The 1,153,433-nt window shown below is 44.0% G+C and overlaps 23 protein-coding genes, 1 long non-coding RNA gene and 1 other non-coding gene across 54 annotated transcripts; 11 read left to right on the top strand and 14 right to left on the bottom strand.

The window, feature by feature from the left end:
• Positions 1-379,388: 379,388 nt before the first annotated feature.
• DTD1 (D-aminoacyl-tRNA deacylase 1) lies at positions 379,389-391,993 on the bottom strand. The gene is made up of 6 exons (XM_066316375.1): positions 391,871-391,993; positions 389,887-389,977; positions 387,708-387,943; positions 384,054-384,151; positions 381,352-381,528; positions 379,389-379,987 (listed from the first exon to the last, which is right to left on the bottom strand). Exons 1-5 carry the CDS (start codon positions 391,911-391,913, stop codon positions 381,373-381,375), a joined length of 624 nt encoding a protein of 207 aa, XP_066172472.1. The 5' UTR covers positions 391,914-391,993; the 3' UTR covers positions 379,389-379,987; positions 381,352-381,372.
• A 960-nt stretch (positions 391,994-392,953) lies between these two features.
• Positions 392,954-394,403, bottom strand: SMIM26 (small integral membrane protein 26). The gene is made up of 2 exons (XM_066316376.1): positions 394,233-394,403; positions 392,954-393,443 (listed from the first exon to the last, which is right to left on the bottom strand). The coding sequence occupies exons 1-2, from the start codon at positions 394,348-394,350 to the stop codon at positions 393,259-393,261; spliced, it is 303 nt and encodes a 100-aa protein (XP_066172473.1). The 5' UTR covers positions 394,351-394,403; the 3' UTR covers positions 392,954-393,258.
• A 262-nt stretch (positions 394,404-394,665) lies between these two features.
• SEC23B (SEC23 homolog B, COPII coat complex component) lies at positions 394,666-408,752 on the bottom strand. 2 transcript variants are annotated; one of them, XM_066316372.1, is made up of 20 exons: positions 408,637-408,752; positions 407,149-407,384; positions 406,101-406,158; positions 405,427-405,513; positions 405,004-405,240; positions 404,536-404,621; positions 403,939-404,083; positions 403,214-403,372; positions 402,401-402,516; positions 401,460-401,583; positions 400,882-400,962; positions 400,471-400,560; positions 400,078-400,184; positions 399,789-399,942; positions 398,303-398,380; positions 397,846-398,007; positions 397,513-397,599; positions 396,358-396,513; positions 395,473-395,538; positions 394,666-394,920 (listed from the first exon to the last, which is right to left on the bottom strand). In XM_066316372.1, exons 2-20 carry the CDS (start codon positions 407,367-407,369, stop codon positions 394,831-394,833), a joined length of 2,304 nt encoding a protein of 767 aa, XP_066172469.1. In that variant the 5' UTR covers positions 407,370-407,384; positions 408,637-408,752; the 3' UTR covers positions 394,666-394,830. The 2 variants fall into 2 exon arrangements, with proteins under 2 accessions (XP_066172469.1, XP_066172470.1); XM_066316373.1 differs by lacking the exons at positions 399,789-399,942; positions 400,078-400,184.
• A 4,623-nt stretch (positions 408,753-413,375) lies between these two features.
• On the bottom strand, positions 413,376-419,808 carry POLR3F (RNA polymerase III subunit F). 2 transcript variants are annotated; one of them, XM_066316377.1, is made up of 9 exons: positions 419,743-419,808; positions 419,171-419,288; positions 418,241-418,308; positions 418,050-418,117; positions 417,661-417,773; positions 416,988-417,131; positions 415,519-415,626; positions 414,638-414,829; positions 413,376-414,054 (listed from the first exon to the last, which is right to left on the bottom strand). In XM_066316377.1, the coding sequence occupies exons 1-9, from the start codon at positions 419,796-419,798 to the stop codon at positions 413,977-413,979; spliced, it is 945 nt and encodes a 314-aa protein (XP_066172474.1). In that variant the 5' UTR covers positions 419,799-419,808; the 3' UTR covers positions 413,376-413,976. The 2 variants fall into 2 exon arrangements, with proteins under 2 accessions (XP_066172474.1, XP_066172475.1); XM_066316378.1 differs by lacking the exon at positions 416,988-417,131.
• Positions 419,809-419,977: 169 nt separating this feature from the next.
• On the top strand, positions 419,978-441,251 carry DZANK1 (double zinc ribbon and ankyrin repeat domains 1). Its single transcript, XM_066314450.1, has 21 exons — positions 419,978-420,158; positions 421,007-421,132; positions 422,777-422,930; positions 424,420-424,537; positions 424,911-425,007; positions 425,766-425,878; positions 426,431-426,516; positions 427,680-427,797; positions 428,677-428,790; positions 429,726-429,818; positions 431,708-431,830; positions 432,557-432,718; positions 433,333-433,561; positions 435,344-435,447; positions 436,600-436,668; positions 437,576-437,672; positions 438,465-438,553; positions 439,628-439,708; positions 440,247-440,374; positions 440,731-440,805; positions 441,039-441,251. Exons 1-21 carry the CDS (start codon positions 419,978-419,980, stop codon positions 441,157-441,159), a joined length of 2,478 nt encoding a protein of 825 aa, XP_066170547.1. The 3' UTR covers positions 441,160-441,251.
• A 169-nt stretch (positions 441,252-441,420) lies between these two features.
• On the bottom strand, positions 441,421-442,871 carry LOC136358495 (baculoviral IAP repeat-containing protein 5-like). The gene is made up of 4 exons (XM_066314384.1): positions 442,747-442,871; positions 442,558-442,667; positions 442,289-442,406; positions 441,421-442,071 (listed from the first exon to the last, which is right to left on the bottom strand). Exons 1-4 carry the CDS (start codon positions 442,858-442,860, stop codon positions 441,991-441,993), a joined length of 423 nt encoding a protein of 140 aa, XP_066170481.1. The 5' UTR covers positions 442,861-442,871; the 3' UTR covers positions 441,421-441,990.
• Positions 442,872-445,342: 2,471 nt separating this feature from the next.
• Positions 445,343-463,608, bottom strand: KAT14 (lysine acetyltransferase 14). Of its 3 annotated transcripts, none has more exons than XM_066316381.1 (10): positions 463,105-463,602; positions 461,273-461,391; positions 457,849-457,970; positions 456,106-456,287; positions 455,170-455,586; positions 453,692-454,263; positions 453,037-453,173; positions 452,371-452,546; positions 448,415-448,605; positions 445,343-445,955 (listed from the first exon to the last, which is right to left on the bottom strand). In XM_066316381.1, the coding sequence occupies exons 1-10, from the start codon at positions 463,358-463,360 to the stop codon at positions 445,782-445,784; spliced, it is 2,346 nt and encodes a 781-aa protein (XP_066172478.1). In that variant the 5' UTR covers positions 463,361-463,602; the 3' UTR covers positions 445,343-445,781. The 3 variants fall into 3 exon arrangements, with proteins under 3 accessions (XP_066172478.1, XP_066172477.1, XP_066172479.1); XM_066316380.1 differs by having other exon boundaries at positions 455,170-455,589; XM_066316382.1 differs by lacking the exons at positions 445,343-445,955; positions 448,415-448,605 and having other exon boundaries at positions 452,409-452,546; positions 452,925-453,173; positions 455,170-455,589; positions 463,105-463,608.
• On the bottom strand, positions 448,774-448,937 carry LOC136359832 (U1 spliceosomal RNA). The gene has a single exon (XR_010743341.1). It is a non-coding gene; the product is annotated as a U1 spliceosomal RNA (small nuclear RNA).
• On the bottom strand, positions 463,588-467,369 carry PET117 (PET117 cytochrome c oxidase chaperone). Its single transcript, XM_066316383.1, has 2 exons — positions 467,155-467,369; positions 463,588-463,784 (listed from the first exon to the last, which is right to left on the bottom strand). Exons 1-2 carry the CDS (start codon positions 467,248-467,250, stop codon positions 463,635-463,637), a joined length of 246 nt encoding a protein of 81 aa, XP_066172480.1. The 5' UTR covers positions 467,251-467,369; the 3' UTR covers positions 463,588-463,634.
• Positions 467,370-478,687: 11,318 nt separating this feature from the next.
• On the top strand, positions 478,688-486,295 carry OVOL2 (ovo like zinc finger 2). The gene is made up of 4 exons (XM_066316422.1): positions 478,688-478,903; positions 479,601-479,791; positions 481,952-482,141; positions 484,634-486,295. The coding sequence occupies exons 1-4, from the start codon at positions 478,804-478,806 to the stop codon at positions 484,942-484,944; spliced, it is 792 nt and encodes a 263-aa protein (XP_066172519.1). The 5' UTR covers positions 478,688-478,803; the 3' UTR covers positions 484,945-486,295.
• A 1,066-nt stretch (positions 486,296-487,361) lies between these two features.
• Positions 487,362-491,755, bottom strand: MGME1 (mitochondrial genome maintenance exonuclease 1). Its single transcript, XM_066316420.1, has 4 exons — positions 491,131-491,755; positions 490,257-490,479; positions 489,718-489,850; positions 487,362-488,539 (listed from the first exon to the last, which is right to left on the bottom strand). Exons 1-4 carry the CDS (start codon positions 491,651-491,653, stop codon positions 488,405-488,407), a joined length of 1,014 nt encoding a protein of 337 aa, XP_066172517.1. The 5' UTR covers positions 491,654-491,755; the 3' UTR covers positions 487,362-488,404.
• Positions 491,756-495,170: 3,415 nt separating this feature from the next.
• SNX5 (sorting nexin 5) lies at positions 495,171-520,161 on the top strand. Of its 4 annotated transcripts, none has more exons than XM_066316414.1 (13): positions 495,171-495,274; positions 502,170-502,274; positions 502,755-502,865; positions 503,446-503,567; positions 503,886-504,009; positions 504,628-504,723; positions 505,591-505,696; positions 505,776-505,851; positions 506,809-506,848; positions 506,970-507,056; positions 508,111-508,270; positions 508,984-509,069; positions 520,051-520,161. In XM_066316414.1, exons 1-13 carry the CDS (start codon positions 495,242-495,244, stop codon positions 520,144-520,146), a joined length of 1,242 nt encoding a protein of 413 aa, XP_066172511.1. In that variant the 5' UTR covers positions 495,171-495,241; the 3' UTR covers positions 520,147-520,161. The 4 variants fall into 4 exon arrangements, with proteins under 4 accessions (XP_066172511.1, XP_066172513.1, XP_066172514.1 ...); XM_066316416.1 differs by lacking the exon at positions 520,051-520,161 and adding an exon at positions 509,789-510,350; XM_066316417.1 differs by having other exon boundaries at positions 495,200-495,310.
• RRBP1 (ribosome binding protein 1) lies at positions 508,994-572,946 on the top strand. 5 transcript variants are annotated; one of them, XM_066316408.1, is made up of 24 exons: positions 549,728-549,857; positions 555,261-555,962; positions 558,774-558,922; positions 559,132-559,254; positions 560,009-560,161; positions 560,653-560,771; positions 561,548-561,701; positions 563,364-563,502; positions 563,846-564,033; positions 564,198-564,235; positions 565,390-565,480; positions 566,081-566,173; positions 566,523-566,615; positions 566,719-566,799; positions 566,897-566,986; positions 567,414-567,506; positions 568,437-568,508; positions 568,688-568,783; positions 569,271-569,354; positions 569,936-570,028; positions 570,867-570,950; positions 571,429-571,527; positions 571,977-572,120; positions 572,394-572,946. In XM_066316408.1, exons 2-24 carry the CDS (start codon positions 555,281-555,283, stop codon positions 572,430-572,432), a joined length of 2,997 nt encoding a protein of 998 aa, XP_066172505.1. In that variant the 5' UTR covers positions 549,728-549,857; positions 555,261-555,280; the 3' UTR covers positions 572,433-572,946. The 5 variants fall into 5 exon arrangements, with proteins under 5 accessions (XP_066172502.1, XP_066172505.1, XP_066172503.1 ...); XM_066316405.1 differs by lacking the exons at positions 549,728-549,857; positions 569,936-570,028 and adding an exon at positions 508,994-509,069; XM_066316406.1 differs by lacking the exon at positions 569,936-570,028 and having other exon boundaries at positions 565,390-565,468.
• On the bottom strand, positions 548,488-908,171 carry EIF4A3 (eukaryotic translation initiation factor 4A3). 2 transcript variants are annotated; one of them, XM_066316419.1, is made up of 13 exons: positions 907,943-908,171; positions 907,692-907,764; positions 906,899-906,965; positions 905,917-905,979; positions 905,356-905,488; positions 904,568-904,648; positions 904,134-904,275; positions 903,259-903,397; positions 902,688-902,803; positions 902,105-902,212; positions 901,893-902,020; positions 901,773-901,791; positions 548,488-548,498 (listed from the first exon to the last, which is right to left on the bottom strand). In XM_066316419.1, the coding sequence occupies exons 1-12, from the start codon at positions 908,106-908,108 to the stop codon at positions 901,775-901,777; spliced, it is 1,233 nt and encodes a 410-aa protein (XP_066172516.1). In that variant the 5' UTR covers positions 908,109-908,171; the 3' UTR covers positions 548,488-548,498; positions 901,773-901,774. The 2 variants fall into 2 exon arrangements, with proteins under 2 accessions (XP_066172516.1, XP_066172515.1); XM_066316418.1 differs by lacking the exon at positions 548,488-548,498 and having other exon boundaries at positions 901,593-901,791.
• DSTN (destrin, actin depolymerizing factor) lies at positions 576,887-588,313 on the bottom strand. The gene is made up of 4 exons (XM_066316426.1): positions 588,153-588,313; positions 579,511-579,818; positions 579,193-579,269; positions 576,887-578,095 (listed from the first exon to the last, which is right to left on the bottom strand). The coding sequence occupies exons 1-4, from the start codon at positions 588,153-588,155 to the stop codon at positions 577,986-577,988; spliced, it is 498 nt and encodes a 165-aa protein (XP_066172523.1). The 5' UTR covers positions 588,156-588,313; the 3' UTR covers positions 576,887-577,985.
• LOC136359616 (cystatin-like) lies at positions 613,023-615,320 on the top strand. Its single transcript, XM_066316425.1, has 3 exons — positions 613,023-613,325; positions 613,793-613,906; positions 614,919-615,320. Exons 1-3 carry the CDS (start codon positions 613,047-613,049, stop codon positions 614,994-614,996), a joined length of 471 nt encoding a protein of 156 aa, XP_066172522.1. The 5' UTR covers positions 613,023-613,046; the 3' UTR covers positions 614,997-615,320.
• Positions 644,911-645,475, top strand: LOC136358496 (uncharacterized). Its single transcript, XR_010743124.1, has 2 exons — positions 644,911-645,122; positions 645,329-645,475. It is a non-coding gene; the product is annotated as an uncharacterized lncRNA (long non-coding RNA).
• SYNDIG1 (synapse differentiation inducing 1) lies at positions 712,179-761,840 on the top strand. Of its 2 annotated transcripts, none has more exons than XM_066316384.1 (4): positions 712,179-712,381; positions 721,828-722,393; positions 730,039-730,176; positions 761,402-761,840. In XM_066316384.1, exons 2-4 carry the CDS (start codon positions 721,914-721,916, stop codon positions 761,558-761,560), a joined length of 777 nt encoding a protein of 258 aa, XP_066172481.1. In that variant the 5' UTR covers positions 712,179-712,381; positions 721,828-721,913; the 3' UTR covers positions 761,561-761,840. The 2 variants fall into 2 exon arrangements, with proteins under 2 accessions (XP_066172481.1, XP_066172482.1); XM_066316385.1 differs by lacking the exon at positions 761,402-761,840 and adding an exon at positions 733,461-733,555 and having other exon boundaries at positions 730,039-730,181.
• CST7 (cystatin F) lies at positions 821,781-828,316 on the top strand. Of its 2 annotated transcripts, none has more exons than XM_066316386.1 (4): positions 821,781-821,928; positions 826,853-827,025; positions 827,266-827,382; positions 827,841-828,316. In XM_066316386.1, exons 1-4 carry the CDS (start codon positions 821,853-821,855, stop codon positions 827,931-827,933), a joined length of 459 nt encoding a protein of 152 aa, XP_066172483.1. In that variant the 5' UTR covers positions 821,781-821,852; the 3' UTR covers positions 827,934-828,316. The 2 variants fall into 2 exon arrangements, with proteins under 2 accessions (XP_066172483.1, XP_066172484.1); XM_066316387.1 differs by having other exon boundaries at positions 821,781-821,925.
• Positions 835,481-845,014, bottom strand: APMAP (adipocyte plasma membrane associated protein). The gene is made up of 9 exons (XM_066316389.1): positions 844,869-845,014; positions 844,013-844,129; positions 843,406-843,521; positions 842,126-842,218; positions 839,133-839,249; positions 838,451-838,625; positions 837,866-838,000; positions 837,311-837,503; positions 835,481-836,319 (listed from the first exon to the last, which is right to left on the bottom strand). Exons 1-9 carry the CDS (start codon positions 844,958-844,960, stop codon positions 836,110-836,112), a joined length of 1,248 nt encoding a protein of 415 aa, XP_066172486.1. The 5' UTR covers positions 844,961-845,014; the 3' UTR covers positions 835,481-836,109.
• Positions 859,965-899,712, top strand: ATL2 (atlastin GTPase 2). 5 transcript variants are annotated; one of them, XR_010743307.1, is made up of 14 exons: positions 859,965-860,109; positions 879,039-879,316; positions 883,749-883,883; positions 885,321-885,425; positions 886,148-886,198; positions 888,260-888,316; positions 888,900-888,992; positions 889,289-889,427; positions 890,233-890,360; positions 892,442-892,498; positions 893,242-893,313; positions 895,535-895,966; positions 897,346-897,579; positions 897,867-897,914. XR_010743307.1 is itself a non-coding variant. In XM_066316412.1 (14 exons), the coding sequence occupies exons 1-13, from the start codon at positions 859,986-859,988 to the stop codon at positions 897,451-897,453; spliced, it is 1,779 nt and encodes a 592-aa protein (XP_066172509.1). In that variant the 5' UTR covers positions 859,965-859,985; the 3' UTR covers positions 897,454-897,456; positions 897,867-897,914. The 5 variants fall into 5 exon arrangements, 4 of the variants coding, with proteins under 4 accessions (XP_066172509.1, XP_066172507.1, XP_066172506.1 ...); XM_066316412.1 differs by having other exon boundaries at positions 897,346-897,456; XM_066316410.1 differs by having other exon boundaries at positions 897,346-899,712.
• Positions 908,172-910,296: 2,125 nt separating the features above from the next.
• Positions 910,297-917,530, top strand: LOC136359615 (ninein-like protein). 2 transcript variants are annotated; one of them, XM_066316424.1, is made up of 9 exons: positions 910,297-910,440; positions 910,680-910,808; positions 911,468-911,605; positions 911,858-911,996; positions 913,041-913,151; positions 913,758-913,847; positions 915,774-915,870; positions 916,378-916,445; positions 917,238-917,530. In XM_066316424.1, exons 2-9 carry the CDS (start codon positions 910,741-910,743, stop codon positions 917,253-917,255), a joined length of 729 nt encoding a protein of 242 aa, XP_066172521.1. In that variant the 5' UTR covers positions 910,297-910,440; positions 910,680-910,740; the 3' UTR covers positions 917,256-917,530. The 2 variants fall into 2 exon arrangements, with proteins under 2 accessions (XP_066172521.1, XP_066172520.1); XM_066316423.1 differs by lacking the exon at positions 917,238-917,530 and having other exon boundaries at positions 916,378-916,536.
• Positions 917,531-918,762: 1,232 nt separating this feature from the next.
• Positions 918,763-921,770, top strand: LOC136359605 (ninein-like protein). The gene is made up of 4 exons (XM_066316390.1): positions 918,763-919,034; positions 920,010-920,222; positions 920,878-920,994; positions 921,074-921,770. The coding sequence occupies exons 1-4, from the start codon at positions 918,993-918,995 to the stop codon at positions 921,260-921,262; spliced, it is 561 nt and encodes a 186-aa protein (XP_066172487.1). The 5' UTR covers positions 918,763-918,992; the 3' UTR covers positions 921,263-921,770.
• Positions 921,771-922,463: 693 nt separating this feature from the next.
• Positions 922,464-924,694, bottom strand: GINS1 (GINS complex subunit 1). The gene is made up of 7 exons (XM_066316391.1): positions 924,579-924,694; positions 924,422-924,486; positions 924,231-924,326; positions 923,890-923,980; positions 923,594-923,710; positions 923,157-923,231; positions 922,464-922,893 (listed from the first exon to the last, which is right to left on the bottom strand). The coding sequence occupies exons 1-7, from the start codon at positions 924,651-924,653 to the stop codon at positions 922,825-922,827; spliced, it is 588 nt and encodes a 195-aa protein (XP_066172488.1). The 5' UTR covers positions 924,654-924,694; the 3' UTR covers positions 922,464-922,824.
• Positions 924,695-936,737: 12,043 nt separating this feature from the next.
• On the bottom strand, positions 936,738-1,030,717 carry LOC136359607 (sodium/calcium exchanger 1). 11 transcript variants are annotated; one of them, XM_066316392.1, is made up of 10 exons: positions 1,028,888-1,030,717; positions 948,910-949,016; positions 946,340-946,360; positions 945,563-945,580; positions 945,438-945,452; positions 944,762-944,830; positions 943,836-943,966; positions 943,123-943,222; positions 939,384-939,659; positions 936,738-937,239 (listed from the first exon to the last, which is right to left on the bottom strand). In XM_066316392.1, exons 1-10 carry the CDS (start codon positions 1,030,714-1,030,716, stop codon positions 936,863-936,865), a joined length of 2,943 nt encoding a protein of 980 aa, XP_066172489.1. In that variant the 5' UTR covers position 1,030,717; the 3' UTR covers positions 936,738-936,862. The 11 variants fall into 11 exon arrangements, with proteins under 11 accessions (XP_066172489.1, XP_066172491.1, XP_066172490.1 ...); XM_066316394.1 differs by lacking the exons at positions 945,438-945,452; positions 948,910-949,016 and adding an exon at positions 948,467-948,570; XM_066316393.1 differs by lacking the exon at positions 945,438-945,452.
• Between the last annotated feature and the right edge of the window lie 122,716 nt (positions 1,030,718-1,153,433).

Genomic DNA, 1,153,433 nt, shown 5'->3' on the forward strand with positions numbered 1-1,153,433 from the left:
CAGTACCACCATAAGTGTAAGTCAGTTACAAGAGTAATGACTCCCCCAAAAATACTCAATTATTGTGGCCTTGAAATCTTCATAACTATTAGCAGCTAGGTGCATAACTTTTCTATCTTTAAAACAGAGTTCTTGTACATTTTGGAGGAAAGAATGGCTAATTGTAATTTTCCTACACCAGGCAAAAAAGGATGCATTAATCTCTTAGATAGATACATGCTAATTAAGGTTTTCTGTAAGCCATCAGACAGACAAATAAAAAAATTTTACAACTTAGTTTCTCTTAGCCATCCCAATGAACAAATATTTTAAGAAGCTGTTCTTTAGAATTAGAGTTTAAATTTCCTCAGATCCTCTGTTCCTCTGTTGAATCATTTCTTAGGAAGTTTTCCATGGAATTGAAACAATTTACCACTATGTCTGATGTCATTAATCTGACCTCTGCTTTTGTCTCAGCTCACCACAGACTCTGAGCAATAAATAGCCTTTGCTATTTAGAGACTACCTCTAGTTTCAAACCTTCCAAAGGATCCATATTTCAGCAGGAGTCAGCATGCAATATAAAGTTCCTCTTTAGTTCAAAGTTGTCAATAAAACATTATTGTTTGTCTATTTGTTTATCAGACTTTGCTTCTACTTTCTCTTGCTGAGAAGGTTTCCAGAATGCAAGTGTTCAGCTTCTCAGTTAAGACAATTCTAATACCAATTCTAATAATAACAGAAACCCGATAAAAGCCAAATGATGCACAGCTCTTTCTGGCAATTTCACTAGGATAGCTCTCGAAACTATTAAGTATCACATTTTTGTGGCCAGATAAGAAGCACCTTTAATCACAGAATCATAGAATGGCCTGGATTGGAAGGGACCTTAAAGATCATCGGTTTCAAACCCCCATGAGGTCTAAAAAGGTGTTGGCAGAGACTCCTATGGGAGCAGCAGGACAGAGGTGTCATGCTTTCAGCAGGGGCACAACTGAGGACCCAGGAACAGTCACAGGAGTGAGCTGCTATTCCAGATTGGAAACAAATCCCCATTTTCAAAGCTTCAAGTCAACACAGCCCATGATGAAAAAGAAAAAAAAAAAAAAAAAAAAACTTAATAATTGCTCTGTAGTGATAGCAATGCAGAAGACAAGGGGACTGGTGTTGGTAAGAATACCACCCCTGGAGCACATGACATTTCAGAAGGTAAGACCTTCATGCCCTAAATCTCTGTGTCTGGTTTTAAGTGGTAGCATAAAAATACATATATTTAAATATAATATATATATTTAAATAACTTTCCCATGGCTGCGCAGTTGTGACTGAATCTTAATATAAAGTTCCCTTATGTAATCTACAACTATGTTTGTTTGTTAACTAAGGAAAAGTGCTCTGCAGCAATATGGAATAAAGGCCACACCTTGCAAATTCAAAATAATTTGCTTGAAATCAGTAATTTATAGGTTGGAATTAAAAAAAAAAAAAAACCAAACAACTGTATACCACAGACTACATCACAATTTTTCACATGCTGAAATGTAAATTTATCTTTTTTTTTTTAATATCACGAGATGGTATTTTCTAAGATGGAAGAGACTATCAAGCTTTATTCTTGTTAATACTGTCTTATTCTTAATCTTATCTTAAATTCACTGTGCTGTTAGGATCAATATTGTCAAGCACATCTCTAATAATGCAGCTGAACTGCTGCAGAATCTTTGAAGTGTGTCACCCCCTTCACCCTCTCCAAAAAAAGCAAAGGAGAGGGTGCACAGCAAGATATTTACATTTATTGCCACATTTTCTAAGTAGCATTTTATCCCTCTGAAGATTTATCTTAGTCTCTTTTAAATACAACTGATGTAATTTACTCAATGTATTATCACCCACTGCCACCCTTCTATCATTATTTCTACGAGCTCTTTGAAATCTATCTGACACACGACACATCTAAATTTTTCCACAGGTCCGTGTGTAGGTGTTTACAACAGACGTTTAACTCAACAAATGGTTGGACTTTGTAACTACATCACATCAAAAGGGTAAAAGTGCAGTAGTACATCTGATGAAAATACAGGCAAGACTGGAGTAAACCCTGCTCTCATGTAAGACAAGGAAAAACCTCTTTCCCACTGCACAGAGTGAGAAAAGGGTTTGGCATGCAGCAGATAACAATAACAGGCATGCCTGGAAATGCAATACTCTCTCTTGGTCCCAAAATCAAACTGAACACTCATCCTGCAAGATGATTTACAAATACATAATAAAATCATAGTCCCTGATCCAAAGACCTCTCATGGTAACTGTAGGAGCAGGGACTGCAGATGAATCTTCCAAACAGATGGCAGTGACCAGAGCATGAGATGACAGGTAAATCCACCCTGCTATGGAATATTGTGGGTAATCCTTCAGCAGAAGTGTGCAAACAAGCTCTTCACCTTACAGCACATGTTGGGAGGACAAATCACAGCAGCCTCTGGCTGTACCTAACAGGAGGACGCTACACATTTGCCAGGCTCCTCCCAGGCCACCACGCTGCCTGGAACAGAGATGGGTGAACACAAGAGAGCGCTCCGGGCAGAATTTCACCAGTGAAATGTTGCTGCCTATCCATCCCATCTGCAGGTGAGTTACACACCGGAGCACCTTGATCCTGGTGGTTTGTGTTATTTCACAATATGACCCCGGCTTCCCTCTTCTTTCCCTCACTTTTCCACATGTGTTTTCATCAAAAATTCAGTGTTCACCAGGAAACAAACAGAGGAAACACTGACCTTTTAGTCAAAGAAATATACAGCCTAAAGAAGAAATGAGCCCTAGTCACAAACCCATTGAAAACCAGGATTGTTACTGAAATCCCATGGCGTTCCTTTCCTGGATAAACAACTGTTTTCCGTTCAGTTTTGCATCCCTGTTCTTTGACTTTTTGGATGTTTATGCCATATATTTCCACAAGAAATTGCAATGTTCTTAATACCTGCTGTCTGGCATGTTCATGTGCCTACACAGTGGCATACATTAATACAAATGAGTTTACACTTTATTTCAGTTAATAGGATTTAAATGTGACCGTGCAAAAATCTGTACTGCGACTAATATGAAAGTTTTTAATTATGCAGTTTTCCTACTTTCATAGTGTTTATAACCCTATATCCTGAATATCTTTCTGGATTGGTATAGGAGGAGGGCATAATTAAACTTTAAAAGCTATTTGTTTATTAATTTCGTTAAACAGTCTCGAAGAAGAGTTTCATGTATTGGCTTCCTGCTCTAATGTTGCCTGGTGCAAAGAAAAAGCTATAAAACACTCGGGGTCAGTCTTCCAACTGGACCTCAGGGCAAATGAGGACATCATCTCCTCCACCTCCTCCTCTTCCAAGCCCCTGGCTTGTCTCACAAGCAAACAGCAGAGACTTCCTACACCTTGCACTCAACCACATTCCACTCTATGCAATTTGAAGAAAAGTTCTCCCTGACCAGTCCTGAGGTCACCCAAAAGAAGTTTTGCTAGCCAAGTGAACTAAGTGCTGATCTTACTGTTATCACCCCACACACAGCATTAGTTTATTCCTACGGAACTTCCACACCTGAAGGTAAGTTTGGATTGGAGCAGAAATGCCACTGAACTCTTAAGCAACAGGCTTCCACCCACAATAAAAATTGCTACGGTAATCACTGTCACTCCTGGTGACAATTAAAAAATCAGAACAATTAGAAATGGCAAGGCCAAGCCCATCACCTACTGTATCCCTCTGCAGGCCCAGGATTGTTCTCTGCATTTCTTCCATGCAGCCTGACAAGACTTGTTAAAATGTCCAAAGCAATTAAGTTTCAGCATCTTCCTTTGGGAGATAATTCCAGGTTGTAACAGATTTCACTGTCTCAATGAGTTCCCTGATACCCAATCTAAACTTTGCTTAATAATTTCCTCTCATTATTTCTTTCTTCGAAGCGTTCCCCTTCATCCAGCACTATAGCCTCCAGGTATAAAAAAGCATTATCTACTATTCTTTCCTAATTTAACTGCCACATTTCCCACATCAGTTTTGCTCTTCTTTGTGACAGAGGAGAACAAAGAATAAATTTGGCTTAATTTTAAATACCCATGCCACCCTTTCTGGAGGCACATTAGCATGTTCTACCAAGACAATTTGTGCTATTGTTGTGTGCTCATTTTGTTAGTTTAAGAGCCTGAACTCAGCAATTTACCTAGACACTTATAAAGAAACTACTTCAAATGACAGAAATATTTACTGCCAAATACTTTTATAAAACAGCATGGATCTGATCTTTGTGCAGTATATTGAAAATTTCGTCTTTTTGCAAAGAATATAGAAATTACAGTGGAGAGGAAGGCAAAGACATAGAGTTGCAGAGAAATAGCAGGATTGAAGGTAACCCTAACTTTCATGCTCATCTGATTTGCCTTGCACACATTATATACTTTCATTCAACATTTACATAATTTGTATAAATATATAACACAAGAGATAATAATCATTTTCAGTGCTGAATATAACAAACATATAGCTAGAAAGTCTTGCTAAAGTTTTTTTGTATTTGATGGAAGACTTCTATAATGTACAAAATGTTCATTTATTTCCTGGCTCCCCCCAAAACAGACAAACAGGAATAGCAGAGGAGGGCATTTGCATTCTGAAGTCAACAGGCAGCTGAAGTTCAGCTAGAAAATAGGCTCTTGAATGTGTCCTTGATGCCGGAAGAAAACCCATTAGTGTATCTTGAAAGTGCCTGGTAGATCAGATGGTTTCAGCTTAGTGAGCTATCATTCGTTAGCCATTTGATAGCAGATGTGAGTTCAAGCTCCCCAAATCAGATAAAAATCATGACTGCGAGTTTAAGACATAATCAATACATGTAGATAACAAACAGACACATGATCTCAAGGATCATGTTTGTGACTATAATGACACGAGATCTTGCAAAAAGCAACAAGGAATGGCTCTCAATTTCAGAAGAAGCAGGGAGCCTTCCTTACCATCAGTGAAATAGCAGCACTTGCCAGGACAAAGCAGAGATAAGAGCAAAGAACACTCCCATGTCACAGTACTGTCTGTCACCAGCAGTTTAAGAAATACTTTTACCCAATTAGGGCACCTTTGACCACAGTCACAGTCCTTGGGTGATCACCAAATTTTTTGTCCAAGAGACAGCAAGTGTCATAATACATTTGGCTATTCCGGACTATTACAAGAACCCAGTCCTGTATTCTTTCTTCCCATTCAGAACACACAAGCTGTGAGCAGTGGCAACAATAGGAAAGCAAACTATTTCAAGTTCAGAAAGCAGCTTAATTAAGATTTTAAAGTCTGTATAATAAAGATCCCACTCTTTTTTTACCCTTGCTCACTAGACCCACTAATGTTGGCAGAAGGCATTTTGTGGCACTGCTAATATCACGTATGACTTCTCAGGTGTTTGTGTGCTGAGGTAGTGCAGCTTGTGCTATCACATGTACACATCTGTAATGTTCTGCTCTGGGAGAAGTGTATTCATGTTCTCCTTTCTCCACAAGGTGTAATAAATGAGCCTTCACTGAACAAGAGCATATGGCCACCCATAAACCCACTGTCCTCTCCCTTATAGCAGAGAAAACACAATTTTTGCCATAAAAATAAAAAGTTGTAGTTTTAAATTAATTTGGTAGTGCATAGTCTCTGCTGTTGCCTGGGTTTGCCTTGGCCACAGCTGGCTTTAGCAGGTCTTAGCAGCTGTTGAGTGATAATTCCCTAGTCTGTTTTATCTTAAATTCTGCAAGTCTAATAGTATGTGGTACAGGTCCAACCAAGTCTGCTGGTCCCTGCAGAAAAAAAAAAAAAATAGCCCTATATGTTAGTTCACACCAAGAGCACAGCTTCAAAACTTGAGCAGGGAAACCAAGGAAAAGGGAGCAAATTATGATGAGAAACATATAAAAACAAATCCAGACTTGGGGCTGAAGAGGCAAAAGCATCAAACAGCTGCTGATTAAGACCTTGAGGGGGCACAAGACTTCTTACAGCCCCTCTTCTGTTCTGCTGGGGGCAAGCTGAGGCTGCTGACATAGGATCCACAGGTGTGGGACACAGAGAACATGGCACAAGACAAAAGGCACAGAGGGAAATGAGGTCCTTGTGTGACAGTTTTGACAGCATTATTAATGAAGTTCTTCATTGTTCATTTGATAATCCAGAGACTGTTAGAACCCATTGTGATGGTTCTGTGCAGGGCCAGGACTCCATGATCCTTGTTGGTCCCTTCCCACTCGACATACTTGATTCTGTGATTAATCATACTGTGAATAAATTGTTTGTTCCATATATGTGCTCCATATATATGCTTTTGTATTATCTATCCATCTATGTATATCTTTTTATCATACAATCACAGAATACCTCAAACTGAAAAGGATCCATATGGATCACCTAAGAACTACCTGAAATAAAGCCATGTCACTAAAAGCATTGCCCAGAAACTCCCTGAACTCTGACAGGTTGGTGTCATCACCACTTCTATGGGGAGCTTATTCTGGCAACAGACCAATCTCTCAGGGAAGAAAATTTTCCTAATTTTTCAATCTGAATTTACCCTGATGTGGCTTGATTCCATTTCCTCATGTCCTATCACTGGTCACCGGAGAGAGGATCATTTTTAACCCATTATTACTCTTTTTTTTTACCCCATGAAAAACCATGTCATAAATGCTTTGTTTCACATGCTTATCAAACAGTGTGTAAATTTTTTTTTTAACAATGAAAACAAGAACTTCACAGGAAACTGATCATCAAATCTGCCCTCCTGGGCTGTACTACTACAAGCCTTTTAGTGGGTTCTGTTCCTAGTAATTAAATAATTATATTGCATGCATCTAGACACACAACAACTACCATTTAATTAGCAAAGAAAGAGCTGGAATTAAACATGCAGGTTTTTCCAAATGAACATTTTAAGGAAGATTAAACTTGACTACAGTGAGGTGTGTCTCCTTGTTAGAGCTGCAGTATCTCAGAAAAGCTTCTTGGCAAGCAAAGTCACTCCCCATGAATGCAGTATGATTTTAATCACAGCTTAATGGGTAAATTAAAAGTGTCAGAATTACAGCAGCAAGCTAAGTGAGTGCACTGGAAAGAAGAGTAATAAGAAAGAACAGCAGGAACTAAAAAATGTGTTTCTTAATTATATTGAAGATTTTCCTGCTCTCTCAGTTTTTGTCCTTTAATCCTCCTGAATCAACCTGCATGAGGCTTGTTCAGCAGACAGGACTCTGAAAGACAAAAATGGAGCAGGCTTTTAGCTGCCCAAGGGGTGTGCAGGCAAGAAAGGGAACTGAGAAGTTGGAAGCGTCTCCTAACCACACCATCACTGAGCAATTTGCCTTTGTTAAATGCTATCAACTTAAAGAAAATCTGAGCCTAGCAGTTAGAACATAGAAACAGGTCGGGATATGCTATTCTTTCCCTGTGGAAAAGAGAGAGGCCTGGACATGCACCTTTGTTTTCTTAGGCTTTAATCAGAAATGGAGAGTAAAGTAACAGAAATAAGAATGATGTCCCAGATCCTCAGAACTGTTTGCAAACTAATCCTAAATTCATCTGTGCATCAGGACTAGGCTTGCCCCAGGCTAAGTTGCAGTGAAGATTTGCTGAAGAGTGATGGTTCCTGCAGGGAGCTTGAGTCACTCAGACTGGCCAGGACCAGATCACCCGGAGCAACCCCCTGTCCAAAACATTAACTTCCAATTAAGAGTAGATCACTAAGAATTTTCTCCAGCTGGATTTGGAAACTCTCCAAGGATAGAGCTCCCACAATCTCTCTGGGTAATCTTTTCATAGTGAAATATTTTCAAGTGTTTCATGGTGAAATCTAGTTATCTCCATCTAAAATAGGAATTTCCATTGTTTCAACCTGTGATGCCTTAGTTTTTGTACTGCACCCCTGAGAGAAGTCTGGCTGCCTTCCCTCAAATCTTCTTTAGCATTTCCTCATTGTTAATGCCTCCCTCGACCATCTTCTGCTTTCGCTTACATGTTAGTTTGGTTCAACAACTCTCTCACTGTGAAGGCACCAGTACCTCAAAATCATTCTTAACTCAAAGATGAAGACATGAGTTAAAGCAAATAGCCATTTATAAAATATAAACCAGACAAAGTTTTAAAGGGGTACAGGTATGTAATTAAACCCCGGAGACTACTTGAAGGCAGTGTGTAAATGGAGCCAGGTTTATGTTACCTCATAGGGTTGTAGATATCCCATAATGTCAGATCAGAGGAGCTGTCCTACATTTGTGCAGGGTTTTCACGGGAAAGCATCTGACATGATGGGAACACCTTCAGCTCTAGAGCCCATATCCAGCTGTGGGCATTATTTAGTTTCAGAAGTTTCCCCTCCTCTACCCCCCTGGTTTTCACCACGTTTCCAAGTGACAATCCTGGCACATGTCTCCTACACCTTCAGGTGCTCTTATGCAATCATTAAGCTGCCTTAATACAGATAAGGCTCGCTGCTCTCTCAAGTACCCTGCTAAACTATTTGCAAACTGCCAACCTACTCTGAGTGAAATGCACTTCTCTAAAGCAGATTTATTTACATGCTTCCACCCCTCTCATCCAATGTAACAAAAACTGCATGGTGAGGCAGGGAGGGAATTCATTTTCATGGATGGATGATAACGGAACACGGCAGCATAAGCTGGATAAGAATCTGTTCCAAGCACACAAGACTTGACTTAATACACAGAAGCTGTTGAAAGTAAATAACCAAACCCTTAAATACCATCCAGCCTTCTTCAACTCCGAGGAAAAAGGCTTATCAAATAAGAGAACAAGATTCATAAACACCTTTGTCTATATTTTTTTATAAGTGGGGTGGGGAAGTGGAGTAATTTTAAAACAGTCTCCTTAAACATTATGTAGAGCTACTCAAGTACTAAAAACAATTTATACAACAGTTACATGTCATGAATAAGTGTTTTAAGGTTGTTTTTCTAAAATCACTTCTATTGCAGAATTTGCAGTATCTGCACACTCAGATCCTTATGGTTTTTTTTCTCCAACCTCAGAGGAGCTGACCAGCCAGCCATGAGGCTCTGGTTTGGAGCCCAGCAGAGGGGAGGAAGCAGCTCTCAGGGACAAGGGCAATGCCAGCTGAGCTGATGGCAGACCTGACAATCTCAAAATGAGCGTCCCATAAGGGAGATGCTTTAAACAATGGCAGACAAACAGCCCTCAGTGGATTATTCACATGTTGAAGGTGTTCAGTGTCAGGGAAGGCCATGTGCTCTGTGCGGCTGAACTGCAAACAAGGTAAGGAATAATGCATTCAACTCCCCCTATCCTATTTTCTACTTGTCACAGTGTGGCTGTGTGTAAGAGTGGAACACAAACAGCTGCACACCACTCCATGCACACAGACACTATTAAATGCCAAGACAATTGGAATTAACTGGTATGGGACTTCTCTTTAAGCTCCTTGTGTGATTCTTTTCACAAAAGACTTGGAAGATTATGGCTTGTTCTACCTTTCTTGTTATTAAAAAGCTGATGTGGATGTTTTAAAGCAAAAGGGGGGAGAAGAGAGATAAGTAAAAAAAACCACCCTGTCTTTTAAGAAAAAACATCCCATCAATTTGCATGCAATCAGTAAATTACACCGCTGAATACATTATGAATATTCCCACATGAAAAAAAGGAAAAGGAAAAGCAGGAAAGCCTGAGAAGAAAGAAGCATTAAGGCAACAAAACTACTCCCAGCCCTGAGGTTGCATCATCCAAAATTAACCTACATCTTTTTATATAATGATAATTTGCAAAATGAAATAATAAAATAAAATCATAAATACCACCAGAACACACTATGCAGGCAGCAGTAAGAATCCACACAAAGAATGGGTGTGTCTGAAGTTCCATCTCAATTTCTAATAACTAACACATCCGCAAGTGTTTATTTTGAAGATATTCCTCGGATTGGATAGGCTTTATGATTTTCAGAAATTGGAAATCCTAGTTTCTGAAAAATCAAAAAAGACACTGAGAGAGAAGTGCAGAAATTATGTCACAAAATAAACCTGCCACTTACACTGAACTAAGCAGAATATGAGTACCATGACACATTTATAATGACAAACTGTAGTCAAAGAAATTATCTTCTTATGTCCTTTCCCAAATTCAAAACATAAAATATTTGAACCTTTCCGGCAAACCTAAGGTCAATTTTAATGAATATGGTTGTTTTTGTTAGTGCTCAGACTCGAGATGAAAGTGAATGAAACATAGGTATTAAATTAAGATTTCTTCGATCTTTAAAAATAAAAACTCCTGTTAATAATATTTACCAAATACAAAATGTGCATCCCATGGAATTTGAAATAAATATGCCATGCAATTCCTACAACTGAATGCCTTCCAATATTGAAAGGTAACTTCATACCCCTAAATGCTTAATATCAATTTTAAAATATCATATCATTATTTTATAATAATGGCTGCTAAAGTATCCCACAGAAACATGGGCCCAGACTGGGTTCCAAAGATGTCTGCAGACTAATTTATAATTTGAGGGGGTTTTAGCCTTGCCTTAGGCTAGATTTTCAGCACTCAGCAGCTCTGTTCTGGGTAACTGATTGAAACAACTGGATTATCAGACTTTTGCAGTGCTACTCTTGGAGAACCAAGAGCAATTCTGGAGAATTTTTGAAAAACTAGGAAAAGACAAGCATTTCTAACAAGAATGTCTCTAACTCTGAATGACAAATTGGGAGGGGGAGGGGTAATATTTGTGCTTAATACCAGAAAGCTTGTTTTAAGAAGAGATATATAAAAATCTTTAGCATTTTAGCATGATTTTAAAAAAACCAAAAAAGAATTTGCTAGCCTGTCTTTACCTAAACAGCCTCCCATTCCAAACTCCTACTTTCAAAAATATATTACACAACAAGTGCATTATATAATTGCATTTGTGCATCATGCATCAACTCTCAAGATAAGATAGGTGTGCGATGAATATTTAATCAGTTGAATCATCCACCCTCTGAGGTTCATCATTTGACATATTTCACCAACATATTTAGTTGGAAATTTTGTTCCTATTTTTGTTCTAATGATTGAATATTGAAAGGAAAACCCTGAGAAGTCCTTAAAAATACAGATTATCTGTACCAATGTAAGAAAAGTTCTGAACAATCTAATACTTTCCTGACAAGTATATCCTGGAGTCCTATGAATTCCTATGGATCATACTCTCTATTATTTAGTTTCCTGAAGGAAGATATTTAAAAAAATTTGAAAGATTGTCTTCCTACTAAACTATAATAAAAAAATCTTTCTTCTTCAGGAATATTCGGAGCCAATAAAAGTTTAAAAGTTTATTGTTGCCAGATGTATGTGCACGTCATGCAAACAACTTTAAAAAAATGAGAAAATCCATTAATATTTTCTGTGATGTAATATCTGTAAGAAACTCACTTTGTGTCAAGTGAATCAAGTTACTACATATATGATTTCTAGCATCACAAGGAAATTCATAGACTTTAGGAATATGTATTTTGGATAGGAGAGATATATCTGGCTTTTAAGAATTATGTTTGCAATGGTAAGAAACTCGTCATGGAATCATTGAATGGTCTGAGTTGGAAGGGACTTTAAAGAGCATGTAGTTCCAACTCCACTGCCATAGGCAGAGACACCTTTCACTACAGACCAAGTTGTTTCCCAAGGCCTTGAAGACTTCTGGGAATGGAACATCCATAGCTTCTCTGGGCAACTGGTGCCAGTGCTTTACCTCATAGTGTAAAAGTATTTTCCTGATATCTAAACTAAACCTAATTTTTGTCAGTTTGGATCCATTCTCCCTCGTCCTGTCCTTCCAGGTCCTTGTACAGAGTCCCTTCTCTAGCTTTCTTGTAGGTTCCCTTCAGGTACTGGAAGGCCACAATTCGGTGACCAACCCCAAAGCCTTCTTTCTCTTTTCCAGTCTGAACAAGAACAATTCTTTCTGTCTTTCCTCATGGAAGAAGTGCTCCATCCCTCTCATCAACTTGGTGGCCTCCTCTAGACCTGCTCCAACAGGTTCATGTCCTTCCTGAGCTGGGGGCCCAGAGCTGGAGGCAGCTCTGCAGACGGGGTCTCACCAGAGCAGGGCAGAGAGGCAGAATCCCCTCCCTCCCCTGCCAGCCATGATGCAAGCTCAGAACACGTTTGGCTTTCTGAGCTGCCAGCACACATGTCCAGCTTGTGTCCAGCTTCTGATCCACCAGCACCAAGTCCTTCTCTCACAGAGATGACAAAAGAATAGATGTTTGTTTGTTTCCAACAGCCATGTGTAACACAACACCTATTAAACTACGAAGGGAGCCTTTCTGGAGAATGACACATTCACAAACCTGCTGATGCTGAGGAGCCACATTGCAGGGTGTATGTGAACACAGGATCACATGACGTGCTTTCAGCAGGAGCTATTTCTGTGTGTCTCCGAAGGGATCAAAACCAGCACATAGAACAAACTGTTGATGGCAACCTTGGCCTGCACTGTGGTACCGCTTCAGCTGGAGGAGTGCACATAAGAGCAGGTTGTCATTCCGTGGCTGCTACAATGTGCGTGGCATTTCACATGAGAGGTCTGGCATTCCAAGGAGACCTTCGGTAATGCGTTTGCCAGGAGTCAAACTCAGAGGAGAAAACCTTGAACTACAGCTCATGAGACACATGCTGCTCACAAGCTTGAACAATGTTCTCCCAATCAAAACATCAAGGTCATTTACTTACTAAACATATGGTCTACCAAAAAAGGCACTCTCTTCCCAACTCCGAGAGTGGAAACAGAAGGAATTGCTATTGTCAGAGAGCAGCATCAAAACCATTCAGGAATGCCTTTATAGCAACCCTTTCTTCTGCACAGACTACACAGTTCACTGCTATGCTGTTAAGCAGGCAAAATGATCCCTCTCTTAGTAAAAGGGAAAAACAAATGGAGATAAAAAAGGACAGAGGAAGCCAACTGTGAACTTTTTGAAGTGCTGCTGAATATCAAGCTCTCGGTGAAAGATTAATTGGAGGAAGATTGGTTTTAAAAAATATATTCAGACATTAAAAGGATACAATATTCATGGCAAATTATTGTTTTTTGCCAGGCTATCACTATATTACAACCCAATTTCAGTACATCTTTCAGACCAAAATTACCTTCTTTTCTTTAACCCACACATTTTTGTTACATTAACCATGAGAAATGTTAAAGAAAGAAATTCACTCACATTTTTTGAATCAACATTCAGATCTGGACAACCCTGAAATCTACTTAGAAGTTAATTCAGTTGGAAGTGGAAGTCCATGTGTTGTGCTCTTTCTCTTGAACGTCTCACTCAAGAAGTGCAAGACAGAAAGACTTTACACACTAAATCAGTTAGAGGGATCCTGCACAAGATGTAAAAATTAATGACTATACAGCAAGAAGATCCACAGGTTCTAGCTTCCACTCAAGCACACACTGTTCCATTGCTGATGTTTCCAAGTTCCTCGCCACATTCCCAAGTTTCCTTTATGGACAGAAGGTGGCTTTTCAAGCTGACAACAGATCCTTCCAGAGCAGTTCTGCTTCACAGAACTCCTGCAGGCAGGATTCTCTAAATGCACATACTGTTATTTCTTCACATTAAGACTAATTTTATCAATGACATCAGGAGATATTTATGACTTCTGATTTTCATTTGTCACCTTGTTCATTAAAGAAATTTTAAAAAATAAATATAAATTACTGAAGCAGGAAAAGGAGCTGAGAGGTATGGAAGACTCAAAATAGTATTTGGCCAAAATGAAGCATATTCAGATATAACCAAAGAAAGGAAATTTTAGAAAAGAGAAATAAGCACCACAAAGCCCTAAAATCATTGCCCGTTCATGTAGACAGTTTTAAATTTTCCTGCCTTTGACTGGTTTAATAATTTAGTTTCTAAAACTTTATTCTCTTTATTTTCAAAGAGAAAGAACAGCTCAATAATTGTTACTAGGGTTAACTAACAGTAAATAACTATGTTTTATGCAGTAAATTTGAATTACCTAGGCTATAACCCCACTCCCTTTTTTTTTTTCCTTTTCTTTTTTTAAGTAAATGCAGCTTCCTAAGCCATCTCTGCTGATTCCTTTCATGCTGTTGTCAGAAACGAAAGCATTGACCTGCTGTGAATTCAGCTGTTCTCAGACTTTCCAGCCTTCCTCTGCTGGCTGATGCTGTGAATTCTCAGCAGAACAGGTCTGAATGCCAAGCGTGGGGACTCACTGGCATTCATTTACAAAGAGCTTTTCTCATCCAGAAAATGGTGCAGCTGCTCCTGACATTGGAAGAACTTCTAACACCAGCAGTGACAACCACAGGGTGGAACATCAGCTCAGGATGAGAAGCAGCAACACTGAAAAGAAATTCCCTGACTGCAAATCCCAGGGTGTTCCCACACCACACAGCCCGGACATGGCACAAACTGCACCTTGCCAAATGGCAGAGAAAGAGTTGGAAAAGTGGGAGTGGGATGTGCTGAACCTGCATCCAAAGGAAAAGTCCCTTCTTCTTCTGCAAAACATAATCGTCAGGAAGTGTGGTCACAGGTACCTGTGTCGTCAGGAGTAGGGAATGGAAAACAAAGGTGTGCTTCCCAAATGAGTGCCTTGTCACCAGACTTTGTGATCTCTTTCTTTACTGGTCTCAGCCTTTGAATTTGAGAAAACGTATCTTCCAAAATTTATGTATTTTTAAACAGAAAAAGGGAAGTTGGTAAAAAAATTAAACCTAATATATATGTATTCCACTGACCAGACCAGCATCTTACAGACCTGGATGGAGCCTTACCCTTTTGATCCCTGTCATACTTAGTCTTCAGAAAAGATGAACAGAGAGCTTTAAAGCTGACTGAGAGTTTTAAACTCTGCAAACAGTCCCATTTCCTCTTGTGGACTTTATCCCTTTGCAGAGTAGTTCTGTGAGATCAGGTTAGACAATTCACCAAGTTTTATATACCTGCTATTTTCTTTAACTTTACTGTGTGTCTAGCAAAGGCAGTGCAGCACCACGACCTCAAGGGGTTTCTAACATTTCTAATTTACAGAAACAACTCCAGAGATCCTTAGAGTGAAGAATGCTAGAATGAGAAAGAGTTTCTTCCAGGTAGGCTTAGCATCACCATGGATTATTGCACACATCTGAGACATCCAGGCAGGGTCATCACCTTCATCTGTTTTTTTATCACCAAGTCAGTACCAAGGTGACAAGCACAACTCACTTCAAAACAAGGTAGAGCCATGGAAGGAGAAAATAGAAAATAGAAGAAATTGAAAATCAGAATCCAGTAATTCTTTAGAAGCCACAGGAGCAAATATAATCCTCTCAAAATGCTGCTTAACACATTTCCTGCTTTACAGAGCAGGGTTTTATGTGTTGTCCTCAACTGTTTCCAAACTCATTTAGCAGTGTCGTAGAGCTACCTCTGCCAAGGTGATTTTACTGTGGTAAAACCCCAAAGTGGTGGGGAAAAGGAGGCAGAGAAATGTATCCTGCCTGGGTCAGTGTATCAGGTGTAGCCACTGACAGAGCTAACAGCATATCTGGTGCACCCTGCATGCCAGTTCAGCATCCTGGCTGCCAGATTTCAATTTATGTCACAGTGGTATGAAATAACTGAACAGGTGAGCCCTGTAACCCTTGCAGTAGTCTCCAGCCCATGGGAAGAGGAAGGCTTCTTGAACCTAAAAGCTAAGCCCTTCCAAGTTCATTGCCTTAGTGTCAGTAACAGTCTCAGCACTCCTGTGTCATGGTCGGGCTGCTGATGGGAGTCAACAGTGTGAGCAGAACTATTACAATGTGGTCAAATGAAAATTTAGCAATTGTACAAAATATCTCCAGAGAAAATTGCAACAAAAACTCTTTTTTTGTATTTGAATCCATAGAGACTTCATGGACAGTGTTATGACAATATAATAATTTAAAGTAACAATACAAAACTAGACTCAAAATTATCTAAATAGACCTTCAGCTGCAGACAGGAAATATTTCTTTAAATGTTTATATATCTGTGGATACCTCACAAATCTAGACATCCTTGGATTTAAGCCCCCACACACACACATCTGACTGGACTTCGGTCTCACTGTTATAGCATTACCACCAGCTGCAAAACCCAGTTCAGCACCACAATAAATATTTGGAAGGTCAGCACACTCAGCCCTGGGCTCTGAAGGGCAGGCTGGAACCAGGAGACTTGATGAAAGTCCATTTAGCAATATTCACACCAGAGTGCAATCACAAAGCAGGCACCTTGCTACAGCCCTATTTGTGCTGCAAACTGCACATTTCCTGGAACATGAGCAACACTTGCCTAGCTTATGTAAAGATCCAGAGGATCCAAATACTTGCATAATGAACAAATTTACACTAGGATTTCCACAGAATGCAAAGGATGCAATATATGTTACAATAAATAATCCCTTTTCCATTATATGTTGCTGCAGTTAACTTTCTTCTTTAGTGCTGAAGGGTGATAAATAAGCTCTCTGTTCTGACAGTGGCATGTGCTAACAAGGAAATAACAGAGGAATGGTGCCATGAAGCTGAGTGATTTCAGTAGTAATTCAGTCAGACGAGGAATATAATTAAATAATTTTCACTCCCAGTTGCCTTCTGTGACTATTTGAGACTGAAATTTTGAAAGGTTATGGGCCTGCACTTGGCATTGTATCCTCACATCAGACCAGGTCCCCAGGTTGTGTGCCCCCTTGGGGGGATGAGAGTGCAAAGGAATGGCCTCCATTGCAGACCAAACTGCAGAGGGGCTGGATAGCTGGTGGGTGGCTGTGGTCACACTGTACTGTCAGGGTGCCCTTCAGTGCAGGACCATGGCTAGGTCATCAGGGATCTCCCCAGCTCCCCCAGAGCCTGTCCTGTTCCATCATTACTCCATTTGAGTCAGAGCAATGCATTAAACTATCTGTCTGATCCTGTGAGGTTTTGCAGATGATACAACAGGGCAGGCTAGGTTCTGGTTGGTTTGTTTTGGTGTCTTTTTTCCTTGGAACTCCCTCTAAGACCTCTGAAAACTAATGCACCTGAAAATAAATTTTGTATTCCTTTTATAATGGCATTTTTTACAGAAGGTTTATTAGCTGGAAAATTATCCATTTGTGTTTGCTTATCATCAAATAAAGAGGAGGTTAATTTTGTTGTCCTCTCCAGAAAGCAATCTGATGAATACCTAACTAGTTCTAACTTGTCTTCATTCTTATATCTTTTGTATTAAAATTTTATGAATCAAAGAGCAGTAAGTTCCTATTTGCTTATCTCATTGATGCACATACTGAATCCTGAAGGCATTTTGCCCACTTACACTAAATTATCTAGAGTTTTGTGGATTTTTTTGTGATCATGCAGCTCTACTGTAGTTCTAGCTTATATTATAGTTCTTATTAGTGTGCATTTGTTTCCTGTCTGTTGGCACGCATTTTCTGTTTCAGAAATACACCATATTTAAGTCTTCTGTTTGTGCACTGGCAATTTAGAGAACATGACACTTGTTTTAAGGTAATTTACAGTTTTCAAAATACTGAGAAAATATCAAAAACACTATTTGTTGTGTGTATCTCAAGTTCAAGCCCCTCTAAAAGAAAGGAAGTGAAGCTTTTTCAGGGAATCTTATATACATATACATATATACCTCACTTCTGTGATGCAGATTCAGGCAGGCTGATATCACCATTGAGGGAACTACTTAGTTCAGGATGTCCGCATATTCTGCAGTTTCCAACAGGAATTCAACACATACAATCCCTGTCCCATATCCCAATTTTCATTTCAGTCTTTTTCCCCCACTTCTTTTAAGCTTAAAATGTTTAAATTTTTAACTTAAGGCTGGGAACCAAGCTGTTGGAGAGCAGCTCTGGGCAGGACTGGGAGTCCTGGCAGACAACAAGCTATCCCTGAGCCAGCAGTGCCTTGGGGAAAAGAAGGCAAATGATTAGAAGATGATTAAAAGATGATGAGGGGACAGAAGCACCTCACTTCTGAGGAGAGGCTGAGGCAGCTGGGCCTGTTCAGCCTGGAGAAGAGACACAGAGGGAACACCATCAATGTCTGTCAGTGTCTGCAAGGAGGGGTCACAGGATGGACCCTGCTCTGCTTGGTGGTGCTGGGCAATGGGACAAGAGGCAATGGTCAGGAACTGAGGCAAAGGAAGTTCCACATGAACATAAAGAAGAGGTTCCTTACTGTACAGGTTGTGGAATCCTCCCATATTGAAGAAGCTGAAATCTGATCTTACTCTCCTTTATGTTATCTCCTCCCTTGACCCAAACTCTATGACTGCTCCCCTGCAATACCTGATAAAACTCCACCACCCTGCCACTGCTCGCTCTCTTTGCCTTCTTCTCTCTCCCTGGCTAGGGGTGGGAGGGGAAATCAAATGGACTCTCATGCGTAACAAAACAGAGACCTGTTTCCCCTGTTTTCTTGCCGGTGGCTGTATCTCCCTGGACATAATGACCACTGTAGTCACGGGGTGCTATGCAGGTGACAAAGCACTGGAATAAATTGCCCAGAAGGTGTGAAGTCTCCCTCACTGGGGATGTTCAAGAACTGTTGAGAAACCCTCCTGTGCCATATGTGCTCTGCAATGGCCCTGCTTGAGCAGGGAGGTTTGACCGGGTGACCCACTGTGGTCCATTCCAACCTGACTTATCCTGTGATTTTGTAATTTTTCCTAAATATTATTCCTTTTTGTTAATGGAAATATTTATCTCTGCTGTCTATTCATACACTGTGGTGTGGAAGCTTTTGTCATCTCACCTTGTTCCCTGACAGGAGGAAGGGGATTTACCAATGAAAAGGTTATTATGTGACAAACTGATTTATAAAGCTCTTGTAAACAAACCTTTGACAGGTAACTACAAAACAAGTGTGATGTTTTACTGCACTGAGCAGCACCTATTAAAGCTTGCTTTCAAATGGTGAAAAAGTAACATATAAATGAATTCTTAGAGTTCAATAGGCAGCAGGCAACTTGAATGTGAGTGGCAAAGCATAATTAATCATCATCCATATGGTCTCCAAGCATATTTTGGCTCTGTGTTGGAACCCTGAGTGAGCTCAGCAGAAATGCTTAGTCCTTCTTCTGTAATGAACCTCAAAGGCCCTAACACGCATAGAGGTGTTTTAATCTTTCTTTGTTTCTTAGCATCCAAACCTATTGCATATTAAGAGGGTAAATTCAGACAAGATGTAAGGGAGAAGTTTTGTTACAATGAGGGTGCTGAACCACCAGAACAGTTTGGTCAAAGAGGTTGCTGGATACATAATCCCTGGGAACACTCAAGGTCAGGTTTGTGGGACTCTGAGCAACCTGGTCTGGTTGAAGATGCCCCTTCTCACTGAAGGGGGGTTGGACTAGGTGGGATTTAAAGGTGCCTACCAACTCAAATTACTGTGTAACTCCATAAAATGGAGTTTATGTCTCCATGAAGAATCTCACTGATAAGGAAATTTTGACACAGAGTACTTAAGTGGAAAGGATACACTATGAATTTTAAATGGGGGCTTTCTGTACCAAAATGACAATACAGCATAAAGAGGATGATGAAAAAATGGAGAAAATAATCCAGTATTTGAGAGGGAAAAAAATGTAGAATCCAAGCCCTTAATATTTTTTAAGCTGTGTGAAAAATCATGGCATTGAACAGGCTATTCATTTTGCCTTTGGAAAAATGAGGGAATAATTTATTCTAAACCTTGAGAATATCCCAGTCACCACAGAGCTAGGATACAATTTCAGTTGTCTGCCTTGTTTCATTAAAGTTTCTTGAAAAATAACAGCAAAATTTGCAGGTGGTTCCTGCAGAAGGGGAAAGAGTAGTCTTGCAAATTAGGTTAAGCTGCGAAGGTAAATTCTGCTTCACGGCTAGGGATGAGAGACTTTTCACAAGACTCTTTTCAAAGACCAGGTTTTCCAAACCCAAGGACAGCCCTTGCAGTGAGTCATGGAAAAGGAGGTTGCAAAAGGTATCCTTGGGTGCACAAGGAGGTCCTAACAAAAATATAAAAAAGAAGCACACAGTGTGTGGAAGCAGGGTCTGAGCTTCCCAGGACCAGAGAGCCATGGACATACTGGAGAGAGACCAGCACAGGGCCACAAAGATGATAAAGGAACTGGAGGATCAACTCTGGCACAGGATGCCCAGAGAGACTGTGGAGTCTCCAAGCTTGGAAATACGCAAAGCCCAGCTGAACAACATCCCAATCAACCTGTTCTAGTTGGCTGCTTTGAGACTAGATGATCTCCAGAGGTCCTGCCTAAGACACCCCCTAATTCTGTGATGCCACTAAAAGTCCACTGCATTCATTTACTTGAGGCATAGGCAATATTTAGACAGTTTTACTCATTATGGGCCATGTTATCACTTTCACAGAGGCAGGAGCAATTGAAAACAAAGGGTGGCAGCTGAGGAGAGCCCAAGGGCACTGCACTACCCTTCACCATTATAAAACGGAGACCTCAAGCCTGCTCAGATTTCAGTTTAAATTGTTTCAAAAGAGCACTATTAAAACAAAAATAGACTCCTCAGTGGACAATTCTCTTCACTTGTCCAGTCCTCATGATCTTTCCAGAAATTAATAGCCTTCATTTTAACCTTGACTGCACAAGAGAATTGCTCTCTTTAAAGCTGAACCACTGGAAGTACAAACAGTCCACAACATCCAGTGTAGCCTTGCCAAATTGCTTGCGGCTTTGTTCCACGTCCACACCAGCTCCACTCCAAGCCACAGTGAGCCATGTGGGCATGGCAGGCTGGGAATGCACCGGGGAAAAACACATTCTCTGAGCCTAGTAAAGATCAATAGTGCCCTGAAAGACCGCCAGTTGAGTAACAGCAATTTATCAGAAACAATAGAACTTCAATCCATACAGACTGCATTACACACCTACTGAAGCACTGTCCATCCTAACTATTACATGTTCCCAAACTCTTAAAGTATAAAAGTGAGACAATCCTTTAGACAGCTTTTGAATGGATTAATACATCAAATAATGGCCAAACATCTAACCTATCAACTGTCAGATTTCCAGACATGTATCCTAAAGCAATACCACACAAAGGAGGCTTGTTGCTTCAGTGATTTACTTCTGTCAGGTAGAAAAGGGCAAACAGATGTAAATGCATAGCTCCTGATGTTATAGGAACAAATTGATAGGTAAGATTTACAGCCACTCTTTCAGGCAGAGCAATGTAGCCAGTGCACCTGGCTCCCAGTGCCAGGCATCCTTCTTAATTTATTCAAAATAATCAAATTTTGTACAAAATGTGTAAAACATCTTCACACGCACACAAGCAATTACCAATCATCTCTTAAATCATCTAGAGTTCTCTAATCATGGCAGCTTCAGTCCTGTTTTTATTTATGAAGGTCCATAATGAGACCTTCAGAAAGGTCAGAGCCAAAAGGCTCTGAGAGCTCCAAAATAACAATTCTTCTGTTCATTTAAGTGCCAGGGTTTTTTTCCTTTCAGCAGTACATCAAACATGTGTTTCCACAGAATTGGTTCAGTGGGGAACAACATCTATTTTCACATTGTCTCATTAGTCTGACTACTTTCTTCTGTCTTGGAATGAGAATTCTGTAAGTCTAGTGCTGGAAATTATTATATACTTGGGAGAAAGGGATTATAGTGCTAACTGTTGGTAAAGACTTTCTGTAAGGACTTTGTAACCATACTGACTATCCAGCACAGCTGACATAATTGTACATGAGTAAATGTTTCAGTACTATTGTATTTATTAATATATTAGTTCACAGAAGTATGGAGGCATTAATAAATAAAATGCTAAGACATACAAGGGAAAATATCTTTGTGTTTCATAAAGTTTCACCAGTGCTGTAAAGCAGAGTCCTTTAAATTATTTACCTGACTCCATCTTATTCACATACTTGAACATACTTCAGCACCACCGGGAAATTGTTGCCTACCTTAGCAATGCTCACAATTCCAAGTGCTTTCTAAGCTGGCACCCTTTGGGAGTGGCACTGGAAGACATTTCACAGGTCTGAAATGCACCTCTAGCCTCCGCATCTCCCCAGTCACTTCCAGAAGCTCATCCAGAGCCCTGAATTCCTGTCCTCACATTGTAAGCTATCAAAACTTCCAAATAGATATTTAACTAAGACAAAAGGTTTACACAGACTAAATCAAGTGTTTAATCAAATGAGTACTTGCATATTTTGCCCAGTCTTTGTCCTTTTCTGCCTAGGACTTTAAAGAAAACAAAACCACAACTGTCCAAATGTCAAGGACCAAAGCAGATTTAGGAGGAAAAGCTGAAATTCCATGCAAGACTACTCATCACCATGGCGCTGTGCTCATTTCACTCAGAAACACAGATTTTGACAGAACCAGGTCTCCAGGCTTCTCTTTCTCAGGTCAAAGAGTGCAACTAGGGAGTAGAAATTCATGCTTTTGTGACAAGATGCTTAAATATTTAGTAAAGTTTAAAATGCCTCAGTTCCTTAAAGAAACTGCATCTCACACACTCGCAGATGCAGCAGGCCCTTTGAAAACTGGTGCAGAGAGTTTTCACCACCACATGTGTGAGCAGAGAGGCTTCCAGAGAAGGGAAGGAAGATGCTGTCTCGGGTCCCTGTGCTGATTAGGCATTTTTTCCTGTTCAACACACATTTCTGCTCTCTAGAGTGCATCTCCCATTACCATTTTAAACCAAAAAATACTCAGACCATTTCACTAAAATTGCTTCCTCCTAAAAGCAATTCCCTACCAATGCAGCAAGACTGCACTCACCATCTGTGGTGGTTTGCTGCCTGTCATGAGATGCATAGGGAGATTTTTAAGTTCATCCACCACAGACGCACAAAAAACCTTTTCAGAAGGCATAAGGCAGTGGCAAACAATGCTGCAAAAGCAACTTATAGGGGGGTCTGCTGGTAACGTTTAGTTTCGAATGGAGATTGTGTCTGGTACAAACTCAAATCAAAAGCCACAAGAGTACATGGTGGATACAGCATCCTGCACTAACTTTTTCATTTCTTCTCAATCTTGACTTAAAAACTAGGTCCTTGCCAATTTTTCAATGTAACCTAAGTGACTTCTGAACTTGAAGAAACCAAATCCCACAAGCATGTCTGGTCTCACACAGCTTCCACACCTTCCTTTACACACACTGCCTTATAGCTCTAGACATCCTTGCTTAAATTTGCATTTTGAGTCACTCCCTGAGCTCAGACTTCCACGGTATCCCTTTGCCAGAAATGAAATTTTACAAGCCAGACATCTGAAAATTACACCTGTGTCCTGCAAAACACTCAAGAAGCCTGAGCAGTCCTTTCTGCAGCACTCCAGTTTGGAAGATTTTCCAGCTGATTCCTGAGGTTTTTGGGACCCCCAACTACTTTCTGCAAGACAGAAACATTTTTGAATGACTAAGACAGTAATCTTTATTTTTCTAGAGCACAAGTGTTGCTGATGTGAGACAGACATGTAGATGCTACTCCCTTACTCAGTTTTAATGCATGACTGTTACAGATTCCTAAGAAACAGGATTTTCTTGGCTATGAAATAGTTATCTGTTAGTGAAAGCCTTGTCTGAATGGATGATTCTCAAGGCTTGACAGCCCGCTGATTCAGTGCAACATGAAGTCTCAGTGGAGTCTATAGTGTGGCACAAGACAGGTCTGCAATCAAAATTGCCTTCACAAAGCAAAATGAAAGTAACAAATTGATACAGCTGCATATAGATTTGTCTCCTAATCTGTTACAGGTTTAAAAGTAAAAAGGAGATTCTATTCTCTTTTACTGTCAACACTTTGGGTACATAATAACATTGCTGCTAGAAATATGTTGTATTTAATAGGCCTTATTCTCTCTCCTGTGCTGCAGTGAACTCCCTTGTTATTACCTATGCATGCAGACTCCTGAGCACTGATCCAGCCCTCCAGGCAATGCTTCCAGACCAAACAACCCAAGCAATAATACCTCCATAAAACTTCCTTCCTGAGAGAGCATCTTTTGAATCAACTCTTTAATTAATATTTACCTATTTTACACAGCAAAAGCCCCAATATCTAGGGGTGCCAAATCCTTGTAGACTTCTGCACACCTCCTGCTGCAGTGGGGGAATGCCTAATGTGTATTATATTTCATCTGAGGAACAGTTGCTCACATCAGAAAAGAAGCAGGTCTCCTAGGAATTCCTGATTCCACAAGGCAATCATGCCAGAACAAGTCCAGAGTGGTGTCACACCGCAGTGCCGGAGGAGCAGCTCCTGTGTCATTCCTGTGGGTTTGGAGCAGAGGGAGGCTGAGCAGAGCAAGTGAGCTCCGCTTCACTCAGCAACTCCCTTCTCAGTGCTCAGTGCCCAGAAGAAGCCCAGGGACCAACATGGTCCTCTGAACAAACCCTGATGAAGCAGATTGGCTGATGCCCTTTTAGAAGTTGCTAACAGTCTTGGAACCCCTCTCGCCTTTCAGGCAAATAACGACAAACTAAACCTTTCCTTCCACAGAACTCTCATCACTGTGGTGCAGTTTCCCAAAGCTCTGCTGCACAGCCACAGTGGTTTACATATTTAATAAGTTACCCTGTAGCATATCTCCCAGCCTTTTCAAGACAAAATTACTATTCCAGTGACACCTCCAAAAATCTTGGTGCAAAGAGATACCTTTGTAGGTCATTGCTCTTTAAGATTTCACAAGCAGTAGGCTAATCTTTTATATAGAAAAGTCTTTCTATAGAGAGCCCTAACTTGTCCCAGTGGCAGCTGGAAATACTCATCTCTTCTGGATTTCAGGTTGATGGAGAAGATAATGCCATTTCCCAGTATCCCTATTATATGGCAGCCTGAACACACAGTTCTGAAAAATACAGACTTCCAGTATTCAGCTGTGAATTCCTATTCCATATTTCCATATCTTGCTGCCTTTCTGCACGGAAGAAAATATGCAAGCCAAGTCAGAAATACCAACAGTGTCTTAGACAATCCACTGGCATTGGGTACAATTTTCAAACAGGCACAGGAAGTCCAGTGTATCAAACTGTATAAATTGCACACTGGCAGAGGAGTGAAACTCTAGACTGCCTGCTCAGTGACTACCTTTGCAGCAGGGACACAATTTAAGCCAGTCTGCTCTCTGAGTGGACATGGGCTAAACACACCAGTACATGTGTAGAACAAGCCAAGAGTCAGCCTGGAATAAGTCTTGAGAAGCTACAGCACAAAATGAATACTAGATTGCTCAAGCTTAGGAAAAAGCTATAATAAAGGTAATAATAAAGGAAGGAAGTGGAGGCAGATAAGGACAGACACAGACGGCTGAAATGTTTAACACCATCTATGCTTCTACCTTTGAAGAAAAAGCTTAGCACAATTAGCTTGAGGAAGAGGAGAGATACACAGGCAAGAGCAAGGATAGAGCAGGATATTTAAATAAACCAGATTAATTTAAATCAGTAGGGCCTGATGAAACTCACCCTGGAGTGCTTAAAGAACTTGCTAGGACAACCTGCAAGCCATTAGTGATTGCCTTTAAGAGCTCACTGACAACAGTGAGGTCCCAGAGGCCTGAGAAAAGACAAATAAAATTTAACAGCGTTGAAAAGTGGAAAACAGGAATCTGGGGATTCGTAGACAAGGTAGCATGACACTGACACCTGGAAAGATACTGGGATAAAATATTAATAATCAGTTTTTAATCCTCTTAGCATAATAAGCCAAAAAGAAACAGACAACTTAGATTTGTCAAGAGCAGATCATATCAGACCAGCCTCATTAACTTCTCTTATGGGATAGCTGGCTTTGTGGAGCATGGAAAAGCTATAGATATGATGGATTTTGATTTTGTGAGGCTTTTGAGACAGTGTGGCATGGCAGTTTCCTCTGTGGAGGAGGAAAACATCATTATTAGTTTAGCATATAAACAGCAAGTGTCTTTCTGAGAGGTACTAACAGGAGCATCATGAGTACAAGAAGATACTCATTGTTATTCCCTTTGTCTCCGTACAGAAACAGCCTTCTTAAAGCACTTTGTCCTCTTCTCCACCACAGCTTAGAAAAAGACATAAAAAAAACTTGTCAAGATGCCACAGAAGGGCAAAACCAATATGATGTTTAAATCAAGACTTATCGTAAATGAACTGATAGAGAATACTAAAGAAGGAAATTCATTTCCTTTGCTATAAAAAGTCATTAGAGCAACTTATGGGTGAGGCAATTGTGGGTATCTGCAACAGAAGAGTTTTAAATGTGCTTTAAAGAAACAACTGCCAGTGATGATTCAGGCAAAGACAGATGTGCCACTAAGTCCCTACATTTCCGTGTGGTTGAATGACAAATCCCCATGAAGTGTGCAGGCTTGACACACACCTGGCATACAGGACCCTCTCTTCTCCAAAATACAGGCATTTTGTTTTCTACATCTTGATTTCTGGGACTAGAAGCTCAGGAAATCCCCATCAAAACCAGTAGAGGAGAGTAACAGATTTTCTGGAACAAAAATCTTTTTCTGTTTTTATCCTTGTACACACTCATTTTTCTGTGTTTCACATGTGGAATTCAGTGCAACACAAACTTCAGGTCTCTTACCAGGCTGCATGTCCATCATCTTGTGTCTAAATGACTCTCAGTTCTTGAGAAAGCAACCAAAACTTTAAGAATTTTGAAGGAAAGCAACCAAATGTTATGTTGGCATTGCTTTGGATGAGAATAGGATTTTTGCTCAAAAAAACCCTTTTGCTATTCCTTACTGATTTTGGTAGTGATCTCCCAGTCTCAGAAAACAAGATGACTGGATTTTGGAGACAAAAGGGTACCTTGAGACTGTCATTTGTGGAGTCCTTGCCAAAAGGTTGCTTGCAAGTCAAAAGCTGGTTTTCATTTTCCACTTATTTAAATGGTTCAATAAATGACAAGGCTTCTTCCTACAGATTTTCTCTTAGTCACGTCCTTTGACAATTTTACCACTAGTAACAAACCTGAATTGTTAAAACATGGTAAATTACCGTGGCCTCCACAGTTTCTCATGTCCAAAGGATGTCAAATGAAAGCTATGCCACACACTTAATACACTGCTGGGCCTTGGGGCAAGAATCTGACCCTGCAGGCCTTTGTTTTATTAACATCCTTGTCATTAACCACTTTCACTACTGACATTATCATCTTAGATGTGCAATTTTAATCTTACCAAAGATCTTAGAAAAGCAGTCTGATGATCTTCATCCACTATAATTTATTCTATTTGGAAGACAAAGGTATGTTCTTGCCTTTCACAGGGTGAGATGAACTTAGACAAACATTTCTCCATTCATTTTCTTAGCCTACTCCAAAAATCCAGTCATTTTTAATGATTTGCCAATCAAGTTTCTTATGTGCAAGACCAATGTTATATTTTCTTCACAGGCATTTGAACATCTTTATCATGCTGGTGTGTCCTCTAAAACTGCTGCAACACAGCATTAGTGGTAATTTTTACCATTATGACGGGGCAATCAACTGCTTATGATTCTCTGGCTGGAAACCGATGCCGTTCTCATCAGGGCTACCAGTTAAAAATTATATTTTATTAGAGGATAGGTCCAAGGATTGGCAGCTCACTCTGCTGCTGTTATGCAAAATCAACCTTCTCAATTAAAGCTGAAGCTAAATCTAGCAGATTTGCCTCATGTCTGCCATTTGTGGCTACCATTAAAATATCCTTTCTCTTGTTTTGTGTTGTTATTCACGCATAGATTATAAAGCAAATTCTGCCTTGGAGACAAAACCACATATGAGCAGCTAAAGACAGAATTTAGTCCCTTATTTTCAATCTGTCCCAAACCAGATTGTTTACTTGATTGACACTTTGTGAATTTTATTAATTACACAGTAGTTCCTCAGTGCTATTTTCTGAGCTGTGAACTGCATTTTTTATTATTTTCTTCACTTTTGTATTTTTCCATGTTGCAGAGTATTATTGTTCTCTATGTTTTCTGCTACTGATCTGTTTCTTTTTCAACATCATTTTTGATATGTAGCCAACAGCAATGAACAAGCATTGTGGTTAATTTTTGAGTAGAAGTCTGCAGCTGGTGTAAATTAGTGTTACTCCATTATTAATCAGCAAAGCTTCACTGCAGAGATATTTGACATTACCTATCTGACTCTATATAAGTATTTGAATTTTCGGTATCTGGAAAGCTCATCACTTGTATTTAGCATGATGCAATCCTTTGTTCCTACCATGCTGTTCTTTATAATCAAAGCTAAATCCACAAGCAACAGATCTAACACTGAACCACATTTGCCCTTAATTCAGATCAATACAAGTAGACCAGAGCTACTTTTTGTCATTTTATCTCACTTTCTGAGCAACACAGAAAGAGCTGGAACGAGGGTAGTGTTCGAGCCTATACCTCCTTCATCCCAACCTCTCCTTCCCTAAGAGGAAACCAGCTGACCTCTGGAAAAGTCACTTGAAATCCATGACATAAAGCAACAAAAAAGGAAAAAAATGAGCCATAAGATTTTTCACTGCAGACCCATGTGGCACTAGCATGGTACTCAAAATTTTGTCTTTGTAAGCTTCCAGAAACAAACAAAAGAAAATTTGGGGGGTGGGGGGTGTTTCCTGGTCTAAGAGGGTAGTTCAGCAGTGATGCTGCAACATGATTTCAAGTGACCATTTGGTTGACCATGTGTTTAGATTAACTTAATTGCTGCTGCAGGCAAAGCCTAGGAATGCTGCTTTAACACACCACACTACCACCTTTATCAGAAAAACCTGCATTTATAATCTCAAGAAAAAGTAAACTTCCACAACATTGAGACATGTGAATCCTGCAGAAATCAGCAACACAGAGGAAGACATAAAATGGAGGTTCTGAAACGTTTTTCCCCCCTTTTGGAGCAGTACTGTACTTTGAGAAAAGCAGATTTGACTCTGATCCTGCAACAAGTCTTTTCACCTCTCACTGCCTCGACTTCACCTGTAAGATGGGGAAAACATGATGATGAGGCTTTGCTTCAAAAAATCTAGAAGCATAAATTACTATAATCATTTATCTTACATAAAAGTACTCCAGCTTGGCAGTTTGTTGGATGGAAATGATGCTCCTCAAGGCTCCTTATTAGTCAGAGCAAAAAAATCCTCTCACCCTGTGTAGTATACACAGAGCTGGGCTGTGTCCTCTCCCTCAAACACCTAGGAAGAGCCACTGCTTTAGGATTTTTATGAACTGATGATTTGGCCTGCACAGCTTGCTTAGCAGAGCTGGAGGGAATCAGTGATATCATGAGGACTCTCAGTATGCATTTTATCAGCCAGCTTTGTGAATGGAGATTACAGCCAGGTCAGGAGACGGCAGAGAGAGGGCTGCACTGGCACCTCTGCCACCACCTGGCTGGCTGCTGCTGCAGACAGCCAAAGGTCTCTTCACCTGGCATGCACTCAAGCTGGGCACTCAGAGGATGGTAGTATACAAAACTAATCCCAAAGTCTTTCTTTATAGAGAAGGTAAGCAACAGTTCTCTAGATCAAGCTGATCTTGTTTCAAAAATAAGTTAGATGCTACAGGAAATAAATCTGCATCAAAGCTTACTTCCTGCATGGCTGATGTGGCATTGCAGCATCTCCAGAATGGTGCACCAAGGACAGAAGTGCAGACTAACAGATACACACTCAGCTCTTGTAAATTTTTAAGCAGACCCAGCTTCAGTTCACACAGAACTTTGCCCACGGCCCCCTTCAGCTGTAGTTTTCAACATGCAAACCCCTGGCAACATTTCTAAATAGTATCCACCATCCAAGAGCCAAGGTCGAGCCAACAAACATCAATACTCTTACTCCCACCATTGGTGAGGGCACCTCTCAGTACACACACAGATGCTGTTGGACACAGGCAGCATTTTGTACGGCCATTAGAGTAGCAAAGATGTCAGCACCCACAGAAAAGTAGCAGAAGTATCTGCACAGCTGAAAATAGTTTCAGTAGCACTTGCCCACTGTGGAAATGCTGCCATTGAATTCACTGCCAAAGACAGGGAGAGTTTATGAGGACACAAATTCATGCCATAGGCCACTCCGCTTCTTAAAGAGCCTCACATCCCCAGACATAAATCTGCACTATCCCCACAATCAACTATAACACAGTCCAATTCAAAGCTTCTTGATTTTCCATGGCTTCCTGTTCCATGTTCTTTCTCTTGCCTCACTTCCCCTCCTGGAACCATTCAAGAATAAACGTCTTGGATCAACCCCGGGGCTGAGAGCCTCTTTTGGATCTTCTGTCTTGCCCCTAAAATATTTCCCCAAAGCCTCCCAAGGAACTGAGCTAGCCCCAGGGGCCTGCTAATAATTGTCCCTGATTTATTTTGCAGAGCTTTCTTTTTTTCCCTAAGTAAAACCAGGGAAGAAACTAAAAGCTAATATTTAAAAAGCAAGAAGAGTTTTCAAAAACAACCGAAATTTTTCTGTAAATAGGCAGGTCAGAGCAGGAATAAAGAGCTTAGTAGCATGGAATATTAAGTTATACAGAGCATTCAGGCCAGTTAGGCCTGCTTACAAGCCACCACCTATTAACTGCGTTGAACTATACAGCATTATGCAGGTAAAGCAAAGCAACTGACGAAGAGCACAAAACTATTTCATCATAATAAACAAGAGTCCTAAATATCATCGACATCAACACTTTGAGAATTCTGATAAACTTTTCCTTTTGCCTTGCAGAGTAGAGAGGTTTCAATTATGCTTTGCCACGGGAAAAATATCTCCTAAAGGAAGGGAAATTAAAAGTGATAGTCAAGCACAGATGCAATACAAAACCAGACTGAGACAATTTTTACCACAGGAGATGCTGGCAAAAGCTTATCCATTTTAAAGGACTTTTAAAGATTGGTTGTCAACAGAATTCCCACGGAACTGAAAAAACTTGCAAACATTTATTGAGAAACTGCTCCTATCCTTATTACTTTAATGGAAATGCTGAGTCAACTAAATAAGATATTCCGCATTGAAGCCACATATCTTAGTGAAAGAGATAAGAGGTTTCTTATAAAACATTTCAGTTTCCTCTCAGTTTGTTGAGGTCAGGCAACTGTAAAATAATTGTTTTACAAGAAAATAATTCTCATGAAGGAAGCTTCTGGAAGCCCACAAGTTCAAACACTGAGGTCGTGGCCAGAAGGAAGACAGGGTTGGTGGTGATGGTACCATAGCGGGTTATGGGCAGAGAGGGGATATCACTGACTTGGAGGAATATGAGAAATCATGCACTCATTTCCACACTCTTACAAAGCACAGACAGACCCCCACACAGACCTTTCTACCAAATGTCTTTCCCTGCTGAAACCAGATCAATGAATGGTCTTTTGCAAGTCCCATTTTCCGCTTTACAAAATCAGTTGTTCTGGTCCTTAATTTGTTCTTTTCTGACCCAACAGAGCTGGCAGCTCTGACACTCTGCTTGGCATCAACTATAGACAGAGCAGCTGTACCAAGCACAACGTAAATAGCTCCTAACAAGAAAAACAAGGTTGATGACTCATCTCTGATTGCATTTTAATAGAGAAACTCAAGGGTTTTATCTTCAGTTTCTGGTAAAGCCAACACCTGTCCACAACCAGCCCAGCCATAACCCACAGAGCCTGTGCACACAGCTGCTATGGCCTCTGCATTTGTGAGTTTTTACATTTCTCAACCAAAAAAACATATTCTGAGCTTCTGAAAGTAAATGTAATAAGTGAAAATTTAGCTTACTGTTTACAGCAATATCCAAATTGTATGTTCCCATACCAACCACGTGTGGGATACATGTCGACCCATGTGTATCATCCATGTGTAGGATCCCACAAGTATAGGATATCTGTGCACTAAGCTTGACAGGATATTGGAGGGATTCATCTGCTCTCAAAGTTCCCTTCTCTCTCACCAGGATGGGAATTCAACATTCATAGAGACTAAAATGATGCTTGAAAATTCTGTCACTGAGGGTTCCAAAAATATAGCAATGTCCCTCTCCCTTCCACAGATACCAGCCTGTGAACAGCAAGAGAAAAGATGCCATGAGTGTCAACTGTGGTGGGCCTGTTACTCAGGAAATAAACTACCAACTTACTTCTCTTCTATCTATTTCTCCTTGACCTGATTGGTCCCATCTGCTCTCCATGGATTTTGGATCATTACATTCCATAATACTCACAGTAAATTTGATATCTTAAGGGAAAAATAAACAAGTGAGGTTTATATTTCTTTTATTGTTTCCATTTTATTCTTTTTGGCATTATATCCATTATTTTTTACTAGATTATATGGGTATAATATAAATGTGCCTAAAATATGAAGAACTCCTTACCCCCGTGTACAAGTTAGGCTTAAACAAATCTAGTAATTTAAAATTTACTCTTTCTTGGAGTTGGATAATATAATCATATCAGCAAAACATTCTTGTGCAATGACTGTGTTCAGGAGTAATGATGTTTGCCATCAATAAAAGACATTATCAAGACAAAAATTAGCAGGGAGCCTGTCCTAGAGTGACTTTAAGATAATTGTATCCCAGTCATCTGTTCTGTTTATGTTGGAGATTGTGTTCTGTACCTTTAAGACTGGTTCCAAGAGCAAGGAGGGGAGACAGAGATGCCCTGAATTAGTTTTCAGAAACAGCTCTCACTCATCCACATTCCACTCCTAGACTGTGTTGTCTGCAGCACAGACAGACAGTGGGACAGAAATTTCCTGTTCTTTTTGTTAGTTTTAGCTAGCTGAGGTAGAGAAGCTCCCTGGACGGGTTTTTGTTTTTTTTTTTCTTTTTCTTAGGACTGTTTAAACCTGATTTGGACTGAAAACTCAGAAGAGCACCAGTAGCTCACACCTGTGGCCCACCTTGGTCCATGACAACATTTTCCAGAACTGGAAGGACTGATAAGAGATTAGAGATTGATTAGAGAGCCAAGCTACACCCAAGGCAAGGACTTTCTTGATTTTGCCATCTCTCTTTAGAGTGATGAGAGGTTTTGTTGTTTCATATTATTCAGTTTTTGTGCTGTGGGCACTTTGTTTGTTGAATAAATACGGGTTTTTTCCACTTTTTTCCAAGGAGATTTTTTCCCAGACTGGTTGGGGGAGGGGCTGCTTGGATTTGCTATTCTGGAGGGACCTCATTCGGAGGTCTTCTCCCAAATTTGCCCTAAACCAGGACAGAGCCTTAATCACCTTGAAACGGTTTTTGGAAAGAAAAATTTGGGTCTTGTTTTGATATATATAACCACTGAATGTTTAAATTAGGAAAAAGAACCACTTTTAAAGCATGCTTCTAATATATAGGAAACAGCAAAAGGGAAAAAAAGAGAAATAGCTTAATTGATCCATTACTTAATTCAGCTTCATGCCATAGTCATCTTTCTTTTGGAAGCAATTACAGTATATGTACCCAAGTTTATGGATTGCTCAGCATTTCCCAAAATGGTGAGCCATGTACCATATGTATCTTGTTTCAGAAACAGAATGGCTTTCTCTGTTCCCAATAAGGCAAAGAAATGAAATAAAATGTTGAAACACAAATGTTTTCCCTTGAAATCTATTTTACTTTAATTACTTTAGGTATAGCTATATATCCAATACCTATCAAAGGATTTCTAACAAATAACCTGTGATCTCTCACTGTATCATGAAGGAGATATCTTAATAAAAAGAAGCTTTTAATGTGCATATTTCAATGGCAGCAGACTAAATGAGACAAAAATATATTGCTATCAGTGCTCATTAAACTCCTAATACTGAGCTCCAGGTTCTGAGGACACATTTATTTTCTCATCAGTAGTTTAAAAAATAAAGATCACGCTAAGTAACCCGTTCCTAAACAATGAAGGAATATAAGGGCTCAGTGCCCTTATATTTAAGGCCCTCACAGAATTTAAAAGTTGTTAGTACTTAATGCTGTTCTCAAAAACAATGCAGACTCAACAGGTAGAGTAATCTGAGCAATTCTTTTAATCAGATGAAAAGCCATCGTATACAACCTGACTATACTGGGCTACAGGAATGCCACCCTATAATTTAACTACACTATACCCAAGCTGTGCTATCCTGTGCTATAAAGATGTTCATCATCCTGAGTGTAGATAAAAGGGTTTTAAAGAAATCTGGTATTACATTAACTAATTCCTTTTGAAATTCCATTGGAGAGCAACAACAAGTTCCTTAGGTCCACTTTGATGATAACAAGAAACCTTATTTTCACACTCAGCTATTTATTAAGAAGAAGTTGCCTGAGTAGAACTTGTCAAATAAAACCTACTGGACATTAAAGCATGGAGCTGGCAATTGAAATCACGATTCTATGTCAAGCACACAGAGCCTGAGTATCAAAGTATATATATATATATATATATATATATATATATATATATATATATATATATATATATATAAAATACATATATATGTATATATATTTGATATATATATATATATAAAATATATATAGACATATATAATTAGCTGACTATACTTATAGTCAGCTAATTATATATGTATATTACATACATGCTTTATTCACAATGGTGATGATGCAGTGTATTAACACATTATATTTAAACCTGTTATCCATCTTTGTGCAGCTCAGCTATCTGGACACATGTAATCTTCTCAATCGTATAATGTTGCACTAGAGTCCTCCTGTAGGTCCCAGGCAAAGATACAGTGGTGCAGATATGGCAGATTGAGGTAAATTCTTCTATATCTACTGCAAAGAGACCTAAGAGAGGAGAGCTGTAGCATCTGAGCTCCTTTTTCTAAGTATTTCTGGCAACCTTCTGCCACCATCCATGATGTCAGGTTGAGAGAAAAACTCAACAGAAAAAAAATCAAGATCCTGGGCACATATATTCTGGTTCACAGTTCTGGGCATCACTCAAGGCCATGTTGTTCCTGGAAAGACAGTTTTCTCTAGCAGGGAGAACAGCACATTCCTGTGTTCTGTCTACGTCCAACTCATCCAGGCTGAGTGCAGCCTGCAATACAGCACAAAATACACAGAACTATACCCCCAAGAACAGCTCTCAGCCTGCACCTCAGCAATATTTCTGAAAAAAAGCATCAGGAAAGGAAAAGTGGGCAAATCTACATTTAAAAGCAGGCTTGTACCCTTGTTTGACTGACAGAGCAGAAAAACCCCAAGGATATTCTCTGCATAAGCCAAATGAAACAGAAAGAAGGGATGGGAAAGGTCAGTGCAGTGGCACGTGTAATTCACACACATCCTAAATGAGTAATCTGTGCTCTAAAAGACTGCATTGCAGCTCCTCGCATGCACAGAGAAAGCCATGGGTAAAACTCAGCCCCACACTGAGCATTTTGGGAAAACAGTCAGTACCTCTCTGAGCTGCAGAACAACTGCTTGCAGCAAACACAGATCATGATCTATATACATCAGTGGTTAACTGCTGCTATAGGGCATAACAGGTTCACTAAATACGGAGACATAAATTGACTTTTCCAGTGGTAAGTCACAGTAGTATTTAAGAATTAATAATTAATTATTAATTGCTAATTTTATTAGCTAGAATGTAATTTGGCTCACAAATATTTAATTCCCCACAAATGTTTCGCCATCTCTTTCCTTTTTTAATCTCAGCACTCCTACAGTGATTATGCGGTTTTTTGTTATGCTAAAAATGTTCTTCTGGTTTGAAACATTCATCTCTCAAATCGCCATAGACAACTCCTGTTATTTTTCTTTTGTGCAAAGCAATACAGAAATGAGTACTCATTTTCACTTCAGTGGAAGCTTCTAACCCCTCTGTGAATTTTACCAACATATAACACGTCTCAGCACCTAAAAAGTAGGGCAGCCAAAATCAGTGGCCCCTTTGGAATGCATAGCTCATTATTTCATTTGAGCCATCTAGCTTTCCAGTGCTCAAACTCCTCCCAGGTCCATACCTGCTGTCTGCACCACTGGCAGCATTGCAGCTCTGAGCAAGGCCACAGCTGTGCTCATAAAGACTTCATTTCTTTCTCATAAAGCCAGGGCTCCTGACACTACAGGAGACTTTTATGCAATGGTTATCCAGCAGGAAGATTTCAAGAGGTGATGGAGGACCTTCCGTGCAAACATTCCCAACTGGAACTCCTGGAGCTCTGCTACCAGCCACCAAAGGTGACATTCCTGTTGCTGGCTAGCTGTGCTGATTAGTCCTGCCCTCCAGGCAACAAACAAGCACAACACAACCCAAACAAAATCAGACTCAGGAGAGGGACATGCAACAACAAAATTCTCACCCACCTCCCTTTCCATTTCTCTGCTACCCAGAACATGTAGCTGGAACTAGAGGTATATAAACTACCTCGAAATTTATGGAGACCTTCTCCCATCACTCCCATGTCACCCAGTTCCACTGTCGGCTTTCTGCTTCTGTGCAGCAAGTGTTTTTGCACCTTCTATTTGTGCATTCTATACATCAGAGAAGGTGTCTTCCATCCTGTCTTCACAGGCCAGGCTCTGGGATTGTGCTGCTGGGCCTCTTGTTAAGCTAACATAAACAACACCCAGCTACCAGAGTCAGACACTTTCTTTCATAAGTTTTGGAACTACTTTTGGCTTGTAAGTTTGTTTTTCATCCAGTCAGCTTTCTTAATTTTCCAGGACCAAGTTTAATATAGACTCACTAAGAAAGTAGTTGTCTAAAATAATGGCACAGCTTGTTCCTAACTGGAATATATCATCCAGCTATGCAGCTCTGGCCTAGTATCTTCTTGGAAAGTAGGCACTCTTACACAAATTAAAATAGCAAAAGAAAGCCTTTGCTACATTCAAATTGTGAAAATACTGCCCAAGGATAATGAAAACCAAGCAGAGTTTTAAAAGGACTTTGCAGACAGCAAGAAAAATTACATATGCATATAACAGTGAATACTTCTGACTGGCATCAATCTAAAAACCATGCAATAGAAGCTTGGCTTCTAACTCACAAAGGGTACACAGGCATTAACTGTGTCTAATTCATTATCCCATAAATAAATTTGCACCAAAGAAGATGCTGAGACTAGTGTCCTAACACAGCAGGTGACTGCCTGTGCCATACATTGCCCAAATTGGAGTAGGGAAAAGTGGCAGAGAGGAGGCTACAGGAATTTCTGATTAAATCTCCTGAGAGAGGTTCCTTCTTGTCTCTGGAATGCACACTGTAAAACAGCACATTAATGATGTGGTAGCGATCCTACTTCTACAGTTTTGCAAAGGTTTCTTCTGTAACGCACATGAAATAATGGGAATAGTGACCATAAGAACTGCCAAGGAAAAGCCAAATAAAACAAAAAAAAATAGTTAATAATCTCTGCTCAAATAATCTTAGGGCATTTACAATTTGACACTACCCATTTGATTAATCCAAAATAATTTACTTCCTATGTTTTCATGAGTATCACAGAATTTCCATGCTGGTGGTAAATATGTCCGAGAAAGATAATCAAGACTAGTCTCTGCAATTAAATCTGCCCTTTCTTAGGTTGAATTTGGCAACTTTGAAATTACAATGTTCTTAACTATCAGACTGTAGTGCACTAGTACATGAGGTCCACCATCACATCTGTTTAAGTTAGAAACAAGTCCAAAATAAAACAGATGCATATAAGTTAGTTTAGAGTTCAGAAACTACTCTCTTGGTATTAAGATTGTCTAGTTTGTATTACAGAGATCTGATATTGCTCATGGTAGGATGTTACTGTTTAAAGTTGTAAAACTGCCATGACTCTAAGTTCATATTTTTGAATTTTCATTTACATGAGTGCAACAGTGAGGTGGTTTTCCTGGGGTTTTTGCCCTCTTTCCCTGGCCAGCTTTGGCACCAGCGCCCCAAAAAGGTAGGGTCCTGTATTCTGGAATACAGTTCCGATCCTGTAGGTTCTTGCCTCAGCAGAAGGGTGAACAATGTGAGAAATAAAGAGATGGAACTCCAGTGGGGGACTTCAACAGGGTTTTATTAAATTCTCATGACTTCCTTTCACCCAGGAGTCAGCCCACTGAAGGTGACCAAACTCGCTGGTTTTTTGCCTTAAATATGGGGGTGGGGGAGTGGGGAGGATACAATTTGGAACCAATCCAGAATGGGAAGGGAATGACTCTGTAAATAAATGGCAACTTATATGAAAAATCAAGGGACAAAGGGGGAAAGGGGGACTTGACATCCACACCAGAACTTTCTAGAGATCAGGATGAGGCTTCGAAGTGACAGGCAGGACCCAGGTGTCACATAAATGATGATTGATTAATAACAATAACTGGGGTAAACCATAATGGGGTAAAACATGGGGTACCTGGAACAAACCATTATAAAACAAAGAACAAAAGCATGCAGAAACTTGGTAAAGTCCAAAATGCTCCACAACACATGAGAAGTTTCTACACATCATTTCTTGTTCTCTACCTTTCCTATCCACTGTATCTTGCTCTCATGTCTGTCTTTATTTACCTCCTACATTCAATGTATTTCTACCAAAAGATTTCATAATTCAGTATTTGTATTTCCCATAAAATGAAGAGGAAGGTAAAGAACATCAAAACAGTAAAGAAAAAATATCCAACAGATCTTGAATATTTTTCCGCATTCATTCTCACTTCTTCCTTAATAGGAACACTGCTCCTAGAACCTCTTTCCATTCCCATGCATTAACCACTACTAATTACACCAGCCTGTGAAAATGTTTTGCAAGTTTACCTGCTGACCTTTAGTCTCTCGATTCTTTTGTAATGAACAAGGAAACACAGTTTCCTGATCTAAAAGCGCTTATATGCTAATAATAAAAAGACAGGAAAGGTGCAGAAGATGCTTTCTAACCCTGTCTTGTCTGTGCCATCACTTCAGCTTTTCAATAGGCACCTTCCCTTTCTTCTCTCCATCACTTCTACCTGGGATTTATCATCTCTGCTACTGCCACAGGTTTGTTGATGCCACTTCTTCATGCACATTCTCACAAATGACTCTTAAGGATGACCTGTGAATTTGCAAAATAATGAAGGCAGAATGCCTTTGGTTGCAAACATCTACAAAGCTGTGGAAGCTGGGAGAGAGGTGAGAAATTTCCACTAATCTAAAACTCCCAAACGCCTGCCCCAGCAGCCCTGCTGTGCAGAGTGCTCTTGTTTCCAGAACAATTTAGGTACTGAGTTCTTCTTGAAACCCCTAAGGGCCAGGCTTGTAGGTCAGCCAGCAATATGGGTCTGCCACGCAGCCACAGACTCTGTTGGACTCTGAACACAGAGAGTCCTCCTGGAAGAATCAGTTTGTGGAATGAGGTGCTATATACACATGTACTACTAAATAAAAGGCATTCAAAGAAGCTTCCTGGTGGGAGAACACAACTACCACAACCATGACATTGTCATAAAGGTCCTTGGCATGTTTTTTGGCTGATTCCGATTAACATTACTTCCAAATTCTATCAGGCATGACTGGAGGTTTAGGGCGTGCCTGAGACTAGTCTCAGTATTGGTTTGGACATGGTTACACCACTACATAGGACAAGAGAGTATGTTTGGAGAACAGTTGGCTTTTAAACTGTTTTTTCTAGAGGTATCTGTTCCATTTTTGATGCAGATGATGGTGTCAAGAAATAATGACATTGGAGTAAAATACAGGACCAAAGAGAAATGTAGTTTTGGAGAATGCAGGCAGAATGTTTGCTATATGAATAAATATATTTAAATGCTTGTATATTATGTCTCATCATTTTGTTTCCTTTTTAGTGCAAGCAGATATTAATTACGTTACTAGCACATACAGATATATAAATAAAATGTTAACTTTATCTCTCTGGTTTACAGATAGGTCTAAGTACAGAGACTCACATCCAGGCATCCCTGTGTGTATAAAACTCACCTTCCACATACAACAAATGAAACTCCTTACTTTCTACCGTTAATGAAATAGACAGATTTGGGATGAGGGAGAATTATAAAATCAGCCTCACATGATTTGCATGGCATCTATTGTCCCTATTATGACTAAAGCCAGCAGAACCCTTGTAGCAAATCATCTGGAACTTGTGTCAAAATAATGATGTCCATGCCAACACAGATTATGCAATTACAGTAAAAGACAAGTGAAATGTCATGTCATATATCCATTATGTTTAAAAATAAGGGAATAGTGCAAAACTTGGTATGTCAGACTTCAGATTTCAAGGGGATCACCACTACTACTCTAGGAAAAATTCAAGAATTTCCCTTTTCTCAGTGTATCTGTATGACTTCAGTAGTGTTACAAACACACTTTGCGATACACATTGACCCAACATTTTAAAGACTATTTTGTACTGAACGCAAATGATGACACCAAGGCACACATACAGCCAAAATAATCCATGGTCTTCCTTTGCACCACATTCTTCAGACTTCAGCAGTGCACAGCCATAGATGACCATTCTCTGGGTTTATATCAATGACCTTACCATAAGGCTCGAGACTGAAACAGCCCCATCTTCACCTCCATTTTAAAAGTCAAGAGTGTTATTTCTGAGTGTTTGAAAAGTCAGTGCTATACAATGGTGAATGTGGGAAGGATATAACTGTACCTGGTAAATTTAAACAAAACAGGTTTCTGGTAAAATTCCCAGGAATAACAATTGCAGAAATTCCGGGGAAAATTTGCACTGCATTTGGTAGTGGTTGCTCACTCCACATTCTTATCCCAAGGAAATATGAGTGTGTGTCCTGCTGGTGCAAACTGCATGCAGAGGCAACCTACTGCATAATTGCAAAAAAATCTACTGAAATTTTTATTACACTATTTAAGTTACATAATTTCTATATATTACCTGACTTATTAATAGAAAAATCAGTGCTTTTTCATTTATCTTGTGTGGGTAAATGTATTCAGAGCACTTGAGCTCCTTTCTTTCTAGAAAATATTTATTGACTGTGGAGTGTGTCTGAAGAGTTTTTATAAAAGGAACTACTTTTTTTAGATACTTTTCACTGCTAGTATGTCCAAAGAAAAAACTTCTACTCAGTATGCTGTTAAACTCAATCCATTTTAAACTGCAAATGTGCAAAAATTTCTATATTACCATGAAAGTAATGAGCTTGAATGAGATTTGAGAACTCTCTGAGGGAAAAGGCTTCAGGAGCCAGAGGACAATTAAATCCTTTGCATTTAGGAACTCAGGCTTTTAGTTAACCCTTTCAATATAAATATCATAGGATATTTTTGATATTACTACTCATCAAATAAAATATTTTCAACAAAATGTAGTTTACCAACCCTTTCTGCCACCTACTAATATAAATAAGGCTCTAGCTACAGGTGCTCTTCATTGTAAAGAGCAGCACATCTCAGCTAAGACTTGAAGCACTTGTTATTTTGACTTATGCCTGGGATGAAGAGGATGAATTCCTGCGCCTACAGCCTCTGGTACCACTCACATGAGTTCCTGGACTCTACTCCAAAAGATGAGCCTTAAAAATAGTGTAAAAAAAAAAAAAAAAGATTCATGTGGATTTTCTCCTTGATTGCTTCCCAACAGCTTCGCCTCACTTCAAGTATATGTATAAAAAAACCCTCAGCATTTTAATGGTCTTGGCTCACAGTCAGATACAGATTCTGCTGACTTCAACTCATGCTCCTGTTTCAACTGGCTAAGTCAGTTTGCCAGAACACAGGCAGGAGTTTTTAAATAAAGTCTGATTTTCATGGGATGCTGGACTGCGAAACCAAAAGACCCACTTGGAAAATCACATGCTCAGGGGTACCTGACAAACACATACCACTGCACAAGCCCAGCTGCTTCGAAATCAACTCCCTCAAGAACTTGCTTAACCCATGTCCAAGCCAGAGCAGGTTCTACAAGCCATAAGCTAATGAAGTCTCCTGTCATTAGAAGAATAACCCAAATCTGCAGGATATTCAGCTCCTGCTGCAGCTGTTCCTCAGCCTCTTGGGAGAGAGATTCTTGTGAAACCAAATCATACATGGGTCCTCAAGCTTGAGCAACCATGATATAAACCCTTCTCCACTCCTCTTTTCTTTCAGTTTATTTAAAGGCATGAAGGTGGCACTACTTGACAAGATGCAACAGACAAACTGGAAGTCAGCTGAGCAGTGGTTCTCCCCTAAATTTATTTCCAGAGGTTGATGTGAATGCAGTATGAGCAGATAAACATGATAAATCTATCTAGAGCTAACTATGATAAATCGATCTACTCATAAAGATTAATTGGTTCTATTTGCTCCTTCTGCTACTGTTATTTAAAGAATCAACAACCTAATTTTCAGTCATATTTTGCAGAAAAGAATATGATTTAGACTACTAAGAGTGTTCACCCATGTTACGCAAGAAAAATGCCAAAGATAAAATTACAAATGCATAGGTAATTTATTTGTGCAGCTATGTGTATCAAAACAAAATATGTTTCTGTGCATATTCTGACCAACTAGCTGCACAGTAATATTTTAAGACTAATTTTAATATCAACAATAAATATGTTTTCATAACTGCAGTTGTCAGGATCATAGCTCAATGTATTTTCTGTGCACAAAACAGGTAAATTTGAGTGAAATAGGAAAGCTAAAGGGTACAATGTGCTTATGGAATTAATGAACAGCCTACATAGAATATGCACATTTCATTCCTTTTTGCTAAAAAATGGTGGATATGGAAATTTTCCACGTTTTAAAAATTAGTAGTCCTTTAAGGAACAGTTGCAGACATATGGTTTGAATTAAGAGAGTTGAAATAATCAATAACATATTCATAAAGCAAGTGGCCCTCTAGGCCCAAAACAGTGTGGCACACAGGCGACAGAACAACAAACCAGGATGTACCTAGACAGAGGAAGATGTTCCTTAGACCTGATAGACAGCATTGTGATAAATGTAACGTATAAATTCGTGTTTATAATATTGTATCAAAAGTTTGGTCTATTAAAAGCTACTCGAGATTCCAAAACCTGTTGTGCAAGCTGTGAAACCACAACATTTGCAACAGAAACAACAGGGCTGGACTGGAGATGGCCCATTCATCAAGGATGGGCCTCCACTTCACGGCTGCTCAACATCTGATATCAATCTTGGCAGAGGATCCAGAGGATGATCAAATCAACACCCCAAAGGAGAAATCTAGGAAGACTATCAAATCATCTTTTCATGATTCGGGAACCCCTTTCAAAACTCCACTTGGAATAAAGAGATACATGAATATTTGGACTCTCAATGGACTTAGCCTTGGGATAAATAAACTGTATAAAAACCGTACATTGAGACCCAGTGTGTGTGGTTGAAGTTGGATGGTACCGCTGTTACTGTCACTCTGTCCACCCAGCATCCGATCGATGTTGTCTGAATTTATTGTGGCCTTTCAATTTGATTTTGGAAAAATTGCTAAATAAATTATTTTATTTTGAATTGTCTTCTAATCATTTATAACAGCATGAATACAACATCCATAACATCAGCTCTCACTAAGTCGTATCAGGTAGGAAATGAGAAAGTCACTGAAGTATCCACTGCATTTGTTGTTTCATTAATCACCATTCACGGGAGTACATGTACACCCAGCCAGTTTGAATTGGGACAGATAACATCTCAGAAAGGTGAGTTAGGAAAATATACCCCTGTGCTTCTTAGCAAAACCTGGTGGACCAGGGTGGATTCACAATATACTTGGAGTATCTGCATTCCCCTTTGTTTTTGTTTTTTTTTTTTTTAATAAGTGAACAAGCAAACCAACAAAAACGATCAACCAACCAACAAACCCCATAAAAAACAAAACAAACCCACAAAATTATGTATAAAGTTCCCTTTTCTAGGTCTGGGTAGAGAGGATCATACAACTGCAGTTATGAAAGACTGCAAGGTGGTCCCACTGAAACAGGACAAGTAACGAGAATGAACTAAACTAAATGCAATCCCTGCACGTTAACTTGCTTGGAAATTATGTTTCTTTTGGCTTTCCATGGAATTGATGATCTCACAGCTCTCCCAGGCACAGTGAGGTGTCAATTTCTTCCAGTAGACAACTTTGCTCTGAGGTAGAATTGGAGCCAAGTGTGCCAATCCTGTCTAATCAGAAACAGTGAGGCAGGAAAGAAGAAGCAATCTAGACTAAAACTTTTGCCAGTTTATTGTGTGTGACAGATAATGCATTTCTAAAGACTCCCATGAGAACTCATGTGGAGGAGGTTTAGCAGGCTATCAGCACACTTCGCAGCTCATATTATATCACATTAATCATCAGCTTACATTAAAAAGGCCACCTGTCCTTGCCTGTTTGTTTCCTGTGATGAAAAACGTTCCTCTATAACACAGTTGTTCAATTAATCCATACATTTATTACAAGATTTTGCACATTAACATCCACTCATTCTGCTCCCAGTAAATCTACAGCTTTTCTTGTCAGGCTTTATGCCTCTGTTTTCAGGTGGGAGGGAAATGAATTGAATAAAACGATGAAAACAGATTAGTTCACTGCTCAGCCTCTTGTCATTTAAAGACCATAATAAAACTTTTTTTTTTTTTTTAATGTCTGAAAAGTTCAGATAAGGGTCTTCCAGTTCTACATCCCAGAGAGTGAGATGCCATGAATTTCACAGACAAACTTGAACTGATGGAATTCCTAGCTTTGTACACTGAGGTAACCTGGATAAGCTGCTGAGTTTTCAGATATTTTCCACAGGACAAATTGATTCTCAGCTACACAGCACAGGCCAACCAGGCACACAGTTTCAAACACTGATCTGAACTTTTTCAAACATTAAAAGGAGAAGAGCCTTTGATCTCAGATCTGTGCCCTTCTGCCCTATCTCCTGCCTGACCAACAAAGTTCTACTGACCTGAGCACCTCTGGGAAGGTACCTTTACAGTGAGAGCAATCTAAAATGATGAAAAATCAAAACCTAGAAGGAAGATACGGACATGCTGCTCCACATCACTCTCCAGCCATCACCTCGGCAAGGGAAGCTCATCCTGATAGCCCCCAATAGTCCCTGTTATTTAAGACTTGGTGACTTACTGCAACCATTTCTGGATTACTTGACTTACATTACAGAATAGAGAGATAAAGCAAGCAATGAAACCATGATGCAGATTAAAGGTTAAAATAACAAGAGATGGATTGAGAACACATGCACTGAAAGGGATCAAAGGATGCTTTGTGTGTGTGATGATCTGGAACAGATCCTACAGCTTGCATCAGCCAATTATGGGTTTTATTTTGGTTTGATTTAACAGTTATTTGAGAAGCTTGCATGAGCAGATTTAGATATTGTGCCTTTCAATAATTTTAGCAGATAGAGGACTAGAGATGGAGGCTAATTATTTTGTTTGTGTAACAGCTGGCTTTGTTATTGTATTTGGTTTTGGTTGTAAATGTGTATTATCTATGAACAATTTTACAAGATGTGAAGAGGTAATGGTAAATATTATTGCTCATGTAAATAACTGTTACATATACGAATGAGAGTTATTTTCTTCAGTGTGGCAGCACTTATTGTTCACAAGTTAAAAAGGAGCTCTGAAGTTTTCTCCCTTGATGTTATGTTAATAAATAGGTATGCACTATAATTTGCCAACAAAATTTGGTTCAAACTAAACAAGATGCCTCCTCTGCTTTTTCGTGGTTACAATAACAGGCACTGGAAGGGGGAGAATGAGTTTAAACACATAATATAGGAAAAATAACAAAAGACTCTTAGAGAAATATGATCCTATCTATGGAAGATAATTTTTTGTTTCTATATCGGCACTTCTCTTTCATTCTTCACATCGTAAAGATAAGATCTTCAACAAGTGGTTAAGCTAAAAATTAATAATAATCTTTACAATAAAATTCCAAATTCAGTCCTCAAAGACTTAGGATGGTTTATCTTCCCCAGTATAACCTAACCTACATAAGAAAGATTGATTCTTCTCATTAAATCAGGGGAGAAGGGCTGGGGATATTTTGTTGTGGTGGATTTTTAGTGGTTTTGTTTCATTTCAGGGTGAGCTATTTTAAAAGTAAGAAACCAAATAAAAATGCATCTTATCGCCTGACTTGGATTTTCTTGAAATCAGCAGCTGTACTTTTCCTTCTTCCATGGTAATGACTACAGTGGGAACTGAATCTATATGCAGAATCATTTTAAATTTAAGCTTAACTGATCAAACCCTCAATAACAATAATGTTAAAAAATCATCAACCCTAAAAATTCTTAGCACTTATTTGTATTTCTTTTTCAATAAAAAATCCAGAGTCTATCCTTGGACTTTTAATGTTTTGTCCCAAACCGTTAACAAGATGATATAACAAAAGCATCTGTATTTAATTCATCCTTTTCCAGTATGAATGGAACTGCTTTAGATCCTATTTCAGAGGTAAAACTTCAACCCTAGATGTAACTACCTCAAATAGCATACCACATAATGAGACATCTCGTTGCCTCTAGATTCCTTTGGGTGGACACAACTCTTTGGTCCTCATCTTGCTTTTCATTTTATACATAACCCCAGATCCTGTTGGTCTGTAGGACTAAGGACAGTGTTTAGCAGATGTGTTTTCTCTATTTGGAAAAGAGAAAAGTAGACAGTGGGACTGGCAAAACAGGGTGAAAAATAAATGAGAGAAAACCGACCAAGTTTGTGGTGGGCAAAGGACGCTCCAGGTGCCCTGACAATGCCAGTCAATGCAGTCAAAGCAGACAATGACAGTGCCCTGACATCTGGCCAGAGAGACCCTGACACGACTATAAGAGCCCTTCAAAAGCATTTCTAGCCATAGAAAAGGCATTTTCCTGAAATAACAGCTGGGTAATAAGCATAAATCTGGATGTTGACACAAGAGCATAAAAAGAGTATAAAATTTGCAAAGGAAATAACAGATGGAAATGTACTGTCCACCACCATTGAAAACTGGAGATGAGTGCATGTTCATAATTTCAGCAGACACCTGTAAAGGCCAGAGGTGTTGCAGAGGTTTATATCAACCCAGGGCTTGCTTTACTCTCCTGAAGATGAACAGGGGTCTGCTTTTATTCAGATTGAAATACTCATACTACAATAAACACGGCAGGGAAAGTACTCACCTAATGTAAATAAACACAGCTTCCAAAAAGCACTGTACAGCTGCTAAGGATTTGGTCTTGTGAGCAAATGCTTTCCTCTCATAGCACTATCCAGATTTATTGCTTGACAGTGACAAAGGATCAATCTTTAATTAAAAATGTAGGTCCTAAAAGAAGCTTAAATTAATATTATACTGTCATTTCTCATATACTGCTCCTGTGACAACTGAAAATACAGAGGGTCTGGAACACAAGCAGTAATGTTCAGCAGTATTCATTTGCACTCACATTCCTATTCACTTAAGCAGTTTTACCCTTATTTCTGCAAAAAAAATTACAAGATTTGAGGGAACCATAAAATGTATATTCCCAGTGTTCAGCATTAAACTAAATTCCCCAACAAGACCCTGCCTCGCTGCAATGCCACTGAAACTGGCCTCTGCAAAGCCTTGTTGGAAGAGCAGGTTAATCTCTCACAAAAACACTAAAACTGTGCATTCCCAGTCCTTTGTCAGAGGGTATGCACTGCACACCCATTTGGAGGTCAAAACAGATTTTCCCAATGAAACAGGGGTGACTGAAGGAGGGTGTACTCTGCTTTTTCCTCCTTTTTCCAGAAAAAGGTGAATGGATGGGGGAAGGAAGAAACAGGCAAGTGATGTCTGTGATGTTAAAAAGGAGCTGTACACATTACCAGCAGCATTTTTTCACGTATCTTAAGACTTACCAGCCACTCCAAAATCCAACAACTACAGCAGAAAATTAGTCCCTTTTTTTTTGTTTGTTTTTAGGTTTTTAGGTTTATTTTTTACAAGACTGATTTTAAAATAGTCAATTTTACTTTAGCATAGACGTTGGCATTGTGAGTACCAATATCAGGACTCACTTATGGCCAGTTTAGGATACAGCTCTGCACTGTCCTAGGAGGGGGTGGCAGGGTTCACTTCTGACATGGGCTGAAAGGAAACCAGGGGCTCATTCAGGGTCTGATTCAGTAAAGACCACATATTCACCAGTAAAACCTTGGTCTGCCACTAGCAGCAAGAGGAGCAGAACAACCCCCCCTTTCTTTGGATAACCATATCTCAAAGCCTGTGCTTAAAACCTTTGACTTGCTATCAATTCTTTCCCAAGTCTGAATCATTGCTTGAACAATAGCAACAGCAATTAATAATAAACAGTTTTAGTTGTAAAAATACTGTTTTTTCTTCATTTAAGCCACAATTCTTAAGCCCAGATGGATAAACTGTGAAACAAGCTCCCAAAATATTTTCCAAAATGACAAACACCAGCCTACAACTATCACCAAATATTTGAAATGCTCTGACACTCTCACATCAAGGCAGTTTACCAGGAAAAAAGAAAAGTCACCACAGAAGCAAAGCAAAACAGAGACTCCATTGCCTGCTTCCCAAGGGTAGGCAAGTGTTCAGCCATCGCCAGGACAGCAGGGCTTCATCACATGTAACAGGGATTGGGAAAGACAAAAGGCATCCCCCTAAACATCCCCCTCTTCTTCCTTCTTCCCCTAGCTTAGTATGCTGAGTGTGATGCCATAGGGTATGGAATGTCCTTTTGGCCATTTAGCTGTCCCAGCTGTGTCCCCTCCCAGCTCCTTGTGCACTCAACTGCTTGCTGGTGGGGTGGGATGAGAGGCAGGAAAGGCTTCAAATCCCTGTTAACCCTGCTCAGAAATAACCAAAACACCCCTGAATTACTGTTTCCAGCACAAATCCAAAACACAGCCCCATACCGGCTACTATGAAGAAAATTAACTTTATCCCAGCCAAAACCAGCACACAAGTGAATTTTACACATTAGGGCTCAGGTCTAAGCCCAGAAAGTAATATAAATTTGTTTCTCTCTAGGGGAGGAGAGCAGGAGAGCCATGTATCGAAGCAAATGGAAAAGATATGATATATAAAGTCAGTCACATATATCTCAATGCCAGTGTTACCAGTGTTAGAGATCCTACCTGGAGGACTGAAAATACAAAAAAATTGCCAAAACAAAAACAACAACAACAAAAATCTGATCCAAAGTAATAATTTTGCTTTCTTGCAATAAAAGTTTAAAATATTTTGCCTTTTTTTTTTCATTCACTGAAGAATATATATATATCACTTTAAAGAATCAGATGGACCTTTCTTTTTTAAGAGCATTCTTTATTTCCTGTTTTTTTGATTCACTAAAGAAAGATTTTGCATGTGATTCCTCCAGTATTTTTTTCATTGCCTTCAGTACACACTAGTGTCAACAATCTAGGCTGGCAGCAGGGAAGCTGAGGCAGCAATTTATATTTTGCTCTGTCATTCCTTCTGCAGAAACATTAATGTCCAGAAGAGGGACTGGGATAATAAGTAGGTGCTTTAATGGGCCAAACCATTAAAATTAAATTGATTAGTATACCTCTCAGCATGCTCATCATGTGTATGCACAGGCCCACACATACAGAGATAGGGTGTAGGGAAAACAAATCTTCTTTCATTAGAAGGAGAGGGAACTAAATGAAAAGAAAAAATTATCTCCTTTTCATCCCTGTATTACATATCCTGATTTTCAGAAACTTCATCTTCAGCAGTTCATAAGCTGTACTGCTCCTTTTGGCTAAAGGAATCTTTGCTTAAAGTATCACTTTAGAAATTATAACATTGACACTCTAATCCATTATTTAATAAAGTTGTAATCACGTTGCCCTTACTGTATTTGTCCCACACTGAATAATCTTTTGTCTTTTCCACTTGAATAGCCCCTGCATGCTGTTGCACAATCAAGAGTAATACCACTCTTCCTAACATGATTGCCTTCATTTTCATTTTCCTCTACTATTAAAATAACAGAAACAATAATTTTGCAAATTATAATTTTCTTTTCTTTACTACTACCCTCTTAAGACCTACTCCAACAAATGACTTTATTAAAATACAAGCTTCTCTATTTGTTTTCTTCCTTTGAAGCAGAGTGAAGAGTCTGGGGATAACACATTACTATGCTAATACTGGGATTTGTATTTTGGAATACCAATAATAAACCAGTGTGGACCAAAAGTGACTTTCTGGGTGTTTTTATGACATTTTAAAAGCCTCAAAATTATTTTAGGAAGGAAAAAACTGCAACTCCCACAAGATCTTTTTCTGTGCAGAAAACATAAATATTTTGCTCAACTAAAGTGTATGAAGTGTATGATACTGTAATTAAAAAACAAGATATATACTAAAATATTAAGAGTACACTAGGAGGAAAACTTTGCAGAGTGGAGGATACATTTGTTCCCCACACGTACACACATACACAGGCATTCAGAGCCATCAGATCTTGGCCAGATCTAGCCCAGAGTCAGCTTCATCTGAACTTAGAATCACTTTTGTCCTTCACTTTGACCCTTTCAAAAAATCACCACTCAGACAAGGCTGGTGTGAAATATTGATGACAAAAATGGAAAATGTTCTGAGTATTTTCTACTAAGACACCAACTCACAAACACTGATCATTTATGTGAAAGCCAGGGGCACATTATTTTACACTAAGACATTTCAGGATGATATTTGTGCTCTTGGGCAAGGTGCAGATTGCTAAATGCTGTATTATATTTTTCCCACTCCATGTAATGCCATCATATTTCTTCTTCTGCATCCATACAGCTAGCACGAAATGTTCAGCCAGGTAACAGATAAGGCAAAAGAAGGAGAAGAAAAAGAAGCAGTTTGAGCAATAGGACTCCCAGTCGGTAGCGACAAAGTAGTGAGTTGTGTTCTGAAAACAATGCTGAAGACAGAAATTATTTTAAGCCAAAGAATAATCATAGAATGGCCTGGGTTGGAAGAGATCTAAAATTTTCCTGACATGGACAGAGACACCTTTCACTAGACCAGGTTGCTCAGACCTCCATCCAACATGGCCTTCAACACATCTGGAGATGGGGCATCCACAGCTTCTCTGAGCAACTTGTTCCAGCACCTCAAAACTCTTACAACAAAGAATTTCTTCCTGATATCTAATCTAAACATAATGTCTTTCAGTTTGAAGCCGCTTTCCCTTTTCCTGTCACTACATGTGCTTGTAAAGAGTCTTTCTCCATTCTTACTGTAGGCAACCTTCAGTTACTGGAAGGCCATAATTAGGCGACCCCAAAGCCTTCTCTTCTCCAAGCTAGACGAGCCCAACCGTCTCTCAACCTTTCTTCATGAGAGAGGTGCTCCTTCCCTCTGGATCACCTTGGTGCTCCTTTTGGACTCACTCCAAAAGGTCCATGTCCTTCTTGTGCTGGGAGCCCAAAGCTGGAGGCAGCTCTGCATGTGGGGTCTCAGCAGAGCAGGGCAGAGAGGCAGAATCCTCTCCCCTGCTGCCTACACTCCTTCTTATGCAGCCCAGGATGCCTAAATTAACTAGAAATTTTAAGCATGCATATCAGGATATTATTGATATTCCCTTCTAGTGAACCCAAACATAAGCATACTAAAATAGCACAGCCAACAGCAATACATAAGAATTTTGCAAGTATTGGCCCAGACAAACCAGTACAGTACATGTGCAGCCTGACTCTTAAAGGGTCAGGCAGTTACATGCAGAACTACATATTGATGGTATAAATTCAGTAGACAGAAGTTTCTAAGTTGAAAATTTGCCAGTCTTTAAAATAATCTCCAATTCCCTAACAATATATAGAGATACATAAACATGCATATTCCCCTACAACACCTAGGAAAGCCAGGAATGTCAGAAACACACTTTTCTTTCTGGCTCCTGTTTATTTTTTTATTATTATTATTTATTTTCTTTCTGCCATCCTGTTTATTTTTTATGTCATGCTGTGTCTTTCACATGACAGATTTTGAAATTCAGTAAAATTTTCTAAAATCAGATTACCAGAACTGCAGGGGAAGAGCAGCCATTAAGGAGAACTCATGGTACAAACTGCTGCCTGAAGCCTTTCTCCTGAGAATGGTGCTAATCTCAAATGTGCAAATAAAAAGCAGTAGGATACAACCGAGCAACCTTCTCCCCATCAACTGGAAATAAATGGCACAATTCTTTATTCTTCACACTCCAGTTAATTGAGAGATGGCTATAAAATAGGCAGTTGCTAAATACTGTGGACATATTAAGCCCTTACACTATCTTTACACATGGATGTATGTTGTCCACTGATGGATCAAGTACTCTCTGTAACCTAAGACATGACAGGGCAAAACAGCAGCATTCAAAACCCTTTCTCAATAGCTTAAAGAACAAAAACAAAGGCTTGTTTTTTGGGGGGGTTGAAATTATGGAAAGACCCAAAAAAATCCTGAACATGTCACATCTGAGGCAGCAGACTTGAGCCCTCTCCTGGGCATGGCTGCCCAGGATGCCCTCACTCCTCCTGCTTGTTCCCCTTCCCTCTCTTGCAGTGGAAAAGGAGTGGGAGTCTCCAGCCTCTCCAGAGTGACTGGGCTGCCCAGAAGATCCCACTGTGACTCACTTCTGTCTGGAGTAGCTATGACTGCTTAGATTGCTTATTTTGACTGCAATGAGACTGGAAGTTCTCCCACACTCAGCTAAATGGGTACACCCAGAGCTCAGCAAACAAGAAACTACTCCCATCATTTCTATGTCCAGAGAAAATATTGGCAGTACAGACAACAGGCTTTTATTCCACTTGAGAACCATTCACAAGATGATCTGAAATGAACTACTGACCCCAAGTCTTCTTCTAGGGAGACACAAAATGCTGCCTTCTCGTGAATAGTTTTGCCTCAGCAGAGAAATGAGGATGGGGATGACAATAGTGTTCCCAGAAGTGATCACTGGAGAACAGAGTTGCAGGACAGAGCATTTGGTGCTGCCACTGCCTGTGCTCTCCTTTTGCAGATAAGTCAAAGACTCCCAGCTGCAAGCTCAAAAAACCAGAACTAAAATATTTGTTAAAAAGCAAACAGGTCAGCAGCAGAACAGCTCTGCCGGTACCTCTGAGAACAGCTACCTCACACAACCCCTACAGCATCAGCAAAGAGCCTTCTCTGAGGTGAACAAAAATAACCATCTAAATCCAGCAATGTGGGAATATACACGCACATCATGGTTTGCCAGCTAAATAGTTTTTTTCCTGAAAATTTTCTGTTGAAAATCCTGCCAGGAGAATTTACTAAACTCACATGTTGAAACATCACTTTCCTCTTGAAGGTCTAATACTCTACTATGTTTATGGTGGGGAATTCTTGAGCACAAATCTGACCTTCCTGTACTGAATGGGTTACCAGCTGTGTTCCATGGGATCTCTTCAAGTCTCTCATTATTTAATTTGCAGGTAATCAATAATACATGATCTTTGTGTACAGATGTGCACTAGATATCAGTGGGGATGATCAAAAGAGGAAATCTCCCTAAACAGATGCTCATTTCTATTTTCTAAATTAGAAAATTGCTTAATTCCAGAAAACAAAGATTTCAGTGCATCACAGAAGCTACCATTAGATTGAGTACTCATACTTTCTTCCAACACAAGTCAAATATTAACCAAATATTTCTTTCCAATGCAATTTCTTCAAGAAAAGTTTCCTTAATATCACACTGGTTTCCCTGGCTCTCTGTGAATTTCTCAGGTGATTGGTCAGGTATTCAGCATCCAGCTTATCCCCACGTGCTGTCTACAAGGGCAGCTTTGCTGTACTATAGGAGAATGTGACATTAAACTCATGGTCTACTGCTTTATTACAAATGTAAAACTTCTAAAGACAACCTTGAAAGAAGAACCTGAAGAGATTTTAAAAAATCTGTGATTTTTAATGAACACTTGCCTTGAAGATACAGTCATCTTTAGAGAAAACAGCGCCACAAGCTATCACCACACCCCCAGAGATCACAGGTTTTGCAGATGAGCTAAGAAAAATGTCTAAACTACTTTTTCCTCTCCTGTCTTCATAGGCTACACTGAAAAATGCACAAAGCAGGGAAATGCCCTGTACCATTGCCACAAGGAGCTCTTGGAGAGCTGTCCAAGTGTCTGTGCACTGGCATAGCTCTGTGCCAGGGCATGTGGTGGCAACTTGAGTTCTCCTGTGCCTATGCTGTGTCAGACGATGCATTCAGCACAGGTCACACCCTTCAGGGACCAGGTGTTTATCACCCCTTCCCTGGCTCCAGAAACCCAGACCAAAAAGACTGAGATTAATCTCTTTCAACACACTGCTCTTCCTAACAACCGGTTTAAGGGAAATATTTACCCTGATACATACACAGTGGGAAACTGCCTGAATTGAATTTAAGCCAAACCTTAGCTGCAAATTCCTTGCTGCCGTGTTACAAGAAGGTAACAGCACAAAAGTCCTCATTCATATTAGATTAAATGTCTTCGTCTCTCTGCTATACAAAGCTATAACCTGCTAGTTAGAAGAGAAAGGAGCCTGGAGCAAAACACCAGTGATCAGCTCCCACTCATTTCCAGAAAACTTGCAATGTTTTACTCAAACCAATCATAGAGTTTTCCTTCCATTTCACTTAGGGAGGCTATAGTCTAGATCAAGTTGAAGCACATCTGACAGAGCCAATTTATATTCCAAGATTTCTGTTTGCTATGTTTTGGTGGTATTGACCTTTAATTGTCATTTGCACAAAGGCCTAGACCTTCATGCTTGCCAAGATCGAATTTATCTCTAAACTTTAATATGCAGAATTGAGCTGACTGGAACTCAACTGAATAAGTACATAAGTCTGGCACTCAGTCATCTAAGCTATTTTAACATTATTTTGAAGTGGTTAAGTGGGCAAGTTTTTGACCACAATAATTATGTTTAAAAGAAGATTGGAAAACAGTCTCAGCATCTCAACTTCTAAAAACAGATGTTTTACTTTATTGGCAAACCACCGCATTTAAAAAAATCTATTCATCACACAAGAGCTGACAAAAAAAGTAAGGTACGCATTACTACTGACATATGAAATGCATATTCTTGCCTGCCCTCTAATACTTTCAAAGTTTGTTATTTTTCTCCTTCAAGCTGAAGGAGCAGATAGTGTTATTTAGACAAAGTCTGCTCAAGAACCTGATAAACCCTGAGAAGTAGTTTCATGACCGATACAAGTAATGAAGACTAAATTCTTACTAATTTGTGTCTCCTGTGGCTTTTCCTTGAGAGGAGATTTTCTGATGTTTAATGAGGACTGAATTCTCACAGGAACCTTCTTTCAGTAAAGGCAGTAGTAGACTCTCCTCTTTCTGGCTGCTCATTCCTATAAAACTACTAGAAATGCAGGGTCTCTCAGAGTCTCTGCCGTCTCCTTCTCTCCACCTCTCAGCTGAATGTCAAAGGTCATCAGAAAGAGACATTCTCATGCTAAATGACCTCCACCCTTATCAGTAGATTGATTTGAGTTGTAATAAAAGCAAGAGAGTTCCTGGATTTTAAACTCCACAACTTGGAAACCTTACTTTAACAAGTCTGACAAGATTACTGGTTGATCTTCATTTCTGAGCACCATTTCCTAATTTTTGAGCATCTGCCTGAAAGAATAAAAGAAAATAGAATACTATTTGCCAGCATTACCACCATCTTTCCACTCAAGAAGATTCAAAGCCTATCTGCAAAAAACGCTAGTATAAAACACCTAAATAATTTTGCATTTCAACCCAGTGTTAGGATTGAGGTGGAGAAAAGGAAATTAATGAATGAGAAAGAAGTGTTAGGGGAGAAATAAGAGGGTTGCTAAGTTTGTTTTGTTTTGCCCAAATGCCCAAACATTAAACAAGATAAATGAAGATTTAAATTACAGAAAAAAAATTTCCTTCGGCACATACCTACAGCAGCACACTTACTGACATGCTTGGTTCAAAGGATTATGAGTTTTACAGATAAAGTCCATCTTTTATGGGCAAAAAGAATTTTAAGACTGAAGTTAGGAACACAATACACTCACTGGTGGTTATCTGCACATTAAAATTGACTCCACACAAGGAAAATTTAAAATTCATTTTCTTCCCTGAAACTCTGTATTCTGAGCTCCACTTCCCCCTGACCAGGCTTAGTGAAGCTGTTGACCTCTAGGCAGAAAATGACAGCATTCTTTTTTCCTTTTTCATACTTCTCTGCCTTGCTCAAGGTAATTTATAATGCCATTAGCTATTACATAAGGAGATGTGAACCCCAAATTTTAGAAAGCAAATTAAGGAGGTGCAGGTTTTCAACTGCTTAAGCAGAATTTGACCAAGAAAAATGCTACAATACCTGAGGAGAAAATTGCTTCCAGAAGTGAAGTTATGTATTGGAGACATGTTAGTGGCATCACAGTCCAAGGGAACAAACATCTCCAAAGGAGGTGTTCTTCGAACTTAGTTGGTCTGGAAGATACTTTAGGCTATATTTACCTCTAATAGGCAAATATAAATGCAAGTGTGAATGTGCCATGGTTCAACCACACAGGGTAGCTAAATATCACACAGACACTCACTCCTAGGACAATATGCAAAAAAACCCACAGTTTTGCTACTCTCGCAGCAAAGATTTGACATGATTTACGTGACATACAGAATACACTTCTTTATTAAAAGATCCCTCTCTGTATGGATTCTGGTGTTTATTTAAAAACAGAAAGAAAGGAATTCACTACAATCAAAAGAAAATATAAAAAATTCTCAAGGAGAATGAAATGTTTGTAGAATTCAATCAAAGCAGGAAATATAAGAAACTCATTTCTAATATTACACTACTGCTACCACTAAATGGGCTCTCCTAAATCAGTAGTCATTCATTAGTGTTATACCATAATTTGTATCTTAAAATAAAAAGCAGTACTGCCTACATTATTAAAAATATCTTCATATATTAGAATATAGACTGGATGTTATTCTTTCCTTTTTTACTTACCTAATTGCTCAACAGTTGGTACAGTACTGAATACACAAAATTAACATACTGCTCCATTTTTGAGAGAATTTTCTCAAAACTCCACCAAGACACTCTCCCCATCCAGGACATTGATCTTTCCACAGAGCTTTAACTGTTTAAGCACTTGTGTCCTGCACAAAGATCCAAAGTTATACTGAAACATTTCAGATGCCAAACTGACAGGAAGTTGCACATATAAATCTCAAATCTCCATCACATACCTGAAGTTACATGAGAGCTGTAGGTTTTTTACACTACTTTGCAAAACCTTACATATTCAAAGATCTGTTCTTGAACACACTCAGAGACATCCTCATCTTTGTATAACAGACCTTTTCTCCAGGTGCTGATCTTCAGCCTATGCAGTCCAGAATTTGCAAAGCAGGTAATCTGAGCCAAGCCACACCCCAAATACATCAGGCAGAAAATATACTTCGAGAGCACACTCAATCACTGAATTCAACCAAACCCACAGAAACTACAGCATCTATCACTCCCAGATGTGACCAGAGAAAGCTTCTTTGCATTGCTCATCCAGTGACTATCACACAAACACCCTGTGAAGCAGACTCAAAGCCCAAGTCTCTCCTACTCAACCTGCATTTGCCTTAATCCTAGAGATGCTTCTGATTCCTTTATCCCCCTTGGGATTTCCTTGTTGGGTATTTGTCAATCTGATTCAATAGGAATGTTGGTGGGTGATCTCCAGGGAAATGTAAAGGGGTGGTGAAGACAATTTCCCAACAGCAGATAATATAAATGTGATTTTAACCCCCACCTCCCTGTTCTGTTCCCTGCTGCTCTCACTATCTCTCAACCATCACTGACTTCACATTCAACTAAAAGAACAAACCTGTTATCTTTCTCAGATGCCTGTGGTGGCTGCAACATCCCAGTTTTACATTACACATAAATGAAGGCAGCAAACACATCTCTTAGTCCCAGAAAAATAACAACTCGCTTTCAGAAATGAAGCTCTCTCTGGTATTTCCATCAGCTAATTTCAAAACTTCTGCCTCAGTGTGCCAGAAGTCATGAATTTCACCGTTTGAGCTAACATCTCAAAGCCTGTAAACTTTGTCTCAAATTCCCTCCACATCATTCAAAAGTAGGAATCTGCATCTTTTTCATTGACTGCAAATCAGGTGTGCTAGAGGTAACCTACCTACACATGTTGCTGAATAAATTTCTCTCCCGTATCTTACCTCTCTCATCCAGAATGCACACATCTACTCAGCTGAAGCCACTATTCTCATCCTTGCCAAAATGTCTGGTTGCCTTTGGGCATTCTTCTATTGGTTTTCCCTGGATAAAATACTCATCTATGTAAGCCTAAAGTCCTCTATACCATAGGAAATGTGTTACACCTCAGGTATTGAACATGAGCCAAACAGCAGCAGGAGGAAACAGTTTCTCCAAAGGAGGTGCTGAACACACACCAAAAGCTGCCAGAACCCTCCTGCAACTCTCATTCTAAAACATATATATCTATACATATATATACATATTAGAAATCTTCTATAGCTATATCTGGCATCACTCACAGTTCCAAAAATGTCTGCCTTTGTAGGTGGTAGAATGCAATTTTTTTAGTCCTCCTTTTTTCCGCAGACCAAAAAATTAATATACCCATCCTGTTGCTGTTTCTATTTGCTCAGCAGTTTCCAAAGCAATAGGGTCGGTGCAATTCCTTTCTATGATTTTAACCCATACTCTGAGGGTCCAGCCTGGCAGAACGTGGCTATATTAATGAGCAAGAGGCTGATCACAGGTGCTTTGAAAAATCAAAAGGGTTTTAATAAAGATGGAAAATAATAAAAAATGCGAAATAACAAAGTCGAGCACAGCACAGAGAAACTCCTTGCTGCTACAGCACCTCAAAACGCGAGAAACAAAAAGGGTGGAGTTCCTTTCTTCTCTCTCTTTAGTACCTAATTGCTTCGGTGAGCTTTTGGCCCTTGGCCCAATGACTGTACCAAGAGTCTTTGAGTAATATTCCCAGGGTCCAATCTACACTTCTGGGCTGGCTCCAAGCCAATTGCAAAGAGAAATCCACAGAACTTTCCAGCTAATTTCTTACCACGTCAAAAGGTAAAGTGAGACCCGTCCCCTATTTAGAAGCACCTGCTAGAAGCATAGGGATTGCATTACCACACCTTTCCTTTCCCTTTTTGAACAGGAAGATCTATCCCAGGGCATTAACTCTGTGATAAAGCTAAACTTATTCAGCTTAATTCAGGATTCTGCTGCAGGCTCTCCACTCACTGGATGATATCTTCACATTTCCTTAGTTCTCTGCCAAGGAACTTGTTCTCTTGTTAAACATCTGATGTAATTTTAACCCGATGATGGATATTATTGCCTTTTTTTTCTGATCTTAGTACAAGGTGAGTAATTTTGTCTTGCCCACACATTCAACATATGTGTTCAGTGTATAGAAGTTCAGCTCTATAAATCTGCTTTAGACTTTTAATCCTCCAGTGCCTCTGACTTTTCTTTTAGTGCTAGAACACAATTTGTGGCAATATATTAGACCATGCATGAGCATCTAACTTAAAATAAACAGCCACCCTGTTTGCTTTTAGATCAATAGCCTATTCATCTGTTCTCTCACTGCCCATAGCTGCTGAGGGGGGAAAAAATATCCCACAATGAATGTCACCTTTTCGTGTACATCATAAAGGTGATGACAAACTCTCTGCCCAGCTGTGTTTCTTTCACATTTTCCCATATGCGCAGGTCACTGGGAAATCCTTTCAGCTCCCATCAGGTACCACGGCAGAGCCTATTTGTTGGAACCTGGCTTCCCATTTCAGCTGTGCCATCACCACACGACTCTTCTCCCTCATTTATGTCTGTAATTGCTAATTGGCTTTGCTTTTAGCATTCACATCTTCCAGAGTTTTCTCTGAAAATTCAAGAACTAGAACTTCCAACACAGCAGTTAAGAGCTTCAGGTAACTGCCCGATTCAGGGGATGGATAATATACAAAATATTATTAAAACCCTGAGAAGATTATCAGCATTGAAGACGTTGAGCCCTCTGTACAAACTGGAGATTTTACAGTACAATACCCTGCAATTCTTCACTAGATAAATACAGAGAGTGCAGATACTACTTTTGCTGATCCACAAGAAAGATAATCTAGAACAATCCAACCATGGCTCATCTTCTCATCCATCATGAAGAGGATGTATTTCTCATTTTAAAATATTTCCACTAGACCTTCCATCAGAAAGAAGACACCACTTGCAAATGCCGCCTCATTTTTCTTTTTAGTCAACTCAACAATCAGCATTTAATATTCCCTGCAGCTGAAATATGTTGTCCTTTTCTTTTGGGAAACACTACGAAGTGGCACGAGAAGCCTGTTTAAGCTGTCTTACTCATTGTGTTCTACCAGACACCAACATCTGTATTATCTTTTTGAACCATCTGAAACAAGATAAAAGAATATTTTTCTCTTAGCATTTTCACGCCTTTGCACTTTATTTCATATATCTATGTATTTGCTGGGAAAGCAAAGGGCAGCCGATAAATATTTCTAAATTGTTCTGTTATCAGTAAAATAGGTGTTTGGTTATCTGTTGCTTCCATCTTTAAGAGCTGACTGCAGCAAGGATTTGGGTCTGAGCATTGTCTTAACTACTTATGGTAACAAATCCTTCTACTACCAGGTCTTTGTTTCCATAGCAACTGTCCAATAATTTCTCAGATAACATTTATGTGATAAACAAGCCTAGAAATCATTGTTGACTCACATTAGAAGAAATCTTATACATTTTGTGCTGCAGCAGTTTCACTGTGTGGCTCTGAGGTTTTGTATTTCACATTAGGAGGTACTCAATCTTCTCCAAGAAGTAATAGGATTAAGCAATTTCCCCAAGCATCACAGAATATTCAACACAACTCATTTTAATGTGATCAGGATAAAGGCAACATCCTCTGCATCTGTCACCACACTACGCACTCACAATTAATTAAGGAATGCATCTGCAAGCAGTACCTCATTTGAAAGGGCTCCTTGAAGGAATGAAAACTAAGGAAAAAGCGGCCAAACACACAGACAATTCCTAGAACTTAAAAATTTTGCTTAGAAAATAAATAAGGATATTAAAGGAAACAAAAATCCTGAGCCATACCACAGTTTTTTGCTCACATTTTGGGTTACAGTTTGCTACTTCTTTTTGAACCAAATGCACACAATCACATTGGGTGTCTGAAACATTGTCCATTCACCCCAGTGGAAAAGTGGCACTGGTGACACAGCACAGCCAAGTGACAGGGAGAACTAGACAGAAACACAAACTCCACTTGCTGTCCTCAAAAAATAACACTTCAGTGTGTTACCAAAATATCAGAAAATTGTATAGCAGTAGTTATGCTAAGGCTTCTTGGCTAGCATTAGGGCACTAGGCCTTGGGAAGGTAGCCTGGGAATATGCTGGGTCTGTGGAAACAATAATCAAAGGGATTAGCAAAGCATGAAGAACATGCTGAAAGGGAACACCGTTTTAAAGATAAAGTTTGAAATATTACTAGGAGGGGGTCTTGTGACGGGGAAAAGTAAATTTTGGTAATTAACCTATAGTTTTAAACAAGACAAGCATGTAGAATTTATTACTTTAGAAGCCTGTTACCTAGTAGCTGAACGTCATTGCTTTATCAAAGATTTTTCTGTTTGTAATCTTTGTAAAAAGGTATAAAAACCTGAGTCTTGATGAGGGTCTTTGGGAATCCTGATTTGGGACGTTGGTCCCCAGGTCCCCGGGCCCCGAATAAAGCACGACATAAACTGACTCCTTGTTAGTTTGTGTTTTTAACTTCGTTCCGGGCAACAGTTTTCTGGCGACCGCGGCAGGACTCCGAAGGCTGCTGGGGCGGTTCGCGAGCTGATCAACTCCACGCCGGCACCAGGTGATTTCTGGGGAGACATCAACCCGTGCCCGACCCCGCGCCTGACGGACGACTGTGAGGTAAGCCCGACAAGTGCTTTATTCCGCTAATAAGGGTGTCGCCCTATAAGACGGGAGAGTAATTCCCACAGGGCTGGGTAAAAAAGACGTCTGTGGTTGTGGTAAAAGCCTAGGCGCTGGCCGTAAGACACGGCAAGGAAGCTGTGCAGGACCAGCACTTGCCGCTCGCAGTGACGAGAAAAGGCAAGAATTGGTGGAATTTGTGGAATAATCAAGTTGTGTGAGTGAGATAATAAAATTGTGAGTGAGTGTTTGTTGATTAAGTGTGTCATGATGCCATTTAAAAACTTCAAAGCATTGGCGTCCGTAGGTATGGAGATCCCCGATGATTCTCCGCTTGGGTGTTTGCTGAAAAATTGGAAAGTGGGTAATTTTGGGCAAGAACTGTGCAAAAAGAAATTAATGGACTATTGTAATCATGTTTGGCCACAATATGAGACTGGGGGAATGCAATGGCCCCGGAATGGTACTTTGAATTCTGATATTATTACTCCTTTGATGCACTTTTTGCGGAATAATGAGAAATGGGATGAGATACCGTATTTGGATTTGTTTTATTATTTGCAAGGAAAGCCGGAGTGGCAGAAAGAGTGTGGTTTGTTGGTGTTGAATGTTACTGCAGATGACAAATGTTTAGGTTGTAAAAGCAGGGAAAATTGTAAGTGCTGTTCTGTCACATTCAAAGAACCTGAGGAGGATGTTTCAATGCTGGTAGCACCCAGTGCTCCTCCTCTGGAATCTTCAGACGAGGGGGATTCAGAGGAAGGGGATGGTAGAAAGAAAATGAGGGAAAAGGAAAAGCCTAGAACTCCTTTATCGGAAAGGACCAGGAGAGGTCGGGTAGGAGGGAAAGGGGGGAGGATGGTACAACCCTCTTTGATGGCTCCTTTGCGAGAAGCGGTGGGACCGCAGGGGGACAGGATAATGGTAAAAGTGCCCTTTTCCCCGAATGATTTAATGATTTGGAAACAATCAGCTGGTTCGTATCGCGAGGACCCGGATCGGGTTGCACGAGTGGTAAAAATGGTTATAAAGACTCAAAACCCTGACTGGAATGATTTGCAGGTATTGTTAGATACAGTTATGGACTCCACTGAGAAAGAAATGGTATTTAGAGTAATGTCTGAAAAGGCTCGGGAAATGCTACGATTGCGAGTAGCAGATGGCACTTTAAATGATTTAGTGCCCAGGGAGGATCCGGAGTGGGATCCCAATTCGATCGGAGGATACCAGAAGTTGAAGGCTTACCAGGAATTATTGATTGAAGGGGTACGGGCGGGGATCCCGAAAACATTAATTTGGCCAAAGTTGTATTCAGTGCGGCAGGAAAAAAAATGAGTCCCCATCGGCTTTCCTGGAACGGTTGAAAGAGGTTGCTAGGCGATTTACTAATTTAGAAGTAGAGGAGGAATCAGGGAAGTTACAGCTGGCATTGATATTCACAGGACAGTCACAGGAGGATATAAGGAAGAAATTACAAAAGTTGGAAGGGGAAAGAATTTGACCACCAGTTTTTGTATATGCCCAATAGCCCTGAATCTTTATTAGGAAGGGACTTGCTGTCTGTGTTGCAAGCAAAAATAACATTTGAAAAAGGAAGGGCGAAATTAGAAATACCAGAAGAAAACATATCTAAATTGTTTTTGGTTAGGGAAGTGGAGTCAGTAGAAGTCCCCAAAGAAATAGAGTTGGCTGTGGTCCCCTGGGTATGGGAGACAGGTATTCCGGGAAAATCTAAGGCTGCACAACCAGTAGTAGTGGAATTAAAAGAAGGAGCCAGCCCGGTAAGAATAAAGCAGTATCCTTTAAAATTGGAAGCAAAGAAAGGAGTGGCCCCGATGATATCCCAATTCCTGACCATAGGTATTTTGCAGGAATGTGAATCTGAGTTTAATACTCCCATTTTCCCAGTAAGAAAACCAAATGGTAAGTATAGGTTAGTCCAGGATCTAAGGGCCATTAATAATATCACTAAGGATATTCATCCAGTGGTGGCTAATCCTTATACCTTGTTAACATCTGTGTCAGAAAAATTTCAGTGGTTCTCAGTAATTGATTTAAAGGACACGTTCTTCTGCATCCCTTTGGCATTTCAAAGCAGGAAATATTTTGCTTTCGAGTGGGAAGACCCAGAGACAGGGAGGAAGAAACAACTCACTTGGTGTCGTCTACCTCAAGGATTCAAAAACTCACCTACAATATTTGGGAATCAATTGGCTCGGGAATTAGAAGAATGGAAGACAACACAGGTAAAGGAGTCACCTTTCTCATTTGTGATTTTGCAATATGTAGATGATATTTTTCTTGCTACTGCAGATAAGGAGATTTGTTTGAAGTTGACCATCGATCTGCTGAACATGCTAGGTCAGGCTGGATACCGGGTGTCCAAAGAAAAAGCGCAACTGGTAAGACCACAAGTTATCTACTTAGGATGTGAAATTTCTCAAGGAGTGCGTAAGTTGGGGGTCAATCGAATTCAGACTATCTGTGCTATCCCGACCCCACGAAATCATCAAGAATTGAGGTCATTCTTGGGAATGGTGGGGTGGTGCAGGTTGTGGATCCCTGATTTTGGATTAAAGGCCAAACCTCTCTACGAGGCTGTGAAAAATCCCGAACTGAAATGGGGCAAGATTGAGGAAAAAGCATTCCAGTCCCTCAAACAGGCACTGAGAGAAGCTCCGGCACTGGGATTGCCTGACCTCAATAAAGATTTTCAACTCTATGTGACCGAGAGGCAGAAATTGGCATTAGGAGTGCTCACCCAAAAATTGGGATCATGGAAACGCCCGGTAGGATACTTTTCCAAACAACTGGACTCAGTTAGTGCTGGATGGCCAGGATGCTTGAGAGCAGTGGCCGCAACAGTACTATTGATATAAGAAGCCAGGAAATTAACTCTTGGAAGAAAAATGGAGGTATACGTTCCCCATATGGTGTTGACTGTTTTAGAACAAAAAGGGGGGCATTGGTTATCCTCAAGCCAGATGTTACAATACCAGGCATTGCTGAGAGAGCAGGATGATATTGAATTAAAATCGACTAATCATCTTAACCCAGCAGAATTCTTAAGAGCAGAAGAGGAAACTGGAGAACTGGCACATGACTGTGTGGAAGTATTGAGCAAGTATATGCCAGCCGAAAGGACTTAAAAGATGAGCCCTTGGAGAATCCCGATTGGGAACTGTTCACGGACGGATCAAGCTTTGTGGAGAATGGAACCAGGTATGCTGGGTATGCGGTGGTCACCTTGCAACAAGTGATAGAGGCTAAAGTTTTGCCTCCTGGGACCTCGGCCCAGAAGGCTGAAGTCTGGGCCCTAACACGTGCTCTCATATTAAGTCAAGGGAAGAGGGTAAACATATGGACAGATTCTAAATACGCCTTTGGGGTGGTACATGTACATGGTGCCCTTTGGAAAGAGAGGGGCCTGCTGAATTCTCAAGGATCATTAATTAAACACCGGGAAGAAGTAAAAGCTCTTTTAGAAGCTATCCATAAGCCACAGGCTGTTGCGGTGATGCATGTGAGAGGACACCGAAACGAGGAAGGGAAAGCATTCCAAGGGAACCAGTTCGCAGACCGGACGGCCAAGCAGGCAGCCCGAGAGGTATGGACTCAGTTGGTATTACTGCCCACACGAATCAATCCAGCCACACCGTTTATGGATCAACGACCCCTCTACTCGCCAGATGATGAAAAATTGGCAGCATTTGTTCAAGCTCGGAAAAATTTAAGAGGATGGTATGTAACTTCTACTGGACAGGTGGTACTGCCTCAGAGGATCATGAAAACAGTTTTGGAAATAGAACATAATAAATGCCATTGGGGAGCAGAGGCGCTGACGAAATTCTTGAAAAATGAGATAATCTCTAACCAGATGCTAACAATGGCTAAAAGGATCAATGCTATGTGCCCTTTGTGTATTAAGAACAATCCGGTGGTAAGAAAACAGGTGCAAATGGGTAAAATACAAATTGGACCACAGCCTGGAGACTATTGGCAAGTAGACTTTTCTGAGTTACCTAAAGCACAGGGGTATAAATATTTGTTGGTTTATGTGTGTACCTTTTCAGGATGGCCAGAAGCTTTCCCTTGCAGAACAAATCAGGCCAAAGAAGTAGTTAAAACGTTATTGAGAGAAATAATCCCTAGATTTGGGGTGCCATTAGGGCTATCATCAGACAGGGGTCCTCATTTTGTGGCAGGAATTGTGCAGGAGATAGCTAGGATGTTGGGAATCATGTGGAACTTACATACTCCGTGGAGGCCTCAATTGAGTGGACAGGTAGAGAGGATGAATCAGACACTAAAAGGGCAGATCAAGAAAATATGCCAGGAAGCCAAAATCCAGTGGCCACAAGCTTTACCACTGGCCCTACTAAGAATAAGAATCAAACCGAAAGATTGGCTGCAGTTACAAAAAAAGATTCAAAGATGTTAATTTGCAGTTACAGGCAACCACAAAGATGACAGTACAGAATCGTATGGCATTGGATATAATATTACTCAAGGAACATGGGGTGTGTGGGTATTTAAAGGGTAAGGATGACCATTGCTGTATACACATCCCAAATGTGACTACCAAAGTAGAGAGGGATATTAGCCAATTAGACCAAATTGAATCAAAAGTCCAGGAGGTAGAGAAGGAGGCAGAACATAATTGGGTTGGAGCTTTATTTAGCTCATTTGGAATCCAGATCTCTGGTTGGATCTCTTCAGTGATACAATATATGATCATGATTGTAATAATCATTATTGTAGTAGTAATCTCATACAGGTGCCTTCTGGGAATGATTATCCGGAAAGGAACTCATACCCGGAAGATCATGAAAGCAGTAACCTGAAGTGAAGTAATGGCTCCAACTTCTAGAAGAACTGCTCCTCTGCCGTATGTTGAAACCACAACTTGAAGAATTGAGCATCCTTGCAAAGAAGATTTTTGAAGAATGCTCAAAAGGGGGGAAATGTTACCAAAATATCAGAAAATTGTATAGCAGTAGTTATGCTAAGGCTTCTTGGCTAGCATTAGGGCACTAGGCCTTGGGAAGGTAGCCTGGGAATATGCTGGGTCTGTGGAAACAATAATCAAAGGGATTAGCAAAGCATGAAGAACATGCTGAAAGGGAACACCGTTTTAAAGATAAAGTTTGAAATATTACTAGGAGGGGGTCTTGTGACGGGGAAAAGTAAATTTTGGTAATTAACCTATAGTTTTAAACAAGACAAGCATGTAGAATTTATTACTTTAGAAGCCTGTTACCTAGTAGCTGAACGTCATTGCTTTATCAAAGATTTTTCTGTTTGTAATCTTTGTAAAAAGGTATAAAAACCTGAGTCTTGATGAGGGTCTTTGGGAATCCTGATTTGGGACGTTGGTCCCCAGGTCCCCGGGCCCCGAATAAAGCACGACATAAACTGACTCCTTGTTAGTTTGTGTTTTTAACTTCGTTCCGGGCAACAAGTGGAGCTAGACAGTACCAAATAAGAGTTGTGCAGGACTGTATAACAGAGCTGCGTGGAAGATTGGGAAATATGTACCCCAACAAATCAATAAAATTAATGTCCAGAGCATTTTGAAGAAAATGAATCTGACTTTATTATCTGGCAAAGCAGCATGGAAATATCAAAGTCTTCAGATATCCATCACAGTCAAGTTCATCACACCATCACTAGACAACACAAAATAACAGCAGCCCCTCACAACCACTGTTGACTCCCGGGAAAAGCTGATTTTCCATTTTGTTTTGTTAACGCACTTTGCCAAAACCTGCTGTCTATATTTTCTTGTTTCACCTTCTCAATGTGGAACTCAACCCACTTGGGACACAATACTGTTAGCTTCTGCAAAAAATGAATAGTTCCTGAGGTCACTCAGAGGAGCTCCCCTCCAGTTCCCTTCAGCTTCTAGACTGTGAAACTCAAACCATAAAACACTTGTACAAAACGAGTCAAGTCTCTGCATTTGAATTAACAACCTCTGTATTCTAAAACCTCTAACAGATGAGTTCAGATTAAATTATCATTATGTTCCTTTGAACTTTCAAATTTGTGCATCTCTTTAAGAAAAAAATGTATTTCAACATGAAAATCTAGATTATAATCCTTAGTGCCTTCAATTAGAGTTGCATGAATTATTTTTTAGGAATCCATACAAACAAACATATTTCTCAAGAGTTTAACTGAGGTTTTCTCAGACCAATTTATTGCTTGTAGCAAAACTCAAACATAAACAACATAATTGTCCTTTGAATTGCTGAGTTAGAATCTCAATGCATAATTTAAGGTTGTGTGAGATCACAGAATCTAATACGGACCAAAGCCAGAAAACAAAAAATAGTAGGATTTGCCCAGTTTTGATCAGACTCCTCTTGGATCCAGTATTTAATAAAAGCAAAATAATTTTAAAAATCACAGCATTTGGAAGTACTTACAATGCACATTAATAATCTAATTTTTCTCTGAATTAAAAAAAAAAACACGGTAATATAGTGCATTTTCCAATTGCCTAGTTGCATACTTAGCACTAATAAAATTCAAAAGGAAAAATGTCTAAAGAAAACCAAACATTTCCAAAACAAACGTTTTGAAGCATGATTTTTATATTATGTAAATAATATCCTTGATTATTCAAATTAGTGATCTATGTAGATGACTTAGCAGTATATTTGCTTTATCTTATCTTAAAATCTGTGTTAAAATCAGCAGAAAGTTTGATTTCCAACAACTGAATGTCAATTATTAGATGGATTAAATATCTTTAGCAGTTTCCATTTTGTAGTGAAAATGATATATGATTACAACAGTAAACAGAAAAATGTAGGTATAGAAGTATTATGTACTAAAAGTTCCAATACCATTAACTCACACAATAATTGATTCATGAGTAAATGTTGAATTATTTCACTTCCTTAAGCTATCATTTCTCTTAGCCTGATAAGTCTGTTTTCTTCTCATATCCTTCTGAAAGCAATCCAGTAGATTCAACTTTGACCTTTTGAATTTGGAAAATATGTTAAGGAAATTCAGCTGGTGGAGCCTCTGCTGTTGACTAACCAGGGGGCCTTTGCTAAATGTAGATCCCAAAGTTTGAAGGTCCTGCCCCGGCAGTGCCCCCATTGCTTTCAATGTGGTTTTTTAACAGTCCATTGCACCACTCAGCTTTGCCAGAGGCTGGTGCATGGTAGGGAATAGGATGCATTCACTCAAAATCAAATCAATCACTCCTGAAGCAGCTTGAACCCCTCCACAAGCTCCCAGTGTCTCTTTCTCCGTTGGGATCCTTTGTATCCCAAACTCCAGAGGGCCAGGGGTTGCCCTCAAGTCTCTCCAGGTACCTTTGCCAGAGACTCCAGGAAGGACCATTGTCCCCAGCAGGAGAGCACAATTTTTACATCGTGTCCTGTCCTGACTGGCCCGAGGGCTACAGATCCTGTTTGGTACGTTCAAAGGCTTGTTCAGAGCCCCACTTGGAATCATTCTGCTTGTGTCACAAGACAGAGAGGGCATAGAGCCTGCCTGTCCTCTGAAATATACATCCTCCAAAACCCCAAAGCTCCTCGGAAAGCTGTGTTTGCGTCTTTCTGGCTGCTATTTTGTTGACCAAGTCCACTGGAACACTATGACATCCATCTTAACATTTTACTCAGAGAAAGAATCCCTTCCTCACTGCCTCTGGCAATGATTTAAAATGGTATGGAATAATCTCTAAAACACACTCACAGCCACACTCCCTCAGCCACTGCAAAAATTAACTCTTCCCTGGCTGAACCAAGGACAACAGGCAAATCCTTCTACAGTACAAGAACGGAAAGCACTCCATAACCAAGTGTTTTGCCTTGGATTGTCAAGCAGTGTCAGGTAACAGCTGTGTTTTGAAAGAAATCCCTCTGAGGCATTCCTTGTAGCCAATCTCCAGGCTGCCAAAGGTTCCGTGTAGGAGGCTGAAGTTTCACCTACTGCCATCCATCCTCTGCTCCTGTCACTCTTCAACAAGCCATCATCTCACTCCACTTCTGTTCACTTGTTTCTGACTGGGAGATATGTTCTTTATATTGTCGTGAATGTTACGTGATGTTACAATCCTGAAATATTTAAATCTTTGAGCTTCTCTTTTAAGCATTATTCATGCTTTTGAGTTCACAAGCTTAAAGCAACTAGACCATTTTACTTGCACAGTGTAACAGTAAGGCATGTGGGAGACAAAGATTTATTTCTAAGTTAACTTGCAGTAAGTGTCATAGAAGCTCAAAAAGGGGAAAAAAAACCTCAGGATTTAATATTTTTTACTTATTTTGGTTTATTTTAGAGATCTGATAATCAAAGACACTGAAATCTCTCCCAAGTACTCAGTTGGTTTGAACAGAATATTGGTTTTTCTAATCAATTTTGATCACAGGACATAGAAGAAGAGAAAAATGGTTCTAGACAGAGAATTCTGGCATTATATCTACATGCAATACAAAATGCTCAGACTTTAAATATTGCCTTCCATTGTAGATTAGAAAGCTCTAGGAACGGTAAAGTCTAACTGGGAGAGACTGCAAGTGAAAGGGGGGAAGCGAGAGAGCGAAGATCTAGTTACCTTACACAGTGAGCATCCACAGTGCCATTTTAGATGTGCTTACATGCCTTGGTAGATTCTCATTTCCAAACCAATTGAGTTACCAAGGATTTTACCCAACTGCTTGAGTCATCTTGGCCTGTCTGTGAGGAAAGATGTTTGCCTTTGTTCAGAGTCTAAAGCAATGTAATCTTAAGGCTACATAGTACCAACCACTGCTACTCATCGCCTCAGCCAGCTGACTTGTCTGAGCACATCAGAAACATCCTCTGCTCCATAACCTGGTTTTCTAAACACTGAGTCAAGTTCAGGGTGCAGAACCTTATTTATCAAGTGTGATCTTTATAAAAATAACTAGTTTTATTTCACCTGAGCTAGCATATCACATCTTTTCCAGACTCACACATTTCTTCAGGAACATGAGAGACTGGCTGTCAGCCTTCTCCAACACTCATGCTCAAATGACTAAGCAGAAAACATCTTTTACACAAAATAATCCTGAAAATATCAAGCTGGTTTTTTAGAGTTTTTGAGCTTTCTCAACACTCTCAGGTTCTCTCAACAGACATTAGCACTTGCAGCATTAAATAATTGCAACATGCATGAAAAGAATATGCAGAGGAGGTAGAGGCAATTTCCAAAACCCCCATAATTACCAAATTAAATGGAATATAAGTGAAGCGACTGCCATTATTTAGCCACACATAATAATTGGATCTTAAAAGATGTCTGTATACTCTGCTTAAATAAAATATAAGTACTGGAAGGTGTGTGCCCTCAGTTATGCTGATGCAGCCCCTTGAGGGATTTTTTTTTTTTTTTTTTTTTTTTTTTTTTTTTTTTTTTTAGAGGCAATGACTGGCATTTTTTCTTATTAGAAAATTGAAAATCTGGATTTGAAATAAAGAAATAACAGTAGGAGCTTTTTTGTGCTACTATAAAGGGCACAAATCAGATCTGCACATCACATTCTCACAAAGTTTCACCAGGAGCTGGAGACCTGTGTGCCCTTTGTGCATTTAAAAATGTCACCCTGTAGCACCAAGAGATATGTAGAAATTCTTCACTATTTCTGATTAAAATGCGTCCTCACAGCCTGTCTGCTCACTGAATCTGATTAGTTATTATGTGTGATGCCTTGATTGTGATAAAAGGCAACCAACTGGGAAACAGCAAAGGAAGGTTAACACAACAGTGTCTTTAGAATGTCTGGTAGTAGCACTCCATAGATTAAAAAACTATGACAAAAAATGATCCAATAAATATATTTTGTATTGGCTTCTTCAGTGCACTTCAACACTGAGGACCCAGTCTGTTGGCTGTGCTGCAGGGAGGTAAAAGAAGGCACTGTGGTACCACTGATGTTTTCTGTCCCCTCATAAAAAGTCACCTGTGATCATGGCAGATATCTTGTGTTTACCTTCTGCAATCCAGTTACAGAGGGGAAAAAAGGCCACTCTGTGGTGAGCTGTGGCCTGATGACAAGATTGAAAAGCTCAGTTGGTAACGGATGAATGTCAGAAAATGGGCATAATCCCTCCAGACAAGATGGATGATGACCTCAAGCAGGCTGTAAATACCAGGCAAGATTTTACTAAGCTGAGGAAAGTCCTTTGAGTTGCATTTCCATCCCAGAGTACATCTATTCAGAAAAGCCTTTTTAAGGGGTGCTCTATTCATAGCAGGCAAAAGGTAATTAATAATGACTTACTGGAAGTTTTTTTCTAGTTTTCTTTTCTAGTACACAAAAGTTCTGAGGTCCTATAACTGAAAGAAACATCATTTTGCATTTTCAAAGTGTACACCAAAAGTCTGGAGGCTTCTGCACTGCATGAGTTATAATTCCAGATTTTACTGGGGCTTCAGTGTTGGGGAAGACAATCTTCCCAGAACACAGGAATGATAAACCGTTCCAATAACCTTTTAAATTGTTATCAAAAGGCACAAAGAATAGGATGATAAGGATGAAGGATCAATTTCCACTCCTGGATGAAAAATAAAGCCAGCTGAATAATGAAAAAAATATTCACAAAGCAAGTTGAAGTTCAAGAGTCAGATAAGATTTCTCTCTTATTAATGTGATAAAAATATTCACTGGTGGTAGTTCACAAGCACTGTGGCAATTATTCAAAGCTTTAAGTTTTTTTTTCGTGTCATTTAATCTCAGATTTTTTTTGAACATATTTTTTAATTTTTTTTTTCTTTCACTTTTTTTTTTTGAACATTTTTTATCAAGGGATCAGCAAACAGAGTTGAGACTATTCAATAGCCCACAGCAATACAAAAGTGCATTAGAGAGGCTTGGGATGAGATTTTTCAGGTGACTCATTCCTGTCATGCTCCTGACACCAAAGTCAGAGGCCATTCCTACATTTGTCTCAAAAAATTGTATGTTAGGAACTCACAGTTTTTCCTTAAAAAAAAAAAAAAAAAAAAAAAAAAAAAAAAAAAAAAAAAGTCAGTATGGACTCAGGAGAAAATGTCTGAAAAAAAAAATCAACTCTTAAGAATCCAAAACCAAATTGTAACCCAAAGGGTTTCAGCCAAGTGGCTTCCCAGTGTGATACCCAGGGTCTGACAGATATTTGGTGGTGGCAGTTGTATCAAGTGACAAGCAGAAAGGATCCCAAGTCCAGAGGAATCACAAGTTTTTTGAGACAGCAAATGCACAGCACTGCACAATGCCTAACTCATAACATGGCAAACTTGGTGCTGCCCCACAAATACCAGAAAATGTCTTTTCCGTAGATTTTAGAGGAATTTAGGATTTTTCTTCCCTTTTTATTTCTCCCTGGAAAAATGGCTCTTCTCACTGGAAGCCAGCTTTCAGATTTAGTGCCCACTTACTTATTATCTCAAAAAGAGATGCAGCTCCAAATCACTGGGATCTGCCTGCCACTAGCATTGCTGGAAAATATAGAGAAAGAAAACAAAAGTCTAAAAATAGCTTGTAGCAGTGCAGAGGTTTATTAATGGAGCAAAAAAAAAAAATTTTAGAAAAATAAACCAAGATTTTACTTTATATGCCTTCTGTACTGTTCTTTCAAAATAGCCCATAGTATAAATTCTCCCTTTTTGAAGGAAAGCCAAGTAAACAACCATTATTTCTATGCCTAAAGAGCCACTGCTTAGCCAAGCAATGGATTTCTATGGAACACATACACAGACTTATGGGAACAGCCAGGTCTTTTGCTAGACAGCCGTCTCTATTAAGCAGCCTGCTTGCAGTACTGCTTGTTGCCTTTGCCTGGCAACATTTGCTAAAATGTTAGCTCATTTTCTAACAAGCTTATGAGATTTTGCAGAGATCTGTCATGACTGCTCAGGTTTAGCTCAAATATGCACTGCTTGCATGATTATTTCATTCTTTTCTTGCATACAAGCTCTCTGGAAATTGCCTTTTGTATTGCAGGGTTTGTCCAGTATCAAATCCTGGGGCATACCCCTGTTTAAAAGATGTCACACTTTATTAGCCTTCATTTAACATCTGCTTGTGCTGCAGACAGATTTTTAAAAAGCCCATATTATGTAATTAGCTCTGATTTTATCGATTCCCTGTTGATGTGTGTCACTAACAGCAAATTTGAGAAGCCTGGTGCAGTAAACTCTGCGAACATCGCACAGGAAATTTAGAAAGTGACTGCCACCCATAGACTAAAACCAACATAACAAAATAGATGCCTGTAACCAGCCACAGGACTAAGAATAAGAACCCACATCAGAAAGGCAAGAAGAGTTTCTTCTCCAGACTTTGATTCTTGCTGCCACTTAGAAATGGCACCACGTGGAAACTGAATGGAGACAGAAAACTAAAAATTAATCTCATGCAGCCCTTTCTCTCCTTAGCTGGCACTAATGTTTCACCACACTACAGTCTTTAGCTTTCTTGCTGTCAGAGCATGCAAACAGGGTAAATCAGCTGTGGGGAACGAAGAGGATATTTAATCCAAAATTTCCAGACACTTCTGCTGTAAGCATGGGAAAGTTTATGTTGCAAAGATAAAGCTGGAAGAAGAGATAAGGTATTCCCTAGCTTCTATTAGAGTAGGTTCTCTTTGATTATATAGGTTCTCTAAGCTTTAACATTTCATATAAAAGTGTTACTAGGCCAATGATACAAATTATTTTGGAGCGACACCCCATTTCAGTGTTTATTTCAGAGTGATTATGAATGTTGCATCACAGTATTTATTAAATTAAGGAAGGGGGAGTCTTAGTAGAAATATACTGTCTAGAAGCAAGTGGAAAATCTGTATAGAGCAAAGAAACACCGTTTTTTTTCTCTTCTTTAAGTCAAAATAATTAACAGCAATACAGAATTTTAAAAAGATGATTCGGAGTGGGTGGTGGGGAACAAATAATTGCAGTGGTCAAAGAGCACTTTTTGCACAGTTTCAGTTTTTATGCATCAGTAAAAATCACACCGAGCATCACATGGCAGATAAAGTAGATTTTCATTCATTGGGCCTCATTCCTAGGGAAGTTCTGCTCTTTTTTTCTCTTATTTAGGGACTAGATGATTTGTATCAGAATTATGATCAGAAAGGGCGACAAACAGAAGTTAGGATTCAACCATGCCACAGGCTCTACCCTTCCTGGAATCTGTAGTGTTGTTTTAGTGGTAGTATTAGTCATAATAATAATAATAATAATAATAGTAGTAGTAGTAGTAAGATATGTGAACTGATCTGAACTTTGTGCTTTTGTTGGAAATCCAGTCAAAGGTGACAGCTGGTAAGAGAGAGCTCCTATCACCCTGGACAGCAAGAACCTCATCCCTCACAGACAGCTAATAACTTGTCCAGGATGAGCTGATGATCCCTGCACACAGTCCATGACTCAGTGCACAAAGTCATCAGTAATCAGTACAAAGACTACAAGAAGTTTGGTCACATCACAGCAAACGTCACACTAACAGCTTTTATAGTGCTTTTTGTTCTGCCTCTGACCATCTGTAGTACTGCATCTCCTATGCAAGCACAATCACCATGAGAATTTGATTCCTACACAGTAGGCTCCTCTGAGTTGTGATCCACCTGAATAAGCACCTGTCCTATAAAAAGTCATCAAGAGTAAAACCAGAGCAAAACAAAACCACATTTAAGGCACATTTCAAAGATACATGCTGAAAATTGAAATAATATACTGAATTCAAACACCATGGGAAATTCCCCTGAGAAATTCATGGGTACTTGAGCTTTTCATTTTCTCCTAATCCTTACTGGTAAAGTTCCTATTAAGAGACAAGGCTCAGAAGCTTCCACCTGTAAGCAGCAAGTGAAAGACAGCTATGGAAACATTAGTTGATATTGCTATGATAGGACAAGCATTTTCTTTCAAATTCCCAACAGTCACTTCCTTTGTGGATGCTGTTCCCTGACAAGCTGACCTGGTGAAGACACAGACTCAGGGATAATTCCTCCCAGTCGAGAGTAACTCTACTGCACAGAGAGTACCCTTCTCTGTGCTTTTGTCTGGACAACTCTATCCTGTCATGTACAGTGCTTGTCTCAGTCCAGGAGATTACCAATTCCACATTTGGCAAGCACAGCTGTCATACAAATACTGCATGGGACCCTTGTAATATATATTTATACTACACTCTACCCAAATCCGGCAAGGACATTGCTCTGTTCCACTGCCCACTTGCTTCCTAGCTGGCCAGACTGCATTATAACAGATTTAATTGCACTCTAGCGAGGACGTGCACATGAAATTCCAGAGCTTTACCTTGTATTTCAAGAAGGAAAATTTACCCTAAATGACTACAGAGAGTTGTATAATTGTGTAAATGTGGCACTACTTCACCAATTCCTGCGATACATTTCCCCTGTGATATCAGATAGCCAACAGTGACATAAGTGCAAACAAATTAAGTGTTGTCAAGTGTGTTAGCCTTTTGCTATTGCAGTGCTGTCTCCTGAATGCAGATGAGGCCACATAATTCTTGAGGTACCAGTAACTACACTGTATTTTTGGAAATAACGCTCTATTTATCCTCTACAGTTTCAGTGTCCTTAATCTAACTTGCAGGCAACAAGTAAAAATCAACTGTACTAGCCAGAAAGTAAGCATTTTATATTATGTATGGAAATGGGATACATTTTAAAACTGGAAAGTGGGATTATACACATCTGTTACAGACACAACAGTTCACACAAGGATCATTTTTAAGCTACTGTGTGAGCAAGTCTATCTGCTGCCACAGAAAATGTGTTGAACTTGTAAGTGAACCAAAAGAGAGGTACAAGCCATTAAGATTTTTCTCAGAAACTAGACATTGCTCACATTTGGGTTATTCTAAGAACTCTGCCATTGCAAGTGTCTTCAAAACACATTAAACCATAGCTGGCATGGACCACTTATTCTGTATGCAATGTGTGCTGTGCAGTTCATTTTTGCCTGCATAAATCTTCATGTAATAAAGACAGGAACAAGACACTGCAGAGGATTTGGGGTAGGAAAGGCAGCTCTGACCTGGTAAAGGGGTAAGTTTGGGGAGTACCCTGGCCTCTGAGCTGCTGCTGGCTATACTGATGAGGAGTGAGGAGTAGAGACACACACCAACCTAGAAATGGAGGATACCTACAGTAAATTTATGTTCCTGAGGATCTGGCATCATTCTTGCGTCATACTCCCCAACACAACAACACAGAGCCAACTACTGCTCCAGGAAGTACTATATGGAATTCTTGAGGTCTTTTTTATTTAAAAAGAAGTTACATCTGTAAACAAAGATTTTTAAAGAGACCTAACCATGGTAATCCTGTCTAGGCAAGTCTCCAGTGTGGCTGCTCCTCAGTTTAATCACCCAGCACAGTGTGTGCAGGTCTGAAGAGTATCACAGGAGAAATTAGCTCAGTCTTTCAGCAGACAGTCTCATGGCCTCAGCAAGCAGAGCACCAACACATCAGCTAAACAGCAAAAAGCAGGTTTCTGAAGTTTTCCCCACCTGCAAAGTTGACAGAGCTGAAGAGCATTTAAACTAGAGGGCTGGAGACAGGACATAAGGAATGAATGACAGGACTGGGCTACAAAACAAAAAGCTCTGAGAAACAGCCCACAAATTTCCCAAGACAGCATTTGTGATACGTCAGGTATAAGACTGGCTATATATCAACCCCAGCCTACCTTTACAGGAAACATTTTGTTTGCATGGTACATTTAGCTAATACTGAATTATAATTGAGCTCATGTGATACTACCTATTATGCAAATACATTCATTATTATTCATTGTATTACAATAGGTAGCAAATGAATTGATAATTACATGACACTTAAAATAAATAGGATAGCGCTTTGTAAAATCACAGCTAAGCGTTACTTTTTACAATGCGTTATGTTGTATCCTCTTACAAGAGACTGCAAAAGGCCTGGCACAGGGAGACAATGCAGAATCTGCACCAAACTGACTGCTGCGTGCTCTCTTTTTATCAGTGAGGAAGTGCTACCATGTGTTGTAGATGCAATGAAGTTATTTAATTAGAAAGCTGCCTAGTGTACTTTTGATGTCTTGTCATCCAGCTGTTGACCACAGGGAACCACATAAGATACTTAAGTTGACATGAACTAAATTAATTTTCGCCCCTCTGAGATGGTAACTACGTTCATGCAGGAAGCTCCACACAGGACAGTCACTGTTAAAAACATTATCAGAAAGCAGAATACAATGAAGCTGTTCCTGGATTTCACACTAAGCTCCAGATATTAATTACTACCCTACCTATACCTAAATGGTACAAGTTTGGAGAACTAAAATGGAATTGGTGGTGTGGAAGACTTGCTTTTAATAAAGCAATGATGTACAGCTCCATCAAACAGGATGTACAGCTCCATCAAACCACTGGAAAATCATAAAATATGGCTTAGGAGAGAAAGATGTGGCATCTTTTCACAAATAGTAGGATCTGAGCCAGTAACAAATTCTATTAAATTTCTTTGGAGGAACAAAATAAAGAATTTTGTTTAAGGAACAGAAAAAATGCAGCAAACAAAACCACACTTGCAGCAGGAGGCCACAGAGACACTAAAGAAGATTTCAAGAGCACTGAGACAGAGGCAGCCTCTGCTGCACTGACTGGGCAGATAAATGAAGAACTTCACTTTCTAGCCCACTGAAGCTGCTGTTTTTGCAAGTGGAGCTTATACATTCAACTTAAGAACACACAACAATGAGCCAGACAAAAAAGCCCAAGGACCTTCATCTCCTCAATGAGTGAATTTTCTTGTTTCTCACACCCGCTGCAAAGCACTTTGGTACCATTTGAAGAATTTTAAATAATCATCACTCCCACTGTTAGAAAAGTAAATATTAAGCAGAAACATCTAATTCCTAACATAACAGGCAGCATCAGAAATACCAGATCAGATCCTGGCTTATCCTGTCACTCAGTGGGAGTAAATTCCAATGATTTTTTTATAACTGAACTTTCCAAGGCCTTTCTCACTAATTCATCTGTCATTTCACAGCAACATGCAGCTGCCCAGATTTTTACATTAAAAGAAAACAAACTGTAAGAAGTTTGTGGACCTCTTAGTTTCTGAGGTTAATTGACATACAGGACCTCAAAAAAGTGCGAATATTCTGTCAAGATTTCAGTTCACTTTGCAGCCCTCAGCAATTTTAAATGAGTAGCATGCTCTGGCAGCTTCATAAATTTTCTAATTGGGTTCAGATCCCTCCCCTGAAAATAAGTGTAAGTGAAGCACCTTGCTTCTGGTACTTTATTAAGGATCATCACTGTTGATTTCCCACATGGCCATCTGAAATGGCTGAAGACAGACAACTAAGCTGGCAATCAGAAAGCAATCAGCAGAGGTTAGTACAACATCTGTCTCCCCATCTTTTCTTAGGCAAAGTGTAGTGTCTAAAGAGACACCACCAAGTGAAACTTAGCCCCAGTTAAACATTTTATGGCAAGGTAAAAGAGCAATGTCAGAACCAATACGAGCTGCTTACAGTTTCAATAAGTAATTTTAAGGGAAAGCACATTTTAAACTAAGTAAAAGACCACCCTGGGTCTGCTGCTCTAGCACCTTGTTGGTATGTCAAAAATGGACATTGAAGCTTGCCCAAAACCTGTCTGAAAATGGAAACAAAATGGTCTGATTTCTAAAAGTAGATGGATGTCAAGCACAAGATTATAAGTAGAAAGGGTAAATCATATTTAAAACTTTCTCCTAGAAGTAATTTAAAAGAGAGAATATAAGTCAGGATATTCTAATAAGCATTTCAAGCCACACATAAAACTTCAAGATATGTTTCATTGCTGAAATCTTCTCACTTCTCCCAGGAAGTATGGCCTTCAGAGCACAGCAAAATCAAATGTCCAGATGCATGAGCCAGAGAGAGAGCAAGAGTAGAAAGTTTTCATTCTGTTTACATCACCATCCAGGCAAGACTGATATGCAAAGAAAAAAAAATGAACCAAAAACACCCCCCAAAATAAACTGCAGAAGACCAAAAAACAACTTCATGATCTCTGTATAAGCTTCTTATACAGAGAACAAACAGAATTTTACAGGGACATTCGACAAAAGTAATATAGAAGTCTCTCATGAAAGGTCAAGTGTATTGGTTTTTCATAAATGCAGATTCAGTAACAGCTGGGAAGTTCCTATCACTCATTTCTGAATTCCTATGAACATTGTTACTTTAGAAGCTTCAGTCAACAGGTTAATACTAATGGCTTTCTACTCTCTCTATGAGAGGTAAGAGGAGGGAAGCATCAGGCAAATGGAGAAGAGTAAGGCAAATACAGAGTACAATGTGGACAGGAAGCCAAGAGGAAAAAAAAAAAAAAAAAAAAAAAAAAAGGAAAACCACATAAAAGCATAAAAAGAATGACAGAGAAGAAGCTAATCTAGTTGTGAATAACAATCTATATAGTATCTGCTGAAGCCAGCTTCACCTATGATCAATTTTCCTTGATGTTTAATTCTATATATAATATACACTTTCTAAATAAAAATCTATCCGAAAAGTAGAGCTGCATCACCTTTGAAAGGAAAAACACTTAAATTAACATACACTAAGACATTAAAGATTCACGTTGAAAGTCTAAAATGAATGTGAGAGCTTCCCACACCCAGCTGGCTTAGGGGGAAGTGAGAAAGGCACCTGGCAAGCTATGAAAGCATGTTAGAATCTCCAAAAGGCCCAGGACTTCTCAGGAGCTGGGAAGGTGGGCAAAGAGGTGGAGCTTGGTGCAACCGCTTTCAACAAAAGCTAGCATAAGAACTCAAGTAAAAAGTGTTTCTGTTGTGCTTCCCTTCCAAAGCAGTCTATGTGGATTATTATTTAGAGAGTTGCCTGTGAATAAAAACCTTTGTGGTCCCGACAGCATTCAGGTAATACCACATATGTTAAGTAGATCAGAGTTGATTTCTGCTTTTCATGTAATTTGAGAAAACACCAAAGTAATGTGAAATATACATGCTCTAGTAGAAGCTGGTTGAAGAACTTGGAGTAAACATTTGCTTTTCCTTCCAGAAAGTTGTCTAAAACTTAAATTTTATGAGCACGAGGCCTTCTTCCCATTCCCGAACATTTTTGCAGCAGCAAAAATGGCCCAGTTGTATTGGCCCAATGTATTCCCAGACAGGGCCATGAAAATAGATGGCAGCAATGTTTTGTGGCATCCACAGCCTTATGTGTGCTGCATACAGCTTGCATCTGAGATTTATACACCAAGCCAAAGAGGTAATTAAGGAACAATTAAATTAAGCTTTATAGGAGGCGATGAAAATGGCAGTAAAGAAGCAAACTACAGCACTGCAAACAACATAACAGCATTTGGAGCACGCTGCAATGAACCTGCTGCCTCCTCTCGTAATGTTGCCACAGAGAGAGAATCAGGAAAGACCTGTGCTGGCAGTCATCTCAGGAAGCCCCACAGCCAGATTTGGCCCCCAGACAAGAGTCTTTGTCACTGGGATGTTTCAGAAAAGGGAAGCCTCAGCTATTTTCCCAGCTAGGAGCAATTACCAGAGTCAATGGCACATGAGCAGAAATGTCTCACCAAAGTCAGGGAGGTGGGAAGACCAGACAGGCAGTGCCCTTCCTAAGGCAAGCTGTGTGAAAAGCTCCAGAGCCAAGCAGGATTTGCCCATGCTGCTGAGACCAACATTTAAGACAAGAAAAAAACCCAGCTGACTGAATGCAAAGGACAATAGAGAGCATGAAGAACAGAAAGGGCAGTGGGATTTACTTCCATAAAAAAACCACAGGTTTTTTAACCAGGTTAGAGGAAGTTGCAGAAAAAATTAATTAACCTCACAAAATGTCTGGATAAGGTAAGAGATCCTCTCCTTTCAGACTGAGATAATTAATGGAAGATAGAGTCATACCGGTGCATTTATGAGGCTATTGCAGGAGATGATGGCTGCATCATGCCATTCCTGTGGTCTTTGTTCACTTTTCTTCAATGTTTTTATTCATTTACCCAAAATCACGAGATAGTTTTACTGCAATAAAGTAACTACAAATAGGTGAAAGAGTGTAAAATGAATGCATTCTGTAATGTTAGTAATTTATCATTTATATGAAGTGTGTAATTGCTGAAAACTGCTAACAGATTGCAGGTCAGTAGGATCAGAATGTGTGTTTCCCACATCATTGAGGAGAACAACTCACAGTGTTCATCTACGATATCCTAATTTGAAAACCCAGGTCAAGATGCAGTTGATGATGCAAAGAGGTATCTCTTTAATGTCTTTAGAGGGGTGATGCTGATTTACACCAGCTGCTGCTTCTGGCCCTGTGTTTCAAGAATAAAATGTTCCAAACTGAGATCTTGAGTATTTGTCACTGGAGAGAACATCCCCTGAGCCATTTCTTTTACAACCTTCTCTGCAAATGTTGCAAAGGTATCCAGGCTCTGGTTTAAAGCTCCCAGAATGGCATCATGAACTACAGAGGTCTACAGAATTTTCTTCCCTCTCCCAGCTGTGGCATGTGTACAAACATAAATTTCCTCTGTAAAAGTAAACCAAAGGGGAAAAAAAAAAAAAAAAAAAAAAAAAAAAAGAAGATGGTCCCTGTCTTCTTCTGTAAATAACTCTTAAGTCTGCTTTCACTTTAAACTGTTCTCAAATATCAATCAAGAAAGTGTAAAATTCCCTAAATAAATAAACAACAGATATTACTGGCAATTAGAGAAAATCTGCAGGAAAAAGGCACATTTTACACACAGTTGTATTTTCTATTAAAGATAACAGCCCTTAGGTACTGAAACCAGCTATACACATTCATGCCAACACAAACTGGAGATGTTTTTCTCTGCAGGACACTCAGCTGCCACCAGGAAGAAACAGATTTAAAAAAGGAGTGCAAGCAAGCAGCACTGACAGACCAAGCAGAACAATGACACCAGCCTAAAATTCAGAGATACAATCAGTCCTTGCAGATTTTTGTTGGCTTTCTGACACTCTCCTCTGAAAAGTTTATTGTGCAGGCCAACATTTATTTTTTCTCCTACATTGTTATTTTTGTTTATCTCAGCAGATATTAATATTGATACTAACATTACTCCCGCAAAAGCTACATTTTAAAAGGCAAATATTGCAAGGACCTAAGGAATTGTGCTGAGCAGGGTTTTTTTAAAATTATTCTATCCTGGTTTAATCTCTGTGATCACTCCTTCACAGCAATTATCTGCTTGACATTAACAGCCTTTTACTTTATTTAAAAATTGGAGAAAAAAACAAAAGCCCAAGAATTACACCTGCAATTAATGTTTGGATTAATTTAGAGTGTGAATGACTTCACATGACCTGCACGACTCAGTATTCCCACATTCAAAGCAGGCAGCAGATCAAGAGAGTACCAAAAAGGTCCCAAAATGTTTCTTCAAGACTCCCCAGAGCCATGACATGAACAAGGAAGAGGTCCCTTCTCAGAGGAACATCTGCATATTATGGCCAACCAGTCTCCATCCACCAGTGGCTACACTGAAAACTATTCCAGCTGCAAGGAGCTGCCACTTTATTTTTGTTTCCTGCTTCTCTGATAGTTCATGCTTTGCTATCTCCTTGACCAAAACACCAGACCATGATCTCCCGTGGTTTGTCTTTGTATCAGTCACTCAGTGGAGCCTAACACAGCAGGACTTTATCCCCAACACCAGGAATAATAATATTGATCATTTCTCCTACTGCCTAGCTGTGCTGGTAGTGGTTGTGTTACAAATACGTGGGTACAGTAGGCAGAGACAGACTGACCTTTAGTCAGTCTACAAGGTCTCCACAAACACCTGTAGACTGGGATACAAGGGTCCTGCAGAATATTGATTTCACCAGATGGGAATGGGACTTCTACAAAATCAATGCATGTTGGATAGACTTGTTGAAGCTTCACTGCCTTTACTGATTTATGCTGAGACATTTCACCTTTACAGTGATACTCTTCTATTTACTCCTGAATTTCATTTTTGTCTAATTTAATGACCATCTCAAGCAGCTCCTTTTTGTATTTCTCACCTAATTCATGCTTGACCTTTTCCAGACTTCCATCCTTACAGCAATAAGCACACTTCAAAGGGTTTAGCAATCAAAGCAAATAAGTTCCCAGGAGATTTTCTGTGTTCCTAAACTTAGTTTCATTTACCCAAACCTATTAAAAGAAGAATCCAATATCCTAGACAGAGCTTCCCATCTTATCCAATGGCCTCCTCCATCATAAAATTCAGGTCTGTTTGTCAAAGCTTATCAAGTTACTACCTGCATTTTGTATGCAGATTTTCTCCCACAGAGGCCCACAGGTACCCTCTCTCACTCCCTCCACTTTCACATCACAGTCAAAGCACAATTTAGTATTGACAGGGTGCTTCTGTGCTGTACAGCAAGACTTCTTTCCCAAATACATTTAATAGGTAAATGTCATGCATATACTGGATGAGTAAGCTATTACACAATAATCATTGAAGCAAAGAAAATTCAGATATCATAAAATGGTTTGGGCTGGAAGGGAATTTAAACATCACCTAATTCCAACCCAGGGATCATCAAATATAGTCCTTCATTTTGCAACCCAGCTAAGTCTTGAGACATCCAAAGTACTGGTATTCAACAGTATGGTGGGAAAACATAGCAAGATCCTACTATTACTTAAATAGACCCTACTTTCTTAGCCAAAATTATTATACCAATGTGACCTACAACATGAAACCTACAGCAAGGGGCAGGAATATACTGTGGCTTCAGAGCAGTATTGACTTGTTTGCAGTAAGTCTCTCACAATTATGAAAAAAATGCAAATAGCCACTGAAATAGCAATCAAAATTAAAAGGCATTTTCTTATCAAAAATCAGGTTCACAGCATTAATTTTACAGTGCTGTTGAAGACAGGCACTCAAACCTACTGACAGGCTGAACAAGAAAAATCTTTGGCCAAAAAGTGAAGAGCAAAGACTGAAAACTAGAAAAGGAACAAGGTGACTCGAGCATTGATGAGACAATCAGGCAGGGCTTCTAAAGAGTTAACAAATCTAAAGTAACATAAAAGTAATCAAACTAAGTCCAGACGAGTGCTGCACACCTCAGTGGAGCCCAACAGCTGGTGTTCTTGCCCACAGTCAGATATTGTATAAAACTGTCCTCACATGAATAAGTATGTGCAAGGGCTGTCTCTCACACAGAGAAAACACTGTCTGGGGACTGGGCAATTAACTGTGGTGAAAAACCAAAAAGTCTGAAAATACCGCACTTAGAAAATACAAACACAGAGGCTCACAGGCTTTGAATACTGAATTCCACTCAGCGTTTGTGGACATTTTTTGAGGGTTACTGTGGTCATCAGTTCACGCAGAGTTGTCCCTGCGAATGACACAAGACCCTGCATTGCTGCTCTGGGATGATGCCACATTACACTGCAGTCTCAGGAGGGGAAAATGAGTGACCTGGGTTTGAGGTCTGATTCTGGCTACATGGTTTAGCACTCCTGGCCACAAAGTCAATGGTTATCAAATAGTTTTGAGCAAGGTTCAGGGATGTGACTGGATAATTCAGTCACAAATTCTTTAGGGAGTTCATAAAGTGTTCCTCCAAACATACAGGCAGCATGTTAAAGCACAATCCATCTTCTAAAAAACGTGATTATCAGGAGATGAGCTTCCCTGAACTGGAATCATAACCTAGTACCTAGACACTTATCACATAAATAACTATGGTAGTTGAAAAGTCTCTAATCAAATCCATGTTCCAAAAATTATGAAAGCGTTTCCATTTCTAGACCTTCTCACCCCAACACTTTTCCTTTTTTTTTTTTTTTCACTACTCTTTGCTTATGGTTCTTGTTGTCATTGTTGCTATTTATAACAAAGCACTGTAAACAAAAATCTTTTCACACTTGGACAAGTTGCTACAGTATGTTTTGGGATTTGAAGCTGCAGGATTGTCTCTTGATCTTAATTTTTCAGGCTGTAAAGCCACTTCCACCTGCTACAGTAAAGAGACTCCCAGAGGTGTTATAGTAAGTCAGCATAAGGGAGACAGAGGAAATGTTCATTTTTTTAATTTTTTTTTTTATACCTTCTGCTTCATCCAAGAGATGGGATATATGGGAATATTCAGAATAGAGCTTACAAAATATGACTGTTCTGTATTTCTCAATACTGACCATCGAAGACTGTTTATCTTCCACCTTAAATACATTTGTCCACGTTATTATAGTGAAGTCAGCTTCAAAGTCTTTGAACCCAGCAAAAATAATGCCCAAGTACACCACATTCCACATTATATCTAAAGCAAGTTACTTGCTTCTAGTAGGTTCCCACACATCTCAGCAATCTTCCCCTTTCCTCTCACCCAGTACTTCACTCAATCAAAGGTAAAGAAGAAAGAAAGTCTTGGCATTTTATGAGTGGGTGGTGAAAGATAAAGGCATAAAGCTCTCTAGAGGGGTACATGGCTCCCACAGCCAAAGCATATTTAGCAGTATTACACAAGTCTTATGAAAAGGAAGGGGGCATCAAAGCAAGCAGTCTTTCACTCCAAACAAACTTTCTTCCAAAGAAATCCTCAAAAGCAGTAAACATTTCCACACCAATAGTACAATATCAGTATACTGTTACAAACACTAACAGCAACATCTTTGTGCTTAGAAGTACTTGGTTGATCTCAGCTGAACTAGATCCACAATTTACAGTAACTCCTGTATTTTTGGTAAAAAACTTTATCAACTCCTGTATGAGTTTACAAAAACACTTCTGAAGCAGATGACGTGAATTTACCACCTTCACACTGCAATCAGCCCAAATTTATGCCAGATACAGGTGAACAGATGTGCCAGGAAAACATTCCTTAAGAACAGTACTTCGAAGGCATAAGGTTTCTGTACTCTTTTTAAAGAAAGAAATTGAAATACTACCAAGTACAAATGAACATCAGGAAAAGAGGAAGGATATGAAAGAAGACACCATGGCCTTTACAGAAACACTTTCTCTAGCAGGAGCACCGTGATATCTGGTATGCTTGTACATGTGATGAGAGGGCTCTGTTCTACTCACTTCTGCAGCTGCACGAGGAGCTATTTGACACCACTTTGGCCTTTGCACAGATCGTCTTAAAAGACACCACAGGGGGAAAAGCATGAGGAGAAAGGATGGGCAGAGGAGCTGTTAAGAACTGACTATAAATCCTTCCCCTTCTCTCTGCACAACTCTGAGGCGGGGAAGGGAGAGACACTGGAAAAGGAGAACTGAAGCTGAGCCTAAGAAAAAGGGCAGCTGTGTGGGGGGGAGGTGTTTCTCCCTTATTTTCATCATCCTATTCTATTTTTAATTGGCAATGAATTAAATTAATCTTGCCCAAGTCAAGGTTTTTCCTGTGGCAGTAATGGGTAAGGGATCTCATGGTCCTTAGCTTGACCCACAAGATTTTGCATCCTATATTCTGTCCCTGTCCCTTTGAGGACACACAGGGAGAGAGCAGCTGGGTGTGTCTGGCAGCCAACCAAGCACATCCCACCATGAAAACAAAAAGATTGTCCATGATGCCTCAAAAACCTTACTAACTAAGAAGCAGATTTATTCCTAAAATTACAATTTACTTGCTTCTTCTTCCACAATATAATTTTTAATACTTTTACACATCTTCAAAGTAGAAATACAGTCATAGTCATCCTGTTTTTTGCATTGTGGACTGGTCCAATCAAAATAATTAAATATGAAGAGCTTGCAGAGATCATTTTTTCAAGCACTTAATACTTTCAGACCATGACTTCAGCTGAGACAGATTTTCAAATGCCTAACTACTTTCTTCTCAGGTGAATATAAACTTTCAAACTGAAGTGCTGGAGTGAAAACTGCAGCTTTTGCACATTTTATTCATGTCAGTTATGGTAAGTAATTTATCTTGAAGTCATAAAAAAGAAATACTACATAAAGTGAATGCTATGGCTGCAGATATATACTTGTGTATGAACCCTCTAAACATGCAGTCTCAGATCATATCTAAGGAGTGCAAAAATTCAACAGCCCTGGATACAAAGGAGCTGTTACTCAAGAGATTTGGAGTCTGGCTCACACAGAACATGACCTTTGGGAGAAAATGCTTCATGGTTTGAAGCATACCTATTTTAGAAGCAAGAATACAAAGGACTTGCATTCAAAACACACTTAATAACAACAGATTCCTACCAGCTCCTTCCCAGCTCTTCAAACAAAAATTCTACAAAGCTTATCCTCTCTCAAAAGCATGATTCAGCAACAAAACTATGAGAAGTGGTGGCTGGGTGACAGATTCAAAAAGTGCCACCAACAGAACTGCAAAAACATCCTCAAAAGGGATTATGGGAGCCAATAGTAACTGGACGACTTTAGAGAACCAGGTTTCATCCAGACATAACTAGGAGTCAGCAGCCCTAGTGACAACAGTTCTCAATCAAGTACTTATTTTCATGGAAAACAACATTTGAGGGGGATCTCCAAAACAAAATGGTCAAATTTCAGACAGCTGATGCAATTATGTAATATTTTGCCATTATTAAATAACAAACCAAGGAAAGAAAAACAATCTCAAGGTATAATATTTTTTTCACTTCTTGATATGGGGGATCAGGGCAGAATTCCAAGTGCAACTTGCCCAGAGTTATTGCAGATGAGCAGAATTAGCTCCCACTATCATCTTCTATTAAATATATATTATGCGTATACAAGTTCACATACTTCCATATTTTGCCTGTAAAGGATATCTGCCCCTACAAGATGCTTACTACACTTATTTTCTCTAAAACCTTTCATTTCTAGAGAAGAGGAGAATATATTTATGTAGGAGAAGGAATAGGATATTCATTACACGCAGAACTGGTGGCAGATTAGGGCTTCACACATTTACTTACTGAGTAAAGAGCCTTTGAGGAGGTGCCTTCATGGGCAACTAAACCAACAACTCTATGAACTACTATCCCTGTAAATACAGCCCTGCTGATGGTTGTCAAATGAGTAACACTGCAGTGAATTCAGGATCATCTGCTTAAAATGTGGAATTTTTAAAAACATGCCTAGAACAAGAAAGTAAGATATTTTCTAAAAAGAAAAAGCTCTACTTGCTTTATATCTGCTTTCTCAGCATACTGATAGCTGCCATCTGGTTGAATTTCCTGCATTAAATTAATTCCTACTTTGGTGCACTGGGCATACCTCAGAGACAGAAAGCGATGGGAAAAGCCTTCATTTCATAACCAGGCAAAGGAGAAAAAGCTACATTAGAAAGATGATTAAAATTATCACAGACACCATGTGTATATATATTAATATTTTTTAAAATCTGTTTTAATTTTCCTTATTAGAATCAAAGCAATTTCTTACAGTTTAATTCCATTTCAAATCCAAATACCTGTGAAAACTTTTTATAGTATCTTTTTAAATGGATCATGCAACCTACATTTTCTTTTCTTCTATATTCATTCAATCCTCCTTTTCACCATTTTGTATTGTCTGCTTCTCTAAGTTATTCTTAGTAAGTAGATTACTACAGTCTGAATTTTATATTTAATAATTTTAACATGCACTATTTTAATCCTACTAGGTACCTTTATTTTCATTGTCTCATACATTCTCCTCTCTAATTCTACCTTTTATATTTGCCTTTTCTTTTCAATATAGCAATTGATAGAGAGATGGGCAGACTGATTTGGTGATCAGAATTCGATTTTACTCAAGTTTTCCAAAATCTTATATATTATTTTAGGAAGGTTAATAATTTTCCACTACAATAATCAGGCTAAAGATCATACAGACTACTCATACACTTGACAACATTTTTGCTTGCAGAAGTTTGATTGAATCTCTTCTCTTCCCACAAATAGGTTTAATCCCAGCTTCTGTAATCTTCAAAGTTCTGTTTGTTCCTGTCATATTATCTTGGTTATCAAACCAGCTAAGTTAATTAAGTCTGTTTTACTCTCTGTCCTGTGTATTCCCACATACAGCCTCTTAATCCACAGAATGTACTGAGTTGGAGGGGACCCACAAAGATCACTGACTCCAACTCCTGGCCCTATACAGGACCAAGAGTTCTAACAGGCTCCAAATTATTTTCCACTGCATACACCTTCCTTTGCTGCCTTTTTTCCAAGAGAAGATTTCTGTTCAGCCAATATGACCTTCTGCCTCACCTGCTTGACTTCTGACATTTGGGAATTGCTGTTCCTGCACCCCTAGGAGGTGATGTTTAAAAAGTGACCAGCACTAATGGATCCCAGCATCTGCAAAAACATTTTCCCAACCTTACTCACTAATTCCCTAAGCAGCCTGAAGTCTGCTCTCCTCATTTCCAAAATTGAGGTTTTCCTACTGTGAAAAGAGATTTTAAACTTGACCACTTTGTAGTCACTGTGGCCAAGACAGCCCCAATCTCCACTTGGCTCACAAGATCCACTCCACTGAGAAGCAGAAAAATCAAGGAGAGCATTTTTCCCATTTCCCAGAGGTTCCCTTATGACCTATTCCATAAAATTGTTATCCAGGTGCTTTAAGGAAGCCTCTGGTCCAGATTTTACCATCTGTGTGATGCTGCTAGTTAATTGTTGGCAAGCTGAAGAACCCCACAAGGACAAAGCAGTTGACTTGGAAGCATCCCTTAGTTCTTGAAAGAATTTGTCAGCATCATTGCCCTAGTTGGGAGGTTTATAGTAGGCTCCCACAATGACATCTGCCTCACAAATATCTGACAATATTTGTTTGTCCCTTGATTCTTATCCAGAGGGTCTCACCTGTGCCCCTGGGAGACAGAAGATTTCCCTGTGAGTTGGTAAGTCTGTGTATCCAACCCTCCATTTCTCTTAGCAGGGAGTCTCCTACTACAACTGTCCTTCTTTTTCTTTTAACAGAGGAGGTCTCGATGTGGCTGCAGGTGGGGGTGTTGTAGAAGGCCCCACTATCCCAGAAGGACTTTTGCTCACCTCATCAGTATCTGGCCTTTGTTGGGGGCTAGGTTTGTTCCTTTTTACTCTAAAGAATTTTTTCCCCAGAAGTTACCAAGGAAACTAAGTGTTAAGTATCTAACACAACTTAACCAAAAACAAAGGGGTGGTCAAAGCTCGGAGGGAGAGATAACACAAGTTTTGGGGCAAGTAAAGGACGGAGCTTGAGGCAGCTTGCCACTCTGGGGGTTTTTTTGGCCTTCGGTGAGAGAGAACTGCTGGGTTGCTGCTTGCTGGGAGAGGAGTTCACTGTATCTGGAGAGGCCCAGTCCTGGGAAATCTGCCATCATCTGCTCGCCCTGGAATTCTGAGCCTCTCTGCTGCCCTTCGGGAGCTGGGCCAGCCCTGTCCCACCATCGCAGCTTCTTTGGCACTGCTCCTCTTGCTACTATTATAAGGAGCTGTAAATATCACATGGTTGAGTGAGGAGTGACTGAGTGAATGAGATGTAATTTTATCACGACTTTAGCGTGAACCTTGCAATCCCAGTTCCATACTCCCTCAAGGGACACAGTTGGTCAAAAGAGAAGCAGCTGTTTCACATCAAGTCCGAGTTCTATGGGGGGGTTTGGATATCAGTCATAGGAAGGCTGAGAGGGAAGGGGCATTCTCAGGGATGAGAACTGGTAAACCTCTCAGTCTAAGGACCAGGAGGGTCTGGGAAAAAGAGCAGAGAGTCTTTTTGCAAGGAAAACTTCCATAGGTTGGTTCCTTATGGGAATAGTAACCTTGCAAATCTGGAGAAGGAGAAAACAGAGACACCACGGCACCAGTAAAACTTAAGAGTGTAACTTGTAATTAGGAAAAGACAGGCCTGATAAAAAACTAAGGAAATGGGACAGAAAAAGGGTAAATGCAGGGTAAGACCTCTGCAAAGTCTGAAAAGAAACCAGAAAGTGAAATACTTGAAAATCCAGGGGAAAGCCCACTGCGATGGATGTTAGAATGGTGGGATGGCTATCCAATAAGAACTAAATCAAAGGAAAAGATGATTCATTATTTTGTGGAGGTTTGGGGAGGAAAAGAAATAAGGAGTAATGTAATTTGGCCCATCTTTGTTACATTTGACAAATGGATTTGTTATGCTCTAATAAGTTGTATAAGTCGTAAAGGACCATGGAATCAGGAAGAGTATGAATATGCTAAGATCTGGGATACGCTAAGGTGGACTTTTTACAGAAAGAACTAAGAATCCAGCGGGAGCCCTTGGGGACACTTGGGAACCTTTAGACAACCTCCGTCCTCCATAACTCATTCTCCTTCCCCAACCTGGATAATCCCAGACTTCACCCCAGGCTCCTCCAGATCCCTCACCCCAACCTCTGCACAGGCTTCAGTGTCTCCACTTATGGCCTCAGTGTCACCAGTAGGTCCTCCACTCCAGGAAGCAGGACCTCAGCCCTTGCCCACCCACACTCCACAATCTCAGGGACTCCCATCCTCGTAGCACCTGGCTTATATCCTTTAACCCTCCTTGATAGGTATTCCATCCCTGCCACCACTACCCACCCCACCTCTCAATCCTCTGCTGCCTGAATGGGGTACAGTGCCCCTGGCATCTCAAGAGCTGCCACGGGCAAATTCCACCCCACCCACTCAGAGAACACGGAGGCAAATAAAGGAAATAAATTAGGAGAATGAAAGACACATTTTTTTCCCTTTATGGGAGGTGCTGACGGCCCTGGGAGTCATTGGATTCATAAATGTTCCGACTAATACCAAAGATGTTAGAGCCTTTAGAAAAGAGATGGGAAGATTTTTGGATGACCCATTAGGGGTCTCAGATAGGCTGGATGAATTCTCTGGGAATAGTATATATTCTTATGGTGATTTAATAGCAATATTAAGATCACTATTTAATAATGAAGAAAGGGAAATGATACGGCAAGCAGGCATATGGGAATGGGAGCAATGGAATCCTCAGGATACCCCAGGAGATCAGAAATGGCCACGTCAGGAACCCGGATGGAATGCCCAGTCAGAAGAAGGTTGGCAGAATACGACAGATATGAGGAATATAATTATTCAGGGAATAAGAGAAGCTATGCCTAGGAGACAAAATATTAGCAAGGTGCTTGGGGAATGCCAAAGGAAAGAGGAGACTCCTTCTGAGTGGTTGGAATGATGGAAGATAAGCATGCAGATGTATTCTGGGACTGATCCTAATTCCCCTGTAGGAGAGGTATTGTTGAAAACACAATTTGTGGCGAAATCATAGGAGGATATCTGGAGAAAATTAAAAAATATAGACAATTGGCAAGAAAAAGAGTTGCAGGAATTATTGAGAGAGGCTCAAAAGAGTGCATGAGAAGGGATGAGGAGAAGCAGAAAGTACAAGCTAAGGTATTAACTGCTACAGTCAGGGAAGTGCAGAAACAAAATCATGCTCAGAGTCCCAAGAAAAGGGGGAAGGTCCTTTTCTTGTCCTTTTAACCACAGACACTGCAGTGTGGACCACTGAGAAGGGGTAGACCCACGCCTCACGGGCAAAGAAGATTGAGTATAGGGAAGAAAAACCCGGGTGGAAAGTGACCTCATCTCCAGGAGACCTGTAGATAAGGCTCCACCAAGGAAATAAATGAACAAGGAAAACACAATAAGTGGTACTATTGTGGGATGCACATGTTACCCATGTATACACTTTGAATGCTTTTATTGTCGGGAGATCTGGGTGATGCACTGTCGAAGGGGATTTAAACCGAGTGGTCTGTGTAATAAGTGCCTGGAAACTAAACAGATCCTGACAAGTCGTTTCCTAGTTCTCACCACTAACGCTGGTTTATTAGAATTGGACTCTCTGGTTTGGCTACGTATTCACCAAAAAGGGATCAGGGGAAAATTGAACTCAAGGGCACATGTCCTGGAGGTAGAGTGCCATAAGTCTAACAAGGTACCCTGTAATGCAGATACAGTAAAACTTTCCAGGTGGGGCGCCTTTAAGAGGAGGCTTGCCACTTGGGCCAATTATGGAACCCCAGAAGGATACCCCTGCTGCCAAGAAGATGGTTTACCTTGCCACCAGCAGCAACACAGTGGGCGCAGGCAAAGGCAGAGGAGTACGCCTATGGGGAATCCTGATAGTCCTGAGCCTAGCCAGGTGCCACACAACTGGCCTAGCCCCGCAGAATCAGCCCGAAGCTGAGGGGCAGACTCTAATGGCAAAGTGCAAGCTGTGTCTCGAGACCGCCCCTAGGGGACCGAATGTAACAACAGCAAAGGCATACCAACCTCACTATGACTACCTCGAGGATAAAAAGAACACTGTACAAAAGTACTGCACCTACTATGGCACTCAGTTTAAAATTTGTCAATTAAAAGAAATGACAATTTGTCATAACCCAGTGGCAATTACTAAAACCGACAAAACTGAATCCACATTGAGAAAGGTAAAATCAATGCATAAGCGGGATGTAGAAGAATTGCCTACTATTCCTATTTGCAACCAATGCAAATGCATGATGTGGATAGGAGGTAGAAAAGAATCCACATTTGTAGCATACTTTCAGGTAAATAAGCTATGTTATGACAGAAGTCAGCTTGGAATGTGTGTAATAAATGGGAAAACTTACTGGGTAGGAAGAAATCTGAAATATGACAATGTATCCCATAATAAACCCATAATTCTAGATCTACTAAAAGAGGATGATGAGAGAGTATATTTAAAGTATGAAAGAACTTTTTGTTTTTAAAAAGATGAAGAAGGATTAAACCCTGAGACCAAATTAATCAAAGTAGCACAAGAGGTAAAAAGACAGGAATTAGAGGCAAAAAAGAAAAGAATGGAACAAGAGAGATAAAGGACTCTAAGTGAACAATATGATCAATTAGAAAAACAATATAGTGAATTGGGATTACCGGCTACAAATAAAAATTATTCATTGAACTCATGCAGGAAATAGCCATGGAATCAGGGTTGTCAAATTTCTGGATTTGTGAAGATTTAAAATCAGCTTAAAAGTAGCCTTGGAAAGGGGAGGGCCTAACCCCAGAGCAACTCCTAAAATGGAACAATACCTAAATATCAAAAACTAAATTAAGGCCAGAAGGGTGGGTTTTGGATCAGAGAGTAATTGGGACATTCTGCATCAGCAGAGAAGGCGGGGAATATACTGAAGTAGCAGGATATAGCCCCTGCACATCCACCCTGGCTATCAATTCAGACAACAAAACCAAGGTATGGCAGCCCGAGCCCCCAACTGGTTATTGGAGTAAAAATAAAAGACAAAATTGTGACTGGATTGAACAAATTTGGCTCTGTTGTCACAAAGCCTCCGGGGTCAACCTTTACCAATCGTTAGACAACTTGAGAGAGTACTGGAAAGACCCAGGAGTCACAAACAGTAAATGGAAAGCTCCGGGGGGGACATATTGGATATATGGGGAAAAGGCATACAGTAAATTACCCCAAAAATGGAAAGGGTTATGCACTTTAGGTATGATCCTTCTTTACATTACCTCAATCAGAAAGTAATTTCCTAGGTGCACCATTGTTTGAAACTTTGCTATGAGAAGGAAGAGAGCTAAAGTGAGAATTACCTATGGCTGGTAGACATCATAAATGGAGAAATGAGGAATGGCCAGCAGAAAGGATAATAGAGTGTTATGGCCCTGCAACTTGGGCCCAGGATGGAATCTGGGGATACTCTACATCAAATTTATTTTCAAAACAGATTGATTCAACTTCAGGCTGTGGTAAAAAATTGTATCAAACCATACCTCTGATACTCTAGAACTCTTAGCTAAACAACACACTCAAATGCGGGCCTTTGTCTATCAAAATCCAGTAGCTTTAGACTCTCTATTAGCTGAAAAAGGGGGAGTCTGTGGAAAATTTAAAGAATCTGAATGTGTTACAGACTCCTGAGTGTCTTGAGACTGCAGTGCCTCTGAAAATAATCAGTTTCTTTCTTGCCTGTTTGAGGGAATACTTCTCATCACACTCCTTGCAGCAATTTAAATCTCCCATGGTTGCTGACAGCACTACCCCCTCCTCCCCTAATTGGCTGATGAGGGCTTCAGGGTCATGATGGAGCTGTTGGACCTGAACTCGGAAACCCTCATAAACAGCTGGACCTTACCCCAATGTTTCCTGCAGCCAGGGCCACTTGAGCTCCATATGTCCATCAGGATGTATACACATATTTATTTACAGATGTCACCCCACCATAAGGAGACAGGAGCAGGTGACTGAATTGGTTCCTGATCTTTCAGTCACTTTCCCCACTCTTCATCTTCTCTTTCTTTTTTCCTGCCACATTATTTGCAACCTCTGTCCTCTGCAGAAATATTTTTTAATTATTTTTTTTACCTCCTCTCATACATATTCTCCACTGATGAACTGCTACAACAGCCACCATCAGTCTAAACAGACAAGAGGCTCCTCGAGGAGATGGTTGTTAGGGCTGCTTTAGTCTGCACAACTGTTCAGAGCCCGGCACCAGGTTTATGTGGTATAAGACCAGCTGTCTCAACTCACAGTGCAAGCATCAGGGCTACAAGGGACAGCTGTTGCATTATGGAAGGATCAGCTACTTGTTAGGAATGTTAATCAAGGTCTAAATGAGCTCAGGAAAAAGTGGATGAAATCCCTTCAAACCACCTCCCATCTTAACAGAATGAGATCTGTCTTAAGAGAAGAAGCCAAACACACCCTCAGGTTCACATTCCTAGAGCACAGGACGTCAAGGACACATTAACCAATGAAGGGTGGTGTGATTCATTGCAGAGACGCCCATCTTTCCATAAACTGTTCTCCCAACAAAATAAAGAAGTCAAACAATACTTTGGAAACAGAGAAACAGTATTTTTCATTTCAAACAAACCAGCTGGCTGTCTGAAGTAGAGATGATAAAAACACATGATGTTATGGGAAGATGATAAAAACTATCTTCTTGGACCTCATTTTCTGAAGTAACAATTTTTCTTGACTTCTGCTTTCCCTAAACTCTTAATCAGAATCAAAACGGCTGCATAGTTTAGATGGCAATTGCTCTAATAACTTAAAAATAAAAAAGTGAACAAATCACTACTAAAATATTTACTTCTTGTGGTGAATGTAATTATAAATTCGTTTATATAATATTGTATCAAAAAGTTTACTAAAACTGTATTAAAAGCTACTCAAGGGCATCTCCAAGATTCCAAGACCTATTGTGCAAGCAGTAAAACCACAACATTTGCAACAGAAACAACACGGCTGGACTGGAGATGGCCCATTCATCAAGGATGGGCCTCCACTTCATGGCTGCTCAACATCTGATATCAATCTTGGCAGGGGATCCGGAGGATGATCAAATCCACATCCCAAAGGAGAAATCCAGGAAGACTATCGAATCATCTTTTCATACTTACAGGAACCCCTTTCAAAACCTTACTTGGAAATAAAGAGATACATGAATATTCGGACTCTCAATAGACCTAGCCTTGGGACAAATAAACTGTATAAAAACCATACCCTGAGACCCAGTATCTGTAGTCAGAGGTTGGATGGCACCTTTGCTGCTGTCGCTTTGCTCAGCATTCAATCGATGTTGTCTGATTTTATTGTGGCCTTTCAATTTGATTTTGGAAAAAAGGCTAAATAAATTCTTTTATTTTGAATTGGCTTCTAATCATTTATAACATGTCTCATTTATTATTTTGACAATGCTAAATTTCCAGGAAGTGGCATATTATATCACAGTGTACATTGGATATTTTTCCTATAAGAATCCCGAGCATACTAGTATCCCAATTGTGGCAGTTTTGGGGGCTTTTTTAAACATCATCAGACTGAAATTAAATGAAGTGTCAAAATAATGTTGAAAACCAGAAGCCTGTGAAATGCTTAGAAAAAGGAACTAGTATTTATCTAGCATTCATAAACTTCCCAAGCATTAACAAATTTTCAACAACTTGCCAGAAACAGTGCGGATCTTTATTACAAGGCTCTTTTTATAGCAAGGAAAAATATATATGTTAGAGGTCTGCACAATTGCTATTAATTGATTTCTGTCTTGAGAGCCTTGTAGGAAAAAGACTGGTTTCAACAGTTTGTGCCATCACACTGCATCACCAAGCACAGGCAATGTGATCAGAAACCTTGCAAAATGCATTACCACTTGCATTAATTTGTGTTCCTTAGACAGCCTTCCTGCTTTGTTTATACATGGTGGAAAACTGAAAGCAGAGATGGGCAGTGGGCCTGAAATCCAGATGTTCAAGGGATTGCTTTAGTAAATCATCATTACACAATGCAAAAAAGTCTTACTCAGCCTAGTGGGCAAGGGGCCAGGGAGCTTCAAGAGGAAAAGGAATAAGGAAACACCCAAACAAAGAACACAGGAACTCTGCACTTCTCAAGGCAGCCACCATTGACTGTGGCAAAGGACAATGGTTGTTAACCAGGGCCACATTCAAATTCCTACTGGCAGGCAACAAGTTGCTGAAAGAGACAGGTAAGAACCTACACACTATGACTAAGGGATAATGAAATGTGCAAGTGTTTACTACTTATATGCCCATTAACTGTGCATATACTTGTATTAAATATTCCTCATTTGTTCTTCCATTCTATTCTATGACTTCTTTATTGCCTTTCTCCTCTCCTACAAATCATGAATGTACACAGAAGGACAGAAACATTGTCAGTACAGATGTCATGTCAAACCTGGGGTCCAAAATGCACATTGGAGCTCTTCTATAATACTATAGCATTTTAGCTGAACATCTCAAAAACTTTTCATTCTGCTTTCAGAGAAATCTTTTAAGTGCCACTGGATTATTCCAGGAATGAAAGCCCAACTCTGTAACAGCTCACTTTTATCACATGCTTGATTTAAGCATTCATTGCTCCCAAAGCTTGCAGGTAATTTGCTTGATATACTAGCAATTACCTTCTTGGGTATAGCTGGGTATTTCCTCCTATGCAATTAAAACCGTTGAGTTGAGAAAACTAATCTAAGTCAATATAAAACAATATAAGATCAGAACCTCTTCACCTTTGCTTTAGCCTAGTTTTGTAGAGGCTGAGATTGTCAATCAGATCTTAATTTCTGACTTTAGTTGAACATTATCCTTAATCTAAAGTGCCAGTAGTTAAATACATTTCACTTTTAAAAGATTTATGAACAAAGCCTCTTATATTGCTTGGTACTTTAATAAAGATACAAGATGAAACTGCTCTAAAATGCAACTGTAGAACCTTAAAGGAGAAGATTTCAAAACATGACAAGTGGACTTCCAGGCAGAAAACTGTAGTGATGAAGACTTATATATGCAGAACCAGTTCCTTTACCAATTTTCTACCAAGCCTATCATGAAAACAAGACCTAGATTATTAAACACGGCCTTTGATAGAAACAAGAAACAAGAGACAGAGAAAGAAGTTTTTAAATCTATGCTTGTATGAATAAGTCAGGACTTGCAAACCTGTAAGCACTGCACCTATTTGTGTCACTAAGTTCATCCCTGGAATCATAAGCAATGCCTAAAAGTTGCAGCAATCAGGCAATTTCATACAACATAATTAGACACTTATTGCATCCTCTGTAACCACTGACCCCAGCAGAAGATGCTTTGAAGTTGTGTTTGAAATGGACAAACATGAGGGAATCCAAAGTGCAACTTGAAAGCTCATCCTGAAAGTCATTCTCCAGTCTATGGAAGCAGACCCTGCTCTTCTGTCTCTTCTCCTACACCCTGCTTTATTCCCCAGAAGCCCAGCTTCAAATCACCCACTCATCCACCCACAGGACAGAAACCATCGGATTTGCTGTGGCAGAGTTCTTGTGTTGGTGATCTACTAAACAATCTTCAATGCTATCAATAAATGCACAAGGTAGAAATGCAGGGCAACAAAAAGTTCTCACAAATTTGATATAACCAGTAAATTTATTAATCTGTTGCAAGGATTCCATCATTTAGTCTAGTCGCCTTAGGTAGGTCTTATTTCTGTGAGTAGTTAACAAAGGTGATTTCTATACCTTACTGACATATAATAGCTGATCTTTTAGCGGTTAAAAACAACAGCAACTATATTGCTCTACTTGTTGAAGCCAGATTTACATTCTCCTGTAACAAGACAAGAAAAATAATATTGAAGCCTCAATTATGACACAAGTGCTCACAGAGCTGAGACCAGGTTCAGCCCCAGCAGTGTCAGTAGATCCCTTCTAGTTTATATCAGCAAAGATTTGTCCAACTTGTGCACACACACACAAAAACTGTCTTAGGGGCCAAACATGGCCCCATTTATTATTCCCTATGTTTGCTGCTCGGCAATTTCACTTTCCATTTGCTTAAAGAATTAGGTCATCCCAAACATCCAAAGAAATGCATATTTCTTGATATTGATTGCTAGCAAGTCTTTTGGCATAGTCAAATATCACTGCTGTTGGTTTAAATAAAGCAAGGAAAAATCCACATGGAAGGAACAACCCCCTCCAACAACAAGCAGAAATCTAGTTGGCAAAACTAACAATTGTGGATCATGCATGGTATTCCCATCCTGGAAGTCACATCACAATGTAAAGGGTAGAGTTAGTGCTGTAGTAATTTTTTACATACTTTTTGCACAATAAATGTTTTATCATGGATAAGAAACAAAGCTAAATCTAAACAATTTCAAATGTCCAAAACTAGACCTTGTCTGACCAAAGTTTCTCAATAATCATGTTTATCCTACAGCTACTCAGCTGATAATGTTACACACTATCAGTTTTCTGAAAACCAAATCGTCTTTCACATACCTAAAAAAAAAAAAAGAGCAATTAAGGTTGAAGTCAGCCAGTCTAAATTGCTCAATCTCACAAACTCTTAAGGCAAAAAAAAAACCAGGTTAGTGCACATTTTGACAATGCAGCTCCCTGATTTGCTACATTAGCATTCCCGGAGTCAGTGAAAATTGAGTACTGCTCTGAATTGGCTAAGTGTTTTAAGAAAGTAAGGATTCACATTTTTTTAACTCTGAAAGTTGCTTTGGGACATGCAGCTTTCCTATAACCGACCACTTTCACTTATCCAATATCCCTGGGTATTCAGAACAGGTTCCTGCTGTGCTTGCTTCATAGAAAGGCAGACAACAAAGACTGTTTGAAGAAAAATATCTTTTCTAAAAGGTTTATTTTCAAATTCACATTATGGTCAATCATGCATTACTTCAACCTTCATCTCATACTAACCTAAAGCCCCACAACAACTGTTGTAGATTCTTCAGCAACACTGGATTGCAAAGTATTGTGTTAGCTAAAGCTGACAGCAACATCCAGCACAGACATCTTCATTGATCTATACACTGCCCACTTCCTTTGCATTTTAGTACACCAGCTTATTTACCAGACTGGGGGGAGTTTCATGTCTTATTTTGTCTGTTATTTGGAGTTTGTTTATGTGTTGGGATGGGAGGTTAAAAACACAGCAAGGGCTTCAAGTCATCAAAACCTTTTAGCTATATAGAGTCCATTTCAGATTTTTGCCGATTAGATAGTGCTCAGCTTCCCGTGTTGAAATAAGAGTCTATTAATGTCCTTTCAGACCTACCCATCACTCTATTTTTGAAACTAGCTTTATTTCCTTGTTTATTTCCAACACATTACTGAAATCCAATGAAAGTCCCTAGGGCATTTCCCTTTTACTTAGTCAGCTTTCTTGAAGTCAAAATGCACTCTTGTGCTGCTCCTCAAAAATGTGCTTGCATGACACTGCTGAATATAATGACATCTGTAGTTGAAAACTCCAGACAGCCACAGCTTCAGTGCTGTCTGTCACACTGGGCTCATTTACTGAGGGTAGGGCAAAAATGAATCATGTCCCTCCAGCATAATCCATATAAAAGACACCTCCATGCTTAAAAAAGCAGTCCTTCCAAAATTTTATACCATCCCCATTAAATAAAAATCTCCAAGCAGTGCAAAGCCTTTCTTTCAAGCCCTGTCCATAAACAAATTTCCTGATTTCTTTCTGTACCTGCTCCAGAGCATCATGGAAAGCACCACTGAGTACCTGCAGTTATTGTCTCCACCATGACTTTACTGCAGCAGCCAAAGTATTTTAAATGCTTCTTGTTCACCTAATATCTCCTTTCTCTAAATATATTCCCCTCTCCCTAGAGGAGACAGAATAGTCATTTAATAAATTCAGTACCTTGCCGCTTTTCAGATCTGTTTGCAGTTTGTTTCCTGTGGATTTTTTTTCTTCCCCCCAAAGGCCTTGGAATTAATTCAAAATGGGTTATCTTGGAGAAGTACTTTATCATAATTTCTATGTTATCTTATATGCCAGTGCATAAAACATTGATTTTTAATCTCTTTCTTCTGTACTGCTTGTTAGACTTTCGCCCCTGAAGAACAAAACTGATAGTGCTCAAAGTCCTAAATCATGGACTGGTTTTAAATGAAAAGAATCATGAAAATCAAAATATAATTACATGCCAGAAGAGAAGCCGTATACACCTGCTCAATGAAACCCACATATTTAGCTTTGATCACATTTCTCTCTTTTAATTCTGCTAAAAAAGGCTGCTACTGGTGCTTTTATCCAGATCACCAGAAGCAGAGACCAACCTGGGCTCCAATTTCACTCCCAAACTTACACAGTTACAACTTTTTTTCCTCCAAATATTTATTTCAAGGCTGCTCTAGTTTCTATTCATGATCATACATGGTTGTCAAAAACTAATTATCCTCATTAGGCTAAACTCAGACATCTCATTTCCAGCTGTATGGCTGCTCCCTTCATGTTTTTTTTTGAACTGCAGGGTTACAAGGTTGCTTGGGAAGGCACATATTCAAGTCAGAAAGTTTGACAGGCAACAATAAGATGTTCCCATAATTTTTACCATCCTCTGGTATTTTTCCCTGCCCTTATGGTTAAAGCTACCTTCATCTTACAAAGCACTCAAAATACTTGCTACATGTCTATACTGAAACTACCACCCAAGTAATTGTCTTCCACTCACTTGTCTTTCTTTGCACTTCTTCAGTAAATTACAACTTCATTCACTATTTTCACTTTCACCTCTCTCCAGATACTCACAAGCACTAAATCCACTTGCTCTGATTTTTTTCAAATAACAATTCTTTGAAAAACAGAATCATAGAATCATCCACATCGCTGCCATTGAGCAATTCCATTATGCAAATTCTGAAGTTTTCCTGCACCTAGAAATAATTCTGTGAACTGAACAGTGGTCTGGAAGCAACAGAGATAATATGTGATATGGGTAAAAAATCCCACTTTTTTTTCTCTTCAAACCAGATCTGCTGAATGTACCAGTACAATCCAACTGAAATCTGTAGAGGTATGCACATACTCACCACCTGAGGCTTCAGTTTCCTGGTCATAAACTGGTAAGGATATAGTTGCAAGATAGATTATGCAGTTCTAAGATCTGTAATAGCCATGTCCTATCATATTTGCTCTGAAAAAAACAGATTCCAATATAATGGTCTGGGCTAAAGGAATCAGAAGGCTGATGTCAATATAAACCCCTCTAGTCTTTACTCCAAGAACACAACTGCAAACAAGCGAAATGTATCCAAACAAATTAAAAGTCCCAGCACAGGGAACTCTGTATGGCATCTTTACTACTCCTTATACCAAGCTGCAGAAACTGGCTCAATGGCCACTGCACTGGGATTTTTAGTGGTTTTTGCATTTTTAATATTTGTGAATACCCAATAAATAGTTTTTGAAAGTTCTTTCCACCTCCAAGCCATTTGGAGATGTTTTTGTGCATTCAGCAAAAGAGACCAAACAAAAGAATACCCAGGTAATGTTTGACACGCAGCTAAGCACTGCTCAGGATCTGTCTTTCATCCACGGTTAGACTACGGATCAATGCTTGATGTGGGAATGCAAACTCATCCCCACTCTTCCCATCAACCCTGGAACTGGGCTTGGCAGCTATGCTATTCCTCCCTAGTTTGCTCACTTCCAGTGCCACCACTGAATCCTTTCTGGACTGATTTAAAAGGCAGCCTCCAGGGTGTTAAGCCCCAGCTTGCTCAGTGACTTTAAGGAGAAGGTAATTAGAGTCACTCTGGGCCACACACAGGAGAAAAAAACAAATTCTCTTTTTGAATAAGAAACTTTTACTTGCAAATTTTTGAATATTAAGGTAGAATGGGGTACTCAGAAAATTTTAAAACAACACCCAGGCAAAGTAAAGCACTTTTTAAAGCACTGACTCAGCAAACTTTAACCCATCCAGATAAAGCAAGGCACTTTACAAACTTAAACTTAACCAACTTACAAGTCATGCAGACAACAAGGCGCTCGTGAAGGCATTGACTGGAATTATTTACTCTGGCTCACTATATATTTTGAGAAGAAGTCAGAAGGAAGAGAGAGAGAAAGGAGAGAAAAGGATTGTCACTGCTTTTGAGTGCTTTTAAAATCCTTGAATCCCTTTCAGCATACGCTCTATTGAGAAAGCACTTGAACTAAACAGTACCACAGAAACAGGCCTTACACTGCGCCTGCAGAAGCAACATGGAAAATAAACACAGTAGTAGAGCTGGTACCTCTTCAGTGCCATTACTTATGTAATTTTAATGAAGTGAAATTCTTGGAATTTGCTTTGCCTTGTACATGGTATAAAGCAATCTCCTTCCTCAAAGCGAGGTATTCCAGAGATAAGTGTCAGGACATTGGACCAAGGATATTAGGAGTGTTCATTACAAAGTGCAGTGATAGCCCAGACTTCATCTCGAGATAAAATCCCCTTCTTTTGCAGTTCTCCCTTACTTGTAGATCATTTCTAGCACCATTTCAAAGGGACAGAGTCTGCCTCAACAAAACTCTCCAATGTGGAACATTACACCTCAAGAAAGAGTCAGGCCAGCAAAGGCATTACAGCTTTTCAGACAGTCAAACCAAACTCTTCAGATACTTGGTGCCACCACAGCCACAGACAAAGAAGTCAATACACAGCAAGTCAATCCACCTCTGAAAGGCAGCAAAAAAATTTAAAAGCCATCCAGACCTAAAAAATGCTTTCCTGACCTATCCACATGAGATTGCCTCCCCTCTAGTTATTAACAATGGCCCATCACACAAGCCTCAATTCAGAGACAGATGAAAAAGGCAACTCTTCTGGAAGCTGAAATTCTGCTGAAATTAAACTACCTACAAAATGAAGCTTAGAAGTTTCCCTCTTAACACAGAGAAGGTGCCTCATTCACTGACCATTACGGTGGAGCCAATTGAAACTTTTTTTTTTTCCACATTGCAGGCTGGATTTTACCTCAAAGTCTTTCCTAAGTCTTTTAAAACACATTTCAGAGCCCTCCAACAGCCTGCATAGGGGAAAAAAAAGACAAAAAATAGCACTTTCAGACAGGCTGGGACTTTTTAATGTGTTTGACTGCAGGGACTTCACCTTTGGAAACAAAATTATCTGGCTAATTTAAAAAATAATTGAAAGGAAAATACATATTATAAGTGGAAGAGAATTTAATTTATATTTTACTGTTGAGTACCCTACAGACCACATACAGAAGGAGTTACTGAGGTGAAAGTCAAGACTTCTCAAGAAGGAACCTTTTAGGTGATCAAAACTAAAAAGCACCATTTGCTCATTTTCATTTAATAGCTTGTCTGTGATCAGTCCAGAGGCAGAATGCAGCAGAATAAATATTCTGTAGTACTATTTACCAGAGTGGGTAACTCAGGGAAGTGGGTGAGATCACTCAATGATCTTAAAGGTCTTTTCCAACCTCAGTGATTCTATGAAAAGCACATGATCTATACTTCTCTATAGTCAGTATCACGTCTGATGTCAGGTTATTTATTGACTCATTAAATACGTGCTTTGCTTTGAGACACTAAGTCTGATTTCATATTCAGCCTTATGAGGACATCCAGAAAATATAGCACATTTTCTGCTGCTCAAAGCAGTCTCTCAGGAAGCCTTAATGGCAGTGTCCACATAGTGTTTGGCATAGACTGCATCAGGAAAGTTTTAATGGCACAGAATCACTGTTTTGCTTGCTGCTAGAGCTGCTGTAAATGAGGAAAAGAAATTTATTAGGATTAAATTACCTATTTTAGGTCCCAAAATTTGCTGACTTATTTGCTGCAAACTATGTTTCCTGACAAAATCATGTTGCAAAATGCCCTAATTATGACAACCTGCAGCCCAGGCTTGCCACACAATTATAGCCAGGTGTACAGAAAATCTTTTGTCACAGCCCTACACAGAATTTCTGCTTTCTCCCAGGGTTCTCTGACTGATCTCATCGGGAGGCTGAGGTTTGAAGCAATGTGGTCCCTCAGCCATGGAGAGAAAGCATTTTTCCCTATTCAGCCCTTAGAGATGAGAAGGATGACAGTGAATGGGACTTCAATCTGTCTCTCCCAATTTCTCAGCATTCCCACACTGGGAGTCACATTCTGGGTTATGGTTATAAACCTACTCCCATGAAACCTTGATCTCACTTAGCCAATAGTTCAGAAAAGATTGTATATTTGGAGAAGCTTTGCCCAAAACCCAGAGAGGTTTCAGGTGGAGGTCCTTGATGTTATCAGTCACAAGCACAAACATCAAGAAGCACAGAATTGCTAATTTAAACCATTTGGAAACTGCTCAACATGTGCAATAAGACCAGCTTGAAGCAATCCCCCTGGCTGTGTGGATCCTGTCTACCCAGCTGTTGCCTTCTTCCAAGCACACCTCCTTATTTCTAACATAGAAAAGCTCTAATTCTGAAGACACATGCAAAAAAAAAAAAAAAAAAAAAAAATCTTGCAATTTATGGATCAATAACTATTGTCTCCCTGGGAAATTCATGTCATTATAAAATATAGTTGGTGCCTATTGTCAAGAATGACAGAAACCCAGATGTTATTTTACACAGTGTAAGCAAATGTAGATTTTCCAGACTGTTGCCTAAAGAAATTTTGGAACAACCTCAATATCCATCATAAACATCAGCATATCCAGTCACTGCCACTGGAGATGATAATTAAGAGCTAACTATATGAGGAAGCATCCAGCTCTTTATTTACTCCATAATTTAAAACATTAGAGCTAAGATCATCATTATCTGATTTCCAAACAAGAAGACTCACTCAAGCTGACTGATTCTGTTCAGAAAATTAGCCTGAGGTTTATCTTTGTCACCACAGCCCTTACAAGACAGCTACAGCAGTTAGCGTCTGCCAGCTGATATTACATGAAAATGTGGGGCAACAGCTCTTGTAGCACACATTTGTGCTGTTTAACAGTGTAAGAAGGGTTCTTACCAGAACAGCTGCCCTAGAGAATAAAATAAATAGGAGAGAAGCCGCTCGCTTTAGGACAAATGGATATTATGTTCCAAGTGTTGATATTTCACCAAAGAGTCACAGCATTTCAGGGCAGAGGGAAAGCCAGCAGACCTGTGTTCACTGTTTGAAAGCTGGCAGAACAAGATACATGTACCTCTTTCCTGTATGCAATTCCTAAAAACATCTGAGTTTGTTGGTAAAAAAATGGTTATGAAAATATGAATGAAGATCAATAATTTGATATTTCAGTGTCTGCAAAGTGACGAGGCACAGAAAAAACAACCTGCACAAAGTGGCCATCCCCCTGACTTAGACCCTGGTGCTCTTCACTGTTTCTCCACAGCAAGATGCTACATTATTCCCATTTCACTTCTACCTACAACCAGAAATAACTTCAGAAAAAAGATCCAGCTAGCAAGGTCTTTCTAGTCTTGCTCTGAGAAAGAAAACCAGAGAACTTGTTTCCATCTCTGGGTCAATTACAGATGCCTTAAAGACTTTTGTTTTAATTCTACCTCTGTGTCAGAGGCCTGTGTGCTCCTGTGCCACAGCACAGCTTGAGTACACAGAGACATCTGCTTCAAGACTTGCACTTGCTCCCTTCAAAGAACTCCTCCCTAAGATTCTGTCCTACCTTAGCTGCTCTTCTAGTCTGCCCCAAAGAGCCAAAAGAGCCACAAGAAATTTAACATATGTAGCATCAGCTCCTCCAAACACTTTCCTCTGTAACCCAACAGTGATCTTAAATATTTACATCATCCAGCCATCAACTACTGTCATTGTTAGTCTGTGAACTGAAAAAAGGAAAATTAATCCGTGGTTATAATCCCTCTAGATCAGGTTCATCTCCATGTAATATGAAGAAATGGAGAAGGGTGAACAATTCCAGCTACTACTGCTGTGTTTGATAGAAGACATTAATCATTTTTAGTATATATTAAAAAACCCTGCACTGCCATATTATCAAAGAAATATGTCAACTCTCTGTGCAACCTACATCAACCCTAAGGATTTGCTCAGCTGGTTTGGAAAAGTTAAAAATGTGTATCTGAGGCAGTTGGACTTGAAAATCTGAATTGGAATAGAAATATCATTGACAACTTGAAACCTATATGAAAAAAATCTAGTTTGTTTATTTAAACTACTTTTTTTTTTTTTTTTAAATTCAAGGTTAGTGTCCACTCTTCATACTGACAGATGACTTTGATTTTAGAAATCTCTGCCATGACCTGACAAATGTCCTGCATCAGTCAGTACTGAGGAGATCCCCTTGATGCCCCTCTCTACATCCAGCATAGCTCCAGTGTAGGGATACTGATGATACCTACATTTTCTCAAATTTAAACAAGAGGAGACATTTATTATGAACATTTGTAATTTTTTTTAAAAAAAATAGGCTGCACAACGCTTCCTTGCAAAGGAAGTTTTGTTGGTTTGTGGCCTAAAACTGCTTCTTTTCATGGGACTGGTGCTTTGGAGGGACCTCCTGAGAGGGGCAGAGGAAACACCAGCCTGTGTCTCACTCATGCAGCGTGAGGGCAAGGGGATCTCAGCACCAGGTTTAAAATGCTGACTAACAGCCAAGTCTAGATGAATTCTGACAGCACATCAAGCTCATCGTGAGAGTGCAGCAATCCACCTCCACAACCTGTCCTCAAAACCGCGCTCCTAACAGGGCAGCACCACGCAGATAAATGGAACCTCAGTCAAGATCAGTTACACCAACTCATCTTGCAGCAGCAGCACTCAATTTGCTCAGTAAATACTCAGCAGTAAATTCAGTACAGTCAGCTTTAAGGTTGCCTTATACTTCACACTGCAAATACCATGGCATTTCATCAACAACCCCGCTGCTCGCACAGACAGAGCTTTCATGTTAGCAGGGTCCTATTGATACTTCTCAAAGTCCATTTTAGCATTTGGCAGGATGCATTAAAGAGAAGAAAGAGGGAGTTCTTGAAACAGATTCTAGTCAAAGGCAGCTTCCTTAGCTACCTGCCACTTTCAGGATAAATTAGTTCCTGCAGGGATTACCACCAGCATGAGCACCAGGCATCCACCCACACAGCACATTCAGCTCTTACACTTTCAATTCATTAGTCCCTTCAGCTGGGTTAGACATTCCTACAACCTCTCTGGGGGCAAACAAGAAAGCTTAGATGACTTCCTAACCTCTTCTAAAATCTTTAACGAAGTGTTTAAAAATGCAACAGTAATTTCTTAACAATAGGGATTAGAAATTTGTCTTGTACTGCAATAACGTTCAAACCAGAGCTGACAATGTCTCTGAAAAGCTCTTCAAGCAGCAGTGGTAATGTATGCTAAACCTCAGGACTGTAAACCATTTAGATCATTAGATTTTTTAAATTACCCTCAAAAAGTTACAATGATGCTTGGGAAATAATTTCCAGTGAATGAAAATCATTAACTGTGCCTGAAATGTCTTAATCTTAAATTATTTCTACTTCAATGTGGTGTTCCTACTGACATGTTATTAATTTTTTTTGCCACCATATATTCTCAGTTTCTACACTAAAAAGTTTCATTTCTTAATTAGTCTCTTGGCAGAGGAGCATTTTTTAACAAAAGTCAAGATTTTTGATTCCTATCACACTCAAGACAATAAATCAGCTTTTTCTCTACACCAAATATTTCAAGTGAGGCAAAAATATTTCCAGAAAATAGAACCAAAACACTTTGGTGAAAATAAGACAAGATTACAAACCGGAAGTTTTTAAATTATGCAGCTACCAAAATCATAAGAATGGAAAAGTTACATTAGACCCAAAATCCGATCATTCACCCCATTATCTACCTCTAACCATTGCTGGAGAAAGATGAACGTCAGGAAAACACAAAAGTCAGAAGCAGTACAACAAACCTTCCTTCTTAACAAGTTCTTAATCCATGAGAATGCTTCCCATGTGACAATTGTACTTACTTTAATTAAATAAATTTACTTCTGCTTCCAGTGTGCTCAATAATTTTATCTGGCTCATCCCCTGATTCACCAGCTATTTTTTTTTTTTTTTTTTTTTTTGCTCCAGAGAAAGCTGGGACGTTTCTGAAGCATTATGTCTCCATGGAAAAAAAAAAGCCACAATGGCACTTTTCCAACGCATCACTCGTCGCCTACTAATTTTATCCTTTGTGGAAGTTTGTCGACACGTTTAACACATCATCCGCCCACTGTGGCCACTCCCAAGCTCCCAGGTCCCTCGGGACCACTGCGGGCAGCGCAGTTTTGACGCCTCCTCACAGTCCCTGGAGCTCGCAGGCAATTAAAGCCACAAATCGCCCTGCACAGTCCTCTCCGTGGAGTGTAGGAGGTGTAGAGCGCTCTTGCTTTCCCTCTGAGAGCCACGTGTTTCACACGACACAGCACAGTCCCCGTGGGGTGACATGAACTGAGAAAGGGGAGACGCGCGCACGGAGCGAAAACTCCAGCATCACTCACCGATCTCTGAGGAAAACGCCCAACTGGGAACCGCACTGCCTCCTGACTCGGCTTCTTCTGGCTGTTACCAAAGCCTTTGTGTTTTTCCAGCCTGGAGCCTTTCCATCCCGCCACGGCCAGCTTCACCTTTCCCTTACAGCAGCAGTGGCCTCTTTGTGGGATCCTGGAGAGAGTGGGGTGGGACAAAGGAGGAGGAAGAGCAGATTTGCTTTAAGAGCGGGAACCACAGGCTTGATTCATCAGCTAAGAGTGTAAATAAGAGCTTTTCTCACTGCCTCTGAAGCTCATTTTAGCCAGAGGCTCTAGATCCAGAACCTGGAGCCGATTTAAAATATTTTACCTACATAGCACACTGACATAACAGCAAGACAATAATAGTTTTAACTGCTGCAAAAAGCAAACAAAAGCAGTGGGGCTGTGTGAAACCCAAGTCAGTCACAATCTAACCCTTCTCAATCCTACCACAAAGGCTTACAACAACACGGAGCAATCTTTGTCACTGCCTGGTTTCTACCATTGGACCACGCAGCCTCGCTCAAAACCTGTTCCTAAATCAATAAAAAAACAGCTGCAGAAAGTGAGAAATCTGACAGCACTTGTCTGATCCTCACAAAGGAATTGGACTGTGAGAAGGAAAGCTGGACAGAGAAATAAAATGCTACAACACCACAAGAAAGGAAAGCAAAATAAACAAGGAGCTCAATGCAGAAAATTCACCAAATGAGATCCTTCCAAAGCATAAACAATCCCATTGCTTTTAGCTTTAGGCTGTGTGTTGTCATTAATGCCTTTCCCGCTCAGGTCTGAGACATAAGCACTCTACTTTGCTTGGAGAACCTGTCCCATATGGTCGAACCAAACAAAGCACTGAGAGCTCATTGCTCTCCCCAAAAACAAAGCTTCGGTGGAGGTGAATAGAAATCTCAATGGGAAACAAATGTTCCAGTGATGAGGCAGCTGCTGCAGGATCCTATATAGCAGCCAGTGACAAAGAGAAGGAAGGTAAATGCTTTCCATCTCAATTCTCTTTTTTCTCCATGTCTTCAGCTAAGGGAGACTGTATGAAAAATATATTTTGAAGCACATCAAAGCAGGAAAAATTCTATTTGCCACCAACAGATAAATTAGCTCTGAAAAGTAGGCTTAACTACGCCAGACTGCACATCAGACCCTACATGCTGCTACTGAGAACATGACTACAGCAGTATGAGAAAGTAATAAGTTGTCTCAATAAGGCTCAATTTGCTGGCTTTGTGAATCAACAGAAAACACACAGCAACTCAAATTCATCCTGTGCTCGTGTTTACAAGTACATCCAAAAGACTGGAATCAGGCTGAATTCCTCTTCATCATACTCACCTACAAACAACAAATTGTGTCAGCTAAGGGTCCAGACAGTTTCAGCAGTTGGTCTGACTCTGTAATTCAGCCAAGGTCCAAATAATAATACCAATTTACGTACCTTGAAACCTGGGCTTCACCAATGCTTTCTGTAGCCTTCACAGGGCTGTAAAGGCAGAGAGGAGCTCTTGGAGCAACAGATCTCCCCCAGCTTTTTCAGCCTTAAAAAGTTAACGGGACTCAGCTGTAATCTGTAACTAACACAGCTGAAAACTTTCTGTAATAAACCTTTCTTTAGTCTCTGCTGCCTCTTTGTCGCCTCCTCCATGCCTCACAGATTAGGAACCAATGCTATTATGACAAAATGCAGTAAAATAATTGAATGGGATTTGAATTCAGTTATTTGTTATGTCATATACTCACTGATCTCAAGTTAGAGGTCTATATTAAGACAAAAAGCACTCTGGAAATCAATAACTCATGCCAAATTCCTAACCAGTCTTTTACTGTTCTCAAAAGCATCCACGTGCAAATTTTTAAAGCCTAATTTTGTGCTTACATTTTACAAGTCCTCATTTAGTCCATACAGGTTAGCAAAGCATGGATATGTGCACACATTTCTGGTAGGGAACCTCAAAGCGTCTTTACCTGCACATCAGGTGTTTCCTTCTTAATCATTCTAACAAAACACATCATAAAAATTTTTCTCCTGTCCACTATTTTAACTGACTAATCAGGCTGAGGTATGATGAGACAGGCATTTTCATTCTTCACAATTTTGTGTGATTTATTTCTTTTAGAGGACAGTCAGTGGAAGGACTGCAAAAAGAGGATCCTGCATATTTGCGGTGAGTTGAGATAATCTCTGCAGATTACTTTATCTGATGCTTCCCAGCTTTTTGTGTATGATAGTACACGGATGGAAGAAAAAGAAACACTAGAAGCATAATAAACATGATAAAAAGTGGTCACTTGTTGTCCTTGAAGAAGGACAAAGATGACAAAAGCAGCAGCAGCAATGCAAGACTATTTCTACCTACCCACACGTGGAGCACAGTAGCCAAAACCAAACTCAGTGTGAAAAATTTGGTCCTTCCCAGGTAACAAGGCATGGGCTCAGTTTTCAAGTTCCAGCTATAAAATTCTCTTGACTTTCTAGATATCAGTGTTAACTGTGGTCCTTACTACATCACATCCAAACCTGAAGCAATTCCTCTCGCATTTGGGTGCCCTGTGCGAGCTTTCTTACGGAGATCTAACATTTTAAGCAGGACTGTCTGTCTTCCCCTCTGACAGATCACAAGGGCTTCACTTTTAACTTAAACACCCAAAAACTGAAGGATGAAAGATTATCACCACATCTCATCCAGCAGGTCTCAGGCACCTCTATCCTAGGGTAGAATCAGCCATGAAGAAGTGGCAATCTCTTTTCAAGAATAAAACAAGAGATAGAAAATAATGAACATGGATGTAGGCATCCCACTTTCAGCTACCTTGGGTAGGGCAGACAAATCCCAAATCTAATGCATATGGGGCCTAGTATCTCTATGTCAAGATCCAAAAAATATTGCTGTATAATACTGCCTTTTTACCTCAACCTGATAAGCTTCAAATGCAGTGATTCTGTTCAGATTACTGCAAAGAGATTTCCCACAATCCTCATTCCTGTGGTATCTGCATGATCTCTTACATTTTCTGGGACATTTCTATGAGACTGAGTTTTACTCAAATCACAAACCAGTTGGGTCAGCCTTTTTGATCCAGGGCCTGATCAGTCACAAAGTATGCCAACTCCAGTCTGTATGCTATATAAACTGGTATTCTATTTCTAGTATCTATATACTAATGAGACCAGGACTGAAATCTGTGATTTCATCTGTGACTCTTTCTGCTCACACATTTTAAGTAATATGACAATAATTCACAATGGATAAATTATGTGGCTTAATTTGAAGTTCAAAAATCTTCATGTGATTTGGATAATTTAGCTTGCATTAAACAATTTGGAAAGCAGAAAATACTGACATGAAAAATCATTGAAACAAAGAGAAAGGCAAAATAAAAGAGCAGAAATGAGGACTAATGAAAGACAATTAAATATATGGAAATCTGGAATAAAGAATTCCAATACTAATTTTGAAAGATTGCTCTGGACGACACAGCTGGAATAAACAATTGCTTTTACTGAAAAGGCCACATAGCTTTGGCTGGTTTCTTTATGGTTTAATTAATTATTAGCACAAAACCATTTGCAGCTATCTGACATTTCAATCTAAGTGAGACACAAAAATATGAAAACTGGAGTCAAAAAGAACATACATTTTCTCAATTTTAATGACAAGCATCAGTAATTATCTGACTGAACACCCGGAGCTGAATGTAGTGGTGGTAATTTTCTCTGAAACTAGCTGTTTCGTCTTCCTGGGGGGATTTGTAGACAATTAATCAGAGGAGAAACTATGCTCATTGTGAAGGGCCACCTGACATGAGCAAGTAAAGGTGTTCAGTGTGTTCCACCTCTGCAGGGTTGCAGAAAATAGCCTGTCCTGGGAAAATGGCATTTTTTCAGCTACACACATGGGAATAATAAAATGACATTTCGACTAAACAGTAGCATTTGTCTATGAAATCCATTCAGCTTGTATTTATATTTGATTTTTTTATCCCATGGTTTGAACAGAAATTTTAATTCACTTTGAAGATCTGTACTTCTTCAAAACTTTCAACAAGAATGTATCTAAAGATAGTTTTGTTTCTCTACGCTAAAAGAAAATAGAGAGGAAATACTATTTATTACTTCTGATGAAGATATATAAAATATTGGAATTTTTATATAAGTAGATTTAGCAGGCTTTTCATATGCATTCAGGCAACAAGATACAAATTAAATTTATGTTTCTGAACTCTATTTGTTACGTGAATAAATATGGATTAGTGGATGGAGTCAGGATAAGTTTATTCTATTACAGTTGTATTTGTCTGAGATTATTTACAGTGTTCTACATTTCCCTCCCGATAGATTTGTTTGGGTGGGTTTTTTTTCCTCTTATTCATTCCAGGATGTCTGCATTTAGTCAGGGCCATCTACTTTTTTGCAGCTCATTTTTTTCCAAAGAGAACTTGTGTTTTTCACAGGCTGCTGAAAAATATTTTAAATGCGTAACTGAGACAGTCACAAAATAATTTGTTTGGAAGAAAACTGAGAGCAAAATAATACTGTATGTTTTTTCATAACCGTGGTAATCACTTCTTTTGCTGCAACAGTTGAAAATTCGTTTGCTCCACTAAGCAGATGGCCACATGATTTTCCCACTCACTTCCTTAAATCTCTGCATTTTGGGAACGAAGTCCATTTGTGCTCCCGTATCCCTCCTACTCAACACAGTGCAGAGGCACTTCCAGACTTGCCCGCCAGCAACAGTTTTGCCAGTGAACAACACATTGGAAGATTGGCAGCTACTTAGAGGCAGGTGTTAATAACCAGACCACCAACTCACGTACCACCACCTCCGCTCAACAAACACACCAACGTCTTGCCTTCCATCCTTTTGCAGAGCGCTTGGGGAGGGGGTGAGCATTTCCTTAGGGCACAGCTTTTCACTCTGTGTGGGAGAATCAAATCTGTCCATTCCCTCCTCTCAGGTCTACGTTTATGCAAATCTCCCCCTGCCTAGCAGTTTACAGATGGGGGGGTTGAATGAACCAACAGTATCCTTGGAAGCAGAAGATTTAAAAAAATCCCACAACGGCAACAGCAACAAAACAAAACAAAACAAACCACTAAACCACGCTCAACAAGCTTCTTTCTCTTTTCTTACAAGGCTCTATCACTGAGGCTTCTTTCCTGAGCCAGAACTCTACAACACTCTCCAGAAAACATTCAAATCCTTTGGCACTAGAATGAAAGTAGACGTCTAAGTTCATATGCTTCTGTGTTCTCTCAAGTGAGATTAGAAAAGAGGCAAAAAGATCGTTCTGCCAAACTGATTTCTTAATCCTTGCCTGTCGTAGTACTCTAAATCCTTGCCTGTTGTAATAATCTGGGATTATAAAATTTCCAGTGAGGGAGCAGTGAGTGTCCTCTGTGTGCCTGAAGGTGTATAGAACACCACAGATGCTAAAAGCAACTAAGATCCCAGCCTTCTGAAAAACTTCTGTGCGGTTCAGTCTGGCCAATGCTGAAAAGAGAAAGTTTCTTTCTTTTCTCCAGCACCCAGTTTTATATTCAGAAAGCATACACAATGTTTGTGATTTTAAAATAAATCATTAATATGTACACTTTATTTCCTCTGCCTTTATAGCTTTATTTGGATTAATTGATACTAACTAAAACTGAAGTCTCTTTGTAAAGAAAGAGATATTGATAATTCAGTTACCCTAAAAATTTTCTGCATCATTTCATGCTAATTATTGCAACAGTAAGTACTGCAGATGTCACATATACAGAATTTCACAACAGACATCTAGGAAAAAAATATATAGCAGCTAAATAAATTAAAGGAAGTAAACTGAACACTGGAAGGGAACAGAACACAGGAAAGTGAACTGAAGAAAATATCATATATTTTCAATTCACCCAAAATTTCAGTAAAGCCAAGATGATGATAAAAATACTCTTGCTTCATTCATGATGATCTGCTAAGTAGTGCTACTAAAAATGTAGAGAAATTCTTCCATATTCAAATAGGAAGCAGTGCAAATTTGCACAAGAGTCAGCCAGCTGCTGATTGCCAGCAGCTGATTGCCACTGATGCTACTGCCAAGCAGACTTTCCAGGCTTGAAAAGATGATCCTAGTCACAATTTTGCCCATTGCACTTGGTCCTTTCACCATGGTATGGATAAACTCCATCATTTGCATTCTTTGCCAGCAAGGTGGGGGTTCAGGGGACCTTGGTTGAGTAGTCTGGCTTTGCACTGGAAGGGATCAGTGTACTGCAAGAATCGGTAAACCTGGAATGCTGTCTTGCTGCTGTTATTCCATGCCCCAGAAGTCTTAGGACTTTATTCCCATTTTTTTATTTTGCATTCATGACCATGTAAATATCAGACATGCACAGTTTTTGGTCGTGTAATTATTACCCATCTCCTTTTTGTTCTGTGTCTTCAGTTTGATGTTTGGAGCCAACCTTGTCAGTGTGAAGCATTTCTCTTTCATGAAACAAATCCATATGCACCGCAGTATGACAGCACCCCATCTGACAGGTCTCCTGAGAGTTCCCTAAAATGTAGAAGGTTGGGCTTTTTCCCTCCTCATTAACTAAAAATTCCAGATGTAATCTAAATTGACATATTGCAGAAAAAGTTTCAGCAGTGCCTAAGAAATGCGTATAATAAACAAAGATTTCAACACAATATTTAAAAATCTTACTGCCAGATCTGAAAAGACCTTAAAAAATAGGAGAAAAATTGCAAGTAGTTACTAAGCTGAAGCTGGAAAGATACAAAGTAAGGCATATATATTTCAAAGGACCAAAAAGAAAACAACTTAAACCCCAGCAATACCAAACCATGTTCCTGTGCCAGACTCAGGAAGGGGATGCAGAGAAAGGAGAGGAGTGAAGCCTTTTTGTCTGGGACTAAAGAGTGACAGATGATCCAGTGAGACTTCTACATATGGCTTTTTAGGCAGAAAAGAAGCAGAAAGGGTGTAGTTCTCATTTCCTCAGGACACAACAGCCTTACAAGCTGAGAGGAATCCTTATGAAATATAATCTTGATGAATTCTATCATCTTTTTTCTTTTTTTACAGCTTTAGTGCTGTAAATCTGTGCTTTTTAATAAGCGTATTCTTTTAATCATGTTTCATGAAGCAGCTTCCTCAGAGTAAGAGCACAAAAACAGTGTCGTTTCCATGGAAGCAGCAGTCCCCAAAAGTATGACACTGCAGTCTGTCTATGAAGAACCCTAAAACTGCCTGGGGAACAGCACAATGAGAGCAAGCCTGCACCTCTCCTGCCTGCCTGGTATGGGAGAGCCAGAGGCAGCGGTATGTTCCAGCTGATGTGAGGGATAGTGATAGCAGCCCTGGATAGGACAATTATGCCGTGGAAGAGGTCTGGGAAAAGTTCAGTTCAGCTGCTGTACCACCAGGCTGTGCTCTCCTCAAGCTGTGCCTCTTGCAGCTACAGCTCGACAGCAGCTGTCATACCCTGCTCACCTAAGTGCAATGAACTAACTTCTAGTAAATGTTTTGCAGTTCTGTAGCATTTCCTTGAAACTCTCTAAAGCCATTAAGTTCTTTTATTAGATTATGTTTAAAAGATTTTAGCAGAATTTCTTCCGTGAGATGGATAAACATATGATGGATGAGCAACTGGTTCACGGATCACGTGCAAAGTGTCACAGTGAATGTGGGGACATCAGACATTTGACCTGTCACTGGTAATGTTCCAGAGGGCTCCATCCTTGTCCCTGTGCTCTTCAACATCTCCATAAATGATTTTGATGCAGGGCTGGAAGGGATACTGAGCAAGTTCACGCATGATATAAAACTAGGAGGAACTGTTGGCCCTGCAGAGAGACCTAGATGAACGAGAGGGCTGGGCAATCACCAACCATAGAAAGTTCAACAAGGACAAGTGCCAGATTCTGCACCTAGGATGATGCAGCCCTGGGTGCACAGACTGGGGAATGAGAGGCTGGAGAGCAGTGCCATGGAAAGGGACCCGGTTGATGGCAGGTTGGATATGAGCCAGCAGTGCCCTGGCAGCCAGGAGGGCCATCCGTGTCCTGGGGAGCATCAGGCACAGCAGCACCACCTGGGCAAGGGAGGGGATTGTCCTGCTCTGTACTGGGGCAGCCTCACCTCAAGTTCTGGGGGCAATTTGAGCACTGTAATAGAAAACAGATATAAACCTGTTAGGGAGTGTCCAAAGGGAATGGCCTGGAGTTGTGCCAGAGGAGGTTTAGGTTGGATATCAGGAAAAGGTTCTTCACCCAGAGGGTGGCTGGGCACTGGAACAGTGCAGTGGTACCCAAGGCAGCTGTCACAGCACCAAGCCTGATAGAGTTCAAGAGGTATTTGGACACTGCTCTCAGGCACTTGGTGCGACTCCTGGGGATGGTCCTGTTCAGAGCCAGGAGTTGGACTCAATTATTCTTGTGGGTCCCTTCCAACTCAGCTTATTCTGTGATTCTGTGATTTTGGGGGGAGCAGTCATTTCACAGATTTAATACGTTCTACACTTGTAGTATATTAACTGAGCTGAACTGCTACTGGGAAGTTAAATATATTACAGGAAATGCTTTGCAGAGTGAAACAGCAGTAAAAAATAAGCTATTTTGTTGAGATGATGAATTTTATTTCATAGTCAGAAACATATTAAAGTATGTAGAGCATATAAAAGTAAGTGTTGAAATTTCATCTAAGATAGTTTCAATTTGAGATAAAGCACCCAATTTCTTAGACCTCTTCTCAAACAGAAAAAAAGAAAACCTGAAGTGCATCAAAATGTAAAAGAAAAAGGACTGTTCTATAACCTGAAGGGCAGCATGAAGGGCAGAAAGATTCTTTAAGCCAACAACCTGCTCTACAGAAATGCTCCCAGATCATCTTGATGCAGTTCAGTGAAGAACCTCCTAGAAAAACAGAGCAAAATCGCTGAAAGTATTAAATAGATATATATATATATGCATATATTTATATTCAAGCCATGGAACGATATCAGAGAACATCAGCCAGGGGTCTGATCTATTGCTTTCTAAAGGGCCTGCATTACAAAGGACTCTGCTCCCAAAAACATCTTATTTAGTTATATATCATGGTGATATCTCAGAGATAGAACTCCCAGTGTTGTGCAAGTCATCTTGGAACACTATTAGGACTGTAAAACTCTCAAAAAACCCCAGACATCTTCTTTTTTCATCTTCCCAGTAACATCATGGATTATACTTCCATACAGAATAGAGACACTGAAATTTAACTTCAGTTTTACAGATTTCAGACCAGATGGTGTCCAGAGGAATGGGGTTTTATGAATTCATATCAGAATTCACCAGTAAGCTATTGAAATGCATAACTTCTCACAGAGATTTCCCATTTTAAGGAATGTTATGACACCTGGATTTTGCCAGTTTATGAGTTGTTAATTTTGAGGCTGGTGAAGTTCCTGCTCAGCTTTAAAAGGAGCTGCTGAACAAAGCAAGCAAATCTCATCTGTCTGTCAAGCCAAATGTTTTTAGCAATCACAGAATATTCTAAGTTGAAAGGGACCCACAACAATCATTGTGTCCAATTCAAGTGAGTGGCCCCACAACTTTGGCATAATTAACACCATGCTTTAATGATCTGAGCTAATCTCAGAGGCAGTGCAGCACAAGGTCATAAACCTGGCTTGGTACTCAGCTAAATTTAGTATAAACTTGGACAGTAAAAAATATCCCTGCTTTTGCTTTGGACTCCTGAAATTTGCAGCCTATCACACCTTTACATAATGCTTCACAAAGTGAAGGACAACACAGCAACAGAAGGAGGAAGTACCTGTGATATCCTTGCTGAAGTTCTCACACAGCAGGGGAATGAAGGAAAGACACTGTCATCTTCTCCCAAGGAACAAATAATCATTACAAATTGTAATAAAGGGGTTGTCACTCTTTACTACAAGAGTTATGGGTATTTAACATGACTTTTTTGACAGGGTTCTTTGCACATCAATAGAATTAGGTATTTATAAAGATAAAAGATAAAACATATACACAAAGGATTTTACATTCACTCTAAACTGGGAAATTCTGCTTCTGAGTGCAGGAATCCATAAAGTGCTTTTATCTTCTCTTCTGCCAGTCAGAAGCAATGTCAGATCCTAGTGGCTGGATGATAAATTTCCTTATCCTGCAACTGTTGTGCAGTTGCAGTTCATTTGGAGGACTTTACCTCAAGGCTGCTGTCTCTCAGCGTCACAGTTTAACAATCACTAAACTTTACATCCATTTCCATTAGGTCTGTGCAGCAAGTTTCCAAAGCAGAGTTGTCATAGAGCAGAATGCCTGCTATCTGGCAGTCTAAAACCCATTAAGACATCTTAGACTTAAGCTGCAGACTATCAGCTTTCCAGAGCCAGGGACTTAATTTATTTTTTTTTCCACAGTGGAAAGAGCCTGTCTCTCTCACAGACACCACGGTTAAAAAAGAGTGCCTTCAGCGATTCAGTGAAAGGGTGGTGGAAGCAGCCAAGGGAGTCACAGAGAAGAGCCATGGAAATTCCTGTATCTAACACACTAATCCAAGCTATTGGTTAGTAGCTGGAATCACAGGCACACGTGTATATTTTCTACAGAGTCTCCAACTTTCTGACATCTTCAGTGTCATTTGGGAAATAAACTAAAATGCAGTTGCACCAGTAGTGTGTGGCTTATCTTGGGTGACTTATCTTTCAGTAATTTCAGCATGTCTTATTCAGTTTGTTTCTCACATCCTCCCAACATCTCAGTCTCTCATAGGAATTTCCAGCACAGATCCAGCCATCAAAACACCTTCAGAAGTTCATATCTGCCTACAGATAAAGCTGGATCCTGATGGTGCAGAGTTTTATATTTGTATTGGCATCACTGGAAATTTGCATCTATAAATAAGGCTCCCGTGTGTCAATAACCTTTTATAACCTTTTTTCCTGGTAATTGCTGGTCTATATATAAAAAAAAAAAAAAAAAAAAAAAAAAAAAAAAAAAAAAAAAAAAAAAAAAAAAGAGCTCTAATTATACTTGTGCATTCAACGTGCCTTTCCTAATTAAAAACTAAGCAACTGCATATCTTGTTCATTATGAGTTCAAGTGTGCTTGCTTATAATTCTTGATTGACTAGAGCTAAGAAGGGAAAGTATGTGAAACAGGGTATTTTTTTCTTTTTCCAAAATAAAGCAAGAGTTACAAGTCAATAACTGAATACATACTAATTACTTTTGAATCACCTGTACTCCACACTGTTTCTCAGGTGTTCTGAAAATCTCCAAGTGACTGATAGCCAAACTCTGGCTTCAATAGGTTTCCTCCCTATTGCAAGGGAGCTACTCTCTGACACCTTTAGAAGCAACTTTGTCTGCAAGTTAGAGAAATCCAGGCACTCGCACATTTAGAAGCTTTTCAAGGAGTCACTTGCAGGTCAAACAGCAAATGTCAGTCATTGTGACACCTCAGCTACAGGGTTACAGTGAAACAATGGGCTACACAAAAACAAATCCCATGCAAGCTGCGTTCAGTGAAAATGCACATCTAAAGAGACCATACTGGAAATCTCGGAGCAATAATTGTCCTCCGATTAAGAGCTGGATACATCTTTGATTCATAAATGATGTTATTTCACATTGCTAAGATAAATTTTTATCAGCACCAGAATTTCTCTTCTACAAAGTACCAGATTTTTCTAATTAATATCTTGTATTAGGAAAGCAGTAGGTGAAGCAAGCTACTCAAGAGTCTTCTTTGTCCCAGGTAAAGAGTAATACGTGGGGTAGAAAAGGAAGGAATTTACTATAGTACTTTAGCTACACAGGAGATATCATCTTCTAAATGATGGCCCCCTTCATCTTTCTGGAATTCCTTTTCGCAGTTACCAGTAGTGCGGTTTGCATAAGCAGTGATTTACAAAGAGTCTCCCCAAGAGGACTTAGACTGCATTTCACTAATACCGGGCTACAGCTCAAGACAGAAACTGTCAAGTGAGTGCACTGGCACGGAGTTTATGACAGATCAAATGTAGAACTTGAGAGCTACAGAACATGTGTTCCATCCCAAATTCAAAAAGCTGGCCCTTTAGTATTGACACTGAAGTGCCAAACTTCCAAACATGAGACAAGCTTCCTTTTTCATGCCATAAATTGCCCAAAATGTGCTTTCACCATAATTTCCGTGGCATAAAAGCCAGCTGTGAATTCAGCAGTGCATACAAACCACACTTTGTACTGACACAACCCCCTCAGTCCCATATTTCACACATAACGTCAGCTGCTAAACCTGCACACCATAAACTCCCAGCTACTGGGCACAACAGGATTCCAGTGTGGATGCAAGATAAATTGCATCCTGGGAATGCACAAATTTGCTAACACACAACCCACACCCCGTGACAAGTCAGCAACTCTCCCAAAGTACAAAATAGTTACACTCAGCATACAGATATAGAGATATCAATCGAGATACCAGTTCCTTTCTTCACTTTCTAACTTAATCCAAGGCTTCTGAGCCATCTCATCCTCCGATTAAGGACAGTTCTATTTGCATTTCTGTGGCAGGCAATATGCACACTGAAATCTACTTCACCTTTAGAGAGGTACCTCTAATTCTACCTCTAAACATGTTATAAGTTTTAGATAATTAATTCGTGTTTTATAGAAAAATATGGTATCAAATAATTTTAAATCCGCCAAATAAAAAGAAATTGTAAAACTGCAGCCTCTGCCGAGAACAGGGGAAGCAGCCTCTTCCAGAAGGACTGCATCCCATGGAAAGAGACTCATGCTAGAGCAGCTCATGAGGAACTCTAGTCTGTACTAAGAACTCACTTTGGAGAAGTTCACGGAGGACTTTCTCCCATGAAAGGAACCCCACAGTCCTGTCCCTGTGAAGGAAGGAGCAGCATAAACATCAATGAACTGACCACAACTCTTTTTCCCCATTCCTCTGCAGCCCTGGAGAGGAAAAGAGAGAAAGTTCAGGAGTGAAATTAAGCCTGAGAATAAGGGAAGGGTGGAGGGCAGCTGTTTTTAAGATTTGGGTTTTTTTCTCATTGCCCTGCTCTTGATTGGTAGCAAATTTGTTCCCTCCAGTCACATCTACTTTGTCCATGTTGGTAACTGGTGACTGATCTCTCCCAGTGTCTTGGTTTGGAAAAGAAAGTGCTATAAATGATTAGAAGCCAATTCAAAATAACAGATTTAGCAATTTTCCAAAATCCAATTAAAAAGCCACAATAAAATCGGACAACATCGATTGAATGCTGGGTGGGCAGAGTGACAGCAGCAAAGGTGCCATCCAACCTCTACCACACACACTGGGCCTCAGCGTATGGTTTTTATACGGTTTATTTGTCTTGAGGCTAAGTCCATTGAGAGGCCAAATATTCATGTATCGCTTTATTTCCAAGCAAGGTTTTGAAAGGGGTTCCCATAAGTATGAAAAGAAGATTCAGGAGTCTTCCCGGATCTCCTTTGGGGTGTTGATCTGATCATCCTCCAGATCCCCTATTAAGACTGATATCAAATGTTGAGCAGCCATGAAGTGGAGGCCCATCCTTGATGAATGGGCCATCTCCTGTCCAGCCCTGTCATTTCTGTCGCAAATTTTGTGGTTTCACAGCTTGCACAATAGGCCTTGGACTCTTAGGGACACCCTTGAGTAGCTTTAATAGACCAAACTTTTGATATTATATACACGAATTTATACATTACATTTACCACAAAAGGTATGTGCTAGGGAAGGGCAGGGCCTCCCCAAGAATGGAGAATTCAAATCCCCTCCCTCCACATCATTATAATTATGAAAATTTAAGGGGGCTCTCAGGCAAAGATATGGGGGTAGGAATAACAATTATTTACTAGTACGTATAACAAGGCAAACAAACAAGAACAACTACAGCATTAATAATGAACAGAACCAGAAACCTCAAGGGGCAATCTGAGCTCTTGGGACTCGGACAGCACCAGGCTGGCACGGTGGAAAATCCCCGGGCTGGTGGATGGGATCTATCAGAAGCTCCGCGGTGGCAGCTGAACGGCAGGGATGTCCCGGCAGGGCAGGGCAGGGCAGGGCAGGGCAGGGCAGGGCAGGGCAGGGCAGGGCAGGCACAGAGTATAAAAAGCCCCAAGGCAGTGCCCGTGGTGGGACAGGGCTGGCCCAGCAGGGCAGGAGGAGGTGAGCTCACAACTCCTGGGCTCAAGAGCAGATGATGGTAGATTTTCTCAGGACCAGACTTGGTGGTGACAATGAACTCATCCCACAGCAAGCAGCAGCCTGGCCATATCCTTTCGCCGAATGCTGAGCCCAAGAGACAACAGCGCAGCTGCCCCCAGCCCTGTCCTTTACCTGCCTCCAGAACTCGAGTCATCTCCCCCTCCAGGGGAAAACTCCCAGAGACCCAAAGAAGCCTAGTCAGGTGCTACAACTCATCTTTGGCCCTTTTGTTATGCTTAAGTACCTATAAGTATCCAGTAGTTAGTTTCCTAGCAACTTATTGGAAAACATCTATAAGTATAAAAGAAACAAATCTAACCCCCAACACCCAGCAAAGTCAGAAGAAAGGTTAAGTTTTTCAAGGATCCACTGGAGATGGGGGAAGATTTTTTTCGGACCTTTTGATTTAAACCTGCCTGACCCAACAGAACTGTGCATTCTTTCTAAAAGTAGTTATTTTGTTCCGGCTTATTAGCTTGTGTTTGTTATAATAAAACAAGGAGAAGAGACTGGGAGCTACTTTGAGCACTCTGGTACATCAGCCATAGAGAGAAGTTGAGGCTGTTCTGCCTCAAGGCCCTGGCTGACTGCAGGCTCCACACAAATGCCTCTCTAAACAACCATTTTGTCTTTCAACACATAAAAATTGGAGGATCGAAATCAATAGCTGGAGCTTACAATGGATGCAGAGCAGCTGTGTTCTTTAACAACAAGTACAGCCATGCGGCCTCCAAAATGAGCAGCTGCAGGGGGAGAAGCAGCAGGGAAGGGGAAATCCTGCCAAGGCAAACCAGTAGGTCACAGGTCCTCAGCAGTGAGCACGGGAGGAGCAGGGAGCATTTTTAACAATGGGATTTTATTTTCTCTCCTAGATCTATTTTAAAAGTAGTAGAAGGAGTCATTGCATTTAATCTTAAAATTAACCTTTAAAAAAAAATCTTGCCTTTAACCCTAAAGGGTGAAGGGCTTATGTCTGTGTGAGCACAGCATTGTGGTGGTATTGTAAGGCACCAGAGGATGACCAGAGGCAATGTGAAAACAGCACCATTTTCAGGAGGGAGCTTATCAGACATGTCTCAATGTCTCCTTTCTGGCAGCTATCCATTACAGGGCTAAGTACTGTATTTTGTACAATTGGATAGAGTATAGAGAAAAGTGCACCTGATGTCTACTTACACTTGGCAACAGTTTAGTAAAATCGAAAATTGTGCTAAACTATGGGTTTAGCCCTGGAGGCTGCAAGGTGAAGCATGGTGCTCTCAGTAGAGCTGGGTCCCAGAGGACTTAAGGCAAAAAAGAGGGGGAGTGGAGGGGAGCTAACAAAAACTCTCAAAATTTTACTAGCCTTTTTCATGCCAGTGGGCAAAGAAGCACATCAACACTATGTGCTAAGCTGCACAGCTCTTCCAGGTGGTCATCTGCACAAAAACAGTCAAAAATCATACAGGGCCAAGGCTGTACGATGCAAATTCCAGCTCACCCTTGTCAAGGAAGGGCCAGAAGCCATCTGTTTAAATTAGGAATGAAAGAACTGAAGATAACTCTGGTCCAATGTATATATTCATTTAAATACTGTAGAAAGCAGATATCACAAGAGCTCTGCTATCATAGATGGCAGCAGGTGAGCTGCTTTGCTTCCTTTGATCTGAAATGAAATAGTCCAAATTCAGGGTGTGTTTCTTCTCCCCCACCAACATTCCTTAGATCCAGATCTTTAGGCCAGGGTAGCAATTCTGCTCAACAGTTCTACACTCTATCAACCCATCATTATCACTGCCAATAAAATACCAGTTTAGAAAGGGGACTATTATGTGGTTCTGTGTAGGAACAATATAATAATATATCTCAACAGCAATAATCATTGTTATTTGTACTTGACATGTACAAGGTCCAAACTTGGAAATGAACCAGTCTCTTAAAGAATAAAGCTTTTGGCAACAAAAAATATGCTTTCTCCAGGACTTAAATAGCAGCTAGAAGCAAGGAAGAGTACCTGTTTATGCACAATGGTTCATGTCCAAGCAGATGCTCTGCCTAGTGTCTTCTTCCTGGTCCAAGACCTAGTGAAATCAATGGGAGTTTTATAGTCTATTTCAGTAGGGTTTGAAATGTGCCCTTACACTGTGCTGACTGGGTTTTGTGCATACTGTGCCATAAATACTGCATTTTATTTTTTAAAAATACATTCAAAAAATAATATTCAAATACAAAGAGCTAGCTTTTTGTTTACAGAAAGCAAAATTTTAAATATAACTTGCATATATCAGACTAGACACAGAGAATTAAACTTCCTCCCTTTGAGGGGAAGGAGCTCAGCTTAGCTCTATGAACCATTGCCTTTAACAGCAAAAACTCCACCTAGAAACACAGTTATGGATGTCTGTAATTCTTACTAGCTTTATGGATGATGCAAGTCCTTAAACCTTGGCTTTTCAGGTTGCAGATGTGTGTGTTAACCAAGAGTGGGCTGGATGTGGGCACAAGCACATCTGCTTTTCTGCCATTCTGCACTGATGTCAACTCGTTATATCCAACCTGACACCACAAGTTCTTCTGAGTTTGGCTCAGGAGGCAGGAATACTGATGACAGGTTTGTTTATAGCCATGCTTATCAGACGTATATGTTCCTTGATCACACAGGCCATAAGTAGATTACGCAGACAGTGCTGCTGATTTAAATAGATGTGCTGCTTCAACCTTTCTTCCACACAACATACTCAACATCTATCTATGCAAACATCCAGAAGATAAGGGAGCAAGTAAAGGACTTAAAAGCTGAGAAGAACTCAAGACAATAAACTTTTAGACAAGGGGGTTTGGCAATAGGTTTCGTCTTTAGTTAAAGGGAGTTTTTGAGTTGTAGTCATTGTTTTTGTCATTTTGCTCATGTTTCTCTGTTTACTTAAGTGTCTGCAAAATCTATTAAGGAAGCCTTCATAGTAAGAAAAAACAGGGAAGTTGTAGGAACCCTAAAAACCCCCTCAGGAAAACTTCCAGGCTTTGCCCTAGGAAGATTTACCATAGAGGTTCCCTGCCTAGGTTGAAAGAGAGTACTTCCTTCATGGTGCCCTGCAGAACTACTGCCAATCTACCCTGGATTGCTTCCTTCATTGGTCACTTAACCCTGCCCTCCCCAATTCATCATCTCTTATACCCCTCTATAGGTTGCCTTGCCCTTAGTACCATCCCTGTGCCCTCAGATCATTGGTTCCTGGATCCCATACTTATGTCAGTGTAGAGGACATTGTTTGGTCTTCTGTCCATGACCCCTTTGGCACGCTGAAATAAACCTTGCTGGAAAATATCACACAGGAGGCCCTTCCTGTCTTTCCTCTGCTGAGGTATGTATGTGTGCATGGACTTGAAATGGCTGTTCCTGTGGCCTGCTCTGAGTGGCTTCTGAAGAAGACACTTCGAGAAGGTAGCAGCATTTCACGATGTACAATGCTACACCACCCTAGGGCTCAAATACTCTTTTAAATGTAAAATAATCCCAGAATGGGATAACATTACTGCTTTACACACATAAGGTCCTGCCAGAGAGCACAGTGAGTTTCAGTCAACCCCCGTGCTTCTTAAGTATCAACAGATGAGAATTTGGAAAATGAGAATGAGGACAGAGAGAAAATGAGAAAGTTTTATGAATCACATCTCTATGTTGAATGTTAGAATTTCTGCTATAAACTATTAAAATTAACTTTCTCTACCTTTCCAATGTGCCATGAATCCCCAATCATAACGAACCTCTGCACCTCCTGATCATTGTAAAAAGGTCCTGTCTTTAGCACCCCACTTTCAATTTAAATGCAATGATACACAAACATGAACTACTACCTTAAAATAAATGAAGAAGGTACAATAACAAAAAGATAGAAATATTTCCCATTGATGGAAATCAGAAACCTACAGTTTCTGTTTCTTAACATGTACATGTTGAGTAGTATGGTTTAAAATCAACTACACAAGCACTTTGAATACACAGTGGGCTGTTAAAAGATAGGGAAAATTCAAGAGACACCTACCCCTTCTGTCAGCACCCATGTAAAAGTCATATCTTCAAATTTAGGCTGCTCAGCACTATTTATTCAGCAGACACAGGCCTCTTGGCTATAGTCCCTGGGAAGCAGATGCACTATATCTCCATGAATGATGGGCAACTCTATCTTGGTGCATCTGAAAGCCAACTGATTGTTTTAATCAGCAGTCCTATCAAGCTCACCAAGGTGAGAGAGTCTACTGAGAGCCTAGGGTTTTCTACAGCCAAAAAGAAAATGAATCTCAGCCCATTAACCATATCTTCCAAGGACTCAGAAAATTCCTAACAATGATTCATAATTGAAACTGCCTACAGAGTGAATTAATTGTCCTTCTGGGCCCTCATGGTCTTCTGTTTGTTAGCTCCTGAAACACTTTTTCCTATTTATTCTTACTTATCACTGTCCCCTAGGGTCTTAAGGAGTTGCTCTGGAGGAGGAAAAAGCATATAAATGCTTGGTGAAATGCATTTCCTTTTCCATAAAACCACTTCCTTTCCAAGTTATCTGAAGTGAAAAATCCTTCTGTGAACAGGTTTCAGGGAAGGACCAAACTCAAAACTAACAGCTGTAGAAAGAACATAGCTGGAAATGACCAAAAGTAATATAATATAAATCACGCTGGTTAAACTGAATAAACATTTAGGAGGAAAACACTTCTAGTACTTGATTCTGCATTATTCACCTTCATGGATTAAAAATAGAAAAAAAAAAAAAAAGAAAAAAGTAGGATTTATCATTTCCCTACTCTTATTTCAACTACTAACCTTATCCTGAGTGAGCTATAAAAGGACACACATGGAGGGAAAAGCCCTCAACTTGCCATGCTGTTTTTCCAGTGTGCTATGATAAGATTCGTAGTGTGTGACCCAAAAGAGCTTACTGTAAACAGCTGATTGCATTTTAAAGCAGTGGGTAATCAGTTGGGTAAATTGCCACTCATTGTCTTTAGGACATTCTCTGCATTCTCCAAATGTGAGCCCATGTTCCCGCTCAGCTGCTTCCTTGAGGCTCTGCCTAGTGTTGTATGGGGTAGAGCTGTGGACCTTAAAGGAAATAAATAAATATCAGCTTGCAGTGATAGAGATGACACGTCTTGGGTGGATCCCTAATGTTAGCAGCAGACAAAAATTGAGAAGTAATGACACCAGAAGTGTGCTGTGAATAAAAAGCAGTTGCTAGCTGCCACAAGAGGACTGGAAGTGCTGCCGAGTGGGAGGTAAATGTATCCAACCTTTCATAATAGGGAAGAAAATTTCTTTCTCTACAAAACCTCTCCAGCTAGGCACAGTAAAAACATAGCCATTGAATCAGGGAATCTTCTAGGTTGGAATAGATCTTTAATATAACTAACAATTAACATGACACTGCCAACTATACCCTGCCCCTTACTACACATCTCTATCTTTTAAAGATCTTCTACTCCACAGGGTAAGATCTTTTTTCCAGTACAGGACCCAGCACTTGGCGTTGTTGAGCCTCGTACAACAGGCTTCAGCTCATGATCCAGTTTGGTGGCAGCTGAACGGCAGGGCAGGGCAGGGCAGGGCAGGGCAGGGCAGGGCAGGGCAGGGCAGGGCAGGCACAGAGTATAAAAAGCCCCAAGGCAGTGCCCGTGTTGGGACAGGGCTGGCCCAGGGCAGGAGGAGGTGAGCTCACAACTCCTGGGCTCAAGAGCAGATGATGGTAGATAACTCGAGTTATCTCCTCCTCCAGGGGAAAACTCCCTGAGACAAAAGAAGTTAGCCAGGTGCTACAACTCCTCTCCTTTGGCCCTTTAATTCTGCTTAAGTACCTATAAGTACCTAGTAGTTAGTTTCCTAGCAACTTATTGGAAAACATCTATAAGTAAAATGAAACAATTCTAACCCCCAACATTACATCACTGCACCTTATCCTCAGTCAACACAGCACACTGGCATCAGAAGCTGCAGGTAAAAATTACTAGTGGCAGTTAAATCACCACTTCAATGAAACGAAGCTTATTCTATGCTTGCTTCTCAGGTGCTTTTTGCTATGTCCATAGCAGGTTCAGAATTACATTCCTAATCCATCTGATGTTATTATAAAAAGGAATACAAAAGAAACAAAACAATTATTTTATGATCCTTGAAACAGGATGCATGTATATCTTCTGTCAGAAAACAATAAAAGGAAAGACTGACTCCTCACGAACATTTATTTTGAATTTTATGGTCTGTGTACAAAAGCATCAACTAGTGTTCACAAACAGCTTTTTCTCCGGGGTTTTATTATGATAAAAGAAATTACCTTATGCTTCTTAGGTCTATCCCTCAGCGCACAGAAGTGTCTGCTGGAACCAAGAGAAATGAGAGATGCAACTTGAATGACTGAGGCTTCTCCATCTCTTTTCACTCCTTCCCTCCTTTCCTCAACATTCCTCACCTCCCCCCACCCCTTGATTTTCTGTAGTGGTGTTTGATGGAGCAGCATATTAGAAACACTTTCCATCTGTGTCTATTTATACTTGTTCAGGTTGTCACCATTAAAAAGTGCAGCTTCAATGCTACTGTTAAACCTTGGATAAAGCTCTGATGTAAATAGTTCATGCTGAAAATTTGCCGTTGTCAGACAATGACAATACTGTACCTATAAGTCAACTCCCAGTATCACAGAAGAAGCAGAAACTGTCATCTCTTTCACAATTGTGTTAAAGTTTTCTTGAATGTTCCTGGAAGAGAGAAATACCATGGCTTCAAAACTGGTTTCTGCATTTCCCTGTAAAATAAAATCAAATGTACTTGTACAACCAAAGAATCACCCTTTAATTGAATTATGAATACCCATAAACTTATTTTCACTTGACCACCTGCCATATCCTTACTTATCTTTGCGTTTATCCTGATCAGAAGTTTACAGTACTTTAATCAAAATACCTTTAAAGGGGGGGGGGGGGTGTCCCTTTCTGGATTATATTTTATAAATATTACCTTTCTTAAAAATTATTATGAAGCAACACATATGGATGGTGTACACATCAGGACATCTATACATATTTGCTATTTCTTTAATGTTGCCAGTGTGATAATTGAACTTGAGCAAAGAGGCCATAATCAAGTGGTCAGCAAGACATTCCATGATCAGAATGTTTGACAGTCTATGCACCACATGCTATCCAAAATGGAATCTGTGTTAAGCTGAAAGCTACAAAAGTGCAACTGCTTTCTGCTGTGACTGCCAAAAGATAAAAGATTGCTGCATTCACAACCCAATGTTCCCAAATAGTCCACAGAAATCTTGCTAAACTGAAGGTAAATAAGATTGTGAAGATTGCAAACTGAGATGGTCTTGAAATAAAATCATTTAGGTTGGAAAAGACCCTTGAGACCATCAAATCCAACCATTGCCAAACAATGTCAAGTGATGGTAGGAAGAATGTATTTTCACAGCTTCCAACAAATTCTGAGCCAAGCTGAGCTGGGCTTGCTCTAGGCCATGCCCAAAGTATGGGAAAAAAAAATCGTTCATTAATCTTCTCTGCCATGGTGAAATGCTCCTCCACATCATTCAGTCATTAACAAAAAACTATCAAAATCCATCTGAAACCTCTGCAATTCATAGGAATTCTTATAACACTGAAAAGAATTTTTGTCATTAGTTGTGCATTGCCTATCAAAAATGTAGCTTTCCTTGCATTAAAAGCAGTGGTAAAACTATGGCATCAAAAATCAAAGAGTTTCAGTGTAGCATTACACACCTTCACCACCAAATTAATGGGAAATTGCATTCTAAATAAAACAAAACAACAGCTAAAATTTACCAAATAACTATAAACACAGATATGGTGCACACATTTTATATAGTTACCTTCATGCACTTATTTTTTCGGGCACTCAGAACAATAAAATTAGAAAACACTGCTAGTTGACAGATAAGGATGATATCTTCCTCCATGAAGTTAAGATATATTAATTTTCCTGAAATTGATTCCTGACCAAAATTTGCCCGTACTCTTGACACCACTACCTTCAAGTGACTACAGACAACTGTTATACTAAAGAACAAACCACACTGTGCAAAAATGTGTTGATTTAATATTTTCCTCATCTCAAATGCTTTGCACGGTCTTAGGACTTTCCAAGAAAGAAACAACATTTGAAATTATTTCGAATACTTTAGGATCTATCTCTTGGCTAATACAATTTTTGAGAAAATATAAAACATTTAGGCCTAATGCTCTAATAACTGAATTTATATTCTGTGGCAATAATAATCTATAACTAGGAAAAAAAGAGATGTTTCATCTTTTTAGCCACAGGTTGATCTGCTGAAATACAATTCCAAAATACACATACATACATTCATTTTATCTCAGCAGATACCTTCTCTTCTAAAATAAACTTGAAAGTATCGAAGATAAAATTAAACTTTAGGGTTATGTAAAGGAGATTTTTCCTTACAAGTCTTGTTCCAAACCTACAAGGAATGAAATCTTTAATGCTGTACAGTCACAGAATATGCTGAGTTAGAAGGGACCCACAAGAATCATTGAGAGCAACTCCTGGCCTTTTTGCACTCTGTCAGGCTCGCTGCTGTGATCACTGCCCTGGGGAGCCTGTTTCAGTGCCCAATCACTCTCTGGGTGAAGAATCTTTTCCAAATACCCGACCTAAATCTCCCCTGACACAGCTCCAGGCCATTTCCTCAGGTCCTGTCACTGGTCACCAGAGAGAAGAGGTCAGCACCTGTCCCTCTGCTTTCCCTCACGAGGAGGTTGTGATCGCAGTGAGGTCCTCCCTCAGTCTCCTCTTTTCCAGAGTGAACAGATCAAGTGACCTCAGCTGCTCCTCACATTTTGTGGGGTTTGTATTGTTTAGCAGGAACGTAGTTATCACATTGCACGAGAATGAATTGAGAATCCATTGCTCTTCTGGCAATCCGTTTTCAGTCAAGTTACTGATCAGGAAAACAAGCATTCGTATCACTTGGTGGCAATACACTTGCAAACAGAGTTGTTTTATTTAAAAATTTAAGATTAAAAACAGTATGATGTCAAAGAAAATTATTTGTGGAGGAAAAAAATCCCTTTTCTTTTTGTGTGGCTCCATTTAAACACGTTTAGTTTACAGAGAAATAATTTCTTTTTCTGTGGTGGTTCAATAGCCAGTTTAATTTCACTTTTTTTACTATGAACATTGCTGTCGTTTAATTTATTATGAAGATAATTTCTGGAGACACACACACTCTGGGAACAAAGAGAAAGAAAGATAATCTAGCCATTTACTCAAAGAAACACTTGCATATTTATCCTTCCTGCATTGAATAAATCAATCCTAACTCCCAGAGAAATCCATTTTGCAGTCTCCACTTCCATTTTATACTAACATTGTTTTCTTAAGGAGTATATTCAAAGATATTCCTGCTTGGGTAGTGTGCCCCACAGCAGTGGCAAACCAACCTTCTTCCTCATGGAGCTAAGGTCAGGATAAATGTCCTTTGATAGAAATTCCATAACTGGGCCCTCTATGACAAGAGTGAGTCTTCCCAATTAGTGGATATTCTGGGAACTCCAACAGAAGGAAATGGCTGCTTCTCTCTGTAATGAAGACCCGAGATTTCCTTGTTGACCATGTCCTTGCACAAGCCCCAAAAACCTTGTATTCAGAGCAAAACAAAGCTTAAAGACTCAGGCACCAGTGAAATGAAATAATAACTACCAAATAATGAATTTTCGCTGATTTTCTCACAATGGTTTTCTTCTCACACTTATTTTTCCCCTATTCCAACTGCACTTCAAAAAAGTGTACTGAATATTGTTTCTTGATTTCTCTGATCTGCAGCCTTGAGTAAATTACTGTAAAGCCCTGTTTAATGTTTTTGTAATGCTGCTGCTCACCTTTTTACTCCTGCGTTTTTTATGGTATCTACTTTAATTCCTCAGTCAGCCAACAGGTCAAGGAGTATAAGTTGCTTCCTCTCCTGCTCTTATTATCTGTATATTCCAGATTACAGAGCACAGCTCTTAATACTGGTGAAATCAAAGAAGCATAAGTGAAGCTGTATAACAAGCCTTCTGAGTTTATTTATCCATTTAAAAGTATAGGACTTTTTCATAGGAGTGTATTGCTTAAATATTAAATATTCAATTAGCTCGGCATGACTAATAATGACTGCATGAAGATAGTGCAGACACCTAGTACCTCACTCCAAAATAATCTTCTAGGTCTAGCTGCTACACTTTAATATCCCTAAAATGATGTCTTTTTTTCAGTATTTTCCCCTTGCACTGTCCAGTAGGATGCATGTTTGTTTGCTTTTTGGATTTTGGGTTTTATTCACCTCTTTATTGCTTTAAAATCCTGTGGCAAGGAGTTCTACAATCCAATTACACATTGTACGAAGAACCAACCATCCATTAAATGACTCCTACTGTTTCTTATACAAGGACAACTAAACAATTGTTTGTTATTTAGCCCCTTTGGTCTCCTCACAACTCCTTGAACCTTTTATTGCATCATACCTGTCTGTACAATCCCTTCCCTACTCCATTTTTCATCCCATGGAAGCCTTTTTTTCAGCCTTCTGACCACATTTGACACTCTTTTTTACTCTTGTGTGATTCTACAATGCCCAGCTTGAGAGGGAAGACTCAGAATTCCATGTAGTATTCAAGATGCAGATGAGTCACAGATTCACACAGTGGCGTAATAATGATCCCTGGTTTGCACTCCATTCCTTTTCTAGTAATTCCAAACCTCAATTCACTTTTTTGACTGAAACAAGATAGTAAGTCAATGCTGACATTTAGGACAACACCAGTATCTTGTTCTTGAGCAGTAGCAGCCTGTTCAAAGTCCATCATTTTATTCAAGGTATTTTTGCCTTTAAGGGGGCCTCATCTAGTTTGAATTACATCTGCCATTTCATCTCCCAGTTACCCAAGATCAATCTACCTCTACTAGAAAAGCTAAAGCAATCCTTATCTCATTCCACAGACTGTCCCCACTGGGAAGGAAATTCCCTGTCTGACACCAAACTTATCTCCCTGACTGAACCAACAAGTCCTAGGATGGGAGATAATACTGGTCTGGAGATCTCAGCCCATAGATATGGATGGTGATGCAGCATCTGATGCATTAAAACTCTGAAATGGTCGTGCTACTAAAGCTGATGGCAGTAGGGAATTATATCAAGCTAGCTTGAAGCACCAGGCTTTCCACCCTGTGGAAAGATTTTTATCCCATCTAGGTAAAAAGCAAGACTTGAAATACTGTCAAACCCATCCTGCAGAATGGAAACTGCAAGTCTCCAGTAGCTGCACTGATGTAGAATCAATAGTATGTACACATAGGTCTATACACAAAGGCACAACTGGGTTTTCTTCCTTTTAAAAGATGCTAAGAGTTTACTGTTTGCTCAGTCTTTGCCAACAGACTGTTGAACTTTTATTTTTTTTTCCTCTGGTTTTAATCCAATATTTAATAAGTAAGTAATGGTTACTTTATATTTGCATTTTTGTATAAAGATACGATAATAGAAGCAGCTCACTGATTATCTCACAATAGTTTTCTTCTCACACTTATTTTTCCCCTACTCCAGCAGTATGAGTCAAGCATGTTAGAGACAATTGCAGTCAGAACACTTAAAAAAAGTGGACTGAATATTGTTGCTTGATTCCTCTGATCTGCAGCCTTGAGCAAATTGCAACAGCCCTGTATAATGTTTTCAACAGGGAATTTTTTTATTATATTTTAGACATTGTAAGAATCATTCAATGCAGAGGCCCTTGATCAAAGAGCACTTTATAAATATAAGTACTTTAATTTTAAATTGATTTCTCTCTCACAAAGCCTGTTGTAATCAGTGGAACCATACCACTGTGAAGGTAGACCAGTTTCTCTAAGAGTATTTCTTCTTATTTATTCTAAGTTTATAATAATGTCTAGATATATTAGCAGCCAAAGATTTAAAAACTTCTTTCACTCCCTGCCCCCCAAAAAACCAACCTACAATCATGAGCAATACAAGATAGTGTTTACTATGAGTATAATTAACTAGGCCTAAATTAAACCCAAGACTTACCCTTCTATTTCTACGAGGTTGCATCCTAAAATTCCTATTCCTTTTGTTCAGTGAATAAGCTCATTCCCCAGAGAGATTCCTGTAGAGATTGAGACAGTTTCCATCCACCATTCAAACCCTTCAGAACAGTGTCCAACCCATACAGAATAAAATTCACTTTCAGCAAATCCTCTAAACAGCAAAGATACACAAATCCTCAAATCCCATTCCCAGTGCTTACACTCTGCACCTTTATAGATGTCATCTGACGCTGTGAATTAGGACAAAATGAGCATCTCCCATATTTCCTTGCCTCTTGAGCAGAATTTGTTTCCTGGGATAAATTATTAAGTGTGGCCTTCATAAATATGTCTAGCTTAGCTGATAATGAACACTGACAGAAATTAGTGATTAACAACACTGGACAGGTTTTTTTAATCTGCAGCTGAGGAGAGTTGTTGACAGTACAGGTCACCTTCTCGGTGTCCCACACAAGTGAAGAGTTAGACAGGAAAGCTATTTCCTGCAGTGCATTGCACCAAGCTAAATCTACCTCTCTAATGTCAACAGCAATCTCGATGCCTTTAAAAAAGCAGATTGAATCCAAGTCAGGCAGAGTGGTTCTTGCTTTAGGAGCTAGAAGAGGAATGCTTAATTTTCCTTTGATTGCTCAGTCCACTCCCTCATTTCTGCACTCACCTCCTCTTCTTCTGAAGTCAGAAATGTGCTTGTTTCCCAGAGGTTCCAGGAGAATTTCAAGTGCAAGGATTTTCAGTGCAACAGCCTGCAAAGCTAACATCTACTAACCTGAGGCTGATTTTGTACTTTGTTTGAAATAGAGACAAGAGAAAACCTTGAGCAAAGTGAACTTCAATCAGAGCATATGTTGAACTGCTCACTGTAAAAGATACAGCTAACAAGGCTGCTAATTTTATCAGGAAACTGAAGAAATGAGGTAGATTCCTCATAAAACTGGAGACATGCTCATCACACCCTGCTTCACCTCCCTCATCACACAAATCCATTTTCCAAGACTCACAAGCCTTCCCACTGTAAATACACATGCAAGAGCAATACATTCATTTGGTGCCTCAATTCAAGCCAAGATGCATTTTTTTTCAGGAATTATTCTATGCCTTCCTGCAAGTCCATTTTTAAACCCCATTGGGTAACCTTGCCTTGGCTTCTTTCAGAGGTACAAAAGCATTGAAGCACCTTCATCTTTCCTTATGTTAAGGTCCCACACTTCTTAGTTGGCACATGTTCTATGTTCAGATTTGGAAGGATGCTTCCTCTCCTTTACATGCTGTGAGGAACAAAACCAGAGGGGAAGTTGGAAATGTTAATAGTTAAATGTTAACAGATATCTAAATTCAGGTGCCAGTACGATTTTTATCAGCCATTTAAATGATCACCACTCATTACATTGAATCTTTCTCTACTTTCATATTTTACTGCTTTCTCTGAGGGACAAAAGTATCCAGAAAAATCAGAAAATGGAAAAACTCCATCAATGCTGCCCACAGCTTGCCTTTTCAAGCATTTCGGGAACCTGCCTGTTCCCACAGCTGGATAAAATGTCTTAGGAGTTTTTTACAACTCCTTATCTCAAGATTTACCATTCAGCAGGCTGGTGTGCAATTTTTCACCCAAATCACAAAGTACCTTTTCTGCTTCTCAAGTGAATGGTGACAACCACCGGGGGGGAAAAAAAAAGTGAGTAGCTAATAGTAAAGCAAGCATAACAATTGCCCCAGGACATGTATGACTACAGATATTCAGAGATTTTTGTTTTTTCCCGTTAGGTCTGTAGCCTATCTAATTTTATACAAGGATACAAGGCATTTAATCTAATGTGCCTCTACTTCAGCAACTGCATCAAATTTCAGAGTACAAGTATATACCTTTTTTTTTTTTTTTTTCATAACTGATGAGTGGACTTTATTCTTGGACCTTATTCTGATGTACTGAAGGGTATATCATTCCTACATGTATGACCTTGATCCCCAGTTCTATTTTTTGTTATTCACAGCTCACAGCTGCTGATCAAAGTTTAGATTAACAGCTTTCCTCAGAACTTGATTGGTTTGGGTTTTTATTTCAGTTTATCTGTCTAAAGTCTAGTTACCCTGATGAATTAATCTTCAGAAAATCAAGTTCAGTACCAGTAAGGCAAGTGAATTGTCTGTGAAGTTATGAGACTTGTCAACATGACTATTAGAGAGAAATGCAACTGTATACATTTATGCTTCTATGAATATTATTTCAGCTGGTGGATGAACAGAAATCATTTCTCACAGAGAACATTTAAAGGATAGTAAAGGAGAACTGCGAGCTAAACCCTGAACATCTTTCCTCATATTTAAGCTGTAAAGAGGCCCAACAATAGAGTAGAGCTATTTGAATGGGCAATAAATTGGTGCCAGCTTTTGCAGGGCAAACCTGTGCATTTGCATTCAGGGCCAGCACCCTCACCCAACAGTGATCTAAAAATGTGCTACATGACAGACCGTATGCTCTGCCTGGAACAGGAACTTTGGCTTGCACAGAGGACTTGAATTAATGTATCAAGTAGGTGACAAGCTTTTAAACTGATGTCTACACTAAGCCTCTCTTAACCAAGCTGTCTTCATTTATTATGTTTTCTGAAAAAGTCCCCCAGACGAACATAAATTTGCTTATTAAGCCCAGCAGAGAGGCTACAGCCTGCTGCAGACAATTGCCTCTGTTTTTTAAAATGCTATTTCCATCAAACATGCAGCAAAGTAATTTGGATCAGTGTTACTAGCAATACCTGGCAAAACTTGAGAAATCCCTAACAGTGTTTATGAAACCTTGCAGAAGCCAAGGAACTGTGTGCATCAGCTTACCTGGCAGAGTTGAAGTCAGCTGCTTACTAGAAATGCAAATAGTGATCAAGAGATCATTTTTATGAGGTAGGGAAGTATTTGCTTGCTTACACTCTTTGGGCTGCAGGGAGCTAAAAATAAAACCCAGGGAGATCTGAACACACTTGTAAAAGCTGCATGAAAGAGAACAAATGGTACAGATCAAAGCCTAAAGCACGACTGACAAATGTGGGGAAGGACCTCTTTTCCCAGAAAAAGAATATACCCTCAGAGAAGGCCCGTGGTAGCAATATCAATTTAAAATAAGGAGGAAAATTTTAGAAAGAAAAAGCAGAGGAGGGAGAGGAAGAAAGAAATCGTCATGGGGTGTGAAGTACCTAGAAATTCATGTGCTAGTCAAGGCATAAGTGCTTTACTGAATGACAGCCAGCAGCTCAAGGCATAGTACATAGCAAGCAGAGCCAAGATCCTGGTGCTATTCAGGAAAAGTGTTAAGTGATATTTGCAAGGAAACCAGAAGCAATTTCAGAGTGCTGTCTAGCTAACACAATAGAGGTGCTAAAAGCACTGGTTCTTCAGCTCAAAAGACTTACTGTCCCATGATGAAAAAGATTCCCTTCGTGGGCTGGACAAGGCATTGCTGGAGAGTTTTTCTGTCCTAATGCATGCATAGAAAGCAAATGATAAAAATGAAACTGTGCTAAGAAAGGGCCTTGATATGGCAGTGTTCCCATTATCCAGATGAATACTTGTAGGACCAGAGATGGGCTAATGTGAAATGTCACCCTTACATTGGAGCTTTTGACCTGAGAGGAAATGTTACTGTTGACTATCGTTCCATGAGACATATTTCTTGTGCAGAAACACATGTGCAGAAACTCATTTTCAACACATTTCAAGGACTGAGATCAGCACTGAAAGCAGATCATTAAAATTTATAATATTTGCATGGGTTTTCCCACTTTATATTTTAGTAGCCTTAAGCAGGGAAAAAAGGAGGGGAAAAAAAAGACAAAATTAATTTAATTCAATTCTTCCAAGGGCTTGATTACCTATTTTTAATAAAAGCACGTTCACCTATTACATTTTATGTGGCCTTTATTTACTAAAGGGGAGAAGTAATAAAGTTACTGTCTCTATTGTTTATCTGATCCTATAATACCAGGACTACTTCTCAAAAATGGGCAAGGAGATTAACTCCTATTGATGCCTTTACTAAGATCCGCTCTAGGTGGGGCTCCTAGGGTTGTGTACACTGCTGCCGCTCCTGATGGACGACACAGAGGAAGAGATGTTCAGCTTTGCCACAGCGGAGAGCTGGGCTTTCTGTCCACGCCAGAGCCCCTGGGAAAACCCTCGGAAATCACTGTCGGTGTTGTGGTCTAAGGATGTCTCTCTGGTTGAATGCTGTTTAAGTTATGGTGACGAGGTGGAACCCAGCTCTGATTGATGTGAGCTTCTCTGTGGTTTTGCCAACCCAGAGTGGTTATTCTTAGTCCTTGGTTTTGTGTTGACTCGGTTTTAGGGGTTTTATATCTACTCCAGATCTTCTGGGGGCTACTGCCCTTGGGATTCTTCTTTATTTGCATGGTGGGTGTTGTCATTGGTTGCTATGTGGGGAGCAGCAGGGCAGGAGCAGATGCTCAACCAGGAAGAATACAGTTCTAAAGAAATGGGTTCTGAGGTAAGCAGCATTTAACAAGGAAAGCATTCAGGACAGGCATTTGCAATTACAATAAGTATGGGGTAAACGGTATTTAACAAAGAAGACTTTTCAATAGGTATGAGATAATGAGATAACCAGTATTCAACGGAGAGAAGGCACTTTGCAATAACAATCTTAACTGAGTTTAGAAACTTATATTTTATTTCTTACAAAAAAAGAAATAATAAATTGCTGCCAGCTTTCAGATGGTATTAGCACTTTTGTCTTAAAGTTTTTAAGGAGCCTAGCAATTAGGTTACGTTATCATGCTGATTAGAGCTTTGAATCATTATAATGACTTTCGTCTGCACAAATCACATATTAATAGAAATGACAAATGATGGCCATCTTTTGGTAGCTGATAGCTTGTAGTGTTTCATGTAGATGGCAAAGACAACGATTACAAGGTCCAGCAATGAGATTCCTCTGTGTCAAAGGTGGAACTTCCTAATCCACTTAACATCTGGTGTCCCCAGTCCTCAAAGATGTGAATAAACATTGCCATACCCTGATCCTTCTCAAACACAAAAATCACTTGGACTTTTAGCAGCAACCAAGGTCTCACCACACAGCAAAACATTTTACCATCTAAGCAACAACTTAGATGCACCCTAAAGGAAGATCTCCTCATGAAGGGGATCAAAACACTTTTTGGAGTGTGACAAAATGCTATCCAACCAGAAGCTGTATAGCCCCTAAATCTATTTTTGGTGGTGGCAACTGGTCATGTCAAAGGAGGAATATTCTGTATCTGATAATGTTTCACCAATAAACAGGGAATGTTTTCAATTTCACCAGGCTAACACTAAAAAACTCAAGCAAACAAACAAATGAAAAACCCAAAACATACAAAAAACCCCAGTAGCTCCAACAAAAAAATAAAAGGTGCAGCTTCTTCCCATCTTTCCCATCAAGGAAAACAACAAACACACAAAACCAAAAAAACTTAAAAGCTTCTTTAGAAGTCAAAAGATTTTCAAACCCCAATCACAGTAACACACACAGAATCACGATCACCCTCAGAACAGTTATTCTGTTAATTATCAACAATTCAGAGAACCAAGAAAGCCTGTTGTCATTCTAAGCAGCAGTAGGGCTTTGTCTTTTTGCCAACCAAATGAAAAACAACAAATTAAGTGATTTTTTACTCAATTTTACCTTCTTTACTGTTAATGAAGTATCTTGAAAACCTGGAAACTAAATACTCACATTGTCCATGAAATGAAAGTGTGTATTGTCAGAAATAATAGGCGCTGTTCTTGCCAGCTGTGGATGAATCAGAAATTGCTTTGATTTGTAGTTTCTGGTAATAAATCTCCCCTCTTATACTTCCCAAGTCTTGCAAATGCCTCAATTTTCACATCCCATCTTGCAGAATGCATTTTCACTGAATTCAAGACAGCTGGTTGTATATTCTGAGGCCATAGTTGCCTGTTTCTTTCAGCCTTTTTCAAATTAAATTTACCATGTTTAAATCATGCTTACTGAGAAAACAGCCCCAGTCTAATCTTTATATTGACACAGATTCAGTACTTTCTTCCTTATCCAAAACCTCTTGTGCTAAATGTAATGTATAAATTCATGTATAAAATATTGTATCAAAAGTTTGGACTATTAAAAGGCTACTCGAGGGCGTCTCTGAGATTCCGAGGCCTATTGTGCAAGCTGTGAAACCAGAAAATTTGCAACAGAAATTACATGGCCAGACTGGAGATGGCCCATTCATCAAGGATGGGCCTCCACTTCATGGCTGCTCGACATCTGATATCAGTCTTGGTAGAGGATCTGGAGGATGATCAAATCCACACCCCAAAGGAGAAATCTAGGAAGACTATCAAATCATCTTTTCATAATTACGGGAACCCCTTTCAAAACCTTACTTGGAAATAAATACATGAATATTTGGACTCTCAATGGACTTAGCCTTGGGATAAATAAACTGTATAAAAACCGTACACCGAGACCCAGTGTGTGTGGTCCACGTTGGATGGTACCGTTGTTACTGTCACTCTGCCCACCCAGCATTCGATCGATGTTGTCCGATTTTATTGTGGCTTTTTAATTGGATTTTGGAAAATTGCTAAATAAATTCTTTTATTCTGAATTGGCTTCTAAACTTTATAACACTCTCCTCAAACATTTCCTTTTAAGCAGTCCCCATTTTCTTGATTTTTCATCCCCCTTTAGCCACAAGGACACATTGGACTTCTTAAGAATTAAATGAAACAGGGTTTCCAATCCCCAGATCATTATGAGATCACATGGAAGCAAAACATAATTGCACTTTCCTTCATGAAGTGATGATAAATTGGAATTCATACTTTTATCAAGAGAGGGAAGAACAGGAGGAAGGAAAGACACGAAGGCACATTATCATGAGTGGTAGTTAATGATCTTCTAATTAATGTTGCAAGTCTCAATTTTCAGTTTTAATTGTGCCTTGTTCTACTTGCAAGTTTAGCCTTATGTTTCTGCCTCCAATAACTGCAACATACCTGTTGAAAAGCACTTACAGAAAGCAGACCCTGATGCCTATTAATTAGGTAATTACTATTGCTAGGTTTTTATTCCCCTAAACACTCCAGTGAGATTAACACCCTTCCAAGAGTCAGAAACCTCTCATGCCATGGAGATTTCTGTTTTGCTCTTACCTATTTAGTTACTAATTACATTTTAATCACTAAAATTATCCTCACAAGCAAATATATAGGTTTATTCAGGGCAGCACTGATGTCCTGGATTGTTTATTCCTTTACAACTGCAAAACATAGAACCTCTCCAAGCAAGAGATTCTCCCCTTGTATTTATTCCAATTATGATGGCATTGCAAAAAAATGCAAGGGATGCAGAAGTTTTCCCCCAATCTTTTTATGTTTATGTTTTTATATGTAAAACTGATGCACCTATTATAAGACTGCATAATTAGTTACCAATATTAAGCATATACTTAACTTAAGCATCTTTGTTTCCCCTTAGTTTATGGTAACACAGTCCCTGGGTCGTGATCAGTACCATCTTGATTATTATCAGAATCTGTAACTGGAAAAATCCTCAACCCACCTTTATCTTCCAGTCTGAAAAACTTTTTAAGATTGGTAATGGGAGGGGGAATGTCATATGATGACAGGACACACAGCAGGCAGAGAAGAAAAGAAGAGAGAAAAAATGTCAGTAAAACAATTGGGAAAAAAGAAACCAAAATAAAATCCCTGCTTTTTTAGCAGCACTGAACTGTGACATACTTAAAATAGAAGCATGGATAATATATTTTCATGGTTTATGACAGATGAGTCCCAGCTGAATGAAATCAAACAGTCATTCTCAAAAAGAGCTGAAGACTTTATTTCATGTGTATTTTACATTTGAAAGAGAGAGAAAAGATCCTATTGTCATGCATCCTGATATCACAGTTTGGCCACTGACCTTTCTTTATTCCCCATTTGTGCTGTTTCTGCTGTCAAAGAGACTCCAGATAAGAACTACCATAGTGAGTCACCTTGGCTGTGTTGCCACAGCCCGAATTGGAGTGCTGGAATTGAGGCTCTCAGACCAGAAACTGTCTGGGCACAGCCTGGATCCTGGGAAGGAGACAGAAACTATCCTAGGCAGGCCCCCTTCAGATTCAATTCTTGGCACTCAGAATCTAGGCATTCTATCTCATGGCTTCTGTTTGAAGCCTAGAACATAAATATTCCTCTCCTGAGTCCAGGTCTGTATATGACCTGTGTTATTTATGATGCACTGAAAAGAATAACTACCGGGAGAGAATGTTTTTCTATGCAGACTGACTTTCCAAAATGCCTTTAAGATCCCACTGGAAAACATATTGTTGGAAAAACGTACTTACTTTGTACTACTAATAAAAGGTTTACAATTAAACTGGACAAAGCCATTGAAAACATAAAATAGGCAGAAATGCTGCCATTGCCAGAAGCAAAGAAGACTTGAACAGTCCTTTTTCCTGTCTAAATCCTATGGCTGGTAATTAAACTGAAATTGAACACCAGTTCAGTTTCTTTTTTAATGATTCCTGTTCACAAATCTTACTGAGAACAGCACGCAAACTTCACCTTTTTTCTGGGCAAATACGCCAGCAGGAAAATAAAACAAACACAAAACGCTTCCATAACCTGTTACGACAAAATCATTTTAGATGAACAAAATTGTGATGGGAAAATTATGCTTTACAGATACCCTAAAAATAAGGCTGTTCAAGAAGGAATGTGGAAGGTGACAGAATTGTTGCAATAAACTTTCAATACACAACTCATAGTCCAATACCTTGAGAAAATAGATTTCTTTTCTTGGGAAGCTGATAGGAGAAAGAAGCAGGCCAGGTACCATCAGAATTAACGAACCACAATTGGACACATAACTGTTAAGCAAATGGGACTATTATAACATTATAACATCCTGGGAGGGTTGGTCTGTCCCAGTTCTGCTGCCTGCCCTTTCTCCCCTTATTGCATGGCAAGTGGGCCTTTGGGAATCACCATCTGAAGAAAATAAATCATCAGTGCAGTGACAACATCTTAACTCTTGCATCAAATACAAATACTTTTAAAAGTAAATGTATTGGTTTGTATATAAAACACCAAAATGTTACTGCAGCAGAATACTGCCTTGGCAGATTTGGGCTCTGAAAAAATACACAATTCCAGAATTAGAATTACCTTTGTGATTTTATCATCCTCATGCATCTGCATCATGGATAATCCGTCCACCAGTTCAACATGCATCATGCATGTTTAAAGTAAGTAGCAGGGAGAAAAGTTTGATTCTGGAAAAACCTTCCTATTTTCAAAACTCACTTTCTACCATTAGCTGAAGGGCCACTGGAGGAGAAAAGCTGCTGCACAGACCAGCAGATTCATCTCAGAGATCACCTCTGTCCCACAGTTGGACATCTCTGAAATCTGATACCACCTTCTTAATTGTTTATTTTGGCCTCCTGCAGGTATAATAAGCCTTTTCCCACATGGGTCTCATCCTATTTTGTTTGTACTGGATGACAGAGTAAATGGAAAATATAAAAGGCATCCAGAGGCAGAACCCTCTAGAATAGGTGAAGAAAGTATTTTATCATTCACAACCTCACGGAGAGGCACGAGATACTAAGAATATTACAAGATATTGACAAATAAAAAAACTTTTGAAAAAAAATTGAATTTAGTCCAGCTATAAATTTACTGCTCATGGTTCCAAGGTATATTAAATAAAAAAGACAAGCCAATTGGGAATTTTAAAAGATACTTCAAAGTTATTCCTGGTACAGGTAAAATGAAAAATTAAAACAACAACAAGCTTTTTCACCTGCTTTATTGGAAAGCTGTAATGTCAAGCAAAAAGACCCCTGACCCAAACTCAAAATTTTAATTTTATTGGAATTCCAGTACTCACATACTCGTTTTCTTTGCAGGTTGGAAGTAAACATCAGCCAGAGAGCTTTTCATGGCCAAAAATCATCTGGGAATTACAACTGGAAAGGAGAGAACCATTTTCTTCAAACTGGGGGAAGGGAGGGGGGATGTATTTGAGCAGGAGGGGTGGAGGAATTAAAAAAACAGCCAATGTCTTATCTCAATGTCTTATCTCGGGGAAAACTCAGGAAAGACATACCCAACATTTCAGCCAAATTTCCTCACTTACTTTTGTTTCCTGAGTAGTTTGGGAATGCACAATAAGCCTCTAGTAAATGCCACTGAGCATGGCGAACATATTTGTCCCAATTTTCATTCAGTTAAATATTCCCATTCAAAACACTGTCTTAATTAAAGTATCCATTATAATTCCATAATGACAAGTTAACGGAAAAAATCTCCTCTAGAACTCAATTAAATTATTCCTGTTAATAATTGGTGAAAAGCTGTGGGAAAAATCCCTGTTAAATGCATAATTAAAACAATATACAAGGTCATTCCTTCATAATATACAACAGGTTCAGCCAATTTCTGTGAGGGGTGTAAAGGATCATTAAACACCTCCTAGATCATGCAATTTTCTGTGAACTTGGACATGTAAACATCAACTAAGTAGCATGAAGTACATTTCCACTTGGCTCCTGTATCACTTGATGGTTAAATATATTTTAACAATATCCTATTGCTGTAGAACAGTCCAGGAAGAATCAAGCTCAATCATGTGATTCATTTCACTTACTGGTGGGAGAGAGGAAAAATAATTCTGTAGAGCTGGCAAAATTAATACACACATAAAGAACACAAAATATCAAGCTCTGAAAATATGTATTACCTTCTGATTTTTCAGAGTATGTGATACCTTAGGTTATCTTATTCACACAGTTCAGTGAGGGCTTCCTGTAGGCCTACAAAGAGCAAAAATAATCACCTCATTTCATGCATTCAAGATGAAAATATAGCATGTTAGTGGGATAAGGATTTACTTATCCTTTACAAAAGGTCTTTCCTTGAGATCAGGTTTTGTTCACATTTAAAGGTCAGAACTTACACTGTTGCATTGGATGCCTTCTTCAGACGATACTGAGAGCCCAATCCTTGCTTTGTAAATCCACTACATATTTAAATTATTGAAAGAATACATACGTACACATATGAAATTTAATTTATGCTTTTAGTACAGATGACTGTTAACATGTTTTTTAGATGACCTTTAACATGTTTTTTATTCTAAGAATGCACTAGATTAAGTCTTAACCATCTCAGTCAAGAGTATTTATATTACTTTCATTTCTGTGTTCTTTGCCCCAGGACTGTAACCTACTTGCTTTTTGGGGGTAGATGGACTCTTTACAAGAACATGTAGTGACAGGACAACAGGAAATCACTTTAAACTGAAAGAGGGTATGTTTCAATTGGATATTAGGAAGAAGGTCTTTAATGTGAGATTATGATCATTCTATGATTCTATATTGGTGGAACACTGACCATGCAACTAAGACATGGATAGCAGGTGGCTTTTCCAAGACTCACTTATCAAGGAACAAAGGAATCTGTGGGTATGAGGAGTCTCATGCAGACCTGCCCCACTGGATGCAGCTTCACCCTGAACCAACCACTCTATTCCATGAATAGGACAGCCTGAGTGAGTGTCCTCTGAGCTGTCCCTGCTGGCATCCCCTCAGGCTGGGACATCTCTCAAGGTGCTCCTTAAGGCACAGAGACCACTCTGTGAATGACATGGACAGGTCCAAATTGAATTCTTTCTAAATTGCAACTTGAATGCATACCCCTTTGAGTTGGGGCACCTCTTGGGGTTTGAGACTCCTCACCTGAAACTGAGATCCATCCTTACCCAAGGCAGGGGATTGCTCTATTCCCAACAGGTCCCCCTAAGTTGCTGATTAGTTGTATGCTAAATTAATACTATATAAATCTAGATAGTTAATTCCTCTAGATGAAAACTGTTGTCCAAATCTGAAACCAAGATCGGACCTAGCTGTTAAGCTCTATCAGGAATTTAGAAAGCAAGGGCATCCAGTCAACCTCCTGACCCTTTTATATATTTGGATTCTGTGTAAATCGCTTTAGACTCATTCTAACTTGATCTCCCTTTGTGTTTCATCTCAGTAGTAAGCAATGCAATGAACCTTGCCATCAAACTTTCTTAACTGACACTTTTATAAACTCATATTAAAACTATCTTTGCTAATAATTTTCATGGTATTTTTTGCCATTCGATACCTGGTTTTGAGACTGGCAAAGTGAATATATATCTTCAAATTATTAAAAAAATATAAAACTATTAATTGTCCTTTTTAGAAATCATATTTGTATTTTGTGTTCTGTAACAATCTCATTTGGTCACACTTACAAAAATACTGTAAAATCATAAACACAGAAGAAAGGGAATATATTCAACTTAGGAAACAAACTGTTTTATCTTCTAGTCAAAAATGAAAACTCATAGTATAAAGATCAGCTATTGCTACTAAAGTAATCTCCATGGCTTACAGCAGAAAAAAATAAACCAGAGTATTTCACATTTCTCTGGGAGCCACGTCAGGCCTTGTGCAGTCAATTGTTGCTATAGCAACGTATGAATCAGGGAGAAGATAATACATCTGAATGCAGAAAATTAACTTACCTATGATCATCCAGTTGCCTTTTGATAGGATGTATATGCTCATTTGGAAGGGAAAAATCATTACATTTTAATTACTATGCACCATTTTCAATAACAGCCAAAAGATCCCTGTATGAAATATGTGAAGCCAAAGGGAATGTTATCTGTTGCACATCATCCTTGCACTCAGGGTGGTTTGATTTTTATTTCACCATCTTCCAATAACAGAGCAGTGAATAAGTGTAACATCTTTTTATATATCCTCTCTCTCTGCCATCAGATACAAAATTCGATCCCTGTGTTAGGAACTTAAATCAAAAAGGCATATTGCAAACCTAATTACTGCGCTATTGTTTAGAAACTTACCATGGTTGTGAAGGAAAAAAGTTCAGATGCAAATCCTCATTTCAATGCTTTTTTAGTCCAAAATAAAGATTTATTTTGCCTTGAAATCAAAGAACTGATAATAGTTGTTTAAACCATTTAACAATATAGAAAATGAGTGGCAAAGGAGAGTAAGAATTCTTGTATTTGAATTTTTCAGAATCTGTTCAGGATTAAATCATATTGCCCCAAACTGTAATCAATATGTTCATCATATGAAATATCCACTGCCACGAGAATATAATCCAGAATTGCCATCTCAACAATCCAACAGCTTTGAAACCACCGTTCTTCTGCTAGAGGAACTTTTAAAAGTTCCCAGCTCACACAGACACAATGCAAAAATACAGCCTCAGACATCAAATGCTGCACTCACAGGTGTTTTTATGGCTGGGCCCCACACAGCCTGTTTTGTCAGCCCAATCAAACTTTCTCTCCCAAACCTTCCCGGGAAGAAAGCACACAGAGAGAACAGAAACAATGCTTGTTGGTGAGAAAAGCTGCACTGGGAAGGGAGATGCAGCTCCAAACCAACATGTCTCACCTGCAAGCAGGTGAGCCAGAGGAGGAAGAGCAAATCAAGTGCAGGATAAAGTAAACCTGCTGCACAAAGGAGAGCAATGTCTTCAGCAAATAACATTTGGAAGCCCACAGAATGTAAAATGCCAATTATGGCAGTTGCCATTGACACGACTGAGCTGCTGGTGGAATTAATACCAACAGGAGAAGCATAAAATACCCTAATAGAAGGCAGTCAGAGGAAGTTAATAGAAATTATTAAGTGACATTTCTTTGCACCAGCCAGACTTCATAAACTTCATCTGACTCCTTAAAAAACAATCTAGCCTAAATCTCACAATCGTTAAAAAGTTAAGTACAAAGAGGCATAAGCTACTGGCAAATGAAAATCAGCTTCTATTTTACAAAAGCAGAGATGAGGTGACATGGGTGTTGCACATCAGCCACCTTAATTGTATTGTAGAAACGCAAATACATAACTGAAGACAGAAGCAACTATGGCAAAAGTTGCTTTTAAATGCTGGACAGAAAGCTGCCAGGAGAGGCACCAGGTATGAAACTCTCATGAAAACCTCGCACATTATGCACTTGTTTCTTCTTTTTGCTTTGGCAAACTCAGGAACCCCTTTTAATCTTCCCAAAGGAGAGTAGCACTTCAAAATATCACCACCACCCTGTAAAAAGAAAACTGACTGAACTCAAGCCAAATCCTTTCCCAAAAACACTCCCCCAGACTGGTGCTAGAGATTAGATGTTAGAATTCAGCATGATTTACGGCTGTGATTCCCAGATGTACCTCTTCCTGCAAAAAATTAGCTCAGTGCCCAACACAAAGACAGATTTTACAGCTTTGTCCCTATGGTCAAGCACAGAGAATCATTGACACAAAATTGCAATACAAACACATGTGAGAACTGGAGGTGCTTTAGGGTCCCTGAGGTAAAATAACTCCAAAGCAGCCTGATGGAAGCACAGAAGGCAGGAAGAAATACTTCCTCTTTAGCCACAGTTTAGAGGAGCTTGAGGGATGCTGTGAAAAATACATTTTGCACCGAATAGAATCCTATTGAAGCAGTGACAAAATATCACTGTGACCAATAAAAAGGCAAACTAAACCACAGGCCAGTAGGTTGGATTGATACTCACCCTTCCCTCACCAATGTGGTTTTTTCTCCCTTCTCTGTCAACACTTCAGAACTCGTATGATGTTTCCTGCCTGTGTTAACCAGTCTAAACACACAAAAGACAGAAACATTAGCAGTACCATGACCAAACTCTGTCTGCTTAGCAGTGAACAAAAAAGAACAAATTTTTGAAGTGAAAAAAAAAATGCAAATACTATTAAATGAGATATATATACATATATATATATACACCCACACTGTATAAGAAGTTAAAGAAGAGGGTAAATGGCTTTCCAAGCAAAGGAAGGTGAAGAGCTCTTTCAACTGGCAAAGTGGGAGGATATGGATCTCAGTGTTTGCATTTTATTATTTTGTTGCAGTGTAAATGTTCATTACATCCTTTTTTTCTTTTTTACCAGAAGCAGGAATGAATTCCATCCAAGCTACGACTAAAGCCACATCAGTTTCAGATGCCAAGACTACTGCTCGCAAAGTATAAAAGCAGCTTCCCTTTTACATTATGAGCTCCTTTTGCTGATATATAAACAGATGTGAAAGGAGCCTCCACACTACAAAGTTTCAGATCAAAAATCTTTTGCTGTTTGGCATTAGCTTTCCTTGAGGATGAACTCACTGGGAAATCAAGTTGGGAAGCCAACAACCTCTAGCTTAGATTAGAGAACACTTGAGAAGCTTAAGACCTTTTCAATGAACTGGTTTGGGCTCAAAAATTAGTAATTGCTGAGTGTATGGTTCAGTAAATGTTTAGACTATTCCCTTACAGGAAGGTAAGGGTACCTGCACCATGCAGAGGTGGGTGCAATCAGACTGATTTGGAGTCAGCAGCAACACAAACTGGATAAATAACCTTTAAGGGGCTGGGACAGCTCCTGGTGACCCACACACAGTGCCATGGGGACATCCCACCCAACCCCAAGCTGAGCTCTATGTATTATGCTGTCCTGTACAGTACAATGACCAACCTTCAGTTGCTTCAGCTGTACCCACCAGGGAGCTGCACAGTGATGTGGTGATCAGATACCAGAGGGATTTATCTGACTGACTCAGCTGAGTACCAGAATTGGGCATCCAAATCCAGCTCCAGCACTTCTCAGAATTTCAAACCCAATTTCAAATGGACTATAAGTGAACACATCCTATACGTTGGGCAAGTTCTTAAAAAATAACTTAAGACATATTTTGCAGCCACCATGCCTATAAAAAACAAATACACACAGGGAGTGTGGAGACCCTCATGCAATTGTAGCTGCACTCCAAAAAGACACACTATTACAAGGGAGCTACAAATCCTGCAAATTCAAAAGCTGGTTCCTCCCTTCCAGTCCTACTGACCTGTCAGTAGCCAAACCACAGCATCTGAAGTTCATTCATTATTTATACCCTAAGCACTTTGCTAAGAAGCTGGATTTAACTTTTAAGTTACATCATTTATGCAAATCTCACTCACAATGGCAAGAATAAATTGCCTGGGCTACAAAAAGCCTGGTCTTGAAAGGCAAGACACCAAGGTACTCTCTCCTCCACAATTTTATTGCAAACCGGTCAGAATTTTCTAGTCAGAAACTGAAGTTGTTTCCTTCCTTTTTTTCTTTTTTTTTTTCCTTTTTTTTTTCCTTTTTCTTTTAACTGTAGGAGCATAGAGTCATTTAGGTTGAAAAAGACTTCTAAGATCCAAGTCCAACCATTAACCCTTCACTGCCAAGTCCACCACTAAATCTGATAGCCTCATCTACACATTAACTTGAGAGATAATGACCCAAACTACTTCACCAGACAGCCTGTTCCAATTCTTGACAGACCTTCTCGTGAAGAAGTCTTTTCTGACATCCAATCTAAACCTCCCCTGGCGCAACTTGAAGCCATTTCTTCCCATTCTGTTGATTGCTACTGTGAGAAGGGACAATTTTGTAACAATCTAAAAGGCAGCAGTGCTATGGCATCATGTGGGAGAAGCAAACACTGACTCTTGTTCAATGAACTTATCCGTACATCATTTATTCCCTAAAGTTTACACAATGAAGTTTTCACACTTTTTTTGATTCTGCTGCTGCTGTAGTAAATTACTATTCTGCTCACTGAGAAAACTTTCCCTCATTTCCCTCTACCCTGGGAAAAATGTAATATATGAATGGGACAAACTAATGTTGGTGGAAAAAAAAATCCTCCACTGAGGAGCCAAAATATCAAAATATTCATTTCAGTGAAGATTTTGTCCGACAACAGTTTAACCTTCTTCAATCAGACCCAGAAAGAATTTGCCTTCTGCCTCCCTCAAGCCAGCCTAGCATCTCTGCTGCCCGTCTTGCATTGCCCATGGACTACAAAGTGTCACTGAGGGTGCATCTAACAATCTGATCCTTTAAAGGAAAACAGTGATTATCAGACCTATGCACAACATTGAAATGCTCGCTTGACTCCATCTGCAGGGAAAGCAATTCCGTTGGAAAACTGGACCATATACCAGTTAGCTCCAATTCTTTCTGGTTTTGAACTTTGTAATTAAAATTTCACTTTATCATGGCAGAAAACTGTCACAAAATCCAGGGTGTGAGAGGTGAGGGTTAAGCCAGATAAAGCATTGATTACAATAAAATATTTACAGTACTAGTGTACTACACTGGCAGCGTACAGGTAACACATGCAGAAAATCAAATTTTCTTTGCATACGCTGTGCCCTGACAACCCTTTATTGTAAAAGACCCTTGTAAATATTTTGTGTGATCTCCTAGAACAGCAGGAGCATCTGTGTGTACAAAAGCAAGAAATCGTGCATCTCCACCAGACAAAATAAGGAAGTGCCATGGGAAAATGCTTTGCTTCTTCATTATCCCGTATCAAATAAATGTGCAGTTCACATGAAGGCTTAATGCAATTCCAGCCACATTTATATCCTTCAGATAAAAGTTAGTAGTAAATCAAATCAGCCAGGAGATAGAAACTTAATGCGTCAATAGCATGAACTATGGTGCATAGATTTAGCAAAAAAGCAAAACTATTTCAATATTAAGACACATTATCCATGTGGATCTTTTATAAAACTCACTCATGACAAATATCTTTTATGAAACTCACTCATGACAAATAACTAAACAATTTTTGATAAAACATTACACATGATCTGAGGCATAGCATGCAAATATATCAGCAGCTTATTGACCCAACAGTTATTTTTACGATTTTTCTTTGAACTGTAAGGAATAATGAGACATTGACAAGAGTAGTTTGGTGTTTTTCCCACAATATGCCACTAATTTTTAACACTGACAGTTTCTAATGTTAAAAAATATTTGCTTGCTTCCTTAATAATATGACTATTTTCCCATTAAATACTCAGCTGCATCCACTTAAAATTCTGAATAGGAGTTTCACCAGTTCCAGCGTTAGACTCTCTTTGTTTACCTCCTCACAGTTTAGGAGACTGAATTCTTTACGTGAGCAATGGTGAGAAGTCAATGGGACAATTCAAAGCATCTTTGTTAGATGTATGAGTCAGATAATGTGAAGACCTCCCCACCATGCTGAAATTTGAAAGATTCATTTGAATAGCAAACAGATTACTTCTACTTAAGACATGAAATCTGAAAGAAACAACAATTTGATTGAATTAGATTTCAAAAGGACCAAAACCATATCATTACAAACATGGAGCAGCTTTCTGTATTTCAGGGATGTTGCTGTCTGGTTCTTGAGGAGACAGTCCTTGATGAAGAAAGCCACTAATTTGGGTCATCTAGTTAAAAACATTGAAACACAAATTTCATGTGGGTGGAATCAGTAATTCCACAGAAAAGAGTAAACTTCAGAACCAGCTGGTTAAATCTGTCCTAAAGGGATACACTGAAAGCTGGAATCTTTACAATCTTCCTACCAGTGTCAGATTTTGGATTTGCCAAATCTTTCCAGCTGTAAATGTACTCTTGATTCTTAACTTCCATGCCCTGTGCCTGGAAACCCTGGCATCTTTTCCCTCTAATAAAATGCAGAAGTCTGGTATTTCCTATTTCACCCACATCTTCCCCTTGACCCTCACCCATGGGGTTGTCAGCAGCATGACTTAGAGTAAAAGGCAGGACATGATCTTCATGGCTATTTTCCAGGCAGAATTTCTCTTTGGTTTACTGAATTTTATTTAGCACTGAGCTCTGGTGCTGTTGTGACTGTTCTAGGACGTGCTAGCCCCTGAGAGCCAGAGGAATTGCTGTCTCCAGCACACCTTTCCTTCTCATAAACGCCTCCTTCCCTCAGGGGAGACAACACTACACTTCCAGCTAAACAGCTGTGCTGGCGGCAACACTGGTGTTTCTCCTAAAAAACTGGCAGCAGCCATGCTGCTCACTATATTTAATAGCTGTAAAAAATTTAACATCCCAACAGCAGCCAGCAAACAGTTGGCATTAGTATGACTAGGCTGCTTGTTAAAATTCACGGCAGGTATTTTTATGGCACTTTAATTGCAGAGGGTAATTCTGAAGACATACCTGTAATTTAAGTCTCCAAATTAGGGCCCATGATTTATGACGAGGGCGTTAGCAGAGTTTTATTGCAACATAACTGTCAGCATGTGAGCTCAGGTAGCCCTGATCTCCAAATATGCTTTGCCAGAGTAAAAATACCAGTGACAGGACAAACTAATCTAATGGAGAGTGGGGAGAAAAAACCCCACAAGCAACAAAACAGAACAGAAGGAAGACAGCAACTAATTTTTTTCTTTATCTAACTGGAACAACAGGGTTTTCCTTCCTGTAGAACAAAGAAGCCCCAAATGCAGGATTTTCTGCATGGCACCTGGCTTGCACCTCTGGGCTACTTACAGGTCTCACACACCTTTACCCCTGCATGGCCATCTCCTTGCAGCTCTTTGCTCATGATCTTTCCACTGCAGCTACAAAGAAAATTCCTAAGGAAGGTTTTCCTGTGCATGGAGGAACCTGTGGAATAGCAGACCTGCACAGGTTCTGCTCAGTCCCTTCACACAGCAGTAACCACACAGAGGTTTTTAAATCAGCATCCAATGCCTAACAGACTGTCAGCAGAAGGAAAAACCAACAAGATTTTCAGTGTGCATGTTCAGGGAAATTGAAGAGTTTTTCCAGAACTATAGATTTCCCTGGAAAAGCAGCAGCCTCCACTGTCTGACTCCTACAAGGAAAGATCATTCCAGTTGTAATGAAGCTGTAGCAAGAAGCATGTAAACAAATTACTTATTAATTATTCGAGTTCTGGCTGCTTTTTACTTTTGGGCTAGAAGAAAGGAGAAGGAAACCTTCTTATTCTTCTGGTTATTTTTTTTTTCTTCCCTGCAGAAAGTTTACACAGCTCCCATGAGCCAAGTCCAAAGCAATGCCTGTGATCAGCCAGAGATTGTCACTCCCAAATATCTCCCAAAAATATGGCCACCAACCAGGAGAAATTCCCCTCGTCACTTTATAGTATCTCAGAAATATGGAAGTAGTGCTTGATGCCCCCAAATCCACAGGTATCCAGTGACAAAAGCATCCTTTATGAGAGAGGAGGAAGCTTTGGAGTCAGAGGTGGAAGCAGATAAAAAACTCAGGTGCCTCTGACCCAAGAGTGGTGTCAGCTTGTAAGCAGGAACCATGTGGGCCAGAACAACTGAATTACAACAGCAGTTCAGAATGATATAAAATCCACTACTTTGACAATGATTAAAATTCCACAATTTCTTCCAGCATCCCCTTTAGTTCTCTCATCAGCCTATTAGTTATGTTTTCACTTGTCCACATTTTTCCCCAGTGGAAGAAACACTTCTGGGAAACAAAACCATTTTTGTTCACTAAAGTGCTGAACTGAAACATTAAAACAGTCTTAGCACTGCTCAATAATCCCAACCCTTATTTAGCAAAGCTAAATCCTATTTATGGATTCAAATATGTATAGTACCAAGCAAACTAAAGAGCCAATTGCATCCCAAATGTCATTATCCTAGTGACAGGATAAGATAAAACCCAGTAACAACTTCTCATTGATCAGCTCACCAAACATGTTTCTAGGAATTTGGTTACCATAAACAAACTATAACATGGCCAAATCCTTAAATATTTTGTTCATAATTCTTTTTTAGTGTATGTCTGCAGTTGTACTTACTGCAATAAGATTAAAGTAATACTTCCATCTTGTCCTAAAGAAGGAGATTGCATGTTTATATCTGATTTTTTTTCTCATAAAATAATGAGCATTCATCTTAGGCTGGCTGTCAGGCAGTCATAGGCATTTCCATCTCCATCCCTATATATTCAGAGACCAAAAGAACATCCAGAGATGTTGTTATTGGGAACATTTTAATAGTTTTTCCACTGGAGCACAAGGAGAAAAATTTGGGCCCAAAAAGTCACAGCACTCAATCATCTTTCAGCCCTGGTTAGAATCAATAAGCAGCTGTGAATGGCTACTCTTCTGACAATACAGCCTAAAAGAAAAATAAGAAAGGAGGGAAAGAAGAAAGAGAAAGAAAACATTAATCACTGTAAATCAATAGAGTAATGAAATCTTCTTGCATTGGAAATAACAAGAAGAGCACTTCATTTAATCATAATTTCCCACAGTCTAGACCCACTTTCTACCCCAAGTTATGAACACACACAGAGAAAGAGCAGCTGTGCTCACCAGCATCACACACTCACTCATCTCATGGATTTTTCTATATATATATATATTTTAACTTTTTATTCTTCCATCAAGGGTATTTTCAAAGGCAAAACCAAGGCACATTAGGAGACACCCAACTCTCACCATTAAGTCACTTGCTTCCCGTACTAAAAAGTTTTAACATGTTTTTCACCTAACAAAAGCTGGATTCTAACAGTAACCAGTTCTGCAAAATGATCAGATGCTTTTAGAAAACCAGGTGAGAGTTTAGCATTTTGTCCCCAGGCATACAAAGGAGAACATAGAGAAAAAGGAAATCAGAGCAAGGACTAAATGTTTCACCATCCTTGTAGTCAGCATTAGTGGTATTGACCAAGAAAAAGATCACAGACACCTACTCCCTGCCTGCTCCAATTACAGGAGCACCAGAAAGAACTTAGCAAAAAGAAATTTCCACAGCCCAAAACACCAACATAATTTTCTTTTTTCTACACCATTTTCTTGGTGCTTTGAAAGGCTTTTAAGGTGCAGGAAATCCATGCCAATATGTGTTGTGACAGAAGGACATTGCTTTTAGCCACATGAAAGAGTCCCTGCTGAAGTGATCCTCTCACAGGGTAGAACTGGGATGAAGGAGTTTGTTTTGTCTGGTTCAGGCTTTTGTCACTTGGTGTCTTGGTTTAGAGAGACAGGTATCTGCCAGGGAAGATTGAAGTCTCCCTTGGAATGTAAGCCCCCCTCCTCCCCTTTTTCTAAATTATTACAAATTTGCAATTGAAAGGCTGTCAGGCAAAGATTTTGGGAATAGGTATAGCAGTTCTTTACTAGGGATATAAAAAAATACAATTGTTGTAGCGCAAAAGAATAAGCAAACAAGAAATCCTATAAAACTCTGAAATAGTCAGAAATACAAACTGACACCTTGTTGGTCATGGGTCTTGTCTTCCTTTGGGAGTCCCATGGGAACACTGGATGTCTGGTGACACTTGTGGCTCCTTTTTATCTGGATGCAAATGGTTTGGCTCCTCCTCCCTGGGCAGAGCATCTCACAATGGGATGATGTAATGTGTCATGTCATTGGTGAGCTTTAATGGTCCATTAACAGAAGATATTCTCATGGGGGTAGTGGAAGAATGAACAGAAATAAGAAACAATGCCCCACTGAGCAGAGAGAAGAAACACTGCTACACCCAGTTTTTAACAGCTGGCTTGTTATCAGAGAAGGCAGTTACCCCCTGCCTTCTGGAGCTACAACAGACAAAGATAAATCTCCCCAACAAGGTTTCAGTAGATGGAATAGAATAAACTGTTGTGGTTGTTGTTGTTGTTAGAAAACCCAAGACGCTGGGCAAAATCCACTTCACCAGTAAGTCAAAATCTCTTTTTAGCCAAAAGTCTTCTGAAAAAGGAGTTATCAATGTTCCCTGCTACTCTTTGAATACAAATGACAACCCTATTTTAACTGGTACCATTTAATTTCTACCCCAACCCAGTGAACAGAGGTGTCTCCAAGGAGCCCAAAAAGTAAAAGGTCTGAAGTTCTCAACCATGCTCTCCAATGCGGCAATGAAACTGCAAGCACCAGCACCTCCCATGACAAAACTGGAGTGGCCAAGCTGATCTGTTCATGTCAGTTGCCACTTGTTTGAAATAAAATCATATTAAATCAGAATAGAAGGCCCATTATGCTCTTGTTCTTGAAGGGTTTACCAAATTCTTACAAAGATGAGAAGCCTCCTGAACATCTGGCACCTTGAAGCTTTCAGCTCCCCAGCTATGCCGTAATTCGTACAATTTAAGCACTATCCTGCAGTCAAATGACATGCACAGCCTCAGTTTAGAAGTATTCAATAGCCAGAAAGACATTCAATGATACTTTCCCTTGGGATGCATCACACTTGTGCTGCGGAAAAAAGAAGTAACAGTCACAAATGGGATTACAAGAGGTAAATTTTCATATACTATCAAATATAGGGTTTTTTCTGCTGCATTGGGAGCCTTTTTTTCCCCAAATGACAGATATCTGTGCTTATTAAACCATATCTAGGTTTGAATATCTGAACTGGTTCTCACCATCAAAGCCTGGAAAAGCTGTGAGAAGTGAACTGACAAACTCTGATACCTCCAACAGGCAGCAGGTTTTAATGAACATCATCAGGAGGAGCCACTATTTCAACTTGATTTTGATACTTTCTAGCAGCTTCGGAATCTGAGAACCAGATAAACTCATTTTTTACTTGATTTGTTAAAAAAAAATACCACCAGCATTCACTCAGAAGTACAGTCATGAATCAATCCCATGCTTCCATCACGGTGCTCCAAGATGATTCCAATGCAAATATTGAAGCCTGCTATAACCCACAGTTCCAATTCACTAGGCCTCATAACCTTTACTGAAAAGGTTACTTCATTCTTCCTTAGGTCAATGATACCCCAACTTCTCCATAGAGTAATTTTAATACAAAAAATTCTGCTGTGTTCTGAGACTGCAACTCCATCTCTTGTTTTCTCTGTCATAATCAAGTAACCAAAGGCACAATCCTTACCTACTTCACATTCAATAAGTGAGTCAATCTACCCGAGGCCTGCTCATCATGGATCTGCCACAGAAACATCTTCCTTGAAATAGGTTTACAGAACAATAGTCAAAACAGAGCATGACAAAACCCAACCTTGCTTGATATGTGTCAGCAATCCATTTTTTCTATACACACACACACAACTTGAATTTAGTATTTCACTCCAGAATCAATTAAGTACATTGAGGATTTATGTTGACCTTGAACAATAACAGTATTTATTTTTAAAATGCTGGATACTACACATAACAAATCTTGACATTTTTTTCTGTCTCCCATCTTTTCTCCATCATGAGAAGCACCAATTATGGACCAATTATCCAGCAAGGTCCTGGATAAGCAACATCCCAAATGACCAAAAGTTGCCCTGGAGAATCGCCAGCTGAAATCTTCCATAATGTTTAGTATTTTTCATTATGTGCTGGCTGCTGAGATCACATGGCTTTATCTTAGCTTCCACGGGGCTTTATCTGTTCCCCAGGTCCCTACAGGAGAGCTTGACATGATAAATTATGTCATTTCATCCTGCAGAGGAAGAGGAGATAGTCAAGACTAAAAATATATTTTGAGTATCAGTGTAGCATTTCACTTTCCCTACTTGTTTGCACCACACACCTCCCAGTTCATCACATGCTTTGTCACAATACTGAATCACAAAAATGCCTTTAGCTTCAGTGTTCTACCTATTACAATGAAGTAGGATTTTTCACTCACAACTGTATTAGACAAATTATGCCAAAATCAAAGTTTGTACATTTGTATTCAGAATCACTTAAAGTCATCTGTAGCAGCTCCACCAATGAAGTTAAAGTCATGATCTGGAATGCTTGCTTCAAAATAAAATTAGGAATTGTTGCAGTGCATACTGCCAAATTATATTCTGGAGGAATTCCAAGCTAAAATTGCACTGCCACATTGCCCATTGAAGGAATCCCACGTGTGAAAATTCAGTTTCACTGCTTCTCCTGGACAAAACAAGGATGTGCAGTATGCCTGGTTTAGAGGAAGAGAAAAAAATGTCCATATTGCCCAGGAAGGGTAGGGGAAAACAAAAGAGAACAAAACAAAACAAAAGAGTTGCTACTGTGCTGAAAGCCAAGATTCAATCCATTGAGACAAAGAATTTAAAGCATTTTCAGGATGATGTGGTTATGATGCTTCCAGAGTACCTGATTTATTTCTTTAACAAAACAGCCATGTATTTGGCACCACACAGCTTCAAACAGAAAACCAAAACACACCCATAGAATTTATGCTTTCTAGAAACCAGCCATACCCCAAAGAGGCATTTCTAGTTGGCCAAAAGAAAGCCAGTTCAGAGGGGTATGCTATATATAAGGCACTCTACAAAATGCTAAATAAACTTAACTTCGCTGCAGAAAACGCTCATAAAATCCCCTTTCCTTGATTTTCCCATTAGAAAACAGGAAGTTTATGCATCTAATACAGATACATGTGGACCTCTAGCTTATTTGCTAATACATCCTGAAAAGTATTTATTAAATATACTTTATAGATAAAAACTGTGAATTACTTTCAAAATCATCTATAGCTTGTCAAAATGATTTGTTCAGAGAGAAGGTGTCTTTTCAAAAAAAATCAGGATAAAAATATGGAAAAGGAAATACTTGGAAGTAGTCTTCACAGGCAGGACCAAGGCAAATGGCAATAATTTCCAATCAATCTGTTTATCTACAAGTTAGAAAAATGAAAGAAAAAGGTCCAGTGGGCACATGGAAAATCTGTTATGATGTTCCCCTGCTGGCTTTAGGATTTCACTTACACTGACAGATAAGCACATCTAGAAAAGACAAGAAAGACTAAAAATATTTCAAGCCTAAAGTTTGCTTTGAAGGAACATGGTTATTATAAGATGTGTTCCTGCAATCTGGCACAACTAATGACAACCCCATCCTCAATTTCTTATATATTCCCTATATTTTCTCTTTCATCACATACACGAAACCAAACGTAAGTAAACTATTGTGGGTCTTCTTTCTTTTATTGCTGTTGTTTTCTCTTTATTATTTACTATATTATTTACCCATAATTTACCACAAAAACATGTTATTTCCCTTTACTTAAATGCAGAACACCAAAGTCATGCAGAATTGAGAGCAGTGAAATATCAAGCTTAGCACAGAAAATTCCTTTCTGAAAGAGAACTTCAGAGCAGCTTTCCCAAACTCCAACCAAATTCCCAGACTTCTGCAGAGAAGTCAAACTGTCTGTAACTCTACTTATCAAGCTTGGAGAAGTTTTATTGCATCTGCCTCAAGAATTTTAACAGGCAAAAAATTGACAGCAAGTGAAATAACTTGACTGGATATCTAATATTCTGAATCCATGGGGGAACTAATTCTGAAGACTATTTAATTTCTTGTTCTAGGAAAATTCCCACTGAAGTCAATGAGACTGTGTGGGATGAATTTGGAAAATATAACATAAAATGGTACAATAGCAGCAAGCCTCTGAGAAAAAAGAACTTGTGCAGAACTGCTCTTGCAACAAAAGCTGAACTTATCAAAACCTTCACATGGCTTCTCATTTCACTTTAATTAGAAATGAATCAAGTTTCAAAACAATTCTTGAGGACCATCAAATTTTAAAGCAATGCTGGATTTATTTCCACAAGCAACCTCCAAATGTATAGATCTTTCAAAACAAATAATTTCTATAGAACTGATGGCTTCTGCTTCCTTCAGTTGTTTTGAAGAAGCTGCTATTTGTGAAGACAGATCAAAGGAAACAGAATGAGGATATTAGCAGTTGCCATATTTTGTAAGCAGGGTTATACTCAGACAAGCATCCAGGGGCACTGCCAGGTGCTTCAGGGAAGATCAAGGAGAGCAGCTGCTCAGTGCCTTTTGCAGATTCTGGCTCTGGTAAGTTCTGCTTCCTTTGGTGATGCCGTAACTACTTAGTGCAGTGCGTTGTGAGCATGCACAAACCCTCCACATGACCCAACAGGCCATTTCCCCTTCAGAAACCTTGCAGTGGACAACTGGGAATAGCTTGTTCAAGGAATATCTCACCTAAGCCCCAGCATTTAGGGAGTTGGCTTACATGGGAAGCATGCAAATGTTTATTCTTATGGTAATTCCTCCCTTATTGGAGTATTTACTTAAAGCACGCCTGTTGGCATCACCACATTACAGCCTGTATAAAAAGTATTTCTTGGAGTTTGTTGCTTGGTTATTGATGGGAGTTATTGGGAGTCTTCTGGTAGATGTCTCTCTCATGAAAATAGGGAAATAAGGATCATTCTTTTGAGAAGATATTTCAGTAGGCAAGGCCAGATAATCAGGCTTCCTGAACTGGCTCTTGCTTTTGGGAGTCAGCAGAGCTGCACTGATTGGCCTCCTGGGAAACATCCTACCCTGATTCCTGCTGGTTTCCTCACAGACAGGATCTTGCCACCACCTTATTCCTCAGGCTCATTTTATCACATCCCCTGCATTGCTCTCCATGAAAAAGAAATAGTTCTGCTGCTCAGCCTCAAAGTTACAGTGACAGCCCAGGGCACAACATTGTGCTCCATTTGTCTATTCATCAGTATAAATAATTACTACTGAACCTGCAATGAAATAGCAGAGTAAAACATCAGCCTCACTTCTCAGCTTACTCAAACATCTTCTGGAATATCAGATCCTCGAGACCTATGTGTTTTAAATGCATTCATATCAGCTATACCACTGCAAAATCCAGTCATCTAATCAAAAGACAATAATTAAAACACTGAAAGACTGAGCAGAAGTTTATGCACAGACTGAGCATAGAAAAGTAAAAAAAAAAAAAAAAAAACCAAAACCAACACCCCTCCCCCCCAAAAAAACAACAAACAAAAAAACCCCACCACCATGAATCAAGAGCTTGTGGTATACATGAACTGTAGCAGCCCTTCAACCCTAAAAAGATAATTGGCATGAAACAAATTGGGGAACAAAGGGTTTTTTCAGTTTGGATGTATGATAACATAAATGAGTTAATGCTGGAACTCCTGAGAAGCTCTTGTAAAACTGAGAAAAGTCACAACTTCTTTAAAATCTGTGGAAAAAGAAAATCCTTATTTTGCTTCTGAAGCATTACTACACTTCAGCAGGCACCAAAAACTTGAAAGTACAGGAATTGGATCAACAACACATTTCCTTCAGAAAGCTTTGGTTTGTGTATCCAAGAAAGTAACCTTTTTTAAATGAAACACTGCTTGAAACAAACATCCCTCTCCCTGACACCCAGCACACCCGGTTTACTGCACGAGAAGTTTGTCTGTCACATTAAAACAACCTATTTTGAAAGAGAGGGAAGACAAAGACAATTCCCATCTCACCTCTTGTTTAATCCCCCAAACCTTGGAAGAGAGCTTTGACATCTACATTCACAAAGGTTATTTTTTCTAAGCCAAGCTATGAAAGACCCACTATGTGATTTTGCTCATGTTTTGCTGCAAACGTACTACATTTACTTTGCTTCGAGGGTTTTAACAAACAGAAGAGTCCAGATATATCCAGCCCTTATTAGAGAGAACATATTTTCATTGGACCTACCACATCTAAACAGACCTGAACCATGGGACATGCTCCAGTAACAGCAGAATCAAGGCTCTAGCAAGCTGTGATTTTTCAAAAAACATAGCTGGCAAAAGCTGTGAGATATTTCTAGCACAGAACAGCATACAAGATACAGAAGTAACAAATTCTAGTCTAAAGTCTGTACCATTATTAGGCTTTGCAATCATTCACTCCACCAGGTGGTTACACTGCAGCATCATAAATGAAGTCAGAAAATTTTCAATTCCCAGGATAGAAATACCCAGCACAGGCTCTTTGTGATTATTTGGCTTTGCTGTTACATATCTCAAGGAAGCATCAATCACGATAGCCACAAACTTCTGAAAACTTGCAGTCTAAGCACAGTTTTTATAAAGACTTAACTCCAAATATTAAGGAAAAAGAAAACCAAACCTCACCACTGACTACTAACATACTTCTTAAGTTCTCATGAGCTACAATTGACTGGGAATAAAGAAAAGCAAATTTACCCATTTTAGGAACAGTGTATTCTACAATAGAAAGGAGTAAGATGGAAGGAGGAACAGATCTCACATGCGTCAACAGGAAAGGAATTCACACTGGGCAGGTTCACAAACTCTCTCTCACCTTACAGCAGCTTTCTCTTCCATTTGCTTCCAGCTATTTCAGATTACCTGCAAGTTTTGTGTCATAAAACTTTTTTTAGAAGAAGTTTATGTAAAAGGTCTCTTCTTACAGATTTTCAGCACTTTCTTCTTCCAGATCAGCTGATTTGTGTGACTGCTTTTTTTCAAGGTGATCTTTAAAAGGTTGGACTGACACACCAGTCTACCAAACAAATGCCAGCTTTTGTTTCATGATTTTGCCACAATCAAAGTCCAGAACTCCCAGGCATTTTCAGTTTCGTCCTATGAAGAAAGGCTGAGAGGGTTGATGTTTCCCTAAAGGCCTCAAATTGTTCATAAGATTTAGCAATTTTGTATCTACTGATTATTCACTGATTTTTTTGCCTGTTGCTTTTCACTTCTTAATAAACTCTTATTTTTTCACTCATATCTACTCGTATTTTATTTCTCCTTATTGGTGGAAAGGGATTGGTTGAAACTAAGGGGAGGTCCCCTTAGTTTCTTCATTTTAGAGTGTCCACCTCTTAAATTGTCTTAAACCAAGCCACAGAGTTAAAGCTGCAGGATGAGAGGTTCAACTCTCCATGCTATTGTTACAAGGCTAAGAGAAGCTGACTCAGAAATCTCTCCTGGGACCCTGGGGTTAAAATCTCCCTCTCACCAGCTAAGAGCTGATCTTTCTTTCTGCAAGCTTTATCCATCCATCCATTGGACTTTCCACTAAAACAGCAGGAGAGCTCTGAAGGGTGAAATGGGTTCTTTATTCCACAGCTGCTTTGTGGGTGCTTCTCCACCTTTTCACTCAGTGAGCACAATCTAGAAGGAGAGCTGCAGATTCTGCAAATTATCTCATCTGCTAAGAATGCATTTTTCTGTAGGGAAGAACAAAAAACATGTCTGATGTCAGAAAATACTTTCATAATCGGTGCAAGAATTTCCAGCACTAGTTTATCTTGCCAGTGGTAGTAATTTCCAGGCCAGAAAAGATGCAAATATCAGGAACCCAGTTACTCAGACAGAAGACTTTGGATTACATGTCAAATCGTCTCATATATTCCATTTACTTTGAGATAGAAGGGTCGAGAATAACATTGACTTGCATGAGAGACAGTCATTCAGAGTATACAGACTCAAGCATGCAACTTCTCCCAGATGATTGAGATACTCCTAAATAGGAAGTGTATGTGTGAGGAATTCTTCTACATGCTTGTGGGCCTAGAGACTCTTCAGGACTACCATTCCTTCATACTCTTTTTTTTTTTTTTTTTTTCCTAAAGCTACTTATCACTGGATAATTCCAAAAAGCAGTGAATTTCTTAATGTAAAGCTAGATTTGTCATTTTAACAGTCGAGACTACCAGATAGCTTGGCATAACAGACCTGGTGAAACACTATGGGTTTGGAATGTTTTATTTCAGATTCTGTGCAGTTGGTGCTTCTTTGGATTTCCATACTATTCACAAAGAAAAAATTGTGTTACAATGTTTATCTGAAAACAGAGATATAATAAAGTTATTGCTTTACAAATAACTTTGTTTTACAAGACAGAGAACACTTGAAATGCTGGAGCCCACTACATCAGCTTTACACCAGAGATTAACCTTGGCCTATGTTTATAAAGCTGTTTTAAGGAAGTGGCTGAAGAAAGTAACACAGCCATCACAGATGTGGTTTTTCCAGAGCAATAACAAGACATGCATGTTCCTTTTATTTCTCCCAGTAAGATATTTTTAGGTTTAAATATCAGACACAGATCCACTGTGTATATGGGAGAATGAAATATGAAAGTGTTAAATAAAGCAGAAAGCTCACGTCAGTGATTAAACTCCTACTCCTTACAGTTGAAACACATGTAGATCTCCTAGACTTCCAGATTTGCTGAAGAGAGAACCTGGAAATTTCACACATTCCTGAACATTACATAAGAGGGCACAAATACCACTGAGAATACCCAAACTGAAAGAGAAGTCATCTCCAGAGTTAACTGTTAGGCACATCCCATGTTATATAGCCATGGTTGGAAGTGCTTGAAATCCTTTAGGAAATAATGCCAGCATTCAAATAGTTATTTCCATCATCCGAGTTTCCCTATAGGCCTCAATCAGATTATTCCATCAACAAAATACTGTACCTGAAGCATTGCTATGTCTCTTTACAACTAAACCTGAACAAATACTTATGCAGCAGGTTACATTTTTAGCTGGCAAAAGAATTCCAAAAATAAACCACATAAAAATCTACTCAGCTTTAAAAATTTATGCTTTATGCAAGAAACTCTCTTCACTCCTAAAAGACTACAGCTGTCATAAGCCTTGCTTCTATTGTGGGGGCAGTTTCTGTGTGAAGAGAGTATTGTCCACACATAAATCACCCTAAAAATACTTGGGTGTTTTTGCAACATCAAACCCAGTAGTTTTAAGGGGATTCTTTTAAAAGTATCTATATAGAAATTAATTTTAATTCAGAATTGTCTACATTCTTAATCATACATCAGCAATTATGTCACTGCTAACCTGTGATTAAAACTCCAAGCAAAAGGCTGTGAATATTTAAATGATGAGATCAAAGCACCTACTTTATCATTAGTACCTAAACCCATTAATTCACTTTCTCAAAGAGTGCTCAAATTTGATATAAGTGTCTTGGCATAAAAACAAGGAAGCATATGATATGTAGCAGCTACAGCAAAAATCCTGTAGTAAAATTCTTGAGTAACCAGTAGAGAAATGCCAAGTGTCCCTTGAGCAGGTTTATGTGATCACTGAAAGGGACACTGGCAATAAGTTAATTTAGTCATAAAATCAATGTAGATGGGGGTGAAATCTCATAGCCAGACAGGAGCAATGCTGGATTTTACTTCTAATAATAAAATGGGCAGGCACAAGAATTGCCGAGGAATATTATCAGTTGGCCAGTACCTGTGAGCTCAGTTCTTAGCTTCCAAGTATGTTTCATCAGCCTTGCCATCAGTGAAATAATAATAATAACAATAATCATCATCATCATCAACATCATCATCATCCTCCCTTGCAGGTCAGGATTCAGATTTCTTTTTCCTTCATGAGCCCAGAGGAGCTTCTGGAAGAAATTATTTTTACCAAATTTACAAGAGTGATAAGCTGGGGGCTTGAGAGACACTAAAATTTTACACTCACTTCTGTCAAAATCTAATGGCAAAATTCACACTGAGAGAATGGATAACCCACCTGGACAAGCTTGAATAAGGAGAAAGTTGAAACAAAACCTAGTTTATTGTGTCCAATTCCTTTTATCTTTTTGGTGTCTGTTAATTACAGAAAGTTTTACAAGCACCAACTCATCTCTCATAGACAAAGGTTTACCTTGTTCTTTATTCCAAAATGAAATTAGGATGCAGGGTAGGACTTTCAGTAGGACTTTACTCTTCTTCTCAAAGAGTAAGAGTAACCCCTTACAAGTTTTGATTACAATGACTTCCCAGCAGAGAATATAAAAAACAAATGGCCACAAGCTCAGACATCCAAGGCTAAACGGTTTGGAACAGCTCTTGAAATTGCTTTGGAATGAATAATTGCTGGAATTCTATCGGTCCTACCCAACCTGTGCGCATTGCCCTGATACAGCTCAGCACTATCACCACATTTGCAGGCTGGACAATATCTAATCCTGAGGAAAGAGACAAATCCATTCCTTTCTGGAGCTCAGACCAACCCCCAAATGTCCTGGGCTTGAACTAACAGCTGCAGTATGGCCAAACGTAAACTCTGGTACTGTAAAAGCAGCTAATAGCTCCAGAAGATTTAATAGCACAGTCAAGGATTATTGCAGAATAATATTTAAAATGTGATGGAAAATAATTTTTTATTTCGATATGACATTCAAGGTAATAAAAGCATTAAGCCACAATAGACACAGAAGAAATTCCTATGCTTATAGGCATTACAGAACTTATCATTGAGAAGAATTTTAAGATTGTTTTTTATTTCTTTTCTGACAAATACTCCACCTTTTTACTGATATTCAAAGGACTAAAATAATAATTTCCAATTATCAGTTCATCATGGTGAACATATAATATGATTTACTTTTTAATTAAGTAGTCATTTTAAGGCTAAAATAGTTCATTTTTAATCAAGAAGAAAGTTATAAACTTTTTCCTATAAACTCTGAACCCTTGAAGACTTTAATGAGCTACAAGTCTGACATTTCAAACACTAAATTTTAACTGAAAACATAAAATATTAAGGTTCATTTTATTTTGTGGTGCAGCTGACATGATACTCTTTGCCAGTGTTGGTTTTGGGTATAATATGGATCAGGGTTTATAACCAGCAAGAAAGGCAACACAGGCTGAACAAAGCATGGGAGAGATATCAGAGAAGCTGGAGGGAATACAAACTCATTTAATTCAAATCACAGTTCTTGGTCAAGACCAGCAGCACGAAATTCCCTCTCCCACTTGCTAAATATGGTTATTAAAGGTAAATAGAGGGTTTGCAGATACCTGGCCAACTACAAACAAGCAATTTTACAATTTGGAGAGCAGCTTTATGTGGAGCATTCCTTATTTTATCATCTAGAGATGACTTCACACAGAGGAAAAGACAGATTCCGCTTCAAATTATCACCAATCTAGAGGTAGTGTCTGCCTTTCCCTCTGTCACTTACAGACATTTGAAAAAAATAGATTAAACCAGAAGAAAACATTGACTAGGGGCACATAAAACCACTTACTAACAGCTGTAAGTCTAGAAAAGATCCTCAGCCATGAATGGCCTGAGGGACCAGAAGAGGAGAAGTGGGGGTTGAAACGATGCTGAACAGGGAGTGAGTACTGAGATAGAAGAGTTAAATGGAGTTTAAGGAGATAAAACCATCTGAGTGCTTTTACTTGAGCACAGTCACTTCCCACTGAGTCTGAGGAGAAGAGCAGAAGCCTTTCTCCAATAATTATGTGGACATTTAAGTGCAGGGAGGGCCAAGCTGGGTGCCAGACTTCTCAGCAAAGGGGGACATCCGGCCAGGCTCTCCACAGCACCAAGAATGGCAGTACTCACCAGCATCAGAATTCCCTTTGTCTCACTTCTAGATTTTCCACAATCAGATATGTTCTTTAAGGTAATTGAGAAGTGACTCAGCAAGACTAACAACCAGAACTGCACATCAAAATAGTGGGAGGAAAAAAGATATGGAAGTGAAAGTTTTCCATGTGTTGAGTTTCCCTGCTGACATTGGTACAAGCTGTTCCACAGGCAGAGGTTTTCAGCATGAATTGTGGCTAAAATAGCTGCCTTTTTAAAATAAATGTCAGTAAATAAAGTTTCCTGCTTCACTATAACAAGTGGATTCTGTTTCTTTATATATACAAGTACATAAGGACAATATCCTGGATTAAATCCTTCATACAGGTGGTTTTGTTTCAAGTTGCCATTTTGATTCAGCAAACAGAAATCAGAAACTGAGCTGAGGCACAGTGTTCAAAATACCTTCCTGACACTTCCTACCATTACACACATTATATAAATAATTGTATTTTTAGTTCAGGTGTGCTATTGAACATCTCTTTTTCTTTTATCCATTTCTATTTTGCAGAGAAAAATTCCACTAGTGTGCAAGCTGAGCCAGTCTAAAGGAGAAAGAGAAACTTGAACACAGGCTGGAATACCAACATCACATTTGCTGGAAATAAGCATGATAGCCCACAGGAAAAAGATCTAATAGCATTTTTCATTAATTATGCCCTGATTTCTTAAAGTTATTCAGAGCAGGTTGGACAAGCCTGGATAGAATTCAAAGGCCATCCTGTGTGTATGCACTAAATAGCCCACATTTATTAAAATCCAGCTTTCGGCTATGCAGAGTCCACATTGCCACTCCAATGATTTTCCATAAATTGAAGGCTTTGCAAGTGTAGATTAACTGAGGCTATGAAACAGCAGCTAGAGTAAAGAAATTAAATATTCCTTTTCATAGTTTCTTCTCTTGAATTTTCCAATTTCCCAGTGGTGGGCAATTCCCAAAAATTAGGCAGCAAGGGAATAAAAGCTAAAATATCATTCATTAAATCCAGTGGTAGAATCGGTAAATGGTTGCAAAAGGACTTTGCTTTCTATCATGGTGTCACTTTGAAACAACCACATAAACAAACACTTGAGTGTCATGATTGGGCACTCTGTGAAAATAGTAAAGAATAATTTGTTTTGTAAACCCTATCTGTTGCCAAAAAACAGATGATTTGGGAATAACTCTGTTTAAGACAAACTGTTTGTTGTGTAAAAAAAGAAAAAAATCCAAAATCAAACAAAACTGTTATACTATAAAAATCAAAAATCTCACAATAATACAACCAAACAAAAATAATAAATCCAGCAAGGCACAGGTGCTATTTAATTTCCTAAACAGATTTTGATGCTTTACATATACATGCAGTTTTTAATGGATGATTTTACACTCACCTGGCTCACTGTGGTTCCAAAATGTGAAAGCAGTTACTAGAGGGCTTTTGTGATTTGACAGAAGCCAAGCACCAGGGAGTGAAAGTGGAATTCTGCCTCCAAAAATTGGGAATGTCAGAGGATTGCTCCCACACCAAAGCTGCCAACACCAATGGCTCTGGATGGCCTTGGACTCCTGGGTGCTGCCTATGAACTGCTCCCAAGATATCGTGCTGCAAGGTGTTCCTTCTGCCTTGGTTTAAAAGACAAGTGTCTGCCAAGGGAGGTGGGAACCTTGCTGGAATAGAAAGAAGACCTCCCCCTCCAGATTTTTATTAACTTCAAAATTTTGGGGCTTTCAGCAAAAATGTTGAAAAAGGAATAACAGGTCTTCACTAGAAAAAATATATATAGACACACACATATATAAATACATACATGTATTGTATATATATACACACATGTATGCATAGATATATATATATATAACAGAAAAGTCAACACAATCTGGCCAATTTTCAGAAGCTTTCAGCCTGCCTGGCTCTGTTTTTCCCTCTCAGTGTAGCCTTGGCCACAGGCAGTGGGGTCCCTGGCAGGCTGCAGGGGCAGAGGGATATGCTCCGAAGCTGGCTCAGGACATCCACGGGTGAGTCAGGAAAAGGACCTTCTCTCCCTTTCAGGAGGCTTCTGCAAACTCATGGAGGTGGCAGCAGTTCAGGCTATTATCCAATCCTTAGTGTGGCTTAATCCCTGCTATCCATTTCTGGGAGTCCTGCTCCAACAAGCACCAATAAAAACACCCCACACACGAGTCAGTGCATCACACTGCCAGCATCTAAGAAATGATAAAGGGAAAAATTCACTGAGAGGCCTAAACCAGTCTAAACCTTTCCACCTTCCTATGGAAAAGAGCTGATATTCAGTCAGCCATCAAGGACCAAAAGTGAGATTCCTAAAATTCTGAATGTTGGAGGATTCCTCCCAGACCAAAGCTGCCAGGAGCCATGGCTCTGGCCTGCCTTGGGCTCCCAGGGCCTACCTCTTAATTACCCTCAAGATACTGGGATGCTGGGCTTTCCATGGAAGAGGGCCAATATCCACAGGTGCACATTGCCAGAAGTGGAATTCTGCCTCCTAAAACCACAAATATCAGAGGATTGCTCCAACACCAAAAGTTGCAGAATTTCTCCCAGACTAAAGCTGTCAGGACTGACAGCTCTGGCTGGCTTTGGACTCCTGGGGACCTCCTAGAAACTTCCCCCAAGGCACCGAGTTGCAGGGTTTAAAGCCTCTCTTCCTTCATGGCCAGCCAGAGCCGTCAGTTCTGGCTAGATCAGGTTGCTCAGGGCCCTATCCAACCTGGCCTTGAACACTTCCAGGGATGGGGCACCTCTGACTTCTCTGGGCAAAAACAAGAATAAGATACCTGAGTGACTGGCAAAGCAAGCTCAGGAAAGGTGCAAACACGAGCTCTAATAACATTCATTCATTCATTAGCTTCTTAATCATATATAGAAACCTTTATGTTTCATCACTGACCCAGAATTGTACCCTCCTGCCTGGCTTCTGTACACTGCCCTTCCTCCTCTCAGCCCAGGTTATATCTCATGTGGGGCACTTCCATGGATTTTGAGCTGTGCAGGGAATGGAGAATCTTTCCTAAACATCAAAGTCCTCAGGGTGTCTGTGCTCAATGAACTCACTGCTATATGCTGCCTCATTTCAGATAATGCATTTAATTATGAAAAAAAATATGTCTTTTTATGAATACATACTTTCATAACATATAAAATAACATTGAAACTTAAACCAAACCACATCAAAACAGTCAGACAGTGAATGTAGAAAAGGAAAAATGCCTGCACACATTTGGACAGAATATTCTTGTATTGCTGTCAAATTTTAGGAATATCATTTAAGTGAATTTTTCTTCCCCCTGCTGTTTTCATCTGCCACGATCTCCTACTGAGGGCAACCAGATAGCCGGTGGTTTTGGCAGAGGAAAGCTACTTCTTTCTCATCTGCTCAGCTGCTAAAAAATCTGATGGGTGAAAACACTCTTTCCATATCCAAACACTTCTTGACAATTTCAGACATTTCTTCTGACCTTGTTTTGCAGTGAAACACCACAGTCTCATTTCAGCTCTGCATTCCAGCTCAGGCAAGAAAGAAACAAATAAAACATCTTACTTTATGGTACTGCTGATACTACCTTTGGGGGTTTTTATCAGTTAAAAACACTTTCTTTGCTAGCTGCCTAGAATATTGTAAGATTTAATGAGAGTGATTTAATGAGTCTTGTATTTGTTTTCCAGAAACTGGCAGATTTTCCTTGCTATTCCTCAGCTCACTAAAAGGGGTAAAAGCAGGAATATATGACTTTCCTCCAGCTCCTGCACAATAGCTGATCTGCTTTTATTGGTTGTTTATCTTACTATGCAGTGGCAAAATCTGCCAGTTACCATCTTTTGAGCACGTTCACAGAAGGGCTGTTCTCAAGTTCTCATGGCTAAATGACCTGCAAGTTGCACCCACACTGCCTCTATGGTGGAGAGCTTGGGGTTTTCTCCCACCCAGGTCTTTACTTTTCTGACTCACTGCAGCCAGAACAATCATGTGGACAATGCAGGTCATTAAAAAATTAAAAATAAAGAAAGCAGGACTGAGTGAAGGCTCTGATTCCTATTTATCCCAGCTGTGCAGGCAGCATTGCACTGCCAGATGTTTCATGGCTGAGCCTGGCTAGAAGAGAGACACTGTGCAGTCCTCACCAAAGGTCATGCTATGAACTAAGTCATTACCAAGTACCACAGGATCTGCACATCAGGGAAATGACAGAAACAACCTAACAGGATGTTAAGAAAACCTTCCATCTTAATAAATCCTATCCTGTCAAAGCAGTGGAGACAAATTCATAAAACATCATGTCTTGTTTGCTCCAGTGCTCAGAGAATTATTCATTTAACACGGTTTCCCGAGGTGACTTTAATTTTCACATTACTCAATAATTTAGCCAATGTATTCTTGGACTGATTATTTTATGAGACAAATTAAAATGATAAGCAGCAAGCCTCACTTAAGACACCAGTATTAGATAGATGGTTGCTTAGAAGGACTGAGAGTTGCTATTAGTTGTTCATCCTTCTTTCTCCTCCACCCACAGGAACTTTTTTGTTAATATTAACTACCTCAATGCTTTGGAAGTCTAGACCTGACAGAAGCAACATGAGTTGAGCAGTGAAGGCTCCCAGACACCACAAGAGCTCTCTGCTCTGGCTGTCTTCTGCTCTCTTTGAACAGCGACAATTAATCAGGTCAAATTGTGCCAATGCCAAAGCACTTTTGTGATGGCAATAAATACTCTGAGGAGATTTGCTTCAGAGACACAGATTCATTTCAACTGGTGGCCTCAGCAGGGTCCAGGCTCAGAAGTAAAAGACTGTGAGACTAATTTACTGCACATCCTCCATTTCTGAAGGTCTGGGTATATGAGATCATGATTTAGGAATGAGAATTAATACATTTTGCTGATTTAAACAGATGCTGATCTCATCCTGTCATCTTTATAAGTAGGAATGATTCACTGGCTTCCATTAAAGTACACATGCACTGTGATTTTGTGACAGCATGTCTGCTACACAAAACCATAAAATAGGAGCAAACTTTCACTTTTTTTTTTTTTTTTTGTAATGCTAGAGCACATGCCAGTATCTAATTAAATAAAATTTCTTGCTTATACTGAACTGTAGGAGTTGGTCAACACTTCTGTTTAATTCCCTAGACAAGATATTTTGGATTTTTTTTGCTTCTTCTTTGTCTTCACAGCAGATCATTTTAATTCCTGCTGAGACTGAGTGAAGCAATGTTGATTTCCCCAGATGGCTCTGCTTTCTTAGGCAGAACCCCAACAGAATGATAATTACAGGTAAGGAGATAGGAAGAGCTGTGAAACAGATGACAGAGAAAGCAATAACTACATTTCACCAACATGCACCAGCTAGCTGGAATGATCATATGGTTCCTTATTGGCCTCATGCATGATGCTGTCATGCATTTCATTCTTCATTAAAAGTCTCTTCCATGCTTCTTTTCTATGATTCCACAATCATTGGCAAATTCCTATATAAGAAAAATATTCTCTCTTCATATTTCTCCCACATGAGAAATGAGGAGTAACAGTAGGAGAAGAGCCATTTATTGGATTATAAGAAATGTTACTTCTTGCTACAGGAACATGTGAAAGTCCGTCAGGAACATGTGAAATTCCTTTTAATTTGAAAGTAGCTCTGCTGTGCTGCCAGTGGGAGTCCTATGCATAATCCCAGGAGCCAAAACCAAGACAAAATTCATAGTGAGCTGACAGATGGGTGGGATCTGACTGTCTCACTACACTGACAGCATAGAATAAAGACATGTGATATTCGTCTGATCCAAGAAACAGTGCAAGGCCTCACAACACCTTATACAGACTCAGGAACAGAGGAGAATATTACACAGTCCCATCAGTAATGAAGTAATACAGACTGTTTTGGTGGCAGAGACTTGGGGGAATGGCTTCATCCTGATTTTCAAGTACTTTCATTTCCTGTGAAGATGCTGCCTCAACACAAAATTGTTAACAGCTCTTTGCACTTGCAGGTATCCTTAGATATTTATGAGCCCAGCCAGTAATCACCCTCACAGGTGTCCATGAGAGCTTCTCTGACTATGCCAATTTCTTTCCAATAAAAGATTTACCATGAGGAGTCCATTAGCATCAGAGAGACATGTGCTTGCTTTCTTCTCACACTCTGATTACAGAGCACAAATCCAGCTTATCAGGGAGTGCCCTTGGCAGGCGAGGCCCCTGTTAAACAGGCGAGTCAGCAGAGCCACAGCTTTGCAGGCATCTATGTGGGAAGCATCTGCATGGATGGTGCTGTCTCATATCCTCCACTGAATTTAAACTCCTAACTAGAATGTACTACAGTTTATCCTTCCCTCCAGCTGAGGTTATGGAGGGACACACTGCTCCTGGGATCATTATTATTCATTATTATTTTATAATGCCTCCTGGCATGATTTTAACAGCTCCTTGCATGAAGGAACACATGAAACTCAGGCCACCTTTGTGCCACCAGCACTGGGGACATGCCTCAGGAAAGGAGAGCAGTGACTGGGTGGTGCTTGTAGCAGCACCAGCATTATCTCCCTGCAGGCTGTGATTGGAAGTATCACCCTTTAAAAAGTGAACTGAGCTAACCTGTGGTCAAGCTTGGGTTTGGAGGCTGCAGACTATGGCCTAGTAAAAGCTTGCTGAAGGCAAAAGTACACAATAATGCATAAAGTAAGATAATAGATTAAAACCTTCTGGAACACATTAAAAGTAATTTCAGAAACAAATTTAAAACCAGCTGATTGGTGTAGTGAAAAATACTGTAGGGAATCAGTAGATAAGGATACAGGCAATAGGTTGAGAAAGATACTTCAGGTATGAATGCATGTGCAGTTGTACCAGGAATCCTTTCTACAATCTCCTTTATAACAAAACCAAGAAAGTCTTATCCTCTTCATCTCGTGTGTTCACATTCCTAGCTCTTCTCTGAATCCCAACAGACTCTTCCAAATAACAACCAGTCACATCTATTTTTATTTCATGGACAATTCATGAGTCTGCTCTTGTTCAATCTGCTTTAGAAACAGCCAGAGACCCATTGATCCTAAAATTCCAAAACATGAAAGGGTTGTGGAAAGTATTCTATAAAATCTCTCGGGGTGGAAAACACAACCAGTGAAACGCAGCATGACTGTATTCCTCTCTTAGAGAAAAGAGGCTGTCTTTCACTTATTCCTGTCAAACTGCACAGGGGTCAGGGCAAGAGAGGCCTTGTTGAGTGACAGAAGAGACAGGCAAGGCTTGCCAGCCCTTCTCTGCATGTCCCTGAAGGGAGGAGCTGCTCATTTGGAGAAGTGGATGTCTGGAGTAGAAGGAAAGAGCGTCCAAACCATATGAAGAGTAGCAGGGCACAAGAGAAACTGGACAAGCATCAAATTTTAGTTCTGCTGCACTGTCTGTCATTACTAGCATTACTTTAGAGGAAAAAGCTGATGTGCAACTCAGTTGATCTACCTGCAAGACAGTTAATAGTGGAGAATTCCTCAGGAAGCAGAGCATATGGATGATGAGAACCAGTACAGATTTGGCTGCCTTAATCCAGAGCCACTACAAAGTGCACTGGATTCCCACAAAGATCAGTCATTACTCCCTCTGCCCTCACCAAGGCACTCTTCTTTCCAACAGCCTTGCCTGTGGCTGTTTAAAAATTCCACCTCTTGTCAGCTGGCTTCTCTTCTGTATTTGCTTCCTCTCTCCAAGGAAGGACATCAGAAGAAGGGAAGGTGGCAACTAAATCTGATTGCAAGAGCAGAGAAAGGGCTTATAATGGGCAAAGAAAGGAAAAGAAACTGCAGAAAGTTGTCCTAAGGCCTCAAATAATTCCATACGAAGATAAAATGTGAGGGGCATCATGCATGCTAAGAGCAGGACAAGTAATACTTAAATTTCTGTCATGCCAAAGGTCACCAGAACTCTTTGGGTATCAGCAACACTACCTGAGTATGTGAAAAAATAGTTAAACCCCACTGGATTTACAGGGGTGGTTTTAACAACAGATCTACTAGATCCAACAGGACAGATGGGCTGACAGTGCAGGGTAGTAGGAATAGTCAAGAAACAAGGGAATTCTTGGCAGTATCTACTATTCTAAAGAAAATCAGTATATTCTAGCACTTCAGTGAGCAGAGCTGTCTGTAGAACAACAACTATGTTCTAGTAAACGGCATTAAAAATTAATATAAAATTGGCATAAGTGCTCTAAAGTATTAAAATTTTCACTGGCATCAATAGATATTCTGGAATCAGCTTTAGAGATGTTACAGTAAAAACAGCTGGATTTCATAACACTCTGAATAATTACTAATCCCTTGCTAAAAAATAGGAGATTATTTACAACAAATAGACCAACAGAAGAACATGACAAGCCAGAAACATCCACTTACAGACAACATAAGATAGGCAGAGTGTTAATCAGAAGAAAGGAGTTACTCAGGTAAGGGTGAACCTTTTCATGGAACAAGACATTGCTATAGGTGCCAGGCAAGTTTTCTAATCTGTATCCCAAAACCAATAGAGGATTGCTCTGGTTTTCACTGACATCACATTTCTAACTTGTAAATTATACACCACAAGGACAAAACTGATGTTAAATATTGCCACATGAATATTATGTTGTGACCTGAAATAGGTAATTCAGTGATGAGATGATTCAGTGGTAAGGATAAAGAGCAATCATACTCTGTAGCCAGGTAGCTATAAAATGCCAGCCTTTTCTCTTTCCTTTCATTCTATCTTTTCATCTACCTCAAAACATAGCTCCTTTTCATACTGTTTTGCAATATTTTCATCCAACTCTAGAATATACATCATCATAAAGTTTACATGATGCATTAAGCACAACTGGGGTTGTTAGAGCACTTGTTACTCTAATCACCAGAAGGTCATTTCATGTTCCTTTTTACACTGAATACAGTGAAAAGCTGGAATATCAAACAATTTATTTGATATATCAATGGGTTTAGCATAATTTCAACCATTGCAGTTACTACACAGTCTACAGAGCTCTCTCTTCCCTCACTGTGTAATGACAAATTACTGGGCATACAAAATTCTATTCTCTGCAAACAGACATAGTAGACAGGCACAGAGGTTATTAGCAACTCACAGATACTCCATATTTAGGGTTGTATCCAAATCATCTGAAAATGAGGCATACAATCCTATTTTTCTTCAAAAGAGTAGAGGTCTAGGAATTAAATTTCCTACCAGCTTAGCAAACTGGTCTCTCAAAATTTCTCACACATTTCTGTTTACTTTTGCTCCATAAATACTTAATGAGTGGCCTTTAAATTGAACTCTGACTGATTGGTTTTGGGGTGGTTTGGTTGGGGAAATTTCTATGCTTTGGCAGTTCTACTTTCCTTACTGTTGAGATTCAAGACTGAAAGTCTTCTGAGGATGGAGAATAAGAGTCTGAAACTTCTCATTCAAATAATGATATGAATGCAAAAAATTCGGTTTGATTTATCAGTGACCCATCTTACAAATTGCAATATTACTTTCCCTCTGTTCTCACTTTATCAATCATTACTTTCATTGCAGTGTGTACATTTTTTTTTCTTTATGTTGCCTCATTCCAAGGCTGGATCTTCAGGCAGTGTCACCATGCCTATCCACATTTCCCTTTAGCCTTCCAGAACAGAACTAAATGTATTTTTCTAGTTTCACCAGATCATGTGTCAAGTATTATTTTTTCATAGCAGCAATAAATATTTCTGTTAAAAAAAACTGGATTTTCTGTTAAAAAAACTGATTTTCTATTACTTGACTGACTTTTCTTCTACACAGAGTTCTGATCAGTAGAACTGGACCAAAGGCATCATCAGTGATTAGACTGGACGCTTTATTTTCTTTCAAGTTTTTGTCTTCAGTCTCATTACTACCATGTATCATGGTGCTAAAATTTCAAGACCTTAAACTTACATTTCAATCCAAACCAAAACCTTTCATTCAGAAAGTTTAATTTACTTTAAATGTGGAACCATAAACATGCAAAGTGCATCCTGCCGTCTTTCAAGCATCACCATATAACTTGGATCAACAAACAGGACAACATGATTCAAGAGAAAAATAAATTAAGTTTTTCAGTTACTAAAAAATTCTCAGCTTCAGCATATGCTTTCATAAATCTGAATCATTTAATAAAAATGGTTCTGTGCAATTTGGCAGTTTTGGTACTTTCAACCTTCTGCCAAGAATTCTAGGTATGGGAGGCTTGGATGATAGAGATATAATCTTAGGCTTGATACAGAAAACAGGAGGAAATTTCTCTTGTGACTATGAAAAGAGATGGTAAAATGGAATATAATCTTGTAATAGAAAAGTTCACTGAAATAGTTGCAAAATTTACTAAAGTAAAGACATAGTACAACCAGGAAATCAGAAAGATATGGAAAATGAGATGTAAGAGAAGCAGAACACTGATCAGGGATAAAAGGAGGAAGTCCAATTGCATTAAAATTGAGAGAGATAAAATAGCAGAATAATTGCTAGGGAAGTTCTGTATTTCTAGGTCTTGTTTAAACTGTTTTCATTCCATACTGTATTCAACAGGAATAGAGAGCAAGTAAAAATTTGGGGTAGTAGCAAAAAGCAAGCCAGCTACAAGAAACTGAACAGAAAGCAAAGACAGAAGGTCCAATGGTTATATTCAGTACACTGGAGAAATTCCTCAGGGCACACACAAAGAAATAGTAGCACAAAGACTGTGAAGAAAGCTCTCTTGATTAACCACACCTATTCCACAAATAGCTGGACAAGGAGCAAGTTTCACTCATTTAAGCAAATCTAAAAAGATTTAGGGGGATTTAATACAAGAGAGACAAGCAGATCCTCAGCTACCTGAACTGACCCAGCACCTTCCAATTTAAGTTCCCAGATTGCTGTTACTGCCTGCCCCATTACAATTTGTGGCATACACTCACTGAAAAGAGAAAACTGTGTAGAGGGATTTTTACATATGTTTGCAGAAGCACCTCATCCCTCGATCTCCCAAGGCTTTAGAAAACACATTTTAATTCAAGGAACAGTGCAATGATTTTCCTGAAAAGTGTCCTCTCCCCTGACACACCATACTGCTTGCATGGCCTGCAGATGAAGGTGGAGATTAATGTAAAGATACTGGAATCTGTGTTTCAGGGAAGACTTTTCATGTTGGTTTTTTCCTTTCCCTATTTCAGAGATAATCATTAATATTTCCCTACAATGTTCCTTCTAGACTACATATAAGGTTCGACTCTGATTTCTCCAAAATGGTTCATTTCACTCCTCCCTTTCCAGTCTCAGGTGTGAGTTGGGCTCCCAGCTTTCTGCAGGATTTGTGGCACAGCCCTGCATGTTATTCACTGACTCAAACACAAACAGGCCCCTCAAAAACAGCAATAAGCAAACTGCCTATGCTACACAGGAGATCCTCAGGGGCCAATGGATTACAATCACAAATTGCTTTAGTTCTAAATATTATATTGAGCAATTTCCTAATTATTCTAATTGTATCTTTGATATTCTTAATTAAGTGTGTTTCTAGAGTACTGTCTGAAGCTCCTTTTCTCTCACACATGCGCTAGCTCATCAACAGACTTCTGGGAAGTAGCTTTACTACCCATACGCAGACAAGAGTAATATTTCTATCATTGCCTCAGAGGAAAATGAAAGAACAGAAAATAAACACAGGCACACCGTTTGTATTTAATGACAACAGAGCATTAGCTGGAAACAGAATTGAACTCAAAGCACTCCAGACAAGGCTCCACCAAGCTCTGTAATGGGACTGTCAATTAATGTGCTGGCTGCTTTACCTTTTTCCAGACTGCTCTCTTCAAGGCTTTTTAATCCATAGTTTGAAAGCCAAAGGCCTCTGCACTTAAAAAACTTGTGCATGAATGTTCCCCATGTGCCTTTATTAATACATCCCCTGATGGTCAAGAAATACATGGAGCTTGATTCTAATGTGATCTCCTTTTAGATTTTTCCTTTTAACACTCTCTGAACTTCTGCTGACTCACTGTGTTTCTTTATGGGAGATAGCAAGCAGAGTTTTTTCATCATTAGTGTTCTTTGATCCTGCTTTCTGTCTTGCCTGCCTCCCCCTCATCCGTTCTGTACATCCTGTATGTGCCCTTTGATCTCTTGCCACTCATCTCCCTCTTTCATTCTTGCACCAGGATAGAAACTGTCTATTCCAAATTTACAGATGGACCACTTCTCATAGTTTGAGAAATTATTTGTTTTGTCTCTACAAGCTTCCTGTTGGAGTCCAGGGTGTCCCTCCAGATGCACTGGAAGGTCACAGATCTCAACAGAGAGGTTTGGGACCCAAGCAAGAGGGTTTGAGATCTGTACACAGGGGTTTGAGATCTGTACAGGAGGGTCTGGGATCTGTACAGAGGGGTGGCAGACCCTGGCACAGAGCCCAGGAGGACACTGCCTTTGACCTCAGCCCATGGGAATGGCTTCCAACATTGAGAGAAGAATTACAAACCACGAAGTTGTGATAGACAGTAGTGTATCACAGGGTGGAAAACTGTGTAGTTTGGGGGTTCTTAGAATGGAGGTGAATGGGGAAACAAGATGGAGGATTTAGGGCAGCACCCTGGGTTCTTCTTCTTCTCCCTTGGCCTCCATCTCCTGCTGGGACAGTGGCACAAAGTAGATTAAGGGGATTGGGTCAGAGTAGAGATGACCCTGTTAGTACAGGTGACAGGTATTGGCACACAATTGTAAATAACATACACATAATTATCTGTATAGGAGGACAGCGACCTCCCATTGGGAGGGGAATCATCCTGTGTCTGAGTAGCTGAACACCTGGGCCGGGCACAGAGAACATTGTAAAATGAGAAATAATAAACAATGGGAGAAACCTTGAAAAACAAGACCTTGAAGACTCCATTTCATTCTTGTGTCTGGCTCAGGGCCTTCAGAAGGCAAAAGAGTCTAAACCACCTGAATCTTGGGTGAAAAAACTAAACCCAAGAGTTTCCATTTATTTTCTTTCACTTGCAGCATTATTTCCTTTGTGAGGGCAGGTTTTTACAGTCTGTGACTTGCTTTGTTCTTACATATGCTCCCCTGAGATCTATGTGTATGTATATATGTATGGGGTATCTGGAAATGTTGCTAGCATTTCTTTTACCTCTATACATTAATTCTCATCTACTGGAGACTCAGCTGGGGAGTTTGGTTTGGAACCCAGCACCTCTCAGCTGGACCACGGGTGTTGCACATGCACTTCTCACCTAAGTACCAGGTGAAGGAAGGTGCCGAAGTGACAGACATTTGAGTTAACCAAATGTTCCTACTCTGAGTGGAGAACACGCACCATCCTCTTGAAATGCTACTACTGAAGTAGCATTTACTGTTATTTACCATATAACTCTATTTCAGTGCCTGGAGGCTCCCAGTGTCATCAAGGTTCCTGATTTTGTTTTATTCTGCTTACAGAGAGAGCAGAACAGATGCAGCAGGAGCACCTCTGTAGGAAGCCCTGAAGGGTAGGTGTGCCTCCTGCATGCCTACATGACACCTTTACTCTTACCCTACAGACCCTCACAGATCCAGGTTGGTGATCCCATAAAATCAATCACAGAAAGCCCTAACAGCAGGAGCAACATGAGGAAGGACTGAGGATTTCTGGTGATTTTCACACATGAAAACAGAGAGCTGCACTGTCTGGACCCTGCTGCAGCCTCCAAGACAGATTTCAGTGCAATCTCTTGCTTCCAGAGCTCTTGAAGTCCCTCCCAAACAGCTTCTTGGATAAAGTACCTTTTAAAACCTTCCCATGCTTCCTGCAGAATTTTATGTGCCATAACTCATCTCTGGAATACCACCCACCCAGGCTTCCTAAAACCTTGATAAATCAGTGCCAACAAACTGGCTGTAAACACCCTGGCACTTCAGAGCTCAGCTCTACCTGCCAGTGATAAACCACATCCCAGTAAGTTCCTCCAGTGTCGTGGGGATTGGAATGGACAGTCCTACAAAGGAGGCCACTGAGCTTCCACCAATAATGCTCAGACCATTTTAGAAACAGTAGCACTACAAACATAGAAACAAATGTCCCATGGACTAAAACCAGAAGAGACATTCAGATACAGAAAGTCCCGCAGCTGTCCTTGGCAAAACATGGACCCACACTCTTTCTTCGCACTGATTTTTAAGATGTTGCCCTTTACTTTTGGGCATTTGATACAGACTGTTCACATGCTACTTCCAAATCTCAAGTCTCTCTATACATTTGCCTATTTTTTTCTGACTTAATTTTCACTTGTTTTCCCTTCATGATGTGTAGGTGCTCAACACAGTTTGGTAGAAAATATCCAACTCCCTTGCTTTCAAAAATTCTAATTTTTCAGTGCCAGTAAGCACGACACCTCCAACCAATTCATTCAAATGTCTTTTTTAAACAGCAATCTGAGAAGATGTTTTCAAACTTTTTGTCTGCCACATACTTACTGTGATATGTAACAGAAAAATGCGTGTTGGCAACACTGCTTAGTCCACACTGAAAAAGAAAAATTGAAATGATACTTCTAAGAAGATTAGTTAGTGATCAATAGCGACAGGTAGCTATAAACAGAGTAATGGAGACCCTCTCATATTGTCCTTCATCTGGTGCAGCCCTCCCAGAATTGCGTTTCAGGAAAATTAATTTGTTCCAACTCCCACTCTGGGCAAGTTACCACAAAAACAACAAGAGAGAGAAAAACAAAGCCAAAGAAATGTCCCATTAAGAGAAATATGAACAGCTGCAATGCTAAACAAAACCACACTAACCTAGCTGTAAAGATAAAGAGAAGATTTTTAGAAATGGGATTTTGAAGTCCATGGAGTAAAATAAGAAGCTGCTCCAAATGGAATCTTCTCTGTTGAAAATGAGTAACTGTAGAGTAAGAGGTCTCAAGAGACAGGAAGATCAGAGGGAGGAAGCAGGAAAAAGTTCATGTATAGGCTGGAAAACAGTTCTTCTGGCAAATGCCTACAGCTTTGGCCATTAAGAGGCAAGATTCTGCCTTTTTTTTTTTTTTTACATATTTATCACTTGGTAATGCTGTGTTATCAAAAGTATTCTCAATAAAAGCAAATCATAATTTCCACATGAAAATTTCACGTTTCTTGACTACTTTAAAAAAATACTATTTGAAGGTACGGATTTTAAGTTCAGGAATATTAAGCACTTCATGCACAGATAATGGCATAATTAGGACCACTGCATAATTATCAAGTCTGTCTTTGAGAGGAAATTCAGAACTGCTACTCTGAGCACTATTAGGCATAACTTAAAACACAAAAGAGCATATTAGAAAGTAAATTGTTATAGTTAAAGTTGTTCCTCAGTAAAAGAGCACAACTGTAAATTTATTAGAAATCAAATAAACATAAGCAAACAAGAAAACTGAATATCTTAAATAAGCTACAAGAATTAAATAAAAATTTAGTAGTTAAAGTAAAACTTCATTAACCAATTATTTTATGGTCAAAATATAAGGCTTATAGTATAACAATGAAGAAAAAAATGCAGTTTATAGGAGTAAAAAATAATATTTTTTATGTCATGGCAGAACTGACAATGCAACACCGTCAACTCAAAATAAATAAGTTTCAGAACTCAGTTTGGACAGATAAGGCCCCAATCTGTATTTGATGGGACCTAAAATTTTTAATTTAAATCAAGATATGCATGGGCAGATAAAACCAACATCAGTCTCTTTAAAAAAAGTAATGCTCAATGCCTTCTTGAATTCTTAGACATAAAAGAACCACAATATTTCCTCTCTCTGTCACTGCACCCTGAATAGGCTTAGTCTGTTCCTTACATCCCACAACTAAAAAAAAGGAAAAAAAAAAAAGACAATTTGCCAGACCCTCTTTATCATTCAAAATTTTCATTTTGTGTAGGAAATACTGTACCTATGTGGGGACTCTATCAGTCAAGACTTCCTCTGCTTTTTCTGCAGAAAAATACAGAATAGATGGCATATGCAGTAGCAGTTCTACTTAATAGGGGAGGTAAGCAAATTTGGGTTTTTCTGGGAGTGATTTTTCTTCTGAATTTGTCCTACTTTTCACCTGTACAATATGATAATCCTAGAACAGAGGTGCCACACTGCTCCAACATTTCACTAACAGCCGAAGTTCTGGCTTTGGTCCTTGACAAAAGCATTTCCTTTACTCAAAGTTCCTAATCCACTTTTAAGGAAATATTACCACGGAGAAAATTCTTTGCCATGGTGGGACAGCCCAGGGCTGCACCGCCTTTGCTTTGCAGCCTCCGTTCCAACCTGTTCTGTGAGTTTCCATGGAAATTTCTGAAGGAATAACTACCCATGCTATGTCAAATCTGGAGGTCACAAACATTTCCCTTCCAGGAAAGGGAATGAAATCTTGGCATCAGAGAACAAAGTCAAGCAAACACTCTGGAAATGAGATATGCTCAAATAAAATGAAATTGAAAAAAACACAGAAAATTTGGAAATGCAGTGATTACAACCAAACGGACTGAGATTAAATGAGAGGCAGTGAAAAAGATTAAAACTTGCCAAGATTTCTCCAATTCAAATCCTGAAATCAAGGAACAAACGTAAATAAAGAGAGGAAAAGAAACTACAGAAATTAAATCTTAAAGATGAAAAAAGGAAATCTTTTCTTTCAGGAAAGGGAATGAAATCTTGAGATTTCAAAGAGGATTAATTGGGCAAGCTTCAGTCCCTTTCCCTGCACTTCTTGTCATCCCATTCACTTTTATTGTTTTCTCTTGGTTCTGGAACTTTTCCGTTCTTTCTTTTTACATTTATGTCTTCAAATTCTTCTCCTGCCTCTTTATTTATATTTCTCCCTGACTTCAGGATTTGAATTGGAGTAATTTTGGCAAGTTTTGGTCCTTTCCACTGCCCCTATTTCATCTCAGTACATTTCATTTTAAACACCCCATTTCCAAATTTTCTGTTTTTTCAATTGCATTTTATTTGCTCATACTTCCTTTCCAGAGCATTTGCTAGACTTTTTTCTCTGATTTCAAGATTTCATTCCTTTTCCTGAAACATTTTCCTTCCAATATTTAAGGAAACAAATCCAGAAGGAACATCTTGCCCTTAAGGTCCATTCCTTGATTCATAGTTCTGGCCTCCTGTCTGATCTTGGGAAAAGTTAACATTTTGAGCTCCAGTTTCTTTTAAATTACTTATAACTCTTATTCCCTTCTGCCCCACTTTGTCTGTCTTGTATATTTCAAATGTATGATCTTCAGAACAAAGAGGCTCTGGCTAAAATTTTGCACCTCACTCGGAGAAGAGGAGAAAAAGAATGGAAACATTGTTAGTTTGAGAATCCTCCAAAGGAACCACCGACTGAGTTTCACACCATTAAATGCCAGAGTGACAGTTTCCTACAAGCATGGTAAAAACTGCTGATATGAGTCAAGTTCAAAGCAGAATCAGCTTAATTATGGTGGTATGTTTGCATGTTTAATCAGGTAATGCTAAATAAATGATTAAAACAATTAACTGCATCTTGTAAGGCAATGAATACACACAGAGCAACGCTAAGTTGCTTGCAAACATTACACGTGGTTTGATTTCTTATACTTTAGGGAAAGCTGTATACACTGGCAATAAACTGATCTAAGATTCTTGTCTAATACCACATGGAAACTTTAAATAGCAGGGACTAAGGCAAAGGGAATAATTTAAAGTAACATTAAATGCCAAGCATTCTATTCCAAAGGAATGTAACTCCTCCTTCTGCGCTGAATTCTTTACAGATTTTTGTTAACATCTTACATTTTGCACCCATAAGAAAGCAGTTTTCTCTTTCCTTAAGCTTGAAACACAATTTCTCTAAGGTTGTCTATCAGCACATTTTTATCCTTTGGTTTCTTTTAACGTAACTTCATCAAAGTAGGGCTCAGTAAATTGAGCCTAAAGAGCAGTGCAAGATGAAATGCCGCAGAAAATGAATATTCTCCTTTCTCCCTAAAATTGCAATATATATCAAAGACGAATTGGGGAAAAAAAGTAATTTTATTTACCATGGCCTTGTTCCTACGCTTAGCTTAATGGAGATCAGGGGTGGAAAGGTAGTTAAAAGAGTAGGTTTCACAATTTTATAACATTCTAATTTGCCAACATTTCATGGTATATATGTAAAAGTTTGAAATTTACCAGTAAAAAAACTACAAATCCATCTATTCCCCTTCCTCTTTAAAGGATCTAACGGATCTTTAGAAATAAGGATCATTTCCTTCCTTTCCTGTTATCACCTCACCTGTATTTTTCCTCCCTTTCAAACACATTAGTGTACTTTCATACTGTTACCTTCTCCAGCATGTAGGGCTGGCAGTAAAGATCCTGCATAGGAAACATCAGAAGATTTTTGGAAGAGACAAAGTGATGGGAATCCCTCGAAAACTATTCTTCACAAAAGTTCACTAATGAACTATTCATTTCAGGACCGTGCAACTTCCAGAAGGAAAGGGAGATGAGAATGGTAAAGTGGTTCAGTGCGTATTTTAAACTCCAGCACGGTACATTTATTTTGGCACTTAAATTTCTCATTTCCCCAAGGACAAAGTGTGCACATCTCAAGTAATTATGCCCAGATGCTACAAGGATATGGCTTAGCAGTCAAGCTTCTTGCTGGTATAAACTGGCAGTTTCCCTGAGCTCCCAGAGGTGCTGTTGAAAACTCAGGAGCTATTTCATCCACACTAACAGGTCCAGCAGTCTGCCTAAGCTATTTTTGCAGCAATAATATTTACTATTTTGATTTTGAATTTTGCTTCCTAGAAGTTTGCAGTATTTATCCAAAATAAATTGCTTTGCAGACATTCATGCCATTAAAAGCCTGCTAGTGAAAGAAAATCTCCAAGGAGTGTGAACACTGCCAAAGCAAATGTGATGCCAAGTCAAGGAAATATTGAATGCAGAATTCTTTTCAGCACTCACCAAGCTGTAGTGTCAACGTGTTTGAAATCACTGCAATTAGCAGCAAGTGAGGCTTCAAGATTGTGGTGTAGGAAAACATCCTAAAAGAAGGGAGGGAGCTTTCTTGACTTGCTAAAATGATTAGAGAAGACATGAAGTGAACAAGCAGCACATGGCATTTTCAGAGTTACACAAGTTTAGGAGAACGACCTGCTCCATTAGTTCACTTAATAGGACATTCTGTCTCCCCCAGCTTCCTCTGAAGCTCTCCAGAAGAAAACAGGAATTATTTTCCTTTAAATAGAATCAAAGTCTAAAAAAAGAAGAATATATAAAGTAAAGTAATTATTATGAGACTGAGTTTGTTGCCAGAATTGCTAGGACTCTGCCTATATTTTAGGCACAGTAGCATTATCAATTTAAGTCCATAATCACTGTATATGTTCAAACCTAGGGCAACTTATATGGAAAATGTACACTTCTTGATTTCCAAAGGAAAGGGATTTAATATTTTTTAATCACCACTGAAAGTCTACAGCAGATGAAATTCATCTGTTTATTTTGGTCACTACAGAATTCAAATATGACTGTACCTTCTCTTTTCTAAGATTATCCAGCCCATATCAGACAAAATATATCCATACTAAAAAGGAGGGTGAGATCAGTGGGGAGAAAGGGGAAATGGAAGGGGAGAAAGAGGAAGAAAAGAATAAATGTGGAAAATATTATTTGCAATAAAGCTTAAAAAGGAAAACCTCTCCTTGAATAAAGAACCAACACTTAACCAAGTGACAATTCCATATACTCTTCGGAAAAATATAATTATTCACACAATGAAAAGTTCTGAAATCATGGAATTTGCTGTAACTCCATTTAAAGCTAAACAGTTCATGAGTTTTCATGAAATAAAGACCCTTTTTTTTGTTTTATTTGCAAACAGTATCTTGAACACCTACAAGACAGTGACTACGCAGAGCACCTCAGGGCAGGATTATCTTCCCTCTCATTTTCTTGTATCAATTTACTCAAAGGAAAATTACAGTACAAAGGTCATCTCAATGGGAAAAGCAGCTCAGGGTTTTCAAGACCAACAAAACACACCAGATTGCCATTTACTGTGAAAATTTAACAGTAGTCCTTCTGAAAGAACGAGTTTTAATCTTGCAGCCATTGCAGCTTCTGATTTTCTACCTTTTCCTTGTTCTTTGATTTCCATTCAAATTATTTAATGAAACAATGATAAATTCTTGACCTTCCTCTCGTGAGCATTCCCCTTTGACATTTGGTAATGCTCCCTGATAGGACACTGTGCCTAGAGGGGATTAATATTGTATATTAACCTTCTAAACTGAACCCATTAGAAAAATGTAAATTAGGCAAGCCCTCTTGCTGTACTTTTATCTTTTGATAATTCATCATTAATAAGATTTCTAAAGCTAATCAAGAGCTGGAAGCTTCCTTTTTCATGTGTAAAGCATTTTGAATGTTTTCTGATCTGTGATACAGCTTATTCTGCTTCCTGGGACAATCACAAAGGTGTGTTGTTGTATAAAGCAATACAACTGTAGGATGTTTTGATTGGGGTTTTTTTGTTTGTTTGTTTTTGGGGGTGGGTTTTTTCTTTGGTTGATTTTATTGGTTTGGGGAGTTTTTTGATGGGTCTTTTTGAGGTTGCTACTAAAGATCATGGTGCCAGGACAGGCTCCTGTGGTTTAGGACTGGCTTCATGCATAAGGGAAGCCATGGGACTCAGCTGAAATTTCCTGCTTGGACCATCTTGTGCACTTTCAGGAGCAAACCCATTTTTCCTTTTTTAAAACCCCAGAGGGTGTTCAGACAACCACCATGCTTGTCAAGCTAAAGTTAATTATTTTCCCTGTTCATGTGTTTTATTTTACCTCTGAGATTGCCACCTTCAGCTCCCAGCCTTCTGACTGAGGTATTTTCCACCCTGCCTGACTAAACATCCCTCGAGTGTCAACTCTTTGTTCATGAATCATTTTGTGTATTCTATACCTCTATACCTCCCAGAGGAGGACATGTGGTGGCACAGCCAAATCCAGTAAGTCCTTCCTGAAAGACAAATCCTGAAAGTCTAAGCTGCTTCCAGGGCTGGACTTGGCTGGGTCAGTATTAATTTGCCCTCCAGTTCATTAGTGAGCACAGGTACCAAATATAAGTAGGAGGTACCTTCTGTACCCCAGAGGTGTCATAATTCCTTAGGTATCAGCCAAAGTCTTACTGTCACAACATCATCCTCATTTCTCACCTGGGTGATAAACCACAAGAGTTTCAAGATTTCTCCAATGTCACTTGCTGGAAGACAATCCTCCATCCTTACTGTCATTGACTCCACAAAAGAATTCCCCACTAAAATACAGCTTTCTTATCTCTTTTCAGTATACCAAACCAAACCAGGTTATTCCACATCAGCCATCTTCTCTCCTGCAGCAATTGTCATACTCCTGATACTTGTACTGCTTTAAACTTCACCCATGTTACACACGCTTTGATAAACTAATTCTAGAAAGAAATGGAAGATTTCAAAGAGGAGTCATGTCTTCCTGTTTCCAGGTCAGGTTTGGGGCACACCACTTAGGCTGATTTTCATCCATAGATTATATAAAAATTTGATTTTGTGTTATTTTTATCCTAATGAGAAAACAGCACAGAATTACTGCAAGTCTCATCAAAGTTTAAATACGTTGCCATTAAATTATCAATGCTTTCAAATCAATAGTAACAGACTCTTTTGTCCAGGGCAGATGCCAGACTGATTGGTCAAGAACTACCAAGAACAATATCTTTAACATATATAAATGTTACAGATTTGTTTTCTTTTATTTTGGGGAAGTTTGTCATAAGTTTGAAAACTTATCAATGATCCTGGAAGGATTTTTTGCAAATTATTTAGATCTGTAGAATACAGAATATTAACAGCTGCTGCTGAGGAACCCTTTGACCTGCACCTCTCCTGTAAGAGACAGGGCTCCAGAACCCATTTGAAGACAGACTCAATAAAGCACAGGGCTTCATGCACGTAATGCTATGTGAGCCCATGAGAAATTGGACTGAAGGGCTGTAACACGAGTTTTTATTTACATTGTTTTAGGCCCCTGCTGTTCCCTAAAGAGTGCCAAGGGATGAGGAAGGTACTTATGGAGAGTTATGCTTCACTGAACTTCTTACATTATGTAAACAAGCAGAGAACCAAAGAGAAGTACAGACTAGTTTTTGTAGACATTTACTGAATATTTCTAACCAGTTCTGAGTTATCATTCTTATATTTTTGTCTAAATGCAGTTCATGTGGTCAATAATAGTTTCAACTTTGAGAAACTGGCAAATCTGAATGCAATTCATCTCTGAGGTATCAGTCTTTTGGCAACAGGTTATGCCATTTTTAGAGCAATTTGACACTTCTCAAACTTTCCTCGCTTACTGCTTCCTGATTACCCTCTTTACTACTGTAATAAAAACTTCCCCCTCAAGTGTCATTTATACTAACTAAATTGAATTAATGCCTGTGAGTAAGTAAACATTCTCTGTTTGTTAGCCATGAAGCAAATGAATTTTCATTACAACACATGAAAGAATTTGACAAGTTCTGTAAATCCATGGAGGGGCTCTGAATTTGCAGTATTGTTTGGCTCTACCATCCACTTTCCATCCACTCACTAGGAAACCTGAAGGAGAGCGGAACAAGGTTTTCAGAATGGAATAACATAACTTTCATTCAGAACATCCTGTTAGGTGATTTGGTTTCAATATAGCCACTGAGACCTGGGGATTCAACAAGTAGTCACCATTCCTCCATTGATGATGGACCTACAGTCAGTCAAGCAGTCAATAGCATGGATAATGATATTGATTTCTAATGATAGAACATGCAGTATCTTAGCAAAAAACCTTGATTTCATTGTGATGGATTATGACACAGTACTGATCAGTAACATAAGCAATCATGGACAGAGCATTTAAAAAAAAAACCAAACCTACTTTATTGAGAATTTCACATGTGGTAATGCCAACATGGATGATAAAACATCTTCAGTCTCCTGAATAGGAAGGGTCAGTTGCTCTCTGACTGACAATGAGAATTATTTATAAGAGTTCTTCCAATAGTGGCTTCAGATTAATTGCTTGAAAGCCAAACCAGTGGATTCTCACACCCAGGCAGACATGTCAGTGAGATCCTGGACCGCCCAGGAAATTAACAATTAACTTTCATCCTTGTATCTCCTTCACTGCTTAAATTTGATGGCTTATTTGGTTTGTAGACTGTATGGAAAGCTGTAATTTAATAAAACTCAATTTAGCACAGAAGTGTAAACCAACTATGTGGATTATTTAAATGCCCCTTTATTTTTAAGTTGATGATCTTCTGTAAAGTCATGCTGGATATGATGCTAATGCCTGGTTACAGACCTAGAATGTCAAGTTCGTGTGCTTGTGGGATACAGGGATATTTTTAACAGCATTCCATGGATGTTTGGCCTATTTTGAATTCTATAGACCTCAATCTTTCTCCCAGCTGTCTCACAGCAGAGAAGAAAGAGAGTTAATTAATTAGATTCATCGTGAAGTGAATCAGAGCATGTTTTGTTGAGGAGGCCTCAATGTTTCAAGTGTGCACACCTGAAACACTGCCTAAAGTAAGTTAGTAGATGCACAGAAAGGAAAATCACAACGTAGAAACAAAATATGTAATGGCATTTTTTTACTGCTCATTGGGTTTAGGAATCTAGTCTGTGTTTTCTGACATGATAGGATGATTATTGAAGAGACAAAAGTGTTACAGATGTGAACTACATAAACATCTGCTTCTTAAGGCTGTCCTTGAGAATAGACACGCAGTAGGCATAGAATATTTAACTTCTCATTAATTCTTGGGATTTTCCCCTCTTTCCTTCTCCCGTAAAATCTTCTCTATGTTGTCCAGTGGTTTTTCTGACTTTCAGTCTCCCTGTTCTCTCCCACCACTTGCAGGGGTGGGATGGGAAAGTGAGCAAAGTGAGCAAGCAACCCTGTGGGTGCCAGGGTCAACAGACTACAAAAGGTGATATTGTATCTTCATCCCTTTTCCACCTTAAATACAGGATATTTAAATCAAGTATTAAATTAAACTTCTTTAAATATTGCTGACATCAGCAATATCTCTAAAGTCAGAATGAATTTGGAAGCCAGCTGGCAATATTCAGGTTATCAGCATGTAAGTTGTAATGACAAACAACATTAGCTACTATTCTATTTTTTTTTTTAAGTCTGGTCAGAATTTAGCTCAATGCAAGACTTGGTTCATATGTGAATACACACATGGTATTTGGTTCATTCACTCACAAATTTTCACCCAGCTCTCAGTCTGATTTAGAAAACATCAAGCATCAAAACACAGTAAAGTCTAGACCTAATAAAAGGGCTATAAAAATGAAGGTGGAAAGCAAACAGTGACTCAATTTATATCAGTCTCAGAGATCTTCATATATCTGAATTTAATGGAATGTTGAGATTGACTTCTGAGATTAATACAATTAAACTTTAATAAGAAGACAATAAAAAAATCAATGAATGCAAGCTGAGTGATTACACATTTCCATAGGCTAGGTAAATTGGAATGTACTAACTTTAACAGGAAGTAAATTTTCTAAATATGCCCACCTACAGGAAAGAAAGGAGTAGCAAATTAATAAGATTGGAAGCCCACAGTCAGCTGTGCTAGGTATGGAAAAATAACTGTTTTCTAAAGCTCTCACATACATGAAGTGATATTCTGTCCTCTTCTAATTTTGGAAGATAAGGGAATATCCTATTTTTTTTTAAGTCTTTTACTTCATCAGCAAAACTCAGTCTCAAGAGATGCAAAGTAAGGCCTGTAAGAGCAGAGAGACTAAAAGACAGGAGAAACGTAACAAAGATGTACCATGAACAGAAATTATTAAAGGCTAAATTGGGGACATTCTTTTTTTGCTTTGCTCCAGGCATTTCATAACAAGAAACATTCTAAGCAAGACAGATGGGACTCAAAGTCTGAGTTCAGGGATGGCAGAAATGTGTTTCAGGAGGCTGTAAGGCACAATAAAAAATAAAGACATTTGCCACCAGTTCACTGAAATTCAAAAAATGGAAAAATTCCCTACCATGTGTAGATTGCAACTTTGCTGTTGCTAGGAGTCTGTTACTAGATTCTACATGATTGGGAAGCTTAAATTAACACCTAATTTCTGGATGACTGTAGCCTGCCTCTGAGAACGAGCTAATATTTACTTCATGTTCCTCTCTCCCTTGTGGCAATGTTTTTTAAGCAAGGGGCACACAGATCATTGCCTCAGTTCTGCTTCTGCTCCTTAGTGTCCAACATTTTCTGACAAACTTAATCTCCAGAGAGAGGAGGTAGATGTAAAAGCCAGGCCTACCTACCACCTTTGAGCATCACTTTGAATCCTTATGGAAGCCTCCCAGGAAATCTTGCTGTTTCATGAGGTAGACAGTAAATGAAGGTCATTGATGACATTTTCCCCTACCTACAAGCAACACCCCTTCTGTTTCTTGGTGGTCTGCTAATCAGAGGTGTCTTCAGGAGCAAAAGTTTTGGTGACTCTGAGAATCATGCACTTAAAACTCTCTGATTAAGCAATATCCTAAGCAGCTCAAAATGCAGAGGGATCACATTTACAGAGCAAAAAGTGTAAAGTGACATTTAAAGTAAAGACATTTTAAGCATATATTGCTGATTGCAGCAGTTTTCAAGGAGCGTTTAGTTCTTCCACTTTGCATATCTTTATCAGTGTGTGTGGTGACTGCTGCATGCAGGTCTAGCAATTTAAAGAAACAGAAAAGTCAGGTCTGATTTGATACGACATCCGCTGCACTCACCCACGCTCCAGTCAAAGCAGCAAAAGTCTGGGCTGAACTGGAGAGTGGAAGCAGGCTGAGTCAGCACTTCACCTGATACAACCCAGCTTTCTCTGGTGTTTCTCTGCACTGTGCAAGAATCATAAAAGTATCCCAAGTGTGAAAATATTCCACGTAATTCTAAGATACTACAGTTACATTGCATAAAATTCACATAAAAAATGTGAATCTCCTCGCTTTGTTTACTTGGCCAACTGATTGTTCATAACAATGTAGATTGAAGATTGCTCTAAAAGCATTTTAGAATGTTGACTGTTTTGGTTTTGTTTAGAAGCAAAATTATATCCCATTAAATTTCTCTTTGATGTTCTGGCTGGGTCAGTACATGCTGTCCCTTTTTTTCAAAACAAGGGCATTTATCTGTAGGCACATAAATCAATAATGAGCTATAAAGATAAAATACTGCAGAAACAATCATGTAAATTATTGTAATATCAAAGTAAGGCTCAGCATGACACCTAGCTTTTGGTGTCTGGTTTTAAATGACTGCTGAAGATTGTTTTATTCAGTGGGAAACTTAAGGGAAGTCTGGAGGGAAATGTTGAGCAAAGCCACTGTAAAGTCTGAGCCGCTAAGGAGTGATATTTAAGAATATTCTCCAAAGAGCGAAAGCTTGGAAGCCCTCTTTCAAATTTTTGAGCACTTTACTTTAAAAAAAAAAAAAAAAAAAAAAAAAACAAAACAACACACTTGTGCCTGCCTTTCCTTTAGCTCACTTATGGTAAAGTCATGCCACTCTTCATCCCCTTGCCCATTTTCTCATGTGTCTTAATTAGTCCTTCCTTCAGATGTTGCTCTAAGCCATGCATGCACCTCAGGTGAGATTAATGGCCTGTCCCTTCCCACATCACTTCTCCCTTCCTAAATAAAGGCACTGTATTTGCTATTCCACAGCCATATACATTCTCCCCAAAGAAATATTTAATATTTATTTAATATACTTAAGACTTAGCAAAGATACTCAGCCACTGTTCTGCAGTTTCATGGGCCAGCTCTTTCAGCATTGTGTGATGGAAATTAGCTGGTCTCCTGACTTGATAGGATTAGGTTCTTTATGTTCTCATCTAGAAAGTGGTAATTTCTATTTCCATAACCTCAAAGCTCCTTGCCTTTGCTCAGTGGTCACCATCCTAGGACTGCTCAATCCCAGCACAAACCATTCAGTTCAACTCTTATCTGATTATGCTTCCTTCTACCTCGTCATATAGCAAACTATTTAGTCATTGCTCTTTTTGGTTTCTAAGGCTGAAGAATATTTTGCCATTTCCTATTAATATTTCTTTCAAGGTCTCTCAGTCTGGCTTGTGGCAATTGTCCTTTTATTCCTGGATTCCTTGACTTCTTGTCAAATCTGGCTTATGGAGAGAATTTTCTCCCTTTTGCTGTGTCAGGATTGTCCTCAAATCTTTACTTTCATTCTTTGGAGTTTAAATCTTGACTGGTTTTGTTGGACATTACAATCAAGCACTATGAAAAAGGGAAGTAATAGAGGAACAAATAATGAAACCTATACATTTGTGCCATGACATTGGAACACACAAAGGGTTACCTGGGATGTCTCTTGCCAGACGAAAAGAAGAAACTATGAAGATTGGCAGATATGACAACACAAAAGAAACCCCAAGGATCCCAGGCATAACATGATTTATGTATGTAGACTTGCCTCTTTCATTCATTTCCAGAAAATCTCCACAGAAGCCAAAGGAATCCCTTTCCATTGGAGAATTACAGAGGGGATTTCAGCCCACTGACAACCCCCTTTAAATGGATCACCTGCAAGTAGGAACTAGAATTGTAGGAATAGATAATCCCCCTCTGTTCAGCTGCAATAGCTCAATACATTTAATGCAACTCAAGGAACATTGAGAGGTGTATGGTTTATTACTCTGTTAAAGTTATGCACCATAGGCTTTGGGAGAAAAAAAAACACTGGGTAAATCTCAAGAGTGTGCTACTCAAATTCACATAAGACTTTCCTGTTGCTCCTTGGCAATTTTCAGGATTTAATTCCTGAAATTAATTCCTTAATTCTACTCACAACTCAAAGTGAATCCATTGTAAATCGCAGTGCAGGTCCCATTCAAATGGGGTCCTGGACTCAGACCAGAAATCACCAAAACTGTGCATTTGAATTCATGGTAGAGGATAAGCAATAGGTACCATCTGGCTGAAGAGGAGCTGGTTTATATTGACTGAAATGACATGAGGTATTACAGAATACCTGAGTGTAAGAGAAGAGCTGAAAAAAGATTTCTCTCTGGGTGTGCTGCTCTGACAGCTCTCTGAAAGTGGCACTAAATGCCAAAGTCAACTGAAGTATATTCATCTTCACTAGGAATAACAGCAGAAAAATTGTGCACGATAGACCTTCCCATTATCAAAGAATTATTCCATCTCCAAGTGTTTGTGTCACTTTCAGGAAGCAATAAATCCAGCTGACCTCATCTTGGTAGTAGGAATAACTGTAGCTATGAAGGAGCATTAAAACACAGCCCTCTGACTGCGCTCTGGGCTGGATGGCAGTGGATAAATCTGGCTTGTTGAACCTGCTGCTGGAAACAGGCTGCCATAATCTGAATCCCACTTTCCAAAAGAACAATCCTTGCTCTCCTGATGATGTATGCTGTCCCACCATAGCATTTCAGATGGCTCTTCCTAAGGTTCTTCAGGTCTCCCAAACTGCATGGCCTGCTCTTTGTTACCTGGGGTTTTGCCACTGAGGGCCTCTGTAAGCACATGTTGACCTGAGTCACAGCATCCACCTTGATCCAGCTCTCTTTTTAAAACTTTGTTTCCAAAATAATTTTCATTATGATAGAAATGATAGAAAATAAGGATGCTGGGGAAGAGGATCACAAGAAGTAAACATGGCTGCAGATTTTTGAGGTCTGTAATACAATACTACCTTCACAGTATGGGTCTAAAAGCATTCCCACTTGTTCTATCACTGTCTGTAAAAGATTTGCTCTCCCACTTTCATGTGTTTTACCAATATATTAGCTCTTCTGGTTTCTGTGATTTTATTTTCTCATTCTCTTTACTCAGATCATCCCTGAGCAAATCCATCCAACTCCTTTTGTTTTTGCAAGAAGTTTCTATGTCCATGATCGCCCAGGGTAACACAAGATTAGAAATGCAGGTATCTTCACCTTGTTATCACCCCAAGGACCTGTGTATACCTCAGATTTGTCTCCTCTTTCTCTTTGGGAAAGTCATATCTTCACCAACACCTCAGGGATTCTTTGCCATGAAGGGAAGCTAAAAAGCATTCTAAAGAGAATTCTAAAAAGAATTCCAAATTCCTCCTTTTTACAGGCCCTTTCTCTTTTTCTGATTATAACTCACCATTTTACTGGTTGTTTAGGATGATAAAACCCTGTCTCATCTTCAATTCTGAGTATACATCCAGGTTCTGTAGAGCTATCTTGGGAATAATTTTTTAGTGAAAAATATTCCAAAAACAGTAGACATTCTGGCTACTGTCATGCTACTAAAATTCACTTTGAGACTCCCACTTCCATCTTGCTCACTGTAATAGCTTTTAATTTGGCTTAAAAAAAAATAACAGTTCATAGTAATTTCAAACATGGCAAGAGGTATTCTATTTCTACTCCCTTTCAACTATACTATTTTTTTTTGTATTCCTCTATGGGTTCCTTCATCTTTCACCAAAGTCATAAACTCATTTTCCCCCTTCACTATTAAGGTATTTCATTACCTCTTCCCCAAAATCTTCCATTACCTATTGAAAGACTATTTTCAATCCTAGTTGGGTTTATGACCTTTCCCATCATCATTTGTTTGCTGCAGTTTTTGGAACTAGCACCTTTCCATTTGTCTTCCCTCTGTTCCTTATGATACCTTAGCTTGAAACTGTATATTCTCTTCAGCAGCAATATAACCAAATAAAGTCAGACATTGATGTAACAAAGCACTGATTTTCTGTTTCCTTACAGTCTCCAAGGTAGCTGCTGCATGTGCTCACCTGTGGACTCAAGCAGCAGCAACATTGTTACAAGAGGTCCTTAAAGTCTATTCTTTGCTCGCTGCTTTCACCAATAACTGGGTGGAAAAAACACTCAAAAAAGCAGAGATGAAAATAAAGACCAGTAGGAAAGTGCAGGCACAATTGTGCTGAAAGGAACATTTGGACTACAAATGCATTGCATGCTTAGGAATATCTGACAATTCACTAAATTCAGCAGAATCAAGGTGAAATGATTCCACTTCCTTGCCTTGACGTCCTCTCTTTACAAGTCAGGAATTCCTTTATTAGTCTAACATGATCTAAATTATGCGTCATTCTTACTTGGATTATATCAACACACTCTGCACGTGGACCAGAGCCCCAAAGCTTCAGGGCTATTCTCACACAGAACCAGATGGAGAACACATTCACAGCTACATCTGGGTGTGTCCTGAGCAGCACCACAAGCCATGTTTTCAAAATCAACTCTCAAAAATAGTCTGTCAGGAAAAAAAAAGGGCAGAAAGAACTTCTGTCCTAAGTGAAGATCATTTTGCATGCCATATGCAAAATGCTAATTAAACACATTGCTGTGTTTTGGCAGGATAAGATATCTCAGAATGATATTTAAACCATCTCTTACCCACATTCTCTACATCACTAGCAAGAGATCTTACAGGGTTTTTTCCCTTAGGTAAGAATCTGCAATACACAAAATAGTTGAATTTTTTAAGACTGGCTTCTTAGAGTATAACTGAAGTCAAGTGAGCTCCAAATGAATTATTTTGATTTGTTTAAAAATGTCACATTTTAAGTCATGATTTGATACTGCCTGCAGGTATTAGGCAAGAATATCAACAGGTGCTTTCTGCTGTATTTTCTTTATCTTTTATGCGATTTCTGAGTAGAAATAACAAGGACGTCTCGTGATAAAAATTAAGTACCATTAACAATTGCATTATGAAAGCATCTTATTTTATGTTCTTCTAATCCAAATCTTTCTATTTTGTACTTGCTTAATATGGTAAATTATTGTTGGTTTGAGGGTTTTGTGGGTTTGAGGGTTTTATTCTCCCTATGAATCACTATTATTTTTTATAAATATGAAGAGTACTGCCACAGAATTTTACTGTTCTAACCAGAGATTAGCAGCCTGCAAGCTACTGTAGAGATGCAAACCAAAAAAATTAATTTCTCACACAAAGAGGGTAAAATTGTGTTTAAGAAATTTAAACACATCCAGACACAGAGAAGACTTTTTTGAGGGATAATAAAGATGACAGGCAAATGTCAACTAAAGGTTCTTGCTATGTAGTTCTCAAAAATCATCCATGTAAATTCTGGCCTCATGCATAACACCTGTCAGGATATCTGAAGAAACAGGAATAACAAGAAAACTTTCATAAAATCAGATTCAGCTTGGGAGGGCTGGGGGGAAGAAAAGGAAAGAAATATATACCCCAAGCCATCCAACCTTCAACACACACAATCCAATGGGATACTTTCTACTCCCTCCTTAGGAACACGAGCTTTTACCTTTACCACCCTCACTCCACCTAATGGAGTTCTTCTATTTTCAAAGATTATGCTTGCATTTACAAAAGAAAACATTGGCTATTTGCTAGCACAACAAACCTGATTTAGCTAGGACATGTAGTAAGAAAAACAGCTATACAGATACCATCTTAACATAGCTGGCTGAAGTCAATTACAATTGAGAAAAAAAAATTCATTAACTTCATATATGTCAAGATAAAGATCACCTGATTCCAGCTGGGATTTTTACACAAAATAGCCATTTGGAATGCTCATCCCTTTATGAAACTACATCATTGTGGAGGAATGTATACATGTAATCACTGGACACACAGAGAGTTCACAGAGGCCTTTGAAGAGAGAAACAATATCCAAGACAGGCAGAAATCATTCCTAGCAGATGGAGGAATTGTGGATATTCTGAATAGCTTGGGGTACATGCACACATCTCATCAAAAGGTCAAGAAACTACATAGGAGGAGAGAGAGAGGGGAGGACCACTCCTATTCCAGAGTGGAAATGTTGGAGAGCAACGTGTGGCTCTGTGGGGGAGAAGAGATAGGAAAAGAGGGGCTTAAGTAAAGAGAATTTCCTGTATTGGCCCAGCCAGCCACAAGTGGAGTTAAGCAGAAATTACCATGTATTTATGAAGTAACATGCATGTTACTTAATCAAGGTTTAATGAGATGAAAAATATCAGCAGAGCTCATCAGCTGGATACCACCTCTTTTCACTAATGCACACAGTGTTTTAGGACTGACATCTCATTAGAAACAACACTGCCCACTTCCCAGTCCATTATCACATAGAGTCTAAATCACACAAAGAACATAAACATTCAGAGCTGGAATATCACATTGTGTTGTTTCCCTTTCAGAATGTATTTTTTTAAGGCATCCCATAAGCATCCCAGTTCGAATTTCCACTAATTCATGTTCTATCCCCATCCCAGGTTGCCTCTCAATGCCAAGTCTATTGAGTCTAACACCAGCACAGCTGAGTCAGAGACAGCCTGTTGAATCCATGACATCCAAAAATAAAAATATTTAGAAGTGTGGACACCAAATCAAGGGACCAAGGCAAAAACATCATCCAGGTGCTCAAGGCCTTTCTCACACAGAATAAGCAAGGCCTTTCGCACATAGAACATGACCCTATGGTTATTGTGCAAATGTTATCATGCAGAATCACTACTCCCCAAGAATTTCTCTATTGCACCACCTACACAGTACCCTCAGCTGCTTTTTTCCCTTTTTACTGACTTTGTTTTAAAATAAATACTCCTGTGCTTTGTACAAAAGGTCTTACTTGCCAGTTACAACGTGGTTTTCACATGTGACACAAGCACTGCCTCAATGAGCTCCTTGGTACTGTTATCTTGTTATTGCAAGCATGTATTTCACCATGCAGTCTCTAGCTGTCATTAAATTTAAAGAGAGAAACAAGCCCCATTTTAACTATCTGTCCCTTGGAAGCAGAAACTTGAGAAGATAATGAATGAAGAAACCTTTAAAGCTTTGAAAAGGCATGTACCACCATAAATCTTTTACTGCCTCTCCTCTTGTGTATGTGCCTTATTTCTTCATTTGCAAAGGTCACCTCTCCTAGAAGCTGAGACATCAAAACAAAGGTAATGACTGGAACAGAAGAGGTTGTAAATCCCACTTTGATTTTTGTTCTTCTCTACACTACAGAGTTGAAAGCTTTAAAGCAACTGCTCGTCTGTGACCACTGAAGCCCACCTTCCTGAATATGCCTCTGGGCTCCTGGAATTTGGACTGTGAATTAAGCCACCTGATGGGAACTTTTTTATTTCGCTCTCTCTCTCCACCGCATGTTTACTATTAAATAAAATCTGTACTACTTTCTTTGGCCAAATAGTCTTGTTTGCACCTTAATTCAGGAAGAGGTATCTCCAATAATCAGATTTTAACATACATTACTGCTATGCCTTTTACATTTATAACCTGACAGTCCTCATACTCTCTCATGCTATTTATTTTATAAGTAATACAGAAAAGCGGTGTATCATATATAAGTAATATAGGAAATCAGTGTATAATTGTTCTAAATTAATTAAGGTTTATCCAGATGTTATTGTTCTTGCTGACAAAAAAGCATTCCTTTTCTCCTCCATGGTAATTCAGAGCTCTTCCCCAACTCAAGCAGGGAAAGCAGAAGGAAAAAAAAAAAAAAACATTTGTTTTTAAATCCACCATCTTCCATGCATGCAAATAACCAGGAGATGAGTATTTATATTTAGGATTAAAGCTTTGAATAGAAAAACAGCAAATAAATGTGTGCCCTCAGTATCTGGGTTACATCCTTTAGGAATTTAACCTAATATTCCCATTTCATAGGAAAAAAAAAGATTTGAAAAAACAATGAGAAGATGAAAAATGAGCTTACTTTGAAATATTACTATAATGATACACGAATGCTTGCCAGAAGCACATTAGTTAATTCTTAAAAAGGTTAAAAGTTCAAGAAATGCAATATAAGGTACAAGATATAATGAGATGTAACAAGTGAGAACCAGGAATAGCTGTGTTGTAAGTCAGAGGACTGTGTAAGCTTATTTACAAGTCAAAGGAAAAAAAATATTACCTTCACATTCCTGTAAAAGCCCTTTCCAAAGCTCCCAATAACTATGTTGATGCTTACTGCTACCAGGTTTAAAATAACTTGGCCCTGGGTTCACAAAACTGATTCACCTGTGACCCTTCTCCCAGGTGTGCTGCTGGAGACAGCCCAGAGGCTTCCCTCTCCCAGTAAACCAGAACCAGCCACCTTTTAAAGGGTTTACCAGTTCCACAGCCGATATTATGGGGAACACCAAAATCTTAGAGATTTGGGGGTTTGTTTGGTTTGTTGGTTGGGTTTTGTGGTTTTGGTTTGGAGATTTTCTCGGTGTTTTTAGTTTTGTCTGCATTTCTTTCTCTGCGGTAAGTCTGGCAATTTTTGCCACCACAGAGAGATTGTATAAGATCATTTTACAACAGCAACTTCAAAACTGGAAGGCAGCAAAAAAAAAAAAAAAAAAAAAAAAAAAAAAAAAAGGCAGCTGACAAGAAGGTGTAAAAGCAAAGCTCAAGGCCAAGAGCAGAATTTCACCCTGTGTCCTTAAGTGCTCTGTGTGCCTTGAAGTCTTCGATCACTACAGCTGTCTCTCTGAAGGGCCCTCACAGCACCCTGTATATTCTGTTACACAATAGGAAAGTTTTCAGTGCCACTATCAATGTGAGCAAGAAGAATATCAGATATACATACCTTATACTGGCAAACAAATAGAGGTGAGAAACAGCTGCAGCACCGATGTGCTGGAGAGCGAACCCAGCTGAACAAATGAAAGAGAAACCAAGGTAGCAATGATTCAAGTGGGCAAAAAGGAATCTGCCCACCTCCTTGCTATTCCACAGGGCAGCTCAGTTTGTCCAGCTCTATCAGCCTTCTTGTTCCTGCTCACTACAGGGAACTGGCAGCATAGTTTTCCCATTTTTCCTTCTTTTTTTAAGAGAGTTGACATAAATAGGTACTTTCAAAATAGTCCCAAAATTATCAGGCCTGCCAACAAAAATACTCACTACATAGAAAGCAACAAAAGGAGTGTCATATTGGTCAGCTGGGCTGCTCAGAAAATCAGAGAAGGACTTGTATAAAGATTTTAATTACAAAAATCCTTTTATTTGCAATTCATTTGTGATTTGCCTGCTTTAAATTTTTGAGTAGCCCAATCAGGGTGATTAACCAATACCTTGAGGGCCCTGGGCCTACCGATTTCTGGAGCAAAATTCTCATTTTAGTTTCACCAAATCTTTGTTTTCACTTCCCTGTGAAAAGGAACGCCTCAAAGAAGATAACTTATTTTGCAAGCCTCTGTGTATGACAGAGTGTAAGAGCAAACACTCTCACAGATTTCAAATTGTTTATGAATGCCTGCATTAAATGAAATAAATAGTTCAATTTCCATCAGACCATTTCATGAACTCTGGAGACAATACACAAACAGCAAGGTGCCTGGAAACAGTTAAATACATAAATACACCTTAGGCTAGGGTGAACTGGGTTTCCCTCTGACATTCGCTGCTGCACCACTGAATGTAAGGAGTATTTATTGGCATCCACTCTTCTCCTGCTATGTTCTGTGTGATCCTCAGCTAATGCATGTGGCTGAAGTCGTGTCTAGAACAGTGCCATGGAGTGAAGAGACGCTGTCTCGCACTCCCTGACTCCAGTGGCAGTGTTGGCTCCCACAGCCACAGCCTGACAGCTTGACATTTCCCAACAGCCTGATAGACGAAAAGCACAGTTCCTGCTCTTCTCCCTGACACCCTGCAGGAAAGACAGGGAGCTTCTGAAATAAAGCTGGCAAGTTCAAAGGATGCAGATCAGAGTTCAAATGGTGTTTTCTGTAGCTCTAATGTTTTTTATCTTTTACGAAGGTTTTTCACAGCCCAGGAATGGTGCAGCATTTCTTCCTCTAGTTAATAGTTTTCTTCTATTCCTTATTCCAAGCCTGTAGCACGGCAGGGATCTCAGTGGTTTTGCTGGAAAGGGAGACCATAGCCGCCTTTTTGCAGGTGTATCTCAGTTGCTGCCTAGAGCAGGCAGACACCAATTAGCTGCAGGTTCACTCACGGAGAACACACTGTCCATATCCCACTGGCACTGGGTGGGGGGATCAAACTCATTGGAATATTTGTGGGTCACAGGTAAAAGATGAGGCTCAACAGAACTGGTTCTCCCAGTCCAGGTGATGATCTTTAAGGCTACTGCTATTTACAGATGTCATCATTTGAATGTACATAATCTGTTACCTTATTCTCTAGTCTGAATACAACAAGGAAAATGCTGAAAAAAAGATATCCACCACTATCTCTGGCTATTTTTAAGTCTTTTTTCAGCCCCTCCTGAGTCCTTTTGTTTGGCTCTCCGAAAAAGTATGAGTGACCTTGTTTTCCTGACTGAGGGCTTTGGATAAACTTTAAAAATCCAAGAAAGTGTTCCTGGCAACCAAGCTTCAGGCTTCACCCACACAATTATTTGAGCCAGGGAGTTTACATGTTTGTCTAATCAAGGAACAGGAAAAGCATTACAAAATGCTTCTGATCAATAGTCTGTAAGCACAGAGCTCGTAGGCACAGAGCTCAAACACTGAATATTCACCAACAATCAAGAGAGCAAACATTTAAAAGCATTTGCTGAAAAAAATCAAAAACCAGAGTAAACCAAAGTCTGCTGGCAGATTTACTGCTAATGCTAAAAGGAAAATTCTTCTAAGTGCTATTCTTTGCAAAGTATTAATTCCAACTGTGAATTTAAGTTGCTTAAATATTGCCATAAATAACAGAAATGTTCTGGATTTAATATTTCTTTTCAGGTTATGAAAGAAAATCCTAATTAGAAAACAATAATGAATATATACATCTTAAAAGAGGGGATATTTAAGAGAACTTTGACATTTGATATCACTCTTTTAAACCAAGCACAAATGGCAGGAACCAACAAATCTGTGCTATTTATGTAAGCACAGCAGTGAGCATGAAAAGGAATGATATGCAATTGTATTTGTATATTTTCCTATTCAGCAAGATGCCTTCTCAGAATTTTAACCCAGGTGGTTTGCTTTGCAAACAATATGTTAAGCACCATTTAATTTTACTCTATTTCTCAAAAAAAAAAAAAACCAGTCAGGAGCCACATGTGGAAAATGTAGCATTACATTCACTTGCAATACCTAAATTGTGGGTATAAAGACTATCAAAGAGACAGCTTGCAAGTAAACAAATTATTCATTTTGTTCTGTGTGTTTCAAAGGAAAGAACCCACATTTACACTTCCAATCCAGGATTGAGCAATACCTGGATATTGTTCAGCTCTGTCCATACCTCAGTGCTTCTCTGGTTTACCAAGCCATCCTGTGGTGCACTGTTCACACTCTGCACTGCTATGACTCCATCCAGGTGACAGTCTCAAAGCATTTTTGAAACACGAATGAATTAATTCTCACCCACTGAAGCAAGGAGAGATTCAGTGACTTCTTTAGGGAAACATAACTCAGCCTTGATTCAAGCCTCAGGCTGCAGTCTGGCACTTCAGTAGTCTCGTAGTCATGGCAAAGTCCAAAAGTTCAATCTAGGTTATCAACAACATTCTGCTTTACAGCACATCTTACTCAGGTGATGCAAATAAATGAAAGAGTTGTAGCTGCAGAAAGGAACCTGTTCATAAATCATACAACTGCACCAGAAGTCAGATCTCTCTCTTCCTCCTAGACATCCCACTGTATTTTCTGATGTCTGCAATTAGTTGGGACAGCAAAAGGACCTGTCATCTCAAGCTAAGAACACAGCTAAAAATAAACAGAAAGCATCACCCTAGTGTCACTTTATTGCCCAGCTAATACCAGAAAGGCTGGAATTGAATTGCAGAGAAAGAACAGCTTTGCTGTAGGAACAGCAAATGCCCTGATGAGATATGGCATACAAATCTAAGCCATCATTTCTTCTTTTAAGCTAAATGGACATCCAGAAGACATAAGGGTTAAAACCACTACCACAGATCAAAACTCAAGAGGCACACTACCTTTCCAAGAAATCATAGGCTTTCATCCCCTTCTCTTCAAAAAACTTTTAAAAGCATTTAAAGAAAAGAAGTAGAAAGAAAATAACGCAAAACTTTTGTTTCTCCACATACTTTTAAAAGTCCCACTTTGAGATGCACCTGTAGCCAGAAGGAAAGAGCATCACTATGCAATTAAATAGAGTATTGGCTGTCTAGACAATAACTAATGGGGATACTGCAGGACTAGAGGAACTATTAATTCTCAGGGTGCTTTCATTTATCCGTTTGCTTTCAGCCACTTGTGGCAAAGGCATGCTATTCAAACAATAAAATATGGAAAATACAGTGAAGACATGCAGCTAAAGGGTAAGAGTAACTCAAGGAGGCAATATTAACTTAAACTGTCCTCACGTATTCACTGCTTCAGTACACAGCTTATTCTTCACAGTTGCACTGCAGAAAAAATACAGTCATTTGCTTTTTATCTCTGAGCTCTGTGTTCACCTTATTTTTATTTTTCTTTAAAGAAAATATTAACTTCTTATCAAGGAATGGCAATTTCTCTTAACTTGCAGGGTGTATAGGAAGTGTATCTTCTCTACCTGGATGACAGATCAGAATATCAAAATTTCTGGTTTACCTCTTAGCTGAAGTTGTTTTCAGCATTATATTTAAAATCTTCAAGCTTCAAAGATGGATAAAGCATTAACAAATTGTTAAAGCAGGAGCTCTGGTGCTTGAGAACAGACACTGGAGTGAATAATGTGTTGGAGATCATTCTGGAGATTTTAACAGAAACTGAGCACATCCACTTCATTACCTATGGAAACCATCTCTTCCCACTAAGTTGCTTTTATCTACTTCCATATGTACAACAAGTTTATGAGACAATGTGGGATGTGTTCCCAGGTCAGAAAACAAATACAACTATTAATTATAATATATACTAACTGAGGCTATGCCTTCTATTTTTAGTGAAGTGACTCAAGTCTCTCCAAATGAAAGAACACAGGGTCTGAGAGAGCACTTACCAGCACGAAGACAATTAGAACAGTAAAAAAATGTCAGATTATCCGACTGTTTCTGCTCTCATTAAACCACTTTCGCCCACTTTTTCTTTCTTAAAAGACAGAGCACGTCTTGTTAAGATGTACAGCTCATTTGTTACATCTCCAGTCACTTCCAGTTTCACCCAGGGGTTGCAAAAGGTGATACCCAACACTGCAGCATGTAGCACCATGTATTGAGCCCTGTAAGCATGGAAAGAGATGGCCTGAAAAGCTTCACCCAAAGCGGGAAGGGCTAAGGCAGCACAGACCTATCTCACTGCCCAGCCATGACAACAATATAGTTCTTTTAAGCTCCTGCACACTGCACAACTTTATAATGAGATTTCACTCTATTAGTGTTTGTTTGAAACATCTTCACTGTGACCAAACAAGTTAATTCATATTTACCAAGGTCAGTCTCCATCATTACTTGTGGCATGGTCATACCAATTCCCTGTCTTAACTGACCCCCCTGAGGCCAAAGAGCAGGAACACCAAAAATATTTGCTAAAACAGTTAAGAAATGTGCTTTGAGCTGTAAAGCAAGATTTGGCCTTTCACACTTTTTATTTCTTAATATATATGATCAGGTTTTTGCTGCTTTTTATGCCAGGGTTATTCTGAACCCCACATACAGCACCTTAGTGCTATGTTCCTCCAACTACATGGGAGATTCAGTACTAAAGACACAAATATTTATGTAAGACAAAAGGTGACAAAGGGACAAATAGAAGCACAACACTTGCTTTTGAAGTGCCAGCCTGTGCCAAACAGATTGTGCCAGATGCAGAGATCAATTATTCTACAATATTGCCAACTGTCTCAGGCATTTGTTCAGGATATTCAGCAGCAGAGGGTGGAGGCCAAGGGAAAAGAAAAGCAGCTCATGTACTAACTAGGCTATTTGGTGTTTTTCAGGATGGCAATCACCTCTCACTCTAACGAGCAGAACAAATGCTAATGGGCCCCGGTTCATTGCAGCCAGGGGAAGAGGTCAGGCAGAACAGAGAGCTACAGAACTCCCTGCAAACCAAGCATCTATTTAATCATCACAATGAGGCCAAGCACATCATCCACAGGCAATCATATTGTTTCTCAAATACACTCTGACATGTTAAAACAATAGTCCAACACAATGAGAGGCTCTTTGTGCTACTGTGGGATATTTGGAAGCTGTGACTGTCAATTCTGTGGATTTGTGTCAAACGTTCAGTGCAATAAAAGATGTGAGTGATACCTCCTTCAAGTCTTCCCAATAAATGAACCTCTGTGACAAAGTACTTCAACAAAGTCATGCTGAAATATTTCGGCAAAAATGTCACACAATTCTGCTGAAGATCTCAAGTAAATTACATGATTGAAAAAGGCACCAGGCAATGCAGAACAAAAGGGTTGCTCCAGCAGGTCTTCACTATTATTTCACAGGAAAAAAAAATAAAATGCATCAGCTCAAAGAACAACTAAGTGAAGAGAAATCTTAAACATGTTCTCCATAATTTTTATATCATTTTTCTTTTTTGAGCTTAGGGGCAGCAAATAACTACAAACACATTTATCTTATGCATAAGTAGGGGGTCATTTCATTGGTAGCAGGGACCAGCATTCACAAATATTTCTACAATGAGATGTGAAAAATATATCCAGTCTAATAATTTGACCTAATAAATAAATAAGAGCATGTCAATATAATTCTTAATAACTGCTGACTCATTTTTCTTAAAAAGCATTAATATGCCAATGTACTCTAATCCAAAAGGCAGACATTAATTCTTAACCTGGGCATTATTATAACCACAGTCACAGGAGCAGATCAAAAAGCAAATGTTGCTCAATGTGTGCTACTGCCATAGAAGTGTGAAAACAGGGCAGAATCTGCCACTGATTAAGCCAAGGAAATTATACTGGGAAAATCAGCATTGCATATTTCCAATTACAGCTTTCGGCCTTTTTTTCTTTACAGCCTGCTGCATTCATTATTTAAGACTTCAAAGTGTTCTTTCTCCTTGCCTCTGAACACTGCCCCAATTTGTGCTCAGTTTCCAGCTAGAATTTACTGGAAGTTAACAGATCAGCTGGAGACAGTCAGGAGAGGTGCAGGTCCTGCTGGAAATACTGGGCCCTGCAGATGACCTGTCAGAACTTCAGCATCAGGTTTCCATGCCAACTGAGAACACATGGAGAGGTACTAAAGGAACTGTCATTGGGAAGAAAAAGCATCAGGAATTTTACTTCATCTGCCTTCTGGAAGAATCATTGCAAGGACAATGAAAATTTACAAGCAAATATGGTGTGAGGCATTTAGACACATGGCTTAGTGGTCAGAGCTGGGTTACTGGTTGGATTCGATGATCTTAGAAGACTTTTCCAACCTAAAGGATTCTACAATTCAAAAAGCAAAAATGAACTTTTCATCTTCCAGACAGTCCCACTTTCTAGAGCTCTAGATTTAGGCATTCCAGGCACATCTGCTTCCACGTGAGTCTGTCTCCAGTGTTTGCCATTCCCAGATCAGAAACTAGCCTGTCCCACATTTGAGCCGTTCAGGTTGGCCTCTGGCCTTTGGGTCTCTCGACCTTGGATTTCAAACCCCTGCTGCCCAGAGGTGTAGGGGTACCCTGTACCTTAGAACATGCTAGCCTCAAGCCAATCCCTTTCTATTCTTCATTCTGTGGATACCACAAGCCACTGTGGTGAGTCTCCTCTGCTTCCTCTTCAGGTGTGTTTGGCTCTGACCACATTAAGAGATTACTCAAGCAACAGAAGCAGAGCTGAAACAGCAAGGCTGCAAGGGGATGATAGGTATACTACATGGGTAAGTGGGTATCTACCTCACATTTTCAAAACTGATCCTCTCCAGCATCCAGCACAGGATGGACCACACCCCCCTTGGCTCACCAGCTGAGATCTGAGATTTACTGAACAGTCTGGTCCCTGAAGCAGCTTTTTCTAAAGTCTCACAGCTGCTCTGCCCCCATGAGTCTCCCAGCTCCAGGGCAGCTCTTTGCACTCTCTAAAGATCTTTATTACCTTATTATCTACATCAGCAAATGAGGGGCCTTGACTATGTCAGATCTCTGGAGCCTGCCTAGTGAGTTTCATCCTGGTCTGAGTTTGAGGTGTATTTACACGACTGGGCAACAAGCCAAAATGCATTCTGAGACAGAAATTAAAGTCTTGCATTGTGTCTTTGTGGAAATTTGGAGTCACTTTTGTCTTAGTTTAAGACAATTTACGGGGCAGACACTCCAAAATTAGTTACCTCCCCTTGTGTTTTTAGCCCCTTCCCTTTCACCCATAAGGAGAGACAAATGTGAGAAGACATAAGTGAAAAAATAACAGTTTACTAAAACACAAAACAATAACAACCAAGATACCAGAAATAAGCACCTGACACAAAGGTGCTGAATGCCATGGACTCCCCGGGAACAAAGGAGAGAAAGCCCCTCTACATGGCAGAGAAAGCCCCTCTCAGCTCAACCTTCCTTCTGGAAGAGAAAAAACAGGAAGATGAGAGTGTACAGAGAACTTCTGGCAGCAAATGCAGGAAACTGATTCCATCCAGAGCAGTTCCAAACCTGCAGGGTCAATTTCTGTGAGAAAAGTGAAATTGGCTGGTGGCTCTGTCACTTGTGGTGCAGGCTCATAAGATATGAATGGTGGTAATTTGTCCCTAAAGTTTCTACCTCCTGTCTCCTGGCTTCACTAATGATCTCTGACTCTTTAAGCCTCTGTTTAATTACATCATTCCCTGTTCTTATCGTATTGGTCATTAATGCCTTTACAGTTTAATGTAGTACCACAAATGAACACAGAGCATTTCATAGAGCGGCAACTACAGAAATGCTTCATTTGGTATTCCTATCAAATGGGAGTAGAACCAGCAGGCAGAAGTGTACTAGAAATGCAGAAAGGTGTAGGGAGAATATTTGGTGTTTACAAGTTGCACATTACTTCAAGTGTTCCACTTTTCTGTACACATCTGAGTTTTGATAGCAGTTTAGGTCACAAGTGAAATAATTCCATAGAAAAAACCTTCAGATATTTCTTATTGCTTACTTTCAGGACAACCCCTTTTGCCCATCCAGACTGAGAAGATGAAGGGATGGAAAGCAGACCTACTGAGATGGACTTGAGGGGATTGGTGGATGAAAAGCTAGACACGATCCACCAGTGTGCATCCACAGCCCAGAAAACAACTGGGCTGCACAAAAGGAAGCATGGCTGGCAGGGTGAGGGAGGTGGTTCTGCCTCTTTACTTTGGTCTGGTGAAACCCTACTGTGTTCAGTTCTGGGGTTCTCAGCACAGGAAAGACAGGGGCCTGCTGGAGCAGGTCCAGAGGAGGGACACAGAAATGATCAGGGGGATGGAACACCCCTCCTAGAAGGAAAGGCTTAGAGAGCTGGGGCTGTTCAGCCTGGAGACAAGAAGGCTTAATGGACACCTTATTGAGATCTTTCAGTACTTAAACAGGTCTTACAAGATGGTGACAGACATTTTAATAGGGCCTACAGTAACAGGACAAGGGGTTTTAAGCTAAAAGAGGGTAAATTTGCAATAGATATAAAGAAGAAATATTTCATTAATAGTTTGGTCCAACACTGGAACAGGTTGCCCAGAGAGGCTGTAGAAGCCCCATGTTTCCATCTGAGGTGAGGTTGGGTGGGATTCTGAGCAACTGGATCTAGTTGAAGGTACCCCTGCTCATTGCAGGGGATTTGGAATAGATGGCCATTAATGGTCCCATTCAAATCAAACCATTCCATGATCTTTGGTTATACTTCCCCTTCTGCATTGAATCTACAAGTCCATTAATGGTCTCACTTTCATCTTTCCAGTGCTGATACAGGTTAACACGTGGTCAATCTTATAAACTACATGCTAATCTCTGAGGGTCCAGCCTTTACAGAGAACTGGCTAAAATTAAGTAGCAAGACTGCTCTTCAGAGGTGTTTGGTAAATCAAAAGGTTTAATAAAGAAAAATAACAAAATAAAAAATGTTACAGAAAACAAAATGATAAGCCAGGTGTCCAGGAAAACCTCTAATACTGCTAAAACACTCCAAAAAGCCCTTCTACTTCCTTAGTGCTCTTTCCTAAATACTGAATGTTCTAGGAGGGACAATTTAGCTTGCAGCCAATAAGATCACCAAGAGGCTTTGACTTACACTCTCCGAACCAAATCCATGCCCTTGTGCTGGAGCTGAGCCAATTACATAAGAGGAAAACGACAGAATTTTCTAGTTAAACTTCCTAAAATATCTAAAGGTAAACTGAAACTCTTTCCCTATTTGGAACCACCTGCTGGGCGTGTGGGGGATGCTTTACTACAGAGTGCTGCTAAAATCCCTCCTTTCCCTCTGCTAACAAGCTCAGGAACACACTGGAATATTCCTCACCTTCAATCCCACAGTATCCCATTATCCATAACTTTCTCTCATATATCCTTCTGCTATGTTTCCAAAATAATACTCCAGAATCGGCTTCCCAAAGCATCAACCCTCACGTACGTTCTTCCCTAAGAAAATGATTCTCTAAAGAAGATATAAATCCCATGGAGGTGGCTTTGTTCTTTCACTAAGAATAATCTTCATTATGTCATGAGCAACTTGTTAGACAACTGCGTGACAGAATCATTGAAAGATTTCAGTTAAAAATTAGCTGAAGGTGTTATGAAGTTGAATAAAACATAATTTGGACACAATTTCAGAATTATAGAAGATTTGTTTTGGCAGTGCTTAATATGACCACCATGCAACTTGGTACTGGAAGAATGCAAGTTCTAATACAAAAGTAATCTTTTTTTAAAGATATTAAAGAAATTAGAGTATTATGCATGATACTGCATTATGTGTATTCAGATGACATAATTATATAATTTTTGAAGCACTTTAGGACAGTCTAGCTCAGAAAGAGTCACAATAAGACCTTTCAAATAAATTAGCACTGAGCTTTAGAAATATTCATATTGCAAATAATGTATCAGCCAAGGACCCACCTCACTTCTTTGCCTTAAGGGCTCAATGAAAACACACAGAGAAAATAAAAGCAGGCACCACAATAAAATAACAGCTGAACAACCCTTTCCAGATATAAAACCCCCTGGAAATGTATGGGACTACTGGAAACATTTGACATTTGTCCTGTTATGCCTAAGTAACAAATACTAAGCATGAAGATAAATGCTACAAGCAGGTTAGTTTCTGACAAGGAAATATTTTTGAAGCTTTTTTATAGGATTCTTATTTAACTATGAATTATAGCCAGCTTGTATGGCTCATGGTCTTCTCTTAGCACCTTTTCAATACATCTAAGAACAAATATCCCATAGCCTCTCCAAACAGGTTATTCCACCCTCACATGTCAGGGGGTGTTTGATGCATTCATGGTTAAAGAAATAGGAAAAAAAAAAACCTCACGGAAAAATAATTTCCAAATTAGGTATTTGTAGATGGTAATAAGATCTGCCATTTGTCTTCTCCAGTCTGGGCAAAGCAGCACCTACAGTTGGCCTGCACTGCAACACCAACAAATAAAAGATGCAGAATAATGTGCTCCCAAACCTCATCTCCAAGAAATACCTGTTTGAAACCCTTCCACAAATACTGGCCATTAATAAGAGCAGCATCTAATATAAATACTTTAACATTTCATAAATATTATGTTTATGATGTCAATAGCTTCCTGTGTCTGAAAGTTCCACAGTAAATCAAAAGTTGTACTGAAAAATATTTTATCAGTTCCACACTTCCCTTTTCAATATAATAATGTTTACTTCAATCTGCTAATTTCAATTTGATTCTTCAACTGAAGTTAAACATATGTAAAAGAAAAGAATTAGGTATAAAACTATTTCAAGGGAGTCCCTCTAATATTCTGTATTGTCCTTTCCTTGGATATGGATCTCAATTTGCCTAGTCTCAGGCATTCCTTTTCCTAGTGAAATGCAAAAAGAAACCACCAGTTACTACCACATGGCCACTTTGCTGTATGTTTTGCATTATTCATAAAGTAATTCATTAGGGATACATCCTTGCACTCCTGCAGGTGCTATTTACTGTCTGATATTAATTTACAGGGAGGAATTATTTCCTTTCCTTCCTGCAGTTGAATAAGGATTAGCCAGTGCAGTTACTGCAGAAATAAGCCAAACAAAAATATTTCAAAAAGTGTACTTTTGTTTAGTAGCAAACTGTTTCAACAACATGCATGCTCAGCTCTGGAGCTGATGAGTCTTCTCCCAGCTGCAGAACCCATGAACTTCGATTTTCTCTCCCTAGAGGTTGTTATAGATTTCCATGCATTTGTGCACTGAGGAAATCAAGACTGTATTTTCCATCGATTCCAGCCCTGCATAAATCAATAATCCTAAAAAAGGGCATTTAAAAAGATCCTGTGTGGGCTTTGTTGTAGCTGTTCACCTATTTTTATCCATTAATTATAAAATACTGTGTAATTCACAGGGATAAAAAGTCAGTTTAAAGGCACTGGAAGGGAAACTAAGCCTCCTGCAGTCAAAGAGCTGGAAAACATTGAAGTCCCCCAGGACAGCTCATGATGTCCATCTGAGAGCCTCTGCACCACTTCACTGCAGGAAAATATACCTCAGTGCCCATAGTCCCCATAATCTCCCAGAGTTCTAGCAGGTCCTCCCTCTTGAAATAACATCCTGACTTCCTATATTTCTCTTTAATCCAGCAGAAATTTCTCTAAAAAGGAAAAAGTCAGCATTTCAGTCAGATTAGAGTACAGGATGTGAGACTTTCAGTACACTCAGTGGATGCTTCTTGAACAACATTCCTTTCTGTGCTGTGAAAGATCATACCAAAATAGACTGTCCAGAAAATCCATAAACAATTTTTTTGTTGTTGTTCTTTACTGTATCTCATTCTGCTTTCCCACTAAGACCTGCCTGTCAGTATCATGTATCCCCACCATCCAGGTGCACTTGGAATTATTTTGCTTTACTATTATTGAAGGAAAGGTTTCAAAAAAATATTTTCTTTACTTTTCTCCTGGCAGGAAAATCCCCATTCTGGTCAGCTCTAACTCCAAATATAGCATGTACATTTATGAAGTGGAAAATAACCTGTAAGGAGTATTTAACCTAATTTAAACTAATTTGATAGTTTACCAGGAGTTTGACTTCTACCACTGTACTTCTTAAGTAGTTCGGAATTGTTCAGAGAATCAGGACTCATATCAGATACAGGAATAAAAGTTAAACTGGTGTCTTGAGCTCTGGGGGTCATTTTAAATAATTTTTTAATTATCTCCCAATATTTGTCAAGCATGCAAAACCACAATGCACTTACTCAGCACTACTTCACAACTGTTCCCTGCCAATGCTCAACCTGCTTGCCCCAAATAAGATCTTTTTCTCTGTACCAAGAAAAATTAACAGGGAAAGTATAAGAACTCAAAATTCAATGGAAAGTTATTATTCAGGAGGCATTCACACAAGCACACTACAGACAACAAATAACAAGGAGGTTGTGGTTAAAGGAATAACAGGAATACTTTCCTTCAAAAGATATGGGAGAGGATTAGAGTAGAGGTTGCCACAAGAGCCGAGACTAAAGAAAGTCAATATGGCCTTTTGTTTGCAGATTACTGAAGAAAAGATCAATATAACTACAAAATCAGGCCAGGGTTCCTCAGACACTATTTTAACCTCTCATGTTACTTGTGGTGATTCAGCTATTAGAAATTACTGGAGTAATTTGGCCCACTTGCAATATTATCCTTATTTTAGTAGAGTTGAATGTATAAAGATTGATGATGTGCCTGCAATGCTTAGGAGATTCTTTTCTTCCAAATCACACAGAAATACCCAGTGATGCTTCCAGATTTTGTTTCTACTGGTATAAAAAATCAGCTTTTATATTTATGACACATGTATTACTAAATACACTTACCTATATATTACCTTCATTTCAAAATAGGAGTTGCTAATGATATTCTACAAAATCTTAATGTATCTGGAGATGCTTTCATGTTTTTCTCCAGTTTCTTCCAAGTTCCCCAAGAGCTTCATGCTGCAAATTCCTCACTGAAATCACATTTACCTAAATAATGTGTTTTTCACAGACTTGATTAAGTCTGGGGGGGAGTTTGTTAAAAAAAAATTAAAAATGAAAATTAAAATTAAGACTAAGATTAAAATAAAACAAAATACCTTATAATTCACTAATTATAAATACCACTTATAATTCAGTACTTTGTACCATGGAAGCTTCTTGCGTTCCACAGAGATGTTTAAATCCAGCTTTATTCTATCTGGAGACTCTACAATTTCAGGATAACCCTTTGAATGATTTTAATCCATTACGTTCAAAGTAATTGAGTAGACCATACTTGTACCAGCATCTCAAAGATGCATGGAAAATTTAGGTGTTCAAACAAGTTCCAAAACAGATCAGTGGAGCTGAGGTGCTTCATTTTGTCAAGAGTAAGAGAGAGTTAAAAAAAGAATTAAAATATTTTAAAATTATGATTTAAAATATTGAAAATAATTGAGATATTTAATATTAAAATTAAAATATTCAAATATTGAAACAAAATGGAGGACTGGACTGTGGGAACAACAACTGGGTCAACATGACAAAAATGTGGGTGGTGCAGGTGGGACAGAAAGCCACCACTGGTACGAGGGGGTGGGAAAAAACCAGCTTCAGTGTGGGGGGGAAAAACCAGCTTCATTCAGACTGCAAGAAAAAGCTCTATTGACAAGAGCTAAGCAGTCTTTCATCAAGCCCTCACTGACAGAAACACTGAAAATCTCAAGGCCATTAAGGGTTTTCTATCCATCAAATCGAGCTTATCTTTCTCCCCACTAATGTTTTTTAAATGCATTCTAAATAAATCTGTTGTCAACCCAACAGTTTTTAACTATAGATTCAATTTAACTTGCTCCCTATCACAGAATTAAAACAAAATAAGAGCAGCAGCATGGACAGGAGCCCAGAATAAAATACCTTTTTGCTCACTATCTGCAGGGAAGGAAAGCATGAAATGTTGATGTTCTGCTGCCAGGTCCTGTAAACCAAGTAACCAGATATATGAGATAATTGTCATGGTCAAGGGAGACACTGGAGGGAGGGAACTTCATAAATCACAAACTTCCATTTCTTTCTTTTGTTAGGCAATATCTCCTCTGTTCAGTACAGAAAATATAGTAAAGACTCTACTCCAGTCATTGCACTCAAAAATTAAGGTCAGTAGATTCATGTTGTAAATTTAAAAACAGTTGATCTGGTGGATTCCAGATAAAGTCTCCAGCCTCACTCCCCACGGAGACAACAGGTACTTGTGGAGAGATGCTGACTGTTCCTGGTGTGCTCAATTCCCACAGGTTCCAGCACCAGACCATTTAGCTCCGAGCTCAGCTCTTTATCATGATCTCTCCCCAGATAGCATTTAAAGTAGTAAAATTCCAAGAGACAAGGAGGGGAGAAATTGCTCATCTCTACCCTCCTTTATTCCTCATTCACACTGATGAGAACAGATTAAAAAGGGGGAATTCTTTCTGCAGAAATCTTTCACTGAAATGAGGCACAAAAGATGGAGCTATATTTTTCTATCGAAGGATTCACAAATGTTTTGAGGGATAATATGTAAAGCATTCATTGATTTCCCCTTCAAATTTCAAATATATCACATTTCTTTCAGCAGAAACTGAGATAAACTGCGGAATTATTCAGAGAACAAATTCTCCTGACCTTTCCATAGTTATTTTGCAGCAACTCCAGTTACATCTATCACACAACATAAAATGCTATTAAGAAGGTGTTAGAAAAATCTCAGCAGTAGTACAAAAATGTGTGTAAACTTGTAACTCATACACTAAAAATATTTCTATTTTTACAAGTAAGAAACTGGGGAAAAAAACCCAGAATGGTATCAAACTATCAGCACAGCCAATAAAATAACATTTTACAAGGCATGATAAGTGGTTTTCCAAAACTGGGCTATTTGTCATATATATGCAAACCAATAAAACTATTCTGTATGCTTCTCCCCTCGGATTCATGGGATATTTTTATCGAGATACAAACATGACAGGCATTCTCTTTTCACTGAGAATACTACTGAGAACTGACTCGTTCCATATTGTGCATTTATCCCTGAATACTGCATTTTCCTCTGCAGCATAAGGAATAGATTTAAACATTACAAAAAAACCTCTACATCCATCCTATCCAAGTCTTCCTCCCTAGCTTAATGAAAAGAAAGCAAACTCTAAAATCAAATAAGGGAGAAACTGCACCGAAGTATCCTTTAAGCAACTAAGGCAGAACCTTACAAACCTCCAAGGCTGAGTTTGTAACATGGATTCCATGGTAATTTATCCTAAGCAAGTACCTGAATGTGAATTTTTTAGTCTTTATAGACTGGGTCATTGATTCTTATCTATCAGTGAACCATCAGTATTATTCAATTAGTGCTACGTGTCTTGACACCTATAACAAGGAGTTAGTAACATTTAATTTGTCCAGAAATAGTTATTCATTGATGCTATTCAATGGGAATATTAGAAACTCTCAACAGACAAATTATAAACAAAAGGAAGAGGGAAAGTATATCTCTTTCTATATAACTATATCACTATATATATATCACTATAAATGCATCACTATTGCCACCATCATCAACAGAAGCTGGGCTTATCGTTTTGACCAATTCAATCATTCAACAGCATCAATATAAATGTACAACTAGTCTCCTTATTAAATTTAGCCAAATAGAAAGTGAACAGTGTGAAGTTTCTGTGTAAAAAATGCCCTTTTTCACCTATGAATTTACAAATATTCAGCTGCACTATTTATGTGTCATCACAAAGCTCTTAATGACAGTGAAAATGGACCAGAAAGGCAAGGACTAGCAAGAAGGAAGCTCTTTCTACCTTGTGTTTCTCAGGAACATAAGGCAAGTGGGATAAAGAACCCCTATCTAATTTTATATTCATTCAGGGTACAATGAAAAAAATAAAGACAATGGAAGTCAGTGAAATAACCCTCAAACATTGTTTTAATTAGGCCCTTTTTTAGTAAGAATAAAATAGTAATGAACACTCAGAATGTGCTCACAGGACTCACATTTACTTCTCATCTTCCAGACAAAGACATTCCAAATGTATGTACAACGCCCCTTGAAAGATGCAAAAATTAAAACATTTGTTTTCTAGAAATGTCTCATTTGAAACTCTGGCCTCTCAGACATGCTGGATTAACATGAACATACTGAACCTTACAAAGGAAAATGTTCAAGAGGTTTCTTCCAGTCACTTGTGTCTTTACTGTGGGATAGCTCTGTCCTAAACCTAAAGCATAAAGTACCAGTTGAAGCAAGACACAGCTGAATAAGAATTATCTCTAACACAAATACTCTGAGATTGTTGTACTGGGGTTGACACTGGTCTGGAAACAGGAAAAGGACAAATATTCTGATTTTTAAAGATGCCAGGGAAAGCCATGGCCTCTGAGCAGAGTTAAAAAGCCCACAGAACATCGCACAGCAGTGCACTGATAAATCACTTCAGCTGGCACCAGCATGGCAAATAGGAGCTCCCCCTCCTTCTCCTCTTGAAGAGAAACTTGGGCTTTAAATAAAATAATTCCATCACATAAAAAGCAGACATATGTGAACAAGTAATTTTGGCAATTAAGAAAACCCAGGTGGCTCATGTTTGTTGGTTTAAAAAAAACACCTTCTCATTTAGTAATATAAATCAAGAGTAATTGCATTAAAAATTAAGAAATCAAACCAGTATAGCAAGTGAAATAGATCCACTTAGAGTTATGTAGAAAACAGAATTTCAATCCCAGGGGAATCTCTGACACTTCAACACTAAATCCAATGTCAAAAATGGAGGCAAGTCAATATATGACATCTTGTGGAAAGCTTGCTTTATTATGCAATTCTGATCAAAAGAAACTGTTTCCATTTGAAATGTTCTGCATTTTTAAAACTGAAGAGTTTGAGGCAGAGTTTGGGGTTGGAATTAAATGATCCACTCTATGATTCCATGAGGTGCCTCTTTTGAACTTTCCTATTGAAAAATAGAGGTCCATTCACAAATCATCATTTACTGATAAAAACATGCAACTACCAAGAGCTCATATCTTCCTCAGGAGGATCCTTGTATAAGCTTTATATCTGTGCTTTATGGAGCACAGATATAAATCTGTCCTTTTGCTGCACCATGGGTAAAATGGTACTTGGTAGAATAAAAATCCTTATATTTCATGATGCATTTTTTAATGTTTTTTATCCCAAGTTCTTAATTTTGTGTTCTATAACTTCTCACAGAAAGCCTACACCAGACAACAATACAAAACCTGTCATCTTGAACCAGGCAGGAGTCCTGAGCATCGTTCCCCTTGTCTTGTGATTTGTGTATGCAAGGTTCTTGGCCACTTTCTGCTAAAGGAGAAAGTGCTTGTAAGGTCAGAAAAGCTTAAGAAAACTCAGATACTTGGAGACTGCCTTCAAGGCTGCTCTGCTATGACATTGTGCAACTTGGGATTAGACTGCCAGGAGCCATTCCCTGCATGCAGACTTGTCACCCTTGCTCCCATCTTGATTTCTTTTGCAGAACAGCTCCATCCTTTTCTCCCTGACTCTTGGTCTTTCACTTTTCAAGAATGTTAGTAGCTTCTTATGCCTTGTCTTATCCTCTCTAATTAACTTGGGACATGTGACAATGGCATAACATACTCTACATCCAAGACAGGTTATCTCTGACAGAGTAGATATTTTGGAAGGGAGATGTTTTTTGAGCTGCTTAACTACACACGAAGAAGAAAAATGTAGCTGTGAACAGAATTAAACCGAGGAAAAAGGACCCATGCTTGAGCAGTTCATGAAGTACTGCAGCTCATGAGAAGTACCCACACTGGAGAAATTTATGGAGGACTGTCTCCTGTGGTAGGGACACACACTGGAGCAAGGCAATGAGCCCTCTCCTTGAGAAGAAAGTAGCAGCAGAAAAAAAATGTTTTATAAACTGACTTTAACTCCAGTTCCCTATCTCTTTGTACCAGAGAGGGTAAAAATGTAAAGCCCAGATAGGAGAGAGGGAGTGGGGGAAAGGTGTTTTTAGGATTTGTTTCAATTCTTATCATCCTGCTCTGATTGAGATTGGTAATAAATTCAATTAATTTCCCCAAGTCAAATCTGTTTTGCTGATGAGACCAGCTGGCAAGGGATCTTTCCTTACCCTATCTCAACTCATGAGCCCTTCGTTATATTTTCTCTCCCCTACTCAGATGATGAGAGGAGGGACAGGACAGTTTTGGTAACAACTTACCCCAGATGCACAACATATGGGTGCGAGGAAGTTTGCCTGGCTGATTCCTACCCACCAGCATTATGCACATCTTCCAAGCTGCCGATTATTTTCTAGGTCTGGTGGAAATCCCAGTTAGGAAAATCCAGCAAAAGCAATCTCCTAATTACACAGGTTAATCTCTTCCTCCTATTTACATAAAGAAAAAAGATGGCAATCAAGATACAATCCTACCAAGGACTAAAGGAGGAATGAACTAATGTTGGGGGTTCCAGTCCTCTGAGTAAAATTTGAGGTTGACAGTTCTTGTGAAAAACAGATTTACTTTTGTTTTTTTTAACAAAGTGTGTATTATATACAGCATGTGGGCCTGAAGACAAGCTTTTTTCCTGAACAGTAATTTTCCTTGCAACATCTGCTGGGTTTTCATCTACTATTTGTGCATGCAGCCTTCTTACTCACATTACGGTCTGTAAATAATGCATATCTTTTTATTTACTTTCACTTAGCCTGCTGAAATGGGCTTTCTTGAATAAGCAGCATCCACTTATGAAACGCTGCAATAAAATTTAACACAACTTCCTGATAGCATTTTGCATCCAAAAAACGTTGTGTAGAATGGAGCTTCATTCCAGGTAAATCAAGAATCAGTTAGGTTTGAAATTACATCTAAGATCATTGAGTCCAACTGTTAACCTAGAACTAGTCCACCATTAAATCATGTCCCTGAATGTCACATCTACATGTGTTTTAAATACCATTAGGAATGGTGACTCAACTACTTCCCTGAGCAGCATGTTACACTGCTTGACAACACTTTCAGTGAAGAAATATTTCCTGATATCCAATCAAAACTTCCCCCAGCATAACCTGATGCATTTTGCTTGTTACTTGGGAGAAGAGACCTGCCTTTCTACAAACTAATTTCAGGTAGTTGCGAAGGGTGATAAGGTCCCCAGAGCCTTTCAGGTCACTGTAGAGAGTCATAAATTCCCCTCTGAGTCTCTTTTTTCTAGGTTAAAGAACCTTGGTACCCTCAGCTGCTTCTCATAAGACTTGTGCTCTGAGAAACTTAAAAATAAAATTGATAAAACAAGGTGCGGGAGGAAAAAGCCTTTAAATTGAAAAGATCTCAGGCCATAACTGGCTAAATGGTCAGGGAAGTTGTCGAAGATGTTACTCTTTTTTTCTTTTCATCCTTACTAATCAGGCCTTCTACCTGCATTTAAATATGTAAAAGCCTCAGCATTCCAACACTGGGTGCAAACAGCTGACAGTCTAGTAGACCAAACACAGCAAGACTGCTTTATCATATCTCTTAGAGGTCTTTTTCTGGGCTAGTGAAATTCACTGCAACAAAATACATCTCTCATAGACTAACTAAATGCATTTCTCATACATTTACAGAACAGAAAAACTTTTCCAGCTTTCAAGGAAAACGATCCTAATTCACTTTTATATAGATTTCTCAAGTCTGTGGAAAAATGGCGGGGGGTAAAATTAGAGGACACTGAGAAGTTATATTAACATCCTAGCAGAAGCTGTAACAGTACAGGAATTACAGGGTAAAATGCAGCTGCTGCTCCCTGGATGGAATGCTGCTGGCATGCTCAAAGCCTGTGCTCCAGGATGGCTGCCCACAGACACAACCTGCAGCCACAGCCCTGCTGACGAGGATGGAATGGAGGGTGGAGTGGAAACACCACGGCCAAGTTCCACTGAATCCTGGCAGGGAGGGGATCTTGATGGTATTTTGCAGCTGGTAAACCACACAGGGCCTGTCAGCCACAGGAGGTAGGAGTTGTCTTGTGGCTGAGCCAGGAACTGTGGTTGAAATCATCCTCCTCAGATGAACTTGGTTCATTATAACACAATTGTATTAACACACATCCCCTTCCCAAAGTCACCCACCCAAGACTGTGACCACCCCTCACGGGGCACAAGCTCTGTGCTTCATTTACTACAGGTCTGAGCAAAGTGAGAGAATTTTACACCAATCAGTAACAAAGGCATGTATGGCTAAGAGTCCCTCAAGCTCCACCTAAACATAAAGAAATAGTATAAAAGTAATCTGAGAATAGGAATAAGTTAGGGAAGACTCCATCCTAACTACTGGGATCAGTCAACAGGCTGAACCCATCTTCTTCCCCTGTGGGTAAGAAATGTACTGTGCACACTGGATACTTTACTGGGTTTCTCTGTATTAGAGTTTCTCTGAATTGCTTTGAATATGTTTTTGCAGTCTGACACTTTCACTGGCAGCCCTTGAACCTTAATCTGTCACACTGACTTTCTGTTACTAAGGAATGTTATTCCATGAGTTGTCAGTGTGAGTCCTCCCCAGCACCAACACTCACCAGCAGCAGAAAACACAACCAAATAAAGTGGGTGACCTGCTGATGGGTCAGAAAGTAGGAAGACACATTGAGGGTTCTCCCTTATGCTGCTGCTGTGTCCCTTGTGGTGGTGCATGTTTTGGATTTTACTTTGCTTGTTCTGTTTTATGAGTTATTTCCAGAAAGTTTAATGTAAAATGGTGTGTTCTTTGTAACCCCCTCTTGTTCCTTTCCCTTGGTTCATCCCCAAGTTGTTTGTCAGATATTCATTAAGTGTCAGTCATTAGTTACATAACCCTCTGGTCCTGTCAGTCACTCTGGGCCTCTCCCTGTGTCCAGAACATTCCAGGAGAGGCATTGAGTGATTGGGCAGAATCAAGGGGGTCCCCTCCCATTTGGTGATGATTTGATGTTGCACCTGTATGTCATGTTCAGAGTCACTCCTTACTTTTCTGTTATTGGTTTGTCACTGTACCCCATCCCTGAGATGCACCCCCCTTTATAAGTTGTTCCCCTCACATTCTCAGGGTTTCTTCTGACACAGAGCCCTGGGGTGAGGGTCCCCCTGATCCAATAAACTCTGTAGCCCTGTTCCCGAAGAGTCCCACCTTTTATCTCCTGCCTTCGCCACGTCCCTGCTTTTGGTCAGCCAAGAGCCACCAGTGTCATCGTGGTGCCAGGGCTGGCTGAGCCGGGGGACACAGACACTGTGAAAGTCCCTGAACAAGTTGGTTGAATCACCTCTGGTCCAGTATGGCAGTTCAGTGAAGGACCCCTGTAATGAGACAATGACAGAATGGTTGGGCATGAGGGTCCTGGTTTTCCTGGGGTGCTGACAGACAAATCAGACACTAATGGGTGAGGAAATCTCCCCCTTTCTCATGAACCAGAGATCTGAGCTCCTCCCCATAAGCATGTCAGTCTGTCTCAGAGGTAAGACAGAACTAGAATGAACTAAACTCTGCTTATAAGTGCATTTCTGAGCAGCTTTACTCTAGAATATATTTCACTACAAAACACTTCAGCAGGTGTTTGAAGTCAACGCTTAAAATAATCACGAGTGGCATTTATATGCAAAAGAGAACCCCACAGTCAAGTGCCTTGCTGAATAGGAATCTTGGTGAAATTGGTAATTTCAAATTGGTTTAGAGTACTTGAAATTTATTCTACACAGTGCCGACAATCTCACATACTTTTATTGTAATTACAGTGTATAAAAACAATAAAACAGTCCCTGACCAAAGCCCTGGCAGCCTAATTAAACCAATGCAGCAGAATGTGATGGTTTAGCATGAATGTGAAAAGTTTTTTTTCCTAAGGTGGTTCTAGCATGGATTGTGATTGACAGCTTTGCTGATGAATGGGAGTGTTTCTACATCTCTGGAAACAAAGTCTTAAATCACAAATTCCCAAGTGACTTGTCCCTTTCCTTTTCTGGCCACCAGAAAGATAACACCATCTCGTGAGTCGGGGTTTGGGCTGGTCCCCCCTGGAGCCAGGCCTTGGGGGTGTCCCTGCCTGTGGGACAGTGGCCAGGGCTGGCCGTGTCCCCTCTGTCCCCTGGCCGTGTCCCCTCTGTCCCCTCCCGGCTCCTCCGATGGGGAGAGGAGGAGGAGGACTGCAGACCACACTGACCCTGCACCAGGACCACGGTGGCCGTGCTCTGGACCTTGGCTGCCAGAGCCGCAAGAGGAGACTTTTAAGAACTTTTCTCCGGAGCTCCAGGGAGCTGATCCAAGTTTCAGTTGCTTTAGATCTGACCAGGGGTGGAGGAGGTTTTGTCCATCAGCATTCCTGAGCATGCACTCTCTCTCTCTCTCTCCCTTCCTCCCCCCACCATCACCTGTGGCCTTGAAGTTCTGGGAGTCTGCTGGAGAGAAAAAACTCTGAGCAAAGACTTCAACCCTTTTCCCTCCTCCATGGAAGACACAGGGATTTGAAATGTAGAGAGAGAAAGTCAGTGAAAGAACTGAGAAAGACTATTGGAAGATGGGATGGAGGAAGTAGACATTTCTGACCAGACTTCTCTAGATGTGGATTATGGGGAGATGGACTGTTTTTGTAATATCCTAATGCTGCTTGGGGAATGCAAGTTCTAGCCAAAGGGTTGTGTGTATTAATATACATGGGTTTTAATGGAGAATTTTTAATAGAATAGGTCCCTGGCTCCTGGGGAAGAACAAGGAGGTCTCTGTTTCTTTTGAGATAGAGGCAAATTTAGAGATGGAAGAGAATCCCTGTTTTGTACTAGAAAAGCATTCTTAAAACAATACCTCAAACATGTGGAAACCCATAAACAGCTTGGGAAACTGTTATATGGGTGGGACTGCACAGAATCTGCAAAATTCCAGGCGGTTGCAGATCTGTGGCCTTGGAAGTCACCAGACCTCTTCTTGTGGCCTGTTCTCCATAACCCTAGAGAGGCTCCTCTCCCAAGTTGATGTAGGATCGTGTTTAGATGGTGGTGACTGACTGAAAATCATAGTTTTCTCTCTGTGTTGAGTGGGAAAGTGAACAGTTTGGGGTAGGGGGGAAAGTGTATGACTGTCTCATCTTTTTGTCTCTCTTTTTTTTCTGTAGTGTATGTTAAAAAAATCTATCTCTTTTTACTTTTAAGTTGTGCCTGTTTTGCCTTTTTCTCCCAAAATCCTATCTCCCAGTTGGTAAACGAAATTTGGCGAATGTGAAACCACGACATTAATGGTGCATTGGCCAGGAAACTCAAATTGAAACCACAACATGTGCAGACATCTCAGTTTCTTTACAAGTCCCAGTGTTAAAGTTCTGTGCATACACCATCTCTGAGGGTGACAAACAAGTTTCTGGAGAGTTGCAGAGGGGAATCCCAAAGAACATATGGCCATGAGAAAATACCATTTCCTTTCAATAATGAACAGCATCTGTGACCATCCCTCAATGAGTAGGAATGGCAAGCAGCTTGATTTCCCACAGAACTGATGGAGAATCAAAGCCAAAGCATGTCCAGGTGGACAAGATAATCCAATCATCTCATCATCACATCAACTGTGTGACACACTCCAAAGGCAACTCCAGAAGCCATTACAACAATTACCTAATTTGCCCAGAGTTTCTGTGAAGAAATAAAATCCTGCCACAGGTAAATATCTTTCATTGTCTGGTATCTGGGTGCTTTGATTTCTGTTCAAATACAAAGGAGCAGGACAGGTGAAATTTCTGAACAAAATTGTTTAAACATGTCATATGTAGCTTGCAGAAAACCAGATATGGGCCCCCAGAAAAGTGAGGAATAAAAGCAAGCACATCTCTCTAGAATCTCAAATACATTTGTCAGGCCAAGAGCTCAGTTCTTCAGCACTTTATGCAAAACTGCTTGAAGAATTTGTTCATTTTATACTGTCATTCTGTTATGACAAAAATCACATTTATTTCCTTCAGTAACAAAGATTCCTTCAGTTCAAGACAAGATCTGAAGCTGCTCTGGAAGTTCCAGAGCTCCTCAAGTTCAGGACTCTCCTAAAAACAGGAAGATGGTCACCAGGTATTTCTCAAATAGCAGGAAGGAACTATAAAACTCTTTTCAAAATGTGCCCATCTGAAATCATAAATAATTTTGAAACAAAAATAAACAACAACAAAACCAACATCAACAAAACCTTTCCGTTAGAGAGGAAGATGGGCTTTGCATCCAAGGCAGGGACATTCAGCTGGAGGTATCTGGACACAGTTCCCAGCTCCAACGATTTCCCATCACCATTACAGTGACATTTGGGAAAATCACAGCCACCTTCTTTTATCACAAACAAGGATATCCAAAATCTTCTTTGCTGTCATGATACTTTAGAATATAAACTCTTAATGACTAGAAACACATGCACACCTATTTTTGTAATAGTGAGATGAAAAATCATTCTGCAAATGTATTGGGATAAATACTCTGCACGTATTTGAGAAGATTTCAAGGCTTTTCTGTACCACATGTAACAAGTCTTTTAATCATTAATACTTTTATCAATTAAAAGTACATATAAATAGTAAAAAATCTACCACAGGTATTGAATGATAAACCCAGACAGACTTCAAAAAGTATTGGTTTGCTCCAGTTGCACAGCTGTTACAGGTTTGTCTCTCATGGATTGCAGCAGGGATAAAATGCAAAAATTATCACTAAAGGAAAACAGTCTCCACTGTAAAAATAAGATTTGTTTTAAACAGACCTGCAGCTGAACACTTAGGATTTACAGCGGTAAAGAAACAGAATGTATATTTTAAAAGGTCTAATTCCAGAACAGAAAAACAGAATAAGATGGAAGAAGTATTTGAAAGTTCAGAAGCCACCCAGGCACCAGTGCCTACATCTTCCCCACCTATTTATTTCTTCTTTTTCTTTCCTCTTTTTCTGAGTTTCATTATAAAGAAATTAACTGTTCTGTTAAAGGGTCAATCAACCCTGTGCAATCTTCTTCAAAACATGTGTCCTGGCACAAAATCTGGTACTGCTGTCCATGTTGCTAAAAAAAGGATGCTTTTTTAAAAATAAACTTCAAAAATTAACCTAAATATAATTTTGTTAAACTATGTTCAATAATTATGCCCTTACCAATATAGTAAGCCTCAGCCTTTACATTATCATGTAAATTTAAAAGTCCATTCTATTATTAATTGTGTTCCAGAGTACAAAACCACATAATTTAAAAAAAAAGAAAAAATATAATTCACTTCTCAGGGAAAACAGTCCATGACCATTTTTATTGATGTCATTTGAAGTGACTGGTGCCCAAAATCTCTGGGAAAAAGAAAAGCCCTAGCAACTTCACACACCTGTCACTGAAATCAGCTACAAATTAATGATGTATGACCTAAAGCTTCAAGTTCCAGTGGAGTTTTTTTACTGACATCTTCTCAATTCCTAAAATATTAAAACATCCAACTCATACTTTAAAACTGGAGGTTGTATGCCAACCACAATTTAAAGACTTTTTGATTTCTGTCCTGCCTTACCAAGAAGGACACCTGATTTATCTTAGCTATTCCCTGGACACTTCGTTATTCTTTTCTCTGTAGTCCCTCTGCCTGACCTCCTTTCTCAACATGATCTCTTCACTTTCTGTTCATGCAGAGTTTCCATAATCCAGCCAGTGTATGTTCTCCTTTTAGTGAACCATTTTGATTCACAATTTACTACTGTGACATAAAGACGGATGAACACCACATTCAAAGTCTATTCTACATTAAACTGTGGTGTTATAATTCCCCACAGTGAAGAAAACAGGATAATCTCCAAGCAGGTTGCTCCTAGTGCTTGAAACTACACCAAGTATGATGGTTTTTATAGACTTCCCTTTCATTTCAAACGTCAGGCCAGGAACATAAAAAGTCTGGACACAGGAAGTTCTCTACACAGAAGACAAGAGCCAAGCCTGAGACTGGTCTTGGAGCAGAGCTGATTTTGCTCCTTAGAAAAAGGTGGGATACCTGGGGCAGAAACCAATACATGGGAACTGCTGAATGGGCAGTTTCACTCCCTCCAAGAACCTGAGGGTTTCGTTTGTAAAAATAGTTAAAACTTACAGTATTCACATAAAGAACTGAATCAGCAAGATGCAGGATACCCATAGCCACTTGAAGGAAATAAAAAACTACTTTGAGATAATATATCCTATAAGTACTATTCTTGTTGATTATGGCAGCACACAGTGAGAGCTTTATGAAATGGAATTGAATTTGCCTTACAATATATACAGATTATATTGTGTAAATGCTGCTGCACTGCTCCATTTCCTCTGGGCTGCAGACAAACTCTTTTACATTCCCAGGGGGTAATAAACATGATAAGCCTGGATGCTTTGTATCTCTCCCTCTTTGCACACTCACACTCTTGTCTGCCAGTCAACTAACTTGTCCTCAGGAGAGAAGTTCTCATTTCACTCTGCAAAAATGGACATATAAAGGCTCTAGTCTCTAATATACTGAAATGTGAAAAATACTTTAAGGCTACTGTTAGCTTTCTTTATTAACTGTTTTTATGAGTTTTATGCTGTTTCCCATCTTACCATATTGCTACAGCGACTGCACATTATGGAGTGCTCCAGTCAGCAAGGGTTGATGTGCACTCCAAGGGTAAGACTTTATTTAAATTCAGTGCACTAAGACTTCATATTAAAGGTACCTTCCTGAGGAGGTGCTCCTTGGAGTTATATAAGCTCATCAGTGAGCACATGGGAAAAAACAGAGTAGGTGTACCGTGGCCCAAATGCCTGACTTTCTACAACACTCAGCTCTGAATTAGGAAATGAAGTCAGATAAGGAACACAAAATTCAAACACACACCAAGTGCAGGATGAACAAGCCTTTATGATAACCAGCTGCATAGGCCAAGTATGCTTGTTTAATTACATTTGCTCCATTTGCAGACTAAGATCATTAAAAAAGAGAAACAACACTTCCTCAAGAATTGTCAGAAATCATATTATGCATAAGAGGTTAGATAACCTGGGAAGAGATTTATATGCAACTTATTGTTTATCTAAAACTACCTTATTCTAGAGGTCATAAAACACCACCAAAAACAAAGGAGAAATGGTAGTAAATGCAAAAATATCCTCATTCTATTCTAAAAACTTATGTTCTGACCAAAGAGGCTGCTGGAAAATTTGCCACAAAGGCCTGTTACAGTTTTTAGTGGAGTGGATTAGGCTGATTACAATTGATTGGTTGGATATTAGGGGAGCTTGCAGAGGCCATAGTGACTGCCTTCCTCTGAGACACCGCAGTGAGAAATGCAGAGGTTACAGCAAGAGGGAAGGACTGTGCTGCCCTTTGTGAGAGGGGTAGTTGGGCAAATGAAGGCAATTTATCACTCATACCCTGAACACACACCTAGGACCTGAGCCATTCTTTACCTCCCATTGGTTCCCACTGCCTCCCATTCCTCACATGGCTGCTGGGCACTTCCCAGGAAGCTCTACACCCACACCAAGATGAGTTCTTCATCTCATATCCCACCCTGTCTCTTCTGCTCCTAAATATCTTCTGTTTCCCCTCTCTGCTGTTTCTTAGGTCATTAACCCCACTGACTCCTGCCTACACTTCATCTCTCTCCATCATCAGCTCCTCACTCAACAGCCCTTCATTAGGGTATATTGCTTCAAAGGCAAAAAAACACCTAACAATAATTTTTGCTTCTACCTAAGGTTCATTTTTTCTTTTTGTATCTGATTTCCATAAGAAATTCACCTTTTTCTCCATGACTGTGCTGAATTGCTCTCATTTTCTTCTTTCTCCCACCTTGTAAAGTTCTTTGTCAGTACACTCAACCAGCTAATTTCTGTAGCCTCCTTCACACCAAACCAAATATTTTAAACAAAAGGGAGCTGCAAAGTACCTCCTGACCAGTAGCCACAGACACTAAAGTAACTATTATATTCTCTGCCTTTCAAAATGGCCTCTTATGATCCCATTTTATCCCAAATACTCCAATAGTTTTGGAGCCAAAATTCATCTAGAAATATATGCCACTGAAGTTAATGCATTTCCAGATAATAAGAAGCTCCAGTATATCTCAAATTTAAAGAAAGGGTACCCTAGAATAATAAAACTCCAGGAACCACCCACAGCTAATTTGTTCCAGATGTACATATAAGGTTCAAATGTTATTACATCTGAGCAGAACAAGGCAATCTTAACCTCCCCTGGATTATTAGAATTTCCAAATTATTTGCCCATCCTGCTTTATATGTTAGGGAAGTTTGTATCAAACATATTGTTAGAACAGCCAAACCTCTGGAGTAGGATTTGCTTTGGTGGAAATGATTGAAAACAAGGAGGGCACTGCAGCCCCAGTAACGTATGTTTAAATTATACAACTGACAGCTGCAATCTCAACTTAGAAACTGATTGAAACAGTAGAGCAGACACCTAAACTGCTCCTTTCATGGTTTCTCCTCCCTCTTTGTGAAGGTACACTGTTGGGGGTGGCTTCAGCAGTATGAGAATATATTATTCTATAAAGTATATGATGCTACTGACTTTACGGTATTTATATTTTATATTGTGTGTACTCAAATACTGTCTGAATCTAATTAAATGTCCTATGTTATTAAATGTCCTACCCATTAAAAGAAAGAAAAAAACCCCAAAACAACACTTTGTATGACAATTTTCTCCACATTTACAAAAGCACACTACTAATCTTGAGAGTCTGTTTCTGTCTTTGTATCCTCTGTATCTCCAGTATCCTCTGCTGACACCCAGGATGACTCCTACATGCATGAAGTTATCAGAAACAGTATTTTAGTGTGAATATCTGAATTTTTATTGCACTCATAACTACTGAAGAAAGTACCAACACTCATGTACCTACATTTCTTAGCACCTCTGTAAATATATACACACAAACTCTTTTTCATGTCTCCAAGGCTTGCAGGATTCAGGAAATTTGATACATTCATGCATCTGCTTTTCTGTTAAAGACTTCTGAAAGTGTGGCTGTTTTGGAAGACTGGGAATTGCTTTTAATTAAACAAACCAATTTCATGGTTTCTTATTCATATGAGCAGATGCAAAAAAAGTGTTATTACATAAGGATTCCCAACCCACTGGACAATATCCTGGTGCCTATCTGTTCTCATCAGGATGAGGCACAATGCTGAAACCTTTGAAATAATGGCTCTGAAATGGCATTTAAATGTCCCTGGGGACAAAGTCAAACCTCAGCTTCACAGGGAATTCTATGTTTGCTCTCAGAAAAAGCAGCCAAACATACCTGGGCAAGGAGGCAGAGCCTGCAGATCCTACTGTGAACATAAAAGGAACTTCAGCAGGCATGTATTCACCAGCTGACAGCCTACTCCTATGTTTGTAGTTCAAATCCATTAAAGGCCATCTACACTGTAATTTGCCTCTGTTAAATTTTAAACTCCATCAGCTAAATTGCTGCAAATAAGTATGTGGAACCTCTTATTTCCATTAAAGCCTGATTTTCAGTATAGCTCGATTCAATTAGGAGCAGCCTTTCTTAACTAAGCCTGTCCACATCAATTTAAATTTCTTTCCTTTAACCACTATAGTGAACAAGTCTGAATTTCCATGCAGACAATTCCCACCTTAATTTTCTCATTATCACTGTTCAGAAAACAGCAACATATTTCTAGATGGATACTTCATGTAGCTTTTTCTCAATTATACTTTTCCAATCACTGCCTTTCCCACATTAAGAACCTGGATTTTATTATATATCTTTACTAAAATTTGAAATATGCCTGTTCAGTAGTTCTTACACACTCCGAAGGCAGGCAGATAAGCTTTCCACATGACCTAAACTGAAATGATCAACTAAAAAAACTCTACCTTCACTCTTCCTGGTCACTTATGCCAGTCACCAACAGTTAGCAACATTTTATGTAAGTATAGTGTGAATTTACATATAAAATGTATGTATATATGTATAATGTACAATAATATACAGTTGTGATGAGATGGTTTGGTTAGCATAAGGTGCCAAGAGATACCGAGGAAGGCTGAAATATTCTGCTTTCACTAGCATTTTATCTACTGTCCAAAAACTGTGAAAAGAATCTAAATAAAAAGAAATCAATACACTCCTCTCATGAAAGATGTGAGCTCACATGCTCCTTTTTCCTTTCTTAAGAAGCTCAGAAAAGAACAAAGGTGTTTAACAAAACACAGTGCTGAAGCCATAAGCCTCATCAGATAGCAGTGCTATCTCCCTGCAGCTACAGATTGCTGCCTGCTTTACTTAACAAATTCCATTCTCCCAGGTGCATATTTATGTGCAGAAACTCCTGTGATTATATCCTTCCATGAGTATAAATCCCCACTTAGGAGTTATCAAACGTTATCAACCTTCATTCATATATATACACACACACTCATTCTGAACATAATTTTGACAGTGACTCAAGGAGATTCTCATCAATTTTGTACAAGAAAAAGCAGATTTTAAAGCCTTCTAAAATGCAGTTCAATGTTCATACATTATCTGACCAGAAGAGAGGGGTCAAAGGTAATAAACTTAAATTGCTAAAATGTTTGCAGCATTTTGTGTTAAAGCTTTAAATATTATCAATAGGAGGCACTGGTTTTCACAAAACACTTGGTCAAATAAGCTGGCAACCAAGGAACTGTAAACAAACCAAACTTGCAGCAAATATAAGTGATATTTTGGTTGAACATAATTTAGTGTAGACAACTACATGGGAGAAGTTTGAAGAACAGAAAGAGGAGTGAAAGCAGAGCATCAGCTTTCTGTACAAGGTGTGACACAGCTCCTAAACCAGATAAAAAATTTATATCTACATGGCATCAAACAGCTTATAAAAGAGCCTGGTGTGGTAAAAATACAGAAAGAAGTCAAGGCTGAAATCATGATCCATCTGAGAAACAACACAACCAGGATTTCTCTACAATAATGCTTAAAATCTCATTAAATCTCCATGCTGTAGACACAGAGGTAATTTGACATATCATGGAACTTTTGATAGCACAGTCACACCCTCAGGAGACAGAGTGGGACGCTGATTGCTTTGTAGTTCCCTGGTAAGCAAAAATAGCTCTGCAGCCACACTGCAAGGGTTGCCTTGCCCACTGCTTTCACAAACCAAGGGAGAGAGAAACATTTGCCTTCACACAGCAGGTCTGACTGATGAGAGATGTGGGGCATCAGCTGGTGTGCAAAAACACCTTTGTTCTAATTAATCTGAACTAGGTATTTTTAAAGAGAAACAGCCACTGTTGATGACAATTTCTGGCACTGGAGAACACACCAGAGGTGAGTTGCTCATGCATTTTGCTACAGCATGACAAGCACCATGACTTTCTCCACTTCAGTCTTGCATTTATCTGCTCTTAAATACAGCCTGTTATATCAGCCTTCAAAGTTCTTTTCAACTTTCATTATATTCTTCCACAAGACAGAGATGCTTTAAGTGTGTTCAGTGTTCCTTGCCACAAGCCTGGTTTGGCATGTGGCCATACTGAATGTTGTCTCCTTGTGCCTGCCTCACCAAGCAGTTCAGCATTATTTGGAGCTTTCAGTTTGCTCCCTCTGCAAGTGACACACTTCTCCCAAACTGGAGTTGTCTGCATAGCTATATTCGTGATGGGTTTGCATTTTTACTGTGGAGTAAAACAAAAATGTAAAATAACTTAGGGTTAAAAAGAAGACCCTTTAGGCACCACATGAGAAACACAGATGTGTAAAAATTGTCTGCTTTACAAATATATTCTGAGACATATTTACCTGTTTCATTTCATTTAGCAGGGCCCATGGAAATACTGTTTTTTAACAAAAATGCCACTATCTATTGAATTCAAACCTCAACACATATCTGTGACCGACTAAACCCGTAAAGGTGCAATGGGAGTTTCTTAATGAATCCATCAAAATGAACAACACTCAAAGATGGGCAGGAGTGAAGTGCCCAGGAAGCTCAGAGCACAGCACAAAGCAGCTGGCTTGGTGGAAACACACCAGTGATCAGACTTGAATGGCAAAAGCAATGATGTGGCTCACCCAAAACTAACAAAATGCTTTCAGAGCAACAGATTTGAGCTGGCTTCAACCCAAATATTCCTTCCTGGCAAATGAGGATGCCAAGCATCCTGAGTGTAAGAATGTCAAGACAGGTAAAGTGAACCATATTGGTATTGTGATTGATTCATTTATTTTATTTAAATGGGTAGATTTATTGCAACTGTTACAATTTTCTAAGTGTAATTTACATTTGCATTGTGTTTCCATTTTGTACCACTCTGCTAAAGTAAAAATTGCACGGAACATTAAATATCATTAAATAAGTAAGCTTGACAATAAACATTACACTCTTCATGCATGGAATATTTAAAACAATCTGGTCTGAGGATATTGGGCTCTGACAACAATTATGGCAGACTTTAAATCAATGCCTTTGTCAATGAAATATAGTTTCAAAACAGGGATGTCTAAATTGTTAAGGTCTAGTTCCCACAAATCCATGTGCATTAGCATTCATTTATCCCACTCATTAAACTCTGTACCATTCTAGTCTCACAATAACCCTTCCCTTGGATTAGAGATTTACTGACAGAAAGTCCATTTATCATGTGACAAAATTTTAAAATTACCATTGTCTCTGGAATTCCCAAAATGTTATAAGGTTATTTTTTAAAAAGGTAGGAATATCAGAGAGACAGTTTAATAAAAAAATTTCCAAAGTTGAACTGACTCTTTTTTAGAGTAAAGCAACTTTAATGAATGATTTCCTTAAGCCACAGAGACATTTGTGCTGGTAAAATGTATTCTACAAAACGCCTACAGAGCCAGAAGAGGACAGCTTCCCATATATCAGAGATACATCTAAGATAGATGCTTTCCATAACAATTATCTGGTGATTTGCTGTCAGCACTATATACTATTACACTATATTTCTCTTGTTGGGATTCAATTCTACTTCTTGGGATTCAATGATTTTCAAGATCATTTACTTACTGACTTATGCATGACGCAAAGCAACAGTTTGACTGGTTTCCATCCTGGTGTTTCCTATGCCATGGATTTCAACACTACAGTTCTACCTCTCTTCAGGCTCCCATTATAACATGACTATGGATATAAAATTCCTTTAGTCATCATTGTAAGCAAAATGCTTCACTCAATGTTGTAAGAACATTGCAAAGCAATTTTCTGGTTTCTTTTGAACTAGAGATTGTTCCACTTCTTTTAATAAAGCCTGCCTGACACATAAAGGTTTTTTTCACATAATAGAAAAAAATCAAAAACTACTTTCTCCTCTCATTGTGATGCACAAAGCAAAATACTTCAGTATTTTTGCACACCAGCTGAGGGCCCTCCAAAAAGAATCACCTACTATGGAAGAACAATGCAAAAATCCACCTTTCCAGGTGAATATCTGCTGTTTTCCGTAGAAAGAGTGAACACCCAGGGGAATGGGATAGAAAGAGCAACTATGTTCACCAGCCCATTTTGCCTATAACCAACTAGTGTGAGTCAATAGACCAAAGTCAAGAAATTAAATTTTCCTTAACATATTTATGAGCTACTCAAACAAAGCACATGAGTTGGATGTTCCTGTCACCTAAAACAGTTCATACCAGCACCTTGCAAGCATTCATATTTTTAAGATGCATAATTTTAATAGCAATAAGGGGGGGGGGGGGGGCAGAAGAGCTAGAATCCAAGAGTGGGCCTCCATTGTTATCCATGTTTATATTCAGTCTTCATTGGTTCCCATGGCACTTATGCATCTAGATGCAAATTTCAGGACTAGGGCCTGATTTATAAAGTTGCTTAATGCTAGGAATAGAACTCATAATAATTTTGAAAATTCCAGCAGGTCCTTAATCTTCATAGTTAGTCACTTAACTGCCTCATCACTGTTGGCCCAATTCTCAGCTGAAATGAGAGCTATGCTGAGGTGCACCATGTGTTGGAGTCCAGGGCATTCCTTTGGACACCCTGGAAGGCCACAGACCTCAGCAGAGAGATTTGGAACACAAGCAGGGGGGTTTGAGATCTGTACAGGAGGGTCTGGGATCTGTACAGAGGGGTGGCAGACCCTGGCACAGAGCCCAAGAGGACACTGCCTTTGACCTCAGCCCATGGGAATGGCTTCCAACATTGAGAGAAGAATTACAAGTCACAAAGTTGTGAAAACAGTAGTGTAGTGTATCACGGGTGGAAAAATTGTGTAGTTTGGGGGGTTCTTAGAATGGAGGTGAATGGGGAAACAAGATGGAGGATTTAGGGCAGCACCCTGGGTTCTTCTTCTTCTCCCTTGGCCTCCATCTCCTGCTGGGACAGTGGCACAAAGTAGTTTAAGGGGATTGGGTCAGAGTAGAGATGACCCTGTTAGTACAGGTGACAGGTATTGGCACATAACTGTAAATAATTCACACGTAATTATCTGTATAAGAAGGTAGTGATCTCCCATCGAGGGGGAAGTCATCCTGTGCCTGAGCAGCAGAACACCTCAGCAGGGCACAGAGAACATTGTAAAATGAGAAATAATAAACAATGCTACAAACCTTGAAAAACAAGACCTTGAAGACTCCATTTCATTCTCGCATCTGGCTCAGGGCCTTCAGAGGCAAAAGACTCTAAACCACCTAAATCTCAGGTGAGGAAACCAAACCCATGAACCACGTTCTTAAAAAGTTTTTCAGTTCAATCTCAGGTGGTTCAGCCACATTTCACTACTTTATTCCTGGTCTCAGTTATCACAGAGCTGGACAGAATAGAAAAAATGTACACAAAGCAGCAATAACTTCTCATGAAACAAGGGTAGACAGGGCATAGAAAAACAGCACTCTCCAAAAGCCTGCTCTGCAATTTACAAGTTGTAAGGTGACTGTTTTCTGTCAGAATTGTTCAATGGGCTTTGCTCTAGGTCTCCTCCTAAACTATTAGACCAATTGGCTGATCTGTCACAAGTCTGCCTAGATCTTGGCAATCTGGTGGGAAACAACCCAATGAGTCCCCCCAAAAGTGAATAAACTTCACTGCTATTTACCAAGTTTAGTGAAATGCAGGCAAATGAGAATGTATAGCAGTCTTTAATCCTCCAGACCCTGGACCCTCTGATGTGCTTCTAACTTCTTTATAAATCACCCTCAGTCACCTCATATCTGTGCTCAGGTAAGCACTGGGCCTGCAGTAGTGTAATCCTATTTTCTTCTCATTCCTTTAATGAGTCCATTTATTAGTCAATAACTGGGACAGTCTATTATTTGTCAAACCTCTCCTTTTGCAGTCTCAATACATGAGAGAAGCTGGAGCATCTTGCATGGATCTGCTCACTATCATCAAAAAATCCAAACAAAAAGCTATTCACCTCACCTCAAAAAAACCTCCATACACTGTAAATAAGCATATAGGACTACCCATCCATAAAACTTTGAGAACTCCACCGGCTGCTGATCATGGACCTTAGATGAAATCCCTCTGCTTTCAGAATAGTAGCATTCTAGATATTAAAATATGTTCATCCAACTCTCACATTCTTGCCACAAACTGAATTTCTTCTAATGTGATTCTGGACAACCTGAGCAAACATCAAGAAAAAGCAGGACTTCTGCAATTAAAAGACAGAAAAGTAATCAAGACCTGTCACCTTCCTACAACTTGCTTTCATAAATCTTCAAAATTTGAATTTGCTCTTTAGGAACTTCCAACATATTCTGATCAAATCAGGTAAATTGGCAATGAAAACAATTTGTCTGCACCAGCTCCACATCCACTCCTGGCTTATTGTGGATTCAGTGGTCAAAGCTACTCATATTTTGGTGGACAAAAATGCTATTGAGGAGGAGGATGTCCAACCCATCCCAGAAACAGGCCAGTTTCAACAGGAAGTGAGCAAAGAACCACTGCTTGCACCAAGAAGCTATCAGCAACTGTGGCACAAATTTCTGCAATAAATGCTCCTTGTACTCTATTCACAGTTTAATTAAATCCCCAGTTTAATTACTGCAGCACAAAAAAAAAAAAAAAAAAAAAAAGGCACTGATCAGGGCCATGAGTCCACATGAAATAGCTAAAATGCTGTTTCCCTTTTTACCTTTTTTAAATTAAGTGCCTGAAAAAATACTCACAAGAAAATTAAACCTTCTATAACAAGACCGTGAAACTTATCATAGATACATTTAAAACATGCAAAGCATCAAATGGGCAAGAAAGTGGGATAAAATTTTAAAGTTCCTTGGTAATGTCTGAAATATAGCTTGGTTATATTTACTGACAAGTAGGAAATTGTTTGAAATGCTAAAGTATTTAAAAGTAATTTCTGGGGTATAGGGTTTGATTTGGAGCTTTTCATAGAAGCTGATACTAAAGAAGCCTTCATTCATATAAAAATTGTGAGAGATGACATAAATAATCTGTTACTACAGTAGACTCAATCCTCACATCATTGCAATTAAGAGCAAGAGTAAAAAAAAAAAAACACCAGCATTTATGGAGAGCTGATAGCAATCAGAATTCGTTGATTTTACTGTTGCTGGCTGACAAATTGATGTGAAAATATTTATAGTAAACCATAAATAGAGCTTAGAGGCAGTCAAAATACACAAGGCAGAATGAGACTCCTTAATAAGGGAACATCTTTTGATATAAACATCACTGATGCCCTGACAGGCCTGGTAAAATCTTGGCCAGATTCATGGGGATTTGGTCCTCCAGAGTTTTGGGCAGCACATGGCCGCAGGAATTTCAATTAAAGTCAGCAATGTGTTTCTGTCCTGGAACTTTGTATTCCGTGAGGTCTCAGACCCCTACGATCAGTTATTTTTCAGACAAATTTACTCTTCCCTCATGTCATAAAATTCAGAGGGTTGAAATGAACATTCCTATGGAGGAGGACAGGAGCCCTGTTAAGGAGTCACTGTTACCCTGTGTCACCCTTTACTAAAATGAGACCCCTACAAGTCAATTACTTAATGACAATTTATATCCCAGTTACATGCCTGATATTCAGGTCTTGAAGATGCTTATTGCATTCCTAATAACTTGAACTTTGTCCTGGCTTGTCTGATATTCATGAAATTTATTTTGGTCAAGTCAACTTGCACCAGCAAAAGGTCTTTTCTCAGGCATTAGACCCTTTCTCAGGAAGTGAATGTTTTAGACTCTGTCATTATTTCTTTCATTTGAAAGAATATAATACACTTTAATTAGTGGTTTTAAAAAGTTATTTCATACTGTGTTACAAATAGTAGCTCCAGTTACTAAGAAAAAAAAACAAGCAAATCTCACAACCAGATGCTGACAGATAGAAAAATTTAAATGTGTCAAATTGTAGTCTTTAATAAGACTTTAACAAAAATAGCTGTTTTGCAAAAAGTTACCTGCATTTCACTTATTTTGACTTCTTTAATGTTTACAGCTACCTCTTCAGTGACTTTGGGTTTATTTATATCAAAGAAACAACTTGTCTTTTTAAAGGTCAAGCATAAAACATCACCTTTAATTTGGGACAAAGAGAGAAAGCTCCCAGCTGACTTAATATCCTACAAATGGACTTCAAGGGCAGTTCATAAATTTCAATAGACCTGTTGTTCCCAAAAGTAAGGATGCAAACCTAATAATACACCATTTCTCTTAAGCATTTACTGGACCATAGTAAGAATCAAAGTTCTCACTGTTATATAGAGCAGAATTCTTTTTGCCTGAATAATGAAACAAGGTGTGATTACTGCTCCTGGTATCACATTTCCCTCCCAAGTTTAACATGATGTTCATACACTTCCACAGAGGTCTAACTCCAAAGAACAAGATATATTGACATATAAAAAATATATATAAATAGTCACAGTGGCATGCCAAGCTTAACAGCACTGATGATTTAGTACTTAAATGGAAATAACATAATTTTATATAGTTATTAATTAAAGATATTTGCTTAATTTGCTTTTCTAATTTTCATATCTGCAGAAAATATTGCACATTTGTAACACCTGAAGATCCATTGTGGAGTTTAGGCAAGGTGCTGGAAATTATATAATTTTCCTAACTAATTAGTATGAAAAGTGAGAAATCAATAACTGATAGAAGATAAAATACTAATTAATGAAATTAAATACATATCTTAGAACCAATGAACATTAATTTCTTTGATTGCTAAAAATGAGCGAAAAAGTTTTGTCATTATCTGTGTGGAGGCCATTATTTTGTGGGCCATACATACTTCCTGGACAAGAATAAAACAATGCCTTACTCACCAACATTAAAACACAGTGTTAGGGGATCTTATTCATCCCAAAAACTTGACAGAATTTTGGTAACAAGGGAAGCATTTAACTGATTACTGCATAATAAACAACTCATAAGCACTCATCAGAATCCATTACTAAATATGCTGTACAAGCCCTGCAATCAGGTACCATTCAAATTATAAGGAAGTAAAGATAATCCAGTCATTTTCTGATAAGCAGCAGAAAATATGCCCAAAATTAAAAAGCTCTCCACAACAGCAGCCATTGGTTTCCACTCCCTGTGCAGTTATTCTTTCCCTGCAGACTGCCTGAGGAGAGCTGCTGGGCTGGCTCTGGACCCCACACTCCAATGCCTCAGCCACCTTGGCAACATTTTGCCCCAAAGTCAAGTTGGAAATCTGTTTACTAGACAAACACCAGATTCAAAACATGTTATGTGCTCTCAAAGTCAGCCAGAGATGTTCAGAAATGTAAGAGTTTCAGGTCCTTCTGCAACTTAACACCTCTGTGTGTGTGATATCAACTCCATTTTTCTTTCCTGCTCCTGTAAAATTTCTTGGTTTCTTTCTATCCCACCCCGAGTGTGTTCTCCCAGTCTGGAGCCATTACAGAAAGGTGAGGAGAGATCTGGTTTGGACATCGGTGCTGATCTCAGGTGTGTGGCCAGTATTGGGACCACCAGAAGTTGGAAGGATTGTATGAGGAAGTAGTTTCATCAGGCTGCCTCTGGGCTAAAAGGTGTTTAATTCAAGAGCAAACCAAAGAAAGTCTTTTTACATTCTCAGATCTGCTCTAAGTCCTTTACTCCAGATGGGGTCCATCTGTCACTGCCATCTCTTATTATTATGTTCTTATTTCTATGTGAATTGTTAGATGGAAAAGCAGTAATGTCAGTGGCACTGAACACTGGGACTGGCTAATGGTTTCCCACTTTTCCTGGATGCTTATTTTCTATAATTTCCCACCTATAAATTAGCATTTATCTTGCCGATAGGGATTATTATTGAGTTGAAATCCATATTCTACTGAAATGAATCACTTAATTAAGACCACAGTGCCATTCCTACTGTGTAGAAAAGTATTTTCTCAGTAATTTTCAGTATACTGAGTACTGCTGTAGCTACAGGAGCAGCACAGTGTAATAATATACTCTGGAATAGTAATTTGCACTTGTACAGGGTAAAGGTGATTAATATTTTTTGAAGAACACCACAGGACACACCATCACACTTGAACTTGTTTCATTCAAATTCTGCTCATATGATTTGACACATAAATGTGTTTTCAAATAATATTCCCCCTAATTGCATCAGCTCTTTTCTGATTAAAATTTCAAAGAATCTTTGGAGAAAATGTTCACACCAAGAACACTAAAACCATTGAAAGTAATTACTGGTTTTGCTACCCTTAAGGATGCACTTTTTAATGAGTGGGTTGCAGGCTTTCAAAATTAGCAGTTTTACCTGTTACTGAACTTCCAGTAGCAGCTGATTTTTCTCTCTGGGACACCAACATGGCAGATTCCCACTGATCTTGAACAAAACACGAACAGCCTCATGGAGACAATGGATTTTTTTTCCTTACAGACTGTCCTGAATCTATAGCTGCTAAGTGCAAATACTACTGTAACATTGCAATTTCATAAAAGCTACACAAATCACTGAGGTGATATGGGATTTCCAGTGGGGAAAATATTGATCTTTATGACAAAAGGAAGAGGAGTGATAGAGAATAATACACTTGCAGTAGTAAAATAAACTATTTACACTAGTAAATATCAGAGACATGATTTGACACTTGGGAAAGAAATGTAATTAAAACCTCTGTTGGATCACATTTGCACACAGCCTCACCCTCAGTCATAAACAAGTGCAATTCCTTCTTTCATAGGTATTCCCAAGAGTTCGTTTTTAGCATCTTTAGTCAATAGCAAGTAAAGAAATCCACACATAGTAATTCTGTAGGAGTACAGACACTACCAATACATAAAAATATGTTATGTATTTTTAATTTATTTTCTAAAACCTCAGGTTCATCCTTTTAGCTGTAAAAAGTGAGAGTTCAGATCTAAAATACAGCCAGTTTCTCCAGTGGAACTATTAATTAAAAACCTTTCAGGTGTTCAAAAGAAGCAGTCAGTAGCTTTTAACCACACCTACTACTATTATAGGTTGAGTCTCGGGAGATGGAAGAGGAGTACAATGCAGAACCTTAAAGTGCTGATGCTTCAACTTCTTTTAAATTAAAAGCAAATCTCTTAATGAAGAGTCTTTGTATGATTAAAATCTACCATTACTGAGGACTTCATTTTCATATTACATTTAAACAAGACTTATCAAGTACCAAGGTGATCACAAAATTCAGTGAGAGCTTTTATTGATTTAATGGTAACAAACAGAACTTTTATTTACCTAATCTATTAAAGTGAATTGATTTATGTATATTAACTATCAAAGAAAAAAGCAGTAGCAGAAAATAGCAGTAGCATTGTTCAACTACAAGGCTATTATAGCTACTACTACAATAAAACTGGTGAAAACCTTATCAACAAACTTGCAAAAAGAAAATTTAAGTAATTACTACTTAAACTTTTTTCAGAACATTTCATGTGTTTTCAGCAATAAGGTGTGTCTTGAGAGAACACCCAAGAAATTGAAGGCGCTTCTAGGCTGTATTAAAAAGCCAGCAAATCCTGCCTTTTTGGGTTACTATCTTAACAAAAAGTCTTGATTGCTGAGGGAATAAAGAACGGTCTTGCCTCATGTGTGGCTGAAGTGCTAAAATTGTGGTGCTGTTTAACAAGCACAACAAGGCACTGAACTCACTGAATTTCCAGCCTGTCTTGCACATTCTGCCATATGATATCTTCAATGCATCCCTTCTGCACCAGAATTCTGCCTCATGCTAATAATGTCACCCAGGCTAGTCCAAGGTCAGATTACTGAGGTCAGTGCACCACATTTGAAACCACCAGTTCACTCTGGGGAACGCCAAGGCTACGCTGAAGGAGGAGAGAATCACAGGACAAAGTGACATGGAGAATAGGTCCTTCCTTGAGGTCCCTACACATTGGCACATGGGTAATGCAGAATGTAAAAACTACAAGTGGCTGAGTAGTAAAAATTATTTTTCCAGTGTTTCACCAACCTGTTAACCTGCTTTTATGAAAGGATGCCCCATGCTCAGATCCACCAGAGGAGGTGCTGTGGTGACCTCTTGCTTATCCATGCATGTCAAAGTTAACTTTGTTCATAAAGTAAAATTTTTTGTTTCCTAATTTTCCCAGCAGTGCTATCCACTGGTTGGTAACAATAGCGACCCTAGAAGAGTAGAACTGAAAGAGAGGAACTGAAAGAAGATGTAAATCCACAGTTTCCCTTTCTTCCACCAGTTTCCTTCCATCTATTCCTGTCCCTTGGGTCCAGCAGAAGGTATCATGAAAGTATCTGCTCCCTGTGTTCTTATCTCCAGAATCTAAATTTGGTTAGGGTGTAACAGGGATTGTACTTGTTGCCACTTTCTGAGGAGTTGAGTAAGGACCAGTGGCTTGCCATGAGTTTACAGATACCAGATCTTAATAATATTTCCCAAACTCTGTGTTGAATAGCCATAAACACTTCCTGTGGAGTCTAAATAAGAATTGCTGTTTAGCTCCTTGTTCTGTATGAGCCCTGTGCAGCAATGGCTGAGTTGCAAACCTTGCTGAAAATCCTTTACATGCAAACAATCCTTTTCCAGTGAAAGGAAACAGCCTAAGTCAAGAATCTGGTATTTACCGTGCTAATGGCCAAACAAGAGAATTCAGACTTCTTAGTCTGAAGTTGGACACAACTGCAGAGCTCTGTAAGCTACATCTGAAGGGGTTTCCAGCTAATTCAGAAGGAGTTAACCAATGTCACCTACAATTAGTTAGGACAATCTCAGATGGTACTAAGCAGATTTAAAAAAAAAAAAAAAAAAAAAAAAAAAAAAGGAAGGTAGAAAAAAAAAATTAAAAGTAGTAATATTTCTTACCAGAGGCAAAATTCTGAGACATTGTGAAATCTTTATATTCTAATTCAATGGGTCAACCCACCAGACAGAAAAATTACTCATTTTTAATGACTCATGTGGCAATTTTTGCCACTTCTGCTATGGCAAACTGAACAAATTTCCATTTCTCTGTGAGTTTTTATTCTACAAGCAATTCAAGCAAACATCCACATGAAGGCATGGTATATATGCTTTGGTCTTTTCTCTAACCTCTGAAAAAATTAATACTAATGCTGGGATTAAAAAGTTTAAAAGCTTTACATTTAATTGCACCCAGTATCTGACTTCAATGGGATCTTAGGTGACTCCATGTACCAAGAGGTATTTTAAATCCAGCTTTTATAGTATATTTTTTCATAGAAAAAACCCCACAATTTTTAAACCTCCTAAATAAATATATTAATGTATTTTGTGACCTAGTAACCAGTAGATGTAATTTTTTTATATGCTTATGAGCTATCAAAAATAAATGTTTTTCAAAACTTTAGGCAAAATCTTGCTCACCTAATAGAAATTAGTATCACAAGGGTTTTTTTTATAATTTTGTAAGTCTCCCTAGTCTTGCACCAGAACTTACAGGCTTCCCAAACAACCTGGGCTGACAGGCTTAAAAACCACTCTTGTTTTTTTTACAATATAGAAGAATAGGTTTTGATGATTTTAGGCATACTTTTGCTAAATACGTTCATGGAGAAATGATCCCACTGAAGTTGACAATCTGATTACTTAGTTTCAAAACAACATAAATTGAAATGGTTGCACTAACACACAAAGTCTCTATTACAGAGATTTATAAAGGAAAAGCTGAGTGAACTTTAATTACAGCAGTATTTCCCATGTCACCATGTTACTGACAGGTCTATTGCCTCTTGCTCCAAGCTAGGATTACAGTTTTACTCAAGGGCTTTCTGTTTCAGAACCTCTGGCATAAGCCATCTATGACAAAGTGCCTAGAATTGCACTGTCTAAAAAATCAGCATAAGCCAGTGTTTTTAACAAGGAAAATCTGCCACCCTACAGGAGCCCTGATCTCTTCTAGAGCAAGCCAAGTCCAGCAATGGCAAAAGGATATCAGATACTGAGAATAGGAGCCATAAAACAGCTGGATGAGATTGGTAGCATTGAAAAAACATCAAAGCAACATTAGCTGAGAAATCAAGCCCTCAAATCTCAGGAAATTCAAATGTTATGGTTACTTCTTTACCATTAGCTGGGACACCTTGCACATAGCCTACTTCCAAAGGCATAAATTAGACAATTAAGATAAAGGTCTGACCTAAGTAATACCCTGAGTGCCACTTCTAGCTGCTGCCAAACACCTTTCTCCATTAGAGCCACGGCAACTTTGCTGATTCAGACCAGTTGAGGATCTGAGATAATAGTAAATATGTTACTGTAGTCATTAAGGGCTGAGGTAGAAGGTGCAGAACAGGCCATAGCGTTCAAAAGCCTGATTCTGTCTTTCTCTCACTCATCTCAGAGGTAGTTGCAGGAGGATGCAAATCAAATTTGTGGATGTTGCAAAAGGTAAAAGTTTAAGAGCACCTAGTGCCTCTTACTGCTAAGGTAAGAAGCAATTTTTCTGTTCTTGTGTTTTTAGTGATAATCACCATAAAGAGTCATTAAAGACTATGATTTTTCAAGGCAAAGCTGACACAAATTAGTCACACTTAAAATGAAGTTAAACCATTGTAGACGTCTGTGCACAAGGAACTCCCAACTCACACTGTGCTTTCATGGATTTCTTAAAACTCAGCTACAGCCCTTGTGAGACCACAGCTTGATGGGGCTGCAGGACAGAGGAACAGTTGTAAGCTGCCCAGTTTCCTGAACCCCTAAGGTCTGGCCCTGGCTAGTTGTGGACCTTGGGGAGGAATCTGGGCTAAGATAAAGATAAAAGACAAAAGGCGCTCTGATTCCTCATGGGAAATGATCCCACAGGTTTAATGCAGAACCTGCTCCTCAGAGCCCAGGAGGAAAAAGAGGGCAGGACCCCTCGTCTGAGGAGTTTTAAGCCCTAGGGAAGAGGGGAAGGGGTCTGATACCCAATGGGGTCAGACCCAGGTGGAGTGGAGATACAGGAGGTATCAAGTGAAGGAGAGGTGCAAAGATACATGGGAAGGTACAATCAAAGAACACCCAGTGCAAAATGAACTAACTATTTAGTGCAATACAACAGAAAGCAAATCAGGAAATCATTTCATCTTCCTGATTCATTTCCACCTGCAGTCTGTGCACACATAAATTCTGCTGTCAGACAGCTTTAACTCCAGGCATTCCCTGGAGATCATGAAGGATTTTTATACCATGAGGATAGCTGTCCATGCAAACACAACCCTTACCTGTCTCTGCACATCTCTCTACCAAGAAGGCTCTGCCAAAGTAAGAAATTTTCCCAGCAGGGATGATCCTTCTCCAGGCAGATCCTCCTACTTGCTGCAGAAATCCAGGATGGAGCTGCAAAATAAACTCCTTGTCTTCAGCTATGCATTATATAGATCTCTTCCCCAGTACACACCTAGCAAAAGCTACAAAAAGAAAGCTCTGTATGCAGAAACTGAGGTAATGCTGAAACTATTTGTGGATAATGTGCAAGCACATATTCTATGTCCAGCTGAACTGTTATAAATCCCAATGATATTTTATGTGATGTGTTAACAATTAGGTGAAAGTAGTGCATAGCCAGTTGTGAGTAACATTCAATATGTGATTTCCTCTCTCATTGACTTGTAAGAGTGTTTATTTAGCTGTTGCTTGTCCTTTCAGTGATCTAAACCTCCAGAAGGTAAAAATACACGCTGGCCTGAGAAACTGAAAATATTCTCAATAGCCACCCAGACATTTTTACCTCACACTCCAGGAGCACATCTGAAACAAAGGGTGTATTAAAGTAACACAATATTAAAGTAACACAACTTTACTTCACCCTGGGTCTTACTTTTTGAGTTGCAACAAGCTTGTCTGGGCTAACTAATTTTTTATAAAGTTATCACAGTTACACCAAAGTTCTTTACCTTAAACCTTCAAACTCATTCTTTTGAACAAGTTCCTTCTCCTTGGAATTCATATGATTAAAAAAGCTTCCTTCAAAAGCATCACTTTGAGGTCCAACAAATGAAAAAAATTCTTAGCTGAAAGCTCCATCAAAGGCCACAGCTTTTCCTTAGACCAGAGCTCTCTCACTTCTCTATTAATACCAGGACAGAGTGGGTAAAAATCAGTCTATTATAGAAATTTATAAAGGAAAATTGGAGGGCTCTGATTGAATATTGACTCAAGCCTAATAATCACATTCTGAGACTCCCGAGAAGTTATGTATAGGTTCAGAAGCACAGGGAGAACAGATAATTGAATAATTCTTCTGCTTTTTCTTACCTATCCAAGTCCAAGAAGAGGATTTCCCTTTCTACCAATGCTTGTTGCCTGATTTTGCAATCTGAAATCAATATAATTAAAAGAAAAAAATGCTGTGGAAGAGTAGCATACTCATGACCATATAAGCTGTACATCTGTAAATACAATAAATCACCAGAACTAAGCCATCAAAGTAAAAAAGAGAACTTTCCAGTTTTTCTCCTAATCTCTCTTTTCACCATAAACAGACATGTCTTGCATGGACCATGCCAATTTTCCTCATACCAAAAGGAAACCCCTCCTTGACAGCAGATCTGATCTGAACACAGCACTGATGTGTTCTGGATGGGTGGAGTTCAGGGCAAGAAGGGACAAGAGGTGATAAAGCTGCTGCCAGCCCACAGAATTCTCTCCCTGGTGCCTTTGCAAAAGAGCAAAAGCTATGAAAAATAGCAATGTAAAGAAATCAGCTGACAGGTTTAGAAAGGTCTGAATTTAAAAAACCTTCCTGTCTAGGCCTGAATTTCAAAAAGTACTGGTCAAAGGCACATTTAGCATTTCCATCAGTATCACGATATTTTGGCACCCCTCATCCTCTTACTTCATCAGAGCTTCTTGACATCTCTTTTCTGCTCCTCCTTCTTCCTTCTCCGTCTCCACAGCCTGTTACTTCTGTTACAGCCTGTCACTCCTCTGTTACTATCCTTGTCTGCTCTTTTGTTTTGCCTCACATGTTATGAATTCTTATGTTAGGAAAAACTCAGGGCCTACAAAACACTGCCAGGTTTACTCCGCTTCCAGCATTCGCATGCTATGTGCCAGAAAAATCCTCAGCATAAGCCAATCAGATAAAATATCCATTTCGGGACTGCCCAAACACAATATTTAGAAAACTCTTGAGGATTGTGGTGGGGGCTTTTTTAATTTGCTTCTTTAGTTTTTGTTTGGTTGGGGTTTTTAAGTTCTGTACCTGTAGAGCCCAGGTTTTGCTACTACATAAAGCTGTTGCTTCTCTGCTGTAGCATCCTTGTCACTCAGGGCCGCCTCATAACCCCACATCTCTCACATCACGCAGGGATGCCCATCATCCACTGCTGGTCCCAGCTGCACTGCCCCCAGGCCTGGTGGATCAGGCAGGGCTGGAAGCTGAGCTCCCAGGGCTGTGTCCCGTGGTGCTCAGGATCCAGCCGGGATGAACCGCGCCGAACGGCCGCGACTGGCTCCCGCCATCAGAGCAGCGCGTTCGGGAGCGCGGCACCGAGGCCATGGCTGTGACTCGAGGGCCCACAGTGCCATCTCCTGGAACAATCGGTCCGAAGGGACGAGGGCAGGCATCGTTCAAGCCCACACAAATTCCGTTTCAAAGGCAAGGAAGTAGATAACATGTAATCATCGATAATCTCGAAAGCGGAGCGCCTGAGTGGGAGGCAGGCCGCAGAGCACTGACCCTGGCTCACACAGCGCAAGGAATCCCAAACCTCTGTCATTCCCCTTCCCACCCCATTGTTTTCTTCATACAGAAGCCTGAAAACAGAGCCCACTCTTGCAGCGTAGTCAGAGATTATACACTAGCTGACATCTTCTTTTGATCATTTCATTGAGACTACAGCTCCTGATCAGAGAGGGAGAGTCACCACGTTTCTAACAGTGTTAAATCCTTCCCAGTTTTCCCAGCCATGGGTTTTTTTTCCTCTTCTTCTTCCAAGCAGTGTTAAAATCCTCGAAATCTTAATTGACCAACTTGACCAGCATTCTTCTAGGGAATCAAGCACATTTGACAACTTGGAACTGCCTTTTTTTTTTTTTTTTTTTTTTTAACAAGATTTTAATTCCACTTAGAAGTTCTACCTCCATGGCCTCTTCCCTATCTTTTTTTTTTTTTTTTTTTTTAATATATAATTTATTTGTTGCTGTTGCTGTTCACTGAAATATCTTTCTGTAAAGCTGCAGCTCATCACAGGATTGACAAGAAACTAGTCTGGAATTATAGGTCAAGCCTTTCCAGGTGACCTCTCTGTATGCTGAGGGTAAGAGCACACACAAGGGATATGCATTGATTGTCCTGAGGATGAGGGCACACAGTTCATTTTAGGATTTGTGTGAGTGTTCTGCCCCGGTGTGGAGACTCTAAGAGGAGGACTGCTAAGCCAGGATTTTTATTTAACAGCAGCATATAAGAGGAAAGAGAAACTGGCAGCGAAAAACAAAATTCAGATGGAGAACAGAGAAGTCCACAGGTCATTTGGAGGAACTCATAGATTGAGCATCCTGAAGCCTCCAGGAATGGCAGCAGGACAGAGAGAAGCAAAGAAGCTGCAGGACAAACAGGCATCCCAGAAACTGGAAAGAAAGAAAGTTTCTTTACAACTCCTTTTAAGAAAAGCTATAACAAGTGTTACATACCTTTCTGTATCCAAAACTTGCAGAACCACAAAAACGTCCCTCCCTTAAAATTGAATGGGAAATAGAAAAGTCAGGAGGAGTTGACTTATGAATTAATGAAATCCAAGTTACTTAATTTTTAAATTTTAGTTACTGAGTTAGAAAGCCTTGACCTTTCTATTGCCACAAGCACATTTATAATGTGCTTTATCCTATTGTGGAAGCCTAGAGACTTCAACTAAATCATGACCTAACCAGAAAAAGCCTGAAAAAAGTGTAGAATATTGTACATGGGCAGGGGGATGATTCAGAATGGGAGTTACCAAAGGTGACCTCAGATTCTTTTGCTCCCCAAAGAGCCAAAAAGTGAGTTAAATGGCTTAAATTGCAGACTCAAAGAAAGATTGAAAATGCAACAACTTGGTTATCACATTCTTGAGCAGCCTCAAAATGGAACAGACACACAGCTTAGCTATTCAGTTAAGTGACAAGCAGAAAAGAAAAGAAAACAAAACAAACCCAGATAGGGCAGCTGTCTAGATATTTACATAAACAGGCCAGGTTTTCTGCTTTCATTTCAACAAAGCTATGTCTCACTCGTGGAGGATCTGGCCAAAGTTTTCAGACTGCCTGAAATACCAACAAACTCCTATTCATGTGAATATGGAGAGTAAGAGGGGTTTATTAAATTGTAAATCTGTTGCTAATTCATCAGTCTAGTCTGCAAGTGCCAATTATAAAACCCCACATGTTTTGAGGATAAAAATTAAATGTTTTGACTTTGATGAGACTATTCATGCATCTGAACACGTGTTTATGGTCTTTTCTGGCTGGAGGCCTAACTGCATATCCTTTATTCTTTAGTGCTACTGCAATAGGAAACAAGCAATAAGAATAGTTTTCACTTCTCTCAAAGAAATATTAATACTTGGTTTTTAGCAGGTATTTCCCTGTGTTTCTCAGGAAGCATTAAAATTTAGTGAACCCACAAATTTGTTTGTTTTTTGGGTTTTTTTTTTAACTGTACTTAAAATCTGATCCATGGTAATACAGATAAAACCCATGGGATTTCCGTTTGGCAAAATTGGTCAGAGTGGATGTTTTTATTTTTACTGTAGGTCTGGGGAGAAGATTTGCATATCTGGGGAGGAAAAATCTGAAATATATCTGCCATAGTATATGTATAATGCCACTACACAGGAAGATTTGATGTTGGAGTGATCCAGCACAAATCCTTCTGAATTAATGAAGCAAACTGAGCTATTTCTATTCAGGTGATCTAACATGAAGTTAAATATGTGGTTTGCTGTTCATCATAGAAAATGTTTGTGGGTTTGTATGTTTGGGTTTGGTTTGGAGGGTTTTTTGTAAAATTAAGGAAAAATACCTAAAAATATAAAAATAAATTCATCACAGTTATTTGCTGAAAATTCAGTTTTGCAGGAAATTTACCAACCACCTCTGACCAACCATCATCAACATATTTACATGAGTTTCACTGCTATGGTGCACCTCAGCTGCTGGAATTCCTAACAGATGAAAACATTTTAAAGACTGTAGAACATTTCTTTTAATTTTATCCCTGTGTAAGTTGATGTTTATGTAGATGCTATTGAAGAGCACTTTCATTTTGTTCAAATCTTGGATCCTTGGTTCAAAGGTCCTTATTCTGTCAAAATTTTAAATTCCTAATAATTACTCTGACAGCTAAAATGTGTCCTATATTTTAAATCTTCTTATAATATTTTATTTCTTTTTTCTTATAATATTTTTCTTACAGGTATTAAGATTATTTTCCAGAACATACATGATCTGATTGCAAACATCTCCTTGAATTATTTAAAGAATATTCCACATGAATAGGAATGAATATTATTCACTAAAAATTGAGCTGTGCCTTATTGTCTTCTAATTTCTGAAAACTGGAGATTATGGACCCCTTTTTGAGTCATTGTTTGATCAATATTTTCAACATATTAAAAATAATGGCCTGACTTTCAATAATGTTTTTTAATTCTCTGTATAGGCAGAGTTAATTTTCAAAACTGTAAACAGCAGTTGAAATGTGAGGACTTTTGTTTTCAAGCCAGAACAACCAGGATACAAATACAAATGCAGTGATCTCATTGACAACTTCTACTAACACTCTAAAAAGAATCATTTTTAAATGACAAATCCCCAACATTTAACTCAGAATATATCACCAAAACAAAACAAAAAAGGAAACTCTGAAATAGCACAGAATATGAGCAAACTATTACAGAAACTCAAATTGCTTGTCATTAAGAAGAGGGAAGAAAGCCATCTCTATGATAAAGCACTACTCTTTAAAAGTATTAACCAGTCGTTTAGTTCAGCTGACAGCTCTAATGCTTCAAGAGCTTCAAAGACTTCTCAACTAGAAATGTAGTAGTGGCAAAAATACATCAAATGGGCCTTTAAGAAGTCATTCTATGCTTTTTATTATGCTAACACTGCAACTTCTGATCACTGGCTTTAGCTCCAAGAGTTTATGAAATGAGTGAATTCTTTTTCATCCTTTTCATAATCCCTACAGCATAAATTTGTCCTATTGACCACTTAGTAAGGTAGACAAGATATATGGGACATTCTCTAGTTAGACTGCAACATTACTAACTCATCTGGAAACCACTTGGCAGGAAATCACACAGAAGAAGGTAATTATTCCTCTTTTTTAGTAATCTCCAGCTGTTGGAGTGCTGTTGTCATTGCTTCAGACCAGGGCAAGCACTCTCCTAGGAACCCCCTGGCCCTGTCCTCTTGTGAGATATAACACAAGTAGCACAAAGAAGCATCTCCTCACAGCCTAATACATTCACAGGCTCCAATACCCTCTCTAATTTGGAACTATCTGGTAATCAGACCTCTCTATAGAATCAGCATCTCAAGATCTAGCAGCAATTAGTATGATGCCAGACTGGTGGTGATTCCCTTCCTGATGCCATGCAACAAAGCACCTTCTTCCAAATCAACATACGTATGCCATCAAACTTTGGAGGTTCAGTGCTGACTGGACAGTAATTATCTTTCTTCTCTGCTCATGCCCACCTCAAACCAAATGCTGGTTTTCTGGTCGGCACGTGGAGCAGGGGAGAGCACTCTTTCAGGTACACAGAAGTTATCCTTGGGAGTTGTCCTGTGCAGGGCCAGGAGCTGGACTTTGACGATCCTTGAGGGTCCCTTCCAACCCAGGATATTTTATGATTTTACTCAGCCAGCATGCAGAAAAGTGGAGCTTAGCCATGATAAATATTCATGATCTCACAAAATTTTACACTTTTCTCACATGAATATATAATTATGGTTTGCTGCCAGAAAGTCAAGGCAGGGCATGGACACCAATAAATGCCTTCTGCTTTTACTACTGGTGTAATGTCTGATATATCCCTCTACCTCCAAACACCTAAATAAGAGAATAAAAGGCATCTCCCAGGAATTCTTTGATGTAACAGTGTTGCTTTCAAAACTCATAACCAAACAGCCCCTACAAAACCTTAGGTAAAGCAGTTCTGCTTCAAAAGCTGGTGAAAGAAAAAGGTGTAAAAGCAGGTGATGATAATCTATTGCCAAACACACCTGACCTGCAAAAATGTAAACCAAAATCAAACCCAGAATTATCTAGGAACACCTCTTTTTTTTTTGGCTAAAATGCAGCATGGGAAGTTATTGCTTTGTAGGGCTAAGCCTCACTGTTTGTGACTCACCTGTGTGACCACAGCCAAATACAAGCCAGCCCATCAGCTTGTTTAATTAGCAGTAGAACAGGCATAACAAGTTAAATGCCTGAAAGTAACTACCCCAAACAACTCAAGGCCTAGTTGTTCACTTTATGTCACTTGGATACTCTTAACCCAGAAATTCCTTCTTTCATTTATAAGCTACTCTCTCCATTAATTACTTTGGCAAAGTGCAGAGGAATCAACAAATCATGGTGAGCAGAGGCAATCCTGCTCCTGAAGCTGGATATGTCATCATCCCAATTCTTTCCTGAATGCTACTGATTTTAATCTGTATTTTACAGATCTGTAACCGGCTGTTCCTCCTTCTCTGCCAGGGGAGTAGGGAGGCAGGTTTGAGGTAGATTTATGAAGAAATAATAATCCTCAAATCACTTGCAATTCTATCACCCTTCAGCCAGCAAATTCTTATGGTATTTAGCATGAGTTTGAAGGGCCCTTGTGGGATGGAAGTGGTTGAGGCACAGACAATTGCTGCCACATACACAGAGTGGTAACTTCAGCTTGTAAATTATGACACAGAAAGTACCTGTAACAGCACAAAGGAACTCTGAATCATGCAGGGAGCTGTTCTGAAGCGTCCCTCTGCTTAGTTACTTCCCTTCCTCTGAGAAGCCACTCATTCTCTGCAGACTCTATACAATTTTTTTCCTCACAGATTCATGACTTCCTGCTATACACAGACACTGTTGAACACTGCAGAAGGAACTAAACATACTCCAGCAATGCTATTCCAGAAGATGTTGAATTTCAACTACTTATAAAGCAGTTTATAAACAAGTCGAGCTAAGCTCAACAATAAATATTACCATCAATAGCCTTCCATTTTTTTTCCCTCAGACACATCAACTCTGTCTCCTGAAGTAGTCTCTGATTCAAACAGGATCTCCAGATCATGGTCCTGCTAACGTACAACATTCCAAACACATTTAAAGCTTCACAATGATCAAAGATGACAACATCAACACTCACAAAAGATGTTCTTTAAAGCAGTCTGTTTCTGCCACTAAAATTCTTTACACCAACAGTTTCTATTTCCAGCACAAACTGTAAAAAGAACATTTTAATGAGTGGCATATTTGTAGTATTTCCTTCTGTCTTGTATTTCACTTCCTCTAAGTTTTTCTCTAGTGCAGTTCCTTACTTTGCTTCCACAACTCAGCCTTACAGAGAAAACTTCAGTATGGAGAATATTCTCCAAAACTGCAGCCAGTAAATGCTTCATTTCTGTCTTTTGAAGGAAAAAAAACAATCCTCTCCAGCATTCTTAGGAAAACTAAATACACCAGAAAAATTTACAGGGTTTCCCAGAAAATCATTTGTGAAGATCAAAAATTTCAAACCTCTGGCATGCCATCAAGAACATTTCCCATCAAAACAGCACCTTTATATAATATTTACATGTATATCATGACCAATTAATATGACACAGTACTAGTTACGTTGAGACTGACAGGAACATCCATGGCTTAATGAAACAAGTTTTCCTGCTAGATTTTAGAGGTAGGAGGGCCCAATTAAAATGGTCTGGTTGAGCTGCTGAGTACCTACAACCACAGAAAGTCATCCAGTAGTTTCCATGTGGAGTCAAAATAATTCAAGATGTGTCAGCACATACGTCTGTCAAAAAGTATCCAGTCCCCCTTAAAGATTTTACCCAGGGAGCAATAAATAATGCTTTGCTTTTTGTTTCTCTTACCTAGCTGATAATTTTATCTTGTTTCATAAAGGATTTTTCAAATTCAGGTATCTTTCCTCACAATGGAGATTCCAGGCATCAGTATCTACTTTTGAACTTTCTCTCCAGGATATAAATATTTATATACCATAATTATAAATTAAAGAAGAAAATTCTCAAAAATATGCTTCTTAGTCATGGGGGATGAATAGCATGACTCACAAAGACTGAGACAGTAACAAGTTAATACAAATCATGCACTGTACAAAATGTTCCCTTAGACAGGATCTAACAATCCCCACAATTTTGCTTTCTATGAGGAATGAAATGGCCCATTATGTCTCTTTAGAAGGTTGTTTTAGTCACAGTGGTTTGTGGTAGTAGTAACTAACTTAGTTAGTTACTAGAATTGTATACACAGTGGAGATTGATGAACAAAGACACCTTTTCATCCATTTCCAAGTAATTTCTGATGTGACTCAGTGCAGGATCCTCACAGCTCAATGATGATGTACAGAGGTTCCCACACAGCTATCATCATGCCAAGAAAAGGCTTAGTTTCACTCATCATACATTTTGAATACATGGTTTTCTGCATTTTCAAACCTTCCAAAACACTGAACTCTAGTGCTACTGTTATAGAGCCATCTTTTTGGCAACCATTACTTATCCCTGCACAGCTCATTAACTCTTCTTCCTGGTGGTTTATTTTAGACAGAAAACAGTTCCAATTTGTCTTGCTACTCAGGTGACACTTCAATGGGACCTTGGAACCTCCTTTAGTGTCTGAGGAGAGAGAACTGTGAAAGGAAAACCCCTATGATGCTTCCAGGGTCCTCATACTCAAAGGGAAAAGTAAAGGGGGAAAGTGTTTGGATGGAGGTGAAGAAAAAGGGTCTGATGCAGGGAGGGTTTGACTGGCTGGATTTTGGGGGAGAGGGAGCAGGGGTCACATAGCACTTCAAATCTGACCTAGTTTCTCCCAGTTTAAAAGATAAAATAGAAAATTAATTACATATCCAGATATGAGCTGCTACAAGCTTTTCATCTAAGGCCTGACAAGACAAATATAAGGAATTTTGGCCATCACTTCAAAATAGCCACACATAGGGAATTACCACAAGGTAATTCTTGCAGTCTCCCTCCCCTGACACTTGATTTCTTGATTTCTTGTTCCCATCTTCAGCACTATGTTTTAAAAAAAAAAAAAAAAAAAAAAAAAAAAAAAAAAAAAAAAAAAAAAAAAAAAAGAAAAAGTAACAAACCAGAGCAAACAAATTACCCTAAATGTGTAATTTAGGCACCCAGCTGCCATAGATTTCTATTTTACACCACTAATTCAATGCCTTGCATTATTTCTAAGAAGACTCTAGATAGAAAGCTTTGTTTTCTTTCCTCTGCCACAGTTTTTAAACTCCGTCTGCTCTCCCTATTCCTGCAGGTTGCAGAACTTTTGCACATCTTCCATTTATGTTGAATTCTTCCTGATGTCCACAGCTACAACTCAAGTTCCATAGTTTACCATATCCCCTCATAATTCAAGTCAGCAATATCAATAGCACATAAAACTTTATCTCAGTGGTTATCTACAATGAATGTCAAGTGAAATGAAAAAGTCACTTCTGTAACTCATTCTCAGAAGCCTCCATCCAGTCTATCATGCCTGGTTTTAGCCATGTCATTTTGGTGAGGAGAGCTAACACTTCTTAGCTCCAAACAAATACTGAAGTAGCTCAGCTAGAGATGAAACATCATTCTAATCTTACATAGTTGGCAAAAAAGAGTGAAACAGACTGAAAGGGCTGATGTCAAAATTCCTTTCCACATAGATTAACACAGAAATATTAGAAGGCAATGCAGTTTCCTAAAATCAGCAATTTAAAAGAGAGGATTGTGATGAAAATCTTCATATCCAGCATTTGGATGCAAAGGCAAATCAATAGCAGACAATTAAATGGATGGCTCTGGTATGCTTGGAAAAAGGGGACACTTCAAAATTGCTGCCCAGCTGCAATCTTTGTACTATTCTTTTCTTCTTTTATGTAAAGCTCAAGGAGGAGGAGGCAAAAATCTGAAATTACAAAAATGCCAAACAAAAAACCTTATAGAGATGGAAGACTCTCAAAACAGTCACACAATAAAAGACATTAAGAATAGGAATAGGAGACTATTGATTGACATAAAACACTTCATTTATGCTCATAAACACCAATCATATACTGAATGGTAAACTGGTAGTCATATATATGATTTCAAATGGTTTTGTCCTTCAATTGTTTTATAAGGAGTTTAGAGGAGAAATCTCCCAGGAAATTTCAGTGCTGAAAATACTGCTGAATCCCAGGACATCTGTGTGGGAAGATACATTTGGAGATTCAAGACACAAGGCTTCAAGCTAACATGAACATCAACTGAATACCTGGAATTCAATTACCACCAAGTAGAGAAATCCACTGATGATCTGTGTCCTGAACTTTGCTACCAGCTATACATTTGTCAAGTGCAGAAAAGAAACAAAGGTTCTTTGTTGCCTCAAGTTTTCCTGCCTTTCACTATTTGCATTTTGTTCTCACACAGCTTCAAGTAAACTATGTATGTTTATAGAAACCATATCTTTTGTTGACATACTTCTCCTCTGGGAGAAGAAAGATGATTGATGGTGATGTTCATTAATGAGGTCAAAGAGGTGGCTACCTGTGTAGCTAATCTTGGCCTGTCTGTAAAATTGTGTATATATGGAGTCAGAAAAATAAAGTAGAAGCTTTCCTGCTTGACCTCTTGCTGCCTGCTTCATCCTTTCATGCTCCTAACAGCAGCCACAAGTGGTGACCCTCCGTCACAGTTCTTGACCAACAAAAGCTCCTCAGGAGTGCTCTCATGCTAGGCCCTTATTAGTGCTGTCCACAAAACTTGGATTTGTTAGCCAGCATGCACCAAGCCAACAATTATACAAGAGAGACACAGATTATTTATTTCAGAGTTGCACAAGCCTGCGTGCTCAGTGGTATGCCACAGATCAAGCATGCCAGCTATCAAAACTTTTTACTATTTATGCATCTTATCAAACAAAGGATTTAGAGTTCATTGGTTACAACAGACATAGTTCTGTTATTTTCCTAGGCAACCTAAAAAAATCCTCGTATTCAACACATATATATCCATTTTTTATATCTTAACATCTTATCAAAAATTTTAACATGTTAAGGTTTTAAAGAGGAAGGAGATAGAAGAGATAGGTGAAGAACGGAGATATGATATGAACTTGTACTTAAAGCCTGGCCCTGCTGAACGGGGCAATTTTGTTACTAAGCACTGCCAGGGCAGGACTACACATGAGTTTTATGTGGAATAGTCTTACCCAAATCTCACCTGCAACTATTTAGAGGTGTAACTGAAAAATTCTTTCTGTCATGTGTGGACATTGGATGAAAATCTGAAGAGCATCCTATTTTAAAAATGCTAAAGCATCTCTTTTTTTTAAACTGAAAGAAAGAGTTACACACCCTCCCAAAAAAAGCCTCACCAGGGACCAGTGGAAGTCATAGAGCAGAAAACCCACCAGGCTTCCCCATATTGTCTGCAGAGTATCCACCAGGAAACACATCATCCCATCATCAGAAGTGGAACATTATACACGTGCTTATGCCTGAATCCTTTGGTTTTAAAGATTAAATCTGCATTCTGCATGGTAATGAGCAATCCAAAATGGAAACAAGGAGAAAAAAATGTTGCTCCTTAGATCTGCAGCATTGTCCTTGAGAAACCAAGGTCACAGCACTTTCAAAGAGATATAAATCAGTATAATTCTTAAAACAAAAAATTACTTTGCTGTACTTCACAAGCACTAAATGAAAATATTAGCTTCACTGCAAAATATTTATAAACTAAATTATAATTAATTTCTTAAGCCACCTTTTTCTCCATTGACCATTATCCAATAATTTTTTAATGCAAGCTGGCAGAGGTAAATAGCTGTAACTAAACATCTGCTCACCTGATCCAGGAACAGACTGATTTGACCAGGCAGATTCAGGCATCACAGGAACATCAAAGAGCACATAGATTAACCCTGTGTTTATGAACTTCAGCTTTCCTGAATACTTGAATATGACCCATAATTTTCATTCTCTTCATGTCAAGCAATCTTCCCTAATGACTTTTTCTTTAAAATGAAGTAAAATTATCAGCCCAATATTTTTTAATTGTAAAGAAGTCTAAGAAAAAAAAAAAAACCCTATATGCAACTCCTGCATGGAGGGAAAAAAAACATGAGCAGCAAATGAAATTCATACAATAAATTATTTCTCAAAAGCCATGTAATCCTCTGAATTATGTTCATATATTTTCTAGTTTTTAGAAAATCTATTCTATGACCAGGAAATCTATTTCTAGAGAAACATTTTCAGCCTGCCTGCAATTTTTGTGCCACCAGTTTTGTTGCTGACTTTGAAATCAGAAGTACAGCAAGACTGACATCTGTGGACGGCAGACATGGTGTGTTAGGCAGGGCACAAAAGACTTGCTTATCAGAATCTCTGAAGCTATGAAAATATAGTATTTTTTTCCTGGAAATGTGGATACTGAAAATACCAACAGTGCTGCTCCTACCTCAGAGGGAAACAAAGATTTTGAAGTTAGAACATGAGATAAAATCCTCCTCTCCTAACAGCATAAGCAAACCCATGAATTTTTGAAATAATTTATAATATTGTGGGAGGCAGTATTGCTTTACTGTCACTCATAAAAGATAAAGAAACCTCAGTAAAATAGGAAAAGGAAAACAAAAGAGAAGAAAAAAATTGTGTCTCTATTCCAAACTTCTCAGAACTAAGCCTGCTATGTTTTATACCTGAGCAGTAGGAATGAGGCTGGCCATTTTTTAAAAATATTTTTTTAAATTAAGATAAGACTGCCTCATACTGGGACAGGACTTGTGCCAGCTTTGCTGCCAACTGATTGATTCATCTCTCGTTGACACAAATGGCCTGAGCAAGTAAAGGGTGCTTTTCATTTCCTGCTGACAAGGAGGTTTAAAACCCAAAATTTTAGTGAGTCCTGACCCTGCAGCCAGGACTCCCATCTTATCTTGTTTTGGAGCAATTCTCAAAGTGAACCCGACAGAATGTACTGTGCATCCTAAAACTAAGACAAAAAAGAATGAACTTACACTGCGAAAGAATTGGCCTACTTCTGAATGTTAAAACATGTGCAACAGGGAGTTGAGATGATAATTTGTGCCTTACATGTGAGGAGAGAATAGGCCAGAGAAGACACGACCAAAAGCAGCTGAAATGATACTGCCTAAATGTAATACACAGCAATTCCTTGCCTGGACAGAAAAATAATGAGGAAAAAGGAAAGAAAAGATAAATTGAAAAATTGGCAGTAAGGAACATTCTCAATCCCCCAATGCCAGAAAGGGACAGAACTGTAAATGGGATGCCCAAGCACTCTAATTTGCACACCAATCCCCAGCACTGCCAGCTTGGCAGACTTGCAGGAAGGTTCTAACTCATCAACATTTCTGGTTACTGAATACATTTTTAACCCAGAGCAAGGCATGTAGCTACATGTTACTCCTACATTTAGAAAGCCAATATACCAAGAGATAAACAGGACTCTTGGATAAACTGTCTCTAGTGAATTTTGCAGCACATTAAATATCCTGTGCTGGAAAAAGAGTCCACCAGTGAGCATAACACATAAATCACACAAGCAATGGCAGTTTCATGTGAAATAAAGGGAAGGGGATAACTCAAATAAAGCACACAGGACAGGCATAATGTTTGACATATACAGATCAATACAGGGCAGGCGTCCTTCCTCCAGAAACTGGGAAACAAGGGAGTAAAAAAGACTCCTGTCATGAAAGGTTACCAAACAGATAATAAATTAGTAGGTGGGCATTGTAGCTCTTGCACCACTGAGATCAAAGCAAGCTTGTTCTGGCCTTGCATCTCTCATGTGACTTCATTTAAATAAAAATACTTTAGTTTTAAGCTCTACTGAGCACTATATACATTTTGGGTACTGAAGGTTTATAATTAAGTGTATTTATATGCTACTGCATTTAAAGAGATGCGGCACAAATATCAGAGAACTGAAGTAATTTGATTCACGCAATTTAACCTGGATTTTGTACCTCAGGTCAAAAATACTCAAAACTGTACTAGTGTTTCACAGCCAACTCAGACAGAAAATGTGTTTGGGTAAAACATATTTTACTGGATTTACCCAAATTAACAGCTGCAGTAAAATTATATTATACCTCACAAAACATCCATAAATGTAATTACAAATGAGCTTTTTATATCAGAGCAGATACTAAAAGCCAGTTAATAAATAGCTAATTATTACATTTTGTCCAGCAAGTAATTCAGGTGATTTATCTTTCCGTCTTGATATTGTCCATCTCTCCACCACTATAAATTTTCAGATATTTTGACATCAAATTTGCTAATGAAACAGCTTTTACTGGGCACCTTGTCAAAGACAATCCCAGTGTTTAATGCAAGGAATCATGATTTTTATAATCTAATTACAGTGGCCTGAACTTGAATACAAATTTTAAAATTCACATTGTGATTAAGAGTCCATAGACACATTTTCAAATTTAATGACTAATATAGTGACTAATATATACATTATAATAAATAACTAATCACAGTTAGAAGGCTATAGATAATTCTGGTCTCTTTTTAAATTTTCTTGGAACAAAAGAAAGGAAAGCTAAAATATTTTCATCTTTCCTTCCTTTAAACAAGAACCAATTTCAGCATTGATAGTGGAGAAAAAGTTACTTCGGAAACTATTCAAAAGAAATTCTTTTAGTGGAATTTATAGTCACAATATATGATCCAACAGCATGAGTCTATTTTTATTTTTGCATCCTCGTTCCATTTCCAGTCGGAATTCACACTTTTTGTCCAATAGGCTGCATAAAAAATAATCTTCATCCTTTTCTCTTAAACCAGAATATAAAAACTGCAAGTCTTGAAAAGTTCTTCCTATAAAGTACCCATTATCTCACAGAAAAAACCCTCCAAAATAAAGCTTAAATTAATTTTATAGAATAATCTAAATAAAAATTTACCCAATGTGTAATAGACTCTCATAATGCATGATTTTTCCATAATTCTCATTTATATTCTCAATAGGTAAGTCATAAAAATCAACACGAGTTTTTACTCAAACACAAGCCTAATGCATGATTGTGCACTTCCAAGAAATGTAAGTAGTTTCATAGAAAGAACTCGGCCAAAATCTACCAATTTACCTCAGCCAAATATCACACACAAGAACTGGAATATCACACTCACTATGCATTTCTGCTGAGGCTGCACAGAAGACAGGACAGTGCTCTTCAAGTAGGTGTCATTTAAATATTTACAACATGACTACTTAGATAAAGTTTCCATCATTTCTGTAAGCAATTTCTGGAGGAATCAAATTTGGAAAAACATGGATATTATTACTAAAGCACTACATGGCCACGCTTGCAGAAATAGCAAATTTAATGTGCCGCATGAATAATTCCTAGCCCTACTCAGAGTTTGAAATAGAAGAAAGTTGTGCAGGAATTTTAATCAAAATAGATTTTTGAGGACACGGGCCATTCCATAAACCAATAAATAAATAGTCTGAATGAACAATACCTACCTCAGGGGATGCTGCAAGAAAGCGTGGAAAGAACTAGAACATGAATTCAACAATTCAACCAGTCAGCTTTTACAGGGGCTGATTCTGACTTGACTTATACCAGTTTAAATCAGAATCTCATTATATCTGCATAATAATCCATCTCCCTGATGACAGGCCAGGTGCTTTTTGCAGGCTCAGGCTGCTGAGCAGTCATTGCAATCCTACAAAGAAATGTTCACTGAGCTCTGCTGACTCACTGAAGCTTTTGATTTATTCCAGCTGGCAATGAGAGAAGACAGAGTGTGGCTGGGAGGGGTGGAATTGGGCTGGGTGGCTGTCAGGTGAGGACTGCCTCGAGTTTGTGGTTACCTCATTACTAATGGAAACTCTGACAATATTCTCCTCCTCCTCAGAGCCCTTGCATGGATGTACATGCCTCGGAACTGTATTCCAGCCTAAAAGTAGGAGTGCATGGAGATTTGGACAAGCAAATTAATTCTGCACACACCTTCCAGACCAAGGCACTGTTTACATTCACAGGTTAATGATCGCTTATATTTGCCTTTAATCTGTATATGTGTCTTAAACAATCCACCCAAAGCATGCTCTTACAATTAAGTGTAAACTGCAATTACTTCCAGCCAGAGTGTAGACTTCCCTGCCAATTAATTACAGAGTTTGTGGGAAGTGTTTACAAACTAGGCAACTGAAAGGCTAAATACAGCAGTTATCCTGGTGAGGCAGGAAATAAAAATGCTCTCAGGTATTTCATGACTCTGTTCTTTTGGAGAGCACACACCAAAACTCCATAGGCAATTTTCCAGGGTGCCGAAATGATGATTCCTACATTTAGCCTGCAGGATTTATAGTGCATTCCAAAATATGAGACTCTTAATGGCAACAGCAGATCAGTCCTTCTTTTATAAGTTACAAAGGGTTTTTAAGAGCCTTTTTCCTAACAGTCGCTTGACTTTATAACTGCTGTCAATAATGTTGACAGGAGCTGTGCTCCCTAGTTTCTCATGGTTTGTACAAAGAAAGATGTACCATCATTTGAAAGTTCGAGGGGGAAAAAAGAACTTATTGTACGAAAATACCCAGGTGAAGTTTGGTCATCTGAAAATTTACTTTATAATTGCTCTGACAAACTTCTCGTGTTCCTTTTTCAGGCTGCCCCTAAACATCAGATGGGTACTACCGGGACTCTTCTTTTAATTTCTAACCTTAAATATATTCATACTACTCTATAAGCACTTGCTTTGTGCCAGTGTTTTATCCTGATTTTTATTTCAGAAAAGACAGAATTATATTGTGAGATTCAGTGCCACAGGATGTTGGAAACCAAAAGGGATAAATGAGAAAATGTGGAAATGAAAATATATTAACCTAAAACCCAATCAGGAAGTCCATCAAGGGCTATTAAAATTCATATATAATTTTATGTCCTTCAGATTGAGAATGTAAAGTAGAAAAATATAACTCTGCACTTCCTAGTCCCTATATTATTGCCATAAGCATCCAATACTGGCTAGTAGCAGAAAAGGCACTGGAACAGAGATGGCTCCTGGGTTGTCCATATTTTTCTTCTGCACCATGCACTGTAAAGGCATTGCCATGGGAACATTTATCCTTTTACCCCTTCTGTGATGAGATTCATTGCTTTGAACATGCCCAGACCCATGAGGCTGTTGGCCCAAATATTTTAATCATTGATGAGGGAGGGGCCATAGGAGGAGAGACAAGCTGCTTGTGTAGCCTGAAGCAACACGTTTATGAAAATCCCCTCATGGGGAACTGTGTCTCCTCTTGACTGAATCAGATTTTCGGTGCTGCCCCTAAACTATAACCAACCATAGATTTTTAACACAAAATACATTTCCATACAAAGTTAGCAGGCAGGCAGGAAGTCCTGCCAGGACATTACATCTCTTGGCAGATACACTACAGCAACATCTTCTTTCTAATTCAATGGGAATTTATTCAGGCAACAGGTGCAACTGCAGCCTCTGAAAAGTGGATGCCAGCTCACATCTCCGAAAATCAGGACATGCTTCTCCAGAGACCAAGGCAAGCGAATTATTAGGCTATGGCAAAACTAAGGGCTGAAGGCTGTTTTGTCCTCTCGATGAATCTGTTTTACTACCTTTAAATAATAGGATTTGGATTGCAAGGTTTTCACAGAAAACCAAATACTAATCATAGAGCCATGGTGTGGGTTGGAAGAGAACCTATAGATCCTCAAACGCAACCTGCCCCACAGGGACCCTAATATTAGTCTTTGTATTAAAGATATCACACTTGCTTACTATAATAGAAATTACTTCTTTACTTATATAACCAATAATAAATAATTAATATATTTAATATAATAAATTAATTTTAAAATATTTAAATTATTTAATATAATAAATTATTGCTGTTCAGATTTAGAATTTTTTAAAGGGGGAAAATGCCTTTGTTTGCACTAAATTATCATTTCCAGATTTTTATCCCTATGTAGTATTTTTGCCTTGCAAAGGTTTTTGTAGTATTTATTATCCTGAAAACCTGAGCTCATTGACTCAATTCAGAGAGAGGCACAACAGCTCCTAAATCACTACGAAAATTCTTGTGTCAACAAAGTGCTGAGTGGAGTAACATGTCTAAGAAAACTCCAGAAGAAAGAAGATAGTGCAGAAACATCATTAAAATTCCTCACTCTTGTTGATTATTCTTAAAAACGGTTATATCTCAATATTATGAATGAAGTATTCTTAGAGAGAGAGGCTTTCAGAAGTTAAGGAGGCTATTGTTATAAAGTGTAAAAGAAAATTTAAAGATGCAAAACTCTGGAGAATTTTATCAAATTTCACTTCTAAGAAGAAGGAAAATTAAGTGAAATTTTTCCAAAAATGGAACAGATGTTACTTTATGAAGGAACAGTAGAGCAAGTGAAATTAAAACCTGAGAGGAGCTTTGCTCAGAGCCATAATTTTAAGCACTTAACACCTACAATTAGGGTCAGATTTAAAATGAGCTACCTGATGTGTAAAAGCCTAATGCATCCCGCTGGATGTTTTCCCAGCTAAAATCCAGCTTTCAAAATAGACAAAAGAAACATATGCTTCTGGTTTGGGACGCTGAGCTGCCATTCGTCAGAGACTTTTCAAAATAATTTAATTTTTAAATATCATGATATGGAGATAAATGAACATCAGTATCCTGCATAAATGAACATCAATGTCCTGCATAGGACATTGGCCTGCAAAATATCCTCCAATAATTTGTTTTAACATTTGTATGTTTCATTTCAATACAATTTTATATTTGAAACATTTCTTGTATTGCCTTATCATTGGTGCTGTAAAAGCAGTTCAAAACAAACTTAAACAAAAATTATTATAAAAGTTTCACTGTCATTAAAAACATACAGAAAAAGAAGACTTCATTTCCTATCTAGGTATTTTTCAAAAGTATGTTTTCAGTCAAATTCAGAAAGAAATAACATTGAGTTCATAGCTCCCATTCTTCACACAGCACAGGATGGAGCACTTTTGCTGGGATTTCTGCCTATAAAAAGAGAAAGTCACAAAAAACGTACATGTTCACCTGAAGCTGAGGGTTACTAAATATTTTACTGCTAAAAGGAATTGCCTTATGATCCTGAAAGTGCTACTGTAATTAAGTGAAAAACATGATTTTTTCAAGGGCCAATTCTTGCCTAGTATTGCAGAATCTATTCCAGCAATTATGGTGATACGTCATCAGTTGTAAGTTACTTGAATATCTTGTTTCTTAAATATGACTCCTACATACAAAAGTGCTTTAGTTCCTTAATTTGCAAAATACTTTCGCACATAAGCATCAAAGCTTTTTTAAGAGCTACAAAAGCGTCATCCACTATAGGAGGTAACAGCAAATTAAATCAGGAGTGGGAAAGAAGAGGGAAAAATTATAATGGGTGTACAGAATATCAGAGTATTGAGTCAGGAAGGTACATTTAGACTGATGAAATGTTCCTTTCAACTAAATGAACTAACCAGGATGAGCTCACTTTAGATTTTGCCTTGGAACCTGGTTTTGTTTATGGGAATTGCAGTTTGGGTTGCTCCCCGGTCAGGGAAAGCCAGTGCCTGTCACAGCAAGACCATAAGTTCCCCTCACTCAAACCCATCAGACATCAGTAAGTGAGCACATTTTTGAATCAGCAAGTCTAAAAATAGCATAGTGAAGGGAAATATGTCCCATCATAGAGACTCAGCACAGAAAAACTCCCCTCCCTGAGGTTCTGGGGAAGCACAATAACAGGGAGGTACAGCAGACTCCTGGTGAGTGAGATCAGACACAATACAGGACACGTTGCATTTCAGCAGTGGATATTGTCACCTCTGGAATGAATAAAAGAGCTGGATAATCCTCAATCTTTATATTTCTGAGAGCTTCAAATCAGTGACAGGCAGAACAAGGTGAACTGCTTGAATAAAAGATACTGTTCCCCCCGAAAAGCACAAAGACAAAACTCCAAACTGGCAACAGAGCACAGAAGAAAGAATTGATGCTCCCACACTATTCTCAACCCCGAGGCTTTTTATTTTTCTTGCATACTAATTTTTTATATAAAGAGATTTTTTTTCTCATTCTCTCTTATGTAAGTGATATTCTCCTTAGGGAATTATCAAAAGTGAGAATGTTCAGTGCTAGAATTTAATAAATTTGGGGTTAATTAGTTTTAGTAGCTCCTACATTTAATTTTTTTAATCCTTCTTTGTTGGGAGAGCTAGATTAAAATCAGATTGCAGAGCAATAACTTGGGAGGAAAGTGACCATGCCCAGTGAGAGAACATGGCATACAGTGGAAAGCAATCATAGCCAGTAGCTGTGATGGAGGAATTAGATTTCAAAAGGGAATTTCATATTTCCCAAGATGTAACAGGACATAATGCTGCACTGATTCACACAGATGTGCAAAATCATAAAACAGCCTTAGAGATAGAAAAAGAAAATCATCTAAGTTAGAGGAGGCAATGTCAATACAGTGTTTATTTTAAAATGTTTCTGTTTAGTTAACTATTTTCTGTATGTATCTGACTTTAAACATTAGTGCACACCTACTAATAACCTTATCACATAGAGTGCTTTGATGATTTCTCTGTCTTAAAATGGGCTAAATCAAAAATGGAAGAAGGCACTCTAGGGAAATCCTGGACAATTGTTTTTTTCAACCAACTTCAACCCTTCTTAAGCAATCATGTTGCCCAGGAATCTACTGAAGGTGAGAGACTGTTTCATTGTGGGAACTGAACATCATGCAAATATTAACAGGCACTGGAAGAGCTGGACTAGAATGGAAATCATTTTGCAGTATCAGCTGTAGGTTTCTGTTCAGAGATTAAAGAGAAGGGAGCTTAAACATTCATTGCACCTTCCACAGAACAGGTTTGCCAAAACAAAAAATATAGACCTCCATGCTTAGAAGAAAAACCTGCTTGTACCCTTCTGAATCTTAACCATCAACAGTAATATAAGTCTGCCTCTGCCCAGGGAGGCAGAGGGAAAAAACTTGTGATGCAGCAGAATAATGAGCTCCATGAGCTTCCCTTTGTCATTAGACCTTTCTTGAAGAGTGTCATTTCCAAAGAAAAAGAAACATTACAAGTACTGAATGACTTACTGTACTCAATTATGGCTTTGTGATGTGATCAGACAGCTTTTAACGTCAGCAGGGACAGTAATTTTCCTTGCAGTGCCCACAAATGTCTTTTAAGAAAAAAAAAAGAAAAAAAAAAAAAAAAGACAGAAAGACAGTCACATTTGATACTGAAGACAGAGAGCACGTGCCTAATGGGCTGCAGAAAAAACCTAAAAGCATTCATCACTCTGAGCTCTCTGACTGACCCCTGCAATGCAGCTGTGGATACCAAGACATTGCTGCAAAATGGGCAAGGCACAAGGGTGTGAAGGACAGTTAAAACCTGCATGCTTGGTCAGTTTTTCAAAATATTTTAAGGAGACATCAGATTGTCTTGTAATTCACATGAACAGCCTAATGCAGCCCCCCTCAGTACTGTTAAAGTAAAAACTACATTCTGCCATCCAGAATAAACATATTAAACATAGCACCAAACAGAGCTCTAAATAAGACATTATTTTCTGTCTGTGTTCAGATGCCTTGTGCAAAACCCAGACAAATGTAAACCTATAGTTACTGCCAAGGTATTCCCAAACTTTCTGAGAGGGCTGTGTTTCCTACAACACTGAACACCATTACACCCCCAATCTCTTATAGCACAGCAGCATTAACCCCTTACAGAGCCATATTCAGACAAGGGACAGTCACGGAAGTCACTGGCAACTTCATCACTATGACATCCTCAGGACAGAGGCAATGCCAAACATTTCCTCTGTTGCTGGACAACAGCTTTGAAAACCGTGCTGCCCCACCAAAACAGAAGAGATAACCAACTCTGTCAATTTGACTAATTATATTGTTTCACCCAAATTCTAGCAGTTGGCTTTCCGAGTTGGTGCCCCACAGTGTGGAGTACACAAAATCTAAGTACAAATTGAGCTCAGTAGAATAGCAACAAATGTTGAAACACTCACTCCAGAACCCTCCTACTGAAAAACCTGGCACAAAGCAGGAGAGACAATCCTCCCTTGAATGTTGTTGCGTTGCATTCAATCTGCATACACAGAGTACTCAAGTTTTGTGTAGGCATATTCTAGGGTAGGCATGACCCTGTTCAGTAAGAGACAGGGCCAAGAGCACAGGGAGGAGATTGGCCACTGTCTGCCCCTGGGTATGCTGAATACACCAAATTCCCTGGAAGTGAGAGACAGCACTGTCTGGAAAGTCTAAAACAAATTGCTATATTTTACTTTCTGTGGAGTGGAGAAAATTGCAATTAAGCTGGTGAAACAACCTAAGGAAACTGGGTGTGAAATCTAGAGAGGAAGAGAGAGTGAGGTGGAAGATTTTCTTTGTATTGTTTACAAAACCCAGCATTGGTAAACTCTGAGAAGAGGCAACCAGTGACATTTTCCCACCCTGCAGTTCAGGACTGAAGACTTATGAATAACCTAGCAAAATAGGAATAAAGATATTGCATCTACATCCATCTCCCCACAGCAAGCAGCAAGAAAGGTCATCAGTGATCTTAACATCGCAGTTCAGAATGCACATGAAAATGTTGAAATTGCTGTTGAACCCCCACACACACAGAGCCCTTTGAAAAGCAGCTCCATCTCTCTGTTAAGGTCAGCTCTGCCAGGAGTCTCCCAAGGCTGGAGGAAATCCCAGTAGTCCTCCAATAAATATGAAACCCACAATGAAACAGAAGAGAGGCTCAGCATTTTAGGTCTCTTGCTGAGATTTTCCTGTGTTCAGTGCACTGAGCAATATAGGGCCTTAAAACCTTAAAACTGCAAGTCAGAGCTATCTGCCAAACTCTGTTTGGCTTCATCATAGAAAGAAAATGCTGAACTACATCCCTCCATGGGCTCTCTGCCCGAGGACAGCATAACTGCTCTGCATAGGAACTTCGGCTGAAAAAAACCTTAAGAGATGTGATTTAGCAGCTGCAGACTACTGTAGTGATGTTGAATGAAAAGCAACTCACTATTTTTTCTTCACTGCCTTTCTAAGCAGTGGTTTAACTGCTGGTCTAACCTTTTTGGTGGGGAACGAGTGATGGATATCTCCCTGCCATTAATAAATGCAAACTCTGCACAGATTTCAATACCTGGGATTAGTTTTAGCATCAGGATTAAATATTTGCCCTCCATAGCCTAAGAGAGGAGAAATCCTTGAAAATTCCTATCAATCAGATCTCTGGGCTTTTTCTTCATTCTAAGCTTCAGTTTGTCCCAGAAGACTTGGAGAGTTATGAAGTATCATAACATCTGTTGAAATATATGTTTATACCTGGAAATTCAATTACCTGAGATCAATTCAAGCTCAATCTATTTTAATTCTGATTTTAAAATATTAACAACCCTTCTTATTAAACAGCCGATTCACTCCTGAAATGCATTTAATCTTTGGATTCAAAGTACAATTCTTTAGATTAAAGGTAAAAAAAGTTATCATTTTACCCAAAAGCAAACGCTTTTACTCAAAAGCAAACACTAAAAACAAAAAAAAGTAAATAGGCAACACTTGCTCTTTTTTTTCTCTCTAAAAGAGTAGAACAGCAGAACTTCAAAACATCTAAGGCAGAGAAAGCACCAAGGCCTTTACCATCACTTGTTTTGAAATAAAGATTAATTCCCCACCCTCCTGAGCCTTCAAATCCTCACCATTGAACTCAACCTCAAAACACTTTTCCTGCTGCAATGAGTGCAGGAGCTGAGAAATGAGAGAAATACACAGATAAATCCACATACTGTGACATATTCACTTTTCTTGAATCAATGGTCATGAAATAGCAGAACTGAGCTCTTGCCTGCATGAAACAAATAGCAGAGATGAGGTGGACACAACTAGCATCCACAGGGGTGCTCTATATCACCCACTTACAGCTGGGGGGTGGCAAGAGAAGAAATTAAAGGGCTTCATGTGATACTGTGATGATTCTAGATAATCTGCCTTTTACCCTTCCTATTCTGCAGTTAGCAATATCAGCACCACTAACCAATTAATGGGCACTTTAGGAATACTAATGCCTTCTTGATGTGCACAGTTGATTTTACTGCACCAGCTTTTCTGCAGGGCACATGGAAACCCAGGGAAGGCAGACACCTTCCCTGGAAGCAGGGCAGAGCAGTGGATGGAGCCCCCAGAGCTGCTGAGGGAATAGCACTGCCAGCCCTGGCTTTGTGACCAGCCTGCTGCCTGCCTTTTGCCCTCTGCAACTATAACATGAAGATAGAAGTGTTTGCTTCAATTTTAAACGATTTTGGGATTCAAAGTCTGCATAAAATCTGCCTTTTTGCATCCCTACCAACAAGTCCACTGTCTCCAGTTTTCTGGGAAAGAAGGAAAAACTTAAGAGCAATGGTTTTCTAGCCCAGTGCCACATCTCTGGGCCCTCAACAGCCTACTCATCTCTGCCCATCATCCACTGACTACCAAATTCTATTTAATATTTCCTTACTGTCTTGGATGATGGACTGGAGTGTATAATTGTAAAATCAGCATGAGGAGACAGGGGTTGCATCAGAACCCAATATGAACCTGATAAACTGTAAAGAAAACTTTAAATTAACAAGATGCATTTCAATAAAGACAGGCTCAAACCACTACACTGAGTAAAGAGAAATTGAAAACAGAAAATTCAAACCACGAAGCAGCTGGTGATGTAGCAGAAGAAATTATGAGACCTAGGTTTGTAACACAAAGAGATTATGCACACACTGACCATCGACAGTGCAAACCAAACAGCAGCCTTGAACTCCAAATACATCAATGTCATGTCACACACCTCCTAAGAATTAATTCTTTGTCATTCACAAATGCCCAAGCCTTAAAGTATAAAAAAAGACATGTTTTTATCACGTACTGAAAATGTACTACATATGATAGGAGTTGTGTCATAAAATGTTGTTTCTTTGATTTTATTTTCAAATCATTTTTACTTTTGAGAGATACCATTTATCTAGAGCAGGAAAAGCAACAAAAATGGGGACCAAGCATATTCCAGCAAACATAGGTCAAATCTCTACATCTTAGTGAGATAGAGATCAAAGGAATGTAAGAGCAAAATAAACAGACAAGGAGAAGCTACATAAACTTGCAATGTCTGAATCTGTGCCAGCACAGCCTGCTAAGCAGTACCTGGCAGACTACACTGGCAGGCACCAGAGGACTCTCAGCCATTTGGTGTTTGTTCATTCTTCCCCTCACTCTTGCCCTCGGTGTGGAAAACATTCAGCTCTTGAATTTCAAATGCCAGTGTTTGCCAGCCCTTTCTCTGATTGCTTCTTCTTTGTTTAAGTTACAAGCTCTCAGCAGCAAGCACCTTGTTTCATATTACGCTACAAAACACTCACCACTGTGCTGATGTTCTAACAAAGACAGACAAGACAATGGTCTTTCAAAAGGCCGATTAAGAAAAGTTATTATTCATCTCCAGGGCCTCATACAATTCCCTTCAGGAAAATAAATAGTGCTACAAATATAGGCCTTTGTGAATAAGGCACTGAGATGATAAGAACTCAATTTCCATAGGAGGAAAAATATATATTTGAGTTATAGCTGCTTTTATTCTAGTGTATGAGTTTCCAGCCACAATTTAGCTACATCATTACTAAAGGGAAAGAAAAGGAAAAAAAACAGAAAATTAAGAAATACTAAAACATATGGCATCTATACGTTACTGAAGAGACTTTTGGCAGCAACTACCATGTGATAAGAGAGTTTATAGTCAATTAAGAAGTCCAGTAAGTTTGTTGAGAGATGTGAAACTGTCTGGCCTAACAAACCTTGAATCTTACATGAGTCTTCCAAGCATCTTCAAAAAGTCAGCTAAAACAAAGGCTACCACTGGAAAGAAACTGAACAAAATATACTGTTCATGAGTTTTCTAAAGGTTCTTGGAGACTTGTTTCTCCTTAGAGATTTGCTGGTATTACTGTAAGGTAAATGCATGCATCCAGAGGAGAAAAGTACTTTGGGTTTATAATCTGCAAAAGTAATGAACGCTCAAAATGACAAATAGATGAACACTATTTGTGCCAAAGGAAGAAATGGAAAGTGCAAAATCATTGTGTTGAGGTATTCTGCCTTCTGGTTTTAGAAATAAGGCCCATCTGGATTTTTGAACTTTTCACAGCAGTGTCAGACAAATACATACTGTAAATAAATACTCCATTTTAAGTGGCTCCAGTATGCCACTCTTACCTTTGTAGCACTAAAATTCCACTGGGAAGGGAAGTTTGTATGGAAAGTACACTTTCTACAAAAAGGTTTTTTTGTCTTCCTACAGGTTAAAATGTGGCTGAATATAAGAATTCCTATAGGCACCACACACACCAGTGCAATTGAAGTGACAGCCTTCACATCCTGCATGGTGTTTCACCAGAGTTCTGCCCAAAACTACTGGATCATATCACTCATCACACATTGAAAAAAATTTAGTCCAAACAGTCCCAAGCCACCTTTTCCATTCCAACCTGGGAAGCTGGGCAATGGACTCAATTCCCAACTGCACCAAAGGGATTACTCTGAAAACCTCTCCTAAAGAACAAGAGCAAACATTTGATGTGAAGGAATTCATTGTGGAATTCCTGAATTCCTGCTTTCTAATGGAAGAAAAGCAGTGATTCTTATCTCTTCGCTGAGATTCAAAAGATTATCCTAGAAAATCTCATTTTTTATGACATAGCTCTCTAGTGGTGGATTTCTTTACTTAAAATGCCACCAGAGACTAATGTGCCTGATTTTGCCAACACCTTCAGAAACAGAAATCACAGGTAACAATCAAGGTTGTTTCCAAATTAAGATCTATTTAACAAAACTCACGAGGGGGGAGTCCTTTCCTAAATAATTAAAATTTAATTAGCAACTTCCTTCCCCTGAATTAAAAAAACAACAAAAAAAACTTATCCAAAGATTTACAAATGGCCATCACCTACTCAGATACTCAACAAGACTGTCAAAATAAACCTCTGCAGATTTCAATTCATCTTATTTAGAACTAGTTAAACAAGAGAGAACCTGCCCTGGACCTGGTAAACTTGGGGGTAGTTGATAATTTTCATTAAACTGTCATAAGCAACAGAGTTTCTCTGTTGTGGTGCATTTTGGACTTTACCAAGTTTCTGCATGCTTTTGTTCTTTGTTTTATAATGGTTTGTTCCATGTACCCCATGTTTTACCCCATTATAGTTTACCCCAGTTATTGTTATTAATCAGTCATCATTTATGTGACACTTGGGTCTTGCCTGTCACTTCAAAGCCTCACCCTGATCTCTAGAAAGTTCTAGTGAGGATGACAAGTGGTTGGTGTTTTATTATTAAATCAAATGGAACAGCATTAATCCTTATAATTCTGTCCAACTTTATTGGAAGTTGTATCTACAAAACAGGTGTCTAAAAGGACTTAAAAGGTAAATAGCAAAATGCTGAGAGATTTACTGCAAATGAAAATGAGATTTTAAAACAGAAGAATAGAAACTGCTTAGACTGGGGAAAATGAATAAACAAGGGGAGAAAAAACCCCAATCTAACTGTTATTGCAGGCTGAACTGATCAAGGCCAGAAGCCAGAAGAGCTTCACAAATGGATTTCCAGCACAGAGAGAAATCAACAAAAAGAGACCTATAAACTGAAGCTGACAACATGAATTATGGATTAAAATAATCCTACCTGCCCCTCCATGCCTCAGCCCACATATAGATATTATAGGACAAAATTTCATTGTTACTCATTCATTCAGGTGTTCGTTATCTCAAAGAGGGCAACCCCCAAAATAAAGCTCATCTGGCTTAAAATTTTCTTCCCCAGAAAGAATCCACATCTTGTAATGTCAAATGTAAAACCTCCTGTTGGCACAGGGAGGGCAGGATCCTCTTGTAAAGAAACTTGTACCACTGTGCAGCTGCCAGGGTTTCAGCTGCCCTCTTTCTACTCCAGAGGTCCAACAGATCCAGAGTTTTTTCCAACAGGAAGATTACCTCAAATCACCTTATATCAGTTCTTCCTTGTCTTTGTACCTTTGAAAATTAGTTCTTCAAATTCCTGCCTTGCTTATCTTATCTGCCAAAGCCCCTTCCATTTAATTAGAATTGTTTAAATTTCGAGCATGCTTCTAAAGAATATATTTTAGTTTCAATAAAATATTGCATGTTATCTCTTGAACACATTATTGGGGCTCCCACTTTCCTCCAATTCTTTTCCTTTTACATTCCAGGGTGTGCACACAATCCCATCTGTGATGCTAATAAGGTGCTCTTTATGTGCCTCCATGTTCAGTCCGGGGACTTAATTTCCTAATTTTTTTTCCTTTCAGGTGATTTCTAATTTCTTTTAAATATAAAGTGTTTCCTTTCTGCAGGCCAATATTGCCTTTTTACCCCCTGGTGAACCTCTGAACCACATTAGGATTGCTGACCTCACCCCATTCCCACTCATCTCCTCACAGGTGCTTAGGACTACAGAGGGACATTCCCGGCATTTTTATTTGTCACTGTGGTTCACTGATTTAGCAATTCTGCAAAGAATTTATTTCCACAAAGGTGGAAAATTGTTCATTTTATGGCCTAAGTAGAGATGCACACACAGGCAAGGCCAATACCCCTGGCAAAGTCCTGATGAGCTGTGGAGGTCTCCAGTGCAGAGACCACTCTGATCAGCTGAGGGAAATAGAGAGTGGGGCTTCTGAGGCTGCAGCTGCAATTAAAATCAGTATAAAAATGTTTATCGTTCATTTAAAAAACTCTGTGAAAATACTTGAGTCTATTTCTGTATTTATTTTTCCATGATTGCTGTAGCTGCAAAAGGAGAGGGCATTTCCATGGAAGAGGCCAAGAGAGCTGTTGAATTAGGGGGAATGTGATCTGTACTGGAACGTCTGTAAAAACATCATGAAACAGTGTGAAGGCATCTGGTTTATGACAGCTAAATAATACCCAAGCCTACTCATTTTGGTTAGTGTCAGAGCTACCTTGCCATCTGACAGCCATCTGCTTTCCTTTCCAATTCCATTCCATTAGGGAAGCGGCTGGAGAAAACTTTGAAAGCACACAATAAGCAGTAAAATAAATAAAAGAAAGCAAACTAGATTTATTAAATCAAGCATCCTTTGCAAGATATTTAAGGCAGTTACTTTAAGTGTTTGCATTTTAAAAAGGTCAAATTAAATTAGCCATTAATTTTCACCCAAGTTGCCTACAATTGTCTCGGAAATTTAATCTAAATGGGCTGATATAAAGTATGAATTTGCTCAAACTCCCTCAACCACTCTCTTGCTGGACACAAATCAAGTGGAATGAAGGAGGAGGCTCATTTTTGGATTATTTGTGTAACTGGTAGAAGGACTATTTACAGTTAGGACTATTACTATTGTTTTTAGGCATGATCAAAAATAAATGGGCTGGAAACAAACTGTGCTTTGTTATTGTTTCTTCAGGTGAAGTTACAGAAAGCAAAAGAAAACAGTTTTATTTCTGCTTGGCAGAATAGTGTTCATAAATTTTTTAAATGGCTCAATTGAAATGCCTTCAAACTCCACTGCTGCCCATATGAAATGAGAAATTTTTGATTCATTTATACATCCATGAGCCCAATATATTACTTGTATTGGAGAAAGATGAGGTAAGAGAGAAAAAACTGCTGTACTCAGGAGACCAGATTAAACAGTCTCTTGACAATAAAAAAAAAAAATCTCTGAAAGAGCCCTGAGTAGATTCAGTGGTTTTATTTACCTCTATTGCTATTTTAATTATAGCTAGCGGAGTAAAAATTTACTTGAATTTGTTACTCTAGAACAAATCTGGAATTCCTTCTCTGTCTGTTAGCCACAAATAAAATTTAATCAATGTTTTTTGTGGTATTTTGTCTGAGAAAATTGGACACCTTTGTAACTCCTCAGCTACTCCCAGAAGAAAGGAAATTACAGCAGCTACTGGGCAATTACAGAATATCCAACATTTCTAGAAATATTCCAACAGTGAAGTGCAGACCAACAAGAACAAATACCCTACCTACCCATTTTTTTCCTTGAGGATGCAGCAGTCAGAGTATCATTTCTAAAAATGCACTGATTTTAATGAAACTTGCAGAAATTTATCTTTCAGATCTTCAACTTTTTGCCTGGAGTGCTTAAAACTTGACATGACTTTCTAGAGATTTTGCTGTGTGGGAAGAACTGCCCTGGCAGGCAGCAAACTTAATTTTTCCTTCAGAAAATAAGCTAAAACAGTACCTGGAATGTGTTTGCCCTAATAAACTTACCCTACCACAAGAATGACGTCGTTTGAGTGCAGCATTCTTGTAGTTGTCTTCACCAGGCTTGTCTTACTCTTCAAATATCTCAGAATAATCTATAAAAGTGGAGAAGGAAAGAATATTTAAAGGTCAGTCACACCTGAAATCAGGGTTTGGAAGAAAAAGAAAATAGGAACATGAAAGAAATACCCAACTCTGCATTAATCAGCAGAAAATCTGGCTGTCAGGCTTTGACAATTGATATAATTTAGATACAAATTTAGCCTGATAAGGATATTTTTAGTTGCTGCAATTGGAGCATGTGATAAAACCCAGAGAATTAAAATTATAATTAATTGCATCCTGGAATCAATCAGAACAAACACAAAAGGGTCATTCCCATGGATGTTACAACGCTCTGTGGGCCTCAGCCTGTATTCCTGAGTGAATCACTGGAAGCCTGATGGCTGATAAACCCAGGCAATAATAAATCATTTTTTTCTGATACACTCTTCCCACCTACAATAAAATGTGGGAAGTCTTTTTCATACTGATCTAACACTAAAATAAGTAACTCTCAACATTAATTCAATAGTTCCACCTAATCTCCAGTGAGATAAATATTAAATGCAAGCTTTGTCTTTTGGGCAGAACAAAACTGAACGTGCTCAAATTTATGCCTTGATTTTGCAAGTGTGAATTTGTATGGAAGAGAAAATACAGATCTTCATGATGCAAACTTGTAAATTTGTGCAAAAGTTCTATCATATCTGTAAATGCTTTCATACAAAATGGATATATAGGAACACAGAAAGGCCTAATTTCCTTAAACAAAATAAAACAGGAATTTAAAACTGCAGTTTATAGCAACTTATCATTACTTGAAGTTCAGTGATTTAACACTAGGTTCTGAGTGCAACCTGGATCTAATTCTGTGTCAATAACCACCAAGCCTACAACTGGTCCAAATTTATTTGTTTATTTATTTATTTGAGTTTTCTTTTTCAAATAAAAATTTATCCTGACCAAATAGCAAACACTGTCAAGAGAGCTTGTTACTGAGGTAAAAAAACAAAGTGTAAAAACAAGCGTACATTCAACAATTTGGAGAGTTTCTAAGACAAGTACCTAAAAAATAATTGTACTTCATTTGTAATGTGTAAGGCAGTGAGCTAGATAATGTTGCATAACAGCTGAAAATAAAGAGGCCTTTCCAATGCAAAGATATCATTCAGCATTAATTCCAGATTTTTCCACTTGAAAAGTCTCTGGAGATTATGCACACATTTTATATATATGTGTACATACACCTCCTTATTCATAAATATATACACATCACACTTTGCCAAACCCCATGCACTCCCAAGACATCATATAGGGAATTAAAAAGATCATAGAATCATCCCCTAGCCCATCAGCTTGCAACCCATGTTGATACCAGGATGCCCCAACCCAGGTGCAGCCTGACGTTATTAAACTCCTGAGATTCCTACTGCTTGTGCCTGTCTAGGTCACCTGGATGGCACCCAGATAACACTGTCAGAATTAAATGTGTAATGTAATATCTCAAAAGCAATCTACTCGAGGCCAAAAATATCAAGGAGACTAAATTAATTTGAGCTCTAAACTTAGAATGATTTCATGCCTTTTGTTTGTGTATTCTTTGCTGTTTGGTATGGCAAAAACAACAGGATTAAAGTTTTTGAAAAAAAAAAAGTGCTAATTTGTTTATACTATATATTGCCAATAATCCGAGTCAGGGGGAAAAAAAGCTGTCTGGCAAGAAGGTCCAAACCAAGGAATTGAAAATTAGGTTCCATACTGCATAAATAAATAAAAGAACTCAATTGTTCTCTTAATAGCCAGAGATTCTCTCATATCAAGTCTATCCTTGATCTGTTCCCTTCTGACATGTTCCAGAAGAAATCCCATCCACACAAAGTTCCAAATCAATACGAATCATTTACCTCTTTTCGGGGAAATCTGAATTTTTCATTTGCAGCACATCTCACTGTAGATGACGACAAGGTAATTCCTGTCCCAGCGGTATTCCTTGTGCTGGAGCTGGGGTAACACACACTCTGATTGAGATGACGCATCTGTGCCAAAGTATCCTGTCCCAAAGCACACATCTGGACTGCTCTTCAGGTGCGTTCTGTGCTGATGGATCACAGACCAGATTGGATCACCTCTAAGGTTTTGCCACCTTGGACACCACAATGGCACTAAAATACTGAGTTGGACTAAGTCTCCAAAACTAAACAACATGCAAACAACAATTCTATATGGAACAGCAGTTACTGGAGAGAAAATACTGAATCTTTAAATATGAGCTTTGCTTCTTTAACCTATTAACTGCTCTTCAGAGTCTTAGTGTGCAACTTAAACACTCCTGGTAATGTCATTCAGTCTGTTCATAAGTATGACAGTAGTTCTCTCACTCTGAAATGTCTCAGTATTTAGGCACTTTGTCACTAAATGTTTGTGAACATTTCATGTGTTTTACCCTGTCTTCAGGGAGGAGCTCATGGTAATGGCAGGAATACAGGTAGTGGGAGGTGCATCCACTAATTTCCTGAGGCAGACATCCAGCCACAAGAAGTTGTTTCTTCTAACATAACACATTGTAGACACAGAATATTGTTCACTAAACATAAAAACCGAGTGATTTCAATGTTTTGAAAAAATATTTACTACCTCTCTGTCCTATTTGAAAGGTGTTACCTCATTTATAATGAAGAAAAGAATTAGCATACATTCTACCTTGAAAGAGACTTAAATGTTTGCAGTGCACACAGGTCAGAAACTTGCTGGGTTCCATCTACTCATGTCAAGAAAGAAAGGGTCATGGGGAATGTGTGACAGACAGTGAGCTACCATGAGAAAACCTGTGTATTCCTGTTACTGCTCAAATACATAATCACAGAATGGTTATAGGCAGGTGCTTTTATTGAAGAGCTCTGGGAATCATGATGCAAACCCAAATCTGACTCCAACATGGATTCGAAATGGACATTTTTTATACCCTTTCATTATATAACTACATATTAATTATCAAACCCATATTGTTCTATTGTATGAATTTTGTAGTTTTCATCAGGCCCCCCAAATATCGTTTCTCATAGTTCTTGTTTAAGAATCATATTCCATCACCAAACAATCATTCCATCACCAAACAATCATTACAATTAACAATCATATCACTGATCATATGATGATTATGGAGGTGCAGTTTCTTCTGTACATGATCTACTAAAAAGAAAACCTAACCTTTGTTTCCAGGGCCTTCATAGTTTTGGTTCTCTTCTCAGGCCTATCCAGGCCCAACCTTTTTCCACCTCCCCTGAATCTATTGCATACAGTTCACATGATTTTAGAAACACTTTAACCCTATGCTATCATTATGTCTTGAGGCAGAGTTTTTCTGAGAAAAACCAAACCCCCAACAAAAGCAGAGCACCATTCTACTAAGCACACACACAGCAGAATGCACGGCAGTCACTATTGATATGGAAATGACAAATGCCTGTGTGTTTTGTGAATGGGGCAAGAGAAGACAGGAGCAGCAGGCTGGGGGAGCCACATGGGGCTTGGCTGTGGCTTTGTCTGGAGGAGACACACCCTGACATGACCTGCCCGGGATCAGCACATTTCACCTTTTCAGAATCACGATCAAACACAGTCAGTCTAGAGCAATTCCCTCCAAGGAGTGCAGAACGGGCCTGACAACCAGACCTTCTGCACTACTGTGGAGTTTAAAGCAGCACAACAAAACTCCACGTTGCCCAGGCAGCTGAAGGTCTCCATCGCTGCCCAGGTGGCTTGAGCATGGCAGGGAGATGAGGCAGAGAAGACTGATCTGGAATACCTCAGATTTCAACTGCAGTCCCGGCACAAGAACTGACTTGCTGGGTGAACCTGCACTGATCCCTGTTATCTCCACACCTTTGCTTGCTTTTTCATCCTTTTTTAACTCTGAGGGAGAAGGTTTGATCTTGGAGGTTTGATCTGTAAGCTTCAAGGGTATCCTGCAGTACTCCAGGAATTTAAAACAAAAAGGGTTTTTTACATCAAAAGTACAGAGTTACAGATTTCTTTGTTGGTTGACCCCTTGGATGCCCCTAGAACCCAATAAACAGCCCAAAACTCCACAGGGTAAAGTGGTCTTTCTGGGTGGGCAAGATTGTGAAGCTCACTAACCCATCTCCACAGTGACACGTGTCAACTGTGATCAGCCATGGGCAGTTTTAGACTGAAAATGAAATGGAAAAAAACAGTGACAATTTAATAAGAGCAGTAACATCTAAGGTTAGAAGGCTCCAGGTAACAAAGAGTTGCTGAAGTGAAAGCAGCACCAAACCCTCCTTCTACCCTTATCCATTGGTTTCACCTCCAACTCTTGGCTATTTTTTTGCCTTGAAACACTAAAGCCATTGCCAACATGTGAAGGGCATGAGGCCTTCTTACCTAGTCAGCAAGGGTGTTGTGTAAAAGCACAAAGAAAAGCTGATTCGAACAGTTGCAACAATGAAGGATAGTAAGGAATCACTCAGGAATTCTCACGTACAGAGACGATGTTTAACAGCAATATAAACACAGATTTCAGGAATGTCTGTGAAGATTAATCCACTCCTACAAAAGAGCTTACAAACTAAGTCAACGGAACAATAAAGGAGAAGAAAGGGCAAGGAAGAAGAATGATGTGATTATGGTGTTGCTAGAGAATCTAATACATATCAAGGGAAGATAACACAGTAGAATTTTTTGAGGTTTTATTTGGGTTCTTTTAATCCAACTACATTAACTTTTAGTCTGTAAGTAGTCAAGGTCTAAAGTCCTTAAGCAGAGAAAGTCATTCTGCCACAAAGTTCCCTTTTGTGAGAAGACCACAAAACCACAAGCTGAAGACAGCTGAAATGCTGAGAAATCAGTGTGGGAAAGTCTGGTAAGTTCCAGACCATTGTGTGTTCCAGGCATTGTAGCATTTGACATTATAATTTGGAGAACAGCTGAGATTGTAGCCAGCTACTTCATTTCTGTCAGCCTGAGGCTTTGGTGAACACTGAACTGTGCTTGCTTCAATCTTGATAAAACTCAAAAAAAACCAAAAGGAGATACCACGAAAGTAAAGGTGTTTACTGAATTATGTAACTAAAAATCATGCAAAATTAAATGTATTCTAATGAGCATACTGTTTAATCAGCAGCTCAGTCAATGACAGCACAGTGCCAGTGACCCTCTAAGCCTAATGATAGACATGAACTCTCAGTGTTTCCTGTGGCTCTCAGCAGACTAAATGACATGCCAGCAACAGGCACTGCTGAAAGCCTCACACTCCAGGCCGAGTAATGGAAGCTGCTCTGTTTAAGGGACAGTCCAACGTGCAACTAAAACATTGTTTTTCCTTCTAACCTCGAGTTTTCCTTCTTTTCCATACTGCTATTATTCAAATTACAGCAACATCCAGAGTCTACACTACTGCCACTATGTGGACAAGTCACAGGCAACAGCTGAGCTTCCAGCTGGAATGAATGGGAAGAAGGGTAAACTTTAAGCCTATGCTGAGAACAGTGATGTGGATATTTTAAGTGTCTTGTCCAAGGTCAGAAGTGGAGTCTGATGGCAAAATTAACCTATGTACTTTCCTTAGGATTAATTCAGTTTGGGAAGACAATTCATATTTTGCCCCAAGGGCTGTGTGTAAGAGAACTGCTTTTCTGGAAGTTCAGGTTGGAGTAAAATACTAGGCTTTTCTTCTACAACGAATGGCACCAACACTCTCCTCCAGAACTCTCAATTTAAGGTCACGGACTTCAGCCAGCTTAAAACCAAATACATAATTAAGACTTGGCTGGAAAGAGGTTCAGTTAAGCCTGCAAACTGGTGCACAGCCATCCCTTGATTTCAGAGCACCTGTACTTTCTGCAACAATCCCTGTTCTCAGATATTAAAGGGAGTTGCATGCAGATGCATCAATAAGAATCACATTTGTGTGTCAGGAAGGTATAATTTCCTACTCTCAAGAATCAAGAGTTCTTCTAGATTTTCATCAGCATAATAAAATGAAAATTGCAGTTCAGTTTCACTCCTTGATGTCTTGCTGACTTTTCCCTCCAACTGAATAGCTAAATTATTTTCCATATATATATATAAAGTCCACTTCCTTGAACTTTAATTTTTTTAATATCTTTTTTGCCCCTTTCTTCAGCTTCTAAGTGCTTGTGTAAAATTAAATTTGTCCACTCTCACAAGCACTCACCACTTTCCTCAATTTAGGTGCCTCTGCAAACTTCTACTTTATTTCTCTTCCAAATCAAACCCAAAGATATTTAGTCATATCTGAAAGTTGATCAACCTGATATCTTTCTTTCATATCTGTTGCTGGAAATTCCCTCCATAAGTCAATCTGAAATAGGTTTTAACTAAGCATTCAGAGCAGTGCTTCTGAGCTCCCTCTCTGAAGCCAAAGGACTTTCCTCACCTGACTCTCACCTGTGCCAGCAAGGGTGACACAGCCTGAATTAAATCTCAAACTCAGCAAAGAGCTTCTAAACTGCAACAAAGCAACTGACTCCTAAGTGGTTTTCTGTACTCAATAGCCCTTCTCAACTTTCTAACCTTTTTCCTCTCTGGATTTGCCAGTGATTTCCTCAGTGCAAACTCTTAGCACTGTAAGGGAATTTTCATTGAATACATTGGTAGAGAGCTCACATTTTACCCCCAGTACACTCTGGAATCCCTACTATCTCACTTAATAACACTTCCTGCTTCTGTTCTTTAGAGCACTTCAAAATTTAAACATTTGTACTTCTTTAAAAATTGCAAGAATTTTCCTTAACAGTTCTGTCACTGCAGTTTCTGCTTTCACATCCAATATATTATTTCTGCTGATGTACAATCTCAAAATTACTAGTACAATACTTTTAAATTATAAACATCTTCTAAATAAGTTATGCGCTGCTGAAGCACTCAAATTTATCAACTCCCCCCTTGGATGAAGGATTCAATGGTAATTTTGGAGGAAAACTTTATGAAGGTACATACAGCTATTGCAGTATATATTAATTAAAATTATAAACTCATGTAGAGCCACAGCAATCTCTGAAGCTTGAAAAAAAAGGTAAAAAACCAAACCAAAGCATACAACCCTTGAAGGATTTTAACTGGAACACAGGTAGTAGACTGCATGATAATTTATATATATACAAATAATATTCCTGATTTGTTTCCACAAGGATCAGCAGTATTTACCTTCTCAAATACGATTGATATATGTACTGCCTACAGAATTTTATCTAAGGAATCCACAAAAGACAGACAAAGCCATAGAAGCAGCATCCCAAGGATTTGGCACAAAATAGTCTTCATAAATCAGGCTACAATCATTATATATAAGCACAGAGTTTAAGGCAGATTGATAAACTGCTACACCATCAAGCTCATGAATTACATCCCTGGGGAGGAAGTAATGATGAACCCCATGAGAGGCTTCAGATGATATGAAAACCAGTAATAATTTGCACAGCACAGGAAAGAACACAATCCCATCTCAGCCTCTTTGGGACCTACTTAAAAACCAGGTTGCAACTTTTACTGTAAAGGCCAACAGTTTCTCTGTCTTCCTTGGTTTTTTTCAGACAATTTAAAATGTTAAACATTATTAAATATCTTTCTGGTGTATTATACTAAAGTAAGAACTCAATGTCATTAAATTAAAGTCAACCTCAAGAGCTTTAAAGGAATTCCAGAGATACGGGAATAACAGGGTTAGAAATCACGTATAATTGTATAAGGGACAAGAAGTATTTCATCCTTTCTAAAAACTATATTTTTAGTGAAACTTCTCTGTTTTGTTATAAAATTATTCCTCCATTTTCCTCCAAAGAGAAACATCAAATCTGTCACCTTGTTTTAGCTCTTTGTCTGAGCATTCAAAGTACCTAGCAGGTTATGAATATGCAAGTTTTGAATTATGTACAGTTTTTAAAAGACCAATCCAAAACATTTCAACCATTTTCCTCACTGCCTTTAATCAAGTGCCTTATTCAGTATTTTAATACTGTTAACACAATTGTCAACAACATAAAACCAAGAAAACAAGAGAAAAGGATAAGAGCTACTGCACAGGAAATTAACAGATTTATGACAACTTGGTACCTATATGAATTTATAGGTTCCAAGTGAGTGATAAGCCCTTAAAGCAATCTGTCATATATATCCCAACAGGCAAACTGAGGTAGGAGAGAGAGATTTACTGAGTATTTACTCACACTTGACAGAAAATACTACTTATTGTAAGAACAATATATGATGTACTGTGTTTAACTATTTATTTCCTTGTTTAAACTTGGACAATATGAATGTTGTGCCTGCAATTTAACAAGCTGTGCTTATTATTTAAAACAGCATTTCTTACAGACTCCTCATTTCTGGAAGTATTGACAGAAAGGAAAAATCTGAAGCAGGAGAGCTAAAGAGACTGACTCGACAAGGAAAGACAGATATGCCAAAATAGAATAACTTTCTCTGAGAAACAGTATCAGCACAAAACACCTGGACAGATACAACTAGCTTTTCAAAGGGGTGTCTGACGAGACAGTACAATGGTCTGATTGTTTGGGCCCCAAACTAGGACTTGAGGCAGCTGGTTTCAGCTACATCTGCTGTGATGGGTAAATATGAATATTAGAGAAATAACCCATCAGAATAGAGTCACCTCAGAAGCAGACTTCTGAGAGAAGCTGCAGGAGTCCAACCAACTATCAACAATTTTCAGACTAGTGACAGTGCTATTACAGCTAATGCAGGGAAAGACTAACCAGGAAAACACTTGGGAAAGCCCACGCTCTCCCCACTGCATCCAGGATTTTTTTTTTTTTTTTTTTTTTTTTTTTTTTTTTTAACTTTTAAAAGCAGAAAAAAACCCACCAAACCCACGAGAAAATCTTAAAAAACACAGAATTCAAGTGAAACAGTGACCTCTATCTGATTTTGTGAAGGACCTACAAGTGCTCTCACCAAGACATTCCATGCATTTCCATGTGTGTGATCTCAGGAATCATGAGAATACTTTAGTGGCCACAATGATGTCTGTGTAAGTGCCCATCAACAAAGTTGAGATTGGAAAAGGAAGATTACACTCTGGAGTTCTTTCTATTTGTGCTCTCAATGTATACCATCCAGAAAGAAATAGAACATACAAAATACAGTGCACTCTCTTTAAACAAACTGCCTTCCAGATCTGGGAAAGAAAGAAGCAGAGTGTTGTCTGGCTTACAAAGGCAGAAGCAAAAGCAAAATGGAGACAGAGATCCAGCACTGAATGGCAGAGGTCTCCTGAAAAATAATTCTTTTCAGCATTATTTGCATGGTGATTTGACCTTATGCCATCAGAATACCTTACCTAATTACTGGGTTTCACACCCTGGATTTCTTGCCCTGCTGTCTCTGTTTGCTTTTATTTTTGCAGGTAACAGTCTGTGTTCAACATGATTTCAAACCATTTACAGTGCCATCTATCAATTCTGCAACATCATACAGGAGCAGAAACAGCCTGAAAGCAAACCTAGTAGCAGCCACCACAAGCACTGCTGTGGAATAAAAGCAGGAATGGCATCTCAGAGCAGTGCTGGTCTCTGCAAGATAGGCTGCCTCCTATCCCCTGCTAGACAACAGGTATTTATTTAATATTCTATTTAAAGTATCTTTTTAAAAAAGCAGGACCTGTGAAATCCTCAGGAGAACATAGCATAAGGCCTGATATTCAAGAAGAAAGAGATATGGGAATGAGAATTTATTAGAATTTTTAAAATTCTATGTGTCTTTTAGGAGCTCTTACTGTATGCATCAGACTGACCTAATACTGTTAAATAATGCGAGTGCTTAATGGTCTTCCTTGTTAATTAATCTCCTGAAGCAAATGAGACTTTTGCCTTGTAATCCTTCTGCCACTCATGACAATTTGTGGTGTTACAGAGGTACTTTCTGAAACGTAGTCCCAGGAGAAATTGAACGTTTTGAAGCTCTGACCTAGGTAAGGACCTTATCTGTCATGGGTCTGGGAAAGTGTGAACCAATTCAGGCAGACAAGAGTTAACAGAAGGATGCTGGATGATTTAAGGGTGATCTGAATCAACTTGCAATTTGTGAAGTAATAACAGTGCCTGCGAGGCCAGATGAGAAAGAAACTGTAATGCCTTGAGTTTGGATGGTTTGGGACCACAGGGACACAACAGCCCTGAGGAGAGGGAGGTCTTCAGTTTCTTGCTTTTTCATTATATATAAATCTTGTAATTCCTTTTTCTCCCCAAACAGTGTATCAATAATTCAGGTTTCTAAAGCCCAAACTTAAAACCTTTTCTTAAGTTTTAAGCTTTTGTTAATACTTGTCTATCCATCTCAGACAATTTAAATGAAAACCCTCAATAATATTTCAGACCTCTATGATTTTTTGACAGCTATGTTACCACACACTTATCAACGTGTATTTCTCAGCTAATTAAAGAACTGCATATAACACATCTATGCAATTTTTACACCTTAATGAAGATTGACAAGAAAAAAATATTTTGAACCTTCAACCTCAACAAATACCCTCCAAGCTGCCTTAAGGCCAGTGTTTCCATAGCAATTAAGACAGCTACTAAAATTTCTCCCCATCAGCCAGTGTTATACGTTTGATTAACCTACACCCAAAATGTTACCCTCTCTTCTTTGTGACTAAGAAAACACTAAGAACTTGATTACTTCTTTTTGATTAAAAACTTCAGTTGTCAAAGGTGGTTTAAAAAAATCTTATTTTTAATAATTTAAATTTAGAGATGTTAATAAGTAAGCTTTTTTTCACACTTAGTTCCTCTTTCTTAAAATACTCTGATTTTTTAGGATTCTTGCCCATAACAGCATGCCTAATTCTCTTACTCATCTGAGACATCTGCCATTTAAAAAAGAAAAAAAAAAAAAACAAACCCTTTCCCTAATCAAACCTAAAAAGAAACATATCTGCGTATGTAAGATGAAATTAATTTAGCCATATGAAGAAAGGTACAGTCTCCCTTCTTAAGCAGTAATGATTTGTACAAAAAAAAAAAAAAATCCCCAGAACTACTAGCATATAATTTGTTCCCAAAATAATTATGGAACTGATTCACTCTTGTATTACTTCAGTCCCAAAATACATTGAAATCAACTGACTTCAAAACTATCATTATGCAGCAATGAATCAGTTTTTATACATATATATTTAAACCAAACTATTTCCAGATATGTGACCTTTTAATATTAAACACCCTCCTTAATGTGTGTATTTCTATTCCTGGATATAAAAACTACCCATGTGTGCTCTGACTAAACCTTAGAGATTCTTTTTGTTTGTACAAGCAAGAAATTGTGAAATACTGAAAAATTATGTCAAACAATGAAGAGCTTCATTTTCTCACCTTCCCTCACTAGGGCCCGCAAGTTTTTCTCTGTTCTTGGCTTCACAAAGAGGAATATCCCTCTTTCCCTAAGGATCCCTTCCTGGGGCAAAGATTGGGAGGCTTTCAAATTCCATGTTCTCTTCAGTGTCTCTTCCATCTCATGAATAGAAATTGTTTGACTGAAGAGTGAGAGTGTCTATTTTGAAAAAGGATGCAATTAAAATATACGTGTGCTAACACAGAAAGGAAGCACACAGGAGATGACTGTAAGAATACTTGAAACCTTTTGAGTTTTTATGAAAGATATTAGCTGACTGGAATTTCTGCTGAACTGTTTTTTTTGAATAGGCTTGCCATGAGTAGCAGTTGTAGTTTGACTTAGAAATCAAGAATTATATGAGAAATTTTTAAAAATTCCCACAGTTGAAAATGTAGCTACTTATAGACCACTCACTCAAGACATGCTTCACTGCACAGATAAATTCACTGTTATACTACAAATTTAGTATCAAGTTTGAAATTGAAGTTGCACTTTATTCATCCATACGTACATAAGAACATACCAAGAAATATCCATTTTCTTACCTGTGTGTGTGCCAGTTTAAGGATGACTCCAGATCCAGCCAGAAAATCTTTCTATTTACTCGGTTTTTGTATGAAATGTCTCAATGTGGTCTTTAGAAAAAATAAGCAGAATAAAACGTTATGCGAATCACATAACCACTACTTGATGAAGAGTTTTGCCAATGGGCACCTAAATTGATGTGGATATAGGATTAAGTGTTAGAGAAGACAGGTCAAATCTCTTTTTACAAACACAAAGAGCATGATTGAGGCTGAGAGGCCTCCACTCCAGTCTCTGCCCCCTGCTGGAAGCTCTTAGTGCGGCCATCCTGTGTCTTCGAGTGTTGATTCAGAACAATGCACCACACTAAGATACTACATAGAGCATGGATCATCCAATTTATTCATAGGAACATCCTAGGACCTCTACTTTAAATTTCAGACAATCAGAATAAGGTTACAGTTCAAGAAGGATATGTGATGCATATTAAAAATATACAAGCAAACATCAAAAGGTATAAAAACACAGAAGTTTTTTAGCAGTAGATACAGCTTTTGTTTGATATGTAACCACGACAGTGTGAAATGTCAAATAAAACAGTACCCCAAGGAGAATGGCATTGATCAGATCTGAGACTTTAAAACAAAAGATTTCTCTTGCTGAGCAGACCTTTCTGATTTATAAGGAACCTGAATATAAAAAAAGTCATCTTAATAGTTCAGTGGAACTGGGGGGAAAAAACAGCATCTTCAGCTTCTAAGATGAAACAACAGGAGTTAATGGCATTCAGCAGATTTGCTTTCCACTTTCTGAAGGACTGTTATGCAGTCCCAGTGCCTGATAAAGGACTTGATAAAGAACCTGACAAAGTCAGCGTGTATAGTGTAAACAGCCCAGCCCAATTCAAACTCATAAAATTAGACAAAAGCCTGTACCTAACTTAACAAAACTGAAACTGCACTTAAGATTTTCCATTCTGAGAAAAAATCCAGAAGTGGCAGAGGTTGCCCAGAGCTGTTGTGCATTCTCTATTCTTGGACGCTTTGAAGACTCAACTGCATAAAACCCTAAGGAACTTATTCCAATCTTACAGCTGACCTTTCTTTCAGATGGTGGTTGGATTAGAAATTTCCTGAGGGTCCCTTTCCAACCTCTGACTCCCATGTGCATATACATATAATCAATAAATTGCCCTTACTTCAACAGTTGCAGTGTGACAGCAGCCATAAGGATTAGCAGGAGAAACCCTAAAAATATTTTCATGGAGTTTATTTAAAATACTTTATTGTTAAATAGCTATAGGATAGAGCCTGTACTAAATTTGCTGAAGAGTTTATGAGCCTTTGCAGGCCAGACAAGCAGTAGTTTCTGGGTTGTTAACTCAGAATACAGTTTTAGGCTTACTGAATCTCCACCACAATAAAACTTTGATCTTTAAAAGAAGTTAAAATCAATATATTCTGAAATAATTCCAAATTCAGACAACCTTGAATTATTTATAAGGTTTCTGTACCCAGTTTATATTAAAATAACTTGCCTAATTAAGGAAAATAAAAACATGCTGTTTTCTGAACTAAAATCTTCAATCTGATCATACATTTAACAACATGAAAATAATTTTTTAATCAGTGATCTGCAACAGGTCCATCTTTGACTGTGTTTATGGCTCACATGCAATCTGCCAGAAGGGACGTTGAACTGGCACCCAATTTTTACAGAGTAAAAAACAGTGGGAGCCTCTCCAAAAAAAAGTATAATTCAAAATATGTTCCATATATAGGATTAGAATACAATACCTGGATTTTTAGTGTTATTTCTATGCACTTATGGGCATAGGAGCATGGAGAACAAATGCTCTGGGTGTTCACCAACTCTGAAAACCAAGATGTTACTACCCTTGTGGGTGACTAGAGAAGGACGTGACAGAGAATTCCCATCAGTTAACATTCATTCAGCTGTTGCCTTTGCACTGTTGTCATTTGATCAGGAGAAAGGGCTTGAAAATGCTGAATGCTCCTTTTTACTGTGTTTTGTCAACAGCTTTCTGGGAGGTTTGGAGTTTGCTTGGGGTTTTGTTTTGCATTATATATCTCATATTTTACCAGTTCAGTGGCAATAAAAAAGTTATCAGTCCAGGACAGACTTTTTATAGCTCAGCAATTTCACAGACCCTCCAAACCAGGACACCAATGTAGTGACAGGACTGGTCTGTCTTTCCTCCAATTTCTCACCTCCATACTTTCATTTTTATCTTTATTTTTTAAATTTGTGTAGAGAAGCTGCATTTTCCAACTATTTTCAGGAAATCACTCCCTCTTTGCTGCCCTGGTCCGTGCTATCTTTTCACCCGTGGCAAATATTCAAGTATCAACTTTCTCATTATTTTGAGTACCAACTATTCAAAAGCTATGCTATTGCATATTTTTTTTTCCATTATTTAATTAAATTCCCAGCCCAAAAATCTTCCTTATGCCTTTTATCTGGAGAGAAAACTGGGAATCCTGGAAGCACTTTGCTCATATTCAGCAAGCCTAAATAGTCTCCTCAGAGCACCATACTCTCTCCAGAGCTGTGAGAAGCTCAACACTGCCATGGAATTACACTGTAGTACAAAATCCCAGAAAATAACAGTAAAAAAATAACAATTAGAGAGAGAAATCACCTCTGAACACATATGGGAAACTACAAAGCCAACTGAAGTTTTGTGCTGGATTCAGAAGTCTTATGGATCCAAACCCCTGCAGAGAAACCATTTTCAGCCTTGTACTACACCCATGCCGTAGAATGCAAAATAAAACCACAAGCATGTTTTTAGTGAAAAATAAAACAAGGGTTATAAACACCAGCAGCTAAAAACCACGAGTAAAAAACAGCAGCCACAACATGAACTTAGTCTCTCTAGTATAATAGCACTACCAGAAATCCCATGGAGCTATAATTATTCCAATCAATTAAAAAAAAATACTTCTAAAGTATGATATTACACTTTTTCAGATGACTGGAAAGTTGGATATAAAAAGCCACAGGCATTATTCAGCCAGGATTTCCAAGAGGGAGGGAATGAATGCTTCTTTATTCAAGAGTGACAGAGTTGGAGCACCAAGAGCCAAGGAAGTGCAAGAGAGCCCTCATCCCCACAAACAGAAGGCAAATAAAAAGACATAGTGCACTACTTATTACCGACAAGAAAAAAAAAAAAAAAAAAGGTATTTTCTAGTTTTCCAGTTTTCCTTTTAGCCCTGAAAATGACCTTAAGGGGAATGTCAGTTAAAGTGGGGTTTTGGTGATGGCACAGAATGGTGCTGCCTTTGTTCTGGAAGCCAGAAAAAGATTTTACTCTGAATTCCCCTGATATCCAGGAACCGTATTAAATGACACACTGAAACAGGAGTTACTCTGTTTTTATTACTGCTCTGTGTACAGACATGGATATACACCAGAGCAAATTAAATTAAACTTGCCTAAGGCACTTCGATTTGAAGATCTTGAAATTACCAACTTCTGAGTCTTTATCAGTCTTACTAAAACATTAAAACCACCCTCTTCCCATAATACTTGTGTCACTCACCAAACTTGCATTTACAGCTGCCTCCCTCCCCTTTATCTTTCTTTATGTCTGTGGTTGCCTTTCTGTTTCTCCACAGCCTGTGATGCCCCTCCAAGGAGCCAAACATAACAGTTGTGTATTGCTCAGGAAAATGAATCCAGCTCCTGACTCCCAGCTGTGATACAAGAGCAACCTCACACCAAGCAAGATATTTCACCTGCAAAAGCACACAAGCAAAGAGAGGAAAAATAAGAGCCAGCAATTCAACATAAAAATATCCACATTAAAGTGAAAATTGGAAGCATCTGATGTAGACAGCTCCAACACCACCAAAAATAGTATAGCTGAAGGAAAATTAGTGTGAGAACAAAAAGACTGTGGAATATTTGAATTTCCTGACTAGGTTATATTCTCAAATGTAACACCAATGTCGGTTTTATTTTCCTCAGGAGGGTGCCTTCACTATCTTGTTTTTACACCACCAGTGTTTTTTGTCCTACAGGTTTTGTACTATTTCTTTTCCAACTTATTCTTTTTCCTCATGGCACTGTAAGGTCCTTCCAATCCCACACACCTCACCTAAGCCTCATTCCAGGATCCAAACATCTTTCTGGGCACTGAGGCATTGTTGCTGAAGTGCTGTTTATTGCAAATACAAGGTCCTGTTTTACTATCCTACTTTCTCAGCAGCTACTGAAGGTTAGATATTTTCATAAATTAAGAAAATCAAAACTTGCTTCCAACAAGTAGAGGATGCTGAATAAAGGCTTAAACCTAAAACCCTTTTTAGTAGATATTACTATCATATTGCCTTTGGTTCTGTCAAGGAGAAAAAAACAGTCAAGACACGACATGGAGTAAAACAATTAGTCACATAATAGGAAAAAAATTACTTTTGCTACCTGCTTATGAGCAGATAGTTGAAAAACAAAGACAATCATGAAATCCACAGGACTTTTAACTTTTTTTGTGTATGAGATTTAATGAAATACAATGTTTAGGGATTTTATCATAGACTTTTCTGGTTCTAGTATTGGAAGAGAGCAGAGGTGGGGCAGGGAATGAAAGAAGCAGTTGTAAAGGTATAAGGCACTAGCTCCAATATTTGAACTAAAATTTTCTTGATATAAACCTGAAAGCCCTACAGTTAGATTCAGCCTAGAAGAGCTAAATAAAATGCATCTCACAAAAAAATTTTCTATGTGTAAAATTAAATTAGACAGGAAGCTTTTTTTCAGAAAATCCATGAACTGATGCACCTATATTGCCCAGAATTGCCTAACTGATCATGTTGATGAGATCTCACACTCATAAAAGTGCATCAGCTGCAACTCCTCATGAAAAACATGTCAACTGCCCCAGCTCTTGGAAAGGTGAGGCCTGTTTGTTCTGAAAGTCCATTCTAGCATTACACAAGCTCAGGAAATATTTGAAAAATCCCAAGTGTAATACATAAACTTCCAAACTGAGAAAGGCAAAAAGTTCTAGCAGGACAGATTTCCCAGCTTATTGGTATCATTTATTAGTCATTATTGAGATCCCTCCAAAACAAGAAGCATCTCTGCTATCCTTTTGCTCATATTTTCTTTTTTTTAAGATTAATTTCTAAAGCATTATTATCAGAAATTATCCTGAATTTGTGACACAATTACTGTTAGACTGACTTATTACCCACAGACTATTAGATATACCACATCCTTAAAGCTTTTAGAATCAACAGAGGCAAGACAGAAAATAGTTCTCAATATATGAATTTTCAGGTTTGTTTGTAGGATCTGTATCTATAAAAGACTAAATATGTTGACTGTTTAAGTTCATAAGGGCAATATTAGTAAGCAAAGAAACCCAAAAATATATTCATTAAATACTCAAAATTCCTTATTGGAAGTATAATCCAGTAAATGTCTAGATTAAGTGAATCGTGCACTAAATTCCTTTTTACTTTCTGAAATGAGCTAAATTTTGATTCTGTACCGAGTTATAGTTCTTACTTAGTAGATATTGCCATAGCATTGCATATGGATCAGAGCAATAAATCTGTAGGGTTTATTGATTTGGGAGATCATTTCATCAAAATATATATTCCCTTCAATACGACATCCAAGTCTCTGATTAAAAATTTCCAGGAGGGTTCTGGAAAGAGACAGGGCCTAGGATCTCCTGAGTGCTGAGTATTCATAGAAAGTTTCTGCAATGATGCAACTGGATAGATTACATCTAGGAATTATATCTATTAAAGATAAATTAAGTTTTAAACCCATGTCAATACAAAGACACTGCGTATATGCAAAGTATAAAGAGTTCTCCAGGAAGTTAGAGAGCATGTAAGTGATTAGATAAGAGAATTCCTGGGCATTGATAAGACTTTTAGCCAAGTAGAAGGAATAACTCTTAAAACAAAAAAAATCATGGCATTTCAGATGTTTCTATCCTATTCTAGAAAGTAAGGTGCAAGAAACCAAATTAGACTTTCTCAGGAGCTTCTCACTCCTTCTCTGAGAAGCAGCAACTGGTGATGTGTGCAATATTAATTATCTGCAAATATGAAGCTAAAAAGGTTAATTTCAGTTCGTTATGATTCTAATACTTCAAATACCACATTATTTCCCTATTTGTCAATGGATATTCTTCTATTTTAAATACTACTTCCCCATCTGCCAGTGGGTCTTGCAGATGCTCCAGCAAAGAGCAAAGCCTGCATGTCAGGCTATAAAGAACAAAAATCCTCAGTTGATTTCACTGGCACCATCAGGATTATCTTATCTCAATAATTAATGTCATTAAGTGCAAGAGTATATGCCTGCAATGCACCTCTGTGGAAGAGGCTGCTATTGTATTCACAGGGGGATTTTTTTGTTGTCACTTCAAGAATAACCATAACCTCAGAACGGAAAAGAGACACTGCAGCTACAATTTATTCATTGTAGCCTCTAATGAAATGGGAGGATTTACAACTCCAAGAATGTGAGGTGAAGGACTAAGGGGTTGCTGCTGTTTGCTATTGCTTAGTGTGAGGGAAGATGCAGTGCATGACATGAGTGATAACCAGGCCCAGGTGAAAGTTTGTGTGCTGGCGAGCAAAGAATTCTGTCTTGATTTCAAGAAACATGCAAAAATGAAACCTGAAAGGATTAGCTGTCAAATCTAACAATTCAATTCTTTCCCAGTGCTGACCTAAGTCACTAGAGCACGAACATCCAAAATCCCTTGTATTCTAATGAAAGAGAAGTTATCTTATATTGCTGTGAGGACACATTCTGCCTCCTCCCAGGGAGCTTGATGGTCTCTGTTTTGAGAGATCATCAAACTCAAACAGGACAAGTGTGTTTCTGTATTTACACCTCTTCTGCATGGTAATCAAAACTGGAAGACATAAATAATGCTCAGGTTGACTTCAGCTGCAGTGTGAAATCTAGGTTACCAAATTTCTGTAATATGGTTTGGTTAACCCTACCCCCTGTTCAAACCCCTTGGTCTTTCCCTGGTGGCGGTTTTGTCAATCACCCTGTAATCCTGCCCAGAAGCCTGGAAAGTTCTGGTGGGGCTGCACTGTGATTTGGTAAGGTCTCTGTTACCCCTCTCTGTATTATGTATAAGATGTCCTGCTAATTGTTTTCTTGTTGTGGTCACTCCCATCCTACCTGGCGCTGGTTCTAGATCACCCCCTGCCCCTTTCCACACCCCCTGTATTCAAACCCAAAGCCCAGGAGTCACTCTGCATGTGGCCCTCTGGGAGCAATAAACCTCAGCTCCCACCCATGTGAGAATCCTCCTTCTTCCACGGGTTTCCACCCTTTTGCTGGAGGTTCAGGCCCAGGGAACCGAAGGATACAAAGCTGTATCCCGGTGAGTGGACCCGGTGAGCGAGCCAGCCGCTAAACAGCTCCGGACACCCGCATAGGCTTCCTCTTGTTCCGGTCAGTTAATGAAACTGGGATATTTTGCAAGTACCTGTCACTTTCAGATCAGAGGAAGAAATTTTGCAAAGTATCCTTGTAACAAAGGGGGACCCTAATAATAATAGGAGGCTGGACGGAGCAGCAACACGTCGAGCCAATGTGGTTATCATGTCGCTCTCCCTTTATTATTTTCAGCAATGACTTTTATACACTCACAACTTAGTTGACATTACAGGTCACACAAAGTATGTAAACAGTCTTGGTCTTAAGGTGGTTAAAGTATCAGAGCCAGAATTCTGCATATCAAACCTCATTATTGCCCAGAACACCTTAATGTGAAAAGGGAAATTTTCCTGTGTCACAGGGGCCCACAGGCCTTAGGGTTCAGTCTGGAATTGCTCGCCCTGTCTTCACTCCTGCAACATATCCTCATTACTCAAGGCTTCAAGAAAGATTAAATTTGCAAGATTAAAAGTCTTGCATATTTAGGACCCTGAGTCCTGCTAACAAGGAATATTGTCTTTTAAGCTTCTAAGTCATCTGGCTAATTTTGAAAACGTTAGCCGGAGTCCAAAGTAACAATTTTTGGCCATTAAAGGAAAAGAAAGCTCATAGGATGTTCTAAGAGCAAGTGCAAGACTCCCCAATGGTAGGGACAGGCACTTCCCATGCCAACTGGCAGGATACAGGCTCAGCATCCAAACAAATCCTGCCTGGCCCCCATTCAGATCCTCCCTCTTCCATCAGACCTTGAGCAGCTCTCCATGACAACAGGCAGTGCCCCAGCAGGACTGAATAAAGAGCAGGTTAAAAGCTCATTTATAAACTGTGAGTGAATTTACAGCCCAAATACTGCAGAAAGGCATTTTTCCTCTCTTAACAGAACTGTGCTGTGTTTACTGAAAATATTCAGAGAAGGCCTCTTCCCCAGTAGACATCAAAGTGCAGCTCCATGGGAGTTAATGGAGCTGGACTGATTGACATCAGTGGAGAAGCCAGTTCAGGATTTCACTGGTTTAATACTAAATAGATTTCATTCAGACTCTAATTTCAGCATTCTGCACCCTCCCTCAGGCATTCATTTGATATCCTGCATGGCTAATTTGTACTCAACATAAAATATGCATGTTTGCAGTTGTCTCCAGAACTACAATATTCAGCTTACCCATGCATGCCAAAGACAGTTTCCCCTGTACACTTTAGAGTCATAACAATGTGCTGTAACAGGCATACCTGTGCATTTGGGAATGCACCTGAAAAATTAGAAAAACATTTTCAACTTCTTACTGGGTCTCTAATTGCAGGCCCTAATGTGCTTACTTCCTATGCAATTGCACAGCAATTAAAAGAACCATTTGCACACCAACAAATTCTGAATTTTAGCACACTCTAATTTCAAGAACTCAAATCTCACAGGAGCAGGGCAAAAAAACTTCTTGCCTAAAGTATTTTTTTTTCTGAAATGGGGAATAGGGACTCAAGAAGAGCAAATTCAATAACAGAAGGCTTCTGCCTGAAAAGAAACTGGAAGAAGTGGAAAGGTGGAAAAGCATGTGGAAAAAATCTCTGCCAGCTCCTCCTCAGGAACAGCAGTGGAGCCAGAGAAACACTACAGTTTCAAACTGCATCATGTTTAACCTGACAGAGTCAGAGGTCCAGGTACTAATAGGACACGTGGTTCACAATCAAATGAAGAGCAGCACCAGCAATCTCATCAGTGCAAAGGAACACCAGAAAATACCTTTTACCTTATAAATGGGGCTATCACCTGGCTGGGAGTTGATTCAACTCTTTTGCTCTTTGCAAAATACTTTGTGCAATCTCACCTCATGATGTGAGGTTTTTTTATTAACAAGAGAAGAAAAATATTAGCATATAATGAGACATACACTCTCAGATTTTAAGCTGTATAACATGGATACGTGTCCTGATATCTTTTATGATAACCAGGTTAGGGAAATTATATCAAACCACTGTTAAGGACTTAAAGAGACTTTGCACTGTAAGGTACCAGAATATCTCAGCAAGTCAACAATATTAATATTAATATATTCCACTCCATATTCAAGCCATAGCCTACATAATTTTCACTGTTAAACAGGCTGGCAGAAAGAGCCATCCAGTCTTCTCAGTGTGATCTATATTTTTTAAAAAAACCAAATATTCTATGACTAATTTCTCTCTCCTGAAATAGCATGATGAGGAAACCTGTGCTTTAATTCCTCTGCAGTTATAACTCTGGCTACAGCCTAGAGTTTAAATATTCTTTGCTAACTGTCATAGGCTCTACTGAGCATAGATCTTTCCACCAGCAAAGATTTCATGTGAAGTTGAAGTACTAGAAGTAGATTTGCTTGGCAAATGGAAGTCTTACTAGGCATTGAACAACTGTTCACACACAGCCTGGAACATAAAAATTCAGCTGATGAAAGCAGTATCTTGATAGAGAAAGAAAGAGCATGAGCACACTACCACAACCAAATTTTTTCCAGAGGGAATTCAGAGACAGCAAGTAAAGGAAAGGTACTGCCCACAAGCTAAAACCAAAAGAAATAGGTATGCTTTAGATTTGTTTCAATAGCAGTGCAAGCTAACAAGGCACCACCTTGTGTACGCAGAGGCTGCTCTGGGTCTGGTTCAGGGTATGGCAGAACAAGAAACATTTCAATCGTGCATTAAAAAAAAAAAAAAAAAAAACAAAAACAACCCTAGACTTTTCAGTTTTGTCTTTAGGTAGCATTTCCTACAATACTTACGGGATTTTTCCTAATGCAGTACAATTTTTGCTTCTCAAAGCAAAATTTTGCAACACATTTGGTAGACTTTGGTGAAATAAAGGGCTTCACTAACAAAAAAATATACCAAAATCTTACAGCTTTTGTGAGCTTTTGTAATTTCTGATGTAGGCCCTAAACTTTTTGGTTAAGTTGAAATAACTAACAGTGATAAAGTTTTATTTGCACATGAAAAATGTGGATGATGAGGCTGATCCTCTTGATTCAGCTTCACTGATAAAAACACTAGATCTGATTTCTACATAACAATGGAGCCATGAAGTCAAAGAAATTAAACCCTGCTTAAAAGAAAGAAAGTAGGCACAGGTTTACAAACCAGAATTTGAGGGTTGCCATAGTCAGTTTTAACAGCATCGACATGGAGTGAATTTAGAAGGGTAAAATATCTTCTTTTACAGAGGTATGTACTACAGCACAAAAAAAGAAAAATCATCCCAAATGTAATTATTTCCAGAAAAATCAGACATGCCAAAACAACACAGATCTTGTGCCTGAGCCAGGAGTATACAGCAAAACCCTTAATATGACAGTAACCCACGTATTTTTCAATCATGCTACAAAGTCTCAGGCATATTGCCATGGAATGAGATGCTCCAAGAACACAAAGAGGTTTACCTCTTCATTTCTAGAACTCCTCAATTGTCTGGTCTGTCTTACATTTTACTTTCTCTGTGAAAAATGCAAGTTCATATGTTTCTGAAACTAACTTCCATTTTGATGTCTAAGGAAACAACATAAACAAGTCAAAGTATCATCTCTGAAAACATCTAAAGTTCTGTGCAATAAAAACAAGGCAGGTATTTCGAGACATGGTCTCAATATAAAGCCCTTTAGGCAAGATTGATTTTCTCTGCAGCTTTCCTTTAAAATAAATAAATGTCCAGCACCATTACCAGAAGATGAAAAATTCAAGCTGTTTGAGCTGATGTAGGATAAGAATAATGCGCTGCACAGAAAAGAAACCTTTTGCAAGAACTTCCTAACAGCAGCAATGGCTGGTTTATAGTAACATAAGTGGACATTATGTGAGCCAGTGATTATTGCTGCTTTTTAAGTAAGTTCTGGAGAAGATCTCATTCTTGTTTCAAAGTATTAATCCTCTGCCCATTTTCATTAAAATTAAAAACAAAACAAAACAAAACAAAAAAACCACCCATAATGTACATGAAAGTGTTCAGATGAGGTGACAAAGAGCTTTCCCTGAAACACCACAGGAAAAACTGGAGCTCTTGTCATTCTACTCTATAAACAGACATCTGCTTTAAAAACACCTTTGCCTCAGCAAAACAATCAAACACCTTTTCCACTATCCCAGACATCAGCTGAGAGTAAATGGAGAATGATGCTAAATCAACGGGAATTCAAAAGTAGCCAAGAGTCCTTAGAGCTGAACCGAGGTGCATTGTGGAGTCTGACCTGAAGCAACAAAAACCTGCCAGTGTTTTGGATTTTTGCATAGGCAGACAGAGAAGCCCATCATGTGTAAGAGATATCTCTATCTGGCTTCTAAGACTGAGCTCATGCTTTTCGTGTATGAAAAATAACTATGTTTCAGCACGGGCTTGTGTTGGTGACCTCCATGAGACTTTTAATCAAATCTTGCATATAGCTGGGGCTTCAGAGATTATTTGATTTCCTCTCAAGAAAGAACAAGACAGCTCTCATTTCAATTAATATTTCAATCTCACAGAACACTGCATAATCAAAAAATGAAAGAGGTCCCCACAATTCCAAAAATTGAACTCAGTAATTAAAATAAAGATTAAAAGGCACCATGAAATCCTTATGTGGCCATAGCAGTATAAGTGCACCTCAAGATCCATAACAACCCTTGCTCCTTTATTATTAAATAAAGTATCTTGCAGGCTCATAAAATGCCAGTCAATGCAGACATACTTTCGGTTTCATTCCATCCCTCTGCTCTTCATCTTCTTTTGAGCTTGTCTTACTGAGACACTAGAGGTCAGCCTCCCAAAGAAAACTAACCACTGCTCAGCTTTAAATCCATGAGGAATTGTGGCACTTGGAATTTAATGTATTCAAAAGTGTCGCTGAAGATGCAGCGATCACAGAATCGTGGAATATTGCAAGTTCGAAGAAACCCACAAAGGTCATGGTCCTGCACAAGACCAGCCCCAAGAATCACATGAGCCTGAGAGAATTGTCCAAACATTCATTGGACTCTGGCAAGCTTGGTGCTGTGACTGCTTCCCTTTCCTCCACAAAGAACTGAAGAATTCTTTGGTTTCTTAGCTCGTTAAATTTAGCACTGTTGCATTTGCAAAGAAAACATAATTCATGAACAACCAGATGGCCTTTGTGGTGAAAATGGATGAATTTGGGCACAAGGCGAGAGCAATCCATGTCATGTACCTGAACTTTAACTCTTTACACTGTCCCCCAAAATAGACACATTTACAAGTCCATACTTTACATTAGATGCACAGGCAACTACACAGCCTGGAAACTACTGCAAGGCACCACTGGAACAAGTTCAGTGTGGGGTCACTGTGTGGTTGGTGTCTATAGCATCCACTCTGTGAGGACAGACTGAGGTTCCTGGGCTTGTTCAGCTTGAAGAGCTGAGTTTGGAGTAAGAACCAACTCTGAGAATGTTACAAAAGCACAGCCAAGCCCTTCACAGCACTGCGGGGGGATAAGGAACAAGGAACATAAATGGAAACAGGAAGGGATACACCTGGACAAAAGGAAAAGCTTTATTGCCTCGAGGCAGTCAAACAGGGACAGAGGCTGCCCAGGGAAATGCAGCCTCCATTAGTACACATTTTTAAGGTCTAAATTGATAATTCTCTGAGTAGCCTGACTTCTCTGACTAGCTGACCTGGCTTTTAGCTGGAGTTTGGAGTAAAGAACTCCTGAGGTCTCTTTTTACCTGAATGGCTTTAAAGTCTTTTAATTTCAGGATATGCTGTTTAAAAAGTCTGTGAAGGGTGTTCACTTTTTAGTCTTTAAGATTAGCCATGAAATTACACAGAGTTTCCCAAATAAGGGGCACAAAAACTAGATCTCGGTTTCAGTCCCTACTTGATTATTATTTTGTAATACAATCAATTCCATTTCAGGTTGAAAGGCTTTGCACAAAGGCAAAACCTTCTGAGATACCACTGACCTGTCCTTCTCATCCCAGAGTACAGCCACAAGCACTTTAAGGTGCCAGAAGTCACTTCAGCTCACTGTGCAACAGGAGTTCAAAAGTCCATAGCAGCACTGCACCAGATATCAGGACAGGAGGTGAGGCAAAGCAATAAAGCCATTAGAAAATCAATCAGCACAATATCATGGAACTACCAGAAGAGAACTGTCGAGGCTCAAGGTGGGAAATTTCTGTTGTGAGCTATTAAGGTGTCACACAGCTAAATGCAGGGGAAGGACAGCCATGCTAAACCCTGGGATCCTCACTGCCTCCTACCACCTACTAACCAGGCTCACTTTTATTTTGCTCAGTCTAGTGGAATCACAGCCTGGGCCATTTCCCTTGTTTGCTTATTTCCTTATTTTGCTGAACCGCCTTTTCATCTCCAACCATTCCTCTTTTCCATGGCTGTTTTCATGATCAATTAGCTCTCCTTTCTCTCTAGGCAAGCCCTACTGCTCCTTTAGCCATAACCACTCCCAAATCTGTCACCTCCAGCTCTTGCAGAGCTAATGGCTGGCAGGGACCCACGCGAAGCTGCAGGTGCCATCTCACATCTGCAGTGAACTGCAGAAACAAGCAGCAGGTCTGCTGGCAGCAGTGTGACAGAGCATGCACATCCTTCAGCTGCCAGAGAGCCATCACAGCAGCTCCGTGTTAGTGACTGCTTCCTAGCGTAAGGTCTGCAGTTTTAGTTTCATGACTCGATGAAAATGAAGGTGGAAGCAAGACAAAAATAGGGATAAGGCTAAATGGAACTATTTTCAGGAGCTACATGCATCTAAACTAGGACATGAGAAAAAGGATGGAGAATGGGTGAATGGTATTTTATCCTCAAATAGCTACAGAGAACATCACTGCAACTTCTAGCAAAAAGTAATGAAACACATAATGTGTTTCTATCCTCTGTACGTCAGTGGGGGGGGTGGGGGGGGAATAATCAACGCAAATCTGTTACAGACACAGGAACAGACATCACCTAAAGCATTGCCAGTTACTTTATAAGGAAACTGTATTTTTAGAAAGGCGGAAAATCTTTGGGCTTGTTGAGTTTTGGATTTTTTTCTCCTTTTTAGTGCCTTCTTCCCTCATTTTACAAAAGCTTATTATTTAAACTAGGCATTTGGTATCTATATTGGGGATCAGAGACATGAAAGCACAGCTTCAGTGAGGCTGAAGTTCCTGAAATCCTCTGCCAAGTGAATCTTACTGAACCTGTCTGTCACAAGGGACAAAACCAGAATAACTCTGTCTCAGTAAGAAATTGCCTCCTTAATCAGTTCCAGCACACACAGTAGGATCATCTAAGAAGGAAGGCTAAGAAGCAGCTGTGGAAGTAGAGGAAAAGGAAGACAGACAAGAAAGAGCTACAAAGGACACTTCCTTCCTCCCTGCATAATTTAAGCCATGTATTTATGAAACACAGTGAAGGTCTAATTATGTTAGCTTGCAATGAACACTTAAATGCAATTAGCCACAACTTCAAGCTGGAGGGAACAATTATTTTTATTGCTTCTAATTAACTTACAGGATGCAGTTTAAAATTTTTTTCCCTAATTCTAACAAGGCAGCCTCAGCCACTTCATTGGTTTCCTCTTTTAATACGGCAGGTTTCAGCCCTGCTGTCTCTGCTGCTCATCAGTCTCATTCCACTTATTTTTTTGCTTTCATTAATTCTTTAGAATTTTCCAGCTGTGGAAATTCTGTCCATATCACAAATACAGTGAAACAATAAAGTATTTAAGCATTTTCCTAAGGTGCGTAGCCCCATTAAATTCAATGGGCTCCTCAGAGCTGGATTACAAAGAATTTCATTTCAGCAGATATTTTCTTGAAATTTTTATTTTTAATGGGCTTTTTTTTTTCTTTTTTTTTTTTTTTTTTATTTTCACCCTCAGGCATGTAAAAGAATCATTTTTTTAAAAGTTGTTTGTTTAGGGTTTTTTTCTTATCCCAAAAGTATTTGTGATCTGCCATCCTCCAGCTCTTCTTTCTGCTGTCTTCTGACAATCACAAACAGGGACTAGGCCCAGCTTCACAGCTTTTACTTCTTGGTAACATTTCAAAACAATCTGCTATATGATCATCCTGCTGGATGCTATCATCTCCTTATTCCTCTTTGTCTTTGGGGTTGAGTAGGACTGTTTCTAATTCTTGGGAAAATTGATATGAATTTGGTTACCACATAATTCCCTACAGCTGTATTATTATAACAGAAAATTATAGCCTTTTACCAAATCCAGCACTTTCTGAGCACTCAGAATGCAGGCAGCTCTACTCAGCACATTTCAGCTTGGCAATCCTTTCAAAAAGACAAAATTTGCATTTAAAATTGGCCTTTCCTGATTTGTGGCATAATGATAGGCCACAATAGGGGAAAGCTTGCACTCCTCTTGTATTTCATCAAGACTGGATAAACAGAAAGATTACATTGTCCAGAGGGTATTTGTGAGAAATACTAAAATCCCCTGGAGCAGTCATAACTCAGACATAGATTTGGTATTCTTGCAAGGCAAAAGGAGCCCTGTGTTTTAAAGAATCTCATTTAAGAATCTCTTATAAGTCTCATATGTTACTCTGCTGTTCAATTCAATTAGTTAAAAAAAACCACAACACCAAAAAAAAGGAAATACATAAACCTCAGTGTCTCAACAATTAGACTCTAATAATTACAGGGTGGAGGGCATTATCTCTTCTTACTTTTTCATCTGAAGCACCTGATACAAGCCATAAATGTTGGATACGGACACCAGAGCAAATGGACCACACGGTCAATCCACTGCAATGATACCCAGTGTCTCCTCCTAGTCACTGCCATGTCCTCATCTGCTGCAGCTCCCAGGAGACATCAGCATCAGAGAAAATGTTCCTCAGAGATGGTTCAGTTCACTCAGTCTGAGAACAACCCACAGGCCTACCTAAGGAGTCCATTTATTTTCAGAGAGTAGGACCCACCACTTTACAGCCATCCATATTTCAGGGAATACAAAAGGCCCTCTAGTAAAAACCAGCTCTGTGATTCTCCCCAGAGATTAAATGTCACTTTATATGATAAACTCACAATAAGATACCATGATGTAGCTTAATGTAAAACACAGATTTTATATTTCGAGGTTTTTTCCTGCTGCATCTCCTACCTTGGCTTACACTTGTTTATAGTGTTTCTTTTCAAAGAAGTTTCCCCACACTACTGATAGTAATGAGTAAAAAAGCTGCAAAATCCTGAGAGAGCATGTTTGCCATCCTCCATGGTAATATGCAGGTACATTGAAATAGCTCACAGCACTCAGGCTATTACCAGGTGGGATGTTTTAACATGACAGACACACAGCAGCTCATCTTCTCCTAAAGCAGGGAAGGGAGAGAAAAAACACCATGTTCTGCAAGCACTTTCTGACACCCCTGATTTATGTAAGACACAAGTAAATGAGAAAAAGAATATGCAGATTCACCTCATGGAGTCCCAAGCAGCTGCTGTGATATGTCCCTCTTCTTATAGCAGTTTAAAGAAAAAACAAAACAAAAACACTAGAACTAAAGATGTCATTGGATTTCCCTGTAGCCTCTGAATAATTTTGTGATTTTTTTCCTTGACAGGAGGTAAAGAAATAATGTGTACTGTGAGGGCAAACCAAGGAAAGAGGCTTTTCCTGAGAATTCTTTTTTCTGTGGATAATTCAGAAACCATAATCTGTGCATTAGAGTCACCAAATAAATCAACCAAATGAAAGAAAATTAAATTATAAGCCATGCTGCTGTGAGTCTTGAAGTGCAACACAGCACTCCTTGTACTCAAAGCATTAACACCAACACGCATGCATAAAACAACACAAGCAGAAATACTTCTTTATACTCTGGCTGTCTGCCTGAGTGTTACTGTGCTGAAACGAAACTCAGAAAATCACGTATTTACCACTCTCATCCTGAAAGGAGGAAGAATCTTCCCCCATTTTGCCACTTCACACTGCTGGGAGAAGCCACCAGCAATTCTTGGGATAAAGTACTTCTGTACCAGTTATGTGGTATTTCTACATAAAGTACCTCATCCTGCAAGGTGCAAGGAATTTTCCCAGGATCTGGAACAAGTTGTTCCTGGCTGCAGCAGTCTCTTCAGTTTTCTCTGTTTATTGTTATGGCTTGACAGTGTACATCTTCAAAAAGCTTCTGAAACCTTTATTCTGAAATAGTCAGAACTTCCTCCTCATGCCCAGTGAGTGTGAGGCTGGGATTTAGGCACCGTGAAATTTGAGCACTGTATTTTCACAGAAGACATGGTCTGCTGTTGAATAAATGCCCCATTTTGGCATTTCCATGCTGTGTCTTTATACCCTCAACTCTTTTAATTAGGCTGTAAGACCCAGCTGAAAGCTGAGCCCTAAATGAATCACACTTTCCGGGACAAATTGTAATTGAAAGAGGCCCAGTTGCCAGTAGGAAGGCTGGAAGTTGAGCACCAGTGATGGGAATGACTGTGACCCAAGTTCTCCCAGATAATTTTGAGCCTCACTCAGATTTTAAGCTTTGCTATTCCTCACCAAATTTTGCAGGTAATTATAAGGCTTTGTTATAGCCACAACATTTTTTTACACTGCCAATCCACAAAACACTAAAAAGGAGGAATAAAATATTGAATTTTTCTTTTAGTATTTAACAAAAAGAACCTAGTATACAGTTAATTTAACAATGTCCTTGTAAATTCCCCTGATAATACATTACTGAATTTCAACAGAAAAAAATTTAGTCTTTATTAAGGAAATGTCACTTGCACTTCACCACAGGATGAGTAAAATTCATCCACCTCCTCAGGATCTTACAGCTCTCCTGGATACAGAGACCTTTTAACTTGCCAGGACAGCAAAAATCTAAACCTTTTTCCTAGAAAATGGCCTAAATAATTTTATTCTGTAAGTTATGAAAGCCTAACAGTCTCTTGATTTCATCTGGTCACAGCTTTAAAGTGTCTGAAACATTATTAAATAAGACTTTTCTGGTTCCCACACACAAGAGAAAAGACAGTAAGAGCAAGGTTTAAGTGCGTGTCAATGTACATCTAGTAATTTTTGAAACAACTGATGTTTTTCTTTATGAGAATTTCTGGCTCTGCCCTTTCTCTGAGGAGTTATACAGGACAGCAAAAGGAATCCAAATCTTTTTGCTCTGGGATAATCATGCCATAATAATGGTGAAAAAGCATTGGTTAAAACTAAAGGAAGGTAACTCATTTTAGAGTGTCCACATCTTCAAATTGCCTTAAACCAAGACCCAGAACCATTCCTCAGGCTTACCTCCTTCAGATGCACTTTCTGCTCCCCAGGAAGACAGAACACATCTCCCAAAACACCATTTTATTGGCCTTTCACATCCTCCAAGGTCAGAAAAGCCTTCTCCAAGACCTAAGACAAAATCATACAGCTCAGTTAAGAAAAAAATAATTAATCCAAGATACTGAAAATGTCCATTTCCATTTATCTGTTAATAAACACAGTAATATTAAAGAGGCATAGCATACAAACATTTTGAGCCAGCCATTGTTAGGGCTGAAATTTACAGCGGCAATTTTGTTTCCAAGGACTAGTGATTGGGCTACAGGCCAAGTTGTCAGACTACCAGCTTCATTTGCACCTTGCTGGAATGGTGCTTTTTTAGAGGCTAAAAAGCTAAATTTGCTACTAAATTGACAGAACCCTTGCTAAATTACAACAGCAAGGAATGCAGCACAAATCCTCAATGAATAGGATTTGGCTTGAAGCACAGAGCTGGTGGCCTCTGTCTCACAAGTCACCTTTCAGCAGATAAACAAGCAGGCAATGACAGAGCCCAGCAGCATCCCACCTCTCCTGTGCCAGGAGCTAAGAAGCATCAAGAGGGAGAGGAGGCTTTGAAAATATGCCAGGCCAACCTTAGGCACAAGAAATTCAGCTCAGCCTCATGTGCTTGGCATCAAGGATGTCTTGTTATTCAGTAAATCAGAAACAGCTGCTCACTCCTGATCATGTCCTGTCCCCTTGCATGACTAGCAGCTGGTTATCTCCTCCCTATCACTTCCTATGAGCAGGCAACTCATCCTGCATCTTACAAAGTGATCTTAAATCTTATTTATCCTTACTGTGTAACCATCAGAGGGTTTCACCTATGTGACGGTCAGCCGGGACCATCTTTCTTGATAAAGTCCTGAGAAAACTTTTCTCTTCAAACGATGATCCTTGCAGGTGTTGTCAGCTAAGTTAGTTAATTGTTGTGAATTGCAGCCCAAGTCAATCTGTACTGATACACTATTACTGCACTGACACTGATGCACTTGAATCCAGTTGACCAAGACAGGTCTCCAGACATGACTCCAACCTCTTTGGGATCAATCTGCCTACCTTGGTGTTGGGGGTTAGGTTTGTTCCCTTTTACTCTAAAGAATTTTTTCCCCCTAAGTTACCAAGGAGACTAAGTGTCACACTTAAGACTATTTAACAAAAAACAAAGGGGTGGTCAAAGCTCAGAGGGGGGGATAACATGAGTTTTGGGGCAGGTAAAGGACAGAGCTTTAGGCAGCTTGGCACGCTATCTTTAGGCATTCCGGGAGAGAGAATGGCTGGGTTGGTGCTCCTGCTAGAATAGTTCACTGTCTCTGGAGGAGTCCACCTCTGGGAAATCTACCATCATCTGCTCACCCCGGAATTCTGAGCTTCTCTGCTGCCCTGCAGGAGCTGGGCCAGCCCTGTCGTCATGGTTCCATCAGCGCTGCTCCTCTTGCTGCAGTGTGACCCTGCATCCCCCTGCCCTGCCGGGACACCCTGCCATCCCAGCCATCAGCCCGGGACTTTTCCACTGTTCCAGCTTGATGGTCTATAGTGGTTTAGCATAAATTTGAAAAGGTTTTTTCCTAAGAAGTTCTAGGATTGTGATTGACAGTTTGGCTAACAAATGGGAGTGTTTCTACATTTCTGGAAACACACTCTTGAATCACAAGTCCCTAGTGATTCATCTCTTTCGTTTTCCAGCTGGCAAGGAGGTAACATCACCTCATGAGTCAGGGTTTGGGCTGGGCCCCCTGGGGCCAGGCTTGGCCGGGCCTCGGGGGGGCCCTGTCTGTGGGACAGTGGTTGAGGCTGACAGTGTCCCCTTTGTCCCCTCCCCAGCTCCTCTGATGGGGAGAGGAGGAGGAGGACTGCAGATTTCAGATAGGTGGTGTTGGCCCTGTGCCAGGAGCCTCTGGTCTGAAGGAGGAGAGACTCTTTGAGAATTTGTCTCTGGAGCTTCAGGGACCTGATCCAAGTTTGAGTTGCTTTAGATCTGACCAGGGGTGGAGGAGGGTGGTCCATCAATGTTCATGAGCATGCTCCTTCTCCCCCTTCCTCCCCCCACCATCACCTGCAGCCTTGAAGTTCCAGGAGTGAGCTGGAGAGGAGGAAAAAAAAGACTCTGGGCAAAGACTTTAACCCTTTTCCCTCCTCCATGGAAGACAGAGTGATTTGAAATGTAGAGAGAGAAAGTCAGTGAAAGACTATTGGAAGATGGGATGGAGAAGTGGACATTTTTGACTGGACTTCTCTGGATGTGAATTATGGGGAAATGGACTGTTTTTGTAATATCCTAATGCTGCTTGGGGGAATGCAAGTTCTAGCCAAAGGGTTGTGCGTATTAATATACATGGGTTTTAATGGAGAATTTTGAATAGAATATGTCCCTGGCTCCTGGGAAAGAATAAGGAGGTCTCTGTTTCTTTTGAGATAGAGGTGAATTTAAAGATGGAAGAGAATCCCTGTTTTGTACTAGAAAAGCATTCTTAAAATGATACCCCAAACATGTGGAAACCCATAAACAACTTGGGAAATTGTTATATGGGTGGGACTGCACAGAATCTGCAAAAATTCCGTGCGGTTGCAGATCTGTGGCCTTGAAAGCCACCAGACCTTTTCTTGTGGCCTGTTCTCCATAACCCTAGAGAGGCTCCTCTCCCAAGGTCATGTAGGATCATGTTTAGATGGTGGTGACTGACTGAAAATCATAGTTTTCTCTCTGTGGGGAAGTGAACAGTTGGGGGGGAAGGGGGAATGTGTTTGAATGTCTCAGAATGTCTCTTTTTTTTTCTCTTTTTCTTTAGTGTATATTAATAAAATCCATCTTTTTTACTTTTAAGCTGTGCCTGTTTTGCCTTTTTCTCCCAAAGTCCTATCTCCCAGTTGATAAATGAATTTTGGCAAATGTGAAACCACGACATAAATGGTGCATTGGCCGGGAAACTCAAACTGAAACCACAACATGCTCTGAGGATCCTACAAAGGCACTGAGACCAAACTGCCCTGGGTTTCTGTGAAGCAAAGCCCTCATGGTTCTTGGTACTGTTTTTGTTATTAATGCTGTAGTTTGTTGTTTTTGTTTGCTTTGTTATTCATACTAGGAAAGAACTGCTATTTCTAGTTCAAAAATCTTTCGCCTAAAAGCTATTAACTGCAAATTTATACTTGGAAAAAAGAAAGGGAGAGGAGTGGTTTACATTCTCCATTCCAAGGGAAACTCCAGCTTTCCCTGGCAGATACCTGTCTTCCCAAACCAAGACATTTGGAGAGAAAAGCACTGGATCAGTACTGGTGTAGAGCAGCATTGCTCTCAAGACAGCAGAAGGAGTCACAATTGAACCTTCCAGCTAATGAGTAATTTTCACCCAAATATTGCAGAGTTTCCCAAGGCTGTAGAGTCTTCACCACCTGCACCAAGCCACATCAGTGTTCAGTGCAACAGACACATCTTTACCTGTCTGAGTTTTCAGATTGACCCCTGAATGGATGGGAAGAATGTCACAGCACTAAACCTGGCTTAGGCTGCCATTCCTACTCAGCTCTTCCACTGCCCATCACATGCAAATGACAAACACAGAGTGCACCTGCCCCTGATGACTGCATGGTCACCACGCAGCCCCAGTGAGGGCTTGGAGGCTGTTGCCACTCTTAACATTGCTGAGGTGAATCTTTCGAGTTTTCCCTCCTCTGATTTCAGAAAATGCCAAGGTATCAGCCCTTCAGACTGCTTAGAATAACTTAGAGGACCCTGCCTGTGGTGGGGTAGAGAACTCTGGCACAAAATGTTCTGCTGGCAGGACTCTGGAAACAACAACCTCTGATAGAAAGTAGATTATTAAGAGCATGAACATAAAAACTAAGCCTCCTTTAAGGCTTCAGAAGAGGCCTTTTGCCTCTTAGCTCTAAAAGGAGAGATTAATTTCACTTCTGATTGAAGACTGATGTTATGCTTTAGCAGCCAGTGATCTCCAAGCAAAACAAAAACTGATTAGAAATCAAGAGCTGGGGACTGGCTTGAAGTTAATGAAGTCAATCTATCAAAGATCCTGTTACAAGTGAAAATAACAGAGTGTGTCTCATGAAAGTCTGGGATAATGATTTCTCCAGCCCCAGTCAGTGCTCCTAGAGAGAACAGTAAAATTAGTGGTCAAGGAAATCAAACGTACTCAGTGATTTATATGCAGCCCTGGGTAATATCAGTGAAATTAGCTCCAGGTATTATTTTTTCTCCTTAGGTAAATTATTTGAAACAAATGTCAGGAAAAACCTAATTTTTATATTAACTGAAAGAGGCATGAGTGAGAATGCATTTCCAGGGATGTAAACTTGTAGGGGAATAAAATGCAAAGAGAGAATAATGTATCATGGTGGAAAAGTAAGGAAAAAGGTAGGTTAAAGTGCCTGAAGGAAACAATGTGTGTAATCCTGAAGGGGGAAAAAAAAAAAAAAAAAAACCACAACACATTTTATTTATAGAAATTATAAAAACCTAAGGGCCTCTAAGTCAGACAGGTGGCTTGCAAGTACCTTAAAGTTGTTCTGCTCTTTTCACTTCCAGGTGAAAGCAGTTGTGATCAGTCCATGCAGGGTAGTGGAGACAAACAGGAGTGGGAAGCATCAGCTGAGTTAACACCTTTCCATTTTCCCATCCCAACATTTTTTTCTTTATCCTCATCCAGCCAACTCTTCCAAATAATCATCCCACAAAAAGTTTTGTTTCTAAGGCATGTAAGAATCAACCCATATACTCAAATATCAGTAAGACATCTTCAGCTGTGTGTACAACTGAATGTCTTGCATTCAGTTGCTGCATTAAGACAGATTATACATGCTGAGAAATGTCCTGAACTTCACATCTCAAAAGTGCTGCTCTATTAAAGACAGTAGTGTCCTCCAACTCCTTGAATGCATCTTGAAAAATTACTCTCTAAGAACCAGAAAAGCATACTTGATATTCACAGAGATGCTGAACATGGACTTAGGCATTGTCTTAACCAGCTCTGAGAAATTCCTTGGTTTCAAGCACCAACCGCAGCAAACAACAAAGAATTAAAGTCAAATACTGTGCATGCAAAGGAGCTGACATCACAGGTGAGCAGAATGTGCTGCGGGAGAAGTGAGCAAAAACTGCTTTGACATGACACCTCCTGATTTCACTCTTTATTGTTTCCAACTGGTAACAGGTACTACCAGAAGTGGTGATGGGAGAGCAACACCTTTGGGAGATGCAAACAAAATTAAGGGACTGAAGGGGAAGTCAGACTTGCCCCGCTCTTGCTGTATCACACACTACTTTCTTCCTGACATGACATTACCAACCAGAAAACAGGTGGCTGAAAGATCCAGTGAGCATTTTAGGAAAAGGAGCCCTGTATAGATAATGACAGAGGTGCTCTCAAACCAGAAGATAACTTGGAGTGCTCCATTCTTTATAGAAGAGTCTCTTCACAGGAGAGGATTCTGACATGAAAAAGACTCAGAAAAAGGGGAGAAGATAGTACTTCCACAGTTTATAGTACAAGATAAAAGGCAGGAATCTGCTAATTGTTTAGAGTTTAAAGGTGGTTTGGAAAATAAAAGGGGGTTTTTTCTTTTTTTTTTTTTTAAACCATCCAGAAAGCAAACTTTACTGAACAATGACATTAGGACTGCTGTTCAAAATCATTGCATTTGCTCATCCTCTTGCATCCAGCACGGTGGTTAAAGGTTCCTGCTGACACTTACACAGCTCCAGCCCAATGCTAATTCTGCTGCAATAGTGTCTGGCCCCAGCAATCAATTTTCTACCCCTCATTTTCTCGCTACTTGTTCCTCCATCTTACCTTTCCTTCCTTTGGGTCCTGGGCTGTGCTTTCTGCACATCTTTTGAGGCATCTTTTCTGAGGCCTGTAACAGATCACCTTTTGCCACAGACAACCCACATTAATATTCTTCTCCCATGACCCCTTTAGAAAGAATTACTGATTTTGGTGGATCATCATTTTAAGAGTTTTGTGTTATCTAGCTTCTGTCTCCCACAACTGCATCGATGTCTTTGGAAGTCTCCCTTTCCATATCCCTCAGCCTTCCCTTTCTGTCCCATACCTGCATTTTTAAAAACACTTCTCGCCCATATCTCATACTAAAATAACTGCTATATATTTATGTATAGATAGATATAGATATATATAGACATGCAAAAGAAACCACATTGCCACAATTTTATTCTCATTTTGCTGTGGGACAAATAATCACTCTGGCACCACTTGCAGCACTGGGGATCTAATTTCCAAGTCAGAAAGACTCCAATTTAGAACTGCAAGAATATGGAATAGCAGTGATTCTGCAGAACTGCAGTTTTGAGCTGCATCCTGCAGATCAGGCAGAATGACTAATATCCAATGTCATTTGTTTGAAGTGTGTAGCAACTCAAGCATGGCTTGAGTAGTAACTCAGTAATTATAAAGTATACTGAGTAATAACTCAGTAATTATAAAGCTTGTCCTGTCAGGCAGAAGAAGAACATTTGATACACACATGACTATCTCCTCTTACAAAAATGACCCCTTTACTTACAAAAAGTACCTCTTACTCATCCATTCATGAAATGGGAGTTTTGCCTCAGCTGAGAATGCCCAGTTCAGACGCCAGATGCTTCTCTTCTCTCTGTCCAGAGCAAAGAGTTCAGCTCAGTCATATGATGGAAAACTATGGGCAGCAAAACACCATGGATCTATTACAAATAGATAAAATTATCTGGGTTACAGTTAGCGAATTTCCTTCTACAGGATGGAAGGTTATCTCATCAAAAATTTTTATAACCATTCGGATTATTAGCATATCCAAGAACACAAGTTTGTTGTGCTAAAGGACCAATTGCCACAACCATCCTGACAATGCTCAGTTATCAAGGCACTGTGGAAATATTCTCAATATCTGCATCCTTAGGACTCCCAGCTTTAAATCTTTACCAGTGTGAGATTTTTTGGACCCTTTACAAATGCCAAGTGCTTGTTTGGTGCATCTCTAGGTAACTGATTATTCAGGTTAAGAGTCCTTTACATGGAACTGGTTATCACCATAAGTCACCAAATTAACAGCACTCCACAGGAATAAGAGCTAAAAAATATGAGAGTTTAGACTTTTCAGAGCAGATAATTATCAGCTTTTAACTCTAGATATGGCTCACTACCAGAAAAGGTGAAATAAGGGAAATCATGTCCTGTCTGAACATACCCTGTGTCCAGGCTTTTGAGCCATCTGTAAAGATGCAGCACAGATAATGCCCAAGTGTTCATAAAATCCTTTCTCCACAGAAGTACATTGCCACCATCAGCATGAGAAGAAAAGTGTTTCTGAGAAAAGACAGAAGAATGGAGAGTTAAACCAAGAGACTATTGACAGACCGCCAACTCCAAAGAAATGGATGCTGAACGTCTTGCCTTTCACAAAAACAGGAAGGAAACAGTAAGCAGTGTAAAGGAACCAGGGAGAGATTTTAAGATACCCCCACAGTAATGAGCAGAGGTTCCTACTCTGACATTTCAGGTTTTCCTAGTATGAATGTTCTTTGCCTCTCCACATCAAAACACACATTTTTTTTAATTTCTGACCTTCTTCAGGACATGGTTGAATCAACAGCTCTAACCAAGATCTAGCCCCACACTCTTGCCCTTCAGAATTTTCCCAACTGGTCAGGAGATCCTCTGGCCACACTCAAACTGATTACATCCAGTGCTGCCAAAGGAACCTTCCACTAGTGCTCCCAACCCATCTCTGGCACAGATTCAAGCCTGAACAGTTGTTCAGCAGCTCTGAACATAGCAAGAGAATTAATTGGTTGAATACTTCATGTTATTCTACTCCTAAAGACAAGCATAGAGCAGGGCAGTGCATCATTCCTTGCACACAGAATGCCAGAGCATCCACAGCAGAGGCCAATTCCACAAGAAACTGCAATTCAGAGGAGATGAGAGCCAGGAAGAACAGCTTGTTATTAAAAAAACAAAATAATATAAAAGACCCCTTTAAAAAAACAACATTAATCTATTAAAAAATGAACAAATAATGAAAACTAATAAACAAAAAAATAGCTCAAACCAAATAATTATTAAAAAAAAAGAATTTGTTATAAATGCCTATTATAAAGTTGGCTTTTCGCAAGATGTGTGTTATATGATTAATAACTTGGTCTTAAGGATATAACTTTTATTTCTGCTGTCAGTAAAGAAAATTAGGCATAGTGGTAGTAGTGATATAGTGTGCTTAAACTGTCTGTTTGGCTGGGATAACATCCAGTGAACATGTAAAGAAGACTCTGCCATTGATACACCAACTATCAGCATCTTCCATCTGGAGAAAGCACGGACCAAGGCCCAATCTGGAGGTGATAATGAAGACACTGCCAAGAAACACAAATGCTCTAAAAACACAGCCCCAAGGAGGGGCCATGCAAAACAGTCCCTGGAATATGGAAACTAGTTTATGGAAAAATATGAATATTCAACAAACTGATACAATAGAAAGGGTATTTAAAGAAAGCCTATGAAATAGCAATTTGTGGACTTGGCCAAATGCCAAGTCACCGTACTTTGCTTCTTCCTTATCTTCTAATTGTCTTCTCTTTTTATTAAAACCTATTTCTTAAAAGATACCAAAAAGTGAATCTCGTTTTTCACAAGCTCAACCAAGCTTTATCCTCCCCTAAATGCATGAAAAAAACCTTTTATCACCTCTGCCTGTTAACGAAAACACAGTTAATAGCTATTTCTTTGTTTCTTTGACATTAACTAGAGAAACGAAAGGCCTGTTGTGCCAAGTGTTCTCACACTTCTGTGTCTCCCGTATTTCTTTTTGAGATGTGCTGGTTCATTTGCTAATGCTAAAGGCTGACAAGGGTTCCTAAGTGATGAATAAAGATGTTTTTCTCCTTGACAGAAAGACACTTCCATTAGAGCACCATTATTCTCTAAAGACACTTGTGGTCGTGGAGACTTTTTTATCAGTATAAAAATCCAAGCTGCAAAAATCGCATTTGGGATACTAAACCCTCCCTCTTATGTCTTCACTAATTTCAACTAAAAATAGTATAGTAAACCAGTATAATACAATAATAAAAACACAAGCACATGTACTGTGAAATGAAGCAGAGAAATAGCTCAGAAAGGACTCACTAGATTTTCATTTGACCTTCAAGATGGCTATAAAATATGGAATAAAAGGTGTGCACATTCTGTACATCACATTTTAACAGCTCTTTTAAAGGTCTCAAATAAAATAGTTTGCCCTGTGACACAGGCTCCAGTGCATAAGAGAGAATTAGAAATAGATCAGCCAGTCTAAGTATTATCTAGACATACAAAGCTGCCACTTCATACAAGCAGACAATCAAAGGCTGACAAAATCAGCTTAAAAATAATGCAGCTCCTGGCTATAGGCTAGAAGTTCCTGCCATCCCCACACCCCAGCTAGAAAGTGTGATTGTACTTCAACCTATTCATTCAAAGTTCTCCAGTTTATCTCAGTCCAATTTTGTATCTAGCGATTATTTATTGTTATTTTTTGCCTGTTGTTGTTTCATTTTATAGTAAACTGGGGGTTTTCTCACTTTATTCATATTTGTTTCTCCTTATTGGTGGAATGAGTTTGATTAAAACCAAGGGGAGGTGACTGATTTCAGAGTGTACCCCTTAAATTGTCTTAAACCAAGACACTTGCCTTCTAAATACACATAATATAACTGCTTTCAAAATATAATCACCAGCAATAAGCTGAGAGAAACTGTTCCAGGACCAAATCATTTGCCTTGACATCAAATGTGTGCATACACAAGCATGCTATTCCAAACTTCTCATTTTTCGGTTAGTTGAAAAATGACCTTTTTGTTTTGCCATTGGGTTCACTCTCCCTGCCCTTCTTCTTTCTTCCTTTTTGTTTTACTGCACACCTGAGCATCCTGGATCCCAATCCCCACCAGCAGCACTATTCTCCATATACATATTCATCTTCTTCCTGTTTGTTATTCTTTAGCAGCACACAGAGCTGTGCTTTTTGACTTCTAAGTTTTGGTGGGTTTATTTTTTAAAGCCCTGTTTTGTGAAACATGTGGTGTGGAGTGAAAAGGATTCATCATAGTCATCATTATTCCACATTTATCTACAGTGAACCATCTTTCTCATCTCTTATGATTTAAATGATCTAAAGCCTCCTATCTGCTGTGTTCCTCTTCATTACCTGCTGTTCCTGTCTCATCCATTTCTTACCAGCACTGTCTTTGTTCTCCTTCTTTCATTCTCTGAGTCACATGTCAGTACTGCTTGCCATGATCAAGAGGTTCACAATGAGGGGCCACACAAATTATTTTCTAAGTGTGATAAGGATCACAAAAACAGATTTTATGCTGTACATCTGGACACTGTTGTTATTCAAACTGAAGTAATCACCCCGGCTGCCCCCTTACCTTCCAAATTTTTCTCCAAAAACACTCAGAAAACAACACTGCTAGACTATAAATAATGATAGAGACTCGACTTACGTCCATCCCCACCATCATATTTCACCTCCATATTTACTGCTACACACACTTGACCTCATGACTCTTTTTTATTTCACATGTTGCACAGCAAACATGCATTAGACTGAAACAACCTTCTCCATAGCCCTGACATAATCTATTAGCAGTGGCTAAATTACCCTTGGCACACATTTTTTTAGCCTTTTAGAAGATGCTGCATAAACTGCATTCTTAAACAGTATTCAGCAAAGTTATTGCTGGGGGAAGTGACTGAGCAAGAGAAGTTCTGCTCCACCAATTTCTGCTATTTCATAGCGAGGACTGCATGCAGCTGATCAGTCATCAGGTAGCTACAGATGGCTTTTAGACAACAAACAGAGCCAACTTGCCTCGCAACAACTCTGGAAAAGGAATTTCTACCTCAGGGTGTTGATACTAGGATGGAAAGATTTCAGTGCTCCCTTTCTACTTTTGTGTACAGATGTGGATGAAATATATGTGTGAAATACAGCCCAACCCACAAGAGGAAAAGCACCAAGAATATTACATAGGAAATCCTGTCCTAGACAAAAACAAAAAAAAAAAAAACCAAAACAAAAACAAAACAAAACAAAACAAAAAAAATACAAGCCCACACCAGCATTTCACTGCCTGTAATACTGGCTTCAGAGTCCATTGTTCCATTCAGTCATATACAAGAGACATGAATATTTTTAATACGGCAAACAGAAACCAATGTTGGCTGCTCACATTGCCAGGGAAAGATGTAGCCTAGGTATTATTCCATCTGGATCTGGTAAACTAGAAAGTTTGCCTTGTTCTCTTATCTGCCTTGGTGTTTTTCACTTCAGAATGTTTCTGAAAAGCTAATGCCAGTGACATCAATAGATATCTTAACTTCTTATAAAAGCCAGAATGATGGTGCTTGATAAATTTTCCTATCCACTGGCAATTAATTCAGCTGACTGAAATGAAGAATTCTGGGCCCAGTCCTACCTTGTACCCAACCTTCCCAATGTTTGCCAGGCAGGTGGAACACTCCCACTGGTGTGGCCAAACAGCATTGGTCCAAAGGCCTGTTGCTTTGGCACTACATATGGTGACTTCAGTACCGTTTCCTTGGAAAATCCTTCAAAACGTGTATGGAAATCTGCTTGCTGTCTGCTTCGGTGCTGCTGAGAAGAGGGTCAGAACAAAAGGCAGAAATGACACAGCCTGGTATTTGATAAGAGCAGGGCAGGAGACTTTCCTCCTTTAATCACTCTTACCAATGATCAGCTTGGGGGCCTGATGGGTGGCACACACACTTCTGCTCCCAGGAGTGGCACAGAGGTGGAGGTGTACAGCTCTGTCTGCTGGAGCACAGGCAGAGCCGGCACCTCCATCCTTGTGGGAGCACAAGAAGCCCTCTCCTCCATCTGAAGTCTGGGGTCCTCTTTCCAGCCAGTGGCCCTATTGGTTAGGGCGAGAGGTTAAAAGATCTACAGAGGCAGATATATTAGCTGCTCACCCACAGGCGTCATTAAATCCTTTGATTCTGTCATGGCTCGCTGTTAGGGGATTCCCTTGCTGAACTGTGCCCAGTGTCTTCTCCTTTACATACAAGCTCTGATGCCAATTCCCTCCTCATGGTCTCGGGTGCCATCTCCCAGGGAGCAGCAGGGGATTTTAACAACAACAAAACCCAACCATTTTAACCCAACAAAAAGGGATTTTAACAATAGAATCATTAGTAACAGGTAACTAGAATGGTAACTTAATGTGACTTTGTCTAACATGTTAACTTTATAACCCTTGGAACAAATTATTTCTGGGGATTTACGCTCAACAGTATTCACTGCAGAGCTACTGCAGACAAGTACTGGGGATTGCTGGAATCAACCAGGTAATGGCTTTTACTTAAACCATTCTCACCCTAAAGTTCACGAGGGCAAAAACCGGAGATAAGTTTGAATAACAAGCTGAAATGATCCAAAAAAGCGGAAGAGGTGACATTTTTTCCTCTCTCCTTTGGAAATTCACAGGACTGATAGGTAATGAATGGAGGTGGGATGTCAAAAAAAAAAAAAATAAAAAACAGGCACTGTTCTATAAAATCCAAAACAATACAAAAGATAGATATCTGTTCCTTAGATGATTTGAGGATTTCTCAGTTGTAGCTGGTTCTTCTCAAAGGGAAAATGTTGGATGGTTTTAAGGTGCTGGGGTTTTTTCCAAGTATTATTATTAAGCAAGAGATTGGCGCATATTAGAGTTAATTAGGTTGGAAAAGCTTCTCTGAGCATCTCTTGTTGTCCCACTTTTAAGGTTACAACAAAAGGCTGCCATTAGTTTATCTTGAAGGACATTTTAACAGTTTTGTCTGTTTCTGTCCAACAGGGCTTGAATTCAGCCTGGCTCCTCTAAGTCTGGCTCTAAAAATCCAATCAGAGAAAAACATTATTTTTATATAGCAACTCTCATGCTGTTTCCCAAGCACTTTTCCTACCCTTCAAAATTTTCTACTACTCTTTAACTGCACTTCCATAACTGTCAGGGGATCTACTTTAACATTTCCTGCTTGAAGAATCTTCTTACCCTAATGTAAACACAAGGACCCTGCTATGGAAATGGAAAAGAAATAAGTTTCTTTTCCTCCTGGTAGAGAATGTAAGGGCAGGGGGGTTGTTTGGGTTTTTTGTTTGGTTGGTTTTGGTTTGTTTTTGCTGTTATTTTTTTGGTGGTGGTGGGTTTTGTTGTTTGTTTAGAGATGGTCAAACACAGGAACAGTTGTCCCAGAGATTTTCTGGATTCTCCATGTGTTGCTGCTTGAAGCTAAGATTCAAAAAAATTGTATGCACCTTAAGGAGTCAGATCTCTTGCATGTGTAACAGCACAGCCCTGTAGGGCTGGAGGCTCTGGATCTGTAGATTTAACAGCATGAGCTCTCCCTGTGCAGGCTCACACAAGCACACACCTGAGAGAATAGATAAAGACTTGCTGACTTTAGTACCTTTTGTTCATCTAAGAATCTATAAAGAATTTTTGGAGCAGTATTTTATGTCAGCATTCACCTCTGATTATACTTTCTTGGTTTACTGCAGAACACCTCTATAGGCATTTTTCCTGTTGGACAGCATGTTGTCAGGTGAGGGTTCTCTGAGGGCAAACCTCAGTGTTCAGAGTTTCTGACTAACAATGATATTAAAAATTATCTTCCCCCAAGTTTTCAGCTATTTTCATAGACATTAATTAATCAGGTCAGCTAAGCTTCCTTTGACTTAACAAGAAAGGAAAAAAAGTACAATATACAAGGATTAATTTCAACAAAGGGCTAGAAATATGAGAAAAGAACTGGAGCATCTCCCACACAAGAAGAGGCTGAGATTGGTCAGCCTGGAGAAGCAGGAAGCAGGCTCAGTGACAGAACAAGACAAAAGAGACACAGATTAAAAGACACAAAATTCCCCCTAAAATTATGAAGTAGCTATTTACTGTGAGTGGTCAAGCAGTGGAGCAGGTTGCTTAGAGATGCTGTGGGATCTCCTTCCTCAGAGATAGTGAAGGCAAAATAAAAATTTAAAAAAAAAATCTGTATGACAACATATAGTAATCAAGTAGCTCAAACCCACTTTTAGCTGCCTGTAATGAAAGTAATCCCACTTGCAAAGTGTGCAGGGAATAAAGACAAACAATTCTCACCTATCAGAAGCTGTACATGATAATTCATCCCCTTACTTTAGTTTTATATTTTACCTCTTCTACTATGGGATCAATTAAAGGATGAGGCAACTTGATAGAGCTAAAACAGTGATTTTACTGTGTATTTTTTCACTGTCTGCATCAATTAGTTGTCTGGAGAAGGCTGAGCTGAATGACTGCAGATTAGATTGAGGGGGACAGGAAAAGCAATGTAGCATTTTATAGCCTGTAATTAATGAATCACTCAGCTTGTAGACAAACATTTTGAATACTGATTACCGTCATTCCTCCACCCATAATTTACACCAGCAATAGTGTGACAGCAGCAAGAGCTCTGCAATCCCCCAAAGCCTGAACTCACAACTTTGCTGAGTCAACTAACATCTGCAAGAGAGAGAAAAAGAGTTAAAAGGGCTCGGCAGGAAAGGATAGTCAGGGCTCACCTTAGGCATATTAATTGTTTAAATAAGACACCAAGATTATTTCAAATTATTACAGTAACCTACATTAAAGCTGCTCTTTGTCCTTCATTGCCAGGCCAGATCTGAAGGGCCTGATTCAACATAAAACAAGTATTTTGTCTGCTGCCAAGCAGTGCTCAGATCCATACAGAGACATTTTCAGCTTTATCTTTTCCCTTATCAATGCTACTTCTGTTCTTAATTTACATGCAGAACCTGACACAGAAAGGGACTCATGTGGCTCAGAAGCAGCCTTGGTGTGAAGCGTGAGACAGGCACTTGTTTATAATGTTTTAATACCAAGGACCTGTTTTCCTCCAGGGTAACATTTCACTGCTCACCCTCCTTCCTCCTTGACACCTTTCAGGAAATCTTTGCTCGGTGTAATGTGACAAACATTTGGTTGCTACCACAGGGGTGTGCTGCACTAATCACCTAATGACAAATTATGCCAGTAATATGTAATGGTTAGCACTCCCATACAGAAGCTCCATTGTCTTCACAAAGCTCTCCAGGGCCCTTTCCCTGCAAGGTGAGAAATTTCATGTGCTTTACAGGAAGCTCAGCACAAATGGTTTTTTAGCACCTGTTTGAAAGACATCTTATTTGACTAGTTTTTTAAAAAATGCCAGGTACAGTAAAAAACCCATATGCTTGTTTTACAGAACACACCTTTACAAAGTCTCCTGTCATATCACAACCCTCTGATGTATGCAAGGGTGTAAACACTTCTCATGGCAATTAAAAGTGATGTCTTACTTGTCTGGCTGACCATTTACCTCTTACCTGAATTACCCACTTCATTAAGTGGAATTACTGCTGATCTGCTCAGGCATGACACCCGCTGATGGCTCAGCACAAAATGCTGATGTCTGGGCGAAGTGTGACCTAAACTTATTAGATCTTAAGGTGTAGCTGTCCTGTTGTTTCTCCACTCTTAATTAAAAATTGACTTTTCCACTGATTTTACATTAGTAATGGATTGTAGCTAGAAGACCTAACACTGCAACAGGATAGAGAAATGGGCTTGCATTAGTCCTGTGCATGTGCCTCTTAACAGCCCTCCATGTCATGATGGTGAACAAGGTGACAGCATCAGCCATGGGGAGGAAAGAAGCGAGGGTTAAATTAAATGATCAAAAGCCCAAGCAATTAGATTTCTAGACAGGTGCTGGTATATTTGAAACCCAAAGGAATATACATGCAAAACTAAAAACAGCATGTTACCCCACTTTTAATCACAAGTCTCATGATGCTTTGTGTCTTTCTTTGAGGTCTGTTATCAGCAAATCTCACCTTTTTTTTTTTTTTTTTACTTAGGTTTTTTAACCTCATTGTGGAGTAAAGGGTAAAAACCCAAATTAACCACTTGTTATGAGATAGCTTTTTGGGGAAAACCCAAAAAGCCACAGCATACGTATTGATTTTTAAGCTAGTCCTGCAATTTGGGAAAGCCTGGGATTGGCAGCACCATACTGATATTGAGGCAATCTGTTTGGTTTCCTTTACTACACTTTTGGGAAAGGCAAGCAGACCAGGGTTAGATCTTGCATTGACCTGCTGAATAGGCATTCTCATACTCTGTGCCCAGAAGCAACACTCCTCTTGGACAGAAAGAATTTTTGATGGCCCAAAATTCCTCCTAAACTGGGAAAAATTGTTCTAGTTCATATTACTGCTTTCCTCATCCGCATTTAGTGGAACAGAATACAATTTTAAAAATTTATTGCAGGAATATCACATACATATGCACATTACCTACATTGCACAGCTTGGCTTTGAAAATCTTATGCCAACACATTATCAGCTTTCAAAGGATTATGCAGCAGGGGGGAATAACAAAAGAAAGAGTCCAATACCCAAGCTTCTAAAGGATCAGCTGTCTCTACCCTAATAGAAATAGACTAAATGCTGCAGATTAAAAAAATAATAATAATAAATTAAAAAAAACAGGCAGGTGAGACATTGCTTGAGTGGGCAGCTTGTTTGGATATGCTCTTCAAAACCATCCAGCAACAGTAAAAAAGAACATACCAGAATAAATCTATCCATGGTGTTATGGGCAACAAATAATCAAAGAATCTGGTTCAAAAATACATGAGGTCAGTTTTAAATAACTGTGAGGAATTATCTCAGTGCTCCTACATCATACATATGCATGTTTTACATTTTTCTTCTGTGTTGATAAGCACTATGAAATTATCATTTTAAAAAATGCCTAGAATATTTTGCAGGGTTTTTTTTTAATTATTATTTCAGTTTTAAGAAAGGATACAGGCACAACTACTGAGACACATGATACAATTACACTATGGATAAGAGTAGTCAGATTTGCTTTGCTATCTGTGCATCTGCCACTATCTCTCTTATTAAAGAGATCAGAATTCCAAGAGACCTGTATTTCTGGAGTCCAGCCCCTGGCTGCTCTGCTTTGCTCCAGCTGTGCCTGCTCAGTACTAACATCACTCACAGAGCCCCAGCGTCACAGCTGGGAAAGCCCTGCAGAGAGGCAGCAGGGGCACAGAAATGCAAGCCCTTCTGGGACTATTAATAACACAAGGGAGGCAGAGCACAACCCTTGGCAGAGCCTCGTGCGTGCATTAGCTGAGGCACCCAGGACAAACCAGTTAAACACGACTGCAGGAGCCGACAGCCTGTGGATTCCTGGTACCCTTCCCTGTCACCCCTCAAGGGCTTCATGAATAAAGATCAGCTCCACAAACACTCTCCATCCATTTTTTCCCCTCCAGCATCATCATACATGCACTCTTAATAAACTTCCTTATCTCTTTTGGTAGCAGTGACCTGAAAGATTAAACAAACTGAAGCCTGAATAATTTAATCATATCCAAACAAATAGCTGAGAAAGATAAGGAGATGCTTAGCTGTGGATGAACTAAAACTTATATTCAGCTGACAATGTGGTCAGTGTGTTATGTCAGCACCACTTAAATGGCATCAGGTAAACAACAAACAAGTTACCTTGACATTTCTCACTGTCATTTGGTGATTTCAAGTTAAATGTCTGCAGCAATGACAGGAGAGACAAAAATAATTTAAAGGTGTTATGGTTTTGTACTATGAGTTCAGGTTTTGAAAAAACAACAGATTCTAGTATTGCATTACATGTAAAGTTGTAAGCTTTTTCCATTTTGGAGCTTGTGAATAATTTGACCCTCATGCTACAACAAGATAATCTGCCAAATAGAAATCTCAAAATAGAGATGAAAATGGAAAACCACACTGTATCTCATGCTAAACATATATAACACAAGTAGGCAAAAAGTGGATTTGTCTCCACACTGGTCATTAGGGTTAGTCTTGAGCACCATCTCCCAGTCCTGCCATCCCTCATCCCTCATTACAGCTCAGTAAGTGATGTCATCTCACCCAAATTCCCCCTTGCTCAAGCAAGCTGGCAGTGTGCAGAGAGCCCAGCTGCCAGGACCACCTTGCCTGGGGACTCTTTATCCAGGAACATTCCTGTACCCCATCCCATGCAGTTCTTTTGATCCTTACCCTGGTGGAGGGCTCTGTGCTATGGATCTGAAATAAAGCTGCTGTTAAAATATTCCCACAGTGCAGAGGGGAGGGAGTCCTTGCTAGAAGATTCTTCTACAATGACATTTCCAAGGGATAAGAACACAGCACCCACATAATCTTAATCTCATGTAAAATTGTCAGAATACACACAATCCCAAGGCACACAGGGACCAGCCCAACCCTAACTGAGAGGAAGCATAGGAGTTTACATAAATGACATGAGATGCTGCTTTCAATCCCTATTTCAAACTCCAGCTGGGCTCCTATTCCAACATACAACCTCTATTCTTGCTTCCATCCTTGCTTCCATCCTGTTGCAGCAGACCTCTGATTAGGGGTAGAAATGAGCCAAGACACAGACTCTTATTTAACAACATGAAAAAGAGTCCCAGCATATTCTTCTTTACAGCTCAGTTATCCTGACTCCACCTATTCACTGACTCTGGCTGCAGCAAACTCCTGCTGTAGGGTCCAACCACAAACTCTGACTGCTGGTTATTCCCTGCCAGAATATGACTACAAGTATTTCCTTGATGCCTCTGACTGCAGGTTTTACCTAGTTCAGCTATAACTGCAGGCTCCAACACTATCAGAGCCAGACTGACCTCACAGCAGATCTTTTACAGCAGCAACTCTTCCTTGTTTTGTTCTTCTTTGTGTTTCTCTGGGTCATTTCTTCTTCCTCAGTGCTCCTCTACATCCTCCATATTCTCTTTCTTCAAAACCCTCACCCTAAACAACCAACCCGCCCCTTTTATCACACTTGCCTTTATTAGTCACAGCTGCAACCCCTTTTGGGCCAGGCTTTTCCTCTTCTTTGGTAATTAAAATTGTGACTTATCAGGGGCAAGGTCACCTGTAATCCTTCCTTCTATACCTACACCATCCCCTTGCTGTCTCTTGTAAACACATTTTAGAGGTTTAATTCAGATATAAGGAAAAAAACATTTGTCCAAAAACAACTACGCAGAAAGAGAGAACCAAGCTCCACTTTCAGGTGTTAAGACATTTACATGAGCTATTGGAAAATATACTTTTTTGACTCAAATAATATTTAATTGAAAGACAAAATTCCAATTTTAGTATTTTGGAAGGGTGTTTTAATTGAGTTTTGGGGTGTTTGTTGGGGTTTTCTTGTTGCTGCTGCTGCTTCTTATGGTCAATTCCCACTGTTGCTTCTTCTCTCTGAGGCAACTCAAATGCCACGAGATAAAGGCTCCTAATTAAAATACACAACCAAACACCTAAATCAAGAAGCTGGATTGACTTCTTTATTTACCACCTGCAGAATCATAGAATGGTTTTAGTTGAGAGGGACACTAAAGCTCATCCAATTCCAACCTCCTCACTATGGGTGAACAAGTCACTGCACTTCCATGTAAATGTCCAAACTGTGATGGTTCATCAGTTTGCTACCAGGGGTACTTAGTAGGGATTTGGGTGAGGTGGTCAGGGCTGCATCTCAACAGGTCCTTTACCAGAGCAGAATCTGCAGCTCCAGCCTTGTCATAGACAGGAATGTCAAATCCCACGACCACCCACAGGCCTCTTAGGCAGCAGGTACTTGGGAAGGGACCTGTTGTCAGCACTAATAAAGCAGAGAAGAAGAGAGTCGCCATTTAATTGAATTTGCACACGCTGAGTAAAAAAGTCACATTACTCACCTTGAAGGAGAAGAAATTCACTTGCCTGCTCTCCTTAGGAGCCCAGTTTGATTAATCACTGCCTTACCACTTCACTACCTTTTCCCATTTTTCAGTGTTCATGCCTCTCCTAGAACTTCCAGGCAAATGAGCCCCGTTGGCAGCAACCTATGCTTGGGGAACCTCCTGACACTGACAGGATGGGTCAGCACCTTCTGGGGAGTTGCTGCAAGGTAGCCCTGCAGGAGAAAGGGTGATGTTTAGCACAGCTTCTCCATACCATTCTCATGCTGCCTTCAGGCTCAGCAGGACAGATTTGTCCAAGGCACAAAACAGCCCTAAACTCTGCTATTTAGTCTGGTGTGGGTCACACAGATATCAGCTAAATACCCTTTTTTTATTTCATCCATAAAACATATTTTTTTATTATTCTTCTTTTATGTAGCCATTATAAATAATATCAGGAAAAAAAAAAAAAAAACAGTAATTTCCAACAAATGTTTGACTCACTTTAGCTAATGGCAGTTCCATTGGCATGTTGGAACTGGACGATCTTCCAGGTCCCCTTCCAACCCAAACCATTCTATGTTTCTATGAGTAATGAAGCCATTCAATAAATCATAAAACAAATCTGTTTTTAAAAAATTAGAAAAGAAAATGCATAGAAGATTTTTTTTTAGTGTCAGGCAGCGTCCAGGGTGTAGGTATCCATACAAATCTGTGCACAAATCTCGCCATGTAAACTTCACACAGCAGCATCCTACCAAGGATGACAAGCAAATAAATCCTTCACCTTCCTGTCCCTTTCCTCTTCTTCTCTGTTCGTAGCAGCTCCTTGGTCTGCCACTGCCTATAAAAATTTCTACTCCTTACAACTGCTGTGTGAGAGGGAGGCTCTGATCTCTGGGCTCTCAGAGGAGAGAAGAGACACAAGAAGCAGCTGGTTTTGAGAGCAGAGCTGTCCAGCATGGAAGCTCCGAACAGCAGGCAGAGATTTGACTCATTAGGTCCCTGCCATGGTTCACCCTCTCTCAGAATCACATACACACTGAGCTCAATGTGGGGCTTCCCACTGAGCTCAGAAAGCCTGTGGTTCTCATCTCTCAGCCCAAAAGTCTTTTCCATAGAAAACAAGTCAAGGGAGTTATAAAAATCAGCACGGGGAAATTAATAAATATATAAATAAATAAATCTCACATCACTTTTCAAGACTGACCTAAATGACATGAAACATTAGGTCAGATCACAGATTTCAAGGATGTTTTTTTGCCACCACAGAAGGTCTAATATCCTAGCAAATTAAAGCAGACACAGCACCAGCAGGCCTTTGTTTTTCTTCCCCTGTGAGGGCTTTTTTGTTAACAGACTACAGCTAAGGTTCACAGATGACAGAAACCTGTCACTATTAGGGACACAAAAGAATGAAGCAGGCAGCAGAAAGATCATCAGGAAAGCTCTCTCCTTTATTTTTCTGACTTCAACTTATATACACTTGGACAAGCAGGCCAAAGATTGGCTACACAGGTAGCCACCTCTTCAACCTCGTTGGTGAACATCACCATCAATCGTCTTTCTCCTCCCAGAGGAGAACTATGTAAACAAAGTAGATAGATTCTAAAAATATACATAGGTTTCTTGAAGCTGCATGAGAACAAAATGCAAACAGTGAAAAGCAGGCAGACTTGAGGCAACAGAACTCCCCATCTTCACATCCTGTGTGATGCCCTGAAGGTGTCACACCTTCAATTTGAATAAGCATCTTGCAACCAGGGGCTCTTAGGCTGCCCTCCTTCAGGGGAGACATCACACTCCAGCAGAATTTGTATTTAGAAGCAAGCAACATCCCTGGCAGCTGGTATTGTGAATATTACTTAGAAATTCACACCATTTATCTACTTGTTCGCCTGTGACAGGCAGACCTAAAAACAACTCAATTATTGATCCAGCTGGGACAGAGATGTGTCATCTTATTTAACATCCTCACAATCCTCCACTCGAGGGGCTAGAGTTTAAGCACATTTTGCAAATTTGGACAATCTAATTTTGAAAATAACCTGAATTATATGTAGTGGCTTGAAAGCAAAAGAGGTGAGAGGCTCCAAGTCAGAAATACAATTTAATGAGAAGAAAAGGGGAAAAAAGTAAAATAAAATAAATGCAATAATAGAAAAAGACCACTGACAGAGTCAGAATACAACCTGATCAGGGTGATGGAAGCAGTTCAGACGAGGAGCTCTTCCTGAAGCAGTGATCTCACAGAAAGGTCTGCTAGCTCTAGTCCTCTAGGAATCCAGTGGGTGAGGGCTACTTGTACTGTCCCAAATCCCAGATCATATCCAGGTGAGAATGCTTGGCTCCTCCCCCTGGGCGGAGCATCTCACAGTGGGATGATGAGTCCTACAGGAGGTCCTTGATGGCCCATTAAAGGGAGATAGCTCTTAGAGGCAGTTATCTGTGAGTCATACACAAGGCATTGAGGGGCCATGAACAGAAGGCACTCCAGAGGGAAGGGGGCCTGGGAAGAGCACTGCTCCAACAATTGGATTCATCAGTTCATGAAGATCTTGATAGAATACTTTGTGCAAATCCTTTACTACAACCCAGGACATTATGCTTTAATTGTTATGCATTTAATCACACTAAAATATTGAAATGGCTTTATTTCTGAGTACATTTCTTCCACCACTTTCCTCAAATAAATTAGTTTTAAAAATCTGATTCAAAACAGTTTTACTTGGCTTTCAGGAGGGGCACTAAAGCAAAGGATGAGATGTACCAAGGGCAATATACATACATTCTTAAACACCTGTGCTAAAGAAACATTTCGTCTCTTTCTTTGTACACAAAGAAATTGATTTATTATCTCTTTCAAGAAGCAAAGATAATCAATAGTATTATACAAATGACAAGCTGAGTTATTAATCAGAGCTGGTGTAAAAACAGATAAAACTGCAGTTAGAAACTCAGGTTAAGGTCAAAGAAAATTTATCATTAAATAAATTATAAATTTCACACATGACAATATCTAGCCTCATTTGGAGTTTCATAGTTTCTGCTTTAAATGTAGATAAACTATCTAAGTTAATATAATTAAAATACAGAGCTGTCAGCATCTATGCTATTAACAAGAACAGATTTATAAATTATGTCTGAGGCTGAACAAGATGAAATCCAGGACATTTCCATCTTCATATTTGTTTCTACCTAATCTGATTTACAAGATGCTGTGAGGTCTAATACCCAATATGAGATGAAACAGTAAAATTAAGTAGCATGAAAAACAGGCTTTAGAGTCCCCTGTAATAGATACCAATAAAGAATTAAACAGAGATAATGGTGTTAAATTATAAAAAAGAGAAAAATAATAAAATTCTCTTTTTAAAAAAGTACCCATTTGTCTTGGGTTTTGGAACCAAAAGAAATGTTTATTCTATTCCATCTGAAACCTGGTTAAGGAGATTTTTTTTTTTTCCTTTATCTGTTGTAACTCCAGAGGGGAGGGGGTAACTGCCTTCTCTGATAACAAGCCAGCTGTTAAAATCAGGTGGGGCATTGTTTCTTATCTCTGTTCAGTTTTCCACTACCCCCATGAGAATATCTTTTCTTAATGGACTATTAAAGCTCACCAATGACATGAGACATTACATCATCCCATTGTGAGATGCTCTGCCCAGGGAGGAGGAGCAAAACCATTTCCACCCAGATAAAAAAGAGCCACAAGTGTCACCAGACATCCAGTGTTCCCATGGGACTCCCAAAGGAAGACTGAACCCATCTCTAGACCCTTTTCTCCACAGGACCATCTCTGCTTCCAACAGACCACATCTGCCACTCCAGGAGGGCTTCCTTTTGGACTGTTTCCAACACCCTAAACAGGGCGTCAGGTTGTATTTCTGACTCTGTCAGGATTTTCTAGGACTTCTTGTTTGTTTGTTTGCTTGCTGCTTCTTCTGTACTACAACATCTGTAATTTCTTTATATCCCTAGTAAAGAACTGCTATACCTCTTCCCAAAATCTTTGCCTGACAGCCTTTTAATTGCAAATTTATAATTTGGAAAGCAGGGGTGGGGGGTTGATTACATTCCAAAGAAGACTCCAATCTTCCCTGGCAGATACCTGCCTATCTAAAACCAAGACACCATTAAAACAATTTACTGGCACTGGGATTTAAGGACAGGAAAACCTCACTGCTTTAACATAAAGCATGTGGAAAATCCTAAAGTCAGCATCTTCATGCCTTCTTATCCATAGAGACCAACTCCTGAGCCTGGAGCTAAGGGTGACATGGCCCCAAGAGGCCCTGTGGAGCAGTACAAGGTTGAGACAGTGACAATAGGCCAAAAAAGAGTATACTCCCTTCCCTCAGGCCTCTTCTTGCCCAACACATTGAATTCCTGCATTCAGGGGAGAAAGGAGGTAAGCTTGGCTTAGCCAAGCACAGGGATACAGCCATTTCAGCCTGGGGAAACAGAAGGGAACTAATTTTCTCAGCTAAATAAACCAGGCTTATCAAGCTGCTGTTAAACCCTGAGTAACAGCCTCCCATTGCCTGGAAATCCTTCCAGCAGGACCCATGCACCTGGGAAATTGCTTTCCCATTGCTTTCATAGCTCTGTTCCCAGTTCCCACCCCAAGAGATCCTTAATGGCCCAATTAACACTTTTCTAAAGTGGGGGGAAAGTGGAGTTCTGCTGTTTGGAAAAATTGCTGTGAGAGACTGTGGGTTTGAGGGGTACCTTTGGTAGGTGTTATCAGGGAAAACTTAACTCACAGGAGCTGAAGAGCACCCCTGGGTGCAGTTTAGATTAACTTGAAATATAAAAAAGGAAAGATTTTATTAAAGAAAAAATTGATGGTAAGTAGCAGATTGATCCTGGTATCTGAGTGCATATCCAATAAAGAGGGTCCTTCAGCCTGCTGTTTTTGCTCCAAAGACCCTGGATCAAAAGGCTAGTACTGGTATCTCCAGCAGTATTATTTGAGTCACAGAGTTAAACTAAATAGGGCCTTTCAGCTTGCCTGAAATACCAGAAACAACACAGTGCCTTATTTCCCAGTCTGGAGTAGTGGTTTATAAAATGGCACCCAGCTCCAGAGGCACAGCATAAACATGCAGGCAGTCACACTACAGGCAGACTATAGGGACAAGCAATGATGTTTTAAAGCTGTTTAAAAGAAGCTGTTCCAGCACCCCAGTCTGCCACAGAGCTGGGGTTTGCAGGGAGCTGAAGCCATGTCAATACCATTGCATTGCATCTTTGGCTCCTGCCTCACAGCCCACACACACACACTGGCTCCAGATTCACTGCGTGTTCTGCCCCTCATTGACCAAGCTGAGGCTTCAGATGTATCCCCCAACCTCACAGCTCAGTGCAGCAAGTGCCTCATTGCCCCAGCACATGCCGTGGCATGCCATCCCCTCTGCTGAGGCTCAGAAGGCTATGGAACTATTTTAGTGGCCATTCAGTGCATTACTTGACAGGTAAGTCAAGGTAAGGAACAGGTTTTTTTTCTTAGGAGCCAAAGAGTTGTCACGGTGAGATCTGTCCCATTGCTTAGCTGACACTAGCTTAAATTGGGCTCTTTTCCTGTACTGGGTGTCTCTTATACTGAAAACACCACACAGAAATTCTCAGCAATGAGCACAAAGTCAGGCTGATCATGCCAATGGTGTTCCAAACACTTAGTGCAGTGTGGGGCAGCACAGGGTTCCTCCGTTGCTGGGAGCTGCCATCACCTCCAGTACAAGAACAACCCCTCACAGCTCTGTGCTCTGAGCAGCAGAGTGCCAGGCACGGTGCTGACAACAAGAAGGCTCATTCCCAGGCAGCTCTGACAGTTGCTTTTAAGACAGTTACATCATGAAAGAGAGCACACCTTTGCAGGTGGCTGGATATTGACACAGCCCTAGGCAGGAACAAGACGATCTACTGTGATTTGTCTGATCATATCAAGGGAGGGAATAAACAAAGATATGACTGCTTAACATGGTAGAAATTAGTACCTGCTAATTATGGTAGATAAACACGTGGTGATTCCCTACCTGCCATCACCTGCTAATGCTGGAGGCTTTTAGCTGTAGGCTGACTGTACCTTTTCCTTTTGAACTGAATTCTCCTCTTTGCAAATGGAGCAGTGGAACAGCGCACAGAGCATTTCCTTTTCATCCCTCACATGCACACAACAGTTGAAAAGCAATAAATCATAACAAAGCAGAGTCACTCAAAGGAAGTCTTCTGTGGCACTGTCTACGAGCCCTCGTTCCAGTCCCATCACAACACTCCAAAACCCAACAAAGACAAGAATAGATGCAGATAAAAAAAGAAACAAATGGGACTATATGAAAGGGACAAGGACAAGCAAACTCTGAAATTAGTAGTTGGGTGAAGAAGGACCTCAAGGAACTTGGACTAAATGAAAACAATTCAGTTCAATGAGAAATTGCTAAGCCTTTTCCAGACAACATCTCACAAAACCAGGACAAAACTGAAACTATACAAACTTCTTTGGAAGGAAAAATAATGCCCTTTTGGATGCATAAGAGGAATGAATAGCCAGGGGTGGGACAAGCTGAAGGACACCACAGACAAGGACTATTGTTGAGTCCCCTATTCTCCAATCCTCTGGCATAAACACTAGGAAAAAAAAAAAAAAAAAAAAAAAAAAAAAAAAAAAAAAAAAAAAAAAAAAAAAAAAAAAAGTGAGAGCTTCTCCACCATTCCCCACCTCTTCCTGACCTCTGGTTAATAATTACTAAGCTATCTTCATGGATGTCTTGTCAAGATTGTTTTGCAAGACAAATGGTTCTAGTGAGTTTTACGCTGCCAGGAATATTTACTGGATATGAAACAGACCACTCCTGACTCCCAGGAGGATCCAAGGGCTATCAGCAGGAAATGTACTTCCAGGAAAAATAGAGCAAAAGAGCAGCATCCCATAGAAATATTAGCACAGGCTTTTTAACAAGCACCCAGCAAATAACACACTTTAAAAAGGAAAACCATTACCCTAAGTATATTTACTTCTCTATCAGCAGAAAAGCCTTGACCCAATGGATTAAACATCTAAGGAGCCTCTCCCAACTCTAGGGAGGAATGGGTCAGGCAATCTCTCACTCAAAATTACTCATGTTAGATAATGTTAATCCATTAGCGCTGTCTTAAATCTGAGTTAAACTGAAAATATACTGCATCCAGTGGTGCAGATGTCTTGAAACTGTCAGAGGAAGAGTCTAAGTAAACAGTGTGCTGACTGATCAAATACATATGGAGTGCACAGCAAAATAAAACATATATTAACTTAGGTAAATAACACTTTTGTCAAAATATCTGCTACAAATTTACACAAGTCTAAATGGTGTTTACCCAAGAGTCCCAATAACCAAATAGCTACCCAATAACTCCCAAGCTACCAGAGTATTCTGCCCTTTCCCAGGTTGACTTAAGTAAAAGAGTTCACAACCGTTGATCCATGCTGCTGGTGTGCTACCTTTCCAAACAAAGGCCTCCATGGCTACAAAGGTAGTGCTAGATTCTTGGGGGGCACTTACCCTGCCTGTCACATGTGGAAGTGACACTGAAATGGAGCACTTCATGTGCATCCTATTATTCCCTGCATCCTGAAACCCTCAATATAACCCTGCTTCTGAGAGTTTCATAGTTATATCAGATAAAGTTTATTTTATGCAAAATGCTCATCTTTGCATCTTTGCTGCCTCTGCTGTACCTTTCCCCTGCTCCCTGCTTTTGCAGCAAACATCATCCTTTCAGCAGCAAAGCTTGGGGTTATTTCCTTCCTCACACATTGCCAGCGTCCCTGTAAAATTTCACAGTGTCACCAAGGTTCAGCAGATATTATTGGGGACCTGAAAAACAAGCAGTAACCTGTGCGGCAGTGACTGAAACAGGACAGCAAGAAACAACACTTTACCTGCTGTGAAAACAGCTGACAAAATAAAAAAAAAAAAAAAAAAAAATAAAAAAAAAAAATAAAAAAAAAAGGAAGCTGGCAATAATCTGAAAGACCCATTCCTTTGGGAATCAACCAAAATTGCTCATGTCATGTTCATGTCAAGTGTTTGTGGCAACATAATCCCAAAATTCCTTCCTTTTCACTGCCTTTGGGTTTTGTTGTTACTCCTTCCCTCCAGAACCAGTTGCATAAGCACTAATCCCTTGAATTCTGCCTGTAGCTTGCTAACACAGCATTTAGTTCAAGCCCTAAGAGAAGTATGTAGAAAGCAGATATTGTTTGCAGAAGGGATTACATTGTACCATTGATAACCAAAATGGCTTAGTTCCTTCCTTGCTTGTGCTTATTTGGTTGAAATGCCTTTGGATGACACAAATACTTATTTATTCTATCAGACTCCCCAAAGGCCAAAGGAGGGTCCATTGCTCTAGTTCAGACTGTGCAAAATAACCCAGAATTGTGAACCAGAGCTTGTAACTGAAAAGAAATCAAAGAACTAGTATAAAATACACCCACTGTATTACTAGCCTAATTATCACTTCTGCACTCAATACACCCTACTTTTTCCACCTGACTTCAAATACTGCTCCTTCACTCTGCTCGAGTGCTGTTTCTTTCAAACATCTTCATGCTATTTGAAATCTTTTTCTGCCTGGTCCCAGAATTTACCTTGCTGACACTCCTGGTGCCAGCCAGGGAGTTTGGTGGCTGCAGCTGACCCACAGGAGCTGGGCAAGGTGGTACCTGGGAGTTGGGCAGGATGAGATTCCTGCTCTCGTATACCACACAGGGAGAAAAAGCCTTTGTCTCTTTTGGCCTTTTTTAATTGATTGTCTTTCCCTAGATGCAATCAGAAAATCAATCACAATTAATTGACCTAATGAAAGCATTTCCCTACATACATGCACAGACACAGAAAGCATAATTAAACAGTGTCAGAACCCTGAGTGCACTCAAAGGCTCTCAATCCCCCTGACCATCCTCACTTGGGACACCCAGCCAAACCTTTGACCACAGTGCAGGAGCTCTGGATAAACTGGGGCTGCATTCCCACTCCTTACCTGAGCAATGTAATTGTTTTCATCCCTGTCTCCTAGCATAAACTCTGGATCTACCTTGTAGTCATCCACATCCCCACCCTGCTGCTCCTGTCCTCTCCTGGCATGGATGGCCCCCAGTGGTTCCTCTTTGTCTGTGAGCTGCTGGACCCTGTTACCAGCTCCCTGCTTTGGTAGCCCAAACCCTGTGGGGCTGCTCTCTGGCCAGTGATGGTTCTGGGGTCTCTCTTGGCTCCCAGCTCACCTCACGCCTTATGAAGGAGCTCCCTCACAGGCAATGCCAGAGAAGTGCCTCAAAGTCAGCAGTGAACTTTCCAGAAAATTCTATTCCCTTTGCAGAAGAAAATGTCCCCAGATTTTACAGCTCCTACAGAGATTATAACCCCCTCCTCCAGAGGGTCTTGGTTCAACCCTTGTGCAGCATTCAGGTATGCTGCACTGAAACGAAGCCTAATTTCAGGAAGTAAATTAATCTGTCCTTTGAAAAAGATAGAAACCTCCTTTTGTACCCAACAGGATGTGACTAGATGTTTCAACAGCACAAGCATGATACATAAGCTGCATTTCACAGCAGAGAAGCAATTTGTATATAGACCAGCAAGCAGCACTACCAGGACTGTGATAAAAATTATCCTTCCTCGAGTTTTTTTAAAAAAATAATTCAGTTCAGTTAACTTTCCCTGCCCTTAGCCATGTTTTTTTTGCATGTATCATTAGGAAAAGTAAGAAGAAGGCTAAGTATGCACTGGAAAAACTTGTCCCAAGGAAGGGCCCAAATTAGGGCCAGGACCAGAGAGTTGTAGCTTCTTGAAAGGCAAATTCAGTTAAATGAAGTTACCGTGCTTCAAGATGCAACAGGAAGAAATTGATAGAAGTAAGGAATAAATGAGGCGAATCAGAAGTTCTTTTTACATAAAAACTGTTCCACCATTGCAAAAATAAAATGTAGCAGCTGTAGCATTCAAAAAAGAAGCTATTTCCTAGAGTATAGGAGAGATAATTGTAACTGTGGAACTTCTGTAAAAAACCTAGATGATCTAATTAGTGTAGACAAAAGGTTTACTGCTACATTCATCACATTAATATAGCCCCTGGAAACATAAAATACAAGAGAATAAAAATTCAGAGACTACAATTTGGGAATCAGATATTAATCTCATTGCTAACTAAGAGCAACTTCTAAGCCCATCCTACTTTTGAGAGGGCTTTTGGAAAACATAAAGCAATGCCAGAGGGAAAGAAGGGCTGTGGCAAATCACTCAGGAGGTCAGATGGATTTAGAGGAGTAGTTTTTAATCACTGATTAAAAACTGCATTACCCACACAAATCAAAAATTTACTACAGCATCCCCTCACCCCAGACATTTATTCCAGCATAGTCAGGACTGACTGACCTGAAACCATCCCACCTCCATTGGCTGCCACCAGACTCCACAATTTCCCACAGGAGATACACACTCCTGCAGACTCTGCAGCTCTCCAGCAATTCTTTCTTGCTTCTTCCCCTATTTCCTTCTTTAAAACTTCGAAGAGTAGCTGGGCTAACCAAGAGTGGATTTATTGCCCTGGCTGGGAAAGCCTGTGATGGTCTCAGGGACAGGGTGGAGCTGTGCCTCTGGCACACCAGCACTGCTGCCATGCCTTGGGGAGGCTGCCAAGAGCCCTGGACAGAAGCTCCTTTCTCTCCCTCTTCTTCCACTGGTTTCTCCTGAAATTTTAGCTACTGGTTCACTTTCTCCTGAGTGCCTCTGCAGACAAAGCTCACACATACCCATATATATCAAAATATATCAAACACACTTCTTTACCCCATGTAAAAATTCTCTTCTGTCTCAAACAATTCAATCTTTTTTCCTTTTCTGTAGTTAATAATAGCAAATTTCCAGCAAGCAGAAGCCATGGGACCAGGCAAGCAAACACATGCTCTCTTTAAATCCCAAGATGTGCTTTGCTGTTAGCACCATACAGTGACCTGTGCACTGGCCAGAGACAAATCAGACTTCAAACTCTTCACACACCTCAAGTTATACCCACCCACTTCTTAAAGCAGTTCATATATGTAATTGCTCCCTGTGTGGACTCTCATTTCCTAGTGGCACTCAGTCCCTATTTTTGTCCTTGGTTACAAAGAAAAGGGTTTAAAACACTGAAAGACTTTCAAAGGTATTTGACAGAGCTAAAAAGAAATGACAGAAACACCCATCCTGCCCATGAGAGAGGGGTTGGAACTAGATGATCTTAAAGGTCCCTTCCAACTCTAACCATTCTATGAATCTATGGCTAGGATTGCACCAATTGAATGTTCATAAGCCCATTTAGGTTGGGGGGGGGGAACTATCCTAGTCAAAAACCAGAAGTAAACATTTACAGTAATAACTTTCAGAGAGATTCTCATTTACTGACAACATTTAATATTCATGCCATGAATTATCTTCAAATCTGAATGCAGAACAAAAAAAACCCTTGAAATGGGTAAGATTGCATAGCACAATCTGGCTCACTCATTTCCTCTTTTGTTACTGTGAAATTTATATCTTTGTCTCAGTTGGTACCTGATGTCATTAAGATATTGAGAAATATTGGACTGTACCAGAGCGCTGCTTCTTTAAGACCTGTGGGTTTTTCTTGACCTGTCATTGTTTTCTTGCAAAGTAATGTCCAAATGGCATCTCTGACATTTCAAAGTGACAGCAAGCAGGCTGTGTAAAGTACACTCTCTGGAGGAAAAAAAAAAAAAAAGAAACCAGCAACAAAAAAAAAAGAATTTGTTTACCACAGGGTAATGAATTCTCAGAGCTGGGCTAAGCAGACAAACTGTTACAATGAGAATCTGAGAGTTCTCACTTGAAGGTTTGGCTGCTGAACAGTACGTAATAGGAGGGGGGGTCCCATTAAGTCATTTTGTGTAAGGAAAGAAAAGGTGAAAAGAGAATTACAAAAATCCATCTGGGAAGGATATCTACTCCTTATTATGAATACTACTGTCAAGTTTTCCAGCTAAACCTGGAATGGATCAGCCATAAAAGTCAGTTCTCTGTTTACAAATGAAAATAATCACACAAAGTAAAGCAGTGCCTATACCAAGAAACCTCCCAGATGCTGGAAACATGCAGGAGCTATCACATCAGACACATAATAACTCCCAGCATTCTGAGATCTCATTTCAACAGGACATAAACTAATGACAATGGGAAAATATGCTAAGTGAAAAAATTATACTTTGCTGCTCAGTAAGAATTTTTAAAGATCTGAAGTGCAGCAGTCTCTGGGCTATTATTCAGATACAGTGGATAAGGCTGTGAAAGGCAGCTTTGCACTCTGTGATAGAAGTGATTTCTGAACTAAAAAAGGAGCTAATTCTGTGGAAGATTGAAAGCCACAGCAATCCCTGTACATTAAAATGAGATGGATATAGTGGATTCACAGTGGGAACAGAGTAGAGCACCACAGAATCACCAGATCAGGCTGCTGTATAAAGTCACTGGTAAATAGAGCACTTCAGTCTTTATTGCAGAGGGAATGGATATGCACAATTAAAAGCCACTTTAGGAAAAGCACCCTCCTCCTCCTCCCTGCCAGTTTGAGGCTGGTATTTGACTTGACATGAAAACAAGGAATGTAGGCACTGGCAGCTAGAGTTCACCTTGCACTTTCAAGCAAGGACCTGGTCTGCTCCTGCCCCAACACAAATAAGGAGCACATCTACTAAAAATAACCAGAACTGGGAAAACTGGAGGGAAAGCATTTCTGTTTCCTGTACATTTCAAGAGCACAGATTGCCAAGCCACCTGATAATAAATTACCCCACTCCAGCTTCAGGGGGTGAGCAGACAAATTGCATTTCTTCTGATTTACTCTTTCATAAGAAAATCATCATGCCTCCTGGAGATGCAGATATTGCTGTATCAGTCTGCAAGATTACAAAGAGAGCACTGAATAGCATTTTTAGCAATGGATTTTCACATGTGGAGAGATTTGCAGAAATGCTGACTACTCACTCAATTTTATCTTTTCCTCCCCAGTACACACAGCAGACACACATCAAAACATCCCTTGAGCTAAAATATTGTAGAGTGAACTTAGAATAAACTGAAATAAATAAAAATTAATTCATGTAATTCAAAAATGAAATATTATTCTAACTGAAGGGTTCAATTTCAATTCCCACTCCAAGAGAGTCCCCACAACCTCTCACCTGATATGCCCATCAACAGCCTCACAGAGGGGAGTCTCCATCAAATTACTGATGGCTCATGGAAAAACTGCTCTGAGAGTCAAGCCTGGGGTCTCCTGCTAATTCTCAGCTCAAATAGTGTCTGTTTATGAGGATCACCCTTCACAAAAGATACACACTAATGACAAAGCATCCAGAGACTCCAACTAAAGAGAGATCAAGGTTTTAGGAAACATGATCTCATAGGATTAATCAGAGGATTAATGGACTTGGGTTTTAATGTCAGGAAGGTAGAAAAGAGCTGTAAAGGAGCCTTCCAGTATTCAAAAGGATACTGCAAAGGAAAATGGGATAAATTTCTCCCTGTGTTCCATGATGAGCACAGGGAGTGGACAGGGATGATAGGAGCAAGCTTTACACCCAGAAGGAGAAGGCAGAGCTGCATAGTCTAAGGCTGGTAAGGATTAGTCAACCACAGTAATCACGGCCTGTCGCTCCAGGTTTGCCTGCTTTTCACTGTTTGCATTTTGTTCTCATGCAGCTTCAAGAAAACTATGTATATTTTTAGAATTTATCTATTTTGTCTACATAGTTCTCCTCTGGGAGGAGAAAGATGATTGATGGTGATGTTCACCAACGAGGTCGAAGAGATGGCTACCTGGGTAGCCAATCTTTGGCCTGCTTGTCCAAGTGTATGTAAGTTGAAGACAGAAAAAGAAAGGAGAGAGCTTTCCTGCTGACCTTTCTGCTGCCTGCTTCATTCTTTTGTGTCCCTAACAGTGACATCTGGTGACCTTGCGTGGAACTACAACCAGCTGTGTGTCTGAGGTAACAAGTGGTAAGAGATGATGACCTCTATCTACCTCTTCCTCAGATGATGCCGTCATGATAGACCTTTGGTTTGAGGTCCTGGAGAGGGAGGGAGCCTCCGTTTTCAAAGGGGACTTCCAAGAATTGTTTTATCTTGCTAGAGCCCATGTTTTTTTCTGCAGCATCCAGGCTGGTTTCTCCGCGTCAGAGTGGAGACGTTTGGGTGTGCATTTGTTTTGGTTTTTTCTGCTGACTGGAGTGTGGAGTTTTTGAGGTTGGTATCAACCTGGAAAAGGCTGGAAAAGGTGCTGCTCAGTACACAGCTTCCCAGTTCTGGGCTTTCGGAGGCTGGCTCCAGCCTGATGCTGTCTCCCGGGCTAGGTGCCAGGGGAGATGGTGGTGCCTTTTCTCCTGTCCCTGCACTGCGGACGCGCCGCTGGAGTGGAGGGGATTTGGGCCTGCACATACGCACTGTCGGCGGGAACACCGATTCCTGCCCCCGCAGGCGCAGGAGTGAGGAAAGCCTGTCCTCCCTTGGGGCAGCACCCCTCGGCCGTACCGCACCCCGCAGGCATTAGAGGCCGGGGGATCTTAGGGCTTGCGGGAGCCCAGCGGGACCGGCGCCACCAGGGCCCCTGAGCCCCGTGCCGCGGAGGCGGCAGCGCAAGGCCCTTTTCCCCCCGCGCATTCCCGGCGAGGGCAGCGCCAAGAGCGTGTTTGGACCAGGAAGGGGATAGTCACGGCAGACTGTCTCCATTGCGGCATTTCTACCAGATATTCCGTGGAGGAGGAAGGCGTGGGCTCCCGGGGTGCCGAGCGGAGCGGCCCCGGACCGGCGCGGCGGGGACCCGCAGTGCCCGCGCAGCTCCGGGCACGGCTCCGGGCGGCCGGCCAAGTCTGCCCGGGGGCCACGGGCCTGAAGAGCGTGAGGCCTGCCCCGCCTTGGGCAGGAGGGCTGCCCGCCATTGCGGCCCAGGCGGCCGGGGGAACCGTGCTGGGAGCGGTACCCGCAGCCCCTCCCGCAGCCGCGGCTCCGCCGTGAGATGCATGGGGGAATGCGGCTCAGGTGGCCTCCGGGCTGTATTGCCTGGTTCTCCAGCGAGTGCTTCACCCTCCGTGAGCTCCTCTCCTTCCCCCGTGGCTTCTCCCCCCAATCACCCGTGTCCTTGGAAGCGGTGCCGCACGGCAAGTCCCTCAGGGCGCTGCGTTCCCCCCCTCGCGAGCGTACCGCCGATGGAAAGGCAGCTGCGGCTCCACAGTGTTCACTTTTAAAGGAAAGAACGACACAGCCAGGGACAGGCCGGTGTTCCCCCGTGGCAAGGGGCCCCGGGATGCCGGGTCGCCTTTGGCTGGCCATTGGATGCTGCCACCGTGCCAGGTGACGGTCCGGCCGCGGGATCGTGCACGTTTTTGGGAGGATGTCCGATCCAAGGCTGATGCCGTGGGCGGCCGTGGTTCGGCACGGCGCCTCCTGAAGGGCAGGGATGGATTCCCCAGCTCTGCAGGTGCTGCATGACAGGCACCTGCCTCTGTCCCCGTGGAGTCTGCGGGATAGGATTCAGAGGATGATGCCTCGACGGGCGGTCTGCGAGTTTTCCCTGTGCTTCGGGAAGCTGGTCGCAAGAGACATGTCCATTTGTCTTGGCAGGCATTGGTTGATCTCCGAGACAGGGTTGGTAAATACGGTCTGGGGTCTCCGGAGATGATGCAGGTACTCCGGCTGATAGACACAGACGTGTTACCTCCTTATGACATTCGGTGCTTGGCCGAGGTTCTCTTTCAGCAGGTCGAATATGACCTATTTGAGTCCAAGTGGTCTCAGTTGGCTGAAAAGACTGCAGCACAGAATCAGCTGGCTCGTCAGGATGACCCTGGGTGGAGTGTCTTCCCAATCCCCAGAGCCAATGGAGGTCTGCTGGGCAAGCTCAGTTTCCACACCCACCCTCCCCTGTCACAATCCCTGAAGTGACCAGAATTGTTCAACTTGTGTTCCTTGAGTCTTCTGTTCACAGGACAAAGAGCCAGTGACAAGAAGAAGGCTGCTCTAAAGCTACTGGGCTGCCTCACGTTCACTAGACTGTTGTTCTGGCCAGAGACTGTCTTGAAGCGATTTTTACTGTCTGTCCTTGGAGTGGACATTGCAAGTCTCTCCTCTGCTGCTTGGCATCTGGAATGGACCCTTCTTCAAGACAAATTCGTCGCCCTTCGTGACTGGGTTCAGGAACTGTTGGACCAGGATCATCTGGAACTTTCTACCAGTCCCTGGAACACCCCTGTTTCCTGCATTGAGAAGAAGCCTGGGACATGGAGGTTCTTACAAGATTTCCAAAAAGTTAATGCCGTGGTGGGAAGCATGGAGATGGTGCGGGCTGATGTGCCATCGCCCACCATGCTTCCTGTGGGTTGGTTGATCCTCATTGTGAATCTGAAAGATTGTTTTCTTGTGATTCCTTTGTATCCTACAGGTATCAGTGGCCGATGGAATGATGAATAGTCCAATCTCTTGCACATCTTCCTGCCCAATCAGCCACAAAAGACAGCGATTTCTTTGTTTGAGCTCATTGCTTCATTGATAATTAAATGCAGGCAAATGCTTGCAAATTGATGGGTGTGGATTTTGCAGAATTCATACTCTCAGTACCACGGGAGAAATTTGACTGGAGCTTTGCAAGCAGTGTTTCTCTGCCAAATGCTCTGGAAAATTTTTCAGGGCAGGTCGCTTCTCATCTGCCCAGCCATGAGCTTTGCAAGTGGCAAAATTCTTTGAAATTCCTTTATGGCCCAAAAATGGTCAGAAGCCAGTGCAAGGACCCACCATCCTTACAGACAGTTTGGGAAGGACACGATGGGCCATTGTTGCTTGGAAGGATGGATCTGAGGGTCAAGTTTTGGAAGGTCATGAGGATGGGGCAGCCCAATTGGTTGTATCGAGGGCTGCTGTCATGGCATTTCCAAAGTTTCCCAGGAACCTTTCAATTTAGTCACGGATTCCATTTCTGTGGCCGATATGGCACAGCAGTTGGGTCATTCAATTTTTAAGGGACTCAGCAATGTTGCTTTGTTTCATTTGATGAAGACCCTGTGTTGTACCCCTGAGGCTGGGTTCTTCAAAACAAAAATGGGGAATGCAGGGTGAAACCCCACACGATCGATTGGCAAAGGTTTTGTATGCCATCAAGCACCATAAGGTGCTGCTGAATTCTAATAACCCTGTCATGTTGAAAGCAGGAGACTGTGACCAAAATGAAAGTCAACAAGTGGAGGAACCACTGAGTGACGACTTGGATGTCGATGATCACTCCAATGGCCCTTCCACGTGAAGAAACTGAACATTGTTAATTTTCTTTTTTTTTTTTTTTTTTAACGGTAAAAGGGTGAGATGTCCCCCCAGGTTTGCCTGCTTTTCACTGTTTGCATTTTGTTCTCATGCAGCTTCAAGAAAACTATGTATATTTTTAGAATTTATCTATTTTGTTTACACAGTTCTCCTCTGGGAGGAGAAAGATGATTGATGGTGATATTCACCAACGAGGTTGAAGAGGTGGCTACCTGTGTAGCCAATCTTTGGCCTTCTTGTCAAAGAGTATATAAGATGGAGTCAGAAAAATAAAGCAGAGAGCTTTCCTGATGATCTTTCTGCTACCTGCTTCATTCTTTTGTGTCCCTAACAGTGATAACAGACCAACTGGATGTCAAGAATTCATAAAAAGAAACATGCTGTCAAAGGAGCCCAAGTAATATTTGCTCTTGTTTATCCCCATTTCCTTAGCCTGCACAAAGCCTTCTGAACTGGCCATTTATGCACAATCCAATCTCTCAGGAATTAAGGGAATTTTATTCCATAGCTTTACACCAACTCTTTCTATCAGCTAAACCTCCGTCCAACCCTCCTGATCATTGTTGCATGCTCAGAGTCCTAAGGAGTTAATCCCAGCACTGGTAGTACTGAGGTACATAGGGCTAATAAAGATTGGAGAGAAGTCATTTGAAAGACTAAATTACTGGTGAGGTTTTAAAGACCATTTTCTACTAATTGTATCTGAATTTTACACAGTACCTACATAGGTATTGCAAAAGTACCCTTGGAAAGGACTGCGACTTGCTTTAACACTACGGCATCGTGGATTTTCCTCAACCTCTCTCACAGCATTGGAACTTTTCTGTAAATTTCCTGATTTATTTTGCAGATTAATTTGGGCCTGCAAATATGGCTCTAGAGGCTAATTCTCCCTATGCTAGCACTCTGATTATACTCAAGGAAAAGCAGCAGTTGAGGACAGAATACTGCTGCACTGTCAGGGCAGTGTCCACCATCATTGGGAACAGAAGTTAATGTGCTGTAGCTGCCAGGATGTATGGGATCTGACAGGTCTAACAGACCCCCAAAAACCCATGGGAGAAGGCCCTGCAAGTGAAATGGCAGGTCCAGATATTTTAATCTTTCGGTCTGTAGACATTTCAAGTCTTGGAATAACTCATGGAGAAGAGGCATATGCTGTTCAGTACCCCAAACAGTTTGCCTGACATAATTTAAGGGGGGGAAAAAAAAAGCCGAGACATTTCTGGCTGCTGTGGGGGCAAACCACTAGAAAATAAGTGTTAAATCAATATAAATGCTCACTTCAAGTATAATCCAACATTTACTAACAGCTAACAAACAGATTCTTACATTAGTCAACATTGTTCTGATTCAGCATAAACATCCAACAATCAATACCTCACTTTGTGAAAATCTAGCAATTCAAAAGTTGCATTTGAATGCTGCCCACTTCTAGGCATTGCCAAATTTGACTGGTTCATAGAAGTCACCACTTTTTAGGCCAGCTGCCCTTCTCTGTGAGCAATGGAGATCTACAGCTCATTTGTACCCACACCAGACCAAGGGTTATTCAGAGCTCCCTTTATTTCCTCCACCATCATAAAGCTTGTAACACAATTGCATAAGGTTGCATATTATTGTTGATACTACCACTTTGTAAATGCAAACTGGTCAGGCTCAATTATCCTCTAAGTCCTGAACTTGCAAACAATGAGGTTTGTTTGCAAAGTGCTCCTTTCTCAGAGGAGAAAAAAAATCTAAATGGACAGGCACAGTTTTGAAGGTCAGTGGAAGTTCTTTCCCCCATGCTCCAAATTGTGCAACACACCTAAGACTGCAAAATTCACTGCTGCTGGGGAGAGGAGGAAAAAGACCCCTGCACAATGGTGTAACTGGGGACAAAAGTGCTCCTCAGAATAAATGCCTTAACAGGCACCAGGGGAACCATGAATGTAAAACTCACACTTGTTTGGACACCATCTGCCAAGTTATCAAAGATGCAATTCCAGGCACAAAAGAAGCATAACAAATTCAAGAACCTGCCAAGCACAAGGGCTCTGAAATCCTAGCTCAGAGAGGCTAGGAAGAAAAGAACTGACAAGATGAGAAACATGTTTCTTGCCACAGATGGTCACCCCATAAATGTCTACAGTTCGAAGAAGATAAGCCAGTATAAACAAGGGAGCATATCTTAAGAATCAGCACAATAGCTGGGTTTGCAGTACTTGTACTTCACAATTATTTACTGCATGCTCTTTTTCTGTATAGAATGTCATTATATAGAATATATCTGTCATTATACAGTAAATATTTTAGTCCAGAAACACATCCAACCCATGGCTGCTCCTGGCCACTCTCACATGAAGTTGTGTTCCTCAGAGGCAACTCCACCTTGCATTTCAGACGAATGGTCAGTATAAGGCACCATCCAGCACCCCTGATTTCTACATATTTAAAATTCAGTCCAAGACATCAAGCCATGAACTTCAGAAAGCAAACACAGCCCTGTTACAGCTTTCCCTTCCTATTATTTGAGATTTAGAAATGATTTGGATTAAAATTTTCTCGTAAGTGATTAATTCAGAGGGTAAAAGGCCAACAGGCAGTTTACAGAAACTGATACCTCTGAAAGCCAGATATACAACAAGATGTCTGTCCTGTGCTAAGGCTGCTCTGGGCTGAGGGTTAACTGCACAAAAAAAACCCAAAACAACAACAACAACAACAACAACAAAAAAACATACCTTAGAAAAAAAGCTACAGGCCCCAAAATACATCTTCTCTGTACAAGGTGAAGGACACAGGTGCATTTACTAACATGCCAGAGTAGTTTTGTTCCATGACTCTCATATAAAGATGTCTTCAGAGATTATTCTTCATTCTCTTTCCATCCTAAAACTCTTGGGTGGTTTCTTCTCCCCGTCCTGCACCCCTCCTCCCCTAACCTTGTGTAGCAGAAACTGCTAAGAAAATAAACCTTATTCCTTAAATTCATATTTGAGCAATTGAGACAGGACTGTGGCTTTTGGTGAGCTCCTAGACTGTCCATAAGGCTTTTAATTAGTCAATCAATCACTAATCCATGTAACCTGAATGTAGTAATGCAATCCCCACACACCCAGCAGGTGTTTCCAAATAGGGAAAGAGGTTCAGATTTCCTTTACACATAATAGGAAGTTTACCTAGATTTTTCCATAGCCTCCTGAGAAGGATTGGCTCACTGCTAAGACAGGGGCATAGACTGGGCTCTGAGAAAAAAAAAAAACCTTGGTGATCTTATTGGCTGCAAGCCAAGTTATCCCTCCTAAAACATGAAGTATTTAAGAAAGAGCACAAAAAGAAGAAAAGGCTTTTCGAGATGTTGTAGTAAGGTGTCTGAGGTTTCTCAGGCACCTGTGTGCGGCTTTATTACTTGCTTTCTGTGATATTTTGTTATTTTTCCTTATTAAACTTTTTGATTTACAAAACATCTTCAGGAAACAGTCTCACTCAAATTAATTATAGCCACTTTTCTGCCAGGCTGGACCCTCAAAGTGTGGGGCAAATGCACACCTGAACAACAGATTCAGCACATGGCAGTAGCACCATCAGAGAAAAGAGAGAAAACAGCAAAAAAGGCTCATTTGCTCACACTCCCCCTGCCTGATAAAGCTGTTCTCCATCCCCTCCCCAGGTGTATCCTGAGTAATAATCCTGTGCTTCTTGAAAAATGAGTGGGTACCAGGCTTCATACTGAGATAAGGCTGCACATTGAATTAGAGCACAGGGATTTGGTGCTAAACTGTCTCATCACTCGGTGGCTTAGCTGACCTCAGAACCTCAGCTTTCTGGGCTCAGAGATAAATGGCTTTAAATGTTTCACCCAAATTCCTTTCCAAGGCATGCTAGAGCACATTTCACTGGCGTCACCTGCCTTTTCAGCTACCTCAGCAAGAAATTGGATAGTGCGGTCAGCCAAGTACAGCCTGCTGCAAATGACCAACATTATAATGTCGGAGCACCTTCTCTATTACTTTCATCTGCAGATGTGTGGCTTTTGCTCTAAAATTGCAGAGGAGTAGCCAAGGCCCAGCACAGTGCCATAAGTTGTGTCTCTTCAGAGTAGACACAGCTTTTTTTTTGTTATTATTTCCAAACATCCTGTCACTGCAGCAGCATCTTGCAGTGTTCAGAAGTGAAGTTCCAGACCATTGGTGCAGGACTCTTACATGTTGCCGAGGCTTTTCCGAGTATCAGAACTACCTCACTCCTGCTTGAAAAACGTCAGCTTTGCCCCAATCTGCAGAGGCAGCCAAGCTCAGCCAACATAACCCAGGAGCCGTGAGTTCACAGTGCCCTGGTGCTGATACAGGTGCAAACAAAGCCCCTTTCAATAAGTGGGAAATGGGAGAAATTGGAAGAAGCCCCTGGGCGACAGCAAGCCTCACTGGGAGCTCAGCTGACTTGGGCAAGTATGTTCAGTGCAAATGCATCTCTGAGCACTGTGAGCAGCCAGTGCTGAGTGCTGCAGCTTCAGTCAGCAACAGTCTGCAGGCAGAAATAATGGCTGCCCTAAAAATATGGGGGGGAAAAAAAATAAATGGTGGTGGACACACCCAACATATCAATAAAGTCAGCAAAAATAAAATGTTTCTATAAAACCACACTGGTGACTGGATGGTTAAAAACATTCTCAGCTGGGCTCCTGGGCTGTTGGATGACAGAGGAAGGAAGACGGGATCTTGTGTTGGCATTCCTAACTTCTGCATGCAGAAGAGGGAAACCTCTAAAGCTGGTCTGTGGGGAAATCTGAGCACCACCCTCTCCAGGGGTTAATGTCCTCATATTCCTGCAAAAATACAAACAAGGCCAGATAAATTCCGGGCTAAGACCTCCAAGTACAACTGGAGATCCCAGACAGGCTGCACTAGTGTTTCTTGTGCCACAGCTCCTGCAAATTTACACAGCACACTAAAGAAAAAAGTGGGATTTTTGTAACACACAGGGCAAGAGCTGTCAGAGCTGAGATTTACTATTTTAAAGCCCATTTCCCCCTCTGTTAAGACACTAAATGTGCTGCTATTTCAGGAAAGTACCTCAAAGATAATACTTTTTGTTCTAGTGTGTCTTACTTCTCTCATGTCTATTCTGTATTTCTAATGAAAGATCTATCTGTTGCTTAGCTGAGCAAACCCTGGTGTCTTTTTCACTGGCGACTTGCTTGGATATATCCAATCCGATCCATGGTGGAAAGATGTTTCCAAAGCGAGTGATTTTGAAGAGTAGCAAGGAGGAGAACAAAAGGAAAGGGAGATGCTGGGTGGAACAGCGCAGCAGAGGAGCCCGGCTATGATGCCCTGGGGGTAGAAGGAGCGGTCGGTGGTTTTGCTTGCGGACATCGCAGCAGGGGCACTGCAGTAATAGCTGCTAATGACCGGGAACACCCGATCCTTCTCTCGGGAGCGGTAACTGATTCCCCCATCCCGGGTTGTGCTTTTCCGACGTGGGAAGAGCTCCCCCAGGCTGCGGCGGCCCCCGGGATGCGGGCGGTGCCCCCGGCAGCCTTTGGGAACACCTGGCAGCACACAGGGACAAGGCAGAGCCCTGCCAGCCCCCAGAACCCTCGCTGTTTGCTGAAGGCGTGCGGCTGGCTGATCACTTCAATTTCTCTTCATCTGCATCAGGCTTCTTTAAAGCTGCCAGGCATCTGCTGCTCCTCCCAGCCTCACCATCCTCTCTCCTTCTGCCTTCTTGGATGCTTGCCATTTCTGCTTTTCGGCTCCAATTCCCCAGCACTCTCCCTTCCCTCTGCAGCTCCCCCAGCCCCCATCCCTTTCTCCCTGCCTTGTATGTTGTGCTTTTCGAGAGAAAATAATGGGTTATTCAGACACAAAAATCTATACATCGTCTGGATTAAATAAATACCAAGTCGTGTTTGACTCTGTGTAGAGAGGATGTATATATATCCTGAACTTTCTATCTCTTTCATACTGTATCCTAGGCAACCTGGATTTTCATGTTGGAGATGCAACTATCCCAGCTTTTCTTCTTTTAATATAAAGATAAACCTTTGCACATCATCTGGAATTTTAAGAAAGTTCATAACCTGATCATGCCTAAACGCCATGAATTATTCATTTGTCTGCTCGTAAGTGAGATCAGATTTAATTATATTTGAGGGACATCTTGTACGGAATTAAATGTTGAAATCTTCATTTGCCTTCGTTGCAGCTTTAAACACAACTGACATTGGCCTTTAAATGTACGTACATACACATGGCATTAGTTAAACAGTTAAGTTAAAAATATACAATACCTCATACAACTAAACAATAGGCATGTTTATTTAAGTTGTTTGTATATTAAACCCAAGACAACTTTATCTCCATTACTACAAAATTAAACCAAAAATAAAATAATACTACATCATCCAGAATGTGTCTGTGAGTGAATAAAATAGTTATGTTCTCTGGGAGATCAATTTCTTAAACAGCTATAGGCTGATACCAGCCATCAAAAAGCATGTATCAATAACAAAGTCACAGCCTCTTGTCATATTTGGCATGCCTTAAATTCAAATACAAAAAAGAGAGACTTTAATCATAACCAATATTAGTTGTCTGTGTAAGCTCTTTACAGAACACTTTTCCATTAGAACACTGATGAAAAGCATCTTACAAGAGCAATAATAATAATAATAATAATGTTTCCACCCTTTCAAAGAAATTCATTGCCAAAATCCAAGATGTAATCAAGGTTTTCACCCCCACCAATATTTATTTCAAGAACTGACACACTCCTGCATTGATCTGAATTCATACACATGTATAACTCAGAAGATTTGGGTGTAGTCATTCCCCAGTAAAACTAGAACCATATCCCAGTTAAGCCCCCCCCATCATTTCTCTGTATTGAGAGCTTTAATTTTTGGTTTTGTTTTATTTTATTTGGGACTGCTAATGCTAATCAAAATTTCCTGCCAGCAAGCACTCTTCTTTGTAGGGCCTGATGCACAGCCTGGTTCCCTTGACAGTCAAATGAGACACAGCCACAGTCACCTTATCCCTCACCCCACAGCCTGAGTTGAGACTTGGCAGGGGAAGAATTTGCACTGCCTCAGTTTTTCTGCCTAAAAGTTGATGACACAAATTTTTTTTTATACAGTATTTCAAGACCTACTGAGAACAGCCCTGTTTAAAAGGCTGCCATTTTTTTAACTGCTTTGTGCAATTCCAAAGCCAAAAAGAGAGGTTGTTTTTACGTGTATTTCCTGGTGGTTTGATTTTATTGGGGTTTCCCTGTTTTTGTGGGGTTTTTTGCTTTGGTTTGCTTTAGTTTTTGTAAATAGAAATAAGCATACCTTGTGTATATGTGAACTGAGTTTCTGTGGCTAGCTTTTGGTAGGGTGCATACAGGGGTGGCCTGTCTGGCATCCAGCCAGGGTCAACCCACTGCAATTTGAAAATCTCCTTGGTTATTTGCCTTTTCTAAGGCACACAGAAAGGATTTGGAGAGCAAGCTAAGCACCCAATTCCTTCAAGCACCACCCCCTCAAAGCCTGCAGCTGCCTTAGTTCAAATTTACAGCTGCACTTTCAAAAACTCATTTGATGGGGAAGTAAACATAAGACTTGTGACATATAAAGGACAAGGCTTCCCAAACCTCTGCATAATGCCAGCAGCAGGCCCCTGAACCTGACTGACATAACCAGTGTGAACACACAAAAATCACCTGTTGTGGGTTTATCCCAGGTTACAATGTATAGTTTAAATGTGTGTGGCTGCAAAACCAGAACAGACCCTGAAAATTGCTCCCCTTTTCCTACCCAGCATCTTTTTTTAACCCGCAGAGCTTCACATCTAAAGTGAAGCTTTTGAAGTCCACCCTGGTGTTTTTTTCCTATGAGACACCTTCATGTGGTTTGTTTCCCATTGCAAGGCAACTAAATGCATAACATTATATTTTGATACTTTAATATACAACATTTTATTGTTTGGTGAAATATTAATGAGTCCTCAGTGCATGCTTATATAACAAGTGTAGGTGTCTAGACTGCCTGCGTACTTCAAAACTGCTATACTGCATAAATTTAGGCTTTCTGTTACTTTTCTAAATGCATCATTTTCTAATGGGAACTCCTTGCCACTGATAAATAATAAGACTTTCTGGTTGATTTTCTTCACGTAGCAGCACTCTGAGCACAGGGGTCTTTGAGCCCAAAGTCTTGCAGGGATTCATAGGAGGATTTCAGGATGCACAAAGATGAACCTGACTCCTTCAGTGTCCCAGTAAATGGTATGTTCCCTCCTTTCACAAATCAGGATATTGCATTATATTGCATTACACACTCTTTCAGAGGCCACAACTCAAACATACATTTAGCCAGGCACTCCAGCAACCAATTCAGCACAAGCTAAAATACCACTTACAATTGTGCCAATATGAAGCCTTAAAGGGACTTTAAACATGTGCTTGAAGCTAAATCCATAGCAGGCCTGGCTGAACTGAGACAAGTTCAGACCATGGGCATGGATAGGCTCTCCCAAGCTGTGGGGAACTGCAGCTTTTCCCTGCTGACATCAGGAGCAGGCAAGAAAGGCACCTGCAAAGAAATTGTATGATTAGAGCCAGAACATGCAGCCGAGCCAGAGTTCCACTCTGGTTTGGGGTTCGCTTTTTTCCTTACTAAAAGCAGATAAGTTTTTGTCCACATGGGAAAGATTGAATTTTCAAATGTATCAGTTCAAAAAGACTCTCCATTTGCTTGGTGTCTCATTTCCACTCCTTCCTTATTCCAAATACCAAGGTGTATTATTTTTCAGTGAACATAACATACATGATACGTGAAAATTTCACACAAGTTTTAGCTGACACAAACCATCACCTCAGGGAGAGGGCTGAAGACTAAAAAAAAAACAAACCCTGAGAATGCTCATAAGGATTAACCACAGACTCAGGTGGAGAGGTGGAGGTGCTCAAAGGGGTTTCAGTAAAAATAGATTTTGCTTTTTGTTGGCTCCATAAGCCTGATATCATTTTTTGTGACATAGGGCTAGGAATTTTATTCACACCTCGTGCCAATTCCTGTTATGTATGTTAGTTTTGGTTGCCTGTAGTAGAGTGTCTTGTTGATGTCACTTAATTTCTGCAGTGCTACTGCCTGGAAGCATTTTGTTGGAAACTCAGCTTCTAAAAGCTAAACAATGTGAGAAGGTCAATCCAGGAGACACAGATCCAAAACACACAGTGGAACAATGCAGATTTTCCTATCTTAAGGTGTGTTGAAATACCTTGAGGGGATGTTGCTTAAAGTGAGCCAGTAAAACCACGTGGCCAGAATATGAACAAAACTGCAGCAATTCAACCCTGAAATAAAACTGCTCCTGTCATCAGTGGTGTAATAGCAATTAGGGACTGGGAAAGAGTATAAGGGGAAGCTTTAGAGTTGTTCACTGGAGACATTAGGACATGATTATCCTAATCTTCAATTATAATATTTTCCTTAATGACAGAGGCAGTGAGATCAAATGTTTTAGCACATTCTTACCAATAAAAACGGGATTTCTTATGGTAGTCTCTAAAAAGCACTAAAACCTATTGCACTTTTGTAGTTTTGATGTTGTTTTCAAACAAAAAAGGCAGCAGCTTCCCAAATGTAAATCTTGGCTCCAGCCCAGTCCCCTAATGACCTACATTCAGCTTCATTCATTGCTTCTACAAAACAACATCATTCAGTCATACTGGCAGCCAAAAAACATGAATAAAGTTTTTTTAAAGTGATGTTTGCTTCATTCAGTTCAGTCTTAATACTCAGATGTTTTACAGTATCTTTGGTGTTCTAAAATGAAAGTCTTACTTTGGACTGCAGCAGAATTCAGCTTCTTAGGAAACTCTTCCATTGTACTCTTTCCATTTTCTATCATAATATGAAATATGTCTTTAAAGACAACTGCATATACATCAGGTCCCTAAACAGTACTTTTAAGGCACAAAAGAAGCTGGTGATTGCACTGAAATGTTTAGATTTGTTATCAAACTTTAAGTCTTGTGCAGCTCCAAAGTTATACTAAATACAAAGTTAAGAGAAACACCCTTCTGTCTTTCCTCTAAAAACACAGCCTTCTCTTCCTGAGAAAGTTGCAAGCTGAGAAGAAAACTAACTCATTCTTACAAGGATGATGGTAAGCAAAGTAACAGCTGCCAGAAGACAGCACCCTCTTGAAGCAAAATTTCCTAGTTTTACAATATTGCAGGGGTCCAAAGAAAAAGCTTACCAAAAAAAAAAAAAAATTCATTATGTCATCCTTTACTCCCATATATGGGAAAAAATTGGTGGTTTCTGTTATAAAGGAGACACAATGGGCATTAGATTCAGTGTGCCAGGGGTAGATGTCAGCTGGAGGTGTGAACACCAGTTCTTCTGAAGATGCCAGCATGAGCACTCCACTTTTAATTTCCCATGCTCAGCCACATGATGAGCTTAGCTCAGCTTAAGCTCTGAGTCCTGTTGGAGTGGGAAAGGCTGCATTTCAGTAGAGCAGCTGCCCTCCCTACCTGCTGTTGGTTAAGAGAATGAAAAAGGGAAAACTTGCCACTTTTTCTTCCCCTCCCTCTCTGCTTCCTCTCTCTGTGTTTGGTCACTGGAAACTGAGGCTGCTGTGCAAGGACAGAGCTGCTCACCTGCTATAATCTCAGTAAGACTACCAAGGATGCTTCCCAAAAGGCTGGGCAATTCATCTGCCCACCACATCCTTGCTTCTCATCAAACACACTCCTTCAAAAATCTTAATGACAGGCTTGCTGTCACAGCTTTTGTCCAGCTTCCATACACATAAAAACAATGAAAGAAGATAATCATGCTTTTCATAGGTAAAGTTTCAAATGGAAGTGAAAACAAAGAAAGAACTGTAATGAAATTTCTCCAGGCAACTCCCTTTGTCATTCCAAAAAAACTTATACCAATTAATCCTAAATATAATATTTCAAAGAAATTCTAATACCATTAACATGGTTTTATCACCCTTCAAAGAAGAATTTTCTTAGATATGAGTCAGTACTGAGGGCATTTGATCATAAGTTTTCAAGAACAATATATATACTGTATCATACACTCTATATACTAAATCTGCTTTTCTGGTGGCGGCATTTGAAGACAAAGAACAATTGAATTTTTTTCTTTTGGCTGACCTCGTTTTGATTATTGAACTGACAATAAGCTGTAGACATTTATTATGGTAATTTCTGCTGTTTGCATTTTAGTTGCTATCAAGTGCTAAGATTGCAGGGTAGACACTTCGCTATTTATTTGCTGTAAATACAAATCAAAATGCATTAAAAAAAATTTTTTTTAAAGGTAGCTTTCTGCCCATCCCAGGGTTCTGGATAATTACTGTTGGTTATTTGATGTTCTGTTCCTATTGGGTAGGAGCACCAAAAGCTGTTTCCCACTTAAGTGCTGGAAATCAGGGCATACAGTGGGGTTTTTGCCAATTATCCCACTCACCAGAGAGACTCACTGCAGCCCAGGCAGTGCCTTCTTCCTAGCCTAAAAGGTTTTGCTCCGCAGCTGGAGGGAGTCCCTCCCAGCTCATTAACTCCAAAATAAATAAAGGGCATCCTTGTCCAAAGGGTATCCTTATCCACAGGGTAAATCCTACATAGCCAAACACTCCTCAACAATTTTGATACAAAATTTTGGACACAACAGCACTAAAATAATAAAAGAAGCAATACACAGACAGCTTTGCTATTTTTTAACAAATCCAAGCCTGATTTATATCCTAAGGACAGTAAACCATCAAAGACAATTCTAAAGTCAATTTGACAGTCTCATCCTTGCTAATGCCATCAGATGGCCCTCTGTTTTTTTTTTTTTGAAAGGAAGTTAGGCTGGAAGAAAGTGTATCAAAGGGGAATGCCTCAGCCTCAGGCAGCACCCTCCTCTGCAGCATTTTGCTATCCCACATCTGATTCCAAGATCTCCTTCTACCAGGGAGGCACTTTTGGAGGAGAAAAGAGAAAAAAACCCCTCAGATTAAGTATATTTAGCTTTTGGGTTTTTTTAAATACAGAATTAACAACCATTTCAAACTCTCCTTCCACCAGAGATTGCATTCATACATATTCAGGAACTGGTCTAGCTTACATTACAAATCTTTAGATTGTGCAAAGAACTTTCAATGATGGTTTAATTGGTTAAGTGCAGAACACTGTGGGCATGAGCAACTCTTACAGTGTTATGTAGGATAAAAAGCCATGTCATTCCTGCCTAGATGTACAAAGATCCCTGAATTATCCTTCTGAACAGGAAATAATATGTGTTAAGTTAAATAAAAAAAAATAATATTAATTTGCTATTTTCCATGAGATTTGTGTCAAAGGTTCTCTTGTACGTACTCTAGTGTAGTTTCTTAAAATGGTTTCCTATTTCCACATTAAGAGACTTCATGCTTGACTTCAACCAGAATAAAAGAATTTTTTAAGTGATGACCAAAAAATCTATTGGGGAGAGACCCAAAAGCTCAGCTCACTTTAAGAAAATGGTGATTTTGCTTTGTCACTGGTAACTGGTAAACTGCAAAGAACATAACATCAAACTCTCGTAAACACTTCTAAAATTTACATTCAGCTAAGAAAAGTTTTACTGAAATACATTTGGCGTGTCAATGATATCTGAAATATAAATCAATATTTAAAACTAAGTAAATCTTAAAATCCTTCACTTTTCATGTAACTGAGTAATAATTTTAATGACATTATAAAGCTTAAATTATTTTGGTAAAAGCATGTTGGAGTCCAGAGCATTCCTCTGGATGCCCTAGAAGGTCACAGACCTCGGTAGAGAGCACTGGGACCTGAAAAAGAGGGTTTGAATCCTGGCCAGGGGGGTGTGGAGACAGTGCAGGGGGGTTGCCTGGCAGAGAGCCCAGGAGGACATAGTCTTTGACTTCAGCCCATGGAGAAAAGCTTTTAACACTGAGAGAAGAATTACAAGTCACAAAAATGTGACAGACAGTAGTGTAGTGTATCACCAGGTGGAAAATTTCGTAGTTTTGGGTTTTTAGAATGTAGGTGCAGGGGAGACAAGATGGAGGATTTAGGGCAGTGCCCTGGCTTCTTCTTCTTCTCCTCTGGCCTCCATCTTCTGCTGTGATGGTGGCACAAAGTAGTTTAAGGGGATTGGGTCAGAGTAGAGATGAGCCTGTTAGTACAGGTGACAGGTATTGGCACATCACTGTAAAAAATATACATGTAACTATCTGTAAAAGAAGGTAGTTACCTCCCATCGAGGGGGGAGTCGTCCGAGTAGCTGAACACCTGGGCTGGGCACAGAGAACATTGTAAGATAAGAATTAATAAACAACGTGAGAAACCAAGAAAAAACCAAGACTTTGAAGATTCCATTTCATTCTTGTGTCTGGCTCAGGGCCTTCAGAAGGCAAAAGATTCTAAACCATCTAAATCTCAGGTGCAGAACCTAAACCCACGAAAGCTCATAAATATAGACATCTAAACATCTTTTAATGGATAATAAAAACCAGAAGAAAATCCAAAAACTCCATAATTTTAAATACAAGCTTAGTTTCTACAGGGACTAGTTAAGAGCTACACATTACCACACAATTACTTCAATATGTGATAAAATACCAAAATCAGACTGGCATTTTTGCTCTGTTGTTTTGTCTCACACAATCTCTAACTGGACCTATTTCCTAACCTTTACTTTCATCTCCTGTATCTTCAGACCTCTTTCCATGCATTTGAAGTTATTCTTGTTGCTCAACAAAATCTGGGGTCTAATACAAGATGTTTGATATGAGAGTAGAGAAAAGATGCTTTTCTCCAGGGCAGTAAAAAGTAATTTTTCTTTATGGCTTTCTTCCTGTAGAGAGGGAAGCAATTGGTTTTACTGAATTTAGCCTTCACACACTCACTTCTTTATTTCAGATTTTCTGTAACCCTCACTAAACCTGATCACAGTAATTAATTACTATGTACCATCCTTTGAAAGCACGTGTTGGACTAGCCAGGCAAGAGGTTTGGAGATCAGCAGACCTTATTTAAATAAGCAGCACAGCATTATCTGCTTACCAGGTGCCCTGCACAGTAAATTCACTGGATTAAAGCCACATGACAGCAGATAAGGCAACTGATGCTCCTGCTGCTCATCTGCTTCAACTGCATTACCTAAGAATCATCCAAATAAACCTCTCCTGTTACAAGGAGTATCCTAAATTAATCCAAAGTAGGGAGATTGCATGTTTCCAGAATATATTTATTAAATCAAAACCCTAAAAACCTAGGGACAGACAACACTATGCCCACCTGCTTAGATTTCACCTGCAGGCTGTGCCAGATGAAATGACAAAGCACTGCATCTCAAATACAGGGACTATCCTAATACTGGGAACTGCTTTAGGATTTACATCCAGCTGTGCAGTTTTGGCTTTGTGCACAGCATGGCACATAGAGAAAGTCAGTCAGTATTTTTCAATAACCTATCCTTCCTGAACAGAATCTAACTAATTAAGAGGCAATTTGATTCAATTACAGCATCAAGCCAAGTTCCCAGAAGACAGAGATAAGGCTGATAAGTCCTTTCGAATGCACAAAATCTAGACTGCAGTTATGTTCTACAAGGCTCCTCTTCGAAGAGCTGAGCTTCCCAGAGGAGGTCTCAGCAAGGAGGTTTGGCTCTTGCAGGTGGCCCCAACCACACACAACATCCAAGTATTAAAGGTGTAGCACTGTCACCAGTATTAGCAACTCCAGATTACTTCAGGTATCTGGAGTCACTAATTATCTGTGAGACATTATGGAACAACTACGTTTTAATTATTTTTTTTTCTCATGACTGAGATTACTTTGAAGAATAGCAATTCTTATTCAGTAATATTCTCATAACAATGAGTGCTTCAGCACTGATTTACATCTCTGACTGGCTGTGTAAATTATATTGCACACAGAGGCTCAGGTGCCTCTAACACTCTGTTTTCCATTATTCTGAGTAGCCAAGCAATAATGTGTTTTAATTGGAACCAGAAACACATACTTGATACCACCCAGCAGTCACTTTTACAGTGATACTTGTGCCCTTGCTATGCATTTAGATCCAGGCTTCCCTGGAGTTTAGAGACGAGCATGTGAGTTGCAGCTAAAATTACTGTTTCCTTCTTCTGAAAACTGAGATATTGAAGCAGAAAAATAATCTTACTCCATAAGTCGCCCTTCTGACCTGCATTCTCCCCAGCTAACAAGGGTTGGGGGAGAGACACTCTGGTACTCATTTATTGATGCTGCTCAGAGATTGCAAACTTCATATTGTTGGAAAAGGCTGTTTTTGATTTAAAGACATTTCTGGTACTGACAACGTTGCCAGCCCATCTTTCATTCATGAAGAGTTTAAGGAAAACCCTTATAAGCCTGGTAAGAGTCCTCAGTCTGACGCACAGCTTCAATGACAGCTCAGCCAAAGATACCATTTTTTCTAAGGGTTAAGATCAAGCATCTCCTCATTACTTTGCAGTTTTAAACATTTTTAATCTGTATTAAATATCTTTGCTCCTAAATGCTGCCAATCAGGTGCAAGTCACGGGATTCCTGGGTGACCTCTCCAGTAACATCCCAACTCACCTTCCTGAAATCTACACATATGACATGTGGCAACTCTTTTCCCTGTAGTGAAGAATAACCTGATGCAAAGCTGGAGAGACCCCAGCGAGCTCACACTCACCCCGGCTCTGCACCAAGAGTGGCCATTCCCACAGCATTTTGGGCTCAGGTAGCAGTAAAGCAGGGCTGCTGAATCGGGCAGCAGCATGGCTGCTCTCAGACAGCAGCCAGTTGTGATGCGCCCTGGATCAGAGCAAACAGGGAGGGGTTTCTCATACCAAAGGACTTATTTCTCCAAGGAGTGCAGTGGCAAAAAACCCGAAAAGCCCGCACTTACACAGTCCTTTAAACATGGCGGGGGGAAACTGGGGGAGGATACAATTCTTCAACCAATTGGGGATATAACAGGGAGAGGAGTGAGGAGGGGTTCACAACCTGACAACATATAGGGAAGGCAAGGGGAGTGGAAAGGGCCAATGGGACATCGAAGAATAGGAGAATTCCCAGGCAGAGTTTAGGCAGGGGGTAAGGACAGTAAGGATTGACAAGGAACTGTAGCAATATATCTGTATAACAGGCCATTCTGATTGTCTTGGTTTGGGAAGACAGGTATCTGCCAGGGAAAGCTGGAGCGTCCCTTGGAATGGAGAATGTAAACCACCACCACCACCCTTTTTCCAATTATAATTTTGTCAGTTAAAAACTTCTAGGTAAAAGATTTTGGAAATAGAAACAGCAGTTCTTTACTAGTATGTATAACAAAGCAAAGAATCAAACAAACAAACAAAAAAAAACCAACTACAGCATTGATAACAAAAACAGTACCAAGAACCTCGAGGACTTTGCTTCACAAAAACCCAGGGCAATTTGGTCTCGGTGCCTTTGTAGGATCCTCAGAGCACCAAGCTGGAAACAGTGGAAAAGTCCCGGGCTGGTAGCTGGAGTGGCAGGGTGTCCTGGCAGGGCAGGGGCAGGGTGTCCTGACAGGGCAAGGGGATGCAGGGTCATGCTGCAGCAAGAGGAGCAGCACTGATGGAACCACAATGACAGGGCAGGGCTGGCCCAGCTCCTGCTGGCGGCAGAAGAGCTCAGAATTCCAGGGCGAGCAAATGATGGCAGATTTCCCAGCACTGGACTGCAGTGAAATCCTCCAGCAGTAGTACAAACCCAGCTGTGCTTTCTCCCTGAACACCGAAAACCAGAGAGACAGGTTACCTGAAGCTCTGCCCTTTACCTGCCTCCAAACCCCCACTCCCCTCCGAGCTTTGACCACCCCTTTGTTTTGTTAAATAGTCTTAAGTACTACATTTAGTCTCCTTGGTAACTTATGGGGAAAAAAATTCTTTAGAGTAAAAACGAACAAAACCTAACCCCCAACACTGATGCGCCAGCCAAACTGGTTGCGAGTAATATTATCAAACCACCTGCATTTTGTTGTTAGAACTCTCAGGAATTCATCAAGGTTACTGAGAAAACAACAGGATGAAAAATAAAAAAGAGAGTCTGAGAAAATGTCTGCAAAAAATGTAAACCCTAGATAGGGGAAGCACAATGTGAGGATGGACGCTTGACCAATTGGATGTCCTGAAGGGTGTGTGCCTGCCTCATGAAGAAGCAGCTCAGCCAACCCAGAGATGTGTACTCACATGGACAGTAGACCTAGAATCTATATCTGGCATGTAATGTAAACAATAAATGGCTTCTGTTGGAATCATATTGATTCAGTTATTCAGTGGCCCATTTCCTCCCTGCAGGGAACCCTCTGGAACTAAGGGGAGGATTTAGGAAGGATTGACATCATGTAAATGAGTTAACAGGTGTGTCTAGGAGGTGAATGACAGCCACACAAGGGAGGGGAAAACTTGGGGTAAAACCAAAACATGTCAGGGGAAAACAGGAACAAACCCTTGGGAAAATAACTTCACAATACCTTAACAAAAACACACCACCACAATCACCCTATCTAATAAGTGGTCAGCCCAATTTCATCAATAAGCCATTTTATTAAGAAGTATTGCAAAAGAGAAATTCGAAAAAGCCACAAGCAACAGACACCATTGAGCCTGGGATCGATGCTGGGTGAACCTTAGATTCAGCCTATATCTGTATCCTCCCCCATTCACAAAGTCAGCTTTTGTGGGGCTGGTTTATATATGGTTTTTCCGGCCAGAAAGAAGGTTGCCTCATCCCATTGTCTACTCAGTCACTGTTCAATATTCATATTTCTTTTCTTCCCCTCTCCTGGTCTGGTGAATAGCTTTCTGGGCAGGACTGGACGTCAGATTGCATTTATGGGAACTCTGCATTGGGAGGCACACCCAGGCCGATGTACATAAAGATTTCCATCAGGTGTTGATCACCGGGTCATTGGTAATCCCATCTTCGGAGAGGACCCATCTCCTGGTGGAGACACTCTTCTGACTATTGCAAATGCATTGCTTCCCCTGTTCTGGCAGAGGCTGCAGTTTCACAATTTCTTTTTATTTGGTGGATTTTAAATTATTTGATACCATATATTTCTATAAAGCAAGATTTCATTCTCCAAAACTTATAACACCTATCTTCAAGAAATAGCATTTTAAAGATTTGGGACTGCATAGTTCTCCAGACCAGCACAATGGTCTGCTGAAGACCCACCACATTGCTCACCCTGTCATTAAGTTGAAAAACAAAATATTAAAAATGTAATCCTTTGTATTAGTTATTTCTGCTGCACGATTAAAACAGCACTAAAATTACATAATAGAGGAGAATCACTTCCTTCATGTAGAGGACATGGTGGTAAATTCACATGCCAGTAATCTTCCTCAACTGACAGACTATTGGGTTCATATAGACACATATTATTAGTGATATATTGCATGTTAAAAAATAAAAAAAAATATGTAAGAAGTGGGACTATAAATCATATTCATTGCTCATTACTATCTTCAGTCCTACTTAAGTGTTACATGTGGTTTTCTATTCCTACTCCAAACGGTTTTGAAGGGAATAACTGCTTGCAACCAAAATTAAATTGAAAACATTGAAATTTGACATTACAATGTGCAAAAGTACAACCAAACCTGTTAAAGTGGATCTGATGATAAATCAGAGAAAGTCTAAAAACTCAGACTAAAGGAATGATGATCATTACCAAGGGGTAGAAACTTACTTAAGTTCTCCAGCTTTGCAAACTGAGCAGGAAACTGAGCAGCAAAACACAAATGTGTAATTCAAAATTGCCCTCACATTTCTGAGCTGCTCCTTAATCCAAGGTTGTTTTTATTTTCTTAGTGTATCCCTAAAATAAGTATTTTTTCCTTAAAAATTGCTGGAGAACTGATATAGCCGATTTTTTCTCCTACACTATACAAACAGAAATCAGAAAAAATACAGTTTATTCAGTACTGTAAACGTAACCTGAAAAATTTGTGTTGGAACAAATTAGACAAATTTAGTTTAATTTTTCACATTTGCTCATTTATCCAGTAAACAGAAATGGAACTGAAATTAGCATATTAGTACCACTAAGCAAATATATTTCTGTTCTGGAAATAGGCCGTATGTCTCACTTATGGAGAGTCATTAAATAGAAAACATTCTCAAAAAAATCTCTTAACAGATTCCCTTCCCAAATATAACAAATGAAGTCATAAATAGACACAATATTCATAACACCTAAAGAATTATTGCTGTTGTAGTCTCAATGGATTCTTTTAGTGCATTCCAACTCCATTAGCATTCAGACTGCCTTACAGCTGGCAGGATTGGGCAGGAAAAATCACCTAACAATGGAAAAACTGTACAAAATGTCATTCAGAATGTGGCATTATGTGAAAATGAGTTGGTAGACAACAAGGTCACCTGACACAAAGCTTGGGGCGTGGAATTTCAACCAATGTCCATGTTAGAACAGGCCAAAATTCCTATGTGCATTGCCTGTGTGCCCATTTTCAGAGCCCTCAAGGCCAACAGGAAAAAAGTAATTCTCATAAAGAAAATATAATTAAAGGATTCAGTGCACATCTCAATTTAGTTTTCACTATATTTTTACTGTAATAATCATAATTCTTTTGCTTCTTCCCGCCCTCCAGCAAAACTAATCTGTTCTAAATGATCACACAGTGCTGGTCACGTTTGTGGTCTGGTCTAAAAATCAAACATGCAGCCCCTCCCTGACATCTACTGTGGTTCATGTAAAAAAAAATTCTTTGCAACACTGCTTAGGGACAGGACAAAATATTTCAGACTCTGAGATGAAAATAAAGGTGTAGCCAGTGATAAGACAAAAGACAAGCACATTCTCCTCCCTTCAGGAGGTATAGCAGTAGAAACCACAGAAACTCATTAGTACCTGATTTCTTACCCACAGAATTAAGGCATTTTATTTTATATATACTCACTATGCCCAAACACACTGAGATGTGGAAGTTGCTGCAAGTAAGAAGAGGCAATCACCTGTGAAAAGGAGTTGGGATTAGTGTTAAATTTACCGTCTGATGAAATTTAAGAAGTGCTTGGAACATCATTCTCTCTGTGCATTCATATGAAAATGCTGGTTTTCTTATTAATTAGAATTTCATCAGATAGGTATAACAGGTAACTTGAAGCTGTAGGAACTTACTAGGCCTAGGAGTGGGATGTAATGGTCTGAGTATGCAGGAAGTAATAATTTAGGTCACAGATCTTGCCAATGCCAACTCCAGGTTTACAAGGGGTTTTAGTTCTGATTTACACCACAGGTGGTGAGCACAGAATCATAGAAAGATTCCTGATTTACCCTCACCTTAAAGAGGATGTGCAAAACGTTCTTGCTGATACAAATCAAGATACAAATCAATATATAAAAAACACCTGCAAATTATCACATCCTCAAAAAGCAATCACTGAAAACAAGAAACCCTTACAATCACATAATTGTAAAGACTGGAGAAAATCTCCAAGATCACCAAATCCAACCTCTGACCAAACACCACCCTGCCAATTAAACCATACCACTGAATGTCACAGCCAGTCATTTATTGAACACTTCCAGGAATGATGACTCCACCATCTCCCTGGGCAGTCCATTCCAATGCTTGACAACCCCTTCCATGAAGAAATTCTTCCTGATGTTTAACCTCAGCCTCCCCTGGTGCATCTTGAGGCTGTGTCCTCTTGTCCTGGTTGTCTGGAAGAAGAGGTCAGCCAACATCTGGCTACACTCTCCTTCCAGGGATTTGTAGAGAGTGAGGTCTCCCCTGAGCCTCTTTTTCTCCAGGCTGAACACCCCCAGCTTCCTCAGCCTCTCCTCATAGGACTTGCTCTCTAGATCCTTCACTAGCTTTGTTGTCCTTCTCTGGACATGATCCAGTGTCTCAAAATTCTGTTAAAATAGTAGAATCTAACAACAGCTTTGGTTTGGTGGGCTGCATTTCTGGACTTTATATAAGCACACATCTGGAAGAAAAAAACCCAAAACCCTACCACTAAAAGTGTTCATATTAGAAAAAAAGTAAAATTCGAAGTACTGTCAGCCAAAGCAAGAAGCAAGAAATTCACTAGAATAGTCTGTGATGGCAGTTAAGAACCATCTTCTTGGAAGAAGTAACTCCAAGAAGTCTCTAAAGTACCAAAGAAGGATAAGGTTTCACTGCAAGATCAACAAAGAATTAAAACAAAATACAAGTGTGTGCATAACTGTCCAGAAATCACTTGAAGTATTCCTGATGCAGCATTTCTCCTCCTTCAGTTTTGTTTCCAAGAGCATCTCCTGCTGACAGCTGGAGTTGCTTGCAGGTGCTCTAGCAAAGCTGCTCACTCATAGCTCACCAGCACAGGCTCTTGTCAAACTCTTCTAAATTCAAGCACCAAATAGAAGAGGGGGAAAATGAAAATAATAAGAAACCATGTCATTTTACCCAGTGATTTGTCCAAACATGTGTCTTGTATTAATGCTCCTAACACAAGGAGCTGTGGATGTTTGACAGACTCCCCACTTCCCACATCCATTTAAGCTCTGATGGACCTAGTAGGAGAGATTTAAAAGGCAAAATCTTGCAGCTGAGGCAAGGGATCATTCTCATCTGATAAAAACTCTCCTAGACGCTGCAGGCTTTCCCAGAGAGACCAATAAAGAGGTATCATATGACAGAATCATGAAATAAAATACTGCAAATTTCAATGTGTCCTGCACCCCTCAAGGAGACAAATTTAGGCTGAGGGAAGAAGTAAAACTGCTCCTACAGGATCTCTCTCTTCACTTATTGTGAAGCTTGTATAGCAACACCTAAAGGGCCTAAATATATTCCATATATGCCACTTTGTTACTGAAAAGGCTGTTCAAGATTTTTGTAAACAGGGTTTTTATGGGTGAGAGCACCAGTCTAGACAAAATCTCATGAAGTATTATTACACTGTGTTTTATTATACAGTAAATGTTTTTATTCTATTTGAGAATTGGATAAGATGAGGTGAACTGAAGGCAATAGTCCCAAGAAATGAGCAGTGCTACATCAGGAAAATACCCATGCTAAGCAATACATCTCAGGAGACTCCAGCAAAGGTAGAACTAAATTGTCTCTGAGTGAGGACTTTGACAATCAAATCAGTCTGGAAAAGCAGAAGCACACAGAATTTGCCCTGGGAAGCAAAAACCTGTTGGGCCTACTCAAGTCTAAAGTTTAAATCAAGGTTGATTTTATATATGAAAATATCAAGTATTCCTGTTTCGACATCGCAGACTATTGAGGGGAGTCCAAAATGTTACTGTATCCCATATTTATTTGTGTGCAAAATTGCTACTGTCTCTTTAAGACCCTGCAGGACACAGATGCATATATATATTACATATGACATATATTTATATAGATGACATATGCATGCATATAAATTTTAAAGTGGCACTTTTATAGAGCCACTTTACAAATTTTATTTAGTATATATATGTGTGTATACATATACACATGTGTACATAAATGCATTTTCCAAAAAGATCTGGCTTGAAGGAGAAAAGCTGACAAATCTCAAACCAATCAGAAAGAGAAATGGTGTATGAAACCCTGTTGCTTTGAGGACACAAAATACCTACATTCAGTAATCCAAGCTGGTTTGACAGATTTCCTGAATACAAAGAGCTGTTGCAGTTTCTCTAGTGTCTCTGGATTTCCCCATCAGAAACATAATTTTCAGCTTATTTAAATTGATCCTATATCAACCCACACTCATGAACTAAATCTCCACTTTACACTCATGAACTAAATATCCACTTTACCCAATGTTGGTGATGTAAGAAAACTGAATGAAGTGAATCTAATGACCAGATTGGCAAGCTGACAGTGAAAACCATCATCATACCAATCATGCCATGACCCAAAAGGTCTTCCTCAGCATCTTCTGTACACTGTGAATGAGGGACCAGTAACAGAACCTGTCTAGGACTGCATGGCACAAAGGTCAGGATGTCTGTGTTCTTCCTCATTCCTCTTGTTTCAAGGAGTCATCAGTCCCCCTGATTTTTTGCCTCCATAGCAGGTCCAAAGTAAGGCTGTGGTTTGGTATAAAACAGACTTAACAGGGGAGCAGAGAGGGGACAGCAGATGAACCTCAGAGCTCAAACATCACACTTCAGAGATTATTGGAAAATACTGCATTACACCAATGTAGCAGGCCAGAAAGATGCAAACAAACAATGCCTCAAATTCCTGCCTCATGTACATTCAGGGATAAACAGATGATCAGTCTACAGGCTCTACTTCAGAGCTCTTCAGATTATAGGTCAATGTATTTTATACTTTATTCACAACAGCATGGCAACACCATTCTGGTGCATTTAATTAATCTATGGCATTTGCATTTGGTAATGATGGGCATGCTGCCACCAATGTAGAAACATCCTGTTCATACATGAGGCATATTTTTGTCTACTTGGTTTGCTCCAAGGAAAAAACCTCACAGATACAACTCAAGCTTCCTGCTGTTCCCCTTCTCCCTTACTCCCCATTTCCCCACTGGGACCTCAACGGGATTTATGCCTGCACAGGCAAACAGGTTTTTTTCCTTCTCATCATCTTTTATTTTTACATCCTTCTAAACATTTCCAAAAACAAAACAAAGCCCATTTTGCAAGCTGTGTTGGAAATTTGGCCTATGCAGGAGCCCCAAGGGGATGGGTCCAACATAGGGTTACAATGGAGAGAGGAGCAGGAACTGATCAGCTTGATGAGGAGGAAAGAAGGGATGCTGGAAGGCAAGATAAAATGTGCTCAAAAGCAGTGCATATGGTATCTTCTTTAGGAGGCACAAGGCAGAAACAGGAATTAAATGTATTCTGTGCTCATCTTTATAGACACGTGTATTTGGGATAGGAAATAATTGAAAAAATGGTTGAGACTGACCTGGCATTGATATGCAAAATCTTTATGCCTTGTCTGGTGCAAGGTGTCTTGTAGGACCACCAATACCAGTACCACAACAGGAGCAGCACAGCTTCTCCCAGCCTGAGATCCTGCTCACCCTGAGATATTCCTGGAGCTGGCACAGGTAAAAAACCAAGTGAAAAGACAGCAACACAGAGCACAGTTTGAACACCAAAACAGACAATAGCAAACAAGATTTGAAGTTAAGGAGTTGTCACCAAAACTTCTGGGCTAATTTGAGATCTTTGTTCCTAAACCATGTTGAACATAATCAGTTCCATTTTTAATGTCAGCATTTTATCATTACAAGAATGCATTATGCTGCTCTTCAAGATGGTTTTCTTACCAGCATGTGGCTGCATATGATTCCATGGACTTCTCAACGATATCTCCTATTAGAAAGAGACATTACTCTGAATCTAAATACTCTGATCAATTTTCTTTATGGCTTTTAATCCATAATATATTATATTTCACTGTAATTACTTGCAGGAACATTCTGGGTAGCTCAGTATACTTTCACCACTGGAGCATAATGGAAAAAATTAATTTGTCCTACCACCAGAAATATTTCTAATCAATTTTATAGAAGAACAACATGGATTTCCCCAAAACACAGGTGGAGAAATGGAAATTTATTCATAAAATATTTTGCTAGATGTGTTAAAAATATATGTATGTTAAACTAACTGGGAAAAAGAGTTTCTCACCTCCCTTTTCTCCTCTGAAACACAGAGGCAGTTTTGCAGCAGGCACACAACTTCATGGTTCCAGTGGATACTTCAATTTATGAAGCCCGCTGGCTATACTCCCATAAATTTCCTAAAACTTAAAGTTTTCATTGTTATTCCTTTTAATCCATGAGAAACCTCTCCATTGCTCCACCCTCCCATTTCATCAAGTCCTCACTATGTATTAGCATATCATAAAGCAGGTTCAGGGGGGTTTGTTTAAGTCTCTTTTCTAAGGACATTTATCAATCTCTTGGAAGTTTTCCATGCTGGCCAGGAGTTCCTCTGCTGGGCATCACGAGGCTGTTGCCCACGCTGTTCCACTTCCTAAAGCACACCAGGGAATGTTGCCTGGCTGATTGTTGTTTGTGCCTGCTTCAGGGACAGCAAACCTCAGCACTGCGAGACCATGACACAATAATCAACTCTCCACGGGGAGAAATATTCCATCTGACTGCCCTTTTGAAGCATTCCCCTGAAATGATAGCTTTTAGAACGTGAGCGTATTTTAGGATTGACACCCAACTGCATTTGCTCTTTACATTCCTGTCTTGTGTCCCCCTAACCCCAAATAAACAACAAAAAGCAATTAGAGAGAACTCACTTGGAGTTATCAAGCGATACAAATGAAAATCCATTGTAGAACAGTGTCTGGCTTCTGAGGAGCAAGAGCACCTCAGAGAAACAAACAAAGGACAGAATGAAAGACATATTCACATTCTGATTCAAACTGTAAAATCAAAGCCAATCTCCTCCCATAAAGGCAGACTTGTAAACACAAATGTGAGTAGAACCGTACTCTGATTTCATTCAAAAGGCACCCACCTATTTCCCCAGGCAGATATTTCTCAGTCCTAAGGAGTGATTGCAAGCATTGGGCTCATCTCAGGAAATCCACCTCCTGCCTTGACACTCAGAGCACATCTGTTGGTGCTGCCAAAATCGCAGCCGTGTAACTTGACAGAAATGCTCTGAACCAAAGACTGAGCCTGAGGCTTCCAGAAGGCAGCACAGACAATGCCACCACAGGGCTCTGTGAGGTGTGGTAACAAAGGGTTGCTGCTTCCCCTCGCAGCTTCTCTGCAGGGCTGAGGGGTTTGCACAAATGTAATGCATATCACTGGGCTGACACGCAGAAAAAATTATTGTATGGCACAGTTTTTGAACCCTGGAGAGTGCAAATATACCAAATACACTCTGAAGAAACAATGGTGTCAATTATCACTAAAATTATAATTTTTCTTTAGGGAAAGAGACTTTAATGAAAACCACCTTAAGCCACTGTAATGGTTTTCAGTTTCTTAGGTTCTGCTGACACCAGGTGGCACAAAGGAAAATAATCTCAAAGTAAAAAAACATCTCTGGTCCTGCTTCAGCAGCCAATCACACCTCACCCTCTCTGAGTCCAGATTTGCCATTTCTATTACTACAAAACCAATACACTCAAAGATTGAGAAGATATGCCATGGAAGGCTTTTACAGGTTAATAGCATCTACCATATGAATTGTCTACCCCAAAGTACTCCAACCTTTTGCATACAGTTGTGTTAGTGCAGAAGGATTAGTAAAAAGACATACATGTGCTCTGTACAGCCAGAGGCTTTTCAATCACCCTTATAAAACGATTCCCAGTTCTTAACAGGAAAAAAAATTACCATCATACCTCATCTGGCACTGGTCAACATCCCCCAGGTAACCTGAATACAAGAGGAAAAAACACTTTTGAATGGATAGCATAGTACTCTCTTACACAAAGTGTAAATCTCCTCTCCTTAAGTCATGACTGTGGCACATTGCCCATATACCAATATGTTGACAATATATTTACAAAATCAACAATAATTTTTTGGCATGGAAATACAAAGAGCAGCTCTAAAATACTGTGGGTATTAGGTTAAACTCACAAAGAAAAAAAAGGTACTCAGACACTGCAGGCTGTGAGTTTATTAAATGAGAGGAGCTCTCTGAGAGAAATCAGCAAGGAGAAATAAAATATTTGGTCCACTCCCTGATCCAGCCTGACCTTTTGAAGCACTTGGTGTTAATTGCCATTCCCAAGCAGCCCTTGATCAAAGATTAGCAGGTTATTGATAACACCTATGGTGCAAGCAGAGCTGTTGAGACCTCACCATGCTGTGAGCTGTCTCCAGCCCCTAGCACCACTTCTCCACCAAGGTTGTGCTGCTGTGACCTCAGCCCCATTTACAGCTGTGGCTTCCTAAAATATCCCACATATCACGTGGCCATCATGTGATGGGGTTACAAGGGAAATAGGAGGGGTTTAGATGGGTTTACACCTGCTCCATAAGCCCTTCCATGCTGAGTGTGGGGATCCAAGATCCACCACAGCTCAGGATTTCCATGGTTTATTTTCAAAGACCATTGTCAAAAACTCCTCAAGCTTCAACCTTGGCTTCTCATCCCCTTTGAAGGAGCTCAGCTTTGAGCCATTTATGCCAGAGTGAACAGGACAGTTTTCATAGAAGAACTGGGATTTGGCCTGGCAAACCATGAACTGGGGAGAAGACAGTGTGCTCTCCTTCTAAGGCATTTGGAATAGAATGACTTACAATAAAACTGAAGGTGGCATAAATGTGCAGTCCAGAATATGGAAAGGTGACCAGCCTCCACTGTGTTTTTACAGCGTCTGCTCTGATTCCTGTCAGGGCCCTGCCATTTCACTTTCACTGAGAACCAGATACATGCAAAGAGTTTAGGAATATCTTTTTAAATTTTCACCAAACCTTTGCTGTCTGCATAGTCCAGTTACATGCACCTGAGCTGAGAGAGGACCATTTCTAAACACTCAGGTGCAAAATTGACTAAAAACGGGCATTTCTGAGAACATTGTGGAAATGCTCAGGATGGACTGGCACCCAGAGAAGAGCAGACACTTCACAGCAGCTGAAAACCTGCTTGATGAGGCCTGTCTGCCCTTTGCTGGGCAGCTACTGAAAGGAAGAAACTCCACTAGTCAGAGTGGGGGTGCTCCATGAATGAGCATCTCTGTAAATGAGAACATTTTTAATTAATTGTCCACACTAGCTTCTAAACTATGAGCTTAGCCACTGGGTACTTACATCAATAGTCATGTTATTTTGACTTGATTACTATATTTACACCCCAAAATAAAATACTTCGATCATTTTCCCAAACAGCTTTGTAGAAACATCATCTATTCTGACTGTTCCATTCTTAACATCCTATTTTTCAAACTATCATAGCCACTAGAGCCAGTATCTGAATGGAGATATTGCTGGAAAAACACCTGCAAAGGTTTTTCGGTGTTATAATAATTTTATTTTCTGGTTTTTAGCAGTTCACAATTAGCAGCACATTTTCATTGGAGATGTCTTCTGTCTTCTTGAGAAAACCTTTCCTAAGAAATATCAAGCAGGGGAACAAGAGACAGGAATTCATGTCTCTTGGTTTTTGCTTGCAGCTCTGTACAAGCAGAAAAATCCATGGGATAAATACCCAATTTCAAAGCCATGTAACTGCACTTAGAAAGGCAGCCTTTGTAGTAAAGCATCCCCCAACCCCGAGTGGGCATCTCTGTATAAGGAAAAAGTTTCAGTTTGCCTTCAGACATCTTAGGAAGTTTAACCACAAAGTTCTGTGCCCTTCTTATTGTAACTGACTCCCTGCAAGCACAGAGGCACTAATTTGGCTTGGGAAGTGTAATTCAAAGCCTGTTGCTGATTCTATTGGGTCAGGGGCCAAACAGCCTGCCTGTACCATTGAATACTAAAGAAGGAGCACAAAGAAACTAAGGGGCTTTTTGGAGTGTTTTTAGCAGGGTATCAAAGGGTTCTCTGACAGATGTGCTCAGCTTTTTCTTTTGTTTCTGTAACATTTATTATTTTTCTTATATTAAACCTTTTACTTTACAAAACACCTCTGAAGAGCAGTCTCGCTATGATTATTTTAAGCCAGTCTGCAAGAGCTGGACCCTCAGAGGTACTGGGTACCCCAATACACCTTATTCAAGATTTGCTGCCAGAGTAAGGCAGTAACTTTTGCTAAAGTAAACAGTAGTTTTAAATTAAGTGGGCTTGGCTGGTTAGTGGCTTTTTTGAAGCTGATTATGATGCTTAAAGATACTCTGGGCATGGGACAACAGGAAGCATCTGGCCCAAACATACAGCTTTTCCATATATTGCATATAATAACGAGATGGAAAATTATGTCATTCTTAAAGGCAAGACTAAGTGTAACACTTCCACCTATCCTGCCCAATCACCATTCCTGTTCAAATGCCAACTGTGTGGCTTGCCAAATTTTTACTTAAGCTTCATGGTTTTTAAAAAAACATCTCAGGGTGCAGTTCTAACTCTCCTATCTTGGTTTGACTGGTTACAAGCAGCCTACAAGTTAAAAAAAAAAAAAAAAAAAAAAAAAAAAAAAAAAAAAAAAAAGAAACACAGTGGTTACACGATGTGCAGCATTGTAACTGTGATGTGCATTTGGATTAGCAACTCTGACCAGTGAGTTATCCTTACAATCAGGGAGAGGGCTGTGCATCCCAGCTCTGATGGCAGTCACAGCAGGTGCCCAGGGCAGACTGGAAGGGTAAGGCAGACTAGGAGAATAGCAAATATAAAAGGTGCCATCATCTCTGAAAGAAGTCAAAGCGTAACAACCTGCAGTCTTTCATTTCCCCCAAAACTCCTTGGCAGTTTTGCAGCCTCTTCTCAGCTCTTGTTTTTGGCTGGCAGTTTTCAAATGCTCTTCTGCCTCCCATGGATGTGACAGAACTGTCAGCAGCTCTGGATGCAGCAGGTGGAGCAGCTGTGCAGCATGTTTATGGCCACCAAAAGATAAATGACTTAGATGTGTTAGAAACAGCAAAGATTTCAGGTCAGCAGCCTGATTTCCAACCTTCCATAGGAAAGGTGGACGAGTTGAAGCAATAGGTGTTTCTTGGCCTCCAACTTTAGCTGTGTCCCCACCTTTTGTCACACCAAAGAGTGAGTCAAGGAATGTGATACACAAACACCAACAGGCACTCAGCTGGCGTCATTTGTTTAATAAAGTCTTTTCTGGTTTTAAAAAAGTTTACAAGACAGACATGATAAACAACTAGAGGCTGATCTTCCCTTGTAATAACTTAATCCATGCAGAAAGACTGGAGTGCCTAACCTGATGTTAGGCAGCAGCTAACATTTTACTAAAATATGAACAGATCTGCACACTGCAATGGAAACAGGTAGCACATGACACCACAGAATGAGAATCAATACACAAGCCTGCTCAGAGAATTTTCAGAATTCAAGTGTAAGTTTAAGGAAAAACCCTGATTTATTATTTAAATGGAGCTTACATACTGAGAGTGAAATGTTCTGCTACAATCTGCCTACAGTCACCCTTTACTCAGCAGTCATATGAGAACACATACACAAAAATGTCACAAGTCCTTTTCACTACTGACACTACACATTAACAACTGAATCTGACAGCATTGCTTTGGTTGGTTCAATACAGAATGATAGGTTTCTAATGTCTCAGCTCTCCTTTCCCATTTTCCATCCTTTTCCAAAGTCATTGAAGAGTGTTGCTGAGGTGAATGTTGGGTCTTTCTTCAAGAATTCAGTGTAGCTTTTGTGTAAGAAACTGTGGAAGGCAACAAATAGGAACATTACTATAGGTGGAGCAGAAAAACAGCAGAATTCCTTCAAATTTCATGCAGAAAAGAATCTTTACTTATTGTCACAGCATGAAAACTAATGCTAGGCTATCTGTATACCACATTTTAGAGAAATTCAGCTCCTCAGAAATCCAAATGTTATTGGAAAGACTGGACTGACCAAAGCACTCCAGAAGGCCTGCAAACCCTCTAAAACATTCTTATTTCAACACACAACCCAGAAACAGTCAGGGGGAAACCTTGTATGCAACAGAAATCATCACCCAATGTCTGACCACCTGGGAATTAATGGATTTAAAAAAGAAATTAAAAGTAAGTAACTTTGTGAGCAATGAACAATGCTGAATTGTATAAATCACCGACAGACTAAACTCTGGGAATAGGAAAATGAGAGAAAGGTTAAACTTTAACTTTGCAAAGCTGTTAACAGTTATACCACACAGCCAGCTCAGGACTTCAGTGTGCAGATGAGGATAATAACACTTTCCTGAGAGCTTGGAAACATTTGAGAAGTCAAAATCAGCAGTGGAGCTTTTCAGGGGCAGGAAGGGGGAAGGAAGGTAATGAAAGCTATGTCCTTGAAGGCTTAAAGCTGACTGGAAGAGTATGATAAACACATATCTACACATGCAGACAATCCATGACAAAGGATTCAGGTCTATATTCAGCCTAATTCCATTGACTGATGTCTAGGCATGTCCTGCAGGTCAAGTGCCTGAAGGGAGAGATCTGCTGTTGAGGCAAGTTAGGCTCTCAATGCATGCCCTAATGTCCTTATTAGATGGTGGAGGTCTATAAAACAGCCTGCTACTAATTCATCCTGGGAAAGAACAAGCTGAGGAGAGGCAGGTAAGAACCATGAAAGGAAGCTGCTGTTCTGCCCTGTCTCCAGCTTCTGAGCTGTTTTCCACCTCTAGTGCTTGGGACTGTGCTGTATTTGGGCTGTTCCAGAGTGAGTTCCTTGCTAGGTGAGGACAGACAGAAATACAACCCTGTGTCTCCATGTATCTGAAGAACACAAGACAGGATTCTGAGTAAAGTCACTGCTGTATTATCAGATCAAACTTTCAGATTTCTTGAGTCAACATGGAAACAAGTCACAACTGGGCTAGATCCACAGCTCCAGCCAAGCACACAGCTGGGAAGAGGTTTTCACCCACCCCAACATCCTGGTGTGCAACTGCAGATGGGAGCTGAGGTTGTAAAATTTATAAAACCAGCAAGATTATAAAATTTCATCTTCCAGCTCTTCTAATGCCACTCCCTGCATGTGCTGCTTCAGTGAAACAGGCAGGGAGTCAAGCATGACCGAGGAGAGGAGAAGCCAAACCTGTGGCCTGCCTTGGATGAACTAAGGCTCTCTTTCCGAGGACACATCTCCTTCTGCTCCACTGCTGGCACTGGGGTCATCCTTGTTTCGGGGGGCATTTCTTTCTCTACTTGACTCAGAGGGCACCTTGGTTCTGGTCTTCTCTTTTCTTTGTTGCTGTTTTTCAAGTTTTGTCAGCTATTCACAAAGTAAAGGAAAAAATGCATCATGTAATAAAACAATTTCAGAAGTCTATTTCTAAAAAATTGTAAATGTGAGCATTTGTATAAAACTTGCAGCTTAGATTCACACCACAGATACATATATCAATAAAACAAAAAAGAAAGAAAAAAAAAGCTAAAGGCTGAGATTTTCAAAAATTTAGAAAAGGCAGTGAATTATTACCTAAGATAACATGACCACCCCAAATAAGAGAAGGGATTTATTTATATCCCTCTAGAACAAGAAATATAAAAAATCTATTTGGATCGACTAATCCAAATGTATTTTTACTAATTACATGGCAGATGACTTATAAAGTTCTAATTACCAATTACAAACACAGACAATTGTTCAGACAGAATGAGATATTTCACTGTCACATCCAATGACATAAAAGAGCTATTCATCAGTAGTTATTTGTCTAATCTCTTCCTACTAACATCACATTAAACACTGCAGGACAGTTCAGCTGTCTCATCTTGCTAAAGCTGAAACCACAAATATAAAAGCCACACCATCTCTCAGCCTTAGTTTCCATGCTACAAACAAATCAATACATTTTTGACAGCAAAAGAAGAATGCAATGGGCAGGGAAGAGGAAAGAGAACAACAATTAAAACTGGCTCTTCCTCATCACACTTTGCATGATGGATGTCTTGACCCCATCTCCACTTGGAATTTCTATCAGCTGAACATTGCTGGGACCAGGAGTGGGAGCTATATTCGGTCTTTTCTGTATCTTTTCTGTATCTTTCTTCTTCTAATTCCGTCTCCTCTAAATTCTGAGCAACTTAAAATTGGACAAGTTTGGAGTCTGCAAAGTTGAATGGGTTAAGTCAATGCTTTGTGAAATGTTTTGTGTTAACTGGATGTTACTCTAAATTTTTGCCAAAACTGTCTGATCTTCTGAAGGTTGCCAGTGAAGGTTTTGTTCTTTTGACTTCTTGATAAATATCCTGTGGGAACTTCCCCCTTGTGTCTAACTCAGGGAACATGAAAAACCCAAAGACCTTTTAAGAGGCTTGTAAAGGGAGTTTCGAACTTACACTGCCAGAGAAAAGTTTAAAAACCAGCATCTTTCCCTGTCTCCAGCCACATTGTGGCCACAGGGAAGGAGTTGTCAGAAGGAACATCCTTCCCTGTCTCCAGCCACATTGTGGCCACAAGGAAGGTGCTGTCAGATGGGTAAAGCAGGCAGCCTTGAACTGTGAAGGCAAAACCCTTAAATAAGCCAATATTCCCCAAGAAAGAAATGAAATGCAGAATCCTGCACACCTTGGTAATTCCTTGGTTATTTTACACCTACACACAGGGCAGTAGTTCTCACTCTGAAAACAGAGCTGCTGCTACTCTACTACTACTTATGCATGGCTTGGCCTGAGAACTCTGGGCTAGAACTGTGAGGATACAGAAAGAAAGACTAGAAACAGAAGTAGATTCTTCAGGGGCTAAAACATGACACAAGAATTCAGAACAGTATTTGAAGGTAAAAAGGAAACCAACTTCAAACCAAGCTTTTTAAGGCAACACAGGGCACTTGTGTCTGCTCATTTCATAGCTGGAGGATTTGTTGAGAAGGATGATGTGAGGGATAGTATCAAAAGCTTTACTAAAATCTAGAAAAACTAAATCACCATCTTCCCTTTCTTCACTTGTCAAGTGACCTTACTGTAGAAGAGTATTAAATCAGTTGGACAGGACTTTTCCCTTTTGAATCCATGTTGATTGTGCATTGTCCTTTAAATGCCTTTCCGTAGCACCCAGAATGATATTTTCCACAATTTTTCCAGGCACTGAGGTTAGATTAACAGGCTTGTAGTTTCCTGGTTCTTCTTTTATGCCTTTTTTATAAACTGCAGTAACAATTTCATCAAGGTTAAGTGAAGTATTATACAAATAAGGTTGGTGTGGCCTTGATGAAGCACAACAATCTCTCCTCCTTTTCTTTCAGCCTGGATAAACTGGCCATTGCTGTGTTTAGAGCATGAGGAAGCCTCATCACTGCATTTGGTTTTCAGCACAGCTTGTGCTGCTCTTCAGCAGAGCTAACTTACTCTCCTGTCCACTCCAGACTTAAATTTGGGATTGAAATTTGCTATTCCCTTGTTTCTGACAGACAGGGACCTCTCCGCTTCCACCCAGTCACACACATGCAAAAGCTCCCACATGGCAAGAAACTTCACTAAAGGCAAGGGGGCTGGTCCAGACTTATTAAAAACATTGTTAATGAGTCACGATTAAACAACAGCTTTAGTGAGAAGGAGGAACAAACTGTGAAAAGCTGTTCTGTATTACACACACACAAGCTTTCCCAGGACAGCAGGCAGCCATTAACAGGCCAGGGAACTGAAGAAAACAATGCAATTATTTGACTGTTCAGAGGCTGCACAGGAAGGACAAGGTCCTTGAACCTAAGGGGTACTGCTTCACAACAGGAATGCTACGAATTCGCAGAGGATAGATACATCATCCTTTCCGGACAGACCTTAGGAGTCACTTACTTGTTTAAGATCAACAGTGGCTGCTGGGGACTCCAGTTCTATTGTTACAGGACCATCATTCTGGATGTGGACCTGCATGTAGGCACCAAACTTGCCATCTGAAAAGGAAGAGACAACAAGCCCTCAGGGCCCTTGGGAGGATGACACACACCGAAGCTTTAACCAACTGTGATACCAAAAAGAAATAAAAAGTACATAAAAGAGCAGCCAACTATTGAACTGCAGAAAGCGAAAAAAAAAAAAAAAAACAAACAGTGGATGTGCACCAGGTATGTAGCTTGACATTCAGAGAGCATAAATACACAGCTAAGTAGAGAAACATGCACAAAACAAACCAAGTCTACAGGTAATCAGGGATATAACAGAGGTAATAGAGGCCCACAGTTCATGACAGGCAGTTCTCATTGGCAGGAGATGACATTTTAAAGGATGTAGCAGTTCAGCCTAGAGATCCAGTCCAACTGACCACCTGATGTTTTGATGAAACTTTATATTTAGGCAAAAGGTAAGAAGAACTGGAGCCTACCCTGAAGCATTTGACAACTGAATACTGTAGAGAAGGGGTGCAGCTCAGTCCCATTCTGCTACAGCCATTTCTACATTCCTGCTTGCAACCTAGGCTGGTCTTTGAGAGATACATAGATGTAACCTACACCCTGTGACCACAAAACCCAGTTAACACTAGTGCATCTTTCTTTAACAAAATAATAAACAAAGAATATTATCTTAAACTTTATTAGTGGTAGCACAACTTTTCAAATTGCTCTCTACAATCATCCCATCCCTCTGCTGTATTTCACTTATAAAAAGGATTGGTCTTTTCCATTTCCCATTCATGTGTATGGACCTAAAAAAAAAGTAAACTCCATAAGCCCTTTTTTTCAGAGGCTGATAAAGTGGTCAAATAAATCCCCACCTTCACCAGAACATTCAAAGTACTCCCATGTCATAAGCACTTTCTATCTTGTTTTGACACCAGAACTACTGTCAAGGAACATCTTTCTGTAACATCTCCCTCCCATTCTCCTCACACATTTAAATTTCTAGTTGCTGCTCTTCATCTTTCCCCACTGTAAGACTTCTGGACTGATCAATTCATCTGGCAACATCTTCTGCAATAAAACAGGATCCTAGAAGTATTATTAAAGTGACAAGTTCATTCTGCTGGATACCCATCTCTCCAAATTCCTTGCCTCTCAAAGCCCAGCATGCATGCCTTCCTCAGATGCAAGATCTTCACCTGACATGAGTCAGAGAAGCCACATCTGAGCTATAAAGACTTGAAAAAGAGGTATCATTTACTTCCAGAATATTTTTGTACATGTTTCAAGCCTTATGACCTAGAAATTTCACACTGGATTTATACTTCTAAGCTTGTCTACTTGGAAAATTATTCTTAATTAACCTCACATGAATACTGTTGCTCCAAATAAGAGCACTTATTCTGAAGTGACAACAGTCACAAAGGGAATTAATCAGGGAGAATAACTGTGTTTTCAACTTGCACCAAACCTTAATCTGAGTTAAACTCTTCCTTGTGGAACAAACCTCTCATATTTACTTGGATATTACTACTAAGGGGGTAAAACTTTCCACACTCCTTGTCATGTTAATCGTTACTGCCTCAGAAGACTAAATCCACATTCAACACAAAGAGCAAAGGCCCTGAAACATAAGGAGGAGCCTTGGTAGGTCTGATATTTGGATATCAGCTTGCACAACAAGAGTGCTCAAGCCTGCAGTCACCAGCTCTGCTCCTCAGAGGGGAGTGAGATGTTTAAGAACACAAGAAAGCACTGAAGCACAACAGGCAAGGACTTCTGATGCAGCCTTTTATTCCCTAGATTTGAGTGCCCCTGTGTTAAACTATGCTTAACTAGGAACCATGCCTCTGAACCTTCTCCAAGATTTTTTTTTGTCAAGTGTCCCACTGCGCTGACAGAATGGTTTGTGCTTCCCTTTGGGGAATATTTCCCACTCTGAGCTCCTGGCTGGCAAGCTCCAGGTAGAGCAGGGCGCAGAGAGGAGGTGCCTGCCCAACACCTACAACTTCTAACAGCCAAATTCTCTACTGAACACAAACAGGAACCAGAAAACACAAGGCCCTTGGGAGCTAGGACAAAACCTTCATCAATCTGTCGTTGCCTCACCTACACAAATTCCACTTTCAGTGATTAAATTCCTCCTCTAAGATGCATTAAGCAATTTGTAGGATCAAAAGGGAAGGGTACCTACAGCAATCCAGAGAATCAAACTCTAATCTCCCAATAACTACAACTGTTGTGTGTGTGCCTGTGTATGTAGGGACAATGTGAGTACAGATTTTCCAGACAGCAAAGAAGCGAAAGAAACACAGGCAAAACAATCGGCACAGCAGAAACTTCAACCTAGGAGAATCTTAACAGACTTGGGTGCAACACACCACAACACAAACAGTTTAATGAGAAAGCAAAATCATAAACTGACAGATAGTTCCAGTGCTGCCAGCAGTTTTATATGCATGTGTTATCTGACACAATAGCACTCTTGGGTTTCCCAATCTGTGCTTTTATCACGGAAAAAAAAATGCAGAAGTGAAAGCTTGTTTTGTAGAAAGCACTGGCAAAAAAAGTGCCAAAATTAGAGCACTTAATGTTAATTTCAGGTACACAACTGCTATTCACTGAGAGAAGGAATTCAAAAAGCTGCTGTCAAAATACAAACTGACTGAATGGCAATCAGAAATGCATTCCTTATCAGGAAGAAATGTTGGAAGAACATATGAAACTAGAAAAGCTTGAAAAATGGACATTTTTTGACATGTGGATATGTGTGCATTTCACTGTGCCTCCTTGGAAAGCACTGAAATAATTACCCCAACGTAGAGTCAGTATGAAAACTAGCCTCTAAATCTTTCCCCAGCTATTAGTTTTCTGTCTTTTTCTACTTTTTTCCTCATAAGGAAAGTAAGGCAAACCATCATCTATTAACAGACACCATTTAAAAAATAGTCTTTTCTAGAAACTTGTCTTCGGCCAAGTGTAGTAAAAAGTCATATCTGAATATGAAAACAGACAGAAAGCACTCAGAAAACCAAACAGAAAAGACTGAGTGTGCACAGAGCACAAGTGCACAGGGAAGCCAGGCATTTTCTGGTAAAGAGAAAACTGTTCCACACATGACACAGAGCTGAGGAAGGAAAGAGTCTAAATCCAAAGCTGTTCTCAAGTAGCACATTACACCTCCCACTGTCACAATTCCATTTAACAGGATGTGTAAGTGACAGATGGAACTGTGCTGTCCATCATATACTGGTGACACCTTCAAGCCTCACTAAACACACTTCTCAGAAAAAATGCTTCTCTTGGCTTGATCTGTCTATACAGCACAAAACATCCAGCCTTTGAGGGAGCTTGACCTCAGAGTTTGTTCTCATGGCTGCAGCCTCTCCAGGCAGCCAAAAGGAATACAAAAACATCTACATGCCACCCAGAGGAAGACCAGGAAATGGCTTGGCTAGAGGAAGACCGGAGTGATCACCCTGACAGGTTCTAGTGAAAGTATTAAAGTCCCTTCAGCTATTAAAAATCACAGAATAAAGAAAGCAACAATCAGAAAAACACACCCAAGTGTCCACTGGTTACAGCAAGGACCTTACCAACCTTCTGTCCTTACCTTTAATAAGCTCTGGTTTGTAGGCTTTTCTTAGCTGCTCTAGGAAATTGTTATAAAAAGACTCTGCCTGTTCTGTGGGCATTGCCATGTGATAGTCAGGCTTGTTTCCCTTCAGGATGCACTGGAGAGTAAATTGGCTCACACACAACACTTCATACTGTTTATCCATCACACTTTTGGACCAGTGCTTCCCACTTTCATCTTCAAAGACTCGCAAGTTCAAGATCTTTCGAACCCTGGGAGGAGGAGAAGAAAATTCCTAAATTGTCCCATAGAGGATCAACAGGTACCATACAGAATGAGCTAACAGAGGTATATTCTGTCTACCTCCACATAACAAGATATCCCACTGTACCTTCATTCCCAGCCATGAGAATCTCACCACATTAGGCAATGCCTTCACCATGAGAGCCCTTAAACAGCTACACAACAGTGTTAGGTCATTAATCCACACCATCATTTTACAGAGTGTGGTACCAGTTACATGTTACACAGTGACATGGATGGCACAGGAAGTAAGAAAGCTCACTCTTTACTGTCTGTTTTTATGTGTCACAACATTATTTAACGTGTGAACAGCTTTGGGAATTTTAATCCTCCCACCACACCAGGAAATCACACCCCGTAGGAAATGAGATCATCCTAAACTGTGTTTAAAACTGTGGGTTTTTGTTTCCCATCATGATTCACATAGACTTCTCCTGCTTTCTCACTTCTTAGCACTATTCCCAAACCAGGCCCCACAACCCAGATGACGACAACACTTTTTCATCAGGATGAGAGGAGGAATCCAAGGAACAGGGCAGAACTGCAGCTGGCAGCAAAATGGCTTGAATTTTGGGCCGATTTTTTAGAGATAGGAGACAGAATTGACTGGCTCAAGACAACAAGGGGACCTTCACAAGTGGACCCTGAAAAGCAGCAGGCAGCTGCAACCCAGTCCATGTCAGGACTTTGACTGATAACAGGACTGCATCCAAGCCACTCTCCTGTCTTTTGTTTCTTCTGGCTTCTCCACACCTGCAGCATCAAAGGAACCTATCAAGTGCAAAGGGTTTCAACTGCAATCATCAGCCAGGCATTTTGCACTGCACCAGAGATGAGGCAGTCAGTCTAGGACAGAGCTGAGACTTTGTTATGGTCTAGCTTCAGGGCCTTGCCATAACTAAGGCACAGTCACAAGAACATCCTTGCCAATTTTTGTGTCAACAGCAAACAGAATTAACTGCTGAATGAAGTGAATTGTTGAAAGCATCCACTGGCAGGCCCCAGCAGAAGGCTTAAATCATCATCACTGCTCTGTTTTCTTCATAGAGATGTTCGTTGTTTCATTTACAGGATTACTAAAGTTTCCTTTAATAGGACCTGAAAAGCCTGGTTAAGCTGCTTTCTCTCACTCCTTTTGCCCAGATGCTGGCTTTCTGCCCTTCTTGTGTCAGCCATCCCAGCAACGTGGTGCTGAGAGCACAGGAGCTACAGGTCTCTTGCCTGCAAAATTCAGAAGCAGCTTCCACATCCACCAAGGCAGAGATGGGAAGTGATGGTGGAGGAGATATTACACACTAAGGGAGGCAAACAAGCATGGGAGAATAAAAACTCCTTCTTCTCGACATCAGTCAGCTCCATCACTTTTTTTTTTTTTTTCTTTTGCAAGGACTGAGGTCAGCCCTAGAGCAATAACCAGTCCAAAAGAGGCAGAAGAAGCCCCTGGAGAGCTCTCTCTTGCACGTGTTTGCTGGCTGAATCCCACTATTCTGAGGCCATGGAACAGATGGCCAGAGCCAGTCCTCCATGCTGCCAAAACTGACTCCTGTTTGCAGACAAGCAACTGACAAAACTATCCCACCTGAGGTAGAACAAAACTCATGGTGCAAACTAAAAGGAGAGTTTGAGGATTGTAATAAATCCCATCCTTGAAGGACAAATTTCTTTTGGACTCAAAAAGGACAGACACCTAAAAAAGTTCACTCTTGATAAAAAACGCATAGCAGAAAATGAGAACAGATTTTTCTCAGTGGAACATGAAGAGAAAACTCTAAGAAACCTGTATTCAAAGTAAAATCTGAAGGAGCTAACAGGCAAACCTGAATTTCTCAATGGGAACAGCTGATCTGTTTGGCTATTGCACAGGTATCAGCAATGCACAAATGCACAAGGCAAAAGGAAGGGAGTAACTTACATGTGCTCCAGCTCTCTTTGTGTATCTTCCAAAGAAATGCCCAGTAGCACACAGAGGCCTCGTCCTATTGAACTGATTTGTTCGCCACCCACTGGAGAAATGAGAGGGAAAAGAAAAATAAGGCTAAATGCAGTGTCTTGTTTTATGGCACACGTTAGGACTGGTTTCAGCTGTCCAACCACTAAAAAAACCAGCACGCTAAACCCTGTTTCCTCTGTCTCAAGTTTGAAAGATCATACGGGAGCATTCTTTCAAAAGCTTTCCAGAGCCACCATGTCTTTATGAGATTGAGTTACTTACTCCAGCATATAAAAACACCATATAAAGATTTTATACTACAATTGGATCAGTTGTCCTAAACAGAAAGGTGGTAAAACTCTCCCCAATCCTAGAAAAGTTATCCGCTAAGTGCACTCAATTTCTCTACTCCACCATTCCCTTCACACTTTGTTGTATTTTTTGGTTTGTGGTTTTGTTTTTGTTTTTTTTTTTTTGAACAGGTGATTTCTTCCTGATAAGAATCCTCGTGGATTTTTTGAAACATGACTTTCAACAAGCTGCAAATTCCACCTTCCTAATTGGGAAAACAACCCCTTTAATGACATTTACAATAAAACATAAACTATCATATATCTGTTGTGTTTTCCTAAGAAATGTTTTAAATTATCCTTATTAAATTATCTTAACATGGTTGACCCTGAGATGACTGCAGTAAAAATAAATACAGTCTTAAAACTGATATAAGCACCAGTTACCTAACTGTTCAAACTGCATCCAAGCTCATGACTGGGACAAAAAGCTCCAAACATCCCACAAAATGAAAGGAGATCAGGTCCCCACTGAAAGCTGAAACTGTCCGTGCACTAGTGGCTGGATCAGGGTATGAGTCCTCCAGTGGAGAAATTTATTCTGCTAAGTACAGCACTGTCTCCCAAATTCTTCAACAGCCAGAAACAACAGTTTAAATTCTCTCCAGAAAAGTGGTACTAAGCCAGCAGGAACCCCAGTGCTGACAGGGTGTGACCATGTGGCCACAGTCCCAGCTGTGCACAAAAGCTGTGCTCTCACAGACATGCTGTGCCGGTGCCGATACACAGGCAGAAGCTGTTCGGTAACCTGACGGCCACCCTGCTGCACACCAAAGACTCCCACAGCAGGTACTCACTGCCTCACGGGCAGACTTCTTGGAGATTTTAAGCACCTTGAGCACAGAAAGTCCAAAGCAGTGCAATAGCAGGGACATTCCATCAGGACACACCATTCCTAACGGAACCGGGGCTAGACCCGAGTGAGCAGCGCCTGGCGGCAGCTGGGACACCACTGACACACACAAGCAGCGCAGAAAGATGGTCCAGGCTGCACTGTCAAGGTGCCTGCGATGCACTGAGGCGACTGTGACTGTAGTGCCAGGGCATGCAAGCCACGGGAGAGGGGCACTGGGATGGATGGCACTGCCACCACACGCACAGCAATGCACGGCCGTGACCAAGGCAGCCCCACTAACACAGCACCAAGGCGGTGTCACAGCACCGAGCCCAAGAAAAGTTTGGACAATGCTCTCCGGCACACGGCGCCACTCTTGGGGATGTCCTGTGCAGGCCTAAGACTTGAACTCAAAGATCCCTGTGGCTCCCTTCCAACACGGAATACTCTGAGTCCGTGAACACAAGCGAAGCAAGATGACTGCGACTGTACTGCCAACACAAAGGCGCTCGAGGAGGCGATGGCAGCGTGACTGCCAGCCCACGGATGGATGCCAGGCAAGGCTGCACACAGAACTGCACACACAACCCGCACACATGCACCCCACAGGGGCTGGGCCCCCGGAGGAAACGCAAACGAGCGGACCCACGCCAAACCCAAGCGGGGGGACAAGGGGAGGGGAGGGGAACGCCCGCACGCACCCACACTCACCCACACATATAAACAGACACACACACAGCTGCCCCCGGCCCCCGCAGCTCCGCGGACGGGACACACTGACCTGTCACGCTGGCCTGGGCCACCCGCTGCACGATCGCCTTCATGGCGCAGCGCGGCCGGCGCCGAGCGGGGACAGCGGCGGCGCCCCGCAGCGGAGACCGCTCCCCGCGCCGCGCGCAGCGCCCCCTGGCGCACGGGAGGTGCCGCCGCAGCCCCCGCACCGCCGCTATAGGGAATTCCATAGGAGACGGACGGGAAGGCGTGCCCAGGTGTTTGGCCTTCCTCTTATTGCCCATAGCGGTTTGGAGGGGCGGGCTACGAAAGGCAGAATATGCACGCAAGCAGAACGGCATCCGCTTTAGTAAAAGCTATAGGGTTGCCCTATAGACAGCGAGTTGCCCATAAAAATTAGCGGCTGGGAGGAGCACTCAGGGAAAGGAGGGGGTGACTCTAAGGACCTGAGGAGCCCATGCGGATAGGCAGGTCTGTAGGTGCATGGGGTGGGTAGGGCTTGGGTTGTAAAAGCTCCTATAGAATCAAAGGCGTGGGCTGGAAAGGCAGAGAATTTTGCACTAGGCCAGGTTGCTCAAGGTCTTACCCAAAACCTTGAACACTTCCACAGCTGGGGCATCCAAATCCTCCCTAGGCAACGTGTTCCAGCACTTCACCACTCTCAGTGTCAAGAAATTCTTCCTAATATCCAACCTGAATTTCCCCTCTTTTTATTTGTACCAATTTCCCCCCGTTGTATCACCACAGCTCCTGAGGAACAGTTCCCTCACCCTGCAGCAGGGCCCCCTTCAGAAATCGGAAGGATCTGGAAGCTGAAGTGTCTGGGCAGAGGAGAATGGAGACAGCTTTCCACAGAGCAAGATGGGAAAACTTAAGAGATGTGTGGGTGGGGCAGGGCAAGATGTGTCCTAAAAGGGCTGTAGGGAGAACCCAAACAGAAACAGAGAAGGTAATGGCCATAAAGACTAGGGAAAACCCTACAGAATGAACATTAGTTCTGGCCACAGAGCTCAGGGACAGTACCCTACAAAGGGACATAGCATGTGGATCAGGAAAACCTTTAAGAAACAAGAGCGTGGAGCAGGTCATTCAGTAAGTTTTTAGCTTTCAGAAACATTTCCACACTTGTAACTCATCTCTTGTGAGCTTTTATTTGAAGGACCATTAAGAACTCTCATACCCAAAACATTAAACTACATTCCTTCCCATTTACTAATCATTCCTGAAGTATCCATTCCAGAGCTGCCCAACTGAGGAGCCATCCCAGGTACATCCTGGATCACCCGGGTAGGTCCTGCACAGCAGCTGGGAAAGCAACATCACACCAAGTGGACAGAGCTGCTGTTTCAGCAGTGTAAGGGATGGTTTTCCAGCAGTGGTCTGGTGCCAGGATCTGGGATGATGTTCTCCGAGGTCCAGCACAATGTTCTGAAACGCTCACTTTTCAGAAGGAGGGTCACCATTGGGAACAAAGAATGATACCACACGCCTGAGCAGCCGAGTAAGAGGGGGCTGAACCTCTTTGTATGTTATTTCTGTTGTCACTGTCAATCCAAAAGGATATTCCTTAGTGCGTACTTCCTTGCGGATCCCTTGGTTTGCCTCAGGATCACGTTCATTCTCTAAGGAATAGAAAGGATGGTAAGGACGGTGGAGGGGAGAGACAAAAAACAACACAATAATAAAAATGTCTTATCCCTTTATTATGGCAGCCACACGGACATTCTGTATTCTTTTTCCTTTTTCTTGCATTCTGAGGACAAGCAACCAGCCCACTGCAAACACCTATTAATTCTACTGTCTGACCACCCTCTCAGTAAAGAAATGCTTCCTTATGTCAAGCCGAATCCTCCTCCAGCACAGCTTTGAACCATTGCCACAGCGCAAAAAAAAAAAAAAAAAGCAACAGGTTGAGGAGAGTCTAGTCTCCGTTCCTGTGATTTGAGATAAAGCACGAGCTTCTTCCATCAACACGGGATATATCCTCCTTCAGGAATGACCGCCGGGGGCGGGCCGGGTGGACACCCAGGTCACTCAGCCGGCCCGAGCGGAGGCTGAGCTCCGGCGACCGCACAACCCGAAGTGCCCTAGGGGAGGGCAGGCAACATCTAGCGTCACCTTCCCCGGCCGGGGAAAGCGGTGGGACAGGACTGGGGGATCCCGACGCCTGCCCTCGGCAGCCAGCAGAGCCCAGGATCCGCCAGCGGCCGGGCTCTCCCTCACGTAAGCCCCGCCCCCGAGCAAGCCCCGCCCCCCTCTGAGCAAGCCCCGCCCCCGAGCAAGCCCCGCCCCCTCTGAGCAAGCCCCGCCCCGGACACGGCGCGCGCCGTCCGGGCTCTCCCTCAGCACAGCGCGGTCACGTCAGTCCTTCCCCAGCCCCCGGCGGTGATCGCAAACCCCGCTGCCGGTACCGGTGCTGTCTCTGTCCAAGCGCCTGTAGTAGATGAGGCCGCCCAGCGTGGTCCAGCCGCCCAGGGAGTAGAGCAGTGCGGCCCTGGCGTTCCACAGAACCGCGCGCGCCGGCTTCATCGCGGCCCGCGCGGAGGCCGAGGACGCCCCGCCCCCAACCGGGCACGCGCGGGGGAGCGGAGCAGCGCAGGAAGGGGAAAAAGGAGCCAAGACCCGCCCACGGCACCAGGAGCAGTATTTGGAGACGACACTAAGGAGCAGTGCCGGGTTTATTTTTCATTAATACAGCCCCCTGCTTGCTGAGACACCTTTTAAGAACATTATAAATTAAGCTAAAGGCAGTCAAAGTCTCTGTTGGCTAAGACACCTTTCAACTCTAATTATGATGTGTAGAAAATGCAGAGTAAACAGAATATAGACAAACAGGAATGCAAATAAATTACAAGGGAGAAGTAAAAAATTCTCCCTGAATGTTTATTTCGTGTAACAGTTAAAATCCCTAGTTTAAAAGAGAGAAAAGGAAATGTAAATAAATTGCTCCACTTCTGTCATCAACACGATCCATGTAAATCTTCTGCTCTTGCTGCTCAGTTTCATCAGTCACGAGGCACTTGAAACTGCCAGCTTTTTAAGGTGGTCCATGAATACCTGGAGACTCACATCATCTGTCAAGACTGGAGCTCCTGATTCCTGTCGAAAAAATAAAGAAATAATGAGCCTAAAATACTATTGCTAACACAAGGGATGAACTAAAAGCAAATCAAATGTCAGCACTCTGAACTAATTGCCTGCTAAAACAACCACCTTTTTCCCTGCAGAAGACAGAGCCTACTCTTTGAGGACAGCACTGACATTATCCTCTCCTTCAATCTGAACTGCTGCAGGGAAGTCTCTCCTTCCTAAAGCACTAGGAATTTTGCTGCCTAAAGCTCTACACAAACAAGGGAAGCCAAGAGGATATAAAAGTCTAGTATTCTGAGCTAAATTAGATCCATATGTATCCATATGCTAGTTACTTTTTCCAGAACACTGGAAATGCATTATATCTAGGCTTGAAAACTCCATTCTGATCATCCAGTGTTGCCCACCAATGCTGCTTATCTTAACAACAACCATGATAGGGAACCAAAGACAAATGTAACGTGGTTTGTGGCCACTTGGTGAGAGAGGATGGCTACACACAAACATGTCCATGCGTACTTTACAGCATTCCCAAACATGAGCAGGTCTTCCATTGCTTACCTGCCCCCAGGCATATAGGTTATTGTGGGTCTGAGAAGGATTCACTTTAGACAGGAGGAACCGGGCCTATAAAGATAAAAGAGGAGGAGTTTGGTAAAATGAGAGACCTGTCTGCTCCCTCAAGCTTCATCTCACCTTAGATGCATGACCAGCAGTGTTTCTCTGCTTTTTCAAGGTACTAATTTAACTTAAGCAGGTTTCAAGTCCAGAAATCCCTGCTCCACAGACATCTTGTCTCCCAGGGGCACTAAGTGCCCCTGCTACAGCAGGCTGTGCTCGCCTGGCAAGGCAGCTCTGATTCCATGGGACAAGAATCCATGGCACAGGAAATAACAGCACTGTTCTCCCCATGCCACATCTGCTCTTCAGAAAAGGACTCAGTGCAAGACCAGTATAACAGGGTCATACCAAAAATCAACACCAAATCTTTGGTTTGGAGCATCAGTTACCTGTCTCTTCACTGCTACAAACAAGCACAGCACACTGCAATTCCAGGAAGAGTGAAAATAAGAACAACTTTATGTCCTCATTCAGTGTTTGAGAATGAAGAAACAAATGGTCAATCATTCAGCATTACTGTCCTAGCAAGCTAACTATAGGCACATAACCAAATCTATTTCTCACCTTTTTACTGGGGAATAAAAACATATTTAAGTCAGCTTTTCCATTTTTTTTCCACCCTCAGATTTCATAAGCATATCCAGCAAGTGATCAGCTTATTAAAAGACAGAGCTGTAGTAAAAGGCAATAAGAAAATATGCAAGCTCTGTAGTTTGAAGAGCTAAACTATGTTTGACTACCAGAACCATCCTTTCAGAAAAGCAGAATGAGCCATTTGCACATTCTAGGCAACAACAGAAAGAGTTCCTCCCGAAACTTCCTTACCTGACTGCCCCCGTGCTCAGTGTGGATGTACCGTGGCATTGGGAATCTGGTCTGCAAGATTTCCTGGGCATCATCCAGTGGGGCTTGCAGGAGGTGCTTAAAGTTTTCATATTCAGGCATGTCTTGATATCCAGCTTTCTGCCACTGTGCAATAGTCTATTGATGAGACAGGGAGGAAATGAAAATAGAGCAGGGATGTCTACAAGCCTCTACTTTTTACCCTGCATGTCTTAAGGCAGCAAAATGCTATATGTGCTTCTGCTTAGGGGGGCAAACACACACCTCCACTACTCTGGCTACAACATTACTTTCTGTCCCTGAATTTAAGCACAGGCAACCAACACAAAAGTTGGCAGCAATCTGTGCAGTGCCAGAGCAATTTGTAGAAAATCTTCAATATGTTTCAACACAGAAATGAAGCATTTATAAATCACTGGCATTTTAAATCTGACTTGGCCTTACAGTATTTTCAAGGTATCCATTGCATGTACCATACTATGCAGCAATTCCTCTATACATACACAGATCAGTCACTCAGCTCTTCCCTTATCTGAATTTTAGCCAGTTGCTGAGTGTCTTGCTCTGCAACAGAAGATAGAAACTCTTTAAGGTAACTCCAGAAGAGTTTTAGAAAGGGACAACAGTAAGCACTTCCCTCAGTCATGAGGGAAGGAATATAGCAGCAGCTTCCAAAAACATCCACTATTTAAAAGCAAAAACTGAAAAACTGCCTAACTGATTTCTTTAAGAGCTGCAGTACTTAATGATGAAAACTCTGCAAGCAAAGTCTGGCACTTCTTTGAAAATACTTGCAACTCTGTTAAAATATATGTATCATCTTGTAATTCTGCCCTGCTTCATTTCCAGTTTCTCTGGCCTTTTCCAGGCATGGCAAGGGACAATCACCTTTGTGGCCAAGCTAACACAACAGCTGCTACTCGGTGCAGAAAATATCCTTAGTGATTCCAGTATTATTTTTACTCTTGACAGTGGCTGGAATTATTTTCCAACAGGCAGCACATATATGGTCATTATGCTGTGTGGGCTTTGCAAGAAGTTAGTTTGTTAATATTTGATACTACAAATTAATATTTCATACTACTATGCATGGCAGGAGGGAAGGAGCAGAGAGAAAGAGAACATGTTTTACCATACCTCACCAAGGTAGATAACTATCTGGAAGAAAGTATCCATGAGTAGGATTCTGTCAGGAAGAATACTGCTGCTGTCCAAAAGCACTGGCTGGGGAAAATAAAGAACAAGGGCAGACACCCCTAAGACCTCAGATCTCAGAGTGTCAGAGAGCAATTTCTATGCCCATCCAAGTGTAATTTGTAAGATCTTGAACAGAAGTATCTTGTCCTTTAATAGGTTTTTAAAAATCTATAGCGGCCTTTTGGCTGAAATAGTGTTACTTCGACTGAGTTAGTGTTACTTCAACCCATTATTTTGGGTTGATTCACCTCTTCCTGGAAAACACAGACTTACCTCAGGAGGGCCATGGAAAGAATAAGCATAAAGGATGGGCTGGATCATAATGAGGGACTGGGTCAGATCCTGCCTGGCAAAGTGGTGCCGGTAATAGGAAGATTCATCTGGACTGTTATTGAAGACCTGCAGGAATGGGGAGCGTCGCAGGTGGAATATGAACTGCACCAGAAAGAGGAGTGAGACAAGAAATGTCAGCCAAAGTTGCCAAAACTTCTGGACCCAAGTCCAGTATTTTTGAAGAGCAAATTCTTGGGGAAAAAGTCTACCCTTAATAACTTCTCAGACTTCTTCCCTTATCAGTCTCTTGCAGCACTGAACTACAGGACCAGTCCATTAAATTAAAAAGCATCTGTTCCTGCCCTCCTGAATGTGATAAATAGTACAAGATGTTTTATCATCATTCCCACTTATCCCTGCACACTTTTCCTGTGACTGTGGGAAGTGACATTCTTACCTGAGGATACAAAGAAAATGACTCTGACAGCCTAAAGGAGTTGGGATCATCTTTGTTGTATTGTCCAAATTTCTGACACTGTTGGAAGCAAAATGGATACATTAGTTATCTCTTTTTTCCTGGTTTTTTTTTTTTTTTTTCTGAATAGAATTTACATCTCTTTTTCTACAGGTTGTTCTTCTGTTAATTTTTAAACAATCAAGGCATGAACATGACAAGAACAAGTACTACAGCATTTGCAGGCTCCTTTTCTTTAAGTCAGTGGTTTGTCTGTCTTACTGGAATGAGAATGAAGATTCAATCTATTTTGATATATATCTTAATAAACTCTAGACTTGAAATTAAGCAAGAATAAAAGAAATGGTGCCTCTACAGCACTACCCATTTGTTTTCTATTAATTCAGGGTTCTTACACCTAAACTGTTCTGTACACTATGGAACACTTCTTGCAGAACAGCAGCAGACCGGTATTTCACCATTTCACTGAAAATAAGTATCAACAGTTTTAGAAATTAAACTCTAAATGATCCCTCAGTCATTTCAGCACACAGCTTGCCCCTTTTTATGCTTGTGCTCCAATCTCTATTTGACTGGCCCTGTTTTTGAGGGTCTGATGTGCCATACTGTGTTAGTAGCAACCCCACATGGGTGTTTGGACAAGATCAGCACTGATTTAGACAATCTGGGTTTGTGAAATTCAAAGCAAGAGACAGTAAGAGGTTGCAGAATCAATTCAGATTACTATCCTGAATTCAAAGCAAGAGACAGTAAGAGGTTGCAGAATCACTATCCTGAACTTGGGCCACATCTGAATGCTGTGCCCAGCTCTAGGCTCTCCAGTGCGAGACATGGCTATACTGGATTGGGAGTAGCAGATGCCACTAAGTTAGTTGGGGGTTGGAGCATCTTATGAAGAAAATTAATCTGAAGAAGATGGGTTTGTTCAGCCTGGTGAAGAGGAGGATCAGGGAGTCAACTTGTTGTCTACCTGACTGGTAACTGGGGAAATGGAAATTCTGATCAAGAAATAGAGGCAAGGGAAAACAAAACAAAACAAAACAAAAACAAAAACAAAAACAAAAAAAACACCAGTGACTGTGATCAGACACTGGAATAGGCTGTCAAGAGAAGCATAAGAAATCCCATCTTTGGAGATCTTCAAAACCCAACTGAAAAGACCTGGAGCAAGCTGCTCCAGCTTCAAAGCTGGTCCCTACTCTAAGCAGGAGGGTTGAACCAGCAACCATCCCACCTGCATTATTCTATGTTTTACTATCCCTTATTCAACCCTTTCAGCATGATGAGATGTTCAACTATCCCATCTTAAATTTGCTGATCACACTGGGTTCTGAGTTATTCCATGCTGTGTGACTATGTGACCTTGATCCAAGCACAAACAAAGCAAGTCAATCTGAGAAGACTGCTGTAGGGTCTTCCATTTTTACTGAAATCAAGAATGCCCCCAAGCTCAGTGTCTTGGTCTTACCAGCCTGATGAGCTGCCTGTCCAGCCAACGCAGAACATCAGGTCCCTCCTCAGACTCAGCCCTGTACACTCCCAGCCGTGCCATAAGCACAGCAGCTGCCTCCTGGTCAAACGCAGCCTCAATGTGCTGGAGCTGAGTCTGTGCATCTGCCCAGCTGCAGGGTTAGCAAAGGGTTAGTGCCACGTGCATCCATGAGTGCCAATGCATGCAACAAGAAGCCAGGAATCCCAGCACAGACTGGAACTGAAGTTGCTGCCACGCTGCCAGAGCACTGGCATGGGGTACTCACTTTCTGGCTATGGTGGTGACACGAATGCGCCTCTGGGTGCTGGAGTGTTGATACTGAGTGACAAACTGCACTGCCCCTCTGCCTCCCTGAGGGATGGGTGCATTGTGCTGCAAATGAAACAAGGTCAGCCTTCAAAACATGATGACTTTTTCAGAACTCTTTCATAACTCTTCAGAGGCTGTAACAAGCCGCTGAAGCACATAAAAGAAAGGGATACATGCAAAAAGTTTCTGAAATTATTTCCTCATCACAAAACACTTGGGTGCTTTGCAACCATCCATCTGCAACACAGAGGGTGCCACTGCATTTCTGCATTTTCTGGACCTGTAACAAGCAGTTTGATGACTAAAAAAGATTATTAAAAAGAAAAAAAAGAGAGAAGGCAGGACTGACCTGATTTACCACTTCAAAGTAAATGGCCAGAGTTGTACTTGGATCCAGACTACAAATTTTCCATTGAGATGTCCCTCCAATTCCAAGTTCCTGCACAGAATCAAAAAAAAAAAAAAGCAGCAATTTTCTTCCAGCAGCAGGGGAGGCAAGCTTATGTTAAATTCTGATCAGAGGTACAAGTAATGGCAGGTCTTCTAGATTACTTATATTTTGGGTGTGAATGGAGTTGCTGAAGGCCATACAGTTCAAAGAAAGCCTTACGAAGCAAGAATTTAGTCTAGGAAAGGCTGTAATTTCCTAAGGATGTTTCCTGGAAAACTCTGATGTTCTAGTTCAACTGTAGGTCTAGACAGAAACCTTGCATTGTATATTTACTTCTTTATGAAAGATTTTGCCACATCAGAAACTTACATTTTCAGAGACACATGGCCCTTTAGCATTCAGGGATGTACATGGTCCAATGGCTCCTGCAATTTTCAGCTCCCTGGAGGTCTTGAACAAGGTAGAAAGAAAAAAAGTTGGCTTTTTTTTTTTTTTTATTAAGTCAGTCAAATGAATACACACAGTCGAAATTAGTTGCTCAGCTTTAATGAGATGGTATTTTCCCAGACCATTCACTGCTACAATTACTGAAGATAAGAGAATCTACAGAGCCACATTTTAATAATGAAGACATATTTACAGGGATAAAACAGTATGAAATATTCCATGTTGAGTGAGGAGAGGCTGCTTTAAAATAAAATAAAAACAAACCAAGCAAACAAAACAACAACAACAAAAAAAAAAACCCAAAAAAATAAACCCCAAAATTACTAAGCTTCCAAATAAAATAGCCCTCTAGTGCAGTGCTTCTCCCAAAGAAGCACTACATCTGACCTCAAACATGTAGACATTCCTACACCCCAAACGCCCAGAGACCTAAACTGACTTTTTAATCAACAGCACTTGTATTTCCCCATTACTGTAATCCAATCAAACTCATCTCTCACCTTTACATCCAGATTTGCACCAAAAGCCATCCGAAATTCCCCATTGTAGCCTTTGCTAAATACCCGCTGGAAGGTCTGCTTGAAGAGAGAAGTGTTGAAAGAGTCTCCCATCACCATGTGTCCTCTGGGGGAAAAAAAAAAAAGGGAACTGAAGCAATTGGGAACTAGAAGTACAAAGAAAACATCCCTGAACCTCTGACACGTGCAAACACATGCAGTTACTGCTTTAGAGCATGCCTCTGTATAAGCAGGATTCACACCAGGGAGTGCAGCTTCATGGGTGCCTCGTACAAAGCCACACAGGTTAGTGCTCCACCTTTGTTAATTTGCTTTCTCAACTCTATTTCTTGTCATTCCTTCAGCTACCTTCAAAATGTTCATGTTTCAACCCTGGAAAACTCTTTGCTCAGCCTGCTTTCCCTGAGCAGGGCTGGAACCACCCACACCACGGGTGGATGCACCACTACAAACACCTTGCACTTGCAGTAAGGCATGCCAAGTCTCCAAAAGGCCTGGGTTAACATACAGCCTTCTTCACAGAGACAATTTCCAGCAGTATAGAACACAGACATTGACCCCTTAAAACATGTCTCTTAAAACTGGGCCCAGGGAAGTCAAGAATCTCTGGAGAAAGCATAAGTGAGCTGTTAAGCAGAGAAAATCTGGCCCACACAAGGAAAGCTTCTACCCACCACTGAGTTTTCTAACAGCAGTGCTAATTCACATGCTGCTTTGAGACTCCAGAAATACGCACTGGGATCAAGTGAGACTTGCCATATAATTCCTGCCAAATTCAAATGATAGTTTAGAACAGAACAATAAAAACCCTTCTGCCCTGACAGCACACTTAACTGTTTCCTGAACTATTCTACCCCTCAAAAAAAAAAAAAAAAAAAACAAAAAGCAGATGCCAGCTGTGTGCTGCACTGCTGTGAACATACCCAGTGAGGTTTGCACAGCACTTCATCTCCAGCAGCCCCGTCTGGTCCAGGGCACAGGCGTAGATGTCGATGCAGTGCCCATTGGCCGCAGAGCGGTTCGCCAGAGTCTCGTAGTGCTGGGAACACACACACAAGGGTTAGGAGGCTGCAGTGTGCAATTTCTGCTGCTCCCCACCTCAGGCCAGCACAAGATACAGATCGGACAATCACCAGTACTGTGGTAACTAAAGAGATGTCGGCTGCAGCACACTGCTCCCCTCTGGGATGAGGCATGCATTTGGATGAGCCTGAGCTTATTGTCTCAAATACAAACAGTGCGTAAATGACATGGGACCATCTAGTCTGTGATGACTTGGTGGGAACTCAAAGATATGGGAACCCAGGTGATAGTTAAGACAAGAGGTGTCATTGTGGTTTCTCTAAGCTGACAGGGACATTTCATAGCTGACGTTTTTACTATTTTAATGGTTGTTTTATATGTCAAGAAGACAAAGGAGGCTTTCTGGAAATCACCAGTTCTTAGGAGACATTTTTTTCCTCTCCAGAAGGAGATACAATGATGTGGATGAACAAACTCTCCATTCACCATCAGTTAAGAAACAACACTGAAATATTTTCTTCTCTGAGAAGGCACAAGACCATGATGGAGAACTAACTAGGAGGATGCTTTTTTACCCTTCTCTTAACCATCCTCATAATTTAGCATACACAAAGACTCAGATTATTCCAAGGACCACCACGTAGCCCATGTGGTGTTCTGACACAACATTCAGTTTCAGCTTTTAAACACACCCATCAAGCCCTAGTACCTACTTTGGTGGCCTTCTTCATGAACCTTGCATTATCCTTCTCTATGTCATGCCAGGAACGGATGGGTGTTTTCAGTTCATCTCCCACCACCATGCCTGGCCCTTGTGTTGGTGGCCCACCTGTGAACAGCATTATTCTGGCCCCTGTGTTTGGAAATGTACCCTAAAATAAAAACAAAGACTTAGAGATGGGGAGGAGGAAAGAAAGAAGGAAACTGATTAAATGGCAACAATGCTTTCTTTAGAGAAGGGTCTGCACGTGCTTCTGCAATGTCAGTGGGGACCTGTCCCTGCTAGAGGCCACCTCAATAAATAGTGATGCATTTCCTGGCAGTCACAGCACACAAAGTTTAAACCCAAACCATGTCAAGCTTCATGTCTTCAAAACAGGAAGCAGGCAGTTTCTGTTCTCTTTACTTGTATCTTTGATGATACTCAGATAAATCCACTACACAGCATCACCTCTTGTGTGGCAATACACACAACAATCAGAGACCTTTAAACACCTGCAAATTTTACCATTTAGGTGGAACCTTCCAGCCCACTCTACATCAGCTGGTGCTAGCACAGCTCAATGTCAGTCAAGACAAATTGTACCCCTGCATCCCACTGTAACCCAGCTGCACTGACACCTGCACTCATCTCAGTAAGCATGGCCTTACTTTGACTACCTCAGTAAGCATGTGCTTACTTTGACCTGCTCATCTCAAACAACAGAATTAAAAGTACCTCCAATAAGCCAACTGCAATTGAAAGAGCCACTCCAGTAGAACGTAAGGGTCTCTTTCCCTGGGTCACTGGCCAGGGGTCCCTTTGCAGCTCTCCAAGCAGATCTGTTAAATTCATGTCAATCTTATGCACGGGCTGTAGGAACCTGCAAAAACGCAAACAGAGTGTTTTCCTGCTTCTAAGTTCAGAGAACAAAAAATGTGCCTCTTTGGTCCCGGCACACATAAATATCACTGAGACAGTAATCAGAAGTGACATGAAGCAGGTTGTATTCTTACATCCAAACTTTCCAAGATAACAAGCCTGTGCAAAACAAAGAATTTGATCAAGGCAAGACATCAGGAACTGACAAGAAGGCAAAATCACATAAAGAATAGGAAAGAAGTTCAAAGGTGAGTTTGCTGAAAGGCATGAGAGCTAAAAAAGAGAAGGTGAGAAAGAGAAAACTGTGTTCAATGGAGGTAAATAACTGTGACAAGACAATACCATTTAAATCTTCCCCTCTCAGGAAACCCAGGGTTGTAAGTGTGACCTACAGGCATAAAGGGGCATAAAACATAAATCTGCCCTGCTGTGTGCTGTGCTGGTGAAGCTTACCTGCTAGAAATAATATGTTGCTCTGGAGTTTGAAGAGGTCTTCCCTGTTGCATGGGGACAGCCGGCCTCGACAGCCCAAGCATATCCTGAGAACAGTAAAGAGGAGGCAGAGAAGATGTACTGTTCAAAAACTAAAAATATTGTTTATATTATTATTTAATATGCCCTGAGGCCTGCAATACTACAGCATTAAATATACTTAAATCTCTAACATTATTCATCTTTGCACTGCCATTAGGAATGGATCATGGGTCCATTATGTGAGATACACAAACTCAGTCTTGAACAAGCTTCCAAGAAATTTACAAAGGCAAAAAGACAGGACAGATACTGGGAGGGCAACAGGCTCACAGTTGAGAGCACTAAGCCCTCTTTCTCCCAGAGAGCCCTGTGCTTGAGAGCCCAAGAGAGCTGAGACAAGCCCCTGGTCTGAGGGATGGCAGAGCAGCCAGGGATGGCATAACACACCTGTATTTGCTTGGCTGTCAGGTCCTTGGTGCCCCGGAACACATAGCTCTTGGAAATCCCCTCACAGCTCAGCTCGTGAACCTGGACCATCCGGCCAAAAGTGATGAGTCCTACTAGGGCATCAGGAGGCAGCAGGCTCAGGGACATCTGCAGGGACTCCTTCAGGGCCTGCAAATCCTCCTCTTCCAAGCATATGTCCACCACATACAGGAAGATCAACGGTGTCTGCGGACCTCGCTGATATGGGAAGAAATAAGATTTTATGAAGCCTCTGGCCAAGGAAGAAAATGAGCCCCTTCTTAAGCACCTTGAAGACATGGTATTTATTTGCATTATCCTAAGAAAATTTTACACATATATCACTTGTCACAAACAAGACAATTCTGGGAGCTTCTGGGAGCTTCTCACCTGTGGTTCATTTACCTGCACTATATATTCAATTGTTGAAAACTGAGGCATAAGTTCTGCTGGCTGATTGACTTCAGAAATGCCCGCATATGCTGGGGGGAACTGAAAAAGAGAACAAAAAATTAGGACAAGGAAGTTCCAGGACAAAAATGTAGGGCTCTCCCCTGCAGCACAGAGCCTGGCCTGCTGATGATGTGGTTATCCAACTTTTTATTTACTGCCACTGCACCAACATGATTAATTCATGAAAAGAAACCCACAGTGCTTTTCCTAAGCATAGACAACAACTGGCCAGCAGGATGGACAGCTGCTAAATCCAGTGTAAATAAAAGGCAAGGCTACAGCAGCAGCAATGTATTAGTTGAAATTCTTTTAGCCATAGTTTCTGATGGCAAAAGTCTACTCAAATCTAATGAATTCCATATTCTGCAGGAATATTAAATATCAAATGCAAAAAACACACTGGAACACATGGAACAAAATAGCATTTTTATCTCCTTACTGTGCTCTACATGCCAGTAAAATTACTGACAAGATGTCAGGTAAAGCAGATTGTACTCTGGCCTGGGCTCAGCAAGAGAAGGCAGCCAGGGGAGGGGATCTAGAGAAGCAGAATATATGTTTCATGTCCAGGGAAGGCCATCAATAAAGTGTTCACTGAAAAGGTAGAAGTGCATTTTCCAACTTACCTGGTTTCTCTGAAAACAGAAGTTACAAGCCCAAAGCTTGGCCCGATAGTCAACCTGGCTGCAAGAGAAAGATGAGGCATTGGTGTGACTTCAGTAACAATTTTACAGTACAGCTTCACAATTAATTCATTAATCCATGTTGGTTCACAGCACTGAGGAAAATACAAACATTCCAGCTCGAACAGCAAGTGTTTTAGGGACTCAGACTCTTGTTCTATTACCAAGAAGTTCATTAGCTCATCCAACCATGCTGTTTCCAGGCTTGTCAGCATGAGGGACCATTGGCAGCTCTCTGAAGCTCAGGCAAACACAGACTTGGATCTAATAATTCTTTCACTACACTTAGGCTCGTCTCATTGTCTTATTGTTTGTGCAGCTGTATCACACAAGTGCTCCAGTCTCAAAGCAGCAGGAGCCATCCACCCAGATCTTGTGCAAACATGGAACAAACAAGCTGTTCCCTGTCCCACACAGTTTACTCTCCTCAGCCCAGTACAACATCCTGCTAGTGCAGGATGCCTCGCCACGTTCTCATTCGATGGCTTTGATCGCATTTCACTTCCTCTTACTGGCATTCCCGGCTTTTTCTCAGCCCAACACCACACTCCAAGTATGCATGATCATCATATGATTTTGGGACCGAGATATTTATCTAAAATTACTTCATTATGCTTATACTGGAACTGACCTACAAGCATCAGGATGTGTAGGAAGCAGGAAAACTAGTGAACATCATAGTCCAGAGCACAGTATCAGTATAATGGGAATGTTTGTCTATTATGAGTTTCCTCATTTGCCACAAAATTCTCCGGCATGGAGAGAGGACTCTCTGCCTTAACAGGCTCCCTAAAGACCCTCCAGTCTCCTCTGCTCTTGCCAGCTCTAGTAACAGGCATGTTGATACATGGATTTTAAGCCCACCACATCTAACTGAAAGAGGGCACCAAGCATTGGGCAGAGAAAAAGGGCAGTAAGGAAGTAGTGAAGATCAGACAAAAATTAGGTACTATCCAGCCTCTTCCAACATCCCCAGCCAAGCAATTCCTACCAGAGTGGGTTGAGCACAGCTTTGCAGGTTGGCCTGCTGCAAAGCACTGGCTCATACTGCACAGGGGGTAGGTCCAGACGCTCCTTCAGTGGGGTCAGAAGACAGGCCAGGGGCACAACCATCCTTGTGGCCTCCAGCCTGCTGGAGGGCCACACGTTCCAGCTGAAGCGCACTCCATCACGCTCCTCATTCTGCTGGATGAACTCCAGATATGTCGCCATGGCCCTGCAGAAGCTCTGGAAGGACAGAAAGCATGTTCAGGTAGCAGCCACCTGTGTGGACAACAGGTTGGCAAAGGAGCTCAGCAGATCAACTACAGATGAGGGCACAAGACACCACAGGACAAAGCAATACAGTACAATTAATTAATCCCATTATCAAATGAATCATGTGAGTCCATTAATCTCTTCTGTCCAGTGCTTCTGTCAACATTACAGCCAATTAAAACACTACCAAATAAAAAAAATAAACCAAAAAAACCCAAGGAAACCTGACACTCAAAGTCAGAATGCAAGATTCTTTTTTTTTTTTTCTTATGAGTCACATATAATATCTCAAAATCCAATCAGCTGCATGCTGGCCTCAAGGCAATCCTGCCTGATTGGGTCAGTAAAGGAAAACAGGCCAGATTTGCAACACATCTCAGAGCCTTCAGCTGCAACGCTGCAGGGAGAAAAGGAGGCCAAGTCTGAGACCAAAACAATCACAAATGTTACCAAGGTGCCGGCCTGACCTGCTTACAAAGGGAAAGGAGTACATGACAAAAAGTCAAAAAACGTCTTTTGGACACCCACTCTGCATGGCATCATTGTCCCACTGCCAGTGAGGAAGGAAATGGGAGTCCAGAAGACTTAGAAAACATCAAGGAGGAATATCCCCAACACAACAGAGGAGTCATTCTTACTAAACTCTTCAAAATAAGATACAAACAAGAGCTTCCAGGCTCTTGGGAAGAGGGGCCAGGACAGCGGGAGGACAGGGGTTCCTGGGGCCAGGACAGCGGGAGGACAGGTCACCAGCTGCTGCGCTTAGCATGGCTGTAGCGGACACCACAGACCCCCCGTGCAGCCATAGGTGCCACCTCCGCCCTCCAGACCACTGATCCCCAGCACGGCCATAGGGCGAAGCACTGACCCGCTGCACTGCTATAGGCGACACGCCTGACCCCAGCCCTGCCCTGGGCGACACTGACGATCCCCAGCCCGGCCAAAGCAAACGCCGCCGAGCCCGTGCCGCTCTGTGGAGCACTGCTGACCCCCATGAAAGCACTGCGCCAGGGGACACCCCTGACCACGCTCAACAACCCTTCAGGGGACATCACGGACCGCCCCCTCCAGTCCGTCCTGCAGGGGACACCAGTGGCCTCCCCACAGCGGACGCACCTGACCCCTTCCCCGTCACAGGCGCCGTCACTGCCCGCCTCACCCCGTCTCCCCTCAGGGACACAGACCACCCTCGCTCCATCCCCTTGGAGCCCGCCGATCCCACCTGCCCGCGCCGCTCGCGCCGCTCCCTCCCGGCACGCCCCGCGCGCCCGGCAAGGCCACCTCAGCAGCAGGCGCTGCCCGCAGCCAAGATGGCGGCGGCGGCACGCTCGCCTCGCCCCAGCGGAGGCTCCGCCGCCATCTTGGCTAAGGGCAGCTACCCTGCCTGTCAGAATGAGGAGAGAGGCGTGCCCCTACTCAACATGGCGGGGCGGCCGCGGCAGGGAGTCCTTCGTGGAGAAGGGCGGCAGGTTCTGGGTTGGAATGGCGGAAGGGTCGTCCCTGTTAAATGTGGCATGCGACGCCGCGTTCCTACCCTGGCACGGCATGAGGGAAGCCGCTCTGCCCTTAAGGGGTTCGGCTGCTTGGGAGCGCGCTGTTGTGTTCAGCAAGGAGTATAGAACTTCAGGGGAAGAGGTTAGAATAACACTCCACTAATAACACCGAGACACTTTTTAAGGAGATAAACTACGAGCCCCACACAGTCTCACCTTTGTCTTAGTTCCTGGCTCCTCTCTGGGACAGGGAGTTTAGTCCCCGGGCACGTCGGCTCAGAGACGCGCTGGACAAAGCCATGAGGCCGTCCAGCCCAGCTGCAAGGCAGGGACAATCCATTGGATTTCCCTCCCGCTTTGTTCCCTGACCGAGCTTTATCCCCACATCTGCTTGAGGCCACAGTGGTTCATCACTCTACCGGGAAATCTGTACCCCAGCCTACCATGGAGACCCCTGCAGTGCCCAGACCCTCTGCAAAGGAGAGGTCCACGGATGGACACAATTTTCAGGGAGCCTGCAGATAGGAGGTAAAGGTTTGGCACACCTGACTTGCCCCAGGACCTTGCCAGTGCCTTGAAATTGGGCAAATACGTTCCCTCTTTCATTGCTTCCGTCTTGTGTTGATTCCCAGATCCAAGGAGGTAAGGGGTTCTCCTAGTGAGCCCAAGACAGGAATCCTCCCCTGCAGCCTTGTGTGATGCTGTGCATTAGATTAACCAAAACATTGAGCAACTATTGTCAGTTTGTGTCCCGCTTTCAACTTTCAGAGTTAATTTTCCTCCCTTGGAGCTGGTTTAGTGCTGCATTTTTGATTCAGGATTGGGAAAATGTTGACAACACCCTGATAATTTAGTTCTTGTTGAGCAGTTCTTATGCTAAGTCAAGGACTTCAGGTTCTCATGCTGCCCTGCCAGCCAGGAAGCTGAGGGTGCACAAGAATTTGAAAGGGGGCAAATGCAGGACAACTGATTCCAAGTGGCTCAAGGGATATTCCTTATTCCTTATCACATGTTTGTGATGGAAGGGTCACACTTGTGGCTGCTGTTAGGAGCATAAAAGGATGAGGTAGGCAGCACGAGGTCAAGCAGGAAAGCTCCACTTTATTTTTCTGACTCCATATATATACAATTTTACAAACAGGCCAAGATTGGCTACACAGGTAGCCACCTCTTCGACCTCATTGGTGAACATCACCATCAATCATCTTTCTCCTCCTAGAGAGGAGAAGTATGTCAACAAATCCAAAAATATACATAATTTACTTGAAGCTGCGTGAGAACAAAATGCAAACAGTGAAAGGCAGGCAAACTTGAGGCAACACATGTTGTCATGCTGAACAATAAAACTGGGGAGAGTTGGCTGCTGGTTTCCAGCCCACTGCTCTGGTATTCCTTGACCAATGGTCAGCAGAGGAAGAGCAACTGTTGTTGCTCATCACTTGATTTATATCATCTCTTAACATTATTTTCCCTTCGTTTTCTGCCCTGTTGAACTGTCTTTATCCGAATCTACAAGCTTTACTTTTTTAAATAATTGTCTCCCCCATCCCACTGGGGAGGAAATAAGGGAACATCTGTGTGGTGTTTACCTGTCTGCTGGGTTAAACCAAAGCAGTTTGGAAGAGGAGCACAATCTTAAAGCCCAAATAACCCAAGTAAAAGCTTTCCCAAAAGCACTTCCTGAAAGAATCACAAGCTTGCTCAAACAGTGGGAGAAAGGAAAACAGCATAGGCTGCCTACACAAGCCCCAGCTTGGTTTGTGTTTAACAGCTGAAAGAGAAGAGAGCTTTGAGCTCTGGTTCCCTGAGGAGGGCCTAGCCATGCATTTCTCACAGGTGAAATGAGAGAAAATCCCAGGCAAGCAGAGCAAGAGGAGGGAAAGGCAGTCTGTGTGGCAGAGGACAGCTGTTTGAGGCGTCTGTACCCTGTTTCAAAGTATCAAGTGTTTAGCAGCAATAGGAGACCCAGCGGTCTCCACTCACTACAGTTTCTTCCCAAAATCTGCTCTGCATGTGGAGGTAAAAAAGAAACCAGTGTGGCTTAAGAGGGAGTTTTTTCCCCTGTTGGAGCTTTGGGGGAGCCATCCCAGGAAGAGACAGGAGATGGTGCTCTAGAGCGCCAGAGGAACAACAATTACCCATCACACCTCCGACGGGTCAATTACCATCGAAGTAAAAATAAAAAATCCCCAACCAACCAACCAAACCCAGGAAAAAACCAAACAGCGACTCATGCACGGAGTAAATATTTTCACTACCAAAGCTTCAAGTTTGCCATTCATCCTAATGTTTTAAACTTTGGAGTGTGAAGGCTACACAGTCAGGCAATACCTGTCAGCTGTACTCTGTCAGCTCATAACACAGCCAGCTACCATAGTCAATGTTTCTCTAGGAATTAAAAAACAATTTTGCACTCAATTCCGTGTGAAAATGTCATCTGGGTGTGCCCACCCTCCAACTAGCCTTTAGATAGTTGGCTACTACTAGTGAGGCAACCACTCAGAAGAGGCTCATGTGTTGACAGCAGAATCAGGGCTCACAAAGCAAGGATGAGCTCTCTCCAGTTCAGGAGGGATCTCATGGTCCTGCAGCAGCTGAACTCTGACCTCTTGTATGAGGCCTGCAAAAATAAATGAGCAGATCATGCTTCCAATTTGTCATCCATGTTGTAAGGGATAATTATGCTTTCTACACGTAAGTGTTTTCATATTGAATACTGGAGCTACTACAGCAGCTTCCTCAAAACATTACATTTCATACCAGTTTGGAACAGAGACAGCTTTAGCAGGGAGATTGACAAAACTCGGGACACTATGCTACCTTTTAGCATTTACTCCCTTTTCAGATAAGAATGTCAGGCTGATAGGTCAGCCAGGTTCATGAAGAACCAGAGTGACAGAAAGATAATTTCTCTGATTCATACAGAAATAGATCAGACTGATCCCTATTTGTAAGAAACAAAATAGAAATTACTTTTCCCTTATAGGCACTTTTTTCCAGATCTGAGAAGTCTTGTTACAGCTTCAACACTAAGAAGTTTCAGATACCACAAAGGTCATCTAAACCAGATAAACCCAATGCCAAAATTTAAAGAGCTTAATAAACCATCTCTCTACTTCCTAAAGCTCTTCCCTGAGGAGAAGCTTTCTCTCCTTTTTCTTATTGCCAGTGAATGTGATTATAGAGCATTAAGTCACATACCTGCATGATAAAGTCCTATTGTTTTCCTGAAGTTATCTTCTAGCTGCAGGAGAGAACAAACCTGCAGCAGCAGGACTCAGGACCCCATTGTGTCAGGTCGCCTTTGAAGACAGGAAGACAAAGGCAACCCCAGCCCCACATCTTAATGAAATTACCTTGGGTGGAATAAAGGATGTCTGATCCAAGGCTACCTCTAGGGAAGAGAGCAGCATTTTCCCCTTGGCTTCTCTGTACTGAGTGGTTAAAAAGGGGCAGAGGAAGAAAAAAAGTTCCAGCCATTTCACCTCCACATCTCTTTTGTAAGAGTTCTTGTGCTTCTGTAGAGATATGCATCCCTTTCACCTGGAGACAGCACTGCAGCAAAAGGAGAGCCTGCTGGGGGTGCTCACATTGCTGGGACAGTCAAAGTCCTTCTGTGGACTTGCCAGCTTATCAGTGCTCATTTTTTGCTCCAGTACACATCTAACTGCTCACACACAAGGAGACTTTGCCTCTGCATCCATATCCCCCCTACATAGGAGAGGAGCCATGGGAGGTTTTTTTATTCCCTGTACATTAGCCTCTGTCCTCCATCCACACTGTAAGGAGAGAAATGGAAATCAAGCAAGATTTGAACACTTTCATATGTGATCCAGACTGCTTTTAGAAAGTGCAAACTCCTGGACAGTATTGAAAATGCTGATTGAAAGTCTCTTATGAGGTAAACTGTTCCAAATCTACATTAACCCTCTGCCAAGGTACTCAGGATGCTGCTAACTCAGCCAGAGGTGCTTTCCCACTACCCTCCCCCAACACAGTGTCCGGAGCCCTTGTTTTCATCCAAGCACATTTGAAAATAGCCAGATGCAACAAGCCCTGTGTTGTGCTTGACCCTCATTGCTCTCCCCAGTGCTGGGTGATGTTGTGAATATACTGAGTAATTGTAGAGAGATCCAGCCTGGCCAGAGCGAGCTGAAGCCACAGGCAGGAAATTGTACAGGGGCCAGACTGTCTGTGCACAGCCCCTGTGCACTCCACTCTGCCTCCTAGTGTGTCATTCCAGCCCTCTGCTACTCTGGATGCTGAAATCTAGAAAATTTCTCTCTGTATCATCTGGCCAAGAGGAACTCTTTGTCTTGTGGAAAACATATCTTCCTTTTTCTCTAGATTCCAGTGGAGATTTTGTATGTGACACAGCTGCAGAACACACCACTAGAAATTTGATGATGAAGGAATAAATACAGCAGATGCATCACTAGGCAGCAATCCAGGAAATGAAGCACAGATGTACATAAGAAAAATCAGGGGTTTAATGATAAATTAGAAGGTAAGAAAGATAATAAAGAACCAGTAAGTGTTTGATGTATTCACTGTCTGTTTGACATATCCAGAATCTTTCCCACATGAGATTCATAGTTTTCAGTTAGGTGGAAGCTATCATGGGAGAAAAGAGTCAGCTTTAGAACTTAAACATCCATCAGTAGCATTAATCTGAAAGCAAAATTTGGGATTTCGTTCTTGGTACCACTTGCTAGCAAGTTTTTCTGATCAGCTGTAAGGGACTGGTAAGTGTTAAGACTAAAATGTCTCAGCTTTGTTTGAACTTTATTTTGAACTGTTGCTTAGAAATCTGTTTTAACATTAACCACCTTAGTTACCATCTCCAATTTTGGTTCAAGAATGGAACTACATTTCCACTTCAACCTTGATCTTCAGCACTGACTCCACTTCCATTCCAATCCCAGGATAGTTCACACAGCTGCCACATGTCTGGTTTTCACTCCATGTCCTGAAGTTGCTTACAAATTTAGAAGTCTGCTTTTAAAAAAGCAAGGTGCTTTGTCACTTTGGCAGTGAAGAAAGAATCCAGTTTACAGTTTTCTTTCACTTTAGAACTCCAACCACTCTGTCATATAAATACAGTTTGATGGAGAAATTTCACCACCTTCATGACAATCATCAAAAACCTGCAAAAGAAAGCCTTGTGTCAGCAGAGTAACTCCCAGTTGGATGATGCTTGCTGTGTGTAACATGCTCTCATGTTTTCTGCTTCTTTCCAAGCAGATCAGCATTAGTCTAACAGAGACCAAAACCTAGGAAGTCTTACAGCAGCTCTGAGGTAGGAAAAAAAAAAAAAAACAGATCCCACCACAAAGGGACATGCTGGCAAGTTTTACCTACAAACCAGCTCACAGTCTAGGGAGGAGAGACCAAAAGCTAGACAGAAATAATTTATCTTGGTAAAAACACAGGCAAACCTGGGATCAGAAACACAATAACATATTTTGGAACAAGCTACACTTGACAGCATCCTCTCACATACAGTCCAGTAAAGAGACAGGCTAGAAGTGGAAAACACCCGGCAGAGTGGATGTTCAGACCAACTACAGAACCTGTTACACCACAGCTAAGGCATCATGGGTGGGTTTTAAACACAGCTGGCTTAGCCCTGAGGCTGACTCATAGGCAGAAGTGGCCATATGCCATGTGGCAAGACCTGTGTTCAAGAGCTACATGCACCACTAGTGATACACAGAATTAGCTACTCACAGGGCAGAGTCCACAGGGTGTCCTGACCAATCCAGTGGGCTGGATGAGAGGACTAACAGCTCTGTACAGCCTCATCTGCCCATCCACACTGCCCACTGTCCCCTCCTTGGCAGCAATAATGGTCATCTCCACTTTGCCATCATAGATCAGAGTGTTCAAAATGGTCTCAATGTCTTCCATTGACAACTCTACCTAAGAAACAATTTGTGAAATAGATGTTAGGAAAGATGCATGGCAGTGAGTCCTGCAAGGAGGAAATGAGCAAACACCATGAGTAACAAATCCATAGAGTTCTAACCTAATCTAGAAAAATACACCTGTCTCACTGGGAACTTTATGGAGTTGTGCAGATGCAAGAACTAATACCTCCTACCTCCTGAGCACTTTCGATTTGCAGTAGCCTTAGGCTTACCAAAAAGAACTTCCCAATGCACCTGAGATGTCTCCATTATCCTAGCACAATACAATTCCAGTTTTGCAGAAAAGCAATTGTGGAAGAAGAAAAAGACAAGACTGCTAAAGATATAATTGTTGATGATGACCAGTAATGGTGGGGTACTTTTCCCCTTCTTTTTTTCCCTTCCCTCAAATTCCTCAAAGCACATATGCAAATTTAAGAGAAATTAGGAAATCTAAATCAGCTGAGACAGTTAACAAGGATGTTACACATTTTTGAAAATCAGCATGCACAAGCTATCCTGGAATGCCAGGCAGTATCAGTAACCCTCCCAAAAAGAATGAACCCACAAAGCCCACCTCCACTACACAAGTAGTGGGGTTCTAAGACAGTTACGAGACCTTCAAGAAGTTTGCAGTACTCGGCTCCTACAGCTAATCATGCACTGACAATTTGAACAGTAGTGAGATTAATCTGTTCTCACCTTACTGATGCCCAGTTCACAGATGTATTTCCACACCTCGTGGGATGAAGCAAACGAGCTGTTCCTCTGTATCATGGGGTTCTGTTTGCTGTCTCGAGCTGCCTCTGCCTGAGAAAAAGCAAAGGTTAGTTATAGTCAGCACTCACTGCCAAGAGCCTCCTTCCTGGTTCAGTTTCAGGCAGACTCAAAAACGAAACTTGTTTTCCATTTCTGAGACATGTTTAGCATTTAAAGCCACGTTATTAAGACTGGTGTATGTGAGACAATGCAGTGAACAATCAAATATAATTTTATAATAAATGACATAAAATTTACACTGTAATTCAGATTAATATGAAGGAATACCAGCATTTGGCCTTTTGTTGACAAATAAGTCTCTGCTGTACCTAGAGCCAGTTAAAAATATATTGTAACAGAATAGACAAATGCTACAATCTGCAGACATATTTAATGAACCAGGGACAATTTAGATTAGGGGCAATTGTCTGCTAGGCAGAGCTACCTGACTGACTGCTGCTTTACACCCCCTCAGAGAAATGAGGTGCTCTGCAGAAACCAGTGACATTTCCTAGAATTTTTGGTCCTGTGCTCTTCACTGCCTGGTTTGTGTCTTAGTTTAAGACAGTTATACAGGGTGGAGATGCCAAAAGGAGTTACCTCCCCTTTAGTTTTAAACAATCTCCTTTCGCCAATAAAGAGACAAAATGGGAAAAGATAGAAGAGAAAAAATATCAAATTAAAGATGACAGCCTCCACAGTTCCAGAACTTCCACAGACAACAATCAGAGTGGGACAGGGACAAAACAAAACCCAGACAAACAATTTTCATCCAAAAGGCTCCAATGCTGCCAAAAAAGCTGGAAAAAACTTCCTGGCAAGTAGCAAGTCCGCCTCCTCCTTGACAAATGGCTGGAAAATCGTGGAGAGAGAGTCTGACTCCTCCTTGGCTGTCCCGAGCAGCATCGGGGAAAAGTATTGTGAAATTCCCTCTGGAGCAGGTCTGGACTGCAAAATGCAGCTTCTCAGGTTATGACTTGGAGACCTGACCCAGGCAACCCCCTCAGGCACCCAGGGAGAACAAAAGTGCTCCCCTCAAGTCTGTTTCCCATTTTTAAAGGGACCCTGCACCCCCTTCCAGGATAAAATACACAAGGTCCTCTTTTTCTAGGTTGATGGGTCTTAGGGACGGTAATTCTCTTGGGCTGGCATACAGAAGATTAGGAATACACAATTTTGAGTCACCTAGGAGAGTTTGTCATTGGACCTCGGAGATAAAAGGCTTCCCTCCTTGTCCAAGGTGTAAAAATATCCATCATTAAAATACAACACCATCAGACTTACTGTGACAAAAGTAATAGTCCAGTATTGATTTGCTAATCTAGCTGCAATAGTGGCCAACATCTATGGAAAACCTAAGCCTTGCCTAGCACCTGTTTACAAAACAAATGGCAGGTGACTTTGGCACTCACCTTACTCTGTAGAAACTTGAAACACTGTTGGTTTAACACCTCCACAAACTCAGACTCGAAGTCCTGGTCACTGTACCAGGCACCTCCAGTGACAGAGCGGTCAGGCTGCAGGTTGTACAGCATATAGACCTTCTTCTTGGATGCCTGTTGAAGGGAAATGGACAGCTCTCAACAGCTGAAAGCCTTCATAAGGAAGGAACAATTAAGCAACAATCTGCAAAAGAGGTTTATTACTCCTATACCTAAGGCACAGCAATCCACCTGACTTGAGCTATCCTCAACCTATTTGACCCTCAGGTAAGACAGAGATCAACCCATTTCGCTTCCTAATCATTTTACAACAGTGTTGGAAGACTAGATGGAGCCAGCATCTTTCCCAAGAACATGAAAATGCTACTGTTTTTCTATGTCAAACTTCTCTACCTCTCTCTGCCTTACCAGACCCAGTGTGAACCAGACAACTGAAGACAGAGCAGAGAAGCTGACCTGTGGGCCCAGTATCTCTTGCACTTCAAACCTGCACACTACAGACAGAGAGTCAAACACTGGTGCACACCCAAAGAGAAAGCTGGAGGAAAAAATAAGGTTTCTTTGCCCCCAGGCCCCTGTTAAAGGCATACAAAGCAGGCAGCAGATGTCTGAAATTGTTTAAAAAAAGTCACAAAATACTCACTGCCACAGATTTAACTGCTTTAATTAGTTTCTTGCTTTCCAAATTTTTCAGGATCTTGTTGATCTCTGTTAAAGGCAGATTACTTTTGTACCTAATGTCCCTGCTCCAAATACCTGTTAAGAAACAGAGAAGTGAAAAGAAATAAATAAAAGAAACCATTTGTTTCTGTACATACCAACCGAAAATCACATCAGAACACTGCTTGGGTTGCTTGCCTGCCACTCCCAGCAAAAGGGAAGGAATGGACAGAAGGATTGAGGAAACACAAGCAGGTGTGGGGGTATTAGATTTTATATTTTTATTGTCTGGGCAAGCATTTATGATTTTGGACAGGAATGGTCCCATAAGTAAACAGAGTTAGTACAATTCACAATCATAATTTAAAGTACCTTTGTTGCCTGCGTCCTCTATGATTTGGTAAACCAGCTTCTCTTGATTGTCAGAGCCTTTCATTTTACTGTAAAACAAGACAGACATCAGGATTTTTGAAAGGTCCAAATTTTGAAAGAAGTTGGATTTGGTTTAAACTACAAACAAGCATTGTGTTCCAAATATGTTTACCCAGCAAACACAGCCTTACCTCGCATTTTGGGAATCTTTGATTCTGTACAGGAGGCCTGCACTGCTCCTCAGAAGGTCCAGCTGCCCCTAGGAGACATGGGCATAATGCATTTACTTTTCTTCAAACAGCTTGTTTCAGAAGGTGTTTTGGAGGAATATTCTGAAATTCTAAAATAAAAACCTTATTTAATGTTAACTAAAGAAAGAAAAATGAAAACTAATGTTTTTAACCACTGAAAACAATAACAGCCTTGAGGTATCTTTTCCTTGACAAGTTTCCACTTATCATCAGAAATAACAAACAGTTCCTGACCCTTCCTACAACATCTATACAATTCCTATTATTTCTCCTGACTTTCACATGGTACAAGAGACATCAAGTTCTTGCATACTTTGCTCTCAGTTTCTACCAAAGCACTCATTTGCATGGCAACACAGAAATCACAGTGGAGCTCTGGAACAATTCCAAGTTCCAGTAGCAAACTTCTACTTTTTACTAAGTGGCCATCACTGGAAAGCTGACAACTTTGAGTGGCAGTGACTCTTACAAGCAAATTACTGGCATCTCTTACACATGCAGCAAGATTGCCCTGCATGCTTGTGGCCAGAAAAAGTCCTTATTTCCTGCTTTGAAGAGGAAAGCAATTAGACAAGCCTAAGAGTGTCAATGTATATAATAGCATTAACATTCATTCTTTCATTGCCAGCAGATCCTTTCCCTACAGTCAGAGCCTTGGTTCTTACAGATTTGGCAGGTTTCCCCTGTGTGCCTTCAGAACAATCCATATGCTTGAGATTTTGTGAGGGGTTCAGAGAACACTTTCACATATGAGAGTATGGGCTAACTTTATCCATCCTTTTTTCTCTACAGCTAATTAATTCCCCATCACTAATGAGCCTTGTGGTTATGTATGTACTGAGGAAGATGAGGAAGGTGGACTGTTCCTACCATGGAGAGCAGCCTGTTGATGGCCACAGCTCTCTGCTGGGCTTCCATGTGAGGCATGTCATTCTGGATCACCTGGTCTGTGATGCCATGGGGGAACTGGTGGCACAACTCAATGATCCTGCAGGAGGAGAGAAGCAGCTTTAAAAGTCATGTTCTGCTGCATCCAAAACCAAATCCAAACAGTGCTGGAGTCGGGATGGAAGAGAATGACAAGACAAACTCAGGAGAAAAGTATCCATCAATTGCTTCTTGAGGGAGCTCAGCACCAACTCCCTGTGCTCCATTTCCCTTTCCAAGACCAGAAAAACTCGGGACAGCCGAAAGTGACCTGATCCAACCTCCACTGCCCCCTAAGCACCTCCCAGCACGAAACTCCCAGTGGCCCCAACAACCCGCTCCTTCAGCACCTATTTCCTGATTAACACTCGGGAGTCGAACCACCCTCCTTAGGCCTTGAACCACAAGGCTCCATCACGCCTGCTGCCGCCCGCCTCAAAACACGTCCTCCGTGGCCTCCACACACCCACTCCCCGCCCGGCAGCCTCCCTGCCTCCTGCGGGCGCCCCCAGCACCTGCTCTCGATGTCCATGGGATCGGGCACCTCCGGCTTCACCTTCACTTCTGCCATAGTACGGCGGGATCCGGCGCGGCGAGATGACGTCATGAGCGAGACGAAGGGGTGGGCGGGGTCGGTTGCTACATAACAGCCAATGGGCGGCGGGAGCGGCCGCGCGCGGCGTCCCTGGAAACGGGCGCGGGAGGGGTGGGATCCAGCGGGATCCAGCGGGATCCAGCGGGATCCAGCGGATGCAGCGCGGTGAGCAGGGGCTGGACGGCGGGGATGCAGCGGGGCGAGGTGCGGGGGCCGCGCCGCGGAGGGGCGGCGGGCGGGGCCAGGCCGCGTCGCGGTGTCCATGGGGCCGCGTGCGTTCCGCCACGGATGCGATCCCAAAAGGCTGGAGCGGAGCCCCGCCTATCTTTGTTCCAGGTGTGCCAAAGAGCATTTGAGAGCGTGAGGGAAAGGCTGTCAGCGCCCTCAGGTCAGGTAAAGATCTGATCCCCATGTGGTTGGTGGATGTGTGTCGGAGGACCAGGGCCAGGCTCTGCTCGGTGGTGCCGAAAAATGGGACAAGAGGCGACAGAGAGAATCTGGGACACGGCAAGTTCCACCTGAACCTGAGGAAGAACTTCTTCCCTGTGAGCGTCACTGAGCACTGAGATTGTCCAGAGAGGCTGGGAAGTGTCCCTCACTGTCTGCATTGATGAGTAGCATAAGAGTTGTTTCTGGAGCACTGGAGGTTTGGTTACAAAACCAAATCCTTGTAGCACAGACGTGTTTCCTGGCCCTGAGCATCAATTCCCAAGATCTGGAGTATGTATCTTTGTAGAGTGTCATCCTATATCCAAATGCAATTTCTCATTCCTGAATTACATGACATGATAATGACTGTGTACATCAGGATAAATCAGGTTTGGCGCCTGTTTTATGGATATGTTCTTGAGTCACTGATAACTGGCATAAGTTTAAGAAATAGCTGTTTTTCTTTAGCCTTTTTCATAGCACCCTCTATTTATTCAGGTGGCTTTAGTGGAACGAGGCTGACATTTTTAGGGTGGAGATTCCTGTCCCTTACTCCCTTCATGTATCACTGACATATGGTGCTAAAGCTGTTCTAGCTCAAACATGGAATCACAGCCATAGGGTGGTTTAAAGAATCCAGTGTTCTCTCTTAAAAGAGAAACAAAGACAAGGAGTCATGTTAAAAGTCTGTATTTCTCAGTGCATTCTTCTTTTTAGGAAAATGATTGTCTGCCTTTTTACTTTTCTATTTTAAGGATCACTGCTGAGAAAAATGACAGCTGGCTCTGTCTCAGTTCCTCAGATCATCCCTCTTCGAATCCCATCTCCAGGGAAAGCTAAACGGGAAATAGACACAAATACTCTCGTAGAAATAAAATCAGGTATGAACAAGAGTTTTAACACAATCTCAAACCTTTACCTATGTGTCCATTTGAAATATTTGGGCTTTATACTTTTTTTGCATTTAATTATGATTTTTGGAGTGTGCATTTCATTAAGAAACTTACAAAATCAACCAAAAGGTTTGATGCACCAAGTATACTTGCAGATAATTTTATTCATCCAAACAATATTACTGACATAAAACTTAGATTCATTAGCAGTCTTCATTGCTACCAAGGCCAAACTTTTAAGCTGTTGCATTTTGCTTTGACTGCAGAAAGAGTGCTTGAAAGAATCCTGTGCCAGGCTCACTCCCAATGTTGTCATTACAATTTTTGAGTTGTCATCTGCTCTTGTGGCAGAAAATACCCTTTCTGTCATTGGAATGGACAAGCTGCTGCAATGTTTTCATGCAAAATCATTTCACAGATACTTTGCTGTCAGAAATATTGCTAACAATGAAATGGCATTTGTTGAGTAACTGGTATTTCATGGGAGAAAGAGTTTTCATCTCAAACATTTGGTCACTTATGGAACTGCTTTATTTTCTTTATGTGAGAAAAATCAAGCACGGTAGTGAGTATTTGTGCACTCGATATTTTGTGACCCCGAGAATTGCTGAGCTTTTCCCAAGGGAAACTTTTCAACAGTTTTCTTCTTCTCAAAACAACCTTGTGTAAAAAATATTCCTTTCCCATAACAACAGGTGTTGTTTGCTATTTCTGTTACTTAGCCAATGAGAAAAGTGTCAGTCCTATAGACCAATAACATACATTTTTAATGCAGCATGTTATAGAAGAGCTGAATAAATTGTAAATAGAGCCTTCTGATTTCTTCTGCCTTCTGACTAGAGTCAAACACTTTATTTCATGTCCCATTGTCTTGGTTTAGATAGACAGGACGACTGGAGTGTCCCTTGGAATGGACAATGTAAGCCCCCCCTGCCCCCTTTTTCCAAATTATTACAAATTTGCAATTAAAAGGCTGTCAGGCAAAGATTTTGGGACTAGGTATAGCAGTTCTTTACTAGGGATATTAAAAATACAAATGTTGTAGTACAAAAGAATTAGCAAACAAACAAGAAATCCTAGAAAACTCGGACATAGTAAGAAATACAATCTGACACTCTGCTCATCAGGGTGTTTGGAACAGTCCAAAAGTAAGCCCTCCTGGAGTGTTCCTGTTTGAAGTAGAGATGGTCCTTTAGAGAAAAAGGGCCCAGAGATGGGTCCTGTCTTCCTTTGGGGGTCCTTTTGGGAGTGAGAACACTGGATGTCCAGTGACACTTATGGCTCCTTTTTATCTGTGTGCAAATGGTTTGGCTCCTCCTCCCTGGGTAGAGCATCTCACAATGGGGTAATGTAATGTGTCATGTCATTGGTGAGCTTTAATGGCCCATTAACAAAAGATATCCCCATAGAGGTAATGGGAGGGTGAACAGAGATAAGAAACAATGTCTCACTTGGTTTTAACAGCTGGCTTGCTATCAGAAAGGCAGTGGTACCCTCCCTCCCGGAGTTACAACAGATAAAGAAAAAACACCTCCCCAACTGGGTTTCAATAGATGGAACAGATTGCAACAAGTATTTTGTTTTTCCAAGGTTGCCTACAGTCCGAGGAATTACTTTTTCTGTTTCTTTCAGATACACCTGGGGCCTCTATTTATTACACTTTGGATGGAAGTAAACCAGAACTCATTAGGAAACCTGGCTATGGGGCATGCAACACTTTGGAGTATAAGGGTCCTATCGTATTACCAGCAGGGAAAATAATGGTCAAGGCCATGGCAGTTACAAAGTGAGTATCCTGTTTTGTGTTATTTTAGTCCTGTTTTGGCAAGGGATAGACATCCCTGTCACAGCTTATGTTGTTTAAAGCACTCCATACCCTGCAGGTGAGACATGAGCCTTTCCCCAGGCAGTTTGCAATCTAAATGATCCTCATGAATAGCACTGACTTGTCTTTCTCAGGATAACCTTTATCCATCAAGTGTTTGTGTGGTTGGATTACGTCTTGGATGTTATCTCCTGGACTCCAGGTGTCCAATGATGGATGTACTGTCCTGAGAGCTCAGCCTTTGAAATGTGATCAGCAGAAATGCCAGAGAAACCAGGGTGGTATTTCTGGGGTATCCCACAGCTTAAGTAGAACGTTGGGTGAAATAAAACTACAATACATAGCAAGAAAACTGGATTTTGCTGTACAGCTACTGACTTTGTCCAAACTAACTTCATGCTTAGAGACAGAAAGAGGACACATAAATTCTCTGTCTGTACTGTATTGCATTATATTTTATTTCCAAGGAAGCAGAGACTTCCACTCCACTTGGAGATTTGTGTTTGCTGTTTCCTGTTAGCAGCACCTGCAGCCAGCCTGTGCTTGTGCCTGCACTGGAATGTAACATTATATAACACACAAAACCTAGGCCTGTGTTTATTTTTTTGCTATCACTACCTAGATTAACACTTGTTTCCAGTCTGGTTTTATTAATTTTCAGAGATTCACTATAACGACAATAAATCATTAAAGAGTGGTTTGGACATTTACAGCTATTTCAATCCACTGTTGTAATTTAATAGATATTAGAGAATGACAGTTGTTTTATCAAATAAATGTTGCTCAGGATTATACTGAAATAATGACTGGCAGGCTTGGAAGGGATGTTCCACCTAATAACCCACATCCATCAGTGATTTTCTTTTTGAAGCACATAGGTCTGGGGCTGTGGAGACCCTTATGCCATTAAAGGAATTTCCAACTGCCCTTCCCCAGAAAAGTGAAGATTAAAGATACCTTACATGTAAAAAGGCTTCTCTCCCATGGGTCCTTGCAGACATTGTGCAATCTTCTCTCTGGGTTTCGCAGGTCCATCACCCACCCCATTGCATTCCTTTTCCCTGTTTCCCCATTGGCTATGGGGCTTGGTGTCCTGTTCCTCTTATTCCTATGGTCACTTGCCCCCTGCCCTGCCCCTTGTACCACCCAAGAACCTAAAGACCCTATATAACTAAGAAGAACCACATGTTCTCTCTCTTTGCCTCCGGATTCACCTTCAGTACACTGGAATAAACACCTGCTGGAATTGATCTGGGGCTGGGAGCCTTCTGCCTCTCTGCTGAGCCAGCCTGGTAACGTGTGTGGTTGTGAGCTTGATTGTGCCTGAATACTTCTCAAGCAGTTTCTCTATGGAGAGGCTGACTGGGATTTAGAAAGGCTGTAGCTGCACTCCAAAAAGACACACTGTTACATGGGGCAGGTTCATAGCTATGTGAATATTGATTTTCAGGGACTGCAGGGAGAGTTCAATTGTTACAAAAATGTTTGTGGTAGAGTACCAGCAACCAGACATTCTTTTACCTCTTGAAGACGATGACAAGAATTTCTTAAAAGATATGGCCACACAGGTAAGTTTTAGAAGTTGTAACCCCTTGTGTGAATATAAAATGTTGTATATATTATATTATTTAGAGATTAGGCTTTGACTCCAATTTTATTCACATATCTTATTTTCTCTGTTTGCCCATTTTGCTGCTTTGGTCCTTTTTGTAATATTAAAATTTCAAGGGCACAGTTCCCCCCTCCCCCCGTAGTATTTTATGACTAATTGAGGTCAAATATTTAAAAAAATACAGTTATAAGTTAGGCTTTTCAAATGCTTGTATTGAAAATAAATACCTTAACCATGTACTTGTAAAATTTTAACAAATAACTCTAGCAAGAGATGATTAGAGCAAAAGCAAAAATATTATTTGGAATTCACATGGAATTATGTTTTAGAATAAGGAAGGTAGAACATTTACTATAAAACCTAAGAAGAATAGACTGAATGTGGAAATCAAGCCTGCCTGGGATGAAACCCCCCAAGACCTTCAAGGTACAGTATCACTTCATAAAATTGAGATAGTCTTCTGTTCTACCAGAAAATAGTGTAGAGTTTTCCTCTTGTATCACTTGTAAAACGGGGGTAATTTTAAAACTCTCTCAGAAGACAAAACATCCTCTGGAAATTCCAGTTTTGATTGCTCAACACTGCAAATAGAGAACAAAATTTACCTTCCATACATTTCATTTGACTTCTTAGAAACATGTTAAAACGTCATTCATTTCTCAGCAACACAGTAATGCCCTGTCTATATTTCCCTTTGTGCTAGAAAATGCTGTTAAATTGAGGGGATTGTAAATCCATTACAGAGTTTCTTTACTGATGCTTACTTGAGGTAAAATTCCAAAATAGATGCACTAAACTGAAATGAAAGCTTCACCCAGATTTCTCTGTAGATAAAGCCTCTTATTCCATGATAACAGCAATGGGACTGTTTTAGAGCAAGGAATTGTGTTAATGTTTACTCATTAATTTACTCTTAGGAGCTGGACTTTTTTGAGCATGCAGGAAGGAAGAAAATTGTAAATAAATTTAAACACAAAAGTAAGCTCTGGCAGAGAGGTGTGGGGTTTCTTGTAGCTTAATTTCCCGTAATTCCATGCAGCTTATTTGAACCCAAAATGCAAATGCCAAATGTGTTTTTAATCATGCTTAGTGAGACTATGTAACATTCATGTTCTGATATATATTACCTGCATGAAGTGAGTGACAGTGGAATAACAGGATTGTAATTTTAATCTTGGAAACAGACAGAAAGCCTTCTCACGTGTCCCCTCAAGTACCTCAGCTCCTTGCCAGTCCTTTGGGAGCCACAGAGTACAGAGAGGAATTCACCTCAGCACAACCAATGGAGTCACTGAAGGTGAGCAAAGGGGTAGGCTGAAGAAAACTGTACAAGGCTGTCATCAGGACAGAAGTCTAAAAATAGGAGGAGGTGAAGATTAGTGATCTCTCTCAGCTTTTTATGCCTTTGCCTGCATTCTACAGTCCTGATTTAAATGTAACAGTAATGATGCACTAGAATGGGAATTCCCAAAGCAGGACACAGTTGTCCATGTAGACAAAACCTGGCAAAGGAAATCAACATTGACTGCATTCCTATTAATTCTCTTATAATACTTTCCTGAAACTGCAGTTAGTAAATACTGCTGTTTGTTGGCAAGTTAATATCTAAAACTCAGTATTCAATAATGCTGTGGTAGGAGTATATAGTAAGGCATTGATTTATTTTTATTGGAAGAAGCTGTATGTCCTTAACTCATCTAATGGGGGAATCAAGGATAGTAAGTACTCCTCAAAGCAGTGCATTTCAGTGCAGTTTATTTCAAATTACATCTGTAGCTGATTTTTCTATCTTTATATGCATTTTGCAAGTATTTCCTTACTAAAACCTGAAGAATTACTTCTGTTTCAGTTTGGAAGTTCCTCTGCAGTGACTAGCCAAAAAAGCTTAGCAAGCACACAGGTGTCAAGGATCCAGAACAAAACAGATTTCCTTAAGTAAGTGACTTCTCCTTTTAACATATTTGTCCTTTGGAAAGTATCTGAGCCTTTTGCAACCAAGCTGCTAATACTGTGGGCCTCTATAAAAATTAGGAAGGCAAAGACAGATACTGACCCATAACTTGAGTGTATCATCTATGTAGGACTTCAAAAATTCTGTTTCTTAAATGTAGTTTTCAACTGCCAGTTATCAGCTATCCCTTAAAAAAAAAACTCCTTGTCCTTGGTTGCAGTGTAGGATCTGCCCAAAGTATGTATTCAATCACTATCTTCATGAGCTGTTGAAACCAGGTGAGGCAGTTTTCCCAGGCCTCCTGCCTCTGGGCTATTTTCTGTTAATGGCCCCATCAATGCCTTGCTGCATGACTCATAGGTATCTCCTTCTGGGAGCTATCTCTGTTGAATGGGCCATCAAGGACCCACTGCATGACTTGTAGAAAGAGATCATCCCGTTGTGAGATGCTCTGCCCAGGGGGAGGAGCCAAGTATTCCCACCTGGATATTGTCTGGGATTTGGGACAGTACAGGTAGCTCTAACCCACTGTATTCCCAGAGGACAAGGGCCATCAGATTTTTCTACAGGATCACTGCTTCAAGGAGACCACCTCATCTGGTCTGCTTCCACCACCCTGCTCAGGTTATATTCTGAGTCTGTCAGTGGTCTTTTGTATTATTGAATTTATTTTATTTTACTTCTTTTTTTCCTTCCTATTAAATTGTATTTCTGACTTGGAGTCTCTCACTGATTTTGCTTTCAAACCACTACACTCCTAAGGATCAGGGGATAAACTGTCTTTTCAAATTATAGTACACCCTCAGTGCTGTAGGAGTCTGTTTTCCCCCTGCTCACTGGGGTAGTCTCCCAGAACATTAATGCTTATCAGTATTGAAAAGGTTCTGTGATGGCTCACAGTGGCTCCCTGTGGTGCAGTACTGAGGCCTGACACAGACTGTGTCTCAGGTGACCTGTTCACCTCCCATGATGAGGAGGAAAATATTAAACTCCATAGTAGCCAGAGACCTTTCTAGCTTGTCCCACCACGCCTTGAAAACCACAGCTGAGAAATCAGTAGCCTACATCACAACAAATTCCAGATTATTCATTATTATGCAGCAGTGCAATACTAAACCAAGCTCAGCCAGTTTGCTCTTACTTTCAGATGTCCACATTGTTCTGCCCCTCGCCTGTCTGAGCCCTTGGCGCACTTCTGCCAGAAATGTGGATCTCCTATCCCCCCTGTGCCAGTCCAGCGCTTCCCACTCCTCAAAGGAGAGCAGGTCAGCAGAACATTGTAGCAATCCGCACGTCATCCCTGGAGAGAACAACAGCTTCTGCAAGTTACACAGTCAATGCTGGCAAACCTGCTACCTACTCACACTTTCATTTGAAAGTTCTGCTCTGATTGCTTTGTTCTGCTCAATACCTTTAGCACTGGACCAAATGAAATCTCTAACAATGGGCAAAACTGACCATACGTTTCTTTAACTGCCGTATATTCTAAGAAGGAAAACAATGAAAAAGTGAATTATGGCAACAGTACCAGCTCTGAAACTTTAAATGGTGGCATGTGTTGGCATAGGCATCAAGTTTTTGCAGTGGTGTAACTGTCTTCCCTAAGCTCTTCCCAAAGGATAATAACCTGATCTAACAAGTCAATGGTGTGTTTCCCTTTCTGTTCCATCAGAAAGTTGTCTGGTCTGGGCAATGCTGTAGTTTTACATAAAGACTGAGATTCACCACCTCTTTAGATTAGGTTCATAATTAGGAGAATTTCGATCACCTGCATGAAGTGGTTGACAATGGAATAACAGGATTGAAATTTTAGTCTTGGAAACAGAAAGAAAGCCTTCTCACAGGTCCCCTCAAGGACCACTGCACCTTCTCAGTCGTACTATATTTTATAGTAGCATTTTAATTTTGTTGAAAATTACCTTAATACCTTTCTGGCATTCTCTTTCCAGATGTCTTAGTATTTTCTCAGTATGATCCTTTGATCTTTAAGGATCAATATCAGCATCAGTTGCTGTCAATTGCTATGTTTCCAGTGACCTTGCTGCTGATGTAGACTCCAGCTAGAGAAATACTGAAATTTCATTACAATCTTAATGATCTCATTGTGGTCCTTAACATAACTGTAATGTTGGCTTTTCCTTCAGATGGCACCCTGCCTTGAATGCAGACACCTTGTGCCAATGAATACACCCAGGTGCATTATCTGTGAGTCACCAATAGCTCCACAGCTGCAGCCCCAAAACAACACCTGCATAAAGGTAATTGAGAATAAGTAAAACAAAATAGTGATTTAACTCCTGGTATGCATTTTTGTAACAGCTGACTTCATTGCAAATATTGGGATCCAACCTGGCTTTGTGTAATTACATTATGGGCAGCTTTAAGAGTTAGTGGGATTAAAAACAGCTTGGATGGAAAAAGGGATTAAAGGTTCCTCAGTATAAGAAAGACATGGACATACTTCCCTTGAGAAGGAAGGAGCAGCAGAGGTAATGTATGATGAGCTGACCTTAACCCCCATTTCCTTGTGCTGCTGAAGAGGGCAAGAGACAGAGAATCAGGAGGAAAGTTAAGTCCAGGAAGGAGGGAAGGTGGGTTTTTTTGAGATTTGGGTTAATTTCTCATTTTTCTACTCTGATTTGATTGGTAATAAATTCAGTGACTTTGCCCAAGAGGAGTCTGTTTTTCCCCTGACAGTAATCAGTGCCCTTAAACTCATGAGCCTTTCATTATAGTTTCTCTTCTCTATCTAGCTGAGGAGGGGAGTAATAGAAGGGCTTTTGTGGGCACCTGCTCTTCATCCAGGGTCAGCTCACCACCAAGAGGTCTTTTAAGGCACCTCATAGTATTATGGTATTGTATTATTATTAATAATTGTCTATGCAGATACTGGGCTGTCTGTTTTTTGTGTATATAGTGACTAAGCAAACTGGAACCAGAGTATACAAAGACCTGGAGATGTTGATAATTAATCTCCTGAGGAAACTATGCCATAATTTTTTAAAAAATAGTCCCTATGTGATGCGCAGACAACATGGCCTAACTAGAGTGTTAAACAGCCCAGACTTGAAGGCTATCCTCCATCTGCAGAGCTGAATAACCTCAGCACTTTGTAAGATCAAGTGTTCTTCTTTCTCTTTTTGTTGACAGTTTTCAAATACCATGTGAAATGTATTTTCTCTCTGTTTAAAAGGGCAAAGTAATTTGTCAGGTGTGTGGGACAGGAAATCCTCTTCATCATAAACACTGTGCGTCTTGTGAGAGCAAACTGCCTGAAGTACAAATGGTAAGACTTCAATCACACTGGGTGAATCAAACCACAGCAGAACATCCTTTAACTTTGGAAAACTTAAGTCATGTTCCCATGATACTAAAGCAGAGATTCTCTCCCCAGTTTCATATTTAAGCCCAGTCCTTCCACAGAAGCTTCACCACAAATGTGTCTCACATACCTTCAACTTTCTGACATGGAAGTCAGGATTGTGAATGCCACAGAGAAAGCTCAGAAGGCTTTTAGAAAATGAGTAGTCTTGACTCCAAGGGAGAGTTGTTTATGTCCATGTTAGTTGTTCATTTTCAGTTGCAATAGAGAAGCTGAGTATATACATCAGGAACATCATTCACACTGATTTCAGTTATTTTCTGAAAATGGAATACAGTTATACATTATTTTTTGTATCTCCACTTTTACATTTTTCTTATCACCACTTGCTGCTTCTTTTACATGCATACAGCTAGCATGCTTCTATTTGGCTGTCATTCTGCACAAAGGTGAGAAAAGCACTGAAATATTACCCCTAAAATTGCTCTGCTTCAACTATTTGTTTAGCTTGGTTCCTTAGAAGAATTTTATTTTCATTCTGAAAAATCCTATATAAAAAATGTCTGGTACATTTCACTTCTCCAGGTTTGGTAAATACAAACATGATAGAACAATAATGGTTTGCAGTTAAAATCTTTTTATTATAATGATTAACATCCTGAGTTCTAAAACTCTCTGTAGTTAAAGCCAAAAGTCTCTTGTATAGCCACGTAAGTGTCATTTTAAAGTGAATTTCAGAAGGATTCTGTACTTACCTAAGTTAAATGTATGTTTGGCTGCTTCACTGAATGCAGATGTGTGTAGATAGTATGTAGTATATGTAGTCAGTCATGTGACTTGAATGTGAGACCTGTATTAGCTGAGAGTTAAATGCTTACTAAGAATTAGGAATAAGAAAATTTACTAATAATAGTGATTAATTAATGATAACAATAGTATTTTTAATAAATAGCAATAATGCTGATATTGTTACTAATGGCTATTAAATATTTTATATTTTGAACATATTAGACTGCTTTTGTAAATTTTATTTTCCAACTGAACCCCCAAATTACATTGTTCAAATTGCAGTGCAGGCCACAGATTAAAACACGGTTATTTTATGTTTGCTTACTTGCTGTTATGGTGTAATCAAAATAATTTTCCTTGGGTTCTGTCCCTTATCCATATTCCTGACCTGTAGAGAAAATAAACTTCATAAGCCTTAAGGCAAAACCTAACAAAACATTTTTAAGTTCTATTTGTCCTAACTGGGATCTATACTTAAGCTCTAGAAGTTTCATATGAAAAACCTGTTTTTCTTTTGCATACTCACATAAATTAATTGTAGAAAAATTGGGTAATATATAATTTGCCCAAGGCAGAAGAGTGCAAAAAATATTTATGCAGCAAATTCCAAACTGTGAGGAAACTCCTTGCCTGAACACATTCTCCCTGCCACACTACTAAAAAGAAAGATACAAAGAAAATTGTGTGTTGGATTTGAAAATGCAAGTCTGTCAGCAGAGAAGCCTCAATCTTAATTTCATCTGTACTGATACATAGAGCCCTATTAATAAATACTCAGCTTAAAAGCACATCATCGATAAGGTTTTTATTCTTTGGTGCTAATTCTGCTAAAAATATTTTCAAAGCAATTAATGCTACATTTTACCATGGTTTTGTAGTGAAAAACAAAATTATAGGTTAGATGCAAGTCACTCTGTTGCTCGTTTTAAAATGCAATAATTCTTTTAGGCTGAATATTACTTTATGTTGTGAAAGCAGCTTGCTTTCCTGTTTCTCCTCATTAGGTGTGTGGACTTCCCTTCATGGAGAGCATTTTCTCCCTAATGCTTGTTTTGTTTTATCAGCCTGTGTTTGGAGGAGACTCCTGCCCACCTCTCCAGGGCCAGCAAAGGAAGACAGCTCAGTGCTCAAAATGCAACGGCGTGAACCAGAGCGATGCCCGCTTCTGTGCCTGGTGTGGGGCCAAGGCACGTGCTCCTGCTGTCTGTGAGGACAAACCTGCTGCTGCTTCTCTGCAGCACTGTCACACTTCTCTGTGCAAAACTCCTGTCAGTCAGTAAATGTTATTATCAAGATACTTGCTTACAGCATAGAAGATTGTGCATGGAAAAATGAATGGCTTAGAAGACATCCTGATCCCACATCAGTCAGTGATCCAAAGGTTTAGAGTTGCAAACAAATTATCATGGGTCAGCAAGCACCAGATCTTTGCATCAGCTGAGATGCAATAACCCTGTGCTCAGGCAAAGTAACTTAACCACCAAAGATCAAAGTATTGTCTGACCCAATGCAAGTTTTCCCATAACAACTCTGGGCTATAATCACCTATACAGGCAATTACCAGATATGAGATGATGCATGCAATTGTTTTGACTGAAGGCCTCCTTAACTTCAGTAAGGACAAGTACTTAACTGCTTCTCAGTAGAGTTACAATCAGTGTAAACAATTTCCCCTCGTACAGTGCTTCTACCTAAGATCACACTCAAGGAGAACTTACTCTCTGTGAGCTGAATGCACATAAAATTTGAAACAACACTCCCCTATATGCATAAATAACCATGAGTCTCCTGTATCATACTAAGACACTCAGGGTAGTACTTTACTTTCTGTTAATTAATTCCTCTGCTTTTATAGTTTCTGAGTCATTCATCTTGTGCTTCTCTAGTGACAAATGTTCTGTTGAACTTTCCAGCCTGGACCTCCTCCATCCTACTTCATTTGTTCCGTGTGTGGTACTATCAACCAGCCCTATGCTCGTTTCTGCGTGGCCTGTGGTGTCTACATAGAGCCCCCATCCAGACAGAGATCTCCTGGCAGTCCCATGGATCCTGAGGACTCACTGGGATCCTCTCAGGTAACACACATAGTGTTACAAAGCCAGGCTTGAACTCAGCTGAGAGAGAGGCTGCTTCACTGAGGGTATGGATCAGCACAGCTCCATTCATTTTCTTGGGACAGTGCTGTGAGCTGGGAGCACAAGGAAGGCAAAATATTAGTTTTGCTTTCTGCTGAAAAGCAGCCTCAGCCCATAGCCTTCATCCAGCCTCTTTCTAAATGGCAAAGTGTGAAACAATCAGCCTTTCAGAAGTCTTAGCTCGAAGTATTTTTTATCTTATTTGCTGTGAATTATTTGTGGTCTGCTGATACAAGGTATTCTTTCACACAAATGGAGTAGCTTTTAAAAACTGTTTCAAGATAGAGCCCAATACCTAGCAAGGCCAGCTCTTGCCCTACAAAAGTATTCACATACCCTGGCAATTGTGAAGAACTTGGATTTTACTTGAATATTTGTGATAAGTTGCATTGTTGTTACAGACTGGTAATTAAAATTTTAAATTGTTAATTATTCTTCATGCTAGCTTTTTCATTCCCTTACAATTTGGTGTACTGTTCTGGTTAGTTATGCTTGTAAGCTATTGAATTATATCTATATTGCTTACATTTGTCCTTCTCCTCCACTACCCACAGGCAAAACAATTACAGGCTCAAGTTGCCTGGCAAACTTGCCCTGTTTCCTTCCCCAAATCAAGGGCAGAACTAACAGAAAGAGAAGACAAAGGAACCCAAACCACTGGACTTTTTTACCCATCCAGCACACTGCTGGAGAAGAAGGAGCTTGAGCTGATTTCACAAAAAGAAAAGGTGGCAAAGATGAGTGATCGTAAGCCTTTCCTGACAGCCATTAGTCCTGGAAAAGGTTAGAAGTTCTGATTTTATGATTTTTAAACAATTTATCCCCTTGCTTTTTTCTTGAAAATATTATAATTTATGGAATCTGGCATCAGTAGGACACTGATTTACATCTTTACGAGTCTGTGTTTCCACCAGTCACTTGTAAATGCACTGCCTTACAATTCAATCACTGATGTCCACCAATAGCTAAAAGAAAGCTACCAGCAATATTAAAATTGGGGTTACTGAGCCCTGTACAGCCTTACTAATACAGTAGCAGTTTGATTTCTTCAGATCCCATAAGATTGGAGGCAGGTGTCCTGTCTTTGAATTGGAAACCACTGAACAGTTCCCAGGACCCTCCCCAGCCCTTACAATGTGAACTTCAGGTAGAGCTGTGATGGCACCTGCAGGGATATTGATAAACAAAACTGAGACACAGGAGGTCAGAGCCCTTGAAAATATGATGAAGCTGTGTCGCCATGAGAAACTTGTTTGGGGTGCTGTTGTGGAATAAATTATAGATGCTTCAGAATTAAAGAAAACTAAATTAGAGGAAAGGATTCTTAACAGGATTATGAAAACATCAGTCATTGAAGAGTCTTTCCTCTCAGACTACAGTAGGAGCGGTACTAGTACTGCAGACTACTTTCTTTCACAGCAAGTTCTGTGGTCACTTTGTTCTTTGTTTGCCACCATTAAATGCTTGCCATTTTTAGAAGTTTCAGTTTTACTATCTTGAGAAATCTTCAGCTTTCTGGATCCCAAACCCTTGAAAGACAGTCCATCAGTATTAATTAAGGGTCTAATAAATGGCTCAATGGATGTTGCAGCAGCCCTCTCGTTAGAGGGTAGAAATTAGTCAAGACTCAAACTTCTTGTTTATCACAGGATGAGAAGGGTCCTGGTTTATTCCTCTTTACAGCTCAGCCATCCTGACTGCAACTACTCACTGACTCTGCCTGCAGCAAGCTCTTGCCATAGGTTTCCCTTTCAGCCACTGACTGCTGGTTATTTCCTGCTAAACTATGACTGCATATATTTATTAGTTTGCAGACTCTGACTGCAGGCTTTTAGCTAGCCAGACTATGACTGCAGGTTCCAACAACAGGCTCTAACTGCAGACCCAGACTGACCTCACAGCAATGATTCTCTCTCCTCTTTTTGCCCAGTCCTTCAACCCTTCTGATCATTCCTTCAGTATCTCCTTCTTCGAAATCTTCCCTCTGCCCAACCCACTGCTTTTATCACACTCACCTTTATTAGTAACAGCTGCAACCCATTAAGGGCAAGCTTAAGCTTTTAATATGCTCTCACATATATAATTGGAAGGAATTTATCTGTAGGATAATTTACACAGATCAAAATGTTGTTTATCTTAAGTTTCTGTGTTTGCAGTTTTCAGATTCAGCTTATTGTTCACTGTCAGTTATCCCAAATCAATTAAAATCAGTTCAATAACACATAATTGCTTAATTGTAATATTTTACTTTTTTCTTTTGTTATGATCTGGAATAGCGTGAGATTTTGCCTTCACACAGGACCAGTCTGGACTCCTCGGGATCATTCCAAGACATGGCTTTGTTGTGAAAAGAGGGCCCTAAGAATGACATAACTATGGATAAAACAGTGTTTTACCTGGCTTTTTAGGATTTAACTTCCTTCTCATTGTCTTGATTAATTTTCTACAGATTTTTTTTTTAATCTCAGTGAAATTACACCATCTTTTAAATCTTCACTCACTTGACTAGATGGAATGTTAGTTCCATTTTAAGGATTTTTCCCCTGCCTAACTCCCTGTGAACAGGTTACTGGAGAAAACAGCTGGATCATGTTTGTGCTCATGTTAGAAGCTATGCCCAGAACAACCTTGAATTCAGAGCACTCCTTGGAGAACCTCAAATGGGAAAGGTAGGAAGAAGCTTATGAGTAATATCTTGCTATGGTAGGTCATGAAAACATTATTGTGGCTGCTACATAAACACTGGAAAAATAAATGTCTCCTTTTTCTTTAGATGTTGACCTGTTTGTGTGTGTCATTTGTCTTGTTTGGTTGTTCCATTTTTTGGTCAGTCTCTTCCTGAATATTTTTTCTGCTTTTTTTTCCAATGGCAATTCATATTCTCTCACCTAAGAGACATAATGGGAGAAAGCTTTTGGTCAGCTGCTTTTATATAGTAAGAAGGTGGAAACCTTCTAGGACTTCTTCCTAAGGAGTAGATACTCTATCAGATACTTTGCACCTGATATCTATATCCACTGAGACCTATTGTCCACCAGCATCTTCAGGAGCTGCAGTGCGACTGTGTAAGTTGACAGTCCATTGAAACTTGTTTCCTCTGATGGAGGATTCAAAAGGATAGGCCTGAAGAATAAAAAATTGTCTAGGGAAAGCTATTCCTGCTGCTTCTTGGTCTTTTCTCTGTTTATTGTCTTAGAAGCAGTGCCCACAAAAGTAACAGAAATGGTTCAAAGTAGATGCAAACTATCTGGGTTTAATGCTGCTTTTCCAGTTTTTCATGTGGATTAGAAGTATAATCAACCTTACCTCAAAATTCTGCAATATGCAATATAATCTTCATTCTACTTCATCATAATCCCCTGTGCACTCATTTTTGTATGACTTCCACAGACTTGTTGCCAGCAATACTGTCTCAAGGAATTGATGTACAAAGCTACCAAAGTTTTAATAAGACTGCTTCCCCAGACTGGCGTCACTAAATCCAGTTCTCCTGGATCTGAGAGTCCCAAGAACAACACAGCCTTTTATGCAGCTACAAAATCTCAGTGGAGAATGACTGAACGTTCATGAAATGCGGCCTCATTACAGTTTTGGATTCACTTGCCATTTCAGTTGTTGTGTAATTTCCAGTAACTCAAAAAACACTTGCCCCTTTCTCATTGACATGGGAAGTGTTGGTACAATAATCACAAGTAGGCAAAGGCCACACGTGATTTTGTACACTAGCTGCACAAGAAACACCATCAGCAAGATTTATTCCTAAAAGTACTTCAGGGTTTTTTTTCTGCTAAGATATACTAATGGCTGCTGTTTCCCTCTAGCTTAACTCTGCCACCATCTCTGAAGATGACTATGAAGTCACTATTACATTGAACTTTGCTATTAACAAGGTCAGTTCATGGGATGGGTCCTGTTGAGAGGCAGCTGGTCTAAAGCTGTCACTAGAGCAGTGTAATGTTGATCTATTTTAAATTCAGGTCTAAACAAGAAATGCTTTTGTTCAGAGAGTGTTAACTTATCACTTCAGAGAAAAGAATCTTTTTCTGTCTGTGTTGGAGCTGGATGAACAGGTATCCCTTATCTGATTAAGCCAGACTTGATGGTTATGGTGCTATCATCTCACATTTTGCTAGTTTGCTATTAGTATTAACTTTCTTCTTTCAGCTGATGCTGTTTGATGATTCTAACACCCCTTAGCTTTTGACCTCAGACCCAGCTTTTCTTCAGCCTGCAAAGCATGCTCTTAAAAACTAAGCTTAGTAATTTTCAGTGGTTTGGAGATTGCTTTTGTCAGAGTTCCTGTTAACTCTATTCAAAATTTGGAATCTCTATCTCAAGAATTACTATGTTCCAAAAACAACATACACATTTCCAGTTTCTCAAAGATGAAAATCTACCGTTTCAAAAATCAAAAATTCAGACTGTCTCTTGTGTAGAATCTTGGACAGCTTACCAAGCTACCATGTGAGGCCTGAAAAGCTGTATCACATCATTTAAGAAGTGAAATTTCTCAAGTCATAGAAACACATTAATTTGGATGAGAATCTTCATTTCATTAAGTGAGGTTGTATCACTTTTTTTTCTAAATCAAAAACCTAACACAAGATTTGGAAAAAAAATTCCTACATAATTTTGCCACAAAACAGAGTTTAATTACATATGATAATGTCTTGTGGTAATTTGACACTGATATTCAAAGCCTATGTATTTTCTTATATGGAACAGTGTCGTGCCACTAAGATTATAGCCGCATTACATGATACTCCTAATAACTGCCTGCATTTGATCGTTCTACAGGTTATTCATACTAACAAAGCAGCAAAGTTCAGCAATGATTACCTGAGTGCTGTAACAGAAGTCACAGATGGACAGGATGGCAGTCAGACTAATTTTGGTGAGATTTTTTTTCCCTCCTGTCTTTACAGTAGACCATAAATGCAGCAGTCAGGAATGCAGAAGTAGTGCTTGGAAGCTTAGACACCAAGGTAGGCAAACATTCTATGCCTATTTAGGTTGATCTTTTAAGTCTCAAAATGTGCCTGAGTTGAGATTTAAGCACATACTCTCTCAAAAACTCCTGAGAATACTTCATCCTTGAAGTGAACTGCAGACAACAGGTCACAGCAGTGTTTTTATTATAGCACTAAAACTTTAGATGTTTCACACACTCTTTTACAATAGGAACCATAAGCATCAATATTATCTCTACTTCTGAGCTCTGCCAGGGACTGCCAGCGCTGACATATTTGGCAAAGATGAGAAATTATGAAATAGATTCATACAGAGATGTTATTTAACTGCCATCTTCCACTGATGTCAGTAACAGCTCAGCATTTTGGGCATCTCATACTGGACTTAAGTTTTCATTAAATCAACCAGTTGTAAAGTCAGCATTACAATTCAGAAATTCCTATAGCATCATTTGACATACTTAATTTACATGTAAGTTTTATCCACTTTGTGCTTCCAGCCTGAGGCTTGGCAAGAGGCAATCACTGCACTGGGAGCTGTGCAAACCTTTTGTCAAAACCAGTATGAACTGCAACAAGTATTCCATCACTTTCTCATGTGGGAAACTGAAAAATACTGCTTTGATTGTGAATAAACTATTTCCAGATCTCTCCTCCAAGTTCTAGTTAGGATACTGACTTTGCTTTGAATTAACATTTGTTTTCTTCTCTGATAGGCAGAGATGATCATAATCTTTTCTATTCAAGAGGCAAAATAAGGAGAACCAAGTCAAGAACACTCATGAGACAGGAATATAAGCTCTCTGTAAGTATCTTCTGCAAATACAGGAAAAAAGGTTTATAGAGCAGTATGAAGGAGAGCACCCAGGCATTAAATTAGAAAGGTTCACACCCTGACTGGGGGCAGGGGATAAAAGTCCAACTTAATATAAAACCTGAACATTGGTAACTGACATTTAGTTCAGAACTGAAAATAACTAATTTGTTTTTCTACTAAGAGTTTAAATTTCCTCTCATTTTGAACCCATTCAATTTTGAATTTCCCACTGCATTCGGCCTAAGGACTGTTGCAGTGATTCTCTTACAGATTTTTTTCAGAAGCGACATCATATGGAGGTACTGTCATCTTCCCTTGACTTTATAACATTTGACTCCAGAGGCCTAGTTTAATTCAAGAAGCAAGGATTTACTTCCACTGGAGATCAAATTTCCTGAAAGAACTGTCTACTAAAGGGATTGTCAGTAATGACATGGAAAATTTCAAAAGGGAAAAATGTACATAATCTAATCTTGGATCACTGAGCCAGCTCAAATGTGGGAAAAGATACAGAGCTCTGTGATATGAGTTCAAAGATAAAAATGCTTGGTCAAGCGATTGAACTTTCAGAATGAGAAAAGGTTGAAAGCTGGGAAAAGGTTTTATGTTTTGTTTGTGAAGATTTAGGAAATTAATTTCACTGAGGCAAAACGCACACCTTTTAAAATCAAAGTAATTCCACAAGTTCTGGAAGCTTCAAACTTTACTCCTAAACATGTACCCATGTTTAATTTTACTGTGCTGGGCAGATCTTTCTACAGCCCTGGAGAGCTGCATTGACGTCAAATGAATCATCTGCAAACACATTTGCTGAATGAAGACCTCAGTAGTGAGATACTAGCCAGGGATAGTGAGATACTTATTAGTGAGATACTTACCCAACACTTGCTCAGGTTCAGAAAGACATTCCCAAAGAAGCCAGGGATTAGTTACAACGAGGCTCAGATACATCAGATTCATACTACTGTATGCGTTTTGCACTTTCATTCCAAGGCAGAATCTGGCCCACCTACCTGTATTTTCCCTGTGTGACATGTTCCTGGCTGTTGTGTGTCTCCACAGCCAGAGTCCAGACAGTTGCTGGATGAACTGGGTCGAACTGGGAAAGGAAGAATCTCCTTCATAGAACAGTTGCTCAGTGATGTAAGTTATACTTGCTGAAGTTTCCTTTTTCAACTCTTCAGCTGTTTACTGCATGAATATTAGCCTGCAATGCAACTTCAGCTTGATGATTAGGAGGCAACAGCCTTACAATACCAGTCATCAGATTGAAAGAGCATTTTAGAGAAGATAGGATCTGTTTTACATTTACAGATGTTCTTCCCAAATTTCTGTTTGGTCAGTGCATAAGGCAGTCTTCTCCAGGTTTGTCAAAGCCAAACAACAACAACAAAAAAAATCAGTTTTATAATTTAGGATCAAGTCCTCTGTATAGCAAAAGCAAGCATAATGTCTGTGTTTCTGTTCTGGGATCTCATTTGGCTACTGTTACACATTTACTCTGACTTTGAGCTAGATGACAAACATTTTCAGAAGAAAGCAAAACAACCCACTTCAAACCTCTCTCTGTCTTAAGCATGAAGCCAATTTGCCAACTTGAATTGGCATAATACAAAAGCAAGGTGGAAGCTGAAAAGTCTGTATGGTTTTACCAGCCCCCTTTGCCTCTGCTCTGTTCCAGGGAGCTGACCCAAATTCCCTGAGTGAGGAGGAGCGCCCTGCCCTCACAGTTGCTGTCCTGAACAAGCACACAGGAGCCATCTCCCCTCTCGTGCAGAAAGGGGCTGACATTGACCAGCAGTCAGGGCCGTAAGTGAGCTCTGATCCTCTGCTTCGGCTCTTTCCAAGTTCTAGCAAAAAAAAAAAAAAAATCACACATGCTCGAGTTTTAGAGAGAGCTAAACTCCACTGCTCCTCCACAAATGTGCTCCTTTCAATGACGGTATCCACACTCTCTTCCAGTTGCCAGCTTTGAAGATTTTTCATAACTTCTATTACAAAAGTGCTGTTCTATTCAGTTCCTTCCCCCATTCACTTCAATATGATACACCCCACCAAAGCCTACCACACTTCTGGTGTGTTCTGTATCCTCCTATTAATTTTCCTAAGTTTTATTTGCTAGGTTTCCTTAGGTAATAAGTGCATTGCTCATTCCTCCTGTGCAGGCACAACAACACAGCTCTCCACGAGGCAGTTCTGCTGGGACTGGAGGGAGAAGAGTGCATCCGAGCCCTGTTATGGTAGGTGCTGTGGCTGGGCCTCCAGCTCAGCTGCAGGCTGCCCCCAGCCTGCCAGCACAGACCTGCTTGGCACCACTGGAGGGCCAGAGCCTGCCCCGTGTCCCAGTGGGAAGAAGCATCCAGAAATTTCTAAGTTACTCTACATTAAGATTCATCTATAAGCCACTTCATCACTAAGTGCAGACACTTGCAAGGAATTAAGCAGTTTAAACCAATGTGTTCTGTATTTACAGCTGCAATGCCAACGTGCAAAAGAAGAATGCAGCAGGGCACTCAGCACTGGATTTGGCTGTTGCAGCTGGAGATAATAAAGTTATTTCACTGTTCCAAGTAAGTCTGGATAGAGAACATTGAACAAACTCATAAGACACAGGAACATTATTCTCATCAGTGTGTTATTACAACAAACTTTTTCCCCAAATAAAGCTGAAGGTTCTTTGACTTTGGGAGCATCTAATCACGTGTGTCCAGTTCTGTCTGCAGAATCCACAACCCTGTGTGATCAGCTAGGGCCCTGTAACAGTCAGATACCTTTTTTGATGTTAAAACTGCATTCAGCACAGCCCATTGCAGTAAAGGTTAGATTCTTGTCCTCCAGAAAATGGAGTAAAACTATTTTCTTGCTCTTCCTTCAACTTTTATTTATAAATGCATCAACACAAGGCAGCAGCCAAGTACAAGCGGAAGTTTACAAGAATACCAGGCACACTAAGATGTGGTATAACTCAAAGTTATTAGCCACAATCCTAAATCCCTGAAGTATTTTTAAAACTCCTTCCCCTTTCGATGTCCCAGAGTATCTAAAAGCATCAGTATATTCAGGACAAAAATGGAAATGCATGTCAACTCCTATCAGAAATACAATTTTTAGCACCAGAGTTACCAGTATCTCTATAGGACAGCAATATCTCTAAACAGCTGGATTTACAAAAAAAGAAAAAAAAAGAAGAAAACAAGTAAACCATAAATAATAAACCTTTAAAATCCAGCAGGAAAATTAAGAGAATCCCTGCAGAAAAAGATTATGTATGCAATGCATCAAACACCAGGTACTTCCCAGACAGACTCAGAAGAGTGAAGCAGAATTCCCTCTGCTTCCTCAGAAAACAGGCATTCAGTCACAGGGGCAGTGCCACAGCATGTGGACAAGACAGATGTCACTGGCAACTATGAAGCTGCAGCAGTCTAGGCCAGATTCTTTATACTACAACGCTGGATCTTGGCTTTTTCTTCAACCTTGGTCATCTTCTGAGAAACCTCTTTTTTCTGCAAAGAGTAAAAATAATATGTTACTGTCTACCACTGAATTCAGCTTCAAGGGAAAAGCAGGACACATCCCGCATAAAGCATGGCTGAGAACCAGGAAAGGGCACACCAGCCAATCCAGCCCGAGCCTGGATTCAACAAAGCCCTCTGCACAAAGCCTTGTGGTAAGAAATGAGGCCAGCTGAAGAATCCAAAGACTAGAAGCCAGTGTACGTACAAGTGCCTTCCTCATTCTCATTTTGTCCAGCTTCAGGAACTCCTGCACCGTCAGATTAGCAGGTTCCTTCTGAAGAGAAAGAAAACCACAGTCCGCAGAGTGCTTCTTGTGTTCCTCCCTGGAAAAAGGCGACAAGAAAGAGAAGATAAAAGAGAAGGCAGCAGCTCCCAACGAGCCGCACGCAGCCTCTCTCCCCCCCGCGCCCCTCGGCCGTTCCCAGCGGTTCCCCCGGGCCGGGGCGGCGCCGAGCGGGATCCTCCGGTACTCACAGGGGGTCGTCCTCGGGCTCCCAGCCCTCCAGCTCCTTGAGGCAGAAGAAGCACTGCGCCACGTCGGGGCTGTTCTCGCTGGGGCAGTGCACGAAGCCCGCCGCCGCCATCTGCGGGCACAGGGGAGCCGTCAGCGCCCGCCCGGCCCCGGCCCCGCTCCCGCTCCCACCGCCCCGGCCCCGCGCTCACCCGCTCGGGTGTGCAGGCGCAGCCCTCGGTGAAGGGCCAGTTGCGGAAGGTGGCAGCGCGGACGGAGGCGAAGTAGAGCCGCCACACCTCGGGCAGCGCCGCCAGCTCCTCCATGGCCCAGTTCAAACGGCGGCGCGCGCGGGGCACGGCGGGAGCGGGGCGGGGCACGGCGGGAGCGGGGCGGGGCACGGCGGGAGCGGGGCGGGGCACGGCGGGAGCGGGGCGGGGCACGGTGGGAGAGGGGCGGGGCACGGCGGGAGAGGGGCGGGGCACGGCGGGAGAGGGGCGGGGCACGGCGGGAGAGGGGCGGGGCACGGCGGGAGAGGGGCGGGGCACGGCGGGAGCGGGGCGGGGCACGGCGGGAGAGGGGCGGGGCACGGCGGGAGCGGGGCGGGGCACGGCGGGAGAGGGGCGGGGCACGGCGGGAGAGGGGGCGGGGCACGGCGGGAGAGGGGCGGGGCACGGCGGGAGAGGGGGCGGGGCACGGCGGGAGAGGGGGCGGGGCACGGCGGGAGAGGGGCGGGGCACGGCGGGAGAGGGGCGGGGCACGGCGGGAGAGGGGCGGGGCACGGCGGGAGAGGGGCGGGGCACGGCGGGAGAGGGGCGGGGCCGGGCCGCCCTCATGGAGCGCGTGGAGCCCGAGCCAGCGCCTGAAGGACGCCTTTTTCTCGCTCGCAACGAAACCAAGCTCAAGGAAACACTTGGGCTTTGCTGCCCTATTAGGAAAGGGTGAGGTTCCACCTTAATTTCCAGGAAAGCTTTGCTTTGTGAAGCTGTGTTTGGCTCCTCGTCTCTCAGCCGGTCGCTGCCCAGCTCAGGGAAGCGTGCAGGAGCCGTGCCTGGAGCAGGGCGGTGCTCGCTCCTCATCACAGCTCGGGGCACCCAGCACCAGAGCCGCCGAGGCACAAGAGGGAAGCAGAGCGCTGAGAGCACCGTTTGTCTGCCTTAGAAGAACCTCGGCCCTTGCAAAGCCACGGCTCCCGCCCCGAGGTTCCATCCCTGCATCGCCTTTGAGGATCTGGGGTTTTATGAAGGACCTGGATAAAACAAGCTGCCTGCAGCACAGCAGGTGTCACAGGGCTGTTAGAACACCATCGTCACTTGGCAGTCCCTGAGGGACAAAACCACAGAGCAAGACGGTCCTCAAAATCTTCATGGTTGCCTTGGAGAACACAATGCAGAACTGGTCATCTTTCTTCAGAATACTTTATATCTCCTAATTCTGTCTGGAAAGGAGGAGCCTCTAAGACCTGCATCGTGCCTTCTTAGGGGTGTCCGTAGGGAAATGAGGAGTTTCTTGCCTTGGTCAGCTGCCCACACACATCTTCTTAGGGCCATACTGGAGTTTGCTAGATTCCAATGAAATAAGATGATGGAGAGACACCGAAACCAACAGTATGACTACAGACAGGCTTTTCCAATGGGAGGGCTTTAATTCCATTCATAAAGACATATATTTCTTTTCTTTCAAAGTCCAACTAACTCATAACATTAAGAACACTGAAAATTTTCTCATAGTCATGAAACAGACAGAAATGCCCACGGGCGTTCGGGCACACAACCCTTGGCTGGGCTGCTTTCCCCTCCCACTACCACTGGTTTTGTGCTGGTGGTGATGGACACTGGCTACACAAAACCATATTTTGTCCCTTTCTCTTCTGTTACCAAAATTAAGACTCCACTATGGCAACTACTGCTATAGTCAGGTAGCCAAGAGATACACACATTAGATTGAGGACAAATAAGTCACATTTGGTGTGTAGCTCTCTGTGGGCTTGATGTGAAAGGACCATCCCAGTGGCTGTGATCCATAGTTAAAATGCATGGCCTGGGCTTTGGTCAGCGCATTTGCACTGAAAGTCAGGGAGGGAGAGAAGCTGCTACACTGTGGGAAAGGACAAGAGCCACTACCAAAGAAACTGCCTTGTATTTTTTAATTCTTGGGTATTTCTATTTATTCTTTGCTTTCCTCTTTACTGATACGTAGAGCCTAGGTACTTCCAAGAACTGGATCTAGGCCACCTCTGCCCTCTCCTCCCTCCAAGCTGCCAGCAGACTGCTTCTACAAATCAGTCTGCATTTCAAACATCCCCACTGACTTTTGCTGTGGGTTTATTCCAGTCAGAGGGCCTGTAGCAGGAGGAGGTGGGTGCTGGAGCCTGTGAGGCTGCTCTGTGGTTAGACGTGTGCCTGAAGGGCTGATCTGCAGACCAATAACCAGCAGAGAGGTGGAAAGATTCCAAAGAGCTGAATTTGGCAGCTGTGGTGCTCTACTTTGCCTAGACACAAACCCACCTGACACTGTTCCTGAACACAAAACACAGTGCACTACAAGAACTTCACACTGAGCACGGGACAAGGAGAGGAAGAGAAGGCAGCAAGGAAGGAGCAAAACAAAGTGCCTCCTCTGTACTTGGGCTAACAGGGATCCACATGCTCTTCAGTATTCCTGAAACGTGGTTCCAGGACTATGGTTCTGGCATGTGTAGAACTTTCCAAAAGTTAACATCCAGCTACAGGCACCAATACCTTATTTCCCTTCACAGACTCAAGACAGTTCCTAACAAAGCAATCGAATCACAGAAACACTGAATGATTTAAGTTTAGGTGTTCATTTTTGCTCATAAACAAAAACAGAGACAAAATCCTGCAACTTTTTTTTTACTGGTTTCAAAACGTGAAATCCATGGGGCCCCTCTGAAGTGAGAAACACCTTTTTCTCCGTTATTTTTGCCTGTTTGCTAATGAGGCTCTCCCAAGTAACAGTGGCAGGAAAATTCCCCATAAGGAATTGCAATTTTCCAGTGATTTCAGTGTATCCTAGTTGGCATTTCTAGGCCTCTCCCCTTGGAGCACAGGAATCAATCCTCTTGGTTGCATTTTTCAAATGCATCTCACGGTTGACATCTAAAGTCCTAGGGATAAACACACCAGCATGTTCCAGCTCTCCCATGGCAGCCAACATCCTTCACCAAAAGCTGGGAGATTTTTTGATGGATTGGGCTTTTCCCAGCTCCCCAGACTCGTCCAGCAGCTCAGCGCCGCAGCCTGAGGAAGAAGGCGTGCTTGCACTCCTTGCTGTCCAAGGGGTAATACTTGTCATAAAAATCCAAAATGTACTCCTCGGTCTTAAATCCAAACTTCTGGTAGAGCAGCATAGCAGGGTTGCTTGCAGAGACGTGAAGGGTGACGTCCTTGCCCATGCAGGTCTGCCAAGGGAGGGGGAGAGGGGAAAAAAAGGAGGTATCACTGGAAGAGAATGAGACAGCCTCTGGGGGAAGGCGGAGGTGAGGAGATTCATCAGCTCAGAGATCCAAGGTACTGAGGAAATGTGAGAAAAGTCACAGGCCCCAGCACAGGAGTTACCACACATAGCAACAGCAAAGGAAGCACTGCTGCTGCTCCTCCAAGCCTTTGTTTCTGGGAAACGTGGATTCTCTGACAATGAAAGCAGGTTTGGGATTATAATTTGCCATCTTTCCATTGTCAATTGCTAAAGTAATTGTTAATTAAAAATAATCTTGGTGTACAGCCCTGATCTCAAATACAATGGCCTGAAGAAAAGACAAAACACGCCAGAGGATCAGGCTCTGCACTCCTCCCTGTCAGCAAACAGAGCTGAGCTCTCTGGGACTGCCTGAGCACCTCTGTCCTGTCATGCTGGAATTCCTGCCTATCCCACCCATCTCCTCTCCCATCCTTCAGGGCACAGCACTCACCTCCTGAGAAGGCAGGAAATTCAGTTCAGACAGCAAATAGCATGGCTGAAGTTACCTTGAAGATCTTAAATTATTCTAACCAGCAACACTCTGATGAAGATGCTGAAATAATTTATTTTCTGCTATCATCAAGTGTTTTAATAGCATTCCATGTATATTGAGTGTATTGTAACTCTTAAGTGGGAACAGTAATACCCTCTAGGAAATCTCCAGGACAGAACATTCAGGGGAAAAACTCCCAGGAATTTAAGGAGGGAAGGGAAAAAAAATAATTGGCAACTGTTCTGGGGAGAAGAAAATTTGAATGAGATCGTTAAGAAAATGCAGTTTAGTCCTCTGCAAAAGATGCATGAGAGGATAAATTTTGACAGCAAAACCAGCCACCACCATTTGCATCAAAACATTTTCCTGTTAAGTTATGCTGTTCCCAAGAATTCAGCCCCAAACTCAGCAACCTACTCTTAATCCAAACAGAGAATCCAAGTGATTCAAGCGATAGAGAGGAGACCCCAAGCCCAAGCAGGCTGCAAAGCAGTACCTATAACCTGGAAACTGAGGAACAGAAGGTCACAACCACCGTTTATTCTACAGGACTAAACCTCTTCAACCACTGTCAAAGTCAGCCACAGCAAAATAAAACTAATGTGAGCCAAACATACAGTGCTGATCTCTCATTGCTAGTGTGCTTAATTCATACTCAAATCTCTCAAATCTGCTTAGCTTTCCTCAACATGGAATTTCATGCAAGCAGGATTAGGTTAATTGATGTGATACACTCCAGTCAAAAGGTGTGAGGATTTTCTGTGGCTGACTTGCCAACTCCAGCATCCCATCTCTGCTGGAGAGAGGTCTCTGAGAGTCCACCTGCTGGATCCCTGCAGACCTTGGCACCTGTTCCAACTGAGTGCTGACATCTCACATCATCAGGCTGAGCTGAGGAAAATTTCCTTCAACACTTCACTTGCCTGGGAAATGCAAGGGGTGAGTTTAAGAAATATTGATTAGAGGCCTGTGCCAGCACTGCAGAGAGCTGTGAAGGTAACAGAGCTACCCTCAGGCAGCCCAGGAGTGGTAAGTGCTTTTTCAAAGCACAAATCACTTTTCCCAAGGCTCTGCCAGCACTCCCTACCTTGCTTCAGCCAAATAAGAAAGAGGATAAAACAGTTTCAATAGTGAATTTGTTAGTGCAGCTCATCTTGACTACAACAAGTTATGAAATGTTTCCCATCAGCAGCTCTGCCAAGAGAGTTCAGGGAGTGGTAAAACTGTGGAGTTGGGTTTTGTCAAGGACATATACCTGCATCCTTACAATTAAGCTGCCTCTCCTGCAATTTAATTCAAGAAAGTCAGTGGAATTAAGGCCACTTGAATAACAGTATTTATTCTGAGATTTAATGAAGTTTAACTCTTTAATACCACCTGTTTAGTTAGCAGAGATTAATTTTTCCAAATATTCCTGCGGAACAAGGCCCAGTACAAGCCAGTTTAAACAAACAATGAGGCCGGAAACACTTTAACTCAGCTGTATTTGAACCAGAATATAAAAGTGAAAGTGAGTGATTGAGATCAGTAAGTGATTTAATGCATGAAATAAATCTCCAGGTGTAGTCAAGAAAGCTGCAATAATTCTAACTGACCCTGCCCACTCTTAGCTCATCTTCTCCTTTAAATCCTATATTTACAATATCCCTTTTACACAAACTACTCACTGCTGAAGAACACAGAGTTAATCCCAAGACAGTTGAAGTGTGAAGCATCCCTCTAATTCTGAGGACGTGACCAGGATGGTTGTTTTCCTGAACACATTTTAACTTCCAAAGCAGGAGCTACTTCCTCCCATAAACATTGACAAAAAGGGTTCTTACTCTCTAATATCTGCACATGTGCACAAGGAAGGAGGAGGCAGAGCTGGTTCTTGGGCAGATTCATGGGATGGTTCATTTCATTACCTGGATAAGATGGTAAATCATGAAGGTTGCAATCCCAGCTCTTCTCCACTCAGGGTGCACCAATAGAAAAGAGATGTAAGCTTCGTTGTACTTCACATCTGGCACCATAAAGCCAAAGGCAATGATAACTTTCTTGTAAAGGACAACAACACTGAAGTCTGGATACTGCAGGCACTCTGACAAATCGATTCCTAGGGAGAAAGAGAGAAACAGCAGTTGGCAGCATTGCAAAGCAAAAGAAAAATGGCTTTGAAATCCAGGGGTTTAAGGCTTTTTAGAAACACTCAATCCCTTCTTCCTTCTTTTTACCTTTATTTCAGATTTGTGATAGCAAGAGATCACAGCACTATAAGAATAGTCCAAGGCCCCAGCTAGAGGAGGCCTCTGTTACTACAAATTATGCAGTCAAATTTCCTGCATTTTGGGAAATCCCAGGGGTCAGGACACCCAGAGTGCAGAGGATGAACCCTGCCTTGGGAAAACCAGCTGCCTGATCTTGGTGTCTCTCCTGCCAGGTAAGTATGAAAGGGAAAAGATGATACAGCAAAACAGACAAAACAAGATCTGCTTAGCAGAGAAGCTTGCGTGGAGAAACAAAGCTGATTTCCTTTCAAATGACTCAAGGATGAAACGCTCTTCAGACGCAGCACACATAAAACTGGGCTTCAGCTTTGGTGGCATTGCCTGCTATGGTTCCTGTCTTTTTCCTCCACCTTGGCTGGAGCTCTTACTGCTGTCTGTTGTGCATACTCAGCTGGTTCTGGAGCTGCACTGTAGTCCTGACCACAGCTTCCAACACTATCAAAACACTTGTTTTTAGCATGCAAATTCTCTGATCTGCGGGATAAAGTAGCCCCTCAGGCAGTGGTGCTTCTGTGAGTCAGAGGCTGGTCAGAGAAAGAGGCTGGGAGTTTGTTACCTTGCCTAACCACCCTGCTCCTGCAGTCCTAGAGCATCTACACAGTCTGTCAGCACCAAGCAGTGCAGCTCGAGGCACTGAAGACTGACTGCTTAGTAATTTGTGTGGACAGACCCTAAATGAAATGCACGACACAGAGGAGATATGCCAGAAGTTTGCTTCAGCCTCAAGCTGGCAATTGCAATGCATTTGGAACATGGAGTAACAAAATATCACAGTATGTTTTCCCATAATCACTCTTGATGAGATGCAACACTTCTTAAGGCATCGTGCACGAACAAGTGGGTGAGTTATTTTCTTGCTGGAGAGTAAGCTGGGTGGAGCAAGACGTGGGAGGGATCAATTGGCAATAGGGAGCTGAGTTAATTAAGCCAAGGCTGCCTGTGGAGTGCCTTGCAGCATGTCTGGACAGGAACACGCACTGCCTCGGGCGCTGGCACCTCTGCAATGGTGCAGTTTTTCCTGTAGGAAGATGCTTTTTTAGCTCAGGATGGTTCACCCCTGGAGACACTCCCTGCTAGGGAGAGGTTTCCCATTAGGGCACCGAGGCAATGTGAGAAATAACACTGGGAAATCTCTCTTCCACCAGCTCATTTGCAGTCACTACATGGAAGTAGTTCTGCCTTGGGAAAGACAAGAACAGCACTGAAAGGAAGGCTTTGGAGCGATAGAAGAACTAAGTGCTGGTTTAATGATGCTCACTCAGTTGCATATCCCTGCCTCCTACCCAGAAGCTGTACCAGCTAAACCCCTCACATCCAGGTTTTACCTCCCAAGCATCACTTCCTCACTTCCCTCTCCTGCTAAAACAGAACCAAGGTGCAACCATCATATCCCAGCCCCCTCCTCCCATCCCAGGAGAGTGATGGGAGTGTCAGCTTTTCGATTTAATGATGAACAGTTCACAGCTGGGTGGAACACACCCATGCTCCTTAGGTTAAATAAAACAGGGTGAGTCCTGAAGGACTTAATGAAGCTGCAAACCAACTTGGCCAGAATTTGAAATGCATTTTCAGGAGAGGAGAGCCTATTGTTATAAATGTTTATAAAGTTAGACCTTTTTAGCTATAAGGGTATAGATATGCATCTTATAAGTTTGGTTCCCATTGTAACTTTATGCGGATTTGTCACAAATGTTTATGTATCTTGTGTTGTGAGTTTCATTTCCATTTGTAACTTTGTAGGGGTTGTTATTGCAAGTTTTGTATAGTTGTGATTGCTAGTTTTTACAATTGCCACCACAAGTTCTGAATACTCACACGTGTAAGAAGTTACAGTTGAAAGGTTGCTAGAATATTTACAATGTTGATACATTGTAAATAGGGGGAGAGCGGAAGAGAGTCAGAACATCACTCCGGGCGATGACTGGTGGACACAACTGACCAATCATTCAAAGGTGGGAAAGAATGATCGGTCCAGAGGAGCTCCTGCTAAGGACCAATAGAACTCTGGAGAACGAGCCTATCCCATCCAGGATCCTGAATCCACCAATGGAAGAAAGAAGGACATGAAAGAGACTGGCCACCAGAAAGAGTGCCTCTCTCCCGAGGGATACCGGTTCCTGAAGAGGGAAGAGCCTGTATAGTACTATACATATTTTGTTACTCTGGCTTCTTGTAAAGGGTTTGGGACTAGTCAAACCATTTTGCTGTTCCAGTAGTCATTTGTTACAATAAACGGCTGGCCATTTTTTTTAACTAACACCGGATCTACGGCCTCATTTATAACACTATGATAAAGCAGCTCAGCCTCTGCTGGGATTATGTCTCACAAGCTCTGAAACAGCTTGTGAAAGGAAAGATGTGCCAGGTCATTTCCCCCCCCACTGTAAAATTTGTATGTAATGAGTAGCAAAAAGAGCTCCCATCCTGACTGCAGCACACGGGTACTGCTGAACTACAAACCTGCTGAATCACTATCTGCAAATCAAAACACAAAGCAAAGCATTACCTGGAATAAAGGTGTGTACTGTTTGTACTGGGCTTTTCTAAATTAGTCTGCTGCATTGTTTGCTGATCAGAAGCTGAGGCATGCAGCAGATGAACATCTCTATTATTATTTCAAAAGAACTGAAGACTGCAGCCTAGTACCACCCCCAGAAAGGGCAGCCATTGTCCCCAAAGAACCTGCAGTTCCAGAAATTACACAGAAAAATACGAACGTAATCTTTCCCATACCTTGTATTTACTGAGGCTTGAAGAAATAAAGGCCACAGTGGAGCTGACAGTGGTAAAAAACAATTCAGTGAAGCACAGAATAAGCTGAGCTGGAAGGGACCCTCAATGATCATTGAGTCCTACTCCTGGCCTTGCACAGGACAACCACAAGAATCACACCATGTGCCTGCAAGCATTGTCCAAACTCCTCTTGGGCAGGCTTGGTGCTGTGACACTGCCCTAGGGAGCCTGTTCCAGTGGCCAACCACCCTCTGGGTGAAAATGATTTCTTATACCCAACCTAAACCTCTCCTGACACAGCTTCAGAGCCATTCTATTGGGTCCTGTTATCACAGAGAAGAGATGGGTGCCTGCCTCTCTGCTTCCTCTCCTGAGGAAGCTGCAGATCATGGTGAGGTCTCCCCTCAGTCTCCCCTCCAGGCTGAACAGACCAAGCAACTTCAGCCACTCCTCATATGACTTCCCGACTTTCACTCTGACATAGCCAGCTTATGGCTACTAGGAAGAAACCTTCTCACAAAGGTAATGAACAGTAATCTCTGGTATAAAACTGTTTATTTCAACCCCTGATGCTGCAAAACATTTCACTAGATACTTAAAGTTTAGTTAACTACTACCCTACTGGCACCTATTTTTGTAAGTGCTCTGCTAATTAGGGCCTAATTGCCAGTTCTACAGATCTCAAGAGACAAAGACACCAAACCCACTTCTCTACCTCAAATGCATTCCTGTGACATCAGATAATGAGTTTCTAAGAATCAGCCAGACTGAACCAACTGAAGAGAAATTTAGCCCAAGAACATTTTTTTCTGAACAATACCACTTCTTTCTTGGAAACACAAGTACTGGAGGAATCTTACCAGGCCAGAAGAACTCGTGGCACATGGAGTTTATAGTGGGGATGTGATTAGGGCGAACGTAGCAGTAATCAATGGGTGCTTCTGGCTCAGCCTTCCAGTTGAGATCATTCCTGTGTGGATTCGCCCGGATTTCTGCCAGCAGCCTGAGTTTTGGGGGCTTTGTCTCATAATCACGTCTGCCAGGAACATGGAAAAAAAGCAAGTGAGCAACAAGAACTCCCACTGCGGCTAAATGGGTACTGCCCATGAAATATCTTCTGACATGCTCAACTTTAGATAAAAAAAACAGTCCTCCATTCACACGGGGAAACAGCCCCTAGCTCAGCAAAAACACCCTTGTGCCAGAGGCCAGGACACTTTCCAGACCCACAGCATGTCCAGACAGTCTTTCCTTACAGTATGAGCAAGGAAATCATGGTTCTGACCCAAGAGCAGGTGCAACTTGCATGGAATGGCTACAACAACGCCCTCTCTGCCCTTGCCCCCTCTTGGAGATTCCCCTTCCCAATGCAATCCCTTTCACTACTCAGCTAAATCAAACACTTCAGGGTTACCATGGTGCACTGGGTTGTACTTTGAGGAGGAGTGAGGAGCACTGCCCAAGAAAGGTGTCCTCTCCGTGGGCTGGCGGTGCACAAGCCAAGAGCAAGCTCAGACCCTCTGTACCTGATGTAAGGTTTAAGGACACGGGAGGTGTAAGGGCTGACAATACTGTGGTCTGTCAGCAGGTCTTCTGAGCCTACCAGGCGGTACAGAAACTTGGTTGTCTGCTGGCGATATCCTTTTGTGGTGGGTAGCATTGTCTGGATGCACAAAAAAATGCACAACAATTGCAGGAAGGTCAGTCAGTGATTTAACTGATCATAACGGGATAACATGGAGTGAGAGTAAGGGTCTTTCAGTGTGACAGGGTGGACTGGACCAAAGTGCTCCCACCTCTGGAGTCTGCGGGGCAATCCCAAATTTGGTGCCCAAACCTAAAAGTGCTGCAAGTCATCTCCCTCCTACACATACGAAAGAGCACCCTCCTGTTTGGGTACCTCCAGGCCTCCACCAGCAGCATCTGGACAGGGCTGGAGTACAAATAAATCGGCATTTGTGGTGCTGACACTGACAGACAGAAGTGCTGAACCAGCATGTCCCAAAAAGAAAGGGACTTAGGAGAGCATTGCTGGGGACACAGCCCCAAGCCAAGATAAGTCGTGTTCACATAATCCTTTTCACTTCATGATTCAGATAACCTCAATGTAACACTGCTGGCTGCAGCAAAAGCTTTAAAATAACCATTGCCAAAATCTAACTTAAATTTGGGAACACCCACCTGGTATCTGTCCAAGATCCTGAAGTCCTGGCTAGTAGTTCTGTACGTTGCTTGCCCTACTGGGGACCTAGAGACACTACCTTCTTTGGCTCCATAAATCCCATCAACCAGGAGCAGTGCAGCATTCACAACCTGGTCCAAGTCAAAGAGTGGGAGTCCTCTTTCCCTCTTGGCCTGCCTGACCAGCAGCTTGCGCCTCAGCCTCCGGGCCTCCGGGGTCATGCTCAAAGCATTGTGACAGGCTTCCAGTCTCTTCAGCAGCAGCTTTTCCTCATAGATGCTAACTGAGGTATGCTTGGGAACTCTGGGTTTAGCATCCTTCTCCAGCTGTGACTTCCCCTTGTCTCGTCCTCTCACCTGCAAGGGTGTGTTTGACTCTTCAGGATCTTCACTGTCACCTTCCACCCGTTCTGTTTTTTCTTCTTCACTCTCCACCTCTTGTTTGATCTGCTCAGCTGTCTTCACTTTTTTTCTGCTTGCCATCATGGTGCCAGCACCAGCTGTCCCATTGGGAGGGGGAACATACTCTATTCCTGGGTCTATGACTCCATCTCCTTCCATCTCCTCATCATCTGTGGATTATGAAAATAACCCAGGGGGAAAGAGAAAATAATTTAAATATCAAAGTCCCATTTCAAAATTGCTTGTCACAGCATTTTTCTGCTAAGGAACAATAATATGGGTTTACCCAATCCATTTCATTTTCTATGTACTCCCAGATCTCCTAATTTTGGATGGGAGATGCTGAAAATAATCCAATTTCAGGACATGGAATCAATCCTGCTCTTAAAGTGTCCTGTAGTTTGGCATCTGGAAACTGTGCCCCTCCTGAGCTGCAAGCACATGTTCTTTTAGGAACATTAGGCTGCTGAAAATTCCCAAAGACTGGACTGGGATCAAAAAGTCAAGCTGGTGAGCTGTATCTTCAGCTAGCATACCCTGGAGAAGTTCTGTCCTCTATAGAACCTCACTATTCTTCCCGTCACCCAGAAGAATGGCTCCTTAAGGAACTAAGAGAATTCAGTCTGCATCACTGCTTTGCAATCTCACTGACTGAAATTTAGCATTCCTTAATCAGCACAATCAAACTTAAATACTGCGGCAGTACCATGGGAATAAAATTTCTCTCATGAAAAACATTTGAGACAAAACTAGACTTGCAACGTAGCAGTGTAATCTGTGTTGCAGTGAAATGCTTATGCTGAGTGGTCCAGCAGTTGCTGTGTGAAGTCTACTCACTGTTTATTCAGGATCTCTCAGAAAACAATAATGGGGGTTTCTTCTGGCCTTAGAAGCTGGTGATAAAACTATGGAAAATCACTCAATTCTCAAACTCAGCTAAAACAACGAAATATTGCCAGTTACTTTCCATCTTATTCTGAAAGGATCCTGCAGCTCATTGGGAGCTTCTTTTTTAAAAATATTCCTAGAAAACTGTACACGGTTCATCATTAAACAAAACCCATGGTGGCTCTTACCATGGAACAGCGCCTGTGGTGGCATGACATCCGGGATGAGATCTGCTTCCGAGAGCAGGCTGGGAGTGGCTGAGTGTGAGGCGGGAGTGCCAGGAGCAGAGAAGTCCAGGGACGGGGACGGAGAGGGGCTGGTCAGAGGCGTACGGTCAGAGGAGCTCAGGGAGGAGAAGTCGATGACCTCTCCTTTTTCCAGGACAATGTCGGGCCGGCGGCAGCGGCTGCTGAACTTCACGGGAGTGGAGGAAGTGCTGCGGTCCAGGAACCCAGCTGCCTCCTTCTGGGCTCTCCGAATGTCCTTGGCTTCCTGAGTGCGGGACCTCTTCTCCTTCAGCTCCATGGCTGACTCAACTGGATTGCGGCTCACCCGCTTCCGAAGGCCTTCCACAGTAATGATGGGATCCAGTGGGGGCTTGGAAGCTGCTGAAGAAGTAGTTTGCTTATTCTGAGCTCCTGCATTCACACTACGCAGTCAAAACCACACTCGCTACAAAGCTTAAAAGATGGGGTTTTCAATGTATACAGGAAATTCACTCTGGGACATGTAGCATTAAGCCAGAGTATGACTAAAGCCTCATTAAGGCCCAAATTTTGTTCTTCCACACAGAGGAGAATTTGCATCTAGTGACAAAAGATAAAAGACATTCCCCAGGGTAAAGAAAAATGGGGAAATCATGGATTTCAGCTAAAAAAAACCCAACCAAAACCACTCTGCACGAGCCTCAAAACCCTATAAATCAGCACAATGAAAAAAGGCAATAAAATATTACAGGCTTCTCACACTACAGTATATACACCATAGGTCTCTTCAGTCAAACATTACAGCAGAACAAAATTAAAGACCTGTCCATGCACATGAACCGGTTTTAAGTCAGCTTTTCTCACATCTTCCAGCTCTGTTCCAGTGAGGAATCTACATGCTTCTGGGGACAGAGTTACCTTTTGCCTTCAGAGCAGATGTTGACAGCTTCTCTCCTTCAGGTTTCAGTGTTGGGGGTTTGTTATGAACCAGCTTCCACCATCCTGGTTCTCCAAACTCCTGTGCCCCCGAGCGGAAAAACAAGGGGCTCCCCACAGAGAGACAGCCAGCAACTGTGCTCCACCATGTTGAGGTCTTTTTCCTGTGGTGGGAGACAGAAAAACAAGGGTTCCCATTCACCAGCTGTGCTTTCATCCTGGACAGTGTTTCTGCCAGTGTCACTGATACACATCCACTGAACTACTCCTGAAGCACTTTTTTGGCCCCTTGGAGGCAGGGAGATGCATTTAAACCTTTCCTTCTGCTGGGTAGTGCACTCTTACTGGGGATCTGAGCATTTTTTGTTCCTTTAGGAATTGGTCACAGGGCTAACTAAGATGTCAGTTAGGGAAGAGGTGAGAAGAAATACTGAAGAATTGCCCTGACTCTGGCAATTCAGGTTCATGGTGAAGAGTCTAACTTCAGTTGCCCAGAATCTCAGGATTTCTCCTTGCCTTTGCACGCCCCCACATGCAGAAACTTCTGTACTTGCCAGGGCTTGGCTGAGTTGATGTTCACTGCTCCCCAAATGCTGCCCTTACACACCTTGGGGTACTGAACCTCGAAGGTGGGAGATCTAATCCAGCTGCCACTGCTCAAAGTCTGGAGTGTTACAATAAATCTGGATAAGCTGTGCTTCAATATGCCAAGGAAGAAGACCATTGCATGGCTTGCACTGCTACACACACAGTTCAGCTATCTCTGTTTCATCAGTGGCTTGTCCAGGCAAGTGGGAATGCTGTGTCTGAGGCCAGGAATCACTCTCTGAGTTTTAATCAGAGCAAGGAGTGCCCAGTTCCCAAGGGAAGTCTCATAAGGCAGCAGCAAATCCTGGGAGGCATAGACTCCCTGATTGAGGGACAATGGGCCACCAGCTGCCCTCCTGTCAAGGTCCCTGTGGCTTCCAGAGAGGACAAATGCTAACATTTCTGAGCAAGCAGGCAAAGACAAGCACTGAAAGCAAAGCCAAAGACCAAATCTGGTTAGGAAGAAAGGCCAGATCTTACAACAGAGAAATCCCTGGGGAAGAAAAGAAGCTGTGACGTCAATCAAATCTGCAACTTCCAAGGATTACTCACTTCCTTTCCTGCCTCCAAAGCACATGCATTAACAGTGAGGCTTGGGTTTGACAACTTCAGCACACTCAGAAAAAATGTGCTGTTCACCTGGAAAATGAAGGCTGCCCTCTCTGTTTCTCCAAAACAATCTAAAAGATGAGAATCAGTTCTTCTTGAAGAACTTGGCCCTTGCAAGCTTTATAGCCAAGGAATGTAGCACTTTGCTGGACCACATTTTTGTCCTAAAGTTTGGCAATACCAGGATCAGCTCATCCATTGTGACTGTTTAGAAAAACCCAATTCTTTGCAGGTTCATATGCTGCCTAAAGGAAAATAAAAAATAATCAAAAATACATGCATTTCTACTGCTTTTGTGTGACTTTCCTGGGGTTGTTTTCCCCCAGTAAGAAATGCTGATTTTTTCTCAAATGTACCCCTCATGCCTGCATACAGATTCTCAATATTAAATCCTCTCTTTTTATCATTTGTAAGCCCCAACAGAGATGTCACCAAATTAACCAGGATTCTTACACAGTCCATCTGCGTAACAGGTTTTAATTCCTTTGGCTCACCAACCAGACCCTCAGGGAAATATCATGTCTTTACCTGTTCCCTAATAAGAAAGTCCAGTGTTTCTCAATAAAAGCACAAATGTCTTCTTTCCATCTGAAGTACCCCTGACGGCCCGTTCCTTCCAGAGACAAGTTGTACATTGCTAACATGACAACCTGGAACAGAAAGTGTTGGACACAAGTGAATCCCTTCTGCTTTTTCTGCTGAACAGACCACCACAGTTGCCACACACACAAATCTTTGCTCCCTCATAAATAGCTTATTTTTGCAACATCTCACAGGCAATTTCTGCAATCCATCTTCTTCCTGGTATCATGCTGCCCATTCTTGTCTTTCTATTGTTAGATGCACATTCTTCCAGAGATTTCTCCATCCCAGGGGAATAACAAGCTGCCTAGTTATGGAGGTTTGTGCTGAGACACAAGAATTGACCAGCTGTTGTATAAATTAATAACAGTACAGCTGGGGTCTGAATGTAATATAGAGGTAAAGAAATAGTCTTTCAAATAAAAAAAGGTCACAAGTAACCCCGCTAGCCAATACATCAGAAACATTGTGACAATGGTCTTTCACACACACTTCAGAACCAAATTCACTCTGACCTGTTACATACCCAAACTAAAGGGCAGGTTTGAAAAATATCTCACCTCCTTCAAGTAAATTCTAGCTGACCAATTGTTAATTACATTTACTTAATTAATTTTAATTAATTCATTAGAACAAAACTAAAGTTAGCTAGGCTGAGATCACCTTTTAACAATCACACAGCCTTAGTTTGGCACTACTTCCAATAACAACTTGCATTTCACCCTCAAAGAAGTCTGAAATCTGGTTTTCTTAGGGAGATGGGTCTCCTCACAGTGGACCTAGGCTTTCTGGGAAGCATTGTCAAAGATGTCAAAAAGATGAAATATGGACAGCTTTAATGTCCCTTTCACCCTATTTCTACCTCACAATCCCTCTCAGTTTGATAACTAGGACTTTGTGGGTTTTAAAGTCATGTGAGACAGTGTCTCACGATGTCAAAAATAATTCTCTTTTCAACTGGCTAGAGATACAGATCTGTTGAGGCCACATACTCTGAAAAATATAGAAATCACTGTCCCTGTTCTTCTTGCTTCAAGTAAGTTAGTTTGACCACTTCTCTCAATTCCACTTACCCAGAAGCAGCAGCAGATCTGGCTGCTGGAAGCCCAGGGAGGTGGTCACAGCTTTCTTCCTCACCCATTTCCCTTCTGTCTGCCCCTTCCCCATGGCATTCTGAAGAGATCTGGGCAATGCCTGCAGCCTTTGCTTTCCCAGTGTGGAACCTGGTGAAACTCTGCCAGTCTGCCAGCACAGACCCCTACCTACACCAACCTTTTTCCCTGCACTGGCCACCATGAGAAGCAGTGCAGGAGTTACAATTGGTGTTTCAAATTATCTTACATGATGTTAAGGCTGAGTGCCTGTGGGTAAAAATCAAGGAAAAGCCAACAAGGCTGATTTGATTTTTTTCAACAAGGTTGATATAATTTTCAACAATTTGACAGCTTCAGCCTCAGGACAAGTGGCTTCCTGAGCTGGTAAATGGGCACAGGGAGCAGAATAGCCCTCCTGTTATTTGGGAAGAAGCAGCTGATGACTGGCTGAGCCTCTTAGATGCTCACAAGTCTATGGGACCAGATGAGATCCACCCTAGAGTACAGAGGGAGCTGGTGGATGAGCTCACCAAGCTGCTCTCCATCATTTACCATCAGTCCTGGCTCACCAGGAGGTACCTGATGGCTGAAGGTTGGCCAGTGTGACACCCATCCATAAGAAGGGCTGCAAGAAGGATCCAGAGAGCTCCAGGCCTCTCAGCCTGACCTTTGTGCCTGGCAAGGTTATGGAACAGATCATCTTGAGTGCCATCAGTTGGCACCTACAGCATGGGTTTAGGAAGAGCAGGTCCTGCCTGACCAATCTGATCTCCTTTTATGACCAGGTGACCTGCCTCGTGGATCCAGGGAAGGCTGTGGATTTTGTCTACCTGGACTTCAGTAAAGCCTTTGACACCACCTAGAAGGACCTGGACAGGCTGAATCCATGGGCTAAATCCAACAATAGGAGTTTTAACAAGACCAGGTGCTGAGTCCTGCACTTTGGCCACAAAACCCCCTGCAGCACTACAGGCTGGGGACAGAGCAGCTGGAGAGAGGCCAGGCAGAAAGAGACCTGGGGCACTGACTGAGGGCAGACTGAACACAAGCCAGCAGTGTGCCCAGGTGGCCAAGAACGCTGATGGCATCCTGGCTTGGATCAGGAATAGTGGCCAGCAGGACCAGGGCAGTGATTCTTCTCCTGTACTTGGCACTGGTGAGGCCACACCTCAAGCCTTGTGTCCAGTTCCCAGGCCCTTCAATTTAGGAAACATGCTGAGGTACTAGGGCACATCCAGAGAAGGGCAACAAGGCTGGTGAAGGGTCTGGAGTGCAGATCCTACGAGGAACAGCTGAGGGAGCTGGGGATGTTCAGGTTGGAGAGGAGGAGGCTCAGAGGAGACCTTATCACTCTCTACAATTCCCTGACAGGAGGGTGCAGCCAGGTGGGGGTTCAGCCTCTTCCTCCTGGCAAGTGATAGAAGAGGACACATCTTATGCTGCACCAGAGTAGGTCTAGGCTGGACATTAGGAAAAATTTCTTCACAGAAAGAGTGACTGGGTATTGAAATGGGCTGCCCAAGAAGACGATGGAGTCATCATCTCTGAAGGCGTTTAAGGAAAGTCTGGATGGGGCACTCAGCACCATGGTCTGGTTGGCCATGTGGTGTTAGGTCATGGATTGGACTTGATGATCTCAAAGGTCTTTTCCATCTTTGCTGATTCTGTGCTATTCTATGAGACAACACAGCATTAGAGGCCCACAGGATGTTATTTTGATTGCTCAGGTATGCAAATCATTGAAAAAACAGTGAATTCCAGCAAGGACTGATGCCAGTGCATAACCAACCAGGTTGGAGCTTTGTACCCAGGGAGCTGGCAAGCTTTTTGTTTCTGTGTTGCCATCTCACCAGTTTTACATTTTAAGATACAAAAAACCTGTTCATGCCTAGAAGCCAAATTGCATTTATTTTGCTTCTCCAAATCTGCTTGAAGCCATGCATTCATGAGCAACATAAGAGGAAGGAGGAAAAAAAAACCCAAACCAACCAAAACAAAAAACCAAAATAACAACAAACATGACAAAAAACTCACCAAAACCAAAAGAAACCCCAACCAAACCAAAAAAAGTGGTTTGTATGATTATCTTTCAATTTCCCTGCCAAATGCCGAAGTTCTCATGTGCAAGCAATCCTCAGCTAATTAATTCCTGAAGTTCATGCAAATGTTCTTTTGTTACCAATACCTGATCCTCCTTTTCCAGGTAGCATATACACAATAAGCAACAATTTCAAAAAGTCCCATGGTTGTTCTGCTGGCACAAACATTTCACTTACTTGTTGCCATGTTAACCTCAGACGTTCAAATTGCTCCTTCCCATCTTCTGAGCAATCAGAGCAAGTAAATCTGAAAAAGTTATCTCCTTTGAGGTAGCTGAGCTGTTCTCTCAGTTGACCTAAAATGAAAAGGTAGAAATCAATCTTTTTGTCCTTTTATAGGCAAAAGTGCTGTAAAGGAAATTTGCATTTCTTCCAAGATCAGGTTTGTCTGAACAAAAATGACAGAACCACCTGTAAATCCCCATGCACCCAAAGTAACAGGCTCTAATTCCATGTTTCTACAGCAGAGGAAAAAAAGATCATATGAATCAGGGCTTCTAAACTCACCAGGATTTAATTTACAAAAACATGAACAATTGAAAAATGACATCGGAGAACAGAGAAACTTAAGACTAGAGTGTCTCTGGAAAGTCACACTCAAAAGATATTTCTCTACAAGAATGTAATCTCTTTCATTGTATCACAACACCAGATCAAGCCTTTTTAATATATGGATACCCTGCTTCCATACTGAATTGCAGAATTCAAGTTCCAACTGTGTCTCATGGGGGGGAAAACTCCCCCACACTTGGTAGATTAAGAGAATTTCTAAATGGCAATTCAATGTAAAAAGGTGATTATTTGCCTGAGCACTTTGCCATTTTCACAAGTGACAACTGAACTCCCTAGAACTGAATGATTAGGAAAAAGCACAGTATCTCCCTTCAACAGCTCGTTTACTCTGCACATTTGTATGTGGCTACTGTTGCCTTGCAACTGGCCTTTTCTGCTCCTTGGATTTGTTCCACAGCAACTGCAGAAATGAACAGATTTGTAAAATAAAACAAGTTGAGTGTTAAATCAAGAGTGTTAAATCATGCTCCAGCATGAGATAGCTCATGCTACCTTTAACTCTGCTTAATGTTTTTTAATTACTATATTTCAAGTTACATTTCCCTTTACTGCATAGTAATTTAATAGCCTGGTGCTGGTTTCATTACATTAACACCTAAACATCCACTAACACCTCGAGAGGAGATTTTTACACTATAAATTTTAGCAAATTCTAAGAAGGCAAAAAGGGCAGCTCTGACATATCTGCAAGGCAGGTGCCACCTAGAGTGTTCATTATTTCTAACCACAAACAAACAAACCCCCCCAATCAAACCAAACAAAAATCCCCTCACCAAAACCACAGCCAACCAGTGCTTAGCAATATCTGGCTTTTGGACGTAATAACAGATCAGATAATCCAGAATTTAGAAAGTAAAGTTGTCTATTACACTGCTAACAGCATGTATCTTATGTCGAGTGCCAGCATATATCTTATGTCTGCCAAATTCTGCAGATTATGCCTAACACCTCCCACAGCTGGCTGCTGAAGGCTGGGCATGTTTCTAAGCCAACTTAAATTCACATTATTGGGAAAATATTAAGGCTGAGATTTAGCCATATGCTCCACAGATGTGACAAACCAACAGGGAGGGCAAAAAAAGTAACACACAAAGTCCTTTTCCTCCCCAGAGCTTTACAGCAAGGGTCATTATCTGAGTGAGCAGAGAGGTCAGGTCACTTGGCCCAAGCCCCTAAACAGCTGCAAGTATTGTGAGGGTGAGCACGGTTCTGAACTTTGGCATTCTCTACATTCAAGAAGACAGTTTGACTTCCTTAGAGAGAGCACCAGCTCTGGATACACACAGCTCCTGGACTGAAGTGTCTAACACAGCCCCTGCCAGCTGGCATCACCTACATCACCACAGGACGGGATACAGCCAAACTGTGAAACAGGGATGCACAAACGCCTCACAAACACCCACTATGGCCAGGCACAACACAATAGGCAGCCTTACTTGCTGGGATCCACTTCTGGCACTTCTCACAGTAATAGGACATCTCCTCCATCCAGGACACTTCACCCTCGTCGCTGTTCAAGGAGTCTCCACTCTGGTCATGTGATAAATCCACAGAAGCCTGGTCCTCAGACTCCACGATGAGGAGAGTCTCCCCTTCCACCTCACCCTCCTCCAGGCCCTCAGAGGTGGAGGTCCTGGTGGCCTCATCATCGTGGCGGCTGAGCAGCCCACTCAGGTGAATGTTGTTTGCCATCCTAGAGGGAGCCTGCACAACAAGGAGCTGCTCCACTCCCACCTTCAGTCCATCCACACGGGATGTGCCACAGCCAAGTCTCCAGAGTCCAAGTACCAATCACAGACAAAATGGGGTTTTGTCTGCCCTAAAGCTTTAGAGGCTAGATTATAACTTATACAAAATAACCAGTCTTTCACAGATTACCTCTGTTTGTTAAAACACCTGCAAGAAGTGAGATGCAAATGACCTTCAAACGTCTTTAATCAAACCCATAAGGAGCCAGGCCCAGTGCCTAGGACTGCTGGGAACGTTTTTCCATTAGTGCCTTGTCTCTCTCTTCCATGAGCTGCTTTGTCAGAGCAATCTGCTCTTCTAACAGGCGAACGTTCTCCTTTTTCTGATTCTGACGCTCAAGATCTCTGATGACGCCACTTCGCAGCCTCTGAAAACACAAGGGACAGGGTTTATCACAGCCCGGGGGGACACTGGTCGGGACCAACCCCACCCAGGCTCCACCTCTCCTGCAAAGCTTTTACCTCTGCTGCCTTTACAGGGTGTTTGCCACAGCAACTTAACGTAGCTGGAATTTTCAGGAGCCAATATCCAGTATCACTACACCAAAAAGTGCTTTTTTTGCACTCACTTCAGATGGTTGAGTTTACTAAGAGACAAAGCTATTGAGCAGATAAATGCTAGGAGCCTGCAATTCCCATGCCATGCAGGATGGATGTGCACTAAAAAATCCTGTTATCTCTGACCTAAATCTATACCAAATCAGAATAAGCTCCTCAAAACTCCTCTGCTTGGAGACATTGGAAACTGTTTTAAGAAAAAAAGGCATGTGTCTTCATTTGCTGTCTTAATCTTAAAAAAATACCCACAGCCTCCTATGCCAAACTCTTGAAAAAGTAAGGCACTTGCTTCAAAAATATCCCCTTTAACCTAAAATGTTCGTTATAAATCATGTACATACATAACATATATATAAATAAATACATAATGTGCAACATAACACCTGCAGCTTTTAACCTGGGGTGCAACCCCTCAATGGGTGTCAAAGAAAATCCCAGCTGCTCTTTGCTTCCTCCATAAGCTTCTGTCTCTCTTACCTCAACATTTTTATTTACATTGATACTTTGATAATTAGGTGAAAGATCAATAATTGGTGACCCATTTGAATGATGCCAAAATGCACCTGCAAATTTATTTGAAAGCTGATGCTCAAGTGACTTGAGAGGATGTTTGTGACTATTATTTGACAGTTATCACTGGGTTTTACTCCTCACCTAGCATGCTAATGACTGCACACTTCAAATGCAATCATTTCTCCTGTCAAGATCAAAACAGAAAGGTTTTGTTTAAGAAATAATTTTATCTTGCACCTGTGTCAGCCAAAAATTAAAACTCTCTCCAGAAATTAATCTAATAAAACTAGTTCCTTCCTACCAGCTTCCATCAACTGAACTCAGGCTACAAGTCAGAAATTTGAAACGGACCATAAAGTTCATAAACTTATTATTACATTACTATTAGTTAATAACAATAAAAATTTGGGGACATACAAGGTAACTGATCAATTGCACCAAGAATGTAATCCTTTTTCCTTCACAAAACACTGCAATCTTCCAGATGGTGAATGTACTTACTTTGAAAATGCAGACTTTGCAAAAGACACCTTTATAATCTGAGTGTCCCAAGTGACAGAGATCTATGACAAAGTTAATCTCATCTTCTTCTATTCTTAGAAGTTAGCTCTGCTTGTCTTTTGCAGGCATGAAAAGCATGTGCAAACTCAAATCACTCTGGGCTTGGCACATCAATTTATAAAAGTCAGAAGTTTATTATTCTGCACAAAGATAAACCTGAAATAATCTCTATGCCAGGACTGTAAAATACCCACATTATTTACTTCCATTATGTTATCTAAATAACTGGATCTGTTGAACATCAAGCCACTACTGCTTGACTTGGCCATGAAGAATTATAAAAAGAAAACCTCACATTTAATTTATTGAACATAAGCTTTGAGCCTTGGCTCTTTTGAACAGGTATTAGCCAAGGATTTCGGTCAAAAAGATCCATGAAGTTTAGGTGTCCCATGGAAACACCCAAGGGTGATGTTTATTCTGCAGCACATGTTCAAAGTACAACTGCCATTAATTGCAGCTGCAGCTTAGTTCAGGAGCATTTAGCAGATATTCTTGCCAGATCCTCACTGGCTCAAGGCAGGCACCCTGAATTAGAGAGCAGCCAGCTATAAATATGTGATGTGATCTACCTAAAACATGCTAGGTGATACACCCAGCACATCCATCAGCTCTGGCAAGTGTAAAGCCACTGCTGGTTGCCACTTCAGGATCCAAACTTTCCTCTTCTTGCCTGCACCACTCAGAGTGTTCTCCAACTCCTGCTCACACAAACCTGCCTCTTTCCTTACCCAGACCAGTCTCATCCTCCAAATTCCATCCCTCTCAAGCACTGACAGAGACAATCTCTTGCGGGGGAGAAAATATAATCCTCTAATTAGAGATTACAGAATGTATAATAAAGCCCAAGCAACAGCCAGCTGAGCTAAGCTATGGATTGGGAATTTGAACTCTTGTGTTCTGTAACTTCTGATTGCTTCAGTGTCATTTAATACAGGCTTTTTCTCTGTGCATTTTCTAGATTTTTTCGTGTGTTAGTGGAGAAGGATCAGATGTGTGCCCTCATATAAACTTTGGCTCATCAGCAGGGTGCAAACCAGCACACTCACTGCCCACAAAGCACACCTTTACACAACCACACAGCTTTTAGTCCCAAGCAGGACTGCTCTGTGCTAGGACTCACCATGGTCAAACCTGATACCTTTTGGCTGTGGACACTCTGGCACACAGGCCGCCTGCCAGGAATTCCCTTATTTTTGTAAGTGTAGCAGAGAGAACCGCCCTGTTCAACTTGTTACACTGTACTTGCTCTGGCAGAACAAGAAGGGAGCAGTGACATGGCACAGCACAGCGCTGTCTGTCCTTCAGCAAGGTGCATTTGTGGAGCTGAGGAAAAACAGGGCACACCAGTGGGGCAGCACAGCCAGACAGGGAGAACCCTGGGAACACTGCCAGTGGGCTGGCCTTGGCCTAGAGGCTGCGTGATCACATCCTCCCTGCATGCTGGCTGCTGGGGAGGGAGAGAAGCATCTCCATCGGGCCTCACCTGGAGCTCCTCGCTGCTATTTGCCCCGAAGGGAAACACACAGGACAGAATTAGGGAGCTGGTGCAGCTAAAAGAGCATGGAAAGCACAGGCGCCAAGGCAGGAAAATGTGGGGAAGGGATTGCTTGTGTAGAGAGCACCATCAGGGGCAGTACAGGCAAGACAGCGCCAGTGGGGCAGCGCTGGGCAGGGGCAGCTCTGGCCTCTGGGAGCCAGGCTGGGCACACGCAGCACCCACAGCCCCCAGCGCTGGGGGGATGGATGGATGGATGGATGGATGGATGGATGGATGGATGGATGGATGGATGGATGGATGGATGGATGGATGGATGGATGGATGGATGGATGGATGGATGGATGGATGGATGGATGGATGGATGGATGGATGGATGGATGGAGCAGCGATGCGTGGGCTCAGATGCGGGTCCACAGAGAGCACGGGGCGGGGCTTTAGCGGTGGGCGTGGCTTAGATATGGGCGGGGCTCCGCGCTGAGCCCACAGGCGGGGCAGGGCAGGGCGCCAAGTGAAGGGCGCGGCCTGTCCGGCCGGTGGGCGGGCCCGCAGTGAGGGCAGGGCCCCGCTCGCCGCCTCCCCCCCCGCGGCCCGCGGCGCGTACTCACCTCCAGCTCCCGGCGCTGCTGGACGTGCACGGCTGCCACGATGGCGGCGGAAAGCAGCGCGGAGACGGCCAGCGCCAGGCGGGAACGCCGCGACATGGCCGGCAGGGCCGCGGCGGGGGAAGCGCCGGGCGGGCGGGGGCACGGGACAGCGTGAGGCGGCGCGCCACGCCCCCGGCCGAGCGCCGAGCGCAGCGAGCCAGGCCCGAGCAGCCGAGCGCCGAGCGCAGCGAGCCAGGCCCGAGCAGCCGAGCGCCGATGCGGGGCGGGGCAGCGCCGGAGGGCGGGAGCGGGACGCGGCGCCGTGGAGCCCTTCCGGGGCCGGGCACTCGGAGCCTCCCGGGCAGAAACTGTGACATGGGGTGCTAAAAACGGGCCTTTGTTCCATCAGCGCCACTGGGGATTGGGCCCCCAGCTGTGCCGCTGTCTCCAGGGGCTGTTCGCTGGAGGGCATGTTCGCTGGAGCTTCCTGCCAGCGAACGCAAACAAAAGGAGGTTTCCTCTGCGTGCAAGAAGCATTTCTGGTTTTGTCGAGTGAAGACCACTAGTTCTGCGCTCTCCTGGCCCAGAAATCCCGATTTGCATGGGAGAAGCAGCTGGAGAAAGCTGCTCTTCAATTGTTTGGTTTCTTCTCATTGTTCAGTGTGTGGCCCTAAGGCCTCGTGTTTGCCAGGTTTTCATGCTCTGAAGACAGAATTGTTCGATCCCCAGCCCTGTCTGCAGTGGAAGAGGGAAACCAAACACGTCAGGCTGATGTCTCTTCATTATAATCTTTTTCATCTCTCTGCTGAATGAACGTGATTAAAATGAAAGGTGAAATTAGTGGGACTGATAATGTTTCAATTGAGTCTAATGGCTGTGCTCATATCGGTGCGTTTACTGTTATTAGGGTTTGTGCCTAAGTGCTTGTAAAGGGTCCAAGGCCACTGGAATGCCAAGAACGGGATCAAGCCAGGAGCTTGGTGGACGGGAGCCAACGCAGCGCCCTTGGCATTGGGGGCGGGTGCAGCTCCCCCCGAGTGCCTCTACCCAACCCTGTCATTAATCACTGGAGGGGCTGAAATCCCCGGGCAGGGACCATTCAGGCTGCGCTTTCACAATCTCAGTTTCTGCCCTGGTGGTTCAGGTATTCCTGTGCTCCTCCCTTTCTCCCAAGGGCTGAGCCTCGCTGAAGGACTCAGCTCCTCTGCTGTGACCCTGCTCTTCTGCTTTGCCCCCTTCCCATGCTCAGGAGTGAGAGGGGACCTTGTCCAAGCCCAAATGGTCTGGTTTAAAACCTTGCAGTAGCCATGATGTAGAAACGCATATTTTTCTTTCTCGGAGCCCGCCTGCAGGGGCAGGGAGGTGGTGTAATGGACGTGGGAGGGCAGGAGTGCCCAGAGGGGATGCTGCTGGGAAAACCTTTCCAGCTGGTGCTGGACAGAAGGACACGAGAAGATTTCAGTGCCCCGAGCACAAGCCTGGTGGCTGTGTCCATGAGACTCCCAAACGAAGAGGCAGAGGATGGGCTTAAGCTGAGGGAGAGGTTGATCAGGAGGGTTTCTCTGCTAGTGAAACCTGTGCTTGCCCGTAGCTTTGGTGCCATCTTTCCCGTGCCTGGTTCCTCCTTTGCTGGCCAGGGAATAGCGGCGCGGCCGCTCATGGAGGCGGGCCAAGCGCCAGGCAGGAAAGGGTTGGGTCACGCCTCAAGAAGACTGGAAAGCTCAAGGCCATTTCTCCCTTGGGCAAACAGCGCAGATCTGGATAATGATCTTGGATAACGTCTGCAGTCCATCTTTAGGGGGCATCTTTATCCTGGATTTCAAAGAAAATTCAGCTTGTGCAACTCCTGTGCTTCATCCACCCTCCACACTCTTTCACAGGCATTTGGCACCGTCTTTGATAAGGCTGCATTGCAGGCCCTGTCTCAGTAACACTTCCATGTTTATTTCCCTATTCCAGCCGTTCTGATAGATGAGGAGGAGTTCTGGCTGGGCTTTGTGCCATGGGTGGTTACTCTGGGTAGCATCCTGTGAAGAGAAGGGGTGGCAGTGTCAGCTCAACCCTGTATCAGCCACCAGAGAATCCAGAAAACAGGCTGCTCAGTTGTGGCGTTCCTTAGTGGCAGAAGAGAAAGGACTGAAGCCTCAGGAAACCTCTGCAAGATAAGAAGGGGAGAGAGAAAAGTTCAAACATAGCCCATTTTCAGGTTCGTGTCCTGAGCCACAGCCCCCTCCTGCTCCATTTGTTCTGTGTAATGTGAGGAACCAACCTTGCTTATCAAACTGCAAACGAAGAAAAAGATAATAATAATTTTAAAAATCATCCTAGAGGTATGTTTTCTCAGTTTTCTCCCAGGGTTCTGGTGAGCTGCTGGCTGCCCTTCCCTCTGCAGATGCAGCTCTCTCTCCCTCCCAGTGCATATGTGTGCGTGTGTGTGCTCACATGGGGAAACCCAGAGCTCTCCACTGGGACACAGGCTGCCTCAGTAGCAAAGCAGACAAAAAACCCCAAATCCTGAGTTCAGCCTAACCTAAGCTTGCATATGCTTAGTACAAGTGTGGGTACCTGCAAGGCTTTGCCAAGGTCTTGGGGTAGAGACAGAGCTGAGGAGGGGAGCAGGCTGTGCCTGCTGGAGTTAGCATTGATTTCCTCCTTATGGCAGTGCTAATCATAGCAGCAAAAGTAACTAATTGCTGTGTTGTAGGCACTTTTATCTCACCATCATATTTTTTCCCCTTCAAGAAACGGAATTATTCCTGTCCCTTGGCAACAGGGACAGACCTGGCTGTGGTGGTGTAGGCATTGATGGTCCACATGCATCCACCCTGGCCCTGCAGGAAATGTTTCTGTAGGATTTGCTGACCAGGGTAATGTTGTTGGTATTCAAAAGCACATTATGCAGAGGTAAAAATTGTAATGTAACTTTTTGTCTTCCTCCACTGTAATTTTGAGGTGTGACTGAGGGCTTCTCTGTGCATAGAAATTCCAAAAATAGTTTTAACTCATGAAATGTATGTATTTAAAAATGCTTTATTTTAAACAGGCCAGCCTCCTTTCCAGGCAGGTGGAGGTGTGCCTAGCTTGGGTGAGTTTTATTTTTTTGATGAGTGTGAATGGAGTGAAAGCCCTTGGAACTCATTGCATCTGTACCTGTACAGAAAGAAGGTCCATGAACCTCACCAGCAATTTGGATTAATTTTGTTGCTCCTCCCATTCAGACAAGCCCCAGGGATCTTTGATAGCTCTTCCCAGGGAGCTGGAGGGAAATAGATCTGATTGTCCTGAGATTTGAATGATGAAGTAAAGATAAACTAGAGGGGAAGATGACACAATTCTTATGAGCAAGGAGCACTGAAACTTTCCTTCCATTTGCAGGGCAGCCTGTGAAACAGTTACTTTGGATTTTAAATTCCCCATGCACTTCCTCCTTCCAGCAGTGAGGGCAGGAGCTCTGGGCAGACATTAGTGATTGCTAGCAGCTATATAAAACCTTGCTGGTTTTATAGCCGGGCTTGTGTGATTACATGTTAGCCAGCCAGCCCCAAGGACGTCATCAGGTCACCTCCAGCTAAATCAACTAAGGTGTGGGGTTGCTACCAGGTGCCAACACCTCCTACTGCCCTGGCCAGAGGGTGAAAAGGATTTTAAAAAGGAAAAGGGGCCCCCTGTGGCTCCAGACACCCCATGCTACTTCCCTGGTATCACCAGCATGAGGGATTAAGGAGTGTCTGGATGCCACCTCCCCACCTTATCTCTCCCCCTCTCCCCATGGCATGGGGTCCCTGCCCCTCGTTTTGGGGTGCTGCAGAGGGTACCTGGCCCAGGGAGTGGAGCCTGGCTCCCTCCTGCAAGTGCTTCTCCTGAGAGGGGGATGAAATGCAGACAGAGGCCAAAGTCTACCTGCTCTGCAGCAGGGAGAGGATGTAATCCCAGCATGTAATAATTATATTGGTGGCAATTGTACAGACCCTTGCTTGCGGCTGGCAGGAGGTGGGAACGGTGGCAGCGCTGCTAAGAACTGAGGGCTGGGGTGCTTTGGGGCCTAGGGTTGGGTTTTTTCTTTCCTGGAAATCATTGTAAAAGGCACTGAGAGGTCAAAACCATTGTGCATGGAACCCCAAAATGCTGCCAGGGTAATTCTGCAATCACCTTGCAGCTTGCAGGGCTGCTGCAAGACAGGAAGCTGTAGGGGGTCCTGGCCCCCAAAACAGGGTGAGCTGCATGCCCCAGCTCACATCCTCCCAGGGCTCTTCCATGAGGAAGAGGGATTCTTGAGCTGCAGCCATGAGTGCAACAGGGAGAGGAGGGCTCACCTGGGTGTGTTTGTAGGGGCCAGAGGCACCCATGGGTGCTGCAGCCAGCACTGAAGCCCCTCAGCAGTCAAACCAAGAGCCGTAAGGAAAAGGGCCTAGCTGGAAGCAGCACTACTGAACTCCCTAGGCAATTCCATGGGCAGCAGCTGTGTATCCCAGTGTTTCACTCTTCCTGGGCATGTTGGAGCTCTTGCTCTGCTGTAGCACAGGCAGGATGGGCAGGGACTCTCCAGCAGCAGTCCTGGATCCCCACTGGGAAGGAGCCCTCCCCCTGCACACATGACACCAGGATGAGGAGCAGGAAAGGTGCATCTCTAACATGGCAGTGTCTGAACAGGGGTTGAGACGTCCTGTTCCATCCCCTGGCCCTGCCTGGAGCTGTTTTGTGCTCGGGCTGGCATCACCACTGCCAGTGTCCAAGGCTATCCTGGTAGTCTTCCTTGTCAGGGAGGAACTGAGAGGAGTGCAGCAGAACCATCTTCTCTTTCTCCTGCTGCCAAAACCCGAGGGAGCTGCACTGCCTGGGTGCTTGGCCAGGGGTGGTAGCAATGGGACTGTCCCAGACAACCCAGCTGGGGACTGTTATTCCTTCTTCCAGCTAACCCCCTCTGCCCTTATCACTTCTTTCTCGCTCTAATAATCCTGCAAAAGAAGAGGGGTGGCAGGGAGAGCACCTAGCCCCTCCTGGAGGTTTTTGAAATGGTAAAGAAATGCTTGAACTCCATATGCATACAATGGGATTTATGGCAGCTGTCATCCAGCAGGAATGAGGAAGCCTTGGGGAGCCCCAGAGGTGCCATTTGTCCTTGTGGAGGGGACAGGGGATTTTCTACTGCCGTGGTTTGAGCTTGGAGGAGGATGGCAGACATGGAGGGGCTTGTGGGAGGAGGGAAGCACAGCTTATTATGCCATGCCAGCCGCAGGAAGCATGGGTTTCAAAGTCACACTCATCATTTTTAGGAACCTGGAAAGAGACTGAGTCAGCCCCCAGTTTTGTCTCATCCAGCTTTTTTCCACCAGCTTTTCACGGAGAGCTTTCCCCATCTTCCCAATTCCTGACAAATGCTTGTCATCCTGGTCAGCTAATGGGCTTCATATTCCTTTCTTGAGCTCTCAGCCTTCATGAGCACATCCTGGTGGGCATCAAAATGGGAACAGCAAGATGTGGTGATGATGAGTGGAGCATAATGCAAGGAAGGAAAATGCCTTTCACAAGGATAAAACTAGGGAGTGGGGTGTCAGCAGATCACCTGTGGTAAAATTTCCACTGCATTCCAGCAGCCCCCAAAAAGACTGAATTGGGAAGCTGCTCGTGTGGACAAACCCACCTGGCTGAAGCTTCCTGTGATCTGCCAGAGAGAATCCAAAATCCAAACAACTGGGCAGGAAGAGTGAGAGGTTGCTGCCCCATCTTTTCACTGTTCACACGGCTGTGGGGTTTGGTGTGTAGCGGTGTCTCTTGTGAAGATACCAGGAGAAACACAGGGCATTGAAGGGCACCACAAGTAGTGACTGGTTACTGGAAGAGGCTGGAGGGGCTCTCACTTGCGTGGAAGTTTTTGGAAGTTAGAGCCCATGTGGATTTGGTGATGTTTAATAAAGGTGATGTATTTTGAGGCACAGCAGAAACATTCAGAGGAAGTAGCTTTCTGTCCAGTGTTTAGCTACTGACTTGCAGGATACTCCTGGGATTTCACTACCTTTGGAACCTTCACTACTGTATCAAACTTGGTAGGAACACACTGAAATTCCCAGGGAGGAAACACTGGGCAGTGGGATTGCAGGAAACCAAGCAACAGAAAAAAACAAGCCAGACAGTGCAGGCAAAGCTGGCAAGGGGTTTCAGAAATCTCCAGACACAGATGCTCATCACCTTTCCATGTCAGTCTGAGACCTCGGGGCTCTGCTGACCACCTTGTGAGAGTGGACATCTCTCCAAGAGGGTCACTGTCCTCCCAGAGTGGTGCTGGACCATGTGTAGGGAAAATGAGACACAAAAGATCCTCCAGCAGCCTCTTACCCCAAGCTCAGGGCCATGGATAGCACCGAGGAGGATGCTCGGGGGATGCTGCTGGGGTCTAACACCTGCCACAGACCTCACAGAGGGGCCATTTCCACAGGGAGTGGGACCTGTAGGCTCGGTGGAAACCCATGGTGATGCTGCATGCCCCGAGGAAGCAGAGCCACAGCGAATGGGTGGCCAGAGAGACAGTGCTGAGCCGGCTGGGGACACTGGGAAGGAAGTGGAACTCTAGGTGGAGAAAGACAGGGAGGCGCCGGGAGTGGCATGGGCCGTGGGAGGCAGGGAGACAGGAGGCCGGTGAGTCAGCCCGGTGGGGTGCTTTGAAACGCGGCAGGGAAGCGCAGGCAGGGCAGGTTCTGCCGCAGCCTGGGGAGCCATCTCCCCCCAGCTGGCACCTTCTCCATCCCTCCCTGCACAGTCAAGGAAAGCAGATTGCCCTCCAAACTGGGACAGCCTGCAGAGCCACTGTTCCCTCCTTCCAAGATAATGCTGGCATGGAGCCACTCTGGTTTCTGCTGCTGCAGTGAAGTGTTTCCTCATCTAAGTGGGAGTGCTGCCAAAACCTGGCTTGGAGGCAGGGCTTTCCAGTGGCCAGGCTTGGCCTCAGAGCTGGCAGCACAGAGGCCAGCAGGAAGCACAGAGGGTGACCAGGGTAGTAGCTTTGCTCTGCCAGCCCATGCCACCCCAGCAGTGTTCACATTCCCCTCACCTCCACAGCACCACGGGCCAGTGTTCACTCAAACTCCATGCTTTGGGTGAGAACCTGCCCTCGGAGACAAGAGCAGCCCCTCGGGCAGGGCATGGTGTGTGCTTGCAGGTGGCTGCTGAAACTCGGCTGAATCACCCCCGCTGCCGCAGGCATGTGATGGAGTGTGGGCAGGACTGGAGCATCTCCGGGTAGATGACTGGATCATCTACCTCGGCTCTTCACAGACAGATGCTGAGCTGCAGCACAGAGACAGCCAGGTGGAAGGAAAGCTGGGGCTGGAAGCAGCATGTGTCCAAGGAGGAAGTTTCTTCCAGAGCAGGGGAAAATGTTGCTTTTTTCTGTGGGCTTTCAAGACACAGTCCTCGGAGGTCCTCACAATCCTGAGGAAAGACCCTATGGCATGCTTGACCTCCAATGGATAATCCAAGGAGGCAGGAGGTTGGAAAAGGCTGCACAGGAGATACTCTCCCTTGCTTTAATCTTGCTTTGGTAGCAATGAGAGCATCTTCCTTCAGTGAACCTCTCTCTGTGACATGTCTGGGATGTGACCCCAGGGCTCCTGGTGGTGCCCACTCCTGGGTGTTGCACTGGGCTTTGTGCTCACCATCCCACCATGGATGGGGACACATGCAGCATTTCAAGCAAGGGATGTCACACCAGGATGTGTCTTGCAAAGGACTAAGCAATGTTTTGACACCCAGAGTCCTTCCCATCTCTCTGAAAATGCCTCTTGAGAGCAGCATGGAGGTTCACCAGCCGAGGGAGTGTCAGCTGAGTTTTTGTGTGACTTGCAGTGACCCAGGTGTTCCAGCCCTGGTGCGTCAAGAACACTACAGACCCTGAAGATGAAGGTTCAACTTCCCAAGGGTATGAAGCTGTGGACTTTCCTTAATGGTCAGTAAAGTTGTATAAATCTCTTCACCTGAGTTCTACTAGGAGCCAGAAACCAAAGGCTGCATGGCCAAGCTGCTGTACCAGCCACATTCTCATCTCCATCTGGCTTGGTTGGGCTCAAAATCATGAGAAATGGCCAGAAAAAGGGTCCTGTGTGACTGCTCACAGCCTTGTGGGCGGAGTACCCTTAGCTCCTACAGGTGGATGTGCTGGACTCCCTCCATTCCCAGTGCCAGAAGAGTGGTGGCTGGGGGCAAGATGCCACTGGGAGTTGAGCAGGAAGGTTCCTTTGCTGTATTCCATGCTAAAGGCATTGCCCTGGCACTGCTGAGAGACTGTGCCTTTCAGCAATGCTCCGCTCTGACAGCTGTGCAATCAAACCCTCATCCCTGCCCAGGCCATGCCCCTTTGCAGTCTCATCATGCTGATCGTGGTGAAAAGTAGCCCAGGCAAGAAGAACGGACAGGGCTCCCTGGGATCACAGCTGTAATGTTCCCTGTTCACAGATCAAACTGAATCGTCCCCTGAGCAGTGCCTGCCTTACACTTCCTTTCCTGAGCATCTCTCCCTTTGCTCTTCTCAAGCTCAGCTCCACCCTTGCTCCCTACATGCAGGTCCTTGCCCCCTATATCCAGGTCCTTGCCCCCAAGTATGTTGTCCCCACTCCTTCCTGGATGCCACATCAACAGGGTGATGCTGGCAGTGACATGGGGTCCTCCAGAATGTGGGGCATGAGTCCCCTTGTCCTTTGCATGTGACCACCAATCCAACCCCACACAGAGATAGTTTGGGAACAGTGGTATGTGATTGAGACAGTGACACGCAACTGGTTCTTTCTTTGATCCTATCTCTCTCTCCTCACTCCCAAATGATCTGGGTGAAATGAAGCACATTTTAGTAGTCAAATCCATAATGTGCTTTGACCCTATGGGGCATTTTGTACATTCTGTACATTTAATTTGGTTTACACCCAAAATATTAACTTAATGTGCTAGATTTTCTCCCACACCCAAGGAATGCCAGAAACAAAACATGATCCTACAGAAATGTTTGCACCATTACCTCATTAGCATCATTATTTATCAAGTTTAATTATGGTGAGAAGTTGTACATGCAACATTGCTCCAGTAGCAGTATGAGGACATGGCCATCCAGTAATGTCTATGGGCTGCCTAGCTGAAGACAAGGATCCCCAAAAATCCCACTTCATGGTGCTGCATGTGCCTCCCTGCAATAGTGTTGGTAGGATCATGCTGTGAGCACACTCCTCAGGCTCCTCTAGGTTATAAAACATCAAAGAATGGTATTTGTTGGAAAGGCAGTATCATTTTCATATAGGCCAAGCCACACCAACAGTCAACAGTCTGCATTTCCATCTGGTAGCTCAGCATGTAGGTAGCCCACTGCCATTGGAATGCTCTCCTTCATGGAGCTGGTACCTCTCCACCCAGCTTCTCTTGCCTTGCCAGAGGCTGCAGGACTCTCTCTCCACTCTGTGTCTCCAGTGGTGCTGGGCACATCTCAGCCCTGACCACTGGTGTCAAATCTCCAGAGCTGATTATACTATTATTATTGTTGTTGTTGTTGTTCCTGATTCAGCCATGCTTGTCTGCACGTCTGCACTTGGAGCACCCAGTGGAAGTGAAGTGTGTGCTCCAGGACCTCATTAAATGAGAACCTCAAAGCAGGATTTGAGACAGCCCAGATGACAATGAAGTTGTCTCAGCAAGCTCTTGGCTTGGGAGTGCTCTGATTAATGTAATTTGCTACCTCTTTCTGCTTAAAAGACAAGGAGTCGTTAAAATAAAAGAAACCTCAAGTTAAAAGCACTGAAAAAAAAAAAATCAATCAAGCCCCACATAGCTGTATTTTGTCCTGGAGCGAAATCTCAGACATAACAGAGAAATTACATAGCCTGAAAGAGGAACAGAAAGGAAAGGTTTTATGTGCGGTCTTGCTGAGGTATTGCCCGAAGCCATGCTGAGGTGGCTTCTCACCGGGTACCTCCAGAAACTGTAAACTCCCCACAGGAGTAGGGGGAGCAAGTACATGCTGGGATACCCTACTGGAAATGCAGATCGCTGGAGGAGCTCTCTGACAGTGCATCACCTGATGTGTGCCTGGAGCTTTACCCCTGGGGCTCCAGGCTGTCCCACAGCCTCAGTCTCAGACCCCCACAAGAACTAATGCCCAGAAGACTAATGGGGATGTGCATCCAGCAAAGCTCTTTCATTTGGCCGTGATATTTGAAGGCGTGTTCCTTTCAGAGGCTCCGTGTCCAGCCCCTGAATTAAATCTTGGTCTCAATGAAACCGACAGTGAAACTCCCATCAATTCCCCCCGGTCTGTGCTCTGTCCTGTGGGAGGAAAGCTGCGCCCTCGGAGAGGAGTGACTCAGTTTGAAAGGCCTCTTCTTCATGTGGGGAAACAGCTCCTGGTGCTCATTCCCGCAACTGCTCTAACCCGGTGCCGTCTTTGCCGCAGAGATGAACTTGCAGAGGGAGGCACCAAGTGCGTTTCCACTGCTTTTAATAAAAAAGCAGATTGAACAGGAGGAGGGAGAAGGAATCCCTGAATGTTGTTAAACACCCAAGGCCACGCCAGGCGCAGGCTCTGCTCTGCTCGCAGACTTCTTGTGGGTTTTCTTCTGTTTCTTTTGCTTCCTTCCCGATACCCTAACCTCTTGTCTTTGTTTCATTTCCACTTTGGGAAATGGGGGAAGACGATAAGAGGCAAATAAAAAAAAAATTAAAAAAAAAAAAAAAAAGGAGAGAAAAAGGCTGTGACACGTTTTTAATTTTAAATCAATGACTGAAAAAATAATAATTTTATAAAATTCTTTTTTTTTCGGAGCAGAAGAAAGGCTAGTCATTAAGAAAAAACAGTAACGAATTTCTCTTCCTGCTGCTGCCCCGAGGACAGCTCGGCCTCTTTCCCGGCGCCTCGGCAAGTCTTTCCCTCGACGGGCTGTTCCGGGGGCTCTCCGCTCAGCCCTCATGGGCAGCGGGACCCGCATTCGCGAACGAGGAGCAACCCCGGCCCCCATGGCCGGCAGGACATGCCACTGCGGCAGCGGACACAGGGGCAGCGGGTCCGGCCCGGAGGGGGCTCCGCCGGCGGGGCGCGGGCAGGCGGCAGCGGCGGGGCTCTGTCCTTGTTTGGGGTTTTGGTTTGGTTTTTGGTTGGGGTTTTTTGGTTTGTTGAGGTTTGTTTTGGGGGGTTTTGTTTGTTTGTTTGTTTTGGTGCTTTTTTTTGTTGTGTTTGGGGGTTTTTTTTTGGTTGGGGTTTGTTTTTTTTTGTTTGTTTTTGTTTTTGGGTTTTTTTGGGGGGGTTGGTTGGTTTTGGGGGTTTTTATTTTCTTTTTCAGACGTTAAATTCTTTCGCAAACATTCATGCCTTAGGAAGGGCTGGAACAAAGCTCAGCTGCTCGAACCGGTCGGACAGGTAAGCAGACTTGTTGACACCGTTATGTTTGCAGCACGCATGCTCCTTCCCAAGTTTCCTGGTGCATTTTTCTATTCCACCTTATAAAACTTTCCTCCCCCCCCCCCACCCTCTCCCCTCTCCTCCCCTCCCCTTCCCCTCCCCGCGCCTCAGCGGCTGTGCCCGGTGTGTGCGGTCCCGCTCCCCCGGACGGCAGCGCAGCTCTCGCGCCCCGTCGGGCTGCGGGCGGGCGGCGGGGCTGAAGGCGCCGCTCCGCTCCGTGCCCAGCCGTGCCCCCTGCCCTCGCCATGCCCAGAGCCTTCCTGGTGAAGCGCCGGAGCCCGCAGCCGGCGGTCCGCAGCTGGGATGGACTGCCCGACGAGGAGAGAGCCGACACCTACATCCCAGGTACGGCGCCGGCGGCCGCCGCCCCGCGCCGGGCGCCGCTGGAAGGAGCAAGAGGGAGCGGGGACCCCGCGGACCGCGGAGGGGGCGATTTGGGGAGGGAGCTTTGCTGGGCCGGGGCAGCCCCGAGGGGGCGGGCGGCGGCTTCGAGAGAGCTGGGCGCAACGCGGTGGAAGGGACACGGACTACGCTCGGGGGAAATGTCCCCGGGCAGCGGCAAGCGGCAGGGTTGCCAGCCCCGCCGAGCCACGCTGCCCCCATGCCTGGCAGCGTCTGCCACCCCGGGGAGCCTCCGGGGATGGCGGGGCGGGGAGCTGGGGGGAGCGTGTGTGTGTGTGCGTCCAGGAAGGTGGGAAACCTCGTTTGCATGAGAAAAGTGGCTGGGAGAGGAGAAGGAAGGACCCGGGCGGGGGGGGGGGGGGGGGGGGGGGGAGGAATGATGTACTTCTGGCCTCCCCCTCTCCTCCTCCTCCCGTTCCTCCTGCCCTTGCCCGAGGTATAACGGGAAGGCGGCGGACTGGCTTGTTTGAACTTTGGGACCGTTCGTGTTTGAGTTTCCGATTGCAGCGTGAGCCGGGGATCCTCCCCCGTCGCCAGCGGCCCGCCCGCAGGTTAAACGCCGGGGCCCGCCGCCTCCCTCCCCAACCCTGCCCGCGGCTCGGGGGTCTCCCTGCTTTATCTCATCTTCGCCCCGTTGCAGGTGAGATCGGCTGCGTGCTGCTGGGCTATGAAGATAGCTGCAGCCTGGAGAGCAGCGGCAGCTGCGGGACCCGGGACGCCGAGCCCAGTGACCCGCCGACACCCCAACCTGCCCCCGGCGAGCTGGGCACGGGCGGGGGGATGCTGCTGGACCTGGCCATCAAGCGCCCCATGGTCAGGTCAAAAATCAAGGTAATCGCCCGCACCCTAGCCATCTCTTCTCTGGGTGACCCCAGTTCAAGGTCAAGGCCCAGCTGCTGCCCAGTGACACCAGGTGACAACAGTCCTTTGGGGTCTCTCTGCTAGTGGTGACAGCACCTGTCCTGCACACCGAGGTGGAGGCCTGGGAGAGCAGCCGGCCACAGGATGGCAGCAGCAAAGCCTCATAAGCAATGTGCCATAATCTTCCAGTGCCCTTTGCCTTCTCTTATCCTTGCCTGGGACTTGCTGCCCCTGACCTGCTTGGCTCAGGTACCACAGGAGCTCTGAACCCAGCCAGGAGGGACCAGCCCTGGCAGCTAGGAGTCATGCCTCATGGTGTGTGGGTGGATCCTTAGCGTGGGGCCTCCTTAATAGCTGCCTTCTAGGTTGTACTCAACCCTTCACCGAGAAGGGCTGGGGTGACTCTTCATGCTGCCCTCCTCCCACCTTGACCTATCAAGAAAGCAGCTCAAGGTTCTCCTCCATAGCTGTGAAAGACCATTGTCATCTTGAGGTCGACTTGCAGGCTTGGGTGAAATGAAGCAATCCACTGACTTTGCTGAAGAGCTTCTCTGCTGCATGGGCAGGAGCTCTGGCTGTCTAGGTGTTCCCTGGGCAGAACCAGCAGAGCAGCACAGTGATTTCCCTCCCAGGGCGGAGAAGGCAAATTGCTCATGATGTCTCAGGTCCTCGTGGTACCTGAGAACTCAACACCGAGCTCCCAAATAGGCCACATCACTCTCTCTGAGCATCCAGGGTCCTCTCAGCAGAGGTGGAGCCCGGCCAAGCTAGAGCCAGAAGATGTGTTTATCACTGGTAGTTAACAGCTCGTTAAACCCTAGGTGCTGCTTTGGTGGATGGAGCTGTAAAAATTACCATTGTCTGTGTCAGACTGACAGCTTTTCAGTCACCGTGTTCTTAAGTCTCATCATAAGGTTTCACCCCGATTATATGCAGCTGCTTGAGGTGGAGTCATAGCCCTGTTGCCCAACAGATTCTTCCCAGATGGCTCCCCCTCCAGTTTCACACCTCGTGGTTTCACAGCTGCTGTTTTCTTTAATCTTTCTTTACAATTTCGAGTAGCGTTGCTTCAGTAGTAAGCAGAGAAGGACCAGGAAAAATAACTGGCTCTTCAGGAGAAAGAAACCCCAGATGTATTCCTATCTTTGTGAAAAGGCTGCCCTACTGCTGTTTGACCTTAACCTACTTTGCATAATTTGACCTGTGTTATTCGTGACTGTCACAGCAAAACCTTGTTTTCAGCAGAGCTGGGGTTTTTCAGCCGATGGATGTGTGCACATTGTCCTATCTGCTCTGCTGGCTTTCCCTCATCCCGGGTGTCGAACAAGAGGGCATGTCCATGTGTTCCACCAGGAATAATTAAACCAGCAGCACAGTATTTACATTTTCCAGACATTAAGCCTTCCCTCTGAGGAATGATCTTCCCAGGGGCTGAATCATCAGTGTCTTCTTTAGTCAAGTTATGTCACAGTGTTGGCAGAACGCTTTTGGCGCTAGGAGCAGGAATGAGATTACCCCCTAATGTCACTTTGCTGTTAATTAATGACGAGGACATCAACGGGGGAAGATTAGGACCATTGTTTCAGTCTCTGCTGAGTCAGCACAACGTGCCTTGGGTTTATCTCTCCAAAACTACCTTTTTTATCACTGCTGGCTGGTTTTTGATGGACCTGGAGCAGTTGGAGGCATGACTAGAAGGCAGCACATAAAACAGCTCTCACACACCAGAGAGGATTTCCCTTCTCCATCCAGGATATCAGCTGAGTGCAGGAGCAAACACATGCGTGGTCCCACAGAAAGGTGCTCATAGTCTAAGCCTTTGTGTTCACGGGTGTAGCTGGATAAGGGTTGCTACCTCTGTAAGGGAACCACAAGACAAAATTTATTTTAACCCCTGAATCCAAGCTGGCCAGAGATGCCTCAGTCCCAAACTGTGCACATGAAGTCCCCCACTTGATTTCAAGGTAAGCATGAAGGTTTCACCCAGCAGGAAAATCTCGAGTGCTTTCACTTTTCATTTTTAATATACCCCCTCCTTTTTTTAATGCCACAATAAGCCTTGCTTGTTTTGCTTCTGTTGGTCCTCTGTTGTTCATCTCAATGCTCATGCAGTCCTCTCCCACTCCTCAGTTCACCACTGGCAGCTGCAATGATGCTGCTCTGCATAGCTGTGAACTGTGTGGCAAAGGCTTTCGCCTGCAAAGGATGCTCAACCGTCACATCAAGTGCCACAGCCAGGTGAAGAGACACTTGTGCACCTTCTGTGGAAAAGGCTTCAACGACACCTTTGATCTGAAAAGGCATGTCCGGACCCATACTGGTGAGAATTCGTTCCCCGGGGACCTGTGGGAGGCTCTGTGGAGAAGGGGTGGGATGGAACAAGGACAAGGAGAGGGTGAGGGTAACCTGGCCAGATCATAAGGGGAAGACATGAATGTGGACAGAGAAAAGTCCTGGGAATTATGAAATCTGAGAACTATTGCAATCCATGTGAAGCAGCGAGGGTGCACGACCTGTCATCCACACTTGTGTAGACACAGCCCCGTGCTGCCATGCCTGAGGCAGTGAGGCTGGGATAACCCCCCCGGATAACCTGCCTGGGATAACCACTCCTGAATAGCGTATCACTGCACAGTTATCCGTGCAAAGCGATGAGTGGAGGAAGGAGCTCGATGAAAATGCTTTGCCCTCTAGAGGCAAGGAGCAGCAGTTTCCTGGGGATTTTGCAGTTGAGAGCCTTGCCAGCTGATTGCTGCACAGGAAGGGAATTCTGGGTTGATTTTGGAAATGTCTGGAAGAACCAGAATGTGATTCATGCTGTGCCTCCCCCAGGCTGGAGGATATGCTGTGGCCACTCTGCAGTGGGGTCAGTTCCTGAGTCCATGCCAAATCGCAGTGATTATGTTCCTGTAGCCTCAAATCCAGCTCACTTTTCCCAGAAGTTCTTACCCCAGCCTGCAGTAGGGAGAAGGCTGCCAGTTTGATTGGCTTTTTTTCTTACCTTTGTGGAAGCAATGTCTTAAATAAACATCAACCCCATCCTCATCAAGGGCAATGCTTCCTGGTGGCCCGAGCTAGCTGTGTTCAGCAGGCTTTGGTTTTGCACTGTTGGGCACCCAGAAGTTGCATCCACCACATCTTACAGGCACATCCCATCTTTTCAGATGTGTGGTCACCCAATGGGAGCTGGAGATTATTTGGGCTTGCTCTGCAGAGCCCCATTAACCAGGTGAACTGCTAGAAGTGCCACAAAGATATTGTTAGGCAGGAGCTCTTTCTAAGTAGTAGAGCCCCCCAAAAAATGACACCTGTTTGGGTGGGAAGGCATTGCCTGGAGCCAATGCTTTGGGCTGTTTGGGGTTGTTTGCAAAGCTTTCATGTAAGAAGGAGAGCTGCCACTGGGGTATGGCTGGAGTGTAGAGTCAGTACTTCCAAAATAAGTGTTTTTTCAAGCTGTCCCCTCATCAAAGAGTCAGAAAATAAATCCAGGAAGGTCTCTGGTCAGAATAATTTAAAATGATTCCTAAATGATTTAAAATGATTCCTAAGTGATGAAGTTCCCAAGCCCTGATGGGCTGTGCCATCCTGGCACTATCCTTTCTGTGCTTGTGCTCCTGCCTGCAGAGTGGCTGGAGCAGGCACCAAGGATGGTGGAGGTTTCAATTGCTTTCAAATGAGCATGAAAGTGCTTTCTGTGTGTGAATTCTAATGAAGGTTGGGCTTTCTCTCCAACTGCAGTTTAATGGAAATGAAGAAATTTCACAGCATCAGGCATTAGGAAACTTTTGTCTTGATAGTTTAATCTGGTGCACTGGGATAACCTCTTTTAACTAAACAAAAATGCAGTTGAGATGATGCTTATTGGAACTTTTAATAGCTTGGATTTCTGGTAGAAAGACCAGCTCCTGCCTGGTAACTTAATGCAATCACAAAATTACAACTGTTTGAACAGACCAGTCTGGTTTAACCTTTTCTGCCTGGCTCATAGGTCTGATCTTCCAGATCCTGGCATTCCACTTTCCCTGGGGAAAAGAGGGGATTAGGTCACTCCTTATATCAGTTTTAAGAGGAGTCTTTGCTTGGAAACTTACTGATCTAGTCAGTACATAGAATTCATGCTGGGTTAGGTTCTTTCAAGTGTTGCAAAATCCTCAGCTCTTTAAGCACTGGGGAGGCGTGATTGTTGTTAAATCAGTGTTGATTGGAGTAAAATTGATTTTTATGGTGTTGGTTGTCTGGGCTTTCAAACTACAAGTAACTTTCTTCTCCCTCCTCTGGAAACACACAGTTATTTCTTTCATCTTCCTGCACTTCTCTTCTAGAAATTTGTTATCTCATCAGATCTGTACTGTATCAAAGCACTTGGGATTGCTGGACATTCACTGCTGGACATTCATTAAACCAAAAAAGAAAAGTTAACATCTTACCAAGACAGAAGTTTTCATTCATTATAAAAGCTGAAACTGATAGTTTTATCTAAGCACAGGACTTCAAATAGTCAGGGGTCTAAATTAAGTTTTGCAGGAGTTGATAATGGCTGCCTTAGGACCAAACCACTGATGGGCATCAGTCATCCCCAGTGTTTGCCTGCACCTTCTCAAAACATTCTTAAGTTTTTCATGCTTAAATTTATCAACCCATTCCTGAAACCTTAGCCTGAAAGTAGGATGTTTTGTTTAGAGAGGCAGCTCCTTGGGGCTGCTGGATACATTCTCAGCAGCTGATGTCCAGAGCCTTGCTCTTGGCTGGCTGTAGGAAACGAGTCAGAATACAGGTGACATAAGAAGTAACCCCCATCTTTTCCCACTGTAGGCATTCGTCCTTACAAGTGTGAGGTTTGCAACAAGGCCTTCACACAGCGCTGCTCGCTGGAGTCGCACCTGAAGAAGATCCATGGCGTGCAGCAGCAGTACGCCTACAAGCAGAGGAGGGACAAGCTGTACGTGTGCGAGGACTGCGGCTACACGGGCCCTACGCAGGAGGACCTGTACCTGCACGTCAGCGGTGTCCACCCCGGCAGTGCCTTCCTGAAGAAAACCTCCAAAAAACTTGCAGCTGTTCTGCAAACCAAACTGAGCCCCATCCTGCAGAGGAACTCCAAAGAGGATGGCAAGGACGAGTGACACGGGGGCTCACAGCACTCGGCAGGAATGAAGTTTACATGTAGGACTATATATATTATTTTTTTAAGAACCATTTTGAAAGAAACAGCTGAAGTTAAAGGGATGCTTTTGTTAACAGGACTCTTTTGATGTTGGTAAAACCTCAGCCTGACAGAAATATTCCCATTTGTGATGGAAACATCAAGACTTTTTTTTATCTGGCTAATAAAAATGGAATGCTTGCAAAGGCTATCGCCTCTCGGATGGAGTATTTACTGAACTGACACTTGGGCACCCTGTTTTCTCTTTCAACTCTACCACAGGTCTGAACACCTCTGACAAATGAGTTCACCTTTCCCCAGTGTGTTTTGTAAAGTTAATAACTGTTACCTCCCATGCAAATTACTTATGAGAGGTTTGGGTGAAAAGTGTTGGGGAAGAGTGCTACTTCTAGATGGTTCTACGCAACATTAATTAAAGTGCCTTAAGAACAGGAGTGCATTGTATCAGCAAATGAGTCAAAATGTGCAAATACTCTTAGTTCTGCCCCCTCTGCAGTCTGCTAACAATTTATGGAAGTGTGATCCATGGTGAGCTGAAACTCTTCCCAAAGGATGCATAACATTTTCTTCCCAAAGTTTCTCTACTAGCAAATGACATTATTCTAGGGCAGACCTTTGGTTGCTCTCAAGTACTTGAAACCATGAACTTTTATAATTTTCACTTGTTTTCACTTGATAAATGTGTGAAATCCTAGCTCTGATTTTCCTGGACTTGCCATGCTCACTTTGAGGATTATTACCAGATCCTCTTAACATACACCAATAGCAACCCAGAAATCCAAAGAAAGCACTGTAATGACTTTAAAATAAGTATTTTCTGCCATGATGAAATGCAATTTTGTGCATATTTTATGATGTGTGTGTTTGTTTTTTTTTTTCCTCTTTTATAATCAAATGCCCGTTCATTAATACAACAATGCAGTGGAAAGGGGGACTGAGCCTGTGTCTGCTTCAGGAGATCAGTGTGAAATTGCAGATGCTGATCTGGCTGCTCCTCTGTGACCTCTATCAGTGTTAAAGGCTCCTCCCACCTAAAATACAAAGTCAGGCTTAGCAGGACTTCCAGTCATTGCTGCTAAAATGAGACATTTTGAGCAACTTTGCGAGAATTGTTAAAAAATCCTTTCAACTTCCTTCAGTTTTGTTCAGGCACCTGCTTGGGTTTTTGTGGGGAAAAGATTCTAGGGGTCTCAATGCATTCCTAAGGATATTAATACTTAATTCAGCTTGAAAACAAGGATAATAAAGTGATGCTACTGTGTTAAGAACAAATTTATCCTATGTAGCAGAAAAGTTTGTAGAATACTTTAATAAATCGGGAGTTGCTGGGGAAAAGAAAAAGGCATCTGAGATAGATTAGAAGACCCTGACTTTGCAGAAAGGGCTAAAGCTTGTGCATTGGTCCCCAGGTCTTATAACTGAGCAGTATAATGGGAAGGTTGCTCACTCTGCAATGGGATTAATGTCCACCTCACTGGATGGCATTTGTGTGCTCAGCTCTGCTGAAACCTCTGCCCTTCTCCTGGCACAGCAGAGCTGTGGCTGAAACTCTTCCTCTCCAGCCAGAGATATGTTTTGTGTGTGTACCTGTGTGCATGGGTCGGTTTTTATCCCTCCTGCACCACATGTTGCTTTTGCTCTCCCTTGTGTCACTGCCACATCACATCCCTGCTGACAGAATCACAGGCAGTGAGGTGAGCACAGAAAGGACTCACAACAAAAGAGAATGGGAGCAGGTAGCACAGCACAGGGAAAAACCCATCCTGGATGGAGAGCAAAGTTTAGGGGAGCTGGATGTTACAACTGAAGTAACTGCCCTGGGTGCTCAGCAGGTTTTTCTGCAGAGGACAGGCAGTACCTGTAGCAGTGCCCTGGGCACATCACTTTAACAGTCTGGCAACTTAATTGAAACTGGTCACAAAGTGTGTTTAGGTTTGTGTGACACTGGTGACAGCCACCTGCCAGTACTGTTACAGAAAAAAACGAGCTTGTGCTGCTCCAGAAATGCTCCACAGCTGAGCCAGGGATGCCCAAAGCAACAGCCAGGCTTTCGGAAGTGCCAGACGTGAGTGACTCACCGGTGCTGTCTGCCTCCTCCTAGTTCTCTGATGTACACACTCAGCTGGGACTTAGGTTTACAAACTGGCTTTGCTGGCAGCCTTCCTCATGTACAGGGCTCTGGCTGATTTTCTTGAAGCTTAGGGGTTGGTCATAATTTTATTTGTAAGCTGCAGTGTTATCATGAAAACTCATACCTACAATTCATAGAAGACAAAGAGGATAAAAGCTTTCCAGAACAATACTGTCTGTCATGACCAAGGCTTATTCTCTGCTTCACAGACTTGATTTTATAGGCTTCTTTATATGCTTCAAAAGTAAAAGTTTTGTTTCAAAACATTTATTCACAAACTTATTTGGAAAAAAAAACAACACAAAAACAAAACAAAACCAAAGAGAGATCCATAAGAAACAGCCCACATAACCCAAACAACAACTCTTCACCCATCAGAAGGCCCAGCTTCACAGCCATAGGCCTGATTCGATACAGAAACTCACTCATGTGACACTGGGGATTGTTCCACCGACAAGGTGGACTCCCTGCTGGCTCAGACCCACAGCCGATTTAGGAGAGCTCAAGGCAGTGGCAGCACACAGCTCCCAAGCCAAGGCACACAGCCCATTTCACTGTGCTTTTCTGTGGGCTGAGTGTTAAAAAACCTGCAGGAGGAGCCACTAGCAGCAGCCAACATTTCCAGCTCTCAGAACACTTGCTGGAAATTTCTGTGAGTGTTGGTTCCAATTCTGCTCCTCTCTTGCTGAGACATTTCTATTAACTGGTCACTTTGACATACTATTCTAAATAAGAACTAATGAGGACTTTCATTAAAACTGTCAGCACAGGTTTTCCACTTGTAGCTGTAAAGAAAAACCACAAATAATAACAAGCCTGATGATGATATGAGCAAGAACCGACTGAAACTCAGTCTACAATATCCATTTCTTTATCATTTGCATTTTCCTCAGCTCATATGTTGCAGATGTTGTTTTGCCTTATTTCAAAGACTCAGTTCTGCAACATCTTTTTCTCTCAAAAATCATGAAAGAAAGATGATTTGATCAATCAGTTTTACTTGACAGTAGAAACTTTTCTATCAACTTCAGGCTGTATAAACTGTGTGGGATAAAAATAGAGAGGCTAAATAAGTTGGCTTTGTTATGCCTGGACCACTGAGGTCACTTAGAATGTAAGCAAATAGATATTCTCCATTTGAAATTCACTTGCCTTTTTGGGAGGGGAGAGAGGAAAGCCCTTCTAGTAAGAAATTACCCAAAGTTACCCAAAAAAGAACATGGAAGTGGTACTTCTAAACAAAAGGTTCTTTGTCTCTGTGCTCAGACCATTTGCTTATGCTTAGTGGTCAGTTTTTGTCCACATATTCCTCTAGGCGCAAGAGCCACTTATTCCAGTACTGAGAGCACAGGTCAGGATCCATGAAATGCGGATGTGCCGGAGAGCCATTCTTGTAGGCAACCACAATGAGCCCACAACGAACCTGCAGCACAAACAACAGGTTGTCACAAATCCAGCATTTGTATGCAACTCTAAGAGCTAAACCTCACTGCAAAACATCCTCCTAACATACACGTATCACATAACAAATGGGAAATAGAAAGGGGCAATAGCTTACCATAAAACACTTAGAGACTTAACATTCAATTGCTCAAAAAACCCCGAACCCAAAGCTCTGAGTAACTTCAGTGAAAACCAGGGGACATGAACTCTGAGGATGAGTGATATTTAAACGCTGCAGATGCCAGGAAAATTGCCAGACTGAGGAGTTTTTGCCTGGGGCCATACAACCAGACTGATGCCACTCTCCAGCTTCAGTCTGGATAGAAATGGTTACCTAGGTATGTTCTGACATCTTTCATTCCTGAAAAATCCCAAATCCCAAACAGCCACTGGCAGCGGGGTGCAGGAAGCTATTAGCAGAATTCCAGCCCATATTTCACTCTGTAAGGATCATGTCTGTGTAGTACTTGCGTTCACTGATCTCTGCAGTATCCTAGGAAGTCCTTTGCACAGCATATGAATTAACCTGTTCTCTTCTGCTTCAACTTTTTCCGCTTCAATATCTATATTGAGGTAAAAATCCCTCAGGCCAAGCAGGCAGGCTAGAATTATTTTTGTAGTCTTTAAAAGCACTCCAGAGTCTTCTGACAAAGTGATTCACAACACTGCCTTTCCCTGAGGAAACACAGTGCAGCTCCAGACACCAAGTGCATCACTTAGTCCCTCATTTGCTAGTGGGACGCAGCAAAACAAGATGCAGGCAAAACTCTCCCATACCATTTTCTTGTTTTCAGGTCCTTTTGCTTTATTTCCTCTCCTGCCCGTTCCTACTCTTGACACAAGCAAAAACCACACAGGACTGAGCACAGGGGACTGCCCAGATGCCAAGTCCCTGGGAGTTCATCTGAGCATCTCTTGGTCTCACTGAACACTTCCTTAAAACCAGTGAAAAATCACTACTGGAAGCCAAGGGCAGCAGGATTAGCAGGAGTAGTGGAATTATTTCACAGTATGACATCTTAACCTGATCTCAGACTAGGGTCCTTTGTTACAAATCCTATCAACACTTCCACGATGGCCAGCAGGTTCTAAAGGCAGGAAGAAATGAAAATAACACAGGCATTGCTGCTTATCTTGGCATGCAGCAGGCCTACTGACCTGGAAGTCATAATTGGCATCATGATTTATGGCTCCAATATATGCTGCAACCTGTAACGGGTTGTCATAAGTATTCTGTAGAAATGGCTTTGGCTTCTCTGAAGTTTTCCAGTCAATCACACACAGTTGCCCCCTGCATAGGAGAGCAAGGCAGGACAATGCTTTTGAGTTTAGTCACAAATAAGAAACAAGGGCTGAGACAGCACATACAGATTTCTCATTCTCAGCCTGTTTCACCCCTATGTCATGTTGCTCATTACTATGTCTAAACAAATATTTTTGACACTGGCAGTTTAGATCCCCACAACCAAAGCTTACTAAGACCTGTCACAGTTCCTGGAAAATGCTGACGATTGCTTAAACCTGTCCCTTCTCCAATAAGGAACTCCCCACCAGGAAAAACAGAACTTCTGCCATGAGGATCATCCAGGGGCGTTCCTCCAGTCTGCCAGTCCTGGAGACCTGTCCAGCTTCCCCAACCAATCACACCTGGCCTCCATGGCATCACATTACAGGAGTTTAAGGGAAGGGCACCTCACCGATACTTGGCCACACAGTCGACCAGGCCCAGGTAATGCAGGGTCTCATGGTGAACTCCACTTTCCAGAGCCTTCACCTCACTGATGTCTTCCAAGACATGTTCCACACTGGATAAGTAGCCAGCCACAGCATCATCCTCACCTTGGTCCCTAGCTGCCATCTCTTCAGACAGGAATATCGATTCCAAAGCTGAATGGAAGAGTTCTCCTTGGAGAAAAAGATCTAAGAAAAATGGGAAAACCTCCTCACATTTTAGACACTACTTTAGATTTGTATCCTACATATTCCACAATGTAGCTCTTAAACCAGTCCTGGTTTTTGTACTGAAAGTTTGAGGGTGTGGGGAGAAGGAAAAGAAACAGAAAATAAACTGTAAATAGTGAAATTGGTATCCCTTATATTAATGCTTACTTCACTTTTCTAGTCTCACTGATTACTCATCCATACACTTGTTAAACCAGTTACTGAAAAATCTCACCATAAACATTGGTTTTAAACACCCAGGATTATACAAATTTAAAATGCCTATTTCCATCTCGTTGCAAAGAAGCTTTGTAGCTGCAAAGAGGAACAGCATTATATCTAGAAAATACATATTTCTAAATAGATACTGGCAAATAGAGAACTAAAGGAAAGTCAGACAGGATTGAGCAAAGCATGTCTACAGTCTGACTCTCATTTTCCACAAACTTCTAAATCCATTTTAGTGGTCCTAGAACAAAGACCAGAGCTTAAGCTCATTTGTAACAGGTACAGTCACAACACGTTCTCATAAAATGGAAACGGTTTCATGGATTTCCAAACCACTTGGCCTAACACAACTGCCAGCAATCCTGGCTGCTTCTACTCTGCAATCACACTGTGGCTACTTACTTTTGGTATACTCATCAAATCCCTCTTTTCCAAGCTCCTCTATCATTTTCTGCTTCCATCTTTCCAGGAAAAAGACTTGCTGTGGAGAAAGGGTCTGTTGAAGGATGCGGGTAACACTGGGCATCTTCGTTCTTTGTAACCCGATTTTCATGGGGACATTTGAATCACTGCTGACAGGAAGAATTCTCTTGCTGGGGTTTATTAAAGGAACCAAATTCCTGGGAGTTTTTGTCCCAGCTTTAACTGGAGGTCTGTGTTTAGCTGGTGGCCCATATAGCAAATTGTCTTCCTCGAGTATTGTCTCTGGTGTTTGGGCACTGGTTTTGTAAGATGTAACAGAGTGGACCAAGTTCTTGTATTTTTCTTGGTCAACTTGTTCATAACTGTTTCCTTTTTTCTTCTTGCTATAAACAGATGCAGAGGTAGAGAGACATGTGTATGGGAACTGCTTTTGGCAAAATGGTATTTGAAATAGCATTTCCAGGCTCCCGAGTTTCCTGGACAGGATCTGTAGGAATTGCATCCTGACAAGAAGTGTTTGTGAGCAGTTAAGAGTTTTCTTCCTTCTGTCAGCAACAGTCTGAATGGGTTACCACATTTTTTCCTCCTCTGGAAAAAGAAATTTGTGATTTACAGTCATAAAACTCTGCTACCATCCTATTCTTGCCCTCTGCCAAACAAAGAATTACTATGGCCAAAGTGTCTTCACACACCTTGTACCACCTTTATTCTACAGATAAATAAGGGAAAGAACCAATGAACAAGGAAAAGAGGAAATGTTCCTGAAAACAGCAGCTGCTGGCCTGCCAAATCTGCAGCCTGAAACACTCGAAGATTTGTTGTAAGTAGCAAAAGTTGATCACAGGACATCCCTCCAGCAACAGTACCAGAAATGCCATGGAAGTAGGCACAAAAACCAGATCGGTCACCAAACCCCCAAAAGGGGGAGGGGGAAATAAAAGCTACACAGAGGACATTGAAGCAATTCCATTGCTGTGAGGTATTAAAACTTTTAAATTTTAGTGAATGACCAACTTAAGGGGATTGTGGGGACAAGGTACCTTATGGGGTATCAACCCACATTTTTCTTTTGTATCCCTAGGAGATAGGGATATACAATATAGTATCAAGGGATATCCCTAGGAGACAGGGATATACAATGACAGTATATACAAACGTGAGACTTGAAGCTAGAAAAGGCACAGAGAAATCAGAGGCACTGCAAATATTTTCAGATTGAAAGAAATATTTTTAAAGTTCAGAATAAAATATAAACATATTTCTCCAAACCATGTTTCAAACACAGTTGTGCTCAAAGACACTTATAAAATTTAAAAGCAAGAACAGCATACAAGCAATGCCATTCTCAGCACACCTTCCAGAGCTGCATTGGAAGCCCTAGGAAGTTTTTTGCACGTGGATAAAATGTAATACTTCCAGAGTGGCATTTCCCATGCAGAATTGAGGCCCTAGTCTCCTACTGGAGTAACCTGTTTACCATCCCAAAGCTCCTCTCATCCACTGCAAAGACAGAACCCCTGCTCACTGCAGCCAACAGAAGCATTCTGTTCCTGACAATCCTCCCCTGCTGCTCTTTCTTCCCCACATTCTTTACGCAGCGCTTCCCACGCTGCCCGAGCCCTGGGTGCTACAGGAGATAAAACCATGGGGAGTTACTTTGTGTGGACAGATCTCACAGCTGTAGCAGCCACAGTGTAGGGGTGAGCATCTGTCACACACAACAGTTTCCAAAAATGGGGCAGCTGATTAGAACAAGGCACCTTGCAGCAGCAGGCTGAGACCTTGGACTAGGCATCCATAAACATTGTCCTTTATCAGTGCAGAAAAATTAATCTCTTCTCTCTTGGGGCTTAGCTCTAAAGAGAGGTGCCAGAGCTGGGATTTAAAATAAAAGAGGAGAAATATATTCTCATTCCTGTGTAACAGTATCCAAGCTTGTGGATCCTTGGGCTGCTGTTTGATGATTATTAACAGGCTCACTAACGGTCATTGTGAACATGCACTAATCAGAACAGAGCAAATGTTGGGCAAGTGGCTGTGGCTTTGTGTAACAAAGCTACACCACAAAAGAAAAAGTTTATTCTGGCTTTATGCCACTGCAGGAAGCAAGAGGATGCCTGATTCAGCAAAAAATCACTTGTAGTAAGCTGCTCCCTCAACATTTTCCAAGGAATAAATTTATACCAGATCAGTGCTTTGAATCATGAAGCTATTGAAATATGGAATATTACAAGCTCTAGATCTAAATTTAGTGCAACATAGTGCTTCAGTGACTAGTATGAATTTTGATTAAACAGCCTATGTTGTGCTGGGGAATATACCTGTGGAATTTGCAGTACCCATGGAAATATTTGTGCAGTGTATGAATCGAACCACCAGGAAAGGGAGAGCTTGCCAGCTGCTGTCCTGTTTTACAAAAGGAGAGTGGTTCTAGGACTGCTAAGAAATAAGGAACCCTTGTGCTCAGCTGAAAAAAAAAATCACAGTGGCATTTCTGCGCAGATAACTTACAAAAAAGGAATGGAGTGGTCAGGATCTACTCTTGTACACAGAGAACAGAATTTAAATGATATTTTCCTCTGGGGAAGTGTCTCCCTTCTCTCTGAAAGCATCTGTGGTTGAAGACTGGCAGAATTGTTTCAAGTGTTGCATGATCAGCGACACTGGAGAACTAAAAAAAATTAAAATAACTTGGAGGTAAAAAAAAAAACCCAAGAGGACTTACCTTTCCCTGTTGACTTTGCAGCTCCAATAATAACTGAGCTAACACAACTGAGGAAGTTTTTTTCCAGTATAGGAATGAGTGGCTTAACTGAAGGAAACAGAAAGGATTACTTCAGGAAAAGTTAACATCTATAAAAACCTACCTCCAGCCATGGTTTTGGAAAATAACCAGTATGGCTTTTTCTCTACAGCCACCTACCCAGCTAAAAAAAAAAAAAAAAGAAGCACAGGCTTATTTCAGAGATAGCAAAAAAGAGCACTCTTAAACACACCTACAGACCTGTTGCCCCTTGTCCAGAATTTGAGGAGAACAAATCCACTGATGAAGGTATAATTGTGAGCTTCCTGAAGTTTGCAAAATACATTATTGAACCTATCCAGGTTAAAAATACACCTCCCTCTTTGGGGATGTTTAAAGCAAAGAGAGACAAATTAGCAACCCCGTTTAAAGCGCAAGCCCACAGAGCAACCCTGAACCAAAGGGTAGCTTCCAACAGGCTCCAGTTGCCAGTTCAAGCGTCATTCCCAGATCAGCACTAGGAATGGAATTAATGGGGAATAGGGCTCTAACACGAAGTCAGCGGGGTTTTTTTTGCGATCTGTGAAAGAGCTGGGCCAACACCAGTGACCACCAAGCGCCCTCAGACAAGTAAACTTTCTGCATGGGCACCATGTTCCTGAAAATCCCAGTGCGGACAGCCCGCCTTCGGGGACAAACCACTCTCGACAAGAAACGCCGCCGGAAGTGGGCATGCCCAGCCACGGCAGCCCGGCCATGGGCGCGCTCGCTGACGGATCCGGGGGCACTGTGGGCCAGGGGACCACCAGCACCGGCACCTTTCCCTCTTTCCCCCTCCCTTGACCTTCCCTCGCCCTCAGGCCCGACAGGAGCCGCGGCCCTCACGACTCGCAGCTCCATGTTACCTCAGCCACGCTTCCCGCCACCACCGCGGGCGCCAGCGCGTAGGCACGCCCCGCCCGCTGCCTCCGCACCATCATTGCGCATACTCCACCCGCTGCCTCATGGGACTTGTAGTTTTCCCTCGCTGCCAACCCCCAGCCCTTTCCCCTTCCCTGGAGCGCCCCGAAGGGTGGCGGCAGAGCTGTGTCTGCTCCATTTCGCGTTCTTTTGGTACTTTTTTGAAAGGCTGTAAAAAAAACAACCCAAATCTCTACATGCAAGCCGAAAAATAAAGCGTGGTGGTGCCATCTTGGATGAAGGCAAGCAGCGCCCTGCCCTCACCAAAGATGGCGAGCGCCCCTCAGGGGGTGTGGCGGCGGCGGCTCCGCCCGGGTTATATGAGGAGGAGGTGGCGGGGAGGAGGAGAAAGAGAAAGGTGTGGGGTGGTTGTGTCCGTCCGGAGGTATGGCTCTGCTCCGTGAGGACGTGCAGGACAAGGTGAGGGCGGCGGCCCCGGGCAGGCTGGGGCGGGAGGTGAGGGCGCAGCCGAGCTGGCCCCGCGGCGTGAGAGGGAGCTCCCTGTTCCTTCTCCCTCGGCAGCGCTGGGACAGTGACAGGCTTTTATTTTTTGCTTCGTTTACTATTTTTTTTTTTTTTTTTTAATATGAATCGCCTCAGTGCTCGTTCCTTTGGCGCACCGAGGTCCCCTGAGGGCAGGGGCTCAGAGTGCCCGGGTGATGGTGGGGAGCAGCCCGTGAGGGGAAATGTGCCCAGGGAAAGGTAAGGGGGTGTGGAGGATTAAAGCCGGAGTGGGAAGGAGGAGGAGGAGGAGGAAGGAAGGGCTGTGGAGCTGCCGTGAACCAGTGCGGGCTGCACTCTGTCCGAGGCGGGAGCAGGGGGACAGCCGGGGCCCTGAAGCCGCGGGGAGTGGGCCTGGCAGGTGATGCAGGAGCAGGACCAGCTCGCCAGGACCTGTCCCCGGGCACTGCGGGCGAAGCGCTGGAGGCGATTGTGCTGCAGGGGGTTAAACTTGCTCTTCCCCAGCGGGTCAGCTGCCTGCTGTGACTGTGACCGGCCTTCCTGGCTGTGTGCTCTGCGTTCATTAGGCTGTCAGCTGTCACATCACCTGCGGTGCCCCTTTCCCTTGACTGTCACATCAGCAGCTGGCTTGGTTTTCCTTTCTCTGGAGAAGTGTTGAAGCTGTAAGTGCCAAGGAGCTTCATGTCTCCTCTTTAAAGCAGCACGGGGTGTTTCCTAATGTTAAGACTTTCAACTTCTCAGAGGAAATGCAAGTGAAATGCTAAAACAGGAACTTTGTGAATTAATGTTTATGTAGTGTAAACAGTGATTGGAATTATCTGTTCTACTGGATGAGCTGCTTGGGTTAACCTACCTAAACTCCCTGGTTTAATAACTACCCTCAACACACCTTGAAAAGAAGGTAAGGCAGCCTTTTAAGAGTCAGCAAGTTGACTATTTGCCTTTCATATTGTCACATCTGCATGTGGTTTTGCATTGTGACTAAGCTTCACTGGCAGGAAGATGACTTTGCTTTAAGCTGATAGGTGTGCTGAAAGTCTCTTCAGTCTGTGTTTTCTCCAGCTTTTTTGAGCACGTATATTAGCTAACTTGAGGGCTAGAAATACGCTAGCCTTTATTGATTTCAGGTTAATTTCCTTTTCTCTGCTTCTTTTCCATATGAATCTTGTTTTGAAACAATCCTGAGTCAGTAAGACAGTCAAGATTTTGTAGAAGAAGCATTTTCTAATAACTTGCTTTGAGCTCTGAGGTGGCTGGTGCTTTAACTCTTTTCTGCTGCATGTGAAGCTCTTTGTATTAAAGTGTCTGTCCTTGGAGAATACTGGAGGGGAAGGTCACGTATCAACTCTCTTGCAGCAATTGGTAACTTTTGAGTGTTTATGTGCCTTTCTAACTCAGACAGGAACATTGGGGGGAGGGGAAAATGTTCTTGTGGTAGAGACTGGAGTAGCTTTAAACTCTGATGCTGAATGGACAAAGATTAGCTTGTTTTAGGTTGTAAGGCTGTCTTGAGATTGCAGCAGCACAGGGGAGGATAGAAATGCTCCTATCTTGTCTGTTCCTGTTTAGGCAAAGAAATAGCAACTTGGAACTGGTGTGTGACCAGTAGATAAAACTCATGCCTGTAAGGGAAACTTCATTAGGTATTAACTTAAATAGGAGCCACTGTTAAGTATAAACTAAGAACTGACCCTGAAGTGGCAAAGCAGGAGAGGATCAGGATATGTAGGAAAAGGGAGGGTAAGATAAGGGTGGTTGGAAGTGCAGTGGAAAATAAGGTGTAATCTGTCATGGGGGGAAAAAAAGGCACTTCAGAATTTGGAAGTGGTGGGACTTCCAAGCTAAGCTTAAGTAAATACATTGGTATTTCTTTATGTCAGTGGCTTCATGGTATTTTAAGGCTTCAGTCTGCAGTTAGAATGCTCTGGATCAAAATACTGAGAGCATGTATTCTAGCCCCTCTTTCTCAAAGTAATCAGTGGAAGACAAGATGTTGTCTCATGGCCTGGGACTTGCTGTTATCACTCACAAATGGTGACTGCTGGACAAATTCTGCTGCATATTCTGGAAGGAATGAGACTGTTCTGGACCCTGCCTGTGCTTAGCAAAAAACCTGCTCCTGCATGCTGCTGAGCCTGAAATCAAGTGGGGAGGTGAGCTGCTAGCAAGGTGACAGCTCCTGGATAGGGATAATGCACTCTCAAGGACACACAGCCTCTACGAAGCTGGCCCAGCAGTTTGGGCTAAGGGAAAGTGAAGCCAGTACGGTGTGGCTGCCATATTCCTGAGACTCCTTGCCATGAGCTCTGGCCTTATTGTGGGAGGTCAGCAAAGCCTTCTTGGGGTTTGCTGCTGTTGCACAATTTCCATTTGAGCTGGGTCAGGAGTGCTCAGCCTCAGACTGTGCTCTGCAGACACATGGGGGGCTTGCCCTGCATGGCCAAAGTTGTGCTTGACCCTTCCAGCTGAGGAAGCTGTGGCTTGGGTGGAGGTGTCCTGCTTTCTGCTGGTGGAACAGGGTGAGCCAGCAAGGACTTTCTTGAAATGTGGCATCCTTGAATGTTTATAGAGTCCTTCCCTCTCTCAGGAAGCATGTGACTTGCACATTTCTGCAGAGAGTGATGCAGAGATGCTTCTGGCAGGAGAGGGCCAGTTTATTGCACAACCAGAGGCAACAGGTGCTCTGGGCCTTCTGCTTCCTTGGCAAGCACTGCACCTGCTGAGGAATGTCATTTCAGTGTGACTACATTGAGCTCTTACTCTTCATCAGTGGTTTAGGCAAAATAATTAAACCTTTGCATCACTGGAATTCTCCAGTTGGAAGTCACAAATTTGGGGAAGCATTTTCCATAGCATAAGTAGGCACTGCTTCAATTTTCATGGTTGTGTGTAACCAGACCACCTCAGGTCTGTTCAGCTCAGTGTCAGAGTGGTGACAGCAAGCCTGCCACAAAGGCTGCAAAATCCAGGCTTCACATGTGTTCTCTGTAGTGCTGCATGCCTGCAGTGCACTTTCAGATGTACTTTTAGTGTCCTGATTAAAAGGAAACTTAAGCTGCTTGTGCTGAATATGACTAAAATGTAGTTCCAGCAGCTAATGCTGCTGATATCTCCTGGCCAGATCCTCTGGTGGTTAACTCCTGGGTGCCAAAATAAGGCCCTCTGGAGCTGAGGGCTCTGTATAAACTGCCAGAAAACATCGTGGTATTTTACTGCTCTCTGGAGAGCACCTAAACAGCTTTAATTAGAAGGCCTGCTCTGTAAAAAGTAATGGATTTTAGGTAGTGGCAGATGTAATTACTGCTGAAGTCTTTTTTTTTGTGGGCTGTTGCTTGAATGGCAGCAGGGAGGTAATCAGTAAGGGGAGAAGGAAAGCAGAAAACTTTGGCATGTGAGCCCTTGTGGAAGGGCTCCTTGCTTCTTCCAAGAGCCTGTGGAAAACCCCTGGGTTAATCTGTCTTTGAGAACAAATACGTATTTCACTAGCAGTCAGAAGCTGTACACAGTTGCTTGCACTGGCAGATTCTGTTAGAATGCAGAAGTGACACCGAGTCATCCAGAGCTGATGCTAAAACTGCAAAGGGTGGAACTGTAAAAGCAGCAGCTCAGGCCTCTCACCAGAACTAAGAGACTTCAGTGGCTGAGGGCATTTCCTTCCACTGCGTGTCTGCAAACATGAAGATGTGTTTGCATTTGGGTGAGGCCTGATCAGAAAGGTAATGGCTGTCAGGCAGAAGTCTGGGTAGCTGATGGTCATCACTGCCTTGTATTTAAGTGGTCCAACTTTTTTTTTTTTCCTAGCATCTCTTAGCAAATAGAGAAAAAGCAAATGTTCTAAAATTCTACCTGTTTCTGGGGTTTTTACATCAGGTATTTATTATGGCGTCCTTATTAGTACCATAATATCTATTTTTAGTCTTCTGGTCCTGAAACCTAGAAATGTTAACCAGTAGGAAATCTATGTTATTGTGAAGGGCTCTGCTTTGTTCTGATTTACCAGTTGGAAAGTATCTGTACTGAACAGGGAGTAGTTTTGCTTGAATCCTCAAGAAACCCCAGGAATTCTGAAACAAGTCTCTGACGAGTCCTCAGTCTAGAAGCAGGAGATGTCAGAGAAGCTGTAGCAATTTCTGGAGTCATTGCAAACCAGAAGCTGCTTCTGGGAAAGAGAAATGAGAGTTGAAAGTGAGAGTAGTGTGCTGGCTTTGGGAGGGTATTTCAGTTTGCAGCTCAATGCAGCTGTTTCCATTTTGTGTGTCCTCTGTATCTATTTGGGCATCTGCTACAAGTGAGGAATAATCCCCTCCCAGCTGCTGAGCTTGGATTATATCCCTTGAGGGTATAGAGTGGCAGACTAGTTTCTGATAACTGGATGGGGAACCTTCAGTTCTCTTGCCCCACTGCTTGGAGTCCAGGGAGGACACAGTGATATCCTAGCAGAGAAATACCTCTGGATATGAAGGAGCTGCCAGAGAGTTAAGATGGAGTGGTGACCTAGGAAATGGGTTGAATGCCTGCTGTGGTGAAAGGACAAGTCTGGGGCCTGGAGATGGATATTTAATTCCTTTGCTCTGCACAGCCTTCATGTGACCATGGGGAGGTTGGTCCCCATTCCTGCTTGTAGGATGGGTGTAGGAGAGATGGTGGCATGCTGTGTGCAGAGCTGTTGGTGCTGCAGAGCAGGTGCTTGTGTGGGTCAGGGGTTAGTGTGAGACATCTGCCATGGGTGCTCACTGAGTCAGTGCATTACAGAGCTGTGTTGACAGGAGTGGAGCTTCCTGCTTCCCCCCCATTCAGGGGACAAATGCTACTCCAGCTCTTTTTATCAGGAAACTAAGCACTCCCTCCTCCTGAAGTCAGTCAGCATGAATGTTTCCTTTGTAGTCTGAGCCATGATTCTGTAATCTTAAAAGTCTCTGGCCTGGAGTTAGGAGCCCACAGTGACCTTCACAGGACTAGAGCAGACCAAGGAATCTTACAATCTTTGGTTCATATAGCTCCAGGTCCTATTTGCAGTTTGTGCAGGGTGCCAGGAAACACATGCTTGTGACATGTTAACTGCTTTAATCTGACCAAGCAGGACTACCTAATGTTCATGTTTGTCTGTCACCTGTGTAGGTAACTACTAGGCATGGAGGGGCCTAGACAGCATCTAATCATGGGTTACTTTCTCCACAAGACTTAATAAGAAAGCTCACAAATTCAGGACTATCTGATTTGTGTAATCATTTCCTTAGTTTAGCTGAGAGGAAATGGTTTCCTTTGGCTTATCATACATTCCAGACTCAGCAGTTCATATTGTTAGCACTGCTGATCCTGTTTGGACAGCAAATAGAAGTAAGTAGGAAACACTGGGGTCTGCATCTTGCTGCTTTGGCTGGCAGTGTTATCTGGCTGGGAAGTGGGAAACACCAACCAGCTTGCCTTTCATTTGGCAGCAGACAGTGACCTGAGCTTGCAGTGAAACTATTGCCTCACTGGTGGCCTTCTACCTGTCCTTCCTGCAGTGCCTGAGTGGAGCAGCTTCTGCCCAAACCTGTGTCAGTGACCTCTGGACTGTGCATCTCTGTTTGGCCTGTGCTTTCCTAGCAAGGATCAGAATTACCTGCCTGTATGGGAACATAATTGTCTGTCCTAAGTAGTGACTGGAGGGAAGTGATTACTCTTGGAGTTCCTGTAGAGTTTGGAGTCCCACCATGTCCTGTGGGATGTGGACAGTCCCTGGGACTGCTAGGAACTGTGCTCTGTAAGTGTGCTTGCTGCCAAGGCAATGCCCAGGGTGGGCTAAAGGCATTCTGTCCTTTTCATCTTCTGGGAAGCTTAATGTGCTGCATGCAATGTCATTCCATAGTTGTAAGGCTTAAAGTTTTATCTGCTACCTATCTCCTTTTAATTCTAGCTAACAGTCAGGATGCAGTAGGTAGAAGTGTTTTTGGAGGGTGCAGTGGCTGGGGTATCGCTTACTTATACACAGCTGTCTGATCATAGGGGAGAGCAGTGGCAGGGCAAATGCTCCCTGTCCTGGCAGCTGTGTCCTCTGCAGGCAGCCAGAGACACTTGTCACATACTAGATCTGGGCTGGAGATGGCCAGCCTAGGGGGAGGCAGCTTCCAGAGCACTTTGGAAGCAAAGCTTCATCTTATAACAGGTAGCCTATCAACAGTTTTTAGGCATCTTTACAGAGGCTTGAGGCAGCATTTGGCTATCTGTGATATGATAGGATTGCCCAGATCCTGGCACCATTTGCCTGTGGGCTTGAGTGCTGAAATTTGGTGTATGTAGCAGTGGTAGGAGCAGGCTTCTGGCTGGTATGGCTTGTGCTGCAGAGTGGTGAGTTAGCAGTCTTGCTGCAGTTCTCTAGCCTGCTTTTCTGAGAAGGCCTTTGGAATTCTCTCCAAAGGATAACCTCAGCATTCCTCCTGGCTCTTACAGTCACTCTTCAGGAAACTTCCTGTGTTGTGACCTTGATTTCTGGTGGGTTCTCCCTTATGCAGAAAATAGCAATGATTTGTTAGGCTGCAGTACGGGAGGGCCCTCTCAGAACACAGTTTTCATGTGTAAGCTGGAGGATCTACTAAGAAAGCTATTCCACTGCTCTTTAAAAGTTTGGGTATTCATGAAATGATGTCTTGGGTCTAGGCTGTTGGAATAAATGAAGAAATAAGCCCCCAGAGGAAGATGCTGGCTCAATTTAAGGCTCTTTGAAGCACTGGGAAAGGAATTCTGGTCATATGTGTGTCCCTGAAGGCAAGGGTGTAGTGCGGTGTGGTTCTTGTTTGTGACTGATGATCAGTCAACTTCACTAAACCCACCTGATGCTTGATCAAGGATTGTTCTGTGAATTCTCTTGCAGCTGAGGTCTGTATCTGTTGACCTGAATGTTGATCCTTCTCTCCAAATTGATATCCCTGATGCTCTAAGTGAAAAGGACAGAGTGAAGTTCACTGTGCACACTAAGGTAAGGTCATGGACAGAAAGAGGCTGTGCAAGTAACTGATGTATTTGCAGCACACACACACCTGCAAAGATGGGCTTGGCAATGAAGAAATTCAAATTCAATGGAGATTTTCCACTTAGAGGTGGCCCGAGAATGTGTATATATATGCAGAAAGTTCAGATTTCGTAGGATTCCCCTCTCTAAACAGAGACAACTAGCTGATGGTTAGGTTGGCTTTGCTAAGGAATCCTAGCTAGACACCAGAAGGTTGGGGAGTAGGAAGTGAGCTACTGAGAAATGTCACAAAATAAACTGCATTAATGTTTTTCTACAACAGTACTTTTTTTTTCCTTAGTGGTACTGTTGAATAAGTGCCAGCTCAGCTAAAAGGGAGTGGGCAAGGCTCTTAGTAAGCAGAATAGCTTCCTTTGGAAATGGACAGAACTGTTTCTAAAAGCACTGATTTACAAAACAGTAGGGCTTCTATATATTCTCTTCCAGACTACACTGCCAGCTTTTCAAAGCCCTGAGTTTTCAGTTACAAGGCAGCACGAAGACTTTGTGTGGTTACACGATACACTCACTGAAACTGAAGAGTATGCAGGACTCATTGTAAGTACTTGCTAAAGCATGTTATTCTAAGTGGAAAAACTGTAGCAATCTAAAGCGCCTACTAATAAGGGCATGAAGTATGTTTTACCAGTGTTACTGGTGTTTTGTGACTTGAGTGTTCCCTGTGTTTCCTGTTGACTTAATTCCTAATTAAGTCTTAATTCCTTAATTCTCACTTCACTTGAGTGGGATGGTGTTTGTGTTAACTTTCCATATAGCTTGGAGCAGCAAAAGATGCTATGAGAGTCCTTGACTCTGTGTTGGTATTAGTATCTGCCTGAAGACAGCACACTGAAATAATCTACTAAATGTGGGCTTTCCTTCCTATCATGATTCTTTAGGACATGGCTGGCAATGGGTGGATTATAGAAGCTGTTTCTCTGGGTTGGTTTCCTTCCTGCAGCAGGGATAACACAAACCAGGGACCTAGATGTCCATGTGCCTCTAGAATTCCTAGACTGTTCACTCTTTACTACACTTTCCCATGACCAGGCAAAAGAGTCTCCTTCTAGAGAAGGCCAGAAGTAGTCCTGGAAAACGTTATTTGCTAATATCCATGACTAACCAATTCCCTGCCTAGATACCTCCAGCACCTTCAAAGCCTGACTTTGATGGTCCTAGAGAGAAGATGCAGAAACTGGGGGAAGGAGAAGTGTCCATGACAAAAGAAGAATTTGCCAAAATGAAGCAAGAGCTGGAAGCGTAAGTAAAATGAGTCTACTGCCAAAAGCTGCATTTAGAGAAGCCTCCTAGGAGAGCAACTCATTTGGTGATAGCTGATTTTGAGTGTCACTGTTTTGAAGTGTGTCTTGAAAATCCTGGAGCTGGGGAGTTGCCCAGCTTTTCCAACTTTCAAGCTGGAAAACTTCCTAGCTAAAGAGATTGAAAGCAGCTTCACTCTCATGAGCTGGCTATTTCAGAAGTCTGCAGCTGAATATTTTCATGGGATAAACTTAAAGCAATTCTTTGTATGTTGAAGAAGGTAGTACAAGAGGATCTTAGTCTGTTGTTTCCTTGCAGTGAATACCTCGCTGTCTTCAAGAAGACTGTCTCATCACATGAGATCTTCCTGCAGCGGATTGCTTCTCATCCTGTGCTCAGCAAAGATCGCAATTTCCATGTTTTCCTGGAGTATGACCAAGACGTGAGACTTTTTTCCTTGTTTCCCTTTCCAAGCGAGGCAAACTGTTAGGAGTGTTGTTGTTTTTGCTGGGCACAATCAGAATGTTCTGTGGATCTATGTGCAGCATCAGCAAGTAGATATTGGAAGTATTTCTGTGAGATGACTGAAAAATGAAAGCCTGACCTCTAGCCCTTTCTCTGTTATAAATCTCACAGTGTTTCTAAATCCTTGCCAAGTTGGTTAGGAAGCCACCTTTGCATGTCTTTATCTTGGGAACATGTGTGACTCAGGTATACCTGCACTGTGTTGCATGGTCCTAAAATGGAGGAATGGAGGTATATTAAAGCCACTCCTGCGTCTGTTTCATCACACTTGATTGAGTGGTAGATGCTGATTCAAGATATGCAAGGAGAAACTGAGCTGTTTGTGGGAATTGGAAAAATCCGTGGCACAGAAGAGTTGAACTACTTGTAGCCAAGCCATGTGTTACATTTTTATATGTGCCTTAGGAGGGCTTGAAAATCAACCTGCTCTGACATATGCTAGGCGTAAAGGATGTTATTACACTGCAAGTGTCAAAACAGTCACCTTTTTCCCACCCTGGTACAACTTCAAAGCTGCTTGGCCTCTCTGTTACAGCTGAGTGTTCGGAGGAAAAACACTAAAGAGATGTTTGGCGGCTTTTTAAAAAGTGTAGTAAAGAGTGCTGACGAGGTCCTCTTCTCTGGAGTAAAGGTAAGGTTATTGCTTTGTCTCTTACCCTAATCTTGATTGTTTCTTGCTTGCTGCTCCAGGGAAGTTACTCCTGTCTGCTTCAGGCTTGCTGCAGACATGAGACTCAGCTACTGACATTGACCTGCCTTGTTACTGCTCTCCTAGTTGAGGGAGGAGTAGCCTGTATTTATTCTGATTTCTATAGAAATAAGACATTGTAGCTTTAGGCTGTTCAATTTCAGTGTATAATTAAAGTTTCTGGATGCGGAAGACCTGCCTTAGTACCTGATACTAGTGGAAAGGAAGGAATTATACCTTCAGGAAATGTGCTTGTGGCTTTTGTCTACTTTGGAGCTCTGAACAGACATGATTTATGGGTTTCTGCTTATACTAGACAATATAATACCAAAATACCAAAGACTTCTGTAACTGGTCTTGCTCCAGCTTTTGTGTTGTGTTGCCATGGCAGCACTTCCCAATAAGCTTGTCATCCTATGCACAGTGTCATGAAACATTACAATATGTATCATGTTTGGTGTGGATGAGAAACAAGCTTGAAAACTGCTCAGTCTTTAGCTACAGTGTTGCAGCTAGGAAATTAAATTCCAGTTGGGAGTCCTGGGGGCTGTCGGGTACCAGCTCACTGGCTACTTCAGACAACCTGCATCAGTATTTGAGCAACAACTTGATTTTCACTGCATAGTGAGGAAGAAGTTTGCCAAGTGGCTTGGGATGTCAAATCATTGGCTCACATCTTGAACAGTTTTTTCACAGATTGATGGGCCTCAAGCTCAGGCCCAGGCTCTGGTTCTTTCTTTGTCCCTTCCTAAAATAGGGAAGAGCTGGTGTTCTGCAGTTACTGACTTAACAGGTCATATTCTTTTTCAGGAAGTAGAAGATTTTTTTGAGCAAGAGAAGACTTTTCTTGTGAACTACTACAACAGAATCAAGGATGCATGCGCAAAAGCAGATAAGATGACAAGATCTCATAAAAGTGAATCTTTTCAAAGCCCTTTCAAGAGATCATGCAGTTTTGCTGATTTCAGCCTGAAAACCTTGTCTTGTTCTTGCAGATGTTGCAGATGACTATATTTATACCTCAGCTTGTTTGAACAGCCTGGCATTAGAAGAGCCTACAGTTATCAAAAAGTAAGCAGTTCTAATAGTTCATAAACATATCCTGAGTCTGGGAGTACCAGATTTCCTCTGTAAAATCCAGAGGGTTGCATCATAGGTGGTTTGAGTTTCTTGAGTTGCAAGCAAGTGGCATTAAAACTTCCCTTCTTCTAGCACTCCTGCTGTGGCAGACCTGATGTTATCTATTGCACCTAACTCTGAGCTAGTTGATCACTTGCCAGTTGTGGCCTAGAGGTTCTTTGGTCATCAAACTCCTTCTAAACAGAAATTTCCTTGATTCTCTTCAGGTCATAAATTGCTAGAGACCCCTGAAGAAAGGGTATATTGGCGTGTGTTCTAATGTGCTGTTAAATATAACTGCACTAGGTCAGTTTACACTAGGTCTGTTCTATCTTCTGGACCTTTGCACTTCCGGAATGGTAGGGGATATTTGAGCTGGAGGAACCTAGTTACCTTTTTTTGAAGTTACTTCCTCCACCTTTTGACTTTGCTGTCAATTTACCAAGACTTTGTCATAACAGTGTATAGCTCAATAAACAAATCAGCTCATCCCTCTTGGATAGCAGCAGGGAAATTCTCCCCAATACCTTTGGAGATCAGCATTATTATATTAAATGGTGTTGAGCTGCTCAGCTGTACTACACTGGTAGGCTGGAATCTAGCACATTGAACCTTTTGTCCAGGTCTTTGCCTAAATTAGGTGGTGTGGTTTTGGTTTTGTTGGTTTGGTTTTTTTTTGTTTTTTGGGGGGTTTTTTTGGTTTGTTTTGGAGGTTGGTGGTGGGGTTTTTTTCCATTTTTTTGTTTGTTTGGGGTTTTTTTGTTGTTTTGTTTTTGAGGCCTTGTTTGGATCTGTATACAGGAGTCAACTCCAGCCTTCAGCTTTCTGGTTTCCTGCCAATTGATCCTAACATTTATCAGACTATGAAGTATCTCAAACTTACTTATGCATTTTTTTTCCTCTCTCTAGGTACTTGTTGAAAGTTGCAGAACTCTTTGAGAAACTTAGGGTAAGAGAGGTTCTGCTAGGGGCAGGTGTCGGGGGAGAAGAATCTCTGACACTGGATGTTGCTGTTCTCTGTTGCACACCAACTAACTGGTTTTGTTTGGTTTTTTTTTCCCCTTCTGCAGAAGGTAGAGAGTAGAGTTTCATCTGATGAAGACTTAAAGCTCTCTGAACTGTTGAGATACTACATGCTCAATATAGAAGCTGCCAAGGTGAGAACAGTTTTCTTTATGAAGCTTAGTTTTGTCATGGACAGCATGACTCAGTAGTGGTATTCTTTGTGCTTTAAGAAGACAGGCAAGTGGACCCATGTTTTGCCTAAGAAACCTGAGACTCCTAAACCACAGCAGAATATAGAAGCTATATATTAGCTAGCTGGAGCCCAGCCACTTACAGAAGACCTTGGACCAATTTTTCTTTGTCATGTTAAGTGGCAGAACTCTAAATTTCTGTCAGAGCAAACTGAATTTAAGTCTGCAGCAGTTTCTTTCCTGTCCCCTGCCTGAGTACTCATGGACTTGCCAATATAATCAGTAATGACTAATTGGTAGTTGGAATTGACTTCAGAATTTTTAGAGTACCTTAGCACAAATATGTGGCAACTTGTGAATGCTATTCGAGTCTGGATTTGGTAGACTGATATGACTTGAAAAGCTATGCTGGTAACTCCTTTCTAATCAAAACTTGGTTTGACTAGGGATGACTATGCTGCAAAAAGGTCTCAAGGTACAACCTACTGGCCTCTTCGTCTAGTGTCTTAACTGTAATGTCAGGTACTCCAGAACATCCACTACACTCTCCCTCAGTGGGGTGTACTGTTATTTAGACATCACAACTATATTGCTGCACTAGGAAGGGCTTGGCTCAGAGACCTGTACTATTTCTCTTGTCTAGGTTAGTGCAGTCCTTCGGTCAAACTGTCAGATCTCCAACAAATTAAATGTCTGATGGAAGTAGACTCAAGGAATTCAGAAAGTGCTTTTTGTTCTTAGTGGAGAGATCCACCTTACAGCAGGATAAACTGCTTTAAGGGAAGAAACGCTTCCTATAGTAGCCATTAGACTTCCTTCCCTAAGGCATAACTGGCTGTCCTGAAAATGTAGTGCTGCACTGTAAAAGGCTATCAAGAGCAGACTGTAATAGCTTGTTGGAAAAAGCAGGATCTGGTGCTGAAAGAAGTGAAACCTCCTACTGCTAACGTGATTGTAACCTCAGTTTGGGAAGTAGTCCTGCTAACGCTCTGGTGTGCTATTTCTATCTATTCAGGATCTTCTGTACAGACGAACCAGGGCTCTTGTTGACTATGAGAACTCGAACAAAGCTCTAGACAAAGCCAGACTAAAGAGCAAGGACATCAGGCTGGCTGAGGCACATCAACAGGACTGCTGTCAGAAGTTTGAAAAGATTTCAGAATCTGCTAAACAAGGTAAAACAAGGCTTTGCTGTACTTATGCTTAAAGGCGAGCTTAATGCAGTCTAGGTCTTCATCTGACCTTCAGCTACTGAAGACTCCTGAACAAATAGTCTGGACATCCCAAGGACAGTAGAGATAGATGCTGTAAAACTAATGCAGCTAAACATTTTTAAAAACAATTCTCTGTAGCAGAGCAGTGTCAGTACTTACACCAACCTTATAAATAAGCCCCTAGTATTTCTGGACTGAACTTAGCCTCTGTGTGAATGTAACTACTGGAATGTAAGTAATTATGTCAGTCAGAACTGTGCAAACAGGATTTTGCTCTGTTCCAGTACAGCTGAGTGCATTATACAGAGTTTCAAACACTGGTTCTTAGAGTATAGGTCTATATTTATTTATCTATTTGGACAATATAAAGCAGAGGAAATATGCTTTCATGATACAGATGCTGCTTCTTTAGTGTATCTGGTTTTTAAATGTTCTGGGCTCTCACAGAGCTTATGTGGCTTACTTCTGGTTTATTCCAGCTGTCTTCCTACAAAGCTTTTCTGTCTTAAGCTGTCTGTGTGTCATGTGATGACTGCATCTGTGTCTAAAAACAGCACGACTAACTGTTGAACTTTTTTTGATCAAATACTGTAATCTGAGCTGCACAACAGAACTCCTGAAACTTGTCACACTTCATATAGCTCTCTTACCTTTGTTTTTTTCCTTTTCTACAGAACTGATGAGCTTCAAACAGAAGAGAATAGCAGCATTCCGCAAAAACTTAATTGAAATGGCAGAACTGGAAATAAAGCATGCTAAGGTGTGTTCTCCTTGGAATTTAACAGGCATGGGTTGAGAGAAGTGAGTATTGTGTAACTGGGAGGATTTGCTGGGTCATCTGACTTCCCATCAGGCAGCCTCATCTGTGAGGTTTGACCCCTACTGTGTCTAGAGGGAGCTGCTGCTTCCAGTGCTCCTGAGTGCTGGGAGAGGAGCATATCCTGCAGCTTGTCAGGCTGTCAATACTTGTCACTTGGGTTGTCAGTCGATGGTACATGGCTCTACAGCAGCCTCTGCCAAGCTTTGCTAGGCAGGCTTGAAGGGTCTGTTAACTTAGTGTAGAGAACAAAGCAGTAACTTGCATCCTCAGCTTCCTTTGAAGAAGGAAAGTCTAATGTCCTGCTCCCTGAGAGAACTGGACTTTACCACAGGCAGCTGCTTCTGTGCTGAACTGGAATGTGACACAAAGGCCTTGACAACACTGCTCAGTTTGGCCCAAAAAGCTTCTTGTTAGCTCTTGCCCCTTTCCTTGCCACAAATGGAGTCATGGTTGCAGGCCTGCAGGAAGAGGCAAATTGCAGAATGTGTGATCTGGTTTTGGTTCTTTACCACTTGAATGCTTTCATAGTAGATGTTTAGCATTGGCACAGGCTACAAAATCCTGTGATGGACCCATTATTTGGGAAGCTACTTCATTGTGAAAGGCAGGATTTGAATTATCAGTCATCCTCATCTGAAACTAATTCTCTTCCTTTGCAGAACAATGTGTCTCTCCTGCAGAGTTGTATTGACTTGTTCAAGAACTGAGAAGTCTTACTCTGAAAATGTGACAAAAGCATCAATTGCACTCAATAGCCAGGGCCAACTTATTGGCTTGACTTCATTAGCTTAAAATAAATATTGTCACTGAGATTGTTTCACTAATACTAAAGTATGTTGATAGTGATAAATTGACTTTATTGGTATAAACGGGAGCTGAATTGTGTATGACTTGTTTGGATGTAGCTAACATCCTGTTGGCTGATAATTCAAAATGAGTCAAATGTAAGAAATTAATTTGCTGTTCACTGACTTCATCTAGCAGAAAAAGTTTACTGAGAACTCCCTTTTTTGCAGGATCATAATCTATCTCCTCATGGCCCTGATATATTTAAAAGTTGGCAAGTGAGAGTGACTTAAGGATAATAATTTTTTGAAGTGAATATCTTAGCATTCCACTTCCCAGACAGATTTCTACTACAGTATATTTTGAATTTCTATGACTACATTCACTATTTGTACACTTGGGCAACACAGCAAATAAAGATGTTTGACACAACAAGCTGTTGTATGGCAAGAATTTGTGGAATGTAAAGTGACAAAGGCTTCAGACACAGAACTATCACAAATTACTCATCACCTGGAGCTCTTCAGAGCACTAGAGAGAAATATTTGACTCAAGAGGATTGTTCTTGGAATGGGTGTTGAAATGTGTGGACTTCAAGTCATATTGCTGTTTGGGTGGCTGTCTACAATGCTTTCTTCCACTATGCTGCATGTACAGCACTGTAAAGTAATTTTACACCTCCTACTAGCACCAAGCAGCTCTTTAAATCTTCAGGGCTTCTGGAAGCATAGGCCAGGCCAGTCTTCTGTAAGGTGCATATAAACCTCTTGAAACAGCTGGGCTCACACTGCCATAGCTGAGATGGCTCAGCCCATAAACCCTAGGGCCATTACTGGACAGTTTACAGGAAGTTGGCATATATGGATGTAGGTCAGTGAGTCAGACCGTCCTAAAGCCACCCCAGCTTTTGGGTGAGAGGAGTGTCTCAGCCTTGCTTAATTTTGTGTGGTTAAGCTTCTAATCATGCTCAAAGTGGGCTCTGTGGCTGTGCTCTGGGCAGGCTGCCTGAAGCAGCTTCAGCCAGAGAAGCTCTGAGCATGGGCTGCTCAGTGGCAGTTTCTAAGGGTTTACTTTCCTGTGACCTACTGCTTTTTCTTCTTGATACTCCATGAAAACTGAGCGGCTTGTGCCAGCTACACCATTCCACAGCAGAGTAGCTGAAGAATGTGTGAACTCCTTTTTCCTTTGTTTGGCAGAAATAGTTTCAACCTGGAGTTTTTTGCCATAAGCATGTTGTTCGTATATATGTGGCCTCTATATAGCTGGTAGGTGGCAGTGATGCTTCCTATGATAGATGTCAGATAAGCTTCCAGCACTTGTCCTGGGGCCGTTAGTGGTCCCAAACTGGATGGTTCATGCTGGCAAAGCTTTGTTTTTTTCTTAAAAAAGCATACTGTTTATCCTAAACTAGTTCAACCTGGCTCAAAGGCTCTTCTTATTTTCTCCAGAGAAAGAATACAGTTGTTTGCCATGGCAAGCGACACTTTATGTCCCAACTCCAGAAGTGGCCCAGACTATGGCAGGTTTCATGCACTACCAGTAGCAGTGTTTGAAGCAAAGTGAGAGACCCTTTTTCTGTTTCAAATACCTTTCCGGAGCTTTTCCATGAAATGTCTGTTCTTGCGTGGTTGGCACTCTAAATTCTTGACATACCTTAATCCAAGTCAAAATATTTATGTGATCAGATTGAAAGTATGTTAAACACTTCAGATGGCTCTAATTATGGCTTTATACTGATGTTGCAGTTATTGTAGGGACAGTTAATTTTCAATAATTACAAGAAAGCTGTAAAGCAGTCTCTGTCAATGCCAGTGTTGCTCTGGAGGAAGCTGCTGTGTGTCAGCTGGTGCCAGAAGAGTGCATTGCAGTCAGTTCAGCGTGCTGACTTGGAAAATAAGCCCCAGCACAGCTCACACTGCTGGAGGCCAGTGGGTGGCAGGCTGCAACAGCCACTGGTTACTTGCTCCCACGTTTTCCCTCAGGCTGAGTTGAGATGAAGTGTTGAAAAGGCTGCTGCATCCTCCAGTTTCTTACCTAGTGGCTGGACAGATGTTGATACATGAGAGATTAGCTGTGTGTGTAGGCAGCCTGCTCATAATGAAGGACAGAAATATTCCTTTAAGGCATGTAATATCACTGGACCTGACTTTTCTTATAGCAGGGCCTTGAATAAAGCCTTAGCAGAATGAAGATCAGCTTGGGTGAATCAGTGTGGTAAGGCAGGCTATCATCAATATGAAAATAAGTTTTTTAGAAATATTGCTGAGGCTTTATTTGAAAGGCTGGTTGAGGTAGATGAGATCAGTGTCTAATAGATGTTCCAAACAAGGATTGACTAATGTATATTTACTGATTCCATCTGTAAAGCAGTTTAACTTTAACTTTACAAGCTTGTTCCTCTAGTTTATGAGTTAAAAATTGGCTTTTGAGAACAGGCACAGGCCTTATCGCTGTGATGGTAACTGCTGTGAAAAGTAAGGAACATGTTGCAGATGTCAGTTCTTCTCCCCTTTTTTGAATGAGGGCAGAAGAAAATACACTGTTTGGTCAAGTTTACAAAAAGTGTTAAACATCCAGCTGTAGAAAAACTGTGGATGAGAACCAAGCTGGTCCCATAAGAGAGGCTCAAAAACATGTCCTCTTGTACAAGGCTGTGATTCCAGGTGCTGCAAAAAATGGGTTTGGAGCCATAGAAAGGGAATAAATAAGGATCAAATGTACTTCTGGAAGGAACTGGTTTGCCCTGATGTATGCAAGTAGTCATGATTCTAGGAAGACACATCACTGATGCTGGGGCTGGTAAATAAAACAGAGACCATTCTGTGTGCCTTTGGGATGCATAAAGCCTGGAAGAGCTGTGGGCATGTACTCTTTATGCTCTTTATCCAAATTTATTCTGCTTTTCTCCATTCCATCATCTTTCTTCTGGATTGCACACCCCGTTGGGGAGCTCTGATCTGAGGCCCTGCCTTGTGCTACACTTGTGATAGCAAATGTGAATTTCTCAAAACATGGACTTGGGGAGGTTTTCTCAGCAGGTATTAAGTTTCTGACTTGGCATTTCTTTCAACAGAGGGGGAGATGCTGCTTGTTTGTGCTGTGAAGCAGAGACCTCTGCAGAGTTCCTGTTTTTAGATGGAGTTTTCAGTTCTTGCCTGCTCTCACAGCACTTGCTATGGTTGAGAGCACAGTTAAGAGTGATGTTTAGTTTCTCCTCCTCAACACCAGCGTCATTGCTTGGTGACGTGGAATATCTGAAGTGGGTTTGAAGTTGGTCCATTGGCGGATCACTGCTCACCAGTGAATGAGTGCAGACACTGGTGATCCATGTCATCCCTCAGATTGCTGGCTGGCTGCAGCTTTGGATCTGCAGCTCACTGTTTACCAAGACTTGTGTTTCATCTGCTATCAAAACACTGCCTGGTGGCTGAGCTCTGGTGTGGGCTCAGCTTTGCTTTTTGTTTACTTTTAATATTACAAAGCCAATAAGAAGGCCCAGCTGAGATCAGAGTCCAGCTCAGCTGGGTTTTCATGCTTGCATGCTAAAAATAATCCCCACTAGGAGTGCTTCATAACTTAGACAGCAGGAATGGTGCCTGTTTTACAGGACAGGGAATTCAGGTGGTGTGCAGAAAAGGGGGCTTGCCTGTGCTTCCATGGGGAGGTTTTGTCAGATCCAGGAAATTAACTTGAATCTGAAATTCCACTCCAGGGTTCCTGCTGTCTTGATCAGCTGCTCTTGGAAGCAGTCAAATGAGTGCTGGTGGTTTTGAGTTTGACTGTTCCTTGGCTGTGGTTTGCTGCTCTTCTGTACAGATGTGGCAACTGCCAATGTGTCACTGTTCTACCTCCACACCAATGCAGTGAAACATTTCAGTCAATTTAAGTGACTTTTAGTGCTCTCTTCTGTGGGTCTATTTTACCTGGCAGTAGAATTGCACGGTCATTTTCTTCAAGAGAGGTTGCTGGAGTCCTGGGCAGGTAGAAATGCATTGTGGGAGCTCCTGTGCTGCTGCTTTGGCTTCTTGTCAGCACTCAAAGCTAGAGAGCAGTGGATTGTGTGCATTTTCTGCTTGCAGCACCTTAACCTCTTTTAGGTAAGACTGTAGAAGTCTTTGCTATAAGTTAAGGGATTCTCATTCCCTTTTTGTTCCTTGTGTTTAATGTTGCTTTGCTGTTACTCAAAAACTTTCCTGTCCGTGTGAGGAAAAAGTCCCTGAGAGTCTGACTAACTGAAATAAAACAGGAGTAAAAAAGAACTTTAAGCTTCCTGTTTAATGCTAGACTACTGCCTGCTTTGCAGACAATGTCCTGCTTTATTATGTCTGGATTAGTTAGGATCAAGTTTGTTCTGCTCCTTTGCCAAGGGATTTTAAAAGAAAAAAGTAGCAAGAAGAAAGCCTGACTCCGAAAAACAGCACAGGTTTAGATTTCACCTGTGGCTCAGCCTAAAAATATACCTCAGGCTTAGTATAATTTGATCAGGAGCTTCCAGTTCTTTTTTGAATTGCTCCTCCTTGAAGGCCTTGCTAAACAAAATCTCTTTAGGTGTAAGAGGTTAATGAGAGATGTTCTAAAACTTGAGACAGCAATGGATGTATTTTCATCATGAGCTCACTGTCACTGAAAGGGGATGGCCTCACTTCCCCTCCTATTTTGCTCTTATTGAATGCCTTGGGCTGGTCCTGATGTTCATGTGGCCTCAGGCCAAGGTGATGTAACTCGCTAAAATGGCATGAGATGGACCAAAACAAAACAAAGGGGTTTTGCCAAGTCACTGTACTGAATCTGTGTCCCTGGAGCTGAGAAGCACACAGAACTGTGCAAGGGCAGCTCAGAGGGGATGGGGAAGGACACCTTGCTGGGGAGGCTTAGTTTGGCTCAGCTGTGTTTTGGAACTGTGGGACCAGCACTTGTCCAGTGAGTGCTTCCCTTCCAGGAAAGAGTGGCAAGATTACTTCTAAACCTGTAATAGGAAGACCTGGCCATCAAATTTCAGGGCTGACATCAAATTTCAGTTTCATGACAGGGACTGTCTTCAGACTGGGAGCTGTGCCTTGTTGGAAAAAGCAAAAACCTTATCCTTTTGGAAAGTGCACAGGCAGCTCTTGCTGGAAGGTGCTGGTGACTTTAATGTCACTTGTGTCACACTTGACTTGTGTCACCAGTGCTTGAGAAACTCCCTGTGTGTGGGCAGTGCAGCACTGGAGATTTTCCCCCACTGGCAACACTTTTAAGGAGGGTAGAAGAATGGACTGGAACCATGGGTATGGAAAACATCAGCAAGTTAAAGCCAGGAGCTAAGAGGGAGCGCCACTTTAAAATTTTTCATTCTACTCTGGAGATTATTGGCACAGCCTCCTTCAGTAAATGCAAAGTGGTTGCCATGGAGGACAGGAAATCTCTCGTCTGCACAGAGAAAAAAAACATTGGAAACTGTCCTACTGTAAAGCACAGCTGCCTCTGTGCTGGGAGAGGGGTGCTTTCTTTTATGCAGTGTTTTCCAGAGGTCTCTGTTTTTGTCTGCAAATCTTTGCACATATTTGCTCTGTTTCTTAGTGGGCTGCTTGTACGTTTAAGAAGAGCTGGACAAAGGAAGTGGGAGCAGCTGGTTAGGACTAATTTTAAGTGCCCTGATTAATGTGAGAAGCAGGAGGGATGTTCACTTGGAAGTAAGATACTTAGCAAACTTTCAGTGTATGCCTCTCCCTTTAACTCTGCTGCTCCTCTCATTCCTGCTTCCCTCTCCCTTCCCTCTCTGCCTTTTCTTGTGTCAGACCACTTGGAGCTGCAGGCCTCTGTGCTGTTCTGACTCTGCATTCTCTACCTGGAATCTTCAACATATCTTGGCTGCTGCTGCTGGAGGTAGGAGCCAGTTTGGGCCACGTGTGCAGATCAAGCAGCTGGCCATCTGTTCCTGCAAATACCCAGATGTTTAGAGATGGCCCGTTGTTATGAGGTGGGTAAGAGGTGAGACTTGAGGCAGATCTTCCAGGACATGTTGGTGCCACTTTTCCACTGCAGGCTCTGCAGGAGGATCCAGTTCCCTCAGGAGCTGAAACCTGACAAGCCTGTGGTGGATTAACCAACTTTGTCAAGCCATCACTGTTAATTAACATCATCAATCTGTATAAAGGCCAAGCTGCCTGGATGCTGCCAACCCATGAATACCTCACCTATCACCAGGGTTGTCATTCTTGCCTATGGACTGCTTCAGAGGCCAGATAAGCAGGTTACCACTAATGCACACCAGTGATTATTGATCACCTGTAGATACTGATCATTGGATCAGGAATTTCCCTTCTTCCAGAGATGGGTTTGTCAGTTGTTTAGTTCAGGTCTGGTTCTGTCCCACTGCTGTCTATACCATTGCAACCCCAAGTTGTGTTTGGAACAGAAAAATAGAAGGCTGTGTCTGACTTAGTGAGCTTTAGCTTTTGCTTGGCAGTGTTTTCTGGGTCAAGTTTTTGAGCTGATGCTCATGAAACTGGGCTTGTTTCAAGGCTCCAGAGGAGCCTTGGCATTGTGCTTGTTAGCTCCTGCAAGTAGACTGTGGTGTTCTGTGAGGTGTTCTGGCTGGAAAGGAAAGGGAGCTGTGCTCGTCAGCTTCTCATTGTACACAGCAAGGTCTCTGTGGATCCCTCTTGGAATTTCTCACAGGGACATTGTGGGTGAATTTAAGGTACCTTTGGCACCCAGTGTGATGGCAACAGTGTCAAAATCCCAGAACTCCTGTATCCTTTCTGAAGCTGCTCCAGGATTTCCCTTGCAGCTGTTCCCAGCCTTGCCACAGCTCAGCTTTGATGCAGTGCAGAATGTTCAAACGACCCTCTTGCTCTGCTTTTTCTCACGTTGGGAGAGAGTCTTTCGACGTCACCTGACATGGCTGTGTTGACTGAAGTCAACGCAAGACTGATTTACACCTGCAGGGCTCCCTGGCTGTGTTTGCCCAGCCCTGAATAAGGCAGGTTGTGACGTCTGTCTGGAGTCAACATGAGGCCACCTGATCCATGTCTTCCTTTTATGACTGACCACGAAGTGCCACCACCTCCTTTCCACCACCAACCCTCCCTAGGTATATTTGCACAAATCAAGTCCCACCCTCTGTGCTACTTTTTTTTCCTATCACTGGCTGGGAATCCTGTGTGGTTTAGATGTCTTCAGCTTGCTGGGATGGGGCTCCTCTTTGCTGATGTGAGGGTGTCTTTTTAAGCTTCACATCATCTGTTGCAGAATGCCTGCTTACCCCTGGGCACAGCATTCTGAGGCTGGACTGGCACCATTTCACCCATTACTGTAGGGCCTGGCTGGGTTTCTTTAGGGCTACCAGATTCTCAGAGTGTTTCTAGTACTTTGACCTGTAAAATGTGCAAGGTGACACAGAAATAACTCAGTGATGTCAACAAGATCATGTGAAAAAGAACCCCCCTGCTTGTCCCTTAGGTATGTGCAAAAGGAAGAATAAAAGGCAATAAATGAAGACAGAGATGGTCTTGCTCATCTTCAATTTGGTTGTCAATGACAACCATTCTGGAAACTGTGTGTTGCATGGAGCCTGTTCTTTTAATTTTCTAGAGGACCAGGACATCCTTTTATTAAAAGAAGGGCTAAAGAACTTGTTGCAGGGTAAACAAATCTCTTGTGTTAGACCTCGTGACAGAATCTTCTTGCTTTGTGGCATGGATTGGTAAAAAGGACATGAAGAACTTGATGTTCTGCAGGAGAAAGGCAGGAGACAATGCTAATGTCACCAATGCTGGGTGGTTTTGTGTCTGTGCATCTTTTGCATTTTCGATAGGCACACCATCTCTTTATGTCAAACATTTCAAGGGGCTCTGGAGAAGATGATTTAGAAAATCCTTTGGGCTACAAAAAACCAAGTGCAAAATGTAATGTGCCACTTGGTTGCTGTGCATGGCTCAGCCTTTGCTTGAGTAGAAGAGGGGAAAATGAAAGATTTTCCCTCTCCTTGGGACTGTGCATGTAGTAATTGTGTGCCTGAGTGAAATGGCAAGCTGGAGGACGTGCTCTGGAGGGAGAAAGACAACACTTGGCTGAAAAGCTTTCCTCCAGCAGGATAATTTGGTCTACAGAAACTGGTTAACCATAAAAGCCACGTGGTGTGTGAGGACACAAGGCTTAAACTGCCAGAGCTTTTCCTTGATGCACACAACAAGCAGGGGGAGGTACAATGCAAACAGGAAGTTCTCTGTGGGAGACAGGCACCCCTGTGTCTTAGTGAGGAAATCTTTGCCAATAAACCACCTGGCTCTGTTTGGTTACTGAACAGCTAAAAAAGGAGCAAGGACACTCGGAGGACACCACTGGCTGATGGCTGGTGAGAGATAGATTGCTTTGGGGAAAGATGGAGGTGGTGACATCTTCCTGCCCTCTTTCCTCCCCCGACCTCAGCCACAGCAGGAAGGATGTACAAATCATGTTACCGCACATTGGCATTGTGTTGTTGAATATTCCTGCTTGGTGCTCACTAACCTGCTCCAGAGTGGGTGATGCAGATAAGAAGGGGCCTGCAAGTGAGGCTTGGGGAGCAGGCTTAGCAGATAGCCCCAGATCCATTCCTTGCTCCTGGAACAATGGCTCTGGGGTCTTCTGTGGGCTGGATAGGTAGAGCACTTCTGGGGACACCGCTAGAGGGACTATTAAAAGAGACCATTTCTCTTAAAAATTCAACAGAGAGAAGGAAATGGGAGCTCTGACTGCCGCTTTATGCCAATGTATAGCATATCCTGTGCCTACCAAAGTCACAAGATAAGGCAGTCCTGGAAGCAGGCTTGTTTTCTGGGTGAGTGACTAAGCTCTGGGCTGAAATTACACAGTCCTTGTTTTAGTGGCTGTCCTGCAGCTCTGCAAAGGCCTGACAAAGCAGGGAAAGGGGAGAGGTGGGGAGATGTGTGTCACCCAGGGGGTTGCAAAGGGAGGGCCAGCATGGTGGGGTGCTGATTCCTCACTAATTTGGCCAGAGGTGTGGTAGTACTCCCCATCTCCAACACTTTCCAGCAGCACAGTCCTGTGACTTTTCAGTGCTCAGAGATGTTTTCCCTTGCTCTCCCAAGAAGATGAGGAAGATGCAGTGTTGGATGGACACATGTTGGAGCTGCTTTGTCCAGGGCATGCCATGGGGAATCGGTCAGTGAGTCAGTCAATGCCCTGGGCTGCACAATGACTTTGGGAGCAGATCAAATCCTGCTGAGATCTATGGAAGAGGCCCTATGTCCCTATAATGTCAGCCTGGATGCACTGCAGAGCATGGATACATCATTAGTACACTGGCTTTACAGAAAGATGTTTCTCAGTGCTCTTAGCTGCAAAGCTGCTCAAGACAGGACCTTTGGTAGTGTTTGTGTAATACCTCATGTACAAGAGTCCCAATCCCAGCTCTGTGTGATCATCCCAGCAGCAGGTGCTTCCCGAGCCCTCTGAATCTTTGGGGCTCTTTGCTCTGCAGAGTTGGACCCAAGAAAATGGGTCTATCCCCTTGGCCTGGAATTGTAGGAATGCTGAAACGGAAGAGTTGTAATGCTGCAGTGAACAATTACAGATTGAAGAGGGAAAAACGGAGGGGAGAGACAGTGTCACTCACAATGCTGGAATGAATCAAGGATCCCCTGGCTGCAGGAATAATGAGTCTTCAGTGTTCTCATCCAAGCACAGAGAGGTGTATCCCTTCACATCCGTGACTGTTGTGTTTGCTGATGAGGAGTGTCCATTCCCAGATGGAGGACAAGCTGCTTGCCTGGCACAAAGAGAGCATAAGGAAGACCTTTGCTCTGCCCTGAACCTCCCTATGGGCTTTACCATTCCTTGTATCCCGGCCTGGCCACTTCATTAGGCCTGCTGGCTGGGCTATGCAGGATGCGTTCCTCCCATATGGGTGTTCTTGCCATGAATGATGGAGCCCAGAAATCTGATACATGAGAGCAATATCATGACTGATTATCTGGAGCCAGTAAGGACAGGGATTGGAAAAGTAACTTGGCATGTTTCAGTGAGATGCTTCTTGTAGCATAGCACTAGGCTGGGAATGAACAGCAGAAAGTGGAGGGTGATGAGCTGTGACAAGGACACCACAGCAGGTAGGAGGGGGGTTTCTTAATGTGTATGTTTCCATATACAGGGTCCTGTTGTAAATTTGGGAGGAATATGCTCTTCCACTGAGGCAAGGCTGAGTGAAATTCTCCCTGTTAAGCAAAGGCAGTCTGTGCTTCCCTGACAAATGCAACTTGCTTTCCAGCCTCAGGAAAAGGAGAAACTCCAGGAGAATGGCCTTGGATGGCTGCAAAGGTCAGATCAAAGAGGAATCCATAAATGTCCCTGCAAAAACTGTAATGAGAGAGATTCCACCCACCCCAGGGTGCCTTCTACTTAGGTCTCCAAATGGGGAAAGGAATGTGCAGAGGGCTACACTGCTTTAAAGAATTAAAGGTATGTAAAAGTGTTTTGTGGTGAGGTCTGGCCAAGTCTGTGTGTTATTAAATTACCTCCAGCCATGTCCCTGCTGCTGCTGGAAGTGCTGTCTGACCCATGTTGTTTCCCAAATCTCGGATACCTGCAGAATGAAGCTCCTTTGCATGGACTGAAGCCACACCAGGGACCATCCAAACAGTCATGGTTCCAACTCCCAGCCAATCCGCCTCCTCCTCATTTTAATTCAGTGGGAGGCTGGTTTGTCCCAGCTGATCTGTGTGAGGACAGGGAAATATTCAAATTCCAGGATTACCTGGACAACAAAAAGACTGAACAAAAGGAGGGTCTTTTGGGGCATTTGCTGGGAGGTGGTGATGGGATTCTTGTGGCTGCTCATTTTTCTTGCAATGCTGCCAGCCTTTGCTGTTGGGCAGCAGGCTCCTTGTAGCCCCCAATGCCTGATGTCGGATGTTGTGGTGGTTCCTGTGCTGGAGAACCTCCTCTATTGCTAGGGCCTGTCATTGTTTGACATGTTAATAGGATTGTTTTCTCAGATCAGCATCCCAGCTTTAAACCAAATGCTCTGAAATCAGTCCAAGAAAAGAATACTTGTTGCTGAATTTGGGGTTTGCAAGGTATGTCTGTGCAGCAGGCACAGGCCACAGGTATCCTGGCAGCTCTGTTTGCTGCCTAGCTGCAGCCACAAGCACAATGTGTGGCAGAGCTCCCACCCTCACCTTGTCTGTAAATATTTGTATCCTTCCCTGGTCTCGGGTTTGGTTTTTTGTGCTTGAGCTTAAGGTATTTAAGAGTTTTTGCTTCTGAAAGCTTTGAGCTAGGTCGCAAGAAAGAAGCGGAGTCTTCAAGGTCTTGTTTTCTCATTTTTTTGTGTTGTTTATTATTTTATATCTTAAAATGTTCTTCGTGTTCAGCTGAGATTTGCACAGCAGCTAGGACACGAGGCGACTCCCCCCACAGTGGGATGTCACAGCCCCTTTATACAGAAAACTACGAATAGCTTGTTTATATTTATGTTCCAATATTTATCATCTATACTGAAAGGGTCAATTTTATTCTGACCTAGTCTCTTTAAACTACTTTGTGCCACCGTCACTAGAAGATGGAGGCCAGGGGAGAAGAAGGAAACCAAAGGTACCACTCTAAATCCTTCATTTTGTCTCCCACGTACATACATTCTAAAAACTCAAAACTACATAATTTTTTATTCTCCACTAAATTGAATTACTGTTTTCACATCTGTGTGGTTTGTAATTCTTCTCTCAATGTTGGAAACCGTTCCCATGGACTGAAGTCAAAAGGCAGTGCCCTCCTGCGCTCTGTGCTAGGGTCTATTCCCCCCTGTACAGCTCCAAGACCGCCCTGTACAAATCCCAAACCTCCTTGCTGAGGACTGTGGCCTTCCAGGGCACCCAAAGGAATGCCCTGGACTCCAACACCCTGGTCAATCAACAGCCTGGTATTTGCACAGGGAGAAGGCAACAGATAATTGAAGAATTTATTTTCTGTGCAGCCCGTTCATAGGAGCTTTGCAGGAAGGATTCTTGATGGGACTATGGGATAACAAAGCAGAGGGAGCAGCAATGATTTCTTCTACTGTGTAATGATGCCAAGGGGCATGGTCTCAGCAATATTCCTTTGGGGATTTATGGAGCACTGAGCTTATCACCTGCCTGCAAAACAGGAGGTGCTTTTGGCTTGAAGTATGAGGGGTTGTTGGCAGCTGCAAACAACAGGGCTCTTGCTAATGATGTGTCTAATCTCTCACCTCCTGGTGCTTTCCTGAGTCAGCCAATCCCAGTGGTTACAGATTTACAGTTTATTTTTCTAAGCCTCCCGAGTCTGTGGTAGCCCAGCTGCCCAGGGGCAGGATAAGGTGAGTGAGCAGCCCTTGCCAGCATTCTTGCAGAGCCATGGTCCCTCTCGGATCAGCAACATTCCCAGTGCTACGGGCAGCACTCTGCTGCCATGTGGAGCAAAGGAAGATGGTGGGACTCCTACTTGAGGCTCAGAAGCCTTAACTTTGTGGGGGCCTTGCTCGGCAGTTCCTGCCTGGATACCACCCTCCCTTCCATGTGCATGGATAAACCAGCATTACTGTGGATCCGCAGCATCAGGGTTGTCACTCGTGATTTTCTGCCCAGTCTTGTCTCATCAGTCGGTGTATGGTGGATTGGATCAGAGATCTGCTCCAGTTTAAAACCCTCTTCCCTCCTGATGGGTTCTTCATTCATCCTCACAAAACCAAGATGTGCCTTGTTCCATCATACCAAAAAAGTGTCTGATAGTTTTCAAACTGTCATGGTGTTTTGATCCCACAAAGAGATGAAAAAAGGAGAAGGATGAGGAGACAAGCCAGGCACAATGAAAATCATTACCCTAATTTCTTCCTCTCTAAACTGCTGCAATCACTGTAGAGGGTGTAACATGCACCTTTAGGGCACATTTCCATTGCAGCTTTGGTCTGTGGATTGGTATGTGGACTGCTAATGCCACTCTTGCTGCAGCCTGGAGCATGTCAGGCATCCCAAGCAGGATGGCTGCTCCCATGATGAAACAAAGAGACGCATCCCTCGGTGTTAATGCACTGCTCACCTTTGCTGGGGTCAAGATTTTATTTCCAGCCTTTTTCCTGGTGCTGTTCAGGAGTACCCACCCTCTCCCTGCTCAAACAAAAGAAGCTTTTTGGGAAAGATTTGCAAAATGTTTCTCTTTGCAGCAACGTAATCTTAATTCCTTCTTCTTGCCTCACTTTTTATCCACAACACCAGTCTGTGAGGCCAGGAGTAAAACAGTACAAGGAAATGGTTCAGGCTAAAAATAACCTGGTGAAACTGATGGTTTACGTGTTGCTCCGCTTGAGAGAGTGGGACCCTGGTCCGAGACATTAGGTGGACTTCCTAAGAACTGCTCTAGGGTTTTAGGTACAGGCATATTTTGCCTGAAAAGCCACAAACCTGGTCTCAGAGAAGGGTTTTGAGAAATATGCAGCTGTCTCTATTTGCACGTCGGCTTTTGAAGGTAGTGACACCGTATCTCAGGGCAAAAAAGCCCCAAACCCTTAATACACCCAGAACTGGCCAAAATGAGTGTGCATGATGTGCTACATGGATGGAGTCTGATATTGTTCCATTTTTTGATTGTCTTGTTGGGCAGATATTTTCACTGGTTAGAGGGGTAGAACACTGTCACAGAGTCAAAAACCCTATTTTGACCTAATGAAGGAGAATGCAGCAGCAGAAGAGATCGGCCTATGAGGAGGCAAGGAGGCAGCTGGTGTTTTACTGATAAGTCTCTGCCTCCTCCACTCACATGTTTTCACACTGTATTCTCACTTCCTCAGGAAGTGCTCATTCTTTTGAGTGTAGTAGAAGTTTTATTAATGGCTTTTCTGGGTTTAAAGGAGGGATGCTGCTCTTTCAGAAATGGCTTGTCACCTTTTTTTGCTCAGTGCAGAAGAGCTGATGGCCCCATCTTAGCAAGTCCAGCCGTGCTCTGCCCATATTTTTTTGCCTCTCTCAGGGCACTGAGAGGAAGACTTCTTAGTTGGTTTCTTTTTTTTTTTTTTTTTTTTTTTTTTTTTTTTTTTTTTTTTTTTTTTTTTTCTTTTTTCTTTTAGTTCTTCCTTTTTGTCACCTTCCTTGTGGGTTCACCTTGGGATGACCCAGGTGAGGAACTGGCTTTCATTGCCTGAGTGTGAGCATGGACAGCCTGGCCTGTGGGTGAAATGTCAGGTCTGCATGTCCTGCTAAATGAGGTAAGGCCAGCCCTTCTGCAGCCTGGCCACTTATGTGGCTTGGTTTGTAGCCCAGTGGAGCCCAGCAGTGCTCTCCCACTCACAGCTGGGGTGTGGCTGCAGGTGGTGGCACACAGCAGGCTGCTCAGGGGAGTGTCCCATGTGTGACACCCACATTGCAGGAAGGGCTGCAGTCTTCAGATGATTTGAGGAGTGGGTAATTAAGGCCACAGCAGCACAGTGTGGCGGGGCTCAGGGCAATTCCTGCCTGCTAGAACATGGTGCAGCTACAGCCACATCTCTGCCTCTGGTAGCGATTGGTCTCCTGCCTCTCTTTATTTAAAACCTAAGGGAGTACAGAAACTCCTGAGAAGAGCTGGAAATGCTGCTGCTGTTCTCTAGGAAGTTTTCCTCTTCCAGAGGAGATTCCAGAGTATGCAGGAGGTCATATTTCCTCCTCTTGTTCTCCTTGGTTGTTGAGTGCCCATCCTTGAAAAATGGTGGCAGCTGGGGAGGTACAAATCGCTGGGTACTTGCATCTCACATCACTGGTTCAGGGTATATAGGGCACCTGTTTTATTCCTGTAATGGAAAGTGCTGGGAAAGCCCCTTCCCTCAGCACTTCAGTGTCCCTTCAGAGGAGCAGTCCTGGCCTTGGGATGACAAAGCTGTTAAAGGAAACAGATTATTCTTGTCCTTTTGGCCACCTGCAGAAACCATGAAAATTGCAGAAGTTTGGTGACCTTAGAAGCATTTTGCACACCTGCTATCCTTTCCATCTTGGCTATTTTTAACATTGTAAGTATTTTTTCCTGCTAGTTTTTTACTGTTTTAAGTTTCTAAGCCTCTTCTGGAAGCACGTTGGAGGAGCTGAAATTTGGTTGTTCATCTGTGTGGTCCTCCCATAACTGTATTCCAAGGCTCTGCCCTCCAGAATGAAGTGAGGGCAGCAGTGCTGTTCTGTCACGTGGTGAATCCTGTGCCACCTCCTGTCCTTTGCCATGCTCCTTCCTGGGGCTGCAGGCTGTGGTTTCAAGGCTCCTGGGAACCACATCAGAAAATACCCCAGCCTCGTGATGCAAAGCACTAATGACCCATGCAAACTCACTTTTCTGGTTCAGATTCATGAAATATTTTTGTCTGACTGGGAGGCCCTAGGCCACATCAGGAGTTGCCTGTCTCCATGTCCCACTGACTGCACGTTGGACCATGGACTGCCTGTTTTCCTGCACAGAGACAGCATAAACTCCATCAATCATGGCTAATTTGGTAGAAATTAGATGTTCTGCTTATGCAAAACTGAGATGAAATGTATGCTGTTGAGTGGACTGGTGCACAGATGCTGTGTTCCTGATTGTGGATATTCAGCCCTGGCACTTGGATGCTCTCCCTGAGTCCTGGCACAGTCTGTTGAGATGGAAGGCTGGTTGTGACTGTCTCACAGCAGGCAGTGCTGCTCCATCCCTGGGTCCTTCCACTGATGTGAGTGCAGTTTCAGATGGAGATGTGGCACAGCTGAGATGTGAGAATTCTTTAAGTCCCTACAGCTTGCAGCTGCAGCAAGCGTGCAGATTTCAGCTTGCAGCACCTGAAATCAATTGTTTCTTTCACTGGAAGCTGTTGCTATACAATTTAGCTTTGCAGCCTTTCAAACAGGCACATCTGTCAGATTTTCATGCTGTCAGTGCTTTGTCATGTGGGATTTTCTATTTATTTAGAGCAAGGCTTTTACCAAACAAGCATCTCAATCACCATCTCAGTTTAAACAGTACATCTCAGGGTCAGCTTTCCTGAAGTCATCTTGGGGAATACTTTAACTTAAGGATGGTGTATAACCCCCAGAATCTATGATTATAGAGTATGACCAGCTTTTGTCACCTCCAGGCCCTGGCAGAGAGATGTGATCTGCTTAATTTTCATCCTTAATTTTGCTTGTGTGGATAATTTAACATCTACTCAAACACTAGGAAAAAATTATGTAGGTCATCTTCTGTGTATACATAAAATTGGAGTCCCACAACCTGTGCTCTGCCCTTCCCTGTGCTCTCCAGCCCAGAGATTTGGCATGGCACACCATCCCATGGGAGCATGAGGAGGAGAAGACGGTGAGGGAGTCTCTTAGTAATGCTGTGGTCATTCAAAAGTTGGTCCCTGCAGCCAAACCTACACTCAGGAGCTCGTTGCCAGCCATGTGGGCAGGCTTAAAGCCTGGGTCATGTGGTGTGGATGCAAATTTAGTGCTCTTGAAAACCGAGCTAAGCCTGAGGGCTCTACACTAAGCCCGTGGAGAGCAGCTGTTGTGGCAGTGCATAAACGAGTGGGAAGGGAAAAACACTCTTTCCTTGTTTCTGAGATAGAAGGATCTCTCTTGCCTGGGGCCCTGCTGTGCAAGGAGCTGCGGGGCTGCATGTCAGGCTGCGGTTTGTGTGGCAGGATGAGGACAACTGTCTTGGCTACAGACCTGAAAGGATGGGAAACCCCACACCTTTGTTTCCCAGGGTACCTCAGCTATGTGCCAGGCTTTCAGACCAGGAGGCAAAGGGACAACCAGGGGCTCTAGTGCCATCAGAACAACAGCTGAGGACTGCTAGGACATGGGAAGAGTTATGCAGCCTGGAGACAAGGAATGAGCTGTGGTGTTCCTTCTGTGATTTAAAGAGGGAAAAATGCACCCTCCCTTTCAGATGCTTCCTTCTGTCCATAAAAGGCTAAATAGGCTCAGTGAAGAACCAGCAGAGGCATTCCTCATATTCTCTGGAGTAACTGGATATAAAAACCTGGATTTAAAGGGGTAGCTTGCAGCAGATTGAATGCAGCTCTGAAACGTATTCACCTTCTGCAGGAAGCTGTCAGTGGTTTCCATGGGGAAGGATGAGGTGGGTGCTAGCGAGAGAAAGATGAGTCTGTGTACAAGATGGGTCTTAACAAACACAGATGATTCATAAGTCACCACGGATTATTAAACACAGGTGGCCAGTTTGTCTTCTTTATTTTATTAGGGACAGCTTACATGCACAGTAATAACCCAGGATTCAGCTGGGCTCAGCAGCTACCAAGCAGCCTGGTTAATGGAATTAACCCTGATCCAAACCCTGTTCATGTCAATGGGAGACTCTCTTCTGACTCTCAACAGGTTTTGGAGCATGACCAAATGACCAAAGTGAGTTTAATGAGTTCTTTCAATATATTCTGTCATCCTACTGCAGCTGAACAGGCTGTGCTGTCCTATCTGGGCCAGGACTGTAGGCACTTACTGCACTCTTTGCTGGTGGCTGTCAGCCACTTGCAAAACACATATGAGGGCTGGTTTGCAAAATTACCTCCATGCAGAAAAAAAGCCACCTCTTGCATACATGAATGAGTCACAGAGGCAATTAGGGGCCTCAAGGAGGGGCAGTGGGGATGAGAAAAATCTTTAAAAGTGAAAGGAAAATAATGTAAGTAGGAAGCAGGGAGGCTGAAGATGATTGCTAATGTCAGCATGATGGGGGAGGGAAGGATCTCTGGCAGGCAGACCCTGTGGTCCTTCCTTCCCATCTCCAGCCAGCAAGAGATGAAAGCAGCGTGGGGCACATCCTCATGGTGGGTGGATCACTACCTCATCCCCCCAACTGGATCAGAGCTGGAGAGAGGTCCACCCTGCTCTGCTCATTGCCCAAAAGCAGGATTTCAAGGAGGATTTCCTTGTCCTGGGAGTGAGCAGGAAGTCTCTGTAGGCCAAGGAACCTCATCAGGCAGCACATACCAGCTACACTGAAAAACATTGAACTCTTGCCCCATCAGACTCCACACCCCTGTTGGGGGGCTTGTGGCTTCTTTTCAGATCCTGGTCCTGTTTGAGGTGGAGTTTTCCACTCCCATGGGAGCTGTTAGCCAGAGAATCCCTAGCGAGCATGGTTGAGACTATGTGAAAAATGAAGGTTAGGGGACAAAGTGTGGGAAGAAGGAAAACAATTGATATGGGGGCAGAGGAGGGATCTGGAAGAATGCTTCAGTCACTTTGGGTGGCAGTTTCTTATCTTCTTTGGGCAGACTTTGTGGGACTTCCTGCAACTTTCTGAGTGAGTGAGATGCAGAAGACCAAGTTTCTTCATCCGTGAAGTCAGGGCTACCTTTGCTTGGACCTTTATATCAGGGAAAGAGTTTCAGGAAACCCTCCTGAAGAGAAACTGGGGAGGCAGGGGATTGGAGCAGTTTCACTCCTTAGCTGATAGCTGCCTTTATAGGGTAAGGATTAAGCTTTTCACCTTAGTGCCTTCTGCAAATGCCAAGCTTGGGCAGCTCATTCTGTTTTAGTGCCTCGGCATAAATTCTGCGGTTTCTCCAAATCATACCTGTGCCTGTTGATGGCTCTTACCCTGCAAAACTCAGTCACATGTGGGGAGCCAAGCTGCACTGCCTGCTGGTAAAGTACAGCATTTAGGGAGGTGTGACAGGGCAGGGTCTTCTTGCTGAAGGATCCTACTGGAGCTGCTCCCAAGGGTCACAGTCCCTTGGTCCCTTTGCAAGTGCCTTAGGAGCAGACTGCATCCACCCCTCTGGGGAGTGCTCTCTGCCCTGGCTGCTGCATGCTCACTAATTGGTCCTGACACCCTGACGAGGACCTTGTACAGGGCTGTCAGGAGCAGTTACTGATGCTTGCCAGTGCTTCCATGCAGGTGCTGGATGAAGGCTATGGGTCAGGTCCTCACAAAGGGGCTCAGCCAGGCGAGGACTTTTTGCACATCAGTGCCTGGAGGTTCCCTGAGCAGATTCCCATCTGATTTGTGCATTTATTGTTCCTGGAATGGAATACATATTCAAGCTCTTTTCTAAGGAAACATGGTAGAAGTTACTGCCATGAGTAATAGGGTAGGCTTCGCTTTTTATGACGGGGAAAGGAAAGGATTGCCACTAAAATCAAGGAGCTTTTAATGTAAACTTGATGGCCGAGTGCTGACCTGCAGCAAGCCGGAACCAACTGAGAAACCACCCTCTGTCCCTATCTCTCTCTCCTTTATCCCTACGAAGTGTCTGGCTTTAAGTAGCACAGACCACACCACAAAAATCTGACACATGTTGGGTGAAGCATTGCCCGGGGTGGGAATACCCACATGGATTTTCTGTGGAGGACAGCCAGCTCCAACAAGGTTATGAAGTTGAACAGGAGTGTGTTTAAAGGAAGGGAGAAGATAGGGTTTGCCTGGGCTTTTCCTTGAAAGGAAATGCCCTTTGAGAGGAGGCCTGGCGGAGGTGGATGCCAGGGCTCAGGGAGAAGGATGCCATGACTTCCAGAAGTTGCAGAAGGGGAAGGACTGCAGTGAGGTTAATTTGGACCTCTGGCAAATTGAGGGTGGCAGGGAGTGACTCAGCTTGTTCTGCTCTTGACTGTCTGCAACATTTTGCAGTGCTGTTGAAAGAGCCCATTGAATGGCAAATCCAGCTTTGGTCCACCTGAAACGATCCAGTTTGGATTCACCAGATGTGTTTCAGGGGAGACTATTCCTGGCTGGCTGTGATGGAAGGGCTAAGGGATCTCCAGGCAGACTTGTTGGCATGGCTGCAGCTTGAGATTCCCAGCCAGTGCCAGCATCCCTAGGGCTCTGAGCAGAGAGTGGAGCTGGGCGCTGGGAAGGGGCAGCTGAGCTAAGAGCTGCTGGGAGTCCTGGATGGTCCCCCTGCTTCACAGCCCTCCCTCCCCACTGTGTCTCAGTGCTCCAAATACACTGTGGGCTGTGTGGGCAGACCATCCTCCTGGGAGGAGGGAATTGCTGACTATTGGGAATTGCTGACCTATTCCAGCCTGACCTATTCCAGCCTGTGTCCGTGCAAAACTGGTTAAAAATCAGTTAGTCCAGTTAAGAATACGAGAAGGTGTGTGGGGGCGTGTGTGTGCAAAGACTGATCTACCTCTTGAGAACTCAGAAGGCAACACTAAAATCTGCCATCCCTGTAAGAAGAACAAGACCTGTGCTTTAGTCCAGACAGGATCATGGCATCAGACAAACCCCCATTTCTTTGTCAGAGAACACCCATGATATCTCTGAACCCAGCAATCATGTGGATTTGGATGCAGCACAGGGCAGAGTGTGGGAAGCCTTCATCAGCTCATGCAGCACTGATGCCAATTTGTAAATTGGTCCTTGGTGCTTGCCTCGCCTTTAGATTTTCAGAAGGACATCGGGGTGATGCTGGCAGAGGCTCTCCTGTCTTATATAACTTGGAAGAGAAGGAGAGAGGAAAGAATCAGGAAGACAAAACATAAATGGAGAGGATGAATCTCCTGCCTGGCATCAGGTCTCTCTTTTTGCTGTGCTGAAGTTACTTCCTCTCAGCTTGCAGACTTCTAAGCTGCTTTGCTTGTCTCCCCCTTCACCTCCTGCTTTCAATTCTTTGATCTGCAAAGGCAATTACTCAGTCAAACCAGGCAGTTGGAACTTTCTTAGGAGTGTGACTCAGCCTTTGCAACAGTGAGTGCCCAAGGCTCCCAGCTGCTGAACTTGCACAGCTGAGGTGCTCAAGGAGTTTACTTTTTTCTCTCCAAGTCTCTTATTTCCCTCTATTTAAATTGTCTGCTGCATTTTCCTGCTGTTTCTAACTGGCCTTTAAGGAAGCGTGTACCTGGATTGCAGGCATGGGAGGGTTAAAGGAGTCAGGAGTGCATTTCTCCAACACACCTCAAATTGCTGACCCTGAGCAGGACCCCTTTCCCAGCTTTATCCTGCCTTTTATTTATTTTTCATATTCCTATGACTTCTAACAGCAGATTGAAATCACAGTGTATATCTCTAGCTCTACTTCCTGTCTGCTCATGATAGACATCACACCTCTACAGAGGTCTCCATCTACCCTTAAGGAACCAGATTTTACTTTGTGAGAGAGCTAAAGAACTAGCACCTCGATTCCTTGGGCACCAGTCAAATCCCTGATATATGAGATTTCCTACCAGCTCAGAATGTCATAAAAATGAGACAGTCAAGAAAATGCCTTAAACACTCAAAAGAATGCTGAGATCCACCTTTTAACATTTTTTTTTTCTCTGTGGGCAGAAGACTATTTGTCTCTTGTGCTGCTTTAGACAACATCTGAGGTTTTTTGCAATCCTGGCTCTGGTCTTTGAGGAAGAAGCCCACACTACAAGAGCCATGAGTCTTGCAAGCTGGAAAATATCTCCAACTTTCCCTCTCTTGCCTTGTAAAAGGACATAGGTAGAAACCTTTATGTCTTTCCTTGTGTCAAAAAGAGCATTAAGAGCGATTTGTGGTGGAAAACACAAACCCCAGAAAGATTTCACGTGACCTCTTCCCCATGGATGACTCTCCCTTCCACGTCACTGCCCCTTTCCCTGGGTCTTTTCCATAGTATTTCCTATTTGCACCTCTGGAAAGAAGCAGTATTTTGAGGCACAGGTTTTGGCTGTCACAGCAGTGAGGGGGGCAGGTTTGCTGCTCTCTGCCACCAGCCCTGGCCCTCTCTCCAGTCCTGGGCTGGCAGCACCATGGCAGGGCAATGACTCAGTGCCTGGCAGAGGCAGGGAGGGGAGGCAGCAGCCCCCAACCTGTGGCTAAACAGGCTCAGCTTTGTGCTGGACATCTTAAAAGGAGCTTTATGACTCCTCTCAGCACAGCATGAGCCCCAGCTCCTGCACAGGCCCTTCTTTGTGGGTGGTGACGTGGGCCCGCCACAGAGGCAAAGCCAGGCAGGAGGTGGGGAACAGTACTGCTGGCGGGATCTCTCGAAAGGATTGAGATCGGGAGAGGGTAAGAGCCAGGACAGGGAAGCAGGACCCCAGGGTGCCTAATTCTGATTAATCCAGAGGGGAGATAGGTGCCCTAAGGGTGTGTCAGGGATCTGACTCAGTCCTGAGTTGATGGCGGTCCCTGCATGTCACTTAGAGTCACCGCAAGCATAGTTGGCTGCTGAAGACTGTCACTCTTGCAAGCTGATGTCAGAGGTCCCAGGAAAGATGGGGGAATACTTAGAGAGGCACACCTCGTGTATTGCAATTCTGTGTAAGTATGCAAAATCTCAGCTCTGTGAGGTTTTGATTCCCACTTCCTCCACTTGGTTTCACGTTAAAAAACCCGACCAAAGCCTCTGCAGCTGCCTCCTCTCTCGCTTGTAGGGACAACTGTATGAGCCATTGCCTTTACAATTTGTCTCTCAAAATATCAATTTTCATTTCACTTAAGCTAAATGATTCCTCACCCTTTTCTCACAAGTTTACATCAGTGGGTAATGAGAGCAGGGGATGTTCTCGGCTCTCTGCTGCTGCCTCTGCCCGGGTGACAGGATGCACATGTTCATGCAAGGCATGTTGCTGGGAAACCCAGTGGCCAGAGTCCCCCTTGCTGCCTTCCTCTGGCCCTGAGCATGTTAATCTCTGCCTCAGCCTCAGCAGACAGACATCTGCTGCTGTTTTTCCAGATGGTGCCGTGCCGGGTGATAAAACACTGAGATAGCTTCTACAGCTAAGCTGCCTCTTAAGACCACCTAAGACCTAAGCCCACCACCAGAGTGGGGCTACAGAGGCAAAGGCTGAGACCCACCTTGCACAGTGCCAGAGGGTCTCCAGGAGAAGAAATACTCTACATTTCTGCTGCACCTTGTCAGGGTGATTCCCACCTGTTGGTGGGGTTTACTGCAGAGTAGGGCTGGGAAATGTCCCTTCTGCAGCTGTTGTCTAATTTTGCTTGAATTCCACTAAGCTACACAAGAACACCCAGGCAAGCAGCTAAAATACAAGAATGTTAAAACACTGTGTGCAGCCAGGCTAGTGCCCTTGATGCACGACTCCGATTTTAGTGCTTCATCACTTCTCTGGTGTCATCTCACTAACAGCAGGGCATTCCTGTGGCACAAATCCTGGAGTTATGCTGGATAAACTTGGCCTAAATGTGTAGAAACGGTTGAAACTCAGTAATTTGTCTTCTAGGTATGAGAGTGACCCTGAGGATGGGGTTGCCAAGTGCTGTGACAAGACTTGTGTGACAATAGCAATGCTTACAGCAGCCATGCAGAGGCTGCTGCTGGGGCTGAGCAGGTGCCCAGGTGGGTGTGGGAGGTGCTGATGACCTGCAGGCTGGGATATTCCTGCTTACAAATCCAGCCCTTCGGCCAGGTTTCACATCCTCCTGGTGCCCTGCACCAAGCTGTGTCTGGACCACACAGCAGAGGCAGGTTGTTACATAGAGAGAAACCTGGAAATTCCTTCTCTCTCAGGTTAGTAAGTCCTGGTATTTTTGGACTGGACAGGGTCCAAAAGTGAAAGGTTTGTCTCAAACCCAGATAGAAAGCACCAGCCCCAGAGTGCTTGAGGCTGGCAGGTTGGGATCACACCCATTTGTCAGCCTGGAAATCCTGGTGCTGGGCTGCCCATTGGCATTTTTGAGAAGCTTTCAAGAAAAATAATTATTATATGCAGGTCTCTGCCCAGAAACCCATGTAGCTGTATGGCTTGGAGAAGCTGGATCACCTGACACTGCTGCAGAAGAGCAGGATGCTTTTTAAAATCGCCCCTCAATCACAGATTACAAAATAAACAAGAGAACAATGCCTCTTCAGAATGGGAAATAGTTCCTTGCAGATATATGGGGATGCTAAAGCCAGGCAACAGGTGAATTAATACAATTACTAGCCACTTTTTTAATTTCTTGAAAGTGCCAAAGTGTATTTTTAGTACTAGGCTTTTCAGTGGTTTAGGTCTGAAACCACCTCAAAGGCTGAAAGTCAAGCCTGCTTACTGAGCCCCACAGCTGTACAGCTGTGTTTGGGCAGCCAAGCATTCAAAAAGAAAAAGCCACGTAGCTGGAGAATTCAAACACAGTCTATTGCAAACCTGGTTTTCTGGGAAGACGAGGAAGGGCCAGGGGAAAAAATGGTTGAAGGGGCATTTTGTTGCTCTTGCACTTCCATGCCGAGAAGGCTTTGGGGGGATTTAATAAAAATAAATGGCTAGGTCCTGCAGCAAGGAGTATTACAGCTCACCAGGTCACTGGGGCTTGTTGCAGTCTGAGGTGCAGATATCAGTTAAACTAATAATCTAAAAATGCTGTAACATCCTCTTAATTACTTTTAAACTAGACTTTCCTCAGGATAGCTGCAGCAGAACCCTGAGTTTGTGCTGTGGTTGGATGAGCTGTGCTGAGGTCTTGGATGGGGAGCTGGAGGAAGCTGGTGGGTCTCATTCTCTCCACACTGTGAGGGGGCAGTAAATTTGGCTGGAGGGCCTGTAGTATGGCCAGGCTTATTTCTCTATGAAAATTTACAAGGAACAGGGAATAAAGCCACCCTAAAACTTCCCTCTCCTAGCTTTCGACAAAACTCCCAGCAGAGCAAGCAGTTGCTTGAGGCACACCCACACTTGGGTTCACCCAAGTTTTCCGAGTCAGGAAACAAGATACAAACTCCATCCTACTAAGTCTCTTCTTTCAGGAAAACACTTTCTTCTTCTTCTTCATGTCATGAAGGAGGTTTCCCTTGTGTGAGAACACTGTAACATACAATTTGTAGGCCTCCCACAACAAAATTTAGAGGGGAGGAAACCTTTTCCTATTTTGCAGGTCCTGAGGGAGCAAAAGGCCTACACCCAAAGTGATGATATTCCTGCATCAGGATCCAAGGCTGCTGGATGTCCTTGGAGTTGGGCTGAAAGAAATCCCACTGAAATGGGAAGGAGACAGGGGAGGGAAGAGGCAAAGCAAAGATGGAGAGAGACATAGAGATGGGTGCAAGGAGAGATGGAGGTTACAGGTTACTGAGCATGTCAAAATCATGTTTCCTGGCATCTTGTACAAATCTCCACGACTTTACAGTGACAAAATCCATGTTTTTCAGCAACAGTAGTTCAAGTACAACCCTGAGACTGCTCTAGACCTTCATGCATCTGTGAGCAGTCTCATGCATCCTGAGGGCAAAGTCACATGTGCACCACATCACAGATTCATCAAAGCAGGGCTGATGCATTTTTCCTCTCAATCCTCTTCAGATACTTTCAGGAGCTGGGCTGTGGTGGGTCAGGCTTGGAAGAAGGGTTGGAAAGAAGGTGGTCAGGTGGGTTTCTGGTGGCCAGAGTGGGTGAAATGTGGGTCAGATGATCCAAGGAGAAGGTGAGCTGAGAAGAGAAAGGTCACCTAGACAAGGCCAGGAGGAATGTGGCTCCTCTACCTACAGAGAAGAGAGATGATAGCAGTATTTGGGGACACTTTGTCTCCTGGTAATTCATGTTGCCGATTCCTGTTCACTGAGCCCAGACAGACCTTCTGGGGGCAAGTCTAAACATTAACAAAACAAGCAGTGTGCACACAGCACAGGCAGCTCAAACACAGTGTGGGTGATTTGCTGGGGGGCAGTCACACTCAGCCATGGCATGGGGGGGGTCCTCCAAATGCTGGACATGCACTGGTCAAGGCTGCATTTTATCAGCTAATCAAATATTTGTTTGCATGTGTGACCTTCAGAATTTCCCATCATGGGTATGATTTTGGCTGCAGGTTTGCTGGCAGACACTTGGACTTCCAGTAAGGGCCAAGAGCAGGGCAGGATGGAGGAGCTCCTTGCCCACTGCTCTCCTGGGAGCAAGGCTTTTACCAGTACTCTTTCCTTTCAGAAGATTTGTTTTGAGGAAAGGCCAGGGAAACCTCTGTGAGATCCAGGCTTGGCCATCCCTGTTGCCAGCTGCAGACTGTCACTCTGAACACCATTGGTGACCAGTGGTTTATCCCTGCTGGGGACACCCTCTTTCTGCAAGGAAGGAAAAACTGGACTCTTCTCACTGAAGCCAAAGTCATCTTTGCCATTCCAGTGAAAGTAAAGCACAAATGCCTTGATGCTTTATGTGAACACCTCTGTTCCCTTCAGACATTTTGCTTGCCCCTCAGGGAGAATTTGGGGTGAGTGGGGTCGAGCTGTCACAGTAAAGGTCCCTTTTCCTGAAAGGTGGCTGCCCTTCAAATAGATTTCTGTACTTTTAGAAGGGGAGTTTGAGGCTTCCACATGTCAGGGATGTGGCCCACTCTGCACAGGTTGTGGTGAGGTACAGGACAGGCTTTTCTCAGCTGTGACTTCTCACGCGGGCTGATTCTCAGTGGGAGTGTGTCTGCTTCCTTTTGAGTTTATCAAGTGTAACCTGAAGTTCTTATTAATTGTGGCAATACTCCCAGCTACTTATGGCTATTTGAGCAGCACCATTTCTGTGCTTTTTACTGGGTAAATACTGGAGTGGTGACTAGACTATTTCCTGATAATATTTTTTTCTGTGTTTCTGAGGAAGCTTCCCCTTATCCCAGACCTCTCTTTTTCCTAGCTCAGGACTCCCTTCCCCAGTCTGACATGCTCTTGTTCCTGGGCAGGGTGCCACAGTTCTTCTGCAGGGTGACCTGGCTGATTTGGTAACTGCTTGCTCACAGGCTTATCTGAACTTGGTCCTGGCTTTCTTGGCCACTCTGGGTGTGCATGTTCCTTTGAGGCAGAGAGGGAATGAGCTCTGCAGCTGCTGATGGCTGCAGCTACCAGCAGTGATGCAGTTCTTTTGTCAGCTCCTGTTCCCTCTTTCCAGAAAGGCAAATTCCTATCACTGAGCTGTCAGTGATATGGACAGAGGCCAGGATTTGGGTTGGCTGTGTGATTTCGTGAAGGCTCTTGCTTTATGTGCCAGTTGGGAATTACCAGCAACAGTGCTATACATTTCTGGTGGTGAAGGATTTTGGCAGTGCTGACAAGAATTCAGCTGGTTTTTTGCTCTGCTGTTGAGGTGCTGCTTTCATACAAACACCCTTTCCAACCCCAGAGGGTGCATCTGTTCCCCAGGATTTATTTTTAGTATTGGAACTTGTTGGAGAAAGGGGCAGCAATGCTCTGCAGTGTTTTCTGATGTATCTGCATGAACAGCTGGGCTCAGTCTGGACATGAGTGAGGAGAACCTGCAACAGGACCTTTAGATGTGACTGGTTTCAGACAATGGTTTATATAAAGTGATTTAACACAGCATTGTAAAAGTCCACAGACAACTAACTCTCTGTATTGGAAAATACAGCTGCTGCTTCTTCTTCTATTCCCCATCTTAAGCTCTATGTTGCAGCTTGACCTCAATCAGTCCCTTCCTTTTGTATACTCTGACTGATTATTTTTTTAAACTCTACAATTTAAAAATCTGTAAAACAGTATCTGCTGGATGGACTGTAAGCTCAGCCTTTCAAAATACTTTTGTGCCCATCAAAAGTTTCTTTCCACGTGCTGGAAACACAAATGAAATGGAGCACCAGGGAGCTGCCATATCTGGTCTTTTTTGCCAACTCCTCTTGGCTAGTTGGCGAGGAGGAAAGGATGTTTCTCTCAAGCCTTTTTACATCCTTATCCTGATTTTTCCAGTTGGAAATTGTGAGCACATGAGTTCAGCAGAGCCCCAGGGAATGGGAATCTCCATAGGAACATATTAAGGACAATGATAATCCAATATTATTAAAGATAATCAGAATAGACCCCACATAATTTAACCCACAAGACTTCGGTAAAGGAATTAATCTTAGGTGTTGAGCTGCCTAAGGATGGGGGGAAAAGCATTATTTTGTGTAGAGAAAAAAACTCCTGTTGCTTCAAAATCCTATGGGAAAGAGGAAATAACTGTAAGAAAACAGAGCAGACCAGGCCTTCCTCAGTGATCTGATAGATGAGCAGAAGCACATCAGCTGATAGAGAGGCAGAGATGTAGCTGCAGATGGTCTGGCCCAAGGATTTTTAGTATCTACTGATGTGGCTCCCTGAGATGCTGCAAGGAGCTGGAAACCTTTGTGTTCAGGCAGGAGTGAGCTGAAAAAGCAAGAGTGAGCCCAGGACTCCACCAAGTTGCAGCATCAAAGCCAAACATCTGTAAACATGAGCTGCCTCTGGAGGTGGTTACAATAGGAAATGTGAACCTGGAAAGCTGGAAGAGATGCCACACTCAGCTCTTTTGACAAGGAATTGTAGTCATCTTCTTCAGGGATGAGGCCTTTTGGTCTTGGCCTTCAGAGAAGTTCTGGCAGGCACATGGTCTGAGCTGCTGCTGAAGTGGGAGACAAACAGCAGCCTTACTGATATCCTTGTGTGCTGATGGAGAGCTGTCTTTGACCAGGGAACACTGAAACAAGGCAGACCTGGCCAGAGCAAGTAAGATCTGATCTGCTGCCTCTGATTTGGTGAGGGGTGAACTGTGGTGGGGGAAAAACAATAGGAAGGAGGCAGGTGAGTTTGCAGCAGGGCTTGTCCCCTTGGAAGAGCTGTAGCTCACATCCTCTTCACATCAGCAGCCAGGAGTGGCTACCCCCAGCCAGGACAGAGAGTCTGCCTAGGCTTTCCCTGCTGCCCACCAAGGGATGCTCTCCATGATGGGCAAATATGAGCAAGCAGCATGAGACTGCTTCTGCTATGAGGTGAAAGCATGATGGGTGGGAAGGACATGGTTGCAAAGCACTGCGTGCCTCATTCACTGGGGACCTGAACTCCAGCGAGTCTATGGCAGTCATGGAAAACCTGAGGCACCTCTACCTTGAAGCAGGCTTAACTTTTTTCCTTGATCACACACTGGCCTTCCACTGGGTCTTGTAGCCAAGCTGTGCATGCTGGATGCCCCTGCAACTCAACTGCCTCTCTTGTTGGAAGGGAAGGCTTTGTAGGAACTATTCTTCAGAGTCCTTTCCCCAGAAAACTCTGTCACTCTTTAAAAAATCTGTTTGAAAGGGCTCAGTGGGATAAAATGTTAAAAGAGGGGGAATACTGAGCAGATGCAGCTTTTGCTTTGGTTTGAATGGCCTTAAGAAACCATACTAAAACAAAAAGGAGTTGTTTCCAGGAAAACTTTTCCAAAGTCTCAACTTGATTTCCTTTCCAGTGTCATGAAAGCTGTTCTTTGATAAAGATTATAAATAAAAAACCTAGCAGTCTTATATTTTCTCCAATTAATTTTAATGCTATAAATCCAGAAGAGAAAGGGGATGCTTAAAAAGCAAATGTCTGTATTTTCTCATATAAATATATTGTTCTCAGGAAGGCACTTTCTTCTATGACAAGGGTCTTTTTGTTGGAAATCCATTGCTTAGCTGCCCTGACAGCCCAGGGACAGTAAAATTTGTCAGCATGGAGAAACTGAGTGGCCAGGCTGGAGCTAGATAATGTTGGTATTAAGAGGGCAATTGTCTTTCTAACTTGGTCGTGCCAAGCAATCCCCTCCCATTCTCCTGATCCCCCTTCAGACCTCCAAGACAGCTGCTGGCTTGTGGCACATTTCTTTTCCTAGATGTCATCTGGTTTTTTTTTCCCCTGCCTCCCTGGATTACTAGAATGCCTGAACTCATTTCTGACTGTGGTATTGCAGATGTGGATGGGCTGGGCTGCATTTTTAGGATCTGATTCAAAGACCACTGAAGGCAGGAACAGTTTGCTGTTGATGTCAGTGGTCTCTGGAGCATGCACTGTGTAACTGCTAGTTTTTATTCCAGGCAATTGCAGTTAAAAGGAGTGAAGTAAAACCCCCCACATTTTATTTTAAAAGTAAAGTGCTTGGCCAGGTCCACTGGCTGTTGAGCAGCCAAAACAAGGATCCTACTTAAGCCAGGGTTTTGCACCCTGGTGCAAAATGTGCCTTCTTCAACCTGGCAACTCTCTGGCTGCTCCTGTCATGTGTCCTCTCCGTGCTATGGGATGGTGGTCCCCACTGTGTGACCCATGGATCCCACACCCTGGTTTTGAGCACTGTGGGCTTGTCACACGAGGAAATGTGTTACTTATGGGGTTGCTCAGCGGCTTTTTTCCTGCTTTTGGAAGTCTTTAAATACCCTTGTAACTACAGGAAGCTCAAGGAGAAACACCAAATCCTCAGTCTGCACAGTCACAGACACCAGAGAGCTGCCAGTGGAGCGGGACCCAGGAGCAGTTTGTGAATAAAAAATGTTTTTATAGGTACATACATTGAGTACAAATTCCCATTGTGAGGGCCAAGCTGCAAGGGAGGAGCTGCCAGGGAAGGTATGTGAGATTTGGGTGACTGTTTAATTGAGAAGAATTACAGACTCGTTGCAACTGGACCTCTTATTTAACTTTCCTTGGTCCTCATCTAAAAGCTAACAGGATTTTCTTTTCCACCAACTTCCATGGGCTTTAGATCAGGATCTTTGTGCCTGCAGGGTTATCTCAGTTTCCTGGAACTCTTTCACTGTTTGAATTTGCTAAGTATATTTACTGCCAGGCTGCTTTCTTTAACTCCTGCTGGCCAATTGCAAAAAACCTTTTGTTCCTGGCCGCTGCTGGTACAGGAACGGCGTTGCTCTCTCAGAATTGGCTGTGCACGTCCCTGGGTGTCCCCTTCTCCAGCTGGCGCCATGTAAATCTTAAAACTTCACAAGATCTACTTTGGACTTGCCCCTTACAAATTATTTGGTGCAGTTAGAGAAGGTTCAGGAGCATCAGGCAGCATTATTAATATTTTTCCTGTCTTTTAGAGCCTCAGACAGCCTTTCGTAAAGACATGGGCTCCCTGGAAGAGATGTTTGCTCTGAGTTTATTCCCTGTTTATTTTTTTGGTCACATGAGGAGGGCAGAACATCCAACTGTCTGAATTAACAAATGTTAGCCTCATCAATACACTCAGTGAATAAATAAGCAGAGGTAAATCAGATGTTCTGGTTGGCTATTATTAAATGAGGAAAATTTTCTAGCAAAAGCTCTGGCTGTGGGTGTTCAGCACCTTCTGAAGAACAGAAGAACATGGTCTGACATTTAAAAATAGAGAAACCTAAAGTGAGGGGGTAGTTTGGAGAGCAGAGGCTGATGCAGGGATAGGTCTAAGCCATTGTGGAGCCTGTGGATCCTCTTCCCTGGATCCCCATCAGATGATGGAGAGCACCACTGGAAACACCAATCTTCTACCCAGCAGCACATGTGCTGATGGTTGAGCAAGGCTTTGATGATCACAAGAGTGCCCTCAGGAATACCTACAGACTTAGGTATTGGAAAAAAGTCTGTGACTTGCTTTTCCACTTAAACAAGGGCAGGTTGGCAAGTACCTGTTCTTGCTTTTTTAGGTATTGATGGAAATGTGACACTTATAGGAGAATGCACCTCATGCAGGAATCAGGACAGGTCTTTAAAATACAGATAGGAATGGAGGCAGCAATGCAGACAAGCTTTACATTGTATTTCTCTTGAGTACACTGAGTCAAAGTACAGTTTGCAGTATAAATATACATGTGTGTGTGTAACCAAGACAGCTGAGAAAAAGGCTGAGAAGTATAACTCCCTGCCATCTGTTAAGTTTTAAGCATGTGCTGCTATGTCAGAGAGACACCAAAATGTGTTATTTGAAAGGATCCACTGCAGGGGCTTTTAAAGATAATCTTGGCACTTATGGCACATCTAAATGTTTGGATTTTACAATATGTTGTCCTTTATAAGCTATTCCCAGAGGTTAATTAGGCTGTGAAGAGATTTGAAGAGAAATGAAGAGATTTACAAGAGTCTCTGACCCTGGCAGTGGAAATGGGAAGCACTTCTGCTGACTGGGAGGGATCCATGCTCATCTCCTAGGAGGAATGAGCACGCCAGAGGCCATTGTCCATGGGGTAGCTCTGCTGTGTCAGAGCACTTCAAACTGACCAGAGTCATGGTGACCTGATTCCCAGCTTTCCCATTCAACCTCCTTTGCTCCAGTTTTACTTTTAAGGCCCTTGTCAAATACCAAATAACACTGCCCCTTGCTAAGGCTACTACTGGCCAAAAGTCCTCTTTTAATGTGAGCTGAAGGTTTTCCAGTGCTCAGGGCCATGCTGGGAAAGCAGAGCCCAGGTGTGAGTGGCTAGGGATGTGCCTTTCCCTCCAGGGCAGGTTTTGTTTCAGCACACCTGAAAAACAAGGAGAGAGTGGCAAGGTGTCAGACTGGAGTCACTTGTGTGTGAGGTGGTGCAGGGGTATCCAGGGAACCTAAAACCTGAGGAGCAAATGAGGCAAGCACAGAGGTGGCACAAGCAACCACCCTGGAGTGTCAATGTGACTGTTGTGCCATGGTGGGGGGACAGCAGAGATACCTCTGGCAAACACGAAACTGGACTTTGAATTCCTCCCACAACTTTCAGCTTCTCCCTGCACACTTGGAGGTGTTCCCAAAGTCCTAAACACCATGTTTTCACACTCCAACATGAGCCTTCACATTGTGCTTCTGCAGCAAGGTTTGGGGCTTGCTTTGGCTCACATTCAGCAACAGGTTCAAGCCCCTCACCTGGTCAAAATGTCAGCCTGTCACCTGTGTGTAATTGTATATGTACTTGGAGAGGAGTTGTTGGTTTGTTTTTTTTTAATTTACTAATATGAAAGTTCCTTTTCTGCACAGAGACAGGATTCTGGGTACAAAGTGTTGTGCGCAACCAGAGAGCACAGCATGTTCTTGGACAGGAATGTGCAGGTACATGACTCTGCTCTAAGGAGACTAATTCAGAGCTAGGATTTACCTTGGCATTATTCAGTGCCACCTCACACACAAATTTAACCTCAAGCCTGAGGTTTCCACCTACATTTTTTTAGAGATAAACTGCTTAAAAAATTACAATTTAAAAAAATCTCCTTTTGTTTCTTTTCTTCTTTTTTCATCTTTTTCTCCTGCTTCACGGGTAAATAACCATCCCAAAATGTGTTTGTTTTAGAGACCTGATACATTTCAATGCTGATGTGGCAGATCCCGGGACATTTAAAGAAAGTTTTTCTTCTGCAGAGACAGAGAGGGGCTGTTGGCCCTTTGCAAAGACCTCTTTGCAAGAGTGGGTGTGTGTTGGATGCCAGCAAGAGAAATTCACTCTAAGATTCATATGGAGCAGAGGGGAATTGAAGTGACATGGAATTAAAGAGGTTTAACAAAATGCAGGTGGAGCTTGGCTGCTTTTTGCTGGTGCACAGGAGCAGGGGAATGAACAGTGTGGTGAGAGCTATGTTAGCCTAGGTGGTGTTGAGCTCAGAGAGTGAAGGTTTCTGTCCCCCACATCAGACCAGAGGGATGCCTTCTCATCTTCTCTTCACTGCTGTCTCACAGATCAGTGCCACATTCCATGGGTGTCCCTTTGGTGTCTGTGAGCTGGACAGACATTCAAACAGGATAAAGGGAAAAAATTGCAGTTTAATTCTTTTTTTTACCCACATAAAATTCGGAGTGATAAAGGGAGAAGAAATGTTCATATTCTATGAAGGGGTTCTTCTCCTCCAGAAAAATATGCCACTTATAGAGTGCATTTTTTTCATGGAACAGAAGAAAAACCCCTTCAGCTCTTGGCTTTCCCTTCATGGCTCTTGTGCCTGTATTTTGCAGTCCCTCCAAGTGCATCTAAACCTCTGACTCTGGACGTGGCTCACTCTTTTTCCCTGCTGGCTCCTGGCTTCAGCAAGGGGAGAAAAGGCATTGCACAGGTTTCACTTGGAGGTGTATGGGCAATAGGCAGAGGAGCCTTGGGAACATGGGAGAGCCTCAACCAGAGAAGCCTGTCATCAGCTGAGATGTGTTTCTTCTAAGCCAGAGGCACTTTGTACCTTTTTACTGAATGCTGAAAGTGCACCGTTGTCCTCTACTCATGCTCTGTAGCACTACTATCCCCCCAAACACTTAAATTCTCTGTCTAGGGCCATGCCCTGTGATTTCTCAAAGTTGGGAGCTGTGCTTGTTCCTAGCTTGTTAGGAGAGCCTTCCAAGGCTGTTTTCACTGGGATTAGTTTCCAGATGTTGAGTCAGGCAATGAACATAAACCCTGCTGAGATCATCCACGGGAAGAGTTCCTTTGACAGAGCCAGTGATTGCCCCATCCCAGTCTGCTGGCAGTGGAGCAAGACAGGCTGCACATCCCTGAACTGCTTCAACCCTTCTCAGCTGATTTTCCAAATTCTGATGAAGTTTCTTGCTAACCTTCTGAGTCACATAATTTTGTGTCCAGCCAAACTTTCAACAAAAGCATGAATTTTTCTGAACCTAAAGCAAATTTGGGGATGGGAAGAGGAGGACTCTCCTCCATCCAATATGGATGGATAGGGTCTGGAGGGAAGACATCCCAGGCATTTTTTCCTTGCCCAGATGGAAATGCCCTTTCTTCTAAGCTGTGCGTAGCCCTGGTCCTTCAGCCTCAGCACAAGGACCATGGACACTACACTGCACAGTGAAGGATTAGGTAATTTCCTTCCCTTCTCCTCTGGAAGGTGTTTTGATTAGCATAACGATTGTGTTCCCAAATTAGCTTGCTTTGCCCTCAGGCTTTTCCTGTTACAAGCCTGCCCTGGCACAGGGATAGAGTTTTCCACTGCAGCACCATAGCACACATCTGGACAGACCCAGCCACACTCAGTCCACCAGCTATCCTTTCCGAGTAACCTTAGGCTGATACTGAGGCTACAGAGACCTGATCCTACAGCCCTGCATGACCCTACAGGTCACCAGTGCATGGAAAACCCCAAACAGCCCAAAATGGTTTTTTGAGGTTTGGGGAGACTGTGGTATGTTCTGGATGGAGACCAGCAGCAGAGAGGACACAGGTGCTGTCATCTGTCAGCGTGCTCCCTGTCATCATGGCAGAGGGAATGTTAACTTCTGGTAAAGGCTGAGGTGTACATCCCTGTAGGAATTCTGGAAACTTAGATTTTGGTATATAGTGATATGTGTGAAGCAATGTGGAGGATTTGGGGCATTGTCTAGGTTCTTCTTCACCTTCTTCTTCATGGTTTTTGGTGGTTTTCTAATTGGGTGAAAGGAGTCTGCATTGCAGGCCTTGGGTGGTCATTATTGGGTAAGAAATAGAGACGGTGTAGGTGTCACCTTGTTACTGGACGATTAGCACTTGGAAAGAATTAGAGGCACTTCATTTTGCACCGTGTTAACTAGAGGTACTGCAGAACTCGTGGCTTGTGAGACTGTAATATAGATAAGAATTAATAAACATCCAAGCATGAATGTGAACTTTGTCTCTCACGCCATTAATCCTGACCTTGGCAGAAAAAGAAGCCAAAACTGTTACACATCCCTGGTACCTCAAGCCATCCTAAATGGGTCTGAGCCTGTCCAGCATATCCTCTGCCAGTCACTCACCTGTTCCTGCTTTCCTCCTGCAAGGAACGATTTTCAGCTGGAACAATGCAAAGTTCTGGGAAAGAATTAACAGGAGAATGCGAAATATTTTCCAAGTGCCAACAAGACAGACATACAAACATAGAGAAAATAATCAGGTGCCCCTGATTTAATGGCTCTTGAGTGCCATGGAGGGCAGGAGCTGCTTGCATGAAGCTACTGGTTGGAAGATCTCTTTGGTGTCAAGCTTCATCCACAGAAGATACATCTGGGGGTCTGAAATCAGATGGGTTTAACACTCCTTCATTGCTGGCTGAGCCACAGGGGGTGGTGCAGCTTCACAACCCTCCCTCTGTGGAGGTGAAGCTGTTTAAGTAAAATCTCCCAGAGACCAGGTTTAAGATCTGCTTAAACCATGTCCAGGGAGGGATGGAGGGACAGATGAAGAACATGGATATTTGACCCTACTCCATTACAAATCATGTTTGTCATGCCTTGAGATGGCCCAGAGCCATATTCCACCAATTTCTGATGGGCTTCCACCTGAATGGAAGCTCAGTTATGGCCACAAGGGCAGAAGGAAGGATGCCACGATGAGGCCAGTGGGCAACATGGGAAGTAGGTGGGGAGGAAAGAAAGAGGCTCCCTTCTCAAACCCTTCATCAGCTGATTTAACTCCAAGCTCCTTACCAACCTACTTCTCTAACTTTGACTGTTGGTGGACCCAAAGATGAACTCATTGAACTTTTGGCTTCTTCTGACTGCCTGACTTGCACTCCTCCTGTTAGCACTTAAGGCACCTCACAGAGCAGAGCTGTCAGGACAGGGAAACAGCAGAACAGAGATCTAAGGTGTGAACACCATGAGTGCTCCTGGAAAAGTGTTATTTTACAAACACCCACGGCAAAGCCCAGCTGCTGAGACACAGGGATTTAGTGTCTGCTGGGAACTGGGCTGTCCCACTGGGCTCTGGCTGCTAGCCCACTGACATGGGGTCATCCTGCAAGTCCTGGTTCATATTTCATATTCCAGTGGTATTTTCCAATCCCATGTGTAGTTAGGTGGAAAAACAAGGAGGTCGTGCAGGAGGTACACGTGCTCCAGAAGCAAATGCAGCTGTGGCACAGTGCATTTTCTAAGCCAGGCTTTCGGGCTGTGCCATTGCAGAAATATGGGTGAGGAGGGATTCAGAAGCTCTTGCCACTGTGTCTCTGCACTTTGCTCTGCTGCAGCATCCACCTCTAATTTCCATTCCTGGAGCAGAGCTGCTGCTTATTAAACCCAGACCAGCAAGGGCTTGGCAAAGCATGCAGGCTGGGAGGAACCACCAGGGAGCCAAGGGGAGGCCAGACAGACTGATTCCTTTTTTTATGAAAAAGGAGAGGCTGCTTCCAGAATTTTCAAAAGGATCAAGTGTGAATGTGATGCTGCTTGGAGGATCAGCCTGGCCAGGAGACAACACAGCATCACGTCCACAGAGCAGGCAGCAGCCAAGTCTGGAGCAAGGGGCTGCTCTGCTCTTGTTCCTACCAGCTTTTTGGTACATTTCTGCAGCAGGAAGTATTCCATGGTGTGAGTGAGGGGAGGCAAACACCTCTACTCCTCCACGAGGGCGCCACCAAAACCAGGCAGGGCTCCCTGCCCTCCTGTAAGAAAGCAGGAGCTGTGCCTGTCCATGTGCTCAGCCACAGCCTGGATGTGGATCTCACGGGGATGGCACAAAGCACTTGGTCACAGTCCTGGGTGGCTCCCCAGGCGGGAGTTCATGGTCATCTGCACAAGTGAGCCTGGAGCTTCAGAAGGAGCTGGGCTGCAGGGAACCTCAAGGAGTCCTGCAGACCTTGTAGCAGTGTTTGTTTGATGACTGCTAAAAATACCCCAGCTATGGCTAGGAGTTCAGGATAACTAGTACACTCAGTGGAAAGATTTGGAGCTGTTCCAGGGCTAAACAACAGCTTCTTCACCAACAGCCAAACACTTGTGGATACAAAAATAACTAGAAACTGAAAAACTTGAGGTGGAGCAAGCGATTTTCAAGCTGAACCAAAAAAACCCTTTCTAGTAGTGAAGATGACCATGGAAAAGTGTCAGCACTTTGGTTGTTTTAACAACAGGGTACAGAGATCTCTGGATTTAGGCTGAATTGTGCCTCTGGGCAGGAGTTAGGACAATTTAAGGAGAAATTTGTATTTAAGGAGAATGCCTTCTTTATGAAGGTGAAATCAAATTACGCTAATAATATGTTACCCCAGTGGTCTTGATGAACAGCATATATGCAGAGAGAAACACCATGATGAGTGGTATCCACCTGATGTCTTATAAAGTGAGGGAAGAGATCTAAGAATAGACCACCAGTGACTGTGGGTGCTGGGATGAACACCGTGGAATGAGACAGAGGGCAAGTAAGAGTTTCAGACATCTGTCTACAGACTCCAAACACATCTGGGGAAGGAGCAGAGGGAGTGGTCCCCTGAGCACATCTGTGCCATGTGAGCACATCTGTGCCTGTCCCAGGCTAACATCTCAGCTCTATCTGCCTGAGGTTTCACCCCACACTGTGCATTTCCCCATTGCTCTGTCCTCATTGTTGTTCCATGCTGAAGCAGACACTCAGTTGTTCCTTTGACTGGAGGTGGTGGGAGTGAGCCCAGCTCCCCATGGACCAGGTGCTTGGCTGGAGCTGTGCATGCCAGTCCCTGGAGTACTCAGTGCCTTGCTAAGAGAGCTCGAGAGAGCCCAGCCTCGGGTCTCTCACACCCAGCAGGTATGAGACAGCACCCATAGTCTCCCAAGATGCTCATGTCAAAGCAGGGGGTTGGAAGGGGTGCCTGGCTGCATGCTCCACCACAGACATAGCCAGGAAAATGAGGACTCACAGGGGTTGGGACATCGGTGCTGTTCTGTCCCTGCATTCCTGCACCTAAGTCCTTTGGTTTGAAGAGGGTCTTTGGGGAGTCTAATGAGCCAAGGATCCCAGGTGGACTGAGGCAGGGATGAATCCCAAGCCTTTATTCCTTTGCCTGGAGGTGTCATGGCCATGATGGGTTTTCCCAGCCCAGGTCTTGCTTGAAGTGGGGAACTCTGCCCTGCCCCAAAAGAAAACCCAAAAGAGCCTCCAAGTCCTCATGAATGCTGAGAAGTGTTTGTGCTCATTTCAGGTCCCCTTGCAGAAGCTGTGTTATCGTAACCAGCTGAAATGTTTCCCTATTAGCATATTTTTCCTCTTCTGCCATCACATCAGCCCTCATGAAACAGTCACTTATTCTCCCCTTGCCCTTGTGTCGAGATGTACCAGGCTGCGGGCAGGACCTGCTGCCCTCCCCAGCCTGGCCTCAATAGCTCAGCTTGTTCTCCATGCACGGGATGACAATCCAGTAGCAGCTGATGTAAATCCCAGGAACACCACTGAGAGCAGCCCAAATGATCACCCCCTGAGAAGATCTGGCTGCTGAAATACAATAGTGTTGATGTGCCAAGCCAGGAGGTTGGAAGGTCCCAGCAGCCTGTGCTGTGATGGTGAATTATCACTCCTTCACAAACACTTTTTTAATAGATTCCTTTCTTAGTCCACAGCCAGGGCAGAAGCTTGGTTGTGCACCACAGTGTGGCCAAGGAGAATGCAGAGTAGGGAAAGAGCTGACCCTGAGCTTGGCTGAAGGTATGGAGGCATGGGAGACGTATTTCCACACAAGACCAGACCTTTTGTCTGTTTCGGGATAAAAAGTGTAGCCAATGCCACCTGTGTGTTACAGAGTAGGCACCAAACCTCTGCTCTATCAGACCAACCCTTTTTGCCAGCCCTCACTCTCCTGCTTGGTTGGGTATTGGGGTGTTGATTGGTTTTGGACACAGGTTCCTGGGGAGATGGGGCTGAGATGGTTCTTACATTTTTATTACAGGCTGGCAGGGTGCAGCATCTCCTGAAGATGCTCAGGTCTTCTCCAGTGGTTCAGCCTAGTGGTTGGTTCTGATGTGAAGGGAGTCCCTTCTGACCCACTTCCAGATAGAAAAACTCCCTCTGGCATGAACAGACAGATAAATCTTGCCATGGGAGGTCACAACCAGGCCAGGAGAAACACAGAAGGCATGTGCCAAGAGGACAGCCACCATCCTGCATGACACTGGCCATCGTGGACATGGCTTTCTCCCTGTTCTGGGACCTGCAAGCTGGTTATGGGTCAGTCCCAGCGCTGTTTAACCATGCAACCCTGAAAAAACCCTGCAAACCCTGAAAAAAGGCTTCCGCTGGGTCTAGGCATCTTTCGGGTCCAATTTGCTCCCTGGTGCTCACACCCAGCCCTTGAGGAGAGTCGCCAGCGTGGAGCAGCACCTCTACCGCTGGCTGGGAGCACCGTGGCTCCCTCACCCACCCTCTCCCCGCTGTGCCCCAGGAATGACGCCGGCACTCCGGGCAAGGCCAGCGGGCAGCCGCGGCCGGCGCACAGCGATCCCCAGCAGCTGAGCCCGGGGCCAAGCCCCGCAGCCCGGCCGGCGCGGCGGGACGTCGGACGGACAGCAGGACAGCTCGGTTCCCCCGCGGGGAGGGCCCGAGCGCTGCCCCGCCCGGCCCGGCGCGCTGAGTGGGCCCCGCGGCGCGGCACGGAGCGGCGGGCGGGACGCCACGGGGCGGGGCAGGACGCGGCGGCCGAGCCCGGCGAGACAGCGGCGGAAAGTGCCACGACTCCACACGGCCGCGGCGGCAAGGAGGGACCGCGACCCAGCACGGGTGGGTAGGGGCGGCGGCAGCCCTTCCTTCCCTCTGCCCCTTCCCCGGTCGGCGCTTCCGCGATCCCCCTGCGCCCGCCCCGCGCTGCGAGCGGGACCCCCGCCCGGCGCTGCCCCGGCCCCGGCGCTCGGCGCGCTCGGAGCGGGCTGGGACCCCCGAGGCGCGGCCCCGGCGCGGAGCCGTGTCCCGGTGGGAGGGGCGGGGAGCAAGAGGGGTCCCGGCCCGGGGTCCGGTCCGTGCGGCGGGGCCGGGCGGATGAATGGCCCTGAGTGAGCGCGGAATGGCGGCGTGTGCGGGCAGGGCGAGGTCCGGGCCCCGCGCTGCCCCCAGCCCCGAGCGCCGCCGTCTTGCCCCGCCGCCGGCCGGATGACAATTATTAATCTGATTAACCGCGCTTACAGAAGATCCCGTTGCTCGGGCCGCTGTCCCTCCTCTGTTTTTTTTCCCCCTGACTAAGCTCCCCCGTCAAAACTCTGCTGGCACCCGGAGAGCCCGGCAGCACAGAGGCATCGAGCCCATGAGCGGAGACTCCCGCCCACCGTGGGGTCTCTGCAGCCGGGTCACGAACAGTCTTCCCCGCGGGTCTGCCTCGCTCCTCGCCCTGCCGGGGAAGCGGTCCAGCGGAAGAGCGTGTGCTGCACACGTGGCTGAGCGGGATGGCGAAGTGTCTGCGCTTGGAATGCTAGCTCTCACCTTCCTTGAAGCCCCGAATCAGCGGGAAATGGCTGGAAGGAGTTGGGGCTACTTGGGATGTGAGCCGGCTGTGAAATGCCTCTTCAGGCCAAGGAGGGAAGAGAAAATTTTTAACAGCCGCTGCAGCTGTGTTGTGGTGCCGTTACATTCTTCTATATATACATGTATTTTCTGCCTGTTTTCTCACTCCTGGGCTCAAGAAGGGAGCTGGCAGTACTGCTGGCAAGCACAAGCCAGCTGGCTGCTGCTGCCAAAGCTAATGGAGCACTAAGACACATTCAATTAAGTCGAGCTCTAACTGATGATGATGGGCTGATCTGGACTTGCTCCGTGGAGTAGCACATGCTACTCGGAGGCTGGAAGTGCACAGTTACACAGAAAATGTATTTAAACAGAGGCTGCTGGCGATGTGGGCAGGATCTGCTCATGGCATGCAGGCTTTTCTTGTTTGTTTTTAATTTTTGTCTCTCTCTATTGCAACAGGGCGGAGAAAAAGACTCCAGGAGAAGTGATTGTTTTTTATCTGCTGGCAGTGCTGTTGCTTTCTCCTGCTGCTGAGCTGTCCTGCAGTTCATAGGATTAGGCCTCCCAGTTCCTTGTCCTTGCCCTTTCCTTCCTTTTTAAGCTGCTGGGATATGTAGAGCAAGGGGTGCTGCAGGTGCTTCACGGGCATTGCTGTGGGTTATTCAGAGCCTGTGTTTGTGAACCCAGTTCTCTCTCTGCCCTCTGATTTTTCATCACCTCTCCTGCATTGCTCTAAACTGAGATGCCACCTTGACACCATGGCAAAGTGGAAGCCTGGGATTGCAGGGGGGACAGACAGTGTCCTGTTTGCAAAGAGCATCTTTTCCTATCTGCTGTGCCTGCTGACACCAGGAGGAGATAACATGTATTTTCCTTTGGCTGTGGAAAGAAAGAAGGTTTCTGTAGTTACTGCACAACCTGACTCTTCCATTGCTCCTGCCCACCTGTGTGGCCTGAGTGATTTAAACTGGGGTTGGTGGAGGCCTGGGTCTTCATGCTGAATTCCCATGGATTTCATGTGTGCTCACAGAGGGGAGGACAGGCTGAACAGGTGACATGGTTCCAGCCTGGGTTCTGACACAGCTGTCAGTGACAAATGTGACCACAAGACACTGAGCATGGCTCCTGTGCTGTCATGTCACATGTTGGTTGGTTCATCCTGGAAATTGTTTAGTGCTGAAAAACCTGCAAGCCTGAGTGCTTTTCTGGTTCTGCTTCCTTAGGGCGACTTGGACTTTTGCTCAGGTCAAACAGAGGTGGCTGCATGTGCAGGGCAGTGAGGGAGGTCAGGTCTCTTGGGCTGTTACCTGGGATTTTGGGAAGCTTGATAAATAACAAGAAAAAGCCACAGGAGTGGAAGAGTTGGAGCACAGCATTTCAGCCAGCTCCTTTATGTGAGAAGGCCACGTGAAACACCAGTTGTCCATCTTATTCCTGTTCTGTAGGTGGGGAAAAGCTTTACCTGGACAAGCTGTTTTGGGGAAGGAGTTTGTGTATGGAGATATTACATGATTTCTGCTGTTATGGCTGGGAGAGGAGTGGAGGATGCTCCAGAAACTTCATGGAAGTAAATGTGCTCAGTGTTGAATGTGAACTTGATTTTTTTGAGCATGGACTCTGATAACTGCTGGTGTCCACCAACCTCCTGGGCACAAAACTCTCTCCCAAGCAGATGGAAAAATGCCATAATAGGAGTGACATCCTCCCAGAAGGGAGGATCCTGAAGTTTTTGAGACTATTCAATGTGTGGCTATCAAGCTGAACATGTGAGACTACCTTTGATGCCCTATTTTGCCACGTCCTGGTTAAGACTGTCCAGGTGGGAAGCATGGAGGGCTTTCCTGCCAAAGGGCACATGAGCTTGCGAAGGGGATGGTGTCTTGCTGTGCAAATCCAGGAGCAAACTTCCAGCCTTTGGAAGGGCAAAAGTGGCAAGGTCAGGAAATGTCAAAGCAGAGTTCTCTTCCGAGTGCTCACATGGGGGCATAAATGCTTCTGGCATCTCTGCACCAGGAAGTTCCTGTAGAAAGACTTTTCCTTATCCCTCAAGTGCCAAGGCCAGCCTGGATTGATTTAAGCGTGTGTGGCTATCTTTGCACTGTTGGAGAGATGGGCTCTTCCCTGAACAAGTTGGGCTGGTCATGCCGACCACAGGAGGAATCCTACAGGTAGAACTCGCTCCTCCGAGTCAGCACTCGGGCTGCAGGGCACGAGCATTGGGACAGGACCAAGGTTTGCCTTGAGAGTGCTGCTGGCAGTGATTGCTTCCTGGCTGCCACCTCTCACTCCTTCCTATGGATTTTCTGCCTCTCATCTGTCCTTGGGAACAGTGTGGGGTTCCCCTGGTCGAGCAGTGGGAACTTGGATGGCCTCTCTGAGCATCTCAGCTGCTTTCAGGAGCTCTGGCAGCTGCCATGGCTCTTTTGCAGGTCCACAGCTCCTCAGTGCTCCTGGCTGCTTTGTTCTGATATTGCTTTTGGTCTGGAGGGGGTTGTTGGGTTGCTTTTGTTTTGCTAGGGAGGACTTTAGTGCTCATTTACATCCTTATTCTTATCTAGCCCTGGCTTTAAAGCAGGAGGCAAGGTACAGGCAGCCTCGTGCATGGGGCTAGATGAGGCTTTCTGCAAGAAAGAGAGGGTATAGGGCTCTGGAAGGGCTTCTGGGGAGAGTCCTGTGGGGTGAGGTGTGGGGCAGACACATGGCACTGGTGCCATGATGTCACATCCAGCACTGCCATCTCACCCACCTCACCATCCCTGTCTCTGTCCTCTCATCTGTCCTCCATAGTGGAAAGTGGGATTTCTTCCCCCATTCCCATCCTCTGTGGTCTCCCATCAAGCTGCTTTTGAGGGTGGCAGTACCCACAGGTGGGGTTGGAGTGCATTTATCAGCACTTGGGGATGCCCTTTCCCCAAGCTGGAGCAATTGATTTTTATCTAGATTTGAAACTGTGGTACTGTGAGGTCAAGAAGGGTTTACTTTTACAAATATATTGGGATTACTGGGTGACGAATGTAGGTCACCTTGTTCTGCCCCTAAAACAGCCCCTGGGTGCCTAAACTCAACACAAGATTGTGGGTTTCTGTTCTCCAGCCCTACTTTTTGTTTACTGCCAGGGAGAGGGATTTCAGTCCTTTTCACTCTGTGGGTTAGGAATTACCTGTCTGTCCTGGCAGGGACCATCCCAAAGCAATGCTCCCTAGTCAGCAATGACTTGGTACCAGATGTGCTGGGATAGAGTGGGCTGAGGCCATTTAAGCACAAAATGGCCAGAGTAGATGTGAAATAGTGATAAGTGACACCTGTAGTATCAGCTGGGATCTCCAGCGATGCCCTGGGGTAGAAAATTGGCCCTGACAGGGTTGGCTGGTTCCAGCTGGCATGGTGAACCCTCCTGGTTGCCAGCTTCTCTCTCTACTGCTTTACCTGGGGTGCTTGGAGAGGTGGGCAGGGAAGGCTGGGCTGCTGGTTAGAACATCCTTTCTCAGGCAGTTTTGGTGTCTCCACTGGGAGGTTGTGGCTTCTCCCAGCTCTGTACCCCCTGCTTGGGTGCTGGAGATGAGTTTTTACTGCACTGTCCCCACCTCGAGCAGCTTTGATATGCAGGTTCAAGTCTGCTGCTCCAGCTCTTGGAAAGGAAAGGCTTCCGAGGTGTCTCATTGCAAGCACTGAGGTTTGAAAAGATGCTGATCTGCTTAGCTTTATTATTATTTTTGCCTCTTCCCTTCCCAGCCTCTCCCTCCCTCCTCAAATACAACCCCTTAAAGAGGAAATTCAGTAATGTCAGCAGTTAAGCGTGGGCATTAGAACTCCTGGTAGCTGAGGACTTTGTGCATTTTACTCATTCTGTTTTGATTAACAATTATGAGGAACCACAGCCATGGCAACTCCTGGAAAGTGTCCCTTCCCAGGTTCTAGGGGATTCTGTCTCCCAGCATCTGGGGGATTGTGAGCCACCTCAGAGCCATGTGGAAGTGATGCCCTGGTGGATGAAAGGTGGATGGGCCAGCAAAAGTTTGCTTTGAAACCAGTATAGGTTCAAATAGCCATTAAGAGGAGTGAAGATAGCAGCATCTTTCCCCAGGTGTCGCTGAACCCTACTCGCCAGACAGAGCAGCCAATGTGGCCTCTGCTGCTTTTCAGCTGCAGTGTACAGCTGGCAAAGGAAAGAGGGAAGGGCTGCAGCAAAGCTTTCTCCTCCCAGCGTGATATTTTATTCCAGAGATGACACCTGGATGTGCATCTGGATGCAGTGAAAAAGCCAGGTGCTCCAGAGAAAGCTCAGATTTTGGCGAACCTGCTCCCAGCGGTCTGAAAGTGGGTTCTCTTACTGCTGCAGGTATGTCTTAGGGTCCTAGAAAACCACCCCATTGGACATAGAATGAGACTCCTGGCTGTCTCTGATTGCATCCCTGGTTTTTAATTTCTTCTCTTCAGTTCTTCTGGAGATGAAATTTAGTCACTGAGGTACAACTGGACCCCTGTGCATGGGCAGTGTAGCAGAAGAGCACAAACTTGGAGGTGTGCAGGCAGGTCAACCTGAGCTATGTGAATCTGGAGTGTTCATCTTCCCAGAGCACCGTGCCATTGGAAAGCACACATGTCCATGTGAAGATACTGCTCATATAAGCCATTGCATTTATTTCCTTCCCTCCTGCCCCTAACTGTTGTCCTGGTGTCTTGCAGGCACAGAAAGGTGAGACAGGATGGACGTGTACGACCCTCAGACGCTGGGTGTTATGGTCTTCGGAGGCTTCATGGTGATCTCAGCCATTGGGATCTTCCTGGTGTCCACTTTCTCGATGAAGGAGACATCTTATGAGGAAGCCTTGGCGAAGCAACGCAAGGAGCTTGAGAAGATCCAGCAGCAGAAATTAGAAAAGAAGAAGAAAGAGAAAACAGTTGAGAAAAAAGGAAAAGCTAAGAAAAAGGAAGAGAAACCAAATGGAAAGATCCCAGAGCAGCAGCTTACTCAGGAAGTGATGGACCCTCCCAAGGAGGTGGTTTCTGAGCCTTTTGTGGTGCCTGAGCCTGTAACAGTTGAGACTCCAATTGCAGCGGTGGCAGTTGTCCCCCAGGAAAAGGAGAAGCCTGTTCCATCACCTAAGGAAAAGAGGAAGAAGGAGAAGAAGGTGGCAAAGGTAGAGCCTGCTCCTAGCCCGGTGTTGGCTCCATCCCCTGTCAGCATCCCCAAAAGTTCTCCTGTCCGGGAGGTGGCCCCTAAGGAGGTGCCTGTTGTGGCAGTGCCCCCAGTTGGCACTCAGCAAAGTGCTCCAGTCATCAGCTCTGTCACCATTAAGAAAACTGAGGCTCTTCCAGCCCAGGAGGATCAGAAGCATGACGGACCTGCCAAGAAAAAGGCTGCATCCAAGAAGAAGAGCGAGCCAGGTAAGGCCAAGTTCGTTTGTCTATCTCCCTTTGGTCCAGCACACAGGTGTTGGAGAGTTTCAGGTTCCTCTGGGATTTGCTGTTGTGTTGTGTGATCTGCACATGGCAATGAATGAGAGGTGCATGTCCCTGTCCTGGGAGAGGGACAGCTGCCACGGTGCTACACATCTGGGTGGAAAGCCAGGATGTGGTGTTTTCCCCATAGAACTCTGGCTGTTGAAAGTACAGAGGAGCTCTCCCACACTTCTTCATGGAGCTGGGTCACTCCTCCTTCACCTCCTCCTTTGCTGGAGGTGAAGAAGGATTCTTCAAGCAGGGAGGATTGATGGAGTTTTATACTGCAGGAGATTGATCATAGAGTAATTAGAGGGAAGTGACTTTGAGTCTCTCACAGTGAAGGGAAAACTTGCCCATCATCAGTCGTGCCTTACTTAATTTAATCAGAGATGGAAGAGGTCAGGTGGTCCTGAACTCTGCAGAGTATAAAAGGGTCTAGGGGCGGAAAAATCAGCTCTCTAGCTGGATTCTTGCCTCTCATTGTACCACTGGGGACAGTTTGGGATTTATTTTTGGTTAAGTGATAATTATAGGCACTAAAAATGTGAGTGCTTTCAGACCTGTGGAAGGGTTCCCATGTGGACACGTGAGAGAAATCTCTCAGGTGTTCTCAGAGATGTCATTCATGTGTATAGGTTTCATTTCTTTCTTTCTTTACCAGAAAAATCCCCAACCCACCAAACTAAAAGACATCCCTTCTTGTTGCCCTTCTGCAGCACATCCAAACCTGCTGTGCAGCCTGGCAGTTTCCACACCCATGTTTTGGAAGAGAGCCTGCTACTCAGCAGGACATTTGCAGCTGCTTGGTTTCAGAGATGGGTTAAACCCCTTGAATCTGCCCTTCTGAGGGAAGGATTTTACTAAAGGCCATCTCCACATGGTGATGTGGTTTGGAACGATTGGACAAGCTGCTCCTGGAGGGTATTGAGGGGTGGTGTTGGGGGAGCTGGAGGTGACTGGTTTGTTGTGTGCACCCATGTGAAAAACACAGCCATAAATCCAAGCTGTAGCAGCTGAGGGAATGTGGCTGGGAGATGAACTTTCAGCAGTTGTTAAGTTGGGAGATTTTTGGGTGCTCCCAACTTAGATTCTCTTGGGTATGAAGTGCCAGTCCTGAAAGTCAAGAGTGATGTCTTAGCTGCTCCTGTGGGATTTTGCAAAGATTTTGGCAGGATTTGTGCCATGAAGCCAACTGCAGCTTGACCAACATGTTTTGAGCAGCTGTGGTCTCTCCTCCTCAAATGCAAAGGAACAAATTATCCTGTGGCAGATAAAATTGGGTGTTCAAAGTGTTCAAGGACACATCCTCAGCGCTGAAACAGATGGCAAAACTGACAGGAATGGCTTGGGATATTTTTGTCCTGTGACTCCACCTGCAGAGGGGCGGAATTCCACTTGGTGTGTCCCCGCACGCAGCAGGACTGATCCAGGGGATGCCGTGTGCTGTCCTGCAGCCCTGCAGTTGCCAGCACGAGTAAAATGTGAGTCAGGCCTCGGGGCCTGGTTGCACAAGGGGGTGGAGCTGCCCCAGCTGCGCTGCTGGGAAGTGGCTGTGGCTGGGGACACAGACGTGGCTGGGGACACAGACGTGGCTGCTGCCAGGGCTTGGCCCTGCCGTGCCAAATGGATCTACCAGAGATCACTTAGCAGTTACTGTCACTGGCCAAACAGACTCGACTTCGGGAAAACGAATTTATTCCCCTTTAAAATAGATGAGAAACAGAGGGGGTTTTTTAGAAATTAAAATAATGCCTTTCCCCCCGCCCTTATTCCCAGGCTCAACTTCACTTCTTCCCTCGTGACTCCTCTATCTCCCATCCTTGAGTGGTACCAGAGGATGCAGACTGTGGTCAGTTTGTTACGGCCCCTCTCTGCAGTTCTTTCCTTCTCACAGCTATCCCCTGCTCCAGTGTGGGGCCTTCCATGGGCTGCAGTCCTTCAGGAGGAACCTGTTCCAGCATGGGGTCTGTTCTCTAGAGGACAATCTCTGCTGCAACACCTGCAGCACCTCCTCCTCCTTCTTTGAACCTTGATGCTTGGGGCATCCAAAGCTTTGTATTCATGAGACTCTGGTGTTAATGACTTGAGGGGCTCTGGAGCTACTGGACACCTATCTGCTTTTCCTTCTGTGGTCTTCTAGGAAAATGACCTCACTGGGCCATAGATAAATGCAGGAACCCCTAAACCACTGCCTGCCACCCTCTGTGTACTGTGACCATGTGCACAGAGGGCCTATAACAGCATCATGGTCCCTGATGCTCCGTGGCTTTCCCAGGTTAGCAGGGAAAGGGTTGGAGTCATGTTGTTCTCTTAGCAGAGGGCTGGAACAAACTTGGCTGGTGAAAGGTGGGAGATGACATTGCTGTCACTAGCACCACTGCATGGAGTGACATCTTTCAGCAAGGTTGAATTTTGATGTGGTCCAGCTTATAATGCCTGACATGTTTGAGCCCCCTGGCATTGGCAAAGCACTCCCAGCTCCTGCTGAGAATCTCAGTTTGGTAGAGGGTGATGGCAGGTGCTGAGACCACTTGTTGAGCCAGGCAGTGGTGACAGCTGACTCAAGGAGCATGTGTGTGGTGTCATCTCCAGCACTTTTCCTACTCTTCTACTCAGAGAGGTACCAAATGTGACTATGGAAATCTGCGTGGATGATAGTTTGAGATGGCAGCTATGGGGTTGAAGCCAGCTGAGATGATACAATAGTTCTGCCGTTGTCCCCAGAAGTCCCAATCCCTCCTCTCTCCTCCCTAGCACCTACGGATTCAGATGGGGCCCTGTACCTACCCTACAAGACACTCGTGTCCACCGTCAGCAGCATGGTGTTCAGTGAGGGGGAGGCCCAGCAGCTCATCGAGATCCTGACAGAAAAAGCAGGAATCATCCAGGACACCTGGCACATGGTAGGTAGGGCTCTGCCACAGCTCTGCTGCGCCTCAGGAAGTGCAAGGGGAGGGAAGTCACCCCATTTTCAGGCTGGCCCTGAGGGTGTCTTGGAGAACAGAGCTGAATTTTCCCCTGAAGTAGAGGGCAGGATGTCGCATGTGTGGGGTAGAGGGGATGGGTCTGAAGGTGGTAGTCCCCACTGATGTGCCACCCCCCATACTGGCAGGCCACGCAGAAGGGTGACCCGGTTGCTGTCCTGAAACGCCAGCTGGAGGAGAAGGAGAAGCAGCTCTCTGCTGAGCAGGAGGATTCAGCTGCTGCCAGGAGCAAACTGCGGGAGCTGAGCAAGGTAAGCCCTGTGTGGCCCTCCTGGCATCCCCAGTGTGGCCTCTGCTCATGGTGGCTCTCCATGAGCCTCCTGCTCGCCACATCTCAGCCCCTTGATGGGGCTCTTTGGATCCTTCATCTGTTGGCTGTTTTCCTCCCAAAAAGGGGAGGAGATCCTCTCTTGGGTCTGCTCCAGTTTGGGGAGGTGCCAGCCCAGAGAACCACAGGGCAGTGTCCATTGGCAGCCATGGAAATACAGGGGAAAACCCTTTCTGTAAGAGATTGCAGCTCTCTTCTTCAGGGAGAAAAGCAAATCCTTCCTCAAATCCTAGCCCCCCTGAGCCGAGATGGTGCCTTTGTAAAGAATATGATCCTATCCCTTCCCTGACTCAGCCCCCTGCTCCACCTCTTTTTGGGTGTTGAAGGCAGAAGAGATCCCTGCCATACTGAACTTGTGGAAGTCAAGTCCATCTGCTTAATTTTTCTGCTTTGCTTCAAACGTTGTGTGATGTTACTTATCCTGGGGGAGGAAAATAAAATTCCAGGCTGTCTTCCTCCTTTCTCTTACCTGGCCCAACATGGAACAACAGTGGCATCCAGTGGCCACAGAGCCCAAAACAAAATGCAGGAGGAAATATAAGTGCTAAAGGTACCTGGGCATGGGAGCAGCAATGAAAGGGCTAAACTTTGTAGTCTGCTGAGCAAGGAGGTCACATCCTCTTAAAATGGGGAAAGCTGTGCTCTGAGGACTAACTGGGGGTCTCCTATCCTGGAAGGAGCTGGCAGCTGAGCGGGCCAAGGCAGTGGCTGTGGAGGGCAAGCTGAAGGAGCAGCTGCTGACCCGTGAGCGGGAGATCCTGGCAGTGCAGGCGAGGATGCAGGCCAGCTACCAGGACCACGTCAGCGAGACCCAGCAGCTCCAGGGCAAGGTGAACCCCAGGCTGTGCTCTGCACCTGCCTCCTTCCTCTGCCAGATGGCTGCTGGTGGCAGAAGTGTGACCTTTTGGAGAAGGCTGAGCTGTGGGAGGGGCAAGAGCCTTGGGGAAGGGCAATACTCTGCAGTGCTCCTGGGCTGTGGTGCCCAAGTTCCCCCCAAACCCCTTTAAAGCCGCCCTAAACACCCCTTAAACTCCCCCAAACCCTTTCCTGCACCACTTCAGGTCCCCTCACACCCTCTAAGACCCATTAAATACCCCCTAAATGCTCCAAATACCCCCCTCCCAACTCCTTTTAAGTCCCCTCCAAAGCTCTTTGGAGAAGAGGCATGTTGGAGCATCTTCATGGAATGTCATACTCCTCAGGGCTGTCAGCATGAGCAGGCACTCCCCTGCACTGCAAGTCCGTCCTGCTTATCCTGTGGGCTTCACCAGGGGCAGCAAAAGAGCTGGTGGTGGCATTAACCCCTTTTGGGCTCCTCTAGATCCAGACCCTGCAGGAACAGCTGGAGAATGGCCCCAACACACAGCTGGCTCGCCTGCAGCAGGAGAACTCCATCCTGAGAGATGCCCTCAACCAGGCTACCAGTCAGATGGAAAGCAAGTAAGACTGGGGAGAGGGGCAGAGCCTGGGGCTGCCCTCTGCCAGACCTTGGCTTGGCTGCCCCCTTTCCCAAAGGTGCTTCTACAGACCTCAAGTAGCTGGAGGTAGAGGAGGGAATGAGGGAGGAAGAGCTTGCCAAATGGTTTTTGGGAGTGCACCAGGAGAAAAAAGGATGTTCTTTCCAAGTGAAAGGTCAAGGAATCCCTCTCTCCTTTAGGGTCACCTGTGTTGGTGTCAGAACCAGCAGGCAGTGGAGAAGGAGAGGTGGATCAGAAAGCACTGTGGTGTTTTTCCCCGATAGGGAAGCTCATACTCTCAAACTTGAGAGGAAATGCAGCTGGCTCTTTGATGGGAGTGATGCTGCAGAGAACAGAGCCCAGCCCAGGGTGTGCAGAACAAATAGGAGCTAGGTAGAAGAATTTCACACTCCTTTTCATGGACAGTCTGAAATGATTGGTGATTAACAGCAGACAAATAATTACAGAATGGACTCCAGCTGTAGTGCTTTCTCTTGTGTCTGAGAACACAGATCCATGTGTTCTCTACTTCATAGGAAAGGAATGTCTCCTGTGACTAAAATAGGACTTTTTAAAAGTAATTTGTTGGCTCTTTCTACCCCCGTCCCTGAAGGACGAGGAGTGTCCTAGAAACCGGCAAACAAAGTTCACCATTTCAAGTTCTGTATCAGGCCCACAGGAGGATGTGTTTCTCCCAGCCAACACCAGAGAGGCTTGGCTGGTCTGTGGGCTGAAGTAACCCTGCTTCTGTTGCTGCAGGCAAAATGCTGAGCTGGCCAAGTTGAGGCAGGAGTGCAGCAAGCTGATGAAAGAGCTGTGTGAGAAGTCGGAGATGCTGCAGCAAGAGGAGCAGCAGAGGAAGAGCTGGGAGATCAAAGCAGCAACCTCAGAGAAGCGAATTGAGCAGCTGCAGGTCAGTCAGGCGCCAGCAAACCCTTTCCCCTTGCAGAGATGGGTGGCTAAATGGCAGGGGATCCATGCACATGGCCGTGGGAAGGCCTAGGAGGGAAGTGAAATGTCCATGGTTGGGAAGGAAGCTGCCTGGCAGGCTTCCTAATTGCTCTCTCCCCCGTTAGCTTGTCACATTCCATGTGCCCCTTGTGTAGCATCACCATCAGAGCCCAGGGGGCAGGATGCCCTGGTTGAAGCCGTTCTTCTGCAGGTGCTCTCTCTCTCAAACTCAGATGGTTTGAAGCTTGTTGCTCTCTCTCCCTGGGGTAGGAGATGGAGCTTGTGGTGTTTTTGGTTGCCAGCAGGGAATGGCTGGGTTTGGAGTTTTTAGGGTTGTTGAAAGGACACTTCCCAAGCAGAGCCTCTGAGCACACAAAGGTGTGTTGCTGGCAGGCAGGCTGTACTCACAAAGGGAAGAGCATCTTCTTGGGATGTTGACATCACTCCTTTTGGGATCCTGCTGGGATGTTGCTAAAGCTGGGTGCTGGGAGCATTAATCCCAGTGAGGGGTGCTCCTCAAGAATATGCTGTGGCCTTTGAATTGCTCTGGCCTCTTCAAGAAGGGGCTGTGGTGGAGGAGACCTTTAATCTGCAAATGCAAAATAGTTTTGTAGTGGAGTTCCTAGAGCAAGGGGCCTTCCACATCCTTGTTCTTAATTTTTTGTGTGCCTGAGGATGTGGCTCTTTTTTTGGTGGGCTGCTTTCGGCTCCTGCTGCTTTTGCAGGTGAGGAGCAAGGAGGGTGATGTGAGCACACAGCTGGGTGTGAAGGCAGGAGCTGCCTCCCTGGCTCAAAGCAGGAGCTCCTAGACATACTTCTGGGAGAACTTCAGGGCTGTCAGCTTCCTGCACACCTTAATGCTGATTAAATAAATCACACTAGCTGGAAGACTCCAAAATCAGGGGTGTCCTTGAGGTGCTAGGGAGAATGTGTTCCACACTAACACTTGGAGCTCAGAGCTGAGGATATTGAGTCAAATCCTCAAAAACCAGAGCAGTTCTGCTTTCCTGGTGGTGCTGAAAGCATGCCTTGGACAGAGACAGGCCTGCTGGTTTACGTTTTCCTGTCCCCACCATGCAAAGCAATTTTTTTCCCTCTGCAAGGGTGCCACTTGTACCTGTAGAGCTGCAACTCATCCTCCTCCTCCTTTGACTTCCCCCTAAAAATGCCTGCCCTGGCCAGGCCATCTTCCTACCTGCTTTCTATGATGGAAAATAAAAAGTATTCCCTGACCCAAATTGCACAGAAAATTCCTCCACGTGGAAACGTGGTTGGATGTCTCTGTTCTGCAAAGCCCTGTGCCAGCACCTCTCCCTGCTGGGCTGAGGTGGTTTGAACCAGGGCTCTAAGAGGTTTTTCAGAGCTCTCCAGAAGAGAAGATGGCCATGAAATTGGCCCAGGACTGAGACATTAGGCCGTTGTCTACTTCCCAATGTGAGGGCTGGAATGGGATGAAATGTGAGCACAACGCTGGGTGCTTCGTGCTCAGGGGGAGCTTGGCCGGAGGATGAATTTAATCTCCCAAAACACAGCTTAAAAATAAGATTATGTGACACATGAAACTGCATCAAACTGCCTGGGGTGTCTGTCCTGCTCCAGGAAACGTTCTCTTTCTGCTCTGCAGGCTTACCAACGGGAGGCAGAGGTCATGCTGCAGAAGAGGCTGGATGAGGTCAGCGATGAGCTCCGCAAAACCCAGAGCAGCTACAAGAGCCTGTTGGCAGATGCAGAAAAGACCAAAGGGCAGCAGCAGAGCATTGCTGGTGAGGAACTGAGATCAGCATGAGGAGGACTGTAGGGCAGACTGGAGACTTTGAGAGCTTGGAGGATCCAGTTGGGGCAGGACAAGTAGATCCAGGGATGAGTTAGGCTGCCTGGTGTTGGTGTGAGCAAGACATGGGCTGGTCTGTGCTTCTGTCCCAGGATGTTACTCCAATGCCTTTCTCCTGTGCTGTCTTGCATCCCTGCCTGCCCTTTCTGTGCCTTCTCAAAGCATCCGCGGCTAAGGCTTCTTTGGCTAAGATCCTGTGTAGACAGAGCAGGGTGGGGAGTTCTCAGGTTTGTTTGCACCTGCCCTACTGTGTTTGTCACCCTTCCCTCCAACAGAACTGCAGGCCAAGCTGTTGAGCTCTGAGGCAGAGGTTAAAAGTAAGCTGCTGGAGTTGGACAGTATGAAAGGGAAACTGCAGGATGCCAGCTCGGAGAATACAAAGCTTCTGGAGAGGATCAAGTCCATTGAAGCTCTGCTGGAGGCAGGGCAGATGCAGGAGGCAGAAAAAGACAGACACCTGCAGGTTGTGTGCTCATTTAAGTGGGATGGGAGGAGGGGAGTAGGTCACACTGCTTACATAATCCCTGAGTTGTCTTTGCTCTGGGATCCTCTCTGGGATGCCACAGAAAGGGCTGACCTGTATCATATGCCTGGGGCAGGTAATTCAAAGTGCTTTCTCTCTTCCAGGCAGCCAATGAAGCAGAAATGAAGCAGCTGCAGTCAAGGTGGGTCCAGGTGCACATCTTGCAGTGGCACCTCCAGCTTGCTGTCCATATGTCTCAGGCTTCCTTGAGCACTGAGCCTGTGGCTGAGGGCTTTCTGCCTTCCAGGCAGGCTTGGGACTGCCCAGCTGAGAAGTCAAGGTCAATCCTGGCCAACAGTGCTGTTTAAAATACTAATTGGCCCTGGTGCTGGCAGCATGTAACAGCCAGTCTATCTTGAAGCAGGACTGAATTGCTGGCAAGCACGTGAAGTCTGACCACTCCTACAGAACGGGAGGTTCTGCTGTTGGTGCTGGGTGTGGGATGTCTCTGGTCCAAGTCCCTGCTCAAGGCTGGGCCAGCCAGAGGAAGTTTTTTAAGATGTTTCCAGGTATCTCCAGGGATGGAGATTCGCCCCCACTCTGGGTCCCTATTCCAGTGTTTGATAACCTCTTCCTCCACCCCCCAGCACAGAAAGGTTTCCTGGCACTTAACTGGGGTTTCCCATGTCATGAGCGCTGCCTCTTGTTCCTTGTTCGTGTGCTGGGTACCTCCAGGAAGGCCCAGGCTCTGCATGGGGGACGATTTCTCAGATGCCCCCATTGCCAGCAAGCATCCAGCATCCCTCTAAAGGAAGGCAGCTGTTGAGTTGTCCTGAGACCCCAAGAGACTTGTGTAGTTCTTCTCAAGGACCTGAACCTTGATTTGCTCAAACTGAGGGTTGCTTCAGGGCAGATGGGGGATCTGAGGGTCTCGAGGAAACCTGCAGCTTTCTGCTGTCTGGTTGGCAGCCCTGATTTAGGATTTCTCAAGATAGCAGGATGATACTTTGAAAATGCAGACCTGTGGGCTCTCTCAGCCTGATGAGCTGTGGATAGGAGCTTTTTTAGTCTCAACTGTGTGAGCCAGAATTCCTGGCCTTCGCATCAGGTTGTTTCTTCCTCTTTTGTGTGTGTAGAGCCAGCCAGTTACTTGATTGATTTTTATTGCTGGTAAGAAAACCACATCCCACTCCAGTATTGCCATGGTTGTGGTTTTTAGTCCTGCTCCCTCTTCCTCCTGCTGTGTGTAGATCCCAGAGCAGATCAGGATAGGAAGGGCTGTGGTCTCCATCTCGGGAGCTTGCTGCCCATGAGGGAGGTGACTCTCAGGCTCACTCCTGCATCCTGCCCTTCCAGACTCCAGGAGAAGACAAACCAGCTCTCAGCCTTGGAAAGGGAGGCCACACAGCTGCGGGAGGCAGTGGAGCAACAGAAGGTGAAAAACAATGTACGTGAGTGACAGACAACCCATTGTGGTCACCTAGTGATGGCTCCAGGGTGTGGCCAGAGGCTCTTCCAGCCGCACAGAGCCCTGGAGGCATTGCCTCATCTGCCAGAGAGCAGGCCTGGCAGGCTGTGCAGCTGGAGCTGATGGGCTGCCTGAGGTGACATGTCTGTCCCTTGTTCTCTTGGGAGGTTTAGGACCTGGTAAGAGAGAGACATCCTACCCTGGTAGGGCCAAGGCAATCTCTGAGAAGGCTCCTTCACACCTTCCTGCTCCTCTGCTCCTTATCCCTCTACTGCAAGGTGGTGTCACTTGTGTGGAGGCCCCCTTGCATCCCTGCACTTGGCCTGTGTCCCCTGCAGGCATCCTGAGTCTGCTTCTGGAGCTCCTGCCTCATCCAGGGCACTGCCAGAGCAATGGGATGTGTGGAGCTACTGGAAAGATTGGGGAGAAGGGAATGCTTGTGGACATGGGATGGAAGACTCCTTGACCAAACCTTATTCCCTAAGCAGAGGCTTTGAAATCCCCTGCAGTGCCAGCAAGCAGCTTTGTGGCCCTTGGCACGGCATGTGGCTTATTGCCCTCTCTGTGTGGTCTCCACAGGACCTTCGGGAAAAGAACTGGAAGGCAATGGAAGCACTGACCACGGTGGAGAAGGCATGTGAGGAGAAACTGCTTGCGGCTACAAAAGCAAAGGTGAGCCTGGCATTTCCCTGGTGTTGGAAGGGAAACATTTATCTTCCCCAGACCACCAGGGAAGTCTCCCGTGGGTTGCCTGCCTGCTTAGGAACAGTGCTGGCTCAACCCTTCTGCAAGCTTCTCCAAAATTTTTCTTGAGAGCTGTGTATCCCTGGTACTGGTCATGGTTGGGGAATCAGGGAGATGGTTGAACTGGAAGTGATGTTTTTGTAGTTCACAGCATCAGCAGTTTTCTGTGTTGGCTGGTTTCCCCAGCCCTGTAGGCACAGAAAAGCAGGACAAGTGTTGTCAGCCTGGCCAGCAGGTGCCCAAGACCTCCATCCATTGTAGTTTGTCCCTCTTTCAGGAAGAGCTGGCCCAACAGCTGGACACTCTCCAGACACGAACCAAGCAGGTGCTGCTCTCCGCCCTCCCAGGAGTCACTGTGTCCTCACAGCAGGTGGGACAGGCTTCCCCAGACCCCCCCAGAGCCTCCTCCACACGGGAAGGAGAGATGTCTAAGCATCCTCCTTCTTCTTTGTTCTCTTTTTTCCCAAACTCAGGATTACGACATGTGGCTACAGGATTTTAAGGAGAAGACCGTGGGTATGCTAAAGCAGCAGATGATCACAACAGAGCCACCAGTAAGTGAAGGCTGGAAAGTGGAGGGGCGAGGGTGTGCTGGAGGGTCATGTGTCTCTTCTTCTCATCTCTCTCTCCTTCCCGTCCTTCTCCTTTTAGGATTCAGCTCTTAAATTGAAAGAGGCAGAGGAAGCGCAAAGCACTTTACAAGCAGAATGTGAGCAGTACAGAATGATCCTCGCAGAGACGGTAAGTTCCTGCCCTTTGCACTGTGTTGGCTTCCCACTCTGGAGAGGTCTTCTGTCAGCCCAGGCTGCCCATGAGCTCAGGGTGGGCATCCCTTGGTGTGCTGGGGGACTCTCCTGTGGTAGAGTATTTGTCAGTGAGACAGAGGAAGAGGATAAAGCTGAGTTTCTAAAGCTCTTCTTCAGCCTAATTGTGTTGGAAATGTTGCTGGTGGGGATGGGATGAGACACAGCAAGAGCTCTGATGACGGGGTGGTAGAGTCAGAATAGGGATTAGAAGCCCCCAGCTCCACCTGATTCTAATTCTGTCACCTGTTGTTTTGCCCAAATCCTTGGAGAGGCTTTAAGTATGCCAAGGCTTCCAGCCCTTACCCGAGTTAGCCTGGTGGGGGCTGGAGGAGGTTTGGGCTCAGCTGAGGCTTTGCCCACAGGAAGGGATGCTGCGAAACCTGCAGAAGAGCGTGGAGGAGGAGGAGCAGGTGTGGAAGGCAAAGCTCACAGCCTCTGAAGAGGAGCTCCAAAAGGTGCATGTTTGTGACACAACTGGGTGCTCCTGGAGCTGAACTTCCAGGAGAAGGGGATCTGTTTGCTATGAATTGGTTGGTGGCCCTCAGTGTTCCTGCTGTCTGTGAACACCGAGATACAGGAACTTTGTTTTCTCCCCAGATCTACCCCTCCTGTCACCAAGCCAGCTGACAAAAAGCCCACCTCATGTAGAATCTTCCCTCTTGAATGCAGAACTGAGATTGAGCTATTTTCCATGGTCTGGCTGCTCCCCATCTGTCACATGCTGTTTTGGAGTTAACTGGGACTACAGAGAGGTGGGGGAAGCTGTTGTACAAGAGATGTTTGATTTCTCAGCCCACTGCTGACTCCTGCAGCGCCAGCACTGCTGAGGGCTAGTGTAGGATTGCACAGGGTGATGTGGCCTCTGATGGTGTTTGTGATGGGAAGAACATCTGGTGCCTAGGCCAGCTCCCAGAGCAATCCTGCCTCTGTGGAGAGGACGTCAATTCCTCCTTTCTAAAACTTCAGCGTCTGTAAAGGCCTCTTCAAAAACCCACTTGGGTTTAAGTGCTTTTTCTAGCAGCTTGGCCTATCTTAATAATGAAGTCCATGCCACCTCATTGGAAAATTGCTGCTTCCAAACCAAAAAGTGCTTTCAGCAGAAAGCTTTTGCTGAGTCTGGTGCCAGTTTCTCGCGTGTTGAAACCTCATGGCAGCCACCTAAAATGCTGCAGGCAGGGGCTGTTGCCTTGCTCCACCATTTATGGCTTGTATGTGTTAGACTTGTCCTCCCTGGGAAGGAGAGCTCCTCTGTGGAGCTCCCCTTGGATGTCAGACCTCTACCTGATGGGTACAGGATGAAGTGGGAAAGGTGGGAGTCAAACAGCAGCCAGTTTTTGATTGAGCCAAAGGTGCTCTGTGTCTTTCTCGGATCCTTTCTGCTTCAGTCACACCTGCAACTGAAATCCCTGGAAGCTGTGGTGGAGAAGCTGAAAGCAGATCTGCAGAGCACAGATCAGGTGAGGATTTCTGGGGAGGGGAGGTCTCTGCACGGGTGCCAGAGAGGTGCACACTGTGCTCGGGTCGAGTCAGGCCCCATCTCTTGCCTTGGGGAGGGCAGGCTTTAACCATAGGATGTTTGGGATGTGTTGGACCTCAATCAACCAACCCTCTCCTGCTTTTCTGTATTTTAATGCAGCTAAAGGAATACACCTCTCTTCTGGAAACGCAACTGGAAAATCACTTGGAGACAGCCAGCTCCGAGCGCCAGAACTACACAAAAGAAGTTGGAGCTGTAAGTGTGGAGGCTGCTGCCTTCTTCACCTTCTTCTAACCCTGACTGTCCACCCGTGCACATTTGGAGGATTTGAGGAGTGCCCCGGGCATTTGGGAAGTGCCCCAGAGATCTGCAGCTTTACAAAGATGGAGAAAACAGATGGAGATGGTTGCTCCAGTCTGGACTGTAGACTCCTAAAAGCCAAGAGTCATGGGAAAGGTGATGGGTCAGGGTGATCTCTATGGAGATGCTGTGTGCTGCTCCTGGGTGACCTGTGTGGTGTCTGTGACTCAGGTGAGACACACCTGTCCCATGGCTGTCTGCTTGAGCAGGCATCAGCAGGCAGGTCAGCATGTGATGACACCATGACCTCTTTGGGAAGATGCTGCATCATAGAAAAGCTGCCTTGGGCCAGAGAGTTCCAAAACCAAGTGCATAAAAGGAGGTGTTTTTTTTTTTTTTGTTTTTTTGTTTTTTTTTTTTTCTTTATTTTCCTCCTTGGCAGTTGAACCAGCTCTTGTCAGAGTCCCAGGAGCAGCTGGAGGCAGCAAAGACTGAAACACAGAAGCAAAGCAAGGAGCTTGCCCTGGTAAGGAGGGACCCTGCCCTGCTGGCTCCTTGGGGCTGGTTTGCAAAGCAGCTGTGGGGCCAGCACCCTTCCTGTGGGCTGAGGAAGGGCAGGAAGGCACAGCCATTGCATGGGCAAACCTGCTGCTGGGGACCACACGTTCAGAAGTGACTGCTGGGACACAGGAGGAGATTTTTATTTGCCTGTCTTTCCTCCTGTGATGGGGGTGGGAAGGAAGGGAGAGCAGCAAGGCTTGCTTAAGCTGGTGTGTAGCAGAAAAACCCAGCTACCCCACCACTGGATGCTTGTCTCCACAACACCACCCTGGGGTAGGGGTTTGGGTGTCCATCCGTCCATCCATCCATCTCTGAACAGATTAGGTAGAAGCATCTGCTCTGCACCCTTGAGAGCTGTTGAGCCTCCAGCTGCCCAGGTTAGATACCACTGTCCTGCTGTGGCAGAAACTGAAGTGATTTTCCAGGCATTCCAGCTGGTGTGCAAGCCAAAAAGCTGGCAGGCTTTATATGTAGGCCCCTGTGGGTCGTGTGAAGGCCGTGGCACAGGGATGTGTCACTAAGCCAGGCTTGCTGCTCATCCCTCAGGCCAGGCAGCAGCTGAGTGAGGCAAAGAGCCACGTACAGGAGGGAGAAGTGGTGGGTTTACCAGCTGAGCCAAGTGAGCCTGCACCCCTTGAGGTTAGGGTGGTGAGACCACTCCTGGCAAGGCCTGACCTTAACCATGTCCCGTGTCCTGTGTCGCCATCTCTCACTGCATGGAGAACTGCACATGACCCTGCTCAGGGCTGCCACAGCTGTGCTGTGGGGGAGCCAGCCCAGCACCCCCCCATTAACCATGTGTCCTGTTCCCATAAGGAGCACAGCAGTTGGCTTTCACCAGGCTGTTCCCCTTGGGAGCCCTTTGTCCTGGCATCAGGCTGGCAAGCTTTGGGGAATGCAGACAGGACATGCTGTGAGCCCTTGGGCCAGCACTGCCATGTGACAGTGCCCTATGGGGTTCAGAGTCTCCTGAGACAAATGGCCCAACACCCTGAGAGAGCTGTGCTGGGATCCTTTACCTGCCAGGGAGGATTAGGATTACAGAGGCTCCATAAATCTTGCTGGAGCTGGGCTGAGGGCATTAGCGGCAGCTGTTCCCTTCCAGGCTGACACCTCTCACCAGTTGGTAGTGTTCCATCTTTCTCCTTTAATCCTGTTAACTGTGGAGCCTTCTCCCAGTCACAGAGGCCTGCCAGGCACATCTTTTTCTATGGGATGCCTCTCATCCCACATCCCAGCTGGTGCTGCCTGAGGATCAAGCAAAATTTGGCAGTGCTAAGCCAGGCCCCAGGTTTGCTATCAGCAATCTTGCAGCAGAGGGAGTATGCTGCTACCTATTGCCCTTCGGTGCTATGGGGGAAAGCTTCTGGTTTTATTTCTTCTGTCCAGCCCAGCTCTCTTGGTGATGTCCCTGCTAGCTCATGTCTTGAGTCTTTTTAAACTTATTTCTGGGTGTTTTCCCCTCTTCTCAACACAGTTGAAAACCCAGCTGGAGCAGAACGAAATGCTGGCCGAGAAGGAGCAAATGCTGCGGCAGAAACTGGCACGGGAGCTGGAGGAGGTGGGTGTGGGCCAGGAGGATACCAGGGTTTGCAAAGCCTTCCTGGATTCTTGGCTGCTAATGGAAGCCCAAGAATTAATTTGAAGAATTAATCTGAAGGCTTTCCCAATTACTGTTCAGACCTCAGACATCACTGTGAGACATGCCCTCCCACACCTGAAGGACTTCCTACAGCTGCTGTGCTAAAGCCATTGTGGCATCACTGCCCCCTCAAATTCAGCTCTCCCAGTTCCCCCATGTCCTGTGCCAGCTTTTTCCTTTGAGGGTTATGCACTTTAGCTGGGTGTCCTGCTGCTCCAAGCAAGAAATGCCATCTCCGTGGTGGAAGCTGGATCAGCATATGCAATGCCTTGTGTCTGGACCATCCAACTCTTCAGCAGGAAACACCCAGTGGGCACTCAGGGATGGCCTGGAGCAGGATCTGTCGGAGATGCTGGCACCATTGGCTTCTGTGCTTACTGAGTGTGTCCCTTTCCAGGCCCAGAGCTTAGCACGCAGCTTGCAAGCAGAGCTGGAAAAGCTGAGACTGGCTGAACATGCGGCAGCTTCAGACAAGGAGGAGGCCCAGCATCTCAAGGTGAGTTGGCTGTGCCATGACAGCAAAAGTCATGTCTGAGCAGGACTATGGGCATGATCGGTAATTTCTGAGGATTGGGGAGCGAGGTCTATGGTTACCCTGCAGGAGAGGGCTGAGAGCTCCACTGTGGCTAAAGGACAGCAGGGCCACAGCCACTGCATCCTGGCAGGCTGAGATCAGTGTGATGCCCTGAGCAAACACTCACAGGCTGGGCCTTTCACCCACTGGGAAACCATCCAGTCCTAGCTCACAGCATCTCCAGGGAGCCAGAGAGAGCTCCGGGGGTGCCTGTTCTCCCTGTTGAGGTGGGAACTGGGCGTTGCCCTGGCCTGTGGTCACTGAGGCAGCTTGATGCAGACCCGAGGTGGCCTGAGGTGTTTTGAAGGGGGCAAAGTCATCAGGTGGCAAAGGGAGGCTCAGGCAGGTGTCTTCTTTTGACTGCCATGTAGGAAAGACTTGAAAAAGAAAAAAAATTAACAAAGGACCTGGGTCAGGCAGCAACCAAACTACAGGAGCTACTGAAGGTTACTCAGGACCAACTGGCCAAAGAGAGAGAAACGGTGAAGAAGTTGAAAGAGCAGCTTCAGGAAACGGTACTGGTGGTGGCTCTCCCCTTGATGCTGGTAGAAGCCCTGGGGCAGTGTGCAGCAGGCAGGAGTTTAATAGTGGAGGCAAGGTGGTCCTTGCTGCCAGAAACCATTTGGGCGGCTTTTGGGAAACCCTGAGATCACATGAGATGGTAGTGAAGGTCCTCCGTGCCCCACAGGCAGGACCTCGCCCATCTGTGAAATGCTTTGGGCCTTGAGCTGCCATGAAAATAAGGGTGAGGCCCGGCTGAGTAACCCACTTCTCTTTTCATTCTTCAGGGCAAAGAGGACAGTTCAAAGGAAGGGACTTCAGTTTGACGAGTCTTCACCCTGGACCTTACAGTTAACTTACCAAAATGCCTTACACATTCCTAAAAATAAAAAATTATGCTAAATTTACTGTAGATAAAAGATACAAGCCATTAGTGACCCAAAACCTAGTTTTGAAACTTACGAGAAAACATACAAAAAAAAAAAAAACCCAAACCAGAAAACCAATCAGTAAACACTGCAGTTTGTAAGAAAATCTTTATATTGTTTTGTACAACTCTTCATTTCCTGGGAAGCTGCTGTGGCCACATGCTGTGGCATGTGCTGGGGCTTCACCCTCCTGTTCCAGCAGAACCCACCAGTGTGTGCAAAAGGGAAGACTGTGTTTGTACATCAACCAGTGCAATTATAATTATATATTTTTCCTTTTTTTTTTTTTTTTTTTTTGAGTGAAAGGAGTGTGAAAGTAAGACCCACCATGGAAGGATGCCCTCTTGTATGGGTGGCTCTTGGCACGTGTATTTCTGGGTGTCGATGCAATTAAAATGACATCGTGAAGAGAGCTTGTCCTTTATTTATTTTTCTTGGAGGTTTGTTTGTGTTGGATTTTTTAAGTTTGCAAGCCAGGTAGGGCTTTGGGGTCACTGAAGAAGAACTCTACTTTGGCCAGGAGATTATTCTTTATTCCCCCCTTGCTGGCTGTGTCACCCAAGGTTTTGATTCACTGCAAGCAAAGGAAACTATTCCTTCCCACTGTGTTTTCCCACTGATGGCTGTGGGCTGGGCTCCCTGTGTGGGGTTTGGCAGAGAGATGGACACTTTTCAGAGAGATTGACACTTTTGCCATAGCAGTAGGGGCAGGGTGGGGATAGGGACCATTCCTCCTGTATGCTTTAAACTACAGTGCTCCCTTGTAATCTGTCCCTGTGGGTGCTATGTGGTGGTCCTTGGTTACTGTCACGCTCTCCATCCCTCTGCTCTCCCTTCTTGTTGCTTTATTTCTTTTTAATTGTTGTTTTATTGTTCTTTTGTTTTTCCTCTTTTTATTTTCAAGATGGTTTCTTAGGAAATGGCAGAGGCCACATGACACAGGCCACGTGCCTGTCTCCTCCCCACAATAAAGCTGCTGAGCCCAGTGCTGACATCAGCAGGGCTTGAGAGAGGGGAGGGAAAGGCCCCTTGGTCCCTCCACTGTGTGCAAAGAGCCAAGGCCAGGAAGGAGGATGAGGGGCAGACATGCTTCAGTATCTTTACTGGGGAAGGCCAAAGTGTGACTAACCCCTGTACTGCACACCACAGACTCCACAGGACTGGGTCATCCTTTCCCTCCCTCGGCACTGTGGCTTTTGGGGCCATGATGAAGGGTGGGGGAGGACTCTGTGTGACTCAGCTGGGACCAGGTAAGAAAAAGGGCCAAGAAAATGGGGAGCTCTGACCCCAACCTTGTGTGTCCCCCACTCCCTGTCCCAGCACAGGTGGCAGATGGGGCTGCTCTCCCATCCTAGAGGGACAAACTCGGGAAGCAGACCTTTGCCCCACAGCTAGAATTAGCCTGTAGTTTATCTTCCTGGACTTTGTGGCACATGGAGAGGAATGCATGAATCAAGGCCCACGGGTGACCTCAACTTCTCAGTACTGTCACTTGCCCCAGGCCAGCATGCCTGACCTGTTGAAAGCTCTCCAAAAGTGAGGGAATGCCTGCATTGTATCAGGATTGCACAAAACCCCCACCCAACCCAGAGGCTGGAGGAAGCTGTTGAGCATGGTGGGGTGACTCTGGCCCCCAGGAGCCACAGGGAGGAAGGGCCCCACAACCCCAGGTGCGGGGAAGTGACACAGTTCGTTTGGTTTCGCAGGTTTTTGCTTTTGCAACAGTTCTTCCTTTATTGTGAGCTCCTCTGCACAGACAGCAGATAACCCAGGCCTGCCCACAGAAGTAGCAGCAGACCCGAAATCAGCCAGTGCAGGAAGGGCAGTCGGTGTTTCAAGTGCACCACAGAGCAGGTTGGCTCTAGTGGGGCTCCAAAGGCTGCCCCAGAGCAGGTCCAGTGTCCCCAGCCCAAGTACACGATGGCAAGCTGGCTGTTTTAAGAGAGAAGCACTTTCCTGTGAAGCAAAGCTGAAATAAAATAACTTTTCAGGGAAAGACATTTAGCTGTTTGTTTTTGTTTTTTACACCTGGAATGGTACTGTTGCCATGTTTTAATTTCCTTGGCAGCTTGATGGAAGGGGAAGGACATCCTGAGGGGCCAGGATGAGTCATGCCTTGCTCAAGAACACATGGAGCTGAGGCCTGGCCAGCCCCTGCTCTCCCACCAGCTGGTGGGATTTTGCTATGTGCCCACCCACAGTAACCTCCTTTCCTTCAGGGGAGGCACCCAGGCTTGGTGCTTGTCAGCCCATAACTCACAGCAGCCCCAACACTACAGGTAAGGGGGTACCTTTATTGATAAAGATCAAGAAGTTGCTCAGCTGGAGTGACTCGGAGTAAGAACACAGGATCCTTCTGCTGATTCAGCCATGCCTGGAATTACCTTTCAGCCTAGGTTCCTGGACTTATCAAGGCACAGTTGAAGACAGTTTAACCTTCGCTGTAAATTACATTTACACTGCTTGTTGTTTACACTTAGGCCTGAATTATCAGTCTTCATTTCCTGTTCTCATCTTCTCACAGGCCCAATGGACAAAAATGGCTTGTGGGAAAACATTGCCTTCATGTCTTCAAAATGTTTGTACTACCTGGGCAAGTCCTGCTGAGCTTGTGTGACTGAACTGTCTCCTTCCCCTTTTTCTTCATGAATCCCTGGTAGGAAGTGATTTCTCCCAGCAGCAACCGGCCAAGCTATAATGAAGCATTCATCACGTTGTCTCTCCCTGCTTGTCTTGCCTTTTCATAAGGTCTGCGTTATTTAGGAGAAAACTTAAAAATCGGCACAAGAGTTTCATCCTCTTGAAAAGCAGGACCAACAACCCTGAGAGAGGAAGTTTGGCCAGCAAACCCCACAACGTGGACAAGCCCACAGCATTGTAGCTCAGAGGATTAAGAGTTACTGTTAGTTCTGGAGCACAAATATTAATAAACTTTGGGACTTCTTGTGAGGGTCATAAAAGCAGCCAGTCGGCTGACGCTATGGCACCACACCCAGCCAAGGCCCAAAGTGTCACCTCTTATCACTCAGCTCTGGGATTAAGGTACTTTGAACACAAGCCCCTGATCCAAGAGCTTTCACATTGTGGGACATGTTCTCCTACCTTAAATCCTTCCTCTTTCACAGTGTCTCCTGCACCATTTTCTGACCAAAGAAGGAAATCTTGGGCAGAAGTGACCACAGCATCACCTGGACTAGATAAAGATGCCTGCAGCTTGGAGGCAGCAGCTATCAGCTGGAGTTTGGCTAGGAGTTGCCTGTTTGTCAGGCAGCACCACTCCCAGTGTATCACACTGGTTTCCTTATCTGCACCTGGACTTTGGACACAGATCAGTACTGCAAACACCTGGTCGAGAAAGAGCTGGTTATAAGGATAATTACACACTTGGGCGAGGCCCCAGCTGAAAGACAGGCTAGAAGGCCAGCAGAAACCAGGCCAGTTTGCTTTGCTCAGAACGAGGAAGCTGCACTCCAATGGATCCCTTTGCATCAGAAAACCTTGTGCTCCCAGCCCTCTGACCTGCGTGGGTGCCAAGTCAGAGCAGTCAGTCAATGCCTGTTTTTAATGAAGGGTTTTAACCATGTAGCCTGGCCAGAGAGGGCACATGCTGAGTTAGGTAATGGCCCATTATTGCCCTGGTCCTCAGACACAGCAGCACAGTGCTGGCACTGCTCTGCCAGGGGCTGACGGGACACTGCAGCTTTCTGCCCCTGCACAGCTGGGAACAGCTCAGAGAGGAAGGGCCATCCTTTGACTGCCCGAGCTCCATGGGCCTGGCCAGAGAAAGCTCCCTCAGTCCTCACAGGGAAGGCAGTGCAGAACAACCAACACATGGCTGGGCTCCTGCTGCTCAGACTGCAAACAGGGAGACGGTTCCCAGGACAGACCCCAACCAATGGGAATTTGGGCCCAGGGCCCAAAGGCAGAGAGAGGTGCTGTTAGGGAGCTGGAGCCTGCAGCAAGCACAGGGATGCAGAGCCAAAGAGGGGAAGCACACTGCAGAGACAAACCTGCTTTCCCCCCAGATCCCTCCAGCTTCACCAGCTCTCCTTCCAGCCTGTTGCTCTCAAGAGCAGGGCAGGGCAGTTGCTGCAGAAGGCACAGCTGCTGCTGCAGCTCCCCAAGTGCTTACGCAGATCCAGCAGTGCCAGCCCCGCTGCAGGAGGGCTGATCCCGAGGCTGGAGAGCAATCAGTCACTGACCCAGGGGAGGGAAAGCCCATTTATTTAGGCTGTTCAAATTTGGCATGCACAGAACATATCACAGTAATGCACTGGAGGCTAAGGGTTTTGGTTTTTTTTTTTTTTTTCTTTTTCTCTACAGACATACAAGAAAACTATGCAACTCCCATGTACACATTACACGAAGGAAACAGCTTTAATCAACCACTGATGAAACATGGAAGCTTTTAAGATATCTGTAGCTGGCACAGGAATGTTCTCTACCCCCCATACAAAAGGCATTTTAGGTCAAACTTTCTAGTAGGTGATATTTCCATGCATTTCTACAGAATTAAAGAAGCTAACAGACAAAAAGCCCAGATCAAGCCATATTAGTCAGGCTGATTGGTTCTACTAAGTTAAATCAATAGTAATTATGGACAAATGGACCAAGTGACCAAAGACTGGGGCTGAAAATACCATTTTTTAAAGTTGTGGTTCCTTTTCATTTTACTACCCATAACTGGAGAGCTCTGATATAAGAATCTGCGTTTATGAAAGCCTCAGAAGCATCTGATCCGCTAGTAAGTGTATAATAGAGAAAGGTAGTTTTAAATTAAACTATGTCAACAGAAAAAGCAGTTTCTATAGAATCACTCAGGAGTAAAGAGACCTCAAGACACTTCATAACAAGAAAGTTAAACCTACAGAACAAGTGAACCTTTAAATATTATTACTGCAACGTGAGTTTACAGGAGAGTGGATTAGGATTATTGTTCCAGAAAAAGTGTGTCTGTTTTATGTCTAGCTTCATAATTAGGCTTTTTTAGTACAGCTCTGCAACTGCAAGCACTAAGAATTTTAGCCCAGTTTTGGTGCTAACAGGCTGCTTTAGCTGAAGTTAAACTACAGGTTTTTTGTCTTAAATGGTTACAGGGGAAAGTTTTTGAATTTCACTCGTTACTATTTAGAAAAGCAAGAACAGGAACCAGATTGTTCTCACCTCTCCACCTTTTGTGGTACACTGTTCAAGTTTTTGGAGACCTTTAGTGTTAATTCATTGGGGACAGTACTGGGCTGGACAACCAATGCAAATATTAATACACCAAGATAAATCCTCAATTTGATTTATTTAGGGTCATTTTTACATACGAGCTACATCTCCAAAATCTACTTTATTCTACAAGACAGCTTCCCTACTGTTAGTGAAACCCTTGCCTAGAACATTTGCTTTATATAACTGATCTATTAAAACATGGAATGCTTGTAGAATTGTGGCACTGTATGACATCTACACAGGACTTCCTTCAAAAGCTACAACTAGGGAGCCTCCTAGCTTCTCAGCAATGCAAGCTCGGTTCAGGTCCTCTGGCCCATTTGCTTGGCATTCATGCTTTATGCCTAAAAAAAGAGGCAAAACACTCAATAACGCATTATTTCAACATGCTGGTAAGCAATCAAAAAAACATACCTAGTAGTAATATTAGAAGCAGCAATCCAGTCACTCAAGCAGACAAGTCTTGCCTTAGCTTAGGGAATTTGATGGTTTTTCCCTGACACATCCCAGGAGACATCTGTCTGCACACCAAATGTCACTGAACGGACATGTAGGGAGAAATTTGTCACTAGCTCAGTGCTCAGACTGTTGGCCTTTCATGGCAGGCTCTTAGAGCAAGCCCCTCATTTCTTGTGCTGCCCTGGATACAGCAGGGGAGGGAGCTCCAGGCTAGCAAACGGAGAGGCTCATTCAGCTTCCGCTGACTCTGCAGAGGTGGCTGAAAGCATTCACACTTCTAACCTGAGAGGCAGAGACTGAGAGCTGGGCTATGCAATCAACAGTGCTTTCTTTTCCTTTTTAGGGCTGGAGAGCCCAACCCATGTCTGCCTTATATGGTGAAAAGCAGAATTTCCTCGGGACTTCTTTTTCTCAACTTTCACAAGTGCAGCACACAACATTCTCCCATGGCAGTTCCTGTCCCTGGGCAAGCCATCCTGTGAAGGCTGGCATGGCTGCACAACGGTCCTGTCAGTCTTGCACAGTGCAAGCTTTTGGCCCAGTGCAGACTGAAGGGCTGAAGAGTGCTACCTGGCTATCAGCCAGACTGGCTTACTACAGCACAGCCAGTTTATGAGACTACATTTTAACCAACACAGGGATGGAAGTGCTCTGCCACTGAGACAGCTCTATACAAAATCCAGCACTGTGTCATGAATTTAATGATTTCTAGCCTGTATGGTGCAGATATGCTGCTCCATGTGGTCCACCACACACTGCAAAACCTGCTCTTGTCCTGAGCACTGTCCTAGTGCCTCTGAAATTTTGTCAGATAATGTAAATTTGAACCAGAGCTCATTCTAGCTCTGTCACATGACACTTCACTTCTCACTAGTACATAAAAAAAATCCCCAGCAACAAAATCCCAAAATCTAAACTAATTAAGCCTTGCTGTGTACTCCAGAGACACAGCAGAGTTAGGTGCATTAGTTGTATTACATACCTTGAAACTTCTTTTTGATTGCATCCTTGGAGCTTGCGTAGATCATCTTACTTTTGAGAGGTGCTTGTTCTGGTGCCCTAGTGGGAGACACCACAGACAGTGAAATTAGTGACCCTGATTATCCAGCCTAGACAGAAACAGTATCCTACCCATCATGGACAAGTGGAACATTTCATAGCTCCAGAATACCAGCATCAGGCTGCTCAGCTCACTTTAAGCCTGCCATTTTCCCAGCCTGGGCAATGCAAATGCTCAGAGACCTCACCCACAGAGTCTGGACTGCATGTTAGGAATGAGAAATTTGGGAAGGTGGCTTACCACAAGAAAAACATCAGCTCTTCTTTTTTGGATTCCTTGGTCTCAAAGCTTGCATCATACAAGGCATAGCGGCAATCCTTCTCAGGAAGCATCTGCACAAAGTGCTTGAAAGGGTCGGTGACTGTCACTCCGACATCTCCCACCAGAATCTCTTTGCCTTCCTCCACAATAATGCACTTTTTGTCTGGACTGAGGCAGAAGATGACAGCCTTCTTCCTCTTCTTGATTTCCTCTGGCGTGGAGCACTTCCGCACTTTCATGTCATAGAAGATACGGCACACCTCATCGGCCACTTGTACTCCGGAGGCCTGCAAAGACCACAGCAAACACCTTCAGGCCTTCCGCCCCTAATTCTCCCAGCTACATAATGGCACTACCTTAAATCCAAGGCTGGAAGACAATAGGTTCTTGCAATAGCCATTTGTGGCATGAGAGTCTTGTCAGAAGAGGCTGCAGACCCTCCTTTCCAAAGCCAAGTAAAGAATCTAGAGTCTCACTGCTGCCTACAGCCAGCTGCCAAACCAAAAACTATTCCTAAGGAGGCACAATCCCACTTACACCACAACATTGTTTTGGATGAGTTTTACAGAGAATTGCCAACCCCTTGTTCTCTGAGATTCAGTTGTGGCAGATCCTTTGGCATTACAGCAGCTTAATTTTCTTCCTCATTTCAGGCTGGCTGGAGAAGCCCACAAGGATCTTTTGTTCGAAGTTTCCCAGCCATTTCCAGCATGCTTGCTAGCAGCTTTAGGAACAGAGGTAAAACTGGCCAAATTCCACACCTATCACATGGACTCAGTTTAGAGATCAAGGGAAACGTAGTGGGGTACTGGGACTGCAGCAGTAGTTTTTAGCTAAACAAACCAACTTTGCAAAGTTGCTCTGAATTCAGTTTTTCAAACAGAACTTCCAAGTCTCAACAGTTAAAGTCTCTACTTCCCAGCACTTACTCCAGCAGTTTTTAAAGCAAGCTCAAGCCTTCTCAGCATTTCCCACCCACCTTGGAGTCAGCTGGGAAATTGTAGTGAGTGGTATCATATTCCCCCGTGTAAGCTGGAACAAGAGGTGCACATGCAGCATTATCAATCTGATGTTAAGGCAGCTGCACAGAATAAAGAGGACAAGACCTAGCAAGAATGACAAAAGGCTGAACTGCATTTTCAGTCTGATGCTTTTCTGGGAATGAGACAGGAAAAAAAAAAGTAGAAGCATCTGAGTTTTGTTATCAGACTGCATGAAGTTGAAGAGCTTAAAAGCAGCTGTGCAAGAGTCAATACTGCAAATGTGTGAAGCCAGCAGGCACTGCTGGAAGGACATCATGGCCAGAGCAGTAAAGACCAAACTGAAGCCTGTCCAGTAGTGAACAACTCTATCTGATCAAAATGCTACACACAGCATCAACAATGAGATTTCTTTAGAATCCTGCTTCCCCCCTCACTGTTTTTTTTGTCTTCCAAATTCAAACTACATTACTCATATCCATCTATCAGAAGGAAAACTGCCTTCCTCCCTCTGTGTAAACCATGACACGTCACTGCGAGCTACGAGCACAGTCAGCAGTACCAACAGTTTGGTACAGCAGCAGGTGAGATACACAACTGAAAAAGGCTAAAGGCTGTTCCTCATTTTTTTTAACTTATCTTCAGCCCCAAAATGCGAGCTCAAGGGATTTATTTTGTATTTTGAAGAATCCGCAAAGTTCAGCTGCAAAAATCAGGGGGACAGAGGTGCAGGGGAACTGCTCAGTGCTCAGGCTGCCTGAGAAATGGTTATGGGCTGGACACCTACTTTAGTGTGTTTTTTAAAGCCTCGACCAGTGCCTTCCACAGAGGACCTCAGATAAGCCCAGATTTTCCTCTTTCTATCAACATCCCTCCTCCTATAAATCTGGGTGGCTGGCATAGCACTGCTAACCTAGTGAGGAGAGGTGGAACAGCTGGCAGAATCTATTACCATGGAGTTTGGCATCTGGAGCTCCCATGTGCTGGTCACAGAAAACCAGGGCAATCTCATACATCAGCAACCTGAGACAGCTTTTCTTGAGGGTGGAGAACAGTGCTTTTTTCAGGACTTACCTAAATATAAGGGGACCTCCCTCAGGATTTACAGTGCATGGTCAGTCTGTAAGTGGTAATCTATGCAGAATTACTTGCACTTTGGGACAGGAGAACAGCAATTCAGTCACCATGCCTCAGCTGTGTGGCATTCTTCTGCACATCACCAATAAGGTGAGAAAGGTACATGGAGAAAGCTTATTTCAGGATAAAGTCAAGCAACAGTGTGAACATGGACTCAAAAGTGACTCACTCCTGTGTCACCTCCTCCATACAGAGACACTGCACTCTGACAGAGTGTGACTGAGAGCTAATGAGGAATAAAGGTCTTTCTCCTCCTGTCCCTGTGTTTGGTACGGGCAAAAACCTCTTTGGGAAGACTCTAAATAACACAAAGTTAACCTAACAAAGCAAACAGGGCAGCTATTTTTTTTATTCATTAAGGAAAAATGCAAAGCGAATTTAAGAGAACCCTTTTCCTCCCCGAGGTTTATTTTCTAACTAATGGTACCTCAGTAGCTGGCAACAGGTGGCAAGACTTGGGCATTAGTCAAAAACCCTCTCAAGATTCTTAGAAAACGCACGGAAAGTCTGAAAAAGCAGTACATGTCACCTACCTTTGTCAATTCTTGAGCTTTGCTTGAACACTACAACAAATAATTCCCTTGCACCAAGTCATAGTAACTTTGAAAGCAGAGGTTAATGCTCAGATTAGAGCCAGAAGCAGCAGCAGTAGAGCTGCAGGTTGATGCAAACTGTGCAGTCATGTGCATTTGCTTGTGCTACTACACAGCCAGAAAAATGTCTCCAAGTCAGGAGACAAGTTGTTTCTTTAAAAAGAATCTGAGCACTGCTGGCAAGTCAGTTCAGAGTCCAAAAATGTTGAAAGTATTTAGTCTGGAAACTCAAAATTCACTGTAAAACTTCAGCTGATAACTGGGACTGACCAGAAGCTGAAGAGACAATAGTGACAACTGGATTTTTTAGCTTTCCAAAGCAAAAGGCTGTTAGTAGATGGTGCTATTCCTTTTCACAGCTGCTGTACAACCCCTGGATTCATCACACAAGCTGACATTAGCAGCCATTGTGTTGCCTGGGACAATGCAGATTTGTTCCATCTGAGAACACCCTATAGCTGTGTTACAGTATGGGCTGAAACAGGACAGTGCAATCCGCCCAAAAGAGGATCTACTGTCGTAACTGTAGGGCTCCTTCTTCAACCCTGGGCCTGTATTAGCCACAAATGGCTTCACAAACATACTTAAAAAGGAAAAAACTCAAACACCAGGCAGCTTTTGTTTCGAAGTAGTTGCAACCACTATGTGTAGAACAGCAAAAGGATGACTGCTAAGAGCACTGGAACAAGGAGAAATGCCAGACTCTAAATATATGTCCTCAAGTGACATTTTAACCTCATCTCTACTGCCTCGTCCAGAAGAAGAGCTGATGAGAAGCCTCCACCCTCCCAGTAATGACAGAGTAAACACTTGTTAGTCTGGATTTGCCCTCTTTGGCCAGATATGGCTCTGCTCAGAGGATTCAATACAGCACATGGGTTATTATTTCGTGCATTGTGGCTGGAATGCTGTAGAACTCCAGCAGCCAGCCCGGTCCTGTGCCTTTTTCAGGATGGAAGCAGTTATCCAGCTCTGGACTGTCACATGGGGGCTGGTTCAGTGAGCACCACATACTGCAAGCACTTGTGGGATCCATGACAATCAACCAGCTGGTGACATTTCACTGTAGGGGACAGACCCTTAACTGCAACAAGGCAGCAGCAAGCAGGCAAGCCACCTAATTTCCAGATGGGAAAATGATGCCAGGACAGCACAGAGGACCTCAGATTTCAGGGAGAAATTCATGAAAGAAGAGACAAAATCAGTTTCTCTGAGGGAATTAGCACAACTGAGTTGTCCCCCAGCATCTCCATGCAACTGCTGCAGACACAGTACATGCCGGGGGCTGAAGCCCCTCACACACTATCCCATGGCACTTATGGCAGTATCACTGCTGAGTCTCACACAGCCTGCTGCAGGCACCTGAGGCAGGGACTGCATTCACTGCCTTGTCAGCAGGCGCTGCAGGAACACAGAGGCTCTTGTTCATAAAGCCTCGCTCTTGCCTGAAGTGCAAAGCTCTGCAAAACTCTTGGGAGAGCACAGTGCCCTCCGTCCAGTGTGCAGCCAAAAGACAGAGCCTTCTGTCCAGCAGGCTTCCAACTTCAGGAACCAGACCCAGCTGCCTCCACTATGAGCTCCCAACGTTTTGCCTCCATTGCCAAGTAGCTGAACTGAAACTTATCTAAATTGGGGAAGACTGAAGAAGAATCCAAAGCTTTCTCAAGAAAATCCCCACATACAGAAAAGCCATTCCAGGAGTGAGAGACATGCCAGACACCTGAGAAACTGTATTTGCAGCAAGCCTGCACTAAAACACAACTTTGACCTAATGAAATTCAACTCCTTTTTTGTTAGGAATTGCTGTGAGTTCCAGTATTCTTCTGGAATACTTAAAATATTTTACCTAAGAAGAGTCCATATCTTCCTCAACTGTAAGACAGCTAAGAAGACCTTAAACTAATGACTTCGTTTGCCTCAACCCCAAATTTAGGCCTTCAAACCTGTCTTAAGTCTTGAGAATTTCAGACTCTTTGTTTTCCCTTCAGTGATTAGAGCCCCAAAACTCTCCATAGTGGTGCCTGGGCATGCATTATCTCCAGAGAAATTCAAAGATGCAGTTCTTGACTTGTTTTGTCTGGAAATTGCATACACCCATTGTACACAACAGGGTGAACTCATATGGAAACTTTTGCTTCTTGGAAAAGCATCATCAATTTTTTTTCCAGAATCGGACACCAAGAATGTATTAAAGCACATCTTGTTTAATTACAAGGGCAGATTTGAGAACACTGTGCTCCCGTGTTTGCTGGTCACATTATTGGCATGTATTTGGTTCTTAATCTCTTCAGCAAACCCTGTTTCCCCCCATACCTGGCTTACCCTCCCCTCCTACCTACCTCCGAAATTCCCGCCACCGCCACAGCTGCCTGTGGAGCCATGTGGCATTTCCCCCTGACTCACTAATGTGTCACAGTACATCTCTGCAATAAATGCTTTTTCAATTAAACCTATTTCCACCTGATTGGTCCGGGACAGCACCCTTCAGGGAAAGAGCTGTCCCCTGCACTGCCGCACAATGGAGTGTCCTAGGCCACCACCAGCAACTTGAGGGGAAAACTAAGCCACGGTAGTTGTGGGAGCACTTGGCAGAAAGGGAGGATAACAGCCTGGCTGAAAGAAAGTTTTGCCAAATCAGGCCTCTGGAAAGGTGTCACCTAAGGCCGACAAGCCAACCAAAAATGCAGAGAGATTAAAAACTGCTTGGTGTTTAGCCTGTTATTTGAGCCCTCAAGAAAACACATCTGATATTAACATCCTCACTTGACTGAGATCAGCAACAGTGCAGGAACACCAATGACTTCAGGAGTCTGGAAAAGCCTGCATTCCCTGCTTACCTACAGCTGGACGGAGAGACAGCTCCTTTTACCCTGTACATCTGAAAGGCCAAGGCTACAACTCAGATCTGAAGCCTGACAGGAAACAGAAGTAACAGCCTTTTACTGCTGTTGTGTAAGAGGCCATAATTTGCACACCATAAACCAGCAAGAAGTACAGAGTCACCTGCATATCACTTGCAGACAGATCTTGCCAGCTAGACTTGTGTTATTTGGTCTCTTTTGCCAGAGGGGAAGGAATTGAAACTCTATTCAGCTCTTATTTTTCCCCCCCAGACAAGAAGAAAGGTTATTGACAAGACAAGGAGAAATTAGTAGGAAAACAGTTATTAAAACAAACAAACAAAAACCAAACAAACAACAAAAAAACCCCCCATCCTTCGAATTCCTGAAGGTTATTTCCTCAGCTTTCAGCTGAAGAGAAAATTATCTCCTGCTCTGAGCCACCATGAAATTCACTCTAGATTTAATTATTAAGGTAGGCAGAACAAACGATACTTCCAAAAGGCAATCCCACCAACAGTACTAAAAAACAGGAACTACAGTGGTCGGTAGTAGTAGGGCAGAAACTTTGAGCAGCACCCATTCCTGTGTTGAAATGTAAGTTTTAAGGTAATGCAGGTGGAAGCTGGTGTGTAACAGGACTCTTGCAGAAAATCATAGCTTCTCAGAAACACAGTCAGCACACAAATCAGCTATTATGAGCCTAAATAAGAATTTTCTTGCGGCCCTCCAGGCACCTACAGCAACCAAAAGCTTAAATGTCACCCTCAAAACCAGGCTTCGAAGGCCAGCTCTCGGCAGACCTGATACTTGCTACAGAGGGATCCTCCTCTCCCAGGGAGGTTGCTGGGAATACTGAACAACCAGGTGAGGAAAAGGCCAAAAACAGCTTCACAAGCAAGTCCTGGTTGTATTCAGGCTCTCTCATATGGGATTGCTTAGGGGAATTAGCCCTTGCACCCAGCAGGAGCCTCGATAGTGATTCTGACAAGGCGAGTAGGAACATGCCAGATACAAACAGTACCAATTGTCATGAGGCTGTTATCTTGTATATGAGCCATATGTACCTTGTAATTACTCAAATCTGGGAACAGCACTGACTAACAACCAAGAAAAATAATTTGCACAGTCCTCCAAAGACCTTGGACTCATTTAATCCAGTAGCAAAGAAACTGAATGTTGTGGTAAGACACAAGCTGAAAATTCAAGTTCTTTTGATACCAAAGGATGCCCTCCTGCTGGCACTACTGTACTTTGCCAAAAGGCCCCCACTCTGCCCAAAACCAAGTTCATTTGTAGCCTCTCAGAAAACCCAACCTAAACTCTCTTAAAAAAAGGAGATCACTACGAGAAATAGTAGTTTTGAGTGACTTGGGAATTCCCTGGTTCCACAGCAAGATGAAGCCTGACACGCTGAGTAGTCACACTTAACTAGGTTTGCATACTGCAGAGGTGGTAGCTGGCTTGTTGAGACAAGCCTCTTTGAAACAAGAGCTGCGAGTCTCATCAGACTTTTTAGCAGCTTCATCTGCTACTCCCATCAGCTCTGCTCCATGCTGCAGACCAGCCATAAATGCTCCAGCAGCTCGGATGTTAGAGAAAGCAGGCACATTCGTAGTACATCCTGTCTGCCAACCCTGTGGACCAAAAATTAATTTCCCGGATATACTATATATATTCAGTGAACTACTGGTAAATACCAAGGGAAGGCCTCAATATTTAACACCTCTAATACAGGTAAATAACCCAGGTGAGTGTGTCAAAACACACAAGTCTGTGTTGCTGGACAAGTGCTTGTGCATGACTCAAGCGAAAACGAGGCAGCAATTAAAACTGCATGAGCTAATAATTGAGGCAAATTTGCCAACCTCTGTCTCCCAAGTTAAACGGGGATGCAAACTTTGAGCACGGGCAAAGGAAACAGAATAAGCCACCATGAAATTGAACATGCCTTTGGTCTATTCTGCCCATTTATGCAGTGAGAGCCCTGACACTTTTTTTGTTTGAAAACCAGGAAACACAAGCAAGAGTCAGTGAGGATGCTTAATACTTTTTTGTTTCTTTGCTTCCAGTGTTATACCTTGGATAAATGTTTCCAGCAGTGTGCGGAGAAACAAAACAGAAAAAAAAAAAAAAAAAAAAAAAAGGAAAAAAAAAGAAAAAAAGAAGTCCTTGCAGCAACTACCTCAAAATTTCCTGCGACACCCTGTTTTTTACGATCAGCGAGTCTCCTCCGCGCGTTCCGCTTCCCCCTTTTGTCCGCCTCAGCGCTGCGGGCTGCGGCCGGGCCCGGTGGAGGAGCGGGGGCCGGGCCGAAACTGGGAGGGCTGCTGCTGGCTCCGGCTGTCCGCGGAGCCGCCGCCGGCTTCCAGGCCAGGTCCGAACCCCTCGGCCGCGGGAAGATGGCTCCCGCCGAGACCGAGGCGGCGGCCACGCTTCTTCCCGAGCAGGGCAGCCCCCGGCCTCGGGAGAAAGGCGGGCTCCCACCAACACCGCCCGGCGGCTCCCTGAGAAGCTACGACCCCCTCCCACCGAGCTCCTTGTGGGGACGCCGCCTCCCCGTCCCCTCCTGGCCGCGCCCTGCGGCGCGGGGAGGCGCCGCGCACAGCCCACCCCCCCCGCCCCGGCTTTTTCGCGCCGCGCCCTCGCTCTTCGGCAACATCCCACCCCCCCCACAACGGCCGAATGGACGCGCCCGCCCCCAGCGCCTGTGTGCGACGCGGAGCGTACCATTACCTTACGGCGGGGGGGAGGAAAAGGAGGGAGGACAGTTCCATCGCTTCAAGGCGGGGTGGAAGTAACCTTCCGTCGCCTCATGGCAGGATGGGGGCGGGGGGGGGAAGGGAGGAGAACGGATCTGCACCGTCAAGTTCAAAGCCGATCGCGAGAAAGGGAAGGAGAAGGAAAAGGGGGCATGATACTGCCAGGCACAGCGGCGCCGCCAGCCAGAGCGCCGGCCGGAATGCGGCGGGCGGTACCGCCGCCCCCCTCCCCTTTCTTCTCCCAGGGTTGAAAGCGGAGGCGGGAGACGGAGAAACCTAACGCCCCCCTCGGCGGCGCGGGGTGCCTACCATGGCGTCGGCTGGGCGCGGCGGGCAGGCGGCGGAGCGCGGTGCGGCGGCGGCGGTTCCCTCGGCTGTCTGGGCGCGGCGCGGGCTCCGGCGGCAGGAAGAGAAGCTGCGAGGGCGCGAGCCGGGCGGAAGCGCTGCCGACGTCACGCTGCTGTGCCCGGAGGAGGAGGAAGCGGTTGCTATGGCGGGAGCCTCGCGTGGCCACGCCCTGGTCCTGTCCGCACGCGCAAGCGGGACGAGAAACCCACCCGCCATGCATGGCTGCGCCCCAGCCTAGTTAACCAATCACTGGGAGACTTCGGCTGATTGACACGCCGGCTGGCCAATGGCGCATGGCCTAGGTCGAGTGGGCGGGATTATCTGCTCCAAGGTTGAGCTGGGGTGGGGGCCGGGGAAGATACCGAGGGTAGAGACGAAGGGCTTGAGGAGCCATGAGGGAGAGCGCGGGAGGCACGAGGAGGATTTGGGCTGCTGGGAGAGCGGCTGAACGGGACTGGGGCGGGCGTAAGGGGGTCGGGGAGCGGCGGAGGTGGCGGCCGTGGCCAGGAGGCGGGCGCGGAGTCTGTGGGAGGAGGTGGCCGTAGCAGCAGGAGCGGCTAGGGGCGGGCGGCCGGGCGGAAGTGTGGGAGGTGGTGGTGTTTTTTTTTTTTTTCTCCGAGGGTTTTTCACTACCTACTTTGGTGCGATCTCAGGCAGGCGGTGCTGATTGGCTTGGGCTGCTGCGGCAGGAGCCCAGCACTTCCCGCCGGCACCCGCGGATCCCGGATCCCCGCACTGGTTCATCCCGGCGGCCCAAACAACGAGCCAGCTGTTCTCGGGACAAAGGCGGCCCTGACAAAACGCTGCTGCCGAGGCCAGGGCGCTCGGAAAAGTTGCTATGCCGTGTTCATGGCAGTCCTGCTCGCCCTCATGAATAGTCGTTTCTTAATGTTTTTTGCCAGCGAGGCTCGGGCTGCTTGTAATCAGTACAAGGCATCTGGTACAAAATGTATTGAAAGTTAGGTTTTTATCACCGAATCCTGACTGAAGTCATGTTCCCAGCTTGAGTCGATAGCAAAAAGCCCTCAGCATCAAAAGTTTATTTTGTTGAGTCTGTGCCTCCCTGTAAGCAGGAAACAAAAACAAGACTCAGTGGTGGCGATTTCAGGGCTGGGGTATGAGGAAACAATACTTAATTAAAACTATCATGAAGCTTCACTATTAAAGGTGTGAGCAATGCTTACACACCTTAGAGTTTTCATCCATACGGCTGTTCTAGTTAAAGGGGTTTAATATTTATTTGATTTTTCCCCTCTTTGCAGGCTACCTCAGTAGATGCCCTTTGTAGACGTTGTTAGGCCTGTTCACATGAGAGAGAAGTTGCTGAAAGACCCCATGCTGAAGATGGGTGCCATTGAAAAAGCCATCCTGTTTCATTAGGCTCTTATGCTCGGTGACTTATTCCGGTCATGGGTTTGTTTTGGCAAAAGTTCTTGCATCAGATTTGTAACGAAACTAGCAAAAGACCTACCAGCACGACTCAGACTTTAATTGGCCTGAGTGAATAGTTCTTCCCTAGGCCCCTTTCTGATACATTTAATCAAGGAATGCTTAAATTTGACCCCAAATCTTGACTTACTTTGGAAGTACTAACAAGAAATGAACAGGGATGTGTTTGGGTTTTTTTTCCCCTTCTGAAATGTAGTTCTAAAACAAGTCAGATAAAATGCCTGTGCAGTAGGCAGAGCTTCAGTCTTGTGATTGTTTCTCTGGACAGCTTCTGGTCCTGCCTTCCTGCTGTGATTGTGGCTTGGAGAGGAAATCAAGGCTGTGGTGGTCAGCACCATGTTGCAGTGCCACAGCAGACCTCCATCTGTGGTGGTGTGTAGCAGAAACCTGAGGCAGCTGTGCTTTCTAGTCATAATTGATGTGGATAATTTGTCTGTTACTACCCACATCTACTTCTGGGCTTGCTCTTTGTGGATAGGTTTCACTCTGACAGAGGGGTACAGAAGTGACACTTCCCAGGGAGGAGGGGAGAAGATGATTCAAGGCCATGAGAACGGGGCTGGGCCTATTTCATGCTGTGTACTTATAAGGGCAAATGAGGTGGAACTGGCACTTGGCTCAGTCTGTTTCAAGAGGTGGTTTTGGAAACCTTGCAGTAGGTTGAGGAAGCATCTAATCAGTTAAAGGAAATACAGCAGGGACAAGAATTCCTTCACCAGCAGAGTAAGAGAAAGCTCCCACTTTTTCCTGCCTCATCAGAAGCATGTGCCTGCTCTGGAGATAGGGCACTCACTCACCAACAACCACAATAGCTTTTCAAAATGTTTCATTCCCCAAAAGACAAAACAGTGTAGCCCAGTGAGGCTAAACACAGCGGATGTGGTGCTTTAAGGCAGGAACTGTACACCAAAATAAACGGACAAGTGTGTGGTTATGGTGGTACCAGCCTGCCTTAGCACAGTGCTCTACAGCCCCCGCACAGCTGTTTCAGCATGGACACTGGGAGCTCCAGCCCTGCCTCAGAGCTCCCTGCTTGGGACTAACAGTGTGTATGACAGGGTTGGGAACCCCTGCTGCACATCGATCCTGTGCTGCTGGTTATGTCGGGAAAGGGAGACTGCTTCTCCAGCCCTGTGCTGCTCTCTGACCTGACAGCCCTCTCCTCATGTGCCTGTCACTTTAAGCATCAGCCCAACCCTTTGTAGTCCTGGGGTTCCCTCAGCCCGAGCTTGCAGCAGGGTCCTCTTAAAACTATTCTGTAGCTCTTCCCTTGGTGCCTGAACCCAGGGGGAGCACCCTGGGTTGGTGAAGGCAGGAAATTTTGTTTCTGAGTTCCCTCTCTATCAGTGCCAGCCTTTGGATGGCACAAGGACCTGGGCAAAGGTGAGGAAGTTACTTCCACTCTGACATCAACATCTCTGGCTTAGTGTGTTGCACACCTTTTACAGCTGTTCTGGTGTGTGATGAGCGAGGCTAAAGCTTCCTTGGGGTGAGACCCCTTTGTCCCCAGCTTCTCAGTGCAATATGAGGTTGTCACACTGACAGACATGAATGTCGTGAATTGCATTGTGGAGAAGAAGCTCTTCTTTTTACTAGCTCTTCTTTTCAACACTGAAACAGCTTTGCCCTTTTTTGTCGTAGTGTTAGTGCTACAAATAAGCTAGGCTGTATGTTTGGATGAACCATCATGAAACGTGAATCCCTCTCTTAAGGCAAATGGTACTTGCAATCAGCCTGAAACTCCCTCCCCCCGCCACTTCCCCCCAAAATTCCATCCCTCCGCCAGGGGGGACCCAGAGAGATTCCACAATCCTGTAGCTGGTGGTGACCACTTTAGCTCCAATCAGAAACACTGGTGTGAACTGCAGTTGGCAAATGTCTGCCCAGTGAAGGATCACTTCAAAATCCAGCATGGTCAATGTAAAAAGTCACTCATAGACTCCATTTTTGAATGAGACCCTACATCAACAAAAACCTGAGATCAATACATGCACTTTGCTGACTTTGTAGCTTTTGAAATGGTGACTACTTGCTTACTTTTTATGTCTCAGCTATTTGAACTCCCCTCCCGTCCTCCAAGCTACTGACTCATTTCCTCCTCTAAAACCTTCCTTTTTTAGCCTTTCGCTCTGAAGTATTTGGTGTCTGTTTTTGAGCTGCATGCTCCATGCCTTACTTAGGCAAACTCCTACATCACAGCCCTGCAAGCCATGCTTTTGTACCATGGAAATCGTTTGTTTTCCCTAATAGTTTCAGTCTTGAGAGGCAGCCTTGGCTACTAACTGTGCTTGTCGGTAAATTGCTGCTTTGCTGTTGGAAATCGGGGAGGCAGACAATCGGCAAAGCAGCTGGTGAGCTGAGGCTGCCGCTGCTTATGCTAATTGCTGTTGTATCTTAGCCCTGCTTCCCCCATCTGCCTGCATCCACCTGCCGTCTTTTCATGCACTTTTGCCCTGATCTCGCAGTTGGAGTGGAGGCTCCTGTTTGGCTGAACAACCACAGAGCACCAAGACCCTGACTCTCTGTGCTGTGTGATGCAGCAAGGGAACAAGCAGGGTTCTCCCCTCGTGCACGGTGGTGACCCAGAGCTTTGGTCGTGACAGATGGATGCTGATGTAACAACACTGGCTGAGTGTGCCTGAAATACAGTGCCTTTTTCTCAGGGCTTGTGGAATATTGGCTCTGTGGTCTTGGCGTTGCAAGGATCAGCAAAGATAATTTTAGACAAGAACAGAAAGTCTCTGTAAACCTTACAGTCATAGCTATTTCACTGGCAGGAAAAAACCCCACAAGTAGCCCATAGCTGAAACATTCTGCTTAGCAGGTGTGCTGGAGTAAAAATTAAAAGGGAAATTTGGGGACAGGAAAATCTAAGAGTGATTTCTGGAAACTGCTGTGATGCCCCATCTCTTTTCTGAGGAGGTGGTGCAGCAGACAGGATGCAGGAACCAGAGGCTGATATTTGGTCCAAAGCCCTATCCTAGTCAATGGCGTGAGTCTGGACAAGCTGCTTTTCCCCTTTACATTAGTTTCCTGTTTTTGAAGTGTTAACTTTGCTCCTGCTTTTTCTGTATTGCAGTTTCAGATTTAGTGCAGATCAGAGCTAGATGTTGCTTATCAGTACTTGCTATTTTTACAGTAATGAAAAGGCTGTTCCTAAATTTCTACAGATGAAAGCCAGAACTCTTATTCCCTTTAATTTGCTATCAACCTCCACAATTGCTGTAAGTTGCAATCCTTCTAATTTCCACATGGTAAAAACGGAGGCTATAAACAACCAGACTAAAATTTGACCTTGCTTGTTGCTGTAAAACTGGGTGAATTTTATCAGCCTCATCAGAATTGGTCTGAATTGAGTGGGATGGGGAAGTTAGCTCAGTGCTTCATTACCCTGGTGCATTTTCTCCACTAGAAAGACAAAGGAGGAAATAACACAAGAAGGCAGCTCAGCAGTGGAACGGCTTCATATTAATTTAAGTAAACAAGAATGTCATTAAGCTACTCTTCTACCTGGCTTTTTTTTTTTTCCCCTTTGATTTTGTTGCCACTAAAGCCTGTCTGAAATATTTTTTGAAATGCATCTTGCTCCAGAATCAGCTTAAGGGCTGGCCACTGCTCAACTCTTGTTTAAATCTTCAAATCAGGCAATGTACAAAACTTAGAATGATGTGTTTTCCCTGCATACGCTGGAATTGGATCTTAAATCCCTGAGTCGCTCTGAGAAGGGAGGCTTGTGTTGAGTGCAGTAAGGCCTTGAACCAGTCGGTAAAGCTTTAAGCAACATCTCTGCCTGCATGACCCGAACGCTTTCCAGTGTTACCTGTGTGCTCCAGAGATTTTGCTGTGAGACAGGGGCGTGTGTGCAGCCCCTTTTATGGAGAGAGAAGGCTGACCCCAAAGAGGCTGCACGGCTCTCAGCCTCGGGCAGGAAATCTGTGGCAAGTGTGATGAATTCTTTACTGCCTTTACAGGGTAACGCCCGACCCTTCCGGCCATCTCTGCTCTGCGCATGTAACATGATAGTGCTGCCACACTGAATGAGGCACGGCTGCAGGGATTTCTTGGAGAATAAGCATTTATGGCTTATGTGGGCTTTCTTCCAGGTGTAGAGGTGGTTGCTGCTGATGCCATTAGTAATTACTATCTGCAATGCCATTAATGATGATTTTATTTCCTGAGTTAGTGAACCCTCATTCCTCACACTCTGTAACTCAGACAGAAGGTTGTTGAAGCAGTTTGGTTTTCTTATGACAGGGTTTGTGCTCAGCTGCATCAGAATAACAAAACCTTCTAGAGGTGTGTTGCTTGTGCAGGATGGCCCCTTATTTTGGCTTGGGAACTGCAGGCCTGTTTTGTCAGGGCTGTGCCCACTTATTGAACATGTCTTGGTTTGGCTCTCTGGAATGGGGGGAGCTTGGCTCATGTTAAAATTGGGAGTTGGTTTTATGGAGGGCTTCCGTGGGCAAGATTAGATGGAAGGTGAATGAGCCCTACCTCATGTATAGGGCAAGGTGATGTACAGGCATAGGCTGGAAAATCCCCACCCCTAATCTCCTTACTGTCTAGCCATAAGAAATGCATGGGGTAATGAAACAGGAAGCAATCAGATATTAGTCAGCATAATGGATGTTCATCAACAAAAGCCTTATAGCTGTGAAGGATTTGCTAGAGGGTAGTGAAAGGCCCTTCAAAATTGTCAAAAGATAATTAAGTAGCATGGAGTATGATTTCTGGGGAATGCTCTGAGAATTCGGGGTGGTTACTGGGGGCCTGAGTTGCAGACGTGAGTTTGGAGAGGTAAGCATTCATTTCCCAACAACAGCCATGGCTGCTGTGACACTAGAGAGAAGCCACAGCACCAGCAGTGCCTGTGGAGGACAACTGGGATGGGGTGCAGGACAAATCTGCCCACAGCCTGGGTCTGGATGGGTCTGAGTGCTATGGGAGCTGGCTGTGGCAGCAGTGATATGGGTGATGCTGGGTAGAGCAAGCGTATGACTCTTTTTTTGCTTTACAATGCATCAGGTAGTCTCAAAAAGGACTTTGCTTTCCTGGTAAACCTGAGCCTCACACATGGATGGATAACACTCCTAACACTACTGCCACTTGGGCTGTGCCAGGTGAGGTGGAAGAGGACATTGCAGAGAGACACACTGGGAAAGAAGAGGTCTTTGGCTGTGTTTCCTGCAAGCGTGCGGTGGATGGGAATCTCTGACCATTTCCTTTAACTCTCTCCTATCTGTGTTGTGGGCTTGCAGGATGTGGACATATTATGAATGGAGTCAAGAGTGGCTTGATAGCTGTATCTCTGCTCTAGCTGTATTTATAGCTCTGGGTTGACAGCAGGGTCATGGTGCGCTATATATACTTGCTGTGGTTGGTCTTGTCCAGGGAAGTAGCTGTGGGAAGTCTTCAATGACAAACAGGGTAGTGTGAGTGGAGCATTCCTTTCCCACCAGCCTCTTTAGATCTGTTCTGTGTGCCTGAATCTGTACTGGTGGCTGTGTGTGCTTGGTGTGCTGGCTCTCTTCTGGCACACAGAGTGTAGAAAGGCTGGCTAGTGTGGGGGCATGGACCAGCTGGGTGAGCCTGTGTATTCGCAGTGTTCAGCAAGCAGTGGTCTCCTTCTGAGCCTCTGCATTGCCTGAGTGGCACAGCTCACATTTCTGGATGGGTAGTCACCCAACAAGCTGCATGTGAGAGCTGGGAAGGAACATGGTTTACAGCTGCATTTATGAAGGGGGCCAGGAAGCAGAGCTTACCAGTCAGTGGTGTATGGGCTGAATGTGGCCAGCAAGAGCATCTTCTTCCCTGAGCAGGCTACCCTGTCCTTCCCTAGGCCTCTGGCACCTCTGCTGGTTAAAAAACACTTCAATGTAACCAAAACACAACTCCTGACCAGTGTTTCCCCAGCCAGATTACCCATCACAGAAGTCTTTCTCCCAACATATAATGCTTTGCTCTTGCAGTGCTCAAGAAGGTACTCCTGACCTTCCCTCCAGTTCCATGGGCTTCCAGGCTCATTTCCCCTCCTCTCCCGGATCCCGACTGTCTCAGGCCCAGATTCAGCATCAGCCCCGCCCCGGCTCAAGGTGGAAGTGGCCCTGAAGTTGGGAGATGTCCCGCTGGGGAGAGGCCAGGCCCTGGAGCAGAGCGAGGCTGTCTCTTCCCTTTTTCCAGCAGTTTGAGGGCAGTGCCCATGGGCCAGCGCTGGAGCGGAGGGAGGGCTCTTGTCCCAGACCAGCTGCCTGCTGGTGACTGAAGGCACGGCACCATCTGGTGGCACGAAAGGAATTTGTCTGTCAGAGAGCAGTCCTGACTTACTCAACCAGATGTAAACTAGCAGTTTCCAACTAGTTTTTGTCTCATTATTATTTTCCTCTCTTTCCCCCTCTTCTGAGGCTTTGGGCCCCTCTGTGCCCACCTGTCTGATGTTCTTGTTTATCCCCAGCTGCTGTGACTATTTCTTACAGAGACAAACTTGTCCAGCTGTGGGTCATTCTTGGAGCATGGTGCAATTTCTCAGTCTGAGAAGAAGCGTTAGGGAGCTGCAGAGGGCACTGCCGAAGGGCAGGCTGCTACGGCCTGAGATGTGACAGCTCTGCTCCAATTAGAGCTATCCTGGGTCAGATCAGAGGTCTGTCTAGCCTGATGTCCTCTTCCTGGCAGAAGATATCTGGAGAGGATAGACAAAGGTAGTCAGCTGGCAGCAGGAGATCATCTAGATGGTCTGCCAGCCTCCCATGTGCAGGCAGGAATGTCCCGAGTTTGGCATTGTGCCACTACTCTTAATAACCTTTGGATTTCATCCTTTCTGGTTTTGGCTCATCATCAGCTGTGATGTGAAGAGTCCTGGCATTTGCTACACCTGCTGGGAGGTGCAGGAGACCTGCAGGAGAGGGGTCTGGGCAGGAGACCTCTGCCTTGGGCTGGGGGTATAAAGAACTGCCCTAGGTTGCATGAGCATTGTTCATCTGCATGCTGGGGTTGCAGGGCAGAGCACAAGCCAGAAAAGAATGGTGATATGTCATTGTTGGCTCTCTTTTCCAGGTCCCTCGGAGGTACTAGATATGCCAGGAGTGTCCCGACTGTGGGGCTGCTGATCTTCAGATAGAGTGCAGCAGTGGCACCCAGCTCAGAACCAAATGTCAAGGTAGGCCTTAAGGAGTAAACTTTACATGTGAACTGTCCATGTGAGATGCAGTGGTTTAGTTCCTCCAGATCCCCTGAGACCCTAACTATTTAAGTACAGATGTAGAAGAAAGGATTACAGACAAGCTCACCCCTTATACATCACATTTTACTAATTACCAAAGAAGAGGAACTAGCCTTGCCCTTAATGGGTGGAAGCTGTGACTAATAAGGGTAAGTGTGATAAAAGGGGTGGGTTAGATGCTTAGAGGGAGGATTTTGAAGAAGGAGATGCTGAAGGAAGAGGACCTTGAGGAGGTAGAGGAGCCCTGAGGAAAAAAAAAATGATCCAGAGAAATACAAGAATGAAACAAGGAAGAGTTGCTGCTGTAAAAGATCTGCTGTGAGGTCAGTCTGGGTCTGATAGTGTTGGAGCCTGCAGTTATAGTTGAACTAGGTAAAACCTGCAGTCAGAGGCATCAAGGAAATACTTGTAGTCATATTCTGGCAGGAAATAACCAGCAGAGTTTGCAGTTGGACCCTACAGCAGGAGTTTGCTGCAGCCAGAGCCAGTGAATAGGTGGAGTCAGGATAACTGAGCTGTAAAGAAGAATATGCTGGGACTCTTTTTCATGTTATTAAATAAGAGTCTGTGTCTTGGGTCATTTCTACCCCTAATGAGAGGTCTGCTGCAATATTTAAGGGCTTGAAGGGCTTTTGATCAGGACTGTTGCCTAATAAGGTAGTGCTAGAAATCAGGTAGGAAAAAGTGGAGGCCTCTTATTTTGTGAAAATCATGTCATGGCAGTCCAAGCTCTTTTTCACCCAAATTCCATTGGATTTTGGCTGAGTCTTACTTCTGTTTTGAGGTATCATGAAACCTGGATGGGTGACAGTAATTTGGTTGCTGTTGATTTTGTTGTTAACTAAGCACAGGTATGTCCTAGCCTGTGAATGTGTGTCCCAGCAGAGCTCACATGCCTGAGCTGGAGAAAGGGATGCTGGGCTTGTGAGGAGGAGCTGGGACTTGTGCTGGTCTCTGAAACAGGCACCCCTGCACTAGACACTATCATGTTCAGGTCTGACTGGTCTCAGTGCCCTGGGAGAGGGCAGCTCAGGACTGTGTTCCTGTTATCCAGAGACTTCCATGTGAGCAGGGAAAAGCATGGGGCCACTGAAAGTCCATCTTTGCAAATTCACATTTTGCCACCAGGGAGCTCCCATTCCTCATACCAGTCTTTTGGTGAGAAAACAGAGGCCAACGTGGCAAACAAAACAGTCTCCACCGGATCCCAGCTCTTGGGTACGGGCTGGACTCTGTAGTGCTTGCTGTGGCTTTAAAGCAATATTATTTTAGTGCTTGGATGAGTTTTGCCCTTTCGTTGCAGGTTTCTTAGGAATGGGAGAACATTGAGGCTGTCTAATGACAGAAAACACAGTGAGCAGGTAGAAACTGGTGACATCAATACATTTTCCTTCACTCTGGTAGTTTTAGACAGTCTTGCTAATACAATAGCAGAGCTGGAGAGGGTCTGCCTGTAGCTATGCCCTTGCTGTTACTTGACCTACAGAGAAGAACCTGGCACTTGAGCTTCTAGAAAGCGTGTTGGCATGTGCAGTAGATTCAGTTTGGTACTAATTAGAGTTTTTAATCACCAGTGATATGACTTTTTCTGTTTGATTATGGGATTGAAGTATTTACTCTCCCAGACAATGTAATTCTGACCTTTTCCATCTACTCTTCTACCTTCCAATGCCTCGTTTCTTTCCTGCTCTTACGTGGCACTTTCACAAACACAAATTTCAACCTCCCACATTCCCACTTTGCTGAGGAGACAAGTCTTTCACACATAGAGGAAGACATAATTGGTCTAGTTGAAATACAGGTGGTATAATTGAATAATTAGTTTAGTGGTATAATTGAATTAATTAGTAATTGGTGAAAAATTAGTAGTCAGAACACTACAGTGAGTTTGGAAAAATGACTGTGCTCCTTTTTGGAGGCTGATGTGAGGTTAGCTGTGGCTGAGTAAGTTGTTCTGTGTTCCTGCTGGCTGTATTAGTATTAGAACACAGCAAGGGACATCAGAGCTTGGAACCAGAAAAGTATTTTCTAGGATGAGGATAGCAAAGCAGTAGACCAAATTATTTCGGCAAGAAATTAATGTCCTTTCTTAGAGTTTTAAAAAACATATTAAAGAAGGGTGTAATTTCTGTCCCTGTCCCCAGGTAGTCTATCAAAGGGCATCCTCAGCTAAGGTTTCTGTAGCACACAAGACAGAAGGGTGGAAGGACATCTCTGGAGACCCGCCTGGCAAGTCTCTGCATCTTAAGCCTAGACTCTTTCCTGTCATGGATCCATAAAGGTTATATGCAGTCTCTTGCAGATGAGTCACATCATAACAGAGAAGAGAAAAAAGTCCTTTAAAATCTAGGTAGTTCCCAGGAGAACAATTTTTCTCCAGGAAACCAAGGACACAGCTGGCACTTTTCAGTCCAATGTGGCTTCCTTCTGACTCTGGTTGGAGTTTGTGATCCAGAGCAGACAAGGGGGAATGTTTCAAGTTAGGGTGAGTTTAGGGACATATGTTGGAAGACCAGCATATGCTGGCATGCATCTGTGCAAATATCCGTGGGTAAAAAAAGCCAAAGCTCTCCTAAAGTGTAACAACTTGCTTTATAATTTACTTATGTGCTTCAATGCCTGCATTTTGACAATGGCTTAGCTATTTCATGTATTAGCCAGAACAAACATAGCAGAGGGCTCTCTTATAAGCTGTTGATGAAACCATTGAAGGGCTTTGTGTCTACTTGTGATTTTTTTTCACTTATTTGAGTTTCCTTTGAGATGTGAACTTAAAATCTGGCACTCATGAGCACCATGTGACTTTGTGGTGGTTTTGGGAACACTGCTTCTCCATAAAACAATGTCTTGATCCTATTCAAGCACGGATGTTTGCCTATGACAGGTATGCTTGTCAAGCCATCCAAGTCATGCTTTAATGGAAATTCTTTAAAGAAGTTAAAATAGTTTATTGTAGTGCACTGGTTCAGCAAATACTGCAGTAAAACCTTTGGAATAGAGATTGACTGACAGAAATAAGTGAGTCGTGTGGAGGGGAAATGAAAAGCATTATTATGGCAAATTGCAGTGGTTACTAAGCCTTATTGCTTTCTCAGCAGTCTTAGGATGGATTTTTTTTTTTTAAGAGTTGCTGGAAGAAAGACATTGCATAAGAAAAAAGCAACATCATTTTCTAATTAAAAGAAAAAAAAAATCTAACCCTCATGGTTGCTTAGAAAAAACATGAAAACATGAATTCAATGTTCCAGATAGGATGTTGAAATCACAACCAAACAGGATGGAAAACCTGGTTCATAGCTTTATATTCCAGACAGCAAACAAACAGCCTTAGATTGGCTCAGAAATATGGCAGATTGGAAATGTATCCATGTCTGACTTTTGGGACCTGACTGCAGTGTGAGAGCACATGTGATTTTGCAATCAGAATTTAGTCTTTTTTTTGTTAGACAATATTGACTTTCTTAAAAAGTAAATACTTCTGTAAAAAAAAAATTCTCTGGTGAGAACACTTCTTTTTCCAAACTTTCTTTAGCATTACTTGAGTCCCTTTTTGTCTCTTTTGTTTCTCAATGAATCTTATTCTCTTCTGAGTTGAGAATTTCATCCTGAAACTTTTTTTTGTTCATTCTTCTTTTCTTGCAGAGTTTAATGTTTCTATCTGGAGATTTCCATTTGGTTAGGTTTTGATGCTGACCTCAGATTTGGTGTTTTCTTCTATACCTCATTTTGGTGTTGTCACCCTGTTCTTTGCTTTCCAGCTCTGTTTTAAGCAGATGCTGTAAAATTCCAGCTTGGGTGGTGGGTGATATTCCACCTGGATGTTGCTTTTTACCAGCTGAGCACAAGATGTTTCCAAGACGCTCAGTGCAGCCACCTCAATTCACATTTGAGCTCATCTTCTCATGACTGTTGCCTTGTTTTGTTTTCCCAGAGGAGATGACTGAATTTTTGGTGGAAGGCATTGCACAGTGCAGGAATTCACAGAGAGGGAATTACAGTTCTCCAAGCAGAGCTGGCCCTGAGGGTCTGTAGTGGCAAACTTTGTGGCCTCATTCCTGGTGATGCAGTGGAGTGGTGTGAAAGTAGTTGGAGGATGAAAAACATTCTCTTTATCCCCCACTGTGTTTAGACCTGGATCATCCATTGCTTAGGATATACAAAGTGCTAGTGTGATTTTTCTTTCCCAGGTGATTTTGTTACTTTGTTAAGGTAAGAGCTGCAGCTTATACATGAGATAGAAATGTCTTAACCATAGACAGACTGGCTAGATCTTATTTATCAGAGTCCTTTTTTTCAGAGCCTAAGTGTCTGTATGTATCATCCTGTAGTTTATCCTGAACTGGACCCCTGGATGTCCAAGGCTTTGAGCTCATATGGATGATTAGCAGTCAAACACTTGCATTCCATCTAACTCAGGCTTTCTCCAGTATTATTTACCTCATATGGCTCCATTTGGGCTGGATGCAAGGCAAGGGCTAAACCATACATTAAACCTGTCGTAAAAATGTCAGGCTGACAGAAAGGTAAGGATAGAGGTAGATTCACTCCCCTTTTAAACCAACATTCCTTTGAGTCATACATCAGGTCATGCCTCAAAAACCTATCTGTGTTTGCCAGCCTTTAATAGGTGGTGAGCACACACATTTCAGAGGAAGTTGTTGGGTGGTTTATGGCGATTAGAAGCACTTGAGCACACAAAGAGAGAGGGAGCTGGAGGTGGCATGGCCATGTCTGTAGAGATCTGTAGTGCTTGCTGGTCTCTAGAGCAACTAGCTAGGCCTTTTCAAAACACCAATTTCTGAGTTGCCAGTTCAGATTCCTAAGTGAGGACTTCACGGAAAGCATGACCATAGAATGGCGCTGGTGGGACTCAGAATTCTTGCTGGAGAAAGTAGAAGGGGCAGGTTTGGAAGAAAAGGAGACTGCCTTTGCATGCATCCTGAGATGTGTGTCAATTCAATGACTCAAAGGAGCCCAGTGAGAACACAGGAACAGGACTGAGCTCTTGTCCGGATGTGTCACGCCAGATGGGAAGGAAGCTTGGAAAAGAGCAGATGGCTTGCTGACTTTTATGTCTCCTGGTAGCCCCCAATGCAAGTGTACTTTTGGAGATATATATATCCCTGAAGCATCCAGAAAAGTCAAAAAGATGCTCCCCAGATAAAGGGGAAATGTGGGTCCTGTGTTCCCTTGTTTTCCAAAAGGTGTCAAGGAGAGGTTTGGAAAGCATTTGCCTTGGCACACTTGCAGACAGCTCCGTGGCTGTGGGGATTTGCAAGTAATGTGACCTCACTTGTGACCCCAGAAGCCTTTACGAAATTTGGTATTTCTCTGCACTACTTCCTCTTCTGTGCCCGATTTGTCCTGACTCCTCTGCACTTGGCATTAGGGATGTTGTGTTGCAAAGATACCTCACTGGAGAACATTTTTGCACTTCCCCACAGCCATGTTTCTTGATAAGTGTTTATTTCTGCAGAGCCACTGCTTCCTTCTTGCCTTGGCTGACACCACAATCTTCACTGTGGGCTTTTACTCCACATAAATAAAATGACTCCATGGGACTGTCTATGGGGTGGGCTTGCTCAGTCTGACCCTGCTGAGAGGGTCAGGCTGAGTCTGCCTGAATCACAGCACTTACTTATCTTGTAAGTGGCCACTTGCAACATCCAGGAGGGTTGCCTGACTGCTAGGGAGGGCAAGAAGGGAAAGAAAGGAATTTCCTGGCTGCGAATTTCAATTACGATGCTGTGAATTGTAGAGGAAATACCTAGGGTTTTGGGAAAGTAGAATGATAGACTTCAATTCAGTGGGACACTTGGGCAGTGGAGTTCCAAGGCGTACTCCCTTGTCATGCAGTCAGAGGACTGAACTGGGAGGTTGGCCAGAGTTTTCATGGCTTGGGAAAGGAGGCACTTGCCAGCTTGTGTGGAGTATGTCTACCTGCAAGAAAATGTGAGGTGTCTTCAGTGTTTTGTAGGACTGGTCTGGCCCTAGAGATCTCACAGAGAAGCCAAAGAGTAAAAGGGACAAAATATGTGTGGTTCTTGAAGGGTCTTGTCATCCTTTGTGGGGTAACTCTTCAGAATGTTTTATGCCCCATTGGAAGTCAGCAGTGCTGGTGCTTTTTGATGTCATTTTGTTGGATAATCACTGACATTGTCTGCTCAATGTATTATACAGCTATAATTTAATTTTTCCCTCTGAAAACTCTTGCTGAGCGAGTTGGTGTGCTTGGGCAGATATTCAGCTGTGTCAGTCTTCATGGGATGCCTTCTCTACAAAAAAGGCAAAACCATAGTTACAGCTAAAGCCTCTTATTTTTTCTGTTTAATGGCATATGCCTGGCAGCAAGGATGGCAATGAAAAAGCAGCAGGTTCTTTTAAAATTGATATTAATAGGAACAGACACATGTGGAGAGATAGTTGAGAACTGCTTCCAGCCTGAAAGCAGCATCTGCAGAAACAAGTGTTACTTGTTTACCAAGACCAAGAGTTAAAAATGCATGAGGCTGGGATTGAGCTTCTGGGTCCCAGGTCTCAGCCCTGCTAATGATTGCTTGAGAACCCTATGTAAATAATTTAATTTCTTTCTTCCTGGCCTGTGACTCAGTTGAGAACAGCTATTGGTTTACTGCTACTTGTTTGGGTGTTTTTTTGTTGTTGGTTTTTTTGGCGGGGTTTTGTTTTGTTTGTTTTTGTTTTGTTTGTTTCTTTCCAGAATCTCTAATCTCAGCTGTTTGGTGACTGCATGACTCCTACAGTGCAGGATGCTTTTTGCCATCTAAATCCAAGAGTGTGGGCTTCACAACAGAGGATGGCTTGTTGAGGGGACTGATTGGGCTGTTCTCTTGAGCATGGGTGAGAGGGTTTTGGAGAAATGGCTTTCATGTGGGGTCAGGGTCAGAGAATTCTGCAGGAGGCCTCTGTCTTCAGTGGGATCTCCCTTCTGCCACAGGCTTCAACTTTCCCCAGCCTTGGCTCAGGTAGAGAAGGGAGAACAGCAAGGGGTCAGAGCTGGAGGCATCTCTGGACCTTGCCAGATCCCCAGCCTGGAATCAGAAAGGGAGCAAAACAGGGGCACCTTAGAGGTCTCTCATGATTCTTTGGCTGCTCTCTCAGCCTCCTCTATTCTGTGGGTTTCCAGCAAACCTCAGCTTCTGCTTCATGCAAAGGGCTGTGCATCCCCTGGTATTGTTTCTCTCACAGTAAGAATCCTTGTGCTCTTTCTTCCCCAAATCTTCTTGGGAATGTCCAGTTACACAGCATTGTGTCTTAAGGAGACTGATTCACTGACCACCCACATCATTCTACCTGCCCTTGGCTGATATTCACTTGGCTATAGAAACCCATTAAAAGAGCCCTAGTGTTGCTCATGCTGAAGCAGACGGAGTTTCTAAGTTGTCTCTTTAAGACTTGTCGAAGCAGGTGTTGGAGTCTCTGAGTTTCAGGCAGGTGAGGTATCATATAGATATTTTTCTACATTTTTTCTGCAATGGTCTTTACAATCATAAGAGGTCTGCAACTTTCTTTTTCTCTTTTAAAGCAGCTTGCAGGCCAGCATTCATAATAGGAAAAGTAAGACTGTTTTAGTTTCTCTTGTGATTCTGGAAACTGGGGCCCTAGCAGCTGCCTTCTTCTGGCTGAGAAGAAGGCAGCCTAGTGTTTACCTGAATTAAAACCCCTCTTAACCATGTGCAAGGCTGTGTCAACAAAGGAGTGAATTGCATCCAAACTTTAGACTGTTGAGGTGACCTTGAAATATTGAACCCTTTTACAGCCAAAATCCTTTGAGATGGGGGAAAGAGAGCCTGCATTCCTGACTATTATTAAAGTGGACATTGTTAGTTACATGTGAGGCTGGATTAGTGCATGCATGGATAGAATTCTTGATGTTGATCAGTCAGAAGTACATTAAATATGCCTTTCAGGTGATTAGCACTGACCTCCTGGAGGGACCCTCCCTCTGTGTCTGAAAGAAAATATGCTGAGGGAAGAAAGAAATAAATACTAACATGATTAAATGAGAGGTATTACAGCAGATTTTCAATCTCTTTCTCCTGATTCTGAGCCTTGAGTGAAATCTGATTCAACATACTCAGCTATTTTGTGTGTTCCTGGAAAACAACCTTCTTTGTACTGGTTTTACAAGCTGTCAGTTGTACTATAAGTTCAATTAATGGCCATATTGACAGCTCCCCAAATTCACAGTTTAGTTCTCCAAGAAGGATTGGACCTTCAAGAACCATGTAGAAAGATCCAACAGGACAGCCCTCACCCAGCATGAACTGACTTCAGTCCCATGGACTCCAAATGATTTTTGAGGTTGTGGCATGGAAACACTGATATCCTTGTTAGTATCTGCAAAATGCACCAGCCTAGGAGGAGGAAGCAGCTCTTTTAACCACTCTGAGTTTCAACTCATTGTATAGCAGGAACAGCAAGATCCAGACGGGGGAAAGCAGCAGAAAGATAGGGATTTAGTGCATTGCATTCCTGTCTACTGCTTTAGTTTTTCATCCAAGCCAAGTTTTATCCTGGCATTTGAAGGAAAAAGACAGGATGTCTTTGTGAGTAGTTTAGATTAGTATTTCAGGGGAGAATTCAATTTTTTCCTGGGAAGCCAACAAAGGGTTCAGGAGGCACATCCTCACAGTTGAAAGTTAAGCATAGCTAAAGTGTAACTCCTGCTTCTGCTGTTTGCATCAAGAAAGCATTACCTCAGCTGAGAGGATTATGTGCTGCCTGTGTATTTTCGAGCCCAGAACTGAAGTACTAGGCTGTAAACCCTCGAGGCTTCTTCCCTTGTACCAACTAGGCAAAGTGAGGCTTTTGCTTTGCTCAGCACAGCAGGACTTGTAGGTGGATAATGCTGCTTGATGCTGAAGTGGCTGTGATGTCCTTGTAATGACTGCCTCAAGGCATGCTCAGCTGCTCTCTATTTTCCCAGTGAAGTGCAGCCATGGTAATTCAGCCTTTTTTGTTGTTGAGTGATTTCCTATGACTTAAAAAATCTGATCAGCTGGAGTCCTCAAGCTTAATAGCCAGTATCCAAGTGTCCTATGGAATACTTCAGCCTGACACCAAATGATTCATAATAACTGGAAAGAAAATGCCAAGTGCCAATGTAGTTACCTAATTCCATATCCAGTCTAACTTCATTCTTCACTCTGATTTTGGAGCTCCCCAGCATTAGAAAAGAGGAAGGACTGTCAGTGCATTATCCAGATGAGACTGCCTACCTAATCAGAAATTAATGCTCAAGCAGCTGAGTGGCATTTTGGCTTTTAAAAATCTCTCAAGGATACAGGAGCATGCATAATTTTATTCCCCTTCCTGCTATCACTCAGGTAGGATTTTGTTTATTTGATAGGTGTCTCTGTGTTTGTATGTGGATGGTTTTATTAGTTTAATCTTAGTCTAATAAGAAGCCTATTTTGCATAGTAACTATCTCTGCATATGATGTGTTGCTGCTGGGCTGGTGCAGTGATGTATCATCACAGCCTTATGGATTTTGTTTCCCCCCAGACATCTCACAATAAGTTGCAGGGGTTTTTTCAGGTTCAAGCCCCTGGGACTCATGTGAACATATGCAAACTTTGCTATTCATTATACTACCTTATGGTCTGGCTTCCAGTTTGACAGAGGAAAACTGGGAAATCTAAGCTTGATTTATGATTGATGTATTTTAAAAAGGAGTCAAAAAGCAGATTAAGACGACGTGTAGAGTGTATTGGCTTTGCGATATTTCAAAGGAAATCTCCTACCTGTAGGAAGCGTGATTGCTTTTCAGGATCTGAGGTTTGCTATCTCGTCACAGAGTGACGACAAAAGCCATTGTTCCTCCTGCAGGCCCCGTTTCTGTGCAAGAGCCATACAGAGATTAGAGCTCTGCAGGCTGTGCTTTCCAGCCCTGCAGGAACCAGCCAAAGGCTGTTATCTTTAGACAAATGCAGATAGCAGGCCTGGAGGGGAGGTACTCAGGTAATTTGCGGGGGGCTGCCACAATGGAGATTTTTCTGGGAAGTTCAACCAAACTCTGGAAGTGTGTTCAGAGAATTGCCCGAGTGTGGGAGTGTGCACAGGTTGGGAATTGCAAAGGGAGAGCAGGTGCCAAAGATTGTGGAGTCTCCCTCACTCGAGATACTCAAAAACAGTCTGGACAGAGTCCTCTGCTATGTGCTCTGGATGACCTTGCTTGAGCAAGGACATTAGACTGCATGATCCACTGGTTCCTTCCAAGCTGACTCATCCTGGGATTCTGAACTTGGCCCACCAACACCACAGCACTGAGGCTGAGCTCTTAACAATGATACACCTGATCCATGCAGCTATTCCTACAGGAGCTGGACACAAATCCCCAATAAACTGTGCTGAAACAAAAGCTTCCTTGTCCTTGCCCTGCTGTCATGTTACTTGTTACAAAGCCTAATTATTAGCCAGCTAAGGATCTGAGAAGGAAGTTTATTTTTTCAATATTCACAATTTTATTTTTTCTCCTCATGTTGACATATTTTAATTATTCTTGTTCAAATGAATCTAGTGCATTAGGTCTGGGTTTTTTTCAGACACGTCTTACATAAGATTGCTGGGAGAATGTTGTGCTTTGTGAATAGCTCCATTGGTAAGTGTTGCGCCCCCTAGGTGGTGAACCCATTCTTTGCTATTCCCTCCACCCTCTTAAGATTCCTTTTTAAGGCTTGTGCTGCTGACGTTTTGCAGCTCTGTGTCATCCACTGTGCTAGGTGCAGTGATGTGCTGTGGCTTTGTCTCCTTGCTTGGATGACTGAGACTTTTGAACTGGAGCAAACTGACAGCAGCTACTGGATATGAAGCAGTTGTCTCACTCACAAGTAACCACTCCTTTGAGTAAAAATACTGCTCTGAAAGTGAGCCTTTACTTGTGCACTTAAGCTTGCTGAAACCTGAAGGATGGCGATCTATAAATGTGAGATGCAGCATGGCCTGTAGATTAACTGTATGTTAGTTAAATAATGATCATTGATGCAGTAATCTTATTTATGTGTGACAATACATACTCTTCGGAACCCTTTCATGTTTTGGAGTGGGCTAGTCTTTTTGCTGAATGTGCATGTATAGAGCAGCAAGTGAGCAACTGGTCAGGTGAATTTTGAGGTTATTCACAATTTCACTTCCTTCTTGAGGGAAAAATCTTAGTGGCCCATTATTCCAATTTGTGTGGTTTGAGTGACTGAGTTTGTTTGCAAGCTACCTTGATGATTCCTCTCTTGCAACTGTTAAACACAGTAGGTATCCCCTGCCCCTTCCCATGCTTCAAGTCTAACAAGCACAATGTAGAAAAGAGTTAAAGTCCTTCCTAATGAGAAGCAGTGAGGAATCCTGCTGGCAAGTCAGCCCCTTGAGAACACTGTTCTCTGCACTCAGATACACATCCAAGTCTTGCTTCCCCATTCCCCACAATAAAGCCTTAACCAGGCAGAGTTTTCTGCTCTGAAATGGTGGGCAGACAGAAACTAACCACTTCAAAATTTAAAATCAAAATTATACCTCTGGTTGTATATGGGGGTTGTGAAAATATCCAGGCTAGTTGACCTGTCTTCCAATAAGAAATCTTTCATTTGAGAGCACAATAATTGTCTCTTAAAAACAAAACAACATAACCAAACAAAAAATGAAACCCACCTCCCCAACCCCAGAATGAAAAAACCAAAGCACTTGTGCCTGTCTATGCAGTGTTATGCAATCCAAAGCAGTCTGGCATCTGGCTTGGCTCTGCTGGGGATCATAGCAGAGGAGCCGACTTCAGCAAATGAAAACTTGAGGTCCTGGATGGCCTTTTAATTGTGTTCTTGCACGGATTAGGGATTTGTAGGCTTGCTCTTGAAAAAGGGCCTTCATCATAAATATGTGTAGTTAATACATGATACCATGCTGAGTGAACACTCAGATTTATGCTATGTCCTGAAGCCCTTGAACTTTGAAGTCATGAAGTTACACTACAAGCTGTTGCCGAGGGAGGAGAGAAATTATTTGATTTATAGAGAAAACAAGAGTGGTGTGACTGAACCAACTTCTGGGGAGCTTGGGGGAACTCTGTGTGGATACAGTGCCACTACAGAGGAACTGCTTCCCCCTCTGGGCTTCCAGGGATCTGCAGAGCCTCAGAGCTCTACTCTTTGTAGCCCAGTCTAGTATCCCAACAGGCTGCTGGAGGGCCACTTTCAGCACACAAACATAAACTTCATTTAAGGCTTCTTAGTCATGCAAAGTCACTGTTCCTCAGAAGCTAGGCTTAAACATGCACTCTGTGCATTGGATTGGATTGGAGACCAGGGACAGAACTAATTTTCTTGTCAGCTCTGAACCAAACAATTCCTAGGGAAGTAAAAAAAACCATATAATAAGAACTAATGAGCACAAATCTTACACAGCAAAGCTATTTCTCCTACGGGCTGAGGCAAACAAATACATAAGATGAAGAATATAAGGGAAAAGAGAATAAGCTACATTAGCTTGTATTTACTAAGAATAATTCAGCCAAAGGCGGAAAATCTCTGGTGATAATCTTGAATATATGGTATTGCTGTGCTGGCATTTTTATTTCTCAGAGTAAAAAAAAAGGATGCTACTGCAGAGGGGTTTTCTGCTAGAATCCCAAGTGCACCAAGCACTTCACTTAAACCAGCACACACTTTCAGTAATGTGGCTTCACTGTTTCAGTTGTACAATCTGACCATAAATGATTGCATGCAGTTATTTGAAATGCAGCTTTCCCTGCTGCAAATTACTTTGTTTACTGCTTGTGTGTAAACAATAATGCCTCCCCTTATGGGCATAAGGGGAGATTAACAGCAGTAATTACTAAGCAAATGTCTGCAAGTGAATACCCAGTTCTTAGTCATATTATCTTCTGCACTGGCATAAGAGAAAGGTGTTCAAAGCAGGTGCTGCTGCCATCCCACAAGTGATGTGAGCAGCCTGGGGCTCAGCAGAGGGCTGTGTAGGACCTGAATCACCGTTTGCAGGGTGATAATCGTTAACCTACTTTAGATTAATGCTGAGAGATGTTTGGCACTTTATTCCTAAAAATGACCACTAGTGACTGAATAGCCCTCAGTGCTACCTGCCTTTCTTTTCTGTTGTTTTTTTCTGTTTCCAAGAAATCTAAAGCTGTGCTTTCAAGTGAGCTCAACACCCACACTATGAGCCTGTGTTTCCCAATAGCTCTGTTCCCACTGAGTTGCCCTAAAGGTGCACTCAGCACTAAGTGCTAAGCTTATTTAGGCAGTCTTTGAACTTGACGGGTGGGGGGGAGGGAGGGGAGGTGGTGTTTACTAATCCAGTTGTACTGCCAGCACTGAAATATGTTCAGAGTAGCAGTCCTTTGGTGCCCTTGAAGCATCTCTTGGCATATACTGTCTTTCAGCCGAGCAGCCTATCCAGAAAAGCCACTACTGGCTTTTGGCTTGGGGCAAGAGCTTGCTTATGTGAGTGTGTGTGTACATGCAGAAGAGAGATGGCTGTGTCCTGTTTCATAGGGCAGTTTTGGATCAGCTATCTGGATTTCAGAGGTCACCCTTTTGAAGCTGAGAGACAACAACACAGAGACCTGGTTTTCTTTGTCACGGCATTGCCTCCACTCCTCTCCTGAACGCCTCTGCATGCCAGAGCAGGGAGTGGTGACCACGAGTGTCAAAGGCAGACAGAGCCCTATTTCTCTCACCATCACTGAAAAAGCTGATATGGAATGGGTTCATTTCTATAAGCAGAGGACACTCTTCTACTGCAGTGAAATAGTTTTGCCTTTGGTATTGAATCACTTTCAGACCCATCTCATAAACTGCTGTCTTGCTCAAGAGGCCTTTTATTTGTGAGCCTCTGGGACTCATGTGAACATATGCAAACTTTGCTATTCATTATACTACCTTATGGTCTGGCTTCCAGTTTGACAGAGGAAAACTGGGAAATCTAAGCTTGATTTATGATTGATGTATTTTAAAAAGGAGTCAAAAAGCAGATTAAGACGACGTGTAGAGTGTATTGGCTTTGCGATATTTCAAAAGAAATCTCCTACCTGTAGGAAGCGTGATTGCTTTTCAGGATCTGAGGTTTGCTATCTCGTCACAGAGTGACGACAAAAGCCATTGTTCCTCCTGCAGGCCCCGTTTCTGTGCAAGAGCCATACAGAGATTAGAGCTGTGCAGGCTGTGCTTTCCAGCCCTGCAGGAACCAGCCAAAGGCTGTTATCTTTAGACAAATGCAGATAGCAGGCCTGGAGGGGAGGTACTCGGTAATGTGCGAGGGGCTGCCACAATGGAGATTTTTCTGGGAAGTTCAACCAAACTCTGGAAGTGTGTTCAGAGAATTGCCCCTGAGTGTGGGAGTGTGCACAGGTTGGGAATTGCAAAGTGGAGAGATCTCCACATTTAAAGACACTCTTTCCGTTAAGAACACAGTCCCCTGAGTTAATTTTTGTGCCATAAAAACTATCCTGGGGACATGACCCACAGCCATTGACCCATTGATGTTGGCCTTCCAGCTTCTGTCTGCTATTTCTGTTGTCCCTGTCTTTATGGGCTTGATCCTACAAATCTTACCAATGAATTCAAAATGAGGTATTTTAGTTTTAGTCCCACAGATGAAGAGCTGTCCATACAACTCTCCAGCTGGCCTGTGGCCTGGCTGGCTGTATTTCACAGGACCTCTGTGCCCATGCAGGTGGCAAGAAGCTTTGGCTTGAGGCTACAGAATGTTTATATGAAGGATTTTCTGCATATATCGTGATGGCTAGAGTTGTAAAAGTGAAGCCTTCATATTTGACAACTGTGTTTTTGAATGGTGAAAGAGAAATGAGCGACATCAAGAGAAAGGGATGTAGCAGTTATCTGGAGAAATTAGTAAGCATGGTATCATAAAAAGCTCACCAATCCTGAGTAAAATTGAAACAGACAAAATAGATGAAAATATGCTGGATATTGCTCAAATACCAGCCACAAAAGATGCTAAACCACTATTTTTCTAGTCATATGGATGGTGCACAGTATTACAAATTTTTGCAATGTTATCATAAGTCTTTCTGCTTCTTGGCAAGTTCTTTAATTACCACCTTCCTTGTTTATCTGGTTATTTGTGAATTTCTGGTTTATATTTTTAAAAAAGCTCCTCTGATAGAGCAAGATAGTTGCACTCTTCAAAACAAAGAACAAGATGCAGCTTTATTTCATGAACCAGGTGCCCTTTATTTATCAGCTGTAGAACATAATTTTTTTGCCAAGCCTTTTTTTCTCTTCATAATGCCTTTGTTTCAAGTTCTGATTTTGGGGGCTTTGGACTGCCAGTAGTCAACAAATGCAGCTTGTTTCTGTTTGGCTGTCTGCAGTTGATACAGTGGTGTTCATTCTGGGGCTTTGAGCAGCCTGATCTGGTGGAAGGTATCCCTGTACATAGTAGAGGAGTTGGAATGAAATTATCTTTGAGGTCTCTTCTAGCCTAAGCCATTCAATAATTATTTCCCTTGTTACAAGAATGACCTGAATGTCCTGTCAGTGTTGATAGCTCAGCTCGTGGCCGACTGCAGGGATTTTTTGATGCTGGATATTGCTGGCATGCAGTCAGCCTTTCCTATCAGCAGACAACCGCTTTCAATTACAAGGCAAGCTGTGGATATTCAGGTGCAAAACCTCCTCCTCTCTCAGCCTAACTATTCTGTGAGGCCTTAAATCTCACTGGAGCTGGCTCCCTCATGCTGTATTAAGTCCTGCCTTTCCAAACTTAGAGTTCCTGATGGGGAGAGGGAGATAATGTTGGTGTTTATGGGAGCAGCTGGGAAGCAAAACTATCCATCCGGGAAGCCGCCTCGCTCCCTCGAAGCTTAGGTGAGACAACAGCAGCGCTGCGGAAGCAGAGGTAGAAAATTACTCACGATGTTTTGTGCTGGGAGCAACAGCAGTAGCTTAAAATGCTCTGTGGCTTTTATTTTCCCGTCGCAGTAGAGGAAAATAAGCACAAGAATAACCCACGAGAAGGCAGAGTCTGGAAAAAGCCTCTCACTTCCCCGGCCCGTGCGGGAAAACATCCCCCTCCTTCTCCTCCCTGACCCTGTGGAAACCCGCGGCCGGCGCCGCCGATGCCGAAGGGTGCGGATCGGGGCGGGTCGGGCCGGGGCTCGGCCCCAAACACTGCCCGCCCCGCCCCGCCCCGCGGCCTTAAAATGGCGGCGGCCGTGAGGGGGAGCTGGCAGAGCGCGGCCATGGCGCACCAGACCGTGTCTACCGTGGTGCTGCTGGCGGCGGCCCTGCTCTTCTTCGCCGGAGCCGTGCGAGGCGCCGAGTTCCGCCCACCGTTGGTGGGCGCCCCGCAGACTATCGACGACCCCGAGAACGATGAGGGGCTGGAGCGGGCTCTGCAGTTCGCTATGACGGCGTATAATAGGGCCAGCAACGACATGTACTCCAGCCGGGTGGTGCGGATCATCAGCGCCAAGAGACAGGTGAGCAGCCGGGGGGCGGCATTCTGTTAGGGGGGCTGGCAATGAGGCCGGCCGGATTCCTTTGGAGAATGGGCATACCTGCAATCCGTCGGTTTTTCCCCCACAGAGGGTGAATAAAAGCCCTTATTTATATCTTGGCTTCCCTTGGTCTGAGTGACCTTGAGTGCTGCAGGCTATGGAAGGAGCCAGTGGCTTCCCTGTGCTGCTCATGAGTTAACACGTCTCTGTTTATTGCTAAGGAAACTGTTTGTGGGACATGTTTACTTGGGTTTTGTTTCTTGTTTCTAGGGGGGTGCCAAGTGCTTCTTTCATGGGAGTTGCCAGATGCACTTCTCTCTGTACTTTCAGAGTCTGTTTTCATCATGTAACAGGAATGCTGCCTACGTCTCTGCTAGGCTTCTCTCGGTAGAAAGCCCTTCTCCGTGTGCTGTGAGTAAAGTTGCCTCTGCCGACTTGTCTTGTTGCAGGTCGTGGCTGGAATCAAATACATAATGGAAGTGGAGATTGCCCGGACAACCTGCACAAAGCCAGCAACTGATATTCAGCGCTGTGCTTTCCATGAGGAGCCGCACATGGCCAAGGTAGACTCCAGGGCACAGCCTGCTGATGCCCAGCCCTCCCTGTTTCCAACCCCATCCCACTGGCTGGCTTTGTACAGATAGCTGTGGTCACTGTCTGCCTTAGCCTACATTAGAGACTTTATGCCTTTATATTTAACAAGGCAAAGCAAATTTTGCCCTTGCAGAACTTGTCTTGCCAGTTGGTGTCAGAGAAGGCAAGGCCTTTTGGCTGTTTTGTAGGTGGGGCTCAGGTGGAACAGTGCATGTGTCTCAGTCCTCTTAAGAAATAGTCGTGGTCTGGATCAGAAGGGTATGTGAAGGAAAAACTCTGCCAAGCCTGCAGGCCTCCTGGCTCTCAGTCCAGGGTCATCAGTCCCCATCTAATTCTCACCTCTTTTTTCCCATGGTGATGTAAACATCCTTGGCATAATTTCCTGTGCTACTTGTATTGCTGTGAATAGAGCTTTGGACAAAGCACTGCCCGAAAGAGAAGCACTTCTCTCTCCATCAAGCAGTTACACAGGCATTTTGTAATGAGTAATTGAGCTTTTTGGGTGGGAGAACCAAACACATCTGCCTTCATCTGGCCTGAGTTTTTCCATAATGCTTCATTTCTTCTGCTGATGGCAGCAACAGGATTATGTGCCCTTTGTTCCAACATGTATGAGAGGTGTATCTGCACATAAGGTAAACACAAAACTGCTGTGTACCATTATGGCAACTGCAATGATGTGACACAGGTCCACGTGGCTTAGCTGTGCCTATGGGCTTATGTTTGAGTATTATCCATGCTGAAAGCTTTCCTCTCTGAGTGGATAAAGGAGATAACCTGATCCTCAGCAGTGCTGACTGTTCAGCTTTATTTCTTAGGGTTTATTTATGAGATGTGACTTGCTCTGAGCACGAGAGTGCTGCTCTAGAATACTTGTCTGAAGAGGACAAATCTAGAGTGCTACAGGAGGGTAGAACAGTGGTAAATGACACTTGTTTCGTGATCTTATTCTTCTAACGACTTTTTTCTTTCTCTCCTTAGCACACCATTTGCAAGTTTGTAGTGCTGAATGTTCCTTGGAGAAACCAAGTGGAGCTGCTGGAGAGCAAGTGCCAGTAAGCCTACCTAGATTCCAGCGGAGACAACCAGTTGTTCAGATTTAAAAGAAAAAGGCAATAACACAAATTGAGATGGGCTTTATCAATGCCTTTAACTTGGCTACTGATGTGTGCTTGTGCTATGCAAATTAAACCATGTAACTTCACTTTTAAAGCACAGTATGATCTCAACTTTTTCTTCTTTGGAATTACTATTTTAGAGCAGCTGTTTTGGTCTTCTACAGCTTTCCTGATGAATTCACTCCAGCATCAGAATTCTTATTAAAACCCCTTGGTATCCATGTTGAGTAACTACTGTAAACATAAAAACTTAATTAATAATTGCCATGATGTGTGGTTTTCTTTGATCAAATGCTGTTTTGGAGGGAGGGTTTGCTTTTAGTTGTCACCTATGATATCCTGCCCAAAGAATCGGATGAGAAGGAATATTGGGTTCTGATCACAGAGGAAACAAACCATGCCTGCTTGTCCCTTGTCCTGGCCACTGGTTTTGAGTAAAAGATGGAAGCCTCAGCTGTTCTCACTGAAGGAATTCTGCTTTGGAAAACTCATGATCTTGGGAAGCTTCGCTGAAGCTGGCCCTGAGACTGTAGTGGTCTTGGATCCTGGCTGCTATACTGTTCTGTCTTAAGGCTGTAAGGAAGGAGGAGGAGGCTCCCTTTGAAAAAAATGACATTTTCAGGTAGTAGGGGAAGGTGCTAGGTCAAGAGAGAGTCTTGAGAGTGGGTGAAGGTGCTGAGGTGAACAATGGAGCTGCTTCTTTTGTTTTTTTCACAGTCCCGATAAAGTAGGAAATGTTCCTTTGTGTTTTTGCTTTTCTCTATTTTGAAGTAATCCTTTTCCTTTTGGTGTAAATCTCACCCATGGATACAGTGAGTCCAGCTCCTTAGGAGTGCATCTTCTGTGGGTTGTTCTTCCTCCCAAGGGAAATGCCACTCCCTGTCATTATCAGGGTTTGTCAAGCTTGCTGTGAACAAGAGGCAACACCTTGATTCATGTTGTTGGGAGGATGAGCTGGTTGCCTGGCACCAAAGATCTGCATCTAGGTTGTGCTCAGATCCAATAGGACAAAAAAAATAAAAATCCCTGTTTTCCCTCCTTGTCACCCCATTCTCAGTGCTCTGCATGAAGGTGGCCTGTTTTTTCTTGCCACCCAGGTCAGTGACTGCATGTTCCATCTGCTGATTCTGGAAATCCTGGGTCAGGCTGCTCAGGTGTCCTCAGTTGTCCTTCTCTAATCCCACAGTTCATACATGCTTATTCCCTGGCTTCTATCTGCACAAGCACAGAGCAGTGGTGAAGGGATTCCCTTATGCTTTAGGTGAATTTGCCTCTGTTAATCTTCTATCCCCTTGGTTTGAGGGCAAGTAATTGCACAGGTCTCCTTCAAAAAGAGTCTAGGAAAGCAATTAAGGTGCAGTTATGTATAAGGCATTTCCAGTACTTTGTTGTATTTATTAACCAGCAGCTCTGAACAGCATGGGGAGAAAAGAGTGGCTGTGCCAGAGAAGGTGAGAGTTTGTGTTAGGAGCTCCTGAATCCAGAAGTGTGGGAACATCCGTGGACGGCAAGGAGAGGGAACTCTGAAGACCTGAGACACTTTAGGGACACATGGTTTTATTGCAAGGGTTGTGGGTAAAAGGGCCATGCTTTCAGCTACCAGCCTCATTGGCTGAAGGGATGCCCCAGAGAGAGAGGGCAGGGGGTGGGAGGGTAAAAGCTGAGAGGTAAGCAAGAGAGTAAGGTCCTTCTTATAATACATAATATCTCCTTTTGTGTTGAATATTCTAATTTACATTAACCAACCGGTGAGAGATACAAAACCTACAGACTTTGCATACAGCCTATGAGAACTGCTATATTACCATATCATTCTGTATTCTAAACTTTAAAGGCTAGTTTCTTACCTATCTTTTCCCTGATACCTTGGTGGGGCTACACCCTTGGGTCTTTTGGTGTCCCTTTGCTATCACCCAAGCCATCTCCAGTGAATCACTGTCTTCCCACCTGCCATGCCTACATCTCAAAGCTAGCTTTCATTTCTATTTCACTCACAGGTTTTATATTTTCAGTATCTCTTGCCAAGCAATCATATTTGTAAGCTCTTCCTGTCTCACCTTTCCCAACACAGAGGTGTTGCATTTTTGTACTGAAATGCCAGTGACTAAGGGCATGAATGAATGGCACGGATTACCCCATGCTCACAAACTGCCGAGTGTCAGCCTTGGTGATTATCCCACCTGGAGAAATGCCAAAAAAAGCCTGACCTAATTTAAACACCTTCTGCTGTGGGCTGTGTTATTTTGCATTTGCAACAGGCTAAGAGCATTAGTGGAAGTTCCCTGCCAAGAGCATTTTGCTTCTCAGGTCTTTCTGCTTGACTGGCTGGCAGGGACTGGGCCAGCTGAACACTGAGCCCTCATTTTTAGCTGCATTCTCTGCCTGACTTTTTCCAATGTTGGTGTTGGATGTGAAGAAGGGACCAGGAAGTGCTTATTTCGTGTAGTCTCTTGCTTTGGTTTACTTGCATCTGATACATTAATTCTGAGGACATTCTTCTGAAATTTAGTAGGATCAGAGCTTTGCTGCTGCTACAACTCATGAACCCAAGGGTTTTTCCTGGCTCTGGTTCTCAGGGACAAATTTAGGGCCAATTATGTGAGAAGTGTAGCTCTCCTTACCAGTGCCTGCGCTTCCAGGTGTGTGCTCATATGGACTTACAGCTCCCAGCTCCTGTGTCCTTGTTCCCTGCTCATGCTGCTCCCTGGGTCACGGCCCTACAGGGTTTTTATGAGATTCTTGAAGTTGCATCAGCACTCCTGCCAGGTATGGACACTTCCCTGTGGACACAACTGAAATGGCAATTTCCTGCAATTATGGAAGGAAATGACCATGTGAGGATTTGGGTCGCCCTGGAGCCCTCAGTCTGGGCCACCCGGTGCTGTTGCTGATGGGAATGCATTCAGGGTGTATTCCTTAGCCTAAAGCATGGAGACCTCTCAGTAAGTGTTTAAAGATGCTTGGTTGTTTGTATTCATTTTTAACATGCAATGCCTTAGAATCCCTAGTGTGGATCCCTCAGAATGTCAAATTTAGCAATCAAACACACATCCAGTTTTGAATCTTCATGCTTTATCTTTTGACACAGGAGAGGGAAGACTTCATGTCCCTTTCCTCATGGGATGCAATGGTCACCTGGAGATCATTTCTGCCGGGTTGAGTAGGAAAGTGTCCTAAGTTGGACACTGCTGGCAATGCTGAATCTTTTTGTGACTCTTGTCACTCTGCTTTGGTGGTGCCCTGCAGATGGGAGGGCAGGTACCTGTTTCTACGCTCGGGGCAGCATCATCCCAGCTAGGCAAGGAAGGGTGAGGAGGAGGACTATCCTTGAGTGAGAAGTGCAGCAAACCTGCAGGCTCCACAGTGCAAATCCCTTCTCAGTGTCTCCCTGCTGACCCTCTGGCATGGGTCATAGCTCACTGGGACAGCAGATGCCGGCTGGGGCAGGACCCAGGGCTTGAGGTCACACATGCTAAAGCCTCTCTTCTCTGTCATTGCTCACTCACAGGGCATTGCCCAACCTCCATCAGCTGGTGGGCTCCTGCTGGTAGGATTTCACAGCAGGGAAGAAAAGGAGAAGCTCAGCTGCTTATCCCTTTGATAAGCTGGGGCATGTGCTGGACACTATTTTTAAGCTTTCTGGAGGCAGATTACGGGTGTGTGTGAGCATAGGCTTGATGATGGGGAAAACTTTTCCCTGTTTCCAGCTGGAGAAGAACTCCCAGTGGTTTATGATGCCCTCACTATACCATGCCTTGCTGGGAGGCACTGTCCTCTCTTCCCCATGAGCTGAGAAACTGCATACCTTGTGCCCTGCCAACTGCACCATTTTTCATCATCCAGATGCAGAAGAAATAGCAACTTGGGCCAGGTGAAGGAATGGATTTTATATCTTGAGTATAAAAGCTAGCAAGAGAAAAGTTGTTTCAGTGAAATAGTGATGCTTACACCAAGGATGCCCCTTTCCCTTGTCCCAGCTGGTTTATCCATCTGTACAGGTGTGTAGTGGTGTTTTTTTCCCTTCCTGTGGGGCTCAGGAGGGAAGCCTTGACATCCCTGGAGGAAAATTACCTTCTCCAAGTGCCAGAGCTGGCTAAAAGCAGGAGGAGTAGCTCATCTGGCTGACATTGGATGTACCAAGCTCCATCTGTGCAGAATCACAGTGTGGTGAGCTTGGGGGTCGCGGAGCTGGTTCCAAAAGGGGTGTGTGGGAACTTTTCAGGAACAGGCTTATCTCAAGACAAGCCATAGCCTATAAAATGAAATTAGCTTTGGGCTTCTGAGCATGGCTTAGCTGGGCAGTTGGCTAATAACACTGACTTTCTCTTGATAAAACTCATGAGACTGCTTAGGATGACTACAGATTTTTAATTACCTGCTTTTCCTCACTGAACAGCCGGTCTTTTTGTTGCTTTCTATGTTAGCCAGATAACATAGATGGAAATGTTTTTCCTATTTAATCTGACATTTTCAGTGTTGGCTGCACACCCCAGATGGTTCAGTGGAAATGATTTCTTCTGTGAGATGTTGAGAGAATGAAACATGATGTTTCTACAGCTCTGACACGCTTTTTGCCCAGCTGCTCGCATGAACAAAACTATCTAGGATCCCAGTTTGATAGGAAATTGGAGAACTGACAAGAAACTTATTTGCTCTGTGCTCTGTAAACTACTTTCCAGATGTAGGAAATGCTTCTTGCAGATGCTTGTGCTAGGAAAGCAAGGAACTCAGATATTAGAAGACCATAGTTCTGGAAGGGTCAGATTCACCACGGAGGAAACCTGTTGTAAACCAAATTTTTCATTGGGTCACAAAGAGTGTCAGCTCAGTGCTAACTGCAAAGCTTCCCAGCTGATAATGGGGGGAGAGGTGGGAGGAAAAATGCCTGAGAGGTTTTCAGGTGCTCCACTGAGTGCCCTCCATCTATCAACAGAGCCAGTTCGATTGGGAAATAGTGAGAGTGAGCAGTGAGTGTGAAATTGAACACTGGCCCCAGACTGACGTGTTTTGGTCACAGTCCACTGGACTTCGTCTGAAATACTGACACAGGCAAGCAAGGTTTATAGATTTAGTTTTACTTTTTTATTTTTATAGAGAATGTTCAGGGAACCCTTACCACTAGGAAAGATACTGTGTGATGGCATCTGAAACCAGCACTGAAACTGCAGATGTGATCAGATGTCTCTCTGGGCTGAATCATTAGTATCTGCATTTTACTGAGCCATTTGTATTATCTTGTGGAAGATGCAGTTTCACAAGCCTTTCTGAAACACAGATGTCTGACCATCATACTTGTGCCTCCCTGGAAGAGAGAAAAAGGCACTGCTACCGCACATGGTATGGTTAGCAGGGAGGAGCAGGGCAAGAGACAGTATTGGATGGATTTCCAGCATGGAAAAGCAGTCTTTGGGTCCCTCAGATCCCTGGGACTAAGTCAAGCCTTCCTGTCTCAACTCTTGTAGCCTCGTACATGTAACATAAAATCTTTCCACGGGGGGTCAGCATCTTACAGGAGATGCACAGGAATGGAAGACAGGCCCGTTTCTCACCCTCAGCAAAAGGAGGGCAGCACCAAGCATCTGCCACAGGCCTGTTCGTTATCCCTGAGGTAATCCTCCATCTGCTTCCAGGTGCTTGCTGGATGAAGATCTGATCCAGCCTGCCTGGAGCTTGCTTTGATCACCTGGGCAAAGGACACTAGCAGGGACCACTAAGTTTCCCCTGGTCAGTCAGGGAGACTGAGGGAACTACATATATCATCAACTACATCATGTCCCCAGCAGATGCTGTCTTGCAGGATCAGTACCCATTTTTGCAGCTCTTTGCTTGGGTATTTCCACTGCCAGCAGACACCTCTCAATCGTGTCCAGGTGTTACGCAAGTTGAAGCAAGTTACTCTAATTTTACCCCATCTTCTTGTCCTGTTTCTGAAGAGAATTGTTTGTGTAAGTGTGATGAGCAAACCCGAATGCATCTGCCCCTAGGTGGAGGAGTGTTTACAATGTTCTCTGAGATCATGATAAATATTGGTTTTGTTGCTATGGGATTTCTATTCACTCTGTAAGAGAAAATGTGTTTTTCTCAATAGCTCAGATGTGATGGAAATAGTCGGAGATCTTCTGTCAGTTGTGTCTCTGCAAACAGAAATCCTGAGGCTGTGTAAGCAAGTGTGAGAATTGGGATATTGAAATATGAGCGTCCTTGACCACTAGTCCTCCACTACTTTTGTACCTGGCAGGTGCCTGGAGAAGCAGTCTAACCCAGAGACTGACAAACTGTATTCGTGGGAGCAACAAATTTTATACAGGTACCAACCTAAATGTGTGCAGGGAAGGACTATGAACTTTCCTGAGCTCTGCTGAAAATGTTACACTGAAGATATCTCTTTACATTTAGCTCTTCAGGAAAACCAGGATCAGATAGAAAAATATTAACTTTTTTTTGGGGAAATAATCAGATGTTTTGTAGTATGCTGCCATAAGAAAAGAAGTAGAAACTGGATGTTATAATAGATTAAGGACAGATTAATTTAGTGACTCTTCACATCTCTGGTCTAATTGAAATGCAACCTATTGTGCTTTTGTAGAACTTTGCATGGCCTTCCCAAAAACAGCTGCTGACACATGTCCTGCTTGAAAATATTGGAGCTCCCGAACACAGGCACATTCTGCCATGAGCAGGTAAACCAGTGCCTGCAGACACTGAAACTGCCCTTTTTTGATCCCAGTGGCGTTTAATCCTGGCAAACAAGCACCAAGTGGGAAACTGTCTTTATGCTGTCCCAAATAAGTTTCAGGGCCATGTGCAAAGCCAGCAAAAGTTGCATGTGCACGTCTGAAATCAGTGGTGAATGTCCTCCAAACCCTAGGAAATTACTGCTCAAAACTAGATGAGATCTGGAGAATTCAATTTATGTAAATTCCTCAGACTGACCCATGGGTTATTAAAACAGAATAACAAGAGCCTTATTCTAGTTGGCTTCTGGACCCCTCAGTCTATTGACTTACATAAATCTTGTTTGCTTTGGAATTGAAATTAGCTCCCTTAACTGCATCAGCATAAAGCAAGCATCTCATTTTCTATAAGTCTTTTTTTAAAGGTGGACTGAGATTAAATAGCTGGCAACTCAAGCAGATATAAAAGCTGTGTTGTGGCAATGCAAATGATGTGATATATAGCATAATTGGAATTCTTGTGCAGAAGAAATGAAAATCAGGATTCTTTTTTTCTTTGCTTGCTGCTTGCTTCTGCACTCCTGAGATGTTGTGCCATCAGTTAAGAGCTCATTCCCTGCGAAGGTCAAAGTCACTTTGACACGATACTGGGAAAACTGCAAATTGTCTCTTATCAAATGATAAAGGCTGGGAAGGGGCAAATATCAACTGGGAGTGCTTGGCTGGGGATGGTTCTGCCCGTGCCCAGGTCAAGCATGGCTAAAATTCTTGTTTTCTGCTAACAGCCAGAGTTTAGTGAGGTGGATGTGTGTGAAGACAAAGTGTTGAGCAAAGGGTGGGGACTCTTGATAGCATGACCCAGTGCCAGCTGTGGTATTATGAGGGTGATGTCTGGGGGAACCAGGATGTCCCCTCCAAATCCTCCTGTGGGCTGTTCAGAAAACCTCTTTCCTTTTTGGAGTCCCCAGAGAGCTCTGCCCAAGATCCCCTCTCATCAGGGCTTCCTTGGGGTGGTGGAAGGCTAAATCTCTTACTTCTCTGGAGGCAAAACAGCTACTAAAGAGCTGCTGGGCAGCTACTGAACAGCAGAAAATTTGTAGTGATGCTCATCTTGTCACCAGCTGCATCTCAGTCCTCAGTTACTGGGTTTGGAAAGAAATCTTCAGTAAGAGCACAGACAAACTCATGATTATTATTTCCTACTCTTCAATTTAAGGAGAAAATAACAGTGAGACTGAAGGAGGCCTTTTGGTTTCTGTGCTTAATACAGAATGGTTCAACCCTTGGTCAGAGCTAACTCTGTGCTTTGAAATCATTGCCAGAGCAGAGGAAAAGTAATTTTTTCACATTCAGGTGTGAGGTTTTTGTCCTTTTTATCTGGATGTGTTTACCAGATACCATTTTTTGAGGACTTAAAGGATTTTGAGGATTTTGACTTACTTCACTAATTTTAGTTTATCTCAGAAGTAACTTGACTTTTATCATTATGTCTTACTTTTAATCAGTTTAGGGTTATTTTTATAGGTCAGTCTTGCTGGTAGGCTCAATTTGTATTATTACGGAGTACCACAAAAGGTGGATAAGACCTTCAGACTGCACCAAGACCTAATAGCTTTGAAAATGAAAGACATCTAAGGATGGTGTGTGGTTACTTGGTTCTTCTAAGCTCCTTTCTCCCTTGCAAGGCAGAACTCAGCCCAGTAGCTCCCAGGGCAGAAGCCATCTTACCAAAATGGCACCTTGTTTGAAGGGTTCTCTCACTCTGTGAGGGATGGAAAAGGAGGTTCTGGGGATGTTTACACAACTTTGGTGGTGTTTAGGGCAAGAGTGGCAGTGCCACTTTTTCTCTTTGATTAACTGCCACCAGTCCTGCAAGGATGTGCAAACTGCTGCCTGAACTGTTTATTTATAGCCCTTCATAAAACCAATTACCAAAATGTCACAAAATGGTGGTGTTGTTATTAGTGCATTTCCTCCTGTATTAGCATGCCCTGAGCTCTTGTGCTGTCAGGGCAGTAGAAAGGGCAGTGGAAGGCTTGTGGCCTTTTACCAGCAATGGCATAAATCACATTTACTAGGCTGTGCTAGAGCTGAAGTAACATTTCTTCAAACTCCCTGCCCTGCAGGCCTGAACAAAGTATTTTTTCAGAAGCTGAGAGGCTGCCAAGGAAAGATAAATTGCTGATCTTGGAGGGAAACGTGCTCCACACTAATCTGGCTGCTGCATAGTAACTGGAATGGTTGGAGGTGGTGGATGGATCTGGAGAAAATGGATTGCATGCACAGAGGTGTTCATGGACCAGGACAAATTGTGGCTCATCCCTTTTTTGCTGCATTGGGAAGCATTGTGTCTTCTCCATGTTTCTGAAGTGCCCCAGGCTTTGCACACAGGAGAGGTGATTGGGCTAAGGCATTCCCCTCAGAGGCTCAGCCTGGAGAATGGATGGCACAAGAGGACCTAAGAGTAGATTCCCAGTAGTACAGAGAGGTCTGCATCAATCTTTGACTCTTCTGTGTATGTGATAGTGGATGCTGTGGTTCTCCCATTGCAGGCTTCAGGCTGTTGTGTGACTGCTACTGCTCCTGAGTCCTAGTGGGTGTTCAGAGTTGCTGACCTTCAAGATGAAATTCGGGACGCCCATGTCCACTTCTCCATATTCACTCAGAAGGCAAGCACACAGGTCCTTGAATCCCTATCTGTTGCAGGTGGTCCACTGCAGGTTTTGGGAGGTCCTGTGTGGTGCTGAGATTTACACCTCAGCAAGGTTGGCCTCTGGATGTTCTCAGCTTGGAAGAGAGTGTTGGTGGAGGCAACAGGGAGCCAAACTGCTTCCCAGAGGGGACAGAGTGCCCCAGAAACCAGGGCTGGATCCTAACAGACTTGCTTTCTGGCTCTGCAACTGGCCTTTTGGGTGACCTTGGGCAAGTTCCTTCATCTTTCCGTGCCTCAGTTTCCTTAGTCTGCCTCTTCTGCTTCTCCTTGATGAGCCAGACACGCTGACAGTTGGCCAAAATCTAAGAGACATTGGTGCAGAGAAAAGCTGGAGCTGAAATGTTTTATTTCTGATTGATTCTGGAGACTATCAGATGAAGAAGTGATAGTAATTCAAAGTCAGGCTGGATGGGGCTCTGAGCAGCCTGATCTAGTGGGAAATGTCCCTGCTTATTGCATGGGGTTGGACTCAATGGCCTTCAAAGTCCCTTCCAACCCAAAATCCCATTCTGTGATAATGTGGTGCTCCTCTCATTCAAAATAATAATATCTCATTTGAGACCTGCTGGTAAATGTAAATATTCACTGCTGTGGTTACACAGGAGCTGAGCTCTTATTTGTCAGAGCAATTTTGTCAATATGTAACTTTTACTTTGTTCTGGCAACTACAGAATAAACCACCTCATCGTAATGTAATTTTCAGGGTTTGCAGAGAAACATTTCCTAACTCTTTCAATCTGACCCTTATGTTACATGGGTCATTTTACTACTTGGAGAAATTAATTGTGCTGTACTGTATCTGCATCTTTCTACCTACACACTTTGATGAAATGTTAGGATTGTTTTTGTTAGGTAGTGCAGCTTATGCCTCAGCAATTTCCAGTGAATATCTGACTATAAACTGCTGATATGCCTTACCAGTGAGTCAAAAATTATTTAGGATAGGCTTTACTCATTCCCCTTACAGAAAAAAAAAATTCAGGCAGGGTAGGACTCTTGCTTTCCACAAACAGATGCAGGATTTTTTTTTTTTTTTTTTTTGGTGTTGCAGTTTTGTTTTATGTAAAAACTCTACACTGAAAAAATTACTCGCATCTGCTGTGCACATGAGAATGTGCAATTGATTGTTTCTTCTGTGCTTTTGCAAACTTGCTCTAAGGAAGTTTGAGTAGTGAGGAGCCAATAAGAGCCAGTGAGGATTCACATTCCTCTTGATCTGGTTTGGATGCTAGTACTGTTTCCAGAAGGTTCCTCCAGTCAGGAGATGCTGTTGGGGGGACAACAGAACAACACCCAGATGTGTCTTAGGGGGGCAGACAAATGGAATCATGGAATGGGACAGATTGGAAGTGACCACAATGCATCATCTGGTCCAACCTCCCTGCTCAAGAAGGTTCATCCTCTAACATATTGCACAGGATTGCCTCCAGACAGTTCTTGAATATTTTTTTAATATTTTAGTGAGGGAGACTCCATGACCTCTCTGGGCAACCTATTCTTCCTCATGTTCAGGTGGAACTTCCTGCATTTGAGTTACTGCCTTTTGCCTCTCATCCTGTTGCTCAGCATCATCAAATAGAGCCTGGCTCCATCCTCCTAGCACCCATAGATGGTGTATGCAAAATGGATGCACACAAATCTTCCAGGGAAGAGCCATGTGAGGGTAACACCAGGATGGATGTCTCTCAGGTGGTGCAAGACCTTGGCCAGGGATACAGATCTGTTTTCTGCTGCACAGCTGAGGCTCAGCCAAGGGCTGGTAGCTGGCGGCTCAGGGTTTCAGGCTGCAGCCCAGTAAAGGGCCTGGCTACACTGGGGATGAAAGCAGGAGTGAAAATCAGGTCAAGCCTAGAGCTATCATCTCCTGCCACATCCACTGCTGCTCATGGGGCTGGCAATCCCCTTCCAGTAGAGCCAGTGTCACTCCATCATCATTTTTTTTGCAGCCCTGTGCAGATAGGTAGAGAGGGCAGGTTGCTGCTGTTTCCTACCTGCATCCTGCTGGCTTTCTCCCCATCTATCATTTTCTTCCTTGCTTTTCAAAGAGTGCATTTTTCATTCCTTTTGTTGGCTACAAATGCTGGTAACTGAGGCCAGCAGTGGAAGTGACACCTCCCTGACAGGCTGCAGAAGCACCAGATGTTTAATTGGCTGCTCCACCCTAGGATAAATAAACCCTCAGAGCCTCAGCCTTGAGTGTTTAATCAGAGGAGTTAAACGTTCAGGGAATTGGATCACTTGGTCTCTTTTCTTAGGAGTTTTTCTGCTTTTCTTTGATGAGCCAGACATGCTGATAGTTGGCAGAAATTTTAGAGACGTTTGTGCAGAGAAGAGCTGGAGCTAAAATGATTTTGGGTTTTTTTCTGATTGATTCTGGAGACTATCAGATGAAGAAGTTGTTGAAAAATGAGAGTGTGGTTCAAGCTCTCTGACACTGGCTTTTCTTTCTGAACACATCCTTCCCAGCACAACTGTGCTTCCTATTTATGGAGAGAAATTACTTTTCAATCAGGACTGTTGGAAAACATAACCCAACAGGAATTCACAACCTTTCTACCTCTTGCCTTTCCCTCTCTGCTCCTTTTTGGCTGCATATCACTCCTGAGCAGCTGCAGTAGGAGAGATGGGATCATGAATAACTGTTTTGGGGAAAATGTACGTGTTCTCCTCATGTTGTTCAGAAGGGAAGTTAAATAATGCCCTATGCAGATGTTAAGTGCAGGTGTCTTTGAGGAGTGAACCCCCAGCCAGCTGTAGGTTGGACCTGGCAGAAATCTTCTTGGAGGCAGAAGTTTGACAGTGTAGTATTGACCTCACATTATTTAATTTTCATTTTGATGAAAACATTTGGCATTTGGATGATGGTGTTCTTAATTCTGCCCAGTGCAGAATGTATCAGGGTGTCAGCTGAGATGGGTTTGAAAGCGCCCCTCTAAGGCCTAAGTGAGTTTTTTCCAAGAGCTTCAAGTGGAAGGCAGATGGTTTGCAATTGCTTTTTGTTCTGAAGTGAGACACTGAAATGAAAAACATCTTCGATGTATTAATTGCAAATAAATGATTAGCAATGATAAAAGTTTTTGCCTAATTAGATTTCAAAATGAAAACTGTGTAGAGATGATCACAAGCCTAAGGTGCCACTTTTGTTACAAAAAGACATTCCATAATTCATAAACTTCTTTACTTTGTAAAGGTGAAGAAGAGGAAGCTTTTTTGTCCCTCCCACCTCCTTCAATTATTACCTGAACCAGCATTAGCTCATAGAAAATAGACCCACAGTGATGAATTGAGAATGAGATTTTGTTCTGCCACCGGCTGTCATGCAACATTCATCCTTTTGAGAGATTTTTGCTCCATCTCTGCAAGCTTCATGCACTGATTCTCTCATTTTATCGGCACAAACCACAACATTTTCTGCAGGACAGAGTCCTCCAGGGCTCTGGCTGATGTTGCTCTGGGAAACCTGGTGTGTTGGGGTCACTGCTGAGGTAAAATAAGTGCTTTATGCTGTTATTCAAGTGCTCATTAGACCTTGGACCCCTTGGATTTCTCTTGATAAAATAATTTATATAACTTTCAGGTTATTTAGCTCTTTCTATTATTCTTTTAAAATATGAAATAAAAGTCTCTTTTCAAAGAGAAGAATGAGTGCACTTGCACAAAGAAGAGGTGAAATGAAACAACTGAATCACTCTGACCTACCCAGTTCTACTGAACAAGTTTTATGCAATTTGTGATTCATGTCAGCACCCTCAAAACCATGTTATTTCCATCAAATTGACGATGCATCCTTTTTCCTTCCTGCTTCTAATGAATTACATTCTCACTGCAAATTGGATCATCCAGCCATCCACTGGAAGGTCAGGGATGTTTGTGTGGGTGGGGGCCTTCCAAAGCTTAAGGAAAGAATGGGATATTCTGTTCTTGCAGCTCTCCATGTAGCCCTGAGCTCCCTCTGGCTTTCCTCCCACAGCTGAGTAACTGCTCCACACTCTTGCACCTTCCTTTGCCCCTCTTGCTGATATCTCATCCCTCGTGGAATCCCCTCCAGCCCTGTGGTTTCTGTCCCTGTGCAGTATTTCCAACTGTGTGCTTCTTCAGCTTTTTGCCCCACTAACTTTCAAAGCTGCTCCTGTGGTGCATCCTACCTGAAAAGCAAAGAACAACGTGACTTCTCTTGAGCTTGCCAAAAGTAGAAGTCCAAAAGCCAAGCCATGGATGTGCATTTTGATCTCGTCCACTGTGGAAAATAGAGCAGAAATGATAATGCTCAGAAGTGAGCTTTTCCTCCTGCAGAGCTAATCAGGAAAGGCCTAAAGCTGAAGAAGAAAGCGAAAGATGGGGGCAGATAAAAAAAACTGATAATCTCTCTGCTTTTCAGCACCAGAATAATTTTTTCAGGAGCCCCTTTGTTGTGCAGCCATCTTCTGCAAAGGTAAAAAAGGCTTTCCTCTGTTTTATATTAGATATGGACCTTCAGTTTAAAAAGACTCTGATTCTTGGGTATTTTATAGCCTAAGCTATCCAGCATTTTGAGTCATAAACTCACTTCCCACACTGGCTGCGTATTGTGCTCCTGACATGTTCCTGCCTTCATGCACATGGCATTACCCATCCTCACACTGTCTAACTTGTGTGTTGTACCAAACCAGCAGCTGTAATACAATGTGCTACTTCCCATCTGTGGAGGTTGAAATCTTAGCAGCTTCATGTGCCAAGGGTTGAGGTGTGGTTTATATACCCCATAGATGGGGATCAGAGTCCCTGATCTGTGCCATTATGGTTATTGTCAAAGCTGAAATGCAGATCTACTGTGCCCCATCTCTGATGCCCTCCAGTGAACTACAGGGTACCTCTAACTCTGGACTGCAAGGGGCTGGATTAAAGTGTGCCAGAGTGCTCCTGAGCAGCTCAGCCATCCCTGATTTCTTCCTGCAGATGTTCAAAAACTGGATTGCATTTCAACATACCAGGATTGGTTTTGGCTCATTTCCAGCATAAGCCAGCAGCACGCTGGGCTGAACACTCAGGGAAAGCCCATTTAAGCACGGCTATTCCTCAGAAAGCCAGTTGGGAGTGATCTGTTTAATTTCAGGATTCCCAGTGCATGCTGGCCTGGGAAGTGGCATGGACCAGGGGGCAGAAGTCAGGCTCTGAGCTGCACATGAGGAGGGCATTTACAGCAGACTGTGGTGGAGGAGCTGGCTACAGAAGGATGCATCACTACATCATCAAGGTGACTGAAGATAATTTGGGATGGTGATGCCTTCCCAGTGGTATTTCCCTCTTGCAAGGGGTAAATCCTTTTGAGAGGGAGGATTTTTATCAAGGGAAGAGTTTCTGGCAAGTGACTTCATTACAGAATTACAGAATGGTCTGGGTTGGAAGGGACCTTTAAGGACCACCTATCAAAACACCCCTGCAATAAGCAGGGACATCTTTACTGAGATGAGGCTGCTCAGAGCCCTGCCCAGCGTGACCATGAATGTTTCCAGAGACAGGACAGGTACAACCTCTACCTGTTTCAATGTTTCACCACTGTCATCATAAAAAACTTAATTCTTTCTAATCTGAGTTGACCCTGCTTCAGTTTAAAGCCATTTTGTGCCCTGTGACCTCACCAGCCTCAGGAGGCTTCCTCTGTGCCCTCTCTGGCTATGAGGGGTAGTGAGCACCAGGATCATGGCTCTGAGACTGTTTTGCCACTGTGGGTGGTGTCAGCTCTTCAGTGCTGTGTTGCAGAGGTGCATAGTGTGGGCGACGTCTCCAGCTCCTCTTCTCTCTGGTTTTGTTCCAGCAGAAGGACATTTTTCCTTCTGTTTTGGTTTCCTGGCTTCATGCAGGTCAAGCCCTTTTTCTGAACAGTGGTGTACAGCTTACCTTTGCTGCTGGTCGTAACACTCTGTACAGTGCAGAAGATGATGACATGCCTGTGATGTGCTTGACAGAAGCTGTCTCAATTTTACAAGCGGAGTTCATTCAACTCATCAGTCACAACCTTAATTACATTAATTACCTACAAATCCATTTGAGAGCAGCTTCTTCACCAACTCACCAGTTTTGTGTAGCTGGTGCAGCCTATTCTTAAATTATCAATGAAAGGGGAACTGTGTTGTGATGTGGTTTCAGCTGCAGCAGAAATAAGCAAATATTTCTTCTTTCTGCAAGGAGCTGTCAGCCCAGCTCTTGACCTGTATTGATCACCATCTAGGAACCCAAGCACAGGCAGAGAGAAGAGCACAGACACAAGAAAAATCGAGGGAAAAACCAGGAGAGCAGTGAGGTTAACATGCTGCATAAGATCAGAGGCTTACTCAGTTTGGTGGAAATCTCTGGAGCAGAATGGGTCAACTGTGAATTCAAACCAGGGTGTTTTGTACTTTGACCTGTTGGGACTTGAAGTTCTCTACGAACAGAAATTTTACCAGCTCTCTGCACAACCAATTCCAGTGCTTGAATATCCTTATAATAAGCTATATTTTGCTTAAATACAGCTTAATTCTATAATTTCAGCTAATTTCTGGTGTTTCTGTGGACCAGGATGAAGTGGGGCTCTGCCTCCTCCAGCAGCCTTCTGGTGGGTGCTGGAGGTGTGGTGTTTGAATTTGAGCCAGGGTCACTACTTTGCCACTGAATTTTGATGTATTCCTGGTCACATTACCTCCCTGTTTTGATATTTCTCATTTCTAATGATGTCACAATGATGACACTTCACACAATAATCAGGGTTCCATGCACAGTTTGCCTGAAAGATTTTCAGAGCAGGAAATGTCTCTTGTAGCTTCACAACAATCACCAGCAACCCCAGACTCTGGACCAGCATCCACAGCAGCTAAATGTGCCTCTAAATTTTTAGCTTTCCTTCATTTGAAGTAAATCTCCCCCAAGACAGATAATTTCAAGATTCTTATATATATAGCCACATGTTGTTCTTTTACAACACAAACATTATTTATAAAATATATGCTTTGTAAAATATTACCCTACTTAGTAGATCATTGTAAGTTGAAAAATTTATGTGGCCACAGGGGCCACTTTCTCCCAGAGGTATAATATCTCCTTTTGACTCAACCAGCAGGAAGGTGGTGACCACCGAACTGGAGGACCAGTGAGCTGACAATAATTCCTGCCTGTCACAAGAAGATTTCACATTAATTTCTTGCACGTCTGCTGTGTTGCCTCAAAGCTGCTCAAAAATTTCTTGTTTGCCTTGCCCACAGGAAGTGTTGATTTTTTTTTTCTCCTTTTGGAAACTGTTGTAATGACAATTGCCCCAAAATGGAGACAGTTGGTGAAATTAAAATTTTTATTTGACTTTTGTAGGAGTATATGGAAATACGATTATTTGGTGAAACTGACAGAGAGTCACATGGGAGCTGTCCTTCAGAGAATACATCTAATTCCCTTATGAGTCAGACTCCCCTGTTATATATTTTCTATTGGGAAGCCATTGGCAAAAAATATTTATTTTGAAGTCCTAATTAGTGCAGTTCTCCCCTCACCAACTAACAATGAACCCCTTTAACAGAACAGAATAAACAAATAACATTTCTTCAAAAAAGTAGATCTTGACAAAAGTCTTAAATCGTTTAATGAGAAATTGAAGTCTTGAAAGACAGTCTGATAAAAAAACAGATGAAAAAAACCCACTCTGCTAAGTCATGTTCTGAAAGTTTTGTGTCAATTTGCTGAAACTTTAAGAGTGAAGGCTCTCAAGAGGGGCAGTTCTGAAGGAAAAAAAATCATTTTCTGTGTGAGTATTGAGAAATACTCTGCAATCTGCTCAAATGACTGAGTTTCAGAACTATCAAATATTTGTATCAACTCAATTATGAACAACGTAGAGATCTCAGCTTATTTCCCATGTGATTTCACTTCATTTGAACCAAGAAATAAGTTTTTGAAAAGGATGATCAGAGCGCCACCAGAGAAGAAGACAAGAAACAAAACCTCACTCACTGCATTAAGCCTTTGGAACAAATTGCTTAAACACTCTAAATAGTTTATAAAAAGAGGAGCATCTTTCACCCTGGGGGTAACTGAAGCACCTAATACAGTTGTATGAGGAAGTAGTGCACAGAAACTTGGAAATGCTAAAGAAAAGGTTGGAGGGAGAGGAGGATTTGCTTCTCTTGTATTGCATTGAAATCTTTCAGGTAAGTTCAAAAAACTTTCCTAGGCAGCAACATAATGCAACATCCACTGGAAAATGAGTAGGTCCAGGTGCTGAAAGGAAAATTATCCCTTCCTGTGTTCACACTCTCACCTGCTAAGAGCACACCTGACAGGACTCCTCCTGGCAAACTCTTCAGTGCCCACACTTGCAGAGGAGGACAAAGAAACACCCTCTGGCAATTTATGCATAGCTTTTCATTCCTCTCCTTTTCCCCCTGCCCATGCCTTTCAAGACCAGGTAGACTAGTGCCATGCTGATGGCCATTAATACTGGCCCTGGGTACCAGCAGCAGGCAAATCACATAGAGCAGGGCTGGCAGGAATTCACAAGATCACTTGCTGCTACCTTTCCTCTGGGCAGCATCAGCAAAATTTGCACAGGTAACTTGTTAATCCAATCAGATTTCTTCCCTAGCAATACTCTAGCACGGGAATTTTTTTTGTCTCCTTGTCTAGGCTGCACTGAACCAAATCTCCAGAGAATAAATCAGCCCCCCAGATTCAGGGCTATGGGGAGGGAGAGATTACCTCTGACAATGGAGAGGCCCTAAGCCAAGGGATCTCTCCAGGCTCTCGAGGACAGGCTGAGGAGAGAAACTCTTGCTGCCAGAGACACTGGACATCCTCAGGGAGTGTATCCCATCTTCCCTTAGGGAAATGGTTTCCACTGGAGATGCTATGCACGATTTATTGAGGAAGGTAAAAGTGCTGGAGAACAGGACAGAGAGAAGGGGAGAAAGGTGAGGGATGGGGAGGGTGTGATTACAGTTTTCCCTCTTCTCACAGTGCTTTGTGGAAATACCAGAGTAGATTCCATTTGGTGCTGTGCCATGATGGATAAGGAGCCCTTTAGCTTAATCCAGGAAGGTGGTACAGAGAACAGGCATCTCCTTTGGCAACCTAAGTCTCCAGAGGTGGGAACTGCTGACAGGAACATCTCACCCTGACCTGGGACTGCTACTGCAGCTCCTAGCTGTTCTGCTTCCCATGCGCCAGACGCAGGGAAATGGAGAGTAAATGAATGTTGCTGTTGAATTGAAGGGCTCCCTGATTCAATGAGACATACCTAAGGTAATAGGGAAGAGATTTATGCCTTGCCAAAGCAGGCAGGAAGGAAATAATTCTGCTAGGCACAGATTGTTCCTTCCATCTACTACCGCTGTTACAAGGCACCCTGGAAGAAATTCAGGTGTCCTTGAATGAAGCAAGGCTCCTTTCTACTGCCAGGGTTACTTTAGCAGCAGGTAGAATTGCTTCCTTTGCAGCATTTATTTCCTAGGGTAATCTGCAACATTTATTTCCTAGGGTAATTTTTCCTAGGCATCCCCGAGGCCACGCTGATGTTCCTTTTTATGCTCAGCTAAGCAGCTGATCCTTGCTGGAGCTCTCCCTGTATGGATGGGGGTCAGAGCAGCACCCAACAACACAGAAAAATCAGCTGTATGAGGCACTCAGCTCCCTACAGTCTGGAAATTCCTTTTCCCAGCTACTCGCCCTGAAACCCCATCACTCTGACAGCAAAAGGATGGTGCCTTGTTCCCTCTAAATTAGGAGCCCTGAAAGAGGAGATTTGGCATCTCTCCTTAAGTGCCCTTGTTCTCCCCTCTGTGCTCTGGACGGTCAGAGCAAAGTGTTCCCATCATCCCCTGGCTCCCAGTGGCTGATGATGGGATGGCACTCATTTCAACACTGCTGCATGTTTGTAAACCAGAAAATATCTCCTGACCAATTGCAGCATTTGTGACCATTCCAACCATTTATGTGCACATCACTGTGTTTATGGAGCAATGCACAGTTGTGAAAGCAGATGGTTTGTTGAAAAAAACAGGAATACTTCATTCAGGCAGTCAGGGAGGAGTGATTCAACAGCATGACTGGATAGCCTTTGGAAATACACAGTTTTGAAAAATATTTTCTTCATGAGACACAGCAGAACTGCCTTGTTGGGGGCAGTGGACTTAATAATCTTCAGTGGGATTTTTCAGAAGTGCCTCAGGTTTGCCAGAAGGAAATTTCTGACCCAGGCCTTAATGACCCATACCGCTAAATTATTTAGGTGTCTTTGATAATCTCCCCACTAATCCTAATGAAGGCCAACTCAGGCTCTTTAATAAGCACAGTGATGCAGTCTGCACCGTTTGGTTCCTTGGTAGAAGCTGTGCTGCTCAGATGATGGAAGCTAATTAAATCTGTATAGCTCCACTATGCAGAGATAACTGTCCCTGAATGTTCCCATTTTTCTTTCTGTCAAAAATTAAAATACATATTTGGTGGATATCCATCAAGGAAGGACAAAATTTGGGTGCTTGACCATAAAAAGGCAATTTTTACAGCAAATCCCACTGGTTGAATGATATTTTGTATCAGCATGAGTTAGGGGTAATGTTTACCAGCAGAGACTGCAAGTTTAGCGTTTCAGATTGCATCCCTTAATGCCCCTTAATTATTGACCCTCAAGGTCCAGCACACACCTATATTATTCACCCACAATGTTTGCACCTGGAAGAAAATTAAACTGGGAGGTAGGGAATACAAATTTTGGGTTCATCACAAGGGGCAATTACATGGGCTCTGAAGAGTAGAGTACTTCTGCCTCTCAGTTCTGAGCAGAGAACATTCTAGGAAAAAAGAAAGCAGGACGTACTCCATCAAACTCTCCTGCAAAATACTGACTCTGCAGCCTGGATGTTGTTGTGCTTGCTAAAACTGCTCAGTGGTGTTGACTGTGTTATCACCTACCCCTTCTACTGCTCCTGAAGGAATAAGTGAGTTCCTTAATTGCCAAAATCAATAAAAAAAGAATCATCATGGGAATCTGTGCAATTCTCTCCTAAATGATCCCACAATTCCTGAAAGAGGTCAAGCAGAGATCAGCAGGTTGTATGTAAAGGAGGAAGGGAGCAGAAACCAGGTTATTTTCTGTCAGCACTTCAGAATGCAGCATCTCACAGTGCATTCCCTCTGCAGCTAAATAGGAAACTTTCCAGACAGCAGATTTTGCCATCAGAAATTGCCATGTTTTTTGAAAGCAAATTATCTTATGAGAATATGTTGGCTTTGATTTATATTTTTAATGGGGAAAAAATTTGCGGTGAATGATTTTGGATTTGCCATTTTTTTAAACAATGCAGTGTATGCATGCTGCACTTTCTGGCCTTAAATGTCCTTTGTTTTGGTCTGTGGAGGAGAAACTTCGTTTTCATTGTCATGTCTTTTAATCCTGCTCCATCTTCCACATGTTAAGGAGCTGTTTCGTTTTGACATTTGTGGAGAACTCAACAATTAGCTTAAATGAGAAATTTATTAAGAACTTTATGTGTCATGAAAGTGATATTCAGAATTTCACAAAAAAAATGGAATGGAAAAAGGATTTCTACAGCTTTGGCTTTCTTCTCAGCAGGGTGCTCCCAACTTCTAATTGGCAGCTTTCTTTGGGGCCAGTTGATGATGGTTGTTCTCTGCAAGCATCATGGTCTACTCATTCTTATATCTGTTGGAGGCTGGAAGTGTTTGTGTCCTTGACAGTCACTCGCAGACACCACATAGTGGTCACAATTTTCTGAAAAAATCATCTTTTTTTTTCCCTCTCGCTGCTTGGTATGCTGACCGATATGTGTGTGCTTGGGTTCAAAAAGTGCTCAGGCAATTTGGGAGAAGTAAAGTTAATTGTGGGCTGAAGTCAGGGAACCCCTAAAACTTGGGAAGCCTGGATCAGAGCAACGTAGATCAAACCAATATGGTTAATATGACATTCTCTGTTTATTCTATCTCAAATGGTTATATACGCTTCAGTATGGTTTACAATTATAAGACAAATGCAAACAAACATTGCTTATCTTATTCTTAAGGTGGCTAAAATGTTCACACTACAAAACTATACCTATCAACACCTAGAAACCCACTATCCCATGTGCACACCTTAACATAATTTCTAACTGTGCCACAGGCTTCACAGGCCTGAATTTGGGGTCCAGGCTGGGGTAGCTCAAACCTTAATCCAAATATAAATCATGTCCTCGCTCTCTAAGAAATTCTGCAACAGTGGGCTATTAAACATAGAGGTGCTCTTCTCCAGGAGCCAAACTCTCTGTAGCTGTCAGGAGAGTGGCTGGAGAACAGGGACTCTGGCCTGCAAGGAGTTCCTGTACAGGGGGAGGGACTGGGGGACCTTCCAACATCTCTCAAACCCCTGGGACTCTTAGGAAAGGAACTTCTAAAACTGAGGTAGAAGGAGACAAAATGGTGGGAGAAAAGTGGGATCTGAAGAGGAGACAGCTGGCTAAATTTTCATGTTGCCACTTGAAATTCCAGTCACTTTGTTGCTCATTCTTCTGTCCATCACCAAAGTGGAATGAGAGCAGAGAACCATGAAGAGTAAATTTATTATATTGATCTTTCTCTTTTTTTTTTTTTTTTTATTTTTTCTTTTTTTTCTAATCTCATATATAGGCATGACCTGTAACAGAGAAGCTGTCAGGCACCAGCTTTGACTCCCCATGGTAGATAAGATTAGCTTTCTTCCATTTATATGAATGCTGTTTGGATTGCTCCAGTCTAAGATAGCCCTGCATAAGCTAAGAGAGCAGGAAAAGGACTGTTTCTTCCCTAAGATATCCATCTGGAGACCTGGACCTCAGCCAGATGTATGTGATCTTTATGAAACTCTTGCCAGGCTTGCATGGCTCTGTCTACCAAGGCCAGAACTCAGCTCTATGGTTTTAGTGAAAAGATTAGGTTAGTTTCCTATGGAATGAGAGTTAGCTCATGATGATGTGTTTGTGCACTGGCACAAGCAGAGCTGTGTGTCTCACACCTGTAACTCTGAGCCTCACTTCAGCAGAATTTGGCAGAAGGGTAGGGTGTTAGGATAAAGAAGAGAAAAAATAAAATTCTTTACTATGTGAGTGGTGACCAGAGAGCTGCAACAGGTTGTCCAGAGAACTTACGGATGCCCCATCCCTGGGAGTGTTCAAGCTGGATGGAGCTCCGAGCAACTTGATCTGGTATCGGGATTTTAAGAAAGACAGGACCAATGGGAGATGTCTTAAAACATGACTTTTTGCTCTTCTTCTACAGTCTCATGAGGGGTGAGAACATCTTCACTGCATGCGCCAGGAGTTCGTGGGCAGTGGTCACAATACCACAGGTTATAAGAGGTTTTAAAGGTTTATTAACCAATTAACTTTCACGCCAATGGTTAATTAAACTGAATCACATGTCCTGCCACAATATGGACAATTTTATCCAATCATATAGTGACACATGATCCTACAGAACTACACCTTAAAACTTCTTATTACCTTTGTAACTACTTCTATATTTTAACTTTAAAACCTTAAACTCTCCACTACCTAGTTTAGTATGTTCCTGCTAAAACTACAAACGCACATTCTTGCTTATGGTCTCTAAAGCTGGAAGTCTTTTCCAAGGCCTCAAGTTGAACCCTGTATTCTCTGCTGTATTTGGGCCTGCATGCATGAGGTTTTGAGAATTTTCTGTGCCTTGAATTCCCACAATTTAGTGCAAAGTGACCCTGTCCATGGTGATGATCTTTGAGGTCCCTTCCAGTCCAGGCCATTCTCTGATTGTACGATCCACCAGTGATAAAAAATCACTCATCTCTCAGAGGCAAAAAGAGATTTTCTAGGTGTTCACAATGAGGGGAGATTTTGAGACAGAGATGAATTGCCTTTCTAGCCTTTGGTGCTCAGCTGCAGGCATAGTGTCCTGCCCTCTCTTGGAACAGAATGTTGGAGAGGATGAGCAGGGAAGAGCCAAGCAGTAGCATTACTGAGTGGTAACACATAAATGCTGCACAAGGAGGTTATTTGGTGGCTTGATTACATTGTATAATTACCTCCAGGAGGGACAATGTCAGCTGCTAAGAGACTATTAAGTTCAACTGAGAAAGACATGCTAATAGATTTTTGGGGGGTCTTTTTCCATCTGTTGAAGTTTACTTCCTACCTTCACTGGTTTTAAAACATCTATCAGTAGTCTGTTCAAATGCTGGACTTGGCCCTGCAGCGCAGGACTCTGCAGGTACCAGCTGGAAGGTAAAATGTTATTGATGGACAGGGAAGGGAATTACAGCATGAAGTCTGTTTCCATTGCCCCCTGGGTACAGGAGCACATCTTGTGCAGAGAGGGAATCAGTCCTGGGGTGAACCTTGTGGATGTGTTCATGGGCTGATGTCTGCTCTTTTCCCAACAGTCTAAGGTGGGCTCAGGACTCAGGAACAACAAAAGTGAACTAAAAGTCTAAATATACCCAAAACTCCCGTGGAAAAGATATCAGATAATGTGTTATGTGTTCTTTATGTGATTATTTTCTTTGGGTGATTATTACTCAAACTGGTAGTAGAGCAATGTTTGGAATACAAATCTATTGATGCCACTACATTGTTGATCAAATTAAAATTCAGTGACAAGCCCTTAATTATTTTCCCCCAAAAAAGTTCTGTCATGCTCTCATTCCTCCCAGTGTCTGTTTCCCAAATTTAGCAACATCACGTGAATTATTGAAAACCGAATTATTTCATGTCTCCCACTTCTCTGACAAGAGCATGATGGCTATTGACAATGGGCCATCAATCATGTTTTAAAAAGAGCTGTCAGTAGCAGCCAGGAGAAAGAATCATTCAAAGACTTCCAGCAAAAGATGAAAAAAACACTATAAAAGGGCCAAGTGAAATCTTTCCCTAATGAAAGCCTCAAGTTGTAACCAGAAGCTGTGTGCTTTCAGAATTCCTCACCCAGGCATTGTTGTGGCTGTCTCCAGATAAAAGAAGTTGCTACATCTGGGATCCATGTTGTAGTTTAACTGGTGCCCAGATAGATTTGTGAACAGAATTTTAGAGCCTGCATTTAAATAAGTGTTTTCATCTTTCCTGCAAGTGCTTCAGACAAAGTGCAAATGCAATGAATAATAATAACATTGGCTTCTGATCACCTCATGCCATGGAAACTCATGAATTAAGTGTTTAGTGGAGGTCAGAACACACGAAGGGAGCTAAACTCTGCCAGGGGTTCCTTTGGGGTATAGTGATTTTTAGTTGTTTAAAAAGCTATTAAAGATGTTTAAAAGCTATTAAAATAATTCTCCCCATTTCATTTTTAGCAGTGATTTTTAAGAAGGAAAGTAGCCAGCATGGGGAGAGGAGACAAAAACATGGTTGTCAGAAAGAAAAAAAAAAAAGAAAAAAAAAAAAAAAAAAAAAAAAAAAAAAAAAAAAAAAAAAAGCTTTGGAGATCTAGGGCTGTAAATTTGCTTTCTGGGGGAAATGCTGCCCACCAGAGCTCCTGCTTCAGCAGCTCCTCAGGGGTTTCGCTGCACTCTTTGACCCACAGGGTGTACCAGGCTCATTTTTTCCCTTCCCAAATCTGGCTGCACACATGGCTTGAAGGGGTATATCCTAGTACCTGCTGTGCAGAGGCAAACATCTGCCTCTGCTTGCAATGAGACATCCATGAGAAAAAGAAAAAACTAAATATGGGAAGCTCTGATTTCAAAGGCAGACCAGATTTGAGGTTTGAAAGTTCAGAGCAGGGTGAAGGTGAGGGAGCAGCTTTGGTTCCTATCCTGTCCCACAGAGCATGGGAACAGTGGTCAGAGATCAAAAAGCAGGAGATGCCAGATATCAAATTAAGGAATCCTGGTTTGGTTTTTTTCTCCTTAAAAATCACTTCCAATTCATTGCAATAGGATCTGAATGAGACCACACACTTTTCTAGCTCCTACTGTGTTTTTGACATATTTAAGAGTCAAAGCTAGACAGATGAGGAGCCTGGGTATTTTGAAGCCCAGGGCTGGACTCAGGTCTGGAAGAAACTTTATCTGAAGGCAGATTGTCCAACAGCTGCTTCCTAGATTTACTGCTGTTTGCTTTCTTCTTCTGCAAAGCCCTGATGGCAGCCATTGTTTGAAGTTTTCTTGCCAAAAACACACACACACAAATATGCATATATGAAAGCACCACGTCTCCTTGCCCTTGCCTCGTTTTTTGTACCTTCATCGCAGGACTGCTCCCAAAAGCATCAGTTAATTACCCTTCCTCCTTTCCCAGGTGGCTGCTTTCAAACAAGGCTCATTGAAACAGAGCCAGGGTGAATTGAAGTCAATCTGCACACAGGGGAAAAGTCCCACTTCACTAACCCATGTGGCACAGCTCCAGCAGAGACATTCATCTCAGTTTCTTGTCTCTCTGGGGAAAGAATGAGTGACAGATTCTGGAAAGAGTCTGGACCACTGAATTTTTAAAATCTACTTGCTTTTACCATACCACTGTCAAGCTTGGGAGTTCAAGAGCAAGAGACAATTTCCCAAACTTGTTAGATGGGCACAAAGCTCACTGTCTCATAGAAGGTGATAAATGGGCATTCCTCTATACTTGCCCTCTAGGTTCTGAGGATGAAAATGCCGGATTACCAGATCAGTCCTCAGCACTGATCAGCTGGCATGAACAGAAAAGGGATCACTGCTGCAGAATGAATTGATGCTTAAGGAAGGATTTTGGGCATATGCAGATGTGATTTATGCTTACTGTGGTCTCTGAGTACTATGAGTTAAAGAGCAAACGCTCTCTAACAATGAAATCCTTTCACAGGAATCCTGACAGAACTCTCAACATGCCCCATTGCAATGTCCAGTCAAGTGTGGGATAAGGGAAGGCAGGTTCTTCCAAATGCTAGTCCCTGTAATATGTTCCTTTTCTCACCTCTCTGTGGCTGAAGATCTGTCATGAAAGGACAGGACTGGAGAAATTCTGAGCCACTGAATCAAAGAGAAACAGCAGAGACTGGAACAGGCAATAGAGAAATGGATGTTGACAGAATCTTTCTGACTCAGAAAACTCTGGCTGTGACTGGGTTTGGACACCAGCTGCACTGGTCTGATATTGTAAGGTGTAACCAGGATGTGTTTGTGCTTTGTAAAAGTCTCATAAGAACATCCTAGGAAGGTGCATGTGACCCTTAACATTTTTTAACAGTAATCCTAAACCTCTGGTGATTCTAAGTGCTGAAGTGTGTTTGGAACTTGAATTGTGCACAAAAGGTAGTGATGGTCAGTGGTCAGTCTTGCTCTGATCAATCAGATTATTAGAGATCCAAAGCACCACAGTAATTACTGTATTACCTGGAAGTGTCTGAGTCCTGCCCATAGCATGTTCATCTGCCACATGGTAGCCATCATGGGACTTATGGCTAGCCAGACTCTGGCCAATGAGTAGCAGGGTGACCACAAAATATTGGTGCAGTTAGCAAGTGCCAGGTGTGGAGCCTCTCTGGAGATAAATTTTCCAGGCTGCAGCTTATGTTTGTTAATCAAACACTGTTTTCTGTGAGATAGCCTGTATTTTGAGTAGAGAGAGCAGGGCTGAAATTAAATACTGCTAATTTGTTTTTCAGTGCTGAGACCTTCCTCTTTCCTCCCTGCCTTTTCTTGCCCATTTACCTATGGTTTTACACCTTATTGCCAGCTGTCACCCAGTCCCTCTTTGCCTCTGGCTGGACTGATGCAGACTGGGGTGAGGTTTCACTTCTCCCCTGAACTGACCTGAGTCCAACCTCTCTGTTTTCATTGGGATGTTGGATGCTGAGAGTCAGGGCCTCTTTGATCCTAATGATATAGAGGGATGAGGCTCCAAATCTGTCACTGCCTGGAGCTGTGTACATTGTGCTGGCAGCAGCTGTGATCTGACACTCCAGAGCAGGAAAAACGAGTGATGCCAAACTTAACTGCTCATCCTTTGTGTCCTGAGGCCTTGAGCTGATGGGTTCGAAAGCTGGAGGGCGGTGGTGGAGTTGCAGACAACCACACTAACAGGTTGAGTGATCACGTGAAGTCAGACTCCTCCACCTCTCCCTTCCTTTTAGGAAATCAGCAGAGCGTGCAGCTGTTGAGCAGAAGAATTTTGATTTTTCCTTTATTCATCTGCGGTATTTCAAGCGTGAAGACCCATATGAACTGACGGATAGATACTAAGATGGTCCCAGTAATTCCAGCATGCTGACACCTACCAGATGGGAATGCAGTTCAACACCATCTTTTCACATCCGATCTGAATGCAGCTCTCTCTGTTGCAAAAACATGGTCCTCATCTGGGACACCTGAGGGGAGTCAGTTGCAGTCAATTCAGCAATAGAAAAGCAGAGTTTCCAGGGATTGTGTGGTGTTTTCCCACCTGTTACTGTTGGATTTTAACTGCAAGGCTATGCCCAGACCCCTGGCAGTGCCAAAGCAATGAAGATGGGTTCTGCATGGAGAATTGCATGTCTGCTGAAGCTGTCAAGGTGTGCAGCAAGAGAATGAGGCATGTGTGTGCCACAGGAGGAGACAGAAAAGGACAGTGCAAAGCTTGCTGAAGACCCCCCTTACCAATTGTTTGGCAAGATTGGTTGAAGCAGGGTGAGTGCACAGAATTTGTCCTGTGGCTGCAGTAGGTTTGAAATTATGAACTGACTTAACGGCTTGGTGCAACTTTTTTTGCCTTGTGCTTTCTGAAGGCTGATGCCTGTTGTGGGTTGTGGCAAGAGCTTGGAGAGTGACAAGGTGCAGACAGCTTGTGATAGAACAGTCTGACTGGATTGAATAATCCTTTATATCAGCTAAGATTTCTGAGTTTCCGCACTTGTGATTGTCCAGCCCTGTGATTGTCCCACCATCCCCCCTGACTGCACCATTCCTGCCATAAAGTTATCTTCTCTTGATATCCAGGGAATAAGTGATCTCAGAGAGGTGTCTGGGGAAAGTGGTGTAAGGAACAAGTAACGTCAAGATATGCACTAGGAACATCTGTGGGAGGTAATCACCTTGCAGGTTTTGTGGGAAGGGACTGTCTGCACAACAGGAAAATGTGCAGGCATCCAGGCTGTTTCTCTAAGCACAGAAGCTGCCGGTGCTGGTGGACCAACATCATCTCTCTGAGAACAGGATGAAAGAATGAGCAGTTCTTGTGGCTGTTCTTGTAAGAAAATGAGCAGGTTAAAACTGCAGCACACTTTGCAGAATCTAAATGCTGCTGTGGGTGTGATTGCCTAGATTGAAAGTATTTCTCTGCCTTCTGTTTGTTTTGCCTGGCAACTGCTAGGCAATTACTATAAATGAGGGACAAAAACATTTTCTCTCTTAAAAACAGATTAAATTGCATTCTTACAGATATAGAAGAAAGTAATTTTTCTTAGAAGCTTATTTTGCCCTGAATGGAAACTCCTGCACAGCCTGGAAAACACAACATTTTCCAAGCTCAGCCTCTCATTTTCTCTGCCCCTCCCCAGACTGTAAAGGTGCTGCTCCAAACTTCCCCTGGTGTTGTACATGTACATAACTCTAGCTTGTGTCAAAGGCCAGTTGTTTGCCATCACCATACAGGGATGAAAAACCTCTTCTAGACCCTTGTCACCTCCTAGTTATTAGACAGCACAGTAGCTGCTACATCCAGATGTTTGGCTTTGTGAGGCACATTGATTAATTGAATTTCCTTTAACTTCTATCTTAGGATTGTGTGTACAGCCACTACAGCTGAGTGGGAAGTGATGTACAGCAGAAATGTCTCCCTGATCTCTGAAATCAGTGCTGCAGGGCAAGGGGAGGTCACTGCTGGTGGCCATAGTAATGAGCCACCCTGCAAAAAACCCACTCTTTTGTCTGCCTTGTGAAAAACATTTTGTCCACCAGAAATCTCTGAATGAGGGGGGCATTGCACTGCAGCATTTAAAATCCCTGTTGCTGAGCCCTCCCTGGGCTCATCAGCTGAAGGGATGGGAACGCACCAGGCTCAGTTCAGGAAAAGGAATGCTTGAACGAGCACAGATGCCTAAATGTCCTGCAAACTGGGGCCTTTGGAACAATTTCTTCTCACTTGGGTCCCTACGAGAGTTGAGAAGCATTAAATAATGGGCTTCTCAGTTGTATTCATACTTCAGATGGGCTTTTTTTCCCTTGAGAGGCAAAGGGAGAGAAGGGAAACATGGAAATAGAGCAAGGCAGGTTCTCTGCTGGTGTCTCTTTGAGCTGCTCCAGAAGAAACAGTTCTCTGACACCAATTAACACCAGCAGGGGATCTGCTGATTTTAAGTGGAACATCAAATCTCACTGAGATAGAAAAGAGTCTTTTATGCCTACCTCAGTTCTCAACACTATCACACTCTGGGCTTGGACTCCTGCCAAGTCTTTTCAGAAATAATGAAATTACTGTTCTTACCTCCAAGCTAGAAGGCCTTTCAACTGGGAAAAAAAAAAGAAAAAAAGCATACCCTGTATTTGTTACAATTTTATCCTTCATTTTCATTAACAACTCAGTCCTATTCTAGCCTGCAAATATGCTTACAATTGTACAGTCCATTGAATTCTTTTCACTTAGTGGTTTTTTTTCCTTGTCTCCTACAGGACTGAAAATTGGACTATGATAAAGGGAAATTTATTTGAAGGCAAGCCAAGGAGGAACAGAGAGGTATGGCAAGCATGGTGATGGAGAGACCCGCTGGAGCAGGGAATGCCGAGGAGAAGGTAAAGAAGCAGCTGATTTATGACCACCTGGCGAAAAGACAGATGGAAGATGGTCTGGGAAGCTTTTGGAGGAGTGTCCTGTGGATTATAAATGAAGTAGAGGGATGCAGGGGAGGTAGGGAATAAGCAAAGGCAACAGAAGCCACTGGAGGCTTTTTGGAGTAAAGCTCTGCCACAGCTTTGCAGCTGGAACTTTTTTCCTCCAGGGTGAAAAATGAATTCCTCAATGCTGCCATGCTTGAGGAACTCCTTTTGCTAAGTTAACCATATCAGAAGCAAAACAAGCAAGATAAGAGGAGAATTTCCCTCTTGGTATTTGGAAATAAAAGACTGATTGCAAACATCGTTCCTTTTTTTATTAAAAATGTGAAAAAATGATTGTGCATAATAAATAATCTGTTCCCTATTTCTTCAGTGTTTCACTGAACTTAGAGAAACATTTTGGTATTTGTTGGAAATATTAAAACTATTCTGAATAAGGAGGGATCTGAATATACTTCTAAATTTCGAGTGCCAGCAATGCAAGGGTAAATATTATGGCATTATTAGTTATTTGTTCCTGCTCTGGAAATTCCTCTCAAACCTGAGACTGGGTCTGAAACCTAAACTTCATGGATGGCAAATTTATGAGTGAGTGAGATTGGTGAGAAAATTAGAATCGTTCAATTAGAATTAGTTAATCATTCTGAAGTGATTTTCAACACTCACATAAGCACGCTAAGAGCGAAATGAAGAGGAAGAAATCCTGCAAGTCTACCTTGTATGTGATAGGAAGTTTTGAGAAATATCATTAAATACTGACTACTGGCCCTTTCAGACAGAATGTATTTAGTATATGACCCAAGCAAGGGAAGCATTGGACCTCTGGTCTGTTCCCTCTGCTCAGATCAAGGCCGGGAGCAGCAGATTGCTCAGGACTGAATCTGTTCAAGTTTTTAGTATTTCCAAGGGTGAAATTATCTCATGTCTCTAAACTTCTGTTTTCAAGTTTAACCACTGACTGAATGAAAAACTCAGCATAACAGAAGAAGGAAAGGAGACACAAACAAGAATTTGGTCCCATGGTGTGAAGCAGTTTGCCCTGAGGACTTCAAGTCCTTGGCAGAATGATGCCCTGTTAGTCATCATGAGTTACATTCCTGGAGCACATCTTCTGTCCAGGTTTGTATGAAAAGCATCTCTCTTGCAGATTCCAAATGTGGCCCAAAGCTCAGTGAGAGGGACAGCTGGGGGATTTTATCAGACGTGGAGTCCTACCTTCGACTGTAATCCCTGTGTGCACATTCAAAATCAGTTGTACCATTTCCCCTCAGGAAGCGTTCAAGGCATGGTGGATGAGCCTGCAGCAACCTGACCTAGTGAGTACCATCTTTGCCCATGGATCTTTAAAGTCTGTTTCAACTCTACTGGTTTGAATGCAAAACCAGTGAGAGACTCCAAGTCAGAAATACAATTTAATAGGACGGGGGGGTAAAAAAGGTATAATAAAATAAAGCAATAGTACAAAAGACCCCTTAGAGAGTTAGAATACCCCCTGACACCCTGTTAGTTAGGGTGGTGGTAGCAGTCCAGATGAAGTGGTCTTCTTGAAGCAGTGATCCCATAGAAAGGTCTGGTAGCTCTTGTCCTCTTGGAATACAGTGGGTAAAGACTCCCTACGCCGTCTCAAATCCCAAATTATATCCAGGTGGGAATGCTTGGCTCCTCCCCCTGGGCGGAGCATCTCACAATGCGATGATCTCTTTCTACCAGTCATGCAGTGGGTCCTTGATGGCCCATTCAACAGAGATATCTCCTAGAAGGACTCATGTGAGTCAAACAACAGAAACTTAAGCCTTATTAGACAACAGAAAATCCTTAGATGAGAGATTAAACCCGTTAGCAAGGTGCTCAGACTCTCATATAAGTGTAATTAGGGTTTTTTTATCTCTCTTTACACTGCCTCATTTAGCTGAGAGAGGAATGTCAGGGATCTCAGTGCTTTGGGATCAGCCTCAGTAACAGAATTTTCCTGTGCATTGCCCACTAGGTGAAATGGCAAAGCACTAAAAAACAGCACACATAAATAACATTTGGAAATTAATCAATTTCCTGCAAGTGATAAGAAAATTTACTCTGTGTGCAAGTAATTTGCAGTCATCTATGATAATTTGTAATAATTAAATACTAAGTAAATTAATTATTTGGCATTATTTTTAGCTAGCTGATTTACTCTAATTGCAATGACTAAATCAATCAATTACTTAAAAAAAATAAAAGCCCTAGACAAATATGGCAAATCAATTACTTAATATTTAATGGGAATTACTTGCTGTTACAGAGAACAACAGAGGAACAAATCCTTTAATGACATAAGCAAAATTCAATCACTGTCTGGGGAAAGGGGTTTCTGTACCGCATTACCTTTACGTAACTCAGAAGATAATACAATGAAATAGTGGGAATGCATGGGAATAGTGAGCCCAGATGAACTACCAGGCACCAGGAAGAAAGCAGCTGGGACCCGGTTTTCTGCACCATCCCATCAGGAGGAAACAGCTTATCCAGTGAACAGCACCTGTGCCAGGAAATTTGTGAAAACAAATGGTGAGTGCCTGGATAAATAATACATATACCTGTGCTGGAAAGACAAACCTGTTGTTTGGAATTAGTAGAGAAGGTTGGAAAAGGTGTTGGAGAATATCATTGTTGTGGCTGTGGAAGGAGGTTACTGTCAGCCCAGAGCTAGGACAGGATGGAACAAATCTATCTCCTGTCTGGTCACCTCAGGAGGGTCTTTAGGAGATGTTTCAACAAATTCCAATGGGGACAATGGAAGTCTGTCACAGCTTTTGGGCAAAGACACCATGGATGAGCAGGTTAGGACTGATCAGCCTGGAAATACAGTGATGGAGAAAATTTAGTGGTTAAGGGAGGGCTGGAGAAGACAGGCTCACATGAATGCATGACGTGAACTATGTCAAGGATACACCAGGAGAAAACAGCTGGAGAAGGGGCAGTACCCAGGGACTTTTAATTATCTTCCAGAGCTCAAGTTGAGCCTGATGAGGTTTAAATTGCACAGCAGCCTCAGTGTTAGTCATCAAAAGGTAGAGAGGAAGATGAATGGTGCTGTACAGTGTGAAAACTCAGCTTCATTAGGAAACTGGGGTTGATGCCCACCAGAACTCGGTCAAGTTAGTATTCCTCATCTCCTGTTCCACTTTTTAAATCCAGCATTATGGTAAGGGTGTATATAAATTAGTGTATCTTAAAATATGGCTGGTTATGTCATGAGCAGATCTGGCAGCAGCTTGTCCCCTCACTGGTGGTAGCAAGTGTTAGCTTTAAGCTCAGGCACAGCTCCCTTGGAGCTTTTCCTGTTCCTGAAAACCACTGCTGATGAGAGATGCACGGGTGCTGATGGAAGGAGTTAATCTCCCATCTCACCTGCTGAATGCCTTTGGAAGGCCTCATTACCATGCAAATGGAGATTGCACAGAGGCTAAGAAAAATGCATCTGTCAGGCTGCACATATTTATAACAGCAAATGCGAGCACAACTGAGATTTAGAGAGTGAAGGGATTCTACCTGGGGCTGGTTAGACCTGCCCTGCCACTGGAAAGAATTAGGGTTTATTGTGTTTCAGTAATTCTGACATCTTTCTGACGAGCAATTCATCTCTAATTGGACCCAAAAAACCTGCCACAGTAGTGGGAAACTTTTGACCTTAAAATGGGTAGAGGAGAATTTTGACAAAGAAATTGCAAAACTGACACATGGGAAGGAGCAATGAATGCAGCTGTGAAAGGGAGAAATTATGATCTAACTCAGCCATAATTTTGCAATGGATCAAGTTATCCTCTGACTTGCATTGGAGTGAGCCTGTGATGATACAGGCACTGAGATTAAAGACCTGAAGTATGTTACTGCTCTAGCCTACTAAGGGAAAGCAGCTGGAGACCCCAGGACACTCCTGACAGGGTGTGGAGTGTGATGAAGTGAGCACACAACTGGAAGTCCAGAAAGAAATGGCTGTGTAGCTTTGGCTGTACAGTGGAATTTCTGCCTGGGAGAGACAGGGCACCTCAAGACCCAGAGGTGTAGGCGAATGATTCATCTTCCCCAACACAGAGGAAACACTAAGCTTATGTGTTTTTCTTCCTCCGTCTGGGAAGCCCACCTCTAGGCACAACTAGCCATGCCTTGGACAGAGTTCCTGAGGAAAGAAGTCATCCAGCTTTGCCAGAGACAGCCAATACAGAAGTCTATCCAGCTAAAAATATTTTTACATCTTTCTGAATATTTTAATATGTTTATAGACGTGGTGATGCACCAGCACCTCCATAGAGTGATATGCTCTCTGCAAACTCTGTGGAAAATATCTTAGATTGGAGATTACAGGAAAATAATTTATTGATCTATTAAAATTGACATGTGCACAGTACAAGGCATTTGCCAATGCACATTTATTGTGTTTTCTGAGGTAATGCTGGCAAGGAGTCAGGGACAATTAACTTTGCAAGGCCCTCAAGGGAAAAAGACAAAAGCAACTTTATTATTTATACTAGAAATAACAGCTGAAGTCTGTGTTTAACCTGAGCTCCAGGATATAAATTTCTTGGAAATGCATAAATGTGTTTCCAGGTTTTGTATCTAAACATGCTGTCTTGAAACACAGCTTGATTTTCATGCTTTTCAGACTGTTTGTAAGTGGTTAGCACAGAACATCTCTGCATTGGCTTGCAAGGGTTGTCTATACTGCTGTACTATCAATTTTCAGGGCTTTTACTTTCCCTGCAAAAGAAAAGCTAAGAGCAGGTGGTAGTGCAGTGACCAAAATGTATCTCTGCATTAGACAACATAGAAATGAACCCTGCAGACCTCACAGGAAAGCCCTTCAGTTAAGGCATTGTTACTTTCTTGAATAATTACTTGGTATTTTTTAGAGGAAAATGGGTTTTGATTTAATTAGGCTTCCTTACTTATATTTTAATTTTTTTTTAAATTATGTCAGTGAATGAATGTATACTGAACACCAAACAATGAGTTTTCATGCAGTTTTTTTCTTCCCAGTACTTTTTGTCCTCCCTCCTTCCTGCTGTGTAGTGAATAAGAAGGTTTCTACCTAAATATTTCCTCAGAAAGTATCAATTCCTCCAATCAATTTTAATTTTTGTCTTCTATCTCTGTAAACATCAGTGGCGTATTTCTGTGTGAGCTATGTCACATATATATAAAGTGAAGAAAGGGATGTGTCTGTGATTGTTGTCCCCTGTCCCTGACCCTGGGCTCACTTCATGCTGTGACGACTCCTGCTGTTGAAACAAGGCAATATGGTCCTAACATTACTGATAACCAAGTCTAGCAGATTTGGTTTGGATTTTTCTTAGATATCCTAAGCTCTTGTAGCATGTTTTAATAAGAGTTTATACAGCTTTGGTAGCAGCTTAGTGTTTTAGGAATGAAAGGTCTTTGGCATATACTTTGGCAATACTACTCAATTCAACCAATTAGTTATTGTCTGCTATATTTATTTTCCCAACATCCTTTATTCCAGCAGTACAGTTCAGCTGCAATGCTCATAAAGGGTAAAAGTAATATCCACTGCAATATAAAGCAAAGCATTTAACTCCACAGCAGTGCTCTTTCCTCTACTTTTCAATCAGAACTGGGGAGTCAGCATTGAAGAAAGCCATGGTTAGTTAATTAATTACTCCAAAAGATTAATCCCAAGCGAACATCTTTTCCTCTGTCACAGGAAATGTGGGTTTTGTTAGTGATCCTCTTTTCCATGAAGTCTGTCTAGCTGAAAAATAACAGACGTAGATGTTTGAATACACCATCTAAACTAAGAATTGCTCAGTGGTCAGTTTGGGGCTGGAATAACTGAGGAGCAAACCTGCATGGAAAAATTCAGCTTTTTTTTGAGAAATGAAGTCTGATAGCTTTGTATTTTTCCAGTGACCCTTCATGGAAAAAAATTACACAGCTCATTCTGGTGAAGGGCAAACATTTTCTAAATAACTCCTACAGCAAAAAACTCTCATGTTGCAGTGGCAGATACCCCCAAAGAAATCATTCACAGCTGCCTGAATTCCTTTGCTCTTATCTTTACTGAAGTCATCTACACTGATTTCTACTATTTTTCTAGCTAATTCAGTGTTTTCTAATCCTGTCCTCCAAAGCTCTCAATGCTGTTCTCAACACAGAGCCATCCACAAGTTTTATGAGTGCATCCACTGGGCCATATTTCTCTCTTTGCTTAAGAGAATGTCATGCAAGACAATGTCATACTCTTAATAAATTCAAGACATATCTCATCTGCTGCCTCCTCTTTATCCACTTGGCTGGTTGTTGTGACAAGGAATGAAATTAGAAATGATTTGAGAAAGTAGGTTCTTGAGTAATCCATGCAGGCTGTTTTTATTAGTTTATTCCCTAGATGACTACTAAGATATTGTTTAATAATTCTATTCCTTCCTTTCTGGGTATTATATCACTGCAATTTCCTTGGTTCTTCATTCTTTCATGAAAGATGAACTCCTCTGCTTGCCTTCCTCAATTCCTCAGCCACAGAGAATTTACAGAGATAACCTCTAAAGGTGTAGGGATCTTCTCACCTGACCAAAAAATGCAGGAGGTAAAAGTTCAGCTATTCCTCAGGATGTCAAAACTTCTCTAAATATTCTTTAACCAGGTCTTTTCCTACTTTGATTTGCAGTGCTATTTCTTTGGAAAATGTCCACTAAGCACCTATATTGCCCTAAATAGGAATACTCTACCAGCCTTTCTAACTAGTACACTCAAAAAGGAGCTGCTGGAAAAGACTGATCTCTCACTGCCAAAGGGGATGCAAACAGCTTCCTTCTGCTAATGATTTGAGCACAAAAATGCCCAAAATGTGAGATGAGACACAGTCACATTCCCTTTTTAAGAACTCCTTGGATCCCTTAAGGCTGTGATCAAGGAGATATGTTGGAGACAGGAAAGAGATGCCAGAACTGCTCACAGATGCAGCTACAGAAAATTGGTTTATGTGAGCCCAGCAGCTTGGCAGATAATTGCTCAGGAAGTGCTTTTCTTCTTACTTGCCAAACATGAGCAATGTCCAATATCTTAGAAGTGTTCAAGCTGTATTAGCAGCACATACACATTTCCTTACAAGGGATTGGGGCATCACCTCTGCTTGATTTCTGTTCTGTGATTTCAATCACATCACACTAAATACAAAGGGATGCACACTGCTTACAGGAGCATTTTCGTGAACTCCCAGAGCAGTAATGTGAGCCCAGACTTCTGCCACAGAATGGCTTGTGAGATTTTTTAAAAAACAGCACCTGGGTTAATTTTGTTTTGCCTGCCTCTTAAGGCTTTTGTCTGTTTTGCCTCTCTTGCCAATTTTGGGCTGTGACAGCAAAGCTAAAAAACCAGAACATAAAACTTGCCACTGATTTCCAACAAAACGGTTCCAAGGGAAAAGTCAGAAAGGAAAAAAAAGAAGCACATTGGAAAAAAAGCAGCTTCACTGATGTATTGGTGGTGGCACCTTTGGAGCTGCCCCAACACAAACAGACCTTTAATATCAATTGATATGAGACAAAGATCCTGGAAGGGATGGTCCCAACAGCTCATCACCTCTTCCTCAGGGATGAGGCTGAGGTGTGTTGGTCTTATATTTGCTACTGCACAACCAGCCCAGCCATGCCTCTCCACTGGACATGGGAGACGTGACTGTGGGAAAATAATCTATATAGAAAAAGAGAAATAATGGATAGCATTATGATAAGGAGACAAAATAATAATGCGTAATACACGAAAAGCAAACAAAGTTCTTGTGATCTGAACATCAGGAAAGGAGCAATTTCAGCACCAATAAAGTAGTCATCATAAAAGCATTTTATAAGAAGGGCAAAGAAAGGCTGGGATACAAAGGTATTTATTAAATTGGATGAAGCATGTTCTGCATCCCTCCATTAACTTCAGATGTGTTTGTCACAGTTTTTGTGCTTTAAATCTTTGTGATAAATAATTTACGCATTGTTTTATATTGTCTCCTAGTTAGAATATGTTTCAAGTTGGAGCCCAGTACCAAGCTGTTAAATAGAAATTTCTGAGATGAAGAATTCTTCTGGTACTGACAACATCCTTTACATGAGAAATAAAGAAGGCGCTTATGAGAAGCTGCTGTGTGGTAATGATTTCTTGCAGCCTTTCCTCACCCTCACATTGCTACATGCTAATTAATTAACAAAATAATTAATCCCTTTTCCTGCCACAGGGGAGAGGCTCTGCATGCACAGCTGAAGGAACCATGGCACTGCAGTTGGATTATGTTCTTACTCTCATGGACCACTCACCATCAACCCTGAAGTTTCCTCTCCTCTCATATATTATCTTAAGGTAGCTGTTTGATTGTTTGTAATGTTTTTCTTTTATTTGCTTTGTTTTGCAGGCTAAACATGAAAGCTGAGAGTACTGGATAAGTCAGGCTGAAAAGTGACATTCCTGGTTCAGAGCTACTGGCCACCCAAACTATCTCCTCTCAATTCTGATTAAATGGTTCTCAGAGAAGACAGGAATTTTCTTGGATACCTCTCCACAAGGCTGGAGATGGATTCAAGTACATCAGGACACCATGTTTTGTCTCTAGACCTGACATCTTTGTCTGCGTGGAGTCCAGCTCATGGTGATATTCCACATATTCTCATTCTATATTCGATATTCTATGATATTCTCATAGGTTGCCTTGCCCTTTGTACCATCCCTGTGCCCTCAGATCATTGGTTCCTGGATCCCATACTTATGCCAGTCGTAGAGCACATGGTTTGGTCTTCTGTCCATGACCCCTTTGCCATGCTGAAGTAAACCTTGCTGGAAAATATCACACAGGAGGCCCTTCCTGTCTTTCCTCTGCTGAGGTATGTATGTGTGCATGGACTTGAAATGGCTGTTCCTGTGGCCTGCTCTGAGTGGCTTCTGTGAAGACACTTTGAGAATGTAGCAGCATTTTGCAATCCTCCCACAATGCTACATAGTACTGTCTGAGGCCTTTCACATCCTTAAATTCTGTCATGCATGAAACATTTTTGTACCCAGCAAAACACTGTGGCACATGTCTTGTTTTTCAGAAAGGCTGTAGTAAGCCTTGCAAATTCTACCCCAAGTGACACTCACTGTGAAGGGTGTGACTGTGAGAGGGAGAGTCACCTCCTAGGAGATGTGCATAAATTACATTAAACAGGAGATTCTGGTGTGTCCTCTGCAAGACAAGATAAAGGGCTGGGGGAAAGGGTTGGAGAATTTCTGCCGTGGACTCTTCTTTATTGCCCAAGCTGTAGATCACACCCCTTTCTCCACCTCCTCTTCAAGGAGAGAAAGCAATGCTTGTCCAGCTGCTCTTTGAGTGTGGAGGCTGATCCTGTTTTCACAGCAGCTGTTCCAGATGTTTGCACCTACCCCAGTAGATGTGTCAGTCTTGGAGCAGAGAGGGGCTCTAAAGGGTAAAGAACACGGGCACCTGACTCCTAAGGAATGCTTGTCCCATGAGTCAGCGTGCTGAGGATCAAGGAGGAAAGGTGTTAACTTCTTGTTCAAGAGCATGTGAGGGTGGGCATGCCAGTGGCAACCTGGGACCGCTGCTCTAATGTGCTTGGTGGTGTAAAGGTAGAATGAAACCTCAGAAAAACGTAGAGGGATAGAGTCTGAATAAAGGAGATAAAAGCTGTGAAAAACGAGTTCCACTCTTTATAAGTTTAATAAAAAATTAAGAAAATAGACAGATTAGGAGACAGAATAAGCAAAGCCTCTTGGCCGAGGGGGCTTGGCACAAGGTCCACCTGAAGCCCCTCACCCTTTTAGGACTTCTATCTTTAAGGAGCGCTGTGTTGAATATTCAATAGATGTTAAACATTCTTTTGATTAGTTTTTAGTATTCCTGATCATCTTATCTAATAGATTTATTTTGTGGGTGGCTCCACTCAGTCTGGTTACATGGGTGTAAATTTTTTCTGGTTTTCTGATTCTTTTTTTTCTGGTTCTTTTCATTTGGATAAAAACCCAGAAAGTTAACAGTTTTTTAATGAAGGGTCACAAGGTGATCCCCCTGCCCCCTAACTTCTGGCTTAGTGGTTTAGACTTTACAAAGGAGAGATGAAAAAAAAAAACAAATAGTCTTAACCCACTGGTATAATCAGAAAATACACATTCATTACCCTTCTAAACTCTTCTTAATAAAACATAATACAGTGTAATTATACATATAGTAGTCATGTTAATATTTGTGAAAACCCAACTATATAATATGCATTTTTAAAAAAGCTACAATGACTTATTAAAAATATGGATATTGATCTAATACCGATATCCAACTATGACGGACAAAGACTCTGTAACAGTTTGAAGTCAAAAAGTGTATGTTTATCACGACGCCGGGCAGCGTGTGCGATAGCTCCCAAATACACACACACAATTTACAGATGCTCACAGGGTCTTTTTATGTACAGGAGTATTGAATACCCCAAACACAAATGCATATTCATAACTCTGGTCCATCCCATTCCCCGCTTCGTATGGTAATTAGGCAAAAAGCAATTAAGCATGCGTAGTTTGCTCTTTGAAATGGGTCGGTGGTCCTTTTTAGGGGGTGGGGTCTCAAAATGATGAAGTAAGATGGGTCTTCCTCGCTTTGACTTTTTAACCTTTTAGTGTTGCTGACACCTGGATCCTGTTTTCTCAAGACTCTCTGATTTATGATCACATTGTATTCTTGGAGTCTACTGATTAAGTTCACAGGCCTCCTGATTTATCAGTTCCTTAAACCCAGCTTCTGTTAACAAAGGGAAGTTTACCTCAACAATATCTAGTTTAACTAAAGTCCTTAATTCTTTAAAATGAATGTCTCAACATGCCCTTGAGTAAGCCATCTTTGTCCAAAATTTGTTTCAGCAGCTGTTTCCAGCAGTGGTTTGGCTGTAAAGAGCATTGTGTCAAGCTGTCACCATCAGCTTCACCACTCTCTTTGCCTTAAGTGAGAGCTGAATGTGGTAGGCAGCTCAGGAAGGAAAGAAGAGCCTGGTTTATTTATTCCACGCTTGCCAACCCCATGGCTGAAGCCGTCCCTGAGTAACAAGAGGAGCTGTTTCAGGTCCACGTGACATCTGCTCTGACTAATGGCATAATGGTGTGGCGCTTTTGCTGTGCTCGATTTATATTCAGTCTGCCACCAGTCCTATCATTGGCAGCATCTCTTCTTAGAGGAAATGATGCTGAGCCGTTCCCCTCCCCAGCCTGTGAGCTGAAGCGTGCTCAGTCTTCAGAGCCCGAAGCCCTTTAGCAGCCCTGGAGAGCCGTGTGGACCCAGGGCTGGACTGACAAGCACAGCAGGGACACAAGAGAGAACTTTGAGTCGTGCTGCTGGCCCGCGGCTGCCCTGCTCCCCCTCCCTCACTGTGCTTTGCTCTCCGCTCAGATTCCCACGGGCTGGGCTGGCTTTTCACACTCAGGTTCCCTCAGCAGCAGAGGCGTGTTGCATCGAGTGGCAGCAGTGATCATCCTGTCCGGGGAGGTTACAGCCGCCGGCAGGAAAACAGACGAGACAAGGCTCTTTTGTTAAGCTCAAGAATCCATTTATTCCCCCCACCCCGGGCTGGGGAGGGGGTGAAGATGAAGCGGAAGAGTAGGGGCAGGGTGGTGAGGTTATACAGGGTGTTGTAGGGGCGGGGTTTTCAAAAGAGGAGTTAACAAAGGTAAAATGACCTTAAAACGGGAGCACTCACAGAGGTGCACCAGCAGTGTGCGCAGGATGGAGAGCTGGGTGTCTCTCCAGTTCTGCTACCCCATCCCACACCATTTACTGCGGCAGTATTAGGCCAGGCACAGCACAGCTCAGAGTTTGTGTCCTGTATGGTTCCCTGGTGAGTGTACAAGCCAAAATCCAATGTTGATTCAGCTCCCTTTAAAGGCCCTTTATCTGAGACACAATCTCCATTCGGTGTGGAGGCTTGGTTGCTGAGAAACCTTCCTGAAATCTCTCTAGGGAGCTGGCATTCCTCAGCTAGACCACTTGGCAAAGACCAGATTGGCATTTCCCCATCTCCCGAAGAGGCAAGGAAAAATAGAAACTGTGGGGCATTCACATCTCTGTCTCCCTGTTGTGCCTCTTAAAAGGACTTAAAAAATAGAGCTGCCTGTCTGAAAACACTGTCAAAGGCACAGAACAAACTTACCATAAGATAAGCCCCCACAGAGGCACCTTGAGCGAAGTACAGATGGCAGAAATTCACAGCAGGAAGGTGCTAATTGCAGTCCCAGCTGAGCTGAGGTCTGGTGAGCACATCCTGGCTAATGCATCCAGACAAAAACTACCACTCTGTCAAACTGTGGGAAAGGAAGCAAACAGCTTATGCCACCTCAAGGTTCTGGGAACATTTGTGACCACCCCGTGGATACTCTGAACTAAGGCTGCAGAAAGGTGACACTTCCAGAAAGACTCCAGGATCCCCAGTGCCCATGTTATAAATCCCTATTACAAAGTTGGCTTTTCGCAAGATGTGTACTATATGATTAATAACTTTGTGGTAAGGATATAAGTTTTTATTTCTGCTGTTAATAAAGAAAATTAGGCATAGTGGTAGTAGTTGATATAGTACTTGCTTAAACTGTCTGTTTGGCTGGTATAACATCCAGTGAACATGTAAAGAAGACTCTGCCATTGATACACCAGCTATCAGCATCTCCCATCTGAAGAAAGTATGGACCAAGGCCCAATCTGGAGGTGATAATGAAGACACAGCCAAGAAACACACATGCTCTAAAAACACAGCCCCAAGGAGGGGCCATGCAAAACAGTCCCTGGAATATGGAAACTAGTTTATGGAAAAATATGAGTATTCAACAAACTGATACAAGAGAAAGGGTATTTAAAGAAAGTCTCTGAAATAGCAGGTTGTGGACTTGGCTAAATGCCAAGTCACCTGGCCAGCCGTACTTTGCTTTTTTTAAATCTCCTAATTGTCTTATCTCTTATTAAACCTATTTCTTAAAAATTACATAAAAAGCGAATCTCGTTTTTCACACCCAGAAGCCCAGGGTGAAGAAGGACCAATGGGATGCTGCAGGGGTAGTGATTATCTTCTCACTGATCTTTCTTTCTCTTTCTCACTTCCTCTTTTCCTCTTTTCTATCTCTCTAACTCACATTTAATGCTAAATAAAATCCATGCAGTTGAGTTTGGCCTATGGTCTGATTTACACCTGGTTTTGGGCAGAGGCATCTTCCATGGATCCTAACAGTCTCACACCTGGGCTGCTCTGCACCTAGGCACTGTTGTTTATCCAGTGCAGCACTACTTTGAAAAAAAAGGCCTTTCTCAGGTTATTTTTACAAATTAATCTTGCAGTAACAAACACCAGGCCAAGTCAAGCCCATTTCCCTCTAGATTTGCATCTCAAATCAGATATGTGTACTAGAAGACAAGAACTTCAAGTGTTTTTTTGCTGTAGATGCACAACAAAGTGTCTCTCCTACTTGCCTTTTTTCCCAAATTAATTTTTTTTAAATTTACTTAGGATTTCAGTACTTGTACAGCCATCTCAGGTGCTTTGCTCTGCATGGTTTCCTATTTGCATGAAGCACAGGAGGAGCCTAATGACCTCAGAGACATCTGCTACTGTGCTGCTTGGGCTGCAAGGTGATAGGGAGTAGGGACTCAGTTAAATAGCGGCAATGCAATAAAATATTCTTTTTTTTTAATCAGGAAAGCAGGTTGAAAGGAGGTGTCACAAATTGCCAAGTCTTTTAGACACCCAACTGAGATATCCTGAGGAAACCTGATTTATAAGAAAAGCTGAAAATTTGATGCCTGAAAATCGAAACTTTTAAAGCACATCAAAATTCAAAACCCCAAGACTGTTATGTGGATCACAAAACATTCTGGAAATTCTCAGCTGAGCATCTTCTTCACAGGACCTCCTGCAGGAGCTAGGGCAGCCCTTGGCATTCTGCAAAAGGCTGAGGAGCAAAGGATAATTTCAAACACAAGAGCCTGATGGATTTCTTTACTGGCAGCAGTAATACTTGTTAAACTAATAGTCCAAGTAGTTTCTTGTCATGCAAGTTCAGACTAACTTATTAATTATTATTTTATTCATTTGCTGCATGACTCTGGCTGGTCACTAGATGTCACTAATAAAAAATAAGAAAGAAGAACCTCGGGGGAACTTTTTGGGGAGGCAACATTCAATGGACAATAGTGCCTGGGAGTGTCTCAGCCCAAGCTTCTTTTAGCAAATGAGACATGCTCAAGCAGCAGGATGATTTAAGCAATTGACACACTGTAGGATTTGCAAAATGCCACACTTATCACTCAACCATTTTTCCAGCGCATGGAAACCTTTGCCCTTTTCCCCACCACTGGAAGAAAAAGAGTGGACTTCAGCAGGCCAGTGTAAAATGCTGCCACATCAATAGTCCTACAGCTTATGGGGTCTCCTGAGGAGCAAGGAGCCATCACATCTGAGACTTCAGCATGCACTTACTCAGGCATTAGTAAACTTTTGTTCTGGCTTCTTTACGATATGTTAAAAAGTCTTTATTACACTCAGTGGTGCATCTTCTGACATAGTGTCCACTGCTTTTGGAGAACCAACCAGCACACATCACACACTTCAGGGACATTGAAGAGTTTGCTCCTTGTTAGCATAAGCCCATGGCTCAGAGAGGATTTAATCCAATAAGCCCAACTACCATCACACCATTAGTTTGATGAATAGATTCAGCCAGAGCCTTAGATGTGTTTAGCTCAGGAATGAATCCATCAGGGAGTGAAGGTCATCCAGCTCCCCTCATCCACTTGTTAATTGATCCAGCTCTCCTGTTTGAGGCACTTTTAAGTTACATTTCTTTGGGGTTGTGTCTTCACTGGGTATATTTAAGTGAGTTGTGCCAGAAAGACAGACAACAGAGGAATTAACTTTCTCTGGGAGGTAACTTGTCAAGCACAGCCTTAGGTCAGACAGCCTTGGGTTAGATATTTACAGGACTTCATGAAACACCTCAGGCCTGCTCAGTTCCATGTCTGAGTCCTGCAGGCCCACCAAATTTGGCTGTTTATGGGGGCACAAGGATGGGCTGAACAAGCCTGTCCTTCACCTCGACCTGCTCAGCAGTGTGCAAAATGTTGGAAAGCCTTATAGCAAGTGTGAAAGAGAGGACATTCTCCCAGTCTCTCTCTCTTGGGGCAGCAAGAAGAACTCATGCAATGCCATTGTCACAGGAAGGGACAAAAAAAATGGTGATAAGATGTTGAGAGAGAAGCTGAGACATTTAATTTGTGGAGCTGAGTACCCTTATTTTCTGACACACTACAGCAGCTCTGTTTCATCTATTCATCCGCAAGGAAACCTCTGCAGCCTCCAGACAGGACCATCAACAACCACCCTTTCCTTGTTCATTTTGTGCCTAATTTTGTCAGTTTGTTTCTTGGCAGAAATACCTGCCAGATACCAGCATTTTTAGCCAGTGGCAAAATCCTTACATTTCAGAGGTAATTTTTGTTTTAAATCAAATTTCAACATAAAATACTCTTCCATCTCCCTCCTCCAGAAATGACTAATGAGAATAATCAAACTGAATGGTCTTGAAAACATCAAATAATTTTGTTTTGACAATATCTAAATGCACCATTTCCATGAGGTGCACACATTGTTATTCTATAATAACAAAGCATTATACCAGCAAATATTAATAACAAAACTGAAATATAATATTAGAATTAATGTTTGATATAATCCTAAAGGTTCAAGTGAAATGAATGGAAATGAGTGAATTGAAAAAGGAATTTATTTACATCACCAGGATGAAACCATTTGGTATTAAAAGAAACTTACCAAGAGCTTTTTCCAGGGATTTCCTTGTTCCATAACCTCCATTGAGGAGAATAATACTGAATTTCAGTAATTATGAAGTTATTTAAGAAAAAAACCCCTCATGACTCCAGAACATAAAAAGACACTCACTAGGCTTCTCAATAATCTCTGGGCCAGTGAGGGGCTGACAAGCAATGTATCACTCTTTCTACCCAGAATGAATTGATTCTGTCACCAGCAAACTAAATGCAATCAAACTCTTGACTTGAATCATAAATCCTATGTAAGTCACAGTTAACAGTAAAGTGAACTGCAGCAGATAAAAGAGTCTGACAACAGGCTCGTCCAGCAAACAGCCTCCAATAAGGAAGGGGAATGTAAATATTTTATTTCAATATCTGGAATACTTTCTAGTTTTCAGAACTCCATGTAGTAGGAATGTAGGGAGTTGTAGCATGACAGTATGACAGATGCTATCACCCTGGGCTTTTCCCATAAAACCAGAGTGCCTGACCATGTGATTATCAGAATGTTTAGGTCCTGGGGGCCTGTTAAGCTGGATCTGCTGAGAAATTGTTTTCAGGTTTGGTTTTTGTTGTTGTTGGTTTGGGTTTTTTTTTTTAAGCAGACCGATCTGCTGCGTAGACAGACACTGAGATGAAGCCAGTGGATGTGATCTTTATGGATTTCAGTAATGCTTTTTATACTGTCTCTCACAGCATCCTTCTGGGCAAAATGGCCATCCCCCAGATGAATAAACACTTCCTGTGATGGGTGTCAGGGGAAGTTTAGGTTGGATATCAGGGAAATGTTCTTCACCCAGAGTGTGGTTGGGCATGAACAGGCGCCACAGGGCAGTGGTCACAGCAGCAGCCTGACAGTCCAAGAAGCATTTGGGCAATGCTCTCAGGCACACAGTGTCACTCTTGGAGATGGTCCTGTGCAGGGCCAGGAGTTGGGATCAATGTTCCTTGGAGGTCCCTTCTGTGAAAGTCCTTGCAAAAACCCCTCCACATAGGGAAATTCTACAGAGTGAGGTACCTTCTGTACAAAAAGCAGTTCACACAATGAAGTGTACAGCAGCTCATTTAACACAGATCTAATTGTCTTTTTTTTTTTTTTTTCCTGAAAACTCTGTCTGAGGAGATGTAACCAGGCACCTTGTCCTAGAAAGCTGTGCAGAGGAGCTTCAGTGTGGTAAAGGATCCCTCCTCCACCTGCAGCAGCCAGACAGCAATGCCATCCTCCAGATGGAAGCTCTGCGTCTCTGTGAAATGGCACTGATGAAGACAGTGTTTGCAATGGGTCAAAAGGATGGGAAACTCTGGGTCACAGCACAAGGAGTTAGGAGAGACAGACAGACACATTCATATCCATTGAAAAAATGAGTCAAGGCTTCCTCTGCTGGAAGTCAGGCAGAAGGGTGGATTTTCCCCACCTTTGCTAACTATGGATGTGTTGCACTGACACTGAGTCTGCTCTTTATGGCTTGGCAAGGGCAGCTGCAGTGCTTTGTTGGGGTAAAAAATCACAGACGAAGAAAAAATTGTTGTAAAATTGACACAGCCATGGAGTACGGGGCAGGCAAACATTTCCCTAAAGATCTGGTAAATCACCCAGAGACCACCAGCACAAGAGTTGAGATGGCAAACACTAGCCAGATATGTTGAGTAACACAACCTGAGCATTGACCTAAAGGCTGCCATTTAAGAAGAACTTTTACATTAAACATCTTAGGCCCTTGGAAGGAGATGGCACTGCTGGGGGAAAAAGAACAAAAAACGGAGAAAAAAATGGCTAAAAATGGGGGGGAAATGACAAAAAAGTGGGTTGAAAAATGGTAAAAAAAGCCAAAAAAATTGGTTTAAAAATGGGGGAAAAAAGAACAAAAAAATGGAGAAAAAATGGGGGGAAAATGACAAAAGAGTGGGTTGAAAAAATGGGAAAAAATGCCAAAAAGCTGGGTTAAAAAATGGAGGGAAAAAGAACAAAAAACGGAGAAAAAATGGCTAAAAATGGGGAAAAAATGACAAAAAAGACTTTCTGTGCTCATCATGTATTCAGATTTTATCACCAAGCACTGAAAGGCTGTTGATTCACTTGATTCACTTGATTTGTGACAAGTTCAAACATTTTCTAGTCTAACTGCTCTCAGCAAAGACAATGATGAAATCACCCTTGCATTTAGTTCTACCCAAGATCAGTTAAGGTTCTCGTGTTTATTTTAAACTCCTTCACAGACAGAGAACAGAACTTCATCAACAAACCAGACAGCATGATTAGGGGAAATACAAGCAATCTTCTTCCCCTCAGCTTTACCAAACAAAACAAAATGAAAAAATAATGCATTATTCCCCAAATGAGTTAGGGAGAGAGCTGATTAAAAACTGTGTGACAGAACATATTTCTCCTTGAAGATGGTATTTCATCAAAATGGGCTAATTCTGAATGAAATAATATAAAAGAAAATTTGTTTTTTGAAACAAGGCTGGAAGAAAAAAAGTTTAAATGTTTCTTTCTAAACTTGCTGTCTCTGAGATCTCCTGGGGCATGGCTGCAAGCCCACAGCTCCAGAGATGTTTTGTTTTTTTTGAAAGGAAGGAGGCAGACACTCATCAGTCTAGCTGTGATGCCCAGAATGACACTGATATCCACTCATTTCTTTCACAAGCCCTTAACAAAGACTAATTGGAGGGTTAAAAGCAGTCAACTTGGATTTGTCAAGTCATGCCAGAACAATGACAGTGCTAGTGATCGCATTTATTTTCTGGGTGACCTGACTGAAGGGGAAAGGGAAAGTGGTGGATATCAGTGAGTGTATCAGCTAACATAAGTGAGGTCTTCTGATGCTGCCTCCAGCAAAGCAAATTAATACACAGCGTGGGTGAAGTCAAGAGGAGGTGCAAACAATGCCTGATTCTAATCAATAGATTTATTAAATACAGAAATGTTTAACTGACATCCCAGAAAAAGTCTGAGATGTTTGGGATGACTCTGAGGGACAGGATTTGGTAAGACTTGCCTGGGTGAAGTAGGAAAATGGTCTGCAGCCTTTCAGGTGGCATTGGCTAAAGACACACTTGGTGTGACACACAGGGCAGGAGAATTCAGCAGTCTGAGATGAAGACACGGATTATAACCCTGAGAAGAAATGAGATGGAAAGGACAGACACTCTTAGAGATGCAGGATAATCTAGCAAAAAGGCAGAGCTGATTTGGAACAGTAAAAGTGGGAGTGCAGCTTTAAAGACAGTGCTTTTGCTCTGGTCACCTCAGGGATGGGAGGGTCTTGAATCAAGTGTTGTGCCTGATGGTGAAGCTGTGATGCAAGAATGGTGCAGGGGCACTGCCAAAATGACAGTGCAGAGAAAGGAGAATGAGCAAGACAGAGGGGCCATATGTAACACACAGTATGAGAGGAAAGAACTGGTTATCCGAGAAAATTAGAGACTGAGCAGAGACTTTAAAATATCTTTAGCAGGTGGTCGTGAAGAGGTAAGAGGCTAATTACTCTTTTTGTTGGGCCTAGGAGAGGTGAAATGGAAAAAACAGCAAAAATGTCTCATTTTCACAAGAACAACTTGCAATTTCTCTCATCCTAATCAGCTGGCCTCAAAGAGAGGTACTGATCCCACCAGAATGGGCCACCTTTCTTAATCTGCAGCAACGCAGTTCTGGTTTCTTTCCAGTTCATGTTCCTGTTGGGATGGTGTCAGAGCTGAGTGTTTCAGAGTACCAGATTAGCTGGAGGTGACAAGTTTGGCCTGGTCTGCCAGGAGTCTCTGTGAAGATGTGCACCAACCTTCTCCTGAATCAGGGAGGTGCTGTAATGTGTGAGGGTGGTAAGGGCACCTCAGAGGTCTCAGTCTTTGTGGAACTCTGTGTTTGCTATTGCAAGAAGTGGTAGAACAGCCCTGAAGAGAGGTGTAACAGTGTGTCTTTTTGGAGTGCAGCTACAGCCTTTCTAAATCCCAGTCAGCCTCTCCATAGAGAAACTGCTTGAGAAGTATTCAGGCACAATCAAGCTCACACAACCACACACGTTACCAGGCTGGCTCAGCAGAGAGGCAGGAGGCTCCCAGCCCCAGATCAATTCCAGCAGGTGTTTATTCCAGTGTACTGAAGGTGAATCCGGAGGCAAAGAGAGAGAACATGTGGTTCTTCTTACTTGTATAGGGTCTGAGGTTCTTGGGTGGTACAAGGGGCAGGGCAGGGGGCAAGTGACCATAGGAAAGAGAGGAACAGGACACCAAGCCCCACAGCCAATGGGGAAACAGGGAAAGGGGATGCCATGGGGTGGGTGATGGGTTTGTGAAACCCAGAGAGAAGATTGCACAATGTCTGCAAGGATCCATGGGGGAGAAGCCTTTTTTTATACCTGGGGTATCTTTAATCTTCACTTTTCCAGGGAAGGACAGTTGGAAATTCCTTTAATTGCACAGGGATCTCCACAGAGAGGCTGCCAACACAGGTCCCAGAGCAGGCATTCTTTTCTCAATGCCAAATTCAGATACACCTCACTGTGTAACACTGTTGGGAACCTTAATTTGTCCTTGGTGCTTGAGAAAGGGAATTACCTGAACTGGCACCTTCGTGTTTGACATTTCTCGTTATAACACCAATTAGTTTTCAATTAGAAGATTTAATCCAACTTTCATGGCATGCCTTGGTGGGAACAGGGCTTTGATTGTAATTTCCTAATGCATCCATGCTAACTCGTCTGTGTGAAGCTCAGACCCACCAGGATTCAGACAAGCTGACAAATCCCTACAGTCAAAGGCAAATTTTCCAATATCTGTGACTGTGAGAGGTATTTTTAACACAGAACATTGTATCAGTTCCAGGTATTCAGAAGCATATCAGGTTCTCTAGTCTGATACACTTCTCTTTGAGATGAGTGTCTAATGAATTGTCCACAGCTTCAATCTTCCCTCAAATTACCTGCATTTTTGGAGAGGCATAATGAATACAAATTGCATTATAGCTCTGACGCCTCTAGCCAGTCACTTAACTAACACATGGTGGCAGTCCAGGTAGACCCTGCCAGTCCTTCTGCAAGAGGAAATAAATAAATGAGAAAGTGATAAAAAAACCCCTGAAAATGGGTAAAGGAGATAATTCACAGGTGTTGAAAAGCTACTTTGAATTGCTATGGCACCACTGGTGCACCACGACAGCGGAAGAAAGGAGAGTTTCTGGCTTTCAGCTGGAGTTCAACATGTGAAAGCTTTTTCCACTTCAAAAAAGATGCTTTTTGGACAGGGAGACAAAAAGGGAAGGGATACCAAGAAACCCTGCTTCTGCTGCCTTCTCATAGAGCATGTGGCTGCACTGTGGAGCTCTGTGCCACTGTCAATTGTGGCTACTGAAAACATCAGGGCATTACAGAGAGAAAGTTGATAATTGGAGCATTTACCTTAAGGCTGTAATCCATATTGCTGAAGAAAGGTTGGTGTGCTTACATTAGACACTGTTTCTGACATTGACATTGTCCAGCTAAAATTAATATTTCCCTCCAAGTTAAAACACTTTACTTTCTGCCAGAGATGTGTGATGTACAGCCCTGTGAATTAATGAAGAACTGCCTCCTTCCAGCTTAGCTTTCTTTTCCTGCTGAGTGTGATAATGAAATTTAGTCTTCTTTTATATACTCAAATAAAGTAAGTTAAGAACTGAGAGTGTGACTTCATTTATTCTTTGGACAGCATGTATTTTCTTCATGCAGCATCAGTGGTGAAGTGCATAACCCTGTTTCATCCTGATCTTTTGAACCTCTCGTATTTTCTGAGAAAAAGGAAGATAAATGAATCGGCATCAGCTAAAGCTTGCTGGAAACAGTAAGGACCTTCTCATGGGAGTCAACATTCCACTCTTTCCATGGCAGATTTTTTTGCAAGAGCTGAGTTCCCCTGCAGGGGCCAGACTTAGAAAAGAGCTGAGCAGGTGGGACACCACCTGGGAAAATCTACTGGTAAACGTGGAACAGAGACAGCAGGAAGCTGAGGTCTTTGAAGGGGCTGAGAGGAGATTTTTCTGAGATCCTCTTTCAGGGATCCCACCTGTTTTCCTGCTGCCAAGCTGCAGTGGCCAAGAAGAGATACTCTGCAGACTTGTTTTGGAGGAGGAGTTCAGCACAGATTTGTCTACCTTCAGCTCTGCCGAAAGAGTGCAGCTGCAATCTCACTTTACTAATTACTTCATCTCTAAACAAAACAAGGTCTACATTTACCTTCTGCCTTTACTTATTGCTCATGCCTAGTCCAAAAATTCAGGGCAAAAGTCCGAAAGTGATGGATTCTGAGGGTGACTTACACAAAACTGCTTTTCTGTTCTTCACCACTGCAGTGATGATGTGGTCCTGACCTTCTCCAGTGTGATTTATCCACAACTCCAAGCAGGTGCAAAGCCCTGAGACACAGGAGTTATGGTGCACTGTCCTCCAGAAGAGGGTCAGTTCATCACCTGCACATCCCAGACCAATTACAACACCCTGGTTCACTCCTCACCACGGCTGCACTGAGCAAGGCTGAGAAACTCATCAACCTGAAGATTTGTTGCTAATTGCCTGCTTGGAGGATTTGTATTTCATCATTTTCCTAGGTTCACCTCCAGGTTTTTTTTTTTTTTGTCTGCCCTTCTCTAGGATCCTTTACTCCTGTTCATATCCACACCTCTCCCTGCTCTCTGCTTGCCCTTTTTTTCCCCTTTGCCAGCTGCCTCTGAGGGCAGTGACATATGTGGTGCATATGGGCAGTGGCGGCACCTGACATATGCCTGTCACAGCTGCCTGTGTCCCCTGGCTCGGCCAGCCCTGGCACCACGATGACACTGGGGTTTCTTGGCTGACCAAAAGCAGGGACGTGGCGAAGGCAGGAGATAAAAGGAGGGACTCTTCAGACACAGGGCTACAGAGTTTATTGGATCAGGGGGATCCTCACCCCAGGGCTCTGTGTCAGAAGAGACCCTGAGAATGTGAAGGCAGCACCTTATAAAGGGGAGTGGGTCTCAGGGATGGGGTACAGAGACAAACCAATAACAGAAAAGTAAGGAGTGACTCTGAACATGACGTACAGGTGCAACATCAAATCATCACCAAATGGGAGGGGACCCCCTTAGTTCTGCCCAATCACTCAATGCCTCTCTTGGAATGTTCTGGACACAGGGAGAGGCCCAGAGTGACTGACAGGACCAGAGGATTATGTAACTAATGACCGACACTTAATGAATATCTGACAAACAACTTGGGGGTGAACCAAGGGAAAGGAACAGGAGCGGGGTACAAAGAACACACCATTTTACATTAAATTTTCTGGAAATAGCTCATATAACAGAACAAGCAAAGTAAAATCCAAAACATGCACCACCACATATGCCTGTAGTTTAGGATGCAACCTGCCTCACACAGGTTACCACTGAGCACTGCTCTCCCAGAAGAAGGAAAAGCACATTTATCCAGCACTGGCCTGCTTGCAGACATCAGGTTTGGACCCACCTGTCCCTGCTCTGGGTGCAGCAGCTCTTGACCAATGTGTGCAGAACTACACATGGAAGGGGCTGCTTTCCCTGACTTGTGGCTACAGGGCTGCTAATCACCTGTCTCTGCGGGAGTCCAGCCCAACACTGTAATTATCAAAGTTATTAATAATTACAGGATTGTCACTGTTAGCGACATGAAAGGATGAAGCAGGCAGCAGGAGGTCAAGCAGGAAAGCTCTCTTTATTTTTCTGACTCCATATATATACAGTTTTACAAACAGGCCAAGATTGGCTACACCTCTTCAACCTTGTTGGTGAACATCACCATCAATCATCTTTCTCCTCCTAGAGAGGAGAAGTATGTAAAGAAAATATATGGTTTCTATAAACATACATAGTTTACTTGAAGCTGTGTGAGAACAAAATGCAAACAGTGAAAGGCAGGAAAACTTGAGGCAACAGAGTACTACTCTCAGAGCCACAATTCATTCCTCAACTCCTTCAGTCTGGTGGGGTCACCTCGCTTCCTCATAGCTCCCTGGACACTCTTTATATCTATTCCCTGCCCAGGTGGAAAGTGGCATGTGGGAGATACATGGCCAATCTTGCTCCATGTCCAGGGTGGCAGGCAGTACCAGGGTATCCAGCTCAGTGAGTCATTTAGGGCAGAGCATTTTCTCTTTCTTCCTTTTCTTCCCTTTGCCAAGCCCTGCACTGAGTCATCAGCTCAACACTGTAAGACAGGTCCCTAACAACCAAAGCATCAGGTGCAAAGCTCTTCTGAAACACCAGCTAAGGAGGTGTCACACAGTGGGTAGAGAAGGAAATTTGCAATCCCACCCTTGGCCTTTTCAAGTCTCTGCACCTGAAAGCATCTCTGGCCCTTGTGGACTAGTTAGGAGAGAGGATTCATCCTGTGTAGGCATTAGTTATATGTCTTGGAAAAAAGACCTCTGTCTTCCCTTCCCTGCACTCCCATGAAATCCCCACTCTTAGAGGGGGAGGGGGGGATACAAGTCAGAATGCCTACAAATAACGCCATTGGAGGGGTATTCCTCCAAAAAGGAGATCTACAGAGGCACAGCCTTTCACACTAATAAAGGGCCCTTTCCTCAAAACCAACGCTCTGGGGAAGCAGGAGAAGTTAATGCCTGTGCTTCAGAGAGGGTGAGACATCCATTTCTGGTAAGTATGTGTGGGAAATACTAGATAGCAATGCAAATTCTTTCTAGCAAGCAGCAGTGTGGTCTTAATTAGCAAGATTTAACTCTGTGAAAATGAAGAAATTTATCTTCCGTGCCCAGTGCTTACAGCACAGCTGGCTGTGATAAGTTGCCTGCATTTTAAGACCAGCAAATTAACTTTTTTATGCAAGCCACTCTTGTGAGATGCCTGTGCTGATGGTGGCGAGACACTTATTTCTCATGAAAGCACCTGCTCCACTCCTTCTAAGGGATGGTGCAGAGTTCCAAACAATTAAGTTATTTTTGCACTTTTTTCTGCACAGAAAAAAAAACCACCCAAAAAGTATATCTCTGAACTTAAAGAGGTTCTCAGAAGGCAAAACTCTCTTTTGTCAACCCAAAACCCAAAGGCATGTGCTGAGAATGCAACCTTGAACTATCTGTATTCTTGGTCAGCCCATTGGACTCGATTTGCCTACTTTCTGGCCATTTCTTTTGCTTCTTGGCCAGCTGGGACAGTAATAGATAAAGCTGGAAATAGTTTGGCAGTCACTCAGGTGCAAGGTGTAGGGTGAGGAGGGGAGCCACGTGAATCACATCCTTCTAGGAGCAGCAAATTTCCTCCTGGCCCCTTAAACAAGGAAGGAAAGTAGGGATTTAGTTGATATCAAAACTTATCCCTGCAACTTGAAGCTTAATGAGGATAGCCTTGGAGGTGAGTCAATCCCTGATTTGCCCCAGGCTATGATGAAAATTGCCATACAAGCTCCAGGGCTTCCAGCTATTGCATGCTCCTCCCTGGAGAGCACTGCTGGATTTCTCTCTGGAGCATGTCAGGGTTTGTCTTACACAAACCTTTCCTGCAGAGGTTAATGCAGAGAGAGGCTGACTTGATAATGTTGCTTCTGTTCTGATGCTTTGGTAAGGCTTTCCTGGAGGTAGAAGATTAGGTTAGTGAATATTTGAATATGTAAACTGGGAGGTTTTAATTGCGGAACAGTTTTCTCCTGCATTCACAAAAATAAGTGTATTTTCCCATATGGGTTCCTGCTCATGTACCAATGCATTTCCCCCTGGGAAAAGCCAGTACTGGCTTTATGAGGCATGTCCTTTTGCTAAGCAAGCTAATTTTCCTCCATATTTAACTGGGTCTGCTTTTTAATGCAGATGCCCACTTAAGAGTTTTCAGCCTCCTCTGTATGTTTAAGAAATCTTAAATGAACAAGTGTGTTGTGACATTCTCTATGCTCACAACAAACAGCACACCCACTGAACTAGAATTAAGCGAGCTGGCAGAGGAGCTTTTGTTTTGTAAAAAGAAAAAAAAAGTTTGAAAAAAACCCCATGAAGCTTTAAGGGGACAAAAAATCTGCTTATGAATTTACTTCAGCAGAAAATGTGGGAAAATATTTTAAGTGACGAAAACATTTTCACAGTACCATTTCAGCTGCATCAAATGCTGATAATTTCTGAACTGCATTTGTAGTTTAGAATTGTCTTTGAGGAAGGAAGAACAAAGAACAGAAGAGAAATGAGCTGGGCTGAAAAGCTGTTAACTAAACCCTTCCATCTGAGATCAAGCAAAATAAATTCAAGGTAAGCTTAATTATTTTGGGCAGCATTTGTTTCAGCCACTAAACTGAATGTCTCTTATTCATACAGGACAACTTCTTTCTTCAATTAATCATAAGAAATAGGCCTGTACACAAGTTAGGGGATTTTTGCTTGCCTTTCAATCTGATGTTCCGTGCAGGTGTGTGTTGGAGTTGGACAGCAAAAGTGAGACACAGAGGTACAGGAGTCCTAAAAATCTGCTCTGGGCAAGGGTACAAATGTCTCACGTCGCCCCCAGGCAGGATGAGCTCTGCGTTGTGTCCAGCTGAGTACAGAGGGGTTTTGGACCATCTGCTGATGCTGCCCTACTGTATCTATGCAAGCCTGCTGGAGCTGCTTGTGGAAGCACTCAGGCTCACATTCCAAATCCTCCCCAAACGTATCTACATGTGCCATCCCACATGGGGGTCAGCAGTGCCAGAGGGGAGAGGGCTGTAACGCAAGGATGTGTTGGATGCACATTCAGTGATGTGACACGAAGGGCTCTGACTCCATCAGACTGTCTCTTGACCCATACCCCAGAAATGCCTAAGAGACTCAGGCAGGGAGGAAAAGCAGCAGGAAGAGGCCATATAGTGTGCCAAAGCTGCCCTATTGATTATTATTCTGGGTGCTTCTGCTGCTCCAGCTCCAATAGCTCTTGGTGGACTCAATGAGAATGGGAAGACTGGTGAGGGCAGATCCATGGGATGCAGAATGGCGCCCTTCAGAAGGTTCTGGGAATGCAGGGAGAGCTTAATGCTACGCCCAGAAGGTGAAGGAAGGGCTGCCACAGTTCCACTTCTTATTTCATGGGCATCAAGGTGAGAAAAGATGAAAATTATGCAGGGGGATTCAGGGTACAGAGCTCTGTTAAGAGCTGTCCATCTCGTGTCCATATTCACACTTTCAGAAAGCTTTTCCTGATGGATGCAACCACATTTGGAAATAAACCCTAGCAGCTTACAGTAAGGCTTCCTCAAGTGAGGCCCCCCTCTGAGGAAGGATTTCCCTGTGCAGGTGTGTCCCTCAGGTATAAAGCCTTTGATCCTACACATTCTGGCCTTTGCTTTGTCTCTCTCTGATTATTGCTTCCCTCATGGACATATTCCATGTAAGACACGTTGGGAGCACAGTGGCAGCGGGATATGTAGGGATCTGAAGAATCCATTAACACTGATAACATTAATTACACTGCAAAACAAAGCATCCATGAAAACATATCCCACGGGATCTAAAGCAAAGATTCATTAGTTCAAGCCAAATGACTCTCCAATCTGCCTGCCAGGGAGAGCACACTGTGAATGGCAGCCAAAGAAAACTGAATTTATCCTGGCCATGAGGAACCACTGCTCCTCTCAGAGTTTGTCACCAAAAAGAAACAGAGAGACTGGAACTACTCAAGTCATCAGCACCACTGAAAGTATTAGAAAAGATCCTGGAAACAGAAATTATCTTTGGTTTTGTATAAGGTACCTGTTACTCAAATAGGGGCTTTAGCTTAATGCCAAGTGATGAAGCAGCATGAGTCCCCAGGACACAGGTGATTGCAGCTGGAAATCAGTGCAGAGCATGAAATGCTAATGAAAGCAGAATTGCTAGACAGGATTGAATAACTGCTCATAACTGTTTTGCTACTGGGAAGGCATAAAATCCCTCTAGGAAACAGTAATCTGTCCAAAACAAAATTATTTCCCAACTTTCACCAACTAGTAGATCCTGTAAGGCTGGGAACTGTGGCCTTCTAACCTTTCCAAAGAGTTGTTGTCTAAATTTTCTTTGCTGAAAGTCAGCACTTTCTCCTTAGTCATAAAAGCAGCTAATGAGGGCTTGTCTCACATTATTGGCATTAATATCTCCTAATGGCCAGTTTCAAAGACACTTGTGATAGGGAAGGAAGAGGAGTAAGAATGAAATTTATAGTGTTTGGAATTTGTGACTGTTCTGCTTTGTCTCAGATTGTCCAGTGAGCAAAAAATCTGAAAGTCTAGCTTGAGCTTCTATCAAAATCTCTCCTAAAGCTGCAGAAAAGAACCAGCTCTGAACTCTCCTGATATTGAGGAGGTGTCTGCAGGAATCAGTCCCACAGGCAGAAGCTTCTCTGGGTCGTACAACCAGGAACACCTGAGTTACAATTCAGCTGTAGGGGGAAAATGCAGGGAGAAAGAAATCCAGGCTGCAGGTGTTTTCTCTGAGAGAAAAGCAAAAATCTCTATTGCAAAGTCCAGTAACATCAAAGACAAGGCTCAGCCTGGGGCTCGAGTGAATTATTCTGGACATCTACAGTGCTAAGGAAGAAGTAGTTGGTTGGAGAAGTTAGTTCTTTCCATGGCTCTGTGGGTGACAAAACCAACACAGGAACTTTATTTTTCCAAAGAAAGTAAGAACTTGCTTCTCTCAAAAGAAGCTTGGCATTAGATAATGCAGGATTTCTTTGACTCAGATATAGAGGGAGCAAAGCTGAAGGTGAAAAATGAACTTGAATGGTGTGGACTGGGCAGGAAGAGCTCTTCCAAGGTTAATTTTACCCTTTTGGCACACTTTTCTTGCTGTGAGTGTGGTTCTCTGTTCTTCTTCCTTAGAGAAGGAAGCTGCATGAAGATGATGGACTGATGGACATTCACAACAGGCTTGGAACCTCATGCCAAAAATACCCAAGGAGGGCCAGCTGAACAGCAGCCAGAGTGACAAATTCGTTGGAAAGTGAGGTAGTGGGGAGGAAAATTGTTTGGTAATGCCATTTGTTTTTAAACAGTTCTGTCTGTTTTCATCTGCTGGGATGGCTGGGGCTGAAGATCCTCAGATATGTGAAAAATATATTATAACAGAAAGAGGGGATAAGTGAGCAGGTGGATGGATATGGGGATAGGCAAAGCCATGCTAGTCTCAAACTAGTGCAGGTGTTTTTATCCATGGAAACATGTCCTCAGAATGTCCCAAAAGCACTCAGTGGGAGTGTTTATGCAAAGTGCATAAATAGATTGAAGCATGGAACAGGGCATGGATAGATTGGAGACATTTCTTCATCACAACTAAGTGGGTTTAGTGGATAAGAAGTAACTTTAATCTACAACCCCAAACAGCAGCAAATCCAGGGTGTGCTGTACCTTTGGCTGGGTGAAGCAGGAGGTCACAATTTCCTGTTCTAGCCAGGAGAGGGGTGCCAGGCTGAAGATGCAGAGGGTCTGTCAGCCCCTGGATTTCATCTTGCTGTTGAAATGGATGGCAGCTGGCCATCTTCCATCTGAATATCAGTCCAATTCCTTGCTCTGCCACTTGTGCAAAGGCTGAGAGGTCACCTGGCAGCCTGGACATGAAGGGTATAAACCCTGGGGATGAGATGGGCCATGATTAAGAGCTGAAGGGAAATCACAAAACCTAAAATCCACCCAAGCCCTTGTGCTTCTCATTACCTTGCGGTGTCCTGGAAACAGCCTGGAGGAAACAAAACGCCTGTCATACTGATGGAAATTTGATAGCCTAAGTCTGGGCAATCTATAAGTCAAAGTTGCTTATGCTACTCCTTGAAAGGATTTCTGAAAGGAGATTTTGTAGGAAGTTGGGAGCTTTTCTGGCACTTGGGGAAGATGTATAAATGCATGAGATTGCTAAAAATAGCCCAGAGGCTTTCCAAAACAAAGCCAAGCAGACTTCACTCAAGTTTACCAGGAAAGCAGAACGTTTGTTTCTGCAGATGGGTTTGCAGTTTATGGGCTCCTTGGAAAGGCAATGGCTGCTGGTTCATCCATCCAGGTCAGAGCCCCTCAATACAGCATAATACACATGTAAACTGGCTTATTTTCAGAGGCATTCACAGGGAAAAGAGGGCCTGCTTTTTCTCAGCTAAGAGTCAATTGCCTTGAAGTTTAGGTCTTAAGGCATGGGGAAATTTGCCAAGACGGTGGGATCGGGACTGGTAGATGATCTGGGGAAATACTCAGCAAACTGACCCTCAGTTACCTTACTCTGAAGAGTTTCAAGCCTCGTTGGAGGCGCTGTAGGAAGCAAAGTTGCATCTGTCTTTTGTGTCACCAATTTATTGTGTCTGAATAAAGGTGCAGAGAAACTTGTCTGTCCAGAAAGCCAGAGCCACTGTGACAAGAACTTACACAAATCAAGTTCTCTGACACAATTCTGAACAAGCATTTGGGGTAGATTATTCCAGATTCCCTTACTCTGCAACAATGACTAATGCAAGGTTTAGGTGATCTTTAAAACAAGGCTTTCATACTGCTGTCCATGGCACTGAAACCACTGAGATTGATTGCAGATGCAGCAGGCAGACTTGACAAATGAATGTTCCAAGTATAAACATTTGGAAAGTCAACAAAGGTAATAAATCTGTGCTGCATATGGGAAAAAAAGAGCTGAATAAAGGTTTTCGGGGATGTTTGGCCTGGACACTGCAGAACTCTGACAGTTCTGGAAACAGCAGTCATTATTACACATTGCTTTTGATTGCTTTATTTCATCACACGGAGCCATAGGCGAAGCGGGATGTGCTGCAGTGTGCATTTAACTGGGAGATGGAAAAGAATGTGAGGGATTTTTCAGCTTCTAGTTGCTTTCTCTAGGAGAGCCTGCAAGATTTTTGAAACAGGATATTAGTGCCCAAGTCCCATTTTTGAACTGATCTATGAACAAAGCTGGTAAGATTTTGTAAATGTCCAAAGGTATATCTGCATCCTTGGGCTTTTGGGGTGCCCAGAAGGATCAGATGAACCAATTGGTATCTAATCTAGGAGTGCCTTTTGTATATCTCAAAAGCTTTCCTGCATTTTACAGCAGTCTTAATGACCCAAACTCCAGATGACCAGAGCCTTAGCTAATTCCTGAAATAGAGGTTTGGCCATCTTCAGACCTGATCATAAATCTGCTCTGCAAACCAGGATTCCTATGCAAGATGCAGTGGTTCAAAAATGCATATTCACAGTTCCAGATCCTTGCATCATTTCTCAGAAATGCTCAGCTACACAGATCTCCCCAGCAGAGCCAAGGAAAAGTGACGTTGTAGACCTCATCCCAGAAATTTAGTAACATTTATTCTTATGGGCATGTCAGAAATTATAGGCTCCAATCTGGTGCTCCTGAAGTCACTGGAGAGAGGGCAGTTAGCACTAAGCTGTCTCTGCGAGCCCAGTATTGCACTGTTAAAATCTTTGCCTCTGGATTTAGGGACACTGCCTTGCAGTCATCTCAGTGATACAAAAATCTCCGATGACAAATGTCAACAAATGGCATAGAATTAGAGTACTTTGTTAGCAACTTGTTCTAGTTTTTATTTTGCTTCTCCCTGTTCCTCCCTTGTCGTCCCGCAGTCCCCACCCCCTGCATGAGTTTCCATAGAAACAGGATGAACGAGTTCCTCTGCATCCTCCGGTAGGATTCAGGCAGCAGCAGAGATTCTCAGCGTAGAGCCACGGTTGTAAACAACAAGAACACCTTTGTCAAAATCAGTGTTTCACCTGAGAAAAACACGAGAGAGCTGCCACCCTTGTCCATGAAGGAGTTTGTGTTTTCTGCCCCACCTCAAGGGGTGCTTTCTCCTGTCAAAACAGGAGTGTGGGTGCGCATAGTTACTGACCCATACCCCCCTGTCCACGTGTGTCAGGATGCACAGAGCAGTGTGACACTGCTGTGGCCTGGCACAGAGCACAGACATTCCCTGCAGAAGCTAGGAGCCAGCTTGGACAAGACAAACATTGGCAGGGTTGTTCTGTAAAAACTCATCAGAGCTGGAGATGAAGCAGCCCTGTTTCCCTACAAATCCAGGCAGGGACACAACAGGCGGTGCAGTGCCTTAACATTTCACCTCCGATCTCTTCATACAGTTCTTAACTGGCACTTTTCTGGGTATTTTGAGACGAAGCCTGAACTTGTATTTTTTTATTAAATTATGATAATTGCATTTGAGCTTGGCATCTTAACCAAGGAACAAACCTGTATTGTTTTAAGTTCTTGTGCAGCACTTTAAAAAATAATTTAATCGTAAGATCTTTTTTATATATTGATGACTCTTGTCAATAATTAAGCTTTATGTTTAATGTCCACATAGCCAAAGATTTGAGGTCAATAGCTACTCTAACAAAATCTTTGCTGCCACTTTTCAAAGCCAACAGGATTGACACAGTGATTTTTAAAAGGAGTCTTGATCAAGTTCAGTTAATTCTGCTGTTTTATGATAAGTATTCAAAGTAACTCACACTTTCACTTCTTTAAATGGAAGTTCCTTTCTTTTAAAAACATCAGTTAATTGCAGTGCACTATGACATCAACCTCTGCAGACTTGAAGGCACCAGTTCATACACTGCAATACCTACAAGTGCAAAGGATTCCACTAAACAAAATTAGTCATGACATTCTGCCAGTTATAGTCTCTTCAAAGCTAAATACTCCAGTTTTTTTGGGCAATGTGAGGTATGCTTACAGGGACTGGACTCTTCACGACTAATCAGCTGCTACAATGTTCGTATTTTTCACTGGGTGCAGAAACAAGCCCTGTCTCTTAACAGAAAATTTACATACATGATAAATGGAAAGGGAAGGAGGAAACAAATTGATTCTGATTTGTGACTCTACTTGGAAGTCATGAGCTTGCCAAAGACATCTAAAAGCATCATAAAAAAAAATAAAAAAAATCACCAACTCTTAAAATGCAGTCTGCCCAGAATTCTGACCCCACATTCTGATTTTATTTTCTGAAATCCAATATACCCATTTGCTATTGACAGTCACTCCCTCAGAGAATGACCCTGTTATTTCAGGGAAGCCTCAGACGTAAGAAATTCTAACAGAGTCAGGTTACCCACTGGAGTTTTATGGTTTCTTTGCAGAAGGATGAATAGTTCTCTCACAGAGCTGCATTCCCTACTCTCTGATGGTACGTATCTTCACCTGCTTCCAGCTACCTCCAGGTTTCTCCACAGCACCCTCCCAGCCCTAATAAAGTAACCCAGCTGTAAAAATCTCATTACACACTGATGGAATGCTGCAACTTCCTTCAGCCATGGCTCCATGGTGGTAGCAGGTCCCTCTCTTCTAATGGTAGAAACCCAAACCTGATTTACTCAGAATCAAGGCAAGGCTGCTGCTCAGAATTTTTTTTCCATTTTCCCCCAGTTCTGTGTCTGGATGCAGACTGCTGCTCCTTCCCTTAGACAATCTGCTATGTGGAGATCACAGTTTTGTCAACCACTTGTGCTGAGTTTGTAAACAGCAGGTAATTTCTGTTCCTCTTCCTGTGAAGAGGTTTTAATGTTAAGATGCCAACATTTTGGTCTGGATTGACTGCTAAAAACAAGTTTGGTCTGTTTTGCTAAAAATCATCTGCAGATGAGAGATCTGTTCTGCATTTCCATCCTCTGTGTGCCTGCCGGGTTACCTCCTTTGTTTGACAAATGCTTCAGCATGGCTGCAAGACAAGCAGAACATCTCTTTTGCTCACATATCCCATTCTGTCTGTGAACCTTCAGCCATTGTGCCTTGCATCCCACAATTCTTTCACTTGTTAAGGTTTTATCTCTTGATTATTCAGTCTAATTTCAAATTTAATCTGCTGCAAATTTTCCAGGACAGCTCATCCCCTTATAACATCATGATCTGGTAAAGCTGTGACAAGCATATTTATCCAGAAGAAGCATCTGATTCCCAGGAAAGTTAATGAAAAATTCCACTTTTGCCACAACAGCGGAATGAAAAGTACACATCTCACTGTTAAATGAGCTGAAATATCACCATCGTGATAAGAGAACACTACAGTGGTGTTCAGCTTTCCTCAGTAATATCAAAGCTAATGATCCAGTTCTTTATAAGGCGGCATTGATATGGGAACATTCAAGACATCACCATTTTTATTTACTGGAACCTGAACTCTGCTCCATCCTTTGACAAGGGGTTTGCATTTCAGTGACAGCTCTAAGATCAAGCACATCCTTTATTCCCTATAACTGCCCCTGTTGGCCAGTGAATACCATGATTAAAGACCACTAATCCCTTGTTACAGTGCTTTGTGGATGGAAAGCCATAAAGTTTTAGTTTACTGAGAAGACAGAACGCCAAACTTCTTCTCCCAGCTAAGTAACTTACTCTCATCTCCTGTTTGAATGACAAAAACCAGCACAGCATTTGCAGAGCTCTCGGCTTTCCCTTTTCCTTCTCCATGCTGGAGGGACTGCTATGATCTTCCAGGCACATATCCAAGACCATACTCACAAATGCCACCATCACCAGACCTCATGTACACTTCACACTCAGTTCTCTGTGGTTGCCCCATTCCAGGTGCCTCACATCATTATCATTGACTTGGATACCTGTGTGGTCTTAGAGTGCTTTTAACGTGCCAAGTCATGATTTTGCACCTCTAATTGCAGCAGAGTTGAATTGCCTTTTGCTCCCATGCCATCTCTTTCACTGGATTTCCTTTAAGGATGATTGCTTTGCGAGAAAGTTCAGCATCATCATCCAGCCAGCGTTTCCTCCCCATGCAGAGATTGTTCCTCCATCTTATCAATATCAATTGTAGGGGAATCCATGGATGGCTGGGACAAGGAATTCTGCTGACCTGTATATTCTAGAACACGTGGTTTTATTGCAAGGGTCGTGGGTAAAAGGGCCTTGCCTTCAGCCACCAGCCTCAGCTGGAGGGAAGTCCCAAAGAGAGAGGGAGAGAGAACAGCAGGGTGAGAGCTGAGAGAGAAGGGAGCCAGAGAGCAAAGGGCAGGGGGAAGAGAGCAGGAGAGAGCAAGAGTAGGGGGAAGAGGAAGAGTAGGGGGAAAAGTTAAGAGTTAAGAGCTCGAGGTCCTTGTTACAGTACATTATATCTCCTTTTGTGATGAATATTCTAATTTACAGTGACCAACCAACACAAGACACAAAATCCTATAGAATCTACATACAGCCTATAAGAACTACATTACCGTACTGTGTTATATTTTAAACTCTAAAAACTACTCTTTAGACTTCTGGTTTGCTACATTGACCTTTGGATCCCTTAGCCAGCAGAAGGGTATTGTTCAATCAAAAGGGATTCTCCTTCAGCTAGCTGGGCTATTGTTTTCAGGTTATATAGTAACTAAGACTCAGTATCCTACAACTCAAAGTAAGCTTTCATTTCTATTTCGATTATAGGTTTCATATTTTCAGAATCTTTTGCTAAGCAATCATGTTTATAAGGTTTCCCTGATTCACCTTCCCCAACAATCAATAACTGATATTTTTTCCCCTTTTATTTTTAGCAAAATCTGTTTATATTGTGGACAGTTTTGGTTTTTTGGGGGTTTTTTTTTGTGCAGTAGTTACTACTTTCTGGTCCAAATCAAGAACTTTGGGCAGTAAGATGGTGTTTGCTGTCTTCTGAAGAACAGATGCCACCATTTGGCTGTGTGTCTTGTGAAACAAAGACCTTAAGATGTATCTTGGCATCAACAAATCCATATCAGTTTTCCCTCTTTAAGGAATGCCCAAGATTCAGCCTAACATACACTGCTGAATTACAGCTTGCAGAAGGCCTTTCGTTCGAAGCATCCTATCACATTCATTCATCACTTTTAAAACATTCACAAAACTAGTCTGCTTCCCAGGCTAGCACAACAGCTTGCTCACAGCACTTTGGGGTTAATTTCACTCAAGATTCCTTGAAATTAATTCAAGCAAATTTCATTATTCATACTGTTCTTAGGATTGTCACTACTGATAGTTTATACTCTGTTCATGAGCAAGAAAATTCAGCTTTCTAGCTCTGGAAGTTTAGGCAGTCCCCACTCCTATCTATTTACTCTATACCAGAATTACCATTTCTTGTAATTTCATTAAAGCATAGGAGGTTTGTGGGGGTGCCTTATTTTCTGTTATGATGCTGTTAAAATCTGTTCCAGAAGCTCAGTGTGAGAAAAAAGAAATTTTTTTTTTCCTGGTGATTTAGTTGATGGATTTTTTTGCTTGCTTGCTTTTTTTTATCCCTTTATCTTTAATCTGCTATAGAGGTTCTCCCAGCTCCAAGTTAAATTTCTTAACTCATTGCCAGCAGTGCTGCTGGCACACAATTAAATCTTCCTTAGCCAATGTACTCCAGGGCTTTTAGAGGTCAGATATAAAAAAGATCTTCTGTCATTCTCTTCTAAACCAATTGCATTTCCTCTCCCAGATGACAGAGAACTTTTTTTTAAACAAATCTCTATTTGCTTTCATTGCTTGCTGACAGCTTTCCTGGAACTGTAGTATCTACACTAAGTTAATGTTTTGGACAGCTGAAATCACAGCAGTTCACTCCTTTCCCTCACTACTCTATTACACTGTTAAATTTTTGCTGTGGCCCAACATCTACAAAAGGCTTGTCTGGAGAGAGTGCTGGAATATCCTCCAGGAACCACCCATTTTCCTGCAAACTTTTCCTCTCCTGGGGAGGAAGCCTTGTACCAACAGGCAACGCCCAAAGGTTTCATTATATTCTAAACTGCTGTAGTTTCATTGAGGCTCTGTCTCAGGCCCCCTTAAGCCTGGCTCCCAGCCCATAAATGGTTTCTGCAAATTTACTCACCCTGAAAGGATTTCACCTCCATCCATTCCCTTCTTCCCTTGAAAACCATACAAGCACATGACTTTCACAACATTTTGCAGCTTGAGCTTTACCACCCATGTTGGATGAGTTTTATGTCCTGATAGTTTTTGCATATACCTCCTTTTGGCTTCATGTGTTGTTTCTTTTGCAATTTGGAAATGAAGAAAAATTCAGGCAATCCCTACTCACATTTCCATGACCTGCCAGTCATCTCTCACTCTCTCTGCCCTTTTCCTCAACTACCAAATCTCACACTCTGCTCCAAAACCTCCAGAACCTGTAGTGTTATTGCTATTTCAGGAAAAAAAGTGGAGAAGCAAGCCCCTGTTGCACAGATAAGCACCCCTTCAATGGATGAGCCAGTGGAAAATCATTAGTGTGCATCCAGTTTAATACAGATGGGAGATGCCAAGTGTTGTGGACAGAAAGTGAGGTCAGATGTGAATCACAGTGGGTATGCCCAGTTATGAGAAGAAAGTTATGCCTAGAGACCAGGGAGAAGAATGAGGGAACATGGATGGGCAAAAAAAGGTCTGTCATATGTGGGACAGAGAAAGAGAAGGAAAAAACAGCAGACAAAACAGCAAATATAATGGAAAGCTAGAGGACTGGAGGAAATTCCTGGTGCCAGCACCACTTTTTCTCTTACAAAAGTGCCTGAACAAAAATGAACTTTTACCTTGGACTGACTTCCAGCAGCTGTGGTACTTAATGGACTGGAGATGCACTTAGTGTTTTAATTGTACCAAATACCTTCAAGGCCTGCCAATTCTCAAAGCTATCAAGTTGTCCTCTTTAGGATGAATATAAGGATAGAGATTTCCACTCCTCTGGGAAAAAGCTATTAGACACTCTTTCTGAGGAGAATTTGACAGCTGGAGTAAAACCATTTCAGTGATGACCTCTCCCACCCGACTCCTGGAATTTTCTTTTTGAACTTTCCGCTGCTCTGCCCCCCCACAATAGTAACACACCAGGGCCATACTGCCAGGCAGGGTCTCATCCTGCTAAACTTGCCAGAATCCTCAGCCAAGGACAGAGCAGCTTTCTGACTTTCCATTCATGGTCCCTCCTGCAGGTTTCCTCAAGACACAAAGATAACCTCTCCATCCAAGCTGTGAAAACTCAATATCACTCTGCCAGGTGAGGTGTGGTTGTGGAGCGTCCTCCCATCTTCTGCAGCATCACAGAATCCAGGGGTGTGCAAGGAAGGATGGTGTGACTGGGCAACATCATCAGATTGCATTTATCTGCTGACAGGGAATCAGAGTGGTAGCATCATTCACATTTATGCCATGTCTGTTTCTCATTCTGGGAAGCAGAGCAAACAAATTAATTGAATTTCACTGCATCACTGGCATGTAATATACTCATCTGATTGTTAGTCTCTCTCATAAAGACCCAGTCCCTAGAGTCAAGATAGGACAGAGTTAAGCCTTGGGAATCAGGCAGGAAAAGGAGATTCCTTGGATGCCACAAATCTATAAGACACAGAAAAGACTTCACTTTTTCTAGATATTTATTTTTCAATTCATAACTGGTTAAATTAATCTCTTAATTCATAACTGGTCAAATTAATCCCTTGAATCAAGACCTTCTGAGTCAGAATCTCAGAAAATATCCCAGAAAGTACTGTGTAATTCAACTCTGTCTTGCTTATTATTGTCTCTCCCAAGAGAGACTGATAAATGTACGCAGGGAATTCCTCACAGGGGAAAAAAAAAAAAAAAAAAAAAAAAAAAAAAAAAAGAAGAAGAAGAAGAAGAAGAAGGGGCATGAAGTCAAATTGCAGTGTGCAGTGGTCACCACAGATCCCACAGTCCTAGCCCAAAATAATCTGGATTTTTTCACCTAATGAAATGTTTTACACTAGCTATTTTAAAATAGAACAGACATTATTTAAGATAACATAAAAGAAAAAAGCATAGGGCAGTGGCAGCAGATCACAGCTCTTGGGAGGCTGTTGGGACTCCTCAGTTATAAACTCTCCTGAGCCAAGCTCTGAGGGACAAGGAGGTAGATTCAGATCTGGGACTTGACATCTAGGACTGTAAAGATGGGTTGGGGCTGGAAGAAGAGTCAGAGATTTCCTCCCAGCACCAGAGGGAGGAGGTCAGTAAAAGAAAAAAAAAAAAAAGCCAAACAAAAAAAACAAACCACACCAAACCAGAAAGAACCCCCAAAATAGGAAACTGAATCTGATTATCTCATATTCAACACCCTATTTGGGTGTTGAATACAATACGGAATTGCTGCAACTACACCATTTTATTGTTTCAGAGCATTCTTAAATAAGAGCCAGAAGTAACAGAGGACATGTGGTTCCATTTTCAACTGGACCTTACAAAAACCTAGCAGTTCTTGAAATAAAAATAGTAATTTTCAGCAAGGTTGATTTACATTAATACAAGGTGGGACAAAGCTTGGTTTTTAAAATCAAACTTGACGGCTGAAGTTGTAACCCCACTTCAGCAGAGGGAGGGGGTGAAGAGCATGATCTGCTCACATCCAAAATCTAAATTTGGAAGGAAGAGTTCACAGCAGGATCTGAATTGTCCCTTTGTTTGCTTATCTCCTGACCTGTTAGAGAAACTGGGCCAGAAAGTGAATCTATCTGTTTACTCAGGGATATCAGCAGAGAAACTGAAATCATTTATCTAGCTATCTGGCTTATGGTGGTCTTCAGAGATCAGTATTGAACCTGAAATTGCCTGTCAGCCCACCTGTGCCTCAGCAGCACAAAGACCCAAAGGGATCAGTACCAAATTCAGAATTACTTATCTATTCACTCTTTGGCCTGTTTACTTTCCTAGCTCTGAGATAAGAAGCAGACCAGCAGAAACATGAAGTACATCTCTTGTGGTTTTGGTTTGAGTTTCCTGGCCAATGCACCATTTATGTCGTGGTTTCATGTTTGCCAAATTTCTTTTACCAACTGGGAGATAGGATTTTGGGAGAAAAAGGCACAACTTAAAAGTAAAACCTGATAGATTTTATTAACATACAGTAAGAAAAGAGAGAGAGAGAAAAAAAAAGAGACATTCAAACACTTTTCCCCCTACCCCAAACTGTTCACTTTCCCACTCAACACAGAGAGAAAACTATGATTTTCAGTCTGTTGCCCCCATTTAAACACAATCCTGCATCACTTTGGGAGAGGAGCCTCTTTAGAGTTCATGGAGACACATGCCACAAGAAAAGATCTGGTAGCTCTCAATGTCACAAATCTCCAACCACCCGGAATTTTGCAGATTCTGTGCAGTCCCACCCATATAACAGTTTCCCAAGCTGTTTATGGGCTTCCACATGTTTGGGGTATCAGTTTAAGAATACTTTTCCAGTACCAAATAAAGATTCAAGCAGCATTAGGATATTACAAAAACAGTCCATCTCCTCATAATTCACATCTAGAGAACTCCAGTCAAAAATATCCACTTCCTCCATCCCATCTTCTAACAGTCTTTCTCAGTTCTTTCCCTGACTTTGTCTCAATGCTGTCTCTCTACATTTCAAATCACTCTGTCTTCCATGGAGGAGGGAAAAGGGTTAATGTACTTACCCAGAGTCTTTTTCCTCCTCTCCAGCTGACTCCTGGAACTTCAAGGCCGCAGGTGATGGTGGAGGGAGGATGGGGTAGAGGAAGCTGCTCAAGAACACTGATGGAGACCCTCCTCCACCCCTGGTCAGATCTAAAGCAACTGAAACTTGGATCAGCTCCCTGGAGCTCCGGAGAAAAGTTCTCAAAAGTCTCTCCTCCTTCAGACCAGAGGCTCCGGCAGCCAGGCCAAGACCATGGCTGCTGTGGGCCCTGGCGCAGGGCCAGCCCTGCTGGTCTGCAATCCTCCTCCTCCTCTCCCCATCAGAGGAGCTGGGGGACAGAGGGGACACGGCCAGGGGACAGAGGGGACACGGCCAGGGGACAGAGGGGACACGGCCAGCCCTGGCCACTGTCCCACAGGCAGGGCCCCCCCTCAAGGCCTGGCCGGGCCTGGCCCTGGGGGCCCAGCCTGAACTTCTGACTGATGAGGTGATGTTAGCTCCTTGCCAGCCAGAAAAGGAAAAGGCCGAGTCACTTGGGATTTTTGATTTAAGACTGCGTCTCCAGAGGTGTACACAACACTCTTATTTGTCAGCCAAGCTGTCAATCCATGCTATAACTTCCTTAGGAAAAAAAACCCTTTCATATTCATGCTAAACCACCACACCTCAGGCCGGGCCAGCCTGCTCCTGAGTGGTGCAAACTGCTGCCAGTTCTCAGTGGCAGTTGTTGGAGCCTTCAAAATTTAGTGGAATTCTAAAATATGCTGGTTCAATGCATAGCACAGAACCACTATGCCTTAAAAAGAGGTACCACATGGGCCCATTTCAACTATTTGAAGTATTTGTGCATTTATACCCAGCCGTTCCATTTGATCCCATCACCATTTCCTCGTGTGCCTCTCTACACTGAGGGAGTGGTGAGGAAAGGGTCTAGTGGTGAGGTTTTTATTGTGAATAAGAGATCCTCTTTCCCTATGGGATATTAGTGGCCTGTTTCTTGGGTTTCTCAAATAAAGCACAGCACCTCATGTTTTTTTTTTTTTCTGGAAAGGAAGACAGGAATGTGGGGCGAAATCCCTGCAAGGGATGCAATGAACCACTGTAAGTTTGTGTTTTCTTGTCACCTCTTGTGTGAGGAGAGGGGCTAAAGGTGCTCAGTGTCACAAAATGTCCTATTTGTCTGGTGCCTGACAATTGTAATTTATCTGGCAGGTGAAAAGGATGGATCAGGAGGATTTGTGAGCTGCTCACACGGGATATCCACCTTTGTCTGCCATTTTGTTACCTCTGTTTCACTGCATTTCTGTAGTGCAGGGACATCTCTCTTTGAGAAGAGCCAAGGCTTATTGTAGTCACCCTCTATCAGTCATGTCTAGAAAATAAAGAAGCATTTTCCTTGCAAAGTACTTTTCAATGCCTTTTTTCAATGATCTCAAGGAAAATTATACAATTCCCAGTCCTGTAATTGTTAAAGCAGCAGAACTGCTTGACAGTAAACTGGGAATTTGATCTCCTGACAAGGTTCCACAGGTACTGAGAAGTGTAAGCAGCTGGTGATGTTCTTTCATGCCACCCAAAAAGTTTTGGCTAGTCAATGCTGAAAACAAAAGCCATAATAGTGTGTTTCTTTCCATGACAGCTCTCTGCTCTCTCTTGGTTCTCTGTGACAACAGCCTGCTCCTCTGGATCCAGTTAAAAAAATGTGAACTTGTGCACATGCAGGAATATGAATAAGGTTGGTACCAGAAGGGAGTGTAGGGCTTTAAGACACTTTCCTGTGTGAAAAAACTCTACCTGTAAGAAATGGTCAAGCATTGAGCAGCTGCTTCAGGGTAAATTCAAATGCTCTATAAGGAGAATAAAAGTGATTTCAGAATGGTTCAGCTTTTTTAAGAGTCACAGTGAATCACATCTTTGACAGCAGACAGCTGCAACATCTATTGATCAATGTTTTGAGGAAAAAAAAATAGAAAGCCATACCAGTATCGATTGGCCATTTGTCATTTGAGATGCATTTCAAAGAAAGTGGAGGAGGCAAGCAAAGCTTTAGCATTCTTGAATGAGAGATGGACTCGTTTCCCTGATGAGCCCCAGTGCCTGCAGCAAAATGGTAGGAGCACAGCCAGCTGTGCCAACAGCTGGGTAGAGCTCTTCTGTCTACATTTCCTGAATTTTGATTCCTCCTGCCACCCTCAAACAGCTTCCAAAGACTTCCCTGACCCAGGCAGCCCTGCTCCCATCTTCCCATCCCAACAGCATGTGTGCTGCACATGTCTGAGAGATTTCCTCCTGCTTCTTCAGCAGAGGGGAAAGGACAGTGCAGCAGAGGACCCACGATCATGGCAGGGGAAAGAGAAGCACAGGGCACGTTTCCAAGTTTTGTTATTAACCAAAACATTGAATTTTTTAACTGAAATGCTAGCAGTATTAAAATCTGCACCTTTTATTTCCCTCTCTCTTGTTCCAGACTTCCAGGCAGGCCAACACAAATGAAACATTTGGTAATGAGGGCAAGAAGTGTGGAAGACCACAGGGTGAGCGTGAAAAAGCAATTATTTCTGTTTAATATTAATATGCTACTGGCTGGTAGACATGGGACAGACAAAATGTAAATGACTTTTATGTCATGAAGCAGCTCCCAGCAGCATGCAGAAGCCTTACCCTAGTGGAAAGGAATACATGCATATTCAAAGCCTTTTACTAAAGTGGTGAAGAAAAGAGAAGCAATACTTTCCTTTGACTTGGAATTTCCACTTCTCTTCAGCTGGGAATAGAGGCATAATTAATCAAAGTACTTAAATAAGTTTCTTTCTGCCTTAATCAGAGCTGTGCAAATAAATATTTTTTTTCAGTTCAGTAGCTAACCAAAATAATAATTGTAGAAATATTTTTAAGATTTCTGAAAGGAAACTTCAGGCCCCCTCAGTTTTCAATGAGCAGAGATATTTAACTGAAACATGGTGGTACTCTATATTTATTTTAAACACGCAGAGCTAAATTTGTCCCTAAAAGGTTGTTCTGAAGGAAAAAAAAAAATCAAAAGAAATCTTTTGAAGGAAGTATCCAAATTTACAGTTCTGGCCTAATGAAGAAAAACAGATCCCTCCAGACAGGCTGGCTCAAATATGAGCATCCCTCTGCTATTTTCAGGCTCATTTGCAGGAGGAGCCCAGGGACGCTCTGCACCTCCTTCCCCTGTGCCCAGTGATTAAGCCCTGAAGAGACAATGGGATGGATCCAGCGGTGGGTTTTAAAATTTGTGGCAAAAAGTGACCAAGTTTGGAAATGAGACCCTCTACACATGTTGGCAGTACAGGACTAACCCACAGCCTTAATCAAAACCCCACAGACCCAAAAATCACGGAGCAGCTCCGTATGCCAGAAAAAGTTCCAAGTGTGGCTGCCAGTTCCCCATCACCATGGGAATTCTACCTGCTTTATTTGGGTGGCACAAAGTCAATTTAAGCATAGTACATTTTATTAAAGCAATTGATGTATTCAGTGTGAAACAAGCTGATTTTCAGGCACACACACCTCCCTGTCTTTGGGTCTAGGTTATAAATGCAAGCTGCAGCACTAAGTACAAACTGAGAATAACTGCTCAATTTAATTTTAGGCTTTAATTTGATTCATTAACTTGGTGACATCTTGGGTGAGGAAAGGTATTTAGTACCCAGGAAGTGGAGGACGAACATTTTTAGCATGAGGAGAAGTGAAGAAGTCATTCAGTCCTCTGGGTAAGAGAGGGAGGGAGAGAGAAAAGGAGAGCAGCAGGTAATTTATTGCTGGTTTAACAAGAACCTGTAAGCTGAGAGGAGGGCATAAGAATTATAAAGTGCTGTAAAAACAGTATCTCTATCATGATCCTGATGTTCAGTGTCCAGAGTGATGAGTTGCAGTTCCCTGGCTTGTTTCTTGCTGCTCCTATTTCAGACATGAAGAAGGACCTTGGATCTCTAAAAGCTTGTCCCTTTTATTCACCTCTGAATTGCTTCCATAAAAAATATTACCTTTCCTGACAAGTCTTGCCTCCAGAACATCCTATGAGCCCGGCTACTCCCAGCACAGCAGAGCTCAGGGCTTGGTCCTGCAGTCACTGGAGCTGGCCACAGGTAGGATCAGGGAGGTTGTGGCCTGCACAGTGTGCACACACATTTAGAAAGAAAGTGGAAAATCCCATGGAGATGTTGCTTTACATTGAGCAAAAGTTCATTTTTTTTCCTGGAAGCTGCAACTTTCACAGACCTTGTCTTTGGGATCCACTAAAGGCAGTTGGGCATGGGGCAGAGATCCTGGAGAAAAGTCACTGCCTCCTATTCCCTGAAAAAGCCTTAGGACTCCAAACACCCCCACTCATCTTCCCAGTCACCGATTTGGAGTGTTTTGGGGCTCTTTTGCCCAACTTCAGATTTGACAAGAACGCCCCCACACATCCTTAAGAAAATGAAGATGTTAGTGAATTAAATTTGTAGCTCTCACAAATGTCCTCTGATACCTTTGGAGACACAATACTTCTGATTCTTATTCACATGAGGGGCTGTTTATGCTGCTGCACTAATAAAAATGCTATCTGGGCTTTGCTGTACATCCAAATTAGACCCCTAATGCTGCTGCTGGGGAGAGGATTAAATTTATCACAAGCAATTGATATGTAATATTTTGTATTCCCCAAGCAAATCCCTTCAGAGCAGAATGAAAGACCATACATTGTGTATGTAATCCAAATAGAAGGACTCTTTTTCTTAACGTTAGACAAAACCTTAAAAAAAAATATTATTCCTTTACAGCTTTCCTATATTGATAGGTGTTTTATAATTTATTTTCATGCCAAAAAGATGCTGTTATAAATGATTAGAAGCCAATTCAACATAAAAGAATTTATTTAGCCTTTTTTCCAAAATCAAATTGAAAGGCCACAATAAAATCAGACAACATCGATCAAATGCTGGGTGGGGCAGAGTTACAGCAGCAAAGGTGCCATCCAACCTCTGACCACGAATACTGGGTCTCGGTGTACAGCTTTTATACAGTTTATTTGTCCCAAGGCTAGGCCTATTGAAAGTCTGAATATTCATATATTTCTTTATTCCCAAGTAAGGTTTTGAAAGGGGTTCCTGTAAGTATGAAAAGATGATTTGATAGTCTTCCTGGGTTTCTCCTTTGGGGTGTGGTTTGATCATCCTCTGGATCCTCCACCAAGATTGATATCAGATGTTGAGCAGCCATGAAGTGGAGGCCCATCCTTGATGAATGGGCCATCTCCAGTCCAGCCCTGTCATTTCTGTTGCAAATTTTGTGGTTTCACAGCTTGCACAATAGGTCTTGGAATCCCAAAAACGCCCAAACTTTTGATCCAATATTTTATACACAAAATTATACATTACATTTATCACAATGCCAAAAGAAATCAAACGAAAAATAGTAAAAATAATTACCAAGGCTTCCCATGGATCTAGAGCCTGATTTATTTATTAGAGTGACAAATGACCATGGGCTCAGTTGCTCAGAGCAGGGTGCTAAATAATGCCAAGGTCTTGGTTTCAATCCCATATGGGCCATTCACTTAAGAATTAAAGAGTTGGACTTAAGAGTTGGACTTAAGAGTTGGACTTGAAAATCCTTCTGTGCCCCTTCCAACGTGCTCTTCACCAAGCCCTCAGCCCCTCTGTCCCTGGCAGAGCTCACAGTCCAGCCTGACTCCCTCCCTCCCTCCCTCCCTTCTTCTCTCCCTCCCTCCCTTCTTCTCTCCCTCCTCCTGCATGTAAGCAAGTCCAAATAACTTCTCAGCAGTCCAATCACATTCCACTGCTTCATATCTATTCATGCTGACTTGTGAACTAGACACAATAAATACGCCCACCCTAAGCTCTGAATACCCCCTCCTAGGATGTACAGCACATAGTAATCAAGAAATATGCAGAACCTGCTGCTTCCACTGCCAGAGGCTTGGAAAATCCACATTCGCTTCCTCCAATTCATACTTCAGTCCTGCTTCAGTTCACCTCCATTTTAAAACACCCAGGTTATTGGGAGATATTCTAGAAGGCTCTACTTTTCAAAACTTACTCTAAATATTCTTCATCTTGCTCCTGGGTTTGATCCTGAACATGTCTAAGTCAAAGCAAACACTGCCAGAGGTGGTTAAGAGCAGCTCTGAAGGTCAAGGGTGAAAACCACACTCCAGAACCTAGTCTGTGCTTCAGTTTTGGAAAGCCATATTGAGGGGAGTAGTTCAAAGAGTTCCTTACCTATCTGAACAGAAAAAAAAATAAATTAAAAAACAAAGCAAAATCCAAACAAACAGCAAACAGAACACTGTGGGGGTGGGTGGAGCTGGCATAGAACACATAGGCAAAAAAGGGAAAACCCACCCGAAGAATTTCGTCCTTTCAAAGACTGACACTGCAATTGAATTGCAGAGGTGTTCCCAACCATGTTGCTGGATTTATGCTCTGGAAATACTGAGCAGTTTAGACGGTTTCACCCCCAAGCTGAGGAAAAAAAGGGAATCAAGCCTAGTACTGGGAGTCACACAGCTAAAGGCACTGAGAGAAGCATTCTTGTCTGTGAGGAGTTAGAAGCTGAGAAATTCTCCATCTGTTTCAGGTAGACTGCACCCAGCTTCTGTTGGAGCTTCAGTGGGTATCAGAGCCACATGTGTGCTGTAAACTAATTTTTATCATCACTGTAAGAGGAATCAGTGCTTGGACAAACACTTCATCTTCTGTTCTTGCAGAAGCCAATTTTGGGATAAGGCAAAAGCATTTATATTTAGCCGAAGGGGCTTTTACTTTTAAAGCTCTGGTCGCAGGAGAGATCTAAAAATCTGCAGGGTTTCATTCATTTGTAGCATCATTGTGGTTGCCTCTAAAAGCCAAGGAATAGAGCAAGCTCTGGGGGTGGAAGCTTTCCAAAATGTCAAAGGAGGTTTCCTTTTCAGAAAGAATTAGCTTTACAAATGTGTAGCAGAGAACAAAGTGAGCAAGATGAGACCTTGCTTCAAACACATGAATTACAGATTCCTTGATCATTTTTATCTGCCCATTCATCCATTCCCTCCCCAGGGAGTTTTGTACTGCAATATGAGCCCTCAGATGTGTCAGGAATACCAGGTGACAGCATTAATATGCTCCCCTATCACCAAACCAGTTGCAAGAGCTTGGAGGGAGCAAACTTTTCAGTCTTTCTGTGTGCAGAACAATGCTCAGCCACAGAGATTCAAACCTGAGTAATTCACATGCAGACAATCCTGCTCCAGACAGCTTAACACTTAATACAATGTTAAATTATGCATTTAACAAACGCATAATTTTTAATGGTACAGTTCAAATTTTCATGATGTTGTTTGTCAGATGAAGACAGGTCATTCATCCCACTGCTAACAGCTTCCACTGCCAGCACTGCCGTAGGGCAATGTTGAGAAGAAAATGAAGGGAAGGCACATCACAGTCTCAAAACCTCCTTTATCTCAGGTCTTTCCCAAAGCTGTTTGGTACTTCCAAGTCAAGAGGTGCTTGCTGCAACAAACTTGAGAGAGATTGTCTCAAATGCTGAAATAAAGGCTGTCTTCTGAGTCTCACCATCTTTATGCTGCTGGCAGCCCCTAGCACTGTGTAAATAAGCCAGGACCATGCCCAAAGGGTAAATGGCACTGCCCTGGCCCCACTAAATTATCTTTTCATCCCTCATGCTGCTGCTTGGGAAGATGGGCCATGATGGGGAAGTGTTAATGCTGGTCTAGTGTACAGAGCTTGAGCTTCCCTCCCAGTGTTACTTATTTAGATTTAACAGGTAACTCCACCCATCAGGCTGGACTCACCATCCCAGCCAGAGGAGGGGAGCCAAGCCACATGTTCATAAATTTCAAACCTTACTTTTGAATCTGCTACTGAAAGAGGTAGTGTTAGCAAGGTACCAGGTGTGCCCCACACTTGCAGCCTATCTGGTGACAAGGAACATGGAAACAGGCTGGCAGGAGGAAGGGGTAGCCCTTCTGCTCTTCCTGCTCCTGTTTTGGTTTCTCCTCTTCCTCCCATTCCTTATTTTTTTGTCTCCTCCTCCGATCCTGTTCCTCAAATACCTCCTCTCCCACTGAAACCTTCACAGACGCTCAGAAATTATGTGAAGTTCATATAATATGATAAAAATATGATTAAATTTATTGACACAGTTTTGATATTAACTACAAACTTTATTTAGATATAAATTTATAAAAAATTATATGCTTAAAAAAAAAAGTGAGAGCCAGGATGGAGAGCTTGGTGTTTTCTATTTACCCTCTACAGCTGGTCATTCTCATGCTCCATTGAGGAGCACCTGCAGGTTGAATTTCCTTAGTCATCATCTTCTATGCCTCCATACAGCCTCTCTGCCAGGCACATGAATGGTAACATATGGAAATGGGCATCCAGCAGCTTGAGGGCACAGACCTAAGGACACTTCTTCAACCCCAGGATTACTTCAATAGAAAACCAAAGCAGTCAAAGAGCTTTGGTCCAAATTGATAGCATTAAAAAGTGGGAAAAGCTACTTAGAAAGCCTTCTAAAGAGATCATAGAGCTCTGCTTTGCCATGAAAAGTTTTGTAATTCCCTCCCTCCACCCAGAGCAGGGTCTGTTCCATCCATACCTGCAGGGTACCAAGAAGCCTTCATCTCATGTAGGGACTGAAAAATTAGCGGCTGCCTACAGAGTACCAAAACCGGGCCCCAGTAATGAAATGAAAGTGAAAATGGTAATTAAGCTTTCCTAATGAGGAAAAAAGACATAGTCAAAGGAACTGAACATAAAAAGAAAATAACAAAACCTCTGTCAAACTGTACTATGTTATTTTTAGCTTTTCTTTATTTTCGGGGACAATAACTTTGTATTAATGTAGTGTCTTCCATATATTGATCAATTAAAGGTTCCACTACCAGCCAGAAATATTATTGTCATCCTAAAGATGTGAAGAGTGATATCTTGGGCAGAGAATACCTCCTGACCCTAGACAGAGCCCAGTTTTTGAAAATTCCACATCCTAAAGTTCCCTCACTGTGGTGTCCCTTCCTTTCTTCCATCCCTATTCAAAGAAATATATTGCAAGACAATAAACTCAAACAGCTTTAAAGCAATAACTTCCCAGAATTATTACCAGGAAAAAGGAGACATTGAATGTCAATTATCATACAATCACAGAATCATAGAATTGTTCAGGGCATAAAAGACTCTTAAGTCTTCTTTGGCCTGCTCTGTAGGTGGTTCATGTGTGGCAGAAGGAGGATGAAGCAGGGATGTGGGGACACATGGAGGGAGCAATTTCCTGAGATCCTGCTCTGGTGTCTGCACCTCTGAGAGCCAGGGTGGTCTCACCCCCACTTCTGTCCTCCAGCTCCCACACTGAGAAATAATAGAATCATTGTAAAAAACGGTCTGGGCTGCAAGGGACCTTGAAGAGCATCTGGTTCCACCTGCCTGCTACGTTCCCTCCTATTTTCTGATTTATTTCTGATCCTGTAGGTCTGTTCTGGCTTCCAGCCCAATGTTACACTACCATCCAAGGCCTCAATTCTTGGTCCTCCACACCACAGTGGTCAATCTAAACTTCTGTAAAATGGCTCAGTATGGACAATCTCCCAAATGAATTAAGGAGGAAGGAAACAGTCAAGAGAAGTGCTGTGGGGATTCACCTGCTATGGCTCCAATGCCATTACGAAAAATAGCTGGAAAGTGAGGTGTTGAGGAAGGAATTATGCACAACAGTCAGCTCTGTGGGCTGATTTAAAACCCAGCTGAGAAACCCTCTCAAGGCTGCTCCCCTTCCCTCCCCCTGCCCTGCCCCCCACCTCTTCCGATAATGGAGAAACACTGGGAGAAATTATAGACTGGAACCCAAATTTACTGAAAAATCACAACAACCACAACACTTTTCATAAAAGAATGTACAACAGAGAGAGATATTTTTACCCACAAAATCTGGGTATTCACCACCAAACAAAAACACTTCCTGAAGAGAGTGCATGGTATAGAACAGACAGGGCTAAAAACTTCACCCCCTTGTCTCTGTACCCAGGACATCTTGTAAAAAAACCAGAAGGATAACACATGGCATTTAATAGTAGCTTTCCAATGGCTAGAAATTAATATTTTAAAAGGAAAGCGGGAATACTCACAGGAATGATTTCATGATTATTTTGAACAACACTAGAGCTTTCTCTTTTTGTCAGGGATTGTCTATTATTTGCACAGTGCCTAAAGCTGCTTCTCTGGCCATTATGGTAATAATGAGAAGAGCAACAGCAGCCACCGTGCTCTGTATGCTAATGGCCATGTGCCAAGGTGAGAGCAGCTTACAGAGTGCTGGCAAAGATGAAGAGAATAAAAACAACAAGGTTTGGATATGACAGGAACATTTAATGATAACTGTATAAACAGTGGGGAACTGACAGGCCAAATCTTTGGTGAAGAAGCACAATCCTGCTGCAGGGATACATTAGAAAGACAACAAATGCAGCACACAGTGATGGAACTGTTGGGAAAAGAGAATGTCAGGAGGAGAATTTGTATTTCCCCCCCCCACTTTCTCTTTAATTTTCTTTAATTCTTAAGAATAAGGTGAAAAACAAAACATCCTTTTTCAAAGAAAGGATGAAGAGGGTTTTTTATTGGAACCACAAGAAACAAGCTGTGAATATGAAATTCTTTAAGACAAGGGTGATCAGCAGACTGTGGGATTATGTGAGCAGGCCATAATAATACAGCCAATGTATTCAGGCCACATTGCACTGGAAATAAAAGAGGAGCTGTAGGATCACAAGTAAATTAAATGATAATTAAAGCCAACCTGTAAGATGGGAGGTTTAATTCTGCACTGTTCAGGAATCCCACACAAAAGAAAGGTTTTGATAAAAGGCGGGATGCTGCTCATCCCTGGTCTTTCCTTTACCTTTTGAAGAACCTGTCCTATGAGGCACACAGAATTGTAAGCAAAAATGGGCAAATCTGAACAACTTCAGCAGATGCAAAGATGCTCATAAAGGCAAGAGGACAAAAAATAAGCAGGGGCCATACCCAGAGGGTAAATTGCACTGCCCTGGCCCCACTTAATTATCTTTTCATCCTTCATGCTGCTGCTTGGGAATATGTCAAAGCCATGACAGGGGGAAGTGTCTGGAATTTTATGCTAAGGAGTCAAAACATTTTTTGATTTTATGAGGGATCTTTGTAGAGGGACCTTGTTTACTATATTTCAAAAAAACCATAGACCAAGTAAAACTCTTCTGTTACCCATAATCCTCCCAAGAACATTACTTTATGATACTCTGTTGATTTTTCTCTGATCTATCTCACTTGCCCTTGTATTTACTACTTCCACCCCACAAAACAGCAAACCTCTTTTGCCCCTTCCATTCCTCTGGGATGAGTCTAGTTCATCCAATCAGGCTACTTTTCCTGGCATATCTATTGCCCAAAACATGAAAAAAAAATTAAAAGTAAGTTGCCTCTTCATACTCAATGGAGATAGCTAATCTATTTGATTTTTTATCATATAGAATATTAATCAAATTTGAATATTTATCTGTTTGACCCCTCTATGAGGTGACTCTCTTCAGCCCCACCCAGCAGCTCTGCAGTCACAGCACCCTCTCCAGCTCTCCTGGCCACTCCTGTCAGTCAGCAGCTCTTGCTCCAGGCATCTTCCTAGGGCAGATGCTGCTGGAGGCAATGCCAGCCAGGTCCTGCAGCTGAATACAAACCCTGCTGTCTTAATGGAAAGCATGCAAAATACATTCCTTGGAGATGTTTTTATCCCAGATTCTTTCTTTCGTGTGAATAGCTTTTCAAACCCCCTTAATATAAAAATCCAACAGTGTATGTCTAAAAAAAAAATAGATGTGAAGGGAACAGCTTTATGAAGCTAATAATCAAGCTTTCCTTGATTTCTCCTCCAAGTCACTCCAGAGAGTAGGAGGACCAGGAGTTGGAAAAGAGCTGGAAGAACCTTCCTAGGCTGGTACTGATGGACCTAAGCCAAACTCACCTTGGTTCCACCTGGAAGATAATTCAGAGCAAGTTTTAGGCTGACAGCAGTTGCCATCCTCATGCCTGCAGATCCCAAGGAGACATCCTGGGTTCTGTTCAGTGAGCTAGATGAGACGGACATGGCCAGCTCTCTAATGTGGTCCCTGGGGAGCAGAAGGCATCCCCCAATCATCCAGTCAGTACAACTCAGATGTTTAAATATGAATTCTTTTTATGCTGGGGTCCTTCTTGCTTTTAAGCACTACTTTTTTCTTTTTTTGCCTGGGGTTAATCACCTCCCAGAGAAGTGCTGAAGACTGCTATCCCTTGACCCTCAGCCACGAGATGGGGACCACGAGAGCTGAAAGACTGAGCCACCCAAAGAGCAAATGCTAGAAAGAACTGATCTGGAAATAAATTGACTGAAAAATCTTAATTGCTAAATAAAGCATATGAAGTAAAAATAAAAGAAGAACACAAATGGGGTGGGAAATTTTTCATCTTGTCAAAAAATAACTTTTCTGCCTACTGAAATGTTTCAACAGATACATTTAGCCCCCAGCATGTCTTTGCAATTCAGAAAATACTTCCTGACATGGCTAAGACTCCCCCCAACGCTTCTTATTTAGTTTCTTCTTTATAACCAGATTTATAACAGCAGTCCCATGAAGATAACCCTTAATGTGATGAATAGGGCAGATTTATTATTCCATCCCATCTTCTCCCCTTTTGCCATTAATTTGGTGGCATACAGAGCTGAGATTGATGGTCTGCTTAAGCATGCAGCTAGCACCAGTGTCAATTACTGAAACGAGCTGTTGAGAAAAGTTTAAGAAGCCTCCCTATGCTCCTCATCATCTTCTAAACAGTCAAAGCTCTCTCACCAAGAGAAAGAGTTGGCCCTTCCTCGTCTCCCTTTAGGTAGTGCCATCAGATTGCAGCTTCCCAGTCAGGTCCCCTTAAAGATAACAGCCAATTACAAATTTACAGTGTGCCAGGGAGCTTCAAACTCCATCATGGCACAAATTAATGGCATCTCCCGTCACCAGCAGGAAACTTGTTCTTTAGAGCTCTTCTTCCTGGGGTATAAGCAGACCAGTAGTGATAAAAGGCAGATGGGCAGGTCAAGAGCAAAATTTCCCCTACCTGCAGTAGCTCCAGGTTTTCCCATAGCTCTGATGGGGCTGTGACTAGAAACCTAAAAGAAATGCACAGAGGATGCTGTAGGCTGCTGCAGGGGCTGGGAAAGCTCTGTTGTTTTCTCCTTGCAGATGTGCAAAGGGCTGAGGGCTGCCAACATGTCTGGCCAGGGCACTTCTGGCAGAATGCTGGGAAGAGCAAGCAGCTGGATCCTGACTGATTGACAAACACTGTCATCCTTTGCAGGTGAGATGCTGGCCCATGCTGCTGGCTGTAATGGTTGGTTCTTCACCTTTGGAATGGACTGTGAAAAATGCAATAAGAAGTACATTTTTTCCCTCCAAAAATAAGCTTTTCCTGTTTTACACATCAAAGCTGCTGTTTGGCAACTCAGCTGTGTTTGCTATGCCATCTCTTCTCTTTTCTGAGACTCCTCAGAGGCTCTTTCTGAGAATCTGGCAAGACAACAACTGATCTCACTAGGGTTGCATAGTTTGTGTCTCTCCTTCTCTCTTATTGTAGATAATTAGGCAAAACTTAAAACAATAAAGCTGTGTGGTATTGACAAGGGATCTTTGGAGGTTTCTTCCTCCACCTGGCCTTTCCCCAACTGAACATCATTTTGAGTACAAACAGGTTTGAAACACTCCTAATCACATGTGAAGGTGATTTTAAAGGTTCCTGCAACAACAGGTCTCTGCAATTTCGAGAGGAGCCCTGCAATGCTTTTTCTCATCCAGTCTGAGTGGAATGGAGCCAGTTGAAAACCAAGTGAGCACCAGCTCCCTGAAGTGGTGAAACACCCAAAAAGACATTGAGAGGCCACAAACACAAGTATGGACACACGTGTGTCCCTTGCTTGAGCCAGCCTTGCCTGGGAAGGACGGCAGCTGAGAAGTTGAGACTTGGCCTCTGTGCACGGTGGTGTCTCTGCTGGGGACAGTGACACTGCCAGCCCACCATGGGCCCCGGGGGTGGAGGGCAGAGCTGGCCATGTGAGCCAAGCAGTGCTGCAGCTCCAGTTTGAAATGCAGGCTCTTCAGCTGTTACCAGCACACCAGGAGTTTACAAGCCCCAATGTCAGGAACAAACATGTCCAATCTTATGTAACTGGTCCTTAGAGGTGTTGCCAAGTTCAGACAGTTTAAAATCAATCAGGCAACAGCATAAAATGCTTAGCACTTGGCTGAGTGTTTCCACTTGCCCCTGCTCGGCATCCATTCTGCAACAGACACAGGACCTGTGTGGAAGGGCGAGGAAGATAAAGAAGCTGCTCTGGCACAGCCCTCCCATTCTTGGCCAGGGCTGTTCCAACTTCAGGGACAACTGGACTCTCAACCTCAGCTTTCAGCTCAATTTCACCCAGCAGTGAGGACAAGTCTGTACCTCTGACAAGCTGCTGTGACTGTGATTACAGTGCTCTACATGCTGCTTCTCTGAGGCCCTACATTTCCTGCTGGGCCCAAACACAGGGTCAGCTGTGAGCTATAGCTCTCAGTGTCCCAATGGAAACCATCTCGCAGCCTAGAGTGGGTTGGTACCAGCATCCTGCAATCTGCTGAGGGGCCAGATTAATTCCTAGACTAATGCCTTACCTATGATGTCAATCAGCAGCACCTCAGCTGGACCTGAGGCTCCTTTGAAGCCTCTCTGCACATATCAAGCCTTTGCTGTCACTGAGGTGATTTTTACTCTCCCTTAGGAAATAAAAAGCTCTGGAGAAATCTGTCCTAAAAGAAGAGAAATTCTCATTAGGTATAAGTAAGAAATATTTTTATGGTGAGGGTGTTGAACCACTGGAGTGGGTTGCTCAGAAAGGTGGTAAATGCCCCATCCCTGAAAGCTTTGGAGGTCAGGTTCGGTGGGGCTCTGAGCAACCTGGTCTAGTGGAAGATGTTTCTGCTTACTGCAGGAGGTTGGACTAGATGTCCTTTATGGGTCTCTTCAGAGATCAACTATTCTGTGATTCTTTGAAATTCTGACTTCAGCCAAGAGCTGGAAATACCAAAACATACAGTTGAAAATTAACTTACCTCCTTTGGTGAAGTTTGCTTTAACACTGAAATGCCAGAGGACCAACAGGATTAGGCTGGAGATGAACACAATAGTCTTCCCTGACAACTGCATTTGGAGCAAAACTATGCTCAAGGGTCATTGTGGAGAAAACTGTAGACCCCCAAGTGAAAGGGGATTAGAAAAATTCATGATCCTTCAATGGGAGAAGTATTGTGTCCTAACCAGGACAGGAGTGTTAGGAGTGATTTTAGGAGAATACTCCAAGTGATACTTGACACAGTTGGAAAATCTGTGTTTGAAAAAGCCAACAACATTGTCTAGCAGCAAAGCAGATAGGCACACACTCCATCAAAGTACCTCAGCATTCTTTGAATTTGCTTTGCAGTGAACATTTTCCTTGAAGATTCAGATTTCAGGGATCCAAGACAACCATCTCCTCAGGATTTTTCCAAGATGCTTGAATACCTTCTCATCCCACCTGTTTCACTGGCCCTAAAAATGAGACATACAGGTTTCAGTGCATCTCAGAGAATTATTCCACTGAAATTCCTTAGCTTCATCCACAAAAATATGAAGCAATGATAATAATGAGAGATGTGTTCAGACAAAGAAGAAAGATGGACCAAACATTACCCTTACTAAACCACCTGAAATCACAGCCTCTGCAGTCTGCATCCAAGTTTTTTGGCACATGAAAAATTGAGCTTATAGGCACACTTCTGGTTTTGGTTAAGTGTAAAGCTAACTATCCATAAGTTTCATACTTTTCAAAAAGTAAAGTTAGGATAGGGTCATGGGCCATAGGATCCTTAGGGTTTTAACTAATGAGTATCAGTCTAATCACATTAGCCATGCCAATTCACCCCAGCTGAAGCTGTTTTACGTAATATGCAAACATCTCCTTCCTTGCCTTCTGTGTAGACAAGTTGTAGCTAAAACTTCCAATAGTTTGAGGTGACAGGAGTATCACACAAAGCTTTGACTGATCCTGTCTGAGGTTAGAACTGTGCTGGACATAGCAATTCGGGTCCAGTAGCTCTGCCTTGTCAACTATCTTGAGTAGCCTGGACTAGTTTTTGTATTTCATACACTCAGCATAATTTGCTGTAAGTTTTCCTCTTAGTGATCAGTAGACAATTCCCTTATGGGACCCTGCTCTCTGTTTCCTTGGAGAAAATGAAATTTTTGGACTGAAAAACAGGGAAAAGCCACTTTTCCAATATTATCTGTTGCAATGTCTCTCAAGAGAGCAAAGCCTCTGTCTGCCCAGGCTACTCTGACACTGTGGACAAGCAAGGGACACTCCTCAGGATGGGCAGAACCCAAGGAACAGCTAAGGGATCCTTTCCCTTGTTGCGGGAGAGGATTGCAACGCTAGCAGAGGAATGAGTCAGTCTCAGACAGAGGGCGAAATCCAAGACCTTTACTACAGTCCCCAGAGGGAACTCTTAGTCCCAAGGGAACTCCTCCAGCAAAGCCTCTGTGACAGGGAAGGACAGCAACTTATAAACAGGGGAGGTACCAAAGGAGGGAACCAACAAGGGGCAAGATGGGAAGGGGTGAGGATAGGAAGGACCGTCCAGAAATCCAATGGAGGAGTAAGGGGAGGAACTTCCTCTGTTCCTGTCCTATCACTCGATGGCCTTCCTCGAACTTTCTAGAAGCAGGGGAGGACAACCAAATGACAGACAAGATTTAGGGGAGGAGGCTGGGAGTGATACATTGGGATTGGCAGAGAAAGGGGAAGGGGCAAACTTGGGAAGCCATATTCCTTAAAAACAGCGGGGGAAAGGAACAAAGCATTATAACATAACAGAACACAACAATCATTATGATTCATTAATTATAAAGCAGGGACTGCTGTACATCCCAAAGCTTAGATTCTCTCTGCCTCATAGTGTTACGCAGAACAGTAAGAGAGAGGAGGGTTCTTGTCCCAGTGATTCCAGTAATTTATTGAACAGGTAGATTACAAGAGGTGGATAAAGCTGTCAGACTAATTGCTTGCAGGTAAGAGGCATTTAAAATGGAGACAAGTTATTGTGAAAGAGAGAATTTGTCCCAATCAAGCAAAGAAAAGTTTCCAAGACACCCATAAAAACTGGCGTAACATAGTGGTATTTTGTCAGTAGCAGAAAAAAGAAGAAAAAGATTGGCAATAATCTAGCACCAAAAATACAGGTATATGGACTTCAAAAGTGTTGGGTTATTAATTCAAAGTATCTTTGATTGGATAGCCCCATGTGGAATGTGGAAAGAACTGTGAAATATGGAGGGGTTCTTAGTCAGAAATTGTGATATTTCTTCCAAAAATATGCATCAAAACACACCCTTAAACACTGCAGTTTTCCATAAATGAAAAAGTGAGAAGTGGCAACACCGAAACATTGTGGAGAAAGGTTAAATTTTCATTTTGGAAGCCATCAAAGTTCTCAAAGAGAACAAACACCTGCTGAAAAGAAAGAAAGAGAGAACAAAACCACAAAACCCTCGAAAACCTCAAAGAATTTCTGCTAAAAAGCAATTTTAATGGAAAAATTCAGGGCCAGATTGTGCCTGCAAAGCTCACCCTTGACTAAGGAAAAATATAAATCTCATCTGAAAGAGGTGGCTGTTGAACATGTACACATTTTCTGCAACCATACAATAGGATGATGTATGTCTGGTACCTCTGGCAGTTTGGGATGCCACAGGAGCTTAAGAATTTGGGTCAAACTGAAGGAATATCTCCAAATGGGGCTAGGAAGGCAGGCAGAAAGCTAGAGGGCTTAAATGGGGATGACAGGGTGGTGAATTCTAAATCAGCTTTTTCCTGCCCACATAATACAGCATTTCTACCATAATAGATCTGTGAGTATTTCTGGTAGGTTTGGGTATAAGAGAAATAAGATACAAGGTGTGCCCATTTGGAAGAAACCACTAGCATGTTATTAAATTTTTAATCTTACAAATTTAAGTTTTTTAATCTGCTGGGAGCTGTTTCCAGATTGTTTGCAGTGTGCTCTGGGAGTGGTTTCAGGTGAGCAATGCCTTTAGCCCTGCTTGCTTACCCTCACTCTGGGGCAGAAGGGACAACATGGGGTGAAGAAGGGTTGGAGTTCTTTTTCAGCTCTCCCTTTGTAGAATAAATGGCTCTGTTTCCCAATGGGTTGTAAAACCAAGTCACTGCAGTGTAGCTGTTCTGATTTACACCGGCTGAAGGCCTGGCCTCCAGTTCAGAGGAAATGGGATGCCAGTTTAATTACTTCATCCCTGGTATGGTATTAATAATCTGGAAATAAATGTTATGACTTTAAATAACAGCAACACTGAAGATTTTGTCACATGCATGACAATTAATGTATGGTGCATGGTATTTCTGCTCCTCCTGCATACTTTTTCAAATGCATGCCCCTTTTTTAATGCCTCTTGTGATCTGAATTTCAAAGAGTACTTCTCCTAGTACTTCTTGTTATTTATGGTGACTGCTCTCAGGAGCAGCTCAGTGCTGCTTTGTTGGCTCATCAGTTTTGATTCCACGCCCAGATGCTAAGGACAGAAGCAGGCAATTAATTTGGAAGCACAACCCTTGACTGATTTCAGTTGGGAGATTTTTCTTGAACACCAGAGCTCCGACATGTCCCTGTCTACCCTTAATATTGTCTCTACATGGAAAAGATCTTCCTTTTCCACTATAGATCTCTTTCCTGAGAAAGTATCTTAAAATTCTGCTACATATACAAACATATATTGTAATATACAAAGAGACCAGCAGAGAATCACAAGCTCTAGGTGATCCCTTTGTTGTAGGGAAAAAGAGATCTGAATTTTTGGGACATTGATGAGTAAGGTGAAAAGGAAAATGAGTTTGGGATCCAGATCTCTTCCCATGAGCAGGAAGGACAAGAGACAAAAAGCTTCCTTTTTTTCAAGGTCATGCTTTTTTTTTGTTTTTATTTTTATTTCCCTAGAATGCTAAGGGTCTTTGAGGCTCCAGACTTCCTGAGGAACTTTCTTGTACACATCCCAACCCATGCCCTGGTGCTCTGAGCCTGCAAGTTCTGGCCAGGTTAGGACAAGAGGAACATGCCTGCACGAAAACATCTCCATAGTCAGAGCAGGATGCCTTCTTGGGAGCTAAGGCACTAGGAACATAAGCTCCTAGGCTTTCTAAATCACACAGGACATGCAAAGAATCTCCAGAGCACCTCTAGGGTATTTGTTAGGACATTTGTTTTGGGAAAATCCTGTCCTTTCTCTTAAGAAGTTACTCCATGTGAAAAAAAACCCCCCAAAAACCCAACCCACTCATCATATATAAAAGACAGATAAGCACAGGGAAATTAATAAGAAAGATTAATTTATGTTCCCCCCTGCAATTCAATCAGTTAATTCAATAAGCATTCCTGTCAGCTAGGTATTTTTCAGCCAGATGGATTAATTCTTTTAGTGGATCTTGATAAATTCTGTGGGGCCACTGAAGAGTGTTCAAGTAATTTCTCCTTGGCTATCCTACTTACAGACCACGATGTCCTATTCTTCTGGCCTGTCTCCTTACCTTTGCCCTTCCACAAGCTTTCATATCAGTATCTTTCTCCTCCCCACCTGTGAAATCTGACTGTTTCTCATGGAGCTATCTGTAATTTACATCAACTTCTCACTGTTGTTCTCTCCCAGGTTCAGGACTTTGTGTTGTTGTGCCCAGCAGTTTTCCATGGTCTATTCAGGTGGACAATGCTGAGGCCGGGCTCTATCACTGCCTCCATGCCTTAACAGGTCTGCAGGCTCTTGTCAGGCATCCTGAGGAGCAGTGAGACTCTGTGCTTACAAGAGGAGATGCAGCAGCAGACTGGAAGTGGAAATCTGAGCTCCTCTTTATTTTCACAGTCTCGTAGTGCAGAAAGAAAAATACTGAATTTCTCAAAGAGCTGGGTATAATAAGCTCTGCGAGGGTTCAATACTTCTAGGGGTGTCCAGCACCTCACACAAAATGGCTTAAATGACTAGCAAGACAGCATGGTTGAGTATGTCTTGAAAATGCAAAAAGGTTTTAATAAAAGAAGAAAATAACACAAAACCAAAGAATAAAGCCAAACACAGCATAAGGGCAGGTCCCACACTGTTACAACACCCTGAGAATGCGCTGAGAAGCCTGGTGCTCTCTCTTAATTATTGAACGATTTGGGTGGGTTTTTTGGCAAACAGCCCAATGGAGAATAACTACCTTTCTGAGGAACAGGTAAGGAGACCTATCAGTGGTTTTTGTCTTGGCATTTAGCCAATTATTGCCAGGACAGCAGAGAAGTTTCTAAGTCTTTTTACCGTATTAGAACAACAAGGCGGGAGTCTAAAACCTTCCCTTAATGGAAACACTTGCTTGGGTGTGGGGTGCGTTTCTACAGTGTCTTGGTTTGAAAGACAGGTATCTGCTAGGGAGGGTCAGGGCCTCCCTAAGAATGGAGAATTCAAATCCTCTTCCTCCAAATTATTATAATTCAGAAAATTAAAGAGGCTTTCAGGCAGAAGTGTGGTGATAGGAATAACAATTCTTTACTAGTACTTACAACAAGGCAAACAAACAACAACTACAGCATTAATAATGAACAGAACCAGAAACCTCAAGGGGCAATCTGAGCTCTTGGGACTCGGACAGCACCAGGCTGGCACGGTGGAAAATCCCGGGCTGGTGGATGGGATCTATCCGAAGCTCCGCGGTGGCAGCTGAATGGCAGGGATGTCCCAGCAGGGATGTCCTGGCAGGGCAGGGCAGGGCAGGGCAGGGCAGGGCAGGGCAGGGCAGGGCAGGCACAGAGTATAAAAAGCCCCAAGGCAGTGCCGGTGGTGGGACAGGGCTGGCCCAGCAGGGCAGGAGGAGGCGAGCTCACAACTCCTGGGCTCAAGAGCAGATGATGGTAGATTTTCTCAGGACCAGACCTGGTGGTGACAATGAACTCATCCCACAGCAAGCAGCAGCCTGGCCATATCCTTTCTCTGAATGCTGAGCCCAAGAGACAACAGCGCAGCTGCCCCCAGCCCTGTCCTTTACCTGTCCCCAAAACTCGAGTTATCTCCTCCTCCAGGGGAAAACTCCCAGAGACCCAAAGAAGCCTAGTCAGGTGCTACAACTCATCTTCTTTGGCCCCTTTGTTCTGCTTGAGCACCCAGAAGTACTCAGTTGTTAGTTTCCTAGCACCTTATGGGAAAAATTCTAGAAGTAAAAAAACCCCAAATCTAACCCCCAAAATACAGCAGAAGGTTCCCCTCCCCCCCCCCCCCCCCCCCCCCCCCCCCTAATGTTACAGGTCAGGCACTGTCTACTTTAAATCTGAATGATGATGGAGATTTTGGAACCCATCATGTCCTTTGTGCACAGCTGCTGTTGAGGCTTCTAAGCTATGGGGCTTCACCCACACTGTGTAGGCTGCAGGCAGCAAGAAAAGAGCCTCGTATTCTCCTTAATCATAATTGCTGAGGTGGGAATCACATGCAGAAGGCTCAGCTCAGTATCCTCCTGATTCCAGCTGCTGTCTCGGAGTGTTGAATCTCTTCTACATGACTTGTATTGAGTCCCTTGGCACTGCCTGGATGATCCAGGGCTTCTTCACATGCCCAATCATCTTTCTTTAAGGGGGTGAATCAACGGATTGTGATGATCTGAAACTTTAATTTAACTTTACTCATCAACAATTAATTTAACCCATCAGCATGCCCAGATATAAATCTAGGTCTGAGATCCCCTACAGGACTGGGTGCCTCCAACCCCTCCTTTTATTGTCCTGGCTACCTAGTGTGTCAGATTTTTGGGGAAAGTTCTGTCTCTAACCATGTTTATACACAGGTCCCTAGATACTGGGTGCCTGAGCAATCCATAGTGGGTCAAATTTCATGGCACTCAGCTCCAAAAAAGTGTCTGATTTCAACAAAGCAGTTTCACTGTGGATGAAAAGACATTTAAGGTGAGATGCTAGATAACTCAGAAGATCCTTAATTGCATCCAAGAGGAACTTTATCATCTCAGTTATTTGGCTGACTCGGTTTAATGTCTGTAGCACCTAAATATTTCACCAGGGGCTGGTTCCTTCCTTTATAAAACAGTCACAAGGTGGCCTTGGCATGTTTTCTGTCTGACAGATGGCCACATCTCAATTAGAACTAACCTGTGCCTTTCCTGTCTACCTCCAAAGGCCAGTGTAAGGCAGCACGAAAATGACACAGTTCCCTCTCCCTTGGAGGTGCCCATACTGATTAAAGAACCACCTTTTGGACAGGAAAGTATCATTGCCAGAACTTGCTCTAAGGCCTCCTGGAAGAATCCCAAAAACTTCAAACATGAGAGATGTATGCAGTGAGGCAAGGCACAGATGGCAAAATAAAAGCAGTGCAGGTTTTTTCTGAGCCTCTGAGTCTCTCAGCTCCTGGACATATCAGAAACTGGGCCACTTTGGCTGAATTCATGCGACTTGTCTAAGGCAAAGTCTAATACCCTTCTAGAGTACAAAATATATAAAAGGTTAGTGCTGTTTTCCTAACAGGTCCCTCCAAATTAACTTAGCACCAGATGCAAAGACCTTCTTCAACCTTCTGGCAGATGATACCTAGCTGCCACTTCTGGTTTAATTAGGCAGACAGTGATTGTGTTTAGATTTTTCTTCTGTTGCAAGTAAGTATGCATATCCAGTTTATAAAGAAGAGTTCAAAGCAATCAAACATTTGATCTTGAGCTAAGCTGCATAACTCACTCAGCCAAAAAATTGTATCTTTTCCTTGTCAATATGCTGTGAATACAGAATAAGAAAAAACGTGTTCAGCTTGGCTTAATCCAGACTGTCATTTTTATTCTGGTTTCAGAACTACCAGCAAACAAATCAACATGAACCTTAGCACCCACACAGCTCAGCCATTCCAGCTAACCAGTATTACTTTCTCAGAAAGTTAAAAACACTTCTGGCTATGCCTTTGGGGTTGAATCCAATTACATGGAAAGATTCATTTTGCCTTTGGCAAGAAGAAATTCCAGATTTTGGGCTACTTCTTGATTGTTTTTTTCTATTACTCTGAATTATAATCAAGCTACATATGGTTCAGACCATACATATAATTCTGTTGCCAGGATTTTTGACTGACAGAACCCACAAGACAAAAGCCTTGCACAACTAGGAGCACAGGGTCCTAGGGCCTAATTGTGCCCTCTGAGTGTTGAGCAATTCTTTGGGTATTGTAGACCTGAAGGTTATTTTTTTTATTCTGGTTCATTACCACTGTAAATTCCAGCTCTCAGCCCTTCTCCAAAACCACCTTTCCTTCCCCTCCATCTCCTTCTGCTAGCTGTGCACCACAGGAAGATTTAGCAGAAGGAGTGCAGTGAAAGATTTAAGTCAGGTTCTTCTGCTAGAAGAAGAAAGTTTGTCTGCAGTGAAAATCTGGGCTCTGGTCTTAGAGAACAGGCAGGAGGAGCAGCACGTGGTCCATCCTCTCTCCTTCCCTCTCTGGTGATAGGTGGTGCTGCTGCTCTTCCTACAGACCACCAATGCACCTGCAAGGCACTGCCTTTCTACTTCCTTACTGCTGGTGTCCTGAGCATGCATCATATCCTAGATTCTGACTTTGGACAGCTGAGGACCACAGTGTAACGTGACACGCCCACGAGCATTTTAGCACATCAGTAGATGCACCAGTTAATGACTCTTCTGAAATCCTCCTGGCTACCACAAAGCTCTGTTCCTGCTGCATTGGAAGTGTGGCTCCGGACCGGGAGACTTTCTCGTGCTCTCACGCTGTGCTGATTCCCACATAGTTTGGTCCCGAGGCTTTCAGAGCAGCTTTGTCTCCAAGGACTCTCCCAGATTGTGGTGCAGAGCACCCAGGGGAGCAAAGATCAGGACTGTGTGACTCCCCAGCCAGGTGCTGTTCCTTAGGGTGATTCCACTGAAGGCAGTGGCCAGTTGTTGAGTCAGCATTAGCCTTGTAACAGCCCTGCCCAGAGTGACTCGTGGTGAAATGATTTCCCTGAAGCTACAGTGATATGTGCCTGCAAAGTCTCATCCCTTCCTCGACTCCTACAAACCTCCATTTTGTAAGAAAAGCTGTTTGTACATCTCTGGTCATTTCTGCTTCCAGGTGGCATTTCCTTTTTGACATCCCACCTTGATGGCTCCCAAATCCCTACCTCCTCACAGACAGAAACTGAAGGACCATGGAGGCTCACAAGCCATCATGGGCTGCCCTGCTCCAACAGCCATCAGACCAGTGAAGTGGACTTTCTTCCTCCCCACCTTTGTCCCTTTCAAACATCTCCTTGTGTTGCTCCCTGTCAGTGCAGTGCTTTGTGCTTCTGTCTGCACAGAAGCTTTCCTGCTGAGTTATGTCTCCATCAGCTGTGGAGGAAAGCACCTTTAGAAACAAAAAGAAAGGGTTAGTTACCACTGCTAAACACATAGCATGAACCTCCCAGTTTCTTGCCACGAGAAGCTGTGAAATGTGCTGGTACAATGCATTAAGGATGCATTGTACAACCTGGTATTGAAGGGGACTCTCAGGGATGCTGCTGCACCTGAAGAGAAACCACCAAATCCCAAACGAGCCCGCTGCAGTTCACCTGCCCTACCACAAGCCCCATTCTCTTGCTATTTGAAGAACTTTCTCCAAAAATCAGCAGGGTATCAGTGAGCTGCAAATATCAAAATCAAATCAGGCACAGCCATCAGCTTTCCAGCAAAAGAAATAGGACAATTTATGGCAAATGGAGTGCCATAATTGACACTAGTTAATTATGAGTTAATTAGTGTATTGGTAAATTCTTTGGGTTTGGGCAAGAGAAGATGCTGACTAGAAAAAAAGGAGAAGTATGCCCTGGTCTGTAGCAATGGTTACAGCCCCTGTCATTGTTGGATTGTGGTTGCTCCTCTACTTAGATTTTCTTGGTTCTGCTGCAAAATTCGAGTAAACCGAATGAGGCCAGATTTCCTCATGGACATGAAGTTCCATGGTCTTCCCAAACTGAAGGAACAATGTGCTTAGTTTGGTTCAGGGAGAATGGTAAAGGCAGAAGAACACTGTTAGGGGAAATTATTACTTCCTTAATGTCACTGAATATCAGCTTGATAACATTATGGAAAAAAACCCATATTTTTGAAGTGTCAGAAGGAAACAAACTGCCTGGAAGCAAGAAAATTTGATTTATGATCCAGAAATCCCTTCCCCAATCCATTCTGCAGAAATGATTTTTTTTCTTTAAAAAAAAAATCCCAACAAATTCATTTGGATTTCTCCTTATTTCACAAATAAATTTGGTCACAAAAAATGTATTTCAGTAGGAATTCACCATCCATCCAAACCAGCTGGTATCTCCAATCAGTAGCAGTGATGACTGATGAATTTGCACTGTAGGAGCTGAAATACCTTTGGCTGCAAGCCAACACCCCTTAAAGTTATGTCCCTGCACAAGCAGAATGGAAAGACCTAAAAGTGTTACTCGGTAAAGGCATAATGATGGTGATTTAGAGACTTCTATTCTCAATAAAGTAAAGGTGAAAAACATTCTGGAGAATCAGGGTGATCATAATTTGGGGTTATTTTTTCCTGCTGATTATATATGAACTGTCTCCCAGTGCCTATTACATTAAGGAAGAAACTGTTTTCTCTCAGATAAAAACCTCCCTGCAGTCTGGATCAACTCAGGAATGAGCAAGGGACCAGATATTTAGGAAGAGAGGAAAATCTTCTGTGAATACCACTAGGATATACTAAACACAAAGTGAGTTTGGAATACCAATAAAATTTTGTGGGAGAGCAGAAAACAGGGCTGGAGAAAAACCCTAAGATGGGCTCAGAGTTAGTTAACGTGTGTTTTAAATCTTGAACATTCTCCTTCAGCAAATATTTGGCGTGCCTTATTTTGGTAGCATGAATAACAAATGATAAGCAAGCAGTTAGAGAAAAAAAAGCCATAACCCAGAGAGTTGAAGGCAACAAAAATGCCTCAGGGCTTTGCGTCCTCGTGTCTCTCTCCCTGTAGAGGCAAAGGGAAGCAGTGATCTAAATGGGACATGTGATTTCCCAACTGCATTTTGAGCCGTGGATGTTGAAGCATCTAGAAAGAAGTGATGACAGAGAGGCTTTTAGGCAATTGACTTGGCTAGCAGGCCTGTTGGGAATGGGAAGAGGAGTGAATGAACACTGCTTATCCCTGTTACTCAGGATTCTTAGGAAAGCGGGGAACACCCCTCAATGCCGTGGGATGCAGCCCAGTGTGCTCATTATTATGCTAAAAAATAAAATACAAACATTTAACACTATCCAGAGCTGCTGGAGCTTCCCCATCGCCTTGTGGAGCTGTCCTGGAATGCTGGCAGTGTCCTTGTGGCTGGGGGAGCAGTCCCGGCGTCTCTCCGCGGCAGGGCAAGGTGTGGCGGCTGGGCTGGGGCGAGAGGAGCGGTGCCCGTAAAGGTTCGCTGAGCTCCGGTGTACGGGGAACAGAGGAGACCTGGCTGGGAGGAAGGCCTAGAGAGGATGAGGAGGAGGAGGAGAGGGGGTTCAGAGAGGGGAGGGTTTTGCCGTGCTCTCCCGGGGCGGGGGTTACACACCGAGGGATGGGAGGGTGTTCCTGCTGCGCTGCAGAAGGAAAGTTGGCCGCGCTGCCGCGCAGGACTCGTTCTCCTGCTTCTCTCTCTCTCTCTGCCGGCCTCTCTCTCTCTCTCTCTCTCTTTCTCCCTGCCTCCCTCCTCCTTTTCCTCCTCCTCCTCCTGAGCCCACAGTGCCGCCGAGGAGGTGTAGGCAGCGCAGCCCGGTCTCCGCCGGCGCTGTGCAGCCCCGGGGCCCGGTCCCCGCCGCCGCCCCCGCCGCGGGGATGCTGCCGGGCGGAGCGCCCGGGCGCTGAGCCACCGCTCCGACCGCTCCGGCGGGAGCACCGCGCCGCGGGTCACCTTGCAGGGAGGTGAGTGACCCCCCAGCCCACCCTCTCCGATCCTCTGCGGGCAGCGATGCACCAAATACCCGCTCCGCCGCATCCTCCGGAGCACGGAGCGGAGGCGGGGGCGCCGCGGCTCCCGCAGCCGCCGCGGTGGAAGGGACTCCAGGGGGAGCGCAGGGAAGCGCACGGGCTGAGCGGGGCCGCCCGCAGAGGTGCTTCCCTGATGCCCTGCGGAGAGCCCAAATTACCGTGTCCGGTCTTGCCCGGTGGGGTCTGCAGGGAGAAGAGGCTTTTCCATTGCCGCGGCGAGATTGGGTGCTCTGAAAGGGAAAGGTGCACGCGGGGTTTTCGTTTTCCCTTCTCTCCTCTTCCCTGTGAGGTAGCTCAGTGTGGCAGAATAGCTTTTGCTCTCAGCCCAGGGAAGGGGAGACGGGTTGTGCAGGGGTATGTGGGGGCAGAGCCCGAGCCGGGCTCAGGCAGTGGAGATGCTGAGCTCCTGCCAGCCGCAGCTGCCCGTTCCTCTCGCTGTCCTGCTCCAGAGAGGCGCCAGACTGAATTTCTTTTCTTTCCCATCTTCTAGTTTGAGAGCACTGACTGCTAAGTTGGAGAAAGGGATGTTTGAGGCAAGGAGGTAGCAGTGGTCTCTGCTATTGGCGTGTCTTGGTTTGGTGGCAGTGGGGTGACATTGGAGTAAGTCCCCCATACCTGCAACGTCCTTCTGGATGGGTTATGTGGCTATCGCTAATGCCTCGTGCAAGGGGTCAGTTCTTCAGGAGGAAGAGGCTGGCAATGCCCTGAGAGCATTTCTGGGAACTGACACTCCAGGAGTACAAGCCTTCCTGGACCAGGACTGGTAGTGCTCCCCAGTCAGTAGTGTGCTGCAGGGGCAGAGGTACAAGGGTCTGTGTGGGACTGGTGGGGGGTATAACATGCCACTCCAGATAGAACATGGAGCAGGAGGGGTAGGGGTTGCTCCAGAGTGCAATCTGTTGAACTGTGCCTTCAAAATCATGATAGGGAAGCTGTAGCCTCCGTGTGTAATGAAAGAGGAAGAAGCAAGAAAACCCCACAAAAAACTCTAAACTTTCCAGATAGATTAAATATGGAAACTGCAATTTATTAGATATTAATTTGGTGTAAACAGAGCATTAGCAACAATTAAAAGATGTTTTAATTGTCTTAAACTCAAGATGATGCATTAACTGGCACGTAGAGGGGGATTTTTGTGTATTCTAAAAGGCAGTCAGAACAGAGAATACACTTTCCTACATTCATATATTTAAATTACTTAGTTTTAATTGTAGTTAATTAACTGTCATCTTTAAAGTAACTGCAAGTAGATGGTCTGTATTAATTTCAAATTACCTCACTTCCAAGACAAAGATTTTACTGGACAAGGTGACATTTTATTGGCAGTTTTGGTAACTACAGGTCATGCCAGGGTGTGTGTAGGATAAACTCATCTGTAGGAATTAAATGAAATCTCCTCTCATTAAGTGGGCTGGCAGATGTCTCACACCACTGGTGCCACACACTCTGGAATAAATCTCACACACAGAGGAGAGCTCTTCCGTATACAAATGCAGATGTAATGCAGTACTGGTATACACAGGGACCACCACAACACATTTAACTTGAGGAAGGATGCTCTCAGGGTTTAAAATTATTTTGCTTTTGAGGACAGTATTTGAGAAAATGTGCAATGTTTGGATAAGCTTTTTTTGTCTTTCTTTCTTTCTACAGCAAAATCATATCTGCAGACAGCTGTAAAATGCTTCCAGTAGAGTTTTTTAATACTGTCTATGTGGTTATTAAGATTACAGATTATATATATGGTTATTAAGAGCCCAGATTTTGTTGTCTTCACTTTGAAGACTCAGATTTTTACAGATTTTGGTTTGTACAGTGCAGTTGGGGAAAGAAATGGAAAATACCTGCAGACGTATGCACAGGAGAAAAATACTCTGTGTGTTCATTGGCTTTGCTTTGACAAACATGAATAGTGGCTGTGTATAAGTGTCTGAATACACATCCTCCAGCTATCATGTCAATTATTACTGAGTACCCTTTCTCTGGCAGAAAGCTGGAAACTACTTTGAGTAATGGGGTCACAGCAAAATGCTCCTCTTCAGATGTAGATGCCTGTGACCCTGAGGACTCACATGGAGCTGGTCTAAGCTGTAGCACCTAAGAATCAAAAGATTCTGTGATTTGAATTTGGTGCTGTACAATCAGAAGAGTGACAAACTGGTTGTTTTCACTGCACAAGCAAAGACTGCATTCTGAAACAGTGGTGCAGTGCGTGAATGGTGTGAGTTCATGCATGCCTTTAGCAGCGCTAGTTTTATTCCTGGCATCCCTATGGATGTGTATTTGTATGTGTGTGTGTCTAAAAGCTGAATGTGCAAACTTCCCTCAATATTTACCATTTGCTCTCCAAATCCATGCTGTATTTCTGTCCTTATGCTGTGAGGCTTCACCAAGGCACGAGAAGAATGAACTGACTGTTTACACCAATAATTCTAGCAGAATTCTAGCAGAATCTTGATGGGGTTTGTGTGCTTTGATTGACTGCTCAGATACCTTAAAAATCCCCAGGGAGAACAAAGAACTCTGAAACGGTATTTGCTAAAGGACAGAATCATAAAATGGTTTGGGTTTCAAGGGACATTAAGATCATTTAGCTCCAAACCTTCTGCTATGGACAGGGATACATTCCACTAGCTCAAGTTGCTCAGGGCCCATCCAACCTGAAAACTTCCAGGGATAGGGGCATAATCAAATCGTTTGGCTTCTAGAGAAAGGACCTAGGAAAGGCATCCAGCCTGGTGTCAGATCCTGCAGGACAGCTGTGCTCAGTGTGCTGCTTCAGGACACATCCCACAGCAGCTGCCCACTACATGCAATGACTTACCCAGTCCTCTCCCAGGGGGTGGTGTCCCCATGTCACCCACCCAACTTCCAGCTCCTATCCTTGTGCTCTTTGCAACAGAATAATATCCCTTCTTCCAGCTGCATGTGGCTCACAAGATCATGGAGGCAAAGTTGTGATGTGGATATGCTGCCAGCCCTGTCAGAAGTCTCTGAGGTCCTATATCCCTTGTCCTCCCAGAGAACAGAAAGGATAGAATTTTTCTTTGTGTTCAGAAAATGCTCCGAGTCTTAGAGGCATCTGCATTACTCATTTCCATTTTTGTTTGTGCAGGGAGGGGTGAGTGCAGGGTTAAGAAAGGTCTGTAAAGGTCAAACTATGCCCCACTGATGGTAATGCTTTGTTTTCCCCTGCCTGCCCTATCTGCCTCCAGCCATCACTCTCACCATGGCTAAATCACCTACTCTGTAAAACTTTTGTCCCATGATATAGTCCTGGCTCTGCAATTTTTCTAAGTCTTATGGAGCACAGCTGATTTTATGGTCCCAGAAGCATCTGTTTACTCTAATCATCCTTGCCCAGATGAACTGACTTGTGTAATTTTACAGTGCTGTTCTAGCGAAGTGACTTACAGCCGTGGGGTGCTTTGCTTGGGGCAGGAGGTACAGAAACTTCCATTTTGCACCAAGTTCTGCACCTTCACACTGTCATCCTGTTCTGTCATGTCTTTATTTTCCATCTGTGCCTCAGGAATACCTCAAGTCCAGCCTGGAGCAGAGTACTGTGGGTTTACATGCAGAGCAGGTGTGAGGCAGTGTCTTGTCCTGCTCTGCTTCCTGGATGCAGTGTGGGAAAGCAAGTGGAGCCAGATGAGCAGGGGATGTGCAAGAACTGGGCTCTCTGGGGGCTTGGCTGCCCATCAGGAGAGAGACTGGAGTGAGTAGTAGGGCCAGTCCTGGATCCACATTTGGGTGTTCCTGTCTGTGGGCCAGCCTGGTCACAAACACAGTTAAACAGGGATTTTAGGTTCATGGGGAGGCACAGGATTCAGCCAGCGGGCAGATCAAGAGGGCCAGGGAATGCTCTTATGTTGGTATTCATGGGAGAAATTCTCAGGGTTTTTTTGGAAGCTCTTAAAGTAGGAATCACTTCTCATGGCTCAATCTTCTCAGTTTGAAATGGGTGTGGAGAGCTCACAGGTGATGCTGGACACATTTGGGGTTGTATGATGCTCCTGGTCTGCAGTATTTGGGAGCCTCTTGCAAACAGCAGAAAAAAACCACAGTCAGACTTTCTGACTGCTTTCACTCTGCAGAGTAATAGCCAGAAGTGGTCCTCGTGTCAAGGCATTTTTACACTGGTGCCTTCCACAACAGCCAGAGTTATATACACCACAGCAAGATGCTGTTAGTCAGGCCAGTTACCTATTACCTGGAAAGTGCAGTGAATGAAAAAAGTTATGAGTTCAGACTGAATCCCACTAAGCGTTAAGGCTAAAAAATTTAAGTCGTAAAGAAGAATTGCTAGAAAAGTCTGAATGTGCCTTTTTTTTTTTTTTTTTTTTTTTTTTTTTTTTTTTTTTTACTGGAGGCCGTACCTTGAGACATAGTGAATTAAAGGCCAGCTTGTTCAATTAAAAATAAATAAATGAAACATTACATTTCATTTTAGCTCAGGCAACATGCTTCCACCTGCTCTAAAGGAAATACTTTGTTGCAGAAATAGCATTATTATATATTAGATCAATGCAAGGTATTCCTCCTTTCTTCTCCACTCCATTCTTTAGTTCAGATACTAAATTAAGCAATCGATTATTCAGGCAGATATGCAGATGGTAATTGTTTTAACATATATCTGCACAGGCAATCAAGAGACCTGGATCTTATTTCCAGCTCTGTCTTGACATGACCTTGGGCGCTTCACCATTCCCCAAGTTCCTCCTTTTTAGGAGGACAGATCACACCTCACAGTGGATTTGCTGCATATTGGTAATACTAAAATAGCATGGAGGTCTTTTTAATTCCACTGTTAGTGATGAAACATTTAGCTATCACTAGTGCATGCATTCTTAATTTTCCCAGTGCGAGTTAGTTGCACTGCCTTACAAAACTCCCTGTAGCTTACTTAATAGGGTAAAAGGAATTCCAGCTGCTGAAATACAGCATTCCCTTAAAACAAAACCTACTTTAATAAGTCTAGCTAAATCAAAGAAGAAGAATACAAGTGGGAAAGAATTTTTCCTTCATTTTGTTAAATATTTCACTTTTTAATCAGCACTCCAGATCCATACGTGGCCTGTGATTTCTCTCCTGCATAAGGGTCTGTATTTGTGATTGCAGTTTCTAAATGTCTGGAATGCCTCAGACCATGCTGAAGCCTATTGCATTGTGTTTTTTCTCTCTTAGCTAACAGCTCATGCCAGGAAATTGGCAACTTGCTTTCTTGATGTGGGACTTGACTGCTCTTCATGACAGCTTTCTCCCTTCTGATTTTTCTGTGATGGCAGAGGGGAAATCGGCTTCGAACCCAGGGGCATTTTGTTGAATCTGATAATCCTGGGGCTGAATCAGCTTCTGCTGGTGGCACAAAGGGTCACTGTTGCCACTTCTTGCCATTCTGGTGATTTAGAATGACCGAGGGATTTAGGAGCAGTAAGTAAGAGTGTCTTTTGGGGAACATTGGAGACAGGTGGGAATCTGTAAGGATCAGAGGGATTCAAATCATGGGATAATCAAGTTGAAGTAATCTCAGTAGGTCTGCAGTTCTGTTTCATGCTCAAAGAGAGGTCAACTCTGGGATCATACCGTGATCCTCAGAGTTTCATTCAGTTAGGTCTTCAAAAGCTTCAAGGATGTAGACTGTAAAACCTCCTTGGGCAGCATTTTCCTGTACTAGACTGTCTCTATGGGGAAAAGATTTTCACTGATATCCAGCACCCCCATGCAGAAGCACATGAGTTTTTTAGCCTTTTTTTTTCTGGCTGATGACCTGCCAGATCTGCAGGGAATGGCAGAGGGTACAGCCTCAGGCTTTGACAGCAGATGGGGACTCTGCCTTCAGCTTCACTTGCCTTCATCTTCCAGTTTTCTTGCCAATAAACCAGTCTGCTGGGCCGGTGATGCTTGGTCTGTCTGGATGAATGTCCTTCTTGTCTGCTGTGAGGAGAAGACTGGGGCTTTTCAGCCATAGCCCAATGTTCCCATTGTATGGCTTGTTCGGAATTCAGGGGGTTTGTATTCAGTTTCCCAACTGCTTATTCACACAGGACATTGGGTGCCTGGCAAGGGTCTCCAGAAGACTGAAGAGCCCTCAAGCTGTGCAAAATCCCATGGAGAGAAGAGGAAAACAGCATCCTGCCAGGTCTCAGGAGAGCAGAGGAGTTTTGGGATGGTGGGCAGTAACTGTCTGCTAGAGCCTGGGGCACACCATGTAGCTGTTCTCTCCCTGCCCTCCCTACAGCTGGCATTTCTCTGTCTCACACCCTCTGCTTAATTAGTTCGTCAGGCACTGTCTTTATAGCAGGAGGCTGCAGAACACCCAGCAGAGCGTGGCTCTCAGTGCAGCTCCTCATTGTAGCTGGGCTCTGCTGTAACACGAGTGATAGCTTAATAAAGCGCAGCATTGCAGGCTAAAGATCTTGGCACTGCTTTCAGCTTCTTGTTAAAATAAGAAAGGGGGAGGGCACAAGAAACTGGAAAGAGTGAAGGTTAAAATAATTAATGGACTCACTTTTTATAGCTGACTGGGGTAAAAATGTCTAATCCCGAGGTAAACATTAGATCGAAGGTTGATATATTGATTATATATCTGTTAATAACTTGAACTTGGCTTTTCCTTCTGGTTCCAGTCTCAAGTGTGAAAATGCAGAATTATTTCTGGTTGGCCTCAGTGCCAGTGAGTGATCTGTGGGACAATTAAAACCATGCAAAGACAGAAGAAACCTGCATCAAACCAATTAAAATTAACTCTGCATCTTGGAGCAGACTGAAAAGCTTTCGTATTTCAAGAGCCCTGATGAATTTCATTTTCCTGTCAACATCAATCTGGAATCTCACTGTGGTCATAGATACTGAGAGCTTTTTTCTGCTTTGAATGTTGGCTCCCTGAAGAGTAGGCACCCTCCAATTTCCTCAGGTGGTCTGTCAGAAGTTACCTGCTCTGGCACTGCCATCTGAGGATTCTGGGCTGCAGGGAACCTGGAAACTGGAGCAATCTTAATTTTAGGATGTGCCTGTGAGTCACAGGCATGTGAGCCTGGCCCAGGCCATGTCCATGAAAACCCCTAGTGAAAGTGGAGTGGCTGGATTCATGTCCAACAGGTCCCTGCAGGCTGGCCAAAGGCTCTGAGCCACTGCAGAAGCACAGCTGCCTTTTGCCCCTAAGCATCACTCGTGACCACGTGCCACTTTCTGTCATACCTCCACCTCAAGCTGGGGGATTCCATTTCAGGAGTAATACTAATATAATTATTTCTTCCTCTTTTCCCCCCTCCCTCTTAATTTATTATACTGAAAAAGCCTGAGTCTCATCGTTGTCTTCCCTTTAAGCAGTACTGTTGCAGGGCCAGGAGTGGGTCAGGCTCTGGTAAGGCAGGCAGCCAGCTGCATGCTGGATTTCATGCTGCCATCCACGTCTCCCTGCTGACCTTCCCTGAGGCATGCTGCCTGCACTGCTGTGTGGGACTCCAGGGAGGATGTCCTGAGCAATAGACTGTTCCTATTATCAGAGGAGTTCTCTGAAGGAAGGATGCTCCCTGTCTTGTCCTTGCTTCATTTTTGATGGTTTTTTTCCCACTTTTGCCCATTACCAAGAGGAAAGTGTCACTCAGAATCTACAATATTGGTTTACAAGGCTTGTTTAAATACATGGAAGGTAAGGACCTGCTATACGGATGTTTAGATACATGGTAGGACAGAGCAACAATGCCTCTCCAAGGCATGCAATAAAACTGCCCTAAAATGGCTTAAGCCAGACTTTGCTGAAATTATGTCACTACAGGGAGGTGCCAAGGCCTGACACAAGTTTTTGAGCCATTGATGCAGTGATGAAGTGTTGACCTCTTCATACATTTCTCCAGGAGGGCATTTCTTTAATTTGTGAGTCCTCCAGTTTCTGCTACATCTGTGGCATATTCCTCCTGACCTTTCACTTCACTTGGCAGGTGGCAGAGATAAGAATGTTTGCAAGAGTCTTTGCAGTTTTGAGGTAAAGCCTGGCTTCAGGGGACTGATGGTTGAAGTGACACATCAGGCGACCTCTTATATTTTCCAAGCTGGCTCGGGAGAAACTGAGCAAAGTCTGAAAATTTACTCTTTAGTTGACGAGTGTTTCTCATCTTCTGCTTGTGCGGATGTGCTTTCATATAGTTTCTTTGGGGGAGGTGGGAGGAAGAAGTGGAAGGTTTGTGGTCAAGCAGCTGGAGGCCCAGCAGGAGGCTGCTGCTACCTGGATTGCACATGTAACTTCCATGGGATCCCACCATGGTGGATTTTCTCTTTTGTAGCTTTCCTGCTGGTTCACTTACGAGAACCACTGAACTACTAGACAACACAGTAAAATGAGGCTTCTGCCTCATGTTAAACCAAGTGCTGTGAATGTAAACATGTCAGCACTCTGTGTCAAGCTCTCTTGTATGTTAAACAAGTTTCTTGCTAAATTGATAGTGTTAGAACAGCTCTTAGCTGTGGTTTAAATACCTCTTGCATCCAAAACAGAGACTGAAGGTGTTTGAAGTCTGGACTTTTGCTAGACATTGCTCTCTTAGAGGTTGTTGGACATGAAAGAGAGATAGAGAGAAAGCATTGAGTAAAAAAATTACATATGTTTACGTGTTTGTGTATTTCATTCTTGGTTTCCTCCAGACAGCATAATGGGGACAGGCAATCCTACATCTATAACTTGATCTTAGAGGATCTAATATAAAGACCTTTGAAGACAGTAGCATGTCTGTAATTTTTATGCTTATGCCCAGAAACAAGCCCCTGAATTTTTACTGTTGCTGTGGCCAATACATCAGTATTTCAAAAAGCATTTTCCTTTGACTACACCTGAGAAAAATGAGGAGCCTGGTGGGATAGTGTTTGGGCTGGAAAAAATGGGTTTTCAAAGGATAGTAAAGCACTTGCCAAGGGCAGAGGGTGGCTGCAGACACTGGCAGGTGAACACAGCACCTGCTCATCTTTTTGCAGTTGCAGATTTCTGAGAACTGAAAATGCTTCTTTTAGGAGATTGTTGTTGTTTTTTTGGTCTTTTTTGGTTTTTTTTCCCATCTTTTATCAAAGTGTTCAGAGGAAAGGAATGTTGATCCCAGGATGACAGCTGTGTACCCGTAGGAAAGTGGAGCAGGCACTAAAGCCATTCTTTGATGAGGTCCATCACTACCAAGACATGACACCTCATCTGCTTCTCTACATCCCATGGATGTGGGGCAGGTGTTCTTTGACTCTTTGAGCGTGGACATATTTGGAGAACTAGGTCAGGATGTGCACATATGTGGGGGTCTATTTTCTGCTGAGACTGTATGGAAGACAAGCTGACTTGAGTCCCTCAATTCATTGCCTTTGTCCTCACCTTGGTTTCTGTTTCCTTTCTTCATCAGGAAAATGGGAACCACTCACCCAGCGTGAGCCCTAAGGCATAGCAAAATAAAGGCAACTGGTCCCACTGCCTTGGACATCTCCCAGTATGGATGGCTTGGTTGAGCAGAACACTGTGCTTATGCACAATAAGATCACTGAGGCTGGGAAAAGGAATGGTTTAATTAACACAAGGAACTTAGTGACAGAGAGCCAAGATGGTCTGGTCTCTGTGTACCCCACCCCTCAGTACCAGAGCCACAGAGCAGGCAACCTGTCCTCTCCGAGATGCCCGGAGAATGGCAGGAGCGACCCCGTGCAGCAGCTTCTGGACCCCAGCATGCTGCAGCAGACAGTGGAGTCTCACTACAGGCCCAACATCATCCTCTACTCCGAGAACATGCTGCGCTCGTGGGGGGAGAGCCTGGGCTCAGAGTGCTGTGAAACGACCTTCATCGAGGAGCGCTCGCCCGCCAAAGACAGCCTGGAGTACCCTGACAGCAAATTCATGGACCTATCCGCGGAAGACATCAAGATCCGCACTCTCTCCTATGAGGTGGAGGAAGAGGAGGATTTCCAGGAACTAGAGGTCAGACGTCACTTGGGATATGTGAGGAAGGCTGGGGGGAGGAGGGCATGTTTGAAATTAGGTGTACAGCTCCCTAAAACTGAGCAGCAGGGGATTAGCTGCTTTTTGGGTCAGCTGTATCACTTTCTCCTCCAGCTAGGACAATGAATGATTGTTCAGCTTTATTTGTGGGGTAAGGTCCCAGATCTGTGCTTACCAATGGCAAAATTCCCACTGGTCCTAGTGGAGATCAGAACTTCCCTTCTGTCTCTGAAGGGGCTGGTCAGAAGGAAGACCCATGTGCTTAAATGCTGTGTGAGGTTGGGGCTGGGAGCATCTATCTATCTGCATGGAGCCCATCTTACTCAGCAGGCCAGCATCATCTCTTGCCTTCACCTGACTTGGCAGAATATTTTAAATTACTGGCTGAGACACAAAACATTTCTGTCTCAGAGTAAACACAGAAACAGAAGTCTTAGAGTTTCAAGCTGCAGTGAATCCATGTCTGAAATAAATTACGTTTTTGTGATGAGGCAAAACACTTTTTAGACCCTAATGCAATGTTTTCTTCTGGAGTCCTGTGTCTTGTTGATTGCTCATGTAAAGTAACACGGAAGACTAAGGAAATTACTTCATTCTTTTTTAAAGGATACTTTTTAAAATTTTATTTTAACCAAAGACCCAAGTGTGGCAGGGATTTGTATTTGCCAGTGTTTGTGGGAATGGAGGGTGAATGTAATGCTGGTGATCTGAAAATTTCCACCATAACTGGTCAGAGACTCCTAACCTAGCAAAGACCCTCTGGCTGTCTAGAGCAAAGCCATACCTTCAACATGAATGTCCCAGCTGAGATAGGAATACTGGTTGTGCTTTCTCTGTTGCTGTGATTTTCATTTAAGGCAAAGACCTAACAAGCTCTAAGATTTTTATTTTCATCTCCTGTAATACCCATGTCTCACCCTGTGATCAGCACAGAGGAAATCCAGCAAGAACCTGACTTTCCTTTTATTCTCTTTTCTCTCTGTATTGATAAGGTGGGAAGAGGGAAGTGTTTTTCCCAGTGTGTGCCATTAATGCAGTATTCAGTGCCTCCACAGGGAGACAGAAAGCTTCTCTCTCAATCATGTGAGAATATTGGCTCAAATCATACCCTTCCACAGAATTTCGGAATTGACCGTGGGAAGTATAATTTCCATAATCAAAACAAAATTCCTGGTTGCTGTCTTTTTGCCCCAGTTTCTCTCATGCAGTAGTGACACAAGTGACTGCAGCGTACATGGTGCTATTGACACATCTGGCCTGACATTCAGGCAGCAAAAACAAAAAGTCTCCCTCTCATCAATTCAAGTCAAGAAGACATTCTTAAGCCAACTTCTGGAGAACAAGATTAAAAAAAGACTGGGAAAATGAGCAGCATAAGGAAAATACCTCTTCAAAGTGGCACTAGAGGAACTTGATCAGCTTTTCATAGAGAACATTTGTGTCTTAAAAACCAGCTGTAGAACTTCATCCTCCTAGGATCTTAAGGGGAGAAATAAGACAGTAAATTCTGGTAACATGGTCTGACAGTGTGTGCATCCTTTTCCCTGGCTCCTTCTTCTTTCTGACCTCTTTCTCTGGAAACAGACCTGAGGTCAAACGTGGCAGTTCTTGAATGGGTATAGAGCATCTGGAATCACAGATTCCCTGTCTTATTTGACTCTTGGGGTGACATTGTGCTAACAAACACAGGTGTATGGACAACCATCTTGACCAATGTACATAAGGAGCTCAGAATAAGATGACAGTTTCACAAAGCACACACCACTTATAGATTGTCCTCTCCATCAAAATTTCCCCTCTGGTAAGATAGGGGAGGAGAAAACCAGGCATGGTTTGGATAAGGACCTGGTTAGTGGGAAACACTTGCTTTGCTAGAAGCCTCTGCTTTGAGCCCAGGGTCTGTCTCCATTGCTGTGCTCCCTGACCAACCCTGTGCAGCACTGAGATTTTCAGTGTTTTCCATAAACTTTTCCATGATCCCAAAGGATCAACCTGCTAGGCAGCTGTTTTCAGCAAGAAGTAGCTCAGCATAGCAAGTAGCTTCCATTCCAGGAAGGTCCAAATTCTGCAGATGCAGCTGGTCGTGCAGGAGAGGAGAAATTAATTTGACCAGACCAGAAAAAAATGGATCTGTTGTGTTGTGCTCTTTTGTGTTGGACAGAGGCTGTGACTGTGTTGGCCAGTTGCATGAGGGCCTCCTGGCTTGGCTAGAGCACAGTTTCATTAGAGACCTAAATTCACATGTGGTGACTCTGGAAATGAAAGAACACTATTTTAAGGACAAGCAGTCACTTTTAAGGACAAGCAGTCACTTTTAAGGACAAGCAGTCATCATCACAGTAGGTAATGAACCATGCCAGATTGTTAACTACACAAAACCAGCACCTGAATCACACAGCCCAAGTGTGTTACACTAGAAAGAATTTTTTTCCCTGTCAGTTGCTGATAAGAAACAAATGCTTTTTTAGGTTACTAATAGATGGGATGGGAAAGAGTGAGTGCCAGGACTGGGAGCAGAAGTTAGAAGGAAGAGGGTAGCACAACAGAGGTGCACATTTTGGTCCCTTGCTGTGAGATGTTTGAGTCTGCCACTAAGGGTGGCACAGGACATTGCTGTGTATCTTGTCACATTGACTGTCAAGCCACAGCTCATCAAGGCACGGAAACTGTGGAGTATCAGAGAAGACCAAGGCTCACGTCTGCTTTGGCATTTCTTTCTGGGAGAAAACTCTATAAACTAGCCCCTTTTTGGAAACATTGGCAAAGAGAGGAGCTTTGTGCAGAAGAGCTCTTTTCTCTTGAAAACTGAGAGCTACTACTCAGAGTACCTGTCAGTGCAAGGCAAGTGGTGTCTCACTTGAGCATCTCTGTAAAATGCCTTCTGGAAGACACACCAGCCATGGGGTTGTGAGTCATTGCTCTTCCCCCATGTCTCCCTGGCACTGTCTGCCTTATACCAGAATGCCTGCCTAGGGTTTTTCACGATGGATATTTAATTTCTTAGAAATGCCAAAAAAATCGATCTCCTCCCTTTGTAGTGTCTCTCACACCTCAGTGCAATACTTTCAGGAGGGACACTTCCAGAAAATAGTTTTATTGCAGGTCAGCCTGCTTCTGACATGATTGTCTTTTTGAAAAGAGTTGGGCTCTTGGTAACCCAAAAGGTTGCTGTTCTCTGGCAGAAAACTTTGCAGTAGAGAAAGATTCTGAGAAAAACCCAGCTATTTTGATTGATTTGGTTTCAGTTTGAAGAACTGACCAAGCAAAGCTGCAGGGTTTGCTACTCTACTAGCTGTCATCCTCCTCAGGATGGATCTATCCAAAATGTCTAGGACAATGTGCTGGCAAGGAGACACCTTCTTCCTTTCCCAAGCCTGGCGTCTCTGAAGGGCATGCAAGATGCAGCAAAGGAGCAGGAGACATCCTAATCATGGATTGTACCCTGCAGCAACATTTAACCAAATTATTGGGATTTTTTACTCGCAGGGCTTCTCAGGTCCTAGTGGAGTATTGTTCAGTCTGCCTAAAAAAATCATAATTGTCTAGAGGGAAAAACAGCTGAGAAACAGCTCTCGTTACCATATAGAGAGCCCTGCTTTGCTCCACCAATTACCAGGCATGAAAACAGAAAGCTGCACACACTTTAGAGGGCTTTAAACTTCTCTCTTCCATGCCTGTCCCTGAAATCAAATGATTCCCTATTTAGGTATCATTGGAAAATTTATAAATATCTTATGAGTTCTTTATGCTGCAACTAATAGACAACTTGTCAAATGTGGCAGCAGTGAAATATGAAATGAGTTACAAGATTAAATACCCTCCTGTTAGAGTTCATGTGCCATCTTTTATCCAAAATTAGCATTCGTCGTATTATACTCCTGCTAGTTTTGCTCCTAGCCACTAGGTAGATTGCTTATTTAGAGAAACCCAAGCTATTCATGGCAGCAAATTAAATTATTCATATATGTTGCATGAAAGAATACCTTGGAGCTCTCTCTTAAAGCCCTCTTACTTTTTCCCAGCACCCATCAATGTCTGAGACAATCTCTAAAGCAAAATAAATAGAATGTTCTGGGAGTGAAAGAAGAAAAGAAATGTAGTGCTTTCAACATATACATTTCTTTTTTTTTTTCACTAGAAATTGCTGGATTCTGTTGTGAAAACTCATCCTTTGGACCTTAGCATGAAATTGTAGAGATAGAATTTGGATCCTGTTCCATCCAACCACTCTTCTCAACATCCCCAAGCAGCTCCTGGCACATTTTTTCCACAGCATGAAGAGAAGACCCTGAGGAGATTTATGCCCATCAAGCCCTCAAGCCCTGTGAAATCATGCACACTTTCTGTCAGTTGTCCTGCACTGGGCTGTGTCCTCAGCCTTTCCCTGGCTGTAGGTATCCAGAAAGTGTTTGAACACCCCTTGGGGGGCTAAGTACAGCAGAGTTCCCTTTACAGAGAGCTCTGCAGCATGGGCAAAGACAGGGTCTTGCAGCCTGGTTTTACTGATGAATTCACTGGCTGTAGTTGCTCTCCTCTGAATTGGGGGTACAGGTTTTTTTCTGTTCTGCAGCTGGGCAATGGAAGAAAACAGTACCATACATACCTTGCCCAAGCTCATCTAGGGCTGTGTTGAGAATACGAGAATGTAATTTTCAGTGGTTTTGTCTCAGAAGAGTACAGGTGTGCTGTCAGAGGTGTGGTGCCCAGGTACGAGCTCCTAAGAGGTGTGGCACTCAGGTATGCAGTCATGGCACTGAGTCATCCTACCCATAAGGACACAATTTATATCTCTGAGTCCCATCAAAGACACATTATTAACAGATTACAAGAGTGATTACACTTTGCATTTTATTTATTTTTCTCCTTAGAAGGAGAAGCCACTCAAGTCTGGAGATCCTGAGCCCTGCCAAGGGATATTAACCTCTATTAGCCAGCTCCAGATGAAGGGAGCATGGCTGGGAAGGCACCTTCAGCAGTGTCCAAATGCCCTCCTATGAATCTTGTTAATAGTAGCCAGGGCCCGTGGCAATTCCCTTTCTCATCATCACTTCCCTGAGTTTTCAGACTGAAGCTCAGCAGTGATGTCTCTGGAATCCAGCCTGTGAGTTGCAGGAGCTCTGGGTGAGCTGCATGCTGTCATTTGTAGAGGGTGGATATTTGGCACACTTTTTTGAGGACTGCTGTGTCAGCTCAGAAGCAGAAAGGGGACAATAATGAAGGGTCGCACCATATCTCCCAGCTTGTTTTGGTGTGGATCCATTCATTGCTGTCTGCAGTGATCCCCTTCCAGTGGCAATGTGCTGGATGCTGGTTCCTGAGGAGCTATGGGCAGACTGGCTCTGGGCATCTGGAGCACATCACAAGGGAGATGATCAAAGTCCAGCGCTCAAGGTGGAAGAATAGGCTTGGGCAACTACATCCAGGGGGTTTTGCCCGTTGTGGTTTGGTGTTGCTAAGTTACATGTGAAAAGTTTTCCAACCAAGGAGAGTCCTCTGTGAGCCCATTCTGCAAGGCTGGCTGGCTGCCTGACAGGACAATTTTTAGATTGGGAGTTGGGGAGACAAGAGGAGCTGCAGCAGGTCACTGTTAGGGGATTATGGATCTTTTAAATGCCTTTAAAACTGAAACGGAATCAACTGCAAAACTCCAAGCTGTAAAAAGAAATAAACAGGCAAAATTAAATAAATAATAGGCTTTAGAGCCATCACCTCTTAAGAAATTATCAGCAAGATCCTGCTCAAGAATGAGTGAGTGTGTGGAGGCAGAGCAGTGATAAACTACAGCCTTTGGTGAAAGAGTCTCCATCCAGCTCCTGCCTTCAGCATCTGCTGCATGGAGGTGAACTCCAAACACTTGCAGGAGAGCAGAAGGATGCAGAGTGCTGGTCAGAACAGGTCATCATGTTTAACTACATTACTGGAACAGACATTGTGTGGAGGAAAACAGAGCACATATTAACTTGGAGCAGCATTGTGTTGGTCTTTGTCAAACCAGACCACTGGACCATCTGGATTTGAAGGCAGATCCCTCAGGGCCATATGAGAAATTAGTTTTGTGTGCAGGGTGTGCATGTTGCTGAATTGGTTGCTTTAAAGGAAAAAAGGAAAAGGGCTGGTTTTTGAATATCCATCAGGTTATAGAGGTTGCTGGCAGCTGAAGTTCAGAGCAGACACTGTTGTCTGACATCTCCAGCGTGCTTGGCAGGCTGTCTGCAGAACAATTGTAATGTCTCAGTTGAGGTAAAGCACAGAGCTTTTAGGGGTAGCCAGCCTTGATTTAGGAAAAGGCCTTTTTTAATAGAAAATCCATTACAACTGCAGAAAAGTGTTCATCATCATCTCTCTTAAAAATCTGCGCTTTCCTCTATTCTTCTTTCAGTAACTTCAGCTTTTCTACAGAATAGAAGAGCTGCCTCTGATCAGAAATTATCTACTCAGACACTTACAGGCTGTGATGAAGCTTCATCTTAAATGCATCTTATAATGGATTTGAGTTGGCTTCTCTTCTTTCTCCTGTGTAGATGTTTTCCCGTGGCATTCTGCCTTCCAATGCCTGATTTCTCCAACAAACTCTGGAAATGGTGCCCAAGAACTGATGGGATGGGATGGGACTGTAAAGGAAGGGAAGGGAAGGGAAGGGAAGGGAAGGGAAGGGAAGGGAAGGGAAGGGAAACTGATAACTATAATTCTGACTTCTCAACAACACTAATACCCAGGTTCTTCAGTGTCAGGGTGCAGCTCTTACAGATCCAGGAGTAAGTGAAGAGGTAGCCAAATTATCAATTATCCCAGTGTCAGGGTGGGTTCTGAATAGAGAAGGTTTCTTGATAAGCTCAGTATCAGGTGTCCTGTTGTAGGAGAGAATGTTAAGAAGAAGGTTTGCTTGGAGAAAGGAGTGTTTAGCTGGAAGAGTTAAGAGGTACCATTTGATGTTGGATTTCTTTCTGTAATTTTAAACTTTTTTTTCACCCTTCTGGTTCACAATTGTTCTGTATGATCAGGACTTAATGTTTAGAATTATTCTTTTACCCTTGGTAACTCATAGGCAGGTCAACTTGGCCTTTGGGAGGCAGCATCACTTATAATTTTATGGTTCAGCATGTGATCCAAATTACTTGAGGAATATTTTCTCCATTTCATCTTTATGTGAAAGAAAAGGCAATTTCAAATATCAGAGAGGTAGTCTCCACAGATACTGTGCCAGCGCACAACTCAGCCAAAAACCTGAAAATCAAAACATTTTTTGATTTTGTATCTCATCTGTTCAGGTGAGTGGACAGTTTCAAGGAGTGGTTTCAGCAATACTATGGATTTTCTCCCTCTCCTTCTTTACTTTGGAAGGAAATATTCACGTTGGTTCATCTGATCAGAGAGCCCTTTCTTTCGTGGCCCCTTTTCAGCTCCCTGCTGAAATGAGTGATACCTTTACATTTGTCTTTTTGTACTTTCAAGCTCATGCAACATTGATGGAATCTGTGACCAGTGGGTGAGGAAGAGGAGACCTGCTGGCCAGTGCTGTGATGGAGTAGGAGAAGTGGGCAAATGATTAGGGAATTGGCTCATGGCAGAGGAAAAGCAATATCATTAACCAGCACACCTACATGTCTCTCTTTTGTTGTTCTAGAGTGATTACTCGAGTGACACCGAGAGTGAAGACAACTTCCTGATGATGCCACCAAGGGATCATCTTGGCCTCACTGTGTTCTCCATGCTCTGCTGCTTCTGGCCATTAGGAATTGCTGCCTTTTACCTGTCCCATGAGGTAATGTTAAAACATCTCCTGCCAGACATTCTCGAGAACAGTGGAAAGTAGTTCAAGGTGATGGCATCTTCCCCACCTGGATATTTCTCTGTGGTAGTGTTGGCTGCCTTTTGAGATACTTTGCTGAAGGAGGTGTCTACAAAATATTTTGGCTTTTACTTGGCAATGGTCACGTTCCATGTCAGGTTAAATGTCCAGCTAAGAATCCTCTGTGGGCATGGCTTTTGAATAGAAAACACCCTTGGATAGCTCAAACGCTTGGCTTTCCTACTGGGAAAACAGTAGGAAAAAAGCTGATTATTAGAATTTCCCAAGCTGATTATTTAGAATATCTTTCCAGGAGTAGAAAACTAATTTCTATTCTGCAGTGTGAATTTGCTTTCCAGAAACCATTTCCTTTCCCATGGAAAATATTGCTCAGCCAGTTCTTCCTTTCAAATTTCAATAAGCAAATGTCTTTTTACCAAAGAAGTGACTGTTTTAGTTTGTTTCCTTCACGAGACAGTCTTAGCATTGCTTAACTTGCAATCACCTCGTGCCCATCATTTGTTTTGACAAGCATGTCTCCATAAATGTCTGCAATGTAATTACTGAGTTTCCCAGCATGGCAGATAATGTGAGGTGACAGAGGAGGCGTCACACTGGCAGCCTCATCAGTGACTGTGAGGAAACATTTGATTATATTTCTCTCTAGTGCCTATTGCAAACTACAGTCTCTGCTCCACAGCACCCTTCATATTCACCCTCTCAGCTGTCTTTCTAATCTGCCTGCACTAAACACCTACCAGCCCTGCTGATTTGTCAAACCAGAGCAGGTTCTTCACATCTGAAGAATCCTACTCTTCAAGATTAAGAAAAAAAAAACAGCAACACCAGCAAAACAAAAAGAGATGGAGAACTACTTTTTTTTCACTTCAAATGAACAGTCTGTCTTTCCTGGGAAGGCTCTGAGACAATTAGTGTTTGTCCAGTGGAAAATAACAAGTTCTGATTGTTGGAGTTTTGATTGTTTGTGAGATAGTTTTATCTGAGGTGAGAAAGCACAGCATAGTCCAATAAATGCAACCTCCCCCCAATGTAATTGATACTAAAAAGCAATATGACTGAGAAGCTCAATGTGCTGAGAACCAGTGTACAAAGTCCAGGGTATCCAGCTGTGAACTGATCCCAGGGGCCAGCATGAGTCTGTAGGAACTTCTCACTTCCATGGGAGAATACACAAGGTGGAAAAGGCACGAAAACAGGGAACACTTTTGCTACTATGCTGAAGGATTTTGACAATTAAAAATGAAAACTTGAGTGGTTTTTGATTTAGTATAATGATGAAGAATAGCTGAATGTGGCTGCTTAAACCCAGTTTTCAATTCTCTTGTAGAAAGATGGTCCAGCTAGTTCCAGTCCAGCAGAGACCGATCTCTCTGTCCTCTCCCTGAGCTCCCAGGGAACACTTTTCTCTCACCACCTTCTCATTCAGCAGGTCCATCACAGCCCTGAAAAAATGTAGAAAAAGTGGTTCTTCTGCAAAACCCCACATCCAACAAACTGGCGTTTTCTGGGGGAAAAATGAAGCCAATATTAAGCCCAAACCTCCTGTGGCAGAGAACTTGCTGAGATAGATAGTACAAACCATCAAAACCCTGAACCTTGCTAATATGGACAGTGATGTCCACTCATTCTTCGACACATAAACCATATATGTGATTTCTATTTACATAGGTCGTTCAGCTTAAACTCCTTGATAACATTTGAGATCACTTGTTAATTCAAAAAAAAAAATAGTCTAACATACCTGCTCCTTTATCAAAAGCCAGAAGTATAGCTAAAAATCAACTCTTGGTACTCAGGATCAAACCTCTCTTTTTGCAGTTGATTGAGCTCTTAAAAATTTTGTGTTTTCTAAAGTCTCCTGAGCAGTTCTACCAAAAAGGCCATCTGGGAATAAACTGTAACATGTTGGAAATTCAGAGATGAGGGATGGATTCTTTGATGCAGTATACAGCACTGGCAGGGAATATTGTTTTAAAATTTGTTTTAAAAATCTGGTCTGCTCTAGGTGTGGGACACATTTCAAGTTGAAGCCTTTGTTAGCAGAGAATGTGTCTGCAGTACAGCTCATTCCAAAGGTATAGGTGCTCTGTTTATTCCTGCCAGCACATTTATGACGCATTTGCCATGTTATGCTGCAAAACAATTACACAATGCTGTAAGACAGCAGAGGTGCTCTTTACCAACAGAATGATTGAATTTGGGGGAGGTTGTGCTCCATGGAAGCCAAATTTTTCCTGCAGGTGATGTTTCTGCTCTGTGTGGAACTTATTTTCTCTACCAAGACTCTCGCCAATGTGCTGGTGACTTGGGGCTTCTTGCAGAGCCCCTGTCTCAAGGGGTGCAGCTGTGCAGGGTCTACCCCAGGGCCTGCCTGCAAATGAAGATGTGCATCCACAGGTGAGCCAGCAGGGAGGAGCAGTGGATTCAGAAATACAATTTGTGAAAGCCCAACATGCTTTCTTCCTGTTGGGATATCCAGTTTTCTAAGAAGGATGTTACCTGGTGATCTTATCCCAAGCAATGCTGAGACTTACTGCTTTTCATCTTCCCTCAGAAAAACAGACAGCCTTGAGGCCATCACTGCGCTGTCCACTTGTTCAGTTATTCCCTTCTGGTTTTATTTGTGTTTTCCTTCCCACAAGTCTTGCCCCCACTTCCTGTAGCTGCCCAATCCTGTGCTTCTCTCAGCTCTACTCTCAGGATGGGGCCCTGTGTCCTGTCTTCTCTCACATTTGCTTTGCAAGAAAGAAACATGTGAGTTTTTAGGCTGGCCGTTTTTTGGATTGTCTAATTAGTCAACTTTGATTGAGCTGAAGAGCTCAATCAAAGGAGTTTTTGTGCATTTTGCAAGGAAACTTTTGGAAAGATGAAAGTAAATGATGTCTTTCACCAAAAACTCTTCCCCACAAAAGAGTGTTTGATCAAAAAAAACCCACCTCATTGTGTTTATTTTTTCATAAGTCTCCCCCCTCTGGACTCTTGCAGGTTCCTGAGTTTTTATTTCCAAAGATATTTTTAGCACTGTAGATTTTAGGCAAGTGTGAAGCCTCATAAATCAAAGAAAGAACTTAAAAAATATATTTTTTTTGTCTTGTCAGGTTTACCGTTGAACTTGTCAGATCATTTCTTAGGGGCTGTCAGGATTTCTGCTTGGGCTGGGAGGTGGTAGTAACAATCTTGAAAGGTCTTTTTGCACGAATCCTCTTTTTCTCCCTGCTTTTATTTATAGGAGAGAGAGAGCAATACCATGTCACACTTTTCCCTCCCTACTGTAAACAGAAATTCATTATGAGAGAGATGAGCCTTTGATGGTATGAATGAGCTTCACATTGTGCCTGCTCCCTTACAGGCAGAAACAAGAGCGTGCACACCGAACTCCCACGAACATTCCAAGGACCTGTGTCACTGACCCAGACACACACCTGAAAAAACTCTGCACACTTCTCCCCTCTTGCTTGGGTTCTCAAATAGCCTTCACACCCTCCCTCCTCCGTGGCAGCAGGTGAGACCTGCCAGGCAGCAGACTGCACTCTGAGCACAAGGGAGCAATCATTTCCCATCTGCTGTGCTGACTCCCTGCTGTAACAACCTCCTTCGCAGAGGGATGCAGAGATGCAAAGCTTTGTAATTATTTGCTCACATTGTCTCACTGGGTGAAGGATTTTCTACAGTTTCATATGGAAACAAGGCATACGTGACCAGGAAAAAAGAGTAGCTTGTCTGTCTTCGTGATAACTTCTGAAATATTTGGTTACTTTTCATCCAGTTTTCAGAGACAGGGGCTTTGGGAAAAAAAAATCTGTTTTTTGACGTATTTCAGTAGTCACTAGGGAGAAGAAGGAAAGAATGTTCATGTTCCCACTGGAAGGTAGCAATATGAATTCTAGATTTTATCGGAGTTTCAGTGCTCAGAATACATGGATTTCACTGTCCTTGCTTTTCTGGCATAAGGTTTTGGCTTCCAGCTTCAAAAGAAGAGGACAGAGAAATAACAGCCAGGTGTTACCTGTTGTTAATTCCTTAGAAAGCTGGCTCATACTCCCTATATCAACAGGGAAAACAATGAGACAGAACAGCAGTATGATGTGCCATACTCCACCGGACTGGCTGGTGATGCCCTGTTTTAAACCATCCACCCTGCTTTGTTTCCTCCCTGTCCCACTTTACTGCATAAAAAAAATGAATATGGTCTATTATAAGGAGCTTGACACACAGCCAGGAGCGTGTGTTTGTACAGGGGATGCAGCAACCTCTTATATCAGAGAAGTAAAGGCAAAAGAAAAACAAAAATGTGGTATTTTTCTTTGCTTGGCAGTGATATGCCAAGATCTGTACTTGCAGGATGTGCTGGTCAGCATTGCTAGCAAAGCAGACAGGAGCCTTTTGCATTTTCAAAAGATTTTTCAACACTGCATTATTTCTTGGTCCAAGTAATACTTGGACAAAAGAACTGCCTAAAGATGATGAGCTTTAATGGAAATAAAAGGCTTTTGTTTTGCTGCCTTGGACCTGATACCGAGTCACATAATTCTTTTGCTTAAGCAGGGCTGTTGCTTTGAGTCACACAGATGGGGTAGAGGGCCCTGGGTGTACCCTGGGGCTGCCCAGCCCAGTCTCTGCTTTCTCACTAAGGTTTGAGCTCTCTGTGCTGCTCACTCATAAAGCAAATCCCTGAGTTCTTTGTCCAGCTCTGTGCCCGTGGGTACAGGGCAGATGCCCTTTTACCCTTATGAACTGTTGTAGTTTTCACCCAGGCACCTTTTTACCCTTATGAACTGTTGTAGTTTTTCTGCTGCATAAGGTGATGTGTAAAACAATAAAAGCCATTTGTGCTAGGAATGAGTGAAAAGAGGTTAAAATGAATTCCTCCTCCCAAGGAGCTGCAAAGGCCTTTTGTGGCAGAGGTTGTCCTAGAAGAACTCTATGCAACTGTCTTGCTGGGATGGCACAGTGCTGATGTGTGGCCACCATACTCACATAAGAGCCCTGGTCCTGGGAGGTCACTAGACCATGGACTTCTTGCAGAAGGTCACAACTGGCTGGTGGCCACACTCCTTCTCTTCCTTCCATCAGGAGGGTGACAGATTTGCCAGGCAGAGAAGACTAAAATAACAAGGCTTCTGTTCCCAGCCACGACACAGAGAGCGGCTGCGTGCTGAAGGAGTCAGGTACATGTGTCACTGTGTGTGGTGAGAGTGCTGGATTTCCTGTGCTTGGAAAAGCAGCTCAGAAATAGATGACCCTGGCCCCTGATTAGGAGCATTTGGGTGACATTCTTTACCTCTGCAAAAAGCTTATGGTGTGGTTTAATACATTCAAGAAGTTTGCAACTTCTGGTCCTTTGGGAGACGAGAGGAAAACTTTGTCCTGGATTGGGTAAAAGAGGATCTCTTCTTCTCTTCCCCATGGCAATTCCACAGACAAAGATAGCTGCTCTGAAGTGGGGCTGATGAATTACTAGCATCTCCAATTCTCATCTTTCTAAGTGGGAGCTGGCTGCCAGCCAGTGCTTTGTGTGTGTGTGGACGTTGCTCCTGCCAACTTTTCCCTTTGGGTAGATGTCTCCAGAGAAGTGTTTGTTCGCACAAGAAAATGGCCATTTAGAGTGTGCTGTGTACCAGCAGAGACTGTGCGTCCTGGGTGAGGTCATGGGCCAGGGAACTTTATAAGTGGCTTGTATAATTTCCTCTTTATTCCTTTGTCCTTTTGATCTTGTAGTTTTTATTTCCAAGTCACGAAGTACGGCTACATAAAGGAATTAAATTAATGAATGACCTGATTGCTTTAGCCCTTAAGCTAATTTTAAATAATTGAAAAAGTAGTTGGCAAATAACATTCCCTGGAGAGTTTAATTCATTATGCGGGTGTTTAATTACAAGGAATTTTTGAGACAGGAGAGAGACCAACTTGAAGTGTTTGAGGAGATGAGGGATCTTTTTTATTTTCAAGAGCATCCTGCACAGTAGCAGGTATTGTACATGAATTTTTCTTTGCCAGTTATTTATGCTTCACACATTTTGCTAAGCCAGATACAGCCCTAGAGATTTGTCCATATAGTCACACTGCAAGGGTATAAAATATCCTGATGCCAGGAGGGCACCCTCTTCATTCTGCTGTTACTTTTTGTTGCTTTGCGATTGACTTGTTATGTCACAGTTTTATGAGAATGTGAGGATTGTTTCAGTCCACAGCTGCCACTAAGCTGGAAGTGCCTGGAGTATTCACAAATTCACTCAGAGGCCTATCTGGTGGAATGATTTGAAGAGTAGGGCAATAAATCTTCCACAGGAGTTTATCAGGGCTTCAGTCTCTCTGACATTTAGGCAATTATGACTAAGTTTAAGGAACTTTTTAATCTTTGGCAGTGGTGTTATAGTGTCTTGCTTTTTTTTTTTTTTTTTACTGTAGAGAGTAGGTATGGTGTTAGCAGGATTATGGAATGCACTTGGGGCTTTTGTTAGTAATCCTCACTTATCTCAGTTAAATACTTCAAGTTTTTTGCATCTGCAAAGGTAGATTTTGGAGGAAGAATATTATTTCAGAGAGGAAACAGAGAGCATGTTCACAGTCTGAGAACAGAAACAGTGCACATTATTTTTTGCCTCCCAATGTCTGCCCTGCTGAAAGAGGCATGAGAAAAAAAAGTAGAGACCTTTTTGGAGGTCTGGGAATGATACATGGTCCCTTCTCTCTGGCCATCATCCCAGTGTCTGTTTCCATTGTCAGGAAGGCCAAAAGGTTTTGGATGCTTTGTGATATGCTGAAAGTCTTCACACGCAAGGTGGTGAATAATCTGCTTTGAAGTCTGCTGTGGCAAGGACAACAGCATGTTCATCTAGAGCAGTTCATTGGGTGCTGTTTACAGAACAGACCTTTCTTTCATGTCCTGCTGTGGCAGCACCATTTAAAAAACAAGATTAGTGAAAGGAGGCTCTCTCATTTGAAGTTCAATGTATGCAGCAGTAAATGGATGAGGATGCTTTCGAGGCTTAAGGTTAACATCTTATCAGTCTGCAACATACTCAGTTTTTATATTCTTATCAAAGATTAACATCATGTACCAGAGACTCAGGGCTATATTCTAATCTTGAATATACAGCTCACTATCTCTCAGCATCTCTTCTGGTGAGGGCTTCTGAATTATACTTTGTTTGAATGCATAGCAAAGGAAATTGATCGCTTGATTGCAATCTACACATCTCTTTCAAATAGGCTGTGGAGTAACTCTCTGAAGATTTGAATCTAGTGAGCTAGGCACCCAAAGATCCCTCCCAGACAATGGTAATTCTTCATTGAATTGACTGATTTCCCAGCAGTAGGAAAGAGATCAAGTTTTTATATATTTATTTTGGTACAAACGACAAGAACCAGCTAAAGAGAAATGGACTAGGATCTACTTGCATCTGTGCAGTTTACATCTAAAACATTCAAATATGCCTATCAAGACATGTTTGTCATGTTGGTAATAAAATTTTTACTCTTGGTGTACAATTTTTATCTGCTTGGGGTGAAAAAAAATCAGTTTTTTCATGTTGGGCAAACCTTGCCCCGTGCCAGTTTGGTATTAAATACACTCATTATGGGTTGAGATAAAAATGAAGTTACCAATGACATTTCCACATGTTGCATTATTTCCATTTCTTGCATTATTTCTAAGTAGCATGGAAGAGTCAGGGTTGCTCCTGCGACTCCACAGCTGAGTCTGCAGGATTCAGCTTCCTCCAAGAGGATGGGCAAGACCAGAGGCAAAAGAAGAGGTCTTACAGCATCTTCTGGGAAAGATGGGCTTGGCAGTCTCTGCTTGACACCATTTTTCATCCTGTTTTCACCATGAAATCCAGGAGAAAGGGTAATTTCCATTCCCAGTGGTGACTAGTGGATGTTTCTGTCTGTCCCAGAATTAAGAGGTGTATCACCATGAGGAATCTTTACTTACAACTACAGTCTCTGCCAAGAGGGGTAGAAGTACAGTGGTGGGAACAAAAAAGGCAATTTTTCTTCCTGTTCTCTTCAGAGAGCCTTTTCTGGCTTGGATTTGAACTTTTTTGTGGCTCATTCATCTGACGGGGAATCTGTAGAAGGAATTGTGGAGAATTTATTTTCCACAGATCCAAACCAAGTAGCTTCTCCCAGCACTTGCCTTTGTTCTGACAAGGACGTCCTGCAAAAGCTGGCAGTGCTCCTTGGGCTGATAATGGCAGAGAGCACGCTCCAAATCCTCACAGGTGTGATAACCCAGGAAGTGGGATCTGGTCCAGAGACACACGGGACTTTGTACTAATTTAAATAATGACTGTCCCAGCCTGAGAGTTCTGAATTTAATTCAAGACACCACACTCAGTCATTATTTCGAAAGTGTCCTCATTCCTTGACCTTGTCACACAGATGGCATTGTTCTGAGAGTTTTCTACAGGCTGTAATTAATTAAGCAATTAATTAGGAGCCCTGGTTTACACAGGGCTCTTATTGTAAAGCAAGAACTTCTGTGACCTCATGGGACCTTGTCACAGTGCTGGTCCCAGGACTATCTAAATTAGCTGTGCAAAAGATTGAGTGTGTTCACTGAGCGTCACCTGGGCCTGTCCTGATGTGTCCTCAGGATGTCACACATATCTGAAAGATTCACTTTGTTAAATGTGGTGCAGACCACGTTGTTCTGTGACATTCAGTGGCTCTCTCTATGTAGTTGAGTGCACAAATTTCTTGCTTTCCAGCACATTCAGTATCCCCCAAAGTCAAAATCCATGTTTAAATCCCAAGGTCATTGTCTCTTATTTTTACCATATCTCACCTTGTTCTGTCAAACTGAGCAATTTTTCCTCAATCAACCTTGATTCAAAGCTTCCGATATTGTGATTCTAATTGTGTCAAGTAAGATCATTCTTCCTAGCAATTTGGAACCTGAGGATCAGTGGCAAAATATAGAGATACCACCATTTGTAAACTCTGGCAAGGTGACTTTCTATTTATTCTTTTCACTACATACATAGCAGAATCATGGAGTCTGTTTTAGGAGAAAAGAGAGGAGAAAAACAAAAAGTGGAAAAAGGAGAGACCAGCAGGGAGGGGGCTTGAAATTTGGCTGTGTAAACCTCCCAAATCATAGAGAGTCCTTTAATCAGCTCAAGGCCCCTTTGGTGAATCCTGTAAAACTGTGTCACTGTGAGTTCCGATGTGTCAAGGAAAATCCTGACTTCTTGTGTAAAAAAATAAGCAAGCCAGAGACAGCAGTGCTCTGAAAAGCATAAACAGCTATGCCCAGGGAATCTCACCAGGGCATTTCAGCTAACCCAGATGGAAGGGATGCTCAGTTAAGCAGCCAGAACTCCTGCTAAAGGCTGCAGTTAAGTATTTTAGTTGGTGTTTGGATGTAGCTATGGTAGGGATATTGCTGATTTGTTTTTTGATGATGGAAATTCTATAAGTGGCTCAAAGACCACGTTTTTTCTGCCTTGCATATTCAGGAGAAAGCCTCTCACTCTTCCCTGGTGACTTGATTTCAGGGAGAGGGGGCATGTATTTAGTAGAAAGCAAATTTAAGTGGTTTTCTTGTTCATGATAAATGGCTGAGCTTAATTTAATTTACTACTAATTCCAAAGAAAGGAAAGAGAACCATGGTGTCATGTCTTTTTAGCTCCATTCATATGTTCCATCACCTCTTTTTCTGACGGAAATGAGTCATGAAATCATAGACACTAGACATGGCAAGGACTTTTAAATTCATCTTGTCCATCACCTTGTTCTTGTTCAGAATGGTAAACAGGGAAACTCTGCTAGACACCGACACAGTGTCCTCTTAAAGAGTGGGGAATACTAAAAAATTCTTTACTCATTTTTGTACATCACCCTGGGTGTCAAAGCAGAGCCCATGAGGTCAATATGAATGAACTCAATGTCATGTTGCACCAAGTAAGCCTTACATAATTTCTCACAACTGCTTTGTCATGTGTTGCTTTGCTGATTTCCTTTTACATTTAGTGGGCAACTTTTCAGAGCTAATGGCATTCATGAGTTCTGTGAACAATAAAGCCCTAGAGCATCCCTGATGTGTGACATATATGACTGGGGACATCAGGTTGAAGGGTAAAAAATACAGCTGCTGGAAATAAAGGTGATCTGCAGGAAATTCAGAGCATGAAAGGCAGGCCTTAGAACAAAAGCTGGTGGAAGAGAAAGGGTCTGTTATCACACCCTTTTACAGAACCTGGCATCGTCTGACCCTGAAACCACTAAGAAAAGGCTGAGGGACACACCTAATTTACTTCTCAGGAGCTGCAGTCACATACAAGCCAGTCATCCTCTCTGTCTCTCCTTGCACATTCATTACTGCTGTTGTGACGTCCCTGCTGTCACTGCTGACTGAAAACCCTGCATGCTCTGGCTGTCCTGAGAGCAGTTCTGTCAGAGCTGGCAGTGGAGCTTTGCATGAGCAAACACCATCACCTCTGCTGCTGGACAGCTACTTTTTCAACTTGTTTTATGGCACACGTGTTCTCTAACATCGTGAGAACCCACAGGAAATCGTTATCCACAGGGAAGCACATGAAAACCCAATTCATCTCCTGTAACATATGCCTGCTCAGCTCCCAGGAACACTTTCACTGAGGCCTCAGCAGCTTGTGGACATGGACTAATCCTTTCCTCTGGAGCAGAAGGGACTGGGACAGCTGTTCCCCCTCCACATGGATTCCCTGACTTCCCTGATTAGCTGTCTGTGACAGGGATCTCTGGTACAGCTCCCTGCCTCTGAGCCCCAGCAAGGAAGGATCATTAGCCTGCAGCCTGTCTGCCTGTGGAAAATATCTCTAGACCTACCAGGAAAGGATAACCATATCAACACCCAGTTGGACTCTATTAATATGGCTCTCAGGAGGCAAATGTCCCTTGATGTGAATTTATGTGCCACTGATCATTTCAGCTGCTAGGACTGCTTATTAGTTCACAAAACAGTTTTGGTTTTTTTTCTTAGTGAAACATCTTCAAACAGCATCTTTCACAGCCATTGAAACTGCTTCCTCGAGTGTCAGGATGTATGTGGAAGGGGCATTTTTGTACAGTTAGGAGCAGGGATCTCATTTCTGATGCAAAATCACAGCTAGAAATAAAGGTCTTGAGGCCTTAAACTCATTTTGTCATGGCCTCATAAAATCTCTTTAATAAGTGTTCTTATATTTGGGATATGTTGGTCTTGTACTGGGAATGCCCAAGTACCCTTGGTGTCCCTTTCACTAGCTGTGTCCCCTCTTCATTCTTATCTCTGCAAACAGAGACATGCCACCAAAAAGCAATAATGGGCCCCCTTGGCTTTGACAGGGCTGATGGTGCTGGATGGCCATGAGGGAATATTACATGGCTTTATATTTGTGATTTATACAGACTGCACTGTCTGGGTTTACAGCCTAATCTGTGCACTCGCTGCTCTGCAGGGAGCTGTAAAGAGGAAAATCATGTAATAAAAAGCCTTCTGGTCCTGACGTAAAATTCAGCGCAATACATCTCTGCCTGTGCCAACTCTTCCTTCTTTCTTTTGCCTACACTTCTATTGTGTGGCACAGTTACCAGGATCATTAAATTCAATGTCTGAAAGTCAGCTAAGGCTCCTTGATGCTGCAGAGCAAAGCAGGGGAAAAGGCTGGAGAGGAGCTGAACAGGGAGAAATTCAGGAATACTCTTCAAGCATGGGAAAGGCAGGAAGTATTTACGTTCTTCCTCACACACACTTCAGGATGACCAAAAGACCCTCCTCAGTCCAGTGAGATGGGTTTGATTTCAGGAAAAACTTTCTAGAGGTAAAGAGGGTGAAATGCAATATCACTTCACTTGGGCAGAGATGGGTATAAGGTTTAGATGAACAGCCAGGAATGGCTTTGCAGCTTATATAGACACAGATAAAGACTCTACAACCTTTTTGCTTTTCCTTATGCCCGTTTGCTACGCACCAGAACTGATTTATTAACCTCTTCTCTGTGACTAATTTCAGTGGGAAAGAAAAAGAAACATATTAATTTTTAATTTCACACAGCAGCAATCAGTCTCCTTCTTAAATTAGTTTACTGGCTACTTTGATATCTGGTGCATTTGCAGTCTTTTCCCAGTCATCTTGTTTACAGATCTTTGGGTTGGTGAGTACTCTCCTGTCTGTGTCTCCTAGCCGACTTTATTAGAAAATGTAATGCCAACATTCTTTCAAGGCACAGAGGCAGGTGAGTAGGCCTGCCTTTGTGACTTGAAAAGTAGCTTATTTCTTCAAAGAGCAGAAAAGTATTGGCAGAAAACACCTCGTGCCTCTTTTCTCCCACCATTAATTTCTCCTTCAACAGGAGAAAAAAAAAAAAAAAAAACAAAACAAAACAACAACTCATTTTTCAGCCTAAGAGGTCTTTCCAGACTTCAAAAATCTTCCTTACAATCCAAATTCCAGTTCTGACATTTCTATATTTTTTTAATGAAGAAATGGGAAAGAGGTGGGACTGATTATTAGAAATCACTTTGCAGCTCTGGAAAACCTGCATTATGAGATGAGATCTCCATTTCCCATAAATGGGTGCATTTAAGGCTCTAGGATTTAATTTTCTACATAAGGTCTATACTTTGTTTCTGACTAATGGGACAGATCAAGACTCCAGGCTAGTTCCTTCTGAATTATTCTTGATATCCATGAAATCTTGTATGTTTCCTTTGCTTTCAGGTGTAATATCCATTTTGTATAGTTTCTCACTCCTTCACACAATTTTTGTGTTTTTCAACTGATAAAGTTGCATGAAATCTCTGTTACAACAATTTGTATTGTGTTTGTGTTCACTTGGTCTGATGTCATGTTTGTAATATTTTGGTGAGTTTCCTAGATGGTGATCCTACTGCTTTTTAGGATTGCAGATACCGAGTCTGCATATTTTGACTTTGTTTTACTAACCTCCCTATATTCTGAAAATAATCTCGTCCTAAAGGAGAAGACTTTCAGGGATTTCTTAACACTCAGTAAATCTAGAGTGAGTATCTGAGAATTGTTACAAATTCATTCTAAGAGGCAGTGTTGATACATTTCCAGCCATCAAAAAGGGTTTGGCAGCTGGTTCTAAAAGCAGGATGTTTCCTGTTTCTTCCCCTCCTTCAGAACAAAAGAACTTAAACCCAACAAACAACACTTCAATGAGATCACACTATTCAAAGAAAAACAAAAGGAAACCCAAGTTTGCAGCTAAAAGACTCCATATCTCTGTACAGAATTGCTACAAACTGGTTTTATTTGTGTTCTTTAGTGGTGGTAGGAGTCCCTGAAGGAACATCCTGGAGCTTCCTGGCCATGGAGCATCCTGGTGGAGCTGCCTTTGAGCCACAGTATAACAGAGAATTTGAACCAAATTATTTCCACAGTATAACAGAGAATTGGAACCAAAATATTTCCCTTTTCTCAGAACAATTTTAACACATCCCCAAGAAAATTTTATTGGGGAGCTGTTCCATTCTGTCAAATTTCATGATACAGGCAAACAAACATAAAACACATGGAGAAAAAATTCCCAGCCAGACCCTGCTGGTTGTTTCTGTAAATCTTAGGTTCTGCCTTGCAAGTTTACTGGTGAAGAAAGGGCTGTGAAAAATTCCCCCTGGGATGCTGGGGCTCTATATCTATGTCAGCTGACAGCTATTTCCTCCATTGAAATTTATCCACTTAGAACAGGAACACTTTTAGCCTGTGCTCTGGCAGCAGTCACAGCTATTTTAATCACCCTCTTTTGCCAATTCTGGATCCTGCACATCGTTTCAACATCCTCTTCAACCAGATCATGCAAGCAAACAGCTGCTTTCAGAGCACCCCTATCTGGAAGGTTGCTCCAAATTACAGAAGGCAGATCTGTTTATTAATATTTAAGAGCTATCACTGACTATGTCAGCCAGCCTGGTTCTGCTGGGATGTTCACTGCACAAAGGAATGAACAAAGTAATAAAACAAACAAAGAGGATCTGAGATCTCTAAATTGTTCTTTTCCCATGTGTCCTGGTTTAGGGCAAATTTGGGAGGAAACCTCCAAACGGGGTTTCTCTGGAGAGCAAACCCAAACGGCCCCTTCCCCCAGCCAGTCCAGGAAAAAGAATTTCCTCAGAGAAAAGTGGAAAAAACCTATTTATTTAACAAACAAAATGCCCACAAGCATGAGTAATGAAATAAAATGAAACAATAAAACCTCTTGCTGCTCTGAAGAGAGATGGCAGAACTGAGGAAGTCCTTGCCAGGAGTTAGCTCAGCTCTCTCAGTCTCTTATCAGTCCCAGTCCCTTCAGTGCTGGAAAATGCTGGGGTCCAGGCCTCAGTGGGCTGTGGGAACCAGATCCCAGTCCTCCTCTGGGTTTTCAGTTCAGAGCAGATTTAAACAATCCCAAGAAAAAGGGAAAAAAAACACCCCAACAACAGTCCAGGAAGCTTATTTGCCTCAGCTAGCTAAACTAACTAAAAGGAGAAAAAATCCTCTCCCTGGTTGCTGTCTGTGTATCCAACAAACACACTGTCCCAAGGAGAGAGAAAAAAAATGCAGAGGAGTGAGCACTGTTTTCAAAACAAACTGTGTGCATCTTCTTTCCCTGCTCACCCTCAGAACCACTCTTAAAGGTACGGAACACAACCTACAGCACACACAGAATAGATGACTGGGGGTACGGAGGCATCATAGTCACCCCAGGACATCATTGCAATCTTCCTTGAAGCCTAGAAGGCTGTTTAGAGGAAATAGCTTATAGCTTATAGTGTATTTTCCCAGCCTTTTTACACTTCCCAGGGTATGTTTTCCACTGATGAAAACCTACTGTCCCTTCAAGTGTCCATTCTTTGATGTTATGCAAGCTCATTTTTCCAGCCTCAGACTTGCTGAGGAACAGCAGTACTGCTAATGGAGCAAGCAGTGATCTTCAGCCTTTTCTGATTCCAAAGAGTGGTCTCTCCTCTAGGCTTGAAAGCATTAGAGATGAGATTTCCAAGGATTCATAGCAAGACATCTGTCATAACAATACTCTAGACAACCCTTAATTCAGTACCAACAAAGTAGCGTGAACATTAGATTTTTTTTCATAAAACAGAACCACAGAAACAAATTTGTCTGCAGATCTTCTGTCCTTGGACCACTTCAGATCTGCTCCACCAAGGTCTCTAACATCTGCTACCAATGCAAAGTCTGCCTTCCCATCCCCTTCCTCAAACTTCTTGCTTTTTTTTTTTTTTTTTTTTTTTTATCCCACAAGGATATCTCACTTCTGCTGTCTCTCAGAGGGGTCCACAATGTGGGTTTTTTGAATCACACTTATCCAGACCTCTTAAAAGGGTTGGTGTGCACTGGTTCTACCTCTCCCTTTGTCTGCTGTGGGAAGATGTCCTCACCTCTGTGTTCATGGAAGGAGCTTGAGAAACTCTCTCTATGCCTCTATACACTAAGGACATGGACAAACCCCAGTGCAGGCTGATGCTTTACCCCATCTGTATCCTCTCCCAGCTGTGCCTCATCACCAAGTTTCCTTGATCTGAAGAGCTTCATTTCCACCCATTTATGATGGCATACCAACCACAGGAAGAGCAGGTCACCCAGGCTCAAGGCTGGGGCTGGGGGACCCAAAGCTGTCCTTGACCCTGCTATGTGACCTCACATCTGGCTTTGTCCCTGAGCTTGCACTCTGAGATGATGGATGCAAACGGCTGATGATAATCTTTGAAGCAAGACCCCTGACAAAGTGTGGAAATGTTCTTGCAGATGTGGAATAGAAGATGGGGAGGAGAGCTGGTACAGGCACTGAGAGGTGCCTCAGATTTGGCTGCTGTTGCTACCTGAGTGTCTTTCTAGCAGAAAAGTGTTGCTAAGTTCCCCATGCAGCCCTGGAAGTGTGTCATTCTCTGCGTGGGTGGGTGTAAAAAAGCTGTTGCAGGAGGTTTCAAAAGAAGCTCAGCAGTGAGAAGAGCTGCATCTCAGGCCCATCTGCAAAACACGAATGCCACCTCCGCTCTGCATGGGGATCAGCTGAAAATGGCAGGAACAGTGCCCCTTCTTCAACTGCTCTAGCAATTTTTTCAGTTCTTCACAAAAATTATTTGGCTCGAAACATAGATCAGTTAATCAGGATCAAGGCAAGGGCAGGATAACACACCTACCATCGACCCCTGGTGCTGCAGAGAAAGGCTCAATGCTGGCATTCTTATGGGTTTGGGAAGGTTGCAGTAGAATGGGGTAGAAGTTAGATCTGACCAAGTTCTCAATGATTTTCTGAATGAAAGCACCCTTGCCAGCCCACTCTGTATTGTGAAGACCTTTACGTTCTGTTGAATTTGCCAAGAGGAGATTTTTGAATAAAACATACAAATGACAATATATTTCAAATTCCAGAGAAGTTAAAGGGCACTAAAGATTGTTGTTTGAGTTCTCCAGCTATTTATTCTTGACTCTTCATTGCAGGAGGGTCTCCTACCTTTCTCCTTATCATCCCCTTCTCAGTGCTCTTTGGCATGTTGCCTAATACTAAGCTGGAGAAGGAAGTTTGAGCCTGCAGTCCTGCCCAAGAGGGGAGATGGCACGGAGAAGAGAGGAAGCACCACATCCAGCCCACTCTGGAGTCTCACACAGAGCTTTAGTGTACACCACTGCCAACCTGTCTTGCTGCCCAGGAGTTGTCAGGAGCAGTTGTCGCTGTTCCATACCACTTCCCAGAGATGTCAGGAGGCCTTCTGGCTTCAAAACTTCTTGCTGGAACTCCACTCCTTCCCCATCATCCCAGATGACTCTGGACATTTGAAGGCCCTCTTTCTGGCTGGGGCTTGCCTGTCGGAGGTATTTGGTGGCATTCCCTGAAAGGGTATCATCAAGTGGATACTTTTCTTCAAGCCCCCAGCATGCAGATACCACAGAGCATGTCTTGAATCTGTCTCAGTAGCAGGTTTGAAATATCACAGAGACATTTGCTGAGGGAGTCAGGGACAGAGTCATGCACTACCACTGCCATCAGGAGTGGCAGAGCTGTGCCCTGGGAGAGTGATTTCCTATCTCTACATGTTTTTCTTATGATGGTGCTCTTGGCACAAGAAACCAAGAAGTCATTCTGAATGAGCAGGTATAACTACTTTTGCAACAAGGAAATATTTCCTCCAGTAGCAGACAGCTTTTCTGTACAGGGAGATAGAAATGTAATTACAAGTGCAATATATCTTTCCCTTAAAGTATTTTTGGGGTTGGTATCTTTGCTACTGTGAGAACCTCCTGTCTGAACTGAAGGATAACAGAGGGCCTCAGAGGGCCACACTGTAATAACATTTGCACCCTGTTCCAAAAAGTCTTGAGGCCTTCTGCTATTTTCCAGTGGAAGAGAGAAGTCTGGACAGTTAACTTTGTTTCAGTAGTATGCTCTTGATAACATCTGTGTCTCTTTTACTGCCACCAGCACTTGTCCAGGAAATAGGTTCCTATTTTCCTAGGACCTCAACAAATCAAAGACCTTGGAAATATTAAGAAAAATACTTCAGCCCATCCTTGAGGATTTACAGTTTTAAAAAAATGAGACACAGAGAGAGAGAAGACAACAATGGAAAAGTGCTGGTCACCAAGGCAGACAGTTGTTTCAGACCTCTGGCAGAGTAGCTACAATGAAGTCATTAAACACTGAGCAAATAATCAAAACTGTTGTTCATGAATATTTCAGTGGAATATTTTTGAAGAGGATGTGTTTCAGTCATGAAACATGTATTAGCGCAGTGAGGTGGAGACATGACACGGAAAGACAGAGGGAAGGGGAAGGAGAAGTGAACAAGTAAACTCAGAAATAATTAATCATCAAATCCTTTTCCACTTGCAGAAATCCTCTGATGGACGAATGCAACAGTTACATCAGACTAGGATAGATTTTAGGCCTCACTGAGTAACTCTCCTTTTGCAGCTCCACCTCTGAAGTGTGGAAGATACTTAAGCATCCACACTGTTTATATCTTTGCATCCAGACTCTCATCTTACTCAACTTGTTGCCACCTGTGGATGGGGCCCACCATATTCTGTAGCCTTTTGTGTAAAACTGCAACTGAGTGAATCAGACCCATCTGTTTATCGCCACAAGAGGTAAGAATCACTCTGAACAGCTTCTGAAAACTTGGTCCCCAGAGGCAGAGCAGATCTTCCTTCATTACTCTGCTCTTAGGAACCCACACAAGAGGTGGATGTTAAAAACAGCTTGGCATTGACTCCTCCATCCATCTGGTCCCAACTGGGAAAACCCTGGCACAGCAAATTCAAGATATGTGTCATGTGAGCGGTCAGATCCTAAGGCACACTGATTCCTAGCCTTCCCCAGGCTGAGGCGAAGCCCGTGACTTGTGTACTTTCTGTGTCTCAGCTGGTCGATGGACATTTTTGCTGTGGCAGTTTGGCATGTGATCACTGTTAGGAAAAGTGACATCCTGTATTTAACAAGGAAGGAGAGTCTTCAGCTGGGTTTTGCAGGAAAAGCAAAAGCAAAGTTGAAGCACCCCTCTTCCTGCCTGTATGTGATGGCGTGACCTTGGACATGAGACAGCCCAAATAAAGAGAGTCAAATACATGTGGAAGGATATTTCCTTCCTAGGTGCTGCCATCCTCCCAGATGCCCAGGGTAGTACACCCTGCTCCTCATACCTTAAAAGAAAGGGTCTGGATAACAAGAAGCAAAATTCTTTCAACATGAGGACTTGCCCTGATTCCCAAGGTTTACATTTGACTGGATAAGTCCTCTCTTCAGCCAGGGTGTCCTGCCAAGGCTTTTATCCCTCTCCACATAGTGCACCATATGAATTGGCTGCTCCTGCAGGGAATGTGTTTGTGCATTCCTGCCTCTCCCCAGCTGTCTCCTCAGTGCAGGATGTGAAGGCAGGGACACAGACAAACAGCTCTGCACACAGGGAGCTGTAGCAGCTGCTGCTCAGGCTTCACCCACCTGCTGCTAGACAAGCCAACAGGCTGGAGAGCAGAGCTCTTGATTCCTGTCATTCATTTCTTCTGGCATAAACATCCAAGCCAATTAAATCACAGATGAGGAGACACTTCCTTTAAGTATGCAAAAGAATGAGAGGGAAAAAGAAAAGATGCAGACTTCATGGTTTTGTTTGTATACACTGGAACAATTTTATAATAAAAAACTTGAGCAGGTTGTTGATGACTACTGAGAGGCATGAATAAAAGTCCTTGTTAGCAACCTCTGCTCTCCCTGTTGGGCAGTGAGGACTTATGTTTGTGTGCTAATGGGTTTCCACTGAGGAAAACCCCTGCTCCTGTGAAGCAGTTTGTTAAAGGGAGGAGAGACCCCTGGTATGGTCTCTTTCTTCCACCAGCTATGATCAAAGCAGTAAATATTCTCACTTGGGGCCCTGGGAAGCAGAAATGAAGTGGTCCCAGAGAGTGGCAAGGTAGGAAGTGCTGCCACACTACTTCATCCTACTCCTTTCTCTTAGTACAGCAATAGGAGTTTCAGGGAGCAAGGCTGCACGTAAAAAACAAGACCATGAGGTGGCTACAGCAGGCATTGCTGACATGCTGGATGAAAAGAGCACCAGAGTTAGAGACTCCTTGGAGATCCATGCCTCAAGGCAGTTTACTTTCATCCTGAGGTCAAGAATAGAAGCTGACTCAGGCATGATGAAGGTACATTAGCAGGATGTTCTTGAAATCATGGAACTTAAACCAGTGGCTCTGTGCTACAAGAATTGCAGGGGTTCCTTCATTTACTTTTTTTCTTATTTCCATGCAGTTGTGGCATCTTTCTGGTCTCCTTGTGATGCAGGCAGCAGACAAACTGTTGGGAGAAGCTGTTCTTTGTACTTGAGCAAGTGACTCACTGCTCAACAGCATCTTTTCTGGAGAACTGCCCTGATTTATCACCAGCTTTCTGCCCTGCTCACTGTGCAGTGGAAGGATGGGCAAAGCCTTTCTGGCTGGCTCTTGGTGCAGCTGGGCTCCTTGCAGCTGCACACCTGACTGTCTTCTGCACACCTACAACTCAGTTCTTCTGTGGGGGAAGAACTAAATCTCCTTGAGTGACACCCACACTCGTGCAAACCCTGCCCATTGAAACCCAGCAGTGCCTGCCTCTAAGTGCTGCAGTTGTAGGAGGGAGGGCTTTCTGTTTACAAGAGATATGGGGCTGGTATCTGCTGGCATGACAACTCTGGGATGTGTTTCTGCTGGAAAACATGGAGTTCTTGTCTTGCAGATGATGAGTCATAGAAAAGGGAGAACAGTAATTTCAGGGTGCTAACAGCTTAACACAAGGTTAGACCTTCAATTTCCATGCCAACGGCAGTAGTGATGCATAGCAATTAATTGCTCAAGGTCAGCTGGTGAACTTTTCCCATTGCAAAAAAATGGGATCTTGTTAAGTCTTCCTGTACCGAGTACAGAGTTGAATCCAGAGATTCCTGAACACATGCTCCAGTTTCTTCAGCCCGTGCCCAATCTGCCCAAATTCCCGAGACCCTGTGGTCCAGCCCTAGCTAGCTATGGACCTCGAGGGGAAATCTGGACTAGGATGAAGATAAAAGACAAAAAAAAAATCCTCATGGGACATGGTCCCACAGTTTTAATGTAGAACCTACACCATAGAGCCCAGGAGGAGAGAGAGGGTGAGACCTCCAGTGTGGGGAGTTTTAAGCCCTAGGGAAGAGGGGGAGTGGAGGGGGTCTGTTGACCAATGGGGCCTGACCCAGGGGGACGTGAGAGATGGGGGGTATCAGGGGAAGGAGATTCAAAGGTTCATGGGAAGGTGCAACCAAAAAACACCCAGTGCAATAGAACAAAATGAACTAACTACTTAGTGCAATACAACACTGCTGCTGGCACTGGTAATGCCAATGGGGTGTCTGGGTATGGTGCCTGTCTTAGAGAACCTTATTTTCTCCTAATTCTTTCTTTCCTCATCCAAGGGTGGTTTCAGAGACTAGGCAGGAAGGATGCCAGATTTTTTGTTGTGCTGCAGTGATCACACTAAGTAATGCAATTATCAGGTCTTCCCCACAGAATGAGCATCCTGGACAGGAATAATTTCCTTAGTGTCTCCCTTCTCAGCTCTGTGTTTTCCAAAGTACATCCTCAAGTCTGCAGTCAGCAGCAGAGACAAAATTTCCCCTAAGTCCAGAACATCCCTTCCCAGACATTTATTCTCTTAAACCTCCCAGCCTCAACAAGTGGAGTTGATTCCTCAGTAGGATCACATTTTGCAGAAGAAACTTGTGTTGACTACTTAAAAGCGATTAAAAATCGAATGCTTAGTCACCCAAATCAGAATTTATGCACCAAATTTTTGTTGATTTCTTAAGACTTTGTGTGTGTGTAAATATATATATATAATTTCAGAAAAGAGTTTCTTTGAGAAATTTATTGCATCGGGTATCCATAAGTATTTTAAAGTGTTTTGTAAATATTTTATCATCCAGTATCAATACATTTTCAAGCAGAACAAACAAATGCTTTTTTTTCAATTGGAAACAAACTTCTCATCTTCAAGGCTTGGTTAATGTGCTTATGTATAAAAACACACAGAAAAACTCAGAAGCAGCAAGAAATAGTTCAAATTTATGTATAGAAACTGCTAAAATTAATTTCTGTAATTAAAAAAGGAATCTGATGGCATACATTTGTGTTCAACGTATTTTTTTATAATATTTTCTGCTCTTGGTCAGAAAGAAATGAAAATTTTCATCTCAGTCCCTTGCCTTTATCTCTGATTAATCTTCAACAGAGTTAGACTTAAAAAAAAATTATTAAAATACCTCGCTCTTCTTCTTTTCTTCTCCTCTAGAACTTTAAAACTTTCATTCTGAGTTTTTATCTTCTGGAATGTCACAGTTGTAGTTTTAATGCAATTAAAATAATTGACAAAATCCAGGTATTTTGTTTTATATGGGAAGGAAATGTTAATCATTTTAATCAGAAGAGAAAGATAACACATTAAATTTTTTGAAATTAAAAAACCAACTACCTAAGTGTCTGCAAGAAAGAGGCAGTTTTGTCCAGGGTTGTTTTCTGTCGCTGCTCAGAGGGAATCCCAGAACTTTGAGGTGCCTGGAACAATGATTTCCTGACACTCAGCTGGGTTTGCTGCTGTTGGCTAGCTGGGAGCCAAAGTCAGGAGGCAGGAAAATGCTGACTCTGAAGCAGACAGGTGCTGCTCGTGTTAGGGAATGGTTGTGGATATAAAGAGAAGGAACTGAAGCTCCTGGGGTCCTACTTTTTTTTGTGGACTAGGCTTTGTGGTGCCAAGCTTGGCACTTCCTACTTGCCCTGGGGACTTAAGACCACCAGGAGTTTTCTGAAGAGTTGAATTTAAGGTTTTCTGCTGTTTATCTGTCTCCTCTCTATCATCACCTATCTTCAGTGTTTCCTATTATGTCAAATGCATCCTTTTAGCACCAGATCCAGATTAACTGAATGACTTTCTTCTTGACACACATTAGTAAAGCTCCTTGCATTTTTTCAAAACCAAAGTCTTTCTTTGCATGGAAGACAAACCTTGTTCATACCCTGCAAAGTGATGTATTGCAGAGCTGGCTGTTACAGAAAGCTCAGTGCAAACTGATTTGCATCTAAAAGCAATACAATTAAACCAGCAAATATTCTGTGTAGACACTTTGTGTATCCTAGTAACCCTGTGATTTAGTTAGATTTCTCTCTAATTGATGTTAAAATAAAAGTTTAGTGGAATCCACATACCTTGCAGAAGCCTGAGTTTGCTGAGGCCTCCACTTTTCCTTGCAGGATTTTTCCAGTGAGAGAAGTGTGCAAAGACACAGATCTGTGTCTAGAGGATCTTGCAAGCTCAGAAACAATGTGATTTTGAGTCCTGTTTTGTAGCCACTTCAGAAAAAATGTTAATTCTGCCATTGTATCTAAAGGAATATTTGGTCTCAGACCTTTTGAGAAAATTTCCAGCTTTTCCTAGAGTTGTGATCCAGTGGGCGAGAGATGCTCCTGCTCAAGTTAATGCTCAAAAATAACACATGCCAAAGTCAATAACATAGATTTTAATTAATAGTAAATGTGAGGTAGAGAGATAGAAAGACGTAGAAAAGATGAGAGGGTGAGAGAGATCAAGAGAAAGGTAATCATCACCTGTGGATCCAGAAGCATCCTGTTGGACCTTCTTCACCCTTCTTGGTGGCAAGAGGGGGAGGGTTCAAGAGAGTTGTTTTCCTGGGGATTCTACCTTTTCACAGTCCAAGTTCTGTGTATCCATGGAGCACAGCTCCCATTCTCATCATTTAAGGTGATATGTGTATCACACATTGCTTCCTTTCTGACATCATGCCACAGGGGAAGGTTTTATCCTAATCAAGATACATCCTCAGGCCTGAAATTAGCACTTTTCTGTGACAAATTTCTGCAGCCTGTGCTTATTTCAAGTTGCCACTGTGGTGACTTATGCAAGTTCCTTATGTGGCCTTGGACAGTGTTGGGAGACAGGGAATTGTATTATGTCCTTACACCTGGCCACAGGGAAATTGAAGGCAGCTTGCTAATGTTAATTCAGACAGGAGTCTAAGTGGGATGTATCCCTGCTGAAGTTGTTTGCCTGGCAAGAGTGCTGCAGGATCATCAGGCTCTTAATTATCTGGTGTTCTCTCCAGTTATAAAGCAAATTGACTAAATATTCTGGCCTAGTGAAGAGATGGTTAAAACAGAGCCTGTGGCTCCCATTGCCCTTAGCATTTTTTCTGATGGATTAAAAGTGCTAGGAACCCAAGAACAACCTTTTCTCAATATTTGTTTGTTGGGCATTTTTTTCATATCCCACTCAACACAATCCATGGAGTATAGTTATTGTTCCCTGTTAATCACCCTCTAATCATGAAGCTCCTTGTACCTGCCTGCTAAAGCCAGTTGTATCAGTTATGCTGTGTCTCTGTATGCTGTATGCTGAAGAGAGGGAGAAGAGAGGATTAAGTTTTGAAGAAAACAAAAATGAAAATGCAATGCAATAAAAAAAATAAAGTTTTTTTCCCATTGATGGGGTTTTTTTGTGGATTTTGAGAAAGTAGAGGAAAGGAAAGAGGGAAAAAACTTTCCTATGAAAGTGATAATCTTCACTATTCAATCTTTGGTGAGTCTTTTGAAAAGCTGAGTTCAGACAAGGTAAACAGAAAGGAAGATGAGTAAGTTACCTCATTCATTGTCAGATGCTGCAGAGTCCACAGTGCCTGATAACTTCTTACCCTTATAGTTAACATATCAAATTACAAAATGTTTCTCAGGAAATAGCTCGGAATACATCTCCTTCCTAGAAAAATGAAACCACATCGGTGAGGATCAGAGGAATTGCAGACTTTGCAGGCTGGTCCAGCGAATGTTACTCCGAGGATCAATTCCATACAACTGGTGTGGTACTCACCACCTGTGCTGGGAAAAAACACTCTCCTAAGGAAATCAATTTCTGCCACTAACAGTTCAGAGAATGCTGTTCTGGAAGTACTCAACACATGAAATTGGGAGTAGATAAACAGTGTGACTGAGATTACACACAGGGAAATCATGGGTTGTTGTAATACTGAAAAAAGTACCTGGGAAAGCTACTGTGATCAACAAATGAGTGAATCTTACCTCAAGAGTTCTTAGTACTATCTCAAAAATCATTAATATGGTTGGGGACGTTATTATAATTCCCAGAGATTTAGTTTCAGCTCTGGAGGGACACCTGTGAGTGAGGAAACTGATGAACCTATTCTCTGATGAAATTTCTCCCTGTCAGAAGGAGAAACCACACCAGAGACGCATTTAAAACTGTGCCTGTTGTCTTTACCTTGTTCTTCCCCAAAATGTGGCTCAGGGTGTCCAAGGCAGAAACTCCTATCATTCTTGCCTGTTCCAAAGGTGGGAGGTGATGATCGAGGACTGAGATCTTCTCTGCCAGCACTGAGCAGCATCCTCCCCCCTTTCCTGTGCTGTGTGACTCATGCTGGAGGGAAGAGACATTGTTATGAATGTAAAGTACATACTGACACGGATTTCCTCCCATTATAAATGAGGGAGAGGAGCAGAAACAGAAGGAACCACAGGGAAGAAGAAAGAAAAAAAAAAAAAAAGACAGGGCTGGTTCCCTCTCATTTGGTACTGTGGATGTACTGCAGGGAGGAGCAGTAGGTTTGGATCAGGACAAAGAGAATCTACTCTCTACATCAACCTTACATAACAAGTTAGAGATTGAAAGAGATGAATGCAGCTTTCCCTAGAACCTCCCTCTAGCAGGGCCCTCAGCAGAGCCCTAACAAAGGTTCAAAAATAACAAGGTTCTGAAAGCCCCACGTTTCCTTGTGAAGTGGAGAGGAGACTTTCTCCAGGCATATTTGTGCATAAGCAGATTGTGAATAACACCTTGCAAAACTTTGTACAACAGCAAGGACTTGTAAGTCTCTGAATTTGTATGTGTAAACTCGGCTTCCCACGTGTCATCTTTTCCAAATTTTCTTCTCTTTCATCACAAAACATCTGCATGAGGGCTAGAAGCAAAGTGGAAGGGCAAAATCATCTTCTTTACCATAAACATCCAAATTCCTATATAGCAAGGAAAAGAGAATTGCCTTTGTATCTCAGGCTGAGCTCTCATTCTCTCCAGTGCAATCAAATCAACAGCTGTTGCTCTGGAGCTTGTCTAAAATCATCTCTCTGCATTCTGCTCATTCAGGTCTTTTATGCCTGCTGTTCCCATTATTGTGCTCTTTTCCAAAGTGTTGAATTTTCACTCAGACATTTACAGTTTTATCTCTACTCAAAGACACAATCAAATGCCACATGCAACACCAGCCAGGGGCTAAATCATGTCTTTGCCTATGTCGTATTTTCAAATTCCAGTGGAATACTTTGATATCAAAATGATCCAATGGCTGAAACACAGATTTTATGAAAGTTGAACATGCAAAAGACAGACTCATGATGGTCTTCATTTACACCCTCACCCCCTCATTCACACTCTATTCTCTTGATCTTTGCATGGATTTCTGGAGCTATATCTCCTTCTACCAACACAGCATCATTTAATTTGGTGGCAGTAGAAGTACCATTTCTCAGGCCACTGCCTTTCACTTGCCACATCACTGTTTAGGAGCTTGGTGGGAAATTGTAAAGGCTGGAAGCTAACATGATATTGCAGGGAAAACAAGGAGATGCTCACAATGCAGGAGATGCCACCTGAAAGGCTGGATGAAGAAAGGTCAGATTAAACTACAGAGGAACTTAAACTGTTTGGATCTGTTGGAAGTGCCTGCATTTCAGGTGAGACCTGCTCCCCATCGTTTCCTCAGTAAGTTCCAGATGGAGAAGATCTGTTTGGGACTCATGTCCATTTCCTGAGCCATCCTTCCAGCAGAAATTACAGAAACTTCTGAAAGAGCTCTTTGCCACCACAAGCTAAACTTGCCGTTATTCTGTGGGCATAATGGAATTTTCAAATGCCTGGCAGAGCAAAGGACAATTTGTCCTTTATTTAGTTCAATTTTTCTGCCTATGGAGCTGTTTGGTTGGGCTGCATAGGCCCTTTGATTCTCTCCTCAGGACTGATAACCATTCTGCCATGTCCCAATCTCTGTGCTGAGTGTCTGACAGCCCCATGCTTTCCCCAGCTGCCTGGCACCTCCCTGCTGACATTCTCAAGGTCCAGAGCCAGATCCTGACTTCATCCTTTACCCATGCATGGCTTCAGCAAATACACTGGAGTCTTTTTCCCACCATCAGTGGAAATAACTGGTGTAAGCCTGAAGGTGGAATTACTGCCCAAAAATTGGAGACCAGCAGAGGTGCAAGTACAGGCAAGTTAAAAAGAGGAGATAGAGTGTTTGACTAGAAGAAAGATAGAAGATACAGGAGCCGTGCCATTTTTTTTGCTTGTCACTTGAAGAAGTAAAACTCAGAATCTGGCCGTTTGGGCTGCATGGAGCATGTGCATCCTTGGCCTTTGTGACTCTTTGTTCCTGTGAAGCAAAAAGAAATCCTTTCACCACCTGACCAAAAGGGTCAGGATAATCTCTTCTCCTCCTGCATCAAGCCAAGCCTGCTCTCCAGCCTTGGGGAGATGAAGCAGGATTAATAATTGTGATCAGCGTGTTTCTTGTTTCCAGATACTGCATACCAGAAGGTATTTTGAGAGTATGATATATGAGTCACTGTGGGATGCAGCAGAATGTTTTAGCCTTGCAGCTTGGAGGTACATTATTCAACTTCTCTCAGCCTATAAGACATGCAGCCCAGAGACACCCGAAATACGGCCTGCAGAAGCTCAACCTGAACCTCTAGGGAATTTCCTTGAAAGTGTTTCTTAAGAAGACATTCCTTTTTTCATTTAAACAAAAGAAGATACTCTGCGGGGGTTCGGTGCTGCTATCCCGCTGGCTCTTTCACTGAACTCACATTTCAAGGCACCTTTCCATCTCATGGGTCTTGGCCTCGGGCAGAAGCGTGGCAATGGCAAGGAAGAAAGGTGGACTCCACGTGGGTTTTAGCTTGGTTTATTTCCCCCAGAGGGTGGTCCACGAAGAAGGGAGATTTTTTTCCTTTCTGTCTCAGCTTAAGTACAGGGGTTGTGGAAAGGGGTAGGGGGCAATCTAGAACCAATCTCAGAAAGAGAGGGGTGACCCAGAACAGAAGGGGTAATCAATAGAACAGTTCTATGAATGAAAGAGGGAAGGGAACTGAGACCCTGCCGAATCACTACACAGTCTCACCAGAACTTTCCAGGCTTTTGGGCGAGATTGCAGAGTGATGGACAGGACTCATAACTTAGGAAAGACTGTAACAAAGGGGGAAACCTAAATAATAGGAGGCTGGACGGAGCAGCGACACGTCGAGCCAATGTGGTTATCATGTCGCTCTCCCTTTATTATTTTCAGCAATGACTTTTATACACTCACAACTTAGTTGACATTACAGGTCACACAAAGTATGTAAACAGTCTTGGTCTTAAGGTGGTTAAAGTATCAGAGCCACAATTCTGCATATCAAACCTCATTATTGCCCGGAACACCTTAATGTGAGAAGGGAATTTTTACTGCTCCACAACTGGGAATTTTTCCTGTGTCACAGAGGCCAACACTTAGGGTTCAGTCTGGAATTGCTCTCCCTGTCTTCAGTCCTGCAACAAAAGACCAAAAGGGTTAGAACATGGGGTACATAGAGCAAACCATTTTAAAGCAAAGAGCAAAAGCATGCAGAGGTTTGGCAAAACCCAAAATGCACCACAACCATAATCTTTCCAGATCTCTTTCCGGATCTCCTTACCCCTTCTTTCCCCACCTCTCCACACTTTTTTTTGCTTACTTCCAAAGCCTCTCAAGAGAAGATTGATTGGCGGCTGGTATTTGCAAAAAATCCCTGTTTTCAGCCTTGAAGTGCCCAATCTTCTTCACAGACTGTGCCTCCTGCTCCTATTCAAAGGCTGCATTAAATTGTTACATCCATCATCTGGCTGCCAGCCACAGCCTTGCCAGGGAAGGGAAGAAGTGAGTGGATAGAAGTACTATAAAACTCCACAGATAACACAATTTTGATCAGGAAAACCACTAACTTTTGCAGCAACTTTCAAGCACATTAGAAAAAGTTGAGACACTTGTTATTGAGACATATACCTTGATGAGTCTATAGTAAATTAAACTCTTGTTGGTAGAGCATTTGGGTCTTCATTCTTGCACCAGTCCTGACTCCACTGTTCTCTGAAACAGATGTTGCTGAAAAAGTTATGGAAAAGCTGGTGCATCTGGGTGTGATTTGGGTGTCTAACCTGCACAAGACATTCCTTGACCTCATGGCTTTTGCCAGAGCACAGACATCTCTCATGGAAAACTCTGCAGACCGTAATTTCTTTGTGTCAGGTATGGCATGGGACAGTTGGATTCATCCCAAAACCAGGGGACTTTCTCAAAGTAATCAAAACCACCAAAGAGCTGATCCCTGAACAAACAAACAAACAAATACCCCAAAGAAAATCGAGAAAAGCTGTTCATTATTTGCTAGATGCTAAACTATTACTTTTGGCCTCTGTTGCATTTTGTTTGGTAAGTATTTTCAGATCCTTTTAGCTTAAACCTGCACAAATGCTGTAATTTTCATATAATGATGTTGAGTAATAATGCGACAGTTTCGCTAATTAGGAAATAGCATCAAAGAATTTTCTTTTTACTAAGCAAATTCCTTCAGACTACTCTTTCCCAGATGAAAGCTGGTTTCTGTGGGGTTGATTTCTCCATCTCAGTGTAAATCTTTCTGACTGGAATAAAGGAGAACTGTAAGATTGTCCTTCCCATGTGCCCTTAAGAATGCAGTCTACTGCTAAAATTCCATATAGGAGGTATTTAATTCTCCTAAATCACAAAATATGCATTAAGTTAAGAGAAAAAAAATGCCCTCAGAGTAGGTAATTTGTTGGAAATTAGAATTTCTGTGAAGGTGTGGGTGTGTTCCCCAAGCAAAATCACTCTATTGTGATGTAGAGTGATATGTCTGGAGCTGCATAATTCAGAAACTTCATGGCAACACATGACTAATAGAAGACATCTGGTTTTGGCTGGGTGAACATTATAACAAAAAACTGGATTTTCACCATATATCCAATCCTTTCACAAAGGTCAGGGCGATCCTCAAAGAGTTCATCAAGGAAGAAAGCACTGTTCTTTTTGGGAAGGGCTGTTGTTATGCTGAAGATCCTATTAGGAAAAAGGCTACTAGTATTTGAAAAATCAGCCTTCTGAATCCTTTTGGGTTTTTCAACTCATTGTTTTTGGTAAATCCAACCTCTTCTATTGAAGCAATCAAGATATACTGTAAAGTTTTCAGAATATTTAACATTTTGACTAATGTTTTCTTTTCCCTTTGACTTCTCATCTATTTTTAGGTGAAGAAATGCTGGTTTAAAGCTTTACAAAGTTTCATTTAAAAGAGGTCAACCCAAATATTGCAGATTTTTCCCTTAAAGTGACATTTCACAAATGCCAATTTCAAAGTGTTCTATCATTTTTAAACTTTCCCTTCATTTTCAGTGGTTGAACCTATGTTTATCTAAATATGTATGCTGTTATATTCATTGCTGGGCATTTCCCTCAGTCCAATTTCAGTAAACAGCGACCTTCCAGATCAAGACTGGTTCTGTGGTGGGCAGCAGGTGCATGAGGAAAGTCTCTAAGGGGAGCTGAAGGACCAGCTCTATCTAAAACTTTCTCTGCTTTCCTTGCCAACACTTTTAAAAAAACCCTAACATGATCCCAAAAGGCCTTGGCATTTTTTAAAGATGGGATCTTCTTTTGAATCTTTCATGGTTCCAGACAAGAAGATCATTAAATCTTTGGTCACCCTTCTGAGAGGCTTTGCAAAGTGAGTAGGATGCCTTCCCACCTAAAGCAAAGGACATGACAGCAGGTGTGTAAACTTGTGTTATTTCTGTCTTGCTGTTTTGAAACAGTCCAGCCTGCAGCCTTGCCTGTATTGTTTGATAATGTTTCTGCCTGAAATATTCATAAAGAATAATGCTTTAAAAAATTAGGTTGATGAATGAAAAGAGACAGTTCTCCAAATAAAGTCACTGACAGAAAAGCGGAAGCATTTTGGTTTGGGTTTGTTTGGGGTTTTTTTTACGTGTGGAAGCTTGTCATTTGGCTGCAGCAAATTGAAATTGGTCTGAGTAGCAAATAAAAAAATCCAAAAAAACCCCAGAAAAACTCCCTAAGAAAACAAAACAAAAGAAAACAAAAACAAACAAAACAAAACAAAAAAAAAAGAGAGAGAGAGAGACAAAAATAGAGTAGTAGATGGCACTGAAGAAGAAAGTGTCCCAGCAAATTAATCCTTTGTGGGGACATACAATTAATTAAAGTGCCGAGGATTCCTCACTCATTGTAATGAGGGAACAAAGACTGTCTGAGAACTTACAGAGCTCATTTGCTTATACAAGGCTTGTCTGGTAGGTGATGGATCTGCTACTGCCTGCCAGGTGTCCCTGGTTGATACCACACCATGGTCTATAAAAATGACACCCTCCTTTGAGAAGCTGCCGGTTCCATCACCATCTCAATTGTGCAAATGACCTCATTTGACTAAAAAAATGTCCAATTGTCGGCCAGTTTAACCTGTCACATCCCAGGATCCTGTTTCAGCCAAGGAATTAGAGTCACGTCTTTATTTCCAGGTAAAACAAATTATTGTTGTTGTATCTCTTGCAGACAAACAAAGCAGTAGCCAAGGGGGATTTCCACCATGCAAGCTCCAGCTCCCGACGAGCTCTCTTCCTGGCTGTCCTGTCCATCACAATCGGAACTGGCATCTATGTTGGGGTAGCTGTGGCTCTTATTGCCTACCTGTCAAAAAACAACCATCTATGAGCCTCAGGAAAGAGAGAAGAACCAGCCAACCCAGCTTCTGCACTGCAGAAGTCCCCAGCACATCAAGACTGCGTGGTTTTCCAAAAAGAGACAAACACTTTCTGGGGGCAGGTACAGGGTGAGATGGGCTTGTGCATTGTTGTAGGGTGGGGAAACTGGAGGGGCTGGGGAAGTTCCTCCATTTGTGATGCACAAGTCTTGCTTATCTTCATCAACTCCTGTACAAAAAAGGGAAAGAAGGAGCAGAAGAGAGACAAAGAATGAATAAAAAAATAAAAAATGAAGGAAGGTGGGGGATGTGTGAGAAGGGAGTTTTGCCTTTGCCTTCTTTTTAATATAGTGTTTACAAGCATCTGGCAAACTGAGCTGTTCTCTTAATACCTTCTTGGTCACCTGAATTTTGCAGCCAGCATGAGCTTGTGCTTAATTTGGTTGTTAAGCACAGCACTGGGATCTGGGAAAGCAAGGACAGCAACTGGTTCTGTGAAAGAGCAATATAAAGACAAGAGGAAGAACACGGCTTGCTTTGTCTTTTGAACGCAGGACTCATTTGCCTAAGAGTGAATCAGACACCTCAGCACAGAGTGGTGCTGCATACTCTTCTTGTGAGGGGTAGGTTTCTGTGGAAGGAGAAAGGGAAATTAAAAGCATTTTTACTTCCATTCCTTGTTTTTGGATTAGGGTATGCCCCACAGGCCCACTCAGTGAGGAACAGCTGAGGTTACAACAGCATGACTCTGCTCTGCAGACAGAATGCAATTTTGAAGTAACATGAGACCCACTGTAAAATTAATTCCTCCATCCAGTAACATTGTGATAATGGCACTTTACTGTGGCATTATTGCTCGTCTGGGCTGCTCCACCTTGCTGTGGAGACCTGCACAGCAGTCAGTACAAGAAACCTGAGGAAAACGCAAACTGAAATACTAATAAGTTTTTAATTTAAAAAATCACGGTAAAGCATGGGAATTAACCAGAGAAAGGAATGCTTCATACATTTCTGGGGTTCTGCTCATACACTGACCAGTGAATATCACTCAGATCAGAAGCTCATAGCTCAGCTGTACATCAGGGATGTGGCACAGCCATGTAGAGACAAGTCTGTTCCTCAATAAGCAGACTTGGTAAATTGTAGGGGAATTGAGCCTTGTCCTTACTTCACTGATGGAAATAATACATTTGTTTTCTTCTTTACCTGCTCCCCACACTCAACTGGTTTTTTGTCTTACAGATTTCCCTGCACTCAACTATTTTTTGTCTTACCATTTTATTCCACCCCAGGGTGTATCAGCATAGGCATATATATATGTGGCTACATATATATATATATATATATATTAGCTATATATATATATACACACACAGAGGGGGGAAAGCCAATCAAATAAATGACCATTTTATTATTCAATTGCCTCATGTTTTACAAACATGGTTTCTTTGAACAAGGATGTAATCAAAGACCTTTTGCTCCAACTCTGTATTATGTGTCATCTTTGCTCTGGGACAGTATTTTTGTTTTTTTTTCTCTTGTTTTAGGTTTCCATTATTTTGGTTTGAATTCGACTTCTTTTGTTTTAGGGAGGAGAGAACAAAAACATGCAATCCTATTTTTCTGGTAGCTCTACGGTTTATTAAAACACATGGTATACAGCTACTGGTGCTTCATGTGACACTTTTTGGGATGGATGTGAAGCATTAGACTGAGTGAAACTAGACCCAGGACACCCAGTCCAGCTACCTCGAGGTGTGCTTGTATGGATCATCTCATGCTGTCCCTGCACCCAAAAGCCTGTTGTAGTAACTGACAAGTTTTTTGGCATTAAATTCCCAGAACCATAGAATGATTTCAGTGGGACGGGGGCTTAAAAATCATTTAGATCTGACCTCCCTGCCACGGATAGGGATTTCATCCACATTGAATAGCAAATTGTTGGGCTACAAGCTAAGCCTGGAGACTGGCAATGTACTCCTAGTCCTTTCTGCATATGTAGTATGCATGATTTGTGGGAAATCTTTCTCATAAAGCCTGAACTTTGGAGTACGTGGTATTGAATAAAAAAGACCTGATTATTCACTTAAATGGAAAGGAACTAGTATTTCCTAGCCTTGATTTGAAGTTTACCCAGAGTTTGAAAACATGAGAAAGCAAATACAGGTACTGTAAGGTCATTAAGCAAGCCTAACAATAATAATAGTAATGTAATTTTAAAACCAATCTTATGGTTGAGGACTCTGCCTTACGATCTTTGGTGATTATGCTGTCTGAATATTAACCTGAGAGGCAAAAGCCAGCTCTGGAGCTAGAAAAACTTTCCCACAAGGGCATCCTTAAAAATACCATACAGGCGCTTGCACCCAGCTTTAAAAATAGCATTCCAAACACAGAAAGTTCAGCTTTCCATGTCCCCAGGACCTCCAGTGAACAGCAAACAGGAGCAGCAGCACTGTGTAAAAGTGCTCTGCAGGAGTGCTCCTGGAAACATCACCTGGCTCAAACTTGATGCTCTTGTGCTTCACGTCCTGAAGCAACCCACAGTGGGACATGGAGCTGGCACTTGGAATGGCAGTCCAGGGTGATAAGCAAGGAAGATAAAGGGGGCTTACATGCTGGGGAGGTGGACCTGGGCCTCACTGCAGATGAGAGTGGGGATAAAGCTCCCAGTGATTGCTTTTGTGCCTTAGTATGGGTCCAGTTTGCTGATTGTCTTCGCTGTGGGTCACTGAGGAGCTGAACAGGGATCTCTGTCTTCCTAAGGAAAGTGATGTGATCATGGTCTACTGCAACATTTCTGGTTGGCAGAGCAGATACAATCATCTAAACATCTAAAATCCTCTAAGCCTGTGGCATGAAGACTAGAAACTGCCATCAACACCTGCTCTCTCTGAGACAGAACCAGTTTATGCCACGTGGTTATTCTCTCCCCATCCTTGGGGAAGAACAGGAAACATTTGGTCCATATGAGGTAAGCACCTGTGTTTGGATACAGGGACATTTTCTTTAATTTACAATAGATCTCTGCCATCCCAGAGAGAGGAGAGAAACCTTTCTGAAGTGAGACCTTTTTTTCCATATTGGCTCAATGAAGAGGTGTTAAAGAAATGGCACTGGTGTCTTTAACACCAGATGACAAGCTGTTGTGGTAGCTAAGATCAGCTGCAAGGAAAAATCCCAAACTGTAAAAGATTCCAGCGTCAGAAAGCTCCAACTTAATTGTATAATGTAGGATGTCATTGTGGATTAACCTCAAAAGATACATGAGTGCTGGAGACTCACTGAGAGGGAAGGAAAAAGTCCTTCTTTGTCAAAGTTTCACAGTTCAAGGGAACAGAGACACTCAAAAAATAATTTGCTGGGTCAGAGACTAATATTGCATTTGTCATCTGACAGGATTTCGTAACTCCCTGGTACCTCCATTGTTTTGTGGGTTTTGTTGTTGTTGTTGTTGTTTTTATGTGCCTTCATTTGAGAATCACCTAGCCTTGAGCATTTTTATAGCTCAATCTGAAATTAATTTCTCCCATCATCCAGGCAATTCCCACCACAGAGCCAGCTTGCAAGAGCTCCCTGCTGAGGAAACAAGACGGCATAGCTTGGGAACATCACCATACACCAAGGCTGGAACAGCAGAGGCAGTGACAGCCACCTTCTCTGGGCTGGCTGCCACACATCTCTCACAGTTTGGGAAATGCCACCTGCTGACTTGCAAAGGAAATTCAGAGACAGCCAAAAGCATAATGCAATCAAGTGCCTATGAACTTTACTGTAAGGAGGATATGAGAAAAGGCACAAAGAGAGAGTGCCCTGTGTTTTAGGTATCAGAGAACACACACTCAGGCTGCTGAAAGCCCTAGCCAGTGTTGGAACCTCAGTCAGAAGCACAATAAGCCACTGTAGAGGAAGTGGCTCCAGTCTCAGACATCACTACACTTGTCTGAGCAAGGCAAGACCACAAGATGAAAATCTGCAGAAGGGCTGCACCTGAGAGATTTCCTCAGGGCAAGATGCAATCTAAATATCTATCCCTGGCTTACAGAGCTTCAGATCCAAGGTATGAGGCAAAGGTGGAGAGGGGTGACAAGAACAGTGTCAGTTTTCTCGATTAGACCAATCCAGCCTGTTTCAGCACCCTGCACCATCATCTCTCAGTATCAGCCAGCACAAAGGATGCTCTTTGCTGACTTCATGGCTTTGTTCACAGATGCTGCTGTAGTGACACACTCAAAGTGTGGTCAGGCAATCAGGTGACCAGAGCACATGGTCCTGCTTCCCTTGTGCACAAAAGAACATTGGGGTTTGCTCCAGACATCATGGCATGACTCAGTGCTGCAGACACCAGAATCACAGTGGTGCTAAAGGACTAAGAGCAGAAGCTGCCAACACTGTTACAAGCTTAAGGTTGTGTGGTGAGCACAACATATGTCTGCTATTTACTAACCATGAGGCAGCTCTGGAGAACCTGCTCCAAGCAATTATCAGAAGGTGGGTATGGCTTCTTCATGCCATCCCATTTCCCTCTTTGGACACGTCCGAGTGTATAACCAGGTGATCTACGCTTCAGGATCTGCAGGAGGAAGCAAAGGGGCGGAAAAGGCTCTGTGAGAGAGATATCGTGAGGTGGGAGGTAGGAGAGAATCTGTAGTTTGCTACATCCAATTTATGAATGCAAACAGACAGAGCGCTGCATGGCTGGGAAGAAAGCCACCTTCTCTTGGCTGATAACTCAGTGTTGTTTTGGTCAAAACCCTCCCTTGTTGCAGCAGGTGATAGTGGAGAAATGCTGCAACCTCCAGGCAGCATCTCCACAGGGGAGTTGCTTGGCAGTGCAAGCACACACTCACACAGGCACACACACCCCAGAGGTTTGTAATCCACTCAGCAGCAAGAAAGGAAAGGGTCTTCATTTAGGGTTCCATGGAGAGGCTTTTAATCCAGTGGCTTGTGAAGGGATCCAGGGACAAAGACAGGGCACATGTGGGGGACCAGGGTTTATCTATGGGGTAGCAGGGTACAGTTAAGAAGAAAGCCCAATGAGTGAGGTAGAAAGTGGTGAAGAGACGGGGTAAGAGGAGAGGAGAGCCAATGGAGGAACAGGGGTGGATCAGGGGCAGAGGATTGTGCCAAACAAGGACCAATGGGTCCCCGAGGAAGGGCCAACACTCTAGGGAGGGGACATATAAGAGAAAAAGAGCTGGGGAGGCCAACGGGCCAATTGGGGAAATAGAACTATATTACATATATTTACATATCAACAAAGGAACTCTGGGAGAAGGCTTATTGTTTTACCCTAACTTGAAGGTAGGGATCTAGGGAACATCCCTCCAAGGGCCCCTTGCCTAACAGGCTTACTGCCCTCCACACTCCCTCTAAAGAATTTCCTTGCAAGTAACAGCCTGAGCTTGAGCAGAGGAAAAACACCTGAGGTGATGCACCAGATGGGTTACAGTAGCCTTCCCTCCCCAAAACAATGTCAGGTGTTTTCACACAAATTCAATTTGTCCTTCCAGAACACTCTGTGGTGTTTCAGACTCCTCTTTCAGACTCCTCTTAGTGCTCTATAGGTACAGATACACATCTGTACATTTATATACATATACACAGGTACCTGTACACATACATATCCATACTCACATACAGGCATATGTGAAATGCTGAATCAACCTTGTTCTCATTCAAGGAGTAGGCTGCAAGTTCAGCAATAAAAGTAACAACAATGCTGCTCAGTAATCACCTGCAGAGAGGACAGCAGGCTGTGAGAGCTGGACTTGGTGCTTCCCTGCTGTGTTTTTGCGTGAGCTGTTTGCTGCTTCTTTTCTCCCTTCTACCTTTGCCCAGTGCATCCTTTGCTGACACTTAGAGGGGTCAAACGGGTGGCTGTGCGTGGAAGTGATAGTGGCACATTCCCAGCAGCATTTCTCATTGTTTTACAATGGAAAGGACACAGCCCTAAGAAGGCCTTGATCCAGCTTGGCCATGGACTTAATCTCTGTCTTTTGCTAAGCCTTCAGAGCTCATCTAAGTTATCTACCAGCTCTCTGGAGTTATCCTGCCATCTAGAATCTCCAGGATTAAAGATGGTGTTGCGTGTACAGGACCGCAAAGTACCTGGGGCTACATTTCTTTGTTCCATCCTAGAACCGGTTTATCCATCATGTTTTTAGAAGACCTGCCATAGTCCTGGTGTATTCATTATTTTGTATTCATTTGAGATGTACTCAAGAGGCAAGAGTGATCACAACAATAAATAAGTGCTCAAATGAGCCAATATAGGGTAACTAGTATAAATTTTCTTTCAAAAACAGCTTCATGAACCAACAACTTGTATTATTACTAGATTGTCAGTAACCAGTGGCAACCCACAAATCATGAGTAAGTAACCTAAAACATCTCATTGAAGGCTGACATACTGGAGGAAGATTTTTAAGATAGTACCTAACAGTGGCACTTCTGAAAACAGTCTGAAATGTGAATTCTCACCAGTAACTTTTCAAGCAGCCAGTGGCTTGTTGAAGCATCAAATATAAAAAAAAAAAATTGAAAGCCCAATTAACCACCTGTTGAGTCAAGCACACAGAAACTTCAGATAAAATAATCCTTCTTCATTGCACTCAGAGCTCTGAGGGGCTGGGTGCAGCTGGACCTTATTTCCACTTATTACCAATTCAGCACTGTGAGTTTGGTCCTGTTCAACAAGAACTTTCATGATGACAGATTCATGAATAGTGTGATTTACTGATACCACAGGTCTGGCTGAATTCAGTAAGAAGATCCAGAACCCAGATTCACAAATTGTGTGGTTTATTGAAGCAGAGGGAAAGCAGTCCAAGATTGCTGGTGATAAATGCACTAACTACAGAGTGCATCTGGGTAGAAGGTATAGTAACAGAGATTTATTAGATATATACATTAAAATATTTCTGGGTCTGTTCCACTGCAGCTGGAGGCAAAAATCTCACCAAAAAGTATCTCTTTTATGAGAGGAAGTGAAAAAAATTCCTTCAGCCAATCCTGAAGAAGCAGAGATGTTTCTCTCCTGTTTTATTTTTCCTTTGTTGTCTTTTCTTTTTCTTTGCCGTGAAACCTCCTCTTTTTTGTACAAAAACTTTTAGTCCTTCCCAAAGAGAATGACAACCGTATGTCATAGGCTGGGTGTTGGTGACAGAGGTCATACATGGAAGGCATAGCCTCTTCTCCCTTCATTTGCACTCTAGTGGGTGTGAGAGACAATATGCAAATAACACTTAATGAGGGTCTTGGTTACTTTTGGTCAGCATTTATGGTTGATACAAAAGGTTAAATAATCACTTTGGCTCACCCTAGACATCATTTTGTTGTTAGCCCTTGCCCAAGACAGGTGCAGGATCAGCAGGATACCCTCTTCAGGTTCTTCTTGATCATCAATTCATCTCTGACTTCAACCAACTCTGTAGCAACGTGACCATTTACTACACCTCTCTTTTCCTGCTGCCCTCCAAGAGAGGAACCTATTTGCATTAACTTGGCACACAGCAGCCATTATTTTGTGTTTGCTAAGAACATTTTTCACAAACACAGTAACATTTAAACACAGAGAAGTTTGGCTGCAGTAAAGTATTTGTCTCAAGGGCATTTTATAATTGAGAAAATAAAAAGCAAAGCCCTTTAACAATCACAGAATATTTCACAGTTATCTTTTTGAGATGCAACAACAGGTACTTTCTTTTGAAATTATTTTTCTGGAATATTTGATACTGGTCCAAGTGCAGTTCAGCTGTCAGGAACACATCTTGAATTTTCTAACTGAATTTGACAGATCCAAACGGAAATTGCAAAAAACATTTTGTTTGTGTATTTTTGAGAGAACAGGCAAAGCACAGTATTTTTCTGCTTTGAGCCAAGAAAAACTGTTCAGATTGTAGTATTAGCCTCAGATAGGAAGTCCCATTCACAGATTTTTATATTTCATTTTTCTGGAGAGGAATTCTCCATCACCCTGTATTTTAGTTTGTCCTAAGCGCCTTTGCAGTTGCCTGAAGATTAGTGGGAGCAACTCCATAGGAACCTATTCCTAAATTCCCAGGCCAAGGTGCCACTGGAATTTTGAGGAAGACACTGACGTGCCGTCATCATTTGTCATCTCCAAGGAATTGTCAGCTGGCGGGCAGCTGAGGAATGTTACAATGGCTGAAGGTTCCTTGTATCTGCTTCTGGACTGGCCCTTCTTTTAGTTCAGCACCAAAACTTTGTGAGAGGCATTTGGGAGAGACTCAGGGCAGGATGTGAGAGGTCAGAATGGAATATATTCTAACAGCTGAGCTGCAGGGTCATGGCCATGGCCCAGAGCATCTTTACAGGGTGCGTTCTTGTTCTGTTTGGCAGGGGAGTTCTCTTGAAAATGGATTTCCTGTTATTTTCACTTCCTCCCTTATCCATCAACACAAACTAATTTTTCTTCCTTCTTTCTCAGCTTTCCTCCCCACAGACACTGTTGGTCAGCTTATTTATCTGGAATCTGGCATTTGCTAACTGATCTGATTAGAGTTAATTACCAATTATTTGAATTACTACAACCCTGGTGGTTATATGCACCATGGGAATATAATTTAATTATGGAATAATATCAATCAGATGCATAAATTAAAATGTTCACATATTAATATGAACCAATTTTCTACTTTCAGCTGTATGATCTGCTAGTCTTGGAGGAGAAAAAAAGCTCTTTCTGCAGCTTTTGGAAAATGGGGAATTCTCCAAAATTGGGGGAGGAGTTCACAGTTGAATGAATGGGACTCACAGCTCCCAGGTGTGTAAGAATTCTTTCTGGAAGGATTTTTAACAAGAAAAGCTGTGACTAAACACCATTTTAAGCTCTACAGCTCTCTCTGTGAGGATAATTCTGGGCAGGATTAGGTGCAGGATTTACTTCCACTTTCCAGCCTTGTGCAGATAGCTGGCACAAAGCTGCCTGTCCCCCAATGATATCTGGGGCAGACATGGGCTTGGATGCTGGGTCAGTGGTAGGACAAATGTAAGGAGATGTTTCTCCCAACAAGACACTGCAGAAACTCAGAGCAGGTGCTCTCAGGCTCTCTTGACTTTGGAAAAACCAAATGTGCATCCAACAAGTTGTTTGCCTCACCTCTCTCACCAACCCACCAGGAGTTACCTGATGTGACCTATGCAGTCAAAGTGGAGCTGTGGCCACACAGCACCCTTAAAATACCTAAAAACAGCCACCCTACAAATCATGCACACACCTTCCAGCCAAAACTGGCCATGGGGAGAAGTCTTCTCCCAGAGTTCCTCCATGTGATTCGTGAGCTTGCTGTTGTGGTGCTCACACAGAAGATGTCTTTTTGCAAAAGTTTTTGGTTATCAAAGTCCAGGCAGGCACTGTTCTTTATAAGCTCTATATCTTCCCTGGCAATCCTTTGTCTGTGGGGGTCCCAGACTCGAGTTCTCCCAAGATTTAGGTGCTTTTTCCCAATCCTAACCCAGGTGTGGGGCAAGCAGGTCTAGCAGCCTTCACCCACAGGTGAATGGGACACTTCAGTGCTTCCCCTTCTAGCCATAGTTTTTGGGACAAAGCAACAGCTACAGCATATTTCCAGCTTCTCCTGGTAGTGGAACAGCCTTTGCCACACTCTGGCCCCATCTGCACCCAGTCTGCTGAGAAATGGTGAAACTCATGCTTTCCAAAGGACTTGCAGCAAATGCTGACGGACTTATCAACTCTGCATAACCCTGTGGATGCCAGTTTACTGTTAATGTACACTGTCTCTTGATGAGAGTGTCTGTGGAACAATACCAGATAATGAATATACTGGAGGGAGCAGAAGATACATCTTAAATGTGTAACTAGATTCTGCTTTGACTTCAATTTCTCTGCTGAATCGTGGGTGTGCTGTATGCATTCACCACATACAATAGAAACCCAGGAACTGTTTGCAACACTTGTTACCTCTGGAGAATTCAAAAATTAAATGAAAGAAAATGTACTTCTGTTTGTGGAACATCAGCTGAGTGCTTATGAATTTCAAACACTCAGCTACAGGCAGGAACTGAAATACTAACATCTACTTCTTTCTATAGCTAACCGTTTCTTCAGAATTCCTTTTTTTTCTTTCTTCCTCTGTTCCTTAGATTTTCTCCATTGTTGCTGATGTGGCTTGCATTAACAAAAAAACCTTGAATGCCACCAGCATAAGAAAGCTTTGAATATACCAGCATGCAGCTTGGATAGCCAATCAAACCACAAAACCAGGATACATGTGCCTGCTGAGAAAAAGTTTGAACCATGATACCTTTTACCCTTTGGTTTTCATTTTTTGTGTTTATTTGTGTTTGGGATTCTTAATTTTAATAAGGTTTTAGTGCTTTGGGGAAAAAAAAAATTAGTCCCTCTGTTAGGAAAACAGAATATTTCATGAGCAGTTTCCACTTAGCTGGAAAGGCATTTACACTGAGCAGTGTCCTGCTCATCCAGAGAGCTCTTGGCTTAGGTTTCTACCTGAGCCACACAACCACAGCAGAACAGAAAAGGATCCATTGCCACTGACCTTTGGGCAGAGGACAAGCAGACTCTGTTTGCTGAGCCTTCCCTCCTGTGACAAAGAGGTGGGGAGAAGGGGAGAAGCGGATTTGTGTGAGCAACATGTGCCCCTCTGATAGAAACAAGTAACATCAGTTTTCTTGTGGGCTTGGATCTTCATCCATCAGTTCGGTATGGAAAACTATAGGGAGCTCCTAAACATCCTTTTATGCTGCAAATTCCAAAATTAAAACACTTAGAGACAACTTTGAAATATTTATTTCCATTCACTTGTGCTAAATGTTTTTATTCTTTAAGACAGTGGCTAGTCATCCCAACATTATTTTGTAAAAATCCATTTGCAGCAGTCTTTTATCTTCTAGGACACATAAGTTGTATTGGAATATAAGGCTAGAGTGAAATGGACTTGTTTTCTTGAAATAGTCGCACTTTCTGTGTATCTGTGTACATATATATGTATTTCTAGTAGTTAAAGTATCAAATATAATTTAAAACTTCAGCTAACAGAATTACATGGTTTTATAGAGAAACAGAGTTTTAGAGCTGCTAATTAGTACATGACTGATGGAGCAGCTGAGAAGCTAAGCCAAAAAAGTTGCATTTAATTTTCTAACTTAATTTAAAACTACAAATTGGACTCCCTTGGTTAGTTTTTAATTTTATGTTTAAATGCAAAAGGAATATTAAGGACTCATGTTTTCCAAAATTTGTGGCTACAAAAGTTACTGAGACAAGGAGATTTGGTTTCATCTTGATTCTGTCATGCTTTGCTTCTTAAAGGTAGAACAAAAGAAAAAAAAGACACAAATAAATGAGTTATCGAGGATAAAGCTTGAAGTGAAGATGAATGGACAGCAGATGCCAAATAAAGTAAGCAGAGAATGACAAAGGAAAGCTGAAGCCACCTTCTACAGACCATTTAAATTTTTAAAAAAGAGAAGGTTTTTCATCCTTATCTATTTCTTCTCACACCACACACAGTTACACCTCTGTCACAATACCTGTGATGAAGAACAACCAGCTCTGATTGCTGTGGGGATTTACTGTTGCAGTTCCCCTCCCAGCAGGTTTATTTCAGCACTGAGAGTCATAAGAAGTCCTTCAAGAGCCTACTTGGAGAGGTGCTTAGTTGGGCTGCAAACCTTCTTGCAGACCTTCCTGCAGTTTGTGAGGACCCCCCTTGACCCTTAGACATGCTGAGGTTCCACTCTTCTATCTGAGAAACACGGCAAATGCAGACTGCAGAGCCACTCAGACTGTGCTGTGAAACTTTTCATCATTTTCCTCCTCTGCTTTACTACTCCTATGCAACATGTAAGCAAACGTGCCATGAAAATTTCCAGTCAAACCCATATCACTGTAAAAAAAACCCACAATAAAATACTGTTAATGCTGTCATGTTCTCCAACCTTCCTTTGACTTTGAGGCCACCTCTAGGACGCAGAGCCTCTCCATCTACTCTGTTCCCACCTCTACAGCTTGGCTGGATCTCAGCACTAAGGTCTGACCCAGCCCACCTGATCACTACATGTGAATTTGAACAGCAAAAGCATTTGAGCCCTGCATGAACAGAAGTCCCAGCCTCCAGCACAGCACTGCTGCACGACGTTCCCCTCTAATGTCCCCTCTGCTCTGAGCCTTTCTCCCACCTTAGGCTGTGGAAATTCTCGTAGCCCACCAGCAAAGAGAAAGTTGTAACACACAAGATCATTCTGTTAATTAAGTTGGGTAAAAACTGACTTCCTTTTCAGAAAAAAAAGCAAACTGAAGTGACAGGGAGTATGAAGTTGTATTTAAAGCCTTGGTTCCTATCAAAGTGAGCACCTTCATCTAGATTTTTCAGGCTTGCACAGTTCAGGAGACTGAGGACAGCAATAAATTCTCTCTTATTAAGGGGCGAAGAGAAAGGGCATTTCCTGGTCTGCTTCCTCATTCCTAGTGTCTTGCTTGGAGGTGTCCTGTGGGTCATCAACATCAGGATGGTTTATTCTTGCTTCTGGAGGATGCTGTCCTTCAAGACCTGTCACCTTTACATAAGCCACTGTGCCCTTCAAACTGCTTCCCATGGGATCCTCTGCTCCACTGCTCTGAGGCACATCTGGGACTCTGCTTTCCAAGAAATTCCTGCTTCTGTCTTCCCAGAGCAGTAGAGCCCAGCACACCATGGTACGGTACAGGTTATAGCAACAATTTGACAAAACTGTAAAACCACAAGCAGAGTGAAAGGGATAAATAACATCAATCCAGGACAACACTGTAGAAATCTCCCTACAGGATCTATTCTCTGAGGAAATAAAGGAAATACAAGGTAAACAAATCAGTTTTCACAGAAAATAAGCCTTGTCAAAAAACCCCTGATTTCACTCTGTGATGAGATTACAAATTTTGTTGATAAAGGGAACTGTCCAGATGTAATAGGCTTAGATCATCAGAACACTTTTGATTTAGTATGAAATGGTATTTGGTATTTAATTTAATAATGGTATTTAAAATGTTGTACTTTGTAGCATCAATAAAGCATGAAATAAACAGGTTAAGAACTGCCTACCTGACAAATATCAAGAAGAAACCACTCAAGGGAAAGCAGCACAGCCCTGGTGAGGTGGCATGAAGAACAGGACCATGCCCAGAAGCCTTTGCTGCTTTCAGCCGTGCTCTGTGAATTGATGCAGATAAAACTGGCAAATGAAGCAAAATCCAGCATCTCAGCAGAGACTGATAAGATGAGGCTGTGATACCAAGATACCTGGGTCACTGGGGGTGGGGGGTCAGAACTGGCTTGAATATACATAGTTATGTGTCTAGAAAGGAGAAACTTCTAGAACAGGGACTGCAACCTGAGTTGCAATGGCTGTAGGGCTGAAGGTGGCCTCACAGAACAAGGATTGGCAGAAAGACATAAATCCTAGTCTACCAATGGATGGCATGTGGCTGACTTTTCACGCTGTGATGAGGATATCACTTCTGGGATAAAATGCAATCTTCTGGCACCTGGAGATCAAGAAATCATGGAAATGTCAAAGACAGAGAGAAAAAACGCTACATAAACTATCCAGACCAGACCCAGCCTCTCACACAGAGCTCCTTGCTAAAGGTAGGGGAGATTGGAAAGGATAATCAAGCTTTAGCAGTGCACTCTGACACACAAATAGGCCTGAGAATAATGGGCTGTGCTTTTTCTAATTCACAGCTTCATAGCAACTGTAATTTGCAATTTTTCCCAAACGGGACATTTGCATGTTAATTGTCTGCTACCAATTGCAAGATGGGCAGTACATGTCCTGAAAAATAGCACCAGCCCCTTTTGGGAACATTAAAAAACGGCCTTCAATCTCACCTGGGCATTTTAGGGGCTTAACCAACCAAAAATGACAGGGTGTTTTTTTGTTTTTGTTTTTGTTTTTTTAAGAAAAGCAGCAAGAAGCTGCCAAAAGTGTCTCCATGTGGAGCTTGCCAAGGTGAGTTCAGCAGTGTTATCTTGAGACAGCTAGACAGCATTATTTTGAAGATTTTGTTGTTTCTTTGCTTTTGGTTTCTTTTTTTTTAAGGAAAAGAGTGAGGGGGGGGGGCAGAAGGAAAAAAGAAATCCAGTGACGAAAGAGAAGGATAACTGCAACCTAGAGCCCTTCACTAAGAGAGCTGAATCTCCGTGATAAGAAATGCAGGCAGGAGCTTTCTGGAGGGTACAAGACAGCACACTGCATACAAGTCCTAGAATCTATGTCATTCATCCAGGCCAGCTGGTCCCCCAAGAACGAGCAGGTCACCATGGCAATGACACTGCAGTTCTTCCTTCATCAACAAATGCAACACAGGCACAGCAAACAGAGCTGAGGGAGCTCTCCAGCAGCACAAGCAACTACTGCTCTCAACTGCCTGCAACTCTCAAAATGAATTGGAGCAGCCCAGAGGAAGGTGGAATAAAACCAGTGCACATGAAATGAAAAATAGGCACCCTATAGGCAAACAGCGTCTTCTTCAAATATTTGAGAATTAACCTTCTTGGCATAGAGCTGGACAAGGCAAGTGGTGGAAGAGCAGAAGGAATTTAGCACTGAGAGGACCATGCCTGGTTTATGTCAGTTCATTTGACATCACAACCAGGGCCAAGGGAGATTTCTTGTTCGGCCTTTTCTCATGAGCTACCTGTTTGGCATCCAGCTGTCTCCTACTGAGCTTTGTCTCATTTCCCTCTCCAGCATCCAACATTACAGCCAACATTACTTTATGCAGGCCGTTTTCCAGCAACAAGACTTTCTGTCTCAGGGACGGCTAAATTGCAGTGGGATGTGCACAAACAAACATGTTCCCTGCCCCACAGTCAGTATCAGGCATCACCTCTACATTACAATCATTTCTGGTGAACGACAACACCTCACCACCACTGAGGGCATGTGTAAGGAAAGCTCTCTTTGTTATGTGGGAGATGAAGTAAGAGGTTTTATTAAAGAATAAAATATTGAAAGGGCCCTAAAGGTCTTGTAGCAGTCATGTGTCTCATAGACTGGCATGCAACTGGGTCTTCTTTTATCTTCCCAAGGACAGCAAAGGGCTGGAAGATTCAGGAGAGAATTTCATCAGGACTGGGAAGGCGACAGGGCTATTCATCAGGTGGCTGCGATATGCCAGAAAATGAATTTGAAATCACATGGTGGGGAAAAGCTGTCTGGGATGTTTTTCCTGTATATGGGCTAGCAGGGTTGAAATGGCACCTAAACAGTGAGATTTCACAAGCAAAATCTGCCTACTTTTAACCTGAAGCGTCCCTGGACAGAAAGCTTGTTTTTCTTTTCACACACTTGCCATGAGAACAAACAGCTTCCCTACAGCCAACCCCTTGCTGTTCTAAGACACATGGCACACACCTTCCCTCAGAAACTTAAAATGTGCTGCTCACAACACTAAAGCTAGGTGTTGTCCTCTGCTTTCAAAATGATGATTAAAAATTCATCACAATGTTTACAGTAGATATTTTGAACATAATTATCACTGTAACCCAGGTCTCTTCTTATTTTAATCATTTATTGCTCAGATTAAATACCTAAAATATGTGCTATAATTAAAAGGCAGCAACAGTAGACTCTCATGTAGGCTGGGATCATTTCTCAGCTTTCAAAAAAGAAAAAACAATCCTGAAAACACGATAAATACCTCTGAATTCCAATAGCTTTTTAATATACATTTCTCCTGGAAGCAGATTGCATTCATGAAACATGAAAAAATGCACACTTCAGATACAAAGATTGAGCTTGATGACTTGTGAAAAGACCCCTCAAATCTTCCCCAGGTGTTTGTTAGTCTGCTGGCCTGTGAGTCAGCCCAAAGCTGCAGTTTGAAATTGGTTTATAGGATTCTCATAGAAACTAAAGCAAGCAGAGTGCTAATTAAGTGTTTTAATCCCTCTGAACATCAGGTATAACTCAAAACAGCTGCACTGCAGCATTTTCCCTGCAATGGCCCACTTACACCTCCTGAAAGCTCCAGATTGAGCCAGGCTAGAAAATATATTTCTGCCTTTTGTGTTCTTAGCTGGCTGAAGGAGGAGGGGCTGTGCAGAACTGTAGAGTGCATTAAACTGACTGATGCTCACCTGCAAGCACAAAGAGCTGCAATTGCTCCTGGGCCGTCACAGACAGATTTCCCCTGCCAGAAAAAAGCAGGATCCCGTAGGTCAGAAGTGTTATTAATAATGTGCAGAAGTCTCATTGCACATCATAAGTGCTCCTTTGACCATGATAAAGACAGTGATGAGAGGAAGCACTGAGACTTCTCAGCTCAGTGTGAATGCCGCACTTTAAATCGTAGAACAAATTAAATTCTAAGAGAAAAATGCTATAAGGCACTTGGCCAGGGTGCCCAAGCTGGAGAGTTATTTACAGTTTCTTTCTTTCAACATCAGTTTTCTGAGTGAAGCTAAAGCAAATATTCACTGGGAAATCTAATTTGTAATAGACATTGAATGCCAAAAAAGAAAGTGGAAGGCAGAGGAAAGGAGATCAGACATGCTAGAAAGAGATCGCTTCATCCACATTTAAAATATTGACCCACAGACTTCTAAATATGCTCTCAAGAAAAATGTATAACAGTTCAAAGTAAGAAATTTGGACATGCAGGATGCATTTCCCCTTGTAATATTCTATCCCCAGCCAACACATTGCATTAGTGCACAGGAACTGAAGATTAAGTCCTTTAAAATTGTTCTCTCCATGTTAAAACACAGGATAAGCCCAGAAGAATTTGAATTTTACCATCAAAGCAAAATTGAGTCAAAATGCCATTTAAATGGCATAAATTACTCTCCACAAACAGGACTTCCATCTCAGGACCAAACTTGTATTTCCCAGGCTTTTCTTTATGGGAGTCCCTTGTTTTGAAGTCCATTAACTCCAAGATAAGAGTTTTCTGTTCTTCTAGGTAAGCACCTAACTTCCACTGGGAACATGAAATATGAAAAGTTTGACCTCAAGGATTTAAAAAAAAAGTATATATAGAAATGCAAACTTCATGTATAGAAACTGTTTAAGCTGAGGGGAAATGTGGCCTGCTGCTAAATGGAGTGGAGGACCTGGTGACACAGGGCATGGAAAAAAAGTGAGGTGTTAAATGAATGCCTTCTTGAATTCAACCTTTATTAGTAAGATCAGTTTCAAAAATGCCAGGCCTTGGAGACCAACAGGAAATTCTGGAGCAAGGTGGAAGAGGATCAGGTCAGAAAATGTCAAAACAAGCCAGACACACATAAGGCCATGTCCCCTGATGGGATGCACCTGATAGTGCAGAGAGAGGGCTGATATATCCCAACCTACATCCCAAACGTTCCTCCTGTTTCAGTGTTTGAGACAGTTTTGGTTCAGGGCACAGAGCACTGATCACTTTGGCAGTTTTATCAGCTGGCAGCAAGGCCCCAGTACGTATTTTACCTGTTTGTTTGCTACATTGATTGTTATTGGTTTGCTTTGGCACCTGGACAAAAAGAAGTTAAAACTCTTAAAAATGTTGATGCAGTTGCTTAAGTGAATCCAGCAAATATAAGTGATAGTCTCAGAATGAAAATATACAAGAATGTTGAAATAGCAATATAGCCTCAGATGACTCCTATTCATTGAATTTTAAAACAATTTCTATTGGAGTGGACCTCCAGAGGTCGGTTAGCCAATCCATCTGCTCAAAACATGTCTAATCAGATCAAGGGATGCTTGTCAGCTCCTCATGCATTCCAGCCTATGTTTTCTAAAGCCTTTTCCAGCCCTCTCAGTACATTACCAAGGAGAAGACAGTTACTACTACTATTATTTATAAGAGGGAACTGAAGAAACAGTCTGTCTGATCAGAGATGTAAATGAAACATGAACTCTCTCCATGGGTTTTTGAATTATTTTAATGTCACGCTATTCTTGGATCAGTCTTCCAGAATGAACTCAAGATGGAGCTCAGCGTGGAGCAGATACAGTGGCACTGGAGATACTCTCCAGCCCTACATCCACTTGGTCACCATCAGGCCACAATACAGCCCCCAGCACAAGGCCAAACACTTCTGGTGACCAGGGAAGACAACCTCCAAAAGGAAACCCAGACCTAAGACCTTTATCTGATTAGAGCATCTCTCTTAGATGCTGTTCTCCTCTAAGTGGGATCCCAGGGCATAAAGGAATGAAGAACAACTAGCACTGGGATCACACACAGCAATTCAATCTTCATCTGCTCCAGAAGAACCCAGGACCATTATCATGTTTGATTATATATCAAAGCTGTTAATGAGATATTTGGCTTCATTGGTAATGTGCCAGCCTACCTCAAAAACAGATAGCAAAATGAATGGATCAGGACAGGGAAAACACTGACCCAGATGTCTAACAGACAGTGCCTTGCAAACCATGACAAAAAGAAGATAGAGAAGAGCAAAGAGTTCATAGAGAATACTTCTGATTCACAGAACTCAGCAAAATATTTGGCCACCTTCATTTGAATTTTTGACTACAGAAGAGAAGAAATAAATTCAAATTAAAAAAATTAATTTAAAAAAACCCTGTTCTTGGTCATGACATAGGGACCACCAGACAGAAACAAAGCAGCACTTTTAGACTGCATCTATGTTTTATGATAGAGAAAAAAATAAATACAGTTCAACACTGAAAACTGAACATATCTGAAAGGAATACAAATCAATCACTCAGGAACTTCCCTCAGGACACAGCAGAATCACTGTCACTGTAAGTCTACAGCCAGCCTGGTAAAGGATCCATCTCAACTAAATCAGGAGCTGGGGGCCAGATAGAGAAATCACTAGGTAAAGTTTCAAAGTTTGAATTTGTTATAAAAGGGCCATAATGAGCTGATCCAGCTTTAAGATCTATGAATGATGGAGTCCTGCTTTCATTTTGGCAGCAATGTCTTGGATGCAAGTCCTCAGAACTCCACTGCTTACACTGTATCTGAGCTAAGTAAGTGGGAGCACCAGCTGAGGATACAGCTTATGGGATGGAAATTTACAGAAATTAAACTAATTAGCAGCTTCCCAAGCTCAGCAGTATTCATCTGACTTTGCTGCTCTGAGTATGCTGAGAACACTCTGGCCATAATTAAGCAGCCCTGTTCATTGCTCCACTGCCCAGACCAAGGTTTATAAAGTGACAGGAAAATTTTGGTTGTTAATCCTGGCTGCTTTTACTTCAGTTTTTCTCTGTCATGACTGATATTTATGTTTCCTACATGCTTTATGAGGGTTTCACAGTAGCTTTTTAGGCAGTTTCCATCTGGCAGCATTGCAAGAGAGCCATTGGTAGGATTCTTCATCTCCAAGGCAGATTGAGAACTGCAAGCTGGGGAGGTCAGCTCAGATTACCTGTTCCTCACACCAGCCTTGCTGGGTAAGCCAAGGCAGTACAGTTTCTTCCACATATTCCAGTGTGACTGACACTTCCCTTGGATCCAACACAGGCACCTTTTTCCTTTAACCCCGCAGTTTTACAAGGTGATCTTCAAGGCATCCAGAACTGCTTCATTGCTTTGTAAAAGGGCACTTAACTTTTATTATAATGTGTGCTGATTGTATTGCAAACAGGCATTACCCTCACATTATCAGCTGCCTCTGATTTATCACCAGATTTATTAAAGGTCCATAATGGGGTCAGATTTATGCTTTCATTTGCTTTTATGTCTTGAAGAGACCAGCACAGATTACATTTATCTTCTTTCCTGATAGTTAACTGAAAGGCATTTCATTGCTACTTTCTAACTAGAGTTCTCTCTCAAACAATCGAAATCTCCCTTGCCACACAGAGAGAAACATGGCAACCGACATTTTCAAACAAAATTTTGACTTCACTCACTACAGCATATGCCACAGAAATGGTGCTTTTCTACACTGTGCAAGTACATTTGCCAAGAGACAAAAAGAGGAAAAAGTGTCAAATAAGGAAATATCCCAATCACAACCACCCTACAGCCTTCTTAATTAACCAGACTCTTCGTAACATGAATACCTCTAAATCAGCGGCTATTTTTTCACAGAGAAATCCTTACACCTCTAAACGTGACAAATGAAACCTGGCATTGATCCAGGGGTTTTCACAGCACATCTTAATTCATCCTTTCCTGTAGCTCTGGGGCATGAAGTGCACCAGGAACCTCTCCCTGCTCTGCTATCCCCAGAGTATCAGCTGGAAGCTGTTATAAGCTAGGAATGAAAACAGAAGCACCAAGCACCAGGGACACAAGCCCCTTCCTGGACAAAGCAGAGCTCTGTCAGGAAAAGAATATCTGAGTGCTGCATCTAAGAACTCTGTGCAATATCAAGTATAGGCAATGTTATCCATCTCACACTAACACTAAGTTAACCATCTCATTGCCCTTGGTAACGGAGGCTATTGCTGATAGACTCCTTTTCATTAAAATATTGGAAATTTGTCCACACTGCACTTCCAAAATGGAGGATGCCTTGATTTAAGCTTTTCTCTGGCTACAAACACATCAGCATTTATTTTCAAGTAGTTTTCTCGCCATTTCCCTAGAAACTTCTCACTTGAGAAATATTAAATTGCCTCCTCATTCTGCTTCCTATATCATCTGAATGTTTTTTATATTACCATGGTTTCAAACTGAGAGGATAGGATTAGAGTAGATAGGAGAAAGTTTTATACTCTGATGGCAGTGAAACTCTAGAACATCAGTGAAGTGTAAATGCCCAGAAGTCACTGGAAATATTCATGGTCATGTTGGATAGGGCTCTGAGCTCCCTGGTCGAGCTGGAGATGTCCTTGCCCATTACCAAGCAGTTGGACTAATGACTTTTAAAAGGTTCAGTCTACCTCAAACTGCTCCACAATTCTGTGATCCAATATTTCTCCTATTTTCTGTATGGGTTCGAAGTCAAAAGGAATGATAAGGCTCACAGCCTGCTGGAGAATGGAATATATTTGAATTTTTTGAGAAGCACCAGGGCAGCAGCACTGGGGCCCAGGATTTAGCCCAGGATCCTGCTTGGCCTGGGTGCTGTACACACTGCCCACCTGCATGCTGTGGTCTCATGACAAGAGATGCCTCTGCCCCAATTAAAGTGCAGAAGAGACCACACACCAAAGTCAATAGTATGGATTTCATTTAACAGTAAATGTGAGGTGGAGAGATAGATATGGGAGGAAGGGGATGAGGAGGGAAGAGAGAGACAGAGAAAGATTAAAGTAGAAAGATATCACCATCAAGTGGATCCCTGCAGGGTCCTGCTGGTCCTTCTTCACCCTGGTGTTTGGTAGTGCGGGTTCCTGAGTCATTCCTTTGGGGGTATCATTTTTATACAATCCAAGTTCTGGGTTTCCACAGAGCATAAATGCTGTTCCCACAACTTGGGCAGGCATGTGTGTTGCTTCCCTCAGCTTGCCACCATGTGAATGTTAGGCCTGGAATTAATGCCTTCCTGTTTTGCCATCTGGGCTTACCTCAAGTTCCTGTGGGGGTGGCTTATCTCATGGGAACTTCCTTCTTTAACAGTGGTGTGAGATGTGCAACTGCATCCTTTAAATCCTCACACTGCACTGATAAATGGGACACTGGACACCTCCACTGAGCTCTCCAATCCATGTAGATTTGTGTGCATTCACAGCATGGAGTATGGACAGAAGACAGCAACAGGTTTGGCTCATTCCTGGGCATCAGAAGAATGCAGCAACAAGAGATGCCTTGATTTATGCCAGGCAATGCCTAACCACAAAAATTGCTTTTAGCAGAGAAAGCACCTTAAAATTCAGTGCTGTTTTTGCTTGGCAGTGCTCCAGGACCCATGATCACTGTGATGAAATCCAGTATCCTCTAGCACAACAAGGCTCACTGCTGATACCCAGACCTGAAAGGGAGTTTGGAAAACCCATTTACACAGGCCCCAGACTGGCCACAAACCTCACCTCTGTGGCAGGGCAGGTTTTTAGCAGAACAGACACATTTTGAGCACACAAAACCTCCCTGCCACTGCAAGGAGCTGCTAGACCAGTGTGACAGTGTGGTTCATACCACCCACTACCACACAAACTGGTGCAATCCACCCCAGGCAGACACTCCAGCCAGAGCAGTCAGGATAGCCTTCTGGATCAGCTGACAGTGGCCCAGGCCATTTACAACACATGGCAAAACTCTTCTACATTTCATATTTCAGTCAGTATAGAGACATTTTAGGTATTTTTATAAAACCTCTTCTCACCATGTTTTATTTCCTGCTAAACAGAGCTTGGACTACTTAAAATGAATATCCCAAAAATTTAAAATAAATTTTAGAAAAATTAAATTATACACCTGTTTTCAGCTGGACTGAGCAATCCTTTGCCCTATTTCATGGTGACAGGGAATCCCCAATTTGCCCCTCCAAAGTGTTTACACAGGTACCCAACAGTGTTTATCTAACTTGGTTTTTACAAACTTTTGCATGGAGTACTGCAACAGACATAGACAAGCTGTGCTTTATCAGGAGAGGATGAAGCATGCAGGGTTCTTTCAACACTCTTTTTAAGGTCTCTGCTGCACAAAGCACAGTGTGGAGGCATAGCACCCATGCAGGGCTGTAGGGGCCATCCAAGGTACTCTGCAGACCTGAGATATTCTAGAACACGTGGTTTTATTGCAAGGGTCGTGGGTAAAGAGAGGGCTGCTTTCAGCCACCAGCCTCAGCTGAAGGGAAGCCCCAAAGAGAGAGGGAGAGAGAGAAGGGCTATGAGGTAAGGGAGGTAAAAAGAGTGCCAGGGTCAGGGCAGTAGGAGAGAGAGAGGTAGAAGAAGCAGAGGGAGAGAGCGGACAAGAGAAGGGGTGAAGAGGCAAGAGAGGAAAAAGGAGCAAAGAGAGGAGAGGTGAAGAGGTAAGCAGTAAGAGGTAAGAGCAGGGCGAAGAGCAGGGAAAATGAGAGGGGAAGGAGCAAGAGAACAAGGACCTAGTTCCAACACATTATATCTCCTTTTCTGTTGAATATTCTTATTTAAAGTGACCAACCGGCACAAGATACAAAACCTACAAACTTTGCATGCAACCTCTGAGAACGACTAAATTACCAAATCATCCTATATTCTAAACTCTAAAGACTACTCTTCTTATCTCCTTTTTCCTTGATGCCTTGGCAGGGTGAAGACGGGCTGCATTCTTGGGTCCTTTTGTTTTTTGTCCTTCAACCTATCTCCAGCTATCACTGTCTTCCTACCTGCCATGCCGTCATCTCAAAGCTGACCTTCATTTCTATTTCACTCACAGATTTTATATCTCCCGTAGTTCTTACCAAACAATCATATCCATAAGCCCTTCCTGTCCCATCTTTCCCAACACAGGGCTCACTATCTTCACTCAAAACAGCTCTGGATTTGGTGCACTCATCTCTTCCAGTGCCAATGTATGGTGTAATGACAGTCTCTGTGCAATATTCTGCTCTACAACCTAGGAAATTCAACCTGTCTCTCAACACTCCTGTATTTTCAATCTTCTCTGTCCCACAGAGATGTGCACTTCCACAGCTGAGTATACAAGCTGTCACCTCTCACTTGCCCTTCTTCTTTTTCTTCTTGAGAAACCAGGAGCTCAGTTCTTCCTCATTTCTGTTTTGGGCTTGCTGGCAGGGGATTTTTGCTCTGTGTATTTTTTTCTTCCTTTCTGTGTTTCATTTGTTTGTTTGTTGCAGTATGTTTTGCACAAGCAAGCCCAGGTTAAGCATTGTGAGAAGTCATGGCATGGCTGGAAAAGAACTGCCCATGGGAGAGGAACACTCTCAGAAGAACACATGATCTCAGAAGTACACCAGTGATTGCTGGTGTTGATGAGCACAATTTTGTCCTGGGAAAGTAGAATGATTCTCTGGCTTCTTCAGAAAAAATTGGAGGTGCTGAGTTTACTAACACAGGTTAATAGGAAGATGGGGTTTGGTCAGACAACATCCTTCCATGAAATAAAAAAGGGGATGATACAATACAACCCTGCTTACAGAACCCAGGCAAAACCCAGATCAAGTCAGAAGCCAAGATGCAGGGAGACATGGCTGGGAAGAATAAAATCCAGTCCTGCACTTCTCAGTGTGCAGCAGCTAAATCCTTTTGGTAGTCCAGAAATGGGAAGGCACCAGGACATGGCAGCTTCCTAGCACCCCCATTTAATCAGGCTGTTTCTCAGAAGCTGCCAGCTACAGGAGTGAGCACAAATGAGCAAGGTAGGCAGGATCGTGTGGGGTTTTACAGTTCTTTTGCCTTGCACTGACTGTCCTGCACCCTGTCTCTCTCCCAAACCTGCAATGTCTCACCAGCAGGGCTGTCCAGAGTCTTGGCAGCAGGATTTTCCACCTGATTTTCCTATGCTGAGTTTTTCCTATGGCTTTGAATATTCTAATGCTATGGGAAGTTCCAGAACTACCCCATTTACCCTTTTATTTACCCTTTATTTTGTAGCTCTTGGTTTACATTAAGACAAAAATAAGCCTTTGTGAATAATAGTCACAGTAAATACAACCTATTCATGCTGTTAGCATTTCCTGCAGGGTCAGCCATTGCAGGAGAGAAATGGGCCACTGAATAACTGGATCAATATGATTCCAACAGAAGCCATTTATTGTTTACATTACATGCCAGACATAGATTCCAGGTCCACTGTCCATGTGGGTACACATCTCTGGGTTGACTGAGCTGCTTCTTTATGAGGCAGGCACACACCCTTCAGGACATCCAGTTGGTCAAGCGTCCATCCTCACATTGTGCTTCCCCTGTCTAGGGTTTACATTTTTTGCAGACATTTTCTCAGGCTCTCTTCTTATTTTTGATTCTGTTGTTTTCTTAGTAACCTTGATGAATTCCTGAGAGTTCTAACAACAAAACTGCAGGTGGTTTGATAATATTGCTCGCAACCAGTTTGGCTGGTGCATCAGAATGGCCTCTTATACAGATACACTGCTACAAGCCGTGCCTGCCCCAGTCTCCTGCTGCAAACATTACAGCTGACAGTCCCAAGACAGAGGAAGGACACCAGGACAGCTTTTGTCCCAGGGCTGGGGGAAAGAGATGGAGCACAATCAGATTTGGGAGACTGAGGTGCGTGACTGGAAAGCTGTTCCTAGAATGCTCAGTGAAGCACTTGGGCACCAGGAAAGTGTCAATGCCAGTGACTTTCACTGTGGCTAATTCCCTGCCACCAGCCAACAAGAGAATTAAAATTCAACAGCAGACCTCATCTCTGCCTTTCTTTGAACAGTCTTTCAACAGCCAGTGACAGAGGCTGGGAAAGCCTCACTGTGGTCCAAGGGGCAGCATGGAGGCAACAGGAGGAAATCAGAGGAAGCAGGAAAAAGAAGGCAAGTAATGATCAAGGAGAGCAGGAGCTGGAGAGGAACTGTTCGTGCTTCTGAGCATCATCTTGGCTGACATCCAGACTGTGCTGTGTCAAACACAGAGGGGTGGGACTTGATGAGAAAAGGAAGTCTGAAGCCAGACTGAGGGATAGATGTGGAACACTGATCTCCAGTTCATCCCAGGCCTAACAGAGCACCCGACTTTCCTGAGACTGCTCCTGTGAGCAACCTTCATGTCTAAATGCCTTAGAAACTCCAGGAACTACCAATAGGGAGGAGGCCGGTACAAAATACAAGGAACTGCAGGAATATTAATGAAGCACAGCTGATGGGAAAAAGCAGGAGAGCCCACCAGCCCAAAGGGAAACACTGCTGGCCTTTGTGTAAGAAATAAAATACAAGTTCCTTAATTCAGTTGAGTGTTGTTACTGTAAAGGCCTTCTCTGTTAAATACTTTATCACCTGCCTATTGTTCCTGTAATTGCAAATGCCTTTCTTAAATGTTTTCTCTGTTAAATGCTACTCACCTGGGACCCCTTTCTTTGTAACTGTATCCTTCCCCTGAGTATGGCTCCAGCTGCTCCCTGCATGGCAACCGATGACACCACCCGGCATGGAGATGAGGAGGATTCCCATGGGCCTTAGCACCCAGCAGAAGTGGGATTGACACCTAAAAACCCCTAAAGCCAGTGAGCCATGGCCAGAACAGAACTCCAAACTACATCAGTGAGCAGAGAAAGCATTGGGCTACCTGCTGGGGCTCTGCGTCTTGCCCTGGGAAGTTCAAGTACTCTCTCTGCATGACTACCCTAGACTTTCCAACAAGCTAGTGTTATAAATGATTAGAAGCCAATTCAAAGTAACAGAATTTATTTAGCAATTTTCCAAAATCCAATTAAAAAGCCACAATAAAATCGGACATCGATCGAATGCTGGGTGGGCAGAGTGACAGTAACAACGGTACCATCCAACCTGGACCACACACACTGGGTCTCGGTGTACGGTTTTTATACAGTTTATTTATCCTGAGGCTAAGTCCATTGAGACCCCAAATATTCATGTATCTCTTTATTTCCAAGCGGGATTTTGAAAGGGGTTCCCATAAGTATGAAAAGATGATCTGATAGTCTTCCTGGATTTCTCCTTTGGGGTGTGGATTTGATCATCCTCCAGATCCCCTATTAAGACTGATATCAAATGTTGAGCAGCCATGAAGTGGAGGCCCATCCTTGATGAATGAGCCATCTCCAGTCCAGCCTTGTCATTTCTGTTGCAAATTTTGTGGTTTGCACAATAGGCCTTGGAATCTCGGAGACACCCTTGAGTAGCTTTTTAATAGACCAAACCTTTGATACAATATTATATACACGAATTTATCCATTACACTTATCACACTAGTGTTTTCCCAGGGACTCTTGCAAGGACGGAACCCCAGTTCTGCCCTGTGGCAAAGCTGAACACCTCTTCCTTTGTGATGTCCATTGGGAGCACTGGCAGTGTGTGCAACCCCTTGGGCCCCCACCTAGACCTGACCTTAATAAAGTGTTATGAATAACAAGTCCAATTTCATAAAAATGCCAATTTATTGATACATTTTGAAAAATAGAATTTATGGAAAAAGCCAAAATCAATTGGACAGCATCGATCCCTGATTAGGTTTATGGGAACTTGGCATTCACATGCCCACTGCTCCGATGCAGCTAAGATCCCTATCAGGTGTTGATCACCGGGTTGTTGGCAATCCCATCTCCAGAGAGGACCCATCTCGTGGTGGGGTCACCCTTCTTTGTTTTGTTGATGAATGGTTCTCCTATTCCTGGAAACAGCTTGTAGTTGCACCAGTTTTTATTTCATGGAGGCAGAGGCATTCGATACAGTATATTTTTATACAGGATATCTTTCTAAAAAAAAGGCAAATTAATTTCCCAATATTTATAACAAATGGCATTAAAAAGGAACTGGTCTCCTTGCCCTACTTATTTCATTTGGAGAGGCCTGGAAGTGGATCTGCCCCCAAGTGCTGGGATCCATTTCTAGAAGAGGATGAAGAACTTCCATCTTCTCCTCCCATTTCTACCTGCAAAATCTTGCCAAGTGTTAATGGCTGATTAAACACTGCAAACTGCATTATTTAAGACACTGTTGCTGTGATACAAAGCAAACTTCTTTCAGAGCCAATACCTGATAAAAACAAGCATCCAGACATACTTAGAGCTCCTGGAGAAGAAATTTAAATTGGTCAGGAAGAGCCTCTGAAAAACAAAAAATCAATGACAAAGTCCATTTCAAAAAGCAACTCCGTAGAGAACTATGTTTTTCCTCACATAACCAACTCCACTGACCTAAAACACACTGAATTATGTTTTGCTGTAGGTAAGGAAAGCTAACACAGCAAAGGCCCTTTGCTTATTATCTGTGTTTTCTATAACTATCTTGAAATACTGGGGGATACCCAAAAGGGGGAGAGATAGATATAGATACAGATATACATATATGTATATATAACTTGTTGTTTACTCTGTCTGCTTCAGACAGTACTGTGCCATTGGTTGTGAAAAAATGACATAATAATCTTTTATGTACCAGATGCTTCAAGGTGAACCAACCAAAGAAGCTGCAAAGATTGCTGCAGGATTTATGATCCAAAAAATCCTTGTGACCATTGCCAGGACTGAAGGACAAATTCTTCCTTGATGTTAGGACAGGTCTATTTAGTCCTGTGTGACCAGCTCTCCTTTCCTTCACCACAAGAAAACACTGTGGTGTTTAAAAGGACTGTTTAAATCAGAAGTTTTCTTTGCATAGTGACTGTCCCATCTTGAGTGTGCACAACACTTCTGACCCAGTTGCTAATTACTAGTTTTGATTTGGATCCAATAGAGTGGTTGGGGGAAAAAAGGATATTGAGGGCACAGTCGCAATAAATTAGCTAGGCTAGACTCTGAGTAGCTCTCTCTGCATGGGTAATCTCTCTAACCAGAGCTCTCTCCCTGTCTCTTCTCTCTTTAACAGTTTTATTTTTTTGGAACTACAAGATTTTTTTTTCCTGCTGAGTGCTGGGTTAACAAATGCAGGAAGCATATATTAGCAGTATTCTTTGGAGACCACCTACAGCAGTGAGATGAACAATGCGTTCTGAACCATGAGTAATTTGTAGCCCAGAAATATGGTGTATTTTTTAAATGTAAAACTGTTACTCACACTTAATAGTTTATTTGAACTAAAACTGTATTATTATCCTCTCATTATTTTATGTGGTATATTTTAGACAACTTATCTCAGGTTGCCATAGCTACCTGCTGAGTGCCTTTGACTGGAGTGTTTGCAGTAATCAAAATTAAAGGCTTCTCATAAAAAGAAGTATGCTCTGACTAAAGAGGAACCTGGGCAAAATTGCCCATAATTGTATTCTTTTACTCAGTGCTGCTGCTGTGGGGTGAGCTTGTGTGGTGGTTTTAAGCTCAGCTGCAAAATTAAACCCACTCAAGCTGCTCCCATTTCCCTGCCTCTTCCAATAATGGGGGAACACTAGAAGATTGAGAGTTGGAATAACAATTTACTGAAAATGGCAATAGCCACAATAATATTAATAACAAAGAGCGTACAAAAGAGAGAAAGAGTTTTACCCACAGAAGGGTACTCACCACTGAACAAACAAAATCAAAACCACTTGTGTTAACTACAATCCTTAGCCTCCCACCTAAAAAATCACATGAAAGTAAACAGTTTGGAAAGGACTCGGGAAGTCTGTAGTCTAACCTGCAGCTCAAAGTGGGTCCAGCCAGGATTAGGACCTTGTCCAGACAGATGTTGGAGACATTCAAGGACAGAGGGGGTTATGGTGGTTTAGCATGAATGTGAAAAGTTTTTTTCCTAAGGTGGTTCTAGCATGGATTGTGATTGACAGCTTTGCTGATGAATGGGAGTGTTTCTACATCTCTGGAAACAAAGTCTTAAATCACAAATTCCCAAGTGACTTGTCCCTTTCCTTTTCTGGCCACCAGAAAGATAACACCATCTCGTGAGTCGGGGTTTGGGCTGGGCACCCCTGGAGCCAGGCCTTGGGGGTGTCCCTGCCTGTGGGACAGTGGCCAGGGCTGGCCGTGTCCCCTCGGTCCCCTCCCGGCTCCTCCGATGGGGAGAGGAGGAGGAGGACTGCAGACCACAGTCTGGCTCTGCACCAGGACCACGGTGGCCGTGCTCTGGGCCTTGGCTGCCAGAGCCGCTGGTCCAAAGGAGGAGAGGCTTTTTAAGAACTTTTCTCTGGAGCTCCAGGGAGCTGATCCAAGTCTGAGTCGCTTGAGATCTGACCAGGGGTGGAGGAGGTTTTGTCCATCAGCATTCCTGAGCATGCACTCTCTCTCTCTCCCTTCCTCTCCCCACCATCACCTGTGGCCTTGAAGTTCTGGGAGTCTGCTGGAGAGAAAAAACTCTGAGCAAAGACTTCAACCCTTTTCCCTCCTCCATGGAAGACAGAGGGATTTGAAATGTAGAGAGAGAAAGTCAGTGAAAGAACTGAGAAAGACTATTGGAAGATGGGATGGAGGAAGGGGACATCTCTGACCAGACTTCTCTGGATGTGAAGTATGGGGAAATGGGCTGTTTTTGTAACATCCTAATGCTGCTTGGGGGAATGCAAGTTCTAGCCAAAGAATAGAATATGTTCCTGGCTCCTGGGAAAGAATAAGGAGGTCTCTATTTCTTTTGAGATCGAAGTTAATTTAGAGATGGAAGAGAATCCCTGTTTTGTACTAGAAAATCATTCTTAAAACGATACCCCAAACATGTGGAAGCCCATAAACAGCTTGGGAAACTGTTATATGGGTGGGACTGCACAGAATCTGCAAAATTCCAGGCGGTTGCAGATCTGTGGCCTTGAAAGCCACCAGACCTTTTCTTCTGGCCTGTTCTCCATAACCCTAGAGAGGCTCCTCTCCCAAGGTGATGTAGGATCATGGTTAAATGGTGGCAACTGACTGAAAATCATGCTGTTAATGCCTTAAAGCCAATTATCTAAAATCACCCCTTGTGGATCCTACTACAATGCACATTTCATAGTTCTATTTCTCCAAAGTATCTAGTCTTTTTTGCAAGGCCATCATTTAAAACTTGTTTCCAGTTCCATTTCTCTCTCAACAGTATCTGTCTTATTCCACAGAATTTCTAAGTCAGCATTTTCTACCTTGAAGTTTGCTTACAGATACATACTATGTGAGCCTTCTATCAGGCTTTAAAAATTCTCTGCAAATCCATTTCCCACAAAGGTAGGTCCTGACCCTTCCCTGTCCCCCTATTCTGCCTTTGGATAGTGGACTAGACACATCCCTGAGCTCTGATCAGATGGCAAGAACTTGTGGGGACAGAGACCAACTGCCTCAAGTCCCTCAAAGCAGTGACACATGAAGTGGCTCAGCTCTCCCCAGCAATGTTTCAGGATACCTTACTATGCATCTAAATACTTACTTTACTTCTGCAAAGAAGTGAGAGCAAGTAACTTAATACTTTTGGAAAGAAACCATTTTTAATTAAAGCTACCATGCCCTACTGGAACTATCCAAATGAACTGCAAGCAGTTAGAGAATCAAAATGAAGGTCACCAGAAGTACGTACTAAACAGCCATCCTGACAAAGTTTTTTAAGTACAGAAGAGCTGGATAGTGCAATTAAAATAGTTTGCACAACACAGCTCTGTTGAGTTAGGGACAGACTTTTGAAAACAAATCAACAAGGCAATGGATTGCATTCAGGAGACAGACTCATTTTCTTCTTGTGGCTAAAAGCAGCTCTAGGATCAAGTGGATCTGAATGTTATCAGCTTGTTCCCCCCCTCTACTCCACCTGTTGACAAGCTTCCCTTATAGAGCTCACCTTAGAGAGTTGTTGCCTCTACAGAGGAGAAAGCAGGCCCCTATTCTAGAAACCTATTCTACAACCAGAATCCAGGGCAGGAGACATGAAAACTTTCCTTTATTTTACCAGATAAAACACCCCTGCAAACCATAACAGCAGCCAGCTGGCAGTGTAGGCACACAGGAAAAAGTGAGGGGGGAGCTTGAAACAGGTCCCTTGGCAGAGAACTGGACTATAGAGCCTCCCCCTGACTCTTTGTGGAAGGTGTGTAGAAAGGAGCCATTGATTCAGCTTTCTGGAAATGAGAAACAAGCAAACAGTCAAAAAATCACAAACCTAAACCTCTGCAGATTGTGCTGTTATGGGGCCTGACACATTAGTAAGGCAGGAAAACAATTTCTGCTCTAAAAATACAGACTTGATTTGCCTCACACCCACAAAACAACCCATGTCCCTGAAGCAAAAGAGTTCCAAAAAGTCATTCCTCCTGTGCAGAGTTTAGCACCCTGAGTCACCTCTCCAGAACTGCAATCCCCTGATGTCCTGGTCTCCAGACTGCCTGAATACCCACTCTCCTCAGGCTTCTTAGATTACTTGCTCCAAAATTAATCTGAAGTTAATTACTCCTTGAAATGAACTTTTTTGCAAAGTTAAATGTCAACCTTTCCCAGTGCCCACTTCAGCACAGATTTCAGGAGGAATTATTGTCTCCCAGTGCCGATGTAAAAGGCTAATAATGCTCATTAGGTTACCCACTGTCACATTTGAGGGATTGTCCCAGTGAGAAAACCCTGTCATGTTGCCTAGCTGTTCTAGAGGTCTGTGTCCAAGGTACATTTAGATCCTAATTGCTGGACAAAAGCCACCCCCCTGGCTCCTGTACAAGCACAAACCAAGTGTGAAACCCAAGGCAGTGCCCTCACACTCTCTTTGAGCTGGGTGACCAATGCACAAGACTTAACCCCGCATGCTCACAGCTTTTCTAGGGGGATCAACAGACCTGTTTTGTTATTTTGCATCTCCTTTTTTTTTTTGCAAAAAAGATGGTTTACCCCTTGAACAAAGGATAAGAGGAATCATTCATGGCTCTTTCTGCTCCCTGTTTGCTCAAAAAAACCAGGGCCAGTCACACACAAATTGCGCTCTGCAGAGGCATGTTTAGAATTACAAACCAGCTCTACTTTTTCTGTGGCACAGCAAGTTCAGTGGTGCCCAGCTCAACAGAAAATTCAACTTGTGACCTTTAAGACAGAGGAAATTTGACCCTCTGACCAAGCCCTACCCTTTCACTAATCACACTGAATAGGGGACAGATGGAAACTCCCAACACTGCTGCCCTAATCCAACCCTCTCTGTATCATAGCAGTGAATCCATGCTTAGCAAAGAAAGCCTCTGATCCATGACATTTCAACAACAAAAGTAAAGGCACAGGCATCATAGTCAGCTGCTCCTTGTTTGTGATCCCTGAACATCCCAGAGCCTTTCTGCATTCCTGTGCTAAACCATACACTGCTGCAAAACAGAGAGTCAGAAAACTTCCATCATGGAGCTGCCTGCTTCTCCCAAATGGCTTACCAAGAGTAAGCCTTCAAGCACTGCCTGCCAATCCAGGATACAGGAATGTTAGAGATGTCTTCTTAAGTCACTTCTCCATGAAAGCAATGTGCTGTCCCAAGCATGAGGCTAACACAGAAAGGTCTCTCTTCTCATCTTGCCCAAAACTGTGTTGCTTTGCTTACTCACTGGGAAGACCACAGCCCACTTGCCTGACATAATAGGATTATGCCCAAAGAGTGAAAAAGCTACAGGAGATGGACTTCCAGCACAAGCTCAGAGTTTGTCCTGTCACAACAAGAAGCAGCACTGCCATGGCTCTCACCCCCACTACTGACACCACGGAAAATCCAATCAGCCTTGGCAGGAAGCTGACTGCAATATGCACTTAAAGGGATTCATCGTTAGAAGGGGATGAGTGAAGAAGTCCTGAGAACTCATTTAGCAGCTGAAAGGTGCCTAATGTGTGTCTGATACCAACATGAGGAAGAGAGATTGGACTACTGAACAAAGCCCTGTGTGCCAGATTAATGGTTCATTCAGCTGCTGAACCAAAGTTCACTCCATGTGGAAGCTGCAGTGGCACCCAACAGTTGTAGCGTATAGGATAGAATGAGTAGAGGGGTAGAAAACAATCCCATTTGTATCCCATGCCTACATCTCCCTAGACTACTGGAGCCACTGCTGAGGGACTAGGAAAGCAACATCTCACAGACACTGCTGTCTGCCACTGTGGGATGGTAGGAAGAATGCAATTCCACAGCTCCTACCAACTCCTGCACCCTGTGATGTTCACCCGAGCTGGACTGCCCAAATGGCCAGAAAAAGGTAAGTTGTTAATCTTCTCCATCACCTGAATATAAGGTAAAAGAGAGAACTTTCAGACCCAAATGTAATAGAGGTGACCAGTTGTTGGGGGTTAGATTTGTTCCTTTTTACTCTAAAGAATTTTTTCCCCATAAGTTATCAAGGAGACTAAGTGTCAATACTTAAGACTATTTAACCAAAAACAATGGGGCGATCAAAGCTCAGAGGGAGAGATAATACAAGTTTTGGGGCAGGTAAAGGACAGAGCTTGGGGGCAGCTTGGCACACTGTTTTTCAGCATTCGGGGAGAGAGAACGGCTGGGTTGGTGCTCACTGCTAGAAGAGTTCACTCTCCCTGGAGGAGTCCAGTCTTGGGAAATCTACCATCATCTGCTCGCCCTGGAATTCTGAGCTCCTCTGCCGCCCTGCAGGAGCTGGGCCAGCCCTGCCCTGCCCTCGTGGTTCCATCAGCGCTGCTCCTCTTGCTACAGTGTGACTCTGCATCCCCCTGCCCTGTCAGGACACCCTGCCCCTGCCCTGCCAGGACACCCTGCCACTCCAGCTACCATCCGGGACTTTTCCACTGTTTCCAGCTTGGTGCTCTGAGGATCCTACAAAAGCACCGAGACCAAACTGCCCTGGGTTTCTGTGAAGCAAAGCCCTCGAGGTTCTTGGTACTGTTTTTGTAATCAATGCTGTAGTTGGTTTTTTTTGTTTGCTTTGTTATACATACTAGTAAAGAACTGCTATTTCTATTTTGAAAATCTTTTGTCTAAAGGCTTTTAACTGCAAATTTATAATTGGAAAAAAAAAAGCGGGGTGGAGGGGGGTGGGGGGAGTGATTTACATTCTTCATTCCAAGGGAAACTCCAGCTTTCCCTTGCAGATACCTGTCTTCCCAAAGCAAGACACCAGTGCAACAAGTCATGAGGGAGAAGAGAGAGCAATGCTAGATGATTGCTGAAGGACCAGAATTAGCAAAGTACTGAAGGTCTTAAAGCAAGATGCTTGAAAGGAAGAACAGCTTAGCATAACCTCTTTGAGTTACCCTTGGCAGCAACAGACTGATAGAGAGTGTTTTTGGGAGGTTTTGTCCATGACTTTTCTGGAACCAGTATCCCTCATGCCAACACCTTTGCTTTAAGGGCTGCAGTTCTGCTCTTTCACACCTGTGTATATCCCACTCCCAGCTAAGTTCTGGACAGCCTTTAGGAGATTGGTTGCTTGCCTTTGCTCATTGAACAGCCACTGTTCTTTTCAGCATCTCTTCGTACACCAAACCTTCACCTTCTGCTCCAGACCCATAAATGTGTCTCAACAGACACATTCAGCACTGGCAGCCTGTTCTCCAGCATCCCTATGCTGCTCTGCACCTCTACTTAATGCGCTTTTTGTACTGTACAAGTGAAGCTTGAAGAAAGGATCTTTCCTAGCAGAACCTTTTCATCCAAATTTTCTCAGTGAAACACAAAGAAGCATAGCTCATGTTCCTGTGTGTGACCATGAAAATTGCTGCACTAGGTTTCAAGCCTTTTAATCAAAGCAGCTTTTCCATCATGGACTGTATAATGAACATTAGTATAAAAGCAAGTCTATTAAAAAGTTGTCTTCAATGTCATTGTGTCTCAAACCCCGCCCCCCCCCCAAAAAAACCCCTACCAAAACCCCACAACCCCCCCCAAAAACCTCCCCCCCAAAACCACACCCCAAACAAAAAAACAACAAAAACCCCTACAAACAAACAAAAAAAAACACCAAAAAAACAACCCTGAATTTTTTCTGCCTTTCCCACCCCATGTTGCATTTCACCTTCTAAATTTGCTTTTTTTGTGTAGTCTTCTTTGCAGGCCTGTGGTTACTGGAAAAAAGGGCAATGTATGGAGATTTTCTTAACAGCTTTGATAACACACTATGGCAGCCAAACACTGAGCTGCAGAAGAGAATAACAGACTAGAAATCAATGCATTAATTGAACCTCAGGTAAAATTCAGTCATATAGTGTTCTGTACAGAAGTACTTCATAAAAGTAAATGAAACAGTGGGAAAAACAGGTTTGTTCTTCTCACAAATATATTTCCCTTTAGATTCACGAAGAAAAGTTCTCTTCAGAGTTCAGAAATCACCCAGCTGAGCCCTAAGCATTGAGAGCACAAATCAAGTTTTCTCTGCTCACATTCTTGAAACAGGTCTATCTAGAGGCTAACATAGAAGGCAACCTTGAACATTTTTCCTAGTGCACTATCACAAGTACGGAAAAAGATGCTTTGGAGTGAAACAGACTGCAACTAAAATGAGGGAAAAAACAACTTTGGTAAACTGCCAAGTGACATCCCTGTCACAGTGATCTAGAGAACATTTGTTTTCCAGAAATACCACAACTGTAACCCCATCATCTGTCATTCCAACCCTTGGCATTCAAGGACAGCCACACATCAAAGTAACCAACAGACATGGTGATAGAGGAAGAAATATTGAGCTACAAAGAGATGGTAGACAAGCACATTTTTCTGGGATATTTTTCTGGGAGCTGAGGATGCTCAGCTCAATAAAATTTGACCTGGTAAATCTATGATCTGTTGTTAATAAACCACGCAAATGAGTTTCACAACCTTGCTCATTCATTCCAACTCTGCCACAGAGTTCTGGGGTTCCCAGTCTGTCCCTCACACAAACACAGCTGTGTGTCAGGCACCATGGAAATGGGCCTCTTCTTACCCCCAACTCAGCAAAGCAGACCCTCCCTGGATTCCATGGATGGCCATCGCTTCAAACTTTCTATTGTAAATAAACTATTCTGTACCTGTCACAGATGAAAAGGAGAACAGAGGTTCAGGGGGGAAAAAAATTAGGCTTTAGTGAGCAACAATTCGAATTAGCTAAATATTGTGACAGACAATCTGCATACACACAAAGTGATTTTTGTGTATTCAAGCATCAGCTGTTGAAAATCAACGAAGTTTTATTTTCTACACAGGAGGAAGAACAGATAAACTTCCACAGTCTGTTAAGTACCTCCATTATAGCATGAAAATAGCACATCAAGGGTGAGCGTTTATATAAATCAGCTTAGCTGCAACAGAACACCAAAATCTTCTTAGATGATAATGGAAATGGTTTGGATATGATTATCCAGTTTAAACATATTTATGTCATACTTCAGAGAAAGGCAAAACTAATGTTAGAGCAAAAGAATATTTCAATGTACAATTATCATGACTCTTGGAGCAAAGAACATTCCTATTAAGTCTACCACCTGAGGTTTCAATTTCACATTTTCTTTACAATTTTATTTTTTAAACAGGGTACCTCACAGGTATTGGGGAGCTGCATCAAAGAGATCTTACAGCTCCTCTAGGTGTAATGCTCAGTAGCTGTTTTTCTTCCACTAAACCACCAAGCTGATTCTTTGGGAGTTCACAAGTGATGTCTCGAAGAACCATATGGAAGTTTGGGGGGTTTTTGGTCTGATCAGCCTGCTAGTCCTATTGCCCATATTTCTATCAGTTTAACTCATGTGCCTCCTCTTGCTAACATTCCTCAGTGGCCAGTGGGAAGGAAGCAGAATAAAAAAAAAAAAAAACAACAAGTGACAAATCTCATGACAGCAACAGCTACACAGAAAAGTTGTAATTTTCCTGCACTCTGGAGCCTGCTATTTTCCCTCTTCATTTTCACAAGCTTCCCAAACCTTTTTGTTACATCCTTAGAACAATCCAGTGCTCTCTGTGAGCAGATGGCATCAAGCTCAGAAACCTTACACATGCACTTACATCAAGCCCTGTCTGACCCGAAGCTATTCCCAGTGATATCACTGGCTTTCTTGGAATAAGGAGCAAACTCATCTTCAGAGACTTTATGCTCTTATACGGCCTGCAGCATTGTTTAGGTAAGAAGAAGAAAATGCATAAGTGTAGAGGTTTAAGGCAGACTTGGGTGGAAAACTCCTAAGGGCCCTTCCCTCCCCTCCCCAAACCAGTTTGGAAAAAAAAACCCTCCTCAGAGAGAAGTGGAAAGAACTCTGTTTATTAAACAGGCAAAGCCCTCTCCAGCACAATAAATTTAACAGTACCTGATGACAAGAACTTTGTGCTACTCTGGAGAGATTTAGAAAAGAAGTCCTTCCTGGAGGTGGTTACTCTGTCTCAGTCCCTCTGGCGCTGGGAAAGGTTGCGCAGGATGGCCCTTGGTGGGTTCCAGGTGCAAGTCCTCCATGGCACTCCCTCAGTCCAGAGAGATGTTTTAACAGTTCCAAGGGAAGGCGAAAAAACAGGAAAGAAAAAAAACCCAAAAAACCCAAACCTAACTAAACCAAAACAAAACAAAAAACAAAAACAAAAACAAAAAAACAAAACCACAGGAGGAGAAGGAAAAAAGCGAAGCTTCTACCCCTCTGCTAGCTACACACTAACTAACTAACTAGGGCAAAAAAGGGCAAAAAAAGGGCAAATAAAATGAGAACTCTCTCCATCCCACATCATGTGTTGTTGACTGCAACTCTCAAGGCCAGCCAGCGGAGGAGACATTCTGAAAATAAACTGCCCCCCCCTTCCCCCTGCTCCCAGATCCAACACAAACCCAACAGGGGATTGGGGATACAAACACCAACCTAGGACAATAAGCCAGATTTTACTGGATTTTGTTGACAGGGTATATCTCAACATCTTACTTTATTCAAGGTTTTAGAAAGAAAGTTAATTAGTTTATCTGCAAGTTCCAAGCCTACCGTTCCGTTCAGTCCCCTGCTCTGAGACTAGAAGTTGGCTTTCTCTTCTCATTATTGCCAGAGGGATAAATTTTTCCCTCTGGTCTTTCCTCTCTCCCTCCTCTCTCCAAAACACAGAGAACATAATGATCTCCTCTGTCCTTAGGTCCCACACTTTCCTCTAGCCTGGCCCTTGGATAGCAGCTTTCACACAATCAGCCACCACTGTGCAGGGAAGAATTTCATGGCTCCTTCAGCTGCTGTGTGTGGAAGGTATCCATAGGACACATCAATAGCAGCAAGGTAAATGTTTGCACGTAGAAGAAAATTGTTCTGTACCTGACCCAACAGAGCAGAGATATCTCTAGAACAGGCTCAACTGGAGATATCTTTAGCATCTCAACTGGAGATACATTTAGTGCTAATTACTTTAGCACACCCCAACCAGGAATGGACCTGCAGATATCAGGGAAGTGCCTCCTTTGTTACCACAGCTTTGGATGGGACTGCAACTTACCCCATCAAACATCAGCTCAGGCTGTGCATTTGCCCACATTTTTGCACAAAAGTCATCAAATGTAATGACTTTTAGTCCAAGCAGAAGAAAACTACCTCAGTCCATTGCCACACTGCAGTTAATGCCTTACCAGTGAAGCAGCCACAACCACACTTTGACCTTAATGAGCTCTGACTAAAATTTTATATGCCAGATAAATATCTTGGCCTGGGTTTTATTGGCTGCACTGAAATGGAAAGGGTGAGACAGTGATGAAGCTCCATACAGAGGGACCTTCACAGGCAGGAGGAGGTTAGAGGAGGAACCTCTGCTTTGCAGGGCTGCCATTTGAATCTTCCTTCTGCTCCATGACTCCTGTGCCCCTGAACTCCTGAGTAAGGAAAGCTTGTCATCTCTGCTGTGTAAGTTTGCACTTTGTGACACAGAATCAAAAACTGGGCTGCACTGCTATAGCAGAAGGTGCAACTGATGCAGAATTCTGCAAAGAAGAGCTCACAGAAGGAATCCAGAAATTCTGCTGGGGACAGGAGATGTATAGTTAGCACTCGTGGTGATGCAGCTGAGTCCAGCAGCATCTGCCCCAACACAGGCTTAACTCCTTTGGGAGGTTGGAAATGGGGAAGGAGACTTCTTGCATGAAGAAAGTTGCTGGAGAAGTGCAGATGGAGATGAGAAGTCTGCACAGCATCAGATGTTATAGGAAAGAGAAGAGAATCTTCTCCAAGGCTCTGAACACCCAAGGGCACAGCAGGAAGAAAATTCAAAGCCTGTACTCAGTGCGTTGGGGAAAAAAGGCTGTTATGATGGAGAAGGCTGTAAGCTGGTGACTTCAGGCACCAGGAGGAAGGTTGCTGCTCCACTTTCAGGTTAGCAGCTACAGAATAGATTTAGTGCCATGATGTCAGATAGGGGTTGTTTTCTGAGCAGCGTTGGAGGCAACTGACCTAAATCATATAGTGGTACCAGAAAAGAGAGTGAAGTGAGTGCTGAGTAAGAGCAATGGGTGTCTCTCTGTTGGGAAGAAAGCTTTCACATATTCTTCTTTTAAATGGATGTATCTCTGATGTGGTAGAGCACTAATTCATGCAGCAAGGGGAACAAACAGGAGGAATGAGGAGTCTCTGTGCATTCCTGGGTTATGAACTCATTTGGATCACTGTCACATGGTACCTACAGGCTCGTATGCCTGGAGGGCTTTGATGGATGGATATGGTTCTTCAGCCAGAACTGGCCAGAAAGGCAAGCACAGTTAACAGTTGGATACAGTGATCTTAAAGCTCTTTTCCAAATGAAAAATTCTATACTTCCACAACAGGGAGATTCCTTTAATATGAGAGAGAAGAGGAATGTGTGAAGCTTTATTTTCAGGTGGAAGATGAATCAGCTGAGAGCTAAGGGGTCATGCCCTGAGCATCCTGTTCTTGTTTACACTGCTTTGGGACTTGGGATAGTCTTCAAAGATGGACATTCAAAGGGACAAAGGTCCTAGGCAGAAAACAAAGTTTCACCCCAAATACAGCAAATGTGAATTTTAACCTTCTTTTGTCCCCTTGTTCATGGGACTTTTCACTTATTTGACTCCTCTCTGCTCAGAAAGGGAGAAAATTAAAGCTGAACACAAAGGACTTCAGGGGATTCATTAACTCTCCAAGCCTTGGCACAGAGTTCTGCAAATAGAGGACAGTAGATGTTAAATTAATCTCAGCATGTTCCTACACAATACAAAAGTGAGGGTATGTCATCTTTAACAGCCACGCCATTTTCAAACAATATTGTCCATTAATTACACAAATCACACACAGGCCTACAATTTTACAAAGACTTTCAGAAGTAACTTTTTGTGGGATTTCCTGAGATCTCTCTGAGTGTCTCCTTTACCTAGCAGGTGTCATCATGTGGCTAATGGGCCATTAGAGTTATTTAAAGGTTGTTCTTTTGCTGCTTCAGGCTTTTATGTGTGTAGTGTGTACACACACACATTTTTCAGGAAGCACATTGCAGTAAATCTAACTCTCCTCATCTAGAATGAAACAGAGAGATTAGCTAAGAAATTCAGAGATGCTCAAGTAAATATCTTCAAACTAATGTCCTTTGGACAAAATACACCAAATATCTCAATACAGACAAATGGTATAAATGTTACATACCTTGGCAAGGAATCTGCCCTTGAAAAAATGGACCAAGATGGACAGATGACCTTTGAATTTATGAGAGGCAGGGAAGGGGAGCTAGTCAGAATTATTTGGCACAAAAATGTCTACAACATCCACTACCCTGAGAGAAGATAAGCTTGCACATATGTACCTTCAGGTTCAACAGGTCCTACCTAAAGTGACAGAAGCTGGGACTTTCAAAGAGAAATAACTTTTTTGGTCCTCACTTCTTCTGGGCCCGGTCAGAAAGATAAGATCTGGTCCACAAGAGCTCCCTTTTTCCTTTTTTAATGAAGACAGTCCAACAGAACCTGAATAAGAAGGGTAGAGCACATCCAGTGAGAGCAACCACAGACAGCAGTCATCATTGAACACTTCTATGCTGATGAGAAAGGTTCAAGGTCAAGCAGGGAAATTAGGTCAGTATCAGCAGGTACAGGACCAGACATCAGCCTACATAAAGCACAACTCAAGAAAAGACCAAGAGAAAGAGTCGGAGCTTAGGGCATCTTTACGACAAAGTTTTTTCCCAATGCCATGATCCCAGGTTACATGTGCACTGTATTGGAGCCTCTCCTGAGAATAGCCATGGTCCCAGGAAGGTGGGCAGAGTGTGCAGAACCCATTTTTTTTGCTCAGGTCCTGGCAGCACCAGCAGAAAAAGAAAGTAAAGACACAGATGATTTTATCTATTGAACAAATACGAGTCAGAATGACTTGGCAGAGCTTAAGAGTGAACCCAGATCTCCTGAATTCTTATTCTGTGTCTGGCCTAAGAACTCTGCCACTGCACACAGTCACCCTACGCACCTTAGGAAAAAAAAATAGTTTTTTTCTCTTAAGAGAAGTTCAGGGAAAAGATTCATTTGTCTTGTCCCACATCTTCCCAGACTGATGAAGTTATCCATCTTCAAATAGGGAAAACGATACTTTGAGAGTGCTTTGTTGTTTCTTTTATTAATAACAGAGCAGGAAAAAAAAGATGTATGAGAACTGCAGAGGGAGAATTCTGCAAGGCTGAAAGGACTAATTGGAGACAGATGGTCAGATACAGGCTCTTAGAAGCATGAAGATCAGCTAAGAACATCTGAAAATCACTTGAAATTCTGAAAGAGGAAAATCACATATTTTAGTTCTGTGAATCCAGCTGCAGTCTTCAGTAACAAAACCCAACGCAGCTCAGTAAACATGAATGTGATCACAACTGACACAAGATCACAAACTTTATGCTGACCTACCTGTAGATGCTCTCAGCAAGAAACCTATGACAGATTCAGTTCCTCTTGTTATTCACTGCTTCATCCCACCACTGCCATTTTTGACTATATGTTCATAACATCTGCCTTAGTCTTCCTTCACTTTCTCTTCTCACAAACTCTGCTATCCCCCTCTAGGACCACCACCCCCACTGCCTGATTCAAAAGGTCTGCCTGACATTAACATATTGACATCTCCGCTCATTGCAGGAGTGACAACAGGCCAGCGTTGACTCCACATCCAACAAGCACATGAAGCATTCCCCAAGCGGATTAAGGCTTGACTTCATAAGCAGTATGTATGTAGGCTTTGATAGACCCAGTCAGTGACCCCATATCCTCCCTGTCACCCTTTTGGTCTCGAGAACAAGCAGAAGTTCTGGATTTAGACAGCTTCATGGTCTGGGACAGATGACATGGATGAGACAGATGACTTACACCTCCAGAGGAAGGTCTGATCTGCCCTTTCATCACCCTGCCACACTGCTGCTCCACACAGACAACACCCATGTGAGAATGGCACTGAACACCTTCCAAGGGGTCTCAAAATTAACAATCCTCACTTGCACTCAGTCTCTGAGCCATTGCTGCAAGTGCTCCAGCAGGTAATGTGCAAGGTGTGGGGATGCCAGCCTCCTGTGTGATGCCCAGATACAGGGGAGCAGCTTCTCCACCACCTCTGCCTCCCTGGCAATTGCTTGACATTCCCCTGTCAGCAGGAACTCCAGGAAGCTCAGACCTTCACTACTGCAAATAGCACTAATCTTTCATGCTGCAAATGGGGCCATCAATCTCTGGCCAATGCAGCTTGTTAAAACAGCAGCCATCACTGTGATGAAGCAGCACAGTGAGAATGTCATTTCCTAGCTGCCACTTTTAGGAAGATAAGCCCAGAGATCTTAGATAACAAAGATGTTACAGGAAACTTAAAATGCAGTGGACAAACCTCACCTCTCTATCTCTGTCCACTCTCAATGGGCTTTTTTTCTTCCTCATTATATTCCTTTGGATGTTCTCTACACATGCTATAGTCACTCCTTCCTTCTCCCATGTTTCGTACAGGGGACTTTTACTCCATCTACTCAGAAACAGCATGTCATGTTTCCAAGTCAAATACATCCCAGTGGAATTGTAACTCTTTGTGGCACAGAAAACAAACTGTGTGAAGTCTCAAGTATGAGAAAGATTGCTTCAGGGAAATAGTACCACAGCACAGATAGGAGTAAGTCAGAGCAGAAGATATTTGGACACAGAGACAGAGCTGCCCTTTCTTTATAGGAACATTGTGCCTGCCTGTTTGATGCTAATGCCTCTCCCATCCAACATTTCTCTCCCCTATCTCTTCATCTTCAATGTTTCCCTTTTGTTTGAGGCTCCCTGCCATCAGGCATCCAATACTGTGAATTTCTTCCCAAACACTAGTTCTTTTTGAAGCTGCTGATGTGACACAGCTCTAAACCTTTTCCTTTTAGGGTGGGGACTTATTGTTGAAATTCAGATCTTTGCTATTAAAACCCATCAGACAACAAATGAATCAAGATAATGAGAAAAGACTGTCACTTTGTGGGAAATCAATGTCATGGTGTTTTAGAAGCAAATTCCACTCTACAGTCACATTACAAGAATGAATCTATCTAGGCCTCTCATTTCAGTGTTGATTTTGAGATATGCACCATCAAACACCAGCTATGCAGCTCATACATATGAGCAGAATATGAATACAAGCACACATCTTATATTTGGAAGAGATGGTGCTAGACTGCACTTCCTAAGACTTTTGGATAAAGGCTTCCTATTTTTGGTAGCATACCAGTCACATTCAAAGTTCTCAGTAGAAATAAATGGTCAGTGTTTAATGGGGTTACACAGGTCAGAAGTGTAACCTTGTCCCACAACTACAGCAAGATGCTGAATCCCTCTAGGAAACACCTGTCCTGCAGAAACCTGCAGTCCTTGTAAGAAATCTTCCAGGAAATCCATTATGATACCCTAAAACAGTGTCCTAGTGAGAAACAGTGTTTTCTAAAGCTCATTCTAGGAAGCATCCTGTGAGCAGAAGTGCAATCCTGTGGGCTTGAAGACTCTAGGCGTTTTTCCTCACCAGCCTCTTTGCCAGGTTTCCAGCTCCACGGTGTCTCCACACTGCAAAGCCTGTATCTCAAAGATACAGATGCACACAAAGCACAGTACCTTTACTGGCCCCCACACAATCACCAGCAGCACTCACAGGAACGATCAGCAGCCTCACCTAATTGCAGTCTACCTTGGTAGCACAGACTTCCTCCCTCCTCTGCTACAGAATAAAGCACAAATATCCTTTAGATGTCCAGAACAGAGGGGCAAGTCTTCTTTTGGGTTTATTGTTGTTGCTGTAGTTGCTTTGCTTGTTTTGTTTTTCCAAGACAAATATTCCATAGGAGATCTCCTTTGTAGCAGTGTGTGGTTTTTGCAAGTCACCTTTGAAGTGAAGATTTTAGAGGTGGGTGTCTGCTCCCTACCCACCTGGAAACCTGCAGCCAGGCCCATCAGATGGGCTGCAAAAAACCCCATAAAAGCTGTGCTGGTAATTAGCCATGGGGAAACATTTTATGGGAGTCTAACAGCCTGGGTCAGGAATGGCAGCAGCACCAAGCATGAGGCTGCCCATCCCCTAGGGAAGGTGCAACAAGAGTGTCTGGGTCTCCAGGCTCTGACAAAATACCTGGAGCTTCCTGTTAAAGAAGCTTTGCTTAAGCAGCTTTTGAAAAAGACCCTGCTGATTTGTTGGATGTGAACTACAGTCATCAGCCCAAAGATGATAAAACATTTAGCAGGACTGGAGGGCAGTTCTTTCTTGTGCAACACCAACTGATTGATTTAGTGTAAACACTGAGAAGTACACATAGCCCTCTGCAGTGAGATTTTGGACCCATGCTTTGAATTCATCTCTTTGGAGAATTCACAGAATCATTTTAAAAAACAGACTCAAATACCAGAGCAAGAGTTCAGTATCATTGCATGAAAACCTCAAGGAAACTTTTTCCCTGGCAAGACTTCCTGAGTGTCCTCTGCTCAGGCACAGACAGAATGTCATCATATGTCATCAGAGTAGGTGAGTGTTTTAGAATTAAACTCCAGGTGGAGTCGTGATCCTGTAAATTGCCTCATTAAGAAGGCTATTCCTGTCTCCAGAGCACATTACAAGATCTTTGCTCTTTGTACAGCAAGATGAACTATTTCAGGGAGTAGACCCAGAGAAGTGGTGACTATCTGTGTCACAGTTCAAGGACCCAGGGACAGAACATCTTCTCTGTTCCAGCAAATTGCTCTCAATACGAAGAGTCCAAGGTCCGATCCAACCTCCCGTACCTTTTTAACTCTAAATGGTGCGGGTTAGTTTCCCACCAAACATTCACAGGCTTCACACTTCCTTCACGAGGGGGTTTGCACCACAGATGAGTTTAAATCGGCCTGCCATGGCCATTGAGTCACATTAAACACTGCTGTCCCCCCTGGATTTCCCTGCTGTCAGCCTACTGGATAAAGCAGGAGCCTCTTCGGGCCACATGCTGATGGTTTTATTCTGAGCCATTCCTGAGCCATTGTTTTATTATGAGCCATTTCCTCACCCCATAGCTCGCTACAGGCTCAGTGTGATCCCCTTTCTGCTCCTGCAGACTCCGGATTGAACCCTTGGTGCAGGAAAGCCCCCGGGAATCCGGGTAAAACACCACACGGTCTGATGCAAGCAGGCACCATCTTCTTCCAGGTAACAGAACGGGATCTGACCCGCTGAAACAGCACGTCCCGGTGCTGGGTCGGGCAGTGTCACTGCCCGGCGCTGTGTCGGCGTGCCCTCTGTCGTCAGAACCTGCGAGTTTGTCACCTGCCCCCGCCGAGCCGCCGAGCTGCTGATGGCAGCAATTCCTGCTCTCCTGATGCTGCTGTTCCTGCAGTCGCTGGCAGCCCAGTGTTTTGGCCAAGTAGTGCTCCTTTCCTGGCTGCCCAAACAGAGCAGCACCCACTGATGAGCCCTTAAATTTGATTACTGGAGAGGAGTCACCCAGAGCTGCTTGCTGAGCTGAAGGTCTGCATCCATCTCCCTCACAGGCTGCTCTGCAGCATCTCCGTGCTCAGCTCTGATCTGAGCTCGTGTCTCAGCTCCAGGGTCAGCTCCTGTCCATCCTCTTCCATGCTCATCTGATATGTGGTCTGCATGCAGCCCAGCATGCGTTTTACCTCGGGAATGTTTAAATTAATAGCTCTGTGTCACTCACACTTCACCAGCCTGACTTCCAAATTCAAAGTAAGAAAGCTGGAGGCGCTTAAGACATAAGTCAGGATGCTGTTTTTCTCTTCCATGCTCTTTCCAGAGAGGGAAAGGCAGGCACTTTCGAAGAACAAGCCATGGGGAAGGTATGTCTAAGGAGGAACCTCCACTCTCCCTTCTCTTGAGCCACTCAAGGCAAGGCACCAGAAAACAAGTCTGGGTTTAGCATTTTAGCACCAGGAACATCCCTGGGGCTGTGGCCCCATTCTGTTCCAGGAAATAAGTGTCTTTTCAGACTTACTGTCCTAATGAGATAGAGTTGTCTAAGAGCCATCATTATACCCATTTTCTCAGCTTGTTGTAATGCTCATTTATGGCTCAAGCAAGCTGGAAGAGAATTTAAATCCTCCTCCCCTTGATTAAGCACTCTTATTGAAAAGCTGGGTTCACTGTTTATGGGCAGCCTAGGATTTAGGTAGGACTTCCTCACATTTCATACTTTCTGGCTTCCTGAACCATACAGGAATCTTTCTTGTCTGCTGCAGACACCATACACAGAAGATAGTGCATGGGCTGACAAACACAGTCCCAGACGTAGTGCTGTCCCCGTGGTTTGGCACCGGACAAGTGACAGTCCCAGGCAGCCCAACACTGGGACTTGCAAGATCCTGTGTCCCTCCACAGGAACACCTGCAGTAGAACGGAGAGATGGGGGTGCATGATTTGCAAATAAACACCTCTCTGAATTTCAGTGACCCCAATATGTACCTAACCACTGGCATTTTAATGGGCACTGTGTCATTAGTGAGTAAAAATAGATTTATTACCATTAGAATGGGAAGGGACTTTACTGTCTGGTAATTAAAATATTATCCTTTTTGGTAGCATATGGAATCAAGGAAATTTTGCTTAGGGTATAGAACCAAATTGTCCATTACTGTGCTTGGTTAAAAAATCAAGGGGTAAATCTCTTGGTAATGCACAATAAAAGATTCAGACCTAACTTTATAAAAGGCAGCAGTAATCAAAAGCAAGCACAGACTCTTATCAAACTATTTCAAATATGCTAATATTTACTGACTTTTTTTGTTTATTACTTTTTTTCTAGGATGTTTTGTTTATTTTAGTGATCTAAGGTAAAATGGAGATGAAAATGTAGATGAAAAATTACCCAGACTTTCTCTTGAAGTTTGCTTAATGTGACTACCAAAAAGATCTGCGTGTACCATGTGCATATGGGTGAGAGTGAGTTTTGAGGGTTCATTATTCCCAGTGTGGATAGATTAAAATATGAAAAAGAAAACTGCAAAAGGGGAGGTAAAATTACAACAGTAGCGTTCCCAGAGCTCATTTTGAATCAGGAAACCACACCAGTAATATCCCATTCTAAAGGCCACAACACCATGCAACAACTACCACAGCATTGGATGAAAAGGGGAGGGTCTGGCTGGGTTGGACCCACTGCTTGTCAACAAGGCTGAAGCAGCCCCTGTACTTGGCCTTCCAGGATCCACAAGTTTTTCCATCTTTGCTTCTCCAGGCATGGAGTGCTGCCTTTTAGTTCTGAGACCACCGACATAATAAGGGTATGAAACTGTTAGAGCAGGTCTGGAGGAGGCCAAAATGTTCAGACGACTGGAACACCTGCCCTGTGAGGTCAGGCTGAGATAGCTGGAGAAGAGAAGGTTCCAGAACGGTCTTCTAGCAACCTTCCAGTACTGAAATGGAGCCTGCAAGAGCTCTGAAGGACTTTTGACAAGGGGCATATAGAGCCAGAAGGACCAGGAGGATTAGCTTTAAATGGGAAGAAAGTAGGTTTAGATAAAATGTTGGGAAGAAATACTTTACAGTGAGGATGGTGAGAAACTGCCACAGGTTGCCCAGAGCAGTTGGGATGTCCCATGCCTGGAAACGTCAAGGCCAGGCTGGATAGGGCTTTAAGCAGCCTGGGCAAGGAGAATGTGTTCCTGCCCATGCCAGAGGGGTTATAACTTGTTGATCTTTACTGTCCCTTCTGAGCCAAACCATTCTATGATTCCATGATAAAGACAGTTCTTTGCAAGCATCTAATTTAAACCTTCTAAAATGTATTTTTACTTTCATTAAGCAAAGCTTTGCACACTTATAAAAGAGTCCAGAGCTTGAATTCATAAAACTAAGTTATTGCTACCAATAAGATGGCAATTAATGAGGAATTACATTTAGAGTAAAAATGACTGAAATTATTACCCCTCTGAATATGTGCAGCATAAGAGAAGTTTGAGAAGTGGGAAAAGAAACTTCTCTTTAATGATGAAGCCAAGAGGCAGCCATGCTCATATCATATCTGAAATCTGAAGCTGTATGTGAAGAGGGCCTCCAGGTACAGCACTCGAGCAGATAACAGCAAGTAGTTCAGTGAGGGATGTAATGCAAAAAGAGCAGAGGCAACTCTGTATTAAATGAGAACACCAGGCTGGGAAAAATCCTGTTAGAGAGATGCCTTCTGTTAAACTTTATCTTCTGCAACCGAAAGGCTTTAGTCAAAATCCACTGGTGCTCTTTCCACTGATGTACCCAAGCTCTGGCTACCAAGCCTTGTTGCAGGTCAAAGCCCCTTGGTTTGCCTGTGGAGTGTAATTCATGTGGAACACACTCCAAAAGTGGACAATGTTATCAAGCTCAAAAGTACTTCCAAGGGTATGTAAGTGCCTCCACTTCAGGAGGCAAAAATCAAGTTCCTGGTGTAAAAGCATGACTGCAGCTTTTATCAGTTTTTCTGCCTGTGGGGACTGTGCTGTAATGGGAATGTAAGACAAGCAGAGGATGCTCCCACACAGTGCAGCCCAGACCATTTCCATATTAATAATGACAGCTTCCAACACATACTCTTTTAATACAATATTGCTAAAATAGAAAAATTTTTAAAGACAGCCTGAAATCTGGGAAATTATAAATTATAGTTCCCACAAGTTACCTCTGACTTTACTCTCAGAAAACCACATCTAAATGCTGTGGAAATATGATGTACATCTAAAATGATAATAGTTTCCTGGTTAGGACGTGGCTGTGCAATAGCTTACAAAAGATGTTCTGAAACAGCTTCCAGATGATGTCCTTGAAAAATTAAGAACTGTCCAAAACAAAAATTTGCACAGATTATCTTACTTATGCTGACTGTTTCAAAAGTAGAGACCCTTGCTCCCACCCAACTCACCCAGAGATGCAGCTCTGGGGGAGACTGGTGTGCAGGGCTTTGGTTTATTTTTGAAATGCCCTGTGGTCAGCTTCCTCACTTCCTTAGTCCTGTTCATCCTTTCTCTTTCAGACATATTCAACCAGAGATGGACTCTGTCCTAGAAGCATCACTGAGGAGATGCAGCACTTGCCACACGCAGACTGATTGCTTGGTCCCCTTGTATCTAATACCCCTGCATGAAGTCCCAGAATTCTCTTACCATTGTGCTGACAGGCTGTTAAAGACATCTCCCTTTAATTTAAAGGCTCACATTGATGGAGAACTCAGTCCCTTGGTAATCAGGCAGATTGCTCTCTGTCTTGAAAATCTACATTGTATTTCTACATTGATTCTCACTGACTTCAATTTCCAGTCACTGAGTATTATATCCTTTCCTATTAAGAAGCCCTCTAACACCTCTTCTCCCTGGGCAGTCATTTTATCAGGCTCTTTGTGACATACTAAATAGGCTGGCTGCCTTATTTAGGCATCACACTAAAGCTGGTCCCAGCCCTGAGCCTGCTCTTCCTGCTCTGTAGTTCTTTAGTTTCAGGATAATATCTGGCTCCTATTTGTCCAAGACTAGGGCAAAAAGGGGCATCCCCACTGTTGCAATAGGAACAGAGTGGAATGGCCAGGAAGTCCCTCACTAGCCTTCTTGTAAAGATTCCAGGCTTCTCAGGGGTTGTTTGTTTGTTTGGACTGGGTTCTTTTAAGAGGGAGAGAGACTCAGGTGTTTTATGAACAGAGATCTATTTAGCTGATACAGGGGCAGGTGAGAATTCTCATTTCCATGGGGACAAACTATGTATGCTGATGTAGGTTCTTGTGTAGTCCAGAACAATCCTCAGGGAAGAACTACACCCCTCACCTTGCCACAGACAGGACATGAAGAGTGCATTTGGGATCATCACAATTACTCTTCTGACCACAAAGCCACTGATATCCTGGGACATTTTTCTGATGTTGTGTATGAAGCCAAAGTCCTGAATAAAGGCATCCTTCAGGAACTGTGGCTCTCTGGAACTGGAAAGGCAGAACAGCTTCTTCATATACTTAATGGAAAGCCTATATTTGGCTCAGGCTGCCTAAATACCAGCTTAACCTGCTCTGCCCAAAAGTGCCTCAAGACATCCCTGTTTGCTCTTGAACTCAACAGCTTGAGGCTCTGTTCACAAGACTCCCCATCATGCTGTGTTGACATGGGGTGTGGGGTCTGCAGCAGCAGGATCAGGATGTTGTTACAGGCATGGCCCAGCTTGCTAAGAACACCTTGTTACAATCTGCAGTGGTACAGCACTCTCCAGATTTCTTTCCCTGTGGGCTTATCTCATGCACTTCATCCACATTCAACCTCCCTGACTTTCCAAAAGCTGTCAGAATCACGTTTTGACTGAGCTATGCTCCTCCAATTCTCCCTCTAGCAGTGACATCCTCTCTGCCCCATGGAACCAACCTCTGACTTCTCTAAATCAGCATGTTCCCCCATTCCTATTCACAGTTTCATTAAGACTCTCTCAGGGTTATCTTGCAACTGAGCTTTGTGCAGTCTGACCCTCTATGTGGAAAACTCCCTGAATTTTCCAGCAAGACCATCCCTGCTCTTCCTGCAGCAGCACAACTCACTGAAGGACTTTTGAAACACTTCAAAAGAGGATGAGCTGGAGAGAGTCTCTGATGCTGACCTCATATGGGGAGAAGGAGCAGGCAGGAGGTGTGGGCATGGGAAGCATTCATCCTTCATGCTCAGAGCCCTGGTGCAGGCATTCTTCCAGACACAGCTGGTCCTGGCTTGGTTTCCCAGCTGAATGTGGAGAAATGCCTTTCCTCCTCATTTTTTCCAATGGTCAGACCATATGAACAGTACTTGTCTGTCAGAGCATGGATTGTCTGATTCCAGGGCAAGGCTGATCCCAGTGCCCCAGTCAGTTCCCCTTTTCTAGGGAAAGTCCACACCCACCAGGTTGATAATTCTTCCTAGCTGGACCCAGTGGTTGCCCAGTGTGATGGGTTAATATAATCTAGTTTTTAGTTAAAAAGGAATATGGAATATTGCCTTGTCAGGACCTTTCAATTGTTTTAGAAAGGACAAGGACCTATCAGAAGCCAATTCTGAGCTACTGGCATGTGGTTTGACCACTAAGAAAGCTGAATGCTACTTTTGGTAATACCCATAAAAAGCTGAGAGCCAGTCCTTTTTCTTCCAGCCCCAGAGGAGGTAAGGAGGCAGTCCTGGTTCTCTCCTTGAGCAGGGGGCTGGGCTTTTCACAGGAGGCCTGCCTGGCCTGGTGACTCCTGTGCCAGGGGAGGGGATGAGCATAATCCCCATCCCGGCCTGGATCAATATTGTTAGCAGCTGGAAAACACCCTGCTGCTTTTCTGTGGGGCAGAGCCCCCTTTCCCTCCCCCGGTGACTGACCCTACCACCCTCAGTCACCATGAGGAAGAACCATCGTGCTCTCTGTAGACCTGAGCAAGATTTAACTCTTTCCAAACACTAGATAGAACTTCCAAAGCTCTGTCCCTTCCCTGAGTGAGAACAGACAAAGTCGTTGAACTATAAGGAGACAACACTGTGGAGCCAGTGAAGGGAGAATGAAAAGACTAGTTGGGAAAAAGGATTGAGGAGTTGTAATTTTAGACTGAACTCCTCTTATGAGCTATGGTAATGAACTGTAATATATTGGTATTCCTTTTAAATCATGGGAAAAATATGCATTTGGGGAGATGATTGTTTAGATTTGTGGATTTGAGTGGAGGTATCTGTGATTAACTGAGTGAATTAAATTGAGTTGTGATCTTATGATCCTATTAGATGCTTGAACAGAGAGAGATGAGAAGCCCTCTGTGCCAGTGAAGAAGTGAGAAGACATCTCTTTTCCCTGAGATGAAGAATCCTTTGCCTTTGGAGTTGTTCATCTTTAAAAGGTGACCCCCCAGATGCCTGAGTTCCCATGACCCAGAAGCAGCTTGGGAAACTGCTAATGGGAGGAGACCACATGGAAGCAGGTTTCCCCAGGCAGCTGTTTCTGTGAGAGCTGAGACTCACAAGAGTTCTAGGTTGTCAGTGGGGGAAAAGTCCATGGATGAAAGACTATTTTCAAATGGTGAAACTGACTGAAAATCACAGGTTTTGTCTCCTTATGTTGTTGGTGGGAAAGTGAACAGTTTGTAGGGGGAAGGAAGAGTGTTTTGGAAGTTTCATTTGATTCTTATTAGTGTGTGTTAATAAAACTGTTTACTTGTAAGCTTGGGCTTGCTTTGCTTCTCTTGATCCTACCTCCCGGGGGAAAAAGAGAGTGAACACTAAGACCACTACACTAAATTTAGTAAACAGAAATAGGTGAACGTGAAACTATTACAGAACTATTACAGACAGGACTGCCACCAGTTTGACAGCTGGCTACTCATTTCCAAAACCTCCTCCTCAGTAGATGGTGTTAATGCATAACAAAACAAAACAAATTAAAAAAAAAATCCCCATACATATATGCAAGAGCCTTGCATTCAGAACTCTTTGCTTATCCCATTTAAATTAATCTACAGGTGACAGACAATGAAAAATAATCAAATAGGAGCTGCCTTATGAGTCACAGACCCTGTAAATAAAGAGAAAGCCCTCTTTTTACTGACTGGCATTCTTGCAGGTCTCCAGAGTTTAGCAGTGTGGTCCTAGAGCTGAGGTTGGGCAGACACATCAAGCTATTGGACGTGATTTGCCATTTGACACTAATTCCATCTAAAGGAAGTGCTAGGGTAGAAACTGCATTTATGTCAACAGGAATTCATGTTCAGCTCAGCTCCAAGTGCTTTTCTGAAAGATACAGTTCCACACCTGGGAGGCCAGAAGAGGAAAACTAACTCCTCTGCTTCTGAATCTATCCAAAAATGTCTCACCCTCTGTGCCTATCTGCCTGCTCTAAGGTCCTGTCCACAGTCTCCTGGCCACTTTTATCAACCTCAAGAGGAATGCACAAGACACACAACGTCCTGGAATCTCAGCCCAGTTCAGATCAGAGGTATAGCTTACAACCTCTGAGTTCCTCTCAGCTCCACCTTGGTACCCTGGTGTTTTGCAAAGAAATGTCTATTCCCACAGGAAAGAAAAAAGTGTTCCCAGCTCTTCAGTGCCACAGCTGCACCCCTAAGTTTTCATGCCAATGTCTTGGTTCTTTGGCTTTCTGGATGATGCCTTCATACAAGTAAGCAGTCCTTGACAACACAGTGTGTATCCCAAGTTATTTGGGAAGTGCCAAGGCTGCCATTCCCCTCTCCCTTGGCTCATTATTGTGCCCACATGATGATGCTGGGCTGCCCAGCAAGAAGGAGAAGAACAACCTCCTTGAGCATCAAGGGAATTTTTCTCACACCTCAGAGTTCATTTTAATTCTCCCAGCTCTTTCCATCTCACGCAGAAAATCTGCAGGGCCTCACTTTACCTCATTGCATTACTCATCCTGGTGATGGCTCTCTCCTGGCAGCTTGTGACAGAGCCATTCTATTCTGTGGGGGAAAGCTCTTTCTGACTGAGAGAGCTGCTCACTGATCTCTGCTCCAACTCCAAGACTGACGTCCTATTGTCTCAGAGAGGTCAGGAGTCTGAAGAAACAGAAATATATAGGAAGACTTGATCACTGCAGCTGCTTGGGAGGTTGGAGAGGGTCAGCTTCAAGGAGGTCTGTTCCCCTCCTGCATCTGTGCTCCCACTGCCAGAGACAGCTCAATACTTTTCAGCTTTCACCTTCAGGCACAGCCCAAAAAAGCCAATTTGAAGGACTGCAGGGCAACACCACTGACACACAGCTTCCCACTCCACCCGTCCTATACAGAAGATACATCTTTTAGGAAGAACTCTGCTCATGGGCTCAGGGGAAATAATGGAGCTTGGCTGCACCTAGGGAACATACTGCAAAATGAGGTACTACTAAATGTGCTGGAAAACCGAGACAGCCCCAGAGGGAGATCAGAGTTAACACACAGCTTGACCCTTTTCCATACCCTGCACACAGCATGTGTTAGAACAGCTCCCCTGACACACTGCAGCAGCCCTGTTTAATGGCAGCACAATCCAAAGCACTCTCACTTGCTCTGGCTGTGTACTGCTCATGGAAAACAGAAAAAATAATAATCTAAGGTATCTGAAAGAGCTCATTTCACAGCAATATATTTTGATATTGCAGCAAAACATCTTCTACAGAAAATTCCCAAGCAGTGTCTCTAGCATGGCTAAATTCATTCTGCCAGTCTACAACAGCCAGCTGCACTTGCTCATTCCAAGAGAAGTGCAGAAATCTCACAGGATCTCGAGACAAGGTAAAAAGGCATCCCCTTGTTCCCTGACCACCACTGCTCAGCTCAAACAGTGGTCTTTAGCAGGGAGGCTTAGTGGCATTTCTGGATCTTTTTATAAAACTTAAGCACAGCTATTCCATCCTTGTTAACTACCTGGTTTTCTTCATAGGCACTGATAAAGCAGGGGCTGTTCATAATTGCCCTCCCAGGTGGAGCAGGTTTTGAGAAGTTCCTTTTGTCTTTAGACAAGGGCTTTGAAAGTGATCAAAAACTTCCTCAGCCTTTCAGCGGGAGTGGAAGGAATGGGATTCCAATCGTTGAGAAACAGCTCTTGTTGCAGTCAGGGAAAAATCATTAATCCCTGATTTTTTTTATTTTTTTTTTCCTATAGAACCACATTTCTCAGTGATGGATTTCAACAGGTAATAATTGAGTGGCTGTTCAGCCTCTGCCCAAACTACAGGGAGAAGCAAAGTGGCTGGGAATGGAGGTGGGATTTAATTTGCTGCCCTCAGCCTGGGCACCACATATGCCTAAAGTAAGGATGGCAAGCACACAGTTCTGCTTCATTTGAATTTTGTTTAGGACCTGATTTTGTGCTCTCTACAGGACACCATTCTCCAACACCATCCTCATAGCCCAGGGAGCATTTTGCACATGCTGGTGTTGCCACCTGTTTATGAAAGCACATCTCAGCCCTCCTTCGGATCAGCTGTTTCTCATGGATGTGAAGAACCAGGGAAGAGCTGGCAGTGCTGGTGAAAGGGAACACAGCACAGCAGAAGCAGACTGGGGCTCTCAGATCCAAGTCTCACCAGCACTGAATAGCTGGGTACATGCCAGGCAGAGGAGATCCACTGAGTTGCGGAAAGGATTTTCAAACACAGCTAGAGAGCACAGATTTTTCTCCCTTGACACTGCGAGACCTGCAGCATGCACTGCATTGCAGACACAGGCCTGCATTACTCTGCCAGTGCCTCACTGTGTCTTGCACTTGCTTTTTTCCTGGCTTGTGTTAGGACTGATCCTGAATACCAAAAACCCAGTGTTCACCTGATCCTTTGCAGCTGCCATCCTGAGGCAGTCTCTCACTGCTACCCCTACTTTGTCCCACCTGGATGGCTTTCTGGTAGTTCTAACCCTCTGCAGCTTCCCTAAGGGTCACTTTCCATTGTGATAAGACCTATTTAACCAGGATGGTCTCCAAAGAGGACCCCGGACAGCCGACTGAGTCAATGCTTCCAAGCATCTAGGCTCTTCTGTTGGAGAGAGAAGGGATGAGAGGTTTCTTCATGTCAAAATAAATAAAATAGCCACAAGGTAAAACATGGGAGGGTCTTTTCATATATCACAGCACCCTGCAGTGCAATCCATAAGCCATCTCCCACAGCAGCTGACAGTGCTGCTGGCAGATAAACTAAATAATGATACTATTGTTTCCCCTACCCCTGCCTCAGCCAAGTTTTTTCTGCTTCACATCTCTCCTCTAGAAATGTATGGTAACCAGATTACCCTCAAGTCTCCCAGACTGTTTTCATATTGGATGGAAATTCAGAAGTTATTGCAGGTAGAAAAACAAAAAAAGAAGCAACTACATGAGCCTCAATCCCCTTGAAAATTCACAGTTCCTGATGCAGTGGAGGCACGGGGGAGTGTGGGTGAGCTGGTAGGAAAGGTAAATAGACAAATTCTCTTGTTGGAGGTCAACCCACCAATTTCTCCCGTGCATCCTCTTGTTACTGAGTACATGGCCACATCTTCCCAAATGTGGCCACCAGTGCTGACTGTATGCTCCTTCCTCTTGTACCTCACCAAACTGGTTCAGCAACACCCCTGCCCACAAGAGTATCAAGTACCCTGTGGCTTGTCCAGGTGGTTTTCTGCGAACAAAAGCTGGGCTGGTGAGATGTACCTGCTGTAGGAAGGTAGGGGGGCTGCTGAGGCCTCAACTGAATTCTTTATTCTGGCTTTTCTTCCTTGAACTATCCTTTCTCTGGACCTCAACATATTTTACCTTTGCAAAGTGGATTTTCTTGCTCAGATCCTTCATTAAAGCAACACCAACTAAATTAGCTGCCCTAGAGATCTGATGAAAGCCCAGAAAATGTTAAAAAGATTTAAAGGGGGAAAAACCCCACAACTATTGACAGTGGTAAATGTGTTTTAATTAAAACCTTGGAATGCACAATTTAAGCACACTCCAGTCATCCTCCAACTCCCTGCTTGTTAATGAAAATGAACAAAGTTAATGGAATTAGTTTTCATGCAGTCCTCCACTGATCCATAAAGTACAAAAAGGGAGTCAGAACTGAAAATTAAATATTGTGAGTGCAAGGATAGATGTTGATTGCATTTACAGGAGTAGATCCTGCTGACATTATTCCAGGAAGCATGGTAGCAACTGCTGGGTTGTGCTGCAGGGACAAATGTCTGGCCCTAAATAACTGAAGCAAAAACTGATCATGAAGAAGTCCACCTGATGTTCCAAATGAAATTCAAATATCAGGTATGGTGGCTTTTCTGCTTCTTCGGCCCAAAGGAGGATATAATTACATCCTTGATTTATGAATAATAGAAGTTTGGTTGGGCTTTTTTATTTTAAAGAATCCCCAGAACTGCACTATTGCCAAAGCTTCTTGTAACTCAGGCCAACAGTGAGAGAGAATGTAACAACTCAGCAAATTCCCTTGCAGAAAACAGAGCAAACTTGGCATCTGAAGGCTTGCAATAAACATCCCCTACTCACACCAAAAAAAAAGCCCAAACACAAGTGTTCTTCATGTGTGCAAGTCTTTCAAGATCTATAAAAGCCATCTTAATGCAGAAAGATCACAAGTTTGATTTAGTCTGGGTCAGGGCTAGCTATTTGCTTAAAGCAAATGCTCTATTTACCCTGGGATAATCTGTGACTCTTTCTGTGCCCACTTATGCTCATCCTCTCCCTGTTCAGGATGCCTGCACACACTGGGAAATTCAATGAGTGAAATCTACTCCACAAAGTGCCCTACATGCCTTGGGCTGGTATTGAAGAGATCTATACACACTTTCTAGGGAAAGGGGATAAAATTTCTATCAGTGACTCTCAGGGATCTTCAATGATAAAGAGTATCTGACTCATTTTCTGGGGCTGGATGTCAGACAAAACATCATGCTGCTCCACTTCTGCAGATGGATTTGGGGCACAGAGCAGTTTCCCAGGAAGTGACACCTGCTTAGAATGCGACCTTGCAAAGTGACAACTGTCACAGTCTCCACCCACCAGTTTATTCCACAGCACAAAATTCCCAAGGGAAAATAACAGGTATATGTACATTGTGGCCATATTATAGAATCAGAATGGTTTGGGATGAAAGGGACTTTAAAGGTCACCCAGTTCCAACTCCCCTGCCATGGGCAGGGACACATTCTACCAGGACTGGTTGCTCAAAGGCCTATCCAACCTGGTCTTGAACACTTCCAGGGATGGTGCATTCACAATGCCCAGCGCAACCTGGGCCAATCCTTGCCAGCCTCACAGTAAAGAACTTCTTCCCAATATCTAATCTAATCTAATCTAATCTGCATTCTGTCAGTTTAAAGCCATTTCCTGTTGATCTGTCACTATACCAAAATCTGTCTCTCAGCTCTCTTTTAGGCCCACCTTAAGTACATGAAGGCTGCTATATGGTATTCTAAATATTTTGCCAAAGTATGCTGATTTTCTAAAGATGTCAGTAAAGGGGTTTTTAGTTGTTTCAACCCCTTGAGAATATCCTTTAGTATTTCTCCATGCCTCTATCTTGGAGGGAATGAAAACCCATAAGCCCTTTTAACTGTCTCATCAAGCAGTTTTGGTGCCCTACAGGATCCCAACCACCTCTTTCTTGCAGGTTAAAGCACCTGCTGTAGCTTACAAAGACATTTGCCAGGACCTGTCAGTAAGATAGCAAATATAGAGAACAACCTTCAGGAGAAAGGGGGGAGCTGAAGACACCTGATGGAGTCCCTAACTGTGTCACAGTCATGGGTCAGGCTACCATGACACTCAAAAAAACCCCAACCAAAACCAAAAAAACCAACAACAACAACAAAACAAACAAACAAACAAAAACACACACACAAACAAAAACAAAAGGAGGGAGAGTAATTAAAATCCCCTCAATAAAGTCCTTCTCATTCTGTGTCAATGTTTTCCGTAGGCTTAGGAGTCTGATTCAGCAGTCTATGCAAGAAGGACTGATGATCAATGTGACACACCACACTTCCCCATTCTTTCACTGTGGGACATTTCAAGAGAGGATCTGTGCCCTGCATTAGGACTTTCCCTCAGGCCGTAAGACGCCTCTGCTCAAAAAGGGGCACTGCTGGGGCAAGTGAAAGGCAGCCATCACCTTCCTGCTCACCTGAAACAAAAGCACACATACACAGAGTGAAGTCCACCCCTCTCAACCCTTCAGTGAGACAGCACTTCATCTCCCAGGCTCTTGAATCTGTCAGCTGGTTATTTCAGCTGCACCACGAAGGTGGTGAATAGGAAAGGAAAGTAAGCCCTTTCCCTGGTCTTTCAAACTTCTCAGCATGGGCCAGCACTGCCTAGAGAGGATCTTCTGGAAACCAAGAACTTACACTGGAGAATCCAACCACAGAGAGACAAAAGCCACAGAGAGACAAAATACCCCTCTCCCCCATTTCTCTTCTTTCTGGGTATCACCTAGAAAAAACTCATCTTCTCTAATGCAGCCCTTTCCTGTTGTCATTACACCTTTTTTTTTTTTGATGTAGGGTGTGAGGTTCTCCTCTACCATCAAACCCAAAATGTTTTCCCTACTGGTTTTATTCCACAGAGTCCCCTTGCGGAGGTACCCTTAAAACTTCTCCGTCTCCCTCACCCAAACCCCACATCAGGCGAAGCAAGACACTGGACCTATCATCTCTGCCAGGTGTCCACATCCAGATGCACATATGCAAGCCAAGAGCCACAAGAGCCACACCCCCAGGGCTCATTGCCTGTATCTTAGGTATGAAGTTTCCCCATGATCCCTAAAGCACATGACTGTAACTCTCCTCACGCCCACACTCCCTTCCCAGTGTTATATCACATGTATCTGTCTATGCTTCTACCTAGTCCTTGAGGATCACGAAGCAAAAGTCCCTGTCTCATGCAAGACTGGTGCTGCTATCACCAAACCACAGCTTTGTGGCTGGGCTTCGAGGTATGTGGTCATCATCAAGAGACAAAGTATGCATCACGGCTGTGATGATTCAGGGAGTTTTGGGGGTTTTTTTTCTTTCCTACCAGCCAATAAGAGCACTCACAGAGGCACTTCTTCTCTGGCAGGAAGCAGGGCAGTTACGCCACTGGCTGTCAGGCTCCTCTTCTGACATAGTGGAGATGGCAGTGAACTTCGCCTGCAGCTTCACTGCACTTTGCTGTTTGGCACTCTGGAGCTTCACCAGGACTTCAGGTGGTAAGACTGGAAAATAATTGCTGTTTTCATTGTTGTTTAGGTTCTGTGAGTGCTGCTATGTAATGCTCTGATAAATAACAGCCTTTCTTTGACTGCTGCCCATGCTGCCTCAGCACTGCAGGGTTCAGGCTGCAGCTGAAAACCAAACTGCTCAAAAGACTTTCTCTTTGTGTAGTAAACGATGCTATCCAGGGATATCATTTAGGGGTTTTAAAGTCAATTTATGGTTTCAACTCATTTGTCTGTGTTTAAAGTCTGCATGACCTTGATTAGTAAATCTAAAGACTGCAGTTAACAGTGTGACTGCTAAGTACAGATGGACACTTGAGTGCTGATTAGCTGACTTTTAATGAAGCATTAACCTGTTTCATTTCTTTCTTTGCTGAGTAAGGGACTCTCTTGATTGCAGCTGGCCTTAAATCTTTAGAATGGGAGCTGCAGACATGAGTGTTTTTCTCTGAAGGTTTTGGTTCAGTATTACTGAATATGTTTCAGTATTACCTTGGTTTGCATTAACAGAAAGAACTCAGGAATGTGTTTGGTTAGCCAGTAGCTTTTTGTTTCTGCTGTGGTTTCCTTTGGGGGCTGCAGAGGCATGCAGGAACTCTGCCACACATTAAATGTGAAGATAAAGCTAAGGGGGAGGAAGTTTTTAACGGAGGGAGTAATGGGAAGGAGGTTTTCAAAGCATCTGGTGGGGAAAAAAACCCAGCCTGTTCCAGTATGCTTTTTTGTTTCACTGCTGCCTGGGAGGGAGCATCCACAGGATTGCTCTCTCGTACTGCAGGAACAAGGTCCCCAAAACAACCCTCAAGGAGCAAAGCACAAGAGAGAGCCTCAATACAACATTCAGTGCATTCTGCACTGCACATTCTGCAAGAACAGCCTTCGTTTGCTTAATAAGCTGGTTGGCTGTTAATTTTGAGCAAGAAAGGGGTCTAACCCAACTATTGCCCAACAGAAGGAACAGGAGGAGGGCTGGCTTTTCCATCTCTCTCTTCACATTTCCAAATTCAGGAGCAAGGATGGGCTCTGAATATGAATGCTCTGGTCCTAAGCATCTTTCACTAGAGCAATAAGAGTTGTCTGCTCAGATGATGAGATCACACACTCGTGGCCTCTATTGTATGTACCTGGCCAAGTTATGCTTGCCTCTGTGGCCACAGATGCCTGGATGTTTCAGGAATGCTGGTATACCTAGAGCCCTGCACTGCTATTTGACCCTCTGAGCCAAGTCTGCCATATGTCTGGAATGGAGCCATCACCTTACACATATCCAAATTTTTGGGTAATGGCACTCAAGCCAAGCCAGGGATGAAACGGTCAGAAAAAGCTGCAGAGAGAAAATCAGAATTACAGGTACATCACACCAGAGAGTCTCTGAAGTTTGGAAATATAATATTCCAGAATATTCCCAACAGTAAAAGTGATTTCAGACTAGTGTGTGTGCCATGCAGTGACCACCTTGAATGGGAATGAAAGCACACAAAGTAAACCAAATTCTAGCCTTAAGGAATCTGAGTCCACAGAGGAAAACAGTGGGATAAAGATCTTCCACAAGGGCTCAGTAGATTTTATACCCACCTTACTCTGCTATGAGTCATTTTCACCACCAAGTTGAAACAGGTGAAAGCTAAAATGTCCAGAATCCCTTGGTGAAAGCTGGGGAAAATATAACCTGTAACCCATCCCCTATCTACAATACGTGGTATATTGAGTCCATCTGTCTACAACACCTGTCCACTTGCTCACCTCCTCAGGTGATGCATTTCAGAGGCCTGGCCATGTGTGACACTGCTGGATCTCCCAGGCACTGGAGTCAGGAACAAGGGCTCTTCGACTCTGACTCTTGGTTTGAATAATAGACGTCATAGTTTTCTTCCCCATCCACACAGTGTGATTTCAGTCATCTCATACACCCTATACCTTTAAAAGATCTCACCATGACTCAAGAGGTGTTGAGGGTTCTCAAAAGCCACAAAAGGACATTGTGTTAAGATTGAAGGCGGCTGTGGTTATCACCCCCTTCTACAAAGAACAGTATCTGATGTCAACACTTCCACTACTGCCATACCTGACTTTCCAACCGGCACGAGAGCAGCTATTCAAGCAAAGTGCTGGGGAGCAGCAAGAAGAGCAAGGCAGCAACCTGCTGTCAGCCTGGCAGAATGTCCCAGTTGCTAGGTGAGCTCAGGAAAAAGCTGGTCCCTCTAGCTGTTGGGTTGGTGGCCCAGGAAAAAGCATGGCATTTCTGAGGACAGCTGGCCTTGTGGACAAACCAGGGCCCTGCTCTGCCTTGAGCTTTGTTTCTGCCTGCAGACAGGCCCTCCTGAATCACCAGTGGATGCCAGTGCCTTAAACCCCTGTGAAAAGTTTTACCCATGAGCTGAGCACTGGGTAAGATGTGCTTGCCTGAGAAATATTCTCGGTCCAAGGCTGAATGGTCACAAGCTTCTGTGACTCTTGAATCCCACCCTTGATGCATCCCACAGAGAATAGTCTTGGGACCTACAAGTGGATTCTGGGCTGATTCTGTTGGGTGAAAAAACACCACAACATTTGCCCAATGCTGGCTGCACACCCAGTGCCAACACAGATCAGAGGCATGGGACAGGAAAGCTCATCACCTCCACACCAGACACAAAGCCACCTGCAGAACACCCACTCCTCTCCAAAACATGGCCTGGGTCTTTCAGCTCTCACCTGCAAGAAAATACAAGGGTCATTGAGGTAGTTGGGGTATCAGCCAGGAAGAGAGATGGATTTGGACATCCTTGAGTTGAGGAGGGATGTGGAATTGAGTCTCTTCTTTGCAAGTCAAGGTGTAAATCCCTGAGCACTGTTACAAGTGGGTGCAGCAATTAACACCTGTGAGAAGGATGTGACAGTATAAGTAGGATGTGCATAAACAACATGTGAGATAAATTTTTGTCACCTTCCATGCTGATGATGGCATGCAATTCTGGTTTGGTTTCTATTTTTTTTTAATAGATTCTGCATCATCAAGCTGTGCCTGTCTTCTACTTTGGTTTCTCAGTGCAAACTGCCTTAAGTACACAGCCCATGTTCTGTGCAGCTGGCTGTGGGTGAGAGATCTATCTGTGAGAAAAGCTACAGGCGATGAAAAGCTTGACTTTCACAGTAGATTGAATATAACCTCTGTGTGTACATTTGTGTGCACAAGCACACACAGGGTCACCTCCTGCACTGGCAGGCCTTGGCAATAGCAGTGGCTGGATGGAACCTCCAGGATTGGGGATTTTTTCCTCTTTGATTTCAGAAGTGGGAAAATGGAGAGGAAGAGAAATGTAAAAGGGGATGAAATAATGACATCGACTGTAAGCTTCAAGCTTCTTTTAAATGATTGAAAAGTAAGTGATGCATGGGGAAAGAGCTGCACAAGTAAGTAAAAATATACAGTAGATGGTTCTATGAAATGCTCTAACTCATCCTCCCTTGCTCCTCTATGGAGTTGGAGTTATTGTCTGGGATTCCTTTGTGCAGCCAGCCACTCCAGCCACAAAAGGTAACAGCATAGGCTTTCCCCTGCAAAAGCTGGCAGCAAAGCATCTGTTAACTGAGAAAGTCCCTGGAGATGCACCCACGAGCTACTATTGCATTCCAAAAACTTCCACCAAAGCTTTCCTCATCCACCAACAGGATGCTTACTGGGGCCATTTGAGTCCACACCCACCTTCAGACAACAATCTTCCCCAAAATCTTTCCCAGCTCTTCATAAAAAGCACGTTGAAGAGGATTCCTGCAGCTAGCCCTCTTCTCCCTGGAATGGTCACATAGATAATGAACAGGAGACTTTCAGGACCTGGTAAAACATGCAAGAAATACTACAAAGCAACCTTTTCAGACCCACTGGAACTAGTCCTTAATAACATAGAAAATGCAACTTTCACTCATCATCTGACCTCAATGCTATAAAGAAACACAGGAGTCCACAGGTAACAATCCAATTTGATTCTGCATGTTGACTAACAGTAGCTGCAATGTCTGATGTTACTTACACAGTTTGGGACTTAAGAAACCCAATGGCATAACTAGATTTCTAGGCATGTCCTGGATGCTGCTGCCTCTACCACAGAACCATGGTATAACATTAGAACTGTAATCACTCCTGGACAGGAGGCACTAATGTGAAAGGTCATGGGTTAGCCCCCTACACTCCACAATTTCCATTTCCTACTCACTTTGCTTCTCCATTCCATGACCTTGGTAATCATAGATTTGTTTGGGTTGCAAGGGACATTAAAAACCATCTACTTCCAACTTCCCTGCCACAGACAGGGACACCTTCCACTAGACCAGGTTCCTCAAAGCCCCATCTAGCCTGGACTTGAAAACTTCCAGGGTTTAAACATGTACCAGTGTCTTATCACCCTTTCAGTGTAGAATTTATTCCTAACATCTAATGCCTTCTAACATAAAAATCTCAAGATGCCATCAAGAGTTTAAGGGTGGAGTGTGGGTAAAAAAACTTGTATCTGCAAGAGAAGATATGCAAATTAAGAGCAACAGGACTCCTAAGCCAGTGTTTGATGTTGTCAAAACTATGCTGTACTCTGAGCAACATGACTTATCTTTATAAGCAGATTCAAAGTTGGTCCTTTTATAAACCTGGAGTTATACCAGAGATATTTAAATAATATTTGTGATATTCTGGCTTCTTCTAAGTAATTTTTAGCTCTGCTTTCCCTTCTGACAGCATCTCTTTATGTCACTTCATCTCCTAGGATTGTTTCACCATTTCAAATATATAAATGAAAATTACTGTGTAACAGATGCGAGCAGAAACCTTCTGAAGTACAAATGTATTGGACAATAAAAGGGTTTAGCATTGGTTCAGATGCCTTAAGCTCCCACCCTTTCATGCCCCTGATGTGTTTTACCCTGATGTTTTGTGTTGTTTCAGTTACAAATGTACCACCATCCCAGTCAACCATAAGACCTGGCTACCCTGTCCCAGTGAACACCAACAACTCCGGGGTCCGCAAGGCTGCTCGCTTTGGGGTCTACAGGTACAACAACAGCTCCAATGACCTCTTTCTGTTCAAGGAATCACAGATAAAGAAAGCCATGGTACAGGTAAGAGCAGCAGACTACTGATGGTCCTCCAAACCATCTAATTGACCCTCCTATGGCACATCCAAGACACAACATCCCTGATCTTCCTCTGGTCTGCTAAAGCTGTTCCCTATAACACTGCTACACAGGGGGGCTCTGTGTAAGTGACACACAGTTCTCAGGTGTAGCACTTGATTCCTAGCCAATGTCTTGGCATCTCTTTCCCCTGCCCTCACTTTAAAGAGGAACTGCTTTCTCTAGATTGTCAGAGGGCTAAAGTACATGCTTCACGTGGAAATCAAACGCACTGTGTGTGAGAAGAGGGATCACTGCAGCCTGGACAGCTGTCGCTTTCAGAGGGAAAAAAACCTGCAACGGGTATGTATTCAATTCATTTGGGGTGCCCAGGAACTGCAGGGGATTCTTGGCCCTTGTAGCTGTACAATCACTTTTAGACCAGCTCTGCCATGTCTTCATATGTATACAAGCCTCTCCTCTGCAGAGCCAGCTGGGCTGAGGCCAGGTTAGCATCTTTCACGCATCCAGGGCCAGCTGCTGTCTGCAAGGACTTGAACCAGACACATCCACCTGACCATATTCCTGGGTGACTGAGCAGAGTGTGCAGAAATAGAGTAGGTGCTAAATAGATTTCCTGGCTGGGAGACACTTTACACAGGCTTTCCCACTAGACAGGATTACTTAGCAAACAGTATTTCTCCTAGGACAAAGTGGGCAGACAAAAGGATGCCATTTTCTCCTGCCCCATCACAGCCTGCAATGCTGAGATCAGTCAGCAGACACCTGAACTTTCTCACCTATTCCTGTTTTATTCACAGATGCTGAGATGCTATTTTGAGGTCTGGATACAACCTTGGACACACACAGTACATATCCCTGTTGTTCACTGTCAGCAAGACCTTTCCCTGTGAGACCCTGACTTAAAGAGGATCTCCCACCATGGGTTTTTCCTTGCCTGGACTGCTGAGGTCATTACTGAAGTGGGGAACAGCTGTACAGAACTGCCACAGAGCTTTTCTCTCAAAGCACATGGTTGTTCTTTTCCTTGGGAAAGACACTCAAAAGACAAGGCCCACCTTGACTGAATGTCTTGCTATCCAGTTGTGTATCTGTTTTTCCAAAACTAAACTGCACATGAACATGTGTTGTCGTTCACTCAACATCCATCCTCTGGCTGAATTTCCAGCACTCCCAGGACGCTCTGCTGCACTTGTTTTGTGATGACCCTTCACAAAGCCATGATAGAAACAACTCTAAACCACATATGAATACAACACCAATGAAAGCTTTACAACAGTGGGATTGTTTGCCTGGGTATACACACACACACAAGTTTTAAGATTTCCAGTGCCAGGGAAATTGTCAGACACATCTGTCAGGAAGGCAAGAGGGAGAGCTGTTCTTTTTTTAAGACAGAGGTATGAATAAGAAACACAGACAGGCCAGAAAATGACACAGTCTAATGAGCGCTTCCACTTTAATCAGAAGCTAAGCTACACTGTGAAAGGGCATTGCTGCAAATGCCAAGGCAAATAAATCTAATATATTCCCAAAGTATAATTCTGAGGTTAAACAGCATAGTTCCATTCAGGTAAATAAACAGCATTTAATCTCTGGAAGATCCCAGCTTATAGTCAGGTTCAGTACAATAACGGTCTTCTCTAGGTGGGCATCTACCATTCCTCATCCATGGACTAATTATATCTTACAGGTCCCTGTTAGGAAGGATTTGAGTAGCTGCTCCCTTAAAACAGCCATAAAGTCTGAGCCCATGAGCATACACAGATCAGCACTTCAAAATAGGCAGGGCCATGATCTAAGCCACAAAGAATAGGATTTTCCCCACAAATAGTCCTTTTTTTCTGAGAGTTGTTGCCCTTCTGCAGCAATATTACAACTCCTATTAGCAGTAACACCCCTACTTTCAGCCCTTAAAACAACCATTCAGAAAAGAAAGGGCAGTGAAGGGCTCTAAGCCAAGGTCTGGGGATCTCAAAACAGATGATATCAATAGTACAGCTGAGTATCTGTTCCAGATTATCCCAAAGCTGGGCAAGTCTCATGTTTTGCTTCAGAAACACCACTTGTGATGAACAGGTGGCCCAGCAGCAGCTCAAATTCAGCATCCAGCGCTGGAGAGGATGTGCTGTATCTTATCTTTGGGAACAGCAGTGTCTTAGTCGGGGAAAAAAAAAAAAAATCACCAGTGCTCAAAAGAAAGCTCCAGAAGGGCCTCAAGATGTAATGTGATGCTACCTTCAGCCATCCCACAAGCCACCACCAGCCTGGTGCCAAAGACTAGGAGAAAGAAATTTAGTTATGGTGATTTGGGCTGTCCTCAAAGCAGGAAAGCCAAGCCACAGATAAGTTTGTAGGAGAGCAAGAGAAGAAAGGAAAAGCTGCTCTTTACTTCTCAGAGGGGTTAGGAATGGTCTCAATCCCTCTTCTCCTTCAGCTGCATGCTTCACACAATGCCAAGGGATTCCAAGCAGATTATCAGCTTGTCTTGGTTTAGGGCAAATTTGGGAGAAAACCTCCAAATGGGGTCTTTCTGCAAAGGACTCAAACGGCCCCTCCCTCAAGAAAGAATTGGTCTGAGAAAGAATTTCCTTGGAGAAAAGTGGAAAAAACTATTTATTTAACAAAGTACCCACAAGCACTTTAAAAAATGAATAATATGAGACAGTAAAACCTCTCATTGCTCTGAGGTGTGATGGCAAACTCAGAAAGTCCTTGGGGGTGTAGCTCGGCTCACTCAGTCTCTTATCAGTCCCCCTGGTGCTGGAAAATGCTGGGGTCCAGGTCCTGGTGAGCCTGTAGGCATGAGGTCCCAGTGTCTCTCTGGGTTTTTCAGTCCAGGACAGGTTTAAACAGTCCCAAGAAAAAGGAAAAAAAAAAAAAAAAGTCCAGGGAACTTCTCTGCTTCAGCTAGCTAAAACTAACTAAAAGCAAAGGAGATCTCTGTCCCACTGTCTGTCTGTGCTGAAGACAACACAATCCAGGAGCAGAATGCAGAGGAATTTCTGCAAATAAACTTTGCGCTTCTTCTTTTCCCCTCTCCGCTCTCTGAATCAGTCTTAAAGGTACAGAACATAATATCCAACATAAACCAAACAGACAATTGGGGACACAAACATCATAAAGTCACCCTAGGACACAGGTCTAGACAGTCTAGGCCAGAACAGGCTGGGCAGATCCATGTTCCTTCCTTCAGCCAACAGGACAACCTGGTGTTCAGGAACAGATGTCATTTGCCTCTCACATGCTACCAAGGGGGGGAGCAGGCAGCACGTTGTCACTTCAGGTCTGTGCAGAGATGCATGCAGGCAGTGAGCATGTCACACAACAGCATCCCCTGTGAGCCTCTCCAACCCCCTGACACACAGTGCTTCATCTCAGTCACCTCACCAAGCCAATTCTCCACTTGTAACAAAAGTTACAGCCAGAGCAACAAAAGGTAAAGCCAGGTGAACTTGGCACCATGCAGGTTGACAAACCCAACAGGCCTTTGCTGTTCTCCCAAGGAAAATGCAGCACGACTGTTCAGGCCTCTCTATCCAAACAGACAAGCACCTGCTGAGAAAGATCAACCTTATGTTCAAAGCTGCATCCAAGCGTTCACTGTGACATATAATTCCAGTGTGCTTTACAATAAGAAAGGCACACTGGAATTGTAGTATCCATCATCCCCTCAGCTATGGTAACAGACCTTTCATCAGCACCAAAGAAAGGAGCAGAGCTAAAGCTCTTTGTATCACTCCAGAGTATTTCACTCAGGAAGGATTTGGGTAATTAAAGAGGAGGATACTGCTAGCACTGATCTAAAGAACTGCAGCTAAATACCATTTAATCACAATGACATGCAGCAGTCAAAAAGCCAATGTCTCTGCCATCTGCATCTTGGCTACAATTTAGACCAAGGTTAACAGTTCACCAATTTCCTTCAATGAGTTCATACCCTTGCAGACTTTGCTGGGTCTCTGACATCTATTTCAGGTTACGATGGCAATTCAAAAATATTTTTAGTAAAGATTTAGGGCATGAGGTAAGAAGGAAAACTTGTTTCTACCAGCCCTGTGTGTTGAAGAAGAAAAGGAACATTCCCAGCAGTGACATTAAGAGCTTGTGGGACAACCACAACCTGAGTTTTACCAGAGTTTCGAAGTGACCAGTGATCCTCAAATGGAGATCTGCACTTGCTCAAAAGCTCTGCTCTGCAAATATTTCCTCTCATACTCCCACTTTTTAAATTGCACAGGAAACAAACTGCCTGCTAACAAAACATAAAGCATTGCTGACTGACTTCCCACTTTGCATTCTCTTGACATCAGTAGCTCTACATGAAGTACCTAGAAGTTCTGCCTGTACCAGATGCTCCCTGTTTCACAACCTGACTGACTTTCAGATCTCATTGACAGCTGGGGGAGTCACAGCTACATGGAACCAACACAAGGTTTAGCTGGCAGCAGACATATAAGGAAACATGACAGCTGCTGACTGCAAAGAAAAACCCTTGCACACATAGCTAACTACAACAACTTATTGCTAAATTCTTCAGTCCCTACCTCAAACAAATTAACAAATTAACAAAAATCAGCTGTCCCCAGTGCTCCTTGTTCTGCAGCACTGGTTTTAAGCAGGCTAGATGAGAAGCTCCAAGTGTCAGCATCATCATATCCCTGTTGTGATCACTGAGCAGACAGACCTAGAAGCTTAAGAGCTCATCACCTCATGTGCAAAGTTTTTACTGGCACAAAGCAGACACAAATTTAAAGGAATGAGATTTATGCCAAGGCTTTGCAATCACTTTCATCAGCTGTTCACACTGAGAAACCAGCCTTTGCATAAAAGTGGCAGGGGCACAGAGGTTACGTTTCAGCAGTTCTAGTACAGAAGTTTGCTCCGAACAAGAAACAGAGCAGTTGACTATGGAGTAACATTTTAATTACTTTCAGCAAAATCTTCTTGATACTTGTGCCCTGCAGAAACATCTATTCCACCAAGGCAAAACTAAACACATCTTTTAGATGCGCAGCTGTGGTGTACTCCAGCTCAGTTCCTTCCCTTGAATAGTTTTACTGCAGGATTTACATTAAATCAAAAATTTCTCCAAGCCTTTCAGAAGACAGGGCAACATTCTCTCATATACCGTAGTCTGTCCCAAAAGAAACTTGGGTAAGACACAGGAAGCAGCCTCAGGCTTCTCTGGAAGTTATGCAGAGAGGACTTCCTCTCTTCTTAGGGAACTATAGCCTCTTTCTTCTCCACCAAAAGCCAATCAGGCTCTGACAAGACCTTTGGATACCTCTGTAAATGCTCTTGCATCCAGTAAGATTTCTCACACTAGAGAAGAGCCGATCTCAGAGCTGCAGAGGTGTCATGTTCTTGCACTCATATCATCAAAAGAGAAGACTGGTTAGTTTTTTCCAAGCCTGACTTGTTCCAGGTTTCTCCTTGCTCAAGGCAGGTGTGACACCATCCATCTGAAATTAACACACCATTGACTCAGCCTCTGTGGAATTGGAATGAACCTGTAAAACAAGTCCTCACAGGAGCATCAAGAGGACTTTATGCCAGCTTGTTTATTCCACAAGCATTTTAGTGCTGCTGCTTTAATCTTTCCTTTGAGACCCAATCAAAGATAAAAGATTTTTTTAGAAAAAAAAAAAGTTTCTAGAAAAATACTGGTCTTAAGCATCCCTTATGCTTAAAAATGAGACCTGTGTGTCAGTCAACCTGTTTCATCTGGGTTTTACTACAGAGCCCCTCACTTCTGCATACCATGGATGGATTATCAGGATCCAGCATAACACCAGGAATGGGAGCCAGCAAAAATGAAGTGTTAAGGTTCTTATTAGAAATGGAACACAAATGGCCTGGTTAAGCAGCCTGTCACTGTGCAAGCTTTGTTGCTTAGCATTGTGACACCCACCAGAGTTAGGACTTTGCAGACTTCAGAGATATTTAGTCTCTCAGACTGAACAAAGCCTGTCTGTCCAGTCTGCACAAATAGAGGGAGCTTACAGGGTACAAGTCCAGTCAGTCTGCAGTACCCTTAAAAAAATTAACTGAGAACTGCCCTCTGTTCAAAGGTTACTCGGTGAAATACTTTAGCAAATAAATCACTAGTGATAACTGTGTACCAGGAAGCAAAGCCGCGCTTGCCCCAAAGGTGCCAAAGCATGAGCACAAAAGAATCACTACTGCAGATTTGCTTTTTCAACTCCGGCTTGAGATGCCATCAAGTTTAACTTTCATATTCCACCAGAAGAGGGCAAATAGTTGCAAGAGCTGACAGAGCAGTGTTAACCAGCTGGTGCTGAAGCAGCAGCTTCATGCCCTGAACTGCATTTTCCTGAGAACAGCAGCCCCTAGCCTGCACAGGGGTAAGTCTGGATCAGCCTGATCCAGCAGCCATCAGCTACTTGCCACAGGACTGCGGCAGCCTGGCAGAAACATAGAACAAAGTAACAGAGGCACTGACAGGGAAGAGTCGTTTTCATCTGCATAGCCCTCCATTAACAGAAGAGTAGAAGGCCAGTGAAATCAGGTGACATTTTTAGCATCACCTTCTCCTTTCCTGCTGCTTTTCGTTATACATTTACAGCAAATCTCTTTCCTTTCCAAAGGTGAAGAAATGCAGCAATTGTGTAAGTTAAGGCTGGACTGTCACCCAGTGGCAGAAAAGGAGAGAGCAGCAGAAACAGATACTTTGATTCCAAAGTATCAACACAATAAGTCACACAGCTGCTGAAGCAATTCCTTTAGTTCTTCAAGATGTGAAACCTCTTATTTAAAATCATAGTATGCCACAGATTGGAAGGGATGTCAAAGATCATCAGGGACACTTACCGTGGCTTGATCAGAGCCCCATCCAGCTTGGCCTGGAACACTACCAAGGATGGGACATTCACAACTACTCTGAGTAAAATGTTCCAGTCTCTCTGCTCTGTGATTCTGCCAGGCACAAAGGGGAGACTGAGAGGCCTCCTTTCTTCTCTCTCTCTCTTTTTTTTTTTTTTTTTTTTTTTTTTTAAGGAGGGTTATTTTCCCCTTTTCTAGTTGGTGGAAGATTACTGGACTACCACAACTCCTCAAACACAATGGACAATCAGTTAGCCCTTTGATCCATCCATTCCCTCAGGACCTGTAGATGCATTTCAGGTGTGCACCTTCATGTTCCTCAGATGATCTTCTACAGTGGGTGATTCTTCAGTCTCCATGGCCCTGCCTTTCCCTCCTGAAACTCAGGCAGTGTGGCTGGAACACTTCCTACTTCCTGGTGGAGACAGGGGCAAAACAGTCACTGAGCGCCTCAGCCTTTGCCATGTCTTGGGTAGTCAGGTCTCCCCTTTCCTTCTAGAGAAGGTCCTCATTTGTCTTAGTGTTCGTTTATCACCCACATACCTGCAGAAGCTTTTCTTGTTGTCCTTGATGTCCCTGACCACAACTAATTGTCTCAGAGCTTTATCTCCTCTAACCTGATCCCTGGCTGTTCAGACAACCTCTCTGTACTCCTGACAGGTTACAGCCCCTGCTTCCACCCTTCACAGGCCTCCTTTTAGCATCTGAGCTTGTCCAGGAGCTCCTTGTTCATCTACACAAGGCCTCCTGGCATTTTTGCCCAACCTGCTATCTACTGGGATACAACACTCCCGACCCTGGAGGAGGAGATCCTTGAATATCAACCGGCTTTTTTGGGCCCTTCTTCCCTCCAGGGCTTTATCCCATGGTATTCTACTGAACAGATCCCTGAAGGTGCCAAAGTCTGCCCTCATGAAGTCCAGGGCAGCAAGCTTGCTCTACACCCTCCTCCCTGCCCTAAGGAACTTGAACTCCACCATCTCATGATTCTTGCAGCCAAGGCTGCCCTTGAGCTGCACATTCCCCCTCCTTGGTGGTGAGCACAAAGTCCACCCTATCCCCATCCTTCCTGGCTCCTCTATGAAATGGAGTTATTGTCTGGAATTCCTTTGTGCAGCCAGCCACTCCAGCCACAAAAGGTAACAGCACAGGCTTTCCCCTGCAACAGCTGGCAGCAAAGCATTCTCTGGATTTACCAAGCAGAGTATCTGTTAACTGAGAAAGTCCCTGGATGCACCCACGAGCTACTATTGCATTCCAAAAACTTCCACCAAAGCTTTCCTCATCCACCAACAGGATGTTTACTGGGGCCATTTGAGTCCACACCCATCTTCAGACAACAATCTTCCCCAAAATCTTTCCCAGCTCTTCATAAAAAGCATGTTGAAGAAGATTCCTGCAGCTAGCCCTCTTCTCCCTGGAATGGTCACATAGATAATGAACAGGAGACTTTCAGGACCTGGTAAAACATGCAAGAAATACTACAAAGCAACCTCTTCAGATCCACTGGAACTAGTCCTTAATAACATAGAAAATGCAACTTTCACTCATCATCTGACCTCAGTGCTAGAGAAAAAACACAGGAGTCCACAGGTAACAATCCAATTTGATTCTGCATGTTGACTAACAGTAGCTGCAATGTCTGATGTTACTTACACAGTTTGGGACTGAAGAAACCGAATGACATAACTAGATTTCTAGGCATGTCCTGGATGCTGCTGCCTCTACCACAGCACCATGGTATAACATTAGAACTGTAATCACTCCTGGACAGGAGGCACTAGAACAGAAATAAACACATACAAGCCACCCTCTTCCACCCAAATCACACACAATTAAATTCCATCCATCACAAATCCTTCCAGTGTAAGAAGATATACAGTTGCATTAAAGGTGACACGATGGTGTCTGTTCGAGATGATTCCAAACAAGGCTGGGCACAGGAAAATCAATGGATTTCCTTGGAGGAACAAAGAACTGAATGAAGATGCCTCACCATAGTCCTGAGATATGAACAATAATACAGGCCAACTCCAGAGCATGAACAGTCAGCCAAGACAGAGGACAGGTACAGCAAGCTGTATCTCTTCCTATGGCCACAGTGCTCCTGCACCTTAACATACTGTCTGTCACTTTTTTAGTCACACACATTGCCTCCAGCACATGCTTCCTTCGCACCTCTGGAGTAGTACAGGACAGTGGGACTTCATCATGGGTGGGCAGTTAAACATGCTGGAGATCAAGTCTGCCAATAAAGGGAGAGTGGAAAGATCCCAAGTAAAGGTATCCATTGTGTTCATGTGCCTCGCTGATGTAAGGTACTTTCACTCCATTGGGATCATGAAAGCTTCTTCTGTAGGATCCTGTCTCACTGAGTTCAACAACAAGGCTATATTTGGGTATAAACTTTGTTAGAGTTTCCTGACTCAGCAACTGAAAGAGAAGAAAAGAAAGGCAAATTAACAAAAGGTTTTGTTCTCCACAATCTGATCTCAGACATTTTTACAGGCAAAGACCACTCCATGCTCCTCAGAAGCAGCAGCTAAGAACACAAGGACACATTTTGAGTAAACACTCTTACACAGAGTTAACACAGTAACATCTGAAAAGCCAACTTGAGAAGAAATAAAAGGATCAGCAGAAGCTCACTCTACTCCAGAGGCAGGCTGAAAGGCTGCCCATCAAAGAGACAGCAGCTGGCTCTGGTGCAGCTGATGTCAAGCTCCCTACAGCATCACTCAGAGCTCTTGCACTGCACCAGGAGAGACAAGGACAGCACAGAGCTTGTTCAGCTGGAATAGAACCGTAAGCACTGCTTGCTGATTTTTATTTTTTCGAGGACAGAAGTATTTTCAAGTCTTTGCATTGATTAAAAAGTACCATGCTGTTTCTTTAGCCCTTAAAAAACCACATTATTCTTGCTCATCCTAAAGCAGGGTGACACAAAAACAGGCATAGTGAACCAGAACAAAATGTCACCTAACACCATCCACAATGGACACACTGTCTCCTAGGGTGCCTAGGGCAGTCATGGGAACAGGTCACACTTCCCAAATGCTCTTCAGACACCTGGCAATAAGCAGTTTAGGCACTTCAGGTGAAGTCTTCACATATCCAAATGTAGATCCTGTCTTGCTGCATGGTTAGAGATAGTCTCTTTTTCTTTCCTAAGATCAAGATGGAAGGCAACTTAAGAGATGTGTACCTGCTACTCAAAGAAGCAAATGTTAAATTTTACTACCTATTAATATATAAGGGCTGTTCTACCAGGGAAAACCAACAACAGTTTAAACCACAGCACCTAATGTTTTTTAAAATCTTCCTGTGAAGAGGAAGAAACAGGACAAACAAATATTTATCACTTCCATTTCTCTACTAAAGGTGAGTTTTAAAAAAAAAAGTTCTTTTTAGTATTTTTTTTTACCTTAAATATCATCCTTTTAATCCATGGTTTTTCAGATAAAAAGTCCAACAAAGAAAATCCAGGATTGGGTCGCACAGCTGCCATAGCTACCCAATATCCTCCAGAGCTGCTTAACCTGATATTGTCTGGAAGACCAGGCATATTCTCAACAAACATATCTGCTCCACCTTTCATCAGCCCAGACACATAATACCTGAAAGTTATAGACAGTAGATTTGAACATCTTAACTCAATCAGTTTAAATAATAAATGAGAGTCCCAAGATTTGAAAAAATATTTTTTCCCATTATTTTGCTACAGAAAAGTACAGCACTGCCACACACTTCTCCCCAGGGAAAAAGTCAGTTTATTCCACTGTGCTTAAGGAGCCCATGATGGAAAGATTATGCAACCCAGATATTTATGATTAAATAAAAAAATTTAATATTGAGGACGGTCACCTTCTTTGTCATTTTTAACTAGGCATAACTAAAGTGTAGGGTTTCTTTTGTCATTCCATTTGTTTATTTAAACAATCCCTACACAGATTAGTAATAATTTCAAAGTCATACTCACCTTCTGATTCTAGCCATGGTTGTCTCCTGCACCAGGACAAAGTCTTCTGCAGGAGAGAGCTGCACACCATTGGGAAACCTCAGCCCCACCATTAAGACTTTCACTTCTTTTGTCACTGTGTCATATTCAAGGAGGCTGAAAAGAAACTATTTTTGAGTGAAGGTGAACATTTATGCATCTGTGTTTTCGTTCTTCAGGAATTTCACCTTTTCTCACATGCACCAAATTTAAGTTAAGAAGGCACAATAGCCAGGAAACATTTGTTTATGAACACAAGAGAAACAACAAGGCACTTGAGACTGGCAGCATTCACGAAGGATTTGGGCTGAACACAATGCTAACACCTTCACTTTTAAAACAAATGTTCCATGCCAGTCCTCTTGAAGGAAAAAGGGGAATCTCATTTATTTTGCTGCAGGTCTCATTAGCAACATCCACACAATTCCCTCACCCTCCCCTGTGCAGTACAGTGTTTGCAAAGGTGGGTTTATAAAGAGAAAAAATGTGAAGATCAAGGAAGTGGTGAAGTCCACTCCAACAAATGAGCCTACAGCAAGTTAAGTGCCATGGGAAGGAGATACTTGCCGTCCATCATCTGTGCCTTCCATAACCAGGAACAAGTAGTCTTGTCTTTGCCATTTACTGCTGGAGTCAGTGAAGTAGATCTTCCTCCCATCCTTAGTCACTGTAAGGTCATTTACAAATGACAACTTCTGGCCTTCTATCAGTGTTTTGGTTGACACAAGAGGCTTTGTTTCACCTGGTTACAAAAAAAAAGAAAGAAAAGGCACATGATGTTGCCACATCAAAATGCATCTCTTTTCACTTTGTGTAGATTTGGGTTACAGGGAAGTGAAGAGCTTTTCAGTACCACAGTGAGATCAAGGCAGAAACGAAGTACAGCAAACATGACAAAAGGCTTTATATATCATTTTTTTCCTTTCCTTTTATGAAAACCAAAATAGCTACAACAGAGGATTCATGGATCCTGGGACACCAATTTTAACAAAATTTACCAATTTTAACAAAAGCCATGTTACGCCAGAATATAAGTCACTGGTAGCTCTGATCCAGATAGCCAGATACAGAAAGGAAGTGATTGCTACAGGAAAATAAATTTCAAGTTTTTGCATGACTCATTTCATCCAGACAGCTTCAAATCACTTTACAAAAAAGACAGGCATTGTTTTGCTTGCAGCATCTGGCAAAACTGCAAATGAAGCCCAGATTTGTCAGTGAAAGAAAACTTTGGAGCAGAAAGTCATACCCGTATCAGGATCAACTTCATAGAGTCCATAATAAGCATCTGCTACAAACAGGGTGTTATTTGGCCCCACTCGCATGCCAAGTGGTCTTCCACACGCTGGCTCATCTTCACGGCCTCCTTAGGAAACAATTTTAAAACAGTTTTCAAAACAGAAATAAATACAAAGCATTTGGGGTACTTATGCAGGTGTGTTTGGTCTGGCTGAGATGAAGAACCCTCCCAGGGCTGTGCTTTGCACAGGCAGCTATAAAGTTGTTTTGGCTACTGCTGAGCAAGACTGGCACCGCATCAGTGCTCTCCCCAACATTCCCCCCTCCAGCAGGCTGGGGGTGGGCAAGGTCCTGGGAGGGAACACAGCCAGGATAGCTGGCCCAAACTGACCAAAGGGATATTCAATGCCACATGGTGTCAGCTGAGGTATGAATGCTAAGAAAAACGAGGAGGAAAGGGGAGCAATTATTATTTACATTTGCCTTCCAAAACAAACCCTATACATGCCACAGCCCTGATTCCTGAGAAGCAGTCAAGACATCACTGGCTGATGGAAAATATAGAATAAAATATTTGAGGTGTTGTTTTTTTTCCTTTGCTTGTACATGTAACCTTTGCTTCAAACTGTGGCTTATAAAAACTCTATGGCATACATATGGCACATACATTTATTAAAGAAATGATTCCTACTTTACTAGGTGGGAGTGAAGCAGATAACCCCATGCCGTGTTTTCACCAGTCTAGAGATAGACACAGAATCTGCCAGGCTAGTAACTAACACTGCCCAAATTAGGGTAAAATCAGAAAATCTGATTTAACAAAATGTTTCTTCTCAGAAAGAATCAGTTTTACTGCAGGTTTGGTGGGGCAGGGGCGTGGGTTTTAATTAAATAATTTTTAATTAAGAAACCCCTTTCTTTTTCTATAAAGGTCCAACACTGTCATGAAACAGCTAGTTTCTCAAGACAAAAACACTAAAGACTTCTCTGTGAGGAGAAAGGGGACTTCTGCAAACCTGAAGAATTTAGATAAATTCAAGGAGACATTTGAGTCATGGAGAGCTAAAAACTTCAGAACATCAACACTCTGAAAAATTAGCAAGAGAAAGTTTTTAGAAGGCAGATGGCAACAATCTTTCCACTTCCCAATTCGAGAAGCACAGAAGTCCAGGCTCCCCATTACCACTTTGGCCCCAAAGAAACAGGGCAGCACAACCTTCCCACCTCTCCCAAGCTGTTCAAGTCCAGTGCAAATGACCAGGGGAAAAGTGATTCTTCACACTCGCCTCCACCCACATTCATGCCTAAATCCAGCTCCCCATCAGCTGTCCTACTAAGGCTGTTCTACCTATCAGGCAGCCAAGAGAGCACTGCCAAATCAGCCAGGAGTCTAATCATGTGAGGTGCAGAATTCCACAAGAAATAACTGCAATTTACCAGTAAGAAAACAAAACCACCATGACAATGCAGGATCTCTGCTAATGCAACTGCAGCCACAACTTCCACAAACAGAGAAAGGGAAATAGGTACAACAAAAAGCAAGGCAAATTTCTGTAAATAGGGAAGGTGATATTTATTTTCAAAAATCTCTAAGTAGGTTGCTATCCTTCTGTCACGGGTAACCCCAAAAATGTGTATTATGTTCCATATCTTCCCCACACCAACCTGCCCAAGATGACCACTGCCCCTTTAGAACCCAGGAGCTGGAAGAAGAACTGGAGTGTTTTACCCCAAGCTCATGGAGATGACCTGGGGTCCCTATAAAAGATAGGGAACACGGAGCTCCTCTGTTCTCCCTGTGGCTTTGGAGCAGAGGCTGCAGCTATCTTTGGCCAGGCTGCCAAGGAAGTTGCCTGGGGCAGGTTCTCTGAGTCAAGGCAGTGCAAGGCAGCCTGGCAGGTTTGTTTATCTCCAGGTTTTGGAGAATTCTGTAACATCTTTTCGGCTGCTGTTGCCAGGGGCAGCCCCACTTCTGGGCCAGGGAAGATGTTTCCTTCAGACCTTTTTTTGCTGCTGCCACCCAGGACAGTTCCACTAGCACCATCCCCTCCCTCCAGCCACTGCCCCAGTCCCAGCTGCCACTGTCAGGAGAGTTCCTGTCAGGTGATGTGGAGCCAATGGATCAGCAACATTTGAATGGTATTGAACAGGAACAGTTCTCCAGGATTCTTCTGTTTTGTCCTTGCTCCCTGGTGGCTGTTTGGGGGATGAGGGGATTCTGTGACCATGGAGGCTTGGTTGCTGTGCTGACTTTTCTCTGCCAACAGTGACGATTACTGTTATCTTGGTTGTTGCTGTTTTATTTTTTAGTAAACTGCTATTTTTTTACTTATATCTTCTCACATTCATCTCTCCTTACTGGTGAAAAAGGATGACTTAAAAATATAAGCAGAAATAACTCATTTTGACGTGCCCTGTCTGTATAATTGTTTTAAACCAAGACACTTTCCCACTCACAAATTGGCTCGAGTTCATTCACCCACACTTGATTAGAAGTCCTCAGTTTTTATGAGGTGGCCTTTCAACTCAGAATCTTGGTGACTTAAGCTTCCATACATATTAGAACAGGTTGCTGCCCTTTTTTTCTTAGGACAGATGCTTTTTCTGGACAGACTAATGGAAAAAAGTGTTACTTGTGATGCACTTCACTCTTATCTTCCTCCTGATGTTAAGATGCAGGATTTTCCACCAGCACATCATCCATGGTGAAGGCCTGGTAGTCATCACACAAACCCCCCTTGCATTCTTAAATTTTACTGCTGGAAACGGTGAGCTTTCCTATCAACATCACCCATTTCCATTCTTTTGGTCCTCTGTTCTAATCTTCCTTTCAGTGTACATATTTTCACTCATACTTTACTGATGCAAATACATTAATATTTCTGCTACAAATTTCTGCAGAGTAAAATATGCACCTGCAATCCAGACTGAACACAGTTTAACCAACACATGCCCTTGACCCAGACATTTTCAGGCACACTGTGCTCATGAGCTGTCACTCACCACAAGGACCGTGGCCAATTCTGGCTACTGTTTGTATTTCCCCATCTTCAATTTTGATAATCTTCCCATCAGCTGTCCCAGTAAACAGAACATCTGCAAAAACAACTTGTGTGATTAGGTTGATCACAGAACAAGACTGGTAAACATCCTTCCACTAGCATGAAGTAGGGAATAAGGAGACTTCCAACACTTATCCACAGAAAGCTTATTCCCAGTCAGGTTAATTATTTCACTCATAGGTCAGCTGTCCCTTGCGGGAAGGTTTCCATAAAGAGTTTCCAATGAGACTGATGAAACCAAACAACATAAATACTCAATAGCTTCAGGAAATACCTTTAGCACATTGTTAACAGATATGGGTAAAAAAGTGTAATCTGAAGAAAGAATTTACAGTAGCTTCTTACTGGGTAATGTAATTTCTTACAAATATTTTACTAATAAATTAGAAGATAAAGTAGAAGAAAAATAAATGATATGGCACCTATTGAGCATCTCTTGCACTGAAAGATCTTTCAGTAGGGGTTAAGAGTAGTTCCTAGCCTTATCCCTCATGCAGGAGGCAGAAGAAACAACCCCTGAGCAATGCTGGGTTCCCACTACTACGAAGGTGTCATGGCATGATAAGGGCAAGGTAACTCATTAAAAAATTTCTCAGAGGTTGCACAGGTTTGTGATTTGGGAAGAAGCCACCTGCCACAAGAGAAAAGTCCAAGATGGCACCTGTGTTGATTAGATCTCTTGTAAGAAGAATCTAAGCTTTAAGAGTTATTAATACGGAATATGAGAGAGTTATGAATATGGGATATGATATTGTGCAACAGCATTAAAATGTAAATATGCTATTTATCAATTTGATATTCATTTTCTGTCCTAAAAGCAAAGATGAACACCACAAAATTCAGCTCGCTCAGCAGCAATGAGCTTTAAAAGAACAGGTAGTAGCTTCTAAATATTAATTCCCAGTTAAGACCTAGCCAAATGAAAAATGAGACCACTTCCTCCAAACGTAAGTAGCCCCTGACTACGTTGCTGATGCTCTCAGTCCTGGAAGACAGGGATTTTTAATATGACAACAAGATTTATTTCAGACTCATGAAAGAGGAGAAAAGCAGTATAGAGAACCTAGGTTTTTCTGCATAACAAAATTACTTTTAGAAAACCTGCACATTGAAAATAACTACCTGAGTTTGTTATCTAAGAGGTCTAATGCTGAACAAACTCTTACCAATTGAACAACTTTTACAGAGCCTTCTTTAAAAGCTGCTTTTGTCAGTGCTTACCCCCAATATTGACAATGGACTCTGGTCCAACCAGCTGGTTTTCCCACAGCCGTTCAGCTTTTCGTAACTTGGTGTTGGGCTCTAAAACACCCGTCAGGAGAGGAGGCTCCTTCAAACTACAAAACAGGAGGACCATGTGATCCTTTGCACAAAATGCAAACATTCTTGAGCGATACATTTGATAATTTTTTCTCCTAGTTTGCCAACTCCTGCATACCTGACTTATGCTTTACATAAAGCATATTTCAAAAAGTGTGACAGTAGCTTGAGCACTTGGCTTTTAGCTAAAATGCAGTTCTTGTCTCACAGAAGGCAAGAGCGCATGTGTGTAATTACAAGCTCCACTGACAGCTTGGGTAGCAGAATATAACTTTCTAGATTAATGATTAAAGTAATTCAGCCCCTTCAGTGATCAGCAAGGACACATAACTGCACAAGATGGCTCAGAAACAGACTGGGTACACATAATATTGCAATCGCTCCCCGATTTCTCAATCCGGATAGAACCACTTTGTGCCATTAACTCTTGTTTGCAGAAGCAAAACAACAGAGCACAGGAGAAGTTATGTTTCCAGAACATTCGCTTTAAAATAAAACAACCATTTACCTTATGGGCTGAGGGTCTATAGGACAATCCAGGAGAACAGTCACTCCAAGCAGTGGCACAGCTACAGACACAGCCAAAGTCAGGAAGGTAACACGGAACACCTTGCTGCTGTAAGTACTACCAAAACCAAACAAGAAATAGGATTAACAAGTGTTTTTCAGATACAATTGTCCTTAAAAAAATCTGTAGCAGCCTCTTCAGAAAAGGAAACGGTAACCACCATCCTCACCTTCAAGGTCTATTTTGAACATATTAGGATTAGAGAAAGGTCTCAGGATACTGCCATAAAAAGCTGAACATTTTTATGTGAAGGTTTCATTCACACTACATGCTACAGCTGACTAAAAAGAAAATAAGCAAACAAAAGAAAAAAGCCAAAATAAAACAAAGCAAACCACCTGAGAAACATGGGGTTTTTTGGTTGGGGTTTGGTGGGAGAAGAGGGGAAGAGAGGAATCTATCAAACTGATTTTTTTGTCGTTGTTATAAGCTGTTCCTGCAGGTCGGCAGAAAAGGTGAGTAGGCGCTGTCCCACTTCCTCCCTGCCATCCAGGAGGAGCATGAGCACTGCGGGTACCCCCGGGCTGACACCCGCGGGTGCCCAGCACCGGCCAAGCCGAGAAACCACGGCCTCGCTCCGCTCGCCCGCAATGGCTTCTGCCCAGCCCCGGGGCAAGCCCCCCAGCCCTTCCAGCCCCTCCCCGGGCACTCCAAGCCCGATCCGCCGCTCCTCGGGCCCGGCCGCGCCATGCAGGCGGTGCCTGTGCTTTCCCGGGCCCTCCGGGCAGCGCTCGCCAGGCCCGGGCCCAGCCTCGGCGCTGCCAGCCGCAGTGTCAGGGCGGCCCAGGGCACCCACCTGCCCTCCTTGGCCTCCTGCGCTAGGCTGTCCTCAGTGATGACCTGCGGGCGGTACGGCCGCCGCTGCCGCAGCCCCTCCGCCTCATTCATCCCGATCCCGATCCCGATCCCGATCCCGATCCCGATCCCGATCCCGATCCCGATCCCGATCCCGATCCCGATCCCGATCCCGCGGTCGCCGCCGACGCGCACCAGAACCACGGCCCCGCCCCTCCGCCCCAGGCCCCGCCCATCACCCCGGGCCACGCCCCGGCCTGCCTCCCGCGCTCGTTCCCGCGCTCGTTCCCGCGCTCGTTCCCGCGCTCGTTCCCGCGCTCGTTCCCGCGCTCGTTCCCGCGGCGGCCCGCAGCCTCTGGGATTGCGGGAAACGTTTACTGAACCCCTTGACCGTGACACGTGCCTTGCATGTGCCAGAAATTATTTCCTTCCATAAGACAGTTTTAGGATTTTTGTCATTTGGATACACTGCCATGCAAAGTGTTGCTCTTGGTCATTCACTGGGCCTAAGTTACAGATATTTTTGGGGATTTTTACACGTATGTGAGCTTTTTAAACAGATTTCACTGGCACGAAAGACTTAAGGCAGAACAGTGTTACTTGCCACCTTTTCTTTGTAACTACAAGAAAGGCACGAACAAATTTCCTCTCTAATATGAAAACGTCTTCAGCAAAAATAATACTATTTTCTGATTGACCAAACTTTCACTCATTCTCACCCTAGTAAAGTTACTTGGGTTTCCTCTTCCTGCTTGAAGCCAAAATTCAGCTTCAGACTAAGTAAGCACCTCTGACTGCCATGACTGACAGCATGCAGGGCAACCACCTTCTGCAAGGAGTCATCAATGTATAACTCCCTGATAGTCTAACAGCAGGGAGATGGGAATGTCGACATGACAATGTGCTCAGTAAGTTTTTGAAAACAACTCTTGAACTGCCTGCACATCTTCAAGTAGAAAAGGCAAACTCCAGTGTGGGAAGAGCTGCTCTTCCCAGCTCCTTCCACCCTGGTCAGTGTTGGACTCAGGATTCCAATTTGCAGCAGTTTGAAGGTGGTGTTTTACAACGCACTGAAGTGAGGGCACAACTTCACTACTCATCCTGTCCACTGGGAGATGCTATTGCTGCTCAGGTTTTGTGTGTTCCAGTTTTATCTGTTGCCACACCAAGTTGTTGAAATGTCATTCAGAACCCTTGTCTTTCAGCAACAGATCTTGACCAATGATAACTTCAGCTTATTTACATGCTGAATTTTATGTGAATTTGATTTTGAAATAGTTGCTTTTAGTACAAACAAGCCTATGAACTAAAATTAAAATTTTGCTTAAAATTAGGTAGTGCATTTTTTTCCAATTCATGGTGGTGTGTGATAAAAAACTACATTGATTTATCCTATTAAGTACATGTGCAAATTTGCTGAAGTTCCTTTTGTATAATTTTGCTTGCAGAAAGTCCCTTACCACAGTAAATTAAAATTTGCTTAAATTACATTTACCATAGCTCATGAAAACCTTATCAGAAGCATAGTTCCGTGAAAGCTTGTGGTGTGAAAGCTGTTTTGGGGAGTGAGTGTAAAACCTCCCCAGTGTGTGGATGGAGAACATATTGCACTGTCTGTGTGTAACTATTCTCTGTGGGGAAGATCCTCAGTATTAGAAGAAGATACTGCAATAGTACTTTTACACTTTTAATATTTCATAAAATTTTAATCAGTGAAAAATTTTGAGAGGTGTTGTTTTCAAACATCTGTTCTACCTTTTTCCATATAACAATGAAAGTCATAACAGTGTTATGGTGTATCATGAAAAAAATATTTTGTGCCCCATCATAGTACTGAGGAAAGATTTAGAAGAAAAATATGAAATTGCCAAGCTGGATTGGTGCTCCAGTTGTGTTTTTTGAGCGGTGTGTGTAGGTATCACATCCCATCTCTGTCCTCAGAACACCATCCAGTGGTGAAGCCAAATGTTTCAAGTAATTTTCCTTTGGTACCCTAAGGCAGTTTGTTCCCCTGCCACCTGAACTGGGATAGGAAAAGACACGATCCATTTGCAGCCACAGGCAGATGGATTACAGCAAAACGTCTTCATGTCTTAGCCAGTATTGCAGATCCAGTTTCAGACGCTTAGTGGAGCAGGATATTTACAAGTTGCTTGCCATGGCACGCTCTTGGCTCTGCCTATTGATAAGGAACACCTGGTGGAAAAGCACATTTTCTCACTCGTTTTTTTTTTGCTTGCCCTCTCTATAAGATTGTTGGAGGGCAAGGGTTGAGACAGTTCATGCACCCTTCAGTGCCCAGCTCACCCAGGGTCACAGAAAGGACAGCTCCCTATGCAGCAGTAGTGCCTTAAAGAGCAGCTGCTGGATCATAAACCCATCTTGGGGACCTGTGTGAATTGCAAATGGAGATGACTTGCAATTGAAAATGGGGAATTTTGAGGCAGTAATATTTCCCCTATAAAATACTTCTCTATGGGAGACACAGCTGTACTAAATGTCTTTGCAGATGTTCAGGAGATATATTTAACATCAATATTAAATATTTAATATTGATCCAAAGGGTGAGAAACATGGCTGACCATTTATTAACCAATTGGAATTTGGTCCAACATATAAACAGGGAAAGATAGCCATAGCATGGGCACTCTGGAGCAACTTGGGCAAGGCAGAGACCTTCCAGAGAGCAGCAGGGCAGGGAGCTCTGGTGAGCTTCTGAAATGCCAATGAGTGTGAGATGATGGATGGGTGGGAGCTGGAGAGCAGCAAGCATCCCAAGAGCTGAGCAGCATGTGGGCTCAAAGGCTGCTGGGGAGCTGTAGAAAGGAAGGGCAGCAGCAGAAAAAATGAGGGACTTGAGCAAAGCAGGTTTTGACATCCTGCAGAATGGCTCTGTGGAGACTTGGCTGGAGGTCAGCACTGGCTGTTAGGTGCTTTAGGGATGAGGAGAGAACAGTGATCTAAACCCCTTCCTAATACCATCCAAAAGGCCACTGGAGGCAGTGACACCTGGGCACATCTTGATGCCAAGCATGTGGATGCCAGCTGGGAATGTAGCCACACTTCCAGAGAAGTGAGCACGAGGGGTGAGGTAGCAAATATGTGACATGGGCTCTCCCTCACAACTTCCCTTTCCTAGGCCACCTTTCTTTTTCTAGGTCACTCAGTTTGATTTTTCTTTTCCTGCAAGGACCTAGTTAAGAACATGGCTAAATCTCTTGAGGCATGAATGGGGGCAAAGCTAGATGGTTGATCTGAGAACGGTGTTTTACTCTTTGCAGGCTTCCTTGCTGTATTCCAGCGGTGGGGATATGAAGAATGGGTCATTGGGACAGCCTTTGATTCCCCCTATCCACAAGGCAGTAAGTCCCCCTGCTGGCAGTGCAGGGAGGTCTCTGCGAAGCTCTCCGCAGCCGGATTTCCAAGAGTCCTGGGAGATGAGGTAAGCCAAGGTGTCTGCTGCTCCAGTGTGCCGTTCACCTCGCTCTTCCCGTCCTGTGAGGCTATTTCGCACAGGCAGCTCTCCCGTGTCTTTAGGCAAACCTCTGTGTAGTCACCATTTTGCCCATCTATGATGATCCAGCACAATGTCAAACCCAACACCATATGCCCCAAGAGCAGAGGTGGCGGTGGGGAAGAGGAGGCAGAGCTTACAAGCACCTCAAGACAGGCCCTCTGCTGGACTTGGCTATTGATTGCCTCTGTAATGTTTGTGGTGTCACTTGGGAACTGAACTGCATGGGTCAGGATCCTGCATATCTTTGAATACTGCAATCTTTGACTGTCAACTTCTGCAGGCAGGACAATATGTATGGTCAAATATTGGCTACTTTAGAGGTGTTTGCAAATTCAGGTGCTGCTTTTGTAAATGTCAGGTGTAACTTCTCTGTGCCAGGGCCTCCACTGTGAAACAAGATCCCAGATAAGTTTTGGGGTATAGATGTATAATCTGATTAATGTTTAATATTACAGTCTGGGCTTAGGATCAGTGAGGGCAAGGCGCTGGTGAAGAGTTATAGGACTGTACCTGATGGCAAGATATTGGCTTGGATATGTGTGAGAAAATATCAAGCTTACCCAAGAGATAACAATAAAGGAGGAGTCAACAGAAGTATCATTGGAGTTGAAAAGCTTCGGCAGGGCTTTTAAAGTGCAATCTGAATATCCTTACCTAGCAGCTGAGTTGGAAAAAGCCTTTTTCTTCTTAAAACAGCAAGGAAGTGTAATATCATTCTCAGGAGACAGCAGTGCTCTGACCACATGGAGCATGAGACTGTCACCAGGGTAAGCAGGAGCAGGCAAAGTCAAGCTTGGGCAGCAGTACAAAAGAAGCTGCCCTCCACAGAGACTTGTGTCTCAGCTCAGCAGCTCTTGCTGCTTCAGAGAGGATTTGAGGCCGCTTGGCTCCAAAAGGAGAGACAGCAGAACTTGGGAGTGGTGATGCAAGTGGAAGAATGACTGCTGTGTTTCAGACTCCAGCAACTGAAAGCTTGAGGACAAATAATCAATCAGCTTTGCATCTTGTTGGGTTTGTGTGTTGCATTTCCTCCTTCATCAGAGTGACCATGCTATGAAGGTTTGTCTCCTTTACTGCTACGCCCATTCCCTCCCTTCTCTTTCTACCTCCTCATATGTTCTTTTGTCCTCCATTGTCTCAAGGCTAAGATCCAGCGGCAGAAGCAAAGAGAAGGACTTGAAACAGGCAGGTAGGTCCAGGGCATGTCTGTCCAAAAATGACCATTAGAATCTTGACTCAGAGAGGTGTCATTTTGCAAGCTTGGTTAAAAACCATCCTGTTTTAAATTTCTTCGAATTATTTTCAGTTCCTTGATGGGCTCAGTGGCCTCTCCCCGAGCCCAGTCACTTGGAGAGAATGTGGTGGTGCAGTGAAAGTTCCTCCAGTCTGATTTGTTGAGTGGCAGGAGCTGCAGAGGTACCTTGAGGCACTGGAAATGCAGGGCAGAAAAAGAAAACATTGCTCTCCATCGTGCACATGCCTTTTATCTCCCTGCTGCCTTTCTAGTGTCATAATTAGTAGAGAAAATCATCGCACGAGCCATGCACACAGGCTTCTCTGCTTGTGGGGAGTACAGAAAACACGCAGGGCTCCTGTTTCAACCAAAACCACAGAACCTCCCTCTGAGGCCACCCAAACTGGCTTGCAGCATTCTCCCTATTCCCGTGCTCTTAGAGGCACGAGCGATACTCCACAGCTTTCCCTGCTCCAGGAGAGTACAGAAAACAAACAGGGCTCCTCTTTCAAGCTAAGCCAGAGCCCCCTTCCCAAGTCATCAGATCTACCTGCAGGCTTCTCTCTGATCCAGCACTAGGGGACGCTCGAGCGATGGTCCACAGCTTTCCCTGCTCCCGGAGAGCACAGAAAACACACAGGGCTCCTGTTTCAAGCAAAGCCACAGAACGCATCTCTGAGGCCGCCTAAACTGGCTTGCAGAATTCTTCCTATTCCCGTGCTCTTAGAGGCACGAGCGATGGTACACAGGCTTGTCTCCTTGTGGAGAGCACAGAAAACACACAAGGCGCCTCTTTCAAGCAAAACCACAGAACCCCTTTCTGAGGTCACCAGATCTGCCTGCAGGCTTCTCTCTGTTCCAGGGCTGCTATACACACGAGCGATGCACACAGGCTTCTCTGCTTGTGGAGAGTACAGAAAGCACATGTCTGAATCTCTCCTGCAGTCTTACCAGCTCTGAGCTGTGAGCTGAGACATTTCCACAACCCTTTTCCTAAGAGCAGCATTGCAAAAGAGCCCCAGTGGATAATCCAGAAACCTGGGTTTGATTCCACTTGTGTAAGCAGTTTATCAGGCAAGAGGTGATATTTCATCCCTCCTCCTTGAGGGGGCTGGTGTGCTTCTGAACATGTGCAAATGTCTTTGATACTTCAATAATAATGGATAAATGGCACCCTGGCTTAGGAAGAATGGATCTTGCAAGACAAGTGTGACTGCTTCCACTGGGGATAGAATGGAAAAGGATCCAACAGCCAAAGCTGTGAGCAATGCTACTCCTGATGAGTAGTAATTAAAGAAATTAAATGAGGCAGTGAAAGACATGAGAAAGTGACTGCCACAGCAGCACAGGTGGAGCTCAGAGGGTCCCCCGTGGGGTGAGACATCTGCCTCAAACATTTACCCGGGAGAGGGTGAGACTGGGTCCCATTCCCTTTCCTCCTGACTTTCCTCTGGGCTCTGCTTGTCCCACTTCCCACGATGGGGGCATCAGGGAAATAATGGCAGAGGTGGGGCTGTGTCTGCCTCCCTGGCTCCTGCCTGGCTACTGGATGATGCCGCTGCTGAGCCGTGCCCTGTGGGCTCTGTCTGGGGCTCACCCCCACGCAGGGAGCAGCAAGCCCTGCCTGCCTGATGAGCTCTGGTGGCTTTTTTTAAGGAGCAGACTGTTTTCAGACGGTCACAAGCCGTGGCTACCCCCTCTCACCATGAAAAAAGCAGATCAGAGCTGGGCTGGAATGATGCTCGGACCACAGGGGCTGTGTGGGGCCCTTCAGGGACTTTACTGTCATTGACACATTGGCAAAACCTCCAAAGGTTTTGGAGCCAAAAGGGAGGCTGGGGTGGGAGGGAGACGCTGTGGGCACAAATTCCCATAATGATGGACTGCAGAAGGAAGGCATAGGTGAAGGAGAAGCCCTAACACTGGTGGAGGCTGCTCTGGGCCAAAACGGGAGCCAGACAAAGCCTTGATCCTGCCAGCCATGTGCTGTCAAAGCTCTAGCTGTTCTCTGGACTCCCTCGTGTTATCTTCACTCCTGGAGAGGGTGGGGGCAGCTTCAGACTTGGAGACAGTCCACTTCTACCCAGAGCAAAACAGTTGTTTGATATCATATTAACCATGCAGGTTATTTGGGGAATTTTCCACCTTCTTTCTGTTTTCTGTCCTCATTACATGTAAGAAAAGTTGGCTTTAGATGGGGTTTCAGAACAGGAATGTTGCAACAGTCGTAGAGCAGCTGTGTAGTAGTGCCTGTTGGAAAGCTGTTCTTTGCCCTCCCCTCTTGGTGTCAGGTGGGCTTGTTCCTGCCACGCTTTCCTTCTGCATTTGCTCCTTTTGGGTTTTCTGTTTGTTTATGCTCCTTTTTCTCAGGCTGGGGCATGTGCTTCCAAGGATCAGTCTAGAGCCAGAGGTCGCAGCCTCTTCAGTGTCTGAACTCAGCCATGGATTTTGTAATGCTTGTGGGGAGAGGAAGAGCCAGCCTTGGTTTGGCATTTTTGGGAGCCCTGTGTCTCCAGACTCCAGGCTGCCCTCTGTGCTGTCCCTGCTGCCTCACTGGGGACAGCAGTAGACTGGAAATGCAGGCATGTGTCAGGCAGTGAACCCCAGGGTACTTGTCCTGCTGTCCTGGGGCCTGGGATCTCAGCCTGCACCATGCCAGGACAGCCCTGATCCTTGTGATGTGGGGAACACACAGCTCTCCTTGGGCATGAAAGCGCTGCTGGATCCCTGTGATCAGATGGCAAATGCTGCTGTGAGCCCCTGCCCTTTGAGCAGGGTAGAAACTCCAGCTGACAGGCAGCTGGAGGAGCAGCCTGGTAAACACAGCCCTGAGTGTGTGATAAGGGAGCACTTGCCCCAGACACACTCCTTGGGCAAAGGCTTTGCCCAGAGCTGTTACCCACCCTGCCCTGTGCTGAGCGAGCCTTGGGCCTTCACCCCCCCGGCCTCCCAGGGCTTTGCTGCCAGCTCTGCCTTCCCACTAAGGCAAAGTGCAAAGGCACCTCTTGCATCACCCCGGGGTTGAGGGCCAGGCAGGGCTGGTCCTGCCAGCAGCAGCACTGCAGGCACCAGGCATGCACAGGAGCCTTTAGAGATCCACAGACCTGCTCCCATCCAGTTCCTCATTGCCTGTAAATGAAATAGACTAGCTTTGAAAAGTCAAAATACTTCTAGAAAATGCTGCTTCCAGCTGAGATTTGTCTCCTCCAAGGGAAGAACAATTTTCCTTTGAGACAACTGAAATGTTTTCTGCATGGAAGGCCTGGCTCACCTCTCAGTGGAAGGACTGGCATCTTGTGTCACCTGTTTGTAAGGCAGCTTTGAACTTAACTGTTTATGTAACCTATTAAAAATACATTAATGTGCCTTCTTATTCTTCCTTTCCCTGCCAAGGAGTTGGTCAGACACAGTTTCAGGTGAACTCTGAGAGCTGGTTGCTGCTGAGGGGTCAGACGTGGTAGCAGTTTCCAGATTCAGTGTGGGCTCTGCAGGAGCACCCCTGTGCCTTCTGCACACCCTCTCCCAGTGCTGGCACCCACAAACCTCAGGCACAGCACCTTGTTCTTCAGAGAGCATCACATCTCTCTCCCCCCTGGTTAATGGTTAGACCCACACTGCAGCAGCTGCCTCCCCAGCACAGCTGTGGAACAAGCCATGGATTTTAAATATTGGATTTTCTGATCTTGCCCTTTGGACTTATTTTTGCTGTGGCTGTTGGTAAACCGTGTGCTTCTGAGCTCAGGCTGCTGTGAAATCCTCTCTGGACTGTTGCACCCCTGAGCAGGAACATTTTGGTAAGTTGTTCAGGAGCAGTGTCTGATGGAAGCTGGCACAAATGGCTCAAGGCAGGAGGCTGATTTTGGCTCAGTTTGGTGTAGAATTGCCTCTCAAAGAAGGTGGTGGTAAGTCTCAGATCCAGCCAGCCTTTGGAGCAAGACTGTTGCCAAAGCTGGGTCAGAGCAGCTAAGGCTGGAATGTTTGAAAGGATGGGAACTCCTCCACTCTGGGTCCATGTCCCAGGGCTGCACCACCCTTCTGGGGAAAAAGCTTTTCCTCATGCCCTGAACCAGCCAGGCTGACTTACTTCCTGGAGAAATTTCAGCTTCATCCTCCCTTTTAGCTGCCAAGTCACTGTAGACTTCTAAATTATCCCAGCCTCTTCTCCTTCCCAATTAACCAAGCCAGCTGTCTCCACCTCTCCCTGTAGGCAATGTTCCCTGACCTCAACCAGCCTGGTGGCCCTGCTAGTCCTCTCCAGCTTCCAGCAGATCCCTGCTCGTCCTGGAGGGGCTGTTCCAACCCACAAGTCCTGCTGAAAGGGAATGCTTAGAGCCAGGACATGCTGAAGTCAAGCTCAGAAACAAGCTCCTTCTTGTGTCTGCTCCAGTGAGGCTTCAGGAGAAGCTGGTTTTCATGGATTTCTGAATGAGATGGGTCTGAGCCACCTGGCACGTGCCCAGCACTGATAAGCAAGGCCACCTGTGCCCATCTCCTTGCAACACCACAGCATTCTCCTGACCACTGTGGGCTCAGACTACTGCCTTGAACTGTCTCCTCAGCCCCATGGAAGAGCAACACAGTTTAGGGACATCAGCAGCACAAGGCTGGCATGTCCTGAGTTCTGGACTATTCTGAGCACCTCCCCACTGACTCCTGGGCACTGTCCACCCCTTCTGGAGTAGGCCCAAGGGGTTCATCTGCTCCCAGACTCCAGAGGCAGTGTGGCTGGAACCCAGGGGAGCTGTTGGAGCTGGCTTGCCCTGCTCAAGGCCAGCTCATCCATCTTCACCTTGCTGAAACAGCTCACTATGAATGGAGAGGCTAGTGCTTCATTCAGATGGATAGCAGGGAGCAGAGGGACTTTGCAGGGTCATCTGGGGCACTTCAGCAGGATCTGGGCTCCAATCCTGAGCCTTTGTGGAGCATTAGGCTCCCTCCTCTTTTTCCTTCTGTGGGATTGAGATGTGCTGAGAGCTGCCATTCCTGCCCAGAGCTACCTGGTCCCCACTGGTTACTCCTCTCTGAAGGATGGTGTCACATGCCTAAGGCTGCTCCTCTGAGGTCTGAAAGATTAGACTGGAAGTTTTATGGGTGGGAGATGTCCCAGGGCTGAGGTCAGAGACAGAAATGTAGTGTCTGCCCTGCTCTGTTATACAATCCGCTGTTAAATAATCACCCGGGGTCACTGCGCCTGCCAGGCCACTGCAGCTGGCAGTGGGGCTGCTGGAAAAACAGGATCACTGTCCACTGCACAAGGAGGAGAAGGAAAAGCAGTAACACATTTCTGGGCAGTCCCATGCCCAGACACTTCCCAGCCTTGGAGTTTCTTATTGCAAGGTGTTATCAGCGACAGAGGCACTCACAAAGACACAGCCTGTTTGTTTGTAGGATGATGGCAGAGGGGAGATGGCTTTGGCCACAGCTGCTGTTTGTCTGTGGCTTGAAGTGTGTGAGCAGGGAACTGTGCCTGTCCCAGGGACACTGGTTTTCCACTGAACCTGGGCAGGGTGGACACCCAGCATCCATCATCCCAGCCCATGGCTGCTCTCTGCATTTCCAAAAGCTGCAGTGGGGCTGAGGCTGGGGCAGAGCTGTGGCCTGCCATGAGCTGCTGAGCAGCAGGCAGGGGTTGGGCCAGCGCCTCAGTGCCAGGCTGTGCTGCCCACCTGGGCCTGACACCCACTGCACAGCCCTGTGCCAATGATTTCAAAGGGCTGCAGAAGAAACTGGGCACGTGGAGGACAGCAGGCAACCTGTGGGCATGGCTAGTGCTGACCAGTCCTGGCTGCAAGTAAGCAGTCACTCAAGGGAGCTGGATGATTTTCCCTAGGAGACACAGGCCAAGCCCAGGAAAAGAAACCACACTGGTGGGGGAAGCAGCCACACTGTACTCAGAGCCTGAGCATCACTGCCCAGGGATTCCTGTCCTGGAGCACACATTTACAGTTAGCTAGCCTACTTCTGCTGGGTAATTTCTTCCTAATAAGGGGTTTTGGCAGGTGGCTGTGCTCCCCTGAGGGTGAGGGAGAGCAGCTCAATACAAGCAACAAACTGGTGTGGGGCAGGGTGAGTTCCTTTTGATTTAACTCAGAGGGTGGCTGTGAAATAGAAGTGCTGGGGGATGACTGGATGGCACTGAGGAAGTTTGAGGCATCCCTTACTTGGATTTGCTGCCTATGATCAGGGAGGCATTCTGGCTTAATGCAGCTGTTTTGTTATTTAATCCCACTTGATTTTCCTTTACACTTTCCCAAATGTTTTAAGCTACTCTTTGTTGTGCTCATCCACTTTTTAATCTGAGGTCAAATGATTGGATCTTAATCCCTGGATCTCAAATGAATTTGCCTTTTGGTTTCCAGCCCTCTGCTACAGCCAGACTTGCTGTCCCCTTTTCCTTCTCTCATTATTTTTCTATTTCTTGCAAGTTAATGTTACTTGAAAAGAACAAAGCAATCTGGAGATATCTCCCTGATTAATATTTCCAAACAAATTTTAAGTTTTTCCTTGTGATGAGCCCCTGAAGGCTTTTTTGTCAAACTACCTAAATGTGATCATAGCCAGTGCAGTACTGTGGTTTTTGCGGCTGACTGGGTGTAGAGACAGATGCCAAGGAGTGATCATACAGGACAGCACCTAAATTCATTGCACAGTCTTCCTGGAGGAGAGGGGGCAGGACAGCCTCTCAATCAGATTCAAAATTCCAAAGATGACAGGATGCTGATCTCAGCCCCACCCTCTGGGTTTTGCTGAAACTTAGTTTCTCATTTCATTACAATTGCCCTGTGCCGCAAGTTCCTTGCTCAAATGTATGCAAAGAGTCTTGGAGGAAGATTAAATGTGATTTTTCAACAGCATGTTCTAGATTTTATTGAGAAGAGATGAGATCTAATTAAATTCACATGTTAATCCAGCCAGATTAAATGGCACTTTCTACTTTGTGTCCTTAGCTTGGCCCAGGGACCAGACTGAAGCCACAAACACAGACCACAGAACTGGTCTTGCCCTTCCTGTCTAGACTCAGACCCAGACTTTGCTTCAATACCTGAGACTAGATGCAGACAGTTTCACTGGTGTGTAAAGAATCACAACCTCCATCCAGGCCTGACTGAGAGCACAGGGGTGATCCCAGCCCTGAAAGGTGCTGCTGCCCCAGGTACCCTCTTATAAGCCCATGGTACTGGTGGGGGAAGCTCAGGAGGTCCCCATCTCACCTGGCTTTTCTGGGTGCTGCCATCACTGGCAGCTCCTGCTGGCAGCTACCCTGTCTTTGAGGTACCCAAACCCTTGGCAAGGCAGCCTGTGCTAGTCCAAAACTTCTCCTGAGCTGGGCACACTGAGCTGTGACCATGAGGCTTAATTACATCAAACCCATCCTATGCTGATGGAGCCTCATCCAAGGGCATGTGCAGGACCCTGTGATGGAGAGGTTTGCCTTCCAGAAAAGGACAGTGAGAGCTGCAGGTCAGATTCTGCTGTGGGAATTCAGCAGAACTCTCTTAAGCACAGCTCATCTCTACGCAGCCTGTCTGGACTTGTATGGAAAACAAGCATGTGAAATCCTGGGAATAAACCACCTACGTCCTTGTGAGGACCTGTAAGTCTCACCCAGCAAGCCAGTCATGTAGCTGCAAAGGATGCAAATAAACTCTGCTGTGTAATCAACACCCTTTGCATGCCAGGGCAATCACTCCTAACCCCCCATGCAGCCAGGACTGCCTGCACGGGGCTCAACCCCAAACACCCTCCCCAGGTGGAAAGCTGTGCTGCTCACCTCAGATCAGGATCACATGGTGATGCTTTGCCCTGTATTGGGAGGAGCTGGCTTGTGATATGAGAGATCAGTTTGATAAAAGGACAAATATCCTCTTCTGAAACCCACAGCCAGTGCTGACAGGAGTGTTTGCTGGTAAATGTCTACCGTACTCTAAGTTAAATCAGTGTGATTTTACCACATGAAAGAATTAAATGTCCATGCAGCGTTTTTCCTGGTGTGACTCTGAACTGTCACTAAGGCCTCTGTGATGGTGGAGTACTTTCCATCCCAAATTGTACCTGATTTTTACATTCTGCACCATGCAGATAAAGCACTGGGAGAATATGGGGACTCTTCCTCCCCTGAGCCTTGCTGTTTGCACCAGAAGACCAGACACAGCTCTTGGAAGGAGGCTGTGTGACTTGAGGGGCTGGCGTGATTGTCTCTACAAGACATTTGATGGGTGTCACAGTGACAGTTGGAGCTGTCAATTCTTCCTTTTCTAGGACAAGAGGTTTAGAAGATAGAGCCTGGGGGTGGGAAAGCTCTTTCTTTATGGTGGCCTTGAAGGCCTAAAAGGTCACTGGGAAATGCCACGAAGGGGATCCAAAGCCCAGAGGTGTTTCTTATTTTTAGGAATGCAGAGCAGGCAGCAGTTGAGGAGGGGAGCAGCATGCTGGCTGCAGACAGGGGCACCTCTGCAGTGGGGCAGCCCTGGGGTTTGCAGGGATACTGACACTCCAAGCAGCACTGCAGCCTTCCCAGGAGTCAGTATCTGAGACAGACTTTAAAAACAGCCTCGTCTCGTGCTGTTGCATAAGAGTGAGATGGAAATCTCACTGTGTTTATACAGCCTGAAATGACAGGACTTCACTTGAGCAAAGGCTTGCTATGAAAGCTTCAGCTGGCTATGGAGCTTGGCTTCCAGGAGCAGAAGAAAACCACGTAGCCATTTAATCCTTTGAAGACTTCAGTCACCCTGATAAGACGTAGACAGGCCAGGACAAGGGAGATGGCTTTCATGTGCCCCTACAAGACTGTCACCTCCCTGGGCACGCTGTGTCCCACCAGCGCAGAGAGCGACCCAGCCCAGCGTGGCTCCTGAGCCTGCCCACTGCCCTTTCCCCGGCTGTGACACAGTCCCTCGATTTAAACCCTTAATCCCGGGAAGATTGTGCAATAGCTCCTTCAGGCTGAGAACGGATTATGCCCCTTTCAAAGGTATTTGGCACTCTGGCTGCACCGGGAGAGCCCAAACAACCGGCCCAACCTCTCCTGCAAGAGCACCTGCAGGCAACTCTTGCAGCTGGTGCCTAGCAACTTGCTCTGAGCTGCTCTCACAGCTAAAATTCAATGCCATTTCTGCCTTCCTCTGCAGAGGAGCAGGAACCTGGGTCAACACCAGCGAAGAATGAGACGTTTCCCACTCACACAGATCAGCGGTATGGGCGGGGCTGCTTTCTCCCTCTCGAGCACGTGTCCTGAAGCCAGCAAAAAAGGCATCTCCGCTCAGAATGTGGGACAGCTTCAGGTTCAGGAGATTAAGTAAAATGGTTTTTTCCTCTCCTTCCCAATTTGTTTTCTCTCCCAAATGCCTCTGCTTTCTTGGAGTTCTTTGCAGAAGAACCAGGCTTGGATTCCTGCCGTGTCTCACCTTGGCTTTGCTAGGGTGAGCCCCAGGTTATGCGAACACACACAGGTAGCTACAAGCTCGGGGCTGTGCTGAGCACTCTCTAATGACGCACAGTAACTTTTAGAACACCTGTGTGACAAATGAAGGCAGTCCCGATCTGAGAGAGATGCCCTCGGGAAATGGCAAGTAGCAGAAAAAAAAACCGCACAGGAAACCGAGACTGCGTGTTTACGGGGCTGAGATCTTTGCCGAGGTGGTGAGGCAAACATCAGCCAGCCCGGGCAGGACCGAGCAGCGTGTTCCTGCCTGTGGGCAGGGCACAGGAGCGGGCGCTGGGAAGAGGGAGCCGAAGGGAGGATCCAGCTGCGGAGTGGGCAGGGGCTCGGGGAGCAGCACATCCTCCAGCAGCTGCTGGCACTGAGCAGAGGGAGGAGCGCTCCAGCTGGAAGAGGTGGGAAGCTGTGAGTACACGAAGTCCATGAGCAGTAGGGCTGTGCTACGGCAGCCTGGGTGTTTTTCCGAGAATAGAAAGACGAGGTGCCTTGTAGGGCATTTCCAGACTCCGGGAGGGCACGTGTTTGCCCCTGGGAACAAGCCCGAGATCCGGACGGATTTCCCAGCGGGAGTCTGTTGGGACATCTCAGACCTGCCTCAGTGACACAGCCCCCTCGGTGGTGTGTGGTGGGAGGGCAGCGACCACTGCCCGCCCTGCCTGTTCCCAGCGCTAGCGGTGCTTCAGCACCGCAGAGCTGCCCGCTCCTTGCCTCCCCCGTTTTGTTCTTTGGGAAGCTCTGGGTGGCCCTAGCAACTGCAGCCAGAGGGTTGGAGGTGCCTTATTGCTGTGGACAGGGCGGTTTTCAGAAGAGCCACCTTTATCTCACAGCTCTGTCCTCAGCTCCTGGGTGCCTGCAGCGCTGCAGGGTCTGGAAGGAGGAGCGGGAATCACCTGGTCTCTAGTTTGGACTCGACAGCCTGAGGCAGATGAGGAGAGCGGCTGGTAAGCGCCGAAGCACCAATGGAGAAGTCTCCAGCTCATCCCAGGACCCTCAGCCCTCCAAGGTGGGCTCTGTTCCCCAGCCCAGGAATGGTGCTCAGCACACTTCAGGTAGGTGTTGGCTTAAGGATTTGTCATGATGCAGATGACTTTAATCAAATCCAACTCCATTGCTCACGTTAGCTGCTAAGGATTGAGCAATAGTGCATAGGGAAAGGCACAAAGGACCCGAGTGTGATTCAGCCTTTCCTGGTGTCCCGTGGGGGCCTCTGCCTGCACAGACAGGAGCTGGCCGGTCCCTGCCGTGCTGTGCAGCTTGAGGGCCAGGAGATGTGGTGTGGCTCCGTTCCCCTCCCAGCCCCAAGGAGGGACAGCTCTCCCAGCAGCGTGGCTGAGCAGCCTTTGGCTCACCATAGGGGTGACACTGGTGGTGTTGGCTGGCCTAGGGTGGGTTTGGGACACACTTGGGACAGCAGAGTTGTCAGAGCAGCATGGCCAAATCCAGGAGAAGATGCTGCCTGTGGTACAGAACTGTGACCTTGGTGGCTGTGGGGACTACTGGCCCAGCCAGCACTGTGGGTCAGGCATCCTGCTCCAGCAATCCCTTCCCACCACAGCCTGCCTGTGCCTTGCACAGTTGTTCCCAAGCTCCTTGCAGGCCAAATCCACAACCAGCTTAAGCAGTTTCACCCCTAACTCCTTACCTAGCCTGGCTCAGAGCAATGTAGCTGGGAGTGCAGTGCAGATGGGGACCTTTGCAACCAGGAGAAAGTTGATAACAAAATCCTTAGGTCAGAAAACGCCTCCTTCCTTCCTGCAAACATAAGGGGACAGAATTAAGGCTGAGCTTTCTGACCTCCGAGTTCTTGACTTCTGCTCTCACGTTACAGCAGCAGCAAATCCTGTTGGGTGAAGCAGAAATCTATCTGTGTGAACATGCACTATTTCAAACTCTTCTCTGCATAAACTGTTCCAGACCTGACCAGGAACAAGGCTGTTTACTGACAGCAGGGTTAGGAAACTTCTTTAGTATTGTGACATTTTTCCCTGTTTTGTTTTTTGGTGTTTTTTTGTTTTTTTGTTTTTTTTTTTTTTTTTAGTTTGCATATTGAGCTGCTGAAGCTTAAGTTTGCCAGCTAAGAGTGTTTCCAGCTCTCAAGGTGTTTTACTTCAAGCTATTTCCCTTTGTCCAATTGCTTGAGTATCTCTGAAATACCTCTGTGTACAGAGTGTGCTCTGCCTTCCTTCCCATGGAAAGATAGGTTTTCTTTCACCTGGTGGGAGGTTAGAAGGACAAGCTCATTTTCACCAAATAAATAGAGGATATTAAAGTGCAAAAGGCCAGTGGCAACATTTTGGGCTTTTTCCTAGCATTTATATGAATGCTTTTGTACCAAGGGGTTGAATCCTGCTTCCATTTATGCTGATGTAAATCTAGAATAATAATGTTTTTTACAGAACTAAATATTTTATTAATCCAAGCGTCATAACTAGAATTGAACATATAATAGTTTGATCATTGTATCCTTCTGCAGTTCTCACTTGATGTGATTGCAGCATCTTTTAGACATTTTAATTTCTTTTTCACATGTTGTAGCTATTAAACTTTCTGACACAAGGGCTGCCAGTGTAAGCACAGCAGGAGGTGTGATGAGCCCCTGTGTTAGGAAACCCCTTATGAGCCACTTTGATAGTAAAGGAAAGCAAGGTTTGGAAAGCAGATTTAGGTGCTTCTGTGATAGTTTTTACTTTGAAAATCTCTTCTGAGCTTTCCCTCCACCTCCGTTTTGGCAGAACCCACCTCTGTTTGCTTTTACGATTGCTGTCACTCGCAAGCTGCCTTGCCAGGCCTAAGTTAACATAGCTAAAAACTGAGAAAAATGGTTTCTAAAGAGAACATGCTGAAGCGGGGCTTTGCAAGCCTGTTGCTCACTCCACATGATGATTTATCGGGCTCTGTGTTCTTCTAACAAGTGACAAGGTCATACTGACCAATTTGCCTGTGAAGGTTTACACAACCTTTAGCAATAGGAAACCTCACAGACTTTAAAACTTCGTGCAGTAAGGGCAGCTCACCTTCACAGCTGGCCTTTTAAAATGATGAAGCAAGGTCAATTCGGCTTGAGAAGAACAAGGCTCTTACAAACCCCCCAGAGAGCAGGAATGGTTGGTGCCTTGGAAGCTTGTGTGGCTCATTCTGACTGAGAGCTGTCCTGCTGCGTGTTTCCAGCAGCAGTGCTGGAGTGAGGAGCTGGAGTTAGGGCTGGAGATGCCGAGCGGTCCGGCTGTTCTCCTGCCTGTCCCCAGGGCCCAGCAGAGCTCAAAATGGGCCGCGAGGGCCCAGGGGGATGAGGCCGGACACCAGCACACGGCTGACGGTCGTGCTCAACACCAGCGAGCCGCGGCCGAGGGCGTGAGGGAGCCCTGAGGGGGGTGCGCGGCCTGAGGGGGTGCTCTGTGCGCCCTAGGGGCCTCCTCACGTGTGCCCGGCTGCTCTCCGTGCCCCGCTGCTCCACGGCAGCCGTGAGGGAGGCACTCACCGCGCACCTCAGCCCGGGCAGCTGGGCCGTGTGTCTGGATCTGTGTGTGTGTGTGTTGTGTTGTGTCTGTGTGTCTGTCTGTGTGTCAGTCTGTCGGTCCGTGTCCCCAGCCCCGCGCTGCCCTCAGCGCCGCCCGTCCCCGCAGCAGCCCCGGGGGCCGCCGGCCCCGCCCCTCCCGCGCGAGACCCCGCCCCGCGCGCCGCCGGCGGGCGATAAAGGTCTCGCGGCGGAGCTCTGACGTCACGGGGAGTTAATTTTAAACCCGGACAAGATGGCGGCGAGGGACGCGGCGCGGCGCGCGGGCCCGGCCCGCCACCGGCCCGCCCCGGCAGGTAACGCGGGCGGCGGCGGCACCGCCGGGGGGCGGCGGCGGGGCCGTGCCCGCGGGGTCGGCCCGGAGCGCGGGGCTGGGCGGCACGGCGGAGCCGCGCGGCGCCGGGGGAAAGGCCCCCCCGTGTCTCCCCCCTCCTCAAAATGGCGTGGGCGGCCGCCCGCCCCCGAGGGGCGGCGGGGAAACCGCGGCAACGGCCCCTGCGCCCGGGCCGCCGCCGCCGCTCCTCGGCGGGGTCACCCCGCGTTCCCCGCTCCGCGGCCGGGGCCTCCCCCGCTGCGGTCGGCGGCCCGTGCCCGGAGCGGGGGCGGCCCGGGGGCCGCTGTCGGTGACCTTATTCCCCGGCGCGGTGCGGCCGGGCCGCGCCGTGTGTGCCGGAGCCCCGTGAGCGGCGGGGGCCGCGGCCCTGAGGGGCCCGGGGGCCGCGGGGCGCTGGCCTTGCACAGTGCCGGGAGCGGAGCCAGGTAGCCCGGAGGGCGCCGGCTTTCCCGGGGCCGCGTCCGCTTGCGGAGGGAGCAGCCCGGGCGAGGAGGTGACTGATCCCGGTCGGGCCGGCCCCCACATGGAGCCGGTGCTGTCAGCGCTGCCCCTGCCTGTAATCTATCCGCGGTGGGGATGGGACATGGCTTTGGCTGGGCGCTCAGCCTCGGCCGTGCCGGAGGCTGCGCAGTGTGTTTGCTAAAGTGTGCTTATTTCTCGGGAACGGCTCAAACCCCGGGAGCTCGTAGCCGTGTCCACGCCGCACGCCTGGCGAGGGGCACCTGGGACTTGGGAGGGTTGTACTGACTCGAGCGCTCAGTTGGATCATGTGAGGTTTTTAGCGCTGCGCTGGAACACTGAACTATTTTAACATCTTTGTTGTGTAACTCTCACTTTGATTTGGAAGCGGAACGATTGGACTGGGCACAGTTAAACAAAATCTAGTAGATGCCATGTGCCGCGATTGGTTTCAATTGCTTGATTTGCAAGCCAGCTAGAGATAGGGAAATCTAGCTGCACTATAAACTGGGAGATACAGAGTGACAACTCACCTGGCTTGATTTACAGGGAGAAAAAGCAGTACTTCTGAGCATCAGGAAAAGTTTGTTTGTGTTTTGCAACATTGTAATTTGAATAATTTAAAAGAGCCCAGAGATTGAAACTGAGGATATGATACTGCTTTACTGCTCAAGGGCTGGTCTCTCTCGCTCCCAGCACTGCTCAGTTTTCTTTGATTTCAGTTTTCTGTGTTTCCACCACTGGTGTCGTTTAACAATCTCAAAGCATTTGATTCCTGCATAGTTTTCTCAAGGTTGTAAAAGTGCCAGCACACCTGTAATAAGTGGCCTTTAATTAGCTGTGTCATCATTAGCAGTGGAAACATGCATATGTCACTCTTAGTGGCTTCTGAACTTTAGTCATGGAGCAGCTCGGGTGATAGGGTCTGTGTGTACAGCCGTGGATGGTCTGTGCCTGCGGAAGGGCTTTCTGTGCAGTGAAATAAAGCAGAGGGATGGGTTGGAATAGTTACAAGAGCAGCAGTGTAACAGGAGTGGCCATTAACTCCTCCTGTACCATTACTGAGTGTTGCTTAACAGCTGTTACGTCCTAGCTTACCCCAAAATCAATAATTGTGTTACAGCACCTCCTCGAATAATAGCGCTGGGTTTTTGTTTTTTCAGCTGGAATTATTTTGATAAGCGGGGAGTGGAGTTGAGGAAGGCTGTGTTCTTTGCTTTTCACTTTCAATTCCCTGCAACTTAAAAGCTAGCAGAGGAATAGATCTAGCACAGAACAGTTTCGCTTGGATTGCTGTAAAAACATTGCTTTAAACATGACAGTCTGTCTTGGTTTAGGAGGCCAGGCAGCTCTTGTTTGTGTTGGATGCTCAGGAATGCTTGAGCCACATCTTACAACAGTGCTAATACTTCTTGGGTACCTGGTATCAACTGCAGTCCCTGTGGTTCTCCCAAATATCAGTGATTAATATTTGCTTCCTGACTGTACTAATAAAGCAGCACTGACTGGAGTGAGGTGCTGTGATAAGGTGAGGAGTTGTTTTCCCTTCCTGCTGTAGTAACAAAAGGGACACTATTCATGGTGGCCAGCCTGGACAGGAGCAGGTCTGTTGTGGGGAGAAGGGCTGGGGGTTTCCCTCCAGTGTAGTAGAACAGCACTTAACTCCTGGTGGCTGTATCACATCATCCCCAGCTTGGAGTTTCCCACCTTCCAAACCAGATGAGACAGAATTCACACCTACATTCCCATCTGCCTGTGTCCTTGTTGGTTTGGATGTGAACCACAGCGGTGTTGGTCTCCAGCACGAGCATGACCACAAGCTTCACTTCAGCTCTGCAATAGAAGTGGTTTGAACTCTGTGCCTGTTGTTAGTAGACTGTTGTACATCTTGTCAGTCCATGGAAGTTTCAAGGACATTCATAAGGAAAACTGCCAAATTTCAGTCAAATGTCACCTTACATAAGTTAGGTCTGAATTTGGTTTTGTTCTTGTATTGTGGTTATGAACAGACCCATCCCTGGGATGATTTTTGATATTCACGGCAGTCTTTGAATGGGAAGTTTTAAACTTTAAAATCAGGCTGAGTTGTTGTCTTGTTTTTTTTTAATTTACTTAATTTCTTCTGTTGCTGCATGCTGTGCCTACAATGTCATCTGTGAGCTGCCTGAGTGCATTTTTTCAACCTTCTGCTAAAGGCTGCATTTACTTCTTAAACTTACTGTACTAGTTGTTAGTATTTTAGGTTTTATCTCTGATCTCAACTGTCCAATGTGAACAAGGCAGAAAAAAGATTTTCTAAGTTTCTGCATAGGCAGATGTTCTGTTTTTGCCATTGGTCAACAACTGAAAATTTTCAGAAATACTTATATGTGGTGGATCTTTAGACTTTACTCTTGCTGAAGTATGACTGGGTTTCTATTTTTAGAAACATTTTCAGTAACCTGAACTTCCTGAGATACTCTGAAGGAAAGGTAGAAGTAGCTTTCCTTGGTTTTAGAAGGTTGTTCTTGATACACAAAGAGTTATTATCTCATCCTGTAGCTGGTTTTAAGGTCATGGTGCTGTGTAGGGAGTTGATTTCCTTGAATACTTTTTTGGGGTTGGGTTTGTGTCTGAAAGACCAGAAAAAACACATGAGCAAGTTTGGATATTTGTGAAAACATGGCTCACATTGATGTCTGCTGGTTCAATTAGCTGCAAAGAAATGACTGATAAGAAATAAGTGATGTCTTTTAGGATAAGGACTATAATCAAGGCATTCCTAGGAGCAAATTAATACATAATAAGAACTTGTGTTCTGGGAGCATTGGTAACTAACTTGCCTGATCTTTAGCTTCTGTTTATTTCTGAAATAATATATTCTGTGTAGTGTTCATTTCCAGAAAAACAGGATTTCATGTGCTTGCCAAGCTTTTTGAAACACTTGGGACATAAAAATCGGAAGAACTTTTAAAGTTGCTTCCTTCAGCTCCCCAAGTTCATGTTTGACTTGAGTTCCTGCTCTCCAGCAAAGCAAGGAGCTCACTGCCCCCCTTTGTGTTTGGGAGGGAACCCACATTCCTGTTCTGGGATAATTATCTCTCCAGGATGTGTGAGCATGTGAACATCCTCTTAAAGTTATCTATTTGGTGTGTCTGGAATCTGTCACTGAGAATTTTGGCTACTCCATGAGGATGTTACTCCTTGAAGTAACAGAACTGGTTTATATCTCATTTTAGTGTGAGAAGAGTAGATCTTTGTGTGAAGTTTGATCTTTGAAGCTATATAAGTATTTCCTTCAATTAGCTAAACAGGATTAAAAAAAAAAAAAAAAAAAAAAAAAAAGAAAAGGTATGCTGATTTTATTATGATTAGTAGCTGGCGTCTCTTTAAGGTTGGGAAAACTTAGTTTGCCACCAAAGATGGCACTACTGGGCATCCAGGGCAGTCCAGAAGAAGTTACATGAGTAAATGCCTGTAAGCTGGATATTGGAATTCCTGTTTGATGGCCACCTGATGAACTTACAAGCAGGACTAATAGGAAATCAAGTATAAGGTGAAAGAGGAGTCCATTTGGGCCTTTACAGACATGATTTATGAAAAAAACAGCTTGCTTTAAGAGTGGCCCTGGTCTATCATGGAGGAATAGGTGAGAGGACTGGCAAAAGTCTCTCTGCATTAAGTGTCTTTTGGGGAAGGACTTTTTGTTCACAATTGGTTACTTGGCCTCTATTTACACTCTTTATGAGGGAATTCTGACATGCTTTACTAGGAGGGGAGATGTCTGATGTTGTTTGTTGAGATTTTTTTTTGTCTAAATGTATTTTCAGCTTTGTTTTCAGTGCAGATGATGAATAAACGAAGATTACATTTTCAGTCCTATATATTGGTGATTTTTGTGTGGCTAGGTGGGATTTGCTGCTACAGGTCATGGCAGGTTTCTCTTAAAGGACTGGAATAGAAGCCAAAATGCTGAAGACTTGAACTGATAAGATGTTGTGTGGATTGTGGACATGGAATGTAGAATGCAGTTTCCAGTGAATTGATATTTGAGAGTAGAACTTAATTTGCCCTTACGCAGTTGTTGTTCCAGTGACATCAGAATCAGGTTCCAGCCTGTAGTTAGTGTCAAATTAAAATGCATTTCTTTTCCCATCATCACCTCAGAGATAAGCATGTTGAATTTACAAGTTCTTATTGGTCTCAGTAAAATATTTGTAATGTCTTTTTGAGCAATGTATTGGATAACGCCTCCAGGATAACAAGGTGGCTTTTTTTTCCCCCCCTTGGATTGAAAATTACAGAAACTTGTTGGAGAGCATGTGTCAGCTGCTTGTCCTGACGTGTTGGGACTGCTTTCCCTACATTGTGCATACTTGGAAAAGTTGTTCTCACCTCTTATCTCCTCCAGCAGGGTGGTACTGCTGAGTGGAAGAGTAAGTGCAGTTATTTTAGCTGTCTCTTTAAACCCCATCCTGTGATACTGCTGCCTGCAAACTTGCTGTCTTTTCCATGAAAGAAAGACTCTTCTGGCTTTTAGTTGCAGGTGTTCATTTGCCTTGGTCCATGTGATGTGATCTGCTTGGGGAGCTGTAAACTTCTGGGAAATAAAAGGTTCAATCTGTCAATCCTTTGCCTAATATGGGAATCATCAGAGCCCTGATTTCACTGGAGGAACAATCACTTGAAGTATGTGAACTCCCAGGCATGGAGACAGAAGCTTGGCCTCCTTTAGTGTATTGCTTAGACATAAAATAATAGTGAAAATGACTGCTGGAGAAAACGAGGTTAAGGCTCTTGACATAATCAAATCACTTTTTTAAAGCAAGAAGTCATCTTCTTTTAAGAGAATTATGTTTCTTAAACACTTTGTAATCCCGAACTAAGGAACTGCGTTTGTTAAGATTTTAAACATTGCCTTGAAGCTGCCCTCAAAGCAGTTAGCACTTACCTTTCATGGAGCAAAGTCTTAAACTTGTCATTAGGATAGGAAGGGAATGCAGTTCAAAATTCTTGAAAGGAAATCTTTCTGACTGCTTGTATGTCAGGCTTGTTGCTAATAAATAGTTTGGAAAAGTGCAAACGATTTTAGGACATAGAACTGGAGTATTTTCTAAAGCTATTAATGCTATAGAAATAGCTGCTGAAGACCTACATGTTATGTGCTGAGATTTAAAAGGCAGAAAACCTTTCAAGATAAAATAATGCTGGGTACAAACATTAAGAAGTGCAACTTCTTCTTTTAAACCTTTTTTTTTTTTTTTCAATAGAAAAATGAACATATTATCTGTTGTGAACATTTAGGTAGCAAATGTGATTAAATGCTTGTAGAACCTTCAGATGCTGTGAGAAGTCCTGGTTCTTTGAGAAGACCCTTGAAATGAGATTTGGTGCTTTTGAAGGGGTTGGAGGTTGGCTTGTGAAAGGCTGAATATTATTCTTAGAGTCTTGTTCTAAGTACTTTGAGTCACAGACATATCACTGTGTCATTAATCAAGTATCAAACTGAGCTGTTCTTTAGTCTAATCTCTTGTTGATTTATTTCTGTGGTGCATTAGGACTAGATTAAGCTGTTGTGAGCTTTGAAGAGGAGCACACTTTGTTTCAGTTCATCTTGTCATCCTAGTCTTTCCTCCCCAGAGTTTACTCTCTGTCTTGTAAGGAAAGATTTCATGGATCCACCAAATGAGGACATTAAATATGATCTACAGAGGCTACATTGTTGGTTGGGCTGAAACATGCAGGCTTTGTACAGTTGTATTTGCCTCCTTCACCCAAGTGAAGGATGTTTATTAAACAATTGTGGTCGCAACATAGAGTAGTCCTGCAGAAAAGCAGTTTGATTGTCCAGATGTATTTAACAAGGTTGAGAACTTGATGTAAAGAGAAGCAATAAGCATCCCCCTCTGTTTGTTTCTGTTGGGAGGATAAGTGTGGTTTGCTCAGTTCTCTCAGTTTTGTACCTCTAGGCTTGACTGCCAGCAGCCATCAATGCACACATGACAATGGCATTTCCTGTCTCAGGAAAATGTGTTTAAAAATCAAAAAGGCTCCAATTGTTGAGGCTTATTTTATAGTGGTAACGAGAGTCATGAATGATGTTAAAAATCCTTAGGTAAGGGTTGAGCCTTGAGCCCTTTGAACATTGGAAGGTGCTTGTATGGAGCTGAGCTGCTGAAGTGTGTGTTACGATGTCCTTGGGACAACTTAACTAGTGATTCTGAAACCAACATTTTTCTGATCTACTCTGCAGTAGGCACAGCTCTTAGTGGGTGAAGTGTATTCAGTGGATGTGTTCAAGGGGAGTTCTTCTAGTGCAGGAAGGGCTGTGCCAAGCTCCAGGTCTCCCCACCAGTCACACGTCCTGCCCTGTAACACTGACAAGCTGAAAGCTCCATTTGTAAGGGAAGCAAACCTTGTTCTTAAGTGAAGGTTAACAAATGTGTTGGCTACCCCAGCCTAAATCTGGACTTTCAGATAGAGACAAATCTTTGGCAACACATGGTCAGCTCCAGTTACAGCCCAGTTGTCAACCCATCTTTGCAGTGTTATCACATATCACCAAGTCAGTTCCTACATGAATTTGCTTCTTAACTGTACTTGTGAGTTTTGGGAGTCTGGAGAAATTTTCCAGCTGAACTGGGTTGCAGTCACAGAGCTGAACTTTTCTTTTGGCAGCAGTGCAGCAGTTAGTGCCTCCCCCTCAGCCGTGCTGTGTGGCTGTTCCAGAGGCTGTGGAGTGCAGTGCACATCCCTCGGTGTCCAGGATCAGTCGGTGCTGGAGCTGGGATGGCAGTGCCAGCACAGAGGGCACAGCCCTGGGCTGTTCCACAGTACAGCTGAACTGTGCCTGAACTGTGCCCTGCAGAGGGGACTACGTGGCTCTGCTCTTTGTTTGTCTTCAGTTCTAGTGCTCCTTGTTTGAGGTGATACAGTTTGTAGGAAAATGCTTGTATTTGCTTTTTCTGCTGCTTTGGCTTCTGTAGCTGGCTTGACTCTAAGCAGCATTGGATGTATGGCAGAATTAGCAGGAAAGGCAGTGTGGTGCTGCATGGTGCTGGAAATGGGAAAGAGTGGGAGAACCCCCTTGAGTGGGTGGTGAAGACTCAGCTGTGCTATTGAAACGGGCTTGAAGAGGGAGAGGGGAGGAGGCAGATACTGGCACTGTCCTGTTGGCAGAATTCATGTACTTGGAGCTGTTGCCTTAACGAGGGATTTGTGTGTAGCAGCAGCAATGATGCCTGGCAGAGGCTCAGGAGTTGTGGCAGTAGGTGTGGGGCTTTTAAGTGTATGGACTTAGGTACTGTATCAATTACCGTGGGTTAATTGCAGGAAAGGGATGTGGCAGCCCAGGCCTGTTTCTCTACGTGCTTAGTAGCAGGGACCCTGATGAAAAACTGTTTTTGTTGTAATTGTGTGAGAAAAATCTCTTCCTCTGGTGGAGATAAAAGGAAGACATGCAAAATGTGATTTCTTTTCTTTTTTGTTTGTTTTTTTTTGGTTGTTGTTGTTTCAATTCTCTTTAACTGTGCCTTGTGTGGACCATTTTCCTGTTTTGATCACATTGTTGATTTGGGTGTTAATTGGGTTGGTGCATGTCGTGTTTCCCTTTCATCTGGTGGGTGTCAGTGACCCTACCAGACTAAGAAGGGAGAACAAGAAGAAACTTAAATGCTCCCTGGAGTTGTCTGCAGGTAGTTACTGTATCAGCTTTGCAAACTGTGTGATCTAGAGAAGACAGTTTTTAAAGAAACCTACATGCTCTCTGTACTGCCCTTCATTCTTTGAAATGAAATGTGGAATTCTGGAGTTCAGTGCTGCAAAAACTGGCTGGAAGGCTCTCCTAGCTGCAGGAACTGAAAGAGAGATGGGAAGCTGAGTGTGAACTGAGGTTGGGCTGAAAGATCACTTTTGGTTGGAAGCTCCAGTGAGTTGTTAAGGTTGGGAAGTACCTGTAAGATCAGAGTCCAGCTGTTATCCTGGTGCTGCCGTGTTCACCACTAACAGCATGTCCCCAAGTGCCACATCCACTTGTTTTTTGAACACTTCAGGTATGGTGATTCCACCACTTGTTGGGCCAGTCTGTTCCCATGCCTGACTCTCTTTCCCATGAAGAAATGAACCAAACCTTCCCTGGCACCATTTGAGGCCATTTCTTCTCATCTTGTCACTTGTTACCTGGGAGAAGAGACCACTCCTCACCTCACTAGGGCCTCCTTTCAGGGAGCTGTAGACAGTGCTAAGGTCACCCTGAGCCTCCTTTTCCCCAGGCTAAACTCCCCCGGCTGCTCCTGGTCAGAGTTGTGCTGCAGACCCTTCAGCACCTCAGGGTTTTCCTTGCAGTGAGACACTCAAAGCTGAACTTGAGGTGTGGCCTCAGCAGTGCTGAGTACAGGACTGATCACCACCCTCATCCTGCTGGCCACACTCTTGCTGCCAGCTTGCTAAAAGCAACAAAGAAACGTTCCAGCCTCTTTGGCTTACTGTTTCCTCACACTGGGGTTTGTGCTTGACGAGTTGTTTATGCTGGAACTTAGGAAGGCTGACCCTTTGGCATCTCTTCCTGTACAGCCAAAGGAAGCACTTCCTCTGCTTTCCGCTCAGCTCCTCTGTGGCCGTGGGGCAGATGCATCTCAGTAACTAAACCACCTCTGACTGGCAATCTAAAGACCAAACATGGGCTAACTGCAGTTCGCATCTCTCACTTTATTCTTTTCTCCCTATTCTCACTCAAAATAGCAATTTAGGTCAGCTGCTCATTGTTTAAATTACTGGCTGTTGACATGAGGATACATACAAGGTACATAAAATGCAGTTATGGCCTAAACCAATTAGAAAATAATGACTTCTTGAGTGAACAACAACCTTAAATAAAATCACTCTGAAATACAAGCAGAAGTCTGCCTGGTTTAAATGTGTGTGGCCTGCAAGGATGCAGTTAGCTCTCAGTGTTCAGGAGGAGCTGTCACTTGCCATTTCCAGAGTTCATGGTGAACTAGGGCATTGTCAGATCTGGAGTACTCTCATTCCCATCCTCAGGAGCCTGCCTGATGGGGAGAAAAGGTAAGCAAGAGGCCTTTTAATGCTTTAATCTGCCCTTAGTGTTTTAATACAGCTTTCTTTGAGGGGGCTGGAAAAGTACTGGTGGATCTTACTGTGGGTAGAGATCCTGTTAGGTCCCTCAGTGAGTGTGCTATTAATAGCTGTGATTTTTGGGCAGAGGGGAAGAAGCATGAGAAGCATGTTTTGCCACTATCCTTACCCTGCACTATTTTTCTTGTAGCTATGGAGAAACATCTTTCTTACTAAGTTCATAATGTGCTTTCTAAAGAATGGTCCTTTATATATGTATAATTTTACTTACTGGGTTTGTGCTGCTTCTTAGTCTCTGCTTATTGGCATTCTCTTACTTATATTGGTTGACAAGAGCTGAATTTGAGGGTTGACTTCTTGCGGTATGTTTTCATTATATGAAGTTTCCCTCTCGCCTTTTTGTCCCCATAAATGGAGAACACAAAATGCCACCTCGTCAGTATTTTATGGAGGGGAGAGCTGTCTGCTCCTGCATGCATGCCCACCATTCAGCAGAGAAGCAGTTTTAGGCACTTAGGAGTAGACAAGCCTATTGTTTGATTAGTTGTGGTGCTTCAGAGGTATCTAGGTCATCGGAATATCATCTTTTTCCCCTTCCCTGGCAGAATTGTAGCTTCAGGTGCTTTTGGCTTCAGCTCACAGTTTATGTAACAGTTCTAGATGTGTCCCTTTGACATCCCATTGCCCTGAAGGAACACAGAGTGTTAAATGTGGTTTTCCCCCTGTCCCTACCCTTCCATCGGTCTGACTGGATGTCCTAACAAGTCTTTGGAACGTAGCTCATCAGTCCTATTTATAGCTGAAATATTTGAAACATTTAATTATTTCTGGCCCTAAAATGAGCTACTTGGCACTCTTTACTAGTCAGCAGTAAGAAAGCAGCCATGCATTAAGGTCTGTGATAGCCCCACAGTTCTGTGTGAGTTTACTGCATGCAGTAGGACTGCTGGAAAAGGGGGAGGACAATTTTGTGGCTTAAATATAGTGATTTTTTTGTTGTTTTGTTTTGTTTCCAGGAGATGTGTCCAAATAAGGTTTGAAGGTTAACATACTTTCTTTCTGTGCTCTGGAACTCACTTCACACATGCCCACACTTTCCTTCCTTCACTACACCAAAACAAGAAATGTTTAAGCAGTTTGTCTCCTTTCTCTCCAAGGAAAATTTCCTACGTGAAGCACTGAGAGAATGCCTTACATTGAAATGCAGTGCAGCAGTTTCCTCATGATAAATTATTTTAAGCTCTTGATTCAAGCCATGAACTCCCTCAGGGTGTGGAGGTTGAACAAAATTTCAGGCAAGATGGCTGGAACTTAGTGTGGCTCACTTCAGTTTGCTTTTCACCGTTCAGGTGACGGTGGGGGAGCCTGTCAAGCATCTGTACTGGAATGTGACCAGGGGCCTTGAACTGCTGTTGGGTGGAGGTGAATGTGTGATGCTGGAGAGCACCAGGGAAAGGAGTTCAGGGATGCTGGAAGCCTTAGTTTGAAGTGGACTTCTAGCAAAGTGCAGATTTCTGCGCAAAGCAGATCGTAAGACTACCAGCTAGAAGATTTATGGCTTTATATTCCTTTAACTCCTTGTGACAGAGTAAATGGAAGTACTGATGAGGGACAGCTACACTAAGGAAAGTGATTTAAAAGTAAAAAGCAAATTTAAATTTATTTTAATGTTCTGCTGCATTTGTGGGCAATTGTGTTCAACTCACTGTCCATAGAAGCAGTTACTAATTGTGATTCATGCTTTTTGATCAAAAACCTGTACTGTATCTAAAACCAACTGAGTTTAGCAATTAATATGTGCCTTTTTTTTTTTTTAATGAAAGGATGTGGATAATGTGTTCAAAGAGTTCAAGCTGTATTTAGGTTGAAACTTAAAGGTAACTGTGTTAGTACTCTCTGTCAATTAATGTGCTTAAAGAGAAGAACTTGCATTTAAAGCAGGCTGTCTCTTATTCTCACAGCATGCAGGTGTCTGAGTGTTTTCACTCGTGTTCTTACACTGCAGGACAAGTAGGTCATCAGCTGCTGGCTGTGTGCTTAGGGGAAGCAGGAATTAGCTTTTCATTTTACCTCATGCTTTAAGAAATGGGCTATTTAGTGGGGTTTATTCAGTTGAAATACTGTCTGCATCCACAAGAAGCTACTGTTCTCCAAATCTGGCTTAGTATTTCAACAAATGGTGCTTGTTCTGGGTACTTAGCTGGTGAGAATAAATAGCAGTCCTGCTGTAGTTGTTACTGAGTGGAGTGAGGAGTTTATAGGGAAACTGAGTGGTAGGATCTTCCCTTGGCTATATTTGCTCCCATTCAAATCTGTCTGCTTCTGTGTCTTGCTGCACAGTATTTCTTCTCTTGTGTCTCCCAGCCTGTTTGACCTGGGTTAGGAAGTGGTTGTGTCACTCTACAATTCCATTTCCCACATTCCTAATGTAATAATTCAGGTTGGAAGGAGCCAAAATGACATAGGGACTGTAATTGGTGTGAGTGGATGGCAGACTTCAGAGACAAGTTCAACTGATGATCTTTTTGTATCAGCTCCAGACAAAGCAGCAGATATGACCTTAGTCTGGAGTCTGTTAATTCAGTACTACAGAAACTTCAAAGGTCAGGTGAACATCTTGAAAAAAGGAAAAATATAGCTGTGACTTCCCGGGCCTGCAGCACTGTGCTATGAGTTCTGGTGCCATATGGTTTGACAGAACTCTTCTGTGTGTACTGAGAGCCCGAGGTTCAGACCTTCTGTGCACATGGGAATTTCCAGCAGCACAGTGATCAAGCAGTGAGTGAGCTGGGGGAATGTAGCAGTCTTTAGTGCCTGGCAGGAGGCAGCCTTGCCTCTCTGTTGTTTATGCAGAACATGGAACATTCCTCTGAAACAACCACCACTCCTTGTGTGAATGTATTGGGTTGGTAACTCCATTACTGGGATGGAACTGGGCTTAGCAAAGTGTTAAAATGTACTATAAAAAATAAACAAAACCCCCAAACTGACAAAGGTCTGTTGTTTTGGTTCCTCTGTAGCAGTACTGACATGTATTGTCATGGAGACTTATAAAGAGGTGCTGCCATGAAGTTTGCAAGTCCAGAGTAGTGTCCAGCTGGTTAGGAAGACATCAGTGTAGAAATGGCCATGCTGTGAATGCCCCCTCTTGTAAAGTTAGTACTCATCTCTTTTATATTTGATTTGCTGGGACTGGACTGTTGCAAGAACCTAGAGCAGTCTGTGGGCTTTAGAACAAATCAGCTTAAATTCTGAATTTTAAGTAGAACACTGTGACTGTGCTGGGGCAGGTGAGGAATGAGGGACAGCCAAGGGACAGGGCTTTGAGTTCTGAATTGTGTAAACTTCTGGCCTGGGCTGACCTATCAGTGCTGTCAGCATGTTTATTTTGTGAACTACTTTGAGAACTTTTGTTGTGCTTTTTGCAGAAAACTGGACTGTGAAGGGGGGGTGCTTCTTGTCCTGACCTTTGTTTCCAGTGACTGCACTGAAAGTAATTCTTGGAAGTGTAATGCGAGCTTTCTGCCCATGATACTGAAGCCTTCTAGTGCTGCCTGAGACTGAGTACCAGAGTGACAGGGTGAGCAGCCAGGAGGCAGGGGAAAGGATCACAAAAGGGTGTGACACCTGCCTTGGACACCTGACAGGGTGGCATATGCTGATTATGCTGCTGGGACAAGCAGCAGCACTTGTTCTATGGTTAGCATGCTTGACCTGTGCAGTGTCTGTCCTGGTCATTGCCAACTGGTTCAAAATCTTGCAAGGAGGGGTGTTCTCTGCCACTCAAGCATGAAGTTAGCAAACCAGCTCTTCTGGATGGATCAGATTGCTCTCACAGCTGTCAGCACTGTAGTTCTCCACCCTCTAAAGTGCTTGACTGATGGCCATGATGGTCTTCTCTGTAGGTAGGTTGGGAGCTTTCAGATATATTAGGCTGGTTAGTCAAAGGAAAAAAAAAAGCCAACCAACTTGACCCAGACTGACCAGACAAACCCAACTCGGTGTTCTGGACTTGACTTCCAAATTCTGCTGGTAAGTGAAATCTAATAGGAGTTTGAGTAGGGTCTAGGATGGATCTTCTCTCCTGTTGCCTCTGAGCTAGTGAGCTTCAGTGGTGCAGAATGCTGTTAACAAGATGTAATGGGCATATTGTGTGTAAGCTCTTGATAGGGCTGTCTCCTTGTGCTAGGGAGAATCTGCTTGTTTATAAATGACTAATGATAAAGTACCATTCCACTTGTTCAGAAATCTCCTTGGCCTGAGGAGGTTTTGTGTCTGTGCTCTGCACTGGCACAAAGATGCTGCTGTAGCTTGAGGTCTGACAAGTTTTGATGAGTTCCAGATAGAACGGGATGGTTAATGTCAGGCTCCAAGTGAATGAAGAGAAGCTGCAGGTGTGGCTTCAAACAATTTTTCAGTCTGCCCTAGTTTACAGACCCAATCCCTTACTGCAGCTGGAGTGAAGTGTGTATTTAAATAGAAGAATAGGAGGCTGTTCCAAGTTACCAAGTTACACTTGTTACCGGTGGCACACCTTGAAGCAGAGGCTTTGGATGTGTGAATGTGTTTGCTAAAACACAGGCACCTCTTCTTGGAGCTATCTGACTTCAATACGTGTATCAACAGACTATTCCCTTTATATTCCTAGGCTGTGATGCTGGAAGCTTGCTTTCTGACTGTCAAAATCTCTGTCCCTCCATACCTGGGTTATCCTCCCCAAGTTTTCTGGCCTCCAAAGGATCCTGCCTCTATGGGGCAAAAACCTGTTTAGAAACTCTTTCAAAAAAGAGAAGAGGGCTTGTTTAAGATCTGGGAATACAAAAGCTTTAGGCCAAAGGTGAGAGACTTTCCTCTGTACTGACCAGTCAGTGTCAATTGGAAGTTCAGTGTCAATTGGAGTTTGTATAGTTTGGTGTCCTGTTAACAGATTTTCTTTTGAAAGTTACTCCTTCCAGTTGTCAGGCCTGCTAGTATAATCAATATTTTGGCCTGCTGTGTTAATCACTTTGAGCTAGGGTGATGCTGAGGACTGTTTTTCACACCCTCTTGGATAATGTTGGTGTTTAGTTCTGGCTGCTTAGGATTTAAGCACTCAAGTGTATGTCCTGTTCAAAGCAGGGTACCATGCAAGCTTAGCATATCCAAACCAATTTTTTTTCAAGACTTAATGCCACTGGGCTTTGGGACAGCAAAAGATTTGATGCTTGAAAGTGGAAACATCCTCTGTCATTTTGCACTTAAATGAATGTTGTCAGAGCTGAGGGAGGCAATTGCTGGAGAAACTTCAGGGTCACCATGTTACCAGTTTTTTAAGTTCATGGTGGTAACTGCAGTCTCTCTCTACTTCCACAGAACTGGAGCCCTGTTCATAAGGCTTTTGCTGAGAATGGCATCGCACATGCAAAGTCTGGCAGGAATGACTTGGCAGGTGCTGTGAGCATTGGCAGGTTCTCTGCCATGAATGAAGCTGGATGCATCCTGCAGGAGAACACTTCCTGTGGGCTGCTTCCTCAGGAGATGTCTCTGAGCAGCACATCAAGGGACTGGGGGTGGCTGCTGCCTTGTCTTGGGAATGGAAACATGACTAGAAGGACAGTGGACTGAAAATCATGTGTGATAATCCCAGATAAGTAACTGGTAGGAAGGTGCCTTTATCAGGTTTGTGCACATGGGCTTCCAATAGGACATGGCAAAATGTAAATTGGGAGTGGGAGGCAATTCTGTAAGCACAGAGAGGCTTGTCAGGAATGACAGAGTTGATTTCTGCTGTGGGACAAACTTCAGTGTTGTGATGCCTGAACAAGAGAGGAGACTTCACCTTGAGTAGGTTAGTTTGGTTTTCTTTTAGGCCTCTAATCCAATTAACTCCTGAATTCCAGAAGTCAGGAAAATAGGATATTGGTACTGGCATAGTGTGTGTCTGAAGGGCTGTGTTACCTTGTCATTCATTAGTAACATTCATCTGAGTTACAGTTTGTTCAGCTACTGTTTTATCCTGAAAGGCTATTAATTCTCAAATTGTGTATAAAATAATTTACTGTCTTGCAATCAGGGAGTAGATGTTCTTAAGTCTGTGCTGTACTGAGACTTGAAACAGTGTTGGAATTATTCACCTGGTGTTTGTTATCCTGGGCTTCCATGCTGGATCCATGGTCTTGCTTGTACCTGTTGGCAGGCAAACCTGCTGACAGAAAAGATTAATTTCCCCCAACACCCTTGCAACAGTACAAGAAAGTGGTGATAGAAAAATGCCCTTTTTTGGTCCTCTTTGGAGCTTGTTTGGAACAATTCATTTTTCTTAGATAAAAGGGCCTTGACTTAAGATGCCTTTAAAAGGGTTTTTGAAGCTGAAAATCAGGGTTAGTTTTTTTTTGTGATTCCTTAATACACAGAGAAGTCTGAAAGAGAGAAGATCTGAAATATAGATAGACACAAAGCTTATGAAAATGGACAGGCAGCTAGTGTTGACGGCTTTGCATTCCCAAGAACATCCCCCTTGCTGCTGGAAATGTAAGCCCAGCTCAAGGCTTCACAACTTAAAAAGTGTTTCTTGCCCTGAGGTGTGCCTTACTGATATGCTGTCACCTGTGACTTTGCAGGGAAGCTGTATGAAGAGGAAGAGGACGATGCCCTGCCAGACTCAGACGCCCTGCCGGACTCAGATGACGAGGTGGAGCTGGAGAAGCCACGCCCCATACAGATTGTCCTTGCTCATGAAGATGACCATAACTTCGAGTTGGATGAATCAGCATTGGAAAAAATCTTGCTTCAGGAACATATTAAAGATCTTAACATAGTAGTTGTGTCTGTAGCGGGAGCTTTCCGCAAAGGAAAATCTTTTCTGCTGGACTTCATGCTTAGATACATGTATAACAGGGTGAGTAATTTGGGTTTTTCCTGCAGGAGAAAAGTACTTGGGTATTTTAGTGATTTCTCTTGGTGTTGGTGAACTTGAGCATAAATGTAGCAGGTCACAATTTTCTCATATATTGGGGCAGGGGAATCAGCTAGTGTGCTTCTACACAGTGAAGAAGAGTATTTAAGTGACAGTTTTTCAATTTTTCAACTCTATCCTGCAATTATTGAGGGGATTTATTGGTGTCCCAGTGTAAGTGGACACAAGAACTCTAATGATGAGGTGTGATGGCCTTCTAGTTAGAGAGCTTTGGGGAAGGGCTTTTCCAGGTGGTGACTTGGAGGAGCCTTGCTTTGACTTTATCTCCTGAAGTCATATTATAGCATTCACTTGCCCATTGTTGCAAAAATAAAAGTCTCACCAGATAGCTGCTGGAGAGCTAAATCTGCTTAAATATGATGCATAGCAAAAAGGAGAAAGTTTCCTGTTTGCCACTTAAAATGCATTTCTGAATGCAGTCCAGGAACTCTTTAAAAAACCCTCTTAAATTATTGAATGATTAATGCCTGATCCAAAATTTAATTTCTTCTTTTAGTTTGTAGCTTTAGGCTGGCATTGTCTTGTGACTACTGTGCTTTGAACCCTTGGCTTGTGTGGAGTAGGGTCTTCTGTGAACCATACACATCTGCCTGTAACAGGTTGTGGGGTGTTTATTTTAGTCTGCATTGTGGATATTGACAGGTCAGTGTTTTGTTGCTTTTTGAAGCTCTTAGAAACCCAAGACTGATTCCCTTTTTGGTCACTGTTCCTTGGAGCTAATTTGTGCTGGCAGGCCTGAGGGGAAATCAAGATGAGCTGTGCAGTTACAGGAAATACGGCAAATGAAGACTTCCTTCTCTCAGTCCCAGCAGTGCCTGCTATTGAGTTCTCTCCCGAAGTTACCAAGAGCTCTGGAAGAAAAACCCTGAGGATAGGCTAGGAAGAATACAAAGTAGCAAGCTGGTACTCCTAACTTCTTGAGCCTCTTTTAACCTAGGGAGGAAAAAAGTTTTATTTGATATGAATGGTGTTCAAAATCAAACAATAAAACCCCCAGCAATCCCTGCAGACAAAGGAAAACACAAACTCCTACGTCCAACAATCTGAGCAAGAAGCTGGGCTGGGTTGAGGTAGTGCGAGTTCCTTTTGAAAACAGAAGGGCTGGGCTTTAAATAAATACTCTTAATTTTCAGATTGTGAAATAAAACAAATGTGCATATAGCAAAACAGATTGAAATGCTGTTTCAGCCTTGTGTATCGGGCCTTTCTGTTTCCTTTACTGTGCAGTCACTTTTCTCAGTTTTCTATAAATGACCTTCAAAAGAGCATTTGTTTCTCTTAAACTGAAGATGAAAGCAAGCTTGGCCGTGTACTTTGACAGCTGTTCCTTACCAAGAGCAGAGAGGTTTTGCTCTCCATGTGCTGCCTGTGGCCCGGCACTTCCATTCTGGAGCTGTAATGCTTGCAGGCCCTTAGTTGAGCTGATCCAACTCACTGATGCATCAGAAGACACTGCACTTTGCTGAATTGTTTTTCTGCCAGCTCAGTGACGTAAATTGGCTTAGGGAAGGAGTTTGACAAGCATCAGAACTGCTGCAAACTGATTGATGGGAGCTGGGGGTGATGGAGGATAAATGCAACGCCTCCTCTTTGGAGCACTCTTGAGTTGTATGAAGTCAAATGATATCCTCTGCTTATCCAAATTTAGTGCAGGAGGAGAGATCTTGGTATAGTTTTATAGTGCTTAGTCTGAGCCCTCCATCTTTAGTCAGGCTCAATTGCAAGTCTGTATTATCTGTGAACTAAATATTGCACAGAATACTTCAGTGACTGCATTCAGTTCATGTCCCAGTCAAGCAATTGTAGGTTGTCCTTTTATGTGGATATTAACATGCATAATGAAAAACCTGCCAAAAAGCTTTAGAATCTCATTTTTTTGTCTTAAACTGAGGGCCAGAGGCCATGTGGAGAGTTGCCATTGTCAGAATCTCACTGGTGCCAGCTGAAGTCACAGGTAGGATTTTGGCATGGCAGGGGTCGATCACTGCCCTCAGGGAGGTGGGCCGCTCATTTCAAACACTGATCCTTAGTGTGTTATAATTGCTCTTTTGACGTGGAACAGCAGCAGTTGTGTACTCAGCAAGCTCCTGCAAGGATCCTGTGGGCTTAAGCTTTAATAAGAGTTGGGTGCAGCAACACCTGTAAGTTTAGATGTAAAAGTTTATTTTTTTTACAAGAGTGTAACCTCATTTTGAATTAATCTTCAAGGTGTACTGTGTATTAATGCACTAGGCAAATAAAGCTGTTTTGGACTTTTCCTTAGTGTGGAGTAAATTTAAAGAAATTACCCTTTAGGTGACTGAGATAAAATTGTAGAGCAACTTCTAGCTTGATTTCAGGTAGGAGCCTTTTTTCCTGCTCCCATCTCCTGAATATCTTTCAAGCCAACTTGATGGATAGAGACTTAAAAGGAAAGATGCAGGTAACAAGCTGGGAGTGTTTCAAAGTGATGCAGAGGTCAGTCAGAGGCAAGCTTAAGTACATCATCCATAAGATAAAGCAACTTCAGGTGAAGCTGTGTTACAACACCCAAGGTCTCCTGTGATACAAGTCACATGTGAAATCAAATGAGGTCATCTCATGCTCATTGAGGGACTTGTCAAACTGTTTGTGTGGTTTTGATCTGATTTGTTACTAATAGGAATATCTGCACCAAACTGGGATAAAGTATTCATGCATAAAAGAAAAATGGAATGTACTGAATGACAGATTCTTTTGGAAAAGTAAAAAGCTGCAGTCCATTGACATGTACATGTGAAACATGACACAGCATTGCCCAACTGTATCCTGGAGTGTGCTGCAGCACAAAGCAGGCTTGGAGCTTTCATTTCTAGAGTTGTCTTTGGAAACATAAGCCTCTTCTGGGACAAAAAACTAGAGGGAAAAGCTGTTCAGATTTTGCTTAGCGTCTCTGGTAGACGTGTATGTGCCTATCAAAATAGACAAACCAAAGGGGAAAAAAAACCTCAAACGTCCAAACCCAAACAACTTATCTGTAAAGACCTGTAGAACCCTTGACTTGCATACCTGTGTTCATTTTCTGAATTTATCTGCCTCTCTCACCTTTGATCCAAGTAGCAGAGTTGAGTGGTGCACTGGTAGCATTTGGGAGAATGCTGGTACAGAACTGCTGGATTGCCTGTTAAGTATGAGGAAAGAGTGCAGGTTTTTTCCCCCATCCTCCTTTACGCAGTTTCACTTAGTTGTTTCAAGTATTTTTATTCTGTACAGTCCCTGGGTACTCAGGTTGTGTTCTGAAATGTGATGAAATGTCTTGAGCCGTTATCTGAAAACTACCAGTGTGGAGTCAGCAAGGTAGAGCCCAGGAGTGAATTGAGAAATCTCCACTTTGACCTTCTCAGTGGACTCTTTCCTGGCTGATAATCTACGCTGGGTAGTTCAAGGCAAATTCATTAAATGTCTCTTACCCCAGCTTGCTGTGTTCTAGCCTCTGAAAGAAACGCTTACATACGCTGAAATCCTACAAGAAAGGAGTGGCAGGCAGGTAACAGTTTAACTGATCAGGAGGCTACAGAAAAACCTATCAAAGTGAAACTTCCTTGGGGTGCCTGCTCATTCCTTTTACTTGCCAGTGCATAAACTACATTTCTGGGTTAGATGTGCGCATATAACGGCTGGGTTCTTGTGGGTGAGCTGCTGCTCTGCATTCCCTTTTCTTGAAGACCTCATTACAATTCCATCAGCCAGGAATGTTAGCTGCCAGCTGTACTCACCTCTCAGCTTCTCAACTTTAATATGGGTGGGCTGATTGACATTTATCAAACTCTTAACCTGACCTTTTCTCTGTAACTGGCAAGTACAGATTGTAAATCTTCTGGTCATTGTCTCTCTGTGGCTTCTGCAAGGTGGCTTTGGGAGTCTTGGGCTGGCTTGTGTCAGTGCAGGGACTCAAATGCTTGGGCAGCTGTTAGTGAGGGGGAAGGGAGAGGACTAAGTTAAGATCAGGTGTTGTGTCCCTTGCAAGAGGTTTAGCTGTTCCTGAGTTGAAATATCTGCTGTTGTGTTTGAGCAGAGTTTTCTCAACTGTGAGAGTGGAACTGGTGGACAAAACTGTGCTGTTCTCAATACCTCTGAGTGCTGAGACTCAAAAACTGTGCACATTTACTCTTCAGTGTCTGCAAAGTTTTGCAGCCACTGAAATGCCATGGTGTAGCTTTGTGGGGGATCTTGAAACACAGCAGAGGAGCATTGTGTTTTAATATTTTGTGTAGTGCTGTCAGCTGGCACTGAGGAAAATGTAGTAACAGTGAGGAAGTCTGCTAAAACATAGCATGTTAAAAAAAATGGAAATCTCCTCCTTGGTCTTAGGTAAGTTTTTCCTTTTGTTTTGTAGACTTCTCCTTGCTGGATAGGTGGCAACACGGAGCCATTGACCGGGTTTACATGGAGAGGTGGATGTGAACGGGAAACCACTGGCATTCAGATTTGGAGTGAGGTGTTTGTAATTGATAAACCTAATGGAACAAAGGTGGGTGCTTGGCTGACTTCCCTTCATTTGGGGTTGGAACAAGATGATCTTTAGAGATTCTTTTCAGCCTAAACTGTTTTTGTCATTCCAAAACTTAAATAGGATTTTTCCCTCTGTGTACACTTTGAATGTCATAGATTTCACAGTGGCTGTTTGAACACTGATTGCTTTCCTTTGCACTGTGAAGCTGTGTAATGTATCTGGAAACTGTTTATCAGTGTAAAGATGGAGATTTCATTCTTACAAACCAGCAGAAAAATTCAACAATAGTCTCATTCTGAGAGTATTTGTTTTGGCAAAGTCTACCCTGTCCAGGCTACTGGGTGGGTTATCCTGGGAATGTTGTAAAACTGTAATGGCTGTAAATACCATCTACAGACAACTGCTGTGGGGAAAGCTCTGTAACACACACTGTTCTTTGAAGGGTGAGAATGTGTTCTAGTGAAATGTAGTGCATGGCTGTAAGTACTTCAGCGTCTGGAAGTTGGTTCTGTCATATAATTTTAACGGGCAGTCTATTAAAAAGGACTAAGTCTGACTGTGGTGGAAAAAAGCACTAACTTGATTCTTTTTTAACTCTGAAGTCAGTTAACTGCAGCGTTTACTTGGAGTTGCTCATGCTGAAACAAAGTGTTAATGTCATTAATAAATATTTACTCCACAATAGTGGTGGTGATCTTGAGCTGTTTGTGTTCTGAACCATCAGCTTTAGGTTATTTAAATTTCATACCCTTTGCATTTGCAAAGAAAGCATCTGATGCCCAATCTGTGGGATGTGGATTTTAAAAATAGTGGTTTAGTGGTGTTCTAACAAATTTCACAGCTAACCAAACATTTCTCTGGTTAAAAACCAGTTATGTTGTGTGAATCTGCTTATGCTTTGGGAAGAAATCACTCACTTGTTCTTGCTCATCAGTGGAAAAGAGAAGGGAAGTGTCGTAGATCCCAAAGATGAGAGTTGGACTGAAACTTTTTCCATTAATATCGCTTCCTTCCTTGTCATTCCAGCAGATAGTCAGTATCAATTATCTTGTTTTCTGCTGAAAAATAATTATTTTAAGATACATATAAACACACATTTATATATATTAATAATATATATATAAAAAAATAAATAATACCTGTAGCTCTAATGAACTATGCTAGGTCTGGAGCTGAGGCTGATGTTCTTCCAGTGGAGGAGAGCTGTCAGTTACTCTGCAGGGCACCCCCAGTAGCTGTTGATGTGGGAGAAAGTGGCCAGGCAAGGCCAGGCACTCGAGGCTGATGCCAGGGCCCTCTGGGTGCTGCTTACGCAGCTGTGGGTGTGTGCAGGCTGAGGTTCCACAGGCAGGCATAGGGACAGAGACTTGCCCTGCTGGAAACAGGACTTACCAGTGGCCTGGGGTGTGAGGGTCCCTGAGCTGGTTAACTGCTGTTGTTCTTTAAACCCTGCAGGTTGCTGTACTACTCATGGATACCCAAGGTGCCTTTGATAGCCAATCCACTATCAAAGACTGTGCAACGGTTTTTGCCCTGAGCACCATGACGAGCTCTGTCCAGGTGAGAACATCTGTGCTGCCAAATAATGGCAGAACCCTCTGTCCTGAACATGCAAAGAATATCTCCTGAGCCACACTTGCAAAGTTCACCTGTGTATCTTCCTCCAGCTCTGATGTAAAATTCCATACTTTGTCTATTTTCAGTGTAGTACATAAAGTACCCAGGTTGCTCTGTGGAGTCAAGGTTGTGCAAGGCCAGGCTGAGTTAAATTGCTGACAGAACTGGGAAATCCCCTTCCCTCCAAGATGTCAAAGTAGGAACTGCTTCTTTACAGATGTGTTACAGAATCTGTTTTTTAAGGCTGTAGATACAGTTTGGGGTGACATTAAGCTGTGATCAGCCAAACTAAAGTTGCTGCTTCCGTTCAAGTGTCAGTTAAACTCCTGACAATTATGCTGTACTCAAAACTACTTTGAAGCTAGCTTGTGCCTTAGAAGTGCCAAAAGTGAGCAGGTTTTTGAGGGCTGACAAGTCACGTTCTTCAGGCCACAACCTAAAAGGATCAGTCCTTCTATCCTATGGCATTGGCTCTGGTGGATTGTTTTTGAATAAGGAGGTGACTTTTGTTTGAGATGTGTTCTGTGACACCTTTCTACTTGCTGACTTTCGTGTAGTTACACTTTTTCTGGAGGGAGCAGAAATACTCAATGTATGAAAGAGACTCTATGAATGGAAGACAGTGGTTTCATGTGACACTGTAATTCTCTGACTGTCTCTTGCAGGTATACAACTTGTCTCAGAATATTCAGGAAGATGACCTTCAACATTTGCAGGTAGGAATATGGTGAATTTCTGTTAAACTACTTCTGAACTGATAGCCTTGACAATGTTCTAGAAGTTACTGTTCATGTATCTGACTTGGGAGCTGTTTACTGCTTCATGTAAAACACTGAATTTGACCTGACACTAAAATTGGTACAGTCTGTAAAAATTTGTGTTTGCATTAACTCCATGATGCTTCTACTGTGCTAGTGTAGAGGTAAAATAGTACAGGCTTCTAATCTGACTGATTCTTTTAGACTCTGTTCTCTGTTCTGTTCAGCACTAGGCAAGTTCTGAAACTCCTGAAAACATGAGAAAGGAAAATGATTTATGGAAATAATTAATGCTGAAATTCCAATGTTTCACTTTTTTCCTAAAATAGGAAAATTGATGTTATTTCATAACCAGTTTGTAAGGAAGTGTTGGCGTTTGGGTCAAGCCAGAAAGTCTTCTGCCCAGAAGCCATCTCTGGTTTTTCAGCTGAGAAACTTCTGCAGAGTTTTATTTCTGCTTAGAAATAAAAGCAAGAAAATGTTGTCTCCCCTTCACCATGTATTTTTTTATCCTCTAATGGAGCATTGTGGCCACAGGCCACTGAATTTTGAATTCATGTGAATGGTGCAAGAGCCTTATCTCCTTAGCTTAAAACCTGTAGCTTTAGAGAATAGCTTGTGTATTACCAAATGCCAAGGCCATGACCTTGTCACGAGTAAAAGCTGTTCTGTGTCTTCAGTGCTACAACAGAAGTAGAAGAGCACTAACTAAAAGTGGTCTTCTGAAGCTGTTCTCAATTAACAGGGTTGTATCACTGGGCCAGCACCCCCCTTCCCAACCCAAAAAATCCCAACCAAGCACTGAAAACAAAAAAAAATAAAAATCTCTATAGGTAATTATTTGTAAGCCAAGCTTCCCTTGAGAATCTGGTCCTTTAACAGCTACAGTGTAATCTGAATAAAACAATCTATTTCTGTTCTACTGGAGGGTGAGATTTGAGGGAAGGAAGGGAAGGAGAAGGATGACAAATAAAAGCACTGGGTAGGGGACATCCATGCATTTAAAGTTGCAGTAAGGAATCATGGTCTGAGGGAAGGAAATTCCAAATTTCTCTTCTAACAGGAACTGATGTAACTGTGAAGTACTGTTAGTCTCTGACTGCCTTTTGCATTGAGAGGGGAAGTGAATGAGGAGAAGAGTTTGGGTCAAAGAAACCAGACTCTTATGGGTGCTTGGCCAGTTAAGCTGTGTTAAATTACTCTTGTAAGTTCCCAGGTGCTCTTGTGATCAACCTTGGAACTGAGCTTTGAGCCAGAATTCACCTGAGATTCCCCAGGAGTGAGTTCAGTGCAGAATAATGATTGGTACTGGAGAATTCTGGTGTGCTTCCATCATCTGAACCTCCAGTATCTGTGAGGAGGGGCCTGGATGGACCCCTGGCAGTACTGCTCTGCCATACAGCCAGCACAGTTCTCCCTCATTCCTGTTCTTGTGGCTGGGTTGGCTGCTCAGAATGCTGCTGTTGCCATTAGAGATGGTGAAAGCAGCAAGAGGAAGAGAGCTGAGCCTTGCCTTTCTGCTGGAGGGAAGGAACAATTGTTAGTTAAGGTCACGGGCTGAAGCAGAGATCTGAGAGGCTGCTGAACTTGGCTTGTGTTTAAATGTCTGATACATTGGCTAGAGCCAAGTTCCCAGGGATTTCCAGGAATAAACCTTTTGTGGGAAGTAAGGGGCAAATGTTAGACAGGCTTACCTCCTTAGCCTGGGAAGTAAGTGTTGGAACTGGCTTGGTGAGAAATGCAGCCAGCTTTTCTCTGAGAATAGCCCACAAGCCACCCACTTCAAACTGCAGTGTGTTGACAGTTCAGGAATGGCACTGTGAAGCCTGTGGGAATCATGTCTCCTACCTGAGACTTACTGAGGGTTGATATACTCATTACTGAGGTTTGTTTGCCATTCTCAACCTGTAGTAAGACGTAAGTTTGAATGCTTTTATTTTTTAGTGACATAATAGAATATTTCAGAGCAGAAAAATGTGTTTTCTATGTGACATACCCTTACACTGCTCTTTCTCTCAGTTGTTTACAGAATATGGAAGACTAGCTATGGAGGAAATTTACCAAAAGCCGTTTCAGGTAACTACATGTTAAAGGGATTTAAGCAGTTGAATGTGTAGAAAATGAGCTCAGGATAATTTCTGAAGAGAAACTAGTTGGGCTGAAGGTAACCAGTTGTTTGCAAGGCTAATTTTCCTTCACTATTGCCATATGGCTTTGCAAAAACCCAGTGGAAAAATGCTGAAGAGGATCATGTTTTGGGCAAGTATAGCTTTGTGCTTGGTTATAAGACATAAAAAGAATCAATATGTCAAGTGATGTGCATGTGTTAAGGAGAAAAATTTTGTGCTGCCTTTTTATTTATTTCTCTGAGATACGGTTGGTCTTTGCTGGTGATAGATGGTTCTGTGAAAAGGTCCTGTTTGGTGGTGGGTGTTTTAGGTTTTTTTTTAAAAAAAAGCAAACTCTTGCACTACAGAGCTACAAGGCTGCTTCATTTAGAGCAGCCAGATATACCAAAAAAACTTCCATAGTATCCTTGCTTGTAATCTATGATGTTTAGTTTTAGAGCAGCCAAATACTTTAAATAATCACACGTGATAGAATTTTTGACCTTAGGAATGATGCAAACCATTCACTGCTGTTGTTCTTCCTCTTGCAGACACTAATGTTTTTAATTAGAGATTGGAGTTATCCTTATGAACATGCATATGGCTTGGAAGGAGGAAAAAAGTTCCTGGAGAAAAGATTGCAGGTAAGTTATCCTCAGTAATCCTGTTCTGATCTTCTAAGTGACACCTTGCTGTCAAGGCAGTGATGCATCATGAGCTGCCTCTTCGTGCTGATAAAATACATTTGTGGAGTTTCCACTTACTTACAAGAAAAGTTTAACATTATTAGGTTCAGAAATAAAAGCTTAAACTTTTGCTTTTCCAAAAGCTTAAATACACTTTTGTACTCTTACTGCTTTTAAGATGATGGTTAATCTTGATTGCAGTGCTGTAAAACTGCTAGCAGTTCTTACTGCCTTTTTTTTTTTTTTTCCTTCAGGTAAAGCAAAACCAACATGAAGAGCTACAGAATGTAAGGAAGCATATTCACTCCTGTTTCAGTAATCTTGGGTGTTTCCTGTTGCCCCACCCTGGTCTTAAAGTTGCAACAAATCCAAATTTTGATGGGAGATTGAATGGTAGGAAGCTTTTCATTTTGTGTTTCTTGATTCAGATCACTGAGTTTGTTTTCTTAGATGATGGAAGCTAAGCACTGTAATGGCTTGCTATTGAAATGCCTGAGTGGAAAATATAAGGCTAAAAGGTGAAACTGCAGGATTTAGAAATGTGCATTGTATGCTCTTTTTGGTGGTTTGGAAGCAGAGGAATTAAGGAGGCAGAGGGAATGGAAATCTTTGTGTCTAGCTGTTTGTTGTAATCTGATAATTTGAGACATGCTTAAAGGTCATTAAATAGAAATTCCAAAGATAACTAAGTGCTCCAGAAGGCAGAACTCCCAAGATTAAAGACTTTGCTTTCTGGAAAGGCTTTTCTCTAAGAACTTACTGAACCACAGGTCAGCTCTGAACTGGCTGAAATAAAAGCCACAGGGTTCTGCTCCTGCAGAATAAGAGGCAGAGGGAATGCATCAGAATGGCAAAGGCTGTAAAAGTGAGTGGCAGTGGTGAGATGCCAGCTCCCGCTGTGCTGAGGGCACACACCTGTGGGGTCACTGTGCATTGGTGTAATTGGGGAAATGCATTTTAAATATTGGCAGGACAGTGGGACCTTGTTCTCCCAGTGTGAAGTTAAGATTGGTAGATTATGACTAGGTAGAATTTACTAAAGCTATATTATGTATGTAAGCCTTTAAATACCTTAAAAATGCAGTTTAGAGTTGAGATGCTGTGGATTTAGAAGGATTGTGGGCTATCAGTGCTCCTTTCGGAGATACAAGATTGAAAACTAACCCCCTTTTTCCTGGAATTGATTGAATTTTACTAGATATAGATGAGGAGTTTAAGAATGAGCTGCGGAATTTGGTACCGTTACTGCTTGCCCCTGAAAACTTGGTAGAAAAAGAGATTAGTGGATCCAAGGTGACCTGTAGAGATCTTGTAGAATACTTCAAGGTAAGCAAACTCATACTAATTATTTCTGTTAATAGCTTAAAAGACAGTATTCTAATTTTAGGCCATGTTGTTCCCAGAGAAGATAAGATATCTAGGCTGACACTCGCTGATCAGCTCACTTGTATTTTCATTTCATTACCCTGACTTTCCAGAACTGGCACACTACTTCCTAACAGTGCAGCTCTTTGCAAGCTACTGTTGGCAAAATTTGTGGGTTGGTGGCTTTTATTTTCCTCTCTGTGAATAGGCTGAAATAATTCAAGCTTTATTAGATATTTTTTCCTGCTTTGAAATCCCAGTTGTGGGGGTTTTTTTGTTTGGTTTGTTTTGGTTTTTTTTAATTAAAGTAGATCTAATGTGGTTTGTACAGATAGGAAAACAGCTCTTAAACTGCTAGGTATAGAATGAAAATTTCAGATACTCCCACCTGGATTTTTAACATGCAAGGAAGGTGCTTTCTAAACCCTTGCATGTGTGTAGCACCACTGTGCTCTGAAATATTTATGTATGATACTCACAGCTGTTAGTCTTGAGCTTTTTTGGTATCATGGTGACACCAGCAGAAATGTGATAACATAATCTCTGCATCACCACTGATTGGTCTGGTGTGTGTAGCCCCTTTTTTTTTTTTTTTTTTTTTTTTTTTTTTTTTTTTTTTTAATTGGAATGACTTAGACAGTTGGCTTCGTAAGAATGATGCCACTGTCTCCTAAAGACAGGAATTCTGCATTGCTACTTTCGGGGTAGAAAAGTTAGGCTGTGTTAAGGAACAAACTATGCAATGAAGGAATTGGAGCCCAGAGCTGGTGCAACTTCACTTGTAAAACAAAGTAACTTTTTAAAGGCAAGACCTGGTGTGGGGTGCAGAAGTGACAGGTGTAGAATCAACACAGGAGCTCAGAGGTTCAGTCACTCTGTTTGCATGGTTGCACGTTGCTTTTTGCTCCAGTTTTTCTCTAGTAGAGCCCACTTGGGTACAATGCAGGGAGTGCATGTTCAGCAGCAGTTTAGAAAGGACACAATCCTAAAAACCCAAGTGTGAAACCTCTGCTGGAAAGCTGATTGACATCCTGTGTGCAGTCGGGGAGCAGCGCTGTGGGGTGCTGCAGAAATGCCATGCTTATGTAACTAAAGAGGGCTGGTCCCTTGGGACTGTGCATCTGCAGCTGAGACTGTGAGGCCTGAGTTGGAAACTGGAGGGCTTTTACTTGGAGGAAATAGCTCCAGAAGCACCGAGGGTGTCAAGGGAACAGAGTCCTGTATAACTCTATATGTTTTTGTAGGCTGTTCTACAACCTAAAGCATAGAGTGCATGGGGACCCTGATAACCTTGTTCTCTCCTCCCTGGGAGCAAAAATCTCTCAGGAAGGCAGCAGTGGTGTGAAGAGAGGCCCCTCGAAGGGGCTGAGAGTGGCCCTGCTGGTGTAACTTGCAAAGCTTGTCCAAAGCACTGGAGGGGCTGCTGCCCCAGGAGCTGTGCCATGGGCTGGACACGGAATGAAATGTGTGTTCTCCTCCAGCCCCCTTGAACCCTGGGGAAAGAAAGGACACCTGAGGACAACTGGGGTGGGGCACAGTGGGACAGGCTGCCTGCTTTAGCTGCTGAAAGTGTTTTGTCTGCATTAAGTGCCTTGATCTGGTTTTTTCCCCTCCTACACGTCAGTAGATGAAGGCATGTGGGGAGATGTCAGTATTGGTTCTCCCAGCACTGGGTAAGTTTGGGCAAACCTCTTGCCAGAAAGGCTGGGATAGTCATCTCCACTCTTGTTATGGGTGAATATTCCCTGTTTAGCAAAGACCTTATTGTGTTTGAAGGAGTAGAAACCTGCTGTCACTTCTTGGGACAGTGCTGGTGTCTCCTCAGGGTGCTCTGCTGCCCTGCTGGCCCCAGTCTCAGGCATAGGAAAGAGAAGGTGAAAAAAAGCCAGACTTTTATAAAGAAAATTGCATCATTTAGCATTTAACACTATTAGAAAGAAATAATCTGAGCTCTGTCTTTGTATCATCCCTCATTTCTTACTCTCCTTAAACATAAATGTTTAGAAAAATAAACCTTTTTTTTTTTTTTCCTTCCCATTTAGGCTTACATCAAAATCTATCAAGGAGAGGAGCTACCTCATCCAAAATCTATGCTGCAGGTACTTGATTTTCTTTCAAATCTGATGAGATGGTGTGTAGTTTCTAAGTTCTTTACAACTGAATGTTCATGACTGCTGTGTGCCTGAAGCTCCCCACACAGCTGTAGTTCCTGAAGGGTCAGTGTGCTTTGAAAGCCACCTGGACTGTGATGGTTGGGTACTTTTCCCTCAGTTTCATCAACCAAGTGGGGCAGGGATGTATCTGGTTGGTTGGGTTGTTCAGCTGTTTTACCCTGTAAGCATGAGTTTTCTGTAACTTGCTGTTTGACTGGGAGATCTAGAAAATGACATCTTGCAGCTTTAACTACAATAATGGTCCCTGACATGACACAGGTAGAAAATAAGTATTAAATTCTTAACAAACTTGGCAATTACAACTGACACCAAAACTGCACATCTGCAATGCAGAAATAATACCAGCTTCCTTCTTTCCTCTCAGGTAGTGGAAGTAATCCAGTACCAGGATTAATATATAACAGTTTAGTGACCCTTATGTGCTTACTAACAGTAGAGCACTGAGAAGATTGCTCATGATGAAAAGCCTGTACAAGCAAGCTGAGGTTTGTTTGCAGCTGTGTTAGAAAGCTGAAGAAAGGCAGCAATATGCACAATGTATATTGTTAAAGTTGACCTGTTTTTGTGTGGCCTTTTCCTGGCCATCAGGAGCTCTGAAGGCTTTGGGTGTAATACTGTGTAAAAACTGGGAATGCTGTCAATGACACATGATGTTCCCTGTTTTCCAGGCAACAGCTGAGGCGAACAATCTTGCTGCTGTGGCAGGAGCTAAAGACTTGTACAGCAAAGGCATGGAGCAGGTACGATGGCCCAACTTTCCTGAACACCTGCATGCAAATGCAGCCCTTCAGCGTCCCTGTTGTCCTCTGTGTGTGAGCATTTCAGGGGGGGGGTAACTCAGGGCCAGCACTTGGGTGTTTTCTGCCCCTGCTCTGATGCGGGGGAGGTGTGAAATGGGTGTGTTGGCAGGATTCCCACCCAGTAGTTCCCTGGACAGCTCAGAATCCTGACATGAAATGCACAAGCAGGTGAGCAGACATTTGTTGAGTCAGGGTTGCACTGTGGTGGAATTCTAGTTCTGCTTCTGAATTGTGGGCATTCATCAGCTGTGAAATGCAAGGATTGAAGTGATTAAAAAACTCAACCCCCTTGGAATACAAGAATAACTTTGAAAAACCCGTGTCTGTGATTTTTCACTTGCTTCTTCTCTTGAAGATAATGATCTTATATGATTCTAAGCTGAATGCTGGATGGATTTCATACTTTAATGTAGTGATATGCCAGGTTTTATCATAGGAAATTCTGAAAACCATTACATGTCTCATACAGCTCAACAGGACTGTGCTGACTGTGAAACTGTACAACCAGAAAGACCAGTAGGTGTGAGAAGATGCTACTAGCATAGCTCCCCATTAATTAGGCTAATTGTGGTCTTAATTGCTGAAGTAGCTTTCTGTTTTGAAGTTCAAGTAAGAGCTAGTGCTAGTGGCAGACAAGCCAGTTCCATTTGTTAGCAGGCTGTTTGGAGAATGTTCTGCTGGTTTAAGGGAACTCCTCTATTCCTATTTTGGAAAACGTCTTGAAATAGTAAATGTGTTGTTTATAATAAGTGCCAAGTCTGCCTTCCAAACTTAAATCTTCAATGGTTGTTGAGATACTGTAGCTGTGAGGTTTCTAACTTGAAGCAGAGAATAAACAGAAACAGATGTTCTTTTAAACAGACTTTGTTTCCATAGTAATGTTCCCCAGTACTGTATATTTTTATATCGCTTTAGAGATATGCACAAATTATGGAATAGTTTTTATCCAGATGTCTCATATGATGTTCTTGATCTGACACAGCTCTGAAAGTTCTATTTTTAAGAACAAAAGTGGGAACTCTTTGGATTTAAAACTGGATTATGTAAAGGTAGTTCTTGCTGCAGTTTCTGAGTTGTCCTCATGAACCAAAGCCCTCCTTTGCTGAGTGTGCATAACCAAAATACTGTCCCCCTAGTGACCTGAAATGTAAGGAACAACAGGTGCAGTGTCACATAGTGTAAGAAAACAGTGGCAGTTATTTGTGTGGTGGCCTCCTGATCCCTCAGTACCTCCTGTGTTTAACAAGCTCTGGGTGATGGAAAAACACTGTTCTGAAGGATGAGGCTGGGAGACATTTTCCAGGGAGTTTTGGTGGATGTGGAAGGCTTCATTGTGGGAAAAGCAGGGATGTGGCTGTCGTCCTGTGCTTCTGGGCTTGCCTGAAGAGAGCAGTGGAAGTATGAGTTCAGTCCTGTGCTGAGGGTCTGTGTGTGGTTGGGCAGGTGAGGCTCCTGCCTTGCCATGATCCAAAATACCTTTGGCTTGTGGCTTTTGTTTTCTTTTCCTGTCAGAGCTGGGATTAAATGCTTGAGAGATGCACTTTCTGTTCAGACTCAGATGTTTATTAATTCTTAACAATGTTACAGTCTCATAGACTGTGAGTTCAAGCTAACTAAGTGGAAAATATCTCTGTCTCTCTCTCTCTACAAGGCCTTTTAAGCACAAATTGTCCAATTATAAAATGACACCTAAATTATTTTTACTTTTAACCCAAGAACCAACCACCCCTGGCCCACAATGTGGATTTTTCTACCCAATTACAAAACACCACCCAGAGCCATGGAGAAGAAGGTGAAAAATGAGGACTCAGCCTCTGCCCTAAAACCTCCATCTTGCTTTATATCTATTACTATATTCTAAACCCTTCAGCTCTGAGTTTTGTACCCTGTGATATCCCACACTTCTATCCAAACTCCACACCCACAATCCCAGTGCTGTCACTCAATTTTGGAGCCTTTTCCACGGGCTCAGGTCAATGCAGTGTTTGCCTGGGGGTCAGTGCCTGTGAGCACAGAAAGGCTGGAATTCGCAGGGCTCCAGCATTGGCTGTTTCACTGCTGGGGCTCTCGGGGCCAGCGGAGCTGCAGGGGGAGGAGGGGATTTGTGTGCAGCTGCAGCAGCAGCTCAGGGTGTGACTGTGCTCTGTGGTTGCTCCCACAGGTGTGTGGGGGAGACAAGCCTTACATTGCCCCGTCGGACCTGGAGCAGAAGCACCAGGATTTCCGCGAGAGCGCCATCCGGCAGTTCCGCTCCGTCAAGAAGATGGGAGGGGAGGAGTTCTGCCGGCGCTACCAGGAGCAACTGGAGGTGGAAATCGACGAGATCTATGCAAACTTTGTGAAGCACAACGATGGCAAAAACATCTTTTATGCTGCTCGTACCCCTGCCACTCTATTTGCAGTCATGTTTGCCATGTACATAATCTCAGGAGTGACTGGGTTCCTTGGCATGAACTCCATAGCTGCCCTGTGTAATCTCGTGCTGGGGATGGCTCTTATATCGTTTTGTACTTGGGCATACGTTAAGTACTCTGGGGAATTCAGAGAAGTTGGAACAGCCATTGATCAGATCGCTGAAGCTATATGGGAACAGGTTGGTATCTGTTTTTATTGCAAAATCTTGCTGTCTTGAGCAGACATTTCAAACAGTTTCTGCTCGGTGCTGAGAGGGAAAAGCTGGTCTAGACCTAATAGAGAATGCTAGTGCTGCCAAAGGGAAAATCTGCTCACTAGTGTGACTGCTCTCTTCAGGAACAGATGCTGCACACAAGGAATGTTGAATAAGCTTAGGATATTATCCAAGAAGTGCTACTGAAGGTGCAGAAGGTTACTTAGTAAGTGCTTTGATGGTAAAGAGTGAAGGGACTCTTGAAAACTCTTACCTTATTGAGAGCAAGGAATTGATTAGTCCTTGAAGAGAACTGGCTGGGTGATGGATTTCAGCAGCTGCTACCACAGTGTGCACAGCAGGTTTCTTCCATCAGGGAGACTTGTGCAGTCTGTGACAGCTTCAGTGGGTGCAACTGCTGTTTGCAAGGAATACTCAACAAACTCCTGAAAGAAAAGATGTGAGTGTAAGGACAACAGAGCTGGAGGAGAAAATATTCTGTGTAGAGATTTTGCCGCCTGAACTCTGTTGACACAGCTGTGCCAGTAAGGCTAGTGTAGAGAATTCCTGACCAGTAGTTTTTGGAGCATTCTGACTAGCTCTCTCCAGTGCCACCAGAAGAGAAACACTTTCTTGCTATTGTGGCTGGAAATAAAGGGTGCACTGAGTTTATCTGGGGGGACATTAAAGTGTGTCCTGTGAGGCATGAGCAGATAACTACCTGAAGCCTTCTGCACAGATGCTTGCTTCCACAGCTGGAAAATTCCTGTGCCCTAGGCACTGGTACACTAGGCCTGTCTGAGCAACCTGCTGAGGGTCCCAGTCAGGTTTTGAGTTACATTGGAGCAGAAAAGGTGGATTTTTTGAAAACAGGGAAATGAGCATCAGTAAATAAATGGGTAACGAAATCTTGAGTTAGCACCACTCACTAGTGATTACATCTGAGGCTCTCCAGTACTACTGGGGCTGCTGCTGCTGCAGGATACCCCAAGCACACAAGGCTTGGTTGGGCTGCTGCCTTTCCTGGAAGGGGGAGAAACTTTGCTTGTGCTGGTGGGAGCTTTCCGTTTGTGGGCTGGAGGAAGGTGGTCTCCAAAAGACCTCAGCAGTGTTGCTGTTAGAGCTTCACATCACCAGTAATACACAGAGCACTGCAGGTCCTGTCTGAGTCACTCTGATTAAATCCTTACTCTTGCTGTTGATTTTTCTGAATCTCTGCCTTTCTTTTCCCTCCTTGCTTCAGAGGAATCCCAGGAAGGTGAGAAGTTACTGGCAATCAGGGTTGTTTTTTTTGTTCTGATCTTGATTGAGTTTCTGCTGTGTTGTGAGAGCCGTTTTCCCTAACAGCTGAATTCGTGTTTTAGGTGTTTTCCAAACTCTTTGAAGTCCTTAGACGCCGAGCGGTTCGTCGTGCTCTCACATCAGTGCCGCGACAGCGACTCTCATCCAACAATAACAAGAAGAAAAACTAGCCAGTATTTTTAACTTTCTTTCTGTATCTGAAGTGTTCACACTTACACATATAGGACAATAAGCTGGACCGTCTGGGCCGGTCTGCATAAATGCTGTAACCATACCAGACTGATGCTGCATATGGGGTATGGAATTGCACATCCATCTTCTAGGAAATGTAAAGTGGTTTGAATTCAGTGAAATTACTGCTGTGTAGGAGGGGTATCACTTGTGTCCATAGCATGTGACCGCTTTAACCTCATTATTCTAGCAGCAAAATTCATTTCTCTTTCAGTTCATGCCACTTTGTGTCAGACTTCATCATTCTAAGTTTTTTCATGATTTCAAGTCTCATCTCTTTATATGATTTTATATCTAATTTTCCTTGGTTACCTCATTTTCTTGTTTCTTTTGCACATTTCTCATTCCACAGGTGTTGAAGCCCATGAGTGATAATTTGATGGAGGATCATATGAGGCAGTCTGTAAAAAACTCTATCAAAGCAGGCCTGACCGAGCAGGTGGCTCACCATGCCAGACTAAAGACAGACTGACAGTTCGTCTCCTCTTCAACTCTGCCCTCTCATCCTAGACATGCTTGCTGTACCATGAGAACTCAATAATAATAAAAAAATAAATAAAAATAAACCAAAGTTTACAATCAACTGTAGAAGTAGTTTAGTGTGATTGGCTTCACAGATTGCTGCCATCACCGGGGAAGAGTTCAGTTTGTCAGTGCTCAGCTTCTCAGACTAACTGGTGCCATGGAGCCCGCCGGGGTGGGAGGGAGGGCTCAGTTTGACACGTCCCGGTGGCCCGTGCTCGGGAAGGGAGGGGGAGCTCCCCCAGCGCTGAGAGCCCGTGCAGGCTCTGGCTTACAGGGCAGCCTGTCCCCTGCAGGAGCTGGCTTCAGGGAAGTGTCAGAGCAGCCCCGTGTCCCCAGCTGGGAGCAGCCCCTCCATCACAATGCGTCTCTTGCTTTCTTGCCTTCTCCCAGCGTTCCACAGATGCATGTGCTGGTTCCTCTCACAGAACTGGGTGTCAGGCAGGCAGTGGCTCTGCACAGACCGTGCCTGGCCCTGAACTCGCAGGCCTGGGCCCCAGGGAGGTGCATATCCCAACTGAGCTGTCTTTTTCTGCATTTAGCCTTCATGTATATAATATTGCCATTAATTCTACTGGGGGAGAAATTCCATCCAAAAATGTTGCCTACAGCTACCAAGCAATGAGTTAGGATTGTCTGTACAGTGTGTTTAGTTTTTATTTTTTAAGAAATCACAGATAGGGCATGTATATGAAATATAAATATATAAATACGATTTTGTATCAAAGTTTTGTAGTTTATGGCAAAACCTGGTTCCGTGGTAGCTAAGTGCAGTTCCTGTAAAGGAATGTTTGTGGCTCATGTAAATGTGTGAATGCATCAACAATTTGAAGTTTTTTGATATATTTGTGATATTTACCTGCCTTGAGCACTGCAATCTCTCACCCCCTTGGGAAAATCAGTGGGAATGTTTGTTGTGAAACTCTTGTCTTTCTGTTGCATTTTAAAGTTATTTCCTGTAATTTATTTTCAGTACATGATTAAAATCAGTTGTGTATATATGAAATGAAATCCGTGCTTATTTTTAAAAGATGTTCAAGTATTGTATTCTACTACATAAACTATGTCAAATACTTATCCTGACAATTATATGAACAGATCTGTTCTATTGTACTTCATAGCTTTCTATTGAAGCCGATGTTCCTCTCATGCTTGTCTCTGGAAGGTGACCTCTGTCCAGCTCATTCCCCCTCCCTGTATAGGAAAACCTCCTGCTGTTCTTGAGCACGCTTTTGACTTGTGGAGTTGCTTGTCAGATTCTGCCCTCCAACAATTGTATCACTCTGAAATCTTGTTACTGGCTTTACTTTCATTCTTGGCTAAGTCAGCATCAGCTGTGTGGAAGTGTCAAGGCAGCTGAGTAATTAACTGCTCTAGTTTCAGCTGGAAATGGCTGTGTGCAATCGCTGGGTTTTTTGTATTCCTAAGTGGTAACAATTTTCATCAACATTTGAGCTTTAACATCTCCCCTCTCTAGAGTGAGGGAAGTCATCTGTTTAGGACAAAAGCAATTGCACTGTGACCTTTGCACGGCAAAGAACTGCTGGGGAGTGGTGGTTTCCTGCCCTCTGCAGGCGAGGGCTCAGCTCCAGGGGAATGATGCTAAAGATGAGGTAGGAATGTCGCATTTTATGGTATCTCAAACCTGTACAGATTAAATACTGTTATTCAAACAAGCCAATGCTTTGGTGATTAATCTCTTACTAATCAAATGTCACACAGGGGGCTGGCAGGGTCATGCCTGCCCTTCCTGCTCGTGGTCTCCAGGGAGGTGCAGGTTGGATTTGAGGCTGTGCCCTGCCATGGCAAAAGCAGAACTCTTCCAGCAAGTGGACAAGGAGTTGCAAGGCTTCATCTGGACTCCTGTTCAGGATTTGTGGGGGGAAGAGTTCCTGAGCACTGTGCCACGAAGTTGTAGCATGAATGCAAAATCCCCCTGAGCTTGTGGGAGGGAGCACAGGCAGGGAAAGGGAGGGGTCAAGATTACTTTTAATGAAGTGTGGGAAACTCACGTTTTAGGGGATAAAAGAGGCTGGTCATGGGGCAGTCCTTGTTTGGCTGTGATGACTGTTAACCCCATCTCACCCTTTCCTGGAAGAGAGGACTCCATCCTGTGGGCACAGAGGTTTAAAGTTCCAGGGAGTGGGATGGGACCTGGGGTCACAGGGGTTGCATGTCTGGAGAGGCAGCAGCTGGAGTGAGGTGGTGTCACTTCAACAGTAAGTGGGTAAGGGGCCTGCGAGCCAGCTGTTGGGGCAGTGCTATGGGCTGGACATGGCTATTTTTGCCTGAGGCAAATGGAGGGACAAGGCCTAGGCTGATGGAGGGTGTAGGGTGCCATTTTTATGTGTGACTCTCTGCAAGGGCCAGTTAAGGACAAACTTGTGTCTCAAGGCCAGCTGCTGAGGGAGGGTAGGCACAGTGGGGAGTGCAGGGCTGGGCTGAAGCAGTAACTGTAGCTGTGGGCCATGTCCAGCTGCTGGTTCTGGAGCACACTGCTGGGCCTGAGGCTGCTACTGCATGAGCTCAGCCTCCCTGCCCAGAGGCCCAAGAGCCCCAGAATGCGGTGACCAGGTGGAGGGGCAGGCTGAGGGTGTTGGTGCTGAACACTGACCTGGATGGACAGGTGTGTGCCCAGGGGGAATGCTGGCTCAGCCTTGCTGCTGGTGGCACAGGGAGGCATGAAGCTATAGTGGCCTCACCTCCATGTAACCCCTTACAACTGGTATTCCTGGTAGAACAGGCTTAGTACTCCCGATTCCCGATTGGTGTACTGTTAACACCAAGTTGGTGCACGGAGTGGGTTCCTCAGGGAACTGAGGAGTTTCACAGGGCTTTAAAGGAGGTGACAGCTGCTTTTGCTACCCTGGACTGCTCTGCTGCTACTCAGAAAGGAGTTCTGAGAGCTGATCAATTCTGTACAAACTGGTGTATTCAGGCCTTGCTTCCCCTGTCCTCCCTGAGCACACAAAAAGCCGAATTCAGCTGGAAAAGCACAGAGCACAAGATGGAACTGACCTCTGGCCAACTCCTGCCTCACAAAGGAATGCTACATGGAAGATCCTAGAGCTGGCAAAGTCCAGCATCTGCCAGAGAGACACCAGAGCAGAGGTGACTGGGCAGACGTAACAGGGTACAGCAGCACAAAGAAGAGGTGACAGGACAGGATACCTGCTGATCAGGAAGTGTGTGCCCAAGTTCCTTGGGACAGCAAATCCTCATCTGGAGCACTAAGTGTGGTGATTTCTGGCTCTAGAACGATGTAACCAGCAGGAAATTTCTGGCTATCTCGTAACTCAATTCTCCTAAAGCAGGCTAGGGCTAAGCCACAGATTTTTCCTGTAGATGTCTGATCCTTAAAGGTTAAGGAAACTTTAAAGTACATCATGCGGTGTGGCACAACAATAAAAAAAGGGTAGAGAACAGGAAGCCCTGTATTTTATGAACCCAGATACGGGGAGTGTCCAATGTCTTGTTTCATTATGCTAGCCAAGTATGGCAGTATCTCAATACTCCCAGCCTGTTACTATGCTGGGTTAAAGTAATTTAGCACAGGTTATGGTCAAACTTCCTTTTTTTATTGAAAAAGATGGGTGGGAGTAGAGACAATATTTACACAAGTTCTCAAGTGCAGCTCAACTTAAGAACATATGACCAAAAATACGATAAAAGGATGTGGGTCCAAAACAGAATTGGGGAGGGTACCAAACGGCACAACTTCCTGCTAATCCCGGACCTTCAGATGAGATCAGCCACTGCAAGGAGAGAAAAGGGAAGAGTTAAAGGTATGAAGTGGGTGTGTGGGACAGCCCAGCACTGCCGGGCTCTCCCCAGGAGGGGGAGCAGCAGCACTGACCGTTCATGGGCATCTCATCGATCTGGGTGGAGTAGTACTGCTCGATGTCCCGCAAGATGCGGATGTCGTCGTTCTTCACGAAGTTGATGGCGACGCCCTTGCGGCCGTACCTGCCCGAGCGGCCGATCCTGCCCGGGAACAGGGAACAGGGGATGGAGCTGCTGTGGGAAGCAGGAGCTCCCCCCCCAGCCCCAGGGGAAGGCCCAGCCTACCTGTGGATGTAGAGTTCTCTGTTGTTGGGCAGGTCGTAGTTGATGATCAGCGACACCTGAGGCACGTCCAGGCCCCGGGCCCAAACGTCTGTGGAAATGAGAACTCGGCTGCAAAGAGAGGGGCACGGTCAGGGCTGTTCTGGGAGTGCTCAGGCTCCAGCACAGAGCTCCTGCTATTCCTGCTCCCCACAGCAGCACCCACACTTCTGCTGCAGGGAAAGCCGGCTCTTGCTTTACCACCAAACTTCAGTCAAGGCAGGACCAAACCAGGTTAGACCTTTCAGAAGGAATAATGCTCCCAAGTGGTCAAAATACCCAGGATGGAGCACAAACATTTTTTCCTTGACGTATTTTAAATGCAGCAACTCACAATGTTTTCAGCCAAATATAACAGACTAATTCTACACCCAGAGGTAAGAGGATCCCTCCTTGCAAAGTGGCAATGTCTCAACCCTTCAACACCACAGGAGATAGATGCAAATTAGAGTTGTCCTTAATCTGGGCTGAGCAAAGCCTTGAGAGGGAGGTATTCTGGGTGTCCCTGCCCTGAGGCAGCACTGATGGAAGAATCCGGGGCACTCACCTGGCACCAGATCTGAACTCTTTCATGATGGACTCTCTCTCCTTCTGGGGCATGTCTCCATGCATGGATGACACTGTGAAGTTGGCTTCCCTCATCTTCTCTGTGAGCCAGTCCACCTGTGAACACAGCCTGGGTTAGCTCTGCTCACACAGCCAAACACAGCAGCCAAGCTCCAGCGTGTCTGCTGAGATGAGCTGCTATGGACCGAGACACTTCCACAAGCATTCTGAGACAAAGGGAAGGAAATAATCCTTACAAAGCATCAGCTGCATGATACAGGGCTCCACAAGCCCCGAAAGAAAATTAATTAAGAGCATTTATTCAGAAAATTTGGTTTTGCTCCAGGAATTATAAGCAATTAGACTGAGCACATTCTTACCTACTTCTCTATAAAGGCAATTCCTGTCAGCTGTGTCAGCTCTGCCTCTGTTAAGTCAGGCACATCCCAGCGGTCTAACCCATGGTCCTACTGAACTATGTCCAAATAGGGGAGCAGACATGCCTCTGAACTAACCCAGCAGAGTTTGAGTCACCCTCAGGAAGCACCATGGCCCTCTGCTGGCCCCTGTACCTTTCTCTTGGTGTTACAGAAGATGACAGCCTGGGTGATGGTCAGCGTGTCGTAGAGATCACACAAGGTGTCAAACTTCCACTCTTCCCTCTCCACAGCCACGAAAAATTGCTTGATCCCTTCCAAGGTCAACTCATCACTGCAGGAAGAACACCACAAGAGATGAACAGCAGTTAGAAGGAAGGGATGTGCCTCACCAGAGCCCACCCCTCTGCCCTGTGTTCTGTGGGTTGCTGGGTCCACATGGAGTCCAGGTTGCTCTACAAAGTCCTGGGAAAAGTCAGCTTCAGGAAGGGCCCTGAATGTGACCCTTTCAGCAGGGACTGGAACTGCTCTGCTCCAGCCACACAGCCCAAAAGGGGAATATTTCTGTTATCCTCATCTTTACATTCCAGCTTCTTGACAAGAGAGACTGAGGAAAGTCTCAAGAAGCTCAAATGTACTAAACGGGGCAGTGTAAGAGCTCGGGCAAGAGGGAGACTCCTCCCCAGTCCCAGTGCACAAGGACCTGTGACACCACCAGGTGTAAACTCCAACACTGAGGATCAGTCAGCTAAAAGGGTTTTTCTGCCTGCTGTGTGATAGGAAATTATAACAGGAATCTTCTGGGGAGCCCAGGAATTGGGTAAGTGTGAAGGACAGATTTCCATGGGAGAATGAGGGGACAGCCAGGCTGAGCAGCAGCACACGGAACTGGACAAGGATAAACTCAGGGAGGTAAGTCAGCCCCTGCTGGAAAACAGGACACAAGCACATCTGCAGACACTCAGAGAAGGAACATGAGACTCTGTGTACATTTAAATCAGTTAATACTGTGAGCTGCCCAGGGCAGGAGGAACTCAGAGTGCCTGTTCTCTCCAGGGAAACCCACTCACCGTTTCACCAGGATGCGGATGGGGTCTGTCATGAATTTGTTGGTCATTTCCAAGATTTCATGTGGCAAAGTGGCGCTGATCAGAACCACCTGTGTGGCTGGAGGCAGGTACCTGTACACATCATAAATCTGCTCCTTGAAGCCTGCAGTGCAAATCAAGCCACACAGCACAGTTAGCACATCCTTCTCCCAGATATGCTCAGACTCTTTCACAGTCTGAGCTGGAATTCAGCTCGGGGTCTGCACTATAGGATGAACATTGCTCTGTGAATCACTAACATCAGACAAGGCATGTTCTGTAGTTTCAACCCATTACAGCCTATGACTGTCTGTGTTCTTAAAAACCAGCTTTTAGAAGTGGGTCTGCTAGCTAGAACACCCTAGAACCTCAAAGAAGCAAGGAGAAAGCAAGCAAAAGGGAGACAGATGTTTTACCTTTATTAAGCATTTCATCTGCTTCATCCAAAACCAGCATTTTGATGGCACGAGTTCTCAGACTTCTACGACGAATCATATCTGCAAGATTTCACTCTGTGAGATGAGAATGCTCTCAAGAAGGTGAGCCCAGACTGCTCCCACCCCTGTCAGGGCATTCTGGTGGAGGAGGGACAGATGGGATAAATACAAAATGCCAGATGAACTTTTTGTCAACAGAATCCACAGATCCTGTTTGAGAACCAGCCCAGTTTGGCAGCTGCTAATTTTTGGGGGTTTTGTTTGTGTTTTTTTTTCACTTGCTGGGACCAGCTCATGTTCTCCCAGTGACAGGAGCTTGTCTAAGGGCTGTATGTTTCTCAGAGACCCAGAAGATGTGAGCCTGAAGGCCAACACTACCCCTGTCGTAACTGCCACAGTAAATGTTAAACAGTAAATGTTAAACTATTCACACAGTGAAGCCAGAAGGCACCAGCTGCAAGTGCACCTGATTTAAAAAACATGCAGCAACCACCAGGACACAGAAAATATAAGCCTAATTTTGGCATTCATGTAGGCCTGGCTCCTATCCCTTTGAAGATCCAGGGCCTGTATTACTTCCTCCTTTCTCCAAAGCCACCACATAAAGAGTCACCTCAACAATGAAAAGCAAAACTCGAACAGGGAAAATGAAAAGACCACCAGCACTGATTTCTGTGTAGCCTTTTCAGGCACACCAGCAGCAAGTTGTCACCTTGTTGCAGTTCACCCAGCTGTTACATTGACAGTGTTACAGTAAATTTCCTTACCAAATACCCTGCCAGGGGTGCCGGCCACAACGTGCTGCCCATAATCCAGTTTGCGGATATCCTCACCCACGTTGGTGCCCCCGATGCAGGCGTGGCACTGCACGTTCATGTAGTCTCCCAGGGCCAGGAGCCCCTGTGTGCACACAGAGAAATGCATTCAGTACCTCAGGAGCTCTCCTCAGGCTGCATTCCTGAGGAGATGCAGCTCCGTGGGCTTTTCAGAGATGTCCGAACAAGGAGTTAGAGGGGATTTTTAATGTCTGTTACCCAAACCTCCACAACAGCAGGCCTTAAAACACTGGGAACTCAGTTCCCCAGGGATCACAGCTGCTTTAGAAGTGCTGGCCCTAAAAACTCAAGTCAGGGCTGTGCAAAACCCAAAGTAACAAATACAACGCTGAGGAGCAAAGGGCCCTGTACCATATGGCACTTTTGTTATGTCTCTCAAGAACACAAAGAAAAAGTGGAAAAAGCTGTGCTTTGACCTCTGCCAGAGAAACACCAGAACACTCGCCCAAGGCCTTGGCAGTGCTCTACAGACAAGGATGGAAGGGCTCCTACCTTCTGAATCTGCACAGCCAGCTCCCGAGTCGGCGCCAGGATCAAGGCTTGGGTCTCGCGGACCTGTAACACGGAACCCCATGGAGTCAATCCCAGGAAACGGGGAACCCCATGGAGTCAATCCCAGAAAACGGGGAACCCCATGGGAGTCAATCCCAGAAAACGGGGAACCCCATGGGAGTCAATCACAGCCAGCAAGATGGATTCACTGAATCAGAGCTGTGAAATGGCATGGCTGAAACATTCTGTGCTAAAGAAAAAAAAAAAAAGTGCGCACATTTCTTGCAGAATAGACCAAATTTCCAGCCTGATTCAGTTCTGTGTGTTTGGTTCAGACAAACACCTGCCACTGCTCAAGGACTTCGAGACAAAGCTTTGAAATGTCGACTCTTGAAGTCTTATGAGCACCTTACAGAAATAAAGCTAAAGCTGCCCTTTCCACTTAGAACATGCAACCTTTTTTTTATGTCCCCAGGCAGTGACAGATGAGATCCTAGCCCACTGAAAACCATCCTTTTCTTCAACTGCATCTACACACCCAAGTTATACCCCAAAACTGTGAGATGGATACGATGCCCCTGAGCAGAACAAAAGCAGACAGTGTAGTCAAACACCTGGGTTTGATTCTGTGCAATGTGTGGCAGTTGTTCAGACACGCTGATGATGCTGTTAGGATTGTCTGAAGACAATTCTGCTTGCTGAGAGATTAACTTTGCCCCAACAGGTGAAAGAGGTCAGCTGTTGAAGACAGCTTTATGATTACAGGACATCATCTGAAATTATTTTGCCAAACTGGCTTTAACACTTAAATTGTTACAGAGTGTGGTGAAATTCTCAGTCATTTTCTGTCTGAGGTTCACTGCCTGTAATTAAAAGATTTCAATGTCAAGCTTCGTTTATTCACTCTTAGAGAACACACTTTTATGATGAAGACCAGTGATTTAGTAAAAATTATTTTTAGCACGTGCTACTATGAGATTACCTGTATGTCCAGGCATTGTAGAACAGATATTGAGAATGTTGCTGTCTTCCCTGTTCCCGACTGTGACCTGAGAAACAGAGGTGTGCTGAATACTCTGCATGTCTGCACAAACAGCCCAGGCAATTTCAACACATCCCACCCCTCCACTGCACAGAACTCAGCAGTACCAAAGGCTTGTCATGATCACAGCCTCATCTGCTGTCAAGCAGCTTTGAGAAGCTGGGACAGAACGCTCCAGGGTCCACAGATCTGGCATTTTCACTCCTTATCAGACCAGCGTTTTAACTTTCTGCCATCTGCCACACATATACTTTTTTCCAAGTAAATGACAAATAAGCCAATACAATTTGCAAGGCTAGTAATTTGCACTAATGACCAAGAAAGGATTTTTTCAGTGGGATGCATATCCATATATCCCAACACATATTTTTTACAGTAACTAAGCCTAATAAACTTTGGCATTAACCACTGTTAGAATCACAAAAAGTTAGGCAATTTCACTGTTTTGCTTGTCACATCGTAAAACCACAGAATTGTTTGGACTGGGAGAGAATTAAACAACATCCCCCCTGCCATGAGAAGGGACACCTTTCACCAAACTAGGTTGCCCAGAGCATCATCCAGCCTGGCCTTGAGCACTTCCAGGGATGGGACAGCTGCTCTGGCCAACGTGTCCCAGTGCCCCAATTCCGGGTCATTCCCCACATCCTGCCCCACGGGTGGCCGATCCCGCTTCCAGCCTCAAGGCAGGGAGTGTGACCGACACCCCCCGCCCCGCTACGGCCGCACTCACTGGGCGATCACGTCCCTGCCCTTGATGATCTGCTTGATGGCTCGCTGCTGGATGGCCGACGGCTTCTCGAACCCTGCGGGACCACGGGACACGGTCAGGCCAGGCCCCGGCGGCGGCCGCACGGCGCAGGCGCGGCAGGCCCCACATCCGGGCCCTGCCCCGGCCCTCGAGCCGCTCCTCGCCCCTCAGCGCGTCCCCCGGCCCCGCGTCCCTCGCCCCGCGCCCCTTCCCCCTCCGTGCCCGCCGCCCACCGTAGGCGTAGATGCCGCGCAGCAGGTCCTCCCGCAGGCCCATGGTGTCGAAGGTGGGCGTCACGTCCACCTCCTCGCTCGTCTCGAACTCCACCTTAGTCATGTCCTCCTCCTTCATGAGGCGCTTCCGCGCCGAGCCGCCCGCGGACCCCGCGGACCCCGCCATGGCCGCGCCGCCGCCTCACAACGCCCGCCGCGCGCGCCCTGCGCCGCCACTGCGCCTGCGCGGGGAGCGGGAGCGGCGCGCGCCTGCGCGGGGAGCGAGCGGGGGCGGTGGCAGGCGCGTGGAGAGGGCAAGGGGCGCGCGCACGGCACCACGGGATGGCCGCGGCTGTGCAGGGCCCTCAGGAGATCACCCGGCTCGGCTGGGTCTGGAATGCCCCCAGACAGAGGGAGAATGCGTGGCCTCCCTTCCCTGGGCGGCCCGTTCCGGTGCCCCTGCCGCGCTCAGTGCAAAGAAGTTGTTCCCCGTGCTGAAGTGGAACTTTGTGGTTTAGTGTATGGCCACTGCTCCTCCTGCTGCCATTAGAATGAGCGTGGCACCATCCTCTTGGCACGTGCCTTTGAGATACTTGTATGTATATACGTATGGCTGATGAGACCCCCCTCAGTCTTCTCTCCAGACTAAACAGGCCCAGCCCTCTCAACCTTTCTATCGAGAGGTGCGCCAGTCCCATCATCATCTCTGTCGCCCTCCGCTGGCCCCTCTCCAGGAGCCTCTCTTGCCCTGGCAAGAGTGGACACAGTAAACAATCACGATTAGCTCCCTCCACCTCCCGCCGCTCCTCTTCCCCATTCACCTCAGGAAATGCGTCCAGGGGCGGTGGGCGCGGTCTGCGCATGCGCGGGGCCTCAGGGCCGAGCGGGGCCGAACGGAGCCGAGCACAGCCGAGCCCAGCCGAACCCCTCCGGGCCCGGGCCGATGGTGCCGTGTGTGCGTCCCCGCGGATGCACGGCCCCGTTTTCCGCGGTATGTCTGTGTCTCTAAAGCAGCCAAGACTCAGCAGCTCCATGGGATGAGGCTTGTAAAAAGCATCCTGGTTGATGCTCTCGATCTGCAGCTTGGGTAAGGAACCATTAAGTCGTTGCCATTCCCCTACACAGGACAGTTCATTTGTGTTCGATGTTTTAAAACGATCCTGTTGGGAATCCAGACACGAGTCCAGACATCACACACTTAGAAAGGTTTCTCCATCCATTTCTCCCTGCCCTCCGCACAGAAAAAAAAAAAAAAAAAAGAAAAAGTCAAGGATCAGGGTTTTCAGGGTTTACTAAGAACAACTCAGGCTGAGATGCTTCTTTTCACCAGTGGGTGATTCCATGGACATCAGTCAGGCATCTGAGGATGATGGCCTGCCGAGAGTTCTTCATCAGTTTTTAGATCTGGTCTGGAAGAACTTCCTTAGGAACTGCCTGAGTAGCAGCAATCCGTGCCCAGGTGCTGTGGGATTGTCTTTCAGAACATCAGGAGGCTGCTCAGCCTCATCTTTTTATGGGAGGGAGAAAGACGCATATCCCAGCAGAGGAAAAACATCATCCCAATTCTAATATTCACCTCAGAAGTGCTGATGTCTCTGCACCTCACATGTGACACAGAATGGCCTCTTTTTAGTGCATGAGCAAGCTTCATCCATGTTTCCTTTGTTTGAAGTAAAATAATTTTCTCCTGAGTGATCTCAGTTCCAAGGACTGGCAAGGCATTTGCTTTTGAAGTAGCATCACATAAATGTGCTAAGGTGGAAGTGAGTCTCTGCTTACCCTGACAGCCAGGACAGCTCAATCCGGGATGTTGAGAGAGAAAAACCATAAAGAATAGTTTCAGGTTCTTTTCAGGTTCTTTTGGCTTAAGACTTTGAGGTAACAGCTCTCTGAAGGCAGGCTTTTTCCAAACCAGGTACAAAATCAGAGCTCTTGGAAATGCTGTGAGTTCTGTATCTGCTTTCTGGGTTCTGCTCTTTGGTCAAGCAGAATGTTGGCTGGCAGTCCCCATGTGACAGTTTTCACAGGACCCTGTAGGTGATACAACTTTCAGTGCTGGTCTTTCTGTGGGTACTGGGAGTTGATGGGTCAGCAGGGAGACCAAACTGAATGGTCTGTGCCTGCAAACCTGCTCTTGTGGCTGCCATGAGGGCAGCTCAGGACATCTCCCTTCTGGCAGCCTGGGGTTGTTTCTAAAATGTTCTGCAGTATTGAGCTGGTCTCTGACGTTTCCCTTTGGTATTGAAAGCCATCAGTTTTCTTCTGCCAATTTCCTTTGGTATTGAAAGTTTTTGCCAGTTTGGCCCCACTGACTTAATCCTGCTGTTTTTTCCCTAAGCATCAGAGGGGAATGTTCAGGGAAGTGGCCTCTCCTGGCCAAACTACCTGGGCCCACATCATTTCTCCAGCATCAGCAAAGGCACTGGATTTGCCGAGCCTCAACTTGTCTTTGCCACCTGAGCCCTTGAAGAACTTAGAGGAGATCCTCAGGGTCCCTGGTCCTGCCTGGATCTGTTGCAGTGGGTGAAGTGAGTGACTCCTGGGGTAGGAGAAGTGATTGCAGCCACGTTCAGGGTGGGTTTGGTCACTCCAGGGCTGGGTGAATGTGGAGGTGGATGTGATCTGGGCTTATCTGTGGGATGGGAGAGACATCCCTGAAGGACTGGAGGGTGGCCAGTTGATGTGACAACTCATCAGAAATCCTGTTGGAACCGTTGGAAGAGGGAGGAACTGATCTCTGTCTGTGCTGTTCCTGCAGAGGTGGAGCAGCAGCACGGAGGAGCCTGGCAGGGCTGCCTGCAGCTTTGGACAGCACACTCATGGTCCCCAGGAGCTGCCTCCAGCAGGCAGCTGACACCTCCTACAGATACAAACTGCAGTGCCTCTGGTAAGGACACTGCTCCCTGTTGTTGGAACCCTGGGCCCTGAGAATTCCAGCCTTTCTGTGCTCACAGGCACTGACCCCCAGGCAAACACTGCATTGACCTGAGCCCATGGAAAAGGCTCCAAAACTGAGTGACAGCACTGGGATTGTGGGTGTGGAGTTTGGATAGAAGTGTGGGATATCACAGGGTGGGAAACTCAGAGCTGAAGGGTTTAGAATATAGTAATAGATATAAAGCAAGATGGAGGTTTTAGGGCAGAGGCTGTGTCCTTTTTCACCTTCTTCTCCATGGCTGTGGGTGGTGTTTTGTAATTGGGTACAAAAATCCACATTGTGGGCCATGGATGGTTGGTTCTTGGGTTAAAAGTAAAAATAATTTAGGTGTCATTTCATAATTGGACAGTTCATCCTTAAAAGGCTTTATAGAGAAAGAGATGGGGGCCATTTTTACTTTGTTAGCTGGAAGTGCTGTAGAACTCACAGCTTGTGAGACTGTAACATAGATAAGAATTAATGAACATCTGAGTCGGAACATGAAATTCCGTCTCGAGCATTTAATCCCAACCCTGGCAGAAAAGAAGATAAAAAGCAGCACCTGTGAGGAGGGCCCTTCTGTGGGCTGCCTGAGGGGTGTCTTCATGCCCTGCTTGCTGTGTCTGCAGGACCAGGGTGAGGCAGATTGCCAGAGAGAGGGACAAGGCCAGGCTCAGTTTGGAGAAGGCAGAGAGGCATTGCCTGCAGCTGGCCAGGGAGCTGGATGAGCAGTACATGGCACTTGAGCACACCCAGAGCAAGCTCAGGTAGGAGGGGTTCTTTTGGTGGGGTGGAGAAAATGTCCTTACACATCCCAGTGTCCCTTTTGAAACTCCCACTTGTTTTGCCAAAGTGTCAGTGGCAGGAAAGTCATTAAAAACCCCTCTCCACCCCCTGTGGTCTGAGCATCCTTCCAGCCAAGCTCTCATCTGCTTTGTGCATGGTGAGAGGGGGCGGCTGCACCTTGTGGCCATCCAGGAACAGCTCTGTCCCAACCGTGTTGCTTTCCCCCCCCCCAGGAATTTTCAGGCAGAAATAGAGGCAAAAGAGCTGCTCTTGCAGCAAGCAGTGAGTCAGCAGGCAAAGCTGGAGGCTGATACACGGCTCCTCCAGGGCAAAGAGGCCAACCTGCAGGGGAGACTGAACCGTGTGATGAGCGTAAGTAAAACCGCCTTGGATGAAACATCTTTGCTCTTTCAGAGGTGACAAAGCAGAGGTGGTGACAAATATAGATGGTTCACTTTGCTCTTGTTGGGAAGAACAAGAATTTCATGCAGAGGAATCATCAGCCACTTCCATACAAGGGCTTGTTACCTTGCCATGCTGCTGTGTTGTCTGTTGGCACTGGCTTGGCCCTTGGTAACACAATGACCAAAGCTAAAATTGTGCCAGGACCATGTCAAAGGCAGAGATGATGGTGTCTGCATGCCTGGGATTACCCCAGGTCTGTTCAGTGTAGAAGTACAGGTGGAGGTAGCTCAGGACTTGCTGCCTTTGTTACCTGTGAGGGAAACCACAATTTTGGGGAGCAGAGGTAGGAGGTGATCCTGTGGGGCTATCTAGCTCTAATTGTGCAAAACCCACTCCTGTCCTTCGGAGAGATGAGCCCATATGGTATCAGCAATGTGCTGTACTGTTGTGGTTTAGGGATGATGCTCCCCAGTTTAGTTCTCCTACCAAGGCTCTCCAAACCACTCTGCTGCTTGCTCACTCCCTGTCCTGCTTTTCAGTGGCTGGAGAGGAGAACTGGGGGCACAAAAGGCAAAGACCTTGGCTTGAGATAAAAACAGTTTACTGGAATGTAATGAGATGAGAAACAACCAGTGATAGCAACAATATTAACAACGAAACTGTACAAAAAAGAGGGTGATTTACATGCAAAATGCTCATTGCAGAGCAGCCACTTTTCTCTGGAAGGCATGTCCTTCTCCCTGGAATTGAGACATAGTTCCTTCCCTCTATTCCCAGCAATGACTGAGTACAGAATTACATCTGGGCCTCAGCCACATCCCCTCCTGGTTACTGCAAAGACCAACCCTGTCCAAAGATCAAACCAGGCCATGTCCAGGGTCCCCTGGGAGCTGTGCTGTGTTTGGTGTGCTGATGTGCCAGTTGTTTTACAGCTCTCTGCTGGGGACCTGTGGCTGATAAACCCATCCTGCCATGTCAGGACATCAGGGAAATCTCCATTTTTATCTGCAGGAGAACACACAGCTACAAAACAAGGTCACAGAGATGGCTGAGAAACTATCAGCCTCTGAGGAAATGGTGCTGGAGCTGCAAAAAGAACTCAACCACATTGTGAAGGATAAGGTAACCTTTCTCTGTTGCAGTCAAATGCAAACTTTTCAGGAATTAATGAAAAAATTGATCTTGCATATTTTGTGTCAGTTGCTGTGGTCTCCCCCTGTGTGAGATCTCCTGCACATTAATGACACCCTGGAAGCTGGAGGGGGAAAAAAAAAAAAGGGTGTGAGGAAAATTTCCAGCTGTAGAGCATTCTACAAATATGCTGAATGTACAAAATTCTACAATATACAAAACATTTTACAAATATTTCCATGAATACAAATAGTTCTTCAAGGGAAAACTTTATAGAGTTCGTTTTCCAGAAAAGTTTTATTTTTCACTAGTATTGAAGTAAAGGGTTTGTTTTGGTATCTTCCACTCCTAAAGTGAATCTGGGGAAGGAAGTGAGTCTGTGATCTTGTTAGCCAGGAAAACCTGCCTGTGTTTTGATGTCCCTTGTGGAGAAGAACGTTTTTCCTCCTCTGCCTGACCCATCCCACAGGTGTTGGGCCCCTTAGGGGGCCTGCTGATGAATGTATGGGTGTAGCACCATGACCCCAGCGATTTAGCAGAGCTTTTGCCGCTCCATTTGGGGATGATTCTCTTGCTGAGAAGTGTTTCCTTGTGCAGCTGGAGCAGGGGGAGCCCCAGAGCCCGGCGTTCCTGAAGCAGAGCGAGTGCTTTGCCGAGATCGTGCAGGAGTACGAGCGGCAGTGCCAGGTATGTGTGTGCTGGGACACTGCTGCTCCCTGCAGCACATCTCTGGGCCTGAGGGAGTGGAAGGAGGCACCCCTGATCACAGGGCACCGGGATCCTCTCCTGAAGCCCTCCATGGGTTGTTTGCCTTGCCAGGATTTTGGCAGGAGAGAGTGGAAAGTGGATCCTAAATTCCCTTCTGCTTGTAGCCATGAACTGTTTTGTTAGGGAACCTTCTACCTCTGTTGTTAAGGACAGACCACCCTGGGCTCTGCTGAATTTCTTCTTCAGCACAAGGAGAAAGCTGCTCTCCTAATCTGAAAACCATATTCACAGCTAAAGTCTTCTGTCTTTTTGTTTTTCCCTTCCTTCTCCTTGCCCCCACTTTAAAAAAAATCAAAAAACCTTGTTGCTGCTGAACTCTGCTAGAGAGTCAAGGTAAGCCAGTCGAGATATCTAGTGTGTGTGTGTGCTCCAAGAATTGGTGCTGTGTGTATTGTATCTCCTGCAGGGTGCTGTGCTCCTTCCCAGACCTTGGGGCTCTCTGGGGCATGAGCACAACCTCTGTTTCCCTTCTCCTATTTTTAACTTCTGTGTCTTGCATTTTCAACTTGTGTATCTTCAACTTGTGCTGGGTGCTCTGTTCTTTGAGTCCTGTGCTTATCACATTGCCCATTTGCCCCCAGATGCTGTGTGTGGCTCCCCTGGGCAGGGGCAGGGACAGGGACAGGGACAGACACATCCCCCAGCTGGGGGTGCAGACTTCCAGCAAAGCCATTCCGTGAATGCATCAGGCAGCCCTTCTCCAAGCTGTAATTAAAGGCAAACATTCTGAAGCACTATCCAGTGCAGCATTGCTCCAGGTGGCACCAGAGAGCTGAACATGCTCGTGCTGCAATTCTTCCTCTCATTGAGCAGCCCCAGAATTGTCCATGGGAATGCTGATGGATGGAAAGGTTTTACCTTCAGGCTTCAGCTGCCCCTGTGGGAGCACCCACTCAGGTTTATCCTTTACCCTCACTGAATGCTCTCAGCCCCCCTTTCCTGTTTAGAATGGAGAGGAAACAAACTGAGTTTGCATTTGCCTGCATCTGCTCAGTAATGTTTGTTAATTGGAAGTGTCCTAGTTGATAGTCTCTCGCAGCACATCACTTTCCTGGGTGGCAGGACATGGGATGTAATGGGATGTCTGCTCAAAGTGGACAGCCCAGAAGGAGGCAGGATGCCTTGTATGCTGTAGTTTCCAGTACAGGATAGAGGATGTGAAGTGAAGCAAGCAGCTGCCCATCTCCAGACACCTCCATGAAAGGGGCTCATGGCACTGCTGTGGTGGCTCATTGCTTGGTGTTCAGCTCTGCTGGGGGAGATGGGATAAACTCCTGTGCTGGCCTTGGGGTGTCCCTGGCACCAGGACCTGCCTCATGCTGTGCTTCCCGTGGGATCAGCACCTTCTCACCTTGTTTTATTCCTTCCACAACCTGGAAATGTTCCCTGCCGGGGGCCTGGGCTTCACTGGGAATCCTGCTGGTTGCCTTGTCTGCACAAAGAGTGCCTGTTGGCCAGCCTGTATGCCCACAAGAGAGTCTGGAGGGTGTAAATACAAACAAACCTCTGAGCTCGTCCTGAGACCATGATATTTCTCCTTGGTGGTGTTGGATTCCACCAATGGTTATTGAGGTTGGGAGGATCTCAGCAGGCCCAGCCCCCTGAGGTGTCTGCAGGCCCCCTGGTATTGTGTGCTTTTCCATTCAGGGGCGGTTGCTTTGTGCTTTACAGCATGTTGTGATACACGCACTGTATCTTGGTCATGGAAATCTGGGCTTGTATTTCTCCTTTGGCCCCTCCAAGTTCCCTCATGTGTGCCTTTGTTTGGGAAGGCTGTGCTGGGGCTGAGGGAGCTCTTGGTGCTGCAGGAGCTTTGTCCTGAGCCCTGAGCAGTGTTTGTTGCAGGTGCTGCACGGGCAGAACGGAGCGCTGCGAAGGGAGCTGCACAGGCTGCGCCTGCAGCTGCAGGAGAGCAGGGCTGAGCCAGGGCTGCCAGCAGCAGGTAACCTGCAGCGGGGCTCAGTGCCCTCCTCTCAGCAAGAGCAAAGCTCCCTCTGCATCCCAGTTTGCCTGGGATTGTGTGGAGGCTGCTTGTGCCTGAACTGCTGCTGCCAGTTCTGGAACTGGGCAGCCATGGCCGGGAGGAAGGAGAAGATGGTGGGGAGGAGGGACATGGAGGAGGGTTTCCCAACTTGAGAGCTGGTGATGGAACCTGTGAACTAGGCAGCTGTGGCAGATTTTCAGGGTTGAAGGTGTTGAGGGAGCAATGCAAGAGGAAGTAGCCCCAGACCGTGGGTTTGAAAATGCAAGTTGAGCGTTAGATAAAAGCTTCTGGCTGAGAGAAGTGATGCAACCATGGGACTGGTTGCCAGATAGGTGGGGAATGCCCATCTTTTGGGGTTGTATGGATTGGATGAAGCTGCAGCCATCCTGATCCCTACCCTCACAGGGTTCTCTCTGCCATCACACCCCTGTCCAAGCCTTCTTGTTCCTACTTCTGTGTTTACAGAACTGTCAGTCCCAGTGGAGCAGCTCCAGGAGCAGCTGCAGGAAATGAAGGTGCAGCTGGAAACCGAGGTGAGTGAGGTGGGGGAAAATGTCCTGACTGCTTGGTAGGCACGACTGCTGCAGTGTGACTGATGAGACATCTGCTCCAGAGAGAGTTCAGGCTGGGGAGCAAAGTGGGACCTCATCACTCCTGTGGGTGATTTTTTCCGTCTTTCATGTGCTTCTCCAGCCTGTCTGAGCTGGTAAGAGGGTTTGGAGCCTTTGCCTCACTGCCTGCCAAAGGCTCTGTGGAAATCACTTGTCACCTGGTAAAATGTTTGTGTGGGTCTTGTGAGAAACCAGAGATCACTCAGTGAACTTTGAGAGGGAGAGGAAGGACGTGAGGAAAGCTTCAAGGCTGAGATGTGCAAGATGGAAAGACCAGAAAAGAGATCTTGAAGAAACAGTTGCAAAGTACTGGGCTATAATTAATAGCCTGAGAGAGCAAAAATCCCTGTTTTAGGGCTGAGATAGGGAGTAGGTGAGGGAGAAAGGAGGTGACTTGGCGGAAGTCTGTGGTACATCAGGGAAACAAATAACAAGAATACAAGGCATTTAAACTATTTTATCTCTGGTGGATGGCAGATAGACTGACTGCAGTGAGGAGCTTTCAGAGCTGCTAGAAAAGAAATGATGGGTGTGAGTCTTCGAGAAGTGCAAAAGGTGTGGGAACTTTCTGTGAAGTTTAACAAATTGCCTTGACTTTGCACCATAAACCCCCCCTTTGTATTGCATCTCCAGCAAATGTACATTCAGAGGCTGGCTGAGCTTTTCAAGCTGTGATACCAAACCCAAATCAGGGAAAAAAAAAATTACCTTTAGGAAAGATGCAGAGGTTGAGCATGGAGTGTCACAGAGTGAATGCCAGCATGAGGAGAGTTGTAAGGCTTTATTGCAGCAGAATTGGTGTGAGAGGAGGTGATTTCCCAACAATAAAGTCTCCAAGGTGAGGCCTTCAAGAACAGGGCACCCAAGAGAGGCAGCAGTGGAAGCAGAAGAAAAAAGACCAAGTCTCTGGGAGACCAGAAGCACCAATATAAGTGGAAGGATAATGAGGCCACGTTGGGTTTGGGGTCACAGCTGTTATGTCCAGCTATGTAAAATCACAAAAGCTGATTTCTGATTTCTCCAGATGTGGCTTTATTGCAGTTGAGGGGTTGGCCTCACCACCTGTTACCCTGTAATGAAGTCTTGGTGTGTCTTGATGAGTCAAATCACTTTGTATCCACAGGACTGCAGAATAATTTTAGCCAGCTGGAAGCCACATAAATTCAGTCTGATGCTCTTTGTCCTTATTCCCCTTTACTTCCCTTCCCTTAAAGACCTGCTCCTTCTCTACTATTTCTTGATTGACCCCACATGTTTTGTCTGAGTTATGGGAAGGTTTTTTCTCAGTTTTCTTTAGTCCTTGCTGTCATTGGAAACCAAATTGGAAAAGATCAGGGGGCCAGCACAGAATGCCAGAGTAAATCGGGCTTGTGCATGGTTTTCTCACTCTGCTGTCTCCCTGCACAGGAGACCTGTGCTGGCTGCTGGAGAGCAGCTTGCTGGAGAGCTAACATGGGATGGATTTCTTCCTTAGGAAGCTTTACATAGGTACTGGGGTTACCCACTGAGCCATAAATCTGGGGAAGGAAAGGTTTGTGCTGTGGATGGTCCTAATCTGCTAAGCTGTCCCTCCCATTGTCCTTCATCCCTTGCTTTTGAGGCCTCTGACAGCATTGCAGGACTTGGATGTCCCCAGGCTGTGTGCCCTGGGCTGGGCTGAGTCACCTGCTGGGGCAGAGACACATGGCTCACTCCTACACCAGTTCAGAGCCATATCTGTTTGGGCTTGGCTTTTCCTCCTGTTGCAGGCCAAAACCAGATGTGGGAGTACCCAAAACAGGGCTCTCCTCTGGGAGGCTGTGCTTTGCTGCTCTCTGGTCGGAAGCTAATCCTGTCCCTCTTCCCAGCAGGAAAAATGGGAGTGAGTTGGGTAGAGAGAAGGTGAAGGAGCTGGCTGAAACAGCAGATTTACCAGCTTTGGTAAGAAGGCATTATTAACCCAAACTGCCAGTCTCTGGGCTGAAGGATAAAAACTGCCTGTGTTCACAGAGAGCAAAAATGTTTGAGATGTCTCAAACATTCAAACCCAGTCTTGCTTTGAAGAACCAGCTTCATCTTATACCTTGTACAGCAGTGAAGACTTGGGTGACAAAAGCCTTTCAGAAGGAGAAAGTCTTTAATGACTTGCACCACTTTCACTCTGGGATTTCTCTCACCCCCAGTCTCAAACCCACATGGCTCAGTCAGTCTTTGCTGCCTGTGTTCCCACCCTAAGCCTCTTGTCCATGATTTGTTGTTTTCTTTTTTGTTTTTCTCAACTTTTTCCAGACTGAGAAGGACAAGGAGGAGCTTGATGTCCAGAGGCATCAGCTGGGCTGTGAAGCCCCTGAGCACAAGGCTGGGCACAGTGCTGGCCCTGGCAGTGCCCAGCTGCAGAGTCAGAGGCTTCTGGAGGCTGGGTGGCCTCGAGGAGCAGAGATTGCTGCAAGGCTGGAGCAGCACCAGAGGCATGCAGCATGCTGGCTGGAGATGGAGCTGCTCCAGCAGCAGCTGCAGGCCTCACAGGAGAAGGTGGGTGTCCTTCATTTGGTGGCAGGCTGCTCAGTGGTCTCTGGGATGTTGGTATTGTCCTGCCTGGGGCTGTGCTGGATACCCTCCCCAGATAACAGCTGTCCTCTTCCTCTTTGTGGGGGACAAAGCATTCTCCCTCCTGCTCAGATGTGGCTGAAGCCAGTTCAGGTGCAGCTGGGGAGAGGTCCTGGCTTGCTTGTCCCTGTGATGTCCCCCTGTCCTGTGCAGGCTGGCTGGGCACAGGGGATGGAGGCTGAGGGGAGCTGGGGTTCCCCTGGCTCAGCTGACAGAGGAGCTGGAACAGTGGGAGAAGAGTGATAGGATTGGAGAAGGGGTTGGGAAGGGATGACAGCATCCAGACAAGGCTTGCTGGGGAAACGGAAACAAGGTGGTCAGAGCAGAGTAACTCAGATCACCAGGACAGAGAGCAAAGGCTGTGTGAGAAACCTTCCAGTGTGGTAATACCCCTCTCCTGCATTCTACCCTGGGGACTGGCTTTCCCAAGTGCAGCTTTCCCATGCCAGCCATTCCCAGGCAGTCCTAGTGCAAAGCTGGACCAGACCTGCTTCCCAGTACCAGGGCTGCCCTTTGCTGGTGACAGGGAGCAGAGGACATGTAGTACAGGACATTTAGTACATCACAGCCAGCCTGGGATGTATCCAAGAACCCAGGTGAGCAGCCCCCTCTGTCTCTTGCCCTTGTGGCCCTTGGTGCTGGGATTCCCCCCCAGAGAATCCCTCCAGCAACTCTTGCTCCTCACTACTCAGCAAGGGGAGCATCTCTCAGCAGAGGGTGTCTGTGTCTCCTCCTGCAGCTCTCAGTGCTCTCCATCCCTTGCTCTGCAGGCTGCCCAGAGAGCAGCACTGCCATGGCCCTGCAGCTCTGTGGGCTCTCCTCTCCCCCACAACATAGCCTGGGCCTGTCCCCTTGTCATTGTCTTGAGCTCAAAGCTGTCTCCACCTTTCTGTGTTGCAGCTTTTGGAAGCCAAAGCAAGCCTGAGCCTGGCCCAGGCCCAGCACGCTCTGCAGCTGCAGCAGGCCAAGGCTCAGATAAACAACATGGTGCCAAAGCAGCAGTTTGAGCAGCTGAAAAACACCTTGAGAGAGGAGCAGTGCAAGACTCAGCAGCTCCAGAAAAGCCTCCAGCAGCAGGCTAAGCAAACATGCAGGCAGCTGCTCAGGACCCAGGTGAGCAGGGAATTGCAGGGGCTCACTCGAGGGTGCTGTGAAGGGAACTCTGCTGGCCTGGCAGCCTGGAAGGCAGCTGTGACTGAAGCCACCAGAGGTTTGGGTGGAAGATGCTAGATATAAAGAACCCACATGGAAAATGCCTTCAAATTCTTCTAATTACCTTCACATTCAGCTACAACTTTAATGATTCATGAATCCTCCAGTCACTGCCCTGCACTCAGACAGGTGGGTTTATCTCTAGGGCACTGAGCAACCAGGTGTTGGGTTTTTGTGAGTTTGTCTTCTGGGCAAAGACAGGGCAAATTAAAACCTAAGGAATTATAATGAGCAGGCACAAGGACTGCATCCAAGGAGACTTTGTCTCTCCCCGAATTTTCCTCAGGACATGGCTGAGAGAGGGGAGGCCAATGGCTTATTTTTATAGGAAACACTGCTGGGAAATCTGCCTTGTCTCAAAAGTGGTTTGGTGCAGTCCTAGGGAAGGCTGTAATGCTCTGGACATCTGTCCCAGTGCTCTGGTGAACCCCCTCTGCTCTGCATCAAGGAGTGTGAGGGTCCATGAACAGCCATTGGGGAAAGGGACAGTCCAGGGCTGCCAGAGGCCAGGAGAGTGCTGGGACAACCCCAGGATTGGCTTTCTTGTCCACTGCAGGAGGAACACGAGCAGCTGCTGCAGGCAGCTGTGGAGCAGGCAGAGGGGCTGGAGCGGAGCCTGAGGAATGCTGAAGCTGTGCTGGCAGAGAGGGCAGCTCAGCTCACAGATGCCCAGGTGAGTGCAGGAGGGGCTGGTGCTGTGTGTCCCTGCCCATCTGGGATGCTGAACCTGAAACGTCCTGTCCCTGCTTTAGGCTCAGCTCTCCAGGAACAAACTATTGATTGAAGAGCTCCGTGAAGAGAACAGGAGGTTTGCCATGGCCCTGCAGGCTGCTGAGCTGAAGCAGAAGAGCATGGAGGAGAAGAACCAGCTGCTGGAGGAACAAGCCTCAGCTCTGAAGCAGCTTATTGGCAAAATCACACCAGCATCTCTGAGTGGGTGATGGGACATGTGCAGTGGCTGGGGCTGGTCAGGTGCAGAATGGAATACAGCTTGGTTGTCCTCTCTGGTCCTGCCAGGATTTTCCTGTGCAGAAAATAGCAAATGGGGAGCCTAGAGTCCTTTGAGGAGACTGGTCCTGTGGGTAGCTGAATTTCCCACGGAAAGCAGCAGCCTTGGTGCCTTTCCCATGGCAGTGTGCTGTCATGTCTCAGGGCAGCCATCTCACAGGGTTTTCTCTGGCAGTGTCTCCTCCTCGTGCAGGTGCTCCCTCTCTGCAGAAGGTTGATGTTGGAGCCACAGTTCCATCTCGAAAGCCAGGGCAGAAGGGCCTGCAGGTCCCTGTGCCTGGCTCACTTCCAGCAGGAAAGCTGAGCTGTGGCATTAAAATTGTAATTTTGTAATGTAATTCTAAAATTTTGTTTGTAATGTTACAGCACCTCCTGCTCTCCCCAGTCTGCTCTGTATTTGAGTAACCTTCCCCAACTGCTGCTGAACATTTATTCCTGACAGCTCCTCCTAAAGCCTGAGCCTAGGATCCAAAACCAACCAGACTGTTGCCTCTGCACTGAGCAGGGCAGAGCAGTGCTGTAACGCTGTTAACAGGCATTTATCCTGTTTTCCTGCATCCTTCCCCAGCTCATTCTTCCTCAGCTATTTGCTTTTTCAGCTCCAGTCTGAGATGGAGGCTAAGCAAACCTCTAGTCTTACCTAAGGCTAATGTTTTTGCAAGCGTTTTCCCAGACACAGCAGCTCCATTAGGAAAACCAGACAGGGAGAGCAGCTCTTCAGCCTTGTTCTGGTTTTGCGCTAACCAGAACCCTTAAAACCCTCTGCTCCCATTCCCGGCCCTACTCCAAACAGCCTGTGGGCCCTGCCAGACCAGTGCTCTGGGATAAGAGATTCTTTAGAGGAACAGAGGCACAGACCAAGCACACTGAGAAAAACCCAGGCCCATGACCCCCAGACTGCAATGATCATTCACACAGCACCCCAAGAAACAACATTTATGGGTCTCTGATGGGGACAAGGCTTCATGCCTAATCCTGGAAAGAACCTTGTGCAGCCTTATCTGACCCTTGGAGGAGCAGTTCCACTGAGATACTTCAATAACCATCACACTGCAGGGTCAGGGTGGGTTTGGCTGGAAAGCCAGATCAGAGTGCTGAATGAACACCACATTTAATCTTAAAAACCCAAGAGACTGAGGCTGAAGGAATTCTTTATTTTGCAACCATGGAGTTTTCCTGGCTTCTAGAGCCCAGCCAGTTGGTGTCTTACTCCCACAGGCACAGTGTGAACAAAGAACTGCTCCAAACAAAAATGCATTCACAAACCCTGGTTGTGCCGTGGGGCTTGGATAATGCCCCCTGCTATCCTGTATTCTCAGGATTGCTGTATTTACCAGCATGCTCATGAAGAGCTGTAGTTTTAAGGCATCAAAGGCTGTTAGGAAGGGTGGCAGGATGCCACTGCAGAAATACTGAGGTGTCTGAAGTCCTGCACACCCCAGAGCTCATGATGGGCAAGGCCACCAAGCAAGAGCTGTCCCTCCTGTCTGCACCCTTAGGACAGAACATGCTCCAGGACTCCTTGTCTGATCAGCTGCTCACATTTCCAGCGTGGTAAAAAGTGCTGCACAGAAACACACAGAAATCCTCCTTGGGTTTGTGGGCTTTGTTGCTGCACACAAGCAGCTCTGCTGTGCTGAACAAACATCCAGTGCCTTGTGATGGTACCAGATCAGGCAGAGCTGCACTCTGCCCCGTGCAGACAGCACCAGCAAGGGGCTGTGTGTGTGCAGGGACTGAGACATGCTGCAAGGCCAGCATCAGCAGGGCCATGTCATGGCAGGGAAAGGGAAGGAAGAGAACAGACCACACTCCTGCCACAGGTACCTGGCTGTTCTTCTTCAGCAGGATGGTAGTGCCATCATCCACCTCAAACTCCCCGTGGTCTCTTAAACACCGCACCTGCAAAGTGCAAACACAGCTCTGTGAGAGTGCGGAGAAAAAAATCAGTTCTTAGCATGGCAACATGGTTTCTAGGTGGTCTAGTTAGTTAAGTTTCTGCAAAAAGCTGCAAAAACCTCTCACTGGATAAGTCACCCCACCACAAACCCCCTGCAGACCAGAAATGCTGTCTCCCAACAGACTTTGTGCCCTCAGTAGGAGTAAAATGCTGGCAGGGAGGGTAAAACACAGAAACCTGTGAAAGGTTAGGAACTCTGAAAGGTTTGCTTGATGAACTGACTTGGGATGGGGATGAAATGCTCGAAAATAGACAGTCAGGATAATTTTTATTCACGGATAGAGACCAGAAATCTTGCACTTACCTCAATGTACAGGCTTTTGGGAGGTTTGATGTCCTGTGTGAGGTCCAGCCCCTCCTCTCCTCCTACTGACCTCATGTAGGTAGCCAGAGACTTTTTGTACCGATTGAACCACTCCACCTGGGGGCATTAACAGGGTCGTACCCACAGACAATGAACACACATAAGTATTTACAGAATGACACGTTAAATGCCATGTTTACAGTAGGAGGAAGACTACCCTATTTTGACTGTACTAAATAATCCATCCTAAGGAATATATGGAAAGAGGGGAAGAGTTCGGGAGGAGGCTGACTCACTTCTTCAGCTGACATGTGGAACTGGATGGTGTTGGGCAGAACGCTGCCGTACTCCCACCTCAGCGCTCGGATCCGCAGCAACCGGTCATACCTGGGGGATAAACGGGGCAAACCCACCACCTCTGCTGAGGTGAGCGCTGCCAACATCCCCAGGCACTGCCATACCCGGTAATCCAGACGTTTAAACACCGGGGCGAAGGAAGCAGAGCCTTCTCTTTGGTAGCAAGGAACGCAAGGAGAAGCAGCTCCACAGCTGCCTCCCTGCCCGGGCCGAGAGTCCCACCCGCTGCCCCCGGAGACCCTGTGCCGGCAGGGACGGACCGAGGGGACGCGGCACTCACAGGTAGGCCAGGAGGCAGCGCTGGTTCCGGAGCAGGCAGCAGTGCCGGAACCGGATGAGGAAAATCAGGTCCGCCCGTCCCGCCTTCGCTTCGGACCTGCGGGATGAGGGGAAGGAGAAAGAGGAGTAGGAGGAGAGCCGGGGGCCGGGGAGCACCGCCCGCGCTGTGCCGGGAGCAGGCGGCCCACTCACACATCCGCCTGGTTCCGCTCGTACAGCGCCCGCATCTCCTCCAGCGCCTGCCGCATCTCCTCCGTCTGCAACAGCGGACACGGCCAGTGAGAGCGGGCCGCCCGCCGGCGGGGCCCATCCCGGTGTTCCCGGTGTTCCCGGTGCCCCCGGCGCTCACCCGGAAGGGCGGCAGGTGCCCGCCGGCGGCGCGGTGCAGCTCCCGCACTAGCTCCAGACCACGCTCCGCCGCCATCGCGCCCGGCCGCGCGCGGGAAACCCGCCCGCGCCCCAGCCAATGGCCGCAGGGGCGGGGCCGGCCGCAGCCAATGGGGAGCGAGAAGCGTGGCTTAAGCTCGGGGCCACACCCCTCGGGCCACGCCCCCTCCGCCGGTACCTGCGCCGAGTTGCGCCGGTCTCGACGGGCCGGGGGTGACACGGCCGTGGGTGACACCGCCGGGGGTGACACCGCCGCCGCCATCGGTGACACTCTTGGGGTCATGCTGCGAGCCCCCGAGGGGCTGAAGCGAAAATGATTGTTTCTAGTGCACCCGGCAAGGCTGTTTCCCCCGGTGCCCTGGGTGGTGTGCGGGGCCGCACTGCACTGCCTTCCTCTGGCAGCCTCCTCCCCTTGCCACCCCAGCCCCTCCCAGGGAGTTTTCCCTTGTGACAGCCTGCAAACCCGAAGCATGCCAAAAACAAAGGCAGAAAAGGAAAACAAGATGAGTACGGTTTGGGGTGGGATGGGAACTTTTTTAGCCCTCGAAGCCCTGGACAGGGATTCAGTAACCCCGGGCCACAGCTTGTCCTGCTCCAGATTTTTCCCCCCCTCTGGCCATGTGTTTCCTATGGATACTAGACACAAAAAGCCAGCAGCGTCTCCAGGCTGGGAGAGCGGGGAGGGCACGGCGGGGCTGTGAGCGCTCGGCGTGCTTCGTGTGGAGATGTCCCTCAGACACCTCTGCTGCCGTGCGCGGGGCGATGTCCCCGCAAAGCCGAGCAGGCACCGTGCCTGACTCTGCCGGGGGTGTTTTAATGACCCCACCGTTTTAATGGGGGCTTTAGGAAATGCCCAGAAACGCTCCAGTGGCCTGCCAGCCGCAGATGGCCCTCTGGGGGTGTGTTACCACAAGGAGCTGTTTCCTGGCCGCGGTGCCGCTGCCGTGTGTGTGTGCGGGGACCCGCGGCCCGTCCTCCCTGCGCGGGGCCCGCTCCCCGGAGCGCTGCCACTGCGGGACCCTTGGCACCTCCGGCTCCTCATTCATCCCCGCCGTGACAATGGCCCGGCCCAGCCAGCAGAGATAGTGGCAATAAACAGCCATCCCCAGTGCCAGTGGTCCCCGCTGGAAATGGCCCGTTTGCCTCTTGCCGAGGGATGGGAGTGTGGCTGAGCCTCGATTGAAAATTTCCGGGGAAACTGCCTTATCGTAGTGCTTTGCCAGCTTAAAAAAGCCTCGTGCATAAAAATAGACCGAGTGAATGAAGAATTTACAAACATCTATATTTTGTGTTAGGAATTGTGTTAAAATTAGGAAAACAGCTGAAGACACTGATTTATACAACTGTGACTATTTCAGGCAATGAAGGTTTACATATCACAGTTTAACAAGATAAAAGATCTCCCACGAAATACATAGATGACAGACAGCTCATCTGAATTTGACATAACACAGCATCAAGTACACATGTAATGTGATGAACAGTGCCAGGTCATTCCCCAGTTAGGTAACATACAACCTCTTGAATAAGGCAATTCAAATATAACTCTTAATTCAAATCACAACATACCCAGGCAGCATGCAGGGAAAAGTCATTTATTTTGTATATTGAAATGACACAACTTGCAACATGTTTCCATTTTATGTAGTTAGAGCAACAGGATATAAACCATTCAAATAATATATATATATATTTATATATATCTCAAGTCAACAGTTGTCTTTATGGAATAAAGATTATCTGGTTTTTTTTCTCTTTTTTTTGGTAAAAATAAAACTATTTGAATTCACTAATTAACAAAATGCACAGTGATCAGAAACCCAATTCTTCTCACCATTGTCTTCCCTGGCTCGCCTGCGTTTCCCTGCGATGCAGCAGCTGCACAGCCCCGGATCCAGAGAGCCCAGGGGAACAAAGATTCCCTGGCAGTGGCTCCCGGGGCTGCAGTGTGCCACCCACGGCCCGCGGACAGCACTTCTCCCATCACACCCACCACACCCTATGGCTTGGAAACTGCTTTCCCCACCCCCTGTTCCCAACAGAACACTTCACACACGTGCCTGACCTTGGGGGAGTCAAAAGTTGTGGAAACACATTCACTGGAACAGGGCTTTTATTTCTTCCTTTTTTTTTTTTTTTTTTTTTTTTAACCAATTAATTCCTCCAGATCTTTATGACCAAGACGTCTCAGAAACTTGTGGATCTGCTCAGAAGGGGGGAAAAAAATAAATCTGAGCCAAAAATCTCTTTGAAGTGGTGGAGCCTAACAGGCGTGGCTGAGGGTTTATTTCCCCCGCAGCAGACCTGGGGATCACCAAAGATAATGAAGGCTTTCCCTAGTATTGAAAAGTTCTTTCAAAAGGGAGAAATGAAGAAGGGAAAGATTTCCCCCTGCGATAAAAAACAAATCAGTGATTTCTAAAAGACTAATCTAGGCAGCTTCTCCATGGTGAAAGGCTGTACTTTCCCCTGGTTTAACTGGATACCTGCAGGGGTGGATCCTCTTGCTAAATTGCCTTGTCCCCTGGTGGCTGGGTGTCCCCTGCCCTGTCCCCAGTGAGGAGGGGACAGTCTGGATGCCAGCAGGATTCCCTGTGCCTTCAGGGCTGCTGGCAGGGAACTGGACTGAAGCCCCACAAAGCTCTGGGGGAGGGTTCCCCGTGTGCCACAGGGCTTGTTAAAAATAAATAAACCATTCCCAAAAATAAGGAAGAGGCTAAGATTGGATTCAAGGGGATCCAAATGCCCCAGGCCTGGGGATGGGATTCTCAGGAGATTTCTCTCCTTTGGGTAAAGCTACACAGCAGCAGCCAAGGTCTTCCTGCTGGACAGCTGTCCCAGGCTTCAACCCCCATCTGTCAGCCAGAGGAGCTAGGGGAGAAACAGGATTTTCAGATTGTTACTGGATCCTGCTTATCACCTTGGCAAAGTTGTCTCGTGCCTCTCTACTACTCTAGTTAAAAAAATCATTGGAGTATTTATTTGCCCTTAAAGATTAAAAAAAAAAAAATCTTCAAAAGATACAGGGAGAAAGGTCCTTTCACAATGACATTCAGAGCAAAAAGAGAGAAACGACATCTTACAGATCATTAGAGAGCTATCTTTGGCAGAATATTTCAAATAAATTATTTTTACAAATATTTTCTGCAGTCATATATTTATTTCCAATAGTTCACTTTTCAGCTATAGGGTTCACTACTCTCTATTGATAGGAAAACACCACAAATATAAAAATATATGAGCTCAGCACAACTTTTAGGCTACCACGACCGTGTCCAATAATTTCAAAAGTTGTAGATCGATACCACGGAGAATATGAAAACAGGTTGGTTTTTTTTCTACCAGCGTGTGTCGGGCTAGAAGGTCACAGCTCGTGGCTGCTGTCACACACCCCAGGGAGGAGGAGGAGGAGGAGGAGGGCTGGGCCGGGAAGGAGCTGGAGGAGCCGGATGCTCGGAGCCAGTCCGCGGGGAATGGTCTCTCTGGGACCCCCAAGGCTTGGCGAGGTCGCTGCGTGCTGTCCCCTGGGCGGCTGGAGGGGACCCCGGCCGTACTGTGCCGTGCCCCGCGGGCAGCTCTGCCTGCCAAAGCCGCCCCTTCTCACCTCCGTGCGGGGCAGAGCCCCGAGGGAGCCGCACCTTGCACCGCGGCCAGGTCCTGCCCCGGCGCGGTGACACTGCTGCCACCCCCCGAGCCCCCAGCCAGGGGCCGTGCCTGCTCCCGACCTCCCCCTGCAGCACCGAGCCCACCAAACGTTCCCATTTACACATTTTCCCTTTGTTTATACAGCATGTACAGAATATACAGCATCGGACAGTTATTTCCCAGCAGGCTGGGAGGGTCTCCCAAGATGACCTCTTGTAGCAACAAATATATATATATAAATCGACAGTAATAAAAGAGTCGTACCAACAAATATTATGGCTTTTCAAATAGTGTAGCTGCATTGTGCCATTGGATCCGTGAGGAACTGTGACAGGGACAGAGAGGCTGGGGTGACCCTCAGCCCGGGGCAGTGGCAGGCGCCAGGCGGGTGGCAGAGGGAAGGTGGAGCTCACTTTGTGACCCACGCTCTGGTTCCAGTTCTCCTGCAAACTCTGAGCCCAGCTTTGGGATGGTTTGGCTCTGTCCAGCTGGGCTCTGCCTGCCCTGTCCCTGCTGGGGGGACCAGGGGCTCTCAGGGATCTCTCTCTCTCTCTCTCTCTCAAGGTTTGCAGAAGGTGTCTGTCTGCCCTAGGGGCCTGGTGGCTGTGAGGGGACACACACACAGGGTGAAGGGTGACAGGATGACGGTGACAAGTGGCTTTGGGTGCGTCAGGAAGGGTGGTGGCAGCCTCCCCCCCTCCTGCTGGCTGCCCAGGGGCACCTTGGCTGGCAGAGATCGTCAGAGGAGAGCAGGGAAATGAGAGCCGTTCCTTCTGGAGCACATCCACAATCCCAGAGGCCAAGCTGCCTTGGCAGTGCTGGCCCCGGCCACCACCCTGGCATGAGGAGACCTCACACCCCCGTGCCTCCCCTCGTGGGCTGTATCGGCCACCAGCTGTCCCCATCCCTCCCCGGGCCCAGGGAGCCCCCTGGAGCTCTGTCCCTGCTGTGTGCTGCTGTTCCCAGCCGTGGGCAGTGCCCAGCAGCCCTGGGACAGGCTGTGCAGGTGCTCCCTGCCCGAGCGTCCCTCTGCTCCTGACAGGGACAGCGGGAGGAGCCGCTGGCATGGATCACATCTCTGCCAAGGAAGATGTGTTTCTGTCTGAGAGGGTCGCTCTGGAAGGAGGAGCAGCCGTTCAAGTGTGTGGAAATGACTTTTGAGAACTGGAGTGGTCACTCAAGCATCGAGATAATTGGGCCACTTCATTACCGAGGAAAACAAGTGACGGATCTAAATGACTTTTAACTAATTCCCATCTCATTTCTCTCTCCTTTGGAAGATCATGGCCTCTCTGGCCATGAGCAAGCCCCGGGCTCTCCTGGGGCTGTGCCTGCAGGATGCTGAGCTGTGAGCAGCCCCTCCCTCAGGGCAGAGATGTGGGCAGCAGGAGGAGCGAGTACCACAGGGAACCTGCTGCCTTTGAGGTGGGTGAGCTTTCCCAAGGCCTGCCTGGCAGCTTTTTGCTGGGAATATCCTGTGGGCTTGTGTTTTAGGGTGGGAGGTAGAGCGTGGTGTGTCTACTCCGTGTCCTCCTCTGGCATGGTGAGCGGTGACATTCCCACGTGGTGAGCTCCAGGTGTGCCCCAGACCTCTCTGGACAGCCTGGAGACAGCAAGAGGGGTGAGGATGCCCCAGCACTGCTGAGAGGTCTTCAGCAAGTTCATGATTTGGATTTTACAGCCTCATGCCAGGTCTTCTTGGCACACAGACCCTGGATAGAAAGGGCTGCCTTTGACAAACCCCTGTGTTTTGTGGGTTTTGCCAGCATGGCTGTGTGCCTTCCAGCAGGAGCTAGGAATTGTAGGAGAATTCACCACCTTCTGCCCTTCGTCCACAAATAAAGCTGCTGCATTGCTGAGCAAGCTCCTCAACAGGCAGCCTTGAGAGCTGAGCTGCGTGCAGAGCTGTGCCTCCTAATGCTTAATGCATTATGGAAAAAAGAAGCGGGACAAGAATTGTCAGGGAAAAAAAAAAGAAAATGGCATTTTCTTCCTCGCTACCACAGTGCCCGGAACGTAAGAGGTATTATTGCCATCTTTTGCTCTCTGGAGCTGCAGAGAGAAGTCGTGTGTTTCCTGATTAAGAGCAAGACAAGAAGGGCTCCTGCAAGGTTCCCTGCAGGGGCACACTTCGCTCAAGAGCTCGCAGGATGAAAGAGGCAACACGGGGCAAGAGAATGAAGCCACAAACAGGCAATGAGCTCGTTTTCATTTCAGCAGGGCGAGTTCAGCCAAGGGGCAGCTCATCACAGCTCCCAGTGCAAGGAAAGGCCAGGGCACAGGGCTGGAGCTGAAGGCAGGGGAGGCATCCCAGCTTTACACGAAACAAGGAGCAATCCACCTGTGCACCTCCCTACAAAGCTGCTGGTTTGCAAAACCCTTCATGAATGTTCCCAAAGCACAGGATCCAACCTCACCCATGCCAGCACAGCAACCTCACAGGGACTGAGAAATTCTGTGGGTTTCTAAGTATCTCTGCAGAGAAGCTCATCTGCCAGAGTCTCACACTTCTGTGAGTGAGGAGCCTGCCCGGGCTGGGGCACACCCTCCTGGGGATGGCAGTGCCACAGGACATGGCAATTCCCATCAGGAAACCAGAGCAAGGCTGGCTTCCATGCAGGTTTCATCCTCCCATCTGGAAAGAAACTCCTCTGAGCTGAAAGCAGTGGAGGAGAAATAAATCCCACCTCAACAAAGAGGTTGGGAGGTGCAGGGAGAGAGCCCTGTGTTAGTGTCCCACGTGCTGCAAGGGTTTAGGGGCTCTAGGTGTGGAAAAGCATCCCGAGCAACTTGCTCTGCTTAAACTGCCCGTTTCAAGCAAGGGCAGGAAAGCCTTGAACAGCTGAAGCAGATTACTTTGTTTTGGAAGCAGAGAGGCACGTTTGGATTGGGGAGTGGAGTTTGAGCATCCGTGGGACTTCATAATGGTTGAAATTCAGCAGAAAATCTTCCACAGGCTGATGAGTGAGAGACAGTGGCACAATAAAACCTGTGCCTGGGGGATGAGCAGGAGGGCTTTGTGTGAAGTTTGCTGCCCCTTGGTTTGCAGGGGCTCAGGCCCACCATGTGGGGTGCTTCACCTTTGCCTGGAGACACAGACAGCAAGGCTGAGCTAACAAGGGTCGTTGTTCAGTGCACTGAGAGAGGAAACCTGCCCCCCAAGGAGGGTGGGACAGGGAATGCTCCTCTGCAGGGAGCCGGGGAGAAGGTGGAATGTGGAGAGGCTTCACAGGGGAGGCAAGCACAGAGCAAGCACAGGCTGGGCTGTCACTGAGCACAGACAGTGATTGTGGGACCTGGAGATGGCTCGAGGCACAATGTGGGGGACCCCAGCATCAGGTGGGGTCACTAATGGTGGGTCACTGATGGTCCTTCCCGTTGCCACCTGAACGGGGGCTGCAGACTGGGAGGGGCAGAAAGCTTTCCTGGGGCAGCACAACAGGCCAAGGGCTGTCTGGAATCCAAGAGATTAAAATGCTGTCTGGGGCTGGTGCCCACGGGCAGCCAGAGGAGCTGGAGGCTGTGCTGTGTCTGTGCATGCCCCGGCAACCAGAGCACGGGACATGCTGTGGCAGTGCTTGAACAAGGTCTCCAGACCTGCCTGGGACCCCTTGGCACTTGTCCCTTGCCCAGCCCCTCCCATGCTGGGCATCCCACTGGAACACCCAGCCTCAGCAGTGCCCCGCAGCACCTGCTCTGGGACAGGGGGTGCCCAGTGCCACACCTGTGGTGAGGGCAGCCCCAGGCTGGCATTCCCTCTGGGAAAGGGAGTGTGCAGAGCCTGCAGAAGAGGGCAGTGAACCACCCTGAGGTCCCAGGCTGCTCTTGAGATGCTCCAGAGAGAGAGCAAGACCCTGTGGAGACTCCTTGGATGCTCTCAGGGGCATCCCAGGGGCAGAAAATCCTGCTGGCAGCAGCAAGCTCCTGCCTGTCTTTGCTGATAACAGCTCCTGCTTGGCCAGGCAGGCCCCTTTCCCTGGCAGTGTCCCTTCCCTCTGTGTGAGGGGTGCTGCTGGCTGGCAGGAGGCTCTTGGCACCTCCAGTTCCAACAGCAGAAAAGCTCGAGTCCTTAAAAGGTGAGGAATCTCACTGTATTTATTGTCCCTCGGTGCTTTTTTGCAGTAATATGGACGCCTCTGGATGCTTTCCTGTGCAAGTCCATTTCTTTACAAGACAAACTGGCTTCTCCACACCTGTACAGTGTCAGCAGTTGGTCACTGCATGCTCAGAGAGGCCAGAGAGGTTCCTGGTGCTCTGCAAACACGTTTCTCCAGGTGGGCTTGTGTGCCAAAGCCTAGAGAAAACAACGCAAGGCTTTGTCCTGGAATGACACCATCCATCCAGCATTAAGTTTTCCATCACTTTCTGGCTATGCTCAGCTCTGTCCCTCCAGGAATGTGGCGGAACTTCCTCCTGAGTTATGCACAGGGCCACCAATGCTGATGACTCTCGCCCAAGGATTTAAAAATAGCTGTAACAATAACACAGGGGCTCTGCTTCCCCACTCCCTGCCCACAGCAGGAACAGTGCACTGAGCTCCCAGCCAGGCTCGTGACCGTGGCAGGCTCCAGGCCTCCCTTCTCCCCTCTGTCCTTCCAGGGAGCAGCAATGAGGATGCACAAAGGAGCCTTGCACCACAGCCTGGCACGGGGTGACACAGTGCCGGGAGCCTCCCCTGGTTGGAGCTGAGGGGTTCCCAGCCCAGGATTGAGCAGTTCCTGTGCTGCCCTGGCTCAATTTGGGTGGGCTCAGCCTTGAGGCACTGCAGATCTGCAGCTCTTTCCCTTTTTTTCGTGCCTTTTCCAGGTGTTTAGGTTGGGACTGGGATTTGCCTTCATCCATGGTCTGGCAGAGATGGTCAGGGCTGTCACAGGTGTGTCCCTGCTGCTGGTCCCCTCGTGCTTGGCAGTGACCTGTGGAGTTATTTGGATGTCTGTCCATGGGTGTCCTTTGTCCTTTTCCATGGAAAGGTTTGCCTTTGGCTGGTGGGGTGAGGAGAGGAGCTGAGAGCAAATGGGGCAGGCAGAGAGATGGAGGCCAAGGGCTCCAACCGCTGCTTCTGGAAACATCCATAACCCTTTCTCAGAGATGCTCCAGGGTCTCCCCGTGCAGGGGCAGGACGAGGAAGAGACGGGAGAGTTCTGGGTGAGACAGGGGATCCATGGAGCTGAGCTGGGACTGCTGCTCCAGCTCAGCCATCCTACTGCTGCCTGCAGCACCGCCAGCCCAGTGCAGGAGCCTTCCTGGGGAGGGCAGTTCCCCCCTGCCTTTGGAGAGCGTGGTTAGAGAGGAGACAGTGCAGCAGGGCAGGCCTGGCACCCTTGGGAGCACAGCCTCCCCTGCAGGGGCACACTCACACCACCTTGGTGCCAAAGGCACATCAGCAAAGATGCCCCAAAGCACAGGGCTGGCACAGAGCAGCTGCACCAGGAGCTGCTGCTTAGCCTGTGATTTAGAACTTGTCCTGGGCAAGGCCAGCTCCATCATTGCCTTTGGAAAGCTCCGTGGGCAGCATTATTTACTGCCCGCTAACCTGAGTGGCTGCACAAGCCCCCTTTCACTTAATTACTCCAGCCAAGGCAATTCATGCCGGAGAAGCAAATGATGAGGGGGAAAACACCACCACACCTCTCGGCAGATGCCATTAGTGGGTCAGAGGAGCCGCTTTGCTTTCACAACCCGCTGCCTGGGGAAAGCACAGGGACATCCCTGGCCCTGCTCTCTGCCGGGAATGTTGAAGGCACTGCGTGCCCGGGGCCCATCTCCGGGGCTGCTGTTTGAGCTCAGCTGTCACAGCAGGACCTCCCAGGCACCGCGGGGAGGGTTTATCTGGGGACAGCTCCAGTGAAACACGGCGAGGAGCAGCACCCCTGGGCGCGGGGAGACCTTTCTCCTCCTTAGTGCTGGCTGAGCTGGGCGGAGGCACAGGGATCTGAAATGGCTCACCTGGACTGGGGCATGGGCAGGCACCCCTGGAGAGCAGCCCAGCCTCGGGGGGTGTCCCAGATCTGCTCTGGCACCCACAGACCCTGCCCTGGTGATGCACCTCTTGCACTCGCTTCACCCAGCACAGGTCACTGTGGGGCTGCAGCAAGAACAGTTCTACAGAGGACACAGGAAAAAAGAACTGCCTGGTATCTTGGGGGGGCACATCCATGGCTCTCCCCACGCCCAGGGCAAGCCAGCAGTGGCCAGGGATGCGGCTCCTGGCCCCAGGACGGTGGGTTGCCCTGCAGCTTTGTCCCTGGGTGGTTTCCTGTAATCCCCTGGGAGTGGAGAGGGCTGTACTGCAGCACACACCGAGCCTGAGGCACCATGGAGATGGAGGGAGGACATGAGATGGGCAAGGCAAACCAATGAGTCGAGGAGAGATGAGGACAAAAGGGGAAACAGCTGGAGGGGAGGGTTTTCCATAGAGAATATGCAGGAGCAGTACTGGATCCGTCAGGAATCATTACAAACTTTATTTCTCTGTGCATTGTGTACCATTGATAAGGATCATCACAATTAGTGGACTCACTGCCTATAGTGGTGGGCAATACACACAAAGAAAAAAAAAATGAAGCCAAACAGATGAGAATGAAATCGTTGTACATAAAGGTAATCATAAACCTGAACAACCTGCACCTGTGTTTGATTTTTCCCCCAAAACAATGAGAAACAAAAAAAAGGAAAAACCCCAAAACAAATCAAAAGTGAAAAAAGGCTCGAGAAGAAAAGGAAAAAAAAAAAAAAAAAACAACAACAAAAAACAACCCAAAAACAAACGAACAACCCACAACTTCATATTCCTAGAGAAAACCTTACAGCAGGTGAATTAAAATTTCCACAGACAGTTCAAGATGAGTACAAATACCCCCAGCCAGCTGGTCATGGGCCAAGCATCAGACACGGTTTTCAGCTGGGCGGGAGGAGCTCACCGTGGACGTGCAGGCTGGGACTTTTCCTGGCTGGAATGTCAGGAGGCCTGGCAGAGGGCACGGCGGCAGGACAACTCACCAGTGCCCAGGGGCTCCCCTGGGCAGCTCCACACCCCATTATTCCCCGGCTCTGTTCTGCCCCAGCCTGCACTCCTGGCTCCAGGGGGATGATGCCAGGTCACACCTCCCTGCCTCACCCTGCCCGGCGATTTTAGGACGGCAGAATGCCGAGCATCACCTCTCCCCGGGGGGGATGCTGCACTGGCCCTTCAGCCCTTAGGCTGGATCATTCTGCCTCCAAATGGCTGCGGGAAAGGACCAGCTTTGGGTCCTGATGGCTTCACACTCACAAACGGGGGCTGTCACTACACCTCTGGGGACACAGGGAATAGCAGGGGGCCAAGGGCTCAAAAGGCAGCAAGAAGCATGTGAGGTGCTGGGAGGCAGGCTCGTTCCCCTCCGATTGCTCCCTGGCACCTCGTGTAAAACCTCCTGCGGGCAGAGCAGCCCCCACACTGCCTTCAGCACCTCAGAGGACCTGGGCAGGGGCTTTTCCTCCCCTGGGAACCTACAACTGCATGGCTGTTATTGCTTCTCATGGAGCCACCGGCGGTAGAGTGGGGACAGCTTTCCATCCTCTCCGCCCCCGCTAAGAGGAAACAAACAAACAAACGAGCAAAAGAAAAAAAAAAACCCAAAAAACCCCAAAAACACCCCATGGCAAAAAAACCCCACCCCGAACTAACTAAAAATAAATAAAACCCAGTGAAAAGAAAACGCTCGCAATCTGCAATGCTCAACCCACATGGTCGGGAGGACTACCTCTATAGGATGCTATATACAGATAGATTTCATTTCATTCATGCAGAAATGTTACAAGTACCACGACAGCATGCCCGGGCAGGAGGAGGAGGAGCGGGAGGAAGGCTCCCGCCGCCCCGCCCAGCCTCGGCTTGGGACACGGGACACGAGGCTGTGCGCCCCAAAAGCACGGACGGGGAGAGCTGAGGGGCACGTGGGTGGGAAATGCTACTTGTACACACGCCAGAAGGAAACGAAAAAAACAAACACACCCCCCCCCCCCCCCAAAAAAAAAAAAAACCAACCCCAAATCAACGACGAGAAGGGTTTGTGGTCTATCCTTAGAAAGCTCCCGGCTCCCCCTTGTCCTCGGCCCGCTCCCCCGCTCCTCTGCAGCAGGGCCACGGGGCTGCTCCCGGTGGCGAAGGCGGCTGGAGGGCGCTGGGATGTCAGAACCCTCCCTCTCCTCTCCTCCCCTTCCCCTGCCCGCTGCTCTGGCTCTCAGCAGCTCCTCTGGCTTTCCTCAGCGGGCCGAGGCGCCTCGGCCGCCGTCTGTCCGTCTGTCCGTCCTCCCGGGGCCGGCGGTGGCGAGGGGCTCGGCGCCCACCGGCCGCTCCTGGTGGTCGAGTCGCAGAAAGGGCCCTGCCCCTGGCTCCTGGGGAGGGGTCCTGCTGGCTTTGGGGTCCTGCCTAGTTCATAAGGATTCTCCAAAGCCGCTTTCCGTCAGCAGGTGTGTGAACATGGCCAAAAAAAAATTCTCTCTTTTTTTTATTCTTTCTCTGTTCGTTATGCACAGCTTTATATCTATATCTATACCTATATACCACTCTATATAGATATATATAGATATACACATATTTACGACCTCCGGCTGTCCCTTTTAGAAGCCCTTTATGTGGCAGTAGGCTTCCAGAGATGAGAAGAATATGTACAAGAGCCAGAGGAGGATGAACAGGGAGGACGTGAGCAGCTTGGAAGTCCGCGGCCCGCCCAGCTCACCTCCGATCTCGGGTCTCCGCCGGTACAGCAGCACTCCCACGCTGATGAAAGCAAAGATGGTGAAGAGGGTGACAGAGAAGGCCAGCGTGCCAGGGGACACCTGGAAGGCCTGCCCGTGGGCCGCGTGGTAGATGGCTGCGATGGACCAGGCCACCCCGATGCCCAGGAAAACGTTCACGGCGTTGCTGCCCGTGACGTTCCCGATGGACGCGTCCGCGTACTGGTCCTGCGTGGCGGCCACCTTGCTGGCAAAGGTGTCTGCAGAGGGAACAGGGGGAGAAACACCCTCAGGAAACACCCAGGGGAGGCCTGGGGACACCCGGGGAAAAAAAGTGATGGAAACCCTCAGGAAACACCCAGGGGAAGAGGGCGGCCTGGGGAAGCCCAGGGAAAGAAAGTGATGGGTAAGAGAGTAGGGTGTGGCCCCTTCTAATGGGAATTCCATTAGAAATTCCATTAGAAATCCCATTCCCTGAGGAATCAGGGTATCTGGTTCCTGTGGACCACCAGGCTCTGGAAATGCTCAGAAGGGAAATCTCAGTGGTCAGAAATACAGGGCTTCTGCCTCCCTGAAGTCCAGTCCCTGTGCAGGCCCTGACATTTTGGTAAACCAGGTCATCCTCCATCCCTTGGGAAGGAAAAAACCACGTGGGTGGGTGGGTGGGTGGGTGCTTGCCCAGGTGCTCTGCCAGCTTTAGTAGCAGTGATAAAATTTGGCTGGCCATTTTAATGGAGAACCTTGTGTCAGGCACAGCAGCATGACACTGCTCTGCACCACAGGGAAGTGCTGATTTTACATCCAAACCCTCTCTGGATCTGCAGGGGGGAGGAGGAGCAGGAGGGCTTTTAGCCTGTGGGTTTGTTCAGGTGAGCACTCTCAGCTAACAGTGAGAAGATGAGTCCTGAACATATCTGCACTCCCAGATCACCTCGGGTACCGTCAGCCCAGTGTGGCTCAGGGAAAACAAACAACGAGGTCATATTTCACGTCTTTTAATTCTACGGAATTTCCTTTCCAGCGGGCTCCAAGGTGAGATGGCAAAGTGCAGCCTGGCACCAAGATCCAGTTCCATGGACCAGGAGGGGGTGGGCACAGCCAGAGGGTCCATTTGCAGCAAAGAAATCGAAAGTCTGCTATATTTTTAAAAAATAAGCTGCCATGGAAATGCACCTGATTGCTAAGGAAAGGAAAAGAACAGAGCTGTGGGCCAGTGCTGATGCCTCCAAGGCTTTGCAGCTGCCACTGGGGGAGAAGGGATGAGTATAGAAACCACCGCCTGCACTTCTGCAAGCTGGAGCAGTGCTTTCAATGCAGACAAGGTCCCTGGCAGTGCTGATGTCTCCGCACTCTCCTCTGCCCATCTCCTGAAAGCAGGGGTGGAGGAGTTCAGCCAGCACCCAGCTAACAGCCTGGGAGCCAACTGAAACAAGAGTAGCCCAATGGATTACAAAAACAAACTTCTTAAATGCTGCCTTATGTCAGCAAAAGCAAGGGGGAAGATTTTCACTGTCAAACATGTGAAGAAGCCCTGCAAACCTTCTGCCTAAAGCCTCTGCTGCCAGGGGTCTAAAAATGCTCCTTCTTCTGTTCCTTGCCCCAGATCTGCTCTTCCTTTTGGTTCTGCTTGCTTCTTCTCTTTGCCTTTGTTAGCATTAGGACAATTTCAGGATCTTTGAGCATTTGGGTGCTGGTAACTGGAAGTTTGAAGGGGGTAAGGGAAGGTGTGACCGATGCAAGGGATGGTTGGGGTGGGTCAGAGATTTTCCTTGTCCAGAAATGAGGCTCTGCCTGCCCAGCACAGCCCATGGCAGGAGGTGAGTGACAGGCACAGGCTCTCCTACACTAGCTGATATGGGAATCCCCAGAGCTTTGCAAGTTGCATCTCAAGCAGCTCCCCCAGCTCAGCAACCTCACCTTGATCCACCTGAACCTGGTCTCACACCAAGGTGTCCATGCTGGAAAGTGTGCCCTGAGTACAGACTCACACTTAATTCACCCAGGAGCAAGGTGAAAGCAGCAGATGCTTCAAATGCAGGACTGCCAACACAGCATTTCGACCAAAGACCAATTCCCACTCTGAACATGGATACCATGGAGGCTGCCCACAGAAACAGATACTTCACAGTCTTTGCAGTGGGATGGTCCTTGAAATAACTCCCATGGGGCTGAATCCATATGGTTTTATCCTTCCAGCCCATCTGAGACTGAAAACCGATTTCCACATACATCTCAAACCTGTGCTTGGGGAGCCTGCAGAGCACAGCTGTCCCCAAAGCCAGAGCCAAAACCAAAACCAAAGCTGAAGCTGAAGCCAAAGCCAGAACCAACGCCAAGCCAAAGCCACCCCAAGGCCAGCCTGCTGGAGCTGGACCTTCCCCACGACCCCCGTGGCTGTGCTTACCTGGCACTGATGTCCCCAGGGCCACAAAGACGACGGCAGTGACCGAGTCCTTCAGGCCAATGGTGCAGCCAAAGTGGGATGCCAGGTCTCCAATGAAAGCTGTCAGCAGGCCAATCATGAGGATGGAGACAACAAAGCAGGCCCAGCCGTTCCAGTAGTCTGTGGGGGGCACGAAGGCAAAAAGGACCTTCCAGAAGACGGTCAGAAAGTGCATCACGTAGTCAAAGCAGGAGGGCAGCTTCTCCTCCCCACATTCATCGTCGTCATCGTCTTCCCCTGGAGGAAAACCAGCAGTGCCTGATCAGATTTGCTCAGTCCTGAGGGAGGTTGGGAAAAGCTCCAGAGCAAACTGCAGCCCTCAAAATGTTGTGTCTGGTGATTTGGGCTGTGGAAAGCCTTGACTTCCAAGTATTTTATTTTCTGAGCAATCATCAGAGCGGCTTGATGGCCTTTCCTTGCCCCTTTCCACAGCACAGAGAGACGCCCCAGAGGCCGTGGTTTAAAACAACAACCTGCACTTCAGAACATGCAGAGCCTCATGCCAGCACCTCTGCCTGAGTTCAACCACCAGATGCTTTCTGGGACTCGGCCCCTGCCCCAGAGCCCTTTCCTCAGAAGATGAAATCACCAACCTCCTGCTGGTCAGAGCTGACTGGGGCAGACAAACCCACCCAGAGCAGCTCCTGCCTCGTGGAGACTCCCACACGGAAGCCCCTTTTGAGCTGCTCTGAGCTGCTCTCCACAAGTGCCTGCAATTGCTCCCAGCTCTCTGGGCAGGCAGCTGGCTTTGTAGTTGCTGAGATGCACTTCACCTTACCTTTGCTGCAAACCGGGATCAAGAAATGGATTTCTGCCTGCCCTAAAGCCTTCCTGCTCAATCATTGTTGGCTGTCCTTCCCTGCTGCATTTTCCTGCCCCTTCACATGCTTCCCAGCAAGCTCTGGTTGCCTATTCCTTAATGTCTGCTCTCTCCTAGGTCAGTGGGGACCCCCTTTCCTGTCCAAGCGATGGCACCTCACCTGTCTCTGCAAAACCTCTTGGCATCCAGCCTACAGGGAGTCCCCCCGGTGTGGGGCTGACCCCACCAGGGAGCCCACTGGGGCTGCTGACCCCTTGCCTGCCCTCTGCAGCTCTGAGGAGCTGTCTGGAGAGCCTGCTGGCCAGCTGTGCCCTGGGCAGGCTGCGTGGCAAATGTGGGGCTTCCCCAGCCTGGCACAGTGCACAACATCACTGTTGTGACACAGTCAAAAACTCCTCCTGCTCACACTGGAACCACTCCCAGACTTGAAGGGGAGGTGACACTTTTCCAACTCAGTCAGTGGGAGCTTTCCTGCTGCCCTTAAGAAACCAGGATGAGTTTCTAAGTCACGAACATTCGGGATTCCAAGGCCACTGTAAGTTAAAGACATCCCTTGCCTTTTGTCTGGTGATTTTCCACGTCTCTGATGCTTTTTTTTTTTTTTCCCCAGCAGGGATGTGGACCACCAGGTCTCCCTGCGTGGCTGTTGGAAGAAGCTCCTCAGCAATGGGAAGCTGCAAGCTTTGGAGCTCCAAGAAACAGCAGCTAACCAAGCGTTATTATTTTGGCAGATATAAATACCCATTCCTGTGCACTGTTGTGAAGACAAGGAACAGTGTTCCAGCCTGTGTTGGCCTGTGTTTTTCCTCAGTGTGCAGAGGCTGCTAATGGCAGGAGACACCACGGTGTGCTCGTGCTGTAATCCTGCAGCAGGTTTTTCAGTCCTCTGCCAAGCTCAGGGTGGCATCAGGACTGCTGTGCACCTAAATCTTTATGGAGGTGATAAAACAGACTGTCCTGGCTCTCATCCAGGTCTGTCCATCCTTTGGCTGAGCAGCCATGGTGTCTCTCTTTTGAAGAGCTGGCCACATCTTGTGGAAGTGACTGAAAACACAGAGTGGTGTTGGATGGTGACCCAGGGGTGTGTTCAGAAACAGGCCTGCAAGCCCCAGAATGCTTTTACTGTGGAAGAAACTTCATATATTTTGAGTGCAGACTAAAGGAGCTGAGTGACAGGCTCTGGAGAGCCCAGAATGGCACAGCACAACGTGGCACAGCCTTGTCTGCACCTGCACTGCCCTTGCACAGGCCTCACCCTCTGCTGCTCCATCCCTCTGCAAACACTGCCCTGAGTTGATCCTTGGGTGGGAAATGGGGGGTTAACTTTTCTTTTCTCAGCTGGGATGTTACATCTTGAAGTGGTGAGGGATGACTTTCACCTAGTATCCAGGGTGAGCTGTGGGGGAAAAACTCAAACCCAACCTCCAGTGTATTAACTTATTTAACTTATCTAACATTTTAATTTATCTGGCTGGAGGAGCTAAAGCCTGGGTACCTCCAGGGCTCAGGGACAAACTACTGATCCACAACTGCAAGGGACAGCTCCTGTCCACCAAAATAAATTTCATTTATTAAATGCTTGCTAATCATCTGTTAGCTCTGATCATGGCTGTGTATTCAAGACATGGGGGCAACAGGGTTTCCACATAACTGCAGTCTTTATGTGTGTCACAGAGACAGGAGCCAACCATCAGTGACTATCTTTGCTTTAACATGGGAATGCAATCACATAATTGGCTCTGGCATAGATTAGTTTAGCCATATTAGCTACAAAACCTGCAGCAAGGATTGTCTTGCATGATAAGTTCATGCTGAATCCAAAATAATGGGAGGCTCTTGCCTGGAGGCTCTGAGGAGAGCTGTGCTACAAGAGGAGGGATCACAATCTGAGGAGAAAGCTGCTGCACTGAGTCCTGCCCTTGCTTTCCAGAGGCAGAGGGTAAATGGCACTGCCATCATTTTTAATTACCTGGTGCTGGGCAGAGGTTACCTTGTACAGCAGAGTTAGAGGTAGGAAGCTGAGTGCTCCCCCATGCATTTCAGTGCACAGTTAGCCAAATGAGAGGCAATTGCCTTCCCCAGGGATTTAATTCCAGCTGGTTGATTTTGCCCTGATGCATGTGCACACAGCCCAGGCTGGGCTGTGCAGTTGTAACATCCAGCCAGCAAGTAATAGTGTTTCCAGCTGTTAAAACAACATCTGGAGGAGACCTTCTTTCTTTCTTCTTCCACATACATGGGAACAATAATATATCCTGTACTGGGCACGCTGGTAAACACGGCACCTCTGAGAACTGTACAACAGGGCATTTGAGGGAAACGCAATTCCCCAAGGGAGGGAAGATAAGATCACACAGGATCTGCTTCAACCACAGACACCATGTGCTGCTGCAGCTACCGGGCTGCTCAGCCATAATCCTTCAGCCACAGCAGGAGTTCCAGAAAGAAGGGCAAATTTTGGCTCGCAGAGGGTGGCTGCCTTCAGGGCTTGTACCCTCACTGTCACCTTGTCCTCACCACAGAGGCACAGGGAGAACCAGGGAAGGGGAGCACTGTTGCTTCCCACCAGCACCATTTGTGCCACCCTGCATTTGCTCACTGTGCCCCCCTCCTAGCTCTCTCCCACCGAGCTGACTCTCTGCCTTCCGCCGTCTGCTGCCAGCCAAGGCGTTGCTTCCCGCAGAAGGTTTCCTACACACGACACAAGGTGCCCTCACAAAAGGCTTCGATCGGCTGCCTTATTTATGCAGAGGCTGTAAATAACTCTGCCACCTGTTTTGCCTCCTGCTGCTCCACTCCAGCCCGTGTTAGTGAGGCAGCCAAGGCGAGCTGGGAGCGAGGTGTGGTCGTAATTCACCCGGAGCCGTGGCCCAAACTCACCCGCGCTGACAGTAATGGCCTCAATGAACTGCTCCCTCCAGCTGTTTGTGCCAACCACCAGGGCCAGGTTCGTCTTCTTAATGAGCTTGTCCACCGTGTTCTGTGGAGGGAGATGCAGAGAATTAGGGGCTGGAGACATTGAGCTCAAACTCAGCAGTGCCAGTGCTTACGGCCGTGTGTTTGTGCAATGAGCTCAGCAGATTTTAAGCTTCAGAGTGCCAGCAGCAAACCCCAATGTCAGCTCTTGCAATTCCCTTCGCTGCTGCTAAAAAAGACCTTTGGAAACCTGCTCATGGATGGGAGTTTGAACTACTTTAAGGGTGGCCTGTTACATTTTTATACTACAGAAAAATGGAACAGATAAAGCAGTGGCCAGTTTTCAGCTCTTGGCCTGGCACATGCATCCAAGACAGCTGAGCTGCACATGCATCACCTGCATTTGGGGTTATTTGCACTGGAAGTGCTGGGCTTGGGGCTCACTCAAGGCTGCCTTGAGCAGGACCAGTGTGCAGAACTCACTGTGAGAACAGGGTCATGTTTTAAAGTAGCCTGCAGCACTCCAGATCCCAGTCCCTGTTCTGTGTGTGATTCCACACCCAGCCTCGCTTTGCTCCGGTACCATCAGCATGTGCCTCCCAGGGCTGGGCAAACCCACAAGGAGGCTCCTCAGCCGGGGGGGGAGGAAGAAGAGGGATGCAGGATGTGAACAGTACCTTGAACTCATAGGATTCCTCGATGATGATCTCGAGTTTGGTGTGCTCCCCCAGCACTGGGCGCCCCATCTCTGCGATCCGACGCTCCTCCTCCTCCTTGCTGGTCAGGGGCTGCTTCTCTTCATTCTCCTCTGCAAAGCAAAGAGCCCCTGGGTGAACCAGGCCCAGCTGGTCACATCTGGCTTCCTGGCAGAGGGGGAGGGCAGGAGGCCTCCAGGTGGGAGCACGAGTGACAGAACAGTGGAGAAGGAGCAACAGACAGGATAGTTTTATGGAATGCTACCAAGAGGTCTGCAGCTCACCCAGCCTCAGCAGGAGTCCTGCTCATCCTGGAGCTGGGGAATAGCTTATTTTTTGGGAATTGCTGCCTTTCCCTCAGGGATGCTGGGAAGGGATCAGCACTGAGGCTGCTCCATTCCCCAGCACTCCAGGTCTGCACTGAGGAACGGGCAGGGCAATTCCACCAGCCTATTCCAACAGGAGAGCACCGTGAGCAGTCCCAGGGCTGAGACACACACGAGATCTTGGCTCTGCCTCCTCCTGAGCAGGGCTCTGCCTGGGAGAGGGGCTGGCAGCCAGTGCCTGCGGTGGTGGCCAGGCTGGAGGAAACAGCACAGATGTAAAAAGCCATCCACAGGCCAATGCCTGGCCCCAAACACTAAAAGGGGAGGCAGCAAAGGGACTATGAGATCAGTGAAGCAGGTCTGCACCTCCACTGTCATCTGTGCAACCTCTGGGGTATGGGGACTGTGGGCAGCACGCCCTTTGTCACTGTCCCCTGTGCAGACCACCCTGCTCTCCCTTCCAGCCCACCTAAGGAATGGGCAGGAGAACATCAGGGCTAAAAAGGACTGGGGTAAATCTGTCAGGAGGCAAAGACCCCAGTCGGTCCACGTGAGACTGACATGGTGCCACACCACAGGTACCTTGGATGGAGACCACGGTGCAAGGAAGAGGATGATCTCTAGCCTGGACCTTCCTGAAGACAGGTTTGCCTATCAAAGTGACCATCAGGAGATGAGCAGGGGACACTGCACACACTGCACACGCTGCCCCCGTGCAGTTAGTGAACTCCACTCCCATGTCACACGGGGTTAGTGCTGTTCCCTGCCTGGCTGCCCCTGGCCGGCTCAGGTGGCACTGAGGTGCCAAAAGCCCTTCTCCTGCTGCACACCAGAGAGACCCACCTCGGAGCCTCCTAAACCTGGATTATGTCCCCAGGGCTCCTGGGGGGTGGCTCTGCAGCATGTGGGACACAGGACCTTCTGTGCTGTGTTGTTCCCTGAATGAGGGGGACTTGGCTGGCTCCTGGCAGATGGACCAGCCCTGCTGCTGGAAGGGCAGGGGCTGCACATCTGAAACAGCCGTGGGCTCCTGCACCTCCTGCAGCGCTCGGGCACCCAGCTCAGGCCTGGGAAGGGAGGGAAGAGCCCTCTGTGCACAGGGAGGGGACAACTGGATCAGATGGGGAATCCCACCCTGCTCCAAGGCATGGAGGGGGTGGCAGGTCAGCCTCCCTGAGGTGGGGTTAAAGGTGTGTGGCAGGCAGAGCACTCTGTGAGGGGACAGGGTGTTAACGGGACCGGCTCAGCGCCTGCTTACCATTCCAGAGTTTCCCTCCAGGACAGAACAAACAGCAAAGAGGAAACCAAGAGGAAAGAGCAGGGTGAGCATATGGCCATTAAGAGAAAGGAACAGGGGGACAGGGGAGGAGTAGAAATCCATACCTGTGATGGTGAAGCCACCTAGATGAAACCAAAAATAAGAAAAAGGGAGAGAGAGAGAGAGAGAATAAATGAGGATTAGTGTTTGCACATCAACACAGGCATGGTGCTCCTTCCCTGCCCCAGTGTGGACACGGGGCCCCAGGGATAGTGTGGGGAGACCTGAACACAGGCTTTTCAACCCACGTCTGCAAGCTGCCACCCCTTGCTGTCCAATATGTGCTGTGGAAGGGGTAAAGGCTGCCCTGGGGCTGTGGGTGCTTTGGGGAATGAGGGTGGCTTTGCTTCCCTCCCCAGCTGCCCTACCCTGGAGGTGGCCAGCAAGGAAATTCAAAGGGTGCTTTGGCTCTAAGTCTCCCCAAGACAGAAGGCAAAGTTTGTACTGTCTCTTCAAAAAGGGCTTCCTGTCCAGCTACAAGCATCCCTAAAGGGAATCCCTAAATCAGAACAGCCAGGAAATCATGTTTCTGCCACACCAGTTTTGAGGTGATGGGTTAATTTGTGTGGCACAGGTTTGTACCTCAGGGCACTGGCAGGTTGACTCTGGCTGTAACAGCACCACCCTCCCAAAAATGCTCCTTGCACCACCTCTAAATATCAGTGATTTTGGGGCTCTACTCTCAGGAAAGATGGGGCATCAGGTACCTGAGCTTACTTAAACAGTGCTGACCACCCTAAAAGAGAATGCTGTGAGCAAAGGAAAACATCAAGCAGAATTGACTGTCCTCCAAAAAATACACAAACCAGAGCAATGGAAAGGAGAAATGAATGCGCGCTTACCAAGCTCATTCAACAACAGGGCTGTGAAGGAGACAGAGACAAACACAGAAGAAAAGTAAATGAATAATGAAATCAAAAGGGATATCCACAGAAAGACACCAGATCCCAGGGCAGAGGTTTCAGATCTGTAAAGCTGCAGGATACCATTAGTGTTAAGAGCAAGACACTAAACAGAAATGTTTCATGGGATCGTGGACTTAAAATAAAAACCACTGCAGACATGGGGTGGATGTGGGATTAAAAGACACACTCCAAAAATTCATTTTCCCCCCCTTTGAATTGTATGTGCAAGATCTTCCATTGGCCTGGGAGGCAGTTCTGCCCTGGGGGGGACACAAGATGTCCCATGTGCAGCAGCTTCTGGCTTTGACCTCCTCCAGCTGCCTGATGGGGAGCAATGGCTCTGGCGGCAGCTGCACTTTTGGCACAGACAGTGAGAGGAGAAAAGTCTGTGGCAAGGCTTGGCTCAAGTTGTTCATCATTTTAGATCTCCAAAACAAGAGAAAAAGCCTCTCCCTCAGTGCCCTGGTGGATCTTGGGCCCCACCACAGCCCAGGGGTGATGTTTCAGAGCTGCCCTCATATCTCTGAGTGCACTGCTCCTCCTGCCCTGCTGCTCCTTGTACCAAACCAAGTACAAAGAAACAAGTTAAAAAAAACCAAAAAAAACCAAAAAAAAACCAACTAAAAATATTCAAATAAAAGTTGCATGGCCAAAGCAGCAAATAGCAACTTTAAACAGTCCTTTAAAGTTTTGTCTTGTCTTCCACCCAGCGAGCTGGCAAGCCTGAGCTTCTCTCAGGTTTCCCCAGTTATCTTTGTGACCAGGAAAATGAGAACTTTTTTTCCTTTTATTTTTAGAGAAAAAATTCCAGCTGGGATCTCCAGAGCTGGGACCACAGTTTTTAAACCTTGGATCTGGAAAGCTTGTTTGCTCCTGCTGGGCTTGCAAGGCTGAGCCCACACTGGCCCCTGTGGGCAAGGACGGAGCTGCTGAGCTGTGTCATCCACGTGTAACTTCATCCTGGCACTGCTGTCCATGCTCCACAGATGCCACCAGTGCCATTTAATGACACAGATCTCACCTGCAGTGCCTGAGTCGTGCCAGTGTCTGACTTTGCAGCCCAGCTTTTGTTAGGTAGTCAGGTAAGCCAGCAGAGAAGCTGATGGAGGGGACGATGCAGCTGCCTTAGCACCTGAGCTGAAGGGAAGTGTGGAGTGTGGGGACCACTGAAGGCACTCCCTGTTCTGATCAAATAAATGTTACAGCCTAATGCCTGCTGCAGGGAGAGCTGATGTCCCAGAAACTAGAAAGCAGCTCCAAGGCAGACAGACCAAATCTCCTGCAAAGGCTTTAATAATGGTCCATCTCATAAAGAACTCTAAAACTGCTTCTTGCTCAGTCACCAGCAGTGTGCAGGACCAGCTACTGCCATTAATCCTCACTTAATTTTCTAGCAGAAAAAAAAATGCATGGGGAAAATAGGTGAACTCTGTCTTTTTTGGGAAGTTCAGGATTTGGTTTAGAAATGTGATGAAAGAGGAAATTGTTTTTATTATTCCTGTGAGAAGCTATTATCCAATGCAGAGCCATGAAACTTCATTTGAGCATAACCTGATTTACCTAAACTGATTGCATCTCATGGCATTACCTACTTGGGCTGTGATTTTTGTCTATTTTGGGATCCCAGTGCCAGCACAAAAAAGGCTAAAATTACTGCTCTGGCCACGCATTTTATTTCGAGCGGAAGCCGCTTTATCTTCTGATAAAAATGATGCAGTGCTGCCCTTTTCACTTGTCGAGGCTGGCTGTTCTCTTTGATTAAGTGAAGGTGGAGCTGCAGCTCAGCAGGGCAGAGTTCCCAAAACGCCTCTGAGGGCTGGGGATGCTCCTGCCCAGGTGCTCTGGGGTGGTCCCAGGAGCACTCCTGGCTCCCTGAGCGCGGTGGAGTCCTCTCCAAAAGAAAGAGGAAAGGGAACAGAGCAAAAAGGTGCAGCGGCCAAGCTTCAGAGGAGGAAGGGCAGACGGGCCAGGAGGCAAAGAGCGAGGAGAAAGGAGTGTGAGAGTAGGGAGACACAGAGAGAGCGGCAGCGTCTCGAGAGCTTGGCCTGGTTTTTACTCTCACACCTTTCACTCCTCGTCGTAGCCACACCGGGTCCCCAAGCACAAGGAAGAAACTGCACTCTTTCTCATACTCCTCACGGTCAAGTACTCTAAGGGTAATGAATTTCCTGTGGGAACACAAGACAAAGGCAAACACATGATTGGCGTCGCACGCACGCATGCAGGTCACGTCCGCCCGTGGTGCTGACAGAGATGGTTGGGTGGGGGAAAAGGGGCTGCACATCCCCCTCGGGACCTGTGGGGAAGGGCAGGAGCATCCTCCCCACCTGACCTTGCCTTGGGTGGCCTGGGGGACAGGCTGTGTGCAGGGGGGACGGGGTGGGGGGCCTTGCTCCTGCCCTTTTCCATAGGCACGGGGGATGTGAGCTCGGTGTTGCAGGTGCCAGACATGAGTGAGCCAGACAGGGACACACAGGCTGGGCTGGGCCCCAGAGCACATCCCCCACCTTTCTTCTCACTCATCTCCACCAGCCGGGGCTCCCCGATCTCTAGGTAGAAGGTCTTGTTTTTCTCATACTCCTCATCATCTATCACCTTGATTGATATCGTTTTGCTGGAACAGAGAAGAAGAAATAGAGGTTCAAGAGTAAGGGGGGAAAAGGGAGGAGGAGCAGGGAGCAGAACAGGAGCAGGAGAGGGAGGTAGAGGAGGAGGGTGGGAAGAGCAGGAGGAGGGAGCTGTGGACAGAAAACAGTGGCTTTGGTGGCACAGGAGGGACAGCACAGTCGAAAGCAAAGGGCAGGAGCTGATGGGCCAAGCTTGCCTCCCTCAGGACGGGCACGGGGCACAGAGCACCTGCAGGTGCCATGTCACAGAAACACCCAGCTGTAGCCCTGGTTTTCTGCCTGACCTGTTTTGGTTTTCCGAAATTCTTTTCCCAGGGAATTTTCTGTAAACAAGAGACGTGTTTTTGTAACTGTATTATGTTCACATTCTTTCCCTAGGAGGGACTTCTTGATGTCCTTCTGCTCTGACCAATGGGATTGAAGAGGTTTGTCTTTGTTTCACCAACCAAGAATTGCTCTGTGTAGAACAGTATAAAAGGGAGACACATCCCAAAAATAGAGGAGTCATTTCCAGCCTTCTGAAGTCAGGGTCTTGTGTTGTAAAACAGCATCACGCAACACTGGCCATGACACAGCCTGGGCCTGTGCTAAGGCACCCCACACCCCCAGCAGGCGCTTCCAAATAGGGAAAGAGCTTCAGTTTACCTTCAGACATTTTAAGAAGTTTAACTAGAAAGTTCTGTGCCCATCCCATTGTAATTGGCTCAGGGCCAAGTGATAAGCACCTTTTGGACCTTGTCACCGTTCTTCAAATCCTGTATCTCTCCTTACTGGCAGCAGGCCAGGTTGTCCCTCCTAAAACATTCAGTATTTAGGAAGGAGCACAAAGGAAGGAGAGGCTTTTTGGAGTGTTTCTAGCAGGCTGTCAGAGGTTTCCTCCAACACCTATGCACAGCTTTGATTTTCTTTTCTGTCACGTTTGTTATTTTGTTATTTTTCCTTATTAAACCTTTTGCTTTACAAAACCCCTCTGAAGATCAGCCTGGCTGATTAATGTCAGCCACTTCTCTGCACAGGCTGGACCCTGAGAGACTGACACATTTACACGTGGTTTATAAGACTCTGACCACGTATTAACCCGTGTCATGGGCCAACCTCTCCCAGAGGTGTCTTGGCAAGTCCCTTTCCAAACCCCTGTGGTACAGAACAGCCCCCTGACAGCTGGCACACATTCCATGGGCACCAGCACTGGGAAGCAGTGTGGCCCAAGCCCCTGGAAGCATGATGCTCAGTCTTGGGCATGGGAGAGGCTCTGTGTGCCCAGGCTCAGCAGATTCATGAACAACATCATGATCAGCTGCTCTGTTTGGCCTCTGGAGGCTCTGATTTACAGGCTTGAAAGGGCTCTTGGAGTCAGGACTTTTTTCTGTGAAGGGAATGCAAAGCTAAAATGGCCTTTTTGGTCAGGGCAGGCACGTGGAAAACTTCACTGATGGTAGGATTTTAGTTCTTCAATTTCACTTTACGAGACAAGCCTTCAAGGTTTATTCCTCTCCCATTAGAGAGCTGAGCAGCAATTCCCTCTCACACGACCCTGGGGTTGCTGAATTTGCCCCAGAACATCACCAGGCCAGGTCTAAAGGCAGAGCCACTGCTCAGAGCACAGCCACGAGCACACCCCACAGAAGCTGAAAGCCTCACAGGAGGCTGTGGCCACCAGGAGACAGATCTGCTTCTGGAGCCACCCAATCAAGTACAAATTGCTCTTCCAGGTGAAAAAAAAAATATTAGCACAGAAGTTTTTCAGCTCTTTTCAGGGACTCACAGGAATGCCCAGCTGAAAGCTGCTCACCAGGAGGTGACCAAACGTGGGCTGATGGACCTGTGCTGGTCCTTCCTGACAGTGCAAAGTCATTGCAAAGACGTCATAAATGCATATTACATTGTTGGCTTTTTGCAAGTATTAAAATAAATATTATACGTGTAGTGGTAAAATAGCTCTGCAGTTTTTATTTCTGCAATTAACCAAATTAAGCATAGTCGTCATAGTTAATAGAGTGCATTTAAACTGTCTGCTTAGCTAAGTAACATCCAGTAAACATTTAATAAAGACCCTAGTACTAACAGGCCAACTATCAAACACCTACCACCTATAAAAAGTACAGACCAAAGCCCAAACTAAAAGTAATAAAAAAACCCAAATTAAAACCACAGCCACAAAACAGGCATGCTCTAAAAAAACAAACCTAAAGAGAAGCCATGCAAAACAGTTCCTAAAATATTAAAAATTAATTGGTAGAAAAGTATAAATATGCATAATAATCTATAAATATGCAACAGACTAATATGATAGAAAAAACATTTAAAAATATTTCCAAAAAGACTGTGTGCTCTTGGCTAAATGCCAAGCACCCAATCGTTTTAATCCTTTACTTTATTTCTGCCTCCTATTACACGTATTTTATTATTATTATTATTTCAATTTTACCAAAAAAAATAAACCTTATTTTCCACAAAAGACAACAGGGACAGAAATCCAGTGACTTCTGCTCCTCCCTGGAGGCTCTGCTCACTGCCCTGGCACTGCTGTGGGGACAGGACCTGCTCTGGTCTCTCCTCTTGATCCACACAAGAAATAAGAAGGAGCAACAGCACAGAAGAAAAAGCCAAGGAATGATTGTAGTCCTGGGTTTGCTTTCCCCCCACAGCCACCTGACAGCCCTGTGCATGCTTTTAGCCAAACCAGCTTTTTGCTCCCTCCTTGCCCGAGCCTGACCTCTCTGCCTTTCAAAGACCGGTTTCCCATCCCATCCCTGCTCCTCTTGTGTTTTCCACCAGCACCGGCCGAAGCTGCCCCAAGGCTGCTCCAAGAGATGATGAAGGAGGTTCTGCTGCTCCTGGCAGGTCCCAGCACTGAAAACCCCATCAGCGTGGAAGGAAGCCACGCTCTAGGGGAGTGAGGCTGAGGTCACCCTGCCATGATTTCTGGCTTTCTCCTGGCCCTGCACATCTGCACTGGCCACCCAGAGCCCCTCTGCTCAGCTCACAAGTGTTTGGCAGCCCAGGCAACATTTTTGACTCGAGGGTAAACACCTCAAGCACTCGGAGGGAGCAGCCAGGGTGATTTCTTGTGCTGTTTGCTGTGAGTCAGAAGCGTATTAAGTTTGCCCTTCATGCTTTTAATGAAACCATTTACTCAAGAGCAAGTGATGGCTGTGAAAAGTGTAACAATGCAGCACAGCTCACAGCGTAATTGTATTTCATAATGAATATCTGTAATCATTTGTTCAGTTTGTAATTATTGCTGCGAAAGGTTTGTACATAGGAAAAAATGGTTACCAGGCAGGCAGCTGAGCTTGCTTAGCGTTGATGAGTTAGGGGAAATTATCATGTATTAAAAACTAATGAAGGATATAAAAATGCTCTCAGTTAAGCTTTCAGAGAGAACCTGATGGAATTACCAGAATGGCACAATTTCAGAAACATTACTAACAAAATCAATAATTTTCCTGACAGCTCCTATTAAAATGTACACTGCATCCTGGCCTCATGCAGGAAAAGTCCCCTCAGGAAAGTTAATTAAGAGAGGTGCCTTCTCAAATTCTGAGGGCAGCAGAGACATCAAGACATAAACTTCCTGTGGGTGTACTCTGGCTTGCCATGTGTGGCACGCCTCAAAGCCCCACAGAATAATTCTCCCTCACAAAAAGAAATCTGTGAGCCAGTTAAAAAAAAAAAAAAACATAAATTTCTGATGCTTAGATACACCACCAACAGGACTTCACTGAATAAAGCAGAATACTGGGGCTTTAAGTGCCACTGCCAGGAGGTGGTGGTGTTCTGCAGATTTCCAAGGGCTCATTCCAGGCTGGGAACCAGTGCCCTGTGCTGGGTAGACTCGTGCACCGCTGCTGTTTTCTGCTGCCTGAACTGCTGGGAACACGGGCAGGCAGAACAAATGGCAACTCGGCTCTCTGGGTGGATTTTCAATCAGCAAAAACTGCTGAGGCGAATTTGTCCCTGGGATGAGACTGCAATCCTGGAGGAAAGGATTACCTCCTTAATGGTGTTTGAGGAACAGCAAGGGTGTGAAAATAACACAGGCTATTCTGAGCTCCATCACAGCCTCCTGCCTGCTCCAAAAACCCCCTTCCCAGGGTCCTGCACACGCCTGGCAGGGCTCGGCCAGTGCAAAGGAGGAGGGCAACTGCAAGATTTACCCTGCATCAGAGTAAGCAGGCACTGATGTCCCCTGCTCCTGCTGGAGCCTTCCACGTGTCTCCTGTTTGTCACTCCTTTCCCAGGCTGTGCTGGGGCTGTGAGGATGTGGGAGGGTGTGTGCAGCATCCTCCCCATGGGCTTTCCCTGCATTCCAGGACCGAGCTGGGAATGAGGGGGAGCATGGGCAGAGGCAGGATGGCTGCCTGAGGCTCACAGAGCTGATGCCTTGAGTTTTGTCTTTCATGTCTTTCAGATTCTGTGCTGCCTTTTATTGAGTGCTCTCTCTTCACAGAGCAGGGACACAAAACAAATCCTTCTCCTGCTGCACACCAAGGACAAATTTCAGCCCCAAAAGAACAGACAAGGGTGGGCTGGAGGGAGGAACAAGAAGGATGGGACCTCACAGCCTGGAGCTGGAATGGGACAATTCAACCCCAAGATGCAAATGGACCAACACTTATAAAAATGTAAGACTTTGTGACCATTTGTCCATTTTGTGCCCATTTTGTGTCCACCTTGGGTGTAGCCCTGGTCAGGCCCTGTCCTGCCCAAGGTGGATCCTGGAGGCCTTTCAATAAATCCCTACTTTATTCTCCAGCTCTGTCCAGTCTCTGTTCCAGGTCTTTCCAAGACATCAGGGCAATCACAGCACTGTCTCTGCAGCATCTCAGCTCCCTGCCCCTGGGATTTCCCAGCTGGACACAGCAGAATGGGGAGGCCAAACAGCACAAGCACCTTCTGAAATTTGCATTTAAGATCTCTCCTTGTGGCTCAGGGGCTCCTTCAGGACAAGCTGTGATAGTGCATAACAGAAAACCAAAGGGACACTGATCAGCACCCTGAAACCCCTCCTCCTGCATCACTGTAGGGCCAGGATCTAGGGGTCCTAAATCCACAAGACAGAGGAGGAAAACACAAAGGATTAAAGCGAAAGATCAATCAGCCTCTAAGCCATTACACATTTGTTCACTTCATGGGAATCTGGGGTCAACATAGAATATATTTCCAAGCTGACCCTTCTAGAGAGAGGCCAAGAAGCAGCTTTGAACTGGGGCTGTCAGTGCCGAGGGCATCGGCAGGCAGCTCTGGAAAGGTTCAGGCAGGACATGCTGGAGGACGGGACATCATCCAGGACACCTCCTGGCAGGGCCAGATCTCCTGGAGAAGAGATGTCCCAAGCCCAGCACTCACTTCCTGAGCTCCCTTTCAGAACCACAGTCATGCCAGAGCTGGAACGGCCAAGCAATTCTGCACACAGTCATTAACTGGTGTCTGCAGTGGGCCAGGAGAACAATAACCTCTAAACCTGCTGTTGGAGCAGTCAGTGACAAGCTTGCCCATGAGAGCAGGCTGCTGTCTGCACAGACACTTGTTCCTGAGTCAACAGAGGGAATGATGCACTTCTGCAGCTTGTCACCCATCCAGCTGATCCACTGATCACCCAGCAGAGCCACAGGAGCAGCTTGGAGGATGTCCAGCTGCAGATTCACAGCTGCAGCACCCAGTCTGAGCAGTCAGCAGTGGTTGTGCTGCCCAAACCTGGTGCTGATATCCCAGGAGAGCAGCACTTCCCACCCAGAGGGACATCAGTGACAGTGAGGAAACAGCCAGGAGGGACACATGTTCTGGAGGTGACATTGCACAGCCACATCCATCGGGCTGCCTGTCCCAGCATGAGCTCCCAGAGCCCCCAGAACCCTGCCACACTAATTCCTCACACGTCTGCCTGTCAGCCAGTCACTTAATTAGTGAAATTAGAGCTCACTATGAGAGACGGGCACGTGGTACAGCTGATGCCTTAGGAAGGCTGAGCTGGAACAGAGACTGGACAGAGCTGGAGAACAAAGTAGGGATTTATTGAAAGGCCTCCAGGATCCACCTTGGGCAGGACAGGGTCTGACCAGGGCTACACCCAAGGTGGACACAAAATGGGCACAAAATGGACAAATGGTCACAAAGTCTTACATTGTTATAAGTTTTGGTCCATTTGCATCTTGGGGTTGAATTGTCCCATTCCAGCTCCAGGCTGTGAGGTCCCATCCTTCTTGTTCCTCCCTCCAGCCCACCCTTGTTTGTGCTTTTGGGGCTGAAAGTTGTCCTTGGTGTGCAGCAGGAGAAGGATTTGTTTTATGTCCCTGCTCTGAATGTGAGGCTCAGAACTGCACCCCTGGGCAGCACAGAATCTGAAAAACATGAAAGATAAATCTTAAGGCTTCATGGGAAGCTCCCAGTCTCACACAGCTCATGTGGTCACTGGGCTCTGGGCAGTGCCTGTGCACTGGGCTTCGGGGCAAGTAAACTCCCAAATCATCATCATCATCATCATCATCATCATCATCATCATCATCACAGCCAGGCACCACCTGAGCCAGAGGGCAGGGCCACATAAATGGGCCCCAGTCACAGTGAGGAGCCTGGACCAGCCCCTGGGCATGGTTGGAACCAAGAGCAGCTTTCCTGCTCAAATTCCTGACAGATACCTAAAGAAGGAAGTTGCTTGTGGCTGGGAAGGAGAAGGAGGTGATGGGGCTTTTCTTCCACCAGATGACAACAAAATTGCCCCTTAGGGTGAGGAAGTGGCAGCCTCATGTCCAGAGAGACACCCAGGTCTGTGGTGGAGGTGTTTGTCCCAGCCACAGGGCATGTGTGGTGACACCTGCTCAGCCAGCACAGGGACAAACCTTCCTGAGGAACAGAGCAAGGGCAAAAATGGGTCAGATTATGTGAAAGACCTTGTGCTTTTAGCTGTTGATTTTGTGAAAGACACATGCTTTTAGCTGTTCAGCAGTGGTCTTTGACAGAGGAGAGGGTTCATCAGGGTTTGTGTCCCTGCTGATGGGTTCCCATCGGTGTAAGATGTCCCATGAGTCACCCACGCAGGATGCTTTGCTGAACCAAGCCTTGCTGACATGAAATGTCTGTACTTAATGAAAATTTTGCCTGCAGCACACTGCAAACATGACAGGGAGGGAGAAGGAAAACCTGCCTGAAACGAAGCATGACGCATGCTTTGGGAAGGATGGATGTGAGCTGATCTGATGTGGCAGCTTGGTTTGCTGGTCCAGCAGCACAGGTCTGCACGGGGCTTCACAGCCCAATGCTTCCCAAAACCCACGGAGCACACCAGCTTGGACACTGCCAACAAGGGGAGGGCAAAGAGGAAATGCTCCCTCTGTACCTTCCCCCCACTTCTGGAGCCAAAATTCATCTGGCTGCTCTCATTTTCTTGTGTGCCCCGCACCTCTTCCCCCAAGGCCTCCCGAATCAGTCAGACCACAGGGCCGTGTTGTCATTTCCATGTCTGCACAAACCAACTGCTCCCCTGGCCTCGGGATGTGCTGGGTTTAAATGACAACATACGGCTCAAACACATAACACCAGAGCATCCCGAGCATCACCACCAGGAAAAGCCTGGAAAAAGATCCAGCCTGCTCCTCCTTGGCCTTGCAGAAACACAAGGCAGGAGAGGTGGTCTGCAGAGGCAGGAAGACTGAGGGCTGCTGCTGCTCGAATGGCTGGGAGAAGACAGGCACAGCTGATGCTCAGCGTCTCAGAAAATACATTTTTAGGAGCAGCGATTGCCAGGTAAGATGATTCCACATGCCAGACTGAATGCTGCTTGACTCTTCCTCCTAGGAAGAGCATATTGAGAGGGATTTGTCAGATCAGGAATGTTTTTCTGGCGAATCCTCAATGTTTGCTCTGATGTGACTGTGAATTCTGTGCTCTGACTAATGCTCTTCTTCATCCATCTGCCAGTGTCACATCCTGCAAGGGACCAGCTGGGCAAAGATGAATGGCACTCTCTTGATCTGCCCCAAACCAGTGCCTGAGCCTTTGGCCACCCTTAAATGTCTCCACAGCTCCAGTTTCCACGGCTCTGGGTGTGGTGACACCTGGACTAAACTGTTTTTCCTGCTTTTCCCCAATCTCATTGCCTGGCTAGTGATTATGATCCTCAGTTCCTAAAGCTCTCAGAATTCCTGCTGGAGGCAGGATCCCTGAGGGATCAGACAGGAGAGACCCCTCTCCATCAGTGTCTGCAGCTCCAAGGACAGCTTGCACAGAGTGCAATACCACTGATGACTGGGAGGGAGAACACGTTGGATGTGGTTGATCAAAACCACCCCCCGCAGCAATTACTTAAGGTACCTAGGAAAGCTGACAGAGTGGAAATAACTTCTCCCCTGGCCGTGCACAGCCCTGCCCATGCCAGCTCAAAACTGCATTAGTCCTGAAAAATCCAGCCTGTGCTGCAAGCCAAAGATTCACTGCTCAGGGCTCAGCCCAGCCCAACATCCTTGCTCAGTACAAAACCCTGCAAATCCCACTTCTAAGTCTCCAGAGCCAAAATCTGGCATTTCCCCCCAGGCTGCCCTTCTGGGATTTTCTCTGCACTGACCTGGCTGGGCAGGCAGGTAAATAAGGGGACAGAAACTTGGCACACAGCTGCTTCTTGCACCCAAACACACATCCAGCTTTTCTTTGCAGCCACGTTCGCCCCCCCCCCCCCCCCCCCCCCACCCCATGGCAATAATTGCTGTCACCTTTGAAATAAATACGAGTTGTTCTTCCCCCTGTGCACCTGGATGGTTGCCATGACAATGCTCCTCAAACAGAAGACATCACTCTTATTTAAATGGCTTTTGGCCTCCACAAAATGAATTTCAACGAGAAACTGCCAGCAAAAAAAAAAAAATATTAAAAGGGCGTTTCTGCAGTTCTGTAAATCATTTAGGGAACTTTGCTGAGTTAAACCTGATTAAACAAAACCGTGGGGACCACCGGAAATAACTGGTCAGTGTCTAACAGCATGGCTTCAGCATCAGGAGTCAGGATTCAAGGAAGCCCAGAACACACGTGCTGTGCATGAACTGCTCCAGCACTGCCCCTACAGCAAGGCTTTGTGTCCTGGCAGTGTTTCCCTCTCAGGGAAGGCACATTTCAATTCCTGCTGACCTGGCTTTCAGGGAGAGGGAGAATTTCCCTTCTTATTTGGGGAGACACTTGACAAGGAGCCTTGATTGTGCCCTGCCACTCTGCCAGGGCTGCTGACAGCCAGCCCTGCTGCTGGAAAAGCAGCTGCACATGGGAAAAGGAGGAGAAGACGAGGGATGCTCAGTGACAGCAGAGGGCACGCCACAAAAATTCAAAGGGCAAACATCAATGCAGAATGAGCAGGTCAGCTTTCAAGAGCAGCATCCACCGTCACTTTAGCTCCATGCACAGCCAGGCCTGTGTCTGATTCCTCTGATTTGATGGCTGGCCCCAAAGATCAGCCCTGCTCTTGCAGACACTCCTCTGAAATTCCTAGTGTGGTGACGCAGCAGCAGGATCAAGTCCTCCTGATGGTGTGGCAGGAATAAACCCATGGCCATCCCCACATTTATCATCCCTTGCCCAGTGAAGGACGTGAGGGACTGATTTCAAGCCTTGGGCAGCAGACTCCCACTGAACTTTTATTAAAAGGAGTTGTAAGTTCTCCTCTGTCAGGGTTCTAGGGAGGCTCAAGCGGGATGCTCACGTTTCAGGGATTTAAGTGACTGGATGCAGACTTCATCCTGACTCCCTTTGCCAAGCCCCCTGTGCTGGGACAGTATCAGAGGTTACTGATGGTACAGAAGATGTCTGGGTCCCAGCTGTGATGTGAAATGCTGTCACTGTACAGGCTTGAAACATCAGGGATGCTCATTTCTGAAGACCATCAGCCAAGCTCAGAGCTACAGCCCAGTGCCTTGCCAGGCTGTCACCATGCCACAGGGCAAGCCCTGCCAGGGAGGTGATGCAGATCCTGCACCCTTGTCCTTTCTATCCAGATAGAAGCTCAGATAATGCCCCATAAAGTGTTCAGGCACCCCCAGAGAGGGGCTGCTGCTGGGACAGAGCTGCCTTAAGCAGGGACACAATTGAGTCAACAGATGACCCAAAAATCTCAAGTCTGCACATAAATCCATCACTTTATGGGTTACAACTGCTGTTTTCATCCTTTGGGGATGGCTCTGGCCAAGGAAAAACATGTGCTAGGGTTGAGTGCCAGCAGTGGGGTTTTTGTCTCCAGCCCAGCAAACCTTCACACTGCTTGGTACTTGTTTGGTCGGTTGGTTTTTCCCCTCATCTTCCTTTTCAATGACTTCCATCTCCAGATGAAAAAAGTGTGCGGATGAGATGGGATTTCCCCCTGCTTCTTCAGACACCTGCAGGTCTTTAGGAATTGCCAGGGGTTAATGCCCTTACCCCCAAAGAAACTGGGGGTGTTAATGGTCCAAAACTGAAGGACCCCAAGGAGTCATTCCCTGCCCCTACTGAAGGGTTTTGCCACTCTGGTGGCTGCAGCATCCTGACAAGGGTCATCCCAATGGAGTTTCCCTGCTGCTGGACACTCTGGAAGTCAGGAGCATGCAGACAACTTTGAGAGTCAGCATTCACGCTGTGACTGACACACCACAACCATTTCTTTGGTGTAAACCAAACAATTTATTTGATTTACTGCCAAATAAATGAAGCTGTGTGAAATACGTCCCTGTCAGCTGAAACTCTGAGCACAAACACCCTTTGGAAGAGACACCAGGCATCCTGAAGTCCCCAGGGGGATCCATGGGGTTAAAGCCTGTGGTGGGAGCACAAAAGCAAACCCAGGTTTGCCAAGGATCCCTCCCAGTGCTGAGATAGGCAGGGAACCAATCCGGTGAGGAGCATGAAAAAATCCTGCTTCTGTCTCCAGTTACCAAGGAGATTGTTCAAACAAAGCTAAAATAAGAGGAACCAAGTGGCCAAGAGAGACATGGGAGTGGAGGAGCACATGAATGCTTTGTGATGGCTTTTGCTGGGCTCAGCCTTGGCCAGCAGCTCTTCCCCTCTTCCTAGGGGAAAGCGTCCATATTTTGGTTTGCATGTACCTGTGGAAATGGCCAAGAGCTTTTGAAAATGGCAATTTTTAAGAGTCCCTGCCCACAGAGGTTTCAGCCACGTGCCAGCCCCATTTTAGGCAATTCTGGCAGCAGGACACAGCTCTCCACGGCCTCAGCCTGGACCTGTGTGTTCAGGTTCTCACAGGAGGTCTCCCTGTGGGACCAAACTAAATCCAGCTGTGTGTAGGGCCAAAAATCCCACCCTTTGTGGCCAGCTCAGCAGCCCCAGTGCCTGTGAGATTAGAGGGTTGGCAGATCCATGGAACACGGGATGGAAAAGTCCTGCTGCAGAGCCCCGTGGACACACACACGCTGGGTTTGCTCCTGTGACAGTCACAGGATCACAGAATCATCCAGGTTGGAGAAGGCAGCTGAGATCATGGAGATCCACCACCAAAGGTCAGAAGAGAAAGCACCACCAGGCTGTACATGAGGACAGGACTTTCTCCAGCCCCACCTCAGGCCTCAGGTCCAGCTGCACATTTCTCCCGTGCTGGGAACTGCAGATGTTCCGTGGAAGTGGCAATTCCCACACAACCCCCAGAGTCTGTAAGCTGCTTTCCATCCCCTCTGCAACGCTCAGCTGAGACAAGGAGAGGGAAAACTTCCCAGCTGCTGTTTCTCCAGCAGATCCTCAGCTCTTACACATGCTCATCCGGATGCCTGATGCAGTCAGGGCTGTGAGTTAAAGGCACTGCCTGTTGTTAAGCCTGCCCACGACTTTCCACTATTTTAGAGTCTGTCTCAGCTGCCTGGGGCTTTGCCAGACTTTAGCCATTCAGAAGGAAACTTTCCATGTAGAGTGGCCACTGCTGAGAGAGTAATAAAAAGCTCCACCGTCTCAGCTTTGAGGAAAAAAAAAATTAAATGCTGCTCTGCCCATGCAAACATTTTTTCCCCAAACACTATATTGAGTAATTCTCTCTCCCTTATGCTTTGCTGCAGAGGATGAAACTTAGCAGAAGGATCTCTCTCTAGTGCTCAGGATGTGCCAATTTGCTTAAATTAGACCAAGTCCTAAGACTCTAAAAACTTGCAAAACGCGTAGGCTTCTTCAAACTGGCAGCTCAACAAAGTCTTGGAAGATTGAATCTGCTCTGGAAATACTCCATCCTTGCCCAGTGCCAAACCTGCTTTTGCACAGGCTGTGCCCTCAGCAGGGCTTTTCCTGTGCCTGGGAGCTGCTGGGGAGCTGTGGCAGCAACAGGAAGGATGGCTTGGCCTGGGTGCCTGAGAAATTCCCCAGCCATTCCTCTCCTCCTCCTCCTCCTCTTCCTCCTTTACTGCTGGCCTCTGAGCTGAATGTCTCCAGGCACATGGACCCTGCACCACAGACCTCACACCTTGCTGCAAGCATGACAGGCTCTCTGCAGGATTTTTGGTACCCTCCTGACCAGGCTGTGCAGGTAAATGATGAAACTTGCTGGGACACAGACACTTCTCACACTCAGCCTGGGATCTGCAGGGGATGATTCTCCTTTTTCTGTCCATCCCCATCCCACTAAGCTTGGCTTAGTGAGGCAGGGCTGCTGGGGAAAGGTGGAGTTTAACTCTGTGCTAGGCTGGGTGGGTAGAACCTGTTCCTTGTGTTTCATTCTCTGGCTGCAGGTGGAGTAATGCTCCCAAAAAAAACCCCTGCTGCTCCTGGGAAGGGGCAACTGAAATACCAGAAGACTTAGAAGCATTGAAACCACAAAGAAGTGGGAATGCACCTCAGTGTTGTGCTTGGGACTTTCTCCCTGGCGTGGGCTTGGTGGGAACCACTGGGATGGTTTAGGAAAAATGGTTTTCCAAGGAGTCCCCCCAGTGCAAAGTGGGGGATAGGAAAAGAGAGAGAGAAAGGCATGAGTCCCTTTTGGCTCCAGGACAATGCAGTATTATAAAAGTAGCTTTTAAGGAGGGTTCTAAAGACACATTCAAGGAAACTGTAGTGAAGTGTAGTAAGAAGAAACCAAATTGACCAAAACAACCAGCCAGGAAATACAAGTTGCCTTTTTGTATCTCGCCCCTCTTCCTCTCTGACGCCAATTTGCTCTCCCTTCAAGCATGGACAAGCGCTGTTGTGGGGCTATTAAAGCTCTCACAGGCCAGAATGAAAGCTCAGCTGGAGACTCCATTCAAAGGCAGGCTGAGGTACCCTTCCAAAGGCTCAGCAGTGTCGCCTCCTGCTGTCACCCACCCCATCAATTCACATCAGCTCCTCAGGACATCTCCTTTCCCATTGCGTATGGGCACGCCGAACTGACCTACTCTGCTCAGGTGGGGACTCTCGAGCTGCCACACACCACTCAGTTTTATTTCCCCCCAGAGCTCACATTTTGAGCTGTTTAGATTAAATTAAACCCTGACCCCAGCAAGGCTCTGGCACGGTGAGTGATGCTGGAGTGTGATGGGCCAGAAGCTGCCGGAGCACCCCAAAAGGCTCAGCCTGCTGGAACCCAGTTGGATTTCTCCTTGCTTCAATCTGCTGCATTTCAAAAGGAAAGGGGAAGATCTCAGCGGGATCAGGAGAACCAGAGTGAGCCCCAACTCTGCGTGCTCAGGGCTCATGTGCTCACTGAGCCCAGGGGCAGCTGCAGCAGCCCTGGAGCCCTCCCTGGACGTGGGCATTTGTTCAGGGCTGCTGCTTCACCCCAGAGCAGCCTTTGCATCAGCAAAAGCCTCTGATTTTATTGGCACTAGTCAGGGAAGATGTCAGGGCATGGGAAAAAAAAAATAAGCAAACCCCTAAACCTTAAGAATTTGGAATGGTGCTGCATTTTCTGAGAGAGATTGTCAATTTTCTGCCTTCTTTTCTGAGAGCTAGACAATGTATCAAAGAACATTTTTGGGGGTTTTTTGTTTGTTTGGGTTTTTTTTAAGTTTTGGTTTGATTTTTTTTAATTTTTATTTTAAGAACCCTCCAGCAATGGTCTTTATTTTTTTCCAATTCACAGCTGCCAGGGAGCCTGGAGGATTACTCTGCACAGAGCTATAAAGGATGCCCCATATTAATGATTGCTTTCACTGATCTTCGGAGGAAAATTCCAGAGCGACTCGTGAGGATGAGATTTCCATTTCCACATCTCAAATAAACAGCTGCACGTCAAAAATCCTAGAAACGGGCAGGAAAAAAAAATGCTTTCCATCTCCCAGAACCCCAGATAAAAATGCCCAAGGTATATTCCAAGTTGACAGCGATTTGGGTGCAAGAAGAAAAGCAGCGAACAAAACCGATTTCCAGCTGAAGAGCAGAGAACCCTGCACCACCTCCTCGGGCAGGGGGGACACCCCAGCTTTTCCAGGGGGCAGAAAATGCCCTTGTTTCCCACCTGGAACAGCCGTGCCACAAAAACCATCAGAGGGAGGCCAGTTTGGAAGCTGAAGGCAGTGAGGTTTATGCCAGATTTGTAGAAAATTTGGGTGCAGGCAGTGATCCCTCTGTGTTTGCCAGTCACAGTCAGCTCAGTGTCCCTGGCACCCGCCCTATTTGTGTCCCACAAATAGCAGGACCATGTATATTTAATAGGCACAGGCACAGCCCGCAGGCACTTGCAGCCTCCTTCCTGCCTTGGGTTGCTTTGCCTTTTAAAGTCCAGAGTTCCCCTTCTGCAATTCCTGACCACCAGGTGAGGGTTTGTATATTCATAAATTTTGGACATGATTTAAACATTGTTTTAGACTTTAGGTGTTTCTGTTTAATTGTAACTTTTCTCCCCCACTATTCTTTCTTGCAAATAAATCTTTCCAGGAGCTCTACCGAGTCCCAAGTCTCTTGATAACAGAGGCAATAAATCCTTCTTTCTGGAGATTTTTGGTGTCATTGCTGTTTTCTCTATCCAGATAAGATAATGTGAAGAATTTCTTAATTGTCTCTTTTACCCCTTTTTGAACTAGTAACAGAAAGTATATGTATACTAGTTATAGCTTAAAAATTATATTTATCACACTACTAAAAAAGACTGTATTAATACAGCATAACTTTCTAACACAACACATATAATATTCACTTTAATATTTGCATAAGCCAGTCGTATAAAACGTATTTATAACGCTGTGAACACAGTGTGTGTAGAAGAGCAGTGCCACCAGCAGCACAAACCTCTTTGCTGACGTGATGGGGTTTACACACACCATGGATTTTGTCCTTTATCAGGCCTCCTCTATCCACTCTGTTATTCATGATCCCAACCTCGTTTTCTCCAACTGCAGGGAAAGCCAAGAGCTAATCAGGATGGGTAATTTTGGGGCTGGCACCCTTCACCCTCCAGCACACCACGGGGATACACTGGGTGCCAGAGGAGCCAGGATTTCCATTCCATGGTTGTTACAAGCTGGAGAAAAATGAGCAATATCCAGGCAAATCAGGACCAGCTGTGAAAACTGCAGCCATTGGGGGAGAAAAAAAAAAATTGACAAGCCTGTAGGGCTTCCCCTTTTCCAGCATGTTGATAGCTGCAGGAAACAGGCACTTTTTAAAGTTTTCACAACTGGGTTTCAGGAGGGCCCATCAGCCTCACTAAATATAATATTTCACTCTGTGAGCCGTTATTTATTTATTTCTCTTGGCCCTGCTGTCCCCACAAAGCTGCCTGGAAGTGAGGAAACTTGGCCTCAGACTGAAGCAATGCTCTGGATCTGCAAGCCAAAGGAAAACCGAAGTCAGGTTAAAAATATGCACATATTTTTGTGCATATATATATATATATTTGTGATTGCTCTTTGTGGCAAGGGTTTGGGATTTTTTTTTTCCCTTTCCACAGAGCTGCAGGAAGGCCGTGGCAAACAAGAGAAAGAAAGCTGGGAAGTGAGGGATGTGCAAGGCCTGTTTGAGCTGTTTGTAGCTGTTTATGAAATAAAGACCTTTGCACAAAATCCCTGTATGGATGCTCCCAAACGAGGTGCCACCCAAATTTGGTGGGTGCCTTCAGGTGCCAGTTCATTTCTCACTCTCTCCACTGAAGCTGTTGGCTTCAGCTACACGCTTGGATCACAAGTGGGTTTGTCCAGCTCCTCCACAAGAATATTAAAAGTGCTCAGATGCCTCAGAGGGAAGGAAAATGACTGACTTTGGAGCTGGCTGTGCACACCAGCCATTTGCACCAATCTGCATGAAATTTGCATTTCATCACTAATCCCTGCTCAAACATGTGGAAAACACCGTTTCCATCAGCTGACTGTGGGCAAACCAAGTAACCTCTCTCCCAGTTTTGTGGCAGTGACCTTCAGTGACCCAGCATCAGAAATGACATCAATTGCCACTTGGATGGCCTGGGCTTTTCCCAGAAAAGCCAAGGCAGCCTGAAGACACCAGGACACTCTGCTCTGCCCAGCCACTCTCCTCTGGTTCCCTCTCCCTTGCAGTGACAATTTCTTCTAGGGAAAGAGGCACAGGACTCATCCCAGTGCTTCTGATGTTGACTCTTATCCATAGCACAGCGTCATGAGCTGTGAGCTCTAACCTGCAAGGTAGGAAACGGAGGTGCCTCTAACTCTTCCCAAGGTTATTTACGTGATAATTACCCAATAACGAGGTGACACCTCTATTATTTATACTTTTGACCCAATAATTGACCACTCAAGGTCTGCAATGTGGGCCTTTTCAGCCAAGTGAAAACCACCTGAAAACAAGAAGAAGGTGAAGGAGAAGGACTTAGACAACACCTCAGATATTAGAACCCCTCCACCACTGGAGAGTTCAGAATGTCCAGGGAACAACATCCAGGCTGTTGTGAAGCCAAACACTGTAGATCACCAATGCACACTGGTTGTCCTGCCTTGCCTCCCTCCCTTCTCTCTGCTTGGGACATCCTGGACTTCTTAGCCACGTTCAAAAACGCATTTTGGCACGGTGTTCTTGTTAGACATTAGAAAGCTCAGGGCTGCCAGCAGAGTTCTGGGGACAGAAGTGGATGTCCGTGAGCCTGGGGCCGAGACATCCAGCAGAGAGAAATCCCAGCTCTGACTGTGTGAGGTCTCAGGAGAGCCAGCCAGGCCAACATTTCGTCACAGCCCTTGGAGGAGTGACCCAGTCAAGCTGGCCCAGTGCCCAGTGGCCAGTGTCACCCGAGTGGGCGAGGGGCCAGCCCGGCAGCGCTGCACAGGCAGCCTTTTGGACACAAGTATTGAACTGGATCAGGAGCTCTGGCCTCAACAAGCCCGGATTAAGCAAGGACTGACTCCATTCTGCTGCTGTTTTTAGCCTCCAAACCAGCCTGGCCGTGTGAAGGCTCTCAGCCTGATTGGACTCACAAAGGGGTTTGACAGGAGTGTCCCTGTCCCCACTGCTCATCCCCAGTGTCCCCACGGCGCTGATCTGCCATCTCTCCCCATATTGCCAGTCTGCCATCCATCCCCTCATCCTGCCCACTTGTGTTTCCATCCACACTGGGTGGGTGTCTCCAAATGCTGGTGGAGTGGTTCCCCAGGATCTCCCGTGGAACAGCCAGGCTCAGTGGGATGCTTCCCAGCAAAACCACCTCAGCACTCCACCGAGCCTCGGTGTGGGAAATAGTACAAAGGTAGGGATGCTGGAGCCCTGGAGGCTGAGAATTTCAGACTTTCTGTGCTAAAAGACACTGACCCTCAAGCAAGCATCACATTTGACTTGAGGCTGTGGAACAAGGTTCTGAAATTGAGTGACAGCACTGGGATTGTGGGTATGGTGTTTGAATAATGTTGTGTTGTGTCACGGGGTGAAAAACATAAAATTTAAGGTTTTAGTATATAGTAATATATATGGGGCAAGATGGAGGATTTAAGGCATTGTCTAAGTCCTTCTTCTTCACTTTCTTCTTCATGGTTTTGGGTGATTTTTTTCTAATTGGGTGAAAAAGGCCCCCATTGTGGACCTTGGGTGGTCATGTATTGGGTGAAAAGTATAAATAATATAGGTGTCTCCTCGTTACCAGGTAGTTTACCCTTAAATAACCTTCGGAAGAGTTAGAGGCACCTCCATTTCCTGCCTTGCTATTAGAGCTCACAACTCGTGAGGCTGTGCTATGGATAAGGATTAATACACATCTGAGTCCAAATACAGAACTGCGAGGCCTGTGTTTAATCCTGGCTCCAACACAAAGAAAAGAAGAAGATAAACCAACATCAGAAGACTTTCAGAAGCTGTGAAAGCAGGCCTCAGAAACAGGAAGAGCAGAGAACTTAGAGCTAGCTGCAGCTGCAAAGCCTGAAAGCAGACAAGATGCAATGGTACAGCAAGCAAGGACATGAAACAACAGCTTGAGTTTTTAGGACTGGCTAAAATAGACCTTAAGACTGCAGAAAAATATGCCTAGCAAGATGGTAGAAGGTTTTAAACTTAATAATGGAGTATAGTGGAGTATTGTTAACAGAAAGCCTCCAAGCATTGTTTGGAGCTGGTGTAGATGTGCTTTCAGTGATTGGTAGAACAAATGTCTGTAAGCTTTAGCAATGTGCTATTGGCTGGAAAACTTTTAAAATGCCCTGTAACAGAGAGATCTTTGGCTGCTGCTGGCAAGATGTGAGCCTTTGCCATCTCTCAGTTGTCTCACCCTGTTATGAGGCTCAATGATGTCCCAATAAAGCTCAAGGAACATCCCAGCTGCCTCATCCCGTTTGTGCAAGCTGCAGCACACCTCGGGAGCTTTGCTGATCTAACAAACTGCTGTACACCCACTGCTTCTCGGGTTCCTTTTGCTGGAAATGTCACAAAACACACCTCTGCAGGCAGCAGCAGCTGTTAGGGCTCATGCACCAAAACACCTCACCAGACAGGAGACCCCGTGGGGCTAAAGTGAGGCAGGACTGGTGTGGCCACGTTGGATTTGACTGAGCAGCCTTGGCAGGTGCCAAGTGAGATGCCCCAGCCTGCTGGTGGCATGGGAAGGGCTGCTGGCACATCAAGATGTCCAAATCTGCCTGGAAAAGTGATGTCCTGCTGGGTCCAAGGCAAACAGCTCCAGCTCCAGCTGCCTTCCTCTCAACACCTCCAGGGCTGAGCGCTGGAAAACCAGGCAGCAATGCCATGGATCTCTTCCCAAAGAGGTAAGGCACTGCACAGGCAGAAACTCTCTGATAGCCAGGTGTGAAATCCAGCACCGAGCCCATGTTTAAAAAGCAAAGGTCCTGCAGGGCTCCTTATCTCTCCTGCTCCATGAAATGCAGTCAGGTGAAGATGTGAAAAAGAGGCTATGTGGTTTTTTTCCTCTCCACTTGTGATTCTCAGAGGAAGGCAGGGTTTCTAAAAGCATAGGCAGTTACTGGTGGTCTGCCTCTTATTTTTTCCCCAAATCTCAGTCCATCAGAAAAGAACAATTAAGTAAGTTTGGATCTAGATGTCAAAACCTACTTAAAAAAAACCAAGCTCAACCCAACCCTGAAACTCTTCAGTGGGAACTTAAATTCCTGCTGGACTGGGAGCTGCTCTAGCTGCTGGATTTTATAAGTGTGAGGGGAAAGTTTCTTCCACTTGAATTCAGCAGGGTTGTGTTTGTAGAGGTTTTTTTGTTTCGTTGGGTTTTTTTTTAATCAGAGGTATAAGATGTTAATTTTATTAATTTATTACAAGTATGTATTTCCTGCAGAACAGAGGGAAAAGATGCTGAAGGATCACCAGAGCCTCATCTTCTCAAATATGGTATTTATCACCCAAAATACCTAGATGCCTCTTTTATTAAAAATGACGCATTTCCCCAAGTCTTAGGATCCATTTAATGTACCTTATGCTATTGGTATTGCATAAGCTGAATGCAATATTTATATTGCATTTGCATTAATATCGAGCTTATGCAATATTGGTATTGCATAAGCTGAATGCTTATGCATTGAGTTGATTCATTTACAATCTTACTCTCCATGTTTATAATCACACAGGGGCCACAATGCTCCTGTGAACACACTCACAAAATCCTCAAAATGACTGAAATTCTCACTGGTATGAAAGCAAACTCTCAGCTGTCCTTATATCCTTATATTTATAACATTAAACCATATACCAGTCCAACAGACCAGCAGATCACAAAAGCTCTTTGGCCCTCTGGCCCAAATACCAGAATTCTTGATGCTTTTCCTCACATCCAGGGCAAACTCTGGGACTCCCACTTGTGCTGCACCATTCATCCAGCTCCACCCCTCTCACATCCCTTACTAATCACAGGTGGACTCAGCAATCCCAGCCAACAGAGACGAGCTGAACTCCGTAATATGACCAATCCTCTAAAAATACTGCATTTTCACAAGGGGGAGAGTGCCAGCAGTTCTGCTCTGGCACATTTTGGTCTGGCTCTGCTTGGTTTCCAGCCTGCTCAGCAGTGTGGAACAGTGATCCTGCATATCCCACAATCAACAGGAACCACTCCTTCCTGCTGTGGGGACAACGTGTGTGTGGGATGGATCCCCTCCACACTTCCATCTCTGGGGCACCTGCGAAAACCACTTAGCAAATCCCCTTTTTCTCCCCCGCTCCTGTCTGCTGACAACCTGGCTTTCAGGTGGGAGTTGTGTGGGGGAGGTTTGGGGGCACCAGGCAGGAATTTCGTGCCCCTGTGAATCCAGAGAGGAATGAAATGTGCTGCCAGTGCCGGGTGTGGCAGCGTTTCCAAGCCCTTCCTCACAGCCTGTCCCTGCCAAACACACCCATGCCATTTGGCTCTTCATTCCATGTCATAAACAGGCAGGCAAAGGCACCCACGGGTGCCTCAGACCTTGACAGAACCACGACTTCCCCCGAGTGAGGAAGATCACTCATCTCGCAGAGCGCTCATCCCCTTGAGCGAAGCGTTGGGTTGTTATCCCTGAAATCCCCGCACGGAGCAGTGCCACTTGCCAGGTGTCATTCCATACGAAGCAGAGGCGCCAGGGGAGGGGGAGCCCCTCTCTGTGCTCCCTTCCCCAGGGTGTTCACCCCGAGCTGGGGTCACCCCTGCCCTCCCTGGTCACTCCCTGTGTCGCGGCAGGGGCCGCAGGACAGCCCTGAGCCTCTCCCGGGAGGGGATGCTGACTTAGGCCAGAGTCAGCACTGACTGCTGCCTCCTTGGCTCATCCCTGAGCCTTCACCTGCCAAGACAAACCCGGGCTGCTCACAGAGGGCTCCTGGAAACGTGCCCAGGTGCTCCTCTGGCTGAAGCTTTATTTCCTCTGAGCGCACACCCCTGATGGAAGCGGAATTACGGAAGCCATGCCCTCTCTCCAGGTACATCCCACGTGCTGGCCCTCCACAGGAAGAATAATGAAATGTAATTAACACCTGGCCTTTCTTCCAGGGCTGGCTTTTCCTTCTTGGGAGAAAAGGGGACTTGTGTGACAGCACCAGCCCTGCCAGTGCAGGACTATTCTTCCCTCCGTTTTCCCCACATTGCTCCAACGTGGTTTTTTTTTCTTTTTTTCCTTTTTTTTTTTTTTTTTTTTCAGTGAGGAAAACCTTTCCTCCACCTGCACGGGTTGTGAGCTGCCCCAGGAGCAGAAGGAGGCCAGGGTGGAGTGTGTGTTGCTGGAGGTTTTGGCACAGCAAACAGAGGAGGGAACAAGCACGTCACGGGGCGGCTCCAAGGAGGGGATTACGGAGCTCCTGTTGCACGTGGGACTTGACGTCCAACATAGTTAATGCCTTCTTAATCACTCATAAGCCATTCTGCTCTGGAAGAACAATAATAATGATGAAAAAAAAAACCCTCTTTAGTCTCTTTGCTTTTTTATTTTCCTGTTCGTAAATCCCAAGGCCTTGGAAAGTCTGTCCCTGCTGAGTGAACTTAACCATTAACCTACAAAGAGCCAGTGATGATTACGCCTCTGAAAATAGATTTTATCCATTCTCTCCACTCGCCTCTACTGATCTAGGCACAAATACTTAGTGATTGTTACTTGGCAACCATGGTAAAAATGTACTGAGCCACACGTGGCTACAAAGGATGAAATCACCGTCATGAAATTTCCAAAATAAGTACTGTAACACCAGAACACTTATTCCTGAGAGGAACAAACAAACTCTGCCTTATATATTGTTGTCGCTGGTGCTGTTGGGTTTTTTTTTCTTTTTCTTTAAATAATTCATTTTTTTATTAGCAAGGCACAGCTTTTATTCTTGCTTCTTTGTGACTTCATTCAGCTCGTTCTGCTGTAGTGAGCATCACACATACATGCATTTATGGACACAGAGCATTCAGGGAAGCACAGACACCCTCTGCTGAAGCCTGGACAGAAATACGGAGTTGTGGGAGGCTCACAGGTGAGCAGGGACCTCAAGAGGTCTTTGGTCAAAGCAAGGCCCACCCCCAAGCAGGGTGCTCACACATGGGTTTCTGTACAGATGCATGCATGTGCACACCTTCCAGGCTCTCAGAGCACATAAGGAAAGGCGAATCCATCTGAGACCTGCTTTAAACCAGAAATCACCAGTGCAGTGAAAAGCTGAGGTGGATACCAGTTATTGATTAATCAACTGCTTGGACCTACAGTTGTCAAATGTCCAACTCAAGTCCCTATAAATCCATTGTTCTCCTATGGCTAAGCTCCTGTATCCAGTGCAAGACAGTCCCACAGACTGCCAAAACCAAGATGCCACTTGCAGGACGTTCTTCTCCACACAACAAACATCTGAGCTTTAATCTCTGATAAAGTATTTCCCAGTGGGAAAACGTTTGGGCCATGGGTCTCACAGCGAAGGACTCTGTGCCTTCAGATCTGATTGAAAGCTGTCCTGAGCAGCCTTTGATTAATACATTGCTCAATAAAGCAAGGAAGAAATGGATGTTTTTGCTTTGCTCTGAGACCCAGGGGCTGGGCTGGCTTCTGGACAGACTGAACTCCACACAATCAGAGAGATCTGAAACCAACGCACACCAAGCTGAATTCTCCCAACACGAGCCTCTTGAAGTTGTCTAACTTCTCACCAGGGAAATTTTTAATTTCAGAGATTAAACACCGTGTTTGGAGATTCAGAGGCAAGATGCAATGCTGATTAGCATTTGTCTCAAAGCCTGATTATTCACACTGTTCCTCTTTTAGGGAACGTACTCCTTTCAAGCTCGCACATAAATTTGTGCCCACAGATCTGCTTTCTCCTCTGATCAATACCCATTAGTTGTAACTTCTCCTAGATTTGAGTAGCAAGGGCATCCATTCCTCCCCAGACCAGGGCTAGATTGAATCAGCAATCTGAAATCAGATTCACCCCAGTTTTCAACACGGCTCATCCCCTGAGCCCTGTGTGCTGCCCCGGTGCTCCTGGTGAGGACAAAGAGGTGCTTGTCCCTCTCTGCCATGCTCCCCCCACCAGTGGGAACGGCTGCAAGGGGCTTTCAGCTCCTGCTGGCAGTGGGAATATCTGCTCAGCTCCCTTCTGCCTCTCGGAGTGGAATTTTATTGGCAGTGGAGAGACCTGCATCACCTCTCCCTGCAGGAAAGGGCTTAGTGAGCAGGGTCTGTCACCTCCCTGGGGTATTTCCATGGAAGATCCAAGGGCCCCAAAGATCCATGCAAACTCAAGTTGTAACTTCCCTGCCCAGGCCAGTGACACAAACCCAGCCTCAGACAACATCACACCACAAAACCACACATTGCATTTTGTATCTGTTTCCTGAAGCTGGGCTCAGGGTTAAGCTGGGCTATAAACCCTGGCAAGAATAATTTCTATTTCCTGCTGGCACTTTAGAAATGGGTTTTAACACTGGCTTTTTAATCAGGGAGAGCTGCCAAGCTGTATCAAGTTTTCCATACTTAAAAGCTGATTTTTCACAAGTGCACTTTTAAGAAATTCTTCATAAAGAAAATGTAAAAAAAAAAAATCCCCTGACCTTCTAAATTGCATCTGCTTTCTAAACTCACAATGCAGCCACGCAGAGCTGTGGGTGACTAATAGGTATTTAAGCTAGTTATTATTTTCTTCTGCAAACAGTGGCAAACCACAAGAGCTAATAATCTCGGATTTTATTATCTCATGTGCTAAAGACTCGGTGCTGCAGACAGCTGAAAGCAAAGGGAGAAATTAAAACTCTGTATCTCAAAAATGCAAACTGTCCAAGAGCTGGTTGGAAGAGTGCTGGCCTCAGCCCATTTCACCAGGGTTAACCTGTTAGCATCCACTGGCTGAGAGGTTCCTGATGGGAGTGGTTTGTGGGGATTGAATTCTTTGATTGCCCAGCAGACACAGCCTTGCCCCCATGGCCTTCTCAAGTGCTGTCTTGCCTCAAGTCAGTGCCCCGGTAATCCCACACCATATTCTCAGTGGCTTGGCAGTCACTGCACTGCATGGAGTGTGTTGAGAGCTGCCTGTGCACAGAAATGCCCACGGGCAAGGAAGCAGAGCTTGTCCCTACAACCTTAATTCTGTAAAAATTCACCGTAAATCCGACGCTCAGTGTTCCCACTCTGCAGCTCCAGCAGTCAAGTGTGGTGGTGCTGCCTGCCCAAATCTCTCTGAGCACACAGCAGGGCCAGCACGAGTGCCCCTGGGAGAGCAGGAGGGAAACAGTCCTTTTAAACCATTTCCACAACGAGCTGCCATCACTGGGAGTGTTCCCAGCCCAGCATCCCTTTCAAGACTCAGCCATAACTGAAACACATTTTCTGGCGGACAATGTTGGCATAGGAGCTGAGCCCTGCCTGCCCCTGCTCTGCATGGACAAAGAGCAGGGGGAAGGAAATATCCCTTCTGCCTTACAGGCAGCAAGAGGAGCCGTTTCTGTAAGATTTTAGATGTTAAAGTTGTGTTTTGCCCAATACCCAGAACAACAACAACAAAAAGGTTTCCTATTTTAATTCCCCCAAAGACCTGCCTGTCTCTGGGTCAGCCCATTCCCCCACCTGCCAGCAAGTGACAGATTAAAACAGCCACTTCCACTGCAGTTCTCCAGTCTGGGAGCTTTTGAAATCAAAATGAGACAGGCTCTTTGCCAGTTGGCTTCTACATAAAAGGTGGCTTTCAGCAGGGCAGGGAGACAGCTGGGGAAATGGCAGCTCCCCTGGCTCCTGAGCTCTGCTGGGCAGATCACAGGGGGGGGAGGCACAGCAGGGATGTGGCAAAGAGGTGGCAGAGGTGTGAGTTTGGTGAGGATCCCGTGTCCCCCTTCTTCAGCACATCCATCCGTCCTGCTCCTCTCTGCCTGCCTCAGCTCCCAGCTCTGCCAGAGACCCAAAATCCCAGCCAGCTGCCAGGGCAAGCAGTGCAGGGCAGGAGGGGACACCTGCTCAGCTTGGACAAATCTCCTCTGCACTGGGACATGGACACAACAGCCTGACCCAACACTTCTGTGCAGATGCCCTTCTCCATTGGGCCACCTCTCTGTCCACCACTGTCCCTCTTCCCATCCACCGGGGACAGCATCAGTCCATGCAGGGAACCTGACAACCCGTCCCCAGCCTGTGTGTGTGTCCCCTGCACAGGAGCCCTTTTATATCCATTAGCTGAGCCTAAAGAGGGCTGCCAGAAGAAACTGGTTATATTTTAAGATGGTTTATGATTTCCTCATGAACCTGGGAGCCCAGAGGCTCTGCTCAAGGCTGGTTTAGTAATTTATCTTGGTATATGGGACAACATCCTCCAACTGATGATGAGCTGCCCATGTCTCCACAGGCATCCTGGGACACACAGGGACAACAGACTAAAGAAATATGCAGCCTCAATGGCTCTAAAACTGCTCAGAGATAAAGAAAGATGTGAAGGCAGGAGGTGTTGGGAAGGCAGCAGCTGTTGGAGGAGCCAAGGGATGGATTAGTTTGCATAATTCATTCCTGCACTTCAAGGGGAGGCTCAGGAGCCAAGGTCTCCTCTTGCTGGAGCCACTCTCCCCCGTCAGCATGCAGCAGAGACATGATCAATCATGGCCACTGCAGCTCCCCAGTGACATTTCCAAGTGCTCACTGAGCAGGGATGAATTAGAGATGGCCACGGGTATCCGTGGGGTGCCCAGGTCTCTCTCCCAGCCTCCTGCAGCCATCGAGCTCCACCCTGGCTCTCCCCTCAACCACATTTCCTGAGACAGATGGGATCAAGGAGATAATGCTTGTACACGGCTGCACCAGCCCTGATAACAAGCTATTAACAGGAGGCATTTTGGTTCTGCACCGCTCCCGACAGGAGACTGACAACTGTGGAGTGAATCCCAGCCCGCAGAGAAGCCCCAGGTGCTCCTGTGTCTGCAGGAGGAGCTGCTCAGAGCCCAGGGCACGTGCTGGGGAGCCCTGTGCTCTGCCCCAGCACACATCACCCCTGTGCCAGCCCCTCTGTGACAGCACAAGGCCAGCCAGACTTTGTGAGGCACCTGGGGACCTCCGGCCTGGAAGGGCTGCATAAAGCTCTGGGTGTTGCAAACTGCCGAGCTGCTGCAGATTGGCATGGATGGCATCCTATGGGATGGGGATGGCAGCGTGACCAGCTGGGATTTGGCCTCCTGAGCCTCTGCATGTCTTGTGTGACCAGTCCAGCCCTGCTGGTATCAGATGCTCCTGAGTAAGGAAATCCTTTGCCAGGCACAGTACACTCCCCAGGGCTGCAGCTGCTCTTCACCCTCTGCTTGTCCAAGCATCCTGATCTCAAGCAGGATGCCCTGAGCTGTGAAAAATTCCCTCCCAGCTCTCCTTGGAGCCTCAGCTCCCACAGGGAAAGGGCAGGAGAGCTGTGAGTGCCCTTTGCTGCAACAAGGGCAAGGACTGCTCCCTCCTGCCAGTGTCTGCTCATGACATTCCAGCCTCTGCCCACAGGGATGTGTCCCCTGTTGGGGCCATGCTCCTCAATGCCAGCCACAGCTCCCAGCTACAGCTATTTTTTCCATCCTGGGTGGCTATTTTTACTGGGCGATGCCTCTGCAGGTCACACAACCTTCCACTGTCTCTGCCCAAGGAGCCATCAAACCCCTGGGCAGCTGTTTCCACATGTGGGAAGGAAGGGAGGGAGGGAGGGAGGGAGGGAGGAAGGAAGGAAGGAAGGAAGGAAGGAAGGAAGGAAGGAAGGAAGGAAGGAAGGAAGGAAGGAAGGAAGGAAGGAAGGAAGGAAGGAAGGAAGGAAGGAAGGAAGGAAGGAAGGAAGGAAGGAAATGCAAGGACAGCACAGTTGGAATGTGGTGCTTTCCCTTCATCACCTGCCACCCCCATTCCCTCAGCAGCCTGGGGACCCTTCAGTTCCCACCATCATCACCAGGGTCACAAACCTCCTGCCCGGGGTCCGGAGCACCTGAGGAGGGCAGAGGGGTGACCTGGCACTGCTGATGTGGTGGCTGGATCCAGCTGTGACCCCACCTCACCACCCAAGCTCAGAACCAGCACAGACTTGCTCCAGCTGATGCAAAAGCCATTCCCCGACCACTGAGGTGCCAGTGGATCCCTGACAGTGCTAGGCTGGATCAGAGCATGTCAGGGGTGAGTGGGAAGGCAGGCAGGATCTCCAGCTGCAGGGTGAGAACAAGGGGCTCTCTAAAGCTGGCAGAGGGAACGCTGCTCCTGCAAGAGGAAACCTGCAAGATGTGAGTGAAGGAAGCTGCTGAGGGAGGAGGTGATGCTGGTGCTCGTGCCTGCAAGTGGAGGGCAGCAGCTACAGTGGGAACAGGCAGTTCCCAGGGATCCATGGGCTCCTCTGCCACACCTGGCCCTGGCACCAAGAGCTAAAAATACCCCACTCCCAGCAGAGGCCTGGGAAAGAGCAGGTTTCCAGGTTTCCACCACCATCCCTGGGAGGGAGCTGGGCTGGGAAATGGATAAAGCAGGAGGAGAATGTGCAAATGACCAGTGACTCCCATCCAGTGGACAATCCAGATGCCCCCAAGACAGGGCTGACACCGCAGCCTGAGGAGATGGCTGAGGTTGGAGCTTTTTGTTTATTTCCCATTGCAAGACTCTGTGTGTTCCAAACTTCTCCTGCCGTGGCTGGGATCAGTCCAGGCTCAGTCTCAGCCCTGCATGGACTCTGCATCTCATGGGCAGGAGCAGGGCACCAGCCCTCCCCAAAAGCAGCCCCGTGGCACCATGTGGGGTGACAGAACACCCTCTCCTGCAGCTCTGCTCTCAGCTCTGTTAGAGGGGGTGAATCCTTGCCAATCCACACAGCCACCTGCCAGGTGAGGGATTTAAATAGACTGTTAAACAGGAAGGGAAGGGGGTGTTGCTTTATCAGTGCAGCATGTGAGAGCTGGTTTGTCACTTGGAGAAGGGCAGGTTTAAGGCACAGGCAGTGGCACTTTTGGGTTGGCATGGAGGCACGCATGCTATCTACACTCACTCTCTTCAGTGTTCTTGCCAATCTCAGCAATACAGGGTGATGTAAGTGTATCATCCATTATTACTATTTTCATTCTTGACACAGGGGAAAATTAATTTTCTTTTTAGAAGTGATGTATGAAGAGCCCAGATTTGCCTGAATAATATACGAACCTATAATCTGGCTGTTACCCTTTGTCTGAAGCATTAATATTAGCAGAAGGCAATTTAGGATGATTGCTTTTAAGATGTAAAGCCAATGTTCAATTAGAGCATGAAATGAAAGACTTATCACTAGTACTGGCATAGAGATTTATTCGCAGAGTATTTATTTTCAGCCACAAAGATGCTGGTTTTGTCAAAAGTGACATGTTTAGAACAAGCTGCTTTTGTCTAATATTACTATGAAAAAAAGGTTTGGAATCAAACATTTTTTATATTTAGGATAATGACAGCATTTTGTTGAAAAAAAAAATCAATGCCAGGCTTTGAATTCCAGTCACTGAGTTTGGTTTGAGGAGACTCCCATTGCTCTGCAGGCTGTGGAGGATACTGTTCACATCCTCCATCACCTTTTGCTAGGGTGGGGCTAGTGGAAGTGATGCCAGGGATATTTTAATAACTAAGCAGAGCTCCCAGCAGCTTCCCACAAATCTGAAGCTTTGTTGGACCCCAAATTGAACTGTGAATTGAGCCTTTCTGAAAGCTGAGGACCAGAATGATAGGCAGCCTTCCCTCCAGCAAGCAAAGAAGTAAATGTAAGTCCATGGCTTGTAAAAAAAATCCCAAACATGGTTTGGTACCTGCCAGCACTGCTAGTGGTGCATGGCAGCACAGGATCTGGGGAGCAAATTTGTCTGTGTGCAATCCCTGGGGCTTTCAGGCTGCTTCAGAATGGAATTTCCCTTTTTGTCTGCACCTCTGGATGGCAAAGACTCCAGACTTTCTAGTGAGATCCCAAGAGAGGCATGGGGAGGGATGGGTTTGTGAAGATCCAGCAGCTCCATCAGGCAACACTGTGCACATGAGGTTTCACTGGGGACATAAAAGAGAAGGCAGTGGCAAAGAGCCTGCTGGTCTGCAACATCATCACACAGCAGCTGCTCTGGGAGCTGCAAGGGACTGCCTTGTCCCAGGAAATGCTGATTTTTCTGCCCACAGTGCTCCCCAGGCCCCAGAATCCATTTGTCCCTGTGCTTCCCAAAGGGAAGCAGTTTGTGTCTGAGCCACTGGCTCCAGACTGGGGGTATTGCTGCAAGAATAATGAACAAAAAGGGACTTTGCTGTTTGCTGTGCCATGAGTGCTTGGAGATATCAGGGGGGAACGAGCCACATGCAGGGGACAGCCATGGTGGGGAGGGCTTGTGCCACCCACTGCTGGTGGTGGGGGAATGGAGGAGGTGCACATCCCTGCAACCTGCCTCTCCTTAACTCCCAGTATGACCAATAAGGGATGCTGGGGCTCCTGGAGCTGTGAGAGAGCAAGGCCAGCAGGGCTGAACTCTGCCTGGGAGAGGGGAGCCTTTTCCTTCCCTGGCTCCCCTGGGGGGGGACAGCCAGGACCCACCTGGTCCCAGGGAAACTGTCCAGTACATCTTGTTCCTGCTTGGCACTATTCATTTGGCTAAGCAGAGCCAGAGCTGGCAACACATTTGAATAAAAAGCCCCGATGCTGAGACACCATTCAGGGCCAGGATGGAGCAGGGAGCTGCTCCTCTCATGCCTGGGGGGTCTGTCACTGGCACACTTCTTGCCCCTCCAAAATGCACCACTGCTGCCTCCCAGCCTCTTCTCCATTTAGAGGCTGTGGTGCAGCCTGGAAGCACAGACTGGAGTTAACCTCTGGAGATGGCAGCTCCCATGCAACATTCATGTCAACAATATGCATTCAGGCAGCAGCACACACAGCAGCTCTCTGCCAGCACAAGATGGCCAAGCGTGCTCAACGGAGAGGCACTGATTTTTTCCAAGGCAAAGGTCTGAACCTGAATTGCCACCAGGAGGTTTTTTTTTTCAGGGGATGAAGAATGACAATTAGAAATGTTATTCGTGCATGCTTTCAGATGAGCTGGCAGTTGTTTGGTTTAATGGTATGAGATGGCTAGTTAGAGGAGGACAGCTGGGTATCTGCAATTAATCTCTGCTTAAAACACACTGAAAATGAGCAGTGCAGTCTGGTTGGGTCTTAGGTTGATGATATGGACATCCCAATGGAAAGATTAAAGGGGCAAAAGGACATACCTCCAAGAGAGGTTTATTCCCACAAAAGAACCCTCTGAGTTAATTTACACAAAGCTCTTTCTCAAGGCTCTAGTGATCACCTCCCTCCTGAGATATTTTCCAGCTGCACCTCACAGAGGTCTGGAGGGATCCAAATTACACCTTGGTTCTGAGCAGCCTCTGGCATAAGTTTACAGTGTCAAGAAATGGAAAAAAAAAAAAAAAAAGAAAAAAAGAAAAGAAGTACTAGAAAGTTTCTTGCAGTGGGAACATTTGTCACTGAGATGTTTCACGGAATAAACCCTGGGCATGAGACCAAGAGAAGTAATTGGACTGGCCGTGCTCCATGTTTAAGATCCTTGTCTTGGGCTTTTCAAATGTGCAAAGAGTATCACTTCTTTCTTCCAGAGAGCGAGGATGAGAGGGGTTGATGGCATTTGTTTCTTCAGCTTGCATATCCTCTAGGCCTTTACCCCAGAGTCATGCTGCTTTGTCCCTTGAAATGCTGCCAGCATGAAAACCTGCTTTGTATTGCTGTCCTGAAAGGCCTGCAATGCACTGAGCTGCCTGCACAGCGCTGCCAGAGAGGGCAGGGGCAGGCAGGGGCAGGAGTGGGCAGGAACAGGCAGGATCAGGTAGGAGCAGGCAGGAGCAGGCAGGAACAGGCAGGAGAAGGCAGGATAAGGCAGGAACAGGCAGGAACAGGCAGGAACAGGCAGGATCAGGCAGGAACAGGCAGGAACAGGCAGGAGCAGGCAGGATAAGGCAGGAACAGGGAGGAACAGGCAGGAGCAGGCAGGAACAGGCAGGAGCAGGCAGGAGCAGGCAGGATAAGGCAGGAGCAGGCAGGAACAGGGAGGAACAGGCAGGAGCAGGCAGGAACAGGCAGGAACAGGCAGGAGCAGGCAGGGGCAGGAGTGGGCAGGAACAGGCAGGATCAGGTAGGATCAGGCAGGAGCAGGCAGGAACAGGCAGGAGCAGGCAGGAACAGGCAGGAACAGGCAGGAACAGGCAGGAGCAGGCAGGAACAGGCAGGAGCAGGCAGGAGCAGGCAGGATAAGGCAGGAGCAGGCAGGAACAGGGAGGAACAGGGAGGAACAGGCAGGAGCAGGCAGGAGCAGGCAGGAACAGGCAGGAACAGGCAGGAGCAGGCAGGAACAGGCAGGAACAGGCAGGATAAGGCAGGATAAGGGAGGAACAGGCAGGAGCAGGCAGGAGCAGGGAGGAACAGGCAGAAGCAGGCAGGAGCAGGCAGGAGCAGGGAGGAACAGGCAGGATAAGGCAGGATAAGGCAGGAGCAGGCAGGAACAGGCAGGATAAGGCAGGATAAGGCAGGAACAGGCAGGATAAGGCAGGAATGTGCCCACGTGGGAGTCGCACTGCAGCACATGGTGAATTCAGCCCAGGAGTCGTGCAAGGACAGTGTCCCCAGAGAGGCTCCTCGCCACATGCCTTGGGCTCAGGAGAGCCAGCGGAGATGTTTCCAGTGTGCTTTTTGCTGGCACCTCCCCCAGGCCATCCATCTGCAGCCTCGGTCCCAAGGGTGCCTCCAGACTGCCAGAGAAGCTGGCAAATCCCCACCCTTGGTGCACTGCCCTCATCCCTCCCCATATTCCTGCCTGCTGGGGAAGGGAGGGAAGGGGATGGTGTGAAACACAGTGGGAACGCTGGCAGGGCAGAGGAGGCTGTGGCTGGACATATCCCCCTGCTCTCACACCTCCAGCACAGGGAGAAGCCAGCCTGGGAAGGTCTCTGCTTCCCCCACTCCATGCTGTGGATGAAGAATTTGGGCTGGCAGGAGCCACGGGCCCTGCTGCCTTCTGCTGAGCACCCACATGTCTCATCTCAGAAATGACTCTTGTCACCCACACGGATGGGCCCAGCAAGAGGCTGTGAGAGAGGAAAAAAGCAGATCCCCAGTGTCAGGATCAGCCCTGAATTTACCCCTGTGCAGGCAGCCCCTCTTGGTTTGCTCAGCTTGTGGCTGGTTTTGGGAACCCAGCTCCTGCTAAAGGTGTGGGAAGGCCTGGGGGTGGCAGGGGCAGGATCCAACCCAGGAAATCCAGGGTCCTACAGGTCTTTGGAAAGACTGTGTCTGGCCTGGGCAGTAATGCAGCTCTGCCTGGACTTGGGAAGCTGCTCCTCAGTGTGCTAGTCCCTCAACACAGTGGCTCCCAAAGCTCCTCTGCCATCACACTGCCTTTCTCAAGAGGGATCTGCTTTTTAATTATTATCTTTTTAAAACTAATCCTCCATACTAAGGCGTGCCTGGCAGGTTTTGAAGTAATCGCAGAGCAGCTGAAGGCAGCAGCTCTGTGGAGGGAAGGGCAGCTCTCTGACTGGAGCCGTGCTGCAGTCCCTGCTGAGGTGTCCAGGCTTTTGAGGGATGTTCTAAGGATCAGCTTATCAAACACTGCAGCTTACTGGTATTGCCAGGTGAGTTCTCAGGCACAGATTAATTGCCACCTTCAGGAGGTAATTAAAGGCACTGTGAGCCCCCTCTCCACCCCGGGCAGCACAGACCACACGTCTCGGCCACAGCTGCAGCTCTGCCTCCAACCCAGAGATGGATGGATTTACACAATCCCTGTTTGCCAACAGGCGAGCTGCCATCAATATTTAAAGCTGAATGAGTCTCAAGAGTGGGATGAAGAGCGCTTGATAAGGCAGCATCCATCATTTTGGGTTTTAATTTTGCGCCTGCTCACTCAGTGCACGGCGTTACAGGCGTATTGAGTAAATGAAAAATGGATAAATAATTCACCAAATGGCTCGTCCTCTCAGTTCTCCCAGCCACCATGGAGCTTGGGTGCCTGGCACAGGGATCTTGGTGGTTTTGGGGGGTGGTACCACGGTGATACATTACTCAGCACTTCAGGAGTCCCTCTGCTAACAGCTGGGACTCCACAGCTGCCCAGCTGGCTTTATAAAGGTACATTGAAGCCCTCTGCCTCCCAAAACTTCTCACTGGAGTCTCAGCAGCCCCACAGCCATATCCCTGTTGGCTCTGCCCATGCAGTGGGTGCTGGACACCCATCCCTGCTATTCCCAGTGTGCTCCAAGGGTGCCAGCAGCACCATGGGCAAAGTGCCCAGGACCTCCTGCTGTCCTATCCGTCCCTCTGAGGGAAATCCTGATCCTCCTGAAGCTTTTGATGAAACCCTTTTGGTCAGGCAATGACTTAAAATTTAGCAGCTAGATTCCTAAAACATCGATCCCGAAACGTGGAGAACAGTTTTGGTTTCCCTGCAATATGGTTGCAGTGAGCAGTCATTTCCCAATGCTCAACTGGAAACCGAATTACCTGGGGCAGATCAAAACTTAACCCAAATTCCCCACACAGAGGGAATAAATCTGAGACCTGAGGAGGTGAGATGCTAATTAAGTCACTCCAAATAAGTCCCACTGGTGCAGGATCTTAGACTTATAAGAAACTTATAAGGTCAAGGCGCTGCCCTGTAACCATGGTTGGACACCTGTCCAGGTGAAACCCTATAAAATGCCAGGTTGACCATGTCCCTGGTGGCAAAACCCTATAAAATGCCAGGTTTACCACACCCCTGGTAGCAAAACCCTATAAAATGCCAGGTTGAACACGGTGGGCTTTGGATGCTGCCTATGGTCTATGCATTAAATCCTAACTCTGAGCTATCCAGCGTACCCATCTCATTTATCAGCCACGTGCAACCTAGCCAAACCAAGACTGGGATCGTGGGGATCGCATCCCTCGTGACACTCAACCACATCAGCTCATCCCCAGAAATGCTTGGCTGGGGCTGGCTGAAGCATTTTCAGGCCACTGACACAAAAACCTGTGTACAGCCACAGATCATGAGTGCCCTGTGAGATGAGGCAGCAAAGGGGCACTCAGAAATGCTTTTTGGCTTCCTCAGGGAGCTTTCTGCTCCTCTCCTCAGCCCTCCTCCTTTCTCCCAAGTGCAGCTGCCACACAGAAAAGTGCAAGGAAACTCACTGAGGCAGTGAAAGTGTTGCTCAGCTTCGGCAGGAGGCACATGCAGGAAATCCCTGGCAAGCCAAGGGCATCCAAGCAAGCGCAGGGGATAGAAGCAACCCTGTCCAAACCGCCTCACCAGGAAAAGGCTCCACCTCACTCCAGTTCCTGCTGTGCCCCTGCAGTTCCAGCACCAGGGGACACAGAGGTGAAAAACCCAAGGGGTCAGCATTGGGATCTCTCAAGCTCTCTGGCAAAGCCTGGCAATAAAATCTGACATTCTGTAGGGAGAGACAGTTTTTATTACATTTTGTCTTTTTTTTTTTTAATAGCTACAATAAAAGTCAGTCCTTTGGCAGGTGCCTGGAGCTCTATTTTCCCATATGAGAAATGGTTCAGAGTGTGAGCAGTGGGATGGTGTCTTCTTTTACGGGGAAAATTCACAGAGGGGCAAATGAGCCGAAAAGAGGCAAAAGAAGTGGTTTGAGAGGCCCTTTCCAAGTCCCCCTGGACACGGCTCCCAGCCAGCTCTGTGCCCAGAATGAGGACACAGGAGGGAGCACAAGGGGACTGTGCTTCCCTTCCTCCCCCCAGCCCCAGCCCAAGGAAGAGAAATAAGAGCCCAGCATCAAAGCAAAAAGCAACCAGATCCTTCCCCTTCCTCAGCTCATTTTGAGCTGACCTTTAATAATTGCAGAAGGGAAAATGAACTGGTCAGTTTGCATTAGAAATGCACTGGAGTGGCTGGTGCATTCTCCTGCTCACCAAATCCAAGCTGCTTGGGTAAGCCCTGTGAGCAATCAGTGCTACAACCTGCAGCCAAAGAATTTTAGAAGTCCATATGAATATAGTTAGGAAAATGTTGATTAATTTGTTCTGATACACTGCAGAAAAAAAAAAAAAAAAAACAAAAAAAAAAACCACAAACAACCAACCTGTTCAAATAGCACCAGGGAGCTCAGGCAGATTATAAATTGCCTAGCTCAAGATTGTAAATATTGCATCCATGTCTCCCTGTGTGTTTTAAAGACATTTTCATGGGCTGTGCCTGTGTGGAAGAGATTTGTTTTAATATTTTACTAAAGGAAAGCATATTTCATCTGCATGGTGCTCGCAAGTGAGGGAATTTTTATTCTGAAAAGCTTCTTCAGCTGTGAAGAGAGCGGGTGTGGAAGATACCCAGACATGGCACTGCAATAAGGCAGGATGCTGCAGCTGCCCTGAGATGTGATTGAAAATGCACGGGGCAGATGTGAGAAAAAGAGAGAGGAAAACAAACAGAGATCAGGAAAAGTAGAGCAGGCACTGAGCCTTGAGCCTCTCATCGCCCCCAATTCCACGTGTGAGGCTGGGCAGAGAGGGATCTTTAAACTCTGTCTGCTGCTAATTCAGAGCAATCACCTCTTGCCATCAGCACCCAGGCATTCAGTGATCAGGGCTGGCACAGCATTACCATCCGGGGATCTTATTTGCACCAGGGGATGCCCAGCACCAACAAAGCTACTTTCTTTTTTGCAGAAGTGACCAAATTTCACCCTAAAAGCTGGAAAAGCTGGCAGCGTGGGCTGGGTACAACATGGCAGCACTCATCACCTATACAAATACCCTCCTGAACCAAATGTCTCCAGGGCTGCTCTGACCCTGGGGTTTCTTGCAGCACGGGGGCTGCCTGGACTGCAATTCCTGCACTGAGCCATGCAAGCTGCCCCCTGGCAAGTCCCTGTCTCCTGCCATGAGGGTTGCAGCTCCCACAGGCTCAGCAGTGTGCACACAGCTCCCGGTGAGGGGAAGCAGTGAGGCTGAAGCCTGATATGTTTGAAGAGCAGAAAGGATTCCTCTTCCTCCCTCCTCAGCCCTGCCCTCACCAAAGCCAAGGATCCACCAGCTCAGAGGTGATTCTTCTTCTCGGGCTGACTGGGGGAACACCCCTGGCTGGGGCTGGAGGGTGACACAACCCCACGAGAGCCCATCACAGACACAGCTACAAACGCCAGCACAGCTGCACACAGCTGCAGGGCTGAGGAGACAACGGGGCCCATTCAACAAGCAGCATTTTAGGGAGAGAGTTGGGAAGGTAGACTGAAAGAGCTGCTGTTCAAAGAGCTGCTAACATTTCCAGTATGCCTTGAAGAATTCTGTCTATTTTTGTGCCGCGAGCTGAGCTCTGCTGATCTAAATCCAGATCAGCTCCACGAGCTCTGGATCCAGCCTGGTTCAGCTCTGGTCTTTCATCCCTGGGAAACATGCGTCGCTGAAGACAGGAGGAAGCACAATGCTCTGAAAAGCACCAGGAACTCAGCCCTGGGAGCCAAAGAAGCAGGCACATGCTGCAGGGGGTGAAGCCCACGTGCAGCCAGCCGCAGTCATCCCGAGACACCGCCAGCAAGCAGCTCACCAAGGCAGCCAAGGCATGGAAAGACCTCACAGAAATAAGGGCAACTTCTCTCCTGCTGAACTTCTTGAAGAGCCAAGAGACGTATTCAGCTCTGGGAGGGTCCAATACCTCTGAGGGTGCCCAGCACCTCACAGAAAATGGCTTAAAATGATTTTGCGAGATGAGCACGGTCGAGTGTGTCTTGAAAAAGCAAGAAAAGTTTTAATAAAAGAAGAAAATAGTAAAAAATCAAAAGAACAAAGCTGAGCACAGTGTATGGAACAAGTCCGACACACCTGCCACAACACCCCAAGAATGCACTGGGAAGCCACGTGCTCTCCCTTAAGTATTGGATGATTTAGGTGGGTATTGTGGCAAACAGCCCAATAGAGAATTAGCTAAATTTCTGAGGAACAGGTAAAGAGATCTATCAGCATTTTTGTCTTGGCACTGAGCCAGTTACTGCCAGGAGAGCAAAGACGTTTCTGGGTCCTTTCCTTTAGAACAGTGAGGGGTGAGCCTTAAACCTTTCCCCATATGGAAACACCTGCTGGGGTGTGGGGTGCATCCCTACACTCTCCCAACACTACCAGGGCTGGATTTGGCTTGGATGGTGCCAAAGGTTTCCCAATGACAAGCTGCCACTAACAGCAAGATGCAGGACATGCTGAAGAGCTGGACCAAAAAAAGTCTGCTTTGTGCTTCTGAGACATCTCCAGCTGCCAGCACCTGATCCTGTCTGGCCTTCTGCAGGGCTGCACTGGGCACTGGGCAAGGTTTCAGAGCAGCACAAGCAGACACAACTTCTTCTTTGCAGCTGCAAAGAGCCTGGCACGTTGTTCCTTGGTGAACACTCAGGCCCTCCTCTAAAAACTCCCTGTGCTTTTTACTGCTCACTGCTGTGAATTGGAGAAATGCTGTTAAACAGAGAGGAAACATGGGCAAAAATTATCTTCTGTAGGGGTCAAGAGAGACCTCAACACCCTCAGAGCTCTGTCCTGGCCTCTGCTCAGACACATCCCTCTGGTGATTTGCTCCTGGTGGAGCTGCTGGCCTGCCTTTCAGGTCTCTGCTTTCGGCTGCAGAACTCCAGAGCAAGGCAGAGTGTTGCCCCATGGTGGAGTGTCTCCAGCATGCACTGGAAAACCGAGTTCAGAAACTGGAAACAAGTGTTCAGAATGCTCAAAATGCACCTAAACCCAACTGCTTATGCAGGAGCAGCAGGAAAAGGAAATGTCTCCCACTGCTGCACAGCAGCTGTCCCTCAATGACTCTTCCAGGTTCTGGCAGCTTATCTAGCACACATCATCTGCCTGAAATTGTCTGCATTTATCACTTTTGCCATGGGGTTTGAGCACCTTGCAGGCTTTACCAGCTCTCTGCAGTACAGGGAGCTGCTGCTGCCTGCTGGGAGCGGGTGGGGAACTGGTGGGGATGGCATGGGTGAGTCCTGGGGATGGGAGATGGGAGATGTCCCCCCTCAGCCCCTGTCCCAGAGGCCAGGCTGCCCAAAGCTTGCTCCCCTTGCCTGTAGAGAATGACTCCAGAGCACCTGCCTTGCCCTGCCAAGACCAGGAGCTCGATTTCTGCTCATCTTTTAACCCAGATAGGAAAAAAGCCTTTAAAACCTCCTGCTTCAGCCTCCTCTTGTTGTCTGCAAGCAAGCAGCCTACAGGGCACAGGAAGCACCCCAGGGCACCCACTACCAGCCCTGGGGGGACACCAGCAATGCCCCAATGTCACCGAAGGGTGACAGTGACCAAGCCTGCCACTGCCTGTGCCGAGCTGTGCCGCCCCGAGCCGTGCTCTCCGCTTCTGTGAGAAATCCTGCACGGCATCTGGCCACGGATCTTTGGGCAGCCACACACCCCCTGCCTGGCCTGCAGCAGGCAGCCCCTGAGGGGAGAGCAGAATTGCTCCCCCAAACACATAAAGGCCGTGCCTGGATGCACAGGGAGCTCTCCAGCAAAGGCCAGGCGCCACGGGCAGGGCGCTGCAGTGACCCAGGATTTAGTTGTTGCATCTGCCTCTGGTTTCATCCCTGTCAAGTGGCATAAACAATCAAATCAGCATTAATAAGGGCATTTGGTGGAGGCTTTTAGGTTCTTAGCTTGCTTTTAATGATTCATTCAGCTTCCCTCTCCATTCTTCCTGATCAAAGCCTGCCGGGAGCCACCCCAGCACTGTCTGGATAAATTAAAGGAACTTGGACTGCGAGGACTAAAGGACTCATAAGGGGAGGATGAGCTCTCTGTGGAGGCACACAGAAACAAGCCACGTTTGCTCGAGCTGATTATCCCTAATTAGCAGCTCCATGGACACGTAACTACGATCCTGCTGCTCCCACCATGTTCAGCCTCGCTGCATTTCCTAATGGAATCACCCTTGGCAGCCCCCAGCCCTGTCTTGCCACTCTGCTGTGGCCCCATGACCACTCCAATGCTCTGCTGAGGTGATGCCTTCAGTTTCAGCCTTCATATTTTCAGGTTCTGTGGTGCCCAGGGGTGCAGCTCTGAGCTCACAGGCAGTGTCACTCAGCTCTGCACACAGCAGGGACACAAAACAAATCCTTCTCCTGCTGCACACCAAGGACAACTTTCAGCCCCAAAAGCACAGACAAGGGTGGGCTGGAGGGAGGAACAAGAAGGATGGGACCTCACAGCCTGGAGCTGGAATGGGACAATTCAACCTCAATTGAAAAAAACTTATAAAAATGTAAGACCTCGTGACTGGATGAGCATTTTGTGCCCATTTTGTGTCCACCCTGGGTGTAGCCCTGGTCAGGCCCTGTCCTGCCCAAGGTGGATCCTGGAGGCCTTTCAATAAACCCCTACTTTATTTTCCAGCTCTGTCCAGTCTCTGTTCCAGCTCAGCCTTCCCAAGGCAGCAGAGGATGTGGCCACCACGGAGGGGACAGGAGAGCAGAGAGGGGGTATTTTTTCTCCACACTGCACCATTTTCATGTCTCCATGCTCATGCCCCAGCACCTCAGGCAGCCTGAGCAGCTCTCAAGCAGGGCAGAGAAAGCCTCCAGCACATCCCACATCTGTCAGGCAGCTTTCCCTGCTCCTTCATGCTGATGTATGGTCTCCTTGTCCAGCTGCCAGAGGAACCCCTCATATCAGATAGCTTTTATCTCAAAATAAGCCCTGGAAAAATAACATAGGCTTTATTTGTCATTCACTCTGGGAAAGTTTTGAGCTAATAAATAAAGAGAAGTTATTTTAAAGAGCAATAGCTTTCCTAAGAAACTTCAGCTCAGGGCTCTGACAGAAATAACAATACCTCTATTGCCTGAATACCCATCAGCTCAGCTGCTCCGAAATTTGGTTTCTTCGGCTGCAAAGAATTTTGCAAATGAATTTGCTTCACACTCATCTAATTAGCAATTAGCTCCCTGGTGGAAAATGATTCCCCCACACAATATTTGGGTGAATCATACCCAGGTGGGTTTTTTTAAACTTGTTTTGTGCATGTGCACATTCATAAACACAGAGGCAATATCTTGGCCAAATTCTTCCCTTTCATCTGCCCTTTGTTTCAGTGCAACTGAGACCAGAGGTCTCAGCTCTTCAACCACAGGAAACCTCAGGTGTTAATATTGGTATTGGCAACCCCACGGCCCCACTGGCACTGAAAGTCACATTATGTGATGACCACGTTATGTGCAGAGCTGTGCCCTGCACCCGCCCAGCTCCTGGGCTGTTTCAACACAGAGCTCAACCAGAACTGATAACTTCAGGCCTCTGCTGGCAAAGTTCACAGGGTAGCAAGTGCTTTTCTGTTTCATTAGACTGGTTTCCCTGTCTAATGGGAAATGTGACTTTACTGAAAAGTGAGAACTCTGAATTCTGCCCTCCCCTATGCACATTGCAGCGCAGCTTGGGGATAAAAAACCCCTCGTGGTGTGTTTTTGTGTTCCCTTTCTCCTCTCTACTATTTGACATGGTTTCACAGAGACTCACAGCATGCAGGATATGTTCCATATCTCCCAGCACGGTGAACCCAAATTTTCTGTATCAGAGAGCTGCTCCCTGTGCTGAACGAGACACCAGACCTCACTAGAGTGGAACACTTCCCCCTTGAATTGCCCCTGGGAAATTTGCCACAAAGGGACCCAGTGAACATGAGGTTAAATTTAAAATTGAAAAAACCCAAACTCCTTCATAAAATGAAGGCATCTGGCTCCTCTTAAGGTGGGTCTGAAGCTGAAAGGCTGCAGCAAGAGCAAGCAGGGCAGTAGCTCCCCTCATGTTCACCCAGGAGGATGCACCTCTCACCTTATTTCAGGATGCAGAGGGGCCAGACAGCCTCACTGCCTTATGTAAAACCCGCTGGTGCTGTTCCTGGCCTCTTTAAGGATCCCCAGAGAAGCTGTGCATCCTCCTCTGCTGGGGGATCTGGATGTGCAGCAGTGCTGTCACTTCACGGCCCCCTGGAAAACACAGAGCCTGGTGCTGCATGGGCTGTTTGAGTGGCTGATTTACGCTCTGTAAGGAGCTGGCTGTATTCCTGGTTTGGGTGCCAGTGCCCCGAGTGGGGCAGGTGCTGTGTGGGCTGAGTGGCCAGGGGATGTGCTCAGCCTCACTGGTTTCTTTGCTGGCAGAGCACAGAAAAGGCTTTGACGTTCTGTCCTCCTCTCCTGCCCCCGGCTCACGCGCCGCGCGAAAAGTTTCCGACCTCTTTTTCCAGGGTACAAAGTGGCTCTTTGTGCAGGGACTGGATCAAATTTGGAGAGAAAGGCAGCCATCAAGCAGAAGGTGTCTGGTGTCAGGGCAGGAAATTTGAGGATGAGCATCTAAGAGCACTCTGTGCGTGGCTCAGATGGCTCCAGCCTGGCCCAGCTCCCACGAAAGGACAGCACTGAAAGGCAGCGACAATAGCGAAGGGATCTGAGAGGGGCTGAGCCTTTGAAAGCACCTCAGAAGTGGAAAACAAGGAGGAAGAATGAGTGGCCAGCTTTCAAAGGAAGGAGCTCACCTGTGGGGTGCGTGGGAGGATGTGCTGGGCTGCAGGAGTCCTTGAGAGAAATGGATGGATGTGTCCATGACTGTACACACACCCAAATGGGCCAATACACGTGTACAAGTTATTTAACTCCAGCTTGGAGAGAGCTGGGAGAACCTTCAGAGGCACCCAAGGAGGACAAGGGAGTGGGAAGATGAAGTCTGAAGGAACTAATGCAAAGCAGCACTCATACCAATGGCAAAAGCCCCAAACTACTCCTACAGTGCCCTACATTGTAAATCAGCTGAGGCTGCTCCTGGAAACGACTTCCCAGCAGCCAGCTCTGCTGAAGAACTCTGACATCACGAAAACAAAATACAACCTTTTGCTGTGCAAACAGTAAATTGGAAAAAAAAAATAGTATCAAACCAGCACAATAACATTCAGTACAGCAGCTGCAAGGGCACATATGAGGCTTCTGTTATTCCACTTCAGAAAGGGAGAACATCAAGTAACAGGGTGACAACTGATAAAGGAGTGCAGAGATTTCCATACTAAGGCAGGCTGCACACAGAGGATTTGTTTAGCTTAAAGATAAAGCAATATATAAAAGGTCTGCCTGACACTTCTCATTTCTTCTTCCTTGACACAAGAATAAATGCTCTCGGTGAAATGAAAAAAGCAATGGATTTCAAAGAAACAAAAGGGGTTTTATATTCTTACCTACAGTGCACCAAATTGTGGCATTGACACGTTGTTGAGATCAGGAGATTAGCACGATTAAAGACAGAATCAGATGTTTAGGGGGAAAATACAGTCACTTTAAATGAAAGTTTAGGGGAAAAACCATGCAAGCCCTTGTGCTTGTATGGGGAAATATTAACAAATAGGCTTTCTCATTCAGTCCAGGTCAAACAACTAGGAACAAAGAATTGGTCCAAAGATGCTGGAAATGGTGCAGCTCTCCCACCACCTTTCTCTGTGTCCTGAGCTGGGTGCATAAAAAAGGGAGACGATGATGGGCAGGGAGTCAGGGACATGACAGCACCAGTGAGACCACCAAAAAAAGGTCTTTCAACTCCCATGGCCACCTCTCAGCAGGGTTGTTCAAGGGCCTGGTAAAGGCTGAAGAGCAGTTGAGGTCTGGATAGCTCACCTGGGCAAGTGTGGAGCCAGAGCCTTCTGCTCCTTTGGGGGAGTCTGACCTGACCTGCATGGCCAACAGCACAGAAATTAAGGGGATCCCAAGGAATCCAGATGATTATTTTGAAATGTGTAACTGTGTAAGATGAACCAAAAAAAACTTTGCTATGTCTGTAGAAAGAAAAAAGGATTGAATTTAGTGGATAAAAGGGGTAATTTAACTCCCTTTTCTCTGAGCCATGTAGGACTCAGCATAACCCATGGAGGAGGGTTTCCCCTGGCTCTCAGTGGATAGGATTTCAACCATCAGCTGGTTTTATCCTACAGAACCTTATTTCCCCATGCTCCCTCCCTGGCTCGACTCCTTCCAACCTTGTGCAGCAGGGCTCAGTGCCTGGGTTGGAAGAGAAGGGTTTGGAAATGAAATCACTGCAAGATGCAGAGGGCAAACAGGCAGCCCAGGGTGCAGCTCCAGAGGTCACATCCTCCTGTCCTTTCCTATGGGAAAGTGCTCTCCAGATCTGCTCACACCCTTCCCCAGCAGCTCTGGAGCCCCAAGCTGACCCAGGCAGTCACAAGCCTGTGATGCCTCTCTCCAGCCGGGGTGCCCTGGGCAGGACTGCTCTGCTGCAGGAACAAAAGGCTTTTCCCTCTCTTTGTCTTTGCTGGGACGTTGATGGTGCCACCCAGAGACAGAAAGTGACTCTCCCTGAGGACTGAGCAGAGGGGCTGCTCCTTATCAATGGTGGGGGCACAGAAAGGGACAAGATCGTCCCACAGCGTGCTCAGCTTTGTGGTGGGAAGATCCACGAACCAAGCCAAATCAAACCCCTCACTGTGGCAGGGGAGTGTTGGCAGAGTGAAACAGCTTCATGGCTGTCCTTTAGTGCCCTTGGGCAGGCTGGCATTTCCTCCTTGTGCCACAGCAGCACTGACATCTCTCATGCGGAGCAGCTCCAGGGTGATGGGCAGGGAGGAGAAGCAACACAGGGACAACGTGGCTCTGCCAAGGTCCTGCTCAGCACCTGGAGGACCCTGCCCATCTGGCCTCCCTCACTGTGCTCCCCAGCAGTGACAACTCCTGGCTCAGGGCTTCCCAGCCACAGGAACACATGGAGCTTGGCCTGGCACTGAGCAAAGGCAGGGCTGGTGATGCCTGCAGCAAAAGCAGGGGTGCTGGTCACTGGGACTGGTCACCAAGGGGAAGAAGGACCCTGATGCTGTTTCCAGCCCCTGCTCTGACCTTGGGAAGCCCAATGGGCCACCATCTCTGACCATTCTTAGTCCACCTTGGGTGTAGCCCTGGTCAGGCCCTGTCCTGCCCAAGGTGGATGCTGGAGGCCTTTCAATAAATCCCTGCTTTATTCCCCAGCACTGCCCAGTCTCTGTTCCAGCTCAGCCTTCCCAAGGCATCAGGGCAATCACACATTGGGGAATGGCCAGAGAATTCATTCCCACCAGGGGCTTCAGGGTCCTCTCCACCCCATAAAACCCCATGAGGAAAGCAGGAGAAGGGGATGGAGGGCAGCGGCTGGCAGGAGGAAAGTGCCAACAGTGAGAATCTAAGACTCATCTGGGATGCAGAGAAATGCAGCTGGGCCTGCCTCTGACACATCCCCAGTTTCCCCAAAGCTGGGGATCAGACAGCTTTAATATAAGGAATCCTGATCCTTATAGAAGCTCCATCCCTACACCAGAGTCCTTTGGGAAATAAACCCAACGATGACAAGTCCCTTCCCTTTGGAGCAGGAGCAGGAGCTGTGGCTTTGCATCACTAAGCACGTCAACACACATTGGACATGCTCTCCTGCAGTCCCAGCTACTATTTCTGTCCCTGGGTTTCCACAGCTTCTTCCAGAGATGCCCGTGTGGTATCCAATTAACTCATCAGTCACAGCTCCACGAGCTTTGCTGGGTGCAGACTCTCAGCTCCATAAATAAAAAATAGGAGAACCAACATCTTGCTTCTGCTCCTCTGCTCCTTTCAATTGCAAATGCATCTGGTGCAGTCACCTTAGTGCCTGCTCACACACACACACACACACACACACACCCCAAGTGCCTGCACTCCACTTTGATTAATTGTGCATTTGGTGACGAGTTCAGCTTGTGGCAAGGCTGTACACACAGCTAGAAAACAAGGCTGGCTTTAATAGACCTAATTTTCATTAATCTTGTTGCCTCTCGCTGCCTCGCTGCTGAAAGGAGCTGAGGTTAATCAGAAAAAAGAGGAGTCTCTCTCGTAGAGCTGGTGGGAGGTTGCAACAGGGCTGCATTGGTTATTTTCCATACTCCCCTGAGGCTCATGTAGCAACAGCCATTTAGTCCAAACTATATTACTTGGCTAACAAGATTTACAAGCAGTTTGAGATAATGCAATCATTCCCAAAATTAAGGAAGGGCATCCTCTAAAAAGTAAAGCTTGGGAGGAGGGGGCTGAGGGCTCGTTCTCTCAAAATTCATTATCTGCAGCCTGGGTTTTGCACATGTGTGTGTGTGTTGCTTTCAGACTCTGACGACTGAATTAAAGGCCAGCTCTGTAGATTCAGAGGCAGCATCATGTGCAGCATCGTTTTTCATCTTCATCCAGACTCGTGTCCCCCTCCCTCTGCTTCCCACGAATCTTACACAAACAAAGAAAGAGCAGCATCACCTAACCAGGGCGCCCAGCCTTGTCTCACCACCCTCTGTGGGTTACCCCATGCAGCCTTTGCTTGCAGGGAGCAATGCAGGAGCAGAAGATGCATCAATACCAACAGGACTGCTGAGCTAATGCAATAAACGCTCCCCCAGATGGATGCCTGCTTTACGGTGTGTCACATCCCCAGGGAGTCTGCCTGCTTCCTCGTTCACCTGAAGCTGTGGAGTAATGTGGTTAGCTTTCCAAAATGATCCATGCTCACTGAGCCACAGAGATGGAAAAACCAACTGCACCAGGCTGCTGTCCACCACCTCACCTATGGGTGCATCCATGCCTGCACACACAAGCTTCCTGCTGCCTGTGCAGGATCCCTCCCTACGGCTGAGTGCACTCGGATTTTAATTTCCCCAGAGGAGGGGTTCCCAGTGTGTCCCTGGAAATCTGTGAGCTAACCACGCCGACGTCACCTGCTGCACTGACACTCCTTCCTTCCCAAATGACTCATTTCCCCTTCTTGCTCCATCAGCCTTGCTGAGCTCCAGCATCCTGTTGGGTTCCCTGCCAGGGAACAGCCTTGCCTTGGTTCCACCCAGCTCTGCACACACCTTTCCTGCTGGGTCACTGTAAGCAAATCCCTCGGGCTTTCTCTGCTCATGTGTGTGCTCCTCCTGGCCTGGGCACTGATCCATGGCCCTGCAGGCAGCCGAGGTTTTAGAGCAGAAGGATGAGGAGGTGTGGGTGGTCATGGCAGGATGGCCAAGGCAGAGGAACTCTGAGAACTGTGCCCAGCACACTGGAAGATGCACTGAGGTGTGACTGGAGCAGCAGAAGGAAGAGTGAAGGATCAAACCTTGCTCCCCCTTCTGCAGAAATAAAAAAGAATGGGACACTTTAGAAATACTGCATGGCTGTAAACACAAATCACCTTCGTGCACTTCATCTGCCAAGCTTCACGTGCTCGATGGGGTCTGGTAAGGGCACAGGATGTTTTAATATTAAATGTATGATTCATTATTTACACCACAAAAAAAAGTGCACACTAAGGAAGCTCTTCTGAGGCCAGCAATGTGCTGAGCCTGGCCCCAAAAAATGGCCCTGGCTCCTCCCAGCAAGGCCAAGGGGAACAAACTCTTTAAAAGTCTGGGAACGCATCCACCAGCAGCAGGGGTGTATGTAGGTCATGGTGATGCAGTGGAGCCTGGGGCTGGGGCCAAAACTGTGCCTGGGGCTTTCTCCCCATCCCTCCTCCTGCCCATCATCCTCCAGCCAGCTCTGCCCACGGCGTGGTGCCCCTCTGTGCCATCCCTCCTCACCCAAACCACGGGGAAAACATCCTGCCCTCGGTCTTTGCTGATTCCTGGCAAGGGGGGAAATAATTTCAAAAGAGGACAATGACATCAGCACAGAAAAGGGACGAGAGAGGCTGGGCAGGGAGCTCTGGACACAAGGGAACAGGACTGTGAGGCTGCAGGGGGGAATTCTTGCTAGAGGTGCTGGGGAAAACTCCAGACCTCTTTGGAAATCCCTCTCATTTCACAGGGTTACGAAACAGAGCTGGGTTGCCAAACAAACAGAGGAGAGCTAAAGCTAAATGTACCTACCAAAGCCTTAGATCCAACCCCAGCCAGGGCTTCTTTGAAAGGAGAAAGTGTTTTTCTTTTAACAGGTTATTAGTTCAGACTCTGCCCAAATTTGTAGGAGCCTACAGAGAACCTGAGGATCAGCTCACATCCTTAATGCCTGCCCATTATCCTTGTGCTGCTGCTGGGAGCATGGATGGACTCTCTCTCCTGTGGCAGCTTTCTCTGGGGGTTGTGCCAAAAAAGGCACAAATCCAGCCCTGCTATGCCCAAAACCACGCCGTGGCTCAGGGCTGGGCAGGTAGGCTGCTCCCCTCCCCATATCTCTGAACGTCCTGCCTGCTTTATTTTGGGAATGTTGAGAGCAGGAATCATGTTCTGAAGCAGAGAGGGAGCTCCTGATTTATGCCACCAGCCAGGCTTGTCTCCCACCAGGATGGCTGTGACATCAGTCACGTTTTCCAGGGGCTTTGGTGGTGATGCACTCAGAGCACCTCATTGCCTGCCTCCCAGACAGAGGAGCTGTTTAGGAGACATGACTTCTCAGAGAAAGCAGCTGTGGTATTTTTCCCTCGCACAGAGCAAGGAAAAAAAAAAAAAAAAAAAAAAAAAAAGAGGAAGAAGTTTCCAGCAAGAGCCAGCAGCTCACAGTGTAAGAGACTTTCAGCTGATCCCTTTATTTCCACCACATTGTGGTGAGCCAGAGTTGGACACTCTCATATCAATGCTTCTTCCACAGAGCTTCCACCAGAACCTTCTCCAGCACTTCTTCAGTGCTTTCCATTCCTGCAGGGACTTGTATTTGCTGATGAGGAAATGAAACTCAAAACTCCAGAAAATGTGTGTAAAATCCTATTGCCCCCAAACTCTGTGCAGATCAGACAGAGAATGTTCCTCCTCGAGACCAAAGCCTGAGTGCTTAGCAGCAAAACACAGAGAGCTGCAGAAAGTTCCTTACCCAAATGCCACTATGCTGAATATTTCCAAGTGTACCTGCTTGACACCTAAATTATTTTTACTTTTAACCCAAGAACCAATCATCCATGGCCCACAATGTGGATTTTTCTACCCAATTACAAAACACCACCCAGAGCCATGGAGAAGAAGGTGAAAAATGAGGACTCTGCCCTAAAACCTCCATCTTGCTTTATATCTATTACTATATTCTAAACCCTTCAACTCTGAGTTTCCCACCCTGTGATATCCCACACTTCTATCCAAACTCCACACCCACAATCCCAGTGCTGTCACTCAATTTTGGAGCCTTTTCCACGGGCTCAGGTCAATGCAGTGTTTGCCTGGGGGTCAGTGCCTGTGAGCACAGAAAGGCTGGAATTCTCAGGGCCCAGGGTCCCAACAGAAGCCCACACACCCTTCAGCTTCCAGGTGCCCAGTGGATTGCAGAGAAGATTGAGACTTCCAAACCCCTCACTGCTCAGGGCTGGGTTGCTCTGAGTCAGCAGGAGCTGCCTGAGACACTAAAGCTGCTCAGAGTTCAATGTGATGGAAGGAGCAGCAGGCACAAAATCCTGTAACTCATCAGACAATGTAAGATATCATAAGGAATAAGCAGCAGTGGCAGTCTACAAAGTGGTTTATAAAGGGCTTGATGAGTAGCTCAGCTGAGCCCCTGGATTACACACAAGAAGAATCATTTCATTTCTGTCATGCAGCAAGCCCATCTGCAGTGTGCAAGGAGCCATCCCTGCTTCTCACATCTCAAGGGCTTCAGATAAAAGGGTGAGAATCGCTGCCAGAGCCAGGGAACACAAGGGAAATTTTTCACTTGCTCCTGAACGAGACGATTGGTTCTGTGTGCCAGGTTCCTGTAATTGGGCAGCATTTGATGTGCACAGATGTGCAAAGCCTGAAATGGACACACAACCGAGGAAAGTTCAGCAGGGGGGCCAGGCTGGCTGACTGCTGCTCCCCAATTCAAAACCAGATTCGGCTGGAGTCACTGCCTCACATCCTATAAAATTGCATTGATTTCTGCCCTGTGCAGCACTGCTGAAATCCAGGGGGCACAACGCCTGCAAGGGGGACCCAGAGGGAACCTGCACACTGTCAGTGCAGCAGCTACAATCACCCCCTTCTCTGATCCAGACACCACCTGCAGCATCAGCAGTCCTGCTCCTCAGCAGAGCCTCCCTGGCTATCTGCCCAGGGCATCCTACTGCTCCAGCTCTCCTCATCTCCTCCAGGCTCTCTCCATCCTGCCTTCTCACAGAGGGTCCCCGAGTAACCTGCTCTCTGCTTGGAATCGCTTGAATAATCCAGAGACGTGCAGAAGCCGACAAAGAGCTTGCCTAACCCTCCTGGGAGGTTTGAGTCAGCATCTTTGCATCTACCTGCAGTGGGAAAGCTGCTGCACGTGCAGCCTGTGTGCTGCCACCTGGGCACGTGCTTCCTTGCAGGTTTGTACAGCGAGGCCAAAAGGCACTCGGCTCTTTGCAGAGCACTCAGAGCCAGCGTGAGCATTCAGCCAGGACTGACAGGACTTCAGCCTGATCTCCTCTGCCTGCACACAGACAGTGTGGGATGGGCTGGGCACCCCAGCATGAGCTCCTTGTGAGCTGAGCCTTGCTTGGTGCTATTGAGCTTCTGCTGGAGGGCAGCAAGGCTGTGATAAACATTTCTATACCACGGCTGCCTTAAATATATGACCACAGCTTACCTGTGCCCAGCACGTTATTCCACTCCTCTAGAGAAATCTTCACACCCCAGCCTGCAGTTAACTACTGGTGCTTTGCAGGTGCTTTCCTGCCTTTTCATGTATGTTCTTGGCTGTGCCACTGCGGGATCATCAGTAAATGGAGAGCTTTAGCCCTGGTTCTCCAGAGCCAGGAGGTTCACTCAGTGAAAGCTCCGCTGTGCTTCTCTGAGTTTGCGTAACGCAACCAAAGTGATTCTTCCAGCTCCTTTCAGAGCAGGCCCTTCCAATGCTGGAAAAGCCCTGAAAAGCTGGAAAACCCATCCACTCTCCTGGCTGCAGGAGATCTGGGCAGGCTGAGGGGCCAGGGCCAGTGGCAGAAGGTTCAAAACCCCCTGCAGCACCACAGGCTGGAGGAAGAGTGTCTGCAAAAGTGCCCAGCAGAAAAAGACCTGTGGGTGCTGAACATGAGCCAGCAGTGTGCCCAGGTGGCCAAGAAAGCCAGTGGCAGCCTGGCTTGGATCAGGAATTCTTCCCCTGTACTTGGCACTGGTGAGGACACACCTTGAGTATCCAGCTGCCACCCCTCAGTTCAGGAAGGACATGGAGGGGCTGGAGTGAGTCCAGAGAAGGGCTGCTGAAAGGGCTGGAGCACAGTTCCCATGAGGAGCATCTGAGGGAGCTAGAGGGGGTTTAACCTGGAGAAAAGGAGGCTCAGGGGAGACCTCACCACTCTCTACAAATTCCTGACGGGAGATTGGACCCAAGGTGGGGGTTGACCTCTTCTCCCAGGCAACTAGTGACAGGACAAGAGGAAACAGCCTCAAGCTGTTCAAACTGGACATCAGGAAGAATTTCTTCACTGAAAGGGTGGTCAGGCTTTGGAACAGGGAAGTGGTGGAGCCACTGTCACTGGAAGTGTTCAGGAAATGACTGGACGTGGCACTCAGGGCTGTGGTTTAGTTGACATGGTGGTGTTTGGTCAGAGGCTGGACTCGATGATACCAGAGGTCTTTTCCAATCCTAATGGTTCTGTGATTCTGAGCACACTCCTGGGCTCATGCCAAATGGAGAGACGTCGGGAAGAAACATATTCAAAACGTTTGGGAATACTGCCTTGCACTTCAGCCCACTGTGTGAGGAAGAGGCACCCTCCCTTCTGCATCCCTGTGTGCAATGGCACCACTGTCACTGCCTGGGGAACCCCTGGCTGGGCCCTGGCACGGCCTCAGGCATGGGGACAGTGGGTCCCAGCTTAGCCCAAGGACAGCCATTTCCTGAGGCTCATCCATCTCTCACACAGCTCTCTGCTGCTTGATGCAGCACAGACAACATCCTCCAGCCCCCACAAACTCATCTGCCTTCCTGCTTGGCAGCAGCAGGCAGCATTTTGGAGATCTTGCACATTTCCCCAGCAGCCCCAAAGTGCAGCTCTCCCTCCTGTGACATTTGCAGGCAGCCCTGCTGTCCCAGCACCTCTTGCTCTGTATGGTTTGGCACTCCTCAGAGCTGATTTTAAACCCTGAAGGGCTGGTTCTCACCGTGCCACAGCTGTGCACGCCAGGCTGGCTGGATGTGAGACCAGCAGGGCACCAAGCTGGGCCTAGGGAGCAGCCTGGCTTCCCAAAGCAGGCTGAGACAAGCACAGTCCAGCCCTTCCCTCCAAATCCACGACCATGAAACGTCTGTGCTTTGCTGCCTCTGTCCATCTGCCCCAAAACAAAGATTTTCATGCCTCTGATGGCAAAAAGCAGGGCAGGAACGGCTGCCCTTCACCCAAGAACACAAAAAGCACCCAGGGAAGTGTGCAAACCCTGGTTCCTCCTGCCCTACAGCCGGGGGATTGTCACTGAGGAGATAGGAACAATCCCCTTCTGGCTTCCATGAGCGCTGTGCTGAGGCAGAATCTTTCTGTTCTGAGCCACATCTCAGGAGTTCTCCAGCACAGGGCTCCTTCCCCAGACCCTGCTCTAACTTCTCTGCAGTGATGGGAAGGGATGCAGCCCTCCCTTCGAGGGGAATGCTTTTTGGCACTGTGACAGCGGCCTCTCAGTTTCAAGGGGGCACACAGAGATGCTGAAGTGCTGTGGGCTGGGTGAAGTTAATCACTTCAGTACACCTAATTCTGCAACATCAAACGTGTCAGGCTCTCCAGTTCTCATTTCCTAATTTATTCTCCCAGGCTGAGATGGTTGATTTGTGCCTGTGCAGCTCCTCTACAAGGCAGATTCAGAGAGCATCCCAGCTGGGTAGTAAACCAGGCTAACAGTGCATTGCAGCAGAGGAATTAGCAAATGGGAAGGAGAGCAGAGCGAGGGGATGAGCATGGATGAGAGCTGGCGTGAGCCATCACGTCTGCACTGATTTATTTTCAATTTCACTCCTGAAAACCTCCCTGGGCACAGATTGCCTTTCCCCACGTCGCCTTCATTATCACTCCACCTTGACACTGGGTGATGTGGGTGTTTGATGGACTACCTGCAAGGTTATTTCCCTGGTGTTTCCCTGTGCTTCAGAGAGCTGTGCCAGCCACGCCAGGCAAAGCCCCTGCTGTCCCCAGGGCAGGCCTGTGTGCAGTGCCCTAAAGCACAGCTGTGTCCCCACCTCTGAGGCACATCTCAGCTCCTCACAAGGGGAGAGTCTGCAAAACCTCTTCATGTGGGAAGCAAAATCAAGCAGGGAGTTTCCCCCTCTGCACTGCTGGAGACCACAAACATCTCCCTTGCAGGTGGCAAGCTGCCAGTGACTCCCAAATATGCTGTGGCCTGGACCATGCTCAAGAAAAGATCTCATCACATGAACAGCATTATCAGTTAGCAATCAGCCTTTTTTTGTTTTTTCTCTCCTGCCTTTTTGGTCGTCAAGGTTTTGAGGGCTGGTGCTGCCCCAAAGAATTGGGTTCCTTCTGCAAGAGTTTTGCACCCATCTCTTCATCCCAACTTGCTCGTGCCTTCCACATCACCGTGGGTTGGTGAGCCCTGAACCAGCCAGAGCCAGGAGCACCTGCCATCCTGCATTTTGCACCATGGACAGGACAAAATGCAGCAAAACTAAATGAAGGGCCCTGATTTCACGAGCCCGTGGAAAAACACCTAGTTCCCCAGTTAAATCAGGATTTGTACATCTGCCTTCAGTGTCTCGCACGAGGAATTATGGCTGCCTCACGGGCAGGATTTAGGGCTGCAGGCAGCTCAGCGAGATCACGAGGCTGTGTTTACTTTCTGACAGATGCATGGGTTTATCACATCCTCTCCTCTGAATGCACATCCCCTCGAGTACACAGAGCCAAGGTGCAGAACTCTGACAACAGCAGTGAGGGGAGATCCTGCCTTTTTCCCCGGGCTAAGCTCCCCTGTCCAAGCACAGCAGGACTGGTGGCACAAGGCGTGCTGGAGGACGTGTTTCCTCACTTGTGCATGGACCATTTGGGGGTCTAATTCATCCTGCCTGACAGCTACTAATTTGACAAGTACTTTAACCAGACATGTTTTGAGAGTGCTTCCCTTGCTCATGCGTGCTGGGCTACACGGTTGCACGCTGTGATTGTGCATCTAAAATTATGGTGGCTGATAAACTGAAGGCAGGAAAGGCAGTTTGGAGCTCAAGCAGAAGCCTGCCAAGTTTCTAATAAAATTCAAAACACAGCAATATTTAAGAGCGTGCACGAAGCCAGAGTTTGTCTGTGTTTCAGTCTGCCTTGAAATCCCCTGAGCAATCAACCCACATGGAGGCAGCTTAAGGAATGGAAAAATCAGTCACTTCTATTTCTCATGTCTTTTTTAGTCTGCAAAGCACAATATGCAGTGGGAAAATAGGATCCAAACCACTTACTCTGCAACAAAAAGCGATTTTGGTTGTTTTCAACCTGAGAAAACCACTTCCTAAGGCCTGTCCTGAAGAAGTCCAGGGATGCCTGACCAATAACCTATCCTCAAATATGATGTTTCTTAAAAAAAAAACCAAGTCCCCAAATGATCCTTTAGTTCCATAGGCACTAAAGAAACTTGCTTACAAGTCTAAGTAACAAAAAAACAAAAAACAAAACAAACAAAAAAAAAAACCCAAACCCAATTCCCCCCACTGTTACTCCTGCAATTCTCAGCTATTCAGGGCCCCACTGCCAAGCACAGGTTTTTAGTCACTTTTTGTTAAATATCCAGAAGGGAAGAGGCATTTGTGCTGCATCTGTGGTTGTGTCCTCCACCTCTGACAGACCAGGTTTGGGAGATCTCAGCTGCCAAGGTTTTCCTGTTCTCCCCTGGCCCTTCAATGAAAACAGAAGTAAAAAGTGCCCCTGAGAGGCCTTATCCAGGTCTGGATGGAGAGCTGGAGAAATCCCTGTGAAAGCTTTCACTGGCCAATGCCACTGGCCTTGGGTTGCAGGTGATATTTCCTGAGCTCTGATGATGCTGAGCTGCACGTTGAGCTGCTGTTTGGCACAACCCCTTAAAATCAGCACCTTGTGCTATAAGATCATGCTTTCCTAAAAATCACAGGTGACATTTTAGCTGCTTGTTTTGCCAGCTGGAATTCCAGCTCACGTGGGATGAGCAGCAGTGCCCTACAATGAGAAATACCTTTGTTTGGGGAAAATTTTGGCTACACATTTCACATCTGACGTACTAATTGCCCTTAAGGTTGGAGCCTTTCCCAGTTTTCCTTTTGAATACAAGGGATCTCAGATCCTTAAACAAGGCAGCATGAATCACTGCATTTGATTGGAGGGCACTTGCAGCTCTGGCTTAAGGAAAATCTCTTTATTTCCTCTAAAGGTCCACAGTTCTCCTTAGAAGAATAATATTTACTATCAGACCTGCCCAAAAATGTGTCGCTAGTAGTTTTTTTTCCCCCACCCAAAACTTATCTTGGAACTATTTCCGGAAAATGTCAAGCCCTCTCTATTCTTCAGACAAAATGTTTGAGCACCACATTTCCCCTGACTAACTTTTACATTATTATTTTCAGTGTTCTTTAAAATTCCTATATTATTATTATCATTATTATTATTATTATTATCATCATCATACCTATTTCTCTGCCATTATTTTACATCCTCACTTTTGCTGATTCCTACCAGTTTCTTTGACTTTCAGCATGTCATTGATTTTTCAAAACTGTCAAAAAATGGAGGGGAAGAACAACTGTCATCTCAGTTTTCTTTGCTAAACAGTTTTCTACATTCTGAAATGCTACAAATCACCATAGCTGTGGTTTTACTTTTCATTTGTCATATCAGAGATTTCTTCCCATAAACTCAGGGAATTCTGGGGAAGACGGCAAGTAGAAAAAGACATGTTTAAAGAAGAATTCAATTACAGAAGAATTTCTTCCCCACCCCTCCCAGGGCCTTGACAGTCACATATGGTCCTGTTTGAAAAGATTGAATAAGAGCCAGAAAACAAAGAAAAGGTGATGATTCTAGGTTTGGGGTTGGTTTAGGGATTTTTCCTGGATTAAGCCAGCATTTTCTTATTTCAATACTCGGAGGTTTTGTAGTTTTTTCAGTTAAATTTCTCCCTCTTCAGCCAGGGACTCCGAAATCCAGGCTGTGTAATAGCTTCTCCTACTTAATATTCCACCAGCTCACCTGGCATTTGCCTCCAGAAACAGGGCTCAGCACTGATTTATCTCAGGTTATGGGAATAATTAACTGCCCACAGGCAAACCTGTGATTCTTTGCGGGAAGAGAACTGCAGGACCCAGGCCACAGCCCCTGCCCTGGGGTGTGCTCAGGGTGCACCCCAAAGGCTCTGTCCTGGGGAAACGCTGTCTCCAAGGTGAATCCAGCCCTGGGAGGGCACAGGAAGTTCCCTGTTGATTTTTATCTTCTTCTCTGCCAGGGCTGGGATTAAATACTCGAGACGGAATTTCGTGTTCGGACTAGACTTTCTATGTTACAGTCTCACAAACCATGAGTTCTAGAGTACTTCTACATAACAAGGCAAAAAAGGGCTCCTATCTCTTTCTCTACAAGGCCTTTAAAGGATTAACTGCCCAATTATGAAATGACACCTAAATTATTTTTACTTTTAACCCAAGAACCAACCACCCGTGGCCCACAGTGTGGATTTTTCTACCCAATTACAAAACACCACCCAGACCCACGGAGAAGAAGGTGAAAAGGAGGACTCAGCCTCTGCCCTAAAACCTCCACCTTGATTTATATCTATTACTATATTCTAAATTTCCCACCCTGTGATATCCCACACTTCTATCCAAACTCCACACCCACAATCCCAGTGCTGTCACTCAATTTTGGAGCCTTTTCCACGGGCTCAGGTCAATGCAGTGTTTGCCTGGGGGTCAGTGCCTGTGAGCACAGAAAGGCTGGAATTCTCAGGGCCCAGGGCTCCAGCAGTTTCCTGGTTACAAGGTGTTTGTCTTCTGCTTCCCCCCGGTGAGACACGGGGCAGGGAAACTCTGGGCCATTATCAGCCTAAGTCAACACACACTATTAATAATCATTCATTGCCTCTGCACTGCCTATTGCCTGGCACCCCCGGCCAGATTTAGCTCTGCTTTCTGCATCACAGCTCCACACATGCTCATTACCACACAGTTTACAAACAATGCAATTACTTGGGTGATTATTAAAGCTACAGATACGAGCAGAAAGACTTTTTTTTTTTTTTTTTAATCTCTTGAACCATCAGAAAACCTCCAGGCTAAAAAAAAAAAAAAAAAAAAAAAAAAATCCCTCAACTATAAACCAAAACCCAAACCCAACAATGAAGTGATTGTTACAGGGATTAAATGAGGGGTTTTTTTCCCCAATACTTGCTTGAGTGCTTGTTTTTTTCCTGGTTACTGGTTCTTACGGATTTCACTGCCCTAATCATGCTGGCAGCAGCACTGCCAGGCCTGTTTTCTATGGTGAGAAGGGGAACAGAGGAATGTGAGCAGGTGGCTGCTGCTGACCTGGGGAAAAGGAATTCAGGGCAAGACAGCTGAGATGGGCCAAAGTGACCAGCTCAGACAGGGACAGAGGAAATCACTGCTCAATCATTGCAAAGTTTCAGCTATTATCAGAGCACAGTTAAGACTGTCTGCTTTTAGTTCTGAAGCATAACTCTTAAGAGTCCTTTAAATTGTCAGAATTAAGGGAGATTAAAAAAAAAAAAAAAAAAAAGCTGGAATAAGGACAAAGCAAACAGAAATTAACATTCAGAGAACACTCCTGATACCTCTCAGTTTCCCATGCTGGAGAGGAAGATAAATGCTAAAATCTTAAGCTTTCCCACTTCCTCTATCTGTCACAGACAGAAAATCCTGGCTTTGCAGGGTAACACCATGAGCCCACCCAGTTTTGGGCATTGCTACCATGTTCCTGCTGTCCAGTATCCTGTCCATCCAGCCTGACACAGATGTGCCCTTGTTTGGGCCATCACATCAATGCCCTGACACTGTTGGAAAGCTCTCTGTCTCACAGCTACACTGATCAGGACCTCCAAGCCATGAGCAGCTGCCTTGGTTTTCCCTTATAACTCACATTAAGACACACAGACTGACTAGAAGGCAGGTGCCAAGGAATATGAAAGAGCTCAAAGAATTATTAAAAACAATTATTAAAAACCCCAACAGGTATGTCCCAAGCCCATGAAGTTCTGTTCCAGGTTGGAAGTGCAGTGTGTAAAGCAGGAGCCTGCCCTTTCAGCCCAGCAAATGCTGGAGCACATCAGAAACCCTGGGAATGTCTGTTGGTTTCCCTCAGGAGACACTTGACTGAAGCCAGCCAGAGGAGGCTGTGAGCAGGACACAGCTGCTGTTTTTCTCCTCCCTGCAGACCCAAGTCCCACCTGGGGGCTGCTGAATTTCTGAGAGCTCTCCCCAAAGCCCCTGGGCTGGCAGAGGAGTTGCTGCAGGCTGCTCCCAGACCCCTCTGCCCCCTATTCCCATCTGCAAGTGCAAGGTTTATGGGGAGTTTAGGTTTGTAGAAAGTCTGTGGAAAGTTTGACTTCCCTTCAAACATTCCCTGTGAGTGGGATGGTGCTGGCATGGCACTGGATGTGGAAATGCTGCTCCAACACCTGAAGGAATAAGCTGCAGTGGGTGCTGGGAGAGAGCAAGTGGAGAGGTGAGAGAAGGTTTCCCCCACCGGCCCCAGACACCTATTTTTAAACTATTGCATATGTTTCCCTTCATTACCAGTCGTACCCATTGGCTTGGAAAGGAGGTTACAAATAAGGAGAAAGTCCCTCGTTAATTGACTGGGTGATTTATTGCATCCTCCCTCTCTCTCAGCAGCCACACAGGTTTAAAAGCTGCGTGAGGAATGAGTTGCTCAGCTTCTGTTTGGAAATGAGCTGGGTGAAGGCAAATGGAGGAGACGGGAATAACCCAAATCACTGGCTGCCTGTTGTTTTAACTACAGACAGCTCTTGGGTGGGGAAAGGGTCCCCAAAAAGGAGCCTGCACTGTGCTGGTCACTGATCAAAATCCCTCCACAGCATGTCTGGGGTTTACTCTGGAGCATCAAAACTTGCTCTCCCTCGGCACTTTCTGAAAGATGTAAACACAGACAGGGTAAGTGGACAGAGATTTTCTAAAATCTCATTTGCAGGCCCTTTTTCCATGCACTGAAGTAGCCTTACTCCCTGCTAATCCAGAGGGCAGCTTGTGGCGTCCTTAAAGTCAGTCCCAACAACTGACTCGGCAAATGGGTTATAGGGTGCTTCAGAAAGGCCAGGAAGTACCATGGAGGATTTGGCTTCCCTGGTAATGAGAGAGGAAAAAAGTAAAAAAGTCTAAAGGAAAAGGAAAAAGAGTAATATAATGGAATGGAGAAGGGAATAAAGAAGAGAAAGTGGAAACAAAGTTCAAAACAAGCTTAAAAAGCCACGGAGGGAACAGAAAATGAAATGAAGCCCTCATCTCCAGCAAGGTGTTCAAACGCCCTGGTTCTGGGCATGAACAGAAGAGCTTGGACAGGCAGGCCAGAGGGATGTTATTTGGAGCAGCTTGCTGGCTTTCCCTGGAGTTTAATAATAGCAACTGTATTTATACGACTAAAATGTTTTTGTTAAAAGGCTAAGTACTGGTATGTCATGCTAGTCACTTTAATTTAAAATAAATTCTAAAAGTTCTCACTGGAAAGGCTTGCAGCTAACTATAAATACATGCAATATGCTGATGGATTTTTTTTTTTAAAGCAAATTTATTCTTCTACAGAGGCACTAAATTGCACAACTGTGGCAGGATTTCTGTGGCACAAATTTTCAGGGGCCCGGGAAGTCAGGATTTCTAACTGATCTGGCTACATTTTTATTTTTATTTTATTTTTATTTTATGTAGTGGCAGCTCTGGCTGGTTTGATGTGGGTTTCTGATACATGAAGAGATTCAAAGAGATAGGTGAGAGAGAGATAAAAGGGAAAACGAAAAAGGGAAGAGTCCTGGGCAGGGGGATAGCACTTTTCATCCCTATTACTCTGAGCATTTGGATGACTGAAGCCCACATTTTACACTTCCTTCCACTGGGAACTGACTGCTGGTGGCCAACCATGAGCCCAGGTGAATCCTTTGGGCTCCCACAAAGTGAGGAGTGCCAATCCCACCTCCTGTGCCCCATGTGTGGCCACTTCCATCTCCTCCTCTCCTCTCCACTAAATAAACACTAAACACATGAAAATTCATTCACCCGGCGTTCTCCCCGCAGCTCCGTCCAGGACGATGACGGGACAATTCCTTAGAAGGGGTTGAAGTCGGGCTGCTCCCAGATAGCAGGGAAAATTCATAACAATCACTTCCAAGTGCAGCCTTTCATCTGAAATCTAAACAGAAAGCTGAAATCGCAGGCCTGGAAGTTGATGCCTTGGCTATATATGGTCAAAGAACTCCGTGGGGGAGAGAAAAAAAAGATGCTCCAAAGTCCCCGGCGCTCCTCATGCTCAGGGCTCCGAGGAGATCCATTAAGCTCGGCGAAATCAGCGAAGCCCGGCTCGTGGATTCGCCCTGAAGTGTGATTGTCACGCTGTGCTGTGGCAGGGATGTTCTCAGCGTGTCACACTCCCAGCCACGTGTAGGGCAGGGCGCAGCATCCCGCAAAGGCTCACAGACATCCCCCAGCCCCCTGTGACAGCGGCTGGGGGCTGGAAATTGCTGATAACTCCTGCAAAGTTCGGGGCTGAGCCCCTGCTCTCCTGCAGGAAAGCACTGCCAGGCCTTTGGCAAGGCACAGGGACAGAGGAATGGTGTTTTCTCATACTAAGGTTGGCCAAAAATAAAAAGAGAGTAAAAGCGACTCCTGCGTGAAAAGGGACCGAGAAAATCAGAAGGCACTGAAATGCATTGCTTCAGACTCTGCTAGTGACTATCACTCATCTTTTTTAAAGGAGTTCTGGTGGCAAAAGTCCACATTTTACACTGTTTTTTGGGGTTTTTTTTAGAACTCCCACCACACGTCCCTCTGCAGCAGCAGGAAATGAACTGCAGAGCTTTACTCACAGAGATGTTTCCACATTGTGTCCCCCCTACCTTCTTCACACCCTGGGGTGTGGAGGCATTTCCTCGTTGCCCTGCTCTGCTTTTACCTGAGTATTTGCTACTAGGAGTAGGTTTTCCAGAGAAGCTGTGGCTACCCCATCCCTGCCAATGTCCAAGGGCAGGCTGTATGGGGCTCTGAGCTACCCAGACCAGTGCAAGGTGTCCCTGCCCATGGCAGGAGGGTAGATGGCTGAGATGATCTTTGAGGTCCCTTCTAAAGTCAATCATCCTATGATTCTATATTCAAAACCAGACAGGCCTGAAAAGCAGCACTGCAGGCTGTTCTTACAGGGGGAAGAACAGGTCTGTGGCCCCTGAAAAATCAACAGGTTTGGCCCTGTGATATTAAAAGATTTTTCTCACTGCTCTTCTGCTACCTTGGGAAGGCTGAGCTGGAACAGAGACTGGACAGAGCTGGAGAATAAAGTAGGGGTTTATTGAAAGGCCTCCAGGATCCACCTTGGGCAGGACAGGGCCTGACCAGGGCTACACCCAAGGGGGACACAAAATGGGCACAAAATGGACAAACGGTCACAAAGTCTTACATTTTCATAAGTGTTGGTCCATTTGCATCTTGGGGTTGAATTGTCCCATTCCAGCTCCAGGCTGTGAGGTCCCATCCTTCTTGTTCCTCCCTCCAGCCCACCCTTGTCTGTGCTTTTGGGGCTGAAAGTTGTCCTTGGTGTGCAGCAGGAGAAGGGTTTGTTTTGTGTCCCTGCTGTGTGCAGAGCTGAGTGACACTGCCTGTGAGCTCAGAGCTGCACCCCTGGGCAACACAGAACCTGAAAATATGAAAGCTGAAACTGAAGGTATCAGTTCCCCACAGAGACAGCACCGTGCTCAAAAGCAAGGAGCTGGCACTCCTGCCCTCAGCCTGCTCCATGTGAGCTTCTCACAGCTCACCCATGATGGCAATCTCAAACCAGTCAAGTGAGCTTGCCAACATGTACAAGCCTTGAGCTGGAGCTCACGAAATGCTTGGTCCTCATCAAGACATCAGCCTGTGCACAGGACATCTCATAGAGCATTCTGACAGGCATGTGCCTCTGGGGCAGCCTTTCCTTCTCATTGCACTTGAATGCCTTCCCACTACTCGCAGCTGAAGCTCAAGGAAACAGCAGTGAACATCTCAATTAAAAAAAAAACAGAGATGATAACGGAAAAGCCACGTTTTCCTTTCGTGACATCTAACACGCTGTCTCGACCTGCCCGTTGTTATCAAGCAACTTGATAACAGCAAATTCATTTCTGCATATGTCCCTGCCATGTGGGGGTATCAAAACCGTAAGAAACCACTTCTATTTCAACAGCAGCTCTTTTTTGTTTCTCTTTCTGTACCTTGCGCTGTAACTCACAGGGTGGGATCATGAAACCACCGACCAGCCTGTACCCTTAAAAGCCTTTCAATAAATCCCTACTTTATTCTCTAGCAGTGTCCAGTCTCTGTTTCAGGTCAGTCTTCCCAAGGATTCAAACCAAACTTTGGTCTCTCTCGGTGCCAAAGCAGCAGGACTCCTGGAGTCCTGGGAGCCAACGAGAAATTTAATTTTCACCTAAAGCACACTCAGTGAAGGATGCCCTGAGGTTTTAGCTCTTGGCACAGCAGAGGAAAGCAGAGAAGAGCAGTACCACCAGCCAGCTGTGACACAGCAAATGGTGAGTTCCGAGGGTGGAAGCAACCACTGGACACAGCAGACCTCTCTGCAGTGATGGCAAATAAGGATATACAGCCTTGAGAACTGTAGTTTGGGACAGAAGCCCCACAACAGGGGGATTTTATTTGTTTTATTTGTATTTATTGAGTTAGTTATTATGTGTGCTAGCTGTTATGGTGTGGGCTGCATCAGAGGGCACTACTGGGCTTATCTAACCAGTGCTGGTGCATTCCCAGCAGGAGCTGATCCTGCAGGCAGCACCAGGCTGGGAGCACATGCACCACTGCACATCCCACTGCAGCCCACTGCAGCCCACAGGGCACCAGGGATGTTTTCCTGGGATGTAAATCCTGATTTTTATCCCAGTAAAGCACAGCTCATTTATTCATTTGTGGCAGCTGAGGACTAGATACCTGACAGACACCCGTCCTCTCTGCTGGGAGCCTGCAAGGCCAAGCCAGGAGCAGCATTTCACCTGTGCAGGTGAACACACAGCACATTTTAAGGCAGGGTGACCCGTGCTCTGAGGCAGGACACAAGTCTAACCCCGAGATCATCACACAGAAGATGAGCAGAGGAAGCTGGAATGTCAGGACAGAGAGGAGGCTGAGCTAGGAACGGGGGCAATGATGAAAGACAGGAGGTCTGTGTGGGAAGAAGGGGTTTCACAACCACAGAGGATCAGGGGTAGGGAGGAGATGCTGCCTAGTGTGAGAGCCCCTGTGCTGCCACATGCCTGGCTACCTCTGTCCCCCAGCTGACACTGCTGCCTTGCGTGCCACGGCCGAACACGTGCTGCTCCAAACCCAGCACAGGGAAGGACAAATCTGAAAAGAAAGGCACATCTGCCAGCTATGCCCAAGCACAGGGCTGGGAAGGAAAAGGAGCTGTCCCCAAAGGAGCACAGTGATTATTTGCATGCAGGCTCACCCTCCCCAGCTGCAGGAGCAGCCGTCTCCGCTCTCGGACGTGCATGCGCCGCGTCCTCGGCAGGAATCTGTTACAAATATTTGTTGGATCTCCTCTCGACAATCTCAACAGACATAACCCAGGGGTTTAGCTACTGGGGAAAACTCTTCAGGTTTATCCGCAGCCTTTTGTACTCCTCTAGACTTCAAAGATGCGCTGCTTTTGCAGCTGGGATTTTGGAGATTTGAAAAGACCTCCTTTGCTGAAAATAGCAGCCGTGGAGCCTCCCAACAGGAGCAGTGGCCAGGGGATTAGCCACCAGACAGGGGGAAAATGGCTCTTCTGGGGTTGTGTTGGACAGGCATATAGTGTCTGAACCTGACGCATTAGCTAAAGCCACCCAGACATTTGTTTTGGGTTGCCTAACTGGTAAATTTGAGTTACTAAAAGCAACCAAATGAAAAAAGCATAACATTCCACTGAGCCAAATATTTCTCTTAAACTATCTTCTAACAAAAAATTCTACAATCCTGCTGATCTCTAAACCCAAAGTCCACAGTCTTCTGCAGGCAAAGCTCAAGACCTCCTGCTCCAAGGCATTTTCAGCCCCAGCTGTGGCTCAGGTGGCTCCCCCCTGCCAGGCTGCAGCCACCCTTACAGCTCTTCTGGCAGAAAGAGGAATTGTCCTCCCTTCACCTGGCAGGAGCTGCTCCCCGGGCCTCGGTGCCCACATCTCCAAGGCAAAGGCACTCTCCTGTACCCTGCCAACACGTTCCCCTTCCTCCACTTGGCAGAGCCAGGCCTATTAACAGGATAATGAGAAGAAAGAAGTACAAGCCTGAAAAAGGCATCTCTGATGGGAGCGTTTCAAAAGGCAGCCAGTTTCCAGAAGGCAAGAACCATTCTCCACATCAATTATCTACAGAGATGCAAGAAACTGGATGACAATGAGAAATTAGATAATAAAAGCTCTGATTTAACTCATTAAGTTATGGCTCCAGGTATGTGTAGTCCCAGTGCATGCCAAATGTTATTTATGCCTGCATTGCAACCACCTCTGGAGAGCATTGCTACGAGGCACACAGCGACCGAGGAAGAAATTGAAGGTAATTTTGTTCTGCAGCTCCAGAAATGTGAGCCATTTCCATGTCACAGCAGGCAAGCAAAGCCTCTCAATGGAACCTGGAGCAGTGTGACTGCGGCCCCACAGCAGGAGCATGCCCTGGGCCCTCCCAGCACTGTAAATCTCTGCAGGGTCACTCAGCCTCAGCGCTGCAAAGCAGCTTTCTGTCATCGGGGCCTGAAGGAGGCAAAAGTGATGTTTTCTTTTGTACCAGGTGTTTACTCTAAGATACAAGCCAACAACAGCTCGAAGTCTGTGTGGTTTCTCCTCCTCCTCCAGCTTTTTTAATGGAAAGCAGGTATGCTTCTGTGGAGTTTCCAGCTTTCCTCACTTTCACTGAGACGAGAAAATGCAGATTTCCTTGTGGGGGAAATCCTCAGACTAACACTTCCTTGGTTTCTGCTGCAGTAGGAATGACAACCAACAAACACACAACCTATGCCCCACAGGGAGCTAAGCCAAATGAGCTTTATAGGCCAGCCCCAGAAGTTTTGCATTTTGCAGTTTAGACCCATTTGAGATGAAGCCTTTCTCTCCAGCCTTTTATGTTATAAACCAGTGGCCTCCATCTCAACCAAAACCAGCAAAGAAGAAGAAGAAATGAATGAAGAAAACCTGGCTCAAGTATCACTGTCACCCAGGCTGCTTGGACATGCCAGCAGGTCCTCAGGAGACCCACTTCACTGGTTCTAGGAGCATGTCCCTGAGGGAAGGGCTTCCCCTTCCAGTGCCCTCCAGCCTCCTAAGGGTTTAAACTCAGCCAGTCCTTCCCAGCTTTGTTACAGGTGTGACATCAACCCCTCTGTCCCAGATCCCTCTCTGCACATTCCCACCACCGTCTTGCATTAATGACATGCTGCTCTTTTCCGCGCTGGAAGTCATTAGTGCAGCGGTGTCGGGGAGAAAACTGCTGCCAAACCAAGGCCCCTGCTCATAATAATAGCTGGTGCAAAGAGAGCATCATTTCACTTCATTTTTAATGACCCAAATGCAAGCCTAAAGCTACCCGTGTTCAAATGCGTTAGCTGAGCTCACCAGTTCTCCTCTAATTAGTCCACGAGTCTAAGCTCAGGAAGGAATAAATGAATAAAGCTTATGCCACCAATCCAAGAGTGCTGTACCCAGGCAGGACTGGAGGGCAGGCACTGGAGGTCACCATCACCTTGAGCTACAGGTCCAAAACTGGCAACGTGGCTTTGCCACTTCCACCTGCTCCTCTGCAGGGTTTCCCACCACATAACTGGGGTGCTAGAAGCAAATCCTTGCTTGCAAAGAGCTGTTGCACAAGCTGCCTGACAATACATTCCTTCCCAATGGATGGGCTTTCATATGGGAGAAGCTGAGGTGCTGAAGCGTTGTTGTCTCACCTTCTGTCACAGTTGCTGTTAGCAGGGTTCCTCCAAACACTTGGCCTGAAATGCATCCTCCCTGCTTAACTTTCCAGAGTCAGTGAAGGAAGGGTTGGTTCAAAATGCAAAATGAATCTTCTGTGAAGCAAGAGAGAACTTAATTTTTTAAAATTATCTATCTATCTATCTATCTATCTATCTATCTATCTATCTTTTACTATCTATCTATCTTTTACTATCTATCTATTTTTTACTATCTATCTATCTATATCTGACAACCCCAAATTTCACTTAATTTCTTTAGACTTCCAAATTAGACTTCCAATATTCAGGTTGCAGATTTCCTGAAAGGTAAATCTTTCTTCCCTAAATAATAACACTCACACACATCAGTGCATTTTCCCTCGTGGACAGGAAAGGATTTTTAAACCTCTGCTCTAGCTGGGAGGGAAGACATTAACACAATATTAAATATGGAGCTCTTCCCATTATTCTTTTTCTTTCCTCTCTCACATGCACTGCCCTGGCACCAAAATGCTGATGAACAGCAGGAAAATTCAGATCAATTTAGTTCTTCCTTTCCCAGACAAGTGATTTTTCTTGGCAAGGCTAGAAGTATTCTCTGTTCCTCACTGCTTTTACCTTTGATGCCTAGTGCCAAGCCAGGGTTCTCCCTGCAAACACACTGAACATGAAACTTGACAGATTTTTCCAAGTCCCTGCTGCCAGCCTGAGCAGCACAAGCCTTGCTCTAAGGTCTGATGGCACTGGGGGCTCTGAGGAGGACCCAAGCACTTTGCAGCTCTCAAGTGCTCAGCAGCAGCAAAGAGGAGGAATTCATACAAACCATTGTGATGCTGGCCCCTCTTTCACTTTTTCCTTCCACTCTTTTTCCAGGTATTCATGTTTTACCTTTGCCCACCTCACCCCCACAGGTGCATTTCCCTGGTTATCCTTTCACCTACTCTAGCTGCTGGGGTACGGGCAGGTGCAGCCCTCAGGCACAAGTGCACCTGGAGCTATTTCCATCCCTTTTGGGTGCTGCAGTTGCTGCCTGAGTTGGAACCCTGGAAACTTAGAGTTTAAGGTTTTAGTCTATGGTAATAAATATAAAGGAAGATGGAGGGTTTAGGGCAGAGGCTGAGTCCTTCTTTTTCACCTTCTTCTCCACGGGTCTGGGTGGTGTTTTGTAATTGGGTAGAAAAATCCACATTGTGGGCCACGGGTGGTTGGTTATTGGGTTAAAAGTAAAAATAGTTTAGGTGTCATCTTGTTATTGGACAATTAGTGCTTAAAAGACCTTGGAAGAAATTGGAGACAGAGCCATTTTTCACTTTGTTAACTAGAACTCACAGCTTGTGAGACTGTAACATAGATAACAATTAATAAACATCTGAGTCCAGACATGAAAACACAAAAGCAATGGAGGTCTCCTCTGCCAGGCTTCCTCCCAGCCCTGCCAAGGCTCTGCCTCACAGCTGGCAGCCAACAGCTTCCCAGCATGTCCCTCCAAATGCACTCACTCCTTCAGCAGGGTAATGAGCTCCCCAGGTCAAGTCTTTCACCAGCTCCCCACAAATCACCGAGGGGACAGGCTGCTGGTCTGGCTCATTAGCAAGGGTTTGGGGGAAAGGTGTTGGTGTGTTTGCAAGACACCAACGTGCTCCTTCACACCGATGTAGGAATGCTGGGATTGAGGAGCAGCTTAAGGGCTCCGCCTTTCCTGGCAACTGAGAGCAATTCTTCTCCCAAACTTTTTGCCTGGCACACCAAGGAAGAAGTTGGTTATTGAAATTGCTCTTCCTGCTTAGTGACTGGGCGTGTGTCAGGACCTGGGGGAGTGAGAAATCACTCCGACACAGGGCAAAAATAATGTAAACACAGTCAGTATCCATGCCCCAGGCACATATCATCCTGGGAATGAGGGAAGTGTAACTTAAACCTTCCCTTTTTCCTTCTAGCTCTAGAGGATTGAGGCAACTGAGAGCAATTCTTCTCCCAAACCATGGCAGCTTCTTCCCTGGCACACCAAGACAGGGCACACGAGGTATTAGTCAGAATTTTTCTTAACACCACGGCTCTTGAAGTGCTGGGAGTCAACAAGAAATTTCAGTTTCACCTAAGACACACTGAGTGAAGGACGCCCTGAGGTTTTAGCTCTTGGCACAGCAGAGGAGAACATCACCAGAAAGGCTCAGACAGATAAAACCGAGTGCATGGGCATCACTTTTAAGCAGCTGCACCACCAGAGAAAGAAGCTGCTGGTGACAACATCACAGATGTGACTCATGGGCTTTGCACACTGGAAGGAGAGAGGTTCTTCACGAGCAGAACGTGGGGGCAAAGGCCAGGCACAAGATTGTTAAGGAATCCTTGCTGTCTGAGCCTTCAGGAGTCACAGCTGCACCAGCCAAGGCTTTCCCTGCTGAGACCAAAGCCCCCTTGCAGCAGGAGGGTCCAATGAATCCCCCTGTGCCCAGCTTGGCTCCCACCACACACCACAAGATCCTCTCAGCCCCAGCTCTCCTGCAGGTTCTGGTTCTTTCAATTGACTTCACCGAGGTGCAGTCACAGTGTGACAGCCTGAGTGACGCCTCCAGAGCCACTGAAGGAACCCCTGGGCTTCTGCACCCACACGGTCTGCGCACCCATTCCCCTCGTGCTCTTTATGCCCCTTACGCTTTTTGGGATCTTCTGCTTGTTTGTTTGGGTTCTGTAGAGTCTGCAGGGGACTGGCCACCCCCAGGCAGTGCTGCAGGTCCCCGTCCCCTTTGTCAGACCAGGGGTTGGTGCCAGGCCCCTTGCCTGGAGTTCAGGCATTTCCCCCACCCCGGGCACACCCTGCAGCTCCCACTGCAGCTGCACAAGGAGACACCTGCACCAGGTGTGTTCCTCAACAGGAACAGGCTGCAGGAAAAGGAGCCCCAGGCTTTCACCTGTGCTTCTCAGCAGGTAGAAGCTCTCTGGCGCTTGCCATTTACAAATTAAATCAGGAACCACTTCCTGCAGCACATAAAACTAAAAGCCTTCCTTAAGGGTCTGAAGATGCTGAAGAAGAGGAAATTTGGATAACTCGAGGCTGGTTCTGCAGCTCTGATCTGTCAGATGACATGAATCCATCCAAGCTTTCCCTGATGGTGATCCTGCACTAGCATCCAGCAGCAGCTCTGGGCTGAGCTGCCTCAGCTGGCACAGCTGGACAGGGAGTGTTGGAGCACAAGGCAGGCTCAAACCCCACAGGGAAACCACACTGCCCTCCTGGCCTGAAGGGGACAGGTGAAAGGATCACAATTCAGGGACTGGATACGCGGAGCAGCAAAGGAGCAGCGAGGGGAAGCAGCTGCTTTAGTGCCGGAAAAATATTTGTAGGAAAATAACCCGAGGTGACTTTGCAGGATTTGTGGAGCAAAGGGGAACACTGGCATGGTGCTCCTTGGAGGTTCTGGGATACCCCTGGCTGGCAGGCACAGGGCCAGCAGGTTTTTCTGTGAGGAAAGAGCACAAAGGCTGTTCCTCACACCAAGTATTTAGAACCCTCTCTGACTTCCCCCATGTTTTCAGGTTTGCCTCTCCTTGCCCAGGTGCCTGCAGTGGTCCTGCCCAGCTGCATGTGAGAGCAGAGCAATCTCCCTTTCTGTTCCCGAGATCTGGGTTCCCATTACCTGCTCTAGCAGAGGGAGGAATAGCAGAGGGAGGAATTGTGCAGGAATAAGGAGCTGTTGGTCCAAGGGAATGTTCCTGACTCTTCACTTCAGGTGTGTTTCCCAGGTAAAGTTTGACAGGCAGAGCCCCCAGCCTACTGCTGCCTTCAGAGCTGTTCATCAGCACCTTTGTGAGGGCTTTCCAGGACTGCCAGCTCTCAGGGGGCTGAGACACGGTGTTTTAATTGTATATAATTAAAGACTGCTCCCTTATCTAGATTTCAAAGTTTACTGTTGGGGCTTCAGTACCAATGCTCTCTTCCCCTCTAATTAGCTTCCTTAATCTGTGCAGCCTTGCTTCTTCCCCCAGGGGGACAGGGCTCTCCTGCAGGGAAGCTTGGATTGCATCTAATTATTAGCAAAGGAGACAGGCACTGCCCCTGCCCCAGAGATCCCTGGAGAGCCAGGAGCCCAGAGTGGGTGGCCACAGGGAACTTGTGCAGGTTCCACGTGTACGTTTGGTCTTTGTGCTCCATCCGTGGGTTGCTTTGCATGTTATCCCACGGCAGGTTCGTGGCAGCAGAGCCTGCAGGACAAGGGGCTCACAGGATGAACGCTGTGTGCTGGCCAGCACACAGCAAGGGGACACAAAGAGCTCCCATCTGACCCAGGGGTGTGTTAAAGGACACAATACACCTGATACCTCCAGTAAGATTTTGGGCAGTGCCTTCTGAGCTGTTGACAGAGGCCGCCCACTCCCCCAGGAGAGAGCACGAGGATGGTTTCCCTCCTCACGTCTTCAGGGTGGCATCTGTCTCATTCATCGCAAGAGCACGGTGTTGTGAGCTCAGATTTGGCTCATGTTGACAGCCCCTGACTTGGTTGTTCTCCTCCCACCTGAATTTGTGTTTATGACTATTCCTACACAAGCACTATACAGTGTCTTCCTTCTGTCCAGGCTAACTCTCATCTCTGTAAATCCCCCACCCTACCTCTAGTGACACTTTCAGACTCTTATTCTCTTTCTCTTTACAAGCTGAAGCACCATTTTTCTCTTTGCCATGCCCAGCAAGCTCCGATTCAGGCCAAGCACCTACTGAACACCTTTTCACCCCCATGCAGTGACACATTTCTCTTCCCAGACAGATCAGACCCCATCACCCCAGTGGCCCATTTAGCCAGGGCCTGCTGATGACAGCTCTGAAACATTAAAAGCCCTTCTGAAGCTCAGTGATATGACAACACTGCTTCTCCCTTACCCAAAAGGCTGGCATAAAAGGAAATTAGGTTGGCTTGATAAGATTTGTTCTTGACAAATATATGCTGGCTGTTATTCATCTCCTTGTTATCTCTGAGGTACTTACAAATAACGTGTTGATTTATTCTGGGCTCTTTTAGGGACAAAAGCAGACCTAAGCTGGTTGAGCTGCTTTTGAAGGCAGCTCCTTGAGCTTGCCTGCACACGCCACCCATTGTCCAGGGAACCTTCCAGAGGGGCTGCTCAGAGCCCCCCATGCAGTCCCCTCACAGCAGGAGCCTGGATTTCCCTGCCACCTCTGTCCTACAGAATGGCCTCATGACCACAGACATCACAGAGGGACTTGCTTCTTGGCAGAATCTGTTGTTCAGCTCCCTTCCCCTTTTTTCTCTGCATTGCTAAGGCATGAGTGTCCAGAATATCTCCTTCCCATCTCATTCTTGTCCAGGTTCATGCTCAGCTTAACTCTGACCCAAGCCTCCCACACTTCTCTGTTACAATCCTCCCTACTAAACTGACCCATTTTCAGATTTTTGTACGAGTCTTGCTGAGTTCCAGGTCACCAGAGAGCTCATGCGTCAGGTAAATCTCCTGCTACACTTCCCTCCTTATTCCCAGGACGACGTGTGCCTGGGGCATTGGTACTGACTACGTTTAAATTATTTTTGCCCTGTGCAGGGGTGATACCTCATTCCCCTAGGTTCTGTCACATACAGGAGGAAGAGAAATTTCAGCAACCAAACCTAAAGTGTGAATGGAAATCTACTGAACCAAGCAAACCCTTGGCTGCTGTGCAGGCTGCAGTGCCAGGTAAAACCTGCTCCCTACCTGCCTGAGCCAAAGTAACAGCTTTTGTTTCAGACCAAGCCTCCTCTTCTCAATGAAACCAGGGCGTCTCTGCCCTGCTCTCTGCAGCTCCATTCATCCCAGACTCCCTGCAGAACCGGCTTTGTTTTTTCCTGCCTTATAGGCTGTGACAGGGCTGTGAATTTCTGTGAGAGCTGCGCAGAGCCTGGGCTGCACTGTGGCATTGCTGGGGGCCAGGGGAGGGCTGTGGCTGGGGACACACAGCTCCTTGGAGCACAGTGGCCACAGTCTCCAGACAGGAGGGCTGCCTGCCCTCGTCCAAAGACATGCCAGAAGAGCTCATCTGTCACAACGCTGGTGCTCAGGAGGCAGGGGAGGAGGTTTTTGGGGACAGAGGATGGCACAGGCACGGCCACATGAGCACTGCAGAGGTGGGAGGGCAAGCGCCAGGGAGAAGGCCAGGCAGGGGGGATGCTCAGAGCCTGCTTGGCAGTTTTTGGGAGCTGCTGAGTGTTCATGGATCCGCAGATTTCTACTCCAAATTGTTTACAAAAGCACACATATAGATGTTTTGTTCTTTAGGATCACGTGTAGTGACAAATTAAATCAGGAGTGTGCAAGCACCTCTCAAAATGAGTTTCTTATTAGGGAGCAAGCAACCAAGTTTGGAAAAGAACTCTGAGGAAATCAATTCTTTTTTTTTTTTTTGGTCTTCATGCCCTTCTTATGTCCCAGCCAGCGAGACAACAGCTTTGCCACCTGGTGACAGTGCATCTGGCCCTTGGGACAGGGGTCTACTGCAGGCTGTGCTGGCCCTGTGCTTCAATCAGAGCCATATTGCATGACCCCAAAATAGCACAGAGTGTGACTCTACCACACACCAGTGCTTTAAGGGGAGCAAGTTACCAGAGGAATTGTTGAAGCCCTCCAAAGATGCTTCCTGATAACAATGCCGCTAAAATTTAAAAAAAAATCCCTTGAAGAACTCCAAAGGTAACATCTCTGCACTGTACTCCACTCAGCTGGGCCCCATCCCTGTCCCCATCTGAGCCATTTGCACTCAGGGGACCTTCCCCTGGAAAGGACTCAGCTCCGAGGGGGCAGGCAGATGCCATCAGCTCCATCTCTCTCCTTGCAGCACCCAGGTCACAGGGATCCAGCCATGCTCTTTGTCATTGCCTCGTTTCCCACTGCCAGACACATCTGATCGTTGCTTTGATTGTGTAGGAAGCAGTCCAGACATTATGGAAATGGAACCATATAGGGACTGGGCAGAGGAGGCTCGTGCTGGTCACCCTCTTACTTACACAGCAGTGGGAATATTTTCTCTCTTACACTAAGATATTTTTAAAACAGAGAATGCTGTTAGTGTTTGTTGTCACCCAGGATCCAGCATTGCCATTCTTGGAAACCAGCACAGTGCCTCTAATGTCATTGTCAGAAACTTAATTAGCAGAGTTTTTCGATAGCTCCCAAGATGTCCTCAGGCTAAGTGGCATTTGGGACTTGCAGAGGACTGACCCTGACTCCAGCCATGCTCAGGACTGCAAGGAGGAGGACAGACCCCACAGCAGCAGTGCAGCCAGGCCATGCACACACCATGGCCAACACTGTGAGAGGCTGTTCACCAAAGCTCCTCATCTGAGAGTTCTGGGGAAACACAGGTGGTTCAGCAAGACTAGTCTGTGAAGGTTAAACTAAAGCAGTTCCCCTGTGCTGCTGGAGAACAGGCGAGGGAGCAGAGACCAGGGACAGGAGAGGTGACTTTCCCCTTGCACACTGTGATGTGTGCATGTCCTTGCCAGTGGACACATGCTTTTGTCCCTGACGCGGGCAGAGCCAGTGGAGACACACAGAAGCCACATCCAGCCGTGGAAGACTGTTCTTCTGACAAGGGCAGGGCAACATCACATGCCCCTGGGAGCAAAGAGCTGCCTGATCACCCTCATTCCCCTGCAGCATGCAGGATGGTGCCTCCAGGCTCAGCCTCTCCTTCTGAGGAGGGGCTGCCTCTGGCTCAGTCTGCCAGGTCCAGCTTCTCCTCTCTTGGATGGCAGCAGATGTTTGTGTGCCCATCTGGATGGATGCTTGGATCCTGACTGTGGTCAGCTGTCTGCTTTTTGTTTTGCCACTCTCCTCCTGAGCCCACGGATTCAGCCCTGCTGCTGGAAGGACACCCAGAGCCATCCACCGAGTTCAAACCCAAGGGCAAAGTGTCAGAGGAAGGAAATCTTACTCCCAAATGCCCAAACTTGAACTCCAGCTGCACTGGGATCCTGTGTACGAATGAATTCCCTCTCCCTGCTCAAGGATTTGGCACAGCCATGGATCCCATGTGTGCACAGCTGGGAGAGGGATGGATGCCTGCTCTGCTGTAAAAACCTGCTGGTGCCAATGCTGGGCTCAAGCACATGCCAGGGAAAGAAGGGTCTACAAAAAGGGACGGGATTTCTCCTAGCCCCCAGCCTTGTCTGCCCATCAGGGAGCTGGGGAGCAGTACTTCACTCCGAGATCTTTCCTGCTCCAACAAGCTTTGCTTGTTGTTTTCATTTCTTAAAACAAGCCTAGATCCTGCATTTTGTGAATCACTACAATGCATTTAATAGGTAGCCTGTTCACAAAGGAGTGCAGCGGATGTGTACACAGGCCCTGATGAAGCTAATAACTACCTCTCAATGGCTTTCAGGGAGTTATTACATATTTAAGCTCCAAGCTATCTTAATCAACCACAGAGATGCAGCTGGCAGCAGTAAATTGCCAACAACAGTTCATTACAAATAAGGAAACATTGGTTTTTCAAGGACAAAAAAAAACGTGTCAGCTCCTCGGCAAACTCTTGTCCTCACCCTTCTCCCCCCGCCACTCACCCCCAGAGATGTGCTGGCACAACTGCCTTTGTCCAATAACACGACTTCACCGCCTAATCCCCTCCACAGGGGACATCATGCAATCGAGTTCCTGGATTTCCTGACTTATTTGGGCAAAAGGCACAGCCTGCATCCCGTGCTCACCCTCCTACTTGTCCCACACACCACACTGAGGTACCACTCAGTGGCTAAACCCTGCAGAGGAGATCAAACCACGGGACACTCATGGACACAGCTATGAGTTTGCCCTTCAGGGGCTTGAGACCTGATGTGGTCCCAAAAACTCGCTTGGGAATGAGTTTTTCAGTACCTGCCATGTCCTGGGCACAGCACAAAGCGGAAAGTCTGTGTTGCTTTTTATCTTCTTTTCTGACAGAGTTGGGATTAAATGCTTGAGATGGTATTTCATGTTCAGACTCAGATGTTTATTAATTCTTAATAATCTATAGTACAGCCTCACAAACCCTGAGTTCTACAGCACTTTTAGCTAACAAATCAAAAATGGAGCCCTATTTCTTTACAAGGCCTTTTAAGGACAAACTGTCCAATTATGAAATGACACCTAAATTATTTTTACTTTTAACCCAAGAAACAACCACCCCTGGCCCACAATGGGGATTTTTCTACCCAATTACAAAACACCACCCAGAGCCATGGAGAAGAAGGTGAAAAAGAAGGACTCAGCCTCTGCCCTAAAACTTCCTTGCTTTATATCTATTACTATATTCTAAACCCTTCAGCTCTGAGTTTCCCACCCTGTGATATCCCACACTTCCATCCAAACTCCACACCCACAATCCCAGTGCTGTCACTCAATTTTGGAGCCTTTTCCACGGGCTCAGGTCAATGCAGTGTTTGCCTGGGGGTCAGTGCCTGTGAGCACAGAAAGGCTGGAATTCTCAGGGCCCAGGGCTCCCACAGGTCTGTGTTGGGGCATCACTTGGCCTTATCCTCCTAACAAAGATGTGGCTGCCCAGGCAGCTGAGGCAAGAGCACAGCAGTTTAAGAGAGATGCCCATGGCTGGGAGATATTAAGGCCAATATTTTAACAGCCTTCAGGAAAGACTAAACATTGTTTGAATGAAAGGGAGAAAAAGAAAAGACAGCTGGCCCTGTTAGAGCTGTATCTTCCTCTCTGAAGAGGTGACAACCAGCTTTTGGTCTTCAGGAGCCAAAGAAATGGTACATTTCAAGCTCAGAGAACTTCTTCTCCTCGAAAGGGAAACAAGCCCCAGCCATACCCCAGCATGGTGCAACACACCTGCTCAGGCATGGGCCACCTCCCCTGAGGGGGATCCGTACTGCATGGACCAACAACACTGGGTGCTTCTGCCAGGGATCCCAAAATCCAGCTGGCCATGTCTATACTGCCTGCAAATCCCACTGGGCCAGGGATCCCGAAATCCAGCTGGCCATGTCTGTACTGCCTGCAAATCCCACTGGACTGTGGATCCAAACCCTAAATTCACCTGGCCATATCTGTATCACCTCTAAATCCCACTGGGCCAGGTAATACTTCCAGTGGAGAGAGGAGAACGCTCTGCAAACCCCATGCTGGGCTCTGGAAGCAGGCCAAGCAAGAGTTTAATCTTGGCTGGGTGTCCTTTGCTATCTCAAGCTGTGCAGTGAGACGTGAGCCCTGTGCAGGCTGGGGCTGTGGGGCCAGGGGATGCACACTGGCCCAGCTGAACCAAGTGGGACCACAGAGGGGAAGGGAATGTACTCAACAAGTGAAACCTGAAAAGGGGAGTGTTGGTTTGCTTCCCTTCCAGCCTGCTTTACAGCATTCCCTCTGCCACATCAGAAGACATCCTGCTCCTCAGCTGCATCCTACTGCTCGTGTTGGAGCCTTTACTTTTTCCCTCTGAAGCTGCAGGCCACAGAAGAAGAATGGATATTAGAGGGGTACCAGGGCTGAGTCAGGATATTATTTTTGCTGTTTCTTTAGAAATATCTGACCTAACTTCTTTTTGGAAAAGGGGCACTTAAAAAAGCAGAACTGCTTGGTTCCCCTCCTGCCAATGTCTATATTTATTAACATCGACATTTTTAAAGGGCTCTTGGGAGGGAGCCTATGTGGTTTCTGGGGACACTTTCCCAAAAAAAAAAAAAAAAAAATCAGAGGATGTAGCTGATGTTTGTCTCTCTGTTAGTATTCAGCTCCTAAATTTATGCTTCCAGAGAAATGCCAGAACTGACTTGCACAAGTCAAATCCAGTGGGCAAAGAGTGTCATTTCCTAAATCTGCAGCAGACCTGTTTTATAAAAACAACTATAACTGTATATTATGAACAACAAGCTCATTTGACATAAGATTTTCCAAGCACTTACAGGTGTGACTGCCTAGGTGAAATATGAGTTTAATTGGTTGTCCACATGTACCATCTTCCCCACTGACATGAATGCAGTAAAATCTTTTCTTTAGGGTCGTGTGTGTGTGTGCAGACATCTGGAGCGCAGATTGTGACAGACCTCTAGCTGCAGTGTTATCCCTAGAAAAACTACAGGTTTTGAACATGAAAGAACATGTTTTCATGATTTCAAGGAGCTCTGCAGCCACATCTGGAAGATCTGGAAGAGGTGATGATGCCTTGGGACAGAAAGGAGAAGAGCTGATGGGATATCAGAGAGGAAAAGGATTGCTTCCTTCTCTAATATAGGAAGCTGGACTTCTTTTGAATTATTTAGCATTCAGTCAGGAGATAAAAATACACTGGCTGGCTGAACCAGTGACCTCCTCTATGATCACAATAGCTGTAGTAGATGGGAAGGGGGGAGGGCAGGAAGGAGCTACAACTGCACCCCCTCTGCATGTTCTCATGCAAAGAGCTGGGATCATTAATCTGCAGATGCCAGCCAAGGCTGGAGCCACCTTGTTGAGGGTGGGCCCAGAGGGAAGGCTCTGTCACACTTTAATTCACAGCACCTACGCTGCTGTCTCCTGTGCAGCATCACTGAGACTGACCTGCCTGAGACCCCAGACCTTTTCTCACGAAGCCTGGAGCAATGCACCATGCAAACCCCCTCCAAAAGCTGTTTCTTTCACTGGCCAGCATGCAGCCATTGAACACACCAGCTGTGCTCCAGGAACAAAGCACCACTCCAAGAGGCAGTGCTGGGTTAAATGTCCCACAGGATTACCAGCATCTTCTCCATTACACTTTTTTTTTTTTTTTTTTTTTTTTTTTTTTTTTTTTTTTTTTTTTTTTGGTAGCATCAGAAGGAGATGTTTGTTTAAATGCACGGGAGGAGCGTGGCTGCAGCAGTTAAACTGCTGTTGTGTGTACTCTGGGAAGGGGGGACATCAACAGATTGCACAATGGGGAAGTCTCTGGACACTGCAAACAAACAACACGTTACGTAATGAGGCCTTTTGGGAACCAGAGGAAGGTCTCCAGAAGATCAGGGCCCTCCCAGCGCTTTCTAATTTTACTGGCACTTACCAGCAAGCCAGCTCTCTAATAATAGAGGCTTCTACATGCTTTTCTTTCATCTTCACGTCTCCCTGTACTGCCCTACCTTTGTTCTTACTGCCCCAGAAAAACACATCCTACTCACTTTTATCACTGATTCATTCGGGCTTGAATGGCGGAACTGAAGAGGTGCTAAAAACCTTCAGGAAGGGCAGCAAAGACAACTCTTGGCCATCAGAGCATGAGAAAACCTGGCATTTTGGAACTTCATTGGTTCCAATGTGCTTGGGAGTTGGGCCATTCTGCATAACTGTGGCTTACCATGGAACAATGACAGAGCAAAAAGTCTTTAGCTCCACAATCCACATGTTTTGCCGGTGTATCTTCTTTATTGGAGCCAACTCTTCCAAGGGAGGATGCCTGTAAGCGCGAGCTCAGCATCAGAACACTCTGCAGGGTTTTCCTAAACTTGTGTCCAGGGAAAACATGGACCTGCAGCAAATCTTCTGCCAGTCAGATTGTATCACCCAGCGCCTGAACATGGACTGCAGCAGCCGAGTTTTACCTTGAAGACCTGGTTTAAGACCTCCTGCCTTTCAGGCACAGGGATAGATTGGAGTATGCACCACTGGTCTCACTCTGTCAGTGTCCTCTCCCACCTGAATAGGGAAAGCCCCTTGGCCAACATCTGTCCCTGCAGCCACCACCTCCTTCCACCCAGGACAGTTCTGAGGTTCCACCACTCACTGTGACTCCTGGGAGAGATAGTTTAAAGTCAGCAGAGATACAGAGGCAGATCTGCACAAAAAAAGCACGCTAGGGTTTCTAAGAAAGCTGCTCTCCCCCGTTTCTTGCTTGCTGTGCACATTGGGGCAGCTGGTGAGAGGAGGAAGGAGGAGGCTCGTGGCCCTGGTGAGGGCTCACCAGCACAGATCCCACAGGATGTGGTCAGCTGCCTCCCAGCACACCCCTTGGTCACTGGGCTGCTGGCAAAAGCCAGCAGTGAACAGCTCAGAGGAGGGAAGGCCACCAGCAGAGGCAGGCAGGCCCAGCAGTGCCAGGGAGAACACCTCCCCTCATCACAGCCCCAGCACAGACAGGTGCTGGGTGAAGGACAGCACAGGGATCCTGCCCACAGTGATGGATCCAAGGCAGGGCATGGTCCCAGCCCCTCTGAGTGCTGTGTCTGGCCTGCCAGTAAACATGTCACCTCCCACGGCAGCTGGGAACAAAGTCTAGCTGCCACTAGCCCAGTTTTGCCAGTGCTGAGTGACCTGGATAAAAAGCAAAGAGCCTTTGGGAGATATCCTTATAGCCTAGTTCACTGCATCTCTGCAGGCAACTCCCTGCTTCTCCCAAAATGATTAAAAAAAAAAAAAAGGAAAATTCAAATAACAGCATTCCTCTCTACTACATTTGTCATTCAGGAGTCAGGAGCCACGTGCTCTTGACCCTTGTTTGAGCAACCTGCCTGTTGAGGCCTCCAGATTGTAGAGCTGTGAAGTTTTAGCTCCGTTTTTCCTGGGAAGTCAAAATCCCAGCTGCTATAAATTCTGCCTGAGAACTACAAATCACCTTTTTTCCCCACCACTCCCCTTATCTACTTCAAGCAGTTTTACGGAGAAGTTTCATTCTCCCTGTGCAGATACAGGTGACAGAACACAAGGGCCACGCTGGGCACTCGCCCTGGTTTGTCTCAGCTCCTTGGAAACCAGTAGCACAATAAATAACACCCAAGCCATAATTTAGCTCTCCCTTGACACAGCAGTGCCCTTTCTCAGTTACTTCCTCCAGTTCTGTGCAGTGTTCCTGTGCGACAGAGCTCAGTCCCTGCTGGCTGCAAACACAGAATTCACTGCAGGGAGAGCCCCAGGCTGGAACAACAGAGCTCCCAACCCTCACTCCTCCCGGAGCACCAGCTGGGCAAGGAAATCTCTTCATGACATACCCAAGGAAAGATGTTTTCCACCATGATTTACCGAGCAAATTAATGTTCTCCACATCATGTAATAAGGCTGCAGCACTAATAATTTCCCTGCCATCCAAACGGCAACACTGGAGTAGCCTCCAACAGCTTTCAGATTCCTTTGTTTTTTACTTGCAAGCAAGATGAATGTGGCTGCAGCTACATCCTAACCACGAGGCTTCTTCCCTGCATGACAAGACTTTTTCAAGATGTGTATTTGACAGTGACCCAGAGCAGGAGGAGGTGAAGCAACCTTCACCAAACCCTGAGCAGAGCACCAGATGATCTGAGCTCCAACAGGAAAGGGGAAGCAGGTACCACAATTCACACCTCCAGTCTAAGCCCTTTGCAGTACACGTCCCTATGCCTGTGTGGTCACAGACACCTGGGTTTTGTTTCCTGTTCCACTGCAGAGCTGAGGCTGGAGAGATCCCAAATCGGCCCCACCTCTCTGCAGCTGGAAGGCTGGAGCCTCTCTGAGCAGGCATCACTCTCCAGCCTGCTGGCAAGGCAGGGACGCAGTGTTTCAGGCTCCCCAAAGCACCTAAGGCCATTCACGGCTCATTGCAGTGCCCTGGCACCCAAACACCTCCAGTGCAGCTCTGGGAGCTGAGTACACTTCATTTCAAGAGAAGCAGAGACTGTAAGAACCAAATAAAACCTTGACTTACACTATCTCATCGTTCTGGAACTCCAGCTCCCCGCAGGTGTCCTCAAAGTCCTCTCCTCCGCCTTTGGCCGTGCCTTCGATGGTTTTGTAGGGCACAATAACATTTCCTCGGGCTCCAGAGGTTCTCAGCACCTTCACTTCCATGGTTCCCACGCTCTCGCTGATGTGCGTCACGGGCTCCTCGAAGGTGAAGATGCCGGCGTGGTCGTCATCGAAGATGGTGACGGTGGCGGTGGCCGGTGACCCCAGGCAGGCCAGCGCTGAGGCGCGGCTGGCCTCCAGCACGGCCTCGTCCGAGGCCTCGGCGCTCACGCGGACGTTGCTGAGGTGCACCAGGAAGTTCTCGTCCTCCTCAAATATGTCGTCGTCGATGATCCCGACGCGGATTTCCTTCTGCGTCTCCCCGGGCTTGAAGACCACGGTGCCCTCGGTGAACTCGTAGTCGGAGCCGGCGTTGGCCGTGCCGTCCTCGGTGCGGAAGTCGACGCACACCGTGCGGGTCAGGTCCCCGCCGCGGCGCACCACGGTCAGCGCCACGGTGCCGCAGTTCTCCAGGCACTGGTAGGTGCCCTGCTCGAAGTAGAGCTTGCTGACGGGGTCGTTGTCGGCCGCCTCGCTGTTCACCTCGTGCATGCTGACGGCTTTCCGCGCCTGGTCGGCCGCGTGCCGCTTCAGGATGTTGCCGGCGCCGGTCATGAGGCGCGTGGCCTGGATGCGGTAGAAGGCTCTGCTCTTCTGCTGCTGGCTCAGCACCTGGTAGTTGGCCAGCTCGATGAGCTGCTCGATTTCCTTGTCAGGGTGCTTTTGTTTCAGCTCCTTCAGGATCCGAGCCATCTCCCTCCTGGCTTCCTCGTCGTCCTGGTCTTTCTCGTCCACCTCCAGCACCAGCGTCCCGTCCAAGAAGTTCTCCACGTGAGAGTTGGCCACCTTCCCGTCCATCTCGATGTCGGCCTTGGAGGAGGGCCGGTCGCCCTCGTGCTCGATGATCATCCCCCTCTGCTTGCCAGCCCGGTATTTCTTGTAGACGTACTTGTAAAACAAAAGCCTCCTGTCGGCTATCCAGGCAAACACCACGCAGATGGGGAAGAAGAAGAAGGTGAGCAAGCCTTCCCAAACCTCCACGATCCCGGGGGAGGACACGGACAAAATGATGTAAAGCCACGTGTAGGCAAAGATGCTCCAGGCCGCCGTGACAAAGAACACTCTCAGGTGCTTGATCTTCCGTATCTCCCCGTCCGGCACCACGTAGACACAGATGGCAATGATGACAAACATGTTGAAGGCGGCGCTGCCCACGATGGTGCTGGGCCCCAGGTCCCCGGCCGTGAAGCCGTGGCCGCACACCTCGATCACGGACAGGAGGATCTCGGGGGCGGACGAGCCCAGGGCCATCAGCGTCAGGTTGGAGACGGTCTCGTTCCAGATCCTCACCGTGGTTTTGCTGGTCTCCCCGTTGGGCTTCTTGATGGTGATCTCCCTCTCCTGGGACGTGATGACCTCGATGGAGGACATGAAGCGGTCGGCTATGATGGACACCCCCAGGAACATGTACACCATGGCCACAAAGTACACCGTTGCCCGAGCGATTTTGTCCCCGAACGAGGGGTCCTGGGGCTCCCAAATGGGCAGAATCACCCCCTTTTTGCAGATGTAGGAGCCAGCGCACTCCTCAGTGTCATTGGCAGGCAGCTCGCTGGGGCTCTCCCCGTGTGTGCCCTCTGCATGGCACAGCAGCACCAGCGCCAGGCTCAGGAGAGGGAGGCTCACTGGGAATGGGTGTGAGTGGGTTATTCCTGACATGGCCGCTCCCACCAGACGGCTCCCAAACATCCTCGACCTGCGGAGGCAAAAAAGAAAAGTGGCATTAAGTGAGGCCAACCGTACGTAACAGATTTTCCTCCCCAACGGTATGGTCAGGTTATCCTGTTACTGAAGAAAATGCCCATTTTGTCATGATTAGTGATGTTCTCCATGCAGAAATCCTCTAGCTCAGTCATCTGAACCAGGATGGATTCAGATGGTACCAGTGAGCCAGCACCTACCCCCTTTAGCTACCGTGATGTTTCTTTCCCTTTGCTCAAACCCTATTTGTTCAATTGCATTTCCTTGTTCCTCTAATCTAATTAAAGCCCATCGTTCTGCTTCACAGCTGGCAGAAGTGTTTCCCATTTCAAAATTACAGCGCACTCACTGGAATTCAGGGTAAGAGCAGGAGAGGACAGGGAAATCTACTATCCCCTTCATCCTGCTTAAAAAATATTTTTATACATTTTAAATCACTCTAAGCTATGGATTTCACAGTCTTCTCTTGCTCACAGTCCTCCCAAGCATCTACTCCACATTGGAAATCTGCACAAAGTGAGCTTGAGCCCTGGCAAACCCTTGCTCTTAACAGTCACTTGGTCATAAGGCGCACCAGAAGGGCAGCCTTGTAATTAATGATTTTGGAGCCATTCCTTCCACGGTGCATCACTTTGCACCTTCCCAAAACTGGAAAGAGCCCCATATGCATGGAAGCCTGGCTCTCTTGGCATGCTCCTGGAGGAAACGTGTCCCTGTGCTCTTTTCCCACTAGGTCAGCGTTGACGGCTTCCCCTTCAAGGGCCTTTCTCACTCCATTTACAGCATCAGTCATCAGGCATGACAGCCCTGCTCGCCTTTGTCCTGCCTCAGGATTTTCCAGCAAGGGAGAGGAGCTGTTAAAGAGGTTTGCAGTTAGTTAGCAGTGCATAAACCTACAGAACATATGCCTTTAGTACAAAGAGATGCTTAGTGAAGGAAAAAAAAAAAAAAAAAAAAAAAAAAAAAAAAACCAAAAAAACCCCCAAAAAACAACACAAAACCTGAGCATGCTCAGTGCTACATTCTCAAATTTACTAGCCAATAAAAGCCAGATCCCTAGTTATTAAAACTGTATATTTTCTCCTCAAGGAGAGCCTTTGCTATACCACGCTCCTCCAATGCCAGTTAATTTAATGAAATGGTACTTAAAAATGTTTATGCGAAGAGAGGAAAATGAGCATGTCAATACCTCAACTTCACTCTGAAATACAAAAAGCTGAGCTGAATTTCCTCAGAAAAAACCCACTCCTCTGAAAGAACAAACCACCAAAGCTCGGCCACGAAAGGTTTTAACTCCTGACCAGGGTAGGGGCTGCAGGAAGCAGTGGGTACCATCCCACCCCCATGTTGTGGGATCTGCTCCACAAAGAGACACCGTACTGCTGGATCAAAGCCCTCTCCTCCATTGGCTTTTATTTATGGATGCTGTAGTAATATAACCATTGGTCTGGAAGAGCAATACTGAGAATTTATCAAGATGGTTTCACATAAATGGCATTTTCTCACCAGGAGCTGTTGGTCTGCCTCCAACCCCCCACTCCCTGGTATTGTGATTGAGAAAAGAAAAAGATACACAGCAGAGGAAGCGAGCAAATCAGAGAGCTGGCTGATATGGACAGATAAACTGAACAAGAAAAAGCAAGTCTCTTGTAGGAAGACAGATTTAAAAGGAAGTTGTTTGTACCGGGAATCCTGCTAATGCTATGAAAAATCTCTCACTACCAGATTCACTGCCCCCTGATCATCGTGTCTGGGTACCTTCTCCTTCCCCAGATGTGAGTCGTAGCCACCAAAGTGAAAAAAAAAAAAAAAATTATGCAAGCATGCTGTTTGTAGAGAGGAGCACCTTGTTGCAGGCCGTTCCGTGGATGGCTGATCTGAAACAGATGTGCATTCACGGTCATTGAAATTCAGCTGAAGCATGAATTAGTCACCCAACATCTGCACTCCTGTGCCTCACACTGCTCCAAACCAAGCCGTGGAGACGTTTGATAAAGGGGCTGTCACAACACAGGCTGACTTGGTACCTACTCTGTTTAGCCCAGACAGCTCCTAAGTGTAGTTTTGTTTCCTTTTTAAATATGTAGGCTTAAAAAAAAAATTTCATTGTGGGCATAAAATATTACTCAGTTGCATGGTTCTTCACCCTTCCCTTCTAAAGCGTGGTAGTTTCTTCAGAAAACTCCAGAGCATCCACCTGTCCTTGTGCAGTTAATTTTTATCCCTGTGGCAAGTCATATCCCTGCACATGTACAATTATTCGGAGCAATCAGGCATTGTGAAATCCCCTTGGCAAGAAGAGAAAACAGATGGTTCTAGAAAAAATATTATGCTCTGGGTCACTGATTTAGGTCACGAAGAATAGGAGAGTCCCATCACACTTTGGACCAACTCTCCAGCCTTGAAAAGATTTGGGTACTGGAAGTCTCATTCAGAAAAAAAAGGACACCCACAAAATCAGATTAATAAGTAATTTGGACTTTATTTACCCTGTGTTTCCTCTTTCAAACATTCCAATATAAGTCGGGTTTTGTTTCGTTTTGTTTATTTATTTGTTTGTTCGTTTGAAATCGAGTCCCTTACTACTTTAAACAGGAAGAAAAAAGGCCTAGAGGCTTGCATCTGAGCAATCCATATTTCTGGCATTCCCAACCAGCACTCCATGTACCAAAAGCATTTTTTCCCTCAGATATCAGGAGGTAAGAAACGTGGGGCTTTTCTGGAGAGGGATAAGGAATGGCTGGAGCTTTGGAAGAGACATCCACCAGCCATGCCAACATGCCTCCTTTGAGCAGCAGCAGCATCCCCCAGCTCTGCTGTGTTGTCATTTTGGGGTATAGTCACCAAGAAAGGTTCACACACAGCTTTCCTACTTAGACCTAAATTCACTACTTAAACCTAAATTCACTATTTAAACCTAAATTCCCAGTGAAGCTCAGGAGTTATGAAAGGCTAGAAAATGCCTGGCCACAACATGCTGGTTACACACATGCAGCCAGAGCCTGGCACCCAAAACATCTCTGAGAAGCACCTGTTATTAAACCATCAGCATTTCTCTGTTTGTACCATCCAAAGTGAACAGTTTGGGCCCCAGAGACCCTCTTTGCTGTGCATTTGCCTACAGCTCACGGTCAGCATGCTGTGGCACAGTGCAGGAATATCCCCACAAAAATCCCTTCCAACACGCTGCAGGGAGAAGCAAGGCTACCTGGAGAGCAGCCCTCCCTCCAAACCCAACTTTGTTAGCTTTTCATTAAGGTGTCTCAATTGCATTTCCCTTTCTGGCCGTCAGCAACAAAAGCCTGTGCAGCAGCTGGAGCAGAGTGCCAGGCTGGCAAACCCTGCCTGCCACGGTGCTGGTGGCCTCGGTGGCACTGGCCCAGTGGCCCTGGGGACAGAGAGGGTCAGGGCAGCACGGGGCAGGGGCACAGGCTGAAATGTGTGCTGAAAAACCCCAAAATGCTGTCCTGGGCTGTAAGCACCACCTGATGCCCAGGGACAGCACCCTTTTTCCCAGTGCAGCAGGGGAACTGTCCTGGTGCTGCTGGAGGGCTCTCAGGGAGAGCTCAAACCCACCAGCGGAGACAGAGCCCGTCCTGGGCCCTGCTGAAGTGGCCCTGAGCCCCTCTCCCTTTCCAACCAGCCCCATGGCAGTGCCAGCAGGGGCTTTTGCACAGTCAGAGAGCAAAGCCTGTGAGAGGCTCCATCACAAGCTCAGTCTGGATGGAGCTCCTGGCCAAGGGTGGTCAGTCCAGCCTTCCTTCCTTTGACAGCACCCCTTGGTGCTGTCAAACACCAGGAGGGCAGCTGCTGCAGAGGGCTGCAGAGATGTTTGCCTCCCTGCTGGCCACGGGAGCTCTGGGTTTTACAAACTGCCAGGAGAGAGCTCCTGCTGCCAGCTCCTGCTCCTGCCCCCCAGCTGAGGAGCTGCCAGATGGGGAGGAAACAGCCTTTTAGACTCTGCTCTGATCCTTCCCTGGCAGCATCGATCCTTCAGGCTGCCTGGCTGCTGCATGCAAAGCGAGCCCGAAAGCTGCTCTGCATTTCAACAAAGCACAGCTTCTCCTGTGCAGCAGCATCCCAAAAGTCCCACTCCAGCCTTGAAATGTCCACTGTGAGACCCTCTCCGGTTTTTTTTCCTAAAGCTTTGCATCACACACAAAATGCAACACTCTAAAAGCACCATTATTTTTAAGAGCATTTAAAAAAAAAAAAAAACCCTTCTGCTCCCAGAGACTTTAATTACAGAAGGACTGGTTAAGGAAGGAAATGGCCTGGGCTCCACACAAAGAACGACTGGGAGAGGCTTTCCACGTGGAAATATTTCCCCCAGCATCCCACAGAAAACCTGTGCAGAGCAGCTGGCACCCAGCAGTGTCCACACCATCACAGCCACCCCACTGCAACACCATCATGGGCATCATTACTGCCAGTTTCCTGCCACCTTGGACGGGACAAGGTGTCCCCAAGCCGTGCCACCACCATGCAGGAGGCTGGAGCAGCAGCCTCTCTGTCCCCACAGGGTGCCAGCAGAAACTTTGCTCTTCAGGTGACACTGGCTGCTTTTCAACTCAATGTAGGAACATAACCATGAGAGTTGTCGCAACGCCACGGGGATTCGCAAAGAGCCTTTTCCCATCCCACAGTCAGAGCTGGACAAGAGAGGACCTTTTCCTAGCACTAGGGAGAGGCAGGGAAGGCAGCTCGAGCTCCCTTTTTTTGGTGTCACAGGCTAGAGGCAGAGCCAGAAGGGCCAAAAACTGACAAAGCAGCAGCTGGTGGTCACTGCAAGGAGCAGCCAGCCTGCAGGATGGAGAAACAGGGACCCCCAAAAAGGCAGATTCTCTCCTATCCCAGGGTCAAACCTCAAGTCCCCAAGTTATAGTCATGCTTCTGCGCAGCAGGATGCTCCTGTGGGCCCTGCAGGAACAGAAAGCTTCAAGGGAAAGGAGATAAACCCTCTTCCCCAGCTCCCTGCGACCATCCAGGGGTGAAGAGGTGGAGATGTCCCCCTCCCCAGTTCCTCCTGCAGGAGAAGAACAATCTGCTGCCATCTCCCTGGGGAAAAGCACTGCCAACCTCATCTCCACGCATGGCACTGACAGCCTTCTCTGCAGGAATAGTGAACTTCTCCTCTGCTGCTGGCCCTGCCTGGCCATGCTCAAGCCTGTGCCTCACTGAAATCAGCAGTGTCTCTACAGCAGACAGCTTGGACTGGGAAAAGATATGGCTGCAGGGATAAAAAACCAAAACGAAACAAACCATCTGGTCTCTGACCATCACAGGTGCAGCTCCTCGCAGCCAAGGGACACCAAAGGGGTGCCAACAGCCCTGCAAGGAGGCACAGGGTGCTGTGAGATCTGTCTGGGCAGCCACAGGCTCTGCTGTGTTCACTTCTGATCGTGGTGCTGACCCCGTGGTGCAGCTTGGGCAAAACTGAGCTCCTGCCAGCTGTGAGATTCACCTGTCAGAGCAGGAGAAGGACCCTTCTGCTGCACTGCCTGGACATCCAAGAAGCTGCTGAGCCCAGAGGCTGTGTTGCCACTCAGGGATGGCACTTTAAACACTGCTTGGAAAACCCTTGGCTCATCTCTCTCCTCCAGCTCTGCCTGGCTCCTGCTCCCTTTCACCCAGCTCTGCCACTCCAGAACAGGCACAGCCTGTTGGCATCCCCCACCCACGACCCATGATCCTGTGGATCTCCACATCAGGAAAATGATTTTCCAGGCCATCAGCATCCTGATTGCATCAGTACAAAAAAAAAAAAAAAAAAAAAAAAAAAAAAAAAAAAAAAATCCCATCAAAACCTTTCCAAATATAGTCAGAGGCACAAACCCTCCATGAGGCCGATCAAGTAAAACACACATCAGGCCACCCTGGTTTCTGTAGAGGACATTAAAAAGTAAGAATAATTATCAGTCTGCAACTGACTTTTCCAAGTGTCCTATCTCTTCAATGAAACATCCAGTCTCCTCCCACAATTTCCCCAGCAACTTTCCAAAATAAACAGACAAACAGAGAAAATAAAACGTCCCTGATATAAAATTTCGGCCACATTGGATGAATTTGGGGGCAGCTTGCAGAAAACGAGCCTGGAACCGCTTTGTCAGGGAGATTACAGTCTTGCTTTTCACGCATGGAGACCAAGTGTCAAGTTATCCCTTTCTCCCACGACTCAAGAGCTCAGCAAGGAATATGCCAGGAAATAAGACGCAAAGGGGAAACGCTACGTTTCTCTGGAACTGGGTTTTTTTCTGTTTGTTTGCCTGCTCTTTAAACAACTGTCTTCCTTCTTGCTGCTGTCTCTAGCATTCATTTCTTCATTTCTTTATCTTTACCACCTGCCTTTGGTCTCTTCTTTATCAAGCAGCATCAGGCTCTTTTCTTGTGATCCCTCTTGGGCTGCTGATGCCTTCCCCTCTGCCCTGTGCATCTCCCTGGCTGATTGCAGCCCCGTGTGCCCGTTCTCCAGGAGCTGGCCCTGGGGCTGCCTGCCTGGCAGGCTCCCTGTGCTCCCTCAGGGCAGCCCTGCATCTCCCTGTGCTCCGTGTGAAATGGGAACAGCATCTCCCGTGAGTGCTGGGAGAATAAAACACTGCTGATAACTCTGAGGCAGCCTGGGGAGGAAGTGTCTGCCCAGAGGTGCCCCAAAGGAGCCAGAAGGGAGGAATTAACAGGCCTGTTGCTTTCCCCTCTGCCTGTGTCTGCTCTTCCCTCTGGGAGTGTTTTTGCACTGGGTTTGTGGGTCTTCTGTGCCGCAGGATGGGCCCTGCAGGAACAGAAAGCTTCAAGGGAGAGGAGATAAATCCCCTTCCCCAGCTCCCTGTGACCATCCAGGGCTGAAGAGGTGGAGATGTCCCTGGGGACGGACACAATGCAGGTTGTTGACCTGAGCCATCCAGGCATGGTGCCAGACAGGGGCTGGGCAGGGGGTGACCCTGGCCTGCCCCATCCATGGCTGTGACTCTCCTGGCTGTGGGAGGGGGCTGGAGCCTCCCAGCAGAGCCACATCCAGAGGCACAGCTCTGGCACGGCTGACTCTAGAGGGAGCTGGATGCTAGTGCTGAGCAGATGGGCAGCTTCCAGACCCCCAGACCTCAGGCAAGGGATTCTGAGCCCAGGTGTGTGCCAGGCCTTCCTTACCCACCTCGAACACAAGGTTAGCCACCCTTTCCTTCTCTGCAGACTCCCCCGCTTTCTCTGTCTCCTCAGGAGCTCTTTGCAGCACCAGATCTCGCTTCTATTTGTAGCCAGGTTTCCTTAGGAAGCCAGGCACATGAAATCACAGTTTCCATGTCTGTCTGTCTGTTCTCCCCCCTCTTTCCAAGTTCAGCTGAAATCACCAGAGGGACAGAGATAACAGCAAAAGCCAAGTTCCTCCGAGGTTCCTGCGAACAGCTGGAGAGATCCCACTCACACCCTTGGCAAGGGACAGCCCAGGCAGGCAGCTCAGCCCTCAGTGGATGAAGAGCACAGCGGCCTGCAGCAGCCCCAGGTGCAGCCAGGGTTCGCACAGATGTCCAGGAGCCGGGAGCACGTGCAGATCCCAGCACCCTGAGCTCGGACAGAGCTCCAGGTTACCCCTGGGCCAGTCACAAAGAGAGCCACTGTCCCTTCTGTTGTCTGTGTCCAACCTCTTGATTGGTCATCCAGTGGTGCTTGGACCTTGCAGGGCACTGGGCTCTATTACAGGATCTCCGTTTCATTAGGATGCTGGAGAACAGGGTTTTTTTTTTCCCCAGTGAGCAATCAGGGCTGTATCCCCTCAAAGCCACAGCAGAAACCCAAATTCTGCCCCTGATGCAACGCCAGAAAATCACAGCCCTGAACTCCCTGAGCCTATCAGGACACTACAAAAGGCAGACAAGTGGCTGTGCCCATACAGCATCATGTAAGGTGCTGTAGAGACTCTCAAGAGCAAGGACATAAAGCAAAGTTTGTGCCATGTCATGTGCAGCAGTGCCAGGAGAGAAGACAAGGGGCTGCTACAGGACAGTGAATATTTCAGTTTCAGGAGCCATTCCCTGCCAAGAGATTACAAAACCCTTGGGGAGAAAGCGAAGGGAGGAGAAGCAAGGGAAGTTTCATCAGGTGAGAGCTGTGCCAGCCGTGCTGGCGCTCAGGGATGCTGGACACACAGAGTCCACCCAACCTCCTCAGGTGCCTTGAGTGCAAAGCCTGCTGGAGAGGAAGCTTTGAGCAGCGTGGCTCCTCAGCACTGATTTAGGAGTTGTTCATGTCAGCAGAGCTGCTGAGAGGAGTCAGACAGCTTTCCTGGGAGCTGCTGGTCAGGGCTCACGGCTTGGCTGGCAGGTGATGCTCCTGGAAATGTTACACTATTTCCCTATTTGGGCTAAACGTCTGTGCTGGACCAGGGGCAAAGCTGCTGCTGAAGAACGAGTCAGAAAGAAAAGGGGAGAAAGGAGCAGCTAATAGACGCTCCCAAAGGATCACAAATGCCTTTCTTTGCTGATAGCCACGTCCCTGGCCAAAGCCACACAGCACAGCTCTTTTTTTCCTGGATGCCACCATCCCATCACCATGCATGTCCCAGCTTCTCTTTTCTCAAAGGCTCAGCCCTTCCCTTTGGAATGGTGACAAACAGCACGTGAAGTCCTAGGCAGGTGCCAGGGGAGCCCAGAGAGAACCCCGGCCTCTCCCAGCCTTCGTTCCCAGCGCCTGACCTGCCAATTCCCGACGCCTGGGACTGGAGGGATGAACAGGTTCCCGCACAGCTCAGCCGAGGAGCAGCCCTGAAAGCACACGCCGCTCGCACCCACACGCCGGTGACCTTGTGATTTTTACTACAGCTTTCATTTTCGGCGCTCCCTTAGCGCCTGCTGCATTTCTGCAACATTTTGGCAGTTCGCTCTCGCCTGGGAGACAGAGCAGAGCGTGGAGTTGTTTTGCGTGGCTCGGCGGAGTGTCTGTGCGTGCTGCGGGGGGATGAAGCAACAAGGCTGGGAATAAAGAATTAAACTCAAGATGACGGAAGAGCCCCAGCCATGCTTCCACCTAGACAAAGCCTACGTGATGAGCGCTGCTTAATGCCAGCCCTTCATCAACGCACGCTGCTGGAGGCGAAAACGGGAATTTCGGCGTGGTGGCTGCAGGTGCCTGTCTCAGCACCGCCCTGGGGGATCGTTCCAGGGCAGGGGAGGCAGCCCTGCCCGGAGACACGCACGGCCCCGCCGGGCGGAGGCACCGCGCCCCAAACCCCCCGGAGAGGGAGATTTCCCTCATCCCCCCTGCCCGAGCCCACAGCGCCCGGCTCTGGGGCTAAGGGCTACGAGACCCCCGCCCGCAGCCGCGCCTCCCATCGCGACATATCGCGACTGGCCGCCGGGGGAGGGCGGCCAGCCCTTTTCCGCCTGCCTGGAGGTGCCGCGGCTGGGGCTGTAGGAAGCGTTCCCGGCTCTCTGTGTGTGTGTGTGTGTGCGCTGGGAGTGCGAGCATCCATCCCACCCTCGCCTCCCCATGGGCTCCGGGTCCCCCGCGCCGCCTCCCCGCAGCCTCCCCCGGCGCTGGGATGGCGGTGTGCGGGGCACCGGCGGGCTGGGCAGGCTCGGGGGGCTCGGCGGGCTGTCGGTCCTACCTGGCGGCGGGCAGGAGCGGGGCTGGCCGGGGCCGGCTCAGCAGCGGCGGGGCATCGCGGAGGGACGGGCGGCGGAGCCCCGGAGAGCGGCTGCGGCGGCGGCGGCGGGAGAGAGAGAGAGGGAGAGGGAGGGAGAAGGGAGGGAGGAAGGAAGGGAGGGATGGAGGGATGGATGGAGGGAGCGCGCACACGCACTCACACACACACACACACACACAGACACACAGGCGCGCCCCGGGGATGCGCTCAGCCGGCCCGCCCCGCAGGCAGCCTCTCCTCCCTCCGCATCCCTCCGCCGCGATGTGCGGGCAAGCGAGGGAGCCCGCCGTCCTCGTCCTCCTTCTCGTCCTCGTCCTCCCGCTGCTGGAGATATTTCCCGAATTCCTCCTCGGATCGAGGGACTTTGAAAGGCAGGGCTGGTTGCGGACCCACCCCCCAGCAGCCCTGCCCTCCCTGCCTGGGGCAGTCCCCAGCCCTGCCCTGCCCTGCCCTGCCTGCCCCCAGTCCTGTCCTGCCCTGCCTGCCCCCAGTCCTGCCCGGGACGGTCCCCAGCCCTGCCCTGCCTGCCTCCATCCCTTCCCAGCCCACCCCACCCGGGCCGCTCAGCTCCTGCCCGCATCCCCACGGCCGCCCTGCAGCCTGCCAGGGCGATCCTAAACCCGTTTGCGCCCTTCAGGAGGGAGAGAGCCCTGGGAGAGATGGAGAGAAGGGAAACGTGTGTGTGTGTCTGTCTGTGTGTGTACAAGGAGAGCCTTGCCGTGTCTGCCCCCGTGCCCCACGGTGCAGCTGTGGGGAGGCAGGAGGAGCTCGGGAGCATCCCGAGGGTCCCTGGGTTGACGTTGACCCCCCTCTGACACCCTCAGAGTGCTGGCAGGGGTTACCAGGGGACATGAAGTGACAGGCAAGGGGCACATGGCTCAGCCAGGACCCTCCTGGGAGCTGGCCTGGCATTTGGCAGCTTTTTTGTGACCCCCCCGAGCCTGCTGTCCCCACAGGAGGGTCACGGCGCTCAGGGAGGTCCTGCAGGAAGGCAGCAGCCTGGCACAGAGGGACTTGCTGCACCTCAGGCCGACCAAAGTGTCCTTCCTGTGGGCAATTCCCCTTCCACCATGCCTGAGTGACTCCTCCACCCTTCGCTGGCTCCGGCAAGGAGCAGATGAACCCGTTGTCCCACCCTGCAGGCAAAACTCTGTGACTTTAGGAACTTAAAATAGGAGCAGAGCTAATAACTCACAGGCTGGTGTGCAAGTACCCAGCGACCTTGACGAGCCCTCTGTGCCCAGATCTTCAGGTGCAACCAGAGCTGTGGGGAAGCACAGACATTGTTTTAGCTCCTGCATCCTCTTACACCCTCCCCTCTCATCTTGTCAGTTCTGCCTGGAATTTTGGTCGCCACTGACCAGACAGCAACCCAGAATTTTACTTTTGAGTTTTGTTTGCGCTTTTCTTACCTGCTTTGAACAACAACAACAAAATTTTTGAAGATTTTTGCACCGCTGCGTCATTCAGCAGACATGGAAAACTAAATTTCTCTGTCCAGTGTAATGGGTAAGACACGGACAGTTTCACAAAACTCCTTTGTAAAGCACTTTGTGGTGAGCTGCCCAACCAACGAACCAGCTACTGATAATTAGTGTTGCAGCCGTTGTGGGTATTAATTAGTTCTGGTCTCACTTTAAGAGCTTATTGCCTGTATATGGAAGGAAAGGCATTTCCATAGAAGAATTTGGTGTAGAAAAAACCCATGATTTTGTGCCCAGCAGCTCACTCCGATTTTCTGCCTCACCTCTTTTGATTTAAAACCCTTTAGAGGAGGGCTGAGTTTGCATCTGGCGTGTGTGGCACTTTGATGGCACTCAATTCTCCCAGCAGGGCCATCGACATCAAATGAGCCCAGCTAAATGTGCTTGTGCAGGAGCTGAGCAGAGCAGTGCATGTGCATCTGTGGCACTTGCATTGGCAGGGGCTGCAGGATGCAGGGCACTGCACGAGCTGGCGTGGCTAAAGGATGGTGTGAGCAGGGGAAATTGGCCTGGCTGCTGCAAACACAATCCCTGCTGCTGCTTTCCCCCCTTGGAATCCAATCACTGAGCCGGTGAGCAGTGGAACTCAAATTTTAGTCATGGAGTTCTCCCTAAAACTCCCTAATTCCCTCAGTAATGTTGCTGACCTACTTCCCGGCTCTTTCAGTGAGTACAGAGCCCGACTCCTGTGGGTCACCAAGGCTGTGTTAATGGGCATCCACTGGTGAGTTGCCCTCTGAGGAGCCAGGCAGGCTCCCAGCTCCTCCAAACTCCTCCAAACTCACCTCTCTCCTCAGTGCTCCTGTCTCCCAGTGCCTCCTGCTGACACCCTCCAAAAGGCTGCTTCAGCTGCGGGATTTCTGTGACATTCTGGGGGAGCTGAAGAGAACAGAGGGTTTGTCAGTGTCTGTGGTGGTGCCCCTTTAGCCCCCGAACCCTTTGTGTCCACCCAGCCCTAATGGCACTGGGGCAGCAAAGGTGAACCCCAAAGCAGCTTTTATCTGCTTCAAAAGCCGCTGGTTGGGAAGAACACGAGGCTGGGAGGCTTGGAACGATGTGGTTCCTCACACTGCCCTTTGCAGGCACGTTTGGACCTTTCTTTTCTTGCAGCCTCCAGGAGAAAGGTGGAGCTGGGCTCTGAAGGGAAGGTGGAAATCAGGAGGTGGAGAGACAGCGAGTCCAGCTGCTGGAGGAGATGCTCTGGGACTGCTCCTCGCTGCAGTTGAAGGTGTTCACGCTGCGTTTTCTCAGCCAGGAGAGCTGGAGTGGTGGCTGTGACAGCGTGGAGCTCTGCACTCAGGGAAACCTGCGGGGCCAGCTGAGCAAACGCTCTGCCCGCTGCACCAAAGGCAACGAGAGCGAAAAATGCAACAGGACCGCTGGTGTCCTGACACAGCAGGTTTTGTCACAAAGGTGTGGGCACTCCCGGTGGCAGCCTGCACCGTGCCGGGGGAGGCAGAGCTTGGCTCCAGCCACCTCCGTGCCACCCTTTGCAGCCCTGCAAGGGAGCGCCCAGCGCTGCAGCCACGCTGACAGCCACTAAGCACCGATCCCTCGTCTCCAAATCTTGGGGATCGTCGTGCCGATAGTGAGCGAACGGCTCATTCATTCCCTCCTTCATTCATGCCCACCCACAGCTCCCTCCGACAGCAGCCTGCATCTCTCTGCAGTTGCTGGAGGAGGTTTCAGGGCATTGTCTGCAATATTCCCTGCGATTGAGGCACTTCTTGCTGGCAAGGGATGGGGTTAGTGGGCTGTGCAGCCTTGAGCACAGGGCAGAACTCTCTGTGCAGTGCTTCGTGCAAAGAGACATCGGAACTGCTGCACAGTTTAGAGGAGGGGGGCACAAAGCCTCGGGCTTTTTTTTTTTTTTTTTTTTTTTTTTTTTTCCCGGAAAAATTCCTGCCTTGTATTCCCTGTAAGAGACAAGAGGTCAGGGTGTTCGATTCTCCTGCCACCCTTTCTTGTCCCTCTCTGGAGCGTCTCCTCGATGGGATGCTTTGGTCTCAGGTGATGCTGGAGGGTAACCATGGGTCTGCTGCTTTGGCCGGTGATCCCTGGTCATGGTTTTTCCTCGAGTCCCTCGGGAGGTGCCAGAGAGGTCCTGCAGAGGTGGGTTGTCCCCACCTCTGCTTGCTCCTCTGCCCGTGCTCCTCTCCACAGCAGGCTCGAGCATGTGCTCCCTGAGCACTCCCTGGCTCTCCTGTGCGTGTTCTTGGCAGCCACCTGGAGATCCCTGGAGAGTGGTGTTTCTAAAAAAGATGCTTGGAAACATCGTTCCCAGCGATTGGAGCGCTTCCTTTCGCTGACACCTCCAAGGCAGCCTTGGCTGTGAGGAGGGTAAATCAGGCACTCGGGAATGTAGCAGATGGGGTGGGACACACAGTAGGAAGGGCAATTTTGAGTGCTGGACATCAATATATCTCTTTTTGAGCTCTCCAGGCAGTGCCTCCTTCGCTGTTTCCAAGTACCTGGTGCCATCTGAGTCCCCATGATTCCGTGGAGGTCTGATTGAAACCCAGCTGTCCACCAGCCAGCCAGGGGGCTTGGAGGTGAAAATACACACTTCCTTCTCCCCTGGGAAACTGAGAGCACCCCAGATGTGAAAATATCTCCTCCCCATGGAAAACTGAGAGCACAGGCAGCACCCCAGATGTGAAAATATCTCCTCCCCTGGAAAACAGAGCACAGGCAGCACTCCAGGGAGGAGGCAGAAGTCGATGAAGAGTTTTGGCATACCTGTGAAAAATGGGCACTGTGTGATTCACCCCTGCTTTGGGAGCCTGCAGAGGTAAATGGAGAAAGCCATTTTGTGCCACTGTAGAGCTTCCCTCCAGATATTCTCTCTGTGCTGTGTTTTGTGTGTGTTTAAACAATGAATCCGGAGCACTAATTCATGAGCATAGCTTTTAACAGCTTAAGGAAGAGCTTTCCTGGAGGAAGGAAGCATTGACTGGCCAAATTTTGCAGAGCACTGCTGGTGTGCAGCAAACACAGAAGTGCATTTGCACTGGAAACCACCTGCTGCATGGGGACTGGAAAAAGGAGTAGTTAGAGGAGCCAGACTTGAATTTAGGAAGTTTGGATAATGGGGAGAGTTGCACATATTTTGCAAACATGTGGGCTGAAAAGCAAGCCACGCATTCTTCCCTTCAAATTCTGCTTCCTAGTATTTCTGGAAAAAAAAAACCTGTTTTCTGGTCACCAGGCATGTACAGGAAAAATTCAATATGTGCACAGAATGGCTTCAGCAGCTGGGCTTATTGTGAGAGATGAACAAGGTGCAAACTGTGTCCTCACTCTTCTCCAAGGGCTGGAAACAAAAAAAAAAAAAGCCTCCTGGCAGCTGTCAGTTTTCTCACCAGCAGTGCATGCTTCTCCTCTGGATTTGTCTTCTGCTTTTGAGCCCTTCAGTTCCGTGCTTTTCCATTTGCTTGGCGACCAGAAGAAAGTTAAAAAAACCCATAAGAGTGCTGCAATAGTGAATCACATGACTCCAGGAGCTGGGACTTCCAGAAAAACAGAAGTGCAAGCACCATGTGGCACTGTCTGGGAGCCCTGTCCTGCAAACTGGGGGCTGTGAGGCTTCCTCAGCAGCTCTGGCCCTGTTCCTCCTTTGATCCATGAGCAAGGTTCCCATAGTTACCAGTGGGAAGCACAAGGCAAATCAGATGTAGAGCGTGGCTCTGGCTGTGGCCCCTGGTCGTGAGAGTAATTTGGCCTTCTCTGTGTCATCTGTTTGCCAGCCTTCAGCAAGGCTGGGTATTCCAGGGAAAAGGGCCCTTTTTGTTCATTAGAAGTGAGGTGTGACTGGCCTCAGATGGACAAAGCACGGTATTTTTATTTCATTTACGCACTCTAGATCAGGAACACCTTGCAAAAGCCAGGCCCGTGAGGTGAGAGATTGTGCAGTGACAGTCCTTGAGTCCTGGGGACACAGGAACATGTTGTCTGCTGTTATCAGTCCATTTGCTGGAATTCCCAAGGCACCTTGGAGAACTCCTGTGTCCTTGCTGCTGGTTGACTTCCCCCCTGAGACAGCAGCAGGGCTCTTTTCCCACTTTCCTTCCCCACAGCTCAGTGTGCTGGCCAGGGGCTCACACTGCTGCACACACAGATTTCACTCTTTGGGCACAGTTTGCTCTGTTTCTTCTGTTTTGTGTCTGGAGACGTATGAACCATGAAAATGAGCATGAGAAATGCTTATTTCACTCTGTGCTGCCTGCTCGAGCAATGCTTGGGCAGAAATCAGTGCTGCATGCCCTAAACACAGGAATTGAAACCCTGCATGTAAGGAGAATTTACCAAAAAAAAACTCCCAAACAAACAAACAAGAAAGAAAGAAAGGAGGAAGGAAGGAAGGAAGGAAGGAAGGAAGGAAGGAAGGAAGGAAGGAAGGAAGGAAGGAAGGAAGGAAGGAAGGAAGGAAGGAAGAAAGAAAAGAAAGAAAGAAAGAAAGAAAGAAAGAAAGAAAGAAAGAAAGAAAGAAAGAAAGAAAGAAAGAAAGAAAGAAAGAAAGAAAGAAAGAAAGAAAGAAAGAAAGAAAGAAAGAAAGAAAGAAAGAAAGAAGAAAACAAACAAACAAAACTAAAACAAAAACAAAACAAAAAAACCCCCACCACAAAACAAACCAAACAAACAAAAGCAAACAAAAAAAAACCAAAAAAGAAACAAGAAAACGAGATGTAACTTTCTGATTTACTTTCTGATTTCTTAGTGGTTCTGGTTTGGGGGTTTTGCTGGACACTTGGAGATGTGAAACCTGTGACACCATTTGTAAGACTGGATTTTCCTTTCAAATTTCCATGCTCTCACGTGCTGGTCTGTTTCCTCCTTGGAATTTCCAACATTTAAAAGCTGTTTAAATGTTTAAAATGGCTCGTTTAAAACCTGCTCTGACCTGAATGTTTTTATCACTCTCTCTGGACTGTGATGATGCTTTAGAATGATTGAGGATGCTTCTTTGCCACCTGCCTCATGGTTAGAAATCCTTAAGGTCCCTTAAGGAAGTTTGCTGCTCTTTTGGGAAGCTGTACTCAGCTCCTCTGAAATCTGGTTTGATTTTGGGGGCTGCAGAACCAGTCTGCTGGTGTGTGTTTGGTGGAGCAGCATCTCTCAGGGCTGATAAAGGGCATTCAGGGAATAAAAGCTTTCCCTTTTCCTTCAGTTCCCTTCTGTAGACGAGTCTGCGGATGGCTGGGACAAGGAATTCTGCTGACCTGTATATTCTAGAACACGTGGTTTTATTGCAAGGGTCGTGGGTAAAAGGGCCTTGCCTTCAGCCACCAGCCTCAGCTGGAGGGAAGTCCCAAAGAGAGAGGGAGAGAGAACAGCAGGGTGAGAGCTGAGAGAGAAGGGAGCCAGAGAGCAAAGGGCAGGGGGAAGAGAGCAGGAGAGAGCAAGAGTAGGGGGGAAGAGGAAGGGTAAGAGAGAGCAAGGTCCTTGTTACAATACATTATATCTCCTTTTGTGATGAATATTCCAATTTACAGTGACCAACCAACACAAGACACAAAATCCTATAGAATCTACATACAGCCTCTAAGAACTACTATATTACCATGCTGTGTTATATTTTAAACTCTAAAAACTACTCTTTAGACTTCTGTTTTGCTACATTGACCTTTGGATCCCTTAGCCAGCAGAAAGGTATTGTTCAATCAAAAGGGATTCTCCTTCAGCTAGCTGGGCTATTGTTTTCAGGTTATATAGTAACGAAGACTCAGTATCCTACAACTCAAAGTAAGCTTTCATTTCTATTTCGATTATAGGTTTCATATTTTCAGAATCTTTTGCTAAGCAATCATGTTTATAAGGTTTCCCTGATTCATCTTCCCTACACCTTCCAAATGCACCTCAGTCTCTCAGAAACTCTCTGCCCCTCAGGATACCAGTGTGGTGTTTTGGTGATTGTGCCAGGGCTGCCCCCAGTACCTGGGTTGTATTGCCTGTGGCAGGTTCTAGAGCTGAGCCAGGCAGCGGCTGCAGAAGAAAGGAGAGAAATGAGAGGTCTCAGAGTGATGATTCAAGAGGAAACATTGCAGGAATGTAAACTGACAGGTCAAGAGGAGACACACATCCCTGCACATCTGAGAGAGGGGATGCTTTCCATTCCTCCTGCTGACGGGGTCAGGAGTCAGGGGGTTAAACTGCAGCAGGGACACTGAGTTTGGCACAAGGTAAAACTCTCTGTGGCCATGAAGGTGATGGTGTGGGCAGCTGGGCTGTCTGTAAAGAGGGAGAAAAAGTGTATTTTATCACTGAAAGGTTTCAAGATCATGGATGAGCAAACCTCAGATCAGGTGTAGGTCACCTGATTCTCAGCATCATTTCACCCCCCAAAAAATACATCTGGAGATGAGCAATCGGGAGACATCCAGCACATCACAAAGAGAAAATAGAGGCTGTGATAAGGCTGAAAGGAAAGAAGAGCTTTCCTTTAGGCTTTGGACAAGAATTTGATGTTGCAGACGAGTCAGAACATTGGAAAAGAGGCCGTGCTGGGAGAGCACAGCCAAGTCTAGGTGGCAATACTCTCCAATTTCGCACAACCTGGGAGCAGACTGACCTTCCTTCCAGGCTGGCAGCCAATTTCCTGGGTGGATGAGCCACTTAGGGCACCAGGGAAGGGAGCTGATTGCTGCTCTGGAGCCCGGGGCATACCCCACTTGTGTTTTGTCCTGTCAGGGTTTGTTCCACGCTGTTGTGGTTTAGTAATTAGACATTCCCCAATTTAATTCTCCCACTAAAACCACTCCCAGCTCCAACTGGAGGCACAAAAGGCAAGATCATGGGCTGAAATGAGCACATTTACTGGAAACAGCAGAGAGATAAGAAATGAATGGTGACAGCAACAACATTATTTGAAAAGTGTACAAAAAGAGAGAGTGATTCACATGCCAATATGCTCACTGGTTTTTTTTTTTCTTTTGCACAGGCAGATAGTGACAGAACAATGCTAATTGTTCTAAACTAAAAGAGAAGAGATTTAGATTAGATGTTAATAAGAAATCCTTCAGTGTGACGATGCTGAGGTGCTGGAACAGAAAAGCTGTGGATGCCCATCCTTGGAAGTGTAGATCAGATATAAGGAAGAAATTTTAGGAGGAAGTTGTGGATGCTTCATCCCTGGAATTTTTCCTGGCCAGGCTGGAGGTTTGAGCCAACTGGTCTTGTGGAAGGTGTCCCTACCCACAGCAGGGAACTGGATCATCTTTAACCTCCCTTTTTAAACCCAAACCAGGCAGTGGATTCTGTCATTCTACGGAAGTAAGTATAGAAAAACATGAAAAAATATGGAAAAATATGAAAAAAATATGGAAAAATGTGAAAAAAAAAATGAAAAAAATGGGGAAAAAAAATCTTTGGTTAACCGTGACTTAAGGCTGTCTAACAACATGAAATAAAGGAGTGAGGAGCTACCAGAACCTGCAGACTGTAAGAAGAGGGGTGATGTCCCTGTCTGATCACCAGCTACACTGACTAGACAGCAGCAGGAAAAATTGGCAGCAAAGAGAAACATCGCTGATAACAAAGGCAGGGGCACCAGCTCAATCACTGGCTTGTCTGGGAGAGAGGGACTGCAAAAAGAAGCAAAAGAGGGGCAGAAAAGAAAGAGGCAAAACCAAAATATGAGTAAAAACAAGTGACAGAGACAGGAGTGGCCTGGGACCTTTGGTCACTGTGTGAGGTAATGAGCAGCAGAGGTGTGAGGCACAAACCTCTCCCACAGGCAGCACAGCTCCCCAAAGAGCCTGACTCAGCACAGGGCTTCCCTCTGTGTGGCACAGACCCCGCTGGAGAGACGTGTCTGCATCAGGCACTGCCACAAGAGCAGGGACACGCCACAGGCAAGAAATGAAGTTACAGCTCAGGGTGAAGGCAGGGCATCTGGGCCACGGAAACATCAACTTTATTAAGGTTAGAGCCTTCAAACTTGTCTTGCTCTGTGACTTCTGTGGGCTGCTTACACTGAGGCACGTTTGGAGATAATCAGGCTGGCTGGCTCAGAGAAGAGAATGTTAAAATTTGGCATGTTCTTATCAACAGGGACAGAAAATGTCTAGGAAACATCAGCGGTGGCACAGCTTGTGATGCCTGCAAACCTGTCATGTTTTGTAGCATTCTTCTAGATCTGTGCCTCAAAGCATGCTCAGAACAATCTGCCTGGTGAGTTTTAAGGTAAGAACATTGAAATTAGGGTAAAAGGCTGAATACTTTTTTAGTGCATTATGGAGAGGGACATCTCCAGGGATTTTAACACCTTAAGGCCCTTTCTTTAAGATATGCTGACAGGTTTGGTCCTGGCCTTTCAAAATGCAAGGGACTCTCACCAAGTTGTGGATCCTCAGGTGGGGTTTGGTGATTTATTTTGGAGGTTTAAGGTTCTTCAAAGGGTCCTGACTAGTTTTTCTAGAAGAGTCCTAATTTGTCCTGAGTCTTAGCTGATGATTGATAGCAGCTGAATCACTGCCCACCAAGCAGATTTGCAGTGGCAAGCAGCACAAAGATTTCTCTACTCTGACAATAAAGGTTCACATCCTGCACACTCCCCGTACACACCCCATGGCGCTCACACAGCGGAGAACCTTCAACATTAAAATCTTTTGTCAAGATCATTTTGGGCACATGTCACACTTCAGGGGAAGGGTGAGGTTATCAGCAAGGCTCTAAAAGAAATTTAAGTGTCATTTACTCTTGCTCTCAAAACTTCACTTCCCATCAAATCAGCTCAAGCCAAAAGGCAAATCTCTCAGTTAACAAGAAAGATTCTTTGTGGAGCATCTCTTTCCACAACCAGTGGCTAAAAAGTAGGACCACAGAATGTTTTGGGTGGAAAAAGGCCTTTAGGATCATGAGGCCCAGTGGTTAACCTGACACACCCAAAGTCCACCAGCAAACCACGTCCTTTCCAACACTTAAGGAATGGTGATCCCACCATTTCCTAAAACAAATAAACAGGTCTTGTCCTGATGCTGAGATCTGGGGGAACACTTCTGGTGATGAGAGGAACTTTTAACGTGTTTTGTTTTTTCCAAGCAGTGCTATGGACTGAGTCCAGGATAGAGCATGGCAGGAACAAAAGGATACACTGTGGTGCTGTGTTTGGAGCCCTGGGCCCTGAGAATTCCAGCCTTTCTGTGCTCACAGGCCCGGACCCCCAGGCAAACACTGCATTGACCTGAGCCCGTGGAAAAAGGCTCCAAAATTGAGTGACCAGCCACTGGGATTGTGGTGTGGAGTTTTGGATAGAAGTGTGGGGATTCAAGGGTGGGAAACTCAGAGTTGAAGGCTTTAGACCTATAGTAATAGATATAAAGCAAGGTGAGGTTTTAGGGCAGAGGCTGAGTCCTTCTTTTCACCTTCTTTCTCCATGGCTCTGGGTGGTGTTTTTGTAATGGGGTAGAAAAAATCCACATTGTGGGGCCAGGGGTGGTTGTTTCCTGGGTTTAAAAGTAAAAATAATTTAGGTGTCATTCATATTGACAATTCATCCTTAAAAGACCTTGTAGGGAGAGAGAGAAGTCCTCCATTGTTTTAGTTTGCTAGCTTGAAGCACTGTAGAGCCCATGGTTTTGTAAGACTGTACTGTAGATAGAATTAATAAAACATCTGAGTCCGAACAAGAAACACCATCTCGAGCATTTAATCCAACTCTGATAGAAAAGAAGATAAAAAGCAACAGTGCCTGCACCTTGTTTTCTCTGAAACCTTTGAGTAATGCAGCCAGAGAGCAAGTGAGGACACCTCTCACAGCTGCATGTGTCTCCTTTTGCAGTGTTTTCCTCGTGAATTAAGGCTACCGAGGGAGATTTGGAAAACAGGCTAGGATTCCACAAAGAATTGGTTCATCAATGACCTGGAAAAACATGCATGAGATGTTAAATGCTAGAAGTTAAACCTCATCTCCTTGGTCAGGACATGGCTTCTGCCCTGTGCTTGTGGCTCACATCTGAAAGGTGTCACAGCAGGCAGCAGAGCAGCAGTGAACGTCACTTATTGTGGATAACTCAATAAAAATGGGGACCTGCTTACCCAGAAAAAGTCCACAACATCTGTCTTGCTCCCGAACTTGGGAGTTTCCCTGGACGGAGGATGCTTTCAGAGCCTTGCTTCGTTCAAGTAGCTGTGTTCTAGATCCTTGAGTTCATCTTGAGATAATAGTTTGGCAGCCCAGAGCTGTGTAACGTTTAGCAGCCTTTAAAGGACCATATGGAACAAGTTACACTGGAGTAAAACAAAACCCCAGCCTCTCACATCCAGTGTTATTGTTAACAACTTGCTGGGCTGTGTGTATTTTTCAGCAGCAAGGATGACTCACTGAATAACAGGATAATACCATGGATCACTAGCATGTTGTGGTCTGTGGCCACAGGAAGGGGTTTACTTTTATTGTCTGCATGTTGGCATCTCAGCACACCAGAGCAAATCCAGAAGTTTAATTGCTGCTTTCTAGGGCAGCAGCATAAGGCCTCCACTTGGAGCCTCTCCTTAAGCCAAAAAAATAACATGGGATAATTCCTGCTATCGTGCTTGCCAGGCTGCTGCAAAAAGCAACCAGCAGGGAATTGGAGGCTGGGAAAGCAGTTTGGGTTTGCTTCCTTGCTCCAGTGTGGTGGATATGGGAAAGGCTGATGCTGGGAGGGGGCTCTTTCAGAGAGATCAGAACCATTAGGTTGGAAGAGACCTCCAGTATCATCAAGTCCAGCCCAACCTCACCTCAACTAAACCCTGGCACTGAGTGCCACATCCAGTCTTTTGTTAAACACATCCAAGCATGGTGACTCCACCACCTCCCCAGGCAGACCACTCCATTTATCATCCTTTCTGTAGAAAATTTTTTCCTGATCTTTCCAGCCTGTATTTCCCTTTGCACAGTTTGGGATCCCTGTCCCACAGTGAGCCGGATGCATTGGCAGCCTCTTTTAGAAACAGGGGTCAAATCGAGCAGCTTTGGAAGGGTGAAGAGGTGTAGGCGAGAGGGTTGCTAATCAACCCTGCAGAAATCCTAGGGTGGTAGGGGATGCCTTAGGTGGACCCATCAGCTGCTTCATGACTACCTCAGGCTTCTCTGCCTGAGGCTGAATCCACGCCCAGGTCACTGTGCCTCTCCCTCTCATGTCTCAGACCCAGAGACCATATCATCACAAACCAAAACCTGCATTTACAAAAGCAACTGTCTGAGTTCAGCGTTCCAAGGATTGGGAGAGATCCTAAAAACAAACATCCCAAACTCAGGAGGAAGTTCAGCTTTAAGTATAAGAGAAATCCAAATATGCTGAAGAATGGAAGATCAAAATAACTCCAGCTTTGCCCTGCAGTGACCCCATGCAATAGAATTACATTTATGATTAGATAACAAGGATGGCTGGAGCCCTAAATAGGGAATAAACTGATCTTTGAAGACCTCCAGGTTTACTGTATTGTTGCTATGTTGTTTTCCCCTATGTGTTGCCAGAATATGTGAGTTCCCCAAAGGATCACTCCAGAATGAATGTCCCCTCATAATTTCCCTGCTTTACTGGGAATTGTCAAGAAAACACCACCGTGCTCAAAGCTTGGCATGTCATGGTTTAGCCTCTTCCTGTAAGAATAGGAAGATGATGTTTTTGCAAGAAAACCGAAGAGGAAAAAGCTAGAGATTTTCAACATTTTTTGAAGGGGGCTGCAGTTCCCTGGGGAAAATCAGATTTCCTGGCAAATGGTTCTGCAGGTTCCTAGGCTGGGAGCAGAGGAGCCAGGGCACAAAGCCCATTTTGCCAGGCTTGGGCATATGTGTATGTGGCCAGAGAAGTGGATCAGTCTGTCAGCCTGTCCTCAGAATCAGCTCCAATCTTCTGGCTTCCCAAAGAAAAGACAGAAATGTATCACAGCACCATCCTTCAGGAGTAACCATAAACCACTGATGTGTCTGGAGGAGGAGAACATGCACTGGGCCTGCTTCAAGTCAGAGCCAGTTGGGAAAACCCTTCCTGAGGGAATTCAGGGTGTAGCTCTCCTCTCTGATTTCTTTTGGGGGATGCTCTCTTCTTGGGCACACTGTAACCACAGAGCTGGCCTTTCCTTCTCACACAGCAGCCTGATTCAGGAATGTCTGGTGCAAAGGCTTTCTTCAGATGTCTGAAACCCGAGTGTGTTTGGCTTTGCTTTCTTAAACCCACCGAGCTTTGGGAGCACAAACCAGTGCACGTAGAAGTCCTTTTGTGCCTTCCAGGAGACACAGGACACATTCCTGCTCCCTCCAAGTGTGTTTGGCTTTGCTTTTCTAAAACCCACTGAGCTTTGGAGCACAAACCAGTGCATGTAGAAGTCCTGTGTCCCTTTCCTGAGACACAGAACATATTCCTGCTGCCTCCAAGTGCCACAACCGCGTCACCCTTGTCAAAGGCCAGCAGGAACGGGCAGGGAGCTCAGCTCTGAGCTCGAGCCTTCCCTCCTGGTGGATGTGGTGGCTGTGAGGAAGAGCAGAGCTCCCCCTTCCCCCTCTGCTGCCTGCTCTCTGGCAGGAGAGGAGCGTGGGAGGACCTCGCTCCCGCGGATTGCTCGGAGGCTGCAGCGCTCAGGAAGACGAGTCACTCACAGGAGATGTCAGTGATACTATCACTGATGCTTGCTGTGCCTCGTTCTGGGGTCTCTCTGGGTTGAGATCCCACCCCAAAGGGGCTGAACAAATCCCTGCGGTGCCCGGGACTAATCAATAGTAAATATTAATAACAGCCAGCACACTGAGAATAGCGATAAATATCAGTGATGATAGTCTTGCCTGAAAATGCCCTGGCTGATAACAGCAATAAATATTGTGATAATAATCGGCCTGAAAATGCTCCTGATAGAGGGAGGGGAGGCACAAAGAGCCACAAACTGCCTTGGGGCTGGCGACCAAGAGGTGACTCATGCCACCACCAGGCTTTGGTCCCCAGACCTGACTGCCCCAGGCCTTGGACCAAATGGAAGTCGCAAATTAAATAAGTCCCAGCTTTTCCAGCTCCATCCTGCTGTCCTCTTCCTGGCACAGCTGTCCTGTAATGCCTTGTGCTCAGGGACCACACTGGTCTTTGCGGGCGTGAAAAAGAGGAAAAATTGAGGAATAATTTTGATATATCAGCAGTTTTGCAGCAACCTGTGAAGCAGGGACCAGAGCCAGCAGAAAATGGAAGCAGTCTGAGTAAGAGCGAGATGCAGAAATGTTATTTCGTGGCGTTAGCAGCTAAAAGGTTTAGTTGTTAGTGACTCACTACCAATTTAAAAGCTATCTGTTGACCCCAGTTATTTAAAGATTGATTTCTGTGCTAGCGTTTCTGTGGGCAGGTAGCATGTGTTTAAAAGGTATCTCCCCAAGGAATCCAAATTTGCCCAGACAAAGAGAAACCAGACAAAGAGAAGGTGCGTGTTTCAGGTGAGAGTGAGAACTGAGGAAAGTGGGAATATCTGTGGAGATGATAAATTAACAAGGGAAGATGAGGGCATCAGCCCTTTCAACTGCAAGACTCTGCAATGGGTTACCAGCAACACTTCCATTCTGTTCTTCTTGTGTAAGGGCAAGGGAAATGAATGAGGAAGGAATGAAAATTTTCATTCATGAATGGAAACGTTTACGACATTTGTGGTCGAGTGATTTCCCTTTACGATCATCTTTGGTATCTCTGGAAATCTCCTACAATTTCAATCATACTCCCCGATATTATTTGTCAGTTCTTTTCTGTGTAATTTCACTTCACCTGCTCTGATGGGGCTTTTTTTCCAGTCTATTAACCACCTGAAAAACGACACAGCTCTACCTAGAACTTTGCAGTGGGACTATGAATACAATATTATAACACCTGAAACACATGAACTATTACCCAAAGCTATTCACCAGCATTTAAAGAAAAATCTCTTGTTTGACTCTACCACCATATACCAAGCAGATTTTAAGCTAAGGCTATAAAAAGCTGCTTTTTTGTGTGTGTTCTTTTTAACAAAACACTCGGTGAAGAAAGCCTCTCTGCCAAGGCTATACTCTGTTTTTGTGACAGTGCCCAATTCCCAGAGCTGACATTTTCTGTGCTGGTTTGGAGGAGCCCTATTACTCCAGTACTTTGGAAATATTCACAACACACACAGCTGTTTTCGCTGGAGCTGACTTTCACAACACTGTAATGGCAGTTAAAACTGTCCCAGAAAAATCCTTGCACAGGATGTAATCAACCTCAAATCTACAGAGGGACGTTGGGAAACTGCCTTCAAGTGCCAAGAAAAACAGGAGTCGTTTACAACCAGCTCTTCCTAATGTCCAGTCAGCTCAACCCAAGTGAAACATGTTTCTCAAAACGAAAGTAGTGCGGGCAGGGAAGAAAAAAGCCCTTGACTTTTTTAAATGATTTTTTTTTTTTTTTAATAGAAACACATAGTGACTCTGCCACTGGCAACCACCACTGCTTCTTCCTGCCCACTGGAGCTCCATCATCACCCAGCCTGTAAATCCACTCCCTGAGCGATAAAAACTCTTGTTTCCCAACATTTTCTTGGAAAGTTCCTGTCCCTCCAGTGGCAAAGCTGTTATATGTCATGTTTCCTTACTCGGAGAGCTTAACCATTATCCAGCCAGTGGAGCCATCCCATTGCCCCAGATTTATGGCTTTTCCCAGGATGTCAGCCCAACAAGGATCCCCAGGTTGTTCCCAAGAAATGCCTGAGTCGTTTTTTTTTTCCACTTACCCCAGCCGAGGCTCAGCAGTTGTGGGCAGTGCAGGGTGGAAAAAAAGCCCTGGTGTGATAGTGTCTCTATATTTACCAGAAAAAAAGGAGCCGGGGTGCTTGTCCTTTAAGTGTCTCTAAAGATGGTTTGCATAGCTGGATCTCAGCTTATCTGTGCTTTTTCTGCTTTTGCTTCCATACTGGATCTGTTCCCAACAGTAACTCCGAGCTGTCGAAAAGGAGCTATCTGGGCAGCTTGCAGCTTCAGCTGACACGTAAATGAGCGTGAATAATAATTACATTTTCTGCCATCTCCCTTTTTTTTTTTTTTTTTTTTTTTAATCCTTTCGATTTGCACCTCAGGACACCTTTTAATTTTTTTTCCTTCTCCCCACATTAACATTTTGCTGTTTTTTCCCAAAGTAATTCCTAGGGGAAAGCAAACAGAAAAATGACCCAGGCAGATTTTTCTTCTCCCCTTCCCGCAGGCTCACATAATTTTATCTCATAAATTTTTTTTTTCCTTTCTTTTTCCATTTGCTTTGCTTATAGGTCAGAGTTTGCATGTTGCTACTTGGAACCGTGTCAAAGCAATATACATCATGTCTGTAGCAAAGGAAGGTTAAAAGTCAAATTTTTGGAGAGAGAGAATACAGCTGAGCCACGTGACTGCTCCCAGATTAGCAGCAGTAGCAGGAGTAAGAATTCCTCTGATATTACAGTAGCCACCGTGGGACATGCCTGAAACACTGAGGAGAGGAGCTGCAGCTTGGAAGCCTCCTGCAGATCTATTTAGGAATAAATCACTCCTTACTCTTTCCCCTGTCTTTCTAGGTGCTTTCCTGCTTCCCAAATTTCAGTTTCAGAAAGGGCTGACAAAGAACAAAAATGAGAGGGAGCCCCGTGGCACCAAAGGGCAGCAAAGAAGTCGTGTAATTACCCCCAACTCTGCCTTCTGTAGTGTTTGCTGTGCGAATGGAAATGCTGAGGGCTCCCAGGGAAAGGGGAACACTAAATGGAGGTCTTTAGTATTGTTTGTTGTGGTGGCAGCTGGGAGTAAAAGAGAGATTGGTGAGCTGATCAGATTTTCATACTGGGCTCTCTGGGTGAAGGAAAGCTGGTGACAGGCAGATTTAAAAGAGATTTAAGGTATCTAAGGCTGAAGGTAAGGCAAGTCCCTGTTCAGGCACTTGCATGGAAAATGGCGGCCTCCACCGCGCTGGCTTTGATTCATTGCAGGAGATGGAAATTCCTTGGATATTCCCCACACCAATGACCTTGACTGTTTGAGATCTTTCCTAAACATCTGTTGAACACCAGGCGGAAGAAAAGTTTTAAAGGAGCTCACCAGCTCCACCTCTTACACTCGATGATAACTACATTTTTTGCATTAACAAATTGCCCTATTAGAAATGCTGCTTCCAGTGGTATATTGACTCCGGCTTCTTTGCACAGTCTCAGGGAATATGTGTGGGTGTATAAATGGGGATCTGGGGGGGATTTCCATCCTCTCCCCAGCACTCAGAGCAGACAGCCTCCCCGGGAGTGCATCCCAAAGGGATGGAAGTGTGCAACAGGGAGCAAAAGGAGTTTTTGGAAAAGATGAGGAGTTACAAAGGAGAGAGACCCTCCTGTTTTCAAGGCACTGCACCGTGTACCAGCCCCTCTTGCTTGGGGCTGTGGAGAGGGATGGGATGAGAGAAATTCCTTCTGGAAATTTGCCCTGGGGGTTTCTTTCAAGAGCAGGAGCCAAGCTCATCGTAGGAAGGTGCTCGAACAGCAATATCACCACAGCATGTTCAACACGCCTGGTGACTCAGGAGGTCTGTGCTCCCTGCAAATGAGAACATGATTCAGCAAAGGGCTTGAATTCCTGCTTAATTTTAAATATTGAATAATGCTTTTGACCCCCCTGGAGTGGCTCATGTGGTTTTCATTCTGTGCTTTACCAGGTTGCCCAGATATGGACATGGAGCTGCCACGAAGCAGCATGAAAAATAAACAAGGTTTGGCACTCACATGTGAGTGTATTGTGTCTCATAAACGTCCTGACTTTAGGTATTGCTCCTAGGAGGTCTAAGGGCCAACAAAAATGGGCTAAGATGAGAAAAAAAACTCCATTCATTGCACGTGTCCTCCTTTCCCTGAGGAAAATGTTGAAAACCACGGGTGTCTGTGGCTTTCAGTGCCAAAAGAAAACCTGAGCGGCTTTGGAGAATAACACGGCAAAGCTGCACTCAGAATTTCAGTGGCTGCAAGGACAAGGGAGTGGGCTGTTCTCTGGCTTTGATCTGCCTCTGTCACCCTCTGGGATGGTGACACCACCCACTTTAAAACTCTGTTCCCCACAGAGAGCGGCCGAAGAGCTCCTCAGATTTTCCATCGAGAGGTTTTTCCATTCTTCCCTGCAGGGAGAGGTGAGGTTTCTATCAGGGTGGTGATAAGGTGAAAGGCATTTTCCTGAAGCAAAAGAAAGAGCAGGCAGCAGTGTTGCCAAGCACCAGGAGGGCCACGGGGAGATGGAAATAAAGCACCTCTGACCTTTGTGCCCGCTGCCTTCTCTCCCCCTCCCCAGAGCAAGCAGAGCAGGAGGATAAAGTCCAGCTTTGGTGGTGAGGCACGCAGGGGACAGCAGCAGCTCTGCCAGGAGTGCAGGGCTGGATCAGGACCCCTGTGTGTGCCAGGTGAGGTGCTGGGGCTTCACCTGCTGAACCCAGTCCCCCCTGGGGATATCCCCAACACCTGAGTCCCACCACAAAGCCATACGCCTTCCTGGGGAAAATCCCCCCCAGGCTCTCCCACAGCATTGAGATGCTGATCCTCCAGGACTGTGCTCCAGGAGGTTGTGCTTTATTTTGTGTGTGTGTTGTTTGTCCTCTCTTCCTGCCTCTGTCAATGCTGCAGCCACAAAAGGCAGCCAGGCCTTGGTCTCCAGGAACACGTGTGCTCTTCCCCACGCTGCGTGTGCGCTGCAGCTTGGAGCCACCAAAGAGGTGTTGAAGTGTCTTTGATGACTATCAGCGTGGATTTCGTAAGAGGGGTTTAAATATAGCTGCCTGCTTTCCTGGGAGACCCTGTAGCTGTATTCTCACTGCAGCAAAAGCTGCACCATCTGCCCAGCATTCGCAGCCGCTTCCCAAAAGACCGCCTGGGACTTGTCATCCTGCATTTGCCTTGCACAGGGATCCAAATCAAGGCTTTCTGGGGGGAGAAAAAAGGATGGATGGGCAGGCTTCAGCACGTTCAGATGTGTAGCTCAGGTGCATTTATGTGGGATTAAGCACTGGGAAAAGCTGGGCACAGCTCTGAGCAATGTGATCTAAGGTGGAAGCCAGCCCAGCTCTGAGCAGGACCTCCAGAGGTCCCTCACTGCCTTAATTATCCTGTGGTTCAGTGAGAAAATCAGTTTAGGAGGTAACCATATGGTGGAGGAATAGCAAGGAAATCTGAACTCCTAGGGCACCTGTGACATTCTCTGTCTTCCTCTTGTTTCTTTTCTTCTTCTTCAAGCTCTTGAGTGTGCTTCAGCTCTCACTCCACACCATGGCTTGTCTCCAGTGCTGCTTGAACCTCACTGCTCTGCAAGTGAAAATCCACTACTTCCTCCCTTCTTTTTTTTTAAAGCCAAGTGATTAAAATGCAGCTGGGCCCGTGCCCAGGTAAAGCCCAAGAAAGTCAGGCAGTCATTCTTTCCTTGTGAAAAGTATGTAAAGTTTTGCAGGCAAATAAGACTTTTTATGTTTAGGGTAAGCAAATATGCCTCGAACCTGGGGAGTGTCCAATTCTTAGTGATTGTTTACTTCACCAAGGCATAAATTACTGTGCCTTCAGGACAAAGCTAATAGAAAAAATGCTAATTAGCCCTGGTCAAAAATTTTCCAGTGGAACATTTTTCTGTCAGAAACTCTCCTGATTAGTTAAAGTTGAAATGTTCCAGAAGAATGTGTTGATTTTGCTGAGCCTCAAATGCCATGAAGTGGGAGTAAGGAGAGGGGGAATCCATCAAAAACCCTTTTGCTGATTCCCTGATAATTTATCTGCTTGGCTGCTGGCCTTTTGGCACTGCTGAGGATGGGAGTTTGGGGCAGTCTGCCGTGCAGGAAACGTGCTGATGGACAAGTTGTGGAAATGCCTTATTCCTGGATGAGAGCTGTAAATACAGAAGTCAGGGAGCCTGTCTCATCTCCCCACCTCACTTCCACTGGGCACCAGCCTGGGAGTGTGCATGCAGGATGGCATATCAGTATTCACGGGTGAGATAACTCAGGCAGCTGAGTCAGACCTTCTCCTTGGCTTGTAACAGGGAAGACTTGAAATTTTGTGCTGGGATTTCTGCTGGGAGTGATGCCTTGGGAAGGCTGAGCTGGAACAGAGACTGGACAGAGCTGGAGAATAAAGTAGGGATTTATTGAAAGGCCTCCAGGATCCACCTTGGGCAGGACAGGGCCTGACCAGGGCTACACCCAAGGTGGACACAAAATGGCCACAAAATGCTCATCCAGTCACGAGGTCTTACATTTTTATAAGTTTTTTTCAATTGAGGTTGAATTGTCCCATTCCAGCTCCAGGCTGTGAGGTCCCATCCTTCTTGTTCCTCCCTCCAGCCCACCCTTGTCTGTGCTTTTGGGGCTGAAAGTTGTCCTTGGTGTGCAGCAGGAGAAGGATTTGTTTTGTGTCCCTGCTGTGTGCAGAGCTGAGTGACACTGCCTGTGAGCTCAGAGCTGCACCCCTGGGCACCACAGAACCTGAAATACATGGAAGATAAAACTTAAGGCATCAGGAGAAAAGGATGAGCTGCTGTGATATGATCTATGTGTGTTTGGACTCAGGCTCCTAGAGGTGCAGCTTTCCCACCCATGACAGGTCAAACCCACCTGCAAATGCCTTTTTTTTACGTCCCACCCTTCCTTGTCTTCTGACAGAGCTGCCTCTGCAGGTGAAGTGATGAGGATCACTGTGACATTCATGAGTTCAGAAACAGCTACATGGGTTTAATTTCCATGAAACTTTGAGGACTCCGTGGCCGAACTGGAAGTGAAAAGTCCACGGCACGGATCTGGTGGTACCAGCTCACTCCTGTTATAAATACGTATTATATTGTTGGCTTTTCACAAATATGAAAATAAATGCCGTATGGATAATGTTGGAATAACTTTGCTGTATGAATATAGTTTTTAACAAAACTTAAAAATAGCAGTGTGATAAATATATCTAAGGCCATAGCATAATATTAAAATGGAGACTGTGTGATGTTAAAATGCTTTTATGCATGTAACTAACTCAGAGAATGGTGAAGGCAATTAGATAATTCCTCACGTTTGTGGATTACCCTCTCTGGATGAAGATAACAGTGGCAGAAACCAGAGCCCCAAAGGAAGAATTTATTGACGCTCCATTATCAAAGAGGGTAAAAGCAACAGGACGGAACCACGAGGAGAAATAAAATATATTGATTTAATCTACAGGATGGCAGGAAGACAAGTCAAAGGTTAAAACCAAGCCAAAGAACATCTAAACTCAAAGAAATGTTTCAATAATGCATAATGGTCTATGAATATGCAACAGGCTGATATAAAATAAAAAAATTGAAGGGTGTTTCCAAGATAGTAAAGGTGCTCTTGGCTGAATGCCAAGCACACGGTCATATAGACACGTATATCTACATATATTTCATCTCTTTGCTTTATTTCTGTCTCCTATTTTGTTTTTATGAAACTTTTTAAATTCCACCTGGAAAGTGAACCTCGTTTTTCACACTCCAGGTCTGCACTGCTGGCCTTGGGGACCAGGGGTGCCATCAGCAGCGTGTTTGGGTGGTGCCTGCACCAATCCATGTTTGCTCCTGGCTTTGCTTGTGCCTGTTCACTCCTTGGCTTCAGAGCTGCTGAAACCAGCCCAGCTCTTTGGCCTTCCATGTTTCCCTTGTCCAAGGACCACCTCTGGGGCTGGGCATCAGCTCCTGGGGGTGGTGGTCGTCACCCTTCCCTGAGCCAGGGACATCCCATCAGAGCCCAGGGCTGCCAGAACACGGCTCTAAAGCTGAGCAGAACATTGCAGGAACCAGGGCTGAGGATACTCTGAATTGCCAAGCATTAATATTTGATGCATTTCAATATTTAAAGAGCCTAAGATAATTTAAGAAACGCTGTCACTTTTAAAAAATTATTTGTAGGCATCTCATAATGGAGCAGATCCACTTGGAATGAACAATATTTGGGCTAGGGCAGACGTATGGCTCAGACAGCTGCCTACATTTATTTAAAACATCAGAGAAATGACAAATCTGAAATTCTCTGCTCGAAACCTCAGGTCTCAACAGGCCAGACTCCCAGCCAGCAGGCAGAGGAGCCAGACAATGTTTTACCACGGGATGTGCTCCACAGCTTTGCTCAAAGTTTTCCCTTTGGAAAAAAGAAGTAAGAGAGACAGAGGGTTTCTCAGAGGGTTCTGTTTTCAGGGAAAATATTTGGGTTTAACTGAAGCTCAAAAATTTGTGTTGGGGAATAAAAAAAAATGAACTGCTGGTTTATGAATATATTAATATAAATATATAAACATATAATTATATAAATATATAAAAATATATAAAAATATAAATATATCAATATAAACATATAAACATGTCAATACCACCATGTAAATATATAAACATACAAACAGGTAAATATAAACATATAAACATACAAACAGGTGAATATAAACATATAAATATAGCATATAAATATAGTCATATAAACATAAACATATAAACGTGTAAATATATGCATAAAATATGTAAATATAAACATATAAACATAAATATATAAATATAAACATATGATCATTTTAAATATAAAGATGTAAACATATAAATGTAAATATTCACATATAAATATATCAATACTGTCCTGGGTTGTAGTTTAGGATGTATTCTCTCACCATCTTCAGTTCATGGCCCATCAATGCCTTGTGCATGACTCACAGATAACTCCCTCTGAGAGCTATCTCTCTTTAATGGGCCATCAAGGACCTCCTGTAGGACTCATCACCCACTATGAGATGCTCCGTCCACGGGGAGGAGCCAAGCATTCTCACCTGGATATGATCTGGGATTTGGGACAATAGAAGCAGCCCTCACCCACTGGATTCCCAGAGGACTGGAGCTACCAGACCTTTCTACAGGATCACTGCTTCAGGAAGAGCTCCTCGTCTGAACTGCTTCCATCACCCTGCTCAGGTTGTATTCTGACTCTGTCAGTGTTTTTTTTCTTTTTGTATTGTTGCATTTATTTTATTTTATTTTATTTCCTTTTCTTCTCATTAAATTGTATTTTCTGACTTAGAGCCTCTCACTTGGTTTGTTTTCAAACCACAACAATGTGCCATTGAGAGGAGCTGCCTCATGAAACACGACCCGCCTCAGAAGGGCACGATGCAGCATGGACAGCAGGTGAGGCCAGCCCAGAGAGCATGGCACAAACAGGGACAGTCTGGTGGGACAGCACCTTGGTTAGCAGCCGGGGAACCTGCTGCAGCCAACAGCCCTCTGCTTCTCTTCTTCTTGCTGCCGTCGTCGTCCAGGGAGATCTGCAGGCAGGACAGCAGAAGATGAGCCTGGGGGAGGAAATTCGTACCTGCAGTGGGTTTTACAACCTGTACAGTGCACAGCAATTCGGTCTGGCTGCTCCTGAGGGATCTGGGGAGAACCACCACTCTTATTTTCCTGCCCAACCACTGCTGAGGTCTAAGCCGCTTCTTCACCTACCTCCTCTCTGACGCTCCTGTGTGTGGCCCAAACACCACCCCGTCCTCTTAAATTCAGAGAACCACAGAGTCATAGAATATTCTGAGTTGGAAGGGACCCATCAGGGTCATTGAGTCCAGCCCTGGCCCTGCACAGGACACCCTAGAAGTCACCCCATGTGCCTGAGAACATTCTCCAAATGCTTCTGGAGCTCTGTCAGGCTTGGTGCTGTGACCACAGCCCTGGAGAGCCTGTTCCAGTGCCCAAACACCCTCTGAGTGAAAAACCTTTTCCTGACACCCAACCTAAACCTCCCCCGACCCAGCTGAATGCCTTTTCCTCAAGTCCTACATCCCCAGGTCCCTTTCCATGGCACTGCTCTCCAGCCTCTCATTCCCAGCCTGCAGACACATCCAGGGCTGCCCCATCCCAGGTGCAGAATCCACCACTTGCCCTCGATCAACTTCTTGTGCTTGGGGCTTGCCCATCTCTCTAATATGTCTAATTTGTACGAGCCTGGGTAATTTTAAAATAAATCATTCTCAACCTGCAAAAATTGGGAAGATCAAGGTTGTGCTCTGCATGGCTTTTCTGCTGAGCTGCTGGCTTGGCCCAGCTCACTGCAAACCCTGCCCACAAACCCTGCCCAGCTCACTGCCTCAGGCCTTGACAGGTCCTGCAGTCCAGCTGATTATACAGCCAGCACACAGGGACAGTGCAGGGGAAGGGTTTCCTATGGAAATCAACCCATGTCTTCACAGCTGCCTGCTGCATGAGCACCTGGACCCTCAGTCTGCAAGCAGAAACTGGGATTGATCTTTTTTTTTTTTTCTTTTTTTTTTTCTTTTTTTTTTTTTTTTTTTTTTTTTGTTCATTCCTGCACAAAGCAGAGATAGTATGAGTTTGTTTTCTACTGTTGTGTCTCTCTGGGTTGATGGGACAAATTCAGTCTGTCACTGGGGGAATAGAGGTGGCACAAGTGTCTGCTCCTGCTGGGTTCTGGGTGTAGCTGTAATGCAGTGAGGGAAAGCAGTTCTTTTTCTCACTGGTGATGCACACGGCAAAACAGCTACAGCAAAAAAAGAAAACCCAAAAACAACCCAGCACCTGTCCCAGAAAACAGAAGCAAACACGACAGAAGTGTAGTAACACAACAGTTGAAGGCTTCAAAATGTTCACAGTTCTTGTGAGGGGTGAAGGCAAGAGGAAGAATGGAGTTTCACACTTTCAATCACAGCAAACCACCCAGAGGATGGTCTGGTTCAGCCACGACTTAATTTCACTGGCAGAGCTCTGCCGATCATCCTGCAGCCAGAGAGGGGGACTTTGGAGTTCTGAATGGCTGAATATTGTGAATTTCAGAAAACTTCTCATCTCTACAGTTTGCTCATGGCCCGTTACTCCATTGTCCTGAATAAAAAGGAGATCCCAGCTTTTGATTTCTCCCCCTGCTGTGGAACCATGACCAGATTCATCCAGGCCATTGGAGCTGCTGGGATAAAAGTGGTGCTTTATGTAAAGAAAGCTTGGTCACAGAATTTTCCCTGAAGGTATCCATCATCTGGGGAATCACAGAGATCATTTTTAGCCCTCTGGGATTAGGAAGGAGTTCCCATCCTGTAGCTCAGGGGCTCCCTTGCATCTGCAGTCATGTTGAGGTGATGGGATTTTGACAACTTTTCTCCGGAGTGTTTTCATTTCTGAAACCTTGTTGGTGTGATAACATTAATCAGCACTTCTGTGGAAATAGTGCTTTTGGAGATGAACATTGTAATCAGGATGAAGAGCCTCTGATGAGCATTGCTGAAATTAAAGAGTCTAAATTCAGCAAAATTGCTTTCTCTGGAAAAATGCATTTTTGATCCAAAGCTGCTGTTATCCATGGGCTCCACGCTGGCCTGACAGAGCCAGGGATGTTCACAGTCACAGGGGCTGGCACCTCTGTGCAGCCCCAGCAGAGATGTTCCTCACCCCTCACATTTCCCAGTCTCACTTTCCCCAGTGTGCCTGGGTTGTCCAGGGCCCCTCGTTCCAGATCCTATTCTCGCCGACTTCCAGATTTCCTCCTTGGTGCTGTCAGCCTTGTGTGGTCCATGGATGTTCCCAGTGACCTGCAGGGTCAGGAGAGAAGTCCAGGGGTGACAAGTTTGGTGTCACCTTTGATGCCTTGGGAAGGCTGAGCTGGAACAGAGACTGGACAGAGCTGGAGAATAAAGCGGGGATTTACTGAAAGGCCTCCAGGATCCACCTTGAGCAGGACAGGGCCTGACCAGGGCTACACCCAAGGTGGACACAAAATGGGCACAAAACGGACAAATGGTCACAAGGTCTGACATTTTTATTAGTTTTGGTCCATTTGCATCTTGGGGTTGAATTGTCCAATTCCAGCTCCAGGCTGTGAGGTACCATCCTTCTTGTTCCTCCCTCCAGCCCACCCTTGTCTGTGCTTTTGGGGCTGAAAGTTGTCCTTGGTGTGCAGCAGGAGAAGGATTTGTTTTGTGTCCCTGCTGTGTGCAGAGCTGAGTGACACTGCCTGTGAGCTCAGAGCTGCACCCCTGGGCACCACAGAGTCTCAAATACATGGAAATAAAACTTCAGGCATCACCTTCCTTGGTCTCCCAGTGGCAGGGGTTGTCTCCAGGCTCTCCTGGATGCGTGAGAGCCTTGCAGAAGGCAGCAGCTGGAGAAAGGCAGTTCTTTGCCCTTCCCTGGGGTAGATAAATATCCAAACACAAAGAGCAATGTGTAATGTCAGTGTTGGTGTGACTGGAGTTAAGTAATTTGTACATGAACATGACTGAATATGAGACAAAGATATCAATTCGTCCATGAACCTGCCAAGGGTGAAACATTTCAGGAAGTTTGGGCCTAAGAAACAGAGATACAAAGACTAAAAATGTCACTTCCCTCCAAAAAACATGAAATGACTCACTCTGTCAGTGCTGGGGCCGCAGAGCTGCAAGTCCACAGCTGTGGGGCAACCCAAGGTTCTCTTTTCCTACTTTCAGCCTCTTTCTTTGCCACCTCCCTGGAAAGAGTGAGGGAAGCAGAAGGGAAAGCAGAATTTCTCACTGCTGGCTATTACTGCTTATGCTTCACACGCTGCTACTTAATGCTGTTAATGCAGTTCGTACAGCACAGGACAGATTTAATATGCAATTAAAATAATTACTAGGTAATCATTAATAATTTCCTGCATGTTCTCAGGGGTCTGGAAGCAAGCTCTGTGCTGGCAGAGCAGCAGTCCTGCACTGCATGTCCCATCAATGAATAAGTGTCCTCATTTTTTGTTTTTTCCCTCTTCCTCAGGATTATCTGCCCAAAATAAGAGGATCAAAGAATGGTTTGGGTTAGAAGGGACCTCAAAGAAGATCCAGTTCCAAACCCTCTGCCATGGGCATGGGCACCTTGCACTGGACCAGGCTGCTCAAAGCTCCATCCAGCCTGGCCTTGAGCGCTTCCACAACTTACCCCTAAAATTTCTTCCTTACATCTGATCTAAATCTACCCCCTGTTTGGGGTTTGTTGGAGGGAAGAAAGAAGAAGAAAGAAGAAAAGAAGAAGGAGGAGGAGGAGAAGGAAAAAGAAGGAGAAGGAGAAGGAAAAAGAAGGAGAAGGAGGAGGAGAAGCAGAAGGCAGAGGAGAAGGAGAAGGAGAAGGAGAAGCAGAAGAAGAAGAAGAAGAAGAAGAAGAAGAAGAAGAAAAAGAAGAAGAAGAAGAAGAAGAAGAAGAAGAAGAAAGCTGATTTTGCCTGCTGCTTCCTCTTGTACTGTCAGAAACATCCCTGTTCTTCTTGAGGCATAGAAAGGGAAATGATGTCAGCAGAAGAAGATGGGAAGATTTGCTAGGAAATCTTCTTTCTCTGTGGTGTTCAAAGAGGGGTATGGAAGCCCAGAGAGGCTGAAGGATTTCACTGTTTGGAGCCCTCAAACTTCACCCAGACATGGTCCTGAGCAACCTCATGTGAGCCTGACCACAGTCCCTTCCCACCTCCATTGTGCTGTAATTCTCTTTATTTCCAGGACCCAAAGGTTGGGTGGAGGAACCTTTGTGGCACTGCTGATGGTTGTTTACCCTGCAGGAGGCCCAGAGCAGTGAGCAAAGAGGTTTTTTTCATGGATGTGGACTGGCTCCAGACTCACCTCCACACTAGACACCCCAACCTTCGCCCTGCGCTTCATCCTCTGCTATTAAATATTCAGGACTGGCAGGCAGTGCAGACAGAGATTGATCACTTGATATTTCAGCTGTGATTACTGTGAATTCATTCATTTCCACCAATTTGGGATTTATTTTTTCTTGCTCTTGAAGGCTGCCTTTCGAGGGTTTAATGACATTACTTCTATTGACTGCAAAAATAAATATGTGACAGCTCCAGTTAAGCAACATCTCATTCTTATGGATGCTTTCTGATGTGTAATAATACATACACCCTTGTTAGGGACACATGATCTATAAATCAAAATTTCCAAGGTCTCTGATTAATCTGTGTGAGTGGTGTGAGGAAGATTGCTTTCAGCCTGTCACAAGCAATCCCTGCTCTGGGCTCCAGCAGCAACCCCTGGCACTGAGGTCACGAGTCAGATTCTGTTCAATCCCATTTGTTTTCATCTCCCCATAACCTTCAGAGACATTCACCTCTGGGGCTGAAATTTTTCTGTGCTGTGCCTCTGCCCGAGGAGAGCTTTAGACAGCTGTATTTTGGGAGGAAGGGCAGCAAGAGGCATCATTTTCCCCTCCCTCCCATGGCAAGGACAGTGGGATAACATTTGCAAAGTGGCACCAAAGTCCTTCTTCTCTCCCAAGAGATGGATCCAACCCTCAGCTGGAAGTGGTTGGCTGAGGCACATTTACAAGCACACGAAAAATATTTTATTAAGCTTAAACTCCATGGAGTCACATGGGAAATGGTTTGGTATAGCCCATCCGGACCATGCCAATCCTGCACAAGCAATGTCTGTTCTCACCTTTTGGGTGCTGCACTGCCCAGCCATCATCCCCATGACTGGGAGAGGGCAGGGAACTGGGACATCTCCAAGAGAGTGTAAAATTTTCAGAAAAAAATGCCTTGGTCTGCCTGATACCTGCAAGTTTTCTGTCTTAGTGTAAGTCATGAGTATCCATGCCCTGCTCACCTGAAAACCCTTTTACCTGAGGCTTTTACATCAGTGAGTTCTTGTTCAAGTGCCCTGGCCTCCCTTTCTTTCCCTGGGTGTGTTGTTTCCACCGATGAAGGTGATGTTAGTTAACAACAACCCTTTTGGAAAGGTCAGCCCTAGGTTTAGGAATGGCCCACCTTTCCTGCCTGTCCACAATCAGCCCTGGGCAACAGTGCTGCAGGTTTATGGCCATGGGGTACTCCTCCTGGAAACCGGGCTGACCACATCATGTTCTCCACTCCAGCAGCAGGTTTGTCAGCTCACAGCAGCTGTGGTGTCTTGTGACATGGATTTGGTAAGACAATTAAAAAATTCACATAAAACCACCCAAACCCAAAAATCCTGATTTTTTTTTTTTTGCAACAAGATCATGGTTTTATTTAACTCTAGCCTTAACTTAAACTCTACCTAGGTCTTGTAGATTAAACTCCTTCTTTTCATACAGTTATTCCTAATTGGTCTAAGCTCTTGAAGCCGTCAGAAGCGCAAGGATTCTGCCTTTAGAACATGCAGGCATTCCATAGCCAGTGTATGTGGAAGCAGTGAGAGGTTGTTCATAATCCCAGGCCCACTGCAGGGTTCAGCTGCAGCGTGGTGGTGCTGAGGTTCCCTCTCTGCCTGGAGCTGAGTCAACGGGAGCTGAGATAAGCCTGGGAGCAGCCGGAGCTCGGTTGGCGTCAGCTGGGCTGTCTCTGCAGAGGGAACATATGTTCTCCAGAGCAGCCCCTTCATTTGCTCTTCCCTCGTCAACTTTTATGGTATGATCTTCCCCCCTGACTAAATTAGGAAATTCAGCTTTTTTTCCTTCTTCTTTTATATTTTTTAATTTTTTTTTCATTTGTATTTTTAAATTTTCCCTTCCCGAAGGGCAGAATGCTGGGTGACAGGAGCTTTCATTGATTAAACTGATGAGATCTTTCATGTCCTACCTAAGAGGAAAACCTGAATAGCTGGTAACCTGAGCAGTGCTCTGAAAGATCTTAATGATTGTCAGGTTGTTAAGTTGGCATCCGTGCTGCAGGCTAAAGAAAGAGGGAGAAAAATTAGATGGAGTTACTTTGTGCTGTTGAATAAACCTCTGAAGGCTGCAGGGTCCTCAGAAATGTCCTGCAAACTCAGTGGTGGTGCAGGGGGTTGGATCTGCCAGGCACATTCTTAAGAAATCCTGAGAAAGAAAAGAATTTTTATTGACATAAGAAATGGAACAGTGTGGGAAAGCTCATTAACAAATGCTTTACAAGGTAAAGGAGGAATAAATGCTTGTTTTCTCCACAGACAGAACCTGCCTGTGGAATCTCCTCATCCAGGAGAATATGGCCGAGCTTGCTGCTGGTACAGACCTCTTCTGGATGGCCTAAACTAAATTAGGAGCTTCAGAAAAAAATGAACTTGCCGATAAAATTCTTTCTGTTAAACTGCAAAATTGTAACTGCAATTGCTTGCAGGGAAGCCTTCAATATCGCATCTATGCTGCTTGTCTCCAAATTCCCATGTACCAGTTACAAAGAGGATCTGGTGACTCGTGAGACTCTGTAAATCATTGTGGAAATGTCTCTTTGCAGCTCGGCATGCTTGAAATGGAAAGTGGGATGTGAGCAACTATTGGGAAAGAAAATAGAAATCCAGGGAGAAGCAGATGCCATGGTCATCCTGCTGCACAAACCCCCCTTGTGTGTCAGACTTGCACATGGCACTCTGCCTCAGAGAATTCCATGGGAGCAGTGGAGGCGCAGGAGGAGGGATCTGGGAACCAAGGTATGGGGTTAACTCTTAAAGAAAAGTTTAAGTGGAAAAACAACAACTGAAAGGGCTGTGATCAGATCCTTCATGGATAAGGGTGAGAACAGAGAAACAGTAGCTGCTGCTTCTCATCATTGAAAACCCTTCAAAGATTTTTATTAAAGAGATATTAAAGGAGACTGAAGGGAAGACCCTCTTCCATGGATCCTCTGTTGCATAGTGAAACCATGGTGCTCCCTGCCAGAAACTGCTGCACCAACTGGAGATCTAAATGAGAGGAATAAAATAGAGAACTCTTCCAGAGATGGTCTGTCAAACGTTGTCTAACAGGATAATAACTCCTGTGACCTGCACCCTACCAATTTACTGGGCACATATGGCAAGGAGGAGGTGTTGGTGTGTCTCCCCTAGGATTTGTCCCCAGCATGGGATCACACCGAGCACAGACAGAGATGAAATGACTCTGCCTGGTCTGTGTGTGTCTGCTGAGAGAATACTTCTTTTTGTGTGTTTTCCTCCCTGTTTTCAGGCTGTGCCACTGTGTGAATTTACAGAAACAAGTGTGGGGAACTCTGTTTGGGTTGGATCCCTGCAAAGGCTAACAGCAGGGTAGCACACAGGGACAGGTGACAGGTTCTGCAGTCCAGTTGGGACAATAAATCTCTTCTGTCCCACATAATCTCCAGAGCCCAAGCACAAGGTGCCTTGCAGTCAGCATTTTCCACGTGCCCCCGAATGACTTGGAACAAGAATGTGAAACGTGTTTTAACAGTTTCAATGCTTGTTCTCAGGAGTGGCAGAATTTTAGTGGCATGGGATCCCATCCCATGTATTTTTTTCCCCTCAGCTTGGGTATCTTTTATAGTGAAAGCACTTTGCACATTCTGAGTTACTCTAGCAGTGACTGCTTTCACTGCTAGAGTGAAAGTGTGAAAATTTCTTTTTATTTCCACCACTTGCTAATCCTGTTTTGGCTGGTGCAGCCCCTGCAAGGAGCTCTCTCCATGGGATGTGTTACTCAGAAATGATCCGTACTATTGCTGGGATTCGGGGAGTGCTTTGATCTGTTTCATGATCTGCTTCACTTGCAAAGCAAACTTGTTTGCTGTTTGCCCATTTGGTGGGAAGGAAAAAAAAACCAAAAACTATAAAACCTTGCATTGTTTATTTCATCCCTTTGCTTGACAGGGAAAATTTTGCTTTTCCATATTTAGCAGAATGTTAAAAGGCAATGTTTTAAAACACCAGGTAACACATCCTTTCACTGGGTATGGGGGGCAGGGATGACAAATTCCCTGCAGGCCCCCAGGGAAAGGGAGACTGCACAAGGTGGAGGCACAAATGGGGGGATATGATGGAGGCCTGGGCCCTGAGAATTGCAGCCTTTCTGTGCTCACAGGCACTGACCCCCAGGCAAACACTGCATTGACCTGAGCCCGTGGAAAAGGCTCCAAAATTGAGTGACAGCACTGGGACTGTGGGTGTGGAGTTTGGATAGAAGTGTGGGATATCACAGGGTGGGAAACTTGAAGGGTTTGGTATATAGCAATACTTATATATAAAGCAAGGTGGAGGTTTTAGGGCAGAGGCTGAGTCCTTTTTCACCTTCTTCTCCATGGCTCTGGGTGGTGTTTTGTAATTGGGTAGAAAAATCCACGTTGTGGGCCAGGGGTGGTTGGTTCTTGGGTTAAAAGTAAAAATAATTTAGGTGTCAATTCATAATTGGACAATTCATCCTTAAAAGAACTTGGAAAGAGTTAGAGCCTTTTTCTACTTTGTTAGCTAGACCTCACTGTTTGTGGGACTGTAACATAGGTAAGAATTAATAACCATCTGAGTCTGAGCACAAAAGCAGTGTCCCTTGAGCATTTACTCCCAGCTCCAGGAGAAGAAAAGAAAATAACAGACCCACAGGGGTGGGCTGGGCAAGGATGGAAAGAGGGTTTTGGTGGGAAGCAAAGGAAGGATCTGGCTTTGAGGTGGAGGTGAGGAGACAGAGCTGGGACAAGGGCAGATGGGCAGAGGAGGAGGATGGCTCACCCCAGCTGCCTGGGAGGGAGGTGAGGATGGCTCGAGAAAAGAGAATCAATCAAAGTGTCACAGGCAGAGATCAAATAAGAGGAGACAAGGCATGTGAGCCCGTGCCACTTCAAATGTGGTGTTTCTCTGTTAGCCTGAGAGGAAATCCCTAATCCCTGTTCCATTCTCTGGAGCAAGTGCCTAACACAGCTTTCACTTGATAATTTGGGAATAGTATCACCTCGGTGGTGTGGTGAAAGCAGTTGTATTTGTGTGACAAAGTAAATGTTTTATTAAAAAAAAAAGTAATACACACAGGAGGTGGTGACTTAGTGATGGACAGACTTGCATATTGATTTCTGGGGCCTTTTTATTTGTACTTTGAATAAAAGTATTTTATTTTAAAATAACATACTTTTATTTTATAAAATAATATAAAATCATTTATTTTTTATATAAATCGTTAAATTTAATTATTTAGAATTAAAGTGATAAATGTTATTTTCTATTTTAAAATAAATATATTAATTTTAGTCATATAATTTGTTATACTATTATTGGTATACTTTACATATTACACGTTACATATTATATTTAATATTTAGTATTTCCTATTTAGTATATATAATATATAAAAATATTATATATTATATATTGTATATTATATATGGTATATATGTAGGAGTATTTTTTATATATATATATGGGGAGAAGCCAAGGACCATAGCAGCTGTTTCCAAAAGATAGGTTAGAAATTTAGCTTTAAAGATGCTCTAGATGCACGAAAGTTGAAACACTTACAGAATACCTAACTATCTCTTATCTTTGTGCTACAGCAATTTACTATCAAGTCCTGTGCCTGAAGACAGATGAACAAATTGTGTTGTTTCTGCTTTTCTTTAGTGAACTGATTTCTGCCTGGTAAGCCTTCCATCTGCCTTCTCACTCGCACTACTTTTCCCCTATTAATGACATCCTTGCCTTTCTGACACGTATCCCTAATGAGACTCATCCATTCCTCTCCCCCTCAGCAGTGGAGAAGCCTGGCGAAGGTATTTCTGCACTGGCTCAGGCGCCAGCTCTGCAGAGCAAGAATGAACCTGAAGTTACCACAGCTGGTGTCCAAATCTGCTGACGCCGCCTTCCCCTGGGAACAGGCTGATTTACTCAGCCTCTGACTGAGGGAGTGAGGCAGAGGGGTGAGCCCAGGTCAGGAAATGGGCAGCACACGACCAAGGCATGATCTGTGTGGTGGGCAGAAATAAAAAGATTTAAGTGGGAGCACCATCTCAGTGGCAGGAGGGAAAGGATTCCTCACTTCCCCTCGGGAGGCAGCAGGTGAAATGTGCCCAAGGGCAAAGACAACCACCCGGAGACACATTGGGATTTGACACTCTCACACTTGGTTAATTTCTGCCTTTTTTTTTTTTTCCTACTTTTATTACATTTTCTACTCTTGCACTTTGTTAATAGCCCAGGCTCTTCCTAGCACTGAGCTGTGAAATCTTTGCAGGCATAATTCTAACAGAGTCCCTTTACAGTACAGCAATTAAGGTGATTGATATGGACAAATGTGATCTTGAAACAGCAATAACGAGACAATATAGCTCAATACCGAAGCAAGTGCATTTTGAAAATCAATTTTTTTTGAGATGAAAATTGCAGGAAAAAATCATGCAAATGTGCTCTTGACTCCCCCAGCCTTGTCTGGCTTTTGTCCTGCAGAACTTTTAGCAGTGACCTCAACCACATTGATGTGGATTATGACTCCCTCAGAGGGTTGTGCTGTGACAAATGAGCTTACCTGCTTACACCAAAAGGAGGGAAGTGAAGCCATATTTTGCTGCATAGTGTCTTTTTAGAGGAAGAGAAAATGTTCTGGAACATGCTTTGCAGTATCAGAGAGGAAAATGGGAATCCATTTCAGCTCACTCATAAAGACTCACTAGAAATTTGTCCAAGTGAAAGAGAGAGGAACAGACACTTTATAGAAATAAAAAGTCAAATGGGCAGAGTCAGCCTGAGCTGCAGGTCTGACCCAGCAAACAGGTTTACAAAAGCACTCCAGTGTTCACTTGGAGCTGGGCAAAACAAAATGTGTGACCAGTGGTTTGCAAATCCTCATAGGCAGGGAACCGATCTGCGGCAATATCCTCATTTCTCATTCTCATTTATTATTATATTCTTATCTCAGCTTCCTCCCAAGCCTGACTCCCTGTGAAATCTGCCCCACCTCAGCCTGCCCCTCCTGCAGCTCTGAGCTCTGTGAGGAGCAACACGGTGCTTTTCTACTGGTATTTGCTCAAGATGAAATCATCCTCTGGGGTGGAAATGCCAGGCTCTTCTCTCCTTTTCCCGGAGCTCCTGACAGCTCCTGCTGCACAGGCTGCACTCCCCTCTGCTGGAGGGAAGCTCGGAGGGTGAGGATGGTGAGGTGGAAGGCAAAAGCCATGCTCTTCCTTCAGCCAGGGAGTTTTTCCTTCCACTGACGGGCGGAAGGTGCAGAGGGAGGTGAAGGATGCTGTGCCCTGGCAGTGCAGGGGGGTGCTTTAAGGGCTGTGATTTCCTCCTCAGCCTTGTCACTGTGAGGTTTTTTCCTCTCTTAAATGCCACGTTTAACCTGATGCTTTGTCATGCTGCTGTCTCGGAGCACAAGCATACATCTTTATGATGAGCTGGAGGATTTCCCAGATCTGTGTGTGCCTTTTGCTAGATTTCTCTCGCTAGCACGGATGATCATAACAACTTCATCCCAAGGATGGAACAAGGATTTAATATCATTTCCACCTCCTCATGCGTTTGGAGCTGCAGGATTTGAGCCAGCATGGGTCAGTGACAGAGAACACAGAGCTGTACACAGAAATAGGAGCACTTTTTAAATTCTAAATCCTCAGGAAACCCATGTGTGCATCAGAAAACAAGCAATGCAACGTAGGCCACCAAAATTTACCCTTTTACCGAATACTGGGCTGGCAATAGCTCTGTCTGACCCCAGCAAGGCACACCAGGTAGTTTTGAAGGTGTCAGACACTATAGATTTATCTGTTTCTCTGACATTACCTGCTGCTGGGGTGGAGTGGAACAAAAAAAAAAAAAAAAAAAAAAAAAAAAAAACAATGGCAGAGGGGTTTGGAACTTGATGATCTTTCCAACTCAAATCACTGTTTGGTTCTGTGGTTGTAGAAAGCTGCACTGTCTTTTGATTCAGACCACAAAGCTTTGCCTCCTCCCTCTGGGATAAAAAGGGGAAGCCACTGTAGGGCCAGTGTATTTGGGATTTGTCACTGGGAACTGAGTCAGGGGAATGTGGCCCTAAGGATCAGACTTCTTGCTGTTGTGTGAGCAGCTCTAATCACTGATTTTATTGGAATGCTGATGGTTCTCCTTAATCCTGTGCCAAACTCAGCAAGGCAAACTGTGCTGGAATCTGTTGTCCTTGGATCACCCCTCTGAGTCCAGGTGCTGGAAAAACAGACACAACAAACAGGAAAAACGGTGCCTTTTCACCAAAGTGTTGAGCTGTAGCCAGGCACTGAGAATTCCTGAAACTTTCCTTAGTGCACAGCAAAAAAATTGTGTGGCATTGCAATAATTATTATGGAAATTCTTTGACCTGTGGTTTTTGGTGTTGGAAACTCACCTGACACAGACAGAATTATCCTGGAATATTGCCATTAGTGTACTGAAAACTGAGCTGGACACTTTTACCTTAATATCCATTTTGATAATCGTAAATAATCCCAGAAACGGAGAAATGGGAGAGTGATATGACTAATTACAAATGAATCAGCACATTTTACAGGGTCAGTGATTTACAGGCTGGGATTTAGCTGCCTGTTCTGCTTAGTTGCACTGCACTAGTGAGGAATGGCCTGTGCTCAGAAAACAAGGAGGAAAGAAAGAAGAGAAGAAAACAATAACCATGGGATGTTCCCAAAACTTGACTGGACAAAGGCATGATCAATCAGTCAATCAATCAATGGTTTGAAGTTCCCTGCTTTGAGCAGAGAGCTGAACTTGGAATTCCTGGGGCTGAGTTACTCGGTGATTCTGCAAATTTTCATGGATGGCTTCCCAAGCTGGGGTTGAAGTTGTGCAGGATCCGTGGCTGGTGTGAAGGCAGCAGCACTCCTGCTCCCAAAGAATCCACAGACCCTGCAAATAAAGAACACCCCAACCTGAACAGCAAACCTTGGCCAGCTGATATCACCAGAACCTCACTGATGGTGGACCTGTCAAAGCTAAGCTGAAACAGGTCCTAAGAAAAAAGTAATTTTTTGGGGATTTCTTACATTGGAAAAGAAATGTACCCATAAGCACCCACATAAAGTTTGACTTGGACATCAGAAGTATTCCTTTGCCAACAGCCCACAATGCATGTTAATAGTTCTGGATATCTGTTGGAGGTTGCACAGGGATTCTGTGAAACGCCTGTGAGCAGATCTCAGGGAATATGTGCCACACAAAATGTGGTGTCTGGGTGACTAAAAGAGGTATGGCCTGGTGTTGGTTTTTATCTTCTTTTCTTCTGTTAGAGCTGGGATTAAATGCTCAGGAGATGCAGTATTTCTGTTAGGACTCAGATGTTTATTAATTCTTACCTATGTTACAGTCTCACAAACAGTGAGTTCTAGCTAACAAAGTGAAAAAATGGCTCTGTCTCTACCACTTTACAAGGCCTTTTAAGCACTAATTGTCCAATTATGAAATGACACCTAAATTATTTTTACTTTTAACCCAAGAACCAACTACCTGTAGTCTGCAATGTGGATTTTTCTACCCAGTTACAAGAAACCACATGAATAAGAAGGTGAAAGAAGGACTTAGCTTAGGTTCTAAACTCTCCATCTTGCTTTATATCTATCACTATGTTCTAAACCCTTCAACTCTGAGTTTCCCACCCTGTGATATCCCACACTTCTATCCAAACTCCACACCCACAATCCCAGTGCTGTCACTCAATTTTGGAGCCTTTTCCACGGGCTCAGGTCAATGCAGTGTTTGCCTGGGGGTCAGTGCCTGTGAGCACAGAAAGGCTGGAATTCTCAGGGCCCAGGGCTCCAACAGCCTGGTCAGCTCTACAGGGCTGGAAATGCTCTGCTTGGGATGTGGAAGTGAAAAAAGAACCCTGCCAAGGTCACCACCCTGTGCAGGGAGTGAGAAAGTAGCATCCTCCAAACATCAGGGAACAATTCCTCCTGCCACCTCCTCAAATCCTTTACACTTTGTTTCCTCCACTGAATACCAGCCACCTCTGTTTTCCTGTGGGGATTCTCTGCTCATTTCAGGGAGCTAAAGAGGAGTCCTACTAAATGAACAAAAGCACAACTTTTTCAAAACAGTTCATCCCAAGTAAATTCAGCTTTTAAGTCTTGCTGTAAAAAAAATGAGCACTCGACCAATTTGCTTGAAAATTGGAGCTTATTCTCAGTAAAGAAAAAGAGACTTTCAAATTATTGAATAATCTGAACTGATTTATTAAATTCCTCCTGTCAATTCAAAGGGCTCAAAGAAGGCTTGGGGTTTGGAGTTGTTTTGGGTTTTTTTGGCACACTAGAGAAGCATTCTGGAAATACTTTACCTATTAAGTATCAGTCTTACCTTTTTCATGGCATTTTGCAGAGAATTTGCAAATACCTTTTCCAGCTCTGATGTACACATCACACCCTTTCCCAGAGCAGCAATATGGGATGCTTTCCTGCCCTTCCTCTGCTGCCTTCTTCAAGGGGTTCTGCTGGAACTTGCAAACCTAACATAAAATTCCTGTTTTCCTGCAAGCCCATGCAATTCCCTTGAATTTTTTGCCTAGGATCACTCAAGCGGTTCCTAAAATAAAAACCCTGAAAGGTTTTTTTGAAAGCAGGAAGCTGCCTGCATCAAGTCATCAGGTCTAGAAGGGAGCCTCAGATGCTGTGCCAAGACATGAAAATGTGGCACCATCTGCAATACCTGCACTTCAAACTCGGTGTCTGTGGCTCAGAAAAGAGCTGCTGCTGGTGTGGCAGTGAATTATCTGGTGGTGTCCCTCTGCTCCTGATATTGCCCTGCAAAGGGTTACTTTGAGGAAGGTGGTAAATTGAATTAATCCCGTGAGGAAACCACATTTTGAGTGCTCATTCACTTATTAAAGCAGAGCCAGTGTTTAACGTTTCTTCGACACAGTATTAGAGGGAAGTGAATGAATTATTGAATGAACTCTCTTCAAAAGTTCCCTAAGGCTTATATCATCTTGCACTTACCAAAAGCATCATGCCTGCTGTGCTCAGATAATCCATTTACAAAGCTTTTAAATATATTTAAGGGTGAGCTTTGTAGGTTTCCTATTTCCAATTAAACAATGCGTCGACTTCTTTTAGAGAGGCCTTTAGGAAGCACAAAAATCTCATTGTTTAAAATAAGTCTGCAAACTTGCTCCCAATTCCCAACAAGCCTCTCTAGTCTTTGGACTATTTTTTTTTTCCCTATAGTGTCATTTTGAATTAAGTAGGTTTATCTTGAGTTTGCCATCTCTGATTTCCTCCTGATATTCAGGGTGTAGTAGTCTCCTCTGCCTCTTCCCTGACTGCTAAAATTCAGCTTGCAATGTTTTTCCTGTTCTCCTTGGCCACCACGATGGATGGGGTTGTGAGTGTTGTCTTCTCCAGGAGGTTTTATTCTTTTTTTCTACAGCTGTCTCATCTCAGGCTCGTTTTGAGGAAAGGTCAGCCCCAAAAGCTGGCAATAAGGTTTAGCTCGAAGTCCCCAGTTATGCAACCAAACACTCTGCATGTTAGTGGTTTCATTAATACTGGTGTAAAACATACAGAAAACTTGCTGCTTGATCCTGGATTTTTTGTTTAAAAGGACAAGTTTCAAACATTGCAAAGCAGCACCTTATTTTGATTGATTCAGGCCTTTCCTCCTCCCTTTTTTGCCTTGTTTCCTCAGAATGAGCTGTAAGCATTTGAAAGTACAAAATCTGAACTGCTCTGGCCAGAAAGGTTGAAAAAGTGGTCCTGGAAGGAGAAATTCACAGCAGCTGTGGTGCTGTCCAGTGTTGGAACTCTGGGCACTGAGGATTTTAGACTTTCTGTGCTGACAGGCACTGACCCCTTCCAACCTGACCCATCCTGGGGTTTATTACTCTGTAATGTGCTAGGGTTTCTTCCCAGCAGGACAACAAAAACGTCCTCTTATAGCCCAGTGATCAGCGCTGATACTGGAGCATCTAAAATCACGCTTACAAAAGGTAATTGTGAGTTTTAAGCAGCTCAAAATTATCTCAGTTCCTAAGGGCTGTGACTAAATGACTGCATAACTAACAAATAATTTTTCACCCCGAATTAAATAATAAATCCCACCACATGAAAGCTTATTTTTTGTTCTAGATGTATTTAGCAGTCACTCCAGTTCCTGCTATGGTCCATCAAGTTGCAAAGACATCCAATACAAAGAGCTAAGAGTCATTTGCCTTGATTTAGGGTTTTCATCTGCTGCACAAGCCGGGAAATTAATTGGAATGGGTGTTCACACTTCAGGGAAAGCAGATCTGAGCTGACTGAGACACATAATGACAACTTCTAATTTGTACAGGGCAGCCTTTAGATGACTATGGCTTTTGGTTCCTTGAGTGAGCAGCCCAATCACATTTTCATAGCCTCTCTTTAATATTTTGCTTAGGGATCAGTGGAGAAATAGAGGGAAAAAAGAGTTCTTTATAAATATGCATTTTTCAGTCCTTTTGGGTACTGTTGTAATTTAATTCCTAAAGGAATGGAATTAATGGGTCGTGGAGGTGAACAGGAAGCAGAAACATCTATGGGAAAGGCTCCACCCACCAGGATGTTAATTCTGGAAACATCCACGGTGGTGTGATGGATCCTCAGCTCTCCTCAGCCTCTGGTTCTGCTTGTGGAACACAAAAGTTTGCCAGTGATGTCAGTGAGCACTTCTTGAAACTTCAGGAGCTTTTGCATCACAGCCACCAAAGATCCTGAGGTGAGAGTGCAGGAGAAGGGATCTCTACATGGCTGGGGATAAAGCTGATTTTCTCATGAGGAGGAGAGGAGTCTTCATGATGACGTGGTGTCTGCACCTTCAGAGGAAGGAGGTGGGAAGCAGTGCAGGGTAGGTGATGTGGATGCCTTGAATATGTGAAAAACCCCATCAGTGTTTTCTCACCCAAGGCTCCTGAGTGGGTACAGCTGGAACTGGAAGCCATGTTCGAGCAGAAAAAGCTGCTGAGGGATGTACAAAACATCCCAATTTGTTATTCTGTGAGTGCATAAGCCACTCGAATTGCCTTCCTCTCGGGATTCAGGAGGTCTTGGTTTAAAATGAAGTCATAGTACAATCTGTCCAAAACAAGTCTCAATGTTTTATTACCAACTTCTGGCTCTCATTTAGCTTTCAGATATTAGACTTTGGCTTTGGTTGAAGGCTGGATGGTTTAGCTGAAAACTGGACTTTTTTTTTTTTTTTTTTTTTTTTTTTAACAAAACACCACTTAACTGAAACGCCAGTTTTTCAGTGCAAATCACTTAATGCTTGATTGTGTCAAGGCAGGCACTTGTGATGTCCCACACTGCCAGTTTCATTTGTGACCCACAGGGCTCCTCAGAGGGCTGGATATCTTCTGAGTCGTCCCCATCCACTCCTTCGGCTTTGCCAATCCAACCAGAAGTTTTATTGCAATATTATTTATATTATATTTCTTACTATATTATTATTATTATTATATTTGTTATGATAGTGTTTATTGTTTCTCTCATGTATGCTATATTAATTATTATATTTATGCTGTATTCTTTATTGTCTTATGCATATATTTCTTTATATAAGCATCCACATTGTTTTACTTTGCAAATGAAACACACAGACTCATTATTCCAATGACTATCTGCAGGCTTCCTGTCAGCTTTGGGGTGGGGAGGAATGTTAATTGAAAGCTGAACCACCACTGTTGCTCAAGACTGCGTTTATACCATCAATTGTGGAAGGTTTTTTGAGCTGCAATTTGAAAGTATAGGGAAAGTGGTGTCAACAATGAAGCAGGGATGGCAAAACTCTGGTGGCAAACCCCAAAAGTGCCAATTAATCTGAGCAGTGGGATGGGGTGAGTTGATGCCTTGGGAAGGCTGAGCTGGAACAGAGACTGCACAGAGCTGGAGAATAAAGTAGGGATTTATTGAAAGGCCTCCAGGATCCACCTTGGGCAGGACAGGGCCTGACCAGGGCTACACCCAAGGTGGACACAAAATGGGCACAAAATGGACAAATGGTCACAAAGTCTTACATTTTTATAAGTTTTGGTCCATTTGCATCTTGGGGTTGAATTGTCCCATTCCAGCTCCCGGCTGTGAGGTCCCATCCTTCTTGTTCCTCCCTCCAGCCCACCCTTGTTTGTGCTTTTGGGGCTGAAAGTTGTCCTTGGTGTGCAGCAGGAGAAGGATTTGTTTTGTCAGAAACACTCCGATGATCTGCCCCTAAGAGCCACCACAGTAAGTCTGGAGCTGCACATCACCTACAAGATCCTGGGATGGCTCTGTCTGCTCTGATGGAGAACTTTGCCAGACCTGTCAGTGCCAAAGGAAGCAGGGAAATGAACGTATCTGTGATGACTGAGGCTGTTTTGAATTAACTTTTCTGTTCCTTTTTCTTTCCCCCAGGCAAGGTCACGCCAAGGTATTGGAAAATTTCAAGGCAAAGGAACTCTACACCTTAAACTTTGTATAAAATAAGAGTTTTAGATATATGAAACCCTGGGATATTTGGCAGTCTACGGTTTTAAGTGTATTCTCAGAAAATCTAAAGGCTTTAATTCTGGCAAAATTATGTCAACACGCTGTCAGTCGCCTCTTGGTAAGTAATTACAGAGAGCAATTAACGTTTTTGAACTCCGAAACGTGGGCTACATCAAGGGAAGAAGGATGAAGCACTGAAGTTGTTAAAAGCAATCCATCTGCTGGCTTGGAAAGACATGAACCTGGAAGAAATTCCAGCTGCCAGGTCACAATTTAGCCCAGAGCCTTGGAGCAGCCTCTGAGATTTGTACAAATAGCTTGTCCCCAAATTGTGAGGCTCAGCTGGTATTGCCTCCCTTGCCCCATATATTCCCTCTTCTTGATATGGTTGAGATCCTCTTGGTTGTAGAGGTGGGTGCTCCCCAAAATTATTCCTAAGAGTTGCAATCAAATATGCAAAATGCTGGAGAAGCATTGTGTATTTTTTTGTTGTTGTTGTTGTTGGGAAGGCAGGCGAGGAAGAAACAGCATAAATGGTGAAATAAGAACTAGAGGATAATTTCAAGAATTTCCAAGACTTTCCATCAAGAATTTCCTTTCAAGAATTTCCAAGACTTATTCATCACAGCAGCATGGTATTCCCAGATGGTACCTGGCAAGCTGAAAGCTGCTGAGCCAGGAATTGCTTCGGAAGGGGCACAACATCTGTGACACTGAGGTCTGTCCTCTTGAAGCTCTGCAGCTCCCCTGGCAGGGTGAGAGGGTTGCAGACTCACAGATGACAGAGGTGTTGAGAAGAGGACAGAGGGGGCCTTTTAACTGAAACATCTGTGTGAACATGGTAAAAATACAGTGCTGTGGTCATCAATATTAATTTCGGATTAGCTGGAAGTCGATGCATTCCATGAGGCGTGATGGAGAGGACAACACTGTGCAGAGAATGGATTTGGAGACGTACTCCAGTTCACATTTAAGTTATAGTTTGCACTTTCATATATTATTAAATCATTTTTTCATGACGTACAGAAAGTTCAAGAAACTTGGACAGGGGTGATTGGTCTTTCTAAAACACCATTTTACATTTTTAGCACAGTTCTTAGTGGGGGAGGCAAGAGGACATAATGACTTTTTTCCTTCCCGTTCACCTGCAAGTTCACAGCTCTTGAATCCATGTGCCAGATTCAATGAGATCCGACCAAAGGGAAGAGATTTCAAAGCTGTCAGCTTGAATTATATCCCAGTTACCTCATAGCTGCTACACTACTTTCTGTTTGCTTAATGAAAATTGGCATTTACATAGAGGTAATAGCTCCTTTTGGGCTCATACTCAGTCAAAAAGAGGCTCAGAGCAGTGCTTACCCCTCCCACTTAATCTGAGTTGTCTGTCCTGCGGAAGCTATTCAGAACATTTTTTTTTTTTTTATGGATATAAAGTCTTTTCAGCACTGAAAATTTCTAAATTGGCTTTTGTAATTGACTGCTGTTAATCATAGATGGGACTGTTCCACCCTGGTGGTGTGAGAAGGAAGAAAGGCCTTTTTTTGGCTGAGTGCTGGTTTCCTTCCCAGAGCTGCATTTATTGTGTGTACTGTCAGAAATGTAAGCTAGAGAAACAGGCACACAAGAAAACAGTGAGCACAGGAGGAACAGAAAACAATGTTGCCAAGGCAACTTTCTCTTGGTTTCCAGAAATTTTTTTTAAAAAAATCCTGAAAACATTAGTCATATTTTTTCTTTTTTTTTCTTTTTTTTTTTTTTTCAATGCCTTATTTTTATCTATTAATTCGAGTTTGTTTTGCCAGAGCATGGAAGGCATGGAGGTAAGAGACAACCTCTCTAGGAGAAGAGCTGGCTTCTTGGTGAGGTCTGAGCTTGCAGCCAGCCAGGATTGCAGCATCCTGGTGTGCCCACAAGGAAGGTGCACGTTGCCATCCACCAGGAGCTGCTGCCTCACTGTGACCCCAGTCAGAGGAACACTCAGCTGCTGGGAAGTGTAATTGAGGTGTAATTTGAATTTTTAGCTGCAGAGGAGAGGATGGTGGAGATGGTGAGCCCCCACCGGTGTGGCACCAAGCTGGTGTCCTGCAGACCACGCCCATGGAGAGCTTCCATCAGCTCAGAAATTTGAGTTTTTGCATCATTTCCTTACAGGAGAACAACCCCATTCATTGTGGTAATGCACCCTCACCTTAGTGGGTGTTCCCATGTAAGGAGGGGTTTAACACTCACCCTTTACTGTTCCAATAAGGTAAAAGACTCAAAATTTTCAATGTTCTTTTCCCAGTAACTGGGAGGTGCCAAGCAGAGATACTGGTGGGACACCTGGACCTGGACCTCAGATTGCCAATTCCATTGGACAAGGTGCCAAAAAGCCCATCTAGACCTCTCAGAACTTAAAGCACTGTGAAAACTGCTCAGTTGCTTTTATGGACTGCCTTAGCAATGTCAGAGTGTTCTCTACACTGTGTTCCACTTGCATTTCTTTGGTTTTATAATGTTTGTTATTTTTGTCATCATTAAACCCTTTTCTTTTACAAAGCATGTCCAGAGAAGTTGCCTTGCTGTTATTAAGCCACTCTGGGAGGCTGCAGGTCAACTTTCAGACTTGATCAATCTTCAAAGAGCTTTTTACACTCTGTATAAAAAGTCTTTATACAAGACTGTTAATTCATCACCTGCTATCAAACAGAACCCATATTGCCGTGAAAACTTATTTTAGGTGAGGGCAAGTTCACCCAGCTTGTCCTGGGGCTGAGAGGCAGGCACAGCACATCCAGGGCTCTGGGAATGCCATCTGGGAAGGGCCCTTCCATCACAGAGTCTCCAGGGAGACTCTGCAAAGCAGAAATGTTGGTTTTTCCTGCCCAGGATGTGCCACTCACAGACATCTCTGCACTCTGGTACTGTGATGCTTTTTGCAGCAGCACAGTGGCTGCAACAAAGCTTTGCCAGTTATTTATTTATTGTCCTCCCAGATACTTCATCTAAACCAGGGTGACTGCAGCCTACCTCACAAGCAGTGCAATTTTTGTGATGAAAATTTTCATCTTACCCCAGCGTGGTTAAGTGCAGCTGGGAAATCACCAGTGCTCCTTTCTAGTGCTGTGTGCAATGTTTCTTCCCCCAAAATGGAAGACTTTAAAGCCATAGGAGAAGAAAAACTGGCAAATAGCAAATCGAAATTATATTTTCATCGGTAAAATATGATTTTTTTTTTTTTTGCTTTGATAGCAAGTGATTTCTCTACTTTAAACAATCAGCTTGAAGGAAAATTACAGAAAAAATTGTTGTGACTGAACAGACAGGTTTAATCCTGAAAATGCAGGGAAGGGAGCTTGGCATTTATCTGAATTATGTAACCAACCCCTCAGTGGAACTGACAAGATTTTCAGGAGCACGTCAATCCCCAAATTCCTTGCAAATCCTGGCACCATGCACAGGGCCACAGAAATTTTCCGAGCCACTGGAGGTGATGTGCACACCCAGTGTCTCTCTGCCCTGCCCTGTGGATGTTTTGAGGAGTTGGCAGTGACAGAAACCCGGGCTGTGACTGATCAGATCCCCCACTGCAGCTGGGATATTGCCACAGGAGCTGTGCTCCCTCATCCTGCTGGCTCCCTCCTCCAGGAATGCAGAGATGATTATTCCCCTAGGGTCCTGAGTTCCATCCTCACATGGGGCACCGTTAAATGTTGTTTTTTATCTTCTTTTCTGTCAGAATTGGGATTAAATGTTCAAAAGACTGTTGTTTCTGGTTTGGACTCAGTAATTATTAATTCTTATCTATGTTACAGTCTCACAAACAGTGAGGTCTAGCTAACAAACTGAAAAATGGCCCCCATCTCTTTCTCTACAGGTCTTTTAAGAATAAATTATCCAATTATGAAATGACACCTAAATTATTTTTACTTTTAACCCAAGAACCAACCACCCCTGGCCCACAATGTGGATTTTTCTACCCAATTACAAAACACCACCCAGAGCCATGGAGAAGAAGGTGAAAAAGAAGGACTCAGCCTCTCCCCTAAAACCTCCACCTTGCTTTATATCTATTACTATATTCTAAACCCTTCAACTCTGAGTTTCCCACCCTGTGATATCCCACACTTCTATCCAAACTCCACACCCACAGTCCCAGTGCTGTCACTCAATTTTGGAGCCTTTTCCACGGGCTCAGGTCAATGCAGTGTTTGCCTGGGGGTCAGTGCCTGTGAGCACAGAAAGGTTGGAATTCTCAGGGCCCAGGGCTCCAAGACTGAAGCCCACTGGAAACTCAGGAGCGGGGAGCCAAACTAGCTGTGAGCTCATTTGATCACCTGGGTCTGAAGTTTTGTGTACAAATTTTGACCATCCTCTTCCTAAGAACAGCCTGGCATAGCTAAGAAGAAACAGTGAAGAGAAAACACAGTGCTGGGGTCTCAAAAAAAGACAAATGTTTCCTAGAAGCAGCTCATCATCTTCCTCCTCAAGAGGTACCCATGATGCCTTTAAGTTTAACTTGCATGTATTTCAGGTTCTGTGGTGCCCAGGGGTGCAGCTCTGAGCTCACAGGCAGTGTCACTCAGCTCTGCACACAGCAGGGACACAAAACAAATCCTTTTCCTGCTGAAGACCAAGGACAACTTTCAGCCCCAAAAGCACAGACAAGGGTGGGCTGGAGGGAGGAACAAGAAGGATGGGACCTCACAGCCTGGAGCTGGAATGGGACAATTCAACCCCAAGATGCAAATGGACCAAAACTTATAAAAATGTAAGACTTTGTGACCATTTGTCCATTTTGTGTCCACCCTGGGTGTAGCCCTGGTCAGGCCCTGTCCTGCCCAAGGTGGATCCTGGAGGCCTTTCAATAATTCCCTACTTTATTCTCCAGCTCTGTCCAGTCTCTGTTCCAGCTCAGCCTTCCCAAGGCATCCCTTTGGAGGTGATGACAACTATGGCATTGGCATTGGCAACTATGTCCCTGTTGCCCTGGGAGTAGGGATACTGTACGGTGCTTTCAAAAAATGCCATGAAATAGAAAACTGCTGTGCAAGAAGCAAGAAGCTCAACTTTTTCTGTGCAGTTTCAGGGCTCAGATGGTTCTGCTCTTATAGCCCCGGTGACAAAATTCCGAACTGTAATACTTAAGGAGTATGAAAATCAAATTATTCCCAGACTCAGGGGCATCTTCCTTAAATACAGAGCAAATCCCAGCTCAGCTTTGGTCCCAGCAGTGAAAGCCTGAGGTGGTTTGAGGTGACTGGCAGGGTGGTCCTGAATGGTCAGAAAGGAAAGGTTCCTTAAGAACCGTGATACACATTGAGTTAAACTGGCAAGGTGCAGCCAAGCCTCAGCTCTGAGCTGTTTTATGCAGGGTTTAGTTCAGCATATCTACAAGTCTGAAAGGGATCCTGTGTTATCTCATTTCTCTCTGGGAGATTGATGCCGAGTTTAAATTTAACTTGAGATGAAAACATCTGTTACTGTTCAGAGTAAATATGTTCTGATATTCTCCAATTGATTGAGAGGCAGACAGTTCAGGAGACAGAAACTGAAGGCATTTTGAACCGTCACTGTTTATACTTGGAGCAGGAGTAATTTGTTTCCCACTCTTATGAGTCATGGCTAGAGGTAATAAAAAAATCCTTCAGAAAGTGATGATGATTGAAAGTGATTTGTAGATATTCGTACCTTTCCGGCAGAAAAAAATAGTGAGGAAAGGATATTGTGGACTGGTGGGATTGTTATGTTCTTATGAAAAATTCACATTTGCTATATTAGCTGACTGGAGCCTAAAGCACTGCCTGCAATCTGCATTGTTATGTTAATCTATTATTTACATTGCAGTCGTGCTTGGAGATCCCAAGCAGAAACCTGGGTCTCACTGCTGTGGGTGCAGGCACATGGAAATCACAGAAGTGAAATGGCACCTCATGATGCTTCACTCTTGGAGCCCTGGGCCCTGAGAATTCCAGCCTTTCTGTGCTCACAGGCACTGACCCCCAGGCAAACACTGCATTGACCTGAGCCCGTGGAAAAGGCTCCAAAATTGAGTGACAGCACTGGGATTGTGGGCGTGGAGTTTGGATAGAAGTGTGGGATATCACAGGGTGGGAAACTTGGAGCTGAAGGGTTTAGAACATAGTAATAGATATAAAGCAAGATGGAGGTTTTGGGGCAGAGGCTGAGTCCTTCTTTTTCACCTTCTTCTCCATGGCTCTGGGTGGTGTTTTGTAATTGGGTAGAAAAATCCACATTGTGGGCCACAGGTGGTTGGTTCTTGGGTTAAAAGTAAAAATAATTTAGGTGTCATTTCAGAACTGGACAGTTGATCCTTAGAAGGCCTTGTAAAGAAAGAGAGGGGCTATTTTTCAGTTTGTTAGCTAGAACTCAGAACTCACAGCTTGTGAGACTGTAACATAGATAAGAATTAATAACTATCTGAATACAAAATCTATCTCTGGAGCATTTAATCCCAATTCTGACAGAAAAGAAGATAAAAAGCAACGGTGCCCCATGTGAGGATGGAACTCAGGTCCTTTCCCTGCTCCCCAGGTGAGAAGTGAGGCCAAGGTAGGACTCAGGTAGGTGCTCCCAGGCTTGGCTTTTTGAGGTGAAATTTTGGATTCCAGTGATTCCTCTGAGGGTCTGGGTGCCATGGACATAATTTCTGCATCTTTTCTGCCTGAGGCAGCTTTGTTTGAGCCTTCAGTGAAGGCTGGTTCCCTGAACCCAGGGCTGGCATGAATCACAGTTAGGGTATTGTCTTCTTAAGCCAGCTCAAAGCTCGTCCTTCAATGCAAAGAGAAGTGCTCTTTAATATGAAATTCACAGCGTTTGTCCTGTTGCCTTGATTTATTGCCTTCATTATGTCCTGTTGCCTTATCTATATTATTATTTGCAGACACTGTATTTCCATCTCGCTCTGTTTGTCTTTGGTCACGATCAGGTAGTCTTTGACCTTTGGAAAATCTGTGAGAGCAGAGAGGAAACCTGAGCACAGCACTCTTCAGTGTGGTAGGAGTGACCTTTGCCATTGTTTTATTTTGCCCTCCTAAAAGCTTCCTCTCTTCCTCCTGCCAGTTCTCCCATTTAGTGACACCTTGGACCAGAAGAATTTGTTGGCACTTTGCTACACTGGCAAATTTCATTCATAGAAATATTACTAATACTTTGTAATTTTTAATGTGGATGTTATGGATGTGCCTTCCACACACGGCTTTCATGCTGTAACTGTGCCCACTCACACAAGGGGTGAATCCAAACCCCCCTGGCACGGAGTGGACTCAGACTTCAGTAACCAAAAGGAAATCACAAGGTGAATTAAAGCTAAAACAGAGTGGCAGGAGTTTCCACACTGCCCCTTACAAAGGCTGGTGTTGGGGAAGATGAATCAGGGAAACCTTATAAATATGATTGCTTAGCAAAAGATTCTGAAAATATGAAACCTATAATCGAAATAGAAATGAAAGCTTACTTGGAGTTGTAGGATACTGAGTCTTAGTTACTATATAACCTGAAAACAATAGCCCAGCTAGCTGAAGGAGAATCCCTTTTGATTGAACAATACCTTTCTGCTGGCTAAGGGATCCAAAGGTCAATGTAGCAAAACAGAAGTCTAAAGAGTAGTTTTTAGAGTTTAAAATATAACACAGTATGGTAATGTAGTTCTTAGAGGCTGTATGTAGATTCTATAGGATTTTGTGTCTTGTGTTGGTTGGTCACTGTAAATTAGAATATTCATCACAAAAGGAGATATAATGTACTGTAACAAGGACCTCGAGCTCTTACCTCTCCTCCTAACTCTTAACTCTTACCCTTCCTCTTCCCCCTACTCTTGCTCTCTCCTGCTCTCTTCCCCCTGCCCTTTGCTCTCTCACTCCCTTCTCTCTCAGCTCTCTCCCTGCTGTTCTCTCTCCCTCTCTCTTTGGGACTTCCCTCCAGCTGAGGCTGGTGGCTGAAGGCAAGGCCCTTTTACCCACGGCCCTTGCAATAAAACCACGTGTTCTAGAATATCTCAGGTCAGCAGAATTCCTTGTCCCAGCCATCCGCGGATTCACCTACAGACTGGTGTCCCAACTGTCCCTGCAGACCATGATTACAGTCAATAAAAACACTCCCAAACATAACTTGGTTTGGTTTCAGATCCCGTTTCCCCTCACAGTTTGCGAACTCGAATATTGCCAGCTCAGCCCCAGTGCTGAGCAGCCTGGGAAGATTTTCAAGTGCAGAGATGTAAATCCATAACTAAATGTACAGAACGACATCCCTGACTTCAAATGGGCATCAGAACTCACCAAACCCCCCTGCCAGCTCCTCCAAAATAAACAGCAGAGCAAGTTTCAGGCCACTGGGACTTTAGCTGGGCGTCCTTTCCTGGGCAAGGTGTTCAGGCTCAGTGCAAAGGTCACTGTCATATTTATAGGGTCAAATTGCCAAGCCAAGGGGACTTGAATCTGGTTTTGATGAAGAGAACATCTGGGCTTGTTGGTAAAACATCTGTCCAGGTAGAGTTAGGGCCTGGCCAGGGCCCAGGCTCTAAACTGCAGTCATGTCCCTCAATACATTTTTAAAACAAGGCTCTTAACAATAGCAGTTATGAAATGCTTAAGCAGCTAGAAAATAAAAAAAGAAAGGCCTTGAATTGACACGTGTCTTCTGGACAATTAGAAAGAGATGTTAAAGCATATAAGAAGTCAACCATAATCATAGAAAATTAACAAATTTACATCATGTAATGAATATATCAGTACTAATCATCTTAGAAAGTTGAGATAACACTTTTCTAAACTATCATGTACTTATAACCTTGAGATAAAGTACAGAAAAACACTAAAACACCTTAAAACTAACAGCAGCCACGAAGTAGAATCGTTACTGACTCTTCTGTGTTATCTGTGGAAGATAAAACAGCAGAGATTGTAATGAATAATAAAACCTTTTAGGAGGGTCCACATGGGGCAGGGATGGATGTAAACATCTGTGCTGTCCATGCATCACCTTGTCTCTGGCTGGCAGGTTCCTGATGCTGTTTTACACTGCAACGACACAGACTTCAAACTTCAGAAGGCTGAGAAAGACTTTTTATTTTTGGAGATCTGTCTCTTTTATATACTGTTCTACACAGACCAATTCGATTGGTGAAACAAAGACACACTTCTTCAATCCCATTGGTCAGAGCAGAGGGACATCAAGAAGTCCCTCCTAGGGAAAGGAATGTGAACATAGTACAGTTAGAAAAACACGTCTCTTGTTTACAGAAAATTCCCTGGGAAAAGAATTTTGGAAAACCAAAACAGGTCAGGCAGGAAACCAGGGCTACAGGTTCCTCCTGCAGTTCTCTGGGGGTTTTGGGGTTTTTTTGTCCTGTGCCAAAGCCAGAGACTGTCCAGGTCCCTTCACATCTTCCCTGTGGATCGAAACCCAAGCCACCTGCACTGCCCCAAGAGCTCTGCTCATTCTGTGGCTCCGGCATCCATCTCCTCTGCCTCCTCTCTGGTTCCCTGCCTCCTCCCTGGTCTGTGTGCAACTCATTACTCTTCCCTGTGTGTTTTGGGATCACCACCTATTTTGATCCTAGTGCAGTGTTATGAGGTTGGTGAGTTTGGGTTTTTTTAAGGTTAAAAATTCTGATTTAATGAACTCCCCTCTGCGCTGCCTGGCTGAAGGAGTTGCTGACAGATGGCTGGCATTTGCATTTCCACCCCAAAGGTTGCAAGGAGTGGTGCACCCAAGGGTGGGTGAGGTGCCCAGGTGGCTCTGCTGTGGAGAGGTTGCCTGGTTTCAGTGCTTTGGGCACCCTTGCTGTGCCCTGCCTGGCAGTGACTGCCCTGCCTTCTAGCAGGGTCTGATTTTGTATGGCCCACAGCCAGGATTGTGTGGGATCATGCTTTTAACTGGAGCCTTCCCTCAGCCCCTCAGGAATTTAATTCTGGTCTGTTAGCCTCATAATGACTCTGGGCATCAGCCCTGCCTGGTTGTCAGGGCAGAAGTGTTTGTTCCTCAGCAAGGACTGTGGGGCACTGGGGATTATTAAACCATTATTTGCTTGCTGGACCTGCATGGGCAAAGGTCAAAAGCTTCTTTGTGTGACAGTAGAAGCACCTTTCTTCCTAAGAGAGACCAGTGTGGGCAAGTGAATGTTCTTACCATGGGCAAAATGAATGTTCTGGCACGTACAGGGGAAAAAACCCAAACCACAGAACAATAGGCAAATGAAGCAAGGGGAGGTTATTTTCAGTTACTTAAAGATATAATTCTTTAAGTATTAAAGTAAGATAGTAAGATCTTTTAGTAAGATATAATTTAATCTTCTGGCTCATCCACGAAAAGAAACAGATAATGTGTGCATCCCTCCCACACTGGACATACAAATCTTGGATTCCCGCAGAGGAGAAAAAGAAAAGCCAAACAATCTACTCCTTTTTTTTTTCATTCATTTGTTTGATGCTGTGTAGAATAAGTGGTGGTGTTGTGGCTGGTACTTGCTCACTCTGATGGCCCCTTGAATTTTTGATAAAGAGATCTTCACTGAAAGAATTCCTGTCCTGTGCTATGATACAGTGACACACATTCCCTGATACCCCAGAAGTCAAGGGGGAAATTATTTCATGATCTAAAAGCAAGAGTTTGAACCAGGCTCCAGGCACATCTGATTCACAGGCTGAGGAGTAAATTTGTCCCTTTTCTTCCTGGGATCACATGGGAGGAAATCTCTGGCTGAGGGTGCTTCAAAGAGAGAAGGGCCATGAGGCACACAGCATCCTTCTAAATCAGGTGGTGCATGTGGACCATAACCAAACACAGCTGGTTCTTCTGATCACTCACACCAAAGCTTTTGTTAGAAAGCATTTCATTGAGTCAAAAATATTTTTGATATGGTCTCTGCTTGCACAGAAAAATAAATTCACTGGTGGGTATTTCACATGTTCTTAAATCCTTCCCGTGATTTGCACTGTCTCCTGTTTTGAGTCATGTCTGGCACATTTACAGGTCGATTACTTATCACTGTGTTTTTTCCCAGTTTTGCCACTGAGACTATGGACAGATGAACTGTGAAATGACTGCCCTGTAAGGGCAATTATGCTGCTTTGAGCCTCCTCCAATCTGTTCCTTTCCAGGCAAGTATCAAAATTCCTGCCCATGAAAATGTCTGGTCACCAGGGCTCTCATTACAATAAATAAGCTATTAAAAAGTCACATCCTAAACATATCACTCAAGAAAGAAAACAAAAACCAAAACCCAAAAACCAAACCAAAAAAAACCCAAAACAAGCAAACATAAAACTTGCCCTCTGTACAACCCTCATTTAAATGATGTACTTTCATTCTCTCAAAGGAAACCAGTGCTTGGAAAAACAAGTATGTGTTAGCTCTTATTTCCTCATCACCCACCCTTCAGGAACAGGTCAGTGGAGCTGGGGATCACAACTTCACATTTAAACTCCCTGTCTCTTATCATTTTGCTTGTCCCTTTTCTCCTGACTGCTCAGGAGACAGGACACCCCACAAGAACGTCAAGGTCCTGTAAAACAAGGTGTTCAATGAGCAGAAGAACCAATTAAAACCCGTTTCCTACATGAATCTGGTTCCTGTCCTGTTTCCTTTCTGGGCAGTCTCTGCCCTGTCACTGATGATGCCTGTAGGTAGTGACAAATGACATCCAGGCTCGTTAGGCAGCCAGTTGATGGGTTGCCAGCTGCTGCCAAAGCACAGTTGTGGCAGGGAGCAAGAACGGTTTCTGGACTGCATTCCTCCAGCCAGATGCCACTTTTCACAAAGGCTGCAGGGATATAAAATCCTGGAGACGTCAGCTGCTGGCCGAGATTGATTAGTGAGTTAATGTTTATTAGTGGAGGATTGAAGGATGCATGAACAATGTAATCTCCTGAACATGGTGCATGTAAAGGAATCAAGGCAAGAGGGAGGAGAAGCGTGTGCGATCCAAAACGATTACTTGTGTCTTTATCCCCTTCCTCTCTCTCCAGGAGATTTGATGTAACAGTTTAAATGCCATAATCCTTTGATCAGGAATCTGAACCTAAACTAATGTTTTCACTTACTGCCTCTGCTGCAGAAAAGATCTTAAATTTTTTGCAAGAATGTTGTCACTTTTTTAACCCTCCCTTCAGCTTCTGTGAAACGCAAGTTTCACTTGTGAGTGACCCCCAGCAGGTGTTAGAAAAGTTGCATTTCTTCATCAGATCAGCAAAATACATGTTCTCTGGAGGATCAGAGAATATTCTTTTTTGCTTAGTTAACCAAAATCTCAATGAAGACTTACACCAGTGCTGCTGTGATTTAGTGTGTCATGGTTGCACTGATATTTAAAACTAACTGCATAAAACGTGCCTGCTTCTTTTGAAGGGTTGGATGGCAAATCCAGTTGCTTTGCACTCTGTTGTAATTGATGTGATTTTTTTTTGTCTAAATCTAATTTTTTCCTCTGTGTGAGGCACTCATAACCTCATCTGATGTCTGTTCATACCCTAACTCATCCACTGGGTGTTCAGGTGCTTCATGTGGTTCCCACCCAAACCCCAGAGCCTTAACTGAATTTTGATTTTAAATTAATTTTGAAAATTATTGCAAAATATGCATGAAATTCACTAGTGGTCATGTCCACGATCTGCAGAGAGCTTCAATGTCAGTGGGAAATGTTGATCAATACCATGTCTTGGAGTCAGGCAAAACATTAAATCCTGAGTTAGGGTAAGTGATGGAGCAAGGGAGGAACCAGCAAAGCTGAACCATGAGCAGCTCCACTTCTGGTGCCCATCACCATGGCTTCAGAACACACACTGTGCTTTGTTTTCCACTGCAGAGTGAAATCTAATAGCTGGGGATGAATGGAAATTCCTGCCTAAGGATGAGCAAAGTCCTTTTTCAAATCACAGCTTTTCCCGCCTGTCTTCACAAAATCAGCTGAAAACCAGACAGGTTTGTGCCAACATGGGGCAAAAAAATTTCTAGTTAGATTCCATTTTACTGAATAATGTCAGAACCCTCTCTCTTTCCTGAAACCATTGGAAATATCTGCTGAACTTTGATAATTTCAAGTTTTTCTTGATGTTTCCAAAGTGTCTCCATCTTCTTAGCTTTTGCTTGTGGGGTCCAGCATGCAGAAAATCATTTGTCTTGTTCTATTGCCAAGACAAACAAAACATCCTCCTTTCCCTGAGCAGGATCATGTTTGAAATATGAACTTTTTCAGTTTTATTTTGTAAAAAAAGTAAGTGCACTTGGTTGTCTTAGAGAGTGCCTTTAGGGATGAAAGAGAAGATAGGGCTATAGTAATACAACATATAATAGAGGTTAAATGAGCTTTACTAACTGTGTTAGTCCCTGAAGTGTTATTAGTGTCAATTTGTAACACATTAGGTCAAAACCACATCATTCTGGTGAAAGGCTGGAGTGAGAGCCCTCGCTGTGCATTGATGAGGAGTGCATTATCCCTCCTCAGCACCGCTGGAGGACAACTGATGTCTCAGCTGAGCTCTTCCAAATGGCAAACCCAAATCCCATTTGTGCTGCGAGCAGCTGGAGCTGGCAACCAGTGCCAGCCACTGCCACAATCCCACAATCTTGATAAGAATCAAGAGGCTCGTGAGGGATGAAGAAGCTCTTGCCAGCCTGAATCCCTGTTCTGGGACCTTTTGCAGAAGCTCTCAGTCCATCTCACCTCAACAGAGGAAAGAAAGGGATGTTTCAGTCTTGTCACCCAGATTTGCCTATACACATAGTATTAAGCAAAAGATCTCTAACAGTTTGCCTTATAAATACACAGCAAATAATTTTAAAACACGGCAGCTTGACTTAGGCAAGACAAACGCCTCAGTGCTCACTGAAAGCATTTCAAGTCTGAATTTTGAAAAGAAGAAGAAGAAAAGAGAAAACATTCCTTTGAACAAATTTAGAGATATGCAGATTTCTACATTTGTTTCGCTAAGGCAGTGGATTGTTCTTTAAAGGGGAAAAAAGTGATCCCTGAAAGACAATGTGACTGCTCTGCCTGTTTTAGAGAGACTTGACATGCCCTCTAAGGATTAGACAACTATATATATTATACATAATTATATAAGCAATCATAGATAGAATAAATAGGAGGATTAAGAACCTCGGAGAGTGGGTGTCTTGTCACAGCATCCCTGTGCTTAAAGTGGCAGAGGAAAGGATACAACTAAACCTCTTTTTACTGTCTTCATTTTGATGATGCAGCAAGGTCTGAGATCGTTCAGTTGACTTTGAGGGGAGGGTGGGATCAGCCCTTTCCTTCCTGGCAATAGCAAGGTCATTTATTTTTGGTGCAGCACTTAAAATATGTCCCTTATCTCCAGCCTGTGCCCTGTGGCTTCTCTGCTTCTTGTCCAGGAAAAGCTGTGGCACAGCTCCTTGTAAGGCCAGACTTTCCTGGGCACTCCACTCTGGGAAGTCCTTGCAGGCTTTTGTGTGCTGGAGCCCTGGGCCCTGAGAATTCCAGCCTTTCTGTGCTCACAGGCACTGACCCCCAGGCAAACACTGCATTGACCTGAGCCCCTGGAAAAGGCTCCCAAAATTGAGTGACAGCACTGGGATTGTGGGTGTGGAGTTTGGATAGAAGTGTGGGACATCACAGGGTGGGAAACTTGGAGTTTAAGGCTTTAGAATATAGTAATAGCTATAAAGCAAGGTGGAGGTTTTAGAACCTAAGCCAAGTCCTTCTTTCACCTTCTTCTTCATGGGTTTATGTGGTTTCTTGTAATTAGGTAGAAAAATCCACATTGCAGACTACAGGTAGTTGGTTCTTGGGTTAAAAATAAAAATAATTTAGGTGTCATTTCTTAATTGGACAGTTTATCCTTAAAAGGCCTTGGAAAGAGATGGAGACAACCATTTTTCACTTTGTTAGCTAGAACTCACAGCTTGTGAATCTGTTCAATTAATTAATAAATTAGAATTAATAAATATCTGAGTGCACACACAAACTGCATCTCCTGAGCATTTAAGCCCAGCTCTGACAGAAGAAAAGAAGATAAAAACCCCACAATCATAGTGTAATTTGTCAGGCCCTTTTGTGTCTCCAGGCAAAAAGTGGACTCAAACCAGCTGAAGCCATCTGCTCAGGGGTTGGGTTCTGCCTGGTGGCTTTTCCCCATCATGGCAGGGCCTGGATTTTTGGAATGGCAGGATCTCTTTCATGTGCTGCCCCTTGTGATGCTCAGAGTGTAACTCCACTGGTTTGCTGCTGGTGGATGGAGAGTTTGGGCTCTACCAGGGTGCACATTCCAGCTGAGCCACCATCCCATGGCCAACCCTCCCAACCATCCCAACCATCCCTCCCAACCATCCCAACCATCCCGACCATCCCAACCATCCCTACCATCTTAGCCATCCCAACCATCCTGACCATCCCAACCATCCCAACCATCCCAGCCATCCCAACCATCCCATGGCCAACCATCCCAACCATCCCAGCCATCCCAACCATCCCAACCATCCCATCCCTCCCAACCATCCCAACCATCCCATGGCCAACCATCCCAACCATCCCATGGCCAACCATCCCAGCCATCCCAACCATCCCATGGCCAACCATCCCAACCATCCCGACCATCCCAGTCATCCCAACCATCCCGACCATCCCACTCATCCCAACCATCCCAACCATCCCAACCATCCCAACCATCCCAGCCATCCCAGCCATCCCATCCCTAATGGCCAAGAACAGCCTCCTGCAATACTGCTGCTGCTGAGGGAGCAGGGGAGCACTTGGGATGAAAATTATTCGCTCACTCTGATTGAGTTTGGAGTGAAAAATATGACCAAGTTTGAAGACCTCCAGCGCTTGCCTTTGGTTGAAAGATAAAGCACTTCCAGGAAATACATCCTCCTGCTGGTGCTGCCATGCAGGCCAGAGGAGAGAGAGGAGAGACTGCTCCACTTCCCCTCCCTGGCAGTCCACTGCCAAGCACAATAAACCTTGTTTCGGTACAGACTGAAATATCGCAGACAAAATTTGATTTCATTATTACATTTCATTTGTTTTCTTGGCATTGCCTTATTCCTGTCAGGCTCCCTGATAATCCATTTTTCTTTTCATTTTGCTGGGGGTATTTTTTTTCCATCCACTTACGTTTACTTAGTGCCCAAACCAATCTCCTGTTAGCAGCCATTCATCTCGAATCTTTCCACTTTATAGAGACTGCAAATGACTTGGAAAAGTCACTTGTGTTTTATTTTTAAAGGTCATTTGCCAGTAACAATGCAAAGTCAAACCTGCTTTCATACTTGAAGGAAATCAGCAAAAAATAGGCCATTTTTTCCCCTGCAATAGATAAACTCTACACTTGCTTACTTGGACTTCAGCTTTCTCCTTGGACTCCAGCTATTTCCAAGTGCTCCAAGGGTGCTGGAAGCAGCAAACTGAATGGGCAGCCTGACTTTGAGCTGTGTTTCTTCATTTGCTTCGCCTTGGTTATGACATGCATTGGATACCATTCTGACAGGATTGCTTTAAATCAGAATAATCCCACCAGGAGTAACCAAGGGTTTAATTGATGTCTTGGCTTTCCTCTTGGTTGTTTTTGGCAGCAGCACACTCTCTACTGCCTGGTGTCTTAGCCAGCACTATTAATATCCTGAGTTTGGGAGCACATACCTGCTGTCTGTTTGATTTTGAAAAAAAGTGTACAAATGAATTTTTTTTTTTTTTAATGCATTGGGATTTCTTCCTGCTGTGGAAGAAATGGGTTGTTTGTACAGTCAAACACATGCTCTTACAAGTGTCTTGGTTGAAAGACTGGCAGTAAGTCATTGGAAAGAAGGGGACAGTTATTACAACACCACTTGTCATTTTAAGAATAATTCTTGAAAGGTTGATAATTTCAGCCCTCCCAAAGGCTTTTTTAGGGAAACCTTGCAAATTTTTTTCTCTAGGTAGGAAAGGCCCAAAATTTTGATACTTGACCCACCTCAGTGAAATTTGATTCTGGAGCAGCAGGTGAAGAGATATCAGGGCCCTACACACCTGATAGAAATAGATGGAAAGGTGAAATCCTACCAATATTCCTACTGGAGAACAGATTCCTCCTGTATTGGACATCAGGGAATGCATGCAAAGACTCCTTTCATGTCTCTGCTCCCAGAACCACTCATTTTCTCAGACAGACTCCTTCCTTTGAAAGACAGGAAATTAACTGTGCTGAAATATGAAATGAAGACATTTTTGGCCTGGTGTCTTGATTTGTGTATATTTTAGTTAGGTTTTCAAACATTTAGATTTTTAAATAGTCCTTCTGTTAATCTTTCTCAGAGATTTGTTGGGTTTTGTTTCTTGGCCTTTGGAAGCAGTTGGTTATTGTCTGTACTAATTTCTTCCTGGTTCTTTTCCCCTTGTCTCTCATGTTTAATTTGCAGCAGATACCTCAGCTCCTTTGAAAAGTGTTTGTTTTGGTTTGTTTTTTGTTTTTACACCAAATTCAGCAGCAGCAGCAGCTCTGGGTTTTTTCCAGATGATTTAATCATGTTGTCTCTGACATTTCCTTGCATTTGTATCACCTATTTATGTTTGAGATGAGTATCTATGGCTGAAATGACAAAAGAATGTTACAGACAGAGTTTGTAGTCTGCTTGGTAATTCCTCATCCTCTACCAGGAAAAGAGATTTTACAGTGGCTGCTGCTTCCTCATTGCCTGATTGCATTTCACGTGTGAGGCAAAACAATCCAAAATCTGGAGTGTCTCCTCTTATGAGCAGTCCCAGCTGCGGATGCAGGATTGGGGTTTTTTCCCTGGAAATCAGAAAAAACCAGATACTCTTGGAAAGAGCCAGAGGTTGTTACAGGGCTGCGGACACTGTGTGGTGAGGGCTTCTCACTGTGAGTGAGAGAAAAAGAAAAAAAGAGAAAGAGAAAAAGAAAAAAGAGAAAGAGAAAGAGAAAGAGAAAGAGAAAGAGAAAGAGAAAGAGAAAGAGAAAGAGAAAGAGAAAGAGAAAGAGAAAGAGAAAGAGAAAGAGAAAGAGAAAGAGAAAGAGAGAAAGAGAGAAAAGAGAAAGAGAAAAAAGGAAGGAAGGAAGGAAGGAAGGAAGGAAGGAAGGAAGGAAGGAAGGAAGGAAGGAAGGAAGGAAGGAAGGGAGGGAGGGAGGGAGGGAGGGAGGGAGGGAGGAAAGAAAGAAAGAAAGAAAGAAAGAAAGAAAGAAAGAAAGAAAGAAAGAAAGAAAGAAAGAAAGAAAGAAAGAAAGAAAGAAAGAAAGAAAGAAAGAAAGAAAGAAAAGAAAGAAAGAAAGAAAGAAAGAAAGAAAGAAAGAAAGAAAGAAAGAAAGAAAGAAAGAAAGAAAGAAAGAAAGAAAGAAAGAAAGAAAGAAAGAAAGAAAGAAAGAAAGAAAGAAAGAAAGAAAGAAAGAAAGAAAAAGAAAAAGAAATTCTATTACTGTCAATTAGTTATGCTGGAAGTTTTTCTTCCCAGCATTTTCCTGGCCTGGCTGAGGGGTGGTGAAATAAAGACCTGCCTTTGAATTCACCTGTCTCAGTCCACATTTCCATTGAATTATTTGCTGATTTTGTTCTGCTTGAGGATTGTCTCTCATAGCGGGCAAATTTTGTTGTGAACAATCACGTAACAGATTTACCTTCCTGCCTGGCTGCAGTTTTCATAGATTTCTATTTCACAATGTGACGTTAAGGTAATTGTTTATATTTTCATGTCCTTTCCTTCCCGTGTTTTGGAGAGGAAGACTCACCTGTACTATCAAAAACAACATCTATTTTGATAGAAATCACTAGTATTTTGTGTAAGAAATGTAAAAGAAGGACCCACAGCCTTCCAGGCTGCCATCACTATCCTTCTCTCTCCTGAAATGTCCTGCTGTATCTGCTTCTCAGTCCTCCTGCTGGCAATATTGGAAAAAAATTCTTGGAAAAGATCAAGCTGCTCCCCAGAGCCAGCTCCAACCTCACTGGTCTTTCCAGCTCTGATTTTTTTTTGGCAGGTCCAGCCCAGATTGCCACTTTCCCTCATTTCAGAGGGAGAATTTGCAGAGACAGGTTTGAACTCCAGCTCATCCCTTCTTCCTGCTGCCTGTGGGACAGTTTGGGATATCTGAGCAGAGGAGAAACTTTGATCAGTGCTAAACCGGTCAGAAGGAAAGGCACTTCAGGGAGCCAGAAAATATCTGAGCTGAATTTAGCACGTGGTCTTGTCTGAGAAAATAGTTTCCACAAGTGCTGAAACACTTCCTTTCAGACAGAACCTCCAGCAGGTTTCCTGTATCGTGCCATGAAAAATCAGAGTGTGCAGTGATTAGCTGCAGACAGGGCGTGGGAGGGGTGATGAGTTTCACTACAACACAATCAAACCTCTTTTTGTGCCTCGGGGTGAAGTTTAAAGCGGCTCCCAGCACTTAGCAGGTTAGGATATTTTTAAAGTCAGGTGTGCCTTTGCACAACTGATCCCCAGGGAGTGAGTTCCTCCTTGTGATAAATCCTGCTTTGCACCATCTGCCAAGGCTGAGCAGCACCAGGCTGAGAATTAACAAATTGAGAAGACAAACTGAAGTTGCTTTCCCCACTCTGTACGTTCAGTTTCACGATTTTTTTAACCCCCACGACAGCAAACACAGAGTAGCTCAGAATGTGAAGACTTGTCTCATTTGGGCAGTTTTGGCCATCAGATTTGTAAGTGCCATGTGGTACCCTCTCATTCATTCAGTCCCTGAGCTCTGTAACTTGGCTTGTGCAGCTTCCTCAGCTGTTCACCTCAGTCAGAGTCTATTTTCTTTACAATGCAGACTATATTTAAAAAGCTAAAACAATTTTTCAACTCCTTATTAAGAATTTACTTTTGAGCTGTTCATTTGTAGCTGGTGTTTTTCCTGGTGCAAAGGCACATCCATCACAAGGTGGGAGGGTGTCATCAGTAAGAGGAAAACCATAATTTCTAATTTACAAGCTGGCCAAGCTGTAGTGTGGCTGTGTGCCACAAACAGGTCTGCAACTTGGATGTCCTAGAAAGCATCACTGAAATTTGCCACCTCACGTGGCAATGATGCCTTCAGTTTAACTCCCATGTATTTCAGGTTCTGTGGTGCCCAGGGGTGCAGCTCTGAGCTCACAGGCAGTGTCACTCAGCTCTGCACAGAGCAGGGGCACAAAACAAATCCTTCTCCTGCTGCACACCAAGGACAACTTTCAGCCCCAAAAGCACAGACAAGGGTGGGCTGGAGGGAGGAACAAGAAGGATGGGACCTCACAGCCTGGAGCTGGAATGGGACAATTCAACCCCAAGATGCAAATGGATCAAAACTTATAACAATGTAAGACTTTGTGACTGTTTGTCCATTTTGTGCCCATTTTGTGTCCCCCTTGGGTGTAGCCCTGGTCAGGCCCTGTCCTGCCCAAGGTGGATCCTGGAGGCCTTTCAATAAATCCCTACTTTATTCTCCAGCTCTGTCCAGTCTCTGTTCCAGCTCAGCCTTCCCAAGGCATCACCGACAGCTGAAATATTTCACTGGGGAAGAAAAAGTGCTTTCACTTCTTGGGGCTGCTGATTCTCCTGTTTTTGCAGAACTGAAATGTCTCTGGGAGCAAAGAGGGGAAGAGGAGGAGGAGGAGGAGGAGGAGGAGGAGGCGGCAGGGGCCCCTCTGTGCAGCTCCTGTGCCAGTCCAGGACAGTGCCCGATGCAGGAACAAGCGGACACTGGAAAGGAAAGAGCCCCTCATCAGGGGCTGGAAGAGTACAACTTCATGTCTCAGGGAGCTTCCCCTGAGCTCTGCCCAGCACTTCACAGATCTCCAGTTTCAAGTGTTATGGCAGCTCCTGTTCCCCAGGGCTTTGTGGAAGAGGGTCCTGGAATTCATCGGTTCTGCTGGAGAGGGAAGAGAAGATGTGTGCCATGAGGAAAACCAGCTCTGGAAGAGGATTGCAGGCAGATGCAGCAGTGCCACTTGCAGCTGCCAAGCCGAGGTCTCAGGCAGCAGGAGCACCACTGCATGCCGCTGCTCCAAATTTAGCCCTGTCAGTGCCTCTGGGTTAGCTCTGGTGTGTGTCTGCAGCTGGGAGAGAGCCAAGGGCTGGGGGAGAGCATGGGATGCTGCAGGCTCACCCTCCTGGTCACTGCCTCACTGCCAGGGCCAGGGACCACTTCTCTCCTCAGCTGGGAGGGAGAAGGAGCCGTGCCCAGAATCAGAAATAGGCATGGCTCTGTGGTGTGGCAGGGTGAATGAATTCCCCCATTCCTCACACCTCAAAATCAGGGCTTCACTGGAGGGAATCAAGTATTTCACTCTTACACTTTTACTGTCTTCCAGCACGTTCCAAGTAACAAAATGGCTATAAATAAAACTACCCTGCCAGCAAGTAGCTTCGGCTGGTGATAGGAAAAGGAGATTGATGCATTTTCTGTTCACAGCTGGGAACAATCCCCAGCTCCCCTGGACGGCTGAGCTTCTCTGCAGACAGCATCCCCATATCACTTTACATCTCCCTGAGTGTTAATTAGGCAGCAGGTTTGTGGATGTGAGGATATGAGTCTGGAAAATCCACTGTTCTCTGGGGGAAGGACAAGAGTACAACGATAAGGAAAAGAAGAGATTTCCTTCTTTTGATTTTCAGTGTATTTTATGGGCATGTGAGACAGACCAGCACCTCTCCAAATTGTCCCTGTGTTCTCACTATAGTGAAAAAAAATGACATTTATCAGCATGGCTGGGTGTTAGGGGAGTCTATTAATGGAAACAGCATGCAACTGTACAGAGATGGCATCTAGTACCAAGCACACGAAGCTTTTCTTCCATTAAAACGCTGCTTCGGGCAAGGATGTATTGCTTGATTAGTTTTTTTTTGGAGAGCAGTTTTTCATTCATAATGAGAACACATATCTCAGGCACTGCTATTAGTGAGAACATGCTCCAAAATGAAAACAGAGAGGAGGCAAAGCCAGGAAGCTGTCAGGGCAACGCTGAACAGCATCACATCTTGACAAGGTGGGCTGTCAGGAGGGTTTAGGTACCACAGGAGGCACATGCTGTGCAGGAGTCACTGATAACAGCAGAGCAGGCACCCACACAGTGTCACAGTTCTGCTCTCTTTTTCTCTGCCTGGGTCAGGATTAAGACACAGGAAACGTAGAATTCGAGTTCAGATTTGGATGTTTATTGTTTCTAATCTATGGACAGTCTCACAAGGCATGAGCTCCAGCTAGCAAGTTAGAAAATGAGGTAAAATGGAGAGTTTCTAACTCTTTCCAAAGCTGTTTAAGTGATAATGCCCCAATAACGAGGTGACACCTGTATTATTTATGGTTTTGACCCAATAATGACCACCCAAGGGCTGCAATGTGAATCTCCTTCACCCAGTTACAGAAAACCACCCAAACCCATGAAGAAGAAGAAAGAAGAAGGTAAAGAAGAAGGACTCAGACAGCACCCAAAGCCCTCCATCTTGACTCACATGTATTACTATATACTGAAATCCCAAAATCCAAGTTTCCAGACTTCCAACAACACAGCAGCCAGGTTGGATCCCTCAGTGCTCTAGGTGCTTGCTCCTCCCCAGCATTTTTCTACTCCCCTTGGCTTTCAGGATGCTGTGGACTTCAGGATCTGCATGTTGCACATCTCCAGGGGCTGGATGCCTGGTTCTCACCAAGAGCTGAGTGAGTTTTCCAGAGCTTGTACAAAAAGGAGGCTCCTCACTGCAGTACCTTGCACAGGGTCAACTTTTTGTTCCACAGAAGCCAAGTGGCTTTGGTGTCTGAGTGAAAGGTGAAATACAAAAGGGAGTCCTTCAGTGTTGGGGAAGATGAATCAGGGAAACCTTATAAATATGATTGCTTAGCAAAAGATTCTGAAAATATGAAACCTATAATCGAAATAGAAATGAAAGCTTACTTGGAGTTGTAGGATACTGAGTCTTAGTTACTATATAACCTGAAAACAATAGCCCAGCTAGCTGAAGGAGAATCCCTTTTGATTGAACAATACCTTTCTGCTGGCTGAGGGATCCAAAGGTCAATGTAGCAAAACAGAAGTTTAAAGAGTAGTTTTTAGAGTTTAAAATATAACACAGTACGGTAATATAGTTCTTATAGGCTGTATGTAGATTCTATAGGATTTTGTGTCTTGTGTTGTTTGGTCACTGTAAATTAGAATATTCATCACAAAAGGAGATACAATGTATTGTAACAAGGATTTCTCTCTCTTCCTCTTCCCCCTACTCTTGCTCTCTCCTGCTCTCTTCCCCCTGCCCTTTGCTCTCTCGCTCCCTTCTCTCTCAGCTCTCCCCCTGCTGTTCTCTCTCCCTCTCTCTTTGGGACTTCCCTCCAGCTGAGGCTGGTGGCTGAAGGCAAGGCCCTTTTACCCACGACCCTTGCAATAAAACCACGTGTTCTAGAATATCTCAGGTCAGCAGAATTCCTTGTCCCAGCCATCCATGGATTCGTCTACACTTCAGGCAGTCACTTGGGCTGGAAAAGGACAAATTCAGTTTGGTTCCCATCCTTTTGGTCATCTCTGCTGCAGTGTGTGATCCACAGTGGCTGCTGCTGTTCACCACTCCTCTGCCTTGTGCAACGTGTGGCCATCTGCAGCAGGCACCAGGAGCCAGGCAGGAAGAGGAGGTTTGTGCTGTTCTCTTTGCCTTGGTCATCTGAATGCATCATCTGTGAGAGATAAATAACCCAGCAGAATCTGGCAGCGAAGGGGAATGGCAGCTCCATCCACTTCTCTGGGGAGGGAGTTAAGGGACAACGCAGGTCTAGCACAGGTGGAGAGGAGTGAAGGGAATTTCCAGCAAGAAGGATGAAAACCCTCTGCCTCAGGAGCACTGCAGAGGCTGAAGTGGCTTTTTGTGCAGCTTGAGCTGATGGTGAGGTTCACAATCTTCTCCCCCTTCAGAGAGTTCAGCCCTGAAGAGCTTCCAGCCCACGCTGGATGACAATCCTTGGAGTGCAGGAGTTTTGAGGTACAGATCAGCCAGACTGGGGCTTGGCTGACAAGTGGGCACCCAAATAAGAACAGCCAGTAAACCAGCAGAGCCCTGGGCCCCTGCCCTGCAGGGAAATAAATATGTGCTTGCTAATTAGAGGAACCAGCTATTAAGTTGCTCTGCTGTTCTGCAGTCTGTCTTTGGGGGTTCTCCCTTGGGATCACAGCTCAGAGCTCTGAGTGTTTTCATGGGGGGAACCCTGACTGCTCCAAAAATTTTCCTTCTGATCCCCTCTCCAGCTGAGTGGGGAAGAAAAAAAGTCACACAGCCCCCAAAATTGCATTGTTACTCCCCAGGTAACAATGGAGCTGTGGCCAAGCTGACAGGACACAGTAGTTGAACAATGCCTCCTTAAACCATCCATTTGTTGCTTTTTCTTCCCCTCCCCTCTGAGATTATGGTATTTCAAATGAGTTTTGAGATCAGATAAAGTGGAAATAGTTAAAATTGTTAGCAAAAAAAAAAAACCAAAAAACTCTCCTAAGAATGAACTTCTGAACCCAAAAACAAACCTGTGAATTACTGTTCTTTCCCCCTGTTTGCATACTTCACTACCTTTTGGTTTTCCTCCTGACATGGAAACTTCTATGATGATTGCAGCCTTGCCAGAAAAGCTAAAAGCAGGAAATACAGCTGGATAACATCCACAGGAGCTTTGCAGGCAGAGAGGTAAACCTCCATAAATATTTTAAAGCTCAGACACTTGTTGAATTAAGCTGCAGTGGCTCTGTTCAGCTTTTCCCATTCAGTCCTTGCCTGTGTTTAGCGTGCTTGACCAAGTAGAACAGATTTCATGGAAGCTGCAGGATAATTGAAGTTTCTGCTGCTTGATATTTGCCATTTCTCCCAAAGTACTGGAGGCAGTTGCTCCTGTTTCTGATGTTTTCTCCCTGCTGTAACATGAGTTCCTTGACAGATTAATGCATGCATTTTCTTATCTGTCAGTTTTAACAGTGTGCAGTGAGCTTTGGGAGCAGTTTTATTGCCTATCATTTTCTCCAGAAAAGAAGTGATTATTTGTACTTTTTTTTTTTTTTTACTACTGTAAGAGTTCAGACTGGAATTGACATTTCCTGGGACCATCTCTTCAGTGTAAGCAACCTTCACAGCAATATTTACTTGCTCTGCTGCAATTCTGGGACTTTTTCATATGCTGAACACTTTGATTCACAGGCCGAGAATGTGTCTGGTGCTTCCAGGCTGAGGAGAGAAAAGCAGTACAGTCCTTCACCCATTTTCCAGGCTTGGATTTTCACCCAGCTCTACAAATGGAGCATTGAGTCTGTCTTGCCCTCTGATATAAAGTGACGTGCCTGTGCATCACCCTAAATCCTCTCTGTGTGTCTGCGTGAGAAAATGAACTAATTAGGAGAGAGGTCTGGGAGTGTTTGAACACAGGAGCTGTCATCTCAAAAGGCAGGAGTCACAGGGAGCTCCCCCTGAGCTCTGCCCAGCACTTCACAGATCTCCACTTTCAAGTTCTGTGGCAGCTCCTGCTCCTCAGGGCTTTGTGGAAGAGGGAATTCACCTTTCCAGGTGAAAAGATGTTGTGCCTGAGGGAGAAGAGGAGATGTGGGCCATAAGGAAAACCAGCTCTGGAAGAGGATCCAATGCCCTAGAGGAACATTAGCTGTTGGCACAATTTCCTTAGAGGATGTCTGACCCCTTAAGGATTGTCAGGTTCGTGTGTTCCCAACCACCTGGAGTGATTTACATCCCATTTCCCCATTCCCAGCTCCACCAGGCCAGGAGCTGCCCTGCACCACATTTTAGAGACTAAAAGTGGTGGTTGCATCTAGAAGAGGAGATTCCTCAGCCAAGTTCTTGAGTGTTCAGACTCTGTAAAATGGATGGGAACCCTGACATGGGGACAACAGGGCCATGGAATAAAGACAAGGAGAAATGCTTTCTTCCAGAGACTTCTTGCATTTAGTACAGACCTGAAAACTGGTGAGGAACATTCTGTGAAATTATGAAATATCAAGGTGCTGTGTTCATTCAGTGTCTCAGAGAACTCAGAGATCTGTGCAGGAATTGAACAGGATACTGAAAAAAAAAGAAAAAACCTTGGAGAGGTTATGAGCCTTCCTCTCATAAAACAGTTTCTCTTTTTCCATGGAAGGGCCATTAATTGTTCCCTGCTAAGGAGACTTTCCCCCCTGCTCCTGTCTCAGTCTTTGTCAGCTATTTGTGGTGCTAAGACATCTATTGTACGAGGAGCTGACTCAGAGCTCAGACCTTCAGTGTTCTTGGGGTCTTGATCTTCCAGACAGAAATACACACATCAAATTTAATTCTCCTCATAAAACTGACACTGTCCAGATCACCAGGCCTAAAATATGGCCTGGTGGGGTCTTATGATGGGAACAGGGAAGTCAAATGTCTTTGTTCTCATTCCTCTCCGCTCTAAAAAAAGGGGAAAATTAATATATTTGCACATGTGTACCTACAGATGTCCCTCTATATATAGACACTATCATACATTTCACTACACACTCAAATAACAACCAGTTATTTAAGCTGAATCCATCCACATGAATATACCAGATAAGGGAAATGCCACAATAAAGAGATCTGTGCTGTCTTCATCATTCTAGACATATTTCTGGGCTTAAAGCAATGCCACAATGTTGGTCTTTTAACAAAGTTGTATCCAGTGGTTTCCACTCCTGGAAACCCTCTGTTAGAGTTTGGGGAAAGTTTTCATTTCAACGGGAAAAAGAATTGGCAATTCCTGGCACAAAATCTGGGAAATCCATCCTCTGCATTCTTTGTGCTGCTGCCAACCTGCCACTCAGAGCTCTAAAAACAGGTTGGCCTCTGCTTCTTAATTTTTATTCTTTTTTTACTGAGTGATGTGAGAGGGACAGCAGCACAGGACACAGAAAAATGAGTCAAGGAATTAGCACAGCAAGAACTTCAGGCATTTGGGAAACATTCAGCCCATTTAGGAAAAAAAAATCACATAAACGTGTGCTGGATAACAACAGTGGAAAATAAATTACAGAGAAGAGAGGAGCTGATATAATTGTTGTAAACAAAGCCAAGTATACAATTAGAGCTACTCAAGGCTTTTATTGTGATAAAGCCAGTTAATCCAACAAAATCCTTGCTCAGTTCTTTTTGAAAACAAACACAAAAAGCCCCTCTGTGCCAGAGAATCAAACTCCACCGAGGAGTTTTATCTCCAGATTGTTTTATCTCCAATGAAATTTAGTAAGAGGGTAAAGAGCAAGATCAGTATTTTCTGGAGAGCTTTTGTTGAAGAAAAAAAATAACTGGACATCAAATCTTAACATCAAAACTAAGAATAAGGAGTAGCAGGGATGGAAGAGCCATACTTTGAAAACAAACCTGCACCTTTTTGGTTTTGAGGCCACCTGATCAGCTTTGCTGTGGCCCTGTGGCTGCACCACTGCTCTTCAGCATGGTGTCCCAAAAGGGCACTGAAGCCCTCAGCACCTGAAAACCACCTTTATCATCCTGCAGCCAGAGAAATACCATCACAATCAGACAGTTTGTGCTTAAAAGTCCTTGGAAAGAGAGAAAGACAGAGCCATATGCTACTTTGTTAGCTGGAACTCACAACTATGAGACTGTGACACAGGTAAGAATTAATAAACATCTGAGTCTGAACATGAAATCCATCTCTTGAGCATTTAGTCCTGGCTCTAACAGAAGAAAAGAAGATTAAAAAACCCCATAGCATTGGACATAGCAGTGGACACCATTTCCCATCTCAGCACAAGGGGAAATGCCTGGGGATCACCCAGAGATCATCCTGGCTCTAACAGAAGAAAAGAAGATTAAAAAACCCCATAGCATTGGACATAGCAGTGGACACCTTTTCCCATCTCAGCACAAGGGGAAATGCCTGGGGATCACCCAGAGATCATCCTGGCTCTAACAGAAGAAAAGAAGATTAAAAAACCCCATAGCATTGGACATAGCAGTGGACACCTTTTCCCATCTCAGCACAAGGGGAAATGCCTGGGGATCACCCAGAGATCACTGCAGCCCTGCTCCAAACAGATGGTTGGTCCCAAATGCATTTCAGGACTGCCAGGAAACCTCCAAGGGCTGAACTGTCCTTGCCATCAGTCCCAGTGCCCAGAGGTGGAGCCCAGCAGGTCCCCAGATCACCCCTCACACCAGGAGGACAGCCACCCCATGGGATGCAAAGGAAGAGGGTTTTTGGGATTGCACAGGGCTTGTGGGAGGCCTAGTGCCAAACCAAAGGGAAGAAGAGGCAGGAGCTTCTCCAAAAATGGTTTTACCCTTCCCACAGTTTGGAGCTGAGGGTGAGGAGCTGCAGCAGCCTCACACCTCTTAGGCACTTGAATCCAGCATGCTGTTTTCTTGGACAGTGCCAAGAATTGACCTTGGTTTGGGAACCTCTGAAAATGATGTAGTTCCTGTTGAAGTTGCTTGAGCTGCTCCTTGAAGTCAGCTCTGTTTCTTGAGCTGAAAGGTTAACAAAGTAGACACTTTTTAGATGTTTCTTCTCAATCTGTATATTCAGCATAGAAGATAATTCAGGAGGCTGACTTCAAATTGAGAACTAAAGAAAATTTTAAAAAATTAAGCATCAATGCATCCCGTGACATACTGAGATACAGCACAACTCCTCACCCTTCTTGTCATTTGGATAATGAGGACATTTATAGTCACAGCAGGAGCGCTGTCACAGACTAAGTCTCCTTAATACCCTGTCTGAAAAGCACCAGGTGACTAAAGAAAAGAAAGCTTATTACAATTAGTGCTGCTTGAGGACTCCTGGATGCTGTGCTGCCTGCGAATCTGCCGTTCATCAGAAGTGAAATTTGGTGTGAACCTGTTCCAGTGGCTCTTTCTCAGGGCTGAACCTGCCCTGCACACCCCAGGCCAGCTCAGACTGCTGAAGCTTCCAGCTCTCTGCCAGCCTTTGCTGGCATCTGCACTGTCAGGTTATAATCCTGCCACTGGCAACGCAGAGCTGCTGCTTTTCCTGAAGGCCTCAGAGAAAAGGTAACAAATGCTTCGCCTTCCTCAACATCAGCTCACTGTCCTGATGACCAGATATGGCTCTAAAGCCAGATTTTCTTAAGCTTTTTCACTCCTGGGGGAAAAAAAAAAAAAAAAAAAAAAAAAAAAAAAAAAAAAAAGCTGGAAGTAGGATAATAGAGAAAAGCAGTAATGAAAAAAAAAAAAAAAAAAAAAAAAACCAAAACCCAACCAAACAGATTTCCTGGTGTCTTCTGACAGAGAGCAGGCATCCTGATAAACAGATGGGATAATCCTTAACCACTGAGGGCTTCACTCGAGGGTTGTCTCTGACATAAAACTCAGCATTAAATACCTGCCACCTCCTGGAGCCCTGGGCCCTGAGAATTCCAGCCTTTCTGTGCTCACAGGCACTGACCCCCAGGCAAACACTGCATTGACCTGAGCCCGTGGAAAAGGCTCCAAAATTGAGTGACAGCACTGGGATTGTGGGTGTGGAGTTTGGATAGAAGTGTGGGATATCACAGGGTGGGAAACTCAGAGTTGAAGGGTTTAGAATATAGAAGTAGATATAAAGCAAGATGGAGGTTTTAGGGCAGAGGCTGAGTCCTTTTTCACCTTCTTCTCCATGGCTCTGGGTGGTGTTTTGTAATTGGGTAGAAAAATCCACACTGCGGGCCAGGGGTGGTTGGTTCTTGGGTTAAAAGCAAAAATAATTTAGGTGTCATTTCATAATTGGACAGTTTATCCTTGGAAATGCCTTGTAGAGAGAGAATGGGGGCCATTTTTACTTTGTTGGCTAGAAGTGTTGTAGCTTGAAAAAGCACAAAAGCTTTCTCTTGGGATGCACCTCTGGAAAGTTCCTGGGGACATCAGTTCTAAGCGTCTGTCTGAGCAGCAGGTTGAGCATCACTTTGGGACATTACTGTTACTTCTTTCACATATCTGAAAGAAAAATATGTGTGTCCTGTGGTGAGGGAAGGGAACATGTCTAATCTGCAACCTGTGTAGAAGCTCTACTATACTGATTAATATAATATAATATAATATAGCATTGTATTGTATAACATATATTATGTCATGTTATGTTGTGTTATATTATATTATATTGCATTATATTATATACTATGTTATATTATGTTATATTATATATAATGAACATAATATTATATTATGTTATATTATATATAATAAAAATAATATTATTATATATTGCATATTAGATTGTGTGTTATATTATATATTGGATGTTATGTGTGTATATATATATAAATATATAAATATATACCTCTTCAGAGATGTCTGAACAGCCCCAAAACACTGTCACAGGTGCCACATCAATGCTGTATTACAACATATGGCTTTCCTCTGGTCTCACCAATGTTTAACTTGGCCTTGTCTACCTCATCTGGTTTGATTAATTAGTGGATAAGGTTTTTCATAAAGTTTCACTCGCAATGATTTTCAGTAACAAGGCAAAGCTGCCTTCTCTGTACAGCCCATGTGCCCACCAGGAGAGTCTACCACCCTTTACTGGCCTGAAGTCCTTGAAAAATCTGGTTTATTCTCCACTTTTTCCTTGAATACTGAGCATTTTCTTCTAAACCTTCTCGCAGACCTCCCTTGCTTGAAGCCATCTGTGAAGGACTCCTGAATAATTGAACAGTACAAAGCTGCTGTCAGTAGCCTCAGCTCAGCACCGTCCAAAGTGAGCAGTGCCAGAGGCTCCACCACATCCTCACCTGCCCCTCCTGGGACACAGAAAACTCCCAGATCGTTTCTTCCTCCACAAAATGACATCCAGCTTCTACTCATTTTAGCTGTGCTCTGTATCAGTTAACTCCCAGTAACTGTGAAGGTGATGCTGGAACTTGCAGTCAGCAGTTGACATTAGGTACACATCCCTCTCTGTCTTAAAAAATATGTTTATAGGTGCATGCTCTTGATGAGCAGGTTTCTCTCTGAAACTCACTTTTCTTATTTAAAAAAAAGGCTCAGAGGACATGTTCTTCTTGTGAAGCCTGTCTGGAGCCTTTTCCTGGTCCTTGCTCCATCCTCTTGGAGGACAGCAGTTGTTAACAGCACACAAACACACAAATCTAGATCTACTAATTCTTATCCTTCCTCTAAGAGTGACAAAATGAGGCTCTGCAGGACAGGAAGGCAAATTCACACATTTATCTCTGCTGAATTTATGAGCTGAGTTTTGATCTTTGATTTGTTGGTCAGCCTGAAAAATGTGGACTGCATACAATTATTACTATTAAATTCCGTGCTGCAACGCAGACTTCTGTCTTTTCTTTCTGCCCTGAAATTCATAATGCCTGGCCAGTGAGCTTAGGCATGGATGTCAGGAGAGGAGCTGTAGTGCAGAAGAGAGAAAAAGCTTCAGAAGTTTGCTTCTGGAACAGACTTTTCTGCCTATGGTAAGAGAAAAAGATGCTTTGATTCATAGCAAATGAGCCTTTCCAAATAAACTTGGCTGGGCATGCAATGGCATCTTCCTGTCACTGCAAAATAAATTCCTCCTGCAAAAAAATCCCTTTTGATGAACAACTCTCAAAGCGGTTTTGTCAGGTCAGAATTTAAACAAGAAATTTCCTGCCTGCAGCATGCCAAAAGTCAGGGAAAAATAGGGATGGATCCTCCCAGCTATAGGCAGCTGGGATTTTTCCATCCTGGGTGCCCTTTCTTCAGTGTGCTGTGCTCCCAAAGCCACCCTGAGCACACTTCATGCTCTGCTGCTGCCCTGGTTAACTGAGCAGGAGGAATTACTGTCTTGGTTTGGAAAGACAGGTGTCTGCCAGAGAAAAGACAGAGCTTCCCTTGGAGTGGAGAATGTAAACCCCCTGCCTCCAAATTATTGTAATTTTGAAGTTAAAGGGGGGTTTCAGGCAAAGATTTGGGGATAGGAATAACAGTTCTTTACTAGGAATATTAAAAAATGCAAATGTAGTAGTACCAAAAAACCCAAAAAACCCCAAAAAACCCCAAAAAACCAAACTAAAACAAACAAACTAAGAAACACCAAAAAAAAAAAAAAAAACCCAAAAAACAAAACACCACCAAAAAAAAACCCATGAAAGCCAAACCCAAAAAACCCCAAGCAAACCAAAAAAACTCCTATAAACACTGGCAGGGTCAGAACATGCCCTGACCCCTGTTGGTCAGGGTGCTGGTGTCAGTCCAGTCCAGCCCTCCTGCAGTGCCAGCTGTGGTTCTGTTGGAGCAGAGCTGATCCTGGAGAAGGGCCCAGTGGTGCCAAGAGGGGTCTGGTCTCTCTCTGGGAATCCAGTGCCAACAGGCTGTGCTGGGGTTCTGAATCCCAGGGGTGATCCACGTGGGAATGCTGGGCTCCTCCCCCTACGTGGAGCCTCTCCCAGTGGGATGCTGGAATTGTCTCAGGCCTGCAGTGAGCCTGGCTGGCCCATGAACAGCAGATATCCCCTGGGGGAGGATGGGTCCTGGCAGGGATAAAGAACACGGCCCCAGCTGGTTTAACAGCTGGGCCATTAATGGAAGGCACATGACCCATCCCCTGGAGTTAGGAGGAATGGGTTATACAAGAGAAAAAGGAAAAAACCACCTCCCCAGCCGGTTTCAACAGACAGCAAATAGAATATACATTTTTGATACATATTGCAACCCAAGGCAGCACCGAGGAAAACTGAGGAAAAGCTGTGCTGGGAGTGAATCCTTGGAGCTGGGGCTCTGCACCAGCTGAGCGTGGCCTCTGGAAGAGCCACCTCCTGGGATTCAGAGCAGATGTCCTTTGCAAAGGTACACTCGTTTCACCTGGCTGGGCCACAGCCTGTCTGCACGAAGCAGGCTGGGGGAAATGCCATGCTCTGTTTCATGACAGGGCTTGGCAAGCCAGGACAGGACCTCTGGGCTGTCTGCTGAGAAGTCCCAGAGCTGGAAATAGGGCAGGCACCTCCCTGGGGACCAGGAGCTGCTCAGACTGGTGCAGAGAGCCATGAATTTTTCCTGTGCCCGTGGGGGATGCAGGCTGGCCAAGCAGGGATAACGTTTGCCTACCTGTGGTGTGTAGTGTTGCATAGATATGAGCAGCATCTGTGGAGCTCAAGCTGGCAGGCAAGCTTAAACCTCCTGCCACAGCATCAGGGGTTTTTATTTTGGCACCTTGATATCTCTTTCAATCTGGTATCCCAAGCCCTCGGGTGTGCAAGGGCTGCTCTGGAGTGGCTGGTGCAGGAAGTGAGCCAAGCCCAGATTCCCCACTGCACACTGCTGACATCCTTGCTGCCATTCCTTGTCTCACAGCCCTGCTAAGCTGTGCCCTCCCCTGACACAGCCCTGCTGAGCTCTGACCTCCCTGCATACACCCAGATAAGTTGATTGCCATGGTAAGTTTATTCTCAGCCCAGAGAATAAACCTTTCCAAAATTCCTCCTCTTGGAATAAGTAAATCATTTCCCTTCTGGACGTATCTGTGCAAGTTCAGCAGTCAGGAGACAGTGAGGACAGCCTGCTTGTCCACTCCTATGGCTTCTAGAGGAAGAGGACACCAACATGATCAAGGTGTTTCTCCTCTAGAGCAAAGAGATCCTTCTCAGAGACCCAACCTCTGGGTAAGGCCCTCTGGGCTTTGCATTGGAACCTACTGAGAGCTCATCTGCCCCAAATGTTTGACATAACCCTGGCCCCCAAATCAAACCATCATTTCCCTCCATTTCCCAGCAACCTCACTAAGTGTATCTTCCCAAAGTATTGTTTGCTGCCAACTCACCCATGACATATGCTCCATTTCCCTCTGGGATGAAGGCTTATTCCCACCCTGTGGCTTTGCTGAAGGGTTTTCCAGAGCAGATGGTACCACTGCCATCTTCTTCCAGGCCCTTTGCAAACTGTAGCTCTGCAAGTCTGATTTGGCCCAGACCTCTCTGCTTCCAGTATTTCTTCTTTCAGTCCCGTTCATCCATTAAAAAGCTTCATTTGGCTGTGCAAGTCTCTCTCTGCTTGGCAAGTTAAAGCTGTTTTGTCAAAGATTATTTATGGGCCTTGTAGTTCTCTGTCTTTCCCTCTCAATCCCCTTTGTTCCATCCCAATCGATATTTTAACCATCCTGCTCCATTTTTCATGTGTTCCACTCAAGTTCCTGTGCTGCTGCTCTCTCTCTCTCTGCCTCAATGTGCAGGAGTGTGAGGAAGTGACCCCAAACAAGTGTCAGAAATCAAGTTCAATTGTCATCTTTTTGATTAACAGTCACTGATACCTCCTGACTGTTTATGGAGAGCAACAGAGCCAACCCTGAGAAATAAAATTCAAGGGGAGGAGGAGGAAAGAAAAAAAGGAGGGAAGAAATAAATGGATGAAGAGTTGGGGAGAGAGAAGAAAAGAGCCTGCAATCCCTCAGTGAGACAGAGAATAAGAGTCTATGAAAACTGGATGAATTATTGATGAAATAAAACTTTTAAGGGATTTATATGCTAATTAATAACTGAGTTAATTCTTATTAAATGGCAAACCCTCTGATTATGCCACCCAGCACAGTCATGATAAAAACAGCTCTTCTTTCTGCTGCTCCCAGCTGTTCCAAAGGCTGCCAGGGTTTGACCCCAGAAGTCACTCAGATAAAGGAGCTTTCAGATTCCCTTCACACCCCTTTTGTTATCTCTGTATTAATCTTGGCACATAAGAGAGGTGTTGTCCTGATATGGAAAGCCCCAGACACGTGGCTACATGAGGTTCACAAAAACAACCCTTGACAGGCTTCAGTTTGCCTAATGAAAAATAGGGTTTTCTTTCACCTTTAAAAGCGGGTCTGTAGGAATTTACAGAGGTGGGAAGCATCTGGCAACATGAGTCAGCTCAACTCACAGGGGAGAGGGCAAGAAATGAGCATTTTTTGATTTTGAGGTGGATAACTAGATATTGCATTGACCTTCTCAGGCAAAGGGGAAGATCTGCATCACTTGAAATCTTGGATCAGACCTTTCCTGAAGTGACATGCTTCAATTCAGTATGAAGTTGTCACATTCAATCATACAGCCTTTAGATGGAAGGGAAAAAAAACTAATTCTGGCTGTTCCTTGATCAGCCTGGAAGGTCATCTCAACCCTGTGTTACTTTTTTTTTTTCTCTGAGCAACGCACCTGTGAGGCGAACATGTTGAAAATATTCCAGGATTAATAAGAATCTTAGGAAGTGGTTGTTGAAAAGCAGTAGCAAGTTGACCCTGGCTGGGTGCCAGGTGCCCACCAAGCTGCTCCATCCTTGATTTTGAGAGAAAAAAAAAACCTAATTTTGCAGGTTCAGTAACCCAGCAGAAAATGTCCAAGGTGTACAGCAGGTGTGGAGCAGTCCTTCCACCCACAGGTGAGCCGGGGGAGTCACTGTGCTGTGGAAACAGCATTCCCTGCTCTGAGTTCACACACAAAACCTGGGCAGAGCAGAGCTGGACGCTCTGCAAGTGGCATCAGGCTTCACAATAAAAGCATCTGGGGATTTAAATTTTGCTTCACCGGAAGGAAATTATTTTGCTAGCTGATATTCCTTGCCAAACACCCGACCGGTGCTGGTGGGCATCGTGATCTCACAGCAATCCTGAAATGAGGGCAGAGTTTTTGCTGAAGCAGTGGATCTGCCATACCTCTGATTTCCTCTTTATCCACCCTGCAGTAAAGTCAGCAGCAGCAGACAAAGCTGCTTGCCTGCCTCTTCTCCCCAACTTTTTCTGAAAAGGATAACCTGTGTTAGACAGTTTTGACTTAGCAACAAAGCTTTTGTTTCCTGGGACAAGAAATGTGTAGAAAACTGGCCTTGAAACCCATGGCCTCCTAATCCTTTTAACGCTTCATAACCAGAGTGCACAGGAGGTAGCAGGAGAATCTGGTTAAAAAAAAAATTAGCAAGAAACAATGATGAAGATTTTAAAAATGGAGCTCTGGTAAGCAGCTTAGAGAAGGACATTTAAATCTTCTTTTTGAAGTTGCACATTCACAGATTTATACACTATTACAAAACTAATCAGGGTTCTGCAATGTTTAATATCACCTTTTGTCATTACTCATGGCTGCATAGCCGTTCACGTGTTATATTCTGCTATTTTTTTTTCTATCAAGAGCTTCACATCTTTTTTATTTATTTTATGCACTGCTTTTCTTTCCCTCATGAGCATTTTAAATTTATTCCATGTTTTATTCACTGAGTAGTGAACTTATTTTCTTTGAGCATCCACTGCATTAAAAAAAAAAAAGAAAAAGCCTTATTCATTTAACAGTGAGAGTCCAGATGTCTCCAGCTAAACTGATGCTGTGTTTGGCACAAACCTATAAAATCAGGGTATTAAAAGACTAATCTCCACCCCCCAAAGGAATTATATTAGTGTCACAACAACGTAACCAGATTTGGATTCTATCTTGTTGTCTTCACTCAGGTTTTAAGTTCCCAGTCAGATCAGTGGGCCTGGGAAAATATTAGTGGTTAAGGAACTTGAACAGGGATTTGAGAACAGCTGAAAGGGGTTAGGTACACGGCTCTCATTGCACTCATGTTCTGTGCTGCAGGAAAGAGATGTAGGATAGAATACTCTAGAAATGAGAAATATCTGGAGTCCTTTTTATTATCCTCCACCATCCCTCTCCTTCATGTTCTGGGTTAAAATACATGGGTTGCGTTTTTTAAGTCGACAGAACTCTGTGTTAATGTTGTTATATTCTAGAACAAAACAACTCGTCTCTGTCTTTCTGCTTTAAAACTTCTCAGACCTTAATGCATCTGGAAGTCAGGATTCGGAATTCGCTGCACCACGCTGGCAATAAGCCTAACGTGTACATTAAGATACATTTATACATCAGATTTTCCATCTGCAGCACGAAAATTGACTCCCTGCTGCCTCACAATGATTTCACCCCAGTTCCCCCGGCTTGCTTTCCATCTTTCTTTACTCAAACCTCTGCATCTAGGAAGATGCCAGGGAGCAAGATGCAATCTATCCATGCAAAGATAGAGATTTATATATATCCATGGCCCTCAGCTGAGAGCAGTGGCTCAATTTGTACATGTAGCTGCTGTATTTGTGTGATTATGTAATCGGCAGTAAGTTAATTTACCCCTGTTTGTGTCCATACCTGACAGCTTCAACAGCTCAAACATCCCAGAAGCCTTACAGAGTGCTCCTAAAATCAGGATTTGCTCACGTATTTCCAAGTGCCTGCAGCCACATGCACGTCCCCCTGGCTTGGACTAAATACTGTTTGCAGCATGGGACTGAAAAACCTTCATCTTCTCCTTTTTTACATCCTGAAGGACAGCGAGAGCGTTGCTCCAGGAATACCTGGATTGTTCCTGATGCCACCAATCCATTTTGGGCCCTCCCCACACGTGGGTTTGGCAGGTGGGACCGTGCTGCCTGTCAGGCATTCAGGTCTCTTGAGCAACCTTACCCAAATTTGATGTTGGTCTCACAGATCCCATGTGCGTCGGAATTTTTGGGAAATGTTTTGTGGAATTTTTTGGCAGAGAATGAGCAGCCCTTACCATTGTTGCAAGGCACCTCCACACCCCAGCAGGTGTTTCCATATTGGGAAAAGAGTTTAAATTTCACCCCTGGAACTTCTAAGGAAGAAGAACCAGAAACTTCCATGTTCTTCTCACCATAATTTACCCAGAGCCAGGACAAAGGCACCTGTGGGACCCTTGAGCTGTTCCTCAAGGAATGTGGTTATTTTCTATTGGGCAGCATGCAAAAACGCCTCCTAAATCGTTGAATACTTGAGGGAGAATGGAGTTTCTTGGGGCTTTTTCGAGGTGTCTTAGCAGATGTAAGGCACCTCCCTGCACTGTGATGCCTTAAGTTTCCGCTTTCATATTTTCCAGATTCTTTGCTGCTTAGGGGTGTAGCTCTTAACTCACATTAAGTGTTAATAAGCTCTTTTTACAGAGCAGGGAGACAAAACAAATCCTTTTCCTGCTGAAGACCAAGGACAACAAACAAGGGTGGGCTGGAGGGAGGAACAAGAAGGATGGGACCTCACAGCCTGGAGCTGGAATGGGACAATTCAACCCCAAGATGCAAATGGACCAAAACGTATAAAAATGTAAGACCTCGTGACCAGTTGGGCATCTTGTGCCCATTTTGTGTCCACCTTGGGTGTAGCCCTGGTCAGGCCCTGTCCTGCCCAATGTGTACCTTAGAGGCTTTTCAATAAATCCCTACTTTATTCTCTGGCTAGCCAAGAAAACTGATGCCTTGGGAAGGCTGAGCTGGAACAGAGACTGGACAGAGCTGGAGAATAAAGTAGGGATTTATTGAAAGGCCTCCAGGATCCACCTTGGGCAGGACAGAGCCTGACCAGGGCTACACCCAAGGTGGACACAAAATGGGCACAAGATGGACAATTGAAGAAGATTTAGGCCTTCCCTAATTGGTTGTGGGTCATCCCTATCCCACTGCCCCTCCCTCAGGCAGTGACTCCACCACAGGGATCCTGGTGTTTTCCTTCCCCTGGCAGCTTTGCAGATGTTGAGAAGGTTTTTCTGTACAGCCACTTCCCAGTGAATTACGGACCAGCCCCAACTGCTCATTCTACTGCAGCTTAGATAAAAAGATGGAGAAAAGCAAAGACCATTTTTCTTCCTTCTGTCTCCTGGGGGCTGAGCCATAAACACACACTCAGCGCACACCTATAATTTATCTCTCTTTATAGGCTAAATGTTCCTTGTAGAAACTCATTTTAAAAAAACCAACTCTGCTTCCCAGTTTTTTCCTCTAGTTCTCTTTTTTTCTTCTTTTTTTTTTTTCCCTTCCTTTTTATTGTTTCTTATTGCAGTACGGATGATCTAACTGCTGTTCTCACTCCTCTGGTTGATTATGTGACTAAAATGCAGTAATTCACTTCTCCTGTAGTTTCATCTGGTGCCAGTTAATGCTAAAATAATGATTCAGGGTATGTTTTACTTCTTACAGTTACTACATTCTGTAAAATGTACTCCTGAGACGAGTCCCTAAACCACTTTTCTCTCTCAGTTTTGCCAATGGGGACAACACAGAAATCCCATCTTGCAAGAGTTTGGAGGGCATTTCTTTGGACACTCAATTCATGCAGAGTGAAACACCTCATCACCTGGACTTTGCAGGGCTGAACAGGAGGGAAAACGTGCTTTTCCAAGATACCTTCTGGGGTGGTATTTTTGCAAAACCCAACTGCTTCGGAAATGGAAATATTTGAAAACACGACCTCTGTGACTCATTGGTGTTCCAGCCTGGACACCTTCACAGGTTCACCCTGCAGACAAGGCTCCAGGATGAAGGGATGTGTCCTCCTGTCTGATGGGTGCTGTGAGAGATGGTTTGCCCCAGGAGAGGGGAATAGTCACAGGAAATAACCGTGGCTGAAGTTCCCACAGAAGTTTCCATGAGCCGTTCTATACAGACAGGCTTAGGCTGGGGATGTTTCACTAAAAGAAATAAATTTTTTTTCCGTAGAGAAAAGCATTGGAAAGAAGTGACTGGAACCAAAATGTCAGAAGAAATGCAGGAGTTAGGAGAAGAGGGAGTAGACCAGAACTAACGTTGCAATCCCCTCCAGCTTACCACACCAAAAATGTCCCAGGTTTGACTGACACATAATATCAGTGCTGTACTTCACAGCAATTTTGAAGCCCTGTTGCAAGTAAGGTGCAAAAATACTGCTGACAAGCAGGCTGGAGGGACAGTAAGGGAAAACAGAAACTGAAGGAAACTTTCATTTATCAGAACTTTGCTGTGATGTGGGATGGGACCACATGGAACTCTGCCTAAGGCCATGCCTAGGGGATTTGTTAAGGGTACAGGACCAAGACACCTGCTTAGCTTGAGTTCACTGAGTAAACTGAGAGTTTCTCTCAGGAAATTCCTGAGTCAGCTGGAACAAGAAAAAACAAAAAAAAGAGAGCTCACTCTTGATGCTGGTTTTGTTCATGCTGACAAACTGGCATGTGGGTCCATCTGTACTTGGCTTTAATTCCAGCAGGAACTTTTCATGCTATTCCTGTATAATTGCTGGGCTCACAAACCTGTAGACTCCTTCCTGCTCACAACAAGTCGTACAACCAAGATCCCAGAGGTAAAAATAGGTGGCAGAAGATGTTGATTTATTACTGGAGAAGCAGTCAGGATGAGGAAAGACAAAAAGAAGCAACTGCATCTTCAGGTGCAGGTTGGAGATGCAGACAAATGTGCTCCATCAGCAGTCACTTCTATTTACAGGCCCTTGTCTCGGTGACAGCTTCCAAGCTGAAAACTTTATCCCTGTGATCACAGGGAAAATGTATCCAACAGAGCTACAGGAGCTGAAACTGCCTGTAGTCCCCAACACTGCATTCCAGTAGCACTCATTTCCCTGGTGCGTGTGCCCACCTGTCCTCTCTCCCCAGATATGAGCAACACACCTGGTGAATGTGTGTGTTTCTCTGAAAAATGACACACAAATGAAGTGACTTTAGAAAAAGTCCCGAGTTTAAAATTTGAAAATTAGAAAACAAAACAAAAAGAAGTCTGAATTAAAATATTGCTGATGCACAGTGTGAACAGCCTGCATGGACTGATGAGCCTGCCTAGGAGTTATGAGACTTTGTAGTCACTAATGTAAACAAAACCTCGTCCAGTTCTCTCCAGCAGCCTCCTGCTCCTCTTTCTCCCTGCTTGCTATATTTAGGTCGCACCATTTTCAGAGCCACAGATGCCTGTTACCCATCCTGTGCTGCAGTGAGGCCCTGGAGTGATCAGATGCTTGCTAAAAAGAAATAAACCCTTAGAAGTATGACGCCTTGGAAATACACATTAGCCGGGACCTTTCCCGTTTGGGGCATCGTGGCACTCACCTTCTCCTCTCATTGCTCATCTCCAGTCTGGGCTGAGCGACCTTCAGCCAGCCCTGTGGCTGTTTGGCAGGCTGTGGGAGTGCAGTGGGGGTCTGTGAGGAGCAGATCAGCTGAGTCTTCACTGATAATTTGTGCCAGATTATCCCTCAGAAAGCCAGGAATGGGTCTGGGAGTCCTGCTGGATGACCCCGTGCCAGGGCTGAGGGTTTGTGCCAGGCAAGCACAGCAGAGCCAGAGTTCTGCAGGGCAGCCTTCAGAAGAGAAGCATCTGAGGAGGGGGGAGAAGCTGTCAGCAGGAGGATCTCTGGGGTTTTGCAGACTTTTGAGCTGATCCAAGGGGGAATTTCAGTGTTTCCCTTACCTCATTTCCCAAGAAACCTCTAAAAAAGAGAGAAAATGAGAGAGACAGAGCCAGAAGAAACCAATGGCTTTGAGTGGCACCTCCTCCCTCTGCTTTGGACCCTGTAAAACAACTGAAGGCCCTGACACATCTGGGCTCTTCTATTTTCCATCAAGATGAGTGCATTTCATTTATGTCACACTTTCGAACACGCTTGCATGCACAATGAGCTGTGCTGTCTGCCAGTGGAGGAAATGGAATAAAGCAGAGCTGGCCAGGACATCATAAGGGCTGTTCCAAGAGCTAGCAAAGCCTGGCTGCATTTGCAGCTTATTTCATCTCCCTGCTGTTTTATATTAAAGGGATAATGGCCACGAACAAGAACCGCTGGCACTTGTCAGGTAGTGATCAACTGGATTGTCCTGCAGGTATGGCTGTAAATCAAGATATGACTCCCAGGAGAGAAAACCCCCCCCCCAAAGCCTCCCCAGCTCCTTCTGTGGGGCTCCAGAGTGCTCCAGCCATGACTTTGGTAGAGCTGCTGCCACCTGTCAGTCAGAGGAGAATTCAAGGCATTGCTGGCTGCTCTTGAAAAACGCTCATCACTGGGCTCAGCACAAAGAAAAAAACAAAACAACCCTTTGTGTCCCTGTTGTGGCTGTGTGGGGAGTGCACAGCTCCTTTGGGTGGCTGGGGTGAGGTGACAGAAGCTTGATCCCACACTGAGCTGACTAAGAGGTCTCATGCCCTGCAGTGAAGCTGTGACCTGGAGAGCTCCTGGCCTGCATAGAGAGGAGCCAAGATGCAAAATGAAAACACATCTCTCTTGTCTGTGCTGTTGATCAGCAGCCAATCACTTCACCCTGTAAATATTCCCATCAGGATGGCCCCTCCCAGTCTGAGCTCTCCCCCGGGGCAGGTACACCCCACAAACTCCCCTGCAGGATGGGGAGCTGCTCCTGGCATGGGGACACAGCTGGCAGGACCTGCATGCTCAATATTCCTCCTGAAATGTGCAATATTTACCTCCAGGCTGCCATTGTTCCCTGTTTACTGGCACATCGTGCTCCTGGGCTGGGTACCCAGACTGAAAGGTACAGGCAGATTTACTGGGGTGGCTGAAAAAAAAAAATCCATTCTTTGTAGTTAATTTCCCTGCTGGCATCCTGTGTACTGATTGAATCCTGCTCCATGGCTTCCCCTCACAGTGTGTGATTGTGCTTCTCTCACCAAGACAGGCACATTATTCATCAAAATGCAACGTTCAACTAAATAAATTACTCAGAACTTTCTCAAGTAAGTGAAGTGAGTTTCACTCTCTCTCCTTTTTTTCCCCCCTGCATTTACTGCAGTGCTAAGCAAAGGCACCCAGTAGCCTAAAGGGATATTGCAGATATTAATTTCCTAGCTTTGTGCTTGCACAGTTTCAATTTTGCAGTGGCTCTGAGCTGCTTTCCCAGCAGAATGCAGGAGCGAGCTCGGGCTGGGTTTTGCGCACAGTGATGGAGTGAAAAGAGCAGGATGGAGAGGCTGTGGTGTTGTCCATGCCAGCAGAGAGCCTGGTCCTGCCTGACATGTGGACATTCAAAAAATGTCAATTCAAAACCTCCTAGGGTGGAGTTAGAGGCCAGGCTGCCATGGGCCATCCTGCCTCTGCTGCTCCACAGTGAAATCCTGGCCTCCACCGCTTCAAATGGACCCTAAAATGCTTTTTATACCAAAGACCCACTACCAAGGTCACTTCTAAGAGTGACAGTGAAATGTCAGAGCAATGGAGCAACCTGAAGGGCTTCAAGAGCTCCAGTGAGCTCCAGATGCTGGGATGATGGAGGAGTACAATGGGAAAAGAGAGGAAAAGCTGGAATTGTTTTCCGATTTTGCTTTGGTCCAGATAAACCCAAGCACACTGCTCCTCAAGAGCTTTGGTGATGCTCTGCTTTTCACAGGAGGGAATTCTGTGTGGTAGGACAGCCCTAACTCCCTGTGGAACCAAAACAGAGGCTCTCAATTCCACACTTGGTGACAAGGTCCATGATCTGTTCCATCATCTTTCCAAGGATGGAGTTGAGGCTGACTGCCCAGCGATTTCCCAAGTCCTCCTTCTTGCCCTGTTTCGAAGATGGAATTAACACTGACTTTTCTCCACTCATTGAGCAGCTTTCCTGTTCTCCAGGGCTTCTCAGAGTTGACAGGAAGAAGAATAAATAAAATTTGCAACAAAATAAAAACAAAACTGCCTTGCAATAGAACTCTGAAGCCTTCTGCACAACGGCAAAGGAAAACTAAAGCTTGTCTTTGTCAGTGTGACAGTGGTCTGTGTGATGCCTCATCAGCCCTGCAAGACAAAATCCTGCTGTCTTTTTGGTCAGGAAAGTTCTCTGTAACATCCCCTTTAGGCAGCACATTCACAGTCCAGTCACTTCCTCAGTATCTCAGCTCTGGGGGCTTTCTAGAGCAAAGACAGCTTCCACCAGCTCATGCAGCTGGTTCAGTGAGTCCTGGATGAGGGAAGTTTGATGAGGAAGGTCTGAGACGTAAGATCCTACTGATCCCACCATCCAAAACTGCACAGTCAGAAAAAGCCAATTTTTTGTTTATCTCTGTCTTTAAAAAGATGATAGGACGTGAGGCAAAATTGTTGTTTTTGTTGCTGCCGTTGTTGCTGCTGTTAAAATCAGAGGAGCTGCCCACAACCAGCCAGGGAGGTTTCAAAAGTGTGATCAGAGGTGTCTGTCTGTGCCTCTGTGGGCAGCACACTGCGCAAGGATATTTTATTTTTCTCCTCCCTGAGGTGGTTTCTTTGGGAAGAAAGCAGTCAGCAATTGTGGCATTAAAGAGATCGGCTTTAGATCTCTGAGCAGAGATGAAAGGGGAGCATTTATTGTCTGCAAGCCACTGCTTCTGGTTTTCCTCAGAATCAGCCAAGTAGCTCTGCACCAGTTACACTTATTTCCATGTCTGCAAGACGTTCTTCTTATGCAATAGGGCTGCACAGTTCCTATTTTCAAAGAAGAGAGAAAGTTTCAGGAAGAGCAGCAGAAAACATCAAACATACTAGCAGAGGATCTGATGCCTTCTTTTCACGCTTTTTCTCATTTCAGAAGGGAAACGGACGCCGCAAATTTGAAGAATGTAAAGAGAAGGTTTCCCCACATAAAAATCCCCAAAATTAAACCCCTAAACTAAAGCAGCAGCAGCCTCTGCTCAGACAATGCCTCCTAAGCTGTAAGATCAGCCTCCCGGGGTTCAGGGGTGCTTTGCAAGCTGGGAGACTGCAAAGCATCAGGAGAATGTGGTTGTGTCTGCTCCACGCACTTCAGTTCTGCCTACAAAGCCAAAGGGTGAAACTTAGGGACTTCCATTATTGGTTCTATAAGAGAAAACTGGTGTCCAGTTCTCCTGCTGCAGGAATTTCACAGGACAAATGAAACCATTAAAATGGAACATAACAGGATGACACTGTGCTCTCATACACAAAACAACTCTAAAGAACAAGAGCAACAAAAGAAAGGCATTTTTTTGTATTTTGGGCTCATCACAGGTGACTTCCCAGCGGGACACTCTACTTAGACCATTTAATATCTGGGCTGGCTGTACAGGGAATCCAGGGCAGTGCTGCCTCACCACAGGTGGGAATTCTAAATGCCCACAAGCTTCAGAGGGAGCAGGGGAGCAGCAATCAACCCCTTTAACTGCAAGGAGAGAGGGAATTTGTGTGGTTGTACATGGCACAAACAGACATAACTCAGCCCAGTGTGCTGAAAGCTAGTGTCTCTGGCTATTTCTCCCCATGGGATGAGTTTTCAGTGCTCAAAGGAGAAATATAAGGTTCAGGGCTTTTTTATTTGTGGGGAGAGGTGGGAGAATTTCTTTTTTTAATGTGTTTCTGTGTGGTTTTCCCCACAACCCACCAATTCACATCTACATCACACTCTCAGCTGTGCAAAACCCAGATGTTGAGTTTATATTCGGTTCTATATTGCAGACAGCTTCAATTTAACTTTCAGAACATGTCAAGAGCTCTGGTGAGGTCCTGGTGCAGGGTACCAAGGGGGTGGCTCAGTCCCTGGCAGTCTTAAGCCTCAAGGTGAAAAAGGAGCAGGAGTTCCAGGCTGCTGTTGCAGGTATAATTAGGGGAAGAAGCTGGCAAGGCACGGACACTTCCCCAGCTCACACCTTTCAGCTGTCGTCAGAACAAAGTCCTAAATCAATACTATTGGTCCCTGAAGAGATCCAGGGGAGATAAATTAACACAGCCTCCTAAGTGGCAGGCTTCCCCATTCCTGTCAGCCCCTGGAGAAAAACTATCCATTGCTGCTTCCCTGCTGCAGCCCCCAGGAGCCAGCCCCAGTGCTTCAGGTGCTGCCACACGCCACGCTACACAAACCAGTCTTTGCTCAAAATCAAAACTATCTCCACATCTTTGTGTTTATAGAATGCACCAAACAGGCATGAATATAACCCTCTCTGCCAGAGCTTTACTCATGTCACCACCTGCAAGGGCAATCCCTCTGCAGCCGTGGAGATCCCTGCTGGCAGAAATGGAGGTGAGGACGGACAAGGATGGATTGCCATGAAATTCCCTGGCAGCATGAAATTCCCTGTGTGCAGGTCTTCCCAGGCTCATGCAGTATGATTTATATCACCTCTGCTGCTGCCTGTTGTCTTTCTTGTCAAATACATGGCAAGTGGTAGAGGATTTAAACCAACTGCAGAGATGGAGTGGGCTGGGGAAAATATTTCCCTCATTTGGAGCAGGAAAAGGAGGTCTTTGTTTTCTCAGGAAGTTTATTTAGGGAAAGATCTGGAGAAGAAAGGGAGGAGAACAGAAGCACCTCAAGTTTGGGAAGAAAAATGCCTTTAGATGTGACCTATTTTTTTGATGCTAGGAAATGCTCTTCACTACTTATCTGTTGCTCTCGCTTTTTAGCATGCCTGATAGACACTTCGTTAATTTTGAACAAAGCCCCTCTAGAAAAAGAAGTGATTCCTGTGTGCACAGAGCTTTTCAGCCTCAAAGGCCTCAGGTGTTTTCATTGCCTTTTAAAATATCTCAAGGTCACAGGGATGTGATGAATAAGCAGGACTGAGCTGCGTTTTATTGTTCGTGGGAGCTCGCTGTACATGCAGCAATTTTCTCTGTTGGGGCTGGACTATTGTGTTGTGTAAGGGGGAATTAAAGATGGGCCACAGAATGAAAGCAGGATGCCTCTCCCCTGGATTGTCAGGATTTTATAATCACAAGCAGCCTGCTTGTCTTGGTTTGGGAAGACAGGTGTCTGCCAGGGAAAGCTGGAGCTTCTCTGGGAATGGAGAATGGAAAGTCCTTCCTTCTGAATTATTATAGTTTTGCAATTGAGGAGGATTTCAGGCAAAGATATGGGAATAGGAATAACAATTCTTTATGAGGAATATTTAAAAATGTAGTAGTAAAAAAAGCAAACTAACAAAAAAAAAAGAAAAAAACACTGACAGAGTCAGAACCTGCCCTGTGCTCACGCTGTTGGTCAGGGTGCTGGTGTCAGCCCAGTCCAGCCCTCCTGCAGTGCCAGCTGTGGTTCTGTTGGAGCAGAGGTGACCCTGGAGAAGGGCCCAGTGGTGCTGAGATGGGTCTGGTCTCCCTCTGGGAATCCAGTGCCAACAGGCTGTGCTGGGGTTCTGAATCCCAGGGGTGATCCAGGTGGGAATGCTGGGCTCCTCCCCTGGGTGGGGCATGCTGCCAGTGGCCCCCCAGGCATCACTGTCCCTGTGTCCCAGGGCTCTCCTGACACAGCCACACCGCCAGCCACTGTGCTATGTGTCCTCTCAACACTCCTCCACCACTGTTCCTTGGGGTTTTTTCACAGGTTTCCTCATTTGCCCTGAGAACCCAGAGACCAGGCACAGCACAGAGAAGAGTTTGGAATGGGAAGAAAGGGATCAGCCGACAAAAAAAAGCCACCACCCCACCCTGATCTCAATAAGCTCTGAACTGTAGAAGAGACAGATAGCTGGAGAATGTCATGGACCTCTGTTGGACAAAACCAGCCACAGTCGATTTTTCCATGTCTTTGTTCTGAAAACTGATTTAATTTGTGCAGTACAAAAATACTTAAGGATCTTTAAAAGCGCCAAGAAGGAACACAAAGCTCAGCTGGAAGGAAAATGAAACTCTGGTACGAGGCAAGGAACCCAGATAATAAATGGGTCCAAAGGAATCAGCCTGGAATGACTGCACAGCACTCCTTTGGTGGAAAAATGGTGACTGGTTTATTGTTAAACAGTCCATATTTCTTGTGGGAAGTAATCATGCAGAGTAGTAACACTAATGTAAATAGAAATTCTCTCCAGATATTGTTTCTGAGAATGCCAGCAGCCTTAAAATAGTTGCTTGCTCCCTCCAAATAGACACCACTGCACTTACAAATTGATGTAATTCCAGCAATGGGCCTGTGACTTTCCTCTGCAGCCAGGCTGCTGAATTAACAAGTAAGAGGCAAACAGGGTGCAGAAAAAGGAGAGTTACTGAACACCTTCTTTGCATCAGTCTTCCCTGACAGGATCAGCCCTCTGGGATCTCTGAGCCAGGAGACTGGGGCAAAGGATTGGTGGGAAGAAGGTCAAGGAGGATTGTTGGGTCAGAGATCACCCAGGCAAAGGTGGCATCCACAAATCCACGGCCCTTGATGGGATCCTTGAGAGGTTGTGGTGGTCAGGAGAGGTGCCTGAGGACTGGCAGGAAGCAAATGTCACCCCAGTCTTCATGCAACATGGGCAAGAAGGAGAAGCCAGGGAATTCCCAGCCAGTCAGCCTCACCTCAATCCCTGGAGAGGTGAGGGAGCACCTCCTTTTGAGGCCATCTCCATCCACAAGAGGGTGATCAGCACTGTCACCTTGGATTCACCAAAACTGTATTAGGCTTAACCAACCTGGCTGCCTTCTACAATGAAAGGCCTGTCTGGATGGAGGAGGGGAGAGCAGTGGGGGCTGTTTGTCTGAGCTTCAGGTGGGCTTTGGACACTCTCACCCAGGCAAGCTCAGGGAGTCCAGTCTGGATGAGTGCATGGCAAGGCGGATGGAGAACTGCCTGAACTGATCCTGAGATGAGTTCTCTGTGCCCAAAGGAGAAATACAAGGCTCAGGGCTCTTTTATTTGGGTGTATTTCTGTGTGGTTTCCCCCCCCCAACCCACCAATTCACATCTACATCGTGCTCCAGGCTGTGCAAAGCCCAGATGCTGAGTTTGTATTTGGTTCTGTACTGAAAGCAGCTCCCATTTAACTTTCAGACCCTGTCCAGAGTTCTGGTGAGGTCCTGGGGCAGGATACCAAGAGGGATGGCTCAGTCCCTGGCAGCATCCTCAAGGTGGAAAAGGAGCAAGAGCTCCAGGCTGCTGTTGTCATTAAGACATAGAACTTTAAAAATGAGACGTGGTTGTTCACCTGCTTATCTCGAACCTACAGAGAACTACAGCATTTATTAGCAGTAGTGCTAATGGATGCTTTCCTTGTGTTTCCCATGGCAGTCATGATTTCCACGATTTCCTGGCTATTTCCAGGTGGCTCCCACCTGAGGGATAGCAAAGCTGAGCACCAGTGGCAGCACTCTGTTCTGCTGAGATCAGGGTCTTCCAGCCCAGAAGATTTCCCAAGTTGTTTGATGAAAGCTGGCAATTAATACAACTAAATTGTTCTCTGCAGGGGATGTGGTATGGCTCAGAACAAGCTGACCTATAAATAATAAATCACACCTGCATATTCCCCAATTTCATAGGACTTTTGAGCCTTTTGAGCTGGGCAGAGCATAGTGCAAACAGCACCAAGGTCACAGGTTTGATCCCTGTGCAGGCATTCACTCCAGAGCTGGACTCGATGGTCCTTGTGGGTCCCTTCCAACTTGGAACAATCTGTTACTCTCCCCTTTATACCAACAGCCCTGTGATGAAGCATTCCGAATTGTTTCATTTCACACCTGGCTTCCTCCTTCTATTAATGTTATTTTATGCATTTAAATTGCAGAGGAAGCTGAGCAGAAGGCAGCGTGGCAATGCCAACCCCGCAGCCTCGTTTGTCAGTGTCACCTCAGGTGATGCTGCCTTTGCTGAGTCAGAAAGCTGCCCCTTGATTTATGGCTGCCCCTTGATTTATGGCTGCCTGCTTGTTTTGGGAAGAAGCTTTCCTCAATCACAGGGGTCTAAGGCCTAAAGAAACTTTCCAGCCACCTGCCCTGGCCATCCACATGCCGCAGGCTGTCACGTTTTCGTGCTGTGGTGCTGGTGGGTGTCTGCAGCAAGCCCAAAACGTGGCATTTGAGGGGCTCAGCTCTGCCGTGCCTGCTAACAAGCTTTTGTGCAGTGTGTGTAGGCAGCTTTAATTGCTTCTGCTCAAAGCTGGGCAAAGCAGAACCATTTCCTTTCAAGGTCATCTCTAGGATGCTGCTGAGTTTCCAGGCCTGATACTAGCTAAGATTTGTTAAACGAAAAAAAATCTGGTTTACTTCATCCAGCCTTTTTTTTTTTTTTTTTTTTTTTTTTTTTGGCTGCCAATAGGCTTTGGTAGAAAAGAGGGAACCGGAAAATAGTGTTGTTGAACGACACCTCTTCTCTCAGTTGTGCTGGGAACAGGAGAGTGGCTTTTCTGGGAAGGCAGCAGCACTGGTTAGTAAAATCTGGAACACTTCTCTGAGATTTAAGTCTCTTCCCACCAAAGGTCATCTCCACACAGTTATTCACTTAGAAGTATCAATTAGCCAAAATCGAGGTGGATTTCAGCCAGATGCTGAGAACTAACCCCTGCTCATGTGGTTTATTGACTGCAGCAGAGAGCCTCTTGATTTACAGGAGTGCAGCTAAAGGGAGATCCAGCACTTATTGAGGTGCTTTGAAGCAAGGAGTTACACACCAGAGCCTGATGAGCTGAAGGTGAGGGTACAGCCTGCAGGCAACAGACAATAGCAGGTGAAAAGTCAGAATAAACTCTGGGATCGGTGGCTTAGTCAGGCACTTGCTCATGCTGGGCTGGGCTGGCTCTGCTGGGACTGGGACCAGTTTTCCCAGATGGAATCTTTTACTGGAGACCAGGCCCTTGGGACAGGCAAGGAAGTCACAGCATCTGACCTTTCCTTCTTTTGAGGCAGTTTTGACAATCCAGGTAATATCAACAGACAGCTATTCCCACCCTGACTTTCAGGGGAATGGGAGGATGCTGTCAGCATAAAAATTCTGGTTTTAGAGAGAAAAATTCTGGTTTTAGGCAGAAAATTCTGGTTTTAGGCAGTTGTTGCTTACTTGTGCTGGCAAACTGTTAAATGCTGCACTTGGACTGTTTTTATTTTAAAATGGAAATCAGCAAAGAACACTGTATGTACGATTTCCAACCAGACCTTGTCAGCCCAGCAACATTATTCATGTTTGCTTCTGTTCTGCTTTACAGTCAATAAAATGGGGTGTTGTACGTTTTCACTGTAATTTTGCTCCTAATAATTTGCACTTCAGGCAGGTGGTTTTTCAAATAATCCAGATTGCTGGAGTGCTAAGTGTCTCTCAGAAGAGGGCCAGAGCACTCAGGAATATTGGGCATTATGTACACACTTTGTAGGTGCTTTATTAGTTACCACTTCGCAATCCCTCAGAAGTCCCTGTGTAGGCGAATCCGCGGATGGCTGGGACAAGGAATTCTGCTGACCTGTATATTCTAGAACACGTGGGTTTATTGCAAGGGTCGTGGGTAAAAGGGCCTTGCCTTCAGCCACCAGCCTCAGCTGGAGGGAAGTCCCAAAGAGAGAGGGAGAGAGAACAGCAGGGTGAGAGCTGAGAGAGAAGGGAGCCAGAGAGCAAAGGGCAGGGGGAAGAGAGCAGGAGAGAGCAAGAGTAGGGGGAAGAGTAAGAGTAAGAGTTAAGAGTTAAGAGGAGAGGTAAGAGCTCGAGGTCCTTGTTACAGTACATTATATCTCCTTTTGTGATGAATATTCTAATTTACAGTGACCAACCAACACAAGACACAAAATCCTATAGAATCTACATACAGCCTATAAGAACTACTATATTACCATGCAGTGTTATATTTTAAACTCTAAAAACTACTCTTTAGACTTCTGTTTTGCTACATTGACCTTTGGATCCCTTAGCCAGCAGAAAGGTATTGTTCAATCAAACGGCATTCTCCTTCAGCTAGCTGGGCTATTGTTTTCAGGTTATATAGTAACTAAGACTCAGTATCCTACAGCTCAAAGTAAGCTTTCATTTCTATTTCGATTATAGGTTTCATATTTTCAGAATCTTTTGCTAAGCAATCATGTTTATAAGGTTTCCCTGATTCACCTTCCCCAACATCCCTGGATCCTTGGGGTTGGATGGAAAACCACTGCTCCGGATAGAGCAGATGAGGGAAGCTGCTTGTGTAACCCAGCAAAGCTGTTGGAATAATGTTGTCCATTAAGAAATCTGAACCTCATGCAATTTGTCAAGTGGTCACCTTTTGTTATGGTGATTTCCAAACCAGCTTGCCTCACAGGTCAGGGGTTTTACGCTGAACTTTCAGACCTGGTTATTTTTGCTCATTTACACAAGATCACATTTTTTTTTCCTTAGCTCCCTTCTGTCAGATGTGGATGGGCACTGGGAACAGTACTAATGAGGCTGTATCTGTTATCTCGTGGTACATACAATTAATCACCAAGTAAAATTAAGATAGGCTGGATTTCAGTGTTTGAAACAGCGGACTGGATTTAATAAAAAATTACTTGGGAGTAGCTGCAACAACTCCACTTTGTTTTCATATATTCAGATTTGGAAGCGGGCTGCAGGTAAACCCTTTTTGGTGGAGCCGCTGAATTCTCTTAAGAAAATTTTCTTTGATGTTTGATCTTTGCATGCTTTCAAGCCTAATCAGCAAGGAGATTTAATCAGCGAAACAGATAGCAGCTAACAAGCTCCGAGAGACGTTCAAGCGTTAGGAAAACAAATTACTTGTGGGTAGAATTGCCTCGTTAAGGTTTAGGGCTGGACGTGCTTCAGCGATCTCAGACCCAGGGGGAGGTTAACTAGGCTCGGGAAGAAGGATGTACCACTGATAGTGGACACAAAGAATGCAGAATTTATGGGCCCCAGGGACATGCAGCAGAAGCCCCGAGAAAAGGCAGGGAGTAATAAAGGAATTGTGCTGAATCAGCGGTGCCTGGGCAGGAGGAAATTCCTGCAGGGGCACATCCCAGCTCACAGACCACTGAGCTGAGAAACCCAGCTCAGAAGGACAGAAAGCCTGAGCAGGGGGACTAATTAACACCAGACACCAGAGAGTCATTAAGACAGAAGACAATTAACAAGAGAACCCTGTAACTCGTAGCCTAACCCCTTCCTTTGCTAAAATGTATAAAGAGTGAAAAGTTTGGATGGCTGGTGTCCTTGATTTGTGGGGTACCACAGAGCACCCAGGCCTGCAGCAGCGTGAAATAAATCACCTGTGTCTCTCTCAGGTGTGTCATTATTGGCTTATTGCACACCAGGTAACGAATCTGAGTTTGTGCACAACACGGGAGGACGGACTGGTTGAGGGTGTTTTATTTTCCATGTTTTATTTCACTATGACTGATTGACCCGACTCAGATTTGTCAGAGAAACTTTTTTTGTTTACTTCTTGGTTTGGATCCTAAATTGACTCCTACAGTGCTTTAGATATCTATTGCATAGAGGAAAACCGATGGAAACACCTTGGCAACACATTTATTATAAAGAAATAGGTCACTGTTATATTTATTTTTTTTTTACCAATCTTCCTGTGGAATGAATGTCGTGTTTCCTGAAAACTAAATATAGCAATGTGCATTGAATGCTAATGTGTAGGTTTCTCTAAGTAAAAGTGTGACAGACAGATCTTCAGAAAGTCCCCAGGGGTTCTGTAAGAATTTTAGAGACACGTTATTGTTTACATGTGAAATATTGCAGATTTCATTGAAATATTGACATTATTGCAGTTAAGGAAAGTGGTCAGAATTAGTCACTTTCTGTAAATATTTCTGTGCTTCTGTAAATATTTTAAAGGATGAGGAGTCAGAAATGTTTAAACTGGAAGCGTCCTGCTTGGACTAGTGTGGAATATGCCACTCAAGGCAGAATTAATCACTTAATTATCCCCGTTTTTCCAAGAAAAGCTCTCATCAAGGACTTGCTTTGATGCTTCTTGCTTCATGGAATGACCAAGATATTCTTAGTTCAGACCCAGAACGGGGATGCTGAGGAAAGGCAATTTCTATATTTTATATAGAAATATAGATTCTAAAATACATTCCAAACTAAATATATAAAATATATTATATATAGATATGAAATATAACAATATAGAAAATATATAAATTTATATATTTCTGCCACAGCTTGAAATACAGTGGCACGAAGCCTAACACTGAAATACTGTGGGCTTTGCCTGATTTTGCACTCTGTGATGTGTGGTACAATTTGTAGGAAGGCAGAACCTAGACATCTGCTAAATCTGCAACATTCAGTTGACTACATTTTTTTTTTTTTTCCCCACTGAAGTCCACTGATTGAATTCTTCAATCTCAACACCTTTTTTTTTTTTTCTTCTCATTTAGGGGAAGAGGGAGGGTGGGCAAACAACTGGTCCTGTTATTTTGGCAGCACAGAAGAAGATGGAGAGGGAAAATTCCTGTCTCAGAGAGGGACAGGAATTGGGACAGCCCTTGCCCCTGACCTCTAGGAAGCAGAGCAATGCAGTGCTGTGGGAAGGACAGAGTTTGGATTTGGATTTGGGGTATCTAGGAAGCTGCAAATTGCCCAGAATTGATCCACCAAAGACTGTGGAAAAGCCAATACCTGACACACCCCACACTCCTTGTTTCGTTGCTTTATTTTATTTTTGTTGCCTTGGTTTTGTGGATTTTTTTTTCCCATCACATCACTGAAACTCACCTGGTACCCAGATATTTACTGGCAGAGGCACACAGAACCACTCAGTGAACAGGTTCAGGAATGGCCAAGGTACAGCACAAAATACGTGGATCAAGGCAAAAAAAAAAAATCCATGGTGCAACACAAAATACATGGATTGAAGAAAAAAAAAAAAAAAAAAAAAAAAAAAAAAAAAAAAAAACGTGGTGCAACACAAAATATGTGTATGGAATGAGCAGAGGAGCAGAGGACTAGGCTCAGGAATGGGCCCAGGAGCAGCCAGGGCAAGGCAGGGGAGTTCTGAGCTGGATTAATGAGCTGCTCCTGTCAGCTCCCTCCTCAGAAAGCTCCCCCTGGCAGAATAAGCCATGCAGGAAAAAGGGGGACAGCGATTTTAAAGTGTCCTGGGAGACTTTTGAAAGCACGAGTCGTGTCTGAGCACGGAAAGCTGCGAATGTTTTGATGTTAATTGAAGGATGTTTCAGCCTGATTTAATTTGTTCGTTGCCCTGCTGACAAATTATGTAGCTGTGTGATATGGTGGGTGCCTTTATGCACTTTATCCTAATTATTGGTAAGTAAGTGAGCAGTGGCAGTGCCTAGCCTTTAATGGGGGGAAGGACGAAAGGAAGCAAGTTGAATCATCAGGATTTCTTTGGCTGCTGGTGAGAAGATCATGTCATTTTAGGCATCTTCGAGGATTCATCCTCTAGCCCTGAGACTAAAACCCCCTCGTGCCTATAACCTTCCTTGCCAGCTCATCAGGTCTGTGAAAAACAACCCCAGGGCTCTCCTGAAGCCAGGTCATTTTGAGGAATTGTGGCTGTGGAGCAGGGATCTTTGCACGATCTTTGTAGGACTCCCGCCTGATTGGGGTGGGTTTTTTTATGCCATGTGCCCACCAAAGCCACTCCATCCCTCCCTTCGTCAGCTGAACAGGGGAGAGGAAACACAGTGAAAGGCTCAGGAGTTGAGATAAGGGCAGGGAGAGATAATTCACTGGCTGCTGTCACAGGCAAAAGAGTCTCAACTTGGGGAAATTAGTTTAATTTACTACCAATCAAAATCAGAGTCAGATAATGAGGAGTAAAACAAATCCTAAAAATACCATCCCCCCTTCAACCCTCCCTCTTTCCCAGGCTTAACTTAATTTCTGGTTCTCTGTCTCCTCCCTGCCAGCAGCACAGGAAGATTGGGAATGAGCAGTCACTTCATCAAATGTTTCTGCCACAGCCTCCTCCTTCGGCTTGTAGAAAACAAATATCAATATTTTTTGGTGGTAGCAGAGCAGGGAGAAGAAGACAACGTGGGCTAGGTACAGGTCTTCAGTGAGAGGCTTGGAAATCATGCTGTGGAGTTTAGGAGCAGCCAAGATCTGAGGAATTCTTGTCTCTGTCTCAGCTCTCTGCTCACCTCTGTGCGGGTGTTGAGCCTGGCAAGGTGGCCACTGTGGTGTGGTACTTCTGATCAGGTTGTGGCACATAATCTGTGCTGTGATTTAGTTAATTTGGTTTTGCTCCTTTCTCAGGTCAGATTTCTGGCAGGTGGAGCAGCTGCACGTTCTGTTTCCAGAGGGGTTTAGGATGAGCAGAGTTTAAAAAAAAAAATCCCCAAGGTGCTAATGTTAGGCAGTTGCATATCCTTCGTCCAAAACTATCCTCCTGAGCAGTCTTCCAGGAGCTAGATATTTTCCTGGGGAGAATTTTGGTGCTTCACAGTGTGCTGTGTGAGCCTAGCATGTAGCAGAATACATAATACTCATTCCAGCCACTGGACACTTTGGCGAGAAGGAACAAGAAGAATTTTTTTTTTTAATATATCCTTGATTAATAGAAACAGAACACGTACTGCAAGATTAAGTGCTGGAAGTAGATCACATCTTGTCTTTTGCTGAATTATGAAATTAAGCTAATGCTCTAACAATTTCCCAAGTTTCTGGATGGGATGGAAAATGTTTTGCAAACTGGAAGGGTTATGGAAGTGGAAATAGTGGGGTTTCCAATCTAATTCTGTACCAGGGGTAAATAGTGAAGGAGAAGCAGAAATAGAAGCAGTTGAATTTGTGAGTTAGAGAGGCTTGGCCCCTTTCTCAAATGTGCTGCAATCGCATGAAATAGTTGAAGATTAACAATGAGGTTTTCACCCAAGTGCCCGGTCACACTGTGACAGCTAATGGGTAAATAAACTTCTTATGAAATATGAAAGTGCAATTTAACAAAAAAACAGGAATACTCCAAAAGATGGCCCAAAGCTTCTGGTGGAGGGACTAGTGGGTTTTCATTTTAATTGTATTGTTACTATTCACCACAGCAGAATGTACATGCAGGTTTCTGAAGCTTCTGAAGGTTGTGAGTTCGATCCTAACACAGGGCACAATTAAATACTGCTTTTTGATCTTCTTTTCTGTTAGAGTCGGGATTAAATGCTCGAGAGATTGTGTTTGTGTTCGGACTCAGATGTTTATTAATTCTTATCTATGTTACTGTTTCTCAAACTGTGAGTTCTGGCTAACAGTGAAAAATGGCTCTGTCTCTCTCTCTCTCCAAGGCCTTTTAAGCACAATTATGAAATGACACCTAAATTATTTTTACTTTTAATCCAAGAACCAACCACCTGTGGCCCACAACCTAATTACAAAACACCTCTCAGACCCATGAAGAAGGTGAAAATGAAGGCCCTAAAACCTCCATCTTGCTTTATATATATTATTATATTCTAAAACATTAAACTCCAAGTTTCCCACCCTGTGATATCCCACACTTCTATCCAAACTCCACACCCACAATCCCAGTGCTGTCACTCAATTTTGGAGCCTTTTCCACGGGCTCAGGTCAATGCAGTGTTTGCCTGGGGGTCAGTGCCTGTGAGCACAGAAAGGCTGGAATCCTCAGGGCCCAGGGCTCCCACATCCATCTTTGGGGTTTTTTCCCCATGTTTTAGATCTGGAAGCTGAGTATGAGACAGCAGTTCCTGCTTTGGTGTCGTGCCTGCTGTCATTCCCAGCCTGCAGTGATGAGGCTGATGGTGAAGAGAGGTGTGAGCTGGTCCTCCTCTGCTCTCCCAGAATGAATAACTGCACTGAGCCTGCAGGAGCTGCCCCTGTGCAGCAGCAGTGCTGAATCAGGCCCCAGGGCTCCCCTGCCAGCACACTGCTAGAGGCAAACCTTGTGTTCTCCTCTGCGCTGCTGCTGAGTGACTTCGAGGTTTGATAGGATAACATTAATTAGCAGAGCTGCAGTTCCTGATTGGAATAAGGCTTGCATGATCATTGCCTCTGCCTGATTCTTCTCCCACTTCCAGTAATTCCTGACCCTGGCTGACAAACTGGATCGATCTAAGGAATGAGCGGTGTTCCCAGAGTTATTGGATTTCCTACAAATACTGGGAAAATTGTTGGGCAAGGGAGCTGCCCTGATTGACTCAGAGGTTCGGTGCCTCAGCTTGCAGCTGACCCAAATAAGCATCCAAAGGCGAGCTGAAAGGAGAGATTAGCACCAATATCTTGTGAAACCTGGGATTTGTGAGTATTGCAGTGGGGAAAAGGAGAAAGGAAAGAGTTCAAGAATGCAAATAAGCTGGGAGAAATTCTGCTTATTGGCAAAGTGGCTTGTTGGGGAACCAGAACAGGGAGAAGAATTCCCAGAGGAGAGGAGAGGAGAGGAGAGGGAGAGGAGAGGAGAGGAGAGGAGAGGAGAGGAGAGGAGAGGAGAGGAGAGGAGAGGAGAGGAGAGGAGAGGAGAGGAGAGGAGAGGAGAGGAGAGGAGAGGAGAGGAGAGGAGAGGAGAGGAGAGGAGAGGAGAGGAGAGGAGAGGAGAGGAGAGGAGAGGAGAGGAGAGGAGAGGAGAGGAGAGGAGAGGAGAGGAGAGGAGAGGAGAGGAGAGGTCTGTGAGGATCTGCCAGGCTTTATTTATCAGCAGTGAGACAGAGGTGGGATCCACAACGTTTAAATGGCCACAGAGTCAGTACAAGCTCCAGAGAAGACACATTCCCCCCTCTTCTGGGGGTTCTTTCCCAGCAGGAGAGATCCTGTTTGGAATACACTGAGGGGCTTATTGAGATGACCATAGAATGAAAAGCCACACAGCAAGTGGGAGGATTGAGGCTGGAAAAGCAAAATTATGCATGAGCTGCACAAACCCTGGTCATTTCTGTCGCTTTTGCATCAGGATTTTGCCAGCCTTTGGCCACAGAAAGGCAGAAGGATGACTCATGCCCAAAGCATGATCAGGTTTTGAATTAAAAATTTAAGTCACAGATGGACCTCTGAGTGGTTTGGTTTTTTTTAAACAAATCTGTTTCAGAACTATCTTTGAAGGAGACCTAGTTGAGATACCCCAAGCTACTCTGTGACTATTCATATTGATGGTGAGAATCTGTCAGTCCTCCAGGTTAGGAGATTAGTGAGAGAAAGGACATATCTCTCCTGGTTTAACAAGGCCTGTGTCTAACATCTCCTGGACAACTTCTGGGAACGTCAATCTCAGAGTGCATCAACATCTGGGTTCTGATTTGGTGGTGTCTTGGCTGTTTCATGAAGAAACATCAAGAGCTGAGTAAATCAGCTCTTTCTCTGACCCAACACTGTTGAAATTTGGTTATTTTATTGGATATGAATTGTAGGGAGAAAATAAAGAGAAATTACAAAGCTTCAAATTAACAGACTAAAGACTAACATCAAAGCCATGCAAATCCAGGCTGGGTGCTGAACACAAATCTTCTGCACTGAGTGACTGTGGTAGGAAAGCATCCTCCGTGCTCCTTCAGCTCTTAAAGCCTTTAAATTATTACAACTGTATAACTTCCTTCTGGCAAATAAAGATATTTATTTCAGCACAGGCAGAGCTGGGTGATGACCTGTGGCTGGTTATATAAAAGGCCAAACCTGATGATCTCCTGGTCTGTGCTGAAATGAAATCCTGTGCATAAATGAGAGGTTTCCTTCAAGCTTTGTTTGCAAGTAAAAAAAGCTTTAGTATTAATTAGCATTAGTCTCTTCCCTTTAAGTGCTTCCCCTCGAATACTTTCATGAAAGATTCATCTCTGCTTTTATGAACAATATTAAAATAGGCCTGTTAGCCTCAACCATCTTTTAAAATTGAATCTAGAGAGGACTAAACCCTTCCATCCACCTCCTTAGGAAAGAGAAGGAACAAACAAAGAGCTGCAGCCACGCTGACCACTGGAAATATTCAACTGCAAGATTGACCCTCGTGCTTTCTGCCCAGGGCATTGTATGGTGTGAGTGTGCACATTTCACTGAATCCTGGGGCCACAAAACTTCGCAGCAGGTGATGAGGAAAGCAAGCCAGTAGAGTGCATCTCCCTGCATGGAAAACCACAGGTCGTGAGGCCCATTAGAATTGCAATTACAAGCAATACTCATTATATGGGACATTCTGGGACTTAGTGGAGAGCTGCCAAAAACTTTTTCGGGTTCTCTCAGGTGATTTGGAGCAGTGTGAGGGATGATTGTGACTGTGTGTTTGGGGTCTGTAACTCCCTTTGAATTGCAAACCCCCAAGCTGCTGATTGTTCACGCTCCCAGCACGGAGTGCTTTCGCTTTGGGGGATAAAATGAAATGCCATTTGGAGAAATTGAGGGGAGAGCAGTGTTAAATATCTCTCTGAGACATCAATACTCGGGGCAGGAGAACGTGGGTGTGTACATGGCTGTTGACTGGGGTTTCTAAATGCATTTGTCCCCAGGGAATCACCACTCTGTGCTTGCACTTGAGGCTGTTTTTGCATAAGGCCCGTAATGCTTAAACTGATTTTTAAACAAAACACCTCTGAATTAACCGTGGTTTTCTACCAGAGCACTGGAACCTCATTTGGAAGTTGAAATTGTTCCCTTCCCTCTCTTTCTTTCCTGGGAAAGGAGGCCCTGCTGTGTTAGGCAGGACAATTTTGTGTGTGTGTTTGTGAACTTCTCACTCTGGATGATTTCCTAGTGACTCTTCTTCCTCTCAAACCTATTAACTTGAGTTATCTATTTCCTTGGCTGACTACATTTACACTGGTGCATCCCAGCAATGAGCTGGGGCTGACTCCTTCAGCCAGCCTGTCCCTTGGATAGGGAGGATCACAGGCGGTGCTTAGGAGCGAGGTGTTGTTCCCTAAACAAGGCTGGATTGTGCTGCCGGGGCTGCAGGACACCTCGGGGCTTCACACAGTGGCAGTGCAGCAATCAGGGGTTTCCCTAATTATGCAGCAGTGGTTACCTGCCCCCCTGATTTTCAGCCTTCTGGTGATTGCTTACGTATTTCTAGTGGAGATTCTCGTGTGCGTACCATAAACCAGGTAGATTGTTTTCATTTCTGTCTGTGATGGGCTTCTGAACTGACCACTGGGGTCAGAGAGGTGTTGCCTCAAGTTTGCCTGCTTTTCACCGTTTGCGTTTTGTTCTCACGCAGCTTCAAGTAAATTATGTATATTTTTGGATTTGTTTACATACTTCTTCTCTCTAAGAGGAGAAAAATGATTGATGGTGATGTTCACCAATGAGGTCGAAGAGGTGGCTACCTGTGTAGCCAATCTTGGCCTGTTTGTAAAATTGTATGTATATGGAGTCAGAAAAATAAAGTAGAAGCTTTCCTGCTTGACCTCCTGCTGCCTGCCTCGTCCTTTCGTGCTCCTAACAGCAGCCACAAGTGTGACCCTTCCGTCACAGAGAGGTGTCCCTCCTGTCCTCCAATCCTTACTCCAAGTCCTATTTAAACCCCAAACCATAATAATCTGCCCTTCTTTTCCTCACTTCAGCCTGTGGGGTGAGTGTGGTTCTTTCGTGTCGTGAACAGCCACAGTTCCCCATTCCTTACCAATTCCCTTGGGTTATCCTGCTCCCTCTGCTCATCTGTTGGAGGTGGAATGCTTGGAAAGGAAGATGGTATCTCCTCTAAAAGTTCATGTAGCCGTGGGTGGCCTGGATGACACCTCTTATCATGCAGAAAAAGAAAAAAAAAAGGGTGATGTTTTGTAAAGCATCTCTTGTGGAGGAGAGAGAAAGCCCAAAGCTCCTGGCCATCTGCTGCAGCAGGGAAGTGCTTTGGATGTCTGAGCACATCCCATGTGCTGCTCTCTCTTCAGGTGTTGTACCTCAATTCTTTGCTTTTCTTAGAGACCATCTTCTAAGCTGCCCTGAGAACTCCTTGCTTGCTGCCTCTGCTGTGTTTTTATTCTACTCTCGTCGCTCCTTTGGTATCCAGTATGGAGAATACTTGTGTTTCTTCTCTTCCATGTCCTTTAACTGCTTCTCTTTCACTCTCCCTCTTGCACTTCTGTCTGAGTCTGTCTGAGTTGGTGAAGATCCATCCAGACCTGTCTTGTACACCTTTGTCTTTTGACCTGTCCTCTGTACCTCTTCAAAAAAACAAAAAAAAAAAAATTGACTTTGTTCTGTGGCTCTTTTGCTTGCCCCCGTTGAAGAAATCCCAGTTTGGACTTTTGCTTGCCCTGTTGAAGAAGAAATCCCAATCTGCAGGACTCTGAGTGTTTTGCTCCATGCCAGGTACTAATGGAGCATTTATTGAATGATGAGAGGGCTGAGATGAGGTTCAGCAATTTCTCTGAGGCTGCTCAGGCTCTTTGACCCAAACGTACGAACCAAAACGCTGTCTGCAGGCCGGTTTAACCCTAAGAATGACAAAGAGGACATGTGAGCCCGAAGGAGAGAGGAGCAGGGTGCAGTTACAAGGCAAACACACCGTGTGAGCAGGCAATAAACCCATTTCAGAGAGCTGGGCTCTGTGGCTCAGGGAGCTGACAGCCCATCAGCTGCTGGTGGCAGAGGACCCAAATCTATATCCTATCGATCTGTGGGATAGATTTCAGCTTTAGGACAGCTTAATCTGCAACCTGCTGCTGCTTCTTGGGCTTCCCAGATAGAGAGAAATGTGCAGGATAGCCCTAGAACGTCACAGGCTTGAAACTCTCTGGGTTTGGAGCTGCTCCTCCGGATGATCGGTGCTCAGCACGGTGGAGCTCTGTGCTCCCTTTGCCCGGTTAAATTTGGCTCCTGAGCCTCTGCCGCTCGGTTCCTTGGTTGAGATGAGATCTTTCACACTTCCTCAGCCGCACAGAGCTCTCCTCTCCTCCTCACGGACATTTTAGCATTGCAAATAGCCCGTTTTATCACGGGGCTGCAGAACGCAGAGGGGTTTGGAGGAACCTCAGCAAACAAATTAGTGGCAATTGTAAATTAGGGTAATTACACAGTTGATGGCTGGAGAGACCAGCTGAATTCTTGGCACGGTCTGTGTGAAAACATTAAGCTACCTAAAATCCCGGGCAGCTGCAGGATGATGTGAAAACACACTTTTATCACCGTGTTGATGTGTCAGCCCTGGTATTAACTAGGACAGTGAGATGCAGTATTTTGCCACCTCCTGCTGCTGTTATTCATCTTTACTATGAAAGCTCAGTATTCTCTTCTGAAAAATGCTGCAACTCACCACCATGATAATCTTTATTCTGCTGTCTGGTTCTACAGCCCTCTCAAGAGAAATTGCATTTAAGAGGAGAGTTGAAGCTGGTGCATCTACAGGAGACCTTTTTACTGGAGTTTTATTTTAGCTATTGATTTTTCACAGCTTCTTTTAACCCAGAAATGAATATGTCAAAAAAAAAAAAAAAAAACTCAAAAAACCCCAACAAAACAACAACAGAATACCAAAAAACCAAACCAAACCAAAAATGTGAGAGTTTTGCAGAGACAACGTCCAGCTCTGCTCCTTTGTTCAGAGGAAAGAAGAAATATTTTTCTTTCAGGCCCACATTATGTTTGTCTTTGGTACCAAAAGAAAGAATAGCTTTAAGAAGGATGAACAAATTGCTGTTGGGGATGAGGTTGGTCTTTTTTGTTTGGTTGTTTCCTTTTTAATTGCTGTTGTCCTTCATTGAAAGGACAACATGCACAGTGAAATATGTGTTTGATTATGTGTATTTGTCCTTCTAAAATAAGGTCATCTGTCCACTGGGTGACAAAAATCAAAATAAAACTTGTGGGTTGGGATAATAATAATTTTAATAGAACATTTCAATAACTTAGTAAGTTCAATAATTTAAGACTAGTTGAAATACCATAATAAATGATGATGATGATGGTTAACAACAAATGTGATGCCCAGTACAATTGCTGCCCACAAGCTGACAGATGGCAGAACCTCATCCTTGAACTCCAACTGGCCTCTTCTGGGTGACTCCCCCAGTTTATTTACTGCTCATGATGTTCTCAGGTGTGAAACCCTCTGTCCTCACTGGCAGACCACAAGATGCCAAGAAAAGAGAAATCCTTGACTTAGGGTAAACACGAATTAGCAAAACCAAAATATCAGTATGTTATCAACTTCACCCTCACACTGAATCCAAAACCAGCTGCTGAGATGAAATGAATTCTATCCCAGTCAAAACCAGGACATCACTGTAGGTCCCTTCTACTGAAATATTCTATTCAGTGCTGTTCTATTCTAGCCTCTTCTCCTGGTTTTGTCCTGCCTTCTTTTCTCCTCTCCCCACCCTTTTACTGAGCAGAGCTTTTGGTCCTGTCTCTGCTGGAGGAGGTTGTTAAAAGCTCACAGGGGCTAAGTGTGGAGTTCAGTGCTGTTTATATCATTCACCACAGCCCCTGAAAGGCCAGTGAACCTGGAGTACCCCAGTGGGTGAAATATATTTGGTCTCTTTGTGCCTCAGAGCAAGACACAGGCTTTGATCTTCCCCTTGACATGCAGGGCAGGTGGGCAAACTGAGGCACGTGGCAAACCTTCAAATATTACAAGGTATTCTCCAGCAAGGTCCAATTTAAACATAAATTCGTGTTTATGTGGCTGATTAACCCCTGGTGGCAGCTCAGCACTCACTCACTCCCCCAGCAGAACTCCCCAGCCCTGCCCCAGCTGGGCAGGAGAACTGGAAAGGAAAGGGAAACCTTGTGGGCTAAGAATAGTTCAATAGCTGAAAGAAAAGACACAGCCTGTAGTAGTAGCAACAGTAATAATCATAATGGAAAGGAGGAGGAGAGAGGAACAAAACCCTGGAGAAGCAGGGAACCCAATTGCTCAGCTCTCACTGGCTGAGGCCCAAACCATCCCTGAGCAGTGACCAGCAGCTCCCAACCAACTCCCCCAGTTTATACACTGCGATATAAATGTATATAAATGTATGTACTGGTATATAAATTGGTATAGGTGGCATGGAATATCCCTTTGGAATGTCCCAGCTGTGCTAACCCGTGGCTTCTGGTTCAGCTCCTCCCTGGAAGAGCAGAGAACACTGAAAAATCCTTGACTTAGGGTAGGCACTACCTAACAACCACTAAACCATCAGGATTAATGCTTTAGTTGCTAATGTTACCAGCATTAATCTCATCCTAAATCCAAAACACACACTGTACCTGCTCCTGCTGATTCCAGCACAGTATCCACCTCTTATTCCATACTATTTCCATAATTCCAGATTCCCACACTTCCCAGTACTCCGTCATCTTTTTTTTCTTTTTTTTTTTTTTTCTTTTTTTTTTTTTTTTTTTTTTTTTTTTTTTTTTTTACTTTTTTTAATAGATAGACACACAGAAATCAGAAATTCTGGGCCTGCCAAGCCATAAATAGTTCACCCTCATGCTGAACAATCCAAATCCACCTGAGCCTAAGAATAAATTAAAAACTCTACCCTTTTCCTTAAATCTATCTTGGTCCTTTGATCCCAGTCAAGCAGTTTGATTTTTCAGGAAGTGTTTATTACAGCTGGGAATGCGTTCCACTCGGATTTTGTGCTTGTGGTGATGCTCTGTAGGAGAAGGAGAATCATTTGGAGAGTGAAAGTGGCTGAGGAAGAGAGATGGTGTGAGACAGGACAGGGTTAGTGCCTGCTGCAAATCCACTGGGACGGCTGGGACACTGTGTCTGGAGAAACTGGGGACAGACAAGCCCCGGATTAGGAAAGCAAGGAAAGAAAAGGCTGCCAAGCAGCACAGAGACTCTCTGGGAGGGCATTAATGCAGGAGATCAGTTCAGGAGACAAACACAGATGAGACAGACTATTTGCTTAATTTATTATTATATAATAAATATATTATATATAATATATATATTAAAAATATAGTAAATATATTATTATATCATATTATTTGCTATTTGTGACTTGGAAGGAGAGTTCCTTCTCATCTGGGACAGCTCCCTCCATCCTGACGCCCTCCAGAGCTGAGGCTGCTCTGGCCCAATCCTTGTGGTCATCCTGCTGTCAGTGAGAGGCTGGAGTGGAGATAGTCAGGGTCCCTTGAAGGGCTGCTTGTGTCTTATCTGTGAGACCTACCAGAGAGAAGTATTTATGGGGTTTTGTTCCTGCCCTTGGGAGTTAAAGTGAACTCTGTGCTGGTGAAAAGAGGTAGGATGTGCTGGCAGAAAGCCCTGTCCTGACCTTGGGCAAATGTGGAAACCCCAGCTCCCCACCTGGCTGGTGATGGCAGGCCGAGATTTTGGTGTTTTGGAGCTTCTCCAAGACCTGCTTAATGTCCCCTGAACAAAGCATGGCAGTGAGGGCAAAGCTGGCCCATGCCTGAAGGGTCAGGAAAGTAAGGAAAGACAGAAGGACATGCACTGTCCTTCAGACATCATCCAAGCACCCCCAAACAGAGTGCCTCAGCTGTGACACTTGCCTCTGTTCTTTGGTCTCGTCTTGCCCGTGGTCAGAGCAGCACTGACTCTTTTTACTGTGACCATTTCTTCTATCCATCTCAGACACTCTCATACTCTGTTGTCTGTCTGGACTCCTGGGTGCTGTGGAACAGAAGATATTCTATGGAAATCTGTGTGCAGCTGCTTTCTCCCTCAGCCACACTCTTTTCCCACTCACTTTTAAGCTTCCTTAAAGCTTCATCTCTTTTCCTTGTCCTTTTCTGTCCAGACAGGCATCCCCTGCACCCTCTGCAATAAGAACATTTTCCATGTGCTGCTGTTTCGCTTCCCCTGAGGGCAGTTGCTGATCTGGGAGCCCTGGTGGTCCTGGCTTCCCTTTGATCCCTAATGCAGCCTGTCACCATTTGGAATATCAGAGGCCTTTTAGACTAGTGGCTATGGCTGGCAGAAGCAAGTGTGCTGCCATCATTAGAGGCTGGTCTCCACTGGAGAGACATTTCTCAGCTGGATCCTTGGAAAATGCTGTGAAATTCCCAGTATTTTCTTTTAGAGCAGTGTATTTATTCTTACAGTGCTGCCTGGAAACTTTGGGCTGGGAGGTTCTTTGCCATTTCCTTGGAGAAGGAATTACAGCTGTATCCTTCTTGGCATTTCTTGTGAGCCCCATTGTTGGAGCCCTGGGCCCTGAGAATTCCAGCCTTTCTGTGCTCACAGGCACTGACCCCCAGGCAAACACTGCATTGACCTGAGCCCGTGGAAAAGGCTCCAAAATTGAGTGACAGCACTGGGATTGTGGGGGTGGAGTTTGGATAGAAGTGTGGGATATCACAGGGTGGGAAACTCAGAGTTGAAGGGTTTAGAATATAGTAATAGATATAAAGCAAGATGGAGGTTTTAAGGCAGAGGCTGAGTCCTTCTTTTTCACTTTCTTCTCCATGGCTCTGGGTGGTGTTTTGTAATTGGGTACAAAAATCCACATTGTGGACCAGGGGTGGTTGGTTCTTGGGTTAAAAGTAAAAATAATTTAGGTGTCATTTCATAATTGGACAATTAATGCTTAAAAAATCTTGTAAAGGGTTAAAGACAGAGCCATTTTTCACTTTGTTACCTAGAACTCACTGTTTGTGAGACTGTAACATAGGTAAGAATTAAAAAATATCTGAGTGCAAACACAAAATATCTCTGAAGCATTTAATGCTGACCCTGGCAGAAAAGAAGATAAAAAAGCAACACCCCATGAGGTTTTCCAGCTCCGTCTGGGAAAGGTTTGTCCTGCAGCGTGCGAATCCCCGATGTTGGGAAGCCCACAAGAAAGGCAGGTCTGGGTGGTGTAACCCAGGAGCAGTGAAGCCCTCAGTGGATTCCTGCTGGAGGAGGAAACACTTGTCCCACATGGTCCTGCAGAGGGTCCCAGCCAAGGCGTGACAGGCAGACAAATACAGCTGGGAGTTGTGTCCAGGACGGCCTCAAAGCTGCAAAAGGTGCTCCAAAACTCCCAAATCCCACCCAGCACAGGCATGTCTGTGGAGGCAAACCATTAACCTGTTTCTGCCTCTGAAACTGGAGGCTCAGACACCTCAACTTTGAGGAGATGCTTTTGGTGTAGGTACAGTGAAGCTTTCAAATTGGTTTTTTTTTTTTCTAATTTAACAGTCTCTTCCTTTGCATGTGGGAGCTGCCAAAAGCAGTCTAGGAAAAAGGAGCAGTTTTTAATTAAGCCACATGTCTCTGCAGACCTCCTTGTTCCACGTCCAAGCCCTGCCTCCAATATGTTCTATCTCCACTATCTGCTGTGTCTCTGGGCAGCAGCTACTGCTGCTCTGCTGCCCGTGGGGTGGCTTCTGATGGCTGTGCTTTGGAAAGCTTCTCCAAGCATTTCTGTGTCTCCATCCCCGTGGGTGAGCTTCTTTGTTTATTTAACGATAAAACAATAAAAAAACCCACCCATAAATGACCCAAGCTGTGGTGCTGTGCCAGTGTTTGACTAACCTGACATGCACAGGGGTGGATTTGCCAGGCTACAGCTACCCAAAAAAAAATGTCCAGGCACTTTGGGGATGTGCCTGCTAAAGGGAACTCAATCAGAACATCTCTTGTGGAGCAGAGAGGTGCTCAGCTCTCATTCAGGGTTTAACATCTGTGCACATCAGCTGTGCCTTTTGTTCACCAGCGTGCTTTTTGGAGTAAAGAATTCTGTTTAATGTGTTTCCCAGTGTATTTGAAGCCCAGCACAGAAGCGTTTTCCTGGTGCTCAGCCCTGAGTGAATCTGCCTTGGCTCCTCAGGAGAAGTGCTTGCAAGGAAGGAGAGCACTCTGCGGTATCCTTTCATATACTGATGAAAATATTGCTCTGTTTTGTCTTCCAGCAGGCATTCCATTGTGCTTTATTTATATTTTTAATGCAAAGCCATTTTTTTATGCATCGAGACTGGCAGTTAAATTAATATACAGTATATAAATGCATTATAGAAAAAGAAGAACTCTGGCAGCTGCCTTACAGAAGTGATTAAAATTTAAAAGGCATTTTTTCCAGTAGAAGAAAACAAAATAAACTAATTATTTACCATGGCTGCACCACTAATGGAGTGTGGAAATTATTTTATTAGTGTTTTTGGTATTTCAGAGGGTGGGTTTGGGTTCTTTTTTCATGACAGCTACAAAAGATCTGCTTCTTTACAGAAAAGATGATTACTCTGGAAGTTAACAGCACTTTCTGTGGTAGACCTAGTTGCTCTGGCAACTGCTTTCCATCCAGAAGATAATATTGAAGAAATAATTCCTTCACTTTTGGGCCTGCATCCTTCTAAGTCAACTCTGTTTCGTCCTCCAGATGCTCCTGGTGTTCTTGAGAGAATCTCTGCAGAGGTGTTGGTCCATCAGACCAGCTTTCCAAGAGGAGCACAGCAAAAGCTTTACCTAACTTCTGAAAAAAATGTCCCTGGATTCTTCAAAGCCTGGGAGGCACCAACATCATGAGGAACAGGGAAGAGAAAGATCTTTTCCAAAGTCGTGGTGAAGAAGGAGAAGTGTTGGGGTACAAAACTGCTCACGAGACATTTGAATCTCTGATTCAAATTTTAATATCCTCACTCGTTTTCCCATCAGGAATTCCCTGTGCAACACTTGTGAGGCCAATGCTGTAAATCCCACTCTCCAAACCCAGGAATTTTGCTGAAAACTTTGATGGTTGTATTTCAGAAATGTATTGAAATGTCTCAATTTTTATTTATCATATATATTATAAATATATTGCTTATATATTAATGATGCATATTATAATGTGTATTACATTATATATTATAATATAATATAATATTCTAATATATTGTCATTGTATTATATTAATATATAATATATTAATAAAATAGAAAATATTATAAAGCTATTTTATTTATTTATAATTATTTTATATTATATAGAAGAATATATATTATATTTTATTCTAAGAATATATATAATGTTATAAGACTATAATAGAATATAGTGTAATATTATATCATAAAATATTATATTGTATTATGAAAATATTTATATAGTATATTTAATATATTGTATTATATTATATTATATTATATTATATTATATTATATTATATTATATTATAATAAAATGTTATAATATACAGCTTCCCCAGACCTAATCTTACCCTCTTAAGTGCTCTGGGCTGCAGACCTGATAAAGATCCCCTGGCCCTTCAAACAGCTGGGAGAAACTTCACCCCAGGACGTGGACACACTGTGGTTCCACCCTCTTGAGTAGCTCTGAAGGGCTTTACCACATGTGCCACCTTCTAGGAGCAAAGCAGGGCTTGTTTGCAGCTTTTTTAATTGGCCTTTTTTTAAATTTTTTTGTGGGGGTCATGTCCTGCTGTATCATGCAGGAGAATTCCACGGGCCCAGTGAGCAATTTCATCCATTCTCCCTGCTGGGAATCTGTGATGAGAGCATCACTATTCACCTCTGAGCAATCCCTGTTCTTTACTGACGTGCCTCACACCTATTTCCAACAGGTAATAAAATACAGATGTGTTAAAATGCCAGGGAAGTTGGACTGAGGGACCTTTTGTGTCCTCAGGTGCCCTTGGCCGCCCCAGTTTCCAACCCCTGTAGCTGGTCCAGGGTTGGGTCACAGATTCTCCAGCCCCTCCAGTGCCAGCTGCCACCTGCTGAATTGGGAGGTGGCAGAGTTATTTTGGGCTGGGGCTGAGTTCTGAGGTTCTGCCAAACGCCAGCAGCTGAGGAACAAAGCCTGGCTGTGAGGAAACACCGTTTTCCCTCACCCCTGACCCCTGGCCATTCCAGAAGAGCCACTTGAAACTCAGAGAAATTAAAATATGCTAAATACCTCTTTTGGCAGATAGAAATCTCTCTCCCAAGCAGAGATTACCTAGAGAGCGAGCTGCTCCAGGCAAATTAACGTTATAGAAATAATAAACCAAGTTTAAACGTGTTTCTATTCATCTGGCAAGTGCTTTCACACTAATAATGGAAAGGGCAGCAGTATTATGTAGTAATGGCCTCCTTTCCATTGTTCTGTGCAACTGCACTTCATTAAAAGGCAACCTTTCTCCTGTCCCTAAATAGTAAACTGTGGCAGTAACTATATAAAAGCACTTCAATATTTTATAACAGCTAAGGCTGCCCGCTATCTATAATTACAGTCAATACTTGGACTGAAGAGAAATGACTTCATTTTCTTAATGTTTCATACATGGAAAAACAATCAGCCTTTTCCTGTATTTCTAATTGCATTGACTGGCTCCAGATGAGTGTTCTTTTCCAAATTATTACCAGGCCCTGGAAAAAGTAGCAGTGAGGTAAAAAGCTTCTCACACAGCTAAAGGCTGGTCCTCATTACAGCCAGTCCCATTTAGTCTGGGGACCCTTAGTTCCAAATTCATAAACATTAAACCTTGACTGAACTCTGCCTGGAAATCAATGAACCTGGGAGC

The sequence above is a fragment of the Sylvia atricapilla genome, chromosome 3 (genome assembly GCF_009819655.1).
Source record: "Sylvia atricapilla isolate bSylAtr1 chromosome 3, bSylAtr1.pri, whole genome shotgun sequence".
Classification (NCBI taxonomy): domain Eukaryota; kingdom Metazoa; phylum Chordata; class Aves; order Passeriformes; family Sylviidae; genus Sylvia; species Sylvia atricapilla.

What these genes read in the sequence shown, in the direction of transcription:
- DTD1 (XM_066316375.1), bottom strand. Translation starts at nt 391,913, where the DNA reads ATGAAGGCGATCGTGCAGCGGGTGGCCCAGGCCAGCGTGACAG. An exon ending in CAAAGAGAGCTGGAGCACAT is followed by an intron (nt 387,944 to 389,886) that starts GTAAGTTACTCC and finishes TCCTCCTCCCAG; the next exon opens with GGTTCGAAAGATCTTGAACT. An exon ending in CCACTGTTGATCTTAAACAA is followed by an intron (nt 381,529 to 384,053) that starts GTAAGTGACTCC and finishes CTTTGTGAATAG; the next exon opens with CTGACAAAACTTGAAAAACA.
- SMIM26 (XM_066316376.1), bottom strand. Translation starts at nt 394,350, where the DNA reads ATGAAGCCGGCGCGCGCGGTTCTGTGGAACGCCAGGGCCGCACTGCTC. An exon ending in CTTGGACAGAGACAGCACCG is followed by an intron (nt 393,444 to 394,232) that starts GTACCGGCAGCG and finishes TCTATTCCTTAG; the next exon opens with AGAATGAACGTGATCCTGAG.
- SEC23B (XM_066316372.1), bottom strand. Translation starts at nt 407,369, where the DNA reads ATGGCGACATATCTGGAGTTCATCCAGCAGAATGAGGAGCGTGATGGA. An exon ending in TAGTTATCTACCTTGGTGAG is followed by an intron (nt 396,514 to 397,512) that starts GTATGGTAAAAC and finishes TCTCATCAATAG; the next exon opens with ACTATTGCACAGTGGCAGAA. An exon ending in ACCTATATGCCTGGGGGCAG is followed by an intron (nt 394,921 to 395,472) that starts GTAAGCAATGGA and finishes TTTTTTCGACAG; the next exon opens with GAATCAGGAGCTCCAGTCTT.
- POLR3F (XM_066316377.1), bottom strand. Translation starts at nt 419,798, where the DNA reads ATGGCAGAAGTGAAGGTGAAGCCGGAGGTGCCCGATCCCATGGACATC. An exon ending in TCAAGTTTCTACAGAGTAAG is followed by an intron (nt 415,627 to 416,987) that starts GTGAGTGCCAAA and finishes GCTTTTTCTCAG; the next exon opens with GCAGAGGCAGCTCGAGACAG. An exon ending in CACCCTGTGGACTCTGCCCT is followed by an intron (nt 414,055 to 414,637) that starts GTGAGTAGCTAA and finishes TTTCTTTTGCAG; the next exon opens with GTTTTTGATGATTGTCATGA.
- DZANK1 (XM_066314450.1), top strand. Translation starts at nt 419,978, where the DNA reads ATGCAGCGCGGTGAGCAGGGGCTGGACGGCGGGGATGCAGCGGGGCGA. An exon ending in TGGCAGTCAGACTAATTTTG is followed by an intron (nt 437,673 to 438,464) that starts GTGAGATTTTTT and finishes CTTCTCTGATAG; the next exon opens with GCAGAGATGATCATAATCTT. An exon ending in TAGAACAGTTGCTCAGTGAT is followed by an intron (nt 439,709 to 440,246) that starts GTAAGTTATACT and finishes GCTCTGTTCCAG; the next exon opens with GGAGCTGACCCAAATTCCCT.
- LOC136358495 (XM_066314384.1), bottom strand. Translation starts at nt 442,860, where the DNA reads ATGGAGGAGCTGGCGGCGCTGCCCGAGGTGTGGCGGCTCTACTTCGCC. An exon ending in GCGCCTGCACACCCGAGCGG is followed by an intron (nt 442,668 to 442,746) that starts GTGAGCGCGGGG and finishes CTGTGCCCGCAG; the next exon opens with ATGGCGGCGGCGGGCTTCGT. An exon ending in TGAGAATGAGGAAGGCACTT is followed by an intron (nt 442,072 to 442,288) that starts GTACGTACACTG and finishes TACTCTTTGCAG; the next exon opens with AAAAAAGAGGTTTCTCAGAA.
- KAT14 (XM_066316380.1), bottom strand. Translation starts at nt 463,360, where the DNA reads ATGGCAAACAACATTCACCTGAGTGGGCTGCTCAGCCGCCACGATGAT. An exon ending in ATCTGCTCTGAAGGCAAAAG is followed by an intron (nt 455,590 to 456,105) that starts GTAACTCTGTCC and finishes CTACTTCTTCAG; the next exon opens with CAGCTTCCAAGCCCCCACTG. An exon ending in GGATCTTGGACAGATACCAG is followed by an intron (nt 453,174 to 453,691) that starts GTGGGTGTTCCC and finishes TTGTGCATCCAG; the next exon opens with ACAATGCTACCCACCACAAA.
- PET117 (XM_066316383.1), bottom strand. Translation starts at nt 467,250, where the DNA reads ATGTCGCGGCGTTCCCGCCTGGCGCTGGCCGTCTCCGCGCTGCTTTCC. An exon ending in AGCAGCGCCGGGAGCTGGAG is followed by an intron (nt 463,785 to 467,154) that starts GTGAGTACGCGC and finishes TTGTGTTTTCAG; the next exon opens with AGGCTGCGAAGTGGCGTCAT.
- OVOL2 (XM_066316422.1), top strand. Translation starts at nt 478,804, where the DNA reads ATGCCCAGAGCCTTCCTGGTGAAGCGCCGGAGCCCGCAGCCGGCGGTC. An exon ending in AGCCGACACCTACATCCCAG is followed by an intron (nt 478,904 to 479,600) that starts GTACGGCGCCGG and finishes GCCCCGTTGCAG; the next exon opens with GTGAGATCGGCTGCGTGCTG. An exon ending in TGGTCAGGTCAAAAATCAAG is followed by an intron (nt 479,792 to 481,951) that starts GTAATCGCCCGC and finishes CCCACTCCTCAG; the next exon opens with TTCACCACTGGCAGCTGCAA.
- MGME1 (XM_066316420.1), bottom strand. Translation starts at nt 491,653, where the DNA reads ATGCAATTCCTACAGATCCTGTCCAGGAAACTCGGGAGCCTGGAAATG. An exon ending in ATTTGATGAGTATACCAAAA is followed by an intron (nt 490,480 to 491,130) that starts GTAAGTAGCCAC and finishes CATTTTTCTTAG; the next exon opens with ATCTTTTTCTCCAAGGAGAA. An exon ending in ATGCCAATTATGACTTCCAG is followed by an intron (nt 488,540 to 489,717) that starts GTCAGTAGGCCT and finishes TTTGTGCTGCAG; the next exon opens with GTTCGTTGTGGGCTCATTGT.
- SNX5 (XM_066316417.1), top strand. Translation starts at nt 495,242, where the DNA reads ATGGCTCTGCTCCGTGAGGACGTGCAGGACAAGGTGAGGGCGGCGGCC. An exon ending in AACTCTTTGAGAAACTTAGG is followed by an intron (nt 506,849 to 506,969) that starts GTAAGAGAGGTT and finishes CCCCTTCTGCAG; the next exon opens with AAGGTAGAGAGTAGAGTTTC. An exon ending in TGGAAATAAAGCATGCTAAG is followed by an intron (nt 509,070 to 520,050) that starts GTGTGTTCTCCT and finishes TTCCATATACAG; the next exon opens with GGTCCTGTTGTAAATTTGGG.
- RRBP1 (XM_066316408.1), top strand. Translation starts at nt 555,281, where the DNA reads ATGGACGTGTACGACCCTCAGACGCTGGGTGTTATGGTCTTCGGAGGC. An exon ending in AACTGCGGGAGCTGAGCAAG is followed by an intron (nt 559,255 to 560,008) that starts GTAAGCCCTGTG and finishes CTATCCTGGAAG; the next exon opens with GAGCTGGCAGCTGAGCGGGC. An exon ending in AAAGCAAGGAGCTTGCCCTG is followed by an intron (nt 569,355 to 569,935) that starts GTAAGGAGGGAC and finishes CTCATCCCTCAG; the next exon opens with GCCAGGCAGCAGCTGAGTGA.
- DSTN (XM_066316426.1), bottom strand. An exon ending in GAGCTGATGTTTTTCTTGTG is followed by an intron (nt 579,270 to 579,510) that starts GTAAGCCACCTT and finishes GTCTCCCACTAG; the next exon opens with GGCACCAGAACAAGCACCTC. An exon ending in AATCAAAAAGAAGTTTCAAG is followed by an intron (nt 578,096 to 579,192) that starts GTATGTAATACA and finishes CTCTTTTTTTAG; the next exon opens with GCATAAAGCATGAATGCCAA.
- LOC136359616 (XM_066316425.1), top strand. Translation starts at nt 613,047, where the DNA reads ATGGCGGCGGCCGTGAGGGGGAGCTGGCAGAGCGCGGCCATGGCGCAC. An exon ending in TCATCAGCGCCAAGAGACAG is followed by an intron (nt 613,326 to 613,792) that starts GTGAGCAGCCGG and finishes GTCTTGTTGCAG; the next exon opens with GTCGTGGCTGGAATCAAATA. An exon ending in AGGAGCCGCACATGGCCAAG is followed by an intron (nt 613,907 to 614,918) that starts GTAGACTCCAGG and finishes TTCTCTCCTTAG; the next exon opens with CACACCATTTGCAAGTTTGT.
- SYNDIG1 (XM_066316384.1), top strand. Translation starts at nt 721,914, where the DNA reads ATGGATGGCTTGGTTGAGCAGAACACTGTGCTTATGCACAATAAGATC. An exon ending in AGGATTTCCAGGAACTAGAG is followed by an intron (nt 722,394 to 730,038) that starts GTCAGACGTCAC and finishes TTGTTGTTCTAG; the next exon opens with AGTGATTACTCGAGTGACAC. An exon ending in CCTTTTACCTGTCCCATGAG is followed by an intron (nt 730,177 to 761,401) that starts GTAATGTTAAAA and finishes TATCTCTTGCAG; the next exon opens with ACAAACAAAGCAGTAGCCAA.
- CST7 (XM_066316386.1), top strand. Translation starts at nt 821,853, where the DNA reads ATGGCAGTGAACTTCGCCTGCAGCTTCACTGCACTTTGCTGTTTGGCA. An exon ending in CTTCACCAGGACTTCAGGTG is followed by an intron (nt 821,929 to 826,852) that starts GTAAGACTGGAA and finishes GTGTTGTTTCAG; the next exon opens with TTACAAATGTACCACCATCC. An exon ending in TAAAGAAAGCCATGGTACAG is followed by an intron (nt 827,026 to 827,265) that starts GTAAGAGCAGCA and finishes TGCTTTCTCTAG; the next exon opens with ATTGTCAGAGGGCTAAAGTA.
- APMAP (XM_066316389.1), bottom strand. Translation starts at nt 844,960, where the DNA reads ATGAATGAGGCGGAGGGGCTGCGGCAGCGGCGGCCGTACCGCCCGCAG. An exon ending in TGAAGTTGATCCTGATACGG is followed by an intron (nt 838,626 to 839,132) that starts GTATGACTTTCT and finishes TTTTGTAACCAG; the next exon opens with GTGAAACAAAGCCTCTTGTG. An exon ending in GAAGGCACAGATGATGGACG is followed by an intron (nt 838,001 to 838,450) that starts GCAAGTATCTCC and finishes GTTTCTTTTCAG; the next exon opens with CCTCCTTGAATATGACACAG.
- ATL2 (XM_066316409.1), top strand. Translation starts at nt 859,986, where the DNA reads ATGAGGAGAGCGGCTGGTAAGCGCCGAAGCACCAATGGAGAAGTCTCC. An exon ending in CCATGACGAGCTCTGTCCAG is followed by an intron (nt 885,426 to 886,147) that starts GTGAGAACATCT and finishes TGTCTCTTGCAG; the next exon opens with GTATACAACTTGTCTCAGAA. An exon ending in ATCTTGTAGAATACTTCAAG is followed by an intron (nt 890,361 to 892,441) that starts GTAAGCAAACTC and finishes CTTCCCATTTAG; the next exon opens with GCTTACATCAAAATCTATCA.
- EIF4A3 (XM_066316419.1), bottom strand. Translation starts at nt 908,108, where the DNA reads ATGGCGGGGTCCGCGGGGTCCGCGGGCGGCTCGGCGCGGAAGCGCCTC. An exon ending in ATCCGCATCCTGGTGAAACG is followed by an intron (nt 903,398 to 904,133) that starts GTGAGTGGGTTT and finishes TTCTTCCTGCAG; the next exon opens with TGATGAGTTGACCTTGGAAG. An exon ending in GAGTTCAGATCTGGTGCCAG is followed by an intron (nt 902,213 to 902,687) that starts GTGAGTGCCCCG and finishes CTCTCTTTGCAG; the next exon opens with CCGAGTTCTCATTTCCACAG.
- LOC136359615 (XM_066316423.1), top strand. Translation starts at nt 910,741, where the DNA reads ATGGTCCCCAGGAGCTGCCTCCAGCAGGCAGCTGACACCTCCTACAGA. An exon ending in CACACCCAGAGCAAGCTCAG is followed by an intron (nt 911,606 to 911,857) that starts GTAGGAGGGGTT and finishes CCCCCCCCCCAG; the next exon opens with GAATTTTCAGGCAGAAATAG. An exon ending in GCCAGGGCTGCCAGCAGCAG is followed by an intron (nt 915,871 to 916,377) that starts GTAACCTGCAGC and finishes CTGTGTTTACAG; the next exon opens with AACTGTCAGTCCCAGTGGAG.
- LOC136359605 (XM_066316390.1), top strand. Translation starts at nt 918,993, where the DNA reads ATGGAGCTGCTCCAGCAGCAGCTGCAGGCCTCACAGGAGAAG. An exon ending in GGCAGCTGCTCAGGACCCAG is followed by an intron (nt 920,223 to 920,877) that starts GTGAGCAGGGAA and finishes TGTCCACTGCAG; the next exon opens with GAGGAACACGAGCAGCTGCT. An exon ending in CTCAGCTCACAGATGCCCAG is followed by an intron (nt 920,995 to 921,073) that starts GTGAGTGCAGGA and finishes TCCCTGCTTTAG; the next exon opens with GCTCAGCTCTCCAGGAACAA.
- GINS1 (XM_066316391.1), bottom strand. Translation starts at nt 924,653, where the DNA reads ATGGCGGCGGAGCGTGGTCTGGAGCTAGTGCGGGAGCTGCACCGCGCC. An exon ending in GAGCGGAACCAGGCGGATGT is followed by an intron (nt 924,327 to 924,421) that starts GTGAGTGGGCCG and finishes CTCATCCCGCAG; the next exon opens with GTCCGAAGCGAAGGCGGGAC. An exon ending in CCAAAAGCCTGTACATTGAG is followed by an intron (nt 923,232 to 923,593) that starts GTAAGTGCAAGA and finishes TGCACTTTGCAG; the next exon opens with GTGCGGTGTTTAAGAGACCA.
- LOC136359607 (XM_066316392.1), bottom strand. Translation starts at nt 1,030,716, where the DNA reads ATGTTTGGGAGCCGTCTGGTGGGAGCGGCCATGTCAGGAATAACCCAC. An exon ending in TTCCAGAACGATGAGATAGT is followed by an intron (nt 949,017 to 1,028,887) that starts GTAAGTCAAGGT and finishes TCTCTGTTCCAG; the next exon opens with CAAAACGATATCAATCAAGG. An exon ending in GGAGATGAGTGAGAAGAAAG is followed by an intron (nt 946,361 to 948,909) that starts GTGGGGGATGTG and finishes TCTCCTTCACAG; the next exon opens with CCCTGTTGTTGAATGAGCTT.